Consider the following 1,153,433-nt stretch of genomic DNA (forward strand, 5'->3'; position numbering starts at 1 on the left):
ATCTGTCAGAAACAACGTGCTTTTAGTGAAATGAAATTACTCCAGAATTGGGAAATGAAATCGACGGCATATAACGGTGAGTACTCCATATCGATTGTTCCATTTCCTATTAACGGTTGGATTTTAGGGAACTATTATTCACGATGAAATGGGCTGATGAGGCATCTTTGACGTTGACCACTTGTTGGCACTGTTTCCTTCTTGGATGTTGGTTCGGTGTATCATTTGACTACGAAGATGGGTCAAGCAGGTGAGTTTCGAATATCCCCTTCATCAAACCAAAGTCCTTTCGATTAGTACTTCAAGTGGGAAGAACAGTTCACTACCTTGTGTTCTCGTTGTAGGTGGAAATGTACCCAAGCTTGAAATCACTCGTTGTTGGAGGTGAATTGGACCCTCTCACAACACTGGAGGTGGATGTGGACATTCACTGTGTGCCAGAATATTGTTCGGAGTTGGGAACGTAATCCCTGGCGGAGGAATGGTGGAGGCTCTCTGATCCGACAGTCCCCGCTAGGTAGGTTAACAGCTGAACTTTCATTTAAACCTTGTTGGAGTAATCGATATCCTAGAACATACTTAATTGCCACATAGGTTATGTTTTAACAGTACAAAATTGACAGTACACAGAGCTTTTTCCAGTTTTCTTGGGTAGAATTAATTGAACAGATCACGGATATGCACTTTCACCAGTATCGGTGTTACAATTTCATAGAAAAAGTTACACAGGAGAACAGTAGTAGAGAACTAGATACAATTCAGGCTATCTATCCAGTTTTTAAGGTAGTACGGTTAGTATTTGTTAATCGTTATTCATCTTAAATATTCTGAATACAATATTTAAAGCAATGGTTTGTCTCGGAACCTTGTGAATTCACAGAATAATTAATGTAACGGATTTCAAGCTGTGCTTTGCTCTGTCTACAGGATGTACCTTTCAGAAACACAGACAGATGACAATTTATATCGTTTTGACATGTCGGTGTTGCTGAACGGATTGGCTATATCCAAATGAATTCGACCATTTGATAATGTCCAAATGTAAATGCAAAGCTTGAACGGTATCAATCCACTGAACAAAATGTAGAAAGAAAGTATTGTTTCTAGTTAGATGACATGGTAGATTCTGATTTGTTCGGTGAACTGAATAGGATATGAAATCTTATACGGTGACAGTTGCTGTAAGGATATTGACAAAAGGTTTGTCATATCAACGGTGGGATGGTTAACGGAACAGTAATTAATAAAACGGAATTTCACATGACTGGGGATCATGTTTAATTAATTAACAGGTTGGATTTTACTACGGTGTCAGGTTACGGAATAAAACATGTTTCTAGTTTTTTAATTAGTCGGTCTTCTCTTTACAGGATCCCACTTTGGGTCCACAACGATGGCAGGGGCGGAGTGCTAGCTCTTTGCTCGTTGGCAAACGGCCTCCCAGTCTCTCCAACGTAAGTGGCGGTTCGTCGGTCGTTGATTGCGGATCAGCTGGTCGGACAATTTTCGGATGGTTTCTTCCCTGGGGTTTGGTCGGTACGGTTGGATGTTGTCGACGGTCTGAGTGGCAGGGGCAATCTTTAGATAGAGTTTCCAGGCGTCCGCACCTACTGCAAAATAATACTGCCCTACCGGTACATTCCGTCCTGTTATGCTGTCCTTGTCCACAGCGCCAACACATACCCGGACGGATTTCGAGGAAGACATCTGGGCCCATGGTCCCCACGGTACGCTGGGCAGGCGGTCGTCTGGTCGGAACTTCCATGTTCTCTTCGTAGGTGGGACCTCGGTTGCAGGGGAGGTACGGTGGTCCCTTTTTTGTGCTGTATATCCTTTTCTCTTACGGTAATTGGCCGACGGCGCCGGTAGACGGGCTGACACTTCAGGTGGCGGCGGTGCAAGGTTTGTGGTGTGCTTGCCTAAGGGTCCTAACGGATGTGGTATAGGTTTTGGTACTTTCCACTCCATACTCGCCAGCGGTGTTCAATCTGAGGATATAAGAGGGATTTGTTAACACCCCTGGATGAGGTAACAGACTTAACATGTTTATTAGTAAGACGGTTACAGACGGGCATATTGCCTTACGGTTGTTGTTCCCTCAACTGGGTGGAACCCAGATTCGTCGGACTGATCCTGACGGAAAACGAAAACGGTGACGGGTTCGGCGGTGCTTTGGTTCGCCGGCGTGGACGAGAGCTGCCACCCTTTTCTTCACAGAAGCGGACCACTTCCGGAAGTCCGGCTGTTCTTTCAGTCGGGCCGCCAAACTTGGAGATAGCGGTATGGGCTCGACTGGGACAGGCCCTTCGGCGGCCGGGATATTGGGCGGGGATGACGGAGACACGGACATTGGAGGTATCGGTATTAACGGTGGCGGCACGGGACTTAATGGGGGTGGCATAGGAATCAACGGTGGTGGCATGGGAATTAACGGTGGTGGCATTGGAATTAACGGTGGTGGCAAGGTTGGACCCGTCCAGACCCCCATACCAGGGGCTTGACACTTCCTTACCCCCACCCCAAATACGGTTTTTAGTTCTGCAATCAGTCGCTATGTGGCACTGCATACGAAAATATATATCATATTCTCCACAGATTACTGTATTCTGACATATTGGATTTGTGAACGCCAACAGTGTCAATGTCAATATGCTTTATTGCAAATTCTTGTTTACAAACGAGATCTTATACGAGAGTAAATTAAAAATACCCATTTATTGAACTCGACAGTTTTATCAGGAAATCAATTTTCTTGTAAGAAATATTTGATTCAAAGAACCACGTAATTATAACATTAATCGTTTATACTTAAACCAATCCCTTTAAAAATTGTGTTAATGGAAATGAAAGTCAAACTGTGTAGTCAGTTATTAGGCCACTCCGTGGGGTCAATGATAAAGCTCATTTCTCAATGGGGTAAGTATTTTTTGAAACATAATAATACCAAAATTTACTATTTTCCTTTTTAGAAATCAAGCATCCGCTTCAGGTTCACAGAGAGGCTATCGACACTGCTGACGTTATAACTATTCTTGGATGAGTTATTTGATTCGTTGAATGTATCCAGAGCTTGGACATCCACTGCGAAACTCTTAAAGAAGACGGTTAGTATTCAAACAGAACACAATGTTGTTTGGGAGCAGGCGATACAAATTTTCAACAGTATTTTATTTTATTGCCCTCGAAAGAAAAGATCCATTGTGGTGCCCACTTTGAAGAATATAGTGACAACATTGAACGCATTCCTTTACCTTACTCAAAAACTGTTCAATGATTATCACTTTAAATATATTCTCACTGGGGCTTTCAATCAAGATTGTTTAGTAAACTTTTTCGGGTACGTTAGAGCACATGGAGTAAGGAATACTAACCCAAATGTTGAACACTTTATTTCATCATTCAAAACTTTAGTTATTAATAATTTCATGTCGGTGCATTCCTGGTGATCTAACTGTGAGGAAGATAAAACAGGGAGTTGTTGTTTAGAGACTTTGAAATCTTTCCTGCAGGAAAATATAAAATCCACATAGGTCTTTGGGCAACTAATTTTTTCTTTTCCGAATTATTCATGCATTCTAAGCTTTGGCATGCTGTTTTTGATTTCTATTGCCGACTCCCAACAAACATTGTGTCCTTTTTGGATAATGTTGAAGATTTCTGAACATATAATAATTTCAACTTCATTTCCTATGAACAATATTATTACTGATGAGGATAAATTCAGATGCATACCACCCGACGATATGAATATCGACAAGTGTTACGATCTGAATTGAGCTAGCCAGCTTGTCGATATTCATATCGTCGGGTGGTATGCATCTGAATTTATCCTCATTATTTTATCCATTGCCTCCCTGTTTAGGCGTGATCATTCTTTATTAATATTATTACTGTTTATTATAATTATTGTCTTACGAAGATATGTGACCCTATTGACATTTTACCTCTGCTCATATATTCATTGCCATAATTATAGCTTATGTATTTCCATATTTTTTTTTCCTGTGCTGGGTATGTCAATATATGTATATTTTTCATGACAAGTTTTATTTCTCCTTAAAATTCGCCCTAATAATCCATATTATACTATCGACGTCTAAAATACTAGTGAATGGGCTAATTTAAATTTCGCGCCATGCGATTGCAGTTTCCAGTTATACCGACATTTCTCCCGGTTAGTTGGGTGGCAGCCGCATGGGGGCGCTGAGGGCGGGATAAACTGTATTTTGCATCGTAGAACGTGAGTGTCAGATCTATTCTACTCTGTAATCTGTGCCCCCATACTCAGTGCCGCGCCGGCTGTAGCCCAATCCCACTGCCCCGCAGGTCGCCGAAGGATCGGATCGGTTCTGAGCAATCCCTCGATGAACCACCGGACAGGGGAGCTTAAGCCCGCCAGCTCCGCACCGGAGTATCGATCATCCGGTTGTGGGATCAGACCGGTGGCCACATATTAGCTGCGAAACTGTCGACAGCGGATGATAACGGATTTGTGCGACGGAGAACTTTGTCACCTACATGGAAGCGAACTTCTCTACGGCGTAGGTTGTAATGAGATATTACGAATTTCAAAAAGGGGGAAAATTGTGATGTTTGAACGTTAGATTCACAATATAGTCATGCGCAAAATGAAGTATTCATGTATTCGATATGCACATGTCTATTAGAAGTTAGAGTTAGTAGGTATGTAGTAAGCGATTGAAAGAGAGAATCTGTATTCGAATATCAACGAAGAATTAAATTGTAAAAGCTTTGTAGATGTTTCATTCCAAATACTCCACTCGAACACCACACATAATATTTTAGAAACACTTGCATCAGAAAATCTGAAAATTCAGTTAGATAAATATCATTTCTTCAAAACAGAAATTGAATGTCTTGGTCATGTAATAACTCCTGAAGGAATAAAACCAAATCCAAATAAATTAGAAGCTATTCAAAATTATCCTATTCCTAAAACACAGAAGGAAATTAAATCTTTCCTTGGTCTTATAGGATATTACAGAAAATTCCTTCCAAATTTTGCAAAAATTACCAAACCATTGACAATATGTTTGAAGAAGAACGCATAAATTAATATTCGTAACTCTGATTACATTGAATCCTTTGAATTATGCAAAAATAATTCATTGAATCATCCAATTCTCCAATATCTTGATTTTAATGCTCCATTTGTTTTGAAAACTGATGTGTCAGGTTTTGCGATAGGTTCAGTTTTATCCCAAGGAGAACCACCTGATGATCTTACGATCGCCTACGCAAGTGGGACTCTTAATCCCGCGGAAATTCGATATAGCACAATAGAAAAAGAATTATTATCAATTGTTTGGTCACGTAAACATTTTCGACCATACCTCTACGGAAAGAAATTCACGATCTATACAGATCATAAACCTTTAATTTGACTATTTTCGTTAAAAGAAATTCAAGATTAATGCGCTGGAGAATCAAGTTGAAATAATACGATTATGAAATCAAGTATAGAAAAGGATGGATGAATAAGGCCGATGCATTAAGTAGAATTATATGGAAATCTGACAATGAGAAGACGTATGAAAACTTTTTGAAACTAAATGAAAGTAATGATATTCCAGAATCAAATAATGTTAAAGAAAAAGAAGGTGATTTATTTGAAGCTCCAAAAAAGTATTCATTTGCACATTGTGTTTCTAGAGATCTAGAAATGAGTAAAGGTATCGCGTCAATTTTTAAAAATAAATACGGAAATATAGATGAATTAAAGTTGCAAAATAAGGGTATTGGTGAAGTCGCGTCTATTAGAAAAGACAACAAGAATATTCATTATTTTATAACAAAAGAATTTTATTTTAATAAACCTAATTATGAAAATGTTTTTGAATGTTTAATCAAGCTCAAAGAATTATGTGAATATAATAACGACAAATATATAGCATTACCGCGGTTAGCAAGTGGTTTAGATAGATTGGAATGGTCATGCATTTTCAATATGATCAAATATATTTTTAACGAACCAAAAATTAATGTAGTTATTTATTATTTATCATGAACAAAAAATAAATATATTGAAGAGTTTAATGGAATCGAAGATGATGAGATTTCTCTGATTAATCATATATCAGATGATGAATAAGAAGAATGTTTTGATGTTTTGAAAACAGGAAATGTTATTATACATATCGCAGTTCACAGTGGTATTGAAAACCCCATTTTAGAAATTCCTTATACTAAGAGAAGCGTGAATGCCTATCCGTTACAAATTATTTTCAAAACCGCATCAAATTTTAATGTTACATAAATTAAATTATTTGGAGATAAACTTAGATTCAGAGTGTCCATTAGTTCGATTGATAAAGATGTTTTTCAGTTCATTAAAGAATTCGTACAACCTTAAAAGTCATACACAATATATTTTGCGTCTCAGGAATTAGAAAAACCTTTTATAACCATTTCACAGAATAAATTCTATTATAAAACCCTCAATTTCAAAATTTCAAATATTTTGCTAGAAGATAAAGAAGAACAACTTTTGAGAATTCAACAATATCATGAAACCAAGACTATTCATCGTGGTTTAAGAGAAAATTTAATAAGTTTGAGAAAAAAGTATTAATGGCCGAATATGAATAGGGATGTTCAAAATTATATTAATGCATGTAAAATTTGTCAAAAGAATAAGTACAAAAGGACACCCATTGAATTACAGTTTAAACCAAACGCGATAGGATAAAAACCTTTCACACATATTTATTGTGATACTATAAGATTTGGACTAAATTATTGCTTGAGCATTATAGACTCATTTTCAAGGTTGGGTCAGTGTTACCCTTTACTTCAGAAAACGGGAACAGAAATTGTAGATAAATTAATAATTTTTTTCAGTCGATATGGCATTCCTATAAAAATAACTTGTGACAATGGACTTGAATTTAAAAATAGCGTAGTACAGGATTTCTGCAGAGTCCATCAAATTGGTATTCATTACAATACTAATTACGATCCTAATTCAAATGCTCTAGTAGAAAGATTCATTTCAACCCTGATCGAACAAATGAGAACTATTGAATCTAAAAACTCCACATTCCAAAGTAAATTGGCACAAGCTTCATTAAGTTATAATAATTCAAATCATTCTAGCCTAGAATTAACACCTATGCAAATAATAAAGACAGATCTAAATTATTCTTTACCAATCGAACAAACTCACAACGAGAAAATTCAAAATTACGTTGAAAATTATATTGAGAATTTAAATGATAAAACGAAACACTTGGGGAAAAATCAAAAGAGGGCAACCGAAAAGTTAGATAAAGTAAATGAAAAACGTTCAGCAAAAAGTACTTATGGACTGAATGAAAACTTCACTTTTATAAAAAATCCAATAACGCGTAAACTCGATCCCGTGTACAAAAAAGTAGATGCTCGCGAAGTCGATACACATATAATTCAGGATAAAAAAAATAAACCCATTTATCATAAGAAAATTTTGAAACAAAGAAAAATTGAATATTTTGTGTCAGATCAAGATGAAATACGTCACATTTATTTTCATGATACTCGAGGCAGTAGAATTAATAACAAACCTAACAATTATTCCCTTAGAAAATAATATCCTTTTAATTTTATTAGGAAAAGCCTACATTAAAAAAGGCATATACAATTGATTTATCATATTGATTTGAGCCAAATTGAAGATTTAATAATCAAATATCAAAAAGAGATTGATCATTTCAAAAATAAACAACTAGGGTTTTCTCAGACTGCACATTATCGGTATTTACAGCATTCAAATTTAATAAATGTAAAAACATTAGAAGAACTTTCAACTCAGAGAATTCGAGAAAAAAGAGGACTGATTAATGTTGGCAAAATATCAAAGATATTATTTCGAACATTACATTTTGATGATGCAGAGCTTTACCAAAGTTATTTTGAAAGTATAAAGAAAAAGGAAGAGACACTTATGAGGAATCAAAAACAAATTGCTACTATTATAGATGACTTAAAAAATAAGTACCTACATTAATAAATTTCAGAAACTAACTGAAAATTTCAAATTGCTTCGTACTGTACCTCAACTAGAACGTATTGAACAAAGTCATCTCATGACTTTTGAAATTAAAGACATCAAAAATATTGTGGATGAGATTCAGACAGCAGTGAGCTTTGCAGGATTGCACATCCTGCATGAATCTATTCTCCCTCACACAAAATTTGCGGAAATTGTCAAAAACGATACTATCATTCCAATGCATCACTTAAAATATTATTTTCAGATATGTTATACCAAAGTCATTTTTAAAGGAAAAACATTGTTGTTTCTAATTGCAATTCCAACGGTTTATGAGGAAAAATATAATATATACAAGTTTTACTATATACCTCAAACCTCAACGGAATTTGTGCTTCCTTTCACAAACCTCAATATGCCCACTCGAGACGAAGAACCAAGATGGTCCACGAAACAATGTCATCAAGTAGAAGAAGACTACCTCTGTGATCAAGATTCCCTCGACAGGCCTCCAAAATGCATGAAAAATGTTTTGAAAACTCATTTAGAAAGCTGTTCCAGAAAAGAATCACCCTCAGCACCAAATTTAAAAACATTCGAAGATGGAAATATTTTGTCGATCGATAATTTGGAAATTCAAGAAAAATGCCAACAGCAGACAAAGTACCATTTTACTCCGCCAATGGCTATAATCCAGTCCAAGTGTATCATTAGTAACAATCAGAAGGAAATTCACCCCATCCAAGTTAAAAACCAAGAAAAATACATCGTTTTACCAAAACCTACATTTTTTACTAATCACTCCAAGGAAGAAGAAAAAGAAGACTTCAAGGATGAAACGATTCCAGATATCCAGCTAGAAGAAATTGAAGACAGGAAATGGAATTCATCGATATCAACATTTGTGATTATTTTGACTCTTATAATAATTTTAACAATAATTTGGGTAATTGGTAAAGTTTTTCATAATTTTAAAGCTACTCCTCAAAAAGGTGATACCTTTATCCAAAGGAGGGAGGAATGGGGTATTTTCCTAAATTTCAAAATATATATCAACGAAATCCTCATATCTCAAATATATGGAGAAGTATTTTTTTTCTATTTTAACAGTTGTATTTAGCCTGTTTTTAATTACGGAAATTCACATCGCGGAGGCATTCTCCCAGAAACATTCTACGTCACTTTTACAATCCGGCATCGTTGGAACACTCATCAATGTTTCTCATCAAATTTTCTGATCTCCATATATTATTGCGTCTATGGTTGTGTATTGCCATCAATGACTCTCATCAATGTTTTCTGATCTCCATAGACTTGATAATATATTATTGAGTCTATGGTTGTTTATTGTCAGTTAATATTCGATCTTCCTTGGGCTGATATTGTTGATGAAAGAAGGCATTGCTGATATATTTTATAGGTTCCTAAAGTCATCAATATGAAAAAGTTTACAGGTGGTAAATTTTCACTGCTTGCTTTTGAAAAATTCGACTCCATTTCCACAAGTTATAACAATCTGACAAGAACGTTTAAAACAATGTCAGAAACTGTCATCGGTTTCAGGAATAATTTTAATAAATTGTGAAACGTATAGTCGAGTGTTTTTTATTGTTTTATTTATGTTAGATATAATTCTGTATCTTGGAACATAAATACATAAATGCATTTATGTTCCAAGTTCTATATCTAATATCCTCTTGATCAGTTCCGATGTTGTCGAATTCACAAAAATTACTAGACTCTAGTAAAGGCATTCTACGTCACAAGCTCTCACATATTTTTTTTCAAAGGCTATATTTTTTTTCCTACTGAATTTTGAGTGGAATCTTTTATGTGGTGACTAACCAATGGAAAATGGTTTCCAAAAATAATTTTAAATTCTTTTTTTGAGTTTTAGGAAAATACCCCATTATGTAATCGCACCCCATACTAATTCAATGTAACTTATGCAGATTAACCATAAGCATCGTATATGACTATGTTGCAGCCTGCCAAGTCAGCAGTGAACACCTGCAGTACTGAGTCACATCCTATAGATACGATATTTGTATAAAAACATCTTCTTCCTTGCTTTCAGCGAAGAAATAGATCTAGAGCCTTAGTCGATAGTCATAGTTTACACAGAATATTCAAATATTCTCTATTGTAAATGAAGTGTTCTTTAAAAACCAAGTCTTTAACCCAAAATTCATAATTATATAATTGAATTTACAGCCGAACAGAACATGTGCCTTGACTCACCAATGGTATCAAGAGCTGTCGGTGGTAAAATCCGTAAGTTGATTAAGAACATACAATCAAGCGAAAGTTGAGATATTAGGGTACCTCCTACTTCATATAAAAAAATCTGAATAATTAGGTAAAATGAGGGGAAGACAATTCAAAGGGAAAAACAGCTTCAATATCTATTTTATTCTAAATAAGTTTCTGACACAGAGTACAGAAGAAGCTAAGGAAAAGAATCACAAGTGACAAACATATCAATTTGCATTTTTTGAATAACATTTATTTGAAATTACTACCATCAGAAGATCCGTTTCCAGAACTGGATGATCTTTTCCGGGATTCCTTGTATTCTTTACTGGAAACAGAATCAAGATATTTTCTTGAAGTTCCTCCTTGCTCTGGGGATGGGGTTCTTGCGCCTCCATTGATTTTTGAACCAGGATTTAATCCTACACGAGTGTCCCAGTGGCGGAACCTGCAGTGAAGAAAAATATTGAATATATTTATTTCCAAAAAATAATCAGACTATTCTCATTCACTTGGGTTCAGCATTCATTCCATAATTCTCTCAACACCTCGGACGAGTTTTCTACTTTTATACAAGGTGTTTAATAGTTGAATGTTGAATGAACATAGCACAACTGAGCGGGTAGAGACCACCCAGTCGATTGCAAATCCCGTATGGTTATAATGTCTATTATACATATTGTAGAAGGTACATGCAGATATATACATACACAAATTGGTGTCGAAATATAGGTATTCGCTAAAAAGGTCTTTCAATTACTATTTACCATACGCCGCATACCCTTATTTTGCTGAATTATCGTTTCTCGGCGGTGAACCTGTCTCTATATACATTTGGTCCATATTTCTCGAAAGCCATAACATTGAAACCACTCGGTATGTTAATTGATTTCTGAAGGAAAAATATTACTTGCACATAATAATCAGCTCACACAAAATGTTTATATCGTAACAAAAGTGTATAAAACTGAAAAATCCTTCTATATCAAGCAACCAATCGATTAATGGGCACCAAACTATTCTCGATTCGAAAGATATGCCACTATTTCCGGAAGGTACTGTTAGGAAAAAGCGTGAAAATAAGAAATATTTTGACATGATGTATTTTGCTAACATCGCATCGATCAATTTCAAAATCATATATACCCATCTTGTAACAGACACAGTAAAGAAAATTAAACACTTGATGTCAGCATGGATAGAACTTCAGAATTTGACTATTTATGCAACCTGTAATGTTTAAGGAACGTCAGAGATCAAATATTTTGATGGTGATCTAATGTATTTCCACTTATTATGACATTATCATGCAATTATTCGCATTAACAACTCTTTTCTCTAACTACTACTCACAAATTGACGTTTACTCTGGGGTGACTGCGACATGCGCACAAAAATCACATGCGGTCATCACTCTCTCCCCTGGTTATTCTGTTTAATCACACCAAAGATATTACCAATAGTGGAGTAACGTTATGGTTAGTGTCCACCTGAGATAAAATCTCAAGAGAAAGTTTCGAGATCAATCTCAGGACGTTGTTCATCTGAGCACTTGAGACACGTTCAGCCTCGGAGACTAGTATTGACTTGTGTCGGAGAGTGCGTGAGACTGCTCTCGAGACTATTTTGTCGACAGTCTCAAGCACCTTCTGACCTAGAAACCCCCGCAACTTTGAACAAGCAAAAGTAATGGATCGGCACAAAAAATACAGAACATTTCTAAGGAAAATATTGCCCAAAAAAGTTTCAATGTTTTTCTCCAGTATGCCATGATGAATTTGGCCGTGGCGCTGACTTTGAAAGACTTTTATTCAATGAGACCCTATGATATTGGAAATCGAGTATTCGTTGCTTTTATATTTGGGGCCAGAAGAAATATGTCCCTTTTAGAAGAGTGCTTTTGATCTTGAAGTGACCTTGATGATCGCGGAATGAGTTGAAGATAATATAGGATAGCCAACATGAAACTGACATATACTTCTGGAGTTCTGAAATGCCTTCCTGGCAGGTTATTCTGCCCATATAGCGCATTTGCAACATAAAAGTGCCAGACGTCATTTATGTTACTATCATGGCCCATCCCTGAAAGTTTTAGAAGTATTTATCGTTCATTTGTAATTATTTGAAACGAAGGTTAATAAAAATAATAGTTTGTTTTCCTGTATATGAATAAACATTATATTGATTGTAACAAAGCAAATTTTCAATTAGTTTTGTTTCCGAATTATTTATTTTCATATTTCCGTAACATGAATCGATCAGTTTCAGGCCGCGCGGATCCATGTGTTCCCGGATCGCGATGTCTTCAACGTGAGGTCAGGGGGGGATATCGTATACCGAATTTATTTAATTGCGCATTTGACAATTGTACAAAAAAGGGCCGTGCCGGGTATAAATTCGAGCGATTTCGTAAATTCAGTCAATGAAGCCAGAGTGTTCCGACCGTCCGAGAAGTATACCAGATAGTAAGTACATTCAAGGGTTACACATGGGCAAGGTCTCAGGTATGATTATTTTAATTACTCTTTTGGTTAATTTGCCGGTTTATTTCTTTTCCCACATACCCTTTTTTCCGCCGTGGAGTTGTGTAGTAGCTTCAAATGGCCTACACTACCCCATGGACTTTCCCAGTATGCGTAGGTGTGTACGCTAGCTTCAAATGGCGCGTACATGCTTCCCTGTCATCCTTCCACCGTACCGCCCGGGTCCTGGAGGCCATGCATTAGCTTGAAACGGCCTGCATGTCTCCTGGTATCCTAAAAGTACAGGGGTGTACGATGTTAGCTTCAAACGGCCCATCCTACACTCTTGTCAGGTACGTTCCGCCGTCTCTAGCTCAGCCCACCCTTACCGTACCGCCTGAGTTCCTAGAAGTGATGCATTAGCTTCAAACGGCCTGCATCTCTCTTGGGATTCCGAGTGTGCGGGAGTATATGATGTTAGCTTCAAACGGCCCATTCTACACACCTGCCAGGTATGTTCCTTTGTTACCCCTTTTTTACCCCGCCTTTCCCTAACCGTACCGCCCGAGTTCTTGGAGATTATGCATTAGCTTCAAACGGCCTGCATCGCTCCTGGAATTCCGAGTGTAAAGAGGTGTACGATGTTAGCTTCAAACGGCCCATCCTGCACAACTGTCCGGTATGATCCCCTTCGAACTAGGCCACCCACCGGGGTTACGGGGGTGTGTTCGTCGCCTTGTTCCGTGGTTTAGTTTTTTCCTCGGTTCACCAAAGTATACCGGCAAACCGCCGTCCGTCTTAACACCAGTCTCGCTTATAATAACCGACTTTGCCCATGTTACTACCTGCCGCTTGTACGCAACGTAGAGTTAACTTGCACTATTTCACTTACGCTCTTGCTTCATTCTAACTCCGACCGCTTCATCCCGCATTCTTACTTTGCTCACTCATCATGTTTCGACATTAAAAGCACGTAACATCCCGCTTCTGCACCGCTTATTCACCCTATACCCTGTACGACATGTATATATAAGATATTGAATAGAAGTTTAATGGTTATTGTGTGTTTTATTTTTCTCCCGAATAGAGTTTTTAAGATATTTCAGAGATAGGGGACTGTCCGAACTTCATGAACATCTGACCCCTGGACATAACTTTCTCTGACTGTAGCTCCTGGTCACCTGTGGGATACCGCCTACAGGTTCCGAGTGTCCTCAACACTTTAAACTAGAGGTGGCGCCCGAGGTTTCTATCTTCGGAGAAGAAGACGGCAACGGAGACAGGAGGTCGTCACATGATGCTAAATTAGTTCTAATCAATCATCATCAACCTCGTCAACTTACTTTTAAGGTTGGTTTCTTCGAATTTTTGGTGTTCTTATGTCAGTGAAGAAACTGGAAGAAGTTGGTGAAATTTTGTGTTCGGAGAAGATTCATCACATCAATGAAAAACTATATTTCGAAAATTACTCCAAATTTTTTTTTGGTTTATTGACGATAACTCCGTCAATTTTCGAGGTATGGAATCTGTCTTTGGACCATTTTGTAAAAAATTTCCAAAACTATTATCTCCCGTAAAAAAAACTCTACTTTCAAAATTATTATCTTCAAATGCATAGGAAAAGCGAACATTTACTGTAAGATGCAAACTTCAAAGGTTCATAACTGAGGAATTTTTGATGCTACATGAAACAAACGAAACGTTTTATAGTAAATGGAAAATATTTCATTTTTGCATTCTTGCTATATTCTCGTATATGCTTTAGTGTTTGAGTAATTTGAGTAATAATTAAATCTGTTGTTCTAAAAATGTCTTCTCACTTGATTTCGTTCTTTTTCCAAACCGGACATACCAGATGGTCCAAACTACTGGATAACCTTGACAGTACTCAAGTGCTAGGAAGTGTAAAATAATTACGTCTATTCTCTATTCTGGTGGTAATGATGAGGGAATTGTTAAAAAAATTTATGCTGAAAAATAACGATATTGAAGTTTTGAATGTTATAGCACCGTCATTATTTGCACAATTCATTATTGATATAGTTAATTTGGAACCTCTTTTTAAGTACTTCAAAAAAGGTTATATAGATTTTTCCCGAATTTGTCTTTGTTTTTCTACTGTTTGATGTTGAAAGTTTAACATTCAGTAGTTTGCTAATTCATACTCAACATACATAGATAATAATAATAATAATAATAATAATAATAATAATAATAATAATAATAAGTTTATTGCAATAATATAAGATCCATACAACTATCCATTATTCATCAAAAAAAACGAGAAAAAAAAACGAGAAAAAAAGAAAATTATACATTGCAAACGGTCTCACGTCAGTATAACTGTTATTACTGTGACACCGAAAAATCCCACAAAAAAAAAAAATACATACAAAAATTCGAGAAAAAAAACAATTCATCCATGTTCCACACACCGCCCAACAAAAAACCCATCATGGATTGAGCACCCCCTGAGGAGAAACATATAGCATTTAAAACAATCACATGTCAGATAGCAAGTAGCCTTAAAATCCACACTACGCACTTGAAGAGAGGAGTAGTTTCCGATAATTGGACTTGAACACCTCCGGTTTGCAGGACTTAAGATGAGGTGGTAAGCGATTATATAATGAATACACATTAAATGAAAAAGAACGACGAAACAAGGCAGTTCTGAAAACAGGTGGAGAAATCATACCTCTGAACCTTACATTGATATTATGAACATCCGATCTGAATCGTATTTTGTTACACAAATAGGGAGGTGATTTAAAGTATATAATTGAGCGAAACATCACTGCAGAGTGTAGCTCACGTCTTTGCTCCATACTCAACCAATTGCAGCATTTCAACTTATGAATGACTGGTTCATACTTTCTAACGCCATAAATAAAGCGAAGACACGCACGCTGGACCCGTTGAATTCTCACCCTATCATCAACACGCAAGCAGGGACCATACAACACGTCACAAAAATTAAAATGACTTAGTACGAGTGAGTCAGTAAGTAGTATTTTCAGCTTCTGCGGCAGGAAATGCCTATGGGGGTAAAGACTTCTCAATGCAGTGTAGGCCCTCTGAACACATAATGATATATGCTCAGTGAACCGAAGTTCAACGTCTAGAATGACTCCTAAATTTCTAGCCGACTCAACAGCTGCAATTTCACTACCATTGACTCTCAATTTCAACCCTCTCACCACCTCAGCAGCCCCACCGCCAAAGACAAGAACCTTTGTTTTATCAGGATTTAGTACTAAATCATGCTTCAGGGAGTCCGTTGACAAGCGATCAAGATCAGAATTTATCTCCCGATTTGCTCTAACAATATCTGAAGCCAGAAAAGAGTACAACAGCTGAGTGTCATCGGCGTACCGAAAGTCAGTACAAAACTCAAGTCCATTAGTGATGAAGATAGTATATATACAATATAGATTATATAGATAAGTCATATATCGGTTCATATTTCATTCAGATAGTTCGTTAACTGCTAGTTTTGTTTTTGTTTTTAACAAGTTTTTCGATAAAGTTCATGGTTTTCAGTTATTCGTGAAAACCCGTTTGAAAACGTGGCTTTTTCAGGTGAAAAATCTTAGGTTTCAATCGCAAATAACTCAAAAACTAATGATTTTACAGAAAAACTTTATATCGACATTACTACGTGTGTTTGCAGATGGTACGGTTCGTTATTCGAGAGCTCCGATATGGAGAATTTCCTCGGCGAAATTAATTGAGTGGTTATCGGGAAAGTAGTGAATATCTGATTGTAGACTTCAGGATAACAAGATTCATCAACATTGTCGATAATTATTCCGTCTGATAGGTGAAAATGGTTGATAGATCGTGCAAAGTTTGTGCCAGTGAATCGTAAGAACCCAGGTTTACAAAGTGGTAGTTTTTGTGGCAGATTTTATCACGGTCTGTGTATCAACATTGTCGGCAATATGCTCGATAATCTACGTTGTGAGGGTGTCATGTGGACATGTTTAGATTGTAGGAATTCCCTTGTTGGGGAATCCACGATACCTCGTTCGCATCATAACACAGGTGACTCAGCATCGCATGCTCTCGTGGAAATACGCGAGGAACTTGCTAAGATTCGCGAATCGCAGGCGGCACTTCTGCAGTCTGAAATTGAAAAATTGAACGAGTATACGCGGAAAACAGATCAGCTGTCCGAAGAAAACAAGAATATGAGGTCTGAATAGATGACCTACATGCTAGGATTAACAATTTGGAACAGGTTTCTCGGCTAAATAATATTGAAATACAGGGAGTCCCAGAAAAAAAAGGCGAGGATCTGCATCGTTTGGTTGAAAAGATAGGTGAACACATAGACTGCACTAGTTACCAGTGCCATTGACTATATTCATAGGGTACAATCGAATCAGAATACCGCTAAGAATAAAATAGGGAATATTATAATCAAATTCAATTCAAGGAAAGAAAGAGACCGTTTTTTGATGGCAGCGAGGACCAAGCGTACCAAGAATGGCCATTCATCTAAGTTGTCGTTAGAGGGCATTTCAGACGATATGTATATCAACAAATATCTCACTCTTGCCATCAGAAGCTAGAGAGACAGCGAAAACCAAGCTGTATAAGTATGTTTGGATTAAGAATATATTCCGTAGGAAAACGGATTTATGCCGTATTTTCACCATAAGGGATTGCGGTTCTTTGGAGAGGATGTAGAGTGACATCTTTTCTAGTGTATAAATTCGAGTTCAATATCTAGTCAGATGTTTTAATGGATAAATTGTTGATATATGGTCAAAATGTTAATGGACTTCATTCCAAATTGACAACCTTCAGATTAAATGTTTCGAACATTAAGTCAGATTTGTACTTGTGGACAGAAACTTATCTTGCGAGTGATGTCGAGGATGCGGAGTTGTGTGACTTGTCCGTCTACAAGGTTTTGCGTCGCGACCGTGAAAGTGCCGCTAATATCAGGAACAAAAAATCTGGGGGTAGTGTAATGATAGGTGTTCGGTGTCAACTAGATGTAATGTATCCGCTTGAAGCGGAAGACCTATGGGTCACTGTGCAAAGTGAAAATCCATGTATATTGCTTATATCTGCCTTCTGGAGATGACCACGTCAGGTCGTGCTTTACTTCTAAACTTCAGGATAACATCAATAAGATTGGAAGTGATCCAGCGGTCAAATTCGGAGACTTCAACTTGCTAGGTTGAATTTCTAGTGAGTGTGATAGTTGTTTTATTCCTTTCAATATGGATAACTCTTCTTCCTCTTTGTTAGATATCTTATCATTTGGAGAGTTTTTTCATTGCAGTTATATTCAAAATAAGAATGGCAGAATGTTGGATCTGATTTTTTGTTCGAGGACTGAATCGTCTGATCTGAGAGAGAATATCCTTCCTTTAGTCGATCCTGATTCTCACCATCCCCCTGTTGAATTTTACGTCACCTTTTCTAAGTTGGGGAAGCTGAATACGTCAGTTTCATGCTTCAAAATACTAAATATCCTGTTTACTTTTCTAAGAACACTATTGATGTGATGAAACAAAAAGATGAAATTCACAAAAAATGGAAGAAGTTCTGTAACCCATATTATTATGAAAAGTTTAAATCTTTGAGAAGGCTAAGTAAAGGTCTCATTCATGCTGATTATAGTCTATACCTAAGTAATGTAAAAGAACAAATAAGAACGCACCCGAAAAAATTTTGGGACTATGTATTCAATTGTAAAAGAGATACAAGTTTACCCTGCACAATGAAATACAATGATTTTATAGCTGAGGGAGGTAAGGATATATGTCAGCTTTTTGCTTTTTATTTCCTTTCGGTAAATGAGCCTTATAGAGGTGTCCATCAAAATATTCCGCAATCTGGTCACAACGATATAATAGTACAGTGGTTTTCACTCCCGAGTTGGTTGAAAATAAGTTGAAGTCTTTGGATGAGAGTAAGGGAGCAGGCTTTGATGAGTATCCGTCGTACTTTGTCAAACATTGTGCATCCGGGTTGTGCCTTCCCCTGAGTATAATTTTTGATAAATCAATCCAATCTGGGACATTTCCAGTTGTGTGGAAGACTGCCTTGCTGGTTCCTATTTACAAGAATTCAGGTGATAAGAGTGATGTCAGTAATTACCGTGGAATCAGTAAATCGTCGATTGTCGGCAAGGTTTTTGAGAGTATTGTTTGTGATATCTTATTTCCAAGTATAAGATCGTCAATTTTGGAGTATCAACAATCAGCATGGGTTTTATTCGAAGAGTTCCATTGAAACTAACCTTGTAATTTATGCCGAAGATATTTTCAGTGTTTTAGATGATGGAATTCAGGTGGACTCGATTTATTCTGACTTCAGTAAGGAGTTCGATAAGGTTGACCATGATGTTTTGCTGGAGAAGTTGGCTGCGATTGGTGTACGGGGAGATCTTTAGAGGTGGCTGTCTTCCTATGTTCGTAGCCGTAATCAGCTTGTCAGTGCGAACGGTTACCTGTCTTCGCCATTCGTGGTTACTTCGGGAGTTCCCCAGGGTTCGCATCTTGGTCCCCTTCTATTTTTGATTTTCATCAATGATATAAGTGATTGTTTCCAACACTGTCTAATTCTCTTATATGCCGACGACTTGAAAATCTTCAGAAGAATTATTTGAAAATTAACTACAAAAAGTGTGCTTCTATTTCTCTCACCAGGAAATCTAATAGGATCGATTATCAATACCAATGGAGTCAGAATATCGTCGATAGAGTAGAGAAAATTAAAGATCTTGGTATAGTCTTCGACTCTAAACTTCATTTCCATGCCCACTTTGATTATGTCATGTCAGCTTCAAACAAGATGTTGGGTTTTCTGTGTAGATTGTGCAGCGACTTCCAAGTTGAGGCAGCAATAAGATCTTTATATAATTCCTTCGTCTTGAGTAAAATTAGTTATGGCAGTGTTGTATGGTCCCCTTACTATAGTGTGCATAAGTTGCGGTTTGAAAGAATTCAAAATAAATTCATCAGGTTCCTTCACTTTAAAATGACCAGAGAATATGTTACATTGGGAATAGGTGCGATCCTCAGTTACAGTATACAGCTTTTGAAACAGCGGAGGATAATTTCCGATCTGGTTTTTCTATACAAGGTGTTGAAGAACTATTACGATTCGCCTAAGTTCAGGCGCCCTTGAAAGGGGGGCGGCATATATCAATATAATGATAGCTGACTTATTGTTCTAAGAGTTTATTGGTAGAACACAAATCTTCGACACTGGTCTTTTAAAGACTCCATTAGCGGTTTTCACATTCACAACACGCACTATTCCGTCTTTGCCGGGAAACACATCGATAATACGACCCATTTTCCAGCATAAGGGAGCTGTGTTGTCGTCTTTGAGTAGCACCAAAATACCTGTTTCCAGATTGGGAGTAGATTGTCGCCATTTCATTCTTTCTTGGAGATGGTTCAAGTATTCATGTGACCATCTTTGCCAAAAATGTTGCATTTGTTTTTGAATATTCTTGAAATGAGACAAGCGGTTGCTTGCCACATGTCTGACGTCATCTTGAGGTAAAGTGGTCAATGGTTCGCTAATAAGGAAATGACCAGGAGTTAGAGGTGAAAGATCATTAGAATCATTAGACATTGGGGATAAGGGTCGGGAGTTGAGGACTGCCTCAACCTGAGTTATTACAGTGTATAGACCCTCAAAAGTCAAATGAGAATTACCAACAATTCTTTTTAGATGAAATTTTGTTGATTTTACGCATGCTTCCCACAAACCTCCGAAATTAGGAGCATGTGGTGGAGAGAAGTGCCAATTTATTTGATTCAAATTGAGAAAGTCATTGAACTGGCTATTGTTCTCGAGGTTAGATAAAACAATTTTCAATTCACGTTCAGTACCTACAAAATTGGTTCCATTATCACTATAAATGTCGGTTTAAACACCCCTTCTTGACACAAATCTGGTTAAGCATTTAAGAAATGACTCTGACGAGAGATCTTCAGACAGTTCGAGATGAGCTGCTTTCGTGACGAAGCAAACGAAAATGCATAAATAGCATTTGATAATTTTTCTATTTTTTGTTCTGCCATCTTTAATGTGAAAAGGACCTGCAAAATCTATGCCTGTTGTTGCAAATGGGCGTTGTGGTTTTAAACGTGAATTTGGAATATCTCCCATTTGATATCGACTTTCTATTGGTTTTGATCTGAAGCAAGTTACACACCTGCGTAAAACTCCTCGAACAGCGCTACGTCCGTTGATTAGCCAAAATTTTGATCTAACAGCTGCAAGAGTAGCTTGAGCACCTGCATGTAGATGCCTCAAATGCTCATGCCTTATTACCAATTTAGTGTAATTGCAATGATGAGGTAATAGAATTGGATGCTTTTGGTTGTAAGTGAGGTTGGAATGTTTGAGTCTTCCTCCCACTCTGATCAAACCATTTTTGTCCATGAATGGATTCAAAGATACAATTTTACTATTTGGGGATATCTGTTTGTATTTTTCTAGAGATACAAACTCTGAAGGAAATGCGTTCCTTTGAACTAGTTTACAAATCGTATTAAGAGAATTATCGATTTCAGATTTTGATAGTTTACCTGCAAAACGATTTTCAGGAATTGAGATTTTTGAGTTATTTATAAACCGTAGGCAAAAGGCTATAACTCTGTGGAGTTTTGTGAGTGAAGAAAACCGATCAATGATACTGATATCTTGAGAGTCTGTCATTATGATTAGAGTAAGATCAGTTTTTTTGATTTCTGGAATTTCCGATTGGGGCAAAATATCGGTTTTGGGCCAGAAAGATTTTTCTCGGGATAACCAAACAGGACCCTTCCACCATAAATTGCATTCCATTGATTCCTTTGGATTAATGCCTCGTGATATAATATCTGCTGGATTTGATTCTGAAGGAACGTGACCCCACTGATTTTTGTTTGAAAACTGCTGTATTTCAGTTACTCGATTCGCTACAAACGTTTTGAGTTGATGTGGTTCAGTATTTATCCAAGTTAATGCAATACTGGAATCACTCCAATAATGAGTGTTATCAATTTTATCAGACATGGCTTGTAGAACCTTTTGAGAAAGCTGAATACTCAAAAGAGCCGCGCAGAGTTCGAGTTTAGGTAACGTTATCATTTTAAGAGGTGCGGCGCGAGATTTTGCGCAAACTAAATGAATATGAATTTGGTTGAATTGATCAACAGATCGAAGATAACAACAAGTTCCGTAAGCTTTTTCCGAAGCATCTCCGAAACAGTGTAATTCAATGGAAATAGGATCTGAACAGATTATGTGTCTGGCAACGTTTATTGAGTGTAAATAAAGTATTTGACTAGAGAACTCGATCCATGCAGAATGTAAATTGACTGGGAGACTTTCGTCCCAATGTAAACCTAGTTGCCAAAGCTTCTGAATGATAATTTTGGCTTTGATTGTACAAGGTCCTATAAGACCTAAAGGGTCAAAAATTTGAGCCACTGCTGACAGTATCGTGCGTTTTGTGACATTAGATGATTGATTATAGGATACAGTGTATTTGAAAATATCATCTGCTGAGTTCCATATCAAACCTAGCGTTTTAGTTGTTTCATCATTGGTAATAAAGGTAATAAAGTCATTGATTCAGATTTAACTTGAGTGATGTGTTCTAAAATTTCGCAATTGTTTGAGACAAATTTTCTTAGATTGAAACCAGCGGAACTTAAGATATGCACTAGTTCTGACAGAACTTTCTTTCCATCTTCGATGGAATCGAAGCCGGTTAGTAAGTCATCCACATAAAAACTGGACTTGATAACTTGACTAGCTTTAGGAAATTTTGTTTCATTTTCCTTAGCAACTTGGAATAAAGCTCTAATAGCAAGAAATGCAGCGCTGGCAGTTCCATAAGTAACTGTGTTTAGTTTATAATGACAAAGTTCTTGAGATTGGTCTGAACGCCATAATATTCGTTGTAGATCCCGCTGATCAGGTCGTATTTTTACCATTCGATACATTTTCTCTATATCAGCTGTCACCACGTACTTGTAAGTTCGAAACCTAATAACTATTGTAAACAAATCGTTCTGTATCGTGGGACCCACTTTTAAAACATCGTTCAAGGAGATGCCACTTGAAGTTTTTGATGAACCGTCAAATACAACACGAAGTTTTGTCGTCGTGCTAGATGTTTTCATTACTCCATGATGAGGTAAATAGAAGATCGTATTTCGAATTGAATCATTCGACGTATTTATTTTGGTCATGTGTCCGAGGTTCTCGTATTCATTCATGAATGAGACATATTGTTCCTTCAATTCAGGATTTTTTGAAAGTTTTTTCTCAACGGCATAGAATCGTTTGAGTGCGACGTCGAAAGATTCACCAAGCTGGTTTATGCTTTCTTTTGTAGGCAAACTGACAATAAATCTGCCCGTTTCATCACGAAACGTGGTTTCTAGAAAATGTTTCTCGCATTCTTCTTCCTCTGGGGAATATTGAGTTTGTATTGGATATTCTTCAATTTTCCAAAAGCGCTCTAGCAAATCATGAATATTATCATTTTGTAATGTCATATTGCAAATTGAACTTGAAGTGGTTGCATGTGATATCGGTAGAGGACCGGAAAATATCCAACCAAGTTTTGTTTTTTGTAGAATCGCTTGATGACGCGGTAAATTTATGCGTCCAATAGAAATTAAATCCCAAAAAATAGAAGCTCCAATAAGTAAATCAATTGGACCGGTTTCATTGAATTCTTCATCTGCCAAAACAATATTAGATGGAATTTTGAGATTATTGATGTTGAATGAAACAGCGGGTAAATCCTTTGTTATTTTATCGCATATCAAAAAAGGTACATACTTTAGAATATAAAAATTTGTTTTCGACTTCAAAGTAGCCCATGTTTTGTTGAGTACGGATGTTATGTTTGAACCGAAACCTTCAACTGAATGAGTGACTTTTGATGTAGGGAGTTGTAACATTTTGAATAATTTTTCAGTAATGAAATTTGACTGAGAGCAGTTATCGAGAATAGCTCGACATTTATGAGTATTTCCGTATTTATCAAAAATAAGTAAGATTGCTGTAGGAAGCATAACATATGAATCACTATGCGTATATTCCGCAGAGCAAGCAGTGAGAGTTGATTGTGAAATATTAGAAATAGATTGTGAATTACTAGTTTCATTTTTTTGAGGAAGCGCTGAGTTGGTTTCTGTAGAAGATTTTTCCTTATCTAAATGTAATAAAGTATTGTGTCGCAGAGAACATTTTTTGCAAGAATGTTGATTTTTACAATCTCTTGATGAGTGTCCCTTACGTAGACAGTTATTGCATGCATTGAGTTTTCTGACTTCACTTATACGTTGTGGTACACTGAGTTTTAGAAAATTTTCACATGTGAATATGAAGTGATCTTTTTTGCAAAAAATGCATACTGGATCTGTGGTAGCAACATGTGCAACACTTGAATCGTGAAAATTTCTTTTAGCTGGATGTCTTGGTGTTGAATTAAAGACTTTTTTGTTCGAGTCTAAACCCTCTAGCAATTGACATCTTTGATTTAGAAATGAAGTGAATTCTTTGAATGTAGGTAAATCTGATTTAATATTTAATGCATGTTCTTCCCATTCACATTTAGTGGTTACATCTAGTTTGGCTGAAACTAAGTGAATAATGATGGTGTCCCATTTGTCTACAGATAATCCTAAAGATTCAAGACTTCTGAGATGCTGATTTACAGTATCAATGATATTCCTGAGTAAAATATGAGACTCTTTTTGCACATTCTGAAGATCAGTTATGGCATTTAAATGAGTTTGAATAATGACTCGTTTGTTTTGATAACGTTCGCAGAGGAGATCCCACGCTTTATCGTAATTTGCTTCAGATACTTCCAAAGCTGTCAGAACATTTGCAGCTTCACCTTTTATACAAGATTTCAAATACCAAAACTTTTGAATTTTATTGATAGATTGGCAGTTATGAATCATTGCTTTGTATGTATCAGAGAATTGAAGCCACTTTTCATATGCTCCATAGAATTCAGGTAAATTTAATTTTGGTAGCTTTGAATTTGTATTTCGAATTATCGAACTATTGGAATTATTTTGGAAATTGTGGGTGCTGGAAGAAGAGTTTATATCAATAGGTGTAAATTGTTTTATCAACTTCTTTGCTTGGCCAATAGCTTTGAAATAAGAATTTTCAAGTTCCGTTCTTTCAGAAAGATGATCTTCAGTTGTCGTATTTTTATCAATGAACTCTAATTCAGTTTGAATATCATTTAAATGATTCCAAAGCGGTTCTATTTTTTCAAAACGTGTATTTAGCTCTTCTAAATTACTACCATCTGTTATGGTTACTAAAAATTTTGAAAAACGCGTGATTTGTGCTTTGATACTACCTCGTTTGAAATGTAAGGTTTTGATTTGTTCTTCAGACATTTTGACAAATGAGAATCTATAACATGCAATAATAAGCAATTCAGAATGAATCAAGGAATTCGGAAATTAAAGAAGGAAGGCTTACTTGAGATTTCTTGGTAAACACTTCGAGTTTTGAGAATGCTTTCGTCGGTTGATGAATGGGAACGCTGCTGTCTTGTTGATGGGAACGCTGCTGTCTTGTTGATGGGTACCCTGTTGTCTGCAGGTTCACAAAACTGGATCAGCTGATTTGGAAACACTAATTCGCACTGGAAATGGTTTCTTGAATGATGTATGATTTGTTTGATTCGAAGGACCTGAGTTGTTGTTTGAGTTTGATATCGCTTGGTTCATATCGGGCTCGAAGCGACCATGTTCGATCTTGTGATATTTTTCACTCGATCTACTTGTGAATTGAGTTGAATAAAAAAACACTGAATAACCTTATATCTATATTCGTTGGATTTGGTTTACATGAGTGATGTGAATGAATAGACTTCTTATTCTATAATGACGCTGTGTGGTACTGATACGGCCCCTATATTCGTGGACAGTACGGAATGTATATGCGCATGGTACATATGAGTTAAGATTTGAATGTAAACAATACACTGGGCATAACTCTAAGTAGAGATTTTTCCGAAATCATTGATAAATTTGCAAAGTTGAAAGCTAGAAGAAAACCCTTGTTTTGATCATATTTTTCTTCTATTTTTAAAATTCAAGTTTTCAAATGTCTAATTCTTGATTTGTAGTGTGAATATATCTATCTATATATATCTATATATATCTATCTATAGGGCTATAGTATTTTCAATGAACGACTTGTTTTTCTGTTTACTGTGATACGTAATTGTTTGTGAAAAATCCGTATTAAGCAATTATTATAAAAAAATTACTACTGGAAAAAGGGCGCCAGTAGACCATTTGCCCAGGGCGCCGATCACCTTAGTCCGGGGCCTGCCTAAGTTGAAATCATTTGTGCATTATCATGTGCCAACAAGACAAACCAGAAATAGGCAACTGCTTCATAGTAGAGCTTTTAGAACTAACATTGGTAGGAATTCCCCTATGACCAGAATGTGTGAGTTCTTTAATGAATATGTCGGAAATTTGGATATTTTTATTTTATCCTTGCCTTCCTTCAAGAATAATTGTAGAAGGATTTTCGATCCTTGATCCTGGTTTTCTCTTTTTTCATGGTTTATTTCTTCTTGTGGGTACAACTGAAAGTGGATTTTTTTGTCCCTTTTTTTTTGTATCATAGTGAAAATATATGTGCATATACATTTTTTCTCGTAAAAATGTGAAATTTTTCCGAGTAACGGCTGACTTTTGTAGACACTTTTAATTTTTTTGTTAGTCTTAAGTGGATGCTTTTTTTGGGTGTTACCTGTTTGTATCCCATTTTGATGAATAAATAAATAAATAAATAAATAAATAAATAAATAAATAAATAAATAAATAAATAGTAAATCCCCCTTACTACTTCTGGGGGTTATTTTAACTCTACTTCTTCAGTAATTTAGCTTGTTTATAAATGAATAAATAATGGGAAGCAACAATTATTTTTGGGTAAACTTTGACAAAAAAAGTAAAAAAAAAAATTGGCGGCAAAAATTTATTTTTTTCATAAATGTTCCCTGGGTTCCGAGGTATAAACCTTACGGCGCTCCGTTACAAAGAGTAACAACTCTTTGATATTACACACCAAGATAGAGCATAGTGAGAGAGAAAACGTCCTCGAAATAAGATAGCCTTATGTTTATATTTTGATCAAAACCAAAACAATAAACCACATGCAACGATTGGTTGAAAGAATCGTGTTTTCCAAAGCTATAGGAATAATGTCGAATTGTTAAGCAGCGTTGGCAATATTTTTAGAAATGTATATAATCCCAGGTTTTCGCTTCCGTTCGAGAGATAATATGACATCATTATTTCAATTTAAAATGTATCGGCTATTGAATAAATGATGATACTGACAATACCAATGCTTCATGAATTCAGGATATGTCCTAAGTGAAGTTACAGAATATGTTCTTAAATTTAATATAAAAAATAAGAAGACGGAGACAGAAGTTTGGCAACGTTATTCATTCAACAACCCACTTAGAATGTTCGACATATCTACATATTTGTTAAATATTCGAAAATCACCTACCCGATGACTGAGTATTTCAATGTAGAACTAAGTAATTGACAAAAAATTATGACATTCAACTTCAATCATATATCAAAAATAACAGTCATTTTCACGTAACAATGAAAATGAAAATATAACAATCTGCAACTGCAACAATATTCATCTGAATAAACAAACAATGTTATTAGGCGATTTATGTGAGAATGGTGGTAGACAGTGATTATTTGGAATGATAAAATGCAAAAATGTGGAATTGCTGTATGGTTTGCAAAAAAATCGGCAGTGAAAGCAGTGGGCAATCCATTCACTGGTAAGTAAACAACAACAAACGATATTTTTCCATAGGCGTAGCTTCAGCTTGGGACTTATCTCTTTTCATTAGTATTGTTTAAGTCATCACCAAATAATTTTTCCTCTTATTAGAATGCCTAGTGAAACTGCTCGACAAAGATTGTGGATGGACCAGTTAAAAATGAAAAATACAAAATCTTCCAAAAGGGTATATGTTTGCGCTGACCATTTTTATGATGAAGATTTCATACTTATATTAGGAAAAATGTTTGAAAACTGAAGCTATTCCATCCAGGATTTCATCGCCTGATCCTGGTGAGTGTAATGAATATTTTGAATGTATCAGGTAAACTCAATAAACTCGTTTTTAAGTTGAATTTCCATCCTGAACAGAATCGACAGAGACCTACGAAACAACATGTGCTGAGAATAACAATGTCTGTTTTTGATTCACTCGGTTTTCTTGTGAACTTCATAATTCGAGGCAGGATTTTGGTCCAAGATATTTGGCGAAGTGGTATTGGATGGGATGACTTTATAGATGTTGACATATATAAAACAGGGTTATTATGGCTAGCTGTTGGAAATTAGGTTGGTTTAGGATAAATTCTTCTTCAATGAATCGCACTTTGTGTAACAATCTGTATATTGATTCAATCGATTCAACGGAGGTCGATCTATACTCTCAATGAATATCAAACCAGAACTAACTAAAACGGAGAGGAATATCTCATTCCTAAAAGATGCTTATATACAGTATATAGGTTCCAATAGCAAAGTACATAATATGGTTCTCACAGTCGAAAACTGCTGGGGTATGTTATTCAACACTTTGACCGCCAGCACTAATATTGTTGACTAATAAACCAATCGCATTTGACATATTTATAGTTGTCGAGAATTCTGAATCAGTAAGGGATTTGGTTTTGCTTTACTCTGATGAATTTATCTCAACACGCCGCCTCAAAATCAAATCTCTTATAACCCAATGCTCAATTACCTATAGGTACATATCATTACATATCAAAATTGCATGCAAAAATAAAATATTCCTGAGTATAGAAAGATCCTCCATTTGTTATCTGGGGCAATACAAGTATGGTCCAATATTCATTGCAAGGATGTGGGAAACCCAGAAAAACCACACCAGACCATTGCTATTAGAAATTGTATAGATACATATTATAATACCTTCAGTATTACATATAGTAATACCTAGTAAATAAGCATTTAACACTTCAATTTACTAAACCTAAACCTGCTATGAAATAACAGACATTAGTCCGGTAATGGTTTGATTTAAATAACGGAGAGCTGATAACCTCTGCAATTTTATTTGAGTTTTATAATGTATCCTAATTTTTATTTCGGGAGAAAAGATATTCGATGTCAATATGTTCTGATCTCGTATGATTTGCAGTACCTACTATTCCCAAAACTAATACAAGCTACAACAACCATTATTTCTATCTTCATAATAATAATGATAGACATCATAATAGTCAAATTAAAACCTTTTTTTTATAATCTTAACTCACGTATTATGACGGCTTTTTATAGAACCATATTGTATATAACCTTTTTCTGTGGATGGGGCAGCGATTAAAGTTTGCATTTTTTTTTTGTTATAAATTGTACTTATTATTTTCCAAAAATTTGAATTCAAATAATTCGAACATATTTTATAATCTTGAATTAATTGATAACTCCGTAAGAATATCCAAAGTTCTTTTGTTCTTTTTTTATTAAAAAATCTACTTAAAATATATAGATCCATTTTAATTATACTATGAGATTTCTTACACAGTGCTTCATGATCTTCTTTTGAAAACACTTATATAATGTAATAATTTTTTTTTCTCATCAGGAATAATTTCATTTTGTTTTCTATCAACTTTGATTCCTAAAAAAGAGCTTGATTGCTTTTGTCATAGAAAATCCGGGGTGTAAGGGGGAAGGATGCGTTTTATAGCCTCTCCTCTCAAATGCCAACCTCACCTACTCGCGGTGCACCCTGTTCTTACGAACGAGGCTCTGGCGACCGAACATGAGCGGTATAACTCTGTTTCCCACAATTACGTAGCCTAAACATTGGCTTGAGCAGGAAATGGCTCTCTGCGTTGCTCAAGTTACGTCTCAGACCTTGTCGTCTCAGGTTACCTGTGCCACAAGATAATCTAGTCGTAGCCGCAACCAAAGTTGCACTGACAGCGTTACCAGTGCAGCTTTTGAACACCTTCTAACGCAGCTCCTACAAAAAGATGGATCAGTCGAACAGGACAAAATTCGTATCCGGAGGTAAAATACCCTCCCATTCGGATCTCCGGGGGAGGGTGCCTGAGCGAGTGAATCATCGAACAAACACCAATGAAAAGCACATAGCTTTTGCAGCATGGAACGTCAGAACCTTGCTAGACAACCGTAAGGCCGACCGACCAGAGAGGCGTACTGCCCTAATCGATAAGGAACTGCAACGAACATCCATTGCAATAGTTGCTTTAAGCGAAACACGCTTTTCGGACGAAGGTAGCTTGGTAGAACAAGCGTATACATTTTTCTGGAAAGGCTTGCCGGAAGGCGAAATCAGACAACATGGCGTAGGCTTTGCCATTAGAAACGACCTGGCCGCCAAACTTACCGAAAATCCAGTTGGTATCTCAGAACGTTTAATGACCCTACGTTTTCCTGCAGCGAATAACACGTGTGTGAACATCATTGCAGTATACGCACCCACTTTGAACTCCTCTGACAACTTAAAGGACACTTTTTACGAAACACTCGTTGCTACATTAAGTAAAATCCCAAAACGGGAACGAATAGTTCTCCTTGGAGACTTCAACGCTAGAGTGGGCAGAGGTCAAGACTCAGAACTATGGCCGGGAATAATAGGGAAACACGGCACAGACAGCATCAATTCGAATGGAGAACGTCTGCTGGCTCTTTGTGCAGAACACAATCTGTGTATAACGAACACCTATTTTATTACGAGACCCAATTCAAGGGGGACCTGGCGCCACCCGCGCTCAGGGCATTGGCATACCCTCGACTATGTGATCGTGAGAAGGAAAGATCTGAAAGAGGTGTTGGTCACTAAACCCAGAGCAGATCTGGAGTGCTGGACTGATCATAGGCTGGTAATCTCGAAAATGAAAATCTCAATGCGCCCAAAATATCAACGCAAGCCGAAGTATCTAAGAGAGCGCCTTCAAATATCCAAACTACAAAACCCTTCTACAAAGGACAGATTCACAGCTGCCGTCAAAAGTAGCCTAACACCACCGGATTATAACGACGACATTGAGACTCATTGGCTCCGTTTCAAGTCATCCCTTACAAATACAGCGAAGGAAATACTGGGCACGGAACGCTCCCGAAAATCCCCAGACTGGTTTGCCGACAGCGAAACTCATATCGCACCCCTTTTGGATGCAAAACACAAAGCGATGAAAACCGCAATTAACAAGCCTGGCGATGTTGCAGCCCAAATAGGTTTCATAAACATAAAACGCGAGGTCCGTCAAGAAATAAGAAAAAATCAAGGACAGCTGGTGGAAAGAAAAAGCTAGAGAAATACAAGCTTACGCCGATAACCCTGACTACAGGCGTTTTTTCGAAGCTATTAAAACTGTTTACGATCCAAGCAGAAAAGCTAGCTTTCCTATAAGAGATGCTCATGGAGCTATTCTAACTGATGATAGAAAAATTCTCGAAAGATGGAAGGAGCATTACTCACAGGTCTTGAATCAAAATAACGACTCGGATTTATCCATTTTAGAACTGCTTCCCGCGTATAGTCCGATGACATCGCTTGATGACGAAATTTCAATGTCGGAAATCATAAGCGCGATTAAAAATATGAAAAATAATAAGTCCCCTGGTCTAGACGGCATTCCGGCGGAGATATTCAAAGCCTTGGATGAGGACATTGTCAATAGTCTCCTAATACTATTCCGCAAGATCTGGGAACAGGGAGATGTGCCACAAGACTTCAGAGACGCTTTAGTTATCAACCTCTATAAGAACAAAGGCGATACGTCGAATTGCAACAATTACAGGGGCATATCGTTGCTTAATGTGGCCGGTAAAATTCTCTCGAAGATTATGGCTAATCGTCTGGTTCCACTCTTAGAGAGGCTTTTACCTGAATCCCAGTGCGGCTTTCGACCAAATCGAGGTACGGTGGACCTAATTTTTACACTTCGACAGCTACAAGAAAAGGCCCGTGAACAACAATCAAGGATTTATACAGCCTTCATCGATTTAAGCAAGGCATTCGACTCGGTGAATCGGAGAGCGCTCTGGAAAATCATGGCACGTCTAGGAGTACCCGAAAAATTCCTAGCAGTGTGTAAAAGCCTTCATACCAACAACACCGCTAGAATACAGCATAATGGCTCTACAACCGACCATTTCTCAACCAACTCTGGAATAAAACAGGGCTGCGTATTAGCGCCTTTACTGTTCAATATTTTCGCCATAGCTGTATCGATAATTGCTGACATGAGCATGCCCGTAAGAGGTGTTGGGATAAGATTCAGATTTGATGGAGGCCTGTTTAACCTGAAGCGCCTCAGAGCAAAAACCCGTACCAAGTTTATCACGGAACTTCGATATGCAGACGACTGTTCACTCATCGCTAGCAGCTCAGAGGATCTACAGATAATGATGGACACCTATAAACATATATACGAAGCTTTAGGCCTTAGACTCAATATTGACAAGACCAAAATCCTGGTAAGTCCGCCAGAAAGCCTTCAAACAGATATCAGCCTGGACAATGAAACTCTAGAACAGGTTGAGCAGTTCAAATACTTGGGAAGCTTCATAAATACTAGGGCTAACCTTGACACGGAAATACACAACCGTATCAATTCGGCATCACGGGCATTCTGGAAGCTGAAGGACAGAGTGTTCCAAAATCACGACCTCAATCTGAAGACCAAGACAGCTGTTTACAGAGCAGTGGTCCTCCCAACGCTTCTTTACGGAAGCGAAAGCTGGACTCCCTACAGGCGACATATTAAACAGCTTGAACAGACGCAGCAACGTCATCTAAGACAGATAATGCACATCAGATGGTTCCACAAAGTTTCGAATGCAGAAGTCTTGCAGCGCGCGAGTTGTACAACAATTGAGACTCAAGTAACGAGGGCCCGACTCAGATGGAGCGGCCACATTCTGAGGATGCAAGACACAAGACTCCCCAAAATAGCTCTATACGGCGAACTCACTGAGGGAGCCCGGAAACCAGGAGGCCAGTATAAGCGGTTTAAGGATACACTACATCAATCCCTAAAATCAGTTAATGCTAATCATAACTGGGAACAACTAGCGTTAGACAGGTCACAGTGGAGGTCTTTGGTCCACAGTTATAGTGGAGAATCGAGAAGGATACAGCGGCGGCCAGATCTGGTTGGAGACTATCCATGCCCTGAGTGTGGAAGGATCTGCAGGTCACGGTTGGGTCTCTTTAGTCACAGGAGGGCACACAGTCGCAACTAGCACTAAGAAGTTACAAGTCTGTTCGAATTTTTTTTTTTTTTTTCTTCTTCTTTTTGTAGATTCATTCCCGGTAACGGGATACAGCAATGAATGAATGAATGCATAGAAAATCCATCAATTAGAACTTATCAATGTTTCATCATTCGTTATATAACTACTGCAATATATCATCCGGACAAAGTACCCCATGATTATATATTTTGCGATATTTATTGTCTATCTATAAGATATGCATCGATCAGTATGAATTTCGAAAACCGAAATCATTTTAGATTCTTTTCGAATTTTTGTTTGTTTAACTCCTACCTATAGGGCTTTACTCAATTGACGAAATTGACAATCGTTTCCTCACGGAACCTTCTTAAGAATTTCTTGCTCTAAGAAAACTATTTAACTAATAATCTATATATTTTATGATGTATCAATGAATTAAATCGATTGCAAGTGTTACTATGTATCTGAAGCTTGAAATTCGGACGACTGATTCAAAAGTTTCAGCATTATCTAATCAACTGTCGCTGCTTGAAGCCCCGGGAAACAAATCGCGTTTATATTTCAATGGATTTCCAAAAATGCATCAATAAATTCTTATTATGCATTTGCAATCAACAATATTTTCATTCTCCGGTGTCTTCGATAACAACCATGATTTATTCATCAACAATAATAATAACTTTATTGCTTTATACCAATGATATCTATTCAACATTTCATTTATTGCCTAGAAATATTTAGGAATGCTATATTATATTAAGCACATATAACTTAATAATTTTCATGATCGGTACTCTGGACATTCTTTCTCTTTGTCCTTATTTTGGGTAAATTCAACCCAATTCACTCTTGTGAGATTCATATTAACCTCCACCTTAAATTGCCAATTCATCACAATCACTTTGTTCTCATATACTAACTGTACCAATTTCATTTCATAAATTTTCACGTTCTTTCGCTTTCGACAAAGTGTTGATATCAGATTTACCTACTGATTTTGGTTCACCAGTTTCTTTCTCCATTATTATCGATTCATTCACCTGATTTACCATTATCAGATTTACCTACTGGTTTTGATACAAAATCAGATTCACCAGTTTCATTATCAGTTACCTTTGAGTTACCTGATTTATCGTTATCAGATTTACTTACTGGTTTTGATACGAAATCAAACTCACCAGTTTCATTCTCAATTACCTTCGAGTTACCTGATTTATCGTTATCAGGTTTACCTACTGGTTTTGATACAAAATCAAACACACCAGTTTCTCACTTCACCGAATATCTGATTTTCAATCACTATCAGATTTCTACATGAAGCCATGCTATCAACTCAATAAAGTCCGTACCTGCGTCTTATTGCATCAACTAAATCATTTCCATGACTGCTGTATATTTTCTTTCAAACCACCAACTGGTTTCAATTCAATAGAGTTCATACCAGTTTGTTATTGCATTATATTTTGGATTTTAGTTCACTTTCAGATTTTTTTTTATCTCATTCTTCAGAAAGGTAGATAATTGATTTTTTTTTTAATCAGCTCGTGACTAGCAATTATTCAAAGTTTAAAAAATTCAAATTCAATAGAATATTAGAGAGAATCGTCAATGTGAATATGATATTGTAAGTTATAATCATCACATCTCTAATTTATATTTGGATACGAAATGAGTCACTCCACCTTTTTCATAAATTCAGTACTTATAATCATCATCACATTTTTTTATCAGCTGTGATCTTAGTTCATTCGAAAAGTACCTTTATTATTCAAATATTTTTTTTTTGTTTTTCATTATTCTTCAGGGTATTGAAATGATTATAATTATTTCGAATCATAATTTAAAACAAGCAAGACTTTGAAGACTCAATTGAATCCCTCTTTTGTAAGAATAGCTTCTATCAAGATATGCAGTTGTTTAGAGTGCTTTATGAATTTTTTTTTAACTCGAGAATCAGATTCTTTGGAACAACCAAGTAATGAAATAAAAATCAAATTACTCAACAATCAGACCTCAACAAATAATTCAGAAAACAGACATAGTTAGGTATTTTGCTATCTATAATATTTTCACCATTAAACAGATTGGCTTTCGAACTTCTACGGTAGCATATCATAGTGTGAATAATATGAAGATTAAGTTATGGAAGTTACTTCAATTCTTATTCAGATAATTGAAGACTCAATTGAAATATTTTTTTTTATGAGGTCTTTAGAACATTTCAAAAAAAATTCAATACTCAATTCATTTTCAAGCTATATTTCCGATAATGATCATGAACTCCTATTTTTATGCCCTTGAACAGAACTTCTACTTTTCACTTTCACCAATCAAAGAAAATAACTTCAACTTATGTCAGCTTCTCATGAAATAATTATTTTTTGCTTAGACAAATGCGAAGCTGGTTCCTATATTTAATGATACTCAATCTAAATTTCACTATTTTTTGTTTTGTTTTTTTTTTTCTCGAAATCTAATATTGGCAACGATATATGCATCCAAAACATTTAATTCAACCCGATTTCAGAAAACTATCAATATTACTATTTATGTGCAATTTTAAATTATGGTTCAGGCTCTTGCTATAGATTGTTTTTATGACATCTGCCTGTTGAAATGTCTTCAGTAAATGATCTTCTAAGTTGGTTGAGTCTGATTTATATTTCGCTTGAATACTTCAATTTCAAATCCTTTTCAATTGAATTTTAATTAGGGAATTTCAAATCACAATTCAATAATAATATGACGTTCAATGATAACTATCATTGAGAAAATAAATTGATTCCCTCTTTCGAATTTTTATAACAGTCAGAAACAAATTGATTTTGTCTATATTCAACGAGCCTTCATTTTACTTATCTGAAATACCCTTCAGGCTGTTGATCGATATGAAAGAGAAGATGCCCATTCTATAGGTCCGTAATTTCCCCTGTCGTGATGGATTATTGCATCTTGATCCAACTCTGCTACTGACTGAAAAACACTTCGTGGTCTTTCGTTGGACTCCTCGCTGATCATCAGCTAACTACGCACATATTGCTTTTCAACCGAGTTCACTTCACTTCAATCACTACCAAATTTCTCATTCTCAATAGTAGAAGGAAACTTCTCATTATTTCACTGATTAACTTTATGAACGAAAGGTATATTTGCAATTAACAGCGGCGAATTTATTTTTAACAGAGCAAGCTGGGCCCACAACCTGTTGGAAATTAGGTTGGTTTAGGATGAATTCTTCTTCAATGAAACGCACTTTGTGAAACAATCTGTATATTGATTCAATCGATTCAACGGAGGTCGATCTATACTAAATCAATGAATATCAAACCAGAACTAACTAAAACGGAGAGGAATATCTCATTCCTAAAAGATGCTTATATACAGTATATAGGTTCCAATAGCAAAGTACATAATATGGTTCTCACAGTCGAAAACTGCTGGGGTATGTTATTCAACACTTTGACCGCCAGCACTAATATTGTTGACTAATAAACCAATCGCATTTGACATATTTATAGTTGTCGAGAATTCTGAATGAGTAAGGAATTTGGTTTTGCTTTACTCTGATGAATTTATCTCAACACTAGCAGATCTACAAAAAGTGATCAGTTCAAAAATTCCGCGGTGTTACTCCCTTAAAATTCCTGTAGCTGAAAGTATCGAATTGCATGTCTTTTGTGATAGCAGCAAAAAAGCGTTTGCAGCTGTTGCATATTTGCGAATAATACATGCTTGCGGCATAGACATTTCATTTGTATTTGCAAAAGCCAGGGTTTCTCCAACCAAACCCATATCTATTCCTAGACTAGAATTTCAAGCAGCAGTAATGAGAACCAGAATAGCGAAGACAGTCAAGAACGAACTTGATATTAAAATTAATCAAACATATTTTTGGACAGACTCGTCTTCAGTGCTCTATTGGATTTGTAGCGATGGAAGACAGTTGGGACAATTTGAATCGCATAGAGTTGGAGAAATTCAGGAATCGTCCGAGACAAAAGAATGGAATTGGATACCAACGAAACTCAACATTGCCGATCTAGCTACAAGGACATACAATGAAGATCGTAGTAACTCTATAAATTTCGAAAATTGGTTCCTAGGGCGGACGTTCTTACTCCAAAAAGACAAGACAAAATGGCCAACAAAAAATTTTTCTCGGAATCCTTCCAGTGGAAACAAGGAAGAATTTGAAAATTGCGTTCTAACCATCTTTCAAGATCAATCTGCACTACCAGATATAAAAAGATTCTCTAAATGGATCAACTTGATGAGAACCACTGCTAGAGTTATAAAGTTCATCAAAATATTAAGGAAGTCAATATCTTTGGATAGCAGAATCGAAAAAGCGCTGAAACTTGAGGACATTCAAGAAGCTGAGGTTTTGTGGATTAGACAGTGCCAAAATGAAAGTTTCTCCGGTGAAATCATGGAAATACAACGAAAACAAAAAATTTAAAGATAAAGTAGACTTCGCAAACTTATGCCCATTATCGATAGTAGAGGTATTCTAGTGATTCAGGGAAGAACTAATTTGGCACTTTTCATGAAAGAATCTGCAAAGCATCCAATAATATTACCAAATAAGCACCCCTTCACACGTCTCCTGATACAGCATTATCATAAAAAATACGGACACCAAGGAATTGAATTAGTTCTCAATGAATTAAGGCAAAATTATTGGATCATAGACGGTCGCTCAGCTGTTAAATCAGTCTTTGCCAGCTGTCAATTTTGTAGAATAAGGAGAGCTAAACCGCAAGTACCGGTGATGGGACAGCTGCCAGTAGAAAGATTAACAACCCTTTACATTTACTGGAATTGACTACTTCGGACCTCTAACTGTAACAGTTGGTAGAAGACACGAACGTATTAATTCATGTCATCGAACTGTAATGTTTCTCTCGATGGAGTTGTTATTAAATATTCATATTTGTTTATATAGGAGTTTGTTAATTTTTCCTATAAGAATATTTCTTATATTCCTGTTCGACTACAAAAGAAAAGTATAATAAATAATTAATTTATTTTCAGATACAATGTACAAAACGAAAATTTGAGTCTATATTACGTAATATGTACTAGGAAAATACTAGCTTTCAACATGATCAGATCTGTATTGAATAATATGTAAATTCAAATTTATCTCACATCAGTGGTTCAAGAATTCCTTCGAATGGAATCTTCGTGTATTAAAAATTTTTCCCTGACGCAATAGGCGAACGGTCTAGTGTGAAACCTGAAATATCATGATGTATGGCAATGTTTTACTATGATAAACAAAATTATTATTTTTTTTATAAGAAACACCAATTTGAGTTGTGAAGTTTTTTCACGGAATATAAATTTTGAATATCTTGTATGTATATTTCGTTTTGACAGTCTGAAAATCTTAGTGCCTCAGATTGGTAACCCGAATTGATATCCCAGGGTTGAATGGGGACGGTCAGCAAGCAGTAAAAGAAGATTTTTCACGGAATATCACAAGCATTTATGCGAAAATTTATTTTTGACAGTCGTTAAAATTTCGGAGTTATATCGGAGAAAATTCGTGGCTCAGGTCATTTCAGTTCAATTTTTCGAAAAATTATATCAAACAATTTTATTTTTCAAACGAATTGATGGAATTATCAAATTCATATATACCCATCATCAATATTCTTCACACCGCTTTAATCAAAAATATTATATATTACAACTTTTCAACTACGCCACTGGCTTCTGTTTACTGTTGACGCGTTTGTTCGTAAACATCCACTGTTTATTATCAGGACACAACATTCCATGCATTCAGTAAAGGGATGCTCCATCTTGGTGTGTAATATCTTTGATTCACACTCATTTATTTTATAATACATTCAATTAATATCTACCGATTTGAAAATCAACTAGAAAGCCCAGCGATCTACATTTTCGGTGGATCCATTTGTTACCACCAAATCAATAAAAATTATCATGGGCGAAAAAAATCAATAAATCCAATCAAACCGATTTATACACCGGCACCGTAGTGATTACTCCCGGCCGCCCAGTTTCAAGAACGACTATTCTACTACGGTCAATACCTTATCTCTGATATCAATCCTGCAGTTCATTAATTTTTTCCATTATTTAGAATAGGATGCCGAAGCGAATATAAAGCTATATGCAAGGATGGATGGACTGACTTCATATCAAGGATTATGAATTATGTTTTATTATCCTTGATTTAATACAACGTTTTTGTTTCTGATATCGATTGAAATTTATTCTGGGAGGATTCTGCATTTCTTCATAAACTTTTTAGGGTTTTCACTCCCAATCTCTGAAACAAAATCAATTAAAAATGAAATCAACGATTTGCTCCTGCGTAAATTCTTGCACTAATTTGTCAGGAGCAAATCAACTAGAAAAAATTGTTGCCTGACAATGATCTGAAAATAAATAACTTTGAAATTATAATTCTAAGTTCTAACGTTTCGGAGTCTATATCAGACTCCTTCATCAGACGAAAAATCTATTTTCGAAAATCTTCTGAATTGTGGCTTTTGTTCGACATTCATTGTCAATACATAGAAACAGAGACTGCATAGAAACGTTGATTCATTTAATTTTGAAATTACCGGATGACAGTTCCTTCTTCAGTAAATTGATCCAAATATGATCTATTCCTACCGAACAATTTGCCAAATTATTATCTTGATCGAATAGAATACCCGTAGACTCTTTAATTTTTCGTTTATAATGGTCTGGTTCCGTCATTAAAATTTCAGTGTTGTCCCAATCCATCATGTGGTCTCCCGTATTAGGACAAATGTGATCTGCGATGTGTGATCGATTAATTTCTCTATTTTTAATATTATTTTTATGTTCGCGTTTTCTTATTTCTAGAGGTCTGGACGTTTCACCTGTATAAGTTTTACCACAAATACAGGGTATGTTGTAAATACAATTTTTTTATTTTTGTTTTTCGTTCAAAGGTTTAGTTTTTGTTGATATAGATCTTAAATCATTTTGCGTTTTAAAAACCAGTTCGTATGTTGAACTTCGAACCGATTCTTCTTACTTTTTCTGAAAGACCATTAACATAAGGAATTACATTCAATAAATTTGGTTGTTTTTGACGGTTTGTTGGTTGTTCCTGATTATTATTACGATTTTGGTTAGTCATTTTTCTCTGTAAATTTAATATTGTTTTTTCAATAAAATTTTCCGGGTATTGATTATCCCTAAGAAAATGTTTAATGAAGTCAACTTCATTATTTCTAATTTCGGGTGTAGATGAAATTGAATTAGCTCTATCATAAAGTGTTTTAATAATACCTCTTTTGACACTTACTTGGTGATTGGAATAAAAATTCAAATATCTATTAGTATGTGTCTTTTTTCGGTATACGCTCGTTTTAAAATAATTCGAAAATTTTTTTATTGAAACATCTAGGAATGAAATTTTGTTATCCTGCTCTAATTCCATTGTAAATTTTATTATATTGTAGGTTTTTTGTTGTTAATATGATCAAAAAAATTCTCTAGTTCATCTCTACCATGTTGCCAAATCACAAAAATATCGTCTACATATCGCCACCAAGTCTTTGGTTTTAGTGGGTCTGTGTCTATATATTTTTGTTCGAAAGATTCCATGAATATGTTACTCATTACTGGTGATAAAGGAGAACCCATAGCCATACCAAATTTTTGTTTATAGAAAACATCATCTAATTGAAAATATGTGGATTTCAGGCAAACTTCTAATATCTCCATTATATCATCAATAGTCAATTTCGAATCTTCATAAATGGTTCTATCATTAATCAATTTTGTTCTCACTATTTCAAGAGTTTTATCAACTGGAACATTTGGAAAAAGATTTACTACATCAAAACTTACTAAGATGTCTGTTGCATTTAAATTAGAATTTCTTAATTTTTCAAGAAAGTGTTGAGTATTTTTCAAAAAACTAGTTGATTTTCCTGTTAATGGGTTCAAAAATTGTAATATATATTTAGCAAAATTTTGACAGGGGGATCCGAGTGAACTTACTATTGGTCTCAAAGGAATAAGAGGTTTATGTATTTTAGGTAGGCCGTATTAATGTGGGGGTTTGCTATAAGATGGTGTGATAAATTTTTTTTGAGCATATGTGAATTTTTTGGAATTTCTTGAAATAATTTTCTTCACTTTATTCTCTGTGAGAAAAGTTGGATCTTTTTTGTTTCTATTCAGAATATTTGAGGGATTTCTACTCTGGAAGAAATATTAGTTCAAAATAGCCAGTCAGGGAAATTGATGGATAGAGCGATGAATAAAATATCCTATATATATATTTTTTTTATTGTGAAAGCCCCATCTCCAAGGATTAAAATGAACCACCACTATTCTGTCAACGATGGAGAGCATGTTCCTCATGTTTTTTCGTATGAGTAAAACAGTTGGCGAAAAAATTGATAGAGGAATATATTAGATTTACTCGTACTATATTTCATTCTGGGATCTCTAGAGCTCTGAGAATCAAAACAAACTGGTATTAAGTCTACGATCGTAAGCATGTTCCTCCTCTTTCTATTGAAAATTTAAAGTGACCAAAAAATTCATTTCCCCATGCGATCAATTTTCTGGGATGTCCATTTTGAATTATCGAAAAAAAACATGCGCTCTATCGTGAACAGATTATCGGTTCATTTTGATCGTAGGAGGCAGTGGCGGCGATTGGGCGTAAGAAGTGGGGGGGGGCAATAAGTTGAAATCTAAACCTGAAAATGGCATTGTGAGAAATTGCTTCAAGTTAGTTTAACTTTTTTGCACCTACAAGCCTTTTCGAATTCCAAATTCGAGAAAAAAGTAAATGCAATCGTAATTTTTTAATTAATTTATCAGCTGAAATTCGGTAAAAAGGAGCAGTAGATAAACAAAAATAATAAACAGTATGATATTATGTCTTCTCGATGGTTACTTGTTTTAAAATAAAGCTAGATGTCTTGATTTCCGCCTGGTATATATTTCTACGCATTCTTCTAATTCGATGTTTTTAGCAGCATCTTTCTCAATGGCTAGTATAACAAAATGTGACAAACGTTCTTGAAGCATAGAATTCCTCAAATAATTTTTGATCCGCTTCAAGACACTGAAAGATCGTTCTGCTGTTGCAGTGGACACAGGGATAGTCAAAAACAGTCACAGAAGCTTGAACAAATTAGGGAATACATACTGGTTGTGGACATTTTCTGACTTTAATTGCGAAACCAAATTTGATACAAGATAACGATCAATTTGGTCTGAATTATGATGTTTTCTCGAAAATACATCGATTTCGGATGCTAAGGCATTATTTTCCAAACCAAACGCGGAACTCACAGCAGATCACGCGCTTCTTTGATGCGGTCGTTTCAAACTGCGTTATTTTTCATCGAAGCCGTCAGCAGTAGTTCCATGTTGCAAAGTAGAGCTAACTGGTTTTTCTCAAATCTTGTTTTAATGTTCTCACTGAGTGTATCTATCAGAGGGTAATAAAATGCTTCTAAAAAGTTTTCTTTTGCTTTGCACTGTTGGTCCTTCAAAGCCATGCCTTTCACAAAAATCAAGCATTTTAATTTTTAACACATAGACACAAGGAAATGTGAGCAACCTGTACTTTTTGAATATTCCCCTACAGGATTTTCGGGGCTTGAGGTTGAACATGAGGCGAATTACCTTCTTCTGTATGATGAAAACCCTTTCATCCTCAGACGAAGCACCCCACAGGACAACATTATAACAAATAGACTAAACCATAGTATACGTTCACCAATCACAACTTCATAACTGACTCATCCATGAAATGGGGCATTATTGATATCTATTAAGCCAAGACCAGTTCCATTCATACAAAAAAATATTGCGTTACCATAGCAACGAACAATAACTCATTAGAAGAGTCAGTGTGAAGTTTGAGGTCGAAAAAGTAAACCAGAGTTACGCAACAAATCAAAAGAAAGAAGATGTCCACCGAATTTGTGAAAATCGAAAAATTGGAGTACATCATCATCATCATCATCAAGTACCCGTATTTAAATGGGTTAAGCAGATTTACGAAGATATGCTTAATACAGTTGGTGATCAATGTCCTTCGTATGCGACTGAGAAAAATTGGACTGCAAGCTTCAAACGAGGTAAATTTTCAATTGAAGATGATGACCGATCGGGAATGCCAGTTCCCCGAAAATATCGATGCAGATCATGACATGATTTTATCAGACCGTCGAATTAAGCTAAAACGGATATTTTATAGGAACGCGTTCATCATATATTTTAAGTCAATTTGGACTTGTAGAATGGATCCCCAAATGTTTGAATGTTTGAAATGATCTGTGCTCGATTTGAAAACGATGTAGACTTCTTGAACCGAATTGTTACTATGACTTGGGTGCATTTCTACGATCCAGAAACAAAGCAACAATCGATGGAATGGCGACACTTTGGTTCTCCAAGACCTAAGAAGTTTCGTGTCCAAACAGGGCCGCCGCCAGACATTTTGCCGCCCCGGCAAAATAAAATTTCGTCGCCCCCGCAAAATGATATTTTGCCTCCTTGTTGGGACTATATTGAGTATAAGTATATACAGGGTCTTTCACGAGGAACCTCACCCATATTTATACGGGAAACTACTGAACGTATTTTCATGAAATTCAGCACTTATAAGTATTTCACGATGCTGAAGAAATCTAAAATATTTTCAAGGCATGAGCACCTCCGGTTTTTCCGGAAATGACGTCAACTTCCGTTGTTCAAATTAAAACACCATTTTTTTATTGCAGAAATAGATTCCTTAGGAAATTTCAAGTTATTTTGATGTAACATTTTTCAGTTTTGGTTGGAAAATTCTCTCTTAGCGGGAAAATTCGAAAAAAAAAACCGAAAATAGAGCTCCGCTGAAACAAGAATAACTTCGAGGTTTTTGGATGGAAAATTTTCATTTTTGGGATTTTTCATGATGTGAGATTGATGTATACACTTTAAAAATCGAAATCGCGATTCATGATACAGGTGGTGAAAAAATCGCTTTCAAAGTTAGGAATGACAAAATCGTGAAAAATCAATTTTTTCAAAGGAGAACCCCATTTTTTATGGCAGATATTGAATCTACGTTAAAAAATAATGTGAGTGTATGCATCAAACCCTTGCCCTAAAGTGGATATTTTCTGAGTTATTCACAAAAAACTGTTTTTCGTCTTGAATTTTCAGCTATTTCTTTTCTCTTCACGCCAAAAAGATGAAATTTTCGGGAACTGTTACTTAAACCATGTTTTAGATTTTACTACCCTAATATGCAAGAGAAAAAAGATACAGGTTGTTCCTGAATAGATGGCGAATTTTGATTCGAATTTGTATCGGAAACCTCTTTATTTCAACTAATCGGCCATCGGTTTTCTCTCCAGTGATAAATAAATAATTCCTTATGAACCATATGGAAAAACTTACCATGTTTTACATTTTTTTTTTTAATGATAGCTATCACTAATAACATCTGCCAAATTCCTCTTTATTCAGTAGCATTTTGTGTTTACTATTAATTTGGTGATAATTCGTATTAAGTTATAAAATCGATCACTATGCCTAATTTTAACAATGAAGATTATGTAAATCTCATTCTACTTCATGAAGAAGGTAATAAAGTTGTAGATAGAACGATTCGACTGTTCATTGAGAGGTTTCCTGACCGACCCAGACCAACGAGAGATACCATTAACAGAACCATTTTCAAACTTGAGAAATGTCGGATCTTTCGTTAAGAAAACTATTCACTGAGAAAAAAGTGTAGTAGAAGATGAGAACAACGAAAATCTTGCATATTTTCGTGTGAATCCTCAAAATTCTCTCAAAGATGCCGAGATTGATCTGGGATTATCTCAATCGAGTGTTTGGAGAATATTAAAAAAACATAAAATGCACCCATATAAATTCAATAGGGTACAGCATTTGAAGGAAACTGATTTCGTCAGGAGAACAGAGTTTTGCGAAGCTATGATGATTCGATTTCAAGAGAATGAAAACTTTTTGGACTGTATAATTTGGACAGATGAATCTAAATTCACAAAGAAAGGTTCTTTCAATAGGCATAACAGTCATTATTGGGATGAAGAGAACAACCACCACTTCAGACAATGGAACTTTCAAGAGACCTGGAGTTTCAATGTTTTTTGCGCCATCAAAAATAATGCAATTCTCGATGTTCACATTTATAATGGGACTTTAACTGGTAAGATAGAACACTACACATGTTTGCATTATTTGTGTCGTCTGGTTGCAAAACCGGTCATCTCCATAACAGAAAATTTTTCAGGAGAGACGATTTTTCGTCAAAACTAGGACATTGGAGATAGGATCCAAATCTCTTGTTATTAATGTGTCACTAGGATAGTAGGTTTTAGAGCACCATAAGAGAATCTGGGGGAAGGTGCTGGGAGGGGGAAATTCAAAATTATAGTTAGGATTTGGCTGGTTTTGCAACCCACTTTGGAGTTGGCCGGTTTTGCAACAAAGTAAAGCTTAAAATATCTATAAAATTGACATCAAATAGCGGGGTTTTAGCCAAGAAAAATCATTCACAATGTTTCTGTGTAACTGAACTTCATTTTAGGTTGGGTAAACTTATAAAAAAAATATATAATTATGTATATAACATAGTTGGAACGAAACTTTACACTCGAGGGGCTAAATCGTCATCTTCAGGCTCGCACATGATGACGTCATTATTCTCCAAGGATTCGTCATCTCTTTCCTCGTAGACTTCCTCGTTACCCAAGTCAGCCAAAATGTTTCTGTAAAAAATTAATCTGTCGTCTTTGTCCCAATCTGGTCCATAATGTTTCGTCAGTAATTTTTTGACATCACGAAGTTTCAGGGGCTTTATTACAGTACCTGTAGCTACGGCATCAAGCCTACTGCTCATAATATTTCTTTTGCTCGTCACCACCGACTTTCTGGCTACCTGTTGAATTTGGAGATGACCGGTTTTGAAAAACACTGACGAGTGGATGTGGCCGCTTTTGCAGCACATTGGAGTTTTCTAACCCCCAAAACGCACGGAGTTGACCGGTTTTGTTATGGTTTCTCATTGCCAATGGGTGGAAATGTTAGTAAAGGACTTAGTAAATAAACAGAAATTTTCTCCGAAAATTGAGGAGTTGGCCGGTTTTGCAACCAGACGACACATTTAAAGAATGTTCTCCCTCAGGAGATAGATATTCTGACATATTGACCCAAATAATTGAGCCGCTAGTACAGAACCATAATGACTTATGGTATCAACAAGATGGCGCGCCTCCACACAATTCACTCAATGTGTCAAATATCCTCTACAGGCTATTTGAAGATCGATGGTTGGCGAACAATGGTCCACATCTTTGGCCACCACGTTCTTCCGATTTAACTCCTTCAGACTATTATGTTTGGGGTAGGATAAAAAATATTGTCTACTCAACTCCCCTGACTGATAAAGAGGACTGCATAGAACGAGTCAGAAATGCGTTCAGGTTTGTTTAGATTTTTAGATTCATAGTTTTGAAACTCAATTTGGTTTTTAAACACTTTTGCAGATCTCTTCCTCCCGATGAAATAAGAAGAGCAACGCACGAAGCATTCCTGAGACGTATAAATAAATGTCTAGAAATTAACGGTCAAAACTTTGAGCATCTTCTCTAGTTATAACTGCGAGAGTTTGCCATGGTTCTCCTAATAGTAACTTGAAGTCGGTTTCAAGAAGGGGTGAAAAATCTACAGCATGGTTCAAATAACAGTTCCTGAAAATTTCATCTTTTTGGCGTGAAGGGAAAAGAAATAGCTGAAAATTCAAGACGAAAAACAGTTTTTTGTGAATAACTCAGAAAATATCCACTTAAGGGCAAGGGTGTGATGCGTACACTCACATTATTTTTTAACGTAGATTCAATATCTGCCATAAAAAATGGGGTTCTAATTTGAAAAAATTGATTTTTCACGATTTTGTCATCCCTAACCTTGAAAGCGATTTTTTCACCCCCTGTATCATGAATCGCGATTTCGATTTTTAAAGTGGATACATCAATCTTACATCTTGAAAAATCCCAAAAATGAAAATTTTCCATCCAAAAACTTCGAAGTTATTCTTGTTTCAGCGTAGCTCTATTTTCGATTTTTTTTTTCGAATTTTCCCGCTCAGAGAGAATTTTCCAACCAAAAATGAATGTTTTTTCAAAATAACTTGAAAATTTCTGCAATAAAAAAATGGTGTTCTTATTTGAAAAACGGAAGCTGACGTCATTTCCGGAAGAACCGGAGGTGCTCATGCCTTGAAAATATTTTAGATTTCATCAGCATCGTGAAATACTTATAAGTGCTGAATTTCATGAAAATACCTTCAGTAGTTTCCCGTATAAATATGGGTGAGGTTCCTCGTGAAAGACCCTGTATAAGTATGAGTCATTCTTTATGGAATACATACAGCATGTTCAAAATGTAGACATTCAGAGATTCTTTTTTATAAATTGATATGCCTTAGTAAATGTTGTATCTAAAAAAAAATAATACAAAAGGGTGGGTTATATATCTGCTAACTACATACAGTGAAATATATACAGTGAAACGTTTGAAAAATACAGATATAGAACTGACCTTCAATATGATTCAATTTGAAATTCTATACTTCACAGATAAAGAGATATATGAAAATCTACAACAGTCTCAATTCTTATAAACGTGATATACTATTGTAAAGGGTTGATAGGTGCTCTTGCTTCTCAAGTATTTTAAATTCCTCCCAGAAATTGACATTTCGAATTCAGATTGGCAAACAGAATATAAAAATTATTTCTGAATCGTCCCAAAAACTATTCAACTGTGACGTTTATCAGAGAGACCGACTGGCTAGAGAGCAAAAAAAGTGGGTGGCCGCTGCGGTGGAGATATTTACTGGCTGACTTTGATAGTTATTTATGAGTATAATGCGGCATCTTTGATCGTTTTCCATCTGGCGGTATTTCCCTTGTTTCTGGTTAAAATGCATTTTTATTCGATACTTTGAGAAGAACAAATAATGTGAATTGTTTGGCGACCAAGTCCGGTTTACCGGTCTTGACGACGGCCCTGTGTCCAAAAATCTGCTGGAAAAGTTCTTGCTTCAGTTTTTTGGGATTGCCGTGGAGTAATCATGATTGATATTTTGGATAAGAACAAGAACCGGAGATTACTATTCGACATTACTGACCACTCTACGGAAAAACATTGAAGAGAAAAGCTATCCAAAGGTGTTTTGTTTTTTTTTAAATTCGTGATTTAGGATTTGAATTACTAGAACACCCCTTATTCACCAAATTTGACTTTATCCGACTATCATCTCTTTTCTCCACTGAAAAAAAGTTTAAATGGTCGTAAACATAAATTTTCTTCCAACGAGGAGGTTATAAAAGCTGTGGAGGTCTGGTTTGCAGATCAGAAAGAAATATTTTTTTCAAAGGTCTATAGACCTGCAACGTCTCTATAGAGACGTTGCAGTTACGCTGTAATAAATGTATCCAATAAAGGGGAGAATATGTTGAGTTATAAAATATTGAAATTTTGTTTGGTTCTATAATAGACTAAGAATTTTTCAATATATCCTCGTATAATAATGAAACATTTATGCATTGAAAATGTCTCTGAATATTAATGTCATATTAGTAATATTTAGGCAATCGAAAGACGGATATAGTTGTATAATACTATAAACTTAGTTGTAAGACGTGTGATGCTTTTTACATTGGAAAAACATATAGGTCATTAGACACCAGAATAAAGGAACATGTAAGAAATTATAATCAAAAAACTGCATTTGGGAACCATCTGAAATCGACCAAACATGAATTTGACAAGAGGAAAGACATACAACAATTACTTAACGCTGGGAGAGGAAATAAGTTGGATTTACTTGAAATATATTAGATAAAGAAAAATTTGAAAAGGGACGTAATCCTTTGAATAACCAAACTGAGACTAATCTCTCATACAAAGCCATTTTTGAAAACCTAATTTAACTCCAAGACTATAATTTAGTGTAGACAGATGATTGACTCTGTGTGATTTGAATAGCGCAGTGTTTGTTTTAAGTGGTTAACCGTGTTTTTGAGAATATAACCCTAAAATTAAAATTAATACTTTCTTGAGACTTCTGGAAATTTTCGATTATTTTGTTGTTTGTGGATGTCAGTTTTCCTATCGAATGTTTAGTGTGAATGCTTTCTCTTTTATTGACAAGTAAGCATATTTTGTGTTTTTATTGTAAGAACTTTAGCAGAATTGTGAAAATAATCTTCTAGAACTCCTGAGGATGCCTAGCAGGCGAAACTAGTCGAGCAGATTTAAAAAAATAAAAATCCAGTGAGGACAAACTTTTTTCTCTCAATGAGTAATTAAGTGACTCATCTCAGTAGCAAAACAAACTCATTTTACCGATGCCCAATTTGGTCCTCACTCTATTTGAATCTGGACAATGTATAGGAAACTTGACACGCATTTGGATATCTTCAAATGGCCACCTGCGAAGTTATCAAAAAACAAAAACCCTCCGGCCCTCCGTTGTCATGCACTTGATTTATGATAAAATTGCGCTTGCTTTCGAGAAGCCCCTCCCATACTGGTGGGATCAACTGGAGCTTGAAGTACACATTGGTTTTCATAGATGACAAGTTGTGTTGAACAGAGAAAATCGTGGATAAATAAAAAATTACTAATGATAAAGAAATAATTTCATCGGAACAAATTGGATTCTGATTAATGGCTCAAAAAGAAATGAAAATTTTAAACTTTTTCGCTAACTTCACGCTTCATACAAAACAATTGTGAATTGTTGGAAAACCTAAAATGATATTGAAGTAATTCCAACAGAAAAAATTGGAACAAATTCGGTACTAAATATTGGCATTGAAATTTTTTTGAAACCAGAAACTCTTGGTGCTGAGTGTGAAGTCAGCACTAAAAATTATGAATGCGAATAAATAAATATCTGTTTGAGATATTTAGATAATGTCAACACAACAAATTAGAACAAATTGAGAACTAAATATTAGTGTTAAAATTTTTTCGGAATTTCAAAATGTTGGTGCTGAGTGTGAAGTCAGCACTAAATCATAGAAATGCGAATTAATCTAAAACCAGATCGGTGCTTGAAAAGATTTTACGGAACAAATTCCGTACTGAATATTGAGTTTAGTTTCAGAATTTGTTCTACCAACTTTTCGCCAACTTCACGCGGCCGAAAGTACCGCTGTCGACTGCTATAGGAATAGAGAAAAACGAGGTTGACATTGTCCGAGAAAGATGCAGATATTTTTTTGGTTGAATTAGACAAACAGTTGCAAAAAAGATTCCGAAAAAATATGGAAATATTGGAAAAAATAAATATTTTGACATGCGACCATTCAAATGACATCACCCTCCGCGTGTCAATCGAATACATTTTTAGCCGTTCCGTTTTGGGTAATGTGTACATTAGCCGGCTAAAGATAAAATTCCCTGACGCAGATGAATATTTTATCGAACTTTAGCCGGTCCTCGAATATAAACCTAAGTTTAGCCGGCTAATCTTAAGTTTATGCTCACACCTATCTTTAGCCGTAACATTTACACGACGCGCAGTCTGCTCTCGAATCCAATAGCTTACTCAAACGAGACACCCTTAGCCCAGTCAGTCATAATTGCCAAAAAAGGAGTCAACCTCGGAATGGAAGATAATAAGCTGTAAATTGGTGTTAACCTTTGTTTTGTCGTCCTAAATATTGTCTCAAAAGTCACAAATGCTATCGTGTCCGCGTCTTAAGCTATTGTAGGTCAAAAGTCATAAAAATCGCGAATTTCGCGAATATATCGATTCCTATTGCCTAAATGAAATTTTGCACTTATTATGGTTGTATAGCATAAAATTCTCTAAAACTTTTGTTTGAACTTTTTTTTCATACCATCAACCGTTTTTGGGAAAGAGCTTGAGCGTACTGTCAAATATGTGCTAATGCAAGATCAAGCTTGGGTTACGGTTATCACTATAAAGTAAAGTAGTTATCAGTATAAAGTAAATTATTCACCAAAAAAATTATAATTTTTTCTAATCATTGCCCATTATTTATGTAATTACATATTATTAATTATTATTTTTGATTGAGATAAGTAACTTAATTATTTATATTTAACCAAAGTATATTATTAATTCATCAACATATAAATCGTGCCTACTACCCGATTCAAACGTGGTTAGGGAAGAACTAAGGATCTCAAGAACGGGGCTAGATGCTTGAAAATGAAATGCTGGAGCCTTTATTAAACAGCCCTCTACTACAACCAGCCGAACTACTTAACATAATATTTTTCAATTACAAAAAAAATGTGGTTTCCGCTGTGGATGCAGAAAATCAGGGCTACTATATTCTTTAGCTTGTGGACAGTGCAATGGACAAGCTTGCCTCAACGCTCCACTATAGCCAAGTAATCCCGATGAAGAAAGCCCATACGATCCTGAAATTCTGAAAGGATGAAGACAATGAATTGAACATTTTTGAGCGACAGCAAGAAGAAGACGAAGAAGAAGAAGATAATTGCTTTCATTCACAATTTTATCATATTTAACATCAACTTTCAATATTCAAACTTACATTTTAATAAATGTATTATATGCCATATTTAATGATAAATAAAGATATATGTGAAATATACTCCTGTCTATCAATCCAAAATATAATTGAAGTATATAATCCAAAAATAATAATACCCATATGTACTATAGAAATAGTTAAATGCGAATAATTATTCAGTTACTTTTTTTTTATTAAATAAGAATTATTGATAATTAGTACATAAATAATAGACATTGTTCAATGATAATTATTTAAGTGAATAATTGACGACTGTATACAACGTACTGATAACTGTAACTTGATCTTGCATCAGCCCATATATGATTGTACGCTGCGCACTCTTCGCGCTCTATCCCAAAAACAGTTGACCGTATGAGAAAAAGTTCAAACAGAAATAGTTGAGAATTTCCTACTCTTCAAATTTCATAATGGGTGTAAATCTCATTTAAGTAATAGGGACCGAGATATTCTCGAAAAAACTATTTTTATGACGTTTGGCCTTCAATATCTTTGGACGCGGACACGATAGCATTTGTGACAATATTTAGAACGGAGAAACAAAGGTTTACACCAATTTACATCTTACATCTTTCATTCCGAGGTGACACCCCTATTATGACTGGGCTACCAGTCTTCTTTAATGCTCGACTAAGAATCGACCGATGCCCGGCTCACCCTGAGTTTCCTTGAAGGGTGCACTTCGTCTAAACCCAGCTCAATCCCTGAGCACCCTCCACGCTCAAATTCTTCTATAACTGACGCCTTTCATTAGCACTTGAATGATATACGCAATAAAACTCGTCATCCTCACACACTTAAGTTTTACCGATTCAGAAGAGTCTTCCATATATCTAAAACAATCACCCTTGAGTTATCATCATATTCGATGGCTTTTGTTTAAATATACAACAATGACAAGTTATTATTGAAGATTTAATAATTTTTCTGAATATGTAGACGCAATTCCACTTCGGTCTGGTACTTTCACCTGCCTATAACTAAATTTATTCGCCAGATAACTCTTATTCTGAGACATGGTACTTTCACCTTCGAATAAATTTTATTCAATGTCAATAAGTATCTGTCTTCCTATCTGAAGGATACCTTATTTCGGTGCTTTAAGATGAAATTATTTGTCGAATAACAATTCTATCAAAACGCGGTATACTACTTTTCACTGATGTGTAAGGTTATGTGCCTACCATATATCTATTATACCAATATTGATAACACGCGTTCTAGACTACACAAAAAGTGAAGCCAAATCGTTGGGAGGAATCCACTTGTACGCATGCGCGAATCAGAAGTTCGAAAATGACAATCAAGATATTGGTCAGGTTGTTTCCATCTTTGATGTTCGATGATTAAATGAATTCGAATGAAGATTTATTTCAAATTCTTGTTCAAATTTTTAGAATAATTTCATGTGAGGCGAAAGTTAATGAATATTAAATTCATCGAGAATGTATCCGTTTTTTCAACTTTCAGTTGAATCAACGACATGAGATCAATCCAAATAAGTGCATAAAAACTATTTACCCAATATTATTATGATTTGTGAAATATTAAGTGCCGAATAGGAATGGTATTTTCCATACTCAGTAAACTCCAGAGTGACATAATAACAAGTTCGTTTTATATTACTGTTTCATACCAGTTTCAATATTGCGTGTATGTGTGAACATCATACTTATCTCACCTCCATGCATAAGAATATTTAGAAGATGAGAAACTGGTAGATATTAGTAACTACAATTCAGCTTTATAGATATAGATGTCGATTTAGATGTTTCACTATTTCAGTACTGAAAAAAACAATCATAAATAGAACTAGAATTACTACCTCAACTCTCAACTGAATTTCAAGACAATAACAGACTTATCTAGATACAATGCAGATAATATACGATAGTAAACAACCTAGAAAAATGTATTCGCAGTCCTGCAATTTTGTTGATTTAGGATCACTTTTCTTAATCTCCACACTCCGCAGGTTTTCTGTGGAAAACACATAATATTTTGTAATGAATCCGAGCGTCTAGTGTTGCAAAATGATGAAGTTTCATGAATTTTGACTTCTAATTATTAGAAATCAACGATGAAATACAAATTACTACGTAATGCAAACCTTAGTATGAACCTGAATCAAATCAATATCAACAAATTGATAGGTTAAGGTCGAAAATATTCAAATGGTTGTGAAGGAAAATCATTTCATTCCTGTCAATTCATAAAACCATGTATCGAAAGAGACAGAGCTAATCAGGTATTTTTATTCTTAATATTTCTGCACTTGCGCAGAAGTCGATTTTGGCCACGGGCTGGCTTCAATTTTCGAAGTCCCATTATCGATATAGAATATAATAGATATATGGTGCCTACCCTTTCTCTATATGCATGAAATACGGTCAAAAAAAGTGATAGGGAGAAACTGAACATTGGGCATGCTAGTTGTCTTTTGATTAGGCCGCACTCACGTTTTTGTGAACAGAAAAGAGACGGGTAACGGCCCGACGATCATTTCTCCCTTCTATAAAATAGCCAATTTCGTACTGGCATTGCTCAGTCCATGTCTCTATGTCTATAGTTGAAACTTACGAATGAGAATTTATTTGTGTTAAAAATTGGAGTAATTTTTAACCCATCTCTATCGCTTGGTGCACATCTCTAGCAACTCAGTGACTACGTTTATCGTTACATGCTTCTGTGAACGTAACCTTAAAATCGCTGTCAATCAGCTGCTCAAAAAAACCGGTGGAACCTGTTGAATCTGCTCAATTTAATTCATTCTTCTTAGATTCTTCGTTCGCTCAAGTGAATTGGAACTTGGTCTAAATTCTTTACGTGAATTTTTAGTGCACTCTCAACTTTTTCAGTCATCTCAAATCTAATAATATTATTTTATATTATAATTATCAATCGATCAACATCTCAAAAAGGTACAGTACTTTTTCACTCAACAAAAAATGTAACCATTTTTTTGCATGTGTCACGTTAGAATATCATTCTACATAATTTTCCTCTCAACATTCACTCCATCGCTATGCATTTTCTCACTATTACATTTGCAATATTCTGCTCTGCATCTCTCTATCATATTTGCATGTATATTTTCTCAATTTTCTCCAAATCTCTCAATCAATCACGTGCTCAATGTACCTAACTGCTTCAACCTCCTCAAAATGCATCTATATTTCATTCACTGTGAATCACATCACCTCGACAATCACTCACATTTTAATTTCTCTAATTTTAGCACCAAGTTCACATTTCACACCACTCTATTAGAAGCTTATATACTTGTATTCACTCTCATTTTGTATACATGTCACCTCAGATTAATTTTACACCTCTTACGATCAGACTTCTCAGGCCTCTTAAGTTTCAGGTACCTCTACGCTCAAGTTGGACACTTCGACGGCTTCTCATAGACCAGATCGAAATCCATCTCACTACACTCAGAACTCTGAATAATGGAATACACTCAATCAACTCTATTGGACAGACTGGTTTGTGATAATGCTCGAGGAGGTCCAATCTGATTTCAACTCAATAAGTATAATTTATTATAAACTTTTGCATGTCTCTATTACCTGAAACTTATGATACTTTATTTCTATTCTCTAACGTTATCAACTGCTCTTCTTGTCTCATTTCAATTATGAATACTATTCATTAATTCTTTCTATGTTTACAATATTTCATTTCTCTACATTGCATTTGTAACACAACTCACCTCAATTTATGTACTCTCATACAACACCTTCTGCTTTTCTAATTGATTTGCTATTCCTGTAAGCGTAGGTAATCATCTCTCTACATTACATTTGTTACACGACTCACCTCAATTTATGTACTCTCATAAAACACCTTCTGCTTTTCTAATAGATTTGCTATTCCTGTAAGCGTTGGTAATCATCTCTCTCTCATTCTGTCTCATTACACCTGTCTCACTACATCACATATCTCTAACTTCTCAAGTTATCACTGCAACCTTCTGTTTTTCTGATAGCGAGACAGTTTATGAAATCGTAAACTCTATCACTGTAAACGTTGTGCTTGCATGATAACACTCACATCAATTCAAACTATCAAGCTCAATTATTATGCAACTCAAAATACATAAACACGTTTTGATGTAAATCTATCTCAATTCTTATCAAACACATAATAATTGATCTTGCTACTCGATACATGAAATTCACTCATCCTGCTCTTTCTCTCAAGCAAATACAACGTTGATTTTCTCATTGAAACATTACTCTCAAATTCTCTCAATAACTTCTCAATAATTGTAAATAGGTTCACTCTGTTTAGATGTTGTATATAATTTTACTTCATGCGAGTGTCTATTTATTATGTGACGTGTTTGATATACAATAAAGATTTTATTTTACCATCTCCAACTCAATCATTTGGTAACAGTCCACTTTTAAGTAATTGCCAAAAATCTCAACACCCAGATTTTTGAACATTTGGTCCTTCGAGCCGGATGGTTGAGTTGGAATAATTATTCATTCATATCACATTCATCTCAAAAAGGTCATGTCTCAAAAGTCGGGAAGATCTTCTCCATCTCCAAAAGAGGATGACGCTCAACTCCAGGTCCCTCCTACTCGATCATCCAGATCTTCCACATCTTCGCAGCCTGATGTGGGACCTCAAACTCGCTCGGCTGGTCTTCCCACCAACCTCAAATTGAAAGTCGCTACTCAAATGAGTAGACTACAACTCATGAAGGACATCTTCTCCAAGCTGTCCAACGTCTCAACATGGACTGTGCAAGATCTGTCACACACTCAAGAACAACTGCAAGACCTTCACAAGAACTTCTCAAAGACTCACTCGTATTTTGAGTCAGCGTGGCCTGAGTCGTGTATCGACCACGAATACTTCGCATCTTCAGTCTTCTTCGAGGAATACTCTCTATTCCAATCAGCCATCTCGAAATTAATACAACTCAATATGTCACTCAATCCTGTGGATTCACAGCCATCCACTTCTGCTCAAGCCCCTCAATCTTCTCAAACTCGTCCTCGATTGCCTGACATCTCAATTCCCACCTTCTCAGGCGACTTCTCAAAATGGCCTGCATTCCGAGACCTTTTTCAATCACTCGTGATCAATAGCACCTCAATTTCTGACATTGAAAGGTTACATTACCTTCGAACATGTCTCTCTCAAGAACCTCTCGACACCATCTCTAGTCTTCCCTTAACGGAAGTCTCGTTCCCCATAGCTTGAAAGAAGCTTATGGATAAATATGAAAATAAAAGGCTGCTCCTCTCTTCTCAATACTCAAAACTTCTCTCCTTCTCATTGGCGAATCAGAAAAATTCTACCGCCTCATCTCTTCGTCAATTTATTGACAGCATCGTCAATCCTCTCCAAAGTTTGAAAGCTCTAGGTGAAGATCTAGAGCAGAATAACAATCTATTGGTGTTCCATACCATCAATCGTATGGATCACGCCTCTCGCACTCATTGGGAAACTCTCATCTCCTCTAACACCGAATTTCCCTCATTCGCTCAGTTGATGGAATTCCTCCAATCCCGCTCTAGAGCTCTAGAATGGACTGAGTCGAACCAGAGACAGTCATCTCAAGAATCCTCTCGCTCTCGCACAACAGTGCACACAATTTCTCAAAAGGTTACTGCTCCAATTAAACCTTCTCCTCCACTCATCTCAAGCAAATCGGCCTCCTCGAACACTCCAATCTCGAAAGTCTCGTCTATGCCCAGCTACACCTGTGATGATTGTGGACACGACCACTTTATTGCAGATTGCCCTCGCTTCTCCAAACGCTCACCTCAAGAAAAAGCTGATGTAGTATTACATCGCATCCTCTGCTCTAACTGCCTCGGTAGACATCATCGCCACTCTTGCAGAACGACAAAGATCTGCAAAATCTGTGGAAGTCGTCATCACACTCTTCTACATGATGCTTCTCTCAGCAGTAAACCACACTGCAAAGTTCCACCGGTACCCCCTCGAGTGCTTCCTCAATCAGCTCTCACATCTCAAAAATCTGCTCAAAGGGAGGTGAGTTCTAGCAACTCAGCTCTACAGCCTTCAAAATAGTTCGAAGAAGCGCTGAATTATTTTTCTTCAGCTACCTCAACCACGACTCAACACTCTCCTCGCCACTGCCATCGCCCATCTCATCACCTCAACAGGATCACACACGGTTCGACTACTCATCGACAGTGGATCCGAGCTGACCTTCATCTCTCAAGATCTAGCCAGAAAACTCAACATCTCTAGAAGGAAGTCGCATGTTGTAATTGTGGGAATTCATGGAAAAACTTCGAAGACACAAGGATCTCTTGCCCTCACTCTCAAGTCGACGTATGACCATCAAACCATAAATATTGATGCTCACATTTTTTCATCATCTTTCTCTAATTTGCCTTCCTTCTATACATGTTTTCAGCAATCTCTACATCTCCAGCACCTCAAGTTAGCTGATCCAGAATACCACATCTCAAGAGCCATCGACATCATTTTGGGTGCTGATGTATATGGCTCAGTTGTTCTTCCTCAGATGAAAAAAGGCCCTCCATCATCTCCAATCGCGCAACTCTCAATCTTCGGCTGGCTAATCCTAGGACCTGTGTGTCAAGAACAGGAACGCCTTCCAATCCAATCTCCAATCTTTCATACCATCTCACAACAGTCACATACGGAACTAGATCAGCTCCATTTTTGGCAATCAGAGTTCTTCTCCAACTTCTCAAAGATGAGGGTCACAACTTTCCACTAGCCATTCCTCCATTGACAAAAGGTCGTTATGTTGATGATATTTGTGGTGGAGCAGATACTGAACATCAACTTCTCGAAATTGCCAAACAACTCCAGAACCTTTGCATGGCGGCCGGCCTTCCGCTAGCAAAATGGCAGTCAAACGTCTCAAGTCTCTCTCACGTCGTTCAAGAGGAAGAATCAACACCCACTCCAATCTCATTCGATGAAGGTTCTCACTCAACTAAAGTGTTAGGTCTAATCTGGTACCCTCAAGAAGACTATTTCACTTTTAAAGTCAGCTCCAATCTATCTGGGTCTTTGATCTCCAAGCGATCAGTTCTATCTCATATTGCTAAAATATTTGATCCACTCGGTTTAGTCTCCCCTGTTACGATTAGGGCTAAAATGTTGTTGCAGGAATTATGGCTCCAAAAGTTATCATGGGACGAACCTCTACCTCAACTACTCCAACAGAAATGGTACGACATCAGTGAAGATCTCTCCAGGCTGGCCAGCATCACAATTCCAAGATGGATTAACACTCAAGAGGGTTCTTTCATTCAACTCCACGGCTTCTCTGATGCATCTCAACTCGCCATTTCAGCCGTTCTCTACCTTCTCGTTCGAACTCCGTCCAAGGAATTCAAAGTTACAATGCTTTGCTCCAAAACCAAAGTATCGCCTTTAAAACCACTCACAATCCCGAGACTCGAATTATCAGCTGCTCTTCTTCTCTCTCGACTCGTTAATTATGCGCATAATGTTTTAGCTCTCAACATTCACTCATCCACTCTATGGACGGACTCCTCAATCACTCTAGCTTGGATCAACACTCACCCTTCACGTTGGAAGGACTTTGTACGGAACAGAGTTGCAACAATCCAAGATCTAACTCCAAGGGCCCATTGGAGGTATATTTCCGGCAAAGACAATCCTGCTGACTGTGCATCACGAGGGTTAACTTCATCTCAACTTCGCAACCACTCGCTATGGTGGACGGGACCACCATGGCTTTCCAAGTCAGAAGATTCATGGCCAAATCGTCAGCCGGCACCGACAACCGACCATGAATCAGAAGCAAGACCAGCCATCACCATACTCACCTCCACTACGTCAGACTACTCATGGAATCTCATCTACAGGTATTCCAGTTTGAATAAATTGTTAAGAATCACCTCTATTTGTTCAAAGGTTCTCGCACGACTCCAACGCAAGCTGGATCCAGCACACCTCACACACCTGACTTCAACTGACTTGGAAGCATCTCGAATTTTCTGGATAAAGGCAACTCAAAAAGTCTACTTTCCACATGAACTCAAGGCTCTTCAATCACAGACTCCACTTCACTCTTCACATGTAATCAGTAGACTCACTCGACAACTCGACAACAATGGTGTAATTCGTGTAGGCGGACGAATTTCCCATTCTCAGCTCGACCCAGATAGCAAGCATCCAATTATTCTTCCTCAACACTCTCAATTTACTTCTTTGGTTATAGATGAAACTCACCAAACAACTCTACATGTGCAAGGCACTGTGGCACCGCTCTCAACAACTCATGGCACAACTACCCACATCTCAAGTGCAGCCATCTCATCCATTCCTCCACACTCTGAGGATTGAAAGCAGTCTTTTCGCTCCAGTTATGGGTGGATTGAGTAGCTCAGACACTGGAGTGATGGATTGCCTCAACTTCCTCACAATGGATAATTTACGAAGACCTACTCGATTATAATCAACTACGTTAATTATGGCGGCCGGAATGTTAAAAATTGGAGTAATTTTTAACCCATCTCTATCGCTTGGTGCACATCTCTAGCAACTCAGTGACTACGTTTATCGTTACATGCTTCTGTGAACGTAACCTTAAAATCGCTGTCAATCAGCTGCTCAAAAAAACCGGTGGAACCTGTTGAATCTGCTCAATTTAATTCATTCTTCTTAGATTCTTCGTTCGCTCAAGTGAATTGGAACTTGGTCTAAATTCTTTACGTGAATTTTTAGTGCACTCTCAACTTTTTCAGTCATCTCAAATCTAATAATATTATTTTATATTATAATTATCAATCGATCAACATCTCAAAAAGGTACAGTACTTTTTCACTCAACAAAAAATGTAACCATTTTTTTGCATGTGTCACGTTAGAATATCATTCTACATAATTTTCCTCTCAACATTCACTCCATCGCTATGCATTTTCTCACTATTACATTTGCAATATTCTGCTCTGCATCTCTCTATCATATTTGCATGTATATTTTCTCAATTTTCTCCAAATCTCTCAATCAATCACGTGCTCAATGTACCTAACTGCTTCAACCTCCTCAAAATGCATCGATATTTCATTCACTGTGAATCACATCACCTCGACAATCACTCACATTTTAATTTCTCTAATTTTAGCACCAAGTTCACATTTCACACCACTCTATTAGAAGCTTATATACTTGTATTCACTCTCATTTTGTATACATGTCACCTCAGATTAATTTTACACCTCTTACGATCAGACTTCTCAGGCCTCTTAAGTTTCAGGTACCTCTACGCTCAAGTTGGACACTTCGACGGCTTCTCATAGACCAGATCGAAATCCATCTCACTACACTCAGAACTCTGAATAATGGAATACACTCAATCAACTCTATTGGACAGACTGGTTTGTGATAATGCTCGAGGAGGTCCAATCTGATTTCAACTCAATAAGTATAATTTATTATAAACTTTTGCATGTCTCTATTACCTGAAACTTATGATACTTTATTTCTATTCTCTAACGTTATGAACTGCTCTTCTTGTCTCATTTCAATTATGAATACTATTCATTAATTCTTTCTATGTTTACAATATTTCATTTCTCTACATTGCATTTGTAACACAACTCACCTCAATTTATGTACTCTCATACAACACCTTCTGCTTTTCTAATAGATTTGCTATTCCTGTAAGCGTAGGTAATCATCTCTCTACATTACATTTGTTACACGACTCACCTCAATTTATGTACTCTCATAAAACACCTTCTGCTTTTCTAATAGATTTGCTATTCCTGTAAGCGTTGGTAATCATCTCTCTCTCATTCTGTCTCATTACACCTGTCTCACTACATTACATATCTCTAACTTCTCAAGTTATCACTGCAACCTTCTGTTTTTCTGATAGCGAGACAGTTTATGAAATCGTAAACTCTATCACTGTAAACGTTGTGCTTGCATGATAACACTCACATCAATTCAAACTATCAAGCTCAATTATTATGCAACTCAAAATACATAAACACGTTTTGATGTAAATCTATCTCAATTCTTATCAAACACATAATAATTGATCTTGCTACTCGATACATGAAATTCACTCAACCTGCTCTTTCTCTCAAGCAAATACAACGTTGATTTTCTCATTGAAACATTACTCTCAAATTCTCTCAATAACTTCTCAATAATTGTAAATAGGTTCACTCTGTTTAGATGTTGTATATAATTTTACTTCATGCGAGTGTCTATTTATTATGTGACGTGTTTGATATACAATAAAGATTTTATTTTACCATCTCCAACTCAATCATTTGGTAACAGTCCACTTTTAAGTAATTGCCAAAAATCTCAACACCCAGATTTTTGAACAATTTGCCAAAAATGAACGTAGATCGAATGTCGGTACGTCATTATTGGTAGAATTTTTTAGATTCTTGATGTATGGCGATTCAAATTGTGATTCGTACGAAATATTCGCTTTTCAGTTGGAATTATGACAATAAAGTGTCTGATCTTACACTAATCAGTTAAAAGTAGTATACCGTGTTTTTATAAAATTGTTAACCGTAAAATATCCGGTACTTATTAAAGTATCGAAATGAGGTATCCTTAGATAGAAAATTATCTGACAGATACTTATTCAACTAAGGCCCGGTACTTTCACCTTCGAATAAATTTTATTCACTGTCAATAAGTATCTGTCGAATAATTTCCCATCTGAAGGATACCTTATTTGGGTGCTTTCAGATGCAATTATTCGACAAATAACAATTATATGAAAACGCGGTATACTACTTTTCACTGATTGATGTAAAATAATACACCGTATTGTAGAAATTGTCATAATTCCAACTAGAAAGCAAATATTTCGTGAAAATCACACAAAGAATAACCATATATCAAGAATCTAAGAAATTCAACCAATAATGATGTACTGACATTCGATCTATGACAAATAAACTCTTTTAATTAAGTTTCAATGACAGATTTATTCGATGAAAATCTGAAACTGAAAAGACTGCATTTTTACTTATTCTATGAATAAGACTTATCTATCGAATAAATTAAGTTATTCGCACGTGAAAGTAGCGGGCCTAAGTGAAAGTGAAAGTACCGGACCTAAAGCACGGCTGTTCAGTTCAAATTCGAGTCAAGTTCAATATTGAAGTACAACTTGTCAAAATTGTACCGAATGCTCCATGTTGTGCTTGGGTCAAATGAAAACTAGGTTAGAACGTGAACTGTACAACTGATCAAAATTACATAATGCTGGAGTAATAGAACGAAATAGTCGCTTTTCACAAAATCTATTTTCTATAACAACATAAATGACTCGGATTTTAGAATGACGCAGGAAAATGAACTCACCTCAAAGACACATTACCACTCGAAGTATTATCTTCCGACTTATTTTGGAAGAGAAATGCTAAGGGCCAACTTATCCAAGATGGACTCCTGAAAATTTAATTTCTTGAGTAATTTAGGAGATTAAATATAATATATGCTTACGATGGTGATTGAACAGAATCATGAGTTTTTGCACGAGTCTCTCCAATGATTCTTCTTGTTGTAGACGCCGCGATAGATGGGTTGTAAATTTTGGGATCGCTTACCATACGAACAAAAAAGGATCTCTTGTACGCCAAAATATTTCGCTTCTTCTCTAGCGAAAGTTCATATACTTCATCCTGAATCTCCTAAAAAAGAAATTATTTTGTTTTTACAAAGATATTATACGAGTTTAATGTATTTCTCCAACAGTGTGTATTATATAATAGTATAATTAAAGGAGAGGAATACCAGTTATTTCAGTTTGGCATGATGATATCGTTGCTGAAATCGATAGTCAATATACTAGATTAAACAGTTTCATTGTAGCATTCCTCTACATTAATTAAATTATACGAGATTGGCGATAATAGAAATGCTGATAGAAAATAATGTAAAACGTTTTCACGACAGAAAAAATATATTCTAAATTTGTACTGTAGTTTTGATAATCGAAGTGATTCATCTTCAAAAGAATTCACGAAAATCAACATTAACCAAGGTTTACAGTATAAACGGTATATAAAAATGGTTTATCTTCGCATATTGAGCAACCTCCAATCAATTAATAGGAGCACTTTATACATATAGTGTATAGTATAGCTCTTTTTTGAAGGAAATAAGTTCAAAAAATCCTAAAGCTGAGTTTACATTAGTATATAGGAGCCTACATATTACTCCGACGTGACGTGGGACCACGTCTGTATGCACCTTAATTCTTTCTCAAATGCACTCGGGCAATAATTATTCGCTTCCAGTGAAATTTCGCTTTAACCATGTCAGATTCTGACGTGTTTTATCGCTATAGATAGAGAGAAAGAGAGCAAGCAACCTTGCGTATAGGTCTATGTCTCCAGTTCCCCCAAATTTGAATTTTTGAATTTTTCTGACACTAAAGTTTTGTACTAGTTTCATACCGAAATGTACCGTTGAAAAAAAGTTTTGTACCCCTAATTAAAATGAGAAAATACGGTTTTTAGTTTGAGGGGGTCGTAGAACTGCTCACCCTGCTCTTCCGAAATTGCAATTTTTTTTAATCTCAAAGTTTTGTACTAGTTTTGTACCGAAATGTACAAGAAAAAATTTTGTACCCTAAGATTAGGGGGTCTTAGGAAAGTTTCAAATTGGGGGGGCTGGGAACATGTTTTCGAAATAATGAGATTTCGGTTTCCGAAACAAGCTAAAACATGTGTACTAGTTTTGTACCGAAATGTACCGTCACAAAAACGGCACACTTCTCTTCCCCGGGGGTGTACCTGTGCTCCATATAAAGTACTGAGGCTTCAGGGGTGTTTTTTTTTACACCAAGGAATATGGGATATTGGTTTTGTGCTTTTTTGATACTGAAATGTACCTTCGATTGAAAATTTTGTAGCCCCAAATAGAATGAGTGAATTATCATTTTCAATAAAAGGCTATAGGCAAGTACACCCCAATTTTGAAAATGCAAATTTTTTCTATGTAAAAATTTCGTACTGGTTTTGTATCGTCAAGAAAAGTTTTGTACTCTGAGATTAGGGGGTCTTAGGAGAATTCCAGGGATGGAGACATCTTTTCGAAGTAAAAAGATTTTGGTTTTCGAAACAAACTGAAACATGTGTACTAGTTTGGTACCGATATGTACCGTTCAACTTTTTTCTCAACATCCTCCGTCCCTAGATTTATCTCCCTACTGCACAGATCATAATTTTCCTCTTGATAAAGTCAAATTTGATTAACCTAAGATCAGAATGAAATACATGGCGACGCGACGTTGGAAAAAGTCATAATTTTTGCACTTGTTTAACGCTGAAGTTCTGTACCGAAATGTACCGTTGAAAAAAGTTTTGTACCCCTAATTGTAATGATTGAAGATGGCCGCGACTGATACGGAAGTGTCAGATCGAGATATCGACGAAATCTCAAATAAATGTGAAAATAACACATCGAGAACTTTTAAATTATTATTATTATTATTATTAAAATGTTGCTTAAAATCGACTAAAACATGCGTTTGCAAAAATTGTTTAGCAGTTTTTCACGATAGCTGTGCAAGACGGAATAAAAACATCAATTTCGTTAGTGCGTCAATAGTTGAGTGTTGTGAAGCTGAACAAAAACGAACAAACGAACAAAACTACAATTCAGAAAGGCAGAACGAAGAAATTAATCAGCTTAAACTAGAGGTGAAATACCTAAAGATGTTAGTGGAAGAAAAGAAGGACAAGAATAGAATTCTTAACCTCAACAATTCCCTATTATTGGAAAGGTTGAAGGATCGAAAAGAAGAAAAAAATGTAGACACCTTTAAAAAAAACGAAATCACGAAATCTGTTATCAGTAAAAACACAACGTCAAAATTTAATATTAAATCTCAACATGGTTTAAATTACGCGCATGCTGTTGCGGGACAGTCAACAGTGCCATCACAGACCAGAGAACCACAGAACACAAATAATAGAAGAGAACTACCGGAGAGTAATGTCAATAATGACATTGACATTCAAAACAATGAACAAACATTTGCCCAACAAAAGGAAATCATTATAAACGATAATCAAGCAAAACAAGATATTTTGGAAAACACAAATAATTTCCAGACAGTAAAATACAAACGGAAAAATCAAAGAAGACCCATGAAGAACCTGGGTACAGCTAAACTAAACGACAAAGAAAAAGATACTGGATTTCGCGGAGCTGAAAGGAAAGTTTGGCTATATACCAATCGTATTAAGAAACAAGTCTCGGAAGAAATGATCGAAGAATACATCAAAATGCAAAAAGGCATGGAAAACTGTAATATTGAGGTCAAAGAATTGGAAGGTGATCCCCGCTTTAATAAAAGATTTCTAGTCACAGCACCAATCAGTAGGAAGGATATCATGTATGATCCTTCTTTCTGGCCGGAAGGAGTTGGCATCAAGAGATTCAATTTCACAATGCACAAGGAATTCTTAAACAAGAGTGCGAACTTTCGTTAAGAATTGCCATCAAGTATACTCTACAGGGTGCACTCATAACATCTAATTTTTTCATCAAAATCTTCAATCAATTGGAAACTCTGTGGATAAGCTGGAAGAGGTAATACAGTCTTCTGGAACTGAACGGAACTTGACAGCGCTATTTCTCAGTGAAAACTGGGAAATCAAGGATCAAATTCAGAATTATGGAATTAAGGGTTTTCAATTGGCGAGCTTCTATTGTAGACCACCAAACAGACAAGGAGGGTCAGCAATTTATGTGAAACAAGGCACCACCTACCGTATAAGACATAATTTGATCAAAATGTCAGTGGAGGAAATAATTGAGATATCTTCCATCGACATGAAGCTGGGAAAGAATCTTATTACTGTGATATCTATTTACACAACACCAGGAAATACCAAGGCTTTTTTAGAGAGATTTGAAGAGGTCCTGAATATTGTTTGTTGGGACAAGACGGTTATTATTGGAGGAGACTTCAACATAGATTTGTTAAACCCAGAAAATCAAGAAGCATTATCCTTTAATGACTTGATGAGCTCTTATGGAGTGCATCCAACCATAATGGAACCCACAAGAACAACAGCTACTACTAAAAAATGTATAGATAATATATTAACTAATGAACAACAGTATGTGTCTGAAAATATACAAACAAAAATTTCGGACCATAAAACAGCACAAATATCAACAATACCTATACAAAAAATATCTACAAAATATCAATTTAAAAGAATGATGTCCAAGGAAAGAACTGATAACTTAGCAAAACGACTGGAATATGTAAACTGGAATGGTCTACATAAAATACCGAAACACGATATTAACAAGCAGTGGAATACCTTCTTGGGACTGTTTATGAATGAATTTCAGAATGCATGTCCGCTGAAGAGAATGCCTGTTATTAAGCCAAAGCATATTAGACCAGAGAACGAATATATAAAAAACTGCAAGATGAAACTTGACATCCTACATCTATACAAAACAAAGAACTCTGCTTTCAATGAGGCCTATAAAAAGGTAAAGAAAGAATATGACAACCTACTAAGAAATGAAAAACGGAAATTATTTAAGAAGCAAATTGTAGAGTCAGACATCAAAACTAAAAGTTTGTGGAACATAGTCAGAACCATCAAAGGCCAAGGTACAAGAACTTCCCCCATTTTAGAAAATCCTAAGGAGATGGCAGAGCGATTTAATCCTTACTTTTCAACATCGGCTAAAAACACAATAAAACAAAGAATATCACAAGTTTCCTCCCATATTCCACCAAATCCTAATACATTTCGATTCGAAAAAGTAAATGAGAAGGAAATTCTAAGTATGATTGATCTGTTGAAAAAAGCAGCTCTGGAATAGATGGTGTGCCAGTGAACGTGATCAAAAGATGTAAAGAACAACTTGCCCGTCCCTTGACATACCTGATCAATAACTCGCTGGAACTGGGTGAATTTCCTGAACATTTAAAACAAGCACTTGTGAAACCATTGTTCAAGAAGGGTTGTGAAGATGCACTAGAAAATTAAAGGCCAATAAGCCTACTTCCATCTTTCTCAAAAATATTTGAACTCGTGGTGAGCAAGCAACTAATGGCTTTCCTTATTGATCAGAATATTCTGTTCTCCTCACAACATGGATTCATAAAAGGAAAATCTACCCAGACGGCAATATACGAGTTCATTAGGAAAACCTTGGGGGCCCTGGAGGGTTCGGAAATTGTGATGGCCGTCTTTCTTGATCTTTCGAAGGCTTTCGATACTCTCAACCACTAACACATACTGCAAAAGATGAATTCCTATGGAATAAGAGATATCCCACTTAAATGGTTCAGATCATATCTCTCTTCTCGAACACAACAAGTCTTAATCACCAACGAAGAAACCCAAGCCGTCTCAGATCCACTTCCAGTTGATTTGGGTGTACCACAAGAAAGCATTTTGGGTCCTTTTATTTTCATTGTCTTTATTAATGATCTATTTGCTGAGACATCCTTAATCACCGATTGCTCATTGATGATTTATGCTGATGACACCAATATTTTATTGAAAGCAAAAACTCTTGGTGCTCTGAAATGCCTGATTGAATCTACCATCACAAAAGTAAATGAGTGGTTTCTTAAAAATCAGTTATGTTTGAACACTCAGAAGACAAGTATTGTAATGTTTCACACCAACCACGCAAATGTTGAAATTCCTCAGTGCATTGAGACAGTGGATTATAAGCTTCCCCTGGAAAGAAATTGTAACTTTTTGGGCTTGACCATAGATGAAAGTCTCAACTGGCGTGACAATGTCACCAACTTATGTGGAAAACTCAGTTCTATATGTTACTCCTTGGGTGTCCTGAGTAGATACCTTGACTCAACATCTATTTATTTATTTATTTATAAATAGGAACCCTCACAGGAAAATATCCCACTTGCAAGGGTTCACAGAATAAAAACAAGAATTTTACAAGAAGAAAATGAGAAAACAATATATAGGTATACAAGCAGCTCCAATTTTAAAGATCCCCAACATCTGATCTGAACAAAAAAATGAAATTCAACAGTTAAAAAAGCACAGAAAATCCCATCTTACGGGATGCGGAATAAACAAGAGTTAATACTCCTCCTAAAACTAGCCATCGATACATCAAATATGTCAATTTTACCCAAATATGTATTATAAAAGCGCATCATCCTCAAAAAAACAGAGTTGTAAAACAATGAGGTGCGAGCCCTAGGAACGGAGAAAAGCGTCCTCTGTCGGGTGTTGACGCTCGGAATATTATTATTATTATTATTATTATTAAGAATATACAGAAGAGTTGAGATCGTAATCTATAAACTCATATAAAAAAAAAAATAGAATTAATATTGAATGTTATAAAATTAATAAGTAGAAAATTGAAATTGTTACTCAAAATTCGATAAAGAAAAATGCCGTCAGAGACCATTCTCCTCCGCTCCAGGGTTGACATCTTATGCAGCTCTAAGCTGGCTTCATAATCTAGTTGACACGGATGACGGCACCTATAGTTAAGATTCTTTATGAATTTTCTTTGTACACTCTCCACTCTATCAACATATTTGTAATAAAAAGGTGACCAGATTGGCGTTGCATATTCTAGAGTGCTCCGCACTAAACTGAAATAAAGGGTCCTCAAAGCAGTCACATTTTGGAACTGCTTTGTCACCCTTAAGATGAATCCAAGCATTCTGAAAGCCCTTGCGACAATCTGCTCCACATGCGCAGCAAACGATAATTTAGAATCCAATACTACGCCGAGATCCTTGACCTTGGTCACTTTGCCAATCGCTCTTCCTTCAATAGAGAGTGGATGATCTATAGGATTCGTATTTTTCGTGAAGCTGATATGGTTACATTTTTCTATATTCAAAGTAAAGTATCTACCAGAGCAAAACCTGGAAAACCGATCAAGGTCTTCCTGAAAACCAACAGAATCCCCCCGTGAGCAAATGCGCCTGAAAATCTTGAGATCGTCCGCATACAGCTCGTAATAGGTGTTCAAAAAGCATGAAGACACATCGTCAATATACATGGCAAAAAGAAGGGGACCCAAATGGGAGCCTTGAGGTACTCCTGAAGTAACATCTGCCACATCCGAGGAAACACCGTTCACCACAACGTATTGTCTTCTATTAGATATGTAAGTCTCAAGCCATTTCGACAAAGATCCCACTATTCCAAACGAAGAAAGAATCCTAATAAGAGTTCCATGGTGCACCTTGTCAAACGCCTTGGCCATGTCGGTATAAACTGCATCGACCAGTATACCCAAGTCGAAGCTCTCTGAAAGGAAATGCATGTAAGGAGCTAAATTAGTTAAAACCGACCTTCCCCTGAAGAATCCATGCTGGTTCACAGTGATTCTAGGCCCAATGAAATGAAACAGTTGATCGGTAACAATCGATTCAAATATCTTACCAAAGTGGCTTAGAATAGAGATTGGCCTATAATTAAATATTTGATTATTTTTACCACATTTATGAACAGGGACAACTTTTGCAAGTTTCCATTTTTCAGGAAATAGGCCTTGTTGAATTGATTGATTGAAAATTAGATGTAGTGGTTCAACCAAGCTGTCAATACATGATTTTATGAAAATGGCTGGAATCTGATCAGGACCTGAACCTTTGTTGGTACTGAGGCTTTCAATTTTCTTCACAATATCTGAGAACTCGATTTGATTTATGGACACACATCCTAGCCCTCTGGAGCGAGTCTCATCGATCTCACAAATAATTGGCTTATTGGGATCCTCATACACTCCGGTAAAATACTTCATAAATGCATTCGACACCGTCACATCAGTATCATAGGTCACGCCATCATGAATCAAAGATTCCGGGATATTTTTTTTTTTCTGACTTCAGAAACATATGACCAGAAATGCTTGGAGTCTCTTGTAATATTAATCTCGATTTGAGACATATGTTCGGAATAATCTTTGTTGATAGAGCGTTTATATTGTTTACGCAATGCTACAAAATGTTCATAATCATAACTACTTTTAAATTTTCTATACCTATTATGTGACCTATTTTTTTCGCGAATCAAATTTATTGTATTCACAGAATACCATGATGGAAATTTATTTTTTACAATTTTACGGCATGGTACGAACCTATGTATGGCAGCATTGATATGTTATAAAAAGCCTCTACATTATCATTCACGTTATCGTAAGCAAGTAATGACTTCCAATCAATGGATGAGATATAATCATTTATTGCAGTATAATTTGCTTTGAAACAGTTATGAACTGAACGAGACTTCACAGAGGACGCAAGTCCTCTGCATATATTCATGTGGACTTCAAATGCCGGATGATGACTATCTTCTTTAACAAAAGGTAAATTACTTCGAATGACACTCACGTCATTAGAAGAAGTCAGAAAAAGATCTAAAATTCTGTTACTCGCATTAGAAATGTTGTTAAACTGAAGAAGTGCATTATAAGATAAAAAGTCACTGAGGGCAGTGTAGGCATCACCCTGAACCACATCAGATATGAATCCTCCATTTAGCGAGTCCTCCTTCCACGAACACAACGGAAGGTTAAAATCACCAACTAATACAAAAATGTCATCACAATGTTTTTCAATTAAAGCAGTTACCTTGTCGAAGAAATGGATGTAGCCCTCGGCACGAGTATCGGGCGGTATTTAGCACACACCGATGAATACATTCTGGTTTCCTGCTACATTACTCAACTTCAGCCATATATCTTCTATTATGGAGGATTTGGAGAGTAAGACCTCCTGGGCTTGTATGGTTTTATCAACTGCTATGAAAACGCCACCACCGTCTTTTTTAACATCGACTTCCCGGTCCTTGTGGAAGAGGTTGTATTTATTAGAGATAAATTCATCATCACCGATTCTGTCGTTGAGCCAAGACTCGGTAACACAAATTATTTCACAAGAACAATTTAACGACGATTGAAGGAATTCCAATGTCTTGGTCCGCAAACCCCTGCAGTTCTGATAAAACAAAGATAAATTATAACCCATTTAAAAGAGAAACTAAACAACTTATGGGCAACTGAGGTCTTCCCCAAGGCACTACTTCGACAGTTTCTCCAAATCACTTTCACCGACAATATGAACTATCTTAGAAGAGTCATTCTGTCTCAGCAAAACTCTACTTTCTTAAATCCAACAGTAGGTACTTGTTTTTCTGACTTTTAGAAAATTGTTTAGCCGAATAAAACAATCTTTTATTGAATCCAGTTAGAGACTCATTAATATAAATCTTCTGCTCCGAGCTCACAAAGCCCACATCATTCCCTCCGAGATTTTTACTAGATCTCCTATACGCTCTCAAAAAATCGTCCCTTGACGTCTTGTTTCTAAAGTTCACAATAATTGGTCTTGGCTTATTCTCACTTTTGGGCATAGAATGAACTCTGTAACAGCCCTCAATAGAAGTCTCCGGATTTGAAACGTTTATTTTTGTTGATATATCCTTTATAATTGACAAAACGTTTTCATTCCTAGCCTCAGGAACGCCAACTACTTCAAGGTCCTTATTCTTGAGCTCCTGCCGGAGCATATTCATTTCAGACTTCATTCTCTCATTGAAGACATATGAAGACAATCTATCAAGCGGTATTCGAATCAAAGATGAGATACGGTATCATTTTCTATGGGGCCTCTTTGGGAATGGAGGAGATCTTGAAACTCCAAAAGAGAGCTATTCGCATCATATACAGACTAGAATTCAGAGAATCATGTAGAGGAAAATTCCATGAAAATAATTAACTAACAGCATTTGCCATTTACATTCAGGAATGTCTGTTTGTCTATAAGAATAGAGACTACTTCGAAGGGAAAACCATTACCAAATACAACACAAGAACAACTGAATTGAAATACCCAAAACATAGGCTTACTTTAACTGAGAGGAATGCTGAGTACTGTTGCACAAAATTTTTCAATAAACTGCCAACCCAAATAAAAGCGGAGACGACATTGAACAGTTTCAAGAGGCAGATTTTCCAGCTGCTACTGAAAATGGAGCCATATTCCCAAAATACGTATTTCAGTTCGGAGGGGATGTTCATATACTCACCCCCTACTATTGAAAATTGAAATTTTTTCTCTTTCGAAGTTTTGTACCGAAATGTACGAAAGCAGAAAGTTTTTATAATTGAATTCTACTACAGAAATGGTGAAATGACAGAAGGGAAATCTGAAATATTCTGTTGATAAATTGAGTACCCCAATATTGCTGAAGATTATGAATCTTTCGAAAGAACCTATGTATATGTAAGTGTATGGTCCGTATATACACATTTGATAACCGAAAGTTACCAGAGCGGTTACTCTGGTGATAGATATTGAACCGAATTGTCAGGAATTCGACATATACGGCCCACTTGTTAACCGGAAGAAACCAAAGTGTATATACGGACCACAGCCTTACTGTTTCGACATGTGTTAGCGTTTTCTGTGAATTAGAAATGTTGATAGTATGTTGATTGTTCGTGTTTCATCTCTAGTGGTTGGAGTCTGCGTAAGAATATGCTACACGATTTTGAGAAAAAAGACGTCAATGTGTTTCCATATTATTAGTATAGATTCAACTGTTAGCAGAAAATTGAAGATGTTCATTTTTCTCGTAGAATGTGTTGAATTAGATTCGATAATGACAAAATAAAAATCAAGTAGGAAGTTTGGTCAGCTTTCAGAAAAAAATCAAGTTTGCTTTTTGACATCTGTCAATAAAAAAATATAGAAATAAATGTTGCTGAATAAACAGAGTTACCTACGAACTTGTGAATCTCTTTTATTAAATACAGAGTGAAGCAAATATTAAAATATAACAGGTTATGGGCCCAGAAGCACCAGTGATTGAAATATAATAAGTGGACAATCTCAAATTTCGTAAAAAGAAAGTGAAGAAGTGCGCAGTATCATATAATAATTAAAAAAAAAACAGTGGGCAGTAAAACAAGTAAAACTATGACGATTCTAATGATTCTAATGAAATATCAAATATCACAAAACTCAAGGATTCATCGACGTTTTCAATGTGGGAATTTGAAATTAACATTCGGTTTGAAGCAAAGAACATAAAAGATATCGTAGATGGATTAGAAGAAAAACCAAATGACTCGGAAAAACTGAAGAAATGGAAGGTTAGAGATGCTCAAGCCAAAAACTACATCTTGAAAACAGTCGACAAGAGTGTGAAGACTCATCTTTTCACTTGTGATTCTTCTAAAAGTATGTTCGAAAATCTTAGCAAGATATACAAAAGAAACACCAATCAACAGAAGTGTAGTCTCCTACAAGATTTCCATACTTTCAAATTCGAGAAGAACAAAAATGTAGCTAGTAATATAAGTAGTTTGCTTACTATTTCTCACAAACTAAAAAGTATGAATGAGGAAATCAAAGATATTATGTGGATAGCAAAAATAATGTCAGTGTTACCTGAAGAATATAGACATTTCAGTAGTGCTTGGGATTCTGTAGCTGATTCAGAGAAAACTTTAGAAAATCTTCAAGCATGTCTTACTGCTGAAGAAGAGAAATTGAAAGAAGGAAACAAAGAAAATGTGGCTTTCAAGGCTTTCATGAACAATTCAAGAAGTACCATTGTTGCAGGAAAATTCCAAGGAAAATGTTTCAAATGTAATGAAATAGGACATATGGCTAATGAATGCCGAATGTTGAAATGCAGAATTTGCAGAAAAACTAATCATGAAGAAAAAGACTGCTAGTTCAGAGATGAAAAACTTAAACAAAGTAAAACGTTCAAATGTAATATTTGTTTTCTTGCAGAAATGTTGACTGTAAACAAAGAAAGACTCTCCAGAAGAATCATTATATACAAACGAGGACAAAGATGATATATTCATTGTTGATAGTGGATGTACAAATCATATGGTTAATGATCAATTTATGGTCACCAATATTAAAAAGGAGAAAAACATGGTAAAAAGTGCCAAGAAGGGGGCATGCATGAATACAATTGCTGTTGGTGAATATCAATCCAGTAAAATTGAATTGAAAAATGTGTCTGGGGTGCCAGAATTGACTAAAAACTTGATGCCATAACTAACAATGGTGGAGAAGTATGTTTCTCGGAGTATACAGTGAAAATACTCAAGAACAATAAGGAATGATCGCGCCTAAACAGGGAGGCAATGAATAAAATAATGAGGATAAATTCAGACGCATACCACCCGACGATATGAATATCGACAAGTGCTACGATCTGAATTGAGCTAGCCAATTTGTCATCGTCATTGAATAAAGTTCCATCAATTCCAAACGTTCTCCACCGTGGAAAAATGCTATGTTGCTCTGATGAGGCCAAATGAGGCCGAAACCATGGTCAGCATCTGCTTTTCTTCGGTGGAGCGTACTCCATTTGGGGGCCTTGACGATGACAAATTGGCTAGCTCAATTCAGATCGTAGCACTTGTCGATATTCATATCGTCGGGTGGTATGCGTCTGAATTTATCCTCATTATACTCAAGAACGATGTCGTGGTCCTGGAAGGATGGAAAAATGAAAATGGATTATATGAAGAGTGTCTCAGTAAATGTCGAGAAGCTCTCCTGACTCAGTCTGACATAACAATGGAATGGCATAAGAAGTTAGGACATATTAGTTTTGACAACCTTAGAAAAATCTGCAAAATATGTGATGACGTTCCTGAATTCAACAATATAAAAGAAGTGTGTGAAATATGTATGACCTCTCGCCAAAATAGACTACCATTTCGAGACCGTTACAGATCATACATACAGATTTGTGTGGTCCGATCGATCCTTTTACTCATGATGATAAACATTATTTTATGACAGTTGTGGATGACTTCACTCATTTTACTTCAGTATATTTACTGAAGTACAAAAATGAAGCAGAAAGCTATTTGAAGGAGTATATTAATAGAGCAGAAACACATTTCAATCTGAAAGTGTCAAAAGACGGAAAGGAATCATGATAAACTTTACCATTCCTCATACTCTACAATTAAATGGAACGTGTGAAAGAATGCATCAGACAATCATGAACAAAGCGAGGGCTCTGTTGTTTGACTCACAACTAGATTAAGAGATGTGGGGCGAAGCAGTGTACACAGCAACATATCTTATAAACCGTAGTCCAACAACTACAACAAATTATCTTCCTTCGGAAAAATGGTATGGAAAGAAACCTTATATGTCGAGACTCAGAATTTTTGGTAATATTGCCTATGCAAGAGTACTAGGACCTCTAAAGAAATTGGACCAAAGAAGTAAGAAATACGTTTTTGTTGGATATGCCGACAATGGTTATCGATTGTGGGATCCAGCAACGAGAAGAATATCTATTCACAGGGATGTGGTAATTACTACAGGAACTCCTATTCAAGAAGAAGAAAATGATGAAATATTTGTGAGAATAAATGAAGAAAATTTTCAAGAAGATGAAAATGAGAATCAAGATACTGTAGGTCAAGAAGAAGAACTAGTTGAAGATAATCAAGATGAAGATAATCATTATGATGAAACAGTTAAAGATCATCAGCATGAATATAACCATTATGATGAAGCGAATGAACATTACGACCAAAATGAATGTAATAGCAGACTGAGAGGCAGAAGAAACATGAAGAAACCCACAAAATATGATGACTATTTGATGGAATCAGATGATGAAGAAAGTTTTTTGACATATCAGGACTGTATCAATGATGAAAATAAAGATAAGTGGTTGCAAGCAATAAATGATGAAAAGAAATCGCTTGAGGAGAATAACACATGGAATTTTGTTGATGAAAATCAAGCAGAAGGTAAAGAAATTTTAACCAGTAGATGGATTCTCAAAGTCAAAGATGATGGAAGATATAAAGCAAGATTAGTTGTCAGTGGATGTCAACAAAAATCAAAATTGGATTTCAAAGACATTTTCAGTCCTGTGGTGGAAAGTAGTTCGCTAAGATTGTTATTAGCAATTGCAGCTCAAAATAATCTTCAAATTCAGACATTCGATGTGAGAACTGCATTTCTAAATGGAAAAATTGACATATGAAAGTTCCAGAAGGATATGATATGCCAATATGCCAGGGAAAGTGTGTTTACTTAATAAAGCACTTTATGGATTGAAACAAGCACCATTACAGTGAAACAAAAGGTTAACTTCTTTCCTAAAAAATGAAGGAATGATTCAGTTAAAATCTGATCAGTGCTTATTCAAGAAGAAAAATAATAACCTATATTTGGCAATCCATGTAGATGATGGAATGATGGTTGGTCAAAATGATGAAATACAAAATTATATAAAAAAATTGAGTCAAGAATTTAAAATAGTTATAACATTCAAAAATTATTTGGGCATGGAAATGAAGAAGAATGAAGATGGAATACAACTATGTCAAGCTGAATATGCTAAGAAAATTTTGAACAAATTCCGAATGGATAAAGCGAAACCAATGAAAACCCCTCTCGTTGTTCAAGGACATGCAGAAGATGAAGGTTTTTGTGAAAATAAATTTCAATACAATGAAGCAATAATGAGTTTGCTGTATTTGACATGTAAAACAAGACCAGATATATTTTATGCAGTAAATTATGAAAGTCGTGCTACTGCAAATCCAAGCAATGAAGATTTTCAGAATGTGAAAAGAACAATGAGATATTTGAGAGGAACTATTAACACAGCAATTCAATACTCATCGAAAAGAACAGAAGACAATATAAAAATACAAGCTTATTGCGATGCAGATTATGCTGGTGATAAAAGTGACAGAAAAAGTACAACATGATATGTAATCATGTTTGCTGGTGGACCAATATCATGGTGCTCGAGAAAACAGAGTATTGTGGCTTTATCAACTACAGAAGCGGAGTACATCGCTGCTGCAGAGTGCTGCAAAGAAGTCAAATATCTAAAAACAGTCATAGAAGAATTATTGGACACATCTGTGTCCAATAATTCATTGCATATCTATGCAAGTTATAATGCATGTCGATAATCAAAGCGCAATAAAACTGATTAAATCTGGTCAAATGACTCGCAATAGTAAACATATAGATGTACGTTATCATTTCATTAGTGAACAATTCAAAGAAGGATGGTTTCAAATAAAATATTGCAGTACAGAAGAACAAGTTGCTGATATCATGACAAAACCTCTGATGAGTACCAAGTTTGATTACTTCAAGAGAAAGATTGTATTCGCCATTATTATGAATTGAGGAAATTTGTTTCTATTTCAATAATTTTATATTTGAGTATTTCGTCGTTAAGGGAGAGTGTTGAATTAGATTCGATAATGACAAAATATAAATCAAGTAGGAAGTTTGGTCAGCTTTCAGAAATAGATCAAGTTTACTTTTTGACATCTGTCAATAAAAAAATATAAAAATAAATGTTGCTGAATAAACAGAGTTACGAACTAGTGAATCTCTTTCATTAAATACAGAGTGAAGCAAATATTCAAATATAACAGAATGGCCTATGACCTATCAATTTCAGATAACAAAACTTTCTTGACGGTACATTTCGGTACATAACTTTGAAATGAAAAAAATTGGGGGTGAGCATGTCTACGGTTTCCTAAACTGAATTCCGTATTTTCTTCATTTTAATAAGGGTACAAAATTTTTTTCAACGTTTCGGAAACCGAAATCTCATTATTTCGAAATCATGTCTCCAGGCCCCCAATTTGAAACCCTTCTAAGACCCCTTAATCTTAGGGTGCAAAAATTTTTCTTTTGGGTACGTTTCGGTACAATACTAGTACAAAACTTTAAAAGAAAAAAAATTTGCAATTTCAGAAGAGGGGGGTGAGCATGTCTATTGTTACCCCGAACTGAACTCCGTATTTTCTTCATTTTAATTAGGGGTACAAAACTTTTTTCCAACGGTACATTTCGGTACAAAACTAGTACACATGTTCCAGCTTGTTTCGGAAACCGAAACTTCATTATTTCAAAAACATGTCTCCAGCGCCCTAATTTGAAACCCTCCTAAGACCCCTCAATCTTAGGGTACGAAACTTTTTCTTGATGGTACATTTCGGTACAAAACTAGTTCAAAACTTTGAGATATAAAAAATTTACTATTTCAAAAGTGGGCGGTGAGCATGTCTACGACCTCCCCAAACTGACAACTGTATTTTCATCATTTTAATTGGGGGTACAAAACTTTTTTCCAACGGTACATTTCGATACAAAACTTTAGCATCAAAAAAAGGTAAAAATATAAATTTGGGGGGGCTGGAGACATGGACCTCTTGCGTATCGACCTGCTATTGGCTGCTATAGATATATTCTTGAACTATTTTTTTCAATCATAGGGCCAATCTGTGATTAGGGATAGCGTTTTTCGCCCATATTAATCTTAGATTATTGTATTATCACCCTTATAGAGGGTGTTTATTTTGATTAATAAAAATTATGTAGAAAAAAAAATTGTTATCGATAAACTACGTAACTACAATAATCTAGAATTAATATGAGCTAAAATCGCTATCCTTAATCACAAACTGACCCTATGACTGAAAAAATAGTTTCTAATTATGTATTTTGGAAACGATACATTTTCGCTGAACTAATGTTGGTGTTATATTCGATAGTATTTGGTCTACTTTATCGTGGTGTGACGTTTGATTCACTAGTTTTGTGACACCCTGTATATTAATATAAAAATAAAATGAACTTGTACGTAGGTATATTTGTTACATATTTCAGGTCGATTTTCCCTCCTAGATGTGGGGAAAAAGTGGGGGAGGATGAGAAAAAAAAGTTTATGGTGAATACAGTGCCTAAAAATTTTCATTTCTACCAAAGATGTGTCGAAACATAAAGTTACTCCTTTGGGGATGAGTCTTATGAAGTCAAATGCCTCTATTTCACTAGAAGACTCAGCTCCTAGTACATCTAGTGGCTCATGTTCCTTGCCTTCTTTTTGTAGCTGGAGCATTACCATAGACTATGCTTTAGAGAAGTCTTTCATACACATATCATGATACTACAGTATATTTCCAATGGTATCTCTACTGAAAAATCAAATGTGGACATTTCATTTTCTAAATTTTTAAACTAACAATCATCAATTGTCGATTAAATGTGTAGCAGTTTTTATGAACTGTCCGTGAGCGTGATTCATTTGATGACCGTCTCAAACTGATGAGATCAAGGAAATCCGTAAGAGTTTATGATTATTCATTATGAAAAGATCTCTCATAAATATACAAAAAGGAAACAGGTGATGAATTCACTACACCTTTTGCATTTGTAATTCTGAAATAATCAATTGAAATTCAGAAAACATCAATTGTATTTCAGATTAGTCAATTCAATTTCAGAAATGGTCATTTGAAATTCAGTTTAGTCACGTTTATTTCAGAAACCGTCAATTGTATTTCAGATTAGTCATTTGTATTTCAGAAATGTCAACTAGGTTGCTCGTCTATAAGCCGCTTAAAGCGGCGCACAGACGAGCAACCTAGTTGACAACACGACGTGTTGACAACCACGTTGAACGTCTGTGGACCGGTTGGTGGTTGATATTCCTTCAACCTTTATCCTCACTATAAATTTCTGTTGGATTCTTTTGATGGAGACCGACATTGTTCAGCGGCACACAGAGGCATGGTGGCATAAGCCGACGTTGCATCCACATACGCAGCGGCTTTGCCGAGTGCCCTTGCCAATTGGCACACAGCGGCATAATGTGGATACAGCTTTAGGATGAATTCTTCTTCAATGAAGTGCACTTTGTGAAACAATTTATACAGAGTTAGGACTATTTAGAGGGAGACTACAGGAATATCGAAAACCTTTAGAAATACAGGGTAGTTTGAATTACAAAAAAGTTGCTTTATTTAAGGATGATTGGATTGATGCAAACAGTTCCAAAATATCTCTGATGGTTCCTGAGATATCTCGAAAAAACTGAAAATCAAGATTATCATTTTTTCTTCATAACTCATTTGTTTTTGTGCATAATTACACGAAATTCGGAGTGTAATCAAAATTCTATATAGCGATTATACTGGTGTACTACTTTTTTGTAATTTAAGCCACCCTTTATTTTTCACGATTTTCGATATTCCTATAGTCAGCCTCTAAATAGTTTTAACCCTGTATATTGTTTCAATCGATTTAACGGAGAGGTCGATCGTCGATCTACACTCTCGATGAATATCAAACTAGGACTAAAACGGAGAGAAATATCTTTCTCCTAAAAGATGCTTATTTACAGTATATACCTAGGTTCCAATAACAAAGTATATGGTTCACACAGTCACAGTCGAACACTGCTGGGGATTGTCATTCGACACATCACACCATTTCAATAATTTTTCTGTCGCACTTTGTAACTTGAGACCGTCCTGCATACAAAAATCACTTTTCAGTGTAATGTTGACATGATTGGGTGAAATTGTTTCACATGATACAAAAAGCAAAATTTGAATGGATGTTAAAACTGTCAAAAAATTTTCATTGCAAGAGTTAAATTTAATAAGAAAATTTTTGAATCCATCAAATCGTATTGTGTCGCTGTCAGTTGCTGTCACATTGCCGTCACCAGTGGCGATGATAATTGTAATACCCATTGCAGGCACGTAGGAGCTGTTGGAAAAAATCGTTGCTACGGACAATGAAAAATTTTTTAGTAAACGTTGCATTATAAAAAATCCATTGTCAAATTTTATATGGTGAAATGTCGCGATTTGAAAACGCTTCTGCTGTAGATATTGATAAGAATATAGACTATGGAAACTAGAGAGAAGGAGAACGAACGCCGTACTAAAAATGTGTCTCCAAAAACGGGTCTCCAAAAACGGGGAACGTAGGGTAAGAGTCGCTGCGATCGCTACGTTTATCGATAAGGGATGGGGATTTAACCGTCAATTTGAAATGAACAATCTTCATTTTATTCTAGGTTATGTGTCATCATTGTGTTTTCTGATTATTTTTCAAATACGTTCCTTCAAAACTATAATGAATATGAATTTTTGATTTATATGCAATGAAATTCAATTCACATTGTTAAGGGGACTAAGTAATCAGCTTTATTCCTTCATAATAAATTACAAAATCAATAAAATTCAAAAGAAATCTCTGATCAAAAAAAAGTATACCTACATAATATGTTTATCATTGTTTATTGAAAACAGGATATGTTAGTTGGTTTAATGTAATCTTCAAAATAATATACATTCGCAGTGAGGAGTAGAACATATCAAGACAACGAAAGATAGCAATCTCAGATTTATCACTTATTAGAGTAGATTCTGTTTCCAATAATCTTCTTTTTTGATATCTTCATCGCAAAAGTGCTCTTGACACACAAATTGATTCAGAGTCGATTCATGTGGTAAAGTTTTTTCCATTTTTTTCTCAAAAATGCACTCGGAAATTTCATTTCTACTCCTTTTCTTTCCGATGCCAAAACACTCTTACACTAGCGCACACTTCAACATTTCACCATGGCCATATGTTATTCTCTTATCAAAAATCGAAAATAATGAAATTATTCTAATCATCTGTCATCAGAAAGACAGTTTACTCAGCCAACTTCAACTAGTTTAAATTAAAATTTGGTCATCCCGTGATCGCCAGCGCGACTATTGGCAAAAACATGAACTACCCTATTGGTATATATTTTAGGGGACAAAAAATCTATGGTCTCAAAGCAGCGATCGTTCTCCTTCCCTCTACTCTTCATAATATAGATAATCTTACGCCAACGAATACAAAAAAGTCAAAAACGTCAGTATGGAGACAATTTCAAGAGTATTGTGCCGAAAGAAATCACTTATTAGAACGAGAAACTTCGGTGGAAAAAATTGCCTTCATTCCAAAGGACTGGGCAAGCAACATTCTCAAGAAGGATGGATCCTTTTATAAAGAGAGTGTGTTGAAAACAATGTGAACGTGACATCAAAACTTGTTCAGGAAAAATATTGCGAAGATTTCGGCATTGCAATAAATCCATTTAATTATGAAAGATTTAAATCGGCTGGGAGTGCACGAGATGCTTCGCGCAAAATATAACAAATGGGCCCGGAAAAGAAAAAAGAAAGCTCATCGGCTTTTACTTACAAAGAATTGCTGCAAATTTTGAAGCTTTACGATGAAAACAAGCCGGAGGGTCTACAGAAAAAATTTTTTCATCTCATATCTTATGAGCTAGCATTTCGAGGAGGGGAGGCAGCCAACTGTTTGACGGAATTTTTTCAAGAAGGGAAGTTTAATGATGGTACTAGCACAAATAGAATAGAATATAATCCAGTGTTTTCAAAAACCTGCCAAGGAGGAAGCCGCAGATTAACAGACAGTAAATGGTTAATCAGAAACACTACTAATGAAGACAACTGCGGTCAAATTAACCGTTTCTTATTTAATTTTTCTTATCAAAGCTTTTTTTCTTTAAGATTATACAAAAAACTTTTGTCAAAACGAGGATCTAACGTGAAGACGAACCGTCTGTTTCTTACACCGAATCGAGAATGGCAAAATAATAATAGTACGAGATCCCGCTGCAAAATAACTACGTTCACTGCGTACAGAGACAAACACACATTTTTACATACATTTATGGATAAGAGAATACACTGATAACACCGCAGTCTGTCAATAGTGGCCGCAAGTAATTTTAATTAAATTAATGTTAATCAATATTCCAAGAGAAATTTCGTTCACTCCGTTTTGAAATAAAATATCATCCACATCATATCAATGCATGTAAAGAATACTAAAATCCATAGCTGCCGTTGCACACTCGACCGCAACTACCTCGCAGCCAGGTGTAAGCAGGTAACATTTAGATATATTTCTACGTTCATGACGTACACGGATGTTTTTGATATCAAATTAAAGCTAATTTTTTTTCGAATAGGATGATGTATGGCTGCCTGTGAAAAAATGGCCGCAAGTTAGGTCTGCCATCTGTTAAAATAGCGAGATATCTGAAATAAAGTGGAAGAGATGGCGCGCAACGCCATTTTTTAGATGAGGATGGTTGATGCCAGCCGACTTAACATTTACAAAATTATAATTACGTAATTAATATTAAGAAAAAAACTTAAAGTATTAAGAGATTTATTTAATAATAAAAAATTATTTATTCATCAAGTACAAATGTTTTTTCGTGTTTCTTCAAAATCAGTCTCTTGAATCAAGTTATATTTTATATCAGTGTATTACATTTTCTAGTCCAAGTCCGATTCCTCACTGCTTTCACAATCGCAGTTGTCACTATCGTCGTCGCAATCAGAGTTTTTTCATCATCTGAAAATGTGTTAATACATTTTCAACTTGTATCGGAGTTGAACTTCCCAGAAATCATGTTGGTTTCAGGCCACCATCCAGAAGAAGCCATTTATTCCCGCACTAAACTTTAAACAGTGGTACTTAGTAGCATTGAGCAATATCGAATTGACGAAAATCTCGTGGCGATAAGCGCTGCCGAAAGTGCAATCTGGTTGTTTCCCAGTGCGAAACTAAACCATAACATGTGTGAGAGATCCCATAATATCAGTAGATATAATTCGGAACATCGGGTAAGAACCCTATGGTGCGAAATGAGTCTAACTCTCTCTTACTTTATTTCGGATATCTCGCTATTTCAACAGATGGCAGACCTAACTTGCGGTTTTTTTTCACAGGCAGCCATACATCATCCTATTCGAAAAAAATTAGCTTTAATTTGATATCAGAAACATCCGTGTACGTCATGAACGTAGAAATACATCGAAATGTTACCTGCTTACACCTGGCTGCGAGGTAGTTGCGGCCGAGTGTGCAACGGCAGCTATGGATTTCAGTATTCTTTACATGCATTGTTATGATGTGGATGATATTTTATTTCAAAACGGAATGAACGAAATTTCTCTTGGAATATTGATTAATATTAATTTAATTAAAATTACTTGCGGCCACTTTTGACAGGCTGGGGTGTTATTAGTGTATTCTCCTATCCATAAACGTATGTGGAAATGTGTGTTTGTCTATGTACGTAATGAACGTCTTAATACTGCAGTGGGATCTTAGACTGTAATATATGGTTCAAGAATATCCCAGTTGGCAGAAACGAGATCGCAAAATGGCCAAATCTGTCTGTCCAAAAAGCAGGTCTCGATAGCGAAAAGTTTAAAATTTACAAACCATTCTCACCGAGCAACTGCCGTGAGCCATATTTCCAAAGTTGCGGTAAACGAAAACCAGCTAACGAAAATAACGGGATATGGAAATGTCAGTTCGATAAAACCTTATTTACAATTCGATAAAGAGTTTCACGAGGAAATAATAAGGAAAATGAGAAAGAGTAAAAACAACGAGTTTTGTGTTTCTTCAGTTTCAACTTCTGCTTCAAGTAACGTTGTTTCTGACCAAAAACAAACTTCGACTGGTTCAATCATAAATTTCAATAATTGCGTTTTTAATTGTGAAAATTTCAATAACTAGGTTCAACAGTTTTCATGTTACTTCAATAAGTAATAAACGTTTATAATTACTTCTGCATTTATTATAAAGGACCTGATAATTTTGAAAGTCCAAATTATCGATAATTTGCACTAATGCAAAATTATCGCCTAATTGTATGCTCATTGGCTAAAACAACAATCAAAAATTAGTCGGAACATTGTTGTCTGTCAAATTTGCCAGATGAATAAAATTTTCTCCTAAATTCAATTGACGATTTAGAAATACAATTTTATAATTTTCATACTTCCAAATGAATGCTTCTTCTCATCTGTAGAACTTGTTGAGCTAAATCATATTCATGTCTCTTGAGATTTCAGTATGAGGAATACCTATATCATAACATGGAATTGAAATATTTCAAATAGAAATTTTACAACTTCTACATAAGCTTCACTTATCAAGATGTTTAGTTTCTACCTCCTTCACAAACTTAGTATATGCTACCTCAACATTATTAACTAGGTTTACTTCATGAACAACATGGCTATTTGCAAGGTAGATCTACTAATTCTGCCATTGTTCAGTTTATAACGGCAATATTGGAGTATTTAGAAAACAAAAATTTGGCTTTGGGACTTTTTATTGATCTCACCAAAGCTTACGACTGTGTGAATCATGATGTTTTACTATAGAAACTGAATAGTTACGGAGTAAGAGGAAACGCCAACGAATGGATTCGTTCCTACTTATCTAATAGGCAGCAACAAGTTATTGTTAATGGAGCTAAATCCAATATACAATTTGTAGAAACTGGTATCGCACAGGGCAGCATCGCAGGACCGATTCTGTTCATAATTTATATTAATGATCTCCCATTAACATTAAATAATTTCTTCATCACAAACTATGTTGGATGATACCAACTTGTTAATTTCAGGTACCAACTCAACAGAAATAAGTAATTGAGGAAACACAACAATGTTTTTTGGAAGCTATTAAGTGGTTTTCCATGAATAAATTAGTAATAAACCAATCAAAAACGAATGTAATGTTGTTTCGTACTCAACAAATACAAGTTTCTACTAGCAACTCTATTACTCTCCAAAATAAGTCTGTTAAACCTGTGTCATGTACTAAGTTTCTGCGATTACAGATTGACGAGTTCTTAAAATGGGATATACACATAAATAAAGTTTGTTTGAAACTGTCCAGTGTTGGCTTTAGAATAAAAATAGTTTCTAAATATATGAATACTGATACTATTGAAATCTTATATCATGCAAATTGTGAATCAGTAATGAGATTTGGTATTATTTTTTGGGGGGGGAATTCTAAGATCCAGGCAGTCTTTGTAGCACAAAAAAGAATTATAAGCACCATATGTCAAATGAGCTTCAGAGAATCTTGCAGAAGCAAATTTAGGAATTTAGACATAATGCCTGTATATGCATTATATATTTATGAATGTTTGTTATTTGTGTTCAAGAATAGAGAGATGTTCGATAATGGAGAAAGACATAATTATTGTACCAGAACTGAAGACCTGCTATATCCACACCATAGGTTAACTTTGAGTGAAAAAGGTCCATATTACATGTGTATCAAAGTTTTCAATAAATTACCTAACCATATCAAATCCTGTAAAAATCTTTCTAGATTTAAAAAGGATGTAAAAGATATGTTGATTACGCTAGAACCTTATAGCTTAGGGGATAATCCCCTAAGCTATAAGGTTAAATAGGGGAATTTAAATTGGTTTTTTGTTGACGTCATTTCATTTCTTATGTAGTTTATGTAAAATTTTAAATAAAGAAGATTATCTATTTATCCTAAAGAATCTGTGAAATAATAGATGTTTGTGTCTAGGTACAGTGGATCACCAATATCATCGCTTGATTTTATTCCACAATTCATTCCTTTTAAATGAAGTATTTCCAAAAAATGTTTATTTTTCTTTACGAAACTTAATCAGTCAATTCACCTCCGATAATTCCGATAAATATCTCGATTTACTAGAAAAACTCTGTTAGGCCGTACAAATCTCGAAAAGAGTACTGACGAATGTCAAAGTTTGTTTACATTTCGCAGCGCCCTCAACGGTAATTGGATTCGCGAATAATAGTTGATAACGGGACTGAAGAAGAAGAAATAAAAGACTAGAAATTCGCCGACGTTTCGTATGTATTTTCAGACATTCTTGGGGCTCATTTTAGAGTCATTCTAAGTTGAAATCATTCCACTTAAACATCGTTTTTTATAATTCACGTCTCTGTCTAATATGGAGACATCACTAAAACTGAAATTTTGTCCACTGTCAAAATAGTGACGAGCTAAAGCCGTCATATCAGTGGCACTCCTGTTATTCTCTGCGCAGTCATATTTATATTGGTTCACTCTGCTTGACAGGTATTGCATCACAGTCTGAACGAGGAATTGAGTATGAGATTAGAAGATTGAGTAAGAGATTAAAACATTGAAGTTTAGGGACAGGATCCTTCAGTCTCGAGAACAAAGAATTAACAGCATAGATCAACTAATTCCTCTAGCCAACGTACGTACCGAAGCCTGGTCGCGCTGACACCAGCGCCTCTTGTGTTTGTATGCTGAACTAATCGTAATTTGGCAGGAATTCAAATCATTGTCGACGAGATTGACAATATTTATTGGGCTATTTCCATCATTTTGGATTATTCTCTCTAGAGAATAATCCTAATGATAGAATTAGCCCGACAAATTCTTCTAGAATTCATACAAAACGTATTTTGGGTGAAGAAATAGAGCATATTCAATATAATAAAAGATTTATTTACCAGAATGACACAATATACAGGAATATGTATTATGAAAAAAAAGTGAAATAATTATGAAAATGAATTCAGTGTTGCATATAACATGGACAAACAAATTGTCTATCTATAGCAATTAAAATTTTGTTTATTATTGTTAACGCCGAAAATGGATTTCTTCGAATTTCACGTTTTCATCCTTCTAATTTGTCTGATATGTCTACAGATGTCGTGATATATACGTTATTTGAATTCTTCTCGATATCGCGACATGTGTTGAGCTGAATGAAAAAGAATCAGAATAATATAGATTGCTACCGAATTTTCTTGATTAATTATTGCGTGATTTTCAAAGTTATTGTTCTGCCGTTCCTTTTCAAATTACTCAGTTTCCGAGTACTTTACGACTTTTAGTGCGCTTCTGATAGTGTTTTGATTCCATTTCTTGAGAAAAAAACTGAAAAAAGAATCATCAATAACCCCATTCAGATAGGAAATTCGGGCCCCTCTCTGTACAAGGATCTGTTTGCGAGAATCTTGTCCTCTGGCCAGCTGGATTTCGGAGAATTGCGGGTTTTCCAAGCAACAGCCCCAACCTCTCAAGGTGAGATTTTTTCTTATTTATTGATGGTTCTCTAAATTATTATTCTAAATTCAGCCTCCGAACCAGCGGAAAAATATACAGTCCGCTCAATTCTTTACATGGTCCTATCGAGCCGAATTTTGTAATTTAGAATATTCAAATTCAGCTTCGATTTATTGTACAAAGCATCCTTCATTTTGAATTCCCTTGCGACTTTGCCGGTGTATAAATAATTTCCTTTTGAAAGGGAAAACTTTCATTTGACGTTGCCGGATTTAACTTTTCTTCCGTCAATTTTCGGAAATTTCAGTTCATTTACAATGCCTTCGAAAGCTAAACCGGAATCGATTGATCCTGAACTGATGAAAGTTCACAGTTAACTTTTGTCACAGAGGGATAATATTTTCGCGACCTTTGCATCTATTTTTAATAGGTGTAAAACATATCTTTCTGATAATCTTGCTAAAGTTGTCTACTTTGTCAACTTCCTAAAAATTCTGATAAATTTGAAGAAGTTCAAAATGAAATAGAGGCACTCAACGAGAATATGCCTCAGAAAGATAAAATCGAGATCTCTCAAGTACAAGCTTTCTTTGAGGAGATACTAGCCTCCATTCATAGTACACAGTGTTATTTAGCGAAACAAAATGCAGTTTTGACCACATCTGATACCACCCCTAGCACTACACCAGTTACCACAGATGCTTCCGACTATTGCACTTTCTTCATTCGATGGTAAAATAGATAATTGGGTAGAATTCATTACCATTAAACTCATTGGTTCATGAAAACTCCATGATAGACAAAACACAAAAATTTCAATATTTGAAAACCACACTCAAGGGTGTAGCTCTAGCTGTTATCAGTGGTCTTCAGTTGATTCCTGATAACTACGATATAGCGTATGATGCTTCAGTTCAGCGTTACCAAATTCCTAGACGCCTTGCTTCTGGTTTTTTTTCGAAATTACTGCAATTCAAGTCTCTCTCTCATCCTTCACTGTCATCGCTCAAAGATTTTTTACATAAACATGAAAGAGCCATGAATTCAATAAGATCTTTAAAAATTCCTGATCTTGCAGATTTCCTGTTATTTTCTTTGGCTTTGAAGAACTTATATTCGAACACCAAACGTGCCTTTGAAAATAAGTTGCCATCAAAAGGCATTCCCATTTATAAACAATTAATTCGTAACGCAGCAAATTCGTATAATGGAACTTTCCAAAACCGCTGATAGCAATATTCCGAGACCAAGACCGCACGGCTCAAACGTTCTTTTGGTGAACTCTACAGATTCTTCTCCTTCTGATGGTGGAACTGTCGCTTGCCCCTTGTGTAAAAGTTCGCATTTTTTGCATCAATGTTCACGGTATCAGAATATGATATTGAATGATGAGTATAAATATCTCAGAGATGATTCACGTTGTTTCAACTGTTTAGGTTGACATCGTAGAGAAAACTGTAATTCTCGTTCTGTATGCCGCCACTGTAAAACAAATAGACATCATACCTCTCTACACCCCTCTTCTGTTACTGCGTCTCCCTCCTCTACCCAAAATTCACTCAATGTAACCTGCCCCCGAGCCTGCCCCCCCCTCATGGTCGTGACTCATCTGAAGCTGAAACCATTCAGTCTGTGTCATGCATCGCATCTTCTGGTAGTTCACCAATATTTGGGTCCGTTGATGTTTCGTTACATTCACGGCATTCCTCTCGGATGGTCAAGGGCCATGCTGTCGTTCTTGATAACATTTCGCATCCGCTTCCTCCTTCGGAACTCCCTCTGGAAGTGCGTTCCAAATTTGCGAATTTGCAGCTGGCGGATGATGATTTCGACTTAACTTCTCCAGTAGATTTTCTGATTGGAGCCGATTTGGTCCCTCAACTTTTGATTAATGGTATTCAGTCTATTCCTGGTAACCCACCTACGGTCAACATTATCTTCGGATGGGTTCTGGTTGGTCCCACGTCTTCTCAAACTTCAGAATCTATTGCCACCTCTTTCCATGTACATTGTGACATCAGTTCAGCCCTCCAAAAGTTTTGGGAAACAGAGGAAGTCTCACCTAGTTCCCCGCTCGATCCACAGGACGAGTTGGTGGAAGAGCATTTTCTACTAAGAAAATGCTCTCATGGGTACTAACCCATGGGCGTTACATCGTAGCACTTCCTTTCAAACCAAATGCACCTTCCCTCGGATCAAATTGCTCTAGATCACACGCTTCATTCAAACGTCTTGAACAGAGACTCTTAAAGCAACCAGAAAATTTCAACATGTATCAAAATTTCATGACAGAATATCGTAATCTTGGTCACATGTCTATAACATCCTCTACATCCTCATACATAATTCCCCATCACGCTGTCATGAAAGAGACAAGTTCCACAACAAAATTGAGAGTGGTATTCGATGCTTCAGATCCAGACGCGACAGGCATTTCTTTGAATGAGCGTCCTCTGAAAGGTCCAAAATTGCAATCTGACATACAAGACATTATTGCTGAATTTCGCTTGCAGGAAATTGCTTTATGTGCCGACATACAAAAAATGTATCGTCAGACCCTTACTGTTCCAGAACATAGACGATTCCAACATATTTATTGGCGTCCTCCTGGTTCAGATACAATCGCAGAGTTTGAACTGAACACCTACGGATTGACTCCTTCAGCGTATTTGGCACAACGAGTGCTGAAACAGTTGGTGAAAGATGAAGGTGAATGCTTTCCTCTGGCCTCATATGCTATAACTAACCAAATATATATTGACGACGTGATAAGCGGCGCCAAAGATGTCGAGACTGCCGAATTGTTAAGGAATGAGTTGCGTGAATTGATGAGTAGAGCAGGTTACGAACTCAGAAAATGGTCAACGAACCACCCCGAATTAATTTCTAGTCTCCCAGAGGATCACAGAGAAAGTCCTATCTGGATAAATTGTCTTGGGAGTGGAATAAGTTCGAATGAGAGACGTTAAGTCATTCCTTCAAGCGACGTTTCGCAACTTTATTGTTGCTTCTTCAAAGCTCTACAAAGAAACATACAGATAAACATACACAAAAACAATGAAGAATATAACATCACAATACCTTGGAAGCGGAAAACGTCCGTCAATCCTTCATTCAAACTATGTGAAAATGGCAATTTCATTGGTAAACAATCGCACAAGTCAACGCACTGCTATATGTCATACGATGATAAAATACACAGATTTGCGTGCTACGCTGTCGTACAGATGTATGGAAACTAGTTTTTGATACTTGTCGAATAAACTGCAATGACGGGGCGTTCCCACCCCCACAGGCAAACATACACTCAGAAACAAATGTACAATTAAGATCGAGATAAAATTATAAACATCTAAATTCTGTGTTGGGAAAATAAATTTATGATGTTATGGTATATAGCGCTTAGACCCAAACAATCAGTTCTAAGATTAATGTTTTCGGTCAACTGAATCTGCACCATCTCCCCCATATTCCGTCTAAACCATTTGGACTCCCTATCCAAAACTGTTGTCTCCTCAAACTTAAAATCGTGTCCAGTACTAAAGTGATGCAGGGCCAATGCTGTTTTGTTTGTTTTGGCCTGATTGTGATTTTTACAATCATTTGTGTGTTGTCCTATTCTCAACTTCAGATATTGTCTAGTCTGACCTATGTATGATGTTCCACACGAACAAGGTATTCTGTAAATCACATTTGACAACATGTCCAACGGTGTAGGATCTTTCAACCGTGTAAACAGGCAATTGGTGGTTTGTACATTATAATATGCTAACTGGGTGTTGTTATTGAGGGCACCATTGATTGCATGTGAAAGGCCCTGTACAAATGGAAACCTGAAATATCGGCTATCTGATGTGGTCCCCTGAACACTTGTACGGCCATGCTGGTTTGTGAAAAACGAGTGTATACACTGGTTGACAAAGCTCTTGGGGTAGTTGTTGTTGCTCAAGGTGGTCCTTATTCGTCTCAAGTTGGCATCATGATAAGAAACATGACTCAAATTCACCATCCTGTACAGTAGTCCCCTTATTATGCTCATCTTATGGTTGATTGGGTTATTCGAACGAAAATTCAGTATTCTACCTGAATTTGTTGGCTTGTGTGACGAGGCAGATTTTGCCCCGCCACGAAAACGAAATTTCTTCACCTATACTTGTATAATAAGACCCATCAACCGAAATATTTTCGAAGAAAACCGTTATGTTATCATAGGGGGTCTTTACCGATTGATATTATGTCATTGTTTTCCACCGACCAGTCCCATATTTGTAGCGGAAACCGTATATGTCTTTTGTTTTCAGAATTCATATATTTTATAATTATTTCCGTTCAACCGTACATTTTCTGAGTCGAGAGCGGTCTTTCGACTTCAGTTTTTCCTTCTCTTCAGTTGTTTCTGTTTCTTTCCGAGCCGGCTGATTGACCGAGCAATTTGAGTGCAGCCAATGGGGAAATGAGTTACCGATAGTGGGGCAGTTTTCCCGAGGAGTGGTACTTCTTCGAGCCCTGCGCGGAAGGTCAAGAGCGAAGTTAGTGGAGATCGAGCTGCCGAGGAAAGTGCGTAAGGTGTTATTGCCGTGAGTTGGAAATTACGTCAAGAAGTTTGAAAGTTTAAGGCAAGTCACTTGTAGTATTATTATTCCTTACGTAGTGCATACCTGAGGGCTATTTTCCGCTTTCTTTAGTCCGTTGGACTGGCTGAAAATACTTACCTACCATTTTGAACTTGATCTAGTGATCGTAGACTGAGTATAGTGCCGGCTTCCGCGTCCGTTATCCGACCGCCGTTGGGTCCCAGGAGGACTTGGTGTTCCTACCGTATTTTTGGTGCTTATTTTGTTAATAGATTGCCGACTTCCGACCGGTCAAGTTACAGGTTGACAGTTCCTTCCGACCTGCTGTCTGACTGGCAGCCATTTTGAGGACCACAGAGGGAGAGAGAGAGATAGAGAGAGAGAGAGAGAGACAGCACTGCCATTCGACTGAGGCCAGCTACTGTACCGATTTCCGCCGACAGAGGGTAACAGAGAGAGAGAGAGAGAGAGACAAGGAGAGAGAGACAGGGTGCACTGCCATTCGACTGAGACCAGCCACTGTACCGATTTCCGCCGACAGAAGTAGTGACTTGCCAGGATCTCAACAGACCGTAACTACCGTCTATTTCCACCGTACTCCTCTGGAGTGACCGTACAAAATTTAACCGTATTTACCGTCTATTTCAACCGTATTCTCCTGGAGAGACCGTGTTTCATCAGCCGCCCCCACACTAACCAGGACACCGGTTGACATCAATATTTGTTGAGACTTGTACATTTCAGTATATAATTTAATCCAGTAGGAATAAAGGACTAAACATTTATTTTGTTGCCAGTTATTTTTGCCAGTGAGAGACAGTTCCCTAAATCAGTTAGAACTAGATTTTCGTCAGAAGAGGTAGGTACTCTTTTTGAGCGATTAAAAACCTTCAGAAAGCAGAGACCAAGAAGACGCTACCACCCTAGTTTTCACTGCTACCCTTCTCCACTGATCATTCAAGTCTACCCGGGCTCTCTAATTTTTGGAGATTCTGTGAGAGACGTGGGGTTCCACTGATTGCCCCACTGGCGCCCGAGCAAAGGTAAGGAGCGTCCAGGGTGAGAGAAAAAGCCCATCACACTTGACATACCAGTTTGTTGTCAGTTCTCCACTCTCCGTCCTCTGAACTTCCACGTCCAAGAACGCTATTTTCATGTTCTCTTCTTTCTCGATGGTAAACTGAATCTTAGGGTGGAAGGAATTAAAAGCTTCAAGTATTATATCGTGGCATCCTTCGGGTATTGCTGTTATTGAGTCGTCAACATACAGCCAGAAAAACGGGATCATGAATGTTAGAGTAGTCATCACAAAAGAAACCAATTCGTCCATTACAATCTCCGCCAGAATTCCGCTCAAAGGATTCCCCATAGCACTGCCATCCAATTGTAGGTAAATGATCCCTCTGAACTGAAAATAGCTTGAATCGAGACAAAAAATCAATCATTTCCATAAAGAGTTTTTGCGGAATGTTAGTGTATGCCGAAATAAATTTACATCTCTTCTTCAGTGTACTTCGAACTAGCTGTTTAGGAATATTCGTGAATAATGAAATCACATCTAATGAGATCAATCGATAATTCGGAGGTAAGTGTACGTGCTTGTTGTTGACGAAGTCAAAGGAATTTTTGACCTTGTAAGTGAATGTTGTCGTCAGCGGTAACAAAATTTTATGTAGAAACACTGCTAACCCATATGAAGGGGCGTTGATGCAACTGACAATTGGCCTTAGAGCGAATGAGTCTTTGTGGGTCTTCCTGAGTCCATATATCTTGGGTGGGATCGAATTATTGGTCTTTATTCTTTTACTCTGTGTTATATTGATGTATTCGCCGTCGAGTAATAACTTCGCAAAACCATTGGCACGGTCTTGGAATTTTTTATTTGGGTCCCTCGTAGTTGGTTTATATACTTCCACATCTGTGAGCATCTCAATCATCTTGTCTTCATATTCAGTCTTCAGCATAAGAACGGTGGAATCACCTTTATCAGATCTCCCCACCAAGATATTGTCGTGATTTTTCAAAAACAACTTAGTTTCCGCAATGTCTCTCATAAGCTCTCTATGTGACTTCGGAATTTCGTAAGACATGTAAAAATTTGTTAGAATATTTGTGGTACGTGCTCTCAGCATGTTCCTCTCATTCTCGTCTTCACACTGACCCGAAATACAATACTCTAAATCCTTTATAATCGTGTGGATAGGGATGTCTTTCTTCTGTAGAGGCAAACCAAATTTAGGTCCTAAAGATACAGCTAGTTCGAAGTACACTGAAGAAGAGATGGAAATTTATTTCGGCATACACTAACATTCCGCAAAAACTCTTTATGGAAATGATTGATTTTTTGTCTCGATTCAAGCTACTTTCAGTTCAGAGGGATCATTTATCTACAATTGGATGGCAGTGCTATGGGGAATCCTTTGAGCGGAATTCTGGCGGAGATTGTAATGGACGAATTGGTTTCTTTTGTGATGACTACTCTAACATTCATGATCCCGTTTTTCTGGCTGTATGTTGACGACTCAATAACAGCAATACCCGAAGGATGCCACGATATAATACTTGAAGCTTTTAATTCCTTTTTATTTTCCCAACACAGAATTTAGATGTTTATAATTTTATCTCGATTTTAATTGTACATTTTTGAGTGTATGTTTGCCTGTGGGGGTGGGAACGCCCCGTCATTGCAGTTTATTCGACAAGTATCAAAAACTAGTTTTCATACATCTGACAGCGTAGCACGCAAATTTGTGTATTTTATCATCGTATGACATATAGCAGTGATTTGACTTGTGCGATTATTTACCAATGAAATTTCCATTTTCAGTTCCAAAATGGTAGTTACGGCGAGATGATTACATTTCCTCGCGTCCTGGTTTGGAACTCCCAAATTCAATAAAATATAGATATAATACAACGTCCAGTTCTGAAATAATAGTTTTCTGTAGTTAATTAGTGGAATCTTTGAATGATTGTGTCCGTATAAAGTGATATTATTGTGTTGTTTTCTGCATTGAGCACGTGGCTTTAGCTTACAAAATTCTTGGGGATTGGCTTGCCCAAGATTCCTGCACTTCCTCAGGACCCCAGGAATAAACGTCCAGTTCTACAACTTGAGATTGGGTGCATAGCCTATCTGGCTGACCCAGATCGGCTGCCCTCAACTGGTGGGGGTGCTAGTTGAGGGTTGCTTGATTAACCAGAAGGAAGAAGAAGAAGAAGAAGAAATTTCCATTTTCACATAGTTTGAATGAAGGATTGACGGACTTTTTCTGCTTCCGAGGTATTGTGATGTTATATTCTTCATTGTTTTTGTGTATGTTTATCTGCATGTTTCTTTGTAGAGCTTTGAAGAAGCAACAATAAAGTTGCGAAACGTCGCTTGAAGGAATGACTTAACGTCTCTCATTCGAACTTATTCCACTCCCAAGACAATTTATCCAGATTACTGAAAATAAGGAATACGACACTGTTAGATTTAATAGAAAGTCCTATACCGTTCTCAGATAGATGCGAATCCCTTACAATCTTAGGATTATCTTGGGAACCTTCTATACATGCATTCACTTTTCATGTCCAACCTTTCAATTCCCCATGTACAAAGCGTAACATCTTATCTTTCATTGCGAAATCTTTTGATCCCTTAGGTAACTTGTCTCCTATAACGTTCTTCATGAAGTCTGTACTTCGAAAGTTGTGGTTGCTCAAATTAGATTGGGATTTTCCTGTTCCTCCCTCTTTAGAAACGACTTGGTTGAAACTTGTATCTTCAATACCTTATTTAAATCAATTAAAAATTCCTCGTTTTGTCATCCCCTCAGCTTATGATTTCGTTTCAATTGTCGGATTTTGTGATGCCTCCGAAAGTAGCTACGCAGCAGTGGTCTATTTGTGTTTCGAATCAACTGGTTTTCGTCGTTCCCATTTGTGGCAAGCCAAAAGTAAAGTTGCTCCATTAAAGATCTTGAGTATTCCTCGTCTTGAACTGTCCGGAGCTTGTTTATTGGCCAAGTTGGTCAAACGAATTTCAGAGAGTATACCGCTATCAATTTCAACCGTCCGGCTATTCTGTGACTCTAAAATTGTTTTGTCATGGATCCATACACCCCCTCACTTGTTGAAGACCTTCGTCGCCAACAGAGTGACTCAAATTGTAGGACACACAAAGAACGCTCTTTGGTCTCATGTTCCCGGTCCTATCCTGATTATTTTTTGAAAGAAGAAAATCTGAAAAATTGGATGAACGGTTTCTCAATGATAATGGATTCCAATATGGACTCTCTGGTGTCTCTGAAGTTTCAGAGACATTACCTGAAACGAAAAATATTTCAGTGTCTCTGGTGACTCACAAAATAGAGCCCACTGAAATCTATATAATGTTTGAGTCCAAATTTTCTAGTTATCTTCGACTCCGTAGAGTCATGGGATGAATAAATCGATTTATCCATAGTTGTCGCTGTAGAAAAACTGTACTGAGGAAAGAAAGTCTGACTGTGGATGAGTTGAATGATGCCACAGTATCACTGGTTCGTATTGTTCAACATGTTCATTTTTCTGCGGACTTGAAGTCCCTTTGTAAACACCAGCCTCCTTCCAAACAACTACAATCTCTTGCTCTCTTTTTAGACTCACGCAGTCTTCTCAGGGTGGGCGGTAGATTGAAATTTTCTAACTTGGATTTTGATTCAAGGCAACCACTTTTGCTTCCTGAATCATGTTTTCTGTCCACACTTCTGTGTAAACATTTTCACTTGGCCTCCCTCCATTCTGGACCCAAAAATGTTCGGGCTCTGTTAAGTAGAACATTTTGGATTCTTTCATCTCGCTCCCTAATTCGTAAGTGTATTCGACAATGTAAAACCTGCTTCAGGTTCAGAGCGTCCCCTTTCCAGCCAACTATGCCAGATCTTCCAGCCTCCCGAGTCAACATCTCCCGTCCGTTCAACACTACCGGTGTTGACTTTGCCGGTCCCTTCATGGTTCGCGACACTAAGCTTAGAAAATTTCGAACCACAAAAGGATATCTCGCCTTATTTGTATGTGCAGCAACCAAAGCAATTCATTTGAAATTTGTTTCTGAGCTCACTGCTTCCGCCTTTCTGGCTTGCCTCTCACGTTTCATTGCTAGACGAGGGTTACCATCTGAAAATCTTTCAGACCAGGATCGCAACTTTATCGCCGCTGCCAAGCAACTGAAAGAAGCATATAGCTTCTTATTGCAGCACCAAAGTGAAATTGCGGACTTTCTTACTACACGAGAGGTTAGATGGAGTTTCAATCCCCCCTACGCCCCAAACTTCGGCGGACTTTGGGAGGCTGGGGTGAAATCCGCCAAATCCCTTCTCTTACGCATGATAGGTAAGGAGCTTCACACTTTCGAAGAATATAGAACCATATTCTGCCAAATCGAGGCGGTGTTAAATAGCCGTCCATTGTGTCCTTTGTCAGATGACCCATCAGAGTGTGATTACCTGTCTCCGGGACATTTTCTGGTAGGTACGCAACTTTTGGCCGCTCCTGAATCTCCTTTGCCAGAGAGAATGACGGTCCGTGATAGATGGAGTCGCTTGAGACAAATGGTACAAGCCTCTTGGACACGTTGGTCAAAGCAGTATGCAGTATGCTACATTTTAATACAGAGACACAAGTGGACCAGTTCCACACTCCCTAAAATAGGTGATGTCGTTTACATCCGAGATGTCCATACCCACCCGTTAAATTGGCCAATGGGACGTATTTCAGAGTTAAATAACTCCCCAGATGGTATTCCCAGGGTAGCTGTGGTCAAAACTGCACCTTTCAGCATTTGTCGTCCTGTTAACTGTCTTATACCGTTAACAGGCGAATAGTTTCCCTTTAAATTAAGTTTATTGCCTCTCTATGTGTTTTTTAAAAAATGTCATTTTCACAGCATCCATTGTTTTTTTTTGTTTGTTTTGTCACTTTCAATCCATTGCTTAAATTAATAATTATAAATTTGGTGGGCGGTATGTTAACGCCGAAAATGGATTCCTTCAAATTTCATGTTTTCATCCTTCTAATTTGTCTGATATGTCTACAGATGTCGTGATAAACACCTTATTTGAATTCTTCTCGATATCGCGACATGTTTTGAGATGAATGAAAAAGAATCAGAATAATATAGATTGCTACCGAATTTTCTTGATTAATTATTGCGTGATTTTTAAAGTTATTGTTCTGCCGTTTCCTTTTCAAATAACTCAGCTTGTAACGGGTTTTCCTCGGTGTACTCGAGCGCCAGCTATTCTTTGAGGGAGAATAGCAAACCCACCCTGGTAGCTACTAGCCGAAGACAAGGTTCCGTGGTGTCTAGGGTGTTAGCGACGCCCAATGATAGTCAAAATCAACGTACACAACCTTTATTTGTCGACTCGTAAAAAAGGGAAACACAAATGGCACTATTATAAAATTCGTACAGTGACTCGAAATCAGGTTAGGAAACTCGACGCCATCGATCCAACTCGTCTCTATGATCGACGGCGTCGAGTTTCCTAACCTGATTTGAAATTAAAGTTCTGACTCGAAATCAGTCACTGCAAAACGGACGGAATGACACGGGATCCGATCTCAAAAGTTATAAGGGGGTTTACGGACTTGTTCGCCAGCCAGAACCTGAGACGCACACTCAACGGACAGATATCGGACTTCAGCCAGGTTAGGGGATGAAAAATTACAACACAGAGTCACGACGGCTCACCCTTAGGCTCGTTCGGCACTCCCCGGGTATCCACACCAGCAGAATGCCTCCCTAACCGTAGGAACGAGGTAAAAAACGGGAACTGAGGAAAGGGTGCGCCACCCCAAAGTGTCCTCGGTACCCCCAGGGTATCCACACCAGCAGGGTACTTTAACGACAGTAGGGGTGGAACTAAGAGAGACGGGAAATTTCAGGGAAGGGTGAGCCACCCCAAAGTGCCTTCGGTACCCCCCGGGTATCCACACCAGCAGGATACGTTAATGACAGTAGTGGTGGAACTCAGACTCGGGTATAAGGGGGATGTAGACGGAGACTGAAGTTCCAATGATATATAAAAAAAACGGAGTGTCGCCTTACCTATCGGTTTGGCCACTTGCACTCGCAAAACAGAAAGAATCGCCCAAGTACAGTGAATAAGAAAACAAAAAAAACAATAACTGGAATTCTATTCGTTGAAAAAAAAAAACTAGAAGAAATCTTCTCATTAATATGGCGGACGGCACTAGTCGTAGGCAAGTTCTCGTAACAGGCGAAAAACTAAGTGACAACAGGTTAATCGTAAGTGAACACTCAGTGAATCAATCGTAAGTGAAGTGGCCTGCGGGGGAACATCTGATTTTATACCCACAGGGGGAGTGCGGAATTCAGAAGTGCCCTGACAGTCGAAATTCGGTAAAATATGCGTCGATGAAGACGTCTCAATTTCGACTTATCTGTGCTAGCGAACAAAAAAACTCAGTTATCTTCCAAGTCAGGATGTTTTATACGGTGCGACATCGTTTTTAGGAAATGAAAACGGAATAAAAACGGTGCGGAATGTTTACAATTCCGAACGATGTCGGAATCCTGAATTGGAAATTCGAAAAGATTTCTCGAAAAATTAATTCAAAACAAAATTAATTAAAAATGAAAACTAAAATAATTATTCTAAAATGAGTGGGTAGGTTTGAAAACTACACTCTCGTTACATCCCCGGGGCGGTAGAAAAATTGAATCCATGATGAAATAAGGGATTAAATTTTTCACGGTGAAATCTACTAAGTCAGGTTAGCGGTTTGACTATTCACGGCAAGACAATTGAGATCGGATTTACATCAAACAAGTTCACCTAATCTACTCCAGGTGGCATAAACTCGGTTAATGCTATCTCGGTTGCTCCCACTCTATGGTCCGCGGTGACGTGTGTCCGCTTCGGTGGTGCTGTCGGTAGTCGGTGACGTGACGAAGTTCTGTAGTCTATCAGCAAAGAGGAACAAGAGATTTCACTCTACTATTATGACGCTGCGTGTTACTTTGACCTTGAGCAGAAATGGGCGGAGTCCCTTACGTCAAATTCGAAATTTTCAAACATAACCTAGCAGACGGAACAGATAATTATTATTATTATTTTCTGAATTTCAAATTATCACGAACTATCCTCTAGAAACATTGATATAGTCAATATGATTGTCTGTTGAATTATGAAGAAGACGATTGTAACTCTTACGAATCGAAGTCATTCCAACCTTCTAACCTCACAAAAATTGTGGACGACAAAAAAAGCGTCATTACAAGTGAAATTCCCCATTCGAAGAATATAATGCTAATTCAATTCAATTCAATTCAATTCTTTATTCATCCTTTGGACATAGAATAATGTATACGACAAGTCAACATAAGCAAAAAGAAAAATGCGAATATCGAGGCGAATATAAACACTTAAATGCAAGTAACAAGACCACAAAGATAAATGAAACATAAATCAATTCAATGAGTTACAAAAAAACTCCTGGGTGCTGTAAAAGCATTTATTGATCAATAAAGATCTGATCTTTTTTTTGAAACTCTTGGTATCCAATGTTTTCAGCTTTTTCGGAATATGATTGTATAGCTGGATCCCCACAAAAGAAGGTGATGATTCAAATATACTAGTGCTATGCTGTGGTATGCATAGAATACTATTGTGTCGTGTCTGGTATTGATGAAAGTCAGAACACTTCGTTAAGTTACGGATGTTATGTTTTACATGCAGGAGACAATTCAAAATGTAAACACATGGAAATGTGAGAATTCCATAATACTTGAATGTCGATCTGAGGACTCCTGAGGGCCCAAACCAAAAATCAACCGAATGATTTTCTTTTGAGCAATGAAAATTCGATCGGTACCAGAAGACGCGCCCCACAAGACTACATTATAGCTGAGGTGACAATTTACCATACCGTAGTAGATATTTATTAATGCATCCAACGGTAGTGAACCCTTGAGACGATGAATGGCAAAGAAAGATCGTTTCAATTTTTTGGACAGATGTTCGATATGGGAATTCCATCTCAAAAACTCGTCCACGTGCAACCCAAGAAATTTGACACATTCAACAGACGTTAAAGCGCCCTCACGAGTCTTGACAACCAATGGCAAAACTGGTGTCGACCCTCGCAAGCGAAACTTGATTATTTGAGTCTTGTTCACGTTCGCGATGAGTGAATTACTTCGACACCATTCATTGAAGAAATGGATTACTAGCTCATATCTGGATCTTAATTCGACTAGGCTACCAGCTTTGATAGCCAGTGAGGTGTCATCTGCGAACAAAATCAAAATGCACTCGATAAGGTAATCAACCAAGTAATCAGGCAAGTCGTTGATGAACAAAAGAAAAATAAGTGGTCCCAGAATTGAACCCTGTGGGACACCAAGGTTGTTCTGATACTTAGTGGAAACATTTCCATTCACTTGGACGAATATGGCACGATCAGAGAGGTAACTCAGAATCCATTCCAGAAATATACCTCTGAAACCCATCTGATATAATTTATCAGCTATAAACCTATGCTGAAGGCAATCGAACGCACGGGAAAGATCAAAAAAGATCCCCGCAACATGATCACCTTTATCTAAGTTATCGTAAACAAATTCCAAGAATTTGGTATAAGCCGTCTGGGTGCATTTACCAGTCCTAAAACCATGTTTTTGATTGGACAATACTGAGAATCTGGTCAGAAATTCCCTCATACGATGGTGCACTAGTTTTTCAAATACTTTAGATAATTGACTCAGAATTGATATGGGGCGATACTTAGAAATGTTGTCATCAGCGCCTTTTTTGAAAACAGGAATAACCCTGGCCTGCTTCAGAATAGCTGGGAAGATACCGGAGGAAACGGACGAATTTATAAGATAAGCCACATGTTCCGATATGGAAGGAGCAACCGACTTAAGAATTTTTGCCGAGATAAGATCCAACCCTGCGCTTCCACCATTCTTGAGACCACGTATAACTGATAGGACCTCATCTAGGGTCACAGGAAAAAAATAAAAATTGCAATTCAGCATTTTCTGAGTGGTGCAAACTCTCGAAATATTGCTTCCAGAGAAGCTAAGTAGGGACTGTGCGTTAACCTCTGTGAAGTATTTTCCAGATGCTTCTGCCAGGAGTTTAGGGCATGAAATGTGTTCACCATCAAGATTGAGAGATAATGCACTAACCTTATCATTATCTCTACCTAGTTCACGATTAACAAGTTGCCAGACAGTTTTATTGAGGTTGTCCGATGTGTAAATGATGTATTCTTGTTGTAATCTGACTTGGATCTTCTAATTAACTGAGAATATTCGGATTTTGCAGCCTTGTAGTTTTCCTGCGAGTCAGTTGTTTTCAAGTTCTTACTGAGCCAGTGAAGACCTCTCAGGTACTCTCTAGCCTCAAGGATATCAGGAGTTATTCAAGCTGGTCTTCCCGAAAAGGAATGGCGTACCTTCTTCAATGGACAAGCTATGTCAATAAGTGATTTTAGTATCACGATAAATTTATGAAACTTAGTGTCAACCGATTGGCAATTGTACATTATTCCGAAATCAAATTGTTCAACAAGAAACGAAATATATTTAGATCATCAGGTGAGACCCTTCTTGTGACATATACAATGTACGTATATTAACTAAAAGTACAATAATATTCCTAATTATATGATTTATATGTTTCATTTACGTACACAACACCTGTTAATCCTCCACAATTCTATTTTGATGTCTATCTGACAGCGGGTTGTAACTTCACTCAAATTTATTTTAGCAGTCGGTTGGCCATGAAATAATTTTCTCAAGTTTTTGTAAGTAGAACGAAGTTAGGTTGGCACTCATGAAATGTCGTTAATGTCATAACGTCGCGTCGTTGCCACAACTAATATCAATTTTTATTACGAAAATGCCAAAACTGATTGAAGAAAGAGAAAGGGTTTCAGGAAGTGCTATTTAGAATTCAGGTCCGCTCATTCAAATAGTTATACCCTGATATTCTAAAATCCACAATACGTCAGACGGTAGCGAACATATTCAATATAAGAGAATGTATTATATAATATAATGTTTCGTTTGAATCTAAACGACTTATATTTCAGCTGGATATTTCCACAATCAGAAAGATTGCGAATGAAGAGGATGACAAAGAATTTCCTTCTATTGGGAGACCCAAAAAAGTGGTGGCATTTGAGAATTTTATTTTTGGGTGAATTAATGCGAAATAACGTTTCCTACAGGATTTTCGATAAATGTCATCGGAGAATAAGTTCCCTAAAATGGATTTTTCTATTTCTCATTTGACTTGTCCTATACTATGTAAATGCTTTAAGGTACTAATAAATATCTAATTATTATTATTACATCAATGTATTGAGATGAATAGCCACAAATGCGCGCAAGCTGACATGTTACTTGTTTATTCATGTGAAATTTTTGTTCAAAGGTGAAGTTCATCATAACTTGAAACTTCCTGCAATTCCTTTTACTTATATTGATGCAAGATGATTTTTGTTGAAGAGTTTAATATTCTTGTAATTATCTGTTATTTCCTTCGGAAGATACCCATTCCCAACCACTGCATCATATGCATTTCATCTTCGGGTTAATATTTTTGAAATCTACAAATGATGTAAGCCAAAGAAGATAACGAACATTAACTCTCCTCAAGCTAGTGCATATTATGATATTATACTGATCTCTTGTATTTTCCATGCAAATAACTGGGTTTGGTATGCCTTCAATCAGTTTGTATGAACTTCAATTATGTTCGTCACATATTTTCCGCAGAGATTCGACATTGTGATAAAATACGTAATAACAGAAACTTTTACGTAGAACGGGCAACATAGCGTTGATTTAAAACCCATAAATGTTTTGACAAGCGTCATAACTCCACATTTTCGTACTATACAGAGTGAAATGTGTCAAATTTCCATGGACAACCGACTGCTAAAATAAAAGTGAATGAAGTATAGTGGCATATTTATCGATATTATTCATAAATGGATGACTTTTCTTTATTCTAATGAAAAAATTGGATTACGAAAACACTTTTAACCAAGGATTATTTGGTTTCAATTTGACAATCAAAACACGAGACCAGCAGATTCTGTTAGACTGAATCTTCAATCTGATTGGCCATTCGAAATTCCTGCGATCTGATTGGCTCCCTCGCATCTAGAAGGCAAGTGGGAAATTGGTTCGAGGCAAAGCATTGCGAAGGTCGCCCCACCATTGACGTAGACTCGGGAACTAAATTCGAGGAGTGAAATCTCTTGTTCCTCTTTGCTATCAGCTAACCTCCAATTGTCAAATTACGAAGGGTGGTTCCAAATTTCCATTTCCATCGGTGAAAGAGATGCCGAAAAATCGTGAAAACAGCGCAGGATGGAATCTTCAAAGTGAGTACCATTTCGATTCGATCGTTGAGTTATTTCTGGACCATTTTAGGATGGACTTCGCAAGGCCGGCTCCGGGCACATGCCATGGGGGTTAACAGTTGCCAATATCATCCAACCAGGGTAGTTTGGAATACCAGACAGCGTCGTTGACTCCCCCTGTGACGGTGGTGAACTTCTCCGAGGGTGATGGAATCGGCAGCAGTTGTAGGTTGCATAAAAATGAGAGAGAAACATTTAGTATACTGATACCCTAGAGCAGAGGGATAACAGGGTGTACGGTGGAATTTCGGAAGAAACGGTAAATTCGGTCGGTTATTTTAATAAGGAGATACAAATGTAATGTTCTATTTCACTTACCGTTCAGGCCAGTTTGTAATATCGGTGTAAGCGGTGTCAGCCTTCTGTTGCTATTTTTTATTCGGTTATTGTATTTAACGGTGACACAGGGGTGAAATAGAGACAGACAGGATGGATGAATCTCACTTTTTATTATCAGTCCCGCAATTAGTACAGAAAATTGAATTAACTGTAACGGTTCCTGTTCTTCCAGTGAATTAACGGAATTTTCTGTTGTAGGTGTTGTGTTGTGTTACTTAATTGAAGACAGTCAGACGGTCCTGTCTGGTGGTAATAAAAACTGCACAGAACAAACGAAATTGTACGGAACAGACATTTGAATTATCCAACCCTGGCAGGGCCAGGTTAGATCTATCGGTTATGGTGGAACGGATTCATCAGAACGGTAATCAATTGAGTAATGTAAACGGTTGCTATACAGTGTACTTACTAATGATTAGACGGATGGAACGGTTTTAAATCCTTTACATGAATATTAGTGATTTTCTTACCACTGTCATCTCTCAGGTCATAAACAACGGGTGAAATTACTTTCACAACGGTATACGGACCAGAGGACTTCGGAGCCAACTTGGCTGCAAAGCTATCAACGGCGGATGACAACGGATTAGCACGGTCCAGAACTGTATCACCGACATAAAAACGAACTTCTCTTCGACGGAGGTTGTAATGGTGAGCTTGCTGCTCAAATGCACAGTACAACCTGGTATTGACAAACTCATAGGCCTCCTGAAGATGACGGATTTGTTCTGTACGGTGAGTAAGATTTACTCTACTTTCTTCTGGGCTTCTGTTTGTCTTCTCGGTGTCTTCGTCTTGGGTGTTTGACGAGTAGATTGCCTTTGAGACTGCTAGTTCCCTTCCATAGTTCAGAAATGCCGGTGTGAATCCTGTAGATTCTTGTTTTGCAGGATTCAGGGCGAAAGTTAGTTCACCTAATTTCTCATCCCAAGTACGGTGATCGGCTTCACAGAACTGACCTATCATAGTCTTCAACGTACGATTGGCTCGTTCTACGGCGTAACACTGGGGTGTATACGGAGGGGTGAAACGGTGAGCAATGTTTAGCTCTCGGAGACTGTTTTTGAACAGTCTACTGTCATACTGTACCTTGTTGTTAGATATCACCACTTTCGGACAGCCAAATCGGAGTATAACCTGTTAATATAGGGCTGAGTAAACGGTTTTAGCGGTGGCTTTCCGCAACGGACGGCAAGCAACCCACTTCGTGAAACGGTCCTGCATCACCACTACGTAAGAATTTCCCTTCTTGGAACGGAGTAGTGGCCCAACCACATCTGTACAGACCTCTTGGAACGGTGCATCAGTCATTTGTGGTTGCATTTTTCCAGGCGTCTTCTGTTGTGATACTTTGTACCTTTGACAGGATGGGCAGTTTCTTACGTATTTTGCGACATCTCTGAACATCCCTGGCCAGTAATAATTCCGGGCTAGCCGAGAGATGGTTTTGGAGATTCCCAGGTGACCAGCTAATTCGGAATCGTGATTTTCTTTCAGGACCTCCAGTCGTTGTTCGGTGGGTACACAGAGCTTCCATGGTTGTCCGGATCCAACTTCAGTAAAGTCGGAAGAGTCCCAGAAGTGACGATACAGTTTCCCATCCTCAACGGAGTAGTCAGCGAAATCTTCTGGGTGTCTTTGTACCTCTTGGAGCTTTTTGTTGTACCAACTGCAGAGAACTTCAACGTCGGCCAGGCATACGGAATCTACAGACAGTAACGGGTTTCGGGACAGACTGTCGGCGACTTTGTTCAGGGCACCTTTCCGGTATTGGACTTCAAAGTCGAATTGCTGAAGGAAAACGGCCCATCGAGCAATTCTTCCGGACGGGGACTTGATGGAATTCAGCCATTTCAGACTCATGTGGTCGGAAATTACGGTGAAATGAAATCCTTCCAGGTATGGTCGCAGTTTCTCTATCGAGAAAACAATGGCGAGACATTCCTTTTCGGACACGGAGTAATTTCTTTCGGCGGTGTTCAAGGTACGGCTGACATAGGCGATCACCCTTTCCTCTCCATCAAGAACTTGGGTCAGGGCTCCTCCAAGGCCTACGTCACTGGCGTCTGTTTGCAGGACGAACGGTTGATTGAAATCCGGACAGGCCAGTATCGGTGATTCGGTCAGCTTTTGTTTCAGGAGGTCGAACGCTTTTTGTTGTTCCTCACCCCACTTCCAACGTGGTTTCTTCTTTAACAGGTGAGCTAACGGTGCAACGACATCGGAAAGTTCTCTATAAAACGGCGGTACCAGCTAGCAACTCCCAGAAAACGGCGCAATTCACGGATGGTTTTCGGCGCTGGGAATGCTACGATAGAGGAAACTTTATCCGGGTCGGTACGGATTCCTTCGGAAGTGAACACGTCCTAGCTATTTTAGGGATTTTCGCACAAAATCACACTTTTCGGGATTGAGACGAAGATTGGCTTCTCTCAACCGCCGGAATACTTCTCTTAATTTCTCTAGGTGTTCCTCGAACGTTTCCCCCATGACAACTATATCGTCCAGGTAAGCGAACGCCTCCGGTTCCATTTCTGGGCCAATAACGGTGTCTAACAATCTCTGGAATGTGGCTAGACTAGCGTGAAGGCCAAACGGCATGACGGTGAGCTGGAACAGTCCCCTTCCAGGAACTGTGAAGGCAGTAATCGGACGGCTCTCCCTTGCTAACGGTATCTGCCAGTATCCTTGTTTCAGATCCAGTGTGGAGATGTACTTCGCCTTACGCAGTTTATCCAGAATCCCAGAAATGTACGGCAACGGTTATGCATCTTTTACAGACACTTGGTTGACGACACGGAAGTCGATGCAAAAACGGTATTTTCTGTCTTTCTTCCTGACCAATACTACCGGTGAACTCCACGGTGACTTGGAGGGTTCAATCACTCCCTCAGTCAGCATACGGTCTACTTCCTGATTGAAGATCTCTTGCATTTTCAGGTTTAGGGGTCGGTATCGTTGTTTGATCGGTTCGGTGCCAGGTTTCAGTTTGATCTTGTGTTCAATCAGGTCGGTTGTACCATATAGGTCTTCAAACTTCTTTAATTCCTCTTTCAGAAACGCTTCCAGCTCCTGTTTCTGAGACTCCGTCAGTTCCAATAGGTGTTCTTCGGCGGTGTGAACTTCTGGGGTGGTTTCGACGGGAGTCATCGGTTTCGAGATCAGACGGAAAACTTGAAAGTCGACAGAACATCCATCCCCAGAATAATGTCAACCGGTAAGTTTGGTACCAGTAAGAATTTCAAATCAGGCAGTGTGCAATCGGAAATTTCCACGGTGGTGGTGTACAGTTTCGGTGTGACGGTGGTTTGTCCGTTCGCTATTACTGCGAAACTGTTGTGCATTGTTTGTCCTGTGATTCCTTTACTTTCACACTGATCGGATACGGCCTGACTGCAGAAACTCCTGGTCGCTCCGGTAACTATCAGTGCTCGGAAGTGTTTGCCGGCTATTCTGACCTCTACTAACGGACGGTTATCATTACAGGTAGTCGGTGCCAGTGGAGTCAAGATTTGGGGAGATGTGGTCGACTCCGCCTCCAATCTCCCCTTCAGTTTCCCGAACACGGACAGTCTCGTGAGAGAATGTTCTCCCTCTGGCATCGAGAACAGAAGATTTTCGGTGGCCTGCGACATTCTCGACGCATGTGGCCATATCCACCACATCGGAAACACTGTGTCTGGAAGGACACTCTCCTCCCTGATGGTGGGTCGGTCCGGTCAGCGTGGCTATCTTCGGCTGGACGGCGGGGTTAAGGTGTTGAAGGTCGGGATCGACCTTCGGACCTGTCTTCAGAAGTCGGACGGTATGATTCCTGTTGTTGGACTATTGACTCTCTGGACCTGAGCGGCTTCGGACAGCATTCCCCCGGTGAAGAAAATCGTGTCTGGTTGGCTGGTGTCGGCGGGACTGATTCCCTGTGATCAGTTGTTTGGCGAACCTGTTCTACAGTATCCATAGAAAAACTTGCTTGATCTCGGTTCAGTTGACGGGGACTGTATGTCAGGTGAGGTTCCTCCACAAAACCTGGTTTGGAGGGTGGCCGGGGCCGGGTGTACTGGCTCATCTGCCAATGGACCAGTTCAAAACATTTCCCTTACGGAGAAGTTCATCATAAGTCTTGGTCTCCTGGAAGGCCAAGGCTTGCTGTAAGGACGGGATCAACCTCTGTCGGATAAGTCGGATCTGCTTCACCTCGGATGGTTTTGCATAGGTGAGTTTCTGGAACAAGTTCTTCATCCGGGTAACATACAGAAGCAACTTTTCTTCAGGGCCTTGTGTTCGCCTTTTCATTTCCTCCAACAGATTCTCCTCGTAGTTAACTGGCAGAAATGCTTCTTTCAGTTAATGAGGGAAAGACACTCTTCGTGTGGAATTAACCCATCTACTTTGTGTCGGACCCTCAGGTGTTGTTGTCCCACAGTCCTGTGACTTTGTGATGGGTATCACTGGTAACTGTCGTAGTAATGCTCTACATGTCTGCCTTGTTTCATTCATGACCTGTTCTAATGTTGGATTCCTTACAGGTGTACCGGTACGTGAGACATTGACTACTGCAGGAGGGTCGACACCATCTCCTAAGTCCATAAGTGATGTCTCAACCTTTGATATCCTCTCCGGTTGGATCGGTGACATCCCAGGTGAACTGGGCACCTCTACATCCAAAAGAGACCTCTGATCTCGGTTGGATGTCTGCGGCTGTTCACGATCACTCCTCTTACGCAGCTCCTCCAGTGTCTCCAACGCCTTATCTGTAGTCGCCTTAATTTGTTCAATCAATTGTAACTGTGTAGTGTCTGCAGCGACAATAAAGTTCAGCTTGCCTTGAATGTATATTAATCTGGTATAAATTCGCGAAAATTCTTTAACCGCATTATTATGATTGAAATTCTGAAGGGATTCCACCTAATCGGTGAGTTTATTTTGACAGATCTCAATCTCGGAGGCGGGATTCAATAATGTTGGAGGTAGTAGAGGTTCATTAGACTGAATCACTTGTCGTAGCAGACTCTGTTTAGTCATCACAGTACCCGGTACCGATTGTCCCCTCAGTTGTAATTCGTATATAAGTTCATCACTGAGTAACCGGTTCACATCCATGTTCGACATATTATATTCAACTAAGTCCGATTCCGAACGTATCAATATTTCACACTCTGTATGTCTTTCACAATCCGTTTAAGTCCAACCCGGTAAGTTAATCGTTAGCCCACCTATTCACCTAAGTTCGAAGTGGGTATCGGTGAACCAAAAAAAAAAAATAAAGTCTAGGTCCCGGTGTATCAGAAAAAAAATCTAAGTCCCGGCGCACCAAAAACCATCCAAGTCCCGATGTATCTCAAAAAAATTTTCAAAAATTTTTAAAGTCCAACGTTACTCGAAAAAAATTTCTATCAGTCCCACTAAAGTCCGAAAATATTCGAGAAATGCCGCACACAATCGCAAGTCGCTTCGTATAGTCCGGAAAATTTACTGAAATTCGAATACCACCAAAACGCACAGGTTAAATTCCAAACAGTTTTCAAAGATCAATAGCCAGAAAATAAATCACAATAATTGACTTTCAGTTTTCAGAAATAATCGGTAAATTTAAACAGAACAGGTCGAAAGAAAATAGAAAACAGGTAGATAAGTTATCAACAGGGTAATAGGTGATTCACTATTGAACCGATAGGTAAATCACACCTATTAAATTTTACCAATTGCGACAATAAATTTTCAATCTTCCAAAGTCCGGAAATTCAGTCACCTTCAATGTGAAATTAAAAGAGTTCAATTCAAAACAATACAAAAAAAGGACAGTTGATGAAATTAGTATTTCGACTTATTTCGAAGCGAGTGAGAATTCATCTCTTCAATAGGAAACACATTAAATAGATTCGCTACTTCAGTACACCGAATTATGATTATAAATAAATTATGGTAATAAAAATAAAAATACGTTTCAAAACTCAAATCAACAAAATGAATGATCAGGTAAGAGTTTCAATATGGTAACCATTTTGTTCCACACACTTTCGAATACGTCTTGAAACACCTCGGTTAGTCGCTCGCTCAATTTCCGCCCCCTTTAGCGAGTGGAAAGCATCCTTCAAACGCGTTTCAAATCTTCTTTGCTTTCAATAGGAGATTCATAGACTATGTTTTTTATTTTACCCCATAAATAAAAATCTAAGGGAGTAAGATCGGGAGATCGTGGGGGCCAAAACAGTGAAGAACGGCGTCCGATCCACCGATTACCAAACATTGCATTCAGTTCTTCAGACACCTCGTGCGAACTATGTGCCGGAGCCCCATCTAATTGATAATATGCGGTAGTCGACATACTCAACGGCAGTTCATCCAAAAACTCAGAAACAAAATTTCTCAGGATTTCCAAATATTTTTCTGTATTTAAATTTTCTTCATAAATGTAGTACCGCACTTTATTGTTCATCAAAAGAACAAACACATTAATACTAAATTTGTTCTGGGGGTTTCTTTGTCTTTTTCTATGAGGATTTTCACTTCTCCAAATGTGGCAATTCTTTCTATTAAATAGTCCTTCATTATTGAATTTTGCTTCGTCTGTCCAAATGAACTTTTTCATCATTTTCAAGTTTTTCTAATATTCCTCTACAAAAATTTAACCTTTTTATGTAGTCACCTGGTTCTAATGCATGAACTTTCTCATATTTGTAGTCATGCATGTTGTGTTTTTTCAAAATTCGGTGCACTGAATTTCTGTCTAAATCGATTTCATGAGCTGCACTTCGAATAGATGCATTTTCATTCGCTTTGAAATAGGTCAAAACACTAATTTTCACATTTTCCTCATCATCAACTATTTTTGAAACTTATTTTCTAAAGATCTTCTCCGTCATGGAAGGTAAATGGGGATACTTCTCGTTGAAGGCCCGGCAGGTTCTACTAATAATTCTGTCACATTCACAATGTATACAGGGTGTCCCGTTAAGACCACGTCAAACGAAAACGGAAAGTAAATCAGAATGTGCTCTACCTGATGTGAAAAAATCGTTCTTATGAAAGTCTCACAGTTTTCGAGATATTTGATGTTTTATGAAAGTGTTGAATTTTTTCACTTAAAATGCTTTCTCTCTTGCGGAAGCTACAATGAAATACTTTTCGAATCAGTTTTTTTTCCGTAAATTTTGTTGAATGATTACTTCACTTCATGCAATGAAAAATACCACAAAATATTATACAGGGATTCTGAAGAAAAAAATTAAAATTCATGTTCTGAAGGAAGTGTTTTTTTGTGCTGAATTCTATCTGACGTGATATAAAAAAAAGACACTAGACCTTTTCTGCATATTACGTTAAAAAGTTGCCTATTTTGTGAGGATTCCGAAAAGGTAAAATACAGGTGATAACCTTCTTCACGCAAAAAGATATTTGAATGTTTATCGAAAATGGAGCATTTCTGTGAAAAACTGATTTTGTCACCTTTTCCGCAAATTCTTTCATTTTGCAGATTCTGCTGTAACATATTGAATGATTCTCTTGAAAAATGTCAGTTAGTCCTTATTACTTATAAAATGAAAGTATTCATTAATTGTAATGATATAATGTAATAACGCACAGGACCTTCAACATCAACAAATCTATTGTGAAGAAACTTTATAAAAATATCAATTATAAAAAATCAGGATTCTTATTAGAGCAAATGATAAAAATGACCACCCCCTTCGCTAATACATGCCCTAGATCTATTGAGAAATTACCTTTTCAAACCATACAAACTTCTTCCCGCTATTTTGGCTGCTGAAATACAAATGCGGTCCCTAAGTTGTGCTTCATCTCTTATAGGATTCGAATAAATTTCATTTTTTTAAAAAACCCCAGTAAAAAAATCTAGAGGATTTAAGTCTGGTGAATTATTGAATCGCATCACATCATTTCGATGTTCGAGAGTTCTTTAGCCAAAGAAAAAGAAATAAAAAAACTCAGTCAGTTAATTAGCATCTTAATAACATTTTATTGATTTGTTGACTGATTATTCTCAGCAGGAAGTGCAAAATGAAAGTATTTATGGAAAAGGTGAAAAAATCAGGTTTTCACAGAAATGCTTCATTTTCGATAAACATTCAAATATCTTTTTTCGTGAAGACGGTTATCACCTGTATTTTACCTTTTCGGAATCCTCACAAAATAGGCAACTTTTCAACGTAATATGCAGAAAAGGTCTAGTGTCTTTTTTTTTATATCACGTCAGATAGAATTCAGCACAAAAAAATACTTCCTTCAGAACATGAATTTTAATTTTTTTTTTCAGAATCCCTGTATAATATTTTGTGGTATTTTTCATTGCATGAAGTGAAGTAATCATTCAACAAAATTTACGGAAAAAAAACTGATTCGAAAAGTATTTAATTGTAGCTTCCGCAAGAGAGAAAGCATTTTAAGTGAAAAAATTCAACATTTTCATAAAACATCAAATATCTCGAAAACTGTGAGACTTTCATATGAACGATTTTTTCACATCAGGTAGAGCACAGTCTGATCTACTTTCCGTTTTCGTTTGACGTGGTCTTTACGGGACACCCTGTATAAAATAGATCCAGAATTTCGTAATTAGAATAACGGTTCATTTTGTTAAATCGAGAAATGAAGATAACGAATAACAATAACACCTGACACTTGTGAATTATTAACAGATAATTTATCTTCTATGGGTACAGAGCGTTCCCATGGTTTCGAAAGAATATTCATTGAATTTTTTTAGATGCAATCAATTTGACTCTACGTACACCATAAATCCAGAAAATCTCAAATAACTCAGAAATTATTGAATTTAGGAGCATAATCATGTGAGAAAACTATCATTATTTTTGACCGCAGAATCCAACACAATTATAAAAGAATAGGGTTCTAATATGAAAAACTGAAGTTATGGCCAATTTAAGATCACAATTTTCAACACAAAATTTGAAACACTCTGTGATGATATTTTTGAAATCCAAAAGATGCATGACCTTTTCACATCCTTCCTCTTCGATGTTGTGAAAACGGTTTACGCTCAGGATATTTAAAATAAGAATAATGAACATATTACTGACTGAATTAATTTGACTTTTTTTCCAGTTTTTTTAGGATATTTTGAAAACTATTCGATTTAATACAATGGTTTCAACAGAAATGTATTCACTATTGAATACTCGATCATACCAGGAATGGAAAACTTGAAAAAAAATTTTTCGTCCAATTTATTTTCACTCCCTGTATAACCGGAAGTTTTTGGGCTTCGAAAATATTTTAGCTCTTTAGAGAATTCCGAACAATATCATAAACTCAATTTTCAGATTTCAAATATGTCTAGTTCTCCAGAAACGTCTAATAGACACTCGAACTTGAGACACCCTGTATATTCTTTTGAAAAAGAGTGTTACAAACTTTTACAATCTGAAAAACAATGAAGCGGGTGTAAAGAAATAGCAACAAGAGACAGATCCTAAGAATCTGTTCCTCGTTCCAGATCTCAGTGTAAGCAGAGGAAAAATGTCAACGGGGTACCATACATACAGGGGCGGATGGGACCACCGGGAAACCGGGAAAATTCCCGGTGGGCCGGTCGATTGTTGGGCCAGAGGGCTGGTCAGTTCGTACCATTTTTTTGTCCTCGGCGGATATTTTTTTTTTTTACAAATATTGAAAAACAATTCAAAATGAATGTTGGGAAAACTACCAATAAATATATGTTTCAATAAGTTTTGGAAATAATATTGATAAAATTAAATTTTTCCTTAACAACTGTCATAAACAGGGTGGCTTGAAACCTAATGAAATACAGAAGTTGCAAAAAACTCTACAAGTGATTGTATGATTATTATGCTGAACTTGCCTTATACGAATGTTTTGAGTTGCCAGTCCATGGGACACGGGGTGTGAAAGTAAAGTTTAGTTATGTGATATTAAACCTCTGTTTTTAATATCACACTACCAAACTTTACTTTATTACTTTATTTAATATTATTTGACAGAAGCTTGCTTGCTATAGGAAAAACAAAATCTATGTCGGCCAACTTAGTATTTGCAATTCAATTATGTAAAACGAAAATCTCCTAAAAAGGTTGAGGTTATTGAGAAAATATATATTTTCTGACAGGAAAGGTCTCTTCTTTGGGATCTACAGAGTTATATAAGTATTCTTATTTCTCAACAAAAAACTCCTACAACTCAATTTTCTTGTTTCTACAGTCAAAATTATCATTATTTTAAATTTTTGTGTTTTCCACATCACGAAACTAGCAACATAAGGCGTGTTTAGCTTAATCGCCCTTTAATTAGTTGCAGTATCAATAGTTTATAGATTTTATTTAAGTTTTGAATAATATGTATGGGTGTTTCTTCAAAATTTATGTAGGTACAGTGAGTGTCTTACATAAATGGGTCACTGGATTGCTCCTTATTCGTTTAGCAAAATCTTGAAGTGAATAATTAATATGATGATATTTCAAGGTATATAAAAATATAATATCGAAAAAACTATCTAACATAATCATGGAAAGGTATTATGGTAAAAAACTAAAAAACCATTTTTCAAATTAGTAAAAATTCGTCAGTGTCGACTGGCTTAGAAATTAATGGTACAGGGATACTATTTCTAACCTTTTTTTTTATTTAAGATTCCACCAATTTCATTCAAAATTACCCTGAGGAAATTTGAAATCGAAATTCGGAAACAATGCATCCATGTTGTGTATGGTTCAAAAAATACTTGATGTCAAATGTGAGAAAATTTGAAAATTTTCATTTTTTCAACCATACCTATAGACAACATGGACAGATTTTCCGTTGATTCTATTTACTCAGAGTTGTTTTGAAGAAAATGGATTGAAATAAATATAAAACTAACATAATGCAGATTGTAAAGGAGTTGTTAATTTAAGGGTCGATTTATAGTTGAAAAACAGTGGGTCTTTCATATAATTTTTTTTTTTTTTGAGCAGCCCATGTTTATATACAGCTTCCTGAAGAAAGCATATGAAAAAAATGTTTGATTTTTTTCTTAGAAACTGGAAGACGGACAAAAATCAAATTGAGTAGTTGTTCTATATAGACAATAAAAATTTTTTTGGTGTTTCCTTATAATGCCTGCATGCTATCCGCCAACTAGGTGAAAACTTTCACTTAAAGCAGGAAATCAAAGATTAATTTCTTGAAAGAATTATATGAATAAGGAAAAAAAATTCTCGCGAAACGATTTTGGAGGTGTTTTTTAATATCCCTTGCAATTATATGGGAACAATTTTTTCATCGCCTTTTCGTTCCCACAAAATGTCTGCTCAATTTTTTGACAGTTTTCTGAATTGTAAAAAAAAATTGAAAATTGCTTTTAAGGTTCCATTTTTAGGGGCTGCTCATCAAAATGTCTTCTTCATGGCAACTCATGCTAGCTACTCCCCTGAACCCCCACCTTAAAAGTACCTTTTTCGTTCTTGAAGTGGGCCGGTCTGAAAGAAAATTCCCGGGCCGGTTCGAGGTAGCCCATCCGCCCCTGCATACATATCTTCGTATGATACATGAAAAAACAGAGGTAAAAACCTCAGAAAAAACTCTCTGTTAGCGTGTTCAAGTGTAATGATGATGTATTTGTGTAAAGAATAAGCTGAAATTATTATATTGAAGGACATCTTCTTCATATGACAAAATCCAAAAACTTCCTTCCATTCTTTCCACTATGATGGTTGACGAAGAATAATCTGAAAACAAAAAAGAAAGGAAAAAACGAGAGGGGTATTGAATTTTATATTTTAGGTACTCATTAAATAATTTTGAAATTTGTAACCCATCACAAAAAAAAATCGGTCACCGAATGAATGTCTTCGAAACCACCCTGAAAATGATATATTCTACAACTCTTCACCAAGTGGTCTATAGTTTCTCATGGTGTGGTATAGTCTGTTTGTCTTTATTATTCTATTGTCAATTTCATTGACCCGTCCCAGTTCTTGCTCAAAAGTAACTCCTAGATATTTATATCTGTCTACCTGTTCGATTTTTTGCCCTCCCAAATACATTCTTCTTTTCTGTCTTGCCACCGCCATAACCTTTGTTTTCCCACTATTCATCTTCATCCCATACTCCGATATAACCTCATACCAGATGTTCAAGTTCTGTTGTAATTCTTCTTCACTTTTAGCCAATACTACTAAATCATCTGCAAACATTAGCTCCGAAACACATCCTTTTCTTTCCATTCTATGAAAACCCACTGTAGCCTTTTTAGTTCTTTGTCTGCTTTTCTCTATTATATCTTCCATAAGGGTTATGAACAATAGTGGGCTCAATCCTCCTCCCTGCCTCAGTCCTCTTATCGTCGTGAAACTCTCTGAAATTTCAGTATTGAATAAGAGTCCGTCAATTCCAAACGTTCTCTATCGGAGAAGAAGCTATGTTGCTCTGTCGAGGTTAAATGAGACCGAAACCATGGTAAGCATCTGCTTTTCTTCGATGGAGCGTACTCCATTTGGTGCACTGACGATGGCAAATTGGCTGGTTCAATTCAGATCGTAACACTTGTTGATATTCATATCAGCAGGTGCTATGCATCTGAAATAATCCTTATCCTGTTATCTCTTCAAATGCCTCATACAAATTGAAGGAGTCATGTACTTCATTTAATTTTTCTGCTTCTTGATATTGTTCTTCCAGCCATTGCTCCTTTGCTTCTTTTATCCTCCTCCGTATGTCCGTGAATTATGTACAGAACAGTACCATTTCTCAAATTAGCCGTACGTCGTTCTTCCGTTCTATCAAGTATTGCCTCCGTCATCCATGATTTCTTCATTTCTTGCCTATTTTTTCCGCTTACCTTCTCAGTTGTTTGCTTAATGTTCACTTTTACGTTTTCCCAGAGTTGTTCCACAGTCTGCCCCTCTGTTGGCCCAAGGCATTTGAAGTCTTCCTCTATCCCCAGTTCAAGTTCTTTAGCTCTGTCATTGTCCCTCAGAGCCCTGTTATCAAATCTTCCCACTTTTCCGCTGGATCTTATCAGTTTTCCTCTGAAATGAAACTTTTCTATAAGAGGGATGTGGTCTGAATTAATGTCGGCTTGGCACCAGGATATACGTCTTTTATTATGAAGTGATCACTTTGATTTCTTAATAATATATGTAAGCCATCATCCTGTGGAGAATTCCATGTATACGAGCGTCTTGGGTTTAAACTAAAAATTGTATTTTTATTGGTTAAATTTTCTTCTGTACAAAATTGGATAAGTCTTTCGTTTCTTTCATTTCTTTCTCCTAGACCGAACCGACCTACGACACCTTCCACCGCTTCATCTCTTCCTACTTAGGCATTGAAATCGCCCATTATTATATTTATCGTGATGAAAAGGGTGTCGTAGTTGGACAAATCAATAAAGCTTTTTATAACTTGTTATAATGAAAAAAAAAGGAACCACCGGTTCCGAAACGTCGACGAAGTTATAAAAAGCTTTATTGATTTGTCCAACTTCCTACGATACCATTTTCATCCTATAGCAGGGACGAGAATACAACCGAGTTATTATATTTATCTCCTGCGATTTGAGTGAACGAAGTATCTGCTTTTTTTCTCACGTCAAGATGGGGAGATTCTCTGCACCCTCTGGTAATTTAATACCTGCCCGGGACTGAGGGCCATTGCTTCATTTTTCCTTAACTATGCAATGTCATGAAAGAGGGGTTCATTTGGGTGAAGCAAGGGCGCAGAATCGCCAAATTAGTTTTTCATAGGAGTGCGCCGTGCGACCCATCGTTAACTTTCTATTTGCAATCAATCAAATTCACTAGTTTTCTGGTTAATTTTAAGCACCTCTGCAAATTCTGCTAGGTCCAAGTTCCGAGTTCGACAGTGTTAAACAATATTTTATTCGATCATGCGCATATTAATCTAAATATATAATAAATAATTTTAGGTTCTCCTAGCTGCTCAACTCTATAAGAACGTCAATTCAAATTTTGGCTCACTGGGGAAAGTGTGCGCATAGATTCATTATATGGGCATTTGTTCAGTGAGGAATAAATGATCACATTGTTGATTTTCTTGGTTAAGACTCGATCAATATTGTCCTATTTGCTCAGAAAAATATGAAGAGCATCCAACAGGCGAATGTATCAAGTTAGTGTTGTGTTCACCACGAACAGTGCTTGTAAAAAGGCGCTTCTGCATTGATAATAAACAGCATTTCTCTAATATTGCAACATTTTGATGACATTATCATGTGATTTGTTTTGATTGTGTGTTTCACTAAGCCTGCGTTCAATTACCGCGTGAGGGTGCGCACACTTAGCCGCAATACGGGGCATGTGAACGCACTCCGACTTTCACTATTAAATTTTTTTTGCGGAAACAAAACGTTTTTGTTTGTTTGCTTTTTGATGTTTTATTATAGATTAGATAATTCTCTATCTTATGCATATGTTTTAATTTTCCTAGCTTCAAGGCAAAAGTGCACACAGTTGCCTCGAATGACTCTTGACAGAACGAACTTCCAGGGGAGAAATTTATTGGGCAGTATCCCCTTCACTTTCTCAACTTCGATTTCAGCCGCTCCTAAAATGGGGAACCGCAGCTGTGTGCAGCCACCCACCATGTTACACTGTGCTAGTTTTGGTCCACCTCGGATATTTGATTTCTCCGATACCACCTAGATCTTGCAGGCATCCCCTATCTGCCACCTGCTGAGGCACTCGATGGGGGACTAGCAACCCCACACGGGGTTGCTCCAGAAAACCCGAAAAACTAAGCAGTCTTGAGGAGTGGTCAGTTGCTTATACCAACTTCCAGTCTCTCTGCTCAAAATACTTGAAACTACTTGCGTTTATTAAAGCTTACCACCCTTCATTTATTTTTATCGCGGATTCTTGGTTGCACCCTGGGATTCCAGATAGTTAGTATACCTGGCTAGTCCATTTTCAGATGTAATGGTGAGACCGCGATTGGTTATGGGGGAGTGTGTACCTATTTATGTCGTGAATGATGTTCTGCTCTCCTTCCCTGTTCGTCCCTTTAGTCCTAGCATATCTGGTGTTGATAGTTTATTTATTGTCCTTCAAAACATCTTTTTCAGTTAGTGAACGCACCTAGACGTTTTCGTAAACACCGAAACCCCTCATTATTAAACCTCATATTAGTCAACGATGCCGACTTGGTTTCTGATGTCGAGCACCATCCTCCCTTGGGAAAATCGGACCATGCCATATTTCTCTCAAGGCTCTAGTTCCAGAAGCACAATAAGATCATTAAGTCAATAAAGGTTACCGATTATGAGCAGTTGCAGCATTCTGTCGGTGGAGTGGACCGTGTTTGAGTTCGTGACTGATGTAACTAGCGGAGTTTTGTTTCCTGCCCGTAAATTGTTGCTAGCAACTGGGTCAAAAAATGCCTGACAAACCCAATTTACGATCGGACAATAATGGAATAGAGAAAGTATGCAAGCTAAAACTTAGATTTTATGAACTTGCTGGAACCACTCTTTCGGAATGGAAATTCCATTTCTGTTGAATTTCGGTTTTAAAGTCAGTGAGGCTGATCTACGTCTATTCAATCACGAGGAAAATGAGCAAGAAATGTTTTTACATCTTACGTCGATGATGGACGACTTGCAGAAACATTTTAAACACGATTGCATAATCTTCTGACATAATTACGAAAAATAATTCAGAGTCACACTTAGAGTAGCAGAGTCTGATAGAGGAAAAAAATCATTCAAGAGAAAAATTTTGGAATCCACAGAGAGACAGCTGACGGATAGGATGTAAAAACCTATCACCAAAATTCGTTCGGAATCTTTGAGAAGTTGTTTATGAATTTCTCAACTGATCAATACGGTATAGTTATGAAGTAATACTTTCAATTGTGAATCAGATATACCTACATGAAAAAAAAAAGGTGTCGAGTTTGATTCTAACTCGTAGTTCATTTCATTTAGATTCATTGCGTTAGTCAGTTCTATAATCGTTTGTTTATCAATTACAAAGAATTTTTCAATAGAACGGACTGTTGCAACCTCGACATAATAGTTTTCTTTGCTGCTGAAGATGCGGGACCAGTAAGACCAAAAAAAAAATGAATATACGAGAGGGTGTGAGCTAGAATAATGAATGACTTACCTTTTCCCCTGTAATAGTTTCTAGGAGTTCCGTGGCAAACTCTGATATCACGTTCCATGCATAATCTGAAATGCGAATGAAAAACAAATTAGGTACTCAATTTCATCACATATAGTTTTTTGTCTGATGAGTCTTCGATAAAGAATGGACGTTTTGATTTGGATAACTTGGTTTGTAATCGCCGTATAAGTCTTTTTTTTCTTCGAACGCCTCAGCAACGCTTCAAATGCCGATCATCTCTCGATGTTGATAATAATGAGATAACAACCAAGTAGTTACCAGTGTTGACGTCTTGAGAATAATAAATAGCAATATTGTGATTAATTAGAAAACGAGATATATGTAGAATATTCCACATAGAATTTTTTTGCCTTTGGGCAAGGCAATTCTTTCGCGGCTCACAGCGTTCCAGAGAATTAATTATGTATGTGAGAATAAGGCAAATACAAATATCATCTGTACTGTATGGGAAAGTGAGCAGATGAGATTTGTAGGCTCTGTGGATCAGAAGCAGAAAACGGTACTGGACCATCTTGGGTTCCTATGAGTGAGTAGCGTAGATAACAAAAAATTTACATGGTCGCAGTTCCCGAAAGGCCAATCGAGCTACAACGACCCCGGTTCAAATAATAATAATAATAATAATAATAATAATAATAATGTCTGGCCTGCCTGGCAGCTATCTAGTAGATGGCCTGCCGGGTAGCTATCGTAACGACGTAGACGGTGCAGCCAGCTACGCCTGCTGTCCGCAGTCCCATTCCTTCATCCTCTCTGTTTCATATCCTTTATAGGGGTGCTCTTTTTGCTCCCGTTTCTCTACCCCTCACCCAAACCGAGAAAGGGGAGCACAAACCCATGGAAATGGTGATTACGAGAAGCCTCGGAAACAAGTCGCTGCCTGGGGATCGTCAGGGCATGTCTGGAGCCGGCGCTGGACATGACAGCATGCGGGACGTCGGTGGCAGGATGTTGAGGAAGCGGGCTCCTGCTGCAAAAGAAGCTACAGCTCCAAAGCAACAACAGCAACCAACGAGTCCAATTCAATTGCCGGCAACATGGACGATTTGAAACTCTTCGCATCTACCAAAAAACAAATGCAGCTGATGCTGAAAATGGTGGAAGGATTCTCGGAAGACATCAAGATGAAGTTTGGACTGGAAAAATGTCGACTGCCAAACATAACGAGAGGGAAAATAGAGGATGGTACGTTCAAACTCAAGGAAGGTGCAAAAATTGAAGCATTAAAGGAAGGAGACACATACAAGTATCTAGGCATAAAACAGGCAAGAAAAATCAATCAGACCCAGATGAAGAAAGAATTAACGGAGGAGTTCACCCGAAGATTGAGAAGGATAATGAGAACTGGTCTTAACAGCAAGAATCTGATGAAAGCGATTAACACCTACGCTTGCTCGGCGCTGAGCTATTCATTTGGTATTATCTCTTGGACGACCACCGATTTAGCAGCTTTACAGAGAAAAACAAGGACGATGCTGACTAAACACAATAAACATCACCCCAAAAGCTCAATAGAACGGACAGAGCTGCCACGACATCTTGGGGGTAGAGGAATTGTTGAGTTGTCCAACCGTATGTCCCAGGAAATTGAAGGACTTCGAAAATATTTCCTGAGCAAGGCTGCTTCGTCAGAACTCCATCGAGTAGTTTGTGTTTTTGATAAATCAACACCGTTAAAGCTACAACAGGATCACTTGGAAACTGTCGAACACTCTGCAGAAAGTAAAATGCAGAAACTGATTGGCAAACCTTTGCATGGGAGGCACCAGAACGAGGTCAACCATGATTACGTCGACATATCTGCGTCGAACTACTGGTTGACTTCCGGAAGGCTGTTTCCAGAGACAGAGGGCTTCATGCTCGCCATCCAGGATCAGGTGATTCCAACAAGGAACTACATGAAATATATCGCAAAGGATGCTTCAGTGGCGGATGATAGCTGTCGTTATGGCTGCGCGACACATGAAACTGTCCAGCACATCACCGGGGGATGTCAGAAGTTCGCGGGCACGGAGTACAAAAATAGACATGATGCCGTTGCCAAGATTCTTCACCAAGAATTGGCACTGAAACACCAACTTCTGAGTTCGATAAAGGTTCCTTATTACAATTACCATCCAGATGCTGTATTGGAAAATGAACATCACAAGCTCTACTGGGATCGCACGGTTCTCACAGACCGGAAAATAACCCACAATAGACCAGACCTCATATTGCTCAATAAGGATGAGGACAGAGCACTATTCATCGATGTGGCGATTCCAAATAATAACAATCTTCTAGATAGGCACACTGAAAAAATTTCAAAGTACAGAGATCTCGAGGAACAAACCAGGAGACAGTGGAAGCTGAAAGATATCAAGACCATCCCTATTGTCATATCATCTACAGGTCTGATACCGAAGAAACTGCTAGAGAAATTGAGGAAGCTTCAGTTGGACGAAAATATCTATAAAGTCATGCAGAAGGCGGTACTGCTGGGAACGGCGAGAACTGTACGCAAGTACATGGGAAATTCAGAGGAACACCGTCTGCTCCGAAAGGAAGTGCGGGTGGAGCAGGAATCCAACCTACAGCAGGAAGCCGAGGAGCGACCCGGACCCGACCACCACCACGAGCCCGAAAACCTGGAAAGGGCTCCAACAGAGCTTAATCCTTTTGATATCTGGGATAAGTGAATTTTCCTCTGGAGAGGAGTGTGAAAGCCGCAAGGCTAAAGTCATAATAATCTTAATTCGTCGGTGGCAGGATGATGAGGAAGCGGGCTCCTGCTGCAAAAGAAGCAACCAACGAGTCCAATTCAATTGCCGACTCGAACCTCTAAAGGTGCTGCGCAGGATATTCAGCCAGTGCTCACCCAAGCGGGGTTAGATAGAAAGCGCATGAAGTGGACAACGTCCATGAAAGAAACTATTGTGCGCATATATAACTTCATCACGGGACTTGGGTGGAACACGAACAACTATAGGAAAAGGCTCCATGAGAAATTCTGCAACGCCTACCCAAATCTCAATGTCACTGAACAACGGGTGGCAGATCAGTACCGCATAATTCTGAGAAATGAACTAATACCAATGGCCAGAATCGACGCAATTAAACAAGATCTTAAGCGTCCGCCAGTAACAGACAGCGACACCAACTCCTCTGATGAAATTCACATGCCTGGGCAACAACATCCAGAAGAAATTGACGCTGAAAGTCCATCTTGCAACCCAAGTGAGGCAGAACACCAGGACGATAGGGAAGAGCTCCACCGACAAGTTGACTCTGAGATGAGGAGATACTTTGCCAAACGGGAAGGAACAGATCCTCTTCATCGAATAGCACCTCCCCGACTCAATACATCCAAGAAACTGTCACTCATAATCGACATCTTGAATAAGGACGTTTTACCAGAGTACCTACAGAATGGAAGTTCATTGGAATATCTTCATCTAGTTTTTTACTGTGCAGCGCTAACGACGGCTAAAAACATAGGGGCAAAAATTCGCCGAACGCACAACGATGGTCCAAAATTACACAAATTATATGCGCCACCATGGCAGAAACGTCTTCAACACAAAACAGAGAGACAAAGAAGAGACATTGGACGACTGACAGAGTACTTGAACGGGAATCGCGGAAGAAAGGTTGTGAAAGCTGCCAAAGAAATCATGGATAGAAACCGAACGCACACAGAACGGGAGACGGAGAATGCTACAGCTCTCCACTGCCTCGACACTCTGAAGCAAAAGCTAAGTCTGTATGCAGAACGCCTGAGAAGATATAAAAGCAATTATAGCCGGCAAGAGACAATAATTCATTCGAAAGGTCGAAAGAAACTTTTTACCGGTCACTCACATCGTCTGATGAAGAAAATGGAAAGTTACCACCAAAGAAAGCCATTGAACAATTCTGGACCGAACAATTATTAACGAAACCTCAGTTCAATGGAGATACCGGATGGATTGAAGATGAAAAGTCTGAAGCTATAAAATAGGAGCCGATGCAATATGATATGATCACAATTAAAGAAGTGAAATCAGCTATTAGAGGACTACACAGCTGGAAAACACCTGGGCCTGATGGATTAGAGAACTTCTGGATCAAGAAACTTTGGATCATGCATGACAAATTGACCTCCGCAATAAATGATGTCATTGAAAATCCTGAAAGAATGCCAATATTCCTTACACATGGCACAACGTACCTGTTACCTAAAGACCAAAGGAATACAGAAGACCCATCCAAATACCGACCAACCACATGTATTCCAACGATGTACAAATTAATCACATCGTGCATTTCAAATCGAATTCACAACCATTGCGAAAGGAATAACATCATCGCCATGCAACAGAAAGGATGCACCAAAGAGAGCCAAGGGTGCGAAGAACAACTAATAATTGATTCAGTTATGTGCAATCAATAGAAGAGGAAGTGAGAGAACAGACAATGGAAGCCAACAGAATAGCAGGTTGTTTGAATGATATGGAGGAATAAGCACATAAGAACAGAAACAAAATCTAGAATATACAAATCTGTTGTTAGACCAGTTATGACCTACACCGCCGAGACGAGACCACAAACAAGCAGAACTCAAAAATGCCTGGAAACAAGCGAGATAAAAACACTGAGAAAAATTGCAGGAAAAACATTGTGGGATAGAGAAACAAATGAAACCATAAGACGCATATGCGAGGTTGACAATGTTAACACTTGGGTAAAGAACAGAACACGGGAATGGAACCAACACATAAACAGGATGACAGAACAGCGGATAGTAAAGATTCCCGAGATAAGTTTCAGGGAGGACGAAGAAGTGTAGGACGCCCGCGAAAACGATGGAACGACGACTTATGACGACATTGCATTAAAGTAAAACAGGCAGAAATGACTATATATAAAGAAGAAGAAGAAGAAGAAGATCTGCAATCAAGCGTTCTTCAAGCGAAGGAATCTTTACGCTGCGTACATAGACTACAAGAAAGCATTCGATTCCATACCTCACGAATGGCTCTTGACTATCTTGAAGATTTACAAGGTGGATTCTAATATTGTTAAGTTCCTGAAAAACGCCATGTCGACCTGGCGTACTAGTCTTCAAATGAAAGCAGCAGATGGCTCCATTACAACAGGACCTATTCTAATAAGAAGCGGAATTTTCCAAGGAGATTCGCTGAGCCCTTTGTGGTTCTGCATGGCCCTGAATGCCTTGTCTCATAGATTGAATTCTACGGACTACGGATTTGCCATCAAAAGGGGCAGTAGAACTATGATGGAACTGAATCATCTCCTTTACAAGGACGATTTGAAACTCTTCGCATCTACCAAGAGGCAAATGCAACTGATGCTGAAAATGGTGGAAGGATTCTCGGAAGACATCAAAATGAAGGTTGGATTAGAAAAATGTCGACTGCTGAACATAACGAGAGGGAAAATAGAAGATGGTACGTTCAAACTTAAGGAGGGTGCAGAAATTGAAGCATTAAAGGAAGGAGACACATACAAGTATCTGGGCATAAAACAGGCAAGAAAAATCAATCAGAGCCAGATGAAGAAAGAACTAACGGAGGAGTTCACCCGAAGATTGGGAAGGATAATGAGAACTGGCCTTAACAGCAAGAATCTGATAAAAGCTTTCAATACCTAAGCTTGCTCAGCGCTGAGGTACTCATTCGGTATCATCTCTTGGACCACCACCGATTTAGCAGCCTTACAGAGAAAAATGAGGACGATGGTGACAAAACACAATAAACATCACCCAAAAGCTCAATAGAACGGACAGAGCTGCCACGACATCTTGGGGGTAGAGGAATTGTTGAGTTGTCCAACCGTATGTCCCAGGAAATTGAAGGACTTCGAAAATATTTCCTGAGCAAGGCTGCTTCGTCAGAACTCCATCGAGTAGTTTGTGTTTTTGATAAATCAACACCGTTAAAGCTACAACAGGATCACTTGGAAACCGTCGAACACTCTGCAGGAAGTAAAATGCAGAAACTGATTAGCAAACCTTTGCATGGAAGGCACCCGAACGAGGTCAACCATGATTACGTCGACATATCTGCGTCGAACTACTGGTTGACTTCCGGAAGGTTGTTTCCTGAGACAAAAGGCTTCATGCTCGCCATCCAGGATCAGGTGATTCCAACAAGGAACTACATGAAATATATCGCCAAGGATGCCTCAGTGTCGTTATGGCTGTGCGACACATGAAACTATCCAGCACATCATCGGGGGATGTCAGAAGTTCGCGGGCACGGAGTACAAAAATAGACATGATGCTGTTGCAAAGATTCTTCGTCAAGAATTGGCACTTATTACAATTACCATTCGGATGCTGTATTGTAGAATGAACATCACAAGCTCTATTGGGATCGCACGGTTCTCACAGACCGGAAAATAACTCACAATAGACCAGACCTCATATTGCTCAATAAAGATGAGGACTAAACATCAACGATTCCAAATAATCAACAATCTTCTTTATAGGCACACTGAAAACATTTCAAAATAGAGAGATCTCGAGAAACAAACCAGGAGACAGTGGAGGCTGAAAGATATCAAGACCATCCCTATTGTTATTTCATCTACAGGACTGATACCGAAGAAACTACTAGAGAACTTGAGGAAACTTCAGTTGGACGAAAATATCTATATACTATAGAGTATTGCAAAAAGCGGTACTGCTGGGAACGGCGAGAACTGTTCGCAAGTACAGGGGGAATGCAGAGGAACACCGTCTGCTCCGACAGGAAGTGTGGGTGGAGCAGGAATCCAACCTTGCTTTGGTTTTTTTTTTTTTGACAGCTGAATATTGTCGGCCCATTTGGTTTAATAGTCCTCAAGTGCAAAAATTTAATTATTATTATTATTATTATTAAGAATATACAGAAGAGTTGAGATCGTAATCTATAAACTCATATAAAAAAAAAAATTAATACGAGTTGACATTGTGAAAAAGAAAAACAAGAGATGCATGAAATGTACACAACACACACATACAATTTCACAGTAGTCTCACGAAGAAACACTGGCGAACCATCTGTCCATAGCACTCTTGAAGCCATTCACAGAGCGGGCGTTCACTGCTGCTGTCGGAAGGCTGTTCCAGGAATTAAAAACCCTGTTGGGGAGGAAGAACTCTCTGCTGGTGGACCGGAACCTCTCCTTCGTCAGCTTGAAGTTGTGGCCACGCAGACGAGTGTCAGCATTAAGGCAAAATAGATGGGACACATCAACGTTGAACAAGCCGTGAAGGGCTCTATAAGTTGTGATCAGGTCACCCCTCAGACGACGGTTAGCAAATGGCGTGAGGTGCATTAAAGAAAGTCTTTCCTCGTAAGTGGGCCTTCTCCTACCATAGGGAATCCTAGTAAATCTTCGTTGGATGTATTCCAGATGATTCACATCACGGGCCAGCACCGGGGCCCAAACTGGACCAGCATATTCGAGGATGGGCCGAATATATGTGGTGTAGAGTACGCTGCAAGTGCGAGGATCACAACGGCCAAAAGTCTTCTGTAGGAGAAACGACATTCTCTTGGCTTTGTTGGAGACAGCAGCTATATGCTCAGACCAGGACAGATCCTCAGTGACAATGACCCCCAGATCTGACTGAGATGCAACAGATTTAATAGCATGGTCTGATAAGTAGTAGGAGTGTTTCGGATTATGTTTTCCCATATGAAGGACTGTGCATTTATCCAAATTGAGTGGGAGCTGCCAAGTGATGGACCACCTCCATACAGCATCCAGATCACCTTGCAATATTGATCCCAATAATGGATTGCCATAAATTTTCACGTCATCGGCAAAAAGAGCGCAAGATGACTTTACCTTAGCAGGCAGATCTGACGTGAAAAGTAAGAGAAGCGGCCCAAGGACAGAACCCTGGGGCACACCGCTAGACACCCCTCTAGCAGATGATATCGAGTCACCTACGCGAACCTGAAAAACTCTATCAGACAAAAAGGCTTCGAGCCACAACAGGAGGTCACCACGAATGCCGAGACTTTCTAACTTGAAAAGGAGAAGTTTATGAGACACGCGGTCAAAAGCCTTTGAGAAGTCAAGATAGACAACGTCAACAGGATTTCCAGCATCCAGCTTTGAACTCCAGTCATTGACACAAGTCAGAAGGTTGGTGATCACGGAGCGGCCTGGGAGAAAACCGTGCTGACAGTCAGGAATAATACCATTGGCGAGTGCAAAATGTAGCATCGACTCGTGAATTATCTTTTCGCAGATTTTGGCGACAATTGGAACGAGACTTATTGGCCTATAGTTGTTAGGATCGAGTTTGTCTCCCTTTTTGAAAATAGGTGTGACCAGGGCCTCTCTCCAGCATTTTGGCAATGTATGCGTGATAAAAGATTTTGAGAAAATCGTCGAAAGGGGCAGAGAAAGCGAGGATGCGCAGTTTTTTAGGAGTTTAGCAGAAATTCCATCACCACCGGGTGCACTACCGACATCAAGAGAAGATAGGTACTTCTCAACAACCGACGGAGGGAACTCGACATGCTCCAACTGGTTGACAGAGCTAGGGAGGTTCAGCTTGGGACTATTGACAGGCACAGAAACAAAAGATTCAGCGAAAGTTTCACTCAAGATCTCTGCAGACTCTGAAGCACTGCCGCTCTGGCAACCATGACGATCTTTGACCAATGGAACGGTGACCTTGGAATTCAGGTTGGATCTAATGTACTTAAAGAACTTCTTACGGTCGCCAGATGAGGCAAGGGTGGACTCAAACTTCGATTTAGCCTCTCTCACTGAATTGCTCACATGATTAGAGTACCTACGATGAGCCTCGTAGTCCGTGTCTCTACGACTGCGCAAATATCGTTGCCACAAGGCTTTCTTGGTTCTCATCATACGGAGCATGCTCTGATCAATCCAAGGTTTGGAGAGTATGACAACCTTAGAGCGATACGTGGTACAAGTTTCGAGTTCGTGTGACAGTGTGCTAGTGAAAGCGGACCACATGGATTCAACACAATCAGTCGACTGTAAAACATCACTCCAGACAATGTTCTGAAGCTTGGTGTTGAGAGCATCATAATTTATGATCTTAATACGCTTGGTGACTTTACTAGGTTTTGGAATGCTGAGTTGTACCTTCGATACAGAAGTAACGTGGTCTGACCGACCAAATGGTGGGAGGAACTCAGTGGATGCTATAAGATGAGGGTCATTTACTAGAATGAGGTCAAGCAGAGATGGGTTCTGGTTTTTTCTGAAACGAGTTGGCTGGTCCACCAACTGAAAAAGGTTGTTTTCTCTAATAGTGTCGACATAAATGGCTGAAGGGGGGCTGCATGATCTATCATTTGTTAAGGGCCATTGAACGTCTGGCATGTTGAAGTCCCCGACAATGAATAAGTTTTTTTTCGAACTAGATAGGTCAGCAAGATGACGACACAATTTGTTATCGTGAGGACTGGGCCGAGGTCTATAAATGCATACTACAGTTAAGATTTCAGTCCCATTGAGAGAAATATCCAGGGTTATGTTGTCGAGACCAGGCAAGGACAAGGAAGAAACCTTAACGCTAAATCTGGACGCGACAGCATCGCAGACATAGGCACAAACTCCGCCATAGCCGACTGTAGTTAAGCTATCGTTTCTATGTAGGGTGTATCCTGGAATGGACACTATGCTGTCAGGAATACCGGGGTGGAGCCATGATTCCGAGATGAGTATGAACGTTGGTTTGGAATTTGATGCGAACAAGGTCAACTCGAGCAGTTTAGATGGCAGAGATTGGACGTTAGAATAAGTTATGTTCCATTCTAGCTGCTCAATGTCGAGTTTTTTGATCCTCGGTTTGTCACTGGGACTATCTTAGGAATTCCACTGATGTACTTTATGTCGATGCCCTGCTCCCCCGCACCACGTCTGGACAACAACTCTTGACGCAGGGTCTTCAACTCGGTGTTCTGTTGAGGCGTTTTATCGTCAGAGATGGAGATCTTGCTCCAGGATGGGTTCAGAAGGCGTAATTTCTTATTGCGGAGGATTCTGGAAACAATTACAGTGTTCGTGAAAGAGACTTTAATGGGTCTTGGCCTGGAAGAGTTTTCCTTTCCCACCCTGCTGACGTCGACTCTGTAGGAGTCTGCCCCGGGTTCGATTGAGTTCAACAGTTGAGTGACCATACTACCATCAGCCTCCTTAGGTCCCTCAGGCACACCTCTAATCAGAACATTATGTGAACGACGTACTCGCTCCAGTAACTCGTTTTGATCCATCGTTGCCTGAGTTGGGTCACTGGACGCGGCAACAGGATTGGCTTCCAAACGGCCAACCCTATCATTAAGAGACCGAACATTCTGCCCCAACTCGGATTGACCTTGAATGACATCTAGCAGGTCGGATTGACATTTGGAGATATTGGACTGGTGCTCAGATAGAGTGGTCTCATGCCTACCGATAGCACAAGCGTGATCATCAATAGCCAAACCATGCCTTTCAAGAATTACACGGCACTGAGATATCTCCTCCCTGAGTGCAAGCTGTGAAGACTTTATTTCAGAGATATCCAACGATATTTCGCTTAATTTACTCATGAGAATGTCGAATTGACCAGGCGATAATGAGGCGGTGGGCTCTGGAGCACCAGTACCACCGCCAGATGCGGAACCAATGCCACCTCTACTGCGCAAGATACGACCATCCTTAAGGCAATACTGGCATGACCAGGTGCCAGATAATGCGTTAGATTCTGAGGAGGAAAGTTTTAGACATTCAGGATGGAAATGATTTAGGCAAGATGCGCATTTCAGAAGTTTCAGTGTTGGAGCTCCTGATTTACCACATATTTTACAGGTTGTAACAGTCACGCGATTAGCATTCATATTGAGAATAGAAGACGAAGAAAAAGACAAGACAAGCAGAACCGATAATAAAAGTGCCGGGATTCGGGTAAAGGGGAGACACTTCACTCTATTGGGCCTGTAATAGAGACTTATCACAGAGAGAAGGCCACGGAACAAAAAGGTAATACGGGATGGGAAATAGTGATGTGGCAGGGAAGTGAGCACTTTTGGAAAAAATCCTACATGCAAGTGAGCGAAAAGCCAATAAAGAATTGCAAAGTACACGTAATATAATGCACTTCGCGCTGAGGACAAGTGAAAAACCAGCAAACAGTCGCCCCAACCAAGAAGAAATACTAAATATCAATATGGGAGCGTCAGGAAATCGGAGCTGCGGGTCAACGTCCAACAAGGTGGGGTGAACGGGTTCCTGGCAACGATCTCGGGCGCACGGCGCACGACGCGAACCGGTATGAATCAAAGCTAAATAAGAAAATAAACAAAGAGTGAAAAAATAAAGGAAATAAAATTATTCGCATCTGCACCCTCAAACCAAGAATATGAACAAACAGTTGGCAACCCTACCTTAATAGGAGACCGCAGAGAAACCAAATCACAAATTTGAAATAAATTACTATGAAAATCGCAAGAGTGAACAACAACACGTCTGCACACTTTGACAACTCGTATGTTATGTGTTATGTTGACAGCTGAATATTTTCATGAGAACTATGACTCGAACTATTACATCCCTACCTATTAAATGTGTTATATTTATTATATTTTAATTCGACTATGTTTGTATACGTATGGAAATGCGCAGGAAGCGTGGAGAAGGAGAAGCCTATACAAGCCGATGATCAATTAAGAAATTCAACAAAATACCATCGTTGAGGTATAATTAAGAGTTATAGATTTTTAATAAATCACAAGATATAAGCGGGTGTTTTTTATCCTCCATTCCACTGTGAATGGGGTATTTTCCTAAATTTCAGAATATATGTCATTAATGGTTGTATTCTGCTTTTCATCTGTAAGTTACAAATCTGTAGCGTACGATATATCTGTCATTGTCCTATTCATAAATTCATAAATAGTGCAATTCTTGAAATGTCCCTGTAATTATCTCTTTCACAGTGTTACCTTTGAACTACTTATCTTAAATAGTTACAGATTCCTGTAAGCTATATATCACTAAAAACGTCAAGAATTGCAATTTTCCTGTAGGCTTATGAAAAGTTTGTCTTACAGATGAAAGCAGAATACCACCATTAAATCCTTATAGCTCAAATATATCGTAAAATATTTTTTTCTAATTTTAACACATTTCATTTTGTCTGCATATACTTACAAAAATTGTGATTTCAGAAGTGTTCTCTTATAAAAATTCTACGTCATTTTAACAACCCAGCAACGCCTATTGAGTCAATAATGGTCATGAAAGATTTCTGATCAACATAGACGTAACAAATATCAAGTTTTGTGATCACATTTGACAAGAAACACACAAAATGACACAAAATGTCATCGGTTTTAAGAAGATATAGACAGAGATTACAGAAATTTTTTTATGGAATCTGTGGATCTTCTTGATCGTTTCCACTGTTGTCAAATTAACAAAAATCACTATACTTTAGTACGTCACAAGCTTTCACATATTCGAATATTTACTATGTTTCGAAGGGTGTATTTCTGAAATTTCTGAATTTTGAAGCGAATCTTTCACGTGTAGGATAACTAATGGAAAAGGGGTTCCATAAATAATCTCAAATTCAATTTTGGAAATTTAGGAAACTTGCCATTGCATTACACTAAAACACAACAGTTGGCGACGAGGATGAAACGATCCTACATAAACTTGGAATTACGTCTAACACGTCTTTTTCGAAAGCCGCCCCTACACATTCCATTCCTACAGATTTCCATCGAGACCTACTTTATTACAGAGAAATTCGATCGTTGAATGATGCGCTTGGAAAGTGCATTTCAAGTGCCAGATGATAAGAAAGCGGCCTATTCACTCCATTACATGGAGCTAGATGCTTATGACGTACTATGTGATAAAATATCACCCCAACGACACACCTTACGAAGACCTAATAAGATAAATGAATCACCATTACAATCCTGAGCCGTTTGAAATTGCGGAAAATTTCAGATTCCTGCAGAGAAAACAGAATGATGGTGAAAGAATATTTGACAGCCCTACAGCGCTTGGCCATCCTGCAAATTTGGTGATTACTTGAAGAAAGCCTTGAGGAATCAATTTGTTTTTGATCTACGAACCCAAAATATTCAAAGCAGGCTACTGGAGACGAAGGATTTGACAATCGAGAGAGCCTTATAAACCTTCTTATTGTTACAGATGTGGCTCTCCTTCTCACCTTGCAAATATATGTAAATACATATCTTCTATACCTGTTCAAAATGTATGGTCAAGGGTAATCTGGCAAGGGTATGTTTTAAGGACAAACAAAGCTTCAGGAAACCCGAAAAAATCCAACAAAATTGGATAAATTTTTGCGGCAGATTCAGAACATGTAAGTTACCGAGATAAATACATGGTTAAAATCAAAGTTGAAGATAAAATACTTGATTTTGAACACGACAGTGGAGCTGCTGTCACTATAATGAGTCATATATTGTTTAAGAAATTATTTTCCAATTCAGAAATCCATAAAACAGAATTGAAATTAATTACATATTGCAAGAGACAGTTGGATGTTTTTGGCTCTTCAAAGCTGAAATGTTTGTATGAAGGTAAATTAAATCTTCTGAATGTCTATATTGTTGAGACTGATAGATCACACATTTTAGGTCCTGTCAGAAGTTTTTTGAATTTCTTCCCCTTTTTTTTCAATTTTCTACTGAATAACCACTGGTATATCTATGGGAGATGATTCCCCAACATAAGGGTCCTGTAGCGTTCCTCGAACAACTGAAGAACAGAAGAATCATCACTTGGAAGACTGGACCTGGTCGAACGACCCTCCCAGTCAAAATCAAGATTTGACTATTATTAATTTGAGTACTGAAGGCGTTTCTTACGACGAGAGTGATCCTCCACCAAGATCAGCAGAAGATTTTTGACGTAGAGATGATATTCCTTCCAGTGCAATTGAAGGACAAGCTATGTACCTATGATTATTTTTTTTTCTTCAGTCATCATCAAGTCTTCGAATAAGTTTTAATGAAAGCTTTATAATTAGTCGCTGGCCGGAAATACACCCAGTTAAAAATATGATAGTACAGACTTTAATTCCGCTATTGAAAAAGATTTTTAGTACCTTCGGTTTACCGTCGGTCATAGTTAGCGATAATGGACCTATATTTACGTCTTTTCAGTTTAAAATTTTTTTAAGACAAATGGTATTTTCCATAAATTTTCGCCCCCATCCTGCAACAAATGGCCTTGCAGAAAGAAATGTACAGTTTCTCAAGAATGTAATAAAAACATTAGGTCATACTCGAAATGATAAAGAGACAAACTTATCGAAATTTTTAATGAACTACAGGAAAATGCTTCATTCTCTAACTGCCGTAAGCCCTTCCTGCCTAATGTTCGAAAGGAGTTTACGAACTTAACTTGCTTTATCATTACACCACCGGAAAGAATTTCAAAACCAGTAATTCGAGGAAATTTAAAGAGGGAGGGAGTTATGGCTCGAGAATATTTACACTCCTATAAGTGGGAATTCCGTATCATTGAAAGAGTGCTAGGAAATTTGATTTATTTAGTACGACTAGATGATTCACGAATTTGTAAATTGCATGTTGACCAAATACGTTCAACAGGTCGAAATACGCCATTAATGATAAGTCATACACCATCCAACATTAATTTTGATCCTGTTTCGATGTCAACAGAATCAGTTAAAAATCCAGAGGTAATAAGGAACAAAAAGAACCTAGATCTCTATTGCCAAACCATAGAAATCTAGAAATCAACATTCTTCATATTGGAATTTATATTGGAACGAAAATTTGAAGAATCATCCAGAGCTAAATTTCAAAAATACTAGTAGTGACAATACTGAGGAGAATATAGATTCAGATCGAACCTTGAGCGCAACCAACTCGGAAAGTACAGCTCTTCGAACAGAAACACCAAAAGATATGCCTTCCCCAGATGATCCTTGTACCCTAAGGATGTCCACACGCATACGGAAAGCACCATCCAGGTTAGGCATTGAATCTACGTAATCCTTAGAGAGGGAGGAATTGTTTAATTTGACCATGTTTGTATACGCATGGATATGCGCAGGAAGCGGGGACATTCAACAAAATACCATCGTTGATGGATAATTGAGAGTTTTACGTCCAGTTGCAGGAAAGTCCATTAAAATTTAATACTTCATTAAAATCTTAATCCTCCATTTTCCCCTTCAAAAATGACAGTTTTAAATTTTGATAGGGCATCAAATCTTAATGGACTTTCCTGCAACTGGGCCATAGATTGTTAATAAATTACAAGGTATAAGCGAGTCTGTTCATTTTTATACTCCATTCTACAGTGAATTACATTAAATTATACTAAAATACAACACAATGGTTACCAGTTCTTTCAAACATTGTACCGCCTCATATTCGTAGACAGACTTTGATTATGAAGCCCTGGAATAATTTTCAATCCTTTCCCGACTCACTTCAAATTCTTTCTTACATTCCAGAAAATATGATTTCAAGACCGAAGTTGCGTTATCCTTTATGGTCCAACTCTTTCCTTTATTCGAATATAACTGACAAGCAGGGGGGTGAAACTCCCTCAGTAATGACGTGAACCGAATGAACTGCTGCCACCTCTGAAAGATCAGCGAATTAGTATGAAAAAATGTTAGTTTCCTACCCTGATAATTCTGCGCATAAAATAGAGTGACTTTGTAGCATAGACTACGTTAATCTTTGATTCTACGCTTGTGTGTGCATAGACATATAGACATGGACTGTGCCTTCCCTTTCTATCTATGCATGAAATACGGTCAAAAAAAGTGACAGAGAGAAACGCACGTCGGGAATGCAGTTGTCTCTTTCTAGAATTTTGATTGGTCTACACTCACCTCTATGTGAACAAAAAAGAGACAGGTAAATTCCCGACGATCATTTCTCTCTTTCTATAAAAACAGCCAATTTCATGCTGACATTGCTCAGTCCATGTCTCTATGTCTATGTGTGTGTGAAATTGCTATGTCAAATGATCAACATTCGATTTCAAGTTTGTTTGTTCATTTTATCACAAGTTTTCGTTGGGAAGAAATATTGTTGTGTACCTAAATTCAAGAGCAACGAGTAAAAGTGAAAGAAGAGAGAAAAAATTGCCTGTTCTTATGGTTCCTTATAGAGTTATGGTTGGCATAATTCTTCAGAAGCCGGGCTATTAGGAATTCGAAGAATAAATCTTTTCTGATTACGTAGGATGTAGTACCAATGAAGAGGTATGATTTTCTCATGAAGCGCTTGAAATCTTGTCCAAATTTGAGGTATTTCATCTCATAAAAGATAGATAAGTTTCATTTAACTGATTTTTTTGATTCAATCATATATTCAATTGTTTTTCAATTATCATATGTGAACATTTCATCTAATAAATTGTATGTATGAACTCAGAGTATTATTTAATACATAGTTGTCTCCAAATAAAATAAAATAAAATTACCTTATCAAAGCGTAAAGAGCGCTCTCGATAAATTAATCGAGATTAATTTGCTGACGTTTAAGAGATGGCGCTTTTCTTCATAACAAAATTTTATCTGAGAGTTTCCCATCTATAGTGTTTATCTATGCTGACAAGGCCCTTTGGCAGTCTGAATGGAATACGTGCATTATTTCGAACAAAGAGTTAGCTACTGATCCATCGAATATAATAGGTACTCTATGACTAACCAGATGATATATAATAAATTATTTTGTGCGTCTGAAGCGGTGTGAATATAAGTTTACGTATTTAGCATGGAAATTTCTCATCAGTTCCTCTCAAATCTCTCAAATTACAGATAATGTTCATCGATGAAATTTTTAAACGGGGACAATGACTAACCAGATGATTTATGGTCCGTATAGTATAGTAGCCTGTTCTTATATGATTTAGACTACACCATATTTTCATAGAAAGCTCAAAACCAGGTTCCGCTTCAGACGCACACTATAATTTATTATATACAGGCATTCAAATCGCTTCTATTAGAAAACACAGCTATAATCAGTCCTCACTTTTTCCTTCACATTATCATCGTTAGTTATGTAGAGCTCAATTTGGCGTTGACTTGATCAATTTGATGAATGAATGAAATCCGTCGAATGAATTCCTCATTTTCGCATTTGAACATACTGTTCAGTTTACTTCTTCTTAAACTGAAATTTTTATGCTTTATAAAAGACACGACTTCACTTCAACAGATTCGAAATCCTGCTGTTGACGACACAAAATATTGAATAATTTTTTATTTCGTGTGGAAAACCCAATAATTTCATGCTTATTCTTGAATGAATAATGAGATTGTCCTGCATATTACAAACATCTTTCATGCAGATTTCAAGTTTTTGGTATTGCAAATATTCAGTTTCTTTTCATCAGTTCATCGCGCAAAATAACGGATGAGGAAGGTGAGCAATGTAGAAAGCATATTTTTTTTTTGGTGTAGCAGGAGGAAAATCTGCAAAACAGACGAACCACCCTCTCCTGAGGGGGGACAGTGTGGGGTTCCTCACTCTCCTGAGCTCGAGACCCACTAAAAACCCTCAACTGCTTCTTGAATTTTGGTTCCGAGCATTTGCCTATAAACCGTTTTCTCTTGGTCGGTTTTCTTCTCGCACAATATTGTGCTGGGATTTATGTGTTTATCCTCTATTGGATTAACACTTTATTGAATTTTTCAATAGGTTTCTGTTGTTATTTTAATCTCTTTTTAATTGAAACCTTGGTCTCCTTCGGTAAATTCGCATTCTCCTTTTGTCTTCCTCTGGGTCGTAGTACACTAGTCTCCTGAGTTCTTGATTAAGATGGTTTTTCGCTGTTTCGAATAATTTCTCTGCTTTTCTGTTCATGAATTCCGTTATGGTTTCCCATTTCAGGTCCTTATAAATCTGTCTATTCCTGACAAACCAAGGTGCATCTATTGCACATCGTAGCAGCTTGTTTTCAGTGGCCTGAATTCTTTTGATATGGCTCTTTGCCGCGAAACCCCAGGCAACTGATCCATAAGTCAGTTGAGGCCTAGCGACTGCTTTGATTATCTTCAATTTTGTCTCTTTCGACATGTGGCTTCGTCTTCCTATCAGAGGATAGAGTCTATTTATCGCTGCTTTCGTTTTGTCGATTGCTTGTTTGATATGACTTTTCCAGGTAAGTCCTTTGTCAATCGTTATTCCTAAATATTTGGCTTCATTTTTCCAGTCGATTTCTTCACCGTCAACATCCAGTTTCGTTGTTGGTCGCAGTCTTCTCTTCTGTAGTAATATTGCTTGGCTCTTTTGTCCATTGAGCTTGATTTTCCACTTTATGCACCAGTCATTCGTTTCGTCAATCGTCTCTTGTAGAACTCGTTCTATTACTCCTGGGTTGCGGTGTCGAGTTGCTATGCCTGTGTCGTCAGCATATAACGTTAGCATGGTTCTTGGATTTTTCGGAATATCGTGGATGTATATGTTGTACAGAAGTGGCCCAAGTACTGATCCTTGGGGTACTCCAGCCTCTATATCTCTTGTTTGAGATAATTCCTGATCAACTTGCATATTTTGATCGAATATCCAGCACATCTCATCTTATATATTAATCCTTCATGCCATACTCTGTCGAATGCTCTGGCGACCTCTAGTTAAACAAGACCTCTAGCTTGTTTATTTTGGAATCCCTCTGTTATGTACTCTGTGAGCCTTAATAATTGTTGTTCTGATGAATGCTCTCTTCTGAATCCGAACTGTTCTGGTGGTATTAGTTCCAGATTTTCGGTTAGCCTCGTGGCGATAATTCTTTCTACTACTTTTCCTAACGCCAACAGTAGACTTATCGGTCTGCAGTTTTGTGGAAACTTCTTCTCTTTGAATGGTTTATTGAATACTATGACTTCTGCTGTTTTCCATTTTTCTGGGTAGTGTTCTGTCCTCATAATTCCATTCACGATATTTGTTAGAGCGGCAATTCCTTTTCTAGGTAATTACTTTAACATAACATTCATTATTTTATCGCTTCCGAGAGCTTTCCTCTTCCTCAAACTTCTAATTATTTCCCTGATTTCATTTGGCGATGTTGGCTTGTCTATTTCAGCAGTCGCTGGTAATTCATCCATTTCTTCATCATTTTCTTCAACCAGTTCTTCCAAATCTTCATTATCGTCGTCTATCCTGTAATTTATTCTCGATTCTCGCTCGATCGAGTCCGCCAATGCATCTGCCTTATCAGTATTGGTATAAGCCATTCCCCTTTCTCCGTGTATGGGTGGAATTTTAGTATTTTCTCCTCGTAGCCTTTTTTGCATTCTCCATGCAGAATGATCGATTGTATTCAGCCCTTGAACCCTTTTGTTCCATCTGCTTGTTCTTAGATCTTTCAGGGCATTTTTCAGAACTTGGCTATGTCGGTTGAGGTTCCTTCTATTTAGATCATTTTTGTTCATCCTATATATTCTTCTGAGTGTTCGATTTTCTTGTATAAGATCTTTTACTTCTTTGGGCGTATCGCCATGCGGATGACTTGGTGCTGGTCTCTTCACTCTTCTTGTGCTTTTTTCGTAAGTTTTCAATATAATCTCTTCCAGTTTATCAACCGCACATTCCAGATCGTCTTGAGTGCTTATTGTTGGAATTTCTGTTATTTCCGATTGTATTAAATGGCTGTATTTAGTCCAATTGGTATATTCTCTTATTTCCAGCAGTTTTTCTTAGGTTCTTCTCCAATTGTCAATTCCACGGGATTATAGTTTGAGGTTCCATCTTAAAAGTTTCAATCGAGAATTCTTGAGTTATATTTTTCAATATCGCGATATATATTACATCTGGTATTTCTCTTCCAAAAGCAAGATACGTCGGTAGCTCTGGTCCAATAACTATGGCATTTTGTTTTTCGGCGAAATCCTTGAGTTTTTTGCCATTTCTATTCTCTGTTATGCTGTTCCATAATGGGGATTTACAGTTGAAATCTCCGATGGAGATTTTCGGGTTTGAACCTTCCAACATGTTGTTTATCTCTTCTTCTAATAGATTGTTTTGAGGTGGCTTATACGCCGAGGTTATTTCGACTCTTTGCCGATTTTATTCGTCAACAATAGTCACTTTTTCTGTTTTTCCTTGTGTTTCGTCGGTTCTACTTTTAAACTAGTGTTTCAGATCTGTTCTCACCAATATTGCTACTCCTCCTCCGGTGTTTGTAATTCTGTCACATCTATATGTTTCATAATTAATGAAATTCAGTCTTCTATTCCGGTTTATTCTTGTTTCCTGCAGGGCTATAATATCAGGTTGTCTTTCTGATATTATTTGTAATATCCGTAAGGTCCATTAATTCAGTTAACTAAATAATGCTTGGAGTTTTTTCTCCATTTCCCTCTCAATTTTCAACATTATCTTGTTGGAAATTTTTTCCGTAAAGATATCCAAATCATCGGCTGATTCAGATATCTTTTTCTTCTCCTGTTGGCTGTTCACAGCCTGTTTCATTGTAAGCTTCTTCTATCCTTCTTTTTTCTGTAGGGGTTTTGGAGTCTCCCTCTTCTTTTCCTGCTCTGTAGGTTGGGTCTTCGCTACTTCCTGAATTTTTTGTTCAGAAGTTGTTGTTTTTGTTACCTTCTTTTTCTGTTCAGCTGATTTTCGGGAATTCTTCTTTCTGGTTTCCCATTTCAGGTCCCTATAAATCTGTCTATTCCTGACAAACCAAGGTGCATCTATTGCACATCGTAGCAGCTTTTTTTCAGTGGCCTGAATTCTTTTGATATGGCTCTTTGCCGCGAAACCCCAGGCAACTGATCCATAAGTCAGTTGAGGCCTAGCGACTGCTTTGATTATCTTCAATTTCGTCTTTTTCGACATGTGGCTTCTTCTTCCTATCAGAGGATAGAGTCTATTTATCGCTGCTTTCGTTTTGTCGATTGCTTGTTTGATATGACTTTTCCAGGTAAGTCCTTTGTCAATCGTTATTCCTAAATATTTGGCTTCATTTTTCCAGTCGATTTCTTCACCGTCAACATCCAGTTTCGTTGTGGGTCGCAGTCTTTTCTTCTGTAGTAATATTGCTTGGCTCTTTTGTCCATTGAGCTTGATTTTCCACTTTATGCACCAGTCATTCGTTTCGTCAATCGTCTCTTGTAGAACTCGTTCTATTACTCCTGGGTTGCGGTGTCGAGTTGCTATGCCTGTGTCGTCAGCATATAACGTTAGCATGGTTCTTGGATTTTTCGGAATATCGTGGATGTATATGTTGTACAGAAGTGGCCCAAGTACTGATCCTTGGGGTACTCCAGCCTCTATATCTCTTGTTTGAGATAATTCCTGATCAACTTGCATATTTTGATCGAATATCCAGCACATCTCATCTTATAATATTAATCCTTCATGCCATACTCTGTCGAATGCTCTGGAGACGTCCTTAAAACAAGACCTGTAGCTTGTTTATTTTGGAATCCCTCTGTTATGTACTCTGTGAGCCTTAATAATTGTTGTTCTGTTGAATGCTCTCTTCTGAATCCGAACTGTTCTGGTGGTATTAGTTCCAGATTTTCGGTTTCCTTATTTAGCCTCGTGGCGATAATTCTTTCTACTACTTTTCCTAACGCCGACAGTAGACTTATCGGTCTGTAGTTTTGTGGAAACTTCTTCTCTTTGAATGGTTTATTGATTACTATGACTTCTGCTGTTTTCCATTTTTCTGGGTAGTGTTCTGTCCTCATAATTCCATTTGCGATATTTCTTAGAGCGGCTATACCTTTTCTGAGTAATTTCTTCAACATAACATTCGTTATTTTATCGCTTCCATCCATCCATTTCTTCATCATTTTCTTCAACCAGTTCTTTCAAATCTTCATTATCGTCGTCTATCCTGTAATTTATTCTCGATTCTCGTTCGATCGAGTCCGCCAATGCATCTGCCTTATCAGTATTGGTGTAAGCCATTCCCCTTTCTCCGTTTATGGGTGGAATTTTAGTCTTTTCTCCTCTTAGGCTTTTTTGCATTCTCCATGCAGAATAATCGATTGTATTCAGTTCTTGAACCATTTTGTTCCATCTGCTTGTTCTTATATCTTTCAGGGCATTTTTCAGAACTTGGCTATGTCGGTTGAGGTTCCTTCTACTTAAATCATTTTTGTTCATCCTATATATTCCTCTGAGTGTTCGATTTTCTTGTATAAGATCTTTTACTTTTTTAGGCGTATCGCCATGCGGATGACTTGGTGCTGGTCTCTTCACTCTTCTTGTGCTTTTTTCGTAAGCTCTCAATATAATCTCTTCCAGTTTATCAACCGCACATTCCAGATCGTCTGAAGTGCTTATTGTTGGAATTTCTGTTATTTTGGATTGTATTAAATGGCTGTATTTAGTCCAATTGGTATATTCTCTTTTTTCCAGCAGTTTTTCTTAGGTTCTTCTCCAATTGTCAATTCCACGGGATTATAGTTTGAGGTTCCATCTTAAAAGTTTCAATCGAGAATTCTTGAGTTATATTTTTCAATATCGCGATATATATTACATCTGGTATTTCTCTTCCAAAAGCAAGATACGTCGGTAGCTCTGGTCCAATAACTATGGCATTTTGTTTTTCGGCGAAATCCTTGAGTTTTTTGCCATTTCTATTCTCTGTTATGCTGTTCCATAATGGGGATTTACAGTTGAAATCTCCGATGGAGATTTTCGGGTTTGAACCTTCCAACATGTTGTTTATCTCTTCTTCTAATAGATTGTTTTGAGGTGGCTTATACGCCGAGGTTATTTCGACTCTTTGCCGATTTTGTTCGTCAACAATAGTCACTTTTTCTGTTTTTCCTTGTGTTTCGTCGGTTCTACTTTTAAACTAGTGTTTCAGATCTGTTCTCACCAATATTGCTACTCCTCCTCCGGTGTTTGTAATTCTGTCACATCTATATGTTTCATAATTAATGAAATTCAGTCTTCTATTCCGGTTTATTCTTGTTTCCTGCAGGGCTATAATATCAGGTTGTCTTTCTGATATTATTTGTAATATCCGTAAGGTCCATTAATTCAGTTAACTAAATAATGCTTGGAGTTTTTTCTCCATTTCCCTCTCAATTTTCAACATTATCTTGTTGGAAATTTTTTCCGTAAAGATATCCAAATCATCGGCTGATTCAGATATCTTTTTCTTCTCCTGTTGGCTGTTCACAGCCTGTTTCATTGTAAGCTTCTTCTATCCTTCTTTTTTCTGTAGGGGTTTTGGAGTCTCCCTCTTCTTTTCCTGCTCTGTAGGTTGGGTCTTCGCTACTTCCTGAATTTTTTGTTCAGAAGTTGTTGTTTTTGTTACCTTCTTTTTCTGTTCAGCTGATTTTCGGGAATTCTTCTTTCTGGTTTCCCATTTCAGGTCCCTATAAATCTGTCTATTCTTGACAAACCAAGGTGCATCTATTGCACATCGTAGCAGCTTGTTTTCAGTGGCCTGAATTCTTTTGATATGGCTCTTTGCCGCGAAACCCCAGGCAACTGATCCATAAGTCAGTTGAGGCCTAGCGACTGCTTTGATTATCTTCAATTTCGTCTTTTTCGACATGTGGCTTCTTCTTCCTATCAGAGGATAGAGTCTATTTATCGCTGCTTTCGTTTTGTCGATTGCTTGTTTGATATGACTTTTCCAGGTAAGTCCTTTGTCAATCGTTATTCCTAAATATTTGGCTTCATTTTTCCAGTCGATTTCTTCACCGTCAACATCCAGTTTCGTTGTGGGTCGCAGTCTTTTCTTCTGTAGTAATATTGCTTGGCTCTTTTGTCCATTGAGCTTGATTTTCCACTTTATGCACCAGTCATTCGTTTCGTCAATCGTCTCTTGTAGAACTCGTTCTATTACTCCTGGGTTGCGGTGTCGAGTTGCTATGCCTGTGTCGTCAGCATATAACGTTAGCATGGTTCTTGGATTTTTCGGAATATCGTGGATGTATATGTTGTACAGAAGTGGCCAAGTACTGATCCTTGGGGTACTCCAGCCTCTATATCTCTTGTTTGAGATAATTCCTGATCAACTTGCATATTTTGATCGAATATCCAGCACATCTCATCTTATAATATTAATCCTTCATGCCATACTCTGTCGAATGCTCTGGAGACGTCCTTAAAACAAGACCTGTAGCTTGTTTATTTTGGAATCCCTCTGTTATGTACTCTGTGAGCCTTAATAATTGTTGTTCTGTTGAATGCTCTCTTCTGAATCCGAACTGTTCTGGTGGTATTAGTTCCAGATTTTCGGTTTCCTTATTTAGCCTCGTGGCGATAATTCTTTCTACTACTTTTCCTAACGCCGACAGTAGACTTATCGGTCTGTAGTTTTGTGGAAACTTCTTCTCTTTGAATGGTTTATTGATTACTATGACTTCTGCTGTTTTCCATTTTTCTGGGTAGTGTTCTGTCCTCATAATTCCATTTGCGATATTTCTTAGAGCGGCTATACCTTTTCTGAGTAATTTCTTCAACATAACATTCGTTATTTTATCGCTTCCATCCATCCATTTCTTCATCATTTTCTTCAACCAGTTCTTTCAAATCTTCATTATCGTCGTCTATCCTTTAATTTATTCTCGATTCTCGTTCGATCGAGTCCGCCAATGCATCTGCCTTATCAGTATTGGTGTAAGCCATTCCCCTTTCTCCGTTTATGGGTGGAATTTTAGTCTTTTCTCCTCTTAGGCTTTTTTGCATTCTCCATGCAGAATAATCGATTGTATTCAGTTCTTGAACCATTTTGTTCCATCTGCTTGTTCTTATATCTTTCAGGGCATTTTTCAGAACTTGGCTATGTCGGTTGAGGTTCCTTCTACTTAAATCATTTTTGTTCATCCTATATATTCTTCTGAGTGTTCGATTTTCTTGTATAAGATCTTTTACTTTTTTAGGCGTATCGCCATGCGGATGACTTGGTGCTGGTCTCTTCACTCTTCTTGTGCTTTTTTCGTAAGCTCTCAATATAATCTCTTCCAGTTTATCAACCGCACATTCCAGATCGTCTGAAGTGCTTATTGTTGGAATTTCTGTTATTTTGGATTGTATTAAATGGCTGTATTTAGTCCAATTGGTATATTCTCTTTTTTCCAGCAGTTTTTCTCTTGGTTCTTCTCCAATTGTCAATTCCACGGGATTGTGGTTTGAGGTTCCATCTTCCAAAGTTTCAATCGAGAATTCTTGAGTTATATTTTTCAATATCGCGATATCCTCGGCGATATCTATTACATCTGGTATTCCTCTTCCAAAAGCAAGATATGTTGGTAGCTCTGGTCCAATCACTATGGCATTTTGTTTTTCGGCGAAATCCTTGAGTTTTTTGCCATTTCTATTCTCTGTTATGCTGTTCCATAATGGGGATTTACAGTTGAAATCTCCGATGGAGATTTTCGGGTTTGATCCTTCCAACATGTTGTTTATCTCTTCTTCCAATAGATTGTTTTGTGGTGGCTTATACGCCGAGGTTATATTGACTCTGCCGATTTAATTCGACAACAATCGTCACTTTTTCTGTTTTTCCTTGTGTTTCGTCGGATCTACTTTTAAAGTAGTGTTTCAGATCTGTTCTCACCAATATTGCTACTCCTCCTCCGGTGTTTGTAATTCTTTCACATCTATATGTTTCATTATTAATGAAATTCAGTCTTCTGTTCCGGTTTATTCTTGTTTCCTGTAGGGCTATAATATTAGGTTGTCTTTCTGATATTATTTGTTCTATCTCGGCTTTCCGAGTGTTGATCCCGTATATGTTCCACGAGATTATCTAGAGGGATTTCTTCCTAATATCCGTAAGGTCCATTAATTCAGTTTACTAAATAATGCTTGGAGTTTTTTCTCCATTTCCCTCACAATTTTCAACATTATCTTGTTGTCTTGGCTGTTCACAGCCTGTTTCATTGTAAGCTCCTTCTGTCCTTCTTTTTTCTGAAGGGGTTTTGGAGTCTCCCTCTTCTTTTCCTGCTCTGTAGGTTGGGTCTCCGCTACTTCCTGAATTTTTTGTTCAGAAGTTGTTGTTTTTGTTCCCTTTTTTTTCTGTTCAGCGGATTTTCTTTCTGGTCACTAACTTGAACTCGCTACATCCTTTGTAGCTAGCTGGATGGCCCTCTTCTCCACATAAGATACATGTGGCATTTCTCTCTTCACCTTTTCTGGTGAGTGTGCAGTCATTGCTGCTATGACTTCCTGAGCACTTCACGCATCTCCACGGGAAGGAGCATTTGTTCTGTGCATGTCCGTACCTTTGGCACCTAAAGCACTGGCTTGGACTTTCTGCCTTCTTTTTTGGTTCGACTGTAATACAAAGGTTGTAGAGTCGTTTGATGTCGAATATCTCCTTCTTTTGGGTTTTAACCCGATATAATGGTATCGGCTTTTTCGTTTTGTTTGATGTCATTTTAGACACCTCAGCATCATCGATTTCCTGGAATTTCAGGTCATTTTTAATCAATTCCAGATCTGCGTATATTGGAAGATGCCTAATGACGGCGTAAATTTTCTTTTCCTCTTCCATCTGGTATGTGAAATACTCCTTTCCAAGTTGGTCGAAGAATTTAGTTATTTTTCTGTAGTCAACCCAATTGTTTTGTATGTGATCAAACAATAAATGTCCGAAACGTCGACAAAATTCAACTGGGCTTAATTCCCCTTTTACCAGTACATATACATAGTCCAATATAGCCACGAATTTTCAAATTCAATATTATCAAGAATGGACATGAATCATCCCACTAAGTAGTCATCTACAGTTGTGGCTATAATCTTGATTCCGTCTTTCACTACAGTAGCCCGGTTATAGCTGAATTTCTTGGTATAGAGAGCTTTTGAGATCTCTACCCAATCTGATGTACCCATCATTGTGATGGGTGGGATTTTATCCCTTTTAGGCACTCCCGTTGTCTGCATGACGGTCCCTTCATCAGAAGAGGAGCTTTCTTTTCGCGCGCGTTTAGTTGGGGGAGCGTTTGGGGCCTTCGCAACCAACGTTGCATCATTTCTGCTTGTTTCGGGTTGTGAAACAATTCCTTTAAGGGAATTATTTTTGGAACCTGCTACCGGTTTTGTAATAGTGGCGTAAGTGAGGGATTTTGGCATATTATTTCGGGTCATTTCCTCTCTCAAGAGGCGCATCTCACCGACCAACTGTGACACAGTTTCGGTCAGTTGGACAATTTGAGCTTTCAACTGCCCATTTTCTTCTCTGAGCTCTACAAGCTCCTCGTGTTCGCCTTCGCTGAATTCTTCAGCATCGGTCGCTTCCATGTAGAAACCCTCATTATCTGAGGTTTCCGACATGGTTTTATACTCAAAAATCTCAAAATATCAAACAATTTGAAAATAATAAAATATTCAGAAATCTTCACTGAGTCGGAATGTAGAAAGCATAATGTTGAGAAGTATGGATTATAGGCTTTTCCATGAGGAACCAATCATAAGGATGAAATTATTGTAAGGCAAGGCGTGAACCAATAAACCTAACGCACACTTCACTTTGAAAAATACTGATGCATGGATATAATAATAATAATATTGCAGAAGACGAAAAAAAGTACTTGGAATTGCCTTCATTTTCTTCGTTAAGAGTACTTTAGAAGGATCAGAAATAACCAACTCCTTCATTCGTTAATCCACAATATTAAACTTACTTATGTCATCTTCGGTAGCATGTTGAGCCACAACGCAAAATCTAATGAAGTAGGTGTCTTTAACGGAAGCAGGAACCATATGCAGTTTTCCGGACTCATTAATACAACTCAGTAACTTTTCATTTATTCTATTAGATCCTTTCAAACGAAAACACACCAATCCCAGCTGAAACATAAACACACAAAATATAATGTATAATTCGTTAATCGCAGTTTTTTCACTCACCACTACTTTATGGCACAATTCAAATCTTTTATCTTTCCTCACTAGAGCTTCAAATTTTTTAGCTAACTTCAAATGATGTCTTATGTAAGCCTGCAAGCCAGATATTCCATAGCTTCTGAAGACAAACCATAGTTTCAGAGACCTGAATCTCCTACTCAGAGGCACACCCCAATGTCTATAATCTATGGTGGAATTGGAATAACCATGTTGAAGATAGAGTGGATCAACTACAAGAGCTGATGTCAATTTATACCTATGAATAAGAATAAACGAATGAATTGAGCGATTTCAGGAAGAAATTGAACTTTTGATTCCTTAGGACACAACATTTCCATAAAGCATGATTTTTTTTGAGAAAATTCTAAGGAACAATGATCAATCTAGATTTTTCATTGACACTCTTTATATTAAAATTTCCGTGACTTTCATTGAAGAATACACAAAAATCGCTCATTCGATGAAGAGCAAAACAGAACGTTTTTTTTTACTGTAATGGGGGAAAAATTGAATGAAGAATTTTCTAATATAGCTTGAAATGAGCGTTTCAGAGCAACGGAGTAGCTGAACGTTATACTGGGCCAATAATGGATAAACATACTCAGATGCCTAATATAATTATAATAGTAATGAAGTCAACGTCTTTAATTCACCTTTTAAATATAACACAGGTGAAGTATAGTCTTCGGCTATCATTATACTTAACCTGTGTCATACAAACATACAAATTTAAAGCGTTCTACAATCTATTGTCTCTCTGAACCCTCTGGCGTCCACCATTACTATGTATAAGTAGAAAAAAGCCTTATTGCCTACTGGTGAATCTATTTATTAGAGACTACAAACTCCTGTCGGCTCGACTAGTTTCGATGACATTTCATCATCATTTTTAAGAGAGATACGAATAGGTATCAACAAAGAATCAACATCTCACGTTGCAGCAGTCTAGAACAATTCTCCAATTGGGCCAAATTGACCAAGGCACATCCTTCAAAACAATTTCTCGAAGTCAAAATGTAAATGAAATAAAACAAACAAAACAAAACCCGAAACGTCAAATAGCGTCGTACGGAAAAACACGCATGCGAAACACATTCTGTAACAGAACTTCATAAAATAAAACAGTCAAGGTCAAGCTCATCAATCCGCCCAGTGGCGGTGAACGGTAAACGAAACAAAAGAGGTAACAAATATGTCGAAAATAAATGTAAATAAACCAAAACAATATGAAATACTATAAAAAAATACTTTAAAAATACTATTAAAAAAATACTATAAAAAATTAAAATTTTAAAAATATCTCAAAAGGATCACAGAAAAAGATCACAAATAGAGGAGGGGGGGAGGTGAACAAGGCAGAAGATGAAAGTCACTCTGCGAGCTCAGTGGATGCTTTGTCCTCCAATGCAGGCGTATTTGATAATATATCGAACAAACGTGGGAAAATCTTTGTTGACAAAGCGTTGAGAGAGATTGTCTTAAGCCGAATTTAGAGGGATGTAAGATCCTGACATCAGAATTTAGGTCAAAATGATAAATTTTATATGATTTCAGTTTCGTGGCGGCGCCACCATGTCATTTGGTTCGTTCTATCCTCGTTCTACCAAAGGAATTTCAACGATACTTTGTCGTTTTATTTTGTTTTGCGTTGATATCGAATATGGATCAAAGAGTTCAAAATATGAACTAGCACGTTTTGTCAGCTGTTAAGGAATATTTGTGATTTACAATTTGATTTTCGTTGTAAAAACAAATCTGTCAATATTTCAACACTATGGAATTAGGATTCGAAGGAGTATTTACAATTCTTCTTCAAGATAATTCTCGTTTGACAAACTGAATTCGTGAGGGTGTTAATTCAATATGATTTCAATAAAACACAGTTGATTGGTCAAATATCCAATAGATTCAGTTGACGGAAAGGGAATTTTCACTACATCAACTAAGGAAGAATATTTGAAGAACAGACTCGAATAGATTTATGTACTTCTGATTCTCAATACATGCTCACAATTCACATTACGTATTTCCGATACACTTTCTTCGAAATATTGCTGAAGTCGCCATAAAACTTAGCTATGTATATCCGTCCCGAATATTCGTTCATCTGATTTGGTTATGCCTCAAATTCCAACAACACCGAATTCTTAGCTGTAGTTCTTGATTGTCCATACGGAAACTGAACTTACTGAAGGACATGTTGAATAAATAAATGTTTTACACCCTTTCTCGAAACTAATACAATTTCACACACAAATAATCGTTTATAAATACAATATATTCTAAAGTCGTAGGAAGGAAAGTATTCAAATTATTTTCAAATATCAATTGACAATGCTCTGTCAAATTCTAAACAGCGCTACCTACAGTGGGAAAAACGAAACTGGTCCCATATCCCCACGAAATTGAAAACAAAATCGAATCAGTGAATACACCAGAGTTTCAGACATCTTAGTTGTCGTTAAAGCTAATGCGCAGGATTAGTCTTACTTCAACGCGAACGTTGCCTAGACTCTCCTACTCCTACCTTATGTCAGTCGAATGGTTTATTTGGTATAAATAAGAAATAAACATATTTCATTCGGTATAAGAACTCATTTTTCGATCCATTTTTTATAATTATTGAACACATGCGTGGATGACTGATTGAGATGTTCATATATGCTTCGTTAGAAAATCAGTACAATGATATTGGAGGTTTAAATGTAAATATGTTAGGATCTCGGAGGTGTGTTAGGTCCAAATCAAAATTTGTCGGTAGTGGTATTATAGAATATCCATTGATTGTACCAAACCGTGAATTGGCTCAATATTGGAGTTTTATAGCGAATTCCATGGGTACTGTATAATATTTTACTAGAGACCTCAAAATGAACAAAGGCATTCAAAATATTATTTATCGACCAGGATTACTCACAATTACCAAGAGTGACTAACAAGCGTCTAATCTCATGACATTAGGGTTCTTCTTCTTCTTCTATCCTTTACTATGTGCTAGGTTAGGTCCATCCGCACATCAAAAAAATAGGCTTCACTTTGTTTTTATTATTTCATAGATTTCGAGTGAACGTTAACTATTCGGAGGGGGAATGGGAATTTCCCAAACACAGAGACATAACACTAAGAGGCAGGGAAAAAGGTCAAAAGGGGAAACCCAACAAGAGGAGAAAAAAAAAATAAATTGTGAGGTTTTTACAGTTTTATCCCCGAAGTTATCAGAAAGTTGTATAGCAGAGTGTATGTTGTGATGTCATTGGAAAAAAGCAGATCATACATGTTAAGGGGGAAGTTTTTTATTCTAGTATTCTTTGTCAGATCATCATACAGCCTCGAGCAATTCAACATATTATCTAAAATTTAACTAAAGAATATGTGAGTGATGTCACCCCTCTCTCCACAACCACACAGTTCTGAGTCATAGACATGAATCCTCCATAAATGGAGAGGAGAACAGCAATGATTAGATCTTAACCTATTTATAGTTACTATTGTACCCCTCGGAAGATCTATCCCAATAAACCAAGGATCGACCCCAAAGGAGCGAGAAAGTACTCTTCCCGACATTGACCCTCCATTCCTGTTTCCACCTTTCCCAAACAGTACGTCTATATCGGGGCCAAAAGTCTCTGATGTCTGCCCTTTTGATCACAGATTCTTCAGAACCTTGTTTTGCAAGTTTATCAGCCTTGTCATTACCTAGGATGTTTGTGTGACTTGGGATCCATATAAGTTTTATAGAAAACTATGTTTATTCAAATATATCAGATTAGCTCTAATGGTAAGTGTTATATGGTCGTTTCTAGCTGAGTTCTTCCATTTTGTTATTTTCTCAAGGGCACTCATTGAATCAGAAATAATCAGACACTTTTTCAGCTCTCTATGTTTAATTTCCCTTGTTGCCTCCAGAATAGCAAGTAATTCAGCCGAGCAAATAGAAAAATAGTCTGGAATTCTCTGGGATATAGAGATACCTACAGAGCTGTAAATACCTATACCCGTGAGGGAAGGATTTTTGGAGGCATCCGTAAAAACCACAGTATAACCAGGGAACTTTTCAGAGCAGGCAGTGACAAAATTTGATGAATTGTCTGGGGAATCTTTTGAAAGATTCAAATTGAGATATTTGATGGTAGTTGTATGGACAGACAAATCATGCAAAAAACAAGGAAGTTGGTATGATGAGTAGAAATTCAGTGAATCACCCATGAGAGAGAAAGATTCCACTATGGGTGGAGGATTTCCTCTGGAATTCCAACCTCTCAGGGAGAGGACTTTAAGAAGGACCGGGTCATTAGAAACTCTATGCAAGTTAGTGACAAACTTAGTTGCTAGGAAGAGTCTTCGGTATTTGAGGGGAAGTTCATTAGATTCCATCATAATGATGGGAATTGGGGTAGATTTCATATCCCATAGCAGTACGCAGAGCAGCATATTGAACACGATCGAGTTTACTGAGGAGGGTCTTTGAACACTCTCCATAAAAAATACCAGCATAATCAAGATAAGGGCGAACAGTAGCTTTATACAATAGTAACTGAGTGTCTGGATGAGCACCCCACCATGTCCTGCACAGAGCTCTCATTACATTAATACCTTGTAAGGCTTTGGCAGACATGTCATTGACATGATGAGACCAATCAAGGGATCGGTGAATAGAAACTCCCAAGTATTTCACCTTATTGACCCAAGGAATGTTCTTTTGAAATAGGGTTAGCGATGGGATATTCACAGGAGGTTGAGACTTATTGCAGCAAAGTGCTGCGGATTTTTCAGGGGACAATTGGAGTGATTTAGAGGTTGCCCATCTTTCCACACACTTCAAAGCTTCAGTCATCCTTTCAAATGCCTGTTCGAAGGAGGGTCCTGTAGAAATAATTGTAGTATCGTCGGCATATTTCAACACAGTTATACCAGGGACATCTATGAAACTCTGTAAATCCGCTATGAAGCAATTAAACAATGTTGGATTATCCGGAGAGCCCTGTAAAAGACCTATATATGATTGTTTAGGTCCAAGAAGCTCCCCTGAGTATGAGTCAATCAGAAAGATGTTCTTCTGTACCGTCAGAGATCTCAACAACTGTATGATAGACAGAGGAATTTTCATGTCCAGGAGGACTTTTTCGAGCAGGTCAAATCTCACAGAGTCGTTTGATGTCCAAGAAGACTACAATAACTACCTCATTCCTTGAAAATGATGAATAGATAGATGTAATCAAATACGCCAGAGCGTCATTCACCGACTCCCCTTTGCGAAAACCAAATTGTAATTCTCGGTCATCAATTGATTGCTGGTAAATCCTCTCTAATCTGGTGGCCAGTAGAGATTCCAGTATTTTCAGGGTACAAGATGTCAAAGCAATAGGACGATAGCTGTGAGGGTCATCTGGATATTTATTTGGCTTACATATAGGCACAACAACAGTGTCCTTAAGAGACAATGGGATGTATGGATTAACAAACAAGTCATTGAAGATCTGTGTCAGTAAGTCCTTAGCTTGGATCGGCAAAGATTTCATCATTGTATATGAGATGCCATCCTTGCCTGGGCAAGATTCTTTTTTAGATTCAATGCAAAGAATCAATTCATCTATGGTGATGGGAGGAAAGGGTACAGGAGAATATATTGTAGGTATATTCATCTGAGGATTTGATGTATTTTGAGGGGGACACAATCGATCCATTATTTCTATGCCACAGGTGCTAGATGTAACCCGACATGGAGAGGGTTTGCAACCATATTTAAACCTGGCTATATCCGACCATAACCTCTTACCATTGCAAGTTGATAGGTTCTCACAAAAAGCCCTGAAGGATTCTCGCTTAGCTTGTCGAATTTTCTCTTTTACCGCTGCTTGAATGTTCTTAGCATGAAGAAATTGTTCAGTACATGGGTTTTGCAAATACATCTTAAATGCTTCAGACCTCTTTTTAACAGCCTCAGTAAGTTCCACAGTCCACCAAGGCTTCCTGTATGTAGACGGTTTGGGAGGTTTCTTCTTAGGGATGGATGAATCCGCCGCCTCTTTTATGAGATCACAAAATTCTCTAAGATTATTTGGAGATCGGGACTGGATTCCATTGAGGATGGTTTCCTGGTATTTACACCAGTCAGCCGGAGAGAGATTGTTTTCCCGAGTAGAGAATCGCCTAGTAGAGTTGGCAAAATAGTGCTGGGAGGGATTCAGTGAAGTTAATATTGGGAAGTGATCACTACTTCCAGGGTCAGGTAGAACACTCCATTTGGAGTCAATTCTGAGGTCGCTGGAGCATAAAGTGAGGTCAGGAGCACTCGGATTTTCGCCAGGAGCCGTTATTCTAGTGGGGGTACCATCGTTCATAATGCAGACATCATTGGAAAGGAGGAGTTCTGCTACCCTTTTGCCATTCATGTTGAGTATGCCCGAGCCCCAATTAGGGTTTTGAGCGTTTAAATCACCACAAATAAGGAAGGCTTGAGAGATTTTACTCAATAGAGTGTTCCAGAAGTTTGTAGACAAATTTATATTTGGGGGACAATAGATATTAATTATTGTAAGGTTCATTGAAGTTAAGTTGACTCCATGAAATTGAACCGTAGCAGGACTTTCAATGGTATCCAGATTAAGGATCGTAAAGGTAGTTTTTATCAGTGAGACAATACCTCCAGGCCTAGATTGTCTATCTTGTCTAACTATATGATATCCTGGGATTTTGAGATTGTGAGAATCATTAAGCCAAGTTTCCGACAATAAATCTACATCTGTTGAATACTCCTCAATTATTGATCTCAAGTTATCGATATTTGATTGTACAGATCTGATATTCCACTGTAGGATATCGAACATAAGGCAGAGTGGAGTATCCACTACAAAGACCTAGAGGGATATAAGAGGAGCAAAAAAGAAAGAAAAAAAAAACAACAATTAGGGGGTATATTAAGTACAAGGCAAGGGGTTATTGGTTTCCGTAGGCTGTGGGAATATGTTTTTCAATAATTCAAAAATATTATTCAATAACTCTGAATCTTTGTTATCAATAAGACGCTTGGAAATTATATTAAATATCTCGTCATCAGAGATAGAAGAATTTAAACGCACTGAGCTTTTGTTCGGTGTGCGGTTGGAGTCAGTTGGGGTCGAATCTTTGTTGCCTACAATAAAGGAAGGGAGAGATTGATCAATTGTGAATCATGGAGATCATGATCATAACCTGGAGTCTTTGGGTTTGTTCTTCTTTTTTTGCCTACCACTGCTGAATAGGAAGGAGCTGGAGATGATCTATGATTAAGTAGTGATCTTATATTGTGGACGGAAACCACTGTTGGGTCCTCAATTGTATTAGTAGCCCTGGAAGGGAGTTGAGGAAACAATTGCGAACGTAGTTGAGGGTTAGAGGAAGCATTATCGTGAGGGGTCAGGTTTTCCCTGTAAGTTTTCGGAATTAGTTTAACAGCTTCGAAATAAGATATATTTTCCACCGCTATCAGGTTATTTATTTTCTTTTGACGTAAAAATTCAGGGCAGATGCGATCAGTTGAAGCGTGCTTTCCAGCACAGAATACACATATTGGGTTGCTTGGGTCAGGACAGTCACTCTCAATGTGATTACCTCCACAGTTTCGACAGCGTTTGGACGCATCAGGGTTATTACAATTAACCCTAGTGTGACCATATCTGAGACAATTATAACATTGTATTACAGGACCCACATAAAGTGACACATGTCGAATGCAGCCCCACAACGAAATTCTATCGGGGAGGTTTATACCCTGAAATGTCAGAATCCAGTTATTTGAAGGAACGTAAGTAGTAACCCCTTCATTTGTAACTCTTTTATTTAATTGTCTAGCGTCCAATATCTTTACCTTGCTTACGGCGTGATCGATTATATCGTCTTTAGTTATTTCCGAACCAACATATTTGATAACAACTTTACTCGTAACCATTCTAGATGGAATGAACACGTCAATATCGGGATCGTTTATGAAGGGATTTTCTTTGATGAAATTATTAGCTCTATCCGGAAAATTAAATTCTATTGAGATTCTCCTCTTACCTCTCTTGGCAATATTCTTAATTCCCTTAATATTTAACGCATTTAATTAATGCTTCCTCGATTAGTTCTAAATCATCTTGGAATGTGTGTACCACATTATTTACCTCCCTTGATAAGAGGGTCAAATCAGCTAGTGAGTAATTTTCATTATCTGATTCTTCTCTAATTGTGAATAGGCTATTTAAGATTTTTTGAGAAGTTGGGGTTAGTACGCCTATGGTTCTGGGGGAAGGCGGTCTAGGGGACGTAGGCGAACTAGGGGGGTCATTAGACCCCCCCGAGTTCCAATCCATTAAAAGACAACTATCTTATCAACTTCAAAGATAACACCTTAGTTAAAGTTTTTAATTAATCCCAATTATTGCCTACCTCACCTAAATCCAGTATCACACAGGATTAGTAAGGTATAGAAATTAATATTTACAAAGATTTTCAATTATACTTATTATTATTAATTAATTTTCGAAATGAAATTCCAATAACTCAAAAGATTACACGTGGTCAGGACAACGGTTAACCTCCGAATCGACATTAGGGTTCTAGCATGATCCCGAACATAGATTTAGCGTATGGTCCGTATATACACATTTGGTAACCGAAAGTTATCAGAGCGGTTACTCTGGTGACAGATATTGAACCGAATTGTCCGGAATTCGGCATATACGGACCGCCCACTTACTAACCAGAAGAAATCAAAGTGTATATACGGACCACAGCCTTAGGTATATCCTAGACAATCATGTCAAGTGGTATTAGAACTACTTACAAAGTTAACTACATGTTACAACTTACAATGATTACAGATTTAGTTTGTTTGGTTGTTTTATTACTCGACCAGACCTAGTAATTATTTGAGGATGATTAGAAGTATTGATATTGTTTTTATTTTCAGATCCCTCCAATTCAGTTAGACAGTCATCAGTGACCTCAGTCTTAAAATTATTATTTGACGGCTTCAAGTCAAACCTATTCCTACATACAGTATTTCCTACACTATCCTCAACAACATAAGATCTAGGACTTTCATGATTATTGATGATTTTAGCAGGTTCCCATGTCTTCTTCACATGGTTATACATAGTTACATTATCATTTGGGTTTAACGTCGGCAAGTTAGTGGCAGTTTTATAAAAATTCTGTTTATTCAAAAAAATTTTATGCTCTATTTTCTCAACAACATTCTTACATAGTTCTGGTAATAAAAGCTCATTATTGATGATCATTTTAGTTTTACATCTTCTTGAGTTTAACAACTGAGACGGAGTGTATCATATATTTCAATGGGAAATTTCTATAGGCTAATAATGCTGACTCAATATCTTTTTTTTCTGCAATCGATTTTTTGATGATGTTCTTTGAAATTGACACAGCTTTTTCCGCGAGTCCATTCGAGCGTGGGAAATGAGGACTTCTGAATGATAAGGTTCCATTCTTCTGCGAATTTTTTGAAACTGTCACAATTGAATGGTTTGTTGTCAGCTATTACAACATCTGGTGATCCAAACCTCGCAAATACAGATTTCATTTGTTTCATGACTGATTTGGCACTTTTGTCTTGAATTGGCAAAAGTTCCAACCAATTAGAAAAAGCATCAAACATAACCAGATAGCTTTTAGAATCATATGTGGAAATATCTGTCCCTATTCTTTCCCAAGGTCTTTGTGGAGTAGGATATTCTGAAAGCGTTTCTTTCTTATTCCTTCTAGCAAATTTTTCACAAATCCTACAAGACTTTGAATAATTTTTAATATCATTTGCCATTCCTGGCCAGTAGAAAATTTGCCTAGCTAATGATTTAGTTTTTTAAATTCCGAAATGAGCATCGTGGAGAGCTATCAGTATCATCTTCTTCAACTTCTCAGGAATCATAATTTTGTTATCCAAAAATGAAACATTATCAAGAAATAATCAAATTAATTCAGATGCATAACATCCGCAGATAATGAAATCAACGAATGATACGATCTAAATCGAACTAACAAACTACCATCGCTCGAAGTATTACCAGAAATTTCATTTCGTCTACAAAGAGTAGATGCTGACCATGGTTTCGGTCTTATTTGACCTCGTCAGAGCAACAAAACTCATTCGTCAACGAAATGTTATGAATTGCCGGCTCCTTTTATTCCATATCAGTAGCAGGTATGATGTATAAATACATCGTAACGACATCTGACAGAGAAACGGGAACCAACCCAATTCAATTTCCTAACTCTCGGAGCGAAGATAGCAGTATGCATCCATATGCTTTATGGGTCATCTTCGGGCAGTACGCCGGCCAATGGGCGTTGCACTAGAGTGTTAAATGAAGCTGTGTTGTCGGTTTTTTGACAACACTTGTTTCGTTACATATAAGCAACGCTAGCCGTTGAAGGGTTAATCATGCCCAAGAAACGAAGTACGTGATTTTTTGTCTCTGGACGAGGCATTTCAACAATTGCTTTTATATGTATAGGCAGGTTTGCTTTAACACCTTCTTTCGAGAATATTTGACCCATAAATTTCACAGACTTTTTTTCAAATTGTACTTTGCACTTATTAAATTTAATATTATATTTTGTAGCCTGTTCAAAGAGTTTTGTTAAAGCTATGTCATGTTCTTGTTCAGTCTTTCCTGTGACTATAATGTCATCAAAATATATCGATACATTTTTATGTCAGCAAAAACTTCCATATTTTTCTTTTGAAAAACTTCAGGGGCACTACTAATACCAAAAGCTAATCTTAAAAATTTGTATCTTCCAAATGGTGTACCAAAAGTTAACAAATCTGAGCTTTGTTTAGTCTAGTTTAACTTGCTAGTAACCATCCTTCATGTCCAAAACTGTAAAGTACTCTTTATCACTCAAGTTAACAGTAATTTCCTCAAGGGTGGGTATTTGAAAATGTTCCCGTTGTATGGCATTGTTCAAATGCTTTGGGTCTAAACACAGTCTTAGATCTTTGTTTGGTTTCTCTACAATAACTAATGGGTGAAGCCATTCGGTTGGTTCGTCAACCTTTTGAATGATACCTAATTCTCTAATTCTTGTAACTTAGATTTTAACCTATCCAATAATGTTAAAGGCACTCTTCTAATAGGCACAACTTTTGGGACAACATTATCTTTAAGTGTTATATGGTGTTCACTTGGGAAGGAACCTAAACCTTGAAAACATCCACCATATTTTTTGTAAATATCTTCTACTGACTCATAATTATGCATAAGTTCATGAACTCTTTTGACCAAATTGAATTTAACACAGTCATGCAAACCTAACGAGGGTACTTCAATTTCAGTGTTAACAACAATAAATCTTACTTTATGTTCAACATCATTAATCTTGCATACTGGACTGACTTCACCTACTGTTTCAAGCTTGTAACTTTAATTTTCACAGGACAATAAAGACACATTAGATTTTTTTAATTTCTCTTTCAAATTTAGTTTTTTGAATAAAGACAATGGCATTACAGAAATTTCTGCACCAGTGTCAAGCTTGAATTTAACAACTTGATTGGAAATCTTTAACTTACATGTCCAACTTTCTTGCGCAGAAATCTTTCCTATTTCTAATTTTTCTACCGATTCAATGTAAAATTCCTCATTCGCTCCCTCTTCTTCTTCTGGTATACCTTCTGTTATCTCGTGCACAGATTTTTTTCCTTGACTTCTTTTCGATCCATCTACAGGTTTCTTCGCTGCTTTTTTACTTGGGATGTCCTGTTTACACATTTTCGCAAAATGATTTCTTCCCTGGCATTTGGCACATGTCTTGTTATAAGCAGGAGTAGCAGGACACTTCTTGGGTTCATGCTTATAGCCATAATACTTGTAAATATTTCTGCTGATGTGATGTACTTCAGTCTCGTTTTGTAGTGCTTTACACTGTGTCTTGCTAATTTCTACAGCCCTGCATAACTGGATTACTCATTCAAGTATCAGTTTTGGATCTCGAAGCAGTTTTTCTTGCGTGTTTTTGTCATATATGCCCATGACTGCTCTATCTCGAACCATTTCATCCGCGTTTTGGTATTCCGTTGTCTGGACTGCTTTCTTCAACTCGGTGATAAAACTGTCGAAATTTTTGGACTCACCTTGGGCTAGAACGTGGAACTTGAACCTTTCAAAAATGACATTCTTTTGCGGAGCACAGTATTTTTCAAATTTAGTTATGCTGTGTTCCAATTTCTTCTCTTGGTTTTCTTCAAATTTGAATGTGTTGTACAATTCAATTGCGTCATCCCCACCCACGCTCAAGAAAACTGCTATTTTCTTCTCCTCCGGCTTTTTTTTCCAGATCTGTTCCCAGTCAACCAGTTTCAGTCACAGGGAAGTTGTTGGGAATTACCACTGTGGAAATGCGACATCACAATGTTGATTTAAAAAAAGGCCACCAGTACTTACTGGAGAGTGCTTAATGTCCGCAACATCGCATATCGCGGGTAATTACCCAGTACATCACATAGTAGGTGTAAAAAAAGCACCCTAGACAGCAACTTTGCGACTTCTCATTTTGAAGATTTTTGGAACGATTATTTTGACAGAATAAACTACCAAAGTGTATCCTCTATTGAAGTTATATTCATGTTCAATTTGATAATTACCATCGTGGCAATCAATTTGCGCTCTATATTCGAGGCGTTCCGAGGAAAAGTGACCCAAGCTACAATTTTTCTGAAATTGAATTAACAGTAAGAACTGCCTGAAAATGAATCAAAATTTTATATACTCGTAAACTCAATTTCAGAAAAAATGTAGCTTGGGCCTCTTCAGCTCTGAAAGCCTCATTTGTACCCTGTGTTTACTCTTTACTCTTACCTACATATATTTCGCATTCTGCTCTCATCCTCAAAAGGGAAATTGAACAACTATATGAATTACTGATATCTTTTTATTCAAGAAAAATATGTTTCATACAAATCCAAATATATAAAATAAAAAACATATATCTTGTTATAAATCTTCATTCCACTTCAGGAACGGCATGGTCCAGCTGAAGAAGAAAAAATCAGAGCTGTATTGATAGTAATAAATTGAGTGTCATGAAAAATCTAACAACAGTAGAAGGTGATTTTTTCCAGCACAGTATTTACAATAATAATTTGAAGTTCTCTCGATGAGTCAAATCAATTCCAAGTTTGATTTTGAAGGTTGTGAATGTTACTTATCACCTAAATTCATATGAGGTATGTTGAAAGTTGAACGTTACAAAGAAGTGATCATGATGTAGTCATTATTTCAATAGGTTATATAACTACTTACCTTTTACTGCACGTTAATTAATCAATCAACGTCAAGTAACACTTAACTAAAACGAAATTTAATAATAGAACAGCTCGGTTAAAAAAATTATTCTAAAAATTCATTCATACAGATTTTGTTTGTTCATTCTCTCAACAGAACGCAGTCACAGAACGAAACACGTCACACCACGTTTTGCATAGCGGGATTTAGGTTATGAGTTAACCTCGAGACCACGTGCTGATAAATAGAACATTTCAGACAGTTACTGAAAGTTTTTCTTAGAGAAGTCGCTGGGTAGAGTTCATCGAAATTTATTCACAACACATCATTTCATGTTCTAAAAATATCACAGATTCAATATTTGAAAAATATCAACAGAGAGAAGTCGCATAGTAGTAGCTATGTTCACTTCATCGGAACATCTCGATATGATGTTTCATGCAATCACTAGGGATCTAAAGTTGAGGAATTCGCAAACTTAACAATATGCGGACGTTAATGTCCACAATGTGAAATCTCAAGTACATCCATGAAAATTCTCAAAGAAGCACTTCAATGCGATATTTTTGGGTACTCCCTGCGACTTACTGTTACATTTCTGGTTGACTGGGTTGCTGTTAGGTAAAATTTAAATTTCTGTAGAAATTTCTTCCAGTTTTCTACTACATTTACCCCATCCAAGATAAGTGCTTCAGGTAGTTTTAGAACGTTCTGCATTTTATTACTTCTTAGTAAAAGCTAACCTCAATTTGTAACGTTGGTTCGTTGATTTTCTCACTGTATTTTGCTGGCTGGCAAAAATATACCTGACACCATGTATAATATTTTACTAGAGGCCTCAAAATCAACAAAGGCGTTTAAAATATTATTTATCGACCAGGATTACTCACAATTAACAAGAGTGACTAACAAGCGTCTAATCTCATGACATTAGGGTTCTAGCATGAATAAACTAAACCCTCTAGAGGGCCAACGAACGTACTAAAGCCTGGTCGAGCCAATACCAGCGCCTCTTGTGTTTGTATGCTGAACTAATCGTAGTTTGGCGGGAATTCAAATCATTGTCGACGAGATGATTGACAACTTATTGGTCTATTTCGATCATTTTGAATTATTCTCTCTAGAGAATAATCCAAATGATGAAAATAGCCCGACAAATTTTTCTAGAATTCATACAATACGTATTTTAGGTGAAGATATAGAGTATATTCAATATAATAAAAGATTTATTTAACAGAATGATGCAATGTACAGAAATATTATGGAAAAAAAAATGAAATAATTATGAAAATAAATTCAGTGTTGCATATAACATTGGACATATAAATTGAAATCTATATACATACTTTCACTCAATATTTTCATAGGAATAGTTGAAGGGGTAGCACTTTTAGTAACATTTTGTCGAAATCAGATACATTTGGTTGACATCGGGTCAACGGGAATATTTGGTTAGAATCTGTTACACAGTGGCATCCTCCTTTACGAGGATATGGATCGAATTCTTCATTTTTCAAACACTTTGAGAATTCAATTTCGGAATGAGCATGAACTTACAATTATCAACTGTTAATAAATCACTCACCTAGCTCATTCATTCACATATTTCATCCTCTACTTTTATCGGTTTCATTATTAGTCATAAAAGAAAAAAAATTACTTGTCCCAAAAATATTCAATTTTCTTTTATCGATTCATCAGGCAGGAAAGCGAAGATGAAAATTCTATTTAATGAACGTCAAAATGGTCTTAAACGATAACATCCATGAAAACCACCATGTAAACATCAAATATGAGAGAAAAACAACGATCGGCCTGCCAAATTATACACTGGCGTTTGTATGCCGAACTGAAAAACCGAAACCAGAAATTCACCGCTAGTTGGCGGTCTAGATGGATCTAATCTCATGACATTAGGGTTCTAGCATGATCCCGAACATAGATTTAGGTATATTATAGATGATCATGTCAAGTGGTATTAGAACTACTTACAAAGTTAAATACATGTAATACAGGTACAGCTAGTGCTCACTAAGTAAATATTGGGAACTCCCAATAAAAATTACAAAAGTTCTAAATCTTATATAACCGATGGAATTCGATATTATCTCACATTCCTTTAGATGAACTGATACCTAAGCATTGAGTGCATATTATAAACTCCGTGCAACAATTTTAAAATATCCTGATCTAGTGCAATACTACTATACCAATGGAATTCGCTATCAGTGGAATTCGCTATCAGTGAAACTCGAAACTCGATAATTCATTTAAGTTTTGAATTTTTCAGTTGCATTTTTTTTTAATATGATAGACAAGCACACAAGTACATTTCAGAAAATGTGACTTAAAACTCCTTAGCCCCTAGCAGATCGTGCAACACTGAAAAATCAAATTACTGAATGAACACGCGCTGTCGTCCCACTTATACCTTCGAGACTTGAATTGTCCCTTCTTTAAAGATTCCATCAACAGTTTTTTCAGGAACTCGGCAACGTTCTACTCGAAAATAAACTAATGATGCACATTCGCATTAACGACCACTATCAATATTTCGCCGCATTTCTTACTACTGCATTTGCATTCTAGAGTAATAATATACAGGGTGTCCCGTAAGGACCACGTCAAACGAAAACGGAAAGTAAATCAGAATGTGCTCTACCTGATGTGAAAAAATCGTTCATATAAAAGCCTCACAGTCTTCGAGATATTTGATGTTTTATGAAAATGTTGAATTTTTTCACTCAAAATGTTTTCTCTCTTGCGGAAGCTAGAATTAAATACTTTTCGAATCAGTTTTTTTGTACTGAATTTTCTATCTGACGTGGCATAAAAAAAAGACACTAGACCCATTTTGTGAGGATTCCGAAAAGATAAAATACAGGTGATAACCTTCTTCACGCAAAAAGATATTTGAATGTTTATCGAAAATGGAGCATTTCTGTGAAAAATCTGATTTTTTCACCTTTTCCATAAATACTTTCATTTTGCACTTCCTGCTGAAAATAATCAATCAACAAATCAATACAATGTGCCGCCTTTTTTTTTTTGGTGTAGCAGGGGGAAAATCTGCAAATCAGACGAACCACCATCTCCTAAGGAGAACAAGTGTAGGGTTTCCCACTTCTCACTTGAATTTTTAAATAAGTTTCTGTTGTTATTTTAATCTCTTTTTAATTGATCTCTTGGTCTCCTTCGGTAAATTCGCATTCTCTTCTTGTCTTCCTCTGGGTCATAGTACACTAGTCTCCTGAGTTCTTGATTCGGATGGTTTTTCGCTGTTTCGAATAATTTCTCTGCTTTTCTGTTCATGAATTCCGTTATGGTTTCCCATTTTAGGTCCCTATAAATCTGTCTATTCCTGACAAACCAAGGTGCATCTATTGCACATCGTAGCAGCTTGTTTTCATTGGCCTGAATTCTTTTTATGTGGCTCTTTGCCGCGAAACCCCAGGCAACTGATCCATAAGTCAGTTGAGGCCTAGCAACGGCTTTGATTATCTTCAATTTTGTCTTTTTCGACATATGGCTTCTTCTTCCTATCAGAGGGTAGAGTCTATTCATCGCTGTTTTCGTTTTGTCGATTGCTTGTTTGATATGCCTTTTTCAAGTAAGTCCTTTGTCAAGCGTTATTCCTAAATGTTTGGCTTCATTTTTCCAGTAGATTTCTTCGCCGTCAACTTCCAGTTTCGTTGTGGGTCGGAGTCTTCTCTTCTGTAGTAATATTGCTTGGCTCTTTTGTCCATTGAGCTTGATTTTCCACTTTATGCACCAGTCATTTGTTTCGTCAATCGTTTCTTGTAGAACTCGTTCTATTACTTCTGGGTTTCGGTGTCGAATTGCTATGCCTGTGTCGTCAGCATATAACGTTAGCATGGTTCTTGGATTCTTCGGAATATCGTGAATGTATATGTTGTACAGAAGTGGCCCAAGCGCTGATCCTTGGGGTACTCCAGCATCTAAATCTCTTGTTGTGGAGCATTCTCCTTCCATTTTCACGTAAAATCTTCTTTTTTTTGAGATAATTCCAGATCAACTTGCATATTTTGATCGAATATGCAGCACTTCTCATCTTATATATTAATCCATCATGCCATACTCTGTCGAAAGCTATGGCGACGTCTAGTAAAACAAGACCTGTGGCTTGTTTATTTTGGAATCCCTCTGTAATGTACTCTGTGAGCCTTAATGATTATTGCTCTGTTGAATGCTCTCTTCTGAATCCGAACTGTTATGGTGGTATCACTTTCAGATTTTCGGTTTCCTCATTGACCTCGTGGCGATAATCCTTTCTACTACTTTTCCTAACGTCGACAGTAGACTTATCGGTCTGTAGTTTGGTGGGAACTTCTTCTCTTTGAATGGTTTATTGAATACTATGACTTCCGCTGTTTTCCATTTTTCTGGGTAGTGTTCTGTCCTCATGATTTCATTCGCGATATTTGTTAGACCGGCTATACCTTTTCTAGGTTATTTCTTTAACATAACATTCGTTATTTTATCGCTTCCGGGAGCTTTCCTCTTCTTCAAACTTCTAATTATCTCCCTGATTTCATTTGGCGATGTTGGCTTGTCTATTTCAGCAGCCGCTGGTAATTCATCCATTTCTTCATCATTTTCCTCAACCAGTTCTTCCAAATCTTCATTATCGTCTTCTATCCTGTAATTTATTCTCGATTCTCGTTCAATCGAGTCCGCCAATGCATATGCCTTATCAGTATTAGTATACGCCATTCCCCTTTCTCCGTGTGGAGGTGGAATTTCAGTCTTTTCTCCTCGTAGGCTTTTTTGCATTCCCTATGCAAAATGATCGATTGTATTCAGTTTTTGAACCCTTTTGTTCCATCTGCTCGTTATTAGATCTTTCAGGGCATGTTTCAGAACTTGGCTATGGCGGTTGAGGTTCCTTCTATTCAGATCAGTTTTATTCATCCGATATATTCTTCTGAGTCTTCGACTTTCTTGTAAAAGATCTTTCACTTCTTTAGGCGTATCGCCATGCGGATGACTTGGTGCCGGTCTCTTCACTCTTCTTGTGCTTTTTCCGTAATCTTTCAATATAATCTCTTCTAGTTTATCAACCGCACATTTCAGATCCTCTGGAGTGCTTATTATTGGATTTTCTGTTATTTCCGATTGTATTAAATGGCTGTATTTAGCCCGATTGGTATATTCTCTTATTTCCATCAGTTTTTCTCTTGGTTCTTCTCCAATTGTCAATTCCACGGGATTGTGATTTGAGGTTCCATCTTCCAAAGTTTCAATCGAGAATTGTTGAGTTATATTTTTCAATATCGCGATATCTATTACATCTGGTATTCCTATACCAAAAGCAAGATATGTCGGTAATTCTGGTCTAATCACTATGGCATTTTGTTTTTCGGCGAAATCCTTGAGATTTTTGCCATTTCTATTCATTGTTCTGCTGTTCGATAATGGGGATTCACAGTTGGAATCTCCGATGCAGATTTTCGGGTTTGTTCCTTCAAACATTTTGTTTATCTCCTCTTCCAATAAATTGTTTAGTGGTCGCTTATATGCCGAGGTAATTTCGACTCTTTGACGATTTAATTCGGCAACAATCGTCACTGTTTCTGTTTCCCCTTGTGTTTCGTCGGATCTGCTTTTGAAGTAGTGTTTCAGATCTGTTCTCACCAATATTGCTACTCCTCCTCCGGTGTTTGTAGTTCTGTCACATCTATATCTTTCATAATTCATGAAATTCAGTCGTCTGTTCCGGTTTATTCTTGGTTCCTGTAGGGCTTTAATATCAGGTTGTCTCTCTGATATTATTTCTTCTATCTCGGCTTTCCAAGTTTTGATCCTGTTTATGTTCCACGAGATTATCTTGAGGGATTTTTTCCTAATATCCGTAAAGTTCATTTATTCAGTTTACTGAATAATGCTTGAAATTTTTTCTCCATTTCTCTTTCAAATTTCAACATTATCTTTTTGAACATTTTTTTCGTGAAGATATCTAGATCATCGGCTGGTTCAGATATTTTTTTTTTTTCTGGTTGACTATTTACAGTCGGTTTTAATTGAGTCTTCTTTTGTTTTTCTTTCTTCTGCATAGGTTTAAAAGTTTCTTTCTTCTTTTCCTGTTCTGCAGGTTTGGTTATTTCAGTTTCCTGAACTTTTCGTGCAGGTGTTGCTTTATTCGACGGCTTTTTCTCTTCTGTCTGTTTTTGGCCGGCTCTCTTCTTTCTGGTCACCAGCTTAAATTCGCTACATCCCTTGTAGCTTGCTGGATGGCCTTCTTCACCACATAAAACGCATGTAGCGTTACTTTCTTTACCTTTCCTGGTGAGTTCACAATCCTTGCTGCTATGGTTTCCCGAACACTTCACACATCTCCACGGAAAGGAGCATTTATTTTGTGCGTGTCCGTACCTTTGGCATTTAAGGCATTGGCTTGGACTTTATGCCTTTTTTTTTTGGGTTTACTGTAATACAAAGGTTGTAGAGTGGTTGGATGTCGAATATCTCCTTCTTTTGGGTTTTAACCAGATATAATGGTATCGGGTTTTTAAAATGTGCCCAGCATACTACAGTCGTCATGTTATAACATGACATTCCCTATAGGGAATATTTAAACCAAACATATCCTCACCGGTGGATCGGAAAAGGCATTTTTTTCACTGGGGTTTTTTAAAAAATTAAATTTATTCGAATCCCATAAGAGATGAAGCACAACTTAGGGACCGCATTCGTATTTCAGCAGCCAAAATAGCGGGGAGAAGTTTGTATGGTTTGAAAAGATCATTTCTCAATAGATGCAGGGCATGTATTAGTGAAGGGGGTGGTTATTTTGAGCATTTGCTCTTATGAGAATTCTAAATTTTTATTATTGATATACCGACTAAGAGATGAACGGTTTATAGGCAAATGGCCGGAACCAATATTCAAGAAGCAGTTAAGGGTTTTTAGTGGGTCTCGAGCTCAGGAGAGTGAGAATCCCCACACTTGTTCCCCCTCAGGAGAGGGTGGTTCGTCTGATTTGCAGATTTTCCCCCTCCTACACCTAAAAAAAACTATATTATTCATATTTTTATAACGTTTCTTCACAATAGATTTGTTGATGTTGAAGGTCCTGTGCGTTATTGAATTATATCATTGCAATTAATGAATAATATCATTTTATAAATAATTTACTTAACCTATATATCGAAATTTTGTATGAAAAGGCAATTTCTGAGAAAAATTTACTTGCACATTCAATAATGTTCATTATTTGCTGATAATTTTAATTTAACAACAATCCAAAACGCTAGCTTGACAGCTAACCTGTAACAATAATACAGCAAAAGCTAAGAACTACGTTTAGCTACGCAATATCGACGTTTAAAATTCCATAGCTTACTTGACGACGAATTTTTTTCAACACACGTTATTAAAACGCCTAACATGTGAAACGGTCATTCATTGATTCTAATTTTCAGTGCTACGAAGTGGATAAAATTCTCAGGGCTTGAAGACAATTACTTCAGCAAACACTACTAAATACACCAAGTGCAGTGAACATTTTACTGCAGGCCTGTTCATCCACGTAAATTGTTGCATGCAGAACGCATCCCTTGCATGAACGGCCTATTAAGGGGAAATTATGATCTTTATAGGTCCATTCACTGATACTCAATTGCTACTTTTTCAATATACTGAAATACAGGTCTTCTTTATCTTTGTAAGTTTTTTTTTAAGTGTGGTTCTGACAATTCTATAAATAATACCTACATAATAATGTAAGTAACTGGAATGTATATGCTAAAATGGTATATTGAATATTGGTTCATATAAATTTTTGATATATGTATATTTTACAAATTCAACTGAGTTTATTAATTCAAAACAACCTTTTGCACAGAAATATCACCTTCGACTTATAGCAGATCACCATATATAGTTGGGGAGCCGACGATGATAGATCGCAGCAATTTTACATTTAGTTAACCATTCTGGAGTTGGAGGGCGATAAGGGAGGAGCTTAGACACACACTTTGAACTCCTCTGACAACTTAAAGGACACTTTTTACGAAACACTCGTTGCTACATTAAGTAAAATCCCAAAACGGGAACGAATTATTCTCCTTGGAGACTTCAACGCTAGAGTGGGCAGAGGTCAAGACTCAGAACTATGGCCGGGAATAATAGGGAAACACGGCACAGACAGCATCAATTCGAATGGAGAACGTCTGCTGGCTCTTTGTGCAGAACACAATCTGTGTATAACGAACACCTATTTTATTACGAGACCCAATTCAAGGGGAACCTGGCGCCACCCGCGCTCAGGGCATTGGCATACCCTCGACTATGTGATCGTGAGAAGGAAAGATCTGAAAGAGGTGTTGGTCACTAAACCCAGAGCAGATCTGGAGTGCTGGACTGATCATAGGCTGGTAAACTCGAGAATGAAAATCTCAATGCGCCCAAAATACCAACGCAAGCCGAAGTATCTAAGAGAGCGCCTTCAAATATCCAAACTACAAAACCCTTCTACAAAGGACAGATTCACAGCTGCCGTCAAAGATAGCCTAACACCACCGGATTATAACGACGACATTGAGACTCATTGGCTCCGTTTCAAGTCATCCCTTACAAATACAGCGAAAGAAATACTGGGCACAGAACGCTCCCGAAAATCCCCAGACTGGTTTGCCGACAGCGAAACTCATATCGCACCCCTTTTGGACGCAAAACACAAAGCGATGAAAACCGCAATTAACCAGCCTGGCGATGTTGCAGCCCAAATAGGTTTCATAAACATAAAACGCGAGGTCCGTCAAGAAATAAGAAAAATCAAGGACAGCTGGTGGAAAGAAAAAGCTAAGGAAATACAAGCTTACGCCGATAACCATGACTACAGGCGTTTTTTCGAAGCTATTAAAACTGTTTACGGTCCAAGCAGAAAAGCTAGCTTTCCTATAAGAGATGCTCATGGAGCTATTCTAACTGATGATAGAAAAATTCTCGAAAGATGGAAGGAGCATTACTCACAGGTCTTGAATCAAAATAACGACTCGGATTTATCCATTTTAGACCTGCTCCCCGCGTATAGTCCGATGGCATCGCTTGATGACGAAATCTCAATGTCGGAAATCATAAGCGCGATTAAAAATATGAAAAATGATAAGTCACCTGGTCTAGACGGCATTCCGGCGGAGATATTCAAAGCCTTGGATGAGGACAATGTCAATAGTCTCCTAATACTATTCCGCAAGATCTGGGAACAGGGAGATGTGCCACAAGACTTCAGAGACGCTTTAGTTATCAACCTCTATAAGAACAAAGGCGATACGTCGAATTGCAACAATTACAGGGGCATATCGTTGCTTAATGTGGCCGGTAAAATTCTCTCGAAGATTATGGCTAATCGTCTGGTTCCACTCTTAGAGAAGCTTTTACCTGAATCCCAGTGCGGCTTTCTACCAAATCGAGGTAAGGTGGACCTAATTTTTACACTGCGACAGCTACAAGAAAAGGCCCGTGAACAACAATCAAGGATTTATACAGCCTTCATCGATTTAAGCAAGGCATTCGACTCGGTGAATCGGAGAGCGCTATGGAAAATCATGGCACGTCTAGGAGTACCCGAAAAATTCCTAGCAGTGTGTAAAAGCCTTCATACCAACAACACCGCTAGAATACAGCATAATGGCTCTACAACCGACCACTTCTCAACCAACTCTGGAATAAAACAAGGCTGCGTATTAGCGCCTTTACTGTTCAATATTTTCGCCATAGCTGTATCGATAATTGCTGACATGAGCATGCCCGTAAGAGGTGTTGGGATAAGATTCAGATTTGATATAGGCCTGTTTAACCTGAAGCTCCTCAGAGCAAAAACCCGTACCAAGTTTATCACGGAACTTCAATATGCAGACGACTGTTCACTCATCGCTAGCAGCTCAGAGGATCTACAGATAATAATGGACACCTATAAACATATATACGAAGCTTTAGGCCTTAGACTCAATATTGACAAGAGCAAAATCCTGGTAAGTCCGCCAGTAAGCCTTCAAACAGATATCAGCCTGGACAATGAAACTCTAGAACAGGTCGAGCAGTTCAAATACTTGGGAAGCTTCATAAATACTAGGGCTAACCTTGACACGGAAATACACAACCGTATCAATTCGGCATCACGGGCATTCTGGAAGCTGAAAGACAGAGTGTTCCAAAATCACGACCTCAATCTGAAGACCAAGACAGCTGTTTACAGAGCAGTGGTCCTCCCAACGCTTCTTTACGGAAGCGAAAGCTGGACTCCCTACAGGCGACATATTAAACAGCTTGAACAGACGCAGCAACGTCATCTAAGACAGATAATGCACATCAGATGGTTCCACAAAGTTTCGAATGCAGAAGTCTTGCAGCGCGCGAGTTGTACAACAATTGAGACTCAAGTAACGAGGGCCCGACTCAGATGGAGCGGCCACATTCTGAGGATGCAAGACACAAGACTCCCCAAAATAGCTCTATACGGCGAACTCACTGAGGGAGCCCGGAAACCAGGGGGCCAGTATAAGCGGTTTAAGGATACACTACATCAATCCCTAAAATCAGTTAATGCTAATCATAACTGGGAACAACTAGCGTTAGACAGGTCACAGTGGAGGTCTTTGGTCCAGAGTTATAATGGAGAATCGAGAAGGATACAGCGGCGGCCAGATCTGGTTGGAGACTATCCATGCCCTGAGTGTGGAAGGATCTGCAGGTCACGGTTGGGTCTCTTTAGTCACAGGAGGGCACACAGTCGCAACTAGCACTAAGAAGTTACAAGTCTGTTCAAATTTTTTTTTTCTTCTTCTTTTTGTAGATTTATTCCCGGTAACGGGATACAGCAATGATGATGATGAGAAACACATGCGAAAGGGCAAGGTCAATGTAGAAACCCTGTCTAATTTACATTCATCGCTATATATCTCGAAAACGTTCAAACGAGAAAAAATTGATTAGTACAAAATTTGTAGAATATGTTATGCTCCAAAACTTTTATAAAAATGCGAAAAAGGTTTGAAGCCCAGGGGAGGAGATAAAACAGAAAAACTGAGTTTTGTAACCTTTATGGCCAATTTTTATTGTTTCGACTTGCTAAAACTGTCAGATTATATTTTTTCCGTTATTCTTGAATCATTCGATTCAAACTAAGAAAAAACGCCACCGCGCTCGAGGATGTACAAGTGACGATTTTTGTTTTGCAACTTTGGCGCCCTCCCACACATTTTCGACACGCTTAAATTGTCAGATTGAGAGAATATATACTTTTCAACATGTAATTAACCACATTTATATATATATATATATATATCTTAATCTGACACGCTCGAGTATGTACAATGATCTTTTTTTTTACTATTCTGACAGGCTGTCCTAGACAATTTTCCCTATATACAGGCCTTATTTTTTATAGAGGTAGTCTACACAGTCCAAGGTATGTTCCCCTATGTAAATCTGACACGCTCGAGTAAATCCCGAATTTCCCTCTTCGGCTCCCCAACTTATACTTTAGTATCCTTGTCAGAGCTTCATTTACTGCCCATAATTTCAATTTTCAACAGCGTTTTTCATTGATATCGATATGTAGATTCCAAACAATGTTCAGATGAAAACTAATATCCTGATCACAAAACTATACTTTCGTTTTGTCGCTCAGGCTGATCGAAACAAAGTCGATATTGAAATTTAATACAAGGAATAGAATTGGAATTTCGCGTCCCTCAATTAAAAAACAGAAAACTGTTATTAAAGTTTTTCTGTATTAACAGTGCGTTTTCAGCGCCATCTCATTGTCAAGCGTGTTTTCACTGGCCAAAATGTAGTCGATTTTTAGTACTAGAGATATGAGGGCGTTTCCTATCTTTCTACTCTATGATCTTCGGGTTTATAAAACTCTGACTTTCCAAACAACAATGTGACAGTTACTCGATGCCAAAATCGAAATCAATAAAACCTTAGCATTTCTGAATATATTAAAGGTGTACCAAATGAGAATCTTTGAATGGACGTCAAAAAGTCATAAATTCCCCAAAATGGGCTCTTCATGCAAGGGATGCTTCCTGAATACAAATTGTTGTATACATAGATGAACAGTTCTCAAATGACTTGCAGTAAAATGTTCACTGCACATGGTATGCAAAGATTATAGAGTAGAAAGATAGGAAACGCCCTCATATCGTTAGTACTAAAATCCTACTACATTTTGGCCAGTGAAAACACGCGTGACAATGCGATGGCGTTAAAAACGCACTGTCAATACAGGAAAACTTTTTGATAACAGATAACAGGGGCGCGAAATTCGAATTCTATTTTTTGTATTGCATTCCAATATTGACTTTGTTTCTATCAGAAAACAAACATCCTGAGCGACAAAACAAAAGGATGGTTTTGCTTTGTGATCAGGATGTTAGTTTTCATCTAAATATTGTTTGGAATCAATTGATATCAACGAAAAACGCTGTTGGATGTGCTATATGTTTATTTGCAATACATAAAAAAATTACAAAAATTGCAATAGTGGGCAATAAATGAAGCTTTAACTAGGACAAAAGTATATGGTGATCTGCTATACGTCGAAGGTGTTGTTTCTGTACAATAGGTTGTTCTGAATTAATGAACTTAGTTGAATTTGTGAAATATACATATATCAGAAATTAATATGAACCAATATTCAACATACCATTATAGCATACATATTCCAGTTAGTTACATATGTAGGTATCATTTAAAGAATTTTCAGAACCACACTTAAAAAAAAAACCTTACAGACATATGCAAGACCTGTATGTCAGTATAGTTTCTTGGTGCTTTTTTTATGATTTCCTTATATGGTCTCTTCATGACACAATATACAAATCGATTAATTAATGAACAAAACACTCACAGCAGGTTTCATAAAACTTTGACTTTCTAAACAACAATTTGACAGTCACTCGGTTCCCAAATGGAATTCAATAAAATCTCTGCATTTCTGAATATATTAAAAGAGTAGCAATTGAGAATCATTGAATGGACCTATAAAGATCATCATTTCCCCTTAATAGGCCGTTCATGAAAGGGATGCTTTCGGCATACAACAATTCACGTTGATGAACAGTTCTCAATTGACCTGCAGTAAAATGTTCATTGCACATGGTGTAGTTAATAGTGTTTGCTGAATTAATTGTCTTCAAGCTCTGAGAATTTCATCCACTTCGGAGCACTGAAAATTAGAATCAATAAATGATTGATTCACATATTACGACTTTTAATACTTACACTTCCATTTTCCTTAGTTGTGTGAAAAACTTAATCACGTAAAATACATTTCATTATTTGATTCACCGTTCTTCACCATTCAATAATTTTCGAACAATATTTTGATGTTTTCACCAAGAAATGAGACAAAAAAATTCAAAAATCAGCAACTAGAACAAGCCAGATAAACAAAAAGCGGAATGAAAATCAAAACATTCAAAACCTCTTCGATCAAAATTGACGTCTGAAATCTTAAAAAATTTCATATATTTTGCAAATGGCACTCAAATTAATATTTTAACCAGTCCTAGCGTTTTAAAAACACGCGTGACACACAGATGGCGCTCAAATCGCAAAGTATTGAGCAAACGTGATGAAAGTTACAGACATGTTGAAGATATTAACCTATTAATATTCTTCTTTACTATATTTTCAATTCAAGTCAACTAGCCAAGTTCTCTTCAATCCTCTTATGTTGAATGGATTCTCTGTTAGTTGATTAATGAGGTTGTTTTCGTGGCCTTGCAGATTCTGTCGATATCGGTTGAAACGATTTCTGATTTATTCTGTAATGAATGGTATTCCTAGATCGTTATGAATTGTAGGATAGGAGACGTACCAAGGGGCATCTGTTATAGAGCGGAGTATTTTTGATTGGGTTCTCTGAATAATTCCCGTATTCGATGGTTTTGCGCATCCCCAAAATTAAATGCCGTAGGTCCATATTGGTTTCATTATTGCCTTATATATCAAAACTTTATTTTCAATCGATAATTTTTGACTTTCTGCCTATGAGCCAGTACATGCCTCGAATTTTTAGATTGATCTGTTGTTTTTTTGTTTGAATATGTTTTTTCCAGGTGAGACGTTTGTCTAAATGCATGCCAAGTTATTTTGCATCAGAACTGACTGGCATTTGTTCGTTGTTTATTTTGACCGGTGGGCATAAGCTTTTTCTGTTGGTGAATGTAACATGTACTGATTTGGTTTCATTTATTTGCAGGCGCCATTTTTTATACCACTCTTCTAGGTCGTTCAAGTGTTGTTGAAGATATTCCGAAGCCGTTTCAGCATTCTCATGAGTTGCCAAGGTGGCTACATCATCTGCATAAGTAGCTATCGTGGTGTTCTGATGTGTTGGTAGGTCAGATGTATAAATGAGGTATAGCATTGGTCCAAGTATGCTTTCTTGAGGAACTCCTGATCTAATTTGATGGGGGTTTGATATCGCTCCTTCGAATTTGACCGCAAAATAGAAGAAATAGCATAAGAAAGTACGGTTTTGCAAGTAGTTTTTTCAATTTATACAGGAGACCTTTATGCCATACCTTAGCAAATGCCTGAGACGAGTCCAGAAAGACAGCTGAACAGAATTTGTTTTCTTCAATACTGGTGGAAATTCTGTTAACTATGCGATGAATTTGGTGAGCTGTTGAGTGGTTTTGTCTAAATCCATGTTGATGGTCTGGTATTATGTCTTGCAAGTTTATATCGCTTTTCAGTCGTTTCAGTAGTAGTTTTTCGAAAAGTTTTCCAATAACTGTAAGAGACTTATGGGTCTATATTTCACATCATTTTCGGGTTTATTCGCCTTATGTATCATTATTATCTCAGCATATTTCCATATGGTGGGAAAGTATGAGAGGCTCATCATTCTGTTGAAAATTTTAACAAGGAGAGCTATTCCTTTTTTCGGTAGTTTTTTCAATATTTCTGCAGTATAGAACTGCTGTTATATAGTTTGAAGCAATTTCCAAGTTTTCTGGTTGTTGTAGATTGATATCAAGTGTGATATCTCTAGTCAATATTTCCCTGAATAATTCCCAATTTGTTTTGCCCGTTGCAAGTGTAGGCTTATTCTTTTTAAATATTGCTGACGTACAGAGAGTTATCAAAATGGGTGTATGATCCGATGATAGGTCTGAAGTCGATTCTATATTGATATAATTATTGCTGATGCCATTTGAAACAAAGAAGTCTAGTAGATCAGGAATTTTGTTTGGGTCAGTTGGCCAGTATGTTGGTTTGCCTGATGAGATTACTCCATAATTTTTGTCCATAATAATTTTTATTAGGTTGCGTCCTTTTGGATTAATTAATCTTGATCCCCAATGGGTATGTTTTGCGTTCCAATCTCCCCCAACTAAAAATCGTTGTTCAAAATTTTGGAAGAACGTCTTATATTGAATTTCAGATATGTTGTGTCGAGGTTGTGAATATATGGAAGATATATCAAAACTCCACGATTCTGTGAACACTCTTATGTTTGTCACTTGAATCTCCTCAGTTATGTAGTTAGTGAGTATATGGTGCTTCAGACTGTCTCGAACAAGTATTGCTCAACCTCCATGTGCTCGACCATCAGGATGTTCTGTTGAGTATATCTTGAATTGCGGTAAGTGGAAAAATGTCTTTTCGGTGAAGTGAGTTTCTGACATTAACACTATGTCTATTTTGTATGTATTTATGAATATTCTCTAGGGGGAGCCTGACCCCTAGAGAGCGCGTCCCCAGGTGGCGGATCGGGGAATGCCTCCCAGATTTGGGTGGTAGGAGGGAAATCAAATACCTCCCGCGGACCAACAGGTGGGATGGATGGGATTCCGAAGCTGCAGGAGGAAGCAACCTATCTAGAGGAAGAAAACCTTAAATAAATCACCAGGTCCTCCATGTTCGGGGGTTGGGGCAATGGGTCTGCTGCCCATTCTTCACAAAAAACTACCTTGCAAAAAATCCTAGAAACGTAAATTTATCGGACGGAATCAACGGCAAACGACTATGAATTTTGGAACCTGGAACGTGCAGGGGATGGCAAATAAAATCAAAGATATAACAGGTGGTCTTGAAAGGCTTAACATTGATGTAGCCGTACTGACGGAAACCAAGAAAAAGGGAAACGGCAGCGAACAAATGGGAAGCTTCATCCATCTGTTCAGTGGACTGCCAAAAAATCAAAGAGCAGCCAAGGGAGTCTCCATCCTAATACACAAAAAATTGAAACCCAAACTTACAAGTTGGGAGGCAATAAATGAGAGAATAATCACTGCTTACCTTCAGTTGAGAGGACACAGAGTTTCTATTGTGGGAGTGTATGCCCCTACCAACGACGCATCCCAGGGAGAGAAAGATGAATTTTATGAACATCTAGATGAAGTACACAGCAAATTGGGCCAACAAAGAGAGATAGTGCTTATGGGTGACATGAATGGAAGAACAGGAAGAGCAGCACCAGATCATATTGTTGGAAGCTTCGGAGAAAGCACGCTCAATGATAACGGGGAAAGACTCATTGACTTCTGCCAACGAAATAATTTGAAAATACTTAACGGCTTCTACCAACACAAGGACATCCACAAATATACCTGGCACCAAAATACTAAAAAACTTAAATCTATCATTGACTACATTATCATCAAACAAAAGTCAAATTGGAAGATAGAAGATACCAGGGTATACAGGGGAATAAATTGTGGATCAGATCACTATATGGTAAGAGCGAAAGCTGTTATTCCCTTTAAAGCTTCCCAAGAGCAAGAAATGGCCACAGTTAGTGAGAAAGTAAATTCGGAAGTGTATAACCTGGAGGCTTTGTACCATGACAGCACCAGATATCTGTACCAGACCAGATTAGATCAGAAACTGGACGAGAATTTTCTTCTTCAAGACTCTGGAAATCTGTACGGTCACATAGTAGACTCAATAAGAAAAGCAGCGGAAGAAGCTCTAGGGACACAATGCCCAAAGAAAAAGAACAATTCGATTACATGGAACGCGGAACTTGAACGACAGCAAGAAGTAAAACAAGAAGCATATCTTCGATGGCTAAATAGTAAAAAGAATTCTGATTACGAAGAATATAAGCAAAAACGTAAATATTTTAAACAAATGATCGCGGAAAATAAAAACAAGACTTGGGAAAGAAAATGTAAAGAGCTGGACACATATATAGGAGGTACAAGATCGTCCGAGGCCTGGAAATTGATAAGAAAACTGAAAAATGAGACGAAAAATGAGGGAAATATCCAGCTGATTAACATTAGCAAGTGGAAATCTCACTTTCAGTAAGAACTATCAGAGACGAGAGAAAAATATACAACCACGTCACCAAGGAAATATGAGGTCCAAGGATCTCCTGTGCATATAATTGCGGAAATCGTAGCGAAGTTGGCCAAGACGATGAAGAATAACAAGGCGAGCGGTCCGGAAAGAATTCCGGCGGAACTTCTGAAGAATGGCACCCAAAAATTAATGTCTATGCTGGCGAAGCTATTCGACAGGTACATCAATGGTGATGAAATTCCCGAAAGCTGGAAAGAAGCGTGGATTACCCCAATACACAAAAAAGGCCCAAAGGACAACTGCAATAGTTACAGGTGCATATCAGTCACTAGTACTATGAGTTGGCTTTATGGAAAAGTGCTGAAAACATTAATTGAGGTAGAATATGGCCCCTATTAACTTGAGGAACAGGCTGGCTTTAGAGCAGGACGTTCCTGCACAGACCACATATACACATTAACACAACTGAATGAAAAAAAAGTGGCTCGTGGGCGAGACGTACATCTGGTGTTTGTGGACCTTACTAAAGCTTATGATAATGTGCCCATAAGTAGGCTCTGGAATGTATTGGAACAAACTTCAATAAACAGCACACTTATAAAGACCGTACAAGCATTCTATAAGGATTCAACGTCCAAAGTCAAAGTGGGAAATGAAATCTCCGATGGCTTCCCTGTCACGAAAGGATTGCGACAAGGCGATAGCCTCTCTCCAACTCTATTTAAAATCTACCTAGACCGAGCACTCAAAACCTGGCGAAGATCATGCAAAGATATGGGTATTCCTATAAGCGACGGAAATACGCTATACACACTGCATTTTGCAGATGACCAGGTCATATTTGCTCAGGACAAAGACGATATTGAGTTCATGACCCGAAAGCTTATGGAAGAATACCACAACTGGGGTATATGTCAAAAACACAGTACATGTGCGTTGGAGGAGAAAATGAAGATCTGATGTTGGAGGAAGGATTGAAGAACAAATCCTGCGAAGACTACGTATACCTTGGAACTGTAATAAGCCAAAATGGAAGGACTGATAAGGAAATTCAACAAAGAATAAATAAGGGTAGGAAAATAATCGGAGCATTAAATTCAATACTATGGTCAAAAGAAATATCTAAACAACATAAACGAGATATTTACAACGTTACCCTAAGGAGTGTTGTGTTGTACGGTTGCGAGGCCTGGCAGTTGAGTGTGTTACAACAGAATCGTCTTCTGGCCTTAGAAATGGATTTCTGGAGAAGGTCAGCTGGAGTCTCTAGAATACAGAGAATACGCAATGAACGTATAAGAGAGATTATGGATGCCGAAACAACAATAATAGATGACATCGAAAAGGCACAACTTACTTGGTATGGACATGTGCAGAGGATGCAGGACGAACGTATTCCCAAACAAATGTTGAACTGGATACCCCCTGAACGACTAAAAAGAGGAAGACCAAAAACAACTTGGATACAGGGAATACAAAAGGCCATGTCAGAAAGAAATTTGGCACTAGGAGACTGGTTGGACAGAGGCCGATGGAAACTAGGAACCGGAAGGCGGTTAACGCTATGAACCCGGATATATATATATATATATATATATATATATATATATATATATATATATATATATATATATATATATATATATATATATATATATATATATATATATATATATATATATATATATATATATATATATATATATATATATATATATATATATATATATATATATATATATATATATATATATATATATATATATATATATATATATATATATATATATATATATATATATATATATATATATATATATATATATATATATATATATATATATATATATATCCGGGTTCATAGCGTTAACCGCCTTCCGGTTCCTAGTTTCCATCGGCCTCTGTCCAACCAGTCTCCTAGTGCCAAATTTCTTTCTGACATGGCCTTTTGTATTCCCTGTATCCAAGTTGTTTTTGGTCTTCCTCTTTTTAGTCGTTCAGGGGGTATCCAGTTCAACATTTGTTTGGGAATACGTTCGTCCTGCATCCTCTGCACATGTCCATACCAAGTAAGTTGTGCCTTTTCGATGTCATCTATTATTGTTGTTTCGGCATCCATAATCTCTCTTATACGTTCATTGCGTATTCTCTGTATTCTAGAGACTCCAGCTGACCTTCTCCAGAAATCCATTTCTAAGGCCAGAAGACGATTCTGTTGTAACACACTCAACTGCCAGGCCTCGCAACCGTACAACACAACACTCCTTAGGGTAACGTTGTAAATATCTCGTTTATGTTGTTTAGATATTTCTTTTGACCATAGTATTGAATTTAATGCTCCGATTATTTTCCTACCCTTATTTATTCTTTGTTGAATTTCCTTATCAGTCCTTCCATTTTGGCTTATTACAGTTCCAAGGTATACGTAGTCTTCGCAGGATTTGTTCTTCAATCCTTCCTCCAACATCAGATCTTCATTTTCTCCTCCAACGCACATGTACTGTGTTTTTGACATATACCCCAGTTGTGGTATTCTTCCATAAGCTTTCGGGTCATGAACTCAATATCGTCTTTGTCCTGAGCAAATATGACCTGGTCATCTGCAAAATGCAGTGTGTATAGCGTATTTCCGTCGCTTATAGGAATACCCATATCTTTGCATGATCTTCGCCAGGTTTTGAGTGCTCGGTCTAGGTAGATTTTAAATAGAGTTGGAGAGAGGCTATCGCCTTGTCGCAATCCTTTCGTGACAGGGAAGCCATCGGAGATTTCATTTCCCACTTTGACTTTGGACGTTGAATCCTTATAGAATGCTTGTACGGTCTTTATAAGTGTGCTGTTTATTGAAGTTTGTTCCAATACATTCCAGAGCCTACTTATGGGCACATTATCATAAGCTTTAGTAAGGTCCACAAACACCAGATGTACGTCTCGCCCACGAGCCACTTTTTTTTCATTCAGTTGTGTTAATGTGTATATGTGGTCTGTGCAGGAACGTCCTGCTCTAAAGCCAGCCTGTTCCTCAAGTTAATAGGGGCCATATTCTACCTCAATTAATGTTTTCAGCACTTTTCCATAAAGCCAACTCATAGTACTAGTGACTGATATGCACCTGTAACTATTGCAGTTGTCCTTTGGGCCTTTTTTGTGTATTGGGGTAATCCACGCTTCTTTCCAGCTTTCGGGAATTTCATCACCATTGATGTACCTGTCGAATAGCTTCGCCAGCATAGACATTAATTTTTGGGTGCCATTCTTCAGAAGTTCCGCCGGAATTCTTTCCGGACCGCTCGCCTTGTTATTCTTCATCGTCTTGGCCAACTTCGCTACGATTTCCGCAATTATATGCACAGGAGATCCTTGGACCTCATATTTCCTTGGTGACGTGGTTGTATATTTTTCTCTCGTCTCTGATAGTTCTTACTGAAAGTGAGATTTCCACTTGCTAATGTTAATCAGCTGGATATTTCCCTCATTTTTCGTCTCATTTTTCAGTTTTCTTATCAATTTCCAGGCCTCGGACGATCTTGTACCTCCTATATATGTGTCCAGCTCTTTACATTTTCTTTCCCAAGTCTTGTTTTTATTTTCCGCGATCATTTGTTTAAAATATTTACGTTTTTGCTTATATTCTTCGTAATCAGAATTCTTTTTACTATTTAGCCATCGAAGATATGCTTCTTGTTTTACTTCTTGCTGTCGTTCAAGTTCCGCGTTCCATGTAATCGAATTGTTCTTTTTCTTTGGGCATTGTGTCCCTAGAGCTTCTTCCGCTGCTTTTCTTATTGAGTCTACTATGTGACCGTACAGATTTCCAGAGTCTTGAAGAACAAATCCTGCGAAGACTACGTATACCTTGGAACTGTAATAAGCCAAAATGGAAGGACTGATAAGGAAATTCAACAAAGAATAAATAAGGGTAGGAAAATAATCGGAGCATTAAATTCAATACTATGGTCAAAAGAAATATCTAAACAACATAAACGAGATATTTACAACGTTACCCTAAGGAGTGTTGTGTTGTACGGTTGCGAGGCCTGGCAGTTGAGTGTGTTACAACAGAATCGTCTTCTGGCCTTAGAAATGGATTTCTGGAGAAGGTCAGCTGGAGTCTCTAGAATACAGAGAATACGCAATGAACGTATAAGAGAGATTATGGATGCCGAAACAACAATAATAGATGACATCGAAAAGGCACAACTTACTTGGTATGGACATGTGCAGAGGATGCAGGACGAACGTATTCCCAAACAAATGTTGAACTGGATACCCCCTGAACGACTAAAAAGAGGAAGACCAAAAACAACTTGGATACAGGGAATACAAAAGGCCATGTCAGAAAGAAATTTGGCACTAGGAGACTGGTTGGACAGAGGCCGATGGAAACTAGGAACCGGAAGGCGGTTAACGCTATGAACCCGGATATATATATATATATATATATATATATATATATATATATATATATATATATATATATATATATATATATATATATATATATATATATATATATATATATATATATATATATATATATATATATATATATATATATATATATATATATATATATATATATATATATATATATATATATATATATATATATATATATATATATATATATATATATATATATTATATTTTTTCTGATAAAATCACAGTCTTACTATATGTGTATTTATTATATATATTATTTATATTAAATAAACCAATTATCAGTCTATTCCCTGAACATCAATATATATATATATATATATTAGACTGATTCAAAAAAATCGACTTTCTCTTTTTTTGAGAAACACACCCCTTATTATCTTCAGGGCATTGAAAAAAGGCGTCTGTGAAAATATTGGCCGAAAATATTATTATTTAGAGGTCGCTCATCGAGGATTTCTATTTTCCCTACTAATAGCAGGGGAAAAAAATTTATTTTTAGTTAAAAAATTCCAGTTCGCAAACCAATGGACCGATTCCATTGAGCGATATATTTTTATGTAGGGAATTAGGTGCTCTACAAAAACTGCCCCATGAAATTTTTCCATGAAACGGCTTTTCGAAAAGTTATTAGAGCTTGAAATTAAATTTTTGTCGAAGAAGCTGTTTTTACTCGGATATCGGGGAGAAATTATTGGAATTTACTTTGAAAATCAGAAAATAGTTATGGAAAGATACAATTAATATGATTGTATGTAGATTCAAATAATTTATGACATCCTCAAATAGTCAACCTCAACAATTGTTAGAGAGTTAGAAATTTATACTCGTCAGAATCAAATTATAAAGCTTCTCTTATTCCTCATTCCTTTGGGTCAGAAAGAATGATTGGTTTTGTGCCCTCTTTCAGATTAGTGTTTGTTCTTAAAGCCGGTACTTGTCTTCAGTTTCAGTCATAATACAATTTTGTGTATTCATTATTTTTATAAACCCAAAATGGCCGCTGTCACAAAATAGTGAACTATCAATTTTTCAACAAATATCTCGATATTTGTGGGATAGGGAAAGATCAATTGTAAAAGAAACTGTAACTGTTAATTCTTCATTATTCTTTTAGTAGTTATTGCATTCTTCAATTAAACCAATAACTCGCTCCGCTAAATCGTCAACAACAGAAAGATCCTATCATCTATATGTTACTTTCACTACGTAATGTCTTCTTCAATGAAATCATATAGCGAGAATTTTGTGAATGCGGCCATTTTGGGTTTGCAAAAATAATGAATACACAAAATTGTATTATGGATGAAACTGAAGACAAGTACCGAGTTTAAGATCAAACACTAATCTGAAAGAGGGCACAAAACCAATCATTCTTTCTGACCCAAGTGAATGAGAAATAAGAGATGCTAAATAATTTGATCCTGAAGAGTATGAAACACTAACTCCCTAACAATTGTTGAGGTTGACAATTTGGGGATGTCATAAATGATTAAAATCTAAATAAAATCATATCAATTGCAACTTTCGAGAACGATTTTCTGATTTTCGAAGTAAATTCCAATAGTTTCTCCCCGATATCCGAGTAAAAACAGCTACTTCGACAAAATTTTATTTCAAGCTCTAATAACTTTTCGAAAAGCCGATTTATGGAAAAATTTCATGGGGCAGTTTTTGTAGAGCACCTAACTCCCTACATAAAAATATATCGCTCAATGGTATCCATCCATTGGTTTGCGAACTGGAATTTTTTAACTAGAAATAAAAAATTTTTCCCTGCTATTAGTAGGGAAAATAGAAATCGTCGATGAGCGACCTCTAAATAATAATATTTTTGGCTAATATTTTCACAGACGTCATTTTTCAATGCCCTGAAGATAATAAGGGGTGTGTTTCTCGAAAAAAAAAGAAAGTCGATTTTTTTGAATCAGTCTAATATATATATATATATATATATATATATATATATATATATATATATATATATATATATATATATATATATATATATATATATATATATATATATATATATATAAGGGGTGTGTTTCTCGAAAAAAAAAGAAAGTCGATTTTTTTGAATCAGTCTAATATATATATATATATATATATATATATATATATATATATATATATATATATATATATATATATATATATATATATATATATATATATATATATATATATATATATATATATATATATATATATATATATATATATATATATATATATATATATATATATATATGAATATTGATAATTCATTTTTGTGATTTGGAAGGCCATTAGCGTTCCAGGAAGCTATTCTAATCAACTTAGCCATTTTTAATTCTCACAAGAGTTAGAAGATTGAGGATGGTTTGATTCTGATTCATCTTTTATACACATACAATTAGAATAAGGGGTTATGGGAATGGATGAAAAATTTTTCTGATCTTCTCTTTTATTCCATCAGTCGACGTTTCGGTCCAGGTATGGACCTTCCTCAGGACTCTAAAATTACATTAAAATGGTAACAAATCTCACATGGACAAAAAAAAACTCACCGGAAAACAGAGAGTTATTAGGTAACAAATTTAACATCTGTTGATAGAACTAAAATCAAAACAAGCAGGCATCAACTAATATGAGCGAAAAAGTCCAAAATCGACACAATTGTTCTTCTATTCAATAATCGTCCAAAAATCCTTTTTTTAGTCACGTCAAATACTTTAATCAATGTCTAAAGCCACAGAATACAACAAACAAAAACACAACTTTCAGGTTGACACAACGACGTCTGAAACCACAGAGCTCCCATCATTCCCTGGCCTCAGTACTCCTCTCTCTCCGGACAGCTGGTCAATACTTAGTAAAAATGCATAAATATTGCTAATCCCTTCAATGTCCCTTCTGTAATTCATCGAATTACTATGTCGTTTAATGTGACACATCTCCAAAAAGGTCCGTTTCTTGAGATTGTTTTCACATTCCAACACTTTCGCTGCGTTGTAATTCATTTGATGGCCACTACTTCTCACATGTTCTGCCAGGGCACATGCCTTGCTTGGATTTTTAACATCACTCTTATGTTGTGTGAGTCTCTTCTTCAATTGTTGAGATGTCTGTCCAACGTAAATTTCACCACAAGATGCACATGGAACACCATACACTACCCCACTCATCTTAAGCACATCCATCTTGTCTTTGACCCTGCTGAATAATTTCTTGACCCTGAACTCATTTCTTGCCAACACTTTTATTGTGTCTGTCTTAAGCAACCTCACCAATGACCCAGTTACACCCTCTATCAGAGGAATAGACGAAAACTTCAAACCATCTCTTCTGAGTTCCAAAGTGGCGGAGGCGCTCTCCACTGTAGGCACAACACCATCAGACATTCCTTCCCTCACCCTCTGTGGCTGTCCAGAGGGCGATGAGTTGTAAATTAACCGTGAAAGTAGTCCCCTCGGATATCCATTATTCCTCATTAACTGAAAAAGGACATTCAAGTTGGCCTCTCGTTTCGTTGGGTGTACTATTCTTTCAATGCGACTTTTTAGTCCTAGAATCAAGTTGATCTTCTGTTTGGAAGGGTGATTTGACAGAAAATGGATGTAACGGCCTGAACTCGTGGGCTTCCTATACCAGTCTAGTATAATGTTATTATCATTTGTTCTGATGACCTTGGTGTCTAAGAAGGGAACACTGCCCAATGTTTCCTCCTCAAGGGTGAACTTGATAAACTCATCACATTCGTTAAATTTCCGGAGGGTGTAAGTCACTTGATCCTTTGGAACAGCAGTGATCAGGTCGTCTACGTATCCTTTCAAGAAAGGAATATAAAATGGTAAGTTAGCCAGTATCAAATCCAAAAGAAATATCATAACTATTTTCGCAATGGCTGGAATGAAATTGGAGCCCATGGGGGAGCCCAGTATCTGTAAATAGAATTTCCCATCAAAAAGGAAATAGTTCGAAGAGAAAAGGAATTTCACCATGGAAATGAACTCATCTTTGGGAATGGAAGTGTGTTGTTCAATATCTGTCCACCGACTCTCAATGGCCGAGATCACCAAGTCAACAGAAATATTGCTGAATAAAGAAACTACGTCTAAACTTATCAGTACGTAATTATCTGGTATCTGAAGATCTTTAGCAAATTCCGCAAAGGAAAAGGAGTCCTTGACAAAATATCCATCCTCTGTGGCAGCAAGAGTTCTAGCCAATATATCAGCCATGTAAATTGATAACTTGGATGTTGGAGTATTAATAAACGAAACAATGGGTCTCAGGGTTAAGGTGGGCTTATGAATTTTCGGGAGGCCATAGAATCTGGCTGGTACGGCATTGTAATTATATAAACGTTTCCCTTCAGACTCTGTTATACATCCTTGTATATCCTTTGTTGACCAAATTTTTCACCAATGAATTGCACTTTGTTTGCATGGACGTAGTGGGATCTCTAGGTAATATTTTGTAGTGCTTGTCATCTTCAAGGATCTCTCGGGATAGGTCAACATATTGAGATCTATCCATCAAAACAGTAACATTGCCCTTATCCGATTGCATGACCAACAAATCCTGATGATCCTTTAGGTATCTCTTGCAGTAATAGAACTCATTCTGGAATACATTATTGGTTCCTCTGTTCGATCGAACGAAATTGGTAATAGTGTTCGCAGCTAGTGATCGGAAAATGTTCTTGCCTTCATCATTAAGTGATTTATTCATACCGATTGTAAACTCAATATCAGCCAACAATTTCTGAATTGAGACCTCATTCCTGGGGATTTCAATGCCAAACTTAGGACCCAGGGCCAGGAAATTGAGAACTCTCTCTGGGACTGCAACGGAACTCATATTCTTAATCCATTCTTTCTGGGGTTGGACTTTACTGAGTTGTTCACTTATTAACTTAGTGAGTTTTCTAACATTGTTATCGCGTATCAACCGGAACCGATCAGTGTACTTCTTAAGTTGACGGTTGTGAAACCGGTCCAACATATCACATGGAAGCGTATCCACCAAAGTCTGCCACACCCTGGATAACTCGTCTTCCATCCTCCTTATTTTGGAAACTGTTGTCTTAATTTCGAACAGAAGAACATGCCGAACAGTCTTAGCCTTCATACACTCCACCTGTCCAGCAGATATGGAATCAGTTGCTGAACCATACAGGTACTTCATGTTACAGGATATGTGTTTAGGTAGAAGAGCCGTTTGCACTCCAAAAGGAACACTCTCCGATTCTTAAGGGGAGCCAGCTTGATGTTCAATGATGCCCAAGATTTCAAGTTCTTAACAGAAGCAAGTCCATATTGTGTTTGGACCTCTGCATAGAACCCCATGCTTAATACTCAAAGTAATTTAACTCCCAATATATCGTACAATTAGAATAATATCTTTTATTGCATTAGTAGGAACGGTGGAATGTAAATGCCGGATAACAATCCTATAAGCTCTTTCTTGCTTGATTTGGTATGTGTGAAAAATGATATTTTCCTCCCGTAGAAATCGAACTAAACTTCTGTATGTTTCCGGTTCGTTTACATTTATCTTAACGATATTGTGAGATAGGGTTTTGGAATAGAACTCTTCGTTAGCTATAGCATCAGATAGTTTTTCAGTCATTTCATTATAATTTGTAACACCGTGTAGAAAAATTGGTGGTGGTTTGAAGACTCTTTCAGATGTTTGTGTGGTATTCGTATCGTTTGATTCAGTTATGGAGAGTAGAGAGAAGGAGAACGATCGCTGCTTTGAGACCACAGATTTTTTGTCCCCTAAAATATGTACCAATATGGTAGTTCATGCTTTTGCCAACAGGCGCGCTGGCCATCACGAGAATGCGAAATTTTGATTTACACGAATCAAATTGTAGTTGGCTCGTTGGCTGAGTGAACTGTTTCCCTGGTGACAGATGATAGGAATATTATTATTTTCGATTTTTGATAAGAGAACAACATATGACCATGGTGATGTTGAAGCGTGCGCTAGTATAAGAGTGTTTTGGCATCGGAAAGAAAAGGAGAAGAGATAAAATTTCCGAGAGCATTTTTGAGAGAAAATTGAAAAAAACCTTATCTCAAGAATCGACTCCGAATCAATTTGTGTGTCAAGAGCACTTTTGCGATGAAGATATCAAAAAGATGATGGATTCATTATAAAAGAAATCGAAATTGTCATCCCTCGTGAGAAGTTGACTCTTCTGAATAAGAATATCTAACCAATAAAACTACATGGTTCAGAAGAGAATATTCTTGAAGAATTTTGTTGGCATAACATAATATATGGTTTATATCGGTTCTCAGCTGAGTATTGGCAACAGAATCTACTCCAATACCTGAGTGATAAATCTGAGACTGTTACCTTTTGTTGTCTTGATGTGTACTACGCCTTACTTCGGATTTATATAATTTTGACGATTACGGTAAACCAACTAACATAGCTGCTTTCAATAAACAATGATAAACAAAAGTAGGTACAATTTTTTTGTTCAGTGATTTCTTTTGAATTTCATTGATTTCGACTTGCATTTTATTGCATATAATTCAGAGAACTCATATTTAATATAGATTTGAAGAAAGGTATTTGAAAAATCATCAGAAAAACCACGATGACACATAACCTAAAATAAAATGAAGGCTGTTCATTTCAAATCATTGAACTAGTTCAATGTTTCAAATTGACGCTTGAATCCCCACCCCTTATCGACACCCGCTTTAATCGCAGCGACACCTATCCTACGTTTTCTGTTTTCGGGGACACATTTTTAGTACGTCGATCGTTCTCCTTCTCTCTACTCTCCATAGATTCAGTGTTGAGATACTGAAATCTATTTTGTGTGCTGATTTTAGGATTTTCGAGAATCTCAGGAGAAAGGCACGAGCGTTTTCGTTTTTTGACTGTTTGCCGGACAACCTTATTGATGTCAACAATTTCAGTAAGAGAATTATTCACTGAATTTTATGAATAAAATAAATTATTTATGTACGTTGAAACAGATGAGTGTTGGACAGATAATTTAACTCGCAGATAAACACACGTGTATTCTCTAGCACAGCTGTAACGGGAAAAAAAAAACTTTGAAAATTATGCGAATGAAAGAATACTACCTTGGTAATTTATTCGTATCATGAAAATACTAAACTACTGATATTTCATCGCTGAACTAAATACCAGTACATTGGTGTTTATATTATCTGATACGAATAAATTGTCAAGTAGTTTTCTTGCGTTCACATGGACAATTCGAATTTCCTGTAATATATGGAGAAAAGACCGAGAACACAGAAATTATATTCGTTCTTTTTGTTCGACAACACACAGCTTTTTTTCAAAACCAGATCTACTCAAGCTTCACCCCAGTCCACCAGAGGTCGCGGTGAACAATGTTTCAAAATATTGTGAGAGTTCCTATCTACTCCACCTTAATCTATGGTATAGGTACTAGTATTTGCAGGCCATTACGACCTGAAAATTTTATCTACTTCGGAGCATTGAAAATAAAAATCCATGAATGACCGAGTCACATGTCACCAGTTTTAATACTTACATTTTCATTCTCCTCAGTAAAGTAGAAAAATAAATTTCGGAAAATCCATTATATTTAGAGGTTTTCACCATGATATCAAACCAAAAATTCAATAATCAGCAACTACACCATTTCCCGTTGTAATTCAGAAATAATCAATTGAAATTCAGAAAACATCAATTGTATTTCAGATTAGTCAATTTCATTTCAGAAAACATCCAATGTAATTCAGATTAGTCAATTCAATTTCAGGAATGGTCATTTGAAACTCAGTTCAGTCACATTTATTTCAGAAACCGTCAATTGTATTTCAGATTAATTATTTGTATTTCAGAAACCGTCACTTGTATTTCAGAAAATATCAATTGAAATTCAGAAAGGAATCCATTGAATTAATGAACTCTTATTATTGCAACCAGTCCGGATTTTGCGGTCAGACCTTTCGAGAACCAGAGCCGTTGCTTCATTCTGGAACGACCGCGAAGGTACGGGAATGTTTCCGGCGCCTATACAGGGTCTTTCACGAGAAACCTCACCCATATTTATACGGGAAACTACTGAACGTATTTTCATGAAATTCAGCACTTATAAGTATTTCACGATACTGATGAAATCTGAAATATTTTCAAGGCATGAGCACCTCCGGTTTTTCCGGAAATGACGTCAACTTCTATTTTTCAAATTAGAACACTATTTTTTTATTGCAGAAATAGATTCCTTAGAAAATTTCAAGTTATTTTGATGTAACATTTTTCAGTTTTGGTTAGAGAATTCTCTCTGAGCGGGAAAATTCGAAAAAAAAATCGAAAATAGAGCTCCGCTGAAACAAGAATAACTTCGAGGGGGTGAAAAAATCGCTTTCAAAGTTAGGGATGACAAAATCGTGAAAAATCAATTTTTTCAAATTAGAACCCCATTTTTTTTATGGCAGATATTGAATCTACGTTAAAAAATAATGTGAGTGTATGCATCACACCCTTGCCTTAAAGTGGATATTTTCTGAGTTATTCACAAAAAACTGTTTTTCGTCTTGAATTTTCAGCTATTTCTTTTCCCTTCACGCCAAAAAGATGAAATTTTCAGGAACTGTTACTTAAACCATGTTTTAGATTTTACTACCCTAATATGCAAGAGAAAAAAGTTACAGGTTGTTCCTAAATAGATAGCTAATTTTGATTCGAATTTGTATCGGAAATCTCTTTATTTCAACTAATCGCCATCGGTTTTCTCTCTGATCGATTTTATAACTTAATACGAATTATCACCAAATTAATAGTAAACACGAAATGCTACTGAATGAAGAGGAATTTGGCAGATGTAATTAATGATATCTTTCATTAAAAAAAAAGAATGTAAAACATGGTAACTTTTTGCATATGGTTCATAAGGAATTATTTATTTATCACTGGAGAGAAAACCGATGGCCGATTAGTTGAAATAAAGAGGTTTCCGATACAAATTCGAATCAAAATTCGCCATCTATTTAGGAACAACCTGTAACTTTTGTCTCTTGTATATTAGGGTAGTAAAATCTAAAACATGGTTTAAGTAACAGTTCCTGAAAATTTCATCTTTTTGGAGTGAAGGGAAAAGAAATAGCTGAAAATTCAAGACGAAAAACAGTTTTTTGTGAATGACTCAGAAAATATCTACTTTGGGGCAAGGGTGTGATGCATACACTCACATTATTTTTTAACGTAGATTCAATATCTGCCATAAAAAATGGGGTTCTAATTTGGAAAAATTGATTTTTCACGATTTTGTCATCCCTAACTTTGAAAGCGAATTTTTCATCCCCTGTATCATAAATCGCGATTTCGATTTTCAAAGTGGATACATCAATCTTACATCTTGAAAAATCCCAAAAATGAAAATTTTCCATTCTAAAACCTCGAAGTTATTCTTGTTTCAGCGGAGCTCTATTTTCGATTTTTTTTTTCGAATTTTCCCGCTCAGAGAGAATTTTCGAACCAAAACTGAAAAATGTTACATCAATATAACTTGAAATTTTCTAAGGAATCTATTTCTGCAATAAAAAAATGGTGTTCTAATTTGAAAAACGGAAGTTGACGTCATTTCCGGAAAAACCGGAGGTGCTCATGCCTTGAAAATATTTTAGATTTCATCAGCATCGTGAAATACTTATAAGTGCTGAATTTCATGAAAATACGTTCAGTAGTTTCCCGTATAAATATGGGTGAGGTTCCTCGTGAAAGACCCTGTATAGGCCCAGCGGAGGAGCAGATAGTCAAGTACAGTTATAGTTCTCAGTACAAGCGACTAATGGAAATAAATGCGAGTGGAAATAAATAGTAGAGACATCGTTAGTTTGTGAGTTATAAGTGTATTAAGTGTAAATAAATAATTTTAATCATTTGGACGTTTTAATTAAGCGAAGTAAACGTTACATTGGTGTCAGGTGTGAGGTTTAACATCGCTCAAATTAAATAAATATTTTCGGTTATTTGGATGCCAGTGACCACAAGACTACAGAACGCGATGGAGACTCAAGCGGTAATGGACTTATTGAAAAAATTAAATGACAAAATGGACGAGAATTCTTGTGAGTTGAATGAACAAATGGTCCAAATGGAAGAGAATTCTCGAAAGTTGAATGAGAAAATGGACGAGAACTCTTGTAAGTTAAATGAAAAAATGGACGAGAACTTTTGTAAGTTAAATAAAAAATGGGCGAGAATTCTTGTGAGTTGAATGAACAAATGGTCCAAATGGAAGAAAATTCTCGAAAAGTGAATGAGAAGATGGACCAGATTAAGGAAAATTGTTATGACGTCACCACATCAACTTACAGATAAATTGAATAAAAAACTGGAAACCATAAATGAAGAATTTGATAAAGTAGACGAGAAGTTCGATATAGTGAACGAAAAATTTGGCGAAGTTGATGAAAAGTTTGACAAAGTTTATGATGAAGTTTGTTCGGTCCCTTTATAAGAACATTTTGAAGCTGAAACGATCGCTAAATATTTAAATTTCGCGCCAATATATGTCAACACTAGTGGCTTCGCATATGTGAAGAACCATTCGCTTTACACACATTGATTAGAATTGATGGATTTGACGCATTGGCTGGTTGATTGAATTGAGGTGACCTGTGCTATCAGATTTCTATACAAAATTACGCAGTATTGGATTGGTTTTGGATTTGCCACGCATTGATTTCACGCGCATATTTGAATGGAAATTCCGCATCGCCTTTTGATTGTGTTCAACACCGCATTAGAATAAGAAGTTGGAGTAAATATCTAGCCGCAAAGGGCCCCTCTGAAGAGCTGGGATCTGGAGCAGAGCCCTCAAGCTATCGCAGTTCGCTGTTTTCTTGGTAAGTCATCATTGTTGACCGCGTTGTTTGTATATGAATTTGGTTATTTCATACACATATTTCGCTTTCGCTCCAGCTTCAAATCGCAAAATTATACAGTCCACTTTTCTCAATAGTTTACCTATATATATATATATATATATATATATATATTATCGGACATAACAAAGTTAATGGAAAATTTGAAGAAAAGGCAGGAATAATTGAACATCATGCCAAATCAATAGATTCCTTGAAAAGAATGTCAAATAAAACAGATATTCTGGCTCCATCACCCTACAGCACAGCGAAAGCGGAAAATTGCGGCGAAGGTATTAGAATGAAGATCAAGCCTCCAACTTTTGATGGAAACATACCCTGGTCGACATATCAAAAACAGTTTGAAGCTGCTGCTCTGGCAAACAATTGGAACGACAAAGAAAAAAAAGGCAAGGCATTAATAATAGCTCTACGAGGAGAGGCACTCAACATTCTTCAAACAATTCCGGAGAGTAAACAGGCCTGTTACGAAGTTTTAATATCGAAACTTCAGATGAGATATGGCGATGATCATTTACAACAAGTTTACCATCTCCAGGAGTTTGAAGATGATGTGGCGAGATTAGTCAGACTGGCTTATCCCTCTGCTCCAGATAGCTCCCTCGAACAGCTATCAATCCAGACATTCGTGGATGGGATAAAGGATAGTGAAATACAACAAGCCCTTAGACTAGCACGCCCTAGAACCATAGATGATGCCTTAGCCCAGGCTTTAGAAATTGAGGCAGCGAAGCACGCGTCGCATAGAGGACACCTTCGTGTAAGACAAGTCCAAGAAACAGACCGATCTATTGAGGACATTGTCAGAGAAGAAATCCGCAGAATATCACAAGTTAGGATGCTGTGTGCTGGAACTGCAACAAAAGTGGGCATTTCAAGCGAAACTGTCCAGACTTTGAAGAAGAGCCACAGCAGAGAAACTAAAAGGGATCGGTGATAAGGGGCATAAATCGTCCCAAGCCAAAAATGCCCCCGAAGTGATAATCCGGGGAATAATGTCTAAGGATTTATCAAGCATAGTTATCCCCGGAAAGATAAATGATCGAAATGTGAAAATACTGGTAGACACTGGCTTGACCAAAACCATTGTGCGTCCAGAAATTGCTGAAGGATTCAAGATTCGCCCACTTAGGATCAAACTTCGAACTGCGTCTGGACAAGAAATACCGACTTATTGATCGATCGTCTCCACTATTGAATTGGGAAACACCGCAGTTAGCCACGAAGTTCTGGTAGCTGGAATCACGAAAGAAGTTATTCTGGGATTGGACCTTGTTCAGAAGCCTGGATGCCAATTAGATATGAAGAGTGACGTACTTTGGCTACGAAGTGAAGAGATTCCATTCAAATATGTGGAGGTCAAGATATATCGGATTCGACTGACCGAGGACATCACATTGCCAGGGCGAACTGAAGGCATAGTGACTGGTAGATGTGACGATGTAACGAGGAGTGGCTGCGTGAGAGTAATTGAGCCCTGTGACGATACAACCTTAGCTAAAGGACTATTACTTGGGAAGACCTTGTCACCCTGGAGAAGAATACCTTTATTGGACGTGGTGTACCAGTGCACAATATTTCGGATGGGATAAGTACTGCAGAAGTCTCAAAATCGCAAAGGAATTCTGAAGAACTGGTGTGCCTCCTCACTTCAAAATGGCAAGGGCTCGACCGATACCAACTACTCGAAGTGAGGAAATTGGTTCAAACGTTCTCCGACGTTTTTGCTACGGACGGAAAAGCAGGGAAAACCGATGTTGTGCAACATAAGATCAATACTGGTGATGCACAATCTATCCGACAGCATCCTAGACGTCACCCTCTGGCAAAAAGAGAAGAAGCTGAAAGAATTATTGAAGACATGGCGAGAGAAGGTGTAATTGAACTGTCCGATAGCCCCGGGACATCGCCTGTTGTATTAGTGAAGAAGAAGGATGGAACCACTAGATTCTGCGTAGACTATAGACAGCTCAATCAGGCCACGAAAAAGGACAGCTATCCCTTACCAAGAATTGATGACACCTTGGACACACTCTCGGAATCACGTTGGTTTTCCACCTTGGATCTGAAGATGTGGATATTGGCAGGTTGGCTTGGATCCAAAGGATAAAGAGAAAACTGCCTGCAGTATTGGAACAGGTCTATTGCAGTTTAAAGTTGAGCCTTTTGGTCTATGTACAGCTCCTGCCACATTTGAACGTCTGATGGAGACAATATTGAGAGGGCTCTCCTGGAAAACTCGCCTGGTGTATCTAGATGATGTGATAGTAGTGGGAAAATCATTCCAAGATCACCTATACCACCTATCCGAGGTTTTCCAGCGACTTCGTGATGCCAACCTAAAGATAAGTCCTAAAAAATTTAATCTGTTTCGAACAGAAGTGAAATATTTAAGACACGTAGTTTCACGTGGAGGTGTGAAAGTTGATCCGGATAAGATCAAGGCAGTGCAGGAATGGCCTATACCGAAAGACAAGAGTGAGTTGCGAAGTTTCTTAGGCCTTTGCACTTATTATAGAAGATTTATATCTGGTTTTGCCAACGTTGCCAAGCCTCTGACGAAATTGACGGAAGATGGGCAGAAGTACATATGGTCCGATGATTGCGCTGAAGCCTTCGAACGACTGAAAAAGGCTCTGGTCACAGCTCCAGTTCTGAGTTACGCAAGGGCTGAAAGTGCATTTGTGCTCGACACCGATGCCAGTAATACAGCCTTTAGGGGATTTCGATCTCAAGTTCAGGATGGACCGGAAAGAGTCATCGGGTACTTCAGCAAGGTGTTGTCCAAACCAGAACGGAATTATGGCGTGACCAGGAGAGAACTTTTAGCAGTTATCAAGTCCGTAGAACATTTCTACAAATATTTGTACGGAAGGAAATCCTTACTAAGAACGGATCATGCTGCTTTGAAATGGCTCCTGAGTTTTAAGAACCCGGAAGGACAAGTGGCTAGATGGATTAAGAGGCTGCAAGAGTATGACACTGAACATAGAGTAGGGACTAGCTATCGCAACGCAGACGCGTTATCAAGAAGACCTTGTCCCGAGAATTGTAGCCATTGTTCGCGCTTGGAAGAAAAGATCGATTTAAGGCGGACCATCGTAATCGAAGACGACTAGCTACCTTAAATTCAAAGAGCACAAGAGAAAGATAACGACTTGAAAGTAATCCTGAGTTGGAAGAAGAGCGGTAGACGACCTACTTGGGAAAAAGTATCTAGACTGTGCCAGAATATGAAGTCGTATTAGGCACAATGGGAAACGTTGAAGATTGATGGAGGTCTTCTGAAACGTTGTTGGGAAAATGAAGATGGAACTGAGCCGAGACAGTTGGTTGTGCCGAAGAGCCGTGTAACAGACATTTTGACCAGACTATATAAGGAACTTCAAGTGGACATTTCGGGATAACTAAGACGTTGGAAAAAGTCAGGCAGCGATTTTATTGGCTAAATTGTAAGGAGGACGTTGAAGATTGGTGTAGAAGATGCAGGGTTTGTACTACTGCTGACGGTCCTTATGGTAAAGGAAGAACACCAATGAAGCAATATAACTTCGGATCCCCCATGGAACGAGTAGCTATCGACATCGCTGGCCCATTTCCCGAAACAGACCATGGAAACAAGTACATTTTGGTAGCGATGGTCTATTTCACAAAATGGGTGGAAGCCTACGGTATTCCTAATCAAGAGGCCAGTACGGTGGCTGATAAACTGGTCAAAGAATTCTTCTGCAGATTTGAAATACCTTTAGAGCTGCATTGTGATCAAGGCCGAAATTTCGAATCGAAATTATTCCAAGAAGTATGCAGGAAATTGGGGATTCACAAAACAAGGACTACACCTCTTCATCCATAATCAGATGGCATGGTCGAACGAATGGATCGGACCATGGGAAAACATCTAGCCAAACTAATTTCTGATCACCAGCGGGATTGGGATGAATATTAACATCTATTCACCGTGGCATATAGATCTTCGGTTCAAGAATCTACCAAGGAAACTCCATCCAGTATAATGTTCGGCCGAAAAATAAGGCTGCCTTGCGACTTAGAATTTGGATGTAAGCCAGGAGAATACGTAGCTGGGGAGGACTACGTAAGTAAATTAAGGAACAAGCTGGATTACATTCATGACAAGGTGCGCAATCAAATACAGCAAGCAATTGTCGAATGAAAATGCGCTACGACATCAAGGCTATTGAAGGCGGGTTCACTGCTGGGGATCTGGTGTGATTACATAATGGACAAAGGAGGAAAGGTTTTTCACCAAAGCTGCAGAAACAGTGGGAGGGACCGTATGAAGTTATCAAGAGGATTAATGATATTTACCGGATAAGGAAGCTCCCCAGAGGAAAACCGAAGGTGGTCCATTTCAACCGATTATCCCCGTACGCGCAAGACGAAGAAGAGTTACATCTTTTGGAAGCTCCGATGCAAGGCAGCAGCGATTACCAGAGGTTTATAGATTGCTATGGTGAGACAGGCGTTGCCAGTTCGGCGTCACATAGGAAGTACATCAAGACCTCTTTACCGTGTCCGAGGAATACTCTCTCGCTCATTGTGTAGCGAAGGACCTTCGTATAGCAAGAGTATTCAGAAATAAATTTCGACGTCAGGAAGAACTATTGCGACAGCAGCCAAGAATCGGAAAAGCTTTGAAATTAAAGTTTGAAGGTCGGTTCATTTATTACCTAGTCACCAAGCAACATTCCCACCTACCTATGAGAATCTATGGACTGCACTGCATAGCTTGAAAGAAGACCTTCAACGCTTTGGAGTTAGGAAATTAGCTGTTCCCAAGCTCGGTTGTACATTGGATCAGCTGAATTGGCGGGTTGTGCGAAGCATGCTGGAGGTGGTATTTCAGGAGACCGGTATACGGATCCTAGTATGCAATTTCAACCCGAAGCAAACTAAGGAACATGGAAAAATTAGAAAAACCACGATCCTCGGAGATATTCTTTGAATCTGTTCTGGGACAAAACAGGCTTAAGGAGAGGACAGTGTAACCAGTCCGGCTCTTGTGGTCGGACCTTTCGAGAACCAGAGCGGTCGCTTTATTCTGGAACGACCGCGAAGGTACGGGAATGTTTCCGGCGCCCATATATGCCCAGCGGAGGAGCAGGTAGTCAAGTACAGTTATAGTTCACAGTGCAAGCGACTAGTGGAAATAAATACGAGTGGAAATAAATAGTAGTGACATAGTTAGTTTGTGGGTTATAAGTGTATTGAGTGTAAAGAAATAATTTTAATCAGTCGGACGTTTTAATTAAGCAAAGAAAACGTTACATTATCTTGAAAAACACTAAACTCTATGTATGTAAAGTAGAAAATGCAACAATTTAAACGCCAACAGGCATGTCGTTCATGGCCACAGTGTGTATCCTGAATGGGATATGTGATAAGTAGAGTATCTAGAACAGAATTAACTTAATAATTTGTAACGGGTTTTCCTCGGTGTACTCGAGCGCCAGCTATTCTTTGAGGGAGAATAGCAAACCTACCCTGGTAGCTACTAGCCGAAGACAAGGTTCCGTGGTGTCTAGGGTGTAAGCGACGCCCCATGATAGTTAAAATCAACGAACACAACCTTTATTTGTCGACTCGTAAAAAGGGAACACAAATGGCACTATTATAAAATTCGTACAGTGAACGACTCGAAATCAGTGAATTTACAGGGCAAAACGGACGGAATGAAACGGGATCCGATCTCAAAAGTTATACGGGGGTTTACGTACTTGTTCGCCAGCCAGAACCTGAGACTTACATTTAACGGACAGGTATCGTACCTCAGCCAGGTCAGGGGATGAAAGACGGCACAAATTTAAGACAGCTCACCCCTAGGGGCGTTTTTTTCCCTGAGTATCCACGCCAACAGGGTTCTTCGATAACAGCTGAGGTGAGCATCGAAACAACGGGGAAAGAAAGAGGGTTAGTCACTCCAACGGTTTCTGTTTTTCCAGTGAATTAACGGAATTTTGTGTTGTAGGTGTTGTGGAATACCACTTCTCTGCTGGGTATCGGACAGTCAGACGGCCCTGTTTTGTGGCAATAAAAACTGCACAGAACAAACAAAATTGTACGGAACAGAATTTTCCAACACTGGCAGGCCAGGTTAGATCTATCGGTTATGGTGAAACGGATTCATCAGAACGGTAACCAGGTGAGTAATGTAAACGGATGCTGTACAGTGTACTTACTAAGGATCTGACGGATGAAACGGTTTGAAATCCTTAACATGAATATTGGTGATTTTCTTACCACTGTCATCTTTCAGGTCATAAACAACGGATGAAATTACTTTCACAACGGTATACGGACAAGAGAACTTCGGAGCCAACTTGGCTGCAAAGCTATCAACGGCGGATGACAACGGATTAGCACAGCGCAGAACTCTATCACCAACATAAAAACGAACTTTCCTTCGACGGAGGTCGTAATGGTGAGCCTGTTGCTCAAATGCACGGTACAACCTGGTATTGACAAACTCATAGGCCTCCTGAAGATGACGGATTTGTTCTGTACGGTGAGCAAGATTTACTCTACTTTCTTCTGGGCTTCTATTTGTCTCCTCGGTGTCATCGTCTTGGGTGTTTGACGAGTAGATTGCCTTTGGAACTGTTAATTCCCTTCCACAGTTTAGAAATGCCGGTGTGAATCCTGTAGATTCTTGTTTTGCGGTATTCAGGGCGAAAGTTAGTTCACCTAACTTCTCATCCCGAGTACGGTGGTCGGCTTCACAGAACTGACCTATCATAGTTTTCAACGTACGATTGGCTCGTTCTACGGCGTTGCACTGTGGTGTATACGGAGGGGTGAAACGGTGTGCAATGTTCAGCTTTCGCAGACTGTTTTTCAACAGTCTACTGTCATACTGCACCCCATTGTCAGATATCACATATCGGAGTATAACCTGTTCATATAGGGCTGAGTAAACGGTTTTAGCGGTGGCTTTCCGCAACGGACGGCATTCAACCCACTTCGTGAAACGGTCCTGCATCACCACTACGTAAGAATTTCCCTTCTTGGAACGAGGAATTGGCCCAACCACATCTGTACAGATTTCTTGGAACGGTGCATCAGTCATTCTATGTGGTTGCATTTTTCCAGGCGTCTTCTGTTGTGATACTTTGTACCTTTGACAGGATGGGCAGTTTCTTACGTATTTTGCGACGTCTCTGAACATCAAAAAAGGTCGCCTAACCGGGCGCATCGCAAGAATGAAATATCAATGGAAACAACAATTCCGAAGGAATTGTCGTTTCGTTCCAATAATGTGAGTTAGTCATGAACTATCATAGGAAGTCCCAGAGAAGTCGAAGAATTCAAGTGCAACTGTAGACCGGTTTCGGGATCATTTTCCCTCGTCAGTACAGTATAGCACTGAATCTCCCGAGCGGAGGATGGTAGTCTTATGCGATCTTGAAACGTCGCTCTGAGATATCTCATCACGATACGCCACCTGTCACGCAAAGACTGAACCAAACCTCACTTTCTCTGCAGACTCCTACAACAGTTCATGGCTGCCAAGTTCAACTACTTCCCGCAGTCATCGAATGACTGCGCCCTTTCCTTCCCATCCAGAACTTGGGTCAGGGCTCCTCCAAGGCCTACGTCACTGGCGTCTGTTTGCAGGACGAACGGTTGATTGAAATCCGGACAGGCCAGTATCGGTGATTCGGTCAGTTTTTGTTTCGGGAGGTCGAACGCTTTTTATTGTTCCTCACCCCACTTCCAACGTGGTTTCTTCTTTAACAGGTGAGATAACGATGAAACGACATCGAAAAAGTTCTCTATGAAACGGCGGTACCAGCTAGCAACTCCCAGAAAACGACGCAATTCACGGATGGTTTTAGGCGCTGGGAATGCTACGATAGAGGAAACTTTATCCGGGTCGGTACGGATTCCTTCGGAAGTAACGACGTCCTAGGTATTTTAGGGATTTTCGCACAAAATCACACTTTTCGGGATTGAGACGAATATTGGCTTCTCTCAACCGCCGGAATACTTCTCTTTAGTTCTCTAGGTGTTCCTCGAAAGTTTCCCCCAGACAACTATATCGTCCAGGTAAGCGAACGCCTCCGGTTCTATTTCTGGGCCAATAACGGTGTCTAAGAATCTCTGGAATGTGGCTAGACTAGCGTGAAGGCCAAACGGCATGACGGTGAACTGGAACAGTCCCCTTCCAGGAACTGTGAAGGCAGTAATCGGACGGCTCTCCTTTGCTTACGGTATCTGCCAGTATCCTTGTTTCAGATCCAGTGTGGAGATGTACTTGGCCTTACGCAGTTTATCCAGAATACCAGAAATGTACGGCAACGGGTATGCATCTTTTACAGACACTTGGGTTGATGACACGGAAGTCGATGCAAAAACAGTATTTTCCGTCTTTCTTCCTGACCAATACTACCGGTGAACTCAACGGTGACTTGGAGGGTTCAATCACTCCCTCAGCCACCATACGGTCTACTTCCTGATTGAAGATCTCCTGCATTTTCGGGTTTAGGGGTCGGTATCGTTGTTTGATCGGTTCGGTGCCAGGTTTCAGTTTGATCTTATGTTCAATCAGGTCGGTTGTACCATATAGGTCTTCAAACTTCTTCAATTCCTCCTTCAGAAACGCTTCCAGCTCCTGTTTCTGAGACTCCGTCAGCTCCAATAGGTGTTCTTCGGAGGTGTGAACTTCTGCGGTGGTTTCGACGGGAGTCATCGGTTTCGAGATCAGTCGGCCTTCTAGAAAGCACTGCGATTCCTTTACTTTCACACTGATCGGATACGGCCTGACTGCAGAAACTCCTGGTCGCTCCGGTATCTATCAGTGCTCGGAAGTGTTTGCCGGCAATTCTGACCTCTACTAACGGACGGTTTTCATTACAGGTAGTCTTTCCCTGGCGGAAAAAGTCGTGTCTGGTTGGCTGATGTCGGCGGGACTGATTCCCTGTGATCAGTTGTTTGGCGAACCTGTTCTCCATAGAAAAACTTGCTTGATATCGGTTCAGTTGACGGGGACTGTATGTAAGTTGAGGTTCTTCCACTAAACCTGGTTTGGAGGGTGGCCGGGTGTACTGGCTCATCTGCCACTGGACCAGTTCAAAAACTTTTCCCTTACGGAGAAGTTCATCATACGTCTTGGTCTACTGGAAGGCCAAGGCCTGTTGTAAGGGCGGAATCAACCTCTGTCGGATAAGCCGGATCTGCTCCACCTCGGATGGTTTTGCATAGGTGAGTTTCTGGAATAAGTTCTGCATCCGGGTAACATATAGAAGCAACCTTTTTTCAGGGCCCTGTGTTCGCCTTTTTATTTCCTCCAACAGATTCTCCTCGTAGTTCTTGCAGAAATGCTTCTTTCAGTCGGTTGCTAAAATCTTCCCAGTCCTCGAAAGTACCTCTCCTGGAAATGAACCAATCCCTAGCATCCTTTCGTAGCAACTCATAAACTGATTCAAAAACTTGTTCCAGGGATACTTTACGCGATTCAGCCAGCCTCTCCACTTCTTCAAGAAATCCGGTTACACTACCAGTTCCATCAAAGGAGATGTTCCATTTGTGTACCGGGACAGTTGGTATTGTTGATCGAGACTCCGGTTCCGATCTGGCAAGTGTTGTGGTAATTGGCCAGTCAGAATTTATCCACGGTGCAGGTAAGTGTGGGAAAGGCACCCTTCGTGTGGAATTGACCCATCTACTTTGTGTCGGACTGTGATGTACCCAACTAGGGTAGGTTCGGCTAATCGTCTATGCGGTGGAGGGATGACGAATAATGTTCGGCAGACTCATCAAAGGGTGTTTATTTCTTAAGACATGTTGAACGGAGCACAGACTATCGAATTGACAACTGTATGATGTAATTCAATAATGAATGAATACACACACTGAATGGAATCTTCCTTAGCCACATGCTATATATTATTATACATTGTTTACGTGTTGTGTTTATAATACATCATGAATTGATAAATATGAATGACAATGGTTACAAACATACAGATACAGATTACGTGTTATCTCAATAGTCCAAGAGCTAGTGAACCCTGGGAGTAACGGTCTCCCTGTAAGGTTAGAAATTTGTATACTTACGATTTATGACATGCTAAGAGCAATAGCCATGACCTGGCAGGCGTCAGCCCTGCACGTCATCAGCCCCTTTATTTTTTGGACTGTTAAGTAAATTGAGTTTCAAAACTTGTTTCTGTAAATCTGAAAATTTAATAGGATAAAGTTTATTTATTGTACATCTTAAAAAAAAATTGACAGGCGATTACAATAAGCAGAAGTATATGACAGATCAATTAGAAAACGTACAGTTGATGAGGTAAAATAAACTTTATCCTGTATACTTAAAATTTTTATATGTTTTCAAGTAAACGTCTCAGAGTAAATAAGTACAATGCCAGGCGGTTTTGAACAGCATAAGACCTTGACAGGCGAGGGGACAGCTGCTAAGGGCGTGCAAATAAGATATGTTACATGAACGCATACAGTAAATGATAATTGTAATTTCATCGTAATTCTGTAACAATTTAGCTTCAAACCGCTGGATACTAAAATTAACATCAACATCTTCATCATTTTCCTCGAGTATTCCTTGTAATAATTCAAAGTAGTATTTATATATGTATGTGAATGAAAATGTCCTTTTTTTATTTATTATTTCCTTGCTGATAAAAATTTGCATTTCATCAAAAGCCAGTTTGTGAAAATATTTCCAAGTCTTCTTCGGTGGTGATTTTGTCTTCGCTTGTTCTTGTAAAGTATATATGGCAATTGTTCGACAGCTATTATGATAAAAAATCAATGGGCTTAAATCTGCGCTAACTTTTTCATAAAATTCATTATTTTCGCCAAATTCTTTCAAAACTTGCATCAAACTTGCTCTTTCTGACGAGTGAAGAGGTTGGTACCGCCCTTTCACTTGTTTATATTTATTTCGACAAAACACACATAGCCTATCAGCATGGCTAGTTTTAGTAACGGGCACTTCAGCAGATGCTGATGCTCCGCTTTCTTCAGTAGCTATTGGAGGGGCTACTGTCACTGTTTCTACGTTTGTCGATGACATTTCTATAAAAAAAAGCCATTGAGATATTCATATTTAATAATTAATTATAATTTTTATTTTTACGTAATTATTTTTATTTCCGTCAATAATAATTAATAAATCGTGATTTGCACATTAATATAATTATTGTTACAGTACCATTATTATGAATAATTTCCATTTAATATATATATAATAATGATAAAATTTGTACCACGTAATAAAATCAAAAATATAGTTACAATTAAAGAATAAAGCCCAGTAAAAAATATAGAAGTTCATAAATAATACCTGGTAGATTTGAAGAAGTTGAATTAAGTTGATAATGATTGTGCGATATTTTTTCATCACAGCAAGAAAGTTTCCATAAAATTTTACATGGTAACCAGTATTTGCGTTAATTTCCTCTGGCAAAGAAATATCTTTAAATTTTAAATTATTGTCTTCTCTTATTTTCAATAGATAGATAGATAGATAGATAATATTTATTCGCCCAAAAATAATTTATTATTCCTACATAATAGGATTCGAGCATGTCAAATTAAAAAACTTATAATAACTTACATAATGAAATCATCAATTTTAATTTTATCAGTTAGATATTCAGATACGCTATAGTAAGCTTTATTTATCAGAAATGTCTTTAATTTACTTTTCAACTGCTTGGTATTATAAAGTAGTCTGGTCTCTCCTGGTACCTTATTATATATTGAAATGACCTGGTATTCAGCATTTTTCTGGATGTAAGAAAATTTTAACCGTGGTGGCTTTAAATCATTTTTCTTCCTCGTTTTGTATTCATGGTCCCTTATATGTTCTCGAAATAAACTCTGGTAACTGAGTACGAAAGAAACGGCCTCATAGATATAGATAGACGGCAATGTCAGTATACCATATTTCACGAAAATAGGCCTACATGACTCCATCCTATCCAAGCAGAAAATATTCCTTAAGCATTTCTTCTGAAGAACAAATACTCGAGCAGCGTCTGTGGAGTTCCCCCAAAAAACTACACCATACCTCATCCTCGAATATCCATGTGCGTAATACATCTCTAAAGCTGTCTGCTGACTTACTGAATCTGCTAGAACTCTCACAGAGTAACAACATCTTGCCAGTGATTTTGCCACCCCCTCAACATGGCACCTCCAGTCCAGACGTGCATCGATGTCAACTCCCAGCAGATTTACTGTAGGTTTGGGCTGTAATGAAAAATTGTTACAAGCAATTCTGTCCGGTTCATTTAGTGCTTCATCTCTAAATGAAAATCTTAACATTTGAGTTTTTTCAAAATTCAGTAATAAATTGTTATCCTTGAACCATTCGTCCAGTGTTAGCAGTGCTTGTATTATATTTTCCTTCAACTTTATTGAATCGTTCTCTGAGAACACCAGAGACGTGTCATCTGCATACATAGTTAGAAAATTTTTGACAACATCAGGCAGTTCATTGGTGTACACAATAAACAAAAATGCCCCGAGGATAGATCCCTGTGGTACCCCTCTCTTAACTTGACGTTCTTCAGATTTCAGGAATTCGCCATTTTCATCTGTTTCAATGACACACTGTTTTCGATTCTTCAAATAAGACCTGACCAAATCCAGTGCTACTCCTCGAACTCCATATCTCTCCAATTTTCTCAATAAAGTCTGATGATCCACTCTATCGAAAGCCTTTGACAAATCTAGGAATAAGGCTGCTGTATTATTTCCACTATTCAGTGAATCCATAATTCTGCGTAGGAGTTGATATATAGCGTTTGTTGTGCTTCGCTGTTTTCTAAAACCACTCTGATAATCTGTCAAAATCATTTTCTTCTCAAAAACGTCCAACATTCGTTTCAGTAAAATCTTTTCAAAAACCTTTCCAATATTCGACAATAAACTGACAGGTCTATAATTATTCATATCAGATTTATCACCTTTTTTGAACACAGGTTTAATCAGGGTCATTTTCAGCTTTTCAGGATATATTCCTTCGATCATTATCCTATTCATAATGTGGCATAGGGGACCCTCTATTAAAGGCGATACCTTCTTAAGAAGACAGACTGGTACTTCATCATATCCTGTCGATTTTATATTTTTCAGTTCTTTTATACTCGTCTTTATCTCATATTCATCTGTCGGATACAAAAATAAAGAGGAGTCGTTATTCTTCAAAAGTTTGATATTAGTAGTTCTATTGGTATTCACATCCTGGCAATTATCAATAAAAAAATTGTTGAAATTATTCAAAAGGGCTCTTGTATCATCACCAACATCTTTGAAATTGTTCACTATACTGGAATTAACATGTTTATGATTTTGGGTGAGTTGTTTTATAACATTCCAGCCAGCTTTCGACTTATTTTTTGATTGCTCAATGAAATTTATATAGCTCAATTTTTTGGCTTCTTTTATAACTTTTTTCAGAATTTTAATATATTTTTTGTAGTAACTGTGCGATATAGTACCTTGAAGTTTCCTCCTGAAAAGAATCCTCTTATTTTCACAAGACTTCCTTATTCCCTTTGTCATCCATTCGATTGTTTTTGATATATTGATTTGTACAGTTTTGCTTTTAATTATACTATTTATAACATTTTCAAATTTGTGGATGAAACAATTGTATGCTTCATTCGGATTGTTACATTCATATACATTTGACCAATTTTCCGTAGACAAAGCATCGAAAATATCATTCAATTTTCCTTGTGTGAACATTTTTTTCTTAGTTTTTCTTACCGCTCTCTGTTTTTCTTCAATATCAATTGATATATACTGACCATAATGATCAGATATTGCAGTTTTCAGTACTCCACAATCATTGACAGAATTAAAGTTAGTGAAAATATTATCAATTAAGGAAGCACTTGTTGTTGTTTCCCTGGTGACTTGAAATATGTTTTGTTGAAAATTAAATGATGAAAAAATATCAAGTAAAGTTTTACCTTCAACATTATCCTCCATAAGATTGATATTGAAGTCACCACAGACTACTATCCTATAATTTTGAAAATTCCTAATACCCAACCTCAATATGTCTTCAAGTTTTTCAAAGAACATCTCCAAAGAGGATTTACCTGACCTGTAGACACAGATAATGAGTAGATGTCTTTCCTTATCTCGAATACATGAACACTCGAAGGAGAGTTCGTCACTTTCTCGTCGAAGATACTGTTATATGAAAAGCACCAATACGGAACCCAATTACTCCAGTTGTTACTTTCCTTAGCTGCGTACATACGAAGGAAAGCTCCTAAGTGTTTATGCGAATTTTCAAGCGCACCTAGTGTTTCGTGGTGATAAGCTGTTGAATTGAATTGCTTAATTTTGAGCAAATCTCACGATTCACTAAATATTCTTGATGAGAATTCTGTGCCTTGGTCTGTAACAACTTCAGAAGGTATTCCATATCTTAAAACAAAGTTTTGAATAAAAGATTTCGAAACTGTTTCTGCTTCTTTGTTTGGTAGTGGGTAACACTCTACAAATTTGGTTAAGTCGCATTGAATTGTGTGTATATATTTGTTATTTTCGATATCTATAGGTAATGGACCTACGAGATCTAGAAAAATTTTCTGAAAGGCAGACGAAGCTGTGGTAGTGATTGTCAAAGGTTCTTTCCTAGGTAAAGAATGTTTATGACGTTGACAATCATCACACTTCTTTACAAATTTTTCAACATCAGATCATAAGCCATTCCAGAAATACTCTCTTTTGATATTGTTGAACATACGTTCGATACCTGCATGTCCACCGGTTGGAAGCATGTGAAAATCGTTCAGAATTATTTGCCTTAATTCTCTGTCTTCGATTCGCGTTACATCTCTTATTATATTAATCTTTAAGGATGTTCCTAGAATTTCATTCTTATAATTTGTCAACATATTCAAAAATTTTATATTACTAGCTAGCTCTATGAGGTACAATTCTAATATATTATTTTCTGCGCATAATTTTTCCAGTTTCCTCAACGATGTGTCTAAGTCGTACGCTGATCGGATATCCTGGTTAATGAAAATAATTCGTGAATTCACATTATATATTAAATTCTCATTGTAATCCTTCGAATGTTGATTTTTCAAATTATGAAATTCTGTTTCTGAAATTGGTCTTAACTCAACACTTTTTGCTGGACGTTTTAAAACTTCGACAGCAACAGGGTGATCAACCCTTTTGCCATCGGAGGCATTCGTCTCATGTTGTTTAGAACCTACTTCATTTTTAGTTCGAGATCTCGTCATGACGCATATATTTCCAACTATACCGTTCGTCATTTCATTGAGTTCTGCTGAATTTATTTTAATACGCGATAAGGCATCTGCTGTTACATTTTCTGAACCTTTTACATAATGAACCGTGAAGTCATATTCTTCTAAAATCAAGTGGAATTTGGTTAATCGACTAGATGGATTGGTCATACTTCACTGAAACATAATTCAAAGCATTCAAATTGTAACTAACATGACTGTTGGTCACGAAAAAACTTATCTGCTTCGGTATTTTGCTCTGTACAAGAGTTTGTGCCATTATCGGCAAAATGTGCTCTCTGCTGTTTCGAATACCCTTTGTTATTGTTTTTCGAATGATTGGTGAAGTTGCGACCGCGACCTTGTCCGTAATTATTTTTCGCTGAATTGAAATTATGCTTGTTGAGATTCTCTTTGCGGTCACGACCTCGATGTGAATGGTGTGATGAAGTCCAGTTTTCTGAGGAAAATTGGAGTTCATCTTAGTGCATTTCTTTCGTTTTAGATTTCCGCCTTTGAAAATATTTTAATTCTCGAATATTCCGTACGTTCATTCCGATAAGCAGAGTAAATGTAAAAAACCGCTTATCTGTATTTCACGTTGTTTTTCTTACATGCCGCTGAAGATTTCGACGTTTTTCATCTGTTGATATGCGATAAACCGGAGCTGACGACGTTTTTCATTCTTGTCGCATTCTGGAATTTTTAGATTTTTACCGTGAGAGGGGATATGCCTATAAAAGAAAATTTTCCCCCCGCGACGGTCACTTTTCGACTGTTACTTCAGTTCTTCGGCTGACTTTTCGACTTTAGACTTTTACTTCAGTTCTTTCACTTCGCTTCAGTATTTTCGATTTTTCGCTTTCTAACGTGGTGACTTCTGTTATAGATTCAGTTAATTTTCGGTATTTCTTTCGCCGTTGAAGAATAATCATTTTGTGTTTGCATCAGTGCTTAGAGTTAATTTTTTAGTTTTTCTTTTAAATCCTTTGAGTTTCGAGTGCTTGAAACAAAGGAGGTAGGTCCCCGTCTGTACCGTTCAGTTTCTTTGTTAGACCCACGCCGTTACTTCCTTAACTTTGACACTGCTGTACTGTATCGTTTTCTGTTGTATTTTATCGTTCTTTACCCTGTTTCGCGAGTCTGACTTTTCCCTTCGCTATCAGTCATGGCGCGTAAGCCCTTGGGGTACTGAAGGGAAAGTTCCATCAACCCCCCTGTCCGCGTTCCGCGTCATAAGTGTTAAATCCGAAATCTCTTCTTTCCTGTCAGTCATGGCGTGTTAACCCTTGGGGCAGAGAATAAGAGATACCGCACGTAGTCAGTTAAATCCCGTAGTTGCGCTAAAAATAGACATTTTCTTCGCTGTCAGTCATGGCGTGTTATAACCCTTGGGGCAGCGAATAAAAGTCTCGAACAGATCCGCCCTTATTGTGTTTCATTTCCGGAGAAATACAACTACATACCGATACCGTATAGCAAGTCCTTAGCATTCGTTCCGTCAGTTCTGGTTGGCGCAATTTTTTTTATTGAACCGTTAATTTTTCACTACACCCGGTATAAATTTCATAAGTGCTCGTGACCGGATAGGATTTCCCGCATGTATGTTCGCTTATAGAATCACTCATATTTCGCATATCTCCCTTGTACATATAACTAGTTTCCGAAGGTGTGAATAAACTCTTACACAATTTGATTTTGACTTCTTCGTTATCGCTACCGCCCTAGATAACAGTGAGCGCTGTCTCCGGCTAGCAGCTACTCTGGTAGGTTTGCTATTCTCCCTTAGTGAAAAGAATAGCTGGCGCTCGAGATTAAGTTTCCTCCGAGTAAACCACGTTACAAAAATGGCGCCCGAGCAGGGACTGTGCAAAATCTAGTAGGAAACAACAGAGGTGAGAAACATTAACCGGACAGTGAGTGAATTCCCGAAACAGTGAGTAAAACCTAAGAACAGTGAGTAACTATTTCTCGAACCGAGAACTGTGAAAAATAAACTTGATCTGTGTTTTATTTCCTGCCACTCTGTATTGAACTGTTATACTGTGAATTGAATTTTCCTATTGTTGAAACCTATTGGAAATAATTTAATTAATTTAATTATTCCTCTTGCCGATTACTTATATTGAGTTGTTGAAAACTGAACTGTTATTGCGCCGTTATATCAGTGAAAATTATTTCCGATTTCTTATTATTTCTGATTTATTGAATTGAACTGTTTTAATTTCGTATTGAAGGTGAGTGAGAATTTCCGAACATTGAAAATTTATTGTCACAATTGGTAAAATTTAATAGGTTTGATTTACCTATCGGTTTAATAGTGAATCACCTATTACCCTCTTGATAACTTGTTCACCTGCTTTTATTTTCTTTTGGCCTGTACTGTTGAAACTTACCAATTATTGCTGATTTTTCTGAAACCTGAAATTCGATTATTGCGATTTATTTTCTGGATATTGAACTGAAAAACTATTTGGAATCTAACCTGTGCGTTCTGGTGCGGTTCGAATTTCGGGAAATTTTCCGGACTGTTGCGAGTGAGTGCGGTATTTCGCGAATATTTTCGGACTTAAGTGGGACTGATTGACATTTTTTTTTCGAGTAACGTTGGACTTGTAAAATTTTTAGTGTGATACATCGGGACTTAGATTATTTTAGTGCGCCGGGACTTGAACTTAGATTTTTTTTTCTGATACACCGGGACCTAGACTAGGGGTTACACCGATACCCACTTCGAACTTAAGTGAATAGGTTGGCTAACGATTAACCTACCGGGTTGGACTTAGAACTTAAACAGATTGTGAAAGACATACCGAGTGTGAAAGATTGGTGCGTTCTGAATCGGACTTAGTTGAAAATAATATGTCGAACATGGATGTGAATCGGTTACTCAGTGATGAACTTACATACGAATTACAACTGAGAGGACAATCGATACCGGGTACTGTGATGACTAAACGGAGTCTACTACGACAAGTACTTCAGTCTAATGAACCTCTACTACCCCCAACATCATTGAATCCCGCCTCCGAGATTGAGATTTGCCAAAATAAACTCACCGATTTGGTAGAATCCCTTCAGAACTTCAATCATGAGAATGCGGCTAACGAATTTTCGCGAATTTACACCCGATTAATACACATTCAAGGAAGGCTGGACTTTATTGCCACTGCAGACACAACACAGTTACAACTAGTTGGACAAATGAAGGCAACTACAGCTAAGGCATTGGAAACACTGAAGGAGCTACGTAAAAAGAGCAATCGTGAACAACCGCAGCCATCCAGCCGAGATCAGAGGTCTCTTATAGATGTGGAGGTGCCCAGTTCACCTGGAGTGTCACCGATCCAACCGGAGAGGATTTCAGGGCTCCGAGAGCCATCGCTTATCGACTTGGGAGATGGTGTCGATCCTCCTGTAGCGGTCGATGTCTCACATACTGGAACACCTGTAAGGAATCCAACATTAGAAGAGGTCATGAATGAGACACGACAGACATGTAGAGCATTACTGCGACAGTTACCAGCGATACCTCTCACACAGTCACAGGACTGTGGGACAACAACACCTGAAGGTCCGACACAGGGTAGATGGATTAATTCTACACGAAGGGTGTCTTTTCCACACTTACCTGCACCTTGGATAAGTCTTGACCGACCAATTGTCACAACGCCTGCCAGATCAGAACCGGAGTCCCGATCAACAATACCAACTATCCCGGTACACAAATGGAACATTTCCTTTGATGGCACTGGAAGTGTGACCGGATTTCTTGAAGAAGTGGAGAGGCTGGCTGAATCCCGTAAAGTGTCCCTGGAACAAGTTTTCGAATCAGTTTATGAATTACTACGAAAGGATGCAAGGGATTGGTTTATTCCCAGGAGAGGTACTTTCGAGGACTGGGAAGATTTCAGCAACCAACTGAAAGAAGCGTTTCTGCCTGTCAACTACGAGGAGAATCTGTTAGAGGAAATAAAAAGGAGAACACAGGGCCCAGAAGAAAAGCTGCTTCTGTATGTTACCCGGATGCAGAACTTATTCCAGAAACTCACCTATACAAAACCATCCGAGGTGGAGCAGATCCGACTTATCCGACAGAGGTTGATTCCGCCCTTACAACAGGCCTTGGCCTTTCAGGAGACCAAGACGTATGATGAACTTCTCCGTAAGGGAAAAGTTTTTGAACTGGTCCAGTGGCAGATGAGCCAGTACACCCGGCCACCCTCAAAACCAGGTTTCGTGGAGGAACCTCACCTAACGTACACTCCCCGTCAACTGAATCGATATCAGGCGAGTTTTTCTGTAGATACCGGAGAACAGGTTCACCAAACAACTGATCACAGGGAATCAGTCCCACCGACATCAGCCAACCAGACACGACTTTCTCCGCCGGGGGAAAGCCGCCCAAGACCACCCAGATCCAGAGAGACAATAGTCCAGCAACAGGAATCTCACCGTCCGACTTCTGGAGACAGGTCCGAAGGTAGATCCGGAACTTCAACACCGCCACCCCGCCGTCGAGCCGAAAATAGCCACGCTGACCGGACCCAATCATCATCAGGGAGGAGAGTGTCTTTCCAGACACAGTGTTTCCGATGTGGTGGATATGGCCACATGAGTCGAGAATGTCGCAGGCCACCGAAAATTTTCTGTTCTCGATGTCAGAGGGAGAACATTCTCTCACGAGACTGCCCGTGTTCGGAAAACTGAAGGGGAGATTGGAGACGGAGTCGACCACATCTCCCGGAATCTTGACTCCACCGACACCGACCACCTGTAATGATAACCGACCGTTAATAGAGGTCAAAATAGCCGGCAAACACTTCCGAGCACTGATAGATACAGGAGCGACCAGGAGTTTTTGCAGTCAGGCCGTATCCGATCAGTATGAAAGTAAAGGAATCACAGGACAAACAATGCACAACAGTTTTGCAGTAATAGCGAACGGAAAAACCGCCGTCACGCCGAAACTGTACACCACCACCGTGCAAATTTCCGACTACACACTGCCTGATTTGAAATTCTTACTGGTACCAAGCTTACATACGTAGACATTATTCTGGGGATGGATGTTCTGTCGACTTTCAAGTTTTCCGTAAATCTCAGTACCGCCGAGTGCTTTCTGGAAGGCCGACTGATCTCGAAACCGATGACTCCCGTCGAAACCACCGCAGAAGTTCACACCGCCGAAGAACACCTGTTGGAACTGACAGAATCTCAGAAACAAGAACTGGAGGCATTTCTGACCGGGGAATTAAAGAAGTTCGAAGACCTGTATGGTACAACCGACCTGATTGAACACAAGATCAAACTGAAACCTGGCACCGAACCGATCAAACAACGATACCGACCCCTAAACCCGAAAATGCAGGAGATCTTCAATCAGGAAGTGGACCGTATGCTGGCTGAGGAAGTGATTGAACCCTCCAAGTCACCGTGGAGTTCACCTGTTGTATTGGTCAAGAAGAAAGACCGAAAATACCGTTTTTGCATCGACTTCCGTGCTGTTAACCAAGTGTCTGTGAAAGATGCATACCCTTTGCCGTACATTTCTGGGATTCTGGATAAACTCCGAAAAGCGAAGTACATCTCCACGCTGGACCTGAAACAAGGATACTGGCAGATACCATTAGCAAAGGAGAGCCGTCCGATTACTGCCTTCACAGTTCCGGGAAGGGGAATGTTCCAGTTCACCGTGATGCCGTTCGGTTTACATGCAAGCCCAGCCACCTTCCAGAGGTTCCTAGACACCGTCATTGGCCCAGAAATGGAACCGGAAGCGTTCGCTTACCTGGACGATATAGTTGTCCTGGGGGAAACTTTCGAGGAACACCTGGAGAACTTGAGAGAAGTATTCCGACGGTTGAGTGAAGCCAATCTTCGTCTCAACCCCGACAAGTGTGACTTTGTGCGAAAATCCCTAAAATACCTTGGACATGTCGTCACCTCCGATGGCATCTGTATCGATGCCGACAAAGTTTCTTCGATAGTGTCTTTGCCAATACCGAAAACCGTCCGAGAACTGCGTCGATTTCTTGGAGTTGGCAGTTGGTACCGTCGTTTCATAGAGAACTTCTCCGATTTAGTTTCTCCGTTGACTTGATTACTGCAGAAGAAACACCGTTGAAAATGGGGAGAAGACCAGCAGAAGGCCTTCGAGCTTTTGAAACAAAAACTCACAGAATCTCCGATACTGGCTTGTCCAGACTTCACCCAACCGTTCGTTCTGCAAACTGACGCCAGTGACATGGGCCTTGGAGGTGCCCTAACACAAGTGATCGATGGAGAGGAGAGAGTAATCGCCTATGTGAGCCGAACACTAAACCCCGCAGAGAAAAATTACTCCGTGTCAGAAAAGGAATGTCTCGCCATAGTATTTTCCATAGAGAAACTGCGACCGTACCTAGAAGGATTCCATTTCACAGTAATTTCCGATCACATGAGTCTGAAATGGCTTAACTCCATCAAGTCACTGTCCGGAAGAATTGCTCGATGGGCCGTTTTCCTTCAGCAATTCGACTTCGAAGTCCAGTACCGTAAAGGATCGATGAACAAAGTAGCCGACAGCCTGTCCCGAAACCCGTTACCGTCCGTAGATTCCGTATGTTTGTCCGAGATAGAAACAACCCCAGTGCAAATGGTACAACAAGAAGTTACAGGAGGTGGAAAAAGACCCAGCAAATTTTCCTGACTACGCCGTGGAAAATGGAAAACTGTTACGACATTTCTGGGACTCATCCGACTTCACAGAAGATGGAACCGGCCAACCCTGGAAACTCTGTGTACCGACCGAACAGCGAACCGAAGTATTGAAGGAAAACCACGACTCAGAACTAGCAGCTCACATGGGAATTGCTAAGACGATTGCACGGATAGCCAGAAATTATTACTGGCCAGGGATGTTTAGAGACATTGCGAAATACGTGAGGAACTGCACATCGTGCCAAAAGTACAAAGTTTCGCAACAGAAAACCCCTGGTAAGATGCAACCACACCGAATGGCGGATGCGCCGTTCAAAGAAGTATCCACGGACATAGTTGGACCATTGCCACGGTCAAAAAAGGGAAACTCCTACATCGTGGTAATGCAAGACCGGTTCACAAAGTGGGTAGAGTGTCGTCCGTTGCGGAAAGCCACCGCCAAAACTGTTTATTCGGCCCTCTACGAACAAGTCATCCTGAAATACGGTTGCCCAAAACTAGTAATATCCGACAACGGAGTACAATTCGACAGCAGGCTATTCAAGAACAGTCTCCGAGAGCTGCACATCGCTCACCGTTTCACACCACCGTATACTCCTCAGTGCAACCCTGTAGAAAGAGCTAACCGTACCCTAAAGACCATGATAGCACAGTTTTGTGAAGCCGATCAACGAACCTGGGATGAAAAGATAGGAGAGTTAACGTTTGCCATCAACACCGCTAAACAGGAGTCTACTGGATTTACACCGGCATTTTTAAATTATGGAAGGGAACTAGAAGTCCCGAGGGCGATTTATTCGACAAACCCCCACAATAATGAAATGAACGGAGAATCCAACCGTACAGAAGAAGAAAACAGAGACATGACTTACCGTACTCAACAGATTAGACATCTCCAGGAGGCTTATTAGTTCGTCCGTACTAAACTATACCGTGCCTTCCAACAACAGGCTCACCACTACAATCTTCGACGAAGAGAAGTCTGATACCATGTGGGAGATAAAGTTCTACGCCGAGACCGTCCTTTATCCTCGGCCGTTGACGGTTTCGCCGCCAAGTTGGCTCCGAAGTTTTCCGGACCGTTCACCGTCGTTAAAGTTGTTTCACCTGTCGTCTACGACCTGAAAGATACAGAGGGTAGAAAAATCACTAACATACACATTAAAGATTTAAAACCATTTCATGCATAACATATATTTTTGTCATGATCCGTTAACCGTTCTATAGAAATAACCTCTAAAAGGAGGAAATCCGTTATTTTTTTCCGTTACCGACTATATTATTTTCTGTTTACCTGTTGATCTGAATAACTGTAGTTGCTCGATCAACCAGAGCCAGTGCATCCAGACAGTCTGTCTCCAAGAATCAACGGATAGAACCACCCCAGAAGAAGTTGAACAAGTTCCGCATGCCAACCAGTAGGGAGTTAGCCCTCTATGCCTGTCCAAGAAACCAAGGCCACCTGCAAGGAGAAATCTCGTAAATCTGAAGCACGTTATTAAATATAATCATAACTGACTACACCATCCCAATTCCGTTCAAATTCCGTACATGTACCACCGTTGACCGAAATATTGTATCTACAGATTTTCATCTGTTCAGCATGCAATTAAATATAAATCAAACCGATCAAAACCGTCTGAAAAACCTGCTACTTATGTAAGGAATACCAATAAAGGATACTGTTTCACATTACAACTGAGTATATCCGTCTATTAATCCAATAGATCTAAGCAATTTCTGTCCTGAACCGAATCGAAATTATTGTACCGTCAATTTAACACTGTTTACCTGAAGAAAACACCGTCTACCTAAAAACAGAATACAGAGAAAAACCGTTCCAAGAAGAAAAGTTGACGACGAGGAACGATGAAGATTGGAGAGTGTATTGTTAGAAATTACTCACCTGCAAGTCTCATGCCGGCTCCGAGAGTCCCAACGTCCGTATAGCCAGGTCGAAAGGGGCATACCAGTCCATTGCACCCCACGTACTGGAGGCTTTCCACCTGTTGCAGCTCCCACGAATCCTGGGTAACCTACAAAACCACGATGGAATTCAAACACCCGCCAAACACAGTTAAATTAGGTACTCACCGGAGGGATGAAGCATGGCACGTTTCCGACCAGCGATGAAGATGAATTTCCACATAGAGAAAGAAGATTTTCCACTATTATACACCCACACCATTTATCCACGGAGCGCTGAACAGAGTTCTTTGACAAGATGGCGGAGACCTGCGCCGAGGTGACCGACGCTGACGTTTCTGCGTGCGCATTGGAACTACCATTTCCAACCAGAGGAAGTACTTGATTGAGTTGTGAACTGGTCACGAGTATAGGTGGCGCGCGCGAAAGTAAGGTCATTCTTTCTAGGGGTAGATAGAGTCGTGAAATTAAACTCACTATTTCACCGTAAGTTAATTTCTTCCGAGCTGAGGAGGGTGTGATGAAGTCCAGTTTTCTGAGGAAAATTGGAGTTCATCTTAGTGCATTTCTTTCGTTTTAGATTTCCGCCTTTGAAAATATTTTAATTCTCGAATATTCCGTACGTTCATTCCGATAAGCAGAGTAAATGTAAAAAACCGCTTATCTGTATTTCACGTTGTTTTTCTTACATGCCGCTGAAGATTTCGACGTTTTTCATCTGTTGATATGCGATAAACCGGAGCTGACGACGTTTTTCATTCTTGTCGCATTCTGGAATTTTTAGATTTTTACCGTGAGAGGGGATATGCCTATAAAAGAAAATTTTCCCCCCGCGACGGTCACTTTTCGACTGTTACTTCAGTTCTTCGGCTGACTTTTCGACTTTTGACTTTTACTTCAGTTCTTTCACTTCGCTTCAGTATTTTCGATTTTTCGCTTTCTAACGTGGTGACTTCTGTTATAGATTCAGTTAATTTTCGGTATTTCTTTCGCCGTTGAAGAATAATCATTTTGTGTTTGCATCAGTGCTTAGAGTTAATTTTTTAGTTTTTCTTTTAAATCCTTTGAGTTTCGAGTGCTTGAAACAAAGGAGGTAGGTCCCCGTCTGTACCGTTCAGTTTCTTTGTTAGACCTACGCCGGTACTTCCTTAACTTTGACACTGCTGTACTGTATCGTTTTCTGTTGTATTTTATCGTTCTTTACCCTGTTTCGCGAGTCTGACTTTTCCCTTCGCTATCAGTCATGGCGCGTAAGCCCTTGGGGTACTGAAGGGAAAGTTCCGTCAACCCCCCTGTCCGCGTTCCGCGTCATAAGTGTTAAATCCGAAATCTCTTCTTTTCTGTCAGTCATGGCGTGTTAACCCTTGGGGCAGAGAATAAGAGATACCGCACGTAGTCAGTGAAATCCCGTAGTTGCGCTAAAAATAGACATTTTCTTCGCTGTCAGTCATGGCGTGTTATAACCCTTGGGGCAGCGAATAAAAGTCTCGAACAGATCCGCCCTTATTGTGTTTCATTTCCGGAGAAATACAACTTTATACCGATACCGTATAACAAGTCCTTAGCATTCGTACCGTCAGTTCTGGTTGGCGCAATTTTTTTTATTGAACCGTTAATTTTTCACTACACCCGGTATAAATTTCATAAGTGCTCGTGACCGGATAGGATTTCCCGAATGTATGTTCGCTTATAGAATCACTCATATTTCACATATCTCCCTTGTACATATAACTAGTTTCCGAAGGTGTGAATAAACTCTTACACAATTTGATTTTGACTTCTTCGTTATCGCTACCGCCCTAGATAACAGTGAGCGCTGTCTCCGGCTAGCAGCTACTCTGGTAGGTTTGCTATTCTCCCTTAGTGAAAAGAATAGCTGGCGCTCGAGATTAAGTTTCCTCCGAGTAAACCACGTTACAATGGTCAGAATTTCCTTTCCGATTAAAATCATTACGATTTCGATTGAAATTTTTCATATGGAAAACTTTCTGGCTAGGTGCTTGAGATGAAATTTTTACAAGTTCCTCTTCCTTAGCTGATGCTACAGCATCTTTGAGGTTGTTAAAATTTCTTGCCTTTATGATAGTTCTGATTTCCGTATTTCGTAATCCATTGGAGAATGCGCCTAGAGCAGTTTTTCCATTCACTTTGGCTAAAACAGTTAATGCTTCTGGTGCATTATCTGCTTGAGCGATCGTTAAATCGAGGGACAACTGTTCAACTAGTTTAGCAAAATCTCCTATTGTCTCATTCTCTTGTTTCAGATTGTGGAGTTGAGTTGATAAAGCTGTTGGTGACTTTTTAGTTATGAGGGTTTTTTTTCATATCTATTACCAAATCTTCAACTTTCTGATACTCTTTTCGTAACCTCAATTTAGCATTTGCAGTCAATTTGATTTTTAGAACATAATTGATCAGAGACTTTTTACCTTGATCATCGAGCATATCGGTATATAACTCTATGGCATCAATTAATTGCAATACGGACTCTTCTTCATTAGTAATAGCTGGCAATAGAGAGGATGCTGTCCTCAAGTCAAATTTTTCCGTCATTGTTGATTTTTCTGAATGCTGTTTATCTTCAATTAATTTAGACCTTTCTTGAAGCAATTTTCTAGATTCTGACGGTGACTTTTCTATGGTTGCTTGGTGAGGATTCAATGCTTTGAAAAAATTTGGTTCCGACTTGACAGTTTTATTCAACCTGTTGAATTCATATTCTCTGGACTAGTTCATTGAGAAATTTATCGACTCTATCGGCCCGTTCCCTACGTTCTCGCGGCTCCTTTCTGATATTTTCGAGGAATTTTTGAGACACCCCACTTAACTCGGCAAATAGTTCATCAAATTCCATGGACAATTAGACATAACAAGGAAAAAATTCTTACGGTATATTTTTCCTTTACAATAAATCCTGGTGGCTTCTCCTGACCTTGAGTTGTACCTTCTTTTCAATCGCCTTCTTGACTCTCCAATATAAATATAGGATGACTCCAATACATACTAGAATGAAAGCGATTATCCCTAAGATTTCCGGTGTAGAAAGGGTCTTGGACTCAATCGATGACGCGGCTGCACTATTTCCAGTTTGGGCAATTATAACCTCCTCTTGTTTGGATTGTCCCGAACCCATCTTGGCATCTTGGCTTGGTTACGAATACTCAGTCAAAACCATATGGACCTCTAACCGCATACGACTGGCAGGATCGCCATGTGATGTACCCAACTAGGGTAGGTTCGGCTAATCGTCTATGCGGTGGAGGGATGACGAATAATGTTCGGCAGACTCATCAAAGGGTGTTTATTTCTTAAGACATGTTGAACGGAGCACAGACTATCGAATTGACAACTGTATGATGTAATTCAATAATGAATGAATACACACACTGAATGGAATCTTCCATAGCAACATGCTATATATTATTATACATTGTTTACATGTTGTGTTTATAATACATCATGAATTGATAAATATGAATGACAATGGTTACAAACATACAGATACAGATAACATGTTATCTCAAGATCAGTTCTATCTATCTGAGGCACGTTCTAATAATGATGTAAGGTTTCACAGGCCTTGCCGTCTCACGTATGGAAATATACAGGTTGTTCATACTGATACATACTACAGGACCCTCAGGTGTTGTTGTCCCACAGTTCTGTGACTGTGTGAGAGGTATCGCTGGTAATTGTCGCAGTAATGCTCTACATGTCTGCCTTGTCTCATTCATGACCTGTTCTAATGTTGGATTCCTTACAGGTGTACCGGTACGTGAGACATTGACTACTGCAGGAGGATCGACACCATCTCCTAAGTCGATAAGTGATGTCTCAACCCTTGATATCCTTTCCGGTTGGATCGGTGACATCCCAGGTGAACTGGGTACCTCCACATCCAAAAGAGACCTCTGATCTCGGTTGGATGTCTGCTGCTGTTCACAATTACTCCTCTTACGCAGCTCCTCCAGTGTCTCCAACGCCTTATCTGTAGTCGCCTTCATTTGTTCAATCAATTGTAACTGTGTTGTGTCTGCAGTGACAATAAAGTTCAGCCTGCCTTGAATGTGTATTAATCTGGTGTAAATTGGCGAAAATTCGTTAGCCGCATTATTATGATTGAAGTTCTGAAGGGATTCCACCAAATCGGTGAGTTTATTTTGACAGATCTCAATCTCGGAGGCGGGATTCAATGATGTTGGGGGTAGTAAAGGTTCCTTAGAATGAAGCACTTGTCGTAGCAGACTCCGTTTAGTCATCACAGTACCCGGTATCGATTGTCCCCTCAGTTGTAATTCGTATCTAAGTTCATCACTGAATAACCGGTTCACATCCATGTTCGACATATTATATTCAACTAAGTCCGATTCAGAACGCGCCAATATTTCACACTCGGTATGTCTTTCACAATCCGTTCAAGTTCTAAGTCCAACCCGGTAAGTTAATTGTTAGCCAACTTATTCACTTAAGTTCGAAGTGAGTATCGGTGTACCCCAAAAAAATAAAGTCCAAGTCCCGGCGCACCAAAAACAATCCAAGTCCCGAAGTATCACAAAAGAAAATTCCAATCAGTCCCACTCAAGTCCGAAAATATTCCAGGAATGCCGCACACAATCGCAAGTCGCTTCGTATAGTCAGGAAAATTTCCTGAAATTCGAACAGTACCAAAACGCACAGATTAAATTCCAAACAGTTTTCAAAGTTCAATGATCAGAAAATAAATCACAATAATCGGCTTTCAGTTTTCAGAAATAATCGCTAAATTTCAACAGTACAGGTCAAAAGAAAATAGGAAACAGGTAGATAAGTTATCAACTGGGTAATAGGTGATTCACTATTGAACCGATAGGTAAATCACACCTATTGAACTTTACCAATTGCCACAATAAATTTTCAATTTTTTAAAGTCCGGGAATTCACTCACCTTCAATGTGAAATTAAAACAGTTCAATTCAATAAATCAGAAATAATAAGAAATCGGAAATAATTTTCACTGATATAACGGCGTAATAACAATTCAGTTTTCAACAACTCGATACAGTAATCGGCAAAGAGAATAATCACAAATTATTTTCAATTGGGTTCAACAGTAGGAAAATTTCTGAAATATAGTCCAATTCAATTCACAGTATAACAGTTCAATACAGAGTGGCAGGGGATAAAACACAGTTCAAGTTTATTTTTCACAGTTTTCTGTTCAAGAAATAGTTACTCACTGTTCTGAGGTTTTACTCACTGTTTCGGGAATTCACTCACTGCCCGGTTAATTTCTCTTACCTCAGTTGTTTCCTGGTAGATTCTGAACGGTCCCTGCTAGGGCGCCATTTTTGTAACGGGTTTTCCTCGGTGTACTCGAGCGCCAGCTATTCTTTAAGGGAGAATAGCAAACCTACCCTGGTAGCTACTAGCCGAAGACAAGGTTCCCTGGTGTCTAGGGTGTTAGCGACGCCCAATGATAGTCCAAATCAATGTACACAAACTTTATTTGTCGACTCGTAAAAAGGAAACACAAATGGCACTATTATAAAATTCGTACAGTGAAAGACTCGAAATCAGTGAATTTACAGGGCAAAACGGACGGAATGAAACGGGATCCGATCTCAAAAGTTATACGGGCGTTTACGGACTCGTTCGCCAGCCAGAACCTGAGACTTACACTTAACGGACAGGTATCGGACCTCAGCCAGGTCAGGGGATGAAAGACGGCACAGATTTACGACAGCTCACCCCAAGGTGCGTTCTTCGCCCCCTGAGTATCCATGCCAGCGGGGTTCTTCGATAACAGCTGAGGTGAGCGTCGAAACAACGGGGGAGGAAAGAGGGTTAGCCACTCCAAAGTGCTTCCGCACCCCCTGAGTATCCACGCCAGCGGTGTGCTTCAGCAGTAGGGGTGGAACTTAACCCGGGGTAGGAAGGGGTGGAGGAAGTTTTCGCCACACCAAAGTGCTTTCCGCGCCCCCTGAGTATCCACGCCAGCGGGGCGCTTCTGCAGTAGGAGTGGAGCTTAACCCGGGGTAGTAAGGGATGAAGGAAGGCTGAAGTTCCAATGGTAAAAAAAAGAACGGAGTGTCTTCTTACCTAAGTTTCTGTTTGGCCTTTTCACTTCGGACAATCACCCAATATGGTGAACAATAAAAAAAAAACTGAAGAAAAATTCTATCCCGGACTAATGAAAAAGAGCAAACAAAAAAATAAAAATTCTAAACCCAAAAATACTTTTCTAATAAGCAACGGCGGACGGTAATTAACGGCAAGCGAAATTTTACTCGTAGCGTACTAATTCGGCGAATAATTAGAAGTGCCGAGACCTGCGGGGAACATCTCATTTTATACCCACAGGAGGGGTGCGGAAATCAGATGAGCCCCGACTGTCGAAATTCGGTAAATTTGCGTCGATGAAGAGGTCTTAATTTCGACTTATCTGTGCTAGCGAACAAAAAACTCGGTTATCTTCCAATTCAGGATGTTTTATACGGTGCGTCATCGTTTTTAGGAAATGAAAACGGAATGAAAACGGTGCGGAATGTTTACAATTCCGAACGATGTCGGAATCCTGAATTGGAAATTGAAAATATTTTTCTCCAAAATTAATTCGAAAATAAAATTACTTGAAAATGAAAACTAAAAGATTCTTTTAAAATGAGGGGATAGGTTTGAAAAACCATTCTCTCATTACAAAATCATTTCATGTATGTATCATTATAATATCATGAAAATGTGTGTTAAATAATATCTAGAAGATTCACCTGACATAGTCTTGAATAATACCCGTAGTCTTCCTTACTTTCTGAATTACAAATTACGTTTTCTGAAATAGAAATGATTGATTCTGATTCACAATTGATGGTCTCTGAAATCAAATTGACTAATCTGAATTACATTTGATGTTTTCGGAAATAAAAGTGACTACTCTGAAATTCAAATGACTATTTCTGAAATTAAATTGGCTAATCTGGAATACAATTGACGGGTTCTGAAATAAACTTGACTAATCTGAATTACAATTGATCATTTCTGAATTACAACTGGAAAAGGTGCAGAATGAACTAGATGAACAAAAGGCGGTATGGGAATCAAAACATTCAAAACCTCTTTGAACAAAACGAAGGTTGAATCTTTGATCAAAAGAGCTATCTGAAATATTACATAATTTCATATGTTTCTACAAATGGCCCTCGAATTAATATCTCAACCAGTCTTGGGGTCTTAGAACATTTGAAACACAGATGGCGCTCACATCACTTTAGTCGTACAGTCACTCTATCAAACACAGTGGCGACAATGGAGTATCATGTTTTTGATTGGTTAGGTGGTCCCACCTGATGAAATCCGCCATATTATTGCTAACTTTCTTTGTTTACCAATAGAAATGATTTTCGCGTTATTTAAGTCGTTTTATCGGAATTTGTGAGGTTTAGATAATTTGTGAGTGCAATTTAGGCATCGGAATCAAACATTTTTTCACCGGAAAACTCTTTTAAAGCCGTGTGTTAACTCAATTCGTAAAAATTCTTGTATTTGTTTATAGATCAATGCCAGGTTGTTCAGCAATTGATTGCAGCAATTCTGCAAAGAAAGGTTTCTTAATGAAAAATTTTCCGTGGGATCCATTGAAGAGTTGACGAAAATGAGGAGAGGTAAATGGAAACCTACTGACCATTCTTGTTTATGTGAGGTGAGATTTCAATTTTATTTTGTCAGTTCTTGAATATCAAAACACCAATTTTAGGTACATTTTGCTCCAGAAATGTGGGAAAAAACAAGAGAAGATAGCAAGCGAATTTCGAAATCCAGTACTGTGCCCACTATATTTTCATTTTCACAACCTGTGAAAATTAGGAAGGAGCCAAAATCAAGGAAACCAATATCTCCTAAGAAACCGAAGTCTGGCAAGTACTAAAACGAAAACTTGTTTAAACAACGGCATATCCTTAAAAAAAACTAATGTCAAAATAAAATAAATGATTCGGATTTTATTTTTAGGTTATATAGTTATATGACATCAGAAATCCTTCATAGCATTAATGTCGATGTAGAATTGAATACTCAGCTGGAGAAGTATCTCCAGCTGAGTTGAACACAAGCAGTAACACCGCTAAGTCCCTTAGTGATAAAACAACTGCACAAAATCTCACATGGTTACACAGGAGTTGAACAATAGCAGTGACCCTGCTAAGTCTAGTAGTGATGAAACTACTGCACAAAATCTCACAATAAATTCACAGGAGGAAGCATTCAATAAATTAGAGAAAATGTATTTGAGAGAAAAGCTCGAAGCTAGAAAGTACGAAAGACTTCTCAGAAATTGTTTATTGACAATTCATTGACAAATCAAAAAACTTGTGCATGCAATGAAGGGAGTAGCTTTTTTAGCACTAATCAACTATCTACTTTGAAGAAAGAATAAAGGGGCAAATAAATCAAACTGATGCAGTGGAGTGAAGAGACTGTTATCAAATCTCTAAAACTTAAATTTAGCTGTGGAAATAATGGATATCAAGAATTACTCAAACAAGGATATCCATTACCTTCTTTAAGAACCTTACAAAGACGATATACTGGAATACTTCGTGAAGTATTTGAATTTCTTAATTTGAAAGTCCAATAATTCAATGAGAAAGAAAAATACTGCGTTTTAGTGTTGGATGAAATATCAATATCCCCTGGAAGAACTTACGATACTTCATTAAGCAAGTATTTTGGAGACGTTACTCTTCCTGAACATACAGGAGTGGCAACACATGTGTTAGTTTTTATGCTTGGGGGAGTTACAACACATTGGAAACAAGTTTGTTGCATATTATTTTACTGGAGATTCTGTAAATGGTGCGGTATTCGACAGTTTTATAAGAGAGATATTTGAAAAGACTGAAGAAATTAATTTAAAGATTGTGAGCATCACCTCAGATATGGGTCCTTCAAACCAAGCACTCTGGAGATCATGAGCAGTGGGGCATGTAAATATTCTGCAATAAAATGCAGAATTACCCACCCAATTCATCCAGAGAAAAATGTGTATGTTTTTGCTGATGTACCCCACCTTTTTAAAAATATTAAGTCAATGTTAATGATCAATAAGATGATCGAGCTGCCACATATTTTTGTTGAAAAATATAATCTGCCAACAAATACAGTCATATTCATGATCTGGTAAAACACCAATGATAAATCTCTTCAAATTGGCTCCAAAATTAACAGAAGATCTTCGTCCAACGCATTTTGCCAAAATGAAAGTTGGTACCTCAACAAATGTAATAAGTCACTCAGTTAGTAGGGTACTCAAATTTTTGGCTGAGGAAATAAGTAAGCCAGAATATAACACCACTGCATGGTTTTTGGATCAAGTGTAAGGGGAATGGATGCGTTTTAAAGCCTCTCCTCTCGAATGCCAACCTAACCTACTCGCGGTGTGCCCTGTTCTTACGGACGAGGCTCTGGCGACCGAACATGAGCGGTATAACTCTGTATCCCATAGTTATCTAGCCTGAACATCGGCTCGAGCAGAAATTGGCTCTCTGCGTTGCATAAATTACGTCTTAGACCTTGTCGCCTCAAGATAACTGTGCCACAAGATAATCTAGGCGAAACCGCAACCAAAGTTGCACTGACAGCGTTACCAGTGCAGCTTTTAAACACCTTCTGACGCAGCTCCTACAAAAAGATGGATCAGTCGAACAGGACAAAATTTGTATCCGGAGGTAAAATACCCTCTCATTCGGATCTCCCGGGGAAGGTGCCTGAACGACTGAATCATCGAACAACCACCAATGAAAAGCAAAAGCTTTTGCAGCATGGAACGTCAGAACCTTGCTAGACAACCCCGGGGCCGACCGACCAGAGAGACGTACTGCCCTAATCGATAAGGAACTGCAACGTACATCCATTGCAATAGTTGCCTTAAGAGAGACACGCTTTTCGGACGAAGGTAGCTTGGTAGAACAAGCGTATACTTTTTTCTGGAAAGGCTTGCCGGAGGGCGCAATCAGACAACATTGCCATTAGAAACGACCTGGCCGCCAAACTAACCGAAAAACCAGTTGGCATCTCAGAACGTTCGATGACCCTTCGGTCTCCTGCAGCGAATAACTCGTTTGTGAACATCATTGCAGTATTCGCACCCACTTTGAACTCCTCTAACAACTTAAAGGACACCTTCTACGAAACACTCGTTGCTACATTGTAAAATCCCAAAATAAGAACGAATTATTCTTCTTGGAGACTTCAACGCCAGAGTGGCAGGTGTCAAGACTCAGAACTGTGTTTGGGAATAATAGGGAAACACGGCACAGACAGCATCAATTCGAACGGAGAACGTTTGCTGACTCTTTGTGGAGAACACAATCTGTGTATAACGAACGCCTATTTTATTACAAGATCCAATTTAAGGGGGACCTGGCGCCACCCGCACTCAGGTCATTGGCATACTCTCGACTATGTGATCGTGAAAAGAAAAGATCTGAAAGAGGTGTTGGTCACTAAACCCAGAGCAGATCTGGAATGTTGGACTGATCATAGGCTGGTAATCTCGAGAATGAAAATCTCAATGCTCCCAAAATACCAACGCAAGCCAAAGTATCTAAGAGAGCGCCTTCAAATCTCCAAACTACAAAACCCTTCTACAAAAGAAAGATTCACATCTGCTAACACTACCGGATTATAATGACGACATTGATAGTCATTGGCTCCGCTTCAAGACATCTGTTACAAATACTGCAAAAGAAATACTGGGCGCAGAACGCTCCCGAAAATACCCAGACTGGTTCGCCGACAGCGAAACTCATATTGCACCTCTTTTGGAGGCAAAACACAAAGCGATGAAAACGGCAATCAACAAGCATGGCGATGTTGCAGCCCAAAAGAGTCTTACAAATATAAAACGCGAGATCCGTCAAGAAATAAGAAAAATGAAGGATAGCTGGTGGAAAGAAAAAGCTAGAGAAATACAAGCTTACGCCGATAACCATGATTACAGGCGTTTTTTTGAAGCTATTAAAACTGTTTATGGTCCAAGCAGAAAAGCTAACTTTCCTATAAGAGATGCTCATGAAGCTATTCTAACTGATGATTCTCGAAAAATGAAGGATCATTACTCGCAGGTCTTGAATCAAAATAACGACTCAGATTCATCCATTTTAGACCGGCTCCCCGCGTATAGTCCTATGACATCGCTTGATGACGAAATCTCAATGTCGGAAATAATAAGTGCGATAAAAATTATTAAAAATGATAAGTCACCAGGGCAAGCAAGGAGCCCGCTCAGCTTTTGTTGGTCCGCGACCGGCGCTGCCTATCTGTCGTACATCTGTCAAGAACTTCTTCAATAGTTGGCTGGACAGCAAATTTTCCTCTGGATGGAGCATGAGAGGTGGTCTCAGACAGTCGAGGCTTCTCATTGAGAGACCATCCTCTGTGCCTGAGGTCAAAAAACTCTTAGCTCTTGAGAGAAAACAACTGAGTATAGTGACTGGAGCAATGACTGGCCATTTGTTTAATAAACACTTGAATAGAATGGGACTGACTAGCTGTTCCCTGTGCCGCTGGTGCAGGAGCACGGAGGAAGCGGTTGAACACATTTTGTTCTTCCGTATCAACCTTGGAGACTTAAGGATGACACACCTAGGAAACCTCTCTGTCGACTTGTGGCATTTTTGTCAGCATGTCACAGAGTTCAAGTCTCTCCAACTACAAGCGGATGAACAATGGGTCTCAAGGTCCCAGTTCAGCCCGATGGGGCACCGCACGTAGAAGAAGAAGAAGTCACCAGGTCTAGAAGGCATTCCAGCGGAGGTATTCAAAGCCCTGGATGAAGACATTGTCAATAGTCTCCTAGCACTATTCCGCAAGATCTGGGAACAAGGAGATGTGCCAACAAAGGCGATACGTCAAATTGCAACAATTACAGGGGCATATCGTTGCTTAGCGTAGCCGGCAAAATTCTCTCAAAGATTATGGCTAATGGTCTGACTCCACTCTTAGAGAAGATTTCACCTGAATCCCAGTGCGGCTTTCGACCAAATCGAGGTACGGTGGACCTAATTTTCATACTGCGACAGCTGAAAGAGAAGGCCCGTGAACAACAATCAAGGATCTATACAGCTTACATCGATTCAAGTAAGACCTTCGACTCGGTGAATCAGAGAGCGCTATGGAAAATCATGGCCCGCCTTGGAGTATCCGAAAAATTCTTAGCAGTGTGTAAAAGCCTTCATACCAACAACACCGGTAGAATACAGCATAATGGCTCTACAACCGACCATTTCTTAGCCAACTCTGGAATAAAACAGGGCTGCGCCTTTACTGTTCAATATTCTCGCCATAGCTGCCTCGATAATTGACAGACATGAGTATGCCTGTAAGAGGTGTTGGAATAAAATTCAGATTTGATGGAAGCCTATTCAACCTGAAGCGCCTCAGAGCAAAAACCCGTTCAAAGGTTATCACGGAACTCCAATATGCAGACGACTGCGCACTTATCGCTAGCAGCCCAGAGGATCTACAGATAATGCTGGACACCTGAAAACATATATACGAAGCTTTAGGCCTTAAATTCAATATCGACAAAACCAAAATCCTGGTAAGTCCCCCTTATTCTCCATAAACTTTCTGCATATGGCATAAACAAGCTAGACTGGTTTCAATCATATTTAGCAAACCGCAGGCGGAGAGTGGTGATCTCTCAGAACGGAAAAACAACAGTTTCGGAAGAAGAACTCACAGAGTTCCGCAGGGTAGCATATTGGGCCCAATCATTTTCATCATTTTTCTAAATGACCTAAGTACCATATTCGATGAAACCATGGTTAGGACAGTGAATTATGCAGATGACACAAACTTCACTGTATTGGCCAAGCACGATTTAGAGTTGAGTTTACCATTTCACACTCAACTCTAACTCTAAATCGTGCTTGCCAGTGGTTTGAAGCAAACGGTTTGTGCATGAATTCTGAAAAAACAAGTGCCATCCTATTCAGGAGAGCTCATTCCGGTCCCCAAGTGCCTACCAGCATTTCACTGTCTAACTCCACATTAGAACTGACTAAATCTTGTCGCTTCCTAGGCCTCACTATTGAGGTAACCCTTGATTGGGGAGAGCACATTTCCAACCTTTGCAATCAACTGGGTACCATCTGCTACACTTTGGGAGTCCTCAATAAATATCTGGACATAACCTCACTAAGAACAATATACCAGGCAGTGTTTAGGTATGGCATCATGTTCTATGGTAGTTCATACAACCTACATAGAGTGCTGAAAATGAAGAAGAGAGCCTTCAGAATGATCTGGAGGATGAGGAGGACGGAATCATGCAGGGGAGTCTTCAGAAGTAATGGTCTTTTGACTGCTCCTGCTGTACACATCCAAGAAAGCCTAATATTTACATTCAAGAACTAGCACTACTTCGAAGAGAAAACAGTAAGTAATTACAATACGAGGACAACTGCACTAAAATATCCAAGACACAGATTAAGCCTCACTGAAAAGGGACCTGAATATAGATATATTCGTTATTACAATAAGATAGCTCACAAACTAAGAGGAGAATGGATTCTACAACAGTTCAAGAAATTCATCTTCAAACTCCTACTTGAAATCGAACCCTACAGTGTGGAAGACTTTATGGAACACAGATATTAAAGCAGAAAATGACCCTGTTTCACTTCAAGTGTTCAATGTCATGTGTACACTTCACCTGAAATAAAGCACATTATTTATTTATTTATTTATTTATTTATTTATTTAAATTTTTTAGTGATGTATCATAAAGAAAATTACAAACATATTTTGAAATTGCAACCATATTTTTGTCAAGACATGATGAATCTACAAAATGAAGGTAATAATATAGATACATACTCGGATACATATGATTGATTGGTAATTCCCAAAAGCTATGATGAACAGCGGACACTATGATGGACGCATGATGAAAGAAGAAAGACAAAAGTTAATTTAAGTATTTTCGCATGAAGTTTTATTATTCAAAATAAATGATGATTCTTATAATTAACAAATCAGGTGCAATTAAAATTTTTGTTTTGGTCTTCGAAAATAACCCATATTGATTAAACTTCTACTATCCAAAATGAATAGGTAGGTACATAGATAAAATGTATCTATATACAGGATATCTGTAAACAAATGCGAAGGACTAAGGGAGATGATTCCTTAATGAAAATAAGCGGGGCTAGTTCCTATAAATTTTTTTCCAAATAGACAGCTCTTCCAAGAAGCAGCCTTGGAAGGCGATGACGAGTCTACAGTTTTCAATTTTTTTTACAGGTTCTGAAAAACACTGAGTCATAAAACTATACATATTATGAAGCACTGAGTAGATTGGTACCAGTTTCAACTTCGGCAAGCTCGCAGTTTAGGCGGTAACTTGCTATCGATTTTTTTTATGTGTCTCTCCCTCAAATTCAAAAATTTCTGTGAAAATGTTGAAATTTGAGTTATTATGCTATTGTCATAGAAGTATACGAAACTATCAGGTCGGGGGATTCAAGATTTCAGGCCGATTCACATTTGCATGAAAAAAAAACATAATAAAATGAATTCCGTGAATACCGAGGCTGAAAAACACTATTCTCCGCTATAAAAATTTAATATTATTCCAATAATATACCGAGTTAATTAATGCTACGCTATTACTATAAGGCCCCGTTGTTCAGTTCAGGATAAGGCCGAGATTTAAAATGATCCTAGACTAACCTGACAGAACTGAACTGAAATGTCAAAATCAATTTAGGATAAACTTTAATCCCGAACTGAACAACTGGGCCTATTCATGTAGAGTTTCGGATTTTGCGAGAATCTACTGCTTTTTCTTCAAAACAACAACTGCGCTGAAGGAAATGTGATTGACTGTTATCTATATCATTTACATCATTATTTGCCGAACTTCAAAGTTCTGAATGAATTAAAATCTAAACTTGAAAATATACGAGATAATTTTCGCAAGAATTTCAATGAAATCTGAAAATTTTCATCATTCTGGAGCATTCTGGACATCAATAATTCTCGAATCATCCATGGAATAAATTCAATTTTATCCAATATAACACGCAAAACGAAATGTTATTCGAACTCGGCATCTTGAGCAATTCGTTCCTAAAAAGCCCGAATCAGGTAGAAAATTTTGAATCCTTCATATCAGCGTTAACACGTGTTTCGCAGTAAACAGATGCCGATTTCGTTTTCAACGGGCCATGTAATGTAACTAGGGTCGGCGTTGGGTGGAAGGATGAACGGTTCTTACAACAAGAAGAATTTGAATTTTCATATGACGGTGAGGGCATTCGTTTTAAAATTTTCAGAGTACAAGAAGTATACAGGATGTTTCACGAGTAAACAGACAAATGAAAACCGTGAATAGAGGGCATTGAGCTGAGTTCAGAATCATACCATATACAGGGTGTTCCAAAACTAGTGAATCAAACGTCACACCACGATAGAGTAAACCAAATATTATCGAATGACACCAGCATTAGTTCGACGAAAATGTACCGTTTCCAAAATAATCAGAATTTTATTAAAATACATAAAGTTGCCGATTTTCGAACTATTTTTCCTTATAACAGGGCCAGTTTGTGAAAAAGGATATCGATTTTGAATTATATTGAAGTAATATTATTGTTTCATATCCCCTAATTGAAATCATTTTGAGTAGTTAATCGATAACCTTAACCTAAGTAAGTTTAAATTAAAACAATTGTTTTTTCTACATGATTTTTAATACTCAGAATAAACAGGGGTGATAATATGGGAGACAAACGCTATCCTTAATAACAAATTGGCCTTGTGACTGAAAAAATAGTTCGAAAATCGGCAACTTTAGGTTAGGTTTTTTTAGAAACGGTACATTTTCGCTCAACTAATGTTGGTGTCATTCGATGATCTACTCTATCGTGGTGTGACGTTTGATTCAATAGTTTTGGGGCACCCTATATATAGGTTTCTTCGGGGTTTTTTGAAATTTCTCGAATTTCCGTTTGGCTATAACACCTGAAATTCTGATCAAGTCGACTGAAAATTTATATTTAGCCTTGAGTTGTTAATTTCATTGAAACAGAGCATTAAAATTCGACAAAAATCTGGACCGGGCTCAGTGAGGCTTTACTTAACTTCAAACTCATAAAAACACCATGTATGTAGTTTTTTAATCATAATTTCAACTTTTTTGTTATCTGCATTATTATTGCCTCAAAATGAATTGATTTTTGGGTTGCCCCACCTGTTGATCATGTTCTAGAAATAATTGTTCTGGTCAGACGCCTCTAAGGAATAGAGCACTTCATGAAAATGTATTTCATGATTAATTGATTAATTGATTAATTGATTTTTTTTCAAAGAATATTCTGTTGAATGTGTTCAACAATTATACCATATTCGGTCTTCAAAATACTCTTTCACAAGGATAAAATGTTTCAAAATTGATAATATCCAAATATGGATGGAAAAACTACGCTATCTTGAAACTAAAATTTAAAACTTGATATTCAGAATGAATCTATTTTTCTATGGACAACTAGTTGTGTGAATGAAAACAAAGAAAGAAATCGCGGGGTGTCAGATCTGGAGATCTAGCAGTCCCATATTGGGGTCCTACCCTTCTAATAGAATGACCTGAAATACTGATCAATACTTTTGCTGGTGCATGAATATCATCAATGTTTCAATAACAAATTGTGATAAGACCAGAACAATCCATAGATTTCCATAGATCCAATAATGACTATAACGGAATCAGTGAAGAATTCGAAAGTGCATTTATCATACTTATTCGAAGTGCCAATCATTACCTTCACTAAAAGACCAAATGAGGTGAAAACCAGTTCGGAAAATTACTTCAGTTCCACGTTGTCCATGAAAAGCGATTCATTCGGAAGATATCGAATTATAATTATTATTTTCATGATCATGATAGCATAGTTTTTTATTTATATTTTTGTTCATTATCAATAATAAAGCTTATTATCACTGTTAATGACTTATCTGAATAACCAGATATGCTATAAATATCAAAAACAAATGCAAGACATATATTGTGAACGAAAAAATTCAGTTGAACATTTCCATTTCCATTTTTAGATTTCCTCAGTTGATTGGCGATCATATTCATCCCATTAATTAATGTGAAGTAAAAGTCAATATGCAGCGCTGTTTTTTCCAGACATTTCACCATCAAACAATTATTCATTAGAAATAATCTGAAAAGGCATACCAAAGTTTCATTGATTTTGAGAAAATCAATGAAGATACCTGAAAAATTCAAAATTATGACGAGAAAAACTACAAACAGAGTGTTTTGCATGAGTTTAAATTTGAATATATCCTCAATGAGTCCGGTCCTGTGTTCGTCATCTTTTAATGTTCTGTTTTATTGAAACTTAGAAGTTTAAGCGGATAATGAATTCTTAGCCGAATCCAACTAAAATATTTGGAGTTATAGCCGAACAAAAATTAGGGAAATTTGAATAAACTCCTCTCTATACCGGAAACGGAATGCCTAAGACACACATATGAGGTGTTTTTGAACTAAGCTCAATGCCCTCTATTCACGGTTTTCGTTTGTCCGTTTACTTGTGAAACACCCTGTGTACTGAAAAATTTCAAAAGACTCCTCGAGCAATTGAGAAATGCCATTAAATCAAGGAGTTTCTTTTGAACCGCTCTGATGGAAAATGTCAATATCCAGTTATTATTATTATTTGGGGTGATTCATCGAAAATCCCCAATATCTCGAAAACCAAGGCACTTTTGCCAAACGTAAAATATATTTATTTGAACCGCCATAGAATACTCTACCCGCAGGCTCCATATTATCCATTCATTACGCCACACCCTGTATAATTATTATTATTATATCAATGTATTGAAAATAAACAGACATGAATACTAGGCAGTTGTTTTGTTTGAAGGTGAAGCTCCTGTTGCTTCAAACTTCTTTTAATTATTTTGACTACCATTCACGCAAGATGATTTTTGTTGAGGAATTCAACATTCTCGTAATTATCCGTTCATTTCTTCAAGAGATACCCATTCCCTACCACCTATGAGTATTCAATTCAATGCTAACACTGCATCAAATGCATTTCATCTTCGGGTTGATTTTTTTGATTTCTACAACTGATGTAACGTCTTCAGCCTTCAGCCAAAGAAAATAAACAACAGTAACTCTCCTCAAGCTACTGATCACTTGTATTTTCCATGTAAATAAATAGATTTGGTAAGTCTTCAATCAGTTTGTATAAATGTCAATTATGTTCGTTACATATTTTCGAAGCAATATTTTCCGAAGCGATTTGACATTGTGATGAAATACGTAATTACTGAGAGTCTCACGTAGAACGGACTACGTAGCACTGATTTAAAACTCAAAAATGTATTGACAAGCGTCTTAACCCAACATTTTCGTACCATACAGAGTGAAAGGTATCCAATTTACATGGCCAATCCAGTGCTAAAATGAAAGTGAATGAAGTATAGAAGATGAAAGTGAAACGTATATCTTTGTTGCTTCATTGGGGAAAAGCATTCAATGGAGTTCCTAATGTCTTGAATATAATGCCCAAAAATTAGATTACTATTTCATACCAGAAAAAATTCGGTAAAATTGTTTTGGGAATTAATCTTATATGTCACGAAAAATTTCATTGTCATGTATCATTCATTTTGGGACCTATATAGTATTAAACTCCCTATCGGACGAATTTTTGTAGACATAAGCATATTTATGCAAAATTGTCCAAATTCATTTACACCGAGATCACGAACCTTATCAATCAATTATTAGCGTATGAAGTTTATTAATATTAGTATCGTTCTCGAACTATTTGCAGGTTTCAATATGTGTGAATGAATCGGAAGAGCAGCTGTATTCTATATATGAGTAGAATTCAAGCTGATTTAAAACTCAAAAATGTTTTGACAAGCGTCTTAACCCAACATTTTCGTACCATACAGAGTGAAAGGTATTCAATTTCCATGGCCAATCCTGTGCTGAAATGAAAGTGAATGAAGTATAGAAGCTGAAAGTAAAACGTATATCTTTGTTGATTCATTCGGGAAAAACATTTCAATGGAGTTCCTCATGTCGTGAATATAATGCCCAAAATTTAGATAACTATTTCATACCAGAACAAATTCGGTAAAATTGTCTTTGGAATTAATCTTATATGTAACGAAAAATTTCATTGTCATGTATCATTTATTTTAGGACCTATACGGTATTAAACTCCCCTATCGGACGAAGTATCGTAGACATAGCATACTTATTCAAAACTGTTGATATTCATGAAGAAAAGATAATAATTTCTGTCCAAATTCATTTATTCCGAATCCTTATCAATCAATTATTAGCGTATGAAGTTTATTAATATCAGTATCGTTCTCGAACTATTTACAGGTTTCAGTATGTGTGAATGAATCGGAAGAGCAGCTGTATTCTGTATATGAGTAGAACTCAAGCTGCCCTACTTTCTGTCCTCCTGAAATCTGGCAACGTTGCGGGAGATGAGAGCGCACTACTAATAGGAAATATATGCGGAGGTAGTAAGGTCTGATTCGTTTAAAGAAAAATTTTTCAATGAAAATATTTTCCCCTCTTTAGGTACCCCTGTTATTCACCTTCCCCTCTACATATATAAGCAACAATTATTCCAATTACAAAACTCCTTCACCCGGAGGTCAGGTCGCCCAATGAACTTAACGGAGGTAACAACGAACTACGGGTTCATATATATATATATATATATATATATATATATATATATGAACCCGTAGTTCGTTGTTACCTCCGTTAAGTTCATTGGGTGACCTGACCTCCGGGTGAAGGAGTTTTTCAATTGGAATAATTTTTGCTTATATATGTAGAGGGGAAGGTAAATAACAGGGGTACCTAAAGAGGGGAAAAGATTTTCATTGAAAAATTTTTCTTTAAACGAATCAGACCTTACTACCTCCGCATATATTTCTTATTAGTAGTGCGCTCTCACCTCCCGCAACGTTGTCAGATTTCAGGAGGACAGAAAGTAGGGCAGCTTGAATTCTACTCATATACAGCTGCTCTTCCGATTCATTCACACATACTGAAACCTGTAAATAGTTCGAGAACGATACTGATATTAATAAACTTCATACGCTAATAATTGATTGATAAGGATTCGGAGTAAATGAATTTGGACAGAAATTATTATCTTTTCTTCATGAATATCAACAGTTTTGAATAAGTATGCTATGTCTACGATACTTCGTCCGATAGGGGAGTTTAATACCGTATAGGTCCTAAAATGAATGATACATGACAATGAAATTTTTCGTTACATATGAGATTAATTCCAAAGACAATTTTACCGAATTTGTTCTGGTATGAAATAGTTATCTAAATTTTGGGCATTATATTCACGACATGAGGAACTCCATTGAAATGTTTTTCCCGAATGAATCAACAAAGATATACGTTTTACTTTCAGCTTCTATACTTCATTCACTTTCATTTTAGCACAGGATTGGCCATGGAAATTGAATACCTTTCACTCTGTATGGTACGAAAATGTTGGGTTAAGACGCTTGTCAAAACATTTTTGAGTTTTAAATAAATGCTACGTAGTCCGTTCTACGTGAGACTCTCAGTAATTACGTATTTCATCACAATGTCAAATCTTTTCGGAAAATATTGCGTCGAAAATATGTAACGAACATAATTGACATTTATACAAACTGATTGAAGACATACCAAATCTATTTATTTACATGGAAAATAGAAGTAATCAGTAGCTTGAGGAGAGTTACTGTTGTTTATTTTCTTTGGCTGAAGGCTGAAGACGTTACATCAGTTGTAGAATTCAAAAAAATCAACCCGAAGATGAAATGCATTTGATGCAGTGTTAGCATTGAATTGAATACTCATAGGTGGTAGGGAATGGGTATCTCTTGAAGAAATGAACGGATAATTACGAGAATGTTGAATTCCTCAACAAAAATCATCTTGCGTGAATGGTAGTCAAAATAATTAAAAGAAGTTTGAAGCAACAGGAGCTTCACCTTCAAACAAAACAACTGCCTAGTATTCATGTCTGTTTATTTTCAATACATTGATATAATAATAATAATAATTATACAGGGTGTGGCGTAATGAATGGATAATATGGAGCCTGCGGGTAGAGTACTCTATGGCGGTTCAAATAAATATATTTTACTTTTGGCAAAAGTGCCTTGGTTTTCGAGATATTGGGGATTTTCGATGAATCACCCCAAATAATAATAATAACTGGATATTGACATTTTTCATTATAGCGGTTCAAAAGAAACTCCTTGATTTAATGGAATTCCTTAATTGCTCGAGGAGTCTTTTGAAATTTTTCAGTACACAGGGTGTTTCACAAGTAAACGGACAAACGAAAACCGTGAATAGTGGGCATTGAGCTTAGTTCAAAAACACCTCATATGTGTGTCTTAGGCATTCCGTTCCGATATAGAGAGGAGTTTATTCAAATTTCCCTAATTTTTGTTCAGCTATAACTCCAAATATTTTAGTTGGATTCGGCTAAAAATTCATTATCCGCTTAAACTTCTAAGTTTCAATAAAACAGAACATTAAAAGTTGACGAACACAGGACCGAACTCATTGAGGATATATTCAAATTTAAACTCATGCAAAACACTCTGTAGTTTTTCTCGTCATAATTTTGAATTTTTCAGGTATCTTCATTGATTTTCTCAAAATCAATGAAACTTTGGTATGCCTTTTCAGATTATTTCTAATGAATAATCATTTGATCGTGAAATTTCTGGAAAAAACAGCGCTGCATATTGACTTTTACTTCACATTAATTAATGGGATGAATATGATCGCCAATCAACTGAGGAAATCTAAAAATGGAATTGGAAATGTTTAACTGAATTTTTTCGTTCTCAATATATGTCTTGCATTTGTTTTTGATATTTATAGCATATCTGGTTATTCAGATAAGTCATTAACAGTGATAATAAGCTTTATTATTGATAATCAACAAAAATAGAAAAAACTACGCTATCATGATCATGAAAATAATAATTATAATTCGATATCTTCCGAATGAATCGCTTTTTATGGACAACGTGGAACTGAAGTAATTTTCCGAACTGATTTTCACCTCATTTGGTCTTTTAGTGAAGGTAATGATTGGCACTTCGAATAAGTGTGATAAATGCACTTTCGAATTCTTCACTGATTCCGTTATAGTCATTATTGGATCTATGGAAATCTATGTATTGTTCTGGTCTTATTACAATTTGTTATTGAAACGTTGATTATATTCATGCACCAGCAAAAGTATTTATCAGTATTTCAGGTCATTTTATTAGAAGGGTAGGACCACAATATTGGACTGCTAGATCTCCAGATCTGACACCCCGCGATTTCTTTCTTTGTTTTTATTCACACAACTAGTTGTCCATAGAAAAATAGATTCATTCTGAATATCAAGTTTTGAATTTTAGTTTCAAGATAGCGTAGTTTTTCCATTCATATTTGGATATTATCAATTTTGAAACATTTTATCCTTGTGAAAGAGTATTTTGAAGACCGAATATGGTATAATTGTTGAACACATTCAACAGAATATTCTTCGAAAAAAAATCAATTAAGGATTTCTAAATACATTTTCATGAAGTGCTCTATTCCTTAGAGGCGTCTGACCAAAACAATTATTTCTAGAACATGATCAACAGGTGGGGCAACCCAAAAATCAACTCATTTTGAGACAATAATAATGCAGATAACAAAAAAGTTGAAATTATGATTAAAAAACTACATATATGGTGTTTTTTTGAGTTTGAAGTTAAGTAAAGCCTCACTGAGCCCGGTCCAGATTTTTGTCGAATTTTAATGCTCTGTTTCAATGAAATTAACAACTCAAGGCTAAATATAAATTTTCAGTCGACTTGATCAGAATTTCAGGAGTTATAGCCAAACGGAAATTCGAGAAATTTCAAAAAACCCCGAAGAAACCTATATATAGGGTGCCCCAAAACTATTGAATCAGACGTCACACCACGATAGAGTAGATCAAATACTATCGAATGACACCAACATTAGTTGAGCGAAAATGTACCGTTTCTAAAAAAACCTAACCTAAAGTTGCCGATTTTCGAACTATTTTTTCAATCACAAGGCCAATTTGTTATTAAGGATAGCGTTTTTCTCCCATATTATCACCCCTGTTTATTCTGAGTATTAAAAATCATGTAGAAAAAACAATTGTTTTAATTTACATTTACTTAGGTTATGGTTATTGATTAACTACTTAAAATAATTTCAATTAGGGGAGATGAAACAATAATATTACTTCAATATAATTTAAAATCGATATCCTTTTTCACAAACTGGCCCTGTTATTAAGAAAAATAGTTCGAAAATCGGCAACTTTATGTATTTTAATAAAATTCTGATTATTTTGGAAACGGTACATTTTCGTCGAACTAATGTTGGTGTCATTCGATAATATTTGGTTTACTCTATCGTGGTGTGACGTTTGATTCAGTAGTTTTGGAACACCTTGTATATGGTATGATTCTGAACTCAGCTCAATGCCCTCTATTCACGGTTTTCATTTGTCTGTTTACTCGTGAAACACCCTGTATACTTCTTGTACTCTGAAAATTTTAAAACGAATGCCCTCACCGTCATATGAAAATTCAAATTCTTCTTGTTGTAAGAACCGTTCATCCTTTCACCCAACACCGACCCTAGTTACATGGCCCGTTGAAAACGAAATCGGCATCTGTTTACTGCAAAACACGTGTTAACGCTGATATGAAGGGTTCAAAATTTTCTACCTGATTCGGGCTTTTTAGGAACGAATTGCTCAAGATGCCGAGTTCGAATAACATTTCGTTTTGCGTGTTATATTGGATAAAATTGAATTTATTGCATGGATGATTCGAGAATTATTGATGTCCAGAAAGCTCCAGAATGATGAAAATTTTCAGATTTCATTGAAATTCTTGCGAAAATTATCTCGTATATTTTCAAGTTTAGATTTTAATTCATTCAGAACTTTGAAGTTCGGTAAATAATGATGTAAATAATATAGATAACAGTCAATCACATTTCCTTCAGCGCAGTTGTTGTTTTGAAGAAAAAGCAGTAGATTCTCGCAAAATCCGAAACTCTACATGAATAGGCCCAGTTGTTCAGTTCGGGATTAAAGTTTATCCTAAATTGATTTTGACATTTCATTTCAGTTCTGTCAGGTTAATCTAGGATCATCTTAAATCTCGGCCTTATCCTGAACTGAACAACCGGGCCTTATAGTAATAGCAACGTAGCATTAATTAACTCGGTATATTATTGGAATAATATCAAATTTTTATAGCGGAGAATAGTGGTTTTCAGCCTCGGTATTCACGAAATTCATTTTATTATGTTTTTTTTTCATGTGAATCGGCCCGAAACCTTGGATCCCCCGACCTGATAGTTTCGTATACTTCTATGACAATAGCATAATAACTCAAATTTCAACATTTTCACAGAAATTTTTGAATTTAAGGGAGAGACACATTAAAAAAATCGATAGCAAGTTACCGCCTAAACTGCGAGCTTGCCGAAGTTGAAACTGGTACCAATCTACTCAGTGCTTCATAATATGTATAGTTTTATGACTCAGTGTTTTTCAGAACCTGTAAAAAAAATTAAAAACTGTAGACTCGTCATCGCCTTCCAAGGCTGCATCTTGGAAGAGCTGTCTATATGGAAAAAAATTTATAGGAACTAGCCCCGCTTATTTTCATTAAGGAATCATCTCCCTTAGTCCTTCGCATTTGTTTACAGATATCCTGTATATAGATACATTTTATCTATGTACCTATTCATTTTGGATAGTAGAAGTTTAATCAATATGTGTTATTTTCGAAGACCAAAACAAAAATTTTAATTGCACCTGATTTGTTAATTATAAGAATCATCATTTATTTTGAATAATAAAACTTCATGCGAAAATACTTAAATTAACTTTTGTCTTTCTCCTTTCATCATGCGTCCATCATAGTGTCCGCTGTTCATCATAGCTTTTGGGAATTACCAATCAATCATATGTATCCGAGTATGTATCTATATTATTACCTTCATTTTGTAGATTCATCATGTCTTGACAAAAATATGGTTGCAATTTCAAAATATGTTGACTCGAGGCCTTCAAAACACTTCAATTTTGTTTATTTTTTCCCTTACATCCTGTATGAGCTATCGAAAAATGCAAATCTGTTTTGGATAATTCTTCATGAAATCTTACTTGTTTCGATATAATTTGTAATTTTCTTTATGATATATCACTAAAAAATTTAAATAAATAAATAAATAAATAAATAATGTGCTTTATTTCAGGTAAAGTGTACACATGACATTGAACACTTGAAGTGAAACAGGGTCATTTTCTGCTTTATAGTCTGTGTTCCATAAAGTCTTCCACACTGTAGGGTTCGATTTCAAGTAGAAGTTTGAAGATGAATTTCTTGAACTGTTGTAGAGTCCATTCTCCTCTTAGTTTGTGAGCTATCTTATTGTAATAACGAATATATCTATATTCAGGTCCCTTTTCAGTGAGGCTTAATCTGTGTCTTGGATATTTTAGTGCAGTTGTCCTCGTATTGTGATTACTTACTGTTTTCTCTTCGAAGTAGTGCAAGTTCTTGAATGTAAATATCAGGCTTTCTTGGATGTGTACAGCAGGATCAGTCAAAAGACCATTCCTTCTGAAGACTCCCCTGCATGATTCCGTCCTCCTCATACTCCAGATCATTCTGAAGGCTCTCTTCTTCATTTTCAGCACTCTATGTAGGTTGTATGAACTACCATAGAACATGATGCCATACCTAAACACTGCCTGGTATATTGTTCTTAGTGAGGTTATGTCCAGATATTTATTGAGGACTCCCAAAGTGTAGCAGATGATACCCAGTTGATTGCAAAGGTTGGAAATGTGCTCTCCCCAATGAAGGGTTACCTCAATAGTGAGGCCTAGGAAGCGACAAGATTTAGTCAGTTCTAATGTGGAGTTAGACAGTGAAATGCTGGTAGGCACTTGGGGACCGGAATGAGCTGTCCTGAATAGGATGGCACTTGTTTTTTCAGAATTCATGCACAAACCGTCTGCTTCAAACCACTGGCTAGCACGATTTAGAGTTAGAGTTGAGTGTGAAATGGTAAACTCAACTCTAAATCGTGCTTGGCCAATACAGTGAAGTTTGTGTCATCTGCATAATTCACTGTCCTAACCATGGTTTCATCGAATATGGTACTTAGGTCATTAAGAAAAATGATGAAAATGATAGGGCCCAATATGCTACCCTGTGGAACTCTGTGAGTTCTTCTTCCGAAACTGTTGTTTTTCCGTTCTGAGAGATCACCACTCTCTGCCTGCGGTTTGCTAAATATGATTGAAACCAGTCTAGCTTGTTTATGCCATATGCAGAAAGTTTATGGAGAATAAGGTCGTGGGACAGAGTATCGAATGCCTTTGATAGATCCAGCATTAGACCCACTGTTATATTAGAATCCTCCAAGGCATTAAGGATTCCTGAAATGAACTCAAACACCGCTGTCTGAGTTGATCTACCTCTTACATAACCATGTTGTGTGGGTAAAAGGATCTTTTCTTTTACAAGGTATTTTACTAGTTGAGTGCAGATTGCTAGTTCCAGTATTTTAAACCAGAGAGATGGTACAAGCTATTCAAATTTTCGGGAAAATCCAATAATTAAACATAATCGATAATAAAACAGATGTTTCTGAGCAAAGGATTCCTCAAAATCATTGAGCAATCCGATTTAAGAAAAATATATAGAGCGTTCCATTTGAAATAACACAACAATGTCCAACATTCGGTTTAGCCGACGTTGTTCATTTCTGTGATATTGTAAAATTTGTAGCATTTTTTCTCTTGATTCTGAAATGAAAATTTTCGGAATGGCTCATTGTCCTTGAATATTCATCACCATTTACATCTGAATATTTAGCTTGAGATGAAAGAAGTTCAACGGATGCATAGATACACACGATGAATTATAAACAGTCATAATTCCATTCGAGAGAGCCAAGATTGGTTTTCTTTCACGTGATTCTTTCCCCTACAGATAAATGCGATAAAAAAATCGTTGAGATATGCCGCCTGGATTGCAATTATGGAGGATATAGCGCGCTGCGCCTCTCTACAGTTAATTCATCCGTATACTTATATTCCGCCTGTCTACATCTGCTTTGAAAATACAACGTTGCCATTTTTGGAGGTCCTAACGAGCAAAGAGTCCCCCACAGCAATTCTTCGATATACATCTCAGCACACTAGCGCCAGTGATATACACTCGAACTAAAAGATTGTTCAGTACATAAACGGGGTGCGTTGTGACCTCAAAACGATTTTTTGATATGTTGATCCCTGAAGCCTCCTGAATCTAACAAGCTAAAAAACAAGGCAAAACGTTGTCACCTCCGATTTCGGAGGTGACAGCGATATATATGAGGTGAGAGCGTTAAACGAGTCACTATTTTGGAGGTGATATTAACACTTTATAACTATATATATATATATATATATATATATATATATATATATATATATATATATATATATATATATATATATATACATACACAAATCGGTAACTCCAACTCTTATTATGAATCTATATCAATAACGGGTTATTGGATGAGAAAGGACTGCAATTATGTGAAACTCATTTATTCATCGTCGACGTTTCGGCTCATGTCTGAGCCTTCTTCAGGACTCTACAAGGTAATAATAATATGTTATAATACAATGTATAACACATCAACATGAGACTTACTGAATAGTCGAGGTTAAAATTATTTCTAGCATCAAAACAAGTCAACAAGTAGTCAGCAGAAGGCAACATATATCACAACAGGTGAAAAGCCATATGAATAGAATTGTTAGGCACCAAAAGTCAGTATATTCTAAAATCAAATTTCTTAAATTTCAGAAAGAAGTACGAAAATTGCACATATGCAACGTTGGCGGAAACAATACAATTGAGGTTACATCACAGAACACATGATACAATACATGAATAATTCTTTTTCTTTGTATATCAACCAGAATCAACTGACACATCTCGGACAACATTATTATGTCTGTATGTAAATAAAAAGGAATATATATTACTGATATTTTCAATGTCCTTTCTAGAATTCATCACATTTTTGGTTCCTTTAATATGAAACATTTCTAAGAACGATCGCTTGTTTAAATTCCTTTCGAACTCCAATATCTTAGTCGAGTTATAATCCATTACATGTTTGGTTTTTCTACAGTGCTCAGCAAGAGCACAAATTTTTTTGGGATTTTTTATGTCGCTTTTGTGTTGAGTAAGTCTCTTCTTAACTTGTTGGGAGGTTTGGCCTATGTAGCCTAAATTACATGACAAGCATGGAACATGATACACAACTCCCCTCATCTTCATTTTATCAATCCTATCCTTAACAGTAGAATAAAGACCGGCTATACTAAATTGATTCTTTACTGCTATTTTTAAACTAGGTTCCTTTAACAGATTCATCAACTTATGAGTAACATCAGGTATAGCTGGTAAAGATGCATAAGTAATTGGTGTTGAGACTTCGAGTTGAGATCCGTTTCCACCACCTCTTGCATCACCCAAACTTTGTGACATATCACCCGATTGCAATCGTGCAGATGTATTAAAAATTAATTTGCTGCACATTGCTCTAGGATATCCGTTCTTTACAATTAAATCATAAAAGATTTTCAAATTCTTCATTAGGAGAGTTGGATGAGAAATTCTACTGATTCTCTCTTTCATACCAATAATCAGATTAATCTTTTGTTTCAGAGGATGACTTGATAAGAAGTTGATATATCTACCAGAGCTACTGCTCTTTCTGAACCAATCAATCTTTAATTTATTATCACTTGTTCTTATCACTCTTGTGTCAAGAAAGGGAACAGAATTGTTTGTTTCCTCCTCTATTGTGAACTTAATATGCTGATTGAAACTGTTAAAACTATCAAGGACGAACTGGATCTGATCAGCAGGAACCGCACAAAATATGTCATCAACATATTTTTTTATGATAGGGATCAAAAATGGTATCAAAGCTATTACAGCATCAAGCAGGTAGTCCATCACCATTCTCGCAATAATGGGACTCAATTTCATCCCCATGGGTGATCCGAATATCTGGCAAAAAAACTTTCCATCGAAGACGAAATAATTGGACTCAAAAAGAAACTTCAGGATATTTATGAATTCGCCCATTGGTATATCTGTATGTGCTGATATTGAATCCCAATTATGTTCTATGACAGTTATTACCAAGTCAAGAGGAATGTTGCTATATAAGGATACAACATCCAAACTGATTAACTTGTAGTTCGGTGGTAATTGGAAATCATTAAACATGGCAGAAAACTCAAAACTGTCTCTAACATAATATCTATTATTAGAATTATCCACTGAATTGGTCAACACTGATGTTACAAACTCTGAAAGATGAGAAGTAGGGGTATCTATACATGACACAATCGGACGCAAAGTAAGGACAGGTTTGTGGACCTTCGGTAGGCCATAAAACCTAGCTGGAACACCATTATACTCATGTAAAATCTTACCTTGTTCCTTTGAAATATACTTCTTATCTACTAAATTTTTTACTATCGCATTAGCCTTAGTTTGAAACGATGAAGTAGGATCTCTTTGAAGTAGTCTATAATACCGATTATCATCCAGCACATCATAGGCCAAACGTAAATATTGATCTCTCCCAATTGCGACTGTGACATTACCCTTGTCTGATTGTAGTATTAAAAGATCAGGGTGACTCCTCAGAAAGCTCCTGCAATGATAGTATTCTCTCTGGAAAACATTCCTTATGACAGGAGAACTCCTGAGATAATTGGTTATCACATTAGTTGTTAGAGATCTAGTAATATTTCTGTCGTCCTCATTAAAGTCTTTTTTTAAATGAATGACATATTCAACGTCAGCAAGGAGCTTTTGAAGGGACACTTCGCCCCTAGGAACGTCTATACAAAATTTATTGCCCAAAGAAAGAAATCTTTCAACTCTTTTAGGAATCTGAAAGGAACTCACATTTTTAAACCAACCAGATTGCTGGCATACCTTATCTAATTGTTCGTCTTTTAAAAAATCAATTTTCTTTAAATTTCCAGATCTTATCTTGTGAAATCTATCATTATATCTTATTGTTTGTCTTCTCCTGAACTCTGATAAAACATGACCCGGAAGGGAACTTTCAAGTTTACTCCACTGAACCGACACTTCTGACTCTAATTTAGTTATTATCTTAACAGTCATTCTAATTTCCAAACATAAGGTCTGATGAATCACTTTCACTCTCATATTTTCTGCAAAACGTGAAGTTACACCATCAGTTACTGATGCAAAAAGATAGTTCAAATTGTTCGCTATATGTTTAGGTCTTACGCCTTGCCTCTTACACTCCAACAAGAAAACTCTTCTATTCCTCAATGATGCCAGTTTGATGTTACAATTCGCCCATGTCTTCAGACCTCTGGATGTTTCAATTCCATAAAGGTGTTGTATGTCTGCATAAAACCCCATGCTGTATCATACACAAATCGGTAACTCCAACTCTTATTATGAATCTATATCAATAACGGGTTATTGGATGAGAAAGGACTGCAATTATGTGAAACTCATTTATTCATCGTCGACGTTTCGGCTCATGTCTGAGCCTTCTTCAGGACTCTACAAGGTAATAATAATATGTTATAATACAATGTATAACACATCAACATGAGACTTACTGAATAGTCGAGGTTAAAATTATTATATATATATATATATAGTTATAAAGTGTTAATACCACCTCCAAAATAGTTACTCGTTTAACGCTCTCACCTCATATATATCGCTGTCACCTCCGAAATCGGAGGTGACAACGTTTTGCCTTGTTTTTTAGCTTGTTAGATTCAGGAGGCTTCAGGGACCAACATATCAAAAAATCGTTTTGAGGTCACAACGCACCCCGTTTATGTACTGAACAATCTTTTAGTTCGAGTGTATATCACTGGCGCTAGTGTGCTGAGCTGTATATCGAAGAATTGCTGTGGGCGACTCTTTGCTCGTTAGCACCTCCGAAAATGGCAACGTTGTATTTTCAAAGCAGATGTAGACAGGCGGAATATAAGTATACGGAGGAATTAACTGTAGAGAGGCGCAGCGCGCTATCTCCTCCATAATTGCAATCCAGGCGGCATATCTCAACGATTTTTTATCGCATTCTTCTGTAGGGGAAAGAATCACGTGAAAGAAAACCAATCTTGGTTCTCTCGAATGGGATTATGACTGTTTATATTTCATCGTGTGTATCTATGCATCCGTTGAACTTCTTTCATATCAAGCTAAATATTCAGATGTAAATGGTGATGAATATTCAAGGACAATGAGCCATTCCGAAAATTTTCATTTCAGAATCAAGAGAAAAAATGCAACACATTTTACGATATCACAGAAATGAACAACGTTGGCTAAACCGAATGTTGGACATTGTTGTGTTATTTCAAATGGAACACTCTCTATATATTTTTCTTAAATCGGATTGCTCAATGATTTTGAGGAATCCTTTGCTCAGAAACATCTGTTTTATTATCGATTATGTTTAATCATTGGATTTTCCCGAAAATTTGAATAACTTATACCATCTCTCTGGTTTAAATTTCTCAGTGAGGTATCATAAAGAAAATTACCAATTACATCGAAACAAGTAAGATTTTATGAAGAATTATCCAAAACAGATTTGCATTTTTCGATAGATCATACAGGATGTAAGGGAAAAAATAAACAAAATTGAAGTCTTTTGAAGGCCACGAGTCAAAATATTTTGAAATTGCAACCATATTTTTGTCAAGACATTATGAATCTACAGAATGAAGTTAATAATATAGATACATACTCGGATACATATGATTGATTGGTAAATTCGCAAAAGCTATAATGAACAGCGGACACTATGATGGACGCATGATGAAAGGAGAAAGACAAAAGTTAATTTAAGTATTTTCGCATGACGTTTTATTATTCAAAATGAATGATGATTCTTATAATTAACAAATCAGCTGCAATTGAAATTTTTGTTTCGGTCTTCGAAAATAACACATATTGATTAAACTTCCACTATCCAAAATGAATAGGTACATAGATAAAATAAATCTATATACAGCATATCTATAAACAAATGCGAAGGACTAAGGGAGATGCTTCCTCAATGAAAATAAGCGGGGGTAGTTCCTTTAAATTTTTTTCCAAATCGACAGCCCTTCCAAGATACAGCCTTTGGAAGGCGATGACGAGTTTACAGTTTTTAATTTTTTGTTACAGGTTCTAAAAAACACTGAGTCATAAAACTATACATATTATGAAGCACTGATTAGATTGATACGAGTTTCAACTTCGGCAAGCTCGTAGTTTAGGCGGTAACTTGCTATCGATTTTTTTAATGTGTCTCTCCCTTAAATTCAAAAAGTTCTGTTAAAATGTTGAAATTTGAATTATTATGCTATTGTTATAGAAGTTTACGAAACTAGCAGGTCGGGGGATCAAAGATTTCGGGCCGATTCACCTTAAAAAAACATAATAAAATGAATTTCGTGAATACCGAGGCTAAAAACCACTATTCTCCGCTATAACAAATTTGTATTATTCCAATAATATACCGACTTAATTAATGCTACGTTGCTATTACTATAAGGCTCGGTTGTTCAGTTTAGGATTAGGCTAAGATTCAAGATGATTCTAGATTAACCTGACAGAAATGCCAAAATCAATCTAGGATAAACTTTAATCCCGAACTGAACAACTAGGCCTATTCATGTAGAGTTTCGGATTTTGCGAGAATCTATTACTTTTTCTTGAAAACAACAACTGCGCTGAAGGAAATGTGATTGACTGTCAGCGACACATAATATCAACCATCTAAATTCTGTAGTCTATACAAATTTTTTTGAACTCTCATTATATTATGTAGCAGTCTGATACTGAAATCCGTCATTTGACAAAATGAGTTGTCAGTTTATAGACTGACCAACATTTTCGAAAGCTATTGATCTATTAATTAAATCGTTCTATAATTGGTCCTAAATTGACAGTCGTATTGTGAACAACGATATGCAGCGGATTATCTAAACACGAAATAAATTCTGAAATGTTTCGGATCATGAGGCTAATTGAATAAGTATCTTGTTCGTAACTTCTGTTGAACCTCATTATTCTAAATATTCTTCAATGAATGAAAATATAATATGAACACACATAATTTTTTGATTTATTCGTCATCTAATCATTAAATGAATCGTTTCTCGAAAAGTTTCGAGTCTTGAGGCAAATAGAATATTGAATTATTTACATCATTATTTGTCGAACTCAAAGTTCTGAATGAATTAAAATCTAAACTTGACAATATACGATATAATTTTCGCAAGAGTTTCAATGGAATCTGAAAATTCTGGAGCATTCTGGACATCAATTATTCTCGAATCTTCCATGGAATAAATTCAATTTTATCCAATAAAACACGCAAAACGAAATATTACTCGAACTGGGCATCTTGAGCAATTTGTTCCTAAAAAGCCCGAATCATGTAGAAAAGTTTGAACCCTTCATATCAGCGTTAACACGTGTTTTGCAGTAAACAGATGTTGGGCTGAACGTTTCTCACAACTCGAAGAATTTGAATTTTCATATGACGGTACAAGGAGGTACAGGGTGTTTCACAAGTAAACAGACAAATGAAAACCGTGAATAGAGGGCATTGAGCTGAGTTCAAAATCACCCCATATACAGGATGTCCCAAAACTAGTGGATCAAACGTCACACCACGATAAAGTAAACCAAATATTATCGAATGACACCAACATTAGTTCGACGAAAATGTACCGTTTCCAAAATAATCAGAATTTTATTAAAATACCTAAAGTTGCGATTTTCGAACTATTTTTCTCAATAACAGGACCAGTTTGTGAAAAAGGTGATCGATATTAAATTATATTGAATTAAGATTATTGTTATATCTCCCCTAATTCAAATTATTTTGAGTAGTTAATCGATAACCATAACCTGAGTAAAGGTAAATTAAAACAATTGTTTTTTCTACATGATTTTTAATACTCAGAATAAACAGGGGTGATAATATGGGAGAAAAACGCTATCCTTAATCACAAATTGGCCATGTGATTGAAAAAATAGTTCGAAAATCGGCAACGGTACATTTTCGCTCAACTAATGTTGGTGTCATTCGATAGTATTTGATCTACTCTATCGTGGTGTGACGTTTGATTTAATAGTTTTGGGGCACCCTATATATAAGTTTCTTCGGGGTTTCTTTGAATTTCTCGAATTTCCGTTTGGCTATAACTCCTGAAATAATTGTTTTGGTCAGACGCCTCTAAGGAATAGAGCACTTCATGAAAATGTATTTAGAAATTCTTAATTGAATTTTTTTTTCAAAGATTATTCTGTTGAATGTGTTCAACAATTATACCTTATTCGGTCTTCAAAATAGTCATTCACAATGATAAACTGTTTCAAAATTTATAATACCCAAATATGGATGGAGAAACTACGCTATCTTGAAACTAAAAATTAAAACTTGATCTTTAGAATGAATCTATTTTTCTATGGACAACTAGTTGTGTGAATAAAAACAAAGAAAGAAATCGCGGGGTGTCAGATCTAGAGATCTAGCAGTCCAATGTAGGGGTCCTACCCTTCTAATGAAATGACCTGAAATACTGATAAATACTTTTGCTGGTGCAGGAATATCATCAATGTTTCAATAACAATAAGACCAGACCAATCAATAGATTTCCATAGATCCAATAATGACTATAAAGGAATCAGTGAGGAATTCGAAAGTGCATTTATGATACTTATTCGAAGTGCCAATCATTACCTTCACTGAAAGACCAAATGAGGTGAAAATCAATTCGGAAAAGTACTTCAGGTCCACGTTGTCCATAAAAAGCGATTCATTCGACAGATATCAAGTTATAATTATTATTTTCATGATAGCGTAGTTTTTCATTTCTATTCTTGTTCATTATCAATAATAAAGCTTATTATCACTGTAAATGACTTATCTGCATAACCAGATATGCTATAAATATCAAAAACAAATGCAAGACATATATTGAGAAAGAAAAAAATCAGTTGAACATTTCCAATTCCATTTTTAGATTTCCACATTTGATTGGCGATCATATTCATCCTATCAATTAATGTGAAGTAAAAGTCAATATGCAGCGCTGTTTTTTCCAGAGGCATTTCACCACCAAACAATTATTCATTAAAAATAATTCACCGTTAAGGTTTCTTTTGAGCCGCTATGATGAAAAATGTCAATATCCAGTTATTATTATTATTTGGGGTGATTCATCGAAAATCCCCAATATCTCGAAAATCAAGGCAATTTTACAAAAGGTAAAATATATCTATCTGAACCGCCATAGAGTCCTCTACCCGCAGGTTCTATATTATCCATTCATTACGGCATACCCTGTATAATTATTATTATTATCAATGTATTGAAAATAAACAGACACGAATACGAGCCAGTTGTTTTGTTTGAAGGTGAAGCTCCTCTTGCTTCGAACTTCTTTTAATTATTTTTACTACCATTCATGCAAGATGATTTTTGTTGAAGAATTCAACATTCTTGTAATTATCCGTTCATTTCTTCAAGAGATACCCATTCCCTACTACCTTTGAGTATTCAACTCAATGGTAACACTGCATCAAATGCATTTCATCTTCGGGTTGATTTTTTTAAATTCTACAACTGATGTAACGTCTTCAACCTTCAGCCAAAGAAGATAAACAACAGTAACTTTCCTCAAGCTACTGATAACTTGTATTTTTCATGTAAATAAATAGATTTGATAAGTCTCCAATCAGTTTGTATAAACGTCAATTATGTTCGTTACATATTTTTGACTTAATATTTTCCGAAGTGATTTGACATTGTGATGAAATACGTAATTACTGAGAGTCTCAAGTAGAACGGACTACGTAGCACTGATTTAAAACTCAAAAATGTTTTGACAAGCGTCTTAACCCAACATTTTCATACCATACAGAGTGAAAGGTATCCAATTTTCATGGCCAATCCAGTGCTAAAATAAAAGTGAATGAAGTATAGAAGCTGAAAGTGAAACGTATATCTTTGTTGATTCATTCGGGAAAAGCATTTTAATGGATTTCCTAATGTTGTGAATATAATGCCCAAAAATTAGATTACTATTTCATACCAGAACAAATTCGGTAAAATTGTTTTTGGAATTATTCTTATATGTCACGAAAAATTTCATTGTCATGTATCATTCATTTTGGGACCTATATGGTATTAAACTCCCCTATCGGACGAAGTATCGTAGACATAAGCATATTTATGCAAAACTGTCCAAAATCATTTACACCGAGATCACGAACCTTATCAATCAATTATTAGCGTATGAAGTTTATTAATATTAGTATCGTTCTTGAACTATTTACAGGTTTCAATATAAATGAATGAATCGGAAGAGCAGCTGTATTCTATATATGAGTAAAATTCAAGCTGCCTTACTTTCTGTCCTCCTGAAATCTGGCAACGTTGCGGGAGGTGAGAGTGCACTACTAATAAGAAATATATGCGGAGGTAGTAAGGTCTGATTCGTTTGAAGAAAAATTTTTCGATAAAAATCTTTTCCCCTCTTTAGGTACCCCTGTTATTTACCTTCCCCTCTACATATATAACCAAAAATTATTCCAATTATATAACTCCTTCACCCGGAGGTCAGGTCGCCCAATGAACTCAACGGAGGTCACAACGAACTACGGGTTCATATATATATATATATATATATATATATATATATATATATATATATATATATATATATATATATATATATATATATTTATATATATATATATATATATTTATATATATATATATATATATATATATATATATATATATTAGACTGATTCAAAAAAATCGACTTTCTTTTTTTTCGAGAAACACACCCCTTATTTTCTTCAGGGCACTGAAAGATGACGTCTGTGAAAATATTAGTCAAAAATCTTATTATTTAGAGGTCGCTCATCGAGGATTTCTATTTTCCCTACTAATAGCAGGGAGAAAAAATGTATTTCTAGTTAAAAAATTCCAGTTCGCAAACCAATGGACGGATTCCATTGAGCGATATATTTTTATGTAGGGAGTTAGGTGCTCTACAAAAACTGTCTCATATAATTTTTCCATAAAACGGCTTTTCGAAAAGTTATTAGAGCTTGAAATGAAATTTTTGTCGAAGTAGCTGTTTTTACTCGGATATTGGGGAGAAATTATTGGAATTTACTTTGAAAATCAGAATATAGTTCTGGAAAGATACAATTGATATGATTCTATGTAGATTCAAATAATTTATGACATCCTAAAATAGTCAACCTCAACAATTGTTAGAGAGTTAGAAATTTATACTCTTCAGAATCAAATTATTCAGCATCTATTATTTCTCATTCACTTGGGTCAGAAAGAATGATTGGTTTTGTGCCCTCTTTCAGATTAGTGTTTGTTCTTAAACCCAGTACTTGTCTTCAGTTTCAGTCATAATACAATTTTGTGTATTCATTATTTTTATAAATCCAAAATAGCCGCTGTCACAAAATAGGTAGTGAACTATCAATTTTTCAACAAATGTCTCGATATTTGTGGGATTGGTAGGTTTAATGATATTAGAAATAAGTCGCATATAGAAAGCATTTATTCGGTTGTGAAAAATAATATTGGTGTTGGTATATTCAACATCTATAATACATAATATGTTCTAAATAGATAATTTCAATTTTTTTTGTTGCAATCCGGAAAACGATGACGATGTTCGTTTATCAATTGTGAAAGAAACTGTAACTGTTTATTCTTCATTCTTCTTTTCGTAGTTATTGCATTCTTCAATTAAACCAATAATTAACAACAGAAAGATTATATCATCTATATGTTACTTTCACTACATAATGTCTGCTCCAATGAAATCATATAGCGAGAATTTTGTGAATGCGGCCATTTTGGGTTTGCAAAAATAATGAATACACAAAATTGTATTATGGATGAAACTGAAGACAAGTACCGAGTTCAAGATCAAACACTAATCTGAAAGAGGGCACAAAACCAATCATTCTTTCTGACCCAAGTGAATGAGAAAAAAGAGATGCTAAATAATTTGATTCTGAAGAGTATGAAACACTAACTCCCTAACAATTGTTGAGGTTGACAATTTGGGGATGTCACAAATGATTTAAATCTAAATAAAATCATATCAATTGTAACTTTCGAGAACGATTTCCTGATTTTCAAAGTAAATTCCAATAATTTCTCCCCGATATCCGAGTAAAAAGAGCTACTTCGACAATAATTTAATTTCAAGCTCTAATAACTTTTCGAAAAGCCGTTTTATGGAAAAATTATATGAGACAGTTTTTGTAGAGCACCTAACTCCCTACATAAAAATATATCGCTCAATGGAATCCGTCCATTGGTTTGCGAACTGGAATTTTTTAACTAGAAATAAAAAAATTTTCCCTGCTATTAGTAGGGAAAATAGAAATCCTCGATGAGCGACCTCTAAATAATAAGATTTTTGACTAATATTTTCACAGACGTCATTTTTCAGTGCCCTGAAGATAATAAGGGGTGTGTTTCCCGAAAAAAAAGAAAGTCCATTTTTTTGAATCAGTCTAATATATATATATATATTTACATCTGGCATACTTTATTGCGTCCTTTCAAAAAGCAACCTTATTGCGTCTTCCAGAAATATGCTACCTAGGTGGAATCTGATCGAAGTTTATTAATCTACGCAAAAAGTTACGTAGTTTGGTCGTTTCAGATCTCAAATATCTTCATTAATAAAGAAGTTGATATACGCACATTATTGCGTCCTTTCATGGTCCTATCATTATTGCGTCCGGCGTATATTTTGTTTTCATATGTAGCACAATGCTGCGTCCGAATTTTATTCAATCTTTCACCATTAGCATGTTGTGGCGTCCAGCGTAGTTGCCACATATGTTTTTGAATCTGGTACAGTAGGATTATTCGGACTCGATGACGTGATCGTATTATAACATTGGCTCAAGTTATTACAACTTTCATCTTTCAAAACACCTCTATATTTTTGATGGCTCTCATCCTTAGTTTGTGGACTGCTAACTTGGGGAATCGTATTTCAGAATTTTTCAAACACTCTTTAAGTGTCTTTTTGTCAAGAAAAGCTGTAGTGATTATGTAATAATTTTAAAAAAGTATATTTTCATTTTTTTTTAATAACAAATGAATGTGAAAGAGTGGTGCTCTGGAGATAACTTAAATAAGGAATGCATTAACTGCAGAGTTGTTAGTTCATCCTACGTTCATCCTACGAACAATTTGGCAGTCTGGAGAGTCAACTACTCTTTCAGGGTAGTTAAATGAACGGCGAATGAAATTCTCGAGTTCGATAGAAGAGTTTGAATATGAATTGTAGCCTGCATCTTAGCTCTTCGATATACAAGGACTCGCTTTGCTTATAGGAAGACGAAACCATTGAGCTTATCCGCAGTGACTGCCCAGCGGCAGACAAGATTCGTTCAGGCTGGTTCTAGGGGAACCCATGAACTACTCCTCCTCTGTTATCACCTCTTCCCTTAGGAAGATGGCACTGGAGGTAGAAGTTTAGCTCTTTGAGCATGTTTTTGTGCCACAATAGACCGCTTTGGTCGCGGTAGCAGGTCTGGGGCATTCGACAGATGCGCCCAACAAACTGTAACTGTAACTCTTCGATACAAAGGATATACTTTCCTCGAATGCAGGAAGACAGGGGTTTCAAAGTTTGCAATACCAACATTATACACGAAAGTTGGAAATGAAATAAGATTATTGAGAAGTCAAAACTCACTCAAGGGAATAGTAGCTCATCAAAAACCAAAGTCAAAGAGCTGGAGTGCTTTTGAGAAGCTAATATCCGACATATGAATCGATCTTAAGCTAGTAGGAAAATCTATCATGCTAGCAGAACAAAAGATATCAGAAAGCCAGATTAGACAAGCAAAACTGAAGTTTTCATTCGAATATCATATATTTCAAGAGATTGAAGAACCATGACTTGCTGTAAAAATCATCTTCTGCTTTTCTGGAGTTGATGTCGGAAAACGGGAGGATTTGTTCGTCAAGATGGAGTGATACTAGATACTAGAATACTAGGTGGTTTAAGAAGAATATAATGCAAGTGGTCACCTCAACATCTTGCAGGGCTTGCCGTGATCGACGAAAACTCTCATGCACATTCTGTCCGCTTGCAGAATTCATACTTTATCAGGGTATATAGAGAGACCCAATGCGAATTCCTTACTTCCATCTGAGAGAAGTTATGGCATAGACAAATAAAAGAAGCTAATATAATAATAAGAGAAACACTTAATTCAAAACATTAAACATGATGAACGCGGCGGATTTACGGTTACCCTACCCTTCAAAATAAACGCACCCGAATTTGGAGATACACGTTCCCTCGCAATGCGGAGATACTTTTCATTAGAAAGACGGTTGATGCAAAATGCACAGAGTCGAATTGCGTATACAGATGTCATCAACGAATATCTGAGTAAAGGTCATATGACAGAGGTAGAACCACCCACAGTTACGGAACTGAATAGTACGTTTTATATTCCGCATCACGCCGTCCTAAAGGCAGATTCCACATCTACGCCACTCAGAGTGGTCATGGACGCAAGCAGCCACGTTCCGGGAAAGATGTCGCTCAATCAGGCGCTATATAGTGGCCCTAAAAAACTTTAGACTCCACAAATGTGTTATGCTTACGGATATCAGACAAATGTTCAGAATAATACAAGTGGAGCCCCGGCAAAGACAATATCAACGTATCCTGTGGCGCCCTCATCCAGACAGTCCGATCACAGATTACCAATTGAACGTCCTCGTGTTCGGCATTACGTCATCTCCTTTTCTAGCGATCCGAACGCTCTTGTATCTTGCTGATAAATATAAAAATTTCCCGTTAGCTTCACAAATCTTACGTACGCAAACTTTCGTAGATGATATTACTTTCGGAAGCGACGATCTAGATATGATTGAAAACATGCGCGATCAACTTATTGGATTGCTTAGCAAGGGTAAATTTCAACTGAGGAAGTGGGCATCCAATACAAGATCCCTTTTGGACGGATTGCCTGAAGAACACATTCAGAATATAGATTTTTCATTCGATTCCGAAAGAAACGTTTCCTTGAAAATTCTTGGTTTTAAGTGGTCCCCAGTAAAAGATCAATTTTTCTTCACGTTTAAAAACTTTGAATCAAAATGTACTAAAAGAACAATGCTCTCGGAGTTAGCACGCACATTCGATCCGATGGGAATTTTGACGCCCATCACCTTTTACACGAAGATACTAATACAGCGGTTGTGGACGTTAGGCCTGGGCTGGGATGAAATACCGCCAAAGGATCTTGTCGATAAGTGGTCACATTTCAAGAGAGACCTCACGGTGCTATCTTCCTTCGCACTACCACGGCATATAGATTTTCGCGACACGTATTCATGTCATTTAATTGGGTTTTGTGATGCTTCCATAGAGGGAACATGTGCGGTCACTTATTTGAGAATTAAATACAGAAGTTCAGCAGTCAAGACGCATTTTTTGTTAGCGAAATCAAAGGTTGCCCCCTTACAATCAGTCTCTTTACCTAGACTGGAATTAGATGCTGCGGTTCTTCTAGCAAAATTGTTGAAGTACGTAACAGAGGTACTCAAAGACAAGATATGTCTGGCGGATATCTATGCCTTCAGCGACAGTTCCGTGGCCCTCCCTTGGATTAAAAATTCACCGCATCTATGGAAAACGTATGTCGCAAATAGAATGGCTTTCATTCAGGAAAGAGTCCCACCTAATAAGTGGCATCATGTATCCTCCAAAGATAACGCAGCCGACTGCGGCTCCAGAGGAATTTTTCCGTCTGAATTATTGGCACACACATTGTGGTGGACAGGTCCTCAGTTCCTTTTAGACGAACCAACATCCTGGGTGAAGAATATTCAAATTCGCGATAAAGATTCGATTGAAAGCGAGCGGCGAAAGATAACACTAAGCGTTCAATTGAAGCAACCGAACATCTTAGACACGTTGCTGGATAAATACTCGTCTCTCCATAGAATTAAACGCGTTCTTGCCTATATCATCCGTTTCAAGAATAGATGCCTGAAACGCCAGCATCTAACAATTGTCTCACACACGGCGAGTTGCAAAGTGTTCTCGTTTCAATCATAAGGCACGAACAAAGAAATTATTTCGGGGATGAAATATTAATGATAAAAAACGAAGAAAGGCTACCTAAATCGTTGAGGGTTCTGAATCCCTTCATGGAGGACGACGTTATAAGAGTCGGTGGCAGATTGCGTAATTCGGACATGTCGTACAACAACAAATTTCCGATACTCATACCTAGTAAATCGGTTTTAGCCAAATTACTCATTACCGAAATACACGCTCAGTATATGCACGCAGGTATAGAGACAATTTTATCTCTCTTAAAGAGAAATTATTGGATACAAACGAATCACTCGACGTATCGTCGGCAACTGCATACCGTGTTGGAAGGTTCGTCCCACAAGTTTTCTTCGGCCAATGGGCAATCGTCCCGATTTTCGAGTAAAAGAAGCGCGACCTTTCCTTAACACCGGAGTTGACTTATCCGGACCATTCATGATAAAAATGGGTAGAATTCGGACCAACAAGACATTCAAAGCTTGGATATGTTTATTCGTATGTTGTGCAACGAAAGCGATTCATATGGAATTAATATCCGAACTCTCTTCGGATGCCTTTCTAGCAGGTTTCAGACGTTTCATTGGCCGGCGCGGGATTTGTAAAAATATTTATTCGGATTGCGGAACAAATTTCATCGGTTCCGATAAATATCTCAAAAATATTTATGCCCTCGCAGCAGAAAAGGAAGCCATCCGTTGGCATTTCAACCCGCCTGCAGCGCTACACATGGGGGGACTCTGGGAAGCGAATATTAAGGTGGTAAAAACACATCTGAAAAGGGTTACGGGATCTCAGATCTTGACATACGAGGAAATGAACACGGTGCTCGTGCAGATAGAGGCGGTTCTGAACTCGAGACCATTGACTCCTTTGAGTTCCGACCCGAACGATTTGTCTGTTTTGACACCAGCGCACTTTTTAATTTCAGAACCACTAACAACCATCCCAGACCCAGATACCTCAGATGTACCCATAAACAGATTAACTCGTTGGCAAATGTTGGTTTGCATGCGTACGGATTTTTGGAAAAGATGGAAAACCGAATACTTACACACCCTTACTCAAAGATCGAAATGGCACTTTCCAGATAAGTCAACGCCCAGAATAGGCGACATGGTTTTGATAAAATCAGATAATGAAACCCCACCAGAATGGGCTTTGGGACGAATAACCGAATTAAATTACGGCACAGATGGTGAGAACCGCGAAAGGTATATTGCGTAGGCCCTTGGTCAAGCTGTGTCCCCTACCCACGTATTGAGTCGTTGAAGAATATCTTCCTTTCTTCAAGGGGGGGAGGATGTTCTATTCCCGTTCTTTGTATATATGTGTATATATTATTCAACTCATATTGTTTAATAATATCATGTCATATAAGTGACAATGCAATTGTATGCGCGAAATGGGCTACCTCGATTTTTGCTCATATTCTGACTCCATCTTGCTGACTCTGCGCAATGAGGTCAATATTGCCAGACTAAGGCCGGTCAAGGAAGAAGAAGAGTACCGAGGCCACGCCCCTCTTTTGGACCACAGAGTGAAAGCGATGTCGGCAAGAACACACTTCGACCAGTCAGTTCGTTTCTGATCACTCTAGCGAAATCAGCCATACTTAAGTTGACAGCACGCTCTACGCTGCTCTACGAAACTTACACACAATACTCGTGCTTCCTACACTAGTCTACTGGTAAGTCTACTCGCATTATTGATACTTAAAGTGTTTGTCAGTAATTTGACCATTGCTAAAGGTTTGTATTTCTCAGTGCATATATCTCAATTGTTGTAAAAATTAGCCATACTGTAAAACTGAATTAGCGATCCGATTAATTATACTTCCATTCATCAATTGAATTTATTTCACTATCAGTCAATCAGTACTCGTAGCTGTAAGATGTCAATATGTTAAGTTCCATCGTTCAATAAATATAGTTATAGTTCAGTGTTATCTATTAAATTCATAAAGACCCAGTTACTACAAGTGTTATACTGTGTGAGAATTTCAATATCGATAATTTAGGGGACGGCAAGATCAAGCAGGAGTTGTTGGATCGATAAAAGAAAATTGAATATTTTTGGGATTAGTTATTTTTTTTCATTATGACTAATACTGAAACCGATAAAAGTAGAGGATTAGATAATATGTAAATGAATGAGCTAGGTGAGTACCTAATGTATTTATAATTAGTTGATAATTTATGCTCATTCCGACATTGAACTCTCGAAGTGTTTGAAATATGAATAATTCAATCCGTATCCTTGAAAAATCAATATTGGAGTGTAATATTTTTAGGTACTTATGCTGAAACCATGCCACTGTATAACAGATTTTAACCAAATGTTTCCGATGTCAACCAAATGTATCTATCTGATTTCGACAAAATGAATGATGCCCCATTACTTATTGATGCTTAATGTTACGACGTTAATGTTAGTGTTGCTGGAATCTCATTAACTATTTTGTGGTAAAGCTTTGAACACCATCATTTTGCCGATTCCTGATTTGAGGATATGAAAATGAATTTGTCCATTTTCTGCTATAATTACAATGTTCAAAGAAATTTTCACCAATTATAATTGATAAAAATTTGGATTGCTACTTCTTCAATTATGTCTATAGAAAATATTGTGTGAAAGTATATAGATTTCAATTGGTCTGTCCAATGTTGAATGCGACACTGAATTTATTTTCATGATTATTTCACTTTTTTCCATAATACATTTTTCTGTACCTTATATCATTGTGGTAAATAAATCTTTTATTATTTTGAATATGCTCTATTTCTTAACCCAAAATATGTTTTGTATGAGTTCTAGAATAATTTGTTGGGCTAATTCCATCAATTGAATTATTTTCTAGAGAGAATAATCCAAAATGATGGAAATAGCCCAATAAAATAAAATAAAATCTATCATGCCGTCAACAATGATTTGAATTCCCGCCAAACTACGATTAGTTCAGCATACAAACACAAGAGGCGCTGGTGTTAGCGCGACCAGGCTTTAGTACGTACGTTGGCCATCTAGAGGGATTAGTTTATCTATGCTCTGAGCAGTATCGAACGCAAACCCACAGTCTGTAAATATGGCAGATTGTAACAGATCATAATTATGAAATTCTTAGGAAACGTATGCTGGAAACATGATCTGAAACAATGTAGCCAGGAAGTAAGCAAAGGTTCTAGTCAATTCCTAAACACTATTAAATACTATTCAGAAATATCATTCCCAATAAAGAAAATTAAATCTAATAAGAGTCGAATGAAAAAATTTTGGATGACAACTGGCATATATAAATCTTCTAATATATATTTGGTTATTGGGTATAAGTGACCGAATTTATTCCAGTGAAATACTCAACGACCTGAGCTTTCTCCTACAAGGCTACTCAAAGGTAGATATCTGGGTGTAGATTTCTGCCAGTCCGAGTTACGAAGTTATCTTATATGGCCTTATGGCGTCAATCTGTCTCATTACAGTATTTGCGCATACCCACTTAGACCGGACGTATTTCAATCTCCCCCAGTTGGCAACAGACTCCAGACTGGATTCGTTAGCAGAACACTGCGATGGGAGAAGATATCTATCTTTGAGTAGCCTTTTAGGGAAAAGCTTAAGTCGATGAACGCCAGGTGTCGCATCGATTTATTTAATACTTCGATGCCGCTGCTGGCTTTTAACAAAATGTCCTTTGTTTCATTCAGTCTGCATCGTTTGGTTGGGTTATGGGATTCTGACGAACTGAAACAAGAGCGAAACCGGTATATCGCTACCATCGAAGTCGGCTCGTTCTCCGAGGTATACTGAAGGTGTAGTTTTCTGCTACTCCGAGTTATAAAGCAAAACGTTGATGATTGATGGAGTTCTTCTGAAACGTTGTTGGGAAAATTAAGATGGATCAGGGAAGAGGCTTCAGTGGATTGTGCCGAATAGTCGACATTTTCACATTTTTACCGGACTAACTAATGGTGGACAATTCGGGATAACTAAGACGTTGGAAAAAGTCAGGCAGCGATTTTATTGGCTGAATTGTAAGAACGACGTTAAAGATTGAAGATGCGAAGCTTGTGCTGCTGCTAACGGACCTTATGGTGAAGGAAGAGCACCAATGAAGCAATATAACGTCGGATTCCCCATGGAACTAGTAGCTATCGACATCGCTGGCCCCTTTCCAGAAACACACTTTGAAAACAAGTACATTTTGGTAGCGATGGACTATTTCACAAAATGGGTGGAAGCCTACGGTGTTCCTTATCAAGAGGCAAGTACGGTAGCTGATAAATTGGTCAAATAGTTCCTCTGCAGATTTGGAATAGCTGCATTGTGATCAAGGCCGAAATTTTGTGTCGACGTAATTCCAAGTAGTATGCAGGAAATTGGGGATTCACAAAACAAGGACAACACCTCTTCATCCATAATCAGACGGCATGGTCGAACGAATGAATCAGACCATGGTAAAACATCTAGCCAAAGTATTTTCTGATCACCAGCGGGACTGGGAAAAATATTTACATATATATTAACCATGGCATATAGATCTTCGGTTCAAGAATCTATCAAGGAAACTCCATCCAATAAAATGTTCGGTAGATAAATAAGACTGCCTTGTGACCTGTAGTACCTGGATGTAAGCCTGGAAAGACGTAGCTGGGAGGACTAAATTAGTGAATTAAGAAACAAGCTGGATTAAATTTATGACAAGGCTTTTAAAAGTAGGTTCACAGATGGAGATATAGTGTGGTTGCATAATCCACAAAGCGATAGCAGCGATTACCAGAAGTTTATGGATTGCTATGGTGAGACACGCGTTGCATGGTTTGGCGTCACACAGGAATCAGTAGATCAGGACCTCTTCACAGGAGGAAAATTCTTTCTCTCTCTCTCTCTCTGATTGTGTAGCGATCTATCTTTGTATGAGCAGAAGAATAGAAAGAGTATTCAGAAACGAATTTGTAGGCCAGAAAGAACTATTGCTATAGCAGCCAAGAATCGAAAAAGCTTTAAAATTGAAGGCAGAAGGTCCAACCTATCATAACATGAAAGAAGACCTTCAAAGTTTTGAGGTTTGGAAATTAGCTCTTCTCAAGCTGGGTTGTGGACTGGACAAGCTGAATCGGCGGGTTGTGCAAAGCATACTGTACGTGTTATTTCAGAAGAATGGTATGCGGATCCTAGTATGCAATTTCAACCCGAAGCAAACCAAGGAGCCTTGCAAAACCGTGGAGTGTTACTTATAACATGAAGGCTACAATAGGAATGGGGATGATTGCAGGTTTCGCCACGGTCCGGCCTTGTTCCGTATAGAAAGTACGGGATGCCGAGAGAATGTTTCCGCCGCATATATAAGCCAAACAAAGGTGCAGAAGAGTACATTACAGTTTACAGACAAGTGAAATAAATACAAGTGGAAAAAAATAGTTGTGATATAGTCAGTTTAACTCATAGACATATTAAACACATGGACACGGCGTAGAGAGAGAGGGGGTGCGGCCGAAATAAGATAGAGCTAGTATTGGCAAAACATTCGTTTTCACTTTGTATTTATCGAAATTTTCAGAATTTTCTCATCAATTTTAAATCAACTTTGAATGTCGTATCTTTTTTCTATTATGAAAGTAATAATGGTGTCCTCGTAGAGTGCGTAGACAGCCTTTCAAAATGGCGGAAAGTAAACATGTACTTATAAGTGAACAATTGTTAAAATTGAGAAAAAGTGATTATTAATGGAAAGTTGCCGGAGGGCGTAATTCTACCCACAGAAGTCATGGAAGAGTTGAATATCATGCCGAGAAGAAGAGAGTTTCTGGAAGACGGGGAACTCGGTTCAGACACTGGAGTCAGTGGAAGAGCAACATTGGGCATCAGACAGCTTGTGAAAGAGGAGGACCTCAAGGATACGCTCATTAAACACCTTGAAGAAAGAATTGAGGAACAAAAGGAATATATATCCTTTCTGAAAAATTCAAAAATTATAACCTCTAATCCATATAAAAATGACAACACAAAGAAAAAATCGATTGGATCGACACCTGACAATACAAAGAAATACAAGAAAGGAATCTTCCACAACATGGTAAAGAGGAGGAACAACAAAACTGCCAAAGAAAGATTTCTGTAGTTGGCAAAAATACAATAGAACAACTAAGACGACAACCTACAAACTTTAATTCGAACTACTCCAGCTCAGTGACAGAGAGCACAGAATCAACAAAGGATAAATCATCTAATAACCTACAAATATTCGGTACCAACACAAACACAGGAGATACTTTCAGATCTGTAGAAAAGAAAGCTTGGCTATATATTGGAAAAATAAACAATAAATGTGACAAGGAGGGAATAAGTGAATTTCTCGCCCAAAAATTTCCCGGAAATCAAGTAATTGTTGAGCAGATATCGAGAGAAGAGAGTCTCAGTAAATCCTTCAAAGTTGGAAAAGACTTCAAACACTTAGATGAAGTAAGTAAGCCTGACTTTTGGCCGAAAGGAGTTACAGTAAGACGGTTTAAGTTTTTTCGAGCGGGAGGAAGACTCCGCCAACAAAACAGTTAATATTTTGAATCTTAATGTGAGATCGATCAAAGAGAAGATTGACGTAACTGAAAGACTTCTTAATGATGAGGATATAAAGATAGCAGTTATTACCGAACACTGGATGACAGAAGAAACTATAGAGCGACTGGCCATACATGAATTTAACATGGGTGCTCAATTTACAAGAAACAATGGATACGGAGGAGTTCTTATAATGCACAGAGAAAACTTGAAAGCTGACAAGATTGAATGTATTGAAAAATTCTCAGAGGAGAAACATATAGAGATGGCAGGTGTTCATATCAGGGACCAGAGAAGAATAGTCATAGGAGTTTACAGACCACCGAAGGGATCTGTCGAAATCTTTTTTAGTAAACTTGGGGACTGTTTGGAGGAGGTTGTGGGTTCATTCAGATACGAGGAAATATTAATCGCTGGAGACTTCAACATCGATATGATGAAGAACTCACAGGATACAAGAGATTTACAGGAGATAATGGGTGACTTTGGTATGTATGCAGTGTTTAGTCAACCTTCCAGGGTGACTGCAGACACATCTACTTTAGTTGATAATATACAGGGTGATTCCGGAGGAGACCGTCAGATTTTAGGTGAAGTATACACTAGTTAAGGCAGTTTCGAAACAATGTTTGGTTTATGGTTGGGGGCCTTTAATGAGAGTCTACAGGGTGATTTGTCCGATTCGACCGATTTTTCTTTTATTCATATCTTTGGTGTGGCTTGATCAATCTTGATGAAATTTTCAGTGTAGAACAATATGATTGTCTTCTTTCAATAATTCCAACACTTTCCCAAAAATACAGGGTGGGAATTATGATAAGTTCAGATTAAGTTTGCAGGTTGAAAAAACACCCTGTACATTCCGTTTTCAAAAATTTTCTACATGCTTCAGATTCTATCATAAGTTTACATTACTGGAGCGTTTTTAATTTTTTTGGCACACATCCAGTTTTCCTAGAAAAATTTTTCAAGGATGAACAATATCGTTATTTCGCTCCAAGGCATTGAGAATATTCTGAACTAGAATGTAAACCGGTGTCGTCCAATGATACAAAGCTCTTCCTGATTTCTAAAGTAGTTCTTTCAAATTCGAAATTCATATTTAATCACTCATATTCTGATGTATAAAATCATTTAATCCAGAAAATATCTGTATACCTACCTACTTATACCAAAAAATCTACAACTTATACAGAATAAACATTCGAAACACATCATGAACGGCAAAACTAAGGAATAACACAAAATTTACATAGAATGTTCGAAATGATTTCCCCTTTTTTGAATACATATTCGAGACCTTTTTATTAAATTTCCAATTGACCTTCTAATGAGGGATTGATTTTGCTTCAAGATATTACATTCCTCGGAAATCCTTTTAACTAGGTGTTCTCTACTTCTAATTTCAACCTTATAAACTCTTGTTTTCAGATATCCCCACACAAAATAGTCTAAAGGGTTCAAATCAGGCGATCTTTGTGGCCAAGCAATAGGGCCTCCACGACCAATCCATCTGTTCGGATAATTTACATCCAGGTGATTTCTCACATTCAATGCAAAGTGAGGTGGTGCTCCGTTATGCTGAGAGTACATAGAGCGGATATGTACATTTTCCAATAAATTTGATAAAATATTTTCCAAAAAATCTAGGCAAATTTCACCATTTAATCTTTCCGCAAAAATGTGAGGGCCAACTAATGTTCCGTCTATTGTTCCAAGCCAAATATTGGCAGAAAATCTGTGTTGTGTATTATGACTCTTCTTCAAATGCGGGTTGTCTCTTGCCCATTCGTGGGAATTGTGGATATTAAAAATTCCATTCTTAGTGAACATAGCCTCGTCGCTGAACAGAATACGAAAAATAGTTCGTTGGTGACTAATAACCCAGCGACAAAATTGTAATCGTTGGGGCAGATCTTGCACCTTTTGGTAGTGGTATGGGTGGAATTGTTCTTTCTTCAAAGTCTTTCTCACTTTGCTCTGCGAAATTCCTAATTCGGTACTAATTTGACGTACGTATAAAGAAATTTTTTGAATTAAATGATTTTATACACCTGAATATGAGCGATCAAAAATGAATTTCGAATTTGGAAAATTTATTTTAGGACTCAGGGAGAGCTTTGTATTATTGGACGATACAGCTTTACCATCTAGTTCAGAATATTCTCAATGCCTTGGAGCGAAAAAACGATATTGTTCATCTTTGAAAAATTTTTCTAGGAAAAATGGACGTGTGCCAAATAAAATGAAAACGCTCCAGTAATGTAAACTTATGGTAGAATCTGAAGCAAGTAGAAAATTTCTGAAAACGGAATGTACAGGGTGTTTTTTCAACCTGCAAACTTAATCTGAACTTATCATAATTCCCACCCTGTATTTTTGAACAAGTGTTGGAATTATTGAAAGAAGATAATCATATTGTTCTACACTGAAAATTTCATCATGATTGATCAAGCCATACCAAAGTTATGAATAAAAGAAAAATCGGTCGAATCGGACAAATCACCCTGTATACTCTCAATGAAGGCCCCCAACCATAAACCAATCATTGTTTCGAAACTGCCTTAACTAGTGTATACTTCACCTAAAATCTGACGGTCTCCTCCGGAATCACCCTGTATATTCTAACATAACAGAGGGTTTCACAGCCTATAGTCTGGAACCTCATATATCGGACCATAGGGGGCAAATATTGAAGAGCGAGTGGAAACATGATGAACCGGGAATGAGTGCAAGAAAGCTTATTCGAAAAATGAAACCAAAGAACTTAAGTCGCTTTATGAAGTCTTTGGAGAAGGAATCGTGGAGTTTCATAATGACCAATGAAACAGCGGAAGAGATTTTCACTAAATTCTGGACTAAATTCTTGAATCTCTTTGAATCAAGTTGTCCAGAGAAATGGGCAAAAGTGAGAAATAACGAGAAAAAAACTGATAATAGAAATAACAAAGAAATCAGAGAAATGAAAAATCAACTGGAGAGATTGGTCTATTGGATGAATCCAGTAGAAAAGCGTACAATACATGCAGGAGGTTATATAGGGAGAAAATTATTGAACAGAAGAAACAAAGAAATATAAAATTAGTTGAGGGGGCCAGCGACAAAAATAGGGCAGTGTGGAATATAATAAAGAATGCAACTACCAAAAAGAAAAATATAGTATCTTCTGAAGAAATCACACCTGACATTCTCAATGACTATTTCACTGTAAAAAGAATAAGCTTTGTCGATACATAGAGCGTCTGCGCAATACTTGAGAGTTCAGTAGTGGAGGAACGCTATGCCGTCTATGATATAGTCAGTCGATCATTGACAAGCGTTGAGATCGCATCTTATATGAAAATAGTTCAGAGTTGTTATTCAGAGTAGGTATTAAACAGAGTTGATACTTATCAGTGTTTGATTTATATACAACCAATCCTAGTCACTCACATCCATATTAAATATCTTTTAAATCCTACATGGTAGCAGAGTGTGGTTTCGATCAACGGACCACTGAGTGACTAGACTAGAGTTCAAAGAGTTGTATTTCTGAGTTAAGAGTTTATTTGAAAAGAGTAATTCGAGTGAAGAGTTTTAGTTTCGAGGATTGTGCAAGCAGCCGTGAGTGAGTGGAGTGATCGAAGTATTTCAGAGAGGACTCCATTCTTCTTCGTGCATTCAAAAAAAAAAATTCAGAGTAAGTGATGATTGAATAACTATAAATACATTTGAGTTTTGAATAAAAATATCTACCTAAATCAACAAGAATATTAGGAAAAGAGTTCTTTTTCGATGAGTCGAAAGCATGAAATTTGGTGAAATCGGTCGAGAGCAGGTACCTGCCGAACCTTTGTGACGTCACGGGCACCTTGTGCTTGCATTAGTTTCAAGGGGACAAAAGGGTCTCTACCTGCCTATCGATCGACTCATTTTCGAAAATACTTGAAGCAACCCAAGGGAGTTTAACGGGTCTTCATGAATATTTTGGTTGGAATGTGGAGTATAAGGTATAAAACAGGCTTAACCTGTATAACGCATAAAATGGGCTTAACCTTAAACCACAGAGAGAAGTGACTTGTTAAACATGTTACAGAACAACACAAATGTTGTGAACGATTAATTCAGATGTAGAAGTTATATAAAGTTGAAAATTACTTAATATCATCTTCAAATGACTCCCAAATGAATCCAAATAATATACATTCGATTCAAAAGGGGATTCTCAAATAAAACGAAGTACCCACTTAATCCATGAATTGAAATTAAGATGTTATTAGTTACAAATTTATAAATATAACAAAGAGGTTATATCACATAGTGTAAGAGTTGTGGTTGATTAAGAAGTTAATTTTCTCTCAACTTATATTGAAGAAGTTTCGGAGGATAACTGTTAAGTTATAATAAAAATTTAATTCAGAGTGCAATCAATTTTTATTGAATTGATCTGAGTTGAAATAAAAATTTAATTCAGAGTGTAATCAATTTTTATTGAATTGATGTAATAATAAAAATTTAATTCAGAGTGTAATCAATTTTTATTGAATTGATTATAGTTATAATAAAAATTTAATTCAGAGTGTAGTCAATTTTTACTGAATTGATTATAGTTATATAATAAAAATTTAATTCAGAGTGTGATCAATTTTTATTGAATTGATTATAGTTATAATAAAAATTTAATTCAGAGTGTAGTCAATTTTTACTGAATTGACTATAGTTATAATAAAAATTTAATTCAGAGTGCAATCAATTTTTTATTGAATTGATTAGAGTTATAACAAAAATTTAATTCAGAGTGTTATCAATCTTTGTATAGAATTGATTACAGTGATTCTAACTGATTATGAATCGGTTATGATCCCACACTAATTTTTTTCAATATAATGAAATTAGCAGAGTATAAAGTTGAGAGAAATTTAGTCAAATTCAGAATTAGCTCAATGTTTCTCAAATTTGATGCATGAAGGTTGAAACTGTCTGCTTGAGTTTGGTGTCCCGTTTTGGTTTGCCTTGCAATCAGATACCGGATTACTGGCTCACGCAGGCTTTTCTGCTCACTGCATTAATAAAATTTGAATAAATGAAAATATCAATAAATTTGAGCAAATTCTGTACATTCTGGGGTCAATGGACAACTGAAACTTGTGTCCAGTGTAAGTTGTTCATTGACTAGAGAAATTAGTAGTACCTCATTTGGGACCCATGCATGTACTTGCGCAACCCAAAACCGACCAGCTTTCGTGGTAATTCTCGAGGTTGAACTTCGGCGAGTGGTGTACATATATGGAATGCTCTGTGAGAGAACCTGAGTTCTCGTTTCGAACTAAATTAACTTGTGGTTCGGTTCATTTGGTTCAGAAGCAAGAAACAACATTCAGTTAGTTCACATTCAGAGATTACCTGGTACCGTAAGGTATACGAAGAGGTTATAGAGAGATATGAGTTTAGATGTTCAGAGTATCAGTATAAACAAATAATTGAAAAATGAAATATTTAACTACAACAACAAAAACTAATTGAATTTGTTTCATAATCCCGGAATAGATGGCAAATCAGAGTGAATATTCATATGAAGAGTACATGAGAGTAAGGCGTGGAGGAGATAGTTATGAGACTAACTGTTCAGAACGAAGTAAGAGTTTTACTATTATTGACCATCTAAATTTGACTGAAATTCAGAGTGCTGTTAGAATCTTAGAGGTACAAAGGTTGGATCTTACTTAGATCAGAACCTTTGTTTGTAGAGTAAGAGAGTAGAGAGAGTTCAGATCTGAATATTTAAAGAGGCAAATCCAGGTAATAATTAAGATGTTTAATTCACAGCAACAACCACAAATATAGGGAATTCAGAGGTCATGAGTGTTACTGAGAACGTAACAAACATGGAAGAGCTGCAAGCGACAATTCGAAATGTAAACACTCTTGCAGCATCAATAAATTGGAGTGACGTTCAGAGCAACAAGACCACAACAGGACTGCTGAAAGAGGTGGTCAACATCCTAGGCAAAGTTCACCAAAACATGCTTGAGTCAGAAAGAGAAAAACTGATTCGCAAGCAAAATTCAGAGCACAGAGCAGCTCTGCAATCGCAGAGAGTAGCTTCGCAATTACCCCAAGAGAGTCCAAGCTGCAGCAATTCTGCACCAAAAATTCAGAGGCAATATAAACTGACATCCAAGTCGAGTTTTGAAGTGTGGATTGACAGCTTGAATACAGAGCTAATAAGTTGGGGGTTGCTTGATCTGATTGATCCAAGTCAACCAGGGCCAGCTGAAATTTCAGAGTCTGAGACGAGGCTCAGAAAGAACTCGGTTAAAGATATTATCATTAACCATCTCGACGAAGAATATCACAAGAGAATTCTTGGTCTAACTGAGCCGAGAGACATTCTCAAGAAGCTGAAAGAGAGCAGGAAGGGGGAAGTCAGCTCAACACCGACTTCAATCAGAACTCGGTTATATAATTTGAGGATGAACAAGGACGAACGTGTTCACAAATTCTGTGAAAGGTTCGACCAAATTATAAGAGAGCATGAGCTGAGCGACGATCCTCAAAAGTTGACAGAGCAAGAGATGCGCTCGACTTTTTATCAAGCGATAATAGGAGCCATGCCAGAAGTGCGACGCACAGACTCAGCTGTGATCTCAACAACTGGGAAAGAGATGGACATGGAATCTCTACGAAAAACTATGTATCGCATTCAAGAAGATAACGATGCAAATCGAGGAAGTTACTCTGAGAATGAAGTTGCAGCCTCAAGAGCAAGGGTTCTGAAGGGCAAGTTCAAGGAGAACAAATGCTTCAGATGTAACAGAAAGGGGCACTGGCAAGATCAGTGTCCATTCAGAGGCACAAACCAGTGGTTTTGTTACAGTTGTAACGACATCACTGACCATACGAGTGAGAACTGTTACCGAAACTCAAAGAGGCCATACAAGTCGAGTAACCATGAACCCCCCGTCAAAAGGTTCAAAACAAACCAGGGTCAAGAACTGAGAGACAGAGGTTCTGGGAAATTCAGAGGCAGGGGTGGTAACCATACAACTTCCAACTCCAGAGGTAATTCGAGAGGAAACACCAGAGGTCACTTCAGAGGTAGAGGAAGCAATAGGGGTATGAGACATCACTCGGTAGCCAGAAGAGCTGACTACAAGGGTAGTAATGAGAGGTATGAGGAGGATTCAGAGTTACAAGGTAAGACACTTTGTAATAAAGACCCAAATTATAGAGAACATATAGAGTTTATAGCTGATTCAGGAGCTACAAGCCACATTGTTAATAAGAGTTTTATATTGAGCAATTTCAAAAAATCAGAGAAAGGCGTTATCAAAAGCGCTAATAAAAACGAAATTGCCGATATCGTAATAGATGGTAGAGGTAATCTTTTGCTTAAAAATGATAAATTAAGTAGTACTCATATCAAATTAACTAATGTTATAGCAGCAAAAGATATTTCAGAGAATTTGTTATCATTACGCAAACTGGTAGATGCAGGATTCTGCATATATTTAGACGACAAAATATTCAGAGTTTATAATAAAGACAATAGCAAGACGATATTTGAAGGGGTTTATGAGAAACCAAATTGGGTAGTCAAGTTTGAAATATTGAAATCTAAATACACTAATGATAACACAATAACTGAGTCTGAAAATTATAGTTGCACTGCTTGCTTGGCAGTTGACAATGAGTTTTCCGGTCAATCGCAAACCAACAATATAGAGATTTCAGAGGAAACTAATTCAGAGTCTATTGAAAACGTTGCGGTAGATATAGGTTCTGCGATTGGGAGGGAGAGTCTGGACAAACCCATTGTATCAGACAATTCAGAGAATTCCAATTCAGAGAAATCCAGTCTGGACAAACCCATTGTATCAGATAATTCAGAGAATTCCAATTCAGAGTACAAAATAGTTAAAATAGACGATTTAAAGAGCTTAGAAAGTCTAAAGGACACAATAGATAAAAATCCACTAGAAAATATGGTGTCTACTAATATTCAGAGTGAAGCTATGCTATGGCATCAGAGGCTAGGGCATGCTTCTTTAAATTACTTAAAAATGATACAAAAGAGAGATAAGAGATTAGAAAACGTGAAGTTTGACGATTCAATTAGAGAGTGTGCAGTGTGCATATTAGCAAAAATGGAAAAACTTCCATTCAAACAAATCAGAAGTAGAGCCGACAGGCCTCTTCAATTAATTCATTCAGATGTTATGGGTCCAATTAAACCCAATTCATGGCCTGGTCATAAGAGGTACATAATCGTATTTGTAGATGATTATTCCAGATATGCTAACATATATTGTCTAAAATCTAAAGATGAATCCGGTCAAGCGTTTGATAAATTTCTGATTTCTGCACGTAACCTACTAGGTGCAGATGCAAAAATCTGCTATGTTAGATCAGACAGAGGTACTGAGTTCACCGGTGGAAATTTTGCTGAAATAATGAAAAGAGAAAAAATAGAGTCAGACAGTGGTCCACCATATACTCCTGAGCTGAACGGAACAGCCGAGAGATTTAACAAATCTATTCAGAGAACAATTAGAGCTTTTATGTGTGATTCGGGCTTACCACAAAGCATGTGGGAACTAGCCGCTGAAACAGCTGTTCACACTTATAACAGAACTCCACACAAGTCAATTGGGTATGAAGTACCGTTAATCAAATTTTCACCTAGAGCAAACTGTCATTTAGAGCATATTAGAAGGTTTGGATGTGTTGCTTATGTTAAGTTACCATTCGTCGAAACAAAGTTCAGCAATGTTTCGATAAAAACCATATTGGTAGGGCATACACCCACAGGATACATTTTATGGCATCCTAGCACGAGAAAGTTCATAGAATCGAGACATGTGAGGTTTATAGAGAGATTAGTGTACAAAGATGCTTATTTGAAGAATCAGAGTAAAGAGTTAAGTGTTGAGAGTACATCAGATAAAACAACTGAATTCACTGTTGTGAGCGAACCAACAGAAATAAATCAAGCAGAGGCGAATACATCTAAGCCTAGAAAAAGAGGTAGACCAAAGAAAATAAATTCAGAGAAAAGCGCAGAAGAACTAAATAAAGAAAGAAATTCAGAGTTACCACCAAACAAAACTGAGGGTCCATTCACAAGAAGTAAAGCTAAGAGAATTGAAGATATAAGCTTTGCTCGTTACACTAGAGTTGAAGATGTGGATGAGGTAAATAAAGATGAATTGGAGCATATATTATTAGCTTCAATTCAAAATGATCCAATCACATTTGAAGAAGCAATAAATTCAGAGAACAAAGAGTTATGGAATCAAGCTATTAGAGAAGAGCTGGATTCTATGAAAGAGAATGAGGTCTGGGTCATCGTAGATCGACCTAAAGTAGATATCGATGGCAAGAGACCAAACATTATTGACTCCAAATGGGTGTTTAAGAGGAAAGTTGAAAACAATGGGTCAATTAAGTATAAGGCACGACTTGTCTCACGAGGGTTTAAAGATAAAAATGTTTATGGGCTTAAAGAAACATATGCTCCGGTGTCAAGGTTGTCCTTGATTCGAGCTGTTCTCTCCATAATCAATAAGGAGAACTTAGATGCATGTCAAATGGACGTCAAAACGGCGTTCCTGAATGGAGAACTTGAAGAAGAGGTCTTCATGGAAATCCCAGAGGGTTTGAACTTTAAAGAGAACACTAAACTTGAAAAGGTTTGTAAATTGAAAAAGTCTCTTTATGGTCTCAGAGTAAGTCCCAAGTTGTGGAATAAAAGATTTTCAGAGGAAGCTCGAAAGCTTGGTTTGGAAAATGATCTTCATGACCCTTGTCTCTTCACCTGGAGACTTAACGGAAAACTGGCTATAGTGATACTATATGTAGACGACATGTTACTTGCAAGCAATGACCCAGAGAAACTTAATCAAATAAAATTGCACTTTGGTAATGTGTTTCAAATGAAAGATTTAGGGGAGCCCAGACAATTTCTGGGTATCACAATTCAGAGGGATAGAGAAAGAAGAAGTATTACGTTGCATCAAACTGCATATACAGAGAGAGTCTTAGAAAGATTCAACATGCATGAGTCAAAACCACAGAGCACTCCTATGGTAACCCGTCAGGTTGATCAAAGGAACAAAAGCCTTAAATGCAGCTTAGAAAATTCAGAGGAACAAAAGGAATTCAAAAGAGTACCATTCAGAGAAGCAATAGGTAGTTTAATGTATTTGGCCAATGCAACTCGACCAGATATTTCTTTTGCAATAAACTATCTAGCGAGAAAACAGGTAAACCCGACTGAAGATGACTGGATAGAAGTAAAAAGAGTTCTTAGATACTTAAGAGGCACAACTAATATAGGTATTAAGTTCCTATCCAATTCAGAGAACTTGGAAGCTCTCTCCGATGCTAGCTTCAGAGATTGTGAGGACTCGAAATCCACCGGAGGTTATGTAATCAAATTATTCGGAGATGTAATAACTTGGAGGAGTCACAAACAGTCTACTGTGACGACTTCTACATGTCAAGCAGAGTACCTAGCAATGAGTGACGCTTGCCAAGAGCTGATATCACTCGATAAATCCATTAGATACATAATTGGCCAGACGTTTTACCCAATTACGTTGTGGTGTGATAATAAATCAGCTAAAGATTGTACCGAGAAAGATGGCAGCCACAAACTTAAAACCTTCGACTTGAGTGTAGAGGAAATTAAAAATGAGTTAGTATTCAGAGAGAAAACTGGAAACAGAAAAACCATGGCAATTACACATGGAGATTTTGTGAAACAATGCGTAGAGGAAAAGAAGGTTAGGGTGTGCTGGATACCTAGTCATGAAAATTTAGCGGACATAATGACCAAACCTTTGCCGCAAAGTAAACATCAGTACTTGAGAGACAAAATCACTAATATATAAGTTTAACATAAGTAAACATGTACATATGTATTTCAGAGTAATTAATTTTCTACATGTATGTTCACAGGCCAATAGTATGCAACACTAGGGACTAAAATTCCGAGGACACTCAAAATCAACAAGTCCCGGTCCCAAAGAGTTTAATTTATTAATGTTTAATTATTTAAAATGTATTGTATTAGAGTGGATGTATTCGACAAAGGGAGGGAGTGTAAAAAGAATAAGCTTTGTCGATACATAGAGCGTCTGCGCAATACTTGAGAGTTCAGTAGTGGAGGAACGCTATGCCGTCTATGATATAGTCAGTCGATCATTGACAAGCGTTGAGATCGCATCTTATATGAAAATAGTTCAGAGTTGTTATTCAGAGTAGGTATTAAACAGAGTTGATACTTATCAGTGTTTGATTTATATACAACCAATCCTAGTCACTCACATCCATATTAAATATCTTTTAAATCCTACATTCACTCAGGTCGGAGCTGCGGTTGTTGGAGGTGATCAACGTAAAACAACATGTCCATTAAGACTTCAAAAAAACGCAAAGAAAAAGGTAGATGATACAATTTTCATGAGGGAGGTAACCAAGGAAGAAATCATGGAAATCTCCAAGAAGATGAAATCCAAGGATTCCAAAGATGTCTATGGTATGTCCTCAAACCTTCTGAAAACTATCATGACTAGTATTGCGGAGCCACTTAGTGTGGTGTTCACTAGATGTCTCAACGAGGGATATTTCCCAGAACAGTTGAAGTTATCAAAGATAATACCTGTGTTCAAAGGTGGAAAAAAAAACAAACCGGAAAACTATAGGCCTGTTTCCATACTTCCGGCTCTTTCCAAAATATTCGAAACATTGATTAAGAATAGACTTACAGAGTTCCTTGAAAAACATGAGGTAATATGCAAAAATCAACATGGTTATCAAAAAAATAAATCCACAAACTCTGCCTTGTCATCTCTTCTGCTTGAAGTGGCGGAGGGTTTTGATAATAAAATAACAAGTCAGCTCGTGACATGTGATTTAAGCAAAGCTTTTGATACCATCAACCACAAAGTTCTTGTTGACAAACTTGAATACTATGGGATCAGGGGAGTTGCGCTGAAACTAATAGAGAATTATCTGGAAGCAAGGCTGCAGAGAGTTTCTATGGATGGACATAATTCTGTTTGGAGGAGGGTAAAATTTGGAGTACCTCAGGGATCTATTTTGGGCCCCTTATTGTTCCTACTATATATTAATGATTTGCCATCGAATTTGCAGGCGGACCTCATCTCACTGTATGTTGATGACGCCTCTTTCCTTAACAAGGATAAAAATGGAGAAAAACTAGAGGAGAGATCGCAGAATACTCTGAAACAAGCAGAAGCATGGTTTCAAACAAACAACATGAAAATGAATAAGGATAAGACACAATATCTGACATTTGAAACTCGCCCAACAGCAGATTCAAATCTGAAATTTTTGGGCATACATCTGGATCCAAATATCAAGTTCGGAGAACATATTGAATACATGACAAAAAAATTGTCTGCTGCAATTTATGCAGTGAGAAGATCGAAGCAACTTGCAGGTAAGATGGCAGCCAGGCATGCTTACTTTGGCTACTTCCATAGTCTGCTCAGTTATGGGGTTCTTTTTTGGGGAGGAAGGCCTGAGAGTAAAAAAATTTTCATTAAACAGAAACATGCCATACGGATTTTATGCGATCTCAAAATGACAGAGAGCTGCAGAAGCCACTTCCAGAATGAAAATATACTCACACTTAGTTACCTGTACATATTAAATTGTATTCTTTATATACATGATAATATAGATAATTTAAAAAAAAATGATCATTATCACCATTACACCACTAGAAACGCAGGGAAACTGATTGTACCTTACCATAGAGTATCGGCAGCCCAGCTGAGCATTAACCACGAAGCAATTCTGATATATAATAGATTACCGGAAATTTTTAAAATGATGACAAGGTTGAAATTGAAGAAAGAATTAACAAAGGTTTTAATGAAGAAAGCATATTATTCAATCGAGGAATTCTGGATGGATGGTCTTTTACAGGTGTAATTGTGTACATTTGTTATTTATTAACTTATTGACGAGATGAATTGTTTGTTATATATGTGTCTGTTGTTTCATATACAATATTCAATACTGACATCCCATGTAATAATGTTGATGGGAGGGTTATTCATGAGTATTTATACATGTACTTGTTGAATAAATTTATTATTTATTTATAATTTATTATTTATTATAATTAATAGTACGAAATGAGTTGAAAAGACAGATAAAGTGAAATTTCACAGGTATAGTAACTTCGAATGTATTAATCGATTTATTATATCATAGTTGAATTATTCATTTCAAATCAATAAATGTATGTCAATTCTTTTCTCATCTGGTTAAAATAATACTCAAGAAGCACTTGAGATTAGAAGAGAAAATCAGTATGCTGATTGTAATGTCTATTTTTCAACCTTTTGATCAATATTGATCAATGAAATATTTTTTCAGATATTGAACCAACAAGAAATCAGAATATTGTGTTGGCTAAGAATGTGCTCAATTGTTTTTTTTTCAAATCAATTTATTCACAAACTTTTCATGAACTTATCTGTTGTATTTTCCGAGGAATAGTTGCCGAAAGCAAAAATTATGCTCTTTAGTTCTAATTGGATCATTGAACGCAATCTAAATGATACTAATATTCGTTCAATTTTTTATATTCGATTATAGGTACTTGTTTTTATCTCTAAAGGACGCCAATATACGAATATATCTCGGAAATTAATACCTAAATTAAAATAATTATATTTATAATCAAATATCGAAATATTTCTAAGCAAATTCCATTTCTAATTTTTCCTATATAAAAAAAACTCGAAATAAATCTTATGCGCTTAGCACTAAGGCGTTCTAAGGAACGTTTTCTTGTCCATACTAGCTCCATCTCATGTTGGCCGCACTCATGGCTATTGAAACTCACTGGAAAGGCGCGTCCATGTATTTTATAGGTCTATGGTTTAACTCCGCCTTAGGTAGTTGTAGGTGGATCGAGTAGCTCACAACTATCACTGTCGGTCCCAAGCCCGGGTAAAAGAGGAAGGTTCTTAGGTAAGGCTAACTCCATGCCTAAGGTAAAAAAAAAATAGTCTCAAAGCACCGGTAATATAGTCTCGGAATCAGAACGGATTGCACGGATCACGACCCAAGCACGAAACAGAAATAACACTAACAGAATAGCATGCTGGAACATAAAAACGCTCTAATCGAAAGACCATGAGATAATTCCCGATGAATGAGCACAGAATAGATATATTTATGAGCTCTATCTGAAACCAAGAAAAGGGGAGAGGAACAACAAAGCTGAATAACTACATCCTTGTATACTCAGGAGTGGCTGAAGACCAGAGAGCAACATCTGGTGTTGGCATACTAATGAATGAAAAATATGAGCAAAACATAGAAAGCATTGAATAGGTCAGTGATCGAATACTGAGAGTGAAGATGATGTTTGACCAATCTCTACATATAATATCAGTGTATGCCCCTGACATAAGTAAGGCCGAAAAAATGTCAGTTGAATTCTAGGAAACCCTAAAATCAGAGTTGGATGAATAGAACGAAAAATTAATAATACTGGGAGACCTGAATGCACTCAAAGGAAATGAGGTATCCCAGCGAGCACAAACATCCCTGGGATGTTTTGAAATGTTCCGAAAAAGTTCGCATGAGGATGTTTTTTTGCAACGTAATATTCTCTTCCCAAACAGGTCGTCGAAGGCTATTGGAATTCTTTATTTGTTCTCTTCTGTGCCATCTGTCGTCTACCTACTGAGAGGTACTGCAGAGTTGAAAGTGATGTTGATGTGTAGAAATAATCTCTAGACATCGCATACTTTGCTTTGAGAGGTTTATTCCAGATAAACAATATACAATTCACCTATTTCACATCATCGCAATTTTCATTTTCTTCGAAGTTTGGGCTCAGAACTGTTCGGAGTTGAAAGTTGATTGGTGATTAGTTTAATATTAACTACTTCTTTGTTGGTTTCAGTTGTGAATTTAGGATGGATCTCTTCATTGTGACCGAATATAATTATAAGTAAGTAATACATGAATTAAATCTATAGTATAATTTTCAGAAATATACCTATAACCTCAAGAGAATCCACGCGGCGTGGTTAATCTTATTTTTGTGAGTATTTGGGACTATTATAGATCATTGTAATTTGGTTGGAATAATCGAATAATATTCAAGGTTATTATAATTATTCAAGAAATAACTTTATGAAATTTCAAGCCATATCATCGAGGATTTCAACATATTTCGATGTCGTTGATAATTCCCAAAATATTTTTCTCATCATCTCATCATAAAATAATTCAAACTGTCACAGAAAAGTTTTTATTTTCAAAAACTCCTTTATATGGTTTCGTCTTAGAATATCAGTACAAATTAATAAAATCATGTTTTGTTAATCAACCTGTTCAGGAGCTATATACAACTCAAATCTTCCAGATCTTTTCATGCAGCAATTTTCTTTGTTATTTTAATTGAAAAACATCATCTTACCAATCATATATTTTGTGAAGAATTGTTTGAGTTGTCTTTATTTTGTAGATGTGGTCCATAGAAAATCCCAAATCACTAGGGAAGAATTCGAATTCTATGCCAAAGAATGGTTTAGGCATATATTATGAGAAGGTAACACGATAAAAGAAAGGGAAAATAAACTCTTATACACTGCGCAAAAAAATTAACGCACATGATGGAAATCTCAAATTTATTCTACAACTGAAGGTGTTCTCAATGATAAATATTTTTATCAGAATTATGCATGCAACGGTTTTCTTCAATACAGATGTTTTTTCCCAACAGGAATAAAAAAAGATGATATTATCAGATTTTGAATGTATTGGATCCATTCTAAAATCAGTTGTTCAATAGTTTTTCTTTCGATTGATTTTCTACAGTCGATCGCTATGCAACGCGAAACACGCAATTTGACCCAAGAGGAATGTGCCCAAGCGGTAGTTTTGCGAGAAAGATGGACATACACAAGAATTGCAGAAAGGTTTGGAGTTTCCCATACAAGTGTGTCCAGGATGTTGCAGCGATTCAGGGAGACAGGTATGAATGTCCGAAGACCAGGACAGGGTAGACCACGGGTAACAACTGCCATTCAAGAACGTTACCTGAGAGTTTCTTCGTTGAGACAACGGTTTGCAACCGCTCGCCTCCTTCAAATTCAGCTTGAGCAAACTCATGAGGTGCAAATTAGCACTCAGACAATAAGAAATCGCCTCAGAGAATATGATGATAAGGCCTCGTGTCACGGCAAGAGGACCAGCTCTTACCCCAGCCCATCGAAGGGCGCGTTTGAATTTTGCGAGAGAGCATATCCATTTCGAAGAGGCCGATTGGGAAAGAGTTCTCTTCACAGATGAGTCTAGATTCAGCCTCTACCATTGTGATCGACGTTCCCTTGTATACAGACGTCCACATTAAAGATATGCTCAGTGCAATTTTCTGAATACTACTGGTTTCGGGGAAGGATCGATTATGGTATGGGTTGGAATATCTTTGTGGTCGTTGATAATGGAGCTATGAATGCTGATAAGTATATGAGGAACATTCTTTAAGAGCATGTAGTGCCATTTGCCCCATACATTGGTGAAAATTTCATTTTTATGGATGATAATGCCAGACCCCATCGTGCGCGCATCGTTCAGGAGTACCTTGAAGAGGTTGAAGTCTCTCGAATGGAATGGCCAGTAAGAAGTCCAGATCTCAATCCGATTGAGCAGGTTTGGGACAACCTCAATAGAAGGCTGAGAAGTTCAGAAAATCATCCAGCTACTCTTAATGACTTAGGAATCCAACTCGGAGAAATCTGGGAAGGATTAGATCAGAACATTTTAAGATCACTCATTTTGAGTATGAATCGTCGTTGCCGAGCTGTTATTAACGCAAGGGGTGGAAATACCAAGTATTAAATCACTTATCAGCATTTCAGTATTTTGAAAATTGTTAATTTCTCTTCTTTCACATAAGATTCGGTGAAATCCTGAATTTTTCTTCCATTTAATGTGTCTCGTTTCGTTCAAAACCTTCCCGAGAAAACATAAAAAATAAGTTATAAAGTCAATGTAGAGTTAACTTTCATTAAAATTGAGATTTTCAGAATGTGCGTAAATTTTTTTGTGCAATGTATATATTTTTTTTTATTTTCTCTTTCTGTAACATGTGTAATATTATATTATGATCAGTTTGTTTTCTATTTCATTTAATTTTTTTTGCATGTTGAATGGGATATTTTTTTTTTGTTTTATTTATTTTCCTTTTCTGTACGTATAATATTAATCAGTTTGTTCTTTGTATTTATGTTCTTTATATTGAATGTGATATATTCTTTTTATTTTGTTCATTCTCTCTTCATGTAAGTATAATATTAATCAATTTGATTTTTGTTATTGAGTTTTTTATGTTGAATGTGATTTATGTTTTGTACCTGTTGAAGTATCATTAAAATATTTTCATTCTTATATACTATTCTGTATTTCATTTCAAAACTCAGTAGTTCATTTAAAACAGAATATGGCATCTTCATACAAACATTCAAATGAATATAAAAAGGCTTCACAAAAAAAATTCATGAAATGTCTTACAAACAGCGATTTCGTGCGCGCAAAACGCTCTGGAAATGTTTTATTGTGTCCATGAAAAGGCTATCAAAAAAACTTCTCTGAAGTGACATCCCAGGCATATCCTCATAATAGTCGCCTGCGGCGGACATTGGCTGTTCTATAGAAGTTCTATTCATAAATGAACAGAACATCGCAGTGGATGTTCAATGTTTCGAAATCTCTTACTTTTAACATCTCTGAGATGTTTCTGTGCTCGCTGGATATTGGAGGGGATAAAAAATAGAATAGTGAAATGTTGACTGAATTCCGTGCACAGAATGAACTGCGCATAAACAACACCTACTTTTCCCATAAAGTACAACACAAATACACCTTCTACGACAACAGGAGCAACAAATCCATAATTGACTACGTCATCACTCAACAAAAAAATGGCATTAGAGTCCTCTCCTCGGCCAACATCAGGACAAACCGCAGATTGGTGCTTGGAAAATTACAGATGACGCAAAACGGCGGAAGCCAACAGTTAAAACAGAAAAGTTCAACTCAGCCAGGACAGCACTTAACAAATCTATTCATTGAGATGCAAACAGCATATAGAATATAACATGATAGTACAAAACGACACTCCTGACACCGCATGGAAAAAACTGAGGCAAATTATATGCAAAGGTGCCGAAGAAACCTTGGGAATACGCAAAGTAGTACAGGATAACAGGCCAGGGTTTATACCCTGGTCTACGACAAAAGTCAAGATGCTCACGAAGGAGAAAAAAAAATAGATATATTTACTGCAAAAAGAATTCCCAACATCGGTAAATCGGAGAAAATATGTAGAAATGTGGAACCAGGTGAGCAATACGGTCCACGCAATTAAAGGAGAATATTGGCAGAGGTTCAGCAGTGACATGCAGGCGGGTATGTATGGAGCACAAAAACGTAATTGGAGATTGTTAAGGGACATGAAACACGTTACGAACGAAACAATACAGCTGAGAACAATTTCGAAAGAAACTTAGGCAAAAAATTTCAGAGATTTGTACGGAGAAAATGAAAATCAACTCGACGAACAAATCGAGCCTCAAGATAACATAAAAATCACACAAGAACAGGTATCAGAAGCAATAGGAAAGCTCAAAAACAGAAAAACTCCCAACCAGGATAAGATCCTGAATGATCTAATTAAATCCGGAGGTTCAGCCGTTATAGAGGAGTATACAAAACTCTTTAATATTTTGTATACTTTTATTTGATTTTGAAGGGTTTACAAAAACAATCAATATAAAATCGTTCACATGTATTACGTTTCGGGCAGTGCCCTTGCAAAGTCTTCTCCAAAATTCTTTCACCCTGTTTATATGTCCAATGTTATACTTTGTTTCGTAGTTGCCGTCCGAAGAGGATCTGTTTTCTCTTTCGTGTGAGTTCTCATTAGCCATTGTTTCAATCCTGGCGAATAATTGTCATCAATTGGATGTATTTACCCTTTTTTGTTTACTTTGTATACTTTTATTTGATTTTGAAGGGTTTACAAAAACAATCAATATAAAATCGTTCACATATATTACGTTTCGGGCAGTGCCCTTTTTCAAATTTATTGTGTCGAGCTGTATTTTCCCTTATAACATTTTCTACAAAAGATGTCTGCATTCTCTCAAAACCAGTGAACTCCTCGAACGATATCAACGCCCTGAGTATATATGTTTGTCTTGACAGTGTTCTCTGTAGTGTATTGATGGACTTGGTTGTGTCAGTGATTATCAATTTAAGTACCTGTTTCAGATATTTGTGATGGATATGTTTATACTTTGACTTTATGTACTCACTTTCCATTTCTATATGATCATTGCGTTGTTTTAGGAACTTTGGTGTTAGGTCTCGATCCTTGCACTTGAGGAGGAAGATTCTTCTTGATTTCATATTCGTGAGCTTGATGTCAGCTTTAGTAATGGTGAGCATATTCTCTAGGATAACCCTTGTTGGCCTGCAAAGTCTTCTCCAAAATTCTTTCACCCTGTTTATATGTCCAATGTTATACTTTGTTCCGTACTTGCCGTCCGAAGAGGATCTGTTTTCTCTTTCGTGTGAGTTCTCATTAGCCATTGTTTCAATCCTGGCGAATAATTGTCATCAATTGGATGTATTTACCTTTTTTTGTTTACTTTGTATACTTTTATTTGATTTTGAAGGGTTTACAAAAACAATCAATATAAAATCGTTCACAAATATTACGTTTCGGGCAGTGCCCTTTTTCAAATTTATTGTGTCGAGCTGTATTTTCCTTTATATTATTTTCTACAGAAGATGTCTGGATTCTCTCAAAACCAGTGAACTCCTCGAACGATATCAACGCCCTGAGTATATATGTTTGTCTTTACAGTGTTCTCTGTAGTGTATTGATGGACTTGGTTGTGTCAGTGATTATCAATTTGAGTACCTGTTTCAGATATTTGTGATGGATATGTTTATACTTTGACTTTATGTACTCATTTTCCATTTCTATATGGTCATTGCGTTGTTTTAGGAACTTTGGTGTTAGGTTTCGATCCTTGCACTTGAGGAGGAAGATTCTTCTTGATTTCATGTTGGTGAGCTTGATGTTAGCTTTAGTAATGGTGAGCATATTCTCTAGGATAACCCTTGTTGGCCTGCAAAGTCTTCTCCAAAATTCTTTCACCCTGTTTATAAGTCCAATGTTATACTTTGTTCCGTAGTTGCCGTCCGAAGAGTATCTGTTTTCTCTTTCGTGTGAGTTCTCATTAGCCATTGTTTCAATCCTGGCGAATAATTGTCATCAATTGGATGTATTTACCCTTTTTTGTTCACTTTAATTAATTGATGACTCTTTAATATAATACTGAAATACTGAAAAATACCAAGAGACTGGGAAAACAGCATAACAATACCTATATATAAACAAGGAGATAAGTCAGACCCAGAAAACTACTGCGGAATAACACTATCGCGTACCTCGTTGAAACTTCTCCCCAAGATCTTATCAGACAAAATAACGTCAATGCTAACAATGAGAGACGAACAGCAGGGATTCCGAAGAAACCGGTCCACTGTTGTTCATAATCAAAAAACTTACTGAAAAATCCCTGCATATCCCTGCTTTGTGGATCTAACCAAGGCCTCTGACTGAGTCCGAATAAGAGATGTGACTATGATCTTGCGGAACAGAATCATACCTGAGCAGTACATAGAAATCATTAAGGACCTAAACACTGACACAACAACACAAATACGAATTAACTTCACTCTGACACAGCGTCTACGAACAACGCCAAGGTGACAGTCTCAGCCCTCTCCAATTCAACCCGATAATGGACGAAATAATAAAAGCCGTGAAAAAGACTGGATTGTGATATCGAATGGGAGAACACAAAATAAGTATATTATGCTTAGCCGAAGATGTGGTACTCATTGCAGAATCGGAAGACGACCTCCAAAGAGTACTATAAGCTTAGTATACATGAGGGCGTTAGACGCCGCGTTGAGCGCGCGTTTGTAGTTTTCACTTCTACCGTCGCGTTTGCAGCGCGCTTCGAGTTACTAGTCTGGGCATTGGAGCATACACATTCACGCGCGCTCAACGCGGCGTCTAAAGGTACGATTCCACCAAAACCGTGTGCGGCACAATTGTTCACGAACATTTTGTGTAGCACTCCAGAACGAACAAGCTGTTAACACATTTAGCATCCGTTTCCACCGGAATAGCTGTGCGTTACTTTTTCATGTGGGCTAGTCCACTGCAATGAACTTTTGTGCAGCACAATGTGCGCAACAGTGCCGCACAGTGCAGCACTCCGGTGGAATCGCACCTTAACGCTCTCATGTGTACAAAGCCTTTGACAGAAAGGCATTGGAACTCAACATGCTAATTTCCACCAAAAAGACCAAGTGCATGACGAAAGCAAAGGAACCCCTGCGATGCAAACTAGCCATAAAATACAACATCATTGAACAAATCATATCCTTCGAATACATTACAAGCGCTGGGTTCCTAGAAGACTGAGTGAGAAAACAGGTTAACAAAGCTGAAGCATTGTCAGAACATCTTGAGTACCTCATTTGGAAAAATAAACACCTAAGTACCGCGTGCAAGTCGAGAATATACAGGGTGTATCATCATAAACTGGACAAACATATATGGTCGGTAAATGACACCGGGAGAATCATTTTTGCCTCATGACATATACCCCGTTTTCGACGCAAAAGCAAGATACAGGGTGTTCAACGTCGTATTTGAGCAATATTTTAATGAATGTGGTCAGTTATGTATAAACCTTAAAGTAACGATTTCTGGTCACATCTGAGTATTTTGAGTGCTCAATTCAGAAAAGATGAAGAACTCCGAAAAAATTCTTACAAAATGGCGGAAAACCTGCAATATCCGTGATTTTGTTTTGCTGTTGCCTAATCGAATTTCATTTTCCTAATGAACAAAATTTTCGAACAATTTTCGTGAAGAAATTTCTACATAAATCGAACACAACTTTTTTTCACATGTCTACAGCGAAAAAAAATGTCACCCGAAATGGTGGAAATGTTTCCCCATTATACATACTTCTTTTTATACCTAACACGAATATGAAAACAGAATTGAAAAATATCAAACTGTGTTTAGTGCAGCCGTCCAAATATCTCGTAGGAACCCCTAACATAATCCAAAAAAAAAACTGGTTTGGCTTTGAGGAGCAAAAGTTATAATTTGAGCTGTCGAAACATTGCAGATTGTAATATGAACTTAAAAAAAAAGAATTTTTTCATCAAACTTTGTTGGGAGTCGAACTCGCAACTTTGAGGTATTACCCCGAGGGGTGAACCGGTCATGAAAATGTTGTACACCACAATTCAGACAATTCACGCAATTCCTATGATACCATATAAAACAATTCAGACAATTCCAACAATTCACGCAATTCAAGAAAATTCATGGCAATTCCTGACAATTCTCGGACAATTTATGAAAATTCAAAACAATTCATAGCAATTCAACACAATTCAATACAATTCATGGCAATTCATATTTCAGAGTAAGTCTCAAATATGCAATATCGAAGTTTTTTCACATCATACTATACTTATTCAGACTAAGGTCCGGTTTCACCGAGGGTTTCACGAAGCTAGATCGGAAAATCAACGCTTGATTGGCGAATATAATGAAACAACATTGACATGTTTTCAATCGATTTCAACAACAGCTGGAGAAGTGAACTGCCAGGAATTGTTGAGAATGGTCGTGAATTGACAGGATATGTTGTTAATTGTCGTAAATTGTCGATGAATTATAGGCATATAGTTGATGTGATATTTTTTGATGTTTTTCAGGAGTAAAAATCTTAAGACGAAATTTAAATTAAGAAGTGGAATTGATGACTGTGAGTTATAATAAATAAAGAAGTTAACGGCAGGCAGGCAATTATTGAATTCTTAAAAAGTACACCTCCGGACAGGATTCGAACTAGCGGCCCTCTTGATTCCCTGCAGATGTCGTTAAATATCGACGACGCATTGAAACGTTCGCAAGGAGACTAACAAATGGATTCTGGTTCAGAATAGGTCCGTCAACGCAGAACGAGGCCGTGAACTCTGGTAGCTCGGTTGGTAAGAAAACTTGACCGCTAATCAAGAGGGTCGCGGGTCCGAATCCTGTACTTTTTCAGAATTCAATAATTGTCTGCATGCCGTAAACTTCTTTATTCATTGTAAAAATCATAATTCAATTTGGGTTCCCATTTTAAGTTTTTAACGACGTTTTTATATAAAATTGTTTTTGTGGATATCCTGTAGAATTCTTCCGTCAATACCTGAAGTGAAAGATGTACAACATAACTTCAATAATAGGTACTGAAAATTTCATTCTTCCAGCGTGGAAGGGCAAGTAGCTCTGATCATCTTTGTGATCGTCCCGAATAGAGAATATTTTTCCAAGAGCACAAATGTCCCTGGAAAACTTCGAAATATAAGTGAGGTGATGATCGTAATCCCATCAAAATTCGATGCCGGATCCAAAAATGTGAAATTTATTGGGTGTTAAAAATTCATGCGACAAAAATCAGGAGGATAATGCTTGTATGAAATTTAATCAGCCGATCCCTTTCCGAGATATCACCCTCAAAAGGTGGTGACTAAAATTCAGATTATATTTTTCTTCTAAAATACCAGTATTCCATAATACATAGACTACATTCGTGTATTTTGGTTGGAGGCGATCATTTCTAGCATTTATTATAAACCTTCCACATTTTGCTTCTTTACTCTTTTCCACTCAATTTATTGAAAAAATTTTTAAATATGGTTTTTCTCTTTGGCTATTGTTTTTGGGAAAAGAAGTTTTGATATGAAATTAAGTAGGGTTGCTAATTTCACACCCGTAACAGGAATATTGAAAATTACCCGTGGTTAGTCATAAGCGAGTGCACGAAAAATACAGGATTCCAAGTTTCTAGCTTTACTGGAATTTCAGAAAAAAATAAAAAGTTAATTTCGGTCACCACCTTCTAGGAGTGATATGTCGCAAAGGGGTGGGCTGATGAAATTTTGTTACAGAAAGACCCATCTTAATTTCATACGAGCCATCACATCCTGAATTTTGTCGCATTAATTCTGTATATTTCACATATTCCAGATTTCAACATCTCGGATAACCCACTGAAAATGAATTGCGTGAAAATATCTTCTGTAGTTTTTCATATGATTTTGGGTGGGATTGAGAAAGAATGACCCTGTATACTAGGTATGCCCATATAAATGAATAGATGCTACTCATTTCTAAGACTAGAAAGTTACACAATTAAAAATTACATGTCAGCGGATGCAAAATAATTTTAAAGAATGCTTTGCAATTCATAACAATTCCAAACAATTCGCGAAAATTTATGACAATTCACAGCAATTCCTGACAATTCACGACAATTCTCAACAATTCCTGGCAATTCATGACAATTCATGACAATTCCTGGCAATTCAATTCATGACAATTCCTGGCAATTCAATTCAATTCATGACAATTCATGGCAATTCAAAACAATTCCTACAATCTGTACACCACAATTCACGACCGGTTCACCCCTCGTATTACCCTCACCTTTCGAATGTAAATTGAAACTAGTCTAAGGCTAAGGATATCAATTTCGTTACCAAGCAACGGCAATCCACAGAATTCGAAGTGCATTCGAATTACGTTGATGGATAAAGAAAATTAATATCCTTAAATTGGTTTCAATATACTTTCGGAAGGTGAGGGTAATACCTCAAAGTTCCGAGTTCGACTCCCAACAAAGTTTGATCGAAAAATGTTTTTTTGTTATAAATTCCTATTACCATCTGGAATATTTCGACAGCTCAATTCATAAATGTTGGTCCTCAAAGCCCAACCAGTTATTTTTTGATTATGTTAGAGGTTGCTACGAGATATTTGGACGGCTGCAGTAAACACACGGTTTGATATTTTTCAATTCTGTTTTCATATTCATGTTGAGTATAAAAAGAAGTATAATCGTCAAACATTTCAACAATTTTGGGTGAAATTTTTTTTCGCTATAGACATGTAAAAAAAAAACTTGTGTTCGATTTATGAAAATATTTCAGGGAAATTGTTCGAAAATTGTGTTCATTAGGAAAATCAAATTCAATTAGGAAAGAGCATAATAAAATCAAGAACATTGCAGGTCTTCCGCCATATTGAAAAATTTTTTTCTTCATCTTTTCTGAATTGAAAATAATAAAGAAGAAGAAAATTTAGTCAGTTTGTAAGTTATTAGTGTTAGTTACTATAAGTGTAAATAAATAATCTTAATCAGTAGGAGGTTTTAAGTGAAGAAAGCTGATTTGTCAGCAATTTTGGATCCAGACGAGCAATACAGCGAATGCTCTCAAAATGCATTGTTGTGTGAGAACTCGACAAGAGCGGACGTGTTGTAAAAGAGAAAGTGGAAGAGAAAGTCGAAGTGACAGTGTACACTAACGAAGATACGGAATTTTTGGTTCCGTCTATGAAACTTCCGAAGTTTTTTGTAAGTTCTATAAGTGTATGTGTTATAGAGCGGAAATTCGTTCAAATTCAGTGTATTCAGTGTCTGAGTCCAGATCATTGATCGATGGTTCTACGGATATAACTGGTGAGTCTATTTATTTTTCTGATAGTATAGAAAATATATAACTTAGCCACATAGCTTAATAGTAACATAGTAGTGAGGATTCCCAATATTTCATTTTTATTCAGGAATACCTCATACAGTTTAATACCGACAAAAAGCCATGTCGGGGGTCTCAGACAATGAGAGCTTTTACATGGAAGCTACGGACACCGAAGAATTCAGCGATGGAGAAGCAGAGGAGCTTGTAAGGCTCAAAGAAGAGAATGTGCAGTTGAAGGCTCTAATAAATAAACTAACTGAAACCGTGGCTCAGTTGGTCGGGGAGATACGCCTCTTGAGAGAGGAAGTTAATAAAAACAAAGACCCTCAATCCCCTAGTTTTGCTGAAATTGCAAAACAAATTGCGGCACAGAAATCCCCCACATTTGCAGAAATTGCAAAGCCGGTATCGGTCCCCAAAAATAGCTCCAAACAGGTAGTAGCTCCAGAACCGGAAATGAAGAAAAATTTTGCAACTCAAGTTGCAAAAACCCAGAACGCGCCGCCCAAAAAAGGCGCGCGTAAAGAAAGTTCATCTTCAGACGAAGAGACCGCAAGAGAAGCAACGGAGTTACCTAAAAAAGATAAAATTCCACCGATCAAGACGATGGGTACGATTGGGTAGAGATCTAAAAAGCTCTCTACATGAAGAAATTCAGCTACAACAGAGCAACCGTCGTAAAAGACGGAATCAGGATCGTAGCCTCGACTGTGGACGACTACAGGAACATTACTAAATATTTTGACCAGATTGGTAAGGAGTACTTCACCTACCAGATGGAGGAGGAGAAAAAGATCTACGCAGTCATAAGTCATAAGGCATCTCCCAATCTATGCTGACCTAGATATAATCAAAAATGATCTGAAGATCCAAGGAATCCATGACGTCGAGGTGTCCAGAATGACATCCAATAAAACCAAAAAGATTATACCCTTATATCTGGTCAAAACTCAGAGAAAGGAGATTTTCGAAATAAGACGCCTCTACAATCTCTGCATTGTAGTGGAATCAAAAAGAAGGGCAGGGATATATCTATAAATCTCATAAATTATGATGTTCAATCGTGTATTTGGTTGAATTCTTGTTTCCTGTAAGGCTGTAATATCAGGTTTTTTCTCTAATATTATTTCTTCTATTACACCTATATATGTGACAGAATCGCAAACACTGGGGGAGGTGTTGCCTTATTGGTTAGACGAGATCTGAAACACTATTTTAAAGGAAGATCTGTCGAGTCACACATAGAAACAGTGACGATTGTTGCTGAAATGAATCGACAAAGAGTCGAGGTCACATCGGCATATAAAAGACCGCCAAATAACTTATTGGAAGAAGAAATCAACAACTCACTAGATGGAACAAACCCGAAAATCTGCATCGGAGATTTTAATTGCAAATCTCCAGAATGGAACAGCAGGCTGGAAAACAGAAATGGCAGAAAACTGAAAGATCTCGCTGAAAAACATGAAGCTATCGTTATTGGACCTGAAGAACCAACGTACCTTGCATTCGGAAATGGATTACCAGATATAATTGATATCGCAATTATGAAAAATATCACTAGAGAATTCTCGATAGAGACCTTGTGGGACGGAACCTCTAACCACAACTCCATCGAATTAACAATAGGAGAAGGGCCAAGAAGAGAACTAATGCAAACAAGATAATACACTGACTAAATATAGCCATCTGATTCAATCGGAGGTAAAAGAAATACCAACAATCAATACACCGGAAGAACTAGAAAGCGCCGTTGATAAATTAGAAAAGAATATACTAGATGCCTACAAAAAGAGCACAAAGAAAATAACGAGATCAGCACCGATACATAAACACGGTCATACACCCAGAGAAATCAAAGATCTCATCAGGGAAAATCGGAGACTAAGAAAAACATACAGGCTCAATAAAACAGATATAAATAAGAGAAATCTAAACCGACACAGCCAAGTTCTGAAAAATGCTCTGAAGGACATGAGAACAAATAGATGGAACAAAAGAGTTCAAGAAATAAATACTATCGATCATTCTGCATGGAAAATGCAAAAATGTCTGAGAAGAGAAAAGACTAAAATACCACCTCTTCACGGAGAAAGAGGAATGGCATATACGAATATCGATAAAGCAGAAGCACTGGCGGACTCGATAGAAAGAGAATCGAGAATTAATTACAGACCTGATGACGATAATGATGATCTGGAAGAACTAGTTGAGAACAACGAAGAAGAAATGGACGAACCACCAGTAGACGACAAAATAGAAAAACCAACTTTTCCATTTGAAATAAAAGAGATAATCAGAAGCTTGAAAAATAGAAAAGCTCCCGGAAGTAATAAAATAACGAATGCTTTGTTGTAGGAATTACCTAGAAAAGGTATTGCTGCTCTCACAAATATTGCAAACGGTATAATGAGGACTGAACACTATCCGAAAAAGTGGAAAACTGCAGTGATAGTGTTCAACAAACCAGGCAAAGATAAAAAATTCCCCCAAAACTACAGGCCGATAAGTTTATTGTCCGCCCTAGGAAAAGTAATGTAAAGAGTAATCGCTAGGACGCTTACAGAAGAAACTGAAAATCTGAATCTCATTCCAGCAGAGCAATTCGGATTCAGAAGAGATCACTCAATAGAACAGCAATTACTGAAACTCACAGAATACATAACAAAAGGATTCCAAAATAAACAAGCAACAGGTCTTGTACTACTAGATGTCGCCAGAGCATTCGACAGAGTATGGCATGAAGGATTGATTTACAAAATGAGATATGCTGGATATTCAATCAAACTATGCAAGTTAATTAGGAATTATTTGAGGAACAGAAGATTCTACGTGAAAGTTGAAGGAACAAACTCCACAACCAGATATATGGAAGCAGGGGTGCCTCAAGGGTCAGTACTTGGGCTGTTACTGTATAACATATATATTCACGATATACCAAAATCTCCAAGGACTATGCTGACACTATATGCCGACGACACGGCAATCGCAATGCGACATCGCAAGCCAGAAATCATAGGAGGAAAATTACAAGAAGCTATAGATGAAATAAATGACTGGTGTATTAAATGGATAATGAAGCTCAACGGACAAAAGAGCCAAGCGATATTACTGCAAAAGAGGAGACTGAGAACTACAACAAATCTAGAGGTAGATGGAGAAGAAATCGAATGGAAAAACGAAGCGAAATATTTAGGTATCACCCTAGACAAACGTCTAACTTGGAGAAGCCATATCAAACAAGCCGTTGACAAAACCAAGGCAGTGATGAATATGCTCTACCCGCTGATAGGTAGAAAGAGCCTCATATCAAATGAGACAAAATTGAAAATAATCGAAGCCGTTGCTAGACGGCAACTGACTTATGGATCAGGTGCTTGGGGATTCGCGGCAAAGAGCCATATACAAAGAATTCAGGCAACAGAAAACAAGCTACTACGATGTGCCATAGATGCGCCTTGATTTGTCAGGAACAAACAGATATATCGAGATTTGAAGTGGGAAACCATCACCGAATTTATGAAGAGAAAAGCTGAAAAGTTATTCAAAACAGCGAAGGAACATCCGAACGAAGAACTCAGGAGACTAGTGGACTACGATCCGGAGGAAGACAGAGGAAGAATGAGAATTTACAAAAGGAGACCGCGAGATCAATTTAGGATAGATTAAAATGAGTACGGAAACTTATTAAAACTATACTGAGAAAAGATATCCGAAAAGGACGAACATGAAAATCCTAGCACCACAATGTGCGAGAAGAAATTAACCGATCAAGGGATAAATGGTTTAAAGGCAATGCCCGGAACCAATGTAAAGCAGGTTAGGTTTAGTGGGTCGCGAACTCAGGAGAGTGAGTAACCCCACAGTGTTCCCTAGAAATGGGTCCTCTGGGCGAGAGATAGAGCCCCGTGTTTTCACTGTCGCAGATTCCCCCAGCTATAAAAAAAAATCAAAATGCAATACTTCTACAAACCAATTCGACCGTTCATAGGAAACTTGATTCTAGCCGTTTGAATGAGGGCATTTCCATGTGTTGGTGTTGATTTCGGTGTTCCTTTCCGTATCACTATGTCAAGATCACGACGTAATAAAGATACTGAAGCATACGTCTGCCGTTTTGGTTTCTTTCGCAGTCAAGGCAGTACACCTAGAAATTGTTTCTGATTTTTCCTCAAAAACTTTCCTGGCAGCTTTACGACGCGTAATCGCACGTAGGCGGCGGTTTAATAATATATTCAGTGACGGAGGCTCAAGTTTTCTTAGTGCCTACTCCATTTTACGTACTCGTACTTTGTTCCGCAATGCTACCGAGGCTGAGAATATCGATTGGAGCTTCAATCCTTAATCTGCGCCGAAAATCGAAGCGGTTCTGAATTTGCGACCACTTTGTGCGTTGAGCAGTTACACAAATGATCTATCTACATTGGCGCCAGGTAATTTTTTGACCTTTGCACCCTTAACCGCGTTACCCGATGATGATTTGTTCCATCTACAACTCAATAGATTGTCTATACTTCATTCACTTTTATTTTAGCAGTCGGTTGGCCATGGAAATTTGACACATTTCACTCTGTATAGTACGAAAATGTGGGGTTATAAAGTTTGTCAAAACATTTTGGGTTTTAAATCAACGCTATGTTGCCTGTTCTACGTAAAAGTTTCTGTTATTACGTATTTTATCACAATGTCGAATCTCTTCGGAAAATATGTGACGAACATAATTGAAGTTTATACAAACTGATTGAAGGCATACTAAATCCAGTTATTTGCATGGAAAATACAAGAGATCAGTATAAAATCATAATATGCACTAGCTTGAGGAGAGTTAATGTTCGTTATCTTCTTTGGCTTACATCATTTGTAGATTTCAAAAATATTAACCCGAAGATGAAATGCATATGATGCAGTGGTTAAGAATGGGTACCTCCCGAAGGAATTAACAGATAATTACAAGAATGTTAAATTCTTCAACAAAAATCATCTTGCTTGCATCAATATAAGTAAAAGGAATTGAAGGGAGTTTCAAGTTAAGATGAACTTCACCTTTGAACAAAAATTTCACATGAATAAACAAGTAACAGGGCAACTTGCGCATATTCGTGGCTATTCATCTTAATACGTTGATGTAATAATAATTATTAGGTATTTATTGGTACCTTAAGACATTTACATTGTATAGGACAAGTCAAATGAAAAATAGAAAAATCCATTTTGGGGAACTTATTCTACCATGACAACGAAAATCCTGTAGAAAACGAAAATTCACTCAAACATAAAATTCTCAAATGCCACCACTTTTTTGGGTCTCCCAATAGAAGGAAATTCTTTGTCATCCTCTTCATTCACAATCTTTCTGATCGTGTAAATATTCAGCTGAAATATAAGTCGTTTAGATTCAGATGAAACATTATATAAATTCTTACATCGAATATGTTCGCTACAGTCTGACGTATTGTGGATTTTAGAATATCAGGGTATAACTATTTGAATGAGCGGACCTGAATTCAAAATAGCACCTCCCGAAACCCTGTCTCTTTTTTCAGTCACTTTCGGCATTTTCGTAATAAAAACTGATATTAGTTGTGGCAACGGCGTTATGACATTAAAGACATTTCATGAGTGCCAACCTTACTTCGTTCTAGTTACAAAAACTTGAGAAAATTATTCCATGGCCAACCGACTGCTAAAATAAATTTGAATGAAGTATAGATGGCAATTGCTCTCTCGATTTCATGTTGATTTTTGAAAACGTTGGCAGAACGAGTATCTGCATATGTTACAATAACGTAAAAAATGGGATAAACCCTCATCTTTCACTTTATTATTATTATTATTTATTTAAAAAACTCGTCAATGGTGGACCTATTTCCCTCTTGCGCTGCTATAACTACATCTAATATGATGCAACGTCCTTTTGTGAAGTTGGGTCCACTACCACAGCAATAATTATTGTTGAATTATATTTTCTATTTTTTTTCTATTGCATAAAATTTATTCATTTCAGGTGGGCAGTTATATTAATGCAACACTCGGTTTTAGTTAGCTTTGATTTTATTCTAATTTTCATTCTGCATTTATTTTGTTTCGAAACAATCATTGAATCAAAGCGTCGGTTTCTATGTTTGATTTCTCATTTTCTTTTCGTTGCATTGCATCTTTATGAATGAATACATTGAAAACTCTCGTACTACCTACATATCGAGACATTTGGCGAAAGATAAATTAACATATTTTCAATTCATAGAGTGAATGGTGCGTAACACAGTTTTCTATTCTCATTATTTTCTTAAAGTGTGTGGACGCTTTCCAAAGACAGCAAATAGATACGAGCTTCCCATTTTAGCGTTCATCCCAACAAAGGTAGGTTCGAGTGCCTCCAGCATTCCTTTTGTTTCGTTTTTCTTATCTTTCTCGAACTTTCAAAATCCATTGTGATATCGATCCAAGTTATTCAATTCAGTACTCTACTGTCAATTTTCATTCTTGATGAGATATCTGTTTCATTTGTTGATCATATAAAAATTTAGTACAAAATTTTTGAGATATTCCATGCATCCATTCTGTGATGGGCTTTTTCTCTCACCCTGGACGCTCCTTACCTTTGCTCGGGCGCCAGTGGGGCAATCAGTTCATCCCCACGTCTCTCACATAATCTCCAAAGAATTAGAGAGCCTGGGTAGACTTGAATGATCAGTGGAGAAGGGTAGCAGTGAAAACTAGGGTGGCAGCGTCTTCTTGGTCCCTGCTTTCTGACGGTTTTTAATCGTTCAAAAAGAGTACCTAACTCTTCTGACGAAAATCTAGCTCTAACTGATTTAAGGAACTGTCTCTCACTGGCAAAAATAACTGGCAACAAAATAAACGTTCAGTCCTTTATTCCTACTGGATTAAATTATAAACAGAAATGTACAAGTAATAACAAATGTTGATGTCAACCGGCGGCCTGGTCGGTGTGGGGGCGGCTGATGAAATACGGTCTCTCCAGGAAAAATACGGTTGCAATAGATGGTAAATACGGTTTAATTTTGTACGGTCACTCCAGAGGAGTACGGTGGAAGTAGACGGTAATTACGGTTAACTTTTGAAATCCTGGCGAGTCACTCTCACTGTCGGCGGAAATCGGTACGGTGGCTGGTTTCAGTCCAATTGCAGTGCACTCTGTCCCTCTCTCTCCTTCTCTCTCTTTTTCTCTGAGACCCTCAAAATGGCTGCCAGTCAGACAGCTGGTCGGAGGAAGCTGTCAACTTGTAACTTGATCGGTCGGCGGTCGGCAATATTAACCAAATAATCACCATGAATACGGTAGGAACACCAAGTCCTCCTGGGACCCAACGGCGGTCGAATAACGGACGCGGAAACCGGCACTATACACAGCCTACTATCACTAGATCAAGTTTAAAACGGTAGGTAAGTATTTTCAGCCAGTCCAACGGACTAAAGAAAGCGGAAAATAGCCCTCAGGTATGCACTACGAAAGGAACAATAATGCTACAAGTGACTTGCCTTAAACCTTCAAACTTCTTGACGTAATTTCCAACTCACGGCAATAACACTTTACGCACTTTTCTCGGCAGCTCGATCTCCACTCCCTCGCTCTTGACCTTCAGCGCAGGGCCTCGAATTACTACTCCTCAGGAAAACTGTCCCCACTATGGGTAACTCATCTCTCCATTGGATGCACTCAAATTGCTCGGTCAATCAGCCGGCTCGGAAAGAGACAAAAACAACTGAAGAGAAGGAAAAACTGAACAAGTTGAAAGACCTCTCTCGACTCAGAAAATATACGGTTGAACGGAAAGAATTTTAAAATATATGAATTCTAAAAACAAAAGACATATACGGTCTCCGCTACAAATATGGGACTGGTCGGTGGAAAACAATGACATAATATCAATCGGTGAAGACCTCCTATGATAACATAACGGTTTTCTTCGAAAATATTCCGGTTGATAGGTCTTATTATGCAAGTATAGGTGAAGAAATTTCTTTTTCGTGGCGGAGCAAAATCTGCCTCATCACAATTCTTTATATTGCGTCATATTTGCATTTAATTTCGTGTTATATTTTCTATTTTTTACTTTCCTTCCATGAAGCTCAAAGTTCTGCAATAAATGTTCGAATGAGCAGAATACAACAAATAATTATTTTTCTCTTGAATGGAAAAAGATTCCCAAAACTTAAATTTCTCAATGATATTCACATGTCAGCGAAAAGATATATAATCAGAATGGGAATCAGTGTTGCCACAATACACTCTGAACAGTTCAAAATTACCTGAATGATTACTTACTCACCTATCTCTCACCCACATACAGGAACAATCGTAGTTAGTCAGGAGAAATTTATTAGGATTTGTATTGAAAGAATCTGCATATTCTATTCCTTCTAAGAGATACTTCAACTCAGGACATATGAAAGCGTTTCCTGCATAAGCAGCATCAACGTGCAACCAAACACATGAAAAATTTTGAACTACTTCTCCTATTTGCTTGATATTATCAAAGGAACAACAAGAAGTTGTACCAAGCGTCGTTGAAACAAAAAATGGCACCAATCCGTTTCTTTCATCTTCTTCCATTGCCTAAAAATATAAAGAGTATTACAATGAATCATAATGGCGGTCAACTTGGTTAGTTGAGCTCACAGACATGTTGAATAATGAGGATAAATTCAGATGCATACCACCCGACGATATGAATATCGACAAGTGTTACGATCTGAATTGAGCTAGCCAGTTTGTCATCATCAAGGCCCCCAAATGGAGTACGCTCCACCGAAGAAAAGCAGATGCTGACCATGGTTTCGGCCTCATTTGGCCTCATCAGAGCAACATAGCATTTTTCCACGGTGGAGAACGTTTGGAATTGATGGAACTTTATTCAATGTTGTTATGTTCTAGTGGGTATTATTTATTTACCCACAGCGCCATCCAACATGAAACGGTATCCGATTCAATCCCCCCCAGATAGAAACCAAGACGAAGACAATAGCATATGTCCCATATTTTCCCTAATTCAGTACGCCGGTTCGCCTTGCGAACGTCGGACGTATGATGGGAAGTCTGAGACGCGCTCGGTTCTCGACAGAGTACGATGCCGGCGGTACAATAATGAAGAAAGTGATCACGCCTAAACAGGGAGGCAATGAATAAAATAATGAGGATAAATTCAGATGCATACCACCCGACGATATGAATATCGACAAGTGTTACGATCTGAATTGAGCTAGCCAGTTTGTCATCGTCAAGGCCCCCAAATGGAGTACGCTCCACCGAAGAAAAGCAGATGCTGACCATGGTTTCGGCCTCATTTGGCCTCATCAGAGCAACATAGCATTTTTCCACGGTGGAGAACGTTTGGAATTGATGGAACTTTATTCAATGTTGTTATGTTCTAGTGGGTATTATTTATTTACCCACAGCGCCATCCAACATGAAACGGTATCCGATTCAATCCCCCCCAGAAAGAAACCAAGACGAAGACAATAGCATATGTCCCATATTTTCCCTAATTCAGTACGCCGGTTCGCCTTGCGAACGTCGGACGTATGATGGGAAGTCTGAGACGCGCTCGGTTCTCGACAGAGTACGATGCCGGCGGTACAATAATGAAGAAAGTGATCACGCCTAAACAGGGAGGCAATGAATAAAATAATGAGGATAAATTCAGATGCATACCACCCGACGATATGAATATCGACAAGTGTTACGATCTGAATTGAGCTAGCCAGTTTGTCATCGTCAAGGCCCCCAAATGGAGTACGCTCCACCGAAGAAAAGCAGATGCTGACCATGGTTTCGGCCTCATTTGGCCTCATCAGAGCAACATAGCATTTTTCCACGGTAGAGAACGTTTGGAATTGATGGAACTTTATTCAATGTTGTTATGTTCTAGTGGGTATTATTTATTTACCCACAGCGCCATCCAACATGAAACGGTATCCGATTCAATCCCCCCCAGATAGAAACCAAGACGAAGACAATAGCATATGTCCCATATTTTCCCTAATTCAGTACGCCGGTTCGCCTTGCGAACGTCGGACGTATGATGGGAAGTCTGAGACGCGCTCGGTTCTCGACAGAGTACGATGCCGGCGGTACAATAATGAAGAAAGTGATCACGCCTAAACAGGGAGGCAATGAATAAAATAATGAGGATAAATTCAGATGCATACCACCCGACGATATGAATATCGACAAGTGTTACGATCTGAATTGAGCTAGCCAGTTTGTCATCGTCAAGGCCCCCAAATGGAGTACGCTCCACCGAAGAAAAGCAGATGCTGACCATGGTTTCGGCCTCATTTGGCCTCATCAGAGCAACATAGCATTTTTCCACGGTGGAGAACGTTTGGAATTGATGGAACTTTATTCAATGTTGTTATGTTCTAGTGGGTATTATTTATTTACCCACAGCGCCATCCAACATGAAACGGTATCCGATTCAATCCCCCCCAGATAGAAACCAAGACGAAGACAATAGCATATGTCCCATATTTTCCCTAATTCAGTACGCCGGTTCGCCTTGCGAACGTCGGACGTATGATGGGAAGTCTGAGACGCGCTCGGTTCTCGACAGAGTACGATGCCGGCGGTACAATAATGAAGAAAGTGATCACGCCTAAACAGGGAGGTAATGAATAAAATAATGAGGATAAATTCAGATGCATACCACCCGACGATATGAATATCGACAAGTGTTACGATCTGAATTGAGCTAGCCAGTTTGTCATCGTCAAGGCCCCCAAATGGAGTACGCTACACCGAAGAAAAGCAGATGCTGACCATGGTTTCGGCCTCATTTGGACTCATCAGAGCAACATAGCATTTTTCAACGGTGGAGAACGTTTGGAATTGATGGAACTTTATTCAATGTTGTTATGTTCTAGTGGGTATCATTTATTTACCCACAGCGCCATCAAACATGACACGGTATCCGATTCAATCCCCCCCAGATAGAAACCAAGACGAAGACAATAGCATATGTCCCATATTTTCCCTAATTCAGTACGCCGGTTCGCCTTGCGAACGTCGGACGATGACAAACTGGCTAGCTCAATTCAGATCGTAACACTTGTCGATATTCATATCGCATCTGAATTTATCCTCATTATTTTATTCATTGCCTCCCTGTTTAGGCGTGATCACTTTCTTCATTATTGTACCGCCGGCATCGTACTCTGTCGAGAACCGAGCGCGTCTCAGACTTCCCATCATACGTCCGACGTTCGCAAGGCGAACCGGCGTACTGAATTAGGGAAAATATGGGACATATGCTATTGTCTTCGTCTTGGTTTCTATCTGGGGGGGATAGAATCGGATACCGTTTCATGTTGGATGGCGCTGTGGGTAAATAATACCCACCAGAACATGACAACATTGAATAAAGTTCCATCAATTCCAAACGTTCTCCACCGTGGAAAAATGCTATGTTGCTCTGATGAGGCCAAATGAGGCCGAAACCATGGTCAGCATCTGCTTTTCTTCGGTGGAGCGTACTCCATTTGGGGGCATTGACGATGACAAACTGGCTAGCTCAATTCAGATCGTACCACTTGTCGATATTCATATCGTCGGGTGGTATGCATCTGAATGTATCCTCATTATTTTATTTATTGCCTCCCTGTTAAGGCGTGATCACTTTCTTCATTATTGTACCGCCGGCATCGTACTCTGTCGAGAACCGAGCGCGTCTCAGACTTCCCATCATACGTCCGACGTTCGCAAGGCGAACCGGCGTACTGAATTAGGGAAAATATGGGACATATGCTATTGTCTTCGTCTTGGTTTCTTTCTGGGGGGGATTGAATCGGATACCGTTTCATGTTGGATGGCGCTGTAGGTAAATAAACAATACCCACTAGAACATAACAACATTGAATAAAGTTCCATCAATTCCAAACGTTCTCCACCGTGGAAAAATGCTATGTTGCTCTGATGAGGCCAAATGAGGCCGAAACCATGGTCAGCATCTGCTTTTCTTCGGTGGAGCGTACTCCATTTGGGGGCCTTGACGATGACAAACTGGCTAGCTCAATTCAGATCGTAACACTTGTCGATATTCATATCGTCGGGTGGTATGCATCTGAATTTATCCTCATTATTTTATTCATTGCCTCCCTGTTTAGGCGTGATCACTTTCTTCAGACATGTTAAATGTTCAATAGGTCTATATAGTTGAGCCTCAAGAAATAATAATATGAATGCTGAAGAAAATTAATTGTTTAATAATTCATTTGCATGTATAAAGCTGAGTATTCCACTCATCTGAAGACATTCAATATGAAAATTACATTAAAATTCCTACCGCAATGTACAGAGATCATTTTCATACTGCTCCGACCCGATAGTGCGTCAAGTGGATATACGGAGTGTTCAATATCGCGGATGTTGAGATTTTGTAAAATTAGCAGTGGATTGTATTACCAGATAATTGAGTAGTGTGAAAACATTTATTGTATATCCTTTACTATCATAAAATGAATAAATCACCTGCATGAAGCTAATACAGTGAAAAATACAAATACTAACAACATCTATAGACTCAGGGATTTATTATTATTCAACTAAAAACAGAGAGAATCCAGAGTAGTTCAAATCAGAAGTCACTTGAGGACAGACTTCCGTCCGGTTTCATAATCAAACCTAAAGTCACATTAATTTTAAAGCTTCCTTTAACCCTACTAAAAATGACACAAAAGGAAGCTTTAAGCTTGAAGTGACTTTAAATTTGATTATGAAACTGGAGGTAAGACTTTGAGAAAGTTCTATAAATCCAAAATTAATACAACGTTTACAGGGACAGAGCAATCAATGATAATTGATAGCGAGAGCCTCTTCAGAAAAAGAGAAGGTTAGAATAATGAATTTCAATGAGAAGACTGAATTGTAATAACGAGATAGGCCAAAAGGTCAAAACTAAATTGTCTAAGTTTGATCAATACATTAAATTTTAGTCGAGCAATAATATTTAAATTTAAATATGAACAGAGCAAGAATACTACAAGTGAAATGAGAAGAGCAAGAAATTTATAATTGATATGAATAAAAATTCATCAGTGAAGTAAGCACGACTAGAACATCTGTTGTGTGTTTGTGTAAGGGTATTCTTGTAACAACTTAGTTTCTAATAGAAAAAAAAATCTTTCATCTTAGACCTTTACTGTATTCAACTTTCACAATACGAGAAACTAAAAACGCATATCGCTACAATCTTCAAGTGAATACACATTGCATGGAACCTGCATTAGGAATGCGCACCGGTGATGTTGGAAATATCCCGAACCGCGCTGTGTGCTCTCAGTTTCTTCTTCTTTTCTGAAATATGGGCGTAACACCTTTCTCCCTTACAAAAACTGACAGCTGGCAGCCAACCTTCATGTAACTAACCCACAACAAAATAAAAAGAAACAACTTCTCTGGTTTCAACAGACCTCAAATAATTCAATCAATCGAAATTAACTTCATAATTCTGAAAACGTAGAGGCAAGTTTATATTTCTTCGAGCTCTTTTCCTACCAATACATTTACTACTATCATAAATGGATCCCGCCTTAAACAGTAAGGCAGGTGAATAATAAACGAAATTAACAAACTGTATCACACAAATGCGATTTCGTCTTCTCTTTGTCGAAGAAATGGGATTTCTGTCAATACTTTGCGCTATGGTACTTTGTTAGTTCGAATAAGATCGTTACATTTGTTGTTCAAATTTTCAGCGGGTGTTATGCATCTGAATTAATTTCGTTCATTATTCACTAGAATGTTCCACTGATTTCCTAGATTTGGGCTTCCTCCTGCAACTCTAATTGTGGTAGAGGGGCATCCACAGAATTGCTGGAGAGAACAAAATAGTCCAGACAACTACCTCTATCATTAACAATGTTTGGTACTGAACATTCAAGAATCTGATCAACATGTTTTCTCCACACTCTGCTATCATCTAATTTTATTGTATAATATAATTTTCCGGTTCAACTCAATATTCTGTCAAAACACGATTTTATTTTACCAAAATAATTTCGGACCAAAACTCTTTGTCCATCTCTATGTTCTATTAGATTTATAACCTTCTACTTCATCTGGAAATATCAAATCCAAACGAGAACGAATTTGCCTTCCGAACACCAACATAGAGGGTGAATAACCAGTTGAATTATTAGGCATAATTCCTTTGTATCAGGATGATTAAGAGCTCTGAATTTTGAACTCATACCGTTTTGACTAAGAAACCTTTTGAATTCCGTAGAAGTAAAGGTTTTTCCATTATCGGTAACTAAAACCCTAGGTAACCGAAGGATGCAAATAATTATCTACACACTTTGATAGTGGTTTTCGAAATATTAGATATTATTCGTTCATTCATTCATTCATTCATTGCGACTGTGTGCCCTTCTGTGACAGAATTTGGACAAAGGGATATTTTGTGAAAGCATTTGTACGGATTGTCCCTGTATTAAAGTTTATTTATATTTAACTATATAATAAATAGAAAATTTGTACTAATGGTCTATGGTCAGTCAAAAGTCTAAACTCATTGCTGTAAAGGTATTGAGAAAATTTCTCCACTCCGAAAATAATCGCATACGCATCCTTATCGATCTGCGAGTATTCACGGTGTGTTTCTGACAAGGTTTGTGACGCATATTTTAACAGTCGTTCTTTACTGTTTGCATTAATGCGAGAAAGCACCGCTTACTCCGCAACTAAAGTGCGTTCAAAAAAATTCGTCGTCAAGTAGGCTATGAAATTTTGAAGGCTGATGTTCGGTGGCTGAACGTATGTCTTTCCTTGAATTACTTCATCTTCCCAAAATGTAAACAATGATGACATTAACCTATATATCGTAATTTTGTACGGAAAGGCACTTTTCAGAAAAGGTTACCTGTAAACTTTACCCAACGTTCGAAAAGCATTTCTTTCATTGAGTAAGATGACAAGAATCCAAACAATCTGAGGCGGTTAGAAAAGTTCTTCGTAAAAATTTTAACCATCCACTATTTTCATACGTAAGAGACATGAATCTTGAATTGATCGTGGTAGTATGTTTTTTTGTAAGAAGGTTCTAGTTACTTCAGTCATATGAATAGATCACAGTAAGATTCTCAATAATATGTTTATTAATTCTCTATAAATATTGAATTGATTCAGTCATTACTGAAAATCCATGACTAAACTAAAAGAACTGAATTACATGAAAAAAGCTATTGGACAAATTTATTAAAATTCAATTCAGCTATAAAAAAGCATGATGCTTTCTCCTTCATAACGTTCTGCTATTGAAGTTCCATAAAAGAAAGTAGGTCCACATTTTGCCAGTTCAGTATGATACTGAACTCCAATTTTTCTCGGATGCTACAAGGTTAGGTAATCACAACCTTTTCAGTTTTCTGATAACATGTCAATCTTTATGGAAACTAATGGATATCTTTTTTTCAAAATCGGGTGGCATATGCCAACGGATACTCCATCCACTTGAGATAAAATCTGAAGAGAGGTTTGTCGAGCTTCTGTCACCATGTTTTCATTATTACTGAACTCTAGAGTTTTCTTTTTTGGTATACCACTTCCTTTTTTGTTTGAACATACCTGTTTCGTCAACACATCGCAAAACAGTACAATGGAAAAATTCATTCTTAATAATCTACAGCAACATAGGCTTCAATGAAGTCGCCGGAACAGAATATTTCCATTTTCCTTCAATTTTCTTTCCAATTTTGAAGTAGAATTCAATAGTAAAAGTCTTTCACACGTCCGTAAAAACCATCTTTACAATTTGCTGATAATTTTAATTCAACAACACCCCAAAATGCTAAAATGACAGTTCACCTGGAAAATAGTAGAGCACGAGCTAAGAATTACGTTTAGACACGAAATATCGACGTTCAAAATTCCATAGCCTACTTGACGACGAATTTTTTTGAACGCACGTTACTAGCATCTGTGGCCGTTCCGTTGAGTTGAGTGTTCGCGTAGATTATACTCATTATATTCTGTGGATAATTTAAGTGTTGTAAAATGAATTGTTTTTAAATCGGTGTGTTCGTATTAGGATTTGTCGTCACCTTGTCCCACATTGGTGAACCCGACGTGATTAACGTTGATTTTATGTGTGACAGTGTCAATTCGTTCGGCAGAAGAATACTTGAGTGGCGTGAGTTAGACAAAACTCTCGTGGACAAAAACATCGTCGACTGACCAGAGGTTTTCACGCGCCTCAATATCCCTGTGTTCACCCCAGACGACCCGGAGGTATGGTTCAAGCAAGTCGAGTGGTCTCTCGAAGACGTCGGTTTGACCGACAAAATTCTGTCAGGTTGCCAAGTGACTTGACGGAAAATACGCCGAAAAGGTCCGCGACCTCAATATCAACCCGCCGGCGGAAAGGCCGTACGAAACACTGAAGGAGCAACTTCTCCAACGCCTGGGGAAATCGCAGGCCCAAAAGACGCGGCAACTTCTGGAGCGGGTAGAAATCGGTGACCAGAAGCCATTGCGGTTCCTGCGCTACCTCCAACAGCTGGCGGGGGACAACGCCGCCAATGAGATAGTCTGCGCCTTGTGGATGAAGCGGATCAAGACGAGCAAAGCCGCGAGTTAGTTGAGCTCCGTTTGGAAGTGCGCGATCGTCAGCGGAACCACGGTGGTTCCAACTCGCGTCGTCGCTCACGTTCACGATCACAGAATCGGTTCGGCAACAAGGTTCAAAGGTGCGTGAAACCGTGCATCTACGCTGGCGCCTATGACTTGGAATCGGGCGAAAACTGCCCCAACACACGCCGCTTATTCTTGACGGACCCGGACAGTACGGTTGACTTCTTGATCCACACCGGGGCTGATCTTTGCGTGTTTCCGCGACGTTTAGTGAAAGGCCGACCGGCAAAAACCGGATACGAGCTAACTGCCGCTAACGTTATCACGATCGCTACGTATGGTTCGATTCCGCTGACGCTCAACACGTCATTGCGGACGTGTCTAATGCTGCCCACAGACTTCGTTCTTTTCCATCCGTTCGAATCGCCGCGATTCGACGATTAGCCGAACCTACCCTAGTTGGGTACATCACATCGTGCCTCAATGTCCCTGCTCTAACGATAAGCAGGTTCAGACCCTGCCTGTTAGAGTAGGGACTATTCTGTACTACGGATAGGATCTTAGTGACCCCGGCCGGCTCAGGGCACCGGTCGGTGTCGGCGGCGATGTGACCCCTACGATACTGCCAATTCCAAGTAAAGGGTCAACGCCTCGACGTGGCGATAGGGCCGAGTACTCCTGTGGCCAGGAAGCGCGATACGCGGGCTCGGGAGAGCAAGTGGGTCGTGTGGAATGGATCGCGGGGGGAAACCAAATTGACCGCTCAGGGAATTATCTATATATCAGATAATACGGGAATGGCCGAACCCGAGTAACCCGACCGACCTGGTGGCTTGCCATCTTGAATACACCGTCCTGGCCTAGACATGTCTTAGGGTGGATGGGGAGATTGGCTCAACCTCCCGTCTCAAAGAGGAGAAAACCTCTAAAATAAACATTCCTCCACAGGGTGTAGATAAGTGCTGATGGGGTTGTCATTGCAAGAAGTTCGATGACAGGCTGGAAATCAACCTGGTGCCGAACTTTCTCACCACGGCACGTGGCAAACACCTTGGGACATGTAGCCTTCTGGATGGTGCGAGCCCACTGTCATCTGGCGACATTTAATTCGACCCAACTCGTGGGACACAATATGAGTGACAAACAAAATTCAAACAATAAAACTAGGAATGATCAAACAGGTGAGGAAACAAGCACGAACAAGGAATTGCATGAGGAAAATAACGAAGATCCATGAGAAAGACTCAAAAGGGAGGCAATTGAGGCAGGAAGTATTGTCCGAAGAAAATCGAATGAAAAGAAGCGTAGGATATCTTGCGCCGGGGCAATTGGCGTCCGCACAGAGGACGATCCAAATAGATCAATAATAGAACTGGCTGAAGAGGACGATAGGGAGCTCCTCAGAGAGAATAAAAGGCGAAATGAAAATATGAGAATAGAGAGCACTAATATAAAGGAACGGTTAAATGATGAAGACCATAATAAGGAACTAAAACCCAAGATAATTGAGGCCAAAGACGCAATAATAGAGGCAACCACCAGACAAGAATATTATACCTTTAAAAAGTGGCAAAATTGTACTAAAATGTAAAAATAAAGAACAGCAGTCAAGGATGAATAATATTCTAATGAAAGATAAAGAGATACAGATAAAAGAGTTTAACGACAGGAAACCAACAATAATGATACCATGCATCATGAAAGGTTACAGCGATGGGGAAATAATGAGCCAATTAATAAATGAAAATGAGGAATTATATACCAAATACAGGGAGACATTCGAACAAAGTAATAACAAAAAAAAACAGGCAGAAACGAATTAATGGAAAACATAAAATTGGAAACTGATTTTGAGGTGGCCAAGTACTTACTCAAAAGAGAATTCGTTCATATGGTTATGGTAAGGTTACGCATAGGGGAAGTGATAGATGTGGACTTATGTTTCAACTGCCATAAATATGAGCATATCGCAAAATATTTCATATTATTTCGTCAAGATGGCGTCGAGTGAGGACGAACATAGCGACGGCGAAAGTGTTAAAAGTGATAAAATATCAATCCTACGAGAAAACAACTATAAATGTTGTAACAAGAAAGTATGCACAATCCAACTATGCATAAATTGTGATGGACTATACCATGGATCATGTGCCAAAAAGAAAAATATCAAGGTAATCAATGGGAGATATACAGGGTCTTTCACGAGGAACCTCACCCATATTTATACGGGAAACTACTGAACGTATTTTCATGAAATTCAGCACTTATAAGTATTTCACGATGCTGATGAAATCTAAAATATTTTCAAGGCATGAGCACCTCCGGTTTTTCCGGAAATGACGTCAACTTCCGTTTTTCAAATTAGAACACCATTTTTTTATTGCAGAAATAGATTCCTTAGAAAATTTCAAGTTATTTTGATGTAACATTTTTCAGTTTTGGTTGGAAAATTCTCTCTGAGCGGGAAAATTCGAAAAAAAAATCGAAACTAGAGCTCCGCTGAAACAAGAATAACTTCGAGGTTTTTGGATGGAAAATTTTCATTTTTGGGATATATCAAGATGTGAGATCGATGTATCCACTTTAAAAATCGAAATCGCGATTCATGATACAGGGGGTGAAAAAATCGCTTTCAAAGTTAGGGATGACAAAATCGTGAAAAATCAATTTTTTCAAATTAGAACCCCATTTTTTTATGGCAGATATTGAATCTACGTTAAAAAATAATGTGAGTGTATGCATCACACCCTTGCCCTAAAATGGATATTTTCTGAGTTATTCACAAAAAACTGTTTTTCTTTTCCCTTCACGCCAAAAAGATAAAATTTTCAGGAACTGTTATTTGAACCATGCTGTAGATTTTTCACTCCTTCTTGAAACCGACTTCAAGTTACTATTAGGAGAACCATGGCAAACTCTCGCAGTTATAACTAGAGAAGATGCTCAAAGTTTTGACCGTTAATTTCTAGACATTTATTTATATGAGATTAAAATAATCTTCATTGGTAAAATTAGGCATAGTGATCGATTTTATAACTTAATACGAATTATCACCAAATTAATAGTAAACACAAAATGCTACTGAATAAGGAGGAATTTGGCAGATGTAATTAATGATATCTATCATTAAAAAAGAAGAATGTAAAACATGGTAAGTTTTTGCATATGGTTCATAAGGAATTATTTATTTATCACTGGAGAGAAAACCGATGGCCGATTAGTTGAAATAAAGAGGTTTCCGATACAAATTCGAATCAAAATTCGCCATCTATTTAGGAACAAACTGTAACTTTTTTCTCTTGCATATTAGGGTAGTAAAATCTAAAACAAGGTTTAAGTAACAGTTCCTGAAAATTTCATCTTTTTGGCGTGAAGGGAAAAGAAATAGCTGAAAATTCAAGAGGAAAAACAGTTTTTTGTGAATAACTCAGAAAATATCCATTTTAGGGCAAGGGTGTGATGCATACACTCACATTATTTTTTAACGTAGATTCAATATCTGCCATAAAAAAATGGGGTTCTAATTTGAAAAAATTGATTTTTCACGATTTTGTCATCCCTTACTTTGAAAGCGATTTTTTCACCCCCTGTATCATGAGTCGCGATTTCGATTTTTAAAGTGGATACATCGATCTTACATCTTGAAATATCCCAAAAATGAAAATTTTCCATCCAAAAACCTCGAAGTTATTCCTGTTTCAGCGGAGCTCTATTTTCGATTTTTTTTCGAATTTTCCCGCTCAGAGAGAATTTTCCAACCAAAACTGAAAAATGTTACATCAAAATAACTTGAAATTTTCTAAGGAATCTATTTCTGCAATAAAAAAATGGTGTTCTAATTTGAAAAACGGAAGTTGACGCCATTTCCGGAAAAACCGGAGGTGCTCATGCCTTGAAAATATTTTAGATTTCATCAGCATCGTGAAATACTTATAAGTGCTGAATTTCATGAAAATACGTTCAGTAGTTTCCCGTATAAATATGGGTGAGGTTCCTCGTGAAAGACCCTGTATAGAATGTTGCGATATTGAAAAACCAAAAAAAAAACAAATAAAGAGGAAATTATGTCCCTCAAAATTGAATACTTAAGTAAGTTACTCACAGAAACACAAGAAAAGAACGAAATCCTAAAAGAATATAACTTAATTCTTAAAGAAAATAATAAATTATTAAAACAACAATTGAACAACAGTGATAAAAAAAATGAAACACAATACTCTGACATCGTCAAAACAAGAACTCAAAGAAGCAACGTCAATCAAGAAACAATAGTCCCAAATCTAACCAAAACAATGATAATCAAATCAAATCAAATTTATTCTGCAAATTATTACAAACGAATGGTAACAATAATAGTCATATAAAAAAGAAGGAAAACAATAACAAGAATTAAGTAATTATATAATTTTTACTACCCTACCACATCTTCAAATATTCTTCGACCGAGTAGTAACATTTTGATGTCAAAAGAAGCCTTACACGTTTTTTGAAACCGTTCGTCCGTTTTATTTCTTCCGGAAGGTGATTATATAATTTAATTGCTAAATAATTAGTAGCTTTCTGAGTTCTTCTTATTCTGTGGTACGGTATACATAGATCTTGTCTGTAACGTGTGGCATACTGATGGAATTCCCCACTTTAATAATAATAATAATAATAATAATAATAATAATAATAAAGGTCTTTATTCAATCAATTCCATGGAAACTAAATACAAACTCTTACAACACTAAAAAAAAAAAATTGAAAAGGCGAGATCCAGAACACTGTTCAAGTGTACTGTTCAATTTAACCCCATGATTCATTGACAAGAATAAAAAAAAAATAATAGTAATTACTCATGCTCATGACAATGACAGTATAAATATAGAAGATGCATCACCACCCAAAAAAGAAATAATGGTTATAGGAAGTTATGCTCTATATCAGAGAATGAATAAAAAAGAGAAAAAAAAATTTTTTTCACTTGTATATCACACTCGCAGAGTTGCCACTTGCTCATTCATAAGTTTGCTGAAGATCATAGCTCTTAAAAGTTTTATGTTTCTAACCGCCCTGATCTCGACAGATAAATTATTTGTACAAAGCGTAACATTATATGAAAATGATCGTCGGAATAGCTCAGTTGTAAATACAGGAGGAGTAAGGGTTCCTTTGAATCGAATATTCAAATTATGGACATCAGAGCGGAAGGTAATTTTGTTGTAGAGGTATGGAGGAGTTCGGTTAATTAGTATTTTCATAAATAGTAAAGAAGCATGAAGAGATCTTCTTCTTTCCATGTTGAGCCAATTAACAATTCGCAGAGTATGGCTAATCCTGTCAAACTTTCTCAAGCCAAAAATCAGTCGCAGACAAGAGTTCTGAAGTTTCTGTATCCGCTTTCTATCAGAGTAGTTCAGACAGGGGCCATATACACAATCTGCATAATTTAAATGTGATAAAACCAACGACTCACATAGTAGCACTCTCACTTTTCGCTCCAGTGTTTCCCTGTTTCTATAAAGAATCCTCAGCATGGCATAGGCCTTCCGCAGACAGGCAGAAATGTGGTCCGTAAAGCGCAAGTCGATATCTAACCAGACTCCCAAGTCTTTAACTTTGTCACACAATCCAACAGTATCTGAACCAAATACAACAACATTATTTTGGTTCAAAAATTTATTCCTATCTCCTCTCCTTCCAAATAAAATGGCAACGGTCTTGTCCTCATTAAGCTGCAAACAATGTTTGGTAGATAAATCATTGATGATGTTCAAATCGAAATTCAGGGCAGAAATTGCCTGAGCAGATTCATGCAAATAAAAGGAGATATATAGTTGACTATCATCCGCGTAGTAGTGCATCAGGCAGGAAATAATAAACTTTACAAACTGTGAAATGTACATGATAAACAAAATTGGCCCTAAGATTGACCCCTGCGGTACTCCCCTGCATATTTTCAAAAAAGATGAAATTTTACCATCATAGCATACCGCTTGGAACCGTCCAGCAAGATAAGAAGACAAAAGCCGAATTGAACCCCCACAAAAACCAAGATGAACTAGAATAGCCTCGAACAGCTCGTGATTGAGGCTCGAATGCTTTGGAGTAATCTAAAAGAGTAAGCAAAGTTAGTTTACCCTGATCGGTCGCCCTCATAATGTCATCTGTTATATTTAACAAAGCCGTGGTGCAGCTATGATTCCTTCTAAATCCTGATTGCATAGGTGGAATAATTTCATTCGTATTTAAATGTGACAACATTTGTTTACTCATAATTTTCTCAAGGATTTTAGATAACGTGGGTAGAATACTTATAGGTCGCAAGTTGTTCATGTCCTTTGGACAAGATACCTTCGGTACAGGTATGACAATGGCTTTTTTCCACTGGTTTGGAAAGACAGAATGCTGTAAACAGAAATTCATTATATGAGTGATATGGGGCAGAATGTGGGGAACACACAATTGTAGGGTTAGTATGTTTATGCCATCATGACCGATAGCTCTACTCTTGATGGATCTGATAGATTCCAAGACCTCAACCTCGTCAACCACCAAAAATTTGAAATAACTAGTAGTGATGCAATTATCCCGATTGGCATAAAAAGACAGAAGATCATTGTCAGGAGAGAGGCAAGGCACAGATTTCAGAAAATGTTGATTCACTCGATCAACATCGCAAAGTGTTGGGTCTAGATCTACACTCTTATTTTTACCTATGCCCAATCTTCTCAGATAAGACCAGGTTGTCCTCAAATTACTGCATGGATTTATGTATTTACCATAATAGGCTCTTTTCTCCCTCCTGACTGCAGCTGTGATAGCATTTCTAAGTTGTTTGTACGCATTCCAGTCAGCAGTCTCACCTGATGCTTTGAACTTAGAAAAAACTTTGTTTCTAGTCTTGATCATATCTCGTAAAGTGCCTGTTAACCAGGGTGAATAATTTTTCGATATCTTGATTGTTCTGAACGGCGCATGCAAATCTAATAGCGTGATTATATTCGAGGATAGGAAATCAACCTTTTCATCAACTGTTGACTTGTCATAAATATTATTCCAGGGAATGGACATAAGATCAGACTTAAATTGGTCATAATTTAAGATTTTTGAAGTCCCTATAAGTTTTCAAAATTGAGCCGGTCCCATGAGTTTCCACATTAAGAATACAGTGGACAAGATCATGATCACTAACCTGTGGAACAGGAAAAACACCAGAATCCTTCACCATATCAATGTCAGATATGAGTATATAATCAATTAATGTCGAGGAGGTGGGAGTGGTTCTAGTAGCTTCATCATTTATTTGATTGAGACCAACACTCTCTACTACTCGGATAAATCCCTTGACTTCTGGGCTGGTTTTAATGAAAAAATCCATATTAAAATCTCCAAGACAGACAACATAATCAGCAGAAGTAATCATCTCTGAGATCATCGACTCAAAACCGTCAAGAAAAAGTTTATAGTTATATGAGGGCGACCTATAGACAATAGATATTGCCACACTCACACCTCCTAATCTCAAGATGATCCCAAGCTGCTCAATCTCAACATCATATTTGAATATCTTGAAACTTAAGTTATTCCTAATATATATCCCGACCCCTCCACCTCGACTACCTCTATCACCTCGTATGAACTTAAATCCATCAATGGCAAGAGAAGCATCCGGAACCTCCTCGCTCAGCCAGGTCTCACTCAAACCAAAAATATCAAAATCATTTGTTATCAGAAGATCTCTGATTTCGTTGTAATGCAAGTTTAATGAGCGCGTATTCACATGAGCAACCTTCAGCAAGCCTTTTCTATTATTAACCATATATTATGTAGACGTGAACAAGTATAGCAACATAATGAATGAAACTAGTAAGTAAACGAGAAAGATGCAATCGCATTGTAGTGATAACTATATAAACAGTTCAACAAAAAGCAAATCAGAAATAGAAAATATGCAATATATAAAAACGAATTGAGTGTACGTAATGTAAACAGTGGTGAAGTGAGCAAACTATAATAATGGATGCAACAGAAAAAAGAAAAAAAAAATATATGTATATATATGATAGTATATCCTTAACACATCAGACAATGGGTAGATATACTATAAACAAGCAATAAATGAGACATTCAAGAATAGCTCCGCACCACAGACAGTATCTCACGTTAATTAGACTTACGCGTCAACAAGATCATCTTCAGACGTAATTTTTCTCACTTGATTGTTCACCAAAACAAATATATTGCCTCTAGATGTCCAACAAGGAGAAGACCCAAATTTTGTACGCACTTTCTTAAACAACATTAATTTACTTGAAACCAATCTTTCACTGATCGCCACACCAGAACCCTTAAGACGACGTTTGTTGTCGAAAACAATATCACGTTTCCATTTCGATGTATTTATGCTTGTTCTCATGAACATGTAGCAGACAAGCATCAATGAATTGTCAGAATGTTGAATTTTCTGAAGTAGTCTCTGCAGGAGATGGTGCTGTTTATTCCTGCTAGAGTTCTTATTGCTCTCTTCTGTTTCAAAAAAACAATTTTGGATTCTCCCCAAATGAGAATGTCATAGGACATGGCGCTGTGGAAAAGAGCATAGTAGGTGTCCAAGAGCACATTTTTGGTTGTTAATCTTTTCAGTCTATTCAAGAGGAATATTACTGATGATAACTTCTTAATGACATTCTCTATATGATTATTGAATTTGAAATTTTCTTGAATCAGCACACCAAGAAACTTTGCGCTTTTGATGTCATTTGATTCAGTTCTTGATCCTATCCTCAGAGTTTTTGTTTTATTTACATTTAAATGAAGACCATTATAGTCAAACCATGATTCAGCTTCTCTGAAGGACCTCTCCGTGTTCGTTCTTACTGAGTGTTTCGAGATATTCAGGAAAGAAGTGTCATCAGCATAGTTATAAACACAGTCGCAAGTTATGTTATTTGGGAGGTCATTGATGTAAATGATGAAAAGTAATGGTCCTAGTATGGAGTCCTGAGGTACTCCCTTACGTATCTCCATCCATGTTGTCCTTCTCTCCTTTATTTGCACTTGTTGTTGTCTACAATCCAAAAAAGAAGCAAGTAATTTAAGGGGCAGGCTCCGTACTCCATAATGTTCTAGTTTATTCAAAAGGACCTCATGAGAAACATTGTCAAATGCTTTCGATAGATCGCACAAACTGAGCTCGACTTCGTTACCCCTGTCAAGACCTTCTGAAATTTTCTCGACAACTTCAAGTAAAGCTGTGATAGTTGATCTCTTATTTCTGTATCCATATTGTTGGTTCGTAAAAAAGTTGTTTTTCTCGAAATATTTCGTTAATCTATTCTTTATTAAACTTTCCATTATTTTTGAAATCATTGGGAGAATTGAAATCGGTCTATAATTATTGGGCAGGCTCTTATCGCCACAGTGTTTATATAGGGGAATTACTTTCGCTATCTTCTGTGAATCTGGGAAAACACTTTCTTCAAAGCATCTGTTGATTACAAACGCAAGAGGTTCAGAGATAACATGCATTATTTCCTTCAAAACATTAACTGATAAACCATATGTGTCACATGTAGGTTTTCCTTTCAGAGATTTAATTATCATTTTCACTTCGTCAGACGTTGTCGGTTCTAAAAAGAAGGATTTACAATTTTTAACTTTTTGCTTTTTCAGGAACTTTTTCGATTCATCTTTAGTGGCACATTTCGATACATCATTATTTATTCTTTCAAGGAACTTCAGATATTTTTCTGGGTCAAGTACAATATCCTGGATATTTTTCTTCCTATGAGAATTCACAATTTGCCAAGCTTGCTTTTGCTTATTCTTCGCCTGGGATATCTTGGTGGAGAAATATTCTCTCTTTGCGTTCTCTAATGAGATCTTGTAGAATTTCTTATAATTTCGGTACAACTTTAATGTTTCATTATCTTTCTTAACTTGTAGTTTTGTTTGTAAAGCATCCAATATATTTTTGATATTTTCCTATTCTTCAGTGTACCAAGGTTCTTTTCTTGACTATTTTGTTGATTAAGCCACTTTTTTAATGACTGGACAATAAAAGTCCAAAGCTGTTATGATTTCTGAATGAAAATTTTCAAAAATTTGTTCTGGTGTTCCAATTCTATACTTGTCATCCATCCAATTCATCTCCAGGTAAGTGGTTAGTTTATTGATGTTATAATCAGAAAATTTTCTTACGTATTCAAATACAGTCTTGTACGATCCCGTAACAGAAGTGCCAAACTCAATCTTCTGGGCACGATGGTCAGAAAAGTGGGGCTGAAACGTGCTTTTTATAATTTCACTTGCATCACATTTTCGACGAAAAATATTGTCAATACAAGTTGATGAATCGACGGTTACCCTCGACGGTTCTTGGAAAAGGGGCTCAAAGCCAAATTCTTCCATTAAATTGAGAAATCTTTTAGTATCTTTGGTAGGCTTCAGGATATCCAAGTTGAAGTCTCCTCCAATAAAAGAAATTCTATTTCTATCTCGTTCATTTATAATCTCCAAACATTTCGACATCCTACAGAAAAACTGCTCGAGATCCTCCCTATAGTCTGATGGAGCTCTATATATACCGATCACCTGTATTCGTAATTTTGTAATTTCAATTCCGGTCACTTCAAAATTTCCCTCATCCTCACAGACTTTTAGTTCCTCAATTATTTCCACCTCGTGATTGTCTCTGGTAAAAATAGCGACACCACCACTCGTAGTATTTTTCCTCGAAAAATATGATGCAATCCTTAGTCCAGGAATGTTAAACTGGGAATATTGTACTTCCGGCATCCAGGTTTCCGTTAGTATTCCGAAATCGATTGAATTTTCTTTTATGGAGCTTTCTAACAACACAGTCTTGTTTCTTATGGATTGACAATTTAAATTGACTAACCTATACTTAAACTTTCTGATCATATCGTCGAAAAAAGCGAAACCTTTTGACGACAACCCCAACTGGCCAGGTTTCAGGCTTGATCAAATCGTCTAGTAACCCAAAATCTGCTCCAATTCTGAAGGACACACTAGACGAATTATCCTTCTCATCTTTTATTTTGTCAACCAGGAATTCTTCGCCCGGAAACCTGACGCGCGAATGATTTTTGATATGCTCACAAGTTACTCCTGGTCTAACTCTTCCTACATGCAACCAAGCTCTTTTTGTTACGGCAGCAAAACTGACATTTTCACTCGACGACTCTTCGAGTTCACTTGATCCCACAATCTTGATATCTTTTTTTTTTCCTTTCTTTGGATTTTTTGACTACACTTCTGTTAGTCTTAGACTGTGCTCTTTCATCTACACTTGGTGGACCTGTAGCACCATCAATAGGGTTACCAATATCCTTTCTTCCTCCACCAGGAGTTTTTGCCGATCTGGCAACACTGCTAACTGTATTATTTTCAGGTGGGACTTCCTTTTGAGAATTATCACCTGTTGATTCTTCGCTGTAACTATTCTCTAGTAATTATTTGATGACGAGTTTCTGATCATTTATTCTCTCTTCTAAATGAGAAACGAGTTTCGTAAGTACCTCATCGTGATTTTCTTTGTTATGTCCCTGTTTATCCTCTCTGAGATGTACTGCAACCATTTCCTTAGTTTTTTCGAATGAAACTAAACTCATACCCGTCACACTATCGAAATTTACACCCGTATCCATTATTATGGACACTAATTGTTCCTTATTCATTCTCATAAGCTGAGCAGAAAGAAACGCTGTGTTTACTTCGTCCGCCATCTTAGAAGGCGGAAAGATGACCTGAAAATTAAACAACAACAAGAGAAGAATCCATCTAATGCACAACCCAAACATCACAATGAGAAAATATCCGAATCTAATAGAGAAACAAATACACAACATGAATCAGACTTCATAGAAGTACATAAAAGAAGACGTCACACAAAAAAAAGGTTAGGAACGGGGGAAGCCTCCGAGGAAGTTATTAAATCTCAATATATATAGAGTAAACAATCATGTGACAAGTGAAATGGTTCAAGAGCATATCAAAAAACAACCTGGCTTCGAAAATGAGAATATAACAGTAACCGAACTACAAACAAAACCATGACAACTGAAAAGTTTCTGTGTAACAGCCAGTGGCGGATTTACATATTTGCCGCCAGTAGGCTATTCAAATTTTGCCGCCCTTACCATAATTATTTAGTTCAAAATATTAATGGCAATTTTTGTGTCAGTGAAAATGTAACTTGGAGATTTGTACACTGTGGTCCTAATAACTACTCATAATTATCTCATAATTATTGTGACCAAGGGGATCGATGTGTCAGTTCCCGAGTTGCCAGATCATTTTTACAACGCAAAGATGCGAAGACTCGTGCGAAGATGAGATTTCACAAGAAATAGAACGTTTATTTCTGAATGAAATAAAATTTAGACTTCTAATCTAATGAGGTGAAGTAATGGATATATTAATTGATATTAGTCACACAGTGATGTACATTCAATAAACGTAATCAAATCATTTTTATTAGGCACACAGTTTAAAATAGAATAGATATATTCTATATCAAACGAAAAGAAAAAATTTATTATCATTGAGTATGGCACACCATATATACATGGTAACATGGTCCATAGGAACAGTTGCAAAAAATTAAGGGGGTGATTCTTAGTCAGAAATTAGGGTGGACCTTTAATGTATTTTTTTTTTCTGAGCCCCCTGCTCAGTTACAGCCCCAAAAGCAGTTTTCAATTTTTTTCTTGAGAATCGAAAAACTGCGTTTGTGCACACAATCATCTTAATGAGTATATGTGACAAAAATCTCAGGATGATTTTTTGAGAATGGGTTATCCAAAATAAATTTTTTATTATAAGATATGAATATCGAAAAGGTTTCTTGCGAAGCCAGCATCAGGGATGGATTAAACTACCCCTTTCTATTATAGACGAACAGAACCAAATTTTTTTTAATGCCTTCCCGCCCATATAAAATATCTGCTTGATTGAAAATTTTCATTAAAAAAATCAAAATCTGCTTTTCGAGCGCCATCTTTAGGAGGCTGTAAATAAGCAGGGGCACAAAAAAGAAAAGACCTTCCCTACTTTTTGAATCGCCCCTGAATTTTTTGCAACTATTCATATTATTATATGTATTATATGGCCACAATCTAACTGACGCTGACAATAAAATACGAACGTAAGTCATAAAAGTCTCTTAATTTATTAATTTAAACGTTATTAAAATATCTTTCTGCGATGTCGTCGTACGACATTTTCTTCATTAGTTCTGACTCTGCACACAAAAGAGCCAAAGCGTCCAGATTTTCTTGGCTTAATGTGTTTCTTAGTTAAATAACTTTTTCAAGCAAAAAAAGGAAACAGGATAATAGTAATGATGCAATACTTGTTCAGTTTTTTTTATATTTAGGGAAAATCAGATGCAGATAGATATTAAAATATAACTGAACTAATTTTTATAATTAGTACAAACAAAATTGTCCCCAAATTTGCCGCCCCCTGAAATCTGCCGCCCTAGGCTGCAGCCTACTCAGCCTCTATGGTAAATCCGCCACTGGTAACAGCACCCCTAACTAGAAAAGACCCTATGTATGATCCATATTTTTGGCCCCCAAACGTTGGAATAAGAAGATTTAATTTCGAAATCCACAAGAGAACTCACGCCGGAAATTTTTTTGGCTAGAAAACAGAAATAATGAACATCAACCAGACAAAACAACAAAAAATGAACCAAAAACCACTAAAATAAGCCTTATCCAACAAAATATCCAATCTATAGGAAATGCTTTGAATAAATTAGAATATGGACTGAATGAACATAAAGAGTGCAAAATATTATGCATAACAAAACACTGGAAATCATACGAACAACTACCCACATTCCCTATACGAAATTTCAATATAGTAGGAAGCTTCTGCAGACCTGAAGGAAAACATGCAGGTTCAGCACTATATTTTCACAAAACACTTGAAAGTATTACAAGAACCAAATTACAAAAGTTTTCTCAAATTGGAGAGTTTGAATGCGCTGCAGGTGAATGGATCAGAAAGAGAGGAAATATAATCATTTTGTCAATATATAGACCTTCCGGCGGCAACAACCTTCTTCTCAAAATTAGAACAAACATTAAACAAAATAATACCTGAAAATGAACAAATAATAGTAGCTGGTGATTTCAACATAGAATTACGAAAAACAAATAGAGATGGAATAGAACTGATAAACCTTATGAGATCTTTCAACCTCAAACATGTCATGAATCAGGATACTAGAATTACGAATAAAACAAGCTCATCTATCGATAACATATTCACAAATATCCAACATTGGGAAAATTCAGTCATTAATATACATATTATATGTCAGATCACAAAGCACAAAAAATTATTTTTGCTACAGAAGAAGTAAGGATAAATACCATCTATTTCCGAAGATTTTATGGCCAGTAAGAAAAAGATGCATTTTTGGAAAAATTATTTAACCAAAACAAGAGCCTTGTGCGAGAGATAGATAGATCCAAAGTGAATAGACAATGGAATGTTTTCATGTCTGAATTCATAAATATATTCAACGAGAATTTCCCCAAAAAACCATCTCTAAACAAAAAGCGAGCCTATATTCACAAAACACCTGAAATTGAAAAAATTAAAAACGAATTAGACATCCTCTTAGTCTTAAGTAGAGTGAGCCAACAACATCTTGATCTTTACGAAAAAACAAAAAAAGAATATGACAATGCATTGAAAAACCAGAGAACCAAAACATATGAGGAAAGAATAATCAAGTCAGACAATAAAGGTAAAACTATGTGGCAAATATGCAAAGAGATCACTGGCACAACAAGATCCACTGAAGATTGGCAATTGGAAGGGACTCCAGAAGAAATAGCAGAAAATTTCAACGATCACTTCAACAACACAGTAAACATCCTTCTAAATAACATATCTACAACACCTATAGATTATTCTCACATGAAGCGTATAGAGAAGTCCTTCTACCTGAGACCAACAACACCTTCCGAAATAGAGAACTTAACAAAAACCATCAAAAACAAATTCAGCAGCGGAGATGACGAAATTCCTATTATGATAGTCAAGTTATCATTACCAGCAGTCAGCGAAATACTATCATACATCATAAATAATTCTTTCAAACATGGTATATTTCCAGATTCCTTGAAACTAGCACTCATAAAACCAATATTCAAAACAGGCAACCCAGAACTTCTCAACAACTACAGACCCATAAGTTTACTACCAGCATTCTCCAGAATTTTTGAAGTACTAGTCTCGACAAGATTAACTGAATACTTTGAAGAAAACAACCTTTTTTCACATACCCAACATGGATTTCTACATGGACGCTCAACACAGACAGCTTCGAATTCTTGCAGTACATTTTGGAGTCACTTGAGGACAGTAAAATGGCTCTAGGTATTTTCTTAGACCTCTCTAAAGCCTATGACTCATTAAACAAAGAATATCTTCTTCAGAAATTAGAGTTTTACGGAGTGAGATGAAACACAATTAAATGGCTTGATTCATTCATGACTAACAGAAAACAAAGAGTTACCATCACACAAAATAAAAATCAATCAAAGTCAAAAATATTGATAAGAACAATAGGAATCCACCAAGGAAGCGTCATCGGCACACTCTTATTATTAGTATACCTGAACGATCTAGGCCACATAGTACTGCAAGATGAAGGAAACATGGTGAATTTTGTGGACGACACAAATCTATTAACCAGTGCCGAGGATTTTGACGAACTCTCGAGACGAGCAAACCACATCTTCTTGAAATCAAGAACATGGTTCAACCAAAATAACCTAGTTCTAAATGAGGACAAACCAAAAATCATTCTTTTTGATACAAGTAGATCAAGCAAGGAAAAATCAGATTCAGTAACCTTATCCCACTGTAACTTCCAACTATCAAACTACGTCAGATTTCTGGGAGTCTACATTGATCAATTCCTCAATTGGCGTCAACACACAGAAATCATTTCAGTAAAGTTAAGTAAAACATGCTTTGCACTAAGATCAATAACCCAATATATGAATGAGAAAACCTTAAGAACAGTATATTTTGGAAACTTTGAATCCACCAACACATATGGAATAATTTTCTGGGGAACAAATGAAAACTTAGAGAAAATATTCCTAATTCAGAAGAGAGCAATTCGAATAACTTACAAAATGAAATTTAGGGAATCATGTAGAGGAACTTTCAGATTTAGAGGAATTTTCACTGTTTATGGCCTGTATTTGTTTGAATGCCTTATGGTCTTACATAAAAATAGGAGTAGTTTCATATCTGAGAATATAAATAGTTACAACACAAGAAATTTAAATATAATGTTTCCAACCCATAGACCATAGATTAACTTTAACTGAGAAGAGCGCGAATTATATGAGCATCACAGCTTTCAATAAGTTACCAAATGATATAAAACGCATAAATAACTATAAATCGTTCAGAAATAAAGTTAAAAATCTACTGATTACATTGGAACCATACAACCTCAGGGACTATTTTGAAGCTACTGAGTGAACTAAAAATTTTTGTGACGTCATTTCATTTAATTTTGGATTTATTGTAACTCTTCATGTAATTCGAATTTATCTGAAATAAAGAAATATCTTATCTTATTGCAAAGAAAGACAAATATGCCATAAATGTGGTGAAAACCACAAAGGCAATGAATGCAAAACGACAATTCTAGATTCTCCGATTTGAAAAATCAATAGAATACACCAAGACTTGAGAAGACATACGGCAAGGGACAGAAAGTGTCCGATTATGGACAAAGCAACAAACAAACATTAAATACAAAATTCTACAACTACTAGACCGAGGACGTGAAGCGACACTCCTTTTATCCAAGAAAATAAAAGAAGACATATTGACTAATAGTGATACAAGAACCGTACAACAGAAACAGAGATAGAAGATTACGTTATACATGAACACGAACAACTCACAAAGAAAAATCTATAAAGCATAATTATAAGACAAGACTCAACCAACAGAACATTCACAACTGTAGAAATTATAGATTACAAAGACAGAAACAATAACGTACTTATCACGTCAATAAACGACGAACCTGGGGGACAGGATAACAAAAGGCTAAACGAATATACACAGGAAATAAGATTCCAAAACATGTAATAGCCGGAGATATGAATGCACATAGCCAGGCTTGGGGAGCATACAACACAGGCAGAAGAGGGAAAAAACTACTTGACTGGGCCACAGCAAACCGCTACCAAACAATAAACGATGAAAGACAAGGACCGACTTTCAACGGACCCAGAGGGTCAAGTTATATTGATGTAACGATGACCAAAGGCATACATATATAATATCATTAGTCAGATTGACATCATGCCGCACCGTCGAGGAATTTGTTGCTCCAAGTGTTCCAACAAAATTGATAGATACGATGATTCGATAGAATGTAGTTCTTGTTCCAACAATTATCATAACGAGTGCATCAAATTATCATTACAACGTTTCAACGAAATTCGTGCATCTAACGTGAATAACTGGCAATGTGATAGTTGCCTTGCAAGGGTATACACTACGGAATTGAAAAATCAAAATACGCAGACTGAGGACCATCAACCAGCAATGGATTTCATAAATCTCCGAGATGAAATTGTTGCCGAGATTACAGGTAAATTCAAAAATGAATTCGATACATTGAAGAATATTATCATATCACAAAGTCAACAAATAAAAGAACTCACTGAAACGAGACAGAACATCCCGGTGACTCATTTCCATCTGGCGCACCGCCAGCATTGTTATCACCCCCGCTGCATATGTCACATGCTTCAGGTGACTCGTTTTCGGGATTTCCAAAACAGACTGAGAGAGAATCTGAAAGGAATTTACCATCAGACGATCGTGAATCTTACGCTTGGAAGGTTGTCTCAAAAAACAAGAAAACTAAAAAACTGAATAAGGCACCGGATGCTCATGAAACTAAGAAATTGCCAAAGAAAACTAACAAGCCCCTTCTTATTGGAACACAAAAGACAGATGTACTTAGTGTGGTTCCTAAGAGGCGGCTGTCTCACCTCCACGTAACAAGGCTTAGTCCGGGAACGACCGAAGAGGAATTACTAAATTATTTCCAGCAGCATATACAGGGGGTCACTTGTGAGAGACTTAACTCAAAACAGCCTGATATTTACTCATCTTTCAAGGTAACGCTGCCGATGGAATTTTTGGATGACGTCCTAAATCCTGATTTTTGGCCAGCAGGTGTGGCAGTCAATAGGTTTTTTCTCAGAAGGCGTCTGCAGTCCACAGTGGGTTAGGGCTTAAGAACGAAACTCCTAACACTATTATCAGACAAAAATTGAAATTACTGCAATTAAATGTCCAGTGTATCTCTAACAAATTAGACAACCTTGAAGTTCTTTTCTCAGAACAGCAAGCATATATTGTGTCTATTTCCGAGCATTGGTGCAGTGCTGAAAGTGTCCCTACAATGGTCATTCCGGGGTATAATCTGCTGGATTCTTATTGTCGTCCCAATAGAGCTCACGGAGGATCGATGATTTAAGCGAGGATGGAACTGGAGGTCATGAAATTATGTGTGTCCCAGTTCTCTGAAGAATTGCAGTTCGAGGTGTGGCGTTAAATTAATTGCTCGGGAGGTGCGTCTGGTGATTCTCAGTGTGTACCGGCCAGGTACGGGTGATTTTAAAGTATTTTTGGACAGAATTTCTCAAACCTTAAATTATTGCTATAGAAAAGCAGATATCATAATTGTATGTGGTGATCTCAATATTAATTTCCTGAAGGTTAATTGTCCGAACCGTAAATTATTTTCGGATTTTCTCGACTGCTTCGGTTTGCAGGTTTCGTTGTGGGAGCCAACCAGAGTGTTTACTGACATAACGGGGCACCCGTCCACATCTAAAGTTGATTACATTCTAAGTAATATTGACTCAGAGTGCCGCACAGCTAAGGTGTTCGAAGCTTTCATTAGTGACCATCGAGCTTTTTCACTTGAAATCTTGGTGAATTTCAAAATTAAGTCTCAGTCTTCATCAGGTATGGTCAGAAAGCTGAATCAGGAAAACTTAAATGATTTTGCGTTGCGTATTTCGAATTGTGATTTTCAGCGTATGTATGAACATGTGGATGTGGATGGGTGTTTCGGCTCATTTATCACATTAATACAAGAGACATTTGAAATTTGTTACCCGTTGACAAGTTGTAGAAATTCCGCTGGCAATATTAATAGAGGTTGGATAAATAGTGAGATAATCTCAGCGAGGTATGAGTTAAAAAATCTGCATTGGTTATGTAAGAATTTACCATATGAATCAATATTATATATGTACAGGCAAGCGAAAAACTCACAAAGGAGGCTCATTAAAAAAACTAAACTGAGGTATAATAGTGAACTAATAGAGAGATCTGACAACAAAAATAAAACTTTATGGAGCTTGGTCAATGTTCTGAGCGGTAGAGGTAACAAGGCAAGTCGACCCATTGAAATTGTTGTAGATGGCGTGTTGTACTCTGAGCCCAAGGATGTTGCTTCGATTTTTGTAAACTATTTTTCAACTATAACTGCTAGTATGCTGAACTCTTATTATAAAAATTCATTATGTCCCTATGGTACGACATCTAGAATGCTAAATTCTAATTTCTTTTTCTTTCCGGTTACAGAGTATGAGGTCTTAGACACTATAAGCTCACTCAAAAATACGAGTAGTAGTGGAAATGATTCTATTTCCTCTCGTGTTTTAAAACTGATAGGCATTGACATTGCTTCCCATTTTGCCCATGTAATCAACTTGTCTGTAAGTAGTGGTATTTTTCCCCATCTTCTCAAGGAGTCTATTGTTGTTCCTATTTATAAAAAAAATGATGCTCACGACATTGCAAACTACAGACCTATCTCCATCCTTAGTGTGTTCTCAAAAGTCTTCGAGCGGATCGTCTTCAATAGAATGATGAATTATTTAAACAAATATCAAATACTTGATACCGCACAGCATGGTTATCGATCAGGCCGCTCTACTCAGTCAGGAGCTCTCTATTTTGTTGAGTTTGTCTATGAATATCTCGATGATGGCCAATTCGTAGCGGGGTTATTCTTCGACCTCTCTCGGGCGTTTGACAGCCTCTCTTTCCAAGTTCTCGTCGACAAATGCTATAGTTTGGGTTTTAGGGGTGTGTTCCTAAATTGGCTCTCCAGTTATCTCGAGGGTAGAACAATATCCGTCAGGTGGGCCAACTTCGTTTCTGATAAGCGTGAATTGAACCACGGTGTACCACAGGGTTCGGTTCTGAGACCGCTTTCGTTCCTTATTTTCATCAATGACTCACCGGTCAGTTTGAGGAACTTGGTGGTGAATTCTTCTGATATGAGCCGCATTCAATGTTATCGAGTTGGTTAGAATTCTTCTATTTGCGGATGATACGTCGATATTGGTTGCTGCGCGGACCTTTGATGATCTGCAGAAGTTGTGTCAACGGTTGGTGCGGTGCTTCGTCGATTGGTGACATTCTAATGCCCTGATGATAAACATCGGAAAAACCCAGTGTGTTCATTTCACTCTAAGTAATAGTGAGCAAAAGCTTGTGATACACCATCTTGATGTGACTATTTTGTCGGCTGAGTACTCAAAATTTCTGGGAATCTATATCGATTCCAATCTGAGATGGGTAACACATGTGGATCATTTATTTAAGAAACTTAATAGTTCATATTATGCGATAAGTAGAGTCAAAAACTCACTTCCCCCAAGTTGCATCATAAATATATACTACAGCCTGGTCTACAGTCACTTATCTTACAACATCATGCTCTGGGGTAACTCTACTGATGCTGGAAGAGCATTTATAATTCAGAAGAGGATTTTACGGATGATCTTCAATGTTCCTCCGAGATCCTCTTGTCGTCCTATATTCAGAGTGAATGGTATTCTTACAGTGGCTTGCATATACATTTTTAGATGTCTGGTTTATGTGAAGGAGAATGAGAGCGGTTTTACAAGACTTTCAAGCTTTCATAGCTACAACACCAGAAATTGTGAATTGTTCCATATTCCGAAGCATAATACCACCAGGTTTGAATATGAACCCATATATCAGTGCATCAAACTTTTCAATCATCTTCCTAAACACGTTAAGTCTCTAGAGCTGAAAGAATTTAAAAAGGTAGTTAAGAATAAACTTGTTGAGCAATGTTTTTATAGCGTAGCTGAGTATTTTCAGTCATAATTTAAATGTAATTGGAGTTATGATTGTTATTGTGTAACTTTTTTTTGCCGACCTGTCCTATACATATTTGTATATATGTCTGAAAGGATTAATAAATATTATGACTTTAGCCTTGCGGCTTTCACACTCCTCTCCAGAGGAAAATTCACTTATCCCAGATATCTCAGATATCAAAAGGATTAAGCTCTGTTGGAGCCCTTTCCAGGTTTTCGGGTCGTGGTGGTGGTCGGGTCCGGGTCGCTCCTCGCCTCCCTGCTGTAGGTTCGATTCCTGCTCCACCCGCACTTCCTGTCGGAGCAGACGGTGTTCCTCTGCGTTTCCCATGTACTTGCGTACCGTTCTCGCCGTGGCGAGCAGTACCGCCTTCTGCATGACTCTATAGATATTTTCGTCCAACTGAAGTTTTCTCAAGTTCTCTAGTAGTTTCTTCGGTATCAGGCCTGTAGATGAAATGACAATAGGGATGGTCTTTATATCTTTCAGCTTCCACTGTCTTCTGGTTTGTTTCTCGAGATCTCTGTATTTTGAAATTTTTTCAGTGTGTCTATCTAGAAGATTGTTATTATTTGGAATTGCCAAGTCGATGAATAGTGCTGTGTCCTCATCCTTATTGAGCAATATGAGGTCTGGTCTATTGTGGGTTATTTTCCGGTCTGTGAGAACAGTGCGATCCCAGTAGAGCTTGCGATGTTCGCTCTCCAGCACAGCATCTGGATGGTAATCGTAATAAGGAACCTTTTTCGAAGTTAGAAGTTGGTGTTTTAGTGCCAATTCTTGGTGAAGAATCTTGGCAACAGCATCATGTCTATTTTTGTACTCCGTGCCCGCGAACTTCTGACATCCCCCGGTGATATGCTGGATAGTTTCATGTGTCGCACAGCCATAACGACAGCTATCGTCCGCCACTGAGGCATCCTTGGCGATGTATTTCATGTAATTTCTTGTTGGAATCACCTGATCCTGGATGGCGAGCATAAAGCCCTCTTTCTCAGGAAACAACCTTCCGGAAGTCAACCAGTAGTTCGACGCAGATATGTCGACGTAATCATGGTTGACCTCATTCTGGTGCCTCCCATGCAAAGATTTGCCAATCAGTTTCTGCATTTTACTTTCTGCAGAGTGTTCGACGGTTTCCAAGTGATCCTGGTGTAGCTTTAACGGTGTGGAAGTATCAGCAACACACACTACTCGATGGAGTTCTGACGAAGCTGCCTTGCTCAAGAAATATTTTCGAAGTCCTTCAATTTCCTGGGACATACGGTTGGACAAATCAACAATTCCTCTACCCCCAAGATGTCGTGGCAGCTCTGTCCGTTCTATGGAGCTTTTGGGGTGATGTTTATTGTGTTTAGTCAGCATCGTCCTTATTTTTCTCTGTAAAGCTGCTAAATCGGTGGTCGTCCAAGAGATAATACCAAATGAATAGCTCAGCGCCGAGCAAGCGTAGGTGTTAATCGCTTTTACCAGATTCTTGCTGTTAAGACCAGTTCTCATTATCCTCCTCAATCTTCGGGTGAACTCCTCCGTTAATTCTTTCTTCATCTGGGTATGATTGATTTTTCTTGCCTGTTTTATGCCTAGATACTTGTATGTGTCTCTTTCCTTTAATGCTTCAATTTCTGCACCTTCCTTGAGTTTGAACGTACCATCTTCTATTTTCCCTCTCGTTATGTTTTGCAGTCGACATTTTTCTAGTCCAAACTTCATTTTGATGTCTTCCGAGAATCCTTCCACCATTTTCAGCATCAGTTGCATTTGTTTTTTGGTAGATGCGAAGAGTTTCAATTCGTCCATGTAAAGTAGATGATTCAGTTTCATCATAGTTCTACTGCCGCTCTTGATGGAAAATCCGTAGTCCGTAGAATTCAATCTATGAGACAAGGGATTCAGAGCCATGCAGAACCACAGAGGGCTCAGCGAGTCTCCTTGGAAAATTCCACGTCTTATTGGAATAGGTCCTGTTGTAATGGAGCAATCTGCTGCTTTCATTCGAAGACTAGTACGCCAGGTTGACATGGCGTTTTTCAGGAACTTAACAATATTGGGATCCACCTTGTAAATCTTCAAGATCGTCAAGAGCCATTCGTGAGGTATACAATCGAATGCTTTTTTGTAGTCTATGTACGCAGCGTAAAGATTCCTTCGCTTGGAGAACGCTTGATTGCAGATAACTGAATCTATTATTAGTTGTTCTTTGCACCCTCGGCTGTCTTTGGTGCATCCTTTCTGTTGCATGGCAATGATGTTATTCCTTTCGCAATGGTTGTGAATTCAATTTTAAATGCACGATGTGATTAATTTGTACATAGTTGGAAGACATGTGATTGGTCGGTACTTGGATGGGTCTTCTGTATTCCTTGGGTCTTCTGTATTCCTTTGGTCTTTAGGTAACAGATATGTTGTGCCATGGGTAAGGAATACTGGCATTCTTTCAGGATTTTCAATGACATCATTTATTGCGGAGGTCAATTTGTCATGCATGATCCAAAGTTTCTTGATCCAGAAGTTCTGTAATCCATCGGGCCCAGGTGCTTTCCAGTTGTGCAGTCCTCTGATAGCTGATTTTACTTCTTCAATTGTGATCATGTCATGCTGCATCGGCTCATATTTTATAGCTTCAGATTTTTCATCTTCAATCCATCCGGTATCTCCATTGAACTGAGGTTTCGTCGATAATTGTTCGGTCCAGAATTGTTCAATGGCTTCCTTTGGTGGTGACTTTCCATTTTCTCCATCGGACGATGTAAGTGACCGGTAGAAAGATTCTTCCGACTTTTCGAATGAATTATTGTCTCTTTTCCGGCTATAATTGCTTTTATATCTCCTCAGGCGTTCTGCATACAGACTTAATTTTTGCTTCAGAGTGTCGAGGCAATGGTGAGCTGTAGCATTCTCCGTCTCTCGTTCTGTGTGTGTCCTGTTTCTATCCGTGATCTCTTTGGCAGCTTTCACAACCTTTCTTCCGCGATTCCCGTTCAAGTACTCAGTCAGTCGTCCAATGTCTCTTCTTAGTCTTTCTGTTTTGTGTTGAAGACGTTTCTGCCATGGTGGCGCATGTAATTTGTGTAATTTTGGACCATCGTTGTTCGTTCGGCGAATTTTTGCCCCTAGGGTTTTCGCTGTCGTTAGCGCTGCACAGTGAAAAACTAGATGCAGATATTCCAATGAACTTCCGTTCTGTAGATATTCAGGTAAAACGTCCTTATTCAAGATGTCGATTATAAGTGACAGTTTCTTGGATGTATTGAGTCGTGGAGGTGCTACTCGATGAAGAGGATCTGTTCCTTCCAGTTCGGCAAAGTATCTCCTCATGTCAGAGTCAACTTGTCGGTGGAGCTCTTCCCTATCGTCAGGGTGTTCAGGCTCACTTGCGTTGCAAGATGTACTTTCAGTATCAGTTTCTTCTGCCCGTTGTTGCCTAGGCATGTGAATTTCATCAGAGGTGTTGGTGTTATTCTCTATTGTAGGCGGACGCTGAAGTTCTCGTTTAATTGCGTCGATTCGGGCCGTTGGTATTAGTTCATTTCTCAGAATTACGCGGTACTGGTCTGCCACTCGTTGTTCAGTGACATTGAGATTTGGGTAGGCGTTGCAGAATTCCTCCTGGAGCCTTTTCCTATAGTTGTTTGTGTTCTGCCCTAGTCCCGTGATGGAGTTATATATGCGCACAATAGTTTCATTCATGGACGTTGTCCACTTCATGCGCTTTCTGGCTATTATACACGACTGGACGGTACTAGACGATGATTCACTTAGTCTACATAACTACATAACATACGAACCCGATACCAATATCACAAAAAAAAAACACAAAACATACGACTTCGAAAACACTAACTGGAACAAATTCAAGAAAGAACTAAAGAATACAATATAGAGTGATACATGTGAGATCACAACTACAGAGGACATTGAACAAAGGGCTACAAGACTACAACAAATATGTAGTGAGGTGTGCATAAGACACATAAGAAGAAAACTAACAGACGAAAACAACGAATCGTGGACAAATGACTTACAGATTGATAGACAAAGACTGAGAAGACTCAGACGAATTGCTCAACAAGAGTAGGAAGCAAATGATAGAAGGCAGGCATGGAATGATTATAAGATATTTAAAATCGATTATGAAAGAAAGATAAGGTAAACAAAAACATAACATCTACAAGACAAAATAAAAGAGCTGAGTGAAAATCAACCTTGGGACAGGCTGTGGAAGTTTATGAGTGAAAGACAAAGCAAGATGAACACAAACATTGAAAAAGACGACGGCACTTATACAACTAAGGAGTCCGACAAACACTCCTACTTAATGGAGAAATACTTCCCGCAAGATGATGTATCACAGGATACTTCAGAAACAAAGAATATGTATATAATGGGACAGTTGAACCAGAAATAAACAATGATGAAATAAAAGACATTTTTCAAATTGTACTTGTAAATTCTTCTATAAGTGTGACCATTATTATATTAGGAAATGAAAGCACTTTAAATTTTTTAATAATAGTCTATTGGCTATCGAATTCGGCCGTTGGCCATCATCAGGTCAGTTGAAAATACAAAACAAATTACCGTCATGTTATGAAACAACAATAAAATGAAATACATCGTTGGGTGTTTTAACAATTACTATAAAAATCTGGCGATAATTATACTATTCTAGGATATAGGATTACTACGTTTTATTCTACTGTGGCGGCGTAGTTGTACCCATGGTAGAGGAATACTTCATCTCACCATGATGGTACCAAGGGTAGCCAAACGATGGCATCACTGCGCACGACGGTTGCGATCACAGGGTAGATTATACGTCTATTGCGGTGCAGCATACGCCAAACGATGGCGCCACCGGCGACGCAACACTCTATACCCTCGACGTAACCGGCGTTTATAGCAGGCACAAACTACGATGCTTCGGCGATTGTCGTAGGTAGCTGCTAGGGTTCATTAACCTACCTGATGAGTCCGACCCTAGCAGTGGGACGAAACAATCACCCCAAGAGCACGACATTCTTCAAATGGCGTGAACTCACCCCAGCACATACCGCCAAAGTGGTGACCCCGACGTGATGAGGGAGGGCCGTCTTAACGACGTATCCCAGAAGGCCAGACCGGTTGAGACAATAGCTCGCTCACAATGCACGCTCCCATCTCTGGTATTTCTGACGCTACTCTAGACGCCCTTTCCCATCTTCGTAAACGGCGGTACCCTGCCTACCGTATCGCATCGCTTCCCCAGTCAGCGCCGCTGGTGGGGGAGTGTTGTGGCGGCGTAGTTGTACCCATGGTAGAGGAATACTTCATCTCACCATGATGGTACCAAGGGTAGCCAAACGATGGCATCACTGCGCACGACGGTTGCGATCACAGGGTAGATTATACGTCTATTGCGGTGCAGCATACGCCAAACGATGGCGCCACCGGCGACGCAACACTCTATACCCTCGACGTAACCGGCGTTTATAGCAGGCACAAACTACGATGCTTCGGCGATTGTCGTAGGTAGCTGCTAGGGTTCATTAACCTACCTGATGAGTCCGACCCTAGCAGTGGGACGAAACAATCACCCCAAGAGCACGACATTCTTCAAATGGCGTGAACTCACCCCAGCACATACCGCCAAACTACTAAGAAGACCTTAACTGAGCAAGCAGGCGGGAAAATTGACAGAACAAGAATGACGTATATCACAGATAGAGGGGAATGAAAATAAGCTGTCACGGGTGTCAAACAGGAGCACAGAAACACACTTTGATATATGAATATACACAATATAGATATTTTAAACATTTCATAAAAATTTTAACAAATGACCGGTGTGAAAACAGCCGAATGAGATAGCAGAATTTGACCTTGAATTCGTCGTACGCCACTGTTCAGTTGAGCGGATATCGATGCAAACATGAATTTTCGCGTCGGGATTGATATGAGAACTATTATTATTACGTTACATTTTTTCATTTCAAATCACGCCTGTGAAATCTGAGGGGAAGAAATAATGAATGTGAACTCAAAAAATGTATGTACTTAAAATCGACCTCAAATTTCAAGAGTTATATTGAAAACACCCATCATCATTCACTGTCAATGTTGTTCAGAAAATGGTTCATAAAATGCACTTCAAATTCAGGAGATTATTACACGAAGTGAAGCAGAAAAATGTCATTTGCCGCATTCACTTACGCCCCCTAGGAACCGAGATTTGACACCGTCCAATATTAAAAATATTGTTAAAAATTCGATTACTAAAAAACTGGACATAAGATCGACTTCAAATTCGGAAACGGTATCGACAAACCATAGCAAAAAAAAGTGCTTTTTATCCTATCTTCTTACACCCCCTAGAAGCCAAGATTTGACACCTGTCAATGTTAAAAATTCGATTACTAAAAAACTGGAAATAGGATCGACTTCAAATTCAGAAACGGTATCGACAAACCATAGCAGAAAGAAGTGCTTTTTATCCTTTCCACTTACACCCCTTAGAAGCCAAGATTTGACACCTATCAATGTTAAAAATTCGATTACTAAAAAACTGGACATAGGATCGACTTCAAATTCGGAAACGGTATCGACAAACCATAGCAGAAAAAAGTGATTTTTATCCTATCCACTTACAACCCCTAGAAGCCAAGATTTGACACCTGTCAATGTTAAAAATTCGATAACTAAAAAACTGGACATAGGATCGACTTCAAATTCGGAAACGGTATCGACAAACCATAGCAGAAAAAAGTGCTTCTTATTCTATCCACTTACACCCCCTAGAAGCCAAGATTTGACACCTGTCAATGTTAAAAATTCGATAACTAAAAATCTGGACATAGGATCGACTTCAAATTCGAAAATGATATCGACAAACCATAGCAAAAAAAAGTGCTTTTCATCCTATCCACTTACACCTCCTAGAAGTCAAGATTTGACACCTGTCAATGTTAAAAATTCGATAACTAAAAAACCGGACATAGGATCGACTTCAAATTCGGAAATTAAATCGACAAACCGAAGCAGAAAAAAGTGCCGTTTACCGCATCCCCTTACACCTCTTAGGTGTTGACATTTGACACTTGTCAATGATGAAAATTATATAAATCAAAAACTTCATAGTATCTACATATTCGAGAATTGTATTGACAAACCGTACAAGAAAAAAGGTGCCACTTAACACTTTCACTTAATTTTTGGAACCGAGATTTGATACCTGTCAATGTTTCGGTTATGTTGAAAATTTAAATTCCCAATTTCACAAAGCTCGATCGGGAAATCAACACTTGTTTGACGAATCAACAAAATTTTTTCTCAACAATAATTCATTCATGAGCTTCGTGAATATCATCCTGTCTTAATAAGTTTAATTGCCACTTCTCCAATATATTCTGGAATAAAAATGTTGCAGTGATTTCACATTGATAATCAAGTGACTGTCAAATAGTTAATCGGGCAAGCAAAATTTCGTAAAACCCGCCGACAGACATCTACTCCTACAGAAATTTCATCTCGTCGTCACCAGTACAAGAGCAAATTTTTCATGATGAATCAATTAAAATAAAGGGTTTTTTTCTTAACTATCAGTTATTTTTATTATTAGTCCAAATGTCCGTAAAATGAGATTCGATTAAAAAGTTTCTCTGGAGTGTTCAGTCTCGCCTGGTTAATCAATAACGCATGAACCGGACCACCACGCTCGAAAAGTTTACCTTATACCTGAGGTTCCGCTCGCTATTGCAAAGGACGCTTAAAGCACGGATTGTATGCAAAAGCTACGACACGTTCTCGAGAACGCTCAGTTGTTTCAATTGCGTATTATTTGGTGTTAATATTCTTTGAATATTCTCAAAGTTTTTGGGTTTTTTTGATAGTTTTTTTTTAGGTTTTCAGTTTTTATTCAGAGCGTATATTTTGTTTTTTTTTTCTCCACTTTTTTTTATTATAAGAGTTTTTCATTTAGTAATTAGTTGAATATTTTTGTCGAAAATACTAATAATTTTAGTATTTAGTCGATTTGTATGTAATACTTCTTTCGTTTTTTTTGTTTTATAATCTTTTTTCACGTTTAGGTTTTTTATTCCTTTCCATTTCATTGGAAGATTCTTTTCGATTCTTAAAGTCCCTCTAGAGGTTCATCCAATCTTTTTTATATTCTTGTAAACCCAGTTTTCTTGGGTTCAATTTCATCTTAGCTGTTCTAACGGCGTTTATTCCTCTTTACAGCGGAATTTGAATTCGATGCTTGCAGACATGGTTTATAAAAAATCTAGCATACTTCCAGCTATATGAGAGTATATAAGAAAACATTGTAAAAATTTTGGTTATCAGGAGCTCATTGATCCAAAGAGTGATCATATAAAAGCCATGTCATTCAAATTGAAAATATTCCCAAGTATATTATGTCAGTATATCAGGAGAAATGAAGATGAAGTCATTTTTGTCTTGGAATCTTGCTCTCAAATGGAATATGAAAATCCGATCATTCCAGATGAAAGAATAGTTTTGCCTACTTCCACTCCTGAAAAAGATATCGATATGGATAATACATTGATTTAACAGGAAACACAACTTTCTCCTATCCGAAAAATATCTAGTGATGCCACAATATCATTCCAAATCGAAAATGAAGTGATCGATTTTAAGGAAGTAACTGTTAACAGTTTAGAGTTGTCGAGCGATCTGCATCTTTCCGATCCTGTAGTGAAAGAATTGATTCCTTATGGAAGTACTAACCGAATTCGGAGAAACGAAAAACTTGTAACTTACAAGAACTGCGTATTTTTTGAAGAAAAATTTGATATTCCTGACACACATCGGAAATATTAATTCGGGAACTCTAGTAGTAATAGTTATATGAACTATTATATAAGAAACAGAATCCGCAAGAACGTGAATAAAACTTGTTCTTTAGCAATCAAAGATAAAAAATATTGAAAATTGGGGATGTACTTATATTAGCTTATTGCATCCATAACAGACGAAACTGCAAAAAATTCAAGATTCATATAGTGCCCAGGAAGTTAGTTAGTGTTTATAGTTCTTCTAAAGACTATTATCACGAGAAATTAATCACGGCCTATGTAAAAGGTCACGAGAGATTTAAGGCTAAAAAGAAGTTGCTCCTCTTGAAGCCATCTGAATACATAAGGTTGATAAATCAGGGAAACCTTCAGAATATCAAATCAGATCCAACGATAAGAAAAATCCGATCGGAGGCGAAACAACAACTCGATAGAGATGTGGACGACTGGACTGATATATGTAAGATGCAGTTATCTAATGGGGAATATATACAAGAAGTAAGCATTCCATTCATGGTTAAACTTTTCAGTAAAGAGCAACTGCAAGTATTTAAATATGAAAAGAAGACTGAGCAATCTAAGTTCTTATTGCACTTCGATGCAACAGGTTCTGTTATAAGAAAGCCTTATAAAGAATGCAAACGCATTTATCTATATTCTGGGGTTATTCAAACTAGCAATGAACGAATTTTCTCTGTTATGGAATTGGTTTCTGGGACACACTACACAAAAGATCTACGTGAATTCTTCGGCGATTTCAAATATTTTGCTCAACAGCATTCCAGCTGGCCAACTTTCACAGGTGTTGTTACCGATTTTTGCTTAGCCAGTTTGAATGCATATTATCACAAGAATTTTGTGAAATGCAATTGATTGAATACATTAATTATTGTCACGATAATTTTTTTATTGTTGCCGGAAAGCGACGAGAAAACATGATTTCCCTCCACCTTTGTTTTGCTCATTTTGTGAAAATGTTTTGCAAAGACATTGAACAAACTGTGAGTCATGTCAATATTCAGAATCAACTGAAGGGTTTGATGGCGGCCTGTATGACTTTCAAGAAATTCCATCAAATTGAAAATGGGATGTAAAATATTTTCATTCTGTTATGTAGTCCATATCATGATCAGATAGTGAAAGAATCAATTGATAATTTGTTGATTATAGTTGCCGATAAAGACCACCACATATTCAGAGAATCCAAACATAATCTGAAATCAACAGGAATGAGCTTAATACAGGATCCTCCAACTCATTCTCTAGCGAAGCACAGACTATTCTTCAAACATTTTGATAGGCTGGAACATCGCAATATAACAGATTCATTGAATGATTCCATGAACCATTATTATAGCCCTAAGCTTTACGAACTGATTTGGAAAAAATACATCCCCTTCTTGCCACTGTGGTCAGCGATTATGCTGAAAGAATTCGATAGAGACAGAGTAAGTAATGCTCCTGTTGAAAAATACTTCAATACAATGAAACATAAAGTATTACGAGGAGAAAGAAATTGGAAATGCTCACGATTTGTCAGAGCTACCAGAACATTAGGGTTATCATTATACAAAGAAATACTTTGCGTAATACCAAAAAGTAATCTGACAGGACGTATTGCTGAACAGAGCAATGTGGCAGAGAAAAAGACAGCTTTATTAAGGACACTTTGAGGAACGTCATTTGAAAAATTTTTCTCATAAGAAAATATTTCCAAGAAAAGATTCACAAGGCCCTAATGAAACAAGTACACCTATTTGTCAGTATTGTTCAGAAGGGTCTTTAGACACAACTGCCACTGATTGGGTGCAATGTGATGCATGCAGTATGTGGGTGCATCAGATATGCGAGCCTGATAAAACTTTCTCGGGAGAATTTATCTGTAAACTCTGTAAAAAAACTGAAAATCAAATACCATTAGAAACAACAAAATACAAATTTTTTGGTAACGGTCTCATAAGCGATCATGCCTTTTACAAGAATTTTCTTAATGGAAGTGGATATGTGGTTTCAATTCTAGATCGTCCTCGTAAAAAATTACCTCTCCCTGATTACTTGACCTTGAACAATGAAAACTGGCTAAGTGACGCAGTGATAGATTTTATTTTAAACATGTTGAATACGAACAGTGTTTACCAAATCATTGATGCTGGACTTCATGCTCAGTTCATTTTTAACCAGCCACAACATTCTTTTCTCGATAATTTGAAAATTGAGAAAGATGATTTGTTTGTACCCATATTAGTTAATGGAAACCATTGGTGCGCAATCGAAATCAGTATTTCAAAGAGAGAATTCACATACTTAGATCCATTCGGCGAACAAAACCCTACAAGTGTTTCATATTTAAAAAAATTCATAAGTTACTTAAAGGAGAGTAATCAATTGAAAGCACTACATAATTATAAAAGTTTGAAAATTGTAAAAAAAGAACATATAACATAAAATGATGCACATAATTGTGGCATTTTCATTCTGTACTTCTTTAAACAGATCATCCAAAAAAAATCTCTCAATGAATGGGCCGATATGAATGAGCTGAGAAAAGAATTCCAGATAGAAGTATTGAAATCTTCTATGCCTGTAGAAAATATTTGCCTCATCTGTGGTAATATCCGAAATGAGATATATAGGCGATGTAAACTTTGTTTCAGATTATTACATAAGAGATGCCTGTTTGAAAACAAAATGGAAAATGATATTTGTGAACTGTGTTCTCAATACAGCCTCATAGAATAGTTTTCTTCGGGAACTAACTCAGGGGCATTAAGTTTTTGAGGAGAAATAATTCTTTTTACAATTCACCAAATGAGACGATGTATAATTTACAAGAATATAAGTTGAAACAAAATATGCCACGCTTATATATAATATTTTTTATGTTGGCTCCTCGGTGTTAGGATGAATTTGATATAACAATTGATTGAAATAATTTTAATCCTAATATTTTTCACTTTGCAAAATATACAGAATAATATGTACTCAACGGGTGGTTAATTTAGTTATTTTTTTTAGACATAATATCTTTCATTGTATGTTCTATATTCAATAGCGTAGATAAAATGAAAACACACACTATTTTTTATATGTTTATATCCTCAGGCGATCGATTTCGGTATATTTTCTATCATAAGGAAATCTGAAAGCTTGCAAACAACAGTATAAAGTGGTAATTTTTGCTATAACTGAAATAAAGTACACTACATTATCCATAATCAGAACAGAAGATTCATTCGGAAAAGTTTAATTCTTTCTAGGTTAAAGCGAAAAATACTTTATACTGTTGTTTGTGAATTTTTAGATTGATGATGGAAAATATATCGAAATCGATCGCCTGAGAATAAAAACATTTAAGAAATAAGGTGTTTTTCATTGCATCTACGTTATTTATTAAGTAAATACATTCTTTGGCCATCAAATTTTGTAACCAAGTCGAATTACAATACTTTGAAATGTCACCAAGAAATCAGGATTCTGAAATTTATTTTTCCTACTAGCGTTTGGAAAGTAGTACTTTTCCAAAATCGCACGCATATGCGTACGGAAAGTGAATAACAGGGCTTTTATTCCGCACGCAAATATTAAAAAGTCGCATCAATCATAAAATTTTGGCATGTCTCTTTGTGATATTTTTCCTAACACATATGGAAAATGCACACGACAGATTGAACTGCAGTCTCTTGCGAAAAGGTATCACTTTCCAAACTTGTTAGTAAAATAACTATTTTCTACAAGCGTGCGCCTTTTAACCCTTTTCCCGCACGCATTTCAAGTCGCACAGAATAATTATCCCAAACGATGCGTGAAAAACCCAAATGTTGAGGAGAAAATAAAATTCTGTCATGCCTCATGTTGTGTGGTAGTTGTGAAAATAAATTACACGTTGTGAAAAGATAATTTGATTAACCCCGGAGAACGTTACAATATAAATTAATCAAATCAAATCGGCTTCTAGGGGGTGTAAGTGGATGCGCTAAACGGCACTTATTTCCGCTATGGTTTGTCGATATCATTTCCGAATTTGAAGTCGATCCTATGTCCAGTTTTGTAGTAATCGAATTTTTAACATTGACAGGTGTCAAATCTTGGCTTCTAGGGGGTGCAAGTGGATAGGATAAAAAGCACTTTTTTCTGCTATGGTTTGTCGATACCGTTTCTGAATTTGAAGTCGATCCTATGTCCAGTTTTTCAGTAATCGAATTTTTAACATTGACAGGTGTCAAATCTTGGCTTCTAGGGGTTGTGAGTGGATAGGATAAAAAGCACTTTTTTCTGCTATGGTGTGTCGATACAGTTTTCGAATTTGAAGTCGATCCTATGTCCAGTTTTTTAGTATTCGAATTTTTAACATTGACAGGTGTCAAATCTTGGCTTCTGAGGGGTGTAAGTGGATAGGATGAAAAGCGCTTTTTTCTGCTATGGCTTGTCGATATCGTTTCAGAATTTGAAGTCGATCCTATGTCCAGTTTTTTAGTTATCGAATTTTTAACATTGACAGGTGTCGAATCTTGGCTTTTAGGGGGTGTAAGTGGATAGAATAAGAAGCACTTTTTTCTGCTATGGTTTGTCGATATCATTTCCGAATTTGAAGTCGATACTATGTCCAGTTTTGTAGTAATCGAATTTTTAACATTGACAGGTGTCAAATCTTGGCTTCTAGGGGGTGTAAGTGGATAGGATAAAAAGCACTTTTTTCTGCTATGGTTTGTCGATATATAATTTCCGAATTTGAAGTCGAACCTATGTCCAGATTTTAAGTAATCGAATTTTTAACATTGACAGGTGTCAAATCTTGGCTTCTAAAGGGTGTAAGTGGATAGGATAAGAAGCACTTTTTTCTGCTATAGTTTGTCGATATCATTTCCGAATTTGAAGTCGAGTTTTTTAGTAATCGAATTTTCAACATTGACAGGTGTCAAATCTTGGCTTCTAGGGATTGTAAGTGGATAGGATAAAGAGCACTTTTTTCTGCTATGGTGTGTCGATATCATTTCCGAATTTGAAGTCGATCCTTTGTCCAGTTTTTCAGTATTCGAATTTTTAACATTGACAAGTGTCAAATCTTGGCTTCTAAGGGGTGTAAGTGGATAGGATAGAGAGCACTTTTTTCTGCTATGGCTTGTCGATATCATTTCCGAATTTGAAGTCGATCCTATGTCCAGTTTTTTAGTTATCGAATTTTTAACATTGACAGGTGTCAAATCTTGGCTTCTAGGGGGTGTAAGTGGATAGGATAAAAAGCACTTTTTTCTGCTATGGTTTGTCGATATATCATTACCGAATTTGAACTCGATCCTATGTCCAGTTTGTAATTAATCGAATTTTTAACATTGACAGGTGTCAAATCTTGGCTTCTAGGGGTTGTAAGTGGATAGGATGAAAAGCACTCTTTTCTGCTATGGTTTGTCGATATCATTTCCGAATTTGAAGTCGATCCTATGTCCAGTTTTTTAGTAATCGAATTTTTAACATTGACAGGTGTCAAATCTTGGCTTCTAGGGGTTGTAAGTGGATAGGATAAAGAGCACTTTTTTCTGCTATGGTGTGTCGATATCATTTCCGAATTTGAAGTCGATCCTATGTCCAGTTTTTCAGTTATCGAATTTTTAACATTGACAGGTGTCAAATCTTGGCTTCTAGGGGTTGTAAGTGGATAGGATGAAAAGCACTTTTTTCTGCTATGGTTTGTCGATACCGTTTCCGAATTTGAAGTCAATCCTATGTCCAGTTTTTTAGTTATCGAATTTTTAACATTGACAGGTGTCAAATCTTGGCTTCTAGGGGGTGTAAGTGGATAGAATAAGAAGCACTTTTTTCTGCTATGGTTTGTCGACATCATTTCCGAATTTGAAGTCGATCCTATGTCCAGTTTTTCAGTTATCGAACTTTTAACATTGACAGGTGTCAAATCTTGGCTTCTAGGGGTTGTAAGTGGATAGGATAAAAAGCACTTTTTTCTGCTATGGTTTGTCGATACCGTTTCCGAATTTGAAGTCAATCCTATGTCCAGTTTTTTAGTTATCGAATTTTTAACATTGATAGGTGTCAAATCTTGGCCTCTAGGGGGTGTAAGTGAATGCGGCAAATGACATTTTTTTGCTTCATTTCGTGTATTAATCTCCTGAATTTGAAGTGCATTTTATGAACCATTTTTTGAACAACATTGACAGTGAATGATGATGGGTGTTTTCAATATAACTCTTGAAATTTGAGGTCGATCTTAAGTACATACATTTTTCGAGTTAACATTCTTTATTTCTTCCCCTCAGCTTTTACAGGCGTGATTTGAAATGAAAAAATGTAACGTAATAATAATAGTTCCCATGTCAATCCAGACGCGAGAATTCATGTTTGCATCGATATCCGCTCAACTGAACAGTGGCGTACGACGAATTCAAGGTCAAATTCTGCTATCTCATTCGGCTGTTTTCACACCGGTTAACAACCGTCTTCCATTTAATTCTGATATACCGTTTAATAGTAAATTGTTGTTTTTTATTTTTTAGAATTTCATATTGCTCTAAAATAATAAGTTTGTTGTAATTGTTTTCTCTATATATTAATGACAAGTTCTCAATTGTTGTTTTATGCTTACTTTCTACTAAATGTCAGTTTTTTACATGTTCGTTATATCTTATTTTAGCTGAGCGGGTGGTCATACCTATATATAAAATGAAAGACATTCACCACAAGACATTTTGTGAACACCACTGCAACATATATCTTCCATCTCATCTTTATTGTTTAACAGTATGTTCCCCAGATTTCTTTTTTTCTATTTACTATTAGTTAGTTATATTTTTTTAAAGTAGAGTTTAATCTATCATTCTAGACCCTCAAAATATTGAATCGAAACATAATTTGGTTTTATTGAACAATAGGGGTATATTTTCTTGAGGATGATCTGTTTTTTATGGATATAAAATATTTTCAACATATGTTTTCGGATATTGGTTAGCTTCTGCAATCTTATATATAATATTCAGTTCTTTATTATAATTAGTTGAAGATAATGGGACGTTCAAAAGTCTATAGAATAGGAATCTGAAAACTGAATTTTTATGGGGGTAGAGTGGTATGATCTGAAGGGAATTATAATATCTGTTTGTGTTGATTTTCTAAAAATGTCATAAGTGAATGTATTATGTTTATCTAAGCTTATTTTTATATCTAGGAAATTAATTGAATTGTTATGTGCTTTCTCTAATGTGAATTTGATCTTGAATTTTGAATTTATAGTATTGAAAAAGGTGGTTAATTCTTCTTCAGTCCCAGACCATAAGCAAAATACATCGTCAACATATCTCCTCCAAAATACCACATGCCAAGCTAGGTTTAAAAGCATAATTTGGATTTCAACATGATTCACATACAGGCTGAATAATTTTTTTCTTATGAAATATTTCCCGTTTTCGAAGCATAAGGGAGATACACGGTGTTTAATGTCATTTTCGAGCGTTATTATATTGAGTGTGGTCGGTTATGTATAAGACTGGAAGTAATGGTTTCTTGTCATATCGTAGTATTTTTGGATGCTTCATTCAGAAATGGTGTAGAGCACCGAAAAAAAAATTACAAAATGGCGGAAAACCTGCAATGTTCGTGGTTTTTTTTTCAGTTGCCAAATTGATTTTCATTTCCTAAATTAACACAATTTTTAAAGGATATCTGTGAAAAATTTTTTTCAGAAATCGAACACAACTTTTTTTTTACATGTCTACAGCGAAAAAAAAATTTCACTCGAAATTGATGAAATTTTTCACGATTTTACTTACTTTCATACCTAACACGAATATCAAAACAGAATCGAAAAATATCAAACGGTTTCGTTTTTACAGCCATGCAAATGTCCCGTTCGAATATCTGAAATAATAAAAAAACATGACACAGCTTGTGTTCTTAGGCCCATAATTTTGTGAATTTGTATGTCGAAACATTTCAGATTGCAAAATGAATTTAAAAAAAATCAGTGAAACTTCATTGAGAGTCGAACTCCCTGCTCTGAGTTAAGTACCTATTAAAATAAATGTGGAATCTGAATTGAGACTGTTCAAAGGTTTTTAATTTTCGTTGCCAAGCAATGGCAGCTCATAGAATTTGACAGAGTATTTGAATTTAACTGAATATAATATTGCAACTATCTTGAAACCAATTTATGCAGTTTGAGTAGAAATTGGCGGTTAATACTTCCCAGATATTAATGGCATGGCATTATTGCGGAAATTTCTACGAATAATTCCACAATTTCACAAACGCAACAAAAAAAACCTATTAGTATAAAATTTATTCATAATTCGTTCTCAAAAATATTGCCATTTTTCAGGATACACTTTCTCGCCCTTTCCGCCACACTATCCATCGCTGAACGAACCATTTCCGGGTTTCGGCGAATCTCTTCGGCGGCTGATTCGATTCTTTGAATCAGTTCTTCTCTCGAAGTCACTGGAGCTCGCTTATCATAAACAAGACTCTTCATATGACCCCAGAAATAAAAATCCATAGGTGTAAGATCTGGAGAACGAGGAGGCCATGCGACAGGTCCCAATCGGCCGATCCATCGGCGAGGGTATTGAGAGTCTAAAAATTCTCGTACACTCCTCACTGTGTGAGCAGGGCAACCATCATGCTGGTACCATATTCCTTGAAAGTGACTCAAAGGAATATCTTCCAATAGATCGGGCAGAGTTTCCCTCAAAAATTGATTATAGCCATTTCCAGTCAATGTTTCAGGAAGAATGTACGGTCCTATAATGAATCCATCCTTCATTCCCGCCCAAACATTGACAGAAAATCTCTTCTGGCTATTTTTTGCTACTGTTGCATGTGGATTTTCCCTTTGCCATATTATATTATTTTTGTTGTTGAAGAAACCATCTCTGTGGAATGTTGCTGCATCCGTAAACAGTATGAGAAGTAGGAAATTCCTATTCTCACGTGTCCTTCTTAAAATAAATTCACAGAATTCTTTCCTCTTCTCAAAATCACCTTCTTCTAAGTTTTGACATGAATGGAAATGGTACGGATGGTAGCGATTTCTTTTCAAAACTCTCCATACAGTGGATTTACTCTTATTCACACTTGTTGTTCTCGTTGTTACCATCGGATTTTCACTCACTAAATCCAGGATACGTTCTTCGTTATTTCGGATTGTTTCCTTCTTCTTGCGGTGAAGAATACCTTCTTCACGTAATTTACGCACTGTTTCTATGAAAGTTTTAAAATTAGGAACGTTTCGGCTTGGAAATCTGCGGGCGTAAATTTCCCTTGCTTTTCTCCCTGAGGAATTCGCTTCATAATAAGCCTGAACCATATCATTTTTTTCTAAAAGTGAATATTTCATTTTCGTTTGCATACAAATCGTTTCAATATACTAGAGTTATTCAGTAAAATTCAAATACCCTGTCAAATTCTATCAGCTACTGTTGATCGGCAACGAAAATTAATATGTCTACTCAGAACCTTAGAACAGACTCATATTTCACATTAATACTTTACTCAGAGTAGGGAGTTCGACTCTCAATGAAGTTTCACTGATTTTTTTAAATTCATTTTGCAATCTGGAATGTTTCGACATACAAATTCAAAAATTATGGGCCTAAGAACACAAGCTGTGTCATGTTTTTTTATTATTTCAGATATTCGAACGGGACATTTGAATGGCTGTAAAAACGAAACCGTTTGATATTTTTCGATTCTGTTTTGATATTCGTGTTAGGTATGAAAGTAAGTACAATCGTGAAAAATTTCATCAATTTCGAGTGAAATTTTTTTTTCGCTGTAGAAATGTAAAAAAAAAGTTGTGTTCGATTTCTGAAAAAATTTTTTCACAGATATCCTTTAAAAATTGTGTTAATTTAGGAAATGAAAATCAATTTGGCAACCGAAAAAAAAAATCACGAACATTGCAGGTTTTCCGCCATTTTGTAATTTTTTTTTCGGTGCTCTACACCATTTCTGAATGAAGCATCCAAAAATACTACGATATGACAAGAAACCATTACCTCCAGTCTTATACATAACCGACCACACTCAATATAATAATGCTCGAAAATGACATTAAACACCGTGTATCTCCCTTATGCTTCGAAAACGGGAAATATTTCATAAGAAAAAAATGATTCTCCCGATGTTCTCTATACGTCATATGAGTTTGTCCAGTTTATGATGAAACACCCTGTATATGTCAGACAATGGTCCGCTAAGTGGGGATCCCATTGGTAAACCATCCTTCAAAGTATAAAATAAATTATCAAAAATAAAAAAAGTTTTGTTCAGTTGCTATTTTGGCTATATTACATATATCCTCAGTTTCTAGATTGATTTCATTGTCTGTTCTAAGATATTCATTTAAGATCTCATCCAGCAACATGAGTGTATCATCTATTGGTATGTTTGTGTACAAGTTGACAATATCAAAAGATACAAGAAAATAATGCCTGTGGGGGTTTAATTTGACATAATTTAGTTCCTTTATGAGTTCTAATGAATTTTTTATGTAGAATTTTGATCTTATATTCAAATCTCTACTAATAAGTTTATTTAAGAATTTTGAAATTTTATGGGTGGGAGAACAAACTGCTGAGGTGATAGGTCTTATGCTTTTTTCGGTTTTGTGTAACTTTATCAGGCTACATAATTTTGGTATTTGTAGATTTCTTTCCTTATTTGTGAGATTTTTCTATATGTAATTTGTTTTGTATTTTCAGCTGGCCTGATGATGGCCAACGGCCGAAATCGATAGCCAATAGACTATTATTAAGAAATTGGAATTTTATGGTATTCGTGAGGACCAACTTGAACTGCTCCGTAGTTACTTAACCAATAGAACGCAAAAAGTTTCAGTTAGCACCGGTGACACAGTTCACACGTCCAAAGAAGAAGTAGTTAATATAGGTGTACCCCAAGGGAGTATTTTAGGACTCCTTCTTTTTCTTTTATATATTAATGATCTACCTTCAGCTATATCTACTTTAATCCAAATAATTGTCAATATACTTTTATTTGTAGACGACGCAAATGCACTTATTAAAAATAAAGACCTCAAAGCGTGCATCGAACAGACGAGAACAGCCTTTGATTTAATAAGTATCTGGTGTACCTAGTCAAAACGGGCTCCATCCAGATGTTAATAAAACTGAGTATGTCTTGTTCAGGTCTAATAGATCTACAGAAAATTTTTCCGGAAGCAATAGATTTCAACAATACCACAGTCGAAATAGCACAGACCACTAAATTTTTAGGAGTTGATGTGGACAGTCAAATAAATTGGTGTAAACATATTCATCAGCTAAGAAAAAATCTCAATCGGACACTTTATATGATACGGGTTTTATCTAGACGAGTAGATAGGCAACTTTCGAGATTCCATACTCAGGTACAGAACCGTGATCTGGGTAGTGGTTCTGATTGCAGTAAACTGTTTGTGCTGCAAAAGTCTGCGTTGAGATCTATGGTTTAAAATATAGAGAATCATGTAGAGGGCATTTGAGACAGAATGAAACAGAGTCTTGAGTGAAATCTTGACAAAAGAAGACGTGCTATAGTGGTCCTAATGCTATAAAAGAGAAAGCGGAAGAGAAAGTCCAAGTGAAAGTTTACACTAGCGAAGCTACGGAATTTTTGATTCCGTCTGTGAAGTTTGTGTAGGTTGTATACGTGTATGTGTTAACGGAATTTTATTTCGTTAAAAAAGTTGGTGTTCATCTGCGGCGTCCAGGTTTCGATCGATGGTTCTGTAGAAAACATCAGGTTAGCTTATTTTTCGTATCTTTTTTCTGATTTTTTTCATAGCGTAGAGAATTTTTGATGAGTCGTTTTGTTTTTATGCATGAGATACATTTTTCTTTTTTGTCTTGAAAAATTTTATTTCTAATTTCTTTGAGTAGCAAAGTAATTATTAATTAGATTTTAAAATGTCTGACCATTCAGACTGCGATTCCGTAGTGGAAGAAGACGCGCCAGGAATCGCTAATGTCGTGTCCGAACACGATATTTTGAGAGAGGAGAACGCAAGTTTGAAAGCGAGGGTGAATGAGCTAGATAGATGCGTATCTAGCTTAGTTGCTGAGATTAAAAATCTCAGGGAGAGGCTCGAGTTGCAGGAGGGAAATAAGGAAAGTCCTTACTCCAAAGCACTCAAAAAGAACATTGTTTTGAAAAATGTTCAAGAAGTAACCTTACCGGTTCAAAAACAGAAGATGGAGCTGGTCAAAACCCCTAAAAACAAAATTTCCCCACCCGCCAAAAGAGTGAGAAAGGATTGCTCCTCGTCCAATGAAGACTCGAACAAAAAAAGAGTCTTGGAAACCCCAGCCCAACAGAAAACCACTCCAGTGGAGGAGAGGAAAAAAAAAATCCCCCCAGTCACTCTGAGAGGTACGTCCGAATGGACTTCAATTTCAAACGCCTTGATACGGAACGGTATTAAATACCAAAGAGCGACGACAGTAAAGGACGGTATAAGAATCGTCCCACAAACCGCCGATGATCATTGAAGGATGACTGAATTCCTCCACAAAATCAACAGAGAGTTTTACACTCTCCAACGAGAGGAGGAAAAGAAAATTTACGCGGAAGTGAGATACCTACCGCTGGATGCAGATATCCCGACGATCCTTGACGACCTCAAGGATCAAGGGATCGTCGATGCTGAGGTCATAAGGATGACCTCAAATATAACAAAAAAGCCGATGCCCTTATTGCGTCTGGGAACGGTCGTGTTTCGACTCTCTGATGCATTTTTGATATCTCGAATGTGTCAGTCCATTTTTGCATAGTGATAATTCTTCATTTGCGGAGTTTTCAACGTATTATCTGACCTACCATAGTCATTTTCATATTTGTGACGTTGTTTTGTGGAATTTTCATCTGAAAAGAACCAAGAAAAAGTGTAAACACCGAAAGCAAGTAAGTGTTCATCGGATATTGCCCATTCACAATAAACCACTCACAAGTAGCATCCTAAACTACTAACTGTTCATCGGATATAACCTCCGTGATATGGATTTGGTGGCACAATTTCGTAAACTTGAGGAGCATTTTAATAACTCTATCGAGAGTTTCAATTCAAGGCTGCTGGCGGCTATGAACACCTCCGATAGATCAGCATCATTGGATTTTTTGCTGAAGGAGTTCGCCACATTTAAGAGCACAGTGTCGTCCTCACTCTCCCATATTAAAGATCTATTCACTAATATCGACCATCGTATTGATTCGATGGAAAATGAATCGAGAAAAAGCTCCATCCTCATCCACGGAATCAAGGAGAGGGACGGTGAGGATTCAGCATTGTTGGTGAACGAGGTCCTGGATATGTTGGATCTTGATATAAGACTTCCATCTGAGGAGTACATCGAGGACGTATATCGTTTGGGTAGGCTGAAGGATGATAATGGAAGTAAACCAAGGCCACTTCTAGTAAAATTCACTAGATTCAAATATAAAAACTCAGTCTGGCTTGCTAAGAAAAAGCTCAAGGGCAAGAAAATATTAATAACTGAGTTCCTCACCAGAAATAGACAGGAAATATATCAGAAATGTAGGCTGGCTTTCGGAGCCGGAAAGACTTGGACATCCAATGGTGACATATACGTTTTACTCAGAAACAAAAAAGTTCTTGTTTCATCATTATCACAAATCCCAGCTCTAAAACTATCCTCGGAGAATACCTCGGCATCCCAGAGCACTCAACAATCACGCTACATCCAAACTAGAAGCAAAGTCGCAGGCAGATAATAATCAATGTGGAAACATCACAGCACTGTTCTGCAAATTGAAGTCCGTATCTTTTTCAATATTCTCTTGTTTTTTGTTTTGTTTTCATTCGTTGTTGTTGTTTGAATTTAATGTTTAGTTCTGGTGTTTCTGCTCCCCCTGTTCATCCTTCCTCTCCTCTGCCATCATACCTTCCCTTTGAAGATCTCGAGGATGAGATTATTAACTTGATCAATACGGACGATACTTCCTATGCTTTTGAGGACATCGAGAATGATAATTTTGAGAGTCTATCGCCCCACTGCTTACTCATGTGCCATATTAATGCTCAGAGCCTAATTGCCCACTACGATGATCTGATTCAAACTTTCTCCCATAACAAATATCACGTCATACTAATAAGTGAGTCGTGGCTCAAGAAATCCATCAGGTCATCTTTTGTCAGGCTACCCGGGTATAAGCTCCTAAGAAATGATAGAGACTGTCGTCGTGGGGGTGGGGTTGCAATGTATGTCAGAGACAATATCCCATGTAAGATAGTTAAACAATCTATAACGAGTGAAACTCAAAAACTTGAATATCTTTTCGTTGAAATCAATTTCCACAAAAAATTTCTGTGTGGTGTTCTATATTCTCCACCTGCTTACAGTTATTTCGAGGAGTTTGGTTCGGTCCTAGAGGACGTGGTCTCAAATTATTCTGAGGTCGTTATGATGGGAGATCTGAACAATTGCATGATTAAGATAAACCCTCGCTCCAAGATGATGAATGAACTGTTGGACTCTTTCAATCTTAAACTAATTAATAAGAAGCCTACCCATCATCTTCCTGCATCTAATTCCCTGCTGGACCTTCTAATTACCTCTATTCCGAATAAAATAATTCTTAGTGGACAACAAAATGCCTTTCAGTTTTCTCATCACGATCTCATTTACGCTGCATTCAAGTTCAAATGCCCCAAACCTAAGCCACGTGTTATAAAACATAGAAATTTAAAAAATGTGGATGGCACATTGTTAATTGATGCATGCAAGAACATGAGCTGGGAATCGGTATACCATGCAGTTTCTGTGGATGATAAAGTTGCCCATTTTAATGACAAAATCATGGAGATATACGACAAAATCGCCCCGGTGAAATCTATCAGAGTAAAAAATCCCCCGAGTCCCTGGATCAACAATGAAACCAAAGAATTGATGAAAGAGCGTGATAGAATGAGGGCTAGATATGTAAAGAATCCGACGGAGGATAATAGAGAGGCATACAGATTAATGAGAAACAGATGCAATCATTTATGCAGGAGGGAGAAAAGGAGGTACTTCGACAAGAATTTGACCGACGTCCCGCCCAAAAGAGTTTGGCAAACCTTGAGATCTGTAGGTGTGGGAAGGGAGTTAAATTCGCAATCTATAAGTTTGGATCCCACCCCTCTTGCTCGGTATTTTTCTGCCCCACACTCTGTCGTGGATGACAACATCAAGAAAACAATATTGGAATCATCCAGATCAGCTCCGCAACTGGAAAGACCTAGATTTGATTTCGGGCACATTACTGAGGAGGAAATTAAAACGGTATTGAGTGGTATAACTTCCAAGTCCATTGGGTGTGATGGAATAGGCATAGAATTGTTGAAACCTATAATTGATGAGATTCTGCCTATTTTAGCGCATATTTTCAATTCTTCACTGCAGGCTGGTGATTTTCCAAAAGTTTGGAAACGTGCTACAATTATTCCTATCGCGAAAAAAGAACAAGCTGACCTTCCCCAAGATTTCAGACCTATATCTATACTTCCCACATTATCAAAAATCTTCGAGAAAATCATTCACTCTCAAATCTTGAGCTACTTCAACAGCCACTCTTTACATGACAGTTTTCAGTCCGGGTTCCGTCAGGGACATAGCACTACCACCGCTCTTACTAAAATTACGGATGATATAGGCCAAGCTATGGACAAAAAAATGCTCACAGTTCTTGTACTTTTAGACTTTAGTAAGGCATTTGATTCCATTGATTTTGACATACTTTTGGGCAGGTTGCGTGTGTTGGGTTTTTCTGAGCATTCCGTAGGTTTTTTCAACTCTTATCTCAGGGGACGCGAAATCTCGGTAACTGTGAACGGGAACTGCTCTGAGTGGGTGGGAACGGTGGCTGGGGTTCCTCAGGGCAGCGTTCTGGGCCCACTACTGTTCTCCCTTTATATCTCCTCCCTAACTCATCATATAAAATGTAACTATCACCTATTCGCGGACGATCTTCAAGTATATGTTCATGCCAGGGTTGAGGAATTTGCTCAGTGCGTTCGACGTCTAAACGAGAATCTTTCAACCATTGCGACGGCTACCTCCTGTATGGGTCTCGTGTTAAACACATCCAAAACACAATCCATCATCATTGGTACTAAAAGACATCTGAACATGGTTAATAGAAACGACAACGAGATTATTCTCTGTGGAGAGAAGATTCCATACTCTTCGGAGGTTAGGAGTCTGGGTTTGATTATTGATGAGACGCTTTCTTGGGATCCTCAAATCACCAGTATGAGTAAACGGTTTTATCAGTGCCTCCATCAGCTTCGACTTTTGAGGAACTTCCTACCTTTCCAGACGAGAAAGACCCTTTTCTTCTCTCTGTTGCTCCCCATACTGGACTATGCTGATGTGGCCTTCATGGGTCTTACTGTGGGCCAGTTGGGCAAACTCGATCGCTTGCAGAACGCTGGTATAAAATTTGTTTATAACTTGAGAAAATTTGACCATGTTAGCCGGTCCAGAGATGCTCTTAATCTGCTGCCCATTAGTCAGCGTCGTATCTGGCATATGCTGCTTCTTGGCCATAGGGTGTTAAAAAGTCGTATACCATCTTATTTACACAATAATATCCGGCCCCTCGGAGGTGAAGATCATCATACGAGAGCCATTCCAAATCTCACCTTGAGAATAAACGCCCATTCCACCAATTTTGCTCGTAACTGTTTTTCTGTCAGATTTCCTCAGCATTGGAATCGTGTACCTGTGGAGATATCGAGTAAGCCCACTTTCAGGTCATTCAAGTTGAGTCTCAAAAGACACTTGTTGCAGTCCGTTTCTTCTTCTTAGGTATGTCGTTCCTTCGGATACCTTTTCCCATTTCTCCTTCCTCGACCCTTCCGTCCTATGTCCCAGCAGGAGCACCATTGTATTATTGTATTATTGAATTATTGTGTTCATTTTCTCAAATCACGAACTCCTACATGTAGTCTTGAGTTAGGAGGGTTGGCAGGAAGACATCGCACTTGGCGATATGTCCACCCATTGCACTTGTTTATGTACACACTTTTGTAAATATTATTACAGCAATAAAGAGTTCATAATAATAATAATTGCTCGTTTAAACCCAGAATAAGGGTATCTTCGAGGTGAGAAGGCTCTACAACATGAACTGTGTTGTTGAACCTAAGAGAAGGACGACCGGGCCTGGATAATGTTATCGCTGTCAGCGATATGGACATGCCCAAAGTAAGTGCACTTTTCCATGGAGGTGCGTGAAATGCTCCGGTAATCACAGCTCCAAGGAGTGTACGCTTACCAGGGAGAACGAGGAGCGAAATGCTTCTTGTGTTCTCTGTGGAGAGCAAGGACATCCAGCCAGCTACAAGGGATGTAGCGAATGGAAATTGGTCACTAAAAAAGCCAAGAGATCGCCAAGATCAAACCAAACCAGATCGAGGCCAATACAAAATACTCCGAAGCCAGCCCAAAACTCTTCGGAAGTGAAGAAACCCCAGGAAACTGCAACCAAAGCAGTCAAAGAGACGAAGAAACCAGAGAAAAATACGGAAAAGGCAAAAACCGTCAAAAAAGCTGAAACCAGAAAAGGAATTTCTGGAATCACTGAGGAACTGGATAAGTTCACGAAAAACCTCCTCAGCACGATGATGCAGAATCTGGAGAAAGAGATTGAGAAGAAGATGCAGCAAATTATTAAGAATATTTAATGGCTGATACGACGATAAAGAACAATCTCATAATCGTCTCTTGGAACGTCGAAGGATTGAGAGCCAGCAGACCAGAATTCGAAGAACTGATTGAAGAGAAGAGACCGGATGTCATAGCTCTTCAAGAAACAAGACTTAACCCCAACGTTCGGATAGCATTTCCCAATTACGATATCTACAGAAATGATAGACATAACAGCACAGGTGGCGTTGCTATACTGGCTAGAAGGAATATGGATCACCATTTCGACCAAATATTCAATGGTCAAGAAATAGAAGCAATATCGATTATTGTGAATACCAATCGAGGACAAGTGAAGATTATTTCGACTTATAAATCACCGGATAAGGACATGCTGGAAGAGGATCTAAAAATGCTACTAAAAGGAAGACACCCGAAAATCATAAAATTGGTGATCTTAACTGCAAATCGCAGGAATGGAACAGTAGGGTGGAAAATACCAACGGGAGAAGACTGAAGATTTATGCTGAAAAACTAAATGCAGTTGTAATAGGACCTGATATACCGACCTACATACCAAGAGTAAATGGACTACTTGATGTACTGGACATTGTCGTAATGAAAGACATCACTGAAGAAATCAGCATTGATACAATGGAAGACGGAACTTCACACCACAATCCCATAGAATTCATAGCGGGACATGGCCCAAGAAACGAAGAAGAGACACAAACCAAGGATCGAAAATCACGGAAATTCCCCAAATAAACACCCGGGATGAATTAGATGAAGCAGTTGAAAAATTGGAAAATCAAATAAAAGAAGCCTATGAAGAAAGCACCAAGAGAATAAGGAAACCAATTCCGAAACATTCACATGGAGATACGCCAAGGGATATGAAGGAACTTATAAAAAAGAACAGAAGACTCAGAAAAATCTACATAACAACAAAAAGAGAAGAAGATAAGAAGAAACTGAATAAGCATAGTCAGATATTGAAAAATGCTTTAACAGAACTGCGTAATAACAGATGGCACCAGAGATTAAGGGAACTGAATACAATAGATTACTCGGCTTGGAAAATGCAAAAACGCTTACGACGAGAACAGACAGTTATACCTCCACTGCATGGAGCAAACGGAATGGTATATACGAGACTTGAAAAAGCCGAAGCACTTGCCGACTCAATTGAGAGAGAAGCCAGAATAAATTACAGAAATGATGATGACAATTAAGATCTAGAAGAAGAAGTGGAGGCAAACGAAGAACTGATGATGGAACCACCGGAAACCGAAATCATCTTCACCGGCTTCACCAACAGAAATCAAAGAGATCATAATGAAACTGAAAAACCGGAAAGCACCGGGAGAAGATAGAATAACGAATTATATGTTGAAGAAATTGCCTAGAAAAGGAAAAGCAGCCTTGACGAATATAACAAACGGAGTGATGAGGACCGAAAACTACTCAAAGAGATGGAAAACTGCAGAAATGATAGTTCTCAACAAGCCTGGAAAGGAACGGAAATTTCCTCAAAATTATAGACCAATCAGCCTACTATCAGCACTAGGAAAAGTCGTCGAGAGGGTTATCGCCAAAAGGCTGAATGAGGAGACAGAAATGTTGAAGATAATTCCACCCGAACAATTTGGATTTCGACGAGAACACTCGACTGAACTCCAACTACTACGGCTCATATAATACGACACCGAAGGAATGCAGACCAAACAGGCCACAGGATTAGTTCTGATGGATATCGAGAGAGCTTTTGATAGAGTATGGCACGAAGGCCTAATCTACAAGATGAAAAAAGCAGGATATTCGACCAAGCTATGCAAGATTATAAGGAACTATCTGAGGAATAGAAACTTTTATGTGAAGAAAGATAGAGCAACCTCTCAAACCAGACAATTGGAAGCGGGAGTGCCTCAAGGATCGGTACATGGACCTCTGCTTCACGTAATATACGTTTATGATATCCCGAAGAATGCTAGAAATATGCTCACCTTGTACGCAGATGACACAGGAATAGCGTTCAGACATCGACGCCCAGAGATCATACACCGGAGACTGCAGGAAGCCATAGATGAATTACTCAAATGGTGCATCAAATGGAAAATCCAAATCAATGGAAGAAAGACTCAAGCAATATTACTGCAAAAGAGAAGATTGAGAATGGAAGAAAACCTTGAAATTGATGGAGAAGAGGTTGAATGGAAAAATGAAGCAACATACCTAGGAGTGACGCTTGACAGAGGACTCACATGAAAAAACCACATCAAATGTGCTGTTGATAAAAAAAAGCCGCAATGAGTAAACTTTATCCACTCATAGGCAGAAGAAGTCATTTGAATAAGAACATCAAGTTGACGATGATGAAAACTATTGCGCGACCACAGCTCACATATGGATCGGCAGCATGGGGCTTCGCAGCCAAGACCCACATCAAGAGAATATAGGCCACTGAGAATAAACTCCTTAGAATGGCGATGGACGTACCCTGGTTTGTTAGGAACAAACAAATCTACAAGGACTTGGAATGGAAACCAGTTACAGAATTTATAAAGAGAAAGGCGGAAAGGATATTCGACAAAGCCAAACAACATCCAAATGAGGAACTACGAAGATTAGTCGACTACGATCCAACGCAAGAAGCTAGAAGGTCAAGAACTTACCACCGAAGACCGAGAGATCAGTTAAGGATTTAAATGTAACCAAAGAAGAGCTTAACCTATGAAAGCTATAGGCAGCATACAACTATCAACACGACTATGATCGTGTGAGAGTCCAGAAACCATAAGAGTCAACTGGTTAATAGGCAAAATGCTCGGAACCTATGAAGAAGCAGTTAAGGGATTTTAGTGGGTCTCGAGCTCAGGAGAGTGAGAAACCCCACACTGTTCCCCCTCAGGAGATGAGGGTGGTTCGTCTGTCTTGCAGATTTTCCCCCTGCTACACCAAAAAAAAAAAGAATGGAATTCTGACTTCCTTTAGGTTGTTCGTCTTGGAGTGCATTCTATTTGTGAAAACAAATCCACATTATTTTGAGGATTTGAGAAACATAAATAACACAAGACGTACTATTCCCTTTCACTTTCCTATATATAAAATGACACTAACGGAAAAAAATACCAAGTATATGTGTATCAAATTTTATAATAATCTGCCCAAAAAAGTACTAGACATAGTTGATTTTAGGAAATTCAAAAAACATCTCACAGAATTGATAATAAATATCGAACCATATTCGATTTCAGAATGCAGGCATGAAACCAGTTTGTTCGTCTGATATCTGCGGAAGAAGGAATGTTTTAAGGCGCTCATTGATGATAGTTAGGAGTATTTAACTACGGTGAGGCATCAGGGAGATTGTTTTGTGATTACCGCATTCCAGGGGTGATCCCTTTAGGCACCAGGATGGAATTGCACCACTCATCGGGCCATTTGCCGGTATTCCAGATCAATTTGCATATCATTTGTATCAGGTCTACCCCTTTCTCTCCCATTGCTTTGAGTACTTCTGCGGTGATACCGTCAATTCCTGGAGCCTTGTTGTTCTTTAGCCTTGTTATAGCTCTTTGGACTTCTGTTCTTTGTATGGCAGGTTCCCTGTTTAGATCCTTAGGGTCCATATTATCTCGGTTAGTGCTGGCGTTTGCGCTATATAGTTTTGAGCAGTACCTCTTCCAGACCTCGACAATCTCTATGGAATTCGTTATAGTGTTCCCAAGTTCGTCTTGAATAATTTGCGTTCGAGGCTGAAACTCCCTCGATAGGTATCTGACGCTGTTAAATAGCTCTCTATATTCACGATAGTTTGCATGTTGTTCTATCTCCTCGCATATGTCGTTTATTTGTTTGTTCTTGTTGTGTTTTATTTCTTGGTTTAGTTGACGTAGTTGTTGCTCTTTTGTTTCCGGATCCATGTTGCAGCCCCTCAACTTCCTTCTTTGGTCGATGAGTTGAATTATGGTGTCGGTCATCCAATGCTTATGGGGGTTTGATTTGTTCGTGACAGGCCGTTCAGCAGCATCCCTTATCCAACCTTTCAAGGCCGTCCAAGCTTCCTCCGGATCCTTTGTGGCATCAATTCTGATTACAGTGTTCAGGCGTGCCTGGAAGGTAGCGGGTTCGGGTGGTGTGATTCTTTTGAGTATCAACGCGCTTTTCCCCTTCTGCAGCTTTATTGCATAGTGTGCTTTAAGAAGTTTTTGGTAAGTGGTGCAGTCGACGCCTGGTTTCGCTTTAACATTAGTTATAGATGTTTTTCATCTTTGTTTTATTTGTATATAACCTTTTTGATTCTTGTATAGTTTATCCGGAGAAGTCCATGTTGAAAGCCTACGTGGTTGTTGAGAGCCTGAAGGTGGTGTTCATTATTTATTTATTTATTTAAATACTACACCAATCTACAGCCTAAGCCAATTACAGATTGGGAAAAAACAAAATTCAAATAATACAAAAAATTTCATAATGAATCAAGAAAAATAGGATATACAATACATAAATGACAAGACAGTTCCTCACAAGAATTGTGATCCCAACACAGCTCTTCTAATATCTAATTGAGAACTGTTAAAAATATCTAGAACATGTTGAAAATTGCAAAAATCATGGCATACTCTGAACATTGGCGAAAACCGAAGCACGTTAGTTCGTGGAAACGGAAGATAAAATGTGGATATATTTCGGACAGGCAACCTCGGGACGTGAAAATCCACGACGGCCAGCAAGTAGGGGCAATCAATTTTGGAAACTGAAATGTTATGAAGGAAAAGAAATCCTAAATAAACCCGACGTCTTTCAAGTGAGTTTACATTAAATCTATTCAATAAATACTCATTCGGTATACCACGAGTCGGATAGATGCCATCAACTTTGAAACTCACGTACTTCAGAAATCGCCTCTGTATTTTCTCCAAATTATCAACATGAACCCTATTAGTCCAAGATCCCAGAGCGACCAGACATAACTTATTTTCACACAGATGAAACTTTAGGATCTCAGTAGATTCTCATGTGCTTTGAATACCTGCGAACTTGTGTAGCTTGCCTAGTGACACCTGGGCAGTTACCAGGTGGCAAAGGTGACTAAAAATAAGTGTTACTTTACTTATTTTCACATGGCTGGTTTTTATATATTTTTTTAAGAATATCATTCTGAAGTTACATTATAAGTGCCAGACACTTCCCATGGGCCAAAACTCTTGCCAGACGCTTTGAAGATGCACAAAAAATAAATGAACTTTACTTATTTTCACATGTATGATGTTATAAAATATGCCATAGAAGTAAAGGTGAATCCCTTCACTCCATCCACTTCAACTGCTGAGCTTTTCTTTGTTAAACAATCTTCAAGTGGTAATAGTAGAAGTGAATAAAATGATAGTTGTAGTACAATTATGTCAAAATTCTTAGTGTACTGAATTGATCCTACTCCTCGTCCTCCTACCTTGGCTGAAATGTATGTTGAACACAAATTTCGCAAAATTTTCAATGTCCATCGAGAATATAATACTTGATTATTGAAGGCCTTCAGGGAAAACGAACATGTATTTTATTAAATTTTAATGAAACTTCCAATTTTATATAGCGAATAGTTTGATGGTGACCAATTACCAGGAGACGTCAGTGAATCTCTCCAAAAATCAGGTACTGTACTTTGACTTCTAGTTCAAATGTTATTATATTCTTAATTTTGTGTTCATGAATTATTTGATCTGTTTTTCGCAGAAGAAGCTGCTAGCAACGACAACATGATTGATGATGTTGAGGACGATGACTCGAATGCCCGATATCATGACTGGCTTGATGATGAAAATTGCAATGATTGTGTCGATGATAACGATGATTAAGCAATAAATAAATACTTCATTCATAGTTGATTTTCTTAAAATTTCCTCAAAATTGTTTCCCCTGGTACTTTATTTATAATAATATCAAAATAATTGTTTATAAAACAATAAATTGATTGATTGATGGTCATATTTATTAGGTAATTATAACCTTATTGTTGAAGTTCATCTTATTCGAATAGAGATGTGAAAGTATTGAATCGAAAGAGGTAACCCAGCGAGCACAAAAACATCTCAGAGATGTTAAAAGTAAGAGATTTCGAGACATTGAACATCCACTGCGATGTTCTGTTTATACATGAATAGAACTTTTATAGAACAGCCAATGTCCGCCGCAGGCGGCTATTATATGGATGTCCCTGGGATGTCACAAAAAGAACTACTCAGAAATTTTTTTCATAGCCTTTTCATGTACACAATAGAACATTTCTAAAGCGCTTTGCGCACACGAAATCGCTGTTTGTAAGACTTCATATGAAATTCTTTTGTGAGGCCTTTTTCTTTCATTGGAATGTTTGAGGATACCACATTCTATTTTAAATGAACTACAAAGTTTTTAAATGAAATACAGAATACTATAAAAGAATAAAAATATTTTTATGATACTCCAACAGGTACAAAAGGAAAAGAAATCACATTCCACATAAAAAATTGAACAACAAAAAACAATTGATGAATATTATACTACAAAAAGGGAGAATAAACAAAAAATATATCACATTCAATAAAACAAACATAAATAACCAAAAAGAAATATCACATTTAACATAAAAAAACAGAAATAATAGAAAACAAACTGATTATAATATTAGATGTACTGAAAGGGAAAATGAAAAAAAATTATGAAAAATTTATTTTCCCTTCATTTTATCGTCCCTCCTCCTGTGCCTAATATGCCTAAACCAATCTTTGGCATAGAGTTCGAATACTTTCCTAGTGATTTGGAATTTTTTATGGATCACATCTACAAAATAAAAGCAATTCAAACAATTAATTCACAAAATATATGAAGGCTAAGATGATTTTTCCCAATTAAAATAACAGAGAAAATAGCTGCATGAAAGGATATGCAAGATTTGAGTTGTATATAGCTCCTGAACAGGTTGATTTGCGAAACTATTTTATTTATTTAATTATATGTACTGGTATTTAAAGATGGAACAATTTAAAGGAGTTTTCAAAAACAGGAACTTTTCTGGACAATTTGAATTATTTTCTGATTCACAAGTGATGAATGATTATTATCATCGTCGGAAGAGTAATCTTACAAAATATTGTGGGAATTATCAACGGCAGAGATAGATTATCGAAATATGTTGAAATCCTCGATGATATGGCTTTAAACTTTATAAAGTTATTCCTTGAATAATTATAATAACCTTCCATGTACCTTTCGATTATTCCAGCAAAATACAATAATCTCTTATACCTAGTCCCAAATACACAAATAATATTAACCACGCAGCGTGGATTCTTTTGAGGTTATATGTGTGTTTCTGGACATTATACTATACATTTAATTCATGTAATACTTACTTAGTATTTGGTTACTATGAAGTGATCGATCCTAAATTCACAATCAAAACCAACACAGAAGTAGTTAATATTAAACAAATCACCAATCAACTTTCAGTCCCGAACAGTCCACAGTCCAAACTACGAAGACAGTGGAAATGGCGGCAAAATGAAATAGAGGTGAATTGTATATTGTTTATTTGGAATAAACCTCCCAAGGCAAAATATGCGACGTCAAGAGAAGATATCCACACGTTTACATTATTTTCAACTCGACAGTACCTCTCAGTAGGTAGACGAAGAAATGCCACAGATGGTACAGATCAGAACAAATAAAGATTTCCAATAGCCTTTGGAGACCTCTTTGGGAAGTGCATATTACGTTTCAAAGAAACATCCTCATGCCAACATTTTCGAAACATCCCAAAACATCCCAGGGATGTTTGTGCTCGCTGGGAAGTATATTTTAAATATTTTATACTATGTCGCTCACACTCCCGGCCAAATAATTTTCATGTTTAGGGGATGTTTGGTCACTACTATTAGTCTGACTGATGAAATATAACTTTTTTATAGGTACTTCAATTGGATATTTCAATATCAGGCATGTAAAAATAAGTAAACTTCATTTATTTTTTGTGCATCTTCAAAGCGTCTGGCAAGAGTTTTGGCCCATGGGAAGTGTCTGGCACTTATAATATAACTTCAGAATAATATTCTTTAAAACATATATAAAAATCAGCCATGTGAAAATAAGTAAAGTAACACTTATTTTTAGTCACTTTTGCCACCTGGTATCTGCCCAGGTGTCACTAGGCAAGCTACACAAGTTCGCAGGTATTCAAAGCACATGAGAATCTACTGAGATCCTAAAGCTTCATTTGTGTGAAAATAAGTTATGTCTGGTCACTCTGGGATCTTGCTCTATATAACCAGGATTCCACACTATACATCCATATTCTAGCTTTGACCTCACAAGCGCCGTAAAAAGAAGAAAAAGAGATCGAGTCTCGAACAGGTACCTGGAATTTCTGAGTATGAAACCGAGAGTCTTAAGTCCCTCCGAAACAATTGCATTCACATGGGGCACAAACGTTAACCCCTGATCAAATAAGACTCCCAGATCTCTGCATTCAGCCACCCTCTCTAATACACTACCTTCAATGTTGTAAAGAAATTGAATCCTAGATTTTCCGCGGCCGAAGGACACTTGCACTTTTTTATATTCAATGAAAGCCGGTTTCTCCTACACCAATAAATCAGTCTGTCTAAGTCATCCTGAAGATCCCAGCAATCCTGGATAGAAACAATACGACGAAACAACTTACAATCATCAACATATAAAAGAAACAGACAAAGCAGAAATAAATCCAAATCATTCATGAATAACATAAACAACAAAGGACCCAAAATGGACCCCTGCGGAACACCAGACGACGCGGAGAACTTGAATGACCTGGCTCCAAGACATTGAACGAAAAGTTTTCTATCTGCAAGATATGATTCTAGAAAAAAGATGAAGTCCATTGATAAGCCAAACGAAGACATCTTTTCCAAAATAACTCCATGGTCCAGCCTGTCAAACGCCTTGGAGAAATCGGTATATATAACATCGACCTGAGATGGCTCATCTAATGCAGCAGAGACATACTGGTAAAACAAGCCAAGTTCGTCACAGTAGACCGACCTTTAATGAAACCGTGCTGACTATCATTAATTCGACATTTCACATGTGCATAAATTATATCATATAAAACTCTTTCGAAAACTTTACTGAAATTGCACAAAATGACGATAGGTCTATAATTTTCAATGTCTTCTCTGCAGCCCTTCTTGAAAACAGGGCAGACCCTGCCCTCCTTCTAAATGCTTGGAAAGCACAACCTAGAAAGTGACAGCCTGAAAAGCGTAGTCAAAGGCTTAGCGAAAATGATGGCGCAGTCCCTCAATAAAAAAGATGGAGCACCATCCGGGTCAGCAGTCATGCTACCCTTGCACTCCTTCAAACAACCCAACACACAATCCTCACTGATATCAGGAATAGGAAGAACCTGTTCAAGACAGTCCTGGATTCCACGGTCATGTTGCAGCCCAGAAGAGCTCACGAAAGCAGCCTCAAAGGAAGTTGCAAACGCATTGGCGATGTCCTGAGGAGCCGATAAAACGGAACCATTCAAATTCATTGACCCCGGAACAGAGGAACCTCCACGAATTTTCTTCAAATAACCCCAAAATTCTGATGGATCCCTCGATAATAGTGATGGATCCCTCGATTATAGTGATGTTATTTTCTAATGCTAACTGAATTAGTCTTTCGCCGCGGGGGTTCCTTGATCCTGAGCCGTAATTGCCCACTGCTTGTCGTATATGATCATCCCGTTTCGTTGAGCCAACCTTGGCGTTGGAATCTTCCATGATAATCATTGTCCTAATCCAACAGGACAAAATAAATCCTAACAGTTGGTCCTTAGGAAGAGTGACACAAAGTCACCCAAGAAATGACGGATTTGTAAGAGTGGTGACGATATAATGTAAAGATGGAAAAGAAATCAGGCGACCCATAACAAAAGCAAAACTATCATAATTTATATCACAACAACCCGATATCCAATTGAACAATGAACACATACATATGCCTAACGGGTGACTGAACAAGTGAATTCGTCCTAGGAGTACTCAAATAGGACATTTGATTGGATCTAGATTCAACCTTGGAACCAGAAAATCTACAGATCTACAGAGCTGGACAATCAATGTCACCATGCAAAAGGTTGTGAAGAAATTTTAGGGACATTAACTTAATGCTGGTATCAAGTGATTTGACCCCGAATCTACTCAACAAAAGGTGCTGATCGAAGCCTCTCATCGGGTAAACACTATCCTCCCACCCAACCAAATATTTCAGAAATTTCCGCTGAACTGATTCCAAATGACGACGATGGATGTTGTCATGAATCAACAATCATTTTACTTTTAACTAACGACTTAAATAATTTTAGAAGTGTTCCACTGTTCATGAAACAACTGGCATTGCGTACAAGGAAACCATAAATTTTAAAGGCAAAGTTAATATTAGGGACGAAGGTTAAGCGCTGGTCGAATGTAATGCCAAGATCTCCATTCTCGTCAACCCTACTCAAGATAGATGGACTAATAGTATACTCAAAGTATATATTATGAATCTTCCTAGTATATGTAACAACATTGCACTTGTCTACATTCAGGTTCAATTTGTTAACTGCACACCAATCTAAAATGGCATTCAGTACCATCTGTAAGATGATACAATCACTAATTGTCTTTACTTTCCTAAATATTTTCAAATCATCGGCATACTTAGTGTTACCACTAATAATGAGGTCCATCACATCATCAAATAGGAGAAATAGAAGTGGCCCCAAATTGGAGCCACAAATTCAAACTGACGTCTATCGAATAAATATGATCCAATCAACAGTAGAAGGTCGTCTGAAAAGCTTCATTTGTTTTTCAATTTTCCCAACAATATCCCATGATTTATTCGATCGAATGCCTTCATAAAATCTTTGTATATGACATCTACTCGAGTGGCATCATCCAAAGTTTTCAGTACAAATTCCGAAAAGGTAACAGGATTAGACATACAAGATTTCCGAGACATAAAAACATGCTACTCAATCCGAACTCTATTTTTAATATTAGGATATATGGAATTGAACAGAATTTTCTCAAGCAGCCTGGAGAAATTAGAAAGAATAGAAACCCGTCTATAATTTCTGACAAGTGCTAGATCACCCTTTTCAATACAGGTAAAATTTTGGAAATCTTCCAAAATTTTGGATATATCTTTGTCTTAATCACTAGATTAAAAATATGGCACAATGGGTCGGCGAACACACGAATGCAGTCTTTCACTACAAAACTCGGGATTTCATCAGGACCAGCTGTATACTTTGCACTCAGTTCCTTGGACGCAAAAAGAATGTCCTGCACACTAACAGAGTCTACATGAATCAAATTCTGATCAACACACTCGTTGTCACCATCGAAAAGTACATCAGATGTCTCATCATACACACTACCAAAATATACAGCTAGGACATATACTATGTCTTTCGGTCTGTTATACCGCATTCCATCCTTGTCAAACATAACACCAGGTAAACGAGAGCTAGACCTCTTCCTCCGGAGGAATGACCAGAATTCCGATGGATTAGTGGGTAACTCCATCTCTGAGCTACGACCAAAATCACCATAAGCTTGCTTTATCTTAGTTTCAACAATACTGCGTATTGTCTTAAATTCATTCCAATTTTTAGCGCTTGGTATTCTTTTGTATTTCTTGAAAGCTTTCTCCTTAAGGTAAATGCAGTTTATGAGTTCAGTTATGTACCATACTGGAAAACGTAATTTCCTTTCTAGTTTATAAGGAACCGATTGTCTAAAGATATTGCCCAAGATCTCATAGAATTTAAAACATGACAATTCCGGATCTTCTTCTACTTCAGTTACCGAGGTCCAGTTCGCATTCGAAATTAGATCGTACATCCCACACAGCATGGAATATTGCAGTGAAAAATTTCAAAATATTCTCAAGAAAGATTTCATTGAAATATTTATGAAAGGTTTCGAGAATATTTACGGCAAGAAAGTTTTCGTAAGATTGGCAGAATATTTCCATGATATGTAATAAATGTTTCATGAAATATGACTTCATAAGATTCATTAATATTTCATGAAATATTCTACGAAATTTTTATGACAGATTTTGCAATATTTCAGGAAAATAAATATCCATAGGAATCAGAATATTTGTGAGAAATATTTCTTAAATTTTAAAAAAAATATTTGCAGGAATATAAACTAAATATTTCTAATTCGTCTACATAATACATTGAAAAAAACCTTAAAGTAATATTTCAGTGGAAGATTTTCGATGAAAAGCTGAAAGTGTAAAAATTATATCAATTTTCATTCCCGAAATCTCTGAATGCTCTTTGAAAGATTGGCTGGCCAATAATTTGTATAAAGATCGCTAATATGTATGAAATATTTTGTCTCCCAAAGTACCTATAATGCAACTGAACATTTCATTAACGTTTCAAGTAATACTACAATAAATATTTCAGAATCGCTCCAGAATATTTCTTTGCAATATTTCTGAAAGATGAAGTGGAAGCTCAAATAAATTGTTAATATTTCATGAAATATTTCAGGAAATGATATTTTGATTTCACTGAAACGTTTTCATATAAGAATTCATATATTTAAATAAATATATAAGAAATACGAAATACTGCAGGAATATTTCAACACATCTCCGGATTTGTGTGCGGAATATTTTGTGCTATATATATTATATCCGTGAAATATTCTACTGACTTTTTATTTAATGTTTTGTCGTTAGCATCCCTCTTGTCTAAAGTTACTGTCTTTTTAATGTGTGAATATGCTATTATTCTTTTCGCACTGGGAAGTCATTTTAGTACGTCGAAAGAGCAAATAACAACAACAAAATATCTATCTGTATGAATATATTTGACGTTTTAGTCTATACCTTGTTTCTTCAACAATTTATAATTTCGTCTGTAGATTTTCTATTGAAACTATATTGCATAGAGTAGCATTAATTTATATTTCATTTTATCCCTTGAATTACTTCGGAGATACTCAATTACATTCACCTACTACCCCTTTATGTATATTAAATTCATCTTCAAATTTTCGTCGTATCCTGATTAACTTTCAAATAACGCGCTCTTCTCTCGACTAGACTAGTGTGCGTCGACGCGGCATTCCCAGTCCCCCCCCGATAGAATCAGCAGCGATGCCATGTTGGAGAAATTTTCCTAAGATTTATTTTCCGATATCCAGAAATCTGTTCTATTTCATATATTACACTATCTTCAATTACTCTAAGCCACGGATTTACATTCTACAGTTCAGGTTCAAACCGAGTTCAAAGTTGAATCCATTGTAATTTTGGACAGTTCTATTTTGTCATTGTTGGATTCAGCTTTTATCTGTAACTGTATAACCGGCATTCAATCATTATAAGTACCTAATAAATAATTTGTGATTGTGACTGTATAACCGGCATTCAATCATTATAAGTACCTAATAAATAATTTGTGAAGTAGATGAATTATTTTCAATCATATTGTCTTAGGAACTGACTTGAAATAAATAATTTTATTCCTTGGATACAAATGAACTTAACAAGTACTACTTTCAGAAATCGATATTCTCTATATTATCTCTATCCGTTCTTCTCAAGGCTTGATAAAAATGAAAATCAAGAATCTAGGTAATTCAACATAGTGAAGATTTACTCTACTCTGGATACGGTATACTGGGGAATAAAATTTCTGGACCCGGCAACGCTGATCACTAGCCACTCTAGCCACCTGCTTAGTACAGAAACGAGAAACGGCAGTACGTGAGATTTGGGTTTCATTCGAAGAAGCGCAAGCCGAACAAGGAAGCATTCATTGGTGCCATTTTGATTTTGTCGTTTGCGCATTGTCTCCATCGTTTTGTGTGTTTGTGTGAGACTAACGTGTGTATTGATATGGAACGAAATAAATTCCAGTTTGATTACCACTTGATTCTTGGTAAGTAACTTATTTCCTCTTTAACGTTTTCCATCAACTTGCACGTGTTATTAAATCTATCCATTCGTGCCATAATGTCACCGAAATATTTGTATGTTCATTTTTATTATTTTTCATCACAATTCAACTGTTTCACCCTAGGTCTTATCTTACCACAACCAGGTTGAACGAGAGGTTGAATCTATTCAATGGAATTTTCGAATTAGTCTTTATTCTTTTTATAATATAATAATAATGTTTATTGACCCAAAATAACACGAAAATAAATCCACCAATACACAATCGTCAACAAAACATTCAAAGACCACAAAAGTGCCAAGCACTTGTCTGTGGTAATAATTTGACTTATTATCTACATACGCATTTATGCACATATGGAGGTGAGTTTACTTTATTCTTTCTAATCACAATCTAATGGTGAAGGTGAGTAATTACTAAAAACCAAAAGTCCATAATAACTAAATAAAATTATTTCTATTCCAGAAGGAAACCCAAAAGTTCCAGTGTTGTTGTTCTATCCAGTGTCTTATCTGCCTGTTGTAGTTGGAATGAGACCGAATGTCCCTCAAATGCTCTGGAAGCCTGTTGTACAGAAGTGGGGCGAGGTAGGTAAATGTTCTAAGAGTACTCGTTTTACTTAATTTAGGCAAGTTTATATGTTTATTTCTCAATTTTCTGCCTTTCTCAGGTACAGGTGTAGAAGTGTTGTGCTGATGTATGAGGAGGGTCCTTGCATATAGTTGCCTGGTAGTAAGCAATTTCGCAGTCCTGAATAGGTCTTCCGTTGGATGAGTAATAGGTTTCTTGTAAATAATCTTTAATATCCATTTCTGCATTTTTTCTATTCTTGCATAGTGGCAGTTGGCCATTCCACCCCATGCTAGTATTCCATAGTTAAGTGTGACTCTATCAATGCATGATACACGGTTTTTATTTCCTCTTCGTCACATATTTGCCTGATGTTTTTAAATTTGCTCAGCATCGGTCGCAGTTTTCTCACGACTAAATTGGCCTGTTCCTTCCATCTTAAGTGGCTGTCTATAAGGACTCCTAAATATTTTATTGTGTCTGTTTTCCCTATTTTGAATTCATTTTCTGATGAGAGTCTATCACGTTTGATAGACTCGACTGATAGACTAGACTTTGATAGACTCTCCAACGTTTTGGAGATCTTCTAAAATCACTTGTGTAATACATACATTTTGTCTTCTCCATGTTCACCGTAAGCTTGTTAACGCCTAAGAAATTCAACAACTGACCAAAACCATATTCTGCCTTCTTTTTAACTGCCTCCGATGTTTCTCCCGTGAAAAATAGGACCGTGTCATCAGCGAAACTAATTATATCTGCCTCCAATCCGATATTGAACATTTCATTCACATAAACTAAAAACAATACAGGTCCAAGCACCGTTCCCTGAGGTACTCCGCATGTAATGGTTCTAGGACTACTAGTCGAGCCTCCAATCTTCACACACTGTTGCCTTCCGTTCATGTAACTCGACAGCAATTTATAAGATAGTCCCCTGCATCCACACTCTTCCAACGTCTTCATCAATATTTCATGGTCTACCGTATCAAAGGCTTTTTGCAGATCTACAAAAATTCCTATGGAATGTTTTTATCTATAGCATCCGATATAAGAGCCACCAGTCTAGCAATTGCATCCTGTGTTGATCTTTTTCTTTGAAATCCGTATTGACTATGCGATAGCAAGTTATATTTTGTTAAGAAGCCCACTATTCGTGTTTTCAGGATCCTCTCGAAGATCTTCGCGAAAGTTGACGTCAGAGAAATCGGTCTATAATTTTTCATTTCTTCTTTATTCGACGACTTGTAAATCGGTATAACTATTGTCTTCTTTAAGATTGTCGGGAAGATACCAGCGGAAATGCTAATGTTTATGAGTTTTGTCAGCGGCTTGATGATCAATTCAGCAACAGTTTTCACACATTCGGTTTTAATTCCGTCATGTCCTGGTGCCTTTGCATTCTTGAGTGTCTTAATCTCATACAATACCTCTGCCTCATCAGTCTCGAAAAACACCATCGAATTTGATATTATCTTTTTTCTCCTCTTAATGGAGTATGCGGGGTTCTTATTCTGCATTTTCGCTGCCAAATCACTTCCGATTTCAGAGAAGTACTTATTGAATTCCTCCGCTAATTTGTGGTCATCTTTAATTAATTCACCATTTGCTTCCATCTTTATTTCAATCCTACGATTTTTGTCTCGTGCTTGCTCATTTACTACCTTCCATAGTCCTCTGCATTGGTTTTCATTTCTATCAATTTCTCTTCGGTAGTAATCCTTCTTCGACTTCGTAAGTAGCCTCTCCAGCTTATTTTTATATTCTTTGAAATTGCTCAACATTACCAGATCTTCAGGATGTTTAATCACTTCTTTATACATCCGGTCTTTTTCTCTTATTGACGTTATGAGTCCTTTCGTTACCCAAGGCTTCCTTTTCCTACAACATCTCTTTATCTTCACTATTTTTGTGTTCACTTCAATTGCGGATTTAAGTTCAGCTATGAATCTGTTCCATGAGTCCTCGACCCTGTCCGGAGCTATCAAATCATCCCAATTAATGCTGCCCAGTGTCCCCTTCACCCCATCATAATCTATATATTTTCTCACTTTTTCAGGATCTGTCGCAGCTCGAGTCGTCTCACCTGATGAAATCCCCAGGAAAATTGTATAGTGGTCAGTGACTGTTGTATGCAGTATAGCGGGATGAAACACATAGTGACTCAATTTACTGTTCACTAAAATATGGTCTAGACAGGATCTGGTAGTAGCAGTAACGCGGGTGTAACCATTTATCATAGATTAATATCCATGCTCTGACAAAACATTCAGATAATCCTCGCTGTCTACTGTCTGCTCCAAAATATCCACATTTATATCCCCAACAAAGACGGACATATCATAGTTACCTGCTTGGTTATTTTTTTCTAAGAACAGATCAAGATTTTCATTAAATTCACATTTACTTCCAGATGGAGAGCGATACAGTGCCAAAACCTGGATTTTTTTATTGAGTTTATTTATTATCATTTTGATTACTTTAATCTGACCCATATCAAGTATTTCGTAATTGTAAAGTCATTCATTCATTCATTGCTGTATCCCGTTACCGGGAATGAATCTACAAAAAGAAGAAGAAAAAAAAAAAATTCGAACAGACTTGTAACTTCTTAGTGCTAGTTGCGACTGTGTGCCCTCCTGTGACTAAAGAGACCCAACCGTGACCTGCAGATCCTTCCACACTCAGGGCATGGATAGTCTCCAACCAGATCTGGCCGCCGCTGTATCCTTCTCGATTCTCCACTATAACTGTGGACCAAAGACCTCCACTGTGACCTGTCTAACGCTAGTTGTTCCCAGTTATGATTAGCATTAACTGATTTTAGGGATTGATGTAGTGTATCCTTAAACCGCTTATACTGGCCTCCTGGTTTCCGGGCTCCCTCAGTGAGTTCGCCGTATAGAGCTATTTTGGGGAGTCTTGTGTCTTGCATCCTCAGAATGTGGCCGCTCCATCTGAGTCGGGCCCTCGTTACTTGAGTCTCAATTGTTGTACAACTCGCGCGCTGCAAGACTTCTGCATTCGAAACTTTGTGGAACCATCTGATGTGCATTATCTGTCTTAGATGACGTTGCTGCGTCTGTTCAAGCTGTTTAATATGTCGCCTGTAGGGAGTCCAGCTTTCGCTTCCGTAAAGAAGCGTTGGGAGGACCACTGCTCTGTTCTGTAAACAGCTGTCTTGGTCTTCAAATGTAAGTGTAAGGGGGAAGGATGCGTTTTATAGCCTCTCCTCTCAAATGCCAACCTCACCTACTCGCGGTGCACCCTGTTCTTACGAACGAGGCTCTGGCGACCGAACATGAGCGGTATAACTCTGTTTCCCACAATTACGTAGCCTAAACATTGGCTTGAGCAGGAAATGGCTCTCTGCGTTGCTCAAGTTACGTCTCAGACCTTGTCGTCTCAGGTTACCTGTGCCACAAGATAATCTAGTCGTAGCCGCAACCAAAGTTGCACTGACAGCGTTATCAGTGCAGCTTTTGAACACCTTCTAACGCAGCTCCTACAAAAAGATGGATCAGTCCAACAGGACAAAATTCGTATCCGGAGGTAAAATACCCTCCCATTCGGATCTCCGGGGGAGGGTGCCTGAGCGAGTGAATCATCGAACAAACACAAATGAAAAGCACATAGCTTTTGCAGCATGGAACGTCAGAACCTTGCTAGACAACCGTAAGGCCGACCGACCAGAGAGGCGTACTGCCCTAATCGATAAGGAACTGCAACGAACATCCATTGCAATAGTTGCTTTAAGCGAAACACGCTTTTCGAACGAAGGTAGCTTGGTAGAACAAGCGTATACATTTTTCTGGAAAGGCTTGCCGGAAGGCGAAATCAGACAACATGGCGTAGGCTTTGCCATTAGAAACGACCTGGCCGCCAAACTTACCGAAAATCCAGTTGGTAATTGTAAAGTAAGGCATTTCTAATAAAGACAACCACTCCATCATTTTGGTTGATTGATCCTTCATTGTATATAGCGTCATAGCCGGTCATCCTATAGAGATTCAGATTCGCTATATTCCATGTTTCCGACAAAACTATACAGTCTATCTCAAATTCCAACTGAGACAGAACCACACTGAACTCATCAAAATTTTTTTCGATGCTTCTAATGTTTGCGTGTACTATTCTAAAATTATCACCCTTTGTTCCTTTGGCCATCCTCGACAACTCCCCACAGTCCTCTACGTCATGTGTGCGGACTGTTTCCACCTGATAATCCCTAACAAAACTTTTCATCACAGAATTGACAAAAACAAAACAAAACAACTGCTCCCATATCTATTCCAATCTATTCTTCTCAACTTTTCATACCTTCTACTTGTTCTGCTGATTTTAGATGTATTATCTTTGATATCTCAGTCTTTCGGCGGAACACCTTTCCTCCCCTCGTCCATACGAACCTATAATCCTCGTTTCGTAACTCCTTCGCTTTCCTGAACAACTCCTGTACAGATTTGGGAAGATCTTCATTTATATAAATTCTTCTCTCTTCGCCTCCAATTCCTGTATTCTCTGTAGTTAAATTTCCGATTATTCTGCGTTTGTTCAATATTCTAGTTTTAGTCCTTTCATCAGGAAGTACAACCACAACAGGTTTAATGGCGCCTTTTGAGGGGAGATATCGTATCTTGTAACTTTTCTCCTCAATGTTTAGTTCCAATTTTTTCATAACCTTTGCGATCTCCTCCTCGTTTTTAACTCCTGATATGACGATGTTGTTTTTTGTAGCTTCAACCTCCGTTATATCCGCTCTAACTTTCGCTTCCTCTTTCAGCTGCCCGATTTCTGCTTTTAGTTCCTTTATTGTTATTTTCATCACTTCATGTTCCCTTTTCAAGACACGACTTTCCTTCTTCATTTCCTCCATGGACATTCTCATGTTTTCAATCAATTCATTATTGAATTCTAAGGCAGTTTCTATTGTTTCCATTTTACTCAGTAGTTCCTCAAACATCTCCTCTACTGGCTTAGATGAACTATCTACTTTTTTCGGTTTACCTGTGCTGATCCTCCTTCCCAATTTCTCTACCAAGTCGGTGACGCTTTCCTCATCAGATTCTTTCGATACAGTACAACTCTGGCATTGCCATGTGAAATTCTTTTTTCCTAGGATATCTTCCTTTTTCAGGGAAGTACAAGTTAGATGGTACCATTTTTTGCACTCACTACACTTAACCTTATATCCACTTCTACCTATGATCTTGTTGCATTCTACACAGGTTTGATTTCCAGACATTGTTCGAATAAGCTGCGAAACAACAGTCTAATTCACCGGACATTCACCTTATTCGTTTAATCAAGGGAATTCCCTGTTTATCAATATGTTTGCTTTTTTTCGATTTACAGATACGGCACATATGTCTCTGAGTTCATCTACTTCCTCGGCGAAATATAAACGCACTACAGTCCTATAGTTCGTAAAGTTAACTTATTTTTTACAGTTTTTAAATACTTAATTCTTGCAATGATCACATTCACAAATGATCTATCAAAGTTCTATTTCATTAATCGCCTATTTCACCTTTAATTTGCTTTATTTCCGGAACGACACGGAACACGTTCACTCACCACCATCTGTATTACTGTATTGTATGTATTGTATGTATTTTAACATGTGATTGGGAGCTAATGAATTCCATGTTTTAAGGATTTCTACTCGTATTTTTTTTTGTTATTTGTTTACCTATTTATGCAAATTATATCATTTTATTGAAGTTGGTATCATACTTCATACTTTGAATGTTTTGCAGTAGCTTTTGGTGTGAGGACAAAATATGAAGAAGCGACAGATGCCGAAATAATACAGTGTTACCCATACGGATATGGTTGGATGACTTCAGATGGTGGACGGAATAAAAAGTGTTTTATAATTTTTTCATATCCTGAGATTTTTTGCACTTCTTCAGTTCACCCTCAGAATAGAATGAATTTTGTGTTTCTTTTCACGACTGCTTGCTGTGCGAGTTGCTTTCAAAATAGAATTTGCACTGAAATTGTTCTAGTGATGTGAATTCTTTTAGGGCTTTTATTGTTTTGTAAATAATGACTTCACTTTATAGAGTGTGAGAGTCTAACTTCAAACAAATTCTGTGAAAAAGGGCAGTTTTTTTGTTGTAAATATACTAGCACAGGTTGAATTAGTATTTTTAAATGGCGCTTTCTTATGTGAAGCAATATGATACTGTAATTTGATACATTATCGAAATTTTTTTGATTTTTTCCGAGGGAGTAACCACTTCCGAAATCGATGTACTTTTGAAGACCGAAATCATCATCCGAAATCATCATTCGAAATTCCGAAATCATCTTGATTTCCGAAATCAATGTACATTTTTCACATAGTGGTTATCCTCTCGATTTTTTAAGTCCATTTCTGAATGTTTTATCAAGTTACACTTAAGTATGTACCAAATATCAAAGTCTTATTTCTTGTCGTTGAAAAGATATTCAACAAACATCGACTAATTCGAAAACGAGAGAATCTGATTCAACTCGAAGAAATAACTCGGTTATTTCAAAAATTGAATGTCACGAGTTTCTTGATAATCATTTTCTGTCAAATAAAAAGTTGAATAAAACTGATAAATGACAAGATTAACGAGGATATTCATTAGTTTGTCGTTCTGTGGGTCACAACGTTTGTTGAAAGATCGAACAAAAGAATATTAAATAAAAACTTAATATTTGGGTGCGTATGTGTAACTTAAGAGTAGTCATAAAAAAATCACAATTGTGATTTCCGATCGCCCTGTCCGGGCATATTTACAAAAAAAAACTGCCTTCGATATACTGAATTTGTTCAAAGTTAGAGACTTGCACTATATAATCTTCTGTTACCATCTATTTGTTCTAATAGCAAAAATCACACCGATCAGGAATTTGACAAGTTGAAGAAAATTTATTTCAGTAAAGTGTATCCTTTCAGTACCATAAATATTCCATACCACCAATGTAGTATCATCTAGTACTGACAGATGCTTTATAAATAATTTTTACATCAGTTGGCGTCAATTTCGAAATTCCATGATGTTATTCAGTTCAAACCCCTCTAGTAAGGAGCATCATTCGAAGCCAAATGCTATGCAACAATCTTTAATAAAGACCCCGTATTTACTGCTGCTGAATTAATTTTCTGAAAAGTACATATTAATTATTGTTCCTCCAATTCTGCGATAATTAACCCAATTTTTCATAGAAGAACTTTCATGACCCTAAATTGACAAAATATGAAACTTTCTGTTTCTGAAAAATTATAAAAATGAGTTTATTCCAGGAATGCCAGTAGCCAACGACAATTTCCGTTTCAATTATCTGCAGATCCTAATGACGAAGATAAAGGTTTCATTGATACATATTTTAATGTAGTTAATGGAAAATGAATAAATTCTTTTAACTGATTTTGATCTATTCAATACAAATATAACCTTGTTATACTATTTCAGGAAAACCTTATATACATATATAAATATAATGTTCCTCAAAAAAATATCTTGCGAGATCTTTGAACAATATTTAGCAAGGGACTTCATAAAATACAAATCCTCAAAAATTTGGTATTACTTTGAAGATATGTGTTCAAAGTATTGCTCAATTCTTTGGGAACATGTATTTTATGAAGTTACTCAGCTATCCTGGCGAAATGTTGTTCAGAGAATTTGCAAGATATTTTTTTGCATATTATTGCAGAAATGCAGATAACGCTTAATATAATTCGAAACATTTACTAAATTTTTATGGAAATATTTTCTATTATTGCATATAAATCTTACAAAACTATTCCTAGAAAGATTTCAGCAACTTTACACAAACATCGCAGAAATATATTTCGTAACATTTCAGAACCCCTCGTTGGAAGATTTCGAAAACCTCTTCTGAAGATTTCAGGAAACATTTTCTTCAATTAGAAGAAATCTTGCGTAAATATTCCAGGTAATATTACTATGATCTTTCACATAATGTTGTAGAAAATATTTCAAAAATCTATATGAAACATTTCATGAAATATTTCAATGTGAGAAAAAGTCGGACATAACTTTATTTCATGAATATTTATTAAACGAAAGATTTATTAAATATTCGAAACCTTGCGTACAAATATTTCATAAATATTTGACAAATATACCATGCTATGTGGGATATGAGGAAAATTAGCTTTTCTGAAATTAAAGGTTCTTGATGTGCCAGAGTCAGAACTAAAATTCCTCACTCTTGCCAGTGATACCATCGGGATAAAATGCAATGGTGGGTGATACTCATCAACGGGAACAAGTGGGCACTCATCCTCCAACACATTACAACAAACATTACTGAAAACAAGGTTAAGTAATCTATTATGTTTGTTTAGTACATTATTATATTGTTCAAGTCCCAACATTTCCGAGAATAAGTTCAAACCAAAGCATCTGTCATCAGCTGTTGGACCAGAAATATACAGGGGCGAGTTAAAATCACCAACAATCATAATTTGCTTGTTCTAAACATTACTGACTGGGACCTTATCTTACATCCTATCACGTCTATATATAAAACTGAATCATTTAACATTGACAGATCAACAGGTTCTGCATTCAGTCCTTCACGAGCAGCGATGAGTACACCTCCTCCCCTGGTACAATTCCTGGCACTTAAATTACGATTCCTTCTGAACACGAGGAAGTGATCAGGAAAGAGTTCCGAATCAAACACTTCATCCCGAAGCCAAGTTTCAGTTAAACATGCTAAATCATAATGACATTCCGATACAGAACAAAAAAAATCTTCTGTTTTTGTGTTGAGACTTAGTTTCTGACTTTAATCGGCCCACCTCAGTCTTAATTTTGTCATAGTAAATTCGCTGTCTTAATGTCTTATCCGATGATAAGGATAATCGAGAAAACAATTCATGATATTAAAACAATTTATAAGGTATTTGGACTATGTTTATTTATATTCCTAATTTGTTGTCATAAAACCGACGTTTAGGTCACACATCGGACCTTTATCAAGGCTGAAATATTTTGTCTTTTTGAAAAAATGAGTCTCTATATAAAACAAACAACATTACACTTACTTTAATGATCATACAGGAACAGAGTCAAAAATTAGTATTTGAACATAAATAGGCATAAAATCGAATGTTCTCTCTCACAATTGCAATTTTTTTCAAGGAATATAAGAACGACCGTCAACAAATGTTATCGCTTATCGGAGGTAATATCTAAATTGTTCTAGGAAGAAACACAGAACCTGAACATATTAACATAGAATATAATTCTTTTTTTTTTTTATTCAGTGTTTTTTTACTTTCTTGAAGGTACTAATACATTGCTACAGATTGTATTGAGTCCATTAACGTCTTCCCTGTAATTTACTATCTTGTTTATGGCTATGTGTATCATTTCGCTAATATTTCGTCGATAGTTGTTAATTTCATGGTCTTGTATTTTAGTTTCTTCAAAATTAAATTTGTGTCCTTTTTTTGTGCATGTGAAGTGAGTACTGTTTTTTCCAATTTCTGATGTTGAACTTATGACTATGTTCCTGTATAATTATCAAAGTAAGTGTTATGTTGTTGTTTTTATATAGAGATTCATTTTTTCAGAAAGACAAAATATTTCAGCCTTGATAAAGGTCCGATGTGTGACCGAAACGACGGTTTTATGACAACAAATTAGTTTATAAATAAACATAGTCCAAATACCTGATAAATTGTTTCAATATTTAGGTACATAATATGGACGAGAGTGGAAATCAAAAACAATTCATGATTTTTCAATTTTTTGGACTTCAAAAGCATTCCTCAATCTTAAGTGGACGAGGTTTTGTCAAACTACTGTTGAATTTGCCAAGGCGCTGCACAGTAGTATCATCTCCAGAAAAATCCTTGCTGATACATCTCAACACCTGACATTATGCGTTTCCGATTTCACTCTATCATTCCTAGGTGTATCCGATGACAGTTCAGGTTGACCATAAAGACTTATTCATTCTTGACCGACGGTTCTCCAACTCCGACACAATCTCCTCAAATGCTTGATCACTCAACTTCTGACTGTCTCCCATCTGAGATGACTGTACAGAAGCTTTGAGTTCTTTTATTTCACTCTGCAGCGGTACAATCACGGATTTCACAGAGATGCAATGTCATTACCAAGATCATTTGCTGCAGGTCCACGTGATAGATTTCTTAGACTTCATGGTCCGAACCTCCGAGCTACTTAGTTCTACACACGCATTTCCGTAGTTGTTGTGGCACACAGAAAATGTCAACATCAAATGATTTTCAAAAAAATTTTGACAACAACTACGGGATTTCTTATTCATTCTGACCAGGTGATGAAATTATGTGAAAGGAGAATACAAAAAAGACAATCTTCACTTTCTTGAACCAGTAAAAAAGACTTGTTACAGAGAAGGAAGCCATGGAGTCAGAGGATGTCCGGAGAGGACTGAATTAACAAGGAAAAGATCGCATTTACTTAGAAAGACAATCCAACGTAGGTTCCACGTCAGTGTTAAGCGGGTACTAAAAATTGATCATCGTGCGGGTGTGTATATCGAACGGCAAAACCGGTTCACCAAGGAATCCCCTCATCTGTCTCATACGACAAAAAAAGAATCAATAAAACAAACTTCAAAATAAACTATTGACAATATTCCACCGTCAATTTTTGTTCAAACCTTGATTTAAGACTCACCAGAGAAAAGCACTTACATACAGAAGTTACACGAAAGAAAACAACAAGGAGAATCTAAGGAGCGCAGCGCAAACGTGTGTCACTCGATCGACATGAAGAAGTGTCATGTCAAATAAAAGCGGCTACACACTGCCCAACTCGGTCGGGCCAACTGTCGGGACGACCAGATTGGGCGTTGCGTACAGACGGCACGACCGCCGTCAAACTTGGTCAGTTGAATCGCTGGAGTATACATCGCTCGGATCAATAGTGACGGCAATTTTTGCAGCAGCGAATACCTCTCCAGTTGACATCTGAATACAGAATGAGTTTGTTTCCACCCGACAGTGCTTCACACGATCCAACTTGGTCGATCCGTCGTGCGGTTGGATGGCTAGGCCGAACGACAAGACCCGACAAATCCTCTGTCGGCGGTCGTAGCTACACACGGACCGATTTCACATCCAACCCAACCAAGTCGGTTTGTCGGCCCGACCGAGTTGGGCAGTGTGTAGCCGCTATAAGGAAATGTTATTTTTATTTTTATGGATCGATTTAGTATATGAGCATAGATTGTAATTAATAAATCATCATTCACTTAATGTCTGATCAATTTACCTCACCGGCAACTGTGGAGTTAAGACATCCCTTGAACGTTTTGAGTCTGGTCGTTTAGTTGCCTCAAGTGTTGTTTCAAACATAGAAACAACAGTGGCTAAAATTAATGGGAGCTTCGAGTCAAAATACACTAGAATTTTCAAAACTTCTCTGACATTAATCAGACCAAATGAACTTAGAATTTTTTCTGAGCAATTCATCAATCGGATATTAAATTGTACTCAAAATGTTAATGAATCGACCCTAATAGTTAACCATAAAAATGAAAGTTCGTACTTTTCCAAAATTTCTAGGCTTAGAAATCTTATTTATTTCATCTATCTTACTTTTGGATTTATGTATTCCCTCTTCACTAATTACATATCCGGGATATTCAATATCCTCCTTGGATAATTCAGATTTTTCTAAATTCACTTTTATGTTTAATTTTTGTAATCGCTCGAACACTAACGCTGAAGTACGCAATTGGACCGGCGGCGGCGTGAAGTTGGCCACATCCATTCATTCATTCATTGCTGTATCCGGTTACCGAGAATAAACCTACAAAAAGATTGAAAAAAAAATGGTGCTATCAAACTCTAATTTCCTCGGGCTTCTTGAGACTGTGTGCCCTCCTGTGACTGAACAGCCGTGATCTTCTGCATTTGAAACTTTGTGAAACCATCTGAAGGCTACAGGGAAACAACCAATTATTTGAAATATGACAAATTAAATACTATTGTTCTCGAAATGAACATTATTAAAATTATTATACATAAACTCAGTGCTTCACATAAAATGACTTAGAGATTTTTTCTTTCGTATATTGATCGACATCGTTAGTTCTTTCCCTGCACGGTAAATCTTCGGAAGCGATTTAGCGTATGACTGAGCTAGTGTCTGCCTGTTTTAATATACCATAATATCCTACTTTTCAATCTGAATTGAATTATGTGTCTAACTCATTTTCAGACAAGAATTGACATCAATGGTTTTTTCCTGTACCCTTCATCTGATCTGTATTATTTGTCTTAGATGTTGTTGCCTTTGAGCAAGCTGTTTGATATGTCTCCTTCTAGGGTGTCCAGCTTTCGCTTACGTAAAGAAGAGTTGGGAGGACCACTGTTTTGTAAACAGCTATCTGGGTCTTCATATGGAGGTCGTCATTTTAAAATACGCTGTCCTTTAGCTTCCAGAATGCCCGCGATGCTGAATTGCCTCCATCCAATCTGAATCTTATTCCGACACCTCTTACAGGCATACTCATATCAGCAATTATCGAGACGGCTATGGCTAAACTATTGAAAAGTAAAGGCGCTAACACGCATCCTTGTTTTATTCTAGAGTTGGTTGAGAAATGGTCGGTTGTAGAGCCATTATGCTGTATTGTAGCGGTATTGTTGGTATGGAGGCTTTTACACACGGCTTAGGTGTTCCATGATTTTCCACACCGCTTTCTGATTCACCGAGTCGACGGCCTTACTTATATCGATGTCCACATCCACACATACACTGAACGAAAAAAAAATGGTTCGATGCCATAGAGATAAATCATGGAAGAATCTCAGACAGAAAACAATAGAGGATCTAGGAACCTTGATAAAATGGCTTAAATGGAACAAACTTACCTTGAACACGGAAAAAACCGAATACTTGACATTTGCGTCAAACAAGATAGGACAACCAACATTAGAAGATCTACAAATTAATGACAAATTGCATATTCCAGCAACGCAATCGACAAAATACCTTGGTATCTATATTGACCAGCACCTGAAGTGGGATCAACATATGCTTTATCTGACTAAAAAAATTTGAGGAATCCTGTATAGATTTAGGAACATTAAAGAAAGCATAAGTTCCGATGATACAACCGTATCAATTCGGCATCACGGGCATTCTTGAAGCTAAAGGTCAGAGTGTTTCAAAATCACGACCTCAAGCTGAAGACTAAGACAGCTGTTTACAAAGCTGTGGTCCTCCCAAAGCTTCTTTACGGAAGCGAAAGCTGGACGCCCTACCGGCGATACATTAAACAGCTTGAGCAAACGCAACAACATCATCTAAGATAGATAATGTACATCAGACGGTTCCAGAAAGTTTCGAATGCAGAAGTCTTGCAACGCTCGACTTGTACAACAATAGTACAATAGACGACCAAGAACATTGATATAAAGGGTTGAGAGGACTGTATATTTTTTCGCTGGTTCGGAGGCTGAATTTAGAATAATAATTTAGAGAACCATCAATAAATAAGAAAAAATCTTACCTTGAATACCTTGAGATGTTGAAGCTGTTGCTTGGAAAACCCGCAATTCTCCGAAATCCAGCTGGCCAGAGGATGGGAGTCCCGCAAAAAGATCCTTGTACATAGAGGGGCCCAAATCTTCTATCTGAATGGGGTTATTGATGGTTCATTCTTTAGTATCTTTCTCAAGAAGCGGAATCAAAACAGCGAAACTTCACTATCAGAAGCACTAAATTTTGTAAAGTGCTCGGAAACTGACTAATTTGAAATGGAAACGGCAGAACAATAACTTTGAAAATCACGCAATAATTAATCAATTATTATTCTGATTCTTTTTCATTCAGCTCAACACATGTCGCGATATCGAGAAGAATTCAATTAATATGTATATCATGACATCTGTTGACATATCAGACAAATTAGGAGGATGAAAACATGAAATTTGAAGAAATCTATTTACGGCGTTAACATACCGCCCACCAAATTTATAATTATTTTAAGCAATTGATTGAAAGTAAAAAAAAACAATGGATGCTGTGAAAATAAAATTTTATAAAAAACACATAGAGAGGCAATAAACTTAATTTAAAGGGAAACTATTCGACTGTTAACGGTATAAGACAGTTAACAGGACGACAAATGCTGGAAGTTGCAGTTTTGACCACAGCTACCCTGGGAATACCATCTGGGGAGTTATTACGTCCCATTGGCCAATTTAACGGGTGGGTATGGACATCCCGGATGTAAACGACATCCCTATTTTAGGGAGTGTGGAACTGGTCTACTTGTAAAAAAAGGGTCTTGGAATCCCCAGCCCCCCAGAAAACCACTCCAGTGGGGGAGAGATGAGAAAAAATCCCCCCAGTTACCCTAAGAGGTACGTCCGAATGGACTTCAATCTCAAACGCCTTAATGCGGAACGGCATTAAATACCAAAGAGCGACGACAGTAAAAGACGATACAAGGATCGTCCCACAAACCGCCGAAGATCACAGAAGGATGACGGACTTCCTTCATAAAACAAAAAGGGAGTTTCACCCTCTTCAACGGGAGGAGGAGAAGAAAATCCACGGGATAGTGAGATATTTAATGCTGGATGCAGATATCCCGACGATCCTTGACGACCTCAAGGATCAAGGGATCGTCGATGCTGAGGTCATAAGGATGACCTCAAATATAACAAAGAGGCCGATGCCCTTATTGCTGGTTAAAACCCAGAATAAGGGTATCTTCGAGGTGAGAAGGCTCTACAAAATGAGTTGTGTTTTTGAACCTAAGAGAAGGACGACCGGGCCTGGACAATGTTATCGCTGTCAGCGATATGGACATGCCCAAAGTAAGTGCACTTTTCCATGGAGGTGCGTGAAATGCTCGGCAAATCACAGCACTAAGGAGTGCACGCTCACCAGGGAGAACGAGGAGCGAAATGCTTCTTGTGTTCTCTGTGGAGAGCAAGGACATCCAGCTAGCTACAAGGGATGTAGCGAATGGAAATTGGTCTCTAAAAATCAAGGGATCGCCAAGATCGAATCAAACCAGCTCGAGGCCAACACAAAATACTCCGAAGCCAGCCCAAAACTCTTCGGAAGTGAAGAAACCCCAGGAAAGTACAACCAAAACAGTCAAAGAGACGAAGAAACCAGAGAAAAAGACGGAAAAAAAGCCGAAACCAGGAAAGGAATTTCTGGAATCACTGAGGAACTGGATAAATTCACGAAAAACCTCCTGAGCACGATGATGCAGAATCTGGAGAAACAGATTGAGAAGAAGATGCAGCAAATTATTAAGAATATTTAATGGCTGATACGACGATAAAGAACAATCTCATAATTGTCTCTTGGAACGTCGAAGGATTGAGAGCCCGCAGACCAGAATTCGAAGAACTGATTGAAGAGAAGAGACCGGATGTCATAGCTCTTCAAGAAACAAGACTTAACCCCAACGTTCGCATAGCATTTCCCAATTACCATATCTACAGATATGATAGACCTAACAGCACAGGTGGCGTTGCTATACTGTCAAGAAGGAATATGGATCACCATTTCGACCAGATATTCAATGGTCAAGAAGTAGAAGCAATATCGATTATTGTGAATACCAATCGAGGACAAGTGAAGATTATTTCGACTTATAAATCACCGGATAAGAACATGCTGGAGGAGGATCTGAAAATGCTACTAGAAGGAAGACACCCGAAAATCATAATTGGTGATCTTAACAGCAATTCGCAGGAATGGAAAAATAGGGTGGAAAATACCAACGGGAGAAGACTAAAAATTTATGTACTGGATGTACGACGATGTACTGGAAATTGTCGTAATGAAAGACATCACTGAAGAAATCAGCATTGATACAATAGAAGATGGAACTTCAGACCACAATCCCATAGAATTCATAGTGGCCAAAGAAACGAAGAGGAGACACAAACCAAGGATCACACAGACATGGAGAAAAATAAGAATTTACTTCAGGAGAAAATCACGGAATTTCCCCAAATTAACACCTGGGATGAATTAGATGAAAAAGTTGTAAAATTGGAAAATCAAATAAAGGAAGCCTCTGAAGAAAGCACCAAGAGAATAAGGAAACCAATTCCGAAACATTCGCATGGAGATACGCCAAGGGATATAAAGGAACTTACAAAAAAGAACAGAAGACTCAGAAGAATCTACAGAACAACAAAAAGAGAAGAAGAAACTGAATAAGCATAGTCAGATATTGAAAAATGCTGTAACAGAACTGCGTAATAACAGATTGCACCAGAGAATAAGGGAACTGAATACAATAGATCACTCGGCTTGGAAAATGCAAAAACGCATATAACGAATTATATGTTGAAGAAATTGCCTAGAAAAGGAATAGCAGCCTTGACGAATATAACAAACGGAGACATGAGGACCGAATACTACACAAAGAGATGGAAATCTGCAGAAATTATAGATTTTAACAAGCCTGGAAAGGAACGGAAATTTCCTCAAAATTATAGATCAATCAGTGTACTATCAGCACTAGGAAAAATCGTCGAGAGGGTTATCGCTAAAAGGCTGAATGAGAAAAGAGAAATGTTGAAGATAATTCCACCCGAACAATTTGGATTTCGACGAGAACATTCGACTGAACTCCAATTGCTACGGCTCATAGAATACGTCACCGAAGGAATGCAGACCAAACAGGCCACAGGATTAGTTCTGATAGATATCGAGAAAGCTTTTGATAGAGTAAGGCACGATGGTCTAATCTACAAGATGAAAAAAGTCGTTGTTTCCAGCGACATGATGAAGATGTTTCATCATTTTGTACTAGGCTGCGGATTTTAGGCGCGGAATTACTTCGGGAAGATTTGGGCAGAGCATCGCCAGACGAAGAAGTGGGAATCAAAAAGAAAAATAAAGAGTTGATATTAAATCAGTTTGAAACAGGGTTGCGCAGAGACTTGATGAAAGATATGGGGGTAGCTTTATTAAGAGAAGAAAAGTTAGATTTAGAAAAAGCGGAAGGACTGGTCAAATTACAAGAGACCGCAACAATGATGATACAAGGAAGGACATCAAATTCAGTCATTCATTCATTCATTGCTGTATCCCGTTGTGGGGAATGAATCTACAAAAAGACGGTAGATGCAACGGAGGGATCTCAAAATTGTGGGAAAAAGGGGCACGATTCGAATGATGAAAGGGGGAATATTAGAAAATTCGCAGAGACAAAGAAGAATACAACGGAATGTTATACGTGTGGTAGACCGGGCCATTTTGCGAGAGAGTGTAGGAATAACAGATCAGGGAAAAGGACGCAGGGAGGTTGTTATAGTTGCGGTCAAAAGGGTCATTGGGCTAGGGATTGCCCAAGACAAAATCGTCAGGGACGAGAGAATTTTAGAAAAAATAGAATACAGAGACCTACACCCCCAGGAGTAGGGGGTGAAGCAAACATGGCCGGGGGTCAGCGTAAAAGCAAGGAAATGGGAAGAAATGCAGATAAGGAAGGGGGGCGAAATGCGGGAGCTATTCCCGAACGAACGCCTCCATTTTCGTGGGGCCTCAGCCGAGGAGACAAGAAGATTTAAACGGGGAGGGCCAAAATCCAACTGCCGGGATAGTGGCCGGAAATTTTCAAAAGGGCAGGTTTATTCGGGGATACCAGAGGGGCATGTAAATGTTACGGGCAATGTAAATAATTGGGCATTGTTTATAATGCCCGGTCAATTTGAAAAGTGTTCAGAAGGATATGACAAAATGATAAATTATGTTGTAAATATTACATTGCCCGGTCATTATGTATAATGCTAAAAGTCGAGTGGGCAATTTGAAAATCATTTTTATTCATATTTCTTATAAAAAATGACAAATTTTTACATACCTAACTGATAAAGTAACAAGCAAAAAATAACAAATAAAATTCCACATGCTCACAAACAAACGGGTGGCGATGAAATAAGTACAAACAAAACTTAAGTCAAAATAAAAATAATGTATCACATATGTACGTAGTTACAAATTTATATTTACACAAAATGTCAATATGAAGCGATACATAGAGCATTAAAACGATGCTTCATGTCACTGACATCAGTTACTAACTGTTCCTGCATTTTATTTTATAAAAAAATCACTAACATTAAATAAACAGAACCCAAAGTCAATTTAAGACATACATCAATAAGCATTGGTCGCACATAAGCTAAATAACATTCAAAAACAAAAATAAAGCCGACGCAAGCCACAGGTACCGGCGCAGGCGACAAGCGACTGAAAGAGCGAGCGCAAATAGATTTTCGCTACCCTAAAATGGAATAGCGCTTGCTCTGTACAGTTCACAACCGTTGCAAACCACTCTACGCTACGAACAAACCTAATAAACACTGATTGGCCAGCCAGAATCACACCACACGCAAGTGGTTGTCCCATTGCTGTCAATTAATCAAAGTGCCCAAAGAAGTAATAGCGCTATTTATAATGACCAGGCAATGTGAGAAATTATCGGAAAGTAATTCAAATTTATCAAATTGCCCAATTTTAATGGTCATTGTTCATAATAACCAAGCATTATGAATACTGACCTAAATAATTACATTGCCCGTAACATATATAAGGGGGAAAGTAAGAATCGTTCGGTAATGGTGATCGATGCACCTCACATGATTAAATTAAACATAAATGGAAGGACGAGGCGTTGTTTGGTAGATACGGGAACCGCGGTGACTCTTGTAAAAAGGGGGATAATTCCAGAAGATGGAATGAATAGAGAGGAGGTCGGCTATCGGTTGACGAGTGTAACAGGTCATAGTTTACGTACCTAGGGTACGGCCAATATTTTGGTGGGATCTGTGGGAGGAAAGATAGGTACAACTTGGACGGCTATTTTGTGTGATGACGCTATGTCATCACGTCCAAGTTATTTTAGGGAGAGATTTTCTCAGTGCAAATGAGGCACTTGTTAGTTATGAAGGGGAGCCGTCCGTTATGATGTGGGGTAGGAGATTCGAATTTTTGAATGAACGGGATATAGAAAGCGAATTATGTGCTGAAGATGAAGATAGGGAAAGATTTACCGCAACGATTCAGGTCAACGGAAACTTCAGGGAAGTTGTTCGTAGGAAAACCGGGTTTGAGGAACGCCGGGAAAATTGTATTGGAGGATAAGTCCTATGCGGAAGATAATGTCAAAAGGGACACAAATGGGGAACGGTTAAGGAAACCAAAGGAAAATGTGGAAATTAGGACACAGTTTAAGGAGTCCGGTACGCAGACGGAAAATTTCGAGGGTATAAAGCCAAAGGTGAAATTATTTAAGGATGCTAGTGTCCAAGTGGGAGCTAAGAGTAAAACGGAAAATGAACAGAATAACAAGGAAATCGTTGACGAAATTGATAAGACAGTCGGTATACGAACAGGTGGTTGGTCTTGCCAGATGGTTCCGCGGTAGGAATTGCGGAAGGAATTCAAGAGAATTTAGGAATTCGTAATGAAAAAGTCAAGAGGAGACCGGAACAGGACTTGGAAATAATACTATACTACCTACTACTAGTAATAATAAAAGTATTAGAAATGTTAGTAATGGAGCGAGCAATACGGAAATGGCTGGGAATAACGTTGGGTACCAACGTGAAAAGGGGTCAAGGAATAGCGAACGCGTGCCAAGGACGGTCACGACGGAGGAATGCCAGTCGACAGAATCAATAGATAAGGTAGAACAGATGATCGACGTAGGTCAGGAGCGGAACTGGGAAACGGATGCGTTAATAGAGAATGGGGTAACAATACCTGCTCGTTCGGAAGCGTTAGTAAGGGCTAAGTTAGTGGGAAATATTGAAGGGGCAGTTATGGTATGTGAGCCCATACCCTTGGGAAACGAAAATATTCTCATGGCAGATTGTTTGATGGAGAACGCGCAGAAAATATGGATTCGGGTTGTAAATGTATCGTGCAGTGAAGTAAGACTGGTGAAAAGACAAAAGATCGCCAAAGCGGTCTCGCGAAGTCGTAGATAGGGGTCAGGAAAATTACGAAATCGGAAGAATTGATCTGGAACGTGGAGATTGGAACGAAATTGGTTTAAGCGGTGAACACATATGAGCGGCCGCGGCCACGATCACGATCGAGACTCGTCCCATGCAAATGTATTATTCCGCACATAATATCACGATCTGTTCAGCGATATAGCGGCATTCGATGTCTCACGATCGTGATCGTGATCGTGGCCGCGGCCGCGGCCGCTCATATGTGTTCACCGCCTTAAGTGTAGATCATTTAGAAGGAAATATTCGGGAAAAATTGAAAAAGTTGATACAGGAATATCAGGATTTATTTTTAGAGGAAGATGAAAAAATGACCAGTACGACGAAGGTGAAACATTCCATTACGTTGGAACCTGGAGCTCACCTGTTTGTAAAGCACCGTATAGAATTCCTTATCATCAGCGGGAAGTATTAAGAAAAGAAATTGATAGATTATTGGAGGCTGGGGTGATTCGGTCCCTCTTTTAGTCCATGGTCTGCTCCGGTGGTACTGATTACCAAACGGTTGCCTAATGGGGAGGATAAAATACGAATGTGCATCGATTATAGGGGACTTAACAACGTGACAAAAACGGAACATTACCCCTTACCTAACCTTTCGAACTTAATTCAGGGATATAGTGCAGGAAATAAGACACTATTTTCGGTGGTTGATGATTGCGGAAGTATATCACCAGATTGATATGGAGGAGAAGGATATTCCACTGACTGGGTTCAGTACCTTCCAGGGACATTTTGAATATCTAAAGATGCCTTTCGGATTGAAGAACGCGACCTTTCAACGTTTTATGAATTTGACATTAGCAGGATTGACCGGACAATCTTGCATGGTTTATTTGGACGATATAATTATTTTTAATTCGGATGGGGAAGAAGATCATATTGACAAGTTAAGGGGTGTTTTCGACCTACTTCGTGAAGCCGATGTTAAACTCAAACCAAGAAAGTGCAAATTTATGATGAAGGAAGTTAAATATTTGGGTCACATAATCACACAAGAGGAAATGCTTCGGGATAAGGAGAAAATCGAGGCGATACAAAATTTTCCTATACCCAAAAATGTAAGAGAAGTCCGTTCTTTCCTGGGAATAGTTAACTGGTATAGAGGGTTCATTCCTAATGCGGCTGAATTAGCAACCCCGTTAATAAATTAAACAAAGAAAGAGGTAAAATTTGAAATAACTGCGAAAGTATTGGAGTCAATAAGGAAGTTGAAGTCGATATTGACTTCAGATAAGGTTTTAGTTTATCCGGATTTTGGCCAACCTTTTATTGTGGCTACGGACGCGTCAGGACTAGGGGTTGGGGCTGTATTGAGCCAAGTGCGAGAAGGTTATGAGCGACCCATAGCATATGCGAGTAGGAGTTTTAAAAAGGCCGAGTTAAATTATTCGACAACAGAAAAGGAATTGTTGGGGGTTGTTTTCGGAGTAAAAACGTTTAGGTGCTATCTTTATGGGAAGAAATTTACTGTCGTGACGGATCACCGCCCGTTGAAATGGTTGCTTAGTCTGAAGGATCCGGGATCTAGACTCGCTAGATGGGCCATGTCCCTAGCCGATTATGATTTTACCGTAATACATCGAAAAGGAAGGCTTCACGAGAACGCCGACGCACTGAGTAGGAAATAGAATAGGGAAGACCACTTTATTGATATGGAGTTCGAGGAGTTTCAGGAATATCGGAAGGTTCATCAAGTACCGGAAATGCCTACATTATGTTCGAAAAAGGGAAATATTTTTACAGCACCGGAGTCATGGGCTCTAGCCCATTGTGTGTCAGAGGATTTAGCCATGAGAGCAGGGATCGCATTGCAGTTCAAAAATATATATGTATCAGTAGATAAATTACGTCAGCAAGGAAAAATAGTGGGGAAAACGGCGGAACTAAATTTGCCAGAAAGGAATATTTATTATCTGGTAACGAAAGTTAATTATTTTGATGAACCGGGATATAGGGGTATAAGGAATGCTTTGAGGTGTTTGAGAGCATGTTGTGAGAAAAATCGGGATAGTGTATTAGCCATGCCCAGGATAGGGTGTGGGCTAGATAAGTTAGAATGGGAAAGGGTTCAAGAAATGATTAAATTCATATTCCATGACTTGGACATTAAAATTGTAATTTACGAATTGGATTCGGCACTGGTATCTTTAGTGGAAATTCACGAGCAGGGTTTAGACGGGATGGAATCGGAATGGGATAGAGAAAGTTTAAAAGGCGCGCAGAAGAACGATCCCTACTGCAAGACGATTATTGAGACGATGCAGGCTGGTGGGGAATCTACGGAACCCTATTATCTATCTAGGGATGGGGTACTATATTTTTGTGAAGACGGAAACGATAAGTTAGTGGTGCCCCGGGGTGTATGTACCAAAGGTACTACACGATTTTCACGACTCGCTAATGGCAGGACACCCTGGCCAACAGAAGACCCTCGCCAGTCTAAAACGAAGGTTCTACTGGCCTAAAATGCGGACGGACGTTATCAAGTATTGTACCAGCTGCGATGCTTGTAATAGAAGGAAGACGTCGCCTCACCAGAAGAAAGCACTGCAACGGTTCACTTCAACGACGGAACCCTAGGAATTGACATCGATGGATATTGTAGGGCCACTAGTAACATCTTTTGATGGGAACCGTTATATTCTTACCTTCCAGGATTACTTTACGAAGTATGTAGAGGCAATACCAGTACCGGATCAAAAGGCGGGTACAAAAGCTCGAGCTTTCGTGGAAAATGTCATTGTTCGACATGGCGCCCCACGGAAATTATTAACTGATAGGGGGACAAATTTTATGTCAAGTTTATTTAAGGAAGTATGCGGCATTTTAGGGAAACGAAAAATTCAAACTTCGAGTTACGCACCTACTTCTAATGGACAAATCGAGAGGATGCATAGGGTATTAAAGGATATGTTATCACATTACATAAGTAGGGATCAAAGGGATTGGTATGGTTGCATACCATTCGTTTTAATGGCATATCGGGGAAATGTTCGTTCCACCACGGGTTATAGTCCATTCTTCTTCCTTCATGGGAGAGAACAAATACTGCCGATCGACAGTTTTATAAAATCGGACAGGGTCAGGTACGATTATGACGAAAATTACGCTTCGGAATTAAAAGAAAGGTTAAGAAGAGTTTATACGGAGTGTTAAAAATTCAGCCCCTTCTCAACGACGCCACTGGCAGCTCTCAAGGATGTTCCACTTGACAGCATCGACGGCGCAGCTTCCTCTACAAGATGTCCGATGGTCGAGTTTCCGCTGAAGCCATTTTTATTTCATTCTCTTTGTTAGCTCTGTAGTAGTAACATCTCTCTGCTTTCATTGTGATTTTGTAACACCTCATTTTTAAGTTCACCTCTTCTAGTTTTCAATTTTCAAGTCTTCTCGCACAATCCTGGTGGTAAATTGTTCTTCTCATAAGGTAAAGTACTCTCAGACTGCTCAAAATTACGAATTACACCATTTTCATGATAATTTCATTGTAATGAAATTAGTCCACGTGCAAGAGATTTCAGAATCTTGAAATAGATTCATAATCCTTGCTAGCACCGCTCAATTGAAATGTCCACTCAAGTCAAATCGAACTATTGTCGTCTCAGAAGTATATATTTTATTATATTTCATAATTTATATAGATTTTCAGACTTCTCTAGATCATCTCACATGAAAATGTGTATGTAGCACCAGGATTGAAACTTCTCAAGTTCATCTCAATAAAATTGATAACTGATTCATTGTCTACTCATAATATTCTTTATCATTAGAATCAGTTTAATCATTTTTAAGACAACTCTTATGATCACCTCGATGTACATATGACTAATTACTGTTGTTGAGTTTCAGATGAATGAATCCTCATATTATCCAGGGTGGACCCTGGATGTAGCTGTTTTCTTCAGAACAGGATGTGAACACCTCAACGTTAGTTAAGCGATCAATGATAATGCTCGATACACCTCGACCTAGGCTCCACCCTGGAAAGTCTGCTCGAATACTCGTGTCTACTCATTTGGTATGGTCTACTCTTTATAATATGTACTCTCATTGGTTCTTTTCTATATTCATTCATCGCACTCAACATACATGTTAGTTTTCTCAGCCTTCAGCACATCTCAAAATCTACGATTAGGGATTTTAACTCAGTACTCTCTTGACTTCTCTCAATTTATCAATTGTTTCTTCTGTTTTTCTGATGAACGTTCTAATCGTGCTTACTTAAAAGCAGCTCGTCTCTGTAAATGTTGAATTCAATGATAAATTTTTGCACTCTTCAAGATCATCTCACTGTATATGAATTATGATATGTTCTTCTCAGATTAATTATGATTGTCATTTTCATTTAATTAATTATTATTGAACTTCTCATTTAATTAGAATTTATTGCCCTTTTCATATTATTTTTAATATTCTAGTGCTTCTCAAATTCATTAATTCTGTGCTTCGCATTTAACTTATGCGACTCTTGTTCTGCTCATACTTACATTAACATTATTGATCAACTCAAATTTAATGTATCGATTTCTCGTTGATGATCAGACTTAGACATTGCAGTTTCACCTCTGGCCTTTTTCTCTGTACCCTCGCGTCTTCTCTTTAAAATTCAGTATTCTAACCTTCGCGTTTTCTGATAGAAAAAAGAGGCTCTCGCAATCAATTTTCAATTGATTGCCCTATCACTGTGTAACCGTTGTGTTGATATTGGATTTATTGAACTCCTCAACGTCTAAGTGTGACATCAAGTGACTTCTCATTTGAACTGCTCTGGATCATCTCTTGTTTTTAGTTGGATATTGTCTCTCTGAGTTTATATATGTGGTTAATATTAGTTGCTTTACTCTATTAGCTTCATGCAGGTGACATATTCATTTTATGATTGTGAATGATACTCAATAAATGTTTTTATACCATCTCCAACTCAATTATCTTTTCATACAGTCCTCTACTCTTTAATTACAAAATCATAACACCCTAGATTTTGAACACGGAGGTATTTGAAAACACGGAAGAAGCTAAGACGACAAGAGTGAACAAATTCAACGAACGGACGTCGGATCCGCAGTTCGAAGTAGGAGACATGGTATATGTGAGGGATATGAGTTCAAAAAGGGTGTTATCACAAAAATTGGTGAAGAGTTGGATCGGTCCACATAGAATAATCGAAAAAATAGGGCCCGTAACTTGTAAAGTACGGAAATGTAAGGGAAGGGGTGAACAAATTGTTCATCTGAATAGGTTAAAACCCTATATTAATAGGATATCGGAGGGGATAAGAGAAAAAAATTTGAGGAGACAGGGAGAGACTTGTAGAGACTCTGAAGAGACGGAAATCGTAGAGGAAATAGAGGAAACGGAAAAAGCTCGCCCCCTAATGCTTCCATGTTGGAATAGGGTGGTGGAGCCGTACTCCGATGTAGAAGAAATGACTAGTGATGAGGAGGAGGTAATGGAGTCCGATCAAGAGGAACCAGAAAGGGTGGTAAGGAGGTCTACCAGGATTAGACGTCCCCCAGATAGATGGAGCCCAACCTAATCAGATAGGAGGTCAGGGTAGCGACGGGGAAATCTGTAAGATGTGAATCGACTCCTGGCAGATTTCAGGGGCTCTCACTGACCCGGAGATTCACAACCTGAAAGGGTCCTTCTTCTCTTTTTCTGGGTAGTGGCAGGACATTTTGGCTGATAGTCCTGAAAAAGGAATAATCGACCTTTTCCATTCCACAGACTATAAGTAGAATAACAAGGAGGTCTGGTAATAATGACTTATAGTAAGGGAAATGAATGGTATATAGATGGGTTTCTTTATTTTTTTTTGGGTCAGATGGGCGCCAGGGTTGAGTATTATAACGAATTAATCTCCTGAGAAAACCTTGATCATTATATGCAATTGGTTCATTTTCGTTCAGATTGAAATCGTTGAAGTTAAAGGTTGTTTGCTGTACTCAATAGGAGAAGTTTTGTAGAGTTGAAGTATTTTGAGTTAAGCTGGACCTAGAGTCATTATAAGGAGATAGATTTCATAGAAGAAATTTCATATTCGGTTGAGTTAGGAAAACCATGTTGAAAGGTAGATTAACGATATAGGGGTTAATTTTGATTTGCTGATGGATGATTTTAAATATAATCCATAAAGAATATCGGGAACAGATAGAATGATAGAAATAATCCTGGACGGAAAAGGATTATGAACAAGCCTTGTGGTCACCCTTTAACGTGAGCACAACGTTCTGCATGCTTTTACGATAAGGTCGAGATTTTTTGATATAGTTATGATAGGTATTTTTAATATTATTGTTTTCTCCATGATTGAATTGCATGCTCATGGGAGATGAATTGTTTTGTATGATTTTGCATGTTTTTCGTTTCTTGTATTCAGTCGATAAGTTGGTTTTGGTCAATCAATATCCAAAAGAAGGTATCTTTGAAAGACAATCCATAGCAGATTTTCAACCAGAAGGAAGGTATAATCATCAGGTCATCATCAGTGGGATAACCTCTGAATGGTGATTAACCTTAGTTACCAGGTGGCGACGGCGATAGTATACCATAGTGCGGGAAACCGGATATTGCGGCTATTTCATTAGAAATGTTGACAATCTTCATGAACTCGAGAAGTTGTGCGTCAAAGAATTAGAAAGAAGAAATGAGAGACATTCAACTCAATATGTGAACGTGTGCGTACGAGGGTATTCTGAACTGAACAAGTGCGGTTTATGGAACAATGTCGGTTCGCATATAAGGCTCGAAATTCATCATCCAGAGGTAGACGTAATCGTCATCAGTAGAACGACGATGGTTCTGCTTAAGAAGGTTCTTCGAGAGATGCGAGTGAAAGGTTACCAGAAGAGAATTGTATTAGAGACGGCGGGACATAGACTGTCCACTACATATTTTGACGATCAAGAAGGAATAGTATAAGCTCATCAAACTGCGATTAATGAAATGCATCACTCAGTAAAGAATGTTTTCAACTTAAGGGAGACGAATAACGGCGAGAAAGTGCGAGCAAATCCGACGTCGAAAGAACGCTACTCAAAAACATTAATCGAACAATATCCAGGGTTACACCCAATTTTACTTATAGTGATACCACACTGGACTGAGAGACATAGCCGATAAACGATGCGCCGATGTTAGAGCATTTGTAGATTAAGCGATAAGGAAGAAACTGGTAGCTTGTGAGGAAAATTTGTTTGTGAAACTTAATTTCTGGTGAATGTTAGTTTTAGGACAGATTAAGATGATTTGGTTCAGCTGTGTGCCCAGAATAACCTAAGAATCAATAACACATTCTTCGACCATGATTTCAAATATAAGTATACTTTTAGAAACTCACAGGGACATCAATCCATGATTGACTACGTAATAACAAGCAGACATTTTATTCCAGCTAACATTTTGGATGTGAGAACACTGAATTCGAGTAACATAGGAAGCGATCACTCACTCCTCCTATGCAAGGCAAGAATTAAATTTCATGTTAAGACAAATAAAAACGTGGAGGAAAGAGTAAAATATAACATAGAATCACTCCAACATGAAAGCACTAAGAATCTGTATGAACAAAGACTAAAAAACCAAATTCTAGCAACACCCTTAATAGAAAGTGATAGCCCTGATGAGGCTTGGACAAAGATCAAAGAGAACATCAAAAATGCCGCAGAAGAGTCAGTGGGGAAGAGAAAAATATGTGGGAACTCATTGCACATCAAGAAAACACCATGGTATACCGAAGAAGTTAAAGAAATAACTGAAAGGAAACGAAAGGCATTTCTAAGGCATAAGACTACGAGAAACACGAACGACTACAGGGAGTATGTCGCAGAACGGAAAGTGGTTAATCAGAGGATAAGGCAAATAAAAGAAGAATACTGGGAGCAATACACAAAAGACATGGAACATGATCTATACGGATCGCAGAAAAAAGTTTGGCGGATGCTACGGAATAGAAAATTAGAGATCAATGATACCATAAAAATAAACACTGTCAATATTAACCAATGGGAGGAATATTTCAAAGAATTATACAAAGAGGGAATTGATGACCTGGAAGATGATAAGGAAGTAGAAGGGGGTGACCAAACAATAGAAATTACAAAAAACGATATTAAAAAGGCAAAGGCTCTCGGAGAACTCAAAAACAGGAAGGCTGCAGGAAACGACGAAATCTGTGAAGAATTTTTGAAGTATGGAGGAGAACGACTAGAAGACGAATTAGAAACATTATTTAATATAATACTGAAGACTGCAAGGATACCATCGGAATGGAAAACTAGTACAACTGTCCCAATATTCAAAAAAGGTGAGAAAAGCAATCCTGAAAACTATAGAGGTATAACCTTGCTGAGCTCAGTACAAAAATTATTCACCAAGATTATTTTGGGAAAACTGCAACCGTACCTGAACATCAATGAAGAACAGCAGGCATTCCGTAAAAATCGGTCAACAACGGATGCTATATTTATAATTCGTCAGATAGTCGAGAAAGCTATCGAATTCAATACGCCGGCGTTTATGTGCTTCGTGGATCTAAAAAAGGCATTCGATCGCGTTAGGCTGAAAGACGTGATAGCAATTCTGCAGTTGAATAACACACCAAAACAATTAACGAAGCTGATCAAAGATCTATACACGAACACGAAAACAAGAGTTCAAACAACATCAGGTGTAACGAGGGAAATTAAAACACCAAATGGTATACGCCAAGGAGACTCCCTAAGTCCTATGATTTTCAATCTAATAATGAACAAGTTGATTGACAGAGTTAAAAACATGAAGGGTTATACTATGAGTGGCAAAGATATTACCATTTTATGCTACGCGGACGATGCGGTCTTGATCGCAGATTCAGAGGACAATCTACAAAGACTCCTTCACGCCTTTTCGGAAGCGGCGACGACCTTGAATATGTTGATATCAACGGAAAAAACAAAATCATTGGTGATATCGAAAAATCCCATTAGGTGTAAATTGGTGGTGGACGATAAGATCATAGAGCAAGATCTACAAAACGATGGTAAGGCCCGTATTGACTTACGCTGCGGAGACACGAGCTGACACGAATAGGACTAAACAACTATTACGTACGGCCGAAATGAGTACACTGAGGATTATAGTTGGAAAAACCAGAAGAGATCGCATAAGGAACTCGGCGACAAGGGAAGAATGCGGAGTGGTGGACATCGGGAAATTCGTCAGAAAGAGACGCAGAGAATGGAATGATTATGTCGGTAGAGCGGGCTATGAAAGACTTATAAAGATAGCACAAGATCGAAAACCCACTGGAAGGAGAGACATAGGAAGACCGAGGAAAAGATGGCTGGAGAGCTGGGTATCCACTTCAGTAGAGACACCGTGAAGAAGAACAGGTTACGACCTAAATAAAAGAGGAAGAAGAAGGAGAAGTAAGATGATGGACTTTGGACGGATAAAAGATAATTAGGAAAAGTTATGGCATCCAATGACAAAACTTCTTAAAAGGAGGGAGTATTGTAATAAATCGGAATAAGAGAAATCGAATTAATTTGGGATAATTGAAACGAGGCAGTCGTTTGAATATTCGGCGGACGTACAGTCGGTTCTTGCGACGCTCTACGTGTTTGATAACGCATATATAGTTTAAAGTGTGTTAAAGAAGAAAAGTGAACATGGCCTCTTCGAGTGACGGCGAATATTCGGAAATGGAAGTTCTAGATGATGGTACATGGAAAAAGGTACAACACAAAAGAAAAAGAGACAAAAATCCTACATCTCCAACGCTGAAAAATCCGAAGAAGAAAACATTAACATCTGCACAGGATGAATCAACATCGGGAACTCGCGTGAATTATAATATACCACATGAAGGGAATCCCAAAGTAGATACACATGTTCGTGCGAATCTCCCGCTGAAGATAACAACACAAAAAACTTCCGAAAATTCTCACACATGATCAAATAGTACACAAATACAAGAAAGCATTAAGCAGCCCACACACCGAAAGATTTTCAAAAATCTTTTCCACATTAAAATTGAAGCAAGCACAACAAGAATTCAGGTAGCTGATATGTGGACCTCGATTTTCCCCGACAGCCAAGACATAATCATACAAACAAAAATGGGTTTTTTAATTAAATCAAACAATGATAAAACGAATCTTGTGAAAATCTTAGAACATCTCAAAAGCCAGGACAAAATACAAAGCTACACAGAAACCACAAACAACATAATGGTAAACAAAAACCCAAAAACAACGGAATCCTACTCGGCTGTAATTTCTAATGTCGAAACAGAAATTAACGAATCTCAAATAAGCCAACTACTCAACAACCTCAATATTAAACATCGATACTGCAAGCGGATAATTTCAAGGAAAACCAATAACCCATCATTATACATCAGAATAATAACAGGTGACGTACACTCCTACGAAAAACTGATTAATGAGGGTATATTTTTTAAATGTAAATACTACAGAGCAAACCCAAGTCTTCCGCCAGACCCACTGCCGATTCCATGTAGTAGGTGTTCGCAGTTCACTCACAAAACGGAGGATTGCTCTTCCCCCATAAAATGCAGCAAATGTAATGGAGAACACAGAGACCACGAATGCAAAACTAGTCTTCCCCCAAAGTGTGGAGCATGCGGCTCTCCAGAACATGTAGCATGGTCAACTAAATGCCCCAAAAGACCCACCAAACCCATAGAAGGTATTCCTAACGTAAAAATTCGGTCAATTAACAAGAAAAGTGCAGAAATAGACAAAAAAAAACGAAAAACAGTAGAATACATTCTTACTACACTATACATGACCACATAATAGATACATTCATAAATAAGATTAATAAACCTAAGAATATAGATAGACAGCAACTTATATCAAAACTCCAGAAAAGATTTATAGACCTTTACAAAATAAGTACCATTCCAACCTTCGTTGGAAACCGGCTATACATTTTGATGTTCGATCTGGAGGCAGAAGTTAAATCAGTAGGCACAGAACCTACGGAGGGGGTTCAAACAGAAAGAATAGCACACGATGATTAAATGTTTATATGCTAATATAAACAGTTACAACAACAAAAAAGAACTTATTAGGCACTACATAGAAAATAACTCCATCCAATGTATGATGATGGTGGAAACCAAGACTAAACTGAAACACAATATAAAGTATAAAAACTGGGACACAATAATCAAACATGGTAATATATTGAACGAAAATACTAGAGGAGGTAGCTTAGTACAGGCAGAAAAGTTCATATCAATTGGGAAATCTAACCCTCCACACCTCAACAATCCCTGGAATGAAGTACTACACTTCACAATACCATTCAAGGCCGAGCGGATACATATATTTCTGGTGTATATACATCATTCTAGCCAGTACATCGAGGAAAACTTACTGGTGAAAGCATCTCAATACAAATACTCCATGATTATTGGGGATCTAAATGTAAACAATCGAAAGAAAAAACAGCTGAAAAACTTTACAAGCAACTCCGACTTTGTAGAGATATGCACTCCACCTACGTTTTTAATGGAAAATAACAAGGGCACCACTCCAGACAGATTCCTGTGCACCAAGAACATATTACAGAATATAAAGAATGTGCAACTTACTCCAGACTTAGGCTCTAATCACCTGGCAATCGAATTCGACCTAGACCTTGAATCTAACCCCCTAATATACCCAACGGAAACCAGGTACGACTACTCTAAGTGCCATATCGGCAAAGTTAATGCCGAAATGTGTCAACTGTTGAAGTCTGGGCTACCAATCACCACGAATTACATCACATCGTTTACTCAAAACCTCTCGGAAATAATCAAGAAGCATTCTCCAAAGATTCAAGTTAAATATTACAGCCAGAAAATTCCAGCCTATATATTGAGACTAATCAAGGTTAAAAAACAAATGTATAGGGAAATAACAATAAATGAAGATCCATCCATGAAGGCTAAATACAATGCACTAAATAAAGATATTCACAAACTCATCAACCACTACCGCTCACATAAATATCTGGAAGCCTGCAGAGAAATCAAAGAACAAAAGGGGAAAACATACTGGAAAACCATTAAGAAACTAACCAAATACAACTTTCACAATACCACAGACACCATTGAAATAAACGGTAACGCCATCACAAATGAGCAGGACATAGCAGACGCCTTCGCAGATCACTTCCAGAAAAATTTCAAAGTGAATGAAGATCCTAGTTTTGACGCTGCCCACAGAAGGCAGGTTGATGACTGGTATTCGAAGGAGTTCGCAGAGTTAAGAAACGAAGAAGACATCCCAGCAATTGATGAATCCGAGTACTTCGAAGCACTTAAACATGGCAAGAACACCGCACCAGGGTATGACAATATTCCTAGAAATATCCTCAAGAAGTTAGATCTCCCCATACATCTGGAAATAATTAAAATTTATAACTTCTGCTTGCGAGACTGTTGCTTTCAGGATGTCTGGAAGAAAGGTTTACTGATCACGATTCCCAAGGCAAGGACTGACGCCAAACAAATCGAGAATTACAGACCAATCACCCTGCTGCCAGTAATAGGAAAAAACTTCGAAAAAATAATAAAAACAAGACTGATGAAACTGATGGACGACAAGATCCCAATCTATCAATTTGGTTTCAGGAACAAAGTATCAACCATACATCCACTAATCATACTTACCCAAAATGTTCAATGCAAGAGAAAACAGGGTCACCATTCTGCTGCAATATTTATGGATATAATAATAATAATAATAATAATAAGCTTTATTTCAAATTAAGTAGCAACATAATAATACATTACTTCTTGAAATGAAATAGTGTCAAGGTATGTAATTAACAGTTTGAGGTATCTCCCATCTCATACATTAGAAATTCATCAACAGTATAGGGTTCTATTTGTACCAACAGTTTGAAGATTTGTTTTTTGAAAATTTTAAGTGCTGTTGTTTCTCTTATGTGATCTGTAACCTTGTTGTAATATTTAATGCAACTGTATTCTGGTCCCTTTTCGGTCAGTGTTAGTCTATGTTTTGGATATTTCAACTTTGTTGTTCTAGTGTTGTACGTTGTTACCGATTTAGTTTGGAAGTAATGTTTATTTTTGAATACAAAAATAAGGCACTCCTGTATATGAATTGCAATTGCAGTCAGCAAGTTATTTTGTCTGAATATTCCTCTACACGATTCTCTGCTGGTCATTTGCATAATCGTCCGAATAGCTCTTTTCTGTATCATCAGAACACGACCCATGGTGCTTGCACTTCCATAGAATAAAATGCCATATCTTAGCCTGGATTCAAATGTCGCCTGATAAATCATTTTCATGGATGATAGGTCCAAGTAATTTCTTAAGACTCCTAGTGAGTAGCAGATGGAAGTAAGTTTCGTACATAGAATTGATATATGTTCTCTCCAGTTTAAATTTTCATCTATCACGAGACCTAGAAAGCGTCCAGTGTTTTGTAGAGTAACTTTGTTGTTATCGAATTGGATGTGAGATAGTGTCTGTGAAGCCTGAGCAGTCTTTAAAAGAATGGCACAAGTTTTTTCTACATTCATACATAGCCTGTTGGATTGGAACCATTGCATAGTTTGTTCTAGAGCGTTTTTCACTAGGTCTAAAATTTCGGGGATGGTATTTGCACTCAAGGTTAAATTGAAATCATCAGCATAATTTATCATATGTTGCTGTATTCTGTTGGATAGGTCATTGATGAAGATGATAAAGAGTATAGGACCCAAAATACTCCCCTGTGGTACACCAAGTTGTATGCATACCTCTTCCGATATAGTTTTTGTACCATCAGCCTCAATAACTACCCGCTGTTTACGGTCAGATAGGTAGGATCTGAACCATTCATTCTCTATTCCTTTTATTCCATAGTAGTCCATTTTTGCCAGTATGTAATCATGTGTTAAGGTATCAAAGGCCTTGGATAGATCTAGCATCAGAGCCATTACGATTTTAGAGTCCTCTAAAGCATTCAATGCGTCTTGGATGAATTCGAATGCTGCTGTAGTTGTAGATTTTCCCTTAACATATCCGTGTTGTGCTGATTTCAAAATTTCCTCGTGGGTGAGGAAAGTAACTAGTTGTTCACAAATGGCTAGCTCCAATATTTTTGAAAAGGTAGGAAGCAGGCTAATTGGTCTATAACTTTCGGGGTTGGTCTCTTCTCCTTTCTTGTATATCGGCTTTATAAGTGCTTGCTTCAAAGATTCTGGAAATATACCATACTTCATGGAATTATTAATAAGGTAGGTAAGTGGAGCAGCTATTTCTTTCATACAGTACTTTACCGTTTTTATTGGGACGTCATCTATTCCTGAACTGTTCTTATTTTTGAGCCTTCCTATTAATTTCAATGTATCTTCCTCTGTTATTGGATGGAATCTGAAGGTATTATTATTTCTTTCAATTTCGTGTTGAAATGGCACATTTTTCTGATATTTAATTTTTTCTTCTGCTGCCGTTGCAAAGTGGACATTAAATTTGTTAGCTGTTTCTATGGGGTTTCCAGGGATGTCTGTATTATAATTTTTATTACCTTTTATTTTTCCTACTGTTCTCCAAAGTGTTTTCATTTTGTTGTCAGAATTTAGTATATGTTGCTTGAATTTATTGCCCTTCTCGTTTCTGAGCAATTCATCATACTCCTTTTTAACCTCCTTATATGCCTCCATAAAGACAGGATTAAAAGATTTACATGTGTGCAATAAATCAAGTCTGATTTTACAATTTGTTATTTTTTCATTGTTTGGTTTAGGGAGATTTTTTTTATTAGCTTGAATTTTTTTTATAGGACATGCTTGACTCAAGTGGCTTTTGAATGTATTTGTGAAGGTATTCCATTGTTCATTTATTTTATCCTCAGGTAGGGTGTATAAGATGTTCCAGTCCTGAAGTTTTAGACTGTCAGCTAAAATTTGCATGTGATTTGGTGTTATAATTCTTCTATATTGACATTTTTGGCCTTGCTGCATCTGCTCGTTTATTGTTATGATTTGTGCTGTATCGTGATCTGAAATATGGGTTTTAATTACTTTTGATTTGAAGTCTTGTTGGTTAATGAGAATGTTATCTATGCAGGTTTTACTGAATAAGGTAGTTCTTGTTGGTTCGTTAATGCTAGCAGTCATTCCATATCAATCCAATAGGTCAATAAAATGGATTGTGTTTCTGTTACATTTGTCGAGTAAATTTATATTGAAATCACCTGCTATGATCACAGTTTTGTTTTCCAAACAGATCATTTGGAGAAGTTCTTCGAATTTTTTGAGAAATGTTTTTGTTTCTCCTGGAGTAGTATACACTGATAATATAGTAAGATGTTTATTATCTATCTTCACGTCGATGGAAGAGATTTCCAGGATCTTTTCAATTGACAGTTTAACAAGATCCCTTCTTTCCTGATATTGGATACCTTCTTTTATATAAATGGCGCTTCCTCCATGTTTGTATACACTACGACAATACGCACTGGCTATACAAAAACCTTCTATATTGTGGTTCTTTAACTGTTCATATTCTTTCCAATGTTCCGTCAAACATATTGCTGTCAAGTTATATAATTGTGCCATATCTTCTAAGTTATCGATGGCATTAGTTAAAGACTGGACATTTTGGTGGAGGACCGAAACAGGACCTGTACGTTTAGTTGCACTGGGAGGAGACAACTTCTTCTTTTCTGATTCCGGGCCTTTGAAATAAGTTCCGAAACGAAAATTCCCTCACCACGATACCTTCAGGCCAATTTTCAGGACTGCAGATTAATTTAAATAATTCGTCTGTTTGCACCCCAACACTGAAAGCCGAGTTGTTGCCTTGTGTATTTAGCTTTTTTACCTCTATTTCTTCATCCTTGTCATTTATCTCTTCAAGGTAGTCTTTTATTTGCTTTTCCGAAACATCCTTTCCTTGAATCCTGCCCACATAGATCCATTTTCTTTTTGCAGCTCCTTTTATTATAGAATTACTTATTTTTCTGATGCCTGTACATATTACATTGCTTTTAGATTTTATTTTATTTTTATTGCGGACAACTGTCTTCCATTCAGTGTCCTGAGACTTTGAAGCTTGTTTGTGTTCATTGTTTTGTTGATGTTTTATGTTTACATAACCTATTTCAGCGCCATTTGACGTATCAGTTTTCTGCATTGCATTCTTTAGTTCAATGGTTTTCTGAATAGATATTGTTCTATGTTCTGTCTTATCGGCATATGACATTCTGTTGTTTCTGTCATTCTTTGTGTTCTCTTTCTGTTCATCCTCTTTACCTCGTCTTTGATAAGTGTTTTTTTCGTCTTTGTTTACATTTTCAACATTGATAGATTTATCGTTTTTTTTAACTTCTTCACTTTGGTTTTTCAGAAGAGCGTTATTTTCCATGAGAATTTTATTCTTTTCCTGGGATTCTTTAAGTAGTTCTCTGAGGTATATTACCTCAATATTCATAATGCTGTTCTGTTTTTGAAGTTCGCTGATTTCTCTTACGAGTTTTTTTATGTTGCCCTCTTCATGCTTGCAGCTTGTAGATCTTTGGTTTGCGGCCCGATCCGCACAAAAGGCCTTTGACAGCATTTGGCACTCAGGACTCATATTCAAACTCCATAAGCTTGGGTGTCCAGTATATATGCTGAGAATAATAAATGACTTCCTTAGTAATAGGTCTATACAAGTTAAAATAAAAAACGCATTGTCCAACGAATTCTTTCCAAAGCAAGGACTTCCTCAAGGCTCTCCACTATCACCATTCCTATATAATATATATAGCTCAGATATGTATGTAACAGAAAACAACACAGAACGCACAACCTGGATGAATTCATATATGTTACAGTTTGCTGATGATACCACCCTAATTGCACATGGCAAAACTATATCGGACATGATGAAAAAACTGGAAAAGATCAAGGAGAAGATGACCCAATGGATGAACAAGTGGAGAATAAAAACAAATCCCAAGAAGTCAAAATTTATTATATTTTATCACAAGATCAACCATAACTCGCCCGTAATTAATCTGGACAATACTCTATTGAAGCCCGTAACAAACTGCAGATACCTCGGTATGATAATTGATAGTGAACTCAACTTTAAGATGCACATCAACTCCACCAAACAAAACACTATCACGAGAGCTAGCCACTTCAGGTCACTCACTTATAAAGATCAAGGCATAGATACCAACACAGCATCAAACATCTACAAAATGATCTGCAGACCTCTTCTTGAATATGGTCACCAGATACTGGGTTCTTGCAACAAAACTACGATGAGAATTATTGAAGTAGCGGAACGAAGCAGTCTACGGAAAATAACCAAGTTGAGACATCCCAACAATCCACTTCACAATCCGTCTAACCAGTACCTATACGAAAAAACCCAAATAGAACCAATAGCCGACAGAATTCATAGATTGAATAAGAAATTTATTAAACAACACAACAACATAAATATAATTGAGCCACTTAGTCATCTGACGTCCCCCCTGCAGGTACCCAAAAGGAAATTACCTAACTGCCTCTATTCGAACACTTGCTGAACCAAAGATGAAAAACTCAATACAATCTCTTTCAACATACAATTAATTCACTCAACTTAAAAATTAAACCTTTTATTTATTAACATTTTTATACTTTGTAAAATATGACTCTGTATATGGGCAGGAAGACCTAGGTCGTTAGCCCTTTGAAACATTGTTTCAATAAAGTTTACTACTACTACTACTACTTGAAACGAGGTATCGCTGGAACCTTCATACATTGTTGCAGCCGTGCTACAGAGGCAATTTTTGGTTGGAAATATGACACTTTGAGGCGCTTGAGATCAGGCGGTATCAAGTCTCGGGAATTTGAATAATAACCAGCTCGATAAGAGTTGAAAGAGTTACAGCGGGTTTCATAAAACTCTTACTGCCCGATCAACGATTTGACAGTCACTGGATTTCAAAAACGAAATCACTAAAACATTTTCATTCCTACATATATTGAACAAGAAGCAATTTAGAATCATTGAATAGACGTATATAGATCATAATTTGATTCAAGAATTGAATTCCGAATTCTTATGGCTGAATTATTGATTGAAAACAAATTGACGTTTATCTGTCAATCAAGCGTTGATTCCCCGATCGAGCTTTATGAAACCGGGGGTTAGTGTCACTCAGGCAGAAAATCTGCAGATATTGATACAATGTACGATTTCGGAGAGCAAACGGCGATCGCCGGCCTATGTAATTGATTCCAATAACCGGTGATAAGGACTTCAGAACCGGTGAAAACGGTCAGTCATGTAGATTAAGAAAGATTCATTAGTCTGGAGACCCTGAGAGGAAAAAAATTCTCAGAATCCGAAGTAGCCGAAATTTTCTTGTAACCACCGAGCTTGGGAACGCTGATTTTTCAACTCAGCAAGAATGATCGTCCAATGATTTCGATTTTGGGACGTTTTGGTACCACCCATTGCGTGGGAGAGAAAGACCGGGGAAAAAGTATCTCGGAAAAATTTAGTCAGTCGGTCCGGGAAGCGTGATCAGAAATAATACCCCTTTAAGTCGGTCCGGGGACGTGATCTGTAAAATATCGAAAAATATACCCCTTCGAGTCGGTACGGATAAGTAGAGGAATTATGAGTCTTTTGTAGAGTCAGTCATTAAAGAAAGAGAAAAGGGACTCAGAATAAATAGGTTTTCACGAACTAAGAGAAAAGTATAGGTAGATCACGGAATAGAATCGGAGACTCGGTCGGCTCATGATCATCTTTGAGACCAAAGAGCGTTCTTTGTGTCTTCTACAATTTGAGTCACTCTGTTGGCGACGAAGGTGTTCAACAAGTGAGGGGGTGTATGGATCTATGACAAAACAATTTGAGAGTCACAGAATAGCCGGACGGTTGAAATTGATAGCGGTATACTCTCTAAAATTCGTTTGACCAACTTGGCCAATAAACAAGCTCCGAACAGTTCAAGACGAGAAATACTCAAGATCTTTAACGGAGCAACTTTACTTTTGGCTTGCCACGAATGGGGACGACGAAAACCAGTTGATTCGAAACACAAATAGACCACTGCTGCGTAGCCTCTTTCGGAGGCATCACAAAATCCGACAATTGAAACGGAATCATAAGTTGAGGGGATGACAAAACGAGGAATTTTTAATTGATATAAATAAGGTATTGAAGATACAAACTTCAACCAAGGCGTTTCTAGAAAGGAAGGAAAAGGAAAATCCCAATCTAATTTAAGCAACTACAACTTTTAAAGTACAGACTTCATGAAGAACGTTATAGGAGACAAGTAACCTAAGGGATCAAAAGTTTTCGCAATGAAAGATAAGATGTTACGCTTAGTACATGGGGAATTGAAAGGTTGGACATGAAAAGTGAATGCATCTATAGAAGGTTCCCTAGATAATACTAAGATTTTAAGGGATTCGCAGCCATCTGAGAACCGTATAGGACTCATTCCTTAATAATTCGGCAGTCTCGACATCTTTGGCGCCGCTTATCACGTCGTCAATATATATTTGGTTCGTTATAGCATAGTAGGCCAGAGGAAAGCATGCACCTTCATCTTTCACCAACTGTTTCAGCACTCGTCGTGCCAAATACGCTAAGGAGTCAATCTGTAGGTAACGGTGTTAAGTTCAAACTCTGCGATTGTATCTGAACCAGGAGGACGCCAATAAATATGTAATCGTATGTAATCGTCTATGTTCTGGAACAATAAGGGTCTGACGATACATTTTTTGTATGTCGGCACATAAAGCAATTGCCTGCAAGCGAAATTCAGAAATTATGTCTTGTATGTTAGATTGCAATTTTGGGCCCTTTAGAAGACGCTCATTCAAAGAAATGCCTGTCGAGTCTGGATCTGAAGCATTGAATACCACTCTCAATTTTGTTGTGAAACTTGTCTCTTTTATGACAGCGTGATGGAGAATTATGTTTGAGGATATAGAGGATGTTATAGACATGTGACCAAGATTACGATATTCTGTCATGAAATTTTGATACATGACATGAATTTTTCTGGTTGCTTTAAGAGACTCTGTTCAAGACGTTTGAATGAAGCGTGTGATCTAGAGCAATTTGATCCGAGGGGAGTTGCATTTGGTTTGAAAGGAAGTAAGGAAAGTGCTACGATGTAACGCCCATCTTTGTCCCGAGAATAGGTAGTAAGAAAATGCTCTTCCATCAACACATCCTGTGGATCGAGCGGGGAACTAGGTAAAACTTCCTCTGTTTCCCAAAAATTTTGGAGTGCTGAACTGATGTCACAATGTGCATGGAGAGAGGTGGCAATAGATTCTGAAGTTTGAGAAGACGTGGGACCAACCAGAACCCATCCGAAGATAGTATTGACCGCAGTTGGGTTACCAGGAATAGACTGAATACCATCAATCAAAATTTGAGGAAGCAAATCGGCTCCAATCAGAAAATCTACTGGAGAAGTTAAGTCGAAATCATCATCTGCCAGCTGCAAATTCGCAAATTTGAAACGCACTTCCAGAGGGAGTTCCGAAGGAGGAAGCCGATGCGAAATGTTATCAAGAACGACAGCATGGCCCTTGACCATCCGAGAGGAATGCCGCGAATGTAACAAAATATCAACGGACCCAAATATACGCAAGTTCGATTGACCTAAATCTGAAACAGAACAAGTAGAGGGACAAATTTTCAAACCCAAGCAGGAAACACTGGACATAGTAATGGCAGAAATATGAGAGCCAGGGTCATAAACAGCTCTAAGTATGTGTTTTTGACCTGTAACATCCTCAATTAGGAGACTTATAGTACCAAGAAGAATTGGTGAACTACCAGAAGATGCATGACACAGACTGAATGGTTTCAGCTTCAGATGAGTCACGACGATGAGGGGGGCAGGTTACATTAAGTGAATTTTGGGTAGAGGAGGGAGACGCAGTAACAGAAGAGGGGTGTGGAGAGGTATGATGTCTATTTGTTTTATAGTGGCGGCATACAGAACGAGAATTACAGTTTTTTTTACGATGTCGACCTAAATAGTTGAAACAACGTGAATTTTCTCTGATATATTTATATTTATCATTCAATGTCATATTCTGATACCGTGAACATTGATGCAAAAAATGCGAACTTTTACACAAGGGGCAAGCGAAAGTTCTACCATCAGAAGGAAAAGAATCCGTAGAGTTCACCAAAAGAACGTTTGAGCCGTGCGGTCTTGGTCTTGGAATTGCTATCAGCGGTTTTGGAAAGTTCCATTTTACGAATTTGCTGCGTTACGAATTCAATTAATTGTTTATAAGTGGGAATGCCTTCTGATGGCAACTTATTTTCAAAGGCACGTTTGGTGTTCGAATCTAAGTTATTCAAAGCCAAAGAAAATAACAGAAAATCTGCAAGATCTTGAATTTTCAAAGATTTTATTGAATTCATGGCTGTTTCATGATTAGGTAAAAAATCTTTGAGCGATGACAGTGAAGGATGAGAGAGAGACTTGAATTGCAGCAATTTCGAAAAATAAATAGAAGCAAGGCGTCTAGGGTTTTGGTAACGCTGAACTAAAGCATCATATGCTAGATCGTAGTTATCAGGAATCACCTGAAGACCACTGATAACAGCTAGAGCTTCACCCTTGAGTGTGGTTTTCAAATATTGAAATTTTTGTGTTTTGTCTATCATGGAGTTTTTATGAACCAATGAGTTATATAAGGAAATGAATTCTACCTAATTATCTATTTTACCATCGAATGAAGGAAGTGCAATAGTCGGAAGCATCTGTGGTACTGGTGTAGTGCTAGGGGTGGTATCAGGTGTGGTCAAAACTGGATTTTGTTACGCTAAATCACACTGTATACTATGAATGGAGGCTAGTATCTCCTCAAAGGAGGCTTGTACTTGAGAGATCTCGATTTTATCTTTCTGAGGCGTATTCTCGTTGAGTGCCTCTATTTCATTTTGAACTTCTTCAAATTTGTCAGAATATTTAGGAAGTTGATTGACAAAGTAGGCAACTTTATCAAGATTATCAGAAGAATAAGTTTTGCACTTATTAAAAATAGATGTAACGGTCGCGAAAATATTATTCCTCTGAGACAAAAGTTTACTCTGAAATTTCATCAGTTCAGGATAAACCGATTCCGGTTTAGCTTTTGAAGTCATTGTAATTGTAATTACAAAATCCGGCCCGAAGGACCATGTTAAGAATTGAGCAGACTGTATATTTTTTCGCTGGTTCGGAGGCTGAATTTAGGATAATAATTCAGAGAACCATCAATAAATAAGAAAAAATCTTACCTTGAGATGTTGGGGCTGTTGCTTGGAAAACCCGCAATTCTCCGAAATCCAGCTGGCCAGAGGATGGAAGTCCCGCAAAGAGATCCTTGTACATAGAGAGGCCCAAATGTACTATCTGAATGGGGTTATTTATGGTTCTTTCTTTAGTTTCTGTCTCAAGAAGCGGAATCAAAACAGCGAAACTTCACTATCAGAAGCTCTAAATTTTGTAAAGTACTCGGAAACTGACTAACTTGAAAAGGAAACAGCAGAACAATAACTTTGAAAATCACGCAATAATTAAACAAGAAAATTCGGTAGCAATCTATGTTATTCTGATTCATTCAGCTCAACACATGTCGCGATATCGAGAAGAATTCAAATAACGTGTATATCACGACATCTGTTGACATATCAGACAAATTAGAAGGATAAAAACATAAAATTTGAAGAAATCTATTTTCGGCGTTAACAAAGGGTTTGGGAATGTTTCAGAAGTAGTAAGGAAAATTTTCGATTCAGTCTGAGACTTCTAGAACCCCAGCTCCAAGAATCGAAAAGAACCGAGTTGCTGTCTATTACGGAGTGGATGTTCCCCATTTTTTTTCGATAGTTTAAAATGGCCGGCCAACAAAATGGATATAAATGGTGACCTGACGAATGTTTCAGAAGTAGTAAGAAAAATTTTTGGTTCATTCTGAGACTTCTAGAACCCCAGCTCCAAGAATCATAACGAACCGATATGCTGTCTATTACGGAGTGGATGTTCCCTTTTTTTGCGATAGTTCAAAATGGCCGGGCAAGGAAATTGATAAAAAGGGTGTAGAGGAAAGTTTCATATGTACTAAGGAAAATTTTCGTTTCATTCTGAGACTTCTAGACCCCCAGCTCCAAGAATCAAAACGAACCGATATTCTGTCTATTATGGAGCGGATGTTCTCCATTTTTGTTCGATAGTTTAAAATGGCCGACCAAGAAAATTGATGAAAAGGGTGTATAGAGCAATGTTTCAGGAGTAGTAAGGAAAATTTTCGGTTCATTCTGAGACTTCTAGATCCCCAGCTCCAAGAATCAAAAGGAACCGATATTCTGTCTATTATTGAGCGGATGTTTCCCAGTTTTGTTCGATAGTTTAAAATAGCCGGTCAAGAAAATTGATATAAAGGTTGTATAGAGGAATGTTTCAGAAGTACTAGGGAAAATTTTCGGTTCATTTTGACACTTCTAGATCTCCAGCACCAAGAATCAAAACGAACCGATATTCTGTCTATTATGGAGCGGATGTTCTACTTTTTTTTTTTTCGATAGTGTAAAATGGCCGTATACCTGAAACATTCTTCTATCCACCTGTTATATCAATTTTCTTGGACTGCCATTTAAAGCTATCGAAAAAAAATCTGCTCCGTAATAGGCAGAATATCGGTTCGTTTCGATTCTTGGAGATGAGGGTCTAGAAGTATCAGAATGAAAAGAAAATTGTCTTTAGTACATCTGAAACTTTCCTCTACACCCTTTTTATCAATTTTCTTAGCCGGCCATTTCAAACTATCGAAGAAAAATGGGGAACATCCGCTCCATAATAGACAGAATATCGGTTCGTTTTGATTCTTGGAGCTGGGGGTCTAGAAGTCTCAGAATGAACCGAAAAGGGTATAGCCGGGTTTATATGGAAAATCTGCCCCCGCGACTTTTCCGATTTAAACACAAGGGATCGATTTGATATTAAACAAAAATAATTCAACCCGATTTTCAGCTGTTTATCTCCAACGGTTTTTGAATTTTTCGAAAAAAAACTGTTTTTTGTATCAATAAAATAAATGAATTTGGTATTATATTAAATTTTTATTATTAAATAAATCATGTATTCTCAGTTGAAGAATAGTTTTCTACATATTTTGTTCGCATCATAAGTGTTTCTATGCATGAAACATAGTATTTTGAAAAAAAATAGTTTTAATTTTTTTCTATTATGTTCCACCACTTCAAAAAAAATGAAAAATTTCATGAGGTTAGATAACTACGAAAGACATTTTCTGACAAAGTTTCGTGGTTGACACTTTTAAGTAACATGAAAAAAAAAAATTATTATTTTATATCTGCTCTCAAAAATCAGATTTTCAACTGAGAATCATAATGAAATGTCTTCCTTATCACTCTTACTACAGAAAACGATAAAAAAAATCACCATCAACCAATTTTGAATTTTAGTCGAAAAAAAAATTTTTATTGAAAAAACAGTTTTTTTCGAAAAATTCGAAAACCGTTGAAGATAAACCTGAAAATCTGGGTGAATTAATTTTGTTTAATGTCAAATAGATCCCCTGTGTTTAAATCAAAAAAGTCGCGGGTGCAGATTTTCCATATAAACCCGGCTATACCCTTTTCCTTAGTACTTCTGAAACATTCCTCTATAAACCCTTCAAATCAATTCTCTTGGCCGGCCATTTTAAACTATCGAACAAAATTGGGGAACGTCCCATCAAAATGGTCTATCTATCACGGATAATAGACAGAATATCGGTTCATTTTGATTCTTGGAGCTGTGGGTCTAGAAGTCTCAGAATGAACCGAAAATTTTCCTTACTACTTCTGAAACCTCCTCTGTACACCTTTTATGTCAATTTTCTTTCAGTAGCAATAATAAACGTAATCATCAAAAAAACGATAATAAACTCAGAAACCCTAAAATGGTCCGATTCTCACTACCTGCCTATTTCGAAAAAAAAAATGATGATTGGTTCATATTTATGGAAAAATTTTCATTCGTCGTCTTCGCAAGAAATAGGTACCGATAAATGATTATGATCGCTCTGATATTTTCCGCCGCACCCCTTGCACATCCTGCAGCTACGTCCCTGAGTATATGTACTTCAAAAAGCGATTATGATGGATTTTGATAAAATTCATAGAGAAAAAATTCTGTGATTTTACCTCAGGTTCACCCAAACTTCAGGTTTTGACTAACCCTTAACCGGTCCGATTATTCTAAAAAAAAACAAAGAACTGAGCTTCATTCTTTAATATATTGGACGTGCTGTTTTTCACTCCTTTGTTGCCTGTTACCTGTCAAAGTAACCACTATTCAAACTACATAGTCGCTCATCCTTCTTACCTGTGTTGGAAACGTGCCAGACAAACTTGCAGGTTTTATGTTTTATGAAATGATGTGCACCTGGCTGTTGCGGGCTCTTCTACCGACACTTACCATTTGAAACTCTTATATCGTTAGTCTTGTAGATGTCGCAGGCTTATCATAATATCAGTCTTATTATAATACGCCTAGGCTTTTTCAATATGACTAGGCGAATTGTGAAACTAACAAAGTAAATGAAAATCGGACAATATGACTGATTATTTAAGACGTGTTATAAAACGCCTGACGCTTCTTAGTTTTATTGTTATTTTACGTGATGTTTTTAGAATTTGACTGTATAAAATACGTCGTATTATAATACGATTGGCAGTGTACCAGGCAAATCATAGAAATCCCTTATAGGACAAAAATATAAATAATTATAGTTAATTGAAACGAAGTACTGCAGTGTGTAGTTTATTAAACTTCAGTTAAGAACCGAGCGCTTTCGACAATGTCATCATCAGGGTTCCCTGGAAGGGTAACTATGATTATTACAAGAGATAGAATTTATTTTGATAATTACCCGTCCAGGAATAATACCACAGGCGGCATGCGGAAGAGTCAATGCAAATTAAAACCTGAAACTTTAAAACTGAACGCTAGAATCGGGTCCAGTTTTTGCCAGTAGGAACAAAACGAATACAAACGCAAATATCTGTCATTCTATGACAAGACAGATAAGTGACCTTCAAACGAATGAAGGGTGACTTATGACAGATGAAACAAGTGGCACGCAAATCGGTGGTGCCACCTTACCTATGAACCTTACCTATGAACAAACACGATGTCAACAAACAGACGACAAACCAATATAGCACACTAACAAACGTTAAAATACGTGTAAAGCAATGAAATAGTCATATTTTAAAAAATCATATTTTCAAAAAACATCATGGGAGTAGCCTCTTGAACAACGGGGTGAAGGTGTTATTGAGGTTCACTTGTGTATTTACGCATTGTTTGTTGGACTGCATTTCTCGGCTGATCTCAAGATCTATAAACAGGTTCATCTTGATGTTGTACTTATTGCCCGTAATGTTGTGTAGAACCTCTGAGTTCCGATTTGGGCTGAACTGGTGTTGGGAAAATGCGAGATGATGGCCAAATGTTGATAGTTGGGGTCTAATCAGATGTTCCTTTATTCTAGTGGATAGTTTCCTCCTAGTCTGGCCCACATACGATGTGTCACAATCACCACAATTAAGTTTATATACGCCACTTAGGTCCAGTTTTTTGACATTGTCCTTTGAGTTCACTAATAAGGAGCCCAGCGAACGCACACCAGAACAGGAGATGTTATACCCATCAACAGAACGCTCGAGGACGTGAGATATTGTCTCTGACAGGTGGCCCATGTATGGTAGAGAGCAGTATTTCAAGTTGTCCATAACATCTGAACTGTATGCTAAAGTTCTTCTCTGTTTTTTTAGTACACTATTTTTTATCATATCAACTACCCCTGGGTCATAACCATTGTTCAATGCGATTTGTTTAATTATATTGAGTTCTTTCTCTCTGTTAGCTTGAGATAAGGGGAAGTTGAGGGCTCTATGAACGTAGCAACGCAAGGCTGCCATCTTATGGCTTCTGGGGTGGCACGATTGTGCTGGTATTATGTGATCCGTTTGTTTCTTTTTTCTATATATCTCGAAAGTCAAGGAGCTATTTTCTATCTGGAGATAGTGAGATCGAGAAAGTTTATGGATCTGTTGACTTCCAACTCGAGAGTGAATTTTATCCTCGGGTGCAATGTGTTGATGAAGTCCAACAAAGCATGAGCATCATCAGGAACGCCGTCTAGGATGACGAATATATCATCCACGTATCTGTACCAGCCCAATATTATTCTCCACCTTATCATTATGTACGCCTCAAGCTTCTCGAGAAAACGGTCAGCCAGGAAGGAAGAGGGGGAGGGAGAGGGGAACCATGGCCAATCCATCGATTTGTCTGTACGCAACATTGTTGAAAACGAAGAAATCCTGGGATAACGCGAGCTTCAACAGAGTAAGGATGTCGGTGAGCTTGGAGTCAGGAACGTCATGCTCACGGAGCAACTCAGAAACTAGGGGAATGCATTCCACTCTAGGTAATGACGTGAAGACGTTGCAAACATCAAATGATAACATGATATAGGTATCCTTCATCTCGAGGTCCCGCAATTTATGTGTCAAGTCCATGGAATTGAGTAGGTATTGAATATTTAGGTTTGTAATCGGTGATTGATTTTATAAAGGAGTTCAAAAAAGGGGTGAGATCATGTACTTGGGTATTGCAAAATGACACCACTGGTCCTATTGGGATATCCAATTTGTGAATTTTTGGCAATCCGTACAGCCTGGGAATTGCTGGATTACTGGGTAAAATGTGTAGTTTGTTGTGTTCTGTAAGGAATTCTTCACACATACGTAGATGTTCTTTGGCTTTTTCAATGAAGGTATTCAAAGGGTTGTTATTGAGCTCCTGAAAGTTATTTTGTGAAAGAAAAGTTTCTACCTTGACGATATAGTCTGCTCTGTTCATAATCACTAAGCAATTACCCTTGTCTGCCTTAGAAATAATCAATTCATGGTCAGTGATCTTCTTTTTTACCTCCCTCAACACTCGAAACTGTCCACCAATATTCATACGGTCCGACCCCCATTTCACGACGTCTGAGTTGGAGTTGCTTTCGTTGGGTCTCAAATTCTGCTTCGGTGGGAGAACGGATGTGTCGGCGCTCCAGGAGTTTTCTATACACGTTGATTGTGCTATAGAACGTCTTTCAAACGACCCAGACTTCAAGAGGTCCCTCAGGGATCGTTGTCTCGCCCTCATTCAGCGTGGTAAGCGTGACCGTATGAATATTGGTGGACAGTTTCGAGTGTTGAGGGACGTAAAAAAGAAGATCACTGACCATGAATTGATTATTTCTAAGGCAGACAAGGGTGATTGCTTAGTGATTATGAACAGAGCAGACTATGTATATCGTCAAGGTAGAAACTTTTCTTTCACAAAATAACTTTCAGGAGCTCAATAATAACCCTTTGAATACCTTCATTAAAAAAGCCAAAGAACATCTACGTATGTGTGAAAAATTCCTTACAGAACACAACAAACTGCACATTTTACCCAGTAATCCAGCAATACCAAGGCTGTACGGATTGCCAAAAATTCACAAATTGGATATCCCAATAAGACCAGTGGTGTCATTTTGCAATACCCCAATACATGACCTCTCCACTTTTTTGAACTCCTTTATGAAATCAATCACCGATTATAAACCTAAGTATTCAGTACTCAATTCCATGGACTTGACACATAAATTGCGGAACCTCGAGATGAAGGATACCTATATCATGTTTTCATTTGATGTTTGCAACCTCTTCACGTCAGTACCTAGAGGGGAATGCATTCCCCTAGTTTCTGAGTTGCTCCGTGAGCATGACTTTCCAAGCTCACCGACATCCTTACTCTGTTGAAGCTCGCGTTATCCCAGGATTTCTTCGTTTTCAACAATGTTGTGTACAGACAAATCGATGGATCGGCCATGGGTTCCCCTCTGTCTTCCTTCCTGGCTGACCGTTTTCTCGAGAAGCTTGAGGCCTACATAATGATAAGGTGGAGCATAATAGTGCGCTGGTACAGATACGTGGATGATATATTCGTCATCCTAGACGGCGTTCCTGATGATGCCCATGCTTTGTTGGACTTCATCAACACATTGCACCCGAGGATAAAATTCACTCTCGAGTTGGAAGTCGACAGATCCATAAACTTTCTCGATCTCACTATCTCCAGATCCGAAGATAGCTCCTTGACTTTCTAGATATATAGGAAAAAGACACAAACGGATCACATAATACCAGCACAATCGTGCCACCCCAGAAGCCATAAGATGGCAGCCTTGCGTTGCTACGTTCATAGAGCCCTCAACTTCCCCTTATCTCAAGCCGAGGGGTGAACCGGTCATGAAAATGTTGTACACCACAATTCAGACAATTCACGCAATTCCTATAATAGCATATAAAACAATTCAGACAATTCAACAATTCACACAATTCAAGAAAATTCATGGCAATTCACGGCAATTCAATACAATTCATGGCAATTCAATACAATTCATGACAATTCAATACAATTCATGACAATTCAATACAATTCATGACAATTCAATACAATTCATTGTTATGTATTTTTTTTTTTAATATATATTTTGGGAATTTTCTTCACATCAAACTATGAGAGGTCTGAAACCACTCAATAATATGTCTTATAGATATAGCCAGATAGTAGTTAAGGCTAACTGAGGCTAGCTTACAGAAATTGCTTCTATCCATGGATATCCTATACTTCATTGTTTGATGTACTATTAACCTCCCCTCATCAACATAGTTATATAGTTATATAGGCTGATTCAAACAACTTTGAAATTCAACTGAATAAATTGTTGTGAAAACGAACTAATATAGGATAAGAGCATTCCCTTCCATAACGACAATTGAGGTATAAAATTGTATGATCCGAAAAAATACTTTCAGGTAAATTTTTTAAAATTCCTTCAGCAAATGGCTCTAGAGTTATTCTGTGCATAAAATCTTTTTGGTCAAAATGGGCAACCCTAATATTGAATACAATAGAGCGTACCCGTTCGTAACGACAATTTTTGTAGTTTTTTCCAAATTGAGTTATAAAATTTTATGGAGCGAAGAAATACTTCTAGGTGGAATCTTTTGAATCAGTACCTTCTATCAAACGCAAATTGATCGAGTAGTTGAAAAAAATGGTTACTGTGCAAGCTATTAATTTTAAATCATACATCAACATGTCGAGTTGTTTTATGCAATTTTATGAAAGTATGTGAAGTACTACAAAATAATAACACAACTTACCAGGTTTCAGAAACATGGTGAGTTGAAATCAAGATTGTGTTCTCATGAAAGTTGTTCGTTCAATTTATATGGAGCTTACAGAATAACCATCAAGAGATTCGACACACGTGCTGAAATATCTATGTCTACTTTTTGAGTGCTGAAAACAATTATTAATATCATCAATTCATCTTCACTGATTAATCAACTAAAAATATATCCGTCTCCGAATTGCCCAATTCGGTGATCCTTAGTGTGTACCTACATATCTAGGAATTCATTCAACGCGAACCTTAATTATTACATTACTAAAGCACTATTGATTACAAATGGTATAAGCGAAATATATGATTTATATATTATTTGAAACATTAGACGAATGTTTCAAATAATTTTTATTTTAGACTTGGAGAGACATCTCCAAGCCAGTCTCCAAGTCTTAGATGAACCTCCGAATGATCTTCGTCAGGTTGAGAGGGAAGAAGCTGTGAATATATAATTGACATTATTGCAATCGATATACCGATATAGACCGACATTTCGACATCTTCTCAGAAATTATAAAAGTGTTAAAAATGAGGTTGAAATAACCAAAATTATATGATATGCATTGAGGAAAGAACGCCCGTTCTTAACAATGATTTTAATGGGTTATTCCCAACAGAGTAATAAAACGGTTTCAACCAAAGGAATCGTTTCAGGTACCTGCTATTGAACGCAAAGAGATCGGGACCAATATTCACCAATATTGTTGGTGAATAGTCCCTGTATAGGTTAACAATGTGTTTTGATGACTGTTCATGATGTAAAATGTTATATCGAACCAATTTACTCTATTCTCAAGAGTGCACATGTCTCGAGAAAATTTGAAATTTTTAAATTTGAATCCCTCCAGGCCCCCCGTACGGGCTGACAATGAGCTTTGATGATTTTCATTGGTATAAATCAAGGTATGAATAATATCCGATTGCACCATATCTCATTCTTTTTCCAAGAGAAACTCAAATCCTAAAACGAGCAGTAATATCTTTTTCAGAACTGTAAGAATTGTATACTGAACAATACAGTTATACTTAGAGCGCGGCGTTGACAGATTGTAACTGTGGATGAAAGAAACTTGGCTTCACACCCGTAGGAAATTATTGTGTATCAATAAGAAATAATGAAAAAATTAGATGTTGTATAATTCTTACCTGCTCAATCTTATATCACATTAATTCAAATCACAGAATACAGAAATTAAACTCGGAGTTTGCACTATTGCGCCGGCAATGCCGGCATGCGACTATATACATGTCTACATGAATATGACTATATACATGTCCATGTACATGTGCAAACCTCCCTTTCTGCGTCCTAATAGTTGGACAGGTTGGACACCTGTGAATTGCAAGACAGCGAATCGCCCAACAATTAGAAAATGCATTGCAATTCATAACAATTCCAGACAATTCATGAGAATTTTCGAACAATTCACGGAAATTGATAGTTCAGAACAATTCTTTATAATTTACGACGATGGGCAAGTTTCCTAAAATTCCAAAATCGAATTCAAATTATTTATGGAAACCCATTTCCATTAGTTATCCAACACGTAAGAGATTCGCTTCAAAATTCAGATATACACCCTTCGAAACTTAATAAACATTCGATTGTGTTAAAGCGTGTGACGTAGAATGCCCTTACTACAGTCTAGTAATTTTTGTCAATTCGACACCAGTGAAACCGATCAAAAAAATATAGAATTCCATATCCACCGAAATATCCACATATTACAAAAACATTTCTGAATTCTATACCTTAGAACATATCCATGTTCTATAAGAGAGCTCTTCTGAAATCACAATTTCCCACCGAATGCAATGTGTCAAAATTCTAAAAAAATAAATTTCCATATATGTATTTGAGTTATAAAAATTCTTAGATTTTGAAATTTAGAAAAATAGTCCACTCTCCACAATTCACGACAATTCTCAACAATTCCTGACAATTCTTGGCAATTCACAACAATTCTTGACAATTCACCACAATTCCTGGCAATTCATGACAATTCTCAACAATTCTTGGCAATTCAATTCAATTTATGACAATTCCTGCAATTTGTACACCACAATTCACGACCGGTTCACCCCTCGTCTCAAGCTAACAGAGAGAAAGAACTCAATATAATTAAACAAATCGCATTGAACAATGGTTATGACCCAGGGGTAGTTGATATGATAAAAAATAGCGTACTGAATAAACAGAGAACAACTTTAGCATACAGTTCAGATGTTATGGACAACTTGAAATACTGCTCTCTACCATACATGGGCCACCTGTCAGAGGCAATATCTCACGTCCTCGAGCGTTCTGTTGATGGGTATAAGATCTCCTGTTCTGGTGTGCGTTAGCTGGGCTCCTTATTAGTGAACTCAAAGGACAATGTCAAAAAACTGGACCGAAGTGGCGTATATAAACTCAACTGTGGTGATTGTGACACATCGTATGTGGGCCAGACTAGGAGGAAGCTATCCACTAGAATAAAGGAACATCTGAGTAGACCCCAAATATCAACATTTGGCCATCATCTCGCATTTTCCAGACACCAGTTCAGCCCAAATCGGAACTCTGAGGTTCTACATAACATTACGGGCAATAAGTACAACATCAAGATGAACCTGTTTATAGATCTTGAGATCAGCCGAGAAATGCAGTCCAACAATAAATGCGTAAATACACAAATGAACCTCAATAACACCTTCACCCCGTTGTTCAAGAGGCTACTCCCATGATGTTTTTTGAAAATATGATTTTTTAAAATATGACTATTTCATTGCTTTACACGTATTTTAACGTTTGTTAGTGTGCTATATTGGTTTGTCGTCTGTTTGTTGACATCGTGTTTGTTCATAGGTAAGGTTCATAGGTAAGGTGGCACCACCGATTTGCGTGCCACTTGTTTCATCTGTCATAAGTCACCCTTCATTCGTTTCGAGGTCACTTATCTGTCTTGTCATCGAATGACAGATATTTGAGTTTATATTCGTTTGTTCCTTCTGGCAAAAACTGGACCCGATTCTGGCGTTTAGTTTTAAAGTTTCAGGTTTTAATTTGCATTGACTCTTCCGCATGCCGCCTGTGGTGTTATTCCTGGACGGGTAATTATCTAAATAAATTCTATCTCTTGTAATAATCATAGTTACCCTTCCAGGGAATCCTGATGATGACATTGTCGAAAGCGCTCGGTTCTTAACTGAAGTTTAATAAACTACACACTGCAGTACTTCGTTTCAATTAATTATATATTTAGTGTGCAAAACAACCATTATTCGAACAAATAATTATAGGTTTTGATTATTTATCACAACATGGTCCACCCTCATCACATTTCATACAGATTCAAGACAGCTGTTTACAGAGCAGTGGTCCTCCCAACGCTTCTTTACGGAAGCGAAAGCTGGACTCCCTACAGGCGACATATTAAACAGCTTGAACAGACGCAGCAACGTCATCTAAGACAGATAATGCACATCAGATGGTTCCACAAAGTTTCGAATGCAGAAGTCTTGCAGCGCGCGAGTTGTACAACAATTGAGACTCAAGTAACGAGGGCCCGACTCAGATGGAGCGGCCACATTCTGAGGATGCAAGACACAAGACTCCCCAAAATAGCTCTATACGGCGAACTCACTGAGGGAGCCCGGAAACCAGGAGGCCAGTATAAGCGGTTTAAGGATACACTACATCAATCCCTAAAATCAGTTAATGCTAATCATAACTGGGAACAACTAGCGTTAGACAGGTCACAGTGGAGGTCTTTGGTCCACAGTTATAGTGGAGAATCGAGAAGGATACAGCGGCGGCCAGATCTGGTTGGAGACTATCCATGCCCTGAGTGTGGAAGGATCTGCAGGTCACGGTTGGGTCTCTTTAGTCACAGGAGGGCACACAGTCGCAACTAGCACTAAGAAGTTACAAGTCTGTTCGAATTTTTTTTTTTTTTTTCTTTTTTTTTTTTTTTCTTCTTCTTTTTGTAGATTCATCCCCGGTAACGGGATACAGCAATGAATGAATGAATGAATCATATGGGATTTGATTTGGTTTACGAGAACACTCTTTGAGACCCTGTCCTTCAAATTTTGGAAATAATCTTAAAGCTTTCCTTGAGGAAATTACCCTATTCTCTGGAATATTAATCAATTCATTACTGTGGCAATCTCATCCCTCGAAACCATCGGTTTAACAGTCAATGGATGGTACCAATTTGGTGGTTTTTACTATGGTTCCTAAGATATTTTTGGAATCCAGAGGTCCTCTATCTAGGAACTTCTATTGCTACGGTTTGACCTATCTCAAGAAGTTTCAATTTCTTATTATTCACGTTCAGCATTTTTTCTGCAGTCTTCTTTGTCCCATTATATCGCACTATTACTACTCTTTTTTTGGTCATTATCACTATTCCTTTATTTGTGCATAAATTGCACAATTAGCAATTAGCATGTCAAGCCGTCAGTCCTTTTACCATACGACGAGTATAATCAATCAGAATCCAAAGTATCCGCGCGTTTTTGAATTTTGACAATAATAAAACTAATCAGCAGCAGGCGTATTATAATACAAATTGTGAGTCAAACTGTGAGATCCTGTATTATTGCTGTGATATTGCAATATGCCTAGTCGTATTGAAAAAGCTTAGGCGTATTATAATATGACTGATTTTACAATAAGACTACGACATACATAGATATCATAATTGTATGATAACTATGACGGAAAGATCACTGCTATTTATATGCGTTAATATCGAATTCCTATATGTACATAAGAAAAATCTAACAATTTTTGAATCAATAAGAAAATTCTTTGCATCTGCAATCTTTATCATTATATCCTTGATGTAACTATACTTCAAACATCGATTATGATGGATTCTGAATAAAATAAAAAAAAAAATCTGTGTCACACTTTTTGTGTGATTGTAAAACGGCTAACCTGTAAAATTTCCAACCAAGGGTTAACCTTCGATTGTAAAAACACGCGTTAGAGGAGCCATCAATGGCTACCTTGGTGTACGTTAAGCAAAGCTATCATTATGAGGCCCGCGGAAAAATATTTTTTCTTCTATGTTTCGAACAAGTTCATTTCCGACAATTTTCTGACTCATATTCGCAGATGATTTATATTGAGAATTTTTGTTTTCATATCTGTGCATATTTATATTATTTTGCATGTTGCAGTCCACGGGATCCCCAGGTGGGTTATGAGCAATTTTTGTCTAAATTCAAATGTACGTCGAGCGACATTCCAGGTTGAACGTTATAACAAGTAGGAATCGCAAGTTGAAACCATGGATCACCCGCGGATTGATCAATTCCATACGTCACAGGGATTTTCTTAAGAAGAGATTGAAGGATAATTCTGATTCGGAAAAGGTAAGAGAATACAGAACATTTAGAAATCAACTCAAAAAATTAATAAATATCACAAAGAACAACTTCTATGAACAAAAAATCTCAGATGCACAAAATAACGTTAGGAAGGTTTGGGAAACAATTAATCAAGCTACTGGCACTGAAAGGAAGGCGAAAAATCCAAAAGTTTCTTTAGAAAATGAACAAGGTGAAGCTCTGACAACAGAAAAAGATGTAGCAAATTATTTCTGCAGATTTTTTAGTAGTATCGGTGAACACATGGCAAGTAAATTGAGAAAATCTGATGAGGTGCCAATTCAACGCATATATAATTGTGATTCTTTGTTTTTGAATCCAGTAACGGAGAATGAAATTACAAACATAGTTAATCATTTAAAATCAAATTCTTCTCCCGGTCCAGATGGAATTTCGGTGAGACTTATCAAGAGCTGTCATCCTTATATTCTGAGGCCACTTGCACATATTATTAATTTATGTTTTGAGAGGGGCATGACACCAGCACATTTCAAGGAATCATTCACAATACCTACCCATTTATAAATCAGGCTGTAAGAAAGAAGCAACTAATTATAGACCTATAACACTTATTAACAATTTCGCTAAGATATATGAACATTGCTTGAAGTCTCGATTACTAACTTTTATGAATAAGAATAAAGTTTTGAGCGATAATCAATTTGGCTTTCGGAAAGATATCAGTACTGAGGACGCTATTCTTGAGCTTATGAAATCAATTATTTCAGCAAGTAAGAACAATAACAAGTCCTTGGCCATCTTCTTAGATTTGGCCAAGGCGTTTGACACTGTTAATTTTGAAATTTTGTTGAGCAGACCTGAAGCTGTTGGGGTCCGGGGTACTGCTCTGAATCTTTTTCGTAGTTATCTTTATGGAAGGTTCCGGGTAGTGAAAATTGGACAGCATGAGAGTGACCCTTTTCTGGTTTCAATGGGCGTCCCGCAGGGCACCGTTTTGGGGCCGATTTTATTTTTGGTATATATTAACTTTTTGGCAGATCTGAGGATGGATGGAAGGGTTATTTCTTATGCCGATGATACTGTCGCCATCTTCGAGGGTCAAACTTGGGCAGACGTCTTCCTGAAGGCACAGCTGGGCATGCAGATGATATATGGGTTCCTGAATAATAGTCTCTTAAGTCTGAATAAGACAAAGACAAAATTTATAACTTTTTCTGCTACGATGGTAGATCAGCCAAATATTGATTTCTTGAGGATACATGAGGCGGACTGCAGGGATTACACAGAGTGTGATTGTGGTGTCATAGTTAGAGACAACGTGGTGAAATATCTGGGAGTTGAACTCGACCAGCATTTAAACTGGAAAGAGCATGTGAATAGCCTGGTAAAAAAACTTAGGATTGTGGCCCATAAAATGTACAAACTTTCATTTATATTGGATAGGAAAAAATTGGTGTACATATATGGTGCTTTTGTCGAGTCTATTCTCAGATATGGTGTGTTAGCGTGGGGTGGTTGCTACAAGAATGCCCTTGATCCCATAGAGAAAATGCAAAATAACATTTTGAGGATCATATTAAAGAAAGGGCGTCTTCACCCAACCGCCTCACTTTACGAGGAAGCTAATGTCTTCACTGTAAGAAAAATTTATTTATACAGGTCGATACTCTCGACTAGGAAAAATTTAGTAGTAAGATGTTCTCCTGGCCCAACGAGAGGAGCAAATCTTCCGGTGATTCCCCTTTGTAGAACCAATTTCATTCAGAAGAATGTTTTCTATTATGGACCAAGATTCTATGGCCTCTTGCCAAGAAATATTTTGGACGAAACAACTTTGTCGTCGTTTAAAGCACAATCGAAGAAGTATATTTCATTAAATGCGAAAGATTTTTTGAAGTTTTTTTGATACCTAGCTGAATTTTAGCCGTTTGTTCTTTTTTTTTGTCTCTGAAATGATACGATATTTGGTCTCGGTCTCTCAGTTATTCGGTTTACTCACGTGGCTTAAAAAAGGTTAATTTATTTTGCGTAAAACGCATTAATTTGCACAGATACCTTGGGCTCTCGTGATTCGGTCACACACGAGCGCGAGCTCAGGTGACGGGTTGCTGGGGCTCGAGGAAAGAATAATTAAGTTAGTTTTGAAATGTATACCTGATAAATGGACTGTGTGAATTGTTATTGTAGAGAAGGGAATAAATAAATAAAAAAATAAATAAATAAAAAAAGTGAGTGTTCGTAAATTAGATAAGATAATTTTTTCACAGGTTCTTCTATAATCGTATAATGCCTTACGAGTCTTAAAGTTTCGCTGTTCAAAGAAGCATCAGCGTCTGTTTCTAAGATCCTCAATTTGACGAAGCTTATCATAGCATCCTTTTCTACAGAAGAATGTGCTTCCCGTGAACAATACCCCATGAGCTTGCATAAGAGAACACCTTCCTCTACATGTGGATGTTGTTGTTTTAACCTTTTGATGGCTTGTGCTCTTGCTGCTAACATCGCTACCAATGTGCATTCGCTTGCAGAAGTCTAGTAAAAATAACATGAGATAATTATGCCAGATTCCATATTCGCGAATGCCAACCTGTATCACACCACCCCCTCTACTCTCTTCTGGATAAGAAAGGAATGCATTCGGTAGACCAATTGCTCTACCTGAAATATTCTTAATTGGTATTTAGTTAATAATTTCAGAGATTTCTTACCAAACCAATCCAGAACAATTGTTTCTAATTCTGTGCATGCTGGAGAAGCGGCCTGGAATAAAATTAGTTGAATGTTACAACCGAACACTATGGATAAAAATTATATGTATTCAAAACACAAGGCTCATATATCTGATTCGTTATTGATTATGATAAAATAAAAGAAGGAAAGGGCTGTAGTGAAGTTTCGAACAGTAACAATAAATCAAATAATTCTATTTTAAACATAGTATGATATCCTGGGGAATTATTTATTTTACGGTAACCATATTAACCATTCATCTGGAGATGAGAAAGTCTTTATCTCATATTGGAAAATTCAAAAAATTTTTATAAAAATTTTTGTTTACAACTTGACCGCGTTGATGAAACCAATATCAATATTCATGTCACCTGTCCGGAAGGTCTCAGTGGAGGGCTACTTTTCTGATATTTTTGAGATATGTTCTGGTGTGCCTCGGGGCTCCCACTTGGGACCCTTATTGTTTTTAATATATCAACAAGATTGCAGCATGCTTTACGAAATGTAGATGCAGATTGCAGATGATTTGTATACAGGGTGTCCGGGGAGTAACTGTACATACTCATACCAGCGATAGAGTTGGATTAGCTGATTACGGATTGACTATAAAAATTTAATTTCTGGATTTCCCTAGAAAGCTACAGGGTGATTTTTCAACTTCATGGAAATACTTAGTCCATCATAAAATCCAAACTTATTGACGGATATTATTGAAACTTAGGAGGTTATTGACACATGCTAAGGTTGAGTTAGAAAGATATCAATTACTCCATTATTCCAGGGCCGGACTCATTAATCTTCATTCAAAGTGTTCAGGGTAAAAAAAACACTTTGTATTTCGAATTACAAATAAATGATTCGCTTTATAGAAAGAAGCTAAATTATGCTTCAATTTTTGGTACAGCTCAAAGTTGTCACATCAACAATTATTTTTTTATGAATTTCTTAATTTGGATGAAGTTCGAAAATTGCAATTTATTTACCTGAACAGGACATAGTCGTCTTGTACAGGTCGAAAATAAATAATAAATATTCTTAAAAAAGTCACTGAAGGTGAAGAAGACTATAATAATTTGTTGATATACTGGGTGGCCACCCCAGACGCGGATTTCACTTTGAGGGAGTAAATGAAGGTATTTTGAAAAAAAAATTGGTGATGTGTATAGGGTATACAGAAGCATATTTCAAAATTATTCTTATGTATACCGGGTGTTCGACAACAATGATATAGACCAAAGTTATACTTCTTCCAGTCAAGAGAACAGCTGATGAACAGAATAATCAACTGTTGCGATATTTTAAGAAATAATGGCGATATGATTCGGAAGGCTGTATCCAATTTGAAAATTCGGCAAGAGAAATGTATACAAGCTAATGGTTTTCATTTCGAACCACTTTTGAAATATTGTTGACTCAGCAATTCATTCGTTCCTATTTTTATTTTTATTAGGTACTCTTTACTGTATTTTAGTTTTTTTCATTTGTTATTGTTTCGTTATTGAAGTGCTCATTGAAGCGCTAAACTTTTTTGTAAATTTTCTACTAATAAATTTGCATTTTATATTCAAACATGAGATTTTCAGTTCTTTCCATGATGAAAAATTCAATTCATCACTTTATCCAAATTCAAAAATTCATAAAAACATAATTGTTGATGTGACAACTTTGAGTGATACCAAGAATTGAAGCAAAATTTTGCTTCTTTCTAAAAAACGAATCAATTATTTGCAATTCGAAATACAAAGTGTTTTTTTTACCCTGAACACTTTAAATGAAGATTAATGAGTCCGGCCCTGGAATAATGAAATAATTGATATCTTTGTGACTTGACCTTAGCATGTGTCAATAACCTCCCAAGTTTCAATAATATCCGTCAATAAGTTTGGATTTTATGATGGACTAAGTATTTCCATGAAGTTGGAAAATCACCCTGTAGCTTTCTAGGGAAATCCAGAAATTAATTTTTTATACTCAATCCGTAACCAGCTAGTCCAACTCTATCTCTGGTAAGAGTATGTACAGTTATTCCCCGGACACCCTGTATAATGAAGGGTATTTACAGGGTCTACAGTGTTGAGTGAAAGTTCTCTTTACTTACTACAGTGACCATCAATTATACTTGAATTCGGATAAATGCAGGGTAATCACATTCACGCGTAATATCAAAAAGATTAACTTTCCATATAATATTGTTGATAGTCTCTTGTCTAGAGTAGATAGTTTAAAAGATTTACTAGTCATTTTTGATTCTAAGCTTCCTTATGACCGTCACGTGGATCAACTAGCTAATTCGTGTTGTAAAATTTTGGGCTTCATAACGAGAATAAGTAGGCACTTTTCGAACTTGAAAACCTTCACCATATTGTGAAACTTCTATGTCTACAGTAAACTCAACTTTGCGTCAGTTATTTGGAGTCCAAGATACTCAGTATATATTGCCAGACTCGAGAGAATTCAGAAGTTCATCTCTTTCAAATTCAACTTCCGTTTAACACCTAGAAATCCCGAAAACTATCTTTTACGGTTTACACAATTTGGATATATTTCCCTTGAAAATAGAAGGATCAGTGATATCCTTTTCTTGTATAAGCTCCTCAACAATGTTTATGACTCCCCTATTCGCGAATCCAATTACCGTTGAGGGCGCTGCGAAATGTAAATAAACTTTGACGTTTGTCAGTACTCTCTTCAAGATTTGTACGGCCTAACAGAGTTTTTCTAGTAAATCAAGATATTTATCTAAATTATTGGAAGTGAATTGATTGATTTAGTTTCTTAAAGAAAGACCAAACATTCTTTGGAAATACATCATTTGAAAGGGATGAATTGTGGAATAAAATCGAGCGATGATATTGGTGATCCAATTCCTATTATTTCACAGATTCTTTCTTGAAGTAAACCTAGATAATAATGTTGAGGTAACATATACTGAGTTTGTGAAGGAGGTAGAAAATAAGCATCTTGATAAGTAAAGCGTTTATGTGGAAGTTTCTTTTTAAAATATTTCAATTCCATGTTATGATATAGGTATTCTTGATACTGAAATATCAAGAGACATAAATATGATTAAGCTCATGGAACAAATTTCACAGATGAGAAAAAGCATTCATTTGGAAGTATGAAAATTATGAAATTGTATTTCTAAATCGTCAATTGGATTTAGCAGAAAACTCTCGCAAAGAAAAATCGTTCAACCTAACTCCTGCCAGTTGAAAGCATTGGTATAAATACCTTTTCCAATATTTTTTCTGAATCAATATTTCTATTCAGAAACCCAGACAATAATCCCAATATAACCTCTCCAAATAATAATTATAATACTTTGTTGGACAACGTGAGATAAGAGAAAACATAAGAAACAAAACTTATTTTGACTTTGCAGTACTGACAAAGTAGTTTCGGAATTCAGTCGGCAGAGGGCGTCTAGATTTTTGGATTCGCCAATCTTTCTTTAGTCAATAGCTTTCTATGTTCCGTGCAGAGTTCTTAGAAGTAGTGAAATGTTCCATATTCCCTTTCGTATACCAATAGCTCGATGAATTCCCCTCTATGCAGGGTAATTAGATGCTGTAACTGTTTGGGTGATTTGGATTTGTTTAATCTTATGTCGTTAGGATATTTCATGCTTACTTTCGTTTTTACTGTTTGGCTAAATTTTAGTTTTTCCATTCTTTTGTTCCTTATACTATTCTTGTATATATGTAAACATAAATTGTGTTATTTTTAATAAAACCACCATTGTATTATTATTTTTTGTGTTCTTTTTTATAGCAGCTTATAGAGTGCGTATGACTGACTCAATTAATTTCAAAATTGCAATTTTCTGTCATTGAATATTTCATTTCGATTCATTGTATTTAATTTACACTTGGTAGAAGATATAGCATTGTTTTTGATTCCATTACAGGTCAGTAATTGGAACTTTGTTTATGCTAGTTTGTAGATAATATTTGAAATATTGTATCCATTACAGGTTAATGACATCAGAAGAACCTATTTCTTATAAAAAATAAAGAATTTTTTACATTCTTATAAATCAAAAACTCAGGCTATTGATCGTGAGATAAGAAGTAGGTAAGCTGAGTGAAATGCCTCTTTCCATGAGAATCTGTATCGCACTTGAAACACCAAGAAATAGTAAGAAAAATATATTCAAGTTCAAATGGATCCAAAATATTGATACGAAGATGTATTATGAAATACCAGCTGACAAACAGAATCCAAGTGATCATTGTGCACTCTTTGCTGTTCAGAAAGTGAAGAATATTTTGAGTTCAATAAAAACAACGGGATCATTCCGCGCATGTGTTATTCCACTTACTACTGAATTAGAGCAACTATATTTCGATGACGATGGAGATGTGATTTCCAAAGAGGAGTATTTACAGCTGACATATTCACCTGTATATGAAACAAAACCTGAGAAAGAACAGACAGTGCTTTCAGAATTGCTGAAGAAGATTAAAGAAATGAATATTTCTGTTAGCAACAAGAAGGATATCAAGGATATAAAGGATAACTTCGTTCTCAACAATTTTGATGGAAAAAATGCATCAGTTACGTCATCGTTGGAGACCTTTGAGACTCAATGCTCTCGATGTGGAGTAGAAGCTGATGCAGACAAAATACTGACTCTACGTTTGTTTCTCGGAGGAACAGCTAAAGAATGGTTTGCTTCTAAATTAATAGTATTAGGTTAGAACAATTCTTTTGCAACTTGGAAGAAGAAGTTTTTGGATAGCTTCTGTGAAACGAGTTTAGATGAATTTAGGGAGGCATATTCATTTAGATACATGGGTGGAAGTTTAGTTGATTATGTTTTTCAAAAGGTAAATTTGTTGCTGAATCGGAACAACCGACATTTTGATTGATTTGATTGCGATAAATTTGCCAATTTTTGTTCAGGATAGAATTAATAGATCAGAGGTTAAGACTTTTGAGAAACTAATTGGTGAATTAAGAAAGTTGGAAAGTTTAGTCAAAAATTACAGTAGTCGAATTAACAAGAATAAAAGCATGAAGCAAAATAATGAACAAGTATCTTTAAAAGGAGCAGATGAAAAGAAACCATGCTCATTTTGTGATAGGAATGGTTTTCCTGGGCGACTACATCCAGAATCTTTATGCCATTTAAAAATAAAAAATAATAAAAAGCAAGAGATTGTGAATGGTATTATAAGGACAGTGAATAATGTTGGGGTACAGAATACATTGAATGAAACTGTAACCGATTCAAGAAAAATTGGTTTGCCACTGATTAAATTGAGAGTGTTCTTAAATAATGATGAATTATGTGGGATTTAAGATTCAGTTTCAAATGTCACTCTTCTAAATTCGAAAGTGACAGAAAAATTGAAACTCAAAATTTAAGATGATAGGAACACGTTTATTTATTTATTTATTTATTCATTCATTTCTACAACAGGAACCTCAACAGAAAATCCAATAACAGAGGTTCACAATGATTACAATTTATGAAATAATTTCACACTCTATGATAAAAACGTTGACAAAAAATTTATACAAAGCATCGAGCCAACTACGAACAGACAATTTAGAAAAAAAAACTGCACATCAAACAAAAATAAGAATAGCCAAAATCAATTCTTTTCGGAATCAAGACATGTAATTTCTGAACAGATATGTCGACAGCCTTTTTTTGAATGTTCCCAAACTAAGATTGAAAAGGTCAAGATCATTAATATGCCAGTTGTAAAACCGCAATATTCTAGGGAAAATCGAATGATAATAAAGATTAGTTCTAGATTTAGGGATCCAAAACAAACCTCTGATACGACCAGGATACTGTGTTACATTTATAGTGAACACGCTCACGGATAACTGAAAAAATTATTTAATATCTTGTACAAGAACATAGCATCAAGCAGCGCCCTCCTTCCTTCCAGACTCAAAAATTTGTGTTCAATTAAGGAGCTTCCATAATCTCTAGGTGAATTGTTCGGATTAAATCTATAATTCAAGCTTTTGATGAACTTTTTTTGAACACGTTCTATTCTGTTAATATACTTATGGTAGTGAGGGTTCCAGATTCGGGTAGCATACTCCAAGCTGCTTCTTACGAGAGAAATATACAGTGTTCTCAATGTGAGGGCGTTCTTGAAATTTTTGGTGATTCTTAAAACAAAACCGAGCATCCCGAAACTCTTTCTAACCACCGCATCTATATGAAAGACAATTTTTTATCCAATAAAACCCCGAGATCTTTGACGAAGAGGAAATACGACACATGTTTGCTACCATCCAATTCAATATAAGATTAGATTAATTCGATATCACATCGTTAATTCTGCTTCCAAATTAAATTAAAATAATAAATATTTCAAAAAGCTTCTAATTGAATCCTGAATATTATTTAAGTTCAATATTCATGTTAAAACGGTTTCAACCACAAAATCGTTTTTTTGCTTCCGATATTTTCGAGTTTAACATCGGAAATAAATTCGATACGTAGTGGTGATTTTAAGTCATTGTTACCAGTAGCGTAGCCTTCAGAGGGTACACAAGGATAAGTGTGATCCATTTGTTAGCAACCCTGACTCCAAGGATCCTCCATTTCCATGTTCGTTTGTCGAGCTCGATCACTCTGATCATGGATAGTGGAGACATCATCAAGGTCCATCTAAGTTGCTCATAAAGGTAAGAATTTTCTTATTGCTTTGGGGGACACTTATCCTTTTCATCCAGTGTTGGGAATTAATTAATAAATTCAAATATATACAGTCCACTCTCTGAGTTTTTGTTTTATGATATTCAATCTATTTGAATTGAACAGCACTTCAGTTTTCTTTCTTTTTGAAAAAGAAGCTGAATTCCACCCAACACGTGCTGATGATTTTCGATAAGTGCTACGAAAGAAGACGAAGAGTTTTTCCGTATATATAAATCAGACAAACCAACTTAGAAGATCATTTACTGAAGACATTTCAACAGGTAGACAAATCTTTTGGAATGGCCACAACATTAGATGCAATTATTAGTATATTATTCAACGAGCGGTAATGTAGGTCATAACTCACGCAGATGAAGTTTGCAGCGCGAGCCGTAGGCGAGAGTTGCGATAAAGTTTGGCACCAAATTAACATATTCAAAACGGAACGGACGGTAATTTTGAAATTTATTGTCAGGAGGTGAATGGCAAGCACTTCGAACATTCAAAAAGTTTTTTTTTTAATTATTTTCAATAAATTTTTTCTACTAGTAAAAGACCTGTATTTCTTCTTTTTATAGATTTTCATAAAAAATACGTCATAAAAAGCAAAAAGAGTTATCTAATACAAAGTATTTCATTTTATTTCTCACTATTAATACAAATAACAACGATTTATTTATTTGAATGGATTTTTCCCAAAAGTACAAAAAGACTGAATTTCTTCTTTTTACAGATAATTTTTACATGGAACCCGATATGGACAGATCCGAAACAAGGTGCCCTTTCAGAATCTGCAGAAATATACAGGGTGTCCCATTTAGATAAAAAAAGTTTTGTCATTTCCGGTTAAACCGGAAGTATCTCATTAATGAAAATATGCTCATCAGATGCATTGTGGTCCATTACACTCAGCTGCCAAATTTAAAAAATATCGCCCGTTTTGTTTTAAAGATATTAATTCGGTGCCAAACTTTATCCCAACCCTGTATACTTTATCTACGACTTCAACAATAAATACTAAGATACAAGTACAGAGAAAGAACTTTATTGACAAATCTCAATAGTTACCCATAACAATGCTATAAAAATTTTAGTTCAAATTTTCGGGCAATAAATTCTGTATGGTACATTAGCAGCTTGTCATATCGTGTACATAATACTTCATTTTCATTATCTGAATTAATTCTTTCCAGCAAAATATTCACAATAGTTAGGTATCAACTTAATTTCAAAACGTCAAAATTATTGAAGTGACATTCCTCCCCTCAATAACAATAATGGACTGTTCCCTTTCGGCCAACCGGCTTGTAGAAGAAGCACTGAGCCACCCTGATATTCGGTTCGTAAATAATTCCATTACAGTTTACGCAGCTATCGAAGAAATCATGAAATTCATTGAACAGAGCGAACTTTTAAGAACTGTCCAAATTTATGTGATACGGTCCTGCAAATCGAATGATATTTGATTGCAGTTTTCTGGACCCTCATGGACATTATCTTCATTTCAAATTTCGGATGAATCGATTATTCCGTTCAGGAGTTACATTGATTTTAATTTCCATTCATATTTGAAAAATATGAATCTAGAGCCTCTAGATACTACTTATGGGGTTTTTCGGTTCTTATTCGAGACACCCCGTACAAAAGCAGTAATTTGGGAGTTTATCCTCGACATTAAATCAACATTTAGTAAAGTCCTTCATTTGAAAAGATTGTCAACTACCTATTTCGATTTTTTCAATTAGATTACTCTTAGATGCGCCACCTTATTGTGTTAACTTATGTTCCTAGAATAACTCTAATTTGTTAGTTCACAACGAGGAACAAAAAAGATTTCTGGTGTTTCAGTAGGAGTTTCCATGAACACATGAATCTCCCTTCTTCTGGCGTCTGAACGTCCTTTTGATTCAAGCTTATGAATTGAATCTACCGAATTGATTATCCACTTAGTAGGTAGATCAAATTTCAATATTTTTCCATTTTGCTTCTAAATTTGAGATGAAGATTGACACAAACATCAATGTGAAAAAACTTTCTTATTAACTAAACGGCAAATGACGAAATATCTTACCCAAGAAAATCCAATACATCCAATTCCTGCACTCAAAATTTCCGCCATTATACTAGGATAAGAATTGCCCGAAGGAAAATAGGCGTGAAATCGTGGGTGCTGCCAGTGAGTCACACCAGGCATGATTTTATTCTCTATATCTTCTATTATGTCTTTCCATTGCTCGGGAAGTTCAGGAGCTTCTTCGGGGATTAGTTTTTTCAAATACCCTGGTTCGATATTTGGTGTCACCCTTCGAGACTCAATATTCTCCAGATAATTTTTAATGTACTCTATCATCTCTTTGCCAAAATAGCTGAATTCTTGTCCGTTCATATCTGGGAATAAAATTGAAATATAAAATATTAATTATTATTGAAACTAGATGAAATTCCATAATTGTTTCAAAAACTGAATTTCATGATTTCCACTGATATGAGTTCATCTTTTTCCACCTGGACATGTTACAGTGATTGATGATTGATGATGACTCATATAAGTGAAAGTTTTTTTTTTCAGTTTTTAGTTTAATTATTAATTTATGAACAATCATGGGTTCAAAAATACCCATTATAAACATTAACTAGAAAGATCATGCCTTAACAGGAAGGAAATGAATAAAATAACAAGAATTAATTCAGATGCATACCACCCGCCGATATGAATATCAGCAAGTGTTACGATATGAATTGAGCCAATTTGCCATCGTCAGGGCCACTAAATAGAGAACGTTCCACCGAAGAAAAACAGATGCTATTGTCTTCGTCTGGGTTGCGATCTGGTGGGGATTGCATCGGTTCTCGTTTCATACTAGGTGGCGCTCTGTTTTACTCGATAATACTCAGTAGCGCGTGCCGGTAAGGAATAAGGGTCAGTCAACGTCAAACCTTTTTCTATTAGTCCCGAGTGAGATTTTGACAAGAGCAGACGTGCTATAGTGCTATAAAAGTGAAAGCGGAAGAGAAAGTCGAAGTGAAAGTGCCCACTAGCCAAGCTACGGAATATTTGATTCCGTCTGTGAAGTTTGTGTAGGTTCTATATTTGTTATCGGAATTTTAATTTGTTAAAATTTTCAAAGTTGCTGTTCATCTGCCAGTGCCCAGGTCTTGACTCTTGATCGTTGATACTGCATAAAACATCAGGTGAGCTTATTTTTCGTATCTTTTTTCTGACTTTTTCTCATAGCGTAGAAAACTTTTGGCTTTATACCATAGTTTTATATTGGACTATTTCAGTGAAGATTCCTGAATATTTAATTATTTTCAAATTGTTTGATATTTTGAGAAATCTGAGTATGAAACCATGTCGGAAACCTCAGATAATGAGGGTTTCTATATGGAAGCGACCGATGCTGAAGGACGGCGAACACGAGGAGCTTGTAAAGCTCAGGGAAGAGAATGGGCAGTTGAAAGCTCAAATTGTCAAATTGACTGAAACTGTGTCACAGTTAGTCAATAAGATGCGCCTCTTGAGGGAGGAAATGACCCGCAATAATATGCCGAAATCGCCCACTTACGCCGCAATCACAAAGCCGGTAGCGGGTTCCAAAAATAATTTCCTTAAAGGAATTGTTTCACAACCCAAAACAAGGAAAAATGATTCAACGCAGGTTGCGAAGGCCCCAAACGCGCCCCCAACTAAACGCGCGCGAAAAGAAAGCTCCTCTTCTGATGAGGAGACTGTCAAGAAGGCAACGGAAGTGCCTAAAAGAGATAAAATTCCACCCATCACGATGATGGGCACCTCAAATTGGGTAGAGATATCTAAAGCTCTCTACACAAAACGGATAGACTACAACCGCGCAACTGTAGTTAAAGGCGGTGTAAAAATCATCGCGTCAACCGTAGATGATTTTAGAAAAATCACAAAATTCTTCGAGCAGCTTGGTAAAGAATTTTGTACCTACCAAATGGAGGAGGAGAAGATGATATATGCCGTCATTAGGCATTTACCAATCGACGCTGATCTTGCGTTGATTAAGGACGTCCTGATATTCCAGGGAATATCAGACGCTGAGGTGTCCAGAATGACATCGAACAAGACGAAGAAGCCCATACCTCTCTACCTAGTTAAAACCCAGAAAAAGGAAATCTTCGAAGTGAAGCGACTCTACAACGTCTGTATTGTGGTTGAACACAAAAAGAGGCCTGAAAGTCCAAGCCAGTGCTTTAGGTGCCAAAGGTACGGACATGCACAGAACAAATGCCTCTTCCCGTGGAGATGCGTGAAGTGCTCAGGTCATAGCAGCAATGACTGCACACTCACCAGAAAAGGTGAAAAGAGAAATGCCACATGCGTCTTATGTGGAGAAGAGGGCCATCCAGCTAGCTACAAAGGATGTAGCGAGTTCAAGTTGGTGACCAGAAAGAAGAATTCCCGAAAATCAGCTGAACAGAAAAAGAAGGTTACAAAAACAACAACCTGATATTATAGCCCTACAGGAAACAAGAATAAACCGGAACAGACGACATATGGAACATATGGATGTGACAGAATTACAAACACCATAGGAGGAGTAGCAGTATTGGTGAGAACAGATCTGAAACACTACTTTAGTAGTAGATCCGACGCAACACAAGGAAAAACAGAAAAAGTGACGATTGTTGCCGAATTAAATCGGCAAAGAGTCGAAATAACCTCGGCGTATAAGCCACCACAAAACAATTCATTGGAAGAAGAGATGAACAACATGTTGGAAGGATCAAACCCGAAAATCTCCATCGGAGATTTCAACTGTAAATCCCCATTATGGAACAGCATAACAGAGAATAGAAATGGCAAAAAACTCAAGGATTTCGCCGAAAAACAAAATGCCATAATGATTGGACCAGAGCTACCGACATATCTTGCTTTTGGTAGAGGAATACCAGATGTAATAGATATCGCGATATTGGAAAATATAACTCAAGAATTCTCGATTGAAACTTTGGAAGATGGAACCTCAAACCACAATCCCGTGGAATTGACAATTGGAGAAGAACCAAGAGAAAAACTGCTGGAAATAAGAGAATAAACCAATTGGGCTAAATACAGCCATTTAGTACAATCGGAAATAACAGAAATTCCAACAATAAGCACTCCAGACGATCTGGAATGTGCGGTTGATAAACCGGAAGAGATTATATTGAAAGCTTACGAAAAAAGCACGAGAAGAGTGAAGAGACCAGCATCAAATCATCCATATGGCTATATGCCTAAAGAAGTAAAAGAACTTAAACGAGAAAATCGAAGACTCAGAAGAATATATCGGATGAATAAAAATGATCTGAATAGAAGGAACCTCAACCGACATAGCCAAGTTCTGAAAAATGCCCTGAAAAATCTAAGAACAAGCAGATGGAACAAAAGGGTTCAAGAACTGAATACAATCGATCATTTTGCCTGGGGAATGCAAAAAAGCCTACGAGAGGAAAATTCCACCCCTACACTGAGACAGGGGAATGGCGTATACCAATACTGATAAGGCAGATGCATTGGTGGACTCGATCGAACGAGAATCGAGAATAAATTACAGGATAGACGACGATAATGAAGATTTGGAAGAACTGGTTGAAGAAAATGATGAAGAAATGGATGAATTACCAGCGACTGCTGAATTAGACAAGCCAACATCGCCAAATGAAATCAGGGAAATAATTAGAAGTTTGAAGAAGAGGAAAGCTCCCGGAAGCGATAAAATAACGAATGTTATGTTAAAGAAATTACCTAGAAAAGGTATAGCCGCTCTAACAAATATCGCGAATGGAAAACAGCAGAAGTCATAGTATTCAATAAACCATCCAAAGAGAAGAAGTTTCCACAAAACTACAGACCGATAAGTCTACTGTCGGCGTTAGGAAAAGTAGTAGAAAGAATTATCGCCACGAGGCTAAATGAGGAAACCGAAAATCTGAAACTAATACCACCAGAACAATTCGGATTCGGAAGAGAGCATTCAACAGAACAACAATTATATGGAATTATCTCAAAAATAGAAGATTTTACGTGAAAGTGGGAGGAGAATGCTCCTCAACAAGAGATATAGAGGCTGGAGTACCCCAAGGATCAGTACTTGGGGCACTTCTGTACAACATATACATCCACGATATTCCGAAAAATCCAAGAACCATGCTAACGTTATATGCTGACGACACAGGCATAGCAACTAGACACCGCAACCCAGAAGTAATAGAACGAGTTCTTCAAGAGACGATTGACGAAACAAATGACTGCTGCATAAAGTGGAAAATTAAGCTCAATGGACAGAGAGCCAAGCAATATTACCACAGAAAAGAAGACTGCTACCCGCAACGAAACTGGATGTTGATGGCGAAGAAATCGACTGGAAAAATGAAGCCAAATATTTAGGAATAACGCTTGACAAAGGACTTACATATCAAACAAGGAATCGACAAAACGAAAGCAGCGATGAATAGACTCTATCCTGATAGGAAGAAGAAGCCACATGTCGAAAGAGACAAAATTGAAGATAATCAAAGACGTTTCTAGGCCTCAACTGACTAATGGATCAGTTACCTATGGTTTCGCGGCAAAGAGCCATATCAAAAGAATTCAGGCCACTGAAAACAAGCTGCTACGATGTGCAATAGATGCACCTTGGTTTATCAGGAATAGACAGATTTATAAGGACCTGAAATGGGAAACCATAACGGAATTCATGAACAGAAAAGCAGAGAAATTATTCGAAACAGCGAGAAACCATCCGAATCAAGAACTCAGGAGACTAGTGGACTACGACCCAGAGGAAGACAAAAGGAGAATGCGAATTTACCGAAGGAGACCAAGAGATCAATTAGGAAGAGATTGAAATAACAACAGAAACCTATTGAAAAATTCAATAAAGAGGATAAACATAAAAATCTCAGCACGATAGTGTGCGAGAAGAAAACCGACCAAGAGACGAACAGTTTATTGGCAAATGCCCGCAACCAAAATTCAAGAAGCAGTTGAGGGTTTTTAGTGGGTCTCGAGCTCAGGAGAGTGAGAAACCCCACACTGTTCCTCCTCAGGAGAGGGTGGTTCGTCTGTCTTGCAGATTTTCCCCCTGCTACACCAAAAAAAAAACAGCAGGGTTTAACTGGGCAGGAATGGCGCAAGAGAGAGAATTATGGAGACGAACAGGGGAGGCCCGGGGAGGCCTATATCCAACACTGGATAACCACAGGCAGATAAAGAAGAAGAAGAAGAGATGTTTTTCTCGTGGAATTCATTATCGGAAAGTTTGAGAGTTCTAGGTTTAAATTATTAATTATGTTTATTTTCTGTGCCATATGGTGCTTTGAGTTGAATTTGAGTATTCTGCCGGAAAAAGTTGGTTTCTGGTACCAGTCTGTTAATATATTATTATCTCGTCTGATCCACAAAGTATCGAGAAAGGGTAGTGAATTATTTTGTGATTCTAATTCCACGAGAAAAACATAATTAAAATACAAACAATTCTAAAAAAAATAATTATTCTACCAAATTCTTGAAAGAAATTCTGAAAAAGAGTTAATCTTAGCATCCTAGATCACAAGAGGAAAAAAAAAATCAAAAATATTTCGAAATAACTTACATTGGCAATCTAGGAGAGCAAATCAAAAATATATTCACCAAATTAAACATAAATATTGCCTTCAAATCTGACAATACTGTTAAAAATGTTTTACTTAAACTTAAAGAGTAACTCCCAAAGAATTACTAAGTAACATCGTATATAAAATATCCTGTAACGACTATCCGGCCACATATATTGGTCAAACTAGCCGCTACCTTGAGGACCGAATTTCTGAATACAAAAGAGACTCGCTCAATCCTCAATCCTTTAAAAAACAAACAGGAAAATAATACGGCACTAGCGGAACATGTAAGAAGTCGTCTTCATTCCTTCAATTTCGATTCTGGCTCAGTGGGAATATTAGGTATGCATGTGAATAAAAAAAAAAAAAACAGTTACTAGATGAGATGATATCCATAAAACAGGACAAAAATTCCATTAACAAAAGAAATGACAGAAAAGTTAAATACCGCATATTATTATCTAATTGGCTAAATGCAGCAAATCATATCACCCGAGCTGTATTCTTAAAATTAGTGGACTATATGTGGGGACAGAAAGACAAATTGTTTGTTGTGAAGACCTAACCTCAAAAAAATGCCAATGCCAGGATAAAGATCTTAAAATACACAAACTGAAAATACGCCTTACTGAATTGAATGGAGTGTTATTCGAACAATCAATGGGAGAAATGCAGACAACAGAAAATGAGATTATTTCTGAGGGCTGTAGCGAAGATATTCCAGTGATAGATCCTGAGATTCCGTCAGTTAGCAATGATCACAGAAAAGAGCTAAATTATCTTTATCGCATAATTGAGGAAAAATCCAATTTGATCGAGAAGCTGCATGACAAAATAGCATTTTTGAAAGAGTACATAACTCTAATTGAAAGGGTTAATGAAAACAAAAGGACGGCGCCATCTGTAATCGAAAAAGATAACAAACATTTATCTGAAACAGATCATAAACATATTACAGAGAGCGAAAATGTATCTCCTGAGAATTCTAAGTTATATACAGGGTGTCCCAGTCGTTGACGTCAAGCCGGAAAAAGCTGATAGACCAAGTAATGATAGTCATCAGAAAAATATTAAAAAAAATCTAAATTATGTATTTTGAAAATTATTGCCATATTAAAAAAAAAGAGAAAATGTACACACTGTGATGGTTTTTTAACTCCCGTTACTACAAATCTTTATTTATTTACAATTTTATTTTTATTATGTAATCTTGACTAGTGCTTCTGTAAGCTGTCGCCAAAAATTCAAAGGTAACTACGCCAGCTTGGAAGAAAATGACACTTTTGGCCCAACTAAGTATGCAAAATTAATACTTCGCCACATTTAAACTGGCTGTACTGAAAAAAAAATGTACTACGCTAGTTGGGCAAGTTACCTTAAAAGTTGGCGCATTAAATAAGGATTCCAAAATATTATGACATTTGCTAGAAAATTTGACAATTAGACTTGGACAATTTTTTTTTGTAAAAAAAACCCAATTTCAAACAAAATTTTATTACTAGATTTGACTACAAGATTCTAGTTTGAGTGACACGGAGAAGTGTAAGCGAGACAGAAATCGTATTTCCAGGTAGTTCAGGGCACCGCAGGCCAATCAATGACTCATTCTTATTTGCTTTAAGTTAAGGATTGGTTTTGGTTGGTTAGAAGCAAATAAGAATGAGTCATTGATTGGCCTGCGGTGCCCTGAACTACCTGGAAATACGATTTCTGTCTCGCTTACACTTCTCCGTGTCACTCAAACTAGAATCTAGTAGTCAAATCTAGTAATAAAATTTTGTTTGAAATTGGGTTTTTTTTACAAAAAAAAATTGTCCAAGTCTAATTGTCAAATTTTCTAGCAAATGTCATAATATTTTGGAATCCTTATTAAATGCGCCAACTTTTAAGGTAACTTGTCCACCTAGCGTAGTACATTTTTTTTTCAGTACAGCCAGTTTAAATGTGGCGAAGTATTAATTTTGCATACTTAGTTGGGCAAAAAGTGTCATTTTCTTCAAAGCTGGCGTAGTTACCTTTGAATTTTTGACGACAGCTTACAGAAGCACTAGTCAAGATTACATAATAAAAATAAAATTGTAAATAAATGAAGATTTGTAGTAACCGGAGTTAAAAAACCATCACAGTGTGTAGATTTTCTCGTTTTTTTTTAATATGGCAATAATTTTTAAAATACATAATTTAGATTTTTTTTAATATTTTTCTGATAACTATCATGACTTGGTCTATCGGCTTTTTTCGGCTTGACGTCGGCGTCTGGGACACCCTGTATAATATGAAGGTATCAAACATCCCGAGAAGAAAACAGTGAGAAAAATTGAAACCTGCGCTGTTCAGGAAACTATTAATATAGTTAAGAAAGCTGAAAATAGTAATAAAAATGCACAAACTGTAAATGAGAGAAAAGATAGAAATAGGCCGCTAAAGAAAAATGTAGGAGTAACTGGAACGTGCGTAGGCTCGGCGAATTTTTCTGGAGTACCGAAGCGTATATGGCTTTACGTGGGGCATGTAGGCGAGAATGTAAATAAGTCCATATTAAAGTCACCTCAAAGAAAAGTTTCCGGGGAAACATTTTATTATAGAGAAACTCCCAAAGCGTGCTACCGCTAATACCGGGTCGTTCAAGGTTGGTGCGGATCTGTCATTGCTAGATGAAAACTGGCCGGCGGGGGTAGTCATTAGGAGATTCGGGTTTTTTCAGGGAACAACTGGTGGAAGCTGCTGATGACGTTGTACTGAAGGCAAAAAAGAAGAATAAATTAAAAACTGATGCGATATTGAATTTAAACGCCAAGAGTCTTAAAAACAAATTAGATCAAATAGAATAAAATACGTAACGAGGGTCTCAATCTCACAGTTTTATTTCTCGGAATTACGACCGGTTTCGGGATGTCTAAACGCATCCCATCTTCAGGTTCCTACAAAAGATTTTTTTCTGAGATGTTACCCAGGTAACAAACTAACAATAAGAATACCAACCTGTGATGGACTACAGTTACAAACTAGGAACTCGGTTACAAAATTCAAAAATTCAAATATACAAATAAAACAAGCATACATAGGAAAGGTGTTTACAAAATGGTGGTTTTATGACGCAGCAGTAAAGATAAAAGTTAATAGCGCTATCTACATTTTCGTATTGTAAAGGAGACAATAAACAACAGATAACTACGCATTAAGAGTAGGAAAGAAGACTGAGAAAAGGGAACTACCTTCATATTCTGTTTGGACGTTCAATGATGTCCGGGAGTTAATTTTATATCTCATAATTTCCAAATTTTCCAAACAATTCAGTTTACGGCCTTTTTCCACAAAATGGACGACTTCGAAACAATCATCGGTATCAAGATTGTGGTTGGTCTCAAGGATATGCTTGGCAAATAAGGACACACATGAATTATTTCTAATACACCTTAGGTGTTCCTGCTTTCTAACTTTAAAATTTCTAAAGGTACGACCAATATATACGGCACCACACTCACATGATAGTTTATACACCCCCGACCTAGTTAAAATCGGGACTTTGTCCTTGTTATTAATGATTATATCTCCAATTGTTTTATCAACTTTAAATGAAATAACACAGTAACCAACCTTCGACAATGCATTCTCAATTCGGTAGGCTGTTGGATCTATGAAAGTAAGAGAAAAGAATCTTTTGTCCTCTTTTTGCTCTGTGTCATAGTTTGTTAGTGGAAATATCTCATGTAAAAGGGAACGGTTTCTGCACTTTTGAACAAGTTTGTCAACTAAATTTAAGTGATATCCATGATTAAAAGCGATTTGTTTTATAATCTTAATTTCATTATTAAAAGAAACATTGTCCAATGGTAAGCTACAGGCTCTATTAACGTAGCTATGTAACTCGGCTACTTTATGTGAAAAAGGGTGGTTAGAATTGTTGTCAATGATAACTCCTGTGTGGGTACGTTTTCTATATACTTCGAACTTATGTTTACCTTCTACGTTAGTGATTGTGAGGTCTAGGAAGTTCATTCTCTTATTTTCCTCTATCTCCATGGTAAATTTTTACCCCCCAGTGTTGAACTTTTCGGGTGTACCTTTAACTGACGAAGAAAACGAATTACTCAGTAAAGGTTTTACATTTAAACCCAAAACCCAAAACAAAGGTGAACAGTTGAAAAACTTGGAAATCTTAGCTGCAGAAACTGAGAGTATCTTGCAGACCCTGGGAGCAGAATCGAGAGAAGTTGTGAGAGATGAATGCAAGGGAATTTTGAGAGAACGTCTAAGAGAAATTAACAACCCCCCCAATGGCTACCAAAGTTATAAAGAGTTGAAAACCATCAGATCCATTAAACATAAACTAACTTCTAATGAACTCACAGTTACTAAGGCTGATAAAGGCAACACAGTTGTCATTCTAAGAACAACTGACTATATCAAGAAGGTCGAACAATTCCTGGTATCCAATAATTTTACACAAGCCAATGCCAGACTTCCAACATTTATCAAAAAAGTTAAAGAGGTCATCAAAAGATGTGAGATCATAGATGATAGGACGTCATCTATTCTTTCACCAGATTACACACTGATCCCCAGACTCTATGGTCTAATCGAAACAGACGTTTTTGATGAGATGCCCATTCGACCAGTCGTGTCCTTTATATCTTCCCCCACATACCAACTAGCAAAGTGGCTTAACAACTATCTTAGAGCCAACACAAACATCCAATTCCAGTACACTGTCCCCAATTCTAAATACCTTGCAGACAAGATTAAAGAAGTGGAAATCCCAGAAGGAGGTTTCTTCGTGTCATGGGATGTAACGAACCTTTTTACGAACATTCCAACAACAGAACTCCTGGTCATTTTGGAAGAAAACCTGGTGAACAGTGACTTACCAGACACAGCTTTACCGCATATAATGAACCTTTTTAGAATATGCCTTCAGCAAAATTTTTACACGTTTAACGGTAACACATACGTCCAGAAAGATGGTCTGACTATGGGCTCACCTGTTGCCTCATTTTTAGCTGACTTATTCATGAATTACTTTGAGACTAAATACATATTAGGGAATTTAATATTTAGAAGACTGATCCTCTACTATCATAGGTATGTGGATGATATTTTGTTTTTATGGACTGGCTCCATCTCAGAATTACATAGCTTCTTGAACTTAGTTAATAACCAACATGATAACATCAAATTCACCATGGAGATAGAGGAAAATAAGAGAATAAACTTCCTAGACCTCACAATCACTAACGTAGAAGGTAAACATAAATTCGAAGTACACTCACTTTCAAAAGTCCTGCACCCCCTAATTATTAAGGCTATCTCAAACTTTGAAAAAAAAATGATACCCTCGGGTTCAAGGATAATGAAAGGCTTTCACAGAAATAAAATGAAATCAATTTCATTTCATAAAATTATGAAGTTGAAACAACAAATACAAATTAGGAATAAAAAATTGCAAAAACAAAAATTAAATTTAAACGGAAAATTAAAAGTTAATTAATAAAAGAGCAAACTAATATGCAGTATTTGAGCCTCTGTTGCTCAGCAATGCATTCACTCGTCTAGGCATTCCAAAAATTAAATTATTGATTATTTCCTGCGGAATGTTCATCCATTCCTCGGTAACAGCTACAATAAGTTCTTGTGAATTTCGTGGTGGATTATTTCGACGGAAAACGGCTCTGGAGACATGATCCCATATATGCACTATAGGATTTATGTCAGGAGACATCGCGGGCCATTCTAATCTGATAATGTTTTGGTTTTCCAGGGCTTCTTGAACACCTCTAGTGCTATGTGGCCTGGCATTATCGTCCATAAAGATAAATTGAGCCCCTAATTCATTACCCATGGGTATAATTACAGGATTTATGATATTTTCGAGGCAATATGCACCAGTCAACGTCCCGGATATGTGAATTAGTGGCGTTCTTCTTCCAAACATTATGCCTCCCCAAAACATTTCAGTGCCACCGCGAAAAGGAGCAACTTGAATAGCTCTCTCAGGTCTATTTCGACATCCTGGTTCCCTCCAAACTCTTAAGCGGTAGTCATCACTTACTAACCCAAACCGTGACTCATCTGTAAATAGCACATTCCTCCATTCTTCTAAATGCCAGTTTTGATGAGCTCGCGACCACTGCAGACGAGCGGTTCGGTGACGAACTGTTAATAAACGAACTCTGAGAGGACTTTTGGACCGCAATCCTGATGTTTAAATTCTTCTACGAATTGTAGCACATGAAATTACACGGTTGTGGGCTTTTTGGAATTCCGACCTGAGTGTTGGTACCGTCACTGACCTATTTCTACGGGCTGATTGGGCAATATACCGATCTTCTCGAATCGTGGTAACACGAGGATGACCATTTCGAGGTCTATTATGCACTCCACCAGTTTCCTCATAGCGCCTAATCGTTCTGCTAACCGTGCTTCGAATAATGTTTAGTCTATTGGCTATCTGATGGCGTGAGAGCCCACCTTGCCAGAGAGCAATAATTCTAGTTCTGTCAAACTCAGACAACTCGTTTCTGGGCATATTACACAGTTTTTGAACTAACCGGTACTTAAAACGAAAAACTACTGGTCCGCAGAAAGGCACACATTTGACAAAATCGATATTTAAACGCAAGAAAATTTTTTGTTTCGTAATGTTATCGTTTAATTTGGTGGTCAAAAAGTTTCTGTTGTTGTCAGTAACAATTTGTTGTGAATCTTGATTATTTTATCTCCACTACAGGGGGGGTGCAAAACTTTTGAAAGTGAGTGTATATAGAAAACGTACCCACACAGGAGTTATCATTGACAACAATTCTAACCACCCTTTTTCACATAAAGTAGCCGCGTTACATAGCTACGTTAATAGAGCCTGTAGCTTACCATTGGACAATGTTTCTTTTAATAATGAAATTAAGATTATAAAACAAATCGCTTTTAATCATGGATATCACTTAAATTTAGTTGACAAACTTGTTCAAAAGTGCAGAAACCGTTCCCTTTCACATGAGATATTTCCACTAACAAACTATGACACAGAGCAAAAAGAGGACAAAAGATTCTTTTCTCTTTCTTTCATAGATCCAACCGCCTACCGAATTAAGAATGCATTGTCGAAGGTTGATGACTGTGTTATTTCATTTAAAGTTGATAAAACAATTGGAGATATAATCATTAATAACAAGGACAAAGTCCCGATTTTAAATAGGTCGGGGGTGTATAAACTATCATGTGAGTGTGGTGCCGTATATATTGGTCGTACCTTTAGAAATTTTAAAGTTAGAAAGCAGGAACACCTAAGGTGTATTAGAAATAATTCATGTTAGTCCTTATTTGCCAAGTATATCCTTGAGACCAACCACAATCTTGATACCGATGATTGTTTCGAAGTCGTCCATTTTGTGGAAAAAGGCCGTAAACTGAATTGTTTGGAAAATTTGGAAATTATGAGATATAAAATTAACTCCCGGACATCATTGAACGTCCAAACAGAATATAAAGGTAGTTCCCTTTTCTCAGTCTTCTTTCCTACTCTTAATGCGTAGTTATCTGTTGTTTATTGTCTCCTTTACAATACGAAAATGTAGATAGCGCTCTAAACTTTTATCTTTACTGCTGCGTCATAAAACCACCATTTTGTAAACACCTTTCCTATGTATGCTTGTTTTATTTGTATATTTGAATTTTTGAATTTTGTAACCGAGTTCCTAGTTTGTAACTGTAGTCCATCACAGGTTGGTATTCTTATTGTTAGTTTGTTACCTGGGTAACATCTCAGAAAAAAATCTTTTTTAGGAACCTGAAGATGGGATGCGTTTAGACATCCCGAAACCGGTCGTAATTCCGAGAAATAAAACTGTGAGATTGAGACCCTCGTTACGTATTTTATTTTAAATCTGAACTCACACAATGGGTACACTTTCCTATTAGATCAAATAGACTTTGTACTAAGTTCAGAAAACTACAAACTACCTTATAAGGTTGCAAGTGCTTACTCTCGTAAAAAAGGACAACATGGCGGCAGCCTTATACTAACAAGAGAAGACGTTTAGACAACCCAAATACCTGAAATAAGGGAAATGACGGTAGAGGAGCATGTTGAAATGTGTGCTGTGTTAGAGAGATCCACGAATACTAGTTTCTTGTGCATATATTGGCCCCCAAAGGGCGACTTCGATTTGTTCCTGCAAAAATTTGATGAAGCCCTCAACTACATTTCAAATCAATCGCATCGACATATTATAATAGCGAGAGATTTTAATGTGTGATTCTGTGAGGAAACAGGCGATAAAATAAAAATACAAGAAATACTTCTGTCATATGGTCTACATATAATATTCAGTGAGCCATCCCGTGTTACGTTAACATCTGCAAATTGCATCGACAACATATTTACTAATATGAATAGTACGATGTATAGAGCGCAGACAATTAATTATCACTTCTCGGACCATAAGGGACAAAAGCTGGAGATTCCGATGACTAACCCTCCTGAAAAAACAGAATATGAGACTATCCGCATTATGAACGAAGATAATACTCACCTGTTCCGCGACAAAATTAAAGCTGTTGATTGGGGATGTATGAGTGGGAACTCTGTTCGTGAGCAGTGTAAGAATTTCCACGACACTGTTTTGGATTTATTCCGCCAATGTTTTCCTGAAAAGAAAATAATAAAAAAGAAAAATGCTCATAGCAACAAACTTTGGGAGACACCTGAAATTATCGATCTATAAAATAAGGTAGATGCTACTCATACCATATTTCAAGTCAGAAGGGATGAGAATTCGTTTAAACTGTAAAAGGAAATGAAATTGAAGCTGAAGCCACTAGTAACTGATACCATCAAAAACAGAGATACGCAATTCCTTGATGAATCGGAAAACAAAAGTCGGTCGATAGGGAAGGTCATAAATTCTAGGATAAAGAACACTACGAGGGCGCTAAACACCGCTGGCCTGTCTGAGGAAAAACTGAACCATTACTTCACTACTATTGCAGAGAAATTGAATGAACAAAACACCGACCCAGGAGGGTGTGATGCCCTTTTGAAGAACAAAAAGGTGAATATTATGAAATACAAACCCTCAAAAGATATTTATGGCTTTTCAGTGAAATTACTTAAAGAGACAATTGATAGCCTGGTGGACCCACTCACGCAACTGATAAATTCTTGTGAATGAAATTCTCCATAAACGTGTTGTGAAATCAATAACAAAATCAGAAGCAGATCGGTAAAACACGTTTTATTGATCAATAAAACGTGTTTTACCGATCTGCTTCTGATTTTGTTATTGATCAATAAAACGTGTTTTACCGATCTGCTTCTGATTTTGTTATTGATAAATTCTTGTCTCGAGCAGGGATATTTCCCGGATGAGTGGAAGTTGGCAAGGGTAACACCGGTGCATAAGAAGGGAGAAAAAAATCTCTACGAGAATTAAAGGCCCATATCTATACTGCCAGCATTTTCAAAAGTATTCGAGTCCCTTATCAACACAAGGTTGCTCTCAGTTTTAGAGAAAAGCATGTTGCTTTCATGTCGGCAACATGGTTTCAGGAGAGGAAAATCCACAATAACAGCCCTGATCCAGTTAATGGAATTCATTATGGAGGCTCTAGACAGCACAGATGAAGTGACGTTAACCTGCATGGATTTGAGTAAGGCATTCGATTGCGTGGATCACCAAAAACTCTTATCCAAATTGGAGTATGTTGGAGTCCGAGGGACAGCACTTGGACATACACTTGGATGAAATCTTACCTGCAATATCGTAGTCAAATAATGGACCTTGATGGAAAGTTATCTTCCAAAAGTAAAGTTACTCGTGGAGTACCCCAAGGATCGGTGCTTGGACCAATTTTATTTGCCCTCTACATCGATGACTTGGTGCATAATGTTGTGGCGGATGACGTACTTCTCTTCGCGGATGATGTCTCTTTTATGAATAGAGATAAAGTGGGAAGCTCACTTCGGGAAAAATCGAACAAATTCATAGATGATGCTGTTGAGTGGTTCGGGAACAACAAAATTAGTGAAAACGCTGATAAAACGAAGGAGCTCTTAATCACCACCAAACAATGTAAAAAAGAAAGTATATCCCTGCTTGGGTTATCGATCAGTGGAAACCTAGCTTGGGAACAACATGTGAATGAATTGTCTGGGAAGCTTTCGACAGCACTGTTCGCGATAAAAATATAAAAAAATTTCTGGCAGAAAAAGAAGCCTCGATTGTGTACCATGCTCAATTCCACGGCAGGATGACCTATGGCATCATTCTTTGGGGGGCGTTCTCGGAAGCCGCAAGCATTGTCCGAAAACAGAAACATGCTATCAGAATAGTAGCAGGGGAAGGACGAATGACAAGCTGTAGACCACTTTTAAAAAAATATGGAATACTTACCGTCCCATGCTGTTACATCATGGAGTGCCTTCTGTATGTACACAGGAGCGGAAACAGGTTCCAAAAACACTTGACCGTCCACGGCCATAACACGCGAATCAAGGACAAATATGTACCCCCATTACATCGACTGGAAAAAACGCGAAACATGCACGTTTTTAATAGTCTGAAATTTATAACCAACTACCGGATGGCTTGACGTCCCTACATTACAATGCCTTCAAAAGCAAAATAAGGCGCTTTCCTAAAGAAAATGCATTTTACTCCATGGATGAATTTTTGTCCCATAAATTCTAGTCGTACCTGTGAAAGGAAAAATTTTTTTTGTGTTGTTTGTCGATGATCGTGTCGCACTGTATTCTCTGTAACGTGTTTTACTGGACTTATACCTTGACATCATCTGTATATAATTGAGATGAATAAATTTATGTTTATGTTTATGTTTATGAAATTCATACAATGTGACTTAAGAGTCACATTGTATGAGTTTCATAAATATAAACATAAACATAAATTTATTCATCTCAATTATATACAGTTGATGTCAAGGTATAAGTCCAGTAAAACAAAATAAAAATCAATCAATATAAGTATTGATTGATTTTTATTTTCTGTACTCTGAAGTGAAGAGGATTTTCAGTATGTCAAGACATTAACTTGGTGAACTGCAGTAAAAAAGTTTCTCCTGGGATATGTAGAGTCATTTTAGATTCTTTGAGGTACTGAGCAGAAAAAAGAAATTTGTTCTCTGATGTTCGATGAAATTAGTCTATGTGAAGATTCACTTTGACGATCACCATGTTGTCTATGAGTAAGTGGTGGGACAAGCTGAGGATGGTATGAAGTCCAAAACTTCAAGTGAAAAAGACAGAGCAATACAAAGTACTTGAGAAACCAACAGGTCGAATTTGGAAATAATTTTCAACTTCAAATCTGATTCTCTCGAAACCAAAAAAAATGCACCCGTACTCCTAGGCTCTTACACATTGTTTTGTGAAAAATGAACCCTCTTCTATATTTTTAATATGGAATGCTGAAGTTGGGGCAAATGTCTCGCAAACTTTTTGATTCATTAATTTAATGCCTCCCCGCTTCGGACAGTCAGATATTCAACAATTCAGGCACTACAATTTTATCTCTTCATAAACTTTTTAGGGAACTCTGAAACAAAATCAATTAAAAATGAAATCAACGATTTGCTCCTGCGTAAATTCTTGCACTAATTTGTCAGGAGCAAATTAACTAGAAAAAATTGTTGCCTGACAATGAACTCAAAATAAATAACGTTGAAATTATAATTCTTTGTAACGTTTCGGAGTCTATATCAGACTCCTTCATCAGACGAAAAAATCTACTTTTGAAAATCTTCTGAATTGTCGCTTTTTGTCTACAATTTTATACATTAGAATAGATACACGTATTTCAATTTATCACTGAATTTTATTATGTAAAGCTGGATCTATGTATTATTATATTGATATGCAATTCATGTTATTAATGAAGTTATTCGCATTCTGGACTTGACTTGTTATTCTTACATATCTTTACCGACATACAGGTTACACCTATGTAAATTTGTTTTTTCAATTGTGATTCTGAATATTCTGTAAATAATATGTAAAAGAATTCTTGAAATATGTTGTATCGAATATTTGTTCATATTAATTTCTGATAAAAATTGTACAAATTCAACTGATTTTATTGATTGGAAAAAAAGTATTGTGTAAAAATAACACCTTTGATATATAAAATTTCACCATGTTCTGTTGTGTCCTATATTCAGAGCTCAATTATTTGTGTACAGGGTGTTTTCAAAAGTGAATTATTTTCACCCATTGTACCTTCCGTTAAAAAAAGGCTGACCTTTGAATACGCCCGGTACAATCTTCAAATTTGTCGAATTTGTCTATATATTTCAAATAAAAAGTATAGCAAATCTAACACAGTATTTCATTAATATTAATTGAGTCACAACAATGTTTAGATAAAAAAAACATCTTGATCACAAAACAAAGGCCTATTTTTGTTTTGTCGATCAGGATGTTTTTTCTGGTTTCGAACAAGTCTATACTCGAATTTAATAAAAGGAATGGAATTCGAATTTTGCGCCCTTTTATTGAGGAATAGAATTCGAATTTCGCGCCCTTCAATTATGAAATAGAAAACTGTTATTTAACAGTTTGACACTACGATTTCAGCGCCATCTGATTGTCAATTGTGTGCAACACAGGCCAAAACGTAGTCGGTTTTTAGTACTAGCGATATGAGGCTGTTTCCTGTCTTCCTAACTCTATAATCTTTGATGCAAGGATTTTACTCTATTCTTGAGAATCTGGAGGGGGTAATGACAGTTTCCGGAACATTCGGAGCAATTTTGTGGCAGGAACAAATCAGAAGAGAGCTAATAATTATTGGAATTTCGGGAAACGTTAGAGCAATCACAAAGCAGATAGTAATCAGAGGATCGGTTATAAAATAATATAAAAAATGAAAAACTTTCTATTAAAATCTTTATTCCTTGATATGATCGGAAACTATCATCTATCCTTAGATTTCAACGAAGTTTTTTATTTTTTCCTTTTTTAACACGAAAATTCTATATAATTTTTCTGTTTATTTATGTTAGCGAATAAATCGACGAAAGTACTAATAAATTCAGTAATGGGGAGTAATTGAGCTCAATCTGTTAGTTGAGTAAGAGTAAATCCGACGATAACTTACTGTTATTAATTTCCAAACTATCCAAAAGGCTCAGTTTCTGACTTTTAGTTTGAATGTGTAACATTTCGGAGCCTTCATTGAACGTGTGCTTCTCATTCAACAGATTCTCAGTAGAATATTCAGTGTCTTCGATGAAACAATCTTTGTGTTTTAATATTCTTTCCTGAAACTTTCTACTAGTTTTACCTATTAAAAAAAAACAATCACCACAAGTGAGTTCATAAACTCCACATTCAATTCACTTATTCTCTTGATCTTCAGTAGGTATTCTTTATATATTTACCTAGAGCATTTTCCGTTTTAAAACCTAACCTAACCTTACCTGACCTAACCTAACCTAACCTAAAAAAAGTTCGATACTTCATTTTTAAATAAGATATCACTTTATATTGGTGATGAGTTTCTACTTGTGGAGGGTACCTGGTACCTGACCAGTGGAGATTCACCTAGATTTCTCCTTAATATTGTAACGATAATAAGGATAATCTGAGAGTTTCCTGCGCCCATACATACCTTGTTATGTTTCTCAGGTTGCCTATTCCACCCATATTCAAATATTAATTTCTGATAACTTGTCTTCAGTAAACATACGTCACGTAGAATTTTCACATTGCTCATTCTTCGAACAGCGTTTTTTCTTGAGCACTTAGACTAATAAATTGGCGAGCCCTTTGGGACCAAGTTTTCAGAATTTACTCCGTAAAGTACGAAAACTCTCCCTAGTTGCAGATTTATTTCACCACTGTTCAGTTTTTCGAAACATTTCTACCACAATAAAAGGTTATAAAAATCAATTTTTTCATCAACCCCTGTGCAAGAACCTACCGTTACAATATCCACAGTCTACAGTAATAATTATCAACATTCATCATCAGCATCAGAACAGTTCCCTGGCACCCGTTCAGAAGTTTCACCTCTTAAAGTCTGCTCTTTTAGGTGAAGCAGTTTCTGTCATCTACGGTTTCGAAATGAATTCGGTGAATTACCCTCCGGTCTATCAAGATCCTACCCAGCGAGCACAAAAACATCTCAGAGATGTTAAAAGTGAGAGATTTCGAGACATTGAACATCCACTGCGATGTTCTGTTTATACATGAATAGAACTTTTATAGAACAGCCAATGTCCGCCGCAGGCGGCTATTATATGGATGTCCCTGGGATGTCACAAAAAGAACTACTCAGAAGTTTTTTTGATAGCCTTTTCATGTACACAATAGAACATTTCTAAAGCGCTTTGCGCACACGAAATCGCTGTTTGTAAGACTTTATATTAAATTCTTTTGTGAGGCCTTTTTTCTTTCATTTGAATGCTTGAGGATACCACATTCAATTTTAAATGAAATACAGAATACTATATAAGAATAAAAATATTTTAATGATACTTCAACAGGTACAAAAGGAAAAGAAATCACATTTCACATAAAGAATTGAACAACAAAAAACAATTGATGAATATTATACTACAGAAAGGGAGAATAAACAAAAAAATATATCACATTCAATGAAACAAACATAAATAACCTAAAAGAAATATCACATGTAACATAAAAAAAACAGAAATAATAGAAAACAAACTGATTATAATTTTAGATGTACCGAAAGGGAAAATGAAAAAAAATTTATGAAAAATTTATTTTCCCTTCATTTTATCGTCCCTCCTCTTTTGCCTAATATGCCTTAACCAATCTTTGGCGAAGAGTTCGAATACTTTCCTAGTGATTTGGAATTTTTTATGGATCACATCTACAAAATAAAAACAATTCAAACAATTAATTCACAAAATATATGAAGGTTAAGATGATTTTTTCCAATTAAAATAACAGAGAAAATAGCTGCATGAAAGGATCTGGAAGATTTGAGTTGTATAGCTCCTGACCAGGTTGATTTGCGAAACGATTTTATTTATTTAATTATTTGTACTGGTATTTAAAGATACAATACAACAATTTAAGGGAGTTTTCAAAAACAAGAACTTTTCTGGGACAATTTGAATTATTTTGTGATTCACAAGTGATGAATTATTATTATCATCGTCGGAAGAGTAATCTTACAAAATATTCTGGGAATTATCACCGGCAGAGATAGATTATCGAAATATGTTGAAATCCTCGATGATATGGCTTTAAACTTTATAAAGTTATTTCTTGAATAATTATAATAACCTTCCATATACCATTCGATTATTTCAACCAAAATACAATGATCTCTTATACCTAGTCCCAAATACACAAATAATATTTACCACGCAGCGTGGATTCTTTTGAGGTTATATGTATGTTTCTGGACATTATACTATACATTTAATTCATGTAATACTTACTTATTAATTGTATTTGGTTACTATGAAGAGATCGATCCTAAATTCACAATCAAAACCAACACAGAAGTAGTTAATATTATACAAATCACCAATAAACTTTAAACTCCGAACAGTCCACAGTCCAAACTACGAAGAAAGTGGAAATGGCGGCAAAATGAAATAGGTGAATTGTATATTTTTTATTTGGAATAAACCTCTCAAGGCAAACTATGCGACGCCAAGAGAAGATATCCACACGTTTACATTATTTTCAACACGACAGTACCTCTCAGTAGGTAGACGAAGAAATGCCACAGATGGCACAGATCGGAACGAATAAAGATTTCCAATAGCCTTTGGAGACCTCTTTGGGAAGTGCATATTACGTTTCAAAGAAACATCCTCATGCCAACATTTTCGAAACATCCCAAAACATCCCAGGGATGTTTGTGCTCGCTGGGTATTACCCCCTTTATCAAAACCCTCGTCGGATAGCAGATCTTTATGTGAACCAGATATTGGATTCACGGCTAGCATCTGTGTCCTATTTTCTCCTCAATTCGTCACAACGCATCAGAATGCCATAAATGCCATCAAGGCGTTGCCAAATCGGATCTGGCAAACTACCTGTTATTCTCCCTGGCTTTGCGCAACATAGACGTATCATCTCGCCAGTTGTTCGAAGGGCAGTTATCCTCTGATGACCTTCCTACTCTCGCTCAATTGCTCGAATTTACCTCGTCCCATGCCGAAGCAGTCGTTAAGACCTCTCACTACCAGCAGGTTCAGCGTCTTTTCCTTCATCGTCTGTGCCTTAATCCTCTGGTTAGTTCACTCGCCGTTCTGCTTACGCTAGTGTACGATCCTATAGGTTCTCTGGTTCGTCGTCTGCGTGTGTGTACTTCTCGGTGAATCTTGCTCCTCCTCTGGAAGTGGTTCCGAATGACGCAAGGGTGGTCATCATGCGGTCGTCTAACCTCAAAGAATAAACATCTGTCTGAAAAGAACAGACGAGAACGTCTGTTCTTTTCTTATCATCTCCGCGGTCTCCTTTGCGTCGGCGTCGGTCCAATTATCTTGACTACCTCATGCCTACCGCTTGTATCCATACAGATAACCGGTGGAATGTTGTGTTCCGCCGTGCTCTTCTAGATTCAGGCTGCCAATATAATCTTATCAACCGAGAGTGGGCTTCCAATCTTCGTCTGCGCATTCACTCTGAATCTATTCAACTTCGCCCCTCATATTAAGTAATGCGGATCAGTTCCGCATCCAAGGGTACGCATACGTCACCCCCTCTGTCACCAAGGAGAACCTCCCCATCTTATCATGAAAGCCTACTTTATCGACAACCACATAGATCCCTTTCCTGTCAAAGCGTTCAATGGACGGTGGAATGATTATCAGAAATTCAGCCTAGATGATCCACTCTTCTATCGTCCTCGTACCACAAAGATGATGATTTTCTTGGATGTGCTCTCTAATATTACCTTTCTGGCAGGTTGTGCCCATCGTTTGAGCTTCCAGGTGCACTATCTACCAGCTTAGGTCGCAATAACACCGAATATGTTTCCTTCTCCCATAACACTGATAATGGTGGCGCTCGACGTCCTCAGATTACTCAGAACACTCTCCCATCATCTTCTGCAGGGTCATCATTTGCTGTGTCTTCTCCATCACCATCACAGCCTGATGCTCCTTCATCCTGCCATTGGTCTTCTGACAAGACCAAATTTCCCCAATTCGTACCATCTGCTGAGACAAGTCCTCCTACAGTCACTGAGCTTCAAACTATTTCTCTGGACTCCACGGAGTAATGAGACCAGGAACATGTCGACATCGTTCATCGCTTTTGCTGTTGGTTTTTTGCTCTTGTAATCTTATCGTCTGGGCTCCTTCGTCAATGTGGTGACTATTCAGTTTATTCGATTAGAATATCGTCTTGATGATAACCCTGCTCTTCGTGGCGCCCATCATGAATTCATGCGAGATTAACTCGAGAGTGGTTACATGGAATGTGTTCTTGAGTCATCTTACTGTCCTCAATATGAACCCTTTAAAATTCCTCATCAACCCGTAAATCATCCAGATGATCCTCCAGCCTCCTACTAAAATTACAGTAGTCTTCAACTTCTCTTGCGCATCCGCTAGTTGGAAATCTCTCAACGATCTTCTGCTTACTGGTCTGAAGCGACAAGCGGACATTTCCACCCTTCTGTTTCGTTTTTTTCTTTACTGCCGATATCCGACAAATCTATCCTGATACGCCCTGAGCAAAGTGATTATCGACACATATTCTGGCGTTTCACCAAAAGGAAACCCCTCCAAAATTATCGCTTGAGCACCGTCATCGATAGAGTGTTTTCTACTCATTACTCAGCGCTCAGGACCCTTCGGCAGCTGGCCACAGCAATTCCAGGATTTGCTGATGGCGGGCGGTTTCGAACTGCGCATATGTGCTACTAATCATCTTCGTCTGTTAGACAGTATTCCTTCTGAACATCGTAGAGAATCCTCCTCTATTTACTACCTTATTTTGGACCGTGAATCAAGTCTGCAGATTCTGGGACTTGGAAGGAATCCTGCATCAGATCACTTCTATTCTGTCTGCTTGAATTCATCGGCAATCATCGAACGGACTGTGCTGAGTCAGATGGCCAGAATCTTCGATCCCTTGGGATGACTAACTTCTGTCACTTTCTATGCCAAAATGTTCTTCCGTCAGCTCTGTATACTTCATCTCGAATGATACCAACCTCTATCTAATGAGGTTTGTGGTTTAGTCCCAGCTATCCACTTTGGCAGAGCTTCACAAACAAAACAAAGTTGGTCGGCTTGTATGGTGCCTCTGACTCAAGCTACGCTGCAGTCATTTATCTACATTATACATACTTCTGCATCATCTGATCAACGCTATGTTCCCTCCTAGCGGCAAAATCTCAAATCGCTCCTTGCAAGGCTGTGACTAAAACTGTGCGGTGTCCATATTCTCGCAAAATTCATGCATCATCTGTCCACCCACGTTTTGCAGCATCTCTTTGCTGAATGTATTACCTCGTGAGAATCCTGTGATTCTGATGAGAAGCATGTGATTTCTGAGGACTATCCAGTTGACTGTGTCTCTCGAAGATTGATGCCCGCAGACATTCATCATCACCCATTGGGCGAAGCCAAGCCGATCTCCGCTTTAATGTTAGCAGCCATTTTCGATGAACCCACCATGATTGAACGTTTCTCCTCGTATCTTCGACTCGAGCCGCCTTTTGTCGACTTTTTATAGCGAATGCTCGTGGTCCATCATTCCGTCGCTCAGGTTTTCCCTCCTATGTTGAGCACCAGGGAGCAGACATCTGTTCAATACGTCTAGTTCAATCTGTTCATTTCGCTGAGGAGCTAGCTGAGCTTCAGAAACTTTCTTCCCGTCATCGGCTCATCATGAAACTCCACCCTTTTCGTGACGAGCATGCACTTATACGTGTTGGTTGGAGGTCGCCTTGCCTCGTTATTACCATATAGACACAAAAATCCAGTTTTTCTGTCAAAAAATAATCATCTCACTCATCTGATTATCGATGATGCCCATCATCGTTCAAAGGACTTGGTAACAAATAAGTCACTGATAAAAGATAAAAGAACAGGAAACATACAGAGTACACCAATCAAATATTATAATCAAAGATTATAGAGAAGAAAGATAGGAAACGAAGCGACTAAAGTGATGTGAGCGCCATCTGTGTTTCAAATGTGTTTTTAAGGCCCTAATACTGGTTAAAATATCAATTCGAGGGACATATGAAATATTGCGAAATGTCAGAGTCACATGGCCGTTTCGGTCAAACACGTTTTGAATGTTTTGATTCTCGTATCCATAGACAACCTCGTATCGCCTTTTGTTTATCAAGCTCGTTCCTAGTTGCTGATTATTGAAATTTTGTCTAATGTCTTGGCGAAAACCTCAAAATATCGTTCGAAAATTATTGTATGGTGAAGAACTGTGAATCAAATAAGACGAATTTTACTAATGAAAATGGGAATGTAAGTATTAAAACTGGTAACATGTGACTCGGTCATTCATTGATTTTTATTTTCAGTGCTACGAACTAGGAAGTGGATTTTTGAGGGCGTAAAGGCCTACAAACACTACTGACTACACCATGTGCAATGAATATTTTACTTCAATTCAATTGAGAACTGTTCATCCACGTAAATTGTTGTATGCAGGAAGCATCCCTCGCATGAATGGCCCATTTAGGGGAAATTATGACTTTTATTCGTCCATTCAAAGATTCTCAATTGCCTTCAATATATTCAGAAATGCAAAAGTTTTATTGATTTCGATATGGGAATCGGGTGACTGTCAAATTGTTGTTTGGAAAGTCAAAGTTTTATGAAACCTTCTGTGAGTGTTTTGTTCATTCGTCAATCAATTTGTATATTTTGTGTCATGAAGAGACCATACCATGAAGAAATCATAAAAAAGCATGAAGAAATTATACTGACCGGCTTGAATACAGGTCTTGTATACCTCTGTAAGGTTTTTTCAATTGTGGTTCTAAAAATTTTGTAAATCATATGAAAATAACGGAAATATGTATCCTATGACGGTAAATTGAATATTGGTACATATTAATTTCTGATATAAATTGAACAAATTCAACTAAGTTTATTAATTCAAAACGTTTTGCACAGAAAAAACACCAGATAACCATACACTCTTGTGTCCTAGGCAAAGCTCTATTCGCTGTCCATAATTTCAAATTTTTGTAAATTTTTTATAGATTGCAAATAAAATTTATCACATCCAACAGCGTATTCCATTGATACCAATTGATTCCAAATAATCTTTAGATGAAAATTTACATCCTGATCACAAAACAAAACCATCCTATTGTTTTGTCGCTCAGGATGTTTGTTTTCTGGTCTCAACAAGGTCAATATTGAAATTCAATACAAGGAATAGAATTCGAATTTCGCGCCCCTCAATTATAAAACAGAAAACTGTTATCAAACAGTTTTTCTGTATTGACGATACGTTTTCAGCGCCATCTCATTGTCAAATGTGTTTTCACTGTCCAAAATGTAGTCGGTTTTTAGCACTAGCGATATGAGGGCGTTTCCTATCTTTATACTCTATAATCTTTGATTATAATATAATTGACATTTCAGGTAAACAACGAAAGACGAAACAAAAACGAACCGTTGCCGAGTTATCACTTCAAGAACGACTAGATTGACTAGAATGGGCTGAATAAATGCGGGACAATATACTGTTAGTTACCTGTTTCTTTTCGGTTGGCCTCCCTTGATATTGTGAATTTTTAACCTCAGTGCCTGTTCCACAAACGTTGCAACCTCTGAACAAGGTTCTTTGCGTTCAGACCGGAGTGATGATATTACAAATAGCAATTTCATTTTGACACAACTATGCCTGCGACTCAATTTTTTCATCTGAGGAGGAGGGTCTTGGGATTAGCAAATCTTTGAGCCCTTTGTTGACCGAAATTTTTATTTTAAATCTCCTTTGAAGAAAAGCTCGTTTTCTTTGACTCCAAGCCTTTCATGGGAAAAATTTTATCTTGAAAGAGATATGTAGACATCTTTATATGTTGGTCAAGCTCGGAAGCGGAACATATTGATTTTAAATACTGGTTGAATGGTCCCTTCACTTAAATATTGTTTTCACATTGGAACATGAAAATGATGTTGAAAACAGACATAATGTTCTTGACATATCCATTTGCAGAAATAACAGAGGGTTTGAGTTCGATATACAGGGTGATTCAGAATTTGAGGCCTAAAATTGAGGAATGTATGCAGGCCGCTATTCTTTATAAAAAAAGTAAAATAAAATTTTTGGATATTGCCTTGTTTCCGAGATAAGTATTCCAAATTTCTGCATATCATCAATTTTAAACTTTATTGGCTGATAAAAATACAGAAAAAATTAATTCAAATGTCCAAAAATGCCAACATTAGCATCGATACATGCTTGGCAACGCATAATCAGGGAATTGTACACTTATTGCATGTTTTGCCTATTCTGAGTGGATTCGACTGCATTAATAATTCGTTGCATCAATTGTTCTTTATCATTAATTTCCACTGCGTAAACTTGTTGTTTCGAATGTCCCCATACGAAATGATCTCGCTGGCCATAGCAACTGACTACGCCGACCAATCCATCTACCATTGAAATTTTGGTTTAACCAGGCGACAACATTTCGTCCAACATGCGGTGGTGCAACATCGTGCTGATACTGAACACGATTGTTTACCAAATCCACAGGAAAATCTTCTAGCAAATTATCAAGATTGTTTTCCAAAAACTACAAGTACGCATCGGCATTTAAATGATCAGGCGGGACTTGGATTGGTAATAATTTTCCGTTAAAGACTCCGCCCCATACATTTATGTGGAATCTTTGTTGAAAACCCCTTCCTTTAAAAGAGTGAGGATTTTCTAGTTGTTGCGTGAGAACTCGACAAAAGCGGACGTGTAAAAAAGAAAGGGGAAGAGAAAGTCGAAGTGAGAGTGTATACTAGCGAAGCTACGGAATTTTTGATTCCGTCTATGAAACTTCCGAAGTTTTTTTCTTTTCGTAAGTTCTATAAGTGTATGTGTTATAGAGCGGAAATTCGTTCAAATTCAGTGTATTCAGTGTTTGAGTACAGATCATTGATCGATGGTTCCACGGATATCACTGGTGAGTCGATATATTTTTCTGATAGAATAGAAAATATATAACTTAGCCACATAGCTTAATAGTAACATAATAGTGAGGATTTCCAATATTTTGTTATTATTCAGAAATACCTCATATAGTTCAATACGGACAAAAAGCCATGTCGAAGGTCTCAGATAATGAGAGCTCCTACATGGAAGCTACGGACACCGAAGAATTCAGCGATGGAGAAGCAGAGGAGCTTGTAAAGCTCACAGAAGAGAATGGGCTGTTGGAGGCTCAAAGAAATAAACTAACTGAAACCGTGGCTCAGTTGATCAGGGAGATACGCTTCTTGAGAGAGGAAGTGAATAAGAATAAAGCGCCTCAATCCCCTAGTTTCACTGAAATTGCAAAACAGATTACGGCACAGAAATCCCCCACATTTGCAGAAATTGCAAAGCCGGTAGCGGTCCCCAAAAATTCCTCCAAGAGGAAGTAGCTCCAGAACCGGAAAAAAGAAAAATTTTGCAACTCGAGTTGCAAAAACCCAGAACGCGCCGCCCACAAAACGCGCGCGTAAAGAAAGTGCATCTTCAGAAGAAGAGACCGCAAAAAAAGCTACGGAGTTGCCTAAAAAAGATAAAATTCCACTCATCACGACGATGGGTACAGCCGATTGGGTACAGATCTCAAAAGCTCTCTACATGAAGGAATTCAGCTACAACAGAGCAACCGTAGTAAAAGACGGAATTAGGATCGTAGCCTCGACTGTGGACGACTACAGGAACATTACGAAATATTTGGACCAGATTAGTAAGGAGTACTTCTCCTACCAGATGGAGGAAGGGAAAAAGATCTACGCAGTCATAAGGCATCTCCCAATAGATGCTGACCTAGATATAATCAAAAATGGTCTTAAAGTCCAAGGAATCCATGACGCCGAGGTGTCCAGAATGACATCCAATAAAACCAAAAAGTTTATACCCTTATACCTGTTCAAAACTCAGAGAAAGGAGATTTTAGAAATAAGACGCCTCTACAATCTCTGTATTGTAGTGGAATCAAAAAGAAGGGCAGAAAATCCAAGCCAATACTTCAGATACCAGAGGTACGGAAATGCCCAAAACAAGTGCTCTTTCCCACACAGATGCGTTAAATGTTTGGGCATTTATTGCACAAAAGATTGCGAACTTACCAGAAAAGGTGAGGAGAGAAATGCCACATGCGTTCTGTGCGGCGAAAAAGGCCATCCAGCAAGCTACAAAGGATGTAGCGAATTCAAATTAGTGACAAGGAAGAGAAAAACAGGCCAGAAATCGGCTCAGTAGAGCACGATTCCTCAAAAAGTCCAAAAGAAAAAGAAGCCTACCCTCTCCAAAGTAGACGACAAGAAAAAAAAAGTACCTAAACCAGTACAGAAGAAGGAGCAACAGAAAATGCCCCAAGCTAAACCTACGATCAACGAAACAAAAGAAAACAGAAAAGTCTCTGAATCCGCCGACGATTTAGACACTTTTACTGAAAAAATTTTAAACAAAATCATGTTGAAAATTAAAAGAGAGATGGAGAAAAAAACTCCAAGGAATGTTCAGTAAACTGAAATAATGGAACATACAACTATAAAAATTCCCTTAAAATAGTTTCCTGGAACATAAACGGGGTCAGAACCCGAAAATCCGAGATAGAAGAAATAATATCAGAGAGAAAACCTGATATTATAGCCTTACGGGAAACAAGAATAAAATCAAATACGCGATTGAACATCATGAATTATGAGATATATAGATGTGACAGAATCGCAAACACTGGAGGTGGTGTTGCCTTACTGGTTTGACGATATCTGAAACACCATTTTAAAGGAAGATCTGACGAGTCACAAATAAAAACAGTGACGATTGTTGCTGAAATGAATCGACAAAGAGTCGAGGTCACATCGGCATATAAAAGACCCCCAAATAACTTACTGGAAGACGAAATCAACAACTTACTAGATGGACCAAACCCGAAAATCTGCATCGGAGATTTCAACTGCAAATCTTCAGAATGGAACAGCAGGATGGAAAACAGAAATGGCAGAAAACTGAAAGATCTCGCTGAAAAACATGAGAAGCTATCGTTATTGGACCTGAAGAACCAACGTACCTAGCATTCGGAAATGGATTACCAGATATAATTGATATCGCATTTATGAAAAATATCACTAGAGAATTCTCGATAGAGACCTTGAGGGACGGAACCTTTAACCACAACCCCATCGAATTAACAATAGGAGAAGGGCCAAGAAGAGAACTAATGCAAACAAGAGAATACACCGATTGGACTAAATATAGCCATCTGATACTATCGGAGGTAACAGAAATACCAACAATCAACACACCGGAAGACCTAGAAAGAGCAGTTGATAAACTAGATAAGAACTAGATGCGTACAAAAAAACACAAAGAAAATAACGAGACCAGCACCGATACATCCACATGGTGATACACCCAGAGAAATCAAAGATCTCATCAGGGAAAATCGAAGACTGAGAAAAACATACAGGCTCAACAAAACAGATATAAATAAGAGAAATCTAAACCGACATAGCCAAGTTCTAACAAATGGCCTGAAGGACATGAGAACAAATAGATGGAACAAAAGAGTTCAAGAACTTAATATTATCGATCATTCTGCATGGAAACATGAAAAAATGTCTGAGAAGAGAAAAGACTAAAATACCACCTCTCCACGGAGAAAGAGGAATGGCATATACCAATATCGATAAAGCAGAAGCACTGGCGGACTCGATCGAAAGAGAATCGAGAATAAATTACAGACTTGATGACGATAATGATGATCTGGAAGAACTAGTTGAGAACAACGAAGAAGAAATGGACGAACCACCAGTAGACGACAAAATAGAAAAACAAACATCTCCATTCGAAGTAAAGGAGATAATTAGAAACTTGAAAAATAGAAAAGCTCCCGGAAGTGATAAAATAACGAATGTTATGTTGAAGAAATTACCTAAAAAAGGTAAAGCTGCTCTCACAAATATTGCAAACGGTATAATGAGGACTGAACACTGTCCGAAAAAGTGGAAAACTGCAAAAATCATAGTGTTCAAGAAACCAGGCAAAGATGAAAAATTCCTCCAAAACTACAGGCCGATAAGTTTATTGTCCGTCCTAGGAAAAGTAATGTAAAGAGTAATCGCTAGGACGCTTACAGAAGAAACTGAAAATCTGAATCTCATTCCAGCAGAGCAATTCGGATTCAGAAGAGATCACTCAACAGAACAGCAATTACTGAAACTCACAGAATACATAACAAAAGGATTCCAAAATAAACAAGCAACAGGTCTTGTACTACTAGATGTCGCCAGAGCATTCGACAGAGTATGGCATGAAGGATTGATTTACAAAATGAGATATGCTGGATATTCAATCAAACTGTGCAAGTTGATAAGTAATTATTTGAGGAACAGAAGATTCTACGTGAAAGTGGAAGGAGAAAACTCCACAACCAGATATATGGAAGCAGGGGTGCCTCAAGGGTCAGTACTTGGGCCGTCACTGTATAACATATATATTCACGATATACCAAAATCTCCAAGGACTATGCTGACACTATATGCCGACGACACGGGAATCGCAATGCGACATCGTAAGCCAGAAATCATAGAAGGAAAATTACATGAAGCTAATAAATGACAAAGGTCTAACTTGGAGAAGCCATATCAAATAAGCCGTTGAGAAAACCAAGGCAGCGATGAATATGCTCTACCCGCTGATAGGTAGAAAGAGCCACATGTCAAATGAGACATAATTGAAAATAATCAAAGCCGTTGCTAGACCGCAACTGACTTATGGATCAGGTGCTTGGGGATTCGCGGCAAAGAGCCATATACAAAGGATTCAGGCAACAGAAAACAAGCTACTACGATGTGTCATAGATGCGCCTTCGCTTGTCAGATATATCGAGATTTGAAGTGGAAAACCGTCACCGAATTTATGAAGAGGAAAGCTGAAAAGTTATTCGAAACAGCGAAGGAACATCCAAACGAAGAACTCAGGAGACTAGTGAACTACGATCCGGAGGAAGACAGAGGAAGAATGAGAATTTACAAAAGGAGACCGCGAGATCAATTGAGGAGAGATTAAAATGAGAACGGAAACTCATTAAAACTATACTAAGAAGAGATATCCGAAATGGACGAACATTAAAACCCTAGCACGACAATGTGCAAGAAGAAATTAACCGATCAAGGAATAAATGGTTTATAGGCATATGCCCGGAACCAATAACAAAGCAGGTTAGGTTTAGTGGGTCGCGAACTCAGAAGACTGAGTAACCCCACAGTGTTCCCTAGAAATGGGTTCCTCTGGGCGAGAGATAGAGCCCCGTGTTTCCACGGTCGCAGATTCCCCCTGCTATAAAAAAAAAAGATTTTCTAGAGACCATCATGTTCATTATGGGAGTTATTTATTTCCATGCTTACTGTCATTTATGAAATTTAATTGGTTGTATTCAGAAATATTAATGTCCAAAAACTCGGAAACGATGCCTCGCAATTTTTTTAATCAAGAATATCAGTCTCTATATGTCCCTTAATTTTTCGCCTCGAGTTTTGAATCACCCTGTATATAGAAAGCCCTGACTGACCATTGTATTAGCAATTTTTCAATGCCTTATCCCGCCCATGAAAACCCATCCTTTAATTTTTTGATCAACAGACTGTTAAAAATTTCTTTCAGTAAAGTCAATTTGAAAAATAATTGAATACTATAAAGCATCTCGCGGTGAGAAATGGTTATCCTGTATCCTACGTTGACAGACTTCTGGAAAGGTTTAGATATAGGTCCTTGAGGTCCGTTCAGTTCCGCATAGTATAGACACCAACCAGTAGTCGCACTCCCTGGTTTCTGTTACTCCATTTATGACTCGCGCATCATTTCCTTGCTTCTAACCGAAAAGTGTTGAGCAGATTTTCGAGCATTTGAAATTTGAAAGTTTAGCAGAAGTAAGATAAGCCTTTTGGGGTAAATAATTGCATTTTCACCTGTTCAGCTGCTCAATATCCACAATAAAAATGATCTGAAACTGGTAGCAAACCCTTTGCGAACCAATTACATACAATTGATAGAACTAATTGTTTTAAATAGCTATATAGCAGAAAAGAATGAAATATTTTTTCCCTAGGCACAACATAACATATCTTCATAAACTTTTTAGGGTTTTCACCCCCAATCTCTGAAACAAAATCAATTAAAAATGAAATCAACGATTTGCTCCTGCGTAAATTCTTGCACTAATTTGTCAGGAGCAAATTAACTAAAAAAATTGTTGCCTGACAATGAACTCAAAATAAATAACGTTGAAATTATAATTCTTCGTAACGTTTCGGAGTCTATATCAGACTCCTTCATCAGACGGAAAAATCTACTTTTGAGAATCTTCTGAATTGTCGCTTTTTGTCTGACATTAATTGTGTTGACAATTAATGTCAACTTTGCTCCTGACAAATTAGTGCAAGAATTTACGCAGGAGCAAATCGTTGATTTCATTTTTAATTGATTTTGTTTCAGAGATTGGGAGTGAAAACCCTAAAAAGTTTATGAAGAGATGCAAAATCCTCCCAAAATAAATTTCAATCGACAACATAACATAACCTAAATTTTTCGCGCTTTCAGTTGTATTTTCAGCAATGGTAAGTCATGTTGTCATAGTTTTGAAATGTTTTTTCTATAAACTCAACACATTTTTTGTGTTTTGAATGCATCATACGTGGGTTCGTTCTCTGCAGTGAATACACAATTTCTGCATTAATTATATCACTAAGTTTTATTCATTTATTATTAGCATCCCAAATTGTGCTGACAAAAATTGCACAGGGTCTAAAACTAACAAGCACTTTTTTCGATCTCCTCCAAGTAGAATTTCACAATGGGATAATGCAATCTAATCAGTACATTCTATTTGTATTTTTAATAAGAATAGTAGAATATGTGAGGACCATTTCAGCGTGAAATATTTTTTCAGTACACTATATCTATACAGATATAGTAGCGGTTTTGATGATATTCCCAAGTCAAGTATTAAAGTTTGTATAGATTTGATTGCCAGACCTAAGATGTCTAAAACACTGGTGTGTGCACTTGTCACTTTTTGCAAGCATCAACAATTCAGAAAATCGGGGATATGGGATCAGTTTCGTGGCGGCGCCACCATGTCATTTGCTTCGTTCTATCCTTGTTCTACCAAAGGAAGTCCAATGATACTCTCTCGTTTTATTTTGTTTGGCTTTGATATCGAATATCGATCAACGAGTTCAAAATATGAACTGGCCCATTTCGTCAGCTGTTAAGGAATATTTGTGATTTACCGTTTAATTTTCGTTGTAAAAACAAATCTGTCAATATTTCAACATTATCGAATAAGGGTTCGAATGAGTATTTACTGTTCTTCTTCAAGATAATTTCCGTTTGACAACATGAATTCGTGAGGGGGGTAATTCAATATGATTTCAATAAAACACAGTTGATTGGCCGAATATCCAATATATTCAGTTGACGGAAAGGGAATTTTCAGTACTCAGGAAGAATATTTAAAGAACAGACTCGAATAGAGATATGTATTTCTGATTCTCAATACATGCTCACAATTTAAATTACGTATTTCCAATATAATTTCTTTGACATATTGCTGAAGTTGCCATAAAACTTAGCTATATCAGTCCCGAATGTTCGTTCATCTGATTTGGTTCTGCCTCAAATTACAACAACACCGAATTCTTAGCTATAATAGTTCTTGATTGTCCATACAGTAAACTGAACTTACTGAACGACATGTTAAATAAATGAATGTTCTACACCCTTTCTCGAAACTAATACATTTTCACACACCAATAATCGCTTATAAATACAACATATTCTTGAGTCGTAGGACTCAACAAAAGACAAAAGGAGTTTTAACTCGTCTCTCATAGATAAGGCTGATAACAAATCTAAAACGGCGTGGAAGGTTGTTGGGGAAGTTACTAATAGGAATAAATCAGATCATAGTTCAGTACTTCCTGATGGTGATCTCAATATGCTAGCAGATCAATTCAACGACTTCTTTATTAATATGTCGAGTGCTACTTCGAGTGATACCGGACACAACATTAGGACTTGTAGTAAACCTAGAACTGCTAATTCTTTTTGCCTATTTGAAGTTCTAGAAATCGAAATTTTATCTGTTGTCAGAACGATGAAAAACAAAAAATCATCTGGGTATGATGAAGTCCCAATGACGGTGGTAAAGAAACACATTTCATTAATAGTCAAGCCTCTTTGTTTCATGCTGAATTGTGTATTCAAGTCTGGAATCTTTCCAGATGCTTTGAAAAAGTCTATTGTCAGACCTTGCCACAAGAAAGGGAATTTGAATGATCTCTCCAATTACAGGCCGATTAGTCTTATAACATCATTTGCCAAGATTTTTGAAAAAATTCTGGTGAATCGTCTGCTGAACTTCTTCAAGAAGTTTAATGTTCTGTCCAAGAAGCAACATGGCTTCACTCGAGGCAGAAGCACGGAGACAGCCATTTTCGAATTCATCCAAAATATAATTGTCTCCCTGGAAGGTGGTGAGTTTCCTGGTGGACTTTTTATTGATTTCTCTAAGGCCTTTGACAGTGTTAACCATCAGATCTTACTTTCTAAACTTGAGGTCTGTGGAGTCAGGGGTGTGGCACTCGATCTGTTCGGGAGCTACTTGACAAATAGAGTTCAAGTCGTGATGTTGCACGATGGGGGTGGTTGTCGTGTGTCGTCTGAGGGTACCTTATCTAAGGGTGTACCTCAAGGTAGGATGCTGGGACCCATTCTTTTCGTGGTATATATTGATGACCTACCGGAGATCTTCTTGCTGAAGAACGAAATGGCGCTAGAGCAACCCATGAATCAGATTGATTCAAGATCCGGTCTCCATCATGAGAAACAACCTTGCTCGGCTAACGTAATAGGTGTCTCTGGGAAGATCGTCTCTGGCCAACCTGGCACCTCTTCGGACAATGATGTAGCGGTAACAATAGAAGAATATCTCTATGCCGATGATACGAATATTCTGGTGTCCTCTAGAACTGTTGAGGGTACATCATTTCATTTAACTGAAGCAATGTCATTGGTTGAGGGCTGGTGCAGAGAAAATCGCCTTGTTCTCAATAGTGAGAAAACTAATGTAGTAATGTTTTCTAGTAATCGATCTAACTTGACTTGCCCTGAGAATATTGGTTTCAGTAATGGTGTGGTTCAGGTGGGCTCGAGTACGAAACTTTTAGGAGTTCACATCGATAGTAATTTAAGTTGGTCAGTTCATTGTGAATCACTAACAAGCAGATTAAACTCAACAATATATATGTTGAGAGTTTTACGAAACCAAGTTGACAGTATCACTCTTAAGGATGTTTATTTCGCAAATTTCCAGTCAGTTATGTCTTACGGAATAATTTTTTGGGGGGGGGGAAGTTCCTCAGCAGAACAGGTATTCGTCACGCAGAAACTTGCTATAAGAACTATTTTCAATATGAAATTTAGAGAATCATGTAGAGGTATATTTAAGAGGAATCGAATTTTGACGCTGCCAGGTCTATATGTTTATAGAGTTTTACTCTTTCTTCATAAGAACAGACATTATTTTCAGGATTGTAAAAATGTGAATTCTACAAGGAGAATGCATGGATATTTTTTTTCTAAACACAAACTTTCTCTAACTGAGCGAAATGTATTTTATATGTGTATGAAGATATTTAATTATTTACCCCGTATGATAAGGAATATTGGTGTTTATGACAATTTCAGAAAACGAATATTTTCATTGATAGTCGAGTGTGAGCCTTACACGATACTTGAGTTTAAGGATTTCTGTAATAGATTATAGTTTTCGGGGCTTTGAGTTGAACTTGACTTGTTTTCAATTTGTTAATTTTAGCAATTGTGGAAATAAAATCATATATTTTTTTTTTTTTTCCCTTCGTGTGAGGGGAAAACCCTTTATGGGCGCCCAGAGGGTCCGCACTCTAGGTAGTGTGAGACTCCGAGATCTTGTTTGGCTACTCACTAAAAACCCCTCACACATTCCACGGAGAAGTTCTTCGTCCAGCCCTTGCAGCGTCCCTTAACAAAAGAGATGAGCTGCAAGTGGCATCTAGAGTTCATGGGATCTGATGATATGCAGTGACCCAAGAAACACCGCCTTCTGCATTCTGTGCGCTAGTATCTCGGCCCAAGATCTGCAGGCCGGAATAATCTTCAATTCTTCCACGTAGTTGGCTCTCATTCCTCCGAGACATCCTATGATCAGTACAACCATCCTGACTTTATGACCCGGGTACATAGTTCCAAGCTCGAAAACAAGATCTTTGTATTTTTGCCTTTTCTGCTCTTCCTTCATCACCATGTTGTTTTCTGCAGGGGATGAGAATTCCACGACGAACAATTCCTTCAGCTCTTTGTCCAAAAGAAGTATGTCTGGCTTTATTGCATTGATCTGCCGTGTTGTTGAGACAGGATAGTTCCAGTATATTCGAGCTTTCTCGTTCTGGACCACCGCTTCAATCTCCAGAGGCACATATGGTAGCACCGGTTCTTTGTCTATCTCATATGCCGCCCTCAGATGGAAGTAGAGAACTCGGAGTGCCGCGTTGTGTCTCTCTATGTACCCCGATGGAGCATGGACTCTACAGGCGGAAAGAATGTGCATAATCGTTTCTTGTTGACTATGGCACGCTCTGCACGTTGTTGGGGTGTCCATTTTCATGATGTTCTTTTTATACCATCTGGTATTTATTACTCCATCCTGACACGCCATCACAAATCCCTCCGTCTCTGACTTAAGGCTAGCCGACTTTAGAAAGGCGAAAGACAATTCTTCCGACAGATCTTGGTCTTTTAAACTCCTGAAAAATATGGAGTGCAGGCTCTTACTCATATGATGTTCGAGTAATGTATTCGACTGAGACTTCCGGATCAGTCTTGCTAGCCTTCTTTGGTCCGCTTGAGTGATCGGTGCTCCAGCACGCTCAGGATCGATCGACACTCCGGTTATACCGAGCTTCTCCAAGGCTCTCTGTCCAGCTCGGAATAGGAAGGCTCCGTGGTTCGCGAGTTCATGCTGAGCTACAAACTTCAGAAGCGGATCTTCACTTCTTAGGACCCTTACTGCTGTTTCCAATGTTTGTTGATAGTGTTGATATTCCAAACATTGCAATCCTCTACCCCCCTGGCTTCGGGGAAGGTATATCCTCTGAATCGAGCTATTTGGGTGAAGGCTACGATTCATGTTCATCGTTTTTCTTGTTGACCTATCAAGATCGAGGAGTTCGTTCACCGTCCAGTTTACCACCCCGAAAGAGTAGGTAAAGTATCGGGATGGCTGTAGCTGATACTTTGTTCTTTCCTGACAGCTGTGATTTCCAGATGTCTCTCAGCTTCTTCTTGTAGCTGGCTGATAAGGCGTCCTTTATCTGGGTTGTCTCCAGTACTCCCCTCTGTTTCATCCCGAGAAACTTGTAAGTTTCTCCCTCTTCCAGACGTCGAAAAGTCATTCCATCTTCCAGTCTGATATCTTCTCCTGGATCATCAACCCTTCCCCTGCGGAGATGAAAAACAGCACACTTGTCCAAACCAAATGACATTCCCATTGCAGAGGTGTAGTCGGAAACGATATTCAATAGTTGCTGTAGTGCGGTCCTGGAGGGAGCGTAGAGTTTCAAGTCGTCCACGTACATAAGGTGGGAGATCAGGTGGTTCCTTCTGCCTGGTGGACCGGCCTTGTATCCTATTTTGCTTGCCCTCAGCTCAATTGATAGTGGCATGAGTGTTATGCAGAATAATAACGGGCTTAGCGAATCTCCCTGAAACACTCCTCTTCTGTACCTCACCCATCCCGTATAAACGGTTCGTCCCTCTGCTCGGATGGCAAACTTCGTTTTCCACAACGCAATGATGCTTTCTATCGCATGGATGATGTTAGGGTGGACTTTCAGCATTTTTAATAGCCGTATGATCAGGTCGTGCGGCGAGGTGTCAAATGCTTTCGCGTAGTCTAACCATGATGTATGTAGGTCGCGCTTGTAATGTCTGGCGTCTAGGCATACGCTCTTGTCGATCAGCAAGTTGTCCTTGCATCCTTGCACTCCTTTCTTTGCTCCCCTCTGTTCGTAGATACTGTCCCACACTGGTCCAATTACCCTCAGAATTCGATCTTGAATAACACTTGTGAGTATCTTGTACAGTGTATTGAGGCAAGTGATTTGGCGATAGTTCTTGGGTTGCCCTAAGTCCCCTGATTTTGGTATCAGCACTGTCCTACCCTCCACCAACCATGAAGGAATGGGCTCACGGTGAATCAGCATTCCGCTGAATAATCTTGCCAGGTGTTTATGTGTAGCCGGAAAGCTCTTCCACCAGTAGTTCTGAATACCGTCTGGTCCGGGTGCTGTGAAATCATTCTTGTTCTTAAGGGCTTGTCTAATATCTTCGGCTGATATTTCAGAAAGTTCGTCGTTCTGCTGTAGGGTGTGCTCACACATCTGCTGGAATCTGGGAAGTGCTGGAGTATCCCTGGTTTTTGCTGGTTGTTCGTACAGGCTTTTCCAAAACTCTTCGACGTCCTGAGGTGATGGTGGGTTTTGCACCTCTTGCTGTTGAGGTTGAAATAATTTCGATGGTTCCGCAGTGAAGGTGTTGTTATCTTCGATCCATCTTTTTCTCCTTATTAATTTCTTTCGTGCTGCTGCAAGTGATCTTATTTTATCTACAGCTTTCTGCTTCAGTAGATGGACTGTGGACAAGTTAACGGTACCATGTATAGCACGATGCTCCTCAATCTTCTCCCTCATTCTCTTGCTCGGTTTAGTTTTTCCTTTCAGAACATCTATGACACATTGGTACCAAGATGCCTGCTGCCTCATTGATTTTATTTTGATGTCAAGTCGATTTAGCCTTTTCCTATGCTTATTATTATTATTCGCAGCTGTACTTTTCGGTGGACATAGTAGATAAGCGGCTGCTCTCACTGCAGCCTCCACCTCTTCCAGTGAACAGGTCTCGTTAAGATGATCTTGAATGATGCTATTCAAAACGGCTAGGTCTTCAGCCTTGTGTCTTGATTTTATCCGGGTGAGTTTGATCAGTGGGTCTCCAACGGCAGCCTCAAATGCCTCTTTTGTATTGTCGATTAACTCTGATGAATCTCTCACTGTCCTTGGCCTTTGTTGCTGTCGGTCTGGAGCATCTGTCACCTTCTCTCCAGCTAGTTCTATCTCTGGAACTTCTCTCACTTGTTCCGTTCTTGGCCTTGCTTCTAGGGCTACAGCTTCACTTCTGTGAGTCATCGCTTGGTGTTGTTGGTCTGGAGCATCTGTCACCTGCTCTTCAGCGCGTTCTATATCTGGAACATCTCTCAGATGTTCCGTTATTGGCCTGTTGGAGCGTGTACCAGTCCTGGTTCGGCCCGCGATATCACTCGAAAGGGCTACAGCTTGTTCTTGAGTTATGTCAACCGTCAATTGCTGATGTTGGCTCAAAGCATCTGTCACCTGCTCCTCAGCTTGTTGTTCCAACCTTCCTTGCTCTCGAGACCGCTGCAAGATTCCTCTTCTTTTGAGATGACTGATCTGATCTCTCAGGTTTTGCTGCGTCATGTAGTTGAGGTCTGGACAATTTTCGCACCACAGACCATGCAGCCTATTCATGTATCCCCTTCTGTCGGGTCCTGATCTTCTGTATAGCGCAGACAGCAGGCTATGCTGCTCGGGCGTCCACTTGTGGCGTCCCCTTTGTGCTGTCCTGTTTCGGCTGCCGGTTCCGACTACGGAGTGCTCTTGCGAGCTTTGAATCCCTATGCGACCGACAACCTGAACTCTCTCCTCGTCGATGTCCTCCTCGTCTAGAGGCGTAGCCTTTTGTGTGGCAGGCGCCCGCCTTCTTAGCGTTCTGCCGTTGGTGTCCCGCATGCTGTCACGTCCAGCACCAACTCCAGACGTGCCCTGACGATCCCCAGGCAGCGACTGTTTTCCGAGGCTTAGCTGATTTCTTTCCGACATCGGCTGAGAGTGACCGGGGTCCGCGGGATTGTCACACCCGTATACTACTAAGTAGTACCCCCTTGCGGGGAAAATCATATTATTATTATTATTATTACTAGTATAGCCAGGAGATCCACCTTGTAGGTAGATTCACCTTTACTGGCAGATTCGCCTTTCGTCCGTAGCTCGGGCCTTCGGCCCTCGCGATACGCCTTTTGTTCGAGCTCGGGCCTTCGGCCCTCGCTCGATTCCCCTTTTATAAATATCTAGGCCAAAAACGTTTTTTAAAAGCCCGATCGATTCAAGGCACCTCGTTCTGTGATCGCTGCCAAGCCGTCAAAACTGACGTTAACCTTTAAATCACACTCTGACATCGATTGTCAAAGTGCACTTTCACTTAATTTTCTCTGATAATCAATAGAAAATAATTTAATTTTGTGCAATGTCACTCGATTTTTAATAGACGTCAAAAATTTTCAAAATTCTTACGCTTTTTTAGGTAATATCGTTCGGGCTCCGGGAAAAAAAACAGGCCTATTTTAATTTCGGGTTCTTCGAGCTTAGTTCGACACCCATCCCGGCTCTCGAGCTACCGCGGATCTCTCAAGCTAATCAAATCATTTTGGTATCTTTTTGCGAAAATCGTGAATTTCGCGATTTTTTCACGCAATTTTCGGACACTTCTAGACGGGGTAAAAATACGATCTAGGCATTTTCGGAAAGCTCGATTCTTACTCTAGCGTTCCATATACCGCTCTACCTGGCCACGCGCCTTCGGCGCTCGCCATTTCAAATTTCCCATACCCTCCCCAGACACTTCAACGTGGCAAAAAATTTGATACGATTCGGTGATAATTTTTTATCAACGTTATAGTATTAATGACTTTAGCCTTGCGGCTTTCACACTCCTCTCCAGAGGAAAATTCACTTTTCCCAGATATCTCAGATATCAAAAGGATTAAGCTCTGTTGGAGCCCCTTCCAGGTTGTCGGGCTCGTGGTGGTGGTCGGGTCCGGGTCGCTCCTCGCCTCCCTGCTGTAGTTTGAATTCCTGCTCCACTCGCACTTCCTGTCGGAGCAGACGGTGTTCCTCTGCATTCCCCATGTACTTGCGTACAGTTCTCGCTGTTCCGAGCAGTACCGCCTTCTGCATGACTCTATAGATATTTTCGTCCAACTGAAGTTTCCTCAAGTTCTCTAGTAGTTTCTTCGGTATCAGGCCTGAAGATGAAATGACAATAGGGATGGTCTTGATATCTTTCAGCTTCCACTGTCTTCTGGTCTGTTCCTCGAGATCTCTGTATTTTGAAATTTTTTCACTGTGCCTATCTAGAAGATTGTTATTATTTGGAATTGCCACGTCGATGAATAGTGCTCTGCCCTCATCCTTATTGAGCAATATGAGGTCTGGTCTATTGTGGGTTATTTTTCGGTCTGTGAGAACCGTGCGATCCCAGTAGAGCTTGTGATGTTCGTTTTCCAGCACAGCATCCGGATGGTAATTGTAATGAGGAACCTTTTTCGAAGTTAGAAGTTGGTGTTTTACTGCCAATTCTTGGTGAAGAATCTTGGCAACAGCATCATGTCTATTTTTGTACTCCGTGCCCGCGAACTTCTGACATCCCCCGGTGATGTGCTGGATAGTTTCATGTGTCGCACAGCCATAACGACAGCTATCGTCCGCCACTGAGGCATCCTTGGCGATGTACTTCATGTAATTTCTTGTTGGAATCACCTGATCCTGGATGGCGAGCATGAAGCCCTCTGTCTCAGGAAACAACCTTCCGGAAGTCAACCAGTAGTTCGACGCAGATATGTCGACGTAATCATGGTTGACCTCGTTCTAGTGCCTCCCAGGCAAAGGTTTGCCAATCAGTTTCTGCATTTTACTTTCTGCAGAGTGTTCGACGGTTTCCGAGTGATCCTGTTGTAGCTTTAATGGTGTCGAACTAACAGCAACACAAACTACTCGATGGAGTTCTGACGAAGCTGCCTTGCTCAAGAAATATTTTCGAAATCCTTCAATTTCCTGGGACATACGGTTGGACAAATCAACAATTCCTTTACCCCCAAGATGTCGTGGCAGCTCTGTCCGTTCTATTGAGCTTTTGGGGTGATGTTTATTGTGTTTAGTCAGCATCGTCCTTATTTTTCTCTGTAAAGCTGCTAAATCGGTGGTCGTCCAAGAGATAATACCAAATGAATAGCTCAGCGCCGAGCAAGCGTAGGTGTTAATCGCTTTTATCAGATTCTTGCTGTTAAGACCAGTTCTCATTATCCTCCTCAATCTTCGGGCGAACTCCTCCGTTAATTTTTTCTTCATCTGGGTCTGATTGATTTTTCTTGCCTGTTTTATGCCTAGATACTTGTATGTGTCTCCTTCCTTTAATGCTTCAATTTCTGCACCTTCCTTGAGTTTGAACGTACCATCTTCTATTTTCCCTCTCGTTATGTTAAGCAGTCGACATTTTTTAAGTCCAAACTTCATTTTGATGTCTTCCGAGAATCCTTCCACCATTTTCAGCATCAGTTGCATTTGTTTTTTGGTAGATGCGAAGATTTTCAAATCGTCCATGTAAAGGAGATGATTCAGTTTCATCATAGTTCTACTGCCGCTCTTGATGGAAAATCCGTAATCTGTAGAATTCAATCTATGAGACAAGGGATTCAGGGCCATGCAGAACCACAGAGGGCTCAGCGAGTCTCCTTGGAAAATTCCGCGTCTTATTGGAATAGGTCCTGTTGTAATGGAGCAATCTGCTGCCTTCATTTGAAGACTAGTACGCCAGGTTCACATGGCGTTTTTCAGGAACTTAAGAATATTGGGATCCACCTTGTAAATCTTCAAGATCGTCAAGAGCCATTCGTGAGGTATAGAATCGAATGCTTTTTTGTAGTCTATGTACGCAGCGTAAAGATTTCTTCGCTTGGAGAATGCTTGATTGCAGGTAACTGAATCTATAATATTATTAGTTGTTCTTTGCACCCTCGGCTGTCTTTGGTGCATCCTTTCTGTTGCATGGCGATGATGTTATTCCTTTCGCAATGGTTGTGAATTCGGTTTGAAATGCACCATGTGATTAATTTGTACATCGTTGGAAGACATGTGATTGGTCGGTACTTGGATGGGTCTTCTGTATTCCTTTGGTCTTTAGGTAACAGGTATGTTGTGCCATGTGTAAGGAATACTGGCATTCTTTCAGGATTTTCAATGACATCATTTATTGCGGAGGTCAATGTGTCATGCATGATCCAAAGTTTCTTGATCCAGAAGTTCTGTAATCCATCAGGCCCAGGTGCTTTCCAGTTGTGCAGTCCTCTGATAGCTGATTTTACTTCTTCAATTGTGATCTTGTCATGCTGCATCGGCTCATATTTTATAGCTTCAGATTTTTCATCTTCAATCCATCCGGTATCTCCATTGAACTGAGTTTTCGTTGATAATTGTTCGTTCCAGAATTGTTCTATGGCTTCCTTTGGTGGTAACTTTCCATTTTCTCCATCCGACGATGTTAGTGACCGGTAGAAAGATTCTTCCGACTTTTCGAATGAATTATTGTCTCTTTTCCGGCTATAATTGCTTTTATATCTCCTAAGGCGTTCTGCATACAGACTTAATTTTTGCTTCAGAGTGTCGAGGCAATGGTGAGCTGTAGCATTCTCCGTCTCTCGTTCTGTGTGTGTCCTGTTTCTATCCATGATCTCTTTGGCAGCTTTCACAACTTTTCTTCCTCGATTCCCGCTCAAGTACTCCGTCAGTCGTCCAATGTCTCTTCTTAGCCTTTCTGTTTTGTGCTGAAGACGTTTCTGCCATGCTGGCGCGTGTAATTTGTGTAATTTTGGACCATCGTTGTTCGTTCGGCGAATTTTTGCCCCCATGGTTTTCGCTGTCGTTAGCGCTGCACAGTGAAAAACTAGATGCAGATATTCCAATGAACTTCCGTTCTGTAGGTATTCAGGTAAAACATCCTTATTCAAGATGTCGATTATAAGTGACAGTTTCTTGGATGTATTGAGTCGTGGTGATGCTACTCGATGAAGAGAATCTGTTCCTTCCAGTTCGGCAAAGTATCTCCTCATGTCAGAGTCAACTTGTCGGTGGAGCTCTTTCCTATCGTCCTGGTGTTCAGGCTCACTTGCGTTGCAAGATGTATCAGTTTCTTCTGCCTGTTGTTGCCCAGGCATGTGAATTTCATCAGAGGTGCTGGTGTTATTCTCTATTGCAGGCGGACGCTGAAGTTCTCGTTTAATTTCGTCGATTCGGGCGGTTGGTATTAGTTCGTTTCTCAGAATTACGCGGTACTGGTCTGCCACTCGTTGTTCAGTGACATTGAGATTTGGGTAGGCATTGCAGAATTCCTCATGGAGCCTTTTCCTATAGTTGTTCGTGTTCTGCCCTAGTCCCGTGATGGTGTTATATATGCGCACAATAGTTTCATTCATGGACGTTGTCCACTTCATGCGCTTTCTATCTAACCCCGCTTGGGTGAGCACTGGCTGAATATCCTGCGCAGCACCTTCAGCGGTTCGAGTCGGCAATTGAATTGGACTCGTTGGTTGCTGTTGTTGCTTTGGAGCTGTAGCTTCTTTTGCAGCAGGAGCCCGCTTCCTCAACATCCTGCCACTGACGTCCCGCATGCTGTCATGTCCAGCGCCGGCTCCAGACATGCCCTGACGATCCCCAGGCAGCGACTTGTTTCCGAGGCTTTTCGTAATCACCATTTCCATGGGTTTGTGCTCCCCTTTCTCGGTTTGGGTGAGGGGTAGAGAAACGGGAGCAGAAAGAGCACCCCCATAAAGGATGTGAAAGAGAGAGCATGAAGGAATGGGACTGCGGACAGCAGGCGTTTTATTATTATTATTATTATTATAGGAGAGTATTCAAATTATTTTCAAATATCAATTGACAATGCTCTGTCAAATTCTAAGCAGCGCTACCTACAGTGGAAAAAACGAAAATGATCCCATATCCCCACGAAATTAAAAACAAAATCGAATCAGTGAATACACCAGAGTTTTAGACATCTTAGCCAGACCCCTATGCCAAATCTATATTAATAAAAGAGGATCTATGGTTTACTTCAAATGCTTTATTGTTCAAACGATCACGCCAAATTGGACAATTCTGTTTTTGTTGTGTTTATTATTGTTAGGGCAAGGTTTATATAACAAAATATTCCCAAAAAAATTGTAAAGAACAGAAAAAAGGTATTCCTTTTTCTTACGACCAATCGAGCAATCACGATGAGTTAGTTATTATTATCTACCCTAGAAATAATTTAAATGGCAAAACTAGGTTTGCCGGGTCAGCTAGTAATAAATAATTCTCTGTTACATGGGTTTTTTCCTGACGCTCTAAAGGTTGCTGTTCTTACACTCGTTTTCAAGAAAGGGGATCCTGAAATGCCCGGAAGTTACAGAACTATTAGTGTGTTTTCATCATTCGCAAAAATTTTTGAAAAATGCATATGCACCAGATTATTGGAGTTCTTCAATAAGTTCTCTCTTTTCTCTAGTTTTCAACATTAATATCAAAAGGCATTGTTTGTTTTCATCCAACGCATATATGAAATCCTAAATAGAAAAAATGTACCATTTGCCATACTTGTTGACCTAACGAAAGCTTTTGATTGCATGAATCATAAAATACCACTGGAGAAATTGGAACAATATGGGGTTAGAGGAGTTGCACTGAAATTGATTCGTTCTTATCTTTCAGGCAGAAAACAGTTTGTTAAATTGAAGAAGGATGGTAAATTTTATTTATCTGATGTTTTAGAGACCATTATGGGGGTACCTCAGGGCAGTTTACTAGGACCTATTCTGTTTTTGATTTACATCAATGATATGGGAAATCTGAAGATATTGAGGGAGGTATTTGTAGAGCTGGTAAATTTCGCGGATGATACAAATGTAATCTTGGAGGGAGATACTCTTGAAAATGTCATCAAACTTGCAAATGCAGTGATGCATGCCTTAAATGGATGGTTCTCGAACAATAAAATGCTGAAAAACGAAGCAAAAACACATTGTATGGTTTTTCAAAATGGGGGTGAGGTGTCCGACGTAATATGCATTGATGGTCAACAAATTTCTCACTCGTCAACAACTCGTTTTTTGGGTTTGCGAATAGATGATAATTTGAATTGGAGAGATCATATAAACTATCTTTGAGTGCTGTGATTTACTCCATCTGTATAATTAGAAATTATTTAGCAGGTCAATATCTAAAGAACATATATTCGTCATGTTTTGAAACACATATTCATTATGGAATTATTTTCTGGGGAAGTAGTTCTGAATTTAAGAGTGTATTTATCATGCAGAAACGAGTATTGAGGATAATGTTTGGGTTGTCTTTCAGGGAAACATGCAGAGGAATATTTAAAAAATTCAATGTACTAACATTAACCGGATTGTATATATATGAGATATTATTGTATTTTAGCCGAAATAAGCTGAGTCAGAGTTGCACCTTTCAACACAAATATGAAACAAGGCGTAATGATTTGATTTATCCGAAGCACAAGTCATCTTTCTATGAGAGAAATCCATTTTATATGGCAATTAGGTTATACAATAAACTTTTTACTAACTTGAAGGAAATTGTTAATAACAATAATTTTAAGAAAAAATTATTTACATTTTTGGTGGCAGTTGAGCCCTATGATTTGAGGGAATATTTGGGTTGAGGGGTTCAACTCTTCTCGAATATTTGAATCAACGTTTTAAGCTCCTTTTTTTATACTGGCATCAATAAACAAATGTTTAAGAAATTAGCTATCAACACGACAGTGTTAAGAAAATCCATAGCAGAGGATAGCCGCTCAAGTGGAAGATTGCCCAATGGATGTATTAGAGGCTGGGGTTTGCAGGAGAAGCATCGGTTGCATCTGCGTAGACGACTACGTATTACCAAAGAGTAACCAACTCTTTGGTATTACATAACGTCCGTGCAAAATCCAGTACTGTCGACGAATTAACGAATGAGTAGCTAAAGCACTGGCGTGCAGAAGACGATGATGGGCATCATCGATGATCGTATGAGTGACAGGATCTCGTTTTCGCAACAGAACATGATGTTGGTGTCTATGGTTTTTTTCCGGGTCACTCACTAGTTACCAACCTACTCTCATTTTCCGAATACATTGTTGAGAATATTGACGCCCGGGGTCAGGTTGATGCGGTTTATACCGACTTCAGCAAGGCCTTCGACAAAATTAACCACGAAAAACTCTTGGAAAGGCTTCCTGTGGTGAGTGTGGGTGGTTCACATCTGAGGTGGTGTGGATCGTATCTCTGGTTGGATACGTTTCTGTTGCGGGTCATAGATCCGAGTTTTTTGGCATAGACTCGGGTGTGTCCCAGGAAAGTCATCTGAGACCCCTCTTTTTCATTATCTACATCAATAGTAAAAAAACTTGTTTCTACCATTGCCTTATACTTCTCTACTCGAAAGATTTGAAGATCTACCGATGTATCCAGACTATGTTGGACTGTTTAAAAATGCAGGAAGATTTGCAACGGTTGACTGAATTCTGTTGGCGGAACTTTTTAATAATTAATCCCTCGAAATGTTTTTTCATCTCATTTACGGAAAAATTTAATAAAATCAATTACCCTTACGAAATTGACAATGAACCAGTAAAATATTCGTGTGAGGTGGTTAACTTGGGGGTTACACTTGACGAGAAGTTATCGTTCAGAACACATATAGAAAAGACAGTTAATATATCTAATAGGTTGGTTGGATTCATTAACAGAAATATTAGTGAGTGAGTGTGAGTGAGTGAGTTTATTGTGCTAATACATATCATAAAATGTTTACACTCGTCATACAATATACATTAAATTTGAAATATCTCAAACTAATAGGGAGACCATGTCCATTCCCTAACTGGATCACATACAAAATTCATAGAAAATAAACAAAAAAAAGCAAACAAAAAGTCCCCAAAATTTGCATCAACTTATCGAGGGAAACCAACCGCATCGAAGTCAAAATTAAAATAGTCGTCTAGTTCATAAAACGCACATCTCATCAGAACCCTCTTAATCGAGTTCTTAAAAGCCCTTGGGTACAAAGACTTAATCTCCGATGGAAGCTTGTTATAGATCTTCTTGGAAAGATAAAAAGGACCATTTTGTGTCTTACTAAGGCGACAAAAGTTATTCCGAAGCAAATGTCTACTCCTTGTAGTATAATCATGGAAATCAGCATTCCTATCAGAATAAGCAACATTTTTATGGGCATAAATCAGTGCCTCCATAATATATAGGCAAGTGAAGGTGAGGAAACCATTCTTAATAAAGAATGGCTTACAGTCATCACGATAATTAAGGCCACTCACCACTCTGACGGCTCGTCTCTGTAAGGCAAATATTCTATGTCGTGATGATGAATTACCCCAAGCAAGAATTCCATACCGTAGTAGGGACTCAATAAGTGAAAAATATGCCGTTCTAAGGACATTTGGAGATAGACGATTGGACATACTTCTAAGAAGAAATATGTTTCCACATAGCCTTTTTGCAAGCTGAGCAGCGTGAACATCCCAACGGAGGGTGCTGTCCAGTGCAACACTAAGAAACCTGACGTCACCAATAAGATCAGGATCCGCAACGTACCTCAATGAAAACAGCAATTTAACGGTCTTTTGATCATTCACAACCAGCCTGTTGGACGAGAACCATTCGAGGGCCCTCGACTGCGCAGCCGCACCCTCCCCCAGCAAGGAAACCAGACACCCGGATGCCAGGGAGACAGTCGTGTCATCCGCGAAAAGGATTGTCAAATATTTGTCTAAATATGAGGGTAGATCGTTTATGAAGATTAAAAATAAGAGAGGTCCCAGCATCGATCCCTGGGGTACCCCATAATCAACTCCCCGCTGACGAGACCATGAATCATTGCTAAAAACGCATTGAAGTCTATTTGACAGGTATGAACCGATAAGTTTACAACTGTCTCCCGAACAGCCGTAAGCCTCCAGCTTTCCAAGCAAGACGAGGCGATCCACGCAGTCGAACGCCCTCGATATGGACAAGGAAAATTTACCCTCCTCAAAGCAATCAAAAGTGCCCTCCATGAACTTCATAATAGCATCAGAAGTACTTCTTCCTCTCCTGAAGCCAAATTGACTAGAGGCAAATAGATTATTATCCTCAAAGTAGCTAAGCAACTGAGCACACAGCAATTTCTCAAAAATTTTCGAAAAAACTGGCACTAATGAAATTGGTCTGTAATTTTTGATGTCATCTTTGTCACCTTTCTCATTTATTAGAGATTTCAATAACCCTAAAGTGCTTATTTTTCTGTACTATTCCTTCATTCATAGCAGGCTTTCATTTGCATCTGTAGTCTGGTCCCCGAAATATAAGATTCATAAAAGAAGAATTCAGCGAGTACAGAATAAATTTTTGAAATTTTTGTCCTTTTAAACACATACTCAAATTGATTATCGAAATTACAAGCCCTTAAGATATAAATTTAAAATCCTAGAACTCGAGGATGATCGAACCGTAATGGATCTCTGTACAGTCCATAAAATCATCAATAACCATATCAACTCTCCGTACTTACTTTCAAGAGTCAACTACTGAGTACCTAGTCGCGATGTTAGGGATAAATACTTATTCAACAACCCTTATCGTAAAACGAATACAGGACAGCATTCTCCGAAGATGCGTTCACAGGCCGCTTTTGACTCTCTCAGTTTGATGTTTTCTCGGATGAGTTTCACAATGTCAAATAATTCATTAAAAACCTGTTTTTTCTTCTCATTGTTTTTTTTTGTGTAGCAGGGGGAAAATCTGCAAGTCAGACGAACCTGCCTCTCCTGAGGGGGGACAAGTGTGGGGTTTCTTACTCTCCGGAGCTCGAGACCCACTAAAATCCCTCAACTGCTTCTTGAATTTTGGTTCCGGGCATTTGCCTATAAACCGTTCATCTTCTAGTCGGTTTCTTCTCGCACACTATCGTGCTGGGATTTATGTGTTTATCCTCCATTGGATTGACACTTTATTGAATTTTTCAATAAGTTTCTGTTGTTATTTTAATCTCTTTCTAATTGATCTCTTGGTCTCCTTCGGTAAATTCGCATTCCCCTTTTGTCTTCCTCTGGGTCGTGGTCCACTAGTCTCCTGAGTTCTTGAATCGGATGTTTTTTCGCTGTTTCGAATAATTTCTCTGATTTTTTTTTCATGAATTCCATTATGGTCTCCCATTTTAGGTCATTATAAATCTGTCTATTCCTGATAAACCAATGCGCATCTATTGCACATCGAAGCAGCTTGTTTTCAGTGGCCTGAATTCTTTTGATATGGCTCTTTGCTGCGAAATCCCAGGCAACTGATCCATAAGTCAGTTGAGGCCAAGCAACGGCTTTGATTATCTTCAATTTTGTCTCGTTAGACATGTGGCTTCTTCTTCCTATCAGAAGGCAAATATTATAGAGTGGAAAGATGGGAAACGAGGCGACTAAAGCGATTTGAGCGACATCTGTGTGTCACGCGTGTTTTTAAAACGCTAGGATTGGTTAAAATATTAATTTGAGTGCCATTTGCAGAAATATATGACAGTTTTTAAGATTTCAGACGTCAGTTTTGATCAAAGATGTTTTGAATGTTTTGATTCTCATTCCGCTATTTCTTTATCTGGCTCGTTCTAGTTGCTGATTTTTGGAGTTTTTTGTCTTATTTCTTGGTGAAAACATCAGAATATTGTTTGAAAATTATTGAATGGTGAAAAACGGTGGATCAAATAATAAAATTTATTTTACGTGATTAAGTTTTTCACTCAACTAAGGAAAATGGAAGCGTAAGTATTAAAAGTCGTAACATGTGAATCGGTCATTCATTGATTCTTATTTTCAGTGCTCCGAAGTGGATAAAATTCTCAGGGCTTGAAGACAATTACTTCAGCAAACACTACTAACTACACCATGTGGAATGAACATTTTACTGCAGGTCAGTTGAGAACTGTTCATCGACGTAAATTGTTGTATGCAGAAAGCATCCCTTGCATAAACGGCCTATTAAGTGAAAATGATGATCTTTATAGGTCCATTCAATGATTCTCAATTGCTACTCTTTCAATATATTCAGAAATGCAGAGGTTTTATTGATTTCCATTTGGGAACCAAGTGACTGTCAAATTGTTGTTCAGAAAGTCAAAGTTTTATGAAACCTGCTGTGAGTGTTTTGTTCATTCATTAATCAATTAGTATATTGTGTCATGAAGAGACCATATCATAAGGAAATCATAAAAAAAAGCACCAAGAAACTATACTGACATACAGGTCTTTCATATGTCTGCAAGTTTTTTTTTTAAGTGTGGTTCTGAAAATTCTTTAAATAATACCGACATATGTAAGTAACTGTAATATGTATGCTATGATGGTTTATTTAATATCGGATCAACTAAGTTCATTAATTCAGAACAACCTATTGTACAGAAACAACACCGTTGACGTATAGCAGATCACCATATACTTTAGTGTCCTAGGAAAAGCTTCATTTATTGCCCACTATTTCAATTTCTGTAAATTCTTTATAAATTGCAAATAAACATTTAGCACATCCAACAGCGTTTTTCGTTGATATCAATTGATTCCAAACAATATTTAGATGAAAACTAACATCCTGATCACAAAGCAAAACCATACTTTTGTTTTGTCGCTCAGGATGTTTGTTTTCTGATAGAAACAAAGTCAATATTGGAATGCAATACGAGAAATAGAATTCGAATTTCGCGCCCCTCAATCAAAAAACAGAAAACTGTTATTAAAGAGTTGTTTCTGTATTGATAAAACGTTTTCAGCGCCATCTCATTGTCACGCGTGTTTTCACTGGACAAAATGTAGTCGGTTTTTAGTACTAGCGATATGAGGGCGTTTCCTATCTTTCTACTCTTTAATCTTTGATCAGGAGGTAGAGTCTATTCATCGCTGCTTTCGTTTTTTCGATTGCTTGTTTGATATGACTTTTCCAAGTAAGTCCTTTGTCAAGTCTTATTCCTAAATATTTGGCTTCATTTTTCCAGTCGATTTCTTCGCCGTCAACTTCCAGTTTCGTTGTGGGTCGCAGTCTTCTCTTCTGTAGTAATATTGCTTGGCTTTTTTGTCCATTGAGCTTGATTTTATACTTAATGCACCAGTCATTTGTTTCGTCAATCGTTTCTTGTAGAACTCGTTCTTTTACTTATGGGTTGCGGTGTCGAGTTGCTATGCCTGTGTCGTCAGCATATAACGTTAGCATGGTTCTTGGATTTTTCGTAATATCGTGGATGTATATGTTGTACAGAAGTGGCCCAAGAACTGTTAAATATTTTGTTTATTTAGTGTTGAGCTATTTCAAATACAAGAATGTGTATTATTTGTTGCATAAGCGAAAGCCACTGTGATGTCAATCAAGTCGTTTTATATGAAAGTATACTGACATAAAGGTTAATAACGATTGTGAAGCTGAAGCTGATGTAGTATTGTGGTTGATGAGATAATAACAGGTTATGGGCCCAGAAGTGCTAGTATAATTGGAGATTAGAAGATTACTCTTTATTGTCCACCCGAAGAAAAACCACAGCGAAGATTAATACAAGATGGCCGGCAGTGAGGAATTTCGTATTCCAAAACTTGAAGATAACAATTACTACCCATGGTCTATAGGAGTGAAGGCAGCTCTCATACAAAAAGGTTGTTGGGAAGCAATAGAACCTTGATTCATGGAGGAATTATCGTATGAACAGAAAAGGTCCAATCAGAAGGCCCTTTCTTTTCTACTCTTATCAGTTAATGACAATTACATTGAAGACATTGGTGATTGTCAAAATGCGAAGGATGCTTGGCAAATACTAGAAGAATTACACAACAAATTTGGCCTATTACACACTGTAATGCTAGTGAAGGAAATGGTTACAGTGAGTAAAAGTGAAGACATCTCAATGCAAGAATATTTGAGTGAAATACAGGATTTAAATAGAAAAATAATGAAGACAGGAATCCACTTTCCTGATAATCTTTTAGCCTGTATTTACCTAATGGGGTTACCGATGAACAAGTATGAAGGATTAGTACGTAATCTAGAGAAGGAAGATTTAAAACTAGACACAAACAGTGTAAAAGCGAAATTATTACTAGAAGAAAAACGACTCAGAAGAGCCGCCGAAGAAGAAAATGAAGTTAAAGCACTGTTATCAAAGAATAAACACTGGAAGAAATCTGAAAATGGAAACATGAGTAAAAACAAGAAGGAAGTTCAAACAAGAGTTGTTATTTGTTTCACTTGTGGTGGTAAAGGACACATATCCAAATTTTGTAGAAAAGCTAAACAAAATGAAGACAAACCAGATAATGAGAATGAAGAAAAACGACTAGCTGCCATAGTCACAACAGAATATAGAGCTCTGTTCGTGGAAGTAAAGTAGGTGAACCATATGAATGGACTTTGGATTCTGGAGCATCTGATCACACGACACCATACAAAGAACTCCTACATGAATTCGAAGAAACAGATATAGGAAATGTAGTAAGAGCAGAAGGAAGAAATATGAAAATAAAGGGAAGAGGAAAGATTTTCTTAGATGTCCAAAAGGAATATGGAGGACATAAACTTGAAATATCAAATGTTTTATATGTACCACAACTTGAGGACAATTTGTTGTCAATAAGTCGAATAGAAGAGAAGAATTCAAGGATTGTCATCGGAAAAGGTATGGCAGAAATTATTAATAATAATAAAATTGTTTTAAGGGCCAAAAGAAGAAACAATTTATATGTTTTTGAGACGAAAAATGTAATAAAGGCAGGAAAATCGACAAGTACAAGTATCACATGGCATAGAAGATTTAGACACCTGAATATGACATCTTTAAGCAAAATACCAGTCATAAAATGCACAAATGACAAGCTGGACGAAGAACAAAGGTGTGACATATGCATTCAAGGAAAAATGAAGAAAAACCGCTTTCCGAAGGTAAGCTTAACAAAGACTAAAGCAGTATTAGATCTTATTCATACAGATGTTGGAACGATATCAACACCATCTCTCGGTGGGGCAAATTATTTTGTCACATTCCTAGACGACTATTCTAATTACATAGAAGTTGCTGTAATGAAAAAGAAAAGTCAAGTATTTTCTGAATTTAAGAAATATAAATTAAAATGTGAAAATTTCCATAATAGAAAAATTAGAAACCTACAAAGTGACAACGGTGGAGAATATACAAGTAATGATATGAAGAACTATTTAGAAGAAAATGGTATTAATCATAGAAAAACAGTTCCTTACAACCCCCAACAGAACGGTAAGGCAGAAAGGCTCAACCTTACTCTGTTGGATATGGTGAGATGTATGTTGGCAGAATCTGGATTGCCACATGAATTTTGGGCTGAAGTGAACAAGTGTCCATCTACCGCAATAAACAATAAAATTCCCCATGAAATATGGAACTCGAAGCAATTAAGAGAATGCAATGCGAGTATTTGGATGTTGTGCTTGGGTACAAAACAACCAATTCAAAACCAAATTAGATCCTAGAGCCACAAAGTGTGTATTTTTAGGATACCCTGAAGGAGTAAAAGGATACAGAGTAAGGAACATAAGCGAGAAGAAACTAATAGTAAGTAGAGACATTATTTTCCAAGAAAACATATTTCCATTCAAGGAAAATAACAACATTGGTCGACCACCAGAATTTATAACTTTGAGAAATCTAGATTGTGAAGATTCAAATGAAGTTGACACTCCCAATACGTCAAACGAACGAATTATTGTAGAGAATGAACACGTTGCAGATTATATTGAAAATCCAATGAATTTAGAGACTTCTGATCCAGGGGAAGCAGAGATTAGAAGATCTTCAAGAAGAATTAAAATTAAAAATTGCCATTGTTGTAACAAGGTCACAAATATAATGAAAGAAGAACCAAAATCAACAACTCAAGCATTAAATGGAAAAAATGCTGAAAAATGGTATGAAGCAATGGAAATTGAGATGAGTAATATGAAAAAAAATGAAGCATGGGAACTTGTTAAAAGACCTCCAAATGTCAGCATCATAGGATGTGGATGGGTTTTCAAGATCAAAAAGGAATATGAGAATTTAAAATTCAAAGCTCGTCTTGTGGCACAAGGATTTAAACAGATTCGTGGAGTCGATTTTGAAGAAACCTACAGTCCAGTCATTTATAAAAATACTCTAAAAATACTCTTAGCAATTGCAGTTGAAAAGGAATGGCATTGTGAGCATATAGATATAAATGCTGCCTACTTAAATAGCAAAATTGAGGGAGAAGTATATATGGAGGAACCAGAGTACTTCGAAGAGGAAAATAGAGAAGAATATGTATGTAAGCTGAAGAAAAGCATCTAAGGTTTGTTTACATCAGTCAGGACGTGACTGGAATAGGCATATAAATTCGATATTTTCTAACCTTAATCTTATACGATCAAAGAGCGATGCTTGTGTATATTTCACTAAAAGCAAGAAGTTGATCATAGGTATTTATGTTGACGATTTTCTTTTATTAGGAGAACCAGAAGAAATCACAGAAATCAAAGCAAAGCTTTCGAAAGAACTAGAATTGAAGGATCTGGGTCCTGTATTTAATATATTGTCGATAAAAATTCAGAGACCAACCTTTAATGAATTGATTTTAGATCAGCAAAATTATATCGAAAAGGTATTGATTCGCTCATTATTTTTCAAGAAAACTGGTGAAAAATTGAAATTTTTGTGGATGCTGATTGGGGCAATAACAAAAGTGATAGAAAATCATGGAGTGGAATGGTAGTTATCCTTGCCGGAGCTGCTGTTATATGGCAAACAAGAAAGCAACGCAGTGTATCATTATCGACAGTGGAGGCGGAATATGTTGCGATGATCGACATAGCCAAAGAATGGCTGTGGATAAAAGATTTTTTTTATTGAAACTGGATTGAGTGAGTTTTTACCTGAACCATGTACGGCTTTTTGTGACAATCAAGGTGCCATTAGTTTAGCTAAAAGCAGTGTAATCTCAAGTAGATCCAAGCATATTGACATAAAATTACATTTCTTGAGAGACATGGTAGAAAAGAATGAAATTATTTTTAATTATGTTTTTTCTTGGCAGATATTTTTACTAAAATTCTGCCTGCTCATAAAACCAAGGAGATCAGATGCATTTTAGGATTGAAATGTTTTGATTGAGTGTAAAAATGTAACTTTGTAGTGCAAACATTTTTTTTATTTTTGTTAAAAAATTACCTCAACAAGGGGAAGTGTTGAATATTATGTTTATTTAGTGTTGAACTATTTCAAATACAAGAATGTGTATTATTTGTTGCATAAGCGAAAGCCAATATAATGTCAATCAAGTCGTTTTCTATGAAAGTATACTGACATAAAGGTTAATAACGATTGTGAAGCTGATGTAGTATTGTGGTTGATGAGATAATAAAGAAAGTAGTATACACTTTTGTTTAATTAAAAAGGATCCACCAAAACCTCTTATCATAACAACAATCCAGCACATCTCATCTTATATATTAATCCTTCATGCCATACTCAGTCGAATGCTGTGGCGATGTCTAGTAATACAAGACCTGTAGCTCGTTTATTTTGGAATCCCTCTGTGATGTATTCTGTGAGCCTTAATAATTGTTGCTCTGTTGAATGCTCTCTTCTTAATCCGAACTGTTCTGGTGGTATTAGATTTTCGGTTTCCTCATTTAGCCTAGTGGCGATAATTCTTTCTACTACTTTTCCTAACGCCGACAGTAGACTATCGGTCTGTAGTTTTGTGGGAATCATCATTTTCTTCAACCAATGCTTCCAAATCTTCATTATCGTCGTCTATCCTGTTATTTATTCTCGATTCTCGTTCGATCGAGTCCGCCAATGCATTTGCCTTATCAGTAATGGTATACGCCATTCCCCTTTCTCCGTGTAGGGGTGGAATTTTAGTTTTTTTAGGTTCCTTCTATTCAGATCATTTTTATTCATCCGATATATTCTTCTGAGTCTTCGATTTTCTCGTTTAAGATCTTTTACTTCTTTAGGCGTATAGCCATATGGATGACTTGATGCTGGTCTCTTCACTCTTCTCGTGCTTTTTTCGTAAGCTTTCAATATAATCTCTTCCAGTTTATCAACCGCACATTCCAGATCGTCTGGAGTGCTTATTGTTGGAATTTCTGTTATTTCCGATTGTATTATATTGGATGTATTTAGCCCAATTGGTATATTCTCTTATTTCCAGCAGTTTTTCTCTTGGTTCTTCTCCAATTGTCCATTCCACGGGATTGTGGTTTGAGGTTCCATCTTCCAAAGTTTCAATGAAGAATTCTTGAGTTATATTTTTCAATATCGCGATATCTATTACATCTGGTATTCCTCTATCCAAAAGCAAGATATGTCGGTAACTCTGGTCCAATCACTATGGCATTTTGTTTTTCGGCGAAATCCTTGAGTATTTTGCCATTTCTATCATCTGTTATGCTGTTCCATAATGGGGATTAACAGTTGAAATCTCAAATGTAGATTTTCGGGTTTGTTCCTTCCAACATGTTGTTTATCTCTTCTTCCAATAAATTGTTTTGTGGTGGCTTATATGCCGAGGTACTCTCGACTCTTGACGATTTAATTCAGCAACAATCGTCACTTTTTCTGTTTTTCCTTGTGTTTCGTCGGATCTACTTTTGAATTAGTATTTCAGATCTGTTCTCACCAATATTGCTAGTTCTCCCCATGTGTTTGTAGTTCTGTCACATCTATATGTTTCATAATTCATGAAATTCAGTCGTCTGTTCCGGTTTACTTTTGTTTCCTGTAGAGCTATAATATCATGTAGTCTCTCTGATATTATTGCTTCTATTTCGGCTTTCCGAGTGTTGATCCCGTTTATGTTCCACGAGATTATCTTGAGGGATTTCTTCCTAATATCAGTAAGGTCCATTAATTCAGTTTACTGAATAATGCTTGGAGTTTTTTCTCCATTTCCTCTCAATTTTCAACATTATCCTGTTGAAAATTTTCTCTGTGAAGATATCTAAATCATCGACTGTTTCAGATATTCTTTTCTTCTCCTGTTGACTGTTCACAGCCTGATTCATTGGAGGCTTCTTCTGTTCTTCTTTTTTCTGAACCACTGAATTTTTTGAACAGTAGTTCAAGTTTCTGTTACCGACTTTTCCTGTTCAGCTTGTTTTCGGGAATTCTTCTTTCTTGTCACCAGCTTGAACTCGCTACATCCTTTGTCGCTAGCAGGATGGCCCTCTTCTCCACATAAGATGCATGTGGCATTTCTCTCTTCACCTTTTCTGGTAAGTGTGCAGTCATTGCTGCTATGGCTTCCTGAGCACTTCACGCATCTTCACGGGAAGGAGCATTTGTTCTGTGCATGTCCGTACCTTTGGCACCTAAAGCACTGGCTTGGACTTTCAGGCCTCCTTTTGTGTTCAACCACAATAAAGTGTCAGAAGTTTTTTGAATTTCTTTCTCGTTTTTTCAATTTTCTACTGAATAACCACTGGTATATCTATGAGAGATGATTCCCCAACATAAGGGTCCTGCAGCGTTCTCCGAAGAACTGAAGAACAGAAGAATCATCAATTGGAAGACTGTACCTGGTCGATAGACCCTCCCAGTCAAAAGCAAGATTTGGCTATTATAAATTTACTACTGAAGGCATTTCTAACGACGAGGGTGATCCTCCACCACGATCAGCAGAAGGTTTTTGACGCTGAGATGTTATTCCTCCCAGTGCAATTGAAGGACAAGTTATGTACTTATAATTATTTATTTTTTCTTCATTCAGTCTTTGAATAAGTTTCGTTGAAAGCTTTATTATTCACTTCTTCTTCGTTTTCTGCTCTGTTTCTTTGTTTCAGATATTATTTCGAAATGGAAAGAGGATAAAGAAATTTTTATATCAATGGGAAATAAGCCCTTCAGTATTAAAAGCTCATTCTGTAAACAAATATGTCATCACTACACTACTCACGGGGAGACAGGGTTTTTTTACTGAGGTTTTTCCCTAAGCTCTTGTATCATACTCCTAATTGTATGGTACCCCGTTACACTAACCTTTGCTAAAACTTATACATATGCTATATTGTTTGATAACCAAAAATGTATTGCTTACATTCAAAAGAATATATATATACAGGGATTGTAGAGTCGCTTCACTTCGAAGATTTCCTTTTTCTGGGTTTTAACCAGGTAGAGAGGTATGGGCTTCTTCGTCTTGTACGATGTCATTCTGGACACCTCAGCGTCTGATATTCCCTGGAATATCAGGTCGTCCTTAATCAACGCAAGATCAGCGTCGATTGGTAAATGCCTGATGACGGCATATATCTTCTTCTCTTCCTACATTTGGTAGGTGAAAAATTCTTTACCATGGTGTTCGAAAAATTTGGTGATTTTTCTATAATCATCTACGGTTGACGCGATGATTCTAATACAGTTGCGCGGCTATAATTGAATTTCTTGGAGTAGCTTTAGAAATCTTCACTTCAGGTGCTTTTTTGGTATTTTCCTCGTCTGACGAGGAGCTGTCTTTACGCGCGCGTTTAGATTGGGGCGCATTTTGTGGTTTAGCAATCAGCGGTGCTTGATTCCTCTTAATGTCAGAAGTGACATTATTTCTCGCTGCCGAACTCGCATTTTCGGCAAATGTAGGGGGTTTCGGCGAGCTTATTTATTCCTTCTTTCGCTAGCAGAGTTCATTAATCAATTGGCAGACTGTTTCATTCAGTTTCGCGATTTGAGTTTTCATTTGCTCGTTATCCTCTCGTGAAGTAGTCTATCCTTCAGACTCATTCTCGCTGAAGTCATCGACTTTTTCTGAGGCTTCCATGTAGGAACCCTCTTTATCTGAGGTCTCCGACATGGCTAAACGTTTTAGTTTTTTACAAAGGTGGTAAATATCAATGAGAGAGAAAAGAACGAAAATCACCAATTATTATATGGAAAAAGTCTCACCTGATGTGATTTGCACAACCAACGATCGATTTGATCTGGACTGAATACAACACATCACAACAAAACTCGACGTCTCGCTCTCGACTGTCGTCTTCTTATTGTACAGTAAACCACTGGTATTAATATGAATTTGACTATCTAATTTGTAATGTGTTGTTGCTTTATTGGTACATTGTACTCTCTGCAACCTAAATGTACAATAAATAAATAAATATAGTAAAAAGGTGGCTGCAAGATGACCTCCAACACGTGAGAGTTCATGCTTGTCAGAAAAAAAGGTGGTCAGCTCTGATAGCTCCTCGAAGAATTCCCATTATAGACACCAAACCAGGAGTTGCACTCTTGATCAAATGAACCGAATTATTTACTCCTCCTAGAACACGCGCATCATATAGGCGCGCATGAGAAAATGCGCGGGAATTTTATTTTACGTAAAGAATTATGAGCAATGCGGCGGATGTAAAAATAGTATTACTTGATAATTATTACTGGTCAAGTATTATTTTAATATTTTCAATTTTTCTTTATTTGAAATGAGTATCGTCAGGGGAAACTGATTCGCTTTTAGTGCATTATTCCTAAAGCGAACGCGATGGTTTTGTCTGAATCAGTGTTTTTTCAGATAATTTTCTGTTAGGGAAAATTCTCGGTTATAAAGGTTCTTTCCTTTATTTTCAGAGGTCTCATTTTTCTAGATTTCTTATTTCCATGGTAATTAATCAACCACCTTCTGTCACAAAGCTGCTGTGATCTGCATTGAATATAGAGCGGCATTACCCTAGCAGGCACCTCAAAAAATTTTTACGATTTTTATGCCTTCGTTTTGCTCTCATTTTGCTCCGTTTTGCTTACCACTAAGTTTATTTTGTTCACCTTTATACAATGAGCTAAAGACAATTCAAAGTGCACCTCAACGGATCTTTGCAATATTGGTATCATTCAAAAGTTCTCGTTTTGCTCCGTTTTACTCACCAGTCCGTTCGTTTTGCTCATTACGAGTTTTTTTCTCACCTTAGCTTGGGGGATATCTGTGTTTTGATCTCGTTTTGCTCTTTTCAAATCTGAAATTAGTTTTTCTCTATCACTTACCGTTACCGAGATATAGATAATCAAAAGTGCCCTGCTGGTGTAATATTACACTAGCAGGGCACCTCAACGGCCCGTGCGATGGTCATCACCTTGTCGTGGTGCACGGGCTTAAGTAATTGCGAGGAATCTCAAGACTTGTTTTTGAGGGGAGCAATGAAGACTAAGAATGACCAACAACAACAGGAAGTAACTATGACTTTCTGGCTCCCAGAGTTTATGAATTCATGGACTCGGGCAGACCCAGAGAGTATTGTTAGTACTTCACTGTTGTGTCCCTATCTCTGATGAGTTTCCCACTACAAAGATTTCTATGTTACAGGAAACAGCGCAAATGACAGTGGGAAACGAAGAAGAGGACTTCCAACCGAAGAGAAGAAACAGGATCAACTTCGAAATTGGATGTGGAGTAACTATGGCTTGAGTGGCCCCTGAAATCTAAGGACTTCAGGTAGACCCACGGAGCAATGTTAGTGCTTCCCATCGCAATATCCCGAACCCAAAATCCTTCTAATCCAAGGGCTAAAGTCTAGGCATTCTGCCGGAGACAGAGCTATCGAGAAAAGGCTTCGGACGATTCGCAGGAGGAAGTGGCGTGGTTAACTATGGCTTTCTTGGCCCCTCTAGTCCGCGGACAAGAGGTAGACCCAAGAAGTACCGTTAGTACCACCTGCAAGAAGCAACTATGGCTTTCTTGGCACCTCGAGTCCGCCGACACGGGGAAGACCCAAGGAGCAATGTTAGTGCTTCGTATCGGATCTACGACTCGTCTATCCCGGCGGGAATCCGAGCGTGGCCGCAAGGAGTACGTCTCACTTTCCCCCTTGGAACCACGGGGTGGACATAGTTCGTGGTGATACGTCGGAGAAACTATGACTTGCTTGGTCCCCGGCATCTCCGGATCCGGAGGAGACCCAGTGAGTACCGTTATTGTCCGACAGATACCACAACCTCTCTGCGCAATCTCCGAGGGACCAGGGCCAACGTCTGTTACAAATATGTCATATTTGTTTACGAACTATACACAGCAGACCGGGTCAAGACCTTCCGAGGATCTACCCCGGACAGCTCGAGTTCCGTAATCAGAGCCAGGGGGATACTACGGAACGATTCAAGCCAGTCACCAGACTGTGAGATCCGTGAGACGGGGTCCTAGCTTCTTGCCTCCCTTCCCCACATCCCCAGAGGAGCAAGGAGTATGTGGCATTCCACGCAGGAAATACCGTAAATACCAATCGCCTTGGTCGAGACGGATATTGTCCTAGCGTACAGCAACTTAGTCGTACAGGTCAGCGTCCCTGAGATGTTGAGAAAAATTGAATTAGTCGCACAATTAATTTCGCTTTCACAACGGTAAATATCGGTACCAAACTAGTACACATGTTTCAGTTTGTTTCGAAAACCAAAATTTTATTATTTCGAAAAGATGTCTCCATCCCTGGAATTCTCCTAAGACCACTGTTTGCGCCGTTGGATATACAGATAATTGAAAATTTCTTGGTTTTAAAATATATATTCGTAATTACAATCTTTTGGCTTAATCTAATGTGTTACATTCGATGTCGTACAGCGCAATTAATTCAATATGCGTTATCTTCCGCACAGAAGTCATATTACACATGTTTATAATATAAAGGCGTTCACATGCAATGTACAAACCGCGCACAGGGTGTCACAAACTAAACATCTTCCCCCCCCTCGAATCCCTTTGGACTTCGAGGAACTTCCGCTGTTGGTGGTACCGGCAGGGAGCAAAGATTGTGCACAGCTCTTCGGATGATACCCTTGGATGTGTAAAGCTCAGCCACTCTTGAAACTCCATCCGATCCGGGAAACAATTTCGAAACTCGGGCCATACGCCATTTCAAAGGAGGAACGTTGGCTTCCTTGATGACAACCAGATCGCCTTCCTTTAGCCCTTCTTGCTTGATGCGCCATTTGGACCTTTGTTGTAATTCGCTGAGATATTCATTCTTCCAACGATGCCAAAAATGTTGACGCATGCTCTCGAGGTTCTGAAATCTGCTGAGCCTGTTAGGATTTGCTTGTAAGAGATTTTCTACTGGCAATGAAGTGAGTGGCCTGCCTATGAGGAAATGTGCTGGAGTTAAAGGATTAAGGTCTGTAGGATCAGAAGAAAGTGGGGTCAATGGTCTGGAATTAAGGATTGCTTCAATTTGCGTAAATAATGTTGTTAGTTCTTCAAATGTCAAATGTTTGTCTCCTAAGATTCTAGTGATATGGTATTTGGCGGATTTAATGCCCGCTTCCCAAAGCCCACCGAAGTGAGGGGAGTATGCTGGTGAAAACTTGAAATTAATGCCCTCATTTGCTGCAAAACCTGAGATTTCTTCGTTATTTGTTTTTAAGAATCTCGCGATTTCGTTGCCTGCGCCGACAAAATTTGTGCCATTATCACATAACAATTGAAGAGGCTTTCCTCTTCGAGATATAAACCGTCGCAAGCATAAAATGAAAACATCAGACGTAAGGTCGCTTGCTACCTCTAAATGTAAAGCCTTAGTGGCAAAACATACAAATAGACATAAATAACATTTTGTTATTTTGCAACCGCGACCCTTTCGGTCTGTGATGTAAAATGGACCGCCAAAATCGACACCGCTAACCTGAAATGGAGAACTTGGGATGACTCTAGAAGCAGGTAAGTTGCCCATTAGTGGATTTAAACATTTAGCTTTCATTATTCTACATATCTTGCAATTATTTATGGTGCTTCTAGCTAAGATTCTACCTCTTAAAGGCCAAAATTCATTTCTTAAATCACTCAACAAAAGCTGAGGTCCACAATGCATAAGTTTGATGTGATGATAGGAAAATAGCAATTTTGTGAAGTTATGATTTATATCTAACAAAGCAGGATGTTTTCTATCATAGCTAACCTTCGACTTCTGTATGCGGCCACCAACACGAAGTATGCCATTCTCATCAAGGAACGGACTGAGCGACAACATACGAGAATAAGAGGGTAAGTTCTGCTTATTACTTAAAATTCTGATTTCATCTAAGAAGCAATCTCTCTGGTGCAGTTTTATCAACAATTGGAGTGAAGAATGTAACTCAACAGTGGACAATGAACTCGAAAATTTATCGACTTTATTGCGCGAATTTGAGATGAAACGTAAAACGTAGGCTACAGACCTCTGTAAAGTTGAAAATCTTGAATATTTATCGAAGTTTATCAAAGAGTTAACATGAATAGTAGAATTGAGTGTAGTCGTAGCGTGTAAACATTTAGCAGTAGTTTTCTTCTCGGGTAAATCGAGAATATTTTTTGTGTTCATTGTTTGAGGCCAGCTACAAGGATCCTCAAATAAAAATGGTGGACCTTCCCACCAAAGTGTAGCTGACTGCATACACTTAGGATTTACACCTCTAGAGGCCATATCCGCTGGATTTTTATCGCCTGGCACATGCCTCCAAGTACCAGATGCAGTCAATTCTTGTACTTCACTGACACGGTTGGCGACAAAGGGTTGCAAGTTACAAGCTTCAGAGGACAACCAACCTAAAACAATCGTTGAATCAGTCCAATGATAGGAAGAAGTTATATCACAACGGAGTGATTTCGCAACCTTTGAGCTCAGTCGTGCTGACAGTAATGCCCCGCACAGCTCAAGGCGTGGTATTGTCGTAGGTTTTACTGGAGCGACTCTGGTTTTGGCGCAGACTAATTTGACGAAAATGTTGCCTGTGCTATCTATCGACCTGAGGTAAATAGCTGCAGCATATGCTGCCTGTGAAGCATCTGAGAATGAATGTAATTCTATAATAACGGGCTGATTGATGAGTATATGTCTACCAATTCCGACCTTTGATACTGTGTTCAAATTAATTGTAAAATTCCGCCACTCTGATTCTAATTTATCATCTACTGGGTCGTCCCATCCCAGTTTGGATTGCCATAATTTTTGTAGTATTATCTTCGGCACGATAGTACAAGGGCTTAGCAAACCCAATGGATCAAAGAGTTTAGCAGAATTGGACAAAATAGTACGTTTAGTTACATTTTTGTTTAAGTTGATGTTTTCAACTGAAAATTGCAGAATGTCACTTAATGGATCCCATTTCAATCCCAAGACACTGGATGGTGAAGAAACATCTAAGTCCTTAGGTGTAGAGATATTTGACTGGAATTGAAAGATAGATGGGCAGTTTGTACGCCACCTTCGTAACGGAAGACCAGCCGATCTTAAAATTTCAGTGATTGATTGAACTATATGGATCAACTCAGCTGGGTCATCAGTACCAGAAAGTAAATCATCGATGTAAAAATCGTCCTTTATACATTTTGAGACTACTTCATCACTACAATCCAATCCAAGTTGGTGAAGACATCTCGTACTCAAAAATGGTGCTGATGCAGTACCATAGGTTACTGTATTCAAACGAAATACCCTAATGGTCTGGGTCGGATCATCGTGCCACAAAATTAATTGTAGTATTCGTTGCTCGGGCTCAACGAGGATCTGACGGTACATTTTTTCCACATCAGCTGACACCACAAACTTGTGCTGTCTATACCTCAGTAAAATTGAGAACAAGTCGTTTTGTACTACTGGTCCGATATATTGTATATCGTTCAACGATATACCCGTAGAGGTTTTTGCAGAAGCATCAAAAACAACTCGTAGTTTTGTTGTTTCACTAGTTTCCTTCAATACTGCATGATGTGGAAGGTAGCAACCAAATATAGGTTTAGGAATTTCAGTCATGTGTCCCAATTGTTCATATTCTCTAATAAATTTACGATACTCCTCTTTGAAAACAGGTTTGCGCTTAAATTTTTCTTCCAATTGCATTAACCTTTTTTCGGCAATTTTATATGAATCACCTAGAACTGATGAGCTCTCTTTTAGTGGTATTCGAACACAAAATCTACCATCATGTTCACGATGAGTAGTTCGACTGAATAAGTTCTCGCAGTAGTTGTTTTTGAGATTTTTATTATCTCTAGGAATTTCCTCCAGTTCCCAAAATTTTGCTAATTGTTTACTTATTTCCTTTGAGAAGTGGCAATATATTTTAGTATTTTTGTCTTTATCGTGAGTATTCCCCTTCATGGGGCCAGCTACTATCCAACCCAGGTAGGTTTCCTGTAATATAGGACCTTGATGTCCCAGGATAAGCCTATTTGGCTTAAGCAGATCCCAAAAGATATCAGCACCTAACAGTAAATCTATTACTGAAGGTTGATGAAACCCTGGATCGGCTAGGTGCAAAGAGCTAGGGACTCCTAGATTCTCGATACGCAAAGTACAATGGGGCACATTATCAGTAATTTTAGGTAGAATAGAGCAATTTATGTTCATATTAAAGTTGTTGTGAAGCGATTGTATATTTATGTTGCAATGTTCATTGACATTTAGTAGCATATTTCCCAAACCAGAAATATATTGATGATATTTTTTTATTTTGTAGATACCTAAATTTTGTTGAGCCTTATAGCTAATAAAAGATGATTGACTGCCGCAGTCCAGCAAAGCCCTGAGAATAAATGTTTTGTCCTTGTTTGTCACCCTGACCAACGCCGTGGAAAGAAGAGCTTGATTGGTGGAGACAGCAGACATAGCAATAGAAGTGCCAGATGAGCTTGCTACCGTGGACTCGACTGCAGGATTTGAAAAATTCGAATTTTCACTTGTATTTAAACTATTGTTATTAGTATTAACTGCAGATTGTTCATTTTTTATTTGTTGTATTGATTGTTGTAAAGGTAATTGCTTATGTAACAATGTATTATGTCTTCGATGGCATATTCTACAACCGCCCAACTTACATTGATAGGATTGGTGGCCGCCTCGAAGACAGTTAGTGCACAGTTTTAATGAAGAGATTTTAGCGATTCGCTCTTCTATAGGCAATGATTTAAATTTAGAGCACTCATGAATTTTATGTTCTAGTTTACATATAAGACACCCTTTAGAAGGTGAAAGATCATGTGAGGACGCAATGAAGGATTTGTTATTTATTTTTGGTAAGCTATGACGTTTCTCATTGTTCTTAACAGATTTACAAGCATTCATAGTTTCTAAGACAACAGATCTCTGACGAAGAAATGAATAAAATTCTTCTAAAGTAACTGAGTCTATATCACTCCTAAACTCCTCCCATTTTCTGGAGGTTACGGTGTCTAACCTTGAAGATGCAAAATAAATGATTATAGTATCCCACTGATCAGTAGGTTCTCCCAAAGACTTTAAAGCACTCAAATTTTTATTTAATGAATCCATAATATACCGCAATCCACTGTCAGTTTCTCGCTGTAGTGGTTCAATAGCAAAGAGACACCTTAAGTGTTCATTAATAAGAAGACGTTTATTGTTATAACGTTGGCTCAGTAAATCCCAAGCAACAGCATAATTATCATGTGATACTGTAATAGAACTGAGTATAGACGATGCTGAACCTTCTAAGAAGGATAAGAGATAATGGAATTTACTGACATTGTCAATACTGTTATTATCGTGAATTAATGACGTAAATGTATCTCTAAATGATATCCATTTGTTTTGATCACCATTAAAGGGTGGAATTTTCAAAGGTGGTAATTTAAGACTATTGTAATTATTCGACTTATTACTTATGTTAGATGAAGATTCATCGATAGCATTATTTTGAAAAGAATCTAATAGTGATTGAGCTTGAGCCATTAACTTAAAACAAATATTCTCAGTGATTTCACGCTCTTCCATTTGTTTAGATATATCTTCATCCAACAGTTCTATTTTTGATTGAATATCTTCAAAACTACACGACAATTCACGCATTTTATTCAATCTGATATTGACCTCATTTAAAATCAAATTTGATAAATCCTTGCGATTCATTAAAGGCGTTAAATATTTTTCAAAAAGTGTTATACGTGCTCTTAAACTGCCTCTTTGTTTTATTAAGTCCTTTAAATCACTCATCTTGTCGACGCAGAAAACGTTTCACTCAAATAATGATGGAACAAAAAAACAACGGAATCAAATAATCAAAACAATGAATACGTTACGGTTATTCCTGATAACGCAGCTGGGCTGATAACGAAAACGGTTCTGCAGCAACGAAGCGACTTCAAATGGTTATTAATCGAGATTAACCGTTACTGGATTTTCAAATAACTGTTATGCAGCTTTCAGAGGTCAACTTCACCTGAAATGATATAGTATTTGAATTAAATCGGTCAATAATTTGAGTTAGTTGTTAGTTGAAAAATAGAATGTAATGAATTACGCAAACTGAATCATGTGAAGGAAAAATTACAAAGGAATAAACAATGCACTTCCCTCTGCTTCGGAAACGATGAATTGCAGCAATGTGGCTCGCGATTTCCCAAAGTGGATCCTCCAGAAAATCTGTCGTTATTCTTGAATTTCGATGTTTTTCCACTGATTTCAAATCACGTCGGGGTCACCAAAACTGTTTGCGCCGTTGGATATACAGATAATTGAAAATTTCTTGGTTTTAAAATATATATTCGTAATTACAATCTTTTGGCTTAATCTAATGTGTTACATTCGATGTCGTACAGCGCAATTAATTCAATATGCGTTATCTTCCGCACAGAAGTCATATTACACATGTTTATAATATAAAGGCGTTCACATGCAATGTACAAACCGCGCACAGGGTGTCACAAACTAAACATGATCTCAGACTAAAAAACTTTTATTGACGATACAAAACCAGTACGAAATTTTTACATAGAGAAAATTTGCTTTTTCAAAGTTGCGGTATACCTACTTGCCTGTGGCCTATAGCCTTGTTGAAAATGATAATTCACTCATTCTATTTGGGGCTACAAAATTTTTTATCGAAGGTACATTTCAGTATCGAAAAAGTACAAAACCAATATCCCATATCCCATATTCCTTAGTGTGAAAAAAAACACCCCTGAAGCCTCAATACTTTATATGGAGCACAGGTACACCCCCGGGGTAGAGAATTGTGCCGTTTTTGTGACGGTACATTTCGGTACAAAACTAGTACACATGTTTTAGCTTATTTCGGAAACCGAAATCTCATTATTTCGAAAACATGTCTCCAGCCCCCCCAATTTGAAACCCTCCTAAGACCCCTTAAACTTAGGGTACAAAACCTTTTCTTGACGATACATTTCGGTACAAAACTAGAACAAAACTTTGAGATAAAAAAAAATTTGCAATTTCGGAAGTGGGCGGTGAGCATGTCTACGACCCCCCCAAACTAAAATCCGTATTTTCATCGTTTTAATTAGGGGTACAAAACTTTTTTCCAACGGTACATTTCGGTACAAAACCAGTACAAAACTTTAGTGTCAAAAAAATTTAAAAACTCAAATTTGGAGGGGCTGGAGACATAGACCTCTCACACCAACACCTTCGAAGCCATTCGAAATAATTCATATCGGTACCTTCCAGGCTCAAAATAAAAAGTTTCTCACAATTATTGATGCTTTTTCGAAATATGCTCAGGCTTATCCATTGTTGTCTTTAACAGGTATTGAGATCGTTCGCTCACTTTTAATATTCATGACTCATCATGGTTCACCTACAACAATAATTATGTATAACGGAACGGAACTTAAAAATGGTGTAGTTACGGAATTCTTGAAAGTCCATCAGATCACTTCGTATTACATAACTCCTAATAATCCTCAATCGAATGGATTGATCGAAAGATTTCATTCGACATTAATAGAATAGACACTTGAGAATAGTGAAAACCCAAGGAAAAGGAATTACTTACATTGAAAATTTAATGCCTTATGCTATTTTCGGTTACAATAATTCTATCCATTCTTCCACCAAACAGAAGCCCATTGATGTTATAAACGGCCATCTTGATACTAAAGATCCCCTCGATATAGATATTAATGAAAAATTGATAAATAATTATATTGAAAATAATAGAGAAAGGACTAAGCAGATTTATAAAAAATTAAATGAAGACTTGAAAAATAGAAAACAGCATGTTTGTAATATTTGACTTAACTTTACGATATACAACAGAATCAACATAACGACAAAAGGCAAGAACCTCTCAATTATGAACCAGATTCTGTTGTATATCGTAAAGTTGAGTCAAATATTAGAAACAAGCTTACTCCCAAATTCGCGAAAGAAAAGGTCTTGAGTGCAGTAAGATTAAAATACAAAGTTATTCTAAAATAATTCATAAGCAAAATTTGAAAAAACCAAAAATTAAAACCAAAATTCTTTTACAGGATGCTCCTAGTGCATCTAGTAGCAGCTCAGGAGATAGAAAAAATGAACCTCCAAGAGAATCCAGGGATTCTTCCGATATACCTGGGCCAAGCTTCAATTAAGTCAAAATTTCACGATTTCATACATTATTACGATATCAAACCTATCCTCGAGGAACTTAATAACCTTCAAAACCAATATTTGGCTGTGAAAGATGTTCTTCTTAATCAACCCAAAAGTATATTTTACACCGAATTAGAAAATGAAGGAAATATCTTCGAATATCAATTTAATGTTGCTAAACAAAAATTGGATTGCTTAATTCCAAAAGGAAGAAAGAAGAGATTTCTTGTCAATGGATTAGGTACAATCATTAAAAGTAATACTAGAAATTTGGACGCTGACGATGCAGTTTATTATGAAAATGCTCTCAGAAATCTCCAAGATAAGCAGAAAGAAGTTATAATCAAATTAAATTCTGATATTACTTTATCCAGAGAAATAATTGAGAACTTTAATGAAACTTTTTCGATACTTCAACAGAATCAAAAAACTATTACTTCTCAGTTCGAAAAAATCTCTATAAAATTCAAAAATCTTGAAGATAATTTTTCTGGATTTATGAGAATCAAAGATATTATGGATCAAATTGGAACATCAGTCAATATCGTTATGACAATGATCGATGAAATCGAAAACGCTATTAGTTTCTCAAAATTAGGAGTTTTACATCATAGCATCATCAAATTCTCTGAATTGAAATTGATCATTGCGAAAATAACGAAACAATACACTCAAGATAGTTTAATCTTCGAGAATGAAGATGAATATCATAGTTTCTATGAACTGATCAAAGTAGATGCAATTCAAAATTGTTTTCATTCTGCATTTTCCAATTATCCTCCCTCAATTATTCTCCCACTATCATCTTCATTCTATTCCGTCAATCAATAATACCATAATTCTACATAAAAACACTTATCTGACAATGAATGAAAAGTTTTATCAGTAAGTGTGCGCAGTGCATATATCTCGACTATGCAATGTATGAAAGAGGGGTTCATTTGGGTGAAGCAAGGGCGCAGAATCAACAAATTAGTTTTTCATAGGAGTGCGCCGTGCGACGTTTCGTTAACTTTTTATTTGCAATCAAACAAATTCACTAGTTTTCTTGTTAATTTTTAGCATCTCTGCAAATTCTGCCAGGTCCAAGTTCCGAGTCCGACAGTGTTAAACAATATTTTATTCGATCATGCGCCTATTAATCTAAATATATAATAAAAAATTTTAGGTTCTCTTAGCTGATCAACTCTATAAGAACGTCAATTCAAATTCTGGCGCACTGGGGAAAGTGTGCGCATAGATTCATTATATGGGAATTTGTTCAGTGAGGAATAAATTATGACATTTTTGATTTTCTTGGTAAAGACTCGATCAATATTCTCCTATTTCTTCAGAAAAATATGAAGAGCCACCAACGGGGAAATGTATCAAGTGTTGTGTTCACCAGAAATGGTGGCACGATTAATAAGGCAATGCTTGTGAAAAGGCGCTTCTGTATTGACAATAAACAGCATTTCTCTAATACTGTAACATTTTGAGGACATCATTTTGTAATTTGTTTTGATTGTGTGGTTCACTAAGCACTGCGTTCACTTACCCCGTGAGGGTGCGCACACTTACCCAAAATACGGGGCATGTGAACGCACTCCGACTTTCACTATTAAATTTTTTCTGCGGAAAGAAAACGTTTTTGTTAGTTTGCTTTCAGATGTTTTTTTATAGATAAGAAAATTCCCTATGTTATGAATATGTTTTAATTTTCCTAGCTTCATCATTTGAAACGGGGTATGGCTTGAAAGGCAAAAGTGCGTACAGTTGCCCCGAATGACTCTATACCTCTTCATCTTGTGTGAAATTGCAAAAACAATTCTATTGCGATGAGAACCACCTGGTTAAGGGTTCCAAAGTGAAAGACTGTATTTTTCAACTGATGCAGTTGAAGAAACCAATTATAAACTGCCAACATCATTCAGTAACAGCCAATCAAAATTTCATTCAGAGGATAGACAATTCAAAATTCATCGCTATAATCCCTGAAGAAACCAAAACGACGTTTGACGTCGTGCAAAAAGCAAGACTTTACCACTATCAAGGGAAACTATCTGATTTCAATTCCAAAAGGATGCTACTTCGAAACCAAAGAAAGAAAATATTCAGGGGGACTAATTAATCATTCTTGACTTAAGTCTTCGCGATTTATTGTACGAATCATTCGTCACAATTATCATACATTGTAATATTTGAAATAAAATAATTTTTTCTAATTACAGTCTATCCGACAAATGTACAAGCACTATCATCTCACATTTTTCATTTTTGTAATTTCAAAACAATTTTAGGATTAAAATGATGAAAGAAAAAGAAAAGTCTTGCCCTTACAATTACCCTTGTGAGGAATGTCCTTTAAATTATTTATTAAGTTTATATGTTCGATTGAGAATTCATTACACTCTTAAATAAAAAATTTAAAAAAATTATGCATTTTCATTTAATCAGTCTAGAATGTTGACTTCATATTGTAAGTAGACGATAATATTCTAATTTAAAGGGAAGACAGTATAGTTTTTTCATGGATTTTCATAGCAGTTTCAACAATGAACTGAATAAACAGGTTCATTAATTTTCAGAGCAAAGCTTCGCTTCTCACTTGACTACACGGTAGGTCAATTTGACAATATACCACTTTTAATTCAACAGGAACAACCTTCGAGGACATGCTTTTAAGCTTTCCAAGGAGCCATTCCGGACCAACACACGTAAGAATTGCCTGTCTAATAGAGTTTCAATCAGAATGGTTTACCGGAAACAATGGTTGAATCTGGCAGTGTCAACACGTTCATGAATCGTTATGATCGCTGGAAGCTCGGTGGTGCTCAATGATATGTGCATATTATATCTTTGTCATTTTCATTCATTCATTCATGCTTTCTCATGTGGAATTATGTTAATTTTTTTTTCTTTAGAGTCAATAGGTTTTTTACCTCAACTCTGTAATTTGTATCAATAATAATAATAATCATACGTACGGTTCTCGCAGACCGGAAAATAACCTACAATAGACCAGACCTCATATTGATCAATAAGGATGAGGACAGAACACTATTCATTGATATGGCGATTCTAAATAAAAACAATTTTCTAGATAGGCACACTGAAATAATGGAAGTTGAAAGATATCAAGACCATCCCTATTGTCATATCATCTACAGGCCTGATACCCAAGAAACTACTAGAAAAGTTGAGAAAGCAGTTGGACGAAAATATCTATACAGGGTCTTTCACGAGGAACCTCACCCATATTTATACGGGAAACTACTGAACGTATTTTCATAAAATTCAGCACTTATAAGTATTTCACGATGCTGATGAAATCTAAAATATTTTCAAGGCATGAGCACCTCCGGTTTTTCCGGAAATGACGTGAACTTCCGTTTTTCGAATTAGAACACCATTTTTTTATTGCAGAAATAGATTCCATAGAAAATATCAAGTTATTTTGATGTAACATTTTTCAGTTTTAGTTGGAAAATTCTCTCTGAGCGGGAAAATTCGAAAAAAAAATCGAAAATAGAGCTTCGCTGAAACAAGAATAACTTCGAGGTTTTTGGATGGAAAATTTTCATTTTTGGGATTTTTCAAGATGTAAGATTGATGTATCCATTTTAAAAATCAAAATCTTGATTCATGATACAGGGGGTGAAAAAATCGCTTTCAAAGTTAGGGATGACAAAATCGTGACAAATCAATTTTTTCGAATTAGAACCCCATTTTTTTATGGTAGATATTGAATCTACGTTAAAAAATAATGTGAGTGTATGCATCACACCCTTGCCCTAAAATGGATATTATCTGAGTTATTCACAAAAAACTGTTTTTCGTCTTGAATTTTCATCTATTTCTTTTCCCTTCACGCCAAAAAGATGAAATTTTCAGGAACTGTTATTTGAACCATGCTGTAGATTTTTCACCCCTTTTTGAAACCGACTTCAAGTTACTATTAGCAGAACCATGGCAAACTCTCGCAGTTATAACTAGAGAAGATGCTCAAAGTTTTGACCGTTAATTTCTAGACATTTATTTATACGTCTCAGGAATGCTTCGTGCGTTGCTCTTCTTATTTCATCGAGAGGAAGAGATCTGCAAAAGTGTTTAAAAACCAAATTGAGTTTCAAAACTATGAATCTAAAAATCTAAACAAACCTGAACGCATTTCTGACTCGTTCTATGCAGTCCTCTTTATCAGTCAGGGGAGTTGAGTAGACAATATTTTTTATCCTACCCCAAACATAATAGTCTAAAGGAGTTAAATCGGGAGAACGTGGTGGCCAAAGATGTGGACCATCGTTCGCCAACCATCGATCTTCAAATAGCCTGTAGAGGATATTTGACACATTGAGTGAATTGTGTGGAGTCGCGCCATCTTGTTGACACAATAAGTCATTATGATTCTGTACTAGCTGCTCAATTATTTGAGTCAGAATGTCAGAATGTAATGTCGTTCACGGTTGAAGACAGACGTGTATATTCGAGCTCCTAAATTTCACTTTGTATAAGTATTAGCAGTGTATTTTCAGTTTTAGTTTTTATTACCAGGTAAAAAGTTGTTTTCGTTTCATTTGCGAGTTGTCTGGGGTTCTGAATTGGTTACATTTTTCTTTACTCCGAGATTTGTTTTGTTTAGATTTCTTATCAGCGCGCCCTGCAAAACATAACATAGTTCATTCTTTAACTCGGAGCGGATGCGGCAACTAACGATCGGGAACTTTGTCCGATCTCCGTTGCATGTAGGAAATATTGAAGCGGCTGCCGCAGCTTATGATCTGATATTCGTCGTATATTAGTTACTGAAAGGCAGCTTCTCTACTTGTCCTTGCAACGTATATTAATTCCATCTCTCTAATATCCTTTTTCCGAGGCCTACCTTTCTTTTTTTGTGTGAGTCTTTCTTATCGGCCCAAGAAAGTGAAAAGTCTGTTTTTTTTTTTTTTTTTGTTTTTCCCTATCCACGTTTTTTTAATTCGAATAATAATGCCGAGAAGCTGCTCCGGTTGCGCCACTACTATTTCGAATTCTGCAAGATCAATTTCATGTAATAAATGCCTCAAAAACTTTCATTCTGGTTGCATTAATTTAACTGACCGTGAACTGGACTTCCTTGAGGAGTCTAAAGAAAAGTGGAATTGCCCCTCATGCTTCAAGAATGAACGTCTGCTGCGTAGCGGTTCTGTCGGCTCTCGAGCACTGCCTCTCTCGAATACGGGCCAGACGGTCCCGGGCAAAACGCTAAAGGAGGACAAAACCAACGAACCTATCACCATTCAACACTTTAACGCTCTCATGGAGATGATGCAAGGTATGTCATCTAGTATAGAACGCATGGAAAGTAGGCAGAAAGATCTGTTTTCGCAGATCGCAAAATGTAATGCTACCCTGGAGAAACATCAGGAGATAATATCACAACATGAATCCGCTCTGAAGCTTGACAGATCTGATATTGATTCCCTACGTCGTAACCACGAAGCACTATCGAGTAAGATGTCGGATATGTCTGCTGAGGTCTCCGAACTTCATTCGAGGTTTGTTTCCGACACTTCCGGGGTTAGTTCTCAGTCTATCGACGTGTCCGAGGTGATTGAAAGAGTGAATAAATCCCATAACATAATAGCGTTGAACGTTCCTGAGAAGCCTGGAGGTTCTGGAGATGCCGCTGTAGCAGCAGAGATAGTGGATGAAATCTATGGTTCAGCGAGTAGGTACCTGGTGGACACCTTAAGATTGCCGGCAAGAGATAGTGCAAAACCGGGGTGGCTGAAGATGAAGTTCTCCAATCCAGAGGTTGTAAAAAACCTCTTGAGGAACAAATCGCGTCTGCATGCAAGCCAGCGATTCCGTAAGATCATCATTCAAGAGGATAAAACCAGGGGTCAAGTGATGGAGATGAATAATCTCCGAGAGGAGCTTAGGAGGAGACAGGCAGATGGTGAAGGTCACTTAACTATAAAATATGTGAAGGGTGCTCCTAAAATTGTTCCAAGACCCACCATTACGCAATCTTCGAACTCAAAAAACTAAATGATCTTCAGATATGGCCACTGGTGTACAGTAATGTGCAGTCTCTATCATCTAAATTTTCAGAAATTTTAACTTACGTGCAGGCCCATAGACCTTATTTCCTCTGTTTTACTGAAACTTGGCTCAAAGAAACTATCTGTGACCAAACTATTTCGATTCCTGATTATACTCTATACCGTGATGACAGTAAAGTCACAGTTGGGTACTGTGGGGTCTGTATCTATGTAAAAAACACCATTTTAGAGTCATTCCAAGTTGAGATTTCTCATAATGATTGGCCAGGTATCGACAACTTGTTTCTCAGAATTTCCAATTCTCATTTCTCTTTGTTTCTTGGATGTATCTACCGTCCACGGCCTTGCCCATCCGACCTCGACCTCGTCCGTTTCTTATCCGATTCCCTATCAGCCAACAGGAATGTTTTTATCGCAGGTGACTTCAATTGCCCTGACATTGTGTGGCCTCTGACGCGTCTGCCCTCATTTGGTTCTCCTTCGTTTCCCTTCGCAGAACTAGTTAACAATTCTGCATTCCTGCAGGTGATTGAACGCCCTACAAGGTTTCGATTGGGCCAAGAGCCCTCTCTGCTCGACCTATTCTTGGTGTCGGACACTAACCTGGTTTCTGATATAGAATACTTACCGCCGTTTGGTAGATCTGACCATATTACACTGTCAACCGAGTTTCAATTTCATCTTCCGGCCAATAATCACCCTTCAAAGGTTATCCGAAATGTTGACTACAACAAAGTTTCTGATATGTTGTCGACCGAAAATTGGTCTGGTGTTTTCAATGGCGATGATGTGAGCAAGATGTGGGGTGAATTTCGAGATACAGTAAATAGAGTTGTGGAGGCATGCACCACTACAAGAGTGGTAGGATGTAACAGAGTTCGACCTTGGATAGATGATAAAATCCTTAAGATGGCTCGGAGGAAAAAATCACTTTGGCAAAGGTATCTTCGCACCAGATCGGATGAAGATTACAAAGTTCATCGTTCTTATTCAAACTACGTAGCTGAGAGTACACACCAGGCTAAAAGAGACTTTGAAAAAAAAATAGTTACTTCGAAGAACAAGAAGAGATTTTTTAAGTACATAAGGTCATCTATGTCGGGGAAAGTTGCCGTACCACTTGTCCGAAACAAATCAAATAATTTATGTGCCAACTCCACGGAAGCGGCGAACGAATTAGCTGATGAATTTTTCTCCTCATTTTCCATGGAACCAAATGGCCCACTTCCTGACGTCCGGACGCCCCGTTGTGAGGTGGATATCTCCGACATCGAGATTGATGACGGTTTGGTCAGGAAATACTTGAAGCTTATAAAAACTGCTTCTGCCCCCGGACGTGATGGCATATCGGGAGTACTATTGCAACGTTGTGCCGACACATTAGCCTCACCTCTTTGTAGAATATTTTCCTGCTCACTTAAAGACTCTAAGCTTCCTGAAGACTGGCTTATGGCTTCTGTGACTCCAGTGTTCAAGAAGGGAGACAAGTTGTCCCCACGAAACTATCGGCCCATCAGCTTGCTTTCCACTGTGTCCAAGGTGTTGGAGAGAATAGTTTGCGATCACATCGTCCAGTTTGCTTCGACCCATAAGTTGATACCTAAGGAACAACATGGCTTCACTTCTGGACGCTCGACATTGACCAACCTGTTGAACTGCTTGAATGACTGGACGAGAGCATGGGACATGGGTGTACCAGTTGATGTATTGTATTTAGACTTCGCTAGAGCTTTTGATAAAGTGCCTCATCGAAGACTCTTACATAAACTGCAGCATCTGGGCATAAGGGGGAATTTACTAGCTTGGATTCAGGCTTTCTTGTCCAATCGTTCCTATAAAGTGAGAGTCGGTGAATCATTTTCCACTGAAAGGCCTGTTACTTCTGGTGTACCCCAGGGCTCCATAATCGGCCCAATCTTATTTTTATTATACACATCTGACCTTCCCTGTTTGCTCCGCTCGATATGCTCCATGTTCGCTGACGATACAAAAATCTATAACTTTCCCCTCACTGAGACCCAGAGTGTGCAATACGACCTGAACCTCATTAGCTCTTGGTGTAGCGATTGGTGCCTTCCTCTGAACGTAGATAAGTGTTGCGTCCTTCATATAGGAAGGAATAATCCACGTGTAGCTTATTTTATTAATGGTGAACCTGTGAAAACTGTATCCAGCTACTGCGATCTTGGGCTGGTGGTGACTGAGGATTTGCAGTGGTCTGAGCATGTCTCCTTCATTTGCGCCAAGGCCAAACGCTTGACTTATTGTATCAACAAGATGTTCGGGGGTGCCGATGTTTCTACTGTTCGTACACTTTTTGTAACATATGTGAGACCGATACTCGAATACGTGGGTCCAGTCTGGTGGCCATCTACGAAACATGACGAGGACTTACTGGAGTCAGTGCAAAGATGGAACACGCGTGTTCCCTACCGACGGGATCGTCCTTCCTATGAGGATCGTCTCAGGATTTTTGACCTCCCCTCCTTCAGAAACAGACGCCAAAGAGGTGATCTGATAATAACATACCGTTCCCTTCGCGGTCATTTCGGAGAAGAGTTTTGTGACATGTTTAGGAGAAATTTAAATAATCTCAGAGGACATTCATATAAACTTTTGAAGGAGAAATTCAGAACAACTCATCGCCAGAGTTTTCTATCAAACAGGGTGTTTGAAGCTTGGAATCGTTTACCTGTGGATGTTGTCGGTGCTGCATCGGTGAATGCTTTCAAGAATGCCTTCGACGGGTGGAGTGCGGCTTCGCGGTGATGTCGTGATGGATTTCTTTTACTTTTCTGTGTGCAATTTCAGCATGTGAACATTTTTTCGTAGACAATTTGTTTTGAGTTTATAGAATCATTCTCAACTCTTGTTTGTAAATAATAATAATAATAATAATAATAATAATATGTCAGAATATCTATCTCCTGAGGGAGAACATTCTTTAAATAATGCAAACATGTGTAGTGTTCTATCTTACCAGTTAAAGTCCCATCATAAATGTGAACATCGAGAATTGCATTATTTTTGATGGCGCAAAAAACATTGAAACTCCAGGTCTCTTGAAAGTTCCATTGTCTGAAGTGGTGGTTATTCTCTTCATCCCAATAATGACTGTTATGCCTATTGAAAGAACCATTCTTTGTGAATTTAGATTCATCTGTCCAAATTATACAGTCCAAAATGTTTTCATTCTCTTGAAATCGAATCATCATAGCTTCGCAAAACTCTGTTCTCCTGACGAAATCAGTTTCCTTCAAATGCTGTACCCTATTGAATTTATATGGGTGCATTTTATTTATTTTTTTTAATATTCTCCACACACTCGATTGAAATAATCCCAGATCAATCTCGGCATCTTTGAGAGAATTTTGAGGATTCACACGAAAATATGCAAGAACTGTAATTTCGTTGTTCTCATCTTCTACTACACTTTTTTCTCTGTGTATAGTTTTCTTAACGAAAGATACGAAATTTCTCAAGTTTGTCATGGTTCTGTTAATGGTATCTCTCGTTGGTTTGGGTCGGTCAGGAAACCTCTCAATGAACAGTCGTATCGTTCTATCTACAACTTTATTACATTCTCCATGAAGTAGAATGAGATTTAAATAATCTTCATTGGTAAAATTAGGCATAGTGATCGATTTTATACCATAATACGAATTATCACCAAATTAAGAGTAAACACAAAATGCTACTGAATAAAGAGGAATTTGGCAGATGTAATTAATGATATCTATCATTAAAAAAAAGAATGTAAAACATGGTAAGTTTCTGCATATGGTTCATAAGGAATTATTTATTTATCACCGATGGCCGATTAGTTGAAATAAAGAGGTTTCCGACACAAATTCGAATCAAAATTCGCCATCTATTTAGGAACAACCTGCAACTTTTTTCTCTTGCATATTAGGGTAGTAAAATCTAAAACATGGTGTAAGTAACAGTTCCTGAAAATTTCATCTTTTTGGCGTGAAGGGAAAAGAAATAGCTGAAAATTCAAGACGAAAAACAGTTTTTTGTGAATAACTCAGAGAATATCCACTTTAGGGCAAGGGTGTGATACAAACACTCACATTATTTTTTAACGTAGATTCAATATCTGCCATAAAAAAATGGGCTTCTAATTTGAAAAAATTGATTTTTCACGATTTTGTCATCCCTTACTTTGAAAGCGATTTTTTCACCCCCTGTATCATGAATCGCGATTTCGATTTTTGAAGTGGATACATCAATCTTACATCTTGAAAAATCCCAAAATTGAAAATTTTCCATCGAAGTTATTCTTGTTTCAGCGGAGCTCTATTTTCGATTTTTTTTTTAATTTTCCCGCTCAGAGAGAATTTTCCAACCAAAACTGAAAAATGTTACATCAAAATAACTTGAAATTTTCTAAGGAATCTAATTCCGCAAAAAAAAAATGGTGTTCTAATTTGAAAAACGGAAGTTGACGTCATTTCCGGAAAAACCGGAGGTGCTCATGCCTTGAAAATATTTTAGATTCCATCAGCATCGTGAAATACTTATAAGTGCTGAATTTCATGAAAATACGTTCAGTAGTTTCCCGTATAAATATGGGTGAGGTTCCTCGTGAAAGACCCTGTAGAGTCATGCAGAAGGCGGTACTGCTAAAAAAGGCGAGAAATGTATGCAAGTACTTGGGAAATTCAGAGGAACACCGTCTGCGTCTGCTCCGACAGGTGCAGACACCCTATAGTGTGTTATTACATAAGGAAGACACTTTTAATTATCTATATTTCGGTAATAATGAGAGAGAGATGAGAGATTTAATTTTCCCGCCCAGAGAGAATTTTCCAACCAAAACTGAAAAATGTTACATCAAAATAACTTGAAATTTTCTAAGGAATCTAATTCTGCAATAAAAAAATGGTGTTCTAACTTGAAAAACGGAAGTTGACGTCATTTCCGGAAAAACCGGAGCAAAATGAGGGCTTTCGATCGAAACCAATATCGGAAAGTTCCGTTGAGGTGCCCTGCTAGTGTAATATTACACCAGCAGGGCATTTTTGATTATCTTTATCTCGGTAATGGTAAGTGATAGAAAAAAACTAATTGCAGATTTGAAAAGAGCAGAAAGAGATCAAAACACAGATATCCCCCAAGCTAAGGTGAGAAAAAAAAAATTTTCTCCTCCAAAAACTCGTAAAGTATAAATGAGCAAAACGAATGGACTGGTGAGTAAAACGGAGCAAAACGAGAACATTCGAATGATACCAATATTGCAAAGATCTGTTGAGGTGCACTTTGAATTGTCTTTAGCTCATTGTATATGGGTGAACAAAATAAACTGGGTGGTGAACAAAACGGAGCAATATGAGAGCAAAACGAAGGCATAAAAGTCGTAAAAATTTTCTGAGGTGCCCTGCTAGTGTAATGCCGCTCTATATTCAATGCAGATCACAGCAGCTTCGTGACAGAAGGTGGTTGATTAATTACCATGGAAATAAGAAATCTAGAAAAATGAGACCTCTGAAAATAAAGGAAAGAACCTTTCTAACCGATAATTTTCCCTAACAAAAAATTATCTGAAAAAACACTGATTCAGACAAAACCATTGCGTTCGCTTTAGGAAATATGCACTAAAAGCGAATCAGTTTCCCCTGACGATATTTATTACAAATAAAGAAAAATAGGAAATATTAAAATAATGCTTGACAAGTAATAATTATCAAGTAATATTATTTTTACATCCAACTCAAGGCTCCTAATTCTTCCCGTGAAATAATTCACTTTAAATTTTCCGCATTTTCTCATGGGCGCCGATATGATGCGCGTGTTCTAGGAGGAGTAAATAATTCAGTTCATTTGATCAAGAGTGCAACTACTGGTTGGTGTCTATACTGGGATTTCTTCGAGGAGCTATCTGAGCTGACCACCTTTTTTTTTTGACGAATATGAACTCTCACGTGTTGGAGGTCGTCTTGCAGCCACTTTTTTACTATATTTATTTATTTATTGTACATTTAGGTTGCAGAGAGTACAATGTACCAATAAAGCAACCACACATTACAAATAAGATAGTCAAATTCATACTAATCCCAGTGGTTCACAATAAGAATACGTCAGTCGAGAGCGAGACGTCGAAGCGAGTAGACGTGTTGAGTGATTTTTCGATTACACGAGTTTTGTGAATGAGTTTTGTTGTAATGTGTTGTATTCCGTTCAGATCAAATCGATCGTTGGTTGTGCAAATCACATCTGGTGAGACTTTTTCTATATAATAATTGGTGATTTTCGTTCTTTTCTCTCTCATTGATATTTACCACCTTTGTAAAAAACTAAAACGTTTAGCCATGTCGGAGACCTCAGATAAAGAGGGTTCCTACATGGAAGCGAGAATGAGTCTGAAGGATAGACTACTTCACGAGAGGATAACGAGCAAATGAAAACTCAAATCGCGAAACTGAATGAAACAGTCCGCAAATTGATTAATGAACTCCGCCTAGCAAAAGAAGAAATAAATAAGCTTTCAGCGCCGAAACCCCCTACATTTGCCGAAAATGCGAGTTCGGCAGCGAGAAATAATTTCACTTCTGACATTAAGAGGAATCAAGCACCGCTGATTGCTAAACCTCAAAATGCGCCCCAATCTAAACGCGCGCGTAAAGACAGCTCCTCGTCAGACGAGGAAAATACTAAAAAAGCCACTGAAGTGCCTAGAAAAGACAGAATCCCACCCATCACGATGATGGGCACCTTATATTGGGTAGAGATTTCTTAAGCACTCTACTCCAAGAAATTCAATTATAGCCGCGCAACCGTAGTTGAAGACGGTATTAGAATCATCGCGTCAACCGTAAATGATTATAGAAAAATTACCAAATTCTTCGAACACCATGGTAAAGAATTTTTTACCTACCAAATGGAGGAAGAGAAGAAGATATATGCCGTCATCAGGCATTTACCAATCGACGCTGATCTTACGTTGATTAAGGACGACCTGATATTCCAGGGAATATCAGACGCTGAGGTGTCCAGAATGACATCGTACAAGACGAAGAAGCCCATACCTCTCCACCTGGTTAAAACCCAGAAAAAAGGAATCTTCGAAGTGAAACGACTCTACAATCTCTGTATTGTGGTTGAACACAAAAGGAGGCCTGAAAGTCCAAGCCAGTGCTTTAGGTGCCAAAGATACGGACATGCACAGAACAAATGCTCCTTCCCGTGGAGATGCGTGAAGTGCTCAGGAAGTCATAGCAGCAATGACTGCACACTCACCAGAAAAGTTGAAGAGAGAAATGCCACATGCGTCTTATGTGGAGAAGAGGGCCATCCTGCTAGCGACAAAGGATGTAGCGAGTTCAAGCTGGTGACCAGAAAGAAGAATTCCCGAAAATCAGCTGAACAGGAAAAGTTGGTAACAGAAACTTAAACTACTGTTCAAAAAATTCAGCGGTTCAGAAAAAAGAAGAACAGAAGAAGCCTCCAATGAATCAGGCTGTAAACAGTAAACAGGAGAAGAAAAGAATATCTGAAACAGCCGATGATTTAGATATCTTCAAAGAGAAAATTTTCAACAGAATAATGTTGAAAATTGAGAGCGAAATAGAGAAAAAAACTCCAAGCATTATTCAGTAAACTGAATTAATGGACCTTACTGATATTAGGAAGAAATCCCCCAAGATAATCTCGTGGAACATAATCGGGATCAACACTCGGAAAGCCGAAATAGAAGAAATAATATCAGAGAGACAACCTGATACTATAGCTCTACAGAAAACAAGAATACACCGGAACAGACGACTGAATTTCATGAATTATGAAACATATAGATGTGACAGAACTACAAATACTGGAGGAGGACTAGCAATATTGGTGAGAACAGATCTGAAATACTACTTCAAAAGTAGTAACACATAACGACGAAACACAAGGAAAAACAGAAAAAGTGACGATTGTTGCCGAATTAAATCGGCAAAGAGTCGAAATAACCTCGGCGTATAAGCCACCACAAAACAATCTATTGGAAGAAGAGATGAACAACATGTTGGAAGGATCAAACCCGAAAATCTCCATCGGATATTTCAACTGTAAATCCCCATTATGGAACAGCATAACAGAGGATAGAAATGGCAAAAAACTCAAGGATTTCGCCGAAAAACAAAATGCCATAGTTATTGGACCAGAGCTACCGACATATCTTGCTTTTGGAAGAGGAATACCAGATGTAATAGATATCGCGATATTGAAAAATATAACTCAAGAATTCTCGATTGAAACTTTGGAAGATGGAACCTCGAACCACAATCCCGTAGAATTGACAATTATAGAAGAACCAAGAGAAAAACTGCTGGAAATAAGAGAATATACCAATTGGACTTAATACAGCCATTTAATACAATCGGAAATAACAGAAATTCCAACAATAAGCACTCCAGACGATCTGGAATGTGCGGTTGATAAACTGGAAGAGATTATATTGAAAGCTTACAAAAAAGCACGAGAAGAGTGAAGAGACCAGCACCAAGCCATCCGCATGGCGATACGCCTAAAGAAGTAAAAGATCTTATACGAGAAAATCGAAGACTCAGAAGAATATATCGGATGAATAAAAATGATCTAGACAAAAGGAACCTCAACCGCCATAACCAAGTTCTGAAAAATGCTCTGAAAGATCTAAGAACAAGCAGATGGAACGAAAGGGTTCAAGAACTGAATACAATCGATCATTCTGCGTGGAGAATGCAAAAAAGCCTACGAGGAGAAAAGACTAAATTTCCACCCCTACACGGAGAAAGGAGAATGGCGTATACCAATACTGATAATGCAGATGCATTGGCGGACTCGATCGAACGAGAATCGAGAATAGATTACAGGATAGACGACGATAATGAAAATTTAGAAGAACTGGTTGAAGAAAATGAAAAAGAAATGGATGAATTACCAGCGGATACTGAAATAGACAAACCAACAGCGCCAAATGAAATCAGGGAAATAATTAGAAGTTTAAAGAAGAGGAAAGCTCCCGGTAGCGATAAAATAACGAATGTTATGTTAAAGAAATTACCTAGAAAAGGTATAGCCGATCTAACAAATATCGCGAATGGAATTATGAGGACAGAACACCACCCGGAAAAATGGAAAATAGCGGAAGTCATAGTATTCAATAAACCATTCAACGAGAAGAAGTTCCCACAAAACTACAGACCGATAAGTCTAGTGGCGGCGTTAGGAAAAGTAGTAGAAAGAATTATCGCCTTGAGGCTAAATGAGGAAACCGAAAATCTGAAACTAATACCGCCAGAACAGTTCGGATTCAGAAGAGAGCATTCAACAGAGCAACAATTATTTAGGCTCACAGAATACATTACAGAGGGATTCCAAAATAAACAAGCTACAGGTCTTGTTTTACTAGACGTCGCCAGAGCATTCGACAGAGTATGGCGTGAAGGATTAATATAAAAGATGAGATGTGCTGGATATTCGATCAAAATATGCAAGTTGATCAGGAATTATCTCAAAAATAAAAGATTTTACGTGAAAGTGGGAGGAGAATGCTCCTCAACAAGAGGAATAGAGGCTGGAGTACCCCAAGGATCAGTACTTGGGCCACTTCTGTACAACATATACATCCACGATATTATGAAAAATTCAAGAACCATGCTAACGTTATATGCTGACGATACAGGCATAGCAACTCGACACCGCAACCCAGAAGTAATAGAACGAGTTCTACAATAAACGATTGACGAAACAAATGACTGGTGCATTGAGTGTAAAATCGAGCTCAATGGACAAAAGTGCCAAGCAATATTACTACAGAAGAGAAGACTGCAACCCACAACGAAACTGGAAGTTGACGGCGAAAAAATCGACTGGAAAAATGAAGCCAAATATTTAGGAATAAGGCTTGACAAAGGACTTACTTGGAAAAGTCATATCAAACAAGCAATCGACAAAACAAAGCAGCGATGAATAGACTCTACCTTCTGATAGGAAGAAGAAGCCACATGTCTAACGAGACAAAATTGAAGATATTCAAAGCCGTTGCTAGGCCTCAACTGACTTATGGATCAGTTGCCTGGGATTTCGCGGCAAAGAGCCATATCAAAAAAATTCAGGCCACTGAAAATAAGCTGCTTCGATGTGCAATAGATGCACCTTGGTTTATCAGGAATAGACAGATTTATAGGGACCTAAAATGGGAAACCATAATGGAATTCATGAACAAAAAAGCAAAGAAATTATTCGAAACAGCGAAAAACCATCCGAATCAAGAACTCAGGAGACTAGTGGACTACGACCCAGAGGAAGACAAAACGAGAATGCCAATATACCGAAGGAGACCAAGAGATCAATTAAAAAGAGATTAAAATAACAACAGAAACTTTTTGAAAAATTCAATAAAGTGTTAATCCAATAGAAGATAAACACATAAATCCCAGCACAATAGTGTGCGAGAAGAAACCGACTAAGAGATGAACGGTTTATAGGCAAATGCCCGGAACCAGAATTCAAGAAGCAGTTGAAGGTTTTGAGTGGGTCTCGAGCTCAGGAGAGTGAGAAACCCCACACTTGTGCCTCCTCAGGAGAGGAAGGTTCGTCTGACTTGCAGATTTTCCCCCGGCTACACAAAAAAAAAACAATGAGAAGAAAAAACAGGTTTTTAATGAATAATTTGACATTGTGAAACACATCCGAGAAAACATCAAACTGAGAGAGTCAAAAGCGGCCTGTGAAAGCATCTTCGGAGAATGCTGTCCTGTATTCCTGTAGTCCTGTATGGGTTGTTGAATAGGCATTTATCCCTAACATCGCGACTAGGTACTCAGACTCAGAAGTTGAACTCGAGTTCTAGGATTTTAAATTTATATCTTAAGGACTTGTTATTTCGATCATCAATTTGAGTATGTGTTTTAAAGGCCAAAAATTTCAAAAATTTATTCTGTACTCGCTGAATTCTTCTTGTATGAATATTATATTTCGGGGACCAGACTACAGATGCAAATGAGAGCCTGCTATGAATGAAGGAATAGTACAGAGAAATAAGCACTTTAGGGTTATTGAAATCTCTACTATTTCTGTTAATGAATCCAACCAACCTATTAGATACATTAACTGTCTTTTCTATATGTGTTCTAAACGATAACTTCTCGTCAAGTGTAACCCCCAAGTTAACCACCTCACACGAATATTTTACTGGTTCATTGTCAATTTCGTAAGGGTAATTGATTTTATCAAATTTTTCCGTGAATGAGATGGAAAAACATTTTGAGGGATTAATTATTGAAAAGTTCCGCCTACAGAATTCAGTCAACCGGTGCAAATCTTCCTGCATTTTTAAACAGTCCAACATAGTCTGGATACATCGGTAGATCTTCAAATCATTCGAGTAGAGAAGTATCAGGTAATGGTGGAAACAAGTTTTTTTACTATTGATGTAGATAATGAAAAACAGGGGTCTCAGATGACTTTCCTGGGGCACACCCGAGTCTATGCCAAAAAACTCGGATCTATGACCCGCAACAGAAACGTATCCAACCAGAGATACGATCCACACCACCTCAGATGTGAACCACCCACACTCACCACACTCGCCTTTCCAAGAGTTTTTCGTGGTTAATTTTGTCGAAGGCCTTGCTGAAGTCGGTATAAACCGCATCAACCTGATCTTGGGCGTCAGTATTCTCAACAATGTATTCGGAAAATGAGAGTAGGTTGGTAACTAGTGAGCGACTAGGAAAAAACCATAGACACCAACATCATGTTCTGTTGCCAAAACGAAATCCTGTCACTCATAAGATCATCGATGATGCCCATCATCTCTTTCTGCACGCCAGTGCAGCCAGTACTTTAGCTACTCATTCGTTAATTCGTCGACGGTACTGGATTTTGCACGGACGTTATGTAATACGTAGTCGTCTACGCAGATGCAACCGATGCTTCTCCTGCAAACCCCAGCCTCTAATACATCCAATGGGCAATCTTCCACTTGAGCGGCTATCCTCTGCTATGGTTTTTCTTAACACTGTCGTTGATTACGCCGGTCCATTTTATGTGATGAATGCACGACTACGCGTTAGCATCAAGCATACATAGTTGTGTTAATCTGTTTCACTACCAAAATGGTTCACCTAGAATTGCATTTAAGCAGTCCACCCCAGCATTCATTGCTGCTTATCGTCGCACGCCGAGGTTAACCTTTTGTTATCTTTTCGGAAAACAGGACTTACTTCGTGGGTGCATAAACAGCCTCGTCTTCCGGAACTGAGATCCATACCCCCAATCCTCAGTTTAGCGGCCTTTGTGGAAAGACGTTGTCAAACCTGCTAAGCATCATCTAACTCGCGTTTGCGGCGTGCAAAAACTAACTTACGAGGAGTTTCTCACCGTCTACATTCAGGTTGAGGCAATCTCCAACTCTTGTCCTCTGTATCTCCCATCGTATGAACCTTCTGATTTTGAAGCCCTCACCCCAGAGCATTTTCTGGTTTTCCGCTCGCTCGCCGCTCCTCCTGATAATTATGTAAGTTCTGTGTCTGTGAACCGTCTATCTGTTTGGCAACCAGTCCAACGATTTCGACAGAACTTCTCGAAGCGTTGGCGTCAGGAGTAACCACTTGCATACATACCTCTTAACAACATCACGAGTAGTTGTATTCATAAACCCCTATCCTTCCAGGTACCGTTGTCATCATTCGAGATGACAATCTTCTCCTCTGGATTGGTCTATCCGCCGTAGGTATATCATAAATTTTTCTGGAGCTGATTTCAATACTCGAGTAGCTGATGTTGCTACTGCTTCTGGGACAATTCGACGAGTAGTCCTCAAATTGTGTCCTCTTCCAACTCAACGGGCGGAATATCTGGTCATAAAAGTTGCCTGACTCGGGTTTGTTAGGTGTTTTCGATCCTAGTTGCTAGCGACGCCTTGTGGACAGGAAACAAACTCTACCACTGTCAATCTTGATAACAATAATAATGTCATCCCCAAAACAGAGTAAAATGCCTTATATTTTCTCTATCAGCTCGAAACTTGCATGAAAGTCTAGTTACCTATTTCTCTCTCCTCTGTAACCCACTTTTTACTACCAGACCAGAGGAGATTCGATTAGGTTTCTTCTTAAGCCCTTTGGGGTAAATAATTGCATTTTCACCTGTTCAATTGCTCAATATCCACAATAAAAATGATCCAAAACTGGTAGCAAACCCTTTGCGAACCAATTACATACAATTGATAGAACTAATTGTTTTAAATAGCTATATAGCAGAAAAGAATGAAATATGTATAATGATGTAATCAATTCTTTATTCTTTATTGAAGAAATAGATTCTTCTGATGTCATTAATGGATACAATATTTCAAATATAATCTACAAACTAGCATAAACAAAGTTCCAATTACTGACCCGTAATGGAATAAAAAACAATTGTATTTCTTCTACTTGTGTGAATTATATACAATAGTAGAGTTCCAGAATTACATCTCGGAGGAAAGAGAGCGATCAGACTTTGCTCTGATTCGTAGGTAGACGTAGATCTACGCGTAGATCTAACATAACATAACCTAAATTTTTCGCGCTTTCAGTTGTATTTTCAGCAATGGTAAGTCATGTTGTCATAGTTTTGTTATGTTTTTTCTATAAATTTAACATTCTTTTTATGTTTTAAATGCATCATACGTGGGTTTGTTCTCTGCAGTGAATACACGATTTCTGCATTAATTATATCACCAAGTTTTATTCATTCATTATAAGATTTAAAGGCGAACATCTTACTTTGAGTTGAGGCACACATTCTTCGCAACATTTTAATCTAAATATGAATTTTGTAGTCTAGAAATGAATAGGCGCTTGATACAATATACAACTTCAGTCATACATTAGGTTTACGTGGAAGGTAAGTATAATTAAGGGTGAGTATTAATTCAATTGTCATAATCGATTAGTATGGCATCATTATAATTTCAATTTTTATGTTGCATCCCAAATTGTGCTAACAAAAATTAGACGGGATCTAAAACTAACAAGCACTTTTTTCGATCTCTTCCAAGTAAAATTTCACAGTGGGATAACGCAATCAAATCAGTACATTCTAATTGTATTTTTAATAAGAAAAGTAGAATATGTGAGGACCATTTCAGCCTGAAATTTTTTTCAGTAGGTATATTATATCTAGATTTCAACTTTCAGCTCTACTGGATTTTCCAAATTTTTCACTGCATTCAGATCAGGACAATTTAATTATCGACAATGATTTTGAAGTTGGAGGTTCGAAATCATCTAGTGCTTTGAGAAGATTGGAGTTTGCAAATTCAAATAACAATAGTTTACTAAAAACCAAACAGAGCAGCTGTCTATATTGAAAAAAACCATTGAAAAGTCCAAACATAAATTAAAATTAGCTGAGAAGATCAGTTCTTCAAAATTGTTTTTACAACTCGAGCGGTAATGGTAATAGTGGTAATGGGGTTCAATTTATATTTTCTCAGTTCGGAACTGCTGAACAACAAAACATGGGGAGCGTTGCACACCTAAAGACAAAGTTTTTGCATTAGCTTTATATGAACGAGATCCACGTTCATACAGATTTTTGTCCAGATTTTCACGATTGCCAAGTGAATCAACGTTTTAAGTTCCTTTTTTTTATACTGGCATCAATAAACAAATTTTTAAGAAATTAGTCCTCAAATTTCCAAAAAAAAACCTTCGATAAATTTTGTTATTTAATATTCTTTATCTCATGACACACATTATGACCATGCCTTAGATTTTATGATTTCCGAACTTTTCAAGCCTTGAAAACAGCCAATAGCCTACTATTTTACTAAAGATCAGATAAAGACAACTCATCTCAAAATTTTCATTGATGGTTGCTGTGTCGGAAATTGGTCTTCGGGTCACTTGCACAGTTTGTGATTTAGGCATTATCAATGCAGCTGCCATTAAACAGTTGATTGATAATGTCATACTTATCCACCAAGACCTTACTTCATCATAAACTATCAAATAGTTGTTGTGTTACTACATGTTACTACATGATCTTCCACATTTATTGAAAAACACACGTATGCCTTAAAGTTTTATAATATCAAATTTGAGGACAACAAAATTGCCAAATGGAAGCATATTATTCAAGGTCATACATTGGACAATAGTAGAAGATTTAGAACGATGCATAAAATTGATATACAACACTTGCTTCTGCAACATTCGCATAAAAAATGAGAGTTTCTGTTGCTGCTAAAACTATGAGCTATTATAGATGAACACTATAGATGGGAAACTCTCGGATAAAATGTTGTTACGAATAACAATGCCATCTCATGAACGTCAGCAAACAAATCTTGGTTAATTTGTCGAGAGCGCTCTTATACGCTTTGATAAGGTACCTAATTTTATTTTATTTTATTCGGAGACAACAATGTAACAAATAATGCTTGGAGTTCATACATACAATTCATTAGATGAAATATTAACATATGATAATTGAAAAACAATGGACTATATGATTGACGAATCAGTGGAATGAAATCTTCAATAAGCTGAAATAACTCAAATTAGAAAGGCTTTCAAGCACTTCATGAAAAAATAATGCCTCCTCTTTGGCACGACATCGTACGTGATCAGAAAGGATTTATTCTTCGAATTACTAATAGTCCAGTTTCTGAAAAATTATGCCAATCATAACACTATAAAGAACCATAAGAATTGGCAATTTTTTCACTCTTCTTCAACTTTTTCCCGATGCTCTTGAATTTTGGTACCCAACATTATTGCTTCACAACGAAAACTTATAATAAAATGATCAAACAAATTTGAAATCGAATGTTCACGCACAAGCGCATAATCAAAGATTAACTTAGCCTATGCTACAGAGTCACTTCGGTTTATAATAATAATATAATAATAAAAATAATAAGTTTATTTCGAAAAATAAACAGAATACATCACAGAGGCGAATTATATTACAACCTGTTCGTGACTTTGAAATAAAAATAATTCTTAATATTGTTTCATGAGGATGAACGTTGAAAGAAAAACAAAACATGAATATTCATATTCTCCACAAAAAATATCATGATATTCAAGGAAGGGTAAAAATTCAGTCATCATCGGGTATAGCTTTTGTCGCATTCGAGTGAAGTTTCCTCTCATCATCAGGTATATTATTCAGTCGTCGTCGGACATTTTTTTCTCTAATCGGTAAGTAAGTTTTTTTTTTTCATTTTAGGCTATGTGGGAATCGGAGCCAACTTTTTTTTATAGTTCAATCATTATTTATTAAGCTGTGTATTATTTGTCTGTTCACACTGTTCATCCAAGCCTTCAATCGTCGTTTGAATTTCTTAATATTTGATATATTTTTCAGATGATCAGGGATTATGTTGAACATTTCGGTGCAAGATATGCAAAATTTCTTTGGCCTATACTTTTGTTACACATAGGTGGTGGGTAAGTATATCTTCCTCTATACAGATTCCATCATCAAAAACAAGATCTCCCAGATGCGGAAGACTCGAAGCATAAGAGCTGAACACCATATATTTAGTCTTGTCTATATTTAAACTTGGTTTATTATGCTTGAACCAATTTATTATTTCTGGAAATATCACCTGAACTTTTTCTCTCAGCTCTTCCCATGTTTTCGCCTGGTATTGGATAACGGCATCATCAGCAAAGCAAATCGCACCTTCAGACTGTTTCATTTTGAGTAAACTATTTATGTAAATGAGAAATAGAACAGGACCTAATACGGTACCTTGTGGAACTCCGTATGTTATTGTCTCTTCTTGACTCCTTGAGTCTCCAATCTCCACAACCTGCTTTCTATTTGACAAATAGCTCTTTAATAATTTATACATCGAACCTCTAAATCCGTAATTTTTAAATTTTTTGAGCAGTCGAATATGGCACACTGTATCAAATGCCTTACATAAGTCCACAGATATACAAAGTGAAGGGATCGTTTTATCCAGACATTCATACAGCTTTCCTGTCAGTTCTCTTATGGCATCTTCTGTTGATTTTCCCTCAATAAATCCGTATTGTTTCTCGTCGATAATATTATATTGTTTCAGATAGTCCATAATACGTCTTTTCATAGCCTTTTCCACTATCTTGGCCAGGTTCGATATCAGAGAGATGGGTCTATAGTTCGTAACTTCGGTCGGTCTCCGCTTTTGTACACTGGCTTGATAATACCTGTTTTGAAAGTATCAGGAAAACATCCCCTCTCAAAATAGTTGTTTATAAGATGAACTAAAGGTGCCGATATTTCCCACTTAATTTCTTTTAGAGTTTCAGATCTAATGGAATCATGACCAGCAGCCTTTCCAGACTTGAGCTGACCTATGATATCCTGTATCTCTTTAGTGTCGACGGGAAGCAGGTAGAAGGAATTACACTGGGAAGTATCTCTTTCTTTATACTCATTAGGTGGATCGATTCTATCAGCATAAAGTTTTCCTATACCACTGAAATGTTTATTAAATATATTAGCTATTTCTGTCTTATCCTGGTGATAAACTGCTTCATACTTTATATGTTGGATTTCCATTTTTGTATCTTTCGGATTTCCGCAAAAATAATCCATACTTTTCCATACCGCCTTAGATTCATTTTGAGTTCTATGTACTATTTTCTGTACATAATCTTGATTTGAACTATTTATAAGTTTTCGAATTTCATTCTTACATTGATTGTATTTAGGTTTTAATATTGCATTATTAGGATCTTTTTTTAACTGCCTGTAAAGGTCATTTTTTATGTTGATTGCTTTTATCATACTAGGACTAATCCATTTTTTACGAGGAGACTCATTATTTTTTATCTTTACAGAATGTGTGTTGTTATTTATATGTTCATTAAGAATTTCAATAAAGCAGTGAGTCATTTCATTCACGTTCTCTTTTTCATACATTAGTGACCATGTTTCATTTTGCAAATCCTCTCTTAATTTTACATAGTTCACATATTTTTTTACTCTTTTTTTTTTCGTTTTTATGTAGCAAAGTTTGGTGATCTGAATCCATAGTTAGAATCGTTGAAAAATGATCGGTAATAAGATATTGCAGTACACGTATCCGTTTATGTGATCTAATCGGTTTTCGAGATTGCCTTTCTTGAGGAATATATGATCTATACAGGAATTTCCTGCAGGTCTAGTGCATTTATTTTTGATGGACATGAAACCGGAGGAATATAATGTATTCCTATATTCGTCAACAAATTCATCATCTGTGAATAAATTGATATTCATGTCTCCGATCAGTATGTGTGTTTTAGCCTGGCACTTACTCTCCAAATAATTATAAAGTTCTTTATTAAAGGTATACACACATGTATCGGGAGATCTATAAATAGCTGTCAGTGTGAGATTATTTTCACCAGTTAGATTTACTTCTATTGTCATGCTTTCACCCAAAGGTATCAAATTATACGTGAATTCTATGTCTTCCTTCATGTAAACCAAAACCCCGTCATTTCTGTTGAATTTCCCCTCGTTATAAATGGTTCGATATCCAGTAATATTGAAAATTTCTAAGTTGTTTATTTGAAATGTTTCTGATAACACTATTATATCGAATTTAACTAAAAGGGTATCTAGTACTAGTAGTAATTCATCAAGGTTTTTTGCGATACTTCTAATGTTCACATGAAATATCTTGAATTGACTCTGCTTGTTTTGTTTGAAAGTGTTAATATTCTCGATAATTTTTGTATTATATTTAACCTCTTGGTATTCTCTTATGTATGGATTCATGTTCTCTTGTAATTTATGGATAAACGAATTGAAAACAAAGAAATATTAGACTGTATTACATAACTGTATTACATAACTGTATTACATAACCTTAGGATCTCGTAGAGCCAGTTCTCAACTTTCTGCTTATCTTGGGTTTTTTTTTGGGTGGTGATTTCTTCTTAGGATTTTTGTGAGTTCTTAGAATTTTTCGACTGTTAAGAGATGTCGAACATGGAGTCCCCGCAGTCGCAGCAGAAGTTTCTCCAGTATCTTCTACAGTTTCCCAGTCCCTTCCAGTATCTTCTGAACTCTTGTTTTGTGAACTTTTCCTCGAGATTGATAGACTCTCAGATGCTGAGGGTGTTGGGGGCGCACTATGAGGTTTTTTTTCTTGCTGATTATTCTTTAGGTCTTCAACCGTATATTCTCTTGTTCCAACTACTAGTCTGTTTCCACGTATGTATGATTTGAGCTTTGAGTTTGCTCTTACTTGGTGAAGATTTGTTCTTAATATTTTGAAATCATTTCGTTGAATTTCAGTCGAATCATTCGAAATGCTAACAGGTGTTTCTTTTAATCGTTTTGCTTTCGAAAATATAGCTCTCTTCTTCAAAGTTGAAATTAACTCTACCTTGATTGGGGAATTTTTAGTTTTTCCCAATCTATAGCAGTCACTTATGTCTGCTTAGGTCAAGTCAACCTCCAACAACCCAGATAACTCATCACAAACTATCTTTGGCGCCACTTTACCTTCCGGGGTATCCAACCCGAAAATGACTAAATTGTTCTTCCTATTGATTCGATCAACGCTTTCAATTTTCTCCCTTAGCGTAAAATTTTCTTGTTCCAGTTGGTCGATTCTATTTTTAAGGGAATGAATCTCCAGCACTAATCGTGTTTCGGTAGCTGCGATTGAGCTTTTTACTTCTTTCCTGCTCCGGATTATTTCTTCGTACAACTGCTTCAGTGTGAAGTCCTCGTTGTTATCCGAAGTAATTTTATCCCCCGTCATTACAATACTTAATAGAATCGTGTGTGGTAGCCTTTATTTCCTTCTCGGGTCTGCTGGCATATGCAGTCTTTGTTTACTTCGCGTACTTTGATTGATATGTCCAGCCAAAAAATCAGAACATTGGTCTCTAATTTTTTTTCATAGTAATATTTCGAAAATATTTTCCAGAAATTTGACCCTCTGCACTATTTATAAGTATATGACTCACAAATTTGAAATTAATTACTTAATGATAAACTTATACTACGGAGCGCAATTCGAAGATGTTCATCTCACGATAACGATATAATATCGTTATCGTACGCGCAGAATTATCACCGTAGAAAACTGAAATTTTTTCATATCAATTTGCTGACGTTTCAGAGATGGAAGCAGTTTAGTCGTTTCACTACAGTCACTCTAACGAGACAGTGGCGGCAATTGTGATCTCGTTTTTCATCATTTTAGCAAGAATATGGCGGATTTGGTCACGTGACGTGAGGTGAGCCAATCCGCATTCCGAATTAGAGATCTTAGCATTGAAATCTGTGCTTCTAAGCCGCCATATTCTTGATGAATTTCCAATTGTTGCCACTGTGATAGAGTCACTGTAGTTTCACGTCATTACTGAGGGAGTTTTACCCCCCTTCTATGAGCCGCACAGTATGCTGCAGCATTGGAGATAATGTCAACAAATCCTGATTTCCCTTCTTCGGCAGTTCATACAGCAGAATTCATAGGCGATATGGATCAACTCTTTGAATTCCGCAAGAAAATCTCGATTTGGGGGTAAGGAGTTAAGGCGATGTATTAGTAGAAAAAGTAGACATTTACAATTTTGGTATGCCATTTTACGGAGGATCAAAAAATGGCGATTGTGCACCCTGAAATGGGTTAAGAGTCAAAGGCTTCCAGATGTAAGGAAGGTTCGATTACCACACTTGAAGGTATAATTATGGTGTGGGATGAATGTCGTAATGTTGTGTCTATCTTTCACCTGGGGATAATTTTGCTAGTGCCAATTTTGCAACAAAGTTATGTGACATCAAGAGTGGAATCGAGAGTGACTTACCCTATGTCCTAATTGGCAAAGGATCGCGCGATCGGGCGATGGCGTTGGTCGTTGGATCGCGCGATGAAAAAATCAAACATGATTAAATAAAGCTGGCTGTCCGAATACAGCACCAAACTGGCTCGCGCGATGGAGGAGGACGCTCGCACTTGTTTGTTTCGACATCGCGTCGAGTACATCGCCTCAACGCCTAGATACAAACTTATACTTATAAAGGGTTGTGGCCGAATTGGTTACCGACTTCGAGCGTTCAATGCGATTGATCGCTCCAGAACAAGCAAGTTTGTTTTTGATCGCGCTATCGAGCGAAGGAAAATCTAATTAATGAAGTGCTGCTTTCAAGATGAATTATGAAGACGCAACTGCTGTCGATGAGGAAACCCTTTTTTTAAAATCGTTGGCTTCATATTTCAAGGGAATGGAAGTTGACCAAAAATTGAGGATGAGGAGCAAAATCGAAAACCACATCGCATATGAAATATCCCATTCTTCTTGTAGCACAGTAGTGATCCTTGAAACCTTTCATAAATATTGTTGTTATTATATTTCTATATACAAACCAGCTAAATATAATATATTCATTTTTGTCAATTTGGATGAATAAGGCATCATCATCATCAGTATGATGTGTTTGCATGAAAAAGGTTCAATAAATTTCAAGAAATTTTTTACAGACACTATGCTCATTGGATTAAAATTTTAGAAGTGAGTTGAAAAATTAATGCTAAGGTGTAACTGACGACGAACAAAATTTCATTTTGGTATTTTAAAATTAGTAACTTTATGACAGCACTTTCGCTCAATTTCCTTGCAAATGTAGTCACAGATGACACATGATGTGTTTGCATGAAAAAGGTTCAATAAATTTCAAGAAATTTTTTACAGAAACTATGCCCATTGGATTGAAATTTTAGAAGTGAGTTGAAAAATTAATGCTTACGTGTAACTGACGACGAACAAAATTTCATTTTGGTATTTTAAAATTAGTAACTTTATGACAGCACTCTCGCTCAATTTCCTTGCAAATGTAGTCACAGGTTGGAGTTGGCATTCTCGTGTAATGAAAAAACAAATCTTGCGATGCGACCGACCAACGCGAACGCCTGCTCGCGCGATCGTTTACCAATTAGGACATAGCCTTAGTTATTCTGCGTGGGGATCTCCATTGTGCCAGTGTTCAATGGGTAACAGACTTGGACTCTGATTGTGCCTTTCTTCAACCAAGTAATGCTGAAGCCAAATATTCTGAATTAATTGATGCTCTTACCCTATGCGAACTGATGCAATTTAATAGTATTTATAACACTAACCAGAGGACTCTAGATTTAATTTTATGTAATCAATTCGTTCTATCTCATTTGAGCCCTTGCTGTAGCCCTTTGGTTAGGGAGGATTGCCACCACCCTGCTTTGGAATATTTGGCAAACCTCGATTGAAATTTTCTTTCCAAACCATTAAAACCCACTTATAACTCCAGAAGAGGTGACTATAGTAATATAAAGGAGGAAATATCAGAGATTTCATGGCGTGACGTTTTTAAGGGAAATAATGTTAATAAAGATCTCGACTCATTTTATAATGTGATTAATGATATTATAAATAAATATATACCCAAAAGACGCATCTATCCTGGATTTTCACCGTACTTTTCCAGTTCCACTATTAAAATATTGAGGCGTAAAAACAAAATTTATAAAAGGTTTAAAATTTATAAGAATACAAGAGAGCTGCTGGAGTCCAGGCGCCTTCGAACTTTGTTGAAAATAATGATTAAACAAGACCATTCTAATTACATCAATTACGTCGAAGAAGAACATCCCCAAAACCCTAAACTACTGTTCAATTTAACTCTTTCAAAAAATAAAAATGAAGGTAAAAGATTTCCGTCCTCAATGTCATACAATGGTGGGACTTGTGTTTGCAACAGTTTCGCAGAATTGTTTCAGGGTGTATTTGTACCACCGGTACGGAATTCATATCCCGCGGCTGTAATGGTCGATGCACCACCTGCCTATATCTCAAACATGGTGATAACCCAAATGGAAATCGAGAAGTCCATAAGATCCTTGGATCAGACCAAGAGTGCCGGTCCTGACGGGATTCCATTTTACTTCAACCGCCGCTGTCCTGCTTTATGTTATCCTCTTCATCATATTTTCAACCTATCTTTGAGGACTGGTAATTTTCCACTTCGTTGGAAGATTACTAATGTTATCCCAGTTTTCAAGGGGGGTGATGGAGGTTCTGTAAAGAATTACAGACCTATCAGTAAATTAAATATATTTTCTAAGCTGTTGCATACTTTTGTTTACAGCCACTTGTTCCATATTGTACAAAATCAAATAATCCCTGAGCAACATGGTTTTCTGAAGGGTAAGTCTGTTCAAACTAACCTACTTGATTTTGGGGTGTAAGGGGAAAGGATGCGTTTTATAGCCTCTCCTTTCAAATGCCAACCTCACCTACTCGTGATGAACCCTATTCTTACGAACGAGGCTCTGGCGACCGAACATGAGCGGTATATCTCTGTTTCCCACAATCACCTAGCCTAAAAGTTTGCTTGAGCAGGAAATGGCACTCTGCGTTGCTTGGGTTACGTCTCAGACCTTGTCGTCTCAGGATACCTGTGCCACAGGATAATCTAGTCGCAACCGCAACCAAGGTTGCACTGACAGCGTTACCAGTGCAGCTTTAAAACATCTTCTAACGCAGCTCCTACAAAAAGATGGATCAGTCGAACAGGACAAAATTTGTATCCGAAGGTAAAATACCCTCCCATTCGGATCTCCGGGGGAGGATGCCTGAGCGAGTGAATCATCGTACAACAACCAATGAAAAGCAAATAGCTTTTGCAGCATGGAAAGTCAGAACCTTGCTAGACGACACCAAGGCCGACCGACCAGAGAGGCGTACTGCCTTAATCGGTGAGGAACTGCAGCGAACATCCATTGCAATAGTTGCCTTAAGCGAGACACGCTTCTCGGGCGAAGGTAGCTTGGTAGAACATGCTTATACTTTTTTCTGGAAGGGCTTGCCTGAAGGCCAAATCAGACAACATGGTGTAGGCTTTGCCATTAGAAACGACCTGGCCGCCAAACTAACCGAAAATCCAGTTGGCATCTCAGAACGTTTAATGACTCTACGCTTTCCTGCAGCAAACAACACGTTTGTGAACATTATTGCAGTATACGCACCCACTTTGAACTCCTCTGACAACTCAAAGGACACTTTCTACGAATCACTCGTTGCTACATTAAGTGAAATCCCAAAACGGGAACGAATTATCCTCCTTGGAGACTTCAACGCCAGAGTGGGCAGATGTCAAGACACAGAACTATGGCCGGGAATAATAGGGAAACACGGCACAGATAGCATTAATTCAAACGGAGAACGTCTGCTGGCTCTTTGTGCAAAACACAATCTTTGTATAACGAACACCTTCTTTATTACGAGACCCAATTCAAGGGGGACCTGGCGCCACCCGCGCTCAGGGCATTGGCATACTTTCGACTATGTGATCGTGAGAAGAAAAGATCTCAAAGAGGTGTTGGTCACTAAACCCAGAGCAGATCTGGAGTGGTGGACTGATCATAGGCTGGTAATCTCGAGAATGAAGATCTCAATGCTCCCCGAATACCAACGCAGGCCAAAGTTACCAAGAGAGCGCCTTTAAATCTCCAAACTACACAACCCTTCTACAAAGGAAAGCTTCACAGCTGCCGTCAAAGATAGCCTAACACCACCGGATTATGACGACGACATTGGGAGTCATTGGCTTCGCTTCAAATCATCTCTTACAAATTCAGCGAAAGAAATACTGGGCAAAGAACGCTCCCGAAAATCCCCAGACTGGTTCGCCGACAAAGAAACTCATATCGCACCCCTTCTGGAGGCAAAACACAAAGCGATGAAAACAGCAATTAACAAGCCTGGCGATGTTGCAGCCCAAAAATGTTTTATTGACATAAAACGCGTGGTCCGTCAAGAAATAAGAAAAATCAAGGACAGCTGGTGGAAAGAAAAAGCTAGGAAAATACAAGCTTACGCCGATAACTATGATTACAGGCGTTTTTTCGATGATGTTGGACACCTATAAACATGTATACGAAGCTTTAGGCCTTAGACTCAATATCGACAAAATCAAAATCCTGGTAAGTCCGCCAGAAAGCCTTCCAACAGATATCAGCCTGGAGAATGAAACTCTAGAACAGGTCGAGCAGTTCAAATACTTGGGAAGCTTCATAAATACTAGGGCAAACCTTGACACGGAAATACACAACCGTATCAATTCGGCATCACGGGCATTCTGGAAGCTAAAGGATAGAGTGTTTCAAAATCACGACCTCAATCTGAACACCAAGACAGCTGTTTACAAAGCAGTGGTCCTCCCAACGCTGTTTTACGGAAGCGAAAGCTGGACGCCCTACAGGCGACATATTAAACTGTTTGAACAAACGCAACAACGTCATCTAAGAAAGATAATGCACATCAGATGGTTCCACAAAGTTTCGAATGCAGAAGTCTTGCAACGCGCGAGTTGTACAACAATTGAGACTCAAGTAACAAGGGCCCGACTCAGATGGAGCCGCCACATTCTGAGGATGCAAGACACAAGACTCCCCAAAATAGCTCTATATGGCGAATTCACTGAGGGAGCCCGGAAACCAGGAGGCCAGTACAAGCGGTTCAAGGATACACTACATCAATCCCTAAAATCAGTTAATGCCAATCATAACTGGGAGCAACTAGCGTTAGACAGGTCACAGTGGAGGTCTTTGGTACACAGTTATAATGGAGACTCGAGAGGGATACAGCGGCGGCCAGATCTGGTTGGTGACTATCCATGCCCGGAGTGTGGTAGGATATGTAGGTCACGGTTGGGTCTCTACAGTCACAGGAGAGCACACAGTCGCAAGTAGCCCTGAAAAATTATAAGTCTGTTCGCACCTCGGTTCGCACCTTTTTTTTTTTTTTCTTTTTGTTTTTTTCCTTTTTTCGTCTTTTTGTAGATTCATTCCCGGCGACGGGATACAGCAATGAATGAATGAATGACTTGATTTTGTAACCTTTTTGCACGGAGCGACGGATGACTACTTTCAAGTTGACCTTATCCATACAGACTATAGCAAAGCATTTGATAAAATATCTCATGATGTACTTGTTAAACGTCTATCCGATGTGGGAGTGGGTGGCAGTCTTCTGGGCTGGTGTGGATCATATGTCTCCGAGACAGTGCAGTATGTTTCGGTGGACGGGTATGATACTTCGGGCTATCTTTGCACTTCTGGTGTACCGCAGGGTTCCCACCTTGGACCTCTGTTCTTCCTAATCTACATTAATAACATCATTAATCTTTCCAAACGGTGCAGGATACTCTTATATGCTGACGATTTGAAACTCTTTCTCGTCATCAAGTCTGTTCGATGACTGCGATGCTCTTCAAGAGGAGTTGAGGAGGTTCGAAGTATTCTGTAGCACACACCAACTTCATCTCAATGTGTCAAAATGTCGAGTAGTCTCTTTTTATCGTGGGAAAACTCCTATACTTTTTCCATATTTTATTGGCACTTCGGTTTTAATTAGAGTCGATCAAGTGAGAGACCTGGGCATAATACTTGATCAAAGACTCACCTTTACTCCACATATTGATAGTATCGTTAATAGCGCCAACAGGATGCTCGGATTTTTATTCAGGCAATGTAGAATGTTGAAAAGCTGTAAGTCAATCCTCAGCGTTTACTACGCCTATGTGTTCAGTAGGGTCAGTTTTGCCTCAGTAATCTGGAGTCCTCATTACAATATTCATATTAATAGAATTGAACGCATTCAGAACAAAATGCTCAGATTTTTAAGTTTGAAATGTAATTTTACTGTTCGTGAGAATGAGGACTTTTATTACCTGGCAGGTAAACATTTCAATCTTTTATCCCTTCAGGATAGACGTAGATTAAGCGATCTCCTTATGATGAAGAAAATTGTGAGCGGTGAATTGCAGGTGCCGAGTTTGTTGCAAGTTACTGGCCTTAATGTGCCAACTGTTAATCTCAGAACTTTCGAGACTTTTTTCATTCCGTTGAGGAGAACCAATGCATCGAGAAATCAACCTCTAATTCGAATGCTCCGCACCTGTAATGAACTTCGACAAGTTATTGACGTTTTTCATGGCATTGTCCTGAATTCAAAATTGCTCCTCAAAAGATATTTTCTTTCAATGTAATAAATTTTTCCTTATCTGTATTGTTTTTTGGTTGTTGTGTTGAATATAAATTTTGTTAATTAATATGTAACTGGTTAGTTCGCTTATAATGTTGAATTATGAATACTTTTTATGGGTAAATCCTGTTTGTTTTCCTTATTCAATAAATGAATGAAAAGCTGGTTTCAAATACCTGTGTACAAGAACGCTGAGCCAAGATTATGTTGAGAATCTCTTCAGTGTGATCAGGGAACTTGGCCGTGCGTCATCGTGAAGACAATAGTATAGACATCCTTGAAGAATTGAAAAATTTCTTGGATATTGAATGTGACGAAAATCGAAATTATCCCAACAATTCAGTTGACATTTCAAAATATGAATCCTCTCAACAATATTGCTGAAATTGATGACCAAGCTCTTGTATATGTTAGTGGATATTTTATTGAAAACATTTTTGGTACTTGGTTACTAGTTTTGAACATTATGAAAATGTCCAAAATATGTTGAGTGAAATAATTTTGGACATAATTTGTAATAAGTATTTCAATGATGTCAAGAAAAATTTGCGCAAAAAATATGTGACTGTAAGGTCAGTTACCAAGAAATTTCTTTATATAGATTATATATTTTAGTTTTTCGTCTGTGATAGAAGTTTTATTTGTTTTCAGAAATTGCAGTTGTTTTCTCAGCGTCTCTAATGGGATGCCCTTGATAAAATAACCTTGAAAATCAGGCATATTGGTGTGAGGTTAGAGATACCAGCTGTGATTGACGAAATATGTTCACAGACCTGACCTTATTTTGAACTTGAATATTTAAGTTTTTCGTTAATATTATACTTAAAACTACAATGGAGAATATTCACTATTTTTGATCTTTGGATATCCTTATTCTCCATAAAAAATAAAAATATTGTGTAAAAAAATTATTTCGATACCTCAATTAATATTCGAGATATGAAATTGTAAACTTGGATGCACGGCTCCAGTTCACCTTTTTGTTTTTTTTTTTGGTGTAGCAGGGGGAAAATCTGCAAGTCAGATGAACCACCCTCTCCTGAGGGGGAACAAGTGTGGGGTTTCTCACTCTCCTGAGCTCGAGACCCACTAAAAACCCTCAACTGAATTTTGGTTCCGAGCATTTGCCTATAAATCGTTCATCTCTTAGTCGGTTTTCTTCTCGCACACTATTGTGCTGGGGTTAATGTGTTTATCCTCTATTGAATTAACACTTTATTGAATTTTTCAATAAGTTTCTGTTGTTATTTTAATCTCTTTTTAATTGATCTCTTGGTCTCCTTCGGTAAATTCGCATTCTCCTTTTATCTTCCTCTGGGTCGTAGTCCACTAGTCTCCTGAGTTCTTGGTTCGGATGGTTTTTCGCTGTTTCGAATAATTTCTCCGCTTTTTTGTTCATGAATTTCATTATGGTTTCCCATTTCAGGTCCTTATAAATCTGTCTATTTCTGACAAACCACGGTGCATCTATTGCACATCGAAGCAGCTTATTTTCAGTGGCCTGAATTCTTTTGATATGGCTCTTTGCCGCGAAACCCCAGACAGCTGATCCATAAGTCAGTTGAGGCCTAGCAACGGCTTCGATTATCTTCAATTTTGTCTCCTTAGACATGTGGCTGCTTCTTCCTCTCAGAGGGTAGAGTCTATTCATCGCTGCTTTCGTTTTGTCGATTGCTTGTTTGATATGACTTTTCCAAGTAAGTCCTTTGTCAAGCGTTATTCCTGAATATTTGGCTTCATTTTTCCAGTCGATTTCTTCGCCCTCAACTTCCAGTTTCGTTGTAGGTCGCAGTCTTCTCTTCTGTAGTAATATTGCTTGGCTTTTTTGTCCATTGAGCTTGATTTTATACTTTATGCACCAGTTGTTTCGTCAATCGTTTCTTGTACAACTCGTTCTATTACTTCTGGGTTGCGGTGTCGAGTTGCTATTCCTGTGTCGTCAGCATAAAACGTTAGCATGGTTCTTGGATTTTTCGGAATATCGTGGATGTATATGTTGTACAGAAGTGGCCCAAGTACTGATCCTTGGGGTACTCCAGCCTTTATTTCTCTTGTTGAGGAGCATTTTCCTCCCACTTTCACGTAAAATCTTCTATTTTTGAGATAATTCTTGATCAACTTGCATATTTTGATCGAATATCCAGCACATCTCATCTTATATATTAATCCTTCATACCATACTCTGTCGAATGCTCTGGCGACGTCTAGTAAAACAAGACCTGTAGCTTGTTCTATTTGGAATCCCTCTGTAATGTATTCTGTGAGCCTTAATAATTGTTGCTCTGTTGAATGCTCTCTTCTGAATCCAAACAGTTCTGGCGGTATTAGTTTCAGATTTTCGGTTTCCTCATTTAGCCTCGTGGCGATAATTCTTTCTACTACTACGACACTAGACTTATCGGTCTGTAGTTTTGTGGGAACTTCTTCTCTTTGAATGGTTTATTGAACACTATGACTTCCGCTATTTTCCATTTTTCCGGGTAGTGTTCTGTCCTCATAATTCCATTCGCGATATTTGTTACAGCAGCTATACCTTTTCTAGGTAATTCCTTTAACATAACATTCTTTATTTTATCGCTTCCGGGAGCTTTCCTCCTCATTAAACTTCTAATTATTTGCCTGATTTCATTTGGCGTTGTTGGTTTGTCTATTTCAGCAGCCGCTGGTAATTCATCCATTGCTTTTTCATTTTTTTCAAGCAGTTCTTCTAACTTTTCATTATCGTCGTCTATCCTGTAATCTATTCTCGATTCTCGTTCGATCGAGTCCGCCAATGCATCTGCCTTATCAGTATTGGTAAACGCCATTCCCCTTTCTCCGTGTAAGGGTGGAATTTTAGTCTTTTCTCCTCGTAGGCTTTTTTGCATTCTCCACGCAGAATGATCGATTGTATTCAGTTCTTGAACCATCTGCTTGTTCTTAGATCTTTCAGAGCATTTTTCAGAACTTGGTTATGGCGGTTGAGGTTCCTTTTGTCCAGATCATTTTTATTCATCCGATATATTCTTCTGAGTCTTCGATTTTCTCGTATAAGATTTTTTACTTCTTTAGGCGTATCGCCATGCGGATGACTTGGTGCTGGTCTCTTCACTCTTCTCGTGCTTTTTTCGTAAGCTTTCGATATAATCTCTTCCAGTTTATCAACCGCACATTCCAGATCGTCTGGAGTGCTCATTGTTGGAATTTCTGTTATTCCCGATTGTATTAAATTGGATGTATTTATCCCAATTGGTATATTCTCTTATTTCCAGCAGTTTTTCTCTTGGTTCTTCTCCAATTGTCAATTCCACGGGATTGTGGTTTGAGGTTCCATCTTCCAAAGTTTCAATAGAGAATTCTTGAGTTATATTTTTCAATATCGCGATATCCATTACATCTGGTATTTCTCTACCAAAAGCAAGATATGTCGGTAACTCTGGTCCAATCACTATGGCATTTTGTTTTTCGGCGAAATCCTTGAGTTTTTTGCCATTTCTATCATCTGTTATGCTGTTCCATAATGGGGATTCACAGTTGAAATCTCAGATGCAGATTTTCGGGTTTGTTCCTTCCAACATGTTGTTTATCTCTTCTTCCAATAAATTGTTTTGTGGTGGCTTATATGCCGAGGTAACTTTCAAGTTTTTGTCATAATAGTCATAATAAATATTCCAACAACTGATTCAAACAATTTATGAACGTACAGTGTTTAACAGTGGTTAAGTACATTTGTAGTTAAAAACTAAAAACAAAATATTTATAAATACAAATATATAATACAAACAACAATGAATAATTTCGGAAGAAATGAGCAGCAAAAATAGATATTCTCAGCAAGTATGTATCAGGAGGGTGGTTGACACTTTCGTATCCTCATGAACTTTCAGCTTTCTTACTTAAATCATCGTATTTCTTTTACTTTCCTCGTAATCTTTTTGCAGAAAATGTCCTATAGAATCCTGGTCGCCCCCAATTATTTTTATTCTGCCTCTCAAATTGTAAGTTCTTTGAAAAAGAGAAATGCAATTTCTAACCTCCGACAATTTACAAAATTGATCTGATTACTTTTCATCTGTCCATTCCATGCATAGAAAAAAATCATTGATCGTATATGCTACTTCTAAGATGTCTAAAACTCTGGTGTATTCGATTTTGTTTTTAATTGCGTGGGGATATGGGATCAGTTTAGTTTTTGCCACTGTAGGTAGCGCTGTTTAGAATTTGACAGAGCATTATCAATTGACATTTGAAAATAACTTGAATACTTTCCTACGACTTACGAATATGTTGTATTTATAAGCGATTATTGGTGTCTGAAAATGTATTAGTTTAGAGAAAGGGATATAGAGCATTCATTCATTCGTCGTTCAGTAAGTTCAGTTTTCTATAAGGACGATCAAGAACTACAGCCAAGAATTCAGTGTTGTTGGAATTAGGGGCAGCACCAAATCAGATGAACGAACATTCGGGACGTATATAGCTAAGTTTTATGGCAACTTCAGCAATATTTCAAAGGAACTGTATTGGACATACGTAATGTGAATTGTAGGCATGTATTGAGAAACAGAAATACATTGTAAATCTATTTTAGTCTATTCTTCAAATATTATTCATGAGTAGATATAGTGAAAATTCCCTTTCCGTCAACTGAATGTATTGAATATATTAATTTCCATTAATAAAACTATATTTTATTGAAATCATATTGAATTACCCCCTCATGAATTCAATTTATCAAACGGAAATTATCTTGAAAAATAGTAAATACTCCTTCGAACCCTTATTCGATAGTGTTGAAGTATTGACAGATTTGGTTTTACAACGAAAATTAAACTGTAAATCACAAATACTCCTTAACAGCTGACAAAATGGGCCAGTTCATATTTTGAATTCGTTGATCGATATTTGATATAAACCCAAAACAAAATAAAGCGAGAGAGTATAATTGGACTTCCTTTGGTAGAACAAGGATAGAACCAAAGAGTAACAACTGTTACTCTTTGATAGAACGAAGCAAATGACATGGTGGCGCCGCCACGAAACTGATCCCATATCTCCGATTTTCTGAAATGTTGATGCTTGCAAAAAGTGACAAGTGCACACATCAGTATTTTAGACATCTTAGCTACTTCTCTCGACATCCTCCTACATTTATGGCAAAATATTCTTCTGTTCGAAAGGGAAGTTTGAACACTTTTTTCGTTATCATCCTAACCACTGACTTGTGTAGAAGCTGTACGAATTATTTCTTCATAGTTACCACCATGACAGAAAACCCTAGCAATTTTACATCAAGCTGAGAAATTCGTTATCATAAGATTTGTTAGCAGTTCTGTAAGGGTCGTGATACAAGATATTACCTTCAAATTATTGGGTAACCTTTGTTCTTCTTGAACTGCTTTCATAAGTTTACATCTTAATTCAAAAACTAGGTCATTTTTTCAGACTCATGGAAAAAGTGGTGACAAAGGTAAATATTAGGATGTGTTAGTTAGCATAATAGTTTTGTTACTTTTTCCGAAGATCGAATAATACACCTTGATTAATCAACTGATTTATTTCTCCAACTCGACAACATGCCAAGCCGATACTCGATACACATCTGTCCGCGGCCGGACGATTACGGCGTTATCGCAAAAAATATGTCAAATACATAAAAGGAAACATAGAAAACAAAATGATATACAGAGTGGCTCAAACATTACCACCCACTTCATTTTATTTTATAAAATGATAGATTCAAAAGCACTGTCGTGACAAGAAAATGCAACATACAGAAATACATATATGTGAATATGACCTTAACAAGCATCTTTACAAAGCAGTACCAGCTTAGTTATAGGTCTTATTAGCTCAGTAGTAGCAGTACGTATCTTTACAACTCTAACTAGTTTATCGGACCCAGGATAAGTATCAATTACCTTGGCAAGAGGCCACTTAGCAGGCGGACAATTTTCATTCGTTAAAAGAACGAGATCACCAGCTTGAATTACTGACTGTTCAGTTTGCCACTTGTACCGCGTTTGAAGAGTTTGCAAGTACTCTTGAGACCATTGTCTCCACCAATCTTGAAGCATCTGTTGAATTTGTTTCCAACGCTGCATAGGAGGAATTCTTTCATCTGAAAGAGAAGGTTCAGGTACGATGTAAGAAGCGGATTGTATCAAAAAATGAGCAGGAGTCAGTGACTGGATATCTGACAAATCCTCGTACAGCGGCAAAAGTGGACGAGAGTTCAAACAGGCCTCGAGCTGGGTTAAAAGAGTGTAAAACTCCTCGAACGTAAGTGTGTGACTTCCCACAACACGACGTAAGTGGTGTTTGGTAGACTTTACCGCAGCCTCCCAAATGCCACCAAAATGGGGAGCAGCAGGTGGATTAAAATGCCATTGCGTGGATTCATCACTGAGTTTCTTGGTGATGTCCTTTATAAAAGACGATGATTTTTTATACAGCTCCTTGAGCTCTTTGTCAGCGCCAATGAACGTCGTTCCTTGATCACTATAGAGATCTGTGCAATGACCTCGCCTTGAAGTAAACCGACGAAAAGCAGCAATGAAATCGGCACTACTATAACCGGACACCAATTCGAGGTGTACGGCCTTCGTGCACAAGCAAATGAACACAGCAATATAACCCTTCAACGCAGTCTTACCCCTACCCTTGGAGGACCTTATGAGATATGGGCCGGCATAATGTACACCAGACTTGGAAAACGGCCTGGAAGGTTTTGTTCGGAAGGAAGGCAATGTACCAAGCTTCTGGTAACTAAAAGTACCACGATATCGGATGCAGGTTGTACATTCTCTCATCACCTTTTTTACTAGCTGTCTGCAGCGAATAATCCAATATTCCTGCCTCAAACTACTGATGGTTAGCTTCAAACCACCGTGCAAAGATTTAGCATGGGCATTTCGAATAAGAAGCAAAGTGAAGTAACTATCAAACGGTATTATCAACGGATGTTTTTCTTCAAAGTTCAAATTAGCGTTATGTAGGCGGCCATTTACTCTCAATAATCCTTCGTGAATAAAAGGGTCAAGTTTAGTGAGGGAGTTGGACTTAGAGAGTTGTTGGTTTTTCGAAAGAAAGTTCAATTCTTGATCGAAAAAGGTGCGCTGAACAATGTAAACACAAGTAAGTCGCGATCTAGTGAGTTCGTCAGTGGTTAATTCAGGAGAAGAGTAAACAGTTTCGCTGATAGAAAACCATTTACAGGAATTTAAAGTCAATCGAGCCTTCAATGATGGTACCTTGTTTGAAGTGATGCATATAAAACGCAGCACATAGCCCAGAGTTCGAACCAACTTGGTCAGCGAAGAGTAGTTTTCAATTACACTCCAAGTTTGAGGAACATCACTCTTACAAGAAACAAGAAGAGCACTCGCATTATCTCTTTCAGAATTGCTGTTTGATTCGACATTAAATAATAATGATAAATTGTGTAGCCAAGGTGGACCTGCCCACCAGAGCTCATGATCTATCAACGCTTGAGCACTAATTCCTCTAGAAGCACAGTCAGCAGGGTTTTCATGGGACTTGACATGTCTCCATGTGGCATGGGGACACTGTGAATGGATCTTGGAGCAGCGGTTAGCGGCAACAATGTTATCAAGTACAAAGCAAAATTGTAAATTAAGGAAATCTCCACTAAGAATTATTTGAAATATGCAAACAGCTCAAAAATAAGAGATCTAAGAAAACGATTATTGGGAAGCAAATTTCCTCAAATAAGTTTCCAAAGCAAGCATTCTCCGAAAAGAAATACCAAATTATAATAAATCAAGTTTCAATCAATCAAATTCATAACAGTCTCTACAAGTAGAAACAGTAAAATTCAAGCACAATAGCTTCCTTTCAATGGTAGAACGAAAAAATATATATTTCACAATTTGATAATGCAAGCAAGTATATGGCAATTCAATAGCAGAATGAAAAAAATATATATCAACTTCACAAATTGATAATCTAAGCAAGTAAATTTCATTCAATAGCAGAACGAAGAAAAATATATCAAAGTCACAAATTGATAATGCAAGCAATTACGTAAATTTCAACAATTTCCTTCAGCACCACAAATTATTATAACAACTGCGAAGCCAAAGCAAACTATAATAAAGCAATTAGTATATTTGTTCAAGCAAGCGAGCAGATCTTCAGCAGCAGAATTTGAATAAACAGCAAATGTTTATTCCAATAGTAATTCAAGTTTTAGCGAAGTTTAAAAGGAAATTATATCTGAAAAAACTCTCTTTTAAATAATTAAAACAAACTGTAATTGTTCATTCCGAAGCAAAGCATAAGTTTCATATTTTCAATGAAGTCTGAATAAGTCTCAAAATAACATCACTGAAGTTAAAGTCTCCAATTCAAAAGCGTTCAATTCACTATAGGCATACTAAATGTTCACAATCGTCGATTCCGTTTCGTCTCCTCGAAACAGGATGACACAAAACGGATTTTCAGCATGAATGTTTATTCCTCACAAATATGAAATGTCCATTATTGGATGCAGATAAATTTCCGAAATTCCGCATTAATTATCAGAAAAACTCTCTTATCCTACCTGGTTGCAGTTGTAAACAAGTTTTTCTACCTTATGGATAGCGGATTCGAGTTGTCGCAGTATCTTCGTAATAAAGGAATTACTCCATTTTCTTCAGAATGTGAATGTCACAATTTCTTAAACTCTTCTTTTCGTCTTTTCGAAGAATTCTAGCTTCAATATCCGGTTCGCTAGAACCACTTAATGTTAGTTAGCATAATAGTTTTGTTACTTTTTCCGAAGATCGAATAATACACCTTGATTAATCAACTGATTTATTTCTCCAACTCTACAACATGCCAAGCCGATACTCGATACACATCTGTCCGCGGCCGGACGATTACGGCGTTATCGCAAAAAATATGTCAAATACATAAAAGGAAACATAGAAAACAAAATGATATACAGAGTGGCTCAAACAGGATGGTAGTATAATAACACTGCTTGCTTGTACCAAATGTATATAAAAAGATCATCAGAGTGGAATAATCGAAATTAATCTGTACTCGAGCCTTTCAAATCGGAACATTTTTCATTCTTACTGTCAGTTCTACAGAAGAGAAGAGGGTTTCCTAAGTGAGAACTGCGCCTTAAAGTAAAAATACCATATACTCGATATACAGGTTTAGAACTATTAAGAGGCTGACTATAGGAATATCGAAAACTGTTAAAAATGAAGGGTGGCTTAAATTACAAAAGGGTAGTACACCAGTATAATCGCTATATAGGATTATGACTACACACCGAATTTCGTGTAGTTAGCTCCAAAAACATGTGAGTTATGAAGAAAAAATGATAATCTGGATTTTCAGTTTTTTCGAGATATCTCAGGAACCATCAGAGCTACTTGGGAACCGTTCACACCAACCCACTCATCCTTGAATAACGCAACATTTTCGTAAGTTAAGCTAATCTGTATTTCTAACGGTTTTCGATATCCCTGTAGTCCCCCTCTATATAGTTCTAACCCTGTATTATGTGAAAAGTGTGTGATATCTGGAAACCGTAGAAAATGTTATAAAAAACACCTACCTTATTTCAGACCATTGATGTGATTTCCGGAAGTTTCCGGACTTCTGACGCAGTTCGAAATTTCATTGTTCTCGTATATTGAATTCTGCCTCGATGCCTCTTAAACCTGTTTGTAACTGCCGAGAATTGTCTGGAGAATTCTCTACCAAATTTTGGTAAGAAAAATTTTGGCAGAGATTATTTTGTATGCAACTGAACAGAGAATTCTACCGAAAAGCGTAAGGTCAAAATTTCTCCTTCTTTGTTCCAATGATCTTAATCCCAGATTTTGTCGCACAATCTCATAACTAAAATCCGAGAGCGACATATTACATTTGAACGTTACCCAGCGTAAAAATTTTTTCAGAACCCGTTCAATATTATTTATGTGCACATGATAGTAAGGTGACCAAACTACAGAAGAATATTCTAATATGCTTCTTACCAATTGGATGTATACACTATTTTCATCGCCTGAGTATCGTTGAAGTCTCTCATATTTCTTTTAATTAATCCCAACATTCTGAACATTGACCAAAAATTGAACCTGAGGAACAAAGTTGAACTTTCGGTCGAAGTAATTAAAAATTATTGGAAATTGTAATCTGTATAATCTCATTGTTTGGCATTTATCGATATTAAATTCCATGTCATTTTCAAAACACCATCTCGATACACTGTCCAAATCACTCTGTAGTAGTTAACAGTCTTCCATACTTAAAATGGTTCGAAATATTTTAAAATCATCGACAAATAGGAGAAAAAGGTAAAATTTTAAAACCTTTTTTATGTCAAAGCATAGAAAGAGTAAACATGATAATGGAGAACCCTGCGGCACCCCTGATTCAACCTGCATTTCTCCAGACAGTACATTGGAAATCTTGACTCTCAGTTTTCCTCCCTGGATTCGATCCGAGATCCAATCTATTAGTGGTGATTCCACACCCAACCTTCTAAGCTTAAGGATGAGTAACCAATGCGCCACCCTATCATAGGCCTTTGAAAAGTCTGTATATATATAGCATCTGTTTGGGTTCTATTTTTAACGGATCTTATTATGTGGTCAGCATATGTTATAAGGTTGGTAGTAACAGATCTTTTGGCTATAAAACCGTGTTGTTCTTCAATTAGAATATGCTTGAATACGGTTGTGAGTTTTTTCGCTAGAAAGGCATCCAGGGTCTTTGGGATATAGGATGATTTACATATTGGCCTGTAGTTTTCTATATCGCATCTATCTCCATTCTTGAAAACAGGGGTTATATAGCTTGTCTTCCAGCATTCAGGATAGGTTCCGGTACTCAATGATAAATTGAATATTTTACATACAGGCTCAGCTAACTTGACGAAAATCGGCCCAGGAAGAACAGCAAACCCAAACTCTAATTCTAAGTGTACGTAATTACACTAATCATAAAACTTTCAAAACTTTTAAATAACAAAACTAACTATTCAAAATGATAATATCAGACGTGTGCACATGTACGAGCTCGATATCGAACGTTCGTAATTATGATGACGTGACGAGATTATATACCTAAGTATTGTTTCTCTCTAATTTTTTTTATTTGTTTTATGTTTTGAGATTGTTATGGTGATAACATACAATAATAATGAGAATAAAATATAAGACTGGTTGAAAAACTCACATTACTGATTTGAATTTCAAGATATTATATTATAGGAATTTCAAATTCTGCGAGTTTGTGTTGTTTTGTTTAAATGTATCAATGCTTATGACTGTAAAAAGCCTTCCGTGGTAGCACTGAGGATAGAATGAAAATCCGAAAGCTTTGTAAGAAAACAAAAGAGTTTTTTTATCAAACCGGTTGTGATAGACTTTTCGTACTCTGGCAGCTCCTTACGGTTGCTCGGGCGCCAGTGGGGCAATCAGTCAAACCCCACGTCTCTCACAGAATCCCCAAAGAATTGGAGAGCCCGGGTAGACTTGAGTATCAGTGGAGAAGGGTATCGATGAAGACTAAGGCGGTAGCGTCTTCTAAGTGTCTGCTTTTCAACGGTCTTTAGGCGTCAGAAAGAGTACTTACCTCTTCTAACTAAACTCTTAGATGAAACTGATTTAATAAATAGACTCTCACTGGCAAAATAATTGGCAACAAAAATAAATGTTCAACTATTTATTTCTATTAAAATAAACTGTACACAAAAGAAAATAGACAGGTACTCTAAATCGTGGACGTCAACGGCTGTGTCTGGTCGGCGCAGGACGGCTGGCAAAATTTCACTTCAGGAAAATGGACGGTTTCGGAAATATACGGAAGTAAGTCAAGCCTCAATTAAACTAAGTGCAAAGAAACATGCACGGTTTCGGAAAAATATTTCAACTAAGGCAAGACACAATTGAATGAAAAGTACGAACGGTTTTAAAAATAATAAACGGAATTCAGTCAGGTCAAAATTTAAAAAAACACCAGTTCACCGGGGTACGGCCTCTATCTCTGTCTCGGTGGTTTGTCTATGATCCGGTGTCCTTCGGTCTCTCTCTCTCTCTCTCGGTGACCTCAAGCTGGCTGGCTGTCAAACAGCGGCCACAGAGGCCGGCGGTAAGGGTATTTGACGGTTATGGAATCCCAACTCTATGCTCGGCGAATCTAACCTATAACTATAATTCAAACGGTTGGAAATCGGGATGAAACGGTCAAATATTCAGGAATCGGAGAAATCAGGGGGGCCCAACGTCCTCCTGGGACCCAAATGTCACCCTACGGTAACGGAAAGCTATATACAGCAGGAAATGGTCAATCTACGGTTAATTCGGATTTTCAGCCAAGCAAAAGTCTAGAGAGAATATTATTCCATAAAGGTGCAATGAAGCGGTAATAATTTCAACAATCACTTGCCTTAGATTTTCCTTTGATTCGTAAGTACGGTTTTACAAACTTTGCACACACTCCACTCGTTCACCTCTCAACAACGATTCATACTGATCTTGACCTTCAGCGACGGAACTCGAAGAAGTAGGTACCCCGGAAAATTGTCCCCACCATGGGTAACTCAGTCCCCCATTGGATAAACTCAAATTGTTCGATAAATCAACGGGCTCGGAAAGAGACAGAAACAATTGAAGAGAAGGAAAAACGGAACAAGTTGAAAGACCTTTTTCGAGTCAGAAAAAGTACGGTTCAACGGAAAAAATTCTAAAATATATGAATTCTGAAAACAAGATATATTCGGTCTCCGCTACAAATATGGGACTGGTCGGTGGAAAACAATGACATGAAATCAATCGGTAAATCCCCCCTATGATAATTTAACGGTTTTCTTCCGAAATACTTCGATTGTCAGGTCCTATTAAGAAAGTATCGGTAGAGAAATTTCCTTTTCGTGGCGGGGTAAAATCTGCCTCGTCACATCCCCCTCCTTCGTCGGCAAAAAAAAATAAAACGAAGTTTTATTTTTTTTTTTTTCAACCCCCCTGGGTATCGTTGCGGTATTTCTAAATGTCGGTTTCAGCCTGTGAAAGCTGCGGGGTTATTGAACTCGGCGTCATTTCATGACCTGATGAACTCAAACGGTAATTAAAAAAAAACTGTCGGTTGGCGTATCCACCATGTCGGTAAGAAGACTTAGCCTTCTCGGATTTTCAAATTGGAAAATTATTCGGTCAGGTTCTTAACGGCATATACCTTTCAATCCCAGGGGATTTCAGGTCCTTTATGTGGATGTGTCTGACAACCTTACCACTGCCATCCTTGATGTCATGCACCACAGGAGAGACTATGCCTACAACGGTATACGGTCCGGAGTATTTCGGAGCCAACTTGGCGGCAACTCCTTCTACTGCAGAAGATAAGGAATGCCCTCTTCGGTACACTTGGTCTCCAATCCTATGACGCCAGTCCTTACGACGTAGGTTATAGTGACTTTGCTGGACGAAGGCTCGTGTTAATCTAGTTCGGACAAATTTAGCTTCGGTAAATCGGTTACGGTTATTTACATGGTAAGCAACTTGCGGTTCGGTATCCGGTTCGGTGTGATTCTCTCCCTCCTTGATAGCAATCTCGGTAGAAAATTTGGCGTTCGGTGAACGCATTTCCCTATCAAAGTTCAAGAATGCTCTGGGGTCTTCGGTTGACTCCTGCTTTGGGGAATTCACTTCATCTTCCTTGGAAGCCTGGTACACACCTCTTTGGACAGTTGTTCTCATGGGCCTAAATTCCATCCGTTTGGAGAATCTGTCCTTTTTACAAGGTTCTTCCACCACATAGGAATGATTCCTTGCCGGTTTCTGCTGTGAAACCTTGTATCGGTGACACTTGCTACATTTTCGGACATATTGGGCAATTTCTCGGAACATTCCTGGCCAATAGTAGCTACGGGCTATGCGAAATTTGGTTTCTGCTATTCCCAAGTGTCCAGCGGTCGGTCGGTCGTGGTTTTCGAGAAGGACTTCTCTTCGGTCATCTTTCGGAACACATAACTTCCAGAGATTTCCCAATTCTGGCTCTGTAAAATCATCGGAATCGCAAAAATGGCGGTATAATTTTCCTGACACTATCCTGTAGTCAGGAAACGCTGTAGGATTCGATTTTACTTCTGCCAATTTCCTCCTGTACCATGAGCAACTTACATTGTCCTCGGTCAGGCATATGGTTCCTTCGGTCGGTAACGGTAGCGGTAACGGTGACGGTAACGGTAACGGTAACGGTAACGGTGACGGTGACGGTAACGGTAACGGTGACGGTAACTGATTCTGCTCTTCCTGCGTCATGGGCTTGTCCTTTAGGGACCTGCCATTCAGAAAGCATTCGGAGGTTTGGAGATTGATGGAGAAGTCGTGTGCTCTCAGTACATCCATTCCCAGTACTACACTGATCGGTAAATCTGAAACTAACAACCACGTAGCCTCAATATTTTCGGATCCAACCTGAACCTGTACTGTGTACATTTCCTTAATCGGGATAGAACTTCCGTTAGCGACGGTGGTGGTAACGTCTCTAACATAATTCGGTGTTATTCCAGCGGCCTTGCAGTGAGCAGCCACTTCACTGCTGATGAAGGACCTGGTTGATCCGGTGTCCAATAGTGCCCGGAACTCCTTGTCTCCTATAAGAACATTAGTTATAGGACGGTTATCAGAAAGGATTTTCTTCGGAATAACCGGGGTTCTCGGTAACGGACAATGACAATCTCTGGACATTACACCCTTCTTACCACATCGAGAGCAGAAAAGTATCGGTTTCGATGTACACTGTACTCGTAGATGGCCCTTACCACCACATCTCCAGCACTGGATTTCGGTTGGCGGTCGGACGGTATTCTTCGGTTCATCTTGTCTCTGACGTGTTGTAGAGTTTTGGACAAGTTTCGGTTTATCGGACGGTTCGGACAGTGTGCTGAGGTGCATTCCGATCGGTCGGACGTTCGGTGAGGGATTTCGGAAAGTAAGATGCTGTTCGTTGATGAGACCTTTTTGTATCGGTGGCGAAGTATAGTTAGCAGCTTGCCATTTGACCAATTCGGAAGTTTTTCCTTTTCGGAGCAGTTCATCTATCGTGGAAGTCGGTTGGAAGGCCAGGGCGGTTTGTAATTCTGGCAGTAAACGTCGTCTGATGATATTCACCTGCTCTTCCTTGGTCGGTCGCTTTACGGTCAGTTTCTGAAACAGATTTTGCATTCGAGTTACATACAACAAGAGTCGTTCATCGGTTCCTTGAGTGCGTTTCTTGATTTCCTCCAAAAGGATGTCCTCGTAGTCGGGAGGAAGAAAGGCCTCTCGGAGTTGTTCTTTGAAATCGGTCCAGTCGGTGAAGGTGCCTCTCCGGGGAATGTACCAGTCTCTTGCATCCCTACGTAACAGCTCGTATATTGACTCGAATAACTGTTCGTGGCTCACCTTTCTAGCCTCGGCAAGATACTCAGCCTCCTCCAGGAATGAGGTCACACTGGTTGACCCATCGAACGTCAGGTTCCATTTCCACACAGGAACGGTAGGAACGATGGAATGGTCGGTGGCTTTCGGCGGTTTCATCGGCGGGTATTCGGTCGTCAGTTCGGCTTCCTTGGTCGTCGGTACGTCGCTTCTTACGTCTCTCATCCCAGCGGTATCGGTAGGAGATGAGGCAAATGAAACTCTCCTGGTTGATTCGGCAAACTCCCTCGCTAATCGCCTTGACTCAGGGGACGATATTAGCGGTCTGTTTTCCTCACTGGTTCGGTCGGTTGGCAGTGCTTGTTCAACGGTAAATGGGAGGATGTCGGCGGGCGGTCGGTGGTATGAAGGTTGTTTCTGCAAAAAAGTACGTTCAATTTGTTCGGTTATTAATCTGCAAACTTCTTGTCGGTTTTGCTGCAGCCGGTCATCATGAGTGGTCGGTCGGGATATGTCACAATCTTCTCCCAAATTCAACAAGTCTGCTTCTCCAACGGTGGTTGAGCACGGAATCAGACCTGGACCAAGTCTAGATGCGCAGTCCGGTAATTCCTGGTCAATCAGCGACGGTGTGCCAGCTGACAGGTTCTCTGGAATACCTCCTAACCAGTGAGTATTCTCCAGCAATCTCATAGCCATCTTCAGAGAGTGCTCCAGCTCGGTTTTCTTGTGAAGTAGACTGACAGCTTCCGGAGATAGACTTCTCAGTCGGCCTTGAACGTGCAGTAGCCGGCTCCTAATGCGCTGCAACTCATTGTCTCTATTATTAAAATCGAACTCACATATCTCTCCCATCAAGTCGAACAACTTGGCACCACAAACCCCAATTTCCTGTGCCTGGTCAATTTCATCTCTTGGAATGAACGGTATGTCGGAATGGATAGCCCTTCTCAGTTGAGCTCTTTTCTCCTGAACGGTGTGTCCCACGGTGCAGCCTCTTGCCTCTAACTCCCACGTAAGTTCGTCGCTTTTCAGTCGGTTGACATCCATTTTTACGGCACCACAAACTCAGAAGAAATATTTACAATATGCACTCTATGGATATATACAAGAAACAAAGAACGGTTACCAATTTGCCAGTGAAGAGTATTTAAAGAAAACGGTACGGTTACGGTAACAGGAACTACTCACAGGACAGCAGAAGTCCCTGCTCGGGCGCCAGATGTGATAGACTTTTCGTACTCTGGCAGCTCCTTACGGTTGCTCGGGCGCCAGTGGGGCAATCAGTCAAACCCCACGTCTCTCACAGAATCCCCAAAGAATTGGAGAGCCCGGGTAGACTTGAGTATCAGTGGAGAAGGGTATCGATGAAGACTAAGGCGGTAGCGTCTTCTAAGTGTCTGCTTTTCAACGGTCTTTAGGCGTCAGAAAGAGTACTTACCTCTTCTAACTAAACTCTTAGATGAAACTGATTTAATAAATAGACTCTCACTGGCAAAATAATTGGCAACAAAAATAAATGTTCAACTATTTATTTCTATTAAAATAAACTGTACACAAAAGAAAATAGACAGGTACTCTAAATCGTGGACGTCAACGGCTGTGTCTGGTCGGCGCAGGACGGCTGGCAAAATTTCACTTCAGGAAAATGGACGGTTTCGGAAATATACGGAAGTAAGTCAAGCCTCAATTAAACTAAGTGCAAAGAAACATGCACGGTTTCGGAAAAATATTTCAACTAAGGCAAGACACAATTGAATGAAAAGTACGAACGGTTTTAAAAATAATAAACGGAATTCAGTCAGGTCAAAATTTAAAAAAACACCAGTTCACCGGGGTACGGCCTCTATCTCTGTCTCGGTGGTTTGTCTATGATCCGGTGTCCTTCGGTCTCTCTCTCTCTCTCTCGGTGACCTCAAGCTGGCTGGCTGTCAAACAGCGGCCACAGAGGCCGGCGGTAAGGGTATTTGACGGTTATGGAATCCCAACTCTATGCTCGGCGAATCTAACCTATAACTATAATTCAAACGGTTGGAAATCGGGATGAAACGGTCAAATATTCAGGAATCGGAGAAATCAGGGGGGCCCAACGTCCTCCTGGGACCCAAATGTCACCCTACGGTAACGGAAAGCTATATACAGCAGGAAATGGTCAATCTACGGTTAATTCGGATTTTCAGCCAAGCAAAAGTCTAGAGAGAATATTATTCCATAAAGGTGCAATGAAGCGGTAATAATTTCAACAATCACTTGCCTTAGATTTTCCTTTGATTCGTAAGTACGGTTTTACAAACTTTGCACACACTCCACTCGTTCACCTCTCAACAACGATTCATACTGATCTTGACCTTCAGCGACGGAACTCGAAGAAGTAGGTACCCCGGAAAATTGTCCCCACCATGGGTAACTCAGTCCCCCATTGGATAAACTCAAATTGTTCGATAAATCAACGGGCTCGGAAAGAGACAGAAACAATTGAAGAGAAGGAAAAACGGAACAAGTTGAAAGACCTTTTTCGAGTCAGAAAAAGTACGGTTCAACGGAAAAAATTCTAAAATATATGAATTCTGAAAACAAGATATATTCGGTCTCCGCTACAAATATGGGACTGGTCGGTGGAAAACAATGACATGAAATCAATCGGTAAATCCCCCCTATGATAATTTAACGGTTTTCTTCCGAAATACTTCGATTGTCAGGTCCTATTAAGAAAGTATCGGTAGAGAAATTTCCTTTTCGTGGCGGGGTAAAATCTGCCTCGTCACACGGTTCGAGCCGCTTAGGAAAGTAAAATATGTTCATGTATATGTTACCGGCAGTGTGTAGAATTCAGGCATTCTATACGATACGAAGAAAAAAAGGGTATTGTATACGTGTACAGCACTACAAGCGCCTAACCGCGCGCATCGGAAGGATGAAGATTTATGAAAACAACAATTCCTTTTCTTTGTATTTTATCTTTCAGACCAGATTATGGCCTTAGTGAGCGAACCTCCTCAGCTCGCTCGATTGTCCTTGATGAATATTTTCAAATTCTATGACTGCGTGAAGTAGTTGAACTTGGGAGCCATGAACTGTTATATGAGTCTGCAGAGAAAGTGAGATTTGGTTCAGTCTTTGCGTGACAGGTGGCTCATCGTGAGGAAAATATCTCAAAACGGCGCCCCGAGATCGCTTAAGACTACGATCCTCCGTTTGGAAGAATCAGTGCTTTACTGTAGTGACGAGGGAAAATGATCCGGAAACCGGTCTTCAGTTGCACTTTTCGACTTCTCTGGGACCTCCTATGATAGTTCGTGACTAACCCACATTATTGGAACGACAATTCCTCCGGAATTGTTGTTTCCATTAATATTAATTCTAGACAATGCCTGGACAATGTATAGAATGCCTGGGTCTCCTGGGCAATGTATTTCCATTTCATACTTTACCTAGACATTGTATCACGCGGCAACATATTGATCTAGCACAGGCGCCCTGAAGATCTATCTGGTCCATACAACTATCTGCTCTCACCCTCTAACCTCCGCTGCATCTTCTCGCCAATTTTCATTTACCGTCCGACATACATTGTCCTCAGAGAAAACGCAGTTTTCTAGTCTAGGTCTTTTTCTCAGGGGCAAAGGCCCAGGGCCTCTGTTAATAAACGCCAATAAACGGTCTAACTAAACGCCATCAAGTCCAATGTTACCGACCGTTATGTGAGAAACTGTCTAACTACTAACTAAACGCCATCAACGCCAAAGTCGCCAACTGTTATATGATAAACGGTCTAACTTAACACTAAACGCCATCAACGCCAACGTCGCCGACCAGTTATATCAGAAACGGTCTAAGGCCCGGTACTTTCACGAGCAAATAAATAAATTTATTCGAAGGTGAAAGTACCGGGCCTTAATAGAATAAACGGCCTTTTCAATGCCGACTGCTATTCATTCCATCAACGGTCGACACTCGACAGTCAACGATTCGAGACTTCATATTTCGCGCACACGTTACTGCGCAACCTGTTATTGTGCAGGACATATAACGGTTAGTTATTGCTTTTTTTGAATAACCGTTGTTAAATAACAGGTTAGAGAATAACGCCCCACCCATATTGTATACATTGTATATATTGTATACTAAGTATTATATAGAATGCCTGCTGATCTTCCGGGATGTGAAATGAAATGATTCAGGTGTGAATTCATTATCTTATCAGCATGGGTATGTACAGGGTAGGCACAATTCATTGTCTGCTGAGGAAATCTCGAGAACTAGGTCTAAGAGCTAGAAGAAAACGGATGACACATTTCCGAGCTTTTTTCAGAGAAACAAAGAATGGTGAAAACCGTAGCCTCCTACAATTCTTTGTTTTTGAATTATTAGCAAAAAATGAGATTTTGACGATTTCGAAAAGCTCTCCTAACTTTTGTCTTTGAACTTACAAATCTGAAACTTGAATCTTCTCTGGCACTTTTATGCTTAGAATCTACGGAAAAAAGAGTTTTTTCAATTCATAAATAACAAATTCAATAGAAGCTTGCATTCAAAAAAACGAAAGTTCGCCTAATGGTTCGAAATGAAAGAATATTTCGAACTCGTCAGTGGATTCTACGTAAAAAAACCTGTAGAAGGTTCAAGTTTCAGATCTGTAATAGATCGAAAAGTTATGAGAACTTTTAGAAATCGTCAAAATCTCATTTTTTGCTAATAACTCAATAACGAAAAATCGTAGATAGCTACGGTTTTCGCTATTCTTTATTCCTCTGAAATAGAGCTCGGTTCTTGAGATTCCCTCAGTAGACAACGAATTTTCCCCACCCTATACTATCTATTATGTTTTGTAATATGTAGTTGATATTATTTTATGATTGCAACATTATTTTTTTTTTCATTTACTCCTTTGATGGACGATTGAAGAGATATCTGAAAAGCCATTCTGAACAAAAATGACTAAGTTTTCATATCCTAGATTATATGTTGAATATTTATTTTTCATTTAAAATGAATATTAGAGACACTCGTTGATCGGCCGCCATTCTATACAATGCCTAGGCATTGTATAGAATGCTGGATTTCACACATTGCTGGTAACATATACATTATGTATTTTATTTCTTCGAAGTCTAGGTAGATGATCCCTTAGCTTCTTTAATGTACTTGCTTATATTATGTTATACAACATAATGAGACTACGGAGTTAAATTTTTAAAAAGGAGGAACCTTACATCTTAGCGGCCGTAATTGGAATCAGAGTTCATTATGTTAATCTAGTAAGACTATCATCTGAAATACCACCGAAGGCTGAGGCTCAAATTAATTGGACCAACAGGGGCATAAATTCCTTGATAATTTGGATAAACTAATGAATTATCTAATGGTAATTCGGGGGACGCCTGGTTTGGCGTGAACTCGTAGCAGAGGTATGTGAGTATTTTTAGTTCACAAGGTATTACGTCTCAAACATCCAGACACTCTTTGATTTATTGAATGAATTGCATCATGTCAAAAAATGGTCGCGGTCTTATGTAGATAATAAATGTTGTGCTCGCACGCTTCGCAAAATGATATTTCTGGAGAAATTCGTGCGTTCACTTATGTATATGTGGACTTTCGCGTCTATACAAGGTGTTTTGAAAGGTGAGGATATTATTTTGTTTACATGAGGTATATACCTACTCATCAAAATGATCCATTTCACCAAAAACCTTATATATAAAACATTTATGCGTTCACATATATGTGGATTTTCTTGACTATAGAAGGTTTTTGATAGGTGAGGATATTTTGAATGTTAGTGAAATTTCTAATACTGGGACTGATCATTTTCTAGGCAAACACCTCTCCTCGGTAAGGTCTGTAGGAGTGCTCTATTGAACATAAATCAGGATGATCATAGACTTGAATGACGGCATCAGTATTACAGCAGTGTCGCTGCCTTTTCACCGAATTTGTTGAGAGTTGACGGCTCTCTTTTATTCTGCATCTGAAGGAAGAAGCTATGTGAAGCTGGCATCCCAAAATGCGAATTTTGTAGCAAATATTTCAGGGTTGTTTGTGCATCGAGCTTGCCCACTTTTTGTTTATTTGCCCAGGCACAATTTGAGAGATATTGAAAAAGAAGTTTTCTCGTTGAATTTTCTTAGCAGCTCAACCAAATTGCGAAAACGTATTTTTAATGGTAAAGATCGTTTGTCGGACGATAATCCACTTTTGTACACTCAATTATTCTATTTGTCCACCCACGGAAAATAGTAATTTCATGAATTGCTATGGAAGTGTTAACGAACTACTGAGGAATTCAATTTCGAATACGCCTGACGTTACAATGCGACAAGTTTGTGAAAATTGTACCTTTTTCATTATACGATAATGATTAACGATTGGTGTTTTCGTCCCAGCTTATTCTGCTCTTAAAAAGAGATATGACGATAAAAACGTCATTGCAACAGCCCATTGGCGAACAATAGAAAAAACGAAACGCATTAATGTAGTTGATAATTTATCCGCATTGCGTGTTCTGCTCGATACCTTTTCAGAAAATCTCGCCGTTTTGGAAAATCTTAATTTTCTGGTGAAACGATGCGACTTTGTCGCCCCTGCTATTCGATCAGACATGGTTTAAACCTATTTCTTCATGATTATTATAAAACTTCGTGCGAATTTTTAGAAAAACAATGTGAAGCCTGGCATAACGTAGCATTATGTAATTCGAGTAGCAGAAAGATGGATTTAACAAAACTCAAACACTCTGACAGGCATATTATCATCCAAAGGAGGAATGAATTCAAGTTTCTTGGTAGATTCGTCTGCGTCTACTTCTGCATGTTGTCGCTTATGTTCAAATTCACATCAAATATATAGGTACTTGTCCTCAATTTTTAAATACATACGTCAGCTAAGGAAAGACATGCCCTAGTAAAATGTTATAAATGGTGTACTAATTGTTTAGGCGATAAACAACAAGCATCGAATTGCAATTCGAAGTCTGTGTGCAGAAAGTGCTCTCTTCAGCATCGCACCCTTTTACATTTCGGCTCCAAATCGGCCACCAAATTACAGGCGACAAGTTCGACAAATGAATAGATAATTCCGACATTCGAGATGCTTCCGTTAATTAATTCACTAATTCTGAACGTACTGTATCATTGTCTACTGCTTTGGTTGAACAACGCGATGTTTCTGGGAAATATCATACTCCGCGTGCTCTTCTCGACAGTGCAAGTCAATCTTCGTTCAATACGAAAAATGCCAATCTCAATGTATATTGAGATTAGCCTCAAGTCCACTTTTTATCGCTATAAGAGGGGTAGGTCAAATAACGGCAAGAGCGAACCAGGAAGTTTCTCGTAAACTAAAACCTCATGGCTTCGATGAGCCTGTTTTAGATGTAGATTTCGTGATAATCCCTAAAATTTGCACCAATATGCCTCACGTCACTATTATGCATAATCAATTAGTAAAGTTCACAAACTTGCCACTAGCAGATCCCGAATTTAATAAGTCAGAGCCTATCAATTCATTATTGGGTGTTGATATATTTGCTCATGTCTTTAAAGGTACAAGCATTCGAGGTTCTACGGATGAACCAGTAGCTTTAGATACTATTTTCAGTCACGTGATAATGAGGAAGGTAAATTTCGCCTCCAACACTATAAGTTCACTCTTGAACTACTCAGAAAACTCGTTGGAGTGTTTTGTGAACGAATTTGAGAGCTCGAACACATCGACTCGCGTGTCGTCTCCTCACCAGAGGATTCGTTGACAGAGAACATGTTTGTAGAAAACTTATCTTGAAGTGACACAGGTCGCTTTATAGTATCGATTTCATTTAACATTTCCGAACCAGTATTCGGGGATACTCATGAAATCTCTCAACGACGTTTTATATCCCTGGAAAAACGATTGATCTCAAATGCATCTCTGTACGAAAAATATCGCGATTTTATGCGAGATTATCTGGATCAAAAACACATGGAATTGGTTTCTGAAAATTCTGGTACCTCTTTGACGTATTACATACCCCCACCATTGCGTTTTGAAGCCAGAGAGTATTTCAACTGAATTAAGAGTTGTATTCGATGACTCACATAAGGGTGCTAGCGGTATTTCTCTTAATGACACCCTCGTTCGGGGACCTAAACTTCATCAGGATATTTCTCGTATACTTTTTTTTCGACTTCATGGTGTTTGTTTCACGGCTGATACGGAAAATGTTCAGGCAAATACTTGTCAAGGATAGCCATCAGAATTTTCAACGCATACTTTGGCGTTTTTCTCACTCCGACCCAATTCAAGAATACCGACTGAGAACTTTAGTACTCGTTATTAAGAGTAGTCCTTTCATTGCCATGCAATGTATTGAACAATAAGCTCAAGAAAACAAACAAGAATTTCCTATCGCATCTAATACTCTCGAAGAAGATATTTTAGTGGATGACATCGTTTCGGATGGCAGCTCACTTCTTGAAGGACTGCAGATCCAGACTGATTTCAATCAGATATTGAGGAAGTCTGGATTTGAGCTTCGCAAATGGGCAAGCAACGACCCGGAGATGCTTGCTCATCTTCTATTTCGTCGGACCAAGCAGATTCTAATACTCTTGATTTAGAACCCGTTTCGATGGTAAAAATATTAGGGCTCCAGTGGAACCCTCAACAAACTCCTTTTCTAATATTGTGAGCCCCCTTAACGCGACTTGTTCAAAACGCAGCATTCTTTCGGAATTAGCAGTTACTGGGATAGTTCTCCTGAAAATATTGTTCAGATGTTATCTCGTATCAGTGAAGAAATGCAGCTGTAACATATATTCAAATCATAAACTCAGATCATTCTGTATCTATACATCTCTTATGTGCTAAATCGAGGGTAGCTCCTTTAAAACTAATTTCAATTCCCTAGCTAGAACTCAGTGGGGCCTTGTTGTTGGCGGAACTAATCTCCAGGAGAATTTCGAAGGAAAACTAAAATTTGATAGAGTGTTCGCATACTCTGACTCCACGGTAGTTTTTTCCTGGATTAGAAGTAGTCCATATAAATGGACTCTTTGTTGCGAATCGTGCTTCTAGAGAAGTGGCTCCCATTGCTCTAGAGGGGCCCTCCTTATGGTTGGCGGAACCATCTTGGTTAAAGCTTTCGGAAGAAAACTGGCCTTCTAACATAATGTTGAAAGACACCAGTGCGATACGTTCAAGCGAGTAGACGTGTTGAATGATTTTTCGAGCATACGATTTGGGAATTTGATTGAATACTGATTTTTCGGGAGAGAGTTCTGTGAATGAGTTTTGTTGTGTTGTTATTGTATACAGTCCAGATCAAAAGATCGTTGGTTGTGCAAATTACATCAGGTGAGGCTTGGTCTATATATTAATTGGTTATTTTTGTTCTTTTCTGTCTTATTGATATTTATCACCAGTGTAAAAAATTGAAAACGTTTAGCCATGTCTGAGACCTCAGATAATAATAATATGTCTGGCCTGCCTGGCAGCTATCTGGTAGATGGCCTGCCAGGTAGCCATCGTAACGACGTAGACGGTGCAGCCAGCCACGCCTGCTGTCCGCAGTCCCATTCCTTCTTCCTATCTCTTTCACATCCTTTATAGGGGTGCTCTTTCTGCTCTCATTTCTCAACCCCTCACCCAAACCGAGAAAGGGGAGCACAAACCCATGAAAATGGTGATTACGAGAAGCCTCGGAAACAAGTCGCTGCCTGGGGATCGTCAGGGCATGTCTGGAGCCGGCGCTGGACATGACAGCATGCGGGACGTCGGTGGCAGGATGTTGAGGAAGCGGGCTCCTGCTGCAAAAGAAGCTACAGCTCCAAAGCAACAACAGCAACCAACGAGTCCAATTCAATTGCCGACTCGAACCGTTGAAAGTGCTGCGCAGGATATTCAGCCAGTGCTCACCCAAGCGGGGTTAGTGAGAAAGCGCATGAAGTGGACAACGTCCATGAATGAAACTATTGTGCGCATATATAACTCCATCACGGGACTAGGGCAGAACACGAACAACTATAGGAAAAGGCTCCATGAGGAATTCTGCATTGCCTACCCAAATCTCAATGTCACTGAACAACGAGTGGCAGACCAGTACCGCGTAATTCTGAGGAATGAACTAATACCAACGGCACGAATCGACGCAATTAAACGAGAACTTCAGCGTCCGCCTACAATAGAGAATAACACCAACATCTCTGATGAAATTCACATGCCTGGGCAACAACAGGCAGAAGAAACTGATACTGAAAGTCCATCTTGCAACGCAAGTGAGCCTGAACACCAGGACGATAGGGAAGAGCTCCACCGACAAGTTGATTCTGACATGAGGAGATACTTTACCGAACTGGAAGGAACAGATCCTCTTCATCGAGTAGCACCTCCACGACTCAATACATCCAAGAAACTGTCACTTATAATCGACATCTTGAATAAGGACGTTTTACCTGAATACCTACAGAACGGAAGTTCATTGGAATATCTGCATCTAGTTTTTCACTGTGCAGCGCTGACGACAGCGAAAACCATAGGGGCAAAAATTCGCCGAACGAACAACGATGGTCCAAAATTACACAAATTACACGCGCCAGCATGGCAGAAACGTCTTCAACACAAAACAGAAAGGCTAGGAAGAGACATTGGACGACTGACGGAGTACTTGAACGGGAATCGAGGAAGAAAGGTTGTGAAAGCTGCCAAAGAGATCATGGATAGAAACAGGACACACACAGAACGAGAGACGGAGAATGCTACAGCTCACCATTGCCTCGACACTCTGAAACAAAAATTAAGTCTGTATGCAGAACGCCTGAGAAGATATAAAAGCAATTATTGCCGGAAAAGAGACAATAATTCATTCGAAAAGTCGGAAGAATCTTTCTACCGGTCACTCACATCGTCGGATGGAGAAAATGGAAAGTTACCACCAAAGGCAGCCATTGAGCAATTCTGGACCGAACAATTATCAACGAAACCTCACTTCAATGGAGATACCGGATGGATTGAAGATGAAAAATCTGATGCTATAAAATATGAGCCGATGCAGCATGACATGATCACAATTGAAGAAGTAAAATCAGCTATCAGAGGACTGCACAACTGGAAAGCACCTGGGCCTGATGGATTACAGAACTTCTGGATCAAGAAACTTTGGATCATGCATGACAAATTGACCTCCGCAATAAATGATGTCATTGAAAATCCAGAAAGAATGCCAGTATTTCTTACACATGGCACAACATACCTGTTACCTAAAGATCAAAGGAATACAGAAGATCCATCCAAGTACCGACCGATCACATGTCTTCCAACGATGTACAAATTAATCACATCGTGCATATCAAACCGAATTCACAACCATTGCGAAAGAAATAACATCATCGTCATGCAACAGAAAGGATGCACCAAAGACAGCCGAGGGTGCAAAGAACAACTAATAATAGATTCAGTTATCTGCAATCAAGCGTTCTCCAAGCGAAGGAATCTTTACGCTGCGTACATAAACTACAAAAAAGCATTCGATTCTATACCTCACGAATGGCTCTTGACGATCTTGAAGATTTATAAGGTGGATCCCAATATTGTTAAGTTCCTGAAAAACGCAATGTCAACCTGGCGTACTAGTCTTCAAATGAAAGCAGCAGATTGCTCCATTACAACAGGACCTATTCCAATAAGACGCGGAATTTTCCAAGGAGACTCGCTGAGCCCTCTGTGGTTCTGCATTGCCCTGAATCCCTTGTCTCATAGATTGAATTCTACGGACTACGGATTTTCCATCAAGAGCGGCAGTAGAACTATGATGAAACTGAATCATCTCCTTTACATGGACGATTTGAAACTCTTCGCATCTACCAAAAAACAAATGCAACTGATGCTGAAAATGGTGGAAGGATTCTCGGAAGACATCAAAATGAAGTTTGGACTAAAAAAAATGTCGACTGCTAAACATAACGAGAGGGAAAATAGAAGATGGTACGTTCAAACTCAAGGAAGGTGCAGAAATTGAAGCATTAAAGGAAGGAGACACATACAAGTATCTAGGCATAAAACAGGCAAGAAAAATCAATCAGTTGAAGAAAGAATTAACGGAGGAGTTCACCCGAAGATTGAGAAGGATAATGAGAAATGGTCTTAACAGCAAGAATCTGATAAAAGCGATTAACACCTACGCTTGCTCGGCGCTGAGCTATTCATTTGGTATCATCTCTTGGACGACCACCGATTTAACAGCTTTACAGAGAAAAATAAGGACGATGAAACTATCCAGCACATCACCGGGGGATGTCAGAAGTTCGCGGGCACGGAGTACAAAAATAGACATGATGCTGTTGCCAAGATTCTTCACCAAGAATTGGCACTAAAACACCAACCTCTTACTTCGAAAAAGGTTCCTTATTACAATTACCATCCGGATGCTGTGCTGGAAAACGAACATCACAAGCTCTACTGGGATCGCACTGTCCTCACGGACCGGAAAATAACCCACAATAGACCAGACCTCATATTGCTCAATAAGTATGAGGACACAGCACTATTCATCGACGTGGCAATTCCAAATAATAACAATCTTCTAGATAGACACACTGAAAAAATTTCAAAATACAGAGATCTCGAGCAACAAACCAGAAGACAGTGGAAGCTGAAAGATATCAAGACCATCCCTATTGTCATTTCATCTACAGGCCTGATACCAAAGAAACTACTAGAGAACTTGAGGAAACTTCAGTTGGATGAAAATATTTATAAGGTCATGCAGAAGGCGGTACTGCTCGGAACGGCGAGAACTGTACGCAAGTACATGGGGAATGCAGAGGAACACCATCTGCGCCGACAGGAAGTGCGGGTGGAGCAGGAATCCAACCTACAGCAGGGAGACGAGGAGCGACCCGGACCCGACCACCACCACCACGAGCCCGAAAACCTGGTGAGGGCTCCAACAGAGCTTAATCCTTTTGATATCTGAGATATCTGGGATAAGTGAATTTTCCTATGGAGAGGAGTGTGAAAGCCGCAAGGCTAAAGTCATAACACATACAAGTATCTGAGCATAAAACAGGCAAGAAAAATCAATCAGAGCCAGATGAAGAAAATTGATGAATATGAGAACTGTCCTTAACAGCAAGAATCTGATGAAAGCTATCAATACCTACGCTTGCTCGGCGCTGAGCTACTTATCCGGTATCATCTCTTGAACCATCACCGATTTAGCAGCCTTACAGAGAAAAATGAGGCGATGCTGACTCAACACAATAAACATCACCCCAAAAGCTCAATAGAACGGACAGAGCTGCCACGACATCTTGGGGGTAGAGGAATTGTTGATTTGTCCAACCGTATGTCTCAGGAAATTGAAGGACTGCGAAAAAATTTCCAGAGAAAGGCTGCTTCATAAGAACTCCATCAAGTAGTTTGTGTTGCTGATAGTTCTACACCGTTGAAGCTACAGCAGGACAACTTGGAAACCGTCAAACACTCTGCAGAAAGTAAAATGCAGAAACTGATTGGCAAACCTTTGCATGGAAGGCACCAGAACGAGGTCAACCATGATAACGTCGACATATCAGCGTCGAACTACTGGTTGACTTCCGGAAGGTTGTGTCCTGAGACAGAGGGCTTCATGCCTCAGTAGCGGATGATAGCTGTCGTTATGGCTGTGCGACACATGAAACTATCCAGCACATCACCGGGGGATGTCAGAAGTTCGAAGGCACGGAGTACAAAAATAGACATGATGCCGTTGCCAAGACTCTTCACCAAGAATTGGCACTAAAACACCAACCTCTATGTTCGAAAAAGGTTCTTTATTACAATTACCATCCGGATGCTGGAAAATGAACATCACAAGCTCTACTGGGATCGCACGGTTCTCACAGACCGGAAAATAACCCACAATAGACCAGAACTCATATTGCTCAATAAGGATGAGGACACAGCACTTTTCATCGACGTGGCAATTCCAAATAATAACAATCTTCTAGATAGGCACACTAAAAAAATTTCAAAATACAGAGATCTCGAGGAACAAACCAGAAGACAGTGGAAGCTGAAAGATATCAAGACCATCCCTATTGTCATTTCATCTACAGGCCTGATACCGAAGAAAATACTAGAGAACTTGAGGAAACTTCAGTTAGACAAAAATATCTATAGAGTCATGCAGAAGGCGGTACTGCTGGGAACGGCGAGAACTGTACGCAAGTACATGGGGAATGCAGAGGAACACCGTCTGCTCCGACAGGAAGTGCGGGTGGAGCAGGAATCCAACCTACAGCAGGGAGGCGAGGAGCGACCCGGACCCGACCACCACCACGAGCCCGAAAACCTGGAAAGGGCTCCAACAGAGCTTAATCATTTCGATATCTGAGATATCTGGGATAAGTGAATTTTCCTCTGGAGAGGAGTGTGAAAGCCGCAAGGCTAAAGCCATAATAATGGGTATTCATTTCCAGAATTGTACATAAATGACAAAATGGAAACAGGTCAAAATTCTCTACAAAAGATAATTTATTTTCCCAACAGTCATAGTATTCACCATATCCCATACAGTTCTATTTCTATTTTCTGATATTTCAATTAATTGTTTATTGAACTAATATTTCCTTAATAAGGGAATGATGAGAGGATTTGGCTTTCTTATATAAATCATAGGTAGCCTGACAATTGAAATTCTTATGCAACCAATAAAGACCATCCAGATTACGTTAAGCGGTAATAACATCAAAAGGTATCCACCTTTTAACATGCTGGACCCGACTAGACCATCTTATGAGTGGACAACAATCCTCAAAAGTAATTTTTATCATATTGAAGAATACTTCAAAACATTCATCTATAGTTCAACATTGCAATCTTTCAACTCCGCATTAGTCAGAACATAATCCACCTTTGAAATAGAAGTATGACCTGTGACATCAGTAAATACTCTAGTAGGTTCACGTACGATACCCTCAATTTAAAACATTCCATTAAATCCAAAAGAAACATACGATTTTTACACTTGACTTCAACAAAATCAATGTTCAAGTCGCCACAAACAAAGATTATATCAGTTAGGCTGTAACAATAATTCAAAGCTAGTGGTATTCTTTCGAGGAAATTTTCTAAATTACCAGAGCCAGGTCTATATACACTTAAAATGGTTACGCGGGCCTAAGATGTCTAAGACACTGGTGTGTACACTTGTCACTTTTTGCAAGCATCAACATTTCAGAAAATCGGGGATATGAGATCAGTTTCGTGGCGGCGCCACCATGTCATTTGCTTCGTTCTATCCTTGTTCTACCAAAAGAAGTCCAATGATACTCTCTCGTTTTATTTTGTTTTGCGTTGATATCGAATGTCGATCCACGAGTTCAAAATATGAACTGGTCCATTTTGTCAGCTGTTAAGGAATTTGTGCTTTACCGTTCAATTTTCGTCAACATTTCAACACTATAGAATAAGAGTTCGAAGGAGGATTTACTGTTCTTTTTCAAGATAATTTCCGTTTGACAACTTGAATTCGTGAGGGGGGTAATTCAATATGATTTTAATAAAACACAGTTGATTAGTGAAATATCCAACATATTCAGTTGACGGAAAGGGAATTTTCACTATATCTACTCAGGAAGAATATTTGAAGTAACAGACAGTTTCTTTGAAATATTGCTGATTTCCATAAAACTTATGGTTGTATTCTGCTTTTCATCTGTAAGTTACAAATCTGTAGCGTACGAACGATCGGTCCGACAGATTCGTAAATAATGCAATTCTGGAAATGTTCCTGTAACTGTTTTCATCACAGTGTTACTTTTGAACTACTTATTGTGAAAACTTACGAATTTCTGTAAGCTACAGATCACTAAAAACGTCCAGGAGTTTATGAAAAGTTATAGATTGAGTTACAGATGAAAGCAGAATACCACCATTAGCTATATCGGTCCCGAATGTTCGTTCATCTGATATGCTTCTGCTTCAAATTCTAATAACACCGAATTCTTAGCTGCAGCTCTTGATTGTCCATACAGAAAACTGAACTTACTGAACGACATGTTGAATAAATGAATGTTCTACATCCCTTTCTCGAAACTAATACCTACATTTTCACCCACCAATAAAATCTCTTATAAATACAACATATTTGTACGTCGTAGGAAAGTATTCAAATTATTCTCAGATATCAAATGACGATGCTCTGTCAAATTCTAAACAGCGCTACCTACAGTGGGAAAAACGAAACTGATCCCATATCCCCACGAAATTGAAAACAAAATCGAATCAGTGAATACACCAGAGTTTTAGACATCTTACGCGGGCCTTATGAGCGATCAGTATAGTTCAGACTTTTCATTTGCCAACCATCCCTGACATAGATCAGCGAACCTCCATGCTCTCTATTAGGTCGGCATTAGTAGTCAGCCAGGAAATACCCAGGAATGGTCATATTCAGGACAGAACCAGTGCTCGACAACACTTATAACATGAGGTTTCTTTTCAGCCATAAGTAGCTCAAGAATATCCAGCTTATTCTTTATACATTGAGCTTTCAGTTGTAATAGCTTGAGATTTAGATTTTTTTTGAAAGGGTTGTTTTTCAGCGTTACTCTTTCCGGAGAGACCCTGTACAATAGGACTCTGTTTAGGAGAATCCGAACACTAATCACCTGGATTGCGGGGCATATGTTAACATGTGGATGGGGGCAGCGAATCAGATGGAGATGATTCACTCGGATTCCCTGTTATTTTAGATTTCTTGCCACAATTGTTATCAGTTGAATGCGTGATAAGGTTTTTAGAATTCTTCAATGAACGTATTTCTTCAGTGAGTTCTTTTATTTGTTTATTTTGCAATATGATTATATTTTTCAATGTATCGAATTCGTTTATAAATTTACCGGTAATTTCGGTTACAATATCGTTCTTTATGTCCATTAGATCCAAAATTTGTTTATAAAACTCAGTTGTTAGCTTTGACTCTTGAATTTCACAGCGTTTCACCGCTATGGCAATTTTCGCACTTCCAGTTATTCGCGGAATGCATACGAATTTCATTAAAACGTCGCGGCAACAGTCGCGACGGAATTACTCAATCCATCCCGTCACAGCTGCAGGCGACCTAGTACACCGATTATTTTAAATATTCATTCTTTCAAGAGACCTTGACAGCAGACGTATTTCATAGTGCTGTGAAAGTGAGAGTAGAGAAGTGAAAGTGCCCACTAGCAAAGCTACGGAATTGATGATTCCGTCTGTGAAGTTTGTGTAGGTTCTATATGTGTATGTGTTATTGGAATTTTAATTATTTGTTCGTTCAAAATGGTGTTCCTTCTGCCTGAATTCAGGTCTAGATCGTTGGTTCTGCAGAAAGAATCAGATGAGCTCATTTTTCGTATCTGTCCTGATTTTTCTCATAGCGTAGAAAATTTTTGGCTTTATACCACAGTTATATAAGACTATTTTAGTGAAGATTCCTGAATAGTTTATTATTTTCAAATTGTTTGATATTTTGAGAAATCTGATTATAAAACCATGTCGGAGACCTCAGATGATGAGAGTTCCTACATGGAAGCGACCGATGTTGAAGAGTTCAGCGACGGCGAACTCGAGGAGCTTGTAAAGCTCAGACAAGAAAATGGGCAGTTGAAAGCTCAAATTAACAAACTGACTGAAACTGTGTCACAGTTGGTCGGTGAGATGCGCCTCTTGAGAGAGGAAATGAACCGAAATAATATGCCGAAATCACGCAGTTACGCCGCAATCACACAACCGGTAGCGGGTTCCAAAAATAATTCTCTTAGGAATTGTTTCACAACCCGAAAAAAAGAAAAATGTTGCAAAGCTGGTTGCGAAGGCCCAAAACTCGCCCTCAACTAAAAGCTCGCGAAAAGAAAGCTCCTCTTCTGATGAGGAGACCGTCAAAAAGACAACGGGAGTGACTAAAAGGGATAAAATCCCACCCATCACGATGATGGGTACATCAGATTGGGTAGAGATCTCAAAAGCTCTCTATAACAAGAAATTTAGTTATAACTGGGCTACTGTAGTGAAAGACGGACTCAAGATTATAGCCACAACTGTAGATGATAAAAAAATATAACTAAATTCTTCGACCAACTTGTAATGAAGTACTTCACATATCAGATGGAGGAGGAAAAGGAAATTTAAGCCGTTATTAGGCATCTGCCACTATACGCAGATCTGGAATTGATAAAAAATGACCTGAAATTCCAGGGAATCGATGATGCTGAGATGTCTAGAATGACATCAAACAAAACGAGAAAGCAGATACCATTATATTTGGTTAAAACGCAAAAAAAGGAAATATTCAACATCCTACGACTCTACAACCCCTGTATTGTAGTCGAACCCAGAAAGAAGACAGAAAGTCCAAGCCCCTGCTTCAGATGCCAAAGGTACGGACACGCACAAAACAAATGCTTCTTTCCGTGGAGATGTGTGAAGTGTTCGGAAAACCATAGCAGCAAAGATTGTAAACTCACCAGGGAAGGTGAAGAAAGAAACCCTACATGCGATTTGTGTGGAGAAGAAGGCCATCCAGCAAGCTACAAAGGATGTAGCGAATTTGAGCTGGTGACAAGAGACAAGGGAGCCAGCCAATAACAGAAAGAACACAAAAAACCGTAGAATAAGGCAACACCTGCACGAAAAGATCAGGAAACTGTACAAACTAAACCTGCAGAACATGTAAAGAAGAAAAAAACTTCTAAGCCTATCCAGAAGAAAGAGGAACAAAAGAAGCCTAAATGAAAACCGACTGTGAATAGTCAACAAGGAAAAAAAAATATCTGAATCAGCCGATGATTTAAATACTTTCACGGAAAAAATTGTCAACAAGATAATGTTGAAAATTGAAAGGGAAATGGAGAAGAAGCTCCAAGCATTATTCAGTAAACTGAATTAATGGACCCTACGGATATAAGGAAGAAATCCCTCAAGATAATCTCGTGGAACATAAACGGGAAACTCGGAAAGCCGAGATAGAACAAAAAATATGAGAGGGACAACCTGATACCCTATAAGAAACAAAAATAAACCAGAACAGACTACTAAATTTCATGAATTAGGAAACAAATCGATGCGACAGAATAACAAACACCGGCGGAGGAGTGGAAATTTTGGTGAGAACAGATCTAAAACACTACTTCAAAAGTAGATCCGACGAAACACAAGAAGAAACAGAAGCAGTGACGATTGTTGCCGAATTAAATCGACAAAGACTCGAAATTACCTCGGCATACAGGCAACCACAAGACAATTCATTGAAAGAAGAGATAAACAACATGTTGGCAGGAACAAACCCTAAAATCTGCATCAGAGATTTCAACTGTGAATCCCCATTATGGAACAGCAGAACAGAGAATAGAAATGGCAAAAAACTCAAGGATTTCGCCGAAAAACAAAATGCAACAGTGAGTTGCCGACATATCTTGCTTTTAGTATAGGAATACCAGATGTAATAGATATCGCAATATTGAAAAATGTAATTCAAGAATTCTCGATTGAAACTTTGGAAGATGGAACCTCAAACCACAATCCCGTGGAATTGACAATTGGAGGTGAACCAATAGAAAAAGTGATAGAAATAAGAGAATATACCAACTGGGCTAAAAACAGCCATTTAATACAATCGGAAATAACAGAAATCCCAACAATAAGCACTCCAGAGGATCTGGAATGTGCGGTTGATAAACTGGAACAGATTATATTAAAAGCTTACGAAAAAAGCACGAGAAGAGTGAAGTCACCAGCACCAAGTTATAGACATGATGATACCCCTAAAGAAGTAAAAAATCTTATACGAGAAAATCGAAGACTCAGAAGAATATATCGGATGAATAAAAATGATCTGGACAAAAGGAACCTCAACCGCCATAGCCAAGTTCTGAAAAATGCCCTGAAAGATTTAAGAACAAGCAATTGGAACAAAAGGGTTCAAGAACTGAATAAAATTGATCATTCTGCATGGAGAATGCAAAAAACCTACGAGGAGAAAAAACTTAAATTCCACCCCTACACGGAGAAAAGGGAATGGCGTATACCAATATTGATAAGGCAGATGCATTGGCGGACTCGATCGAACGAGAATCGAGAATAAATTACAGGAAAGAACAGGTTGAATAAAATGGAGAAGAAATGGATGAACTACCAGCGGCTGCTGAAATAAACAATCCAACATCTCCAAATGAAATCATAATGGACAATAACTCAAGAATAATTATAAGTTTGAAGAAGAGGAAGCTCCCGGAAGAAGTTACCTAGAAAATGTATAGCTGCTCTAACAAATATCGCGAATGGAATTATGAGGACACTAACCAGAAAAATGGAAAACAGCGGAAGTCATAGTGTTCAATAAACCATTCAAAGAGAAGAAGTTTCCACAAAACTACAGACCGATAAGTCTACTGCTGGCGTTAGGAAAATTAGTAGAAAGAATTATAGCCACTAGGCTAAATGAGGAAAACGAAAATCTGAAACTAATACCTCCAGAACAGTTCGGATTCAGGAGAGAGCATTCAACAAAGCAACGAATATTAAGTCTCACAGTATACATTACAGAGGGATTCCATAATAAACAAGCTGAAGGTCTTGTTTATTATTGCCAGAGCATTCGACACAGTATGGCATGAAGGATTAATATATAAGATGAGATGTGCTGGATATTCGATCAAAATATGCAAGCTGATCAGGAATTATCTCAAAAATAGAAGATTTCACGTGACGGTGGATGGAGAATGCTCCACAACAAGAGATATAGAGGCTGGAGTACCCCAAAGGTCAGTACTTGGCCACTTCTGTACAACATATACATTAAGGATATTCCGAAGAATCCAAGAACCATGCTAACGTTATATGCTGACGACACAGGCATAGCAACTCGACACCTCAACCCAGAAGTAATAGAACGAGTTTTACAAGAAACGTTTGACGAAACAAATGACTGGTACATAAAGTGGAAAATCAAGCTCAATGGACAAAAGAGCCAAGCAATATTAATTCAGAAGAGAAGATTGCGACCCACAACGAATTTAGAAGTTGACGGCGAAGAAATCGAGTGGAAAAATAAAGCCAAATATTTAGGAATAACTTTTGTCAAAGGACTTACTTGGAAAAGTCATAACAAACAAGCAATCGACAAAACAAAGCAGCGATGAATAGACTCTACCCTTTGATAGGAAGAAGTCATATGTCGAAAGAGACAAAATTGAAGATAATCAAAGCCGTTGCTAGGCCTCAACTGACTTATGGATCAGTTGCCTGGGGTTTCGCGGCAAAGAGCCATATCAAAATAATTCAGATCACTGAAAACAAGCTGCTACGATGTGCAGTAGACGCACCTTGGTTTGTGAGGAATAGACAGATTTATAGGGACCACAAATGGAAAACCATAACTGAATTTATGATTAGAAAAGCACAGAAATTATTCGAAACAGCGAAAAACCATCAGAATCAAGAGCTCAGGCGACTAGTGGACTACGACTCAGAGGAAGACAAAAGGAGAATGCGAATTTACCGAAGGAGACCGAGAGATCAATTAAAAAGAGTTAAAAATAAGAACAAAAACTTATTGCAAAATCCAATAAAGGGTTATTCGAGGATAAATACATAAATCCCAGCACGACAGTGTGCGAGAAGTAAAACGACTAAGAGATGAACGGTTTATATGCAAATGCCCGGAACCAATATTCAAAAAGCAGTTAACGGTTTTTAGTGGATCTAGAGCTCAGTAGAATGAGAATCCCCACACTTGTTCCCCCTTAGGAGAGAGTGATTCGTCTGACTTGCAGATTTTCCCCCTGCTACAACAAAAAAAAATTAAATATTAAAAATAAATCACAAGTATTTCGAACTACCGTGTAGAAATATTCACAAAGTGAATTAATTGAAACGGTTTTTCCTCAAACGAATAGGCAAATGGAACCTTATAACCTCAAAAAGTACAAGCAAACTTGTCATTTCATGCTGTTACGATTGATATTTCAACGAATATTTTCGTTGTTACCAGCTACGGAAGAGTGGTATTCAAGTTCATAAATGATTCCTAGAGATTAAACAAGATTGGGGTTTTGATGAATACATCCTTCAAGAAAGAGATATAAGTTACACTCCCGATAACTTTCCACTTGTGGAATATGGAGATATTGTGGTTGGTCTTGTTTCAACAACCAGTTCTTAAACAAATCAGCAAATGAAAACCTTCAAGAGCTCATCAGCCTACCAAAACTTCGAAGCAGGCTTTGTATCTAGGTTATACTGTGAAGTATTTGTACAATATGTAGAGAAAGAAATAATGGCTAACCTTTAATAATATGCTACAAGTAAGGATTATGGAATGCATTGGTGATATATCGAATATGTTCGGCTAGTGTTCCTGACCGTTGTCTGTGCAGCGGTTGTAAAAGTAATTTGGGGATGTTATCAATATTCTAAATACATATTATAATGTAACTTAGTTTGTATTGAATTTTCTCGAAAAAATGCAACGGTTCATTGAAAAGGTGTATTTGCTTTATTATGAAAAGGAAACAGTATTAAAATATAATCGGTACAAATTTATGAACATATGAACATTATCAAAATATAACTAGCAAAAACAAATGAACAGTATAAGTATAATCGGAATATAAATATATCCAATATAAGTCAGTTCTTTCAATAGTGTCGAACATTCACACCATTTTATTCTTGACATCTCTTCACAATACATTATAGTGGCCAGCATGTTATATTCTTTCGCAATCAACAACACGATAATTTTTAATGATAATTATGAATTTGATGCTCATTATAGTAAAACACAATTATTGGAAAATAATTCAGAATAACTACGTGTTATTTAACCACGAAAATGGAATATCGGTTGCTTCAATCAAGAATCTATTCGAATGGATAATAAGAATTAACAAAAACTGAATCAATGAGCGTTAGTTTGGAGTACAGAATGATTTGAAGGTCTCCCAACCATTCACACAGACTCAGGAACTAAATTGGACGGGTGAAATCTCTTCTTCCTCTTTGCCCGAAGATTACAACTCTAAAACTCGAATAGCCTGTTATGCTCCACAATAAAATGCGAAACTTATGGCCACATTACATCCGAAGAAGAATTATGTTATACATGATAGAAATCTGAAGCAGACTTTGAGAAATGGTTCGGTTATCGCAAAAATACATCGAGTACAAACAATCTGCTTGGTTAAAATCCAATATTGATCTGAATAGATCCGTATGTTGTCAACGAAGTAAGACGCGCTCAGAGTTACTCCCAGATAAAATTATACTAAGGGTTAAAATAACTGTTAGAAAGTAAGTTTTCGTGAGTGCCCTATTACTATTCAGACATCATGGGGAGAACAACACGAGCAAATAATGCCGGATCTTCCCAGGAGAACAATACTGTGGATTTCAGTGCAGAACTGCTGAGGTTGGAAGAAAATATGAAACAAAACGTACGTGAGTTGAAAGATCTAATCCTGTCCAACCCCAATAATGATATATCCAATGAAAAGCGAAATGACGAATCTTTCGGAAGTATTTTAGAAAAAATCACAGCATTTGAGATAAACACTCAAAATTCCATTGATAACTTACGAACAGAAATCGCTAAACTACAATATCAATCTGAAATGTGCGTGAAGAAGATGGATGATCAAAAGCAGGTCGAACTCTTGAATGGTCTCGTTATCAGCGGTATCGCAGAAGAACTCGAAACAAACAATTTATGCGAAGTCGCGGCTGATGTTATTAATTCCCATATGCCGAACATTGGAATCACTGCAAATGACATTAATTACTGTTTTCGTCTGGGAAAGAAAGAAAATCGAAAATCAACGAGACCACGGCCTTTATCGATCATGTTTGTGAATAGATGGATGCGTAATAAAGTTTTCAACTCAAAAAAGGGCCTCAAGGGAACTCCTCTGGTTATAAACGAATGGTTAACTTCTGCTAGGATGGAAATCTTCAAGAAAACTTGCGAAAAAGCTGGCTTTAAGTCTACTTGGACAAGAAATGGACAAGTTTATGCTATTATTTCTGACCAGAAACGTAAAATTAATTCTGAAAACGACCTTAAAATGTAGAGTTTCATGAACTCGATGATAATATGGACTTGATTTGGGAGTCAACTTTGTATATGATTTAGCTTATTTCCAGATTCAGTATTTCGGAATACTCATCTGTTTCACTTTGTTTTTCTTTAAGTTCTTATCTCTCAGTTTCACTTTTCATTTTTTTTTTTAAGATTCTTCATTTTCAAGGTAGAGTTTGCCCTATAAATAATTTTACAATAAATAAATAAATAAATAGAAAAATTCAGATAGGATAGCTTTGTTCATTGGGTCTTTCAAGTTCACTTCCGTTGTAGGTGATTTAATCACTTTTGATGCCCGTATGATTTTCCGCTGAAATGTAAACGTATCCCACAGAATGTTAACTTCCAGACTTAAATGTGCCCATCTCAATGTTAGATCTTTAATGGCTCACCTGACTGATTTCAAATGCATCTTATCATCTAATGATTTTGACATTGTGTGCGTCAGTGAAACTTGGTTGACTCCCAGCATATCAAATGACGATCTTGCTGTTATTGGATATAATTTTGTGCGCCAGGATAGAGCAAGCCGTGCGGGCGGAGTTGGTATTTTTGTGAGGAATCATTTGAATTTTATAGTTTTGCCAAGTGGTGCTGATATAGAGCAATTGTGGATTGAGCTGAGGTTACCTGGGAAGAAAATCGCTATCTGTTCAACTTATAAACCACCTGACTTCAACTACAAATATTTTTTTGATGCATTCGAAACTGAGTTATCGCAGATTATACCAATGGTGGATAATGTTATTTGTTTAGGAGATTTCAATGTTAATTTGCTAGATATCACCAAAGCTGATTCAGTTTTTTTTTTCAATCTGTTTGAGGGTCTTGGTCTAAAACAGCTGGTTGACGAGCCGACTAGAGTGACAGAAACGTCTGCCACTTTATTAGACTATATAGTTGTCGATTCTGTTGACATAATTTCGTCTATAAAGGTAGAGCCTGTTGATTTCGTAGATCACAGAATTACTTCTTGTAGTGTTAAGGTGAATGTGAGCAAGCCAAACCCAAAGTTGGTTACATCACGGGATTTCAAAAATCTGAATTTCTCTCAGTTTGACTGTGACTTGCGATCTATTCCATGGCGCAATATCTATGACATTAGTGATATAGATGATAAACTTGATTTCTTCTGTAGCAACATCACTACTCTTTTGGACATACATGCGCCATATAAAACCTATCGCACAACCAAACCATACGCTCCTTGGTTCACGGAGACCCTTCGAGCTTTGAAGAAGGATAGAGATAAAGCTCTGTCTAAATATAAAAAGCACAGAACTGAATTTGACTGGAATCACTATAAAATGCTCCGCAATCTTTTCACTGTCACTGTGAGAAAAGAAAAGAAAGCATTTTATGAAAACAAACTGAAGGACAAAAAAGGGAAGGAGTTGTGGAGGAATCTGAAATCTTTGGATATTAAAACGGGTAAAATATCTGCAGGTAATTTACCAGACCACTTGTCGGATGTTAATTTGATTAATTCACACTTCGTTGATTCAATTCCAAAATTGGGTACGAATAAAGATCAAATATCTTTTTATGAGAACAATCGACGTGGAGAAGCAGAATTCAATTTTCATACCGTTTCAGAAATAGAAATTTTGAAGATCATGACCGACATCAAAAGTAACGCAACAGGTCTAGATGGTATAAATATGATAACTTTGAACCTTTGCTTGCCATACTTGCTGCCTTACATAACTCATATAATTAATTATTCCATCTTGAACTCCGTATTTCCGGCGCAGTGGAAGAGAGCTCGTGTCATCCCGCTTCCTAAAAAGTCGAATCCTTCAAGTCTTAATGATTTAAGACCGATAAGCATCCTACCAACCCTCTCAAAGGTACTAGAGAAAGTTCTTGAGAGCCAACTTCGTGTTTATGTAGAAAATAATAAAATTTTACCGAATTGCCAGTCAGGCTTCAGACGAGGTTATGGATGTGGTTCAGCCCTTCTTTCGATAACTGATGATATTTTGACGGCGACTGATAAGGGAAAGCTGACAATATTAATGCTACTTGACTACTCTAGAGCATTTGACACGTTGAGTCACGATGTTTTAAAGGCTGTGTTACACTATATAGGTTTATCACAGTCGGCACTAAATATGATATCAGCCTTTTTAACGGGTAGGTCTCAAACCGTTGTATTTGACGGAAATCAGTCGTCGTTCTTGAGTGTGCTCACTGGTGTTCCACAAGGATCGGTTCTCTCTCCTCTTCTTTTTGCCATCTATATATCGCGGTTTCCAGCGGCCTTTCAATCTTGTACCCAACACTACTACGCCGACGATACTCAGCTCTATCTATCATTTTTCTTGGAAGAAAGTCCACAAGCTGTGTCTGCTTTGAATTATGATTTGGAAAATCTGACACAGTTCTCTATCGATCACTCACTTAAACTGAACCCTCAAAAAACTAATGCCATTCTCTTTGGAAGGCAGAAGGATAGGGACATTTTTATGCAGAACTATAGTCAACTGCTGATGATGGACAACTGTAATATAAATTTTCAGAGTGTCGTTAAAAACCTTGGCCTCTATATTGATAGCGATTTGCGATTTTCACATCACGTCAGTCAGATTTTGAGAAGATCGTACACCAGTCTGAAATTCATTTTTCACAGTAGACATTTTCTTGATGTTAAAACGAGGGCACTGCTCTGCGATAGTTTGGTCCTTTCACATCCCAACTATTGTGACACAGTCTATGGGCCTTGTATCACAACTGCCGATGCTAATAGAATTCAAAAATTGCAGAATTCTTGTTTAAGATTAATATATGGCATCAGGAAATTCGATCGAATAAGTCATAAGTTGAAGGAGATATCTTGGCTAATTCTTCTCAGTGGTGGCCCACAAGTCACCACCATATCTGTATCGTAAAATAAGGTTCCGATCTGACGTGCACAATGTCAATGTCCGTTTCAGGGGAAGGCTCACAATACCATCTCACTCAAAAGAGCTATTTAAACGCTCATTCTCTTATAACGTCGCAAAATGTTTGAACGGCTTCCCCCTGGATTACACGAGCATTGATTCATCTTATTCTAAGAGGAGATTCAGGGAGATGGTGCTGGAAATTCTGAGTGGATACGTAGGTTGATATAAAGACTGAAATCAGGATACTCATTCATAATTATAGTATATGGGTATAACTCCGCTCGAAAAGTTTTGTTTTAAGTTTTGTTTTTTGATTCTTTTTATAATTAGTTCAAAATATTTCTTTTTTTTTAGTTTTTGTAGTAATATATTGGCATAATTGTGATTAAATTATTGAGTTCATGTAGGGTTAGTTGAACAGACGTACTGGGTATGTAATACTCGGAACGAACTGAACCTCGCCCTCTATAAATGTTGGAATAGATGTTGAAACTTATTTTGTTCAATAAAAGACCTTTATTATTATTATTATTATTAATAATTTGATGAAGCAAGCGAAGAATGACTTTGAAAAAAGAATCTATTCAAATTGATGAATAAAGCTGTCTTTGGTATGTTCATATCATAGTTATAGATATAGATATCTGAGAAGTAATATTGCTGACTATTCAGTATAATATGTGTAACATAGTGTTGGGATAGTAGACAGGATAAAAGAAAATTCGTTATTCCTTTCTCTCAAGCTTTCAAGACTTTATTTGTGTCTTCATCAGGAGTTGCAAAAATGATAAACTGTTAGTATGCTACAAATCATGCTAGATAACGTATTTAAGAATAATTCGCATAGATATCAAAAATAAAACTGGAAACATAGCACAGTACCAATTTTCTTGCCGAATACGAACTTGAGGAAGCGAGCGAAGAATGACTTCGACAAGAATCTATTCAAATTGATGAATAAAGCTGTCTTTGCTGAGTTCATATCATAGTTATAGATATAGATATCTACACGTTCTCATTGTTACAGGAAAAACGATGGCAAATATTAGGAAGAGAGTCAATGTTTATCTTCTTACGAAATAGGAAGGACGTTATGGATCTGAATCATACATTGCGAAACTAGAGTTCAAGAATTTTATTATATTTTATGAGAACTTGGTAGCTGTTGAGATGTGAAACCTGCAGATCTATTTAAACAAACCAATCTATGTGGGGATGTGTAGGTATTCTTGATTTGGCAAGTAATACAATTTATGAGTTCCACTATGATTATATGAAGAATGCCTAACGAGTGTATCATATTATATACTGATACCGACTCTCTTATTTATGAAATCTTTGAAGATCAGTATGAAATCATGGAGCGAGACTGTCACAAACACTCTAATACTTCTGATTACCTAGAGAATAATTCATATGGAATACCGCGCGTGAACAAGAATGTTTTAGGCATGATGAAGGATGAAACTTTTGGTTTTCCGATGACTAATTATGTGGGTCTCAGATCTAAACTATATGCTGTTAAAATTGCTAATGATGAGCTCAATGTGAAGAAAAAACAATGGGTGAAAGAAGAGTATGAAGCTGATGAAGTTGAATCTGTGATTCTAAATTATGGTGTTATGAAGATGGCGAAAGGCGTCAAAAAATCATTTGTGAAAAATAATATCTGTTTTGAAGACTACATAGAATGTTTGGAGACATGGGTACATAAGATTGTCACCCAAAATATAATCCAGGCAAAGGAACATCATGTATATTTCCTTACGCAAGATAAGATAGTCCAGAAGATGATAAGAGATATTTATTCCAAACACTACCTTGGGGTGACTATTCACTCAATAAACGGAAGAATGATGATCCTGATGAACCTCGAAAAAAGATAACATTATGAGCCTCATATGATAAATATAATAAACAATCAATTCCTTCTGAAAGCGTTTCAATTCACCTACATGTTCAATCCAGGTTTTATGAGAGATATCATTATAGGAAATTGATAGAATATACAAGATGGCGGCAAGTGATGACGAACTTGAAGAACGCTCCGATTAGTCTAAGATCCCACTGCAGAATTACTACGTTCATTACGTACAGAGACAAACACACATTTTTACATACGTTTAAGGATAGGAGAATACACTGATAACACCGCAGCCTGTCAAAAGTGGCCGCAAGTAATTTTAATTAAATTAATATTAATCAATATTCCAAGAGAAATTTCGTTCACTCCATTTTGAAATGAAATATCATCCGCATAATAGCAATGCATGTAAAGAATACTAAAATCCATAGCTGCCGTTGCACACTCGGCCGCAACTACCTCGCAGCCAGGCGTAAGCAGGTAACATTTCGATGTATTTCTTCGTTCATGACGTACACAAATGTTTTTGATATCAAATTAAAGTTAATTTTTTTTTTCGAATAGAATGATGTATGGCTGCCTGTGAAAAAATAGTTAGGTCTGCCATCTGTTGAAATAGCGAGATATCCGAAATAAAGTAAGAGAGAGTTAGACTCATTTCGCACCATCGGGTTCTCACCCGATGTTCCGAATTATATCTACTGATATTTTGGGATCTTTCACACATGTTCCGGTTTAGTATCGCACTGGATAGCGGCGCTTATCGCCACGAGATTCGAGAGCTTGATGTGCCCACCGTACGGATAAAACCCGATGAATAATTTTTTATTCGGTTGTTTTCCGTTAAGGTTGTTTTCCGTTAAAAACCCGTGATGTGAAAGGAATCTCAGGGTTCACAACAGTGCAGCTGAATTATTCTTATATTATAACCACGTGTTGGAGCTCTTTGTACACAACGCTGTTGATATCTAATATATAAAATTCTCGTGTCATAGTTTTCGTTACCATACTCCTCCGAAACGGCTTGACCGATTTTGATGAAATTTTTTGTGCTTATCCGGTATCTATGAGGAATCGGCCAACATCTATTTTTCATCCCCCTAAATGTTAGGGGTAGTCCACCCCTAAATTTTTTAGACAAAATTTTTAATTTCTATTTTTTTATGATACAACATACAAAAATACATACACTCCTCAATTTTCACCCTTCTAAGATCAACCCTTATTTTTTAATAGCCATTTTAGTAATTTAATCATTAGGAAATTATTTATATGGCAAAACAACGTTTGCCGGGTCAGCTATCTATGAGAATCGGCCAACATCTATTTTTCATCCCCCTAAATGTTAGGGGTAGTCCACCCCTAAATTTTTTTTGTATTTTTTAGACAAAATTTTTAATTTCTATTTTTTTATGATACAACATACAAAAATACATACAATCCTCAATTTTCACCCTTCTACGATCAACCCTTATTTTTTAATAGCCATTTTAGTAATTTAATCATTAGGAAATTATTTATATGGCAAAACAACGTTTGCCGGGTCAGCTATCTATGAGAATCGGCCAACATCTATTTTTCATCCCCCTAAATGTTAGGGATAGTCCACCCCTAATTTTTTTTTTTATTTTTTAGACAAAATTTTTAATTTCTATTTTTCTATGATACAACATGGAAATTATTTATATGGCAAAACAACATTTGCCGGGTCAGCTAGTTATTTATGTAATCACCCTTCGTCGGGCGCTATACGAATATTGATAGTTCGGGCGCAATGCATATAAAAGATTTTAATAAGAATAAGGTCCAAATAAATTAATATCTTAACATAAGAAGAATTTTTTGAAAAGATGATAAGTCTCTCCAAAGTTCATTCCAAAGACACTGGACACAGATTTAATTACATTTGTACTTGATGAATAAATCATTTTTTATTATAAAATAAATCTCTTAATACTTTAAGTTTTCCTCATAATATTAATTACGTAATTATAATTTTGTAAATGTTAAGTCGGCTGGCATTCACCATCCTCATCTAACAAGTGGCGTTGCGCGCCATCCCTTTCACTTTATTTCAGATATCTCGCTATTGTAACAGATGGCAGACCTAACTTGCGGCCATTTTTTCACAGGCAGCCATACATCATCCTATTCGAAAAAAAATAGCTTTAATTTGATATCAAAAACATCCGTGTACGTCATGGACGTAGAAATATATCGAAATGTTACCTGCTTACACCTGGCTGCGAGGTAGTTGCGGCCGAGTGTGCAACGGCAGCTATAGATTTAAGTATTCTTTACGTGCATTGCTATGATGTGGATGAAATTTTATCTCAAAACGGAGTGAACGAAATTTCTCTTGGAATATTGATTAACATTAATTTAATTAAAATTACTTGCGGCCACTTTTGACAGGCTGCGGTGTTATCAGTGTATTCTCCTATCCATAAACGTATGTAAAAATGTATGTTTGTCTCTGTACGTAATGAACGTAGTAATTCTGCAGCGGGATCTCGTAGTAGATAAAGTTAGCAAAGAACAAGGAAAAACGGAAGTAAATTGAGCCCATTGCGTCAGAAAAGTGCTTCAGTATGTGAGGTGCGTGAAGTGTGATAAGAGATTTCACCCGGCGTGTCTTACGCAGTCAGAGAACAAGAAATCCGCTGCTTGTGTACACACAGCAGCTGAGATGGATGAAAATTCAGTAAATTCATCAGCCAAGCCCGGATCTACGATTTTTTCTGTTCTGACCGGGGCAAAAATTCATGATGCCCCCCCCCCCCCTCTAAGGTTCTTAGGAAACATAATTGCATATTCGTCATCGCGATTTCAACCCGAGTTATTTTTTCACTAATTCGAGGTCGTTGATTACGAATATGCAATTAGATTTTTCCTAAAATGAGTACTTTGGGAAGATAATCTCAATAAGGATTTTTATTTCCCCTTTTCTCTTTGCCACTACATAGTTGATTATTTAAGAAAATCACTCTCAATTTTTTCCCATTGTTCCATTAAAAGTTATTTTTTTCCCAAAGTACTCATCCGAGGAAAAATCTAATTGCTTATTCGTAATCTTCGTACACAAATTAGTAGAAAAAATGACTAGGGTTGAAATCGTTCGAAAAATAAAAAAGTTTGTTTTTACAAGAATTTCGTTTGCAACCCTCGCTCACCTATCGTTTTTACCCGCGCTTTACGAACGAAATTATTCCGAACGAAAATTAATTTTTTCAGCGACATATATCGACCCGGGTCATTTTACTTATTAATTCGAGGTCGTAAATCACGAAAATGCAATTTTATTTTTTGTAGGATCAGTATTTTGAGAAATAAATCACTTTTCGTGTAAAATTTCGAAGGAATTGGTCAACTTTGAGGAGGTGTAGCAGCCAGACAAGAAGCACTTCATTCATCTACCGTTTAGATTTTATAATTTTTTTCGCGAAGGTCCTAAATTTCCGTTTCCATCGACCAACTTGAGAACTTAATTTTTAAAAAATATCTGTTTGCATATTCGTGTTCTACGCCCTCGTATTAGTGTACAGTACAAATTTGGTTTTGATCGGAGACCAAAAATATTTTTCAAAAAAATCCATACAGTATGGAAATTTTTCGATCTCTGCGATTTCCACCAATATTGGTACATATGTTACGGGCAATGTAAATAATTGGGCATTGTTCATAATGCCCGGGCAATTTAAAAAGTGCCCAAATGGATATGACAAAATGATAAATTATGTTCCAAATATTACAGTGCCCGGTCATTATGTATAATGCTGAAAGTCAAGTGGGCAATTTAAAAATAATTTTTATTCATATTTCTTATAAAAAAACAAATTTTTACATACCTAACTGACAAAGTAACAAAAAATAACAAATTTCACATGGTGACAAACAAACCGGTGGCGATGAAATAAGTAGGTACAAACAAAACTTAAGTCCAAATAAAAATAATGTATTAGATATGTACGTACTTATAAATTTATATTTACACAAAATGTCAATATGTAGCAATACCTACATAGAGGGTGTATTTATTAGAGCATCTTCTACTTTGGTGGCATTTGGAGTTACATAACTTTTTTTTACGACACTTGCACTTACCGGATTTGCAGCTACCTTTACAGCCACATCGACTATAGCTTTGGCCCTCTTTCTTGGATGACAATCTTGCACATTCTCATAGTGGAATCTCTGTCTGTGGAATATCTTCGCCATATATAAACTTCTCATTACAAATTGTAAATTGGTTCCGGGCATAAAGTTGATTTAGAATTCCGTGTTTCGTGCCGTAGTTCCTCCTCATCATGATGACTTGGACCTGGTAGCTTCGCTACGCTGTGGTTTATTTTGCAGTAGACCTTCGTCTACAGACTGTAAATTGATCTGATCTTCTACTTAAATTTCTGAGTCCTCTTCACATTTATATTATGCAGAACGTCTGTGGTTAAAAAACTTTTTATACCAACTTTTAACTTTGTCCCAAACATGGCCTTGTACGGAGTTACAGTTGATGCCATTAAGATGAGCCACGGCCCTCTTAACCCTTAAAAGGGCTGTGGATGAGCTCTGTTCTTCATTAGCTGACACTTAATCAAAGTGCCCAAAGAAATAATAGTGGTATTTATAATGACCGGGCAATGTGAGAAATTATCGTAAAGTAATTCGAATTTATCAAATTGCCCAATTTTAATGGTCATTATTCATAATAACCAAGCATTATGAATACTGACCTAAATAATTACATTGCCCGTAACATATATACTAAATCGAGGGCGTAGATCACGAATATGCGAACAGAATTCTGCTGAAAGGATTATTTTTTAAGTTATGCTCCATAAAATATCGGAAATTTTGGCCCTTAGTTCCAGATGAAATGGGGATGAGTCTGTAATTCCCCAGGCAAAGAAATTACTGTGCTCTTTGCTTGCGACACATTGTATACATATCCTATCTTTTAACCTATTTCACCCAAGGGTGGCGGTCATTTCTAGATGACTGAATAATACATATACAGTTAATTGATCCCTCATTGATTTCGAAGATTTTTGGCATAGTGATGGTTTATCATGTTTCCATTCTACAGTTGCGATTTTAGCACTAGGAAATCAATTTTTTCCGAGAAACTAAAAAAAACCTCAACCTCTGGTTGATTTTGGCGCCCCCTTAAGCTAACGCCCAGGGCAAGCGCCCCGCTTGCCCCCCCCTAGATCCGGGCCTGTCATCAGCGGATGATACAAATGTGGAATTCATGATGCTGAAAATGCGTAATGATTTCTTAGAGAAACTTTTAGCGGAGGGGCAGAGTAAGAATTTGATTCTTATCCAAAATAATGAATTATTAAATGATAAAATCAAGATTATGGAAGCAAAGAGAAATGAAATCCTAAAAAACCGGAACGTTCAGAACCGACAAAATGGTCACAAGAAATTGATAAGGATGTCAAACTTACATCAACTCAAAATCCAACATGTAGTTCTGTGGTGGCCCGAAGTACTGTCACAAATAAAAACACTGACATAACCATAAATGCGAAACCAAACATAACAAATCCGAAACGAAGTAGGGAAGTTCAACATGACCAAACAGAGCATTCTGAATGGATTGAAGTTAATAACAAAAGGAAAAATAGAAAAGCATCAGGCTCTCAGGCGATAATCTGCACTGGCTCAACATCTGAAAATTTTGCTGGAGCCGCTCGAAAAAGATGGATATATGTTGGCAAAGTTGAAGGAAAAGATGTTTCTGAGAAAATAATAAAAGACTATGTATGTGAAAAATTGAAAACCACTTCTGTAGAAGTGAAAAAACTTAATTCAAAGGAAAATAATTCATCTTTCATTGTTGGAATCCCATCACCAGAAACGTATAAGCTGCTAATGGACACAAATTTTTGGCCTAATGGTATACAAGTAAGAGATTTCAATTTTCGAAATTTTTTTCGGAAAGATCAGACGAACATCACAAATACACAACAAGAACTAAGTCGAATTTAAGTACAGCTGAAAAAAATTATCAGTTTCTGACAGGTTCGCCATTCTACATCAAGACGTTAGATCAATTGGAAACTGTGTTGAACAACTTGAAGAATTAATAAAGGAAACAGAATACATCAAGATACTGTGCCCCTCAGAACATTGGAAGTCGGAAGAACAATTTAATTGTTACAGCATAAATAACTTCACTCTGAAGGCCAAGTTTTGTAGAAAGGCTGATGAGCATGGAGGAGTTGCTATTTTTGTCAGGAGGGATGTTAAAGCAAGAGAAATCAAGAAGATCAGCAAGCATTCGAGAAGCGGACAATTTGAGTGTGCAGCAGTTGAAATTTCAATAAACAACAAGAAAATTATTATAATGGTGTAATACAGCAATGGTAACCAAGAAACAATGATAAGTGAATTAACATCTATACTGGACAATATAAAAAATGAGCATACACAAATAGTGATTCTTGGGGATTTTAATATTAATATGCTTGAGGAAACAAGAAAGAAGAATGAATGGCTTAATTTTCTAAGTACCTATAATATCAAGCAGGGTATATTTGAACCTACCAAAATTACATCGACTACTGTCTCTTCGATTGATGGTATAAGTATACATGCGACTGGAACATCCCTTTTCTACAGAGGTGTTGCGAACACATATCTGACCACACTGCACAGATGATATCACTCGGCCAAATTGAAGAGAAACCAGAGTTTATATTCAAGAGAATTTACTCCCCTAAGAATTTGGAGAAGTTCAAAGCCAGTCTGAAAGATCCAGACTGGTCAGAACTTTACAAAATAGAAACTCATAAAGTTGATGAACAGTTCAATCTTTTTCATCAAACATATCTGAAGCATTAAAATACAGGGTCTTTCACGAGGAACCTCACCCTTATTTATACGGGAAACTACTGGACGTATTTTCATGAAATTCAGCACTTATAAGTCTCAGAAAATTTCAAGTTATTTTGATGTAACATTTTTCAGTTTTGGTTGGAAAATTCTCTCTGAACGGGAAAATTCGAAAATAGAGCTCCGCTGAATCAAGAATAACTTCGAGGTTTCTGGATGGAAAATTTTCATTTTTGGGATTTTTCAAGATGTAAGATTGATGTATCCACTTTAAAAATCGAAATCGCGATTCATGATACAGGGGGTGAAAAAATCGCTTTCAAAGTTAGGGATGACAAAATCGTGAAAAATCAATTTTTTCAAATTAGAACCCCATTTTTTTATGGCAGATATTGAATCTACGTTAAAAAATAATGTGAGTGTATCACAACCTTGCCCTAAAGTGGATATTTTCTGAGTTATTCACAAAAAACTGTTTTTCGTCTTGAATTTTCAGCTATTTCTTTTCCCTTCACGCCAAAAAGATGAAATTTTCAGGAACTGTTATTTGAACCATGCTGTAGATTTTTCACCCCTTCTTGAAACCGACTTCCATTGATCAAGAAACGGGGTGCATTATTACACTGGTGACAGCTAGGTGAGATTTAAGTTGATTTTTCTGGGTTAGAATACTAAATTGTTTTATTTGAGAAGTTTGATTTTGAAAGTTTTAGTTGTTTCTGGAGCGATTCGAGATAAATCCCAATAATTCAATCGGCGCCATGTAGAAGTATTGAGAGAATATTGTTTTACGAATTTTTGTGGTTGATTAAGGGTTGATTGATGGATTTAGCTTCGACCATATCAAGGAATTTGAGGACTTTCGGATGAAGGATTTCAAAAATCGGATAAGTTATCAAGTTTTTAATCGGGAAATAGTTGGAAAAACTTTTTGTGAAGAACATTGGTGTTCAATAATTTGTGGAAGATTTAATTAATCATTGATGGAAACGTTGAGAAAAAATTGATGAAGTAGTTGGTCAGTATTGAAGATTTGAATTTAATTTTTCGCGATAATTTTATTTTTTTTGAGGGTGCATTCTTGGCTGATGGTGAAATATATTTTTTTCTTTTATTGTTTTCAGGTGAATTATTTTTTTTTAAGTGTATATTACTGTGTGTTTTCGAAAATTTGGCCTTGTAGAAATTTGATGGTTTAGAAGTGAATCATTTTGAAATTCTTTTTGTTGAGTATCAATTACGTAGGATTTTGAACGCAAAGTTGTGTGCGCGGATTTATTGAATTTGGACTTGTAGTTTATCGAAAATTTCAGAAGAAAAGTCGTCGATCAAGTTATAATTTTTTTGGCGTGTATAATAATTCCTTTTGTGTTATCGGTGACTAGTCGAATGATCGGTAGTTTTGTTACAAAAAGTGGGTTTGAGAATTAGTTAGTTTCATTCAAATATTTTTTTTCTTGCGAAATTAAAATCAATTTAGAAAAAGCAGATAAGAAAAATTGAGACGTTTTTAATGCTGTTTAATTAGAATTTGAACGCTGATTTAAGGGTGAAATCATTTGAATTATATTTTTTTCTATTTAGAGGCTGAAATAATTTTGAATTCCTGTCATTTGAATTTAATTGCTTTCAATTAAGTGAAATTTGGAATTTCGGTTATTTCAAGTTAAGTGTTTTGATCAAGTGAACGTCAGAATATTTTGGAATTTTAAGTCAGTTGGATGTAATTTTTGGATCGGTTTGATTCACAGAATAATTCGGAAAGTTAGGACAAGATAGGGTTGCAGGTTTTTTTTTTTCAGGACATTGTTTATTGAATTTTATTTTTGGTGTTGAGATATAATTTTTTTTCAGGGCGTTAATTATTTTTGAGATCACAGTTGCGTTCAGGATAATATTTTTTTTGGTGATTTAAGTTTTTTTTCAGGGCTTTTCCATATAAGGTTGATATGAATTGAATAGGGAGAGCAATTGACGTTTATAGTTGATCAATTCTATCGCGTGTGCGCAGCGTATTTTGGTTTTGAAATAGGGTTACTAGATTCAAACTTTGGAATATCGGAAACCTGATTTAATTGTTTTGTTTTCCTCGTTTAATTTGCAGAGTTTAAAGATAGTTTTCGGATTTAATTATTATTGAGGTTGTTCACAAGGTTTTGAAAATGTTGCCGGCGGCTAGTGCTAGTACTACCACCCCTGCGGTGGCTGAAAAAGATGTTATGAGGTTTCCATCTATGTATTCGTTGGGGATGATTGCGACAATAACCCTTGATGGTTTTTCGGGAAAAGACGCGAAGCGGTACTTCGACAAATTAGAGTTGAGGTCGAAATACGACGGATGGAGTGAGGAAGAAACCCTTACTCTATTGAAATTAAAACTGATAGTCGCGGCGTACGAATATTTTAAGTCTGATGAGATGTATGACAAATTGAAATACTCGGAATTGAAACAGCGGCTAATTTCAAAATTTATACCATCAAAATTGCCAGGGGAGAGTCAGTGGAATTTAAGTCGTTGTTTCCAGCGACATGATGAAGATGTTTCATCATTTTGTACTAGGCTGCGGATTTTAGGCGCGGAATTACTTCGGGAAGATTTGGGCAGAGCATCGCCAGACGAAGAAGCGGGAATTAAAAAGAAAAATAAAGAGTTGATATTAAATCAGTTTGAAACAAGGTTGCGCAGAGACTTGATGAAAGATATGGGGGTAGCTTTATTAAGAGAAGAAAAGTTAGATTTAGAAAAAGCGGAAGGACTGGTCAAATTACAAGATCCGCAACAATGATGATACAAGGAAGGACATCAAATATGAGGGTATCGGCGGTAGATGCAACGGAGGGATGTCAAAATTGCGGGAAAAAGGGGCACGACTCGAAGGATGAAAGGGGGAATATTAGAAAACTCGCAGAGATAAAGAAGAATACAGCGGAATGTTATTCATGTGGTAGACCGGGCCATTTTGCGAGAGAGTGTAGGAATAATAACAGATCAGGGCGAAGGACGCAGGGAGGTTGTGATAGTTGCGGTCAAAAGGGTTATTGGGCTAGGGAATGCCCAAGAAAAAATCGTCAGGGACGAGAGAATTTTACGAAAAATAGAATACAGAGAACAACACCCCCAGGAGGAGGGGGTGATATAAATATGGCCATGGGTCACCATAGAAGCGAGGATATGGGGAAAAATGCAGATAGGGAAAGGGGGCGAAATACGGAAGCTATTTTCAATCAATTGTCTCCATTTTCGAGGGAGTTCCAACCCAGGAAGCAAGAGGATAACATACATAGGGGTATTAATACTATCAGAATAGCAAATCCGGACCCAGCAAGGGTAGGTCACAAGGATGGTGATAGGTCGGCGAACCTAGAGTCACTGTTGGGAATCCCGATGAGGGAAGATGAGAATGGAAAGGGAAACAAGAAGAATAGCGGTGAAAGGGAAGCAGCTTGGAAACTGCGAGAAGAAAGGTCTTCGATGGTTAAAGCAGAAGTTGCGGAGGGGAATTCTGGAGAATTCAGGTGTTCGGAATGAAAAAACCAAAAGAAAACCCGAGAAAAAACCAGTAGAGGCATGGGAAAAGGAAGCCTCAAATAAGAATACTAGGGATTTCGAACGAGGAAACTTAGCAATAAATACAGAAATGATAGGGAGGAATGCTAAGTACTTACATGAACAGGGGCCCAGGGGGTCAAAGATTAGGGAACGCGTGCCAAGAACGGTCGCGACGGAGGAATGCCAGTTGACAGAATCGTATAAGGGAATAATCGATAACGTAGAGCAGATGATCGACGTAGATCAGGGGCGTAACTGGGAAATGATATTTGCCATGGACAAACGACTTACATGGAAGGAACTGGGAAGGAAATTCGGAAGAATTTAAAAATTAGTACCGATTATACTAGGAAGAAACAGAGAGATGAGGATGATAACAGGGAACAAGGAAAAAGGTACAAAGAGAAGTTTACTGAAATAGTAGTGGATAGAAACGAAGTGGAATATCAAGAGGAAAATAGACCCAGGGGGTCGAAATCAAGTAAACGAGTATCATGGGACGTCAATACAGAAAAAGATCAGATGATGGACTTTACGGTAAGAGACTTGGTATATTTCAAGGAGGTATCTGAAAAATTGGAAAAGAAATGGTAAGTGCCATACAGGATCAAGGCAGTGTTTGATTCGGTAACCTGTAGGATACGAAAATGTGGGGGATGGGAGAGCAGAACTGTTCGAGTAAACAGGCTGAAGCCTTATGTCGCTAAGGTTCGGAATAAGCGCCCTGACCAACATGAACGGTATAAAGAGGGGTTTCTTTATTTTTTTGCGTCAGATGGGCGCCAGGGAGTATTATAACGTTTATGATATGAATAACCCTTATTCAGTAATAGCAGTTGGTTCATTTTCGTTCAGATTGAAATCATTCAAGCTGAAGATCGTTTGCTCTATTCAATATGAGAAGTTTTGGGAGAAACACCGTCGAGTTGAAGTATTTTTAGTTAAGTTTCAGCTTGACTCATTATTGAGTGATAGATTTTCGTAGGAGCAATGTCATTTCGGTTGTGTTAGGAGCTTCATGTTGGAAGTTAGATTAACGAAAGAAGGGGTTAATTGTGATTTGCTGATGGATGATTTTGAATATCATCAATAAAGAATATCGGAAATAGATGGAATGATAGAAATAATCCTTGACGGAAAAGGATTATGAAGAAGCGTTGTGGTCACCCTTTAACGAACGTGAGCACAACGTTCTGCATGCTTTTTCGATAAGGTCGAGTTTTGTGTATATAGTTATGATAGGTATTTTTATAATTATTGTTTTCTCCATGATTAAATTGCATGCTCATGGGAGATGATTCGTTTTTGTATGATTTTTGCATGTGTTTTTTTTGTCATTCTTGCATTTAGTCGATAAGTTGGTTTTGGTCAATTCATATCCAAAAGAAGGTATCTTTGAAAGACAATCCATGGCAGATTTTCAACCAGAAGGAAGGTACAATCATCAGGTCATCATCAGTGGGATAACCTCTGAATGGTGATTAACCTTAGTTACCAGGTGGCGACGGCGATAGTATACCATAGTGCGGTTATTTCATCAGAAATATTGAGAATCTTCATGAACTCGAAAAGTTGTGCGTCAAAGAATTAGAAAGAAGAAATGGGAGACATTCAACTCAATATGTGTGCGTTCGAGGGTATTCTGAACTGATCAAGTGCGGTTTATGGGACAATGTCAGTCCGCATATAAGGCTCGAAATTCTTCATCCAGGGGTAGACGTAATCGTCATCAGTAGAACAACGATGGTTCAGCTTAAAAAGGTTCTTCGAGAGATGCGATTGGAAGGCAACCAGGAGAGAATTAGATTAGAGACGGCGGGACATAGACTGTCCACTACATACTTTGACGATCAAGAAGGAATAGAATAAGCTCACCAAACTGCGATTAATCAAGTAAAAAATGTTTTCAACTTATGGGAGACGAATAACGGCGAGAAGGTGCGAGCAAAAATCCGACGTCGAAAGTACCATACCAAAACATAAATCGAGCAATATCCAGGGCTACACCCAATTTTACCAATAGTGATACCACACTGGACTGAGAGACATAGTCGGTAAACGATGCGCCGAATAATGTGCCGCGTCAACAAGGTCGAACTGAGTTTGTGTTTTCGTGACCCAGATGATCATACGATATGGACATTAGCACGAGTTAAACAGTGGCGTTCCGTGTAAATAAACTTTTCCACCTGAGGTAACTTTTGGTTTTTCACCTGAAGAGTTATTCCATGTGATTCCGAGGATGTGAGAACGATGCGAGAGGATGGCAGGAAGCGTAGCAACCAGGGGACTAAGCGGAAAGTGTGCGCGAAAGTGAAATAGCAATTCCGTAAAGTGAAAAGGACTCCATGCTGGAGGTAGTGGGGTGTTTTTGGAAAGTGCTAGAAGGGATGAAAAGACTGCTTGATTAAATAATTGCAGGGCAGCATTTTTGTTTTTGTCTATTTTATTTGTTTGGGGGTACCTCGGCTCTTTTAATTTTGTTAACACAGCTAAGAGGTACCGGAAGAGTTTTTTGAGCTTATATTTTGTGCGAAGAACATACCATCCTATTCGTTTAGAACAGTAGTAGGCTAAGTAATAAGGAAGGAACTATGAATTGTGAGACAAATTCTTTTATGAAACTTAAGTTTGTGAATGTTAGTTATAGGAAAGATTAAGATGATGGACTTTGGATGGATAAATGATAATTAGGAAACGTTATGGCATCCAATGCCAAAACTTTTTGAAAGGAGGGAGTATTGTAATAAATCGGAATAAGAGAATTCGAATTAATTTGGGATAATTGAAACGAGGTATCACTGGAACCTTCATACATTGTTGCAGCAGAGCTGCAAAGGCGTTTATTATCCGGAAATATGATACTTTGAGGCGCTTGAGATCAGACGGTATTAAGTCGCGGGAATTTAAATAATAACCTGACCGATAAGAGTTGGAAATATTTTTCATGACACTCAGTAAGGAGATCTGTAATTGATTTCAATATCCTGTGATAGGAACTTCGGAACAAGCGGAAATGGTCAGCAATGTTGATTTAGGAGATTTATTTGTCTGGAGACCCTGAGAGGAAATCAGTTCGCAGAATTCGAAGTAGTCGAAATTTTTTTGTAACCGCCGAGATTGGGAATGCTGATTTTTCAACTCAGCAAGAATGATCGTCCAATGATTTCGATTTTGGGACGTTTTGGTACCACCCATAGCGTGGGAGAGAAAGACCGGGGGCAAAAGTACCTCGGAAAAGTTAGTCAATCGGTCCAAGGAAAGTGATCAAAAAACAATACCCCTTCAAGTCGGTCCAGGGACGTGATCTGTAAAATATCGAAAAAATATATCCCTTCGAGTCGGTACGGAATAGTAGAGAAATTACAAGTCTTTTGTAGAGTCAGTCATTAAAGAAAGAGAAAAGGGACTTAGAATAAATAAGTTTTCACGAAGTGAGAGAAATTATAGGTAGATAACGGAAAAGAATCGGAGACTCGGTCGGGTCATAAATATTAGGAAAGATTGAGTAAAAAGAAAAGTCCAGTCCTTTGTTTTTGTTGATTTTGTTCAAGTAGAAACGGAATATCGGGAAATAGGTAGTTGAAGAGAACGGAAATAATTTGGAGTTAAAGTCAGTTTTATCGGGAATCAGTAAAGTAGTAGTCGAGGAGTGATCATTTATTTTGATTTGTATACTCCATTCGCATTCATTTTAGCAGTCGGTTGGCCATGAAATAATTTTCTCAAGTTTTTGTAACTAGAACGGAGTAAGGTTGGCACTCATGAAATGTCATTAATGTCATAACGCCGTTGCCAAAACTAATATAAATTTTCATTACGAAAATGCCGAAAGTGATTAAAAAAAGAGACAAGTTTTCAGGAAGTGCTATTTAAAATTCAGGTCCGCTCATTCAAATAGTTATACCCTGATATTCTAAAATCCACAATACGTCAGACGGTAGCGAACATATTCAATGTAAGAGAATTTATAAAATGTTTCATCTGAATCTAAACGACTTATATTTCTGCTGAATATTTCCACAGTCAGAAAGATTGTGAATGAAGAGGATGACAAAGAATTTCTTTCTATTGGGAGACCCAAAAAAGTGGTAGCATTTGAGAATTTTATGTTTGAGTGAATTAATGCGGAAAATTTACTACAGGATTTTCGATGAATGTCATCGTAGAATATGTTCCCCTATACATTGTTAATGTCTTAAGGTACCAATAAATACCTAATTATTATTATTATATCAATGCATTAAGATGAACAGCAACAAATACGCGCCAGTTGTCCTGCTAATTGTTTATTCATGTGAAATTTTTGTTCAAAGGTGAAGTTCATCTTTATTGAAACTTCCTTTTATTCCTTTTACTTATATTGATGCAAGATGATTTTTGTTCAAGAATTTTACATTCTTGTGATTATCTGTTGATTCCTTCGGGAGATACCCATTCCCAACCACTGCAACATATGCATTTCATCTTCGGGTTAATATTTTTGAAATCTACAACTGATGTAACGTATTCAAACTTTAGTCAAAGAAGATAACGAACATTAACTCTCCTCAAGCTAGTTCATATTATGATATTATACTGTTCTCTTGTATTTTCCTTGCATATAACTGGATTTGGTATGCCTTCAGTCAGTTTGTATCAACTTCAATTATGTTCGTCAAATATCTTCCGAAGAGATTCGACATTGTGATAAAATACGTAATAACAGAAACTTTTACGTGAAAGGGGCAACATAGCCTTGATTTAAAACCCAAAAATGTTTTGACAAGCGTTATAACCCCACATTTTCGTACTATACACAGTGAAATGTGTCAAATTTCCATGGCCAACCGACTGCTAAAATAAAAGTGAATGGAGCATAGTAAGACCATATATAGAATTGTGTTGGTATTTTGGATAGGGAAACTTAAAGCGTTAAACGTTTGCGACGAAAAAGTGCGGGAAGTTCGGTTAAGTGTAAAGAATTCGCCGATTGGTGCGGGTAAAGTCTGGTGTCGAAAAGTTCTTCATCGGCAGCGTCATACAAATAGCAGTCGCAGGAAAAGGTACAAAGTTCCAATTTTTTATTCGTCCAGAGTCTTGGAAGCTCCTCTAAAATTCATTGATTGTATTGATTAATATTGCTCGCTAAGTTGGGAAGTTGAATTTAAACCCAAGATTTTTGGTTGAGAAAAATGGGTTTTATTGTTTTGCGCTCATTTGCATAGGTTTAAGAAATTGAAAATTTTTTTTGTTGGTCGTCTTCGACCGAGTACGTATTTGTAGAATAGTTCTAATTTTATTTTGCCAATAGATTTATTTGTTTAAGTTTTTTTCATGAGTTTCATTTAAACTTCTCCCCAGAAATAGTATCAACTTCAAGACCTGTTCTTCGTGCGACGGGCCGGATCCACATTTTTTCCCCTTTCGAGGGCGTTCAATTTGTGTATTTAACATCTTAAAAATAATCACCCTATGACCAGTAGAAAGCCGCTCTTCCATTGATCAAGATACGGGGTGCATTATTACACTGGTGACAGCTAGGTGAGATTTAAGTTGATCCATTAAGTGGACGTGGACGACTATCTTGACTCGAGGGACTCAGAAAAAGATGCGATAGTAACAATTGCAGAGGTTCGTAGGATACAAAAGCTTGCTGGATTCGATGTTGTGAATTGGATGAGTAATTCATGTAGTCCAAAAATTTTTGAAGAAAAAAATTTTGCAGACCCTGTTCGCAGAAGCAGAATTTCTAGGCTGTGGTACGTATATACACTTTGGTTACTTCTGGTTAGTAAGTGGGCGGTCCGTATATGTCGAATTCCTGAATTCCTGGTTCAATATCAGTCACCAGAGTAACCGCTCTGGTAACTTTCGGTTACCAAATGTGTATATACGGACCATACGTCTAGTTAATTCCAGATCTCTAACTAGACTCTCAAATGATCTAAATGATCTCGAAGTACTTACACCATATCATTTCTTGATTGGTTCTTCAAATGGGGAAGGTCCCCCATTTTCTAATAATTTGAATGAAAACTCTTTAAGACGGGGGTGGAAATTATCTAGACATCTTTAAGATTCCTTTTGGAGTCGTTGGGTAAAAGAATATCTACCTTCTCTAACCAGAAGAAATAAATGGACTAGAGATCAGAAATCAGTTCGAGTGGACGATGTTGTTGTTTTAGTTGATGATACTGCCCCAGGGTATAAATAGAAATTGGGAAGAATAACTAATGTTTATCCTGGACCAGATCAAAAAGTATGAGTTGTGGATGTAAAGACGTCTTCAGGGGAATATCGACGACCTGTCACAAAGGTGTGTCTATTGGAGCTAAAGAAGAACTAGTTCTTCTAGCATGGGGGAAAAATGTCGGATCCTACCATCTTACTTTTAAAATAATTTAATTTTATTCGTCATGACAATGTAGATAGCAAAAATAATGTTAATGTCAGTTGGACAGAAAATAAAAATCGACGAGAAATTTTGGAATTTTGATATTTTTGAGACAGTTCAGCACCGAACTGAACACCTGGCAAGGGCGGCTCGTCAGAGGAGGCAAGGGTGGCTAAGCCTCCTCATACAGCTGATCAGCAAAATTCATTATGTATATACATTTCTATCATTTTCAGAAATAAATTCGAACTGAATATTTTAGAACGCCTGGAGTAGATATTCAGATGAAAATCCTCCGATTCGAACTCGTGAAAATGTAGCATCACATTTGGCGGCCGTGGCCTTATACTGCAATATGTGTGTTATATTTTTCATAGAATTTTATAAGATGTTATCTATTTCATGGTAAAGTTGCCATGAATTGATGTTTCCAAGGTTTCACAAAAAAAATATATTGAAAAAATATATATTGACAACTGACGACAGATTTTCATTTTGACCATATTTTAAAGAAGAAATCGACCTTCGACCGGATATAAACCTACTAATTACAGGTAAAGACTTTAACATTGGTCCTTCGAGCTGGTTATAAACCTACTAATTACAGGTAAAGACTCTAACATTGGTTTTTTGAACTTTTTGAAACAACCAACACTACGGTAGACATTTGAGACGAAGCAAACGACTTCAAGCTAAAGAAGCAATGAGACGAGCTGCCGCAAGTGAAGGTGAATTAAAATGCGACAAAGCTAAAGAAAGAAAAAGATATTCCACAAGAGACGTGGAAGACCAAGAGACCAATCATGTGAAAGTCACGAAATTCAAGTAAAACGGATAAAATGAAAGCTGAAAAGAAGGTAAGAGATTACAGTTTTGACAGAAATATATCTGCATCTTCCACCTCTCGAGATGAAAACCCAATTATTCTTCCTGAAATAACTAATATCATGACAAGGCAATCTCTGCCGAAAGAATTACCGATATTTGATGGAAATCCTCTTGACTGGCCAAACTTCATTTACCAGTACCGAAATACCTCACGAGTTTGTGGATTCTTCGATGAAGAAAATCAGTTTCATTTACAGAAATGTTTAAAGGAAAATGCTAGAAGCGTGGTTCAATCTTTACTCATATTACCTAAGAATGTAAATAAAGTTTTAGACTTACTTGAAACCAGATTTGGACGCGCAGAATATATTATTTCGATGCTGCTAGACAAAATTAGAAGATTTCCACTAATCAAAGAAGAGAAATTGGACTTTTTTGTTGAGTTTTCCGATGAGATCAAGAATTTTGTAGCTACACTACAATGTTTGGAAGAGAACGATCACGAAAATGGATAAAGACAAAGATTGTGCAGAAATGTACACTAAAAAATTTGAAGAAATGGAAGAGAAGAAATACATCAGACGACTACCAAAGAGCGAGATTGAAGAAGAATCAAATAAAATTTGGTATCTGCCCCACTTCGCTGTAATCAATCCAAATAAGCCCAATAAATTGAAAATCGTTTTCGACGCATCGGCAAAGAGTAATGGTACAAGTCTTAATGATTGTTTGTTGTCCGGACCAGACCTTTACAATTCTCTACAAACAATACTTCTGAACTTCAGGATAAAGCAATATGATTTCACAGCGGACATAAAAGAGATGTTCCTTCAAATCAGAGTAAGAAAAGAAGATTGATATGCACAAAGAATACTCTAGAGAGGCATGAATAGAAACGTAGAACCTGATGTCTATGAAATCATGGTTGAATCTTTTGGCTCATCCTGCGGACCTTGTCTGGCTCAAGAGGCCAGAAATTGGAATGCCTGAGATTTTGCAGAAACCTTTCCTGAGGCTTCAGAAGCTATTATAAGTCATCATTATATGGATGACTATTTGGGAAACGCAGATGAGTTGGAAGATGCCAAAAAATTGGTAAGAGACGTAATCTACGTTCATGGACAAGGTGCCTTCGTTATATGCCACTGGATTGCCAATGATGACAGAATTCTTGAGGACGTGGACATGGATCTTATAGCACAAGGTCATAAGAAATTGGATTCTAATAATAGGGACATGGTGGAAATAATTTTGGGTGTGTATTGGAATCCTGTAGAAGACACATTCTGTTTTCAGACAAAATTCAATAAGATCGATCGAGATATTTTGGATAACCGCAGAAGACCAACAAAAAAGGATATTTTGAAAATTATTATGTCAGTTTTTGATCCTGTGAGATTCTTGGCAAATTTCATCATTCAAGGAAACATTATTTTGCAAAATATTTGGAGAAGCAAAATTGGGTGGGACGATGAAATTACCCATACTCTCGAAAATCAATGGCAAATGTGGTCCTCAGATTTGAAGAATATTTATAAATTCAAAGACAATACTTCTCGTTGAATCGTCATAAGAGTAATGTTCAATTACATGTATTTTGTGACGCCTCTGAGAACTGTTATGCAGCAGTTGCCTATATAAGAGTTCAAGAAGAACAAGCAATCCAAAGCAACTTTGTCACCGCTAAGACTAGAGTAGCTCCGTTACGACCCTTATCAATTCCCAGAACTGCAAGGAGCTTTGATGGGTGCACGTTTAGGAAATTATTTGAAAAAAGAAATGAACTTGAACATATCTTCTGTTTTCTATTGAACCGATTCAAGAACAGTTTTACATTGGATAAGATCAGAGGCAACGCTCAAAGGTTGGGAGAAATTCAGGACATCGCTAATATCGCCGAATGGAGATACGTATGTTCGGAGGAGAATGTAGCTGATGATGCCACAAAAAGAAAGATTTCTTGGGACAGTCAGGGATGGATGAACGGTCCTGATTTTCTGCGGAGAAATCCTGAAGATTGGCCAAGAGAGGTAGAAACTGAGAACTTCATAATAGACCCAGACACTTCGGAAGGAAACTCCGATAATATTCGCTTTATTTCGACCAAAACAATTTTGTCTACACCTGATGCTCTAAGTTTTTCAAAAAGGCAAAGATTGCTTCGAACTACTTCTTATGTCTTAAGATTTATCGACATTATGAAGAGACGGTGTACAGGAAAAGGGAGAACTTTCGGTTGAAGAGATCAAAAAAGCTGAAAACCTTCTTTTCAGAAAAGTACAGGAGGAATCTTTCATGGAAGAAATAAATGCAGTGATACAAGGTAAACCCTTCTCATCGAGTAGCAGACTCCGAACACTAAATTGTTTTTTGTCGGAACAAGATGGACTTTTGAGACTTGCTGGGAGATTAGAAAAATCCGAATTAAATGTACAGACAAGGAAACCTATCATTTTGGATCCACAACACAAAATTACGAAACTCATAATCCAAAAATATCGAGAAGATGTACACCATCATGGACAAAAAATAGTGATTAACAATTTGCGACAAAAATTTTGGATTTTGAGGTTGAGACAAACCGTCAAAAGCATTTGGAACAGTTGCCAGCTTTGCAAAATTCGACGTGCAACCCCAAGAATTCCAGTTATGGAACTACCAGAATGCCGAATTCAACCGACTATCAGAGCCTTCATCAAAACAGGTATTGACTATTTTGGGCCGCTGGAAGTCACAGTAAGAAGAAGCCGGCAAAAAAGGTACTGAGCTATTTTCACATGCATGACGACTCGTGCTGTACATTCAGAAAAAGCTCATGACTTGACAACCAATTCCTTCATCAATGTTCTTCGACAATTCGGCTGTCGGAGGGGTTTTCCAGATAAAATTTATTGTGACAATGGTTCTTGTTTTAAGAGTGCTGAGAAGGAAATTATCGAAGAATTCACGAAAATTAAGGAAAAAGAAAGTTTGGACTTCACTGTGATGAGAAAAATCAAGTTTTTCTTCAATCCACCTCTAGCACTACATACGGGTAAGAGCTGGGAGAGATTGATACAAAGTATCAAGAAAATAATGAAAGAAATTTTGAAATGCAGATATCCGCCAAAACATGTACTCCGGACAGTACTTTTAGAATGTGAAAGCATTCTCAACTCCAGGCCACTGACTCATGTATCACTTGATTCGGACGATGCAGAAAGTTTGACTCCCAATCATTTCTTGATTGGACCATCCAATATTTCACCATCATTCACCGAAACTGCAGAAAAAGACTTAAATTTGATGTCTTCTTGGAGAGCTGCACAAAGGTTAGCCAATATGTTTTGGTCAAAATGGTCAAGAGAATATTTACCTACGTTAATCAGAAGCAGTAAATGGTAGGTATAGAGACAATGGAGAAAGAGGCATACAACTGGGAGACGTTGTTATAATGGTGGATCCAGATGGACCTAGGAATTTATGGCAGAAGGCTGTTCTTATCAACATCTACCCAGCAAAGGATGGGAAAATAAGAACAGTGGATATTAGAAAACTCCAACAACACCATTTATCGAAGACATGTTGCAAAACTTGTTTTAGATGTTAAGAAGTAATTGTCATTTCCCAAGTCAATTACTGAGTGGGAGAATTGTTATATTTTTCATAGAATTTTATAAGATGTTATTTATTTCAACTGTAAAGTGGCCATGAATTGATGTTTCCAAGGTTTCAAAAAAAAAAGTATATTGAAAAAATATATATTGACAACTGTCGATAGATTTTCATTTTGGCCATATTTTAAAGAAGAAATCGACCTTCGACCGGATATAAACCTACTAATTACAGGTAAAGACTCTAACAATGTATTGCATATTGGAGGAGGCAATTTGGCAATTTGACTTCGCCGACAGCGTAATACAGCTCGATCGACGTACGTTCACAGTTATCATCATCTTGGCAGTTGGCAAATATCCGAGCTTCCAATAGGGCAAAGGAGGCTGAGGTCCGTTGGCTATTTACGGGCTCATGTCAAGTTAACGGCTTCGTGGGGAACTCGAATTCTCGATTCTTTGTGATTCTTCTGTCAGGAGTCAGGAGTTAATACTGGATCGGAAATATGAAGGATGGAATGAAGTAAATTGAACATTTCGAAACTATTGTACAGGGTGGGCAAAATTGGTGATACCTGCAACTTTTTCAACCCAACTGCATTCCTCTATCTTCTTTTGTTTTCGAGTTATAGGTAAAAATTGAAATTTCAACTTTGGTCATTATCTCCGTTTCTGTTTAAGCTAGGATGTTGAAATAAAAACATTATACAGAGACTTTTCATAGCAATTCAGTGGCGAACCATAATTTTTTCAGCAGGAATATGACAACAGTAGTTTAAAATTACTTAGAAAGACTGAGAGCGATGTGTGATATATTTCTGAAACGGTAAAAAAATGACGTTTCTTTCTGAGTCATTTCAAACTACTGTTTTCATAAGAAAAAACAACTTTATGTTATATCTCAGCCAATAAGCCAGTGGGAAAAATCATAGTACGCTATTGCTATTGCTTTCAAAGAAGTGTCCGTATAATGTTTTCATGTCAACATCCCGGAACAAACTGAAACGGAGATAATGACTAAAGTCGAAATCGCCCAAATTTATATTTTGGCCTTTAAATCAAAAACAAAAGAAGATGGAGGAATGCAGTTGATGGCATTATAAGTTTCTCGAAAAAAGACGACATGAATGGCACATTCATTTTTCTCTATCTGGTTGAGTTAAAAAGTTGTAGTTCAGGCATCACCAATATTGCCCACCCTGTACATTGGATTATCGGAAAAAAATTAGGTCAGCTGGAATATCCTGGCAAAAAAATTAATCTCATCTCCACGCTGGACGATTCGTTCTCGGTGGACGACAAAATTTATTCCGGAAAACATTTCCAAAGGAAATTAATTTTAGAAAAAATATCACTTTTTATTATATTGAAAAAAATATAATTGATTGACTGCTAATACTCGAATTAATTGCTCATCAAAATTGTAGTCTCCTTGGTTCGAATGACCACGAGCCGCCACTGAAACCAGGGGACGGTGTAAGTTTCTCTTTGATATAATTTTAATAATCATTCACTTCTGCCATGAAAATAAGTTCCATTTTTTTGGAACTGAGAAATGTTAATGTCGATTGATTCACCCAAATTTCAGTACTCTTCTCAAGCATATCAATAAAAAATTCTGATTTCTATATATAATATTTTCCAAATATTCAATATCCTAGTGATAATACTTAACTCAACTAACTTTCTACAGAAAGAAATATTCATTTACTAGCTGACCCGGCAAACCTAGTTTTGCCATTTAAATTATTTCTAGGGTAGATAATAATAACTAACTCATCGTGATTGCTCGATTGGTCGTAAGAAAAAGGAATGCCTTTTTTTCTGTTCTGTACAATTTTTTTGGGAATATTTTGTTATATAAACCTTGCCCTAACAATAATAAACAAAACAAAAAAAGAATTGTCCAATTTGGTGCGATCGTTTGAACAATAAAGCATTTTGAAGTAAACCATAGATCCTCTTTTATCAATATAGATAGATAGATAAAACAGTTCCCTACTAGTTGATTTTTATCAATACACATAAAAGCAGAAACATAAATCCAAATGGAGTATTCTTAATGCGTTGATAGTAATACAAATCAATCTATATCGTGTCACCGATCATCCTTCTCGATATATACTTCCATTTTATATGTTCAAAATTTTTCACACAATTTCAACACAACTGCTTCTATTCATATTTTCATTCCTAAGAACAAGCTCTTCTTTTTGGTATTTCAGCGATTTTTACTCTTGAAAGCTCTCAAATATTATTGTTCATTTAATTTGCTAGAAATTGGTATTAAGAAGTTATCACTGTGAAGCTTTTTTTAGTTCAATCTAAATATCTCAAACAACTGTGTCTCTAAATGAATACACAAATCCCAAACCAACCCTTCAAAATTTGATGATTTAATTATCATTCAATTCTGCCATGAAAATTTCGAATAAAATAACAAAACTCCTGAAAAACAAATGGAGTTATGTGAATCACCGTTTTAGGACTGTAAATTTATTAATTAAATATTTGTTCGACGATGGCATAACATACAGTTCGCTTGCAGTCTTCCTGCATTTCCTTTGTTTTTATTTCTGCTTACTCGGTAAGTATGCTGAATAATACATGACTACGCTATGAGATCGTCAGAGAAGTTTTATAGCTTGCATCATAAACAACCTGTATAGAATTCTGTCTGTTTCAGAAAGTGTCTTCATTTCACAAGATAAAACACAAAACTATATCAATTCAATATCGGAGATAATTCTTGGCGTTGTAAGAAATACTACGCACTTGAATATTACCTGGCTAATTCAAAAAATAGCAGTTATTCAATTCTAGAGCAGTAATTCGAAGTATGCAAGTAGTCGCCACAGAACAAGAACAAGATAATTATGACAATTATGAAAAGGATCGTAAATATTTTAAATAGAATTTATTGGTTATCTCTTGAACTAATATTTCATTTTCTCAATTTTAATTTTCTTTTTTTGTCAGTTGATATCGCAATGACCTATTCCATAAACTTCTTAAACTTACTAAATAATGAGCAAAAATCGGCATCCTAAGTTCCCATTTTCACTTGCACGCAAAAATTTAACGAGTCAATATTCTAATCTAAACGAAACTATATGGTTGATTTACGAGATAAGTTGCTTTGCGATAACTCAGATCACAAATGATCTACGGTCGTATAAGGGTATATTTCATTAACTACTTTTCTCCAACTCGGGTGATTTTTGGTGCTTCACTTTGGTGCATGATTAGCTTAACCTTCTATTACAAAAAGCCCCACCTTCGAATAGATCCTCATACAAATACGATTTCTAATTATAAAAACAGGATAATTTCAACTGATCACTTCAGTCATCAAAATAATAAGCATTCAAATGATCTCACGTAATACTACGCAATGTTCGAGAAAAACCATGAAAATTTATTTCTCCTTATTTAAAATTGATGAAAAACCAACTGAATTTTCACAGAATAAATGTGTAATAAAGAGCTAATTTTCGAATTTATAATTTGAGTAGAAATCATGCGAAGATAAAAAGGAGTCCCTACCTGTAGCTGGTGATACTCACTCGCTGGAGAACACAACAGAAAATGCAGTCCGGGTTTTCATTACCAACTGACAAGACGCGCTTGCTAGGAAGGGGAAAGAGGAAAATTAAACCATCGCCTATAAAGATCTCGGCCTTCCGATTGACTACGCTCTTATATTTTCATTCAGTTTTCTTTCAGACCTTGATAATTCATTATAATCATTTTGAAATTCACCCATTGACGGTGAAGAAATGTTATATGGGTTTTATAGGAACCTACATATTTGCCTCTATTCTTGTCACGAAAATTTTAAGTATTCTAGGTTGAGAAGTGTACTTGAAATGTGTTCTTTCTTCAAATGACATGAAATGCTCATCTTTAACTATAATAATCAATATATTTGAAAAGTATAATTTTACTGCCCTGTCAGGAAACAATATCAGGAATTTTGTTGGTGTACTAAATATAATATATGTATATACAGGATATTTCATTGGAGAATGAACATACGGTAACCTGAGCTAGAGCTATCCTAGGCGAGTCCAAAAATTCCATATTAGATAGGTCTAATCAATTCCATAACCGAGATACAGGGTGCTACATGTATTCATCTAAAATTTGAATTTCTCATAACTTTCGAACAAACCAGTATAGTCGGTTGATATTTGGAATACATGATTCACTTACACAGGTCTTAGAACGATTTGTAACAAAAATAAACAAAGAAAACATTTCTCACTTCACTTTCCCTGGAGTTTTCTTTGAGCAAAATGACGTGCGGTACAATGAAATCTACTGAATATCATTGAAAATTTTCTGTTTTTTTCAAATATCTCCATCAAATCCAAGAATTTTGATATACAGGGTGTTGAATCCCAGCTTGATGTCGCACATTTTTCAATTACGGACCTAGGATTTATTGGAAATTTAAATGTGAATCTATTGACCTCTGCAAGTGAAACATATACATATTCCAAATATCAACCAAATATACTGGTTGGTTCAAAAGTTATGAGAAATTGAAATTTTATGCTTCAACCCAGAGGATTTACAAGCGCAAAAAAAACAGCGTTCTTTGGGGAACGTTGATAAAAAAATTTCATCACATAACATCGTCGCAATGTAAAATTTTACAGGGTGTCCCGCATAAGATGAGAAACATTTTAATGTGAGATAGAGGACACCTAAAGGATCACAAGAAACCTCCAAATGTAATATCTACGAGTTCTAGATTCTGATTTACAGGGTGTTTTCCAAATATGAATAGAAATTAAAACCACTCTATTTTTCGAACAGAATCGCAGACTTATCCAAAATTTGAAATGAAGAAAGCTTCTATGAGGTTTCAGAAAACTGCAAATAAATCATTCAATTTGCATAATAATAACAATAACAGGTCTTTATTTGAAATCAGATAGCTATTAAAACGATGTCACAATTACAAATAAAATAAAATAGTAACAAAATGCATCATACAGGATGTATTGATATCTAGTTAGCCTAGATCATGCATAAAAAAAATATTGCGTTACCATAGCAACGAACAATAACTCATTAGTATTAAACCAGAGTTACGCAATAAATTGAAAGAAGGAAGATATCCACTGAAATTGTGTGCTTAATAGCCTTGGTGATCAATGTCCATCGTATGCGACCGTAAAAAATTGTACTGCAAGCTTCAAAAGAGGTAAATTTTCCATTGAAAATGATGACCGATCAGGAAGGCAAGTTTTTGTGTCAGTCCTCGAAAATATCGATGCAGTTAATGACATGATTCTATCAGACCGTCGAATTGGGCTTAAACGGATATCTGAAGCACTCAATAATATTTCACACGAACGCGAGTACGAACGCGTTCGTCATAAGGTGCATTTACACCAAACGAGCATTGTTTTCGAACGTTTCAAAACGTTTTGAAACGTTTTGAAATTTTTCAAACGTTCGAAAACTCAGAATGGGAGGTGTTCACACAGACCGCGCCTGCCCGAACGAGCAGTTGTTCTTGATAATTCAACGAGGTCTCTTTAAAATTCACCGACATGGAGCCCTCATTATCTAAAATTGCAATTTCTACTGAATCTATAGTAATCAGAGTCTCTGATAGTAATAATCTCTCAAATGAAAGAACTACGCCAAAGGGGGGGACGAACAACCTGGGTGAATTCTTTTCTGAAAGGAAAAAATTATACCCAGCTGCTAGATGACTTGAGAGCGGACGAAACTTAACTTTTTAGAAATTTCTGCCGCATGTCATTATCGGACTAATATATTACTCGCCAAAATTGAGGAAAAAGTGTCAAGAAAGACACCAATTATCGAGAGAGCTTTCCAGCACTAACGATTTTTGGCTACGGGATATTCTTATGGAAGTGTCATGTACCTTTACCGAATTTCAAAACCATCAATATCGAAAATTATTACCGTCTGTCTGTGAAGCCATCGTAAATGGACTCCATTTCAAATGAATTGATTAATTATGAAATCACGATTCAAGAGATCTCCCCAAAATTCAAAATAAATTCAATACCAAGACCCAATAACTTATCATGGTCCACCGGTGATTTCGATGATATGACGCCAGAAGTGCAAGGAAATCCGAATCCCTTTGATGATTCGTCGGCTTATCGACATGAGACGGAACGGGATCGAGCATTTTAAAACGTTTTGAAACAGGCTTCGTAAACTTTATTCGGCGTCGATGAGTGTTTACACCGCCTGTGCATATTGCGTGCATTGTTCGCAAACAGTGCCTTATAATGAAACGTTACTTCACCGGCATGTGGCGAAATGAACTCGAGCTCTCTGAAACGTTCGAAAACAGGGTTTGCGAATTCTGTTCGGCGCCGATGACTGTCTACACCGCCCGAACTACTGTTTGCAAACAGTGTTCGCGAATAATGCTCGTTTGGTATAAATGCGCCTATATAGTTCACGTCAATATGGACATGAGAAAATGTGCTGCAAAATGGATTCCCAAATGTTTGAATGTTGATCAAAAGCGTGCAGGGGTAGAACCATCGGGTTTGATCTGTGCTCGATTAGACTTCTTAAACCGAATTGTTTCTATGGATGAGACTTGGGTACATTTCTACGATCCAGAAACAAAGCAACAATCGATGGAATGGCGACACTCTGGTTCTCCAAGACCTAAGAAGTTTTGTGTCCATAAATCTGCTTGAAAAGTTCTTGCTTCAGTTTTTTGGGATTACTATGGAGTAATCATGATTGTTTTTTTTTTTGGGTAAGGGTAGAAAAATAACCGGAGATTACTATTCGACATTACTCACCACTCAACGGGATAAAATTAATGAGAAAGGACGAGGAAAGCTATTTGTTTAAATTTCGAGTTTGTTGGTGCGATTTGGCATATGTGCGGTCGTTCTACTCGATTCAAATTTCTTGCCATATGTTTAATTTTTTTTTTCCTCCGATGAACAATTACAAAAACAGTATGAGCAGCCTTAGACTATACGTCGTCGTCGATTGCCTAATTTATAAAGTGCGTTTAATTTTGTGCCTTCAGTCGCATCTCATTGATTTTAGCCCAAGTCGGCATCGTTCGGTTTGAACCTCAAAAACAGTAAAAGTTTTAGAACATTTGTTAACACTGCAACTTGAAGTGCAGGTTAGCGCAAACTAAAATCAAGAAAGAAGCTCAGCACATCCAGAATCCGTCGAAAGGGCCCTTTCCTCCAGAGACGGAAGACCCGCCGCTACAGGAAGAAGAGGAGTGCTCCGGATTTCTCCGGAAGATTAATTTCAAGTGATCTATTATTTGAAATCTTACTTTTTACTGAAATAACGCCAAGAACAGATACAGTCCAGTCTCTCACCAACAATTCTATCGAAATCATACACTATCCAAAGGTGTTTTGTTCTTGCAGGACAACGCCCTTGCACACAAAATTCGTGATTTAGGATTTGAATTACTAGAACACCCCCCTTATTCACCAGATTTGAGATTTATCATTCTTTCCTCAACTGAAAAGAAGTTTAAAAGGTCGTAAATTTTCTTCCAACGGGAAGATAATTAGAGCTGTAGAGGTCTAGTTTGCAGAGCAAAAAAAAAAATGTTTTTTTAAAGGTCCAGAGACGTTGCAGGTTCGCTATAATAAATGTATCCTATTAAGAGGAGAATATGTTGAGTAATGAAATATTTTAATATTGAAATTTTGTTTGGTTCTATAGTAGGCTACGACGTCGGACAAACGAGGGAGGAAAGAGAGTTAGCCACTCCAAAGTGCTTTCCGCACCCCTGAGTATCCACGCCAGCGGGATGCTTCAGCAGTAGGAACGTAACCCAGGGTGGTAAGGGATAGAGGAAGTTTTTCGCCATTTCAAAGTGCTTTTCGCACCCCCTGAGTATCCACGCCAGCGGGGTGCTTCGGCAGTAGGAGTGGAACCCAAACTAGGGAGTAAGAGATGAAGGAAGTTTTTCGCCACTTCAAAGTTCGTTCTGCAACCCCTGAGTATCCACGCCAGTGGGGTGCTTCAGCAGTAGGAGTGGAACATTGAAGTTTCAATGATATAACAGAAAAAATTCCGGAGTGTCGTCTCACCTATGGTTTCGGTTCGGCCACTTGCACTCGGAAATTTCAAAATCACCAGATAGAATTGAATAAGAAAATAAAAAAATAAAATAAAATTCTTCTCTGAACGGTGGAAAAAAAATGAAACTCAACGACAGAAGAATATGTCACTATAATCTTAAATCGAAAGTGAAGCGTAAATCAATAGCGAGTCAACAGCAAGTTAAGAGCGAGTCAATCAATCGTAAGTCAAAAGCAAGTTAATCGTAAGTGAAGTGGCCTGCGGGGGAACATCTGATTTTATACCCACAGGGGGGGTGCGGAAATCAGATGTGCCCCGACTGTCGAAACTCGGCAAAACTTGCGTCGATGAAGACGTAAGTTTAGACTTATCTATGCTAGCGGACAAAAAACACGGTTATCTTCCAATTCAGGATGTTTTATACGGTGCGACATCGTTCTTCAGATCTGGAAACGAAATAAAAACGGTGCGGAATGTTTACAATTCCGAACGATGTCGGGATCCTGAATTGGAAACGGGACATATTTCTCTCCAAAATTAATTCAAAATAAAATTACTTAAAAATGAAAACTAAAAGGAGTATTCTGAAATGAGGGGGACGGTTTGAAAACTACCCTCTCATTACAAATTATAGTTAAGATTTTCATCTATGTGGAGGCCAAGAAATTTTTTAGATTCCGACATTATGTAGGTACTCTTGGTTCTGCAGCGAAATATTGTAGCGGGGTAGCATTCCTGAGTCCTGGGGTGTAAGGGGAAGGATGCGTTTTATAGCCTCTCCTCTCAAATGCCAACCTCACTTTCTCGCGGTGCACCCTGTTCTTACGAACGAGGCTCTGGCGACCGAACTTGAGCGGTATATCTCTGTTTCCCACAATCACCTAGCCTAAATATTGGCTTGAGCAGGAAATGGCTCTATGCGTTGCTTAAGTTACGTCTCAGACCTTGTCGTCTCAGGTTACCTGTGCCACAAGATAATCTAGTCGCAACCGCAACCAAAGTTGCACTGACAGCGTTACCAGTGCAGCTTTAAAACACCTTCTAACGCAGCTCCTACAAAAAGATGGATCAGTCGAACAGGACAAAATTTGTATCCGGAGGTAAAATACCCTCCCATTCGGATCTCCGGGGGAGGGTGCCTGAGCGAGTGAATCATCGTACAACAACCAATAAAAAGCACATAGCTTTTGCAGCATGGAACGTCAGAACCTTGCTAGACAACCCCAAGGCCGACCGACCAGAGAGGCGTACTGCCCTAATCGATAAGGAACTGCAACGAACATCCATTGCAATAGTTGCCTTAAGCGAGACACGCTTCTCGGGCGAAGGTAGCTTGGTAGAACATGCTTATACTTTTTTCTGGAAGGGCTTGCCAGGAGGCCAAATCAGACATCATGGTGTAGGCTTTGCCATTAGAAACGACCTGGCCGCCAAACTAACCGAAAATCCAGTTGGCATCTCAGAACGTTTAATGACTCTCCGCTTTCCTGCAGCAAACAACACGTTTGTGAACATCATTGCACTATACGCACCCACTTTGAACTCCTCTGACAACTCAAAGGACACTTTCTACGAATCACTCGTTGCTACATTAAGTAAAATCCCAAAACGGGAACGTCTTATCTTACTTGGAGACTTCAACGCCAGAGTGGGCAGATGTCAAGACACAGAACTATGGCCGGGAATAATAGGGAAACACGGCACAGATAGCATTAATTCGAACGGAGAACGTCTGCTGGCTCTTTGTGCAGAACACAACCTTTGTATAACGAATACCTTCTTTATTACGAGACCCAATTCAAGGGGGACCTGGCGCCACCCGCGCTCAGGGCATTGGCATACTCTCGACTATGTGATCGTGAGAAGAAAAGATCTCAAAGAGGTGTTGGTCACTAAACCCAGAGCAGATCTGGAGTGCTGGACTGATCATAGGCTAGTAATCTCGAGAATGAAGATCTCAATGCTCCCAAAATACCAACGCAAGCCAAAGTTACTAAGAGAGCGCCTTCAAATCTCCAAACTACATAACCCTTCTACAAAGGAAAGCTTCACAGCTGCCGTCAAAGATAGCCTAACACCACCGAATTATGACGACGACATTGAGAGTCATTGGCTTCGCTTCAAATCACCTCTTACAAATTCAGCGAAAGAAATACTGGGCACAGAACGCTCCCGAAAATCCCCAGATTGGTTCGCCGAGAAAGAAACTCATATCGCACCCCTTCTGGAGGCAAAACACAAAGCGATGAAAACAGCAATTAACAAGCCTAGCGATGTTGCAGCCCAAAAATGTTTTAATAACATAAAACGCGAGGTCCGTCAAGAAATAAGAAAAATCAAGGACAGCTGGTGGAAAGAAAAAGCTATGGAAATACAAGCTTACGCCGATAACCATGATTACAGGCGTTTTTTCGAAGCTATTAAAACTGTTTATGGTCCAAGCAGAAAAGCTAACTTTCCTATAAGAGATACTAATGGAGCTATTCTAACTGATGACAGAAAAATTCTCGAAAGATGGGAGGAGCATTACTCACTTGAATCTTGAATCAAAATAACGACTCGGATTTGTCCATTTTAGACCTGCTCCCCTCGTATAGTCCGATGACATCGCTTGATGACGAAATCTCAATGTCGGAAATCATAAGTGCGATTAAAAATATGAAAAATGATAAGTCACCTGGTCTAGACGGCATTCCAGCGGAGATATTCAAGGCCTTGGATGAAGACATTGTCAATAGTCTCCTAACACTATTCCGCAAGATCTGGGAACAGGGAGATGTGCCACAAGACTTCAGAGACGCTTTAGTTATCAACCTCTATAAGAACAAAGGCGATACGTCGAATTGCAAAAACTACAGGGGCATATCGTTGCTTAGTGTGGCCGGTAAAATTCTCTCGAAGATTATGGCTAATCGTCTGGTTCCACTCTTGGAGAAGCTATTGCCTGAATCCCAGTGCGGTTTCAAACCAAATCGAGGTACGGTGGACCTAATTTTCACACTGCGACAGCTGCAAGAGAAGGCCCGTGAACAACAATCAAGGGTCTATACAGCCTACATCGATCTAAGTCAGGCGTTCGATTCGGTGAATCGGAGAGCGCTATGGAAAATCATGGCACGTCTTGGAGTACCCGAAAAATTCTTAGCAGTGTGTGAAAGCCTTCATACCAACAACACCGCTAGAATACGGCATAATGGTTCTACAACCGACCATTTCTCAACCAACTCTGGAACAAAACAAGGCTGCGTATTAGCACCTTTACTGTTCAATATTTTCGCCATAGCTGTATCGATGATTGCTGACATGAGTATGCCTGTAAGAGGTGTTGGGATAAGATTCAGATTTGATGGAGGCCTGTAACCTGAAGCTCCTCAGAGCAAAAACCATTACCAAGTTTATCACTGAAATTCAATATGCAGACGACTGTTCACTTATCGCTAGCAGCTCGGAGGATCTACAGATAATGTTGGACACCTATAAACATATATACGAAGCTTTAGGCCTTAGACTCAATATCGAAAAAACCAAAATCCTGGTTAGTCCGCCAGAAAGCCTTCCAACAGATATCAGCCTGGAGAATGAAACTCTAGAACAGGTCGAGCAGTTCAAATACTTGGGAAGCTTCATAAATACTAGGGCTAACCTTGACACGGAAATACACAACCGTATCAATTCGGCATCACGGGCATTCTGGAAGCTAAAGGATAGAGTGTTTCAAAATCACGACCTCAATCTGAAGACCAAGACAGCTGTTTACAAGGCAGTGGTCCTCCCAACGCTTCTTTACGGAAGCGAAAGCTGGATGCCCTACAGGCGACATATTAAACAGCTTGAACAAACGCAACAACGTCATCTAAGACAGATAATGCACATAAGATGGTTCCACAAAGTTTCAAATGCAGAAGTCTTGCAGCGCGCGAGTTGTAAAACAATTGAGACTCAAGTAACGAGGGCCCGACTGAGATGGAGCGGCCACATTCTGAGGATGCAAGACACAAGACTCCCCAAAATAGCTCTATATGGCGAATTCACTGAGGGAGCCCGGAAACCAGGAGGCCAGTACAAGCGGTTTAAGGATACACTACATCAATCCCTAAAATCAGTTAATGCCAATCATAACTGGAAACAACTAGCATTAGACAGGTCACAGTGGAGGTCTTTGGTACACAGTTATAATGGAGACTCGAGAAGGATACAGCGGCGGCCAGATCTGGTTGGTGACTATCCATGCCCGGAGTGTGGTAGGATATGTAGGTCACGGTTGGGACTCTACAGTCACAGGAGAGCACACAGTCGCAATTAGCCCTGAAAAATTATAAGTCTGTTCGCACCTTTTTTTTTTCTTTTTTTTTTTCATTTTCCTTTCTTTTTCTTTTCTTTTTGTTTTCTCCCTTTTTCGTCTTTTTGTAGATTCATTCCCGGCAACGGGATACAGCAATGAATGAACAGTTAGGATTTTCATCTATGTGGAGGCCAAGAAATTTTTTAGATTTCGACATTATGTAGGTACTCTTGGTTCTGCAGCGAAATATTGTAGCGGGGTAGCATTCCTGAGTTGGTAGGATGGAATAGGACAACATTTGTTTTCTCCTTATTTAGTAGATGGTGATTTTGACTAAACTACGATTCAGCATACTGTATAACTTCCTCACCCAGTTGTCTCAGTTCAGACCACAATGATTTTACTGAAAGAAGGTTCATGTCATCTGTGTAATTGACTGTGCTAAGTTCAACCCAGTGTACATCTTGACAATCATTTATATGATTTATTCAACAACAAAATACAACATACAAACGTACAAAATAGAACCACATACAATTTCTTGTTGCAAGCTCAAGTAGTCTCATTAATTTAAGAGTTTGTGTATGAGTTCGCTCGATTAATTCATATAATTATATGTGTTCCCCACAATACAACATATCAAGGATCGACTGTCTGAAATAGAAAAGTGAAAAATAAATTGGAAGATTAAAAAATATGCACTACAAATACTGAGCTGGCTGACTGATCACAATGTAATTATTAAGCATATTCAAAGCAATCCAATATTCAAAGCAGAATCCATGAAGTCATCCTGTGTCTTTTTTTCGGAATCGAGGTTATCACAGTCCTTATATACACTTGTCTGGGATCCAGGACTCTCAGCTTCTTGAACAGTCTCTGTTGGAAACAAGATAGGCTTCTCAAAGAGAACTTTCAGCAGTCGTTTCTGTGCTCTTTCAATGGGGTGGTAATACTTCGCGGCCAAACCCCCCCATACAACAAAAACATACTGTACAAGGACGTTGTAAATATAATAACGCTGATCCTGAGGCAAGAGTTCCCTCGCAAAACGTATTTTGTAAGTGCAAGTACTTCTTATGCACCTCCATGCTATGAATGTCCCACCTCAGATGGCAGTCAACATATTGTTAGAAATGAAACTCAAGAATTCCAAACTTAATCATTTATTTTCGTAATCACAAGAAATATCGAGCGGCTTGTACCTCTGAGCACGAAGGGATCTTCAAATCGAATTGCCTGAGTACCACAGCTTAAAATCTCGGCTGTCGTATATGTTTACTCAGCGCCTATCCCCTTTGACCAGCAGTGGCTCACCATTTTTGTGTATTCGATTTCTTACACGGCCTTCCTGACAACTGCGACGCTCTCGACGCGTTTTTCTCCAGAAGACCTATCTGTGAAACAGAAATATTAATATTTCTTTCACCTGGCTCAACCACTCACGAGACATACAATTCAGTGATAATCTCTATCATTACTCTGCTCTTATCAAATTATGACCTCAGCCATCAATCAGCTGTACCACTTGCGGGTCAGAGTCTTACATAATTAAAATTGTATTTGTAATGACCTCAGCCATTACCATGCTCTATCACTTACGTTACAGAGACAGACAAATATCGAAATTATACCTGTAAAGACATCGGCCATCTCTCAGCTCTACCACTATGGGCACCGAGATTGACAAAAATCAAAATTGTACCTGTAATGACCTCGGCCATCACCCAGCTCTACCACTAAGGGGGGTATAAAGACTGACAAACATCAAAATTGTACCTGTAATGACCATCACTCAGCTCTACCACTAAGGGTACAGAGACTGACAAAAATCAAAATTGTACCCGTAATGACCTCGGCCATCACCCAGCTCTACCACTAAGGGGGATATAAAGACTGACAAAAATAAAAATTGTACCTGTAATGACCATCACTCAGCTCTACCACTAAGGGTATAGAGACTGACAAAAATCTGAATTGTACCTGTAATGACCTCAGCCATCAATCAGCTCTACCAGTAAAGGTTCAGAGACTGACAATAATCAGAATTGTACCTGTAATGACCTCGGCCATCACCCAGCTCTACCACTCACGGGACAGAGACAGAAAAATCAAAATTATACCTGTAATGACCTCTGCCATCACTCAGCTCTACCACTAAGGGTACAGAGACTGACAAAAATCGAAATTGTAGCTGTAATGACCTCGGCCATTACCCAGCTCTACCACTAACGGGACAGAGACTGACAATGCAATAACAGCATTAATGTTTCTACACTAACCTTCTCTTTTCACAGAGTCACTTTCTGACTCCAGAAAATACAATACTTCAAAGCCCATTGTATAGGCCATCGTCCGAGCTGCTCCTTGGCTGCTCTCGTCACGATATGATTCTTAATTTCATAGCGTCCATTATCCAGGCAGTCTACCACCTCGTATGGAGCCAGGAACTCATAATCGCTTGTACTAATGTGCATCTGAGAATCACAGTGCATCAGCACAAAGTGACCAGCCGAGTATTGAACGTTATCTCTTCTTCTCTTATTAACATCGTTCAGATCACAAGTCGAGGACAATTTTTCTGCTAGTCTATCCAAATCTCGGTTTCTTATTGAAGACAGATCCTTTGACACATTTTTCAATAACGCCTGTATCAATGGTGTCCAACTTTGGATTCCCAGGTACCTAATTGCAGTGGAGTCAAATTAGTTGATTTCTGCACAGTTGTGTTAAGAACAAGCTGGATTTTCCATAAACCACTCGGCCATTCTGCCTTTACTCGAGTTTCAATTCTCAATAAATTCCTAATGGTTCTCATATAGCGATCCACCTGTCCATTTTCTCTATGTATGTCTGGCGTAACATAATGATGCTCGATATTCCAATTCTCCAGATACTTTTGAAAAGTTGTATTCTTGAACGACGAAGCGGCATCCATTATAACTCGTTTAGGGGTTTCAAATATTGACAACAGGGTTTCTAATTTTTCACGAGTTTCTGCGGTGGTTATACTTTTCATTGGCATCAAAATGCAATATTTCGTAAAAGTATCAACGATAACCAAAATGTGCTTGTAACCGTCAGTAGACACAGGTAATGGTCCCAAACAATCCAAATGTAAGGTGTGAAATGGTTCTTTGGGAATCTCTATTGGATGTACAAAACCTTGTAGTGGTCCTGTTCTTGTTATTTTTACTGCACATATTACACAATGCCTAACAAAACATTTGATGAAGTATCTCCTTCATGGAAACCAAAAATTTTCAGCTATCGACTGGTACGTTTTGTCATCGCCGATATGACACTGCTCGTCATGGAAGATGCGGAGTAACCCTAAGCGACTTTGTCTAGGAACAAACCACTGCAGATTCATTGTTTCATCTGTGTTGGGGTGCTTGTGGTACAACATTCCATCCTTTTCAGTGTATTGGTTAGAGGCGAGATCTCCATTCCTTAGCTGTTCCAACAAGTTTGCTAGCATCGGTGTGCAGCTCTGTGGGTGCTTCTGGATCATAAGCAACGAGCAGAGGCCTTGATGTCAGATGATCAATGACATATTTTCTTGCTTCCTCCTGCTCTTCTCCTCATTGGAAGGGAATTCCTTGTTTCGTCAGGCGAGTTATACATGCCGTTTTACTAGCGAATTCTGGGACAAATTTCCTGGAATACCTTGCTAGACCCATGAATTGACGAACTTGCATGACATTTGTTGGAATTGACGACTTCATTAGCGCTTCGACCTTGGCTTTCCCTGGTCTTACACCTTCACCTGATATTTCTCTCCCAAGTTATTCTAAGCTTGGTTGCAGGAAGTGGCATTTTTTATGTTCAGAGAAAAACCAGCAGAACTAAGTGCTTCCAGGACGAGTCTTTAGTTGGTATCACCTTCTTCCGGGGTGGCACTAGGAATGAGAATACCGTCCACATAAACCAATGCAATAAAATCTTTCAAATTCCAACGGCTCGATTGACAGCCTTCTGGAATATAGCCGGTGAATTGGTAAGACCGAAGAGCATACGAAGGTATTCGAAATGACCATCAGGTGTCACGAAAGCAGTCTTCGGAATGGATTCTTCATGTATCGGTATTTGGTGGAAACCGGAAGCCATATCCAAAGATGTGAAATAACATCCTTTTCCTAACCTATCCAACTGATCCTCAATTAATGGCTATCGAAATCGATCCTTAATAGTAATTCGGTTGAGTTCACGATAGTCGACGCACATTCTGAAGGATGTATCCTTTTTTCTCACCAATAGTATAGGACTTGCAAAAGATGATTCACTAGGACGTAGAATGATGTTCGCCAACAAATCGTTTGTGATTTCACGAACAGCTTCCCTTTCGGTAGCGGATAGTCAATGAGTATTACGAGCATTTTTTTTTATAGCAGGGGGAATCTGCGACCGTGAAAACACGGGGCTCTATCCCTCGCCAAGAGGAACCCATTTCTAGGGAACACTGTGGGGTTAATCACTCTCCTGAGTTCGCGACCCACTAAACCTAACCTGCTTTTCTTCTTCTTCTTCTTCTTGATTCTCAAGCAGACTACTCAGCAGCCAGTGATGCCCTTGACTGAAAAGGCCTGAATATGGGCTCAGCCTGAAAGACTATGCACCCAATCTCTGTGTTGTAGTATTGCTTCTTATTCCTAATTCCTGGGTCCTGGGGCATCAGGAGTCTTGGAGTTCCAATCCCAGGTTAGGTCAACTGAGGGACATTCTTTATATCATTAATATTTTGGGATTTAATTTCATGCTTTACATGCTATAGGTGGTAGGCTAATGGAGTAAGGAAGGCAACAAGCAGTTAAGGCAAAAGCACACACAGGAACTAAGTCCAGGCCGACCAGGCATGCCACTACACTCGCAAGCCACTACTTGAAAGAAACTCAACCAGCAAATCCAGCACTTCTAGTTTTTCAGAAAAAATACAATTATATATGTTAACAGGTAAGGAACTCTCATGCAAGGAAAGTGCAGTATACAGCCCGCTACTTCTGCTCAAGTTATCAACACAACCGAAAAACAAGTATATATCTCCTACCTCACCACAATCACATAAGTTTGACTCTTTAAGTCCTATTCTATGAAGGTAAGATGGCGTAAGGCAATGACCGGATCTCAAACGTAGAACGACCGTGAAGAAACGGCGTGGCCGGTTGATTTTCGAAAACCAGGGATCATCCAAAAAGGTGTTGCGAGAGGCATATAACGCATAGACACGCCCTTTCAGGGCACAGATCTGATAAAAATCGTTAATCCAGGTGTTTTTTAGTTCCCTACGGAATTCTGGCCACAGGTCTCTAGGTCCACCCGGGATGATAGGAGGACCAACCTTATATCTGCCTTGATTGGCCAACATATCAGCGATATCATTACCATGTATATAGGAGTGGCTAGGAACCCAGAGGCACCTGACCGCAACCCCGGCCTTCCTGGCCTGATGAAGGAGTTTGAAGGTTCTTATCGTGATGCAATCCGTACTGGAACTAAAATTAGCTGATTTGAGCGCTTCCAGCACACTCAAGGAATCCGACACTATCAACGCTCTGGAGATATTATGCTGCCGAATCATTTGAACAGCAGTTCCCACGGCATACATTTCTGCAGTGAATATAGACCAGTGATCTGGTAAACGGGCTGACATCTTTATCAATGGGTTTGAGCAGAACACACCATAACCTACTGAGTCCGGAGATTTGGACAGCGACGCATCTGTAAAAAATATACAATGTTGAGGAAACTTTTCCGCCACTAACGCAACAAACTCCCGAGGATTCGATATTGAAAACTTTGGAAGGCCCGAATTAATTACAAAAACTCTGTTGAGTCTAACCTGAAGGGAAATTTCATAAAATGGGATATTCTGCATGGCCTTTATGAGTTGTTTTCTGGTGGACAGGTCAGAGAATGCCTGAACAAGAGGGGGTATGGATGTACGCTGCCAGAGATGGTCCAAAACTTCATGCTGTCCAAATATCTTGCGAACTGGGTGGTCTTCCACCTGAAGGATCTTTGAAACATACTTAAACGCCAGCCACCTACGTCTGTACGCAAGAGGTTGCTGTGCTGACTCATAAAGGATTGCATTAGTTGGGGTAGACTTCAACAGGGACATTGCCGCCCGCAGGACCGCATATTGTGCCCTATCAAGACGCTCCAGGTTATATTTAGAGCATCTCCCATAAAGAAAGCTCGCATAATCTAAATGCGGTAAAGCCAGTACTTTATATATTCTGATTAGTATGGCAGGATGACAGCCCCATGCTGTCCTGCCCAATGCTTTAATGATATTCAGTGCACCCGAAGTCTTAGCGCATGCAGTGGCAATCTGCCCGCCCCAGCGAAAATTGCTCTCAAGTTGAACACCAAGATATTTAAGTGAAGACTTCCAGGGGATAATCTGATCGCGACAAGACACATTAGGGAGGTCAACACGAGTCCTAGATTTAGAGAAAATCATTGCTGACGATTTCTCTGGGGAAAGTGAAAGATTCCTATCAGACATCCAAGCATGTATCCTCCCCAGGTCAGCTGAAAGCTGATCTATCATTGACTGTAAATCAGTACCACTTACAAGAAGGGCAAAGTCATCTGCAAACTGCAGGCTAACGGTACCAGGAGTCAGAGAATCAGCAGGAAGGAGAGAATACAAATTATAAAGAGGAGGAGCCAACACTGAACCCTGTCCCAGACCACACGAGGGTGTCACAGGACCAAGTATGATCCCAACTGCTGGATGGGTGATGAACAATGTTCTGTTTATCAACATATGAACAATAAGCCGAATGAGAGTTGGGGGCACAGAGGCCATCTCAAGGTCACCCAGAAGCACAGAGGGAAGAACATGGTCGTAAGCACCTTTGATATCTAAGAATACAGCCATCACCCTCTCACCACGAGAGAATGCCCGATAGACAAACCCAGCGAGAAAAGCCAGACAATCGTTGACTGAACGACCCCTTCGGAAGCCAAAAAGAGGACGATCTGGGCCTATTCGAGTCTCGATGAGCTCCTCAATTCGATTTTTCACAAGTGTCTCGAGGATCTTTGTGACACACGGCATAAGGGCAATAGGTCTATAGCTGCCAGGAAGATCAGGAGATTTACCCTTCTTCAACAGGGGAATTATTAGAGTTTCCTTGCACTCTTCAGGGATTGTTCCAGAGTACAAAATCCGATTGAAGGCAGCCAGAAGGTGAAGTTTAACAGACATTGGAGCATGTACAAAGAGCTGATATGAAATACCATCCAAGCTAACCTGCTTTTCATTGTGTTAGTGCAACTTTCATACTGTCCTTTGTTAAATTCAAATTATGCATCAGGCTTCTTCAATAAGGCACTTTGCGCATGCTTGGTTGCGCGAGAGAAGAATCGATTCATTCAATCGATAGATACGGTCACCGACACCTTTGCGAATTTTCCACGAGTTTTTTCACGAGATTTTCAATTACTTTTTCAAAATATTGAGATTGTGTGCTGGAGGTGAAACTTCGAGCAGAAAGGGGATCCCCAGGACCACATCACCGCCATCGAGGGTAAGTGTCAGAAGGGTTTCGATGCATATTTTCATTTTTTTTTGTGTTAGCGATATTTCCAAATTTCAAATACAGTCCACTAAATTTCACAGAAGCGCTAACATTTTGGTCATTCAGAGCCGAATTGACTAGTAGTCATTTCATATTTTTCCAATTTCCTTTACATTTCGAATTTTCCAGTAAGTCACCATTGAATTCCATTCATAATTTTCACAGCGCAATAAACGCTTATCGCGCTCTTCCTCATAAAAACCTGACACCGTATGCTCTCGATAAGATTCAGTCTTCGTTCTAGCAGATTCAACATATGCCTATATATTCGTCAATTCATTTCCATATTTCCGATTTCGTTGAAATAAAAATAATAATTTCATATTGCTATATACAATTTCGAATTGAACACCTACATATCTTAATCTTTGTATATCTGACATAAATAGATTGAGTTATAATGAGTAATTTAAAGAAGATGGAAAACAAAAGAAAAATATATACCAGCCGAATTTCCGAATTTTATACCATCGCTGTTCAGAGTTCAACTGACATCTCTAAAAGAGGGCAGTTGAAAACTAGGTATGAAGATATTTCAAAGATTTTTGATCGCTTTTCCGAATATCATAATGAAATTATCATGTTAATAGAAGGAGAAGAAGAATTCGAGTTACAAGAAAAGATTCGAAAGGATACTGAATATTTTTATTACGAAGGTCTTTCCATCTATCATAGTTTCAATAAAACTGATGCTCCCATTACGTCTTCACTCAGTGTTGAGGCTACTGCAAAACTTCCACCACTTAATATACCTTGCTTTGCCGGAGATCCGAAAACTTGGTCAACCTTTCATGATCTCTTCGAGAAATTGATTCATGAAAATTCCAATCTTTCTAATGTTGAGAAGTTTAGATATCTTCTATCTTTTTTAAAAGACGAACCTTTAAAATTACTGAATGGTATCGCTATTGATAATGATAATTACAACACAGCATTCAAAAAACTTACAGACAGATATCAAAATAAAAGACTTATAGCTTTCAATGCACTGGATTCCATTTTTTCTGTTTCATTAAAAAACAATTCCGCCAAAGATTTTCGTGTGTTACTCAATACATTTTCCGAATCGTTAGCAGTGCTTAATGCTTTAAATTTCAATACCGATGCATGGGATTTTCTACTTTTTTATACTCTTCTAGGAAAGTTAGACATAGAAACACGTACCAATTTCGAAATTCAAACTGATTCCAGTAAAATTCCAGAATACATAGAACTTTATACTTTCGTGGAAATCAAATGTAAGGCTTTAGAATCTGTTCAACATTTAAATATTCCTAAAAATAAAGTTGCTTCATCGAGCAAAGAAAAGTATTTTAACAGAAATATTGATAAGATTGGTAACACCTTCTCGTTACAAACAAATGTTCAGAGCGATTCCAGAGTTAAGTGCTATTTTTGTAAAGGGTCACATACTTTAAACAAGTGTTCTGAATTCTCTTCAAAATCGCCGAAAGATAGATTTTCATTCGTAAAACAGAATAAACTCTGTTTGAATTGCTTACATCATTCTCATAGCCTTCAAAATTGCACTTCTTCATTCAAATGTCGTACATGTAACAGTCGTCATCATTCGTTGATACACGTTTCAAAGAATAACCCAGAATTATCGAAACCAAAAGTTGAAAATAATAACTCTTCGACTTCCAGCATAGAGAACAATTCAATTTCTTCCACTCTATCGGGTAATACGTATTCGAACTGTAGTACTGTATTGTTAGCTACTGCAGCGGTAGATATACGTGATAGGTATGGAGCATTTCAACAAGTGCGAATTCTTATCGACACAGGAAGTCAATCAAACTTTATTGGTGAAAAATGTTTTCGCAATCTCGGGTTGAAAAGACATCAGTATTCGACAGCAATTTTTGGTTTGAACGAAATGTCTTCAATTTCCTCAAAAGGCATAACATCGTGCGAGATTAAGCCTAGAAATTCTGAAGGCCCAGTATTTTCTTTCGATGCTATTGTTATTCCGAATCTTTGCTCCAATATTCCTTCTTTCACAATTAAAAAACAACAGTGGGAACATTTACAGGGATTACCTCTTGCAGATGAGAATTATTTTCTTTCCAGGTCAATAGACATTTTAATTGGCGCTGAATTATTTACTCACATTTTACTAAATGGTCGTGTTGTGGGTAAATTAGGTCAACCTACTGCTCTTGAAACTATTTTTGGTTGGGTTCTTTTAGGTAAAATTGATAGCTTTCATTCCGATTCGTCAATAAAGACATTTACAGTTCAATCTGATGCCCTTGTTGACATCTGTATTCCTAAAATTTGGGAAATAGAACAAATTCCTGAAAGGCAGTTTTTCTCCGTTGAAGACGAAAAATGTGAAACTTTCTTCAAAGAAACCTTTACTCGGGATTCATCTGGTAGATTCATTGTTTCACTTCCTTTCAGAAACTCAAAACCAAATTCAGGTGATACTTACACTCAGGCGCGTCGCAGATTTCTATTACTCGAGAAACGCCTGATTAAAAATCCGTCATTGTATTCATCTTATTCTAACTTCATGAAAGAATACCTTGAAACCGGACATATGTCTCCTGTAACATTGAAAGACCAAGTTGAGGGTTATATTTGCTACTTACCACATCACTGTGTCCTAAAGCCAGAAAGTGTAAGCACGAAGCTACGTGTAGTTTGGGACGGATCGGCAAAAGGTTCAAAGGGGGTCAGTTTGAATGATACATTACTTCAGGGTCCAAAATTACAAAAAGATATTGTTTCATTACTTTTACTCTTTCGTCTAGACGCAATAGTCTTTGTGGCTGACATTAAACAAATGTTCAGGCAAGTTTTGATTTCACCCTCCGATCGAAACTTTCAGAGAATTTTGTGGCGTTTCGATCCCAACGATCCTATTTCAGAGTTTATATTAAATACAGTCACTTTCGGTCTCAACTGTAGCCCATATTTAGCAATGCGAGCACTTTTAGAACTAGCTAAAATAGAGGAGAAAAACTTTCCGAAGGCCAGTCACATACTTCAACATCAAATTTACATAGACGATATTCTTGGAAGTGCCTCGTCTGAGTCTGAGGCTATTTCACTTCAGAAAGATTTGATAGATCTACTTAGTCGGGGAGGTTTCGAGTTGAAGAAGTGGGCTAGCAATTCTCCTAAATTACTTTCGTCCGTTTCGCCTTCCGACTGTCAGGTTGTTTTATCCTTTGATAAGGATGACCCTCCTTTTCTCAAGGTACTAGGTCTTCAATGGTATCCGTCTCTTGACACATTTTCATATAGTTGTCAAACATCCACTAATGAATGTACTAAGAGAGGCATTCTTTCAGATATTGGTAGGGTTTTCGATCCTTTGGGGTTTTTGTCGCCTATTTTATTGAAGGCCAAATATATAATGCAGTGTATTTGGTCTATGAAAAAGGACTGGGATGAGTCGCTTCCTCTTTCGATTCAAAATCCATGGGAGCAATTGAAGTCAGAGTTATCAGAGCTTTCCAAATTGAGTTTACCAAGACGAATTCTTGTTGATGATTTCGAACGATGTGAATTGCATGGTTTTTGCGATGCTTCGACATTAGGTTATGCAGCTGTAATTTATCTCAGGGTACAAAAGGCCGACTCTATTAATGTATTCCTTCTTTGTTCCAAAAGTAGAGTTGCACCTTTGAAGACACTTACCCTTCCTAAACTTGAGCTTTCAGCAGGAAAGCTGTTGGCGGATCTAGTCAAATTCGTCACAGATACGTTTTCAGATCGACTTCTTTTCGATCAAATTACTTGCTGGACCGATTCACAGGTAGTACTTTCGTGGCTCAATGGTTCACCGAGCCGTTGGAAGACTTTTGTAGCCAACCGTGTACATCATATACAGGAGTTAGTCCCTCCAGAATCATGGAGTTATATTCCTTCGTCCTTAAATGCGGCTGACTGTGCGTCTCGAGGAATGAATCCCTCTCAGCTGCTTTACTTTAGGACGTGGTGGAATGGGCCGGAATTCCTATCGCTCGAAAAGGGTAAATGGCCGATTTTTCAGTTCCAGGATAAAACCGGTCATGAAGAGGTAGTTTCCGCTGAAGAGAGGGTGCTTTCTTTTTATGTAGATGTTCCAACAGACGACTTGAAGAAGTTGATGAATAGGTTTTCCTCCCTTGAAAAAATTCAGCGAATTCTAAGTTACTGCTTAAGATTCTTAAAAAATTCGAGAACTTCAACACTCAAGCCAACTAGTTTTAATTCAGTTCAAGAAATGCACGAATCTCTAATGTGTTTGATAAAATATACTCAGAACTCTGTCTTCTCAGGTATTATAGAAAAACTTAAAAAAGACTGCTTGTTACCGAAACCATACCGCAGGCTTTCACTTTTTCTCGATTCCTTGGGTTTCCTCAGGGTGGGCGGTCGTCTTAAAAAATCGGACTTCATTTCTTATTCAGCGAAACATCCCCTTTTGCTACCAAGTTCACATAGACTTACGACCTTAATCATAGAATCTACTCATAAACAATACTTACATCCGGGAATGAAAACTTTACATAACTTACTTCTCCAACAATATTGGATATTGTCTGCTCGTCGAGCGATTAATAGGGTTATCTCAAACTGTTTTCGTTGTTTTCGAGTTCGTCCAAATGTATTTAAGCCTCCTAAAATGGCTGATCTCCCGACATTCAGGATCTCACAACTGAAACCTTTTTCACATGTTGCGGTTGATTTTTGTGGACCTTTTTTCGTTACGCCGCATCGCATGAAAGGCACAAAATATTTCAAGTCTTACGTCTGTGTTTTCGTTTGTACTGCCACTAAGGCAATTCACTTAGAATTAACTCAAGACCTTTCTACAGATAGTTTCATCGCTGCGTTTCGGCGATTCATTTCTCGTCGCGGTACGATTCAAGCGTATAAAGGTAAGCGCACATACAACGGCATCGGACGGACGGTACCGATCGGAATAAATTACTTTCAATGGAACTGAATGGAGCAACGCACATATGTGCGGACGGCAGGCATCGCATCGCATCGCATCCGACGGAATTGAGGAACGAGAATTAAATTCCGACCGATGCGTGCTGTGTCGGCCGATCCCGACATATGTGCGATACCAATCGGAGATTGCCGCGGCATCTGCGTCATTTTACAAGTCTCTACATGCATTGGCTTGTACTGGTAGTCATACGAAATACGAATTCACGGCAGAAGCATGAGTTTTCAGGAGAACTTAATACTGCGCGTACAAAATTATTGTGAATTGTACAGGGTGGGCAAATTTCGATGTTTTAGCACTACAGTTTTTAAACCAGAGGAGATAGACAAAATCTGATACCCCATTCTCGTTCTCTTTTTCTGAGAAACTAACAATAGTAGTAGTCATTTTTGGCCACTTTCTTTTGTTTTCGAGTTATAAGCAAAAAGTGGAAAAATGGCGATATCGAAATAAATTTATATCTCCGCTAATATTGATGATAGAGCTCTGAAATCGAAAGATTATACAGGCACAATCCAGTGGCGTGCTCGCCTTTTTAGCAGGATTTTTAATTACGAAGCTATGACCCAAAGTTATGTTTTTTTAAATGGGAACACTAGTTTTCTGTGCAATTTTTTGAAAGATTAATTTTTACTGATTTCAAAAATATATAACATCATATGGTTTGTATCAATATAAATAATAGAAAATGGTCAAAAACCTTTTTTCTCAATATTTCTATGGTTTCAACTTTTGATGAGCATAGAAAAATATAGCATCGTATGATTACCAGTGTCTCTTTCTATAAGTCCTTTCAGTATTATGAAAATTTATGAAATATATATTGATTCAAATTTTGTGAAAATTGGTAAAAAGCATAGAAAGAATGACATTGCCGGAAGGAGACTTCTTGTTTTATAAAAAACTCTATTTTTCTGTGCTAGTCAAAAGTTGAAATCATAGAAATATTGAGAAAAAGTGTTTTTGACCGTTTTCTATTATTTATATTGATACAAACCATATGATGTTATATATTTTTGAAATCAGTAAAAATTAAGCTTTCAAAAAATTGCACAGAAAACCAGTGTTCCCATTTAAAAAAAAATAACTTTGGGTCATAGCTTCGTAATTAAAAATCCTGCTAAAAAGTCGAGCACGCCACTGGATTCTACGTAAAAAAGTGCCTGTATAATGTTTCAATTTCAGAGCTCTATCATCAATATTAGCGGAGATATAAATTTATTTCGATATCGCCATTTTTCCACTTTTTGCTTATAACTCGAAAACAAAAGAAAGTGGCCAAAAATGACTACTACTATTGTTAGTTTCTCAGAAAAAGAGAACGAGAATGGGGTATCAGATTTTGTCTATCTCCTCTGGTTTGAAAGCTGTAGTGCTAAAACATCGAAATTTGCCCACCCTGTACAATTTAAGTGACAGAAATTATAGCAACCATTTTTTTTTCGTCCTTCATCAAGTCCGGAAATAAATGAACATATTCTCCAAAATCCTTCCTTTTTTACATATGTCATGTATCCACATTCGTCTACGATTCCTTCGCTTTTGAAACTCTTCTTCCTCCAGAACAAACGCTAGTTCCTCACCGCTTGAAGACATATTCGCAACTAATCTATTCCTCCGGAGTCCGGCGATTCCGATGTTATATGTGCGATACCTTCATAAAAATTCCGCCGCTGCCGTGCCGTTCCTTCCATGCCGTCCGTCCGACGCCAATGTATGTGCGCTTACCTTTATTCGGATAACGGCCGAAACTTCGTTGGAGCCCAAAACGAATTTTTTGACTTGGCGCAGAAAACTGCTCAGAGTTTGACTTTCGAGTGGCATTTCAGCCCTCCCACGGGATCTCACTTCAATGGCCTTGCCGAAGCCGGTGTCAAAATGGTCAAATCCCATTTAATTCGCGTCGTAGGTGGTCAACGATTGTCCTACGAAGAGTTCACAACTTTGATCTGTCAGATTGAATCAATTCTTAATTCTAGACCTCTATGTTCTCAGAGCTCAGATCCTAACGATTTGATTCCGCTTACGCCAGGGCATTTCTTAACACTGGAACCGCTGAATTCTGCTCTACCGGACGCGGATCTTTCTCACTTGAATCTTAATCGACTGTCACGATGGCAGCTTATACAAAAAATGCAGCGTGATTTTTGGAAAAGGTATTTTCTAGAGTATGTGAATACTCTACAACAGCGATTCAAGTGGTCTGATCCAGCCAAAGAAATTGAGGTGAACGACCTTGTTTTGATAAAAAGCGATGTCGTTCCTCCACTCAAATGGCCAATGGGGCGAGTTGTTGAGGTGTTTCCGGGAGAAGATGGGCATATTCGGGTGGTTACGTTAAAAACAGCCGCTGGAATATTCCGTAGGCCGACTGTAAAACTTTGTCCACTTCCAAAAAATTAATTCAATTCATTCATTAATTCATTTGAAATAACCATTATTTTTTTTTTTTCAAAGTAGAAAAATTTGTTTTTTATTCGATTTGAAACGGTGGTTTTATCCATTATCCTTCGGCTTCAAAATTAAACTTTAATTTATTATACAATGGTGACTTACATAATGGTCTCGAGTGACAAAAGTTTTCTTTATTTTTGTTTCTTTTTGTTTTCTCCAGAAAACCCCATGAGGGTTTTGGTGGCCGGCTATGTTAGTGCAACTTTCATACTGTCCTTTGTTAAATTCAAATTATGCATCAGGCTTCTTCAATAAGGCACTTTGCGCATGCTTGGTTGCGCGAGAGAAGAATCGATTCATTCAATCGATAGATACGGTCACCGACACCTTTGCGAATTTTCCACGAGTTTTTTCACGAGATTTTCAATTACTTTTTCAAAATATTGAGATTGTGTGCTGGAGGTGAAACTTCGAGCAGAAAGGGGATCCCCAGGACCACATCACCGCCATCGAGGGTAAGTGTCAGAAGGGTTCCGATGCATATTTTCATTTTTTTTTTTGTGTTAGCGATATTTCCAAATTTCAAATACAGTCCACTAAATTTCACAGAAGCGCTAACACATTGGTTCCGGGGATTTGCTTATAAACCATTTATCCCTTGATCGGTTAATTTCTTCTTGCACATTGTCGTGCTAGGGTTTTCATGTTCGTCCATTTCGGATATCTCTTCTTTGTATAGTTTTAATAAGTTTCCGTACTCATTTTAATCTCTCCTCAATTGATCTCGCGGTCCATTTTTGTAAATTCTCATTCTTCCTCTGTCTTCCTCCAGATCGTAGTCCACTAGTCTCCTGAGTTCTTCGTTTAGATGTTCCTTCGCTGTTTCGAATAACTTTGCAACTTTCCTCTTCATAAATTCGGTGATGGTTTCCCACTTCAAATCTCGATATATCTGTTTATTCCTGACAAACCAAGGCGCATCTATGGCACATCGTAGTAGCTTGTTTTCTGTAGCCTGAATTCCTTGTATATGTCTCTTTGCCGCGAATCCCCAAGCACCTGATCCATAGGTCAGTTTTGGTCTAGCAACGGCTTTAATTATTTTCAATTTTGTCTCATTTGACATGTGGCTCTTTCTACCTATCAGTGGGTAGAGCATATTCATTGCTGCCTCGGTTTTATCAACGGCTTGTTTGATATCGCTTCTCCAAGTCAGACCTTTGTCTAGGGTGATACCTAAATATTTCGCTTCGTTTTTCCTCTCGCTTTCTTCTCCATCTACCTCTAGATTTGTTGTAGTTCTCAGTTTCCTCTTCTGCAGTAATATCGCTTGGCTCTTTTGTCCGTTGAGCTTCATTTTCCATTTAGTACACCATTTATTTATTTCATCTATAGCTTCTCGTAATTTTCCTTCTATGATTTTTGGCTTGCGATGTCGCATTGCGATTCCGGTGTCATCGGCATATAGTGTCAGCATAGTCCTTGGAAATTTTGGTATAACGTGAATATATAATATGTTATACAGTAACGGCCCAAGTACTGACCCTTGAGGCACCCCTGCTTCCATATTTCTGGTTGTGGAGTTTTCTCCTTCCACTTTCACGTAGAATCTTCTGTTCCTCAAATAATTCCTAATCAACTTGCACAGTTTGATTGAATATCTAGCATATCTCATTTTGTAAAGCAATCCTTCATGCCATACTCTGTCGAATGCTCTGGCGACATCTAGTAGTACAAGACCTGTTGCTTGTTTATTTTGAAATCCTTCTGTTATGTATTTTGTGAGTCTCAGTAATTGCTGTTTTGTTGAGTGATCTCTTCTGAATCCGAATTGCTCTCCTGGAATGATATTCAGATTTTCAGTTTCTTCTGTAAGCCTTCTGGCGATTACTCTTTCAACTACTTTTCCTAGGGCAGACAATAAACTTATCGGCCTGTAGTTTTGGGGGAATTTTTCATCTTTGCCTGGTTTGTTGAACACTATGACTTCTGCAGTTTTCCACCTTTTCGGATAGTGTTCAGTCCTCATTATACCGTTTGCAATATTTGTGAGAGCAGCTATACCTTTTGTAGGTAATTTCTTCAACAAAGCATTCGTTATTTTATCACTTCCGGGAGCTTCTCAATTTTTCAAGCTTCTGATTATCTCCTTTATTTCGAATGGAGAGGTTGGTTTTTTTATTTTGTCGTCTACTGGTGGTTCGTCCATTTCTTCTTCGTTGTTCTCAACTCGTTCTTCCAGATCATCTTTTTCGTCATCAGGTCTGTAATTTATTCTCGATTCTCTTTCGATCAAGTCCGCCAGTGCTTCCGCTTGATCGATATTCGTATATGCCATTCCTCTTTCTCCGTGGAGAGGTGTTATTTTAGTCTTTTCTCTTCTCAGACTTATTGTATAATTCCAAGTTAATCAGTTAATCGAACCATATGTAGATCCACGGGATTATAAAGTTGTTGTTTTTGAACCATAGAGTCATTCGGGGCAGCTGTGCGCACCTTTGCCTTTCAAGCCATACCCTGTTTCAAATGTTGAAACTAGGAAAATTAAAACATATTCATAAGATAGAGAATTTTCTAATCTATAAGAAAACATCAATAAGCAAACAAACAAAAACGTTTTCTTTCCGCAAAAAAGAAATTAATAGAGAAAGTCGGAGTGCGTTCACATGCCCCGTATTGCGGGTAAGTGAACGCAGTGCTTTGTGAACCACACAATCGAAAGAAAATACAAAATAAAGTCATCAAAATGTTACAATATTATAGAAATGCTGTTTATTGTCAATACAGAAGCGCCTTTTTACAAGTAGTGCATAACACTTGATACATTCCCCTGTTGGTGGCTCTTCATATTTTTCTAATAGGGCAATATTGATCGAGTCTCAACCAAGAAAATCAACAATGTCCTAATTTATTTCTCACTGAACTAATGCCCATATAATGAATCTATGCGCACACTTACCCGCGCACACTTTCCCCAGTAAGCCAAAATTTGAGTTGAGCAGCTAAGAGAACCTAAAATTTTAATTATATATTCAGATTGATATGCCCATGATCGAATAAAAATTTCTTTAACACTGAGGGACTCGGAACTCGGACCGAAGACAGAATTTGCAGAGATGCTAAAAATTAACAAGAAAACTAGTGAATTTGATTGATTGCAAATAAAAAGTTAAAGAAACGTGGCACGGCGTACTTCTATGCAATACTAATATGGCGATTCTGCGCTCTTGCTTCACCAAATGAACCCCTCTTTCATACATTGCATAGTCGAGATATACGCACTGCGCACACTTACCCACTGCGCTCAGTCACCCCGAATGACTCTATATTAGTGACCATAAAAGCATTTTAGTAGAATTGAATTTTCGACCAGAACAAAAGAAAACATTCGGAACACATTCACTCAGAAATTTGAGCCAATTTAATGTTGATAATCTTATAACCTCTCTTGGGCACTGTTTTGATGAAGTTTATTCTCACAATGACGTTGACATGTGTTTCAAATCTTTCTTGGGTGTTATACAGCATTTTCTTGAGCGGTACTGTCCTATGAATAAATTGGCTCCGGATCGATCGGTAGGGAGGTGGAGGACGCCTGAGATTGTTCAAAGTAAGTATAATCAGTCTAATCTCCATTGGCTTCATAAGAATCTAGGTACACCAGTCACTTTTCAAAACTATAAAGTTGCCAAACATCAGCATAGGCAGTTGATAAAGGCCTCTAAGTTGAAGTTTTATAGTTCGATAATCGATCGCTCCGAAAATAGAAATAAAACAGTGTGGAACATTGTAAATGGCTTGACTGGTAGGACGAATAGAACGACATATGTATTAACTTTAGTGGTGTTATGTGCGATGAACCAAATCAGCTGACTGAAATCTTTTCGGAACACTTTTCCTCTATCACAAATTTTAAACTGAGATATTGTTATAGCGCTAATCTATCACAATCCTGCACTTTATCAGCAATGGTTGACAAAAATTTCTTTTTCAATCCTGTAATAAAAGTAGAAGTTGAGGAAACCATCAGATCCCTAAAAAATAAAAAAAGCGTTGGTGTCGATTCTGTATCCACAAAAATATTGAAGGCAATGAATCAGGTAATAAGTGAGCATTTAGCGCATCTTATCAATATTTCTATAACATCGGCTAAGTTTCCAGAAATCCTTAAAAAATCCATAGTCATCCCCATATTCAAAAGAGGCGAAGCAAGGAAATAATGAATTACCACCCGATATCAATACTTAGCGTATTTTCCAAGATGTTTGAGAAAATTGTATTGAACAGAATGATGTGTTATCTCAATAAATTCAATCTTATAGATTCTGCACAGTACGGATTCAGAAGTGGTCATTCGACAGAGTCTGCAGCAGTCAATTTTCGAATCGGTATATGAATGTTTAGACAAGAGCTTATTTGTAACAGGTCAATTTTTTACCTTTTTTCGGCTTTCGATTCACTCTCTTTCGAATTCATTCTTGAAAAGTGCTACAATTTGGGTTTCAGGGGTGTATTCCTGGATTGGTTGCGCAGTTTTCTCGATGGGAGGACTATGGCGGTAAAAATAGGCGAAAATTTTTCTGAATACCGTCACATTAGCCTTGGAATCCCGCAGGGTTCTGTGTTTGGACCACTTCTGTTTTTGCTTTTTATGAATGATTTGCCTGAGTACTTAGCCTGCTTATTGCTAACTATATTTACCGATGATACTTCCGTGGTTCTGTTTGCCAACAGTGTCGAAGAACTTCTGAGGCTATGTGAACGTGTTGTTCGTGAATTTGTGAACTGCTGTCGCTCAAACCGCCTAATGGTAAATGTAGAAAAAACGGTATGCATTAACTTCTGTTTAAAGAATAATGAATTAACAACCTTCGGAATAAATTGCGGGGATAACTCAATCTTGACATCTGAGACAACTAAGTTTCTTGGTCTCTATGTAGATAAAAATTTGAGGTGGACGGCCCACATCGATGTACTATGTAAGAAACTGAACAGCTCTTTCTTTGCGATCAACAGAATCACAAATGTTTTGCCTTTGGACTGTCTTTTGAATGTATATTATAGCCTTGTATATAGCCACTTATGTTATAACATCTTGCTATGGAGAAGTTGCTCTGATATTTCAAGAGTGTTCATAGCACAAAAGCGTATTATTCGTTCCATATTCCACCTCCATCCACTGAACTCTTGTAGGCCAGTTTTTGTTGAGAACAAAATTTTGACGTTGCCCTGTATATATATTTTTAAATGTTTGCTCTATGCTAAAGAAAATGAAAATGAATGGTTAAAATTGTCAGATCATCATAAGTATGAGACGAGGAACTCTGAGACGTTTTCTTTTCCGAAGCATAGAACACACAGATTTGAATGCAGTCCTTCATATACAAGCATGAAGTCGTACAATCATCTACCAGCCTCCGTAAAAAAATTAAATTCTAAACTGTTCAAGAATGTAATTAAGTACCTTCTTGTAAAAAAAGGTTTTTACTCTATAGATGAATATTTGTGCGACTCCTTAGTTGCTTAAGTTTTTAGCCTGACATGTCCTGACATGTGTATCTAGTGTCTTAATGGATTGCTCCACCCGCACTTCCTGTCGGCGCAGACGGTGTTCCTCTGCATTCCCCATGTACTTGCGTACAGTTCTCGCCGTTCCGAGCAGTACCGCCTTCTGCATGACTCTATAGATATTTTCGTCCAACTGAAGTTTCCTCAAGGTCTCCAGTAGTTTCTTCGGTATCAGGCCTGTAGATGAAATGACAATAGGAATGGTCTTGATATCTTTCAGCTTCCACTGTCTTCTGGTTTGTTCCTCGAGATCTCTGTATTTTGAAATTTTTCCAGTGTGCCTATCTAGAAGATTGTTATTATTTGGAATCGCCACATCGATGAATAGCTCTGTCCTCATCCTTATTGAGCAATATGAGGTCTGGTCTATTGTGGGTTATTTTCCGGTCTGTGAGAACCGTACGATCCCAGTAGAGCTTGTGATGTTCATTTTCCAACACAGCATCCGGATGGTAATTGTAATAAGGAACCTTTTTCGAACTTAGAAGTTGGTGTTTTAGTGCCAATTCTTGGTGAAGAATCTTGGCAACAGCATCATGTCTATTTTTGTACTCCGTGCCCGCGAACTTCTGACATCCCCCGGTGATGTGCTGGATAGTTTCATGTGTCGCACAGCCATAACGACAGCTATCGTCCGCCACTGAGTCATCCTTGGCGCTTGGCGATGTATTTCATGTAATTTCTTGTTGGAATCACCTGATCCTGGATGAGGAGCATAAAGCCCTCTGTCTCAGGAAACAACCTTCCGGAAGTCAACCAGTAGTTCGACGCAGATATGTCGACGTAATCATTGTTGACCTCGTGCAAAGGTTTGCCAATCAGTTTCTGCATTTTACTTTCGGCACAGTGTTCGACGGTTTCCAAGTGATCCTGTTGTAGCTTTAACGGTGAAGAACTATCAGCAACACAAAATACTCGATGGAGTTCTGACGAAGCAGCCTTCCTCAGGAAACATTTTCGAAGTCCTTCAATTTCCTGGGACATACGGTTGGATAAATCAACAATTCCTCTACCCCCAAGATGTCGTGGCAGCTCTGTCCGTTCTATTGAGCTTTTAGGGTGATGTTTATTGTGTTTAGTCAGCATCATCCTTATTTTTTTCTGTAAGGGTGCTAAATCGGTGGTCGTCCAAGAGATGATACCAAATGAATAGCCAGCGCCGAGCAAGCGTAGGTGTTAATCGCTTTAATCAGATTCTTGCTGTTTAGACCTGTTAAGACCAAGGGAAAAAACAACTAATTTCTGTACTCGGCAATTAATGTTTGGGCAATTATCAACAATCATATATATATATATATATATGAGTACTGGTTAGAGTACTGCAGCCGACCATCGCTGCATGACCTGGTTGACTACGTCTACGCGGTGACAGTCTGTGAAAGCCTGGGTCGTAAGATAACCTATGGGAAGGCAATGAAAACATCTCAGAGACCACCCTGGACAAGACGCCTGGAAGAAAAGATAGTGAAAGCGAGGAAAAAGCTAGGCTTATTCTACAGCTTTTGAATACCCCGAATCCATCCAAGAAACTGAAGAAATCCATCAAAAAGCCTGCAGCCGAGTACCGCATCAAGACCAAGGACAAGAACTTCGTGGAACAACTTACAGTGGTGATGGATAAACTGAAGCAGAGAATAAAGGTTCTGGGAAATAGCCTCAGGCGTTATAACGAAAGAGTGTTGCGATTTAAGAACAACCAGCTGTTTTACAAAAATCAAAGGCAATTCTACCGTAGCCTTGAGGATGGACCTGATGCAAACTCAGAACCACCAAAACCTGAAGAGATGCATGGCTACTGGAACAACATATGGGCTGATGATAAACCTCATATTTATTGATGGATTTGTGACAGAAAACATCGAAGCCAACACGCCTGAACATCGTATGCACTGCATATATCTGAACAAGACCTCAGCTGTGTACTGAAGAAATTGAGTAATTGGTCGGCCCCGGGAGTGGACAAGCTCCACAATTACTGGTGGAAGCATTTCCCTGGCTTGCAACCTTTTCTGAGGTTGGCTTTGCAAGAGGCACTGGATAACCCAGCCAAGATTCCTAAGTTTTTCACCCTGGGACTCACTAATATGCTACCAAAAGAGAACGATGCCAAGGAACCCAAAAAGTATAGACCAATCACGTGCCTACCCACTATTTATAAAATCTTAACTGGCACCATAACCTGTCACTTGTGGAAACACGTTAATGCAAACAATATACTTGCAGCAGAGCAAAATGGATGTCGTAGAGATGCAATGGGCTGTGAGGCTGTAAGCTCCTGGTAGAAGACAGCATCATCACCAAGCAAGCCAGAAAGAAATTACGTAATATATCCATGGCTTGGATAGACTTTAAAAAGGCTTCTTAAGGTCTTAAAACTTTACGGGGTATCTGAACAAGTAACGAATTTGCTTAAATACCTAATGCAAACCTGGCGTACGAATCTCATCGTTAAAACACCTCGCGGAGAGTACAAAACAGCTGATATCAAAATTAAGAGAGGAATCTTTCAGGGGGATACTCTGAGCCCCTTGTGGTTTTGCCTGGCGTTAAACCCACTCAGTATATTGCTAAATAACATCTCCTATTGGTACATAGTTGACAAAGAACGCAACATCAAGATCAGTCATCGCCTATACAGGGTCTTTCACGAGAAACCTCACCCATATTTATACGGGAAACTACTGAACGTATTTTCATGAAATTCAACACTTATAAGTATTTCACGATGCTGATGAAATCTAAAATATTCTCAAGGCATGAGCACCTCCGGTTTTTCCGGAAATGACGTCAACTTCCGTTTTTCAAATTGGAACACCATTTTTTTATTGCAGAAATAGATTCCTTAGAAAATTTCAAGTTATTTTGATGTAACATTTTTCAGTTCTGGTTGGAAAATTTTCTCTGAGCGGGAAAATTCGAAAAAAAAATCGAAAATAGAGCTCCGCTGAAACAAGAATAACTTCGAGGTTTTTGGATGGAAAATTTTCATTTTTGGGATTTTTCAAGATGTAAGATTGATGTATCCACTTTGAAAATAGAAATCGCGATTCATGATACAGGGGGTGAAAAAATCGCTTTCAAAGTTAGGGATGACACAATCGTGAAAAATCAATTTTTTCAAATTAGAACCCCATTTTTTTAAGACAGATATTGAATCTACGTTAAAAAATAATGTGGGTGTATGCATCACACCCTTGCCTTAAAATGGATATTTTCTGAGTTATTCACAAAAAACTGTTTTTCGTCTCGAATTTTCAGCTATTTCTTTTCCCTTCACGCCACAAAGATGAAATTTTCAGGAACTGTTATTTGAACCCTGCTGTAGATTTTTCACCTCTTCTTGAAACCGACTTCAAGTTACTATTAGGAGAACCATGGCAAACTCTCGCAGTTATAACTAGAGAAGATGCTCAAAGTTTCGACCGTTAATTTCTAGACATTTATTTATACGTCTCAGGAATGCTTCGTGCGTTGCTCTTCTTATTTCATCGGGAGGAAGAGATCTGCAAAAGTGTTTAAAAACCAAATTGAGTTTCAAAACTATGAATCTAAAAATCTAAACAAACCTGAACGCATTTCTGACTCGTTCTATGCAGTCCTCTTCATCAGTCAAGGGAGTTGAGTAGACAATATTTCTAATCCTACCCCAAACATAATAGTCTAAAGGAGTTAAATCGGGAGAACGTGGTGGCCAAAGATGTGGACCATTGTTCGCCAACCATGGATCTTCAAATAGCCTGTAGAGGATATTTGACACATTGAGTGAATTGTGTGGAGGCGCGCCATCTTGTTGATACCATAAGTCATTATGGTTCTGTACTAGCGGCTCAATTATTTGAGTCAATATGTCAGAATATCTATCTCCTAAGGGAGAACTTTCTTTAAATAATGCAAACATGTGTAGTGTTCTATCTTACCAGTTAAAGTCCCATCATAAATGTGAACATTTGCATTATTTTTGATGGCGCAAAAAACATTGAAACTCCTGGTCTCTTGAAAGTTCCATTGTCTGAAGTGGTGGTTGTTCTCTTCATCCCAATAATGACTGTTATGCCTATTGAAAGAACCATTCTTTGTGAATTTAGATTCATCTGTCCAAATTATACAGTCCAAAAAGTTTTCATTCTCTTGAAATCGAATCATCATAGCTTCGCAAAACTCTGTTCTCCTTACGAAAACAGTTTCCTTCAAATGCTGTACCCTATTGAATTTATATGGGTTCATTTTATGTTTTTTTAATATTCTCCAAACACGATTGAGATAATCCCAGATCAATCTCGGCATCTTTGAGAGAATTTTGAGGATTCACACGAAAATATGCAAGAACTGTAATTTCGTTGTTCTCATCTTCTACTACACTTTTTTCTCTGTGTATAGTTTTCTTAACGAAAGATCCGACATTTCTCAAGTTTGTCATGGTTCTGTTAATGGTATCTCTCGTTGTTCTGGGTCGGTCAGGAAACCTCTCAATAAACAGTCGAATCGTTCTATCTACAACTTTATTACATTCTCCATGAAGTAGAATGAGATTTAAATAATCTTCATTGGTAAAATTAGGCATAGTGATCGATTTTATAACATGATACGAATTATCACCAAATTAATAGTAAACACAAAATGCTACTGAATAAAGAGGAATTTGGCAGATGTAATTAGTGATATCTATCATTAAAAAAAATAATAAAAAACATGGTAAGTTTCTGCATATGGTTCATAAGGAATTATTTATTTATCACTGGAGAGAAAACCGATGGCCGATTAGTTGAAATGAAGAGGTTTCCGATACAAATTCGAATCAAAATTCGCCACATATTTAGGAACAATCTGTAACTTTTTTTTCTTGCATATTAGGGTAGTAAAATCTAAAACATGGTTCAAGTAACAGTTCCTGAAAATTTCATCTTTTTGGCGTGAAGGGAAAAGAAATAACTGAAAATTCAAGACGAAAAACAGTTTTTTGTGAATAACTCAGAAAATATCCACTTTAGGGCAAGGGTGTGATGCATACACTCACATTATTTTTTAACGTAGATTCAATATCTGCCATAAAAAATGGGGTTCTAATTTGAAAAAAATTGATTTTTCACGATTTTGTCATCCCTAACTTTGAAAGCGATTTTTTCACCACCAGTATCATGAATCGCGATTTCGATTTTCAAAGTGGATACATCAATCTTACATCTTGAAAAATCCCAAAAATGAAAATTTTCCATCCAAAATTCTCGAAGTTATTCTTGTTTCAGCGGAGCTCTATTTTCGATTTTTTTTTTCGAATTTTCCCGCTCAGAGAGAATTTTGCAACCAAAACTGAAAAATGTTACATCGAAATAACTTGAAATTTTCTAAAGAATCTATTTCTGCAATAAAAAAATGGTGTTCTAATTTGAAAAACGGAAGTTGACGTCATTTCCGGAAAAACCGGAGGTGCTCATGCCTTGAAAATATTTTAGATTTCATCAGCAACGTGAAATACTTATAAGTGCTGAATTTCATGAAAATACGTTCAGTAGTTTCCCGTATAAATATTCATTCATTCATTCATTTATTTATTTTAGAAAGGTAACATATAATATACAGAGTAATATATTTGTAAGAAAAGACTGTCAATTAAACCTAGGGTTTGTATATGTATATATGTATTTGGGTGAGGTTCCTCGTGAAAGACCCTGTATATGGATGATTTGAAACTGTACGCCCGCAACGCGGAAGAGCTCAAGAAGCTGCTCAGCATCGTCAAATCATTCAGCCGAGCAATACGAATGGAAATGGACATTGAAAAATGCGCAATGATTCACGTGAAGCGCGGGAAGATCACGGAATGCGAGAGTAATATACTTACCGACGGAGATATGCTACCTCATATAGGACCCCGTATGAATATCTTGGCGTACAGCAAGCGCTTGAGATAAGATCCAAGGACGTGAAAAGCTTCCTGAAAGAAAAACTGTTGAGGAGACTGCGACTGGTGCTAAGGGCGAAACTTAATTCCGGAGCTCTGTTCAACGCTATAAACTCGTGGGTCCTTCCAGGCGTCGTGTATTCGTTTGGTGTGATAGGATGGTCTCGAACTAAAATTGATGAACTCAGCGTTAAAATCCGAACAACTCTGACAAAATTTGGCATTCACCACCCACACGCCTCCGTTAACAGGTTGTACATCCCACGAAAGGAAGGTGGTAGAGGCATGCAACACCTTCCAATTGCACATGATCGAGTAGTCAGCAGCCTCAGAGAATATTTCATGAAAAACTACAACTCACCTTTCAAATATACAATATGCCAAGCTGACGAGAATATTACACCACTGCACCTGTCATCTGACACCCCCACAACTACTGTGTGTTACTTTGGAGAAGCTCCGAGAGGAATGGTACTCTAAACCATTGCATGGCAGGTACCCAAAAAACCTGAAAAATAGCTCAGTGGATGAAAAGGCTTCAACAACTCACCTTACATCTGGGTACCTTTTTCCCGAAACTGAAGGCCGAATTCTAGCGGTACAGGACCAGGTTGTTGGCACTAGAGCTTTCTTAAAGCGCATCGCGGGGCAGAACCTACCGAACGATCAATGCAGGAGATGCAACCAAGCTACAGAACATATTCAGCATATCACCTCCTCCTGCCCCATATTGGCTCCGAGAGAATACCTGGAACGTCACAACGCGGTTTGTAAGATATACCACCAAGCAATCGGAAGAGCTATAGGTTTGTCATCATGACAAGATATGGCATACACCATCCACACTCCTCTGTCGCCAGACTCTACCTCCAGAGACACCTAGGGGGAAGAAGTTTAATCAATTTAGAGACAGCGCCTAATAAATATATTGGGAAGCTAAGAGAATACTTCAAGGGGCAACACTTACCTCACTTGAAAACATTGTGCGAAATCGATACAGGATACTCTCCCTTACAGATCTCGAAGAATGACTGTAACCCTCCAGTGAAGACACAACAACACCTGCAAGAAGAATGGAAGTGTAAAGCCTTGCATGGGAGATATCCGAATAATCTAGAATGTGAAAATGTGGATAAAAAGGAATCTCTCACTTACCTCAGATCTGGTTATTTGCTTCCTGAGACTGGAGGCAGGCTGTTCGCTATACAAGATCAGGTAATTCCCACTAGATCATACCTGAAAAATATTGCAGGACAGAACTTAGATTCTGACCCATGTCGTAAATGCAGACAGGGCAGAGAACACATCCAGCATGTCACCTCATCCTGCTCCATACTAGCGCCAAGGGAATATATGGACAGACATAACCAAATGGCTAAAATATACCATCAAGCCATCGCACTCAAGTACGGACTCCTAGGAAAGAAAGTTCAAAATCATCTATAGTTACCAGCTGAGATTCTTGAGAACGCGCAATATAAATTGTACTGGGACACGACTATGTTAACGGATAGACCTGTAGCAAACAATAGACCCGTCTTGATTAAAAAAGAAGCTTTGAAAATCAAAGTGAAATTGATATTGAGAAAGAAAATAATTCTGAACAAATAAATGATCCTAATTTAACGAATAGGAATACTAGTACAAGGAGAACTATTTACATTTCTAAATATGGATGGAAGATTCGATGTCCAAAATCAAATGGGTTTCTGTAAATCTATTGTAAGTTGATAAACTTTGAATTCATATAAGATTTGTATATATATGATGAAATGTTATATTATTTATTCTTTAATTTGTAAAATAGGGAAGGTGCCATATGTGAGAACATATGTATGTATTTTATGTATATGTGGAATTGAAATAAATCAGTACCAACTAAGACATCGTATGATTAACACATTCATTCAATTATCATTTAAATTTGCTTTGACTTAATTCAGTTTCAAAGAGTTGTCCCGAGAAACAAATATCATATGCCTGTACATATCATATGCTGTGTACATCCAAGAATGCTCGAATTATATTTTCTTCGAATGGGCACCTACAAGACTCCCGGTGTCTGAATCCAAGGATGATTCGTAGCAATGACGGCTCGTCGGGGTATGCAGGGTCGGCCAGGCCGACCCAAAAATAATCGAGAATTAGAAAATAAATATAATTATTTTATTCTTCAAAACTTATTAGAAATGATCAATTTTGATATTCAAATCTCTATTAATTCCCTAGTATAACGTACTACAACTCATTCCGATGAACATGACGCCCCAGTCGCCCTGAATTAGTTTATTTCCTTACGCCTAAACACGCTAGGATGGCCAGCCGCATTAGCCTAGCGAAACGCTTCAAGTTATGGTTCTATGCAGCACCTACGTCACACGCAGTTATCACCAAGTTGAACTGTACAATACATCGTATTACGCGCTGCTAGATACATACACGGTCGGCCAGCACGAGTTGGGCCTACCTTGCTATAGTTTGGGCGTTTAGTTTTCATATTTCTAGATTTCCCCATTGACTATTCCAAGATATTATAATATATTATCAAATGAATAGTAAATCATTAAATATTATGTCTATTTTAGAAAAGAACGTATTCGTACCGTTTAGGAGTAGTTTAGTCAATGAAAATATAATATATCCCAAATTATAGTTAGATTTTTTGATTATTAAATGAATAGTTAATTTTTGTAAAAGGGTATTCGTACTGTACAGGAGTAGTTGAGTGATTTTTCGACCATTAAAATTCCAAAATTCGTAATTCCTAGTGAATTTATAAGGGCGCGGTGATTTCGAAGCTTCTTGAATACGCGTAAGATTGGGTATCGGCCGGCCGACCCTCGGAGTGGGGATATAAGAATCGCATTCGCATCGCTGTTCCCATATTATGAATTTAATTAGGTCAGTGTCGTAGAATAAGAGAAATGGGTGCACGTATTTATCAGTTTTCTTCGATTCATTTCGTAAATTTTGATGATCTGAGTGGATTCTAAATTTCTTGGATTGTTGAATAATTGGAGTAGTAGCAAATCGAAACAAACTTTTCATCCTGTCACAAGATCTTGTGACAGTAGAAGGAAGAATGGTGAAATAAAGAAAGGAAAAATTAGTTCATTATCACTCAAAATCAAAATTGTAGATGTGTTTCAGTGAGCTTAAAATTTTGATTCGTATTGACGTTGATGTTTTGGGTTGTAATAAATTTGTTATCGGTATTTACAGAAATACCCCGAAGAAGAATAAATCTATTATTCAAAAGCTTGGCTAAAACAAAGAAGTGTAGTACATTCTTTCTCCAAAAACAAGCCTATATATCGCATTGAAAACGAAACTTTTATGCATTGCGGGCGTATAAAGAAAATCAGACTATATCTACAGGATGGGGCATAAGTCTGGAATAAAATTAATGTTTCTTTAATATTTATCAACCACTCAAAATGAAGACGCTGAAACCCACCAATTGCTTTTCAATTACCTTCTTCTTCTATCAATTAATAGTTTCTCAACCAATAACTTAACATCAAGATGCTGAAAAACATGTTAATTGAGTTCTGATTGCACTTATTTTTGGGAAATAAAATTGAATATTTTTCTTTCACCCTTTAGCCGCAACCCCATCCAACTTATCTTTAGAAACTTAATTGACAAAAAATATATCAATATTTCATTTCAGAAAAACGAAGATTATGGTGGGAATCCGCGTTTTCATTTCCAGTTATTGGTTGTAAAAATAGATATTAATTTTATTCCAGGATATTCCCCTGTATATCCTGGGTCTGGCCGACCCACAGCCGTCACTGATTCGTAGGACTTTTTTCTGAGTTATAAAGATATAAGATATAAACTATGAATCCATGTAACAAAAATTTCGATCCCTCTTCGACATGATTTCTTGATTGTCTTCGTGAATTATGTTTGCTGACATTCTCATATTTTTGTCTCTTTTTTTCTATTCTTTCATTTATTTGCATTGCTTGCTCATTTTTTATTTTTTTTTATTTATATTATATTCAAATGTATTTTTTTGTAAACTACAAGGGTTAAGTGGTAGAGGTTAGGGTGAACTTCCCCTTGAGATTTCTGGTGAAATAAAGACATTTATTATTATTACTAAAACTGTCCTCATTATTATGACTGAATACAAAAATTGTTCGAGCAATCGAAAAGAGGTGGCCTTTTGTTTGTTATTTCTTTTCCTGCTCAATGTTTACTATTGGTCACAACAATCATTTTCCATTGAACTAATGTAACTGGAAAATTTTCAGTGTTGAAAAGCACTCCGACAGTTTACGTTTACAGTAGTTTTTGGTACGACTGTACGCGAAGTAAGTACTTCGCAGGCTTTATATAGTCCGCGAAATGTAATTTCGCGTTTGCCCTTAGCAACGGCCAAGAAAGTAAAAGTCAATTTGACTTTTCGAAATGTTATTTCTATACAAATGTAAGTATGCAATAGTGCCCCAGATATTCTCATAATTAACACTGCTGCACATATCAAATAATTCTGATAAGTAGCTTTCATCAGAAATTTATCCATTCGATCACTTGTCAAAACTTTCAATTTTCTTGCCAGATAACTAACAGATAGTAGCTTAGAGTATTTTCTTACATCTTCTCTATCTCGTAAGTTGAGCATGTATTTCAACATAGAGTAGATGCTCCGTTTGGTAGAACATTTGGCATTTCTCAATTTTTGATTCAAATATGCAAACACTTACAGTATCGAGTAAACACTCGATAGCAGAATATACCACACCTTTAATTGCGGAGTAGTGCCCGATATTTAACTACCACTGTCAGGAATTATCAAGCATGGAGAAAATATTTCACGTGAATGTCAGTACGCTAGAGAAAAAATTGAAAGTTTTCACGACTCTTTCTTGTAATATGTTACTTTATTTTTATATTTTTCACGGTTGTACAAAAAATAGTGTTTATTTCATTACCCCGAAATTCTTTAGCAACCCGAGATCATCTGACCTCGGCGATAATTTTTCTCTCGGTTGCTAAAGGGTAATTTCGCGGCCTTGATATAAAAATAATCATTTTTGAATAGATTCACAAGCAGATGGAAAATCTCGGACTTTTATATCTACACACGAATACAAATTGACCAGAAGATAGTTGCTAAAATTCGATACTTTTGAAAAATAATTGAAATGAGCTCTCTTTCGAGAATCACTACTCATACCTTGTATGCTATTAATGAGCAGCATATTCTTGAAGAATTTAATGGACGGATAGAGTGTTATGGTATTCTAAAACACACGATTTCAAGATTCAATGGGCGTTTACGGTTTCATTGGATGAATGCCGCCGATCGATAATTTCGTTGGGTTTTCCTTGAGACCGTCATGAAACCCTTCTTATAGTTTTGTGGAATCAACCGCAGCAATGATGACCCTCATTCATCCTGAAATTGTTCCCTAGTTCCCCCGCATACCTCTATAAAGCGAATTCTTGATGCTGTCGTCAGTTGGAATTCATCTAGAAGTCAAGTAGGGTGCGGGATCTGGCAATACCGTCATGTCCTCGACAGACTATTAAATTCTCTTTATTTGGAGTTGTTGAGAACGCTCCTCGTGAATGAGCGGCATCCATTCGTTTCATCACATTTTCTACTTCTGGATTCGAGAAGTGAAAAAGATGGAAAATGATGATATTCATCGATATTTTTCTTAGAAGGAGGACCATTGTCGTGATAATTCACCAGAAATTTTAACACAGCTTGCTCTAATAAATACCTTCATTTGTTTCGCTTCTGGCTTCGTAGAATATTAATTGCGCAATTTACAATTTGATAATAATATTGAAGAACTATTCTTCAGTATTCGACATCAGCCGGTTGAGAAGTTCATCGGATCTCGAACAGGCTTCGGTAACTCCTGAAGCAAAACATAAACATAGGAAAATATTATATGGCTCGAAAGGAAATGAAAAGGTAAAACTTTTCACGTGGAAAAAAATATAGGGTATTCAATTCTAAATAAAAAATTTATTGTAGTTCAAATGTGCTGTAAGTGTTCCTAATAATATAAAAGATACTGTATACTATTGATCGTCTACTCAAGACACTGTAACTAGCTGCTAACTCATATGATAGGATACTTTATGTTGCTATATTGAAAACAAATTTTAGTCTCACATTATACACATAATACTCAGAAGGACAAAGATGAATTTTCAACAGGATCTAACCTTTCTATGAATATTATTTTTGCCGATGTAACTCTAATACTTAGAATGTCAGATAAACATTTCCGTTTTTGCTCTTGGTATCCTAGCAATTGTTCACCCATTTTTCTATTTCAGTCTTGAAAATCCTGCTGGACGCTCAATGATACAAGGTAATCATCAATTTAAAAAAATATATTTTTGTAATGAGTACAATATTTTTCGAGTTAAAACCAATATTACGCGTTATAGTCCTTTTTGATTTTTTTTATGAATTGACTAATTAAACGAATCTACAACAACAACAAAAATTGTTGAATTCAATTCAAATTTTCATATGAAATTTCCTGAAAACTTTGTATAAAAGAGGGTTCTCAGCCAACACATCCCTTTGTAATAAAAATGAAAATGAAATAAAATAAAATTTTAAATACTATAAAAAATGTCTCTAGTTTCTGTGCACTTGATGAATATAATTTCATATTCCTAGTTTTCTTTCTGATCGAAACTGATGAAATCTTACAATTTTCAAATTACTTAATTTTTCCTAGTTTACCAAATTCTGCAATCTTTCTGAAATTGCTTATGAAAAACTTCCAATTGAATTATCTTCAGGATTAAGATGGATAAAAGAAATTCCATCCATTCAATTCCTTTCTCCGTTCTTACAGCAACACTTCAAGCTTTATTTTATATTGTTCTTACTCCTTCAATATCGTCCAATGATTTCTAATATATGGTTAGTTCCACCATATTTCATCACCAGTTCAATTTTTACATATCTTTTAAAAATTTTTTTTGAATTGTCAACTAGGTATCAAATTCTGATGCATATGTTACGGCTTAAGATAGGTGTGGGCATAAACTTAAGCTTAGGCGGCTAAACTCAGGTTTGTATTCAGGGGCTGGCTAAAGTTCAATAAAATATTTGTCTGCGTCAGGGAATTTCATCTTTAGCCGCCTAATGTGCACACCACCCAAAACGGAACGGCTAAAAATGTATTCGGTGGACACGCGGAGAGGTGATGTCTTTTGAATGGTCGGATGGGAGAACACGAAAGCAAGCGGCCATTTTTCGAAAAAATAATTGAATCAAAGATGGAAACATTCCTGACAAACATTATACCCAGCTTCCAATTCGGTTTCAGAAAGAAAAAGTCAACTACTCATTTAGTACTACTAATTTCGTAAGTACCGAGTGGGAGAGGTAAGAGGGGAAAATCATCTGATTTCGAGGTTCGGGAATTTTCTGTTTCTTCGAAAACCGCCGCACGTCCGTGTTCGCAAAAAATGCAAAACGAAAGACAAATAACCGGACGATAGGCGCGTGCTACTCTCGACTCGAAGAACAGATAGAAAATACGAGAAAAAAGCTTCAGAAATCCGAGATTTTTCAACACGAATGTAAACGCATCCAGCTTCACTCGGGGCCTGTTGCCGTTTCTTATAGTTTCGGAGGAGTTTTATTATTCCTGAGAACCTACATACTTTTCTATAAGAAACCAACCAGAAAACGACAACTGATAGCAAGAAAATCATTCTCCATACCCCGTAGCACAATTCGTGACCCAAATTCACACGCTAAATATCTAGATGAATTGTGAATTCGAGATCACTTCGTTCAGTCGATAAGGTACATTGTCGCAAAACACCAAACATCCAAGCGAGATCAGCTAAAATAATAATAATAATAATAATATTTATTGATTCCATTAGATTACATATATAAATATTCTTCTAGTAGCATTTAAATTTTTGTAAGGCTCGAAATAATGTTTGTGTTTACAGAAAAAAATCATTAATCTAAATATATATAAACCATAGATAGTTAGAATATTATTGCCTTTGAAGAATCCCCTACAAGATTCTCTATATCCTAAATTTAACATTGTTCTCAAAGCTTGTTTTTGAATGACAAATAAATCGCTCACATAAGAAGAATTACCCCAGAAAATTATTCCATATGACAGGATAGATTGAAAGCTGGCAAAATATACAACTTTAAGCAGATCAAAATTGATTTGCTTTCTCAACATAAAAAGCATGTAATTTACAGAATTGAGTCTACCTCTAAGATGTTCAATATGAGGTCCCCATTTAAGGTGTCTATCCACTACAATTCCCAAAAAAGTAACACTCTCTCTAACCATGACATCATTACCTGAAAAGTTAATTGACAAAGGAAAGTGCAATTTAGATCTTTCACTATAGAAAAATAAACACTGCGTTTTATCAACATTCAAAACAAGATTGTGAGCTCCCAACCAGTCACCCACCGACTTCAGTACACTTTTTGAGTCTTCTATAGCTGTTGCAACACAAGGGGATTCGAGAATGTAGTTGGTATCATCAGCAAACATACCCATATTGTGCTTTATTGGAATTCTGGCCTTAGGTAAACCATTAATGTAGATAATGAAAAGTGGAGGTCCTGGGATACTTCCCTGTGGAACGCCCATAGTGATTACTCTCTCGTTCGACTGCAATATTTCACCATCCACTTCCATAACAACTATCTGTCTCCTGGATGACAGGTAACTCTCCATTAGCTTTAACTGATTGTCTCTGATGCCGTAGTCCTCAAGAATTGATAACAATCGTTCATGATCCACACAATCGAAAGCCTTGGTAAGATCCAAGAATAGACCCAAGGGAACCTCACCTTGTTCGAGGATAGCTAAAACTTTCGTTATAAGTTCAAATGTGGCGGTTTCAATATTTCTGTTCTTCACAAAGCCATGTTGATGTTTCGAGATAACATTAAATTTATGAAAAAAACTCAGAAGTCTGTTACATAGAATTTTCTCAAAGACCTTAGAAAATGAAGATAAGATGCTGATAGGTCTGTAACTATTTGGCTCTTCAATGGGACCCTTCTTATATATGGGCTTCACAATGGCAATCTTCAGACTATCCGGAAAAATGCCCTCTTCAAACGAACGATTGATTATATAACATAGGGGTGAAAGAATAATCTCAATCGATGCCTTGACAATTTTCATTGGAATTCCATCATAACCAACGGACTGTTTGTTCTTTAAAGATTTCACAGCTGATAGTAGCTCGCTGTGTGAAACCTCAAACATGAAAAAGGATTTGCCCAGTCTGTCATGATCAGTGTCAATATCTTTGTTCAAATTACTTGTGAGTACATGAGGAAAATCAATGAAAAAGTTGTTAAACTCATCTGGCAACAGAGAGCCATCACAATTGCCAGTAATAGTCGCTGAGATCTTGTTTTTAGTAAGGGAATTAATTACATTCCAGGAAGCCTTGGACTTATTATCAGAATTTTTAATGAAGTTGTTGAAATGTTCCTTTTTTGCCCGGGATAGTAGGTAGTCATAATGTTTCTTAGTGGATTTATACATGGATTTAAATTCAGGTTTAGTGAATGAAGCAGTATATAGAATATCAAGCTGTTTTTTGATAGTCATTAATTCAGGAGTAAGTTTGAAGTTCTTTTTTGATGGTGAGTGCTTAATGTTAACTCTTGGGAAACACTGTATGAACAAGTTGGAAAAACGTTGATGAAATACATTCCAAAGTTGATTGGGATCAACAGAGTTGGTATAGATGTCATCCCAACTCAGTAAGGAAAGTTCTTGAAGGAAAAATTCAGTAGATTCAGAGCTGAAAATTCTTGTTTTGGCAGTTTTGTTTCTTTGTTTAGGATTGAAATTCAGGTTGGTAGTGAATTTCAATGCAGAATGATCGGAAATATGATACTCTATTACCTGGGTCAATCCTTCAAGGGCAGTAATCACATTATCTAAACAGGTGCCTGAAGAAGGACGGGTTGGTTGTCGATTTAATGGTTTCACATGAAAAATTGACAACAAGATATCTTCTCGGTGCCTAACTTCAATGTATGTCAATCTTAGCTGTTAGCAACTGATCTAGAATTAAGTCGGTTTTTCATAAACACTAAGTTACGCTTACTTATATTACAATATCATTGAAGTAATATCTTCTTAACAATATTTTTATTCCCTATTCGATATATTGAATCTTTTAGAATTTAGAGGTTAAGTTGTTTTTCGTAAACAATGTTCGCCAGTCTTTAGAATTTCTTCAGAAAAATGAAAGATCAAGTTGAATAAATGGTGAGCCGTACGAAATCACAATTTCCTATAATTTCACCGATTCTTTTTCAAGGTACGCAGTAACTGAAGTTGAGGATGAATTTCTATGGAAAATATATCAATTCATAAAAGTATATAACTACTTGAATGATCAAGGAATACACAATTCAAACTGAATGACTGAAACATTTTGACTATAAAGTTCAAAGTAATATACTTCAGCTAGAAGGACATTCAATATCTATCATAATATTATAATTATCTGAAATGAACAATAGAGAAGGTATGAATTTTATCAGCATCATGAAATATACAATTTTATATAATTTCACGAACTATTTTTCAAGGTTCACAGTAACTGAATTTGAGGATGAATTTCTATTTAAAATATTCTACACAATTTACGTCAGCTAGAAGGACATTATTCAGAAGGTGTCAAAAGTTCATTTTGAATGAGGAGACGTGTACGAATGATGGCTTCTTCAGTATTTAAATGCCATCATTAATTCATTTTCATTTATCGAGAGAATTGACAAAGAATTCATCTAGGAGGACAGTATGCAGAAGTTGTCAGAATTCTAGATTAATCTGAATTGATCAATAGGGACTGTATAGAAGTATCCAGCTCAATTAGATTTCTTGAAAAGAAGTTCTTTCTATGATAATTTAAAAGGTGAATTTTAAAATTTTTGCGTTGGATTTCAAAATATCATTTAAAAGTATATTACATTAATTATTATTATTCAGTCTCTCATTGTCTATTTCAGTTGGAGACAATTCCTCTCAAACTCATGCTGTACTATGTGGTCATAAAGTTTTCACATCGAAACACTTATACAATAGAAGAATGAGAACGGATATCTGTAAAGATGATTATGGCTATTATCGAGTTGTGATTTATTGTAGAAGATGTTACCATCCACTTTTTGATTGAAATGCTTATACATGTTTGCAAAATTCATATATTTAAAAAAATACCTTTTTTACGAATTTTTATATAAAAAATATAAAAATATATTCGTTGCTTTTCATTCTAGAGTCGTGAAATATTTGTTGGATAATAATGACAATTTTTCCTTCAAATCAAGACAAAAATAAGAAATAAGAGGAAAAATCAACTAACAAACCAAATTTATATTTACTACTGCCCATTTATTACAATGGGTATTCAAGTTTTTCCACATTAAATTCAGATAGGTAATGGTTCAATATGATGAGGATAGCATCAAAATTTTTCTCATACTACTCATACTTTTCTGTCTGCATCTCCAATCATTAGTTCAATCTTCAATAAAGATTAATTCATTGCCATATTTCTGTGTGATTCATTCAATATGACACTCTTTTTACGTGAAAAATAGTATAATCAAAAATGTGAAACATTATCCAAACGCCCTGTTATATTTGCAGCCAGGGCGTAATGTCGTTTTTCAAAAAACCCCGCGCATTTGTAATTTCTGTTTCGCGGTAAATAGTTCCCTGCAAATAGAGAAAGATCTACGAGTAGATCATAGATCCTACTGATTTTTCTTCAAGTCGGGTTGCGTTGTGTTGCAGACTGCAGGTGCTCAATTCGAATTAACAAAAGTGATAGTGTGTGAAAATTGGAAAATGGTATAAGGTAAGAAATAGCAAAAATTCACAAAATTACTCTATTAGTGAATTGATATTTTCATTTGGTTCAGTTTTGAGCCGAATCATGCGGAAAAGAAATAAGGGAGGAAACAAATGATATCATCGTAAAAAAGTGAAGGAAGTTGACTATCCAGGTATGTAAAATATTTCTTTATTTATATTCTATTGTCTCATATTATTTGCCAGCTTCATTTTCAAGAAAATAGCAATCAATTTCGTGCTTGAATATGAATTTCATTTGTCACTATTCACTCTAATAATAATTTTCCGGAAACTCAGTAGTTACCTACTTATTTTCAAGAATTTTAATTCATCATTATTCAAACATATGCTCATAAATTTATTTCGATAATTTGTCAATGCCTTTTGAATGAAATCATTAAGTCTACTGGATTATACATTAACATCGCTTTTTTTAATTATAATTTAATGTATTTCCAGCAATTTTGTTATGTTTTTCCCAAAATTTTATTCCAGTAAGGTAAAAATATTGTTGTATGTATCAAAAGAATATTCACAATCACAATCAATATACAGATCGTATAGCATAACCAACAGAATATTTACGGAGGTATCAATGCTATTAATCAACTAAAATCTTGATAATTATTTAATGGTAATTCATGAATCGAATATCTTGCATGAAATTTCTTATCTACGTTGTATAAAGGATTTTCTCTCACTTCCAAATTTAGATATTTCTAATGCAATCATCGAAGAAGGAACTAGCACTGATGAAACAAGGCCTCACTTAAATTCATTTTCTAGACGAGATAATGATGAAAGACGGTCGGTGGTTTTCAGAAGTATCGTAAGGAGCTCTCGAAGTCAAGATGATCCACGATATAGTCCGGCTTCCAGAAATCATCAATGTACTGAAATCGCGGCAGTTGCATTGGCTTACAGTAAATTTTTCCCCGTCAATGTTTGGAGTACCGCGATCATTGATAATATTTTGGACTATGGGGATAGCTTTTAATTGAAGTCAATTTTATCGAGTAATTTACCTATTTCCAGGCATTTATTAGTTATAGAGGTGTTTTCCAAATTCAAAATTTTTGACGTTTATTTTCATTGCAAATAGATGAGGAAGATTCAGTTGTGGGACATATCAACTTAGAAAATTGTGAAGAATTCGATATTCCGTTAGCCGAAGGATTACCACAGGTTTTTCAAAATTATAATTCGGCTATATTCACGTCTGGGGATTTATCTACCTGCATTGGCAAAACGGCGAACTTTTACTTTCTCTTTGATTCTCCTATGAGACTATTCGCGGGGCGAATTGTGAATATGCAGAGGAGGATGGTAAAGCCTGCTTGCTTATTTTTGATAATTATCCAAATCTTTTAGATTATTTATTGCTAAATTACTCTTCTGCTCTCCTTAACAATTTGTCACCGATAGAGGTGCGGATTGTTCCTGCTGATACTTTGTTGGATGCAGACCAATATTATCTACTGCAGGTATACGATTCCAGAACATTTGGAGTCGTTACCGAATGTAACAGTCATTCCATCGAGGACATCGAAAAATTGCGAAGTTGAGCTGAACGATAATTTCGAAACGGAAGCCTCTACGTCCGTCGTGTGTGATGCCGTTGAACATCAGGATACACCTATCCATTATCTGGGAACGCTCAGTTGTGAGTGCTCTTTCTGTGGAGCTCTATTTTTTCGGGCCGAAAATATGATCTGCTGCAAAAGAAGTGTAATGAGCCTTCCTGTTAGTTCCGCGTATCCGGAATTGCTGAAGGCTCTGATCACGAACAATCACCCGCTTTCGAGGAACTACATCTAGCACATAGACAAATAATCCTTCAGACCGCCAACTAACGGTGAATTTCTGGTTTCGGTATTTTAGTTCGGCATACAAACGCCAGAGTATAATTTGGCAGGCCGATCGTTGTTTTTCTTTCATATTTGATGTTTACATGGTGGTTTCCATGGATGTTATCGTTTAAAGCCATTTTGACGTACATTAAATAGAATTTTCATCTTCGACAATTCCTGCCTGATGAATCGGTAAGAGAAAATTGAATATTTTTGGGATAAGTAATTTTTTTTTCTTTTATGACTAATAATGAAACCGATAAAAATAGAGGGTGAAATATGTAAATAAATAAGCTAGGTGAGTAATGTATTTATTAACAGTTGATAGTTGTTAGTTTATGCTCATTCCGAAATTGAATTCTCAAAGTGTTTGAAAAATGAAGAATTCGATCCATATCCTCGTAAAAATTCTTATTGGAGTGTAATATTTTTAGGTACTAATGCTGGATGTCAGGAATCATGCCACTGTGTAACGGATTCTAACCAAATGTTTCCGTTGACCCGACGTCAAGCAAATGTATCTGATATCGACAAAATGTTACTAAAAGGGTAAACCAAAGATTATAGAGTAGATAGATAGGAAACGCCCTCATATCGCTAGTGCTAAAAACCGAGTACATCTTGTCCAGTGACAATGAGATAGCCCTAAAAATGCACTGTCAATACGGAAAAACTTTTCAATAACAGTTTTCTGTTTTTTAATTGAGGGGCGCGAAATTCGAATACTATTCCTTGCAATACATTTCAATATCGACTTTGTTTCTATCAGAAAACAAACATCCTGAGCGACAAAACAAAAGTATGGTTTTGTTTTGTTATCAGGATGTTAGTTTTCATCTAAACATTTTTTGGAATCAATGATATCAACGAAAAACGCTGTTGGATGTGCTATATGTTTAATTGCAATTCATAAAAAAATAACAAAAATTGAAATTGTGGGCAATAAATGAAGATTTGACTAGGACACTTAAGTATATGGTGATCTTCTATACGTTGAAGGTGTTATTTCTATACAATAGATTGTTCTGAATCAATGAACTTAGTTGAATTTGTAAAATATACATAGGTATATCAGAAATTAATATGAACCAATATTCAATATACCATCAAAGCATACATATATTCCAGTTACTTACATAATATGTAGGTATTATTTATAGAATTTTCAGAACCACACTCAAAAAAAAACCTTACAGACATATACAAGACCTGTATGTCAGTATAGTTCCTTGGTGCTTTTTTTATGATTTCCTTATGATATGGTCTCTTCATGACACAATATACAAATTGATTAATGAATGAACAAAACACTCACAGCAGGTTTCATAAAACTTTGACTTTCCAAACAATAATTTGACAGTCACACAAGAGTAGCAATTGAGAATCATTGAAAGGACCTATTAAGATTATAAATTTCCCATTAATAGGCCGTTCATGCAAGGGATGCTTTCTGCATACAACAATTTACGTGGACGAACAGTTCTCAATTGACCTGCAGTAAAATTTCACTGCATATATGTGAATTAGTCATTCATTGATTCTAATTTTCAGTGCTCCGAAGTGGATGAAATTCTCAGGACTTGAAGACAATTACTTCAGCAAACACTACTAATAACACCATATATGGTGTTATTAGTAGTGTTTGCTGAAGTAATTGTCTTCAAGTCCTGAGAATTTCATCCACTTCGGAGCACTCAAAATTAGAATCAATGAATGACCAATTCACATATATGTTACGAGATTTAATACTTACGCTTCCATTTTCCTTAGTTGAGTGAAAAACGTGATCTCGGAAAATCCATTTTATTATTTGATCCACAGTTCTTCACCATTCAATAATTTTCGAACAATATTTTGGTGTTTTCACAAAGAAATAAGACAAAAAAATTCAATAATCAGCAACTAGAACGAGCTAGATAAACAAAATGCGGAGACTCAAACGAGATTCAAAACATTCAAAACCTCTTTGATCAAAATGGACGTCTGAAATCTTAAAAAATTTCATATATTTCTGCAAATGGCATTCAAATTAATATTTTAACCAGTCCTAGCGTCTTAAAAACACGCGTGACACACAGATGGCGCTCAAATCGCTTTAGTCGCCTCGTTTCCCATCTTTCTACTCTATAATCTTTGGTCTATAGATATATGGCCCGAGAACATCAGAACAGCTATTTTCATAATTTGGATTATTCTCTAGAGAGAATAATTCAAAATGATCGAAATAGACCAATAAGTTGTCAATCATCTCGTCGACAATGATTTGAATTCCCGCCAAACTACGATTAGTTCAGCATACAAACACAAGAGGCGCTGGTATTGGCGCGACCGGGCTTTAGTAAGTACGTTGGCCATCTAGAGGGATTAGTTTATCTATGATCCAGCACATACGGAGTTACAATACGCTGCTCGCCCTTGGTTCTACGCACAGATTACAGAGTAGGTTCTACGACAATCACTCAAAGAGAAGGTTTGGCGAAAGGAGCCCCAGGTATTGTAGTCTCAGGGCAAATATACCATCGAGTTGCCGATGTTAGTCCAGCAACCAGCATTTGGATCCCTTTAGTTCGTGGATTCAGGAGAAGCCACGAAGAGGAGAACGTCGAGAGGACCTGGAGACGGCTGCGACCACCGCTTAATGGGGCAAATAGATGCTCTGCTGAGGGAAACTCACCCCTTCGCCCAGATGTACTGCACCCTAGGCCAAGTGGTTCGTGACACACGACAAACCAGTGGTAACGATTCCGTTCCGCAACTTGGCCTATATTTCAACCAACAACCTGGAACGAATAGGAAGGTCTACCTTCTACTTCCACCGAAATCGGAGCCGTTTTCCGTACAGTTGACGGGGTTATACCACCTCCACTCTCCAGGCACTATTCGTGTAAATTTGATAAATTCGGATCCGCAACAGGGTCGTTTCCAAATTAGGGATATTCCAAAATTGTCTCCAATTGTTGATGCACAATGTTATCCATTACTTTTTCCTAACGGAGTATTGGGATGGTCGACTGGCTTGCAGAAGACAATTGGAAAAAAACGGGTTACAAACAGAGCCAAAACGAGGGCGTGGCGAGAGAGGCTAGCGATCTGGGGGCTCCAATTAAATTTTTCCATTTAATATTTAACACAAAACATTATATTATAAAAATATGCCATAACACATTATACATATGTGTGTGAATTAAATTAATGTGAACGTGAACGGAAACTATACATGTGGTATTGTAAACAACGTCCGTAGTCCACACCATAGACTGGAGAATAATAACCAAATACTTAATAATAATATATTAAGTATATAGTCCACACCATCAGTCTGAAAACATAATGCGTCGCCACATCCTTCTAAAGAACGTCTCTATAGATGGCTGTGGCGTCGCATAAAAACTACAGTGACTACATACTCCCCTGGATAGTATATAGTCACTGTTATAGAAACCAACGCGATAACAAAGGCCATGTCGAGATCTACTTACAAAAAAACTATCGGAGACCGATTGAGGCGCAAAACCTTAGCCGATTGGGGGTATTTCTTTAAGAACATAGACAACAATAGCTTCTTTTATCCCAGACAACGCTCGTGCATTTGTGTTTCTAAGGGTTTTACTTCTTCTTATTATAATATATACTTAGTTATTGAGTGAAAATATAATATGAGCCTGGAAATCATTCCAACTGGAGAGCTGGTAAATTATCACAGATAGAGATTACAGAAGAGGAAAAGAGAAGGAAAGTAAAAAAGCCTGGAGAAGAAGCTGATGATGAAACATTAAATTTTGACTAGAAGAATAAGCTGAAAAGGACCTCATTCAAGTATTGAACTCCTGCTGAAGACAGCTTTCTCGAGGGACTATGTTTGCAAGACTTCCTACTTGGCTTGGCGAACTAAACAAGAATGCATTGAAGTATAGTTCCGATTCAGATCCATACAAATTTGTGGCCACTTAAAATATTTTTGACTTTATCAGTAACTACAGCTGCCACAGCTACATATTAACGTTCTTTCAACAAATTGAAATTCGTGAAAACCTATTTAAGGTCTTCAACTGGACAGGAAAGGCCGAAGCAGTCCCGTCAATTGAAAAGAATCACGACATCATTGATATTTTTGCAGAACCCAAAGCAAGAAAAGTGAAATTATAGTTCATTTTGAATGCATGTTATTGTTATTTTGTATCCCTTTTATTTTGATTTTGTTTGTATTAATTTCTTTAAAATAGGAAAGATTTTTCCGAGCAAAAAAAGCTAGGTATTCGATTATGAAAGATAAATACAAATCAACATAAGAAAGAGAATTTCTTAGGGGCGCATTATGACAATTCGCCACAGGCGCCAGAATCCTAGTTCCGGCTCTGGTTACAAAATTAGAATTCGAGTGCTATCGTCTGATGATTCGTGTAAATCAGTTCAACCCGATCCTTCCTTCTGAACGCTTGGCTCAACAATTCATCGTTGACAAGTACGTTGAGTTAGAAGGTGACCGATTGTATTATTTGCGAACACATCAGACAAAATTACGGGTCGAGAGCTACGTCGGACTCCAGGACTATATTGCGCGAAGAAGGTGTGAGGTTAATCTTTCTTTCTTTCTATTTCTTGGTAATCACATCACCCCGGCTAGCAGCCCCTCTAAACCAGGATGACGGTAATCTGGGCTCAGCACTCTAGACTATGTACCCAAAAACAGTTCAGTTCAGATCTTGGTCGTTGTATTCTTGGGGTCCCGAGGAACTGCAGGAGGCTTGGTAGAACCAATCCCCAAAAATAGTCTTTAACAAGTCACGCGGTGATCAATAATCACAGAGTAACAGCACAATCACATAACCATACACAAAATTTACATCAAACTACTTTCTAGTTTTATCTTAGTCGTTGATTTAAAATATTATTTTCAAATATTTCTAATTTTTGGAGCTCCAAAATGGGACGTGTGGAAAAGAACCCATCACGCCGTGACGACCACTTTGGAACTGGGTGTGAGGTTAAAAGAATATTTCTCTTTGATTTTCTATGTTAATAACATGCGTGATACAAATTATGGAGAGTAGAGAGAAGGAGAACGATCGCTGCTTTGAGACCACAGATTTTTTGTCCCCTAAAATATGTACCAATAGGGTAGTTCATGCTTTTGCCAACAGACGCGCTGGCCATCACGAGAGTGCGAAATTTTGATTTACACAAATCAAATTGTAGTTGGCTCGTTGGCTGAGTGAACTGTTTCCCTGGTGACAGATGATAGGAATATTATTATTTTCGATTTTTGATAAGAGAACAACATATGTCCATGGTGAAATGTTGAAGCGTGCGCTAGTATAAGAGTGTTTTGGCATCAGAAAGAAAAGGAGGAGAGATAAAATTTCCGAGAGCATTTTTGAGAGAAAATTGGAAAAAACCTTATCTCAAGAATCGACTCCAAATCAATTTGTGTGTCAAGAGCATATAAATGGCAGTTCAATCAACCTTCTCTTCAATCAACCTTCTCTTCAATCGAATGACCTTGTTTTGATTACAGCTGAAAATATCCCCCCGCCAAGTGGCCTGCTTTAGCACGAGTTTATGGAGGGTACTCTCTACCCTCCATACACGAGTTGTAGAAGTATTTCGTGGTAAAGATGGCTTGGTTCGAGTAGTAAAATTACGAACCGCTACCACCGATTTAGAACGTCCTATTCATAAGTTGACTTTGTTGTCAAAAGCAGTGCCTGAAAGCGATGCCTCTTAGTTTATTGATAGTTGGTGTTCGTAGACTGTATCAACTTATTTTCGATTATAAAAAATCGTTTCGCAATTGAATGTAGATGGCGGGACCGCCTCATAACTGTACAGTGACTCTACCAAACACAGTGGCGACAATTGGAAATTTAGCCAAAATATGGCGGCTCAGAAGCACAGATTTCAATGCTATAATCTCTAATTCGGAATGCGGATTGGCTCACGTCACGTCACGTGACCAAATCCATCATATTCTTGCTACAACGATGAAAAACGAGACCACAATTGTCGCTACTGTCTCGTTAGAGTCCTTGTAATCACTGTAGCGCTGTGGCGCGAACATTGATGTATCTTTGTAGCCACAGCCACAGCTATTTTAATTTGGGTTTTTGTGTTCACTACAATTTCTTTTTGCCACTCATGCATAAGAACATAAAATACATTAAAACTCTGAAAATTTTGATGAAATGAAAAATAAAAGGAAATAATTTTCCTGCTTGCGAATATCGCCAGTAGGTGTCGCTACGGTTAATAGCGTTTTCTTGAAAGTATTATATTTGATATTTATTCGATGAACTACATTTTCTAATGATATACAGGGTGACAAGAAAAACTTCGGACACATTTTACTGTGTTCTGCAATGAATATTATAGCGCATCCTAATAATTTTTATTCTTTACACATTCTTGTACTAATATATAAATTTTCAGTTCGATATTGCTTTATTTTGCAGAGTATCAGAATGTCAAACAAACGTAGTGCAATTTTGGAGCTGTTTCGTCAAGGTAAGCGTCAATGCAAAATTGTTTGTTTGCTCAATGTGCCTCGACAAACCGTCTCTGATGCAATTGGCCGTTTCAAGGAGCTTGGCCATGATGGTCGTCGGCCAGGAAGTGGGAGAAAACGCACTGTTAATACGCCTAGCAATAGCAATATCGTCAAGAAACGAGTAAATCGAAATCCGAGGGTCTCCATAAGGAAAATAGCCCGAGAGACCGGTATCAACCGTGAATCCGTTCGTCAAATGGCCAAACAGGGGCTCAAACTCAAGTCATACAAGCTCCAAAAAGTTCAGCTCCTCACGAATGAAAACAAGCGCGTAGGACTCCAAAGGTGCCGCCAACTCCTTCGTCGCGACGCCGGTCAACAATGGGAGCACATTCTGTTCATAGACGAGAAGCTTTTCGCCGTAGAACAATCTCACAACCACCAAAACGACAGAATCTGGTCCGCAGAGGCTCCCGGTAAGTCGGCCATCGTCGAACATCGTCAAAATCCGCAATTCGTCATGGTCTAGGGGGGAATTTGCGCCAGCACCCCTGGTTTTCGTGGATCAAAGGGTCAAACTCAATCAAGAAGTCTACCGCTGCGATATTCTCGAGGCCGTGGTACTTACACTTCCACAATGGTGTAAGACCAATTTTCCAGGTTTCATCACATTTGCAGAATGGCCGCCCTACCCGCCGGATCTCAACCCACTCGACTACAGCGAGTGGTAGATTTTGGAGCTGAGAGCGTGTGCTAAACACCACAAAACTTTGGAGTCGCTGAAGCAATCCCTACGCCGCCCTACGTCAGGAATGGGACCGATTAACGCCCGAAGAGCTGCTGCCTATTGCTGAAAATTTCGAAGAAGCGTCTGAAGCTTTGTATCGCCACCAAAGAGAGCCACTTCGAAACCGCTTAAATATATTATTATGGAATGTTTATGTTATTATAATTCGCTGTTGTTTGTTTTTCAATTTCTCTTGTTTAATAAAGTTAAATTAAAAAAAATTGTCCGAGGTTTTTCTTGTCACTCTGTAATCTCATCTGAGACCAGGTGTTATTACACCTGTCTTTCTAGTGAACCCCACGGAAAATTTCATAACGAGAGGTTTTGAACAAATCGTCATTCTACTATTATCGCCATTAGATGGCGATGTAAACAGTTACTGTGTATTTTGAGTTGCCTAAACGTCTTAGCCTTGGAATTCTTAGCGCAGAAGTGCTGATTCACAAAAGACGTACACATATGTTTATAATATTGAATTACTGAAATTCAAAATACCGCGAACTGAGGTAGCCCCTGATTAGAAATTGAAATTGAATTCATAAATTCAGTACTTTAAAATTATAAATATAATTATGTGTACGAACTTTGACAGGAGTTTTACAGTTACGACCATTGTGAATCGGCACTAAAGAAAAAGAATAAAACATCTTAGCGTCATATATTGTGTTCTGTGAAGTGAAAGTACCACAGACAAAGACAAAGTTTATTCCTGTAATCTGTAGAAGTAATTTAACTAACAAAGACCTTATAACAATAGATAATGCGAAAATAGTATGTCAATGTTCAACTACAGTCTTCAGTTCGAATTTTCAGCGTTGTCCTTTGTATGTTGTATTATATTTATTTTGTATTTGCAAAACTAAAGTGGTTTATACATACGGTGATTTCGTTATTGAAACTATTCATCATCCATTTAATTCCATCGTTATTTTGATTTGTCGCGATTTGTGTTATTCTCCAGTGTTATTCACAATGCCACGTGCCAGAAAATCTAATTCACCACAACGAAGACGTAGTAGCAACTAGGCTTCCTCTGTAGAGGATCAAGAAAGAGCACGGAAGCAGCGCCGTGTAAGTATGGCCTGACTTCGTGATGTCACAAACACCAGAGCAAAGAATACGTCAAACTACTCAGATGGATATGAGACACCTTCGAGCTAATCGTAATCGTCCACGAATGAGAAGGAACCCCAATATAAATTTGAAAGAGATAGCTTTTCAATATGATAGTTCAATCGACTCATCATTCCGTTGTAATTGGCCTGATGCAAGTGGTATGCTGCTTTTGCCATGCATTGAGGTATGCTGTAGAAATTCCGGGATTGTACTGTCTTGCTGTCTAAATGGCAAGGTGAAATTGCCATTATTTCCTCCCTCGTTCACCTGAACCACTGCATTCTCTCCTCCGTGGAGCAACATCCGAATTAGGACATTTTCTATTGAACAAACAAAAATACAATGGGTGTTTAAAATTACTTCATTTTGAGCAGATATAATTCAAGAACGTGGATTCAATCCAACATTCAAGGTATTATAAATATAAATATAATGTTAACATTAATAATTTCAAATCACTTATTTTGTCTTCCCTTTCTGCTATTAAGATCTAAGGCCAGATTCACTATCGAATTGAATCTTGCAACCACTTGAAGATGTTCAGCATAAATTTCTCCAAATTTACTTCATAGGCAGTATGGATGATCAACTTGATCAACGTCAATCTAATACAGATGTGAGAAGAATAATTCTTCAAAATCTGCAGGCACTACTTCATGAACATCATGCATTGATTCGGGTCCGTGAAGTTAGCGAAAAGTTGAAAGCACTAATTCTGAAACTATGTTAAATATTTAGTGCCTAATTAGTGCCTATTAGTGCCGTATAAATCTTTGACAGCACCATTGTAGTTTTTGAGAAATTGATAATTCAAGTTCTTGGTGCTGACTTCACGCTCAGCACCAACATTTTCAAATTACCATGAAATTATTATACTAATATTTAGTGCTTAATTAGTGCCTATTGGTGCTTTTGAAACCAATGAAAAAAAATGAACGGTTTTCATAATATCACAGATTATTATCATTTGGTGCTGACTTCACGCCCAGCACCAACATATTGGAATTTCGTGAATATTTTTGTTGCAATAATTAGTGCTTAATTAGTGCCTATTAGTGCTTTTAAGACGGATGCGATATCATTTTTAGTTTTACAGTAATTGCCTGTTGCTTTTCGAACAGTGTGAAGTTAACGAAAAGTTGGAAGCACTAATTCTGAAATTATGTCAAATATTTAGTGCCTCATTAGTGCAAATTAGTGCCGTATGAATCTTTGACAGCACCATTGTAGTTTTTGAGTTACACGAAAATATCTGTTTTGATACCACGTAGCCATCTATGGAGAGGTATGCGAGTCATTCTCTGCAATAGATTCGTCGTCAGTGCGTCATTTTATTATCACCTAAAGCGGCTCACACATATACGACTTGGGACGCCAATCTTGATATCGAAGAATAATTGTACTATTGATTTAAGGGGGCACAAAACTATTTTCTGAATCATTCAGATAATGGGCATATGAAGTAAAGGTTCTTTGTCTTAGATACTGCCTAAACTCTTTTTCCTTCTGTAATAATAATAATACTTTTTGTGTCATCGAGATGAAAAAAGAATATAGAGTGTATTATATGCTTAAAAGAAATATCAGAATAACCGTATTACTTTTTCAATATGGAAGTACGAAAATTCTAACAGAAAAATGTATAGTGTTATGAAAAAAGACATATTATCCCATTATCCCCTATAATGGGGATAATAGTAAAATTTATTTTCATATATATCTAACCAGACATATGAAAATAAAAAGGTCTTAATACGTAGGTACATAACGAAACATAATAGCAATATTTTGACAAAACAATTCTCAAACATAAACGATGCAACAACAAACTCGAAAAAACGCAAAATTTTCAATATGTAATACAACGAAAAATTGATGACGAGAAGGCATAGGTATATTCATTTGAAAAGCAGTTTACAAAACTTTCAGCTTCACTCAGTTTCATTATGAATTATTGAGATAATTTCGATTCCATAAAGATAAATAGCTATCTTTATATCACACGATAAATGAAGAGTATATTTTTAGAGTTTCGATTAATGTGATAATCGTGAGCATCATTTTGTCGTTTGCTTAATATGATCAAGTGTCCTTGAATATTGAAGGTTAAAGATCATGCAAATCAGTTTGTTTTTTCTACCTTTCCGTACCTATCTCGAACACTTCCCTGCAGTTGATATTGAAGAAATATATCATTACCAACAGAAGAACAAGAAAATGAAGAAAATATTGAATTCCCAGGAAGACTATCTATTTCACCTCTCACCATCTCTTATATTCGGAAGTGAGTAAAATGTTGCGTACTGATCTTAAAATGAGAATATCAAACAGAAACTCCTGTTAATGCTTAGGTATGGTATAGCACTGATTTGCTTGATCGTTTTCCTTCAATATTCAAGGACACTTGATCATATTAAGCAAACGAGAAAATGAAGAGGAAACTCAGCTCACGACTATCACATTAATCGAAACTCCAAAAATATACTCTTCATTTATCGACTGTGATATAAAGATAGCTATTTATCTTTATGGAATCGAAATTATCTCAATCATTCATAATGAAACTAATATTTTACGAGACAGCTAACTTCAGAGAAAATATTAGGGTCATATATTGATATGTAGCATGAAATTACACACATTCATCATTTGAATGAAGCTGAAATATTTGTAAACTGCTTTTCAAATGGATATATGATTCTGCGTTGTCATCGATTTTTTCTTGTATTACATATTGAAAATTTTGCGTTTTTTCGAGTTTGTTTTTGCATCGTTTATGTTTGAGAATTTTTTTGTCAAAATATTGTTATTATGTTTCGTTATGTACCTACGTATTAAGACATTTTCATTTTCATATGTCTGGTTAGATATATGAAAATAAATTTTACTATTATCCCCATTATAGGGGATAATGGGATAATATGTCTTTTTTAATAACACTATACATTTTTCTGTTAGAATTTTCGTACTTCCATATTGAAAAAGTAATACGGTTCTTCTGATATTTTTTTTAAGCATATAATACACTCTATATTCTTTTTTCATCTCGATGACTCAAAAAGTACTATTATTATTACAAAAGGAAAAAGAGTTTAGGCAGTATCTGAGAAAAAGATTGGCGCCCCAAGTCGTATATGTGTGAGCCGCTTTAGGTGATAATAAAATGACGCACTGACGACGAATCTATTGCAGAGAATGACTCGCATACCTCTCCATAGATGGCTACTCGGTATCAAAACAGATATTTTCGTGTAACTCAAAAACTACAATGGTGCTGTCAAAGATTCATACGGCAGTAATTTGCACTAATGAGGCACTAAATATTTGACATAATTTCAGAATTAGTGCTTCCAACTTTTCGCCAACTTCACACTTGTTCGAAAAGCAACAGGCAATTACTGTAAAACTAAAAATGATATCGCATCCGTTTTAAAAGCACTAATAGGCACTAATTAAGCACTAATTATTGCAACAGAAATTTTCACGAAATTCCAATATGTTGGTGCTGGGCGTGAATTCAGCACCAAGAACTTGAATTATCAATTTCTCAAAAACTACAATGGTGCTGTCAAAGATTTATACGGCACTAATAGGCACTAATTAGGCACTAAATATTTAACATAGCTTCAGAATTAGTGCTTTCAACTTTTCGCTAACTTCACGGACCCCATTGATTCGATTATTTAAAACTGCTTTGGAACGTTTGCCAAGTGACGATTAAAAGGTTGTGATTAGAACAGATGAACGGCACTGTTGGAGCATATGAACGCCAATTCAACCTACAATGGACGAAATGGCAATTGTGATTGTAGGTGAAAACTTGGAAACGCGTGATATTGTTCTTACGCGTAGCAATACTGGGGAATTGCAACGAATATATGAAACACACCGCTAATACGATGCTCTGCAATACCCGCTAATGTTTTGGAGAGATGATGATGGATATCACTTCAATATCAAGATGATAAATCCATTGAATGGTGAGTACCTACTTAATACAAATTTGATTTATTTGATTTTAGGCCAGGAAACCACCAAGAAAGGTGGTATTATGCATTTCGTTCAATGATTCGTCAAAATGCTGATGACTAGGTATTCGCTGAGATTTCGTCGATTGCTTCAGCAGTATTGTAGAATTGAAACGGATCGTCTCACTTATATCAGAAGGAATCAATCTAAACTACGTTCAGAGAAATATATTCATTCACGAGATGCAATCACCACTGAAGGAGCAGCTAATGTAGGTAGATTGACAATTTTACCAGAAACGTATATCGGCAACCCGTGTCATATGCATGAATATGCACAAGATGCAATGACATACGTTCGAAATTATGGTCGTCCTGATTTGTTCATTACATTTACCTTCAATTCAAAATGGGAAAAAATCACTGCTTCTTCTCGGACAAACATGAGTTGATCGACATGACATCACTACACGAGTATTCAAACAAAAAGTTAACTCGCTGATGGATTATATTACAGAACATCATGTCTTTGGGGATACTCGATGCTGGATGTATTCAATTGAAGGGCAGAAACGAGGCCTGCCACATGCACACATTCTCATCTGGTTAGTAGAAAGAATTCGACCAGAACAGATAGATGACGTTGTGCCGAGATTCCTGTTCATGTGAATGATCCTGAATTGCATCATATTGTAGTTACTAACATGATTCATGGACCATGTGGCACCATCAATCCCCAATCACCATGCATGGTGAATGGAAAATGTTCAAAGCGTTATCCAAGAGATTTCACCCTGGACTCTATCACTGGCAACGATTGTTATCCACCGTATCGCTGTCGATCACCTGAAGATGATAATAATAATAATAAATATACCCTTTATTTTCACATTAATTACATAAAGAATTTATCTTGAAGGGTGGTTCCCGATAGGGATATGAATTCCCTGTTTCGGTTTCTAGACATGAGAATACAAAAATTCCAACAAAAATGAAAATGCATTCACAACAATAGCACAATATTATTGGGACCTCTTTACTCCCACACTCGGTGGGGGTTTGGGATCAAGCGCAGGCTGGTCAGTATAAACTCTTTCAGGTGTTTCTTGAATCGATACAAAGGGCGTATGTTTTCAATCTCTTCTGGTATTCCATTATAAAATTTTGTTGTGCCAGATATCTATAACTTTTCTGGGTGATGGTCTTCTTCATCAGAGGGATAACCTGTAAACATTTTGGCCGTGTATCATATTCGTGTGTAGGTAGTGAAGCCCTGTTCGATGCTTTGTGGTATCCAATGCAGGCCTGTAGGTAAAACAACTCCCGAATATTGAGTACCTGTGCTTCGGAATAAAGTGCCTCTGTTGGATATCTGGAAGATTTTTTATAAATGATCTTAAGGAACCTCCTTCGGATCACCTCCAGAGGATGGAGGAGATGCGATGTCGATGCTGAGTATCTTAGATGGCTTTCAACAAGAGCATGATACAAGGTTCTCAGGTGTGGAAGGGGTAGAACATTTCTAATCACTCTAAATTTGTACAGGACCGATTTAAGCCTTTTAACCAAATGCTGAATAAGGACGTCCCACCTCAAATGTGTGTCAATAATTACGCCCATATAGTAAAGGGCGCGATGAAAACAGCTCTGTTAGGGGGCACAATAGACCTTAAGGTCGCAGTGAACTGTAACCCCTTCTCACTATATACTATATATATATACGCCCATATAATTGACTTCCGTCCTGGGACGAATGGAGATGTTTTCTTTTTTAGTATTCACAGTGATCTCTTCAAACGGTGGAGCACCAGCAGAATTACAGCTGAAGGGTAGGGAACGATGGGGTAACCGCGGATGCGTGGTAAAAGCGGACACAGGAATATCTACTAGATCCTTCTACATGCGCTCAGTTATCATGACCAAGTGATCTAGTTTCAATCATCTTTAGTGCGAAGAAAACAGTTACTACCGGTGATCATTCTTAGTTTTCAAGATAATTCATTTCGAAAAATTGTGTAACTTATGATCTAATTTTGGAGATTTTTTATTTCGGTTGTGGTGTACCTATATATAAAAAGTCCCAAATTTTTGTTTTATTATTTTTGAAATGCCATTTGGGGTAATTGCGAACAAGGCAATCACCCCAGATATGGTGAACAAAAAACAATAATAATTATTGTTTATTTACAGATAATTCGGAAATGTAATGAAAGACGTACAAAAATAATTTTGGAACAAGAAAAAATGGACGAATTCTGCATTTTCTGCTAACTACTATTTCTTAGACTTAGGATGTTTGTAAAATGCGGTAATTGGGTACATGAGAAGTGTTCAGGTGGAACATCGTCCGAAAAAGGTTTTTTATTTTGTGCTTTCTGCAGTTAATATTTACTTCAATTGAGTAAATGCTTGATTACCCTAGGCTGCAACTAACCCAACAAACGTCCGCTTTTACCCCAAATGATTCGGGTAAATACGGACAGAAAGGGTTTTGTATTTCTTGAAAAAAACAATTTTGTTCATGAATCCCGTGAAATTATAAATGATAATTCTATAGTTGATTAACCAAAGATTAATAAATCAATAAAATCAGTCTGATAAGTTGTTATCTACAAGTGTTATACTTCATTTCCTTAAGCGTGGACAATTTCCCCATCTTCCCTTAAATAAAGGGTTTTTCTACGTTTATACTGAGTATTTTTTTGTCAAACCACTTGACTATTGTTTTCAAGTCTTCCTCAACTTTCTCCCTCAGTTGTCTCCAGCGTTGGGCTCTATAAAAAAATGCTGTATCGTCCGCAAAGGCAATGAATGGTCTTCTCCACACTCTCACAATTTGCCCTCTTCCCTTCAGATAGCTCTCGAAGAAGCTTAAGCAAGTGCCCCCTATTCCAACATCCTCAAGCGACTCCAACAACAGGTCATGACTCACACTATCGAAGGCCTTCGACAGATCCATGTAAACACATAGGCTTGGTTCTGAGTCGTTAAATGAAGATATGATCTCTTCCGTTAATGACAAAATAGCATCCTCCGTTGACCTCTTTGCTCTGAAACCGAACTGACAATCTGAAATAATCTTATATTTTCCTATGGAAGAATCCAGTCGTTAACGGCAGAACCACCATGAGGAGAGTTGATGGAAATGATATTATAGTCGATAATACTTGTATTGTTCCCTATTCACCACTTCTTTTCAAAACATTCAACGCCCATTGCAATGTGGATTACTGCAATTCAGGAAAGTCAATCAAATATATCTGTAAATATGTCACGAAAGGCAGTGATATAGCGGATTTTGGAGTACAAAATACCAATACCAATGATGAGATCACGCAGTATCAAATTGGTCGATATGTCAGCTGCAATGAGGCAATTTGGCGCATATTTTCATTTCCGATACACGAACGTTATCCGACTGTTGTACACCTTGCAGTTTATCTGGAAAATGTACAAAGAGTGTATTTCAATTTTATCTACCAATATGGCTCAACGAGCTGAAACACCTCCACATCCATTTGTGAACTTCACTTTACTCTGAGATGCCACACTATTATACTTGGAATGCTCTTGGTCGCATTTACTCATTTTCAAAAAATGACGAATGTTTCTACTTGCGATTATTGCTGGTGAACGCTCGTGGGCCCACATCTTTCGAGCCTCTTCGAACAGTCAATAATGTTGAGTATCCAACATTTCAGGCTTTGATTTTGATCGAAGACTTGTTTCATCTTATGTCTGGCAGTTTGTTGGTTAGGTTAGGTATGCCATTGCATTATCGTGGAACCAACGACTTTCTCAATAGAGAATTGGAACGCGAACGAGAGTATGAGCGAGATGCTTTGAACCAGTTAATACAAACAAATGTACCACTATTGAATTCGCATCAAAAGGGAGTTTATAATAGGATAATGAAGACAATTGAAGAAGGGAATGCTTATTGCTCCTTGATGCGGCCAGTGGAACTGGTAAAACTTTAACAATCTCAATAATTCTAGCTACTATTCTTGCAAAATCAGAAATTGCAGTGGCAGTCACTTCTTGTGGGATAGCAGCCACGTTGCTAGAGGGATGTTAAACAGCTCATTCTGCGTTTAAGTTACCGTTAAACCTACAGACAGTAGGTGCAAAATTGCAAAGCACTCAGCAGTGGCAAAGAATCTGACTGCAAGTAAAATAATTATCTGTGATGAATGCACAATGGTCCACAAACGAGCATTGGAAGCACTCGATCGGACCATGAAAGACTTGCGCTATGATTCAAGATGTTTTGGGGCCGCATTGATTCTATTGTCTGGAGACTTCCGACAAACATTACCGGTCTTTCAAAAATTAACGGCTGCCGATGAAATAAATGCTTGCCTAAAATCATCAACTTTGTGCGCTATGTGCAAAAACTACGATTATCTTTAAACATGCGAGTTGCATTGTTGAGTGATCCATCTGCCAGAATTTTCCCAGAACAATTGCTGCATATAGGTAATGTCCATGTTCCGGTCGATCAATCAACAGGTTTGATTTCATTTCCTCCAAATTTCTGCACTTTTGTTTCAACCAAGGATGAGCTGATAAGCAAAGTATTTCCAAATTTAATTTCCAACCACAAAAACCTGAATTGGTTGAGTGAACGAGCCATTCTTGCGGTGTAACGTACTTTTCACCTGACGAATTTTCTTTTAAAGAATAAATGAAAATTATAATAGTTACACTGCGAACGGCAGCTGTTCGCCGAAGAACATTGATGGGTGTGAGGTTCTTTTCTTCAACAAATTTTGGGAGGGCGCCAATTAGTTTTAGTTTTAGTTCCATTTAAAAGATTGAATTCATGGCAAACTAATAAAACCACAAATGACAAATAAGAAGATGTTAAAGGTGAATGATGAAAAAAATATTCATAGTTAAAATCCAGGTACTTATTCATTTTCCTGATGTTCAGAACAGCATCGGCACTCACTGAGTTCTTACTTAAGGGTTGGTGGAGATGTCAACTTGGGGATGGTGATGGCTTCGGTTTTCACAGCAATTGTTGATTCCAATATTTGGCGAGACGGCAGTACGGCAGCGAAATCGAGAATTTTTTCTTTGATGAACAAAATTACACCCAGTGAAAGGACCCAGATGAACGATTCAAAAGAATTCTGTAAAAATATAACAAATGATCGTTAAACTCACCTTTTAAAAAGGGTTCTTAAAGCACGAAATCTAATTTTTAATCGATATGTGACTAATCAGTAAGATCACTAGTTTTTACTCGGAAACAAATCCTTTTTCGAGATTATGATCGTGGACGTTATTCTTCATATAGCATCTGACTGAATTCTTCAAGAAATCCGTACGCTTCGCGATAAGTTTTTTATGCAATCTCGAATACACATGCAGCCATCTCCAAACAAACATCTCCCCAATATTAAATCACACATAGGAAACTATAATACCAGTTTATGGATTACAAATGATTTGCGTTTCCTTGTACAGATGGTAGAATATACTAAACACAATGCTGGAGGAATTAATTCATCAAATTCATTCTTTCAATATCTGATTATAATTTTGTAATGCTACACCGGCAACCAACAAAGATGTTGATCAGTTGAATTTGATCATTCAAAGTGAAACTATTGGTCCACTGCTTTGTTATAAATCTATAGATAGTGCAACAAACGACAATGAAACTACAAATTATCCTACTGAGTTTTTGAACTCATTGGATTTACCAGGTTAGCCACCACAAGGTTGGATCAGTTGTCATTAGGTTCAGAAATCTTAACCAGCCAAAATAATGCAACGGAAAACGTTTGGTGGTGAAACAATCCAAAAAGTTACGTGATTCATTGCACAATACTCAATTGGTACCTTTACACTAACACTCTTTCGCGCGCGATCGAATCGCGAGTGCCAGTCACTCGTGTTTTCGCGCGGAATGGAGTGGCGCGTGTTAACTATATTGTGTTTTGAGGTTGCCACGGCTTTTCGCGCAGTCTTGCGTGTGCTTTGGAGCGTCCAATTCGAAATCTCTCATTATAAAGCGGGCCCTTCACGTACAGTTTTTCTTGACTCCCGATGCGATGCTCCAGGCGCGTGATTCCCGGAGCGTAGTGTAGAGATGAAACTACACGTGCATTCCAATACAGCACGCCAAATTCATTAATTCCGATATTTTCATGAGGAGCGGCCTTATCTGCATCCGGTTGAATGCTTTTGCAGAAATCATTTAAGCAATTTTAAACTCCCTGAAATTTTTGTTGGAATATCCACTGCATTCAATTTTCCATAAGCATGGAAAAATTTATATAATCCAATGAATTCAGAGGAAAAGTTTCTCGCCATTTAAAAAAAAGCGTCTATCTTTCGAAAATATCTTGCGAACTGCGAAAAAACCACGAAAGCAATTTTATCCTTGTTTCTTTCGATGTTTTACGATATGACTATCCTCGCTCGAATTGGAGCGGCGCGAGAGTCGTCCCTTCACGTTCGGTTTTTAATGGCTCCTGGAGTCCATTCGCTCCAGGAATTTAGACTGGTTGGAACGTCTCGCGCCGAGACGCTCTTTCCGGCGCGACTAGAACGCTCCGTGCCAATCGCTAGCGAAAGAATGCTAGTGTAAGGGCAAATCATTCGCCCGGTTTTTGCACGTGTAAAAACTCGCGAGCGACTGGCCCGAGTGACTGAGTTTGTGTGGATTCGGGGCGATTGTGTATTCGCGCGGGTTTCTAATTGAAGAAGTATATACGTTCAAAATTCGTAAGTACATGTAGGTATGTATTAATTAATGATTTTATTCATACAAGTCTTTAATTTATAAGGAACATAGGAGATTCAAGCTTCTGAAGCAGGGACTTAAAGGATTCGCCATCCATTTTCAAATAGTTCCATAGGAAAATTTTCACGCAACTCATTCAAGAGAGGCATATGTCCATATGTACGATTTTCCATCCATTCTTTCACCCAACATCTTCTGTTTCTCTTCTTTGGAATATTCAGATACACTGCCAAGCATAAAGCCACTTTCAGTTTGCGTTTTTTATTCAATTTGTTCATTTCAAGCTATGGAGTGCCGCTAAAACCGTTGAAAATTTCAACATGCCACGAGTCACGCTAACCTCTCGCTTATAATGGGAGATTTCGAATTGGACGCTCCAAAGCACACGCAAGACTGCGCGAAAAGCCGTTGCAACCTCAAGACACAAAATAGTTAACACGCGCCACTCCATACCGCGCGAAAACACGAGCGACTGGCACTCGCGATTCGATCGCGCGCGAAAGAGCGTTAGTGTAAAGGTACCTAATGGAAAGTATGAAGGTGAGGAAGTTCCTATTCCCAGAATTCCGATGATCCCAACATATATGCCATTTGAGTTTAAGAGAATTCAATTTCTCATTTGTATTGCGTTTGCTATGACAATTAACAAATCGCAAGGCCAGTCCTTGGGTGTGTGTCGCTTAAATCTAGAAAATAGTTGTTTTTCTCATGGCCAGTTGTATGTTACGTGTTTGTAATGGACTCATAATCATAGTTATTGTTCAAACGAAAATATTGAAATTCCTTAGAGTCCGATCCCCTTTTCACAGTAAGCATTATTCGAAATAGGATAACCAATTATTTCACCTAGTTTGTTAATAAATTTAGCCATTGTCTTCCGTGTATCCACATTCTGATGATACAACAAATTGTCAATAAGTAGGTCGAAAGCATAGGTGAATGATTTTACTTGAAGAACAATGAATCGAGAAATAGACGTAGTACAAGTTACACTGCTCGTTTTATTTTCCTAAGATGGTTCTCCATCTATGCCCAATAAGAGCAAATTAAGTTCGTAAAGAAATCAACAACACAGTTTATTACATGGCGATCCTGCCATTTCGAATCAAGTGAAATAAGAAGAAAAATAAAAATCCAACATGGGAAAATCCCAATCGAAGGAAGAAGTGATAATTGCTCAAGCAGGTAACTCTGGAGGAGAATCTACGAAGGTAGGCAGTGGAAATTTGTCAATGGGTGAAGTTTGCTCCATCATCGCAATAGTTCTTTCACTGGGTCTATTCATTTACCTGATGGTTCAATGGATAAAGAAGCGCATTCAGAGGAAGATTAGGACAGAAATCAGACGCAGCCAGGAACTGATCTAACAAAATCTGGAAAAAAAGTGACATAGCTGGTGTGGTAAAAAAAAAAAAAAAACAAAAAAAAAGTGCGTGAGTACAAAGTGTGCAAGTGTTATGTAAGCTACCTATATTTTAATTCTAATTTAAATCTAGTTATGTACTACATCCTAAACTCGTATAGTTAAGGTTCCTTAAATGAGCAAATTCGAAAGTCTAAAAATTTTATATGACGACTTTTCCAAATTTCATACCAATTTAGGAAAAGATAATAAAGATAGGAGAGAAGATTCTAGAATAACTGAGAGATATTTAGGTAGGTTAGAGGATTTAAAAACAAGATTTGAGGAAATTCGTAAAGAAATCAATGAAAAATATTTAGAACCAGAGGCTAAAGAAAAATTTCAGCGATTGATTGTTAAAATAGAACGACTTCAAACTGATATATTTGTTACTTTAGAGAATAGATTGAAATTGTCTAACTTGGTACATCATTCCAACGGCTCTAGTAGCAATAATTCAAGTCAAATTACAGGTATTGCAACAGAAATATCAACAATGAGTGAGACTTTTGATTTGAAAACTGCAACTAGTTTAATTCCATGCATGGATGGTTCGGAAAATGGCACTCGCCGATTGATAGACGCAATTGAATTGTACGAATCTCTATTAAACGATACAGGTAAGCAATTCCTCATAAGGTTTGTTCTAAAAACTAAACTAACAGAAGCAGCCAAAATTCGATTAAATCCTGATTATCAGAGTGTTCAAGAACTTCTAAACGATATTTCTAAACATTTATTATCAAAAAAAATCTGCATCAGCACTTTCTGCATCATTACACTCGGCACGACAGAAACAAAAATCCATAAATGAATTCGGTCAAGAAATTGAACAAATGATGTTGAATCTTACAATATCACAAGCTGACGGTGATAAAAATGCTCTGAAATGTCTTCCCCAAATTAATGAGAAATTAGCAATAACGGCTTTCGCAAACGGATTACGAGATCCGAATCTAAGAACCATTATTAAAGCACGTAACTATTCCTCGTTAAAAGATGCTTTTAGCGGAGCTAAAGACGAAGAGATTTCTAATAGAGCCGGTGCTTCTGAACAAATATTTCGATATTCAACTAGAAACAAACGCAGTACTAGAAACTTTCGCGGTTCAAGGCAATTCAATCAACGTGGAAATTATCCCCCTCGAGCAATTGATAATAATTCATCTAATAACAGAAACAACCCAACCAATTCTTATCACCAAAACTCTCGCGGTAGATTCAATAGAGGTCGTGGTTCTAATAGAGGATCTAGATACTTCAGAAATAATTATAATCAAAGGTCTTTTTTCCTAGAAACTCAAGGACATTCAGAAACGCCGAACGCATCAACCGCAACCCAAGAAAATAACGATTTGTTTTTTCGTGAATACAGACAAAATTAATGAAAAACATGTAACTATTTTGAGTATGAATGGTTTGAATTACGTATGTATGAGAAATGGAGCGAATGTTTTGAAATTCTTATTAGACACAGGTGCGACTGCTAGTGTGATTTTTGAGTCAAGCTTGGATGGTAATTTCAGAGTAGATGGAAGAGAGAAAATTAAAGTACAAGGTGTCGCAGGATACGTATTTTCCTTGGGTAACGTTGGTGTCAATCTTGAAATAAATGGCATAAATCTATTTCATGAATTTATCGTAATGAAGCATTTCATGGAAAATGTAGATGGAGTGTTGGGATCAGATTTTTTCACAAAATTTTCAGCTGCAATTGATTATGAAGATTTCAAAATGAGTTTAAATATTCGCGGTGAAAGAATCTGTTTGCAACTTGAATCCGATTATGATGTAACTACTACAATTCCAGCTAGATGTGAAATAATAAAATATTTAAAATGCGATATTGCCGAAGATTGTGTTGTTATACCAGACCAAATCTGCGAAGGAGTTTTTATAGCCGGTTGCATTAGCAGACCAGTAGAAAATCATATTCCAATCAGGTTTTTAAATACGAACGAAAAAGAAATAAAAATAAGAAATTTCAAGCCATACGTCGAACCTCTGAATTTTTATTCGATTTGTGAATTCGATGAAAAACATATGACAGTAGATCGTATTGAGGAATTACTCCATTCAATAAATGTATCTAATCTGAATAAAGAAGAGAAAACATCAATTCATAAAATTTGTGCGAAATACGCAGATATATTTCACCTCAAAAATGATAGTCTGACGGTCACGAATGTTTGTAAACAAAAGATTAAATTGCAGCCAGGAGCATCACCTGCCTACATTAAACCGTATCGGTTACCGCACGCTCAGAAGACGGAAATAAATAAACAAATAGAAAAATTATTATCAGACAATATCATTGAACCCTCAAATTCGCAATGGTCGGCTCCATTACTAATTGTGCCAAAGAAAACTGGGCCTGACGGAAATAAAAAATGGAGAATTGTTATCGACTACCGACAATTGAATAAACGGATCGAAGATGATAAGTTCCCCTTGCCATGTATAGAAGAAATTTTGGATTCACTATCAGGAGCGACTTATTTCACACATTTGGATCTGTACCAAGGCTATTATCAACTAGAATTAGATCATACTTCTAGACCTTATACTTCTTTTACCTCGGATCGGGGTCAATTTCAGATGACCAGAGCACCGATGGGTCTAAAAACTAGCCCAAGTTCTTTTTCAAGAGCTATGACTATAGCCATGTCAGGACTTAATTATGATATCTGTTTCATTTACCTAGATGATTTGATAGTATTTGGCAATAGTTTGGAAGATCATAATCAAAATTTGATAAAAGTATTCCAAAGACTTCGAGAAGTAAATTTGAAATTAAATCCCATCAAATGTGAATTTTTGAAAAAAGAAATTTTATATTTAGGCCACGTTATTACTTCAAAAGGAATTTCTCCAGATCCTGAAAAAATACGAGCTATGCAAAATTTTCCCCTCCCGAAAGATGGTAAGGAAGTTAAAAGGTTTGTTGCATCTGCGAATTACTATCGGAAATTCATTCCAAATTTTGCTACAATTGCTTCGCCATTAAATTTCTTAACGCGAAAAGGGGTTGTTTTTCAATGGACAGCCGCATGTCAAAATTCATTCGAAACATTGAAACAATGCCTTATATCACCTCCAATTTTACAATTTCCAGATTTTTCAGAAAACAAACAATTCATTTTAAAATGTGATGCTTCAGGAGTGGCTTTGGGGGCAATTTTGTGTAATGACAATGACAGACCGGTTTCTTATGCAAGCAGATCATTAAATCCAGCTGAGAAAAATTATAGCACAATAGAAAAAGAGTTATTAGCTATTGTGTGGGCAGTCAAAAAATTTAGGCCTTACCTTTACGGCAGAAAATTTAAAATTTTCACAGATCACCGCCCTCTCATTTACTTATTTGGTATGAAAAACCCATCTAGTCGATTAACAAAATTCCGGTTAATATTAGAGGAATACGACTTTACGGTCGAGTATATCAAAGGAAAAAATAATATTTTGGCAGATTCATTATCAAGAATAACATTAGACTCGCAGAATTTAAAAGACTTAGCAAACAATGACAAAGTGCTCGTTATGACGAGAGCAAAATTAAAAGCTACTGACAGTTCAAAGAATAACGTTGAAGACAATTCTAGTAAACTAGCTCACGATTACAGGCCTGATCACCCTGGAATTGTGGAGTTATTGAAAAAACCACTAGAATCCCTAGAATTAATACCGATTGGAGACAAATCCTTCATCAATAAGTACAATAAAAGTCGCGACAATAATAAATATTTCAAACTAAATGACTTTGTATACGACATTGAGAAACAAAAATTATTCATGAAACAAGATTCTGGATCAACGCTGATTGCCTTAGGGACTTCGTTGACAGACTTGAAATTCATTTTAAATAAATATGGAATAGCAGAGATATTCATTACGAAAAACGAAGGTACCGAAAATTTAATAAAAGAGTTAGCTAACGCAAGGAAGGAAATTGAAGACAACAATTTGAAAATTTGTATTATTAAGGACGTCCAGAAAATTGAAGATAATGACAGTAAACAATTTATACTAAATGACTTTCATATTCTTCCCACTGGAGGACATGCTGGGATCAATAGAATGTTCAACAATATCAGACGATATTATTTTTGGCCAGGCATAAAAAAAGACATAGTCAACTATGTCAAACGATGTCATTCTTGTCAAAAATATAAGCATTCAGTTATAACGAAGCAACCGCTTCAAATCACAACAACTGCAAGTTCAGCTTTTCAAAAGGTATTTCTAGATCTCGTGGGTCCACTTACAACCGATATATCTGAAAATAAATATATTCTTACTACTCAGTGTGAATTAACAAAATTTGTAGGGTGTTATGCTTTACCAAGCAAAGAAACTAAATGTGTTGCTAAGGCATTTGTTGAAAATTTTATACTACAGTATGGTATCCCAGAGGTCATTGCCACTGACCAGGGAACTGAGTTCATTTCCGGTATTTTCAAAAACATATGTGAACTACTCAAAGTCAAGCATATCAATTCGACAGCATATCATCATGAATCACTAGGCTCTATTGAAAATACTCATAAACACTTAGGTGCGTACTTGCGAATGCATTGTCAAAACCATCCAGATTCTTGGAGCTCTTGGATTCAATTTTGGTGTTTCGCTTATAATAATACTGTTCACACTCATACAAAATACACCCCCTTCGAACTAGTATTTGGAAAAAGTTGCAAACTACCCTCCAATCTTTTGAACAGAGTGGATCCAATATATACATTTGAAAATTACCCACTTGAATTGAAATATAGATTGCAAAGAGCATGGAATGATGCGTCAAATAATTTGTTAACCTCAAAAATTAAGAGAAAAGAAAAACTAGATCCATCTAGAAAGGAAATTAGTTTTAAAATAGGCGATAGTGTATTAATAAGAAATGATGCAGCGGGCAACAAGAATGATGAACTTTTTAAAGGACCATTCGCTGTGTTAGAAGATAAGGGCCCTAATGTAGTTATTAAAATAGGTAATAAGACTAGTGAAATTCATAAAAATAGGGTTAAGTTGTTTATTCAATAAAATATGTAATGAAAAAAAAAAATATCGATATAATTATATGTTTTATTTAGTGAGTTAAGTGTGTTAAGGTTAACCAATTGTGTCAATATTGTTTTTTGAATTTTCATGATCATTACTATCAAAAAAAAAAACTTGTACTAGGGTAAAAAAATTTTTTTTTAATTAACCGGGGGAGGTGTAATGGACTCATAATCATAGTTATTGTTCAAACGAAAATATTGAAATTCCTTAGAGTCCGATCCCCTTTTCACAGTAAGCATTATTCGAAATAGGATAACCAATTATTTCACCTAGTTTGTTAATAAATTTAGCCATTGTCTTCCGTGTATCCACATTCTGATGATACAACAAATTGTCAATAAGTAGGTCGAAAGCATAGGTGAATGATTTTACTTGAAGAACAATGAATCGAGAAATAGACGTAGTACAAGTTACACTGCTCGTTTTATTTTCCTAAGATGGTTCTCCATCTATGCCCAATAAGAGCAAATTAAGTTCGTAAAGAAATCAACAACACAGTTTATTACATGTTCAAGAAACGGCAAACCTTCTGCTCTATTTATTCTCGCACCTGGGAAAAAACTAAGAAAGTCGTTCATAACAAGGTACTTCAATGAAGGAATTGAATTCAAAAAAAAAAAATTATAATAGGTACAACAATTCGGTACCTACCTCTTAAATAAAGAGAATTCTTTTAATGTAAATATCAAAGTGCATACCTATTTTAATTCACCTTATTAGGCGAATTTAAAGTTCCTGCTTAAAAAAATACCAATGAGTAACTTTATGTATATCTAAGGCGAAACAAAGTTCGCCGGGTCGGCTAGTTAGATATAATATTCTCATATTGAATCTATGCTATTGGGTTTCGCAGTCATAGATTCAATATAGGATATATCAGTTGCTATACACACTATACACATATAATATTCTCATTTATTTTCGCTGTTTTTCTAATATGTTATGCGTATTAGTATTATTTTGCTATCAAGTACTGGTGGCCTTTTTTTTAATCAACATTGTGAAGTCGCATTTTCACAGTGGTAATTCCCAACAACTTCCCTGTGCCTGAAGCTGGTTGATCGGGATTTACTCGAGCGTCGTGGAGACCTAGTGGATTTTGAAGATTAGATGGTAGAAAGAAAAAAAGGTTCTACGATGTATGCACTTTTAGCGGTGGGGAACGCGTCTGCAGAGTCTCAAAGATGTAAAAAAAAAACGTCAGGTGTACGTACTCGAGCGTGTCAGATTAAGATACTGTTTATGCTCTACGTGTCTCTGATAATGAATTCATGCTTATCTGACAGTTTGCGCGGTGAAACTGGCCGTACGGAAGAGTTGAAAATGGACTGACAATTTGGACGTGACGCAAGGTCACAGCGGTCCTTTGAAAATGTAAAAAAAAATCGTTACTTGTACATACTCAAGCCTGTCAGATTTTCATACAGATGGTTAATCTGGGTGTTGTAGACGTGTTGACCCATTAATCTGACACTAATGAAGGGGGGTTTTCTCAATCTGACACTTTGAAGATGATAAAAATCCCTTTTTTTCGAATATTTCCCTCCCTGTACGTCTAATCGTTTTTGTATTCATCATGAAAGTTGTAGATAATAAAATTCTACAAAACTTTTGTCTGAAGCAATTTTACATACTCTTAGCCGTTCTCGAGTTAGAGGAAGAGAAGCTTAGCCACACATGCGAAAGGGCAAGGTCAATGTAGAATCCCAGTCTAATCTACAATTGTCAAAATGACAAGGTATTTCTATGATGACAATTTCGAAATGAGTCACGAAAATTTTAGTGTTATGACTGAACCTTAGAATGTACTATTTTCCGACGAGTGACTTTTCGCTTCAGCATGTATCGCTAAACACCTCGCATTAATCGCCATTGTAATGAATCCGAATTTTCTGAGAAAATTGGAATTAATTTTAGTGCATTCCTTTCACATTTCCGCCTTCAAAAATATTTAATTCTCAACTCTTCAATGCATTCATTCCGATAAGCAGAGTAAATGTAAAAAACCGTTTATCTATGTAACGTTGTTTTTCTTGCATACCGTTGAAGATTTCGACGTTTTTATGATGTTGATATGCGATATAAACCGGAGCTGACGACGTTTTTTACTCTTGTCGCATTCTGGAATTTTCAGATTTTTAACGTGTGGGGGATTTGCCTATAAAAGCAGATTTTCCCCCGCGGCGGGTCCTTCTTTCTCTTCGATTCTTCATGGTGAATAACCTTTGATTACCTGTGTTTGCGACGAGCCGTTCAACAAATTTTTAGTTCGAGACGTTTTATTAGAGTATATTTTGTTTTGCGAGATTTAGTGCTTTTGAAATAAATTTTTATTTTCGTTTTCCGCGAGTGCTTTGAAGTAAAGGAGGTAGGTCCTCGTCTATATCGTTCAGTTTCTTTATTGGATTTATACCGGTTATTTCTTTGACATTGCTGTACTATATCGCTTTCTGTTTAGCTATCTTTCACCGTACTTTACACTGTTTCGCGAGTCTGACTTTTCCTTCGCTATCAGTCATGGAGCGTAAGCCCTTGGGGTAGTGAAGAGGAAGTCCCGTCAACCCCCTGTTCGCGTTCCCGCGTCATAAGTGTTGAAATAGAAATCTCTTCTTTTCTATCAGTCATGGAGCATAAGCCCTTGGGGTAGAGAATAAGAGATACCGCTCGTCGTCAGTGAAATCCCGTAGTTGCGCTCAAAATAGATCTTTTCTTCGCTATCAGTCATGGAGCGTAAGCCATGGGGTAGTGAATAAAAGTCTCGAGTAGATCCGCCCTGGTTGTTGTTTCTTTTATTTTTGGAGAAATATAATTAATTACATCCCGAAACCCTATAGCAACTTGTAGCAAGACATTTCACTTCGCGAGGTCATCTTTAGTATCCATTTCGTCAGTTCTGGTTGGCGCATTTTATTATATAACAACCTTTGATTTTTCACTGTACCCGATAAAAACTTTATAAAGTGCTCGTGATCGGATCGAATTTTCAGAATGTATGTTTGCTGATCGATTCGCTCATATTTCATACCTACACATATTTCCGTTGTTTATATGATCATTTTCCGATGATGAATAAACTGGTACATAATTTAATTTTGACTACTTCGTTATCGCTACCACCCTAGATAACAGCGAACTCTGTCTCCGACTAACAGCTACTCTGGTAGGTTTGCTATTCTTCCTAGTGAAAAGAATAGCTGGCGCTCGAGATAAGTATCTCCGAGGAAACCACGTTACACCATATATCTCAAAAACGTTTGAACGTAGAAAAAATTGCTCGAGACAAAATTTGTAGAAAATGTTATGCTCTACAATTTTTATAATGAATGCGAAAAAGATTTGAAGCCCAGGGAAGAAGAAAATTCAAAAAAACTAATTTTTGTGATATTTATGGCCAATTTTTATTGTTTCGGCTTGCTAAAACTGTCAGATTATAGTTTTTCCGTTATTCTTGAATCATTAGCTTCAAAATAAGAAAAAACGCCACCGCGCTCGAGAATGTACAGGTGACGTTTTTTTTTTGCAACTTTGGCGGCATCCCACACATTTTCGACACGATTAAATTGTCAGATTGAGAGAATATATACTTTTTAACATGTAATTAACCACATATATCTTAATCTGACACGCTCGAGTATAAACAATGATCGTTTTTTTTCACTATTCTGACAGGCTGTCCTAGACAATTCCCCCTATATACAGGTCTAATTTTTGGTAGAGGTACTCTACAGGGTCCAAGGTATGTCACCTCATATTAATCTGACACGCTCGAGTAAATCCCGAATTTCCCTCTTCGGCTCACCAACTATTGGATGGGTTCAGTTCCTTGATGAGTGGGTGATCGCCATGGAAATGAATTTGTGCCCTAAACTCCTGACATAACTACAGAATTGGAAATCAAGTAAAGAAGAAATAATTTATTTTCTAATAGTATAAAACACAGTAGAATTTATATATATATATTTGAGTCCTTTCCTCATCTCAAATTTTCAGGATGATCTTCCTGCAGCCATCCGTCCTCATCGCTCAGGAAACGTCTTTTAGAAAATGTATTTTGGTACGGTCTCAAGGCCCATTCTACATCAGCGGCTTCTGCGGTATCCAATGTGCCAAGCTTGATTTCGAACAGTTTCAGTTGAAAGCGAGGTCCAACCTCTTCCATTTCAATCTAGAAAATTAAATAATTATTGTATTATAGATACATAGATCTATACAGGGTGTATTTTAAGGTGAGGCTTTTTTCAACAGAAGGTAGAACTGTCATTTTTGGTGAAATGACTTATTTTGGTGATTTCTACCTTCTGTCCAAAAAACCCCTTTGAAAACACCCTGTTTATGTATGCAAAGAAAATATCGCTTTTCAAGAAGAATGTGTCGTGTTATCTGATCCTAGTTTTGTCATATTTTAAGTTCGTATTATTTGATATAATTGTGACGGATTAAATTTGATTTCTAAAATAATTATCGATAAAAGATATTGTAATTGAAGGATTTAAATGTTGTTTCTTTGATATTTACAGGCAGCAGTATTGTTTTGTATATTAGCAAATAAAACTTTGATATTTACAGAGAAACGCAATTGAGTCTTTCATCCCCAATAAAAAGAACATATTATAAAACAACATTTTTTTCACTTTCTCCTGGAAATATGGAAAAAATTGAGATTTGATTTTGCTGTGAAACCAACGGCAGATGGAAGATCAAATATTTCATGTATAACTTCAATAGCTACACCTGATGGAAGATTTTAGGGCTACCAGAGGAATTCCAACCAGCAAATCTTCACCAAGAAATAACAAACACTTCAAATTATGCCAAGGTAAAAAAATCATTAACTAAGAGACATCAAACGAGAATAATATGGATGAAATTGACAAAAGATATATCAAAAGTATTTTTGGATGAAGAAGAAAACTTGCAGTTCGATGATACCTATTTAGAGGAAATTAAGGAAAAAGAAATTACTAATGAATCTATTCCTAGTAACTCAGGGCAAACATTAGAAAAAATTTTTGAGAAACTTCTTGGAAATAACTACTCTCAATTTGAACCAAAAACCTGAGGGGAAATAGCAAAAGGTTTCAAAATAGAGAAATTCACTGGTAGATGCTCAAATACTATTCAATGGATTGAAGATTTCAATAAAGAATGTGAACGTTTTCAAATCGATGAGGATAAGAAGAAAATTGAGATTCTGAAATATTTTTTGACAAATTCTGGTATTGAGTGGTACAGCTGTATGCTTATGGAATGGAATATATGGGAAAAAAATTTTGCGATACGTTTGGGAACAAAGGATGGTCACCGATCAGATATGCTCTCGCCTTTAAATATCAAGCAGGTTCATTGCTTGAATATGCGTTAAAAAAAGAAAAATTATTATTGAAAGTGAGAAAATCAATTGATACTGGGACACTTATAGACCTTATAGCATTTGGATTACCTAATAATGTTTCTGATAAAATTGATAGAGAAAATTTAAAAGGAACAGAAGATCTCTAAAATGAAATAGAGAAACTTGAACAAATTGTAAGGAATAATAGGTATGATAAGAAATGTAATATTGAATTTATGAATTCTGGAAAAACAAAGTCGAATATGTGTTAGTGAGAACAAAGGGATACGTTACCATCTTGAGGAAAATTGCTGGTTTAGAGAGAAAAATAAAAAATCTGCTTTGAGAACTGTAAATAACACTGCCTAAGAAATAGAATTAAATGATAAAAATCCAAAAAACTAGAGGTGCCACCATTAATAAAGCTCAAGTTACTATCAAATGATACTTTAGAAGTTTGTAGAATTTACGACTCAGGTTCCAATGTATCATTAATTAATGCAAAATTATTAAAAATTAAGTCGAAGGAAATTATAAATAATACAGAAATAGTAAACTTGAAAACTATTAATGGTGAGAAGAAAACAGAAGGTTTAGCTACACTTAAAATTAAATTTACAACATAGAAAGACTAATGGATATACTTGTGGTAGAAAATGAAAATTTCAATTATGATTTTTTAATTGGCTTGGATTGTATCCAAACTTTTAAATTAATGCAAAATGAAGACTTGAAGATCATACAGTGTTGTAATGCAGAACAAGAAATAGTGTATAATAAAAATGATGAAATTCCTGATGTATTAGGTGAACAAAATGAAGATGAAATAAAGCATTCGAACAATTTTTATGAAATCAATTTCAATGAGCATATAAACACCGATGAATTTGAAATAGTGATAAACCACTTTGCGAAAGATAAATATGACGTCAGTACTGTGAGACATTATGAAGCTTATATTGACTTGATGGTGGACAAATACTGTTACAAGCGTCCATATAGATGCACAGCAGAAGATAGGAGAGAAATAGAAAATCAGGTATCAAAATTATTAGAGAAGAATTTGATTGAGGAATCTTATAGCCCATTTGCAGCCCCAGTAACTTTGGCTTATAAAAAAGAAGATGAAAGAAAAACAAGGTTGTGTAGATTGTAGATTTTAGAGAATTAAATAAAATTGTTGTCCCTCAATCTCAACCGTTTCCGTTAACTGAGGACCTAATGATTAAAACTGTAAATTGAAAATAGTTTTCTACTCTCGATATAAATTCAGCATTCTGGTCAACTCCTTTGAAAATTCAAGATAGATACAAAACAGCATTTGTGACACAAGAAGGCCATTTTCAATGGACATGCCTCGGATATGTGTGAACTTGAATTCATATTCCATGTCTCTGTTCATATCATTCAGATTGTCAGATGTTCATCGATATGGACACATAAACCAATATTTTGGTATGGTTTCTCTTCCCTTATTCCTCTAACCTCCAGTTATTAATTTATTATTCCATTTGGAAATACATTAACAAATCAGACAAAACTGACAGTTGACACCTTTCAGAAAATGTCATCAGTAACTATGACGTCACACAACACCGTAACCATAGTAAGCTGTGGTTAGAGCGCCAAAATTCGCCTTTAACTGCAGTAAAAATCTTCCCCGTTCCAGAAACTAAAAAGAATATACGTCAATTGTTAGGAAAATAATGGTGGTATTCTGCTTTCATCTGTAAGACAATCTGTAACTTTTTATAAGCCTACAGGAAAATTGACATTTTTAGTGATCTGTAGCTTACAGGAATCCGTAATTATTTACGATAAGTAGTTCAAAAGTAACACTGTTAAGAAGATAATTACAGGAACATTTCCAGAATTGCATTATTAATGAATCTATGAATCGGACACTGACAGATCGATCGTACGCTACAGATTTGTAACTTACAGATGAAAAGCGGAATACAACCATAAATTTCTATCATAAATTTGTACCACACGGTGCAATTATCCTGGAACCATTATACAATTTATTACGGAAGGACGTGAAATTCATATGGTCCAAAGAATGTCAGGAGTCATTTGATAAAATTAAGGCGATGTTAAGTTCTGAACCATTTCTTAAAATCTTCGATCCTGAATTACCAATAGAAATTTACACAGATGCGAGCAACCCCTTCCAACTTATATAGGCAGAAATGCAACCGCTTTAGTTCGCCCTTCAGTCGGTGCGATTACTTTGGGGCGCTAGAGTCGAGTCTTGTTACTATAGAAATCAAAAATAATATCTTTGATAGAAATCCTACATAGATTTTCAATCTATGAAATACTGTTCTGATGACAGATTTATTTTGGCGAAGTTTTTCCAAGAAATGTTCTTATTTCTTCAATAATTTGTTTGACTAGTGGGAATCACTTTCTAGTGATGAGTTCTTCTAGTTCCGTTTCTTGCTTTACTGGTAAGTGATTGGTTTTTTGATAATTATGTTTGTGTAATCATGAAGCTTGGAATTTGTCTGCTCAACGATGGCTTGAGAAAGTATAAGTTCTTCAAAGAAAAATTGTATTTTAACACGTTTAAAGTTGACTCGGTTTAAGGCCAGCGGTTCGATGAGACCGCTGTCTCCAAAATCACTCCAACTCAATTGTGGCTATTCTTTAAACCTCATAACAGGCCGCTTGGCCACAAGAAGTGCTTTTTGGGTTGTCGAAAAAGTTGGAAAATATGATTCTATATCATATTCGTTCAAAAAATAATACCATTGAGTTTGAATACGACCGAGTTGAATACCCAAAGTTCATACAAAACCAAGCGTTATTCTTATGAAGATCCTATTAATTTGAGATGAAGTACAATTTTGCAACTGAGTACCTACTTATTAATGGATATATTTTCAGTATTTGAAAACTCAACATTCCTTCAACAAATTTTTCTCGAAAATGGTTTACCAGAAGAAACAGAGAGTTTAACGAAGAGAAGACCTCGAATATCCAGTAAACAGGAGCAATTACAAGAATACCTATATTTCATTTCTGGTTTAATGTAATAGTTATGTCGTTATATTCCTAACCAATATCATTTTCTGCAGAACAACTTCTTAGAGATATGGTTTAAAGGTCAATAAAAATTCCGCTCCTTCCTAAACTGCTCTTATTTTATTTTCCAATAATTTGTACTTGAATACTTTTACAATCACGATTCATTTTTCAATCAACAAATTTGTCATCAATTTATCGGTACCTAATGTAGTATCTTTAGTTTTGTTGCAAATGAATGAAATAGTTTCATTTGTGAATTACAAGTAAGACGACGCAAAGTTTACTGGGGTTCAAAATTTCAAATCGAATGAATAGGTTTTGGCCTGCCACCTACGACCGATGCATGCCGCAGAGAAGTAGTTCCGATTTCCGTCGGTGCGATTTTGGAGCAGCGCTGTTGTAGTGCCTAGAAATCATAGATTACAAACAGTGTCAATAAATTTAGTACGGGAGTCGGACTTCTTCTCGTTTGGTATTTCTATGGATGCGAGTATCAAAGGAGTGGGAGCAGTGCTGAAACAAAAGGATAAAAATGGAGATAGAAAGCCAGTTGCTTATTTTTCAAAAGAATTGAATGAAGCACAAAAGGAGAAGAAGGCAATATATCTAGAATGTCTAGCAATAAGAGAAGCTGTGAAATATTGGCAACACTGGCTCATGCGAAAAGAATTTATGGTCTATTCGGATCATAAACCACTAGAAAATGTGAACATAAAAGCTAGAACAGATGAGGAGCCAGGAGTTTTAACTTATTATTTATCCCAATACAATTTCAAAATCAAATACAACCCAGGAAAATCGAATCAAGAGGCTGACTGTCTAAGAAGAAATCCAGTTTTGGAGCATTATGAAAATAATGACGATTTTTTAAAAGTGGCAAATTTAATAAAATTTGAAGATATAAACAAAGACCACCGGCGTGGAGTTGGCCACATCCACACATACACTGCACGAAAAAAAATTGGTTCTCACGTTTAGCAAGGGAATTATGGGGAAAATATTGTTTGATTCGCTAAATTTAATCATAACAAAGTCATACAATCATAGACTTATAATAACATGGACTCCGCCTGTGAGAGAGAGGTGGGTAGGTTGAATAAGATGGAGAGTTTGTGAGCAAGCTGTCAAAAGGTTATATAACACAAGTTTATGCGAAAATTTTCCTAAATAAATTTTCAACAAGCTTCCGAGAAGACACACAGGAATTCCAAAGCATTCCTTCGAAATGAATTTTTAAAAAAATATGTGAGTTTTATTCAAGAATACATGTAATGAGATTAATAATCAACGTATCAACACCTTGTGGGCAATGTCTGCGAAAATTGTGAAAATTTTCCATAATAAATGTTTAACAAGCTTCCGAGAAGGCAAACAGGAATTCCTCAACGTTCCTTCGAAATGGAAAATATAAAAATTATGTGAGTTTCATTCAAGAATAAATATAATGTGAATAATAAATCAACGTATGAACACCTTGTGGGCAACGTCTGCGTCACATATTTGTTTATATCCATCATATGATTTTGAAATTGCCCACACGGAATCAGTTCATCTCTTTCTTATTCGATTAGAACGCATAAGCTCTTCTCTCTTTAATGCACCCAACCCGAGGGGTGAACCGGTCTTGAATTGTGGTGTACAAATTGTAGGAATTGTTTTGAATTGTCATGAATTGAATTGCCAGGAATTATCATGAATTGTCGTCAATTGCCAGGAATTGTTGAGAATTGTCGTGAATTGTCAGGAATTGTTGTGAATTGTCATGAATTTTCGCGAATTGTTATGAATTGCAAAGCATTTTGTTAAATTATTATGCATCCGCTGACATGTAATTTTCAGTTGTGCAACTTCCTAGTCTTATAAACGAGTAGCATCTATTCATTTATATGGGCATACCTAGTATACAGGGTCATTCTTTCTTAATCCCACCCAAAATCATACGAAAAACTACAGAAGATATTTTCACGCAATTCATTTTCAGTGGGTTATCCGAGATGTCGTTGAAATCTGGAATATGTGAAATATACAGGGTGTTCCCGAATTCATGCGACGAAATTCAGGAGGTGATGGGTCATATGAAATTAAGATGGGTCTTTCCTGTAACAAAATTTCCTCAGCCCACCCCTTTGTGAGATATCACTCCTAAAAGGTGGTGACTAAAATTCAGTTTTTATTTTTTTTTTCTGAAATTCCATTGAAGCTATTATAGAAACTTAGAATTCTGTATTTTTCGTGCACTCGCTTATGACTAACCCCGGGAATTTTTCAATATTCCTGTTACATTATACGGGTGTGAAATTAGCAACCCTACTTAATTTCATATCAAAACTTTTTTTCCCAAAAACAATAGCTGAATAGAAAAACCATATTTTAAAATGTTTTCAATAAATTGAGTGGAAAAGAGTAAAGAAGCAAAATGTGGAAGGTTTATAATAAATGCTGGAAATGATCGCATCCAGCCAAAATACACGAACGTAGTCTACGTGTTATGGAATACTGGTAAATACCAGTATTCCAAAGAAAAATAAAAACTCAATTTCAGTCACCACCTTTTGAGGGTGATATCTCGAAAAGGGGTCGGCTGAGGAAATTTCATACGAGCATTGACCTCCTGAATTTTATCGCATCAATTTTTAGCACCCTGTATGAGTTTTAGTCACTCACTTGTATGCCCAATAAATTTCACATTTTTGGATCCGGCATCGAATTTTAATGGGATTACGATCATCCCCTCACTTATATTTCGAAGCTTTCCAGGGACATATTTCTGCTCTTGGAAAAATATTCTGTATTCGAGACGATCAATCACAAAGATGATCAAAGCTACTTGCCCTTTCACGTTAGAAGAATGAAATTTTCAGTACTTATTATTGAAGTTATGTTGTACGTCTTTCACTTCACATATTGACGGAAGAATTCCACAGATATCCACAAAAACAGGCAAAATTTTAATTAAAAACGTCGTTATAAACTTAAAATGGGAACCCCAATTTAATTATGATTTTTACATTAAATAAAGAAGTTTACGGCATGCAGACATTTATTGAATTCTGAAAAAGTACACCTCCGGAAAGGATTCGAACCCGCGACCCACTTATTTATTATAACTCACAGTCATGAATTCCACTTCTTAATTTAAATTTCGTCTTATGATTTTTATTTCTGAAAACCATCAAAAAATGTCACATCAACTATATGCCTGTTTTATTAATCTATGCCTGTAATTCATCATTTTTGAAATATTCAACCAATAATAGGTATATCTAGTAGTAACTTTCAGTTTTAATTATTTATCTGATTTTCAAATAATTAAATAATGAATAATAGTAAAAGTCCGTAATTCTCATCTACACATCTCATTTCTTTCCACTGTTTACTAAAGTAAGAACAAAATTTCTGGTTCCACGGCCACCAAGTCAACCCGATCTAACGAACTGAAAAATATGCATACACCTAATGGACATGCATCCAGTATATGGTTCGTGCATACTACTTATTTCTGCAACTAGAAAATTGCAGAACTAAAGCTTTCATGTCAGCGCATGGCCTAATAATTAAAAAACTCTTTGGAATTCATAACAATTTCACAAAACTCATAAGAATTTTCAAACAATTCGTGAATTGTTTGACAAATTATAGCAATTCACGGCAATCCACAAAATTTCCTGACAATTTACGAAAATTTCGTGTCAATTCACGACCATTCTCAAGAATTCCTGGCAGTTCACTTATCCAGTTTCATATTGTTGTTGAAATCGATTGCAAACATGTCAATGTTGTTTCATTATTTTCGACAATCAAGCGTTGATTCCCTGATCTAGCTTCGTGAAACCGGAACTTAATCTGAATAAATATACTTAGTATGATCTGAAAAAACTTCGATATTGCATATTTGAGATTTACTCTGAAATATGAATTGCCATGAATTGTATTGAATTGTGTTGAATTGGTATGAATTGTTTTGAATTTTCATGAATTGTCCGTGAATTGTCAGAAATTGCCATGAATTTTCTTGAATTGTGTGAATTGTTGGAATTGTCTGAATTGTTTTATATGTTATTATAGGAATTGCGTGAATTGTCTGAATTGTGGTTTACAACATTTTCATGACCGGTTCACCCCTCGTTATTATCAATGTGAGCACCTTACAAATTATCCCAAGATCATGTTACAAGTACTTACTAAGAGAAATTGATTCTCACCTGTTTATCCACCTTCTTGTACGTGTGATGTCTAAAACAGATGTAATCATCATGATTTGCAAAACTTATTACCCTCTTGGAATCTTCTTTTGGTACTGGGAATAAATACTTCAAAATATTCATCACACGTTCTGCCAAACTTGTTTTAAAATTATGGAAAACCAAATGTGGGTACTGTTCAGACATTGTTCCAATATCTGGAATGTCATGCCTCATGACAACGTCTGATAGCGTGAAGTAAGCTGTGGGACCATAAGGTAAATGACAAACAATGAGAGTATCGGGAACACCCCTATGTTCATGAACAATAATAAAATCTGTTACATCATTTGTTCTGCATGCATCTATCAATTGTTTCATTTCATAGTTTCCCCTGTTCATTCTCTGAGCATTAGGAAATATTAATCTAAGCTCTTTCGCAAATTGTTTCAATTTAGCACTGGGATCTCGTGAAGTAGTTAGCATTATTTTGGGGTTTTCTCTACCAGCATATCTATATTCATCATCTTGAGAGTTAGCAAAAGCCCCTCCACTCACTCCACCTATCTGCACAGCCCTTTCAGGTCCAGCATCATCGTACTCGGTTTTCCGAGTGAAATACAAGGCCTTACTCTGCAAGTCTCCATGAATAGTTGAATTATTGGCTATACTACTTTTTACCAGGTCTTTTTTCTTTTGAATAGCACGATGTTGTTCTTCCTTCGACTTTCTATATATAAATTCTCGTCTCGAACGAGCGGTACGCTTCAACATTTTGATCTTACATGAACCACAATATCCGAAATTAACTGATTGTTGCTGTTAAGATATTTTTTTAGTAGAACTTATACTGTCACTCCTCCCTATTTTTACACTTACACTGTTTAACAACTAAGATTAGACCATATTCTTCGAATTCACTTATCGACTATAGGATAATATGGGGATAAGGTATAACGTCCATACGTTCAATGTCACCGAGTTGAAGATTGAGGTTAAGTTAAGTCTCTAATCTTTGGCCAAGAGGTTAGTTTGCCCATAGACACTAAGTATTTTTCTTTTTCGTTGCCGCTTGAGAAAGAAATTGTTACCAACAGAGACCCCCTCCCTTTCTCTATGGTTACCAATGAGTTCTCCATTGAACTCATAGAGTTCCCATAGAGTTCAATGGAGTTCTCTTATCTTAGCTGTATTCGGGTTCGGCTTTCGGACAGTCCGAGAATGATTCTAGAACTGCGCAGAGGATTGAATACACTAGCGTCTATTTCCTGTGCTTTACAAATGAACCTTCATTTGTCATTTATCCCTGCTGTGCTGCCATCTGTAGTGGGAAGTGGGAGTTATGATGTGCGCGGTCATATGTTCCTGAATGTCAAAATTCAAATTTGATTAAATTAACGCAAAGCGGATTTTCGTATATAAAGTTCACATTTTGAAACACCCCAATCAGCAATATAAATGCGGCAAGGTGTTTTCCAATTCCAACATATCAAGTTTGACACGCCAGGAATTTTCACAGAGATGAAACTACTGAAATCGCTTCTAACTTGTACAAAAATGCAGCGAAATATAATTATAACTGCCATTGTGGAAAGAACTTTAGTGATAAAAATAATTTCACGAACCATCATAAGATCCACGGTGAAGATTCATCTTCTGGTAGTGGTAGTTACCAACGGTAGGTAGGTATTCTTCTAAAATTTAGTCATAATATACAGTCTATCATATTTTCATTACAATTTCAGAATGAAGTTCATAACCAGTTGCATAGTATTTTACATGAGATAGATCAACAAGTTTTACGTAGAAAGCTGTTCAATTTCCTAAACCAATGTGATGATCCAGATGTAACAGATTTTATTACTTCAAAGAAAATTGGGCATATGCTTACTGACTTCATGCTGGTATTAATACTGATATGCATCTAGAGAGATTTCATAAGACTTTTAAATATATTTACCTCAAAGGAAAGAAAGTTAAAAGACTAGATAAGGGAATATGTGCAATCATGCAATTTGTTGACAGACTTATATCCCGTCATAAGGATAAAATCTGCAGTAAAGTCAAAGAAATAAGAGTTTGTCATGAAACTATGACCAGCTTGGATAAAAATTTATTAATATAATGTGAAGATGGATGGAAAATACCTTCAAAAACATCTGAAGAAAACATTTATTCCAAAAACAGACAGCGATAGCCAAAATGCCAACTTAAATGTACATTGTGTAACATCTACATACATGAATATATCTGCTCTTGTATTGATTCACCTAGTTTCTGCTTCAAGGAAAGAAAATCTACTTGGGGATGGAGGACCAAACTTTCAAACTGATACTGGTGAGTGGTGAGTGGTTAATGGTAGCAATATGATAATGCCATTGAAGATTGAGAATAGTTATTTCATATCACATGTTGCATAAGAAGAAGTCAACTATCAAGGTAATATGAAAAAATTTCATTATTGGGTTTAGGACATTTAGCACATTACTATCCTTTTTTTCTATTTCTATTTTTTTCATAAAGCTTGTATGGATATTTATTTATTATGTTTGGGTGCTTGTAGGAAATATTGTCCTTATAATAGCAGGGTGTATATTATCTATAGATATTCTTTTGAAAGGGAGAAATAGCAACTTTTACAATCTTGAAACAATAAAGCAGGTATAAAGAAATGGCAACAAGAAGCAGATCGTAGAACCTGTTCCAGATCTCACTGCAAGCAGAGGAAAATTTTATTAGGGTTCTATACATATATCTTTAATAATACAGGAAAAAAAGAGATAAAAAACTATTTGAGTGCACTCTGTTATTATACTTCAAAGTAGTGGTTAATTTTACTGTATCCCCTGTTTTAGACAGTAGTAGGTGAAGGAGTGTGAAGACACAAAAGAGAAGAATTTAATTCTAAATGAAGTTGGTAGGAAAAGAGACTTGAAGAGGTCCGTAGAGAAGGAGAAGGAAGATATCAGGAACAAAATTGCGAGACATTTGAGGGACAGACATTCCCCTACCAAACTTCAAGTCATTAAAAATATTTTGGCTCCGCTTTCACCTACACACAGCTATAGATTCTAATAATTCCGTACCTTCTACAAGTAGAATTCCACATTGTATGAAAATTGTTCCACAGAGATCACTGTTTTCAACCAGAAATGAAAAATCAAAGAAAAAAAAACATTCTCCTTAATCTGTGTAGAATACAGTACCTGTTTCAATAAACTATTTAAAATTTTCTTTGACGTATCATTCATCCCAATTCCATAGAATCCCTTTCTGAATTAAGCTTTATTGTCACTTCATTATACCATCCCCTGGAATAAATACCCACAGAAAGATTTGATTCACACGCTGGAAAAATTTTGCTAATGATGATAGGTCGTTATTTTAACCTCAGCGGAAGATGGAGCTTTTCTACTCAACTGAGGAACATAACATATATTTATTCTCATAATTATAACATAAGAATGCTATTTTGTAATTCCAAAGTAGTTGCACATCATTCCTCATTAATACTGATATCTCTGTTTATATTTAACCATGATAACGTATATTATTTGAAATAAAATGTATCCTTTGCCAATCCAATGATGATTGATGGAAGAGAACCTGAGCCTAATTTTGTTTATCTGCCTATTCCCAGAGACAGAGTTTGTCTCTGCTATTCCTATTACTAAACAACATAAAACTGGAAACGGTTCCAAATATTATTAAACCTTTTAATTTGCCCGCGCTGCCGACCATAGAGATATGATTACAAATATTGGTCGGACACTCTGTGTTCTGAGTTCATTTGTAAGGCACAAGTAAGATGTCTAAAACTCTGGTGTATTCACTGATTCGATATTGTTTTTAATTTCGTGGGGATATCGGACCAGTTTCGTTTTTCCCACTGTAGGTAGCGCTGTTTAGAATTTGACAGAGCATTGTCAATTGAGATTTGAAAATAATTTGAATACTTTCCTACGACTAACGAATATGTTGTATTTATAAGCGATTATTGGTGTGTGAAAATGTATTAGTTTCGAGAAAGGGGTGTAGAACATTCATTTATTCAACATGTCGTTCAGTAAGTTCAGGTTTCTGTATGGACAATCAAGAACTACAGCTAATAATTCGGTGTTGTTGGAATTTGAGGCAGAAAAAATCAGATGAACGAACATTAGGGAAGGATATAGCTAAGTTTTATGGCAACTTCACCAATATTTCAAAGAAACTGTATTGGAAATACGTAATGTGAATTGTGAGCATGTATTGAGAATCAGAAAGTGATAAATTCGAGTTTGTTCTTCAAATATTCTTCCTGAGTAGATATAGTGAAAATTCCCTTTCCGTCAACTGAATATATTTGATGTTTGACCAATCAACTGTGTTTTATTAAAATCATATTGAATTACCCCCCCTCACGAATTCAAGTTGTCAAACGGAAATTATCTTGAAGAACAGTAAATCCTCCTTCGAACCCTTATTCCATAGTGTTGAAATATTGACAGATTTGTTTTTACAACGAAAATTGAACTGTAAAGCTCAAATATTCCTTAACAGCTGACAAAATGGGCCAGTTCATATTTTGAACTCGTTGATCGACATTCGCAAAACGCAGAACAAAATAAAACGAGAGAGTATCATTGGACTTCCTTTGGTAGAACAAGGACAGAACGAAGCAAATGACATGGTGGCGCCGCCACGAAACTGATCCCATATCCCCGATTTTCCGAATTGTTGATGCTTGCAAAAAGTGACAAGTGCACACACCAGTGTTTTAGACATCTTAGGCACAAGAAATAGACGCTAGTATTGAATACTAGGGCGAAACAGTTTTGCGCAGTTTTGGAATAATTCTCGGACTGTCAAAAAGCCATACAGCCAAGGGCTGTATTCGTTCAAAAGTAAATATTCTTGAAGAAAAACCAGAGATATATCTTTATCTCTGAGAAAAACCCAGAAAGTACGTTATTATCAACAACAACAAGGAAAATGAGTTATATTGTGTGTGGAGCACATAAAATAGAAACGGACGAAATTTGCCTTGAATAATTAAAGAAAAACTTTAACGATAAAAACCAATGAGATGCATCAAGTACCCAAAGCCGCATATTCGCAATAAAACCTTCAAATTAATAAAACAAGAAACGGTAATAATAAAATGAATGGTAACTTACGTATGGAATCCACTGAACAAAATGAAGAAAAAAAACAAGCTTTGTCCTACTCAAAATTCACTCTAGAAAAAAACTAACAGCAAAAACCGGTTTAACTCGTTTCAAGAAAGGACGCTTAATGAATCCCTTCTTCATTAGGAATTTCTTGCCTTTTTGATCTCAAGTACCTACTTGAAAAAGAGCGTCTTCCAGGGGCAGTAGTTATCGCAATGATGGAAAAAAAAGCAGTCCACTACCAATGAGTAACAACCAGAGACAGGTTGTCTCTGGTAACAACTCTTTGCCACTACAGTACTAACCGCTCTGATAACTCTCGGTAACCAAATGTGCATATGTCATAGTCTTATTGTGAAATCAGTCATATTATAATACGCCTAGGCTTTTTCAATATGACTAGGCATATTGCAATATCACAGTAATAATCCAGGATCTCACAGTTTGACTGACAATTTGAGGCAGGGGGGTGAAACTCCGGCTGTGGTCCTTATATACACTTTGGTTTCTTTTGGTTTGTAAGTGGGCGGTCCGTATATGTCGAATTCCTGACAATTCGGTTCAATATCTGTAACCAGAGTAACCGCTCTAGTAACTTTCGGTTACCAAATGTGTATATACGGACCATAGGCCTAGTTCATTTCAATTTGATGCTTGAATCCCCACCCCTTATCGATAAACGCAGCAATCGCAGCGACACCTATCCTACGTTCCCCGTTTTCGACACATTTTTAGTACGACGATCCCATTGAACTCCCATAGAGTTCAATGGACGATCCATAGACATAGAGACATGTCTATGCGATGATCGTTCCCACAGAACACTAATATAATCGTTCCCCTTCTCTCTATGTCGACCGTTCTCCTTCTTTTTCACATAACATAAGCATTGAACTCTATGGTTCCCATAGAGTTCAATGAACATCAGATCCCTTTCTCTATGATGAACATAAGCCATATTTTGGCGATTAAGGGCCGACTGCACCGTACACATTTTTAAGTGGAGCTTAGCCAAGCTCCACTTAAGCTCCGCTCCACTTATATTTTAAGGGAAAGTTGAAATGCACCGTAGAAAATTAAGTGGCGCTTGACTAAGCCATAGCACGGTATAAGATTTCGTGTGCGACGTTGCAATCCACCATAGAATAGGTCATATTTTCCATTTAAGATACAGAAAAATGAGTTTTTATATGAAATTCTCTGTTCAGTCTGCTCATACCGGCAAATTCAAACTATAGATAGATAGTTATTAGTTATCTACTACGGTCTTCGCAGCTTATAAATATATGAACGCTCTTGAGAATATTTTGGAAATGGAGAGTGAAAATAAACGGTTTCGAGGTGTGAATTATTCGCTCGCGGAGAAACAGTTGCTGTTGCAATTAGTGAGTGGCGAAAAACATAATGTAATAATAGAGAATAATAGAGAATAAAAAGACAGATGCGCAGTCCTGGAGGGAAAAAGATGGTGCTTGGGAAAAAATAACACGGCAGTTCAATAGTATGTCTCCAATGAAAATATTTCAATGTAAAGAATCTTTAAAAAAGTGCTATGAAAATAAAAAGAAAGAAGTGAAGAAGCTTGTGGCAACACAAAAAAGAAATTGTATGGCCACAGGGGGTGGAGGAGCTATGAAAATAGATGATCCGTGCGCCGAGATAGTGATGGAAATCGCCAATAAAAAAACTTTAATGGGCATGGAATGTGAATTTGGAGGAGATAGAGCTGGTCCTTCCAGGGAGCCATAACTGGAAGAAGGAGAAGTTGTAACAATTCACCCCGAGGAATTGGAAAATCAAGAGGAGGTACGTTTTCATTTTTGGCATTTCTAGGATATTTCATGATGTAACTGTTTTTCAGGAATCTATCGACTGGGGCCATCATACTGCTCAGAATTTGAGAACTCCACTTTCCAAAGAACTATCAGAAACAAAAAGGCTCTGTGAAAAATCTGGAAAGTGGATTTCCAGAAGACATCCTGGTGTAGTGAAAGCGGTACATACAAGTGACTTATCGAGAAAATATCACGAAGTGGCGGATTTAAAAAAAGTTTACTTGGAAACTGAACTCAAGAGATCTAAAAGGGAAGATGAAAGACAGGAGGCTGAGCATCAGCTCCGAATGAAAAATTTGCAGAGGGACCTAGAAATTAAGGACTTGCAGATTAAGAAATTGAAAAATCTCGAATTATTCAACAATACTTGTTAATTTTTTGTAGAAATAAAAAAAAGAGTAAACCTGAATAAATTTATTAAATTTCCAAAAGTAAAATCATAAATTCCCAAAGTAGTCTTGAATGAGCCTTGTACGAAATAAAATACTGCTCGCTGTTGCAGTGCTTTCAGGAACATTTGGGATACTCCCATTTCTGATCATCTGATGTAATTCCTCCACGTCAAATTCTTCATCACCCAATCCTCTTGCAAAATTATGTAGTATGGCTGTGGCTATAATAATTGCCATAGTTGTTTCCATTTTAAGCCTACAGCCATATATGCTAGGATTGGAAACCGTCTTTTCCATATACCAAAGCACCGCTCTATGGTATTTCGGGTCCTTATATGGGCTTCATTATAAAGATGTTCTGCTCTTGAGGTAGGATTCAGTAGTGGTGTCAATAGATATTTATTTATGGGATAACCACTATCACCTGTTCAGAAAAAAAAAATTGTTAAATCCAATAATTTATTCCATATTTATTTTTCAAACTTGCCTAATATTATGCAGTCATCAAAATGCCCATTTTCAAAAAGCATGGCAACACGACTCGAATTGAAAATGGTACTGTCATGCGCTGATCCAGGCCATCTCCCAACTACATTTTGAAATTTCAAATCTGCATTACAGATTGCCTGCACGTTAATGGAGAAATAGCCTTTACGATTTCTGAATATTTCTGCATCATCACCACCTACAAGTAGTTCTTCAATATAATTTAAAAAATTAAACCTACAGAAATACCAACCTGGTGATTGAATTTTCACATGTGTGCAGTCTATCGCTCCAACTACATGGGGAAATCTAGCAATGTCATAAAACTGCCTTTTCAATATGTTCCTTCTTTCATTGTCAGGAAATGTTATAAACTGATCGTATAGGATAGCTATTGATCTTGTCACTTTTTGAACTATACGGCCTGCAGTTGTTGGGTGAATTCCAATAAAATCAGCTATACAATCTAAATGCGCTCCTGTTGCATATAATCGTAGACACGTTAATAATTGATTTATTGGAGGCACAGACATATTCCTGAAAAATTGGTTTGTGATTTAGTCACAAAGTAGACTGAATAAATGTTATTCTACTTACATATCAGTTTCAAATTCCAATTGGTTTTCGACATAAGGCAAGAATTGCATCACACTCTCTTTACTCAATCTAAATTTCTTGAAAAATGTAAAATCATCCAAATTATGGAAATGATCTGTACGATCATATATCCTACGAGGAATTCCAAATTCAACGATTTCCAATTCATCAAGATATTCCCAGATTATATCATTGACGATAAATTCCATAACTATCTAATAACTAATCACAACACTGTCTCTGACTATACTACTATACAAAAGATAACTTTTGAAATTACTTCTAAAAGTGAATACTCGAATGCCGAACTGCGAACTGTGCTTGAAATTTTGAATTTGAACATTTGACATTACTTTCAAAAATTTTTAGGTTAAGTTGATGCGTAAAATCATGCGTAATCGTTGGTAAAATCGTTAAGCGGTAGTTCTTCTCCTTAAAATAAGCCGACCTTATCTCGATTTAGGTGACGCTTAAACTACGGTGCAGTCGGATTATTCAAATAAGCTACACTTAAACGTTAAGCTTAAGCGGTGCAGTCGGCCCTAAGCGTCTTAAACTTAAAATTATGGACCCGATAATATATCTTCCAAAATTATAAAACAGCTTCATAAATACATTGTAACACCATTAGTACACATCATCAATCTAAGCTTTGCGCAGGGTAAAATTCCGACACAATGGAAGCAGTCTCTTGTCACACCGGTCTATAAAACAGGAGATCCGACTCAAATTTACAACTACAGACCAATTTCTGTTATTAGAAATTTCGCCAAAATATTCGAAAAATCTCTAAAAAATAGAATAACCACATTTTTCAATGAAAATAACATAATTACAGACAGACAATTTGGCTTCACGAAGAACCTTGGTACAGAGGATGCGATCCTTGATTTCTTACAGAAGCCAAGATAAAAAGCTTACAGGCTAACCTAGTTTGCTATGCGGACGATACAGTAATAACATTCACTGCTGAAACCTGGGAGAAACTAAAGAAGATTGCGGAAACCAATATGAGGAAAATTTATTTATGGTTAGAGCACAATTTACTAACCCTAAATTTAAACAATTGTCCACCAACCCAAGCATTTCGCATTGAGACTACATTCTCCTCATTGTAATACTCAAATATGTACTTGTCAACAGATAGAAAAAACCTCTTGCATAAGATACCTCGGAATTATATTAGATCAACACTTAAAATGGACAGAACATATAAATCACGTAGTAAAGAGAGTAAGGTTGTTATTTCATAGGTTCTATAGGTTGAAGGACATCCTCTCAAAGAAGAATTTTTTTTTATTATATGGCAGCTTGGCAGAATCAATAATCAGATATTGTATTGTTGTTTGGGGGGGTGCATTCTCAACTTCGCTGCAGACGTTACAAACAAAACAAAATACTTTAATGAAAATCATTTTGGAAAAACCAAGATTACATTCCACAGAACTGCTATGAGGAGACTGAATTAATGAACATCAAAAAAATTTTTGTGAATCAATGCATAATAAGAATGTATAGAAAACAGAATATGTATGAGCAGAGAAGGGGAGGGGTGACTAGATCGGCATATTGTATGAATTTTCATGTTCAACATTTTAGAAAGTCCGTAACCCAGAGATCATTTATGTATTTCGGTCCTAAATTCTTCAATATCATTCCAAATGACCTAAAAAAGTGTAGTAGAATTAATTACTTTAAATCGGAAATCAGACGTTTTATATTGAAAAATCCTGAGAGATTTGATTTCTGATTCACATGTTGGTTGGTGATTCGGGAGTAGATTTTTTATTTCTTGTTTTTGTTTTTTTTTGTTTTTTTTTTCTTTTTTTTTCTTCTTTTTTCTTCCCATTCGGCCGTTATCGTTTCCTCCAGACTGCGCGTCGTATTACAATGCCATTATCTTTATTTGTGTACATTTAACGAAGCACCAGGGAATGTTCAGTGGTACAAACCGACGACTGTCTAGGTACATTGTGTGTTCTTGTGGTGTTTCATATATAATTTATATTTGTGTACTATTAATGTCGGAATAAATTTGATTTGATTGATTTGATTTGATTGAATCGATGTCTTAAAGCGTCTTTAAGCGTGACGTCATTAATTTTGTTGTTGCAAAAATAGAATATCGCTGATGGTTGAGTCATCTGTCGTTGTCGTTAGACAGCGAATCGAATTGTGAATTTTTCAATTTCTATTCTTTGGCTATTATTTGAAAAATATTTATTTATTCTAAATGACAATGCAGAAACTGCATTATTGGCAGTAAAAGCACTCTTCCCTAGTAGGAATTCAAATCAAATTCGATATAAACAACATAATAGAGAGATATGGAAGAAGCGTATAACGCGAACGTACGTTAATAACGTCATGCGGTAATGGAATAACGTCTTGCGCTATTTGGCTCAGATTTTAGTCGTATGGAAGATACGAATTTACGTTATTAGCGTAAGCAACAGATGATCGGTAAATGTCAAAGTTTGTTGTCGATAGGTTATGCATTTTGGGTTGATTTTATGCTGTTTTTGTGAATAATGTGTGTTTATATGGATGCATATCTACAGGAATTTTTGTTTGTGGAGGTGGATTGAACTGTATTGAAAAATACCTGTTCACAGTGATGCTTTCATGATTTTGAAATAGACATGGACCTTTAAGTGGCCACTATAGTTACTAAGAAAAAATTGGAATATCATCTGGAGGATATGTAGAGATAACGTAGAATTATTTGTGTACTGCTTTACTGCCATTAACCTATAAGCCAATGTCCAATCTAGATGTTTCTACTTTTATGAGTCTTGATAAAAAAATCTCGAATTGAACCCTTTTATTTCCTATTGAAAACAAGTTACATAGTTCATAATCAAAAATATAGGATTGAAATAGGTACTCAGAATTAAACACTAGGATGAAAATTTCTATTTTCATTCGACTCTTCCTTTCATGTGACCCATTAATTGAAGATATACACTTTTACATTTGGTTATTAGATTATTCTTGAGGAACTCATTTAGTCTCTTCTGCTCTTATGAAAAATTCGATTGAATGTCGATTAAGAGCACAGATTACAGAGTAGTGATTAAGAGGCATGGAGGTTTTCCTACCTCCATGTTAAGAGGCCCCTTTTTCATAACATAACCTACTTCTGTCAAAACAAACGGAAAAATAGTAATGCGCAAGGCAAGAAAACAACGTAAATTACGATAACGTTAAACGTTATCCACCCGTAAATAGAGATAAGAGAGTTGAAGTGCGCACAGAACGTTAGCCTGAACGTAAACGTTAACGTGACAAATAACGTCAAATATAACGTTTACGTGTTGTAATGAAATTTGAGTTGAAGTGCTGCCATCATGAAACGTCAGACGTTAAACATAACCTATCAATTTGGATTTTGGTATTTCTATGATTTTATTTTGCTGGAACTCTCTTTTATCTAATATCTATAATATTGAGACTCGACAGCTGGAATAATATTTGAAATATTGATGTTCTAATGATTATATGCATAATAAAGAGAATTTTCAACTTGAAAGTATTTTATTATCAATGAATAAATATGCATGTGTTAAGAGACATGAGAATTGCAGTGTAGTTTCAGCCATTTCCTTATGTACTGAATGTAATCTGATAACACAGTAATTTAACTTAATCCTTTTGATAACTTTCAAATCACTGCTGATTTCCTATAATTTTCGTTCATTATGAGAAAATACACAGGAAATGTAAACAATGACAGTTTGAGGTTATCGAGAATTGCATTCAACAATCAAAATTCGGCCATTCGCAAGTCATCGGTGCTACTCGTTTAACGTTCGGTTAACGTACGTCGATGTTTAAGGTATACGTGGGAGACCGCTAGTTTACGTAGGCCGTAAAGCTGACGCTAACGTTAACGTTAAAAACGGACGAATGAGCATGCGTAGATGTCAATTATAACGTTAACGTTTACGTTCATGGCTGCACTTCAACTCTCTATAAATAGAGAGTTGAAGTGCAGCCATGAACGTAAACGTTAACGTTATAATTGACATCTACGCATGCTCATTCGTCCGTTTTTAACGTTAACGTTAGCGTCAGCTTTACGGCCTACGTAAACTAGCGGTCTCCCACGTATACCTTAAACATCGACGTACGTTAACCGAACGTTAAACGAATAGCACCGATGACTTGCGAATGGCCGAATTTTGATTGTTAAATGCAATTCTCGATAACCTCAAACTGTCATTGTTTACATTTCCTGTGTATTTTCTCATAATGAACGAAAATTCTAGGAAATCAGCAGTGATTTGAAAGTTATCAAAAGGATTAAGTTAAATTACTGTGTTATCAGATTACATTCAGTACATAAGGAAATGGCTGAAACTACATTGCTGATGTCTCTAACACTTGAACATTTCATTGATAATAAAATACTTCCAAGCTGAAAATTCTCTTTATTAGGCATATAAATCATTAGAACATCGATATTCCAAATGTTATTCCAACTGTCGGAGCTCAATATTAGATAAAAGAGAGTTCACGCGAAACGAAAGCAAAATCAAATTGATAGGTTATGTTTAACGTCTGACGTTTCATGATGGCAACACTTCAACTCAAATTTCATCACAACACGTAAACGTTATATCTGACGTTATATCTCACGTTAACGTTTACGTTCAGGCTAACGTATTGTGCACACTTCAACTCTCTATTAGAGAGTTGAAGTGCGCACAGAACGTTAAGCCTAATTCTCAGAGCTTCGTAGTGTCGCCAGCGACAGTTCTCCAGCCAATCAGAGCATGTAAACAAAACTTCCCCTGACCCCTTCCTTTTCATTTCTGGTTGTCGAGAAGTGTCGCGACACGCCCCTTTTGTAGTTGAAATATTCCAACTACACCTCGAATTTCTGCGACAATCACAAGTAAATATAACCTAACTGTCAGCCGCAAAAACATTTGTTTTTGATTTTAGATATTCTTTTCAGTATTTTTTAATCATGGTATATTTTCTATCTAAATTCAGGTAAATATATGAAACACCAATGATAATTATCACGGAGAAAGGAAATATTCTTTCATTTCATATTTATTGTTTATTTCAGAATGGAGTTTTTCTACAAGTATACAGCTTTATATTCGTGGCAAAGGCGAAATAAAATAAGGAGAAGAAGGTGGATTCAGTAGGCCACTGCGGCAGATAGGTATTTAACTTCCTAATGAACCATGGGAGTTCACTGCTATATACTCCATGAATATTCATTTGGCCAATCCGTAATAGATATATGAAAAGTGAGGTAATTTCACGTTTTGAAATGAGAAATATGTAAAGATTTCCTGAATTAAAATCCAATTTTCTTTCAGTGAATACAAAAAGTGCCTATTTCATTGAAATTCCCAAAATAAATCAAAAAGTAGCTGAACGTTACTCCCACAAAATAAACAAGATTGGAGGTTTTGATCCATACACCATTTAAGCAAGAGATATATGAGGTTACAGTCCTGATGGAATATGATGATATTGTGGTTTTTCTAGTTTCCACAACCAGTTTAAACAAATCAGCAAATGAAAGCATTCAAGCGCTTATCAGCCTACAAATGCTCGCATTATATCTGGGTTTTGCTGTTTGAAACAAAATATTATGTGAGAAGTTTTCACAAAAAGGTCAGTACAGATGAATTGGTGTACATGTAAAGAAAGGAATAATGACCATTTTATGATAAAATGCTATGAGGATTGTGAAATATATTGGATCCGATCCATGCAGAAAGTGTTGTGCTGACCATTGTTCCTGACCATTCGTTCAGCAGCGTTTGTACAAGCAATTTACACATGGATCGAATATTTTTTTAAAATGTATATACATAATATGATGTAATGTGGTTGTATTAAATAATCTCCAAAATATGCACTGTTCTATACAAAAGGTGTATTTACTATAAATATAAAACAGAAACAATATGAAAATATAATTGGTTCAAAAATAGGAACAGTATAAAATTATATCCAGTAGAAAAATATACAGCATAAATATAATGAGGATAGAATATAACCCATATATTTGAATAGCTCTTTCAATAGCATCCAATAATTTTAGTCGTCTCTTGTCTCGAGTCATTTGAGTAAAACTTCTTATCTTATACTGTCTCTATTTCTTCGGCCAAAATATGCAAGAGGATGGCATAATTATTCATTTCCTCCCAAAATACTGCTCGACTTGTCCAAGTTATTGAATACTTTCATGGCCTCTGTACTAATGTAAATTTTACACAATTTTAGTTCGAACACCATGTTTACTTCGGACATTATGATGTGAGCAACTCGAAAATTCATTTTTGAAAAGATATATGTAATATAAATTCAAAGTAGAATAGAATTTTTCAATCGTATTTGACAATCAGCTGTTTATGACAGCGGAGAACACAACACGTCATGTGAGAATGTAGGAAGGAGTGGGGATTGTCGCTGGCGACACTACGAAGCTCTGAGAATTAGGCTTAACGTTCTGTGCGCACTTCAACTCTCTATTTATCTCTATTTACGGGTGGATAACGTTTAACGTTATCGTAATTTACGTTGTTTTCTTGCCTTGCGCATTACTATTTTTCCGTTTGTTTTGACAGAAGTAGGTTATGTTATGAAAAAGGGGCCTCTTAACATGGAGGTAGGAAAACCTCCATGCCTCTTAATCACTACTCTGTAATCTGTGCTCTTAATCGACATTCAATCGAATTTTTCATAAGAGCAGAAGAGACTAAATGAGTTCCTCAAGAATAATCTAATAACCAAATGTAAAAGTGTATATCTTCAATTAATGGGTCATATGAAAGGAAGAGTCGAATGAAAATAGAAATTTTCATCCTAGTGTTTAATTCTGAGTACCTATTTCAATCCTATATTTTTGATTATGAACTATGTAACTTGTTTTCAATAGGAAATAAAAGGGTTCAATTCGAGATTTTTTTATCAAGACTCATAAAAGTAGAAACATCTAGATTGGACATTGGCTTATAGGTTAATGGCAGTAAAGCAGTACACAAATAATTCTACGTTATCTCTACATATCCTCCAGATGATATTCCAATTTTTTCTTAGTAACTATAGTGGCCACTTAAAGGTCCATGTCTATTTCAAAATCATGAAAGCATCACTGTGAACAGGTATTTTTCAATACAGTTCAATCCACCTCCACAAACAAAAATTCCTGTAGATATGCATCCATATAAACACACATTATTCACAAAAACAGCATAAAATCAACCCAAAGTGCATAACCTATCGACAACAAACTTTGACATTTACCGATCATCTGTTGCTTACGCTAATAACGTAAATTCGTATCTTCCATACGACTAAAATCTGAGCCAAATAGCGCAAGACGTTATTCCATTACCGCATGACGTTATTAACGTACGTTCGCGTTATACGCTTCTTCCATATCTCTCTACTCTCTAATTACGGCATGCGGTAACGTTAAAGCTGCATTCACAATCAATTCGCGGGCCGAAGTGCACTTCGGCACGAAATTTACCATTCGCAATAATCTTGGTACCAAATACTCAAATGAATCAAAAATGTAACTGATCAAAACATAAGCATCAGCATCATCTATAGCCGGCACAAAATTCCTTGCCGAAGTGATAGTTTGCAACTTGCAAGAAATTTTGTCTTGAATTTCATTGTGAATGGTAACGGAGAACGCCATCTGCTAAGCTTCCGTGCCGAAGTGCACTTCGGCCCGTGAATTGATTGTGAATGTAGCTTAATACCGCCCGCTATTCTGAAAATGGAAATACGCATGCGTCGTAACGTTATTAGCGCTTGACGTTATTACCGCATGACGTTAAGAATGCTTCCATATCTCTCTATTCTCCCTTCTTCTTTACCTCTTTCCGCTTAAGACGACACAGGCGCTCTCCAGAGACCGCCAGGTTCCGCTTGAAGCGTCTTAAAGACTGACGTCCTGACTTATTCGCTCGAATAGCACCGCTTAAAGACGCTTCACGCGTTTTAATCGCGAAAATATGGCTCTATTTACTCTGCATAGTTCGATGATTGCATTGAACTCCCATAGAGTTCAATGGATGAAATGTGTTTCATCGTTCTGTGGTTTTATGGATTTTGACATTTTTGACAAACTGTTTGCATATATATATACAACATGCAAACTGTCCGATTCGAGGTGGGTGGATGTTGCTGATATGGCACTTGTGGCAGTTATGTGTTAAAATCAGCCTCATATTTCCAATATTCCAATTAATTAGTTTAACCCGAATTGTGGATCTGCTAGATATTCAGATGTACATTATAATTTTCAGATAATAGTGAGTAAATTGATTTTTGTCATTGCAATCGATTCAACACAGAGTCTTCTCAAAATAGGGTAAAACCCTAAATAGTATTGGTTTTATTGTTTTCGAAATAATTTATATTAATATAATAATGTATAGTATTGACGGGAAGTGAAAGAGACAATTCACAGTTGGTCGATTTTACTTTCAAAATTAGTTACTGTCTCTTAGAGGTAAGGAAATTGATTTCACAAAGTCCCAATTTTAGGTTTTAGTGAGAAAAATCTGCAATGATTGGTGGTTTGTTTATATACAACCACAAGGGAGAAGTTTTAATCTCCCGTGTGTATAGAGATGATATTGGAAGAAATGCTGTTGATGCTTTTCGTGTGAATGTCATCCATGCCAGACAACAAGTCCGCTCTCCGGTAACCAATATTGCTCGCACATCGTTCTTTCACATAAAAGTAAGTATATTGACTAAACCTTCTTTTTATGGATCACTTCAGATTTTGTTATCGATATTTTGTTAGATTGCTTACTAAATAAGAAATATTCATATCATAACATAGGAAAAATTTAGTTTTGAGGAGCTGTAACTTATTGAAAATTTCATTGAAAATACTCAAAATATTCATTCCAATAATATTACATAAATAAACTGTAACCAAGAGCATTGATACGCGAAAGGAGTTTGTGTAGAAGTAGGGTTATGAAACGAGACAAGCCATAAAAAAACAACTTATAAACAAACTATTCATAAAACTGTAGAATTTCCGTTTAATCCACACTAAGAATTATCTATTCATATACATTTTTGAACAAATTGCATTCAAATTCAAACTTTTCCCATGATTTTTGTGGTTGACATTTGTCATTCGTTCATTCTAAAATTGCCAATTTGTACAGGCTCCATTAGCCCTAGCCGATCTGTGATAAAACTCTAGTTCTACTCGCTCTGTACCGGTGTTTACTGGCCGAACGTAGTCTCCATATATTTATACACTATTCCATCTCTAATTGAGATATTCTCAATTTCGTTAGCCCTTTATAATATTCATTTATGTCCTTTTTACTAACGTGTTATTGTATTGTAGTTCTCTTGATGAAGAGATAAAAAATAAATAAGCTCGAGCAAGAAAAAAGAGTTCACAATTCAATTGAAGATTGCTGCTATCCCACTAATAAAAATCGTTTTAATTCACATAACAGCAACAAACTGCAAATCATACTTAAAAACAATAATAGATCTAACGTTATATGAAGGGTACAGGGAAACAACCATTGATGTCAATTTTCCTTAGAGCTGAGAAAAACGCGTTTTCAACTTCAAAATCCATTCATATTATTCGAAATATGACAAATTAAATACTATTATTCTCGAAATGAACATTATTAATATTATTATACATAAACTGAATGCATTACTTGAAATGATTTAGAGATTTTTCTTTCGTATATTGATGGATATCGTTAGTTCTTTCCCTGCACGGTAAATCTTCGGGAGCGATTTAACGTATGACTGAGCTAGTTTCAATCCTCTTTTTAATATACCATAATATACTACTTATTATTTTGAATTGAATTGTGTGTCTAACTCATTTTCGGACAAAAATTGACATCAATGGTTTTTTTCCTGTACCCTTCATATACAAAAAATTGATTGTGATCAATGTTATATCGGCCAAACTACATACAACCAAATCAAAACCAAGGATTGCTCTACATAAAAGTAATATGAGGACTAAAAAGGATATATGTGCTCTTGCTGTTCATTATCTAACAACATGAACCAAATTTTAATAATGTTGAAATATCAGAAATTCAACAAGGAGAAAATTTCTTGAAATGGTTAGAATTTCACAAAATTCAAATAGTATGAACTCAATGAGAGATATAGGTGGTCTCAGTTCTATGTTTTCTTATTTAATGCATTTCTTTTGGGTTTTGTGGAATGGTATTGAAATAGTGACATTGGTTCAACTGTTTATTTAGCGAAAATAATGTAATATTTCTAACTCTATAAAGTTCTCATCGTCATCTTCATCTATGGAGAGTAGAGAGAAGGAGAACGATCGCTGCTTTGAGACCACAGATTTTTTGTCCCCTAAAATATGTACCAATAGGGTAGTTCATGCTTTTGCCAACAGGCGCGCTGGCCATCACGAGAGTGCGAAATTTTGATTTACACAAATCAAATTGTAGTTGGCTCGTTGGCTGAGTGAACTGTTTCCCTGGTGACAGATGATAGGAATATTATTATTTTCGATTTTTGATAAGAGAACAACATATGACCATGGTGAAATGTTGAAGCGTGCGCTAGTATAAGTGTGTTTTGGCATCGGAAAGAAAAGGAGAAGACAAAAAATTTCCGAGAGCATTTTTGAGAGAAGTGCGAAATTTTAATTTACACAAATCAAATTGTAGTTGGCTCGTTGGCTGAGTGAACTGTTTCCCTGGTGACAGATGATAGGAATATTATTATTTTCGATTTTTGATAAGAGAACAACATATGACCATGGTGAAATGTTGAAGCGTGCGCTAGTATAAGTGTGTTTTGGCATCGGAAAGAAAAGGAGAAGACAAAGAATTTCCGAGATCATTTTTGAGAGAAAATTGGAAAAAACCTTATCTCAAGAATCGACTCCGAATCAATTTGTGTGTCAAGAGCACTTTTGCGATGAAGATATCAAAAAGCTGATGGATTCATTATAAACGAAATCGAAATTGTCATCCCTCGTGAGAAGTTGACTCTTCTGAATAAGAATATCTAACCAATAAAACTACATGGTTCAGAAGTAAATATTCTTGAAGAATTTTGTTGGCATAACATAATATATGGTTTATATCGGTTCTCAGCTGAGTATTGGCAACAGAATCTACTCTAATACCTAAGTGATAAATCTGAGACTGCTACCTTTTGTTGTCTTGATGTGTACTACTCCTCACTACGGATTTATATAATTTTGAAGATTACGGTAAACCAACTAACATAGCTGCTTTCAATAAACAATGATAAACAAAAGTAGGTACAATTTTTTTGATCAGTGATTTCTTTTGAATTTCATTGATTTCGATTTGCATTTTATTGCATATAATTCAGAGAACTCATATTTAATATAAATTTGAAGAAAGGTATTTGAAAAATCATCAGAAAAACCACGATGACACATAACCTAAAATAAAACGAAGGCTGTTCATTTCAAATTGACGCTTGAATCCCCAGCCCTTATCGATACCCGCTGCAATCGCAGCGACACCTATCCTACGTTTCCCGTTTTCGGGGACACATTTTTAATACGTCAATCGTTCTCCTTCTCTCTACTCTCCATATCTTCATCTGTCGTCTGTCTTTTTCGTCTGTCCCTTGCCGCTCTCCTGGGTTTTCTATGACAGAACAGTCGTCATAGAACTTTTCTTCTTTTTCCGGAACAAAACTGTTCTTCCTGTTCTGTTCATTCTTTCTGCAACGGAATTTTGCTGTGGTGTATATGTGCAAGTATATTCTTGTATCAGGCCATTTGATTCACAAAATTTTCTCAATTTCAGGGTACTAAATTCTTTTCCATTGTCAGATCTCAATCCTGATACCTTGATGTTTTCCTTTTGCAACTCTAAAACATATTTAATAATAAAATCTTCAGCTTCAGTCTTATTCCTTAACAGATAAACCACAGTAAAATGAAAAAAAGAATCTATAATTGTGAGATACTATCTCCCTTCATTCATCGTTTTTGTTTGTGATGGTCCCCCCACATCTGTGTGCAGAAGTTCACCCTCCCTTCTCGATCTCCTTTCATCACTTGGTTTGAAAGGCTTACTTAAGGCTTTTCTGCATGAGAAACAAACATCATTTGAAAAAGGTAAGTTCAAAAGCTCTAATCCTCTTTTATTTAAATGTCGAAATCTCAAATGCCAAATATTTTCATTCCTTACTAACATGCAAGACTCTGATGTAGTATCTTTTTGTAATTGAAGTTCAACTGTATGTAACCCTTTCTCAAAATTACATAATATGAATTAAAGTTTCTCTACTATTAGTGCATTTACTGTAATTTTAATTCCCTGGAACATTACTTTAAGTTTTCCCTTTTTACAGCCTGCATTTTTTCACCATTGGCTAGTTTTATTTTGTGTGGCTCAATCGTCTGTATCTCACACATATGTTCTTCAACTTCCCCACAAACTAAATGTTGTGTTGCACCTGAATCTATTATAAATTTTATGGTACTCACATGTCCTTTCGATTTACCTAGTAATGCTGCAGCTGAGGTGGCTATGAATGAAATTTCGTTTTCTTCTTGCCTACAGACATTTACTCTTTCATTTCTACTATCCCCTTTCTGGTTGAGCTTTCCTTTGTCTTCATAATTCGCATGCTTTTTGATCTCCGATTTACTTCGATACTGTGCAATGAAGTGACCAGTGCGTCCACATCTGAAACACTTTTTGCTTTCTTTAGATTTTTTTGCTAAGAAATGAACATTGCTCTTTTCAGGGCTTTCCTTCGTTCATTTTCAGTTCTGCATCCAACAGCTTACGTTTGACAAAATCCACAGTTGATGTTGCATCTGTTGTCTCTAGTACAGTTATGACTGTTTCGTACCTTTGTGATAGTTTTGGAAATGAAATATCGGGAAATTGGACTATTTTCTTAACTTTTATTTCTCAACTATGCCGACGTTTCGAGGAAGTTTACCTCTTTTTCAAGGCTAGTCAATTCCTTAAAAGTTGAAGTCATATAAATTATTTAAAAGTAGAGTTAAGGAAACATTAATCGTGCGATACATTTGGAGTGGAACTGGTCTTTGTGATAGTGTTAATGAGAGATGACATACCTTATCGTCCTCTTCTAACTTATTACCTGTTGATTCCAATTCTCGAATTTGATGAAAGGATCTTGCAGTTTCTCATTTTCATCACACTTCAAAGTTAAAAACTGCCTCCTAACGTACAATCTTGATAGAGTGCTCTTTCTTTCGAAAATGTTTTTCAGAGAAGATATTGTAACCAGTCCGGGACTTGCGGTCGGACCTTTCGAGAAACAGAGCGGTCGCGAGGTTCTGGAACAACCGCGAAGGTACCTGAATGTTTCCGGCGCCTATACAGGGTCTTTCACGAGGAACCTCACCCATATTTCTACGGGAAACTACTGAACGTATTTTCATGAAATTCAGCACTTATAAGTATTTCACGATGCTGATGAAATCTAAAATATTTTCAAGGCATGAGCACCTCCGGTTTTTCCGGAAATGACGTCAACTTAGGTTTTTCAGATTAAAACACCATTTTTTTATTGCAGAAATAGATTCCTCAGAAAATTTCAAGTTATTTTGATGTAACATTTTTCAGTTTTGGTTGGAAAATTCTCTCTGAGCGGGAAAATTCGAAAAAAAAATCGAAAATAGAGCTCCGCTGAAACAAGAATAACTTCGAGGTTTTTGGATGGAAAATTTTCATTTTTGGAATTTTTCAAAATGTAAGATTGATGTATCCACTTTGAAAATCGAAATCGCGATTCATGATACAGGGGGTGAAAAAATCGCTTTCAAAGTTAGGGATGAAAAAATCGTGAAAAATCCATTTTTTCAAATTAGAACCCCATTTTTTTATGGCAGATATTGAATCTACGTTAAAAAATAATGTGAGTGTATGCATCACACCCTTGCCCTAAAGTGGATATTTTCTGAGTTATTCACAAAAAACTGTTTTTCGTCTTGAATTTTCAGCTATTTCTTTTCCCTTCACGCCAAAAAGATGAAATTTTCAGGAACTGTTACTTAAACCATGTTTTAGATTTTATTACCCTAATATGCAAGAAAAAAAAGTTACAGGTTGTTTCTAAATAGATGGCGAATTTTGATTCGAATTTGTATCGGAAACCTCTTTATTTCAACTAATCGGCCATCGGTTTTCTCTCCAGTGATAAATAAATAATTCCTTATGAACCATATGCAAAAACTTACCATGTTTTACATTCTTTTTTTTTAATGATAGATATCATTGATTACATCTGCCAAATTCCTCTTTATTCAGTAGCATTTTGTGTTTACTATTAATTTGGTGATAATTCGTATTAAGTTATAAAATCGATCACTATGCCTAATTTTACCAATGAAGATTATTTAAATCTCATTCTACTTCATGGAGAATGTAATAAAGTTGTAGATAGAACGATTCGACTGTTCATTGAGAGGTTTCCTGACCGACCCAGACCAACGAGAGATACCATTAACAGAACCATGACAAACTTGAGAAATGTCGGATCTTTCGTTAAGAAAACTATACACAGAGAAAAAAGTGTAGTAGAAGATGACAACAACGAAATTACAGTTCTTGCATATTTTCGTGTGAATCCTCAAAATTCTCTCGAAGATGCCGAGATTGATCTGGGATTATCTCAATCGAGTGTATGGAGAATATTAAAAAAACATAAAATGCACCCATATAAATTCAATAGGGTACAGCATTTGAAGGAAACTGATTTCGTCAGGAGAACAGAGTTTTGCGAAGCTATGATGATTCGATTTCAAGAGAATGAAAACTTTTTGGACTGTATAATTTGGACAGATGAATCTAAATTCACAAAGAATGGTTCTTTCAATAGGCATAACAGTCATTATTGGGATGAAGAGAACAACCACCACTTCAGACAATGGAACTTTCAAGAGACCTGGAGTTTCAATGTTTTTTGCGCCATCAAAAATAGTGCAATTCTCGATGTTCACATTTATGATGGGACTTTAACTGGTAAGATAGAACACTACACATGTTTGCATTATTTAAAGAATGTTCTCCCTTAGGAGATAGATATTCTGACATATTGACTCAAATAATTGAGCCGCTAGTACAGAACCATAATGACTTATGGTATCAACAAGATGGCGCGCCTCCACACAATTCACTCAATGTGTCAAATATCCTCTACAGGCTATTTGAAGATCGATGGTTGGCGAACAATGGTCCACATCTTTGGCCACCACGTTCTCCCGATTTAACTCCTTTAGACTATTATGTTTGGGGTAGGATAAAAAATATTGTCTACTCAACTCCCCTGACTGATAAAGAGGACTGCATAGAACGAGTCAGAAATGCGTTCAGGTTTGTTTAGATTTTTAGATTCATAGTTTTGAAACTCAATTTGGTTTTTAAACACTTTTGCAGATCTCTTCCTCCCGATGAAATAAGAAGAGCAACGCACGAAGCATTCCTGAGACGTATAAATAAATGTCTAGAAATTAACGGTCAAAACTTTGAGCATCTTCTCTAGTTATAACTGCGAGAGTTTGCCATGGTTCTCCTAATAGTAACTTGAAGTCGGTTTCAAGAAGCGGTGAAAAATCTACAGCATGGTTCAAATAACAGTTCCTGAAAATTTCATCTTTTTGGCGTGAAGGGAAAAGAAATAGCTGAAAATTCAAGACGAAAAACAGTTTTTTGTGAATAACTCAGATAATATCCATTTTAGGGCAAGGGTGTGATGCATACACTCACATTATTTTTTAACGTAGATTCAATATCTACCATAAAAAAATGGGGTTCTAATTCGAAAAAATTGATTTGTCACGATTTTGTCATCCCTAACTTTGAAAGCGATTTTTTCACCCCCTGTATCATGAATCGTGATTTCGATTTTTAAAATGGATACATCAATCTTACATCTTGAAAAATCCCAAAAATGAAAATTTTCCATCCAAAAACCTCGAAGTTATTCTTGTTTCAGCGAAGCTCTATTTTCGATTTTTTTTTCGAATTTTCCCGCTCAGAGAGAATTTTCCAACCAAAACTGAAAAATGTTACATCAAAATAACTTGAAATTTTCTGAGGAATCTATTTCTGCAATAAAAAAATGGTGTTTTAATCTGAAAAACCTAAGTTGACGTCATTTCCGGAAAAACCGGAGGTGCTCATGCCTTGAAAATATTTTAGATTTCAGCATCGTGAAATACTTATAAGTGCTGAATTTCATGAAAATACGTTCAGTAGTTTCCCGTATAAATATGGGTGAGGTTCCTCGTGAAAGACCCTGTATAAGCCCCGCGGAGGAGCAGGTAGGCAAGTACAAGTACAGTTATAGTTCACAGTGCAAGCGACTAGTGGAAATAAATAGTAGTGTAATAGTTAGTTTGTGAGTTATAAGTGTATTAAGTGCAAATAAATAATTGTTAATCAGTTTGACGCTTTAATTCAGCGAAGAAAACGTTACAATTTCATCTCAAATGCTCTCAGCTCAGCTCAGCATTGTTTGAAATTGTGGTATCAGCACGATGGTGCACTACCACAAAGAAGGAGACAAGTAGTGAGTTGGCTGAATAACTGGATAGGTCAAGGAGGAGCAATACAATAGCCATCGCGTTCGCCTGATCTAAATCCCTTAGATTTTTATTTATGGGTACATAAGAAGCAGCTTGTTTATCATGTTGAAATCCAATCTCATCAACAATTACTTGATAGAATTCAAGATGCAGCAAACCTAGTCATCAATTCAGTCAAAAAGGTTGTGCTCCAAAAAAATTTTTTTTTAATCTGCATTTAAACGATCATTTATAACATGTACTGCCATCAAATCATTTAAAAATCCCACCCCAAACGTTCACATTGATATATGAAATCTGCAGTGCCAATACATGTTCATTATGGTTATTGTTGATACCATCTTTAGTGCAACAAGTGTCAAATGAATAATTAAAAAACCGATATTTTCTGTCGGCATAATTAATCAAAACATGAAAAAAAACATTTCAAATGCTTGTTACTCCTACCCGAAAACGAATCGGACAAAAAATATTCAAAGGACGCACAGCTACCTTCCGTCAATGTTTGTCATTGAGCTTGTAGAACATCCTGTATATTCGCAATTTCGTAAGTGTTTTGCAATCTATATATTTTGCTTCTTTCTATCATTAATAAAACTATAAAATTGAGAAGCTCTATTCAACGTCTGATATTTTACAAATATTCAAAAAACAATCTACTGTCTATCATTTATATGTATATCAACCAAAAAAGATAACTTTGATCTAAAATTAAAAAAAATTCAAATTCAACATTTCCCCACCACGCTATTAAAAATTGTTTTCACACATCTCCGTGAATTCTATGGGGCAAATCTTCGCCGCAGGTCTTCGATAGGTCCCCGTTTTAGTTTTCACTTCCGCCACTCGCACCTTTCCATCTTTTCCGGGAAAGGCAGAAACAATTCTTCCTAATGGCCAGTTGTTTCGTGGTAGAGTATTGTCCATCACGATGACTACTTCGTCGACTTTAAGATTTCTTTCTTATCTGTCCTTCCTTCTACTCGAAGTATTCCTTAATCTACATGCGGAGTAAACTGGTATATTTTACTTTGCTTTCGGATCGGCTTTCCATCCTCCAAACACTTCAATTCCTCCTGGTAAAATATCTTTTGTATGTGTTTTAAGCCAAATTTATTCCGCTTCTTGAACTTCTTGAACCGACAACTGTCCTGAAAGTAATCACTAATTTTTGTCGGCTATTATTCAAAAAACGTAAAATATATGCGAATATGCGTAGTTATTTTATTCATATCTGGTAAATATGCACCTCTGGAATTGATAGATAAAATGGTTTGTTCTGTTGTTTCAACTTCTATCTTCTCTTTTGTTGTATCCTCAGGAACTGTCTCTCTCGGCCAATGTTCCTCTCTTTCGTGAAGGAATTCCGTACCTCTGAATCACCTTGAATCGTGTGCTAAATTGGCCAAACCTTCACTTCTTATAGCCTCGTCCGCCACATTCTGATTGGCAGGAATCCATCGCCATTTGGTTTCCTTATTATTTTCAAAATCTCGGTAATCCTGTTGGCAACGAAAGTTTTATATTTCCTCTTTTCTGATTATTTCCACCCCAAAACTACTTTAGAGTCGGTCCAATAAATCGTTCTTTTAATTCGTAAAGTATGTTCTTGCTGTATACTAAAAGCTAATCGATTCCCCATGACGCCTGCTTGGAAGTTCGAGTCGTGGGATGGTAATGTTCTTAGCTACTTGAGTACGAGACATTACTAAAGCAACAATTACCCTATCATTTTTGTTTAATCTTAAATAAGCAACAGTAGCCATGACTTCTTTGCTCCTACTGGAAAAGATGTGCAATTCCAAATCAAAGTTTTCAAAATACTCAATATTGTAACCAGTCCGGCCCTTGCGGTCGGACCTTTCGAGAACCAGAGCGGTCGAGAGCTTCCAGAATAACCGCGAATCTACCTGAATGTTTCCGGCGCCTATATAAGCCCAGCGGAGGAGCAGGTAGGCAAGTGAAGTACAAGTACAGTTACAGTGCAAGTGACTAGTGGAAATAAACAAGAGTGGAAATAAATAGTAGTGAAATAGTTAGTTTGTGAGTTATAAGTATATTAAGTGTAAATAAATAATTTTAATCAGTCGGACGTTTTAATCAAGCAAAGAAAACGTTACATTGGTGTCACGTGTGAGGTTCAACATCGCTCGAATTAAATAAATATTTTCGGTTATTTGTTCATGCCAGTGACCACAAGATTACAGAACGCAATGGAGACTCAAGCGGTAATGGACTTTTTGAGTAAGATGAACGAAAGAATGGAAGAAAATTCTCGAAAATTGAATGAGAAAATGGACGAGAACTCATGTAAGTTGAATGAACAAATGGAAGAAAATTCCAGAAGATTAAATGAGAAAATTGATGAGAAATTAAATGAGAAAATGGACCAGATTAGGGAAAATTGTAATGATGTGGTGAGTCAACTTACAGACAAATTGGATGAGAAACTGGAAACCATAAATGAAAAATTCGATAAAGTGGATGATAGATTCGATATAGTGAGTGAAAAATTTGACGAAGTTGAAGAAAAGTTTGATAAGGTTAACGGAAAGTTTGAAGAAATGGCAGGAATAATTGAACATCATTCCAAGTTCATAGATTCCTTGAAAAGAATGTCAAACAGAACAGATATTCTGGCTTCAACACCCTACAGCACAGCGAAAGCGGAAAATGACGGCGAAGGTAGTAGAATGAAGATCAAGCCTCCAACTTTTGATGGAAAAATACCCTGGTCGACATACCAAAAACAGTTTGAAGCTGCTGCGCTGGCGAACAATTGGAACGATAAGGAAAAAGCCACGGCATTAATTATAGCTCTACGAGGAGAGGCACTCAACATTCTGCAAACGATTCCGGAGAGCCAACAAGCCTGTTACGAAGTTCTTACATCGAAACTTCAGATGAGATATGGCGATGCTCATCTGCAACAAGTATACCATGCACAAATAAAGAACCGAGTGCAGAAAACAGGGGAAAATCTCCAGGAGTTTGAAGCTGATGTGGCGAGATTAGTCAGGCTGGCTTATCCATCTGCTCCAGATAGCTTCCTGGAACAGCTATCAATCCAGACATTCGTGGATGGGATAAAGGATGGTGAAATACAACAAGCCCTGAGACTAGCACGCCCTAGAACCGTAGATGATGCCTTAGCCCAGGCTTTGGAAATCGAAGCAGCGAAGCAAGCGTCGCATAGGGGACACCTTCGTGTAAGACAAGTCCAAGAAACAGACCGATCTATTGAGGACATTGTCAGAGAAAAAGTCCGCAGAATATTGCTTGCTGGAAAAAAAGATGCTGTGTGCTGGAACTGCAACAAAAGGAGGCATTTTAAGCAAAATCGTCCAGAATTTGAAAGGGCTACAGCTGGGAAAATAAAAGGAGTCGCTGTGGTAGACAATGGCTCGACCAAAACCATTGAGTGTCCCCAGAATTCCAGCCATTGTTCGCGCCTGGAAGAAAAGATCGATTTAAGGCGGACCACCGTAATCGAAGACGACTGGCTACCTGAAGAAATTCAAAGAGCACAAGAGGAAGATAACGACTTGAAAGTAATCCTGAGTTGGAAGAAGAGCGGTAGACGACCTACTTGGGAAGAAGTATCCAGACTGAGCCAGAATGTAAAGTCGTATTGGGCACAATGGGAAACATTGAAGATTGATGGAGGTCTTCTGAAACGTTGTTGGGAAAATGAAGATGGAACTGAGCAGAGACTTCAGTTGATTGTGCCAAAGAGCCGTGTGACAGACATTCTGACCAGACTACATAATGGAACTTCAGGTGGACATTTCGGGATAACCAAGACGTTGGAAAAAGTCAGGCAGCGATTTTATTGGCTAAATTGTAAAAGGGACGTTAAAGATTGGTGTAGAAGATGCAAGGTTTGTGCTGCTGCTAACGGACCTTATGGTAAAGGAAAAGCACTAATGAGGCAATATAACGTCGGATCCCCCATGGAACGAGTAGCTATCGACATCGCTGGCCCCTTTCCCGAAACAGACCATGGAAACAAGTACATTTTGGTAGCGATGGACTATTTCACGAAATGGGTGGAAGCCTACGGTATTCCTAATCAAGAGGCAAGTACGGTAGCTGATAAATTGGTCAGAGAATTCTTCTGCAGATTTGGAATACCTCTGGAGCTGCATTGTGATCAAGGCCGAAATTTTGAATCGAAGTTATTCCAAGAAGTATGCAGCAAATTGGGAATTCACAAAACAAGGACTACACCTCTTCATCCACAATCAGACGGCATGGTCGAACGAATGAATCGGACCATGGGAAAACATCTAGCCAAAGTAGTTTCTGATCACCAGCGGGATTGGGATGAATATTTACATCTATTCACCATGGCATATAGATCTTCGGTTCAAGAATCTACCAAGGAAACTCCATCCAGTATAATGTTCGGCCGAGAAATAAGACTGCCTTGCGACTTAGAGTTTGGATGTAAGCCTGGAGAAGACGTAGCTGGGGAGGACTACGTTAGTAAATTAAGGAACAAGCTGGATTACATACATGGCAAGGTGCGCAATCAAATGCAGCAAGCAAGTGACCGAATGAAAATGCGCTACGACATCAAGGCTATTGAAGGTGGATTCGCCACTGGAGATCTGGTGTGGCTACATAATCCACAAAGGAGGAAAGGTTTTTCACCAAAGCTGCAGAGACAGTGGGAGGGACCGTATGAAATAATCAAGAGGATAAATGATGTAGTTTACCGAATAAGGAAGCTCCCCAGAGGAAAACCAAAGGTTGTCCATTTCAACCGATTAGCCCCGTACGCGCAGGACGAAGAAGAGGTACGTCTTGTGGAAGCCCCGATGCAAGGTAGCAGCGATTACCAGAAGTTTATGGATTGTTACGGTGAGACACGCGTTGCACGGTTCGGCGTTACACAGGAAGTACATCAAGATCTCTTTACCGTGTCTGAGGAATACTCTATCGCTCATTGCGTAGCGGAGGACCTTCGTATGAGCAAAGGAATAGCCAGAGTATTCAGAAATAAATTTGGACGTCAGGAACAACTATTGCGACAGCAGCCAAGAATCGGAAAAGTTTTGAAATTGAAGGCTGAAGGTCGGTTCATTTATTACCTAGTCACCAAGCGACATTCCTATCAGAAGCCAACCTATCAGAATCTATGGACGGCACTGCATAGCTTGAAAGAAGACCTTCAACGCTTTGGGGTTAGGAAATTAGCTGTTCCCAAGCTCGGTTGTGGATTGGACCAGCTAAATTGGCGAGTTGTGCGAAGCATGCTGGAGGTGGTATTTCAGGGGACTGGTATACGGATCCTGGTGTGCAGTTTCAACCCAAAGCAGGCCAGGGAGCCTGGAAAAACTGTGGAGTGCTACTTCCATCAGAATGGCTACTGTAGGAATGGTGATGAGTGCAAGTTTCGCCACGGTCCTCGGAGGAATTCACTAAATCTGTTCTGGGACAGAACAGGCTTAAGGAGGGGACAGTGTAACCAGTCCGGCCCTTGCGGTCGGACCTTTCGAGAACCAGAGCGGTCGAGAGCTTCCAGAATAACCGCGAATCTACCTGAATGTTTCCGGCGCCTATATAAGCCCAGCGGAGGAGCAGGTAGGCAAGTGAAGTACAAGTACAGTTACAGTGCAAGTGACTAGTGGAAATAAACAAGAGTGGAAATAAATAGTAGTGAAATAGTTAGTTTGTGAGTTATAAGTATATTAAGTGTAAATAAATAATTTTAATCAGTCGGACGTTTTAATCAAGCAAAGAAAACGTTACAATATTATAACATATCGGAATCTCCAAAGTTTCTATAACTCTTAGTATCTCTATCAATTTCTTCCATTTCTTGTAAAGAAGTGAGTCTATCTTTTCGTCCTTTTCTATACCCGTTTTTCAGCATTCCACAAGTGATGAATCATATTAATGGCAGATTAAGAACTTTCAGATATCGCGAACGCTTTTGTTCAGTATTTTTCAGACGTGTATGAGAATTGTACAAATTCGTTGAACAATAGTGATAAAGATTGGTATTTATCACTCGGGAAAAACTTAGCACGTTTAACGTTTGTTTATTATTGACAACTACATCAATTGTTCTTGACATACATCAAAATATATATTCCGAACATCGAATACTAACACGAAATACATGATAATTCCAATACTCTCACTTATTGAGTGTTGTAAATATCAGCAAGAACACTAAAAACACACTCATTGTGAGTCTCAATCACTATAAGTTTTCATGCCCAACAAATATCTGAGTCTTAGAAAAGCTTCTTTTGGTAGAGCTTTTGTAAAAAAATCAGCCTCTTGTTCTTTTGTTGGGACGTATTTGGGAGATATTTCACCACAATAGTATTTTTCCCGAACAAAATGGAATTGAACATCCACATGTTTCGTACGGCTGTGAAATTCAGGGTTGTGAATGAGCTTGATAGCACCTTGGTTGTCTATATGTAGAGGAGTTGCACCCTTCAATGATACACCAATATCATTCAGCAACTGACGTAACCATACAGCTTCTTTGGTTGCTTGGCATGCAGCTACATATTCTGCTTCTGTTGTTGATAAGGTAACACCTGATTGCCTTTTGCTGGACCACGTAATTGGACCTCCTGAAGCCTTGAACACGTATCCGGTAGTGGACCTTCTTGTTTCTTTGTCTGATGCGTAGTCAGCGTCACAGAAACCATTCAGGTTGTACTCTGGTTGTCTCAAATATTCTATTCCATATTTGGCAGTATTTTTCAGATATCTGATAATCCTCTTGACAGCATTCCACTGAGCTACTGTAGGATTATTCAGGAATCGGCTTGCGACTCCCACTGAATATGCAATATCTGGCCTTGAAACGATTGCAGCAAACATTAATGATCCCACACATTCTCTATAGGGACCTTCAAAGTTAATGTCTGTTTCAATTCTCATAAGATCAGTATTTGGGTCAGCTGGTGTTTCTGAGGGGTTACACTGATTCATTCCAAACTTATTCACAATTTTCTTTATATATCTCGTTTGATGCAGAAATATAGAGTTTCTCTCCTTGTTCTCTATAATTTCAAGTCCAACATAATTATTGATATCGCCTACCTTAATTTCAAAGCATTTATCTAATTCTCTAAGAAAAAAATCCAGTGCTTTGTCAGATGGCGATATCAACAGACCATCGTCGACATAAATAATGAGCAGAACTTTGTGTTCCTGTACATATCCTCGATATATACATTTATCTGCTTGGCATTGCTCAAAACCGAATTTTCTTAGTACACTGTCAAATTTCTGGTTCCAGCATCTGGGTGCTTGTTTTAATCCATATAATGATTTTACCAGTTTACATACTTCATTGCCATGCTTGGGAAAACCTTCAGGAATTTCCATATAAACTTCTTCTGAAAGTTCTCCATACAAAAAAGCTGTTTTAACATCAAACTGCTTGATTTTGTATCCTTCGTGGGCAGCAACCGACAGAATTACTCTGATTGAATCAAACCGTGTTGTAGGAGAAAATATTTCATGATAATCACGTCCTTCCTTTTGAGCAAAGCCTTTTGCACACAGTCTTGCTTTATATCTTTCTATTTCACCTTGATTGTTATATTTTAGTTTGAATACCCATTTTGATCGAATCGTTTTTCGTCCTTCAGGAAGTTTTTGTATGATCCTTTATTTTGTTCCAGAGTACGTATTTCTTCTTGTATTGCTTCTATCCATTTATCAGCGTTTTCGCAATGTATTGCTTCTTCATAGGTATTTGGAACTTCTAGTTCCACCAGGTTCAGCTCAACTTCAAAATCTCTTAATTTTTCCGGAAACTTGACGTTTCTTCTTGGTCTTCCATTATCTTCATTAGGTTCGATTTCTTCGTATGGTTGAAAATTATCCTCTGGCTGAATGTCTGATATTGTATTTTCAAAGTTATCATCTGTGAACTCAATTAATACAGGTATCTCTTCTTGTTTATTCATAAATCCATTTTTCTCTTCCTGAAACATCACATTACAAGATATTGTAATCTTGCGATTCTGGGGATTGTATAAACGGTAATTTGTGGAATTCTTATCATATCCTACAAAAACCATTCTTTGACTTTTAGGTTGAAGCTTTGTTCTCTTCTGATTAGGAGTATGTACATATGCAACACATCCGAAGGTTTTGACATGACCTAAATATGGTTTTTCGCCTGTCCATTGTTCATAAGGTGTGGTTTCGCACTGCTTGGATGGTGTTCGATTCAAAATGTATATAGCAGTATTTGCTGCTTCTGCCCACAGATAGTGTGGTGCGTTTGCACTGATAAGCATGGTTCGCACACTTTCCATAATGGTTCTATTCTCTCTTTCACATCTTCCATTTTGTTCTGGTGTATATGGTGCGGTAGTTTCTAATTCAATACCCTCTTTCATCATGTACATTTCCAGTTCTTTGTTTGTGTATTCAGAACCATTGTCAACATGAAGAGCATTCACTGAGTGTCCAAACTTTGTTTTGACAACGTTATTGTATCTAACAAAACATTCAAAAGTATCACTTTTGTGCTTTATGAAGTAAGCTACTCGGTATCCTGTACAGCTATCTTTGAACAATAACATATAACGAGCACCTGATACCGATGATGTTGCAATAGGTCCACATATATCACTATAGACAAGTTTTCCGGGAGCACTTTTGTTGACTCTTGTTGACTTGGAAAAACTTTTTTTATGCTGCTTGCCTAGTATACAGGCTTCACATTGGAAATTGTCAATATCACTCATTGTTACTTCTTTTACAAGATTTCTTTGGACCATATCTTTCAAGTACTGCTTGTTTATGTGACCAAGCCTTTTGTGCCAAATTTCCATAGATTCTCTGACTTGTTCTGTTACAGTTGCTTCAGTGTTGTTGCAAACTGTACCAATAAGCATCTTGTATAGATTATTTGTTTTCTGCTGCAAAGCACTAGCTACAAGGTCTCCTTCTAGATATATTTTGGCATAAGTACCCTCCTTGATTATCTTCATGTTCCTACTCGTCAAAACTCCTTCAGATATAAGATTTTTTCTCAGGTCTGGGATGAAGAGTACATCTTGTGTGTAAGAATCAAACCAATGTCCATCTATTAACTTCTGAATTTTTACTGTGCCTTTTCCTTTCACTTCTAGGCTTTTACTATTTCCTAGGTATACATGAAAAGGGCTTTCAAGTTCTTCGAACTCAGAGAAGTAATCTCTTCTATAGGACATATGTGCTGAAGCACCACTATCTAGGATCCAGATATCATTACACTGTGTGATATTGAGCTCCTCTATTTCAATATTTAGTGCTGTTTCATTTCTTCTATTCGATTCACTATATTTTGTTTGATTTGATTGCTTTGAAGCGTAACAGTCCTTTGACATATGACCACGTTTATGGCAAGAAAAGCATTTGAATGGGAATCTTTTCTTCTTAGCTGCATTTGGCGTACCTTTCTTCTTGGTGTTCAAAGTCATTGTGGCGAGAGCTTCCTGTTCTTCTTCTAACATTGTCAAACTTTGTTCTTCATCTTGGAGTCTGGCAGTCAGGTTCTTCACTGTTTGCTTTCTCTCATCCATTGACAGCCAGGCTTGCCTTACATTTCTATATTTCTGTGGCAATGTGTTCAAGATTTTTGTTACTATGGCAGTTTCACTGACAGAATCACCACAATCTTTGATTTGCTGTGCAAAATTTTCGATTTTGGCTACATGCTTTGCCACAGAGTCATTGGGATCCATCCTATATTGGTGAAACTTTTCATGTGCCATGAGTTTATTAACTTCTGACTTTTGACAATATATTGAGTCAAGTTTCTCTTTCATTGCCTTCGAGGTTTCGCAATTTTCTATAAGAGTAATCTGCTCGAAGTCCATGGCTGATGTAATAAGAAACATAGCTTGTGCATCCTTTCTGTACCAACTATCTAATCCTGCAGCCTGGGTCTCAGCTGGTTTTTCCATTGTTCCATCTACAAGACCATAAAGGCCTTTTGCCTTGAGGGCACATTTCAGCTGGAACATCCATTGGTGATAGTTTTGTCCGGTGAATTTCGTAATGCTACCAACGTCTATTTTGTCACTCATTTTTCAACGATGTCTTCAGTGTCTATTTATACGAACACTGGGCCCATAACCAATTGTACAAATTCGTTGAACAATAGTGATAAAGATTGGTATTTATCACTCGGGAAAAACTTAGCACGTTTAACGTTTCTTTATTTATTTATTTATGCTAAGGGGTTACATACAGATCTAGTGATCCAAAAATAGAACCCTCTATTTAAATTTAGTGGGTTGTGAATAAAATACAATAAAACTAAAACATCAATCAGTGATCAAAACAAAAGCAAAGAAAAAAAAACATTATTCGCACATAGGTAAACACAGATAAATACTACCAGCGGCTCGTGAAAAGGACACAGTTCCACAGTTCATAAGCACTTAAGCCTGTATGGCCTTGCGTTCAGCTCTCAAAAATTCTCCTGACTCTACGACGAAAGGACAGCAGGGATAACCTCAAATATTCTACATTGCCGCAGTATTCATTGAAAGTCCTGAGCATTCGACACAAAGGGGAATTCTGACCGGCATTTGTTCTCCTAAAAGGTATTTTAAAGAATTCAAAATATCTCAGCACTCTATTCGGGATGTTCAGCTGGACCCTAGAAAAGATTTCCGGACTTTGAGTTAGTCCATTCATTATCTTGAAGACCATAATTAAATCCGCGATGGCTCTTCTACCCTGTAGTGTCACAATCCCATGCTTTCGCATCAATGGAGAATAGTCGCTATTTTCAATGGGAGTTTGGGACCTATATGCAACAAACCTGAGAAATCTCCTCTGAACTCTTTCTATCCTGTCAATATGAACTTGATAATGGGGATTCCAGACAACCGAAGCAAAGCACAGTTTATTGTGAATATACGCAAAATAAATGTTCAGAAGAGGCCTTTCCCGAAAAACATGACAGGTTCTCCTTATGAAACCGATAAGTTTGTTACAATCGTTCACAGTTTTTTCGATATGCGCTTTGAATGTAAGTTTCGAATCTATTAAAACTCCCAAATCCTTTACCTCAGAAGCCCGTCTCAATTCATGATTTTCAATTTTGTAGGTGAATTCAATACAATTCTTGTTTTTAGTAAACGAGATTCTTAAACATTTTTCGAAGTTCAGAAAAAGACTGTTACCTCTACAGAACGTTGCAAGTCTATCAAGATCTTCCTTAATTTTAAGGCAGTCAGCTAGGCTTTTCACACGAAGGTAAACTTTTAAGTCGTCTGCATATAGCAGGAAAAGACAGAACTAAAAACAATTAAAGATTTTATTTATGTAAAGAATAAATAATAACGGGCCTAGATGACTGCCCTGTGGCACACCGGACAACGCGTCAAAGGGTTCAGACCGATAACCGTTAAGAGCCACAACCTGCATTCTACCGCGAAGATACGACCAAATCCATCTGAGAAGGAAGCCATTCACACCAACCTCAGCAAATCTATTTATAAGGATTTCATGGTTTATTTTATCGAATGCCTTGCTGAAGTCAGTGTAGACGACATCCACCTGGACGCGATCGTCCATTGACTCTAATATATATTCGGTGATGGTCATTAAATTAGTCTCAATCGATCTACCCGGAAAAAACCCATGCTGTTCCTGTATAACAACGTCTTCAGTCACCTTGAGAATTTCATTGTATACGATTTTTTCGAGAAGCTTTCCGAAAATGCACAACTTGGATATGGGCCTGTAGTTCCTCACGCAATGTCTATCTCCGTTTTTATATAACGGTAGAATTTCAGATATTTTCCACTTAGTGGGAAAGATGCCGCTTTTCAGAGAGAGATTGAATATATGAAGAAGAGGTGTAAGAATGCTATCTTTACAATTAAGTATAAATGCAACCGGGATAAAATCTGGCCCTGCGCTTTTCCCAGAGTCCAACGAATTTATTGCAGCCAACAGTTGTTCTCGAGTGATCTCCGTCTCGTCCGCAGTTCCGAATGTAAAATTATGTTGATTTATTGATGTTGGGTGGACATAAATACTCTTAAAAAATTATTGACAACTACATCAATTGTTCTTGACATACATCAAAATATATATTCCGAACATCGAATACTAACACGAAATACATGATAATTCCAATAATGAGGACCCAAATAAGCCGGTTATTGATGATCTGTGTCCAAGTCGTTATGAGGGCTCAATTTGTCTTGGTAGTGTATCGGTTGAATCTGTTGCGCAAACAATCAGGAACCTGAAAAAAAATAAGAGGTGTGGTCCTGATTCCGGCTATTTTCATTAAAAATTGTGCAGATACGCTCACCCTGCTACTGCATTTATTGTTCAATCAGTCCTTCAGGTCAGTTTTTCCTGAAAGATGGAAGCTTGCGAAGATTGTCCCTATTCATAAAAGTGGTAAAAACAAAGTGATCGGAAATTATAGGCTAGTATCTGTCCTCAGCCATTTTAGTAAGATATTTGAATCATTACTGAAGAATTATCCTGTTCGATTGGACCCAAACTAACATCTCACCAGCACGGGTTTTATAGGGGACTGTCAGTTCTGACAAATCTAGCGCCGTACGTTCGTTTTTTGTCCGAGAGTTTCGACCTAGGCGTGCAAACTGATGCCGTCTATACTGACATGACAAAAGCGTTTGATGAAGTTCACCATGGTACGCTCTTGAAAGTTTTATCTTGTTTCGGAATAGCTGGCCTGCTTCTAAACTGAGTTGAATCATATTTAGTAAATAGCGACACTATGTGGTAATAGCTCGAGTTTCTTCTAACGTTGTTTTAGTGACCTCAGAGGTTCCACAGGGCTCTCATTTGGGTCCCTTTCTATTTAATGTTTACATCGATGGCGTTTCAGAATGGTTTCTGCATACGCATATCGAGTTGTACGCCGACGATCTGAAAATGTATAGACGGGTTTTTTCTCATTGTGATGCCGTTCTCACAGGAAGACCTAGATGGATTCTCTCATTTCTGTTCGCGTAGATATTTCAAGGTCAATGTTGATAAATGTCATCATATCACCTTCACCAAAAATAAAATCATCGTGGATTGCCCATTACTCCTAGATGGGATGCCCATTAATAGGACAGACGAGATCGGGGATCTTGTTATAATTTTGGATAGGAAACTTTCGTTTGCTAGTCATGTGAAGCAAATTGTTGGGACAGCATTCAGGGTGCTGGGTTTCACATTGAGGATAACGAACGAAGCAGTTTAGAAACATTGGAGCGAAATTTTATACTACACCTTGTTTCGTACCATTCTGTAGTACGTTACTCCCATTTGGTCACACTTTTATTATAAATATGCTGATAGAGTGGAGAAAGTGCAGAGAAAGTTAGTGAAAAATCTTAATTTTGGGACAAATAATATATTGAGAGAATATTACTATGTGAGCTTAAGCAATCATTAAATGATGAGTTTACAGGAAAGGAGGGCACTCTTCGACGAAATTTTTCTATATCGTGTTTTGAATAATTGTTTTGATTTTCCCCTCATCAATTATATAACATTCGATATTCCTGTCTTTAATACATAGTCGCCGCAAGTCCCACCTGCACGTACCGCTGTTTTATAACTCAATTTTCTTGAGAATAATGCAATTCCATAATTGGAACATGAATAATATAGATATATTTCAGTTACCTTAAATAATTTTAGGAACTAATAGTAGGTTTACACATGCAATGATTTACTGGCGCCGGTGACTTCTGGCGCGCCAGTAACTTTAAAATGCATATGTAAACACTCACTGGCGTGCAAACGTTATCTAGGCATGCATGGATTGAAAATTTTGGTCGCTTCCAAAATTGATGCGCCAGTATCTTTCCTTGCGCTAGTGAAATTACAACTTGCAAATGTAAACACATTCTGTGCACGCCAATGAATATTGTTTACGCAGCGGCAAATCACTTTTAAGGTTAGGTTTAATAGTTTACTTTGGTTCTTTTGTGAGTTTTGTATTTTAACGATGAACAAAAGAGAGAAGAAATGGAAATCAGAAACCATAATACAGTTTTTAGAATTGTATGAACAAGTTCCTTGTTTGTGGGACGTGCATTCTGGAATGTACAAAAATTAAGATGCTAGGGAAAATGGCTATTTACAGATAGCACCATTAATGAATATTGAAGGATTTGGTGCATCGGAAGTTAAAGCCAAAATACGTAGTATAAGGAATACTTATACGTCAGAATTGGGAAAATAGAGAAAAAAAAATCTGGCGCAGTTACTGATGAGCTATACACACCAAAGTTACCATGGTTTAAAACAGCTAATAGAATTTTGCATCAAGTAGTACAAATTAGAGAGACACAGTCTACAGAAATTGAAACACAATCAACGTTGTAAAAGAAAATTAAATCCTTCTTGTTTCATTCTTAAATGATTTCGAAAGCTTTGGGGGTCTTCCATTGAAAGTTCTTTTAAAAGAGAATTTGAAGCAACCATAATTGGTCTCTAGGAAATCCAATTTGCGCACCCATAAGCGACCTTTTCTTTTATGTCGTTTCTTCCGTTCTAAATCTTCAATCATACCTACTATCAATTATCGATTTTGCAATTTTTCGACAATTTTTTACAAGCTCCTTTCGTGACATGATGTAGGCACCTACTATAACGAGAGTATCGATACTAGCAACTGCAAACAGTGCAAAACACTGGAAACAGTGTAAACGCTTACTGGCGTGAAAGTTGAACTGGCGTTAAGACTGGCGCCGGTAAATCCATGCATGTGTAAACTTACTATAAGTTAGGGCTTATCTGATCAGGCGAAATATTTGAGTTGTAAAGTTTTTTTTTTGTTTCCTTTGTGATTTTAGGCTGTTCATTATTACCATAAATGTGAAACTTATGAACCCCAGTAATTGGGAATTGTTTCCTGTTGAGGTTCCTGATTAATAATGAATAAATAAATAAATATCTTCCTGACCAGGTTGGTTTGTCACACCATTTTTTCATATGTACTTATGTAATAAAATATGATTTTAATACTTGTTGAATCTGAGAAATTGATTTCATTGTTAATTTTGATTGTATAGTAAAAGTTCAGGATGATAATCTTCAAATACAAATGAAGTATATCTTAATTTACCTGAAGATGCTGCTGTGATAGCGAAACAGGTGTCATGACTAAATAACTGTGTTGGTGAAAATCATGTAATTCAGTTTGTAATACAAATAAAAGTTATTTATATTCAAAATGTTGCATTTTCATTATTAATCACTATATCGAAAGAGATCACACAATTAGTAATATGATTATACATAGTAAGGATGAATTCAGATGCATACCACCCGCTGATATAAAGAAGGTTTGACGGCTATTTTAGGCAATAAATAAGCCCATTACTTCTACATTCAATCTCGCAGGTGATTGAGAAGGTTCTGGCTTATAGATTTGTGAACTGGCGGTTTTGGTATTCTTTTTTTATGAATCTTGCTGGCAGCCAAAAAAAACCTTGAACATCCGAAATAGATTAATTTCACTCATCTATAAGCCAGACCCTTCTCAAACACCTTTGAGAAATAATATAGTATTTTAGGAGGCTGTGGTAGAGCCTACGATCCGGATTCGCCTCAATTTCATGTGTATTTCACTATAAGTATCAGTGTATCATCTCTATACTGATTCATTGTGCTCTGACGTGTAGCGGTAGAATTGCAGGCGCTGGCTGGGATAGATCGCCTCATACTTGATGTAACCTGAGATAGGACTAGGACACAAGCGAATTGGATATCACAATCGCGCGCTTTTTGAATAAACAATTCGTCGATATCGTATTATAACTAATTGAAATGAATTAAACAGGTCTGATGTAAGACAAAATGTAAACGATTTTGATGGTAGACGCACTGAAGACTTTCGAGGGTAGATCGACCTTGCCTTTCCTTCCTTGCCCGCCACCGGTCCTTTTTGATAATGCTATTATTTTACTTTCTAATAATAGCATGTGTGTCCTTTGCGAATTTTCGCAGCAGACTTTAAAATTATTTGGTTCTATTTTCAACTTTTATATATTTCAATTCAATAAAATTCTTTTAAAAAAAAATCATCAGTTTCATCAAATTTGACGTGATCCATAAAGTATGATGAAGAATTCCATGACCTAATTTCAATTCTAAAATTCCTTTTTTCATTTACAGAGGGCAAATATCTGGATAGCAGCTGTGACAAAGCAAAATGTGAATGCTGCTATGGTATTTGAATTCCTTTTGAAAATTATTGAAGTGATGCAGTCCTATTTCGGCAAAATTTCTGAAGAGAACATAAAGAACAATTTTGTGCTCATCTATGAGCTTCTCGATGAGATACTTGACTTTGGTTACCCTCAGAATACTGACACCGGTGTACTGAAAACTTTCATCACTCAACAAGGCATTAAATCAGCAACAAAAGAGGAACAGGCTCAAATAACGTCCCAAGTTACAGGACAAATTGGTTGGAGAAGAGAGGGTATTAAATATAGAAGAAACGAGCTGTTCTTGGATGTTTTAGAATATGTAAACTTGCTGATGTCCCCTCAAGGTGGGTTCTTTTTATATTGAATATTGATATTATACTAATTTATTTGTATTCAGATTTGAAGGTAAATTGGGGTTGCAGTCAAAATAACACAAGTGTTTTCTCTTTTTCTTCATGCTTTCCGAATCATTTTTATTCTTCATCAGGAGCAGCTACAGAAATATAACGATATTTAACAATCACATAAAAATACAATGTTGAAGGCACCCAGAACTTGGGGTTGTGTTTTCGATGTTGATGTTTTAAACTCAGTATAATCTAGAATCTTTCTAACATCTGCGAAGGTGCAAAAATGGAAAAGTTAGCAACATCAATGACTATGAACTTCTCAAACTGACCACATTAAAAGTACTACAAATCACAATGATCGTTTGAGTGATTTAGTTAGGCCATTCTGAATTTTATGTCGGATGAAAGAAATATGTTGGAATAATTGGACTTTTTTATACGTTTATTGTCCTTCAAAACAACACCGACGTTTCGAAACAGCTCGTTTCTTTTTCAAGGATGAAATCAAAATTCAAATACACTCATCAAGACATACATCGTTCGTGACATCTGACATATTATAAACCTAGTTTTCAAACAATATCGTCGATACAGCTCACACATCTTATCTATTTTCCAAAGAGGTAAAAAAATCTCAAAAAAAAAACTTTTTTTACGCAGAATATTGGCTGACAGATGACATCGTTGGTAACACAGAGATAACCATAGAAATATAAAACTTTCTTCTCCTTGTTTATGGTTGACAATTTCATCGAGTTCATCTGTCACCGCCACTAGTCTTGGGCAGGGGTGGGTTCAGGAACCTTGACTGTCTCTTTCGGGGGGTTAGGGACAATCGGCAAAGAACGAAATCAAACAAACAAAACAAACAGGTCAGCCAAAGAATTCGAAAACTCAGGTGGTGCATGACTATGGAATCGGTGTCTAGAGATATGGAGCTTTAATGTTCGTATCATTCTCACTGAATTCTCGTCTTCAATTGCTCAGCGGTTGATTATGTTGCTGTAAATGATGCTGAGATGTTCTACATCTTCTCGGTGGTTTACAGTATTATTCTTCTTAATCTAAATCATCTCGCTTATGTGTTTCCTATATCCATGCTTTTCTCTATACAGTATCCTTACGTCTTCGAAGTTGAACTTGTGGCCATTGGTCATTTGGTGTAGTGTCTGTGCCGTTTTATTGTAGTTGGCCACATTCTCACATTCCCTCTTGTGCTGTTTTATTTCCTCTTTTAGAAACTGTATTATTTGGCCTACATAGCATTTATTGCAGTTTTGGCATGTTATTTTATACAGGGTGTCCGGGGAGTAACTGTACATACTCATACCAGAGATAGAGTTGGACTAGCTGATTACGGATTGACTCTAAAAAATTAATTTCTGGATTTCCCTAGAAAGCTACAGGGTGATTTTCCAACTTCATGGAAATAATTAGATCATCATAAAATCCAAACTTATTGACGGATCTTATCGAAACTTAGGAGGTTCTTGACACATGCTAAGGTTGAGTCAGAAAGATATCAATTATTCCATTATTCCAGGGCCGGACTCATTAATCTCCATTTAAAGTGTTCAGGGTAAAAAAAACACTTTGTATTTCGAATTACAAATAATTGATTAGCTTTTTTGAAAGAAGCTAAATTAAGCTTCAATTTCTGGTACCGCTCAAAGTTGTCACATCAACAATTATTTTTTTATGAATTTTTTAATTTGGATAAAGTTCGAAAATTGCAATTTTTTACCTGAACAGGACATAGTCATCTTGTGCAGAATGAAAATAAATAATAAATTTTCTTAGAAAAGTCACTGAAGGTGAAGAAGACTATAATAATTTGTTGATATACTGGGTGGCAACCCCAGACGCGGATTTCACTTTGAGGGAGTAAATGAAGGTATTTTGAAAAAAAATTTGGTGATGTGTATAGGGTATAAAGAAGCATATTTCAAAATTATTCTTATGTATACTGGGTGTTCGACAACAATGATATAGACCAAAGTTACACTTCTTCCAGTGGAGAGAACAGCTGATGATGATGAATAATCAACTGTTGCGATATTTTAAGAAATAATGGTGATATGATTCGAAAGGCTGTGTCCAATTTGAAAATTCGGCAAGAGAAATGTATACAAGCTATTGGTTTTCATTTCGAAGAACCACTTTTGAAATATCGTTCATTTGTTATTGTTTCGTTATTGAAGTGCTTATAAAAGCTCTGAACTTTTTTGTAAATTTTCTACTAATACATTCGCATTTTATATTCAAACATGACATTTTCAGTTCTTTTCATGGTGAAAAATTCAAATTTTCGAACTTTATCCAAATTCAAAAATTCATAAAAAAATAATTCTTGATGTGACAACTTTGAGTGATACCGAGAATTGAAGCATAATTTAGCTTCTTCCTAAAAAACGAATCAATTATTTGTCATTTGAAATACAAAGTGTTTTTTTTGCACTGAACGCTTTAGATGAATATTAATGAGTCCGGCCCTGGAATAATGAAATAATTGATATCTTTCTGACTTGACCTTAGCATGTGTCAATAACCTCCCAAGTTTCAATAATATCCGTCAATAAGTTCGGATTTTATGATGGTCTGAGTATTTCCATGAAGTTGGAAAATCACCCTGTAGCTTTCTAGGGAAATCCAGAAATTAATTTTTTATAGTCAATCCGTAACCAGCTAGTCCAACTCTATCTCTGGTAAGAGTATGTACAGTTATTCCCCGGACACCCTGTATACTATTTCGAATTCGAATGCATGTGGTGTTCTTTGTTTGAGTTGGGTAAAACATTTTTTGGAAGTATTTAGGTTGTAGTAGGCGCATCCACCCTTTAGACCTCGAGGTCATATCGTTGGGGTTGTTGCAGTCAGAATCGGTCATGTTCAGATACTTTTTTATAGTCCTATCTATGATGTTTGTGGTATGTGGGATAATTATTCTGTACTAAAATCTATCACCTTCTACATATCGACATTGTGGAACTTAGTGTTGCTGAGTTCTAATCTTATGAGGTTGTTCATTTTCGTTGTTCTTTTGTTGCATACTGTGGTTACTATAGAAGTTATCGGCTTGTTGGAATACCAATAAGTTACAGATGTCATAGTGTGCTGTATATTATCGGATGGGATCAGCATCAGCTGGTCATTAACGAACAGTCTGAGGAAAGGGGAGTCAAAACCCAACTTATCCAAGGCGTAGTAAAATATCTCGTTCATCACTAGGTCGGCGAACGTTTGGCTGGAGGGGGAACCCATGACGATGTCATCGAGTTGTTTTTAAAATTGGTCTTCATAGACAAAATATCCGCTATTTTCTTCACTTCTTCATTCAGATAATCTTCCTTACACATAAGCACTGTGGCAACTCCCTTATCTGCTCTACTAATGATAATGTCTTCGTGTTCGTCTTTTATGAATTCAGTGGTCTCCCTCAAATATTTGTTCAGTGTGTAGTCTGTTCTTGTATATCTCTCTTTTTTATAATCTTGGTTTTTCTAAAATTAAATATCGATATATTTTTCGTTTCGGCTTTTGAGTTTCTGATGGTTAGTTGGATGGGGTCGCAGCTAAGGGGTTAAAGAAAAATATGCAATTATATTTCCCAAAAATAAGTACTCAGAACTCAATTCACATGTTATCTTAATTTTAAGTTATCGGTTGAGAAACTATTAATGGACAGAAAATGAAGGTAATTGAAAATCAATTGACGGGTTTCAGCGTTCCCATTTTTAGTTTTTGGTCGAAGAAATATTAATTTTATTCCATCCTTATGTCCCACCCTGTGTATATAGTTTGATTTTAAATGCGATATAAGCTGGTTCTCGGAGAGAGAATGTACTTCTTTATTTCTGCCAAGCTTTTTGAAAAATAGTTTAGTGTCCTGATTATAGTATTATGATTTGATGGTTTGTAATGGAATTTTTTTATATTTTGATTTTTCTACAGGATCGTTGTCAGCAGAACAGTTACCTCACACGAAACTGAATACTTATATTGCCGGCAATAATAGACCAATATCTTATTGAGATGTTACCCTGTAGACTAGACCAACCAGTCTGAAGAATATCATAATCACATTCAATATTATGGGAATGTGAATTCAGATAATAGGCCCTGAGGAAGATCCGAAATATATGATACGTTGGCAAATTATTGACAATTGAATTTTCTCCCCACCATTCCACAAACCATCAGGGGCGGATCCAGGATTCGATTTGGGGGGGGGGCACAATAACCCCCTCCCTATTCCCATCTCTCACCAACCTAAAATTTTCTATTCTTATCTAAAAAATACTTTCTCATGGTAATACACGAACATCCTTAGGCTTCTTCTGTTCTCAAGATGAAGTGAAAAAAAAACGGTTATCAGTCCAAAAGAGAAGAAATAACACGAAAATATAAAACAAAATATGTAGTCGCATTCAGAAACGGGTTCAGATCTCCCAGATTCGAGTTTTGGTGGACTATTGGAATCCACTGAGGTAAATTTTCGGGAATAGGTTTGAAAATCATATGAAAATTCAATGCAAGCGAGGAAAGAATTTTTAGTCTTGGGGGGGCACGTGCCCCCTGTGCCCCCGCCCCCTAGATCCACTGCTGCAAGCCATCGAATCATAAAAGTTTTTTTCTTCTTCACGGTCTTTCTGTGAATACAGATGAAAATTTTATCACGACACAAAACATCAACATCCATACGAATCACAACTACAATTTTGATTGATAATGCAGGTACATATTTTTCCCTTCTTTATTTCATCTTTCCTCCTTCTACTGTCACATCATCTTGTGACAGGATGGAAAGTTTGTTTCGATTTACTTTCTACCCCATTTATTCAGAGAGAGAGAGAAAAAGTTTATTTTAATGGCCATCGACCTGAGGTCCTTCAGCCCTGTTTATTCAACAATTCAAGAAATTCAGAATCCACTCAGATTATCAAAATTTATGAAATGAAATGAAGAAAACTGAAAAACACATGCATTCCTTTCTGTTACTCTACGATACTGACCTAATTCAATTCATAATAATAATGCTGCGATGCCGATGTGACTCTAATATCCCCACTCCGAGGCCGATCTTACGCATATTCGAGAATCTCTGAAATCACCCCTAATAAATTGAATAGGAATTACGAATATTGTATTTGTATCATCCACTACACTACTCTTGTACGGTACGAATATCCTTTTCCTAAGATAGAAATAATATTCAAATCCAAGGTGGAAAACCAACGTGATCCCGAGGGTGTGTCCATCATCGATTCCCGGTAAGGGATAGTTATCCCTTTTCGTGGCCTGATTGAAATGCCTATAATCTACGCGGAATCTAGTGGACCCATCCTTCTTCTTCACTTATACTACAGGCGAATTCCAGGGACTATCGGACGGTTCGATTACACCTCCTCTCACCATCTCTTCCATAATCCTTTCATCTTATTCCTTTTTTGCTAGAGGAAGACCTTTAGGGTGCTGTCGGATAGGTTGTGCATCACCAGTATAGATTTTATGCTGCACAACATCGATCTTTCCTGTTCTTTTTCCTCACTGTTGGTACCGGTCGAGCTCTTGACACTTTGAAGTGAGGAGGGACACCAGTTCTTCAGAATTCCTATATGAATTCGAAACTTTTGTAGAACTTAGCCCACCCGAAATAAGGTACACTGGTACATCATGTCCAATCAAGGTATTCTTCTTCATGGTGACTGGAAACATGTTGACATAAAGCAATCGGATGGGAATACTCTCTCTTACCCTTACCAAGCAATCCCCAAGTAATAGTCCTTTGGCTAAGGTTGTAGCGTCACGGGGCTCAATTACTCTTACACAACCATTCCTCGTTACATCGTCACATCTACCAGTCACTATGACTTCAGTTCGCCCTGGCAACGAGATGTCCTCTGTCAATCGAATCCGATATCTTGTCCTCCACATTATTGAGTGGAATCTCTTCATTTCCTAGCCGAAGTACATCATTCTTCATATCCAATTGGCATCCAAGTGTCTTAACAAGGTCCAATCCCAGAATGACCTTTTCCGTGATTCCACCTACCAGAAATTCCTGGCTAACTGTTGAGTTTCCCAATTCAAAAGTGGGGACAATCGATCTATGAGTTGGTATTTCTTGTCCAGACGCAGTTCGAAGTTTGATCCTACCTAGGCGAATCTTAAATCCTTCAGCAAAGTCTGGACGCACAATGGTTTTTCACATTTCTATCATTTATCTTTTCGGGGATAACTACGATTGATAAATCGTTAGACATTATTCCTCGGACTATCACTTCGGGGGCATTTTTGACTTGAATCGATTGATGCCCCTTATCACCGACCCCTCTTAGTTTCCCTGCTGAGGATCTTTCTTCAATTCTGGGCAGTTTCGCTTAACATGCCCACTTTTGTTGCAGTGCCAGCACATAACATCCTTTTTTCCAGCTTGTTATATTCTTCGACTTTCTCCTCAGACAATTTTCTCTATACAATAGATCGTAAATCGCTGTGTTTGTTGGACTTGTCTTACATGAAGGTGTCCTCTATGCGACGTTTAAATCGCTGCTTCAATTTCTCAAGCCTGGGCTAAGGCATCATCTATGGTTCTAGGAAGTGCTAGTTTCAGAACTTGTTGGATTTCACTATCCTTGATTCCATCCACAAATGTTTGGATTTATAGCTGTTCAAGGAAACTATCTGGAGAAGATGGATAAGCCAGCCTGACTAATCTTGCCACATCGGCTTCAAACTCCTGGAGATTTTTCCCCGTTTTCTGCACTCGGTTCTTTATTTATGCATGTTAAACTTGTTGTAGATGAGCATCGACATATCTCATCTGAAGTTTCAATGTTAGAACTTCTTAACAGGCTTGTTGACACTCCGGAATCGCTTGAAGAACATTGAGTGCCTCTCGTAGAGCTATTATAATGCCGTGGATTTTTCGTTATCGTTCAATTTTCTCTTTTAACTTTCCAGAGTTTTCTTCCATTCTTTCGTTCATCTTACTCAAAAAGTCCATTACCGCTTGAGTTACATTGCGTTCTGTAGTCTTGTGGTCACTGGCAGGAACTCCAAATAACCGAAAATATTTATTTAATTCTAGCGATGTTGAACCCCACACAGGTGTGGGGTTACATTGTTGTCAGGACAACAATGTAACGTTTTCTTCACTTAATAGGACTTTCTGATGTTGTCAGTACACTTGAACGATCAGTATTAGTTGCGAATATTACAATAGTTTCTACTATCGTTGAAAAGATGGCTGCACTTTACGAACTTTTTTCAATTTCAGCAGGTTTCGAATTGAAGTCACTGACGGGACTTTTCGAGAATATTTTGTATGGAGATTCATTGGAAGAAATCATTTGTTCTTCAATGAAAAAATTTTTTTTCAGTTTGACGAATGAAAAGATTTCTGGCTTACCGAGCTAACGAACTAATTTATCGACTGTGATATTCTTGAAGAAGCTATTCATCTTCATGAAATCGTCATAATCTCAAATATTAACAATAAAACGAAATTCCATTATGATGGTGCCAAGCGTGAAGTCAGCACCAAAGGAAATAAACTGATATTATAGAAATCTTTAATTTTTTTCCGTTGATTCCAAAAGCACTAATAGGCACTAATTAAGCACTAAATTTTACTAATCTCATGGTCATTTGAAAATGTGCTGAGCTTGAAGTCAGCACCAAAAACTTAAATTGTCAATATCTCCCTGTTTTGCACCTTCGCAGATTATACTAAGTTTAAAACATCAATATCAAAAACACAACCTCAAGTGGTGGATGCCTTCAACTTGGTATTTTTATGTGATGAATTTATTTTTGTAGCTGCTCCTGATGAAGGAATAAAAATGATCCTGAAAGCTCGAGCAAAAAAAAAAGAGAATATAATTCACAGTAGACAACATACTTACTTGTTCATTTGAGGGTGTTGAATCGTAAACTGGATAAAAATAATATATAGTCGTGCAAATGAGATAGGGAGATACATTTTTGCGTAATAGTTGGGGAGCCCAAGAGGGAAATTCGGAATTTACTCGAGCGTGCCATAAAGGGAGATACCTTGGACCCTGTAGAGTACCTCTACCAAAAATTAGACCTGTATATAGGGAGAATTGTCTAAGACAGCATGTCAGAAAAGTATTTATTCTCCTAATCTGACATTTTAAGCGTGACGAAAATGTGTGGGAGGGCGCCAAACTTGCAAAAAAAACGTCACGTGTACATTTTGGAGCGAGGTGGCTGTTTTTATTAATTTGAAGCGCTAATGATTCAAGAATAACGGAAAAAATAAAATCTGACGGTTTCAGCAAGTCGAAACAATAAAAATTGGCCATAAACGTCACAAAAATCAGTTTTTATTTAATTATCTCTCTCCTGGGCTTCGAATGGTTTTCGCATTTATTATAGTTGTAGAGCATAATATTTCCTACAAATCTTATCAAAACAATAAAAATTGGCCATAAACGTCACAAAAATCAGTTTTTTTTAAATTATCTCCCCTCCTGGGCTGCGAATGGTTTTCGCATACACTATAGTTTTAGAGCATAATATTTTCGACAAATCTTATCCGAAGCAATTTTTTTTTAAGTTTGAAAGTGTTTGAGATATATGGCGTTGAATGTATAACTATTTCCGTTTATGAGATACAGGGCGAATCTGGAAATTGATGCTTCTCGGACCCCTCCTTTACCTCCGAAGTAATTAGAAGTAATGCTGAGCTAAATACTACGTTCGATACAGAATTCTGCGTAGAATCCAGGAGCGTACTCATTTTTTTTTTCGGGGTAGGTTTTGAAGATACGACACAAACCTATATTTTTTTCAATTGAACACCCTATATTTTAGTTGACTTGGTTATTTTTCTACTTTTAAAATGATGTATAATATTATTTAGGTAGGTTATTCAGAAATGTTAAAAAACACTAAAACATCACATAATGATGATTTTTGTTAGTGGGCCATGGATTTCCCATATAAAAGATAAATTAATTGGATAATTTTCATTTGTGATATTTACTTATAGGATAGTAAGCGAACAAAATACTACACCCATCAATAACACGAAAAACAAAACGTGGGTACCTACCTAATAGCAACAAATAAATAATAGAAAAAATCATAATATAAATTAGATACAGAAGAAATACCCAATAAAATATTTATCATTGATACAAATTTTCACCATTGCATATCTTTGCTGAATGCATTTAATATTAAAAAAAAGTCGGTTTTGTAAATCGTGAAAAGCTGCTCCGTTGATGACCAAAGTTCTTCGGAACTGTTGTGTCTGAAAGACAATAATAATTCATAACGATGACAGCTAGATCAGATTTGCTTTTTCTTTCCAATGCCGTCTTGATAAAACAATGCTCCCAAATGCATAGTAGCCATAATAACAACAAGGATATTTTTCTCGCTTTGACATATAAAGTGACACTTTTTAAAACTCATCGACGTTTTGAACCGTTCTACTTTTCGCAACCAGTAACGCAAAGTGAAATATTTCGCAACTGATGATGAAACGATACTTGCTTTCATAGTTACGGAGTATGAAATTCAATAATTTCCGTCACTAGACGATTTTAAAGGAATCTCCGAGAGGAGCTTTTGAAGACGTTTTTGGTACTTTTAATTTGAATTCATAGTAACATGCTATTCGAAATAAGAAAAAAAATATTGTGTGAAACATGTTGGGAAAGCTAGATGAGACGAGCAGAAATACGCTTATTACGAAAAATAATGCTTTTCCCAACTGGTTGCACAAATAACTATTGTATTGATTATTTTTAATAATCAAAAGTAATAATTCTCTTCTCGAAACTTGGGAAATTCATGGCACACTAACAAAAAATCATCATTATGTGCTGTTTAAGTGTTCTTTAGCATTTCTGAACATCATGCCTATATAATATTATACCTCATTTCGAAGGGAAAAAAATAACGAATCCAACGAAGTAAAATACAGGTTGTTCCATTGAAAAAATATAGGTTTGTGTCGTATCTTCGAAATCAGGCCCCGAAAAAAAAAAATGAGTATCCCACTGGAATCTACGCAGAATTCTGCATCAGACGTAGTTTTTAGCTCAGCATTAAGGTCAGTTCATATTAATTGAATTGTTTACAGTATATAATCGAAATGATTTCCTGTTCATTCTGAAATAGCCATGATATGTGGACCAATTTGTCTTATAATGTCCAATGTCCAAATGTACCTTCAACTTCTGCCTTTTTAAATATTCCTTAGACACCCAATATTTTTAACGACTTTTTGTTCCTTTTCGTCTTCGTCTGACAATAATGCAATAGTACATAATTCTTTCAGACAAAATTGCGGCAATTTTGTTATTAGCAAAAGTTAGAGGGGTTCACGTCCTATGGGATAGGGCACGTAAGAAGAATACGAAAAGATTAATACTAATAATTTAACAATAAGTTTTAGGGTCTTTGTACTGTTTTGATCAAAATGAAAGGCTTCATGTGTCACGTGCTGGTCGATTCGAATGCAACCGAAGATTCACGACACAAAGGTGGAAGGAGACTGAGACGATCGTGATTGATAATAATAAACGCAACGTCCGTCAACGACTAATGATCCTTCCGCCGTATAATATGATTCTACCTTTATTCCTTATAACTTCGGAGATAAAGGAGGGGTCCAAAGAGTATCAATTTCCAAAATCGCCCTGTATCTCATGAACGGAAACAGTTATGCAAAATCTGATTAGGTTTCACAAAAAAGTGGGACAGGAGCGTGAACACCGCAGGCTCTATCTTAAATAACAAGCGAGAAACCTGACTGTCTCCCCTTGAATGGAATGCACTGTACATTAGACTGGGTTTCCACATTGACCTTGGCATTTCGCATGTGTGGCTAAGCTCCTCGCCCTTATCACCCTCTAGCTCGAAAACGGTTGAGGGCAGGAAAATTTTCTTCAGACAAAAGTTGTATAGAATTTTATTATCTACAACTTTCATAATGACTACTAAAACGATTAGAGATACAGGAAGGGGGATATTTGAAAAAAATGCCTTATTATCATCTTCAAACTGTCAGATGATTAGTGTCAAATTAATGGGTCAGCACGTCTACAACACCAAGATTAACCATCTTCATGAAAATCTGACACGCTCGAGTATGTACGAGTAGTAACGATTTTTTTTGCATTTTCAAAGGGCCGCTGCTAACTTGCATCATTTCCGAATTGTCAGTCTCTTGAAAAGTAGCTCCTTTGGATCCAATTAACTTTTCAACTCTTTCGTACGGCAAGCCCCACCACGCAACTGTCAGATTAACATCAATTTATTATCCGAGACACGTAGGGCATATACAGTATCTTAATTTGACACGCTCGAGTATGTACACCTGACATTTTGTTTTACATTTTTGAAAACCTGCAGACGCTTTCTGAAAGTGGTGGTTTCTTTTGTGATAGACTTTTTCGCACTTTGGCCGCTCCTTGCCTTTGCTCGGGCGCCAGTGGGACAATCAGTGAAACCACACGTCTTTCACAGAATCTCCAAATTAGAGAGCCCGGGTAGACTTGAGTATCAGTGGAGAAAGGGTATCGATGAAGACTAGGGTGGTAGCGTCTTCTAAGTGTCTGTTTTTCAACGGGCTTTAGGCGTTAAAAAGAGTACTTACCTCTTCTAACTAAACACCTAGATGTAACTGATTTAATGAACAGACTCTCACTGGCAAAATAATTGGCAACAAAATAAAAAATGTTCAGCTTTTAATTTCTACTGCTTTAAACTATATTAAAAAAAATATATATATACAGGTAAAATAAAATATGAAAGTCAACGGGTAAACATTTTCTGCATAGGGCCGTTGAGAAATTGATTAAAAGTTAATTAAATACGGTCACTTGTCGGCGTAGGACGATTGGTAAAATAATTAGAAGTTAATTCAATAGTCACTCCAAGAAAAACGGTCGATAAAAACATTCAGAAAAATATAAATGGTTTCGGAGAATAAACGTAATTGAGTCAAGTCAAAATTTAAAAGCCTGGCCAGCAACACCACCTCTCGGCGGAAATCGGTAAGGTAGTACACCAGTCCAGCTGTAGTGCGCCGTCTATCTTTGTCGGTTTTCTTGGTCTTTCTCTCGGTGGCTGGCTGTCAAATAGCGACCACAGAGTCCGGCGGTAACGGTAGTTAAAGGCAACGGAATCTCAACTCTATGGTCGGCTGACCTAACCTATAATTCAAACGGTTGGAAGTCGGAATGAAATAATAAAATAGTCAAGTATCAGTACGGGGGGCCCAACTTCCTCTTGGAACCCAAATACCACACTACGGTAACGGAAAAACAGCAATCTACACAGCAGGGAAAGACTAGATTAAGTTTAAATGGTTAGTTCAGATTTTCAGCCAAGTATAAAGTCTAGATAGAATAGTAGTTACTTGCCTTGCTCTTTCAAAATTCCGGAAGATGCTCACTCACTCCCTCGATCTCAATTAACTCTTGACCCTTGTCAATGCCCTTGACCTACAGTGCTGGGCCTCGAAGAAGTACCCCTCTCCGCGGAAAACTCGCCCCACTATGGGTAACTCATCTCTCCATTGGATATACTCAAATTGTTCGGTTAATCAACTGACTCGGAAAGGGACGGAAACAATTGAAGAGAAGGAAAAACGGAACAAGTTGAAAGACCTTTTTCTAGTCAGAAAAAGTACGGTTGAATGGAAAGAATTATAAAATATTTGAATTCTGAAAACAAAAGATCTATACGGTTTTCGCTACAAACATGGGACTGGTCGGTGGAAAACAATGACATAATATCAATCGTTAAAGCCACCTTATGATAATACAACGGTTTTCTTCAAAAATATTTCGGTTGTCATGTCTTATTATGTGAGTATCGGTGAAGAAATTTCCTTTTGTGGCGGAGCAAAAATCTGCAGTCACATTTTCTACCATCTAATCTTCAAAATCCACTAGCTAGGTCTCCACGACACTCGAGTAAATCCCGACTTAGCATCGTCGGCTCCCCAACTATAATAATATAATCCCCGTTTTCGAATCATTAGCAAGATACAGTGTGCTTTATGGGAAGTAAAACTTGTGAATTTCCATCCAAAAACTGAATTCACTATACTACAAATCGTGTTTCACCTTTGTAGTTATTTACGCGAAACCTTGAAGTTTTTTCAAATGAAATGAAAGAAATCTCAAATTTCAATTTTCATACAGAAATACAGTTTCCAAAAAACTATGGGGGTCCAAGACTTGACGCTGTTTTTATATTGGGAAAATCAGGTTTCAAAAGTTAATAATCTCCTGAACAACAAGCCAGATTTGAAACTGGGACCAATCGACTTCTTATGAATGTATGTGTGAAATAACGAACAAAATCGATCACCGTTCGTAATGTAAAGTTGTCATATGTTCCAGAAGTTGTTTTTTATATAGTAATCTCAAAAATTCGATGCGTTACAACCCATAATATTTAAAAAAGGTTCTGTAAATGCCTGTTGCGGTGCGTTACAACCCCGAAGAAGTTTAAAACTGAATCGAAAAGTCGGCAGTTAAATAAACATCAAGTGACCTTACGTTAATATGTATTACGTTATGACTATGCTTATTATGTTACAATACTTATTATATATGATGCTTCTGACACGAATAAATAAAATATATAATATGTATATATTTCCAGGTCAGGTTTTGTCAGCCCATGTTGCTGGAAAAGTGGTGATGAAGTCTTACCTCTCAGGCATGCCTGAGTGTAAATTTGGCATAAACGATAAAATTGTTATGGATGCCAAAGGAAAAGGAACTTTAGGAGGTTCTAGTGATACGGAAGCAAATCGCTCCGGCAAACCTGTTGTGGTAATTGATGACTGCCAATTTCATCAATGTGTCAAACTGAGTAAGTTTGAAACAGAGCACTCTATCAGCTTCATTCCTCCAGATGGTGAATTCGAATTGATGAGGTAATAATGTTTTCTCGGATGATTGTGTGTTAAAGCCTCTGATTTTTTTTCAACTCTGTAAAACCCAAATTTTATCTCATAGGGGCTATAACAGGCAAATATAAATAACTCTTTGCGTCAATGCAATATATTCTTACACTTGACTTGATGATGTGAATATAAAACATAATACAGGGTCTTCATAAATGATTGTAACATGGCAATACGCGTAAATTTTCAAATTCTATAATATTTTTTTCTAAACGCCTTACGGCCGTTTTCAATAAATTATTATCTATTCATCGCAAATTTTCCAAATGGTCTTTGAAATTCAGCGAAGAATCTAGCTTAACTCCTAGATATTCAGGATTGAAGTTATGTTCCAAAAAATAATCACCGATAAGTACACTTAATTTTCTATATTTTCGAAGATTATTATTTGCCTTAAAATGAAGTACATTTTGTAAATACGAGGCCAAAAACCAGATCATGATCCGTCTTAACCCGACTTCCTGTCATTATTTTAGCTCTAGCATCGTGAACTCAATTAAGTTCAATTCTCTGTCGAGGATTTTTTTTACATTTGGGTTTGGTGAACGTCAAAAGTCACATTTTTCCATATGCAGCGGTTCGCTCAAAGATGGCAATTTATCAACCCTCTAAATCAGCTGATTTTCTCCTCTTATCTCTCCCACCCTGTGCTTACGAAATAAGTATATACCGACGATAGGTAGGTTAGTTGAAAATGGCCGTTAGTAATCAGCAGCCCAGCGTAATTCAAAGCCAACTGCGATGTAACAAAAATTTATAAAAACCCTGTGTAACACTTCAACTAAGTTATCACTGTATCATACTAATTATTCCTCAATTTATACATTTTTTTAAAAATTTATGTTGGGCTCTACAAATGAATCTACTGACATCACGTAGAAATACGTGAACAGAAAACTCATCTTTTTTTTCTAAACTATAGTAATATTGTTATTTTTTCAGATATAGGACAACAAAGGATATATCTTTACCCTTTAGGGTTATTCCTCTTGTACGTGAAGTTGGTCGCACGAAGATGGAGGTGAAATGTGTTTTGAAAAGTAACTTCAAACCATCACTTCTTGGTCAGAAAATTGAAGTGAAAATCCCTACCCCATTGAATACATCTGGAGTTCAATTAATTTGTCTTAAAGGCAAGGCCAAATATAAAGCTTCAGAGAATGCTATTGTTTGGAAGTAAGTGACCTCAATTCATATATCAAACTACTATGTGAAAAATACAGGGTGTTTCCACTAGGTAATATTTCATCAGAAAACGCTGCGGCTATATTCTTTCTGCGGATTGAATTGTTTGACGATGTCTGGCATCTCTTTCAATCTGTTATAGAATCTTCAAGGTTCTGAAGTCAGTCTGAAATAAGTTGTATCTTAGTTTTTGCTATAGTTGTTCGTTGGTTGGATTATGCAATCTATTGTGGGGATGTCTTATTCTCGATATGGTTTTTAGTGCAATTCTTTTTGCTATTTCTATATTTTGAGTAGCTGGCTTTCTGCAATTGAATAATTGGATGGCCATATTCCAGAATTGGATTTGTAGATTGCTAAGTGGTTTATACCCTAAATCTGGGATGAGTTCAACTTAGGTCACATTATTTTTCAGGTTGCAGGTGTGCATTATGTCTGGCTTGGTATCTGGAATGTGGGATCAGTTGCTACCTGTATGAAGGAGCTGCTTTGGAGGAAATTAGATATTTGTTTGCTTTTCACCTTGTTCACATTAAAACCTCTAACAATTGGCAAGTTTCCTAAAACTTCAAAATCAAATTCAATTATGTATGGAAACCATTTCCTATAAGTTCCAACGTGTATAAGATTCAGATCTCGATTGGAATTCAATCTGCAAGAATCTGCAAATCAGATGGAAAAAATTGTTGTTTGACAATGAACGAAAAATGGAAATTTATGGTTCAACTTCGTGAAGTTTCGGAGTCTATATCAGACGAATTCTTAAAAATCTTCAGAATTGTAGTTTGTCAATTGGCATTCATCAACGTCTCCGTGTGTAAACAAATGTCAATTGACAAACTACAGTTCGTCGAATTGATCCATTTTATCATAGTAGTTGACTACGTCTTCCATGGGAACAACTATCTTTAGACAGGTGGAGGTCTATGGTGCACAGTTATAATGGATACTCGAGAAGTAAACAGCGGCGGCAAGATCTGGTTGGTGACTATCCATGCCCGGAGTGTGGAAGGATCTGTAGGTCACGGTTGGGTCTCTTCAGTTACAGAAGGGAGCATAGACGCAATAGGGAATTCTCCCTAATTTGGGTTATCACAGCATATGCAAGTTTAAAATGAATAATTATGAGTTTCATTCATGAAATTTTCAAATGCACCGCGGAAACTACTCAAAATCATTCTTCAAATATGAGGTTTTAAAATTCAAATAGCTTCGTTTCTAGTTAACGATTTGGCAACAGCGCCTACTAGAAAATAAAAAGAACAATAGCTTATTTATAAAACAACAGCTGTTGATTCACAGCATTATATCGATAAAACCAAAACAGATGTCAGCCTGGAGAATGAAACTCTGGAACAGGTCGAGCAGTTCAAATACTTAGGAAGCTTCATTAATACTAGGACTAACCTAGACACGGAAATACACAACCGTATCAATTCGGCATCACGGGCATTCTGGAAGCTAAAGGACAAAGTGTTTCAAAATCACGACCTCAATCTGAAGACCAAGACAGCTGTTCACAAAGCAGTGGTCCTCCCAACGCTTCTTTACAGAAGTGAGAGCTGGACGCTCTATAGGCGACATATTAAACAGCTTGAACAAACGCAACAACGTCATCTATGACAAATAATGCACATCAGATGGTTCCACAAAGTTTCGAATGCAACGCGCGAGTTGTATAACAATTGAGACTCAAGTAACGAGGGCCCGACTCAGATGGAGCGGCCACATTCTGAGGATGCAAGACTCCCCAAAATAGGGAATTCATAGAGGGAGCCCGGAAACCAGGAGAATAGAATAAGCGGTTTAAGGATATACTACATCAATCCCTAAAATCAGTTAATTCCAATCATAACTGGGAAAAACTATCAAAAACCGGTGCGAACAGACTTGCAATTTCTTAGGGCTAGTTGCGACTGTGCGCCCTCCTGTGACTAAAGAGACCCAACCGTGACCTGCAGATCCTTCCACACTCAGGGCATGGATAGTCACCAACCAGATCTGGCCGCCGCTGTATCCTTTTCGAGTCTCCATTATAACTGTGTACCAAAGACCTCCCCACTGTAACCTCTCTAAAGCTAGAGAGGATAATATATAAGGATAATGGAGACTCTAGAAGGATATAGCGGCGGCCAGATCTGATTGGTGACTATCCATGCCCGGAGTGTGGAAGGTCTCTTCAGTCACAGGAGGACACATAGTCGCAATTAGCCCTAAGAAATTATAAGTTTGTTCGCACCGGTTTTTTTGTGTGTGTCTTTTTGTAGATTTATTCCCGGTAACGGGATACAGCAATGTTGATGATGATCATAAGGCGCGTACTCACTGGCGAGCCTCAACAGCAACCGGCCGTAAAAATCCCATAAAATTGTACGACCTTCCTCGTTCGTCGCAGACTTCATAGACAGCCATCTTTGTCTATCTCATCAAGATAATGTATTTGTTGTCCTTTATTATCAACGCATATTTCAGTCGATGTTGCCAACTTGTGCAATAGAAACGAAACGCTTTAAATTTTAAATACCCATTTTTATTTTTCATTTTTAAGTACAAAAAATAGTTTTTTGTGTGAAACGGTTATTTCAAAATGTTACGTTTCAAAGATATTTAATAAAAAATACATCATTTTCATCAGGTGTCACTGTGAGAAATGTTATATCGGCACAACTAAGCAACATCTCATCAATAGAATTTCTAACCATAAGTGTTCATGTAAAACGATTTTTAATCAGAGAACATCTTTAGTTGTACATAATCTCGAAATGGGACACTCATTCGATTTTAAATTTGACAACATAGAAATTCTCAGCGGAGGAAAATTACAAAAGGAGACTCTTTACTGAGATGTTTTACATTATAAAATCAGACAACTGTGTCAATTTCAGATCAGATCTGGACAACTTGAGCTCTTATACAATGTTATATTTAATAGATGCAATAATTGATGTGCGGTTCTCTAGGTTATGTTATTGTTTTAGTTCCGGGCGTCTCTTCTTTTCGTTCATATATAGCTGGTGACAAAACTGTGAAATTTGAAATAATTTTACTTCCAGTTCAAGATTTCAATAAATCTTGACTTCCAATGAAGGAATGTTCAATGAGCACCCTGAATGTCGGTGCTGAGCTTTAGAAGTTATATTTTGAATCAATTCTTTGTGATTACGAAAACGAAAAAAAAAATCATAATATCCATGTACAGGGTGACCCAATATTCATGAAAATAGGAAAAGTCTAAAATTTTCCCAATACGGATCTGATTTATTCAGTTTCAGAGATATTGGAGAAAGGCGATAGTAAAGGGTGACAAAACTTCAAAATTTTAAATCATTCGGTCGATCAGTTCAAGAGTTATTGAACTGTGAAATTTCACTCATAAGATGAACATCACCCTGTATATCCCAAACGAAGGCACTCAGGCGATTGAAACCTCTTGATAGGAGTCCAGCCTGATGACATTAATTCATGGTTTCCGTTATTCCGTTTGTCGCGTTCTTCGCGGGACACCCTGATTTTTGAGTCACATTTCCTTCCGCTAGAAATCCCTTAAATCCGTTTTCGTTATTTTAGAGGCTTCATTGTTATTTTGAAGTGATTGTGGAAAAACATGTGTGATCATTGGATTTCCCTTCAGTATTTTGATAAGCAGCAGCTGGAAAGGATAGTTTTTTAGGGTTTTTCCAGAGTCGGGGAGTTAGGATTTTTATTTCTTTTTGTTTTGTGAGGAATTCTTGTATATTTTCCATTTTTATAATTCCCATTTCGGAGTAATCTCCTCCATAACTTGAAAAATTCATGACGGTATTGTTTACTCGCAGAATTTAAATCACTTTTATACAAGCGCAATTTTTACGTACGATTGCTGCAGCTGCTGCACGTTTTTATGTATTACAAGTAAATATAAAACATAATATAGGGTACGTATGCATAATTGAAACATGGCAATACGCGTAAGTAGTCCGAAATGGAAATTATAAAAATGGAAAATATACAAGAATTCCTCACAAAACAAAAAGAAATAAAAATCCTATCTCCCCAACTCCGGAAAAACCCTGAAAAACTATCCTTTCCAGCTGCTGCTTATCAAAAAACTGAAGGGAAATCCAATGATTACACATGTTTTTTCACAATCACTTCAAATAACAATGAAGCCTCTAATAACGAAAACTTATTCAAGAGATTTCTAGCGGAAGGAAATATGAAGGTGGTCCGGGAAGAATGCGACAAACGTAAACCATGAATTAATGTCATCAGGCTGGACTCGTATCAAGAGGTTTTAATCGCCAGAGTGCCTTCGTTTGGGATATGCAGGGTGATGTTCATCTTATGAGTGAAATTTCACAGTTCAATAACTGTTGAACTGAATTTTGAAGACTTGTCACGCTTTACTATCGCCTTTCTCCAATATCTCTGAAACTGAATAAATCAGATCCGTATTGGGAAAATTTTAGACTTCCCATTTTCATGAATATTGGATCACCCTGTACATGGACAATTATGCATAAGTTTTGAAATTCTATATTTAGTTCTGAAAGCCTTTCCGCCGTTTCCAGTGATCTAACTGTTTTAGTTACTGATAGAAAAAACATTCTAAAACTTATGTACAGATAGAAAGTGTATCAGATGGTTAGACTAAGAGGCTGGAAAAATATATTCAATTTTATTGCCAAAAAATAAGTACCATGGGAACTCAACGTGTTTCAGCTTCTTGATTAGTTATTGGTTGAGTAACTATTTATTTTTTTTTTCTCAAAAGACTTTCGTGTTTCTTCTGATAATCACAAAATAAAAAAAAATATGGTGGGAGATGCCATATGGTTCCACTTGAAAAACGGAAATTGGATGGGGTTCCAGCTAAGGGGTTGAGTAAAACACTCAATTTTATTGCCTGAAAATAAATTTTATTTCAGACTTATGTCCAACTCTGTGTATATTGACGATTATTAATTATGATTATGTTCAGCCTTGCAAAGATTTATTCCATTGTTTATGTAGATTCTATGATTTCATTGTTTTCAGAATCAAGAGAATGGCCGGCATGAAAGAAACTCAACTATCGGCCGAAATTGAACTTCTTGAGACTGACACAAAAAAGAAATGGACTAGACCACCAATTTCAATGAATTTTGAGGTACCATTTGCACCTTCTGGTTTTAAAGTACGTTATCTAAAAGTATTTGAACCTAAGCTTAACTATTCAGATCACGATGTTATAAAATGGGTGAGATACATTGGCAGATCTGGTCTATATGAAACAAGATGTTGAAGGAGCGGATTAAATGAAAATCAAGTAAACAATATTAATGAACAGATAGTTGGATACATCATCGGTGAAGTTTCCATAAGAAATGCTTATGAACGTAATGATAGTTAGTCATGAGTAACATATTTGTAGAAATTATCAAATCAATATTTTAATCGTTCTATAATAATTAAGTATAAAATATAACTTCATCAAGAAATCAGTTTCATTCCTCAAATTGAAAAAAATAAATAGTCTTCTCAATATTGTTTGTGTTAGGAACTGCCTGCATTTCGAATATCTGGTGTACTGGGAATTCGAAAAACTAAATAAGATTTAGTTATTTAGTGTTGTTTGTGCATATATCAGCTTATTCACAATTTTTAAGATAATTGTAATTGTATGTGATGAAAATACTCATTTCAAGATGTACAAATAAAAAAAAATACATGAATGTAATTGATAGTCCCCCCATGACAGTATAAATGGGATTCTCAAATATTCTACTTCAATTGGTTAATATAACATAGACCAAAAAGTAGTTATATCATTATTATATTCTTCGAACACGTTAATTTCAGGCATGTTTGAGCTACATATTCGCGAATATATCCTTTATTATATGGTTTTATCTGTAATGGATCATTACATTATTTTTTCTTGTTTCTTAATGTTTTGTATATAATACAGTCTACATCAATGATTCGATAGGGTAGATGAGCATGAAATGTACTATTCAATAAAATATAAATCTACATATGCTTTGAGTTAATTTATTTCAAATAGGTTCCAATAATTCTTTCACACCAAATATAAAGTCAGAAAATATACATATATTACAAGGTAGTTCAATTAGTTAATTTTATCACTAATGGTCTTGATCTTCTTGTCTTTGGAAACTAACATTCTCACAATCCTTTGGTATTGATCTGGAAAAATATCAAAATAAGAGCTGGCGTTCTAGCAAGGGTCATTTTTTGGCCGAAGCCGTAGTCAATTTTTTGACTCATTTACAAGGGGCGAGTTTCTTGTCTCGATTATACGATAATCGAACATTTTATAAAAAATTCGAATCATGTAGAAACTACGTACGATATTGTGCTGGAAAGGCGAGAATTGAATAGAATATTGAAATCTGAACAGAATTCGTCAACAGGAGTTGTCACCGCTGTTAAGTTTATTTATTTATTTCACTTATGGAGCACATACAGGTAATTGAATACCCACAAAGATGTGTTCACGAATTAGAAAATTTTTTCCAACAGAAGTGTAAATTAAAATCAGATTTCTTATATTTAAGTAAAACTAAACAATTTCAATGATTAACTATCAACATTTCAGGAAAGAGGCATTACATTGGTGAAAAAATAATTGAAATTAGGTATACAAGGTGATAAAAGATTAGAAAGTCGTGAGGAAGTGATTTTTCCTTATTTTCTTCAAGGAATTAGAATCATGAAAGAATAATGCCCGTTTTCACCAACGATCCCTAAATAAGCTCCTATCTACTGATTACTGATTGCTGGGTGGACGGATAAACCCAAACCTGCCACTGCGACCAACGGTCTATTGTAGCACAAGCTCCTATCTAAGTATTCCCTAGAGCTCAAGGGAATACCTAAATCTCCCCTCAACTTAAATTCGTTTTCACCGGACAAAGGTACACTTTGTTGAAGAATACTTAGCTAGGGTATGACTAGGAGCTCATAGCTATGAAATTTGGCTACGAGGCGACAGACGTAATGGTTCACGGAATCGCATGATTTTTTATGTCTTTCAAATAAATTTCCGTTTATAATCTATTAAAACATTTTAATATCTTCTGCTTTATATTCATTGATTCGCTATAGTAATTTGAAAAGGAAAGTGTTTTATAGCAGTATTTCAAGATTTCGAGTATATATATATATATATATATATATATATATAACGTAGCTGCACAGCTCAATAACAAGAACACACAAAAGTAACAAATTATTGTGATGTCTTTTTAAATTATATTTACACTGAAGAAGGCGGATGCGCCGAAACGTTTGTAAACATTAAAGAAAATTTCAACTTCAACCTAGATACCCAATGAATAAGTCCTTTACATGTCATAAATAACTAGGTAAAAATGAATTCAAGTATGACAATGCAGGGGGAAGGAAGCATTTTCCAAGATCATGACGTAGCTGCACAGCTCAATAACAAGAACACACAAAAGTAACAAATTATTGTGATGTCTTTTTAAATTATATTTACACTGAAGAAGGCGGATGCGCCGAAACGTTTGTAAACATTAAAGAAAATTTCAACTTCAACCTAGATACCCAATGAATAAGTCCTTTACATGTCATAAAGAACTAGGTAAAAATGAATTCAAGTATGACAATGCAGGGGGAAGGAAGCATTTTCCAAGATCATGACGAGCAGCACAGCTCAATAACAAGAACACACAAAAGTAACAAATTATTGTGATGTCTTTTTAAATTATATTTACACTGAAGAAGGCGGATGCGCCGAAACGTTTGTAAACATTAAAGAAAATTTCAACTTCAACCTAGATACCCAATGAATAAGTCCTTTACATGTCATAAAGAACTAGGTAAAAATGAATTCAAGTATGACAATGCAGGGGGAAGGAAGCATTTTCCAAGATCATGACGTAGCTGCACAGCTCAATAACAAGAACACACAAAAGTAACAAATTATTGTGATGTCTTTTTAAATTATATTTACACTGAAGAAGGCGGATGCGCCGAAACGTTTGTAAACATTAAAGAAAATTTCAACTTCAACCTAGATACCCAATGAATAAGTCCTTTACATGTCATAAAGAACTAGGTCAAAATGAATTCAAGTATATATATATATATATATATATATATATATATATATATATATATATATATATATATATATATATATATATATATATATATATATATATATATATATATATATATATATATATATATATATATATATATATATATATATATATATATATATATATATATATATATATAGGGTGGCCATTTGAAAACGAAACAGACGAGATTACAGACGAAATAAATTTTTTCGATAGAAATGCTCGGACAGGTCGATTTCTGTTTCGAGGGGGACAACTTAAGATGTAGGTTACGGACGCATAGCGCTTCAACCCTTGCTCTTACAACCCTCACCCCCAATTTTTGAATAGGGAAGATGGGGTGAGTGATACCTCATTTGAAAGGTATTTTTATACTGATTTCAGCACAGTATTTGAAAATGAAGTGGTGTTTTCATGGCACTTGTAGTGTTTTTTTGTGAAAAATCGACATTTTGACCTTCAAAACAACCATGACTGTGGCTTCCTTCCTCCAATCCACTGACATAGAAATCTTTAATCAAGATGTCGAACAAACAAAGCGTAATGCGAAGGAGCTCAATCTTGCTGAAACTCAATCTAAATTATCTTCGATATAATTTGCAGTATTTCCAATAACATGCGGTAACACTTGATCGATAGAAATCTCCAAAAAGTCCAAATACGTACATATCTCTAATCAGATTACCAGGTAAGAAAATCAAATCATTAATGATGCCACAGAAATATTTTCTTTGTTTCTCCGATGAGTGTTCGTTCTTTCTAAACGGCACAGTAAATCGACACAATTGTCGTTATTGGCCCGATGCTAATCCGAGATTGTTCCACGAAGTTTATACTCAATAACCACAAAAACTCAATGTTTGGGCTGGAATATTTGGTGACAACATTGTCGGCCCGTTATTTTTACCTGGTAATCTTACTGGAGATATGTATTTGGACTTATTGGAAAATCACATTGATCCAATTTTGACGGAAATTATTGAAAACATTGCTGGAAATTATGTGGAAGATCAGATTGTGTTTCAGCAGGATGGAGCTCCTCCACACTACGCCTTACCAGTTCGAGAATATCTGGATTAAAGATTTCCAAATCGGTGGATTGGAAGAAGGGGTCCCACTGAATGGCCAGCCAGATCGCCAGATCTGTCACCACTAGATTTCTTTCTTTGGGGCCACTTGAAGAGTAAAATTTACTCTACACAGCCCGATTCCATAGAAGATTTAAGAAGAAGTATAGTGAACGAATGTCGTCAAATCACTCCAGAAATGCTGCAAAATGTGCGCCATCGTTTCGAACAAAACTTATTTCATTGTATGGAAGCTAATGGTGAACAATTTGAATATTTAATTAATTGACGTGAGTTTTTGATAAATTATTTACTTTACTTTGAAAAGTCTTATTTCTTAGATCAATGCTTCAAATCGTTCTGATACCGTACAGTTGGAGAATGATTTCAGTGAATAAAACAGCTAGTCGAACATCTGACCCTAGTAGCATTAACACGTACGGTATGACTTCATTTGCCCAGTGGTAGATGTTTTGCAATTTCAAATACAAGTACGGAAATTTTGGTGTTTCGGAAGCACGAAATGTCAATTATTCGCAAAAAATTAATTTAAGTGATAAAATTAACTAACGCATGAATATTTCGAGAACTAATGCATAAAATGAAAAAACAATTACTGTGCTGAAATCAGTATAAAAATACCTTTCAAATGAGGTATCACTCACCCCATCTTCCCTATTCAAAAATTGGGGGTGAGGGTTGAAGGGCTATGCGTCCGTAACCTACATCTCAAGTTGTCCCCCTCGAAACAGAAATCGACCTGTCCGAGCATTTCTATCGAAAAAATTTATTTCGTCTGTAATCTCGTCTGTTTCGTTTTCAAATGGCCACCCTGTATATATATATATATATATATATATTTTTTTTTTCATCACCGCGACCTACGCGGGCAGAAACGTCGTGCACACCGGGCTCAAAGGCCTAGATGTACATTGCTGCTAAGGACCTTGGAGAAATTTCCTGACAATTCTCGCCGTGCTCAAGATGATCTGCTTCTGCGAGCTAGATATCACATGCTGGCCCAGGCAAAGTCTCCGAGTATTTTCAGGTAAGTGCCTTTCTATCAACCCATTCACCGAGATAATCAGCGGTAGCACACTCACAGATTTCAGGTTGTACATTTCACGAAGTTGGAAGGCCAGTTCGGAGTATTTGCTTACTTTCTCCGAGTACGCTTTTGCCAGGTTCTCATCCGCTGGTACTGTGAAATCCATCAGCAAACACGTTCCTTTCTCTCTGTCGAAGAGGGCAACATCCGGTCTATTATGCGCCACTCCTCTGTCGGTCACGAGCGTAGCGTCCCAGTACATCCTATAGCGCTGATTCTCCAGGAGGGTTTTAGGTAAGTACAGATGTTGTTCGACCTCATTCTGAAGTAATCCTATTTTCAGGGCAATCTGCTGGTGGTAAATCTTCCCCATCGCATTATGTCTATCGAGGTATTCCCTGGGGGCCAGGATAGGGCACGAGGAGGTGACGTGCTGAATAGACTCCGAGCCCTGGGCGCACTTCCGACACCTATCCGATGGAACATCCTGCTTGGCGATGTGCTTCATATACATCCGGGTTGGCATCACCTGATCTTGAATCGCCAAAATTCTTCCTTCCGTCTCCGGGTAAAGGTAGCCTGCACGCAGATATGTAAGCGATTCTGATCTTTCAACGTCTCTACTTTGCAGGTGGGTTGGGTATCTGCCGTGCAAGGCCTTAGCACTCCACTCCTGAATACGCTCCTCTACAGAGCGCTGGGGAAGTTGGTACCCCGCTTCTGCAAGCTTTAATGCAGAGACTCCATCATCAGCTTCACGGATCGCTTTAAAGAGAGGTGAGTTGTTCTTCAGGAAGTGTTGTCTCAGATCACTGACAATTTTTGCATGAGCTTCCTCTAAGCTTGTTCGTCCTCTTCCCCCCTGATGTCGTGGAAGGTATAGTCTGATGGTAGAGGAGTGAGGATGGTGAACTCCATACTTAGTCAGCACAGATCTGATCTCTCTATCCAGTGCGCGGAGTTCAGTTGTTGACCAGGTGAGGACCCCAAAAGAGTAGGTCACACTCGGGATCGCCCAGATATTGATGGCAGATATATATATATATATATAATGAATTCGAAGTATTGCCGTATATTATATGTTAAAATTCTATGGGTACTCGGCAAGGGGCTGGTTGTAAACAGAGACAACTATTTGTCGTTCGATTGTCTATATTTCGAGCCTATTGTTGGGCTCTTCATCAGGACACTAAAATATACATACAATCAGATGTTTTGTAATAAGAAAAGAATGAACCCATGCAGCAAGGTGTCTCACTCACCGAGCAACTCAGTTGACATTCAAAAAAATCTGCAAGAGCAAGGTATTCAAACAGATCATTGATCTTAGAGGACCCATGAACAACAGAAATTATCATTACATATTAGAAAACACACAATTAAAATAAGAAAAGCAGCATGTCTGACAGCTGAACCTCTAGGTTATGAAGCACAGAAAAGTAGCGACATCAACAAACCATCGAGTTGGTTAATAATTAATTCAACTGTGCTGGCCAATTAAATTATAACATTTCAGCCGAAAATGCACAACATATACAAATTACCATACATAAAAAGGTGTTAGCTATATTCTCACCTATTTTTATCTAAATACAAAAGGTAGCTATATATATTACTAATTCCACTAATGTCCGTCCTTTTGTTAATGCTATTGTCCGTGTTCACTATTCGGCACATTTCCAGAAACAACCGTTTATTTTTGTCAGAACATGAATTCAGTACTTTACAATTTTCAAAATCGAAGGGGTGATCGAGGCTGCTAGCGTGTGAAGCCAAGGCACATCTCTCAGGATGTTTGCGAATATCACTTTTGTGCAAATTAATGCGGAGTTGTAAAGCCTGTGACGTCTGTCCCACATAAACACCATGACAGCTTTTACATTGTACTGAGTAAACCACATCCCATTTGGAGAAGACAGGAACAGGGTCTTTGAGTTTTGTGAAGAGCGACCTGTTGGTTTCAACACTGTATTTGGCAATTTTTATGTCAGGAATAACTGACAAGATGTTGGTCAATTTACTTGTGAGATCTGGTATGAATGGCACAGAAACATATTTTAGAAGCATGTTAGGTAGCACCCCGGTTGTGTCGCCCCGGTCGCCAGGTTGCTCACTGTTAGCAGATTCCTGTGTTGTGTTGGCTCTCTCTGAGCTGGTGTTGAAAATGAGGTTATTGGCTGTTCTTGGGTGGTAACCGTTGGCAACCATTGTAGCAGCTAGTTTACTCTTGGCTGCGAAGGTGTAGTCATGGTGAGTCAGGTTTTCGATTCTATTTTTCATACCGACTATAGTGTTGTATTAGATGTTCCATCCATGATTGGACATTGCATGAATGTATCTGCCTGAACTAGTAGGCTTGACGTACCAGTCCAACTTTATGATGTTGTTATGGTCTCTGACTACCAAGCTATCCAAGAAGGGAACAGTCCTGTCTTTTTCTTCCTCCACAGTAAATTTAATGTGGGTGTCGTATGAGTTAAACATATGAAGTACCTCATGTATTCTATCCTTTAGTATGCACATGATCAGATCGTCCACATATTGATACAAAAAGGTTGGTATGAACGATAATTTCTATACACAATATTTAAGCAAGCTGGACATGACAATTGAAGCCAATATAGGGCTGAGGCTGGAGCCCATAGGAGATCCAAAAACCTGAGAATAATACTTCCCATCAAAGACACAGTAATTAGAATCAAATAGAAATTTTATTATTTCCAAGAATTTTGCTTTAGGAATTTTAGTATGCACTGAGATCCGCTCCCATTGAACGGAGATAATTCTAGATGTAGTGTCCCATGAAATGTTAGTGAACAGACTAACGGCATCCAAGGAACACACAACATAATCTGGTGGTATCTGAATGTTGTTGACCGCTGTTGCAAATTGAAACGAGTCTCTCACTGCAAAGTCGTGAAAGTCATTGAATGCCAAAGATAATATGTTGGCCATATATTTGCTCAATTCGGACGTTGGAGAATTGATAGTGGAAACAATTGGCCTCAGTGGAATGTTGTCCTTGTGCACCTTAGGCAACCCGTAAATTCTTGGGGCTATTCCCTTGTAGTTAGTAAGTTTTGTTGCTGTCTCTGGTTCAATATATCCTGCATCCTTCAGACTTTTAACAATCCTGTTATTCTGCCTCTGGATCCTCGATGTAGGATTGGAAGTCAATCTCCTGTACACTGCTTGATCTTCAAGAAGCTCCAACATCTTATCGGTATATTGTTGTTTGGTTAGTGCCACTGTCACATTACCTTAATCGGCTGAGGTGATGATTATATCGTCGTGTGATCTTAGAAGCAGCCTCGTTTCCATTGCTAATTTGCTAATGAATGAGTTGGAACAATTTTTTCCCGGTTTCACTGGTAAAGAAAACTTAGGTCCTAAACTAAGTAAGGTCTTAACATTAGAGGGAAAATTATAGGATGTAAGGTTATAGAACCAATTATCCTTAGTGGTGACAGACTTAACCTTTTTTCACACAAGATTGCTAAGTTTGATGTCAAGTAATCTCTTGTTATTTAGAAAATATCGAGAATAGGCTTTGTCTTGGGTGGAATGAAACTTGTTGAAGACATGTTCAGGAAAGATATTCTTAGCAACCGAGATCATGTTGACCAGCCTCGACTGTAACCCTTTTAACTGTTGGATGGTAATGGAAATCTCCATATTAAGAATTTTGGAAGATACCTTATTACTGAATGATAACACGGTTTGGTCATATTTTGTTCCTGTTCCAAGGAGGTTGGTGACGCAACTGATATTCTGATTGATGTGTCTTGGCATGAGTCCTTGTGACCTCAACTCAGTAGAAAGTTCCTTCTTGCTGTCTTTCTTGCAATTCTTCTGATGTTGGCCCATTCTTTGAGGTGGTCAGAAGCTTCAGCTCCAAAACTGGTATGTATATCCTCATAGAAACCCATCTGAATATGATGAATTCGAAGTATTGCCGTATATTATATGTTAAAATTCTATGGGTACTCGGCAAGGGGCTGGTAGTAAACAGAGACAACTATTTGTCGTTCGATTATCTATATTTCGAGCCTATTGTTGGGCTCTTCATCAGGATACTAAAATATACATACAATCAGATGTTTTGTAATAAGAAAAGAATGAACCTATGCAGCAAGGTCAACTTGCTATATATAAGGGAAATCGACTGAAAGATTTTTATGTTTATCTCTTTATTCTATGCCTAGTTTTCGAAACGTTTTTGTTTCTTCCTCAGGGCTACTACAAAGAACAGTTCACAATCATGATTGGTTCTTATAACTTTGGAGATTATAAGCTTTGTTCGTAGAGTGGTTTGCAACGGTTGTGAACTGTACAGAGCAAGCGCAATTCCATTTTAGGGTAGCGAAAATCCATGCTTGCTATGTAAAGTTCACAACCGTTGTGAACAACTCTACGAACAAGCCTATTCTTACAGAAAAGCGAGATTAATATAATTTTATTATGTGAATGCAAACAATCTTTAAATCAATTGAAGACCGTACAACTACTAAAACTAAAAAATCTTTTCTAACAAAGAGACAAATTGACATACAATTACCGGTTGACATGTGTCGGAAATTTCTATGACTCAAGTTCCACATATATATTATGCTAATTTAGTTGGTTCTTTTTCTTGGCAATTGACAATAGGAAAGTGTATATATTACTTAAATTTTGTACATCAGACTTCTTGTTTATGCTGTTGTGTTCTTGTTGTATGTGTATCATTTCCATGAATGAATGTTTAGTCAGGGCACATCTTACATTTTGCTTTTTTATGTCACTTTTATGTATGCTAACTCTATTTTTTAGCCACTGTGAGGTTTGGCCCACATATGTCGCTTGACAGTCGTTGCAATTTATTCGGTAGATTACATTTGAATTAAAATACTTTGGGGTTGGATCCTTTAGTTTTGTAAAGAGTGAAAAGACTGTCTTTGAATTATAGGTGGCTATCTTCATATTTTCATTCCTGAAACAATTCTTGATTTTTCCTGTTGAGTTTTTGATATTTAGTATACTACCATACTTAGTCATATCATCACCATCACTATTTCTTAAGGGTATGCTATCATTCCGTTGTACTGGTACTGACTCATATAGGAGTTTCTTCAACATCCCCACTGGGTAACCATTATCAATGAAAATTTAAAGGAGCTTTACTATGTTTTTCTGTATAAATTCTGGGTGGCACAATCTTAGAATTCTGTTTTTCATTTCTGTTATGATGTTAATCTTCATTTGTATTGAGTGGTCTGATAAATAGTGAACAAATCTGTCAGAGTTGGTGTCCTTCCTAAACCAATCTAGCTTTATAGTATTGTTTGAGCGATGTACTCTCGTGTCCAGGAAAGGCACCGAAAAGTCTACATCTTCTTTTTCCATGGTAAATTGAATATATTTGTCAAAACTATTGAAAATTGGTAGTAAATCTTCTACTCCCTCTATTGGTGAGATGATGAGCAAGTCATCTACATATTTTTTAATAAGAAAAATTGGCCAAGGTAATTTAGGGATAGTATCATCAAGCAAAAAGTCCTAATGGACTTTTTGCTGAGCCAATATTGGGCTTGATTTAGATATAGCACTTCCGAAAACTTATTTTTAGAATTTATTTTGGAAAGAAAAATAGCTATTTTCTAAAAGGAAATTTAAAATCTCCATGACTAGACTTTTTGGCATGGTAGTGAGTTGCTAAATTATTTTCAATTTCTCATTTATAACCCTTCTCACTAGTTGGTTATGAATGTTACCATATAGATTTAAAACATCCAGAGATAAAATGACATGATTTGGTGGAATCGCTAAATTATTCATTTGTTGTGCAAAGTCAAAACTATCCTTTATGTAGTATTCGTTACTTTTATCGTAGGCACTTTTTAATATGTCCACCACGAACTCAGAGAGATGTCTAGTTGGTGATTGGATGCAGGACACTATGGGTCTGGGAGGGACACCATGCTTATGAATTTTGGGGTTACCATAAATTTTTGGTGCTGTCGAGAAGGGTTATAAATGAGAAATGGAACATAATTCAGCAACACACTACCATGCCAAAAAGTCTCTTCATGGAGATTTTAAATTTCCTTTTAGAAAATAGCTATTTTTCTTTCCAAAATAAATTCTACAAACAAGTTTTCGGAAGTGCTATGGGATTTAAATCAAGCCCAATATTGGCTCAGTACGTAATGGACTTTTTGCTTGATGATACTGTCCCTAAATTACCTTGGCCAATTTTCCTTATTAAAAAATATGTAGATGACTTGTTCATCACTTCACTAATAGATGGAGTAGAAGATTTACTACCAATTTTCAATTGTTTTGACAAATATATTCAATTTACCATGGAAGAGGAAGATGTAGACTTTTCGGTGCCTTTCCTGGACACGAGAGTACATCGCTCAAACAATACTATAAAGCAAGATTGGTTTAGGAAGGACACCAACTCTGACAGATTTGTTCACTATTTATCAGACCACTCAATACAAATGAAGATTAACATCATAACAGAAATGAAAAACAGAATTCTAAGATTGTGCCACCCAGAATTTATACAGAAAAACATAGTAAAGCTCCTTAAAATTTTCATTGATAATGGTTACCCAGTGGGGATGGTGAAGAAACTCCTATATGAGTCAGTACCAGTACAACGGAATGATAGATTTTCCCTAGTGCTGATAGTAGGCTGATTGGTCTATAATTTTGAGGAAATTTCCGTTCCTTTCCAGGCTTGTTGAAAACTATCATTTGTGCAGTTGTCCATCTCTTTGGGTAGTATTCGGTCCTCATCACTCCATTTGTAATATTCGTCAAGGCTGCTATTCCTTTTCTAGGCAATTTCTTCAACATATAATTCGTTATCCTATCTTCTCCCGGCGCTTTCCTATTTTTCAATTTCATTATGATCTCTTTGATCTCTGTTGGTGAAGTCGGTTTTGGAATGATTTCGGTTTCCGGTGGTCCCATCATCAGTTCTTCGTTTGCCTCCACTTCTTCGTCTAGATCTTCATTGTCATCATCATTTCTGTAGTTTATTTTGGGTTTTCTCTCAATTGAGTCGGCAAGTCCTTCGGCTTTATCAAGTCTCGTATATACCATTCCGTTAGCTCCATGCAGTGGAGGTATAACTGTCCGTTCTCGTCGTAAGCGTTTTTGCATTTTCCAAGCCGAGTGATCTATTGTATTCAGTTCACTTAATCTCTGGTGCCATCTGTTATCACGCAGTTCTGTTGAAGCATTTTTCAATATCTGACTATGCTTATTCAGTTTCTTCTTGTCTTCTTCTCTTTTTGTTGTTCTGTAGATTTTTCTGAGTCTTCTGTTCTTTTTTATAAGTTCCTTTGTATCCCTTGGCATATCTTCATGTGAATGTTTCCGAATTGGTTTCCTCATTCTCTTGGTGCTTTCTTCATAGGCTTCTTTTATTTGATTTTCCAATTTTTCTACTGCTACATCTAATTCATCCTGGGTGTTTATTTGGGGAATTTTCGTGATTTTCTCCTGAAGTAAATTCTTATATTTCTCCCAGTCTGTGCGATCCTTGGTTTGTGTCTCTTCTTCGTTTCTTGGGCCATGTCCCACTATGAATTCTATGGGATTGTGGTCTGAAGTTCTGTCTTCTATTGTATCAATGCTGATTTCTTCAATGATGTCTTTCATTACGACAATGTCCAGTACATCGGGTAGTCCATTTACTCTTGGTATGTAGGTCGGTATATCAGGTCCTATCTCAACTGCATTAAGTTTTTCAGCATAAATCTTCAGTCTTCTCCCGTTGGTATTTTCCACCCTACTGTTCCATTCCTGCGATTTGCAGTTAAGATCACCAATTATGATATACGCTCAAAATGCGGATATTGAATTTGTTTATACAGCAATGCGCGTCGCTGACAGGTGTCTACCTACCTACCTGAACTTGCTAGTGGTTTGTGACTCATGTACCAACACCCTCAACACTACATCATATTCAATTGTAAGCCATTACAAAACTCTTGCCGATTTTACATCTAACAGAATGTAAGATGAGAGGGAAGGATGCGTTTCAAAGCCTCTCCACTCAAATGCCAACCTTACCTACTCGCAGTTTTTACAAACGAGCCTCTGGCGACCGAACACGAGCAGTATAACATCGAAACGTCGAGCAGTTCAAATACTTGGGAAGCTTCATTAACACACTAGGGCTAAACTGAACACAGAAATACACAACTGTATTTCGGCCTCACGGATATTCTCGCAACTATAGGACAGAGTGTTTCAAAATCACGACCTCAATCTGAAGACTAAAACAGCTGTTTAGTGGTCCTCCCAACGCTTCTTTACGGAAGCGAAATCTGGAGGCTCAACAGGCGACATACTAAATAGCTTGCACAAACAGAACAACGTCATCTGAGACATTATGCATATGCATTATGCACATGGTTCCATAAAGATTCAAATGCAGAAGTCTTGCAGCGCCCAAGTTGTATAACTATTGAGACTCAAGTAACGAGGTCCCGTTTCAGATGGAGTGGCCACATTCTGAGGATGCAAGACACACGACTTCACAAAAAAGCTATGTGTGGCGAATTCACAGAGAGAGCTCGGAAAACAGGAGGCCAATACAAGCGGTTTAAGGATATACTGCATCAATCCTTAAAATCAGTTAATGCCAATCATAACTGGGAACAACTACAGTTAGACAGATCACAGTGGAGGTCTCTGGTCCACAGTTATAATGAGAAATACAGCGGCGACCAGATCTGGTCAGTGGCTATCCATGCCCGCAGTGTGGAAGGATCTGTGGGTCAAGGGTGGATTTTTTCAGTCACAGGAGGGCACACAGTAGCCCTAAAAAATTGTTGTTTTGATCGCACCGACAGTTATTTTTTTGGAGTCTTTTTGTAGATATATTCTTGGTAACGGGATACAGTAATAAATAGATAAATGAACAGAATTTTAATATAGCTTAATTTCTCATTTTGTATCACATAGGATACCAAACCCCTTTCACCTTTCTCTATTTCAATTTTTTTCGTTACGTTTTTGATTTCTATTGATATAAAATGTTAGTAGGTGTAGTACGAGATTAGATTGTATAATTACCTGCCAAATATCTATAAAAAATATATTTTTTTGTTGGAAGTTTCTTTAGTTTTTACTTCATCAATTTGTTTCACCCAAAATGGTCATATGATGAGTCCAAAAATTTTGATAAATATTGAAAATTGAAATCATAATTTTTTCACGTTGTTTTTATTATACCGAAATATTACGTCATTTTAGATGTTTCCTGATATCACTCTGTGAAAAAAAAATATCTTAGACGGCCTGCAAAAAAAAAAAATCTTTTGGGATATCATTCTGAAGTATAAGAACAACTCCTATTTCAAATTCCAGCTTGGCTAAACATTTTCAGCACGTTTTCGAATTTTCAAGATTTTCACCTGATATCATTCTGTGTGAAAAAAAATTTTCGTCGGCCTGCTTATTAATAATCTTTTGAGATAATATTCTAATGCATGAAACAACTCTCATTCAGAATTTCAGCCCGGCCAAAAATTTTTAGCATGTTTTCGAATTTTCAAGATTTTCAGATTTCTTTGACAGTCTGCAAATGAAATATCTTTTGTAATATCATTCCAAAGTATAAAAGCAACTTCTATTTCAAATTTGAGCTTGGCTAAACATTTTCAGCACGTTTTCGAATTTTCAAGAATTTCACCGGATATCATTCTGTGTGAAAAAATATCTTCGACGGCCTGCTAATTAATAATAATCTTTTGGGATAATATTCTAATGCATGAAACAACTCTCATTCCAAATTTCAGCCCGGCCAAAAATTTTTAGCATGTTTTCGAATTTTCAAGATTTTCAGATATCTTTGACGGTCTGCAAATGAAACATCTTTTGGGATATTATTTTTAAGGATAAAAGCATCTTTTATTTCAAATTTCAGCTTGGCTAAACATTTTTAGCGGTTGTTTTCGAGTTTTCAAGATTTTCACCTGATATCACTCTCCGTGAAGAAAAATATCGGTGACGGCCTGCAAATGAAACATCTTCTGGGATATTGATCTTAAGCATAAAGGCAACTCCCATTCCAAATTTCAGCCTGGCTAAGCATTATTAGCGCATGTTTTCGAATTTCCAAGATTTTCACTTGATATCACTTTGTGTGAAAAAATATCTTTTACTGCCTGCAAATGAAAAATCTTTTGGGGATATCATTCTAAAGTATAAAAGTAACTCCTATTTCAGATTTCAGCTTGGTTCAACATTATGACCACATGGTTTTGAATTCTCAAGATTTTCACCTGGTATCACTCTCCCTGAAAAAGTATCTGTGACGGCCTGCAAATGGCTGATATTATCCCCTAAAAGCAAAGCTCCATTCAAAATTTTAGCTTGGCTAAATATTTCCAGAACATGTACCGAATAGATCCCGAGTTGTTGAATTTCTTTGAATAAATTGTAAATTTCCACATATAATAAAAGCAGATTCTTTAGTTAACAAAACCAACAGCAAGCATTGAAATTGAACACTTTTCATTAGAAAGTGGCGAAATGGCTGCTGAATCTAAAGCGGCTGTCAAATTTACGCCGGTTTTGAAACCCCTGTAGATCAGAACCTAATATTGCCTCCAAAATTATATTCATTTGAGGTATAATCGGCAGTCATAAATCTTTGTAAATAAAAATAGGTCCATATCATATTCCTTTTGCCTTTGTACGAAATTTCAAACAGATCCAATATTTAGGATGTTCAAGTTGCCTCTGGCCAAATTTCGCAGTGATTCAACAGGCAATTATCAAGTGTACGGTACAGTTACATCGTTTCACAATGTTTCCACTAAAACCATAGCATAATAAGAACTATGATCTCAACCAAAATTCATTGCACATAGGAAATTCCAATTAGGATTGTAGTTTTCCAGATATGCCTTGTTTTGAGTAAAAAAATTGTAGAACATTATGAAATGTCAACTTTACAACGAAAAATAGTTGGACCATAGTTTAAAGGAACTTATTTGTTGTAAACTGTTGTTGTTAATGTTTTCAAGAATCGGTTCGACATCTGGAGGACAAGTGTTATTTAGGATATTTCAGCACATATTGGGGATTTTTCTGTTTTTTCTTTTTTTTTTCCTTGTCATTGGATGAATATTGCTTATTTTTATTATGTTTCTTTTTCAAGAGTTCTATAGTATTTTATACTCAACTCTGTATCTTTTATAATAATAATAATAATAATAAAACTGCCCAAAGCATCACTTCGTGAAATTTGGTTAGGAATAACTTGCACACCCTGTAGATTTCTCCTTTAGCTTCTAATGGGCACTTCTAGTGGGACACCCTGTATAATGGTTTACAATAGTTTTGTATGGTTTATATTATCAACATCATGTGGTTAACCACATGATGTTGATTTAAATCATCCACATACAAATTTCAGGAAATTACATTGAAAGCTATTGGAAATTTTTTAGATTCATCAGAAGCCAATAGTCTCATGATGAAGCCCTGCTGCGTTGGTCAATTCATATACAGGGTGTTTTCTAATTGAATATCAATATTTATGGGGGTGATTTTTTGGCACATTTTAAGAAAGAAACTTCATAGGAACATATGTCCTAAACGTCTTACCTTTTGAGATACAGGCTGGTATTATTTAGACAGTCAGTGGCACGCTACTGAGCGTATTCAACTATGAGCAAATTTGATCTCCAGAATTTTCTTAGTCCGACGCACGGGTTTCATCTAAAAAAATTAAATCTAGGTATGTGTCTGCATGGTGATATTGTCATATGTATGTATTAAGGATATTGTTATGATCATGCAGAGAAACGGTTTCTATTTTTTTAAGCGGAAAACGTGAATCGGATTGAAAAAAGTCAAGTGGTCAACTTTGGTAAGAAATGATTTGGAATTTCAAAAATAATTTTTATCTCGGAAAAATCATGTGACGTACCATCAATGTCTGCTAAAATAGGTAGATCAAATTACGTACGAACTACACTGGTGGAAATTAAAAAAAAAGTGATACATTAAGAAATGCCACTTGATACATAGTAAACATGTATGACAAATTTCATTAAAATATTTGAGTGGTATTGTAGATATTGATAATAAATGATTTATTTTTGAAAACTTTACCACCCTGTATCTCAAAAGGTAAGTAGTTCAGGACATAAGTTTATATAAAGTTTTTTTCTTAAAATGGGCCCAAAAATCACCCCCATAAGTATTGACATTCAATTAGGAAACACCCTGTATATGAATGGAATGAAACAAATTTCATTACATGTAAATGATATAAAGGATGTTGATAATATATACTAGATATTTTAGCTTTTTGGGATTTCAAGAAAAAAAGTAATAAATGTTTAATTTTGTTCTTTTGTTGGAAAAAAAGGAAATAAATCAATTCCTCAAAGAAATAGGTTCAGGTATGATAATTAGGAAACTATGAAGAATTGCAAAGAGCAAAAATATGGAGGTTGTCTTATTTAAAATACTACTACAGTGCAGCACTGAAAATATTTGAAATGGATGGAGCTGTTGTTTTCTTGGGTGGGAATAGACCCAAGAAACAAAATTCTCGATAAATTCGTACGTCTCATTTTCACATCTAATGTACCATTAATGTAACTAAAAGCAGGCATCTCCATTGAAAATATTAGAGAGATAAAAGAAACTCACAATATCTCTAGACTAGACTCGCTCGTTTTTGTACAGTGTTCTGGTTCAGAAGATCCACTACCAGATCCAATTTCTTCTATATCTTCAGTTTTATGGTCTGTGTCACCATCTGAAGCATCTGCAACACTAGACATTTGCCAAGCAGGAATGGAAGGAGGTACCACAGGACTATGAGACATACTTGGAAATTGTTTTCTAAAACATTATTTAGTAAAATTAGGTTCAAAATCTGGGAGTCAAATGATTTCACTAACCTTCCTAGTAATAATCCTTTAACAGTAGAAATATCAGATTTTATATCTGACAAATGCCTATCTTTGCTCCAATCTGAATTTCTACTTATTTTGTGAACTTCAACTTTAACACTATCTAATTCGGATTTTAGTTCAGCTACAGATTTCTTCATATATTCATCTAGACCTTCTATAGACTCATCAAAAGTTTTTTTTTTCTTGCCAAACAAGAAAGGTACAATAAATCTCTAAAAAAAAGCCATACTTACTTCGATTCGGCTACACTTTAGCGGAAGGCAATTTTGTATTTTTTAATCTTTTTTGTATTCAAAAGAAGTGGTTTCAATCAAGAAGATACAACAAAGAAGGCGCAATTGTTCAATTCGTCGGAAAGATAATGACGTATATGGGGGCTTATTTCAAGCTAAATTGACAGAAATGGTATCGTTAGCACGGCACCACCTTATTTCATGTGACCTACGCCAATGCGCGCTAAATGTCATTGTGTGAGCTACTGTGACGTAGATGGAGGCAAATCCCGAGTATTCCCGATCTCCTATATTGCGCCTCCTTTGCTATATCTTCTTGGTTCCAATTATATAGAACCATTGGTTCGAAAGGTACCTACAGGGTGGCCCAAATTCGATGCCCACCGAGAGCATCTCGAGAACTATAGACTTACGTGAAAAAAACCTTCAAGCCTCCCCGATATCTTTTTTCGAAATAATAAGATATCAAAATGCATACAGAGATATCTTGATTCGTTTTCGAGTAAAAGGGCGTTTCGGAGAAATGAATTTTCGGAATAGGCATCTCGAACATATACCAAGATATAGATATAGCGGAATTAGTGATGCCCACGAGAGTCTCGTCTCGAAAACGAGATGAGACCTGATATTTCATGTACGATACGAGACGAGACTTTTCTCGGTCTTGTCTCGAATCTCGTAATAGAGTCTCGCAGTGGTCTGGTACTCAGAGGAGTATTTCTTTCGAATTTGAAAACTTTGGAATCATTTCGAGAGCATTTTCGACAAGCAAATCGAGATCGGGAATGGTTGATTGAAATTCTAAACCAGTTTTTTTTATAAATGATAGATATTGGTATTCTCCTGCTCACGAAGCACGAAAAAAAATTGTTTGTATGGAAAATTTTATCAGAATCAGGAGAGCAGAAATTCTTCATTTCATTGCAATCAACTTCCCAAGATGAACGCACTCTTATTGGTTAAAACTTTCAGGGTATGTAAAACACGAGCCGGTTTTCTTTGATATATTTCATAAATATTCCGTTCATTTCTGCTTTCACTCTGAAAAACTGAATAGACCGTCAAGTGATGCAGCTGGTGCCTGTTTTGCAGCAAAACCCTTTGTCGGTTCCCAATATATTGGTAATATTACGGCGTGGGTTATGGCATGAATGGGTGGGACAATTCTCTACTTGTTGACAATTTCCTAGATACAGTTTGTTATTCTTATTATTTTGAACCAAACATTTTTAGTTAGCATTCAATGATTATATACAGGGGGATCATAACTATTGATAGGAACAAATGTGCTTTGAAAAGCTATTAGGTATATCCTAATAGTTACGAATCACCCTGTATACGGAATTTTTAAAAGACTGTTTCTTTCAGGCATTGATGTATTCAAATAGTTACCTCAAATTTCCCCACTTCATTCAAACAGTTTATAACCTGACAGATATGAGCGATACGGTTTATATAAATAACAAAGAGTTTCAAACTAGAATTAATCGAAAACAAGTGAACCCATAAAAATTCAATGTGTGAAAGATGAATCCACCGAAAAATAGATAGCTGGGCTTACTAGTAAATGACTAACGGCCGGTTTCATAATCAAACCTAAAGTCGCTTTAATTTTAAAGCTCCCTTTAACCCTACTAAAAATGACATTAAAGGAAGCTTTAAGCAAAAAGTGACGTTAAATTTGATTATGAAACTGGACGTAAATCCCATACACCGAATGGCATTATTGGGATGTAGATAATAAATAATTACGTATGTATGTATACTCCATTCAAATTTATTTTAGCAGTCGGTTGGCCATGAAATAATTTTCTCAAATTTTTGTAACTAGAACGGTGTGAGGTTGGCACTCATGAAATGTCGTTAATGTCATAACGTCGTTGCCACAACTTATATCAATTTTTATTACGAAAATGCCGAAAGTGATTGAAAGTGAGAGAAGAAGTGTTTCAGGAAGTGCTCTTTAGAACTCAGGCCCGCTCATTTAAATAGTTATACCGTGATATTCTAAAATCCACAATACGTCAGACGGTAGCGAACATATTCAGAGTAAGAGAATTTATATAATGTTTCATCTGAAGCTAAACGACTTATATTTCAGCTGAATATTTCCACAATCAGAAAGATTGGGAATGAAGAGGATGACAAAGAATTTCCTTCCATTGGGAGACCCAAAAAAGTGGTGGCATTTGAGAATTAATGCGAAAAGTTTGCTACATGATTTTCGAAAAATGTCATCGTAGAATAAGTTCCCGAAAATTGATTTTTCCATTTTTCATTTGACTTGTCCTATACATTGTAAATGTCTTAAGGTACCAATAAATACCTAATTAATACTATAACGTTGATAAAAAATGATCACCGAATCGTATCAAATTTTTTGCCACGTTGAAGTGTCTGGGGAGGGTATGGGAAATTTGAAATGGCGAGCGCCGAAGGCGCGTGGCCAGGTAGAGCGGTATATGGAACGCTAGAGTAAGAATCGAGCTTTCCGAAAATGCCTAGATCGTATTTTTACCCCGTCTAGAAGTGTCCGAAAATTGCGTGAAAAAATCGCGAAATTCACGATTTTCGCAAAAAGATACCAAAATGATTTGATTAGCTTGAGAGATCCGCGGTAGCTCGAGAGCCGGGATGGGTGTCGAACTAAGCTCGAAGAACCCGAAATTAAAATAGGCCTGTTTTTTTTCCCGGAGCCCGAACGATATTACCTAAAAAAGCGTAAGAATTTTGAAAATTTTTGACGTCTATTAAAAATCGAGTGACATTCCACAAAATTAAATTATTTTCTATTGATTATCAGAGAAAATTAAGTGAAAGTGCACTTTGACAATCGATGTCAGAGTGTGATTTAAAGGTTAACGTCAGTTTTGACGGCTTGGCAGCGATCACAGAACGAGGTGCCTTAAATCGATCGGGCTTTTAAAAAACGTTTTTGGCCTAGATATTTATAAAAGGGGAATCGAGCGAGGGCCGAAGGCCCGAGCTACGAACAAAAGGCGTATCGCGAGGGCCGAAGGCCCGAGCTACGGACGAAAGGCGAATCTGCCAGTAAAGGTGAATCTACCTACAAGGTGGATCTCCTGGCTATACTAGTTAATACTATAACGTTGATAAAAAATGATCACCGAATCGTATCAAATTTTTTGCCACGTTGAAGTGTCGGTGGAGGGTATGGGAAATTTGAAATGGCGAGCGCCGAAGGCGCGTGGCCGGGTAGAGCGGTAAATGGAACGCTAGAAGAAGAATCGAGCTCTCCGAAAATGCCTAGATCGTATTTTTACCCCGTCTAGAAGTGTCCGAAAATTGCGTGAGAAAATCGCGAAATTCACGATTTTCGCGAAAAGGTACCAATTTGATTTGATTAGCTTGAGAGATCCGCGGTAGCTCGAGAGCCGGGATGGGTGTCGAACTAAGCTCGAAGAACCCGAAATTAAAATAGGCCTGTTTTTTTTCCCGGAGCCCGAACGATATTACCTAAAAAAGCGTAAGAATTTTGAAAATTTTTGACGTCTATTAAAAATCGAGTGACATTCCACAAAATTAAATTATTTTCTATTGATTATCATAGAAAATTGAGTGTAAGTGCACTTTGACAATCGATGTCAGAGTGTGATTTAAAGGTTAACGTCAGTTTTGACGGAATTATCTTGGCAGCGATCACAGAACGAGGTGCCTTAAATCGATCGGGCTTTTAAAAAAACGTTTTTGGCCTAGATATTTATAAAAGGGGAATCGAGCTACGCACAAAAGGCGTATCGCGAGGGCCGTAGGCCCGAGCTACGGACGAAAGGCGAATCTGCCAGTAAAGGTGAATCTACCTACAAGGTGGATCTCCTGGCCATGCTAGTTAATACTATAACGTTGATAAAAAATGATCACCGAATCGTATCAAATTTTTTGCCACGTTGAAGTGTCTGGGGAGGGTATGGGAAATTTGAAATGGCGAGCGCCGAAGGCGCGTGGCCAGGTAGAGCGGTATATGGAACGCTAGAGTAAGAATCGAGCTTTCCGAAAATGCCTAGATCGTATTTTTACCCCGTCTAGAAGTGTCCGAAAATTGCGTGAAAAAATCGCGAAATTCACGATTTTCGCAAAAAGATACCAAAATGATTTGATTAGCTTGAGAGATCCGCGGTAGCTCGAGAGCCGGGATGGGTGTCGAACTAAGCTCGAAGAACCCGAAATTAAAATAGGCCTGTTTTTTTTTCCCGGAGCCCGAACGATATTACCTAAAAAAGCGTAAGAATTTTGAAAATTTTTGACGTCTATTAAAAATCGAGTGACATTCCACAAAATTAAATTATTTTCTATTGATTATCAGAGAAAATTAAGTGAAAGTGCACTTTGACAATCGATGTCAGAGTGTGATTTAAAGGTTAACGTCAGTTTTGACGGCTTGGCAGCGATCACAGAACGAGGTGCCTTGAATCGATCGGGCTTTTAAAAAACGTTTTTGGCCTAGATATTTATAAAAGGGGAATCGAGCGAGGGCCGAAGGCCCGAGCTCGAACAAAAGGCGTATCGCGAGGGCCGAAGGCCCGAGCTACGGACGAAAGGCGAATCTGCCAGTAAAGGTGAATCTACCTACAAGGTGGATCTCCTGGCTATACTAGTTAATACTATAACGTTGATAAAAAATGATCACCGAATCGTATCAAATTTTTTGCCATGTTGAAGTGTCGGTGGAGGGTATGGGAAATTTGAAATGGCGAGCGCCGAAGGCGCGTGGCCGGGTAGAGCGGTAAATGGAACGCAAGAGTAAGAATCGAGCTTTCCGAAAATGCCTAGATCGTATTTCTACCCCGTTTAGAAGTGTCCGAAAATTGCGTGAGAAAATCGCGAAATTCACGATTTTCGCGAAAAGGTACCAATTTGATTTGATTAGCTTGAGAGATCCGCGGTAGCTCGAGAGCCGGGATGGGTGTCGAACTAAGCTCGAAGAACCCGAAATTAAAATAGGCCTGTTTTTTTTCCCGGAGCCCGAACGATATTACCTAAAAAAGCGTAAGAATTTTGAAAATTTTTGACGTCTATTAAAAATCGAGTGACATTCCACAAAATTAAATTATTTTCTATTGATTATCAGAGAAAATTAAGTGAAAGTGCACTTTGACAATCGATGTCAGAGTGTGATTTAAAGGTTAACGTCAGTTTTGACGGCTTGGCAGCGATCACAGAACGAGGTGCCTTGAATCGATCGGGCTTTTAAAAAACGTTTTTGGCCAAGATATTTATAAAAGGTGAATCGAGCGAGGGCCGAAGGCCCGAGCTACGAACAAAAGGCGTATCGCGAGGGCCGTAGGCCCGAGCTACGGACGAAAGGCGAATCTGCCAGTAAAGGTGAATCTACCTACAAGGTGGATCTCCTGGCTATACTAGTTATTATTATTATTATATCAATGCATCAAGATGAACAGCCACAAATACGCGCCAGTTATCCTGCTAATTGTTTATTCATGTGAAATTTTTGTTCAAATTTGAAGTTCATCTTGATTGAAACTTCCTTTAATTCTTTTCACTTATATTGATGCAAGATATGAGTTTTGTTGAAGAATTTAAAATTTTTGTAATTATCTGTTAACTCCTTCAAGAGATGCCCATTGCCAACCACTGCATCATATGCATTTCATCTTTGGGTTAATATTTTTGAAATCTACAACTGATGTAAGATGTAACGTATTCAAACTTTAGCCAAAGAAGATAACGAACATTAACTCTCCTCAAGCTAGTGCATATTATGATATTTTACTGATCTGTTGTATTTTCCATGCAAATAACTGGATTTGGTATGCCTTCAATCAGTTTGTATAAACTTCAATTATGTTCGTCACATATTTTCCGAAGAGATTCGACATTGTGCTAAAATACGTAATAATAGAAACTTTTACGTAGAACGGGCAACATAGCGTTGATTTAAAACCTAAAAATGTTTTGACAAGCGTCATAACCCCACATTTTCGTACTATACAGAGTGAAATGTGTCAAATTTCCATGGCCAACCGGGTGCTAAAATAAAAGTGAATGGCGTATATATACAGGATGAATGGTGACGTAAGGGACAACGGCTCAGTGATAGAGAAACTTAAACTCAATAAGGATTGGTGGTTTAAATTATTGATGGACAGATTGAATCGAACACCGGTTCTCGGATGGAACACTCGATTCTAGGAATCGGGCAATACCCGATTATAGGGATCGGACGACGCGCCACTCGATTGTACGGATGGATCGATGCTTGGACTCGGGCTTAGAAAACAGTCGTATGATACGGCGCACGGCGTCGAGAATCGAAATAGATTTTAGATTCAATTGTTTCGATTTCGACTTTTAGGTCTCCTTCTGGTTAACTTTGCTGCCAAATTGCTGGAAAATTATATCAAATTTTGAAATTGATGTCATTTCGGATAATACTCATTGTTAAATGGATGTATGTAATTTGAACGGTGGAACACTGGCTTTGACTAGAGTAGGTACGTTAATAGCTGGGCATACACGGACGTTATTTTCGAGATGATTTTGAAGATGACACGCCTTACGGCATTATAGAAAGTGCGTGTATGACTGGACTCTTCCCTTGGAGAGGTGTCCGTGAAGTTAGCACCCACTTTTTCGAAAATGAAGAAAATTTTTTTTGCATTCGTTAGTAACTCGTTAGTAACTATTTGTAACACCAAAATTTTCGTTTGTACCTTAAAGATACTGGTAGAAAAACACCGCATTCCGCTGGGTGCTAACTTCACGGGCACCCACTGTTCGATTTTTCGCGAAAAATAAAATACACTTGGGAAGTCCATCGTTAGTAACTATTTGTAACACAAAAATTTTCGTTTGTAACCTAACCTATGATGGGAAAATGACACACCCAAAACGTGAAGTTAGCACCCACATTTTCGAAAATGAAGATAATTTTTTTTGCATTCGTTTGTAACTCGTTAGTAACTATTTGTAACACAAAAATTTTCATTTGTAACCTAACCTATGATGGGAAAATGACACCCCCAAATTATGAAGTTAGCACCCACATTTTCGAAAATGACGAAAATTTTGCGAAAAATAAAGAACAGTTGGGAAGTTCATCGTTAGTAACGACTCGTAACACACAAATTTTTCTTTGTAACCTCACCTATAACGGAAAAATGACACCCTCAAAATGTGAAGTTAGCACCCACATTTTCGAAAATGACGAAAATTTTTTCTGCATTTGTTAGTAACTCGTTAGTAACTATTTGTAACACCAAAATTTTTGTTTGTACTGTATTGTATACTGGTAGAATAACACCGTATTCCGCTGAGTGCTAACTTCACGGGCACCCACTGTTCGATTTTTCGCGAAAAATAAAGTACAGTTGGGAAGTTCATCGTTAGTAACGACTCGTAACACACAAATTTTCGTTTGTAACCTAACCTATGATGGGAAAATGACAACTCCAAAATGCGAAGTTAACACCCACTTTTTCGAAAATTAAGAAAATTCGTTCTGGATTCGTTCGTAACTCGTTAGTAACTATTTGTAACACAAAAATTTCCGTTTGTACCTCAAAGATACTGCTAGAAAAACACCGCATTTCTCTGGGTGCTAACTTCAAGGCCATCCACTGTTCGATTTTTCACGAAAAATAAAGTAGAGTTGAAAAGTTCATCGTAAGTTACTATTAATTTTTTTTGCATTCGTTTGTAACTCGTTAGTACCCTGTTACTAAATGTTCGACACACATAATTTCATTAGTAAACTACCCTTCAATTGACAACACCCCTAAAGTGCAAAATTAGCATATACACATTTTGGAGAATTCTGAATTAGTGTATTGCTTCCGTAAAATGAGTACTTCCTCTGCAATTACATATTTGTGACACAAATTTCTGTTTCTTTTAAGTATTTTTTTTATGGAAATTTTCGTCTGGGGCCCAATGTTTGTGCTCGAAGTAACTTTGTATTTTTATCCATACCCACATATCTCACATCCAATTCATATTGATTTTTATCCGTAATTTCACCGAGCAGTCGAAGAATTGTCAGGTAGGAGGAGAAATGAAATAAACGTCTGTATACCCAAGCCTTTCACTGTCTCATCAATTTTAGGTTTTTTGAATATAAATTGAATAATATTTTAAGAGAAAGTATATTTTCAAAATAAATTTACATGGTAAAATATAAAAATTTTCGAATACTATACAAAAATAGGTGGCAGGTGGACGTCAAGTGCCACTGTTTTTGGTACAATTTTCATTTTTTTGGACATATCATTGTATAACCCCAGCGCTCCATCATTTCTCCGACAGACAGCAATGTAGTGTCCCAAGCACGTCCTAGTATGTGATTTCTGGTAACATACCAAACCCCGTAATATGAACTGATGTTCAGGAAAATTCAAATTCAAAGGCAAATTTTCCAACTTTACATTTTCGGCTTCACTCGTATCAATGAAAATATGAGTGCTGAATTCATTGTCCACTAATGTTGCCTCAGAACACATTCTGCAATTAAACTGTCCTTGCAGTGATTCCAGAAGCGAGTTTTCGAGGTTTTTAGGCTCAGTCAGCTGAATGGTTTTATACGTTTCTTCGTGAGAGCATTCCATGCACTTACGCTTTTCTATCACACTATATAATCCTTGTCCCATTTTTTGTAGAGCAGATATGATATTATCTTGGCAGTCCACTTTAACGATTTGGTGGTTTATCGTCAGCTTTTGTTGTTCGTAGAGTTCACCGAGGAACACAGCTCTTTCCTGATAATTCCTGATTATTGCGAGTACCAGAAGATGTCTCAAACTTAACATCAATGAGCATTTCTTATTGCGACTTTCTGAAGTTATCCCGAATATAACCAGAATAATAAATTCTCAATGTGAGTTCCTAAAGTTATCGCGAACGTGACATGAATGAGAAATTCCCAATGCGAGTTCTTCAAGTTATCCGAAACGTTGCCTGAATGAGATATTCTTATTTCGTGTTCTTGAGATTTTCCTAAAAATGTGTATTTGCTAACTTCGCATTTTGAGGGTGTCATTTTACCAATATATGTTAGGTTACAAACCTTGTTACAAATAGTTACTAACGATGTACTATCTTCTAATAAGTAAGTAAGCACCCAGTGGAATGCGGTGTTATTCTGGCATTATCTTTGAGATACAAATGAAAATGTTCGTGTTACAAGTAGTTACTAACGAGCTACGAAAGAATGCAAAAAAATTGCCTTAATTTTCGAAAATGTGGGTGCTAACTTCGCATTTTGGGGGTGTCATTTTTTCATCATAGGTTAGGTTACAAACGAAAATTTTCGTGTTACAAATAGTTACTAACGAGTTACTAACGAATGCAAAAAAAATTTCCTTCATTTTTGAAAATGTGGGTGCTGACTTCGCATTTTGGGGGTGTCATTCTCTAATCATAGGTTAGGTTACAAACGAAAATTTTTGTGTTAAAAATAGTTACTAACGAGTTACAAACGAATGCAAAAAAAATTATCTTCATTTTCGAAAATGTGGGTGCTAACTTCGCATTTTGGGGGTGTCATTTTCCCATCATAGGTTAGGTTACAAACGAAAATTTTTGTGTTACAAATAGTTACTAACGATGGACTTCCCGAGTGTATTTTATTTTTCGCGAAAAATCGAACAGTGGGTGTCCGTGAAGTTAGCACCCAGCGGAATGCGGTGTTTTTCTACCAGTATCTTTAAGGTACAAACGAAAATATTGGTGTTACAAATAGTTACTAACGAGTTACTAACGATTGCAAAAAAAATTTTCTTCATTTTTGAAAAAGTGGGTGCTAAGTTCACGGACACCTTGGAGAGTCATGGCTCTTTCCCTTGAAAGAACGTCCGTGTATGCCCAGCTATTCATGGCTCGTGGGGACGTGGCGGTTATCATGCGATAAAGGACGGCGTGGCAAAAAAACTGTCGTCGCCAATACACGTGATACATTAATTCAGATTATTTAACAAATAGCTGGGCATACACGGACGTTATTTTAGAGATGATTCTGAAGATGACACGCCTTACGGTATGATAGAATGTGCGTGTATGACTGGCTTCAAGCGCCACGACCAAACGGGAGCGGATTTAAGAGATGATTTTATTGACCTTGTACTGACCAAATCCGACAAAGGAAACGTCAGCGTACTAATGCCCAGGAGCACATACATTGACAAATCATTCGAGATATCAACTGATACCAACTCATATTCACCCCTTGACTGTGATCCTACTGAAACATATCATAGCAGGATCAACCGGTTTGTATCAAAATTGAAAAAGGATGGAAAAATAAACTCACATCTTGCCGGAAAACTAACCACATACAACTCTACTGCTCCTAAATTTTACTCCCTGCCCAAGATACACAAGCCCACTCTGGCAGTTAGACCCATTGTTGCCAACATCGATTCCCCCAACTCTAAGCTATCAAAATATATAAGTGGTGTTCTCACTTCAGCACATGATAAGGATAACAACAGTTACTACATCAGAGACTCATTCCATTTCGCAAGCATTATTCAGAATTTTACTATCCCTGAAGACCACATTATGGTGAGTCTTGATATCGTATCCCTCTTCTCTAACGTCACATTGGAGGCTGTAATCGATAGCGTCAACCTTCATTGGGATTCAATTGGGGAACATTGCCCATTACAGAGAGGGGATTTCCTTGAGTGCGTCAGGTTAGTCTTCAACACTACTTACTGCCAGTTCCAAGAAAAATTTTTCAAACAAACAAAGGGAACACCTATGGGTACTGACTCTTCTTCCATTTTCGCGGAGATGGTGGTGGACGACATCCTTGATAGGGCTTTTTCGCTGCTTTGCTACACCCCTTTAATGACGAAGAAATACGTAGATGATCTATTTTGTATTTTACGGGCCGACCAACTCGGTGACATTATTCGTGTATTGAACGACCAAAACATTCACATAAATTTTACTCATGAGGTTGAGACCAATTCCACCCTTCCATACTTGGAATTACAATTCATACGCAATGACGACAACACGATTTCCACTGATTGGTATCAGAAGCCAACTGCCTCTGGGCGATACCTCAACTACAAATCATCCCATGAACACAAACAGAAGATCAACCTCATTCTGGGAATGAAAGGCCGGCTAGAAAAGTTAGTCTCCCCCCGACACTTGCAGAACAGCCTCCACAGACTGGCCGACCTACTCAACAGCAATTCTTACCCAAGGAGACTAATCAATAAAATCCTTTTCAATACTCCAGGATACACCACCGAACCCCATGCCGAGATCTCACCCCATACCCCCCAGGATGTCGACCAAACGACACCTGTTGTCCCCAAGTTTTTCTCCCTGCCATATCACCCTGCTATCACCCCCCGTATCATCAAAACCATAAGCCACCACGTCGTAGACAGAAACATGTTCCTCATTGCCAAACGCATGCCCAACACCCTTGGCAGACATGTTTTCTCAAGGATGAAGGATATAACACCCATCGAGAAAAGGGCTGGAATAGTCTATGCTATAAACTGCACAGACTGTGATAAGACATACATCGGCCAAACGGGGAGAAATCTCAAGACGCGATTAAGGGAGCACGTCAGGGACTGTGCGATGGCTAAGCAGACTACTGGCCTATCCAAACACTGTTATGAGATGAACCACACGATGAACTTCGGTGATGCCAAGATATTGAAGTCTGAATCTAATAGACACAAACGAGAATTCCTGGAAGCTGTCGAGATAATGAGCCGAGACAACAACCTCAACATTAACACCGACTTCAACGGCATTAACTCCATCTACTGCAACATCGTTAATCTGATTAATAAGCCGCCCACCTTTCCTTCTCCCTACACAGAACACCCACTGCCCCATGACTCGTGACGCCACTGTCCGGGTCTGTCATTTCCCTTTCTGTCTTTTCCCTCTCTGCTTGTCCTTACCTTTCCTTGTTTTTTGACATAATATTTCTATGGTAATGTATAACCTCGCTTAGCTATTTGTCTATGTTCCGGGTTTTATCTATTGTTTTGATTATTTGTAACACGGTTTCTCTTCGTGTGTATTCATTTTGTGACAATTTATGTGTTTCGAGCTTACACGGGACTGAGTACCAATGCATTTATTATAAATTGCAAAAGAGTTAAACTGAGAAAATGGATGCAAGTAAAGTACAAATTGGTTTGCTTGAGGGAAAGTCAAACTGGTCAACCTGGAAATATAAATTGTGCATTTTGTTAAGAGGAATTAAAGGTGGTTTAGAAGTTATCGAAGGAAAATTGGAAGCCCCTAAATCCTTACCAGAAGATGCTACAACTGATGACAAACAGAGGTATGAGAAAGACTTATCTGGTTTCAATCAGGCCGATACTAATGCTCTATTAGTTCTAACTCTAAATATGACACAAGAAACTTTAGAAAAAGTAATGCGTTTCACATCCGCTAGAGAAATTTGGCTGGAATTGCATAGACTTTATGATGGCAATGTTGAGGACAAAACATATGACCTGTGCATGCAATTCTTTAGCTATGAAAGACAAGCAGATGATGATATAGCAACACATACATCGAAACTAAAGAATCTTTGGGATAAACTTCAGAAAGAAATTTCGAAGGACAAAGTTAGTGCTGGAAATGCGTGTCAGTGTGATTTACCTGAAATTTTGCTTATTTGTAAAATATTAGAAACTCTACCTTCAGATTATTTCTCGTTCAAGTCAAGTTGGATGCTCGTATCAATCAAAGATAGAACTATAGATAACACTGATCGACAAAATTATAGCTTTGTTCTCCCACCTAAGGAAAATATATATATTTTGAATCTTCGTAGCCAAGGTATAAACGCACGATAAATAAAAAGTGGAAGTTAGCTCTTGTTGTTTTTTAATAATTATATTCATGATTTTTAACAAAAACAATGCATTATAATATTTGCAATGGTGTAAAAGATTCCGATCGCTTAGATCTTTTGTTTTTTCTGCTGTAGGACGACTCCAGTATTTCTCTAACGATAGACCAACAATAATCAGCAAGCATAGAGGGTTCCCCTTTGCCTTGGTAGCGTTTTTCGAATGACGCGATGTCTTGATGGAATCGCTCTCCATGCTCGTCACTTACGGCTCCCATATTTTGTGGAAAGAAATTAATATGTGATTGCAAAAAGTGTATTTTTAAGCCCTTTTACAACAGCCGAGAATTCTCTAGAGAATTTGCTCGAAAATTCATGCGCCGTGAATTATATACCGTTGCATACGCACTTTCGGTAGAATTCTCTGTTCAGTTGCATACAAAATAATTTCTGCCGTTTTCTTGCGAGAATTTTGTAGAGAATTCTCCAGAGAATTCTCGGCTGTTGCAAACGGGCTTTAAGGACATGTTGCATCCCATTTTTTGATGAGCCTGTAACATCGTTTTGACGATATTTACATATTGCGGAGATTTGTGATTGCCAAGAAAATTTTTGGTCACTTCAACAAAGGACAACCAGGCTTCTTTTTCGAAGTCATTCAATGCTGCCAGAAACCGAACTTGTTTCAATAGTTTGTTTATTTTATAAAGTATCGTAGGGTACAGAAATGCGAACATGGACAATTCACGCATGTCTTTTATTTTGATAACGAAAGCTAAACAAACGTAAGTACTATTATTTTTGTAATAAGGTGAGGAATACCTAACAAAAAAAATATAAATCTCTTAGGTGGGACATGTTGCATCCCATTTTTTGATCAGCTTGTAACATCGTTTTGACGATATTTACATATTGCGGAGATTTGTGATTGCCAAGAAAATTTTTGGTCACTTCTACAAAGGACAACCAGGCTTCTTTTTCGAAGTCATTCAATGCTACCAGAAACTGAACTTGTTTCAATAGTTTGTTTATTTTATAAAGTATCGTAGGGTACAGAAGTGCGAACATGGACAATTCACGCATGTCTTTTAGTTTGATAACGGGAGCTAAACAAACATAAGTACTATTATTTTTGTAATAAGGTGACAAATACCTAACAAAAAAAATATAAATCTCTTAGGTGGGAGAACCCTTGTTGAATAGTGTAATTTGACGAATCAATTGTGTGCTTATGAAAAAGCATTATCAAGCAGAAACGAGACTAAACAGGAAGTATTGTATACAGCAAACAAAAGGAGCAATTTGTTTTGTAAATACTGTAAATCAAGAGGACATAAAATAAAGCAGTGCCTGAAATGGAAGGCAGATGGCAAGCCACCAAAACCTGACAAAACTGATAGAGCTAGTGATGCAAAGAACAAAGTTTCATTATTAGCCGTTTCAAATGTTGTATTGTTGTGTGAAAATGATAAAGAAAATTGGTACGTGGATAATGGCGCAACCAATCACATTACCAATCAAAGTGACGTTTTTGAGAGCTATTTACCATTTAACAATCATCATCAAATAACAACAGCAAATAGAGAGTCTGTACCAGCATTAGGAATAGGTACAGTTAGAGTGAAAACAAACGTAAACGGAAGAACACAAGTTTTTCCTCTGACTGAAGTGTGGTATGTTCCGAGTATCAAGAAAAACTTATTTTCAACATTGTCGGCACAAGATAAGAATCCAAACAGTGAATTCGTTTCAACAACAGAAGAATGTTATTTCAAGCTATCTGGAGAAGTAATACTTGTTGGATCAAGAAATTGTTCAGGAGGATTGTATAAACTTAAAATGAAGTCTTTAAAGCCAGAAAATTCCAAAGAAATTAATTTAGTTAATAATGATAATGTTTTACAGTTATATCATGAAAGATTTGGACATCAACATAAGAGATATATAAAAGCAATACTGAAAAGGGAACTGGGATTAGATGTTAATCTTGATAGTGAATTATGCGAAGGTTGTGTCTATGGAAAAGCTCATGTACTTAAATTTGGTACAAGAGATCGAGCCAGCTCTCCTGGTGAACTGTTACATACTGATGTTTGTGGTCCATTTGACCCATCAAAATCTGGCTATCGATATTATGTCTTATTCAAGGATGATTATAGCAGGTATCGTTTCATATATTTCATGAAACACAAATCAGAAGTGATAGATAATTTGAACATTGTCCTAGCGAAAATTAAAGCTGCAGGATATGGCGTGAAAGAAATCATTTCAGACAATGGTGGTGAGTTCGACAATATAAGAGTAAGAAAAATACTAAACCATTATGGAATACAACAAAGACTGATCATGCCATATACGCCACAACAGAACGGGTGTGCGGAAAGAGAGAACCGAACTGTTGTTGAAACCGCAAGAGCTTTAATGCACGCTAGAGAAGGAATTTTCGATCAAAGTTTTTGGGCAGAATTAATCAATACAGCAACATACATTCTAAATCGGACTAGTAAATCAAGTGTTGAAGGAAAATCTCCCTATGAAATATGGTTTAATAAGAAACCAAAATTGAGCCATTTGAGAATCATAGGTAGTAGTTGCTATGCTCATGTTCCGAAAAAGCATCGGAGGAAAATGGAAAAGAAAGCTATTAAAGGTATTCTTATGGGTTATGAAAATGACGATGGTTATCGAATATGGTCTATAGAACAAAAGAAACTCGTAAGATCAAGGGACGTCATTTTTGATGAATGTGCAATTTTACCAATAGTCAATACTGAACACAATAAAAGTCAAAATATTCAAATTCAAAATATTTTTGATTATTTTAAGGTTGATGAAAAAGGTGAAAATTATGAGACTGACAAAGATGAAGAGTTCATTGAAGAAGATAACCAAAATATGGAACTAAGAGTGATACCTGATGAAGTAGTTGAAGAAAATGAGCAGTGTACTGAACAAATGAGACAGCAGTTAAGAGACAGAAAGGACATTAGAAAACCATCACGTTTTGATGACTTCGTTATGACAGTTGCTGCAGAAATATGTGAGTCACATGAACCTTTAAATTACAAGGATGCCATAACTTGTAATGAAAAAGAACACTGGATTTCAGCTATGAAGCAGGAGTTACTATCTTTAAAAGAAAATAATACTTGGATTTTGAAAAAATTACCACCTGGAAAAAAGGCAATTCCTTGCAAATGGGTATTCAAGCTCAAGACGAATGCTGATGGCTCGGTTGAAAAATACAAAGCAAGGTTGGTTATAAAAGGATATTCCCAGAAGAAAGGGATTGATTATGACCAAACCTATAGTCCAGTGGCAAAAGGAGGAACAATCAGGTCACTATTAAGCATAGCTGCCAGCAAAAATATGTCACTCACACAGTTTGATGTATGTACTGCCTTTCTCTATGGTAAATTGGGGGAAGAGGTATACATGAAACAACCTGAAGGTTTCGAAGATGAAAGCGGCATGGTTTGTAAACTCCAACGAAGTTTGTATGGATTGAAACAAGCTCCGAGATGTTGGAATAAACGATTCAGTGATTTTTTGGGAAATTTAGGATTCAAACGATCTGATGCCGACCCATGCTTATTTATCAAAAAACAAAGAACTGACATGCTATTGTTAGCTTTGAATGTTGATGATGGACTACTAGCTTGCAGCAATAATACCATGAAAAACGAATTTTTGAATGGTTTACAAGAAGAATTCAAAATAACAATAAAACCGGCATCTTATTTTCTTGGACTCCAAATTCGGAGAGAAGAGAACGGCACTGTTTTAATGAGTCAATCTTCTTATACTAAGAAAATTCTTGAAAGATTTGGTATGTTAGACTGCAAGCCTGTAACAACTCCAATTGTAAAGGAAGGTTTTCAATTAGGGAAGGAAAATGACGAATTGAACAGAACCTTTCCTTATAGAGAAGCAGCTGGTGCTTTAATGTACTTAATGACAAGTACAAGACCAGACATAGCTTATGCTGTAAGTATCGCATCAAGAAAGCTAGAAAATCCAACAAATGCAGATTGTATAAAAGTGAAGAGGATATTTCGTTATCTGAAGGGCACAATGGACCTTGGTCTTAGCTACAAGCCAGAGGAAAGAGATGAGTTAGTGGCCTTCAGTGATGCAGACCATGGAGGAGATAGTGAAACAGGACGTTCCACTTCGGGCGTTTTATGCATGTATGCTGGTGGAGCTATATCTTGGCTTAGTCAACGTCAAACATCTGTAGCAATTTCCTCAACAGAGGCAGAAATAGTGGCTGCTAGTGAAGCTGCACGAGAAATGGAATGGCTAAAGCGGTTATTTAAGGAAATACTCAGTGTTCAGTCAGTTCCAACATTGATGGTGGACAACGAAGCTGCTATTAGACTGAGCCAAAACCCAGAATTCCACAGACGCACTAAACATATACACATAAGACATTTCTTTGTGCGTGAACTTGTTCTAGATGGAGAGTTGAAAGTTGAAAAAGTTTCAACAGAGGACCAACTGGCAGACTTAATGACAAAACCTCTGTTCAAACCAAGACTGCATAATCTCACAAAGAAAATGGGATTAACCAAAATATCCCAATGAGGGAAGGTGTTGAAGCTGGAAAGGTTTTTCAGCAAGCATTCGTTTATTTTGGTTCTATGATAATTGTATATTTCATTTAATATCAAAATACATAGGTCTAGTCAATAATAAAAAATAAGGTGTCAATCAATTTGTCAATTATAATATTGTAAAACTTTATTCTGAATAAAATATACTTCTGTTGAAGTATATTTTATTCAGAATAAAGTTTTACAATATTATAATTGACAAATTGATTGACACCTTATTTTTTATTATTGACTAGACCTATGTATTTTGATATTAAATGAAATATACAATTATCATAGAACCAAAATAAACGAATGCTTGCTGAAAAACCTTTCCAGCTTCAACATTTATCACGACAGATATTTTTCTTCTCGCATTGATGTAAGTCTCTGTTGTCATATTGTATGTTTCTTGTTTTTATTACCATGTACATTTTAGTGGCCCTGAAGATGGAAACGAGGTTTTCCGAAAGCTAGGCCTAAACAATAAAGAGAAAGTAAACACCTGATACTGACTGCTAACCCGATCAATATCATTCCTCATTTATTATTTTTGTTTGATTATTCTTTGGGAAATGTTAAGTTGTTAAGATTGAACGTTGTTCGGGACCTGGGAGTTCTGTTTGACGATCAGATGTCATTTGTTTCTCACATAAATGATTTGCTGAGTGCTGCTTCTAGGTTGTATGGCTTCATAATTCGCAACGCAAATCATTTTCAGAATTCCACAACACTTATTCTCCTATTTAACACCCTGTTGAGAACTAAACTCGAGTATGCCTCGTTCATTTGGCAGCCCATTTACGCCTGTCATACTCAGCGATTGGAGGCAATTCAACGCAGATTTTATAAATTCCTAGCATATAGGGAGGATGGCGTCTATCCACCTAGGGGTACTAACCACGATGCACTGGTTTGGTGCTGTTTCTCTGGCTGATCGACCTGGTTTGCAGGCAGTCATCTTTCTCTACAAACTTATTCACGGTAGTGTTGATTGTCCCTACTTACTGGAGAGGCTCAACTTCTATGTTCCAAGGCCCAACATGCGATCTAGGCCTGTGTTTTACTTGGTCCCTCGTAGGAATAATTGTATGATTCGAACTCAATTTTATAAAGTGATGATAATTTGTTTTTGAGTTTTCAATTAGCATTTGTTAATTATTCTGTAATTGGGTTTTTTTACCTGTAGAAAAATAAAGCTGTTTATTTATTTATTTATTATTTTATCGACAGTTTGAAGTGAGTGTATTATTCACCCCATTAGCAGTTCTGAAGCCAAGATCCCCTTTCCTCTAATTATTATTTTATATCTGGAGTGTGGCGAACCCCATTCCAAGCTACCACCCATTTGTCCGCGTGCCATTGCAGGGCAGGGTTCGCTTCTCTATATGAATTTTTGAGACGAAATTGGATTACAAGACATGGCTGATTTTGGTCAATTCACAATGGAATTCATAACAGAATTTATCCAGATATTTAAATCGCATCCAGATTTGTGCAAAGTAAAGTCCAAAGAATACATCAATAAGAATTTAAAAAACAAAGGTTACGATGGATTAGTGGAGGTGTATCGCACAGCTTCCTCTGAAAATTACTAAATGCCTACATGCCCTTCCAAATGACACTTTTATGATGTTTTTCGCCCATACAACCACGCTTTTTCCATTCGAATAATTCGCTACGAACTACATATATCATTTGTTAAATCATCTGTATTAACTTTATTGATGAATTTCTCCATGAGTGTGTTCAACTTCATCATAAGGGTATTGTAATAAAACACACTATAAGATAGTTATTCTATTGGCTATCGATTTCGGCGTTACGCCATCATCAGGCCAGCTGAAAAATATAATTAATGTAGTTTTACATATTCTACATATTATACGATCTCTTTAGAATTGTCTTTCAAAAAACAAAATACAATAAAAACATACAACATTTTCTCAAAATATTCTAATTTCTAGGTTAGGTCAGAGGTATGCTCACCGTCTCTGTAGTATATTATTTTTCTTAAACAGTGCATATATTGTTCTGAATTATGCTTTTCTTGATAAAGTCCAGAAATGAAAAGGTCCACAATCAAATTGAAATTTCTATGAAATACTTTTCGTCGTCTATTTACTGCGTCGTGAAAACTTCTCTACAAGGAAAGGGGATATGGAGGCGGGGGGAGGCAGTCGATGTTTACGTTCCCGTCGAAATCCGAGAGGTCGTTCAATAGATGTTGGTTATTTCTATGTTTGATAATTTCATGTTGTTCAAGTAATGTTCAAGTATAATTTACAAGACGAAGATGTTATCAAACATAGAAATAACCAACATCTATTGAACGACCCCTCGGATTTCGACGGGAACGTAAACATTTTCAAAATTATAGATTCAACATTGATCAGTTCAAACTTCCCGCTTTCTACATAACACTGACACATCGACTGCCTCCCCCCGACTCCATATCCCCTTTCCTTTTCCGAAATTCCTCCTAGAGAAGTTTTCACGACGCAGTAAATAGACGACGAAAAGTATTTCATAGAAATTTCAATTTGATTGTGGACCTTTTCATTTCTGGACTTTATCAAGAAAAGTATAATTGAGAACAATATATGCACTGTTTAAGAAAAATAATATACTACAGAGACGGTGAGCATACCTCTGACCTAACCTAGAAATTAGAATATTTTGAGAAAATGTTGTATGTTTTTATTGTATTTAGTTTATTGAGAGACAATTCTAAAGAGATCGTATCATATGTAGAATATGTAAAACTACATTAATTATATTTTTCAGCTGGCCTGATGATGGCGTAACGCCGAAATCGATAGCCAATAGAATAACTATCTTATAGTGTGTTTTATAACAATACCCCTATGACATCTGTATTAATTTATCACGTGTATGGGCGACGACAGTTTTTTTGCCACGCCGTCCTTTATCTAATGATAACCGCCACGTCCCCACGAGCCATGATTCTCCAAGGGTAAGAACGTTCGTGTATGCCCAGCTATTGATATTGTTCGTAGCGAATCATTTGAATGGAAAAAGCGTGTGTGTGTGTGTGGGAGAAAAACGTTATAAAAATGTCATTTGGAAGGGCATGTAGGCATTTAGTAATTTTTAGGGCCTGTTCCGATATTGCTGGTTCTACTGGCCCGCAATCGAATAACAATAGAACTCGAACGACTGGGCCAATAGGCATCGTCTCTGAAAAACTGATAGTACTGTTCAGGAATATCGGAACAGACGGTGAGAGTCATTTACGACGACTGGACTTCCAGAGTTTTTGTTAAATATATGTGATTTTTGTATTTTGTAATATTTTATTTTTTCATGTTCTGTTTATGACACTTCTAGTAGAATGTTCTAGAATACTTTTTATGTGTGTCATGATCAGTAGTAGATAAGTAGTATTAAGATGGTGAGGTCGATGACAACGAATTAGATTGTAATAAGAGAATTCATATTAAGTTTGTACTGAAAGGGTTTAATAAATACATAGTAAAAATATCTACGAATCGTATTATTGAACCAGATATTATAACATGGTAGCAGATGCTCATGGTTATTGAAATTGGATAAGAGGAATTTTACGAGCCACGTGGAAGAAAAGAAAGATAACCCAAGATGTCGGCCAACAAAAAAGAGGATTTTATTATTCAAGAATTTGATGGAATGCACAACGACAAATGGAGATTTGGGTTGAAATTATTTTTGGAACTGAAACAATGTAACATCACTGTTGAAAATAATGTAGAACCTAAAGATATCACACAAGGGGATTTAAAGAAAATGGCCAGGAATTATAGAGTGAACAACGTCTCAAATACCCAGCTCGAAATAATTATATCGGAGAATACTGCAAAGAAGATGATCGACAAATTGGATAAACACTAAAGCAGTGCGGTTTAACTACTTAGTAAAAGAAAACTGTTAGACTTAAAAATGAAAGAAGGAGACGATCCTACAAGACATCTCTCACCAATACAGCAAAAGAAATACTGGGCACAGAACTCTTCCGAAAATCCCTAGACTGGTTCGCCGACAGCGAAACTCATATCTCACCTCATTAGGAAGCAAAACACAAAGCGATGAAAACGGCAATTAACAAGCCTGGCGATGTTGCAGCCCAAAAGAGTCTTACAAACATAAAACGCGAGGTCAAGAAATGGGGATAGCTGGTGGAAAGAAAAAGCTAGGGAAATACAAGCTTACGCCGATAACCATGATTACAGGCGTTTTTTCGAAGCTATTAAAACTGTTTATGGTCCAAGTAGAAAAGCTAACTTTCCTATAAGAGATGCTCATGGAGCTATACTAACTGATGATAGAAAAATCCCGCGTATGACATCGCTTGATGACGAAATCTCAATGTCGGAAATCATAAGTGCCATAGGCGTAGCCAGGGTAGAGTTTCGGGGGGGGTTTTAAATAAAAATTTTCTGATTTTGACATATAAATTGGGACTCTTTGAAACTAATATTATGTACCTATATTATTTCGGGGGGGGGGGGGGGGGGGGGGGGTTTGAACCCCCAAACCCCCCCCCTGGCAACGCCCGTGATAAGTGCGATAAAAATTATGAAAAATGATAAGTCACCAGGTCTAGACGGCATTCCAGCGGAGGTATTCAAAGCCCTGGATGAAGACATTGTCAATAGTCTCCTAACACTATTCCGCAAGATCTGGGAACAAGGAGATGTGCCACAAGACTTCAGAGACGCTTTAGTTATCAACCTCTATAAGAACAAAGGCGATACGTCAAATTCCAACAACTACAGGGGCATTTCGTTGCTTAGCGTGGCCGGCAAAATTCTTTCGAAGATTATGGCTAATCGTCTGATTCCACTCAGAAAAGATTTTACCTGAATCCCAGTGCGGCTTTCGACCAAATCGAGGTACGGTGGACCTAATTTTCACATTGCGACAGCTGCAAGAGAAGGCCCGTGAACAACAATCAAGGATCTATACAGCCTACATCGATTTAAGTAAGGCCTTCGACTCGGTGAATCGGAGCTATGGGCGCTATGGAAAATCATGGCCCGCCTTGGAGTAACCGAAAAATTCTTAGCAGTGTGTAAAAGCCTTCATACCAACAACACCGCTAGAATACAGCATAATGACTCTACAACCGACCATTTCTTAACCAACTCTGGAATCAAACAAGGCTGCGTGTTAGCGCCTTTACTGTTCAATATTTTCGCCATAGCTGTCTCGATAATTGCTGACATGAGTATGCCTGTAAGAGGTGTTGGAATCAGATTCAGATTTGATGGAGGCCTATTTATCCTGAAGCGCCTCAGAGCAAAAACCCGTTCAAAGGTTATCACGGAACATCAATATGTAGACGACTGCGCACTTATCGCTAGCAGCCCAGAGGATTTACAGATAATGCTGGACACCTATAAACATATATACGAAGCTTTAGGCCTTAGACTCAAAATCGACAAAACCAAAATCCTGGTAAGTCCCCCAGAAAGCCTTCCAACACATATCAGCCAGTTGAATGAAACTCTAGAACAGGTCGAGCCGAGGGTCGAGCAGTTCAAATACTAGCTTCATAAATACTAGGGCTAACCTAGACACGGAAATACACAACCGTATCAATTCGGCATCACGGGCATTCTGGAAGCTGAAGGTCAGAGTGTTTCAAAATCACGACCTCAATCTGAAGACCAAGAGAGCTGTTTACAAAGCAGTCGTCCTCCCAACGCTTCTTCACGGAAGCGAAAGCTGGAAGCCCTACAGGCGATATGCACATCAGATGGTTCCACAATGTAATATACTTGTGTCATTGCGCATCCTCATGATAAGTGGGGATGTCATATGTAAAATGAAATGAACTAATGAAGGACAGTTTAGATCAAGACATGATAGAGATTATCATTAGCGAACCCACACAATACAATACGAAATATAACATGGCGCAGTCGATTTAGCGAACTATAGTAAAAAGTTAATTCAAAATACTAAAAAATTCAATTAATAAAAGTTCCTGCACAACATAAATGGATAAAAACATCGCATCTGGTAAAGTGGAAGACGACAAGATCCCAAGAAAATCCTGTTCCAACAACATGAACAAAGTCAACGCTCCTGGTGAAATGGAAGGCGAGAAGGACCCAGTGGAAGCATGGCGTTTCTTCAAGCAAAAATTACTATTGTTCCTGAAAGCATCCAAATTGGAAGAAGAAGATGAAGAGGTGAAATGTGCTCTTTTACTCAATCACATCGGAGACAAAGGGTTACAAATTTATAATACATTCCAATTTGATAAACCTTCCGATTCCAATCAATATCAGTTGGTTCTAGAGAAGTTCGACGATCATTTCAAACCTACAAAAAATGTAACATATGAAAGGCATGTGTTCCTGACCAAGGAAATGAAAACAATGGAAACAGTCGACGAATATGTTACTTGCCTTCGTCAATTAAGTGAATTCTGCGAATTCAAAGACCTAAAGGACAGTCTCATAAAAGATAGACTCGTCTTAGGAATCAAAGACGAAGCAGTCGAGGATAGGCTATTAAGAACAAGGAACTTGGATCTGAATAAAGCTATGGAAATTTGCAAAGCTGCTGAAATAACCAAGAACCAGTTGAAAGCCATCACCTCCAAAACTTCAAATATCGATATCGAAGAAGAAGAATTCGTCAATACTATAAAGAGAAACAAAAATTCACAAAGTCCATTATCAAGAAGATCAGAAGATTCCAGAAAAGCTGATAATAAATATCATTTCAAGGCGCAATCGCAGAGAAGCAACAATGCGCATATTCCCTCAACATCAAGAACATGGCGGCATGATAAACAAAAACAAACTAGCTGTGGGAAATGTGGCGAGCATCATCGTCCAGGATCTTCCAGAGCGTATGGAAGAAGATGCGGGAAATGCAAGAAGATAAATCATTTCTCACATTTATGCCGAACCTGGATACAACATGTCAACAACATAGACAAGGATTCGAATTCTGATAATGAAGATTTATTTTTGGGAACTGTAAACATGGTAATAGCGAAGAGTGGACAGTGAAACTAACAATAAATAATAATGATTTGAATTTCAAGGTGGATACAGGTGCACAGGCTAATGTCATTTCTTGCAAAAAATATTTTGATAAAATTGAACTTGAAAAATGTAAAACCAAACTACACACATATATAGGTGAAACTTTGAACATTATAGGAACTGCAAATTTAAATACTAGATTTAAAAATAATGATTATATAGTTAATTTCCATTTTGTAAGAAATAATGGACCTAATATTTTAGGACTTCAAACTATAAATCAACTTAAAATAGAAAAAATGTTAAATTATGTTGGATCAGAAAATTTATTAGAAGAATTTAAAGAAGTTTTTGAAGTTATAGGTTGCATTCCAGGACAATATATAATTAAAGTTGACAGAAATATTAGACCTGTTATTCATGCAACTAAAAAAATTCCATTTGGTATAAGAGATAAATTAAAAAGAAAATTTAATGCATTCGTAGAACAAAAAATAATTGTCAAGGAGAATGAGCCGACTGAATGGGCCAATTCTCTTGTTATTGTGAATAAACCAAATGGTGATTTTAGACTGTGCATTGATCCAACTGATTTAAATAAGGCTACATATAGGGAACATTTTCAAATACCTACATTCGAAGAAATCATAAAAGATTTAAATGAAGCAAAATTATTTTCAGTGTTAGATGTAGCCAATGGTTTTTGTAATATTCAGCTCGATAAAAAAGAGTTCAAAGTATGCACCTTCAATACTCCCTTTGGAAGATATCGCTTTCTTCGTCTTCCTTATGGCTTGAAAAGTGCTAGTGAGGTCTTCCAAAGGAAGATGTTGGAGTGTTTCGAAGGAATTGATGGCACAGCAATTTATATTGATGACATTTTAGTGTGGGGTTCAAATAAAAAGGAACATGATGAAATATTAAAATTAGTATTAGAACGAGCAAAATTGAACAATGTCAAATTTAATAAAGATAAATGTAAATTTAATTTTAACAAAATAAAATACTTGGGACATATAATTAGTGGTCAAGGTATACAACCTGAAAATAGTAAAATAGAAATTATTAAAAATTATCCAGAACCAAAATCAAAAAAGATATTCAAAGATTTTTAGGTAGTCTGAACTATGTTCATAAATTTATTCCAAATTTGTCTGATCTAACTCAACCTTTAAGAGAACTTCCAAAAAAAGAAAATTGTTTTCAATGGGAATATCATCATAAAGAATGTTTTGATGAATTGAAAAATATTTTGACTTCACCGCCAGTGCTACAATATTATGATTCAAAATTGCCTATCACATTAACAGTAGATGCCAGTCAATTTGCTCTTGGCGCGGCACTACTTCAAAATAATAAACCAGTAGCATATTCATCTAAATCTCTTACACCTACCCAACAAGCTTATGCTCAGATTGAAAAAGAGTTACTTGCTATAGTCTTTGGTTGTAAAAATTATCATCATTTTATATTTGGAAAAGAAGTGACTATTGAAACTGATCATAAACCTCTTATAGGCCTATTCAAAAAATCTCTAATTCAATGTCCCATGAGACTTCAGAGAATGCTGCTTGATCTTCAAAAATATAACATTAGTATATAAGGCAGACAAGGAAATGTACATAGCTGATGCTTTAATAGAATAAGTATAACAATTTCACAAGAAGAAAATATTATTGATGAAGAGGAATATGAGACTCAAGTGAATTTTTTGACTAATAATTTTCCAATAAGTCATGATAAGCTTGAAAAATTCAAAATTGAAACAAAAAAGGATGAAGAGCTTCAAAATTTAATGGATTATGTAAAACATGGCTGGCCAACCTTTCGATCTCAATGTGAAGATGATACTAAATTTTATTGGAATATAAGAAATGAAATTGTTATAATTAATGGCGTTTTATATCGTAACAATAGTATAATTGTACCTAAACTATTAAGGAAAGAGATGTTAAATATTTTACACTTATGTCACCTTGGAATAACTAAAACAAAATTAAGAGCTTTAAATGTGCTTTACTGGCCAGGAATATCGTATGACATTAAGAATCTTGTTTTGTCTTGTCCAACATGTAATAGATTTTCGAGAAATAATTGTAAGCAACCACTTGTTATATTTTGATATTTGCTTCACTCTGTATTTAATAAAAGAGATTCACAAGTTCGTAACTCTGTTTATTCAGCAACATTTATTTTTATATTTTTTTTATTGACAGATGTCAAAAAGCAAACTTGATCTTTTTCTGAAAGCTGACCAAACTTCCTACTTGATTTATATTTTGTCATTATCGAATCTAATTCAACACCACTAGGTCTACATAAAATTCCTGGTTTGCCTTGGATAAAACTTGGTGTTGATCTGTATGAACTAAATAATGTTATGTATTTGATAGTGATTGATTACACTGATCGACAAAATTATAGCTTTGTTCTCCCACCTAAGGAAAATATATATATTTTCAATCTTCGTAGCCAAGGTATAAACGCACGATAAATAAAAAGTGGAAGTTAGCTCTTGTTGTTTTTTAATGATTATATTCATGATTTTCAACAAAAACAACGCATTATAATATTTGCAATGGTGTAAAAGATTCCGATCGCTTAGATCTTTTGTCTTTTCTGCTGTAGGACGACTCCAGTATTTCTCTAACGATGGACCAACAATAATCAGCAAGCATAGAGGGTTCCCCTTTGCCTTGGTAGCGTTTTTCGAATGACGCGATGTCTTGATGGAATCGCTCTCCATGCTCGTCACTTACGGCTCCCATATTTTGTGGAAAGAAATTAATATGTGATTGCAAAAAGTGTATTTTTAAGCCCGTTTGCAACAGCCGAGAATTCTCTAGAGAATTTGCTCGAAAATTCATGCGCCGTGAATTATATACCGTTGCATACGCACTTTCGGTAGAATTCTCTGTTCAGTTGCATACAAAATAATCTCTGCCGTTTTCTTGCGAGAATTTTGTAGAGAATTCTCCAGAGAATTCTCGGCTGTTGCAAACGGGCTTTAAGGACATGTTGCATCCCATTTTTTGATTAGCCTCTAACATCGTTTTGACGATATTTACATATTGCGGAGATTTGTGATTGCCAAGAAAATTTTTGGTCACTTCTACAAAGGACAACCAGGCTTCTTTTTCAAAGTCATTCAATGCTGCCAGAAACCGAACTTGTTTCAATAGTTTGTTTATTTTATAAAGTATCGTAGGGTACAGAAGTGCGAACATGGACAATTCATGCATGTCTTTTATTTTGATAACGGGAACTAAACAAACGTAAGTACTATTATTTTTGTAATAAGGTGAGGAATACCTAACAAAAAAAATATAAATCTCTTAGGTGGGACATGTTGCATCCCATTTTTTGATGAGCCTGTAACATCGTTTTGACGATATTTACATATTGCGGAGATTTGTGATTGCCAAGAAAATTTTTGGTCACTTCTACAAAGGACAACCAGGCTTCTTTTTCAAAGTCATTCAATGCTGCCAGAAACTGAACTTATTTCAATAGTTTGTTTATTTTATAAAGTATCGTAGGGTACAGAAGTGCGAACATGGACAATTCACGCATGTCTTTTATTTTGATAACGGGAGCTAAACAAACGTAAGTACTATTATTTTTGTAATAAGGTGAGGAATACCAAACAAAAAAAATATAAATCTCTTAGGTGGGAGAACCCTTGTTGAATAGTGTTATTTTCCAAAATTTATTGAAATACGAAAGCTATTTTCAACCACCAGTGCATATTTTCAATTCACGGAATACCCCAAATTTTGATTTCTGATGGGGGTCCACAATTCACAAGTCAAGAATTCAAAATTTTTTGTAATTAATGGGGCCCTAAACATGAAATGTCCAGCCCATTGTATCCTCAATCAAATGGTATGGCTGAGGGTATGGCTGCACCGTACACATTTCTAAGTGGAGCTTAGCCAAGCTCCACTTATATTTTAAGGGAAAGTTGAAGTGCACCGTAGAAAATTAAGTGGCGCTTGACTAAGCCATAGCACGGTATAAGATTTCGTGTGCGACGTTGCAATCCACCATAGAATAGGTCATATTTTCCATTTAAGATAAAGAAAAATGAGTTTTTATACGAAATTCTCTGTTCAGTCTGCTCATACCGGCAAATTCAAACTATAGATAGTTAGTTATTAGTTATATATATATATATATATATATATATATATATATATATATATATATATATATATATATATATATATATATATATATATATATATATTTACCTATTTACCGCAGGATAAATATATATATATATATATATATATATATATATATATATATATATATATATATATATATATATATATATATATATATATATTTATCCTGCGGTAAATAGGTCCTCTTCTAATAGCCCGATTTAGGTGACGCTTAAACTACGGTGCAGTCGGATTATTCAAATAAGCTACACTTAAACGTTAAGCTTAAGCGGTGCAGTCGGCCCTGAAAGGAGCATTCAAACTATCAAAAATTTGATCAGAAAATGTCAATATGATAAAAAAGAAATTAATGCTGCTCTTTTGGACTATCGTTTAACTCCAATATCTAATAAGATTTTGTCCCCCTCTGAAATTCTGTTCAAAAGAAAAATTAGAGGATTCTTACCAAATTTGAATTCAAACAAAAAAATGAATCTGAAGAAACAGATTCATCAAAGAAAAGCAATGGAATTCAAAAATGTATTTTGATAGAAGAACAAAACACTTATCACCTTAAAATATAGGTCAAAAAGTTTATATTAGTGAAAATGAGTTTTGGATTCCTGGAGTTGTAATAAAGAAACATAATTCATATTCATACGTTGTGAAAGAAGATGAAACTAATGAATTGAAACGTAGAAATAGGTATTATTTGAAACCAATGTATATTAATAAATCAATTTTATTATGATAGTGATGATGATGATGATTGTAACTTTGATAAAAAAGATGAAACATTGCCAGAAACTTCCAAATGTGAAATCGAATGTAAATCAGAAATTGAAAATGAGGAAAATGTAATTGATAATGAAATTGATGTTCAACCTTCAAGCTCTCGAACACCAGTCTCTCGATATGGAAGAAAGATTAAAAAACCTGATCTTTTATCCTATTAATAATTTGTAAATATAATTATTCTTATGTGAATAATATTGTCAATATTTATTCAATAATGCATAAATCAAAATTATTTTTTTTCTTTTGTAAAATAAGGGAGATGTAATATACTTGTGTCATTGCGCATCCTCATGATAAGTGGGGATGTCCTATGTAGAATGAAATTAATTAATAAAGGACAGTTTAGATCAAGACATGATAGAGATTATCATTAGCGAACCCACACAATACAATACGAAATATAACACACAAAGTTTCGAATGCAGAAGTCTTGCAACGCGCGAGTTGTACTACAATTGAGACTCAAGTAGCGAGGGCCCGACTCAGATGGAGCGGCCATATTCTGAGGATGCAAGACACAAGACTCCCCAAAATAGCTCTGTATGGCGAATTGGCAGAGGGAACCCGGAAACCAGGAGGCCAGTATAAGCGGTTTAAGGATACACTACATCAATCCCTAAAATCAATTAATGCCAATCCTAACTGGGAACAACCAGCGTCAGACAGGTCACAGTGGAGATCTATGGTGCACAGTTATAATGGAGACTCGAGAAGAATTCAGCGGCGGCCAGATCTGGTTGGCGACTATCCATGCCCGAAGTGTGGAAGGATCTGTAGGTCACGGTTGGGTCTCTTCAGTCAAAGGGGGGCACACAGTCGCGATTAGCCCCAAGAAATTATGAGTCTGTTCTTTTTTTATGTCTTTTTGTAGATTAATTCCCGGTAACGGGATACAGCAATGAATGAATGAATCCCATATGGTTGATGTAGTTGATGCCCTTTCAAACGAAAGCAAAACTGTTGAATATGTAGAGTCAAAATTCTCACTAGAATTTAAAAAGAAAGAAACTCGAGGACCTGAAAATAACGGTTTTTATTCAAACAAACAACAAAAACATATAGAGGCGGCAAAACAGGTAACAGTGCAGTCAACACTCATGCAACTAATTATAGGAACGATAAAAGGTGGCATCGATGTAAAAAGTTTGGACATTTCCAACGTGATTGCAGAACCAATCTTAACTGGCAGAAAAGGTCAAATGAAACATCCAAATATCCGAAGAGAGCTGATCATACGATGGTCGAATCAAACAACTTTGCTGCTGAAGTAATCTCTACCGATAGGACAGCATTTAATTCAAAATTACATAGACATGGCAAAATCCAATGGATTGTGGACAGTGGATGCTCAGACCACATGGTGACCGATGAGTACTTCTACAAATCTAGAAAATTAGCTAAGCCTATAAACGTTAAGGTAGGAGAAGTGTTATAAAATCTGACACTGTTGGTAATATTATTGTACTCTCACGAATGGTCGGCACCTTGACGTTGGTGTGAGAGCTTAAGTAAACTGTGATGATTCTTGCAGCGATGTCGACGTAACACTGTTTCGGTAGAGTCTCCCATGTCGATAAGGTCCAAGTTGACCGGTGAAAACTAAGATTGACCCCCAAGCCGTGGTGTAAGAAATCGTGCCCAGGGCTGAATGGCACCGGGTGGAGTGTGTCGCGAACGATTCCCTGGGGAAACCGGGTCGCATCCCCTTGTAAATAGACCTTCCCTCGGTATCGAAGCTCTGCCGAGGGCGACTTTTATTTCTTCGCTACTCGTGGGAACTATATGGATAGCTCAACGACAAAAAACAAAACCCCACAGGTTGCACTGCAACCTGACACCGAGGGCACCTCCTCTGGAGGGGCTCACGGTAATAAACCAATGAAGGCACCGAAAGAGGCCCCTTCAGTAAATGAAGGGGACTCAAAACCGGGGCCTTCATCGACCGCCGTCCCTAAAAGACGGAACCGCAGTGGTGCGGAAAAAAGAAGAGCGAGAAGGGCTCGCGCAGACTTGGCTGGTCAAGCGACTGGAGGGTCTGCCGCCGGGAACTCTCCTCTTCTACGGGCAGGTGGCTCTGAAAGGGACGCCCTCGAATCAAATACTCCACCCTCATGCGAGCGGCCGGCGAAGAAGGCGAATAGCCTTCCGAACAGGCCCTCTTACAATGAGTTAGCGAGTTTGCCCCTGAAGGCAGCTCTCGTTCACGAGGGCTGGCCAGAGAAGGCACTCTCGAAGGAGGAATTCGACACTGTGGAGCTGGCGGTGGCTTCCGCGATGGACAAGATCCAGACCGGCCAGCCTTACCCGTCGTTCCGCAATGTTGAACTCAACCACCAGGGGGCCATCATAGCCTCCTGTGTGGACACGTTCAGCAGAAACTGGCTACAGGGTAGCCTGTCGAAGCTGAAACTTCCTAAGGGACTCCGCCTCAAGATGATTGAGATGGGGGACCTGGAAAGATTAACGAGAGTAAGTCTGTGGGTGAGGGGTGCTCAGAGCTCCACGCCTACGGGACTTATTCTCAGACGAATAGAGATGTCGACTCCGGCCCTCAAAACCAGAGGCTGGAAGGTCTATAACAGGGTTAACAAGCCTGAAATGGCACAGGTCATCCTTGGTGTGGACAAGGCGTCTCTCGAGGTCCTGAAGGCCTGCAAACTCCAAGTTGGGGTTGGAATGCGGATGGGCACATTCAGGCTCATCCAAGGCCCAGGACGGGTGACAGATGCTCCACCCTCTTCGACTGCACAGGCAGCTCCAACAACGGGGCCCAGTGCTGAGCAGAAGGAGATCTGCACTCCAGAGGAGAAATCCTCTAACCCGACTGACCAGTCGGAGATGGAGGTGGACTCAACGAGGGCTCCCACCGAGCCCATGTCTCCCGTTGCCCTACCGGTATCTAAGGAGACCGGCGGGCGCGAGAGGGGTGGCGGAGGGGGGGGGGAACTAAGCGGGGTTCCACACCACCCATATCACCAGTAGATCCTCAAGGATCTGCTGGAATGAAGTGACAGTTAGCTGACTGAGGACAAATATTGCTCCTCATGGCTGCTGACATACACGTCACGCAAATAAACTTGCAGCACTGCATAGCGGCAACCGATATTCTTCGGTTGTGGCTGGCAAAGCTGCACACATTTTTAACTCTGATTCAGGAGCCCTGGATTAGGGGAGGCGAGGTGAGGGGCTTTCCTTCAAAGGTGGTAGGCTCTTCTGCTCGCAAAAGGATACAAATCCGAGGGCGTGTATACTTGCTTCCATTGATTTAAGGGCTCAATTATTAACAAATTTCTGTCTCAGAGATCTGGTAGCGGTTCAGATTCTAGACGGTTAGGACCGCTGAAGAATCTAGTGGTGTGTTCGGCATACCTTCCCTACGACTCCCCGGACCCACCGCCATCAAGGGAATTGGAGGAGCTGGTCGAATTCTGTCAACGGAAGGGATGGCCCTTGCTCGTTGGGTGTGACGCTAATGCCCATCACATTTTGTGGGGTAGCACTGGGGTCAACCCGAGGGGTGAGGCGCTAATTGACTTTCTGTATTCAACAAGTCTGAACCTACTCAATAGAGGTGATGAGCCGACCTTCGTTACTTCGAGTAGAAGGGAGGTGCTCGACATAACTTTGTGTAGCAGTTCCATCGCTGACTTCATCGAGAATTGGCGTGTTGCAACGGAAGTGATCTCTCTATCAGACCACCGACACATCTGCTTCACTATCAAAGGGAACAGAATTTCAAAGGATCCAGAAATTTTCAGGAATCCGAGAAGAACAGATTGGTCCAACTACTTGACAGACCTCTCTAACAACCTAGGACAGGAGAACCTTGTACCAAAGACCACGAGAGAATTGGACACTGCTGCTGACAAGCTGCAGGAGTGCATTATCTCGGCCTACCACAGCAGTTGTAGACCTCAATTTCGTAGACCAAAGGGTCAGACGAAGTGGTGGACACCTGAGCTGACAGACGCCGGACTTACTAGCAGGCATCTCTTTAACAGGGCGATGAGATCTGGCATTGAAAACGACTGGGACGATTACAAATCGGCCCTGAAGAGATACAAAGGACTCATAAGGAAGTCCAAGCGCGAATCGTGGAGGCGCTTCTGTAGCGACATAGAGGGTGCACCTGAAGCCAATCGGCTGAGGAAGATACTCTCTGCAGGAGGCACAGTCACGATAGACTACTTAAAGCTTCCTACCGGGCATAAAACATGCTCAGAGGAAGAAAGCTTAAGACATCTCCTATAGGCGCATTTTCCGGGCTTCACAGAGAACAACAACACGCAGGATGAGCGCCAACGACATGCCTCACGAGAGGACTGGAAGTTGGCTTCACAAGTGGTGACACAGTCTCGAATCCGATGAGCTATTAACGGATTCGAGCCCTACAAAGCAGCGGGCGAGGATGGCATAATTCCGGCACTTCTTATTAAGGGGCTGGATGTGTTGTCCTCCCCACTGCTCCATATACTCCGAGCGAGTCTAGCTCTAGGACATATTCCATTGCCCTGGAGGAAGGTGCAGGTTGTTTTCATACCCAAACCTGGCAAACCCACGCATACGAAAGCGAACGACTTTCGTCCAATAAGCCTTTCCTCGTTTCTAACCAAGACGTTGGAGAGACTGGTAGAAAGATATATCAGGGATGGTGCGTTACAGACGTACCCATTACACCCCTGCCAGCATGCTTACCAAATAGGCAAATCAGTAGATTCTGCTCTTCACTCGGTGGTCAACTGCATTGAGGACGGACTACATCACAAAGAATGGACACTGGCTATATTCCTGGATATAGAGGGTGCATTCAACAACACTGCGTTTGGCGCGATGCAAGCTTCTTTGTCCAAATATGGCGTGGTACCGACACTTTGTCGTTGGGCGAGGTTTCTGCTGAGGGATCGCAGCATAACTGCTCGGCTAGGCGGCTCGACAATCTGGGGCTCACCGGGAAGGGGATGCCCGCAGGGAGGTGTTTTATCACCTCTACTGTGGAATCTTGTCCTGAATGGGCTCCTGGTCGAGCTGACAAGGGCTGGGCTCGTTGTTGTGGCCTATGCGGATGACCTTGTCCTACTGATCAGAGGTAAGGAAATCAGTGTCATCTTCGATCTGATGCAGAATGCCCTGCGTATGATTGAACGATGGTGCTTAGAGAACGAACTCTCGGTCAACCCTGGTAAAACAGAGATGGTTCTTTTTACTAGGAGGAGGGTGCCCCACAACATCAAGCTTCCTAGCTTGTTTGGGATTGGGCTCACCCTATCCGAGCAAGTTCGATATCTCGGTGTGACACTGGACCACAAGTTATTGTGGAACAAACACATTGAGACTCAATCGAGCAAGGCTAATGTAATTTTTTGGTCTACTCGGAGAGTGCTTGGAAAAGGATGGGGCTTCAAACCATACATTATGCACTGGCTGTATACTGTAGTGGTGAGGCCTATCCTTACCTACGCATCACTGGTGTGGTGGACTTCCATGGGGAAGAATTCCAGCCGCACCATTATGACTAGATGTCAGAGGAACGCATGTCTAGCTATCACAGGCGCTCTGAGATCCACCCCTACGGCAGCTATGGAGTGTCTGCCGGGACTACCACCTTTGGACTTTGCAGTTACACAGGTGGCCATGAAGACAGCTCTTAGAGTTTGGGAACAGGGACAATGGCGCGATAGAGGACTATTCAGGGGGCATGCGAGGGCTCTCAAGATGGTGAGGGATGCCAACGCATCCCTTCTCCATAGAGGGGACCGCGCGGGCACCAGCTTCTATTTTGCCGAACCCTACAGAGTAATTGTCCCTGACAGAGACCTTTGGTCTACACCAAACAGGCTTCTTGAGCCCGAAGGTCCCACTTGGTTCACCGATGGCTCTGTGATGCCCACAGGGACTGGAGTGGGAATTGTGTATCCATCCCCCTAGGGAAGGACTATAGTGCAAGCGGAACTGTATGCTGTTCTAGCCTGCACACTGGAGAATATCCGCAGAGGGTACTCCGGAAAACACATCTATATTTGTTGTGACAGTCAGGGAACCCTGAAATCCCTTTCTGAGGAAAGGGTTAACTCAACGGGTGTGAAGGCAGCAACGGTTTTTTCATTTTCGCTTTTACCATACAGATTGTAAAAAACCCCGTTGCTCGGAATTTTTCTATGAAAATGGGTTCTTACCCACATACTAAACACGATCTATAGGGTGAAATAATTTGTGCATCAAAAACTACCCCTCCTTCAACCCTCTAAAGTCGAACTATCTTGATACAGTAAAAAGTGTGAAAAAAAAACGTTGCTCGGGGTTTTTTGATGGAAATGGGTTGTTACCAACATACTGAACACGATCTATAGGGTGAAATAATTTGTGCATCAAAAACTACCCCTCCTTCAACCCTCTAAAGTCGAACTATCTTGATACAGTAAAAAGTGTGAAAAAAAAACGTTGCTCGGGGTTTTTTGATGGAAATGGGTTGTCACCAACATACTGAGCAAGACCTATAGGGTGAAATAATTTGTGCATCAAAAACTACCCCTCCTCCAACCCTCTAATGTTGAACTATCTCGATACAGTAAAATGTGTGAAAAAAAAACGTTGCTCGGGGTTTTTTGATGGAAATGAGTTTTCACCAACATACTGAACAAGACCTTTAGGGTGAAATAATTTGTGCATCAAAAACTACCCCTCCTCCAACCCTGTGAAGTTGAACTAAATTGATAGAGTAAAAAGTGTAAAAAAAAACCGTTGCTCAGTATTTTTTGATGGAAGTGGGTTGTTACCAACATACTGAACACGATCTATAGGATGAAATAATTTGTGCATCAAAAACTACCCCTCCTTCAACCCTCTGAAGTTGAAATATCTTGATACAGTAAAAAGTGTGAAAAAAAACCCGTTGCTCGGTATTTTTTGATGGAAGTGGGTTGTCACCAACATACTGAACAAGACCTATAGGTTGAAATAATTTGTGCATCAAAAACTACCCCCCTCCAACCCTCTGAAGTTGAACTATTTTGATACAGTAAAAAGTGTAAAAAAAACCGTTGCTCGGGATTTTTTGATGGAAATGGGTTGTTACCAACATACTAAACACGATCCATAGGGTGAAATAATTTGTGCATCAAAAACTACCCCCCTCCAACCCTCTGAAGTTGAAATATCTTGATACAGTAAAAAGTGTGAAAAAAAACCGTTGCTCGGAGTTTTTTGATGGAAATGGGTTGTTACCAACATACTAAACACGACTCATAGGGTAAAATAATTTGTGCATCAAAAACTACCCCTCCTTCAACCTTCAACCCTCTAATGTCGAACTATCTTGATACAGTAAAAAGTGTGAAAAAAAAACGTTGCTCGGGGTGTTTTGATGGAAATGGGTTGTTACCAACATACTAAACACGACTTATAGGGTAAAATAATTTGTGCATCAAAAACTACCCCTCCTTCAACCCTCTGAAGTTGAAATATCTTGATACAGTAAAAAGTGTGAAAAAAAACCGTTGCTCGGGGTTTTTTGATGGAAATGGGTTGTCACCAACATACTGAACAAGACCTCTATAGGTTGAAATAATTTGTGCATCAAAAACTACCCCCCCTGCAACCCTCTGAAGTTGAAATATCTTGATAACTGTATCAAGTGTGAAAAAAAACCGTTGCTCGGTGTTTTTTTATGGAAATGGGTTGTTACCAACATACTGAACACGATCTATAGGGTGAAATAATTTGTGCATCAAAAACTACCCCTCCTTCAACCCTCTAATGTTGAAATATTTTGATACAGTAAAAAGTGTTGATATTTCAACTTCAGAGGGTTGGAGGGGGGTAGTTTTTGATGCACAAATTATTTCACCCTTTAGATCGTGTTTAGTATGTTGGTAAAAACCCATTTCCATCAAAAAACACCGCGCAACGGTTTTTTTTCACACTTTTTACTGTATCAAGATATTTCAACTTCAGAGGGTTGAAGGAGGGGTAGTTTTTGATGCACAAATTATTTTACCCTATGGATCGTGTTTAGTATGTTGGTAACAACCCATTTCCATCAAAAAACTCCGAGCAACGTTTTTTTTTCACACTTTTTACTGCATCAAGATATTTCAACTTCAGAGGGTTGGAGGGGGGTAGTTTTTGATGCACAAATTATTTCACCCTATGGATCGTGTTTAGTATGTTGGTAACAACCCATTTCCATCAAAAAACCCCGAGCAACGGTTTTTTTTACACTTTTTACTGTATCAAAATAGTTCAACATTAGAGGGTTGAAGGAGGGGTAGTTTTTGATGCACAAATTATTTTACCCTATAAGTCGTCTTTAGTATGTTGGTAACAACCCATTTCCATCAAAAACCTCCGAGCAACGGGTTTTTTTTCACACTTTTTACTGTATCAAGTTATTTCAACTTCAGAGGGTTAAAGGAGGGGTAGTTTTTGATGCACAAATTATTTCACCCTATAGATCGTGTTCAGTATGTTGGTAACAACCCATTTCCATCAAAAAATAACGAGCAACGGTTTTTTTTTTACACTTTTTACTCTATCGATTTAGTTCAACTTCAGAGGGTTGGAGGAGGGGTAGTTTTTGATGCACAAATTATTTCACCCTATAGGTCTTGTTCAGTATGTTGGTGAAAACCCATTTCCATCAAAAAACCCCGAGCAACGTTTTTTTTTCACACTTTTTACTGTATCAAGATAGTTCAACATTAGAGGGTTGAAGGAGGGGTAGTTTTTGATGCACAAATTATTTCACCCTATAGATCGTGTTCAGTATGTTGGTTACAACCCATTTCCGTCAAAAAACACCGAGCAACGGTTTTTTCACACTTTTTACTGTATCAAGATATTTCAACTTCAGAGGGTTGATAAGGAGGGGTAGCTTTTGATGCACAAATTATTTCACCCTATAGATCGTGTTCAGTATGTTGGTAACAACCCGTTTCCATCAAAAAACACCGAGCAACGGTTTTTTTCCACACTTTTTACTGTATCAAGATATTTCAACTTCAGAGGGTTGGAGGGGGGTAGTTTTTGATGCACAAATTATTTCACCCTATAGATCGTGTTCAGTATGTGGGTAAGAACCCATTTTCATAGAAAAACTCCGAGCAACGGGGTTTTTTCACTGTGTATCAAGATAGTTCACTTTCGGGGGGTTGGTGGGGGTAGTTTTCGATGCACAAATTATTTCACCCTATAGACTGTGTTTATAATGTTCTAAATAATCCATTCGTATCAAAAAATCCCGAACAACAGGTATTTTTACAATCTGTATGGTAAAAGCGAAAATGAAAAAACCGTTGCTGGAAACCGTTGCTGCCTTCACATCCGTGTTAACTCACACCTAGTAAAGGAATGCAGAGAGGCTCTGCGGGGGCTAGGTTCTGATAACATTGTGAAAGTTATCTGGTGCCCGGCTCACGCAGGACTTCCGGGGAACGAGAAGGCAGACAAACTTGCAAAGCAGGGAGCCCGCTCAGCTTTTGTAGGTCCAGGACCCGCGCTGCCTATCTGTCGTACATCTGTCAAGAACTTCTTTAATATTTGGCTGGACAGGAAATTTTCATCTGGATGGAGCATAAGGAGTGGTCTCAGACAGTCGAGGCTTCTCATTGAGAGACCATCCTCTGTGCCTGAGGTCAAAAAACTCTTAGCTCTTGAGAGGAAACAACTGAGTCTAGTGACTGGAGCAATGACTGGCCATTTGTTTAACAAACACTTAAATAGAATGGGACTGACTAGCCGTTCCCTGTGCCGCTGGTGCAGGAGCACGGAGGAAACGGTTGAACACATTTTGTTCTTCTGTATCAACCTTGAGGACTTAAGGATGACACATCTAGGAAACAGAACACCCACAGCTCCTATGGTGAGAGGGACACCTCTCTGTCGACTTGTGGCATTTTTGTCAGCATGTCACAGAGTGTAAGTCTCTCCAACTACAAGCGGACGAACAATGGGTCACGAGGCCTCAGTTCAGCCCGGTGGGGCACCGCACGTAGAAGAAGAAGAAGAATATTATTGTAAATTTTCAAATCAATAGTCTTTCAAAAAAGGTAGAATCCACAATGTATATTATGTACCAAAAATGAAAAGAAATTTATTAAGTGTATCTTGTCTACTAAAAAATGATAATACTGTAATTTTTCATGACAAAAAAGCAGAAATTTATAATGATAAAAATGAAAAGATAGCCATAGCGTTTGAGAATGATAAATTATATGAATTAAAATGGGAATATAATAAAAGAGGAACATGAAGAGTTAAATTCAAATAATACGTTAACTGAAATGACACAGAAGGAAAAATATCACAGAATTCTAGGTCATACAAATTTTAATGATTCGAAACGTTTATGTGAATTTCAATTACTCAAAGATTTACCCAAATATATTGAAAAATAGCACTTAAACTGTGAAATTTGCATAGAAAATAAAATTTAAAATTTAGTAATAATAGAACAAAACCTAATATAAACCAATATACTGGAAATTATTCATACAGATGTAATTGGACCAATAAATATTACTTGTTATAAAGGTGAAAATACATAGTTACTTTTATTGATGATTATAGTAAAATGGCTGTGGTTTACTGTATAAAAAAACAAATCTCAAGTGTATGAATGTTTTGAAAAATATATAAATACTATGGAAAATCAAACAGATAAAAAAATTAAAATTTTTTATTGTGTTAACGGTACCGTATATATAAATAGTTCCTTCTACTAAAGGTTTCTTTTTAAAAGCGTGTCCACCATACTCTCATGAACTGAACGGTGTAGCTGAACGATTCAACAGAACGCTCGACAGAACGTTAATGATAGCGCTAGATGTTTTCTAAGTGAAGCGAAAATTAACAAAAAGTTTTGGCCTAAATGTGTATACACAGCAGCATATATTGGAAACCGACTTTTAGCTAATACTAAAATAAAGAAAACACCTTATGAAATATTTTTTGGTAAAAGGCTGGACATTTCAAATTTGCATATCTACGGAAGTACAACATTTGTCAAAATTCCAGAAGTTATCAGATCAAAATTAAATCCCAAACCAATTAAAGGTATTCTTCTTGGCTATTCAGATGTAGGTTATAAAATTTCAGTTGATGATAAAGACATAGTGATTAGAAATGTGGAATTTATTGAAAAATGTGAAAAGGTTATTTCAAATGATGACAGTATAGTTGATAGAAGAATGAACTTTGAATCAGATAATGAAGACGAAGAAATAAAAGATACAATAGAAAACGATACAGTAACCGAAAATTTAAATGAAAATGCAGAACATCTTGTTGAGGAGGTGTATGATGAAAGAAAGAAAAGAATCATTCGGAAACCAAAAAGATATGATAGTAATCATAATTATGACCACAATTTAATTTCTTGTAATAACGTTTCTATAGTTCCCGATAACTTCAACGAAGCTGTTAACTGTAATGATTCTAAAATGTGGAAAGCTGTAATGAGATATGAGTTAGAAAGTTTAGAAAACAATAAAACTTGGTCTTTAGTTGATATTCCTAATAATAAAAACATAATTGATGTCAAGTGAATTTACAAAATGAAAACTGACGGTACTTATAAAGCTAGACTTGTTGCAAAAGGTTTTCAACAAGATTATATCGAAAACGAAGAAGTTTATTCACCCGTTGCTAAAATGAACACTTTAAAAATTCTATTATCTCTTATGCCGCCCACAGACTTCGTTCTTTTCCATCCGTTCGAATCGCCGCGATTCGAACCGTCGTTACAAAAGCGCCAAACACTGATTTGTGTGGTAAAAAACCGTCGTTCCGAATCGTCGGTTAAAGTATCTGTCCGAGCCTGATTTTTGGAACGACGGTTTATCGGTTGTCGTTCCAAACCGATAGTGTGTTGGGATTTCGTTCACAATCGGCGATTATTTTTCATTAGCGGAGAGCATATCGCGTCTAGACCATATTGCCGTACTGTTTTTGTATCATTTTATTTAGTTATTTCAATAACGATTGATCAGAAGACAGCTAACAAATAATTTATTACGGATTTCATCGATTTGTACAGGCAATTTACAGGATTTTTTTAATTTTTATCCGACACAGTAACCGCGGCCGCCACTGCTGAAATATATTTCCTCTTCTTGACGTACAGATCCGTAAACGACTGAAAAATAACTTAGGGGATTTACCGAAGTGTGTGTGCAAAACAGGATGGCGATCAGAATCGTCGGTTCAAATCGCGGCGATAAAAATGGATGGAAAAGAACGAAGTCTGTGGCCGACGTTACATGTGTGAATGAATGGTATGTCGAGCTGGATGTGAAGCATTTCTGAACGGAAAAGTAAAATCTGAAGTTTATTTATATCCACCTGAAGGTTACTATGTAGATCCGGATATAGTACTTTTGTTGAAGAAGTCATTGTATGGATTGAGAGTGCAAGAGATTGGTATGAATGTTTCAATGACTTCATTTTAAGTAAAAATTTTATTAGATCCGAATGACAGTTGTTTGTATATTTATAAGGTAAATGATAATACTCATATCTACATTATTTTGTATGTTGACGATTTATTGTTGTTTGGTAAAATTTAGAAGTTATTAATCGCATAAAATCTATGTTGAAAGAAAAATTTTGCATGAAAGATTGAGGAAGAATAAAACATTATTTGGGAATTGAAATTGACCATAATGTTGGTGACAATCAATTATTCTTAAGCCAACAACAATATATTGAAAATCTTGCTTTTAAATTTAATGTAGTTGGATCTAAATTATATCGGACGCCCATGGAAATCAATTTAAAATTAAAATTAAGCGAACAGGTTGATGAAAAATTAAGATATAGAAATCTAATTCTAGCTCTTTTATATGTCGCTAATGGAACAAGACCTGATATATCTTTTTAGATCAATTATTTGAGTCGTTTTCAGAATTCTTATGATTTTACTCATTATAAGTATGCCTTACGAGTGCTCAAATATCTTTACCTTACAAGAGAACTTGAGATGGTATATACTTCAAAATTCCATAATTCTTTGGATGCATATGTAGATGCAGATTGGGCCTCGGATATAGTTGACAGAAAGTCTACTGGTATTGTAATACGTGTATGAGGAAATCCCAAAAACAAAAAATTGTTTCAAGAGCGTCTACTCATGCAGAGTATTACGCATTGGCAGAATGTGTTGAAGAAGTTTTGCCCATAAGAGATTTGTTAAAAGATCTTGGAATTACCGTGAATGAACCAGTTAATATCTTTGAAAACAATAATAGTGCTTTAGCTTTAGCCAAAAATAGAAAATTTTACAAAAATTCCAAACATACAGATTTTAGTTATTTTTTTGTATATGGTTATGTGAACAGAGGATTCATTAGTATCAATAAAGTAAACACCGATGATCAAATCGCAGATATTTTGACAAAGTCTCTGGGCAAAAATAAATTTGTAAAATTTCGGAAATTGTTGAACTTAATGTAGGAAAATGATATGTTTGATGTAATCCAAAAATCAAGGAGGTGTGTTAAATATATGTGATTTTTGTATTCTGTAATATTGTATTTTTCTATGTTCTGCTTATAACACTTCTATATAGTAGAATGTTCTAGAATACTTTCCATGTGTGTCATGATCAGTAGTAGATAAGTAGTATTAGGGTACGTACAGGGTGGGCAAAATTCGTTGTCTACTGAGGGGATCTCGAGAACTATAGCAGCTAGAAGAAAACGAATGACACATGCTCGAGCTCTTTTTTCTTGACTAATCCAAAACTGAAAACAGATCCAGCCTAACGTTCATAGATTTTGAGTTATGAACGAAAATTGAAAAATTGTCATTTTCAATGAAGCTGAAAAACTCGCTTATTCGAACTCGTATTCGAAATCCGTTGTTACATTCTACAGGCACTTTTTTATTAGGAATTCGAATATGATATTATCAAATTTTTCGATCCAGTCATTTTCGAGATACGACAGGGATTTCTGATTTTTCAAATGTAAACTATAGTTGAAAGTTCTTTCATCTTGCTGCAATTTTTTTGCTGATTTCAAAAATGTATCATATGTTGCTATTCACATGAATGTTACACGAGAAAAAAATTCAATACTTTTTCCTGCTTTTCGATTCTCTGTTGAATTATAAGTAGGCTGGGTTACCATAGCAACCGTTGAATATGCATTATATTTTGTGAACCTGAGCCTATATGATTGAAATCAAGGATTGCTGAATAAATATATCGATGATTAATTTGCCATCGTTTGTTCTCGCGATGTTTGGCATACTTTTCTTACGTTGGTTCACAATTCGAACACTACCGTTGACAGAAGTACCTATTTTTCATCATCTTACTTCTAATTCTTAATCTTAATTATAATTATAGATAGCTATCGTAGTTTATTTATAATATTACTGACTCCTTGAAGTTTCTTTCATAAATAGAAAAACGATAATTGAATAAATTTTCTTCTTTAATAATCAGACGAAAGTATTTTACTCTCTTTAAAAGGATATCGATATATAAAAGAAATAATTATTCGTCAGACGATGATTCCTATCGCAGAAGGTTGAGTTCACATAGGAGTATGTGGAGTTCACGAACCATAATGCATTTTCAACGGTCGCTATGGTTACGCCAGCCTACTGAAAATTCAACAGTGAATCGAAAACTCGATCGAAAAGCAGGAAAAAGTATTAATTTTTTTTTCTTACGTTATATTCATGTGAATATCGACATATGATACATTTTTGAAATCAGAAAAAAAATTGCAGCAAGATTAAAGAACTTTCAACTATAGTTTATATTTGAAAAATCAGAAATCCCTGTCGTATCTCGAAAATGACTGGATCAAAAAATTTATTGATATCATATTCGAATTCCTCATAAAAAAGTGTCTGTAGAATGTAACAACAGATTTCGAATACGAGTTCAAACAAGCGAGTTATTCAGCTTCATTAAAAATGACAATTTCTCAGTTTTCGTTCATAACTCAAAATCTATGAACGTTAGGCTGGATCTGTTTTCAGTTTTGGATTAGTCAAGAAAAAAGAGCTCGAGCATGTGCCGTCCGTTTTCTTCTAGCTGCTATAGTTCTCGAGATCCCCTCAGTAGACAACGAATTTTGCCCACCCTGTACATACCGAAGATTCATGGATGAGCGCGGTGGAGGTCGCGATCGAGGTTTACATCGATGTCTGGCAATACATGTCGAAGATGCTTTCCTTTCAGTCAAAGCTCACAAACGAAGTGAAAAATAAATACGTTACCCTGGTGTCCCTGGTGAATGTCACGTGATTTAAAGAGCGCCAATGAGCGTGCAACAGCTCGATCGCCATATAAAATTAAACTATTTTGTTCTGCGATCGACATCGCTGTAAACCGCGATGATAAGCGGCGAGGGTGAACGGGTGAAACATCCTTGGTATGTACGGTCTCATTAGAATATGAAGGTTTGTTTTGACATCGATGAAACGATCGCGACCGCGACCTCCACCGCGCTCAACCATGCATCTTCGGTATGAACGTACCCTTAAGATGGTGATGTCGATGACAACGAATGTCTAGATTGTAATAAGAGAATTCATATTAAGTTTGTACTGAAAGGGTTTAATAAATACGTAGTAAAAATATCTACGAATCGTATTATTGAACCAGATATTATAACAGTTTTCTTTAATTGTTTGCGAAAGGAGCCCACCATAGATTGAATTTTTTTGGAAACATGGTCTCGATGCGCTTCCAGATCAACTGTGCGATACACCTACTAATTCATCGTAACCTTTGTTTTTTAAATTCTTATTGATTTATTCTTTGGACTTTACTTTGCACAAATCTGGAGGCGATTTAAATATCTGGATAAATTCTGTTATGAATCCCATTGTGAATTGACCAAAATTAGCTATGTCTTGTAATCTAATCTCGTCTCAAAAATTCACATAGCGAAGCGTACCCTGCCCTGCAATGGCACGCGGACAAATGGGTGGTAGTTTGGAACGGGGTTCGCCACACTTCAGGTAAAATCATCTCCTAAGCACGTTTGCAACAGCCAAGGGCTGTATTCGGGTTCGGCTTTCTGACAGTCCGATAATTGTTCTAGGACTGCGCAAAACTGTTGCGCCCTAGTATTAAATCCTCGGCGCAATTCAAGAACCATTCTCGGACCGTCCGAAAGCCGAACCGAACCGAACCGAAACGAACCGAGGGGGGTGAAACTCGCTTAGAAACAACGTGAACCGCTAAAATGTGCTGACAAGGCTGCCGTCTAGCGGAACGTATTGTAAACAGCAGAAATGACGCGCATGCGCGTGAAATGTAATGTCATGTCAGTGTCAAGACTGAGGAAAAAAGTAAACAACAAACACCATTTTTTTTTGTATTTAAAATCCATATCCTGATACCAATATTTCATTCTTTCTTTTCATTGCCTGCTACGCATGTTGTGTACGCTCTGATAGTTTAAATTTTGCCGAGTTATTCTCCGATTTATATTCCCACAATGTCGAGATTTTGTTGTGTTCCCAAATGCATGATGAAGATTTGAGGGTTCTGGCTCCAACAAAGTGTTATGGGAGTGAAAAAGGGAAAGATATTTTGAAAGCAACAGAAAGAACAGTTTCTCAATCTATTTTAGAAGGTATGTAGTCTTTCGTAACTATTGTACAAAGTGTAATTGTTGGATTTTTCAGAATGTCAACCTTCAAGACAGGAAGATTCTGAAGAAATACAGTGGAAATATATTCCAGAAGGTATACAGTCTATTAGTATTTTTTCAAGTGTAATGTTTGGCATTATTTTTCAGAATCTCAACCTTGCTCAGTTCCGGCAACTCACATATCTAAGAAGAAAGGAGGGCCGATTGAGGAGCAGAAACATAGCTTTGAGGGAGAAAGTAATGATGTTGAAGAAAACAAACACCTTGGGTTGCCTCAACAAGGTGAACAGAACAACATTCAATTTTTTTATGTCTCAACAAATGAACCAAAAACAAAAGAAGAGGGGTCGTTGATACTTTCTTGATGACAAAAAAAGGAGATAGGTATTATCCTTTCATGATTCTATTTATCTCCTCATATTTATTTCATATTTTATATATATTAGCAATATTGTATTTATTTATTCTATTGAATTTATAAATCAGCTAAATGAATTGATCCTGTACATACAATTTTCTACTTTTCATAAATTTAGAAATTCCACACAATCTCAAGTACTGAAGGTAAATTGTTGAATTCCTTCAAATTAATTAATTTCTGAAAAGATTGCTACTCATTTTTTATATTGATTTATAATTTTGTTTTCCCATAGGGAAAACCGAATAGAGCCTTTACAGTTTGTTATATGTAATTGGAGTCCCATAGAGAAAACAGTATAGAGCCTTTACAATTTTGTTGTGAAACACATAAATTTACCAATATTACACACATATATATTTCTGAGTATTATTATGTAGAAATGAATATTGTATTGAATAAATTTTTCTTCATAACAGCATCATTATTCATTACTTTTTCACAAAGAATTCGAGTTTTTCATTAGATTTGGCGACAACAATCAAAGTTGTCGCCAGGTCTAATGAAAAACTCGCTGAAAACAAATGTTTGAATTATTACACCAATATTTCTTACCGCCAAAAAGAACCGATAGATGGCGCTGTCAGCATTCATTGAATTTTACCGACATTAATTTCGATACGTCTCAATAGATGGCGCTTTTACATGAACCAAATTTTTCCCCGGAGTTGCCTATCTACAGTTTGTTTATGAGCCGAACCCGAATACAGCTGAGAATTCTCCAGAAAATTTACTCGAGAATTCATGCGCCGTGAATTTTTTACCGTTACATACGCACTTTCGGTATAATTCACTTTTCAGTTGCATACAAAATAATCTCTGCCGTTTTCTTACCAAAATTTGGTAGAGAATTCTCCAGAGAATTCTCGGCTGTTACAAACGGGCTTTAAATCCGCTCCCGTTTGGCCGTGGCGCGTGAAGCCAGTCATACACGCACATTCTATCATGCGGTAAGGCGTGTAATCTTCAAAATCATCTCAAAAGTATGTCCAGCTATTGCCAATCAGATTATCATGCATATATTATTATGTAAATGTTTTATGGAATGGAAGATTATTGAGTTGGACCCTGAAACTGAATATACAGGGTTAGTCTTTGACTCGTACAAATATTTTAACATGATTCTTGTGGTCGAAAGAAACACTATTTTTCTACACCATTTTTTCCGATTCGGCGCCGATAAAAAGATAGAGCCATTTTATGTTATCATAATGAACTGCGCCACTCCCAAAAAAACAAAATTACCTTCAGAATAACTAGCTTAATCTGTGAGATGTGTAGTGTACACATCTCTGTGGATATTTCAAACAGAGTTGTACTCAGCCAATTTTTCAAATTTCACAGGCACCCTTTAATGTTTGAACATCAAATTACTCGAAAACGGCGCATTATACGAGAAAATATGAAGAATACTTTTTTTACGTAATAGTTATAATGAGTCCTAACACACACGACCTATAAGGTCGATTCATATTATACGTTCCACTCAGTTCAGGCCGTCGGAAGGATCATTAGGCGTTGACGGAGGTTGCGTTCATATTATCAGTCACGATCGTCTCAGTAACCTTCAGCTTCGTGTGTAGTGAATCTCCGGTTGCATTCGAATCGACCAGCACGTGACACATGAAGCCTTTCATTTTGATCAAAACAGTACAAGAACGACCCTAAAAATTATTTTTAAATCGTTAGTATTAAGGTGGAAACACATTATTAAAACGCGACGCGAGCTGACTCGTTTGAAACGGGTAGAGTGTGGGTGTATGGCGTCGCGTCGGATGTTTGTAGTATGATTCTGGGAACAACTAGCGTTAGACAGGTCACAGTGGAGGTCTTTGGTACACAGTTACAATGGAGAATCGAGAAGGATACAGCGGCGGCCAGATCTGGTTGGTGACTATCCATGCCCTGAGTGTGGAAGGATCTGCAGGTCACGGTTGGGTCTCTTTAGTCACAGGAGGGCGCACAGTCGCAACTAGCCCTAAGAAATTGCAAGTCTGTTCGCAATTTTATTTTTTTTTTTTCGTCTTTTTGTAGATTTATTCCCGGTAACGGGATACAGCAATGGAATGGAATGGATTCTGGTTTATAGAAAACGATACATTTGATTGGACTCAACACGCATCACGTTTCATCGCGTCGCGTCGCTTTTTAAAAATATGTTTCCGCTTTTATTATTTTCGTTGTTTCTCTTACATGCCCTATCTCATAGGACGTAAACCTTTTAAATTTTGCTAAATGAAACTGCCGCAATTTTGCCTGAAAGAATTATGTGCTATTGCTATTCGTCTAACAATAGTTAGACGAAGATGAAGGGGAACAAAAAGTCGGTAAAAAGATTGGGTGTCTAATCAATATTTAAAAGGAAAGAAGGTTCAAGGTGAATATTGGACATTATAAAAGAAATTGGTCCACATATCATGGCTATTTAAGAATGAACAGGAAACCATTTCGATTATATAGTGTAAAAAATTTTACAATTAATAAAAAAAAACTAAGTTCAAAGAAGCTTTCACGACAAAGAAAAACCTGCGATTGACTGAGCTGAACCGAACGGTTGCTTATTCATATTATACGTTCAGTCCAACCACGCGTACCGATAGGTGCTGAAGGGTTGGAGACGGAATATGAATTAGTCCATATAAAACACATTGAAAGATATTCTGGCTGAGCTGAACTGAACCGAGACGGACGGATAATATGAACTAACCTATAGTAGGTAGACGACTATTTCGTAGGAGGGCAATGCACACGGACGACAGTCTACCAGTAAAATCGGTGGTCAACGCACACGAAGTGACAGTCGGTGATAGTAACGGGAGATAGATAGGAATACGTTGAGATGTGTTGCAGTTCATTTGAGGCACCGAAGAGAGATAGGAAGAAATTGGATATTTTAGGTGCATCCAGTAATTTCTCAGCGTTTACTGAAAAGCCAATTTTATACCTTTTTGAATTTATCCCAGTCATCAATCAACTGAACACACACTCTCTCCCAAAGTTTCTTTTTCAGTATTTTATGCGAGTACTCTACTGTTGAGGTATCATACAAATATCTGTACCTCACAGATTAATTTTTCTATGTCTATGTCTATATCCATTTTAGGTACTGTACCTATTATTTAATAAGCACGCCTACATTAGGTCCTTTCGTATGCATAAAAAGTGTAGCACTTTTCTACACTTGTGAATCCTGGATCTCAACATCTAACGAGATGAATGATTGAGTTGGAGAAAACGGGCTATGAGCCTACAAGAAGAGGAAGAAGAAGAAGAAGATTTGATTTACACCAGTCTAGAGGAAGTGTAGTTTATCTATCCATAGTCAAAGGGAGATGTAGATAAACTACACCTTCTCTACACTGGTGTAAATTCAATCAGCATACGAATACTAAAATCGAATGTGGAAAAGTGCTACACTTTTTATGCAAACGAAGGGACCTATTAATTCACAGAATAGAAATCAAGAACCGACTAAACTGTCCTTCGCATGCGTTGAAACAAGAGAAACCTATATGCACATCTAAAAGTCGATGTGCGTTGGCGCATTAATGTTAATTAACGTAACACGTATGTACGTGTTCTGCATTTCAACCGACACAATAGTCGCCCATCGATTGTCGGTCGTGTGCGTTAGACCTGAGGAAACTGGAAGACGTGGGTGATATCTTGTGTTCGAAAAAGATTCATCAAAAAAATGGATAACTATGTTCCGAAATTCATTTCATTCGATAAAACCGTTTGTGAGAACTGAAAATGACATTTTTTTATGGTTGTTCCACAGCCTGTATCGTTTAAACCGAGCCGATTCGAAAAAAAGTGAAAATTATTAAAACAAAACAAATTAGATTGAGGTCGGAGGTCGGATGAACGCCGGAAGGGCGATGTATATACGGCCCATTATCTCCATCTCCATCATTGGCACACAATGAAAAGATGCATAGTCAAAGATCCAAGAGTTTTCCGTACTTACATTATATTTGTTATATCCTTATTTCGTGAGGCGTAAGTCTCAACCCGAGAAAAACGGCGGCAATACGCCGACAAACACGACAATAGTCATTTATGCATAAAGTCCGGAAAATAGATTTTTTTGAACGAATAGACAAAAATAGAGAAATTAATCGATCACAAATCGCAGATCACATTTGTTCTAATACGGGAGACCACATGATGGATTGGGACAACACTAAAATTTTAATGACAGAACCAGACCATTTTAAACGAAAAATTAAAGAGTCTACGTGTATTCTATTAGATCAAGATAATTTGGCAAATTGTTCGGTAGGAATAGATCATATTTGGATCAATTTACTAAAGAAGGAACTGTCATCCGGTAATTTCAAAATTAAATGAATCAACGTTTCTGTGCAGTCTCTGTTTCTGTGTGTTGACAATTAATGTCAGACAAAAAGCGACAATTCAGAAGATTTTCAAAAGTAGATTTTTTCGTCTGATGAAGGAGTCTGATATAGACTCCGAAACGTTACAAAGAATTATAATTTCAACGTTATTTATTTTGAGTTCATTGTCAGGCAACAATTTTTTCTAGTTAATTTGCTCCTGACAAATAAGTGCAAGAATTTACGCAGGAGCAAATCGTTGATTTCATTTCTAATTGATTTTGTTTCAGAGATTGGGAGTGAAAACCCTAAAAAGTTTATGAAGAAAAGTTTGCATGTTTTTCGATCGCAATTCGCAATAAAATATGGAGGGCAGCAGCGAAAGTGCCGCTACAGCACAATTATTGCCTGACAAATCAAAACCCAGGTACGAAAACGTTTATGATTTGTTCTCGAAATGGATGGATATGAGCAATGCAAAACTATTACAGAGGATATAATTTTGGCTTATTTGGCGCAAAAATCCGAAAATGTCAAATCCTCCACTCTGTGAAGCATGTACTCCATGTTGGAAAGTACCATTTTAGTGAAGAAAAATGTAAATATAGCTACTTTTCCAAAGGTTATCGCTTCTTTTATTTATTTCTTCAGGAAGAATGTTAGTTACAGAGCCAAGAAATCAGAAGTCTTCAGCAGTGGGCAGATCAACAAATTCATTAGGGAAGCGGAAAATGAAACATATCTAATGCTGAATGTAATTTTAACGAAATATTACGATTGAAGGATATAAAAGTATCAACTTAATTTTCAGGTAGCAACAATTATTGGGTTAGCCGGTGCGTGTAAACGAGAGGAAGTAAAAATGTTTCAATTGATCAAATAAACGACAAGGAAGACATGTTGCTCATGAAAATACCGGATTCCAAAACACATATTGAGAGAACATTCGTTGTAATTGGGCAAGAAAACCTGCTGTTGTATAGGCAATATTTATCTTTACGGTCATCCCATACTCCTGCTGCTCTAGCCTGTACACTGGAAAATATCTATATTTGTTGTGACCGTCAGGAAACCCTGAATTGTGCATCCCCGCGTTTTTTACCAGTAAGGCAGTAAAGTCTCAATGAACTTCACCACCTTTCTGAGGGCCACATCCATTACTTGTTCCGGCTCTAGGAACCACGAACCAAGGTGTTGTAGACTTTTCCGTTGAACAGCTTCGCACTCGCATAACAAGTGTTTGGCTGTCTCAGTGGCTTCTAGACAGAAGCGACATGTGTCATCGGGCGGTTTTTCCATGTGTTTGAGATGATACCTCACGGGACAGTACCCTGTGAGTGCGCCCGTCAATTTCCTCAGCTCATATGAGTGAGTGAGTGAAATTTCTCACCTGACACAGAAATTGAAATTTTTTGATACAAGTCTACAATTTTTTCGAATATTTTTTTTTCTTGAGCTGATAGAGAATGCGCTCAGTAACAAGCCTGTGAAATATCAACAAAAATTCTATATTAACGCAAAATTAACGAAAATAAGAGAGTTCATAGTTTTAGCATTTTTTTCTGAATTTCATCCATGATAGGGAATGAAAGAGACGATAGTGAAAGTAGCTCTGTTAAAAGTGTGAAAATCGGGGGTATCAAATGCATTCAATGAAAAAAAGTGGTGGACAATGTTAAGTACATAAAGTGTGACGGGTGGTTTAATATAACATAATAGAACATGAACAGCTGAACGCCAATAAGAACGGTAATGAAACAAACGAGCTTAAAAATCAGAACATCATTTTGAGTATTGAAAATTCTTACCTAAGGAAATTAATGAGGGAAGCGCAAGAAAAAAATAGAATTTATTGATGGAAAAAAGAGAATGAGAACAAGAAAAAGAAAACAAGGCCAACAAAAACACCAACAAAAAACTTCGACAAGAAAGAAGATAACTGAAATCAACAAAATGTCAAAGGAAAAGACAATAGTAAAGAAAATTCAGACCTGGGCGGGGGATCTACTTATGCTAGGACATTGGTGAGAGTGGTTTACATAAACACAAAACAACTCAAGCTAACGACAATTATACAACAATTACAAAATAAGTTACAAAACCTCTTACAAACGGTTATCATGATGAATTTCAAACTGTTCTTTATAAAAATAAATGACTTAGAGAACGAAATTTGAGAGCTTCTTAGTAGGAGGTCCCATACAACTAAAGGAAAAAGTCAATAATTCCTGACCGACAGGAATTACTTTTGAAAGGTTCAACTTCGCTAGGGACGTCATTTTTTGGAGAAAACTTCAAGCAAGACACCAATTCAGACATAATAAAAGAGCCTAAACAACTCGCACACAAATACATGATTTTCCATCGAAATTTACAATCTCTGGGAAATGCAATTTATCAACTAGAGGAACTTTCACAGGAACTATCATTGAAACACAAGGTTATAGCTCTTTGTGTAACTGAACACTGGAAAAATAAAAACGAAATAAAAATCTTGTTATCGAAGACTTTACACAGGGAAGCGCTTATTGTCGTGCTATGGAAGAACACCGTGGCTGAGCAATCTTCATCAGGAAGGATATTGCATTCCGAGAAAGAAAGGACATAAAACAACTATCGATAAAAAGTTGAAGAAATCTCAGCAGTTGAATTATCTATTCGAAAGGAGACGATTTATAGACATATTTGTGATTGTACCTCCTAATGCCACAAAAAGCTCATTAATAGTGAGGGAACAAGTGTAAAACAAAATAATACTTGCTGGTGACTTCAACGTCAATATTATGAATGTCCAAGATAAAGCTACAACTAACTTTATTGATTTCTTAAATATGTATTCCACCCCAATATCAATGAACCTAGCAGACTAACAACAACTAGCAAAACCTCTATTGATAATATCATTACATTAACGCTTATGAGAAGGATGTAGTGAAGTAAACTCTGTCAGACCATAATACAGCCACAGCCCTCTTAAACACAGTGTGTTAAGAGGGCTGTGATACAGCCCATAATTAAGCCCGTTTGTAACAGCCGAGAATTCTCTACCAAATTTTGGTAAGAAAACGGCAGAGATTATTTTGTATGCAACTGAACAGTGAATAATTCTACCGAAAGTGTGTATGTAATAATAAGTTTACACATGCATAGATTTACCGGCGCCAGTCTTAACGCCAGTTCAACTTTCACGTCAGTAAGCGTTTACACGGTTTCCAGTGTTTTGCACGCCAGTTGCTAGTATCAATACTCTCGTTATAGTAGGTACCTACATCATGTCACGAAAGGAGCTTGTAAAAAATTGTCGAAAAATTGCGAAATCGATAATTGATAGTATGGTATGATTGAAGATTTAGAACGGAAGAAACAACATAAAAGAAAAGGTCGCTTAAGGGTGCGCAATTTGATTTCCCAGAGACCAATGATGGGTTCTTCAAATTCTCTTTTAACAGAACTTTCAATGTAGACCCCCAAAGCCCGAAATCATTTAAGAATGACAGAAGAAGGATTTAATTTTTTTTACAACGTGTCACACCACTAATTGAGAAAAAAAGACACCCATATGAGAGATGCTTTGTGTGCTAGACTTAAACTTCAAATCACTCTAAGGTATTTAGCCACTGGTAACTCCTTTGATTTCCATTTCTTCCCTTTTTTGTTCATCGTTAAAACACAAAAGTACAAAAGTAAACTATTAAACTGTGCCCCTAACCTTAAAAGTGATTTGCCGTTGCGTAAACAATATTCATTGGCGTGCACGGAATGTGTTTACATTTGCAAGTTGTAATTTCACTGGCGCAAGAAAAGATAGTGGCGCAAAAAATTTTGGAAGCTACCAAAATTTTTAATCCATGCATGCCTGGATAACGTTTGTACGCCAGTAAGTGTTTACATATGCATTTTAAAGTTACTGGCGCGCCAGAAGTCAATCTACTATAACGGTGAAGAATTCACGGCGCATGAATTCTCGAGTAAATTCTCTAGAGAATTCTCGGCTGTTGCAAACGGGCTTTAGATATGATGCAGAAAATCTTACCTTCAATAGAAAGAATGAGGGATTTCAGTAAGAAAACCCTGATCTAAAGAGAAAATTAACGGCACTGAACTGGGATAAACCAAAAAGAAATTATGAGCAGTATGTGAACAAGCAATGGGGATACTTTTCTGGACTTTAGACTTTTTATGTAGGAGTTCAATGAAACCTGCCAAAAGGGAGCATAAAAAAGCGTAAAGTGAAAATATCTAAACAGAAAACTGACGAAATAAAGCAAGCTAAAAATAAAGTTGATGCTCTATTGCTACTAAAAAACAGAAATATTCAAAATTCAGAAGAAAAAGTATGATAATCTACTTCGATCAAATTAAAGTCAAGAATACGAAAATCGAATACTAAACTTTACAAATAAGAACAACAGCCTGTGCCTTTGGGTGTACAAAACCTCATTAAAATATCAGAAAATGCTCAAGAATTAGCAAACACTTTCAACGCATACTTCGCTATCGCAGGAAATATGAATAACCTCGTGAATAACTTAGGATATCCTTAGTTATTTATATAGAAAAGGAAGCTTATAATATATACAAGCTTCCAACAGAATACAACACAAAATGAAAAATCTTTCCTCTTCAAACGAGTTACCTAACAGGAAATCATAGAAATATGTTCCTGTCTGAAAAATACACCGAGCCATTGTCCCCCACATCACCTTGTATATACCTCGGTATATACTTCAGAGTTTTGTGATCATGGATGTCATTCACGGCTTATTTGCCCATCAGTGTGTTGTCAATCCAAAATGAACTCATGGAGGGATAGGTTTTTTGATTCTTCATATAATAGCCAATCTAGCTCGAGGCCAAAGGCTTGTGTTGTAAATAATCCTGTGCCTGTATAGGTACATTGCTTTATAGCAATGGTAAGGTGTATACTTTACCTAATCATAATAAAATTGCAGCCAGTTCGATAATCAATTTTGATCTCCCTTCACTTTTGAAACAATGATTCCCGGAAAATGAAACCACTTTTATTGAACTCATCTTGTCAGAACACTCCAATCAAGAATTATTAATATCTCGGGTGGTAATAGCCCATAAAAAGTATAATTCTGAGTTTCAGAACTCAGGTTGGTTTTGAACACTGACCCATAGATCAACTACGTATAAATTTATGAACTAGCCAAAGAAATTGTGAATTATTGTTTATGTTCTTAATTTAATTGAACAAATTGGGGCAATAATTGTATAAATTATGAATGCAGATCTTAGAACATATATTCTATGGTGAAGGTTGATTTGGTCTGAATTGGAGTATTTCTCCAGTTCAAATACTTTCACACGTTATATTCATATTACATTTTTAGTTCTGTGACTGAGATCATTAGAGGTCTTTAGTGAACATATTTACAGCGAGGTTCATAAAACTTTGGTCGCCTAAACTACCATTTGACAGTCACTTGATTTCAAACACGAATTCACTCAAACTTTTTCATTCCTACATTTATTGAAGAAATAGCAACTGAAAAACATTGAATAGATGTACATACAGGGTCTCCCAGAACTCAACGTCAAGCGGAAACGGGGTGACAGGATTGCTTGTAACCATCATAGGAAAAATCAGAAAAAAAATCTATACCACGCAGTTTGAAAATTATGGGCATTAAAAAAAAAACTAAAAATTTGGTCGAAGTGTAACCATTTTTCGTTTATTGTGGTTAATTTTTATTATTTTTGTTCATTTAAGCTTTGGAACCGTAACCCTAAATAACATTTCTAGAATCACAGTCAAAAATAATGACACAATTGCTCCAAGTTTCTCAGAATTAATACTAGTTGTTAAACTATGAATTTAAAATTTTCGAAATTTGTCGACTATGATAGGCCCTCCTTTAAAAAAAAATGTATGAAGTACCTTGGCAAATGCCATTAAAAGTTGGCGCATTTAATCAGGATTGTAAAATGGTACAATACTTGTTAGTTTCATACTAAAAAAAAAGAAGAAAAAAATAAAAACCTCAAGTAACCCAATTTTTGCCAACCCATTCTACTCAGTCAAAATGTTTTTTATTCGCACAAGTTCTTGGTAGGTTCTTAATTTTACGGAAAAATGATGAGTGAGATGGATAGTGGACATGTTTGCCATGAGCGAGCGAGACTGATAGTGACGCCACTTTTACCAAAATCAACAAAAATAAAATTGATAAAATACTGGAAAATCTTGACATAGTTTAGTTTAGGTTTACTGGAATAAAAGTCAGATAGGGAAATAACATTTTTTTTACAACAAATGTTAAAATTGTTTGCCAGCCTCAAAACACGCCCTACATCTTAAAAAAGATCTACTTATTAGCGTCACTATCTGTCTCGCTCGCTCTTAGCAAACATGTCCACTATATATTTCTCTCATCATTTTGCCGTAAAATTAAGAACCTACCAAGAACTTGTGCAAATAAAAAACATTTTGACTGAGTAGAATGTGTCAGCAAAAATCGGGTTACTTGAGGTTTTTATTTTTTTCTTCTTTTTTTTAAGTATAAAACTAACAAGTATTATACCATTTTACAATCCTGATTAAATGCGCCAACTTTTAATGGCATTTGCCCAGGCACTCTAGTACATTATTTTAAAGGAGGGCCTATCGAACTCAACAAATTTTGAAAATTTTAAATTCATAGTTTAATAGTATTAATTCTGAGAAACTTGGGACAATTGTGTCATTATTTTTGAATGTGATTCTAGAAATGATATTTAGGGTTACGGTTCAAAAGCTTAAATGAACAAAAATAATAAAAATTAACCACAATAACCGAAAAATGGTTACACTTCGACCAAATTTTTAGTTTGTTTTTAAATGCCCATAATTTTCAAACTGCGTGGGATAGATTTTTTCTAATTTTTCCTATGATGGTTACAAGCAATCCTGTCACCCCGTTTCGGCTTGATGTTGAGTTCTGGGACACCCTGTATAGTCCATTCAAGAATGATTAACATCCTAGTAGGTCTTGAAAGTCCAGGCGCAGCTTAATATCTGGCCACAAAAGATATTTAAAAATTTCTGTACTTTCAATCATAGAACTGGAATATATTGATAAAACCTAGAAAAGTATATGAAAATAAAAAATATTCAGATTTGGAGCATATTAATCAGCGTTCAAAATTGACACAACTATGTTTCCAATATATACGATTGAATTTACCCTTAATAACCTGAGTTTTTTTTTCAGAAAAATACTATTCTAATTGAATAAACATTCTTTATAGAGTGTACAAGACAAAAACAATTCAATTTCTGTTTGAAAATTGTATGGTTTTTGTTTGAGAAAAATGGTATTACATATATGTAACGCAAAGAGCTACAGTTACTGAGAAATAAAATACATTTGCCAGTGAAATTTGCGTTACATATGTGTAACACTAGGTTATTATGGGTTTAGAGCATAAACAGCTGTACAAAATTCAAATAACCATCGGTAGGGGATAGATTCACATATAATAGGTCTATAGATCAATGTTTTTTCACAATACCAACATGAATTCCGCAACACAAAATCTCAACTTATGGGCTATTACCAACTTAAATTCGATTTTCCATAGCCACCCGAGATGTCAATCATTGTTGAATGGACTATAGATCATAATAACTTGATACGAAAATGGTATTCCAAATTCTCATGAAATTGATATTTATCTATCAATCAAGTGTTGATTCCCTGATGAAGCTTTATGAAAATGGGGGTTAATGTTGCATCTGGACTTTCAAGGAGTACTGGGATGTCAATAACTCATGATGGACTTTAAGATAGGAACCACCATGAACAAAAAATTGCCTCCAGAATAGACCCAACATTGGAACTTCAAAGTGGCATAATTTTCAAACCTATAGTTTATTAGCTTTCTAACCAATAGTTTTCTAAAATTGAAACCACTTTTATTGACCTCAGCTTGTTAAAATACATAAGATAGGACTTCTCCTCAAGAAAAAAATCAAAATCCGCTTAAGTACAATGGTTTAAGTATGAAATTGTGTAAATTACCTCATACAACTTATAGAGGGCATATCCAACAAAGCTGAAGATCACTAGACTATGTAGAATTTCCCTAATTTTGTAAAAGAATGTTAGCTGCTTCTGATTTCCATTAACAGAAATAGGTAAGGGTGGAGGCACCCTTAATTGTTGTTCATGTAGCAAGTAAGCTCCTGATATTTCACAAGCTTTTTCGATTTCTTCGTTAGTGAGGCCTTTCCGTTGTAAAAATTCCTGTTTCTTTGCTAACGGCGTATCTTGGACTTTTGAATTTTGTAGAAAGCTGACGGCAGTTTTAACCTACAATATGAACATTAATTCTAAAATAAGAACATATCTGGATGTGTCCAACCAGTTCATCACGTAGGGTTTTGTTTTCAATGGTTGGGCTATTGTTTGTCATTTTTGAAAAAAGCATTCAACACGAATTTTAATTCCAAAAAAACACGGACTACAGAGCAAAAAACCTGAAAACACTGCACAGAACCACGGAACACAGAACTAGTACCATCTGTAATCGTAATCTGTGACCATTGAACTCTAAAAGAAACTTTGGCTGTGGTCCGTATATACACTTTGGTTTCCTCTGGTTAGTAGTTAGGCGGTCCGTATATGTTGAATTCCTAACAATTCGGTTCAATATCTGTCACCAGAGTAACCGCTCTGGTAACTTTCGGTTACCAATTGTGTATATACGGACCACACACTTTGTTTAATAGCGTTTAATTAATAGCGAATCCAATAACCGTTGAGGGCGCTGCGAAATGTAAATAAACTTCGACGTTTGTCAGTACTAAGCGTATGGTCCGTATATACACATTTGGTAACCGCAAGTTACTCTGGTGACTGATATTGAACCAAATTGTCAGGAATTCGACATATACGGACCGCCCACTTACTAACCAGAAGTAACCAAAGTGTATATACGGACCACAGCCCAAAGAGGAACAGAACAGACCACTAATATCACAGAACACTAATATACAGCTAGTACCACAGAACTCTATAAGGACAGTAGCAAAGATTATAGATAACTCTATAATCTTTGGACAGTAGAGAGAAGGAGAACGATCGCTGGTTTGAGACCACAGATTTTTTGTCCCCTTAAATCATTGAACTCTATGGGAATCCATAGAGTTCAATGCCTTAAATAGAGAGATATGGAAGAGAGATGATGAGATATAGAGATAAGAGAGAGAGATATGGAAGATGTTTATGTTCTGTGTATGGAAGCATCTGTAACGTCATGCATAGCCTACTAGAAGTACTAATTCACAGATTACAGAGTGTACTCCAAAGATATTACACACAGTGTAATATCTTACACAGTGTGTAATATCTTTGGTGTACTCACTCTAGTAGGCTATGCGTCATGCGGTAATAGAGAGTTGAAGTGCGCACAGAACGTTAGCCTGAACGTAAACGTTAACGTGACAAATAACGTCAAATATAAAGCTAAATTCACAATCAATTCACGGGCCGAAGTGCACTTCGGCACGGAAGCTTAGCAGATGGCGTTCTCCGTTACCATTCACAATGAAATTCAAGACAAAATTTCTTGCAAGTTGCAAACTATCACTTCGGCAAGGAATTTCGTGCCGGCTATAGATGATGCTGATGCTTATGTTTTGATCAGTTACATTTTTGATTCATTTGAATATTTGGTACCAAGATTATTGCGAATGGTAAATTTCGTGCCGAAGTGCACTTCGGCCCGCGAATTGATTGTGAATGCAGCTTAACGTTTACGTGTTGTAATGAAATTTGAGTTGAAGTTTGAAGTACTGCCACACAGACAAGAGTCTCTGACTCTTTCCCTTTCTCTATGTACTGCCATCATGAAACGTCAGACGTTAAACATAACCTATCAATTTGATTTTGCTTTCGTTTCGCGTGAACTCTCTTTTATCTAATATTGAGCTCCGACAGCTGGAATAACATTTGGAATACTGATGTTCTAATGATTTATATGCCTAATAAAGAGAATTTTCAGCTTGGAAGTATTTTATTATCAATGAAATGCTCAAGTGTTAGAGACATCAGAATTGCAGTGTAGTTTCAGCCATTTCCTTATGTACTGAATGTAATCTGATAACACAGTAATTTAACTTAATCCTTTTGATAACTTTCAAATCACTGCTGATTTCCTATAATTTTCGTTCATTATGAGAAAATACACAGGAAATGTAAACAATGACAGTTTGAGGTTATCGAGAATTGCATTTAACAATCAAAATTCGGCCATTCGCAAGTCATCGGTGCTACTCGTTTAACGTTCGGTTAACGTACGTCGATGTTTAAGGTATACGTGGGAGACCGCTAGTTTACGTAGGTCGTAAAGCTGACGCTAACGTTAACGTTAAAAACTGACGAAGGAGCATGCGTAGATGTCAATTATAACGTTAACGTTTACGTTCATGGTTGCACTTCAACTCTCTCTTAGTTGAAGCAAAGAGTAACCAACAAGAGGTTTCACTCTGTCAATTTACAAGGCGAAATCTGACTCATGGAATTTTAACCTTGGAGTGGGGACACGATACGCGCCAGAATACTGCGAACAGAATCATCCGCAGTCAAATCAGAATCTGGGCGTCCAATCAAATTGCGAGTTGCGAACCGAACGAATATCGGCAGATATCGGCTTTCGTTTTCGTATCCTGTCGGAAACGAATCAATTTCCGTTTATGAAAATAATGCGACTTCTTTCAAAATAGTTCGAATATCGAATTATGAGTATTCCCTCAAGGTCATTGAAACCCAACCGGCCAAAATGACAGAGTGCATCCTCTTGTTGGTTACTCTTTGGTTGAAGTGCTGCCATCATGAAACGTCAGACGTTAAACATAACCTATCAATTTGTAATTTGATTTCGTTTTGCTGGAACTCTTCTTTATCTAATATCTAATATGGAGCCTCGACAGCTGGAATAATATTTGGAATATTGATGTTCTAATGATTATATGAATAATAAAGAGAATTTTCAACTTGGAAGTATTTTATTAAGAATGAAATGTTTAAGTGTTAGAGACATGAGAATCGCAGTGGAGTTTCAGCCATTTCTTTACTGAATGTATTCTGATAACGAAGTTTCATAACTTAATCTTTTTGATAACTCTAAAATCAATGCTGATTTCCTATAACTTTCATTCATTATGAGAAAATACATGGGAAATGTTGTGAAGGGCTTTTTCTCTCACCCTGAACGCTCCTTACCTTTGCTCGGGCGCCAGTGGGACAATCAGTGGAACCCCACGTCTCTCACAGAATCTCCAAAAATTAGAGAGCCCGGGTAGACTTGAATGATCAGTGGAGAAGGGTAGCAGTGAAAACTAGGGTGGTAGCGTCTTCTTGGTCTCTGCTTTCTGACGGTTTTTAATCGCTCAAAAAGAGTACCTACCTCTTCTGACGAAAATCTAGTTCTAACTGATTTAGGGAACTATCTCTCACTGGCAAAAATAACTGGCAACAAAATAAATGTTTAGTCCTTTATTCCTAATGGATCAAATTATATACAGAAATGTACAAGTCTCAACAAATATTGATGTCAACCGGCGTCCTGGTCAGTGTGGGGGCGGCTGATGAAACACGGTCTCTCCAGGAGAATACGGTTGAAATAGACGGTAAATACGGTTAAATTTTGTACGGTCACTCCAGAGGAGTACGGTGGAAATAGACGGTAGTTACGGTCTGTTGAGATCCTGGCAAGTCACTCCTTCTGTCGGCGGAAATCGGTACAGTGGCTGGTCTCAGTCGAATGGCAGTGCACCCTGTCTCTCACTCTTTGTCTCTCTCTCTCTCTCTCTGTTACCCTCTGTCGGCAGAAATCGGTACCGTGGCTGGTCTCAGTCCAATTGCAGTGCTGTCTCTCTCTCTCCCTTTCTCTCTCTGTAGTCCTCAAAATGGCTGCCAGTCAGACAGCAGGTCGGAAGGAACTGTCAACCTGTAACTTGATCGGTCGGAAGTCGGCAATATATTAACAAAATAAGCACCAAAAATACGATAGGAACTCCAAGTCCTACGAGGACCCCACGGTGGTCGCACGGACACAGATGGCCGGCACTTTACACAGTCTACGATCACTAGGTCAAGTTTAAACGGTAGGTAAGTATTCTCAGCCAGTCCAACAGACTAAAGAAAGCGGAAAATAGTCCTCAGGTATGCACTACGTAAGAAACAATAATACTACAAGCGACTTGCCTTAAACTTTCAAACTTCTTAACGTAATTTCCAACTCACGGCAATAACACGTTACGCACTTTTCTCGGCAGCTCGATCTCCACTAACTTCGCTCTTGACCTTCCGCGCAGGGCTCGAAGAAGTACCACTCCTCGGGAAAACTGCCCCACTATCGGTAACTCATTTCCCCATTGGCTGCACTCAAATTGCTCGGTCAATCAGCCGGCTCGGAAAGAAACAGAAACAACTGAAGAGAAGGAAAAACTGAAGTTGAAAGACCGCTCTCGACTCAGAAAATGTACGGTTGAACGGAAATAATTATAAAATATATGAATTCTGAAAACAAAAGACATATACGGTTTCCGCTACAAATATGGGACTGGTCGGTGGAAAACAATGACATAATATCAATCGGTAAAGACCCCCTATGATAACATAACGGTTTTCTTCGAAAATATTTCGGTTGATGGGTCTTATTATACAAGTATAGGTGAAGAAATTTCGTTTTCGTGGCGGGGCAAAATCTGCCTCGTCACATCCCCCTCCTTCGTCGGCAAAAATAAAACGTAGTTTTATTTTTCTTTCAACCCCCCTGGGTATCGTTGCGGTATTTCTAATTGTCGGTTTCAGCTTGTGAAAGCTGCGGGGTTGTTGACCTCGGCGTTATTTTATAACCTGATGTACTCGAACGGTAATTTATAGCTGTCGGTTGGCGCATCCACCATTTCGGTATGAAGACTTAGCCTTCTCGGATTTTCAAATTGGAAAATTACTCGATCAGGTTCTTAACGGTATATACCTTTCAATCCCAGGGGATTTCAGGTCCTTTATGTGGATGTGTCTGACAACCTTACCACTGCCATCCTTGATGTCATACACTACAGGAGAGACTATGTCTACAACGGTATACGGTCCGGAATATTTCGGAGCCACCTTGGCGGCAACTCCGTCCACTGCGGAAGACAAGGGATGCTCTCTTCGGTACACTTGGTCTCCAATCCTATGACGCCAGTCCTTACGACGTAGGTTATAGTGACTTTGCTGGACGAAGGCTCGTGTTAATCTAGTTCGGACAAATTTAAAAGTTTCGGTGAATCGGTTACGGTTAGTTACATGGTAAGCAACTTGCGGTTCGGTATTCGGTTCGGTGTGATTTTCTCCCTCCTTGTTAGCAATCTCGGTAGAAAATTTGGCGTTTGGTGAACGCATTTCCCTATCAAAGTTCAAGAATGCTTTGGGGTCTCCGGTTGACTCCTGCTTTGGGGAATTCACTCCATCTTCCTTGGAAGCCTGGTACACACCTCTTTGGACAGCTGTTCTCATGGGCCTAAATTCCATCCATTTGGAGAATCTGTCATTTTCACAAGGTTCTTCCACCACATAGGAATGATTCCTTGCCGGTTTCTGCTGTGGAACCTTGTATCGGTGACACTTGCTACATTTTCGGACATATTGGGCAATTTCTCGGAACATTCCTGGCCAATAGTAGCTGCGGGCTATGCGAAATTTCGTTTCTGCTATTCCCAAGTGTCCAGCGGTCGGTCGGTCGTGGTTTTCGAGAAGGACTTCTCTTCGGTCATCTTTCGGAACACATAACTTCCAGGGATTTCCCAATTCTGGCTCTGTAAAATCATCGGAATCGCAAAAATGGCGGTATAATTTTCCTGACACAATTCTGTAGTCGGGAAACGCTATAGGATTCGATTTTACCTCTGCCGATTTCCTCCTGTACCATGAGCAACTTACATTGTCCTCGGTCAGGCAAATGGTTCCTTCGGTCGGTAACGGTAACGGTAACGGATTCTGATTCTGCTTTTCCTGAATCATGGGCTTGTCCTTTATAGACCTGCCATTCAGAAAGCATTCGGCGGTTTGGAGATTGATGGAGAAGTCGTGTGCTCTCAGTACATTGTTGCCACCCTGTATACAAGGGCCCCATTGTTAACATATTTTTGCTCAAGTCAGCATTTTCCAAAACAATATATAAGTAGCAGCATGACGCTCTCAGTTCAGTTCAGATCGTACCGTTGAGATTGATTCTTCATTCATATCGCATAGTTCAATTTAATTTTCGTATCTATTGATCTATTTCTGTATCGTGTGCCTTCCAAATAAATTAATTAAAATAACAGTGCGTTATCCTTCGTAAAGTGACAATCTATCAATCTAATAGTGTTCATAATCTAAAGGTTTTACGGAGCTTTACCTCAATAAAGCTGCCCTGGTGACAGCGACCCAGCTTTCTGTTAGTTTTTTAAAAACTAAGTTCGTTCCGAAAGGAATACAACACAAAAATTGGTGACAGAGCGGTGGGATACCTAAAAGAGAGCCAGCAGAATACCTCAAGGAAATCCAACAGGACATCTGAAAAAGAGCCTACAAGGACCTGCAGGATATCTACTGGAGTGCAGTCGCCGTGTTTCTTCAGTTAAGTGCAGTGCAGTGATTGTGCACTCGAGAAGAAGATCACATCTTGACCGCCTCTCTATGAGCACAGCTCTTAATAGGAAAAGACCCCAAGCTATAAGCCAAAGCTGCTTCCCTCTTCTGTAACTGGATCTCAAGATTCACCGGACTAGCGGAGTCTACGCAGAAGAATCCACCTGTGTAACTGGATCCTAAGATTCACCTGACTACTGGAGTCTACGCACGGGTTCAAATTCCTAATTCCCTCGAGAAAAACGTAAGTCAATTTTCTGTTTATCAACCATCATTTATATAATCGTTCTCAAGTGAAATCAATTTCCTTAAATCCTTCATCATGTCAAATCCTGAAATTAAAAATATTCCTCAAAATGACGATCTCTCTGACGACGAAAGTTCTTCAAATAATCTCCCAATAACAGTTCTCTTTAAGTTTATCAAACCCTTCGATGGAAATCGATCTGAACTCAATACCTTCATTCAAAACACAAATTCTGCTTTTTCACTTGCTTCACCTGATCAAATCGATAGTTTATTACTCTATGTTGTATCTAAGATGTCTAAAACACTGGTGTGTGCACTTGTCACTTTTTGCAAGCATCAACATTTCAGAAAATCGGGGATATGGGATCAGTTTCGTGGCGGCGCCACCATGTCATTTGCATCGTTTTATCCTTGTTCTATCGAAGGAAGTCCAAGATAGACTCTCTCGTTTTATTTTGTTTTGCGTTGATATCGAATATCGATCAACGAGTGCAAAATATGAACTCGCCCATTTTGTCAGCTGTTAAGGAATATTTGTGATTTACAGTTCAATTTTCCTTGTAAAAACAAATTTGTCAACATTTCAACACTACCGAATAAGGGTTCAAAGGAGTATTTACTGTTCTTCTTCGAGATAATTTCCGTTTGACAACTTGAATTCGTGAGGGGGTAATTCAATACTTATGATTTTAATAAAACACAATTGATTGGTCAAATATCCAATATATTCAGTTGATAGAAAGGTAATTTCCACTATATCTATTCAGGAAGAATATTTGAAGAACAAACTCGAATAGATTTATCAATTTCTGATTCTCAATACATGCTCACAATTCACATTACGTATTTCCAATACAGTTTCTTTGAAATATTGCTGAAGTTGCCATAAAACTTAGCTATATCCTTCCCAAATGTTCGTTCATCTGATTTTTTCTGCCTCAAATTCCAACAACACCGAATTATTAGCTGTAGTTCTTGATTGTCCATACAGAAACCTGAACTTACTGAACGACATGTTGAATAAATGAATGTTCTGGACACCTTTCTCGAAACTAATACATTTTCACACACCAATAATCGCTTATAAATGCAACATATTCGTAAGTCGTAGGAAAAGATTCAAATTATTTTCAAATATCAATTGACAATGCTCTGTCAAATTCTAAACAGCGCTACCTACAGTGGGAAAAACGAAACTGGTCCGATATCCCCACGAAATTAAAAACAATATCGAATCAGTGAATACACCAGAGTTTTAGACATCTTAGTTGTATCACAACTCTCAGCTAGTGTCGTTAATGAATTAGAATTATCGGATATAACCTCTTGGACTCAATTAAAAATTCGTTTGAAACAATTTTATGGCCAAACGAAACATTTAGTTCAAACGCACGAAGAACTTGAAACCATTCGACAAGCGCCATATGAAAATATAACTGATTTCTTTAAACGTCTGGAAAAAGTGAAAAACGAATGCATTCAAGCTGAAATCTTGAGTTGTTCTCATCCTGACGAACTTCCGGGATTGAAAAAATCAATTCAAAAAACTGCTCTTCGACGGTTCATCATTCATTCCAAAGCAGAAATAAGTCAAATGCTTCGAGCTAGAAATATAGGTGATTTGAATGAAGCTTATTCTATTGCTCTTCAAGAGGAAAAAATTATAAATTATACCAGATCTAAATCTAATTCTATGAATCGTATAACCAATCAAAGAAATTCTTATTCAAATAATCACAGAACCTCTTTTCAAAATAATCAAAGGAATGGCACAACTCCTAATTTTCAAAATCATAACTATAAACGTAATTATAATATGAATAATAGACCTCCTAATCCTTCGAATGAAAGATATAATTTCGTAAAGAATAATTCAAACGTTAATAATCATGCCTCAACTTCTAGACAAAATAGTCCTCCTAATTATACCTTAAATCCAAACGCTCAATCTTACAAGTTTTGTAATTATTGTAAAAAATCAGGTCATATAATATCAGAATGTAGGAAACGAGAATTCAACAATTCTAAAGTCAATCATTTAAACGGGGAAAGTTCGGACCTGAAGAATGCCCAGGATTCCGACGAAATCATTCAGAAGGCATTCAATTGAATTCAAAAATAAACAGTTCTCACAGTAAGTCTAATATTCCTCATGATAAATTAAAATTCCTAACATTCAAAATCCCAAATTCTCCTAAAGAATATGTAACTCTTTTAATTGATACAGGAGCGGCCTGTTCCATTATAAAACATGATGCACTTATTCCTAGCCAAACTCATCTTGATAAAAATGATATTGTTTTATTGAATGGAATAAATCCTAATATGCCTATCAATACAATTGGAACAACGGAAATATCCTTGTCAATATCGTCCTTAAATATTATTCATAAATTCAATGTTATAAACGCTGCAAAAATACAGACTCATTTCGACGGGTTGCTTGGTAACGATTTCTTCCAAGAACAAAAAGCTATTCTTAATTATGCAGACAATGTTGCAATTATAAACGGACACCGTATTCGTTTCAACAATGAAATTAAAGAAGATAAAATAATCATTCCTCCTCGATGCGAAGTTATTGCTGAAGTCGATATTGTTGGCAATTTGAGACAGGGACTCATTGAGAAATTAACAATATGTGATAACGTTCTTATACCCAATACTCTTGTTACAAACGATAATTCAAAAGCTCGTATTCCAATTCTCAACTTGAATTCTAAAGAAGTCACAATAGACAGACCCGTATTGGAGATAATTGAATTCTTACCGGAAAAATCTATAAATTTAAATCTTTCAACTAACTATAATCAGAATCACTCAAAAAAAGAAGCATTTCAAAGAAATAAAATTCTTGAGGAAAATCTTCGATTGAATCATTTAAATGAGGAAGAAAAAGCATCCATTATAAAAATTTGTCATAAATATTCAAGCTTATTTTATCTACCAGGCGATTCCTTAACTTCAACACCAACATTAAAACATGAAATTCCAACATCATCTAACATTCCAATCTCTTCTAAAATTTATCGATTACCTAAAATTCATGAAAAAGAAGCTAATGAACAGATTCAGAAAATGCTCGATCAAGATATCATAAGACCTTCTAATTCTCCGTGGAATTCACCAATTTGGATTGTTCCTAAGAAAAAAGATGCATCAGGACAACAAAAATGGCGATTAGTTTGTGATTTTAGAAAACTCAATGAAATAACGGTCGGTGATAGTTATCCACTTCCTAATATAATCTATTTTTCAACTTTAGATCTCGCATCAGGGTTTTATCAGGTCGAGTTAGAAGAAAAAGATAAATTTAAAACGGCTATAGCTACTCCATCAGGACTTTACGAATTCAACAGAATGCCTATGGGACTCAAAAACAGTCCGAGTCGTTTAGCAAGACTTATGAAAATTGTACTATCCGGGCTCCAAGGTGCTAAATGTTTTTGTTATATTGATGATATAGTGGTTCATGGTTCTTCATTAGAAGATCATAATTCGATGCTAGAAGATGTTTTCCGTCAATTACAAATTCACAATCTTCAATTACAGCCGGATAAATGCGAATTTTTATGTCGAGAAATAACGTATCTGGGTCATCATGTATCAGAAGAAGGTGTTAAACCCGATCCAAACAAAATCGAAGTTATTAAAAATATATCAGTTCCCAAAAATCCTAAACAATTAAAATCGTTTCTAGGTCTTATTGGTTATTATCGGAAATTCATTGAAAACTTTTCCGCTATTGCTAAGCCATTACATAACTTACTGAAGAAAAATCAAAAATTCGAATGGACAGAAGATTGTCAGAAGTCCTTTGAAAAATTTAAAGACATCCTTACCAAAGAACCAATTCTCAAATTTCCTAATTTTTCAGAAACATTTATATTAACTACTGACGCTTCAAACGATGCTATTGCTGCGGTACTTTCTCAAGGACCTATTGGAAAAGATTTACCCATCAGTTATTATTCTAAGACTCTAACAAAATCTGAAAGAAATTATTCCACGACAGAAAAGGAATTACTAGCTATCGTTGAATCTTGTAAACATTACAGACCATACCTTTATGGGCAAAAATTCATTATTTGCACAGATCATAAACCTTTAGTTTGGTTGAAAAATTGTAAGGAACCTTCAAGTCGCTTATTGAGATGGAGATTGAAATTAATGGACTATGATTATGAAATAGTGTATAAGAAAGGAAAGTTGAATCAGAATGCAGATGCTCTAAGTCGTTTAATTCAAGACAATAATAATGAAATCTCATATAATGACTTCATGAATAAATACGAATCCAAAAGCATACAGAGTTCTTCCAATATTCAAGAAAAGCTAGGCGATCTTTTCGAAGCGCCACCTAATCACTCTCTAGTACATTGTGTATCTCAGGATTTTAAAATGGGTAAAGGAATAGCATTAATATTCAAAACTAGATTTGGACAAGTAGATGAGTTGAAATCTCAAAATAAAACTGTAGGACAAGTGGCTTATATTAGTGATCAAAACCGAAGAATTTATTACCTCATAACCAAAGCTCTCTTTTTCCAAAAACCTACTTATCAAACAGTTTTCAAAGCTCTAATGAATCTCAAAATTTTATGTCAACAAAATAATGAATCACATTTAGCTTTCCCTCGTATCAGTTGTGGATTAGACAATCTTTATTGGCCAAAAATATTCGATATGATTAAATACATTTTTCACGATTCGTCGATCAGTATAACGATATATAATTTACCTGATGAACACAGTAAAAATTTTGTTTATTCTATAGATGACGAAGACCTTACGTTTGAAAACTTCAAAGGCTTTCATCAAAGAGAAGTTAAAATTCCTAAACCTAAGGTTGTTAATACGCCAATTTCCAATATAAAAACATTTATAATTCCAATGTCATGCGACTACTCAATTTCGAACAAATTTCTTGATTTTATAAAAACTCATTTCACAGATCTTCCAGAAAATCCTAAAGTTACTGATATAATAGCAAAAAAGTTAACTCATCAATTTATTTTTGTTCTCTTTCTGAAAGAATATAATGATCAATCTGTAACATACGAAGATTTATTCGCAACTTTCGTTAATCTTAGACTAATGCTCAATTTTAACAACATAAAAAAGTTCACGATTCCAAATATAGCTCTTTTTAAAAATAATTCAATAATCCGAGAAGATACCTTTTTCAGTCTCTTATATTTTCTGTTTCGTGACTTTGAATATGAAATTTTATGTGACGAACGAATTGATGTAAGTGATGAAAACTTAATAAAGGAAATTTTATTCGAAAATCATGATTCACCATTAGCTGGACACCAAGGATTTGAACGCACATACGAAAAAATAAAGAAATTCTATTTTTGGAATAATATGAAAGATCACATTCGGAAATATATAAGGAGATGCAAAATATGTCAAAAATCTAAAACTGATTTCAAACATAATAAAAGTCCTATGATCATTACAACTACCTCAACCAAATTCTGTGAACAAATTGCCTTAGATATAGTTGGTCCTCTACCTATGACGAAAAATAACAATCGCTTTATATTAACCATTCAAGACGACTTAACGAAATTCATTCAAGCTTACGCTCTCAACATACATGATGCTGTAACGGTAGCAATACACTTTCTTAAATTCTGTACACAATTCGGATTTCCAAACAATATTCTCACAGATCAAGGCGTAGAATTCACATCGAAAATATTCAAAGAAATAAATAAATTAATGTCGATCAAACATAAGCAATCATCTCCATATCATCCACAAACGCAAGGATCCTTAGAAAGAACACATCTTACTCTTAAAGATTATTTCAAATGCTATGTGAATAAAGACTCTAATAACTGGGATGAATTCCTCAACTTTGCAACGTTTAGTTATAATACCTCAATACATAAATCTACTCAAAAAACCCCATATGAATTAGTCTTTGGACAAAGGGCTCGAATTCCGTCACAAATAAATAATCCGAAAAATCTAAATAATTATTCAGAACTAGCTACTGATATCACAAATAAATTGAAAATATTAAGAGAAACTGCTCGTGATAATCTTCTAAAGTCTAAAAATAAATCCAAGGAATATTATGATAAAACTCACAATAGAACGTATCAATTCAATGAAGGCGATCTTGTACTTCTTTATGACTCACAGTCGAAAGCGAAAAATAAGAAACTAGCTCCAAATTACAAAGGACCTTATAAAATAGAACAGATGCATAATAATCAGACAGCAACATTGAGAATTAGTCCTTCGAAACTAAAAAATTATCATTTTAATAAATTGAAACCTTATGTTGTTGCAGATAATGACGAAAATAATTGTTCTCCTCCAGTTATTCACTTTCCAAGTCCTTCTTCAAGCACATCAGTATGAAATCAATCCCATCAAATCATCCTCCGGATTATTATATCATAATCTTGGTAAGGCACAAATATCAAACGAAAAGTATATAATTCTTACATATCATAACTTAACTCATTTCAAATATCAAGTCGTACAAATATTAGGTTTTTACTCGAACTCTATTAATCTATGTGATATCGCAATGGCAGAGCATCTTTCTAATGACTGTAAAAATCAATTAAGTTACGTGAAAACCAAAGTTACAATAATTGAGGAAATTTATAAAATTATATCTCATCAAATTAATATGCCAAGAAAGAAACGTGGCTTATTTAACGGCGTCGGGACGGCTATTAAATGGTTAACTGGTAACCCAGATTCAGAAGACGCTCAATTTTATTCAGATGCAATAAATCAAATCATAAATAACGAAAAACAAACTGATGTTCTAATGCAGCAACAAGTATCAATTCTTTCATCTACCATTTCTAATTTCAATAATTCATTTTATAAAATGAACGAAAACATAGGAATCTTAAATAAGAACTTAAAAGAATTTAATCAGTTCTCGAAGGATCTTAATAATATTCAACATGCGTATGAAATAGAATCTCAAATTTCAAATCATCTTATACTGCTCATTGAAATGACTGATGAACTCCTATTCAATTTGCAAAATTACGTGAATGATGTTTCACTTATACAGCATGGAATAATAAATTATAGAATTTTGCCTCCAGAAGCGCTTTATCGAGAACTTCTAAAACTCTCTACTAATATTTCTCTTCCTATTCCTTTGAGTATCGAAAACGTTTATTACTACTATAAAATCATGAACTTGAAATCTTTCATAAAAAATAGCTTACTAACAATTGCATTCGAAATACCTATTTCTTCCTCACAAGACCTCGATCTTTATCAACTATTCTCTTTACCACACCCTCATTCTGAAGATAATAGTTTATTCTCTTATATCGAGCCATCCAAACCCTTCCTACTGATTTCACCTATGAGAACAAATTATTTGTTGGCTGATAAATTGGAAAATTGTATTGAATACCATCCGAGAGAGTGGATTTGCAATCAGATGCCAACCATGAAGAAAATCGACTCTTCCTGTGAAGTACAACTGCTAATGAAAATCGTCAACAAGATTCCCGACTCCTGCATGAAAAGAAATATCATAGCCGATGCTGAAATCTGGCACAAGACCGACGTTAATGAATGGCTGTTCTCCCTATCCAATCCAACTCGAATCTCTATCATCTGTGGTGAAGAATCCTTAAAGCAAGAAATCATCGAGAAGATGGGTATTCTAAAGCTCAACTCACACTGCAAGGCATTTACTGATTGTACAAGTCTAGAAACCAGCGCAGTACTAGCTTCCCTAAACTCAAGTTATGAAATTCCATCTTCAAGTATAATACAGGACGATTGCTGCCAGAAATTGAAGAGAAATCTCACTGTCCACGCAATTCATATGGAACCAATAAAATTAACAAGTGTCAACCTCCACGAACTCAAGTATGCTCAACACAAGCTAGCAGAATTCGATGAACAACTCCAACAACAACTGAATAGGCCTTTCATCATCCAACACTCTTCGTGGGTAACAACAGCCCTATCAATTACATGTGGTACCATTTTGATCATTGTCCTCTACAATTTTATGAAATGGTGTGGATGTTTCCAAATTCTCCGAAGAATCTTCTGTTGTACCAAAGAGCCTAGAGCCATTGAAGCAGGTCCATGTTTCCAGATCTTCAACCAATGTCACAAAAGACCAATACAGCAACCAGTTCAAGTCTACCACGATGCAGAACTCCAACGTCTTAATTACCCAGGTTCCTCTGAGACAGAAATCCGAGTATCGAGACCAGAAGACGCCTCCAGCAGCGGGTCTCAAACACAGAGAAGAACAAACAAGACATTAAAAATTAATCCTCATTAATTGTTACAATTTTACATATATCTTATATATCTTACTCCTTTATATTTTTTCTAATATCTCGTTCAATTTGAAATGTCTTAATTTCTTGATAATTCTATGCACTCATTTTTGCACTAATTGAGTGTCCATAATTTATTGATTTTAATCTTGATATCACTGAATAATTTAATTAGAATATATCTTTACATTTCAATACCTCATGTAAGGTGTCATACTGCTTCAGAATTCTTATTTTAAAGATTTTTGCTTTTCTTGCACATCAAAAATCTTCTTTTAGGGGGGAGATGTTGCCACCCTGTATACAAGGGCCCCATTGTTAACATATTTTTGCTCAAGTCAGCATTTTCCAAAACAATATATAAGTAGCAGCATGACGCTCTCAGTTCAGTTCAGATCGTACCGTTGAGATTGATTCTTCATTCATATCGCATAGTTCAATTTAATTTTCGTATCTATTGATCTATTTCTGTATCGTGTGCCTTCCAAATAAATTAATTAAAATAACAGTGCGTTATCCTTCGTGAAGTGACAATCTATCAATCTAATAGTGTTCATAATCTAAAGGTTTTACGGAGCTTTACCTCAATAAAGCTGCCCTGGTGACAGCGACCCTGCTTTCTGTTAGTTTTTTAAAAACTAAGTTCGTTCCGAAAGGAATACAACAACATCCATTCCCAGTACTACACTGATCGGTAAATCTGAAACTAACAACCACGTAGCCTCAATATTTTCGGCTCCAACCTGAACCTGTGCTGTGTACACTTCCTCAATCGGGATAGAACTTCCGTTAGCGACGGTGGTGGTAACGTCCCTAACATAATTCGGATTTATTCTAGCGGCCTTGCAGTGAGCAGCCACTTCACTGCTGATGAAGGACCTGGTTGATCCGGTGTCCAATAGTGCCTGGAACTCCTTGTCTCCTATAAGAACAGTAATTATAGGACGGTTATCAGAAAAGGTTTTCTTTGGGGAGTTCCTCGGTAACGGACACTGACAATCTCTGGACATTACACCCTTCTTACCACATCGAGAGCAGAAAAGTATCGGTTTCGATTTACACTGTTCTCGTAGATGGCCCTTACCACCACATCTCCAGCACTGGGTTTCGGTTGGCGGTCGGACGGTATTCTTCGGTTCCTCTTGTCTCTGACGTGCTGTAGAGATTTGGACAAGTTTCGGTTTATCGGACGGTTCGGACAGTGTGCTGAGGTGCATTCCGATCGCTTGGACGTTCGGTGAGGGATTTCGGAATGTGAGATGCGGTTCGTTGATGAGACTCTTTTGGAACGGTGGCGAAGTATAGTTAGCGGTTTGCCATTTGACCAATTCGAAAACTTTTCCCTTTCGGAGCAGTTCATCTATTGTGGCGGTCGGTTGGAAGGCCAGGGCAGTTTGTAATTCTGGCAGTAAACGTCGTCGGATGATATTCACCTGCTCTTCCTCGGTCAGTCCCTTTACGGTCAGTTTCTGAAACAGATTTTGCATTCGAGTTACATACAACAAGAGTCGTTCATCGGTTCCTTGAGTCCGTTTCTTGATCTCCTCTAGTAGAATCTCCTCGTAATCAGGAGGAAGAAAGGCCTCTCGGAGTTGGTCTTTGAAATCTGTCCAGTCGCTGAATGTGCCTCTTCGGGGAATGTACCAGTCTCTTGCATCCTTACGTAACAACTCGTAGATGGACTCAAACAACTGTTCATGGCTCACCTTTCTAGCCTCGGCAAGATACTCAGCCTCTTCCAGGAATGAGGTCACACTGGTCGACCCATCAAAGGTCAGGCTCCATTTCCACACAGGAACAGTAGGAACGGAATAATTATTAGTTTTCGGCGGTTTCGTCGACGGATGTTCGGTCATCAGTTCGGTTTCCTTGGCCGTTGAGACTTCGCTACCTACTTCTCTCACTCCAGCGGTTACGGTAGGATATGATGCAAAGGAAACTCTCCTTGTTGATCCCTCGCTAATCGCCTTGACTCAGGGGATGTTATCAACGGTCTATGGTCCTCATTGGTTCGGTCGGTTGGTAGCGCTTGTTCAACGGTAAATGGGAGGTTATCGGCGGGCGGTCGGTTGTATGAGGGTCGACTCTGCAAAAAAGTACGTTCGATTTGTTGGCTTATTACCCTACAAACTTCTTGGCGGTCTTGCTGCAGCCTGTTATCCTGAGTGGTCGGTCGGGATATGTCACCTTCTTCTCCCAAGTTCAACAAGTCTGCCTCTCCAACGGTTGTTGAACACGGAATCAAACCTGGACCAAGTCTAGATGCGAACTCCGGTAATTCCTGGTCAATCAGGGACGGTGTGCTGGCGGTTGGATTACCTGGGACACCACCCAACCAATGAGTATTCTCCAGCAATCTCATAGCAACCTTCAGGGAGCGCTCCAGCTCGGTTTTCTTGTGAAGCAGACTGGCAGCTTCCCGAGATAGACTTCTCAGTCGGCCTCGAACGTGCAGTAGCCGGCTCCTAATGCGCTGTAACTCATTGTCTCTATTAGCAAAGTCAAACTCACATATCTCTCCCATCAAGTCGAACAACTTGGCACTACAAACACCAATTTCCTGTGCCTGGTCAATGTCATCTCTTGGTATTAACGGAATTTCGGAATGGATAGCCCTTCTCAGTTGAGCTCTCTTATCCTGAACGGTATGTCCTACAGTACAGCCTCGTGCCTCTAACTCCCACGTAAGTTCGTCGCTTTTCAGTCGGTTGACATCCATTTTTACTGCACCAGAAACTCAGAAGAAATATTTACAATATGCACTATATGGATATATACAAGAAACAAAGAACGGTAAACGGTAGGTAAGTATTCTCAGCCAGTCCAACAGACTAAAGAAAGCGGAAAATAGTCCTCAGGTATGCACTACGTAAGAAACAATAATACTACAAGCGACTTGCCTTAAACTTTCAAACTTCTTAACGTAATTTCCAACTCACGGCAATAACACGTTACGCACTTTTCTCGGCAGCTCGATCTCCACTAACTTCGCTCTTGACCTTCCGCGCAGGGCAGGGGAAGTACCACTCCTCGGGAAAACTGCCCCACTATCGGTAACTCATTTCCCCATTGGCTGCACTCAAATTGCTCGGTCAATCAGCCGGCTCGGAAAGAAACAGAAACAACTGAAGAGAAGGAAAAACTGAACAAGTTGAAAGACCGCTCTCGACTCAGAAAATGTACGGTTGAACGGAAATAATTATAAAATATATGAATTCTGAAAACAAAAGACATATACGGTTTCCGCTACAAATATGGGACTGGTCGGTGGAAAACAATGACATAATATCAATCGGTAAAGACCCCCTATGATAACATAACGGTTTTCTTCGAAAATATTTTGGTTGATGGGTCTTATTATACAAGTATAGGTGAAGAAATTTCGTTTTCGTGGCGGGGCAAAATCTGCCTCGTCACAATGTAAACAATGACTGTTATGGAGAATTGCATTCAACAGTCAAAATTCGGCCATTCGCAAGTCATCGGTGCTACTCGTTTAACGTTCGGTTAACCTACGTCGATGTTTAAGGTATACGCAAAGATTATAGAGTAGAAAGATAGGAAACGCCCTCATATCGCTAGTACTAAAAACCGACTACATTTTGGCCAGTGAAAACACGCGTGACAATGAGATGGCGCTAAAACCGCACTGTCAATACAGGAAAAGTTTTTGATAACAGTTTTCTGTTTTTTAATTGAGGGGCGCGAAATTCGAATTCTTTTTCTCGTATTGCATTCCAATATTGACTTTGTTTCTATCAGAAAACAAACATCCTGAGCGACAAAACAAAAGTATGGTTTTGTTTTGTGATCAGGATGTTAGTTTTTATCTAAACATTGTTTGGAATCAATTGATATCAACGAAAAACGCTGTTGGATGTGCTATGTGTTTATTCGTAATTCATAAAAAATTTACAAAAATTGAAATAGTGGGCAATAAATGAAGCTTTAACTAGGACACTAAAGTATATGGTCTGCTATACGTCGAAGGTGTTGTTTCTGTACAAAAGGTTGTTCTGAATTAATGAACTTAGTTGAATTTGTAAAATAACGTGCGTTCAAAAAAAATCGTCGTCAAGTAGGCTATGGAATTTTGAACGTCGATATTTCGTGTCTAAACGTAATTCTTAGCTCGTGCTTTACTATTTTCCAGGTGAACTGTCATTTTAGCATTTTGGGTTGTTGTTGAATTAAAATTATCAGCAAATTATAAAGATAGTTTTTACGGACGTGTGAAAGACTTTTACTATTGAATTCTACTTCAAAATTGGAAAGAAAATTGAAGGAAAATGGAAATATTCTGTTCCGGCGACTTCATTGAAGCCTATGTTGCTGTTGATTATTAAGAATTAATTTTTCCATTGTACTGTTTTGCGATGTGTTGACGAAACAGGTATGTTCAAACAAAAAAGGAAGTGGTATACCAAAAAAGAAAACTCTAGAGTTCAGTAATAATGAAAACATGGTGACAGAAGCTCGACAAACCTCTCTTCAGATTTTATCTCAAGTGGATGGAGTATCCGTTGGCATATGCCACCCGATTTTGAAAAAAAGATATCCATTTGTTTCCATAAAGATTGACATGTTATCAGAAAACTGAAAAGGTTGTGATTACCTAACCTTGTAGCATCCGAGAAAAATTGGAGTTCAGTATCATACTGAACTGATGCATACTGACAGTATGCATCAGACAAAGGCAAAATGTGGACCTACTTTCTTTTATGGAACTTCAATAGCAGAACGTCATGAAGGAGAAAGCATCATGTCTTTTTATAACTGAATTGAATTTTAATAAATTGTCCAATAGCTATTTTCATGTAATTCAGTTCTTTTAGTTTAGTCATGGATTTTCAGTAATGACTGAATCAATTCAATATTTATAGAGAATTAATAAACATATTATTGAGAATCTTACTGTGATCTATTCATATGACTGAAGTAACTAGAACCTTCTTACAAAAAAACATACTACCACGATCAATTCAAGATTCATGTCTCTTACGTATGAAAATAGTGGACGGTTAAAATTTTTACGAAGAACTTCTCTAACCGCCTCAGATTGTTTGGATTCTTGTCATCTTACTCAATGAAAGAAATGCTTTTCGAACGTTGGGTGAAATTTACAGGTAACCTTTTCTGAAAAGTGCCTTTCCGTACAAAATTACGATATATAGGTTAATGTCATCATTGTTTACATTTTGAGAAGATGAAGTAATTCAAGGAAAGACATACGTTCAGCCACCGAACATCAGCATTCAAAATTTCATAGCCTACTTGACGACGAATTTTTTTGAACGCACGTTATAAATATATCAGAAATTAATATGAACCATAGACATAGAGACATGGACTGAGCAATGCCAGCAAGAAATTGGCTATTTATTAGAAAGAGAGAAAAGCTCGTCGAGACATTACCTTTCTCTTTTTTGTTCACATAGAGGTGAGTGTAGACCAATCAAAATTCTAGAAAAAGACAACTGCATTCCCGACGTGTTTTTCTCTCTGTCACTTTTTTTGACCGTATTTCATGCATAGATATAAAGGGAAGGCACAGTCCACGTCTCTATGTCTATGATATGAACCAATATTCAATATACCATCATAGCATACATATTCCAGTTACTTACATATGAAGGTATTATTTAAAGAATTTTTAGAACCACACTAAAAAAAAACCTTACAGACATATGCAAGACCTGTATGTCAGTATAGTTTCTTGGTGCTTAGTACTAGCGATATGAGGGCGTTTCCTATCTTTCTACTCTATAATCTTTGCTTTGATTTCTAAACCATAATTTGACAGTCACTCGGTTCCCAAATGGAAATCAATAAAACCTTTGCATTTCTGAATATATTGAAAGAGTAGCAATTGAGAATCATTGAATGGACCTATACGGATCATAATTTCCCCTTAATAGGCCGTTCATGCAAGGGATGCTTTCTGCATACAACAATTTACGTCGATGAACAGTTCTCAATTGACCTGCAGTAAAATGTTCATTGCACATGGTGTAGTTAGTAGTGTTTGCTGAAGTAATTGTCTTCAAGCCCTGAGAATTTTATCCACTTCGGAGCACTGAAAATTAGAATCAATGAATGACCGATTCACATGTTACGATTTTTAATACTTACGCTTCCATTTTCCTTAGTTGAGTGAAAAACTTAATCACGCAATATACATTTTATTATTTGATTCACCATTCAATAATTTTCGAACAATATTTTGATGTTTACACCAAGAAATAAGACAAAAATCAGCAACTATATCGAGCCAGATAAACAAAAAGCGGAATGTACTGTCCTGGCCTTAAATTACCTTGCGCTGGTCAGTGATGCTTGTAGAATTCTTTTTACTTCGAAGATACTTACGAATGACAGCACTTTAAAGACACCTTACTACTCTATGGCCAAAGATCGTGATCGTCTGGTTGTGGTAGGACTCCACATTACGTAGGCAACCCAAAGTACTTACCCTGATTACTAATAGAAAAATTGACGGGAGGTTGGGAGATTCGAAAGAAAACAACACATTTAAACCCAAATAAGAAACGTTTATTTCGGGTTTCATTGGAGACGATTTCCAATGTCATAGCTCTAGGGCGCAGCAGAGGGGAGGAAAAAGAGCTGCGAGAAAACCTCCCCTTAGAACAGCAACAACTACATAATCTACTATACAGGTATGATTTTACGTAGCTACGGCAACAGGTTCAACTGGCGAGAGAAAATCTCATGTGAAATGCACACTTGGTGGAATCAGTTACATCTACAGCTATCAGCTCCTTAATGATGACTCTTAACCGATACTTCAGTGAGATGAGTTACGTTCAGCATACAACAGTTCTGAATTGGGTAGGGTTCAGTCAGGGGGTTGTTGGAAGGATTAGACTCAGATGCAAGGGCATCCAGCCAAAAGGTTTGGAGACGCAGTTACAATGGTACCCGGCCTCAGGGGAGAGAGACGCAGCTGCAAGGGCATCCGGCCTCAGAAATCGACGCAGATACAACGGTATCCGGCCTAAAGGATTAGAGACGCAGTTACAACGGTACCCGGCCTCAGGGGAGAGAGACGCAGCTGCAAGGGCATCCGGCCTCAGAAATCGACGCAGGTACAAGGGTACCCGGCCTGCAGGATACTAGGAAGGGCAAAATCCACAAAAGTTGTATGTTTGTCCCGTAACACAAATATGAATTATTTCCGCTCCTGGCTATCACGTTCAAATATGTCCTGTATTGACCAACTCCACCAGTGAAGAGAAAAATAATAATAATAAAAGAAAAGGAAAAATGATAATTAAGGGTCCTTAATGCAATTACAGTATTTACCCTGTTGGTCGTACCTAAGTAATCGAATCACTGGCTTGGCTTGGGGACGCTTCAGTGACATTTACAAGTATTCATAAAATAAGCACAAAAAATAGGTAGAAATTAAGAATAATATTATGAATATTATATAACACAAGCGCATCCACCATGAAACAAGTTTATTATAATAACTAGCCCTCAAATCATAAATGGAATAGAATTGGAAGCAAAAAGGGGTAGCGTACAAAATGGCGTCTGGCGTCCCTATGACGTGTTCAAAGAAAGAAAAACTCAGAAAGTACGTTATTATCTACAATAAAGAAAATGTGTTATATTGTGGGGGAAGCACATAAAATAGGGACGGGGACGGTATTGGCCCTCGAGGAATTAACGAAATACTTTAACAATGAAAACTAATATGATGCATCAAGTACCCAAAACCGCATATTCGCAATAAAACCTTCAAATTAATAAAATAAGAAACGGTAATAATGAAATGAGTGGTAACTTACGTATGGGATTCACTGAACAAAATAAAGAAAAAAACAAGCTTTGTCTTACTCAAAAATTCCCTCCAGAAAAAAAACTAACTAACAGGAAAAACCGGTTTAACTCGTTTCAAGAAAGGACGCTTAATGAATCCCTTCTTCATTAGGAATTTCTTTCCTTTTCGATCTCAAGTACCTACTTGAAAAAGGGCGTCTTCCAGAGGGCTCTTAACGCTTGCGCCATCTCCTCTTACAATTCAACAGCTAGTACAGAAAACCTTGTCTAACCTTTCATTTCTTACTGGTGGTCTTTGATAAAGTCCACTAGAGGGCAGTCGTTATGTCAATATTGAAAAAAAAAGCAGTCCACTACAGGAATGAGAATCAAAACATTCAAAACAAAGATTATAGAGTAGAAAGATAGGAAACGCCCTCATATCGCTAGTACTAAAAACCGACTACATTTTGGCCAGTGAAAACACAGTTGACAATGAGATGGCGCTGAAAACGTATTATCAATACAGAATAACTGTTTAATAACAGTTTTCTGTTTTATAATTGAGGGGTGCGAAATTCGAATTCTATTCCTTGTATTGAATTTCAATATTGACCTTGTTGAGATCGGAAAACAAACATCCTGAGCGATAAAACAAGAGGATGGTTTTGTTTTGTAACCAGGATGTTAGTTTTCATCTGAACATTGTTTGGAATCGATTGGTGTCAATGGAATACTCTGTTGGATGTGATAAATTTTTATTTGCAATCTAAAAAAAAATTACAAATTGAATTTGTACAATGTATATTAGAAATTGATATGAACGAATATGCAATTTACCGTCATAGGATACACATTTCCGTTACTTACATATTATTTACAAAATTTTCAGAACCACAATTGAAAAAACCTTACAGAGGTATACAAGACCTGTATTCAAGCCCGTCAGTATAATTTCTTCATGCTTTTTTATGATTTCTTCATGGTATGGTCTCTTTATGGCACAATATACAAATTGATTGACGAATGAATAAAACACTCACAGAAGGTTTCATAAAACTTTGACTTTCCAAACGACAATTTGACAATCACCCGATTCCCAAATCGAAATCCATAAAACTTTTGCATTTCTGAATATATTGAAGGCAATTGAGAATCTTTGAATGGACGTATAAAAGTCATAATTTCCCCTAAATGAGCCCTTCATGCGAGGGATGCTTCCTGCATACAACAATTTACGTGGATGAACAGTTCTCAATCGACTTGCAGTAAAATGTTCATTGCACATGGTGTAGTCAGTAGTGTTTGCAGGCCTCTACGCCCTGAAAATTTTATCCACTTCGTAGCACTGAAAGTAAAAATCAATGAACGACCGAGTCACATGTTACCAGTTTTAATACTTACATTCCCATTTTCCTTAGTAAAATTCGTTTTATTTGATCCACAGTTCTTCACTATACGATAATTTTCGAACGATATTTTGAGGTTTTCGCCAAGAAATTAGACACAAATTTCAATATAGAACGGGCTTGAAAAACAAAAGGCGATACGAGGTTGTCTATGGATACGAGAATCAAAACATTCAAAACTTGTTGGCCATATGACTCTGACATCTCGCAAAATTTCATATGTCCCTCGAATTAAAAGTTTAACCAGTCTTAGGGCCTTAAAAACACATTTGAAACACAGATGGCGCTCGCATCACTCTAGTCGCTTCGTTTCCCATCTTTCTACTCTATAATCTTTGCATTCAAAACCTCTTTGATCAAAATTGACGTATGAAATCTTAAAAAATTTCATATATTTCTGCAAATGGCACTCAAATTAATATTTTAACCAGTCCTAACGTCTTAAAAACACGCGTGACACACAGATGGCGCTCAAATCGCTTTAGTCGCCTCGTTTCCCATCTTTCTACTACTATACGTGGGAGAAACAGCATTGAAATCCAACGTTGCCATGCCGTGTGAAATGTAAATTCACGAATGACATTTATGTCATAAGATGGTGGCGCTGCATTCTCAATAATCAGCTGTTCCCCAAACAGTGGCAGGGACAACCTGTCTCTTGTCTCTGTTAGTCGGAGACAACCTCTGCTGCATAGATAAGGCCTGTTTTGGTTCGCTTTTAGGATGGTTCCAGAACGGTTCAAAACAGTCGCACATTTATTTATTCAGCGTAAGCTCGCGCGTAGCATGCGTGTAGCTTCCCACTCCATTGCTGCTCCACTACTTTGAACCGATTCAGAACCGCCTCAAGTGCGAACCAAAACAAAGCTATAAAGGGATAGAGAAGAGTAGTCAATTCAGTGTTATCAGAGACCTTTCTCTATGAGTGTTATTCATGGGCGATACGTTTAGTGGCTTCCCCCTTGGCTACGGGAGAAACTACTCCGAAATAATTTTCGCGGGAAATTCAAATAACGGTCGCGTTTTTGAAATAATATTTACCAAGTTCGAAAAATACACTCCGTCTACTCCTATTGTTCTTTTCATCGAGTATAGTGGAAAAGATTCGATTAAAAGAACGATAGGAGTAGAGAGTGGCGATGGAGTGTATTTTTCGAACTTAGTAATTATAGATTTTCAGACGAATCATTAAATAGTGTAATAAAACAGAAAATCAACTGAGATAAATATATATTCATGAAAATATTAGAAAATTACATTTGTATAGAAAAAATATACAGAAAATTAACCGAAATAAATATATAATCGAAATATTTGACAATAACATCTGTAATTACAATATTGTACAGGATATATTATATGACGAAACTGATCTTGTAAAGGGTTGAATGGATAAATAATATGGGCCAAACTATTCCAATACTCCGTTTATTCTAACGTCTACGTTTCGGTTCCGTTTGGAGCTTTCCTCAGGACTCAATAATGAAAGGGAAAGAAAATTATCACATCAATCTTCATTCCTTTCTTTATATTGTAGAGTCCTGAGGAAGGTTCCAATCGGAATCGAAACGTAGACGTTAAAATAAATGTAGTATTGTAGTTTGGCCCATATTATTTATCCGTTCAATCTAAGATGTCTAAAACACTGGTGTGTGCACTTGTCACTTTTTGCAAGCATCAACATTTCAGAACATCGGGGATATGGGATCAGTTTCGTGGCGGCGCCACCATGTCATTTGCTTCGTTTTATCCTTGTTCTATCAAAGGAAGTCCAAGATACTCCCCCTTTTTTTTTGTTTTGCGTTGATATCGAATATCGATCAACGAGTGCAAAATATGAACTGGCTGTTGAGGAATATTTGTGATTTACAGTTCAATTTTCGTTGTAAAAACGAATTTGTCAACATTTCAACACTACCGAATAAGGGTTCAAAGGAGTATTTACTGTTCTTCTTCAAGATAATTTCCGTTTGACAACTTGAATTCGTGAGGGGGGTAATTCAATATGATTTTAATAAAACACAGTTGATTGGTCAAATATCCAACATATTCAGTTGATGGATAGGTAATTTTCACTATATCTATTCAGGAAGAATATTTGAAGAACAAACTCGAATAGATTTATCAATTTCTGATTCTCAATACATGCTCACAATTCACATTACGTATTTCCAATACAGTTTCTTTGAAATATTGCTGAAGTTGCCATAAAACTTAGCTATATCCTTCCCGAATGTTCGTTCATCTGATTTTTTCTGCCTCAAATTCCAACAACACCGAATTATTAGCTGTAGTTCTTGATTGTCCATACAGAAACCTGAACTTACTGAACGACATGTTGAATAAGTGAATGTTCTACACCCCTTTCTCGAAACTAATACATTTTCACACACCAATAATCGCTTATAAATACAACATATTCGTTAGTCGTAGGAAAGTATTCAAATTATTTTCAAATATCAATTGACAATGCTCTGTCAAATTCTAAACAGCGCTACCTACAGTGGGAAAAACGAAACTGGTCCGATATCCCCACGAAATTAAAAACAATATCGAATCAGTGAATACACCAGAGTTTTAGACATCTTAGTTCAATCCTTTACAAGATCAGTTTCTATAGAAGACCGGAGTTATATATATTCTCACTTATATTTATATATATATATATATATATTTGTCCAATAGACGTTTCCAGCCCCGATACGTTTCTAAGGCGACCTGGGACCCACATGATCCGAATGTTTTCTTCGAGTATATATGATGAAATAACGTTAATGAGAATTATAACTCCTTAGGCACACTTAGAGGGGAAAAGAATTCCTTCATTTGAAAAAGTAGCATAATCGATAATATTTTTCAAACCCGAAACATTGCACCAACTTTACAATCCCACATATACTCCAGCGGTAAATATGGCCAACGTTCACGATCCCGGCGCTGTTGCCAGTTTGACGGGCCTGGAGCCGACAATTTCGATGTATAAAATGACGCGAAAAAGTAGGTGTTACGGTAGAAATTCATATATGTGTGAGTTTGTTGGGAAAGAAGTATTTTCTCAATATTCTCATGAAGCAAATTCCTTTTTAACAGATTCTTCTCAAATTTTGATCCATTAATAACATAACCTTGAGAGGCCTGTATACATAAAATGATTGTAATAAAATATGAAAAATTAATTTTTAGCTTCCTTCTGAAATTTACAAGGGGGTTCCTGAAATTCGTGCAAGTACTCCAACTATCATAAAAATGAGACAAAAATCAACAAAATTTATTAGAACACTGTTGAAAAAAATTGAGATCTAGAGAGCGAAATATGAATTGTTTTAATATTCCAGAGCTAGACTCATCACACCTAATTCAATGTGTTCAGTTTTATCATATCATCCTGTATGTCGAATTGAAAATAATTGTTTCACTTTCCAAGAAGTCCATGCCAAGCCCAGAATTCCACCTCTAATGAATTTTCCAAATTGAAATAAAAAAAGGAGGCAAAATCTAATTAATTCCCATAAATATCGCGTCAATGAATAGGTATGAGATGTGAAATATTCCATAACAAGCTTTAAAACGACCAGAATAATCGTAAAAGCTTTCCTCGATAAATAACGTGCGTTCAAAAAAATTCGTCGTCAAGTAGGCTATGGTATTTTGAACGTCGATATTTCGTGTCTAAACGTAATTCTTAGCTCGTGCTTTACTATTTTCCAGGTGAACTGTCATTTTAGCATTTTGGGTTGTTGTTGAATTAAAATTATCAGCAAATTATAAAGATGGTTTTTACGGACGTGTGAAAGACTTTTACTATTGAATTCTACTTCAAAATAGGAAAGAAAATTGTAGGAAAATGGAAATATTCTGTTCCGGCGACTTCATTGAAGCCTATGTTGCTGTTGATTATTAAGAATGAATTTTTCCATTGTACTGTTTTGCGATGTGTTGACGAAACAGGTATGTTCGAAGAAAAAAGGAAGTGGTATACCAAAAAAGAAAACTCCAGAGTTCAGTAATAATGAAAACATGGTGACAGAAGCTCGACAAATCTCTCTTCAGATTTTATCTCAAGTGGATGGAGTATCCGTTGGCATATGCCACCCGATTTTGAAAAAAAGATATCCATTTGTTTCCATAAAGATTGACATGTTATCAGAAAACTGAAAAGGTTGTGATTAACTAACCTTGTAGCATCCGTGAAAAATTGGAGTTCAGTATCATACTGAACTGATGCATACTGACAGTATGCATCAGTCAAAGGCAAAATGTGGACCTACTTTTTTATGGAACTTTAATAACAGAACGTTATGAAGGAGAAAGCATCATGCCTTTTTATAGCTGAATTGAATTTTAATAAATTGTCCAATAGCTATTTTCATGTAATTCAGTTCTTTTAGTTCAGTCATGGATTTTCAGTAATGACTGAATCAATTCAATATTTATAGAGAATTAATAAACATATTATTGAGAATCTTACTGTGATTTATTCATATGACCGAAGTAACTAGAACCTTCTTACAAAAAAACATACTACCACGATCAATTCAAGATTCATGAAAATGAAAATAGTGGACGGTTAAAATTTTTAGGAAGAATTTTTCTAACCGCCTCAGATTGTTTGGATTCTTGTCATCTTACTCAATGAAAGAAATGCTTTTCGAATGTTGGGTGAAATTTACAGGTAACCTTTTCTGAAAAGTGCCTTTCCGTACAAAATTACGATATATAGGTTAATGTCATCATTGTTTACATTTTGGGAAGATGAAGTAATTCAAGGAAAGACATACGTTCAGCCACCGAACATCAGCCTTCAAAATTTCATAGCCTACTTGACGACGAATTTTTTTGAACGCACGTTACAATCATTCATTTATGGGAAACACTGAAATGAAATAATACAAACAAAAATGAAAAAATTGATTACTGACGTTCAAATTCCCTCAATATTATTTTGAAAGTTTTGCGAAATGAGAACCGTTTGTTTGTACACATCTGTCACGTTGAATTCTCCTATGAGACAAAGCCTTTCGTTCCATTTTGCCATTGTTTCTTAATAGATCACAAAAATTCATGCAATGCATTCAATTGGTTTCTCGTCGTCTGGATATCCTCCTCATAAATCTCCTTCAATTTTACCCACAAAGAATTGTATAGAAGGTTCAGATCTGGTAATCTATAAGGTCATGGTTCCCAGTTGGGCCTCCTCGACCAATTCATTTAATAGGATAGGTATTGTCCAGGCCATTCCTTACTTTGAAAATGTGTTTCTCCGATTTTTATGCCCTGTGGCATGCTAGGAGAAATATTTTGTGGAAGTTAATATTATACAAATGCAAAGGACTAAGGGAGATGATTCCTCGATGAAAATAAGCAGGGGTAATTCCTATGAATTTTTTTCGAAATGGACCTCCCATCCAAGATACAGCCTTTGGAAGGCGATGACGAGTTTATAGTAGTTGATTTTTTTACGGGTTCTAAGAAACACTGAGTCATAAAACTATACATAATATGAAGCACTAAGTATATATTATTACTCACACAATTTTTTAGATCTCATAATTTCATTAATAAGGGTTGAACATAACAACCCTTTATGATTTTCCTTCAAAAATTGTTTTCGTGGGATAGATATTCAAAAAACAAAATTCTCTTATGGGTTCCTATTCGATTCGGGAGAAAAAAATCGCCTACAAAGTTTCGATACCTTCGATACTTTCTCGGAAGAAATATAAACTTGCAATCAGTTCTGATTACTGTTCATTTCATTTCGTCGTAAAAGTGTTCCATAGAATGAATATTCTGAGATATTGTATGTCTATGACAGGAGATAAAGATGTTCTATGAATCTTTCTGAAGGTTAAATTACTAATTTCCGGAAGAAAATTATATCCCTAATATTTTAATTTAACAAATTGAAATTTCTTTCGATTAATGAGCATAATTGACAACAGTACTTTTCATTTTATTTCAGATACAATAACGCAAAACTATAATAAATGTTCAAAATGACTACCTCTCGCAAAAATATATGTATCAACTCTCTGTCTCGTAGACCTTCGTATTCTTTCGAATATCTCGGTAGTATTTCTTATGGTTTTACACGATGATACTATTCGATCTCTGGAGTATTAAACGCATGATCCTCAGTGAACTGAGCATCATCATCATCACTGCAGATTCTCATATACAAAGGAGGTTTGTGATTGGCCATACAATTTGAAAAATTCAAGGTTGAATATTATCTCCAAGTTCTAAACATTCTACATACTGCATGTGGAGAGGAAACTCTTGTATATTGCGCTTTGCAATTGAATACTGTTGAAAATTTAATTTTCGACTGTCAAGGTTGAAATCTAATTGATTATTGGTTTATACAGCGTGTCCACTTTTAAAAGGGCCAAACTTCATGATGAGATAATACAACTGATTTGGAACGAAAAATGTCATATAACACATAATCGAAATGTTATCGGTCATTCTTTAATATAACATTTTTTGATTTCACGAAATATTTCCAGTTTTTCTAATAGTATCAATCACACTACAGTTATCTCGTAGCCTAATTAAATTTGACCACATATCTGGAAACAGCAATGAATCTGCTACATGATGAGATTTCGTGTCTACGAAAAAATTTTTATTGCGGGCTTGGTAAGGGGATGGGATGAATATCACGATTCTGAAGTGAACAAAATAAAGCCTATTTTTCCAATGGTTTTATCAATGAAAAATTATTAATTATGGATATGTTTTCTTTTCAACAAAAAATACCCCATTTAGATTACTTTCGAATGACATATAAGCTTTTATTCTTGCTGCTAGTCTTCTTCCAATATATTTATTTATTACATAATTGTTTCCAGTAGAGAACAAGCCTATAAACTCGAAGGTTATAGATTACATACATGCATACATAAACTGTGTGGATAAACGAAAATGTAAGCGAAAAATACAAAACTGAAATATCATATACAAAAAAGAAAAAAAAAATTAGATACAACACCACAGTTCCTCACAGAGAGGACTTCTACCTGTCATAACTGTTTTTGAAACAGTTTACCGAGGTCGATCGCATTCAGGGAGACGGTTCCAGTTGTGAAATATACGGTTAAGGAGAAAGTGTTAACATATGAATATAATGGCTAACAAGATAACAACGAAAAACTCGACACATTCCAAACCTTAATTTGATTGAATAATTGAATATTAAAATTATTCACATGGAAATCATTAATTTATCTGCAAAATCAAATAACCCAAATGCATAAACTAAATTTTAATGATATAGATTTTATGAAAACATGTGAAGAAAACAAATTACTACTAGTACTTACACTAGTAATAATTGCTCGAAATGTCCACCGCGTTGTTCAATACATTTTATACATCGTTTTTGTAGTGAATCTGCAACCCTGCGAAGTTTCTGACGCATTTCAGCATAACACAATGTTATTCTTTCGTTTTCGTGGCGGGGCAAAATCTGCCTCGTCACAATGTAAACAATGACTGTTATGGAGAATTGCATTCAACAGTCAAAATTCGGCCATTCGCAAGTCATCGGTGCTACTCGTTTAACGTTCGGTTAACCTACGTCGATGTTTAAGGTATACGCAAAGATTATAGAGTAGAAAGATAGGAAACGCCCTCATATCGCTAGTACTAAAAACCGACTACATTTTGGCCAGTGAAAACACGCGTGACAATGAGATGGCGCTAAAAACGCACTGTCAATACAGGAAAAGTTTTTGATAACAGTTTTCTGTTTTTTAATTGAGGGGCGCGAAATTCGAATTCCTTTTCTCGTATTGCATTCCAATATTGACTTTGTTTCTATCAGAAAACAAACATCCTGAGCGACAAAACAAAAGTATGGTTTTGTTTTGTGATCAGGATGTTAGTTTTTATCTAATCATTGTTTGGAATCAATTGATATCAACGAAAAACGCTGTTGGATGTGCTATGTGTTTATTCGTAATTCATAAAAACTTTACAAAAATTGAAATAGTGGGCAATAAATGAAGCTTTAACTAGGACACTAAAGTATATGGTCTGCTATACGTCGAAGGTGTTGTTTCTGTACAAAAGGTTGTTCTGAATTAATGAACTTAGTTGAATTTGTAAAATAACGTGCGTTCAAAAAAATTCGTCGTCAAGTAGGCTATGGAATTTTGAACGTCGATATTTCGTGTCTAAACGTAATTCTTAGCTCGTGCTTTACTATTTTCCAGGTGAACTGTCATTTTAGCATTTTGGGTTGTTGTTGAATTAAAATTATCAGCAAATTATAAAGATAGTTTTTACGGACGTGTGAAAGACTTTTACTATTGAATTCTACTTCAAAATTGGAAAGAAAATTGAAGGAAAATGGAAATATTCTGTTCCGGCGACTTCATTGAAGCCTATGTTGCTGTTGATTATTAAGAATTAATTTTTCCATTGTACTGTTTTGCGATGTGTTGACGAAACAGGTATGTTCAAACAAAAAAGGAAGTGGTATACCAAAAAAGAAAACTCTAGAGTTCAGTAATAATGAAAACATGGTGACAGAAGCTCGACAAACCTCTCTTCAGATTTTATCTCAAGTGGATGGAGTATCCGTTGGCATATGCCACCCGATTTTGAAAAAAAGATATCCATTTGTTTCCATAAAGATTGACATGTTATCAGAAAACTGAAAAGGTTGTGATTACCTAACCTTGTAGCATTCGAGAAAAATTGGAGTTCAGTATCATACTGAACTGATGCATACTGACAGTATGCATCAGTCAAAGGCAAAATGTGGACCTACTTTCTTTTATGGAACTTCAATAGCAGAACGTCATGAAGGAGAAAGCATCATGCCTTTTTATAACTGAATTGAATTTTAATAAATTGTCCAATAGCTATTTTCATGTAATTCAGTTCTTTTAGTTTAGTCATGGATTTTCAGTAATGACTGAATCAATTCAATATTTATAGAGAATTAATAAACATATTATTGAGAATCTTACTGTGATCTATTCATATGACTGAAGTAACTAGAACCTTCTTACAAAAAAACATACTACCACGATCAATTCAAGATTCATGTCTCTTACGTATGAAAATAGTGGACGGTTAAAATTTTTACGAAGAACTTTTCTAACCGCCTCAGATTGTTTGGATTCTTGTCATCTTACTCAATGAAAGAAATGCTTTTCGAACGTTGGGTGAAATTTACAGGTAACCTTTTCTGAAAAGTGCCTTTCCGTACAAAATTACGATATATAGGTTAATGTCATCATTGTTTACATTTTGAGAAGATGAAGTAATTCAAGGAAAGACATACGTTCAGCCACCGAACATCAGCATTCAAAATTTCATAGCCTACTTGACGACGAATTTTTTTGAACGCACGTTATAAATATATCAGAAATTAATATGAACCATAGACATAGAGACATGGACTGAGCAATGCCAGTAAGAAATTGGCTATTTATTAGAAAGAGAGAAAAGCTCGTCGAGACATTACCTTTCTCTTTTTTGTTCACATAGAGGTGAGTGTAGACCAATCAAAATTCTAGAAAAAGACAACTGCATTCCCGACGTGTTTTTCTCTCTGTCACTTTTTTTGACCGTATTTCATGCATAGATATAAAGGGAAGGCACAGTCCACGTCTCTATGTCTATGATATGAACCAATATTCAATATACCATCATAGCATACATATTCCAGTTACTTACATATGAAGGTATTATTTAAAGAATTTTTAGAACCACACTAAAAAAAACCTTACAGGCATATGCAAGACCTGTATGTCAGTATAGTTTCTTGGTGCTTAGTACTAGCGATATGAGGGCGTTTCCTATCTTTCTACTCTATAATCTTTGCTTTGACTTTCTAAACCATAATTTGACAGTCACTCGGTTCCCAAATGGAAATCAATAAAACCTTTGCATTTCTGAATATATTGAAAGAGTAGCAATTGAGAATCATTGAATGGACCTATAAAGATCATAATTTCCCCTTAATAGGCCGTTCATGCAAGGGATGCTTTCTGCATACAACAATTTACGTCGATGAACAGTTCTCAATTGACCTGCAGTAAAATGTTCATTGCACATGGTGTAGTTAGTAGTGTTTGCTGAAGTAATTGTCTTCAAGCCCTGAGAATTTTATCCACTTCGGAGCACTGAAAATTAGAATCAATGAATGACCGATTCACATGTTACGATTTTTAATACTTACGCTTCCATTTTCCTTAGTTGAGTGAAAAACTTAATCACGCAATATACATTTTATTATTTGATTCACCATTCAATAATTTTCGAACAATATTTTGATGTTTACACCAAGAAATAAGACAAAAATCAGCAACTATATCGAGCCAGATAAACAAAAAGCGGAATGAGAATCAAAACATTCAAAACAAAGATTATAGAGTAGAAAGATAGGAAACGCCCTCATATCGCTAGTACTAAAAACCGACTACATTTTGGCCAGTGAAAACACAGTTGACAATGAGATGGCGCTGAAAACGTATTATCAATACAGAATAACTGTTTAATAACAGTTTTCTGTTTTATAATTGAGGGGTGCGAAATTCGAATTCTATTCCTTGTATTGAATTTCAATATTGACCTTGTTGAGATCGGAAAACAAACATCCTGAGCGATAAAACAAGAGGATGGTTTTGTTTTGTAACCAGGATGTTAGTTTTCATCTGAACATTGTTTGGAATCGATTGGTGTCAATGGAATACTCTGTTGGATGTGATAAATTTTTATTTGCAATCTAAAAAAAAATTACAAATTGAATTTGTACAATGTATATTAGAAATTGATATGAACGTATATGCAATTTACCGTCATAGGATACACATTTCCGTTACTTACATATTATTTACAAAATTTTCAGAACCACAATTGAAAAAACCTTACAGAGGTATACAAGACCTGTATTCAAGCCCGTCAGTATAATTTCTTCATGCTTTTTTATGATTTCTTCATGGTATGGTCTCTTTATGGCACAATATACAAATTGATTGACGAATGAATAAAACACTCACAGAAGGTTTCATAAAACTTTGACTTTCCAAACGACAATTTGACAATCACCCGATTCCCAAATCGAAATCCATAAAACTTTTGCATTTCTGAATATATTGAAGGCAATTGAGAATCTTTGAATGGACGTATAAAAGTCATAATTTCCCCTAAATGAGCCCATCATGCGAGGGATGCTTCCTGCATACAACAATTTACGTGGATGAACAGTTCTCAATCGACTTGCTGTAAAATGTTCATTGCACATGGTGTAGTCAGTAGTGTTTGCAGGCCTCTACGCCCTGAAAATTTTATCCACTTCGTAGCACTGAAAGTAAAAATCAATGAACGACCGAGTCACATGTTACCAGTTTTAATACTTACATTCCCATTTTCCTTAGTAAAATTCGTTTTATTTGACCCACAGTTCTTCACTATACGATAATTTTCGAACGATATTTTGAGGTTTTCGCCAAGAAATTAGACACAAATTTCAATATAGAACGGGCTTGAAAAACAAAAGGCGATACGAGGTTGTCTATGGATACGAGAATCAAAACATTCAAAACTTGTTGGCCATATGACTCTGACATCTCGCAAAATTTCATATGTCCCTCGAATTAAAAGTTTAACCAGTCTTAGGGCCTTAAAAACACATTTGAAACACAGATGGCGCTCGCATCACTCTAGTCGCTTCGTTTCCCATCTTTCTACTCTATAATCTTTGCATTCAAAACCTCTTTGATCAAAATTGACGTATGAAATCTTAAAAATTTTCATATATTTCTGCAAATGGCACTCAAATTAATATTTTAACCAGTCCTAACGTCTTAAAAACACGCGTGACACACAGATGGCGCTCAAATCGCTTTAGTCGCCTCGTTTCCCATCTTTCTACTACTATACGTGGGAGAAACAGCATTGAAATCCAACGTTGCCATGCCGTGTGAAATGTAAATTCACGAATGACATTTATGTCATAAGATGGTGGCGCTGCATTCTCCATAATCAGCTGTTCCCCAAACAGTGGCAGGGACAACCTGTCTCTTGTCTCTGTTAGTCGGAGACAACCTCTGCTGCATAGATAAAGGGATAGAGAAGAGTAGTCAATTCAGTGTTATCAGAGACCTTTCTCTATGAGTGTTATTCATGGGCGATACGTTTAGTGGCTTCCCCCTTGGCTACGGGAGAAACTACTCCGAAATAATTTTCGCGGGAAATTCAAATAACGGTCGCGTTTTTGAAATAATATTTACCAAGTTCGAAAAATATACTCCGTCTACTCCTATTGTTCTTTTCATCGAGTATAGTGGAAAAGATTCGATTAAAAGAACGATAGGAGTAGAGAGTGGCGATGGAGTGTATTTTTCGAACTTAGTAATTATAGATTTTCAGACGAATCATTAAATAGTGTAATAAAACAGAAAATCAACTGAGATAAATATATATTCATGAAAATATTAGAAAATTACATTTGTATAGAAAAAATATACAGAAAATTAACCGAAATAAATATATAATCGAAATATTTGACAATAACATCTGTAATTACAATATTGTACAGGATATATTATATGACGAAACTGATCTTGTAAAGGGTTGAATGGATAAATAATATGGGCCAAACTATTCCAATACTCCGTTTATTCTAACGTCTACGTTTCGGTTCCGTTTGGAGCTTTCCTCAGGACTCAATAATGAAAGGGAAAGAAAATTATCACATCAATCTTCATTCCTTTCTTTATATTGTAGAGTCCTGAGGAAGGTTCCAATCGGAATCGAAACGTAGACGTTAAAATAAATGTAGTATTGTAGTTTGGCCCATATTATTTATCCGTTCAATCTAAGATGTCTAAAACACTGGTGTGTGCACTTGTCACTTTTTGCAAGCATCAACATTTCAGAACATCGGGGATATGGGATCAGTTTCGTGGCGGCGCCACCATGTCATTTGCTTCGTTTTATCCTTGTTCTATCAAAGGAAGTCCAAGATACTCTCTCGTTTTATTTTGTTTTGCGTTGATATCGAATATCGATCAACGAGTGCAAAATATGAACTGGCTGTTGAGGAATATTTGTGATTTACAGTTCAATTTTCGTTGTAAAAACAAATTTGTCAACATTTCAACACTACCGAATAAGGGTTCAAAGGAGTATTTACTGTTCTTCTTCAAGATAATTTCCGTTTGACAACTTGAATTCGTGAGGGGGGTAATTCAATATGATTTTAATAAAACACAGTTGATTGGTCAAATATCCAACATATTCAGTTGATGGATAGGTAATTTTCACTATATCTATTCAGGAAGAATATTTGAAGAACAAACTCGAATAGATTTATCAATTTCTGATTCTCAATACATGCTCACAATTCACATTACGTATTTCCAATACAGTTTCTTTGAAATATTGCTGAAGTTGCCATAAAACTTAGCTATATCCTTCCCGAATGTTCGTTCATCTGTTTTTTTCTGCCTCAAATTCCAACAACACCGAATTATTAGCTGTAGTTCTTGATTGTCCATACAGAAACCTGAACTTACTGAACGACATGTTGAATAAGTGAATGTTCTACACCCCTTTCTCGAAACTAATACATTTTCACACACCAATAATCGCTTATAAATACAACATATTCGTTAGTCGTAGGAAAGTATTGTAATGAACCCCAGTTTTCTGAGGAAAATTGGAGTTCATCTTAGTGCATTTCTTTCGTTTTAAATTTCCGTCTTTGAAAATATTTTAATTCTCGAATATTCCGTACGTTCATTCCGACAGGCAGAGTAAATGTAAAAAACCGCTTATCTGTATTTCACGTTGTTTTTCTTACATACCGCTGAAGATTTCGACGTTTTTCATCTGTTGATATGCGATAAACCGGAGCTGACGGCGTTTTTCATTCTTGTCGTATTCTGGAATTTTCAGATTTTTACCGTGAGAGGGGATATGCCTATAAAAGCAAATTTTCCCCCCGCGACGGGCACTTTTCGACTTTTCGACTGTTACTTCAGTTCTTCGGTTGACTTTTGAATTTTACTTCAGTGCTTTCCTTTCGCTTGAGTATTTTTCGCTTTCTAACGTGGTTTCTAACTTCTGTTATAAATTCAGTTGATTTTCCGTAGTTCTTTCGCCGTTGAAGATAATCATTTTTGTGTTATTTGCATCAGTGCTTAGAGTTAATTTTTTAGTTTTTCTTTTTAAATCCTTTGAGTTTCGAGTGCTTGAAACAAAGGAGGTAGGTCCCCGTCTGTACCGTTCAGTTTCTTTGTTAGACCTACGCCGTTACTTCTTTAACTTTGACACTGCTGTACTGTATCGTTTCCTGTTGTATTTTATCGTTCTTTACCCTGTCCGCGTTCCGCGTCATAAGTGTTAAATCCGAAATCTCTTCTTTTCTGTCAATCATGGTGTGCTATAACCCTTGGGGCAGAGAATAAGAGATACCGCACGTAGTCAGTGAGATCCCGTAGTTCCGTTAAAAATAGACATTTTCTTCGCTGTCAATCATGGTGTGCTACAACCCTTGGGGCAGCGAATAAAAGTCTCGAACAGACCCGCCCTTATTGTGTTTCATTCCGGAGAGGTACAACTACATACCGATACCGTATAGCAAGTCCTTAGCATTCGTCAGTTCTGGTTGGCGCATTTTTATTGAACCGTGAATTTTTCACTACACCCGGTACAAATTTCATAAAGTGCTCGTGACCGGATAAGATTTCCCGAATGTATTTTCACTGATAGAATCACTCATATTTTATATCACACATATCTCCCTTGTACATATAATTAGTTTCCGAAGTTGTGAATAAACTTTCACATAGTTCGATTTTGACTTCTTCGTTGTCGCTACTACCCTAGACAACACCGAGCTCTGTCTCTGGCTAGCAGCTACCCTGGTAGGTTTGCTATTCTTCCTATTGAAAAGAATAGCTGGCGCTCGAGATTAAGGCTTCTCCGAGAAACGCACGTTACAGTATTCAAATTATTTTCAAATATCAATTGACAATGCTCTGTCAAATTCTAAACAGCGCTACCTACAGTGGGAAAAACGAAACTGTTCCGATATCCCCACGAAATTAAAAACAATATCGAATCAGTGAATACACCAGAGTTTTAGACATCTTAGTTCAATCCTTTACAAGATCAGTTTCTATAGAAGACCGGAGTTATATATATTCTCACTTACATATATTTATATATATATATATATATATATATATATATATATATATATATATATATATATATATATATATATATATATATATATATATATATATATTTATATATATATATATATATATATATATATATATATATTTACATCTGGCATACTTTATTGCGTCCTTTCAAAAAGCAACCTTATTGCGTCTCCCAGAAATACGCTACCTAGGTGGAATCTGATCGAAGTATATTAATCTACGCAAAAAATTACGTAGTTTGGTCGTTTCAGATCTCAAATATCTTCATTAATAAAGAAGTTGATATACGCACATTATTGCGTCCTTTCATGGTCCTACCATTAGTGCGTCCGGTGTATATGTTGTTTTCATATGCAGTACAATGCTGCGTCCGAATTTTATTCAATCTTTCACCATTAGCATGTTGTTGCGTCCAGCGTAGTTGCCAAATATGTTTTAGAATCTGGTACAGTAGGATTATGCGAACTCGATGACGTAATCGTATTATAACATTGGCTCCACGTCTATATTTATGATGGCTCTCATCCTTAGTTTGTGGACTGCTTACTTGGGGAATCGTATTTCAGAATGTTTCAAACACTCTTTAAGTGTCTTTTTTGCAAGAAGAGCTGTGATGATTATGTAATAGTTTTAAAAACGTTATATATTTCATTTTCGTTTTTTTTTAATAACGAATGAATGTGAGAGAGTGGTGCTCTGGAGAAAACTTAAATTAGGAATGCATTAACTGCAGAGTTGTTAGTTTATCCTACGTTTATCCTATGAACAATTTGGCAGTCTGGAGAGTCAACTACTCTCTCAGGGTAGTTAAATGGACGGTGAATGAAATTCTCGAGTTCGATAGAAGAGTTTGAATATGAATCGTAGCCTGCATCCTAGCTCTTCGATATACAAGGACTCTCTTTGCTTATATAAGGACGAAACCATTGAGCATATCCTCAGTGATTGCCCAGCGGCAGACAAGGTTCGCTCAGGCTGGTTCAAGGGGAACTCATGAACTACTCCTCCTCTGTTATCACCTCTTCCCTTTGGAATATGGCACTGGAAGTAGAAGTTTAGCTCTTTGAGCTTGTTTGTGTGCCACAATAGACCGCTTTGGTCGCGGTACTCGCGGTAGCAGGTCTGGGGGATTCGACAGATGCGCCGAACAAACTGTAACTGTAACTCTTCGATACAAAGGATATACTTTCCTCGAATGCAGGAAGACAGGGGTTTCAAAGTTTGCAATACCAACATTATACACAAAAGTTGGAAATGGAATAAGATTATTGAGAGGTCAAGACCCACTCAAGGGAATAGTAGCTCATCATACAATCAAAGTCAAAGAGCTGGAGTGCTTTGGAGAAGCTAATATCCGTCATATGAATCGATTTTAAGCTAGTAGGAAAATCTATCACGCCAGCAAAACAGAAGATATTAGAAAGCCAGATTAGACAAGCAAAACTGAAGTTTTCATTCGAATATCATATGAGTAAGCATATACTTTATATATTTCAAGAGATTGAAAGACCATGACTTGCTGTAAAAATCATCTTCTGCTTTTCTGGAGTCGGCTGAGCTGATGTCGGAAACGGGAGGATTTGTTCATCAAGATGGAGTGATACTAGATACTAGAATACTAGGTAGTATAAGAAGAATATAATGCAAGTGGTCACCTCAACATCTTGCAGGGCTAGCCGTGATCGACGAAAACTCTAATGCACATCTTGTCCGCTTGCAGAATTCATACTTTATCAGGGTATATAGAGAGACACAATGCGAATTCCTTACTTCCATCTGAGAGAAGTTTATGGCATAGACAAATAACCAAAGCTCTCATTTGTACCTCCAAAGACCAAAGCAGTTTTTGAGAATGATAAAGCTCGCATATATTGCAATTAGGCTTTTTCAACAACTTGGCATAAGCCAAGTTGTTGAAGAAGCGTGTATATACACGCAAGGGCTCGATAAAGTTCTGCCAGAAAAAGAGCTCAAAGAATTTCTTGTGTCGTATTCCCTTCGCTGCCAGAAATGATGTGGTAGTGAACGAAGAACTGAAAAGTGAAAAATACAAAGGATCAATGTTCGAACAGGGGGCTTCATACCCAGGGCACAAAGTTTGAATGGTAAATCTGATTGAAGAATCAAAGTTTTACATTTGTTCCTCATGTTAATCATTTACTTGGTACGAGGCCAAGAATGTATGAATTCATCGTGTGTAAAGCAGATATTTTCTGATCCGGAAACCATGATTTTGCTGTTCAATACATTTGTGACGAGCAAACTGGAGTTTGGATGCATTGCTTGGAACCCAATATACGATTGTCATACACATCACAATGACATATATTCCGAGAGCTGGCGACGAAAATCGGCAAAAGATTTGTAATGAATCATAATTAAATATGAGTTAGTTTTGATGGTGTATATGAATCAGCACCCACGCTAAAAGGTCAGGTAGTGGAACATCTGACGGCGACGTTTTTTGATTTATATAAAATTACAATATCCGTACTTTGGGGTGACTGCTGACTGCCTCTCTTCTATTGATTTGTGGTCTGAATATTTTATTCACAAATAATATATGATATTTGAGCGGTAAATGCAGTTTCAGCCAATACAATTCTTCTGAAACAACATCGTCAAGGCAGCAACTTATGTGGTGTACTGACACACCGCGTTTCACCAAAATGAGATCTGACCACTTTTTCAAGTTTTCTGTTCTATTAACTAGTGACAATTTTCAATCATTACAAAATACTTGTAGAGTGTGTTGTAATTTCATATACCTACATCAAAGCGCGTCGCCGCTAGGTGTTCCACTACCTGACCTTGAGAGTGGGTGCTGACTTATGTACATATCATATTAAATTATACGCCAGTACAAAACTTTTGCCGAATTTCGTTGCCAGCTCTCGGACTAATGGAGGCTGTTCAGAGAAGTTTTTTCGAGTAAGATCATGATGTTTTGTTGAATAAATTCGGTGCAGTTAAGCTTGATGTCAGGAAGGGCGTTGTTTGTTTGAGGTTCTTTCATGGACCCTTGAATGGCACATCTACTCGCTAGAGTAGGATTTCATGTAGGACGCCCAAGTTCTAGACCCGTACGCTTGTTCAACCTTACTACGCCCAGAACAAATATATTGTTTCAGTCATCTGTGTACAATATGATTTGTTCTAAATTCAATCAGATCTCGCATCTCTGTGATATACACTTTGACAGACAGTCCTTATTAATTAATATATTACAAGGACACTACATATATACAAGAGTTTACATAATTCGTAGAACTTTTTAATTTTTGTGGTAATGTCACTTCTAATCCCACAGCACTCAGAATACAAAAGGTCATGGCAAAAGGAGTAATCAACCCCACAATATCGCTCAATAAGCCAGACAGATAATTCACCGAAGGAGAACAGGAACGATCTTTCAGTTTTCCCAAAACAACCTTCACAGGTAGTAAACCCATAACTAGAATCGATACAGCAATATAGACCAAGAAGAAGGAAGATTGGGATATTTAAAAGACGATGTTTGGAGTGGGCAATGAACACCTTCAATCTATTTAGATCACCAGAAGTGTAAAGAAAAATCCTAGAAGAGATTCGTCTTCATCTTCTGAAGATAACCAGAAGCTGCTTAGAATGAGTTATATACACAGAAAATGGAGAAGGACAAAAGTTCCCTTCATACCAAAATGGGGACCCACAATCTTCAAGAACAATTAATTCAACATCGTTTCTATTGAAGACGATGAAGAAAGTAGTAGATAACAACATAAGAACATAGAATCTGGAGAATACACCAATTCACAAAGGCCAGATGGCCTACAGGACGACCGATCAACAAAAACTGCTCTGTATGACCGTAGTGACTCTATAGCTAGGTTCCTGGTCCCTCGGGAACTAAAGGAAATGGAGAGGCAAATACACTTGTTTCTAGCAACAAGGGAAGTTGACGTTTATTCATCCAGTGGAATAAAAAATTTTTAATTCACAAGTGAAATGAGATGACATAAGCATAAGCGGATAAAGCGATACCTTTCATGTCAATTTATAAATCCGATAATTCTCTGGAAAGCGTTATCGTTTGATTTCTAATTGAAGTGGAATAAAATTCACGTGAGTTATAATTTTTTTTCATTCGAAAAAATAATAATGACAATATCAGTTAAAAGAACACGATAAGGTCACTTCAATCGGACCTGCTATTGCTCTAGAGACAGAATCCAATTCTTCACCTAACAGACTTTCGGGATGACCTTGGAGCCTAGGAAGCTAATTCATTTCAGTTGTGCAAATACAACTTGGTTTACTTGTATACACAGTTGCCAGATTTCGGACGCAACATTATGCGTCGTGTGAAAGATGTATATTGACTGTATATCAGTTTTCATCATTTGAAGCGCCCTCGAAGCGGAATTTGCGTGAACTAAAAATATACTTTAGGTTTCATGAGACGCACTTTACTGCGTCTGGAGATATGTTTTTCAACATGGAATAACTCTCTTATCAAAAGATGAATGAAATCTATAATTGTTCCAAAGATAGCTCTCGACTTCCTTCACGATTTGCGACCACCCCTGTCGTTGAATCCCTCGAAATACCAGAGAAAACTTTGAAAAACAATGCTGCGTCCAGTATACGGACGCAGTATTATTCAGGACGCAATAGTGTATGGCCCAAAGACAATGTATGGACGCAACATAGTATGCTGGATAAATAAATAATAATATATATATATATATATATATATATATATATATATATATATATATATATATATATATATATATATATATATATGGAAAAGTTTAAGGGGTATGGGGATTGATTAGTATGTATTAGATCACTCTTCTTTATTTCATAAAGTCAACGTTTCGACCACAATGCGGGTCTTCTTCAGGACCCTAAAATCACAAAACAGTTAAGACACATGGTTACATCGAACACGTTTAAAACCTACCGAAATACAGAGATACCTTCGATATGAAGGATGATGTACCAATCAATATTCAAGAGTCAGCAGTTGTGACAGTACAAATAGTTCGCAATATTCATCAGCAAAAGACATATCAGGTGTAAACTTTCGCAAATCATCAATCGAGGTGTTTTAACAAAAGATATGGTTAGGTTTATGAGGGCACAGAATTTAGGTCTGACATATCGACCACAACTTAAATCATAGAGTCCGTTGTAATGTCATCTGGTCTTGGCAATTCGCTGTCCCCTATATATATATATATATATATATATATATATATATATATATATATAGTTATGAATAACGTATCCAAAAGTCTATTTTTAAAAAGAACTTATTTCTTTTTAAGGTTGCCAATGATAATTAAAGGACAACTCGATAGAAAGGATATCGTTTTTATTTGTACAAAGAACAAGCAAGTGAATCTATCTAACGCTAGACATCAACTAACTATTATTCAAATTATGAAAACGGAAAAGAGTAACAATCGGTGGTCACGCCTTGTGTCGTCTTCCAGGAATCCTGGGTTTCGGGTTCCTATGCGATTCCGTGTTTCTTGTGGGAAACGGTCTCGTAACACTTCCCCCCTTAGACTGGAACGTCCTCGTTATCAGTACCAAGGCCTTGAACGTTGCTCATCTCTAGGTGGATGATTTTCCTGGGACTGAACAGGAGCTCTTGAATTCTCGTTTTGTTTAACAAGATAGCAATTATTCCTAGAACCATGAGACAAAGTAATATTCCACTTAGGGCATAATGTGTCATGTGAATGACCGGATGTAGATACATGGGTTCATCTCGGAGTTTCTCAGCTTCTTGAATAATGGAGGTTGGCTCTCTCAAATGTTTCAAATGGAATTCGATTTTGTGGTTGAATTTCAATGTAATTTTTGAAATGTTTCTGAATGTGATATTGTAAATTGGTACTGTGTTGTCGAATATAGAATTTTCAATTATGATTTTGCAGTCGGAACTGAGCAAATTGGCTCCTTGAATGGATTTCTTCATTATGATTCCATGACAATCTTCTATTACTTCTTGGGTTTTCTTGAAGATGGTCAACAATTGTTTGTTTATCAGTACGTGGGTAATCTTGAAGTTGTTTATTGACAAAGAAGTTTGGCAAAGTTGAGGCTTTGTCAGGGTACAGGCTTCTTTTGTTGACGCTTGAAGACAGAGTACTAAGGAGTTGCTTATTGATCGGCAGGCTTCGTCGGTCCAATATTCCTCATTTTTGATCTTAATCAAATACTTCTTTGGTGGTATTATCGCAATATCTTGATGGTTGGGTACTGGGTACACTTGGGAGTAATTTGCAATGAATTGCTTAAGAATAGGGATTTTTAATAGGAATGTTAAGGATTTGTCTGTTCCTATGACAGATATTTTTGAAAATTCTAATAATTTGTAAAGATGAGCATTATTAATTGATGAAAGCTCTTGTGGTTTATAAATTTTCTCAAGATATTGTTCAATAGAATGGAGTTCTTCAACTTTGAAAAGTTCTAGGTTCGGTATTTCAAATATTGCAAAACTTATTGTTCTTTCTATCATAAGTAGATAGTTGAGTAATACTTTCGATTGAAATATAAGATTTTGTGTCCTAATCGTGAATTCTTCATTAGATTTTATTTTGTCAAATAATGACTGAGTCTTCAAAATATTTTCATTTAACAAAGCCACATCTTCTGAATATCTTTTAGACAAGTGATTGGAAAATGATGTTAATTTATCAATTCTTTCAATTTCATTATTTGCATTTTGATGAAGTCTTTCTAAATTTTCATTTATGGTATTCAAATCATCATCGTCTAAATTTCCAGTGATAAATTTTATACCTTTTCCAATGAAATTCACCAAACCTCTCTTAACTTTGTAGTGGCCACTAAATTTATTCAAAATTTGTTCAACTTGATTGAGATTTGTTTGAAATTCAAGACATATTTCATGAGTGGATGTACTTAAAGTATCATGTTCATGTAATTTGTAAAAACTGTTTCTTAGCTGTTTGTAACTGTTTCTTAAATAAGAGACGTCAATCAAGAAAAGAAATTTGTGATAGTGATCTAAAATTTTTGCATTACGCAAGTTTTCTGCGAAGTATCCGTTATTGATTATTTTGGTGACCTGAAGGGCCTGGTTGGTTTGGGTCTGCATCAGCATTATTGGAATTCTGAAAAGAGAAAACGTTTTTCCTTAATTTCTTGACTTTATTAATATTTGCGGTAGTTTCTCGAGATTTTTCGGTTAAACCGCTGATTTTATTTTGTTCCTGTTGTTCAACAATGATTTTTTCGAAAGGAGGATCAGTTTTTCTAGGTCTTCCTCTTTCTACAAAAACTTCTTTTTGTTTCAAGTTTGGAGGGTCATTTCGGTTTTCATTCAATTTATCTAATTTCTTTTGAGATTTCGTAAACTTGATCGAAAAATGGTAAAATTTCTTGTTTTCTTTTTTCGTTGTATTGTTCGTAAACCGTCATATTGAGGTCGAATTCAGGCAGTTTGTCATAAGGACCATAAAGTAAATAGAATGGTGAGTAGCCGGTGGCTGAATGAATTGATTGATTATAAATAAGTGTAGCTGAGATCATTAAATTTGAAGGGTTTTCGTTAGGGTTCTTCAGTTTTAAAATTCTTAATTTTTCCAAGATTGTAGAGTGAAATCTCTCAATTGGGGAATTAGAACTTGGATTATTTACTGTTGTGAAATGTAAATCAATTTTATTCAATTCGCAAAATTCTATGAAGGTTTTATTATGGAATTCTGTTCCTTCATCACATACGATTTTCTGAGGTATGTTATGATGTGAAAAGTAGTGACGTAGTTTATTCAGAATAGTAAGGGCAGTGCCATCCTTTACTACGTAAGATTGGGCATATTTAGAAAATAAGTCAATAATCGTTAAAAATGTTGAGTTTTGGAATGAGAATGTGTCTATGTGTATAACTTCAAAAGGTCGTTTTGCCAGAAGTGGTCCTGAAAATTTTAGTTTATAAGGTCGTCTCTCGTATTTTGAACGAAGATAGAGCTCACATTTATTTATGAACGAGGTAATTTTATTTTTCATTTTAGGCCAATAATACTACTTAGAGAGTTGATTAAAAGTTTCTGATATTCCGTTATGATTTTTGTCATGATATTCTGAGATTATTTCGTTTTGATTTTCTTCTCGTTCTACATCTAATAAATAAAGATCACTAATGTAGAGTTTAACTGAGTAGTTGAAAGATTCTTTACAAAATCGAATAAAAGGAAGTCTTAAATTTTTATCTCTGAAAAAAATTCCGTAGGTTTCAGTGGGTCTGAAAACTTCTTTGAAAAGTGTAGTCAAATCATTTTCTATACAATTCAGTTTGATAGTAACATTATACGTATTTTTTCCAAAAGGTTTCGTGTATTTTAAATTATACTGTTCTCCGATATTAAAAATTATTCTATTTGGGTATATATTGACTGGGGAATCTGTAATGGGTATTGCTTTCCCGTTGTCGTCTTGGGTTGAATGAATAGTATTACCGGAATCGTTATCTTCGTTTCGATTTTCGGAATTGTTGAGGATATTTTGATTATTTTCTGAATTTAAAATGTTTTCTACTTCTTCATCTGCTAGAACAGGTATTTCATTTACATTCGCTAATACTGAAGAGATTTCAACGTTCAAATCGTCATCGGAAAGTAAAGAAAGATTATCGTTTTCCCGATTATTGATTTCAACTCTTGAAAGTGCGTCTGCTACTTTGTTTTCTTTGCCTTTTGTATGCATGATATCGAAATCGAATTCTTCTAATTTTAGTTTCCATCGAATTAGTCTTGAATTTGGTTCTTTTATTTTATAGAGCCAGACAAGTGGGTTATGATCCGTTTCTACAGTAAAATGTTGACCGAAAAGATAGGGCCGGAAATGTTTTGTGGAATCCAATATTGCTAATAATTCTTTCTCGATTGTCGAATAATTTCTTTCGGCTGAATTCAATGTTCTAGAGTAATATGCTACTGGGCGATTAGACTGGGATAAAACACTTCCTAAAGCAACGTTTGATGCGTCTGTTGTCAATTTGAAAGGTTTTTCGAAATCTGGATAAGTTAAAATTGGGGCATTTGTTAATAGTTCTTTACACAACTGAAATGATGATACATAATCTGGATCTTCAGGTTTTACCTTTGCGCCTTTTTTCAAGCACTTCGTCATTGGTGAAACGATATGAGCAAAATTTTTGATGAATCGGCGATAGTAACCTATCAATCCTAAGAATGATTTTATTTCTTTCGTATTCCGAGGTATTGGGTAGTTTTCGATCGCTTTCAATTTGGAAGGATTCGGTGTTATTCCGTCGGGAGTTATTACATGTCCCAAAAATTCAACATTTTTACTTAAAAATTCGCATTTATTTAGTTCGATTTTGAGATTGAATTCTTTTAGTTTTTGGAAAATTAATTTTAAATGATAGATGTGTTCTTGTAAAGATTTGGAAAATATTACAATATCGTCCATGTACACAAAACAAAATATGTGGAGATACTTTTTGAATACATCATCCATGACTCTTTGAAAAGTACTTGGTCCGTTTTTCAAGCCGTAGGGCATACGAACGTATTCATAGTGTCCGTTGTTTACTGTGAAGGCCGTTTTTTCTATGGAATCTGGGTCCATTTCAATTTGGTGGAATGCTTTGGCCATGTCCAATGTTGAAAAATAACAACTTTTTCCTAAATTGTCTAAGATTTCTTCAATTCGGGGTAGGGGATACTTGTCTTCTACTGTTTTTTCATTCAAACGACGATAGTCGATTACCATTCGATACTTTTTTTCGCCAGATGCGTCTTTTTTCTTATTGACGATCCATACGGGGGCACTATAGGCTGAAATTGATGGTCGTATAATTTTATCATCAAGCAATTTTTGTATCTGTTCTTGGATAATTCCTTTCATACTATGAGGGTGTCTGAAGGACTTCACGTAAACTGGTTCTTCATCTTTTGTTCTGATTTTGTGTTTGACTGTGTTACTGAATGAAAGATCACAATTTTCATTATAAAAAATATTTCTGAATTTACTGCAAAGTTTTAGAATTTCTCTCTTTTCGTCCGAATTCATGTGTTCAGTTCTAATAATATGTTTGGAAAATTTAAAATTTCGATTTTCCGCGGGTGGTTCTGATATTTCCGCTTCGAATAAAGATTGAACAGGTATTCTTTCTGATAAATTTATTTCGGTACTTTTTATTGGTTGAGGGATTGGTATACAACATAATCCGTCTTTCGCGTGGGCAATACATTCTGGGGTTGAAAATTCTTTGAAGTTCAGCTCTGGTACAATAACATCACCATTTTCGATAGTAACTGGTATTTTGACATGATTTTTCGCAGTGAATTTTCTAGGTTTAATTTTGGAATTGGGATATTCGAGATTGAAAGGGATTTTTAAGCCGTTAATTTCTAAAGTGTGTGTTTGATAATCGATTTTTGCTCCTAGTCTTTGTAAATCGGAAGTTCCTAATAATGCGTCGAATTTTTTATGCCAATCAACTACATGTAAATGAATATTTTCATAGATCCCTAATTCGTATAAAATGGGGATATGTAAATTGTCATCTGATTCAATAGTATTTCCTAAGCCAGAAACACTGAATGGTTCTTTGAAAAGGAAATTGAAAAATTTTTCATAAGCTGGTTTTTTATTAATTACTGAATTTGTCGCACCTGAATCAATAAGAATTCTTAGATTTACTTTTGGAAGGTAAATATAGGGCAATTTTGACTTAATCCTAACACAATTCAAGTCTAAGTATTGTTTGTTTCTAGGGCACATGACTGAAAATTTTCATCTTCATAATTTTCTTCCCACTCTTCTTGAGGGTTAACGAATTCATTTTCTGCATTTTCTGGGAAATATTCTGTCGTATTTTCGTCTGAATAACAATTCTCCGATTGAACATTAAATAGTTCTTCTGAGATGAAATTGGGTTTCTGTTGAATTCCCGTTCTTCTGGTGGAAATAGATATGGGTGTTACCGGTTGTTTGAAAGTATTTCTTGTGCTAATAGACATGGGCGTAGGCTTTGGTTGAATCTTATGAAAACTTGATCCTGGTTTTGTCCCGAAAACTTGTCGATTTGTTGGAAATTTTGGATTATTAGTGATCGGTTGATTAATGGGGTATGGAAAACCTTTTTCATTAGGAATTCGTGCAGGAGTATTATTATAATTTTGCTGACTGAAAGTAGGTTTTTGAGTAACAAATAAATTCTCTCTATTTGAACTACTATTTTGTTGTCGATAAATTGGTTTTTTATCATTATCCTGAGTTTTTCTTAAGAATTCAAAATTCAAAATTGCTTAAATATGACCGATATGGTTCTAAGAGTCCAATTTGGAAAGTTTTGAGGGCAAATTTTTCTACATCTTGTTTTTTGTGAAGCAAATAATTTGGATCTTGTGTATTGAGTGTTAGGTATTGTAAATGGTCATTCAAGTTCTTTGAAATTCTACTATAAAAATCGAAATAACTTTCGTTCTTTTTCTGAACGGATTGTGTTAATGCAGAAATCAATAGGTCTTCATTTCGTTGATCTCCGTATCTTTGCAATAATGATCGTCTGATAGTGATCCAATCCTTAGCATTTTGGAAAGAAATGAAATCTCTCGCTTCTCCTTTAATTTTTGATCTTATTGTGAAATTCAAGGCGTAAGTAAGGTCTGGAGTTAACCTTCCTTGGAGATGTATAAAAAGGTTGTCTATTTCATTGATGAATATTGATAAATTTTGACCTGGAGAAAATTCAGGTATTGAGTTCAAAAGTAATTGTATATCTTGTCTTGACATTGCGTCAACTACAGGTGGGTTAGAAGAAGTTTGGTTATTCATTTCGAGGTTTTCAAAATTTCTTCTTGAAGGATATGGTTGGAATCTTCTATTTCTAATTGATTGATTGTTCGAAAAATTTGTTTCGAATTCTAATTGGTTATTCAAAAATTTGTTCCTAATTCTAATAATTCTGAATCTTCAGCGATAACTTCTAGTACGCTCGAAGAATCGGTATCTGTCATTGGACTTTGGGATTCTGGGTTTAAGGAAAAAGATTGATGACTTACATCACCAGACAGACAGACATTTTTTTTTCACTAAAACCTCGTTGCGATATCCTGTTCGCAGCGCCAGTTTGGATATATGAATAAAGTTTGACTCGGATTTCCTGTGACCGGTATTAACCCTATAAATCGAAGGCGATAGTTTTTCGACAATCTCATATGGTCCAATTTTCAGTTCGTCAAGTTTCTTCCTATTTAATCTGTTTCCATTTTCAACAAACACCATGTCATCAACATTGAGTTCAAGATGTTCACGACCTTTATTATAGATTTTCTCGTTATATTCATGATTTTTTAATGTGTTTTTTAATGAAATTAAGGACACCTCCTATAGTCGGAATCAACCGACTCGTGATCAAGTAAGGTTGTTCCTTTGTCTTCATGACTCCGAAGATTATTGCCATCAATTTTTCCTTGGGTATTTAGGCATTTAAAAATATCATTCATTTTCAGAATTAATTCTGCGGTTGATTGGACACTTGTTTCTGGCATTAGTGATAGAGTTGCAATTACTCTCAACATGATTGAATACAAGGTTTTGCTGAAGACCTGATGGTTAGCAAATTTAATCTTAATTTTCTTAAAGGCGATTGGATTGTTACGACTTCTTCATTTCTTCAACACCTTCTCGAATGCCCCTCCAAGAAACATTATCATCGTGCAGTTGATGAATATTGAAACTTCAAGCACGCTTTTAACAAATTAATAAAGATTAGATTGGAGTATTATAATATAATTTGGAGACCAATATATGAATGTCGCAAAAAAAGAAATGAGTCTGTAAAAACAAAATTCCATCTATAAATAACTGATGCAGGCAGAATGAACCTTATCCAACCAAAGGTTACAATCATAATCTGCTTCTTTATAGGTTTGGTACTGACTCCTCAATTGAGTGAATATGAATGCCTCATTGTTTTTTTTTTTAATATTTAATAACAAATTGTTCTAGTGGCTCTCATGGGTGATAATGGACTGGCGTATGTTGTACACTTTATTTTGGCTACTTTATTTTCGAAAATTATACCTACATTAATTGCTTCTATTCAAATCATTTTGTGAACTCTTCATACGATGTGGAATTCAAGAGATGTCTCAATCATTTAATATTTGCTGTATTGTGTTTTCCTATAATTAATCCTGTTGGAAATAAATCGCATATTCACAGTTTTTTTATTATTTTATTCTATTGCAGGTTGGATTAAGACCTTTTGACATTTTATCATTGAAGTTTATAATACTCAATGCTTTTAGCCAATATTTCAATACCTATTTTCATTCTAATATGAATTTTTGCAGTTCAGAAACCCTATCAGTGGAAGTTAAACCTTCCTTCGATTCGGACATGAAGGGTCCATTCAATATATTCATTGTTCAGAATGAGAACCGAAATCAGTTCCTTGGCTCGATTTGATCTTTTAAGGCTCTTTTACACCTACCATTCAATTCAATATGCACAGTTGTTCTATGGATGAAGTTCAAAAAGAAATGGTACATATGTTGAATTGAATTCTTAGCATAATACGAGGAAAAACCGTTTTCGAGATCAAGACCTCATTTAGAATATATTCATCGAAATCAAATTGTATCCATTCAATAAGATGAACACATAAATATTTGTGTTGCTGGTTTTTATTAGGGAACGAAGAATTGAACAATACTGTAGGTCGGTCCTGGTCACTCAACGAATATTCTTTTTAGAATTGATTATTTTAGGATAGAAAATTGAAAAGCTTCTGATGAATTGACTGATGTATTTTCGACTGTCTTTTTATATTAACGAATCACCCTAGTAACTAATATGACATGAACGCGCACGCTATTTTAATGAAAATTAAACATACTCCCCGGGCTGAACCGTTGAGGTTAAGAATTGAAAATAAAGAGTTCTAAAATTACGATATATTTTAACACTTCATATTAAGATTCAATATTGTTATCGCAATATGGAAGAGGGCATATTTTAGTGATTGATCTAGTGAATGTTCCTCCTTGAGTTTTAACTTTGACAATACGAACGCGTGAGTCTTTGCCCTTAATCAATTCAATAACACGTGCTAGTGGCCATTTGAGTGGAGGTGTTGCTTCATCCTTCAATAATACAATATCATTTACATGAATATTATTATAAGGAATGAACCATTTAGGTCTATTTTGTAATCTATTCAAGTAGTCGGTTTTCCAACGTGCCCAGAAATGCTGTTGAATTTGGCCGCATTTCTGCCAAAGCGATAATCTATTCATTGGAGAACAAGTGATATCTTTTTCTGGATAAGTTGTCAAACTAGTCCCTATCAAAAAATGTCCTGGTGTTAAAACGTTAAAATCTGAAGGGTCATTGGAAATGCCACAGATGGGGCGTGAATTAAGTACTGCCTCAATTTGGGCTAGTACAGTATTAAATTCCTCGAAAGTGAAAATATAATTTTTCATAATTCTTATGAGATGATATCTTAATGGCTGCCTCCCACAGGCCACCATGATGAGTTGAACGAGGGGGAATAAATTTCCACTGAATATTGTTTTGAACAGCATACCTTTGCAATATTTCAGAAGTTCCAGGTTTTTTGAAGAATTCATTTAATTCCTTCAACTGGTTTTTTGCGCCCAGGAAATTAGTGGCATTGTCAGAGAATATTATAGAAGGATTTCCACGTCTAGCTATGAATCTTTTTAGAGTGAGTAGAAATGACTCTGTACTTAACCCTGAAACCAATTCGATGTGAACTGCACGAGTTGTCATACAAACAAACACTGCCATATAGCATTTCATAAGTGGAGACCTTCTCAGCGGAGAAGATTTTATTAAATAAGGACCACCAAAGTCAACAGAGGTGTTTGTGAAAGGGCGTGATACTTGAAGCCTTTCCTTCGGAAGATCTCCCATTAATTGTGAACACAATTGTGGTTTGAATTTATAACAAGTATGACATTTATTAATGATACGCTTTATTTCTCTCAGTCCATCTAGTGGCCAATATTTAAGTCTGATACTCGAAAGCGTGTTTTGAGGGCCTGCATGCAATAGTCTCAAATGTTCTGATTTCAACAAAAGTGTTGAAATATGATTTTTAGAAGGAAGTAATATGGGAAATCTTTGATTGAAGGGAAGAATAGCATTTGAGAGTCTACCTCCAACTCTCAGAATACCTATGGAATCGATAAATGGATTGAGTTTTTGAATAACTTTGTTTTTCAATATCTTTTCGTTCTTTATATTTCCTATTTCACAGGAAAAATACCGTCGTTGAGTAACTTCAACAATTTTGATCTCTGCTGAGTTGAGTTCAGTAACAGATAACGAATCAATCAATTTTTTGAATGGTCTTCTGCAATTTTGAATGAATCTGAGGCAATAGGCCATTACCCTTTTTAAGTGAAATAAATCAGAATACTGTGTGAAAACATCATAAATATCCAAAGTGTTTTGAACGAAATGAACAGTTTTCTTTTGCTCTGGAAGATTACCAAAGAATTCCTTGACATTGAATAGGGTTAAATCAAGGTCTGGTTGAAAAAAGAAACTGGGACCGTGCCACCACAAATCTGAGACTATCAATTGTGCTGGCAATGTACCTCTGGAGAGTAAATCAGCAGGATTTAGTTTGGAACTTATATGTCTCCATGTGGCACCTTTTGAATTTTCTTGGATTTGAGCTACCCTATTAGAAACAAACACAGACCAACGGGATGGATGAGATCGGATCCATGCTAACACTATTTCTGAATCAGACCATAGATTAATGGAATCAATATTTTGTAAGTGGGATGACAATGAATTAGGGATTTTTGAAATTAGTTTTGATAAGAGTACAACTCCCATCAATTCTAGTTTAGGTATAGATAAGATTTTCAATGGTGCAACACGACTTTTAGCTGTTATCAGCTTTGAAGAGATAGATTTATTCAAATAGACTGTCCTTAAATAAATACAGGCTCCATATGCCTGAGAGCTGGCATCGGCAAATCCGTGAATTTCATGTCGTAAAATTTTTGATTCAAATTGAAGAATAGTTCTTGGAATTTTTAATTGGGAAAGCATTGAAAGACCTTTTAAGGCAGTCTTCCAATCAAAAAGAAGTTCTGAACTTATGTTTTCATCCCATCCAATTTTTGAAATCCAAATTTTTTGCAAGAGAATTTTCAAACTAACAACAAAAGGATTTATGATTCCTAGAGGATCATAAATGGATGCTATGGTGGAGAGAACTTCTCGTTTACTATAAGATTCTTTCATTGAAAATTTTGGCAATGCAATTCTAAAATTATCAGACCGCGAATCCCATAGCATACCTAAAATTTTGTTTGAAGATTTTCCTGAATCTAAAGTATAATTTTCCTTGTGAGAATTTTTTGAAATAGAATTTAAGAATTCCTGAGAATTTGAACCCCACTTGTGGAGTGATATGCAAGCTGATTGTAAGCAATTAGTGAGTTGATGGTGAGCCTCAATCAAAGTTGATACATCATGACAGCCAAAAAGAAAATCATCCACATAACAGGAGTTCAGAATTGCTTCGCTTGCGAGAGGAAATTTCTCCCTATTTTGCATTGCTAGTTCTTTTAAGCATCTTGTACTTAAGAAGGGGGCTGAATTTGTGCCATAAGTAACTGTTTTCAATTCTATACACTTCAGTTTATCTTGAGGATTGTCACGCCACAAGATGTTCAATAAATATGTGTGATTAGGATTTATTTGAATTTACCTAAACATTTTTTCAATGTCAGCAATAAGAACGTACCTGAATGTACGAAAACATATTAATATATCGAATAAGTCTGGTTGTACAGTATAACCTTTAAGCATAATATCATTAAGAGAAAAACCAGTTGAGGTTTTCATAGAACCATCAAATACTACACGAAGCTTAGTTGTGATACTTTGATCACGAATGACACAATGATGAGGTACGAAATATTTGTTAAGGGATAATTCATTGGTTAGAGTTAAAGGTACAATTGCTGCATGTCCTAAGGATAAATATTCATTGATGAATTCTGAATATTGGGCCTTTCGTTCAGGGAAACTTTCAAGTCTCTTTTCTAAATTTAAAAATCTCTTTTTTGCTTGAGAGAATGAATCACCTAGTTTTGAAGGTTCATTTGGACCTTTGAATGGTAGGTCAACCTGAAATCTACCAGACGGCAACCGAATGGTTGTGTCTTTGAATATTTGTTCAGCTTGTTGCTCTGCTTGAGTCAATATAGATTCAGATTGAATTTGTACTTCTTCAATTTCCCAAAATTTGGTTAAAGTATCATTCAACATATCATCTGGATTGGCAGTAGGTTCTGTACATTCGAATAAATATTGTGATGCATTTAAATGAGTTGCACGAGACATGCATCCTGACTGAGGAATATTTCCAGCAATTAAATATCCTAGATGTGAATTTTGAAGAACAGGCAATCCAGGACCTAATTTAATTATACCATCAGTAATGATGTCAAAGTATATGTCTGCACCCAAAAGTATATCAACATTAGATGGAGTGTTGAAATGGATATCTGCTAATTGAATGTTCATTGGAATAGGAATAGAACTCAAACTAATTGGTAACTGTGGTTGTTTACAAGTTATAGTTTTAAGAACAGCACAAGAAACACTAAATTTTCGGTCGGTGTGTACTAATGAGTGAATTTTTAGATCAATCATTCTATTTGACATAGAACAACTTTGAGAGATACCGGAAATTTGAATTTTCTGGTCATAAGTTTTGAGATTGAGTTTTCTAACTAAATCTTCAGTTACAAATGATGTTTGACTTGCTGAGTCTGTCAAACAACGAGCTATAATTGTCTGGTTGTGAGAATTATACAATTTGACACATGCCGTAGCTAGAAGCACTTCATTATTAGAGGACTGTACTGAAAGAGAAGACAAATTTTGAGCAGAAGAATCAACCTCTTCTCGCACTGGAATGTATGGTTGAGCACTAGTGGATAAATGGGAAGATGCTTGCGTCGAACTAGTTGATCTGGATGGTTCATCATGAGATCTGGAATGGGAAAATGAATTTCGAGATGAATTCTTATTGAAATGCAATAAACTATGATGAGACCTTTGACAATTGGAACATTTGCGTTGACTAGAACATGACTGAACAGTATGGCCTAATGAAAGACAATTCAAACAGGCATTTTTTGCTTTAGCAGCAGCATGACGATCGTTTGGAGATAAATTCAGGAACCTTTTACAGGAATATATTCTGTGCTCATCGGTACCACAGATGAAACATTTGAAGAATTTAGTTTTATCTGAAGTATCAACATGATAAGAACTACGAGAAGTATTATTATTTTTGTGCGAAGAATTTAATTTTGAATTTTGAGTTGACTCACTCAAATTTTCGAGAACCTTATATTTTCTTTCTAAAAATTGTATAAATTCTGGGAGCGTTGGAAAATCGCGAACATTTCTTTCCCCTTCAAATTCTTTTCTTAAACCAAAATCTAGCTTCTGTGTGAAAATTTGAATAAGGATCAAGTCAGTAAGTTTTTCTGATAAATTATAGGTGTTTAAAGCTGCCAAATTTGTTTTAATTTGTGAAATAAAGTTTCTCAGATTGTTATCATTACCTTTTGTTAAGGATGGAACATTCAGTAAATTTCTTATATATGCGTTAACAATTAGGTATTTATTATCGAATCTATCCCTCAACGTATTAATAGCTATGGGAAAGTTCAACCCGATCACTTCCAAATTTTCTATGAGTTATAATGGCTCCCCTGTTAGAGCAGATTTCAGATACATTAATTTTTGAACATTAGATAATTTTTGATTATTTGTTATCAGTGCAGTAAATAGTTCGAAGAAGCTTGGCCAGTGTTTGATATCGCCCGAGAAATTTGGAATAGAAATTTCAGGTAACTTTATACTTGAATGAGATATTGTAGACCGATTATCAGTTGAAGAATTGGATTGTTGAGTGTCCTCAGACTGATTAACAATTTTAGTTACAAAAGAAATCAAATCAAAATATTTCTCTTCCATAATTTCTCTGTCTTGATGATGTGATTCATAATCCATAACCTCTAATTCAGTTTGAAAATTGTCATAGTCTTTGAAAATTTGCATTAGTTGTTCCAAACGTAATTTACATTGAACAATATCAAGAGGTTTATCTTGTTTGAACCAATTTTCCATTCTAGTCATCTTGGCTTTAACTATACCTCTGTTTTTAATCAGAGTTCTCACTTCATCATCGACTTCACTCGATTTTGAATTATCTTCAGACATTGTAATTGTTATAAGCACAGTAGAAAACAAAGCTCAATAAAAATGAGACGAAATTTGCACGATGATAGTGCTACTTATCGAAAATCCAGCGATGAACTCGCTCAGTAGAAGTATTAAACAACCAGCTGTCACCCGATTCCTCTGTCTTCTGGGGGTGATTAAAATCCAACCATGAAACAGCAAACCTCTTCACTACTCCTCGGGATAGGAATTGAAATCAACCTTCACTCTCAAATCCGGCTCGAAGGACCAAATTTATGTATCCATTCAATAAGATGAACACATAAATATTTGTGTTGCTGGTTTTTATTAGGGAACGAAGAATTGAACAATACTGTAGGTCGGTCCTGGTCACTCAACGAATATTCTTTTTAGAATTGATTATTTTAGGATAGAAAATTGAAAAGCTTCTGATGAATTGACTGATGTATTTTCGACTGTCTTTTTATATTAACGAATCACCCTAGTAACTAATATGACATGAACGCGCACGCTATTTTAATGAAAATTAAACACAAATAACTCATGGTGAACATTATTCACAAATAACACGACTCAACAAAAAAATTTTTGTTCTTTGTCCTAACGTTTATACTAGGATTTTCCGGTTAATTATGCACAAAAACGAAAAGAAAATAACTTTTTTTGGTATAAAGTTTGCTTTTGTGATAGTTATAGTATTAATAGTCGTTCTTAATTTTGTTTATAATTTTTAATAATTCAAAAAGACCGTCCGATGGGAGTGGGGTGTTTACGTTTACTAGGTGCCGCTTGAGGGCACGCGAGTCATAAACAATGATCAGGTGTTGTTTACTAGCCCAGACAAACTTCAAATATCGTCAAGTGTAAATACGATGCTGATGCATTTTGTTGTATATGTGGTCAATTTAATATAATTCGTGATGTGAAATACGAATTAAAGACATCTCACGTTCTCTCTGAAGCCTATGAAGCATATTTTGACTTTCCTGTTTGGAATCAAGACAAGCCATGGGCTCCACATGTTGCTTGTTTTTATTGTAAATGCTATCGTTGAATCAGTCTCCTAAACACAGAAGCAAACTTTTTCATGCCATATATTTTTTTTTCGTCTAATTAGGATCTAAACTATCGAAATTTTATGCTTTGCAGTCAAAGTCAAATTTGATGTTGACCCGTGTAATGATTACAAAAAGCTGCATCTTTTCGGCTTCAATATAATGCACTTCCAAAGAATTGTAATTCAATAGAGCCAAAACACGGAAAGGTTGTTTTTATGGTTGTACACAATTCAATTAAAATATTTCAGTTACTGAACACTCTGTAACGTAGGTATATTGAAACTTGATGATAATATTTGAGTATTTTTCAAGAAAGGTTTTTTATTCATTTATATAAATGATTTTTTGAAGAAAGCAAGCGATTCTATGGAAAATAAATTGAACTAAGAATGAAACCTTATTTTTCATGATTATTCACAATCGCAGTCTTTCATTGTGGTGAAATACAGCGGACATTTCCATACGCCGGACCTGAACATCATCAACTCAACGTCATGAAACATGGCCTAGTAGTTCACCCACCGCCAGATGCTATAGGGTGAAAAATTTCAGTTCTTCGAGGCACAGCTGCGCCCCTACGTACCGAAGAAGGAACTACAGCTTATTTTGGCTTCATTTCTTTGAACCCCGTTGTTCCTCTAGGTGGGTTTGATACTCAATGGTATTGAAGATAATAATTTTAAAAAACTCAAATGTTCTTAGCCGATTCTCATTTGTTTTCTAATTATAGCGTAATTGAGACCAGTATTAATAGTCAGATCTCAATTATTGAGAATGTCTTAAGTAGCATCTAGTCTAATAAATAAATTTGACTTGAGACTCTGTCAAGATGACGTCTCATTCGGCGATCTCACTAAATCTCAATAATAAAGGCGGAAACACATTATTAAAACGCGACGCGACCCGATGAAACGTGTCGAGTTTGGTTTATACCAGAATCATACTATAATACCGTACGCAACGCCACGCGCGCACAATTCACCCGTTCCAGACGCGTCAGTTCGCGTCGCGTTTTTAATAATGTGTTTCCGCCTTAAATGTGACTCAAGTCCTCGAATGATCTCAAGATAGGTTTTGGGAACGTCAAATTTTGAGTATGGTCGAACCCTGACTCAAGATGATCTCGAAATGAAAGTTGGGTTGGTTTGCTCTGTGAACTGCAGTAATTCAATTGTATTTTGTGCTTCCAAAACTCGGCTTTATTGAAGTCAATATGGAATCCAAGGAAGATGTGGTCAACTACTACAAGGAAATCGATTTCATGAAGTTTATCGCAACAGAAAATCAGACTTTTCAATTAAGGTTCAAGCCATTGTTGGGCCTAATACAGAATTTTCGGATATTGTCGCAAGATGGGCAGATTGCGATTTTTTGCATTGATTCACTTTGTGACAATTTCTCCTATAGCGTCCTCAACGCAGTTTCACGCCATTTCGTTGACTTACCTTACACTAAAGATGGAAACTCCGCCTCCCCCTCAAGTTTGAAGTATTGAGGATACTCTGGTCTTGTGGGTGGTATCTCACGAAGGTCTTCTGTAGGCCTCATGCTATAGCATGGAAAGCTGCAGTAAGATGTTACGTGCAGGGTTTTGCTGTTTGTAAAGCTAGAATCCTACTTCGATGGTACTACTTCCCACAGATTACAGAAAGTTGTAACTGTAATCTGTGCTACTTCCGCGGTCTGGTCGGACAACAATCTCTTCATCAACATCCCTTTTACCTAATTTCGCGAGTGAATTCGTCCCCCGAGATCCCATCTGGACCACATTCATCGGCGGGTAATCAAATATGTGACATATTTCGTTCGTTCGAGATCAAAACACTTTCTTCGTTACACTTTATTGTGAACCACAGTATTAAAAAATATCAAGCAGAAATGAAAGTACTAATTATTTTTTCGTTTTGTAGTCACAAGTATATCTCAAGACCATTACTCAATACATTCATAAGTTTAGTTTTCAGTCTCTTTACTTGAGATAGTGTCAAACTGATAATGACTCGATATGAATTTATTGATAAGGCGTCATCTTTAGATGCTGTCACTATCTTGAGAAGAAAGCTCTTGAGACCCGTTTTGAGATCTGACTATTAATACGGGCCTAAAACGTTTTAAATAGTTTAACGCTTCTATCACGAACACTGTAGGTATCGATTATTTGTCTCATATTGTTGTTCTGACATCAGTTAGTATAAGTCATCTACTCGAATTTAGAATACTTATTATTGTTTTTTTACGGCTTTTGTTGCGGGAATGCTACAGCTGCTATTCAAGAATACCGTCGACGATTTCCACATCGGAGAAATGCAGACAAAAACGAACCTATCAGAATTTTCAACAAACTTTGAGACCGGAACTCAGTACTAACACCGATGAAGCGAATTCACCCGCGATGGCATCAATAATTCTCAAAACTCTGATGTATGGTCTGATGTATATTCAGCACAAGTTTTCTGTACCTGGGGTGTGGTGTTGGTCGACGGTTATTTAATTCGCCTACACATTGTAGAACATCGTATAACTGGAGAGAACTACTTATTTTTTTTTTGCGAAATGAGTGAAAATCAATAATTATCAGCACGATGGAGCTCCTGCACATTTCTCTCATCAGGTCAATAAAGAGTTTACAGGACTATGGATTGGTGGCGGTGGTCCTATTAGTTGGCCTGATAGAATCGTATAAGAATGTATATTTTTTTTTATTATTTTTACTTGTATGATACTTACCTGGAGTTTGGTGCGTTCCTTCCGGCTCACCCTATAGAGTAGGTGTATTAATAAGATTGAGGATAATGATTCGAGTAATGATGCAAAATTGAGGCATATTTATAACAATTAACAATAAATAGATTGAAAATGAGGAATAAATGTCATCAGCGTAAATTGAATTACATGTATTTGTATGGATATTCATATTCTCATTTCAGTTCATCTTTTTTCTTCTTCAAAACTAATTTTATTCGTTTTTTCTTCTTCGTTTATGCCATCATAAGATTTTTCTACCGCAGTGTAGTCATGTACTGGTGGCATTTCTATTGTATCACGAGGAACTGTTATAATACTACCATCTTCTGCAGCTACAGTTACTCCTAGAGAAGCGCCTATCTTTGCCGAGGCTGATTTGAAAGTATCACTCATTTTTTCCTGCACCACATTGATACACATGGACATTAATGCGAGTCCAAAAACAAGATATACTATCGAGATTATTGTACATAGGGGATTATTTGGTACCAGATCTCCGAAACCTATTGTAGACATCGAGATGAAAACGAAATAGAACGACTGAAAAAAATTCCATCCTTCCATGTAGCCGTAGAAGAAGGCACCAAAAAATATATACATGAGCAGAATAAATATGGCAACTGAAATGGGTAAATTGAATTCATCGTCTATTTCGAAGTTGGAGATTGCCGGTGTAGTTGGAGTTTCCTGTGGCGTTTCAACAGCTGTAGGATCTTCCGGGTCCCAAACCGCCGAAGGACGTCTGAAAGTTGCTATATCATACATCATTTGGGCTCCTTTAAAGATTTCCTAGAAAAAAAAGTCAATCATCACAAAGGAAAGGGCAGGAACTCAATTGAAAGTTATTTGTTCATAATGAACAGAGAGACAAATAATAATAAGACAATAATAATAATAAATATAATTCGGGCCAGTAGCGTTAGTTCGGGCGTTCCCCAGGGATCTGTGCTGAGACCACTTCTATTTTTATTGTTTATTAACGATCTGCCTGTGAATCTGAGAAAAATGTTTATTTTGATAACGGGTATCCCTGATATCCGTCTTCTCCTCGAAAAACTGAGATTGATATTGTTCGCCGATGATACTTCGGTGGTGATTAGTGCAGGTTCCTTTGAGGAATTACAGGCGTTATGTCAGCTGCTGGTGCACTGTTTTGTAGATTGGTGCAGAAAAAATAATATTATGATTAATATTAATAAGACGGAATTCATTCATTTTCAAAATCGGAGTAATGATCTGAATAGGATGACATTGCGGTACTCGGATAATGTGATACAAGCTGGAAGCCATGCAAAATTTCTCGGGATTCATTTAGACGAAAACCTAAGGTGGAGCTTACATGTAGATGATGTCTGCAAGAAACTTAATAGTTCATACTACGCGATCAGCAGAATAAAGGATATTGTTCCTCTGCAATCACTAATGAATGTCTACTATAGTCTTGTTTACAGTCATATCTCTTATAATATTATGCTATGGGGGAAGTCAACGGACGTTGGTAGAGTTTTCATAACCCAAAAGGGGATTATACGTATGATGTTCAGTATTGCACCTCGCAGTTCTTGTAAACCGGTTTTCAAGAGGAACAATATTTTGACTGTCGCTTCCATATTCATCCTCAAGTGCTTGGTATATGCCAAAGAAAATGAAAACCATCTGAAGAAGCTGTCTGCTTTTCACAATTACAACACCCGAAATAAAACAGTGCTGTCATTTCCAAAACACAGAACATCTAAGTACCAGATGTCACCATCTTATCAATGCATTAAGCTTTTTAATAACCTTCCTGCGAATATAAGATCTCTTAGTCTGAAGAATTTCAAGAAAATGGTCAAAGAATTGCTCTTAGAGAATTGTTATTACTCGATTAGTGAATATTTATGTGATCAATTGTAATGGTCTGATTTCTGTGACTTGTCCTATACATTGTTTGATGTCTAACAGGATCAATAAATTATGACTTTAGCCTTGCGGCTTTCACACTCCTCTCCAGAGGAAAATTCACTTATCCCAGATATCTCAGATATCAAAAGGATTAAGCTCTGTTGGAGCCCTTTCCAGGTTGTCGGGCTCGTGGTGGTGGTCGGGTCCGGGTCGCTCCTCGCCTCCCTGCTCTAGGCTGGATTCCTGCCCCACCCGCACTTCCTGTCGGAGCAGACGGTGTTCCTCTGCATTCCCCATGTACTTGCGTACAGTTCTCGCCGTTCCGAGCAGTACCGCCTTCTGCATGACTCTATAGATATTTTCGTCCAACTGAAGTTTCGTCAAGTTCTCTAGTAGTTTCTTCGGTATCAGGCCTGTAGATGAAATGACAATAGGGATGGTCTTGATATCTTTCAGCTTCCACTGTCTTCTGGTCTGTTCCTCGAGATCTCTGTATTTTGAAATTTTTTCAGTGTGCCTATCTAGAAGATTGTTATTATTTGGAATTGCCACGTCGATGAATAGTGCTCTGTCCTCATCCTTATTGAGCAATATGAGGTCTGGTCTATTGTGGGTTATTTTTCGGTCTGTGAGAACCGTGCGATCCCAGTAGAGCTTGTGATGGTCGTTTTCCAGCACAGCATCCGGATGGTAATTGTAACTTTAGCCTTGCGGCTTTCACACTCCTCTCCAGAGGAAAATTCACTTATCCCAGATATCTCAGATATCAAAAGGATTAAGCTCTGTTGGAGCCCTTTCCAGGTTTTCGGGCTCGTGGTGGTGGTCGGGTCCGGGTTGCTCCTCGCCTCCCTGCTGTAGGTTGGATTCCTCCTCCACCCGCACTTCCTGTCGGAGCAGACGGTGTTCCTCTGAATTTCCCATGTACTTGCGTACAGTTCTCGCCGTTCCCAGCAGTACTGCCTTCTGCATGACTTTATAGATATTTTCGTCCAACTGAAGCTTCCTCAAGTTCTCTAGCAGTTTCTTCGGTATCAGGCCTGTAGATGATATGACAATAGGGATGGTCTTGATATCTTTCAGCTTCCACTGTCTCCTGGTTTGTTCCTCGAGATCTCTGTACTTTGAAATTTTTTCAGTGTGCCTATCTAGAAGATTGTTATTATTTGGAATCGCCACATCGATGAATAGTGCTCTGTCCTCATCCTTATTGAGCAATATGAGGTCTGGTCTATTGTGGGTTATTTTCCGGTCTGTGAGAACCGTGCGATCCCAGTAGAGCTTGTGATGTTCATTTTCCAATACAGCATCTGGATGGTAATTGTAATAAGGAACCTATTTCGAACTTAGAAGTTGGTGTTTCAGTGCCAATTCTTGGTGAAGAATCTTGGCAACGGCATCATGTCTATTTTTGTACTCCGTGCCTGCGAACTTCTGACATCCCCCGGTGATGTGCTGGACAGTTTCATGTGTCGCGCAGCCATAACGACAGCTATCATCCGCCACTGAAGCATCCTTTGCGATATATTTCATGTAGTTCCTTGTTGGAATCACCTGATCCTGGATGGCGAGCATGAAGCCCTCTGTCTCTGGAAACAGCCTTCCGGAAGTCAACCAGTAGTTCGACGCAGATATGTCGACGTAATCATGGTTGACCTCGTTCTGGTGCCTCCCATGCAAAGGTTTGCCAATCAGTTTCTGCATTTTACTTTCTGCAGAGTGTTCGACGGTTTCCAAGTGATCCTGTTGTAGCTTTAATGGTGTAGAACTATCAGCAACACAAACTACTCGATGGAGCTCTGACGAAGCTGCCTTGCTCAAGAAATATTTTCGAAGTCCTTCAATTTCCTGGGACATACGGTTGGACAAATCAACAATTCCTCTACCCCCAAGATGTCGTGGCAGCTCTGTCCGTTCTATTGAGCTTTTGGGGTGATGTTTATTGTGTTTAGTCAGCATCGTCCTTATTTTTCTCTGTAAAGCTGCTAAATCGGTGGTCGTCCAAGAGAAAATACCAAATGAATAGCTCAGCGCCGAGCAAGCGTAGGTGTTAATCGCTTTTATCAGATTCTTGCTGTTAAGACCAGTTCTCATTATCCTTCTCAATCTTCGGGTGAACTCCTCCGTTAATTCTTTCTTCATCTGGGTCTGATTGATTTTTCTTGCCTGTTTTATGCCTAGATACTTGTATGTGTCTCCTTCCTTCAATGCTTCAATTTCTGCACCTTCCTTGAGTTTGAACGTACCATCTTCTATTTTCCCTCTCGTTATGTTTAGCAGTCGACATTTTTCTAGTCCAAACTTCATTTTGATGTCTTCCGAGAATCCTTCCACCATTTTCAGCATCAGTTGCATTTGTTTTTTGGTAGATGCGAAGAGTTTCAAATCGTCCATGTAAAGGAGATGATTCAGTTTCATCATAGTTCTACTGCCGCTCTTGATGGAAAATCCGTAATCTGTAGAATTCAATCTATGAGACAAGGGATTCAGGGCCATGCAGAACCACAGAGGGCTCAGCGAGTCTCCTTGGAAAATTCCGCGTCTTATTGGAATAGGTCCTGTTGTAATGGAGCAATCTGCTGCCTTTATTTGAAGACTAGTACGCCAGGTTGACATGGCGTTTTTCAGGAACTTAACAATATTGGGATCCACCTTGTAAATCTTCAAGATCGTCAAGAGCCATTCGTGAGGTATAGAATCGAATGCTTTTTTGTAGTCTATGTACGCAGCGTAAAGATTTCTTCGCTTGGAGAACGCTTGATTGCAGATAACTGAATCTATTATTAGTTGTTCTTTGCACCCTCGGCTGTCTTTGGTGCATCCTTTCTGTTGCATGGCGATGATGTTATTCCTTTCGCAATGGTTGTGAATTCGGTTTGAAATGCATGATGTGATTAATTTGTACATCGTTGGAAGACATGTGATTGGTCGGTACTTGGATGGGTCTTCTGTATTCCTTTGGTCTTTAGGTAACAGGTATGTTGTGCCATGTGTAAAGAATACTGGCATTCTTTCAGGATTTTCAATGACATCATTTATTGCGGAGGTCAATTTGTCATGCATGATCCAAAGTTTCTTGATCCAGAAGTTCTGTAATCCATCAGGCCCAGGTGCTTTCCAGTTGTGCAGTCCTCTGATAGCTGATTTTACTTCTTCAATTGTGATCTTGTCATGCTGCATCGGCTCATATTTTATAGCTTCAGATTTTTCATCTTCAATCCATCCGGTATCTCCATTGAACTGAGGTTTCGTTGATAATTGTTCGGTCCAGAATTGTTCTATGGCTTCCTTTGGTGGTAACTTTCCATTTTCTCCATCCGACGATGTGAGTGACCGGTAGAAAGATTCTTCCGACTTTTCGAATGAATTATTGTCTCTTTTCCGGCTATAATTGCTTTTATATCTCCTCAGGCGTTCTGCATACAGACTTAATTTTTGCTTCAGAGTGTCGAGGCAATGGTGAGCTGTAGCATTCTCCGTCTCTCGTTCTGTGTGTGTCCTGTTTTTATTCATGATCTCTTTGGCAGCTTTTACAACCTTTCTTCCTCGATTCCCGTTCAAGTACTCCGTCAGTCGTCCAATGTCTCTTCTTAGCCTTTCTGTTTTGTGCTGAAGACGTTTCTGCCATGCTGGCGCGTGTAATTTGTGTAATTTTGGACCATCGTTGTTCCTTCGGCGAATTTTTGCCCCCATGGTTTTCGCTGTCGTTAGCACTGCACAGTGAAAAACTAGATGCAGATATTCCAATGAACTTCCGTTCTGTAGGTATTCAGGTAAAACATCCTTATTCAAGATGTCGATTATAAGTGACAGTTTCTTGGATGTATTGAGTCGTGGTGGTGCTACTCGATGAAGAGGATCTGTTCCTTCCAGTTCGGCAAAGTATCTCCTCATGTCAGAGTCAACTTGTCGGTGGAGCTCTTCCCTATCGTCCTGGTGTTCAGGCTCACTTGCGTTGCAAGATGTATCAGTTTCTTCTGCCTGTTGTTGCCCAGGCATGTGAATTTCATCAGAGGTGTTGGTGTTATTCTCTATTGCAGGTGGACGCTGAAGTTCTCGTTTAATTGCGTCGATTCGGGCCGTTGGTATTAGTTCGTTTCTCAGAATTACGCGGTACTGGTCTGCTGAACAGATCGTGATATTATGTGCGGAATAATACATTTGCATGGGACGCTTCTCGATCGTGATCGTGATCGTGGCCGCGGCCGCTCATATGTGTTCACCGCCTTATTCCCTATTGTAAGACTGGTAAACATTTTTGCTCTTGCAATGGTCTTCTTTTCATTGCTTTGGTGTATTTATTGAAGTTCATTTTGTTGTCAATCTCTACACCTAGGTACTTTACCGCTACTGGTGTTTTGGTAGTTCCTTTTATATTCATGATGGGCGAATTTGGACAAATCATATTTTTATTATTGTGACTTTCTTGGGTTTGGTTTCAATCTCCACTTGCTGAGCCAAATTTCCAATTCATTCATCATGCTCTGCAATTGGTTCAAACAGTCTGCTAGTGATTTGCTGTGTGACACTATAAGTGAGCATGCTCTATAAGTGTATCATCCGCGAACTGGAGTGTATATTGCTGTTTGTCTTTACTTTTTGGGATGTCGTAGCAGTATAAATCGTAGAGCAGAAGAGATAGGGTTGAATCTTGAGGGGTTCTCTGTTTAGGAGAAAATGGTCTTGACATTATGGTACCAATCCTGACTACTAATATTCTCTCTTTCAAATAAGATGCCGCAAGATTTATTAGGTAAGGGGGTAAATTTACTAGGTGTAATTTATAGATGAGTCCCTTAGGCCATATGCTGTCAAATGCTTTATTAATGTCGAGACTGATTTTTGTGTGATACCAAAATAGTATCTAGGATGAGTAGTTGGCTTTTTCTTTCTGAAACCGAATTGAAAGCTGGGTATAATGTTTGTCAGGAATGTTTCCATCTTTGATTTAATTATTTTTTCGAAAAGTTTTCCCAGTACATTTCTTAATAAACTTTTCAGGGTTCTCACTCCCAATCTCTGAAACAAAATCAATTAAATGAAATAAATGATTTGCTTCTGCGTGAGTTCATGCACTAATTTGTTAGGAACAAATCAACTAGAAAAAATTGTTGCCTGACAATGAACTGAAAATAAAGAACGTTGAAATTATAATTTTACGTTGTAACGTTTCGGAGTCTATATCAGACTCCTTCTTCAGACGAAAAATCAATTTTCGAAAATCTTCTGAATTGTATCTTTTGTTTGACATTAATTTTGAATGCATAGAAACATAGACTGCATAGAAACGTTGATTCATTTGATTTCAAAATTACCGGATGACAGTTCCTTCTTCAGTAAATTGATCCAAATACCGAACAATTTGCCAAATTATTATCTTTATCCAATAGAATACACGTAGACTCTTTAATCTTTCGTTTATAATGGTCTGGCTCCGTTATTAAAATTTTAGTGTTATTCCAATCCATCATGTGGTCTTCCGTATTAGAACAAATATGATCTGCGATCTGTGATCGATTAATTTCTCTATTTTTAATATTATTTTTATATGTTGGCGTTTTCATATTTCTAGAGGTCTGGACTTTTCACCTGCATACGTTTTACCACAAATACAGGGTATGTTGTAAATACAATTTTTTGATTTTTGTTATTCGTTCAAAGGTTTAGTTTTTGTTTATATAGATCTTCAATCATTTTGCGTTTTAAAAACAGTTCTTATGTTGAATGTCGAACCGATTTTTCTTATTTTTTTCTGAAAGGCCATCAACATAAGGAATTACGTTCAATAAACTTGGTTGTTCTTGACGGTTTGTTGGTTGTTCCTTATGATTATTTTTCCCTCTAAAATTAATATTGTTTTTTCAATAAAATGTTTCGTAATTGATTATCCAGATGAAAATGTTTAGTCAACTTCATTATTTCTAATTTTGGGTGTATATGTTCTATCATAATAATGTTTTAATAATACCTCTTTTGACACTTACTTGGTGATTGAAATAAAAATTCAAATATCTATTAGTATGTGCCTTTTTTCGGTATACGCTCGTTTCAAAATAATTCGAAAACTTTTTTATTGAAATACTAGGAATAAAATTTTGTTATCCAGCTCTAATTCCATTTAGGTGAAGTTTTCTTAGGAGGAGAAGGTTTCTTATGCGATACGGTATCGAAGGCCTTCGCAAGATCTATAAATGCACACAGACCCACCTTGCTCCCATCTATCCACCCGTATATTTTCTCAACTAATTTCCTAATTGCATCCTCTGCAGATTTTCCTGTCCTGAAATCGTACTGATTTTCAGATAGAATTTTATTCTTTTCTAAGAAGTTAACAATACGAACTTTTATTAATTTTTCTAATATTTTAGACAGATTAGATGCTAGACATATTGGTCTCTAATTTGACAAGTTGACCTTGTCCCCTTATTTAAACGATGGTCTGATGAAACCAACCTTGAAGATGTTCGGGAATTCAGCTGTCTCGAAACATAGATTCACCAGTAACATTATAGGTTCTAAAATTTCTTCTTGGATTTTTATCAGAAAATCTGTTCTGATACCATCATTTCCAGGAGCTCCACAATTTTTTAGTTCTATAATCATTTTTTTCACTTCATCTGCAGTAGCTGGAAGGAGAAAAAGTGTGGTATTACAGTAGTGTTTTCCTTATTCCTTGTCAGGGACTTCATCTATGTTCTCTACTAGTTGTTTTCCTATTTCACTGAAATACCTCCCGAATTCCTCAACTATGTTTTCCTTCGTTGTGAGTACTTGTCCTTCATAATTTGCAACTGAATTTAATTCTGTTTCAGGTCTTGTTCTTCCGCAGAGATAATTGACATAAGACCAGAGGGCTTTGGCTTTCGAAGAATTGTGTGTTATAAAATTATTGATGTGATTTTTTTTTGCAGTTCTAATCAATTTGTGTAATATATTCCGGTATCTTGCATATTGTGATTTTATGGCCTTCAAAAGGCCTGGCGTAGGATTACGCTACATGAGTGGGGGCCCCCTCAGGACGGGGGCCCCCCGCGATCGAAACGGTTTCACGTACCTGGAGAGGTGGAGAAGCAGTTACTTGCAAAGTTTATTATTTTAAAGAGGAAGTGGATAATTCTGGGATAAAACAAATAGAATACATGTTTTTTTTGAATAACTGATAATCAAAAATCCTACTTGCCATTAGTAGAAAAATATAATCCCCTCTTTAATGAAACGGCCCAGGTTGGAGAGAAAACAGACCAATAGTAAATGGCTGGTCCCCAAGACGAAGAAGCCAACTTTTTGGCCAGTCCACCTTTTTAAAATTCTGATGGTTAAACGTTCATCTAAAATAACAACTGAGATTAATCTCAACGATTATCCCATCATGGAACAAAGAACAATCAAGTGGATGGTACAAAAACACTCCAGTGGGAAAAAAACGAACTCGAATTGGGCCAAAGAATCGGCAGAGGAGGCATCAGGATTGAATACAAAAGAAATAAAAGTAATAAACCACTCTATGCGGTCGACAGCAGTCAGAAATTTGGTTGAAGCAGGGGTAGTCTTCATCGTCTGTGCCTTCATCCTCTAATCCGTCCTTTCGCCATCCTGTTTACGCTGGTGCACGCTCCTCTACGTCTTCTGCGTGTGTGTTCTGCTCGGCGAATCACGCAATTCGCCCGAGTCGTGAGTTCAGGGTCATGAACATTCATCGGCGGCGAACTTCCGCAATTATGCAGAATTTTTTTGTTGTTGTTGGTGTAGCAGTGGGAAAATCTGCAAGTCAGACGAACCACCCTCTCCTGAGGGGGAACAAGTGTGGGGATTCTCACTCTCCTGAGCTCGAGACCCATTGAAAACCCTAAACTGCTTCTTGAATATTGGTTTCGGGCATATGCCTATAAACCATTCATCTCTTAGTGGGTTTTCTTCTCGCACACTATCGTGCTGGGATTTATGTGTTTATCCTCTATTGGATAACACTTTATTATTACTTATTTTCAATAAGTTTCTCTTCTTATTTGAATCTCTTGGTCTCCTTCGGTAAATTCGCATTCTCCTTTTGTCTTCCTCTGGGTCGTAGTCCACTTGTCTCCTGAGTTCTTGATTCAGATGGTTTTTCGCTGTTTCGAATTATTTCTCTGCTTTTCTGTTCATGAATTCCGTTATGGTTTCCCATTTTAGGTCCCTATAAATCTGTCTATTCCTGACAAACCAAGGTGCATCTATTGCACATTGTAGCAGCTTGTTTTCAGTGGCCTGAATTCTTTTGATATGGCTCTTTGCCGCGAAACCCCAGGCAACTGATTCATAAGTCAGTTGAGGCCTAGCAACGGCTTTGATTATCTTCAATTTTGTCTAGTTCGACATGTGGTTTCTTCTTCATATCAGAGGGTAGAGTCTATTCATCGCTGCCTTCGTTTTGTCGATTGCTTGTTTGATATGACTTTTCCAAGTAAGTCCTTCGTCAAGCGTTATTCCTAAATGTTTGGCTTCTCTTCTGTAGTAATATTGCTTGGCTCTTTTGTACATTGAGCTTGATTTTCCACTTTATGTACCAGTCATTTGTTTCGTCAATCGTTTCTTGTAGAACTCGTTCTATTACTTCTGGGTTGTGGTGTCGAGTTGCTATGCCTGTGTCGTCAGCATATAACCTTAGCATGGTTCTTGGATTCTTCGGAATATCGTGAATGTCGTCAATGTTGTACAGAAGTGGCCCAAGCACTGACCCTTGGGGTACTCCAGCCTCTATATCTCTTGTTGTGGAGCATTCTTCTTCCACTTTCACGTAAAATCTTCTATTTTTGAGATAATTTCGGATCAACTTGCATATTTTGATCGAATATCCAGCACATCTCATCTTATATTATATATTAATCCTTCATGCCATACTTGGTCGAAAGCTCTGGCGACGTCTAGTAAAACAACATCTGTAGCTTGTTTATTTTGGAATCCCTCTGTAATGTACTCTGTGAGCCTTAATAATTGTTGCTCTGTTGAATGCTCTCTTCTGAATCCGAACTGTTCTGGTGTTGTTAGTTTCAGAGTTTCGGTTTCCTCATTTAGCCTCGTGGCGATAATTCTTTCTACTACTTTTCCTAACGCCGACAGTAGACTTATCGGTCTGTAGTTTTGTGGGAACTTCTTCTCTTTGAATGGTTTATTGAACACTAAGACTTCCGCTGTTTTCCATTTTTCTGGGTAGTGTTCTGTCCTCATAATTCCATTCGCGATATTTGTTAGAGCGGCTATACCTTTTCTAGGTAATTTCTTTAACATAACATTCGTTATTTTATCGCTTCCGGGAGCTTTCCTCTTCTTCAAACTTCTAATTATTTCCCTGATTTCATTTGGCGATGTTGGTTTGCCTATTTTAGCAGCCGCTGGTAATTCATCCATTTCTTCATCACTTTCATCAACCAGTTCTTCCAAATCTTCATTATCTTCGTCTATCCTGTAATTTATTCTCGATTCTCATTCGATCGAGTCCGCCAATGCATCTGTCTTATCAATATAGGTATACGCCATTTCTCTTTCTCCGTCTAGGGGTGGAATTTTAGTCTTTTCTCCTCGTAGGCTTTTTTGCATTCTCCATGCAGAATGATCAATTGTATTCAGTTCTTGAACCCTTTTGTTCCATCTGCTTGTTCTTAGATCTTTCAGGGCATTTTTCAGAACTCGGCTATGTCGGTTGAGGTTCCTTCTTTTTAGATCATTTTTGTTCATCCTATATATTCTTCTGAGTCTTCGATTTTCTTGTATAAGATCTTTTACTTCTTTAGGCGTATCGCCATGCGGATGACTTGGTGCTGGTCTCTTCACTCTTCTCGTGCTTTTTTCGTAAGCTTACAATATAATCTCTTCCAGTTTATCAACCGCACATTCAAGATCGTCTGGAGTGTTTATTGTTGGAATTTCTGTTATTTCCGATTGTATTGAATGGCTGTATTTAGCCCCATTAGTATATTCTCTTATTTCCATAAATTTTTCTCTTGGTTTTTCTCCAGTTTCTCTGAACTGGTTTTGGAGTCTCCCTCCTCTCTTCCTGTTCTGGTTTGGCTACTTCCTGAATTTTTTGAACAGTAGCTGTTGTTTTTGTTACCGGCTTTTTCTTTTCAGCTGGTTTTCGGGAATTCTTCTTTCTGGTCACCAGCTTGAACTCGCTACAGCCTTTGTAGCTAGCTGGATGGCCCCCTTCTCCTCATAAGACGCATGTGGCATTTCTCTCTTCACCTTTTATGGTGAGTGTGCAGTCATTGCTGCTATGGCTTCCCGAGCACTTCACGCATCTCCACATGAAAGAGCATTTGTTCTGTGCATGTTCGTACCTTTGGCATCTAAAGCACTGGCTTGCACTTTCGGGCCTCTTTTTGTGTTCAACCACAATACAGAGATTGTAGAGTCGCTTCACTTCGAAGATTTCCTTTTTCTGGGTTTTAACCAGGTAGACAGGTATGGGCTTCTTCGTCTTGTTCGATGTTATTTTGGGCACCTCAGCGTCTGTCGATTGGTAAATGCCTGATGACGGCATATATCTTCTTCTCTTCCTCCATTTGGTGGGTAAAAAATTCTTTACCATGCTGTTCCAAAAATTTGGTAATTTTTCTATAATCATCTACGGTTGACGCGATGATTCTAATACCGTCTTTAACTACGGTTGCGCGGCTATATTTGAACTTCTTTGTATAGAGTGCTTTACAAATCTCTACCCAATCTGAGGTGCCCATCATCGTGATGGGTGGGATTTTGTCTTTTCTAGGCACTTTTTGCTTTTTTGGTATTTTGTTGTCTGACGAGGAGCTGTCTTTACGTGCGCGTTCAGATGCGGGCGCGTTTTGAGGTTTAGGAATCAGCGTTGCTTGATTCCTCTTAATCACAGAAGTGCCATTATTTCTCGCTGCCGAACTCGCAATTTCGGCAAATATAGGAGGTTTCGGAGCTTAAAGCTAAATTTTTTCTTTTTTCGCTAGGCGGAGTTCATTTATCAATTGGCGAACTGTTTCATTCGGTTTCGCGATTTGAGTTTTCATTTGCTCGTTATCCTCTCGTAAAGTAGTCTGTCCTACTGTGATAAATATCAATGAGAGAGAAAAGAACGAAAACCACCAATTATTATATAGAAAATGTCTCACCTCTTGTAATTTGTACAACCAACGATCTTTTGATCTGGACTGTATACAAAACAACACAACAAAACTCATTCGAATAAACACCAGAAGGACCAACGTCCTTCTTCGCCCTCTGTATTATCAGAGTAGACAACCCTTGCTTTCTAATCTCGAGGCCGCATCCAGGGGTACGCATCCGTCACCCTCTCTCATCAAGGAGTTCCTTCCCATCTTATCATCAAAGCCTACGATATCGACAGCCACATAGATTACCTTTCTGTCGAAGCGTTCAATGGCCTGTGATCTGAGTTTCCGAAACTCAGCCTAGCTGATCCACTCCTCTATCTTCCTTATACAAGGGGGATGTCAATTGACTCGGATGTGCTTCCTTATCTTATTCTACCTGGCACGTTGTGCCCATCGTCTGAGATTCTAGGTGCATTATCTACCACCCTAGGTTAAGTATTGTATGGGCCGTATGCTCGCCAACGCATGAAGACCAAACAGGTTTCCTTTTCACCTGACACTGTCAATGGTCGCGCTCGACGTACTCATCGGGACTCAGGTCAGACCTGTTTTCCATCATATACTGCAGGGTCATTATCTGCTGTGTCTTCTTTAACACCTTCTCAGCCTGATGTTCCTTTATCAGTTGCCACCTGCCATTCGTCTTCTGACAACACCTCTCGTCCCCTGAATTGCCCATCGTCTGACCCTTCTAATCTTGAGGCCCTCACAGCAGGGCATTTTCTGGTTTTCCGCTCCCTTACCGCTTTTCCTGATAAGGATGTCAGTTCCATGTCTGTAAATCTGGAAACGTTGGAGTTAGGAGAACTTGCATTATTTGCAACAATGTCACAAGTGGTTTTATCCATCTACTCCTATCCTTCCAGGTAGCGTTGCCATTATTCGAGATGACAATTTTCCCTCTATGAAGTAGTCTATCGACCGCATATCATCTGTTTTTCCAACTACTCGAGTAGTTGATGTTGCTATTGCTTCTGGGACAATTCGACGACCAGTCGTTAAATTGTGTCCTCAGTAGATAGGCAACACCGGTTCGAGCACAAAAAGTGTAGTTTTTACATGTAAATTCCCATAAGGAAATCTAAGGTCGATTTTGCAGAAATCGGTCAATTTCGAAAATTTTTCTAAGTCCTGTTCAAGGTCATCCAGTAGGCGGGTCTGAGAGGGTGAGAGGAGAGTGGGGGAGAGGGTGATGAGTTTGACGATGAGGGGTGTGAGGTTGAGCGGGTTCGAGTTCGAGATTTTGTTTCGTACTTTTCTAACGTCGGGATTCGAACTCAGGACTTTTGCGTTACAAGATAGATAGAAGGTACCTTAGCGTTGGTATTAGAGATACGTCATGCTTTTTAGGGTGGTAATGAGGAGATATGTCGCTAGTCAAATAATGTAGAACAGCTGAATGCTTTCATTTTTATTTTTCAAATCATGAGTGAAAGGGTAATGGTGAGTCATTAATTGAAACCTTGTGAAAGAAAAATCATTTATTTTATTCACAGTAACATTGATATTTGTTTGATTGAAACAGAGTGATCACTGAAAAAACAATTTAAATCATATAGTCAACAATTTTTCCAACATTGAAATCTTCTTCCTAGGTTCATCATATTCTTCAATCTTGCGTTTATTGAGTGAATAATGACCCCACGGTAGAGTGTTGAATGTTCCGGTCACCAAACATCGTTTATCATCCTCAGGACTTAAAGCTATTTTTTCCTGTGTCAGTGAATACACATGATGTTCCTTCGCCTGAATTAAATTTTGGGAAATAATTTTATGTTTCCATGTTTCTAAACATTCAATGTAATCATCAAAACATATTCTGTTCTTAACGATTGATTTTTTAATACCCTTAGCTTTCTTAGTGGTACCATAATTTCGACACATGGATTCAATTTCATCCGCTTCATACTCTTCTTCCACCCATTGTTGTTTTTTTATATTGAGATCATCCGTAAAAGTTTTCGCTGCATATAGTTTAGACCTGAGACCAACATAATCGGTCATAGGTATTCCATTGTTTTCATCCTTCATCATTCCTAATACCTTTTTATTAACTTGAGGAATACCGTAAGTATTATTCTTGGGATAATCTGAGGTATCAAATTTTTCATAACAGTCAAGTTTCATTCTTTTATAAGGATCTTCAGAGACCTCATAAATAAGAGAATCGGTATCAGTATATAAGATGGTACAGCCAGCACTGAAAGCTTCATTCATGTAGTGGTAATGGAAGTCATAAATAGTAGTTTTAGCCAAATCCAAGATACTCATTCCCACATAAATTGGCTTGTTTAAATAGATCTGCAGCTTTTGCATTTCAACAGCTACCAAGTTCTCATTGAAAATAACACAGTTCTTGAATTCAGGTTTGGAGATATAAGTTTCCATCCCATATCTTCCTTTCCATTTTGTCAGAAGGTGGACATTAACCCTTTTCCGAATATTCTCCATCGTTTTTCCTGTAACAAAAGTAAATAATATGTAGATATCTGTATAGGAAATCATATAAATGTAATTTGAATGGATATAACAACTTACCAGAAACAGCATTGTTCATCAGTTTAAAGAGATTCTTCTCGAACTCATTTTTGGCATTCTTTCTCAGATCCGTATTGAGGTCGATGTAAGACTTGAACCATGTAGATTGCTTGAACTTGAGCACTCGATGTATTTTTGTTATAATCAATCCATTCTTCAATGCTTGCTTCAGATTTCTGTAGTGGATGACATATTTCTTCTTTTGATGTAATGTGGCCATAAGTTTAGCGTTTTGATGAGATGCATAACAAGGTGTTTGAGTTTTAGAGTTGTAATGTTCTGGACAGAATGGAAGATCTTTGTGCACATCATGCAATTCTCTAGGATATTCGAGATCGACTTCTAAAATATAACCCTCCGAAGCATCATCAGGAATTTGCAAGACATTTATATTTGTATCGGTCCACGTAAAACCGCCGTATGGTAGACATTGTGACATTGCCCATCCATATTGATTGTTAACATCAAAGTACATGAGGTAATTTTCTGGTTTAGTTGAATCATAGTTTGGTATATACTTGTTGTTCGCATGTGCTCGTCGTTTACCACATACTTGACTAAGGCCGCCCCGAATTCCTCTTTCAACAAACAAAAACATATCAACATCTGTGAGAAGTTCTAATTCCTGTTTTGTATATTTCAACATAGCATCCCACGTATATCCTGGTAAAGTAAAATAATGCGCAGGATCTAATCCATAAGTCTTATGGCAGCTCGATCGAAATTGTTCAAATACGTCAGCCAGCAATAGAATGTCAGTTTTCATGTAGAGATCGCTGTATTCGCCCAAATTCTGACATTTGAATTTATTCCACACAAGTTGTGCTCTCTCATATCTTCTTCGTGGACATTGCCTACCATCCAATTTGTTATAGAATGCTTCAATAGGTGGAAGAGAAGTTTCATCGAATCGGTCATGGGAATCGATATAATCATATGGCATTACCCCTTTGATCGTAAGAAGACTGATATGTTCTTCAGATTCCTCAGAAAATTGTGTTTTCAAGTTCGGAAACTCTTCTAAATAGGACGCCAGTTGGTCTAAAGAAGAAGCCATGAATCGGAAACTATCAATGAATCGGAAATTAATGTGATAATCATCATAGTGTTTGGTGAAACTGATATATTTCGCCTTGGTTATCGGTAACAAATCGATTTTCCCTTCCATTCTTGTGACAATATCTTGTATCAGAAAATAAGCGTCATATCCACTTAGGTTGTGAAATACTACAGGAATCATGTGACTATCCTTATAATTTATATTACATCCCTCATGTGCTGCTCCACGGTAATTCTTTTCGGGGATGAGATGATTATGATCTCTTACTTTTTTATCTTCAGGTTTGAACATTTCTTCACAAATATGACAGTGAGTTGCCTTCCGAAATTCGACTTCCTGTTTTGACGTCATATCGATATCGTAGGGACATAGGAAAACTGAGTCAACGTCTCCAGCAAATTTATTCATCTCATCTGCAAACCATTTCATGCAATTGGGACCGCGATAAGAACGGTAAAAACTCAGAGAATCATCATATGAACACTTTACATAGTATCCTACAGCTGCAGCTTTATGTTCTTGATAGTTGTTTTTATTATTAGTAGGTTTTAGTATGCTCTCCAGATCTGCATAAATAATAAAAGGTACCTTCTCCTTGTTTTTATGATTTTTGAACTTGAGTGTATTGTTTCCTATCTCAGGCATCTTTATAGCTGTTTCATTCATTTTTCCACAATCCTCTGAATGACTTTTCAGTTTTTCTTCTGATCGGAAATATCGTAGACATCTATCACATAAGAATTTCTTATGCTCTTCCTTGCTCAATTGACTCGATACCAGACGAGAGAGATTTTTGATCAATAAATAATGGTATCGCACTGGAGTATCATCGTTTGAATAATGATCTTGTATAAGGAGTAAGTTGATATGTCTATTCATTTTATTTTTTGTTAGGTATGTTGGCAATGTAGTGAAGTTCTTCTTTTCCTTCTTCAGAATATAAACATTAATGGATATCTGGTTTTGTTTTTCAAAGTTGGGTATCTGTTTCATTGTCATCGGAAATTGAATACCTTTCAACTTCAAAATTTTGGAATAATGAGGATATTTTGATAATCGTTGCGGATTTTTCTCAACAGGGTGTAATGCAGCAGTCACAGCCCACGCAAAACATGCATCATCGTCGTTTTTCACATTGATACAGGCCTCTTTCCGTTTTATTTGAGGAGGAAGTTCTATGTATGAGCTTCCAAGTTGGGGTGTGAACTTGTTTATATTCACCCCTAGGTTAACAACATTAACCAGAGCCCATCCGCTATCACGTTCTTGGAATTCCTCAAGATCTTTGAGAATTGATATCAAGACATTTCTATTGAACCATTCAGTAATATTCGTATCTCGGTAAATAGGTGAATTGGATGTTGTGAAGTATTTATATTCCTTTTGAATTTTATTGGCTGTTATAATCTGAAACTCTCCACAAAACACCATATTGACCTTAACAGCTTCATCCTTCTTCAATGCATTCAGAATTCTTCGACGAAATATAGCTTCACAGTCCATCAAAAAAGCCTTAGGCTCCTTATGTTTCAGGTTACTAATCACACCAGTTCTTATTCTCGAGTCGAATGCTGATAATGAATCATTCCAATGGACTCTGTTCCAAGCAGTTTCCTTTCGTCTACTCAGACCTGCACCAATTCGTTGTTGTTGTTTGAATTGTTGTTTCAATGATTTTATAGAACGGATCTGAGCTTCGAGTTGCTGTTTTCCTCCAATTGAAGTACAACCTGGCAATTCCCGATACAGTTTTCTTATTGCTCTCGTACATTCCTTTATACCTTTTATTGCATGCTCATTATCAGATGTTGTGATAAATAAAGCCACTAACGACTTTATTAGTCGAAGACAATTCTCTATGTTGAACATTTTAGATACAACTGAAACAAAATATCCATGTCAACATTTTAAATATTCTCAAAATCGGATACAACACACGAAAATAGCCGAAGATTTCCGAAGATAGCCGCAGATTTCCGAAAATAGCCGAAGATTACCGAAGATACAAAACTTACGCAAGAACGGATATTAAGCGGATGCGAAGTGAATATAAAGCGAGTACACAACACAGTTAAGCTGTCAGCTACAATACAGTTTCAGGCAGCTTTAAAACAGCTTCGGACAGACAGCTAAGCAGACAGCTTCAGCACAGCTCCAGACAGCTTCAACACAGCTCCAGGCAGCTAAGCTGACAGCTTCAGCACAGCTCCAGACAGCTTCAACACAGTTCCAGACAGCTAAGCTGACAGCTGTTATAAAGGGTATAGGCGGATACAAAGTGGATGTATGAATCATGCTTTTCTGATAAATATTGAAACTAATAATTTTATATTTTAATTGATAACATATATCCCAAGCATTCACATGCAATAATTCATATCAGTCTTCAAGTCTTCAATTTAATTTGTTTGCAACAATTTTGTGATTAAAACACAGAGATAAGAAGATTGGTCTCAGAGAAGTCTTTGGACTCGGTAGATCTCCATATAAACTGCCATCTATAATAAATATTTATATAGTTAAATAATGAGAAATTCAACGGCTTCTCCGGCTTCTTGGACTTACGTAAATCTATGAGATGATATAATTTTATCTAAAGATTTTTTTCTGGATAACAGATACCTACTATTTTCATTTTATCAATAAATCTATCGAGGTCAACCAGGCGGTTCTTTAATAGCCATCGCATGCAACAATTTTCCTACTTACACATATATACCTAGTATATAGCAGATGACAGCCCACTTTTCAGATGGATCTTACAGACATCTCAATACTGATACTTGACCCTCGTAAGAGTTCTCTAGTGTGTTTTCGTTAATCGTCGTCCACCCTTTTATACCGCATAAGCGGAACCTCTATCGAAATCTATATGAACATAATCTGAATGTTTTATAGCCAGGCGGCCCCTCAGGATTCTAAGACACTACACAGAGGTCTGAGGTTTAGATTATTATCATATAGAAAGATCGATTTTAATTGATAATATGGTAAGATATAATACATTATAATATGTGTGTTGAATTTCGAAATAGGAATTTATAGGAATATTCGATCTCGGACAGGTAATTTTGTGGGTTGGTAAAAGAGAGATGAGCACTTTCACTACAGTCTAGATTTTTATTCACACACAAGAAATATACAGTTAAATCTATTTCAAAAAGGTACTCTCTCGTTTTCGTCGTAATGTGGAAGAGACCCTTTCTGTCCGAATCCGCTCATTTTATCCCTTCATCCCCACTCGTTTCTAAACTTTCTCGACAGAACCGTCGTAGTAGGTTTTAGTATGCTCTCCAGATCTGCATAAATAATAAAAGGTACCTTCTCCTTGTTTTTATGATTTTTGAACTTGAGTGTATTGTTTCCTATCTCAGGCATCTTTATAGCTGTTTCATTCATTTTTCCACAATCCTCTGAATGACTTTTCAGTTTTTCTTCTGATCGGAAATATCGTAGACATCTATCACATAAGAATTTCTTATGCTCTTCCTTGCTCAATTGACTCGATACCAGACGAGAGAGATTTTTGATCAATAAATAATGGTATCGCACTGGAGTATCATCGTTTGAATAATGATCTTGTATAAGGAGTAAGTTGATATGTCTATTCATTTTATTTTTTGTTAGGTATGTTGGCAATGTAGTGAAGTTCTTCTTTTCCTTCTTCAGAATATAAACATTAATGGATATCTGGTTTTGTTTTTCAAAGTTGGGTATCTGTTTCATTGTCATCGGAAATTGAATACCTTTCAACTTCAAAATTTTGGAATAATGAGGATATTTTGATAATCGTTGCGGATTTTTCTCAACAGGGTGTAATGCAGCAGTCACAGCCCACGCAAAACATGCATCATCGTCGTTTTTCACATTGATACAGGCCTCTTTCCGTTTTATTTGAGGAGGAAGTTCTATGTATGAGCTTCCAAGTTGGGGTGTGAACTTGTTTATATTCACCCCTAGGTTAACAACATTAACCAGAGCCCATCCGCTATCACGTTCTTGGAATTCCTCAAGATCTTTGAGAATTGATATCAAGACATTTCTATTGAACCATTCAGTAATATTCGTATCTCGGTAAATAGGTGAATTGGATGTTGTGAAGTATTTATATTCCTTTTGAATTTTATTGGCTGTTATAATCTGAAACTCTCCACAAAACACCATATTGACCTTAACAGCTTCATCCTTCTTCAATGCATTCAGAATTCTTCGACGAAATATAGCTTCACAGTCCATCAAAAAAGCCTTAGGCTCCTTATGTTTCAGGTTACTAATCACACCAGTTCTTATTCTCGAGTCGAATGCTGATAATGAATCATTCCAATGGACTCTGTTCCAAGCAGTTTCCTTTCGTCTACTCAGACCTGCACCAATTCGTTGTTGTTGTTTGAATTGTTGTTTCAATGATTTTATAGAACGGATCTGAGCTTCGAGTTGCTGTTTTCCTCCAATTGAAGTACAACCTGGCAATTCCCGATACAGTTTTCTTATTGCTCTCGTACATTCCTTTATACCTTTTATTGCATGCTCATTATCAGATGTTGTGATAAATAAAGCCACTAACGACTTTATTAGTCGAAGACAATTCTCTATGTTGAACATTTTAGATACAACTGAAACAAAATATCCATGTCAACATTTTAAATATTCTCAAAATCGGATACAACACACGAAAATAGCCGAAGATTTCCGAAGATAGCCGCAGATTTCCGAAAATAGCCGAAGATTACCGAAGATACAAAACTTACGCAAGAACGGATATTAAGCGGATGCGAAGTGAATATAAAGCGAGTACACAACACAGTTAAGCTGTCAGCTACAATACAGTTTCAGGCAGCTTTAAAACAGCTTCGGACAGACAGCTAAGCAGACAGCTTCAGCACAGCTCCAGACAGCTTCAACACAGCTCCAGGCAGCTAAGCTGACAGCTTCAGCACAGCTCCAGACAGCTTCAACACAGTTCCAGACAGCTAAGCTGACAGCTGTTATAAAGGGTATAGGCGGATACAAAGTGGATGTATGAATCATGCTTTTCTGATAAATATTGAAACTAATAATTTTATATTTTAATTGATAACATATATCCCAAGCATTCACATGCAATAATTCATATCAGTCTTCAAGTCTTCAATTTAATTTGTTTGCAACAATTTTGTGATTAAAACACAGAGATAAGAAGATTGGTCTCAGAGAAGTCTTTGGACTCGGTAGATCTCCATATAAACTGCCATCTATAATAAATATTTATATAGTTAAATAATGAGAAATTCAACGGCTTCTCCGGCTTCTTGGACTTACGTAAATCTATGAGATGATATAATTTTATCTAAAGATTTTTTTCTGGATAACAGATACCTACTATTTTCATTTTATCAATAAATCTATCGAGGTCAACCAGGCGGTTCTTTAATAGCCATCGCATGCAACAATTTTCCTACTTACACATATATACCTAGTATATAGCAGATGACAGCCCACTTTTCAGATGGATCTTACAGACATCTCAATACTGATACTTGACCCTCGTAAGAGTTCTCTAGTGTGTTTTCGTTAATCGTCGTCCACCCTTTTATACCGCATAAGCGGAACCTCTATCGAAATCTATATGAACATAATCTGAATGTTTTATAGCCAGGCGGCCCCTCAGGATTCTAAGACACTACACAGAGGTCTGAGGTTTAGATTATTATCATATAGAAAGATCGATTTTAATTGATAATATGGTAAGATATAATACATTATAATATGTGTGTTGAATTTCGAAATAGGAATTTATAGGAATATTCGATCTCGGACAGGTAATTTTGTGGGTTGGTAAAAGAGAGATGAGCACTTTCACTACAGTCTAGATTTTTATTCACACACAAGAAATATACAGTTAAATCTATTTCAAAAAGGTACTCTCTCGTTTTCGTCGTAATGTGGAAGAGACCCTTTCTGTCCGAATCCGCTCATTTTATCCCTTCATCCCCACTCGTTTCTAAACTTTCTCGACTTTTCGGTACTGACAGAACCCCACCAACTCTGAGGTTCGCAAAGTTGTCAATAGGGGAGGCGTTGCCAGATTTAACATCCTCCCACACGAGAAAAGAGTGAGGACTTCACAACTTTGCAAGATTCGGACATTGACATTGGGTGTTAACATTAAGAAAAACAACACAAACAATACATAAGCACGAACAATCTGAGTGAAAACGAGTACAAACACTTTCGAAAAATCACATTAGAATACAAAAATAACATTAGAAAATACAAAAAGAAATATAAACAATAACAAAACAAAAAAAATCTAAAATATATTCACAAATCAAGGCGTCTGGGTTCTTTGGAAATACGCCCGCTTCTAGTTCTAATCTGTTTGTCTTCCTTGACATTTTTTACATTAATATTTTCCCTATCACTGCTTGCTAATGCGATTAAGGCGGAATTTTGAATTTTTGATCTCTTCAATTCCGACAGTACTTCTGTTTCGTCTATATTTTGATCGGGAAAATTAGGCCAACTTTCTTCATTCTTTTTGAGCCAATCCGGACCCTCCCACCACCGAGATTCTAATAACTGATCAACCGTACATCCTCGTGATGGCAAGTCAGCAGGATTCATATTGCCCGGAATATGCCGCCATTGCTTAACTTCCGAAATATTTCTTATTTCTTTGATCCGATTCGCGACAAAAACGCTCCAATTATCTTCCCTATTGATCCACGTGATAACCGTTGACGAGTCTGACCAGTAAAATACTTTATCTATTTTAAAATCCATGGCGTTCAAAATATGCCTAGTTAGTCTTGCACCGATCGTTGCCGCTAATAATTCCAATCGTGGTATACTTATAGAATTACCCGTGTCACCTTTTTTGGCAGGCGTAACTTTAGTCTTTGCTTGTACAAAACGAAGCTGCACGTCCCAACCCTTTTGAATTCTTGAAAAAATTACCACAGCATATGCTAATTTGCTGGCATCGACAAAGGTATGTAAACTTACTTCTACGTCCGTTTCCGATTGCTGGACGCCTAACATGCAACGCGGTATCTTTACTTCCGACAATTTTGTTAATTCTTTGATCCAAACCAAAAAACGTTTCTTAATACTTTCGTTCACTTCTTCATCCCAACCAATTTTAGCTGCCCACGCTTCCTGTAACAAAATTTTGGGACCGAGTGATATTGGGCATACAAAGCCTAGCGGATCGAAAATGCGATGTGCTACCGATAAAATTACCCTTTTAGTTATCTTGTCAACCGCGACTTTCTCAATATTCGAAATATTTAGCGCTAGCGTGTCGTTCTCTTTATCCCATTTCAAGCCAAGTACTCCGCAAACATTATTCAAATTGTCATGAGTATATTCCCATCCACGTAAATCAAAAAGACCTGTCTCCATCACAGATTTTGCTTTACATTTGAAGTCAGCTAATTGTTCGAAGTTATCCACACTCGCTACACAATTATCCACATAAAAACTACGTTTGAGCTTCGAGATGTAAAAGTATTCAGAGACAAATATACCGCGTTCACTTTCAATTGATTTCAAATAATTTTCTAAATGTAGACTGATGGTCGCCCCTAACATAAATGGACTGCTACAAACACCAAAAACTACCCTACAGTGTCTGAACATTATCAGATTGCCCTGCGCGTCATACCAAAGAAATCTCAAAAAATCCCTATCTACGGGATCAATACTTATTTGAAGAAACGCTTTTTTGATATCAGAAATCACACCAATTTTACCTTCTCTAAACCTCAATAAAATGTCCACGACTTCTTCGATAAGATTCGGTCCCTTTTCCAGACAGCTATTTAGGGATGGGCTGCCTGCTGACGCATCGAATATTGGCCTCGTCTTTGTTGTAGCTTCTTCTTTGAAAACCGGGCGATGTGGCAAATAAACACCCCAGTTGTCCATTTCTTGTGCTGGTACCTGCTCTATTATCCCCTCGTGGAGCCATTCTCGGAATATCCCATCATATTCCTGGAATTTCTGCATCTCTCGTAGTTTCTTGACCATTTTTTCCAATCGTTGCATGGCCATGCTCTTGTTGTCCTTGAGCTCGGGGTGATAATCCAGCCATGGTAGTTTTACCTCATAACGACCTTCGGGGTTTTTCACAATAGATTCCTTGAAGTTCTGCTCAACTTGAATGTTATGATCCTTACGTGATTTATGATCTATAGGATCGTCTATTCCTATAACATCTAATGACCATAAATCTTTTATATCCACATCTTTTGTCAACATGGAGATAGACAAAACGGCCAAGTTTTCTTTATTTTCAGCGTTCTCCTTTGGCGGCATTTTACCCATCAATGTCCATCCCAGATGTGTTTCTACCGCTGTTAATCCACTTTCTGTTTGGTGTAACCGCCCTGTCAGCAACTTTCCCGCTATATCGGCGCCAATGAGGATGGATACGCACTCTTCTTCACTGTCGACATCGCTCATTATAACGTCCCGTTTTTTCAGCTCTTCCAACCACGCACCTCTTTTTACACATGGTACATTCGAGCAAATCACTTTATCGCCGAGCGCTTCAAAATTGCACCAGTATGTTCCATCGAGATTCCCGACACGCACTTGGAACTTCTGGTGCGTCGCGACATCCGATTTACTTCCGCCGAAAAGTAAATGCACCATATCTTGCTGTCCATGCGGTTTATAATCCAATTTTTCAGCAAGTTTACTCAACACATACGAGTTTTGCGACCCGGTGTCGATCAACGCACGAACGACAACATCCTTCACTTCATTTCGCACTCGCACCCTTAGAGTCTGCATGAAAGTCGCGGGAATTTCGGCCGATGAAGCTAAAGCGCATTCTTTCGGAATGTTGACTGCACTTACCGAGCTTTCTGAATCGGACCGCGAACTCGGACGACTTCTTCGTCCCGGGCACATTATGTCCACGTGTCTCTTGCCGCATTTTGAAAATTTCAATTTCGATCTACAATGCTTCTTTAAATGTCCGCTTTTCAAGCAACCGAAACAAACGCGCTTAATTTTTGCCGCTTCTTGTTTTTCCGATAGCGGCATTTTTGCCGCTTTGAAGCACTTTTCACTCATGTGGTTCGTTTTTTCACAAAAAACACACTTGTCCTCTTTCACTACCGAAGCAAGCAGATTCCGCGCACTCGGCAAGTTCTTTTCTGCTTTTCGCTCCCGTTCCGGTTTACCACCTATGTCGAATCCCTTTACGGCCATAGAGATTCTCAGTTCGTTTTGAACCTCGGATTCCAAGAATCTTATAAGTCCATCGAGTCGCGTTTTTGACACATTCGACGCCTTTCCAACGTTACCATTTTCAGCTGCACTGTTAGACCGCTGCCACACTCGTAATAAGTCTTCTGGTAACGAGGATTCAACCAACGGATAAAGCATAGCCGCACACTTATCTGTCGTAACGCCTAGAGTTTCTAACGCCCGAATATATGACTCGATTCTGTCATAAAGCGAAGCGAGGATCACTTTTTTCTTCGCTACGGCATTTTCCAGAACCAATTGCAATAGCTCTCTCACATACACCTCAATTTGCAAATCCTCGCGCCCGAAACGTTTTGTCAGACCTTCGATGGCTTTTTGATAGTTTTCCCCGACCGGAGGGTAACTATTCACTAGATCTGCTGCTCTGGATCCTGGTACCATTGACTGCATCAGATACTGGAACTTGTCCTCATCGCGTAGTCCAGTGTCCTCGTGAATCTTGCTGAAAAGACTCCAAAATTTCAGCCACTCACGAATATCTCCGCTGAATTTGGCCAGTTCCACTTTTGGAAGATTGCACCTCGCTCTGGACGTAGAATTTCCACTGCTGCTGACACTTTGAGCCTTTTCTTGAATCGAAGCCATCCTTTCTTCGAACATGCATCTCGCTGTCAAGAATTGGCTCTCGTACCTTAAGTTTTCCTCGGAAGTCTTTTCTAAATCTTCACCCTCAATATCTTCAGCGATGAACATTTCTTCTAGGATCTTCTTGGAAATTTCTTCAAGCTCCTGGTATCTTCTCTCTAGTCCTTCAAAGGCCGATTTAATCTCCACCGTACTTGATTTTTCTTGATCCATCAAGGCGTTCAGGGATCTGAGTGCCTTCGTGAAGGAGATGCGACTGATCGTCCTCTTCCTTTGATCCATTTTCGAACAAAAATTACCTCCGAATTCCTACACTAAGTCCTGTCACGGTCGCCAGATGTTGAATTTCGAAATAGGAATTTATAGGAATATTCGATCTCGGACAGGTAATTTTGTGGGTTGGTAAAAGAGAGATGAGCACTTTCACTACAGTCTAGATTTTTATTCACACACAAGAAATATACAGTTAAATCTATTTCAAAAAGGTACTCTCTCGTTTTCGTCGTAATGTGGAAGAGACCCTTTCTGTCCGAATCCGCTCATTTTATCCCTTCATCCCCACTCGTTTCTAAACTTTCTCGACTTTTCGGTACTGACAGAACCCCACCAACTCTGAGGTTCGCAAAGTTGTCAATAGGGGAGGCGTTGCCAGATTTAACAATGTGCATATCAACATGAAATAAGTACTTACGTGGTATGATAGGTTGATGAGTTGGGATTGAAAGTTATGGTTTTTTTTAAGAAGGAACAGTCCCTACGATCAGATTGGGGAACTGAAAAAAAAAAAACGTTTATTTAGCCTGTATGAATTCAAGAAGATGTGCTAAGCAATAATGAAAATACCGCATAATTTTCATACGTTAGTTTATTCTGTTATCAGCAGATCGAATGAATGTATCATGTCTATGTAGAATGAAATATTTCTTAGTCCAAATTTTCTCTTAATCCTGCGATATCTCCGAAATCATACATTATAGGGAAAAACTAAACCAAAAATCACCCCCTTCACTCCCTGTCGATTTACCACCTAATGAATAAGATGACAAAGTTTCAAAATCATATCTAATCATTTTATCACTTCCCCACTATTCAAATTCGACTATAATATTCATATCATAGGATACCCGGAAATGAAAAGAATTATTCTAAGTCCTAATTTTTTCTTCATCCTGCGATATCTCCGAAATCATGCATTTTAGGGAAAAACTAAATCAAAAATCACCCCCTTCACCCCCTGTCGATTTACCACCTAATGAATAAGATGACAAAGTTTCAAAATCATATCTAATCATTTTATCACCCCCCACTATTCTAATCCGACTATAATATTCATATCATACGATACCCAGAAGTGAATAAAATTGTTCTAACCACTGATTATTATTATTATTATTATTATTATTATAAATCGGTACAGAGTTGAGGCTTTGCCTATTAACTCAAAAATGTATTTAAATAAGAAATGCTGTCACAAAGAAACAAAAATTGAAAAAAAAAAAAAATTAACACACTATCACACACCCACAGCATTTTCTGAGGCCCACATGTCAAATCTGTTTTTAAAACTGTTCACACTAGGCGCACAAACAATCTCGGTCGGCAGTCTATTCCAAACTTCGAACACTCTGTTCGAAATGAAGTACTGCCTAGCGGTGGAGAAAAACCTCTCACGTGAGAGTTTGAACAAATGTCCTCTCAGGTTATTCTGGTTGAGCACAAAAATATGACTGAGGTCACAACCGAATAGACCACGTAACGATCTATAAGTTATTATAAGATCGCCTCTCAACCTCCTTAATGAGAACCTGCTGATATCCATGAGAGCCAACCTACTTTCATAGTCTGGACGCACAAAGCCGTATGGTATTCGGGTGGCCCTCCGCTGAACTGATTCCAAAAGATTTGCGTCTTTGATGAGCCAGGGATACCAGACAGGACCGGCGAACTCCAGGACTGGACGAATGTACGTTTTGTACAACTGCGCTGCAGTCATAGGATCGCAACCAGCGAAGGACTTCCCGAAAAGGTAAAGAAGCTTTCTTGCTCTGCTCGTGCAATGAGCTATATGCTGACTCCATGACAGATCCTCTGTCATAATCACGCCCAGATCGCTGTGAGCGGATACCTTCTCAATCTGCTGCCCCTCAATAAAGCAGGAAAGTCCTGGATTATTCTTTCCTAGATGTAATACCTTACACTTTTCAATATTTAGTGGAAGCAGCCAATCATTACACCACCTTGCCAGGGAGTCGAGATCTTCCTGTAGAACCGAATGGTGGGAAGTTGGACAGTTGAATAGCTTTGTGTCGTCCGCGTATGAACAACACTGCGATCTAACAGACGCCGGCAGATCCGAAATATAAATAAGAAACAGAATGGGCCCCAGAACTGAACCTTGAGGTACTCCACTTAAAACATCTCTCATGGTAGAACGAGTTGGGCCCACCCTGACCGAAAATTTCCTGTTGGAAAGGAAGCTCTCAATCCAAGCAACCACGTCGCCCCGAATACCTACATGTCTTAGTTTATGCAACAATCTCTTCAGAGGAACACGATCGAAGGCACGGGCGAAATCGAGGTAGATTACATCTACCGATTCACCAGCATCAACAGCCCTTGTCCACTCGTTGAGATTTTTGATTTTTTTTCTTCATCCTGTGATATCGCCGAAATCATGCATTTTAGGAAAAAATAAATCTAAAATCAACATCCCCCTCCCCCCGGATTTAACATCCACTAATAATTATTATTGTAACAAAGTTTCAAATCATATTATCTTCCCATTCTACCGTCTCTAAGATAAGATTAACAAAAAATAAATCTCGTCTTACTCACCTAGATATGTTTTTTTTTCACGATTTCGTAACAATAGAACGCAACTAATCGAAACCCTGCGAACGAATGAAGAATTGATACAATACTGGCTGTATTTATATTCTCTCAAGCTGCCCTTAGTTTGAACAATGAAAATGATACCTGTTTGAAGACGATTTTGACGCGAATTCATGAAAGAACGATCCATATAAATTCGATTTCCTATTTAATTTCGAATTAATTTCAGGTTGTGAGGTATCCTGGAGTAAATCACTGCTCCTTCACAACCATCCGGAAGGTATTTTAATTTTTTTATATTGATTTATTGACGTTTAATCGGAAAATACTGTTCATTAAAGCTCCAATATTGTAGTCATTGGTATGTGTATATGCGCTGACGGGGTACAAGGCTCACGATCTATCCATGACTCTTTCTTGTCCAGACCTGTCTGTAACTTGAACCCCGTCAGCGCATATACACATACCAATGACTACAATATTGGAGCTTTAATGAACAGTATTTTCCGATTAAACCTCAATAAATCAATATAAAAAAATTAAAATACCTTCCGGATGGTTGTGAAGGAGCAGTGATTTACTCCAGGATACCTCACAATCTGAAATTAATTCGAAATTAAATAGGAAATCGAATTTATATGGATCGTTCTTTCATGAATTCGCGTCAAAATCGTCTTCAAACAGGTATCATTTTCATTGTTCAAACTAAGGGCAGCTTGAGAGAATATAAATACAGCCAGTATTGTATCAATTCTTCATTCGTTCGCAGGGTTTCGATTAGTTGCGTTCTATTGTTACGAAATCGTGAAAAAAAAACATATCTAGGTGAGTAAGACGAGATTTATTTTTTGTTAATCTTATCTTAGAGACGGTAGAATGGGAAGATAATATGATTTGAAACTTTGTTACAATAATAATTATTAGTGGATGTTAAATCCGGGGGGAGGGGGATGTTGATTTTAGATTTATTTTTTCCTAAAATGCATGATTTCGGCGATATCACAGGATGAAGAAAAAATCAGTGGTTAGAACAATTTTATTCACTTCTGGGTATCGTATGATATGAATATTATAGTCGGATTAGAATAGTGGGGGGTGATAAAATGATTAGATATGATTTTGAAACTTTGTCATCTTATTCATTAGGTGGTAAATCGACAGGGGGTGAAGGGGGTGATTTTTGATTTAGTTTTTCCCTAAAATGCATGATTTCGGAGATATCGCAGGATGAAGAAAAAATTAGGACTTAGAATAATTCTTTTCATTTCCGGGTATCCTATGATATGAATATTATAGTCGAATTTGAATAGTGGGGAAGTGATAAAATGATTAGATATGATTTTGAAACTTTGTCATCTTATTCATTAGGTGGTAAATCGACAGGGAGTGAAGGGGGTGATTTTTGGTTTAGTTTTTCCCTATAATGTATGATTTCGGAGATATCGCAGGATTAAGAGAAAATTTGGACTAAGAAATATTTCATTCTACATAGACATGATACATTCATTCGATCTGCTGATAACAGAATAAACTAACGTATGAAAATTATGCGGTATTTTCATTATTGCTTAGCACATCTTCTTGAATTCATACAGGCTAAATAAACGTTTTTTTTTTTCAGTTCCCCAATCTGATCGTAGGGACTGTTCCTTCTTAAAAAAAACCATAACTTTCAATCCCAACTCATCAACCTATCATACCACGTAAGTACTTATTTCATGTTGATATGCAAATATTATAATGTATTATATCTTACCATATTATCAATTAAAATCGATCTTTCTATATGATAATAATCTAAACCTCAGACCTCTGTGTAGTGTCTTAGAATCCTGAGGGGCCGCCTGGCTATAAAACATTCAGATTATGTTCATATAGATTTCGATAGAGGTTCCGCTTATGCGGTATAAAAGGGTGGACGACGATTAACGAAAACACACTAGAGAACTCTTACGAGGGTCAAGTATCAGTATTGAGATGTCTGTAAGATCCATCTGAAAAGTGGGCTGTCATCTGCTATATACTAGGTATATATGTGTAAGTAGGAAAATTGTTGCATGCGATGGCTATTAAAGAACCGCCTGGTTGACCTCGATAGATTTATTGATAAAATGAAAATAGTAGGTATCTGTTATCCAGAAAAAAATCTTTAGATAAAATTATATCATCTCATAGATTTACGTAAGTCCAAGAAGCCGGAGAAGCCGTTGAATCTCTCATTATTTAACTATATAAATATTTATTATAGATGGCAGTTTATATGGAGATCTACCGAGTCCAAAGACTTCTCTGAGACCAATCTTCTTATCTCTGTGTTTTAATCACAAAATTGTTGCAAACAAATTAAATTGAAGACTTGAAGACTGATATGAATTATTGCATGTGAATGCTTGGGATATATGTTATCAATTAAAATATAAAATTATTAGTTTCAATATTTATCAGAAAAGCATGATTCATACATCCACTTTGTATCCGCCTATACCCTTTATAACAGCTGTCAGCTTAGCTGTCTGGAACTGTGTTGAAGCTGTCTGGAGCTGTGCTGAAGCTGTCAGCTTAGCTGCCTGGAGCTGTGTTGAAGCTGTCTGGAGCTGTGCTGAAGCTGTCTGCTTAGCTGTCTGTCCGAAGCTGTTTTAAAGCTGCCTGAAACTGTATTGTAGCTGACAGCTTAACTGTGTTGTGTACTCGCTTTATATTCACTTCGCATCCGCTTAATATCCGTTCTTGCGTAAGTTTTGTATCTTCGGTAATCTTCGGCTATTTTCGGAAATCTGCGGCTATCTTCGGAAATCTTCGGCTATTTTCGTGTGTTGTATCCGATTTTGAGAATATTTAAAATGTTGACATGGATATTTTGTTTCAGTTGTATCTAAAATGTTCAACATAGAGAATTGTCTTCGACTAATAAAGTCGTTAGTGGCTTTATTTATCACAACATCTGATAATGAGCATGCAAAAAAAGGTATAAAGGAATGTACGAGAGCAATAAGAAAACTGTATCGGGAATTGCCAGGTTGTACTTCAATTGGAGGAAAACAGCAACTCGAAGCTCAGATCCGTTCTATAAAATCATTGAAACAACAATTCAAACAACAACAACGAATTGGTGCAGGTCTGAGTAGACGAAAGGAAACTGCTTGGAACAGAGTCCATTGGAATGATTCATTATCAGCATTCGACTCGAGAATAAGAACTGGTGTGATTAGTAACCTGAAACATAAGGAGCCTAAGGCTTTTTTGATGGACTGTGAAGCTATATTTCGTCGAAGAATTCTGAATGCATTGAAGAAGGATGAAGCTGTTAAGGTCAATATGGTGTTTTGTGGAGAGTTTCAGATTATAACAGCCAATAAAATTCAAAAGGAATATAAATACTTCACAACATCCAATTCACCTATTTACCGAGATACGAATATTACTGAATGGTTCAATAGAAATGTCTTGATATCAATTCTCAAAGATCTTGAGGAATTCCAAGAACGTGATAGCGGATGGGCTCTGGTTAATGTTGTTAACCTAGGGGTGAATATAAACAAGTTCACACCCCAACTTGGAAGCTCATACATAGAACTTCCTCCTCAAATAAAACGGAAAGAGGCCTGTATCAATGTGAAAAACGACGATGATGCATGTTTTGCGTGGGCTGTGACTGCTGCATTACACCCTGTTGAGAAAAATCCGCAACGATTATCAAAATATCCTCATTATTCCAAAATTTTGAAGTTGAAAGGTATTCAATTTCCGATGACAATGAAACAGATACCCAACTTTGAAAAACAAAACCAGATATCCATTAATGTTTATATTCTGAAGAAGGAAAAGAAGAACTTCACTACATTGCCAACATACCTAACAAAAAATAAAATGAATAGACATATCAACTTACTCCTTATACAAGATCATTATTCAAACGATGATACTCCAGTGCGATACCATTATTTATTGATCAAAAATCTCTCTCGTCTGGTATCGAGTCAATTGAGCAAGGAAGAGCATAAGAAATTCTTATGTGATAGATGTCTACGATATTTCCGATCAGAAGAAAAACTGAAAAGTCATTCAGAGGATTGTGGAAAAATGAATGAAACAGCTATAAAGATGCCTGAGATAGGAAACAATACACTCAAGTTCAAAAATCATAAAAACAAGGAGAAGGTACCTTTTATTATTTATGCAGATCTGGAGAGCATACTAAAACCTACTAATAATAAAAACAACTATCAAGAACATAAAGCTGCAGCTGTAGGATACTATGTAAAGTGTTCATATGATGATTCTCTGAGTTTTTACCGTTCTTATCGCGGTCCCAATTGCATGAAATGGTTTGCAGATGAGATGAATAAATTTGCTGGAGACGTTGACTCAGTTTTCCTATGTCCCTACGATATCGATATGACGTCAAAACAGGAAGTCGAATTTCGGAAGGCAACTCACTGTCATATTTGTGAAGAAATGTTCAAACCTGAAGATAAAAAAGTAAGAGATCATAATCATCTCATCCCCGAAAAGAATTACCGTGGAGCAGCACATGAGGGATGTAATATAAATTATAAGGATAGTCACATGATTCCTGTAGTATTTCACAACCTAAGTGGATATGACGCTTATTTTCTGATACAAGATATTGTCACAAGAATGGAAGGGAAAATCGATTTGTTACCGATAACCAAGGAGAAATATATCAGTTTCACCAAACACTATGATGATTATCACATTAATTTCCGATTCATTGATAGTTTCCGATTCATGGCTTCTTCTTTAGACCAACTGGCGTCCTATTTAGAAGAGTTTCCGAACTTGAAAACACAATTTTCTGAGGAATCTGAAGAACATATCAGTCTTCTTACGAACAAAGGGGTAATGCCATATGATTATATCGATTCCCATGACCGATTCGATGAAACTTCTCTTCCACCTATTGAAGCATTCTATAACAAATTGGATGGTAGGCAATGTCCACGAAGAAGATATGAGAGAGCACAACTTGTGTGGAATAAATTCAAATGTCAGAATTTGGGCGAATACAGCGATCTCTACATGAAAACTGACATTCTATTGCTGGCTGACGTATTTGAACAATTTCGATCGAGCTGCCATTAGACTTATGGATTAGATCCTGCGCATTATTTTACTTTACCAGGATATACGTGGGATGCTATGTTGAAATATACAAAACAGGAATTAGAACTTCTCACAGATGTTGATATGTTTTTGTTTGTTGAAAGAGGAATTCGGGGCGGCCTTAGTCAAGTATGTGGTAAACGACGAGCACATGCGAACAACAAGTATATACCAAACTATGATTCAACTAAACCAGAAAATTACCTCATGTACTTTGATGTTAACAATCAATATGGATGGGCAATGTCACAATGTCTACCATACGGCGGTTTTACGTGGACCGATACAAATATAAATGTCTTGCAAATTCCTGATGATGCTTCGGAGGGTTATATTTTAGAAGTCGATCTCGAATATCCTAGAGAATTGCATGATGTGCACAAAGATCTTCCATTCTGTCCAGAACATTACAACTCTAAAACTCAAACACCTTGTTATGCATCTCATCAAAACGCTAAACTTATGGCCACATTACATCCAAAGAAGAAATATGTCATCCACTACAGAAATCTGAAGCAAGCATTGAAGAATGGATTGATTATAACAAAAATACATCGAGTGCTCAAGTTCAAGCAATCTACATGGCTCAAGTCTTACATCGACCTCAATACGGATCTGAGAAAGAATGCCAAAAATGAGTTCGAGAAGAATCTCTTTAAACTGATGAACAATGCTGTTTTTGGTAAGTTGTTATATCCATTCAAATTACATTTATATGATTTCCTATACAGATATCTACATATTATTTACTTTTGTTACAGGAAAAACGATGGAGAATATTCGGAAAAGGGTTAATGTCCACCTTCTGACAAAATGGAAAGGAAGATATGGGATGGAAACTTATATCTCCAAACCTGAATTCAAGAACTGTGTTATTTTCAATGAGAACTTGGTAGCTGTTGAAATGCAAAAGCTGCAGATCTATTTAAACAAGCCAATTTATGTGGGAATGAGTATCTTGGATTTGGCTAAAACTACTATTTATGACTTCCATTACCACTACATGAATGAAGCTTTCAGTGCTGGCTGTACCATCTTATATACTGATACCGATTCTCTTATTTATGAGGTCTCTGAAGATCCTTATAAAAGAATGAAACTTGACTGTTATGAAAAATTTGATACCTCAGATTATCCCAAGAATAATACTTACGGTATTCCTCAAGTTAATAAAAAGGTATTAGGAATGATGAAGGATGAAAACAATGGAATACCTATGACCGATTATGTTGGTCTCAGGTCTAAACTATATGCAGCGAAAACTTTTACGGATGATCTCAATATAAAAAAACAACAATGGGTGGAAGAAGAGTATGAAGCGGATGAAATTGAATCCATGTGTCGAAATTATGGTACCACTAAGAAAGCTAAGGGTATTAAAAAATCAATCGTTAAGAACAGAATATGTTTTGATGATTACATTGAATGTTTAGAAACATGGAAACATAAAATTATTTCCCAAAATTTAATTCAGGCGAAGGAACATCATGTGTATTCACTGACACAGGAAAAAATAGCTTTAAGTCCTGAGGATGATAAACGATGTTTGGTGACCGGAACATTCAACACTCTACCGTGGGGTCATTATTCACTCAATAAACGCAAGATTGAAGAATATGATGAACCTAGGAAGAAGATTTCAATGTTGGAAAAATTGTTGACTATATGATTTAAATTGTTTTTTCAGTGATCACTCTGTTTCAATCAAACAAATATCAATGTTACTGTGAATAAAATAAATGATTTTTCTTTCACAAGGTTTCAATTAATGACTCACCATTACCCTTTCACTCATGATTTGAAAAATAAAAATGAAAGCATTCAGCTGTTCTACATTATTTGACTAGCGACATATCTCCTCATTACCACCCTAAAAAGCATGACGTATCTCTAATACCAACGCTAAGGTACCTTCTATCTATCTTGTAACGCAAAAGTCCTGAGTTCGAATCCCGACGTTAGAAAAGTACGAAACAAAATCTCGAACTCGAACCCGCTCAACCTCACACCCCTCATCGTCAAACTCATCACCCTCTCCCCCACTCTCCTCTCACCCTCTCAGACCCGCCTACTGGATGACCTTGAACAGGACTTAGAAAAATTTTCGAAATTGACCGATTTCTGCAAAATCGACCTTAGATTTCCTTATGGGAATTTACATGTAAAAACTACACTTTTTGTGCTCGAACCGGTGTTGCCTATCTACTGTCCTCTTTCAACTCAAGTAAATTGCTGCTCGCTTCTATCATCTGTTCACTCCTTTCGATTCATCTGACTGAAGGGGCTTTTCAGGGCGGCGACATGTCCGATCGTGAATAGGGTTGCCTGACTCGTGTGTCGTTTTTTGACCTACTCTGTAGCGACAATTTGTGAGCAGGAAAAGGAACTCGTGGTCTCTCAATCAACATAACAATATTATTTTGGTGGAATCATCTGCCGAGGAAATTTGCCGGAATCCAGAAATGATTGGTTTAGCGATGTATAGTGCGAAATGAGCGATTACAAAAAGTGAAAATGTTTCCGAATATGTATCATAATTAAATTTTCTTTGTGTTTTTTTCTTGGGTTTGAGAAATATGGGATTATTCGTGAAATTTCTGCAATAAGGTGATTCCCTTGATATCTGGATTAAACTTCCTTCACATTTCTCTCTGAGGGGTTTGCTTCATTATGTGCCTCAAGCAATCAACCATATTATATTTCCCCGTAATGAAATTTCTACTCAAATTCAAATTGTTTCAAGGAACTTGCAGAATAATATTCAGTGGAACTCTGTGAATTGTCTTGCTTGGTAACGAGAATTATAATAATATCCATCATATCAGTTTTAATTTACATTCCTCAAAGTTGCGAGTTCGACTCCCAACAATGTTTCATTGAAAAATTCATATTACCATCTGGAATGTTTCGACAGCTCAATTTGAAAATTCTGTACTATCGTGAAGCATTTCAAGAATTTTCGGGTGAATTTTCTTTCGCTGTAGAGATGTGGAAAAGAAGTTATATTCAGTTTAAAAAAAAAAATTTTGTCACAGGAATTTTTCGAAAATTGTGTTCATTCAGAAAATTATACTCAATTTGGCAACTGAGAAAAAAATACGAACATGCAGTTTTCCCGCCATTCTGTAATTTTTTTTCGGATTTCTTCAACTTTTCTGAATTGAGCACCCAAAAATACTCACGATCTTTTTGAGCAAAAATCCTTTTCTTGTTGGTGAGGAGAAGATAGGGAAACGACAAGGCGAATTTATTCATGGACCGTTCAATTTTTCTCATAAAGGCCGGTTTTTGTGTATGTGTGCGTTTAATGCCAAAGCTCCGCGGCTCCCTAGTATAAGTATGAGCAGTGGTTACATTGAAAATAAAATTAGTTGCGTCCAGATAATTTTAACATTTTATTTTTTCTTAATATTCACGACTTTAATTTTATTCTCCTCATTATTTTTTCGCTCGGACTCTTTGCGAATATATTCTGAAGTAGGATTTTATAACCCTTTGAATTTTTTATTTTCGCTGTCCTCCTGCCACCTATCTGTCGTATCTAATTTCGTTTATCCACCCATCCGTATGCAGACTTCTTTATAAGATTCAAGTAGTTTTCAATCATCGTTTACCACATGGACGGCAATTATCTGCTTCTTAATTTTTTCTTTATTTTTTTTATATAGGGCTGAGTCTTATATCAAACTTGGTTTGCAATCGGTCGCTACTTCGAATACCAAATCAAAAAAGAATGAACGCATTAAAAATTAGGTACTTATAAATTTTTTTCCGACAAAATTCCAGTATTTTATGTTGTAAAAAATTTAGATAAATTATCACGAAATATGTTCCGGAAGACGTAGATTCAGAATCGGGAAAAAATATACTTATGTCTGTGTTTGTGTATATATGTGTGTGTACAATTCCATATTCAATGATGGAAAAAAGGTTTAGTATCAAGCTTTTCTCTGTTTTTGAGACGATTAAAGCTAATTAAGAGAAGCCAATAAATAATATACATTTCAGTTCTCTATTTAGAACTCACCTGAACTTGCGCTTGTTTTCGAACATTTCTACAACTGCCGGTGTAATATAGTCTTCTTACGAAAGACCATAAAAATTTTATACACCTGGTGAAGAGTTTACCGAAGTCTGTAAGTGCGAGTAGAAATATTGGTATACCAATCAGGGAATACACTATAGTTAAGGCACGTCCAGTCATCGTAGTTGGATAAATATGTCCATATCCTGTAGGGAAAAAGGTATTTAATTAATAATTAATAATATAATAATAATAATTAATTAATAGTAACAGTGAATTCTTGATGTCGAAAGAAACACTTTTTTCAGTTTGGGCATTAATGAAAATATATAGCCATTTCGAGTTTTCATAAAGAGGTATGCCACTCGTGGATATAGTGAACATACTATAGTCCATTCAAGAATGATTGACATCCCAGTAGGTCTCGAAAGTCTAGGCGCAGCTTAATATCTGGTCACCAAAGATCTTTAAAAATGTCTATACTTTCAATCACAGAACTAGAATATATTAATATAACCTAGAAAAGTATCTGAAAATAAAAAATATTCAAATTTGCAGCATATTAATCAGCATTCAAAATTGACACAATTATGTTTCCAATTTGTACGATTAAATTAGGAATATAAACAGCTGTACAAAATTCAAATTAGCGTCGGTAAGTTCATAGATTCACATATAACAGGTCTATAGATCAATGTTTATTCACAATACCAACCTGAATTCCGCAACACAAAATCTCAACTTATGGGCTATTACCAACTTAAATTCGATTTTACATAGCCACCCGAGATGTCAATCATTCTTGAATAGACTATATATGTTTGTCAAAGAATATCGTTGTTATCAGAGAGCACAAAGCTCCACTGATTCGAGAATCAGGTGAGTGAAAGTCAGATTTGATTCCCGATAAACGGAGATTTGGGTTTCACCAAACTCATTGTAACCAGTCCAGCCCTTGTGGTCGGACCTTTCGAAAACCAGAGCGGTCTAGAGCCTCTAGAATAACCGCGAAGGTACCTGAATGTTTCCGGCGCCTATATAAGCCCAGCGGAGGAGCAGGTAGGCAAGTACAAGTACAGTTACAGTGCAAGCAACTAGTGGAAATAAACAAGAGTGGAAATAAATAGTAGTGAAATAGTTAGTTTTTGAGTTATAAGTTCATTAAGTGTAAATAAATAATTTTAATCAGTAGGACGTTTTAATTTAGCGAAGAAAACGTTACATTGGTGTCAGGTGTGGGGTTCAACATCGCTCGAATTAAATAAATATTTTCGGTTATTTGTTCATGCCAGTGACCACAAGATTACAGAACGCAATGGAGACTCAAGCGGTAATGGACTTTTTGTGTAAGATGAACGAAAGAATGGAAGAAAATTCCCGAAAATTGAATGAGAAAATGGACGAGAACTCTTGTAAGTGAAATGAGAAAATGGACGAGAACTCTTGTAAGTTGAACGAACAAATGGTCCAAATGGAAGAAAATTCTCGAAAATTGAATGAGAAAATGAACCAGATTAAGGAAAATTGTAATGATGTGGTGAGTCAACTTACAGATAAATTGGATGAGAAACTGGAAACCATAAATGAAAAATTCGATAAAGTGGACGAGAGATTCGATATAGTCAGTGGAAAATTTGACGAGGTTGATGAAAAGTTTGACAAGGTTAACGGAAAGTTGGAAGAAATGGCAGGAATAATTGAACATCATGCCAAATTGATAGATTCCTTGAAAAGAATGTCAAACAGAACAGATATTCTGGCTTCAACACCCTACAGCACAGCGAAAGCGGAAAATGATGGCGAAGGTAGTAGAATGAAGATCAAGCCTCCAACTTTTGATGGAAAAATACCCTGGTCGACATATCAAAAACAGTTTGAAGCTGCTGCGCTGGCGAACATCTGGAACGATAACGAAAAAGCCACGGCATTAATAATAGCTCTACGAGGAGAGGCACTCAACATTCTGCAAACGATTCCGGAGAGTCAACAAGCCTGTTACGAAGTTCTTATATCGAAACTTCAGATGAGATATGGCGATGCTCATCTACAACAAGTTTACCATGCACAAATAAAGAACCGAGTGCAGAAAACAGGGGAAAATCTCCAGGAGTTTGAAGCTGATGTGGCGAGATTAGTCAGGCTGGGTTATCCATCTGCTCCAGATAGCTTCCTGGAACAGCTATCAATCCACACATTTGTGGATGGGATAAAGGATAGTGAAATACAACAAGCCCTGAAACCTAGAACCGTAGATGATGCTTAAGCCCAGGCTTTGGAAATCGAAGCAGCGAAGCAAGCGTCGAATAGGGGACACTTTCGTGTTCGACAAGAGCAAGAAACAGATCGATCTGTTGAGGAGATTGTCAGAGAAAAAGTCCGCAGAATATTGCTTGCTAGGAAAAAGGATGCTGTGTGCTGGAACTGCAACAAAAGAAGGCGTTTCAAGCAAAATCGTCCAGAATTTGAAAGGGCTACAGCTAGGAAAATAAAAGGAGTCGCTGTGGTAGACAATTAGAGAGTTGAAGTGCAGCCATGAACGTAAACGTTAACGTTATAATTGACATCTACGCATGCTCATTCCGTCCGTTTTTAACGTTAACGTTAGCGTCAGCTTTACGGCCTACGTAAACTAGCGGTCTCCCACGTATACCTTAAACATCGACGTACGTTAACCGAACGTTAAACGAGTAGCACCGATGACTTGCGAATGGCCGAATTTTGATTGTTGAATGCAATTCTCGATAACCTCAAACTGTCATTGTTTACATTTCCTGTGTATTTTCTCATAATGGACGAAAATTATAGGAAATCAGCAGTGATTTGAAAGTTATCAAAAGGATTAAGTTAAATTACTGTGTTATCAGATTACATTCAGTACATAAGGAAATGGCTGAAACTACACTGCAATTCTCATGTCTCTTAACACATGAATATTTCATTGATAATAAAATACTTTCAAGTTGAAAATTCTCTTTATTATGCATATAATCATTAGAACATCAATATTTCAAATATTATTCCAGCTGTCGAGGCTCAATATTATAGATATTAGATAAAAGAGAGTTCCAGCAAAATAAAATCAAAATCCAAATTGATAGGTTATGTTTAACGTCTGACGTTTCATGATGGCAGCACTTCAACTCAAATTTCATTACAACACGTAAACGTTATATTTGACGTTATTTGTCACGTTAACGTTTACGTTCAGGCTAACGTTCTGTGCGCACTTCAACTCCCTAATGGCTCGACCAAAACCATTGAGTGTCCCCAGAATTCCAGCCATTGTTCGCGTCTGGAAGAAAAGATCGATTTAAGGCGGACCACCGTAATCGAAGACGACTGGCTACCTGAAGAAATTCAAAGAGCACAAGAAGAAGATAACGACTTGAAAGTAATCCTGAGTTGGAAGAAGAGCGGTAGACGACCTACTTGGGAAGAAGTATCCAGACTGAGCCAGAATATAACGTCGTAACAATGGGAAACGCTGAAGATTGATGGAGGTCTTCTGAAACGTTGCTGGGAAAATGAAGATGGAACTGAGCAGAGACTTCAGTTGATTGTGCCGAAGAGCCGTGTGACAGACATTCTGACCAGACTACATAACGGAACTTCAGGTGGACATTTCGGGATAACCAAGACATTGGAAAAAGTCAGGCAGCGATTTTATTGGCCAAATTGTAAGAGGGACGATAAAGATTGGTGTAGAAGATGCAAGGTTTGCGCTGCTGCTAACGGACCTTATGGTAGAGGAAAAGCACCAATGAAGCAATATAACCTCGGATCTCCCATGGAACGAGTAGCTATCGACATCGCTGGCCCCTTTCCCGAAACAGACCATGGAAACAAGTACATTTTGGTAGCCATGGACTATTTCACGAAATGGGTGGAAGCCTACGGTATTCCTAATCAAGAGGCAAGTACGGTAGCTGATAAATTGGTCAGAGAATTCTTCTGCAGATTTGGAATACCTCTGGAGCTGCATTGTGATCAAGGCCGAAATTTTGAATCGAAGTTATTCCAAGAAGTATGCAGCAAATTGGGATTCACAAAACAAGGACTACACCTCTTCATCCACAATCAGACGGCATGGTCGAACGAATGAATCGGACCATGGGAAAACATCTAGCCAAAGTAGTTTCTGATCACCAGCGGGATTGGGATGAATATTTACATCTATTCACCATGGCGATGTGACGAGGCAGATTTTACCCCGCCACGAGAAGGAAATTTCTTCACCGATACTTTCATGATAGGACCTGACTATCGAAGTATTTCGGAAGAAAACCGTTAAATTATCATAGGGGGGATTTACCGATTGATTTCATGTCATTGTTTTCCACCGACCAGTCCCATATTTGTAGCGGAGACCGAATATATCTTGTCTCAGAATTCATATATTTTAGAATTCTTTCCGTTGAACCGTACTTTTTCTGACTCGAAAAAGGTCTTTCAACTTGTTCCGTTTTACCTTCTCTTCAATTGTTTCTGTCTCTTTCCGAGCCCGTTGATTTACCGAACTTATCCAATGGGGGACTGAGTTACCCATGGTGGGGACAATTTTCCGGGGTACCTACTTCTTCGAGTTCCGGCGCTGAAGGTCAAGATCAGTATGAATCTTTGATGAGAGGTGAACGAGTGAAGTGTGTGGAAAGTTAAACCGTACTTACAAGACAAAAGGAAATCTAAGGCAAGTGATTCTTGAAATTATCACCGCTTCATTGCACCTTTATGGAATAATATTCTCTGTAGACTTTTGCTTGGCTGAAAACCGTGAGCTAACCATTTCCTGCTGTATATAGTGCTTTCCGTTACCGTAGGGTGGCATTTGGGTCCCAGGAGGACGTTGGCCCCTGGGCCAACGTCCTCCTGTCCTGACTTTTCCGATTCTTGAATATTTGACCGTTTCATCCCGATTTCCAACCGTTATAGGTTATAGTTATAGGTTAGATTCGCCGAGCATAGAGTTGGGATTCCATAACCGTCAAATACCCTCACCGCCGGACTCTGTGGCCGCTGTTTGACAGTCAGCCATCTTGAGGTCACCGAGAGAGAGAGAGAGACCGAAGGACACCGGATCATATACTTCATTCACTTTTATTTTAGCAGTCGGTTGGCCATGAAAATTTGACACATTTCACTCTGTATAGTATGAAAATGTGGGGTTATGAAGCTTGTCAAAACATTTTTATGTTTTAAATCAACGCTATGTTGCCCGTTCTACGTAAAAGTTTCTGTTATTACGTATTTTATTACAATGTCGAATATCTTCGGAAAATATGTGACGAACATAATTGAAGTTTATACAAACTGATTGTAAGCATACCAAATCCAGTTATTTGCATGGAAAATACAAGAGATCAGTATATCATAATATGCACTAGCTTGAGGAGAGTTGAGTGGCTCAGAGGAAAAGTGATCTAACTACAATTAAGTGAAATGTTAGAAATGAAGGTTTTACGTTTCAATTGATTGAAAAACCGCATTGATAGGTATGGAAAATTTTGTTGAGAGGAAAAATATTAAATGGGTATAACTCGGTCAAAACGACGATTTGACTCATACCACTCATAAGAAGAATAATATGCAATCTTTGGTACCCAAATATCGATATAACACAAAAATCGGAATTTGTGACTTATACCACTTTTCCTCTGACCGGCTCAGTTAATGTTCGTTATCTTCTTTGGCTTACATCATTTGTAGATTTCAAAAATATTAACCCGAAGATGAAATGCATATGATGCAGTGGTCGGGTATCTCCCGAAGGAATCAACAGATAATTACAAGAATATTAAATTCTTCAAAAAAAATCATCTTGCATCAATTTAAGTGAAAGGAATTGAGGGAAGTTTCAAGTTAAGATGAACTTCACCTTTGAACAAAAATTTCAGATGAATAAACAAGTAACAGGGTAACTTGCGCGTATTTGTGGCTATTCATTTTAATACATTGATGTAATAATAATACACTGATCGACAAAATTATAGCTTCGTTCTCCCACCTAAGGAAAATATATATATTTTTAATCTTCGTAGCCAAGGTATAAACGCACGATAAATAAAAAGTGGAAGTTAGTTCTTGTTGTTTATTAATAATTATATTCATGATTTTTAACAAAAACAATGCATTATAATATTTGCAATGGTGTAAAAGATTCCGATCGCTTAGATCTTTTGTCTTTTCTGCTGTAGGACGACTCCAGTATTTCTCTAACGATGGACCAACAATAATCAGCAAGCATAGAGGGTTCCCCTTTGCCTTGGTAGCGTTTTTCGAATGCGCGATGTCTTGATGGAATCGCTCTCCATTCTCGTCACTTACGGCTCCCATATTTTGTGGAAAGAAATTAATATGTGATTGCAAAAAGTGTATTTTTAAGCCCGTTTGCAACAGCCGAGAATTTTCTAGAGAATTTGCTCGAAAATTCATGCGCCGTGAATTATATACCGTTGCATACGCATTTTCGGTAGAATTCTCTGTTCAGTTGCATACAAAATAATCTCTGCCGTTTTCTTGCGAGAATTTTGTAGAGAATTCTCCAGAGAATTCTCGGCTGTTGCAAACAGGCTTTAAGGACATGTTGCATCCCATTTTTTGATGAGCCTGTAACATCGTTTTGACGATATTTACATATTGCGGAGATTTGTGATTGCCAAGAAAATTTTTGGTCACTTCTACAAAGGACAACCAGGCTTCTTTTTCAAAGTCATTCAATGCTGTAAGAAACTGAACTTGTTTCAATAGTTTGTTTATTTTATAAAGTATCGTAAGGTACAGAGAAGTGCGAACATGGACAATTCACGCATGTCTTTTATTTTGATAACGGGAGCTAAACAAACGTGAGTACTATTATTTTTGTAATAAGGTGAGGGATACCTAACAAAAAAAATATAAATCTCTTAGGTGGGAGAACCCTTGTTGAATAGTGTAATTAGGAATTTATTAGTACCTTAAGGCATTTACATTGTATAGGACAAGTCAAATAAAAAATAGAAAAATCCATTTTAGGGAACCCATTCTCCGATGACATTTATCGAAAATCCTGTAGTAAACTTTTCGCATTAATTCACTCAAACATAAAATTCTCAAATGCCACCACTTTTTTGGGTCTCCCAATAGAAGGAAATTCTTAATCATCCTCTTCATTCACAATCTTTCTGATTGTGGAAATATCCAGCTGAAATATAAGTCGTTTAGATTCAGATGAAACATTATATACATTTTCTCACATTGAATATGTTCGCTACCGTCTGACGTATTGTGGATTTTAGAATATCAGGGTATAACTATTTGAATGAGCGGACCTGAATTCTAAATAGCACTTCCCGAAACCCTGTCTCTTTTTTCAATCACTTTCGGCATTTTCGTTTCGTAATAAAAATTGATATTAGTTGCGGCAACGGCGTTATGACATTAACGACATTTCATGAGTGCCAACCTAACTTCGTTCTAGTTACAAAAACTTGAGAAAATTATTTCATGGCCAACCGACTGGTAAAATAAATTTGAATGAAGTATAGACAAACCACCGAGACAGAGATAGAGGGCGTACCCCGGTGAACTGGTGCTTTTAAATTTCGACTTGACTGAATTCCGTTTATTTTTTTTTGAAAACCGTTCGTACTTTTCATTCAATTGTGGCTTGCCTTAGTTGAAATATTTTTCCGAAACCGTGCATGTTTCTTTACTCTTAGTTTAATTGAGACTTGACTTACTTCCGTATATTTTTCCGAAACCGTGCATGTTTCTTTGCACTTAGTTTAATTGAGACTTGACTTACTTCCGTATATTTCTCCGAAACCGTGCGTATTTCTTCACACTTCGTTCAATTGGGACTTGACTTACTTCCGTAAATTTTTCCGAAACCGTTCATTTTCCTGAAGTGAAATTTTGCCAGCCGTCCTGCGCCGACCAGACCCAGCCGCTGACGTCCACGATTTAGTGTACCTGTATATTTTCTTTTTGTGTACAGTTCATTTTAATAGAAATAAATAGTTGAATATTTATTTTTGTTGCCAATTATTTTGCCAGTGGGAGTCTATTTCTTAAATCAGTTTCATCTAAGAGTTTAGTTAGAAGAGGTAAGTACTCTTTCTGACGCCTAAAGACCGTTGAAAAGCGGACACTTAGAAGACGCTACCGCCTTAGTCTTCATCGATACCCTTCTCCACTGATACTCAAGTCTACCCGGGCTCTCCAATTCTTTGGGGATTCTGTGAGAGACGTGGGGTTTGACTGATTGCCCCACTGGCGCCCGAGCAACCGTAAGGAGCGGCCAGAGTACGAAAATTCTGTCACAGCATATAGATCTTCGGTTCAAGAATCTAATAAGGCAACTCCATCCAGTATAATGTTCGGCCGAGAAATAAGGCTGCCTTGCGACCTAGAGTTTGGATGTAAGCCTGGAGAAGACGTAGCTGGGGAGGACTACGTTAGTAAATTGAGGAACAAGCTGGATTACATTCATGACAAGGTAAATAATCAAGAGGATAAATGATGTAGTTTACCGGATAAGGAAGCTCCCCAGAGGAAAACCAAAGGTTGTCCATTTCAATCGATTAGCCCCGTACGCGCAGGACAAAGAAGAAGTACGTCTTGTGGAAGCCCCGATGCAAGGTAGCAGCGATTACCAGAAGTTTATGGATTGCTATGGTGAGACACGTGTTGCACGGTTCGGCGTTACACAGGAAGTACATCAAGATCTCTTTACCGTGTCTGAGGAATACTCTCTCGCTCATTGTGTAGCAAAGGACCTTCGTATGAGCAAAAGAATAGCAAGAGTATTCAGAAATAAATTTGGACGTCTGGAAGAACTATTGCGACAGCAGCAAATAATCGGACAACCTTTGAAATTGAAGGCTGAAGGTCGGTTCATTTATTACCTAGTCACAAAGCAACATTCCTATCAGAAGCCAACCTATCAGAATCTATGGACGGCACTGCATAGCTTGAAAGAAGACCTTCAACGCTTTGGGGTTAGGAAATTAGATGTTCCCAAGCTCGGTTGTGGATTGGACCAGCTAAATTGGCGAGTTGTGCGAAGCATGCTGGAGGTGGTATTTCAGGAGACTGGTATACGGATCCTGGTGTGCAGTTTCAACCCAAAGCAGGCCAGAGAGCCTGGAAAAACTGTGGAGTGCTACTTCCATCAGAATGGCTACTGTAGGAATGGTGATGAGTGCAAGTTTCGCCACGGTCCTCGGAGGAATTCACTAAATCTGTTCTGGGACAGAACAGGCTTAAGGAGGGGACATTGTAACCAGTCCGGCCCTTGCGGTCGGACCTTTCGAGAACCAGAGCGGTCGAGAGCCTCTAGAATAACCGCGAAGGTACCTGAATGTTTCCGGCGCCTATATAAGCCCAGCGGAGGAGCAGGTAGGCAAGTACAAGTACAGTTACAGTGCAAGCGACTAGTGGAAATAAATAGTAGTGAAATAGTTAGTTTGTGAGTTAGTGAGTAAGTTTATTAAGTGTAAATAAATAATTTTAATCAGTAGGACGTTTTAATTTAGCGAAGAAAACGTTACATTATCGAATCGAAAAGTTTCACAACTTTGCATATTTCATATTTGTAAATATTTCGTAGTGTTTACATGGCTCTTTTTGAAATTTCAGTGATCTGAACTGCTTGATTTCTTTAGTTCGTAATTTTCAGAATTTAGTCGTTTCTCTAATTTTTGGGTAGCCGAAGAGGGAAATTCCGGATTTACTAGAGCGTGTGAAATTAATATAACGGGAGAGACCTTGGACCTGTATGTAGGAGGAATTGTCTAGGACAGCCTGTCAGAATAGTAAAGAAAAACGATCATTGTACATACTCCAGCCTGTCAGAGATATATGTGGCTAATTACAGGTTGAAAAGTATATACATATTTTCTTAATCTGACAATTTAAGCGTGATGAAAATGTGTGGGAGGACGCCAAACTTACACAAAAAACGTGTACATTCTCGACCGCGTTGGCTTTTTTTCTTATATTGAAGCTAATAATTCAAGAATAACGGAAAAAATATAACGGACAGTTTCATCAAGCCGAAACAATAAAAATTGGCCATATAGATCACAAAAATCAGCTTTTTCGAAATATCTTCTCTCCTGGGCTTCAAATTGTTCTCGCATTCAATTCAAAAGTTGTAGAGCATAAACTTTGCCACAAATTTTCTCCGAATCAATTTTTTCTTCGTTCGAACGTTTTTGAGATATATGATGATAAATGTATATTAGACTGGGTTTCTATATTGACCTTGGCCTTCCACAAACTCGAAACCGGTTAAGAGTACATAAAATTTCTTCAGACAAACGTTGTTAAGGATTTTATTATCTACAACTTTCATTATGAATAAAGAAACTATTAGCGGTACAGGAAGGGAGATATTAAAAAAAATTCTTGTTATCATCTTCAAACTGTCACATTAAGAAAAAACCCCCCTCTGATTAGTGTCAGATTAATGGGCCAACACGTCTGCAACACCGAGATTAACCATCTGTATGAAAATCTGATACATTCGTGTATGTACAAAGGACCGCTGTGACCTTGCGTCACGTCCGAATTGTCAGTCTCTTGAAAAGTAGTTTCCTTTGGGTCCAATAAATATACCCTCTTAAAATCTGACTCGTTCGAAATGTTTCTTTACAATTTTCAATACAGTATCCTAATCTGACACGCTCGAGTATGTACACCTGACGATTTTTTTTTCAGCTTTGAAAACCTGCAGACGCTTTCCCCACCGCTAAAAGTGCTCACCTCATAGAACCTCCTTTTCTTTCTACCATATAATATTCAAAATCCACTGGGTCCCCACGAAGCTCGAGTAAATCCCTATATAGCATCGTCGGCTCCCCAACTATAACTGAGGTATGGGAGTTTGTGCATGGAATAATTATTAGGCGCGGTTCTCACTGGAGCGATACGATAAACGATGCGACAGGTGATTCGATAAGCAACCCGACCCTGATTCGACACCGATCTCTTAGGCGCGGTTCTCACTGGAGCGATACGATAAGCGATGCAACATCAGCAATCTTTTATCGCCCGATGCAACTTTTATCTTCGCAGCAGACCAGTGCACACTGAAGCGATACGATAGCCAAATCAAGCGCTTAATTGTCAATCAATTACGAAATTCTATGCTACTTTTTCCGATTTGATTCTCAATCACCTTTCTGTCGCTGAAGCGAAACGCCATCTGTATCCCTCAAGCCGACGCGATTTCGATATTTATCGGTATAGTATCGCGATCGCTTCAGTGTGCACTGAATTAGTTGCTTCCATTACGTTTACACGGTTATAACAGATCGGTGTCGGATCAGGGTCGAGTTGCTTATCGAATCACCTGTCGCATCGTTTATCGTATCGCTCCAGTGAGAACCGCGCCTTATAACCGTGCAAACGTAATGGAAGCAACTAATTCAGTTCACACTAAAGCGATCGCGATACTACACCGATAAATATCGAAATCGCGTCGGTTTGGGGGACACAGCTTCCATTAGGCGCGGTTCTCACTGGAGCGATACGATAAACGATGCGACCGATGATTCGATAAGCAACCCGACCCTGATCCGACACCGATCTGTTATAACCGTGCAAACGTAATGGAAGCAACTAATTCAGTGCACACTGAAGCGATCGCGATACTACACCGATAAATATCGAAATCGCGTCGGCTTGAGGGATACAGATGCCGGGTCGCTTCAGCGACAGAAAGGTGATTGAGAATCAAATCGGAAAAAGTAGCATAGAATTTCGTAATTGATTGACAATTAAGCGCTTGATTTGGCTATCGTATCGCTTCAGTGTGCACTGGTGTGTTGCGAAGATAAAAGTTGCATCGGGCGATAAAAGATTGCTCATGTTGCATCGCTTATCGTATCGCTCCAGTGAGAACCGCGCCTTACGTTTGCACGGTTATAAGAGAGCCGTGTCGAATCAGGGTCGGGTTGCTTATCGAATCACCTGTCGCATCGTTTATCGTATCGCTCCAGTGAGAACCGCGCCTCAGCGACAGAAAGGTGATTGAGAATCAAATCGGAAAAAGTAGCATAGAATTTCGTAATTGATTGACAATTAAGCGCTTGATTTGGCTATCGTATCGCTTCAGTGTGCACTGGTGTGTTGCGAAGATAAAAGTTGCATTGGGCGATAAAAGACTGCTCATGTTGCATCGCTTATCGTATCGCTCCAGTGAGAACCGCGCCTAAGTGAAACATTTGTGGCAAATAATTGGTAATTACAAAAGTCAACTTTCCATTATATCCTAATCGAAATCTTCAGGACAAAAAATGATTGCAGTAGAAAATAAAGTACTAACGGAATGATTTGACAAAGAACCCTCTGAATTATATTTGTGATTTGCTCCATCTTACTGAAAAGTCGGTAGAGCATAATGACTCAAATATTACAAAGATTACGAAGAGAACATCAAAGCACTGTATAGGGGATACCAAATTGCTTCATTTCAGCTGTTTCTGCTTTCTTCAGACTAGATAGGTGAAAACACTTTTTTCTATCTATTCTGGAATTACCAGAAACAGCCAAAATCAACCAATTAGGAATACTATACAGAGTGGGCAAAATTCGATAAGATTGAATGGCAACTTTATAAGTTTCCGACCTCGATTTTCAAAAGATGGATAATAGCACAAACCGCATTTCTCTATCTCGTGTTTTCGAGTTATAAGTGAAAACTCATTTTTCGGCTCTATGATTTGGTGCCTCTAATTCATAAATATCGAAAATCGAATGTTACATTTTGGAACATGGAAAGATATTCCAGTCCCATAATTTTTTGAAATTCGGAATATATAAAATAAGTTGTGTATCTAATTGTCCTTTCAATAAAAAAAACTCACAAACTAGTTCTGTCAAGTTGGCAGGTCATTTTCATAAATAATATGATAATGAACTTTATTCTTTTATATTATGTAAGGTTACCAAATATATCCACACACATGCTTTGCCTTTGTTATAGGGGAAGTAGGTACAAAATGACATGGTGTTTTGGTTTTTTTATCATAATTATTTATTTAACGCAATTTTGATCAATCTCCTTGGTTTTTATTCATTTTAGGTTCATTGACTATTAGTATCAAAGTCTTTTGATTGAGTAGGAACTATAATAAAATATATATTAATAAAAAATTCAACCGATCACAAAAACCATTTTGTCCATATACTACGGACAAAATGACATAATAAAATATTAAGAACAAAATTCACAAGTATATCGTTTGGTAGACTTTGGGAGATAAGCGCATAAGCATGAGCCCAAAAGAGAACAAATCCTACATCGTAACCAACCCTCACTGGCCTAGGAACGTGAAATGAAATATTCGCTTCTTGAGCTATCATCTATCTGAGCAGTTTGCCTCAGGTTTAATACACGGATATTAATATTGTAACAACCTTGTAGATTTCAAAGAATAAACCTCATTATTATTACTAATATGAGAGACTTTAAAGAGACCTTTTATTCCGGATACCTATTTAAAAGGATGAAAGTCAGAAATATTGTGATTGAAGTGGATGTCAACTAAGAATGTCGAAGAATTTACGCAGTTGAACTCGACCAGTAGAGAGTTATAGTTATGAATGGCTAGGAAAAGGGTAGGTGAACATTATTTTTTTGATAAGAATTAATTCTGATGAATACCACCCGCGATATGAATATGTTCTGAATGGAATTACCCAATTGGTCATCGTCAGGACAAATAGAAAGAGAACGTTTCACCGAACAAAAGCAGATGCTGGCCATGGTTTCGGTCTCATTTGACCTCGTCAGAGCAACTCAGCTCCCTCTCCGGAGGAAAACGCTTGGAATTGATGAACCCTAATTAAAAACTGGTAAGCGCTTCTGAGTATTATCGAGTAGTTTTTGAGCGCCATCCAGTATGAAACAATATCCGGTTCATTTCCCCCTCGATCGAAACCCAAACGAAGACAACGACATATATGTCTCGTTTACTGCAGGCAACATGCGTAAGAATTGAGAAGGTGGAAGCACGTTAAATTCACGGCGGAAATTATGTTTTTGTGGTACAAAAATTTCGACAGATTCGAAAGCCATAATGTATTTTTCGTGAATGAGATTCCGCAGTAAAGCACACTGTTCAAGTTTAGACCTATTGAACTGAAATATAGTGACTAAATAACTAATATTATATTGGAAAATTCTTTGCAACTGCTCAAGACGAAACTCGAAGATCTATCGGCTTAACAGATAAAACAACCGATGTGGAGGTCGAATAAGAGCTTGCTATCGAATTAAACACATAAATACTTCGTTCACACTTTTCAAAACATTGTTGTTGTTCGATCTTGAATTGGGTTGCCTGACTCAGGTTTGTCAGGCGACGTTATGCAGCAGAAAGAAAAACTTTGTCGTCTGTCAATCACGACAACTAATTCTAATTCGTATCATCTCCGGACGCGCCGAAATCTTTCTCGCACAAACCTAAATAATCTTATTATATATCGCCGAAATCATCGCACCATTTGTCATCTCTCTATATTGAGTGAACCAAAATGATATTGAGCAACTTTAAGTGAAGTGCCGTGTGTCCTTCATCTATCGTGCCACGGAGCTAAGCGCAGAAGGAGGGTTGGTTCCGTGTTTCCCTTCCCTTAGTAACCTCTTTTCTGCTACCAGTCCAGTGGAGATTCATCTGAGTTTCGACTTAACCCAGTTGGGGTAGGTGAGAGCATTTTTACTTGTTCAGTTGCTCAATATCTATAACAGCGGGTTTCATAAAACTCTTACTGCCCGATCAAAGATTTGACAGTCATTGTATTTCAAAAACGAAATCACTAAAACTTTTTCATTCCTACATATATTGAACAAGAAGCAATTTAAAATCCTTGAATAGATGTATATAGATCATAATTTTATTCGAGAATTGAATTCCGAATTCTAATGAATTATTGATTGAAAACAAATTGACGTTTATCTGTCAATTAAGAGTTGATTCCCCGATCGAGCTTTATGAAACCGGGGGTAAATCATCTGAAGTTGATGGCAAACTCATTTGCGATCAATTAGTTGTCAATATTATAATTGAATTCTTCGGTGATTAATTTTCTTGAATAGGTCATAACTTTACATTTCCTGATATTTAAAAGCATTTCATTTACAGTGCACGATTCATATAAACGTCCAATATATTCCTGCAGCATATGCAAATCCTGTATATCGTGAACCAATCTGAAAATTTTGAGATCATCTACAAACAATGCAGAAGTATTTGGTTATCCACATTTCATTCATCAATGTAGCATCAAAACTATTATAATATTATTCCAAGTTTCACCCTGCGAATGCTACTTATAGGACGTAAGAGGATAAAAATGAATCTTTGATAAGGCTAGGGCTGAATGGAAAAAAAGAAGTTTTCTGTAAATCTCTATGAATGATCGGAGAATCAAGCAGTTGATTGATTTTCTCTGTTGATTGCAGATCAGCGAAAATTGGTTTCCATGAAGCTTTTTCAGGCTTTTATCGGAGAATCTACGACTGCTGCCGAATTTTGTACCATCAATTCATATGACGCAGATGAGAACCGAGTAAATTTTAGAGATTTTCACCATAGCATCCTTGACGTTATCGATATCGAATGAATGCATTCGGTGTTGAAAAGATCCAGAATCTTCGAAAAACATCCACATATGCAAAAATGTAGAATTCCCAATCAATTTGCGATTCATCAATGAGTAATCAGTAGTGGAAATATTGAATGAAAGGATCCCCATCAATAGAACCCGGGATCCGAAGGAATAGATGACTATAGCTTATTTCGATTTCATACAGAGTTCTTCTCATATTGCATGGCAGCTAAGCGGATTATTCATTTTCATTTATTCATTGAAACACATATACATTATACAACAATTGACGTATATAGTTTAACGGGTAACCACCTATAGAAAGAAGTTCACAAAACAAAATATCAGATTTGCCCCATCTAAAAAATAATCACGAAAATAGTCTACTTATGTCCTGAATCTAAATTACATTGAAAGTCTCAACGAGTTTCTAATCCTCATCCTAAACCTACCCAAATAATCAACAAAAGAGTCGATATTAAGTCTCAATGTACAAGCGACATGTAATACTCTAGTTAAGTAACAATTTATATTGAATTGAAGATATTACTTGAAACCAAAAAGTTCTGTTGATGAGTTGAAAACGAATAGAGTGAATTAATTATTATAAAATGGAATCACCAGGTCATCTCATACATAATTCAACACTGTTGAGACCTAATATGATTATTCTTTCCAACTTCACTGTACAGGGTGGGCAAATTTCGATGTTTTAGCACTACAGTTTTTAAACCAGAGGAGATAGACAAAATCTGATACCCTATTCTCGATCTCTTTTTCTGAGAAACTAACTAGAGTAATAGTCATTTTTGGCCACCTTCTTTTGTTTTAGAGTTAAAAGCGAAAATTGGCGATTTCGAAATACATTTATATCTGCGCTAATATTATTGATAGAGCTCTGAAATGGAAACATTATACAGGCACTTTTTTAAGTAGAATCTAGTGGCGTGCTTACCTTTTTAGCAGAATTTTCAATTACGAAGTTATGACCCAAAGTTATGTTTTTTTTAAATGGGAACAGTAGATTTCTGTGCAATTTTTTGAAAGCCCAATTTTTACTGATTTAAAAAATATATAACATCATATGGTTTGTATCAATATAAATAATAGGAAATCGTCATAAACCTTTTTTCTCAATATTTCTATGGTTTCAATTTTTGACGAGCACAGAAAAATAGAGCTTCCTATAACAAGAGCAGTCTCCTTCCGGCAATGTCATTCTTTTAATGCTTTTCACCAATTTTCACAAAATTTGAATCTTGAAGAAATTGAGTAAGAAGCATAGAAATAAAAGGACTACTAGAAGGAAACTGTGGTAATCATACGATGCTACATTTTTCTATGCTCATTGTAATGAAGTCCAGTTTTCTGAGGAAAATTGGAATTCATTTTAGTGCATTTCTTTCGTTTTAGATTTCCGTCTTTGAAAATATTTTAATTCTCGAATATTCCGTACGTTCATTCCGATAGGCAGAGTAAATGTAAAAAACCGCTTATCTGTATTTCACGTTGTTTTTCTTACATGCCGCTGAAGATTTCGACGTTTTTCATCTGTTGATATGCGATAAACCGGAGCTGACGACGTTTTTCATTCTTGTCGCATTCTGGAATTTTCAGATTTTTACCGTGAGAGGGGATATGCCTATAAATGCAAATTTTCCCCCGCGACGGTCACTTTTCGACTTTTGACTTTTACTTCAGTTCTTTCACTTCGCTTCAGTATTTTCGATTTTTCGCTTTCTAACGTGATGACTTCTGTTATAAATTCAGTTAATTTTCCGTATTTCTTTCGCCGTTGAAGAATAATTATTTTGTGTTCGCATCAGTGCTACTTAGAGTTAATTTTTTAGTTTTCTTTTAAATCCTTTGAGTTCCGCGAGTGCTTGGAACAAAGGAGGTAGGTCCCCGTCTGTACCGTTCAGTTTCTTTGTTAGACCTACGCCGTTACTTCTTTAACTTTGACACTGTTGTACTGTATCGTTTTCTGTTGTATTTTATCGTTCTTTACCCTGTTTCGCGAGTCTGACTTTTCCCTTCGCCATCAGTCATGGCGCGTAAGCCCTTGGGGTGCTGAAGGGAGAGTCCCGTCAACCCCCCTGTCCGCGTTCCGCGTCATGAGTTTTAAATCCGAAATCTCTTCTTTTCTGTCAGTCATGGCGCGTTATAGCCCTTGGGGCAGAGAATAAGAGATACCGCTCGTAGTCAGTGAAATCCCGTAGTTGCGCTAAAAATAGACCTTTTCTTCGCTGTCAGTCATGGTGCGTTATAGCCCTTGGGGCAGCGAATAAAAGTCTCGAACAGATCCGCCCTTATTGTGTTTCATTTCCGGAGAAATACAACTACATACCGATACCGTATAGCAAGTCCTTAGTATTCGTTCCGTCAGTTCTGGTTGGCGCATTTTATTGAACCTTTAATTTTTCACTGCACCCGGTATAAATTTCATAAAGTGCTCGTGATCGGATAGAATTTCCCGAATGTATGTTCGCTTATAGAATCACTCATATTTTATATCACACATATCTCCCTTGTACATATAATTAGTTTCCGAAGGTGTGAATAAACTTTTACATAATTCGATTTTGACTTCTTCGTTGTCGCTACCACCCTAGACAACAGCGAGCTCTGTCTCCGGCTAGCAGCTACTCTGGTAGGTTTGCTATTCTTCCTATTGAAAAGAATAGCTGGCGCTCGAGATTAGGTTTCTCCGAGTAAACCACGTTACATCATCGAAAGTTGAAACCATAGAAATATTGGGCACAAAGGTTTTTGACCATTTTCTATTATATATATTGATGCAAACCATATGATGTTATATATTTTTGAAATCAGTAAAAATTATGCTTTCAAAAAACTGTATAGAAATCTAGTGGTCCCATTCAAAAAAACATAACTTTGAGTCATAGCTTCCCAATTAAAAATCCTGCTAAAAAGTCAAGCACGCCACTGGATTCTACTTAAAAAAGTGCCTATATAATGTTTTAATCTCATCAATATTAGCGAAGATATAAATTTATTTCGAAATCGCCATTCTTCCAATTTTCGCTTATAACTCTAAAACAAAAAAAGGTGGTCAAAAATGACTACTACTCTAGTTAGTTTCTCAGAAAAAGAGAACTCTGATTTAAAAGCTGTAGTATTAAAATATCAAAATTTGCCCACCCTGTTCACAAAACAATATGTAGAATTATTATCTGTTCATAAGTAAAAATTTGATCCAATATATTTTTATTATTATGTATTCCAAGCCTGGAGTGTATAAGTAAGGTCAAAATTTGTTAGAGTATCGCCAAATTTGCCAAAACATATTGATGATTAGCCCCTACAAAAATGTAGATCTTGTCAGTGTTATGCATAGGCCAATATGTCTGTATTTCATGAACGTTCGCTTTTTTTTAGGGCCCACCTTTATCATTTACCTTCATCAAATGAAAAAGTTCTAAAATGAACACTTTTCTAATAGTCACCTTATTTCAAATGAATATTCATCATGGTATGTTGCAAGACCCTCAGCAGCTGAACTTGAATCTGAAGCATATAACTTGAAAATGAGCAGAAACTGAAAAGACATATTTTTATTGAAAAAAAAGCATTATATCACGAATTTTTATTGTTACATCTGTTGAAGAAAGAAAACAATTCTTATTTTTGTGATTATTTCATTATTCTGTGCTCATTTTATGACATGCGTGGATGAGTAGAAGTAGTAGTTAAGTTAATGGAAGTACATTATACGTTGCACGTTGCGTTCTCGATCACAATAAATTACTTAAAATACATACTGGAATCTTTTGATTTATATCACGGAGAACAACAGGTTATGGGCCCAGTAAGCCAGTTATAAATCAAAAGTGGAAAACAATCTCTGAAAAGGTAAATAGCCCAATCGACCCCACGACAGAAAGTTCTGGAACACCAAGATGGCCACTCCTAGTGCTCTGATAAATGTGAAGCCGTTCGATGGAAACTCATTTTCGAACTGGGAATTTCGAATAAGACTACTATTGGAGCATTATGAAGTTTTGGAAGCCCTGGAAATGGAACCCCCAAGTGATGCGACGAGATTGGCAGAATTCAAGAAGAAAGATACGAAAGCGAGGAACATAATAGTACAATGTCTTGCGGATAACATACTGGACATGATAAAAAGCAAGAAATATGCGAAGGAAATAATGTCAGAGTTGCAAGGAACGTACTCCCGAAAAGGAATAAGTAATTTGGTGCAATGTCAAAGTAAATTGAGGAATATGAAGTTTTTAGAAAAACAATCCTTGAACGACTTCATTATAGAATTTGAAAAGACTATAATGGAAATAAAAAGTTGTGGTGGTACGATAGAAACCACAGAAGTGGTAACACGGCTGTTGTCTGCTATGCCGGAATCATACCAACCAGTGGTCACAGCAATTGACATTCTATTCACTCAAAACCCCGCAGGAATAACCTTAGATCTAGTTAAAAACAAACTTCTGAATGAAGAGGGAAGACAGAAGAAGGAAACTAACAATAATAGTGATTCTCCACAAACATTTCTTGGTTGGAAAAAGAACACTGGTCACAGAAAAAGGTATAGTAAAACCGAGAATAAAACCAACAAAAATACACAAGGCAATTTTCCATTCAAATGTTATAATTGTGGTTTGAAAGGACATAAGAGGTCGGAATGTACTAGAAATAAAAATAGAAATGAATGTCATGTAGCAAAAGAAGAAGAGATTGCTTTCATTACCTCGAGTGAAAATTATGAGAAAGCAAATCATGATGATGTAATGATAAAGTTCATTATTGACAGTGGTGCATCAAACCATTTGATATGTCAAGCACTGGAAAAGCATCTAATAAATGTGAAGGATGTATATCACAGTATTCAAGTTGCTAAACTAGGAGAAACAGTGGAAGCTCGAAGAGAAGGTGACTTGAAAGTTTTAACACAGGAAGGAAGGACAATAACACTCAAGAATGTACTAGTATGCTCAAAACTTTCACACAATCTATTGTCGGTAAGAAGAATCGAGGAAAAGGGATTTGAAGTCAACTTCAAAAATGGAATTGTTAAAATAAATTCATCAAAAGGAACTTTGGTTGAAGGAAAACTTTTTGGCAATTTATATATTCTAAAATTCAATCTTATTGGTTATGAAGCAAATTTGATAGATACCGAACAAAATATATGACATCGAAGAATGGGTCATTCATCAAAGTATCCAAGTAAATCTATCTGTGAGGTATGCCTGCAAGGGAAACAATGCCAGAAGCCATACAAAGACATTTTGGAAGACAGAAAGGCAAAATTTTTATTGGAAGTTGTTTCAACAGATGTCTGTGGACCAATCAATCCTACATCTCACAGTGGTAAAAGATATTTTGTCACATTTATTGATCATTTTTCTCATTTTACAGTATGCTACTTCCTAATGAACAAGTATGAAGTATACGACAAATTTAAATGCTATATTGCCATGATTGAAAACAAATTTGGAAAAAGAATGGAAAGACTCAGGTGTGATAATGGAGGAGAGTATATTTCGAAGGAAATGAAAAACTTCTGTTCGGAAAAAGGAATTCACATACAGTATACAGTCAGTCATTCATTCATTCATTGCTGTATCCCGTTACCGGGAATGAATCTACAAAAAGAAGAAGAAAAAAAAAAAAAAAAAAAAAATTCGAACAGACTTGTAACTTCTTAGTGCTAGTTGCGACTGTGTGCCCTCCTGTGACTAAAGAGACCCAACCGTGACCTGCAGATCCTTCCACACTCAGGGCATGGATAGTCTCCAACCAGATCTGGCCGCCGCTGTATGCTTCTCGATTCTCCACTATAACTGTGGACCAAAGACCTCCACTGTGACCTGTCTAACGCTAGTTGTTCCCAGTTATGATTAGCATTAACTGATTTTAGGGATTGATGTAGTGTATCCTTAAACCGCTTATACTGGCCTCCTGGTTTCCGGGCTCCCTCAGTGAGTTCGCCGTATAGAGCTATTTTGGGGAGTCTTGTGTCTTGCATCCTCAGAATGTGGCCGCTCCATCTGAGTCGGGCCCTCGTTACTTGAGTCTCAATTGTTGTACAACTCGCGCGCTGCAAGACTTCTGCATTCGAAACTTTGTGGAACCATCTGATGTGCATTATCTGTCTTAGATGACGTTGCTTCCGTAAAGAAGCGTTAGGAGGACCACTGCTCTGTAAACAGCTGTCTTGGTCTTCAGATTGAGGTCGTGATTTTGGAACACTCTGTCCTTCAGCTTCCAGAATGCCCGTGATGCCGAATTGATACGGTTGTGTATTTCCGTGTCAAGGTTAGCCCTAGTATTTATGAAGCTTCCCAAGTATTTGAACTGCTCAACCTGTTCTAGAGTTTCATTGTCCAGGCTGATATCTGTTTGAAGGCTTTCTGGCGGACTTACCAGGATTTTGGTCTTGTCAATATTGAGTCTAAGGCCTAAAGCTTCGTATATATGTTTATAGGTGTCCATCATTATCTGTAGATCCTCTGAGCTGCTAGCGATGAGTGAACAGTCGTCTGCATATTGAAGTTCCGTGATAAACTTGGTACGGGTTTTTGCTCTGAGGCGCTTCAGGTTAAACAGGCCTCCATCAAATCTGAATCTTATCCCAACACCTCTTACGGGCATGCTCATGTCAGCAATTATCGATACAGCTATGGCGAAAATATTGAACAGTAAAGGCGCTAATACGCAGCCTTGTTTTATTCCAGAGTTGGTTGAGAAATGGTGGGTTGTAGAGCCATTATGCTGTATTCTAGCGGTGTTGTTGGTATGAAGGCTTTTACACACTGCTAGGAATTTTTCGGGTACTCCTAGACGTGCCATGATTTTCCAGAGCGCTCTTCGATTCACCGAGTCGAATGCCTTGCTTAAATCGATGAAGGCTGTATAAATCCTTGATTGTTGTTCACGGGCCTTTTCTTGTAGCTGTCGAAGTGTAAAAATTAGGTCCACCGTACCTCGATTTGGTCGAAAGCCGCACTGGGATTCAGGTAAAAGCCTCTCTAAGAGTGGAACCAGACGATTAGCCATAATCTTCGAGAGAATTTTACCGGCCACATTAAGCAACGATATGCCCCTGTAATTGTTGCAATTCGACGTATCGCCTTTGTTCTTATAGAGGTTGATAACTAAAGCGTCTCTGAAGTCTTGTATCACATCTCCCTGTTCCCAGATCTTGCGGAATAGTATTAGGAGACTATTGACAATGTCCTCATCCAAGGCTTTGAATATCTCCGCCGGAATGCCGTCTAGACCAGGGGACTTATCATTTTTCATATTTTTAATCGCGCTTATGATTTCCGACATTGAAATTTCGTCATCAAGCGATGTCATCGGACTATACGCGGGAAGCAGTTCTAAAATGGATAAATCCGAGTAGTTATTTTGATTCAAGACCTGTGAGTAATGCTCCTTCCATCTTTCGAGAATTTTTCTATCATCAGTTAGAATAGCTCCATGAGCATCTCTTATAGGAAAGCTAGCTTTTCTGCTTGGACCGTAAACAGTTTTAATAGCTTCGAAAAAACGCCTGTAGTCATGGTTATCGGCGTAAGCTTGTATTTCTCTAGCTTTTTCTTTCCACCAGCTGTCCTTGATTTTTCTTATTTCTTGACGGACCTCGCGTTTTATGTTTATGAAACCTATTTGGGCTGCAACATCGCCAGGCTTGTTAATTGCGGTTTTCATCGCTTTGTGTTTTGCGTCCAAAAGGGGTGCGATATGAGTTTCGCTGTCTGCAAACCAGTCTGGGGATTTTCGGGAGCGTTCCGTGCCCAGTATTTCCTTCGCTGTATTTGTAAGGGATGACTTGAAACGGAGCCAATGAGTCTCAATGTCGTCGTTATAATCCGGTGGTGTTAGGCTATCTTTGACGGCAGCTGTGAATCTGTCCTTTGTAGAAGGGTTTTGTAGTTTGGATATTTGAAGGCGCTCTCTTAGATACTTCGGCTTGCGTTGATATTTTGGGCGCATTGAGATTTTCATTTTCGAGATTACCAGCCTATGATCAGTCCAGCACTCCAGATCTGCTCTGGGTTTAGTGACCAACACCTCTTTCAGATCTTTCCTTCTCACGATCACATAGTCGAGGGTATGCCAATGCCCTGAGCGCGGGTGGCGCCAGGTCCCCCTTGAATTGGGTCTCGTAATAAAATAGGTGTTCGTTATACACAGATTGTGTTCTGCACAAAGAGCCAGCAGACGTTCTCCATTCGAATTGATGCTGTCTGTGCCGTGTTTCCCTATTATTCCCGGCCATAGTTCTGAGTCTTGACCTCTGCCCACTCTAGCGTTGAAGTCTCCAAGGAGAATTATTCGTTCCCGTTTTGGGATTTTACTTAATGTAGCAACGAGTGTTTCGTAAAAAGTGTCCTTTAAGTAGTCAGAGGAGTTCAAAGTGGGTGCGTATACTGCAATGATGTTCACAAACGTGTTATTCGCTGCAGGAAAACGTAGGGTCATTAAACGTTCTGAGATACCAACTGGATTTTCGGTAAGTTTGGCGGCCAGGTCGTTTCTAATGGCAAAGCCTACGCCATGTTGTCTGATTTCGCCTTCCGGCAAGCCTTTCCAGAAAAAAGTATACGCTTGTTCTACCAAGCTACCTTCGTCCGAAAAGCGTGTTTCGCTTAAAGCAACTATTGCAATGGATGTTCGTTGCAGTTCCTTATCGATTAGGGCAGTACGCCTCTCTGGTCGGTCGGCCTTGGGGTTGTCTAGCAAGGTTCTGACGTTCCATGCTGCAAAAGCTATGTGCTTTTCATTGGTGTTTGTTCGATGATTCACTCGCTCAGGCACCCTCCCCCGGAGATCCGAATGGGAGGGTATTTTACCTCCGGATACGAATTTTGTCCTGTTCGACTGATCCATCTTTTTGTAGGAGCTGCGTTAGAAGGTGTTCAAAAGCTGCACTGGTAACGCTGTCAGTGCAACTTTGGTTGCGGCTACGACTAGATTATCTTGTGGCACAGGTAACCTGAGACGACAAGGTCTGAGACGTAACTTGAGCAACGCAGAGAGCCATTTCCTGCTCAAGCCAATGTTTAGGCTACGTAATTGTGGGAAACAGAGTTATACCGCTCATGTTCGGTCGCCAGAGCCTCGTTCGTAAGAACAGGGTGCACCGCGAGTAGGTGAGGTTGGCATTTGAGAGGAGAGGCTATAAAACGCATCCTTCCCCCTTACACCCTACAGTCAGTCATACACCTCAGCAGAATGGCGTTGCTGAGCGCATGAATAGAACCATTATGGAAAAGTCAAGATGTCTAATATATGATGCAAAACTATCCAAAGAATTCTGGGAAGAGGCTGTTGGGACAGCTATTTATTTAATCAATCGAACAGAAACCTCTACGATAACATGTAAAAAGACTCCAGCTGAAATATGGTATAATAGAATACCAAATATGGATAAAATAAGGGTATTTGGTTGTGATGCTTACATGCATATACCTAAGGAAGATAGAACCGGTAAGTTGGATTCAAAAAGCAAAAAATTAATTTTTGTAGGATATACTGACAACGGATATCGCCTATGGGATGCAGCAAAAGGAAAAATTGTGACCACAAGGAATGTAGTATTCAATGAACACAGTAAAGATGAGAAAGAACCAGAAGACGTCAATATTTACATACAGGATGATGTAGAAACTCATGAAAAAGATACAGATGAACCTTTGAAAAATTTAGAGACAGAAGAAAATCGAAGTAAGAGAAAAATTAATATGCCAAAAAGATATGAAGACTATGACATGTCCCATCTGACTGCTTTGGTAGCTGGAAATTTTTCTGATGTACCGAAAGATTATGAGGAAGCATGTCTAAAGACAGGATGGAAAGAGGCCATTAAAGAAGAGTTAAAATCTTTAGAAAAGAACAAAACATGGGAAATAGTACCAATACCAGAAGGAGAGGAAATAATTGATACAAAATGGATCTTCAAGAAGAAGGAAGTGAATGGAAAATTAATAAGGAAAGCTCGTTTGGTTGCAAGAGGATTCAAGCAATCAGAAATTCAGGAAGAAATATATGCACCTGTGGCAAGAATGCTCAGCGTCCGAATTTTATTATCACTTTGTGTTCAATACGATATGCACTTGCATCAACTAGACGTTAAGTGTGCGTTCTTAAATGGATTTCTCAAGGAACCTGTATACATGCAGATCCCACAAGGTTTGGAAGGAGTTGATGACAGCCAAGCTGTGTGCAAGCTGAAACGAGCATTGTATGGTTTAAAACAGTCTCCGAGATGCTGGTATGACCATCTGAATAATTTTTTAATAGAATCAGGTTTTGAAAGATGTAAATCTGAACCATGTTTGTATTATCGCAACAATTTATTCTTGTTAATTCATGTAGATGATTTGATAGTTGTATCCAAATCTTTAACTGAGTTATCTGAATTAAAAAGGGAACTACAGGATAAATTTGAGATGATCGATCTAACAAATAGCAAATGTCAAAAATTTTTGGGATTGAACATTATAAAATGTGAGAATTGTATTTACATACATCAGAAGGATATGATTGAACAAATTTTGAAATATTTTAATATGGAGGATTGTAAGACATCAAAAATCCCCATTCAGCCAAAATTGAATTTGAACTTTAAATATCCTGAAATTGATGAAAATAATTGTAGTAAATTACCATATAGACAACTGATAGGATCGTTAATGTATCTTATGCTTTGTAGTCGTCCAGATATATGTCTCTCAGTAACATTTTTCAGTAGATTTCAAAATTGTTATGGATTAGAGCATTGGAAAAATCTCAAAAATGTACTTAAATATTTGAAGTATACTAAAAACTATGGCTTGAAATTCGAAAGATCAAAAAGAGAAAATAATAATCGTGATATTTTGTCAGCTTATGTAGATGCGGATTATGCGAATGACATTTGTGATAGAAAAAGTATTTCAGGTTTCACTCTAAGCTTATATGACAATGTGATATTTTGGAGATCTCAAAAACAGTCTGTTGTATCATTATCAAGTGCTGAAGCCGAGTATGTAGCGTTGTCATCTTGTCTAACAGAAGTTCTCTTTGTAAGCCAATTATTGAAAGAAATCTTAAATTTTGAAATATATCCTGTAAAAGTATTTGAGGATAATCAACCCTGTATAAAAATGGCTTCAACCCTTGAGACTCGAAGAACTAAACATATAGATGTGAAATATCATTTCATTCGAGAATGTGTCAATAACAATCAAGTAACACTAGAATATGTTCCAAGTCATGAACAAATAGCGGACATGTTTACTAAAGCATTGCCAAATATTCAATCTAGTTATCTTAGAAATAAGTTGAATGTTGTAGAAGTTTTTTTGTAGTTTAGTTTAATTTACCATAAATGTAGAATTGGGAGGGAGTGTTGAAGAAAGAAAACAATTCTTATTTTTGTGATTATTTCATTATTCTGTGCTCATTTTATGACATGCGTGGATGAGTAGAAGTAGTAGTTAAGTTAATGGAAGTACATTATACGTTGCGTTCTCTATCACAATAAATTACTTAAAATACATACTGGAATCTTTTGATTTATATCACGGAGAACAACAACATCTGCCTTTGTTTAGATTTTATGTTTGCATAAAAACATTATGAAACCTACTTTGGAATAAAGTGTGATTGACAAAATACTCAGTAAGTTGTTTTTTCATCAGACATGAAGTGAACTGAACTGAAGATCTAGTTGTTGTTTTGTAATATCTTATAGTAGAGGCCAAACTTATCATCACTTATGATCATAACAAATTTATTCCCGTTCTTCATTCAAAGTTAATCCTAAGAAAATTTTCCAGAAAACCAAACTAATCTTCTTTTACTGTTTCCATTATTGCCGCTCACATATCTTCAACTGTTTTTTGAATTCTTTTATCCAATTCACAACAAATATTTTCAATAGTTTTAATTCTGTTTCGTTTCCAGTAGGTAGATCTCTTGACTAAACTAAGAAGATTTGTGGAACTGAGGGTTATTATTCATCAATAAACGACCGCTGATTATCCTATTCACAACTCTTAAATTTTTCTTTTTCGTGCAAGGTAATTAGTTCAGTTGAAAATGAGTTTAGTTGATTGGGAGTTAGAGTGCAATCAGCTCGTTGATTCTCGAATCAAGCACAGAGAATACTCCGTCAAACTCATTTGATTAGCTCGATCAACGGCTTGATCGCAGAATCAAGACTTTTTGAAACCGGCCATGTTGTGAACTCATTTCACTTTCATTTAAGCACTCGGTTGGCCATGAAATAATTTTCTCAAGATTTTGTAACCAGAACGGATTAAGGTTGGCACTCATGAAATTTCGTTAATAATAATAATAATATAATAATAATAATCTTTATTTAGTAATAGATACTAGTTACAAATTCTGAATATCATCAAGTAACAAACTAAAACTATTGCTCCTTAACATAAGAAATCAACAGTTTTCTAAAGGCAGTATATCTGTTACGAGTCTTTAGTGCACCAGGTAATTTATTGTAGCATATGAAGCCACCAACCAGAGTGGAACCCATTGTTAAATTAGTACCATATGTCCCGACAAAAAGGCTATTTTGGTTTCTGGTGTTATACTGATGAACCTCAGAAACATACCGAGTCCTCCTGGACAGATAATCAGGCATCATACCATGTTCAATTTTATAAATAAGATCAAATGTTTTGAATTTAATTCTCTGCCTTACTGTCATCAAATTCAATGCCTCCAACATTGATCTGATTGATGTTCTTCTATTGCATCTGAGAACCATTCTCAAACCTCTATTTAAAATTATCTGCAGTCTTCTGATGGCATTAGACTTCAAATTGAGCAAGAGAGATGCACAGTAGTCAAGATGTGGCAGAACAATGGACCTAAATAACATGCATCTAGTCTTCATATCTATTTTACTGCTCATCCTAGAAATGAACTGAATCTTCTGTGCAAGTTTCTTTACTAAATGATCCGCATGAGGCCCAAAATCGAGACTGCCACCGAGTATAATGCCTAGGTATTTGATTGAGTCAACTTTCTTCAATATATTGTCTTCGATTCGGATTACTAATCTCTCTCCATTAATGATTCGCAATATGTTCTGCTTTCCAAAAATCATGTAACTTGATTTATTGAAATTGACCTTCAGTTGATTGTCGTTTAGCCAGTCACTCAGAAACTCCAAATCTTCGTTAAGTAAAGAACATAAAATATTGATGTCTTTGCCGATTATATAGAGCATGGTATCATCAGCAAATAATTTTATTTTACAATTTTTCAGATGTTTTTTTATGTCATTTAGATATATTAAAAACAATATTGGTCCCAACGTTGTGCTTTGTGGCACGCCATGTACAGTTCCCTTGTTCGAAGATAACCCATTTTTGAATTTGACCCTTTGTGACCTGTCAGTTAAATACGACGTGAACCATGCCAAAACAGTACCCCTCATTCCAATTTTTTTCAACTTTTTTAGTAATAATTTTCTATTGATTGTCTCAAAAGCTCTCTTGAAATCAATTAATGCTGCCAATACGATATTGTTTTCATCTATTTCTTCAAACCACTCATCACAAATATCCACAATGGCAGTCTCGCAGGAATGTTTAGGTCTAAAACCCGACCGATCCTCTATGAGAACATTATTTTCATTAAGATATTTTATCAATTGATCTTTGACTACTAGTTCTAGAACTTTTTCGTAAACAGGTAGTGTATGAATGCCTCTAAATTCTTCAGAATTTTTTGCATTTGAAACTTTTTCAATTGGTATGACTGTAGATAACTTCCAAGATTCGGGAAAAATACCGCTCTCAAGTGACGCGTTAACAATATCCAGGAAACGATTGCCTGCCACATCAAATGCATCTTTAAAAATATCAGTTGTTATGTCATCAGGACCATTTGTTTTTTTAATGTCTTTTATATAATTTTTTAGTTGTTTCATTGTTATCTTCGTAAATGTCGAAAATTTGGCACATTCATCAATTTCAGACATACAGTAAAAGGGATCTTTTTTTTTAACCGTACTTAGCACAATGTCATCAACACTACTGACAAAAAATTCATTGAATTCCTCGGATATTTCAGAGGCCTCCGTCAAAATTTGATCTTTGAACTTCACATTATCTGTCGAATTAACCGCTTTATTGGAAAATAGAGATTTCAAATTTTTCCAAATATTTTCATTTGAACTATTCTTTATTATATCATAATAGTATATTTTTTAATGTCAACACTAAGTTGCCGCAACTAATATCAACAATATCTTTCCTTTTTTGTTAATGGGTGAATCAACTTTCAAATTTCCGCATGATGAAATTGTGGATTTTTATTTTTTTCTTTTATTGTCCACATTCAAATACTTCATTCAAAAGATAATTCTCTATTCTTCATGAATCTGTATAGAGCAGCCCTTTTTTTGCAAGAAATTAGTGAATTTAACGGAAAAAACTTCACCAGCCCAAATCCTGCCTGTCCTCTGGATAACTATTCAAAAGTATTTTTAACCCGACTATACAACAATTATTGTTGAAACAATTATATTGATCACGTTCTTCAAACAATAGTCGCCTTATTTCAAAATCGGTGTGCTTTAGCGACTTCCCAACAACTGTACTGCGCCATTGCCACAGTCGCGCCGCAGTAATCAGTTCGAACGTTCTTCTTGCCTATAAAAATTTATTTTACAGTGATTTTCTGCTTTCACTTTAGTGAGTTATTTGTTGCTTTTTTATAATTTTTGCTATTAAAATCGATAAACTATGGAAGTATCTAGTGATTCCAGTTAATTTCATTGCAATTATATGTTCGGATGACATTATGATTTTTTTATTGTTTTTTGTTTACATTTGGACAAAATGACATACATATACAATGGACAAAATGACATAGTATGTCATTTTGTCCGAAAAGTTTCTGTTATTAAATATTTATCCTTTTGTTTAGGTGATATGCCGTTGAAACTACGAAAGAAAAACTAATCGGCAGTTTTGGAGCCAAGAATCTATGAGTAAGGCTATTGAAGCATATTCCGTTGAATCAGAAGGATATTGCAGACATTACACCTGAACTTATTCCCAGCTCACATTTTCAATCAACTGAGTCCCAACACTTCTTCAATCCATAAAGATGCGAGTAACAATGTTGAATCTAGTTTACATGCAACGGAAACAAATAACGATAAAGTAAATTCTTCACATAAGACAAAAGACCTGGTACCAATCACTGATATATCCAGTTGCTAATATTTTGCCATCACCACAGAGCCAGTTCTATCGAGGCCAAAGTAAAAGAGAAGGAATCTAAACCAGACAAAGGTGATTTTTGTTCAACTTCTGCTCCAAACATTCAAGAAATTATTGCTAAAAACGGACCAAAGGATCCATGGGCAGAAAAGAAGAGACAACTTAAAATAAATCTCTGATGATGAGGATGAAAGAAATATTCCTGCTACCAACACTCTATCATCAGAAAAGATATTGAGACTATCGAGGTACCGTACTATTGCTCAGATAGATGATAGCTCAAGAAGCGAAGATTTCTGTTCTCGTTCTTAGCCCGATGAGGGTTTGTTACGATTTAGGATTTGTTCTCTTTTGGGTTCATGCTTATGCGCTGACCTCCCAACGTCTACCAAACGACATACTTGTGAATTGTGCTTTGTTAATATTTTAGTATGTCATTTTGTCCGTATTATATGGACAAAATGGTTTTTGTGATCGGTGGCATTTTTTTTAATATGTATTTTATTGTAGTTCCTACTTAATAATAATAATAATAATAATTATTTCAACATCAAAACATTACATGTCACGTCAGAAAATACAAATTTTTCAAATTTCATTTCGAAAAAATTCTTCCAGAGAGTATATGGTATTTTTAAGTAGCATATTTTTCAAATTGTTTTTGAATTTCTTTCCGTTAAGCTGCTTTATGACATCAGGAAGTTTATTGTAAATTTTTGGGCCCCAGTAATCGACTCCTTGTTGGACGAATTTTCTCTGATGATAAGGGATGGTGAGTTTATCTCTACTTCTTGTGTCAAACCGATGGAACAAACCATTGGCAGGAAAGTTGTCCAAATTCTTGTGAACATATGTGGCGCATTCCAAAATATATATTGCTGGTATGGTATTTTGAAAGGTTCTCTACAGCTGTCTGTATGTTTTAGGTTCAAGATTGTTGTTACTGCCCTTTTCTGGGGAATCAGGAGATCCCTCCCATGAACTGATGTACCCCACAGGAGAATTCAATATGAAACAATTGAATGGAAATTGGCGAAGTAATTTTATTGAATTGTTTTTGTGGCTTTTGATTTGGAGAAATTGATCTTTGGAATCATTGATGGAGAGGGAGTTACACCGGAACCAGTTTTCAGAGGTCAGTAGCACATATTCAGTTGTCAGCTGGAGTTTTGCCTCCTCTGAGGCTTTCATGACAAAGGAGGTGTCATCAGCAAATAAAAGAGTTCTGACAAATCTCTCGACACCATCAGACTCCAAATCCAGGTCATTCGTGAAGATTATGAACAGCAATGGACCCAACTTCGAGCCCTGGGAAACTGCAGACCCCACGCTTCCCTCCTTCGACATCGCACCATTCCAGTGAACACACTGTGATCTGTTTGAAAGAAAAGAGCAGATCAAATTCAAGACTGGACCCCTCAGGGCAAAATATTTGAGCTTATCTATAAGAATATCATGGTTTACAGTGTCGAAAGCCTTGGACAAATCTCGTGAAGCAATTTTCGCTCTCCACTTTGAATCAAGTGCGCTGACTATGTCCTTCAGCAGCGCCAACAGCAACGTTGTTGTCGATTTCGTGTTTCTGAATCCATGCTGATAGATGCCAAGAATGCCTTTGTCTTCAAAATGCGCTGAGAGTCTTATTCTGATTATTTCTTCGAGAATTCTCGACAAAGTCGGTAAAATCGAAATCGGACGGTAATTCGACGGATAACTATCATCGCCCTTCTTGTAAATAGGCAATACTCTAGCAGTCTTAGTGCTTCTGGAAAGTGACCTTCAGATAGACACTTATTGAAAATTATGGCTATTTGTTCTGCAATTTCGATACAGATGGATTTTGTGAATGTGGTTGTACTACCATATACAGGGTGTGGCGTATTGAATGGATAATATGGTGCCTGCGGGTAGAGGACCTTATGGCGGTTCAGAAAAATTTATTTTATGTTTAGTAAAAGTCCCTTGGTTTTCGAGATATTGGAGATTATCGAAAATTCAAGAAAATCACACCCTTCGGCACTCGTTTTGTAGGCAAAACTCCAAATGAAGGAATTTTTTCAAAATGTTTTTTGGATAGTATTCCTGGATAGATGCGCTATCGAATGTAGTTTATTATTTTTGGGGGGCATGAATAGTTTTTCATAATTAAAATAGATCTAACTCAAATTTTTCGTTTTGCTTATTTTTTTTTCAAACCAGCTTGGTGTTAAAAATAATGTGGTTACCTGAGTGCCAAAGCAAGCGTGTTTCCACATGCCTGTTTAACTGGGATTCTGAAATGGTATAACTCATTCTATTTCCAGCATTAAATACAAAATAAATTTCTCATTTCTCATTACAATGAGCCAAGGCATAGTTTGATGTAAGCCTTTTTCTTTAATTTTTAGCAACTGAAATGTGACTTGCAAGCAGAATAAAGCAATTATTCGTAAGAAGTTTTAAAGCATTCAGTAGAGCTCCTGATGCCCACTTTGAACACTTTTTGTAAAACTCGATTCACTCAAACGATATTTTAAAATTGTTTTTTTTCTCTCGTATTCTATTATTATTAAGCCTTATAGTTATGAAGTTAATAGTTTTTGAGCGAATTCCAAGTAACGAAGTGAATTTTAGCACTTTTGTAATCAAGAAAAGAGCTAAGAATCAATTTCTATTACATAGAGGCAAGACCTCTGTTACAAAAATGCTGAAATTTAATTCATAACTTGAAATTAACTTGAAAATATCGATTTCACAACGTTGGAGTTCAATAATAAGAGAAAACGAGAAAAAATAATAATTTTAAAATATCGTTTCATTGAATAAAGTTTCACAAATAATGATTAAATTGGCCACCATGAGTTCTGATACATGCTCTATAGTCTACACTTTCTAATGAATCATAGCTTTATTGCATATCAACAATTCTAAAATGAGTATCGTTCCATTGAATTAAATTGCACAAAAGATGCTCCAAGACGCCACCATGAGCTTCAGTACATGCTCTATACCTTCTTATAGATGATTGCATTATTCTGCTTGCATTTTCCATTTTAACTGCTAAAAATTTTAGAAAGAGTGTTTACATTAAACTAGCCCTAACTGATTGCAATTGGAATTCATTTTGTATTAAATGCTGAAAATACAGAGAGTTATACCATTTCGGAATCTCAATGAAACGGGCATGTTTTTTCTTGCATTGGCTCTCAGGTAAACATATTTTTTTACACTGCGCTAGGCTGCACTTATGAAAAAAAATTAGCAAAACGGAAAAGTAGAGTTAGATCTTTTTTTCGTGAAGAATTATTCATGAGCCTCAAAAATAATGATTCACATTCGATAGATCATCTATCCAGGAATACTATCCAAAAAACAGTTTGAAAAATTCCCTCATTTGGAGTCTTGCCTGCAAAACGAGTGACGAAGGGTGTAATTCTCTTGAATTTTCGAAAATCTCCAATATCTCAAAAACCAAGGCACTTTTACTAAACGTAAAATATATTTTTCTGAACCGCCATAGAGTCCTCTACCCGCAGGCTCCATATTATCCATTCCTCACGCCACACCCTGTATATCCTATGTTTCTTTGCCTTGGATTTCCTTTATAATACTTATTATCTCTAATTCTGTTATTCGTTGAAATTCTACCAATTCACATATTTCAAGATTTTTCTGCTCTAATAACTTGATAGCTTCACTCTTGCAATTTGAAGGAATCTTCAACATCCGCTCAGGCGTCAGCGTCTAATATTTAGTTTGTGTATTCTTATTTTTTGCAGTTTCCCTTTTAATAATAGACCATATTGTTTTAGTTTTATTGTTTGAATTTCTTATAAGTTCTTCATTTCTTTGTTTCTTGGTGTTTTCCAAACACTCTTTCAATTCTTCCTTACACAGTTTATATTCTCTTAGTGCTTCTTTAGATCTAGACACTCTGAATATGGTGTCCAGTATGTCCAGTTTATTTTTTATTTTTTTTTGTTTTATCATTATTTTCAATGATATATTTATTTTTGTTTCAATTATTTCTTTTCTTCTCATGAAACTCAACCTCATCATACAACAAGATGAACAAAACACTGAAGACCAACAGATAACACTGCAAGACATGGACGAGACCAATTCACATATAATAACACTTTACCAACAAATCAATCAAGAATGGAATGGAGTTGAAATGAAAAATAGACCTAAGATATCCAAACTAGCACAAAACATGGAAACAAAAACAACCATCCGGGCCATCAACGCGGCACTGGGATCAACAATCGAGAACTCCTCAGATTTCTTGGACCTTTGCCATAAAGTATATTGCGCCGCCGTAGTTGCTAACACCATACTACGAACAAAGGAGACAACATCAACAGTTAAGAAAAATGAACAACTGAAACCACCCTGAGAAGACAGACTAGAAAGGAAGATAATGAATTTAAGGAAAGAAATAGCTATACTGCAAGCATATCTTAATGATGCAAATCCCAGTGAAAAAGTTCAGAAGAAGCTGCAAATATACACCAGGAAACTCAGAATGAAAAACTCAGACAAACAGTATAAAGGAAAAGTGAGAACATACGCAGAGAACTTAAAACAAAAAGTCGCAGCACTGGGGAACCGGATAAGAAGGTATCACAAGAGAACTCAGAGGTACAGAGAAAACAATCTTTTCACGAACAATCAGAAGCAATTCTTTAGAAGGATGGATGAAGAGATGAGCCAAGACAAGACAAAATCCCCAACACCGGCAGATATGCGGAGTTTCTGGTCGAACATCTGGTCAAAGAAAAATGAACACAACAAAGCGGCAACATGGATAGAGCGAGAAAGAAGGGAAAACATGAACCTACGAGAGATGACCTCCATAGCTGTAACCGAAGAGGACATTAGAGAAACGATTAAAAGAACAAAAAATTGGACAACACCGGGCATCGATGGCATCCATAATTATTGGTGGAAGTCACTCACGTGCACTCACAAAATACTAGCCCACCTAATCGAAAACGCTATTAAGAACCCTCAAACCATCCCGAAGTATTTTACGCAAGGTACCATTTTAATGATTCCCAAGAAAGGAGACCTCACACAGGCCAGAAATTATAGACCGATAATCTGTCTACCGTAGATAAAATTAATTACTTCAACCTTAAGTCACAAAATCAAGATCCATCTGAAAAATAATAATAATAAAGGAAAAGGTGCCAAAGAACTTCTGGTAATCGACAGCATACTGACGAAACAAGCAAAGAGGAAAATGAAGAATATATCGATGGCCTGGATCGATTACAAGAAAGCGTATGACTCGGTACCGCACTCCTAGCTTATCGAGGTGTTGAACATATACAGAGTGGATAAACAAGTGATACAGCTGATTGAGTCCCTAATGACATCTTGGCGCACAACGATAACCGTCCAAACCAGAACAACAAATTGAAACACCGAGGAAGTTGAAATAAAAAACGGGATATTTCAAGGAGCTGTTGTTCTGCCTCGCGATGAATCCACTCAGCAGCATGCGTAGCAGATCTGAATACGGCTACAAGATCGACGAACTGATCAAAATCATACACTTGTTTTACATGGATGATCTGAAGCTGTTTGCCAGAGGAAAGAAACAGCTGGAGGGAGAGCTTGAATTGGTCGGGAGATTCAGCGATGATGTTGGGATGAAGTTTGGGCTGGAAAAGTGTACTCTCGTGGAGGTGAAGAGAGGAAGGATTGTAGAGACAGACAATATCATGATTTCCGAGGGACAGGTGATGCAAAGCATGAAAATAGGAGAAAGATACAAGTACCTAGGTGTTTATCAGTCGTTTTTAGTGGAACAGCAAGAAAATAAGAAGATAGCGGAAATAGAACTCATTAGAAGGGTGAAAAAAGTACTGAACACCCAACTCTCAGCTAAGAACAAAATAGTGGCCATAAACACATGGGCCATCCCAACACTATTATACACCGCTGGGGTGCTAACATGGTCGAAAACGGACCTAGAAGGACTTGACAGGAAAATAAAAACCATCCTGACTAAATATGGCATGTAACACCCGAACTCGGCCATAGAGCTACTATACTTACCCCGCAAAGATGGAGGACGCGTGCTGGCAACCTCGAACTTGCCTGCATAAAGGAAGAAATGAAAATACAGTCATTTTTCGAACACAAAAACCCACCGGTACATCAATGGACTGCAGCACACCGACATTCCCTTTCAACAGCTGGAGAGATTCAGAGGCAGGGCGCACCAGAGGACCGATCTGAAACGTTAAAGCAGACCTGGAAATCCAAAGCTCTGCATGGCCGATTCTATGCCAGTCTGCATCAACCAGAGGTTGACATAGCGAGCTCCAACACCTACCTTATACAAGGTTACCCCTTTCCACAGACAGAAGGGACATTTTTGGCCATACAGGACCAAGTTATACCGACTAGAACCTACTTAAAGCATATCCTCAAACAACGGGTGGAAAGCACAAAATGTAGGTTGTACAATAACGCGGAGGAATCGGTGCAACATTTGGCCTCAGGATGCTCAACCATAGCGAGTACAAAATATCTGTCCCGTCATAACAATATGGGGAAGGTCGTTCACCAGCTTTTATGCCTACAGAGAGATCTCATCCGGCACTTCACACTGCACCACTTGTACACTCCGGAAACTGTGCTGGAAAATCATCACTCTAAGGTGTACTGGGACCTAACAATTACCACGGACAAAGGGGTCGAACACAACCGTCCGGATATGGTGGTGTGGGATGAACTGAACAAAACCGCCACCATAATAGACTTTGCGGTGCCTCAAGACCACAACGTAGGAAGGACATACGCGGATAAAATCGCAAAATATGAGGCGCTGGCACTGCAAATCAAGGATATTTAGAAGGCTAAAACTGTGATCATTCAGCCTCTGGTGATAAGTGTAAACGGTCTTGTTCACCGGAAAAGCACCCAACATCTCAAGGAGCGAAAATTACCGAAGAACTCAATTACATGGATGCAGAAGGCTGTTATTCTGGGAACCGTGAACATCATTCGAAGAGTCGTATACCCTCATTGACCGAAAGTGGAGTCGACCTTGATCCTTGGCGTCCGGAGGACTCTCAAAATCCCGCAAGCATGTGTGAAGTTAAAGAAAAAAATAGCATCTGAATAAATCCAATAATTTATTCTTCTCTTTGCTTTCATTCAACATATTTAGTAATAATACACCTATATGTTGAGTATCTTCTGTTCATAATAATATTTTCAAAAACTTGTTCTAACTTGTTCAAAAAATGATCCAAGTTCGCTTTCTGTGATCTTTAAACAGTTAATACTAATAGCTTGTGTTCAGGGATTTCTATTGCTGCTATTTCTAAACTGATTTCTTCTTTAAATTCGTTGATACTTCCAATTAATTTATATGGTAGCGAATTTCGGACCATTATCATGGCTCCTCCACATTTTAGTTTTCATCTGCAGAAGTAGTCAGCAATATTATAATTGTCAATAATAATATGAGGGAAAAGGATACTCTCATTGACTATACCAATGCTCAGTAATGCACACTATTTCTGGGTTTAATTCATTCAGTAGCAAATTTAACTGACTGATTTTATTTTCGAGACATTGTGCATTGAGATTGATTATTTTTATTTTAGTTGGTGCTAATTTACTTGGGGTTCGTAGATTCCTGTTGAAAAATTGTCGGGGACGATGTTATGCCTATCGATTTCCTATTAATCGAAAGACTTTGATACTTATAGTCAATGAACCTGAAAAGAGTTAAAACCAAAGACATTGCTTAAAATTGCTTTAAATAAATGAATATGATGAAGAAAAAACACCATGTCATTTTGTACGTAGGTACTTCCCCTAATTCATTATTTTTGAGGCGTGAATAGATCTTCATGAAAAAAGATCTAATTCAACTTTTCCGTTTTGCTTATTTTTTTTCATAACTTCAACCTAGCGCGGTATAAAAAATAATATGGTTACCTGAGAGCCAATGCAAGAAAAAATATGCTCATCTCATCGATATTCCGAAATGGTATAATTCTCTGTATTTTCAGCATTTAATAGAAAATAAATTCCTATTGCAATCAGTTGAGGCCTAGTTTAATGTAAACACTGTTTCAAAATTTTTTAGCAGCTAAAATGAGAAATGCAAGCAGAATAAAGCAATCATCTATAAGAAGATATAGAGCATGTACTGAAGCTCATGGTGGCCTCTTAGAGCAACTTTCGTGAAATTTAATTCAATGAAACGCGATATTTTAAATTGTTATTTTTTCTTGTTTTCTTTCATTATTGAACCCCAACGTCGTGAAATCAATATTTTCAAGTTAAAATCAAGTTATGAATTAAATTTCAACATTTTTGTAACAAAGGTCTTGACTCGATGTAATAGAAGTTAATTTTTAGCTTATTTTTAAATAACAAAAGTGCTAAAATTCACTTCGTTACTTGAAATTCGCTTAAAAACTATTAACTTTATAACTTAGGGCTTTATAATGAAAGAATACGAGAAAAAAAAAACAATTTCAAAATATCGTTTAATTGTATCGAGTTTCACAAAAAGTGTTCGAAGTGGGCATCAGGAGCTCTACTAGATGCTTCACAACTTCTTATGAATAATTGCTTTATTCTGTTTGCACTTCTCATTTCAGTTGCTAAAAATCAAAGAAAAAGGCTTACCTCAAACTCTGCCTCTTGACTCATTGTAATAGAAATTTATTTTGTATTTAATGCTGAAAATAGAGTGAGTTAATCCAGTTCAGAATCTGAATGAAACAGGCATATTTCCTCTTGGTTTGGCAATCAGGTAACCATTTTATTCTTTACACCACGTTGGGTTGAACTTAGGACTTAGGAAAAAAAAGTAAAACGGAAAATTTGAGTTAGATCTTTTTTTTATGGAAAACTATTCATGCACCCTAAAAATAATAATTTACTATCGATAGCGCATCTTTCCAGGAATACTATCCAAAAAACAGTTTGAAAAAATTCCTTCATTTGGAGTCTTGAATACTAAACGAGTGGCGAAGGGTGCGATTTTCTTGAATTTTCGAAAATCTCCAATATCTCGAAAACCAAGGGAATTTTACTGAATATAAAATATATTTTTCTAAGCCGCCATAAGGTCCTCTAGATATCGATTGAAATTTATTCTGGGAGGATTCTGCATCTCTTCATAAACTTTTTAGGGTTTTCACTCCCAATCTCTGAAACAAAATCAATTAAAAATGAAATCAACGATTTGCTCCTGCGTAAATTCCTGCACTAATTTGTCAGGAGCAAATTAACTAGAAAAAATTGTTGCCTGACAATGAACTCAAAATAAATAACGTTCAAATTATAATTCTGTAACGTTTCGGAGTCTATATCAGACTCCTTCATCAGACGAAATAGTTATTTTCCTATCAAGTGCGGAAAGTGATACTTGCCCGCACGAAACTGCCGTTGCCCGAACGATGCGAAGCAGAGTTAGGGTAAGCAGTTGAGTGCGGGCAAGAGACTTTCCGCAAGAGTTAGGAACGATATTTTTTCTACAAGCGCTTGAAATATATAAATATATCAATTGCACGATACAGATCATATCTCATTTGATTAATTCATATAAAATGACAGACGTAATTCTGCATGTCGTTACCATGGGTTACTCATCGTTGACGTTCGGTGCATAGAGACATGATAGAATTTAATTTATTCTATAAGATTTGCGTGCGGGAAAAACCCCTGCTAATCCATTCCCGCACGCAAATGCGTGCGGGAAAGAAATAGCAGGCGTTTTTCCCGCACGTTTTGGAAAAGTGACCCTTTGCAACTTGAAATGCGTGCGGGAAAAAGGTTGAACGCGCACGCTTGTAGAAAAAATCTATTTTTTAGAAAATCTTCTGAGTTGTGGTTTTTGTTTGACATTAATTGTCAACACACAGAAACAACGACTGCAAAGAAACGTTGATTCATTTAATTTTGAAATTACCGGATGACAGTTCCTTCTTTAGTAAATTGATCCAAATATGATCTATTCCTACCGAACAATTTGCCAAATTATTATCTTGATCTAATAGAATACACGTAGACTCTTTAATTTTTCGTTTAAAATGGTCTGGTTCCGTCATTAAAATTTTAGTGTTGTCCCAATCCATCATGTGGTCCCCCGTATTAGAACAAATGTGATCTGCGATTTGTGATCGATTAATTTCTCTATTTTTAATATTATTTTTATGTTCGCGTTTTCTTATTTCTAGAGGTCTGGACGTTTCACCTGTATATGTTTTACCACAAATACAGGGTATGTTGTAAATACAATTTTTTGATTTTTGTTTTTCGTTCAAAGGTTCAGTTTTTGTTAATATAGATCTTAAATCATTTTGCGTTTTAAAAACAGTTCGTATGTTGAACTTCGAACCGATTCTTCTTATTTTTTCTGAAAGGCCATTAACATAAGGAATTACACACAACAAATTTGGTTGTTCTTGACGGTTTGTTGGTTGTTCCTGATCATTATTACGATTTTGGTTAGTCATTTTTCTTTCTAAATTTAATATTGTTTTTTCAATAAAATTTTTCGGGTATTGATTATCCCTAAGAAAATGTTTAATGAAGTCAACTTCATTATTTCTAATTTCGGGTGTAGATGAAATTAAATTAGCTCTATCATAAAGTGTTTTAATGATACCTCTTTTGACACTTACTTGATGATTGGAATAAAAATTCAAATATCTATTAGTATGTGTCTTTTTTCGGTATACGCTCGTTTCAAAATAATTCGAAAACTTTTTTATTGAAACATCTAGGAATGAAATTTTGTTATCCTGCTCTAATTTTATTGTAGGTTCTTTGTTGTTAATATGATCAAAAAAATGCTCTAGTTCATCTCTACCATGTTGCCAAATCACAAAAATATCGTCTACATATCGCCACCAAGTCTTTGGTTTTAGTGGGTATGTGTCTATATATTTTTGTTCGAAAGATTCCATGAATATGTTACTCATTACTGGTGATAAAGGAGAACCCATAGCCATACCAAATTTTTGTTTATAGAAAACATCATCTAATTAAAAATATGTGGAATTCAGGCAAACTTCTAATATCTCCATTATGACGGAACCAGACCATTTTAAACGAAAAATTAAAGAGTCTACGTGTATTCTATTAGATCAAGATAATAATTTGGCAAATTGTTCGGTAGGAATAGATCATATTTGGATCAATTTACTAAAGAAGGAACTGTCATCCGGTAATTTCAAAATTAAATGAATCAACGTTTCTTTGCAGTCTCTGTTTCTGTGTGTTGACAATTAATGTCAAACAAAAACCACAACTCAGAAGATTTTCTAAAAAATAGATTTTTCGTCTGATGAAGGAGTCTGATATAGACTCCGAAACGTTACAGAATTATAATTTCAACGTTATTTATTTTGAGTTCATTGTCAGGCAACAATTTTTTCTAGTTAATTTGCTCCTGACAAATTAGTGCAAGAATTTACGCAGGAGCAAATCGTTGATTTCATTTTTAATTGATTTTGTTTCAGAGATTGGGAGTGAAAACCCTAAAAAGTTTATGAAGAGATAAGGTCCTCTACCCTCAGGCACCATATTATCAATTTTATCAGTTTTAACGATACGGCACACCGAACAATAAAATCTTTAGATATATAATAGGCCAACTTGTTAACATTTTTCACACTGCAGTCTTTAAAAGTGTGATTCTTGTTATTGAAGATCACGATATATGTATTATATCCAGAGAATATGATAACTTCAATTAATCTAAAAAAATATATATTTTTTTCAATCCAATGGAGGTCAACAATTACTATTAGGCACCCTATAATTAATTACTTCTCGAAAACTTTGGTGTCCAATGAAAACTTGAAATAATTAACACCACTTTCAAATTGAATTTCTGGATTAGAAAATTCTCGAATGATGTCCTCATAAGCAACATATGAAACATCTTTCTCATCGAGGACAAATATTTTCACACATTTCAGAAAAAATGTCACTTTAATTTCTCCATTGTCGTCGATATTGCTTTGAGCTTGAGCAATGCATGTGTAAGTATGGTATAATTTGCCTTTGGTGCCGTAAACTTTGAACGTAAAAGCTAGATTTTCCCTAATACAGATGCTTGTAGTTGTGTGATATTATTTTCATCATTATAGTCGTCAGAGAAGCCATATACACTGTCGTAAGTTTGTTTCGAGCCTTATGTAGACCAGTGCATGAAATGTTATCCTATTTTGATGATGCCGGGATACTAAAAGGCAAATCGTCATCAGTATTATCACTGGCTATGTCCTCCCAAAAATTCGCTGATGGAGGTGGCATAGAATTCAATAAGTCGTCATCAGCATGCCTGATCTCACATATGTCCACAGGGCATGGAATTATTCTTGAAGCTGGGGTAGGTGAGTAAAACTTCAGATGCAAACAGTCACAAATCCTCAAATCAACTCGGTGACTTGGGATAAGTATATTTTATTTTTTTTTTAATTTACATCCGAATTCTGAAGCATGGTATATATCCTAATCTATAGTCTGATTCTGAAATATGACAAGTTGAATTTCAAAATCGTCCTAAGTCACCCGAATCTACGGTACTATGAAGTTTTTCAAATTGTTTTCTTTCAAAGATAAAACATAGATTTTTGTTTCATTTATGGGAACAATATATTATAATGAATTCCGAGGTCAATATCCAGTTAGTAGTGATGCCTACGAGATTCTCGTTTTCGAGAGTCTCGTCTCGTCTCGTCTCGAAAACGAGCTGTACCGCCTCCAACTGCTCCATGTCAGCCTTTAGGATAGGGCACCAGGCTGGGCCAGCAAATTCGAGGATTGGTCTTATATAAGTCTTGTATAAGCTACAACAGACAGTGGGAGAACAACCTCGGAAAATTTCGAGATCATAAAGAAGAGGCTCCTTGCCCTGGATGTTACCTTCTTGACATGAGGAGACCAGCTCAAGTCAGGTGTGATGGTCAATCCTAAGTCCTCATGTGACTCCGTCGTAGCTAGCTGATGTCCACCCAGAAAGTAATGATGTTTCGGGTTTTGCTTGCCAATGTGAAGAATTATCCACTTTCCAAGGTTCAGTGGAAGCAACCAATTACTGGACCAGTCGGAGAGAATATTCAGGTCCTCCTGGAGCAGATCATAGTTAGAGATGGGGTTGTTAAAAATCTTTGTGTCGTCCGCAAATTGAAAACAAGGTGATCTCAAACTTCGAGGTAAATCGGCTGTGTAGACCAAGAAGAGAAGAGGGCCCAGAACTGTTCCCTGGGGCACACCGCTAGTCACAGGTCTAGGCAAGGAGGAGCTGTTTGATACCCTTACAGAGAAACTCATTTCCCGGAGAAAAGCCTCAGTCCACCGCAACAATTGTCCTCTGATCCCAAAATGCTCAAGCTTGGAAAGGAGACGTCTATGTGGAACACGGTCAAAGGCCTTTGAAAAGTCGAGGTAAATAATGTCAGTGGGTATACCGCTATCGAGAGCCTTGGTCCATTGGTCCATACTCTGCAGCAAGTTGGACAGAGCGACCCGGCAAAAATCCATGCTGAGTATCGGGAAGAATGCTTTTCTCCAGCAAAAATTTGGTCATATCAGCTGCTATCAAACGTTCACATACCTTCGAACCGACGGAAGTCAAGATTATAGGACGATAGTTATTAGGGCACAGTTTGTCACCCTTCTTGAAGACAGGAGTGACAGACGCACACAACCAGGAAGAAGGCAACCGCCCAGATCGAAAGGATGCAGCGAAGATCGCAGCCAATGGTTCACATAATAAAGTTGCACACTTTTTCAGAACCTCAGCAGTAATGCCGTCCATACCAGGAGATGATTCAGTCTTTAAAGCAAGAAGTTGGTGCCTCACTGACTCAGAGGTGAAATGAACTGAATCCAAATCGAACGGACAACGCCCACACCCGACCTCCGGACATGGTCCACCCGGTTCATCCGTAAACGAGGCTGCCAAAACATCAGCTGATTTCTCAGGGCTAGAGCAAGTGACGCCATCGGTTCCTCTCACCATTGGTCTAGATGTTTTCGTTTTGAAGAAGGAACATACTTGAAGATTTCTTTCTACTCCCGGACGACACTATTCCATCCTCGAATCGCCTCTTGGCCTCATCCCTCATCGATCGCCGCTGACACAAGATTAGAGTATTTTCGGTGTTCATCATAAGCATTCTGTGTCTTCCGTCTCATATACCTCTGCCATAGTCTTCGTTTATGTCGAATCATGCTACGAATTTTGTTGTCCATCCAGGGATTAGACGAATTTTCCTCTACAATCTTCGACCTAGTATTGTCTTCAACGGCTGACGAGACAACACTGGCAAAGTCATTCCACATTTCTTCTATATCCAGTTCCCTGAATCGCTCACCCCAATCAATACCAGAGAGAGACTCACCAAGCCTCGTGTAGTCAACAATTTTAATCTCCTCTTTTGTACGAATCCGAGAAGAAGTATAAAACTGGATTTTTGTATGAAGAGTGATGTGATTCGATTTGCCAAAGGGTGGTAAATATTCAATCTCTGTCGTAAGGTCGGGATCATTGGTTAAAAGGGGATCCAGAAAAGAAGGGTTCTGGCCGATGTGATACCGCGTAGGCTTATCAACTGCAATAGAGCAGAGTCTTGAACCAGAAGAGCATAGTCGATAGAAGGTGATCCAGGTGTCGGCAGATCGAGGAGAGGCCACGAGATGTCTGGTAAATTAAAGTCCCCTGCTATAAACAAATTATCTCTATTTGTAAGCTGTTTGATATGTTCAATAAGAGCAGAATCACCCACACAGGCTCTAGGGCGGTAAACACACATCCAATTGTGAGAGAAAAACTTTTAAATTTTACGTAAGCAAACATATTATCGAGGCCCATAGCGTTCACTTCATACATGGAAATCGTGGATGAGTCCATTATGCTTCTTTTGATGTACATGCATACACCACCATAACCGGTTGTAGTCTTACTATCACTCCGATAAAGCATCACATTATTCGGAATGTGTACAGCTGAATCAGGGATGCCTGCATGGAGCCAAGTTTCTGTTATGAGTAGGAAGCTAGGATTGTATACCTGAGTGAATGAAAATAGTTCGCGATATTTGGAATGCAATGATTGTAAGTTGGAATAGACAAATGTCCATTCATTTAGTGAGCCGGATGGTTTTTTGACATGCCGCCATAATCCACTGGAACGATAGCTGGTCCCCCTCGAAGATACTTGATAGTAAGATTTTTCTCCCCGGCTTTCTCCCTGTTTCTCAATTCGACGCGTAGAGAATCCAAGAACCTGAGCTGTTGCGGGGTCTTGTCATCAGTCAGCACATATTTCCTAAATGACTCATTACTCAGCAGTTTTTTCTTATTGCGTAAAAGTGAGCTTACGATATCCGGATTAGCCATGGTTGCCCTCAGCATACGATGTTGAACTGACCGTACCTTGCCCAAACGAGTAGTTCGCACTAAAAACCTGAGCGCGTCAGGGTCAACATGCCCCAGAACATCGCAAGCAGTTTTGAAATCATCGGAAAGGTCTGACTCTGGGAGATTTTTGATTATGATATTAAAAGATCGTTTCGAACGCTCGAGAACATCAGCGGTGTCCAAACCACCCAACGCAGAATCGGCACACCGAGCTTCTGTCCTCATCTTACCAACCCTATCTACCATGTCAGAAAGGTCAGAAGTCAGCTTAGTTTGGGAATTCTCAACGACTTCAATTTTCCTCTCAAAATCTGCTATAGAAATTGCGTGGGAGTCAAGTATTTGCTTGTGATCCTCGAGTGTTTCTCTACATCTGGTGAGTTCCGCAATAATGGTGGATTGATCATTTTTTATTGTTTTCAAGTCACTGGCCATGCCGGATATTTTATTCATGAGCAGGTTGAAATGCTCAATGGTAAGAGAATCACTGCCGGAAGACTGGGACTTGCTACGGAACGATCTCTTGCAATCATTGCAACTCCATAAAGAATTAGACTCCCTCAAGTACTCAACGTCCTTATCGGATGAATTAACGCATTCAGGGTGATAGGTTTTGCGACATCCAGCACATTGAGACTGATTTATACCCTCAGTAGAATTACCACAAACTCCACAAATAGTAAGCATAGTGTTGGATATTGATAGATATTTCATTTTATGAGACGCAATGTGTATCGAGACAAATGTCAGCGAGCGAGAAGAATAAAAAAAACTCTGCCCAGAGGTAAACAAACAGTGTGATATTGGATTCAGAATGGTTAAATAAATTAATTCTAACACTGTTGGGACAAATTTCTTACGTTATGATAGAAGTTGACAACTGTCACACATAATTGAGTTAATTTCACTCTCTTTACACTAATGCAATTGTTATTCACAAAGAGCAACCGTACTGCACCGTGTTCAAATACAGTTCAATTTTTTAAGATATTTACTCGACATTTTTTTGTAGGGAGACCGGATATCCTATTACAGGTTATACAAAATAATTCGCGGAGTTTCTTTTTCTTATTCATATGATCAATTTTTCCTATTTTTTCCCATAAAAGACTTCGTAGGCACGAAAAAACATTGTTTGTATGGAAAATTTTATCAGAATGAGGAGAGCAGAAATTCTTTATTTCATTGCAATAAACTTCTCAAGACAAACGCACCCTTATTGGTTAAAAATTTCAGGGTATGTAAAACACAAGCCGGTGGTGTGTTATTATTATTATGAAAACAAAAAGAGAAGAGGCCGTAGCCTATAAATCTCAGAAAACAATATTCATTCATTCATTCATTCATTCATGAAGTAATGTGTGACTGCAGCAAAAAATGATTAATTTATGTATTTATTTATTTCATAAATATTAGAATAGATCGTAAAGTGATGCAGCTGGTTGTTTTGCAGCAAAACCCTTCGTCAGCGTCAAAAAATTGGTATAATATTACGGTATGGGTTATGGCATGAATGGGTGGGACAATTCTCCAATGATGGACAATTTCCTAGGTACAGTTTGTTATTCTCATTATTTTGGACTAAACATTTTTAGTGAGCATTCAATGATTATATATAGGGGGATTCATAACTATTGATAGGATCATATGTGTCGAAAAGCTAGTAGGTACCGATATATCCTAATAGTTAGGTTCACCCTTTATACGGTTTAAAAGACTCTGTTTCTTTCACGCATTGATGTATTCAAATAGTTGTCTCAAATTTCCCCAATTCATTCAAACAGTTTATAACCTGAGCGATATGAGTGATACGGTTTATGTTAATAACAAAGAGTTTCAGACTAGAATTATTCGAATACTACTGAACTCATAAAAATTCAATGTGTGAAAAGATATAAAAGGCAATTCGAAATTCGATTTTGACATTTCAAAATTTTTCTTCGATCTCCGGGCAGCACTCGATTTATTCGCTAGATTTAAAACAATTATAACTAGATATTTGATTTTTTATACTGAACGATAGATGGAAGATTTTGCTTCATTTAATGAAAAAGGTGAAATCATCGTGTCTGCTCCAAATTCTTTATTTAAAATTGCGACATATGTTTCGACCCTTACAAAATTAGGGCCATCACATTATCAGGAATCAACCTGATAATGTGACATATTTGCTATCGTCGGGTGGTATGCATTTGAATTTATCCTTATTATTGTAATCATTGCCTCCCTGTTATTAGGCCTGACCATTCTTTATTATTGAGTATATGGTTTTTGTCCTCATGTCTAAGAGAGAGTCTACAGCCGAAGTTCGCCAAGGTTAAAATTGGGAACACCTCAAGAGCAGCTAAGTCAACACAGAAGTTTGCTATTAGGTTTTGGATAAAACAGGAACTCCGAAAAAAGTTTAGACTCAGAGAAGCAATTTTCCTCGATATTTGGAAATTGCATATGGAACTTACATCTTACCTACATCCAGCTATATGGGATTGCCTGGAGAGAACGACTCGTGAAAAGATGGAGTTAGCGGGCGAGAAAAGCTTTGAGAAACTATCCAAGAAATTTAACTACTTGAGATCTCATAATATTCCTGAACAACCAACCCAAAGAGAATATTCGACGTTTAAATTTCACCCAAGAACATTAAACATGACCGACGTTTCAATATCACCTGCCGAACAAGATCTTCTTAACCAGGGCCTTAAATACTCCGCGTCTCTCAAGCCTTCTTCTGTACTTTCAGACTCGTTCACCTCACACATCGAGAACATTTTTAATCGGTGCAGATTAGAAAATTTGGCCACCATAACATTAGAGACAACTAACATCATTAATTCCTTCCTGAGACATCAAACTACAAAATTTGAGAATTCTTCCTCTGTCATGAAATCATTGCTGAACAAAATCAACGTAAACAATCTCTTGGTCACTAAAACTGACAAGGGTAACTGCACCGTGATCATGAGAAAGTCTGAGTACATTGGCAAAACTGAAGACTTCCTGAACTCAACAGATTTCGACACAACGCCCAGAGATCTTACACCCGGTCTTCTTAAGAAGGTGAATTCTACCATCAAACAAAATAAAGATATTTTGCAGCTTTTCAATTTTAAAATAGATTGGCTTATCTCGTCTGTACCTGTCACTCCTCTATTATATAGATTGCCAAAGATCCACAAACCAGGCATACCCGTTCGCCCATTCGTTTCCTTTGTTGGCACCCCTGCCACTGCTTGTCTTCCTTCCTCTGTGATGTTTTTCAACGCCATTTAGATAACAGATCAGAATTCTCTATAAAAAAAGGTTGATTCCTGATAATGTGACATATTTGTTTTCATCTTTTCTTGACTGATAATTTCGGTTATAATTCTAAACATATGCCTGAAGATGGCCCTAATTTTGTTAGGGTCGAAATATGTCGCAATTCAAAAAAAAGATTTGGAGCAGACACGAAAATTTCTTCTTTTTCATTATCAATCAAACTCCAATTAATAAGATGAATAACAGATTTGTTTGCTTTATTTGCTTCTATAGCAGCGGGTTTCATAAAACTTTGATTGCCCGATCAACGATTTGACAGTTACTCGATTTCTAAAACCAAAACAATGAAACCTTTTCATTTCTGAATATATTGGAGAAGTAGCAATCGAGAATAATTGAATGGACCCATGAACATCATAATTTGATGCTATAATGATATTCTGAATGATCATGACTGAATTATCGATTGAAAACAAATTGACGTCTATTCGTCAATCAAGCGTTGATTCCCCGATCAAGTTTTATGAAACCCGGGGTAGGTCTTGAAACAAGTACAACAATCAATAAATAAATTGCATATAATATTATAATTATACTTCCAAAGGCAAATAATTAATTGGAGAGAATTACTCGGTAGGTAAACTAGAATATGCGATATATTCATTAGATTTAAATATTCCGCTTTTAAAAAATGTTATCAACGACGAGACCACGAGACTTTTACGAGACTCTCGAACGAGACTTGAGACGAGACGAGACTACAGTAAAGTCTCGTATAATAATATGTTTATTCCCAAAATTTTCAATTGGGGAAATAAATATTTTAATTTTGGGGGATTTTGTTATGGTTCGAGTTTTAATATAATTTAGTTAGTTTGATCAATCAATACGAGAAATTAGAAGATATTTTGTTGTTAGTCATAAGAATTATTTAGGATAGTATAATAGATGCTTGGTTTTTTGAAATTCATGATGTTATGTTCAAAGATTATAGAGTAGAAAGATAGGAAACGAAGCGACTAGAGTGATGTGAGCGCCATCTGTGTTTCAAATGTGTTTTTAAGGCCCTAAGACTGGTTAAAATTTCAATTCGAGGGACATATGAAATTTTGCGATATGTCCATATGGTCATATGGTCATTTTGATCGAACAGGTTTTGAATGTTTTGATTCTCGTATCCAGAGACAACCTATCGCCTTTTGTTTTTCAAGCCCGTTCTGATTGCTGATTATTGAAATTTGTGTCTAGTTTCTTGGCGAAAACCTCAGAATATCGTTCGAAAACTATTGTATGTTGAAGAATGTGGATCAAATAAAACGAATTTTACTAAGGAAAATGGGAATGTAAGTACTGAAACTAGTAACATGTGACTCGGTCATTCATTAATTTTTATTTTCAGTGCTACGAAGTGGATAAAATTTTCAGGGCGTAGAGGCCTGTAGACACTACTGACTACACCATGTGCAATGAACATTTTACTGCAAGTCGATTGAGAACTGTTCATCCACGTAAATTGTTGTATGCAGGAAGCATCCCTTGCATGAAGGGCCCATTTAGGGGTAATAATGACTTACGTCCATTCAAATGTTCTCAATTGCCTTCAATATATTCAGAAATGCAAAAGTTTTATGGATTTCGATTTGGGAATCGGGTGACTGTCAAATTGTCGTTTGGAAAGTCAAAGTTTTATGAAACCTTCTGTGAGTGTTTTGTTCATTCGTCAATCAATTTGTATATTGTGCCCATAGATAAACACTATAGATGGGAAACTCTCAGATAAAATTTTGTTACGAAGAAAAGCGCCATCTCTCAAACGTCAGCAAACTGATCTCGATTAATTTGTCGAGAGCGCTCTTTACGCTTTGATAAGGTAATTTTATTTTATTTTATTTGGAGACAACTATGTAACAAATAATACTCTGAGTTCATACATACAATTTATTAGATGAAATGTTCACATATGATAATTGAAAAACAATAGAATAAATGATTGATAAACAAACAAAAATCACTTAAATGAAACTTATCTATCTTTTATGAGCTGAAATACCTAAAATTTGGACAAGATTTCAAGCGCTTCATGAGAAAATCATACCTCTTCTTTGGTACTACATCCTACGTAATCAGAAAAGATTTATTCTTCGAATTCCTAATAGTCCGGCTTCTGAAGAATTAGGCCAACCATAACTCTATAAGGAACCATAAGAACAGGCAATTTTTTCTCTCTTCTTTCACTTTTACTCGTAGCTCTTGAATTTAGGTACACAACAATATCTCTTCCCAACGAAAACTTGTAATAAAATGAACAAACAAACTTGAAATCGAATGTTGATCATTTGACATATCAATTTCACACACAAGCGCAGAATCAAAGATTAACTTAGTCTATGCTACAAAGTCACTCTAGTTTATGCGCAGAATTATCAGCGTAGGAAACTAACATTTTTTCATATTAATTCGCTGACCTTTCAGAGATGGCAGCAGTTCATTCGGTTCACGTCATTACTGAGGGAGTTTCACCCCCCTGATTGTGCCATAAAGAGACCATAACATGAAGAAATCATAAAAAAGCATGAAGAAATCATACTGATGGGCTTGAATACAGGTCTTGTATACCTCTGTAAGGTTTTTGTCAATTGTGGTTCTGAAAATTTTGTGAATAATATGTAAGTAACGGAAATATGTATCCTATGACGGTAAATTGAATATTGGTTCATATCAATTTCTGACATAAATTGTACAAATTCAACTCAGTTTATTAATTCAAAACGTTTTCACAGAAGAAACACCTTTGACGTACCTAACCATGTACTCTTAGGTGCGTTCGGCCACTAGACTCTATCAGCACTTTTTGTTCCGAGTCGTTCGGGCACGCAGTTTCAGAACAAAAAGTGTCAGTAGTTGTCGTTCGTTCTAGACGGAGTAGAGTTTTCGGAATCAACTCTATATGAGCCCCAGCTCCCAAGGTGGGGCGCGAAAGGAGTTTGTGTAGAAGTAGGGTTATGAAACGAGACAAACCATATAAAAACAACTTATAAACAAACTATTCATGAAGCTGTAGAATTTCCGTTTAATCCACACTAAGAATTATCTATTCATATACATTTTCGAACAAATTACATTCAAATTCAAATTTTTCCCATGATTTTTGTGGTTGACATTTGTCATTCGTTCATTCAAAAATTGCCAATTTGTACAGGCTCCATTAGCCCTATCTGATCTGTGATAAAACTCTAGTTCTACTCTCTGTACCGGTGTTTACTGGCCGAACGTAGTCCTTGTATCCTAGTCAGAGCTCTATTCGTTGTCCATAATTTCAAATTTTTGTATATTTTTTATGGATTGCAAATAGAAATTTATCACATCCAACAGCGTATTTCATTGAAACCAATCGATTCCAAACAATGTTCAGATGAAAACTAACATCCTGGTCACAAAACAAAACCATCCTCTTGTTTTGTCGCTCAGGATATTTGTTTTCCGATCTCAACAAGGTCAATATTGAAATTCAATACAAGGAATAGAATTCGAATTTCGCGCCCCTCAATTATAAAACAGGAAACTGTTATTAAACAGTTTGTCTGTATTGATAATACGTTTTCAGCGCCATCTCATTGTCAAATGTGTTTTCACTGGCCAAAATGTAGTCGGTTTTTAGTACTAGCGATATGAGGGCGTTTCCTATCTTTCTACTCTATAATCTTTGGTTATGGTAACAGGAAAAATGGATAGGGAGTCAGAATTATTTTTTTTGAAAAAAGTCACTCCATTAATTGAAAAAATAAATTTTGATTTTATAAGTTGCTATTCCGTTCATTCAAATAATAAACTAATATAAAAATAATGTATTAAACGGATCGTCACAGTACCTACTGTAATTCATCCAAGATTAAGGAAAGGATGAGTTGTTGTTATGAGACTTTTGTTATTGAATTACTGTTGATAAAACTAGCCCTGAATAGGATTTTTGAATAAAATAGAAACATGGCGGTGATAGTATGAGAAGTGGTTTTTGTTCCAAAAACCTGACTTTCAACCTATCAACTAAGTCACTATGGAAAGATTATTTTCGAAATATCTCGCCTCATTTTCAATAATATCTGTTATTCTGAAAGAATTTTCATGTGAAAGATTATATTCTTCAAATTTTTGTTTGTTTATTGGAATAGCCATCAGAATATTTTGTAATAATTATATTCATGATTTTTAACAAAAACAATGCATTATAATATTTGCAATGGTGGAAAAGATTCCGATCGCTTAGATCTTTTGTCTTTTCTGCTGTAGGACGACTCCAGTATTTCTCTAACGATGAACCAACAATAATCAGCAAGCATAGAGGGTTCCCCTTTGCCTTGGTAGCGTTTTTCGAATGACGCGATGTCTTGATGGAATCGCTCTCCATGCTCGTCACTCACGGCTCCCATATTTTGTGGAAAGACATTAATATGTGATTGCAAAAAGTGTATGTTAAGGACATGTTGCATCCCATTTTTTGATTAGCCTGTAACATCGTTTTGACGATATTTACATATTGCGGAGATTTGTGATTGCCAAGAAAATTTTTGGTCACTTCTACAAAGGACAAACAGGCTTCTTTTTCAAAGTCATTCAATGCTGCCAGAATCCGAACTTGTTTCAATAGTTTGTTTATTTTATAAAGTATCGTAGGGTACAGAAGTGCGAACATGGACAATTCACGCATGTCTTTTATTTTGATAACGGGAACTAAACAAACGTAAGTACTATTATTTTTGTAATAAGGTGAGGAATACCTAACAAAAAAAATATAAATCTCTTAGGTGGGACATGTTGCATCCCATTTTTTGATGAGCCTGTAACATCGTTTTGACGATATTTACATATTGCGGAGATTTGTGATTGCCAAGAAAATTTTTGGTCACTTCTACAAAGGACAACCAAGCTTCTTTTTCAAAGTCATTCAATACTGCCAGAAACTGAACTTGTTTCAATAGTTTGTTTATTTTATAAAGTATCGTAGGGTACAGAAGTGCGAACATGGACAATTCACGCATGTATTTTATTTTGATAACGGGAGCTAAACGAACGTAAGAACTATTATTTTTTCAATAAGGTGAGGAATACCTAACCAAAAAATATAAATCTCTTAGGTGGGAGAACCCTTGTTGAATAGTGTTATTAATTAGAATATTGACTTGGATTTCATAAATTTTTCTCCCTGTGCAATTGTAATCGACTTGGGTCAATGCCTACCTCAAAAGTATCTTAATTTCAAAAACATTCAAGAATGAAAAATGTGGAAGCAGATATTCAAATGATTCAGAAACCTCTCCGATATATGCATTGGCAAAGTAAAATTTCGAGTCGATTAAAATTACAGTATCTTATATTTAGTATTTCAATTGAATATGAATGAAAACCGTGATCGAAGTGCAAATGAAAGACATTTTTTTATGTATTGATTGAAGTATGAAACAGAGAAGAAGAAAAACTTTTTGATTTTCAAATTCTAGATCAGCAGTATTGCCTTACCTATGGTTGATATAACTGTAATGCTATATACAATGCCATTTAAAAAACTCCACGATCTTTGTCCACTATAACTTGTCATTCCTGCTTCATGTGCAGCATGCAGTTCTTCCTCAAAAATTCTAAGACGATTTCTCGCTAAAGATTTCCACTCATCCTCTCTCATACTGTGGCTTCTTACCCACAGAAGATCAATAAAGTCTCTTTTCACTCTTTTTACTCCACATTTGTAGAAGTTTTCGAAGGCTCCTTCCGTGAATTTGAAGATAAATCCTCCTATTCCACAAAATAAAATGACGACGAATAGTTCATTGAAACATCTATTCCGGAGAACTTTTATCCTGTCCATTTCTACCCGCATTTCTTCTTTGAATTTTTTATATTCCCTTCGTATCTCAACTATTTTGAATATTTTAAGTACTAAGAATAACTCCCTAAGACCAACATGTCCTTTTATGAGAGTTTTAGTACAAATAATATCTTTAGTTGCTGGATCCAAAACTTCTATTATTTTATTAGAAATGTTTGATTTGTTTCTTAATCTCATTTCTCTTCGTTTTCGAATGATTTCTTGAACCTCTGGTCTGAATGTTTTCGATACCTCAACGTCCATTTCAGGACAATCAGATTTCAGGCTAGAATTTGATAATCTCCTGAAAGAAGAGCTTTTTCTCACACCATTTATAAGGTTTTTTTTACGGAGACCATCAATAAGTTCTTCTTCGGTGAACTGGTAGGGAACTGATTGACTTCTTTTGGTTTCTTCCTGCTTTTTTTTCCTTTGAAACCGACGACCATGCTGAGCTGCTGAGTAAAAGCTCTTCTTCGATTTATTGATCAAGGTATTGAGTTCGTTTTGTGCCAATTCAGCCAAATTTTCAGTTTTATCCTTGAGATCTTCCAAAAAATTTTTAGCCACACTATTCCTACCTTCCAGACTTGGAGTTGAAGCTCCACTTTTGAGAGACGAATCTGTTGACATAACAATTCTTTCGGTCGATTTAATTTTTCGATGTGGTCGTCTGGGTGTTGTGTGCCGGATTTCAACACTTTCCTCGATTTCGTCATTTCTGTCACTTTCATCAAGCAGATCTCTACATGGAGTTTGTTCCCGGCGTTTGTTAGCGTATGAGGATTGCTTTCTAGTTAAAACCCTTCTTTTTCGCGCCACACTTGCACTGAAAACTTGTTCGGGTGTTACCATTGCTTCTATTTTAGATATATCGACATCTTTGACTGTTTGAAACGCGGGAGATGCTTCTTTCGAATCCATTTCATTTGGACTGGTTATTTTTAGAATGGGGCCGTAGAGCTGTATTATGAAATGCTGCCAACATTTTCAGTTCAAGTGACCACCTCGGTTCGAGGTCACATAGTTAACCCAATTCAATACAGATCAAATTCATTTTAAGAATATTATAAAGCATTACACCATTCGATGTATGTACAAAATAATAATAGAAATAAATTTTTATTTCTATTGCAAAGAACCGTGAATTCGATTTTTTCTCTCTGCACTAAAATGTGATACAAAAGTTCAAGCAACAAAAAAGTTTTAGTTTATGTTAATGAATCCGAAATAATTACAAAGATTCTTAACAATTCAGGTTTGGCCCAGAAAGACGCCTTAACAAAAATAATTTTTCAGGAATGTACTCTCACTAAAGCTTGCTACGATTGAATATAAATACGCTAATTAGAAATAATCAATTAAAAAATTCACAGGGTGTTAGGCGGAGGTATGCAACGATAGGGTTTTCTTACATAACTTTTGAGATAAAAGATTCCAATATTGGGTATTATTTGAAGATAGAAGAGGATCTTATTTGTTTATGGCTGTATTCGGGTTCGAAATTCGGACAGTCCGAGAATTGTTCTAGAACTGCGCAGAACTGTTGCACCCTAGTATCGAATCCTCTGCGCAGTTCTAGAACCATTCTCGGACTGTCCGAAATTCGAACCCGAATACAGCTCATGAAACTTTTTCGGAATAACAAAGGGTAGTCCTCGTTCTCTGTTTTGTTCTCAGTTTTTTTTTTAGATAATACGTATCAAAATAATATATTCTTTTACTGTTGATATCTTATCTGTTGATATCTTTAATGAGAAATTCAACTCTAAAGGTAGATCTGTTCGTTTTTACTCTTTCTTTTTCTACGTGCGATGCCCTATTGGGCTGAAGTGACGTTCATTCGCTTGTTGTTGAAGATAATCAAACCCTGAGAGACGCTGACAAAATGCCACAAGTCGATAGAGAGGAGTCCCTCTCGCCATAGGAATCGTGGGTATTGTGTTTCCTAGGTGTGTCATCTTCAACTCTTCAAGGTTGCTGCAGATGATCAGAATATGTTCAATAGTTTCATCATTGCTCCAGTCCCCAAACTCAGCTGTTTGCTCTCAAGGGCCAGGAATTTTTTTTTTTAACTCAGGCATAGAGGACGGTCTCTCAATGAGAAGCCTCGACTGTCTGAGATCACTTTCCGGGTACCAATTCGAGGAAAATTTTCTGTCTAGCCATTTATTGAAAAAGTTCTGTAGATGTACGACAAATAGGCAGCATCGGTCCCGGACCATCAAAAATTGAGCGCGCTCCCCTGCTGTCTGCCTTCTCATTTACCGGTGTCCCGCGTGCTCCGGACACCAGATGATACCGGTGCACAGCTCTCAGATGGAGTTAATGGGCCTTATAGACAGGGTGGGCAAAATTTGTTGTCTTCTGAGAGGATCTCGAGAACTATAGCAGCTAGAAGAAAACGGATGACACATTCCCGAGCCCATTTTCAGAGAAACAAAGAATGGTGAAAACCGCAGCCTCCTACGATACTTCGTTTTTGAGTTTGACAATTTCGTAAAGTTCTCATAACTTTTTGGAAGTTACAAATCTGAAATTTTAACCTTCTACAGGCACTTTGGCACTTTTTAACGAAGAATCCACTGATGAGCTCAAAATATTTTTTCATTGGGAATCATTAGGTTAACTTTCACTTTTTTAAATGCAAACTTTTATTGAAATTGTTATTTCTGAATTGGAAAAAGTCTTAAATTCATTCTACGTATGAATGTGCCTAAGAAGGCTTAAGTTTCAGATTTGTAACTCCAAAGACAAAAAAGTTATGAGAATTTTTCGGAATCGTCAAAATCTCAATTTTTGTTTTTAACTCGAAATCTAAAAATGATAGTCCGATTCTGTTATCAGATTTGGATTAGTCATGGAAAAAAGCTAGAGAATGTATCATTCATTTTCTTCTAGCTGCTATAGTTCTCGAGATCGCCTCAGTAGACAACGATTTTTGCCCAGCCTCTACATCATAGACTACTTGAACAGAGAGTTGATTGCCCACTCAAGGAACAAGCTTCAGCGCTATCTGCTTTTACGGTACAGGTATTTATTTGAAAAATAAATAATTTGTAGAAGATTCTGTAGTGCACATTCGAAATTTTCTTGTAGTAAACCAAAAAATATCTTTGAGAAATTTCAAAAGGAAAATCAGAGAATGATTCGCATTAATCGCATTTGCTCATGTTTGCGACATTTTTTTCAATGTTGGAAAATGGCTCATTTTCAGTCCTCGTATTTTCTACTATCTTCAAAGCCACTGCAGTTTCTTGTAGTGTAGCATATGGAAGATAAGATATCTCTGAGCACTTCTCTTTCTCTTCACTCGATCATATTCAATCGAATCAATTCCATTGCCACTATTTAACATAAAAAAGTTTAAATTAATATTTTTTGAATGATTTCATGTTTGAAGTAAGATTATCTTTCCATGGAGGTTTTTTTATCAAAACGTGATCTTGGCCGCTAATATTCAATACTTGGCTAAGTAAATCGGAATTGAGGTTGGCGCAAACGAATTACAATTAGGAGACACCTCAAATCAGCTAGTTCAATTCAGATCGTAACACATGATGATATTTATATCAGCGGGTGATATATTTATATCTGAATTAAATCAGTTTAATAATAAGTATTGCTTGTTTGCGTGATGGTAGAATTCTGGTCAGGAAGGAAGACTCATCAGAGGTGTTGCAGGTGACCTCTGAGGACGACCCTCATGGTTCAACGTGTGATATATGCTTCCTGTTGGTGCCTTTCCTTGTTTTATTCTTGTTGTTAATACAAAATATTTTGAAACAATTAATAAGGCCATTGTCGTGTCTTCAATGAATGAAACTTTATTTCTATGATTATACATTTTCTACGCTTGCGTGTGATTGCTGATCATGTGATGAACGTTTTGAATAAAGTCAGTTGGAAAAATCGAGTTTGAATCACAGGTCCTGGGCCCAGTTATCGCGAAAAAGGCAAATTGCGCTTTTGCCGTTTTTCAAGCAGAAATACTTGATTAAAAGTGTTTTTAGAAGACTGTCACAGACAAATATTCAGTTGGAACAATTTTTCGCTGTGCGATTGTTTCGATGAAGCACGATTAAGTTGACTGGCAAAAATGGCCACAAGTTCGAAGTTTTTGGTTAACGTGCCTAAGTTAAAAGGTGGCGAGAACTATAGTGAGTGGTGTTTCGCAGCGGAGAATTTCCTAATGCTGGAAGGGAAGCTCGATTTCATTAAAACAGAGCCCACACAACCAGAACCAGCATCAACTATTGAAACCGCAGATGAGGATGCAAAGACACGTGCTAAACTCATTTTAACGATAGATCCATCTATATACGTACACATCAGGGATGTCAAGACAACTAAGGAGTTATGGGATAAATTAAAAGCTATCTTTAATGATTCTGGATTCACGAGAAGAATAAGCTTATTAAGAAACCTCATCCCTATTCGTCTCGACGATTGTACATCAATGACGTCGTATGTTACTCAGATTGTTGAAGCAGGTCAAAAATTGGCAGGTACTGGATTCAACATTAGTGACGAGTGTATCGGATCGATTATGCTAGCTGGATTCAGGCCCGGATCTAGGGGAGGGGCAAGCGGGGCGCCAGCTCAAGGGGGCGCCAAAATCAACCAGAGGTTAAAAATTTTTTACTTTTGATTTTTTCGGAAAAAATTAATTTCCTAGTTCTAAAATGGAAAGTGTGGAATGGAAACATGATAAACCATCACTATGCCTAAAATCTTTAAAATCAATGAGGGATCAATTAACTGCATATTATTCAGTCATCTACGAATGACCGCCACACTTGGGTGAAATAGGTTGAAAGATCTGATATGTTCACACTGCGTCGCAAGCAGTAATTTCTTTGCCTGCCGACTCATCGCCTTCTCATCTGGAACTAAGGGCCAAAATTTCCAATTTTCTATAGACCATAACTTAAAAACTAATCCTTTCAGCATAATTCTGTTTGCATATTCGTAATCTATGCCTTAGTAAAAACACCAATTTTAGTGGAAATCGGTAAGATTGAAATTTTTTCAAATTTCCCATAGATGTACCGAGTTTTTCACCATAATATGAGCCCCCCTTTAACTTTGTTACTAAGAAAGGTACAAAAAAATGTCTTATACAAAAGTTTCACGAAATTGAGTGTTTTAAAATGTTTTCACAAAATGAAATATATACAGAGTGGGCGATTTTTTGAAGAATATTTTTGGTCTCCGACAAAACCGAATTCATTCTGTACACTAATTCGAGGGCGTAGAACACGAATATGCAAACAGATATCTGAACTGTTCGTGATAGATGAATGAAGTGTGGTTTTTTATATTTGCAAAGAACCAATTCATCACCAAAAAAACAGCATATGACTAGAGCCTTTTTTCTAGCTGCTACAGCTCCTCAAAGTTGACCAATATTTCCGAAATTTTGCACAAAAAGTGATTTATTTCTCAAAACATTGATCCTCCAAAAATCTAATTGCAAATTCGTGATCTTCGACCTTGAATTGATATGTATAATAAAATGATCCGGGTCGACATATGTAGCTAAAAAAATAAATTTTTGTTCGGAATGATTTCGTTCATCAAGCGCGGGTAGAAGCGATAGACGAGGGCGGGTTGCAAACGACATTCTTGTAAATACAAACTTTTTTATTTTTCGAACGATGGCAACCCGAGTCATTTTTTTTACTAATTCGAGGTCGTAGATTACGAATATGCAATTTTTGGGAGTATTTTGGGAAAAGAATAACTTTTAAAGGAATAATGAGAAAAAATATCTTTTGATGGAACAATGGGAAAAAAATAAGAGTGATTTTTTTCCCAAAGTACTCATCTTAGGAAAAATCTAATTGCATAATCTATACGACCTCGAACTAGTGAAAAAAATAACTCGGGTTGAAAGCGATGACGAATATGCAATTAGATTTTTCCTACGAACCTTAGAAGGGGGGGGGGGGCGCCATCATGAATTTTTGCCCCGGTCAGAAAAAATTGTAGATCCGGGCCTGGCTGGATTAAGTGAAAAATATGCCCCGATGCTGATGGCGATAGAAAATTCTGGAATCCTGATATCGACACATACCTTTTAGTCAAAATTAATTGACATGGAACCAGAGAAAAGTCACGTTGACAGTGCGTTGATCAGTACGCATACGCAAAGTCACCAACGTAAATATTTCGATAAGTCTATGGTTAGGAAAAATGGCAGTACTTCAAGTGGTAGCACTGGAAACTCGAATGCGCAAGCTCAGAAGTCAAATGTTAAAACTGTGAAGTGCAACAATTGTAAACAAGTTGGTCATTACCGGAATCAGTGCTGAAAGCAGATTCAGAATCCAAGTAGAAGGAATGACGAAACACAACAGACAAATGCATTCAATACGGTCTCTTTTGACGGAAATTTCACCAAAAATGATTGGTTCATCGATTCAGGTGCAAGTTCACACATGACAGCCCATGAAGATTGGATTATAAATCCAAATTACAATTGTTCGAAAGAAATCATTGTGGCAGATCAGAACAAAGTGCCGGTTTTATGTTCTGGAAAAGTAAAAATAATAACTGTTACAGAACAAAGTGAATATGAAGTTATAATTGAGGATATTTGGTGCGTCCCGGGTCTGACAACAAACCTGCTTTCAGTTAGCCAACTCATTCGAAAAGGAAACAAAGTGAACTTCACTCAGAATGGTTGTGAAATATACAACAAGACAAATATTCTTGTTGCTATTGCTACATTAACGAATGGAGTTTACAGGCTGAATGTTTCTAATAATTTGGTCGCTACAGTGCTGGACTCTGAGATCTGGCATAGGAGGCTGGGACATATAAACAATGTTTATTTAAACAAAATGGAAAACGCTGTAGAAGGAATGGAGTTGAAGAGGAAAGCAGAAATAGGAAAGATGACTTGTACCATTTGCTGTGAAGGGAAACAGAGTCGATTGCCGTTTCCTAATGAAGGTAACAGAACCAATGAACTTTTACATCTAATTTATACTGATTTATGTGGACCAATGGAGAATATATCACTTGGTGGTTCGAGATATTTCTTGATATTTATTGATGATTACAGCCGAATGACAACAATTCATTTTTTGAAAAACAAAAACGAAGTTCCGAAGTATTTTTTAGAATTTAAACAAAGAGTTGAAAATATACTGAATAGAAAAATAAAAATTTTAAGGAGCGACAACGGCAAAGAGTTTTGCAGTAATGAGTTTGAAGATTGTATGAAGAAAATGGGAATAATACATCAGAAGACAAATATTATACTCCCGAACAGAACGGACTGAGCGAGAGAATGAACAGGGCAAAAGTGGAGAAGGCCAGATGTCTCCTCTATAAAGCCAAACTTGAGAAGAAGTGTTGGGCTGAAACAGTGAATACTGCAGTTTATCTGCTTAATAGGACAGTCAAAACGAACTTGAATTATCGTACTCCATATGAGTTATGGACAGGTGCCAAACCAGATTTGAAGCACATCAGGCTATTTGGAAGTACAGTGATGACACACATACCCAAAGAGAAGAGAAGTAAATGGGACCGAAAATCTAATAAATGTATTCTTGTAGGTTTCTCAGAAGACGTCAAGGGTTACAGAGTATATAATCCTAGTTCACAATCAATCATGACCAGAGTCCTTATGGAGGATACAAAACCGTCAGACAGCCTGATTGAGATAGAGAAGAAAGAAGAGATTGAGAGGGGACCATTGATAGAAGATGGTATGCAATCGGATGGTGCAAGAACCACTCAACAACCTGATGAAGAAGAAGCTGAAATGGATGAAGAAGATGATCCGATTAACGAAGATGAAGATACCAATACAAAAAAGTCTTACTAGTTCGGGAAAGAAGACCTCCAGAAAGATATGGTTTTTCAAATCTATGCCTTGAAGATGAAAAGAGGACAGAAGTAGATGAAATCACTTTCGAAGAAGCACTTCAAGGGCCAGAACGACAACACTGGAAGCAAGCGGTTCCAGAGGAGCTGGAAAGTTTTGCAGCGAATGATGCATGGGAACTTGTGGACCCTCCAGTTGATGGGACAATAGTGAAGAGTAAGTGGGTGCTAAGAAATAAAATTGACAGTGAAGACAAAGTGCGGTATCGTGCGCGACTGATTGCGAAGGGTTGCTCGCAAAGATACGGAGTGGAATATGATGAAACTTCTTCTCCTGTTGTTAGACATAGTACTTGAAGATTGCTGTTTGCATTATCAGTTCAGTTAAATTTGAGAATCAATAACCTTGATGTAAAAATTGCCTTTTTAAATGGAGATTTGCAGGAAATTATTTATATGCAAAAACCAAATGGCTTTACTCAAAGTTCTGATAATCAAAATAAAGTACTAAAGGTAAAGAAAGCCATATATGGAATAAAACAGGCCTCTAGAGCATGGCATAAGAAAATCGATGAATGTCACTTAAGTAGTGGCTATGAAAAATCAAAGTTAGAACCATATGTTTATATATGAAAATTAAGAATGATCTGAAAATTATCGTTGCAGTATATGTTGATGATTTTTTTGTCTTTTCAAATGATGACTGAATTTGGAAAAGAGTATTGATCAAAAAGGTAAAACCTCATATCAACAAATAATTGGTAGTTTGATGTATTTGGCGGTTTTGACAAGACCTGATATAATGTATTCTGTTTCTTATTTGAGTCAATTTAACAATTCTAATAATGATGAGCATTTTGCTTATGCAAAAAGAATTTTGAGATATTTGAAATGTACTAAAAATTTAGGATTGAGATATATGAAAGATGGAAATTCAAATATAGTAGGATATTGAAAGAAATCATATACAGGATATTGTTTCATATTATCTGGTTCATTGATTAGTTGGGGTAGTAGAAAGCAAAAAAATGTAACGTTATCTAGCACAGAATCAGAGTATGTTGCTATTTCAGAATCTTGTAAAGAATTAACTTATTTGCGAAATTTGCAGTATGAAATAACAAATAGACTTTTCATTGTGAATTTGTATAACGATAACCAAAGTGCCCAAAAATTGTTAATGAATTCAGCATTTCATTGTAAAACAAAACATATCGATGTAAGATATCATTATTGTAGGGAAATGTTTAATGATAAAGATTTTAATGTTATTTATAGAGTGACATCAGATATGGCTGCTGATATATTTACCAAGGGTTTGAATCCCAGCAAACATTATAAATTTATGAGAATGTCAGGTATAATAGATGTAAATTAGAAAATATTTTGAGAGGGGATGTTGTTAATACAACAATTAATAAGGCCATTGTCGTGTCTTCAATGAATGAAACGTTATTTCTATGATTATACATTTTGTACGCATGCGTGTGATTGCTGATCATGTGATGAATGTTTTGAATAAAGTCAGTCGTTGGAAAAATCGAGTTTGAATCACAATTCTTCTGTATATAATATATTAATTTCAACCGATGCTATCAAGCTCTATCGTCAAAACTGTCGGGGTCTTCGCACGAAGATCGAAGACTCACGAATTCTTTACTGCAAGCTCCAGTAGTGATCATGATATAATTCGCGTAGCCGAATCTTGATTGCAGCCACATATGAACTCCTCGGAATTGTTCTGTCATGATAGTTTCAATGTCTCACAGATGTGATTTTAACAGCCGGAAAGAAGGAAGGTGGAGGCGTTCTTATTGGTGTATCTAAGAAATTTTAAGTCGAATTGATTTCTGGTGTTGTTAACACTACAATTGTGGAAGATCTGTGGATACTGCTGTCGACTTCGAAGAAATAGGAAATATTATAGGTAAAGGCAAGGGTTCAATGAACCCTTGTCTACCTATACGTCACGAGATTTTATAGACCCCGAGATGAATCTTTTATCGAACTAATTTACGAATTTGATTTTCTCCAATGATTTTTAATGAATTATTCATAAGCCATAAGCCTGAAGAAGAGAAGAAATATTTTCGAAACGTCGCTGTGTGAATAGTTGTAAATATATAGTTCCTAAAGACTGATAACTTTTGTTCTTCAATATCTTTAGAACGATATTTCTCACATCAATTATTAACAAGGGTCCACACCGTTTTAGTGGTCAGTTCAAGAAGAGAAAATGAATATCTTACGTCAAAAACCACCAATTCATATGAGGTTTATATAATAATTCAAATTAATCAATATATTAATATCAAGGAATATTCGCACCAGAGAAAGAAATATTATTTCTCACATTCCAGGTGTTAGAGGACCAGCCAATCGAGGTGCATACTACGATCGTTTTTCGTTATGGGAAGTTCTTTTTACCGATGAAATTCTGCTAGAAATTTGCGAACAAACGAATGAAAAGCTGAACCATTGCCTTTCTTGATTCCGGTCAAATAAGGAACCTAAGGACAAAAATGTTATGTTTTAATTACCATCAATTCGTCCAGATATTTTTTATATATATTCAGCTTTAAGTTTGATATCCAGAGCTATGTTTTCAACTGGAGATGAAAAATGAAGAACCTTTATTTTTTTTACCAGTTTTGTGAATACTCATACTGTATATTTTATTTTGGATCATTAAATCATTTTTATTCCTAATACTGGGTTTATCTATTCAGAGAATTGCAATAGACCACTTTAGGCCCAAAAATATGTGATTGAGGAAAAGAATGTTGAAGTAGACTGTAAAAGTATCTGGGGTAGTTATAACCCCATCTCACCATTTAAGTGACATAAAAATGACCTCGCTACTCAAGGGTTAGGATAAGTAAACATGCTGTATTTTCATTATCAGTTAGTATGTAAGAGGAATACGTTTCATAGCCTCTCCCCTCAAATGCCAACATCGCCTACTCGCGGTGCACCCTGTTCTTACGAACGAGGCTCTGGCGTGCGAACATGAGCGGTATAACTCTGTTTCCCACAATTACCTAGCCTGAACATTGGCTTGAGCAGGAAATGGCTCTCTGCGTTGCTTAAGTTACGTCTTAGACCTTGTCGTCTCAGGATACCTGTGCCACAAGATGATCTTGTCGAAACCGCAACCAAAGTTGCACTGAAAGCGTTACCAGTGCAGCTTTAAATTTTTTTTGTTTTGGTGTAGCAGGGGGAAAATGTGCAAAACAGACGAACACACCCTCTCCTGAGGGGAAACAGTGTGGGGATTCTCACTCTCTGAGCTCGAGACCAACTAAAAACCCTTAACTGCTTCTTCATAGGTTCCGGGCATTTTGTCTATTAACCAGTTGACTCTTATGGTTTCTGGACTCTCACACGATCATAGTCGTGTTGATATTTGTATGCTGCCTATAGCTTTTATAGGTTAAGCTCTTCTTTGGTTACTTAAAATCCTTAACTGATCTCTCGGTCTTCGGTGGTAGGTTTTTGACCTTCTAGCTTCTTCTGTTGGATCATAGTCGACTAATATTCGTAGTTCCTCATTTGGATGTTGTTTGGCTTTGTCAAATATCCTTTCCGCCTTTCTCTTCATAAATTCTGTAACTGGTTCCCATTCCAAGTCCTTGTAGATTTGTTTGTTCCTAACAAACCAGGGTACTTCCATCGCCATTCTAAGGATTTTATTCTCAGTGGCCTGTATTTTCTTGATGTGGGTCTTGGCTGCGAAGCCCCATGCCGCCGTTCCATATGTGAGTTGTGGTCGCGCAATTGTTTTAATCATCGTCAACTTGATGTTCTTATTCATATGACTTCTTCTGCCTATGAGTGGATAAAGTTTACTCATTGCGGCTTTTGTTTTATCAACTGCACATTTGATGTGGTTTTTCCATGTAAGTCCTCTGTCAAGCGTCACTCCTAGGTATGTTGCTTCATTTTTCCATTCAACCTCTTCTCCATCAGCTTCAAGGTTTTCTTCCATCCTCAATCTTCTCTTTTGCAGTAATACTGCTTGCGTCTTTCTTCCATTGATTTGGATTTTCCATTTGATGCCATTTGAGTAAATCATCTATGGCTTCCTGCAGTCTCCGGTGTATGATCTCTGGGCGTCGATGCCTGAACGCTATTCCTGTGTCATCTGCGTACAAGGTGAGCATATTTCTAGCATTCTTCGGGATATCATAGACGTATATTACGTAAATCAGAGGTCCAAGTACCGATCCTTGAGGCACTCCCGCTTCCAATTGTCTTGTTTGAGTAGTTGCTCCATCTATTTTCACATAAAAGTTTCTATTCCTCAGATAGTTCCTTATAATCTTGCATAGCTTGGTCGAATATCCTGTTTTTTTCATCTTGTAGATTAGGCCTTCGTGCCATACTCTATCAAAAGCTCTCTCGATATCCATCAGAACTAATCCAATCCTGTTTGGTCTGCATTCCTTCGGTGACGTATTCTATGAGCCGTAGTAATTGGAGTTCAGTCGAATGTTCTTGTCGAAATCCAAATTGTTCGGGTGGAATTATCTTCAACATTTCCGTTTCCTCATTCAGCCTTTTAGCGATAACCCTATCGACGATTTTTCCTAGTGCTGATAGTAGGCTGATTGGTCTATAATTTTGAGTAAATTTCCGTTCCTTTCCAGGCTTGTTGAAAACTATCATTTCTGCAGTTTTCCATCTCTTTGGGTAGTATTCGGTCCTCATCACTCCGTTTGTTATATTCGTCAAGGCTGCTGTTCCTTTTCTAGGCAATTTCTTCAACATATAATTCGTTATCCTATCTTCTCCCGGCGCTTTCCTGTTTTTCAATTTCATTAGGATCTCTTTGATTTCTGTTGGTGAAGCCGGTTTTGGAATGATTTCGGTTTCCGGTGGTTCCATCATCAGTTCTTCGTTTGCCTCCACTCCTTCTTCTAGATCTTTATTGTCATCATCATTTCTGTAATTTATTCTGGCTTCTCTCTCAATTGAGTCGGCAAGTGCTTCGACTTTTTCAAGTCTCGTATATACCATTCCGTTTGCTCCATGCAGTGGAGGTATAACTGTCTGTTCTCGTCGTAAGCGTTTTTGCATTTTCCAAGCCGAGTGATCTATTGAATTCAGTTCCCTTAATCTCTGGTGCCATCTGTTATTACGCAGTTCTGTTAAATCATTTTTCAATATCTGGCTATGCTTATTCAGTTTCTTCTTGTCTTCTTCTCTTTTTGTTGTTCTGTAAATTTTTCTGAGTCTTCTGTTCTTTATATCCCTTGGCGTATCTCCATGTGAATGTTTCGGAATTGGTTTCCTTATTCTCTTGGTGCTTTCTTCATAGGCTTCTTTTATTTGATTTTCCAATTTTTCAACTGCTTCATCTAATTCATCCCGGGTCTTTATTTGGGGAATTTCCGTGATTTTTTCCTGAAGTAAATTCTTATATTTCTCCCAGTCTGTGCGATCCTTGGTTTGTGTCTCTTCTTCGTTTCTTGGGCCATGTCCCACTATGAATTCTATGGGATTGTGGTCTGATGTTCCGTCTTCTATTGTATCAATGCTGATTTCTTCAGTGATGTCTTTCATTACGACAATGTCCAGTACATCGGGTAGTCCATTTACTCTTGGTATGGTCGGTATATCAGGTCCTATCACAACTGCATAAAGTTTTTCAGCATAAATCTTCAGTCTTCTCCCGTTGGTATTTTCCACTCTACTATTCCATTCCTGCGATTTGCAGTTAAAATCACCAATTATGATTTTAGGGTGTCTTCCTTCTGGTAGCATTTTTAGATCCTCTTCCAGCATGTCCTTATCCGGTGATTTATAAGTTTAAATAATCTTCACTTGTCCTTGATTAGTATTCACAATAATCGATATTGCTTCTACTTCTTGTTCATTGAATATTTGGTCGAAATGGTGATCCATATTCCTTCTAGCCAGTATAGCACGCCACATGTGCTGTTAGGTCTATCATTTCTGTAGATATCGTAATTGGGAAATGCTATCCGAACGTTGGGGTTAAGTCTTGTTTCTTGGAGAGCTATGACATCCGGTCTCTTCTCTTCAATCAGTTCTTCGAATTCTGGTCTGCGGGCTCTCAATCCTTCGACGTTCCAAGAGACGATTAAGAGAATGTTCTTTATCGTCGTATCAGCCATTAAATATTCTTAATAAGTTGCTGCATCTTCTTCTCAATCTCTTTCTCCAGATTCTGCATCATCGTGCTGAGGAGGTTTTTCGTGAACTTATCCAGTTCCTCAGTGATTCCAGAAATTCCTTTCCTGGTTTCGGCTTTTTTGACGGTTTTTGCCTTTTCCGTCTTTTTCTCTGGATTCTTCGTCTCTTTGACCACTTTGGTTGCAGTTTCCTGGGGTTTCTTCACTTCCGAAGAGTTTTGGGATGGCTTCGGTGTATTTTGTGTTGGCCTCGAGCTGGTCTGGTTCGATCTTGGCGATCAGTAATTCCTAATAACTGGAGGAGTCCACTAGTTGTCTGCATAAACACTGGGCGTTCTTCTCACCGCGTCAATTTCTCGTTTCCATTTTCACATTCCATTCCTCGTGTGTAACCTTATCTTTCCGTGGCCATCCTTCTGTTGGCAAGTCTCTATTACAGGCCCAATAGAGTGAAGCGTTTATCCTTTACCCATCCCCCGTTATTAATTCTGCTCTTATTTTGAAGATCTGTAAATTATGCCAATTTGTAAGTTGTGCGGCGGTTCGGGCACGCCGACTCAGAAATTCTTAAATTGTGCGTCATGCGCAAAACACTTCCATGCAGATTGTCTGAAGCTCTCACCCTCAGGTTCCAATGCCTTGTATGATAATTGGTCATGCCAAAACTGTGTGAAGGACGGTCGCGTCCTCCGAAGTAAGACTGCCTCCGGTTCAACGTCTGGTGAAGTCCGGGGTAGCTCAGCTCCTATCTCCGCATTTACATCTAACCTATTTGATATTATCATGAACAAATTGAGTAAGATTTCTGACGATGTTTCGGAGATAAAGTCCACCCAGCATACACTCAAGAAGGAAATATCTCAATGTCGCTCAATTCTTGAAAAACACAGTTTGTCTATCGATGAGCATTCGACCGCCATCAGTCGTCATGAAGCCACTTTGTCTGAGCATCAATCTGATATTCTACTTTGCCAATCAGATGTGAAATCTGTTATCCAAAGTCAATCCAAGTTTGAAGACAGCATACGTTCACTTGAAATCAAGATCGACCAGATCAATACCAACGTTGATTTTTCAAATCGTTCACAACCTCAGGTGCTTCCTGATCAAGTCGAAATACTCGAACGTGTGCGCCGTGCTCACAATATTTTGGTTAGAGGTGTCCCTGAGAGTTCCAAGGAGGAAGACGCAACTATTGTGGGTAATTTGTTGGATGTTGTAGAACCCAATGCGAGTTCATCTAAGATTAACAATATCCGGGTGGGAAGGAGAGACCCTTCGAAACCGAGGCCTATCAAGGTATCCTTCACTAACCCGATGGTGGTGTCCAAAATTCTTCGTAACAAAAAAAAACTGGCCCGCGAGTCGACTTTCAGTTGTTATTCAATTTCCGATGATAAGACACCGCAGCAGGTTTCGGAGTTAAGTTGCCTGAGAAAGGAGTTAGCTTCCAGAAGAGGTGCTGGGGAGGAGGATATAGATATAAAATATATCAATGGCGCTCCCAAAATAATCATGATTAATAAAAACAGCCCAAAAAACTAAAAAGCGGTCCACTCGAGTGGAGCGTCACCTACTCGAACGTACAGTCATTGCATTCAAAGTTACTCGAGGCAACTTTGTATGTTGCCAACTCCAAACCAACTTTTCTTCTCATCACCGAATCATGGCTTCACCCAGGTATCCTTGACAGCATGGTAGCAATCCCGGGATATTCTCTGTTCAGGAGTGACAGTGTGACAACCATTGGTTATGGGGGGGTATGTGCCTATATCCTCGATAGTGTGATTCGTGACTTTGCTGTTGACGTTTCATCTGTTCATCTACCCGGTATTGACAACATTGTGTTGAACGTTTCACATAATAAAAGGGAGGTTTTGACGATTTTGTGTGTTTATAGACCTCGACCCAGCCCAAGTGATTCTCAGTTGTGTAGCCTTTTAAAGGATCTAACCAATAAAAAGAAGAACCTATTTGTTGTCGGTGATTTCAACATGCCGGACGTTCGATGGCCCTTGTCCAGTAGCAGGGACTATAACTCTCCTTCGGGTTTATACGTCGACACTATCAGAGAGAATAATCTTTTGCAGCTAGTAAGTGAACCTACTCGATTCAGGAGCGGTCAGACCCCGTCCTTGCTGGACCTTATTCTGGTAAATGATCCAAATCTTGTTGCTTACCATGAAGTTTTGCCACCTTTTGGAAGGTCAGAAAATGTCACTCTTTCTTGCAAGATCCAACTCAACATCACTGAGCCAAAGAAAGTAACTAAGCGTTTGAAAGTTATTGATTACGAACAACTTAACGCCAATTTGGAGAATGTTGACTGGGAGTCAATTCTTCATTCGAGCATGGATGTTGAAATTATGTGGTCTTCCTTCGTTGATAGGCTTTCGGTTGAGTGTGAGTCCTGCACTTCCTATCGCTCTCTGACTACAATTCCATCCAAACCGTGGATCAACAAACGCATGCTGAGGATGCTGCGCAACAAGAAATCCATGTGGCACCGCTATTTGCGCAGCCGTAGGGAGGAAGATTACGTGGCACATAGAACCTATTCCAATAGAATCAAAGTTTTGCTGGAAGGTGCAAAATCAAGTTTTGAGTCTAACCTGGCGTCTTCGAGGGACCGCAAAAAGTTCTTCAGGTACATCAGGTCCAATCTCAACACTAAGGTGACCATTCCGATGGTTAGGAATCGACAAGGCTGCGTGAGCAAAAGTGCTGCCGAGTCTGCAGAGTCTTTATCTGAAACTTTTGCAGCTAGCTTCATCAAGGAACATGACAACCTTCCTAGGACAAATTTTGCCGGCACTCAAGGTCAGCTCTCTTCGGTCGAGTTTCCTCCCGAACTTGTTGAAAAGCATTTGTCCTCGCTAGATATTGCAAGTGCACCTGGAGGCGATGGGATTTCTGCTCGATTGCTCAAACATTGCGCTACATCATTATCTCTCCCGCTGTCCATGATTTTTGAGCGATCGTTCGCCACGCACTCGTTGCCGGGATGCTGGAAGGAGGCTCTAGTTACTCCGGTTTTCAAAAAGGGTGACAAGCACGACCCGAACAATTACAGACCAATTAGTCTAATCCCTATAATTTCTAAAATCTGCGAGAAAATAATTCATGAAAAGATTTTTCATTTCGCCCTCTCTAACCGTATTATCCCTGATAATCAGCATGGATTTCTGCCGGGCCGTTCCGTGATCACCAATCTATTGTCGTGTGTTAACGATTGGAGTACGATGCTGGATAGTCAGGTTCCTGTAGACATCCTTTACTTGGATTTTTCTAGGGCCTTCGATCGGGTGCCCCACAAACGTTTGCTCCTCAAACTCGAGAATCTTGGAATTTGTGGTGATCTGCTCCAGTGGAGCTTCTCTCTCCGGCAGAACATTTCGAGTTCGTGTCGGAGATTCTCTGTCCTCTGGAAGGGATGTGGTTAGTGGAGTTCCGCAGGGCTCTGTTTTGGGCCCGCTCCTCTTCCTACTGTTCACATCAGACCTCCCCACTGGGCTGAAGTCGACTTGCTCCTTGTTTGCCGACGACGCAAAAATTTACGGTAACCCGTTAACCGGGGCGCACCATTTGCAGGATGACCTCGACTCTATTCTGAGATGGTGCTGTGCTTGGATGATTCCCCTGAACATAGAAAAATGTAAAGTGCTCCACATGGGTAGGGATAATCCAAAACGAATCTACCATTTAAATCAAGATATTATTCAACCGGTTTCTTCCCACTGTGATCTCGGAGTTACTATGACTGAGGACTTGTCTTGGTCTGAACATGTTGTGGCCGTTACCAACAAGGCCAAAAGAATGCTGTACATGGTCCAGAAGACCTTTGGACGCTGTGATCCTCAGACCAGCAGCTTTCTATATTCCACTTATGTGCGTCCTATTCTTGAATACGCTGGACCAGTGTGGGCACCAGTCCTATCCCGTGATAAGAACCTCCTCGAATCAGTCCAGCGAAGGGCCACAAGGATGCCTTACGGTGTGATAAGACCTAGTTATGAGGAAAGATTGGGTTTGATGGGCCTACCAACTTTCGAAGCTCGACGCTTAAGAGGAGACTTAATTATATCCTATAGGGCTTTACATCATCTGTTTGATGTGGATCTATCGGTTCTCTTCACTCTCAATCCTATCACTCATTTAAGAGGACACAATTTAAAATTGGCGAAAGAAAAGTTCAAGTCTGCCAGTAGAGAACACTTCTTAACCAACAGGATTTTCGGCTCTTGGAACGTACTACCAACCGACGTGGTTAACGCTCCTTCGGTAAACGCGTTTAAGAATTCTTTGGACAGATGGCTCGCTAGCAACGCCCAGTGACAGTTCTTTGTGCTGTGCTTAACGACTGTGACAATTCATTTTTTTTCTTTTTCCTCATATGTTGTAATTTTATTGAGTTTATAGATTTTATCTCAACTCTACTCCATGTTTATAATAATAATAATAATAATAATAATAATAATAATCTCTTGGTCTTTTTAGTGACCAATTTCCATTCGCTACATCCCTTGTACCTGGCTGGATGTCCTTGCTCTCCACAGAGAACACAAGAGGCATTTCGCTCCTCGTTCTCCCTGGTAAGCGTACACTCCTTGGAGCTGTGATTACCAGAGCATTTCACGCACCTCCATGGAAAAGTGCACTTACTTTGGGCATGTCCATATAGCTGACAGCGATAACATTGTACAGTCCCGGTCGTCCTTCTCTTAGGTTCAACAACACAGTTCAGTTGTAGAGCCTTCTCGCCTCGAAGATACCCTTATTCTGGGTTTTAACGTTACCTCCGATATGAAAAGGCCTGGGCGCTGTCGTGTGACGTCAGCATAGCGAGGCCTAAGACGTGGAACGTTTTTGGCGCGGCATTGACGTCTATTGTCCAATTTTTTCGGTTTTCTGGGATGTTTATCATTCGGAAATTATTGTCAATAATTCTGCAATGGAAGGGCTTTCGGATTAAAGAGGATGCCAGTCGTTCTTTGTCTCCCATTCGATTTTATTATGGGAAAACGAAGTTTCAAAACAAAAACCATTTTCTTATCTGTCTAAAGAATACTGCGAAAAAAAACGACAAGAATTTCATCATACAGTATCTGAGAAAAGAATCATAGGCGAATGACAAAACTCATTGGAAACAAAAATTCGAATGTAAACAAGCTACAAATTTTTTCGATTTTCTGCTGTTATAGGTTTTACTTGAAGAGTCGTTTGTCTTTCCGCAATAATTTTTTAATAGTGTTTTGGTGGTTCAGGTTATCACTATATTAGCAATGCGTTCACCAGTATGGATTTCACACCTATTATCCGGCAAACGTTCGTGTTCAAAAAAGAATTTTAAAATGAATTGCGTTAAACATGCACGCTTATTATAAAGGCTCAGGAATGTTTCTTCAAATTCGAGAAGAATTTTGTTGAATATTATGTAGGCATATAAAACTATTTGAACAATAGAATCTTTTGGATAGAGCAATTTTCCTCGACTCAAACTTTTTATAAGGGTGTAATTATCTTCGACAACTAACTCATCATTATAAATTTAATCTAACCGATAAGGTCTCACCACTTTTCGAGTCCGTTGCTGAAGAAAACTTGACTATGTTTTCTTCTGAAAAATGCAACTCACAGAATCTGCTACGTACAGATGGGTTGAAATTTTTTCTAGGAATAGCAGGCATCCTCTTGCTACACATTTTGGTGTCTGTAGGAAAACGGAATGCATGCACTTTTGGTCCATTTTTGTAGTTTCCTCTACAACTAGGAAAACAGGAGTACGGCATTATAAATTATGTCCTAATATCACTCACAACACAAAGAGTATCGAAAAGTACTTTTCACTATTCATTAACTGAATTATTCGAAAAAGATTTAAACTTTCACCGTCACGCGCAATTCAGACTCGCCAAACTGAGTTGTCTATAAACGTCAGGCGGCAGGCCATTTTTTGGCGGGTTCTTGCATAGACCATAGACGCTCTCACGTGATTTTCGCGTTCGAAGCTTTGATTCGTCGATTCGCGATCCGCGTAAGGTGATAGGGTTAAACGTTAGACCTCGCAGTGCTGACGTCACAGCGCTATACGTCACAAGCACCTAGGCCTCTTCTTCTCGGAGGTAACGGTTTTAACCAGCAATAAGGGCATCGGCCTCTTAGTTATATTTGAGGTCATTCTTATGACCTCAGCATCGACGATCCCTTGACCCTTGAGGTCGTCAAGGATCGTCGGGATATCTGCATCCAGCGGTAGATATCTCACTACCGCGTAGATTTTCTTTTCTTCCTCCCGTTGAAGAGTGTAAAACTCCCTATTTATTTTATGAAGGAAGTCCGTCATCCTTCTGTGGTCTTCCGCGGTTTGTGGAACGACCCTAATTCCGTCCTTCACAGTTGTCGCTCTGCTATATTTAATTCCGTTTCGCATTAACGCGTTGGAAATTGACGTCCATTCTGACGTACCTCTCAGGGTGACTGGGGGGATTTTTTCTTTCCTCTCCTCCACTGGAGTGGTTTTCTGTTGAGCTGAGGCTGTACCCATCGTCGTGATGGATGGAATTTTACCTTTTTTAGGTATCTCCGTTGCTTTTTTTGCGGTCTCTTCGTCTGAAGATGCACTTTCTTTACGCGCGCGTTTTGTGGGTGGCGCGTTCTGGGTTTTTGCAACTTGAGTTGCAAAATTTTTCTTCTTTTCCGGTTCTGGAGCTACTTCCTGTTTGGAGGAATTTTTGGGGACCGCTACCGGCTTTGCAATTTCTGCAAATGTGGGGGATTTCTGTGCCGTAATGTGTTTTGCAATTTCCGCAAAACTAGGGGATTGAGGCGCTTTATTCTTATTAACTTCCTCTCTCAAGAGGCGTATCTCCCCGACCAACTAAGCTACGGTTTCAGTTAATTTATTTATTTGAGCCTTCAATTGCTCATTCTCTTCTTTGAGCCGTACAAGCTCCTCTGCTTCTCTATCGATGAATTCTTCGGTGTCCGTAGCTTCCATGTAGGAGCTCTCATTGTCTGAGACCTCCGACATGGCTTTTTGTACGTATTGAACTATATGAGGTATTTCTGTGTAATAATGAATATTGGAAATACTCACTAATATGTCACTACTAAGCTATGTGGCTAAGTTATATATTTTCTATACTATAAGAAAAATAAATCGACTCACCAGTGATATCCGTGGAACCATCGATCAATGGATCTGGACTCGACACTGAATACACTGAATTTGATCGAATTTCCGCTCTATAACACATACACTTATAGAACTTACAAAACACTTCGGAAGTTTCGTAGACGGAATCAAAAATTCCGTAGCTTCGCTAGTGTACACTTTCACTTCGACTTTCTCTTCCACTTTCTCTTTTACAACACGAGAGATGACGTATCGCACTAGTATCATTCAACACATCTACCTGCTTCAACGTCTCGAGGTAAACTGCAGCTTCAAAATGCCTTCTAACGCAGCTTTTACAAAAAGATGGGTCAGTCGAACAGAAAAAAAATTGTACCTATCCGGAGGTAAAATACCCTTCCATTCGGATCTCCGGGGGAGGGTACCTGAGCGAATGAATAATCGTACAACCACCAATGAAAAGCACATAGCTTTTGTAGCATGGAACGTCAGAGCCTTGTTGGATAACCCCAAGGCCGATCAACCAGAGAGGCGTACCGCCCTTATCGATAAGGAACTGCAACGAACGTCCATTGCAATAGTTGTCTTAAGCGAGACACGCTTTTCGGACGAAGGTAACTTGGTAGAACAAGCGTATACTTTTTTCTGGAAGGGCTTGCCGGAAGGCGAAATCAGACAACATGACGTAGGGTTTGCCATTAGAAACGACCTGGCTTATAAACTAACCGAAAATCCAGTTGGCATCTCAGAACGCTTAATGACCTTTACGCTTTCCAGCAGTAAGAGTTGTTCTGCAGAGGTCTTCCGGATTTGGTGAAGTTATCGATAGAGGGTCATGTCGAACTATCTGCTGCGGAGGTCCCTAAGCTGAAGTGTGTTATTGTGGCATGTTACAGACCACCAGAAGGAGAGTTATTCGTCGAAACTATAGAACGGATGCTTCTTAAATTGTCGACAGATTTCAGCACACATGAAGTTTATGTTATGGGCTATTTTAACGTGGACTTCCTGGGGGATAAAAATGACAGGAGAGACCTAGTCGAACTTTTCGGCTGTTTTGGGCTGGCTTTAACAACTACTGAGCCCTCACGTATAACTAAGAACAGCTCTAAATGCATCGACAATATTTTCGCGAATCCTGATATAAAAGACATCGTAGTAAGAACGGAGGAATTGCATGTCGGTGACCATAGAGCTCGAATACCCCGAGAGGTGAAGGACACCCTGTGAAACAAAGAGTTAAAATGAGAGAAATAAACGAAACCAATATCAATGAGTTCAGAGAGAGGCTTTCCCAATGTCTGATATTCTGAAGGATGATTCTGCGGAGGAAGTTATCAACTCTATGTATGATCTAATCTTGAAGGATTATGAGGAGTGTTTTCCAATTAAATATAAAAGTAAGACTAAGCGGAATTTGCATTTGTCAGAAGAGCAGAAGAAAATGAGAAACCATTTGGATGCACTTGCAGTGAAAGCAACAACCACTAAAATTGAAAATGACTATGAAATATATCAACTCTTTGAGAAAGAGATCAATCTCTGATTGATCTTGTTTTAACTAATCTTGGGGAAGTATCAGGTTCAGGTGTTGTAGACACTGGTTTCTCGAATCACTTTCTTGCCTGCATAGAGTTGAATATTCGGAATAATAATGTGACGCCTACGGAATTTAAATACAGATCCTTGGATAGGATTGATCTTCTTTTTTTTTTGGTGTAGCAGGGGGAAAATCTGCAAGACAGACGAACCACCCTCATCTCCTGAGGGGGAACAGTGTGGGGTTTCTCACTTTCCTGAGCTCGAGACCCACTAAAAACCCTCAACTGCTTCTTGAATTTTGGTTCCGGGCATTTGCCTATAAACCGTTCATCTCTTGGTCGGTTTTCTTCTCGCACACTATCGTGCTGGGATTTATGTGTTTATCCTCTATTGGATTAACACTTTATTGAATTTTTCAATAAGTTTCTGTTGTTATTTTAATCTCTTTTTAATTGATCTCTTGGTCTCCTTCGGTAAATTCGCATTCTCCTTTTGTCTTCCTCTGGGTCGTAGTCCACTAGTCTCCTGAGTTCTTGATTCGGATGGTTTTTCGCTGTTTCGAATAATTTCTCTGCTTTTCTGTTCATGAATTCCGTTATGGTTTCCCATTTCAGGTCCTTATAAATCTGTCTATTCCTGACAAACCAAGGTGCATCTATTGCACATCGTAGCAGCTTGTTTTCAGTGGCCTGAATTCTTTTGATATGGCTCTTTGCCGCGAAACCCCAGGCAACTGATCCATAAGTCAGTTGAGGCCTAGCAACGGCTTTGATTATCTTCAATTTTGTCTCTTTCGACATGTGGCTTCTTCTTCCTATTAGAGGATAGAGTCTATTCATCGCTGCTTTCGTTTTGTCGATTGCTTGTTTGATATGACTTTTCCAAGTAAGTCCTTTGTCAAGCGTTATTCCTAAATATTTGGCTTCATTTTTCCAGTCGATTTCTTCGCCGTCAACATCCAGTTTAGTTGTGGGTCGCAGTCTTCTCTTCTGTAGTAATATTGCTTGGCTCTTTTGTCCATTGAGCTTGATTTTCCACTTTATGCATCAGTCATTTGTTTCGTCAATCGACTCTTGTAGAACTCGTTCTATTATTTCAGGGTTTCGGTGTCGAGTTGCTATGCCCGTGTCGTCAGCATATAACGTTAGCATGGTTCTTGGATTTTTCGGAATATCGTGGATGTATATGTTGTACAGAAGTGGCCCAAGTACTGATCCTTGGGGTACTCCAGCCTCTATATCTCTTGTTGAGGAGCATTCTCCTCCCACTCTTACGTAAAATCTTCTATTTTCGAGATAATTCCTGATCAACTTGCATATTTTGATCGAATATCCAGCACATCTCATCTTATATATTAATTCTCCATGCCATACTCTGTCGAATGCTCTGGCGACGTCTAGTAAAATAAGACCTGTAGCTTGTTTGTTTTGGAATCCCTCTGTTATGTACTCTGTGAGCCTTAATAATTGTTGTTCTCTTGAATGCTCTCTTCTGAATCCGAACTGTTCTGGTGGTATTAGTTCCAGATTTTCGGTTTCCTCATTTAGCCTCGTGGCGATAATTCTTTCTACTACTTTTCCTAACGCCGACAGTAGACTTATCGGTCTTTAATTTTGTGGGAGCTTCTTTTCTTTGAATGGTTTACTGAATACTATGACTTCTGCTGTTTTCCATTTTTCTGGGTAGTGTTCTGTCCTCATAATTCCATTCGCGATATTTGTTAGAGCGGCTATACCTTTTCTAGGTAATTTCTTTAACATAGCATTCGTTATTTTATCGCTTCCGGGAGCTTTCCTCTTCTTCAAACTTCTAATTATTTCCCTGATTTCATTTGGCGATGTTGGCTTGTCTATTTCAGCAGTCGCTGGTAATTCATCCATTTCTTCATCATTTTCTTCAACCAGTTCTTCCAAATCTTCATTATCGTCGTCTATCCTGTAATTTATTCTCGATTCTCGTTCGATCGAGTCCGCCAATGCATCTGCCTTATCAGTATTGGTATAAGCCATTCCCCTTTCTCCGTGTAGGGGTGGAATTTTAGTCTTTTCTCCTCGTAGGCTTTTTTGCATTCTCTATGCAGAATGATCTATTGTATTCAGTTCTTGAACCCTTTTGTTCCATCTGCTTGTTCTTAGATCTTTCAGGGCATTTTTCAGAACTTGGCTATGGCGGTTGAGGTTCCTTCTATTCAGATCATTTTTATTCATCCGATATATTCTTCTGAGTCTTCGATTTTCTCGTATAAGATCTTTTACTTCTTTAGGCGTATCGCCATGCGGATGACTTGGTGCTGGTCTCTTCACTCTTCTCGTGCTTTTTTCGTAAGCTTTCAATATAATTTCTTCCAGTTTATCAACCGCACATTCCAGATCCTCTGGAGTGCTTATTGTTGGAATTTCTGTTATTTCCGATTGTATTAAATGACTGTATTTAGTCCAATTTGTATATTCTCTTATTTCCAGCAGTTTTTCTCTTGATTCTTCTCCAATTGTCAATTCCACGGGATTGTGGTTTGAGGTTCCATCTTCCAAAGTTTCAATCGAGAATTCTTGAGTTATATTTTTCAATATCGCGATATCTATTACATCTGGTATTCCTTTTCCAAAAGCAAGATATGTTGGTAGCTCTAGTCCAACCACTATGGCATTTTGTTTTTCGGCGAAATCCTTGAGTTTTTTGCCATTTCCATTCTCTGTTATGCTGTTCCAAAATGGGGATTTACAGTTGAAATCTCCGATGGAGATTTTCGGGTTTGATCCTTCCAACATGTTGTTTATCTCTTCTTCCAATAGATTGTTTTGTGGTGGCTTATACGCCGAGGTTATTTTGACTGTTTGCCGATTTAATTCGGCAACAATCGTCACTTTTTTTGTTTTTCCTTGTGTTTCGTCGGATCTACTTTTAAAGTAGTGATCTATTGTATTCAGTTCTTGAACCCTTTTGTTCCATCTGCTTGTTCTTAGATCTTTCAGGGCATTTTTCAGAACTTGGCTATGGCGGTTGAGGTTCCTTCTATTCAGATCATTTTTATTCATCCGATATATTCTTCTGAGTCTTCGATTTTCTCGTATAAGATCTTTTACTTCTTTAGGCGTATCGCCATGCGGATGACTTGGTGCTGGTCTCTTCACTCTTCTCGTGCTTTTTTCGTAAGCTTTCAATATAATTTCTTCCAGTTTATCAACCGCACATTCCAGATCCTCTGGAGTGCTTATTGTTGGAATTTCTGTTATTTCCGATTGTATTAAATGACTGTATTTAGTCCAATTTGTATATTCTCTTATTTCCAGCAGTTTTTCTCTTGATTCTTCTCCAATTGTCAATTCCACGGGATTGTGGTTTGAGGTTCCATCTTCCAAAGTTTCAATCGAGAATTCTTGAGTTATATTTTTCAATATCGCGATATCTATTACATCTGGTATTCCTTTTCCAAAAGCAAGATATGTTGGTAGCTCTAGTCCAACCACTATGGCATTTTGTTTTTCGGCGAAATCCTTGAGTTTTTTGCCATTTCCATTCTCTGTTATGCTGTTCCAAAATGGGGATTTACAGTTGAAATCTCCGATGGAGATTTTCGGGTTTGATCCTTCCAACATGTTGTTTATCTCTTCTTCCAATAGATTGTTTTGTGGTGGCTTATACGCCGAGGTTATTTTGACTGTTTGCCGATTTAATTCGGCAACAATCGTCACTTTTTTTGTTTTTCCTTGTGTTTCGTCGGATCTACTTTTAAAGTAGTGTTTCAGATCTGTTCTCACCAATAATGCTACTCCTCCTCCGGTGTTTGTAATTCTGTCACATCTATATGTTTCATAATTCATGAAATTCAGTCTTCTGTTCCGGTTTATTCTTATTTCCTGTAGGGCTATAATATCAGGTTGTCTTTCTGATATTATTTGTTCTATCTCGGCTTTCCGAGTGTTGATCCCGTTTATGTTCCACGAGATTATCTTGAGGGATTTCTTCCTAATATCCGTAAGGTCCATTAATTCAGTTTACTGAATAATGCTTGGAGTTTTTTCTTCATTTCCCTCTCAATTTTCAACATTATCTTGTTGAAATTTTTTCCCGTGAAGATATCTAAATCATCGGCTGATTCAGATATCTTTTTCTTCTCCTGTTGGCTGTTCACAACCTGTTTCATTGTAAGCTTCTTCTGTCCTTCTTTTTTCTGAAGGGGTTTTGGAGTCTCCCTCTTCTTTTCCTGCTCTGTAGGTTGGGTCTTCGCTATTTCCTGAATTTTTTGTTCAGAAGTTGTTGTTTTTGTTACCTTCTTTTTCTGTTCAGCTGATTTTCGGGAATTCTTCTTTCTGGTCACTAACTTGAACTCGCTACATCCTTTGTTGCTAGATGGATGGCCTTCTCCTCCACATAAGACACATGTGGCATTTCTCTCTTCACCTTCTCTGGTGAGTGTGCAGTCATTGCTGCTATGACTTCCTGAGCACTTCACGCATCTCCACGGAAAGGAGCATTTGTTCTGTGCATGTCCGTACTGTTATGGTTTCAAAATTATGATGTATGTTCAGATACATAATCCTTACCAGTTTTTTCTGTGAGGAATTATAATTTCTGAGATTCAAAATTCCATAGTTTCTATTTACTTTATTTCAATCAGGTATGTCAAGGTAAAGAGCTGAAATGAAAGATTTAAAGAAAATTTGTTGTAATTATTCTGTGACTAATTTAAATTAGTGATATGAAAAAATTCAAGATAGGATAAAAAAAAATTGAAGGAAAGAAACCGGGGAAACGGGATAGTTTTGGGTTTTGTTTTTGGGGGAGTTGCAAGAAAAGAAGATTGTTATGAGAAGTTATGAAAGAAAATTGTGAATTCTGAAGAAGTAAACCTGAAGCAAACTTGAAATAAAAGCACATTAAAAGTTGATTAGAGGAAATTACCTTTATATAACAGAAAAACATTAAAATTTTCACCGAAGATACAACTTGTTATGGTCATCATACCTTTATTCAAGATCAAGATATCATAAACATTGAATTCAAGGAATCATCGTAAGTTTGGACATCAAGAGATAACCACATCGACGAAGGAAGCAGAGACAGCTGATTAACCCAGGATTAACCGAAGACAGAATAACATAACAATCCGGAAACAATATCAGGAAACAGGACTAAAAAATGAAAGAAACTATGGTTTCATGACAACCGTGGCGACGTTTCGCAAGATGTCTCTTGCTTCCTCAGGCCTACAATTTATTCGAGACATAGTTACAACGTATAGTACATCAACAATTTCTGACCAAAGATGTCTAAGAATTGAAATAGAACCATAGATAGCTGATAGAGCATAGTGATTGATAAAATGAAATAAGGACTGTAGCATAGAATTGTGAGTTGAATGAAAATTATTTTTTAAACCGTATATAGAATATAATAAGAATTTTTTCGATGGGTTAGATAGGAATCATTGATTTAATTTTAAAATTTGTTATTTGGAGAATTAATTAATAAATTGTTAATTTTTTTTAAATCTTTCAAAATTACATACTCGGACCTACCCTGAGACAATTCAAAATTCATCAAAATTTATAAAAATCAACGCGGCGCATCAATACAATTTGGCTCCGAACGTGGGGCATCATTACAAAATTTGGCGCCCAACGTGGGGCATCATTTTGATAAATTAAAGAATTTCAAATTTAGAAAGTTGAATTTTCAGATAAAGTGATAATTAAAAAAAATATCTTTCGAAATGCCCAACTCGTTGGTCGCCAAATTTTGTAATGATGCCCCACGTTCGGAGCCAAATTGTATTGATGCGCCGCGTTGATTATTATAAATTTTGATGAATTTTGAATTGTCTCAGGGTAGGTCCGAGTATGTAATTTTGAAAGATTTAAAAAAAATTAACAATTTATTAATTAATTCTCCAAATAACAAATTTTAAAATTAAATCAATGATTCCTATCTAACCTATCTAAAAAATTCTTATTATATTCTATATACGGTTTAAAAAATAATTTTCATTCAACTCACAATTCTATGCTACAGTCCTTATTTCATTTTATCAATCACTATGCTCTATCAGCTATCTATGGTATATTTCAATTCTCTCTTGATTTGTAAGGTTATCTTATTCAATAAAACTACTGAATATCAGATAAAGAACTCATTCGAATTCGTGGAACAAATAAAAGATTTGATCCTCCCTCCGGGCTATGTGTTGGTCTCCTTTGATGTGGTGTCCCTTTTTACTAATGTAACACATGAGATGGTCACTCGAATTATTAATAAGAGATGGTATATAATATCGGCCTACACGGTTTTGGACAGGAAGAGTTTTTTGAGTTTAATTGACTTCTTGTTTGCCTCTAACTATTTTAAATTTAATGGACGTTTCTACTCTCAGATAGATGGCACGACTATGGGAGGAATTGCTAGCCCATCTTTTGCCATACTTGTAATGTTTGATATTATAGTAACTGTTTTAGATTGTTTGGGGTTTGTTCTTCCCTTGGTCAAATTTTACGTCGATGACACTATCTTGTCCATACCAGAAGATAAAGAAACTGAGGTTCTAAACGCGTTTAACAGTTATCATCCTAAGATTAAGTTCACTGTGGAACGAAAATCGGATAATGCAGTTCCATTTCTAGATGTACTGTTGCGGAGATCTCATGATCAAAGGTTAATGATAAATTGGTATGTTAAGCCTACCAGTGCTGGCAGGATTGTGAATTATCTCTCCACTCATCCTTTAGTTTTCAAGATCAATGCCGAGATCAATGCTATTTCAAACCTCCTTTTCAGAGCTATCAAACTAAGTGACTCTAAATTTTACGATGACAACATTACGAGAATAAAAAGTATTTTGAAAAAAAACAACTACCCTCGTAAATTTTCGGATCTTATTTGTGACGATGCAGATTTTGCCCCGCCACGAAAACGAAATTTCTTCACCTATACTTGTATAATAAGACCCATCAACCGGAATATTTTCGAAGAAAACCGTTATGTTATCATAGGGGGTCTTTACCGATTGATATTATGTCATTGTTTTCCACCGACCAGTCCCATATTTTTAGCGGAAACCGTATATGTCTTTTGTTTTCAGAATTCATATATTTTATAATTATTTCCGTTCAACCGTACATTTTCTGAGTCGAGAGCGGTCTTTCAACTTGTTCAGTTTTTCCTTCTCTTCAGTTGTTTCTGTTTCTTTCCGAGCCGCCTAATTGACCGAGCAATTTGAGTGCAGCCAATGGGGAAATGAGTTACCGATAGTGGGGCAGTTTTCCCGAGGAGTGGTACTTCTTCGAGCCCTGCGCGGAAGGTCAAGAGCGAAGTCAGTGGAGATCGAGCTGCCGAGAAAAGTGCGTAAGGTGTTATTACCGTGAGTTGGAAATTACGTCAAGAAGTTTGAAAGTTTAAGGCAAGTCACTTGTAGCATTATTGTTCCTTTCGTAGTGCATACCTGAGGGCTATTTTCCGCTTTCTTTAATCCGTTGGACTGGCTGAAAATACTTACCTATCGTTTAAACTTGATTTAGTGATCGTAGACTGTGTAGAGTGCCGGCTTCCGCGTCCGTTATTCGACCGCCGTTGGGTCCTAGGAGAACTTGGTGTTCCTACCGTATTTTTGGTGCTTATTTTGTTAATAGATTGCCGACTTCCGACCGATCAAGTTACAGGTTGACAATTCCTTCCGACCTGCTGTCTGACTGGCAGCCATTTTGTGGACCACAGAGGGAGAGAGAGAGATAGATAGAGAGAGAGAGAGACAGCACTGCCATTCGACTGAGGCCAGCTACGGTACCGATTTCCGCCGACAGAGGGTAACAGAGAGAGAGGGAGACAAGGAGAGAGAGACAGGGTGCACTGCCATTCGACTGAGACCAGCCACTGTACCGATTTCCGCCGACAGAAGGAGTGACTTGCCAGGATCTCAACAGACCGTAACTACCGTCTATTTTTTTTACCGTACTCCTCTGGAGTGACCGTACAAAATTTAACCGTATTTGCCGTCTATTTCAACCGTATTTTTCCTGGAGAGACCGTATTTCATCAGCCGCCCTCACACCGACCAGGCCGCCGGTTGACATCGACATTCATTATTACTTGTACATTCCTGTCTATTTTCTTTTGTGTACAGTTTATTTTAATAGAAATAAATAGCTGAACATTTATTTTTGTGTTGCCAATTATTTTGCCAGTGAGAGTCTATTTATTAAATCAGTTTCATCTAAGAGTTTAGTTAGAAGAGGTAAGTACTCTTTCTAACGCCTAAAGAACGTTGAAAAGCAGACACTTAGAAGACGCTACCGCCCTAGTCTTCATCGATACCCTTCTCCACTGATACTCAAGTCTACCCGGGCTCTCCAATTCTTTGGAGATTCTGTGAGAGACGTGGGGTTTGACTGATTGCCCCACTGGCGCCCGAGCAACCGTAAGGAGCGTCCAGGGTGAGAGAAAAAGCCCATCACATATTATAAAAAAGATAGTTAATGAAATTAACAAGAAGGAATCAACGAATGTAAATAATGAGAGGGATTCAGATATTGATGTCGGAAAAAAGATTTATTTCAAAATACCATATATTCCGGGTTTATCTGAACAAAATGAGACGTTGTTTAACTAATGAAAATGTAAAGATAGTATTTTATAACCTAAAAACTATAGGAAAAATCATCTACAGTAATTTGAATGATAGATTAGATAAAGGACAACTTTCAGGATTGAATTATAAGATCCCTTGCTCAAGTTGCAATAAGGTATATATTGGTCAAACAAGACAATATTTAAATAATAGGATGAAACAGCATAAAAATGATTTGAAAAATATTAGAAATAGGGAAAAGACAGCACTTTGTTCCCATTACTTTGATGAATCTCATATAATAGATTTTGATAGGGTGAGTGTTTGTGAGAGGGAGGGAAATGGTAAAAAGAGGAATATTTTAGAGATGATTTATATTGGTTTATTTGATTCCATGAACTATAGAACGGACACTGAAAATTTGGCTGGACATTACAATTCCATCATTAGAAAACACAAGTGTCTTGTTGACCCAGGTTAGGTTATAGAATATTAAGGATATTGTTAATGTTAGTGTATGTATATATAACTATAGAATAAAATTAATAATATAAAAAAAAGAAAACTTATGATATAGTAAAAGATTATTCATAGAATAAATTATATAATTAAAGAAAAAATAAATGAATAAATAACAATAATATACAATATATCAAAATAATATAAAGTCAAAAAAAAATAATAATAATGATAATACATTGAGGATATTTGATTCACTTTGCGATATTTTTTGACGATATTTATTAAAAATGGACTGTAATATGTAATTGTTGAAGAATTGTTTTGATATTGGATGTAAAGTTGTCGTTGTTGTTTTGTGTTCTGTCGGTTCTTCTGTGTCACCGTATGTTGCTGAATCATGCTCAGTTTTTTTCGATATCATTGAATGTGACTAGATGCTAATTTTGCCCTTTTCCTTTTTTACGATTGACAAGAATATCTTTATGGTGACCCATTTTTGTATTTTGTTGCATCAGTTGATGAATTGGTTTTCTTAGACATCTTTGGTCAGAAATTGTTGATGTACTATACGTTGTAACTATGTCTCGAATAAATTGTAGGCCTGAGGAAGCAAGAGACATCTTGCGAAACGTCGCCACGGTTGTCATGAAACCATAGTTTCTTTCATTTTTTAGTCCTGTTTCCTGATATTGTTTCCGGATTGTTATGTTATTCTGTCTTCGGTTAATCCTGGGTTAATCAGCTGTCTCTGCTTCCTTCGTCGATGTGGTTATCTCTTGATGTCCAAACTTACGATGATTCCTTGAATTCAATGTTTATGATATGATCTTGAATAAAGGTATGATGACCATAACAAGTTGTATCTTCGGTGAAAATTTTAATGTTTTTCTGTTATATAAAGGTAATTTCCTCTAATCAACTTTTAATGTGCTTTTATTTCAAGTTTGCTTCAGGTTTACTTCTTCAGAATTCACAATTTTCTTTCATAACTTCTCATAACAATCTTCTTTTCTTGCAACTCCCCCAAAAACAAAACCCAAAAACTATTCCGTTTCCCCGGTTTCTTTCCTTCAATTTTTTTTTATCCTATCTTGATTTTTTTCATATCACTAATTTAAATTAGTCACAGAATAATTACAACAAATTTTCTTTAAATCTTTCATTTCAGCTCTTTACCTTGACATACCTGATTGAAATAAAGTAAATAGAAACTATGGAATTTTGAATCTCAGAAATTATAATTCCTCACAGAAAAAACTGGTAAGGATTATGTATCTGAACATACATCATAATTTTGATGATTGTTATGAGAAGTTATGAAAGAAAATTGTGAATTCTGAAGAAGTAAACCTGAAGCAAACTTGAAATAAAAGCACATTAAAATTTTCACCGAAGATACAACTTGTTATGGTCATCATACCTTTATTCAAGATCAAGATATCATAAACATTGAATTCAAGGAATCATCGTAAGTTTGGACATCAAGAGATAACCACATCGACGAAGGAAGCAGAGACAGCTGATTAACCCAGGATTAACCGAAGAAAGAATAACATAACCTTACAAATCAAGAGAGAATTGAAATAGAACCATAGATAGCTGATAGAGCATAGTGATTGATAAAATGAAATAAGGACTGTAGCATAGAATTGTGAGTTGAATGAAAATTATTTTTTAAACCGTATATAGAATATAATAAGAATTTTTTAGATAGGTTAGATAGGAATCATTGATTTAATTTTAAAAATTTGTTATTTGGAGAATTAATTAATAAATTGTTAATTTTTTTTAAATCTTTCAAAATTACATACTCGGACCTACCCTGAGACAATTCAAAATTCATCAAAATTTATAATAATCAACGCGGCGCATCAATACAATTTGGCTCCGAACGTGGGGCATCATTACAGTACCTTTGGCACCTAAAGCACTGGCTTGGACTTTCTGCCTTCTTTTTTGGTTCGACTGTAATACAAAGGTTGTAGAGTCGTTGGATGTCGAATATCTCCTTTTTTTGGGTTTTAACCAGATATAATAATAGTATGGGCTTTTTCGTTTTGTTTGATGTCATTTTAGACACCTCAGCATCATCGATTCCCTGGAATTTCAGGTCATTTTTAATCAATTCCAGATCTGCATCTATTGGAAGATGCCTAATGACGGCGTAAATTTTCTTTTCCTCTTCCATCTGGTATGTGAAATATTCCTTTCCAAGTACGTCGAAGAATTTAGTTATTTTTCTGTAGTCATCTACAGTTGTGGCTATAATCTTGATTCCGTCTTTCACTACAGTAGCCCGGTTATAGCTGAATTTTTTGGTATAGAGAGCTTTTGAGATCTCTACCCAATCTGATGTACCCATCATTGTGATGGGTGGGATTTTATCCCTTTTAGGCACTCCCGTTGTCTGCTTGACGGTCTCCTCATCAGAAGAGGAGCTTTCTTTTCGCGCGCGTTTAGTTGGGGGCGCGTTTTGGGCCTTCGCAACCAACGTTGCATCGTTTCTTCTTGTTTCTGGTTGTGAAACAATTCCTTTAAGGGAATTATTTTTGGAACCCGCTACCGGTTTTGTAATAGTGGCGTAAGTGGGGGATTTCGGCATATTATTTCGGGTCATTTCCTCGCTCAAGAGGCGCATCTCACCGACCAACTGTGACACAGTTTCAGTCAGTTGGACAATTTGTGCTTTCAATTGCCCATTTTCTTCTCTGAGCTTTACAAGCTCCTCGTGTTCGCCTTCGCTGAATTCTTCAGCATCGGTCGCTTCCATGTAGGAACCCTCATTATCTGAGGTTTCCGACATGGTTTTATTCTCAAAAATCTCAAAATATCAAACAATTTGAAAATAATAAAATATTCAGAAATCTTCACTGAAATAGTCTAATATAAAACTATGGTATGAAGCCGAAAGTTTTCTACGCTATGAGAAAAATCAGACAAAAGATACGAAAAATAAGCTCACCTGATGTTTTCTGCAGTACCAACGAGAACAAACTCTGGACACTGAAGGTGAACACCAACTTTGAAAATTTCAACGAATTAAAATTCCGATAACAAATATAGAACCTACACAAACTTCACAGTCGGAATCAAATATTCCGTAGCTTTGTTAGTGGGCACTTTCACCTCGACTTTCTCTTCCGCTTTCTCTTTTATAGCACTAGGAGCACTATGGCACGTCTTCTTTTGTCAAGCGAATGACTCGGGGATTGATCTTCAATCATTCGACCGCGATCTTCAGGCTCTCGATTGGCATAGATTGCTCCGCCTTTCCACTATTGATGAGAAACTTGCTTACTTTAATGAATTGATTATTCATGTTTTTGATGCTCATGCTCCGGTTAAATTTTTCCGCAAAAAAAAGAACATCTCCTTTTCCCTTGGATAACTGATAACGAGAAATTAGTACAGAAGCTGAGAGACAGGGCTCGCAATAAATTTAGAAAATCAGGAAATCCATCACATTTTGAATATTACAGACAGCTGCGAAATTATATCACTTCCGCTATAAGATCCGGAAAGCTACACTTGCAGCTGCTGGTAATGGGGAAAAATGGAATTTGCTGCGTAAGATGAATATTTTTAAGAAAAATCGCAATACCCTTCCTGAGACTCTGAGTGACGTGGATGAATTAAATAAACATTTTGTCAATTTCAGTGGTTGTGATGTCGATCCTGATGACACAATTCTGAATTTTTATAATGAAAATATGTTGGCAGGGATTCATGAGCCTCTCTATTTTAGGATGGTTGATCAAGATGAGGTGAGCGGTTTGGTTGATGGCATCAGGTCGAATGCTGTAGGTCATGATGATATCAATATAAGAATGATGAAGCTTTGTTGCCCTTTCATCATCCCCTCCATAACACACATAATTAATGAATGTATCCTCAGATCATATTTCCCTAGTCTGTGGAAAATGGCAATGGTGTGTCCTCTGCCCAAGGTGGCCAACCCTGTCAACTTCAATCAGTTGAGATCGATAAGCATCCTCCCTACTTTGTCTAAGATTCTCGAGAGAGTCTTAGAACGCCAGATTAGGGTATTTTTGTCAAGGCATAACATCCTGCCTCTGAACCAATCTGGATTCAGGAAGAACCACAGTTGCGAGACAGCCTTGGCCGGTGTGGTTGATGATATACTGAAAGCCTACGATGAAGATAGGGTCACGGCACTAATCTCTTTGGATTTCAGTAAGGCAATCGATTCCCTTTCGCACTCATTACTGTATGAAATACTACATTACGAAGCTTTTGGTGAGGGTGCTAGGAATATGATTTTGTCTTTCCTAACAGGGAGATCTCAACGTGTGTCTACTTGTGGGCAGTATTCGAGTCCTCTGGATCTTTGGGCCGGCGTTCCGCAGGGTAGTATTCTCGGCCTGCTTTTATATATCATTTATACAATCGGTTTTCATGAACATCTTAAATACTGTAAAGTTCAGTGCTTTGCTGATGATACGCAGCTGTACTTTTTATTTCTTGTAAATCAGATCTCTTTGGCTGTGGAATTAATTAATGCTGACCTAGACCGATTCTGTAAAGTGGCTGAGGACCACCTTCTCAGGTTGAATGCGGAGAAGTGTCGGGTTGTGGTTTTCGGTAGTAGGCGAGGTCTGGAGAGGATTGAAGAACCTTTGAGCATCAAAATTAATGGCGTAACTCTGGCTTCCTCTGGGTCCTGCAGGGTGCTGGGTCTTGTTATGGATTCGAAACTGTGCTTCGCTGAACATGTTGGCAATAAACTAAAAAAAGCCTATAACTCCCTCAGACTCATATATTCGACGGATGCTCTGTGAATCTCTTGTGTTGTCACATTTCAACCATTGTCTCAGTGTATTTTTTCCCTGTCTAGATGCCTCGGAGAGGTACCGGATTCAGAAAGTACAGAACAGCTGTCTGAGACTCATTTATGGTGTACGTAGGAGAGATCACATCATTTTTGAAACGCTCCGGTTGGTTGAATATGTCATTGCGCTACAGACTTCATCTGGCTTGTCTTCGTTTTAAAATACTCAAGTGTAAGGAGCCCCGTCACCACTTCAGACGTGAAGTCCATGGTCTTCAGCTACGACATGAATTTCTGATCACTATCCCGCGTCACCGGAAAGAAATCTATAAAAGATCTTTTACGTATAAGGTTTCCAAGTCACTCAATACTTTGGGAAATTTAGACCGTGAATCTTTCTCCTCTTTCAAAAGTCGTCACAAGAAACTTTTACTTCGGCTGTAGCGTTAGAATTCCAAATTCAATCTCAGTTGAGATTTTGCATTGGAAAAATAATAATATATAAAATTAACCCTTTCTCCACTCCTCTCCTAATCCCTCATTATTAATATTATTAGGTAAGCATAATTACAACGCGGTTCAACGAAATGAAGCCGAAATTATAGGCCGTAAAGTGGCGGTACATAGCAGCTATATGCGGAACTAAAAACTGCCATGCCAGTCTGCTTCGATTTGGTTGCAATTCATGTACAGAAATCTGTAAGAATATTTACTACCCTCCGGTACTTCGACTCCGCAGCGGGGTCGGATTTGTCCAAATCTTTGTTACATAACATGAGAAACAGAGTTTATCTCATAATACTGGTCGTGGGACAGTCGAAAATCGGCAATAAATTACCAAAGAAATAGATTTGTTCAGTTCTTGGTCTACTGAACTCTAAAGTCTTTTAATTAAAAGGTCGGACGTCTTTTCAGTCTTTTTTTTCTGTCATATCTAATAATGTCAACGCTCCCTTTTTTATTTCAAACTATCAACTATGATCCTAATGTAAATGCAACAATGATACAAAAATCTAACTTAACTCAAATTCTAACATTCTCCCAAGCCAAAAAAGTCTAGTCTTCAATTTCCAACCGGCAAATTTTGTGAACTGATCGTCTGTATTCGCCAACATTGGTTTTAACGTCGACGACACGAACCCTTCCATCGGGCCCTCGATGTACGTTCCCAATCCTGCCTAGACGCCACTGGAATCGTGGAGCATTCTCATCTGCTAGCAATACCAAATCACCTTCTTTGATACATTGATTATCATTAGTCCATTTGTTCCTTTTCGTCAGTGTGGGAAGATATTCTTTCATCCATCTTTTCCAGAAACTTTCTGATAAAGAACGAGCTCTTTGCCATTCAGTCCTCACAGTTTTTCCATCTGAAAATTTGGGCATAGGAATACCTGTGCCACAAGATGAACCAATAAGAAAATGATTGGGGGTTATCGATTCAAAATCATTCGGATCAGATGAGACTCTGGTTAAGGGCCTAGAATTGACAATGAATTCTGCTTCGGCGAAAAATGTTTTTAAAGTCTCTTCTTTAAGCGTTTGTTGAAATAATACTCTTCCAATCACTCTCTTAACAGAGCCTATCAATCTTTCCCAAACTCCACCCATGTGTGGGGAAGCAGGAGGATTGAATGAGAATTCAATTCCTTTCACAGCCAAATTTTCTCGCAATTCTTCCATTCTGAATTGGCGTAAAGCTTCCTTCAGTTCCTTCGATGCGCCATGAAAATTGGTTCCGTTATCGCATAATATCTTTTCAGGGATTCCTCGTCTAGAGACCATTCTCATTATAGCTTGAATTGCTGAATCACTGGTTAGAGAATGAGCTATTTCTAGATGGATAGCTCTAACCGCCAGGCAGGTGAAAAGCACTCCCCATCTTTTTTCATTTCTTCTACCAATCTTGATACAAATCGGTCCGAAATAATCCATACCAATGTTGATGAATGCTCTTTTTCCTTTCTGCAATCGTATTTCTGGCAATTGTCCCATCATAGGTACCATTGGCTTAGCTCTTGTGATTCTACATCTCAAACATTTTTGGAATACAGATTTCACAGCCCTTCGTCCATTAATGATTTAATATTTTTGTCTCAGCTCATTCAATACGGTTTCAATGCCTTGATGATATTTTTGAATTAGAAGTTGCGTCAAGTGATGTTCTGGAGATAAAATTTATGGATTTTTTGTTTCTTCATCTAAGACGGGTGACAAATCTGTTCTTCCACTGACAACAAGTAAGCTGTTTCTCAACTTTGGACATAAAGGATATAAGGCATTTTGTCGATCTAGTTTTTTTCCTCTTTTAATGTCCATTAATGCTTTATAGAAGCAATCCCTTTGTGACTTTTGCAGCAATAATTGTTCAGCATCTTTTAAATCCTTGTCAGTAACCCTTTTCACGTCTTGGGAAATAGTAGATGGGTCTTTTAATTGAGTTTTACGTAACAAATCTTTGAAAATATGTGTAGACCTCAAAAATCGTGCAGTAGCGAATAATAGCCTCGTATATTTAGAGAACCGCTTTATTTCTGGGAGAAGACCATGGAATTCGAATTCTTGTATCACTAAACATCTTTCAAATTTTTCCTCGGCTGTACTTTGATGTTTTTCCACTAATTTAGTATCTTCTTGCGGCCAATATTGTTTGGATTTTCTCAAAAACTGTGGCCCATGCATCCAGAACTCCATGTCTGGTTTGGTAGGTGCCTGTCGTGTAGCTAAGTCTGCAGGATTTTCACTTGTAGGAACCCATCTCCACTGATCCACATCACTCGAAGCTCTAATTTCTGCAACTCGATTGGAAACAAACTGTTTGTATTTGTTCGATTTATCTCTTATCCATCCAAGTACACACATTGAATCTGTCCAAAAATAAACTCGATTGATTGGTATTTCTAAAGATCTAGTTACACTTGCAGCTATTCTGCTTCCTAGGATTGCACCTTGTAGTTCAAGCCGTGGTATAGATAATTCTTTCATTGGGGCAACCCTAGTCCTAGAAATTACTATCATTGTATCTATTTTGTCTCCTGACTCTACTCTGAGATAGGAGATCGCTGCAAAGGCTTCTTTACTGCTATCTGAGAATGTGTGTAGCTCTATGTTTTCAGCATTTGGTATGTTTACACTGTAACATCTTGGGAATTTAAAATTATTTATCAATTTGAAATTTTCTAACATTTTTCTCCAAGTTATTTTGAAATTTTCTGGTAATTCCTGATCCCATTCAATTTTAGCTTTCCATATTTGTTGCATTAAAATCTTTCCTTTAACAATAAAATGCGATATGAATCCCATGGGATCAAATAATGTCATAATCGACTTTAAAACATTCCTCTTGGTTGGCCGTAAGTTTTCATATTTACTGAAATCAATTTTGAATGTGAATTCATCAGTTCTGAAATTCCACAAAATTCCTAAAACTCGATGTTCTGATTTTTCTTCAGAATCTTCCCGAACATTCTGGGTTCTTTCGGTTACTAAACTCATCAGAGAAACGGAATTTGATATCCAGCTAACTACTTCAAAGCCAGCAATCTGCATGGTGTTTTTAACTCCATCTATTAGGGCTAGGGCTTCCTTTTCATCATCAGCTGAATCTAAGTAGTCATCCACATAAAATTTTTCAAGAATAGCCTTTTGAATTTCTCCTTCGGAATAATTTTTCGCATTATAATTCTTAACAAACTGTGCACAGGCTGGCGAACATTTTGCTCCAAATGTCATAACGTTTACGTGGTAAACATCTGGTTCTCTGTAATTTTCTAAATTTCTCCATAAAATGCTTTGTGAGTCCCTGTCTTCTTCACGTATCAGTACTCTGTGGAACATTTCCCTCACGTCACCACAAAAGGCGATCTTTTTCTGACGAAATTTCAGCAAGATAGCTCCAAGAGAATTCATTTGATGAGGTCCAGTCAGCAGCATGTCATTCAGACTGATACCATTGGATTTTGCTGCTGCATCGAAGACCGGAAGACCACTCTTACCTTTTTCTTATTTGGATTTATCACTGCAAAGTGCGGCAGGTACCATGTGCGGGGACCACAATTTTTAATCTCTTCTACTGATAGCTTTCGTAGATAGTTTTTTCTCACGTGATCTTCAAATTTGGCACAATATTCATCAGCTAAATATTTATCTTTCAAACATTTCCTTTCAGTACAATTTAATCTTTGCATGGCTGTAGCATAACTATTTGGCATTTTGCATTCATCATTCTTCCATAGCAATCCTATTTCATATCTCTCGCCAACTTGTTTTATTGTTCTATTCATTATTTCGTTGGCTCTGGTATCTTCCTCATTTACTTCAAATTTAGAAACAGGAATTGTTCCAAAAGATTCTGTAGTGTAGAATTTTTCCATGATATCCTTCAAATCTTGTTCAGGTTCTCTTTCGTCACATATATGAAAAATGTGATATTCCGATCTATTTTGTATGTCTGATTGGATTGGTCCATGTACAGACCAACCTAATTTAGATTTAGAAGCAACAATTGAGTTTGTTGGTGTAGATTGGATACGCCTGGGTATAATCAAATCGATGTTGTCCTGACCAATGATCATAACAGGTTTCACTTTCGTATAACTCTCAATAGGAATACCTTCCAAATATTGATGGTCATGTAAATTGAAAGATTGTTCAGGAAGCGATAAATTCGAAACTGTGCGAACCCCTCTTAGTAGAAAGGTGTCATCATTGTCGATTCTTGATATGTTTATGTCTAGTCGAGTAGAATTTTCTTCCTTTATCACGTCATCATTGGTCCATTGTAAACATAATGGCTGTTTTTCACCCAGTATTCCAATTTGATCGGCTATCTTGTCATGTAAGAGTGTAACTGTTGAGCCTTCATCACACAAAGCATAAATTTTGAGAGTTCCGTTTCGACCATAAATTTTGAGTGGAACGAACCGCAATAAAACTGTAGTTTCACTTCTCACCATACCAACAATATTCGTAGATACGGGTTCTGATACTATCGGGTTTTCACTTGATTTCTTGATTTCATTATGAAGAAGTGAATGATGAGACAGTTTGCATCCATTCTTTCCACAAATTTTTTTGTTTCTACACCTGAGTTTTTGATGATTTCTCTTGAGGCAAGAAAAACATAATTTTTTCGATCTTACAACCTTCCATCTATTTTCCATATCATCCATTTCCATTTTTGGACAATTGTCATCATGGGCGGGCTCTTCACAATAATTGCATTTAAGAACTCTTCCATCATGAAGAGTGAACACTCTTTCTGTACTTCTTCCATTGTAGAAAGACGATCTCGTTTTGTCCCAGGGAAATTTAGATCTATCCCAATGTGCAGAAAAGCTAGTAACACTTACTTGACAAGCTGCCTCTGAAAAAGTAGCCAACCAATTAGCAAAATCTTCAAGATTGGTTTCACAATTTTGTCTTTTCTTTTGAATTATTACTTCACCCCATTTGATTTTCAACTCGTCTGGCAGTTTACTCACTGAATCTCTTTGTGATTGTGGATTCTGTAAATGACCAATAGAATGTAGAGATTTCATTATGGTTACGATATTAGTGACTTCGGTCGAGAAGTGTATCAATTTTTCCAAATTTGTGTCTTTTATTGGTTGTATTACTCTTATTTTGGACAGTAGCATCTCTATAATTATATCAGGTCGGCCAAAACGAGTTTCTAAAGTTGCAATAATTTTGGCCACATCAGAAGTCAACATTATACCCGCAACTGCTGCCTTTGCAGGGCCTTTCAAACATTTTTGAAGTTTGAAAACAATTTCGTCTGCTGAATAACGACTTGACTCGGTTAAGTTACAAAATTGACGAATAAAAACTGGCCAATCCAAGGGATTCCCATCAAAGCAGATAAATTCTGAAAACTCACGTTTCTCTGGTCTTATATTCTGTAGAACTGTATTATTCACCGAATGGAGTACCTCATTAACGGTCTCACACAACATCTTAACACTTGGATCACATTGCTGTGGGAATGTATTAATGTACTTTTCTGTGTCATCATCAATCTCTTCTTGTTTTCTTTCAACCCATTGATTTATCATTGTATTGTTATAGTATTTCTTTTCACTGTGCCTGCCCTCTTCTTCATCTAATTCTTCTTTTCCTGAAGCATCTTCGTCTTGTACTAATTCTTCTTCCAGATTTAACAGTCTCAAAGCATTTTCAATCTCCAGTTTCTTCATCTCTATTTCCTGCCTTTTTCTTTCAGTTTCCAAATTAATTCTTCTTCTGGCTACATTAATGCTTAGAGTCTTGGACGTTCTTAAGCTCTCTCTACTCATTGACTTACTTTTCATTGATGCAATCGACTTTGGTCTTTTAATCACCTCACTTGTCTCTGCTTGGTCTCTGGAAGGCTCATTTCCCACTATCGTGTCTTTTTTCTGTCCTAAATCTTCTTTTCTGCCGAAACTGTCGGGCCACACGAAGTCTTGGGATAAAGTTTTGCGAATTACAGCTCCACTTCTCTGAGGTCTTTCTTTGCCGTTCATGATCACGTCGGGGTCACCAAATGTTCAGTTCTTGGTCTACTGAACTCTAAAGTCTTTTAATTAAAAGGTCGGACGTCTTTTCAGTCTTTTTTTTCTGTCATATCTAATAATGTCAACGCTCCCTTTTTTATTTCAAACTATCAACTATGATCCTAATGTAAATGCAACAATGATACAAAAATCTAACTTAACTCAAATTCTAACAAGATTTCTTCAGGACATTTTGAAAAAAATATGATGTTTCCAGAAATTATATCACAACAAGTGTTTGTTTTTTCAAACTAATTTTCTGAAATGAAAATACAATCGTTTTAATGCTTCAAAGTTCACCCTTTGAATAAATTGAGATGGAAAGCAATTGTCATGTGAAATATAGTCAGGTTTTTATGAAATATATGCAATGAATATTCAGTTAGTTCAATAAAATCCTCCAATCGTTTATTTCATTCACCCTATCACGAGATCACTTATGATAAATTAAATATTCGTCCCAAACTATTGATTTTTTTTTGCGTAGCACTGATGAGCGCGCAAACGGACAGTACACTATTAAATTCCTGGAATAATTGATGAATTTGAATTGGAAAGTGATTTTATTTAATATTACTAAAAAATATATTTTCATTTTGTTCATTCAAATTATTGTCATAGGTTTTGATTATACTACCTTCATTTCATTTTATATTTTTCTGAATTTGAACACAATTCACCTAACATTGTATACGTTACGTATAATAATGTTTATTCAAGAAATAATTACAAGACAATACAATATTAAATTCCAAAATAAACTCCCTACACTACAGTTATACAAGATTAAAACATACAGAACTGACAGGCGAACCAAAACTTGGACAACTGTAATAAACATCAAAATAAACTATCACAGAAGTAAACAAACTATACTGCAATGAAAGAATGTTTCCTTTCTTTCGAATAAACAAAGTTAATCCCCCAAAACCAAAGGGTTGTGCGGGGGATTACTGCAGCCACTACAATATCAACATAATCAAAATCAAATGATACGCCTATGAAACAACAAAATACACCAATTCAAACTCATCTAGTACCATTCACTACATTCGCTATTTGAGCTCTGTCAACAATTCTCAGGTAATTTTTTATGGCCCTACTGAACATGTTAACAGAATTCAGTGAACGCAACCTGCCCCTCAGATCTGAGGGCAGGGAGTTGAGAAAGTGTGGAACAAGATACGAGTATGTACGCTGTCCGATGGTCTTATGTGCCCTATATGACGAAACGGTTTGTCTTGTCCTTCCTCTAGTTGTATAGCCGTGCTCCAGGTAAGCAAGGATATCTTTGTTCTTGTAGACGTACATGAGCAGGGTGTGAACATATATCTTCCTAATATCTAGGATACCCGACTCCCGATATAGTTGGTCTGTGGGATAGAGTCTTTCCTTGTGTAAAATTATTCTCAAGAACGAATTTTGAACTACCTGCAATTTCTTGAGGTGTAGGTCGTATAAACCACCCCAGGCCAGAACGCAGTACCGCAGACGGGACTCTACCAATGCGTGGTAGAGCACTTTCAAGTGTTTCGTTTCTAAGATTTCACTCAAAAAGCGAAACCTGTATAAGAAGCGCCTCAGAGTAACAACTACATTGCCAACATGAATGTCCCAACGCAAAGAACAGTCGATGTAAATTCCCAAATATTTTATGGAGGTTACCGAATCAAGTTGGAAGTTCTTGTGTGGACCTCCGATCTGTAGTCTGTTGAAATAAGGTAAGTTTGATTTGTAAATTGAGAAGGGCAAGTATTTAGTCTTCTCACGGTTGATTGTGAGATATTTACGATTGAAGGCGTTAAAAATGTTCTCTTAGTCGTTCTCTACTTTACTCTTTGATTTCTCCCAGGATAAGTCTTTATAAAGAATAGCCGTGTCATCGGCGAATCCGATAATACTACCTTCAGTATAAATATTCAGTATATCATTGATGTACAGAGTGAACAGAATTGGACCCAGGATAGTGCCCTGCGGCACACCACACCGGATAGTCAACGGGTCGCTAAGTGTATCCCCAATTCTCACCATCTGAGTTCTATCCCTCAAATAACTTTTGAAAAGTTCGAGTGGAACACCCCGCACACCTGCGTTCTCCAAAACTTCCAGCAGAAGGTCGTGATTAACGGTATCAAAGGCCTTTGAGAGGTCCAAAAATACGCACAGGGCAACCTCGTTTGAGTCCAAAGCCTTGTAAACTTCATCGCATAGGAGAGATACTGCATCAGAGGTGGATCTTTCCCTCCGGAACCCAAACTGTTTATCAGATATTATTTTATGTTTGTCCAAGTAGTCTCTCAATCTTTGCTCTATAATCTTCTCAAACACTTTCGCGAATGAGGAAACAAGTGATATAGGTCTATAGCTACCTGGTGAATCCACTGGTCCTTTCTTTTTGTACACAGGAATGACGACAGATATCTTGAACTCCCTCGGGCAAACTCCGGACTGAACGATATCATTCATGACCTCAGTTAACGGCAGAGCAATTTCATCCTTAATATTTTTCAAGACCTCGTTTGAGATATTATCGTATCCCGGGGATTTTTTTTCCTTCATATTGTCAATGATCCGTTTTATTTCCTCTGGTGTTGTTGGGTTCAGAAAGAATGAATGTTCTGGTCTCTTTTGGTCTCATTAGGTATTGATGAAATCAATGATACCCATTCAGTAATTCTCCAATGTCGGCCTTGTAAAGAAATCATTTCATGAAGAAGAGGTAACAATATATATCTAAGGTTTCCAAAAGTTTGGGAAACGAAGAAGAAGAAAAAGTTCGTATATAAGGTGAGCATTTGGTATATACATCAATTCTTCCTGTGTCCATAATTGACTACTTTATTCATCGAGATAGAATTATTCTATCTCGATGACTTTATTGGACACCACTTTATTGGACTCAACTGTCACTATCATTCTGTCAAGTAAATATAAATTATGCAAACAACACTTTATTTAAGGAAGAAGAATTGAACTTCGACCTAAAAACAAAATTATGAATTACTATTCTGAGAATTAGTGTAGTAGTTAATATTAAAAACACATCCTTTGATATTCTAAAAATGCATGCCTGAGGATGTCGAGCTCGAAGTGGAAGCACAGTTTTCAATCTGTAATACTCTTGATGCTAGCATCAGCTACTACCTGGCCCAATATTCTGGTGGCAACACTTATTTTAGTACTTTCCAATTCATCTATGTAGTCCATAGCGAAGAACTTTTCTGAGCTTTCAATCCATTATTGAAGTAAGCGAGAATACTGTCTTCTGTCGATTTTACAATTTTCTTCGTTTTACACCACTTGTTATCGCACTTTTAGATTTAGTGGGTAAGAGAGATTCTTTGGCGCTTACGGCTAAATTTTCTACGCTTTCTTCTCCAGCACTATCCATTTTTTGGATTATTATGACGTTTGTCATAAAATTAAGGAAGTAAACAACTGTGTTTACTAAGGTTGCTAAGGTCGCTGGTTACTAAGGTAAGAAATTCAAAAGAACACAATGTTTTTCAGTAATAAGCCATTCCAGATAATAAAATTTCTGCATTGCAGTCGAACATAAAGCTTTGTATGCAACTCGTACATAATTAGGCTTTATGGACTTGCCCAAGTTATTGGCCTCGCTCGCTTTGCTAGCTCTGCCATAAACTTTTGGACTCGTCCATAAAGACCTAATTTATGTACTTGTTACATAAATAGCTATTCTTATAAAGGATCGAATAATAGGTAGCTTTACAGTATGTTCGGACTTTTTCTTCAATGTGAAAAAAAAATTGCGCTTCACGACCCTTGACATCTCATCAAGAATGTGAGAAATTCCCTTTATAAAAGGGACATTGTAGTCGGAGGTGCCGCATAGGTGCGACATAAAAGAAACGTACCTAGCAAATTGACTCTAGGAATACTCTTCCTCGTGCTCTTCTGAGGGTAAACGAAAAGTCAAATAAACTCAAACGCTTTTTAGAGAATGAAGGTTAAACTGGCTATCCAGATCTTCAGCAAAACCTTGTATTCAACCATGATGACAGTAATTTTAACTGGTGAGCTGAAGTCTACAAGACAACAGAACAAATCGTTCTGAAAATGAATGAACTTTTTGACTGCCCCAATTCTCAGGCAAAATTTTAGAGCAATTATCTTCGGAGACTTGTGTCGCCTGTGTCGGTCAAATAAAAAAAAAAGCTTAATACAAACCATCAATGGCGTCCTTTTGTTATGGGAAGAGACAAAAAAATCACAACCTTACTTGATCACGAGTCGTCTTAACCAGGACTCAATCGATAATTTATTCTCGAAAATAAGACCTCAGCACGATGTTTCAGATTTGGGTTGCAGTTGGTCATGACTGGATGTCCAGAAAAATGTACAGAAAATTCCATTTGCCAGGAAGATGGTGATTTCAAACTAACCACAATAAGGGAAGCCGATTGTGGTAAACTATATCCGATGTGGTAGGTGTAGATCCAAAGATTAAAGAGTTACGAGGCTGAATTGATAAGTACCCGTGTTTGGAAAGAAAACTCAATTTTTTGAAATTTTTCATATTTATTTTTCAACATAGTCTCCTTTAGTTCGATACACTTAGCCCAGCGATATTCCAACTTTTTCACGCCTAGTAAAAAATATGATTTCTTGAACTCAAAAAAATAGGCCTTCGTTTAGCGATGACCTCCTCGTTTGACGTGAACCGCTTTCCGCCGAGCCATTTTTTCATGTTTGGAAACAAAAAGAAGTCACACGGTGCCAGATCTGGTGAATATGGTGGGTGAGGTAGCAATTCGTAGCCCAATTTGACCAATTTTGCAGTGACGACTGCTGATGAATGAGCTGGTGCGTTGTCGTGGTGGAAGAGCAATTTTGTCCGGTACGAAAGGGTGCGTTTTTCCTTGAATGCGGCGTCAAATCGATCCAATAATTCACTGTAGTATTGCGCTGTCATTGTCTTTCCCTTTTTCAAGTAGACAATGGGGATTATTTCTTGGCAATCCCAAAAAACAGTGGCCATAACCTTTCCGGCCTTCGCCTTCTTCGGAGCAGCTTCGCCTGGAGAAGTCCACTGCTTCGACTGTTCCTTGGTTTCTGGTGTATAGAGGTGGATCCAGGTTTCGTCAACGGTTACGAATCGCTGCAGAAACTGGCTTGAATAAGTCTTAAATAGGTGCAGACAGTATCTTGCCGATAGCTTCTTCATCTCCAAATGTTGATGTAAAATATTGGACACGCGTTTTTATGAAATGTCTACCATCTCAGCAAACTTTCTAATCTTCACTTGGCGATCGGCCAACACGATATCATGGATTTTATCGACCATATCCTCCGTAGTCACCTCTTTCGGACGTCCTGAGTGGTCCTCATCGAACACTGATGTTCGGCACCGTTTGAATTCATTGAACCAATATCTGATGGTTGTCATCGAAGGTGCAGGGTCCTCGTGAAGAGCTACCAACCGATCTTCGATTTCCTCGCACGCTTTCCCTTCCAAATAAAGGAATCGAATCGCTGAGCGATATTGCTCTCTTTCTATTTTTCGAAATATCACGAAGTTGTTTACTATGAAATGTCGGTCAATTAAGACCACTCGATGAATTGGTGCGAAATTTTGACAGATGTCATTTGAAGGATGGCAAGATAGTATACAGATTTTTTACCTACAGTTCCTTCTGTTGCCAAGCACGGGTTTATATCAATCCATCCTCGTAACTCTATAATCTTAGGATTACGTCTACGATTGATTCGGACAATAGCGAGGTTTGTGAGGAGGAGACAATGAATGAAGAATTTATTCACAAAACACCCTAGAGTCCAACTCAATTGCATACTTCTCTGGGTATTTAATGAGAAAGATAGGCAAATTGCGAAGGAACACTTCTCACTTATAATGTAACAAACTTGGGGATGATGGAATATATATTTCCAGTAGAAATTATGGCGATATATTTTCAGTAGAAATTATGGCGATGAAAAAAATGCATCTTAAAGCTCCTTCAACAGATTTCGAACATACTATTACAGATGCATTAAAGGGACCTCGACACACTTCATAAGCATGGTACTACCAATAAAAAACTAAATATTTTCAAGGATACTCATGAATGTTAAATTTGTCCTATTTATTTTCATTATTCTATAAATATTATATACCTGAGATAAATTTTGATGAATCAACATATTTTTACTTTTTCGGTTTTTATAGTAATCGTAATTTCCGTTCCGTTCCGTTCAGGAATCCTAAACCTAAAAAGTAAGAGGAAATTATTTTAGTGCCTTCCAGTCTGTATCGTTAGAAGGGTTGTAAAACAATTTCGTCTATTGAAGGCATTGTTGTGTGAGAACTCGACAATAGCGGACGTATTGTAAAAGAGAAAGTGGAAGAGAAAGTCGAAGTGGAAGTGTACACTAGCGAAGCTACGGAATTTTTGATTCCGTCTATGAAACTTCCGAAGTTTTTTTGTAAGTTCTATAAGTGTATGTAATATAGAGCGGAAATTCGTTCAAATTCAGTGTATTCAGTGTCTGAGTCCAGATCATTGATCGATGGTTCCACGGATATCACTGGTGAGTCGATTTATTTTTCTGATAGTATAGAAAATATATAACTTAGCCACATAGCTTAAAAGTAACATAGTAGTGAGGATTTCCAATATTTCATTATTATTCAGGAATATCTCATATAGTTCAATACGGACAAAAAGCCATGTCGGAGGTCTCAGACACTGAGAGCTCCTACATGGAAGCTACAGACACCGGAGAATTCAGCGATGGAGAAGCAGAGGAGCTTGTAAGGTTCAAAGAAGAGAATGGGCAGTTGAAGGCTCAAATAAATAAACTAACTGAAACCGTGGCTCAGTTGGTTGGGGAGATACGCCTCTTGAGAGAGGACGTTAATAAAAACAAAGCCCCTAGTTTTGCTGAAATTGCAAAACAGATTGCGGTACATAAATACCCCACATTTGCAGAAATTGCAAAGCCTGTAGCGGTCCCCAAAAATATCTCCAAACAGGTAGTAGCTCCAGAACCGGAAATGAAGAAAAATTTCGCATCTCAAGTAGCAAAAACCCAGAACGCGCCGCCCACAAAACGCGCGCGTAAATAAAGTTCATCTTCAGACGAAGGGTCCGCAAAAAAAGCTACGGAGTTGCCTAAAAAAGATAAAATTCCAGCCATCACGACGATGGGTACAGCCGATTGGGTAGAGATCTCAAAAGCTCTCTACATGAAGAAATTCAGCTACAACAGAGCAACCGTCGTAAAAGACGAAATCAGGATCGTAGCCTCGACTGTGGACGACTACAGGAACATTACGAAATATTTTGACCAGATTGGTAAGGAGTACTTCACCTACCAGATGGAGGAAGAGAAAAAGATCTACCCAGTCATAAGGCATCTCCCAAAAGATGCTGACCTAGATATAATCAAAAATGATCTAAAGGTCCAAGGAATCCATGACGCCGAGGTGTCCAGAATGACATCCAATAAAACAAAAAAGTTTATACCCTTATACCTGGTCAAAACTCAGAGAAAGGAGATTTTCGAAATAAGACGCCTCTACAATCTCTGCATTTTAGTGGAATCAAAAAGAAGGGCAAAAAATCCAAGCCAATGCTTCAGATGCCAGAGGTACGGACATGTCCAAAACAAGTGCTTTTTTCCATACAGATGCGTCAAATGTTTGGGCAATCATTGCACAAAAGATTGCGAACTTACCAGAAGAGGTGAGGAGAGAAACGCCACATGCGTTCTGTGCGGTGAAGAAGGCCATCCAGCAAGCTACAAAGGATGTAGCGAATTCAAATCAGTGACAAGAAAAAAGAAGTACCCAAACCAGTACAGAAAAAGGAGCAACCGAAAATGCCCCAAGCTAAACCTACGATCAACAAAACAAAAGAAAACAGAAAAGTCTCTGAATCTGCCGACGATTTAGACACTTTTACTGAAAAAATTTTCAACAAAATCATGTTGAAAGAGAGATGGAGAAAAAACTCCAAGAAATGTTCAGTAAACTGAAATAATGGAACATACAACTAGGAAAAATTCCCTTAAAATAGTCTCCTGGAACATAAACGGTGTCAGAACTCGAAAATCCGAGATCGAAGAAATAATATCAGAGAGAAAACCTGATATTATAGCCTTACAGGAAACAAGAATACAACCACATACGCGAATCATGAATTATGAGATATATATATGTAGATGTGACAGCATCACAAACACTGGGGGACGTGTTGCCTTACTGGTTAGACGAGATCTGAAACACTATTTTAAAGGGAGATCTGACGAGTCACAAATTTTAATTGCAAATCTCCAGAATGGAACAGCAGGATGGAAAACAGAAATGGCAGAAAACTGAAAGATTTCGCTGAAAAACATGAAGCTATCATTATTGGACCTGAAGAACCAACGTACCTAGCATTCGGAAATGGATTACCAGATATAATTGATATCGCAATTATGAAAAATATCACTAGAGAATTCTCGATAGAGACCTTGTGGGACGGAACCTCTAACCACAACCCCAACAATAGGAGAAAGGCCAAGAAGAGAACTAATGCAAACAGGACCGATTGTACTAAATATAGCCATCTGATACAATCGGAGGTAACAGAAATACCAACAATCAACACACCGGAAGACTTAGAAAGAGCAATTGATAAACTAGAAAGAAGAATATACTAGATGCCTACAAAAAGAGCACAAAGAAAATAACGAGACCAGCACCGATACATCCACACGGTGATACACCCAGAGAAATCAAAGATCTCATCAGGGAAAATCGGAGACTAAGAATTACACACAGGCTCAACAAAACAGATATAAATAAGAGAAATCTAAACCGACACAGCCAAGTTCTAAAAAATGTCCTGAAGGACATGAGAACAAATAGATGGAACAACAGAGTTCAAGAACTAAATACTACCGATCATTCTGCATGGAAAATGCAAAAATGTCTGAGAAGAGAAAAGACTAAAATACCACCTCTCCACGGAGAAAGAGGAATGACATATACGAATATCGATAAAGCAGAAGCACTGGCGAACTCGATAGAAAGAGAATCGAGAATTAGTTACAGACCTGATGACAATAATGATGATCTGGAAGAACTAGTTGAAAAAGAAGAAATGGATGAACCACCAGTAGACGACAAAATAGAAAAACCAACTTCTCCATTTGAAATAAAAGAGATAATCAGAAGCTTGAAAAATAGAAAAGCTCCCGGAAGTGATAAAATAAAGAATGCTTTGTTGAAGAAATTACATAGAAAAGGTATAGCTGCTCTCACTAATATTGCAAACGGTATAATGAGGACTGAACACTATCCGAAAAAGTGGAAAACTGCAGAAGTCATAGTGTTCAACAAACCAGGCAAAGATAAAAAATTCCCCCAAAACTACAGGCCGATAAGTTTATTGTCCGCCCTAGGAAAAGTAGTAGAAAGAGTAATCGCTAGGAGGCTTACAGAAGAAACTGAAAATCTGAATTTCATTCCAGCAGAGCAATTCGGATTCAGAAGGGATCACTCAACAGAAAAGCAATTACTGAGACGCTGAGAATACATAACAGAAGGATTCCAAAATAAACAAGGAACAGGTCTTGTAATACTAGATGCCGCCAGAGCATTCGACAGAGTATGGCATGAAGGATTGATTTAGGCCCGGTACTTTCACGTGCGAATAAATAAATTTATTCGCATTTATTAAGTCTTATTCGTGAGATTAGTAAAAATGCAGTCTTTTCACTTTCAGATAGTGTTATTCATTGAATGAATCTGTCATTGAAACTTAATTAGAAGAGTTTATTTGTCATAGATCGAATGTCGGTACGTCATTATTCGTTGAATAAAATTTATTCGAAGGTGAAAGTACCGGGCCTTACAAAATGAGATATGCTGGATATACACCTTTTGTTTGGTATATGTAAAAATTGATCAAATAAAGCGTATCTATCTATCTATACTTCATTCACTTTTATTTTAGCAGTCGGTTGGCCATGGAAATTTGACACATTTCACTCTGTATAGTACGAAAATGTGAGGTTATGAAGCTTGTCAAAACATTTTTGGATTTTAAATCAACGCTATGTTGCCCGTTCTACGTAAAAGTTTCTGTTATTACGTATTTTATCATAATGTCGAATCTCTTCGGAAAATATGTGACGAACATAATTGAAGTTTATACAAACTGATTGAAGGCACACCAAATCCAGTTATTTGCATGGAAAATACAAGAGATCATTATAATATCATAATATGCACTAGCTTGAGGAGAGTTAATGTTCGTTATCTTCTTTGGCTTACATCATTTGTAGATTTCAAAAATATTAACCCGAAGATGAAATGCATATGATGCAGTGGTTGGGAATGGGTATCTCCTGGAGGAATTAACAGATAATTACAAGAATGTTAAATTCTTCAGCAAAAATCATCTTGCATCAATATAAGTAAAAGGAATTGAAGGAGGTTTCAAGTTAAGATGAACTTCACCTTTGAACAAAAATTTCACATGAATAAACAAGTAACAGGGCAACTTGCGCGTATTTGTGGCTATTCATCTTAATACATTGATGTAATAATAATAATTAGGTATTTATTAGTACCTTAAGACATTTACATTGTATAGGACAAGTCAAATGAAAAATAGAAAAACCCATTTTAGGGAACTTATTCTCCGATGACATTTATCGAAAATCCTGTAGCAAACTTTTCGCATTAATTCACTCAAACATAAAATTCTCAAATGCCACCACTTTTTTGGGTCTCCCAATAGAAGGAAATTCTTTGTCATCCTCTTCATTCACAATCTTTCTGATTGTGGAAATATCCAGCTGAAATATAAGTCGTTTAGATTCAGATGAAACATTATATAAATTCTCTTACATTGAATATGTTCGCTACCGTCTGACGTATTGTGGATTTTAGAATATCAGGGTATAACTATTTGAATGAGCGGACCTGAATTCTAAATAGCACTTCCTGAAACCCTGTCTCTTTTTTCAATCACTTTCGGCATTTTCGAAATAAAAATTGATATTAGTTGTGGCAACGGCGTTATGACATCAACGACATTTCATGAGTGCCAACCTAACTTCGTTCTAGTTACGAAAACTTGAGAAAATTATTTCATGGCCAACCGACTGCTAAAATAAATTTGAATGAAGTATATCTATTCAATCAAACTGTGCAAGTTGATTAGGAATTATTTGAGAAACAGAAGATTCTACGTGAAAGTGGAAGGAGAAAACTCCACAACCAGATATATGGAAGCAGGGGTGCGTCAAGGTCAGTACTTGGGCCGTTACTGTATAACATATATATTCACGATATACCAAAATCTCCAAGGACTATGCTGACACTATATGCCGACGACACGGCAATGGCAATGCGACATCGCAAGCCAGAAATCATAGAAGGAAAATTACAAGAAGCTATAGATGAAATAAGTGACTGGTGTATTAAATGGAAAATAAAGCTCAAAGGACGAAAGAGCCAAGCGATATGACTGCAAAAGAGGAGACTGAGAACTTCAACAAATCTAGAGGTAGATGGAGAAGAAATCGAATGGAAAAACGAAGCGAAATATTTAGGTATCACCCTAGACAAAGGTCTAACTTGGAGAAGCCATATCAAACAAGCCGTTGACGAAACCAAGGCAGCGATGAATATGCTCTACCCGCTGATAGGTAGAAAGAGCCACACGTCGAATGAGACAAAATTGAAAATAATCAAAGCCGTTGCTAGACCGCAACTGACTTATGGATCAGGTGCTTGGGGATTCGCGGCAAAGAGCCATATACAAAGAATTCAGGCAACAGAAAACAAGCTACTACGATGTACCATAGATGCGCCTTGGTTTGTCAGGAACAAACAGATATATCGAGATTTGAAGTGGGAAACCATCACCGAATTTATGAAGAAGAAAGCTGAAAAGTTATTCGAAAGAGAGAAGGATCATCCAAACGAAGAACTCAGGAGACTAGTGGACTACGATACGGAGGAAGACAGAGGAAGAATGAGAATTTACAAAAGGAGACCGCGAGATCAATTGAGGAGAGATTGAAATGAGTACGGAAACTTATTAAAACTATACTAAGAAGAGATATCCGAAATGGACGAACATGAAAACCCTAGCACGACAATGTGCAAGAAGAAATTAACCGATCAAGGGATAAATGGTTTATAGGCAATGCCCGGAACAAATGTAAAGCAGGTTAGGTTCAGTAGGTCGCGAACTCAGGAGAGTGAGTAACCCCACAGCATTGTATAAAGACCACCAGTCTTTATACAATGCCCACAGTGTTCCCTAGAAATGGGTTCCTCAGGGCGAGAGATAGAGCCCCGTGTTTTCACGGTCGCAGATTCCCCCTGCTATAAAAAAAAAGTCTATTGAAGGATGTACGTATCGGTACAAGCACGCTGATATATCTTTTAACGGCTTAGTGAATATTAGATTGGAGAATTATAATATAATTTGGAGACCGATATATGAATGTCGCAAAAAAAGAAACGAGTCTGCACAAAAAAGTTCTAACTATAAATATCTGATGTGGAGGAAGGATGAACCTTATCCAACCCCTAGGTTACGATCATAATTTGCTTCTTATTAGTTTTACTGCTGAATCCTTAATTGAGTGAATATGAATATTGTACAACCGTCTAAAAAGCCGAAACCAAAAAAAGAATTTCTGGAATCACTGAGGAACTGGATAAGTTCACGAAAAACCTACTCAGCACGATTATGCAGAATCTGGAGAAAGAGATTGAGAAGAAGATGCAGCAAATTATTAAGAATATTTAATGGCTGATACGACTATAAAGAACAATCTCATAATCGTCTCTTGGAACGTCGAAGGATTGAGAGCCCGCAGAGCAGAATTCGAAGAACTTATTGAAGAGAAGAGACCGGATGTCATAGCTCTCCAAGAAACAAGACTTAACCCCAACGTTCGGATAGCATTTCCCAATTACGATATCTACAGAAATGATAGACCTAACAGCATAGGTGGCGTTGCTATACTGGCTAGAAGGAATATGGATCACCATTTCGACCAAATATTCAATGGTCAAGAATTAGAAGCAATATCGATTATTGTGAATACCAATCGAGGACAAGTGAAGATTATTTCGACTTATAAATCACCGGATAAGGACATGCTGGAAGAGGATCTAAAAATGCTACTAGAAGGAAGACACCCGAAAATCATAATTGGTGATCTTAACTGCAACTCGCAGGAATGGAACAGTAGGGTGGAAAATACCAACGGGAGAAGACTGAAGATTTATGCTGAAAAACTTAATGCAGTTGTGATAGGACCTGATATACCGACCTACATACCAAGAGTAAATGGACTACCCGATGTACTGGACATTGTCGTAATGAAAGACATCACTGAAGAAATCAGCATTGATACAATAGAAGACGGAACTTCAGACCACAATCCCACAGAATTCATAGTGGGACATGGCCCAAGAAACGAAGAAGAGACACAAACCAAGGATCGCACAGACTGGGAGAAATATAAGAATTAACTTCAGGAGAAAATCACGGAAATTCCCCAAATAAGCACCCGGGATGAATTAGATGAAGCAGTTGAAAAATTGGAAAATCAAATAAAAGAAGCCTATGAAGAAAACACCAAGAGAATAAGGAAACCAATTCCGAAACATTCACATGGAGATACGCCAAGGGATATGAAGGAACTTATAAAAAAGAACAGAAGACTCAGAAAAATCTACAGAACAACAAAAAGAGAAGAAGACAAGAAGAAACTGAATAAGCATAGTCAGATATTGAAAAATGCTTTTACAGAATTGCGTAATAACAGATGGTACCAGAGATTAAGGGAACTGAATACAATAGATCACTCGGCTTGGAAAATGCAAAAACGCTTACGACGAGAACAGACAGTTATACCTCCATTGCATGGAGCAAACGGAATGGTATATACGAGACTTGAAAAAGCCGAAGCACTTGCCGACTCAATTGAGAGAGAAGCCAGCTTAAATTACAGAAATGATGATGACAATGAAGATCTAGAAGAAGAAGTGGAGGCAAACGAAGAACTGATGAAGGAACCACCGGAAACCGAAATCATTCCAAAACCGGCTTCACCAACAGAAATCAAAGAGATCATAATGAAACTGAAAAACCGGAAAGCACCGGGAGAAGATAGGATAACGAATTATATGTTGAAGAAATTGCCTAGAAAAGGAATAGCAGCCTTGACGAATATAACAAACGGAGTGATGAGGACCGAATACTACCCAAAGAGATGGAAAACTGCAGAAATGATAGTTTTCAACAAGCCTGGAAAGAAACGGCAATTTCCTCAAAATTATAGACCAATCAGCCTACTATCAGCACTAGGAAAGGTCGTCGAGAGGGTTATCGCCAGAAGGCTGAATGAGGAAACAGAAATGTTTAAGATAATTCCACCCGAACAATTTGGATTTCGACGAGAACACTCGACTGAACTCCAATTACTACGGCTCATAGAATACGTCACCGAAGGAATGCAGACCAAACAGGATTGGATTAGTTCTGATGGATATCGAGAGAGCTTTTGATAGAGTATGGCACGAAGGCCTAATCTACAAGATGAAAAAAGCAGGATATTCGACCAAGCTATGCAAGATTATAAGGAACTATCTGAGAAATAGAAACTTTCATGTGAAGATAGATGGAGCAACCTCTCAAACCAGACAATTGGAAGCGGGAGTGCCTCAAGGATCGGTACTTGGACCTCTGCTTTACGTAATATACGTTTATGCTCACCTTGTACGCAGATGACACAGGAATAGCGTTCAGACATCGACGCCCAGAGATCATGCACCGGAGACTGCAGGAAGCCATAGATGAATTACTCAAATGGTGCATAAAATGGAAAATCCAAATCAATGGAAGAAAGACTCAAGCAATATTACTGCAAAAGAGAGGATTGAGGATGGAAGAAAACCTTGAAGTTGATGGAGAAGAGGTTGAATGGAAAAATGAAGCAACATACCTAGGAGTGACGCTTGACAGAGGACTTACATGGAAAAACCACATCAAATGTGCTGTTGATAAAACAAAAGCCGCAATGAGTAAACTTTATCCACTCATAGGCAGAAGAAGTCATATGAATAAGAACATCAAGTTGACGATGATTAAAATTATTGCGCGACCACAACTCACATACGGATCGGCGGCATGGGGCTTCGCAGCCAAGACCCACATCAAGAGAATACAGGCCACTGAGAATAAACTCCTGGCGATAGACGTACCCTGGTTTGTTAGGAACAAACAAATCTACAAGGACTTGGAACAGAGGCGTAGCTACCGCGGTATCAGCGGTATCAGTGATACGGGGCCCCCAGGCTTTAAGGGCCCCCGAATGTCTGTAAGCAAAAAATTCCTAAAATATTATCCAAAACCTCTTACAGGTTTTACAATAGCATTTTTGAGAATAACTGAGACAACAGTTCATTACACCGAATTTATCATTCCGATAGATACGAATACTCAAAATCTGAAATTCAGAAAATTCGTGCCATCAAAGAACTTTTAGAATTAGTCCTGATAAAATTCAGTAGCCTTGCATCCAGTTTTCCGGACGTTATTACTGCATGCCTTTTATTTTTGACCCTTCCGGTTACAACTGCAACCGCTGAAAGGAGTTTTTCAAAATTAACAATCATAAAAAATTATCTGAGGACTTCTATGGGACAGGAACGGCTTTCAGACATGTCGTTATTGTCAATAGAGAGGGAACAACTTAAAAAACTGAAATCGTCATCAGCTATGGCTGATTTGATGAATAGATTTGCTGAAATAAAGGCTAGAAAAGTGTATCTTTAATTTTTTGTTTTGTTTGTTCATTATTTGTTTGTTTATCATTTTATGTTGTTTGTATATTATTTCGCTATTTTCGCATCAAGTATGAGTTAGAACTTTTAATTATAAGTACCTACATATAATTATTTCGATACAAATCGAACATTTTTTGCTACTTTTATTTTTACTTCACCCTTCCTTGGGGCCCCTCAACACATTTGGATACAGGGCTCCTTTAAGGCAAGCTACGATACTGACTTGGAATGGGAACCAGTTACAGAATTTATGAAGAGAAAGGCGGAAAGGATATTCGACAAAGCCAAACAACATCCAAATGAGGAACTACGAAGATTTGTCGACTACGAGCCAACGGAAGAAGCTAGAAGGTCAAGAACCTACCACCGAAGACCGAGAGATCAGTTAAGGATTCAAATGTAACCAAAGAAGAGCTTAACCTATAAAAGCTATAGGCAGCATACAACTATCAACACGACTATGATCGTGTGAGAGTCCAGAAACCATAAGAGTCAACTGGTTAATAGGCAAAATGCCCGGAACCTATGAAGAAGCAGTTAAGGGTTTTTAGTGGGTCTCGAGCTCAGAGAGTGAGAATCCCCACACTGTTCCCCCTCAGCAGAGGGTGTGTTCGTCTGCTTTGCAGATTTTCCCCCTGCTACACCAAAAAAAAAAAATGTACATCGCTTCTATTCAAATCATTTCGTGAACACTTCATTCGATGTGGAATTTAAGAGGTCATTCATTCAGTATTTATTATTTTTGTATTTTCCTATAATTGATAGTTTATCCTGTCTTTTTATTATTTTATTCTATTGCAGGTTGATTTCATAGCTTCTGACAACTTATCATTGAGGTTTATAATATGTACTTCATGCAATATTTCAATATGTATTTGGACAACAAATTCTATTACTTCTCATTCATCATACCTATTTTCAAATTAGTATTTTGAAGCCAAACATCGAAAAGATTGTTTTTTATGCTTGTACCCAATTCGATTAAAATATTTCAGTTACCGAACAATCTGTGACGTAGGTTTATTGAAACTCGATGATAATATTGAGTATTTTTCAAGAAACGTTTTTTATTCATTTATATAAATGATTTTTTGAAGAAAGAAAGCGATTCTACGGAAAATAAATTGAACTGACAATGAAACCTTCATTATTTTTCATGATTATTCACAATCGCAATCTTTCATTGTGATAAAATACAGCGGACATTTCCATACGCCGGACCTGAACATCATCAACTCAACTTCTAGCCTATTCATGAAACATCGCCTAATAGTTCCCCGCCAGAAGCTAGGGTGAAAATTTTCAGTTCTTCGTGGCACAGCTGGGCCCCTACGTACCGGAGAAGGATCTCAGCTTATTTTGGCTTCATTTCTTTGAACCGCATTGTTCCTCTAGGTGGGTTTAATACTCAATGGCAATACTGAACTTGAAAAATGAGGAATATGCGCTTCGTCGTGGACTGAATAGTTCATTTTTTCCTCGGAGCTGTAGTATGAACAAAAAATTATGTCAGGGATATTTTAGTCATCCATCTATGTACTTTAGCAATCAATTTCTTTGGCCGGCTATTTTGAACTGATTTTTCTCGTGGAGAAGAAATCCTTAAAACATTCCTCTATCCATTTATTTTCTTGGTTAGCCATACTGAACTTAAAAAATGAGGAATATGCGCTTCATCGTAGACTGAATAGTTCATTTTTTCTTTTGAGCTCTAGTATGAACAAAAAATTATGTTAGAGATATTTTATTCATCCTTGTATGTATGTACTTTAGCCGTCAATTTCCTTGACCGGTTGTTTTGAACTGATTTATCTTTCGAAGAATGAATACTTATAACATTCTGAATATAAAAAATCGGTTCATTTGATCGTTGGAGATGGCGTTCTAGGGCTGTCAGAATGAAACAAAAATTTTTTTGAGCTCATTCTGATACATTCCTCTATCCACCAATTTTCTTGGCCGGCCATTCTGAAGTTGAAAAATGGGGAATATGCGCTTCATCGTGGACTGAATACTATGTAGTATGAACTAAAAATCATGTTAGGATATTTTAGTCATCCCTCTATGTACTTCAGCCACCACTTTCCTCGACCGGTTATTTTGAGCTGACTTATCTTCTACAGAAGGAATCCTTAAAACATTCTGAATAGAAAAAAACAGAATATCGGTTCATTTTGATCGTTGAAGGTGGGGTTCTAGGGCGGTCAGAATGAAACAAAACTTTTTATGAGTACATTCGGATACATCCCTCTACCCACCAATTTTTTTGGACGGTCATTCTGAACTTCAATAATCTTTTCTTTTCCAATCTTTTCTTCTTCTTATCGTTCTCAGAGCATTTCTGACTTGGCTAGTTTTTTCTCGCTGCAGCAGTACAATTCTATACTTAATGACAATAACAGACTATTGGACTTAGTATTCGGTTCGAGAAAGTGTGAAGTATCTCAGCCTGTGCTGTTGATAACTCAGAGGACTCACCATCATCCTCCTTTATGAATTGATTTCCAGGCTAGATCGCATCGATACAGAAATCTTAGGGCTGTTAGACAGGAGGCGATGAAGTCGTTTAATTTCAAGAAGGCTGACTTCCCACCTTTATACGATGCACTTGCGCGTCTTGACTGGGATTTTCTCGGTGACTGCGTGTCGGCGGAGTCGGCACTTGACGCACTCTACGAAACGCTTCACAATGTTTTTTGCGAATTTGTGCCTAGAAAAAAAGCTCCAGTTGGGAACTATTCATCCTGGTTCAATCCCGATATAATTGCATTGATTAAGCGGAAGAGGAAGGCTCGTATTGCCTTGAGGAAAGAACCGAGCAGTGATAATTCCAGAGCCTTTAAAACTTTGCGAACCTCTTTGGCTAACGAAATACGCTCAGCCTATTCTGAGTATATTAATCAGACTGAAGCTGCTTTCAGAGAGGAGCCGAAGTCGTTTTGGAATTTCATCAACCAGAAACATCAGATAAGATCAGTTCCTAATTCCATGCACCTTGATGGAAGGGTATTCTCCAATTCCAGAGATATTGTTGACACATTCGCTGATCTCTTTGCCGGAACTTTCAGTTCGTCGACCAGTTGTGACATTTCGGGCGACTCGGTGAACTCCGATTTGTTGCTTGTTAATAGTTTTTCTGAAGGTGAGGTCTTTGTTGCGGGTAGGAAGATTAAGCCGAATATGACCGCTGGACCTGATGGTCTGTCAATACCCTTTACATATATTTTCAACATCATTCTTAGGAACAATGCTTTTCCGCGACAATGGAATACCTCTCGAGTGACTCCTATTTTCAAGAAGGGTGACCGCGCACAGTTTGGTAACTACAGGCCTGTGTCAATAGTCTGCAACTTCGCTAAGATATTTGAGATCACACTTAACGAGTATATTATTATATTATATTATTATATTATAGTAGAAATCGGCTGTGTATCCATCAGCATGGCTTCCTGCCGGGTAGATCAACTGTTACTAACTTGGTTGATGTAACTGAAAATATAATTGAATGCATTGATGGGGTGGTCAGGTTGATTATCTTGACAATCGAATAATGTATGTGGAATGTTGCGGCAATAGGTCGCGTGAATTTGTGCAGTCGTCCGGGGTTCCACAGGGAACAGTTTTGGCTTCTATTCTGTTTATTATATTTATCGATGACTTCACCTTTGAACTAAAGGTTTATTTTTCTCTTTACGCCGATGATCTGAAGATCTATTTGAGAATTAATTCTTTATTTGATTGTCTGACTCTTCAGGAAAACCTCGAGGCGGTTGTGAGGTGGAGTGTTATGAATAGAATTCCTCTAAATGCTGAGGAATGCGTTGTCATGAGCTTCACCAAGAAGAGACCCACTAGAGTTTTTCATTATAACTTTGGTTCAATTGTGTTGGGGAGACCCCAGTACGTCAAAGATCTTGGAGTCACATTCGATAGAAAACTTTCGTTCGGCAAACATGTTGAGATCATTACTGCTAGAGCGAAGAAGAATCTGGTTTTTATCTGTCGAAATCTACGACATTTTTCGGACGTGGACTGCATGAAGTCCCTCTATTATTGCTTGGTGAGATCTGGCCTGGAGTATGCTTGTGCCGTATGGAACCCACACCATCGTATTTACGCTGAGTCGCTTGAGAGGGTTCAAAGAAGATTCTTGAAATATCTTTCCTTCAGACGGGATAAATCTTATCCACCTCGGGGTACCCCTGAGGGTATATTGCTTCTGAGACATCAGTTTCTGCCTTTGGAGGATCGTCGACTGCTCCACAGTATAATGTTTTTGTTCAATGTTCTTCATAATTCCATACACTGTCCCACTATCTTGTAGAGGCTTAATTTTCGTATCCCTCGTCTGTCAAGATAGCTGTCAGAAGTTTTCTTATTTGCTCCTGATTTTTTTTAATTATTTTTCAATGTATATATATATTCTTTCGAATGTCAGCAATACATTTTTAGTTATCAAACAATATAGCATATGTATGAGTTTTAGCAAAGGTTAGTGTAACGGGGTACCATACAATTTGGAGTATGATACAAGAGCTTAGGGAAAAACCTCAGTAAAAAAACCCTTTCTCCCCGTGAGAAGTGTAGTGATGACAAATTTGTTTACAGAATAAGCTTTTAATACTGAAGGGCTTCCTTTCCATTGGCATAAAAATTTCTTTATCCTCTTTCCATTTCGAAATAATATCTGAAACAAAGAAACAGAGCAGAAAACGAGAAAAAAAGTGAATAATAAAGCCTTCATCCAAACTTATTCCAAAACTTGTTGATGACTGAAGAAAAAAAATAAATAATCATAAGTACATAACTTGTTTTTCAATTACATTGGGAGGAATATCATCTCTGCGTCAAAAATCTTCTGCTGATCTTGGTGGATCGTCGTTAGAAATGCCTTCAGTACTCAAATTAATAATAGCCAAATCTTGCTTTTGACTGGGAGGGTCTTTCGACCAGGTCCAGTATTCCAAGTGATGATTCTTCTGTTCTTCAGTTGTTCGAGGAACGCTACAGGACCCTTATATTGGGGAATCATCTCCCATAGATATACCAGTGGTTATTCAGTAGAAAATTGAAAAAACGGGGAAGAAATTAAAAAAACTTCTGACACTTTATTGACAATTTGTCCCGTACATCTACGGAAGATGATTCCCCAACATTAGGGTCCTGTAGCGTTCCTCGAACACTTGAAGAACGATTGAATCATCACTTGGAAGACCGGACCTGTTCCAAAAGAATCCCCCGGTCAGAGAGTGGAATTATTAGAGTTATTTCGTTGAATATTGAAGGAATCTCCAAAGACAAAAGCGATTATTTATCCAAATTATCGACTGATTGCGGTGCAGACATTATTCTTCTCCAAGAAACCCTCTGTGCAAACCAAGAAGAACTCCAAGAAAGAGGCCTTTTAGCAGGTTATGTATTAATTGATTATCTTTTGAGTCCCATTTATGGTCTGACTTGTTACGTTGAGAATTCTTCAATTGGTAATATTAACTTAATTCGAAAAGGTGATATTGACGGAGTTTTTTCATTGCTTTCAAACTTAATAACATTTCTATAATCAATATTTACAAACCCCCCAATACTCTTTGGGCCTCAAAATTTCGATGTTATTTTTCCTCATCCTTCAATTTATTGTGGAGATTTTAATTGTCATCACATTATGTGGGGTTATGCAGTTAACGATTATAATGGGACAGCTTTAACTGAGTGGATTGAAAATAACGACCTTCATCTAATTTTCGATGCAAAAGATAGGCCTACTTTTCATTCGGCCAGATGGAACAGAGGATATAATCCAGATTTATGTATAGTTTCCTCTAATGTAAATTCCAGACCTCTTTCTGTAAACCGTAAAGTTTTAAATACCGATTCAAGACCAGGTGGTGCCAACTAGAGTGTACGCGAAACACATCATGAAATTGCAGGTTGAAACAACTAAATGCCGCTGAGTCCAGCAGTGTAAACAACTTCAAAAACCGCTACGATCGTTGGAAGCTTTGTGGGAGTAATTTGTGAAGTGTTCTTCTTTTTTTTTGTCTTTATTGGTGGAATATTACTTTTTTTTTTAATTTTTGTAAGCTTGTGAGTTTATAGGTTTTTACCTCTACTCTTCAACAATAAATAATAATAATAATAATAATAATAATTCAGCATCTCTCTACAGGATGCTCACAAACAGCTGGTACAAAATACTTGGCCCGGCATAACGATATGGGGAAGGTAGTGCACCAACTTACATATATGTCTCCAGGAGAACTACTACCGTACTTCACCCCTCACCACTTGTATAGCCCACAGGCGGTACTAGAGAATGACCAAACGAAGATCTACTGGGATCTGACCGTGGTGACTGACAGGGGTGCGGAACACAACAGGCCGGACATGGTGGTGTGGAATAAGACCAAGAAAACCGCACATATCATCGATTTTTCGGTGCCCCTGGATAACAACTTGTCAAAGGCATATGGGGAGAAGATTCTTTGTGGGGGAATTACACCCTACACATTTGGGAATTGTAAAAATGAAATCAATTGCACGCCAATATTTTTGGTGGCCAGGAATTGATAAGGAAATAGAGTTGCTCACTAAAAAATGTGAATCTTGTAGTAAACATTTCGCTAGTCCCGAAAAAATTGTATTGCATAATTGGCGTTTCCCACAAGAGCCTTGGGAACGTATACATGTGGACTATTTAGGGCCTTTCAGAAACAAATTTTATTTGGTTGTTATGGATGCTCATACTAAATGGATATAAGTTTGCGAAACATCCTCAACCAGTTCATTAACGACAATTGAAAATTTACGGAGGATATTTTCCATCTTTGGACTACCTAAAATTTTAGTTTCGGATAACGGCACGTGTTTCACTTCCCAGGAGTTTTCGGAATTTATCGAGAGAAACTGTATCTCCCATATAACTACACCACCTTACAACCCAGCTTCGAATGGAGCAGCGGAAAATTTTGTCAAGGTGTGCCTTGACGAAAGCTCTTTCTATAGACTCCAAGTCAACTACCAACCAGATTTTTTCTAGATTACAGAAATACACCTCACTGTACCACAGGAGTAAGTCCAGCGAATTTAATATTTGGTCGATCATTGAGAACAAAATTTGATATAATTAATCCTAATGCAAAGGCAGAAATAGTAGATAAGCATCATATAGTTGATAAGGTAGCTAGGAATAACATTAAACAAAAAAATTATTATAAAGGAAAGAAAAATAGTTCTATAGAAGGAAATTGTAATCGAAATGTATCTAATACTAATACAAGCAGTGAAAACACCGATGAAAATAATACCCGGCAAAACAATTGTTCTTTTGAAACCCAGGCCAATAAAATTTCTGTTTTAAGACCTAAAAGAGCAATTAAACCCGGAGCCTTATGGCGTTGATTCCAAATTTAGCCATAAGTAGTTGAAATTTTAATGTTATATAATATTATGTATATAGTTTATAAGATCTAAATTGATTATTACTTATTTGTGATATGTATTTTTTTTTTTTTTTTGAAGAGGGAGATATCTGTAATGCTCGCTGTAATGTATATACTATGCGCATGACCTTATGCCCCCCTAACGTAAAATGAGAACATTCACGATCATCGTTGTTCAGTTGTAATATGGTATTATTAAGAAATAGATCTAAGAGAAATTGCGTTTTTAATTCCTACAACCAATATTGAATATTGAACTTAAGAACATAACATAACCCAAAAAAGGTCGCCTTGAAGGAAATACACAAATAAAAAAGGAGGCTCTTTATGCACGGTGTTATTGTTACTCAATATCCCTACCTTTGATAATTCGGCACACGAGCTTGACTTGGAGGAATTCTTGGATTCTTCTGGATTGTGTCCGACCGAGTTAAAAGCTTCTTTCTCCACCTGGAGATGATATGTTGAGGACCGAGGGACTTTACGGGTAGTCGCGACTCGGGGTAGTTGAAACCGTCGTGACTCAACGTGGTTTGAGTCACCACACTGGCAAAACTACTCAAAAGGGAGGTTTAAGCAATCTCTACTCTCTAGGATCGAGAGGGCCAGTCTCAACTGCAGATAACTTCGAGGTCACATTCGGTCACTGTCGGGCACTTAAGGGTAACTCTCACTCTCTTTTTTTGGATCCGATGATCTGGGGTGGTAAAGGCTTCGGTCACAGAATCGCAAGGGAGTCTGTTCTTCTTCTTCTTGAAGCTCGGTTATGTTAGGAAGAATAACACGTGCATAAAACATTATTGTTGTTTCAATCCCGAACAATCTCGATCGTAAAATGCATGAATGAATAGTTAGAGGTCTAGGGCTAGCGCGGTGTAAAAAATAATATGGTTACCTGAGAGCCATTGCAAGAAAAATCATGCCCGTTTCATTGAGATTTCGAAATGGTATAACTCTTTTTATTTTCAGCATTTAATACAAAATAAATTCCTATTGCAATCAGTTGAGGCCTCGTTTGATGTAAACAATGTTTCTTAAATTTAAAGCAGCTAAAATGCAAGCAGAATAAAGCAAGCATCTATAAGAAGTACAGAGCTTCTTAAGCTCATGGTGTCCTCTTAGAGCATCTTTTGTAAAATTTAATTCAATGAAACGGTACCCATTTTAAAATTGTTGTCATGCAACAAAGCTATGATTCAGTAGAAAGTGTAGACTACAGAGCATGTATCAGAACTCTTGGTGGCCAATTTAAACATAATTTGTGAAACTTTATTCAATGAAACGATATTTCAAAATTGTTATTTTTCCTCGTTTTCTTTTATTATTGAACGCCAACGTTGTGAAATCAATATTTTCAAGTTGATTTCAAGTTATTAATTAAATTTCAGCATTTTCGTAACAAAGGTCCTGACCCAATGTACTAGAAATTAATAATTTTTAGCTTTTTTTCTTAATTACAAAAGTGCTAAAATTCACTTTGATACTTGAAATTCGCTCAAAAACTATTAACTTTATAACTATAGTGCTTAATAATGAAAGAATACGAGAGAAAAAACCAATTTTAAAATATCGTTTAATTGAATCGAGTTTTACAAAAAGTGTTCAAAGTGGGCATCAGGAGCTTTACTACATGCTCTACAACTTCTTATGAATAATTGCTTTATTCTGCTTGCAAGTCTCATTTCAGTTGCTAAAAGATAAAGAAAAAGGCTTACATCAAACGATCAAACTCTGCCTTGACTCATTGTAATAAAAATTTATTTTGTATTTAATGCTGAAAATGGAGTGAGTTATACCATTTCAGAATTCAGAATAGTATTTTTTACACCACGCTGGGTTGAACTTGGGAAAAAATAAGCAAAACGGAAAGTTTGAGTTAGATCATTTTTCTTCATTGAAAACTATTCATGCGCCCCAAAAATAATTTTCAACATTCGATAGCGCATCTATCCTGGAATACTATCCAAAAGACAGTTTGAAAAGATTCCTTCCTTTGTAGTCTTGCCTGCAAAACGAGTGGCGAAGGGTGTAATTTTCTTGAATTTTCGAAAATCTCCAATATCTCGAGAACCAAGGGACTTTTACTAAACATAAAATATACTTTTCTGAACCGCCATAAGGTTTTCTACCCGCAGGCACAATATTATCCATTCATCACGCCACACCCTGTATATGCAAAATTATAATCGATAAATTTCTCAAGAGTGGTGAAAACTGAAAACATTTCGAAATCTATAATCAGATTTTGTTGCAACATTCAAGACTTAAAATTAGTTTCACGCATTCCACCGTCAAGTTGCACACAATATGAACTTCAAATATTCATTTTCAGGATAAATAAAATATTTATTTATTTATTGCACATTTAGGATACAAACAGTAAAAAGATTACCAACAAGGTATCCACTTAACGACATTGAAAGTTCGAGTTCACCGAGCAAACCAACTCGTCGAAATCAAGGAAAAAAAAATCATATTCGGCAAATTCAAACTTGCTATTTTGTTTATGTTCACTGAATCGGACTGTTTTTATCCTACCCCAAAAAAAAATGATTCGGAACTCACCAATTGATGTATAGATAGTGCTACAGTATACAACAGCGTTGAAAAAAGTCCATATCTTCCTCTCTCCTCCATTCGAGACGATGAGTTTGTCTTTGGAATATGAATCTATTATTAAACTTTCGAATTCCTTCAGTTTTCTAAATGCTAAACCCTCATATTCTCCAATCGATTTCTCCTCTGGCACGGTGATAGCATACTCTCTCAAACTACGGATTAGTGTGTATCTTTCCTTTTGTAAATTCGGCACCACGATTGCTTCTTCATTATAACCTGGAAAATGAATTTTTGATATAGACTGAAAGAAATTTTTTTTTATTTATAAAAAATTTCTGTTTCGAGCACTCATCGGATAAGTACCTACCCATGACTTTTATTCTACTAATATGTGTACAAGAACCAGCTGTTAAAAAATATTCTGTTTAATGACAAGAAATGGATGATTTCAAAATTGCTCTCTATTCACCCAATATTCGTATGAAAATATTATATATGAGTTGACAATAGCACAATGGCTCAGATTCAGATTTTCGAGAATGATTTCTCACCAACCTTCATTGGAGCCTTCGGCACCTGGGGATATGGGATCAGTTTCGTGGCGGCGCCACCATGTCATTTGCTTTGTTCTATCCTTGTTCTACCAAAGGAAGTCCAATGATACTCTTTCGTTTTATTTTGTTTTGCTTTGATATCGAACATCGATCAACGAATTCAAAATATGAAATGCATAGATTAAATGAACAGAGAATAGATGAACTACTCGAAAAACAAAGTTCAGCGTCATCTGTTTTTACGGTACATGTACTAATTTTCGACGAAACCAAATAAAAAGGGTTTCTGTAACGCTCATTTTTAATTTTCTTGTAATGATCAAGGCAGAATATATTTGAAAATTTCTGAGTGAAACTCAGAGAAACATTCGAAATAAATTGCTCATTAAGAAAATGCAGTGAGATAACGAATATTACCAATCTTTATCTGCACTTTTCTCTGATTCGAAGAATCGAAAAAAAAATCAGTTCATAATTGAAGAATTTATTGCATTGTTTTTCAAACACGGATTCCTTTTATAATCGAAATTAGCTTTTAAATTCACTTTTTCTAATTACAAAACTTATTCATCATACAAAAACCATTATACAAGTACCATAATTCCTAATCACAAAAACAATTCAATATTTATACATAATATACACATATTCTATTGAATATGTAATACATTTTTGAATATCAAACAATAAAGCATATGTATGACATGAAAAAGTTCCAGTAGAGGTTGATGTAATGAGGTACTTTACAATTCGGCGTATGATACAAGAGCTCAGAGAAGAAACCTCAGTGAGAAAACCCTGCCTCCTACAGAGTATTGTAGGGCGATGTTTAATTGTACTTTGGGGAAGTAGCGAACATCCTATGAACTTCTCCAATAAAGGTTTTAAGGTCTTTTGAATTCAATGTAATATCGCATAATTACCTTCTTGCATCACGATTTTTGCAACCATAAATACAGCACGACTTCACTCTTGCAGACATTTCGCTTCGTCTATTGAATAATTTATTAGATAATTATGTCAATTCGTAAATTGATACATAATCAAAAATACATCTGTCGGTCTATAGATGTCTTGATTAGTCGTTTGAATATTCGGCGGAGATCACGGTCATTCACGAGTGATAACGATCGAAAGCTCAAAATGCATTGACACCTAACGATCAAATTTAGAATAATTTTTGTGATTAGTGTACCATAACATGAGGTGGCGCCACTTGTCAGAGTGATCCATCCATAGAAATCATAATATATATACTTACTCTAGAATGCTAATCCAGTAGTAAAAAATGCGGCGAAAAATTGACAGTTGTCGTTAAAGCGAATTGTTTATTTGGTATAAATAAGATGTCTAAAACACTGGTGTGTGCACTTGTCACTTTTTGCAAGCATCAACATTTCAGAAAATCGGGGATATGGGATCAGTTTCGTGGCGGCGCCACCATGTCATTTGCTTCGTTCTATCCTTGTTCTACCAAAAGAAGTCCAATGATCTCTCGTTTTATTTTGTTTTGCGTTCATATATCGAATATCGATCAACGAGTTCAAAATATGAACTGGCCCATTTTGTCAGCTGTTAAGGATTATTTGTGATTTACACTTTAATTTCTTTGTAAAAACAAATCCTTCAATATTTTCCACACTATCGAATAAGGGTTCGAAGGAGTATTTACTTTTTTTCTTCAAAATAATTTCCGTTCGACAAATTGAGATCGTGAGGGGGATAATTCAATATGATATTAATAAAACACAATTGATTGGTCAAATATCCAATATATTCAGTTGACGGAAAGGGAATTTTCACTATATCTACTCAGGAAGAATATTTTAAGTAACAGACTCGAATAGATTTATGTATTTCTGATTCTCAATACATGCTCACAATTCACATTCCGTATTTCCAATACAGTTTCTTTGAAACATTGCTGAAGTCCATAAAACTTAGCTATATCGGTCCCGAATGTTCGTTCATCTCATTTGGTTCTGCTTCAAATTCCAACAACACCGAATTCTTAGCTGTAGTTCTTGATTGTCCATACAGAAAACTGAACGACATGTTGAATAAATGAATGTTCTACATCCCTTTCTCGAAACTAATACATTTTCATACACCAATAATCGTTTATAAATATAACATATTCGTGAGTCGTAGGAAGTATTCAAATTATTTTCAAATATCAATTGACAATGCTCTGTCAAATTCCAAACAGCGCTACCTACAGTAGGGGAAACGAAACTGATCCCATATCCCCACGAAATTAAAAACAAAATCGAATCAGTGAATACACCAGAGTTTTAGACATCTTAGGTATAAATGAGAAATAAACATACATACATTCGGTGAAAAAACTTATTTTTCGATTCATACAGGACTTCTTGTCGATATTGAACACATGCATGGATGATTAATTGTGTTTATATATGCTTTGTTTCAAAAAATCAGTACAATGATGTTGCAGGTTTCAATGAAAATATATCGGGATCTCGGAGGTGACGTGTTATAAGTCCAAATCTAAATTTGTCGATAGACGTATTATTGAGTATTCATTGATTGTTTGACCAAACCGTGAATTGGCTGAAGACTGGAATTTTATAGCGAATTCCATGGTAACAACTGGTGCTTCCTAAATATTTGGAACTCGCAACAAAAATTTCAGAAGATCTAAACTTAATATCTGCGATATTATCGCAGATTCGATTAGATGAACAGGTACCTAAGCATTGAGTGCATATTATAAACTGCGTGCAACAATATTGAAATATCCTGATCTAGTGCAATACTAGGTACTATACAGGGTTTTTCACGAGGAACCTCACCCATATTTATACGGGAAACTACTGAACGTTCATGAAATTCAGCACTTATAAGTATTTCACGATGCTGATGAAATCTAAAATATTTTCAAGGCATGAGCACCTCCGATTTTTCCGGAAATGACGTCAACTTCCGTTTTTCAAATTAGAACACCATTTTTTTATTGCAGAAATAGATTCCTTAGAAAATTTCAAGTTATTTTGATGTAACATTTTTCAGTTTTGGTGGGAAAATTATCTCTGAGCGGGAAAATTCGAAAAAAAAAATCGAAAATAGAGCTCCGCTGAAACAAGAATAACTTCGAGGTTTTTGGATGGAAAATTTTCATTTTTGGGATTTTCCAAGATGTAAGATTGATGTATCCACTCTGAAAATCGAAATCGCGATTCATGATACTGGGGGTGAAAAAATCGCTTTCAAAGTTAGGGATGACAAAATCGTGAAAAATCAATTTTTTCAAATTAGAACCCCAATTTTTTTATGGCAGATATTGAATCTACGTTAAGAAGTAATGTGAGTGTATGCATCACACCCTTGCCCTAAAGTGGATATTTTCTGATTTATTCACAAAAAACTGTTTTTCGTCTTGAATTTTCAGCTATTTCTTTTCCCTTCACGCCAAAAAGATGAAATTTTCAGGAACTGTTACTAAAACCATGTTTTAGATTTTACTACCCTAATATGCAAGAGAAAAAAAGTTACAGGTTGTTCCTAAATAGATGGCGAATTTTGATTCGAGTTTGTATCGGAAACCTCTTTATTTCAACTAATCGGCCATCGGTTTTCTCTCCAGTGATAAATAAATAATTCCTTATGAACCATTTGCAAGAACTTACCATGTTTTACATTCTTTTTTTTTTAATGATAGATATCATTAATTACATCTGCCCAATTCCTCTTTATTCAGTAGCATTTTGTGTTTACTATTAATTTGGTGATAATTCGTATTAAGTTATAAAATCGATCACTATGCCTAATTTTACCAAAGAAGATTATTTAAATCTCATTCTACTTCATGGAGAATGTAATAAAGTTGTAGATAGAACGATTCGACTGTTCATTGAGAGGTTTCCTGACCGACCCAGACCAACGAGAGATACCATTAACAGAACCATGACAAACTTGAGAAATGTCGGATCTTTCGTTAAGAAAACTATACACAGAGAAAAAAGTGTAGTAGAAGATGAGAACAACGAAATTACAGTTCTTGCATATTTTCGTGTGAATCCTCAAAATTCTCTCGAAGATGCCCAGATTGATCTGGGATTATCTCAATCGAGGGTTTGGAGAATATTAAAAAAACATAAAATGCACCCATATAAATTCAATAGGGTACAGCATTTGAAGGAAACTGATTTCGTCAGGAGAACAGAGTTTTGCGAAGCTATGATGATTCGATTTCAAGAGAATGAAAACTTTTTGGACTGTATAATTTGGACAGATGAATCTAAAGTCACAAAGAATGGTTCTTTAAATAGGCATAACAGTCTTTATTGGGATGAAGAGAACAACCACCACTTCAGACAATGGAACTTTCAAGAGACCTGGAGTTTCAATGTTTTTTGCGCCATCAAAAATAATGCAAATCTCGATGTTCACATTTATGATGGGACTTTAACTGGTAAGATAAAACACTACACATGCATTATTTAAAGAATGTTCTCCCTTAGGAGATAGATATTCTGACATATTGACTCAAGTAATTGAGCCGCTAGTACAGAACCATAATGACTTATGGTATCAACAAGATGGCGCGCCTCCACACAATTCACTCAATGTGTCAAATATCCTCTACAGGCTATTTGAAGATCGATGGTTGGCGAACAATGGTCCACATCTTTGGCCACCACGTTCTCCCGATTTAACTCCTTTAGACTATTATGTTTGGGGTAGGATAAAGAATATTGTCTACTCAACTCCCCTGACTGATAAAGAGGACTGCATAGAACGAGTCAGAAATGCGTTCAGGTTTGTTTAGATTTTTAGATTCATAGTTTTGAAACTCAATTTGGTTTTTAAACACTTTTGCAGATCTCTTCCTCCCGATGAAATAAGAAGAGCAACGCACGAAGCATTCCTGAGACGTATAAATAAATGTCTAGAAATTAACGGTCAAAACTTTGAGCATCTTCTCTAGTTATAACTGCGAGAGTTTGCCATGGTTCTCCTAATAGTAACTTGAAGTCGGTTTCAAGAAGGGGTGAAGAATCTACAGCAGGGTTCAAATAACAGTTCCTGAAAATTTCATCTTTTTGGCGTGAAGGGAAAAGAAATAGCTGAAAATTCAAGACGAAAAACAGTTTTTTGTGAATAACTCAGAAAATATCCATTTTAGGGCAAGGGTGTGATGCATACACTCACATTATTTTTTAACGTAGATTCAATATCTGCCATAAAAAATGGGGTTCTTCTTTGAAAAAATTGATTTTTCACGATTTTGTCATCCCTAACTTTGAAAGCGATTTTTTCACCCCCTGTATCATGAATCGCGATTCCGATTTTTAAAGTGGATACATTAATCTTACATCTTGAAAAATCCCAAAAATGAAAATTCTCCATCCAAAAACCTCGAAGTTATTTTCGTTTCAGCGGAGCTCTATTTTCGATTTTTTTTTCGAATTTTCCCGCTCAGAGATAATTTTCCAACCAAAACTGAAAAATGTTACATCAAAATAACTTGAAATTTTCTGAGGAATCTATTTCTGCAATGAAAAAATGGTGTTCTAATTTGAAAAACGGAAGTTGACGTCATTTCCGGAAAAACCGGAGGTGCTCATGCCTTGAAAATATTTTAGATTTCATCAGCATCGTGAAATACCCATAAGTGCTGAATTTCATGAAAATACGTTCAGTAGTTTCCCGTATAAATATGGGTGAGGTTCCTCGTGAAAGACCCTGTATACCATCAATGAAATTCGCTATCAGTGGAACTCGATAATTCATTCAAGTTTTGAATTTTTTTTTTGCATTTCTTATTTTTAAAATGATAGACAAGTACACAAGTACATTTCAGAAAATGTGACTTAAAACTTCTTACCTCGGAGCAGATCGTGCAACAGTGAAAAATACAATGACTGAAAGAAAACGCGTTGTTGTCCGACATACCTTCGTTACATGAATTGCCCCCTCTTCATAAGATTCGATCGACAGAATATTCAGAAACTCGGCAACGTTCTACTAGAAAATAAACTAATGATGCGCATTCGTATTAACGACCACTGTTAATTTTTCGCCGCATTTCTTACTACTGGATTAGCATTCTAGAGTAATAATATATAATATGATTTCTATACTGCATTCAAATTTATTTTAGCAGTCGGTTGGCCATGAAATAATTTTCTCAAGTTTTTGTAACTAGAACGAAGTTAGGTTGGCACTCATGAAATGTCGTTAATGTCATAACGCTGTTGCCACAACTAATATCAATTTTTATTACGAAAATGCCGAAAGTGATTGAAAAATGAGACAGGCAAAGATTATAGATAATCTTTGGAGACAGGGTTTCAGGAAGTGCTATTTAGAATTCAGGTCCGCTCATTCAAATAGTTTTACCCTGATATTCTAAAATCCACAATAAGTCAGACGCTAGCGAACATATTCAATGTAAGAGAATTTATATAATGTTTCATCTAAATCATAACGACTTATATTTCAGCTGGATATTTCCACAATCAGAAAGATTGTGAATGAAGAGGATGACAAAGAATTTCCTTCTATTGGGAGACCCAAAAAAATGGTGGCATTTGAGAATTTTATGTTTGAGTGAATTAATGCGAAAAGTTTACTACAGGATTTTCGATAAATGTCATCGGAGAATAAGTTCCCTAAAATGGATTTTTCTATTTTTCATTTGACTTGTCCTATACAATGTAAATGTCTTAAGGTCCTAATAAATACCTAATTATTATTATCACATCAATTTATTAAGATGAATAGCCACAAATACGCGCAAGTTGCCCTGTTATTTGTTTATTTATATGAAATTTTTGTTCAACGGTGAAGTTGCATCTTAACTTGAAACTTCCTTCAATTCCTTTTACTTATATTGATGCAAGATGCTTTTTGTTGAAGAATTTAACATTCTTGTAATTATCTGTTAATTACTTCGGGAGATACCCATTTCCAACCACTGCATCATATGCATTTCATCTTCGGGTTAATATTTTTGAAATCTACAAATGATGTAAGCCAAAGAAGATAACGAACATTTAACCCTCCTCAAGCTAGTGCATATTATGGTATTATACTGATCTCTTGTATTTTCCATGCAAATAACTGGATTTGGTATGCCTTCAATCAGTTTGTATAAACTTCAATTATGTTCGTCACATATTTTCCGAAGAGATTCGACATTGTGATAAAATACGTAGTAACAGAAACTTTTACGTAGAACGGGCAACATAGCGTTGATTTAAAACCCAAAAATGTTTTGACAAGCATCTTAACCTCACATTTTTCTACTATACAGAGTGAAATGTGTCAAATTTCCATGGCCAACCGACTGCTAAAATAAAATTGAATGAAGTATATGTATCCATCTATATTTTAATTTAATCTATGATGAACTGGTCCATTTTGTCAGCTGTTAATTAATATTTGTCATTTATAGTTTAATTTTCGTTGATAAAACAAATGTGTCAATATTTCAACACTATCGAATAAGGGTTCGAAGGAGTATTTACTATTCTTCTTCAAGATAATTTTCGTTTGACAAATTGAATTCATGAGGGGGGTAATTCAATATGATTTTAATAAAACACAGTTGATTGGTCCAATATCCAATATATTCAGTTGATGGAAAAGTAATTTTCTCTATATCTACTCATGAAGAATATTTGAGGAACAGACCAGAATAGATTTATGTATTTTTGTTTCCCAATACATGCCCTCAATTCACATTAGGTATTTCCAATACAGTTTCTTTGAAATATTGCTAAAGTTGCAATAAAACTTAGCTATATCTGTCCCGAATGTTTGTTCGTCTGATTTGGTTCTGCCCCAAATTCCAACAATACCGAACTCTTAGCTGTAGTTCTTGATGGCCCATGCAGAAAACTGAACATACTGAACGACATCTTGAATAAATGAATGTTCTACCCCTCCTTCTCGAAACGAATACATTTTCACACACCAATAATCGCTTATGAATACAACATATTCGTAAGTTGTAGGAAAGTATTCAAATTATTTTCAAATATCAATTGACAATGATCTGTCAAATTTTAAACTGCGCTACCTACAGTGGAAGAAACGAAACTGATCCCATATCCCCAAGAAATTAAAAACAAAATCGAATCAGTGAATACACCAGAGTTTTAGACATCTTAGTTGTTTTGAATTGATGAACCTCACAGAGGTACACAAGACCTGCATGTAAGCTTGTGAGCATAGATTTTTTATGCATTTTTTTTATGATTCCTCTGTGATATGGTCTGTTTATGACACAATTATGGAGAGTAGAGAGAAGGAGAACGATCGCTGCTTTGAGACCACAGATTTTTTGTCCCCTAAAATATGTACCAATATGGTAGTTCATGCTTTTGCCAACAGGCGCGCTGGCCATCACGAGAGTGCGAAATTTTGATTTAAACAAATTGTAGTTGGCTGAGTGAACTGTTTCCCTGGCGACAGATGATAGGAATATTATTATTTTCCATTTTTGATCTTTGATAAGAGAACAACATATGACCATGATGAAATGTTGAAGCGTGCGCTAGTGTAAGAGTGTTTTGGCATCGGAAAGAAAAGGAGAAGAGATCAAGAATCGACTTCGAATCAATTTGTGTGTCAAGAGCACTTTTGCGATGAAGATATCAAAAAGATGATGGATATGGATATATAAACGGAATCGTGAGAAGTTGACTCTTCCGAATAAGAATATCTGACCAATAAAACTACAGAAGTAAATATTCTTGAAGAATTTTGTTGGCATAACATAATATATGGTTTATATCGGTTCTCAGCTGAGTATTGGCAACATAATCTACTCTAATACCTAAGTGGGGTGTAAGGGGGAATGATGCGTTTTATAGCCTCTCCTCTCAAATGCCAACCTCACCTACTCGCGGCGCACCCTGTTCTTACGAACGAGGCTCTAGCGACCGAACATGAGCGGTATATCTCTGTTTCCCACAATCACCTAGCCTTAAAATTGGCTTGAGCAGGAAATGGCTCTTTGCGTTGCTCAAGTTACGTCTCAGACCTTGTCGTCTCAGGTTACCTGTGCCACAAGATAATCTAGTCGCAACCGCAACCAAAGTTGCACTGACAGCGTTACCAGTGCAGCTTTATAACACCTTCTAACGCAGCTCCTACAAAAAAAAGGATCAGTCGAACAGGACAAAATTTGTATCCGGAGGTAAAATACCCTCCCATTCGGATCTCTGGGGGAGAGTGCCTGAGCGAGTGAATCATCGTACAACAACCAATGAAAAGCTTTTGCAGCATGGAACGTCAGAACCTTACTAGATAACCCTAAGGCCGACCGACCAGAGAGGCGTACTGCCCTTATCGATAAGGAACTGCAACGAACATCCATTGCAATAGTTGCCTTAAGCGAGACACGCTTCTCGGACGAAGGTAGCTTGGTAGAACATGCTATCAAACTTGAATGCTCTGCAGGAGGATGTGAATGCGATCAGACTATCCCAAAAAAACCTGGAGGCCGAGTTCAGATCATCTCTCGATACGTTACAGCAGCACGGTGGTACCTTGACTCAGCATGAAGCACTGATACAATCAAATCAATTAAAGCTGGACGACCTTCATCTCACGCAGACTACTATCGGTAAAACTTTGGAAAGGCTGTCAGAGGATATTGGTGAGTTGAAGAATGGTACTCCTGCCCTATCATCTGCAGAAATTTTGGACAGGGTAAAACGATCCCACAGTTTAATTATCTCTGGTCTCAAGACAAAAGCTGACGCTACGTTGGATCATGATTTCTTGCACAGATGCTTGGCTATCATAAATGATCGTGCCCATGAGAGCATTATTGATGTCGTTTCTCTTGGTTCCGCCAACACCTTATGGAAAGTCTCTTTCTCTAGTTCCCACATGGTATCTCGTCTTTTACGTAACAAGGGATTGCTGCGGAATGTTTGAGAGTTCAGGGAGGTAAGGATATCTGACGACAAGACTCCTGCCCAATTAGACGCCTTGAGGCTGTTACGTTTAGAGCTTGTGACGAACCAGATTTTGTTCCGCCACAAAAAATTAAATTTTTCCACCGATACTTGCATAATAATGCCTGATAACCGAGATATTTTTGAAGGGGACCGAAATACTGTCATAGGGGGTGTACCGATAACAATAGTTGTGTGTTAGATTGAAAGGAGCCTTACCGATAATTGTTAGTTCATAGTTTTCCACCGGTCAGTCCATGTTAGTAGGAAAGACCGTATCTCTTATGTTTTCAGAATTCATTTATTTTAATAATTCTTTCCGTTCTACCATTTTTTGTTTGCTCTGAAAAAGTTCTCATAACTTTTTCTACTTTCCTTCTCATCCGTTGCCTCTGTCTTTTTCTGGGCCAATTGAATAACCGTATCATTTTTGCTTTATCCAATGGATTGGTGAGTTTCCCATAGGGGGGAGAGTTTTTCCGAGTAGAGAGGGGATATTTCTTCGCGGCCCTGGAAGGTGAAGAGAAAAAAAAAGAGACAATCGTTGTTGAGAGGTGAACGAGTGGAGTGTGTGCAAAGTTAGTAAAACCGTACTTACGAAGCAAAGGAAAATCTAAGGCAAGTGATTGTTGAAATTATTACCGCTTCATTGCACCTTTATGGAATAATATTCTCTCTAGACTTTTGCTTGGCTGAAAATCCGAATTAACCGTAGATTGACCATTTCCTGCTGTATATAGCTTTCCGTTACTGTAGGGTGACATTTGGGTCCCAGGAGGACGTTGGGCCCCCCTGATTTCTCCGATTCCTGAATATTTGACCGTTTCATCCCGATTTCCAACCGTTTGAATTATAGTTATAGGTTAGATTCGCCGAGCATAGAGTTGGGATTTCATAACCGTCAAATACCCTCACCGCCGGACTCTGTGGCCGCTGTTTGACAGCCAGCCCGCTTGAGGTCACCGAGAGAGAGAGAGAGAGACCGAAGGACACCGGATCATAGACAAACCACCGAGACAGAGATAGAGGGCGTACCCCGGTGAACTGGTGTTTTTAAATTTTGACCTGACTGAATTCTCAGTAAAAAAGCAAATTAAAACTAGAGATGTGGTGGATTACTCTATTCTCAATGAAATCCTGCTAGCATCAGACTGGTCGATACTCGCTTCCGCGGAGGGGATTGATGAAGCGTGGGAAATTTTTTCGGATGTGTTGAGGGATGGGATCGAAAGAAGTACCTCCAGGAGGACATTCACTGTGTTTCCTTCAAAGCCCTGGATCACTCATGTAATGCAACGTCAAATACGCCACAAAAAATCTATATGGCAACGGTATATGCGAAGCAGGTCTCATCGTGACTATCACTATCACAGAATATACTCGGATGAATTGAAGAAGACTTTATTGACAGCTAGAAGGAACTTTGAAAATAATCTGGTTAGATCTGGTAATCATAAGAAGTTCTATAGATACGTCCGTCAATCACTCAGCACCAAAGTATCCGTACCCATTATCCGTGATTCATCTGGACGGCTGTGCAGTGAGAACTCACAGTCAGCTGAGATCTTTGCTGAAGTTTTTTCTGCTGCTTTTTCTGAGGAAACCCAGGGTCCTCTTCCCGAATTGCCGGGCAATAGATCCATCACTGAGATCACCAATATTTCTTTCAACTCTGAACTGGTAGAACGACATCTTAAGAATCTGAAAGTTACCTCATCACCTGGTCCTGATGGTATTTCACCCGTTATATTGAAGAATTGTGCCACTGCTCTGGCTGAACCTTTGTCCATGCTTTATTCCAGGTCTTTTGCTGTTCACCGACTTCCTTCTGCCTGGTTGGAGGGTTGTGTAACTCCCATCTTCAAAAAGGGAGATAAAACCAACGCCAATAATTATCGCCCAATCACAGTTACTAGTGTTGTCGCCAAAATATGCGAAAGAATTGTTGTGGATGAACTGATGAAGTTTGCTCTAACCCATTCTATTATCCCACCTAACCAGCACGGTTTTGTCCCTGGTAGATCGGTTGTAACTAACCTTTTGCTTTGCCTGGATGATTGGACGGCTGCTTTAGATTCCAGGGCTCCAGTAGACATCATTTACCTGGATTTTGCTCGTGCATTCGATAAGGTCCCATTCCGTAGGTTGTTTGCCAAATTGGAGCATCTTGGCGTCAGGGGGCATATTCTGGAGTGGATTCGATCCTTTATCACCGAACGTCGATTCTCAGTAAGAGTTGGTAGGAGATACTCTAGTTCGCGTTGTTCCACCAGTGGTGTCCCGCAAGGTTCGGTCTTGGGTCCATTATTATTTCTTTTATATGTGTCGGATTTACCTGGACTTCTTAGATCGGTTGTTTCTATGTTCGCTGACGACACTAAAATTTATGCTAATCCCCTGCTGTTCTACGGCACGCTCCGTCAAGACCTGAAGAGGATTGAGAAGTGGTGTGCTGATTGGCTCATTCCCTTAAACCCTGAAAAGTGTGCTGTTCTTCACCTTGGAGTTAATAATCCCCGCCTGCCATATGCTATTTATGGCACACCAATCACACCCTGCGCATCATACACTGACTTGGGCGTGGTGATGACTGAGGGACTCGGCTGGTCTGAACATGTGGACTCTGTTTGTCGCAAGGCTTCGCAAGGCTTCGCAGAGATGCTTTCTCTTCGACAGAGTTTTTGGAAACTGCTCTGTTTCAACGTGTTCCCATCTACTCAAGTCCTACATAAGACCGATTCTTGAATATGCGGGACCAGTGTGGGATACCCGTTTCCGGAAAGACTCAGACAGGCTGGAGAAGATTCAGAGGAGAGTTACCCGAATGCCCTACGGATACAGTAGACCTGATTATGAAGATAGGCTGCGCATCCTTAAACTGACTACCCTTGAACAAAGAAGACTGAGCGGTGATCTAATAACTACGTTTAAGATTCTTCATGGGTATTCCGGAGTGGACTTATCCCACTTATTTCGTCTGAACACGAATCCAAGTCTGAGAGGACACCGTTATAAACTGTCCAGAGAAGCGTTCCGATCGGTTTCACGTGAACACTTTTTGTCGAACAGAGTTTTCCATATTTGGAAAAATCTACCGTGTAATGTTGTGTGTGCGCCTAATGTTGATCAATTCAAGGTGATGTTTGATAGCTGGTGTAGAACTTTACAAAATTGATTTAATTCTTTTTTTTTTCATCTTATTATGTCTTATTGTTTCGTTTTTTTTTCTGTATATTTAGGAATTTTCAGCTTTTTTTTTGTACATTTTGCCCATTCTGTGTCTCTTCTTTTGTTCTATTTGTTTTAAGCCACATAGGTTAAACCTCGGCTTTTGTATGCTAAATAAATAAATAAAATAAATAAATGCTTATACTTTTTTCTGGAAGGGCTTGCCAGAAGGCCAAATCAGACAAAATGGTGTAGGCTTCGCCATTAGAAACGACCTGGCCGCCAAACTAACCGAAAATCCAGTTGGCATCTCAGAACGTTTAATGACCCTTTGCTTTCCTGCAGCAAACAACACGCTTGTGAACATCATTGCAGTATACGCACCCACTTTGAACTCCTCTGACACTTTCTACGAATCACTTGTTGCTACATTAAGTAAAATCTCAAAACGTGGCAACACCTTCTTTATTACGAGACCCAAATCAAGGGGGACCTGGCGCCACCCGCGCTCAGGGCATTGGCATACTCTTGACTATGTGATCGTGAGAAGAAAAGATCTCAAAGAGCTGTTGGTCACTAAACCCAGAGCAGATCTGGAGTGCTGGACTGATCATAGGCTGGTAATCTCGAGAATGAAGATCTCAATGCTCCCAAAATACCAACGCAGGCCAAAATTACTAAGAGAGCGCCTTCAAATCTCCAAACTACAAAACCCTTCTACAAAGGAAAGCTTCACAGCTGCTGTCAAAGAAAGCCTAACACCACCGCATTATGACGACGACATTGAGAGTCATTGGCTTCGCTTCAAATCATCTCTAACAAATTCAGCGAAAGAAATATTGGGCACAGAACGCTCCCGAAAATCCCCAGACTGGTTCGCCGACAAAGAAACTCATATCGCACCCTTTCTGGAGGCAAAAAACAAAGCGATGAAAACAGCAATTAACAAGCCTGGCGATGTTGCAGCCCAAAAATGTTTTAATAACATAAAACGCGAGGTCCGTCAAGAAATAAGAAAAATCAAGGACAGCTGGTGGAAAGAAAAAGCTAGGGAAATACAAGCTTACGCCGATAACCATGATTACAGGCGTTTTTTCGAAGCTATTACAACTGTTTATGGTCCAAACAGAAAAGCTAACTTTCCTATAAGAGATGCTAATGGAGCTATTCCAACTGATGATAGAAAAATTCTCGAAAGATGGAAGGAGCATTACTCACAGGTCTTGAATCAAAATAACGACTCGGATTTATCCATTTTAGACCTGCCCCCCGCGTATAGTCCGATGACATCGCTTGATGACGAAATCTCAATGTCGGAAATCATAAGTGCGATTAGGAATATGAAAAATGATAAGTCACCTGGTCTAGACGGCATTCCAGTGGAGATATTCAAAGCCTTGGATGAAGACATTGTCAATAGTCTCCTAACACTATTCCGCAAGATCTGGAAACAGGGAGATGTGCCACAAGACTTCAGAGACGCTTTAGTTATCAACCTCTATAAGAACAAAGGTGATACGTCGAATTGCAACAACTACAGGGGCATTTCGTTGCTTAGTGTGGCCGGTAAAATTCTCTCAAAGATTATGGCTAATCGTCTAGTTCCACTCTTAGAAAAGCTATTGCCTGAATCCCAGTGCGGCTTTCGACCAAATCGAGGTACGGTGGACCTAATTTTCACACTGCGACAGCTGCAAGAGAAAGCCCGTGAACAACAATCAAGGATCTATACAGCCTACATCGATCTAAGTAAGGCATTCGATTCGGTGAATCGGAGAGCGCTCTGGAAAATCATGGCATGTCTTGGGGTACCCGAAAAATTCTTAGCAGTGTGTAAAAGCCTTCATACCAACAACACCGCTAGAATACAGCATAATGGTTCTACAACCGACCATTTCTCAACCAACTCTGGAATAAAACAAGGCTGCGTATTAGCGCCTCTACTGTTCAATATTTTCGCCATAGCTGTGTCGATAATTGCTGACATGAGTATGCCCGTAAGAGTTGTTGGGATAAGATTCAGATTTGATGGAGGCCTGTTTAACCTGAAGCGCCTCAGAGCAAAAACCAGTACCAAGTTTATCACTGAACTTCAATATGCAGACGACTGTTCACTTATCGCTATCAGCTCGGAGGATCTACAGATAATGTTGGACACCTATAAACATATATACGAAGCTTTAGGCCTTAGACTCAATATCGACAAAACCAAAATCCTGGTGTGTCCGCCAGAAAACCTTCAAACAGATATCAGTCTGGAGAATGAAACTCTAGAACAGGTCGAGCAGTTTAAATACTTGGAAAGCTTCATAAATACTAGGGCTAACCTTGACACGGAAATACACAATTCGGCATCACGGGCATTCTGGAAGCTAAAGGAGAGAGTGTTTCAAAATCACGACCTCAATCTGAAGACCAAGACAGCTGTTCACGAAGCGGTGGTCCTACCAACGCTCCTCTACGGAAGCGAAAGCTGGACGCCCTACCGGCGACATATTAAACAGCTCGAACAAACGCAACAACGTCATCTAAGACAGATAATGCACATCAAATGGTTCCACAAAGTTTCGAATGCAGAAGTCTTGCAACGCGCGAGTTGTACAACAATTGAGACTCAAGTAACGAGGGCCCGACTCAGATGGAGTGGCCACATTCTGAGGATGCAAGACACAAGACACAAGACTCCCCAAAATAGCTCTATATGGCGAATTCACTGAGGGAGCCCGGAAACCAGGAGGCCAGTACAAGCGGTTCAAGGATACACTACATCAATCCCTAAAATCAGATAATGCCAATCATAACTGGGAACAACTAGCGTTAGACAGGTGACAGTGGAGGTCTTTGGTACAAAGTTAAAATGGAGACTCGAGAGGGATAGAGCGGCGGCCAGATCTGGTTGGTGACTATCCATGCCCGGAGTGTGGTAGAATATGTAGGTCACGGTTGGGTCTCTATAGTCACAGGAGAGCACACAGTCGCAGTTGGCCCTGAAAAATTATAAGTCTGTTCGCACCTTTTTTTTCCCTTTCTTTTTCTTTTTTTTTTGTTTTTTCCCTTTTTTCGTCTTTTTGTAGATTCATTCCCGGCAACGGGATACAGCAATGAATGAATGAATACCTAAGTGATAAATCTGAGATTGCTACCTTTTGTTGTCTTGATGTTTACTACACCTTATGGATTTATATAATTTTGAAGATTACGGTAAACCAACTAACATACCTGCTTTCAATGAACAATGATAAACAAAAGTAGGTACAATTTTTTTGATCAGTGATTTCTTTTGAATTTCATTGATTTCGACTTGTATTTTGATGCATATAATTCATATTTAATATAGATTTGAAGAAAGGTATTCGAAAAATCATCGGAAAAACCTCGATGACACATAACCTAAAATAAAATGAAGGCTGTTCATTTCAAATTGATGCTTGAATCCCCACCCCTTATCGATACACGCTGCAATCGCAGCGACACCTATCCTACGTTTCCCATTTTCGGGGACACATTTTTAGTACGTCGATCGTTCTCCTTCTCTCTACTCTCCATAGAAATTGATTAATGAAATGTAATGTTTTCTACCCGTCAAAGGAAAACTCTTATCTATTTTATATCAAACTTTATTCTGTCCGTCACAATCGACTCCAAATTAATATATCATTTCCATGGAAAATAGAACAATCACCATAATATACATGCATTAGTGCTCTGTGATAAGAACTCAATAATATTCTTTATTTGTAGGTAGTTCCACTACAAACCCTTTTTTACGTTTAAATTGAAAAAAGACAAATGAACTGAATAAACAAAGCAGAAAATGATAAATCATAATCTTTCTGCCAAACTGGTTTCTGCTTACTGCGGACTGGACGTGACGAAACTGCTGCAGGTGGTGAACCTTCTCCACTTTTGATCGCTTCGGGTAATATATCCTCTCTTCTCAATTGGACGATGATCATACCATTCCACTTGATTTTTATGACGTTGAAGTGAACGCGTAGGTGTGTTAACCGAGACCAATGGACCATAGACTGATGTAACTGTTCCTGTGTCCCCTTCAAACTTGGAATCGGATTTAAGATGACTGAAAGGTCTTTTCACCAAAACTTCGTCTCCAACTTCAAATGCTTTATCGGGAACTGAGTCATATTTGAGTCTTTTTGATGACAACGCCTTTTGGTATGCATCACGTTCTCGAACACCTGGAACTTCGATCCGTTCTCTCATTGTTGGAATTTTGTCTCGAAGTTTGCAATTGAACATGAGTTCTGCCGGACTAATACCAGTTACAGAATGAGGAGTTGAATGATACATCAGGAGATAATTGTTTAATTTCATTTTTGGAATAGAGCTTTGATCTCTCGGGTGAGTCTCTCCATTTTGTTCATTCCTAAGTCACTTTGATACATTGTGGTCAACTTTTATTTGTGTATTTTTTTGATTGATGATTGACTGTCAACTTGATCCTTTTGTATTTTTTGTATTATTGTGATATCGTTGTTGTGTTTGAAATTGTTTTTTCATTAATTGTAGCCTGAGGAAGGTGAGAAATAAACCACCGAAACGTCGCCATAGAGATCTAGGTTTTTATTGTTCCTTCAACCGATATCAACATTCTTAATGTTTAATTTCTGCTTGTAGTTTTTATCTTTCGGCATAGCAATTTTGAAAATCTTGTTTATACTGCGATTTTGCCTTTCTACCTCTCCATTGACTTGAGCCCAATAAGGTTGAGTGGTGTAATGATACCTAACTCTTTACAGAAATTTGAAAACTCTTCAGAATTGAAAGGGGGATCATTGTCGGATGTATTGAATAACCATAGCCAAACCTCGCAAAAACTTTTGCAGGAATACCGTAGTAGCTTCAGCTGTGGTCTTCTTCATGACTTGCACTCGATGAATTTGCCCAAGTAATCGAATATAATACATAAGTGTTTGTTTGATGGCAATGATTTAAAATCAATGGTCCTTAGGCTAAGTCCTGCCAAGGTCCATCAGAGAGAGTACGCCGAGACATCTCTTTCAAAGTAATTGACTCACCAACCTTCTGACACTCGTCGAGATGCGAATAAATGTATCTGCTTCCCTATCAATCCCAGGCCACCACACCTTGTTTCTGAGGCGTTCATTCATCTTTATAATACCTGGATGGCCTTCATGTGCATTCTCTAATACCTGTCGCCGTAGTAATGCTGGAATGACAATGAAGAACCTCGTAGAAGAATGTTGTTGACAATGCATACTTCTTCGACTAATGCAGAATATGGCTTCTCAGTTACTCGTCAATTTGAACGAAGACTCCCACAAACAGACTTTAAAATTTCATCTGCTCCTAATGCAGTACGAATCTCTTTCAAGGTAATAGCTTTTGGAACTAAATTGTGTACAACCATTACTGAATTCTTCTTGTACATATCATTTTCTGTCACGATATTTGTAGGTGGAACTAAGCGTGACAATGGATCCGCAATATTGTTTTTGCCTGGTACATGTATAATTCAGTATTTGTAACCTTGAATTCGCAAAAGCCACCGTTCTAGTCTTGCACACGGTTTTGACCTCGAACCAAAAATGGTTTGTAATGGTTTATGATCCGTAACCAGGTCGAATTCACGACCAACTAAATACATCTTTAATCTTTCCACTGAAAATACCAGAGCTTAAGCTTCTTTCTCCGTTTGAGAGTATCCTCGTTCAATTGTAGAAAGAGAACTGCTGACGTAACATATCACTCGAAATTGATCATTCTTTCCTTGTAGCAGCACTACACCAAGACCGACTGGACAAATTCCGCCATAACAATTGTTGGCAATTCAGGATCGAACAAACTGAGATAAGTATCTTCAAAAAGCAAAGATTGTACGTGAATATATGTTTGATCCGCTTCTGCTGTCCACTTGAAAGGATTATGACGCGCTACTTTCTACGGTTCATCAAATTCTGTGGACGAGTGAGGAAAAAAACGGCCCAGGTAGGACACCATCCCTATGAAATTTCTTCTGCTGTTCGTGGTGCTCATAACTCCTTAATTGCACGTACCTTGTCAAGCATTGGACGAATAGAATTATTGCTGATAATGTGTCCAAGAAAGGTTACCTACTTCATTTCTACGAAACTGGCATTTTGGGTTGATTACGAAACTAACATCTGATAAGCGTTGAAGGACTGATTTAAGATTAGCATCGTGTTCTTCCAGTGTGCGTCCAAAAATGGGAAGCTCGTCTAAATAATTGAAGACACCTTTCAGCCCTGATAAGATATTCTCTAAAATGCGTTGGAACATCTCGGGAGCACATTTTAAACCAAACATTAGTCGCTTATTACGAAACAGCCCCAAATGTGTACCAAAAGTTGTAATTTCTCTTGATTCGGGTGCTAACTCGATCTGATGATACGCATGCTTAAGATCAACCTTACTGAAAGCAGTAGCATCCTTCAACAACGGTGCAATATCATCGATCACTGGAATTGGATGTTTGTAATGTAGTACAGCTTCATTTGCACGACGCATGTCAACGCAGAGACGAATTTCATTTGGTTCTTTTGGACCGGAACAATGGGAGAATCCCAAGGAGATGCACTTTCGACGTGCTCAATGATATCCAATCGAAGCAATTCATTAATTTGCTCTTCTATATGGGTGCGTAATGCGAAAGGTATCCTTCGAAAGGGCTGGATGACTGGAGGAATGCCAGGAACGGATTTGTCGATTGGAATCTGGAGCTGAAACTCCTTCAATTTGGATAAGGGCTCTTTTATTGGAGTCAAAACTACTCGAAAGTAAATGTCCTTGGTGCATTCAGAGAACTCCGAGGGCCTTAGCATCGACACGGCCAAGAAGTGTTTGGATATGTTTTTTGTAAACGATTATTTCTGTTGTCTGGATATTTTCACCAATCTGTAGTTCTATATGGACCGTTTGAAGCACTGTATATTTCACTCGACCAAAAGCATCGAAGAAATTGACATCTGGGTTTGGGACGTAACTCAAAAATCGAACACCCTTACGATACAATATGTTCCATGTTTTTTTTTACATTATTGTCCACTTTGTTCCAGAGTCAATGAAAGTTTCAGTAGGAACTCCACCGAAGTGAAAAGTAACCAATTCGTCATTTGGCTCAATAAGAGTTCGTACGCAAAAAACATTTTCATCACAAACTACTTTGACAGAGGATGAAGATTGCTGTGACTCCTTTGCTTTCGACTCATTAAGCTGGGAACGAGACTTGCAAACTTTTATGAAGTGACCTTTCTTCTTGCACTTGTTGCAGATTACACTTCGAGCCGGGCATTGAGGATCCCGTGACCGATGTCCTTCATTTCCACAACAGAAACAAGTAAACCTTGTGGACGAACCGAAAGACTGCGAATTATCAGATTCTGTCTTACCCTCCTTCTTTTGTGAATTTGTATGAGGAGTGCGGCAAACTGAGGAAGAATTTCGACATGAAGAGACAGAATGTCCTTTTATAGCATTGGACTGCTGAGTAACACTTTCCAAGGTTCTGGCCAGCTTTTCGACTGGATATAGCGTCATATCCACCTTTTCTAGTAAACGGTTACAAAGTTCCATAGAAAGGCAACCTTCAATAATCTGCATGTGAATGGCTTCATCGAGAGCAAAGGAATCTCGGAACGAACAATTCTTTGCTTGCTTACGAACCCGTGTTAGGAAGCTAGTAATGGACTCGCCATTTTCTTGACGAATATGGTTCAATATGTGGCGTTCATACCATTTGCTACTCTTTGGCTTAATCTTGGCTTCAAGACTTTGTAAGAATATGCATCATAGTTTTCTAGATATTCAGTCACCGTTGGCAACGGAAAAAATAAATCTTGACTTTCTGGACCACCTAGCAGCAGTAGTTTTGCTTGTTTTACTTTAGCATCAGTACTTTTCTCGGCCGTGAAGTAGAACTCCAGAGTTTGCCTCCAACGATCCCAGTCGTTCACAGAAGTTGCATTTCGCACGGAAAATAGAGAAAACGGAGACCATGGCTCGAAAACTTTTGTGCGTTCTCAGTACAATCTATTGGAAGAATCTGCCACCTTTCCTTTCCACAATTTTAACACCTCGTTTTTTTACCTCGTCGCCATTTGTAATGTTCTTTACTCTTCAAAGGAGAACTCTTATCTATTTCATATCAAACTTTATTCCGTCCGTCACAATCGACGCCAAATTAATATATCATCTCCATGGAAAATAGTACAATCACCATAATCTACATGCATTAGTGCTCTATGATAATAAATCAATGATTGTCTAACATAGGTAGGTCTACTCCATGAATGAACAAAAGACTCACAGCAGGTTTCATAAAACTATGACTCTCCCGATTCCCAACAGTAAATCAATAAACCAAAGATTATAGAGTAGAAAGATAGGAAACGAAGCGACTGAATACACTGACTCTATCAAAGACAGTGGCGACAATTGAAAATTTAGCAAGAATATGGCGGCTTATAAGAACAGATTTCAATGCTATGATCTCTAATTCGGAATGCGGATTGGCTCACGTCACGTCATGTGACCAAATCCGCCATATTCTTGCTAAAACGATGATAAACGAGACCACAATTGTCGCCACTGTGTTTGTTAGTCACTGTACGACTAAAGTAATGTGAGCGCCATCTGTGTTTCAAAGTGTTTTTAGGACCCTAAAACTGGTTAAAATATTATTTCGAGAGCCATTCGCAGAAACATGAAAATTCCTGAGATATCAGATGAGCATTTTGATCAAAGAGGTTTTGAATGTTTTGATTCTCGTACCGCCTTTTGTTTATCTGGCTCGTTCTAGTCGATGATTATTGAATTTTTTCATCTAATTCTTCATGGAAAACCTCTAAATATCGTTCGCAAATTATTGTATGGTGAAGAACTGTGGATGGAATAAAATGGATTTTCCGGAGTTAAGTTTTTTACTTCACTGAGGAAAATGGAAATGTAAGTACTAAAACTGGTAACATGTGACTCGGTCATTTATTGATTTTTATTTTCAGTGCTCCGAAATGGATAAAATATTCATGGCGTAAAGACAATGTCTTTAACAAACACTACTGACTACATATAAATTATGATGATAGTTTAAAAGCGGCTACACACTGCCCAACTTGGTCGGGCCAACTGTCGGGACGACCAGATTGGGTGTTGCGTACAGACGGCACGACCACCGTCCAACTTGGTAAGTTGAATTTCACGATCGCTGGAGTATACATCGCTCGGACCAATGGTGACGGCAATTTTTGCAGCAGCGAATACCTCTCCAGTCGACATCTGAATACAGAATGAGTTCGTTTCCATCCGACAGCACTCCACACGATCCAACTTGGTGGTCAGTCGTGCGGTTGGATGGCTAGGCCGTACGACAAGACCTGACAAATTATCCGTCGGTGGTCATAGCTACACACTGACCGATTTCACATCCAACCCAACCAAGTCGGAAATACCTAAGCCCATTTGAGTGACTCTTAGGTTAAATTTCGTTTTTACCAACGTTTGGAGAACTCTTAAGTTCTAGGGGACACCCTAAATTATAAATGCCCGAAAGTCGATCCCCTATCGAATCCCTAATAAAGTGACAGCGGATTTTGAAATGTCTACGATAGGCAAAAAGAATTTTTTTCGAGAAATGGATAATTGTTATTCGTGAATTTGTGGAAATGATCGCTCATATCAATGAAAAATTCTGATTTCTATATATTGTTCAATATTTTTCCCAAATATTCAATTTCCTATTGATAATAATTCACTCAACTCTCTTTCTATAGGAAAAAATATTCATCTAAATGAAATAGTTCCGTACTAGTTTTTTCTCATCAATACTCATAAAGACAGAAACATAAATCCAATATTCCCTTTGCGTTGATGGTCATACAAATCATTCTATATGGTGCCACCGAACATCTTCCTCGAGATATAAAGAATCGCCAAATTCCAATATGACTGCATTTTTTCATAAACTTCCATTGTATATGTTCAAAATTTTTCACACAATTTCAACACTACTGCTTCTATTTATTCCTAAGAACAAGCTCTGCTTAATGGTATTCGAGCAATTTCTACTCTTGAAAGCTTTCAAATATTATTGTTCATTTGCTAGAAATTGGTGTTTAGAAGTTATCACTGTGAAGCGGTTTTTAGTTCAATCACTTCCCAAACAACCGTGTCTCCAACTAAATACACAAATCTCAAACCAACCCCTCAAAATTTGATTATTGGGATTTCGAAGAGCGATCATTTCCACAAATTCACGATTAACATTTATCCATTTGTCAAAAAAAAAATCTTTTTGCGTATCGTAGACATGTCAAAATCCGCTGTCACTTTATTAGGGATTCGATAGGGGATCGACTTTCGGGCAATTATAATTCAGGGTGTCCCCTAAAACTTAAGAGTTCCCTAAACGTTGGTGAAAGCGAAATTTTAGCTAAGAGTCTCTTAAATGGGCTTAGGTATTCCTTGAAATTTAAGGATCGTTGGTGAAAACGGGCATTATACGTCCATTCAAAGAGTCTTAATTGCTACTCCGTCAATGTATTCAGAAATGCAAAGGTTTTATTGATTTCAATTTGGAAATCGATTGACTGTCAAATTGTTGTTTGGAAAGTCAAACTTTTATGAACCTGCTGTGAGTCAGTCAAATCCCCACCCCTTATCGATCAACCCTGCGAACGCAGCGACTCCTATTTTCCCAGATTTTGGAGACACATTTTCATTACGGCGATCGTTCTCCTTCTCTCTATTCTCCATAATTATGTCATAAAGAGACCATCCCATAAAAACACCATAAAAAGCATAGAGAAACTATACTGACGGGCTAACATACCTCTGTAAGGTTTTCTAATTGTGGTTCTGAAAATTCTGTGAATAATATGTGAGGAACTGAAATGTGTATGCTATGATGATATATGATATATTCAATATTGGTTCATATTCAAATTCAACTAAGTTTATTAATTCAAAACAACGTATTGCATAGAAATAACATCTTTGACGTATAGCAGATCACCATATACTCTTGTGTCCTAGTCAAAGCCTTGTTCGTTGTCCACATTTGAAATTTTTTGTGAATTTTGTATAAATTGCAAATAAAAATATAGCACAACGGACAGCGTATTTCATTGATATCAATTGATTCCAAACAATGTTCAGATGTAAACTAACATCCTGGTCGAAAAACAAAACCATACTTTTGTTTTGTCGCTCAGGATATATGTTTTCTGGCCTCAACAGAATCGATATTGAAATTCAATATTCAATACAAGGAATAGAATTCGAATTTCTGATTTATTGTCTTCCCATGATCATTTCTTTTATTTTAATCAATTTATTTCATTTCTCAGCCAACTTTGTTAACTGCTCAATTACATATTATGACTAATTACTGTTATCGAGTTTCAAATGAATGAATCCTCATATTCTCCAGGGTGCACCCTGGATAGTAGTTTACCTTCAGAACACGATGAGAACTTCTCAAATATGGCTCAGCGGTCAGGAGTAAGCCTACCGTCCTGGTTCCACCCTGGAAGTCCTGCTCTAGTTATCGTGCAGACTCAATTGGTATGATCTACTCATTACACTTTGTACTCTCATTGATTTATTCTCATATTCATTCACCGTGCTCGATAAACATGTTAGTTTTAAAGCCTTCAGCTTTTTTCGAAGCCAACGATTAGTGGTTTTCCTTATTGGTACTCTGGTCTGGTACATCTCATAATTTATCAATTATATCTTCTATTTTTCGGATGGACGTCCTAATCGTGCTTACTTGTGAGCTGTCCGTTTCTGCGAATGCTGTATTCGCACTCTTCAAGACCAACGATTCTCATATCAATTATAATATTTTTGCTCTTCCCATATTAATTATAATATTCTTGCTCCCTTCAGATTGATTATAATATTCTTGCTCTTCTCATATAAATTTTAACTATTGCTTGACTCATGTTTAATGTTTTGATCTCTCATTGATGACCAGACATAGACAATTTAGTTTCACCTCTTAGCCTATTTCACTATTACAATGCAGCCTTCTCATTAAAATTCATTATTCTTAGCTTCTGTTTCACTAATAAAATGAAGAGGCTCTCGCAATCAATTTCCATTGATTGCTCTGTCACTGTAAACGTTGTGTTAATAACTTAACTCGGACTGGTAGAAATCTACACTTTCAGTATGCCTTGGAGAACGTACCGACATCGGAGCTGAGTAGCGCGATGGACCGGTTTCGCTCTTGTTGGAGCTCGTCAGTATCACATAACTCAACCAAACGATGCAGACTGAATGAAGCAGAGAACGATTTTTTGAAAACCAGCGGCGGCATCGAAGTATTTGAATATTTTGATTGTTAATTTTGAATCTATTAAACTTTCTCAAAATCTAAGGGCGTTGTCCCACTAAAGCTACACAACAGCTGTTGGATCCATTGTTAGGTTTATGTTCTTAGTTACGATATTTTCATTTAGTTATGTGAACAATTGTGAGGACAGGAGTTGTCAATTAATTAATAAAAAAAGTTACACCTCCCCTTTCGTCCATATAACGGGCCTCAAACCAAACAGTTCATTCCTGTTTTGATAGATTTCATATTTGCCGATCCTGCCAGGATATGTTGAATTGTTGGCGGTTAGAACGGGAAACCCTGAGAACAGGAATCAAGAAAATTATTACTTACTGCGTTTCAGTTCTGGTGGGACGAAGGATGAAGATACGGTTGAAATTTGGAAAATTACGAATGATGATAAAGCAAAAAGAATTTCCGACATTGACAGTAATATCAAAGAAATTTTGATGTCAGAAGAATCACTGAATGAAGAAGAATTGATGATAAAACTCGCTGTGCAAGAAATGTTTCGAGAAGAAATTATCAAGATCAAAGAGGAAATGGTATTTACGCTAAATAAATCAGTGCGTGAAAAATCGAACAATTTAAATTATCCAAAATTAGAACGGCCAAAATTTTATGGGAATGTCAAGAACTGGATAAACTTTCGGGGACAATTAAAGAAAATTCACGAGGATAATAAAATTATGCAAGAAGATAAATTTCAGTAACTACTTCAAGCCATGCAAGAGGATAGTCAAGCTAGAATACTCGTGGAGAGTTTCCCACCTTCGGCCTCCAATTATTTAGAAGCGATTGATCAGTTGAAGAACGGATTTGGTAGAGACGAATTTTTGATCCAGGTTTACGTGAGAGAATTACTTGATTTGGTCCTTAATCGACAAAACTCCGATGTTGCTAAAAGTATAGGTAGAGTAGAGTAGGTAGAGTATCCACTCTGTATGATAAACTAGTGAATCAGGTAATTTCTGGTATAATAATACAAATATTATTATACCTGAAATCACCTGATTACCATCACAGGATATGGGCTCAGTTACGTTATTACTCCGAATCAGGTGTATTTTAGTTCGGTAGTGTTAGTTACATGAACGTGAGTACGCCAACGGCAACAGGAACGAACAAAATGGTCGAGGTGATGCTACCTGAAGAAAGTGTTCGTTCGGGGACGAGTATTCGGAAATCATCTTGTGAAGATCATTTGGAAGAGGCAAATAGAACTTTGTTTGAAGGAGCAATGCCTTTATTCGGTCGCGGATGGAACACGGCAGTGTCCAGCGGGTCCTGTCGGTGAAGCGCAGCCCTCCGATGCATATAAACGTTGGCAAAGGGACAATGCTCGCGAATAATCGGTACAGCATTGGACGATGAACCGTCGATTTATGTTCGCAAGAAAACCGACGCGAGTGAAATATGAGAAACTCTCATATCTGTGTACGAACAATCCTGCCTACAAAGACTTTATACACATTTCGACACATTTTTGATGCCTTTACTCTTGTTACCAAACATACCCCAAAACTGGCGAATCTCTTCGATGATATTTGTAATGAGCTAGCTAAATTAAATCCATGTGCAAAACTGCCTATATCGCTGCTTCATCATAGAATTTTCCAAACTTTAGGCCAATAATATCAATATTACAGATCAACATGGTATAGAATCCCCGAAGTAGGGCAAACTACCAAATTATTGATCGAGAATTTACGGTCTATTGAAAATTCTTTGTCCAGTCATGGAAATACTCAGTCAGTAAGTTCCTTTCTTTCTAGAACAAAATTCGAGAACTGCAAGCAAGAAAACAAATCTTCGATCAGTAAAACCGAAAATAAGGAAACTCTTTCTTGTTTGTATTGCAAGAAAATTAGTCACATTATTGCGAACTGTGTAAAAACGAGCGGAAGTCGAAAATTCGAAGCAAACAAGTGTTAACAAAAACAACTCTGACTCGAAAACTAGTAATCCGGGCTCATTTCTTGCTACAAGTTTGTTGGTAAATAGGTACTCGTATTGTCGACTATGTTCAAAGCTACTGCACTTTCTTGTAGAGTAGCATTACCCGAAATATGGATAATATCTCTGAGCACTTCTCCGTCTCTTAACACGATCATATTCAATCCAATCCATTTCATTGCCAATATTTCACATAAAACGTGAAATGAATTCTCTAGTTTTCGAATGATTTCATTGAAGTTTTTGAAGTCAGATTATGTTTCCATGGAAACGATTTCATCATAACGTGGTCTTTCGAAATTTTCTACAGCTTTACCTTTACCGCCAAGCTTAGTGCCTGTCAATTCTAAATGGGGTTGGTGCAAACGAATTAGAATAAGGCGATTCCTAAAAAAAAGTCCGCACAATTAGTTGTCTGAAAACTGAAAACGAACATTATTCGTGTCGAACTCAGTAGATCACGATCATTTACGAGTGGTTACGATCTGCTTGCCCCGAATGTAACGACATCAAACCATCACTTTTAGAATAATTTTTCGTGTTTAGTGTACCATCCCAACAGATGGCGCCAGATACAAGAGTGGGTTACAGTGACTCTATAAACACAGTGGCGACACATTTGACAAATTTGAACGGCATTTGAAGGGAAATCGTAACAAAAACTATAAAAAGGCTGAAATTATCGAGCTTAATCCCTCGTCAGTGAGAGTAGTTCAGCTGGAGACGTCGAAGCGAGTAGACGCGTTGAATTATACCAGTGCGATACGTCATTTTTCGAAGAGAAAGTGGAAGAGAAAGTCGAAGTGAAAGTGTACACTAGCGAAGCTACGGAATTTTTGATTCCGTCTGTGAAGTTTGTGTAGGTTGTATACTTGTATGTGTTATAGGAATTTTATTTCGTTAAAAAAGTTGGTGTTCATCTGCAGAGTCCAGGTTTCGATCGATAGATAGGATAACGAATTATATGTTGCAGAAATTGCCTAGAAAAGGAATAGCAGCCTTGACGAATATAACAAACGGAGTGATGAGGACCGAATACTACCCAAAGAGATGGAAAACTGCACAAATGATTGTTTTCAGCAAGCCTGGAAAGGAACGGAAATTTCCTCAAAATTATAGACCAATCAGCCTACTATCACCACTAGGGAAAATCGTCGAGACGGTTATCGCCAAAAGGCTGAATGAGGAAACAGAAATTTTGAAGATAATTCCACCCGAACAATTTTGATTTCGACGAGAACATTCGACTGAACTCCAATTGCTACGGCTCATAGAATACGTCACCGAAGGAATGCAGACCAAACAGGCCACAGAATTAGTTCTGATGGATATCGAGAGAGCTTTTGATAGAGTATGGCACGAAGGCCTAATCTACAAGATGAAAAAAGCAGGATATTCGACCAAGCTATGCGAGATTATAAGGAACTATCTGAGGAATAGAAACTCTTATGTGAAGATAGATGGAGCAACCTCTCAAACCAGACAATTGGAAGCAGGAGTGCCTTAAGGATCGGTAGTTGGACCTCTGCTTTACGTAATATACGTTTATGGTATCCCGAACAATGCTAGAAATATGCTCACCTTGTACGCAGATACCACGGGAATAGCGTTCAGACATCGACGCCCAGAGATCATACACCAGAGTCTGCAGGAAGCCATAGATGAATTACTCAAATGGTGCATCAAATGGAAAATTCAAATCAATAGAAGAAAGACTCAAGCAATATTACTGCAAAAGAGAAGATTGAGGATGGAAGAAAACCTTGAAGTTGATGGAGAAGAGGTTGAATGGAAAAATGAAGCAACATACCTAGCTTGACAGAGGACTTGCATGGAAAAACCACATCAAATGTGCAGTTGATAAAACAAAAGCCGCAATGAGTACACTTTATCCACTCATAGGCAGAAGAAGTCATATGAATAAGAACATCAAGTTGACGGTGATTAAAACTATCTATAACACTTATGGATCGGCGGCATGGGGCTTCGCAGCCAAGATCCACATCAAGAGAATACAGGCCACTGAGAATAAACTCCTTAGAATGGCGATGGATGTACCCTGGTTTGTTAGGAACAAACAAATCTACAAGGACTTGGAATGGGAACAAGATACAGAATTTATGAAGAGAAAGGCGGAAAGGATATTCGACAAAGCCAAACAACATCCAAATAAGCATTTATTTATTTCCAACAGGTTATAACCCAATTACAGGAAAATTAATTCAACAAATAAACCATATATGCTATAAAATCAGCGTGTCATTGAATCAGAAGAACACGCACATAAAACAAAAAACTGAAGAATCAAAAAGGCAAAGGTAACATTACATATCCAAATATATACTTGTACATATATTGATATTCACAAATAACCAGCGTCAAAGTTATCCCACCGAATCCACGACTGAAGCAATCATGAAAATTCAAAACTCAAGAACACCCGCAACAACCTATGAAGTGGATCCACGTTTATATCACACCCATCCGATATCAGATTATAAGTTTGGCACATAAAGTGTACCGGTGACTGCAAGCTAAGATTTGTTCTACCTGTCCTCGAATAAAATGTGTATTTATTTCGGCTCCCTAATCTAGGTACGAAAATTGGGAACTTCTCCAATAATGAGGGACAGTCTATCTGGTCATGAAACAATTTATGAACCGTGCTCAAAGCCATTAATTTCCTCCTAGTTTCCAGACTATGACATCCAAATCTTGCCAGAAGGGCCCCGTTATCACAGCCGATGGGTGGATATTCAGCATCCTGCCTGAATACTAAGAACTTACAAAATCTGCGTTGAACCGCCTCGATCCGATCAATGTGACATCTGTAAATAGGTCTCCATATGAGACTGCCGTACTCAAGCTTACTCCTGATAAATGCATTGAACAGTGAATGGAAAGTGCTGATATTTTGAAAGTTTTTACCCTGTCTGATTATAAAACCATAAGTTCCAGACACCGAAGACAGCGTCTGTCTTATATGTGGAACAAAAGTACACCTTTCATCAAATATGACACCCAAGTCTCTAATCAGCGTTAACCTTTCCAGGACTTTACCCTCCATCTCATACTCATACTTCATTATCTCTTTCTTCCGGGAATACGATACAACATGACATTTATCTACATTAAGTTTCAAATGATTACGACGGCACCAAGAAACCAAACGATCAACAGCAGACTGCAGAGTGACACAGTCATCATAACCTATAATTCTGAGGAACAACTTCAGATCGTCCGCAAACATCAAGCCGAAAATCTCAATATCATCAAGCAGGTCGTTGATGAAGAGTATGAACAGGAGAGGGCCCAAAGTTGAACCCTGAGGGATACCAGAAGAGGAAACAAATCTATATGAACATTCACCCTCAATTCGAACAAACTGAAGCCTATTGAGTAAATAGGACTTCATCAAGTTAATCAGTTCGTCAGAGAACCCAAATTTAAGTTTTAATTTAGCTATGAGACGACCATGATCTACAGAATCAAATGCTTTATGGAAATCAGTGTATATCACATCCAGTTGTTCGGATTGATCAAGGACTTCCACCAATATCTCCGAGAACAGCGCCAGATTGCTCAGACACGAACGCCGGGGCATAAAGCCATGCTGTTCAGCACTTATCCTAACCCTAATCTGCGGAAAAATCGCACCATAGAGTACAATTTCGAAAAGTTTGGAGAAATTGGATAGAATGGAAATCGGTCTATAATTGCTGACCAAAGATTTATCACCTTTTTTCAGTACCGGAATAATCTTAGAAACCTTCCAAACTGCAGGATAGATACCCAGCTTCATCGATAAATTGAATATATGCGCCAAGGGCAATGCGAGTACTCGAATACAGTCTTTTACAAGAAAACTAGGAATGCCATCTGGTCCTGCAGTATGCTTACTACTCAATCTTTTAGCCGCCCTTATCACATCATCCTCACTCACATAACTCACGCAAACATGGGACCCATCTAGCACTTCATCGATATCATCATTTTCACCAGATTGAGGAATCTGGTAAACGGATTCGAAATATTTAGCGAAAGCGTTAGTAATGTCACTCGGTGTACTATATAGACCGCCCTCGCCATCACTCATCTCACCAGGAATGCGAGAATGACCGCGCCTATCATTTATGTAAGACCAGAAGTGAGCTGGTTCAGAATTAATACGCTGTTCAGTCGATAAAACATAGTTTCGATGGGATTCAGAAATCTTTGACTTCAACAACCTCCTCACACTTACATAATCGTTCAAATCATTTTTACATCTATATTTTTTATACTTCCCTAGACATTTCTCCTTTCTATATATCAAATCGATAATCACATTATCAAACCAAGGAGGAAAGCGTCTCTTTCTTTTAGTCTTAAGTGGTACAGTTTTCTGAAATATTTCATTGAGTAAAGAGTACAAAGTAACACATGCTCTGTTAGGACAATCAGAGTTCAACATAATCTCATCCCAATCAGTTCCAAGAATCAAGCCATACATCGTCAGGAAGTCCGCTTTTCTAAAATTGAACTCGTGACAATAATTTGATCCACTAACACCGAAATTCCTGGGATGCAAAACCCGACACTCAAAACCGAAATGAATTGGAGGATGGTATGGGTCAATATTCACAAGATGAAATGAGTCCCCAGTAACAAGACACTCAACATTAGAGAATATAAGATCAAGTAACCTACCCTTGCAGTTTAAATTAGTATTTATCTGTCTGAGGTCAAGCACCCGTGAGAAGTTCCTCAAAGCCACACTTCTACCATCATCGATAGACTCATCAATAAATACTGGGGCATTGAAGTCTCCATGTATGAGCAAATTTTTATTCAACAAGACATTCAGTGAAGCCAGGCTGTCGAGAAAAAACTCATATGCTCTCAGAGCGGTGCCTGGGGGCACATACAGGACCATTATAAAAATCGTAGTAGATTTCAGGTTAATTTTACAACAAACAAAATCAATGGACGGCTCAATGTTACATAAATCTGTAAACTTTATTTCAGTTGCATTAAATTTACTATGAACTGCCAACAATACGCCAACTCCTCTGGTTGTCCCCGTAGCTCCAAAGTCTCTGTCACTCCTGAAAACATCATAATAGTTCGGAAACAGTTCAGAATTCGAAACACTATCCCGCAACCAGGTCTCACTCAAACACACAAAGTCCAAATCGCAGCTCGAAACATTATCAAAAAACTCCTGCGTTTTTGAATTTAATCCTACCACATTTTGGTAATAGCAAGAAAAAAAATTCGACCTGTAATTGGGTGCACTTAGTTTAAAGAGTCAATGGTAGGGACACCTCTCACAAATTTCATTTTAACATTTACACCCTCGGACATTCGACTCACCAAGTCTGCTTTTACCCTCTTGAAATATGCCATTTGTCTGTGTATCTTCCCAACTCTTCAGAGTAACTTTTAATGGTCTGGGTCTTTCAGAAGATGGATCGAATTTGCCCAAACGGAACATTTTTGCACGGTCATCCACAAGTGTAACACCAGGGAGCAAGTTTTGAAATAAATCGGTCACACTACGTTGGTCCTGCCTGATTTTCTCAGGTCCACTCGTACCAGGCTCCACTTCCGTCAATCCATAAATAATGACATTATTTCTTCTTCTGCGACGTTCTTCAATCTCCTGAACGATTTCCTCAAATGTTTCATCACATGTAGATCCCCTCACATCATTACAGTTCGAGATAGATTGAACGGTTGCCTTTAATTCTTTTATTTCGTTCTGTAGTGAAACAATCACCGATTTCAAGGAGTTAATGTCACTGCCAACATTTAAGCATGAAGGGCAGTTCCAAGATACTGAAGCCTTTTTGGAACTGATCACCCGCACCTCCGAGCTAGATAATCCAACACAGGTATTACCAAATATATTTTTACATACAGTACAGGCGAGAAGCAGGTGATTATCAAAGGGTTTACCACAACAATAACAAACTTTTCGGTTCGGCATTCTCAGGTTAATGTAAACAATTCGCGTTTATCAACAATCAACAAGAATGCACCCACAGATGTCGATTCTTATCAGCGAGTCCTCCTTACGGTTGCTATTCACCTTAATGAATTGCAAATTAAGAATAATTAACTTCTACGATTTCGAGCACAATATCTCGCACTGAATACGATCGTGGACAAAACAAACCACACCAGAAAACTCGAAAAAGAACGGTGAAAAATGCTAGAATTATTCGGTTTAAACAGGAGGGCAACGAAAGTGCGTGTTCACAGCTGTCTTGTATACAATAATTATGATGAGGAACTACGAAGATTAGTCGACTACGATCCAACGGAAGAAGCTAGAAGGTCAAGAACCTACCACCGATGACCGAGAGAGAAGAGCTTAACCTATAAAAGGTCATAAGAGCCATAAGAGTCAACTGGTTAATAGGCAAAATTCCCGGAACCTATGAAGAAGCAGTTAAGGGTTTTTAGTGGGTCTCGAGCTCAAGAGAGTGAGAAACCCCACACTTGTTTCCCCTCAGAAAAGGGTGGTTCGTCTGATTTGCAGATTTTCCCCCTGCTACACCAAAAAAAAAAGCTAAATCCCTTTTTTTTAAATTTTTCCATTAACTTACTCCTAAGAATAGTATTGGAGAAGGAGATTAAAAAATCTATCATTTATATCGATAAGTTACAGAGTGATAATAAAGAGAAGTCAGTCTTGAATTAACGATTTATTCATGTAAATCATTACATACAATATACAAATGTAAAGAAGAATTTGAACACATATCGATAATATCAAAACCAATGAATTTTTATTTAAAACTTGCTACAATAAGTTGCCAGCTACTGATTTGCTGCTATGTCTGTGTGGAGAAGCTTTGAGTTTCTTCGAATTAATTTTCAGTCTGAACAAAATGAATCTTGTGACAATTTTTTTTTTAGTTCATGGCAGTCTGGCAAATCTAAACTCAGATTCAACATTTCTTTCAGATAAAACTCGTGTAAATTTATGTGTTGGGAAGAAATTATTGGGAAATATTTCCTGAAAACTCTTTCCATTTCCAGAAAAAAATAAAAAACTTCCTCCGACACAAAATATAAAAAGTTTTCTCTGAATCTCCTAATCAAAGTTAATTTTGTGAATTTTTTGTAGTCTTTTGCCTAGTCGACCCTGCGGAACCCAAACAAACTGGGCATAATTTTGAAGTTTTTACAATAATCTTTAGTATGTACCCAGATATATTGTACAATGAATTCAATTCACTGTAGCACAAATTGAATACTGGAGCTTTTACTTCAGTCGGAAGTACAACTTCATCATAAGCCCGATTTGTTGTCTTCAGAGCATCCAAAAAACCTGATAGGAATTCACGGTCATCATCTTCGTAGCTGCTTTTCGAAGCATTTTTTAAATATTGTGAAACACAAATTGATTTCAAATTATTTTTCACTTGCACAGCATTCGGCACAACTTGTTTGCTCCTCAAAACACTAAACAGGTTTTCCAGACAGTCCTGAGAAAATTTGCTCGTTAGAACAAACTCATAACTTCTCTGATCTAACAGATAAGTTTGAAGTTCCAACATGGACCGGGTCGAGATGAGGACACCTGTTTGACAGGGCTTCCAAATTTCCTTGAATCCAACCTCCATGTATGTGAAAATGTTGATGAATTCTTCCAAAAATTTATTGTTATCAACATAAACATCTTCATTGAATTTGCTCAGAGCAGCAGATGGATGTCGTGAAGTCATCAAGTGGAACCATTTTTCAACATTATCCAAAAACCATGCTGTTGTCAAATATTCTGGCTTCTGGAGGTTTTCAGCTAGAAACTCAAGAGCACTGCTCACTGAATGGCTAACCAAATTACTGGAGGTGCTAGCTTAAAAAAATGATTTTTTTGATGGCTTATAACTTCTGAGATATGGGCAGACATTATCTTAGAAGACGGTAACTTATACTGCGAAACAATATCATCAGGTATATTAATAATTTTGTTTGTTATGAGCATCGATTTTATGTTTTTAAAAAAATGAGGTACATCTGCGAAGATAAACACATTTTCCTCCTCATTTAATGGATGTTTGATTTTGTTTTTCACTGGAGAATATCTACCTGCTCCTATCCCCCATGATTTCCATAAAGCTTGATTGGATGAGCTTATATCTGACGTTATACTCAAAATTTTCAGACCAAGTTCTTCACTTTTTTTGAATATATCAGTTATTATACTCCTAAATACTCCTAAGTATAAAGTCCGAGGTGAAGTTATATGGTACAACCTGTTTCCAACGGCTAGTAACACCACCCAGCATAAATACCAAGACATGGTTAGCTGTACCTGTGTGATCTGGAAGTGTTACATCCCCATAATACTTGCTTAAGGATGATCATATGTGCTTCCCGTTGTGATAGCCATTTCGTCTAAAACTAGCACACAATCCTTCTCATAAGGTGAAAATTGCTTTCAATTTCAAAACGAAGAAAACTTCATTTAATATAACAGAATCGAAATTTAAATTTTGAAGTCTTTGCAGCGTTCTTATTGATGGTAAAGGATATTTCTGTTTCAATAATTCAGAATATCCACTTCTGCCACAAATAAATTTCAATTTCAAACTTTTTATTATCGTATCGTTGGTCCATTTCATCAGTTTTGTACTCTTCTTGATTTGCTTCTTTTTTAACGCTAACAATTGGTCATTGTTGAATAAGGAGGTCAACAGATCACATTGAGTACAATTGGGTTCTTTTGGTACTCGCTTCAACTGTCTTTTTGCCTGTCTTAAAGATTTTTTGTACCGTATAGCTCTTCTCTTCTCTTTCAAGTACAGGCTTTCATACCTCCTTAATTTGTTCAGTTATTCAGATTTTTCACTGTTTGTAACTACTTCTTGTATTGGTGAGATTGTAGTAACTGAGTTCTCACTTGAACAAGATTTTGATGGGGACGATTGTTTTCAACAAGTTAAACATCTTGACATTCTCCTAATGTTGATGGTTCTTCTACTCCAGATGTTGATGGTTCTTCTACTCCTGCTGTCAACTCCACTGTTTCACCTTAAATGAAAAAATTTTGCTTGTGTTATCATTTACAAACTAAGGCCCAGTTTCACAATCATTGGTAACCAGTGGCGGTTTGTTAACCACTACCTGTGAGTTAACCCAAGGTTTAAAAAGCTCCTCGTTTCACAAAAAAAAAAAATGAGTGATGGTTATTTGACCATCGGTTAAAATTTTTTTTTGAGGGTTGGTAATGTTTTTCGTGTACGATAGATCTATTTTTGGGTTATCTATTACTGACATTTCGTATTTCTGTGAAACAAAGAACTTTAAAATATAGAAATTGTTATGAATATTACAGAAAACGAATAAAACGTATGAGCACCGTACGAATGTTTGATGTTCTGTGCCGATTTGAGTTTCATAATTGCCTACAGGTTATTTTTCATTTGGATTTTGATTTGAGTGAAGCTGAAGTGTTCGTTTTTTCTTGTGCGACATAAGAAAAAACAGTGCAACTGTGCTGGGCCAATAGAAATTATTACTTCATTGAAAAATTCAAACAAAATTGAGTTTTGCATTTATAACTTATAGTTCCTTGAATAATTTATATCTATCTATAGGGTTTCTTCCCCAACAATTCTTCAAAGGCCTATTTTTATTGATTATTTGAGTTTGAATTGAAATGCTTTGATCTATTTCAAACATTCAAATTTCATCACTCTTATTTAACATATTTGCATAATAACTATTAATGAGATTCAGTCTAGTTCTTCTAGTTCTATTAATTGACAATAATTCTTGATCCCCTATAGGGGGCACAGCAACATTTCGTTATAAGTTCATTGCTTCTTCTTCTCCTCTTAAAGGAGGTTGTCCTTCATTTTCATTACAAGTTATGTTATGTAAAAAAACTGTTGACTTAATCATTGCTTGCATCTATAATATTCTCATTGAAGGAGCTGCGACTCTTCGCTTCCAAATGCCTTCCTTTCCACTGTATTTCTGAATCTATAGAAGAAATCCACGTCGACATATTCCTCAAAATAATTCCTCCTAGCTCAAAATCTTCTGGGCCTCACTTCCTCATCACTACTATGAGTATTCACATCATAATCGTCCACGATGATCGTGAATAATAACTAATAAACACCCAATACATGTAAAACGCTTCCTAACCATTAATCTCGAAGAAATGCTGAATTGTCTCTGACAGAACTCAAAATATGTTATCTATGCAGAAAAGCATACGCCACGAAAATTCTATGTCCAGGTAGCTCTTAGTTAACTCATGAAATTTTTGGGGTTAGGTCAACTACAAGTTAACTTTAGGTCAAACGATAAACCACAACTGGGCCTAAAAAATGTGAAATGACATAACGAACGAAAGCCTTGCTTTTTTCAGAGAATGAGGTTTTTTTTGAAGTGGTGCCTTCCTTCCAGGTTTTGATTTTGTGAAAGAAAATATTGTTGGAACAGCATTAGCTTTCAGTTTTTTTTTGCCATCTTCTCGAATTTGATCCCACATTTCAGGAGCGAAATGAACCTTAAATTATATTAATGAAGTATTTATGAAAGATTGAACCTAAAAATACATACCTCACACAGAATGGAATGTTGTGTTGGTGTCCAATTAGCCCTTTTCATTCGGATTACCCATTCTTTTCTCCTTGAAGGATCTTTCGGAAAATATTTCATTACAAAACCTTTCTCAGCAGAATTACTGCAATCAACAGCGGCACAACTAGGCATTTTGGAACAAACTCTGAACCTGAAAAAAGTGAATATATTTCCCTATTTGTGTACATTTCACTTCAGCATTATATGGAAGATTGAAAGCTTAACATTTCAAAGAAGTTTTTATATCTAAAGATCTCAAGATACATTAATAATTCTCAATTGTGCTCCATACATTGTTTCAATAATCACCTCAAAAATACGGTATTAAATCGTTACCAATCTAAAGTACTTATTTCAGTTAACAAATAGATAGTATATATGTCGAATCATTCTTACCTTTCTCTAAAATAGACTGTATATTCCAAATTAAACACGAAAAACACATGTACATAAAATGTGAACAAAGAATGTTTCCCTGAAAATGGCGGTTCATACCACGTGATCCGGACGACCAATCAAAAATGATACCATCATTGTCGTCACTGTGTTCAATAGAGTTATTGTAGAGTGGGTCATCTATATTATTTAGTTAATCAATGCTTAGCCACACATGCGAAAGGGCAAGATCAATGTAGAATCCCAGTCTAATCTACAATAATTGTCAAAATGACAAGGTATTTCTATGATGACAATTTCGAAATTAGTCACGAAAATTTGAGTGTTGTCTGTGACTGAACCTTAGAATGTGAATTTTCGCTTCAGCATGTATCGCTGAACACCTCGCATTAATCGCCATATATCTCAAAAACGTTTGAACGTATAAAAAATTGCTTAGGACAAAATTTGTAGAAAATGTTATGCTCTACAACTTTTATAATGAATGCGAAAAAGATTTGAAGCCCAGGGAAGGAGATAACTCAAAAAAACTGATTTTTGTGACTTTTATGTTCAATTTTTATTGTTTCGGCTTGCTAAAACTGTCAGATTATATTTTTTCTGTTATTCTTGAATCATTAGCTTCAAAATAAGAAAAAACACTACCGCGCTCGGAAATGTAAACGTGACATTTTTTTTGCAACTTTGGCGCCTTCCCACACATTTCCGACACACTTAAATTGTCAGATTAAGAGAATATGTACTTTTCAACATGTAATTAACCACATATATCTTAATCCGACACGCTCTAGCACGTACAGCGATCGTGTTTTTTTTACCTAGACAATTACTCCTATATACAGGACTAATTTTTGGTAGAGGTACTCTACAGGGTCCAAGGTATGTCCCTTTATATTAATCTGATACGCTAAAGTAAATTCCGAATTTCCCTCTTCGGCTCCCCAACTAATAGAAGGGTTTATCAATGGAAGATGGCCATCAGCGATCTTAAATGGTCTTTGGTATGTACCAGATGCTCGTCATCAACTGTTTTCAGTTCGTAAAGCTACTGAACATGGAAATAACATAACTTTCAACAATTAAGGTGTCATTGTTCGACATAATGGTCACGTAGCCGCAACTGGTAAACTAATGGGTCCAATTTATTTTATAAATCTAAGAGTGACACCTCCTAAGTCGCATGTGGAAGTCAAACTAGCCACCAGAAGAATTGCTGCAAGGATGGCATAAAAGACTCGGTCATCAAGATAAACGACGTTCGAAATGTACTTTCTCGGTTCGGTATAGCAGTAAAGTGTTAGGATACTGCTTCGTTTTGAGATGGGTGTATTCTAGGAAAATCCCATCGAAAGCCGTTTCGTGCTCGTGAAGAACGCCCCGTGACTGTTGGAGAAGTGATCTATGCTGACGTGAACGGTCCGATGTCCGTTGACTCTATCAATGGTTTTCGGTACTACGTTGTTCCGTTTTCTAATGCGAGATCAAAGTATCAAGAGTTCAGTTGCTATAGAGATAATAAAAAAAAGATAGATGACAAGATTTTTTGTCTAGAGCAGTAAAAATTGTAGAGCTTCGAAGAGTCAGTTACGGCAGGTAATTCTAATGGAAAAATTCTTTGAACTGACCGAAGATATAAATTTATTTCGATATCACCATTTTTCCAATTTTTGCTTATAACTCAAAAACAAAAGGAAAGTGTCAAAAACCTTTCTCTTGAGGTTGATAGGGATGTCATTATTTCTAAATATATAGCTCATCTTCCCGAAAGCCATCCAAGTCAGCCGTATTCTCCTCTTCAACTCCGTTGTTTGATTCTCCTTGCCAATTCGTATTGAGTGTCCTAGATAAATATATTCCTCCACATTTTCAAGTCTTGTGCCGTCAATGTCTATGTGTTCTGTGGTATTGCCAATGATTTTGATTTTTGAGATGTTCATCTTCAAGCCGACTTTTTTCAGGGCATCGTTAAGTTCGTTTAACATAACGCTCAACTCCTGCAGGTTGCCACTTATTAAGACGATGTCATCGGCAAAGCGGAGATGGTTTAAGTAGGAACCGTCCACATTTATACCCTTAGTTTTCCACTGTAATAACTTGAAGACATTTTCTAGGGCCAAGGTGAACAGTTTTGGCGATATAGTGTCACCCTGACGTACTCCTCTACCTATCCTGATCTTAGCCGTCCTCAAGTCCTGGTTTATTTTGACATGAAATGTAGCATCTTTATATATATTCTCCAATAGGTTTGTGTATCGGGAGTCTATTCTTGCATCATACATGGCTTGTGTGAACGACCATGTCTCTATAGAATCGAACGCCTTATGGAAATCGACAAACGATATGTTCTATGATGTGCTTGGCTGAAATTTTGAATTTTCAATGCTGTAAGTGATGTTGCCAAACCTATCGATGATTAAAGTAAACAATGATTATGATTTTACGGTGAAACCCAGCAACCGCTAAGCCACGTTTAAATATTAAACATCGATTAGTTTAACCATGGTTACCAGCGAAACACTGGAAACGCGCATAATTCTCTTGCTACATATTTTCATCATTAAAAGAACAACTATAAATACTATTCTGTGAGGGTTGATCACATTCACTTTAACATGGTAGCAGAGCGTGGTTCTCAGAAGGCAAAATAATATTATTTGCGTGTTTTGGAAATTAGAAGAAACAGTGAAAAAAAAAGACAATGGATGCAAGTAAAGTCTCGATTGGCATATTAGAAGGTAAAATCAATTGGTCTACATGGAAATTCAAACTTTCCATTCTATTGAGAAGTATACCAGGTGCAAATGAGGTTTTAGAAGGTAAACTAAGTAAGCCTCTTCCCTTATCTGGATCAGAAGATGAGAAGAAGTATGAAAAAGACGTATTATTTTATACTCAAGCGGATAGCAATGCCTTGTTATTGCTCACTATCTGTGTCGAGCACTGAAAAAAGTGCTTCGAGCACTAAGCACTGAGCACTGACAAAAAGTGCTCCCGAGTCTCGAGCACTAAGCACCGATTTTTCACAAAAGGCTCGCGATTACTAAGCACTTTGTGGAAGTAATTCGATTATGCGAGCACTAAGCACAATTCTGGAAAAATATTGAAAATAAGATTTTTCGTTATAAAATCTGCTTCTATTTCTTCGAAACGATAAGTTTTTTGTTCCACTGTACATCAGTTTCACGATTTCATAAGTAATATAAAATAATATATGAAATAATTGTTTCATGAATGGAAATATGAATTCTACGAGGGCCACATAATATTTCGAAAATATTTTCCGTTAAAAACTTCACCAGAAGATTATTTTTAATTTAAATCGAGCTGGCTAATGATGGCAAAATCAGAGAAAACAGTAGAAAATTTAACAAGTCAACTGTGTGCTATCAAGAAAGCTTTTTTAAATGAAAATGAAAATAATCGTGAAGTTGCCAATCAGTCCAGGGGAATTGTTCAAAGTCAAAGCAGAAAAAGGGCTACAAGTGCAATTATTGTCATTCGACTGGACACCGGGTAAGACAGTGTTTCAAGTGGGAAGCAGATAGACGACGACCTAAACCAAAAAAACAGACACTAGCGGTGTAAACAAACAAAATTATCGAACATTATTGATTCAAACGTCGACAGTTTTAAATGCTACGATCATAGATTAAGAAAATCTATGGCTACGATTGATTATGACCACTGGTACGTTGACAATGGTGCAAATATATATATATATATATATGAAACTTTTGAGTAATTCGATGAAGATCATTCATTGACTACTGCAAATGGTGTTGTTACAAAAGCTCTAGGAAGGGGAATTATTTTGGTAAAAGCTTGTGTGAATGGAAAAACTAATAAATACAGAATGGAAAATGTGTGGTATGTTCCTTCGATTACGAAGAATCTATTCTCAGTATAAGCAGCACAAGACAGAAATCCACAAGGAGAATTTGTTTCCACAGCAGAAATTTGTCATTTCAAGATTGAAAATGAGATCATTCTAATTGGAACAATAACCAAACATGGTGGGTTATACATGTTGAATATGGAAAATGTTTTAGCAGAACAAAAACCTAATGTAATGAGCATACAAACCAACAATATTCTGCAACTTTATCATGAGAGATTTGGTCATCAGAATAAGAGGCATATACGGAAAATTCTAAAGAGATTTTGAAATTGATGTTCCGTTAGACAGCGGGTTATGTGAAGGATGCATGCATCTATGGTAAAGCACACATTCAAAAGTTTGGCAGAAGGGAAAGAGCCAAAACACCAGGTGAGCTACTCCATTCAGATATTTGTGGGCCTTTTCAAAATTCCGAAAGAGGTTACAAATATTTTTGTCTATTCAAAGATGATTTTACGAAGTTTCCATTCTTCATGCGAGAAAAAGGTGAAGTAAAAAGGCACTTAAAAACATTTTTAGCAGAAGTGAAACTAGCTGGGCATGTCGTTAAAGAATTTTTATCAGACATGGAGGAGAATTTGATAATAGAGAAATTGAAAATATTTTGAATCAGCATGGAATTCGTCGAAGATTGATCATGCCCTACATTTCTCAGCAAAATGGCTGTGCAGACAGAGATAATAGAACCATAGTTGAGACAGCAAGAGCACTTTTACATGCTAGAGATGGTCTACCTCAAAGCCTATGTGCGGAAATGATCAATACATCAGCTTATGTATTGAATAGAATAGGAGTTTCAGGTGAAAACGACAAGTCGCCCTATGAAATTTGGAATGGAAAGAAATCATGTTTGACAAATCTTCGTGTAATTGGAAGCACATGTTATTCACATATTCCTAAATCACAAAGAAAGAAAGTTAGATAAAACATCTCTGAACGGGATTTAAGTGGGATGATGGTTACAGAATTTGGTGTCCAGATATAAAGAAGTTGATAAGATCCAGAGATGTTATTTGAAGAAAAATCATTCTAAAATCCAGAAACATCGCAATTATCACTTTCAAAGTTTGAGAAGAAAAATTCTGAAGAAATCGAGAAAGATGAAAAGAGAATTTCAGAAATCAAGAACGAAATAATAGATTAGAAAACGAAGTTTAAGATGATAATGAAGGGAAGATTGAAGCTGATGATAGCATGGATTCTGAAAGTAAAATTTCTGAAATTGCCAGTTTTGAAGATGGAAATTCAACTGAGAAAAATTTACGAGACAGGGCAAGCTTGAGAAAACCAGCTAGATTCGAAGATTTTGTAATGACAGTAGCAACCAGAATACTTGAAATTGTAGAGCCAAATACTTACAAGTAGGCTATCCAAAGTAGAGACAAAATCCAATGGTTAAATGCTATGAAAAGTGAAATGGATGCCCATAAATCAAATGACACATGGATCATGGAAGAATTACCTGCAGGAAGAAAAGCTATTCCTTCTAAGTGTGTTTATAAAATCAAAAGAAACTCAGATGGCACAATTGATAAGTATAAAGCACCCTACACCATTTCATGTTAAAAGGGAATCGATTATATATATAAAGCAAGATTGGCGATAAAAGGATTCAAACAAAAACCAGGTGAAGATTTTGACCAAACTTTCAGTCCAGTTGCGAAGATGTCTTTTATTAGAGCTGTTTTAAGCATAGCTCCTAATAAAAAATGACATTAACTCAGTTTGATGTATATGTTACGGCTAAAGCATATACTTTAGATTAGCCGGATAAACTAAGGTTTATATTCGAAGATTGGCTAAAGTTCGATAAAATATTCATCTGCGTCAGGGCATTTCATCTTTAGCCGGCTAATGTGCACATTACCCAAAACGGAACGGCTAAAAATGTATTCGATGAACACGCGGAGAGGTGATGTCTCATGAATGGTCGGATGGGAGAGGACGAACGCACACGCCCACTTTTTTGTTTGAATTTTTAAAATTGAAATATGCAAAAGAGCATCGAATATATTGGGTTTGTACAGTGTGCGCCAGAGAAACTTACTTATTTGAAAGGTCAATAAAAACAAAAGTACATAAATTATTGTTTCAAAATTTTTTTATTTGAGAATACAATATCCCAATTTTTTTTTCATACAGTCTTGAAAATGACATCGGGTAAATGGCGGCCCCCATTGCATATACACTGATGAAGTCGATTTTTGAAATTCGTATCCACTCTTTGCAGCATATCAATCGGTATGTTGGCAATGGCATCGCGAATGTTGTTCTTGAGGTGTGCTATGGTCCGTGGTCGATCGACATAAACCAGAGATTTCAAATAACCCCATAAAAAGAAATCGCATGGAGTCAAATCTGGAGAGCGTGGCGGCCATTGGAGATCGCCTCTGAGAGAGATGAGGCGGTCGGGGAAATGTTGTCGCAACAAATTCATTGAGTCTCGTGCTGTGTGTGCTGTGGCTCCATCTTGCTGAAACCACACGTTCCTAACGTTCATTTCTTCGAGTCTTGGAAGAAAAAATTCCTCGATCATGTTCCTGTAACGCCTCACTCTTTCGACATTTTCCGGAGTTCTGATGGTCCGTTGAAGTCCATTTCTGGGGAGCAACAAATGTGGGAACTTCCCCCTCCAGATGCGCCCCCTCTCGCCCCTCTACCCGCCCAACTCATCGCGCGGGAATTTTTTCAAATAAGTAAGTTTCTCTGACGCACCCTGTATTACAAAACGCCCATGGGTTTTCAATTCAACATTTAACGAGTTATTTTCATCTGTTAAGGAGATTAAAGCTCCTCAAACCGAGCCTAATTTGTGAAAAACCATAATATGACCCCACAAGAAAATGAGATATTAGACATAGAAAATTTTTTCCGTAAACAAAAGTATATTTTCCCTACCATTCAATAATTGGGTTTATGGAAAAATTACGAAATAGGAACTGTAGTTTCTAACGTTGCAATTTCTTTTCAACCAATTCTTTCGCAAAATAGAGCAACAAAAAACTATGAACATGAACATAGTTCAAAACACTTTCTCGAGCTGATTTTGTTTAAAGTTTCTTCCCGAGTCATTGAACATACGGATTCCAAAATATGGCCTGTCGCCACCCTTGGTGAATCATCCCGGGGGATACAAGTGCATTCATCGTAAAGCTTATCAGCCAAATCAAAAATTATAGAATTAACTCTATAATCCTTGAGCCAAATAGTCCGGTTAACTACAAACAAGATTGGGTACTTCTACTTATATTTTTCTAGAATTTGACCTTTGGTATCTTGAAGAAGTTCGCGGCATCATTCTTGTCTTCATTATCTCCTCCTGCTCATTCAATTCCCCTCAAATTATGAATAATAACAAGATGAAAAATAATCATTAACACTACAGTTTTCCCTCACACTCAAAATAGCATGTCTCGAATTTTGTCCTCAAGCATTTAGATTTTTAGATTCGTCAATAAGAATTCGTTGAGACACAGTTGAAACAAATATATATATATATATATATATATATATATATATATATATATATATATATATATATATATATATATATATATATATATATATATATATATATATATATATATATATATATATATATATATATATATATATATATATATATATATATATATATATATATATATATATATATATATATATATATGTATCAACTGTGTTGAGTTGGAGAATGAACATATGTTCATTCTCCAATTTCTCAACTGCTTAACAGAATGTTTTTCTTCTATTAAAATATGCGAAATTCACAAAAAAAATTGCATTGCATTAATAGTTCCATACGAGTATAAACTCGTATTACTTATTTCTTTACATTCTTTTAATTGCCGAAAATTTGCGCCCGTCCAGCCTTCTATATTTTTAGCCGATGGGATGTGGTTACACTTAAGTTTAGCCGGCTAAAGATAGAAGAAACTAGCATTTGCAAATACCCGAAGCTAAACCTGAGTTTAGCCGGCTCATCTTGAGTTTATGTTCACTTCTATCTTTAGCCGTAACATATCCACTGCATTTTTGTACGATAGGTACTTTGGAAGAAGAAATATTTATGAAGCAACCAGAAGGCTTTGAAGATGGTACAAACAGAGTTTGTCTTTTGAAGAAAAGCCTTTACGGACTAAAACAAGCGCCACGTTGTTGGAATAGGCGCATTGTTGATGTCATTTTGAAAGCGGGATTTACCAAAAGTGATGCCGAAATTCTGTTATAGGGAAGCAGTAGGGGCACTTATATATCTCATGACCGGAACTCGTCCTGCTTTAGCTTACGCAGTAGGTGTATGTTCAAGAAGTCTTGATAATCCAAGCTCGTTAGATTATATAAGGGTAAAAAGGATATTCAGATATATCAAAGGTACTATAGATTTCGAAATCACTTATACTCTATTCACATTTATTTTAGCAGTCGGTTGGCCATGAAATAATTTTCTCAAGTTTTTGTAATTAAAACGGATTAAGGTTGGCACTCATTAAATGTCGTTAATGTCATAACGCCGTTTTCACTACTAATATCAATTTTTATTACGAAAATACCGAAAGTGATTGAAAAAGGAGGTTTCAGGAAGTGCTACCTAGAATTCAGGTCCGCTCATTCAAATAGTTATACCCTGATGACCCTGATATTCTAAAATCCACAATACGTCAAACGGTAGCGAACTACGAAGGCGTAGAAGGGCCACATAATATTTTAAAAATATTTTTCCTTAAATTCAATAATAATAATAAAGGAGATGACAAAGAATTCCCTTCTATTGGGAGACCCAAAAAAGTGAGAATTGGGAATTTTATGTTTGAATGAATTAATGCGAAAAGTTTACTACAGGATTTTCGATTAATGTCATCGTAAAATAATTTCCATTTGACTTGTCCTATACGTTGTAAATGTCTTATAGGTGCCAATAAATACCTAATTATAATTATTATATCAATGTATTAAGATGAGCAGCCACAAATACGCGCCAGTTGTCCTGTTAATTGTTTATTCATGTGAAATTTTTTTCAAAGGTGAAGTTCATCTTGACTTGAAACTTCCTTTAATTCCTTTCACTTATATTGATGCAAGATGATTTTTGTTGAAGAATTTAACTTACTTGTAATTATCTGTTAATTCTTTCAGGAGATACCCATTCCCAACCACTGAATCATATGCATTTCACCTTCGGGTTAATACTTTTGAAATCTACAACTGATGTAACGTATTCAAACTTCAGCCAAAGAAGATGACGAACATTAACCCTCCTCAAGCCAGTGCATTTTATGATATTATACTGATCTCTTGTATTTTCCATGCAAATAACTGGATTTGGTATGCCTTCAATCAGTTTGTATAAACTTTAATTATGTTCGTCACATATTTTCTGAATAGATTCGACATTGTGATACGGTACGTAATAACAGAAACTTTTACGTAGAACGGGCAACATACCGTTGATTTAAAACCCAAAAATGTTTTGGCAAGCGTCATAATCCCACATTCTCGTACTATACAGAGTGAAATGTGTTAAATTTTCATGGCCAACCGAGTGTTAAAATAAAAGTGAATGGAGTATACAAATACAACTTCAAAAAAGGATTTCTTGAAGATTTTGTGATGCTGATCATGGAGGTGATTTAAGTACTGGTCGTTCGACATATGGAGTCCTTTATATGTATAGTGGGGAGCGGTATCATGGAGTAGTCAAAGACAAGGAACAGGGGCAATTTCTACTACTGAGGCAGAAATTGTGGCAGCAAGTGAATGTGCGAAAGAGTTGATTTGGTTAAAGACACTTTACAATGGAATTATACAATTGAGAGATTTGCCTGTATTGATGATTGACAATAAAGCCGCAGTTAAACTAGCCCAAAGTCCAGAATGCCTCAAACGCACAAAACACATAAGGATCAGATATTTCTTTTTCAGAGAATTGGTCTTACATGGGGAAATAGAGGTTCAGAGAATACAGATTGCTGATAAAATGACCAAAGCCCTATTCAGACCGAGATTAATTCTCTTAAGAAGTTTAATGGGCTTATGTTAAAGAAACATTGCATCAGTTAGGCAAGGTGTTGAAGTGAACTCATGATGTTCTTAAATTGATGTAATGTGGTACTGTTATTTTCAAGTATGCTGATATTAAGAATGTCAAGCTTGATTGATATTTTAATAAAAGTCTGATTCTCTTGCCACATATTTTCATTATTAAAAGATTGATTTTTCTACTGGTGCTATTGTCTGTGGTAATTGTAGTACAGATAGAATAAACTTTCAATTTATAGATTTTCAGATTAAAGCGTTGATATATTGAATGATTTCGTCTGCATCGAATTCCATCTGGAATAAAAACTCGCCGTTTAAAATGATTGCATTCGAGCATTTTGTGGAACTCTTGCTAAATCGAGAGTATTGTTACAAAGACAACCCTTACAAACAGTATCCATTCGTTGAAATAGTTGTTTTTATCGGAACAATATACTCTTCACTGCCACCTGTGGATGAGATTTTCGCTTCAAAATGGAACATCAAAATTCGATTGAAGAAAAGTTTAATTGATGTTGCCAATACTTGATGAAATTCCGTAATTGAAATTGAAACAGATTATACGAATTTCCCAAAATGGTGTCTGAACCACAATCATTTTACCTTCACCTACCTGAAGATGCTATTGCGAAATACGTGTCGAACACAGAAAACGGTAGACTCAATACACAATCAAAATACACAATCAATTTTTTTTATACAACCTATGGAGAGTAGAGAGAAGGAGAACGATCGCTGCTTTGAGACCATAGTTTTTTTGTCCCCTAAAATATGTACCAATATGGTACATAAGCGCGCTGGCCGTCACGGGAGTGCGAAAATTTGATTTAAACTATAGTATATCCAAATCCAAGAGGCCAGCGGTAAACATTGCAGCATGCAATGATCACGCGTCAAGAACGTGATAACGCAGAGGTGTATTAATAAATTGAATTCCGAGAGCGTTATATTTTAAAACTTTTTGAGTGTTCCAGTTCCGGTGAAAAATATGTATGCTTATCTACGAGTCTCAGTAATGAACAATTAATCTAAAGTTCCCACTTTAATAAATACTATGTATATAATATAAATGTGTAACAATATTTTTTTTGTAAAAGTGACTACCCCGTAGTGTCGTCAGAAGATGCAGAACTTTCCTCTAAGTTGACGATGACTGTTGTTATATCATCCATAATATTATCCAGTTTCCACTTGTCTACCTCAACTTTTTGTTTGACATGTTTCACGCACTTTCTCCATCTTTCGGAAGTAACCCGTGAGAGAGCCTCTTGAAAAAGATTTTGGACGTCAGCCATTTTAAATGTGGTGTTTTTATCTGCCACAAAATTCTTGACATCGGCCCAAATCAATTCAATAGGGTTCAGTTCGCAGTGGTAGGGCGATAATCTAAGTACAGTAATATTTTGGGCCTTTGCGGTTTCATCCACGATGTATTTTTCAAAGTTTTCTTTGTTCTGCCTGACTATCTGCAACTATTGCGCTTTTATGAGGTCAGCGGTGAAATCAATATTTTTCTCCCTCAACCATTGTTGGATATCACCCTTTCTGAATTGTGAATTAGGAATTTTTTCCATTTTCCTTGAATGGTAAGGAGCATTATCTAAAACTACTATAGAATTTTCCTCCAATTTAGGAAGTATACCCTCGACCACTTTTCGAAGGACTGACCATCCATTTCTTCATGGTAGTCACCAGTTTTTTTGGATTGGAAAGTCCAGAGTCCTCCAGTTAAAAAACCAGTGTCACTGCCAATATGACACACTATAATTCTTTGCCCTTTGCCTGGAAAAATATATTCACTTCATTTGAAAAATAATGTTGAAATTGTTTTTATCGAAATCTGATAAGGACTCCCATTTGGTGGTCCGATTTTGATTTGTTGCCGGCTGTGATAGAACACTGGAATTTATGTATTCGGAAATAATTCTCCTAACACTTCGAGCTCCAATGCCAAGTCTCTCAGCAACTCGGAGTTCTACGTCCTTTAAACAGATTCCTGCATTTTGAATAATCTCAATTTTATAAGTATTCAAAATCAATTCTTTTATCTCGGCACTGAAGTGTCGTTTCAGACGTTTTTTTGGAGGACTTAAGTCAACATGCGATTCCTCAGCAGTATTTGACATTATCTTAAATGCTTGTAACTTGAATAACTTGCTACAACTATAAACCAATTTACGAAAGAAAAAGCAATGAATGATCTCTGCAGTTCTGCACAACAATTCGCATACAATCAATGAATCAAACGTAATGCGGTTCTGCATTACTCCCACCTGCAAACATGGCGTTCCTGAAGCTTTGACCAATAAGGCCCAGTTTCACAATATATGGTTAACCCAAAGTTATGTAGTGACCAGTGGTTAAATCAAAAATTCTGTTTCACAAAGTGTGGTTTATCGTTTGACCTAAAGTAGACTTGTGGTTTACTTAACTCCGAAAATTTCATGAGTTAACTATAAGTTGCCTGGACATAGAAGTTTCGTGGCGTATGCTTTTCTGCATAGATAACATATTTTGAGTTCTGTCAGAGACAAGTCAGCATTTCAGATATCGATTGAAATTTATTTTGGGAGGATTTTGCATCTCTTCACAAACCTTTTAGGGCTTTCACTCCCAATCTCTGAAACAAAATCAATTAAAAATGAAATCAACGATTTGCTCCTGCGTGAATTCTTGCACTAATTTGTCAGGAGCAAATTAACTAGAAAAAATTGTTGCCTGACAATGAACTCAAAATAAATAACGTTGAAACTATAATTCACGCAGGAGCAAATCGTTGATTTCATTTTTTATTGATTTTGTTTCAGAGATTGGGAGTGAAAGCCCTAAAAGGTTTGTGAAAAGTCAGCATTTCTTCGAGATTACTGGTTAGGAAGCGTTTCACATGTATTGGGTGTTTATTAGTTATTATTTACGATTATCGTGGACGATTATGATGTGAATACTTATAATAGTGATGAGGAAACAGTGAGGCCCAGAAGATTTGGAGCTAGGAGAATTATTTTGAGTAATATGTCGACCGGGATTTCTTCTGTAGATTCAGAAACACAGTGGAAAGGAAAGCAGTTGGAAGCGAAGAATCTCGGCTCCTTCAATGAGAATATTAAAAGTATAGATGCAATGATGATGATTAAGTCCACAGTTTTTTTACATAACATATCTTGTAAGGAAAAAAGGACAAACTCCTTCATGAGGAGAAAAAGAAGCAATGAATTCATATCAAAATGTTGCTGTGCCCCCTATAGGGGATCAATTATTGTCAAATAATAGAACTAGAAGAACTAGACTGAATCTTATGAATAGTTATCATGAAAATATGTTGAATTAGAGTGGTGAAATTTGAATTTTTGAAATAGATCAAAGCATCTCAATTCAAACTCAAATAATCAATAAAAATAGGCTTTTGAAGAATTGTTGAGGAAAACACCTAGATAGATATAAATTATTTAAGGAACTTTACGTTATAAATACAAAACTCCATTTTGTTTGAATTTTTAAATAAAGTAATAATTTCTATTGGTCCAGCACAGTTGCACTGTTTTTTCTTATTTCGCACAAGAAAAAACGAACGCTTCAGCTTCACTTAAATAAAAATCCAAACGAGAAATAACCTGTAGGCAATTATGAAACTCATATCAGCACAGAACATCAAACATTCGTACGGTGCTCATACGTTTTATTCATACTCATAACAATTTCTATATTCTTAAGTTCTTGTTTCACAGAAATACGAAATGTCAATAATAAATAACCCAAAAGTAGATCTATCGTACACAAAAAACATTACCAACCCTCAGAAAAAAATTTTAACCGATAGTCAAAAAACCATCACTGATTTTTTTGTTTTGAAACGAGCATCTTTTTAAACCTTGGGTTAACTCAAAGGTAGTGATTAATAAACCACCACTGGTTACCAATGATTGTGAAACTGGGCCTAAGAGGAGTACCTTAAATAAGATCACGCGTTAGTCAGTTTGTTTACGCTGGCCTCTCGGATTTGGATAGACTATAGTTGAAGTTATCTGAGTGAACTGTTTTCCTGGAGACATATGATGGAAATATTATCATTTTCGATTTTTGATAAGAGAACAACATATGACCATGGTGAATTGTTGAAGCGTGCGCTAGTGTAAAAGTGTTTTGGCATCGGAGAGAAAAGGAGAAGAGATAAAATTTCTGAGAGCATTTTTGACAGAAAATTGGAAAAAACCTCACCTCAAGAATCGACTCCGATTCAATTTGTGTGTCAAGAGCACTTTTGCGAAGATATCAAAAAGATGATGGATTCATTATAAACGAAATCGAAATTGTCATCCCTCGTGAGAAGATGACTCTTCTGAATAAGAATATCTAACCATTCTAACCAATAAAACTACATGGTTCAGAAGTGGATATTCTTGAAGAATTTTGTTGGCATAACATAATTTATGGTATATACAGGGTCTTTCACGAGGAACCTCACCCATATTTATACGAGAAACTACTGAACGTATTTTCATGAAATTCAGCACTTATAAGTATTTCACGATGCTGATGAAATCTAAAATATTTTCAAGGCATGAGCACCTCCGGTTTTTCCGGAAATGACGTCAACTTCCGTTTTTCAAATTAGAACACCATTTTTTTATTGCAGAAATAGATTCCTTAGAAAATTTCAAGTTATTTTGATGTAACATTTTTCAGTTTTGGTTGGAAAATTCTCTCTGAGCGGGAAAATTCGAAAAAAAAATCGAAAATAGAGCTCCGCTGACACAAGAATAACTTCAAGGTTTTTGGATGGAAAATTTTCATTTTTGGGATTTTTCAAGATGTAAGATTGATGTATCCACTTTAAAAATCGAAATCGCGATTCATGATACAGGGGGGGAAAAATCGCTTTCAAAGTTAGGGATGACAAAATCGTGAAAAATCAATTTTTTCAAATTAGAACCCCATTTTTTTATGGCAGATATTGAATCTAAGTTGAAAAATAATGTGAGTGTATGCATCACACCCTTGCCCTAAAATGGATATTTTCTGAGTTATTTTTTACAACAAAATAAAAAATTTTCTGAGGAATCTATTTCTGCAATAAAAAAATGGTGTTCTAGTTTGAAAAACGGAAGTTGACGTCATTTCCGGAAAAACCGGAGGTGCTCATGCCTTGAAAATATTTTAGATTTCATCAGCATCGTGAAATACTTATAAGTGCTGAATTTCATGAAAATACGTTCAGTAGTTTCCCGTATAAATATGGGTGAGGTTCCTCGTGAAAGACCCTGTATATCGGTTCTCAGCTGAGTATTGGAAACAGAATCTATTCTATATTCTTTTTTTGTCTTGATGTGCACTACTCCTCACTGCAAATTTATATAATTTTGAAGATGACGGTAAACCAACTAACATACCTATTTTCAATAAACAATGTTAAACAAAAGTATGTTCAAATTTTTTGATCAGGGATTTCTTTTGAGTTTCATTGATTTCGTCATTTATTATAAATGAATAAAGGCCGGTACTTTCACTTGCGAATAAATAAATTTATTCGATAGATAAGTCCTATTCTTAGAATAAGTAAAAATGCATTCTTTTCACTTTCAGATAGTGTTATTCATCGAATAAATCTGTCATTGAAACTCGTTAATAAGATTTTATTTGTCATAGATCGAATGTCGGTACGTCATAATTGGTTGAATTTTTTAGATTCTGGATGTATGGTTATTCTTTGTGTGATTTTCACGACATGTTTGCTTTCTAGTTGGAATTATGACAACTTCTTCAATTCGGTGTCTTATATTACATCAATCAGTTAAAAGTAGTATGCCGTGTTTTCATAGAATTGTTATTCGTCAAATAATTTCATCTGAAAGCACCGAAATAAGTTATCCTTCAGATAGGAAATTATTTGACAGATACTTATTGACAGTGAATAAAATTTATTCGAAGGTGAAAGTACCGGGCCTAAAGCTGATAACATAGTCCCCTCTACAATTTGATTTGTATTTTATTGCATAATATAATTCAGAGAACTCATATTTAATATAGATTTGAAGAAAGGTATTTGAAAAATCGTCAGAAAAATCACGACGACACATAACCTAAAAATTTTTTGGGTGTAGCAGGGGGAAAATCTGCAAGTCAGACGAACCACCCTCTCCTGAGGGGGAACAAGTGTGGGGTTTCTCACTCTCCTGAGCTCGAGACCCACTAAAAACCCTCAACTGCTTCTTGAATATTGGTTTCGGGCATATGCCTATAAACCGTTCATCTCTTAGTCGGTTTTCTTCTCGCACACTATCGTGCTGGGATTTATGTGTTTATCCTCTATTGGATAGCACTTTATTGGATTTTTCAGTAAATTTCTGTTCTTATTTTAATCTCTTTTCAATTGATCTCTTGGTCTCCTTCGGTAAATTCGCATTCTCCTTTTGTCTTCCTCTGGGTCGTAGTCCACTAGTCTCCTGAGTTCTTGATTTGGATGGTTTTTCGCTGTTTCGAATAATTTCTCTCCTTTTCTGTTCATGAATTCCGTTATGGTTTTCCATTTTAGGTCCCTATAAATCTGTCTATTCCTGACAAACCAAGGTGCATCTATTGCACATCGTAGCAGCTTGTTTTCAGTAGCCTGAATTCTTTTGATATGGCTCTTTGCCACGAAAACCCAGGCAGCTGATCCATAATTCAGTGGAGGCCTTGCAACGGCTTTGATTATCTTCAATTTTGTCTCGTTAGACATGTGGGTTCTTCTTCCTATCAGAGGGTAGAGTCTATTCATCGCTGCTTTCGTTTTGTCGATTGCTTGTTTGATATGACTTTTCCAAGTAAGTCCTTTGTCAAGCGATATTCCTAAATATTTGGCTTCATTTTTCCAGTCGATTTCTTCGCCGTCAACTTCTAGATTCGTTGTGGGTCGCAGTCTTCTCTTCTGTAGTAATATTGAGCTTGATTTTTCACTTTATGCACCAGTCATTTGTTTCGTCAATCGTTTCTTGTAGAACTCGTTCTATTACTTCTGGATTGCGGTGTCGAGTTGCTATGCCTGTGTCGTCAGCATATAACGTTAGTATGGTTCTTGGGTTCTTGGGAATATCGTGAATGTATATGTTGTACAGAAGTGGCTTCCGGGGTGCATACCTGGGGTGATATCTTTACTATTTTCTGCTTTCTTTAGTCCGTTGAACTAGCTGAAAATACCGATCTACCGTTTAAACTTGATCTAAACATTTTAGGCTGTGTAGAATGCCGATTTCCGTGACCGTTCGACCGCCGTTGGGTCCGAAGAGGACTTGAGGCCCCTACCGTATTTTGTTCATATTTTGTTAATATTTTGCCGATTTCTGACCGATCAAGTTACAGGTTGACAGCTTCTTCCAACCTGCTGTCTGAAAAGCAGCCATTTTGAGGGTCTCCGAGAGAGAGAGAGAGAGAAAGAGAGAGACAGGGTGCACTGCAATTGGACCGGTACCTGCCACCGACAGAGTGGCAGACAGAGCCTGGATCTAGGGGGGGGGGGCAAGCGGGGCGCTTGCCCCGGGCGACAGCTTAAGGGGGCGCTTGCCCCGGGCGACAGCTTAAGGGGGCGCCAAAATCAAATAGAGTTTCTCTGAAAAAAGTAATTTCCTAGTGCTAAACTCGAAACTGTAGAATGGAAACATGATAAACCATCAATATGCCAAAAATCTTCAAAATCAATGAGGGATCAATTAACTGTATATGTTTTATTCAGTCATCTAGGAATGACCGCCACACGTGGGTGAAATAGGTTGAAAGATAGGATATGTCTACAATGTGTCGTGAGCATAGAGCCAGTAATTTCTTTGCCTGGGGAATTAACGACTCATCCCCATTTCATCTGGAACTAAGGGCCAAAATTTACTACAAAAAATCAAATTGAATATTCGTGATCTACGACCTCGAATTAATAATAAGTAAAATTACCCAGGTCGATATATGTCGCTGAAAAAATTAATTTTCGTTCGGAATAATTTCGTTCGTAAAGCGCGGGTAAAAACGATAGGTGAGCGAGGGTTGCAAACGACATTCTTGTAAAAACAAACTTTTTTATTTTTCGGAAGATTTCAACCCGAGTCATTTTTTCTACTAATTCTTGGTCGAAGATTACGAGTAAGCAATTAGATTTTTCCTAAGATGAGTACTTTGGGAAAAAAATACCTTTCAATAGAACAATGGGAAAAAAATAAGAGTGATTTTTTTCCTGAAGTACTGATTTTGGGAAAAATCTAATTGCATATTCGTAATCAACGACCTCGAATTAGTGAAAAAAATAACTCTGGTTGAAATCGCGATAACGAATATGCAATTATATGTTTCCTAAGAACCTTAGAAGGGGGTGGGGCGCCATCATGAATTTTTGCCCCGGTCAGAAAAAAATCGTAGATCCGGGCCTGCAGAGGGAGTAACTCGCCAGGCTTTCAAAATGCAACCGTATTTACCGTTTATTTTAACCGTATTTTAATTGCGTGACCGCATTTAATTGACTGTATTTCATCAATCCCCCACGCCGACCAGTTCGCCAGTTGACATCAACATTTGTTATTATCTGTACATTTCTGTATATAATTTAATTTAGGCTAAATAAAGAACTGATCATTCACTTTGTAGCCATTTATTGCCAGTGAGAGTTTGTTCTCCAATCAGTTACATCTAGGTTTCTGTTAGAAGAGGTAGGTACTCTTTTTAACGATTAAAACCCGTTGGAAAGCAGACTTGGAATACGCTACCACCCTAGTCTTCACAGATACCCTTCTCCAATGATAATTTCAAGTCTTCCCTGGCTCTCTAAGTTTTGGAGATTCTGTGACAGACGTAGGGTTCACTGATTGCCCCACTGGCGCCCAAGCAAAGGCAAGAAGCGGCCAGTGTGCGAAAAAGTCTATCACAAAGATTATGTGCAAAAAGTTAGTTCAAAACTTCTCTTAATTGATGTTTATTTTGTTGCTAGGACCCAGTAGATGAACAATGTAAGTAGCACAAACTAATTTTATTTACTGTTTGTTTCATTTATAACAATTTTGTTATGACTTCTCCCGCGGACAAGTTGGCGAACTCGTCATTTTGCTCAATAGAAAAGATCTTGATGGGAAAAAAGGGGAAAAAATGGTACAGTTCAGGATAAGAAAAAAAAAGTGAAGAAAAAGCGAAAAGAAACGTTTTCAAAGGGACTGAAAAAAGCCTATTAAATAGGACCGAAAAAGTCTGACATACACAGAGCCTCCAGTTGAAGATTGGATAATGTACGATGTATGCGAAAATGAGGCCTGCACGAACTACAAGAACATAGGTGTCTTCATATGTAAACGTCATCTTGTATTGGTTTTTTAGACTTCATTCTTGAAAATATGAGTGCTAATTGAAAATGGGGTTAAAATGATCCCTGGGATCATCTTATCGATACCACAGACATCATATTAAACAGCCGGCTCTATAGAATGATCTTTTTGTACGGTTTTTGAAAATCGAGAATATTTTAAAGAACCTTTTGTGAATATTTGAATATTTCTAGTAGGACAATAGAAAGGTGGATACTTCTGAGAGGAGTGCAGGGTAGGCAAAATTCGTTGTCTACTGAAGAGATCTCGAGAACTATAGCAGCTAGAAGAAAACGGATGACACATTCTCTTTTTTCCTGACTATTCCTAATCTGAAAACAGATCCAGCCTAACGTTCATAGATTATAAGTTATGAATGAAAATTGAGAAATTGCCATTTTCAATGAAGCTGAATAAATCGCTTGTTTGAACTCATATTCGAAATCCGTTGTTTCATTCTACAGGCACTTTTTTATGAGGAATTCGAATAAGATATTATTAAATTTTTTGATCCAGTCATTTTCGAGATAAGACAGGGATTTCTGATTCTTCAAATATAAACTATAGTTGAAAGTTCTTTCATCTTGCTGCAATTTTTTTGCTGATTACAAAAATGTATAGTATGTCGCTATTCACATGAACGTTACACGAGAAAAAAATTCAATACTTTTTCCCGCTTTTCGATTATCTGTTGAATTATAAGTAGGCTAGCTTACCATAGCAACCGTTGAATATGCAGTATCTTTTGTGAACCTGAACCTCTTTGATTGGAATCACGGATTGCAAATCTAACGCTGATTCAGAAGTAAGTATACTTCATTCAAATTTATTTTAGCAGTCGGTTGGCCATGAAATAATTTTCTCAAGTTTTTGTAACTAGAACGAAGTAAGGTTGGCACTCATGAAATGTCGTTAATGTCATAACGCCGTTGCCACAACTAATATCAATTTTTATTACGAAAATGTGATTGAAAAAAGAGACAGGGTTTCAGGAAGTGCTATTTAGAATTCAGGTCCGCTCATTCAAGTAGTTATACCCTGATATTCTAAAATCCACAATACGTCAGACGGTAGCGAACATATTCAATGTAAGAGAATTTATATAATGTTTCATCTGAATCTAAACGACTTATATTTCAGCTGGATATTTCCACAATCAGAAAGATTGTGAATGAAGAGGATGATTAAAAATTTCCTTCTATTGGGAGACCCAAAAAAGTGGTGGCATTTGAGAATTTTATGTTTGAGTGAATTAATGCGAAAATTTTACTATGGGATTTTCGATAAATGTCATCGGAGAATAAGTTCCCTAAAATGGATTTTTCTATTTTTCATTTGACTTGTCCTATACAATGTAAATGCTTTAAGGTACTAATAAATACCTATTTATTACTATTACATCAATGTATTAAGATGAATAGCCACAAATACGCGCAAGTTGCCCTGTTACTTGTTTATTCATCTGAAATTTTTTTTCAAAGGTGAAGTTCATCTTAACTTGAAACTTCCTTCAATTCCTTTTACTTATATTGATGCAAGATGATTTTTGTTGAAGAATTTAACATTCTTGTAATTATCTGTTAATTCCTTCGGGAGATACCCATTCCCAACCACTGCATCATATGCATTTCATCTTCGGGTTAATATTTTTGAAATCTACAAATGATGTGAGCCAAAGAAGATAACGAACATTAACTCTCCTCAAGCTAGTGTATATTATGATATTATACTGATCTCTTGTATTTTCCATGCAAATAACTGGATTTGGTATGCTTTCAATCAGATTGTATAAACTTCAATTATGTTCGTCACATATTTTCCGAAGAGATTCGACATTGTGATAAAATACGTAATAACAGAAACTTTTACGTAGAACGGGCAACATAGCGTTGATTTAAAACCCAAAAATGTTTTGACAAGCTTCATAACCCCCCACATTTTCACACTATACAGAGTGAAATGTGTCAAATTTCCAAGGCCAACCGACTGCTAAAATAAAATTGAATGAAGTATACCTATTTTTCATCATCTTACTTCTGTAAAAATTATAATTATAGGTAACTATCGTATTTTATTCATAATACTGACTCTTTAAGTTTCTTTCATAAATAGAAAAACGATAATTGAATAAATTTTCTTCTTCAATAATCAGACGAAAGTCTTTTACTGTATTTTAAAGGATATCTTTCCCAATATCGATATACAGGGTGTTTCCTAATTGAGTGTCAATACTTATGGGGGTGATTTTTGGGCCCATCTTAAGAAAACAACTTTATATGAAAATATGTCCTAAACGTCTCACTTTTTGAGAAACAGGGTAGTAAAGTTTTCAAAAATAAATCATTTATTATCAATATCTATAATACCACTTCAAATATTTTGATGAAACTTGTCATACATGTATACTATGAATCAAGAGGCATTTTTTAATGTATCACTTTTTTCTTCATTTCCACCAGTGGCGTTCGTACGTAATTGGACCTAGCTATTTTGGAAGACATTGATGGTACGCTACAGATTTTTCCTGAACTAAAAATTATTTTTGAGATTCCCAATCATTCCTTACCAAAATTGATAACTTGACTTTTTTCAATCTGATTCACGGTTTCCGCTTAAAAAAATAGAAACCGTTTCTCTGCGTGATCATAACAATATCCTTAATACATACATGAGGACCCTAATATCAAAGGCGGCAAACTCCACCGTGTTCCTATTTGAGTAAAGCGCAAAAAACGGCTACGTCTATATTGTTTTATATTCAACTGCGTGCGTAGTTTTTAACGGAATAAAATACTACACTCCATTGACTAATGAAGTTATTATGCCTAATTTCTTTTGAGTTTCCGAAAAAATGAGAAAAAATGAATGGAGAATGCCGTGCTTGATACTGACTATTGGATTTTACCGGATTTGATACCAAAGGTTCTACAGAAATGAGTTGGGATCTGAATATCAAGTGTTTTGAAAAAGATTCACGAATAGAATAATAACAATATTGAAATAATTCCAAAAGAACATGTAATCAAAAATATTTTTATTAACATAACATATTTATTATACATATACAGAGGGTATTTCTTCGATAAATTCGCAGATTTCTCCTTCTGATACCCATTTCAAAAGGTAGGACGTTCAGGACATATGTTCATATGAATGTACAGTTAGGTACTGTTCAAACAATGTTTTGTTGCTCAGAACAATGAATAGTGAATGTGTTCGTTCAGTGGGCAACACACTAAATCTATCTTCTGCATTTAGAAACCATCCTAATATGTGACAAAAATGAAAATACATTCATTGAGAAACTGTGGTCCAGAAGATGAGTTTGTTAGTAATTTTTTTAAATATTTCCGAAATTGCTGCCAGTGGATTCGAATGGTCCAACAAAACTCTACTCATGTAGTCGTTTCTAAATACGATTATTAAGTTTGATATCTTCGTGTTATTATTTCAGTTGTTGACAGTTAACCGTTGTTTTTTAAATTATCATGAGTATAAAAAGCATAACTCGATCTTGATTTAGATCAAGATATTTTGAAGTTTATAATATGCACTCAATACGCACCAGTTTAACTAATAGAATTTGCGGTGAGCAAATTTTATAGGAGAAATTTATTTAAGATATGTTGACATCATAGAAGTGAGTTCAGGCAACAATTTTTTCTACTTAATTCAGTCCTGACCAATCAGTACAAGAATTTACGCAGGAGCAAATCGTTCATTCAAATTTTTTAATCGATTTTGTTCCAGAGATTGGGAGTGAAAACCCTAAAAAGTTTCAGGAAATCAAAATGGAGACTTAGTTATAATTCTGCCAATTGAATTCGCCGTTTCGTCGAACAATTAATTAATATCTACCTACTCAATATTACCTATATCAAAAAATTCAGGACTTAACACCTCTTACCTTTCAGGTACTGAGTACCTGTATCATTGTACTAATATCACATATATCGCGAGGTATTATTAAAGCACTTTATGATAGAGCTCATTTATTTGATTTCGTCTACACCCGAAATTAGAAATAATGAAATTGACTTCATTAAAGAATTTCTTAGGGATAAGCAATACCCGACAGATTTCATAGAGAAAACTATATTAAATTTGGAAAGAAAAATGTCTAACCAATACCATAATGATAATCAGAGACAACCAAGAAACCTTCAAGAACAATAACCAAATTTCAATAAATTTGGTTATTGTTGAATAACAATGTTGTTCAATAACAACATTCCTTATGTTAATGGCCTTTCAGAAAAAATGAGAAAAATCGGTTCCAAATTCAACATTAGAACTGTTTTCTAAACGAAAAATTATTTGAGATCTGTACTAATAGAAACTAAACCGTTGAAAGAAAAACAAAAATCACAAGATTGGGTTCACAATATTTCCTGTATTTGTAACACTAAAATTTTAATAACAGGACCGGATCGTTATAAACAAAAAATTAGAGAGTCCACGTGTTTGTTTTAATAATTTGGTCAATTTTTCGGTAGAAATAGGTCGCACTGAGAAACGAACTGACATCCGGCAATTTCAAAATTCAATGTGAATTAACGTCTCCGTGTGTTGACAAACTACACTTCTCAAGATTTTTTGAGAATTCTTCTGATGAATGAATCTGATATAAACTCCGAAACGTTACGAAGTTTCACCATAAAGTTCTATTTTTCGTTCATTGTCAGGCAACAATTTTTTCATCTGATTTGGTCCTGACAAATTTGTGCAAGAATTTACCCAGGAGCAAATCTATTATTTCAATTTTTCAATTGATTTTTTCCAGAGACTAGGAGTGAAAACCCTAAAGAATTTCAAAAAATCCTCAAGAAATGTTTTGACAATTACCTTCTACTGCGATGAAAACTAAAGCACCTCCTATTGTATAAAGCACTAGTACGATAGACAGAAAGAGGTGAGTAAACCATTTTCTACTCCATGTCCTCAATTTTGTATACAACCATAATGCAGACTTTTCCCCGACATCCAAGCCACTCTTTGTAAAATCTCTTAAATTGTTGAACATAAACACTGATTGTTTCCGACTGTAATAGCTGTTATTTTGGCTAAACTGCGTAGAAGGCACTGCAGAAAGAACACTCAGTGTTGCACTTATCGGTCCGTAAGGCGTTTGCGGGGTTGGAATCTTAAGCTTCGGTCTTGGCCTTTGAAAACCAACTTTTCTAGTCTGTCCTGTATCTCTCGATGGAACGCTAAGACTCGACTTGATCGAAGGTGTAGAAGGAGTTTTTTCATGATATGTTAGAGGTGTTGGGGGATCCGACATGACTGGTGCCTCTCAAAAAATACTGTCACTATTGCTTACTCCCTGCTAACGTTTAATGAATGAACAATACACTTAATTTTAACTATCACTTCTTCACAGCACTTGTTTGGATTGCCTTTTAATGTTATCGCGGATTTTCGAAATCAGTTACGTAAATTTTTCTAATTATTATGCCCTACTTCTTAATAACGGAGATCACTACTGCAATTCGTTATTTGGCATGTTATGTGAGTATATCACAGCATTTCGAGCGTCTGGACGCCGCTGTCAGGCGTTTCGTTTTAAAACGATGTTGCCCAACTTTATTTTGGGATGTTTGGGACGATGAATGTTCCGCGAAATGTTATTCACAGTTTTTTCATCATCTGAAAATGTTTAATTGGGCATGATAATGAGTTGCCGAGTTTCCTATGAATCGTTTTCCTTTGTCAAGAATTTCGATGAAATAGATGATGACGGATGTCCCTGCTTTGCTAAAATTGATAGACTAAAAATTCATAATGTGTCAGCGGAACTTATACGAGACAAGCTGTAAAATGATGAACACCTGGAGAAATTTTGTCAAACGTAGAAAATATTTTTTCGAACAATAATAAATGAATATATGCAACAAAATTCGCAAATTTTAAATTTCTGCGAAACATGTGTGTTTTAATTTCGGCATTCGCAGAACCGATACTGATTCTTGATGCTCATCGCTCCGAGGTTTCTCACAAATTGCACTCTTTGTGAACCAGAGTACCTACACTTCATCAATATAATTAGAACACAGTCATCATTCAACATGATGTCGATGTGTGATGACGTATCTGACGATCGCTCTACGATTTCGAACAAGTTTTGTGAAAATTCAGAGAAAGTGTGGAGAAATTTTTAACCCTTCATGCTTAATTAAAGCTGCAAATAGAAAAAATACCAATTGTCAACATGAAGCAACGGAACAGAGTGAAACTGATGGAGAAGTTACGCCAATAACTGAAAATCAGATTCTTAAAATTGAAGTTGCGTATTTGAAGTCACTTCTGGAAGAAGTAAGAAGTAAGAATTTGATTTTAATGGAGAATAATAAACTCCTGAATGAAAAGGTACTCAATTTAGAACATCGCATAAAAAGTGGTAAACAAGAAGATAAGAAACATGGGAATTCAACAAATCAAGGTAAGAAGCAGAACATTGATAGCGTTTTCGATTGGTAAAACTTATGGAGAGTAGAGAGAAGGAGAACGATCGCTGCTTTGAGACCACAGATTTTTTGTCCCCTAAAATATGTACCAATAGTAGTAGTTCATGCTTTTGCCAACAGGCGCGCTGGCCATCACGAGAGTGCGAAATTTTGTTTACACAAATCAAATTGTAGTTGGCTCGTTGGCTGAGTGAACTGTTTCCCTGGTGACAGATGATAGGAATATTATTATTGTAGATTTTTGATAAGAGAACAACATATGACCATGGTGAAATGTTGAAGCGTGCGCTAGTATAAGAGTGTTTTGGCATCGGAAAGAAAAGGAGAAGAGATAAAATTTCCGAGAGCATTTTTGAGAGAAAATTGGAAAAAACCTTATCTCAAGAATCAACTCCCAATCAATTTGTGTGTCAAGAGCACTTTTGCGATGAAGATATCAAAAAGATGATGGATTCATTATAAACGAAATCGAAATTGTCATCCCTCGTGAGAAGTTGACTCTTCTGAATAAGAATATTTAACCAATAAAACTACATGGTTCAGAAGTAAATATTCTTGAAGAATTTTGTTGGCATAACATAATATATGGTTTATATCGGTTCTCAGCTGAGTATTGGCAAAAGAATCTACTCTAATACCTAAGTGATAAATCTGAGACTACTACCTTTTGTTGTCTTGATGTGTACTACTCCTCACTGCGGATTTTGAAGATTAGTAAACCAACTAACATAGCTGCTTTCAATAAACAAAAGTAGGTACAATTTTTTTGATCAGTGATTTCTTTTGAATTTCATTGATTTCGACTTGCATTTTATTGCATATAATTCAGAGAACTCATATTCAATATAGATTTGATTTCTTCAAATCTATATTGAATATATTGAATACCTTTCTGGTATTTGAAAAATCATCAGAAAAACCACGATGACACATAACCTTAAATAAAATGAAGGCTGCTCATTTCAAATTGACGCTTGAATCCCCACCCCTTATCGATACCCGCTGTAATCGCAGCGACACCTATCCTACGTTTCCCGTTTTCGGGGACACATTTTTAGTACGTCGATCGTTCTCCTTGTCTCTACTCTCCATAGGTAAAACTAGTGCAGTGCGAGTGCATATTTTGATGTCACTAGAATCATTCCAACGAATATGAAGCTAGTTCTTTCAATGGAATTCACTGTAATAGTAAATTCCATTAGTAAAACAAGTGCTTATTGAGTGCATGTTATAAAATCAGAGCATATATTTAAAGATATCCTAATTCATATTTGAGGTTCTGTGATCCAGTGCAGCACTAGTTTTACCCATAGAAAACGCTATAAGATGGACGGTGTCAACATAAACAAAGCAAATGTGAATTTAGAGAATAATGTATCGGCGAACGCTATCGCCAAAGTAAAGAAACCTAGTAGCGAAGAAAAATGATCTACTGTCAGAAGAGGAAGAAAGTCAAATAATGGAAGAATTACCAACAAAGTTTGTTATGGGACGAAGGATATAAATGAAGATAATCCAATAAAAGGCGCCATCAGAAAGAGTTGGATTTATGTTGGAGAAATATCAGGTGAAGAAGTTAAAGAGCAGGATATTAAATTGTTTTTGAAAAACGTCGACAAAAGTGAACAAATTATGGTAAAAAAATCAATACTGTAGGTGAAAATTCGGCATTCAGTATTGGACTTCCAGATGATGATACATACAAAAAAGTATGATTCATTTTGGCCAAAAGGTATTATTTTGAGAGAGTTTTCTTTCGACAATAAATTTTTTCGGAAGAACAGGCAGCAACACAATTAACAAAGAATATTCGAAACATACAATAAGTGTAATTCATCAAAATGTCCAATCTATGGGAAATAGTGTTGTCAATAAAGTGGAGAAATTACTAGCAGACCATCCTGAATGTGCTATATTATGCATAACTGAACACTGGAAATCTGAAGATGAATTAAGAGAACTGGGATTGCATAACTTCAAACTTGGAGCCAGCTTTTGTCGAGAATCTGGATATGGGGGTTCGGGAATTTATGTTCGCGGAAGTGTTGCGGCTGAAGAACTCAAACACATTAGTGTTTTGTCAGTGGCAGGTGAATTTGAGTATTGTGCATTGGAATGCGTAGTGCAAAAGTCGAAGATTGTTGTTGTCAAAATCTACAGGCCACCTAGTGGACATATCGAATTGTTCTTTGAAAAACTTTATTTTTAATTTATCTTATCCGAAAAAGTTAATCACAATAGGGACCTATTTTTGGCAGGTGATATCAATATTGTAGAGTAAATAAATGAACATTTATTTTTTGTGCATCTTCAGAGCGTCTGGCAAGAGTTTTGGCCCATGGGAAGTGTCTGGCACTTATAATATAACTTCAGAATGATATTCTTTGAAACATATATAAAAATCATCCATGTGAAAATAAGTTAAGTAACACTTATTTTTAGTCACCTTTGCCACCTGGTATCTGCCCAGGTGTCACTAGGCAAGCTCCACAAGTTCCCAGGTGTTCAAAGCACATGAGAATCTACTGAGATCCTAAAGTTTCATCCGTGTGAAAATAAGTTATGTCTGGTCGCTCTGGGATCTTGGACTATTCCATATTGAAGGGCATCTCGCACTGCAAAAAATGATTCTTTCTCCCACAAAAAGGAAAATCCAGAAAGTCTTCTCCAAGATACCAGAAACATTTATCTGAAAGAAAGAGAAAACAAAAGCAGAAAAACGTAAAATAATAAAATTAGATTCAATATGTCAGATTGACCTAAAATCGACAACCCAATTCAAAAAAGATTCGGAAACTGCATGTATAGCTCTAAAAATTTATAAATTGGACAATGATTAACTAGATGATTCATGGTTTCTTCTGGTCCGCATTCACAACTAGGGCTTTCAACTGAATTCCACCTGAAAAGCATGCTATTGCAACGTCCGTGACCTGTTCTTATACGATTCAGAATACACCATATTTTCCTAGGAATATCAAAACCAGGAACTCTATTCGAAGAATCAGTTACTAATTCTTTGTTGAAAATAGTGCAGCTATTCCATTCAGACTGCCAAAGGTCTTTGTCCCTTATATTCGAATTAAGAAAAGAGTTGGGCCATAAAGATTTACGCGACTTCAGTTTTGGAATGGTATTTTCGGGAATATAGGATAGAATTGGGAACGAGTCGGGATAGGATTGGAATTTTTTCCAGGAATTCATAACCGCAGTCTGTCTAGGAATATGAGGCGGTAAAATGTTTGAAAGAACTGGTAACCATTGAATAGGTGAAGATCTAATAGTTCCAGTTATGGTTCTCATGGAAAGATTCAGTTGTGCATCAATTTTCTGCACATGAGCATTATCAATCCAAACGGGGCAACAATATTCAGCAGCCGAAAAAACCAAAGCTAGGGCTGCCGTTCGAAGAGTGGCTGCATCAGCACCCCATGAAGTACCAGCTAGTTTATGGAGAATATTATTCCTGGTTTTTAACTTTAGACGCAAACTTCATAGTGGTTCCATTGTACAAATTATATCAGGTTACTGGCCTAAATACCCGGAATTAAAAAGAGAGTTATTTGCGGTAAACAAAAAGGAAAAAGTTCATCAAGAGAACATGTGGTCGACACTCCAAAATGTAAATTGCATTTTTATTGTGTAAGATAACATAAAAATCTTCAGAGAAGATGTCGGACGGTCATCTTCCAAATATTTAAGGAAAAGCTCGAAGGTCACGAAAAACCCCCATATGTAGTATCTATGCGTTCTAGATTCTGATATTTCAAAATTTTTAAATTTGAATGTTAATTAAAACCACTCTATCTCCTGAACGGAATCGCCTATTCATCCGAAATTTGTGATGAAGATAGCATTCATGAGGTGCCAGAAAACTGCAATCGAATATCATTCGATTGGTCGGACGGTATCCGATAAATTTGGACAGTCGTTAAAATTTCGCGTAAACAGTAAGATTTATTTATTCAATTCGCCAAATAATATTGCATGGCCGAGGACTGATTTTTTTTCTTGATAGTGACAATAATTTTTCTCTCGTATCGATATTTAATATCCTGTTCTTCTCACAACGAAGTGAATTTTGAATCTTTATGAATTCAGTCAATTAAATATACAATATTGAATTTTATGTTTAAATCTCGACTTCGTTGGAAATAGTTATTTTCATATCAGGTGCGGAATGTGATACTCAACGGCAGTTTCGTGCGGGCAAGACACTTTCCGCAAGAGTTAGGAACAATATTTTTTCTACAAGCGCTTGAAATATATAAATGTATCCATTTCACGAAACAGATTATATCTCATTTGATTGATTCATATATAATGACAGACGTAATTCTGCATGTCGTTACTATGGGTTTCTCATCGTTGACGTTCTGTGCATATAAAATTTAATTTATTAATTTACTCTATGATATTTGCGTGCGGCAAAAACCCCTGCTACTCCATTCCAGCACGCAAAAGCGTGCGGGAAAGAAATAGCGTTTTTCCCGCACCTTTTGGGAAAGTGACTCTTTGCAAGTTGGAATGCGTGCGGGAAAAAGGTTGAACGCGCACGCTTGTAGAAAAATATGATTTCAATATCGGGAAAAGAAGTCAACAATGGGTCTTTTTTGTGTTATTCTTTATTGAAGTTTTCCTAGCTTTCGTTCACAATTCCGAACTTCTTCAGGGACTAAAAAACATATAAAACACCAAAGTCAATGGACATCAAACCTTATGGTATCACATGATACTCACACTCAATGCGAATTTTTGAAAAAAGGACGGTACTATCATCTCAACATTAACTTCGTCGCAGAAGTTCGACCAAAACAATTATAATTCATACTTTACAAATCACATTACAATGAAACAGAAACATGAAAATCATCAAACTCTAAAGGCTTTCTGTCAGAACCATAACTTCAAATCAAAGAGTAACAACTTGTTACTCTTTGCTCAAATCATGTTAGGAAACTCGACGGTGTCGATCCAAAGATATTACATATCTTTGTGTCGATCCAACTTGCCTCTATGATGCCCTCAGCCTCAGAGATTCATTGATCCTATTCTTACTCAGCCAGTTGGTTCGATGTTTCCTCCATTTTCTAAAACTTTCAAATTAACAATTATTAATTGTTAATGAAAACAGTTTTCATAAACTGTCCGTGAGTGTCTTTCATTTGATGACCGTCTCACGGTCCGAAACAGTTCTCAAATATACAATAAAATGGAAACAGGTGCTAAATTCAGTAGAAATACTCATAGTTGCATATTTTGAATTAAAAAATTCATATTATCAATAAATCCCTATTGAAAGGATGCTATCAATAACACGAAAGTTTATAAGGACAAACAAATACAAAACTATTTTCATTTCGACGATAGTATTATAGTCCATTCAAGAATGATTGACGTCTCGGGTGGCTATGGAAAATCGAATTTAAGTTGGTAATAACGCATAAGTTGAAATTTTGTGTTGCAGCATTCATGTTGGTATTGTGGTGAATAAACATTGATCTATAGACCTATTATATGTGAATCTACGCACTTACCGACGGTTGTTTGAATTTTGTACAGCTGTTTATGCTCTTAATTTAATCGTTTAAATTGGAAACATAATTGTGTCAATTTTGAATGCTGATTAATATGCTGCAAATTTGAATATTTCTTATTTTCATATACTTTTCTAGGTTATATCTATGGAGAGTAGAGAGAAGGAGAACGATCGCTGCTTTGAGACCACAGATTTTTTGTCCCCTAAAATATGTACCAATAGGGTAGTTCATGCTTTTGCCAACAGGCGCGCTGGCCATCAAGAGAGTGCGAAATTTTGATTTACACAAATCAAATTGTAGTTGGCTCGTTGGATGAGTGAACTGTTTACCTGGTGACAGATGATAGGAATATTATTATTTTCCATTTTTGATAAGAGAACAACATATGACCATGGTGAAATGTTGAAGCGTGCGCTAGTATAAGAGTGTTTTGGCATCGGAAAGAAAAGGAGAAGAGATAAAATTTCCGAGAGCATTTTTGAGAGAAAATCGAAAAAAACCTTATTTCAAGAATCGACTCCGAATCAATTTGTGTGTCAGGAGCACTTTTGCGATGAAGATATCAAAAAGATGTTGGATTCATTATAAACGAAATCGAAATTGTCATCCCTCGTGAGAAGTTGACTCTTCTGAATAAGAATATCTAACCAAAATAAAACTACATGGTTCAGAAGAGAATATTCTTGAAGAATTTTGTTGGCATAACATAATATATGGTTCATATCGGTTCTCAGCTGAGTATTGGCAACAGAATTTACTCTAATACCTAAGTGATAAATCTGAGACTGCTACCTTTTGTTGTCTTGATGTGTACTACGCCTCACTTCGGATTTATATAATTCTGAAGATTACGGTAAACCAACTAACATAGCTACTTTCAATAAACAATGATAAACAAAAGTAGGTACAATTTTTTTGATCAGTGATTTCTTTTGAATTTCATTGATTTCGACTTGCATTTTATTGCATATAATTCAGAGAACTCATATTTGATATAGATTCGAAGAAAGGTATTTGAAAAATCATCAGAAAAACCACGATGACACATAACCTAAAATAAAATGAAGGCTGTTCATTTCAAATTGACGCTTGAATCCCCACCCCTTATCGATACTCGCTGCAATCGCAGCGACACCTATCCTACGTTTCCCATTTTCGGGGACACATTTTTAGTACGTCGATCGTTCTCCTTCTCTATACTCTCCATAGTTATATCAATATATTTCAGTTCTGTGATTGAAAGTACAGAAATTTTTAATGATTTTTTGTGACCAGATATTAAGCTGCGCCTGGACTTTCAAGACCTACTAGGATGTCAATCATTCTTGAATGGACTATACATACAAATACTTATAGTTTTACTCAGCATTATTAATATATCAAATAACAAATATTACAGATTAGGGTTTTTAGAACTTGTTTTTATATTTCAACCTTGTCATTCTTTTAGGTTTAGGAAGTACTCTTTAGGTAGCTCAACTTGCCCCTTTTCACTCCTTTACTCAAAATTTACATAGGTATATTCTCCTGAGAAGTTGTATTGATTTTTCAGTGGAGAGGCAAGCCACATGAGTAACCAGATATACTAGAGTCTAAGTCTTCCAGTGAAATTGAGACAATTGCTTTCTTGGGATTCTTTCAAAAGCAGGTCCTTCACGTTTCTATTCATCTTAAGAGACTACATTAATTTCCAACTTGTTTTCCATCCTCCCTCATTTTTCAACATACCAGTAGAAAAATGGACCTGAAATATGAAACAAATGTACTTGCAAATTCATTATATTTTTATTTTAATATAAATATGATGTTTGTTTTCTCACTCACCTTGCTCTTTTTAAGCCTTTCTTAGATGAATAAATGAATGTGAACAACGGTCGAAATACACAGTCCAAATTTATGAATGAACAACTAATAGCGTTATTTTTTGATGTCACTACAATCATTCCAATGCATCTGAAGCTAATTGTTTTACCACCGCAATTCGCTATAATAGCAAATTTCATTTGTAAAACTGGTGCGTATTGAGAGCATATTATAAAAACAGTGCAATAACTTCAAGATATCCTAATTCACATTTGATGTTCTGTTATCCAATGCAGCACTAGTTTTACCAATAGAAAACGCTATGAGAGATTCTTGGCAAATTACCAACATAGATTATTGTTTAGAAATGCGAAAAAGCACAATCCAACCATTTACAGAATATTTCAAATTAGATCAAGACGATTTTTCGTTCAAGCAAAACATTTTAGAACGACTCGAATAGCACGAGACAGGCACAGAATCACGCAAACTGTCACAAATGTAAACATTGTCCGTCATTTAAGGTCGAAAACGGTCCAACCAATCAAAAAGCGGACGCCTATTGTCGCCACTGTGGTATATGAAGTCACTGTAGTATGGGCAAAACATTCGTTTGTATAGCGTTTGCGTTTGTGTTTATAAAAGTTTTTATGTAGATCACATAATCCAGTGTTATGTAGGCGTGTATGTGTAGAGCGGAATACTTTGTATTCTATAAAAGCTCACTTGTATTTTCTCTTTTCATGATTATTCGGATTTAAAATCCAGATACTTGCGTAAGTTCCCTCATGGCCGTTTGCACCGTTTGTCTAAACAACGATTATATTCTCAAACAACGTTTAATTCCTTAACCGGGTTGCACCGTTCCTAAACGTTGATTATAAGGTCCTTAAACGTTGTTTAAACTAAACGCAGAAATTTGCTCGATTAAAACGTTGATTAAAGTAATACTTCAAATTCGATTGACGATTGTGTTTTCTATTTGTGTTGATCTAAAATTCGAATTAATAATGGATGATTTGGAAGATGAGATATTACTTGATGATGATCTTGATGCACTTGGCAATATCGAATTTGGATTTCCCAGATGTTTTCCCCGTAGAAGAAATTATTTCGAAAGAATGGACCTTACTTTTTTCAGAAGATTTCGTTCAACGAAAGAAACCGTGTTATTTTTTTTTGCCATATATGGAGAATGATTTGGAATTTGATAATTAGTTATATTATACATATACAGATATTTCAGGAATGATAGTGTTGACCTAATAAATCAATTGCTACCTACATTGAGGTTTCATGCTAGTGCTGGTCAGTTTGCTTCTGTTGATAATTTCATAAATGTATCGAAAGGATCAAAAATTATTGCTGCAGTTTCATTAGCAATTGATAAATTATATTCCGAATTCATTAAAATGAACAAATATGAGGATATAGTGCAAATTCAACAGTCCTTTCACAAGAAGGCTGCTTTTCCTAGAGTAATAGGATGTGTTGATGCTACCCATGTTCGCACTTCAAATTCAAAACACAACACCGAAACTCCAGAAAAATGTTCAAATTTTCCACCTTGACAACAGAAGTTTAGTCACAAAACCTTGACTTCTTTTTCTTTTTAATTTATCTTCTATGATGTGCTTGGCTGAAATTTTGAATTTTTTATGCTGTGAATGGTGTTGCCAAACCTATCGATGATTAAAGTGATTCCACGGTGCAAACTGTCAAGTTTGCATGGTTACCAGCGAAACGGTGCAAACGGGCATCAAGGTCGAAAACGGTCCAACCAATCAAAAAGCAGACCTATTGTCGCCCACAGAATACAAATAATAATAAGTTGTCGCCACTTTGGTATATCACAGCCTTTAAGGAGAGCCTGGTTCACGATTAAAATGCAACGTCGCAGTAGGGCCGATGCTATCATGTCCTTGATACGCTAACCATAGACTACAAAGATGTTTGTCTCTGCGCATAACGCTTGCAATTCGTAAGCAGAGACAAGAGAAAAGAGAGACTGCCGAATAGACAGGCAACACGGGGTACACGTTTTTGGAATTAGGTTATGTATTTTTGGAATCCCGTCGGAAATGGCGCTAGTGTTTGGTGGCCAGTTTAAGAACTAGTGGATGTGGATGAAAGAAATCTGTAATCTGTGACAGAACTCAAGTCAGCTGATTTCCTTCATTCCGTCTGAGTTTGTTTTGGTTAATGCAAAAAGTTCGAGTATTTCGAGATTTTTGTTTATTCCCCGAAAAAGAAATTGTTTGCTTTTGAACACATGGTGAGTTTCTATTTCTATAATCAATTAAAATTATGTATTGCTTGATTTTACAAATTTGCGAAATTTTTTTGGATACCAAAATATAGAATATTTTTTCAGATCCCATGCCCAGAAGAAACAAGGAAGACTCAAATGCCTTTCATGTCTGGATGGCTTTAAACAATAAATGCCACATAAAAGTTGTAGGGACCTGGGATTCAAGTTTTTGAGATCTAGAAGTCTCAATCTAGAGGATCCTCTGGGAAATATGTTTGCTGCTATTCGAACTGTTATTATTACATGTCATAATATAAAACTGCAATAATTTGATATTTGACCATTTCTAAATCTAACAAGAGTTATGAAAATGATGAGAATGGCATATTGTACAACTTGCATTCCTTTTTGTTTCATGATGACAAGCCTGTGTCCATTTCATGCCTTGATAATAATGAACTAGATACAATAGTTCCACCCTCGAATGAAAATAAAGAGGATATTTGTGTATCCCAGGCTGTGGCATATGTTGCAGGATTGCAGGATAAAAAATTGAAACAACACCATTCCTGCAGTGAATGTATGGAACTACTGAGTTCAGAAACAATGGAATTAGAACATTTGTTTGTTGTATTCAAGAAAAATGATGATAAAAAGCCACTAACTTAAGTCTCCAGACATATGATTTCAACTCTGAAATGCATAATTTGATTGTGTTTGTTCTTCCGCCATTTGGACATATTCCATCGAAGTTGAAATTATTTTCAAAGTCGCATGTAACATTTTTCTGGTTTAAATGTGAAGAACATGTGGACTCGGTTGTTCATGATTTATTGGAGTATGGTATGTATTTCTCTAATAATTGTAAGAAAGTATTACGATAATATACAATATGATAAGACCACATAGAAATAAAGCCTGAATCCATCAAATTCAGTTATTCATGATGAAGTTCAGTTTGGCCCATATTATTTATCCATTCAACCCTTTACAAGATCAGTTCCTTTATATAATGTATCCTGCACAATATTGTAATTACAGATGTTATTGTCAAATATTTCTATTATATATTTATTTCGGTTAATTTTCTGTATATTTTTTCTATACAAATGTAATTTTCTTATATTTTCATGAATATATATTTATTTCAGTTGATTTTCTATCTGAGGATAGAATTGAAATATCGAAGTAACACCTAACGCGAATTTTCGTTAATTTATTTGGAATCGATTAGTCGTCTTATTCAAAAGAAAAAAAAAACATATCCTAAACAAGAACCAACCTAGGCACACATCATCGCGTAAACATTATCCCCAAAATCATAGTTGCAGCCAGAAGCAGCCAAATTTTTGGATATGTTTCGATGAGATATCTAAGCAACAGTTTACATTAAGTTTCAGGGTGGGATTCGTTGGGGGGTTTTGACTTATAGCTTTTTCTAACATGACTTTTCAGAAAGTAAAAAAAAAATACCACTACTTTCATTAATGATTTTACACACATTTAACAATAATTTCGAGCAACACATTCAAAATCTACCTTTTTTCCAGAGAAAAATCTATTTTACAGAATCAAAATCCGTTCACTTTTCGCGATTCTACACGTGTCTAAACTTTGTCCTATTTTAGACGCACGATGAGCGAACGATTTACATGCTTAACGTTCTTAAATGGTTAGGTTAGGTTAGGTTAGGTTAGGTTACCTTTTTTCCAGAGAAAAATCTATTTTACAGAATCAAAATCCGTTCACTTTTCGCGATTCTACACGTGTCTAAACTTTGTCCTATTTTAGACGCACGATGAGCGAACGATTTACATGCTTAACGTTCTTAAATGGTTAGCGATTCCAAGCCAGATAGGGACGTTTTCGCTTTCTTAATGGTTATAATACATACTAGGGGTACTACTAAAACTATTCCATTCATTGAAAGTCCCTAGAAAAAAACATTTTTTTTGGATTTTTGGCCAGCTTTTCGGGATTTCGGGCCACTGTGCGTCGGCGTGAAGTTTTCAAAACAAGTAGTGTAAAACTTGTGAAATCTTGTGGCTTTTCAGTTTTTTCGTTTCGTGATACATTATAGTGAAGAGTGTGAATAGTGTTATAGTGCATTTTGTATTGGATTACTTTGTTAACCGTAAGTACATAGCCTTTTGATCTTCCGTGAAGAAGCCATTTTCAATCATGGTCAAGAAATGTTGTGTACCTTCTTGTAAGAGTAATTATTTCTCAACCCGGAAAGACGGTTATGTGAGTTGTTTTGGTTTTCCCAAAAATGAAGAAAGGAAGCTTTTATGGCTTAAATATATCCCTAGAAAAAAATTCGTTCCCACCGTTCATAGTGGGTTCTGTGAAAAACATTTTGAAGAGTCCGATATAATCAGACATGATAAACATTTACAGCCGGATGGTTTATTCAAACTCATGTCATTAAGATATCCAAAATTAACAGAAAACGCTGTTCTGAAAATTTTTACAAATTGTCCAGCTTATCTTTTAAAACCAGTTAATAAAAAAATAACAGATCCACAGTCTAGAAGGAATACAATTTTAAGTAGGAACAATGATGAAATCGAGGCTTTTTTAAATTCCGATATCATTAAAGACTTTGATGATCTAATTATTAACTTTTCAAGTGAAATTGATTTATGAGAATAGAAAATTAAAAAGCTTGAGGATATACTATTTATTTTTATATACTCAATTTCGAAAAATTATTGTCCGTGAATGTTTCAATACGAATCGTTAAAAATCTTGAAGTGAAAATTTTTAAGAAAATGTTCAATTGTCATACAATGATTTGAAATGGATTCTTCCTTTTGATCTCACCCTTAGCAGATGGTCTCAACTTTCAAATTTACTTTCTCGCTATAAGAATGTAGATATTGAAGGCACAGATTCTGGAAATAAATCCACATTGGATCTCCTGAATGAATCTTTGACTTCATTGAGAGAGAGACATCACTGAGACCTATTTATCAGATGCAACGAATGAAAATTTTGAGAAATTCCGACAGTTGGAAATCGTGACTGATCAATTAGGACAAATCGTCAACAAAAAAATTAAATACTCGACATGCACAATCATTATGTCTTTCATTCTGTATTTCCAATCGGCGTCGTGTTATGAATTATTAAGGAATTATTTCGTATTGCCGACTAAAGGATATTTGCGATCAATTTCATCTTCCCTACAAGTTTCCTCAAATTCTGACAATGAGAATAAGATCTACCTTTCAAATATATCCCGTGATTCACTGGCTTTAAAAAGAAATGTAGTTTTATTAATTGATGAAATTTATATCAATTCTCGTCTTGATTATAGATCAAAAATTATAATCGGTTCCGCTATAAATTCATCTAATGATTTGGTAAAAACCATAGATTAATAAAACAGGAGATAGAGCATCTTGACAAAAACGCGTTCACAAAATACTGCCATAAATATGAATTTGGATTTATTGGGTGGGGGAATTGGACAGGGGCGGATTCAGAACTAGTCACACTGTGAATATTTCAGGTAGTCGGCAATAATTTTATATCGAATGGAAGTATATTTCAATGCAAAGATTTCGAGTATTTTTCTTATGACAACTAGTCAAAGGGATGTAGAACTAATAATACCAAAACACCTGATGTAAAAAAGAATTTATTTTGAATACAATGTTACCATACACAAATAGTCAATATGACCCTAACCTACATATAGATTATTTGAAATTTTATTCACTAAGTATAAACTGAAAACCAAAAAATACTTTCTCGAAAGAAATTTCCCTTAGAATGGTTAATTCTCAAATCAATAGAAGTGGAAGCAGCTGAAGTTTATGGAATTTGTATAATGAGAATCAAAAAGAGTTTGTTCATTGGAGAAATCCTCAAGTCTTTCGAACAGATTTTGCGGAATGAAACAGTAATGTAATACTGTAAACATGAACCAATGATTGTGAAATAGGAAATGATTTCTTATTGTATACAGTAACTCATAAAAGAATCCCTCAATTCTAGATGAAGCATCAATATTTTTTTTACGGGCAGTTTTAAATTGAATTAAGTTTTATTGCATATAAACTAAAAAGCAGTGTTTCTCAGCAACTCAAATACCTAGTTCAACAACCTGCTTCCCCCTTCAAATTTTTATACCACCTCGGAAGTGCTTTTTGGTGTTGAAGTGCCTAATAATCAAGAGTTATTTCACGAAACTGTAAGCTTTAACTCAATAATAATGTAACTTTTAAGCAAATTGTTCGAGGCCATTGCCATATTTATGTATTTTATGCATGCAGCTGTCTTCGAAGAAATTTTTCATTAGTTATTTGCCTCGGTTTTCCAAGCTTTCATCTTGAATTTTTCTTTCCAATGAATTGAAAACTGCTTGTAGGGCAGCAACTTTTTTCTTGAAGTACTGACGACTCACTCGTAATCTTAAATCGGTTTTCTGACGCCAATTAGCTGTTTTTTAATTTCTGTTCTACGCTTGTCTCCTGCAACAATTTTTCAACTGAAGTTTTACTTCGAAATATGAGGTATCCTGATTACAGACATTTTCATTTAATAACTCATAGAAATAATGGGAATATCCGAGCTCTAATTGAATGGTCATTATGTATTGTAATCATAATTACAGTAGTAGCATAATTTTTACATTGAAATACATTTTAGAAATAAAGGAAACTTTTTTGATTTTCAAAAAAAGTTCCAAACATGACCTCTGCTCATTTTTATGGATTTTCATTACTAAGACGAGTTCCATTTGCCATAGCAGTTTATAAGGAATTTTGTATACCTCCCTGGGTAGTATGTATCTCACTTGTTTTATCCTTGAACTACAGGAAGCTTTCATTTCTGCAAATCCTGAACTGGCATTCGTATTTCTTGATATTGTTTCCATTTTCCTTCCATTTTCCTCAAAAACTCCAGTACTGATAACAGGTTTGGCACAGTATTGGCTAGAATTACAACATTATTGAAGCACTTAAAATCTCGTTCTACTGTTCATCTCGAAACCAGGAAGAATGTTTATACAAAAAAGCATGATATAATAAGAAAAAGAGAATCTACTTTGAATTTCAAGTTCACCACAAAACTAGTAGTGGTCAGAAATCACTTGCAAAATTCCAAACAAAGTGATAATCAGACGATAAAGCGAGTTGAATAAGTGGTAAACTACCTATCTTACCCTCGATCTTACCTCACTCGGGATGGCATCTTTTTTCAAATTTACGGTAAAAGTTGATTACTCTCATTATACTGAATTCTGGAGTATAAATTACAAGAGAAGTGCAACTCTCCACTGCTGTCGTCTGGTTTCATTTCTGGGAAATCTAAAATTGAAATCAATTATTTGATTGTATAAACTCAACATTTCAATCCCATCATTAGATGGGATTCAAACAAAATTCGACCTTGTCGTCCCTTAACTCCCTTCCCTGATTTCATGAAGTCGTGAACTCAAACAAGAATAAAATATCAAAAACTTACCAGAATAAATAAATCGCTTTCCTCTTTCGTGTATAAATTGCACTTTCATTTCAAACATACGCTTTTACGGCACATCGCTGCTTATTTTCCAAAATATTACGACGTGAATGATTGAAATAATATTTTGACAATTACAAATACACGCGTAGGAATAATTTGAAAAATGAAGAGTCTGGAAAATAGCTTATGATCCATCTATTTAATCTATGGCAAAAACAGCACTTTCCTATATGATTTGTTCGGCATTCGGAAATTTAAAAGAAATTGTAAAATTATAACCGGTTCTGAATATAAAGGGCTCAGAAATTATAGACATTACCAACCAAATAATTTGCTTCATTCAGAATTATGGCTTTGAAGTACTGGCTATAATAACAGATAATCATTCGATCAATAGAGTGATGTTTAAAAAAATTTCGAATTCTTTCAAAATTCCTAATCCGAAAGATGAGCAAAAGTGCATATTTCTTACATTCGATTCGGTACATATTTTTAAAAATATGGAAAAATTGATTAAATTTGAATAATTTCGAGAAAACGTTTACATTGTAATGAATCCTAGTTTTCTGAAAAAATTGGAGTTCATTTTAGTGCATTCCTTTCATTTCACATTTCCGCATTTGAAATTATTTATTTCTCAAATATTCAGTACATTCATTTCGATAGGCGGAGTAAATGTAAAAAACCGTTTATCTGTGGTTAACGTTGTTTTTCTTGCATGCCGTTGAAGATTTTGACGTTTTTCTGATGTTGATATGCGATAAACCGGAGCTGACGACGTTTTTCACTCTTGTCACATTATAGAATTTTCAGATTTTTAACGTGTGGGATGATTTGCCTATAAAAGCAGATTTTTCCCCGCGACGGCTTCTTTTGTCTCTTTACGCTCTCAGCGAATTTAGAATAAATTCTGTGCTACGAAGATAGTGCTCTTAGAAATTAATTTTTATTTTTCGTTTTCCGCGAGTGCCTTGAAATAAACGAGGTAGGTCCCCGTCTATACCGTTCAGTTTCTTTATTAGACCTACACCGGTTATTTCTTTGACACTTCTGTACTGTATCGCTTTCTGTTATCTTTTGGCCATACTTTACCCTGTTTCGCGAGTCTGACTTTTTCCTTCGCTATCAGTCATGGTGCGTAAGCCCTTGGGGTAGTGAAGAGAAAGTCCCATCAACCTCCCTATTCGCGTTCCCAGGCGAATAAAAGTCTCGAGTAGATCCGCCCTGGTTGTGTCTCTTTCATTTCTGGAAAAATACAATTAATTACACCCCGATACAGTATAGCAAGTCATTTCACTTCGGGAGGTCATTCTTAGTATCCATTTCGTCAGTTCTGGTTGGCGCATTTTATTGAACAACCTTTGATTTTTTTCACTGCACCCGGTATAAACTTTATAAAGTGCTCGTGATCGGATGGAACTTTCAGAATGTATGTTTGCTGATCGATTTACTCATATTTCATACCTACACATATTTCCGTTGTTTATATAATCAGTTAACGAAGGTACTGGTACATAATTTGATTTTGACTACTTCGTTATCGCTACCACCCTAGATAACAGTGAACTCTGTCTCCGACTAGCAGCTACTCTGGTAGGTTTGCTATTCTTCCTAGTGAAAAGAATAGCTGGCGCTCGAGATAAGTTTCTCCGAGGAAACCACGTTACAAAAATTGCGCCCGAGCAGGGACCGTTCAAAATCTGGTAGGAAACAACAGAGGTGAGAGACATTAATCGGACAGTGAGTGAATTCCCGAAACAGTGAGTTAAACCTCAGAACAGTGAGTAACTATTTCTTGAACGGAAAACTGTGAAAAATAAACTTGATCTGTGTTTTATTCCCTACCACTCTGTATTGAACTGTTATACTGTAATTTTTTTTTAAATTTAATTAACGTGTCTTCACATCGCAGGTCATTGACACTGGTTCTGAATATTAGTTACAATAAGTTGCAATACTTGGATATTTAAGATTTTAAAGTTTGTGGAGTATGCCATTTGTCTGAAGGAAGTTGATGAGCTCCTATGAAAATTCTGTTGTGGCAAGTAGCTCTTGTGGACTTTGTTGAATTTGAAGGTTCCGTCTGGTAGCAGAATACATTCGGCATTCAAGCAGGATGTGTTTTATTGTATGTGGGGTGTCGCAGTTATCACATGAGGGAGGGTTCTCTGATGACATGAGATAGGCATGTGTAAGACGTGTATAGCCAATACGTAGTCTGTGGAGAAGAGTTCTTTGGCTTCTTTTTAGCGGTGCTAACCTCTTTTGCCGGAGTTTCGGACAGATTTCGTGAAGTTTTGATGAACTATTGTTCCAGTCCTTTTGCCAAATGTGATAAAGGTATTTTTTTATAGCCATTTTTGAGTCTCCGTGAATGTATACTTCCTCTGGGGAAGAAAGCAGGCATGCATCTTTTGCGTAATGATCGGCAAGTTCAGTTTCTGACGGAACATATGTAGATCAGAGTAAGAGACATACCCTGTTGCAGGACGTTGTTAAGAGACTCTTGTATTGCTACCACTAAAGGATGCTGACAGAAAATATCTTTTATCGAGTGTAGTGATGAGAGTGAGTGTGTGCATATCACTGCATTTTTTGAAGTGGTGGGTAGGTATTCTAGTGCTTTAAGGATGGAAAATAGCTCTCCGGAATACACACTACAGTTATGTGGAAGTTTAATAAGTTTGATAAGTGTAGACGGTGTTGTTACCGAACATCCAACCCCCATTTTTCCTTTAGATGCATCAGTGTAGTAGATCGTGTCAGCGACTGAATTGTTGATTTTATTTAAGAACAGTTGTTGTAAGACTGCCTGAGGAGTACCATGTTTAGACAGTTCGGAGAGACTAAGGTCAAAGTGAGGTTGTAATTTGACCCAGGGGGCTTAATTGGTTTTCTTGATTGGGGTTGTTTTCGGGAGATCAATGGTACTTTCTGCGATGAGTTGGGAAAGCCTATCAGGGAGAGATGAATAGGTATTTTGTGAATTGTGTCCCTCTTTATCAGGAGATACTAATGTGTAGGCTGGATTATGAGGATTAGCAGATAGCCTATTGAAGTATGTGAAAAAGCAGTACTTTCGTCTCAACCATGGGGGTGGCTCATTCGCTTCGACGTTGAGGCTCTCCGCAGGACTCGTTCTGTAAGCCCCCAAACAAAATCGAAGAGCTGTGTTCTGGACCACGTTCAGTGACTTCAGGAGGGATTTTGAGGCCGATATGAAAAGGGGGCAACCATAGTCTAATTTTGAACAGATGAGCGATCTGTAGATTTTCAGCAATACTTCCTCCGACGATTCCCATTCATGATGTGACAGAGTTTTTATTATATTTATATTCCCTATGCATCTCTTCCTTAGGTCCTTGATGTGAGGGATCCAACAAAGTTTTCTGTCGAAGGTCACACCCAAAATTTTTAGTTCTTCAACTACAGGTATGAGCGTTCCATTAAGGCTAATGCTGGGAATAGTGGTGCTGGAAGTTCTTCTGGTAAACTTGATTACTTTGGATTTTGTAGGGGAGAATTGAAGGCCAATAGATTTTGATTGTAGTTGAATGTCATTTATTGCCTGTTGTATTAGTTTTGATGTTGTGGCAGTATTTTTTCCGTGGCAGTAGATTATGAGGTGATCGGCATAAAATGGGTATTTAATTGGAGAATTTAAGTTCCTACAAGTGTCATCAATTGCCAGTATGAAAAGCGAGGGACTTAGAACTGAGCCCTGTGGTACACCAGTTTCTTGAGGACGTTCGTTTGAAATTTCGCCATTGGCGAGTTTTTTGAAGGTTGAAGGTGGAAAGGAAATTTTCCACAAAGTGAAGGATGTTTCCAGTGAGGTTGCATTCTTTCAATTTATTGAGAATGGCAGTGTGTGACAGCTTATCGAATGCACTTTCATAGTCCAATGCTACGGCAACCAAAATTACATTATTGAAGCCTTCAATAACGTAATTTTGGAGAAAAACTAAGTTATCTAGAGTGCATCGATGTGCCCTAAACCCCGACTGAACCGGGGAAATTAAATTTTATTTGTTCAGATACCAGAGAAGTCGTCGATTTATCATTTTTTCTAGCACTTTGCACATATTACATGTAAGTGAAATTGGTCTCGATGAGTTGACATCTGTTGATGGTTTGTTTGGTTTTTTGATTGGTAAGATAATAGATTGGTGCCAAAGGTTAGGGAAAGTTCTTGTTGTCCATATGTAATTGAACAATTGTAGTAACTTATTGAGGCTCTGATGTGATAGATTTTTGAGAAAAATTTGAGGGATATTGTCTAGTCCGGCGGCAGAGTTCTTGCTAGATGATAAGGCATTCAGTAGCTCAGGCATTCTAAAAGGAGTGTTTATGTCAATTTCGTCCTTCATTTGTGCTTCATCTGGGTCGGGTGTAGTGTAGGTCTGTGGTTTGAGTTATGGATTTGGACTTTGAATAGGATTATTTGTTTTTAGATAAAAGTTATGTTCTGGTTTTCTGTCACAAGCTGTCCTTGTGAGATCAGCGCTGAGATTTTGGTATTAGAACTGTTTCTCTTCATTCCTCTTATTTTATTCCATACTTCACTTGGTGGAGTTTCGTCGGACATAGAGGAAACATATTTCTGCCATGAAATCTGTTTATTTTCTTTCAGTGTTCTTTTTGCTATTGCCTTCTTTTTTTTGAAATTTATTAAATCTTCTATGGATCTAGTTCTCCGATATCTGTTGAGTGCCTTTTTGCATTCTTTCTTAGCAGTTTTGCAGTCCTCGTCCCACCAAGGGACTGATTTACGTAGAGAGAGGTTATTGGTATGACCTATATGATTGTTTGCAGCAGTTATAATGCAATTATTTATGCTATGTACACCTTCATTCACATCCGAGAATGTAGGAATTTCTTGTATTAGATCATCTACATTATTTTTGAATCCATTCCAATCTGCTTTTTTAATTTTCCATTTGGAGATGCTGGAGGTAGGCTTGTTTGTGTTATCAGATATGATTATAGGAAAATGATCAGTCATATAGACTGTCCATAGTGTTCCAGGAAAGGTTTGGCGCTAAGTTCGGGTCACAAAAGCTTAAGTCTATTGCAGAAAATGTTCGTGTAGATATGTTGAAATGAGTCTGCTTTCCGGAGTTGAGTAGGCAAATATTAGAATTGTTCATGACGTTTTTGACTATCTTTCCGCGTCCGAAGGTTCGTTCAAATCCCCAAATTGTGTTGTGTGCGTTGAAGTCTCCGAGTAAGATTGAGGGGGCTGGTAGTTGGTTGATAATGTCTGCTAACTGAGCTGCGGAGAGATCGCGGTTTGGAGGTATATTTAAAGAGCAAATGGTGATTCTATTAGGGCACCATACGTTTACGTCGGGGGTGGTATCCTGTATAAGCTGTTGAATGCGTTCAAGTCGTGGGTAAAACCCATCGCAATTCCATTGGACAAGAGTAAAGGTGTGTATTATTTTGGAGATGTTTGGGGTGGTTGGCAGCTGTCTGAAAAATCATCTTCATGTGATATATCATGTTCGGACTTTAGACTTTCAAGTTCTTCACTATTTATATTCAAGTCAGTTCTCAGTTTCTTTGCGATTCTAGTAAATCCATTTTTTATCGATCGCTCTGGCAAGAAGGGATAAATTGCGTACATGTCTGTTAGGAGTGATCTGACGTCGGTAGTGTAGTGTTGAGCTTCTTGTAGTATATTACGATTGCCATAAGTATTTTCGATAAATGCGAGGAAGTTGTTTTTTGAGAGAGTGAACGAGTCACTCTTCTGACTGTAAACTTGCTCAATCATTTCCTGGGATTTTTCGGATAATGTGCTGCCCATTTTGCCTTCTTTTTTAGGTTTCTTGTGTGTAGGTCGTGGTACATTAGTTGATTAGTGTTGGAGGCGGCATCATTATTTCAATTTCAGATTCTAGGTTTTCTTCGTCTATGGGATTGGCTGATGTGGTGGAGGTATTTGTGCTCGAAAGTTGCCTTTTCAAGGCATTAGATGGTTGGCAATCAGGTTGTGATGGTTCTGGAGTAGGGTCTTCGGTATCTTCTATTTGATCAGTCTGCGTGACTTGTGAGGCTGCAGAGGATTCTCTTCGTGTATTTGAGCAGTTGCTTGTGATGTGTCCACTTATCTTACAAATGAAACATATGGCTTTTTCTGTCGATAAGAATATTCTGTGTCTATTGCCTTCGAAGTTTATTATGACAGACGCTTCTAATTCGTAATTGTTTGATGATATATAAACCTGTCTTCTGAATGATAATATGTGGTTGTATTCATCGCCTTGAATGCCTGACCTAAGAAAAGTAACTGGAGACGCAATTTTTAGATTAAGTTCTAATAGGTATTTTTCTACTAAGTCGTGAGGAATGGATGGGCATATGTTCGAAATTAGTAACCTTTTTGCTGGAGTAACCAATCGCCTTATTGGTAGTTCATGGCCTTCGATGAATAAGCTTGGGTGATTTTCAATTAGATCGTCCATAAGTTCGATTTTACTAAGATATATGCAGATTCTGTTATTTGATATCCTTGATGCAAAACAGATATTTCTGGGACATACTATATCTCCAATCGACTTAACATAGTCGAATAATTTTAGTGGCTCAACAGAGTGAATGAGAATTGCTTGTTCTTTTTTCGGGAATATAGGTTTAGGGATCGATTTTGCAGCAGCAACATACGATGATGTATCATTTTTCTGTGAGTTACTCGTCATTTTGGTGTTTAAGGGTGTGCCGATGTAGTCAAAGGCAGAAATATTGTCTTTCTAGTCTAATTGATCAGACTATCCACAATATTGCATGTTGTATTGTTGGTTGCCTGCACCAACTCGAAGTAGACGCAGGTGTACAATCTTGTTTGCGATTTCTTATCTTATCTGTTGTAAACAAATCAAATCGCACTCTTCAAAATACAAAACCAATCAGTGAAAGAAAACTTTCCTCCGTAAATGATTTTAAATGTTCGAAATGTTCAATATATGATATTCTAGTGAATATTCACCCTTGTGTGATTTCTTATTGCACAGTATTGAAAATTGGGAAAAAAACGTTAACTGCACTCGATCGATGTGTACACGTTCAAGCACGGTGCTTGGAAATTTTCCTATAGTTGAACCCCATCGGAAATAATTTGTGATTATTCTTTTTGCCGATTACTTTATTGAGTTGTTGAAAACTGAACTGAACATATTGCGCCGTTATATCAGTGAAAATTATTTCCGATTTCTTATTATTTCTGATTTATTGAATTGAACTGTTTTAATTTCGTATTGAAGGTGAGTGAATTTTCGAACATTGAAAATTTATTGGCGCAATTGGTAAAATTTGATAGGTTTGATTTACCTATCGGTTTAATGGTGAAACACCTATTACCCTGTTGATAACTTATCTACCTGTTTTCTATTTTCTTTTGACCTGTACTGTTGAAACCTACCGATTATTTATGATTTTCATGAAAAACTGAAATTCGATTATTGTGATTTATTTTCTGGCTATTGAACTTGAAGAACTGTTTGGAATTTAACCTGTGCGTTCTGGTGCTATTCGAATTCCGGGAAATTTTCCGGACTATACGAAACGACTTGCGATTGTGTGCGGCATTTCTCGATTGAAATTTTTTTTTCGAGTAACGTTGGACTTTGTGATAAATCAGGGCTGTTGTTGGTGCGCCGGGACTTTTTTTTTCTCTGATACACCGGGACTTAGACTTTATTTTTTTTTGGGGTACACCGATACCCACTTCGAACTTAAGTGAGTAGGCTGGCCAACGATTAACTTACCGGGTCGGACTTAGAACTTAAACGGATTGTGAAAAACATACCGAGTGTGAAATATTGGTGCGTTCTTAAACGGACTTAGTGTTGAATATAATATGTCGAACATGGATGTGAACCGGTTACTCAGTGATGAACTTACATACGAATTACAACTGAGGGGACAATCGATACCGGGTACTGTGATGACTAAACGGAGTCTGCTACGACAAGTACTTCAGTCTAATGAACCTCTACTACCCTCAACATCATTGAATCCCGCCTCGGAGATTGAGATCTGTCAAAATAAACTCACCAATTTGGTGGAATCCCTTCAGAACTTCAATCATGATAATGCGGCTAACGAATTTTCGCGAATTTACACCAGATTAATACACATTCAAGGAAGGCTGGACTTTATTGTCACTGCAGACACAACACAGTTACAACTAATTGAACAAATGAAGGCGACTACAGATAAGGCGTTGGAAACACTGGAGGAGCTGCGTAAGAAGAGTAATCGTGGACAGCCGCAGACATCCAACCGGGATCAGAGGTCTCTTTTGGATGTGAAGGTGCCCAGTTCACCTAGGATGTCACCGACCCAGCCGGTAAGGATTTCAAGGGTTGAGAGATCGTTGATCGACTTGGGAGATGGTGTCGATCCACCTGTAGTAATCAATGCCTCACGTACTGGTACACCTGTAAGGAATCCAACATCAGAACAGGTCATAAATGAGACAAGACAGACATGTAGAGCATTACTGCGACAGCTACCAGCGATACCTATCACACAGTCACAGGACTGTGGGACAACAACACCTGAGGGTCCGACACAAGGTAGATGGATTAACTCTACCCGAAGGGTGTCTTTCCCGCGCTTACCTGCACCTTGGATAAGTCCTGACCGGCCAATTACCACAACACCTGCCAGATCAGAGCCGGAGTCCCGATCAACAATACCAACTGTCCCGGTACAAAAGTGGAACATTTCCTTTGATGGCACTGGAAGTGTGACCGGATTCCTTGAAGAAGTGGAGAGGCTGGCCGAATCCCGTAAAGTGTCCCTGGAACAAGTTTTTGAATCAGTTTATGAATTACTACGAAAGGATGCGACGGATTGGTTTATTTCCAGGAGAGGTACTTTCAAGGACTGTGAGGATTTTAGCAATCAACTGAAAGAAGCATTTCTGCCAGTTAACTACGAGGAGAATCTGTTGGAGGAAATAAAAAGGCGAACACTGAGCCCTGAAGAAAAGTTGCCTCTGTACTGGTCGAACCGATATCAAGCAAGTTTTTCTATGGATACCGGAGAGCAGGTTCACCAAATAATCGGGAATCAGTTCCACCGACACAAGACAACCAGACACGACTTTCTCCGCCGGGGGAAAGCAGTTCAAAGCCACCCAGATCCAGAGAGTCATTAGCCCAGCGACAGGAATCACACCGTCCGACTACTGGAGACAGGTCCGAAGGCCGATCCAGCCTTCAACACCTCCACCCCGCCGTCAAGCCGAAAATAGCCACACTGACCGGACCGAATTATCATCAGGAAGGAGAGTGTCCTACCAGACACAGTGTTTCCGGTGTGGTGGAGGCGGAGTCGACCACATCTCCCAGAATCTTGACTCCACTGGCACCGACTACCTGTAATGACAATCGTCCGTTATTAGAGGTCAGAATAGCCGGCAACACTTCCGAGCACTGATAGATACCGGAGCTACCAGGAGTTTCTGCAGTCAGGCCGTATCCCACCAGTGTGAAAGTAAAGGAATCACC

The 1,153,433-nt window shown here is 37.2% G+C and overlaps 15 protein-coding genes and 6 long non-coding RNA genes across 30 annotated transcripts; 12 read left to right on the forward strand and 9 right to left on the reverse strand.

Annotated features, from left to right (window-relative positions):
• Positions 1 to 1,815: 1,815 nt before the first annotated feature.
• LOC123314024 (ATP-dependent RNA helicase A-like) lies at positions 1,816 to 4,457 on the forward strand. The gene is made up of 2 exons (XM_044899136.1): positions 1,816 to 2,490; positions 4,285 to 4,457. The coding sequence occupies exons 1-2, from the start codon at positions 2,283 to 2,285 to the stop codon at positions 4,455 to 4,457; spliced, it is 381 nt and encodes a 126-aa protein (XP_044755071.1). The 5' UTR covers positions 1,816 to 2,282.
• Positions 4,458 to 10,383: 5,926 nt separating this feature from the next.
• Positions 10,384 to 613,048, reverse strand: LOC123312907 (aromatic-L-amino-acid decarboxylase). Of its 2 annotated transcripts, none has more exons than XM_044897485.1 (12): positions 612,960 to 613,048; positions 439,989 to 440,305; positions 431,226 to 431,277; positions 431,105 to 431,175; positions 430,813 to 431,049; positions 302,339 to 302,625; positions 149,665 to 149,917; positions 149,439 to 149,604; positions 121,835 to 121,899; positions 63,123 to 63,310; positions 62,982 to 63,068; positions 10,384 to 10,691 (listed from the first exon to the last, which is right to left on the reverse strand). In XM_044897485.1, exons 2-12 carry the CDS (start codon positions 440,301 to 440,303, stop codon positions 10,496 to 10,498), a joined length of 1,917 nt encoding a protein of 638 aa, XP_044753420.1. In that variant the 5' UTR covers positions 440,304 to 440,305; positions 612,960 to 613,048; the 3' UTR covers positions 10,384 to 10,495. The 2 variants fall into 2 exon arrangements, with proteins under 2 accessions (XP_044753420.1, XP_044753418.1); XM_044897483.1 differs by lacking the exon at positions 612,960 to 613,048 and adding an exon at positions 458,635 to 458,938.
• Positions 57,199 to 58,503, forward strand: LOC123312908. Its single transcript, XM_044897486.1, has 3 exons — positions 57,199 to 57,659; positions 57,730 to 58,390; positions 58,444 to 58,503. The coding sequence occupies exons 1-2, from the start codon at positions 57,351 to 57,353 to the stop codon at positions 58,378 to 58,380; spliced, it is 960 nt and encodes a 319-aa protein (XP_044753421.1). The 5' UTR covers positions 57,199 to 57,350; the 3' UTR covers positions 58,381 to 58,390; positions 58,444 to 58,503.
• On the forward strand, positions 435,083 to 436,436 carry LOC123312909. The gene is made up of 2 exons (XM_044897487.1): positions 435,083 to 435,154; positions 435,221 to 436,436. Exon 2 carries the CDS (start codon positions 435,336 to 435,338, stop codon positions 435,945 to 435,947), a length of 612 nt encoding a protein of 203 aa, XP_044753422.1. The 5' UTR covers positions 435,083 to 435,154; positions 435,221 to 435,335; the 3' UTR covers positions 435,948 to 436,436.
• Positions 503,380 to 507,288, reverse strand: LOC123314025. The gene has a single exon (XM_044899137.1). The coding sequence runs from the start codon at positions 507,286 to 507,288 to the stop codon at positions 503,380 to 503,382; it is 3,909 nt and encodes a 1,302-aa protein (XP_044755072.1).
• Positions 549,808 to 550,818, reverse strand: LOC123314027. Its single transcript, XM_044899138.1, has one exon. It carries the CDS (start codon positions 550,816 to 550,818, stop codon positions 549,808 to 549,810), a length of 1,011 nt encoding a protein of 336 aa, XP_044755073.1.
• Positions 597,849 to 598,595, forward strand: LOC123314028. Its single transcript, XM_044899140.1, has one exon. The coding sequence runs from the start codon at positions 597,849 to 597,851 to the stop codon at positions 598,593 to 598,595; it is 747 nt and encodes a 248-aa protein (XP_044755075.1).
• Positions 613,049 to 673,968: 60,920 nt separating the features above from the next.
• Positions 673,969 to 675,109, forward strand: LOC123313228. 3 transcript variants are annotated; one of them, XM_044897997.1, is made up of 2 exons: positions 673,969 to 674,538; positions 674,780 to 675,109. In XM_044897997.1, exons 1-2 carry the CDS (start codon positions 674,373 to 674,375, stop codon positions 674,929 to 674,931), a joined length of 318 nt encoding a protein of 105 aa, XP_044753932.1. In that variant the 5' UTR covers positions 673,969 to 674,372; the 3' UTR covers positions 674,932 to 675,109. The 3 variants fall into 3 exon arrangements, with proteins under 3 accessions (XP_044753932.1, XP_044753934.1, XP_044753935.1); XM_044897999.1 differs by having other exon boundaries at positions 673,969 to 674,534; XM_044898000.1 differs by having other exon boundaries at positions 673,969 to 674,274.
• Positions 675,110 to 689,616: 14,507 nt separating this feature from the next.
• Positions 689,617 to 691,640, forward strand: LOC123313229. The gene is made up of 2 exons (XR_006537731.1): positions 689,617 to 689,853; positions 691,476 to 691,640. It is a non-coding gene; the product is annotated as an uncharacterized LOC123313229 (long non-coding RNA).
• On the reverse strand, positions 691,385 to 701,042 carry LOC123313226 (U3 small nucleolar ribonucleoprotein protein IMP4). The gene is made up of 2 exons (XM_044897995.1): positions 700,053 to 701,042; positions 691,385 to 691,650 (listed from the first exon to the last, which is right to left on the reverse strand). Exons 1-2 carry the CDS (start codon positions 700,803 to 700,805, stop codon positions 691,459 to 691,461), a joined length of 945 nt encoding a protein of 314 aa, XP_044753930.1. The 5' UTR covers positions 700,806 to 701,042; the 3' UTR covers positions 691,385 to 691,458.
• Positions 701,043 to 701,425: 383 nt separating this feature from the next.
• On the forward strand, positions 701,426 to 703,263 carry LOC123313230. The gene is made up of 2 exons (XR_006537732.1): positions 701,426 to 701,713; positions 701,777 to 703,263. It is a non-coding gene; the product is annotated as an uncharacterized LOC123313230 (long non-coding RNA).
• Positions 703,264 to 707,436: 4,173 nt separating this feature from the next.
• On the reverse strand, positions 707,437 to 709,032 carry LOC123313227 (putative nuclease HARBI1). Its single transcript, XM_044897996.1, has 4 exons — positions 708,495 to 709,032; positions 708,151 to 708,434; positions 707,899 to 708,096; positions 707,437 to 707,835 (listed from the first exon to the last, which is right to left on the reverse strand). Exons 1-4 carry the CDS (start codon positions 708,701 to 708,703, stop codon positions 707,633 to 707,635), a joined length of 894 nt encoding a protein of 297 aa, XP_044753931.1. The 5' UTR covers positions 708,704 to 709,032; the 3' UTR covers positions 707,437 to 707,632.
• Positions 709,033 to 713,216: 4,184 nt separating this feature from the next.
• On the forward strand, positions 713,217 to 714,370 carry LOC123313541. 2 transcript variants are annotated; one of them, XR_006537748.1, is made up of 3 exons: positions 713,217 to 713,495; positions 713,575 to 713,761; positions 713,834 to 714,370. It is a non-coding gene; the product is annotated as an uncharacterized LOC123313541 (long non-coding RNA). The 2 variants fall into 2 exon arrangements; XR_006537747.1 differs by having other exon boundaries at positions 713,434 to 713,761.
• A 2,254-nt stretch (positions 714,371 to 716,624) lies between these two features.
• LOC123314469 (AP-2 complex subunit mu) lies at positions 716,625 to 762,768 on the forward strand. The gene is made up of 6 exons (XM_044899779.1): positions 716,625 to 716,794; positions 717,030 to 717,228; positions 741,229 to 741,610; positions 755,276 to 755,552; positions 756,525 to 756,758; positions 761,784 to 762,768. The coding sequence occupies exons 2-6, from the start codon at positions 717,052 to 717,054 to the stop codon at positions 762,028 to 762,030; spliced, it is 1,317 nt and encodes a 438-aa protein (XP_044755714.1). The 5' UTR covers positions 716,625 to 716,794; positions 717,030 to 717,051; the 3' UTR covers positions 762,031 to 762,768.
• Positions 762,764 to 839,439, reverse strand: LOC123314470 (peroxisomal membrane protein PEX14). Of its 2 annotated transcripts, XR_006537821.1 has the most exons (6): positions 839,280 to 839,439; positions 838,937 to 839,227; positions 779,908 to 780,134; positions 779,654 to 779,848; positions 778,598 to 778,711; positions 762,764 to 762,935 (listed from the first exon to the last, which is right to left on the reverse strand). XR_006537821.1 is itself a non-coding variant. In XM_044899781.1 (5 exons), exons 1-5 carry the CDS (start codon positions 839,343 to 839,345, stop codon positions 762,875 to 762,877), a joined length of 840 nt encoding a protein of 279 aa, XP_044755716.1. In that variant the 5' UTR covers positions 839,346 to 839,439; the 3' UTR covers positions 762,764 to 762,874. The 2 variants fall into 2 exon arrangements, 1 of the variants encoding a protein (XP_044755716.1); XM_044899781.1 differs by lacking the exon at positions 778,598 to 778,711.
• Positions 825,716 to 826,605, forward strand: LOC123314471. Its single transcript, XM_044899782.1, has 3 exons — positions 825,716 to 826,133; positions 826,186 to 826,245; positions 826,299 to 826,605. The coding sequence occupies exons 1-3, from the start codon at positions 826,022 to 826,024 to the stop codon at positions 826,514 to 826,516; spliced, it is 390 nt and encodes a 129-aa protein (XP_044755717.1). The 5' UTR covers positions 825,716 to 826,021; the 3' UTR covers positions 826,517 to 826,605.
• Positions 831,245 to 832,606, forward strand: LOC123314472. Of its 2 annotated transcripts, none has more exons than XR_006537822.1 (3): positions 831,245 to 831,507; positions 831,561 to 831,663; positions 831,721 to 832,606. It is a non-coding gene; the product is annotated as an uncharacterized LOC123314472 (long non-coding RNA). The 2 variants fall into 2 exon arrangements; XR_006537823.1 differs by having other exon boundaries at positions 831,579 to 831,663.
• A 15,290-nt stretch (positions 839,440 to 854,729) lies between the features above and the next one.
• On the reverse strand, positions 854,730 to 856,025 carry LOC123314029. The gene is made up of 2 exons (XM_044899141.1): positions 855,116 to 856,025; positions 854,730 to 855,013 (listed from the first exon to the last, which is right to left on the reverse strand). The coding sequence occupies exons 1-2, from the start codon at positions 855,945 to 855,947 to the stop codon at positions 854,730 to 854,732; spliced, it is 1,116 nt and encodes a 371-aa protein (XP_044755076.1). The 5' UTR covers positions 855,948 to 856,025.
• A 45,598-nt stretch (positions 856,026 to 901,623) lies between these two features.
• LOC123314378 (potassium channel subfamily K member 1) lies at positions 901,624 to 1,127,924 on the reverse strand. 4 transcript variants are annotated; one of them, XM_044899647.1, is made up of 4 exons: positions 1,127,219 to 1,127,924; positions 1,064,196 to 1,064,465; positions 939,992 to 940,194; positions 901,624 to 902,352 (listed from the first exon to the last, which is right to left on the reverse strand). In XM_044899647.1, exons 1-4 carry the CDS (start codon positions 1,127,655 to 1,127,657, stop codon positions 901,747 to 901,749), a joined length of 1,518 nt encoding a protein of 505 aa, XP_044755582.1. In that variant the 5' UTR covers positions 1,127,658 to 1,127,924; the 3' UTR covers positions 901,624 to 901,746. The 4 variants fall into 4 exon arrangements, with proteins under 4 accessions (XP_044755582.1, XP_044755583.1, XP_044755584.1 ...); XM_044899648.1 differs by lacking the exon at positions 1,127,219 to 1,127,924 and adding an exon at positions 1,065,667 to 1,065,728; XM_044899649.1 differs by lacking the exon at positions 1,127,219 to 1,127,924 and adding an exon at positions 1,064,557 to 1,064,630.
• Positions 1,022,557 to 1,023,095, reverse strand: LOC123314379. The gene is made up of 2 exons (XR_006537803.1): positions 1,022,915 to 1,023,095; positions 1,022,557 to 1,022,648 (listed from the first exon to the last, which is right to left on the reverse strand). It is a non-coding gene; the product is annotated as an uncharacterized LOC123314379 (long non-coding RNA).
• LOC123314380 lies at positions 1,027,855 to 1,028,291 on the forward strand. The gene is made up of 2 exons (XR_006537804.1): positions 1,027,855 to 1,027,932; positions 1,028,200 to 1,028,291. It is a non-coding gene; the product is annotated as an uncharacterized LOC123314380 (long non-coding RNA).
• Positions 1,127,925 to 1,153,433: the final 25,509 nt, after the last annotated feature.

Source organism: Coccinella septempunctata, chromosome 5, assembly GCF_907165205.1.
Source record: "Coccinella septempunctata chromosome 5, icCocSept1.1, whole genome shotgun sequence".
NCBI classification, from domain to species: Eukaryota; Metazoa; Arthropoda; class Insecta; order Coleoptera; family Coccinellidae; genus Coccinella; species Coccinella septempunctata.

Bases quoted from the DNA above. Each gene is read 5' to 3' on its own strand.
- LOC123314024 (XM_044899136.1), top strand. From the start codon at position 2,283: ATGGGCTCGACTGGGACAGGCCCTTCGGCGGCCGGGATATTGGGCGGG. The intron at 2,491-4,284 runs CAGGGGCTTGAC...GTGCCCCCATAC, and splicing joins ACCCGTCCAGACCCCCATAC to TCAGTGCCGCGCCGGCTGTA.
- LOC123312908 (XM_044897486.1), top strand. From the start codon at position 57,351: ATGCCCAGCTACACCTGTGATGATTGTGGACACGACCACTTTATTGCA. The intron at 57,660-57,729 runs GTGAGTTCTAGC...ATTTTTCTTCAG, and splicing joins AAAAATCTGCTCAAAGGGAG to CTACCTCAACCACGACTCAA.
- LOC123312909 (XM_044897487.1), top strand. From the start codon at position 435,336: ATGCCTCTTTCCATGAGAATCTGTATCGCACTTGAAACACCAAGAAAT.
- LOC123312907 (XM_044897483.1), bottom strand. From the start codon at position 458,698: ATGTTACACATTCAAACTAAAAGTCAGAAACTGAGCCTTTTGGATAGT. The intron at 302,626-430,812 runs GTAAGGCATTAT...TTATATTTTTAG, and splicing joins ACAGCGAAACTTTAAGACTC to GCAATGGAAGAAGATGAAAG. The intron at 149,605-149,664 runs GTGAGTGAAAAA...TTTATGTTTCAG, and splicing joins AATTGTGCCATAAAGTAGTG to CTGGGATTGGTGTGTTTTCG.
- LOC123314025 (XM_044899137.1), bottom strand. From the start codon at position 507,288: ATGTCTGCTGTCTCCACCAATCAAGCTCTTCTTTCCACGGCGTTGGTC.
- LOC123314027 (XM_044899138.1), bottom strand. From the start codon at position 550,818: ATGAGAGAATGTACAACCTGCATCCGATATCGTGGTACTTTTAGTTAC.
- LOC123314028 (XM_044899140.1), top strand. From the start codon at position 597,849: ATGATGATACAAGGAAGGACATCAAATATGAGGGTATCGGCGGTAGAT.
- LOC123313228 (XM_044897997.1), top strand. From the start codon at position 674,373: ATGCTGATGACTAGGTATTCGCTGAGATTTCGTCGATTGCTTCAGCAG. The intron at 674,539-674,779 runs GTAGATTGACAA...ATTATATTACAG, and splicing joins TGAAGGAGCAGCTAATGTAG to AACATCATGTCTTTGGGGAT.
- LOC123313226 (XM_044897995.1), bottom strand. From the start codon at position 700,805: ATGTTGAAGCGTACCGCTCGTTCGAGACGAGAATTTATATATAGAAAG. The intron at 691,651-700,052 runs GTGAGAATCAAT...TTAATTTTCTAG, and splicing joins ACAAGAAGGTGGATAAACAG to ATTGAAATGGAAGAGGTTGG.
- LOC123313227 (XM_044897996.1), bottom strand. From the start codon at position 708,703: ATGGAATTTATCGTCAATGATATAATCTGGGAATATCTTGATGAATTG. The intron at 708,097-708,150 runs GTTGGTATTTCT...AACTACTTGTAG, and splicing joins TGTGAAAATTCAATCACCAG to GTGGTGATGATGCAGAAATA. The intron at 707,836-707,898 runs GCAAGTTTGAAA...TTTTCTGAACAG, and splicing joins TGATGACTGCATAATATTAG to GTGATAGTGGTTATCCCATA.
- LOC123314469 (XM_044899779.1), top strand. From the start codon at position 717,052: ATGATTGGTGGTTTGTTTATATACAACCACAAGGGAGAAGTTTTAATC. The intron at 741,611-755,275 runs GTGGGTTCTTTT...ATATATTTCCAG, and splicing joins CTTGCTGATGTCCCCTCAAG to GTCAGGTTTTGTCAGCCCAT. The intron at 755,553-756,524 runs GTAATAATGTTT...TTATTTTTTCAG, and splicing joins GGTGAATTCGAATTGATGAG to ATATAGGACAACAAAGGATA.
- LOC123314471 (XM_044899782.1), top strand. From the start codon at position 826,022: ATGCATGATGAAGATTTGAGGGTTCTGGCTCCAACAAAGTGTTATGGG. The intron at 826,134-826,185 runs GTATGTAGTCTT...TGGATTTTTCAG, and splicing joins TTCTCAATCTATTTTAGAAG to AATGTCAACCTTCAAGACAG. The intron at 826,246-826,298 runs GTATACAGTCTA...ATTATTTTTCAG, and splicing joins GTGGAAATATATTCCAGAAG to AATCTCAACCTTGCTCAGTT.
- LOC123314470 (XM_044899781.1), bottom strand. From the start codon at position 839,345: ATGCTTTTTTCAAAAATGACAAACAATAGCCCAACCATTGAAAACAAA. The intron at 839,228-839,279 runs GTTGGACACATC...TTCATATTGTAG, and splicing joins AAACCCTACGTGATGAACTG to GTTAAAACTGCCGTCAGCTT. The intron at 779,849-779,907 runs GTTAGTGAAATC...ATAATGTTTTAG, and splicing joins AAAGGATTATTACTAGGAAG to AAAACAATTTCCAAGTATGT.
- LOC123314029 (XM_044899141.1), bottom strand. From the start codon at position 855,947: ATGACCGAACATCCGTCGACGAAACCGCCGAAAACTAATAATTATTCC. The intron at 855,014-855,115 runs GTAAGAAGGGTG...CTGTTCTTATAG, and splicing joins ACTTTTCTGCTCTCGATGTG to GAGACAAGGAGTTCCAGGCA.
- LOC123314378 (XM_044899645.1), bottom strand. From the start codon at position 996,259: ATGGATTCGAAAGAAGCATCTCCCGCGTTTCAAACAGTCAAAGATGTC. The intron at 940,195-994,989 runs GTAAGGCAATAC...TTTTCCCTACAG, and splicing joins TACAGTTATATCAACCATAG to GATATGGACATATTTATCCA. The intron at 902,353-939,991 runs GTGAGTTCTAAA...TTTTTTTTCTAG, and splicing joins GAAAACAAGCGCAAGTTCAG to GAAATCTTTAAAGGAGCCCA.